Genomic DNA, 1,153,433 nt, shown 5'->3' on the forward strand with positions numbered 1-1,153,433 from the left:
AATCAAAGTTATGTGCGTGAGCTACAGGAGTTGAACTTCTCTTCATGTCTGTAAAGTGAGCAACAGCTACAAGTTATTCACCTCCTTAAGGATAAAGATCAGATGAGCATCCCCCTCAGCTGTTTCTCTTTAAGGCTGAAACCTTAATCCTAACATGAGGCAACAGAGCAGATAGACAAGAAAACCAGGGATCAACTTGTGTGACAGCAAGCATCTATCTACCCGACTGAGGTGCCATTAAGTGCAGGCATTATTCTGTTCTTAATTAGGCACAGCGAGAAAGTCAAAATCACACTGTGACGCCATGGTGGTTTTATTCCAGAAACACAGTTTTTGCTGTACTTGTGGGTAGATCCTGAGTAGGCATGGGACGATTTTTAATGAAAATGTATTGGCCACGATTGGATACACAATATTATCACGATAATCATGAGAACATACTTTTAAAATGCTACCAAAACATACTGGCAAATGCAGTCTCCCCCTTGTCTCCCTGTTCAAAATAAATCAGGAAATCAGTATAGGACTGTATGCTGGCAAGCTAGACAGCTTTTTCAAGTCAAGCTTTGTGAAGATATTCACAGTTATTCTGTTTCACTATTATCACAAAATTGGAAATTCACCATGATAAATATATCTGTTTTTGAATCGTCCCATCCCCAATCCTGAGGGATTGATGCTCACAGGCTACTCATTTGGTATCAATTCCTTTAAAAGACATCAATAATAAAATTATATGAATAAAAAATGTGGGTGGCTACGTTTTCAGTATTTGACATGTCTGTGCCAATAAACAGCCATAATTATTATATTTAGCTGGGCCCTATTATATGACTGGAAACCTACGCTGCAAAAAAGGAATCTCAAGAAAGTAAAAAAGCATTGTTTCTGGTTATCTTTTGTCTGAAAATAAAAATAAACTTGTCAAGCATGTTCTGCATTAAAAAAGTAATCTCATTTTATGAAAATATATCTATCTTATCTCTTAATAAGATATTCCAGCTCATATTGAGCTCAATTTAACCAGTTATAACAATGGTTTGCATAATATCCCAGCAGAGGAACAAGATTTCTTTCCCTATTCTAAGAGTAAAACCACTCGCACAACTTTTCAGTTTAAGAGAAAGTAGTCTTGTCCCAGTGTTGGAAATGAAGCAGCTGTTTAGTTTTTCATTGTTTTAATAAAAAAAATGCTAAAAATAAAAATGCTTCTTGTGTCTTCATTTAAGAAAAAGTATGCTGTTTTGCTGATTATTAATCTTAGCTTAAGGTGCAAATTCTTCAATTCAGCTAAAAAAAAAAGAAACTAACATCATTTATTTAAGTCTATCTTAAATTACCTAGTTTTCAATGCTTTTAATAAGAACAGACTTTGGCCTTTGTTTTCTAGTTTTAAGGCTCATTACAGTCTTTCAGTGGTTAGATTTTATGATACTTTTAAGAATTCTAGCCAAGCGAAACTGGTGTACCCCATTGGCAGGTTTGTGTTGCTCAATACAAGAAAATGTTATTATATTTAAGAATATTTGGCTTATCTCTAGAAGGGCTGTTTTTGCAGTGTATGTGACATGAGAACCAAGCACGCAGCCATGTACAGCCACACACTAAAGCTCAAACTCAGCAGGAAGGAAAGGTAGTAAAAATAAAAATACAGCAAGATTTTGGAACACTCTTTTTTTACACTTACTGGCACAAACATTTTCATTTAATCTAAGGCTGTCACAGGGATGCCCCGTAATCTATGTTGTGCATTGGTGCCACAGTCACAAAATCTTTTTATTAACCTTTTTTCTTGATTATTTTTTGTGTTTCTTTGTGCTTCTCTTCCAGGCTGCACTTGGCCATCCTCTGGTTTGGATCGGCCCATTTGGACTCCTTTTATGGTCTAGTTCCTGGGGGAATGTGCCAAGTGTGGTAGGATGAGGAGGAGGTTTGGGAGATGTTTGCAAGATATGCTGATTTAGAGCAGTTTGAGATTAAGTTTACTCTGCACATGTTTAGTAATGTTTTTCTAATGTTAACTTATACAGGTTATCTGTTGGGTAACTGGTACATTTCTGCTATAAGTTAATTCATTTACCTATTGTCACCTCCTGGGGTAGGAGGAGCTGGGAGTTGGGGCTTATCCCAGGTTTCAGATGATGTTGGCGAGCAGGCCACAGTGACTGGATACTGCCAGGGGCTCTTTATTTCTCATTTTTATTTAGTTTTGTTGTTCTTTTGGGCCAAGCTGATCTGCACTGTAAACAACAAATCCACTGCTGTAAAGAAAAAGGAAAATAAAGAACTTGAACCGTTGAAAAGGTCCCTTCCTTTCTGCCGTCAACCATTTTTACATAGGCCTATTTGCATTTGTAATATATCTCTTGTTCACAAATCACATATCTATTTCAGATGTGGTCAATTTTCTTATCTCCCATCCCTAGTATAGCTACAGTGCTTTATTAATGTTGGCGTGAAACTGTGGTGTTACAGCAGCCAAGTCACATAAATCACAAAAAAGAGAAGGTAGGTATGAAACAGAATACAATAAAAACATACATACAAAACAAATCATAAAATAAACTATCTACAACTCTACAACTAGAATAAAGCCTGAAACAGAAACCTAACTAAAGACTAGGACTAACTTTAAGTAGGCTATGTGTGGAATGTAATTCTGATTTGTCTAATTCTAACCCGAGCTGCACTGACTTTGGCTGATAAGAACAACTTGTGCTGCGACTGATGATGAAGGATACATTAATAGGGAGTGTTTCTGTATTTACACAATAACAAATCTTCATCATGTTCAGACCAAATAAAAATAAAACCAAATTCAGCTACCTGTGTTTGAATAACATTCCCACTGAAGCCTGGAGGTCTCCACACAATCACTTTGCCTAGTAAACACAACCGATCACAATAGGTCATAAAACTCAAGTAGTCCTGGGAGGAGCTTTTATAACAACATTTAAAGATTGGTATAAATACATTTTTCCATTTACAAAAAATAACAATACTGTCACTTTTCCAGTGTGAACTCTCTACGTACCTGCTTAGCATTAGTATGCAGTATGGAATTGGGATACAGATACAATCTTGGAATATAACTTCCTGTATATGGGTGTGGGATTAGATTTAAGACCTTCAGCTGTAACACCAGCTTCAATGTGCAGAGTCTGGAGGAATCTATCTCACCAACCGCATGTTATTTTAGACCACTTCCTAAACTCTGATAGTGGTTTTATCCTCGCTCACACAGAAACGTTGTCAGAAAGACACAAGCTTCTCTGCTTTCAGCCCGGTAATCCCTGGGATCTACACTCACAATGAACACACATCAGAGCCGGCCATAGCATCAAGTCCCAAGGCTATGCTGCCAGCTCAAGGCGCACATCTCTGTTAGGTAGAGAGGGCTGGCCCGCTGCCAAGCCAAATGGCTTTGTGGGAGCCATTATCAGCAGTCCTTAGCACGCACGCAAGCTTCAGGAGGTCACCACACCTCTGGGTGCCCTTCTTCCTGCCACAGATTCAGGTTTATGAGGTGTTTATTCATGTTACCATGGTGGCTTTCAAACCTGAAATTGTCCAAAAAAAAAAATTAAAATGTAGTTTACCATTAGCTAAACTAGCATATAGTATGTCCTAGCCACTGTAACCGGGCACAGCAGGCCTGTTCAAGCTTCGGACCTCCACATGTTGAACAGCGTTACTCTGTGTACATATTTTCAGTTACGGCTATATTTCTTACCCAATCCAAAACCAAAAACACAAAAGCTAAACTGTAAGGAATGGATTCAACTGTGTTTGTCTGCTCCAATGTGGAGTCCAATCGCTAGCATGTCTGGCTAACTAGCTTATTATGTACAGTAGTAACCCAGTCCAAGGCCCTACATTATTTTGTGGGGTTTAGAGATTATGCTCAAAAAGCCCTGTTCAAGATACCTATGCACTGTGTAGTATTTCCCAACTCTAGGCTATATCGGGGTGTGCTAATGTTAGCAGCTCTGTCCTGCTTTTTATAGGATTTGGATAAGTTTACACTTCACCGCTCCACAAACTGTATCCAAGATAGCATTGGTCAGTCTTCATGCTATCATTAAAACAGAAACATACTGTATTCAGTACAGTTGTGACACTGCAGACTTTCAGTACGACTCCAGGTCAAGTCACACATACGTTTTCTGACGGCTCTGCAGTGGTAGGGGGTATAAGTGAAGGGCCGGGCAGGGGTACTGAGGAGGACGTGACCAAGACCAACTTCAGATGGAAGAAAAAGGAAGTTCCTGGGCGACCGACAATGAGGCTGTATCTAAGAACAGGGTGAGCAGACTCTATTGCCTGAGGAAGGTGAGAGGAATATGTTATGGCCAGTGCCCTGTATGTCACTGCAGTCTGCTGGGGGAGCAGCATTGGAGCCAGTGATTTAATGAAGGCTGGCTCCATAATTAGCCTGTTGTGGTGGAGGACACTGAACAATCCATTACGGATAATTCTGAGTGTGTTGTTGCACTTTCAGACTGGATCGGCTATATCGGGTTACCTTACATTGAACTGTAAGTCTTACATTTATTCCCCAAGACTCGTAACGAGCTCTACACTGGAACACAACAACAATGCATTCATATTTTTATGTGTTCCAGTCATGGTAAAGAGTTTAGCTTCAGTGTTTTAGCATGATATCATGTATGTGGCTATCAAGTGCTTATTGACAGAAATATTTTCATTAGTGTATAATCACCTGAATATAGGAATAGTTTATTTGTTACCTTAGAATGAGCCATGGACTCTGCCATGTTGAGCCGCCATATTTCTACAGTAGCCCAGAACGGACGAACCAAAAACTTTGGTGTTCAGTTAGTTGCAACTTCACCGCTAAATGGCCACACTGGTCCTTTAAGGCAATAGTATTTCTGGGGCAGTCAGTGGAGTGGGGGGATTCCACGTTAAGTCAAAGTACACACCAATACAAGAAATTCTACCACTCATGTACAGTACATGAGCCTATTCATGTCATCTGTGAAAGGATGAGTGGTTGGAGGGACTGTCTGCCTCTTAGGGCAGTGAAGGGGGGGCGACATTGTTCTGCCATCTGTCTTCAGGGGCCCCTCGTCCCTCAGCTGACAGATAGGGGGCCAGTGAGTGCCCTTGGCTGCACAAGGAGGACAACATGCAACACCGCGTCATCGTGGAGCTCCTTAGAAAGTGGACCTGCACCTGACAGTTCTGACAGTGATGCCTACAGGCTGTAGACCTGCACGAGTGTGTGCATGAGAGCCATTTTGTTTGCACTTTCAGGCTGGGCCTTGCTGGAAAGCCCTCTTTTAGGAACATAACAAAACCTTTTTGCTATTTACAGACGGTGACATTTAGCTTCAAGAAGCCTGGTCCGTCCTGTAAACATTCCCAACATTATTATTTTTCTTTTGGGGCAGATTTATATCTAAATGTTAACAACACACTGGGGTAAATGTTTAGATGGGGGGGGGGAGGTATATGAGGACATGCACTGAAGCTGTAGTTTTATCCAGTGGAAGGAAATGAATTGGCTAAATATTTAGATCACGTCTTATTCCAGCGGATGTCTGTCACCACAGAGGATGATTTGTCTCTGCAGTCATGCAGATTTGTAAATTAAAAATCCTCAAATTTCTGTCTTCTGGAATGACAAGTTGTGTTTATTTTCTGGAATGTCTCTATTTGTTTGTGGTTGGGAACTGGTAAACAGCCTTCAAGTATCAGTGATATGATTTAGACCATGACTGCTTCACACTGGGGCCGCTATAACAGCTTCTGTCAAGGCCCCAGCTTTACTGTAGGATGCTACCAATGTAACACACTAGGGCTGCAGCGATTCATTATGTTCCTTATCAATTCATCTGCCAGCTCTTAGAACTGGCGGCCCGTGTGCTGAGGCTGAGTTCGAGTCCAACCTGTGGTGTTTTTTAGTAGTCCAGTTGAGTGTGTTGTCTTCCTACTTTCCTACTTCCTGTCCTTTTCCTTTAGACTTCCATACTACAAGGAGTTTTTAACAGGTAATGAGACAGTCTCAATTTAATTCTGATGAATCTATATGACCTACATTAACAAATGAGACTGTCAGCGAGAAGGCTATTTCTATATAGTGATTCTTAATGCCTGCCACCAGGTTGGATTCCCATGAATCAGATGGAACGAGGCGGTTGAAACACTAGTGCTTTTGTCCACAGGGGCCACCATAATCAACACAAAAAAGTGAAAGTTCCTTGTAGGTGCTTTAAATTACTTTGAAGCATACTGAGGCCTTTACAATCGCATAAGACAGAGAAAATTGGCCAACGCTCACATGTGTGAAGCTACTGTTTGGCGTTTTTGGCTTGAAAAAAGACTAGTAAAGATTAATCGCTAATCAAAATGATTAATTAATTATTAATTTTCAGTTGTTCGACCAATCCATTAGTCAACCGATCGTTTCCGCACTGTATCAAATTAAAAGCAACGCACGCTGTGTGTAAGGGGGAACAGGAGAGCTGCTGGAGCATGGTGAATGTGAGGACATGGAGGGAAGAGAACCAAGAAAAACACACGGATTTAGAAAGGCCTGTTACTACCCTGGGAGGTGTGCATCCATTACTGTGCTCAGGTGTTAACAGGTTCCATGTGTGTTTACACTTCATATATTGTTCCACATGCTGCTGCCGCCACAGTGGGCGCAGGGCCTTTCTGGACTATTACTGCATTATTGTGAGGGTAGCAGGGGAGAAACAAAGAGGCAGCTCCTCACAGATTTCAATCACTGTGTGTTGTTAACCCTGCTCCAGGAATGTCACCCACCTGAGGAAGGAGAACTTGCAGGTCCTGCAGCCTGGAGGTGGTGGTGAAGTTGTAAAAGCGGATTTAAAAAAAAGAAGAGATTTCTGCTTGAAATCAGCATCAATAAAAGTCCACTGGCAAACTGTGGTGGGGGTCAGCTTCAAAACAAATTGGGGCTCTTTTGATGAAGGCCGGTCAGCCACCTCATTAAATTTGCATGTGAATACAAACAGCTTGACCGCCTAGTGCTGCACAAAATGGCCGATGATAATGACCGTGCCGCCGCCACTGGCTCCGGCTTTTGTCGAGGCCGAGCTGTGACTGCTGGATGTCGGTGTGACGGGAGGAGGCCTGGCAAACTCTGATGTGGTGTGTGTGTGTGCGGTGGTCTAGGTGGTGCGTACGTGCAATTAATGCACAAAGTAGCCAGACAAAGACAAAGTGTGTCCCAGTGGCTCCTTATCACTCCTCATATAAAGGTTAAAACAAACATGGAGTCTCTTTTTTGGCCTATGTGCGGCGATTTCCTCACCTTCCCGTGGCCACCTGACACCCATGGGTGAGCCAGCAAAGTGGGATCAGGCTAAAGAAAACAGCAGTCACATTAGGCAGGCCAGGCAGAGGACATTGTTATTATTACAAGGGTAATAGTCCTGGGGGAGGCCCTGAGCGTGGGCTGAGCCTTGCTAATGCAAGCTGCCGCTAAGTGGTTAGCTGCTAATAGTGTTTTCCTGTCCTCCTAATGGAAAGAAACAAGGGTCACCGCTCAGCACAGAGACACACACACTCTTCAGTGAAGCGGACCTCAACTTTAACTTACAGGATGTCTTACTTGCGGTTACCATGGTGACCAGAGAGACTGTAGGGTGTGAACTTTTCAACCCAAGCGTCCCCGTCTTGCTTTGTGTGACGCACACGGTGTATAATACATGATTACTGTGACATTTGGACTTGTGGAAATGTAAATATTCAGCCGGAGTTTAGAAACTCTTGACGAATGAGCGCGACAGAAACCTAACCCCCGGTCTCCAAACAAACTGTCAAAATCAAGCTTTTACCGTTCTACTTGTTGCTGTTTGCATACACATTTTTGCAAGAATTCAGCCAGAAAGTAACTGTCTGCCATAATGGTTGAAATATTTTGTTCCAGTAGTTGGTGGTGCTGTGGTAATATAGCATAAAACACAGTGTTATTCTACAAAACAAAGTGTCCCTGGAAGTTCTTCAATACCTTTTATCCTTAAAGGGTCAGTTCACTCAAATGACAAAAAAAATAATGTTTTCTTAATTACGTACCTCCACAGAACACACTGCCAACAGGTTTAACTGGAACTACTTTCTGCTTAGAAATAGCCCGTTGGAAAACAGTGTGTTCTGTGGCTTATCCAGAGTAAAACAGAAGTACCTGCATGTCTAGACACCACTTCGTAATTTGGGTAAACCAGCCATTTAGCAACAAAGAATGAACTGTAAAGGAGACGGCTGGTGTTATTTTATTTTTCTGATTGCCACCCATAACAAGGCCAAAACTCAACGCGTGTCCATCCGTCTAACTTCTCTTTTTCACTCAGCCCCGAGCCCATTGGCCAGCAGTTAAAGCTGCGGCAGGTAATTTTTATAAAAATATCTTGTTACTGTGGTCTGAAACTAGTACACAAAGAGATAATCTGTGAAAAAATCAGGCTCCTCTAGCTTGTTCTCACGCTCCTAATGGCATTTGCTAGAATCCAGCAGGCCTGAACAAAAACAACCAATCAGAGCTAAGAAAGATATAAAGACACTTTGGTTTGGAGGCTTGAAGATGGTCGATTGTTGAGTCTCATTCCTAAAGCATCTGTATTTTCAGGCTCGGGAATGAGACTCAACAATCTTTCTTGGCTCTGATTGGTTGTTTTGGTTCAGGCCCGGTGGATTCTTGCAAATGCCAGAGGATCCTGATAAATTCATAAATTATCTGCCTCATGAACTTCTGTCAGGATATAGTGAAAGCTTCAGCAAATAGAACAAAAAAAATATTTTTTATAAAAATCACCTACTGCAGCTTTAAGATGAACATCTTTAACCACAGCTCACAAATACAGTTTCATTCTTAAACACTCTCAAAATTGCCAGGCACTCAAATAAATGGTGTATTTCTCAGGGACTATTTTCAACTGTGGATTAATCCAAATTTAGTGCTCTAGTATGTGAATGTATGTGGGATTGAGTCAAAATAAACCAGTGTGTGTGTGTGTGTGTGTGTGTGTGTGTGTGTGTGTATAATATGTCAGCCAGTGCAACAGTGTGGCTAATTGGTGTGTTTTTAATAGTTTTTGGACGACAGTGGAGCTCTATGGCACAGAGGACAGTATTTATCAGACTTTGATACACACAATACTTTCAGAATACATTCATTGTTGGTTTTGGCCTTTTCATGGGATTCATTGACAGAAAAAAAAATAATTAGAACCACCAGACATATCTTTTAATATGTCAAATAAGAGAAGTGTGGCTACTCAAAACTAGTGCAGACCCCGGGGAAATGACTCCTAAAAGCAAAATAAGATTGAAATCCCTCCTCTATGACAGCCTGCTGAACACAGGAGGCACACTGTATTTACTGACATCCAGAAAGGCAGAATAAAGGAGTGCTTACTGGCATTAGAGTGAGCACAAAATAAATAGCACTGCTACTTCCAGGATAAATCCAGCCAATAAGGAGGGAAAGAGAAAAAAGAAGTTATTTGAAGCTGAAAACCTGACCTCTGGAGAGGGTTCAAGAACGACTGACAGATGTAGCAGCTCTACTGTAAAACAAGGCCTCACTGTACCGAGCACGCCACGGCCACACTGAGACCTAGCTTTGAAACGCCACGCTGCCAAAGCAGGATGCTCCTGTCACACACACCTCCGTACCCCCGATTTTAACTAGATCTAACACTGCGTGCCAAACAGCTACAGCCACAGTAGCAGAGTGCATGGATCCTACTGGAAGCTCAGGTAAAAACACAAGAATGAATCATCAAAATAAATAAAAAGTCATTTTAATGGAAGTTTTTCTCTCACACTCACAATCAAGCTTATAGTCTGATCACAGAGAGAGATGTTGGACATTCACCCAGAACAAGACACACACCAGTCAGTTTTATCAGACAAAAATATATATATATTTTAAATCTTTACAATAAGCTTGAATCATGAACCGTACACAGAGGAGTGTGCACACCTACAGTCAAACACTGAATTTTTTTTACTCCTCAAACCAGTCCTTTTTTGTACCCTGGTGTCAGTGTAAAATTCTTGTTTTAAGCAACGACAACTTTTTTTTGTTTGTTTTTGTTTTTTACAAATGTGCAAATAAGACTGATTTGGAATCCTTCAGCGCTCAGTGTTAAAGTCCAGGATCCTCAGGAGCAGTGACAGAGCTCTGACTCCACCTCAGTCCTGCCCTCTCAAGTTTAAATACAGCTCCTCGTTGCTTTGCCTTTCATTTTCAAGTAAAGTGCTCCTCTAGCAAAAACCACACGGCATGAGATCAGTCTCGTATTTTTTCGCCACTGGTTAAAAAAAAAATATGAAAAAACACAAACCCAAAAGTCCAATGGACGAAAAAAACATGGGAATGTCTTTTAAAGTAAAAAAAAAAAAAAAAAGCAAAAGCGAACGATTGAGAGGCAGTCCTGGCTGTTTGCGGGGAGGTGACGGTCACATTGTTCCCAGCAGGAATCATACAAACTCCAGCTTGCCGTGGCCGCTGTACATCCCCCAGTGCACCAGAGACAGGATCTTGTCGTTGCCCAGGTCGGCCTGCCTCATCTTGTCGCAGGTCAGGCAGCAGTTCTCGTGGCCCGTGACCGGCACCATGCACTCCAGGTCCAGCTTGGCCACGTGGCCCTTCTTGGTGTGGTGGCCGTGGAAGCTGTAGTGGAGCCGCGACAGCATCTGCTGCCTCTGGTCCTGCAGCCGCTTGTTCTCGCTGCGCAGCATTCGCAACGCCAGCATGATGAGCAGCACCAGGATGAGGCCGCCGGCGATGGGGACGGCGATCACAGCCGCCCGGAACCACACCTCCTTCGCCGATGCCAGCTCCTGGACCCGGGTCACCAGGTTCCTGTTGTTGCTGTCCGGCTGGTACCGGCTATGATCTGCACACACAGAGAGAGTCGTCTGTTTAACTACATGCTCACACGCTTCCACTGCTCCATGCTATTACATACAGATTTATGTACCACGGTGCCTTATTTTAAAGCAAATGATTATCCTTGAATGCATGTACGGCTGTTTGTAGCTTAATGAGAAGCTTTCACAGAGCTGCCTCTGCTCCACAGCCGTGCCAGTGACCACAGAGAGAGAAAATAAGACAGACAGACGAGTGCGAGGAAGTGAGAGATGGCAGCAGGGGCAAAAACAAATGAGTCACCTTGTCCCGACTGAGAGCCAGAAATTAATTTGAGCTAATAAACTATAGTCTGCTCTGGTCAGGGTCACAACAGAAAATCCCCTCAGGACAGCTCCCCTTCCTCTGTCTCTCTGTGCACCTTTTCATAAGTGTACGAGCTAGCCAACATGCACACTTGTCAGGGAATATTCATTCTACAAGGCACATTCCTTCTCAGTGGGAAAATTACATGGTGCACACATAATAAAAAAAAATAATATATCTGATCTCTTTCCAAGTGCTTAAGGTAAACTGGCTGCTCCCAGCCTTCCCAGGCGCAGAGCTGGAGCCCATTAAAAGTCAAATTTAAGTTGTGTAAAGCTGGGAAGTAGAAAAACGAGTGTGGGGGGGCAAGGGTGGCCTGCATGTCCATAAACAGCAAAGTGTTTGAAGAACCCTACAGCTCAACGTATTGCTTCTGGAACAGGAAAGAGGAAAATATTGAATATTTGCTGAGGAGGAATCGTAAATTCCCCCCAGAGAGTCCAATCATTTTAAAACCAGGTAAAGAGAATTTCCTATTTCAGTCTCAGTGAAAAGCAAACATCCTGACAGCCAGCCATTCAGCCCTGCGGGGGTTCCTTCTTTACCTGTCGATTCCCTGGTGTGAGCCAGGTCGTGCAGGCCTCTGTAGTTGCACATGTCGTCGTGGCAGCACTCCAGCGTGGTGGCCGGGGCCCCGCTGAGGGTGTCCGCGCTCCTCGAGCTGCTGCTGCAGATGTCTGCCGCATTGGCGATGGGGTCTAGACACCCGTGGGTGAGGGGGGAGTTTGCGTTGAGTGGGTCCAGGACCTTGGTGAAGCAGGCGTTCAGTTCTGATTTGCACATGTATCCGGTGGCTACGCAGTGCGGCGCGTCACAGTAACACCTTATTTCTCCTGAGAATGCAGGCAAAAAGAAGACAGGGTTAGGGAAACGTTCGCCAAGAGCGGATGTTTTATAACTTTTCTGGAAGGGTTCAATCAGTCACCAATATCAAGATGGTTCATTTTAGCTCCTTCATAATACTAGTTTTTATTCAGGGTTGGTTTCTCTACTTTGAACACAGTTATATCAGCTTGTATGAAAGCATACCCAACCACAAAACGCTGTTTTTGGGACTGTGAAACACAGTCGGTGGTCTACTATACTTTTATTTTCAAAGTTTGCTCACAACGTCCTCTATGCCCTGCAACAACCAGCCAGGTAAGTGTAAAGAGCTCACGGGAATATTCCCCCTCTGCACCAACTCAATAACTACATTGAGCTCATTTAAGAGCTTCATGCAAAATGGCCCTTTTTGTCTGTATTATAAAACAGGAACCGTGCAGCTTATAATTAGTGGTTTGTTTGCCAAAGTCAATTTCTTTCAACCCAATAGGAAACTCGTAAAGAGGGGGGGCCGGAGCGCGGTGCAGGCATCTCCCCCCCCGTTTGCACGCAAAGCTTCACTTGCTTGTGGTCAGGAGTGCCTGGGGGGTCAGGGTGCACTGAGGTCCCATCTAAAGAGCTTCCAGCCACCTTATCATTACGGCTGCCTGCTTGTACACGGGCCCACTCATTACCTCATCCCTGGCTTCTCCTTAAAAACACTTTTCCAAACAAAAATATGGGCCACGGATCTGCCCTAAAAACAAAAACATTTTAATTTGACAACTTCTATTTCAGAGTCCTCTGTTGCCATTATAATACTGTAATAAGACAATCTGAATTTTTGTTATCTTTATGTTGTCTTTATATAATGTAGGACTTATATACTCTTTATTGGGCTGGCGGCTGTTTTGCATGAATACAGGCAAATCAAAAAGCAGCAAATGAGTAGAAATAGCTCCATGAACAGGGCAATAACACTGAACACTGCAGAAACACACGGTGTGGCGGTGCCTCTGTGAATGCACCAACTAGCAGTGCAGGAGCACATTCATCAGATCAGTGTTTTCCCTGTGAATGATTGGAGCAGCAGGGCCCAGGCAGGTCATTTGGAGAATATTTCATTAGAAAGGAGAGGCCCCTTTGTGGGCTGAAGGGAGGGAGGGGGGAGAGAAACAGGCCGGCACTGGGGCTTTTTAGTCCTGCTCAGTCCTCTATGAATGGCAGCTTCAAACCCAAGTTGAACATGAGTTATCTGTGTGAAACGTACCAGCAAAATGAGACAGGATTTGTGTATTATTCTTATTGGGTTATTATTAATTATGCTTCAAATAGTTTGAATATTAAGAGTTTCATCTGGAAAAAGTACAGAATTATTATAAAAAGGAAAGACTTTCCTCCAAAAGAAGTCAATAATTGTGGTTGGGTTGCTTCCACTGCAGCTCTTTAAGGGTTTGATCTAAGAATAAATAGATGTTAAAAAGTAAATCACTAAAATGGTTAAAACAGGTAAGTTTCAATGGAAACAAGTAGAGTTGTCTCAACCCTGCTCAGTAGTTAATTCCCTTGTTAGCTGGAATAACTTTAAGGGTTAAATGCTACATTAGTGTCTGGTTAAAAGTGAGTTTTAGTCAAACACTGGCTGGCTTTAAAACTCAGGGCCGCTGAGTGAGGTTTAAGCTCAGTCAGTTTTATCATTGACAAATAGTGTTTAACCTGATTTGAAGAAGTTAACAAACATGCCCTGCCCGCAGACCAAAGTCTATACCTTTAGTAAGAAGAACAGCCATGGCACAGAGCTCCAGTTGTAGCCAAATGGAAATGAAACTGGACTGGCGATCCATTTACACCAAATTACTGCGCAAAGTAAGTCCTCGTATATCCAGTAGCAGCAGAGTCCGCTGGGCGAAGAGCTGGACGACAATAAGATTTACATGGAGCTACGGCGAAAAGTGAGGCATTCCTGTACTGAAACACGACAGCTCACAATCCTCACTGGAACAAAAGTGGCAAAGAATCACTCCGAAATGTTTCCTCTCCCGCATGGAGACAGAAAAGTTTGTTTTTAAAAGCGGTCCGACATTACTGGAGGACGCGAAACACAGCGTCTTCTTCAAGCCGAAAGAGAGAAAAAAGAGCAATATACTCCTTGGAAGTCTGTGAAAACGGGGTGTCAAGTTGTCACCGCCGGTCCTTCTCTGCCTCTGTGTGCGGCCGGTTACGGTGAAGCATCACTTTTGTATTCCTGGACGGAGAAATGTTGAGAAAAAGACGGACAACCCCGCTGGACGAAAGACTGCACGCAGACTCCGGACGGACAAGATTTAACAGAAGAAATAGCTGTGGTCTGACGGGGCCCCGCCCCCTCCGATCTGATTGGTCCGACCGCCTTGAGACAAGTTGGTCAGAATACGTAGCGGCGTCGTATCCGGTACTACCTTTCAAAATAAATCAAGGTAAGTTTATTTGCACAGCGAGGCACCATTCAAACGCAGAGGCAATTCAAATGAATACTATAAAACTCAACAACAACAATTAAAGTACAATAAATGAGACAAATAAAGTCAAATATATAATTATGATAAGTAAACAATTATAAGTAACAAGTGAGTATTTCCAAATTAAAAGGGATTTTTGTTGGAGGGGGGCTATTTATTTGGGAAAAACGTTTCTTTTTACTTTCATCCAGTGTAATCTTTTTGGTTGATGGCAGCATATTTTACACCTACTTGACTTCCATCACCACACACAGTGTTGATTTATACCCACGCTCAAGCTACTCTTTCATCAAACAAACACAAATAACCCCTGCTGTTTGTACTCGGTATTTCCTCTGTTTCAACATGATTTCGTCGTTCTGCACCTTTCAGTCACTGACTGCGGATTTACCAGCATGGCGCTTTTATTTTGTAGGCCAAGTCCTCCATGTTCCGGTTGTGTTCTGTCTGTCAATCTGTGGCTTTATGGCTCAGTTCAGGCCGATCTCTTCATTCATCGTCCCTCATTTCCATTATACCATATTCCATATGTCATTGCTGGATACCATTGGTCCGGGCAGCAGTCACTCCACTGGTTAACTAACTGTCCCACACACAGACAGTGGACAGCCCCACTCTGTCCCACTGTGGGCAGAGTGGACACTGAGATTACTTCACTGTTTAATATTGAAATATTTCATAACGTGTGCACTGACATATGTGTAACTTACATGTTTTAAATGATCCTGTTTATGTACTGAATATGAAAGAAGCTCGTCCTTAACACTTGCAATCTATTTCCTTTATGCTGAATGTGCAAGAAGAAATCCACAGCTTTATGAAATACAGGTTAGACCAGCAGCCCAGAGAGGATGAAGATAATGCATGTGACTGGCACTGTAACATACAGCAGTGTGTGTGCAGTCCGCTCGTTGCCTTTCCTATTAGCAGTGAGTGTGTGAGTGTGTGAGCGGAGGCGGGCCGTCGGTAGCAGCTACCTGCAGCGTCATCCCGCTGGCAGCCAGGTTGACGCCGCGCTGAGCCGCTTCCCTCCGGGCTACAGACTGCTGCTGCCGCCGGGAGGAGGAGCGGACAGCCCTTTACAGAAATTAGCAATCCAAAAAGGCACATGGCGCCACCGAGACGACACACCACACACACACACACACACACGCACACGCACAGAGCGCGCGCGCCGACACAATAGCCTGTTAAACGGCAATGCAAAACACACGTGCGCGCGCGCGATCTGTATCAGCGACAGTTGTTTTCACTGGTAAAAAAACAAATCAATATTTAAAGTTAATGACCCTACATTTATATTTGACATGCTTTAATTATATATATTTTTTTTTTTTTTTTTTTTTTTTTTTTTTTTAATATATATATATATATAAATTAGTTTATTTTTTTAATTTTAAAATTAATTTGTTTAATATGTTTTTGGTTTTTTTTTACAGGTGTGTTGTCTAGGCCAGGTCTCCCTCGGAAAAGAGACTTCCTGTTTAAATACAGAAAAAGAAAGTAAACGAGAGTACAAATATGAGTTGCAGTCTGGTGGTCCTGTCCTACCCTGCGCCATTAGGACCCGGTCTGTGTGCGTTCAGGGGCCCCGCCTGCAGACACAGAGCATCCTCAGGGCCTCAGTGCGGCCAGCAGACAACAGGATGAGGATGCTGCTGTGGGGAACAGAGAAACTGCTCGCTGCAATTACCATAATTATCTGCAATTTCACACAGGCGCCAGTCCACGACCAGCGTTTCATCAATTATCTGTACTGAGAACTGCAGGAGAGAGGGGAAGTTTTATGCTGCATCGTGGCCTTCTTTGGTCTTCATCGGTTTCTGTGATACTGTCTGTCTCTCCCTACACGGTGTCTATGACTCCTCTTATCAGTGCTTTAATATATATAAGACATATGACACAAGCTGGATTTTGTTCCATTAAATAGGACCAGAAATGCCCCTTTACTGGTCTGTGATCAGCTCCTCAGTCTCTTTAAACCTGCCTGTACTTGTGATGGATAGTGGAACATCACCATCTGGTGGTCAAAATTGGTAAAAACTTTTTATTTTACAAACTAGTTTCATCTCAGACTGTCCTCTTGGGCTCCAGATATCAACCAATACAGGTGAGTTATGGACATTAAAGGGACACTCCGGCCTTTATAGTACTGCAACTCTGACAAGTTCAGCAACTTGCGAGAGGCAGATTAAAAAAGCCTGGTCAAACTCAGATAATCAAACTCAAAGATATCCTGATTTTTAGTCCCTAGTATGGGTCATACTCAAAAAACACTGGGTCCTCCATTTCCCATAATGCAACACAATAGCATGTTTTAGTGAAACCTTCCCTGCCTGGCACTCCTTACAGACCTTCAGCTGTGTAACCAAAGCAGGCTTTCCGTTAAAAAGTCTCCAAGCCGGAATAACCCGCATGACATCACTATGACATCATCAGGGTTGTTTTTGTCAGAAAGCTCAAGAGCCACGGGATTATACAACTGCTTTCACAAGCTGAGTACAACTTCTCGTCATAATTAAACTCAAGCTGTCGTGTAAAATGAAGCCCGTCTCTCAGACTGCAGAAGGACTACGGCTCCTCCCTGAAACCGGGTTGGTGAGGCGAACCTGCTCCCGGCTGGTAGACGGGAAAGCCCACGAGTAAGAAAACAAAACTGTGTGTCTTTTCATGCTGAGAGGATGAGCGTCAACAAGCTTTCAGTGCAGGGGGTTGGTGGGGGGGGGGTTAATGTAAGTGGCCTTTAAGGGACAGATTACACCCCACAGGTTGTGTCTGCTTTCACACATTAGGAGACACTTGTAGGTGTGACCTAGAACAGGCTTAACAAAAGCCCCCCTGCTGCTGCTGGGGATGGGGGGCAACGATGGCTAGGTAGCTGCTGAGATGGTTGGGGTTGGGGGGGGGGGGAGGAGTGGAGGTCAAGTCTACCTGGATTTTAAATTAAACTTTAAACACAACCTCCAAACCGAGCCTTCAAACGGAGTCCTGACTGCCCAAACTGAGAGAAATACTCCTGAGGGTCTACTCAACCTGCCCCCCACCCCCCTCCATGGTACACCAGGACACACACCAGGACAGACAGACTTCCTCCAACACCTCCCGGCTTCCTCTCCTCTCTTTGATGTGAGCCATATCAAGGTCTCAGAAGAATCAGAGACAGGCAGACTGTCTCCGTCCTCCGTGATCTATTTTATTCTCCTCAGGATAATGGAGCGAGCAGTGTGTGAGCGGGACGTGGATACACGCTGGAGATGTGCAGGGAAACTGTTTGCAGTGGCTTTGATGTTGCAGATTGGGTTACCGGGCTCTGCATTCAGAGGCATTCACGCAGACTTTATCTGGAGTGCTCGGAGATAGGAAACTGACGCCATCCACCTTTGTTTTTGCTGGTTTTATGTGGAGAATTAATCCAGTGGCGCTCTGTTCTCTCATCCACACACTCAGATGACTTTGGAGATAACCTGCGTTTGATCATCAGGAGTGGGGCAGCTTTCTACCATATATCATCAGTCTCTGACAGTGTATGGGCAGAAAATAGGGCTTCCTTATTCCGACTGTGTCCATGTTGAGATATTTATGCAGTGTCTAAGGAAGTTTCTTCTCAATCTAAATGACATAGGTCTGGAGGAATTCATAAAAATGGTCAAATGCATGTTCTTCATCGTTCATATGTAAATAAATAAACTTTGTCTTGAGGGTGAGAGTTCATTCTTGACCTCAGAAAGAGCAGTTTGACACAGTGTCAGAGTAAAAATTGGTATGCAAAATTAAGACAGAAAAAATGAATTATAAAAGTTTCTTCTATATGTGTAAAGTGCAAAATACAATGAAAACAACACAAACACAAAAACCTATTTCAACAATTGTAATTAATACAGTAAACATTGTCATGTACCATAGATCTATTTAGATCAGTTCAATGTGAATATTAACCTGCTGGAGGTTCATTTTGGGTCATTTTACAGACTTTCTATGCATTTATTTTGTATTTGTTTAGCATCTTTTAAACAATAAATCCATATGGTATCCTTTTCTTCAGCACAAACTCAGTTATAAGTCAAAAATATTATAGAACAGTTCAAGGTTGAAAAAAATGTTTTTTGCAAACAAACAGAAATGTAAGACATACAACTAGAATACATTCTATTTACAGATCATTTCATCCAAACTAGTTTTGTGTCTTCATTTAAACTTTATGTATGCCACTGAAATATGAATAATTTACATTTTTCAAAATATTCTTGTTTTATGGTCTACCATAAAAGGCCCATCTGCACTTTCAACTGGTTTTCTTCCTGTCTCTAGCTGATATATAGTCATCTTACTGCCCTCTGTAGGTAGAAGGTGGTACAACCAGGGACCTGTACAGAGAGAACAAAGCTTAAGACTTCTTTATTTAAAGTCTCATCTCATGTATTGCCTTTGTTTTTAAGTCTATCTTGGTTTTCTGTACTTTATCCTTTATTTGACGTACTTCTTAACGTTTTTTTGTTATTGTTGTAATTTCTTAGGTCTTCTATTCATATTGAGCAATCATACTCTGGTTTTCATACTTTAATCCCGTTTATTTTATTGGCTTTTATTTGAATATTTTATTGTTGGAATGTTTTAAGTCTCACAAAATTCTATTCATTTCATTTTAGTCTATTTTTGTTTTTACTGTGTCTGTTTTACGCCTACTTCATACACGGAGGATGGACTTTACAGTGAAGCAGGAAACATCTTAAGAAATGGACACAGTTTGCATAATCATAGACTCTGGATTTTTTTAATAAAATAGGAGTAGATGCCTGAGTACATGTGGAAAAAAATGTTTGGGAATAAACTTTAGACACACATTGTCCCCATACATGTCTGGAGGAGGATCTTTAAATAGGCCACCTTAAGACATGAGCAGAATGCTACTCACACACTAACCGACCATGTAATCACTGAATAAGGCTAGAGGAGAGACCGTGTGTGTGTCGGGTTCAAAAATGTCTTGCAAGTTGAGACTGGAGCAGGACATACCAGGAAGATGAACCACACTAGGCTTTGATCTGATAACACTAATCTTCTAAACAGAGGTCAGACCCCCCTCTGCGTGCAGTGCAAAACATGAGCACCAGCAGGGGGCAGCAGAGTGCACAGGTTACACTGTGGATGGATGTGAAAGATTGACTCCTTTAGGAATAGTGGGGCTCTTCCTCTCAAAAAAAGTGATAAATAACATGCAGCCACTCCTGATTTAAACTATCCAAAACATGTTTTTTTGAAGTCCAACAATATAAGAACTGGAAGCTAAAGGGACCATCAAAAACCCAAGAACAACATGGCCCTGGAGAGGCATATTTTATTTCATTTGTCAATATACTTCAGGAAACAATATACAAAGCAATGATGTGGTCACCTTTACTGAACGTGTGGTGCGGTTCAGCTATAGACTCAATAGATAGTATGGTGGGGGGGAAAATAAACAGGCCTTTGCAGCTTAGGACCCTGCTCTTCAACAAACATAAGAGAGGGATGGGACGTGCCAAACAAAAACAACACTGCGTGTGAGACGCTTGTTGAAGATCTTTCCGTCGTTGGTCAGTGGGGAGCAAAGAAAACGTGGGGGCTGCAGGTAAACGAGGCTGTGACACTTAAGACTTTCCACAAGGCACTAGCGTATGAACCAAACCTAACACTCCAATAAAATAACCAGTGCTCGCTTTAGTTGAACATGTTTATTACAATACATAATTTCACATTTGACCTTGTGACCTCTTGGCGCCCTGCTCTGACACAAGAGGAGATCCACATACATCCGCCTCTGACCTGCTGTAGCTGGATTCTACCACTCCTAAACTGGGTGCAAATGAAAATGTATGGATATCATTGTGATTTACTGCTCGTCACTACAACTCTTATAAATAAAACCTTTTTTTTTTTTAATTCTGCGTCCTCTTCTTAAAACTCCACTGTATGTTAGCGACTGTACAAAGGAATGAACCAGGAGGGAAAAAAAGAGGAACAAAACCTGCTGGAACACAAAGAAAAAACTACAAGGAGGGTGTGAAGTGTAGTCTCAGGAGAGGGGGTGTGGCAGGGCAGGGCTGAGGCCAAGGGGAGAGGAAAGGGGGAGTGGGAATGGTCCAAAGCAGCACGCCATCACATCTCTTAAATTGTTTCTAAATCACTCACTCCACCACACCACCAGGCACTGTTTTTTTCAGACTGGAACATGCAGGGCCACCAGAAGCTGCAAATAGATCACTGAACCGTTTGTGAGCGGTCGTGACGGACCTGCGGGGAGGGGGCGTTTACCACGTTGAGTAAGAGGTTACAGTTCGCCCGGAGAGGGCACAGGAAGAGAATCTAGACAGAGTACTCAGTTTACCAATATTTGAGGGAAAAACTACTTTGACACCAGTGTGTTATGCTTTATGCTAAGCTTCTGTGTAAATAAATGGCTTACAAACATCCTCCTCCGTTTACATGCAGGTCGCACGCACTCAGCGGTTCAATGATCTATGAACGGACAAAATGAAGCTTTAAGTCTGCAGACGAGTTAACATGAAGGAAAGGCTAGCTAATGAATGTAGCCGCCTAGGCGTTGATTAGTTTGGATGTCAAAAGCTTTGATAGGCATGGCTTTCCATGGCTTCAATCTACAAAACATATTTACAACATAGATAATAACATCTACAAGAAATCTACATTTTTTCCCACCGAGGGTTTCTTACAAAACAGAGTCTTGTAAACCACCCCACCCTCCTCCTCCTCCTCCTCCTCCTCCTCCTCCCAACAGCTCTTCATGTTCTCTCTGCCCTCTTGGTTCTCCCAGCCCAACGGTCCAAAGCCAACCCGACTGCAGCTCCTGTGTGTGTGTGTGTGTGTTGAGACCGGGCTCAAGAGGAACTGAACAACTGCTCTCCCTCCAGCTTCCAACTATGTGCAATGGGTCTTCTCCCCCCTTCCCTTCCCAAACGCCCGCTTCCAATCGCAACCAGAAGTTCTCAGACCATGAAAGAATTCTGATTCTTCAACTTTTCAAGTTCTTTGATTTGCTGTCTCAGAAACAGTATCCTGTGGAAGAGACAGAGAGAACAATCATCGTCAGTGTTTGTGCTTGGATTAAAGTTTACTTTACACAGCAACAGGTGGATGCTTCTAGACTGTATTCTCACCTCTGCTCACGCAATGTTGCTTGTATTTCACAGACTCTGACCAAGGACCGGAGGTTTTTGAGCTCGGTACAGTTCTCAGACATACAGATGCTCCCCATGGTGTGAGCCTCTTCACGTAGTCTTGATGCCTTGATAGTTTGTCAGATAGAAAACTTGTTTTAAAAAGGCGGTGCCGTGAATAACCACAATCAGCAAAAATGCCATTCCAGTCAGTAGGGTGCTTGGTGAAGTGTTGCTGGGACCAACCTGTTTCTCTGCGTGTTCAGCAGACCAACCCTGTACATGTTTGATAAGATTCTCATTGAAGTGGGCAGCGAGGGTGGGAGTGAAGGAGCAGGAGGGCCGCGATGCTGAGGCAGTGGGGGGAGCAGAGGCAGAGTTGGGGGCGTTGCTGCTGCTGGAGGCGACGTGGTTGGGACCCGGGGAGGGACTCCTCTGACTGCTGCGATCAACATAGGGTGAAGAAGCATGTTAGCATTGAGACATGCTGTGTATGAACAAACTGGTGACTTCATTCTTCCAAGCTCTCTGTCAATAAGCAGCAGCAGTTCTGTCAGTGTCGACTGGATCTGCTCATTCATGGTACTACTGGGCTGGAAGGGCTGTTGAATTGTGTCTTAGTGCCCAGCACACAACCATATACATATTGTTAAACCATTATTTATTCAGTGAAGATTCACTGAGAGGAAACCTCTTTCATAGGAATGCCCTGATCACATTCCCATCACAACCATAAACATAGGGCCCAAGTAGAGAAAAACAAACACAGCAGTGCACACAGTACACACTGTTACACAGCCAGTGAAAGTTGTAGAAATGGCATTAAGCTTCATCCACATACTGTAGGCCGAACGCTTGTAGCTGCAAACCCTGCAAGTCTGAGTAAGGCCAAGTCTGGGATCAGGTAGAGGGAAACAACAAAATTGTACAACCTCCCTATTCAAGTGTGCCTGAGAGACTGACTGGAGTCCATTTTGCCTCTTGTGAGCTAAGAACTGGAGCTCCTCTTCAGTTCCCTCTTCTTCACTGACTTCTGAGCAAAATGACTGACCTTGAAACTAAAGCAGCAACTCATGGACTCTTGTGATTAAATATTTATATGAACGACTACGTTGTCTGCAGCTACCAAATCTATCCACAGACTGTTAATAGAAATATATTCCACTGCACAAATGAACATCACTGAAGTCATTCTTTTATTTTGTGTAACCAAGAGACAACTGAACGAAGCAGCCACTCATGGTTCCATCAATGACCAGCAGATGGTGCCACAACACTACACTATGATGACTATCTAAGGTTGTATGTTGGTAAAAACTCCACTTATAAATTGATGTGAATGGGCTGTCAATCATCATGGCAGTATTTCCACTGTATTTGGCTACATGTGTAGATGATTTGACAATAAAGCACATCAATACACACAGATGATTTCTAAAACAACAATGACAAAGAGGTTGCATCTTTTTTTTTTGGCCTTTTGTTGGCTTTATAGATAGACAGCTGTACAGTCCTTCCAGAAAAAAGTTTTTTGGTCATTGTTGCGGGCAAAAATCCTTGATTATGCGGCACGTTTTCTTAAAATGATATGCATATTTATGCAATTTTATGCGATGAAATTGCGGGAACTTGCAAAAACTGCAGTTTGATAAAAAGAGGGAAAAAAAGTGATTCCCCAACACCCTGTTCTCACTAGGCTACTACCTTTTATCTCTTATTACTTCCTATGATAAGCAAGCATACTACATCACAGAAAGTGCTGGGAATATTTAAGTTCTGTAGCTTTACAAAAGGAATATGCTACAACTTCTGTAAAAATGAATAACTAAAATATAAAAAAATAAAATGTGTGCTTCCTGTTTTACAGAGGTAGCTATACAAAACAGACATCTTCTGTTAAAATAAGTGCTTTCAATGCACAAAGTGCAATCTCTTTTTTACATACTACTAATATACTTACAACTAAGGTTTTTGAAACTAGTATGATCCAACCCACTGGTAACAAAAAAGTGCAATCTTACAACTGTAAAGTTGCATCAACTCCTGAATGAAACTACAACAGTCCACTGTGAAAATGACAACTACAACTGCGTAGCCTCTAACACTGGCCAATCATTCGCCATCTCATCTCCTCCCCCTTCATCATGGCTTCATCGCAGGGTTTGCAGCTTTTCAATGATGTTCACGTCGCGTAATTACATCACTTCATAACGTTCCCATGGCAACAGGGGAAAATGGCTGCTCTTGTGTGAAGTAAACGCAACATTTTTCAACTTTGTTATATGTGACCTTTTTGCAACGAAAATGCGGGGATTATGAAACGATGCAAGCCCCGCATATTTTGTGCGGAAATCGGCAATTTATGCAGCGTATTTAAAAAATGCGGCCCCCACATTAATATGCAGACTTTGGCTGATTATGCATTGAATAATGCGATCGACAAATCGCATGTTTCTGGAGGGACTGGCTGTAGAGAGACAGGAAAGGTGGGTGGAGAGAGGGGATGACACGCAGCAAAGGGCTGCAGGTCGGATTCGAACCCGGGCCGCTGCATTAACTCCATATATGGGTCGCCAGCTCTACCGACGGAGCTAACTGGGCGTCCAGATGTTGCATCTTTAAGAATAATTCAGCATTCAGAGGCCAACAGACTAAACTTAACTGTATACAGTCAACAATAACATCCCACCGTATCAGAGTCAATTAGAGTTCAATTCTCCAGCTACTTATTCTTTTCAATCTTGGGGGAGTTGTGTGCTTGTACGTACCCTTGGCGGTGGAGGGTGCGCGGGGAGGCCGTGTGGGCATCGTGACTGTGCTGCTTGTCGCTGGAGAGGGGCTGCTGGGATGTGGGCTGGGGATGAGATGCCTGCTTCACTGATGACGTGCTCACCTGAACGCAGAAAGTTAGAAACACCTGGTCAAAACAAGCCCTCTCCATGAGATTGAAGCGAACAAATAATAAAAGTATATTTTGTGCAGCCATTTGTCAACACCATGCATCACTAACCCTGTTAGTATGAATCTCTCTTATTTTAAGTGTCTGGTTGAGATGCCACGTGACTCAGTGTATTGTGTGTTTTTAATATGGGATCCATTTGACTCCTTTTGCATGATTCTCCTGCACTTGCTACATTTAAGCCAAGTGGACAGAGACCATAAATGAATGCCATAGAACAAGGCTTCAGTGCCAATCTAAATTCAATCCAAGTCACCTTTTCATATGACTGCAGGTTTGATTATCTGCCACTTGTTGAACTTCTTTTATCATGAACAACTGAATGTTGTCCATTTTATTTATAAAACTCAACTGCGCCTGAACAAAGAAGCAAGGCTCAAGTCCTCACTGCAAGTATTTCAAGTTCATACACGCCAACTGTTGTTTTATTTTCCATTGCAGAGTGTTAGTCTCCCAGGGAAAGTGTACCAAAACTCATGCAGCCGGCTACTTCCTCCACCCAACTGGATACTGTATAAGCTTGTTGAATGTTTTTGTGTCTTACTTTTGTCTGTGAGATGACAGGCTGTGTGCTGAGGAGGGGTTTGAGAGGACCAGCGTTGGTCTGTGGTGTGCTGATCCTTGGAGAAACATAAGACCTGGGCGATGAGGCGTCCGACGTTAATGACATAGGTGACTGGTTCGATTGCTGAGCTGCTCGAGGTACACAACAAGAAAGACAATCTAAGTAATCAATACAATCTACAACATTTAATACCCAGCATGGAAACCACTACATGAGTAAATAGATGATCGCTGTCATAAATACAAGTGAGGAAATGGATTTTCTGTTAGCTGATGCTATAACCTTAATCAGAGCTATTTAACAAATAGGAAACATACAGAGAACACGCAAGGTCCGCTCTGACAAAGTAGTCATTATACAACACACATAACTGACAATGCACACACAATGGTTGACTAGACCTGTGTTTACCTTGGTTGGAGAGTTGAGCAGCTTGAGAGAGGATAGTAGTGATATTGAAAGCCGAGGGTCCAGCAGTGAGGATCTTATGGAGCATCGACTGTAATGAAGCTTGTGTGACAGCAGCTGTGAGAACTAGAGAGAGGAAAACACACACAGTTAGCCTGTGCACTGACATTTTAAGACCTGCTTCTAGAATGGTTTCTGCACTGCGTCAGTGAATTTGACTGTTAAATTCAATAATGTGTTCCATATAAATATGTTCAGTAAGAATGGCATTAGCTTCAACAGGCTACACTGAAAACCAACTGAACATGTTTTCACTAAGGACAATATCTTCAGATTTGGATAGTATGGGCTGAGGGAAGGGTCACAAACATTTTCCTCTTTAGGACACACACGGACACACACGGACACACACACACACACACACACACACACACACACACACACACACACACACACACACACACACACACACACACACACACACCCACACACACACACACACACACACACACACACACACACACACACACACACACACACACACACACACACACACACACACACACACACACACACACACACACAAATTGCTAAATGCTAAAACTGACAACTCATCAACACTACCTGACAATACAGTGGCTAATAAGCCACAGAGCCTTTTCACAGTTGACACAGATTCTCTAGCTTCCCTCTCAACCATACAGACTGCAGAGGTGTATGTACTGCTGCTCCTTGGGTTATATCATATAACTAAGACTCAGACAGTCAGGATGCATGAGGTGCCTGCTACAATGTCAGCCAAGTTTTCCACTCAGTGTTGGCACAACACCGACTGTTAGGCTAGTCATTCATATGCTAGAGAGTTTAAGGGGCTCACAGCAAACAGCATGGGCTGGAGATGCTGCTACACTCCAACAGAAGTGCTTGTCAAATGGTAAAACAGCATCTGAAACAGCAACCCTCCCCACACCTTTCATGTCTGACAATCTTCTCACGGCTGCAAACTCAAGTACAGGCCCCCTAGCAGCTGCCTTCTAGGAGACATCTGAAAGTGTGTGTTGTTGTCCCCATATTGGGGCTGGGTATTGTTAAGAACCTCACGATTCGATTTCGATTCTTTAGGTCACAACTCGATTCGTAATCGATTCGATATTGATTTAAATGCTTCGATATCGATTCAGTAATAAGTAGAATTACAGCTTCGGGAAAGCGACTTCCGTCATGTGTTTGCGTGTTGGTATGGCGTATCGTGGTCGCAGTGTGTATACCATCTTCTTAAAACCCCCGTTTTCCACGACACTGTACGGTAGTAGGTCCTTACATATATCTTTTGTCTTTTGTTTTGGTGGCAGTTTGCAAAGGAAGGATCTGTCGAGTTGTGTCTGTTTTGAATCTGCGGGTTGCTACAGAGCATCTGTATGGTGTCGGCTTAAGTGGTTGCGCAAATTTGTTGTGTTATTGCAGTATTTGAGTACTGCCTGGCACAGCTTACACACTACCTTACTTTTGTCTATTTCCTGTGTTCCGGGTTTACACTGACTCCAAACATCTGCTTTTAAAGTTGAAGGCGCTGGTTTAACACTGCTGCTACCTACTTCGTTTGCCATGTTGTTGTTGTGTGGTTGAGTGCGGCCTCCGTGTTGCTCACCACCCCCCCACTGGCCAGGAGCTTGAATCAATTCAGAGGATTTAATGAATCGATACTGAATTGGGGAAAAAATATATTGCAATGCACTGATGAATCGATATTTTTACCCACCCCTACCCCATATTTACAATTATTGGATCTCTGACAACCGGATGTTCCGACTTCCCTTCAGGTGTGACTGTTGGAACCTCTATGAACACTTTTGCTTTCTGACGTAAGTTCTTGCCAAGCATACCTTGGCCTGGAGGTATTCTTCATCCAGACAGCAATACAAACACCATAGTACTATGGGGATGTCAAGTTAGATAAGATTCAATACTGTGCTCAGACCAACAGCAAGCATTATCATGTCATGGCAAAGCCTCTGGCACTGAGCAGTCAGGACAGAAGCTGATAGAAGTACAGCATATAATTTCAAAGCATCGCCCTGTAACTAGTGCTCAAACACAGTGCAGCTAGCTGAATCTAGACACCAGTTGAAGGTACATGTTTCATCTGCATTTATCTTACCTTCGTTTATTTTCGCCATGTCCACACTGGCATTGTTTAGCTGCAGGGCGGTCTGAAGCGCTGGGAGAAGCTGGCGAAGCAAGGTGGGGTCCTGAAGTAGTGGAGGGGCGGGAGACTGCAGGACTGGGGACACGGGCACTGTGGAGGCAGATGATCCGGGGGGCCCTGATGAGGGGTTCAAGCTCCCTGAGCCTGAGGATGATGACTGGGAGGCAGGGGTCGCTGATGGCTTCTCTACCTGGGCAGACTCTGTGAGGGCAGCAGCAAGGAGGATGTTATCAACAGAGGCAGTCTCGCAAATCAAAATGATAGCTAAATGATTATGCAGTCACTTTCAGACATATTCATTTATACTTGCCTAGGAAGGTGGCTAACAGTGTCAAGCAATGTCAGCTCCATTAAGGGTTCTAAGTAATGGTATACAATCCCACATGAAATTCTGACTGAAACCACGATCATTCTCCAGAGCGGACACAGACTGCTGCAGACTTGCAATACTACACACAGTACAAATTTGCAGTATACTTAGTTCCACATGTGCACTAGCAAACATGATGGCAACCTTCTGACAGCAAGAAGAAAATATCCTTTGTTGTATCTGCCCCCCCAAAAAAAAAAAACCCAAAACAAGAGTAGGACCAAGGATGGGGAATACACTACATACAGTACAGAAAACAAGCATCCAGCAAAACACTGCGGTAATCAATCATACATGAAAGAGCACATTCCTGGTGCTTTGTAACATGAACGGAGTATTACAACTGTTTACTTCCAATCATCCATCAAAAGATAAAACAGTTGCCAATGTAACAGCTATAAAATCCTGTCTGTGAGCATTATGAACAGTGTCTGTATATGAAACCTTAAAGGGATTAATATTTTACTCTAGCTGGACTTCTTGGGTTGTATTTCTTTGTCTCATTGGTACCTTAATCAACACATTTTGTGTAGTGCTTTCTGTACCTCTGCTGCCTTATTTCTGTGGCTTCACCGAGGAGCTACTAGTAATCACAGTACAGACACTATTTTCTACAGCGTGACTGTGACTCAGACGGACTTGGCTGCAGCCTGGCAGACATCCGCAAGAGCATGCGCATGAGGCATCTCTGTTATCTCAGTTAGCCATGCAGCTAACGGTCTTATTAGCTGACTCTGCCTGGACTGGGAGCTCTCGGAGCACTGAGTGAGTGTTGGTGGTACTAGCACAGGAGCTTTGGACCTCTTGCAAACTCAATACACACCATAAAATCTCATCACAGCTAGGGGTGGAGAGAAAATTCTGTTCATAGATGAATCGCTAGTTTCCCTGCAGAAAAGTCAATAACTGGAAATTTAAAACTGAATTCTTGACATTATGATCGCCTGTAACAAAACAGTACCTGGCTGCAGACATAATGGCAGAACTCCACACCAGCATGCGCAAGGGACATGTTCCTCACAGCTGAACCAACTGGATGGTGAAATGCAACGGCAAGATCATGTACATCATGTTTATGTTCTAAGCTAGGCTAACAGCTAGCTACTGAGTTATGGTGAAGATGGCTGACTATAAGCAACAGAGTGCGGCTGCTAGGTACATGTGCATCATGTGTTGGGCGTAGGGCACCACCAAAACAGCCTGATGATCATCAATCACAATGGTATATACAGGCCGCAGCCCCCCTAGTGCTACCACGTTTTTCTGTCATTTATAGTCGTGCTTCTCTGTCCTCTCCTCCGCATAATAGAGGGCAGGGCTCAGCTTCACTCACACACAAACACAGAGCAGACAGAGAGAAGAGAGAGAGCAGAAAGGCCGTGGTTCAGTTTGCTCGGGTTGATGACAACTCAAGTACAAAGTAGAAAAAATAGTAGTGATATTTCCACCTTCTTTGTCCGCAGTTTTTGTTCTTACAACCAAATCATGCGTGTTAATCTAATAATGATCTGTATGTAGTCTAAATGCTTATTTTAGTTTGGGTTAGGCCACAAATCTGAGAGGACAGGAGGATGGACTGATACTGACTGATGTCTGTGTGTTTGATATCAGGACATTTTAGATTTGTTTCCAGTGAGAGTGTATATAGTGACTTTGCTGTGTGGGGTCTTTAAATAAATATTCCAAGGATTATAATTTAAACATAATCTGAAAATACATATTTTTTAGTTGAATAACATCAAACTTCCTTAAGGGAATTTTTTGCATTTGTTTGTCAGGTAGTCATCCAAACATTAGTGGGTCTGTTAGAGGAAGTGTTTTGGGGAGAGGTGAATAGGTATTAAGAAACAGGTTATACATGATAAATGCCATCTATTCATTAATAGCTTGGCTAGTTTAATAGAGGAGTGCCATTATGTAGAAAATATTCTGCAATATTTTGCCTGGAATTCTAGCAGTCTTGGGGGATTTTCTTATGCCAACAACAGACAATTGCACCTGAGGGAATCTTTAACTTTAGGTGACGACTGTGACGCAATGCTGCGTACTTCCTGTGCGGCACAGACCTTGTTGAAACAAAGACCAGACCCCTCACACATAACAGTTAGTCCCACAACGATTTTTTTTGTGTGTTGGCAGCTAGAAAGAAGCACATACAGAACGAGTAAATCCCAGTACGTCAACATGCAGACTACAATCAGAATTGCGTCGCTAGACATCCCCTGCAATCCTATGTAAAAAGTGAATTCCCAGTATGGCTGTACCAAAACAGAAACAGACAACTGTCAGACACAGTTGCTCATTTATGAAGCTGTTTGCATGGAAAAGGCAAAGAAAGTAGGGAATCATGCGAAATATGGATGAAAAGGTGGATGACAAGTCATGGGGCTCAAGAACTCTGCAGAGAAAACTGAAGAGTGAACATAATAGTGAGGTGAAGTTCAGGTGAGCTGTGGCTTGGCACTGAAACCTCAACAACGGTATTATAATCCAACTGTCATACAACTGTAACTCACTGACTCCCTTTACAGCTCTGTTTTGGGTGATCAGATTGCAATCAGATAGTGCTTGACAACATGAAAGTACAGGTGTAAATGCACCAAAGGCGACTGAGGAGAGACTGTGATCTGATCAGCCAAACAAGCATGCACAGCATTTGCGTTGATCAATACAGATATTTGGTTTTACCTAACAAAATATAGGTTGTTGTTTTTTAATTTAGAGAACGAGTAAATGAGAAGACAGAAAGAGACATGACTAATTACCGACTCTGTATATGTTGTGGCATGAAAGCACCAAAAGGTGCGCTTTTCAACTTAACTGCATGAAATACAGCGGGTAAAATAAATATTGAAAACGTCACCATTATTCTCATTAAATATATTTCTAAAGGTGCTATTGACATGAAATTTTCACCAGATGTCGGTAACAACCCATGCAATCCACACTAACAGAAGAAATCAAAGCACAGATGTCCATATATTAAGTTATGTGTAATAATGTGAAATGACACAGGGAAAAAGTATTGAACACATGATGAAAGGGAGGTGCAAAAAGGCATGGAAAGCCAAAACACCAGCTGAAATCTATCAGTAATTAGAAAGCAATCCTGCTACTTCTCAGTGCAAATTAATATCAGCTGGTTCAGTCCCAACTGATGGCCTATAAAAAGGTGTCTCATCACCAAGGTGTCACACAAGAAACATCTCATGATGGATAAACTAAAGAGCTCTCTCAAGACCTTCGCAACTTTATTATTTCAAAACATACTGATGGCATTGGTTACAGAAGGATTTCTAAACTTCTGTATGTTCCAGTGAGCACTGTTGGGGCCATAATCTGGAAGTGGAAAGAACATCATTTAACCATAAACCGGCCACAACTAGGTGCTCCTTGCAAGATTTCTGACAGAGGAGTGAAAATAATTATCAGAAGAGTTGTCCAAGAGCCAAGGAGCACTTGTGGAGAGCAGAGCATGTGAGCAGAGCGGACTGGGTGAACATTTCCACTCCTTGCTCACAGACCTGTCAATTTGCGCCGCTCGTCAGCTCCACCTGTTTCTGCGCATTCTCCGCTCCATCATAAATTTTATCCCGCTCCACTCGCTCACCACTCCGCTCAAAAAAAACCCCCCCTGCATCGTACAACCCTCACCTGCAATCTTCTATTCACAAATAAAACATGAGCTTGGCCGTTTTTCCCCAGGCTACGTATTTTCATTTCATTTAAAAAATACTTACCACAACTCAACTAAGACATAAGGATAATGTTCCGTTTTTAAGCCGACAAAAACAGTGAGACCACAAGTTATTAATTTAAATAGATTCCAAAACGACTCTTTACCGACTGCAACAATGTCGCCGCATTCTTTTTCTTGTTCCACATCATCCCCATCTGTTACTTTTACAGGAATAGTACACTTGTACGACTTCTCTCTTTTCTGAAGTACACATTAAACTCCACAGTTTTGAAAGAAAATAGTGTGGGTGGGCGTGCAGGTGCAAAGATGAATTCTGGGTGGGGCATGAGCGACCGGAGCGAAATTGGAGTGAGAGATAAGGCTCCGCTCCACCTTTTAAAAAAATGACCGCTCCTCGCTCAACACAAAATCCTTCCGCTCCCCACTCCCGCTCATATGCTCTGGTGGAGAGCTTCAGAAAGACCTGGAATCAGCAGGTGCAATTGTTTCAAAGAAAACAATATGTAATGCACTCAACCGCCATGGCCTCTATGCACGCTCACCGCGCAAGACTCCATTGCAGAAGAAAAAGCATGTTGAAGCACGTTTAAATTTTACTACACAACATTTAGACAAGCCTGTGAAATACTGAGAGAATATAGTCTGGTCAGATGAGACCAAAATTCAACTCTTTGGATGCCATAAAAAACAACATGTTTGGAGGTCAAATGGCACTGCACATCACCCCAAAAACACCATACCCACTGTGAAGTTTGGAGGTGGGAACATCATGGTGTGGGGCTGTTTATCAGCATACAGCACTGGCAAACGTCATATGAATGAAGGAAGGATGAATGGAAAAATGTACCAAGAGATTCTTGATAAAAATCTGCTGCCATCTACCAGGATGATGAAGCGAGGGTGGACATTTCAGCAAGACAATAATCCCAAACACACAGCCAAGGAAACTCAATTGGTTTCAGAGACAGAAAATAAAGCTGCTAGAATGGCCCAGCCAGTCACCCTACTTGAATCCACTAGAAAATCTATGGAAAGAACTAAAGATCAGAGTTTATAGAAGAGGTCCACAGAAACCTGAAGATTTGAAGACTGTTTGTGCGGAAGAGTGGGCCAAAATAACACCTGAGCAATGCATGCGACTAGTTTCTCCATACAGGATGCGTCTTGAAGCTGTCATTACCAACAAAGGCTTTTGTAGGAAGTATTAAATAAATTTCAGTAAGCGTGTTCAATACTTTTTCCCTGTCTCATTCCATTTCATTACACATAACTTTATAACATAAATTATTTATTTTGGTTTCTTTGTACGTGTGGATTGCATGGGTTGTTACCGACATCTGGTGAAAATTTCATGTCAATACCACCTTGAGAAATATATTTATTGAGAAAAATGGTGACGTGTTCAATACTTATTTTACCCGCTGTATCATTTATCTAGTCACAGAGCAGCCTACACACTGGTGCTGCAACACACCTGTACAATATTTTTTACACAAAGGAAGGAATAACTTCATTTATTACATTTGCCTCATTGACAAGAATTTCTCAAAGACAGTCTTCCGCAAAGTTTATAATGTCCACCCTAACTCAACAACTCCAACAACCTTGCCTTAAAATGTTTTAAGGCAGAGACGATTTGCTGCCACCTCAAATTACAAGCACACGTTTTGCTTTGGACGACAGAGATTTGATTTCAATGAGGATAACGAGAATGCATTAAAAATACCGGGTGCAAATGCAAAGGTAAGATCGTATTGTTTATTATCTGGATAAGGTGTCCGTATAGAGATCACATTTTAATACCATGTATAAATGTGGCGATTGTTTCTCCTGCTCACACATGATCTATGTTCCTCTGTCTAGCAACAGAACTTCTGCATACATTTATCTTAATGAGAACAGGAAGCAATTTGATCAGCGGAAAACTGATTTAAATAATTTACCATCTCGCAGACGATTATTTTATCTCTAGACTGTCAACACGGGCCAAGACTGTAATGGATTTGGACCAACGTGGTTCGATCAGTTACCAGATTACTTTGAGTGCACAGCCACTGTACGCTGCTTAAAACCACTTCAGCATGCAAGGTTCCGCCATTTATAGTCTCAGTCTTTTGGTCATCAGCCAAAAGGTCAGCTCAACAATAGTCATCATTGACTAACCAATAAAAACCACACTTAAGCTAAAGGGTTTCAGGTAGATTTGTAGAAAGATGGTGACAGAGAAAGAAAACACCCATCCTTGATATTTTGGGCCAAGCAACAAAATATATAGACATGCGATTCATTAATATCACTTGCAGCTAGGGCTGCGAAGGGGCGTACATTTTCCGGTAAATTTCCGGAAACTTTCCAGAAACTTCCCATGGAAAGATAAGCTGGGGAATTTGGGAAACATTCCAATTTGGAAAGTTTCATGGGAATTAATGGGAAATTATGGGAATTAACTGGAAAAGTTGGGTAATTCATACAATATTGAAATGTATTTCTTTGTATTTGTACTACGTTGGTCGTTTTAATGTCGATTTTAAATGCTCTTACACACTTGTTTACATTGCTGCTTTAGTCCGGTCATCAATTTATGCATTGCACGGTGTTGCTGTGCATGCAGTACAATGTAAAGTTTTGTTTTCGAGCTGGTTTGCTAAATAGGCTAACGTAGCTAACAATAACACTAGCCTGCCACTGCCCCTGGTGGCTCGAGAAAAACGCCAAAGCACTTGTTGAAATTGAAATCGAAAATGGCAAAATATTATTGAAATGTAAGACTTATAACGGAATTACTTGAAATGTTAGTGTTTCTGTAGAAAAACATTATTATTTCACATTGAGCTTGTTTAGATGAGCCACAAACAATAACAAGACAGCTGCTGCACTGGTGACGTCCATGTTCTTTCCGACTGGTAATGCCCAAAGACAAATGGAACGCTACAAGTGGTACAAGCCAGGCAATTAAGTCACATTCTCCCGTCAGAGCAACTCGGGCGGGGGATTTACGAGACAAATGGATAGCACCACAAGTAGTAGCCCAAACCATTGACCTTTAGCTTTGCCTTTGCTATGGTTATATGCGGACAATACAATCACCAAATAGGTTAATAGCAATGGGTTATGTATTAACCCCCCCCAAAAAAGAAAAAAACATTTAAAAAAATAAATGTTGGCAAGTATGTAGTAGCCTATGCTGATTACTGCGTGTGTGCATGTCATTGACGAATATAGGGAGGACATTCAACTGAAGTTGCATTAAATCAGGTTGTTTTAAGCAAGATTATCCTGCAATATGTTTCTTTTCAACTACATGTAAGTTCCCTGTTATAGACTAACAGTATTATAACAAGCAATATTAAAAATATCAATTTTATTCCCATTTATTTCTGTTCATTCCCTTTAATTCCCATATATTCCCGTTAATTCCGATGGAAAGTTCCCAACTTTGAAATTTTGCAACCCTACTTGCAGCAGACAGGTGAGGATGTGTGCTGTAACACTTACTAGCACCAGTAAAGCCAGGGGCTGCCGATGCTTGCATTGCCTCCCTTCTATAGTCCCTGTCTTTGGGGAAACTGTTGACAACCGCAGTCTTTGTTGCCTCTTTTTGCCTCTGTTCTCTGTGAAATAGATACAAGCATGCATGCAAACAGATGTTAACCACATATACAACCTTTATTTGACACTGCTTACAATAATGTGTGTTTTATCAAATGGTTTGGGTAAATGGATTATAGTCACCTCTCCAGCCATTCTTTGGGCTTTTCCCACTGGGACACCTCTGTCCTGCAGTTGTAATAGTATTTCTTTCCAGATGAGCTGATGTGCTCTGACCAATCGTCACCAGGTTCATAAGGCTGAGATAAAGAGAAAATATTTAGGAACATGAGGCCAGCCAGACAGAAGCCAGTTGTGTGCGTGTGTCTCTGTTGAGGAGATCTGATGCAAGAGCTTGTAATGTGATCTGAAATGTACGAGAGATACTGGGGATGGCAGATAGCTATAGCTGAGCTGTTTTAACAGAGGCTTTTTAAATGGGAGGGATGGCTTAATTCAGAGACAAGATTGTTAAGGTAACCAAAGTGAAACAGTTTGCTATTAAGAAAGGTCCACTGTATTGTGACTGATGATTTCTGCTCGTTTCCTGCATCCTGTTACCATTTAACACTGTAATCCTGTGCCCCCATCGCCTTATAATGTCCCAATTTAATTTTGTTATTTAGGTCAATATTGTAAAGCAAATGCAAAAAATAAAAACTGTTAATTATTGTTTATACATTACTGAAACTGTAAATAACTTTACATAAACACAGTGTAACTGAATCTTCTTGATATTCAACACTGTTCAAGAGCACATTTGATCACAGCATCAGATCTTTCTTCTTGGTGGTGCAGTTAACATGTTTCACATTAGCACTGTAATGTAACTTTGCCTTCTTTATCACATATGCTGACTAAACAGCATTACTTGGGAATTACTTTCTTCCCCAATTAACATTAAGCATGTGGGTAAGGGGAGAACAAAAAACATGAGTTATGAATTTTGGCTTAAGAACGTAAAAACAGAACATTAAAGGATGGGAAACAAAATGAGCAGAGAACTTAAATCATTCCCGAAAAGTTATTTAATCTACATTAATAACCAAAAAGTTAACTTTTAATTAGAGAGGAAATGAAAAGAAAATAATGTAAGCCAAATGATTGTCTGCCACTGAATGATGTTTGCACTAATCCCTGTGCTGGGTTTTCATTTGACAATATGAAGTAGTAAAATTTTCCTAGATTTTATCTTTGCTATCAAAGCAGTGGTGTGTTACATTTTATTGAATGTTTTTCATATTTACATAAAAAGTACAACAAAACCAAAAACATCAAAGCTGTGAAACTACAGAACAGAAGCTAGCACCAGGAAACGGTCCTGGAAAAAAATATGCTTCGTCCATCTTTAAGGCAGCGGTAACACTTACTGTGTCTGAGGTCTTGCTGGGGTTAGAATGTGAGTTGGAGCTATGAAGGGAACTGTGGTTGTGAGAATTTTCTTGTGGAGAATAACTGGTCCCTGCAACAAAACACAAGGAGTGGGAAAGACACCATCAGTAACAGACATTAACAATATTGTGCCAAATTCATAGACATAGCTGAAAAGCCTGGCTGAGAACTACAACAAAATGCACACACCAACCCGAGGACATGAATGCTCACAGTTGCCTCAGAAAACGGAAAGACAATAGGTGGTCAAATATTACATGGCTTTAACTTTTAGACACATGCACAAGCAATAATAAATACCTTTTACGGGTGTATACAGACTGTGCGATAACCATCTTGCAAGGGCTATTAAAGTCTTGGTTTCAAACTATGTCCACTGCCCCGGTCTCGTGTTTTGTTAATGCAGCAAAACAATAAACACCGACTATAGCACTGGCACTTTTCTGCTTTAAAAACCTGAAACGCATTTCGCTAGCTTACCAGTGTATTCAAGTTTATCTTATGTCATATTCCAATTTGTTGCTATGTAGCAGCACTCACAGTGAGGGATTTTGGTCCTAAACTTGTGACACAGGTGCGACAACCTGTTTTAGTTCTCCAAAGCTCTAAATAAGCTGTTTGTGGAGTCTTACCATGAGATTAAGGCCCTCTATTATGGACTGACAAACATTTCACTATGCTCTTACAAGAGTCTCTCCGAAATTCTTAGCACAGTCGATTTCAAAAAAAGTGTACTGCAAACAGATTTTCTACTGGCCACTGCCAGTCCAACAATCAGCGATTGCCAATATATTCGCCCTTGCGTCTGTGTTCTACGGCTACACTGAAAACCGCAGTATACTGTGTCTGACTGTAGCTAAACCATCAAGCTATATGGCAACTCCATTAATGTAACACCGTTACTTAAACTTGTTGCTACACCTGTTTGTCTAACAAAGCATCCCAAGTTTAAGATTCTCTGTCCACTAAGTACTAAGCTGCTTCCTGATAATTCTGATATGAAAACACAGCCAACACTACTACAAGTGTAGCAATCAGATGGCAAGACTGAACTTGCTTTTGCTCATCCCATCTTCTCACCTCTACTATTATTAGATGCCACAAGTGTTAGCACTTCAGGATATTTTGACATTTGTAACATTTTTTAGATTTCTTTGGGGGTTTAATTATATGTCAGTGAGGCAAACCACAACAAGGAAGGCAAGCTTGAAATAAAAGCCTCTGGTGACAAGGTTTTCTTACGTACAACAGAAGGTGAGGAGAGATTCACTGAGCACCATACGCAGCCATCTATGGCAGTCTGTACATACAGAACCACCGGCAACAATCTGTGGCATGTCCAACAGTGTTAAATAAATGCTTTAGCTTGTAAACTGTGGCTTGGTATTATAACTTCATATAACTGCAGCTAGACAATGAGAAACAACATACAGACGATAAAAGCTGACTGGTAACAGAGTTAGAGAAACTGTTTTGCAATTTTGTTGAAATAAAAATACTAGATAACAAAACTGAAGCTGATGGAAAAACTGAATTTTGATTGTAACTATTTTTTAAGCTTGGAGAGTCTTGACCCACACTACCCAAAATCAGATCAACATCACATTAACAACAAAACCTTTTCCCCAGGTACATAATCATTCCCACTACTGTGCATTGATGGAAGGCACTGATAACTTTGATTACTTGTTCCCATCATCCAAAACCCTGTTCAGAACAGCACAATCTAACATCTGGGAATTCAGTAGCTGTTGCAGCTCCAAACAGTGTTTCTTTAAGGCATGTTTCCAAACTGTGAGAGTCACTGCTCAGATAGTATTGTGTGCATTGGATTAATTGTGATTCATCCAGTTACTTCTCTGTAACATTTATTTCTAACGACCTTTGTTATTTTCATCTGCTGCTTTGGATATCACATTAGATACACGGTGCTCTATGTAACACTTTTAATACCAAGGACGTGCACTTTACTCATGTTGTCAATACACTGTGGCACATAAATGGGTGTTGAAATATTGATACCTACAAGCTCTCACACCTGCTTTATTAATCCTTTGTTTTAAAGTAATATTCAGGACATTTTGAACTTCAGTTTCCTTATGTAGTGGTGTTTAGGGCTACCCAAACAGAAAGATGATGATTCGAGTCATCAGTCGAGAAGATCATGAGTCGACTCGCATTTTGTCAGTCAAATCAATGCACTTTTGTTTTTTAATCTGCGTCACTGTTCACAAAGCAATGCAAGAGCAACAGCAGGGCAAGCTGGAAACTTTACTGAGAGTCACAATGACCACAAACCACAAAACTAACTGTGATAAAAGCAGAAAAGGGCGATAGAAACAGAGGGCAGTGCAACTCCAGTCTGTTCGCTGCTCTGGGGCACTCTGCTTCAGTGATGACTGTCAGTGAAGTCGGCTAAAGCACTTTTGAACCAGACGATGGTAAATCCTCCTCCAGTGCCATCCACTGTGACTGACTCTTTGGCTGACAGCACTGTCAGCAGCCCAGCAGAACAGATAGTTTATAACTGAACTATGAGGAGGACGGACACTTTTACTTTCTCTATCTATCTCTACATCGGATACATCGCAAGAAGCAAACCACAGACAATCCACAATGGAGAGGTACTTAACAACAATACCGTATGATAAAACATTCAAATTAAAATATTACCTACGTGTCTTGATAAGTTAAGTGGGTAAATTCAACCTTTTTTCACCTGTTTTTCAAAAAACTAAAATAGGCCATTAAAATGAACCCGTTATTATCTATATTGACTGAAATTGAACATTTTATAGTGACAGTTTTTTCAACTACATCACCCAGCACTAATGACAGAAGAAAAACAATGGCAATAAAATGTGAGTCTTACAGGTAAAACATTACTCTTTAGAAGACTTGTGTAAGCTGATATCAGTTCAGTGTGGCACTGAACTCAAACAAAAAGGATAGATAGGTGGAAGAAAAAAATAGTAGAATCTTCATATTGAACAGCCAAATCTGATTTTACTGACAATCGAATACAACCCAAGTAGTGTTTGAGTTTCAATGACAGGAGTTAATTAGCAAGGGTAGCATTTTGCAGGTGTGTTCAAAGTAAGGTTGTTCAAATCACGTTCACAACTGATTCAAAATGACATTCCTCCTTCCATAGACTCGGCGCTATCCAACATAGGCGTCCCCACAAGGAAACTGGTTTGAGGAGGTGGTAAGCATGCCTCAAAATACTTGAGATCCAGTTATGAAACTACTACATTGATTAAGTACCAATATGATATGCATAAAAGGTTTAAGTAGAAAAATCTTTTGAAATTGATGTGATAGGACTTGCTAGATTATTTCTTGAGAAAGAGTCACCACTTTATTGGTATTGCTTAACTACAAAAAACACAGTTCACTTGAAACTGCACAGTGGTGTTGAAGAGTGATGAGTCTTATCACTCAGGTCAACCGGCTGAGTACAGAGTACTGAGTACACAGTGAACACATCAAACTGACAGCAGCCAAAAGACTCATATTAACCATTATAGAATGAACTTTAATTAGCAACAGATGATATTTGACTACTGCCTGTGAAGTCTGTCATTTTAACTGCAGAAAGTGACAGACAGAGTCACCTGAATGTTTTCTGCATTGTTCTTAGCTAAAAATCAATCATAAGAGAATCATTATCCTGTGAGCTTGAAGAGTTCAGGTATTTTACCAGGCAGTGAAATTAAAATGGAACCAGCTATTGTAACTCACCACCAATGGGGTGACTGGATGACAGTTTAAACACTTCAATCAAAAAATGTATTCATTCTTTCTGAGGTGCTCTACATTTCGGCGAGGTAGGACGCCTCTACAATAAAAGCTATGGAAAACACCGCAACATATAACAAAATATTTGAATCTAACAAAAGGTTTAGCATAACACTGGACATCAAGGAAAATGGGGACATCCTTACTTACTAATTAGTTACAACAGTAATGAGAGTACCGAGACTATTAGACATACATGTATGAAAACATTTTGGAAATCAAGTCTACAGTTACTAAAAGTTTTCCTCACGCTGTCAACCAGATACCAGGCCACCAAATAATGACAAAGTCACTACAGGAATGTAATATATTTGAAGTATATAAAAAAGTGAAAAATAATTTACAAGCTACAGGAACACCCTAATGCAGAGATCCAGAGAGAAAGAGTGAAACAGAACATCAAACGTGCGCCACATGCCACGTACTACTGTCTGCTTGCACAAGAGGAGAGGTAGAGACCCCGATGAAGTGGATTGGGATTACTCTGAGCACCATGCATGGGGATGAATTACAATACATCTTAATATATTTCTCACCTTTTACAGGATGGTCTGAATAAGCTGCGAATAATAATTTCATTTGTAATAATACATTTCTCTACTGTCCCCCAGAATTTTCCCGGACACTGTGACTTAAGAGTCCCAGGTGCCTTTTTTTTATTTTGAGAGCTGACATCTGCTGCAGAATCATGAGTAATATATGATTACATTCGCAATCAGCTCATTAGCCACAAAACAGATGTTTTTTTCCCCAGGTGCAAAATTACAAGAGATAGTTTATACTAAACTATACATTTCCCCAGTGCAGGGCTCCAGGGTACAACAAAGGACGTAACGCAATGCACTGCGTGTACTGTCAGGAGTGCGGTCAGAATATGGCCGGAAATAGTGCATTCGTGAGTGGGTCAACAACGTTTCGTATCGAAACTTTAAAAAACATAACATGTCTAAAAAACACACGATATGCCGTGACAAGTGTGTAGAGAAAGTGGCCCCTCTCCCAGCTGCATTTCAGCGGCAGGTAGTAGTAATCAGGTCCTCTTTTAATTGGAAATGTTTTATTTTGCATAGTGTTTTAATTTGAAATGTTCAATTTCAGCTCAGTGAAGCACTTTAAACACTTTACTTTTCTTTTTATATATAATTGTGCTTCAAATAAAGACAAGCATTTCTCTACACCTTATTCTTGTTTAAAAATCATTCACATTATATGAAAGTTATGGAGAGCGATAAAAAGGTGACCATATGGCGTTAAAGGCAACGCAATGAAATATTTGGGTGCACCTACATTTTGTGCTGGCGCACCTAAAAAAAAAAGTTAGGTGCACCAGTGCAACTGATGCAACAAGTTAGTCTGGAGCCCTGCAGTGGCATTAAATATCAGTTATATGAACAAAACCAATAAAGACCTCTTTCCTGTAGCTGAAATCAAAACAGACTTGCTTGATTTAACCTTTTTACACCATGCAGAACTCACTTAATAACAGGAAACAGCACTCTAAAGGGCAACACACACATTGGCAGTGTATAATGTGCATCAAAAAGGTCCACATTCATTGTTTTTTATGTAAGCCCGCAGACTGGTGGCATTTTTACAAGCGTGAACATTTCACTGTCCTATTTGTCAGCGTCCATACATGTCAACAAAAGCAGCCATTTTTTCATGTTTGTTTTCTAAATTTGGCACATTAGGGCTACAGTACTCAGTGATTACTGTCGTCTCTATAGTGTGTCTAGTCTGTGCTGTGTGATGCTGCTGATGTGTGTTATTGCATTCTGCTTTAGAATATATTTTTTTGTAATTTAAAATTTACATGTAGAACTTATTTGCTTAAAGTGTTTTAAAGATAACAAACAGTACTTAGAACAGTCCAATAAGCCTTCTCAAAAAAGTCTAGAATTTGAGACTAATTAATAATACCAGTGCAGGGTCAGAAAAATCAATCTTCTAAACAGCACCCAACATCGTTTTCCCTCACTGATCATCGTACCAACTTGTGCATCTCCCCTGTTGAGCTTGCTAGTTTGCTCCCAGCTTATGCTGTGCTTGTGAGCCGATAGCATTTAATAAACACTTTCAATTCCCACATCAAACATAATTTGGTTTAGCTGTCAACATTTGCAAGTAAGTTATAAATAACTAAAATTACACAGACTCGGTTAAGATCTGAAACCTCCTTTCATCTGAGAAACCATACATTTTCTTTTTGGGCGTTAGCCTATAATGTTTACAACTTGTAGCTACAACTATGAGGTGAGCACCATCGGTTGACATGAAATGATCAGCTAAATCATTTCAAGCTGCAATATGACTAAACTCCTCAATAAGCTCAATATTCCACACACTGACACATGATTTTGAGATTTTTATGATGAACCTGCTATGCTTGTTTACACGTCTAGCAGACACAGAACAATGTTAACATTCATTTGGAATCGAGCTTCTGGCCGCTGGATAAATGTAAATTGATTATTTACTCTCCTTTCAGCTCTGTTTTGGTTTTCACTAGGGATGGGTATGAGTACTCCTCTGGACATTGGTATTTGTTCAGCGTTTTAAGTACTAACATTGGGTCTACGCATGCACAGCTGCAGGCAGAAGGATGACCAGTAGACTAAACGAACGTGCAGTGGAAGCTATGCAATAGCAAACTTGTGTATCATAGAACAACCAATTCTATGATAAACCATCTGTAGATTGAGTAAAAGGCAAAAACAGCAGAGACGGTTAACAGGAAATCTTCAATCGCTTCATTTGTTAACGTTAGCGGTGTTTCCAAACATCATTGTGATGCTGCCAAGGCAGAGATTAGCTGGCCCGTGACACAACGGGTAACTGGAGATATGTGCCTAAACTTTGTGGAAGGAGGAGGATTTTGTCAGCTGATGGCGTTTGTTGAGCTGGAGTACAAGCTATCATCGCGGGAAACAACAACTGATGTAGCGAAGAAGATGTAAGAGGATAAGTGCAATGAACTTAAGGGTTGATCTGCAAAGATTGAATGAACTGTTTAGCTATAGCCTAGGGGCCAAGACGGCTGCAGATGGAAAAGGTAAACCAGCCACTGCTTTTTTTTAAACCAGACAAATAACGATCGGCTAATCCCTACAGTCTCTGTGCAGTGCAGAAACACCAACATTTTCACTTGGGTGTTCATTTCATGTAAGACCCTAGTTTTACATGCCTAGTTTTTTTTTTTTTAAATCAACTCTTGAAAAATATTAGCTGGGTCTACAGGTGCTAAATTCTCCACTATGTTCACCAGCTAGTCGCAGCTGTCTGCTGTTTGGTGCTAAGCAGGTAGTACACAGTGGGTTCATCAGAGCGTGGTTGGTGAGAACAGCTGCTTGCTGTGTCTGGAAACAAGGCGGATGACAGAGGTGAGACTGAATCCAAATGGTAAAGTTTGGCCAGAAAACCAAAACAATGAGCTGGAAGATGCAAAAACACTCTGCAGAGCTAAGCAGGACGGCAAGAGTTGGGCAATTATTCTCAGTAGGTTTGTCACTACAAGCACCACCTTTCACATTACAGATAGTCATTTGACCTATTGTACATAGAAAAGTGTTGATTAGGGCAGCTTTAAGTTAGCATCCCATTATTTCAAATCTAATATCTACTTCCTTTTATTTTACAAGTTGCAAATAAAAATGTTGATACTGATCTGAATCAGTGAGTCATCTGTTCACAGTTTTGACTCAGCACAGCTTTGTAACCAGCTGGTTAATCTTGGGAGATGACGGTACATCTTTCTGTAGTTTAACTTTGACAGTCATCCCATGTGTTCTGTGTTTTGCTACATACATTTATCATCGTATCAGCACTGTTTCCACCTATATTCTTCTTTTCATCAGCATCCGTCCATTATTTATATTAATCATGTGTTAAAATTCTGTGAAAGACCACTTTGCTATCTAAATCGAAATTACATGCAAGGTTATTACACATCAAGCAGACATAAAAAACTCTTGTTTGATGCCATTTACAACAAAAAGCAATAAGTTCAAGGGTAAATGGCTACTATCTATGATAGCAGAAGACAGCTGAAATAAATAAAGCTCTTACTTTGGAAGTGTATTTCAACTGTCCGTGTCTAAAGCCTTCGATACCAGTTCAATCTCAAATATCTCGAAATAAAATGCAACACTGTCTCTCAGAATCTGTACACAAATTCCAGTGAATATTTGTGGTCATCAGGGTCATAGTTTCAACACACAATCTACAAATTAACCCACCCCACTGGCAACATCTCTACCAGGCCTCTCTGTCAGTGAGGGAAACCTTGTAAAACTGTATGTGCTGTTGGTTTGTAGTACAGAAATATTGCACACAGAGCAGTGACTGCTGCAGATCAACTTCAGTCTTCCAAATGTTTCACTAAGCAAATGTATCACTTTGAAAAACCGGCTACACAAAACATTATGTTTGCAAACTCAACTCTGGCAGCTCAACACAATACTCTTCTGAAATGCCCCATGTTGCAATAATGCGTTTTCATACACCAAAATTATACCACAAACATGGATCAAAATGCTTTTTAATACATTTTTGAGAAATGGAGGAATGTTTGTTTCCTTTCATTTCTCTTGAAATAAGAAAATACTGCAAGACTTAAATCAACATTTAAATCTACCCCTATATACGAATTTCCACTTTCCATCCCTAAAGATTCCCTTTTCAAACCTTAGGAAAATGTACTTCTGATATAATGTTAGTGACACCCTAAACAAGGCAAAAAGACACTTATTCCACCGACAACATATTCCGTTCAACACACGAATGCCTGGTCAGTGCGTGTGGTGTCTATTAGAATTCAAATATATTTGCAAAACATCTAGATTTGTAGTTACTGTTATAGAAACAGCTGAGGTTTACCCGACTGGTAAAAATAATATGCTTCTTGATTAAATACAGTGTTTCCTCTAGGATTTTATTTTAGCAGTGGGGGCAGGCCTGTCCGAACACCCACACCCCCCCGTCAGCAAACGTTTTACGTATGAAACAGAACTGACACTTCGCTGCAACACAAACAAATATATTTACCGTTTTAATGTTTCCAGATGTTTGATATCAGGACGTTGAGCTGAGAACTGACAAGTTGAACGTTGGAGTTACAATGTGGAGTTGAACTGGACAGCCCCAATAACCTCTGAATAGTTCTACTTGTTGTTAAATTGCAATGTGAGCGGCAGCCAACGGGGGTGCATTATGTCGGCAGGACCATTTAAAAGGCAACCGTGACTACATTGTGCATCTGCCCCATTTCTGATACCGTGGTGGCAGAAATTTAACAGCGGCTCCAAAATCAACATAGAGGAAACACTGAAATAGAAAATTGGTCGGTTGTTACTTACTTTTGTAAGTTCATATATTTTAGGCATGTCTGGTTGAAAACAGCAACTATACTTTCTACTTCCTGACATAAATAAGCCTAAAGCAAGCTGTACTGCCTGCAGAGTACCAGGCTGCTGAATTTTAGTGTTGAATATTACTGGATTGAGTGACATTAGCCATAAAAGTTAAATATCTGTTCTCTAAACCCATTTTATTCTCATTAACCACGGTCTCTCACCTCCATCCCTGTCTCTGGCCCGGTGTGTGTGGACAGCCTTTGCTCTGCTGTGCCCTGTGCTGTCGATGTGTTTGTTTTCAGGGCTGTCAGACCTCCTGAGCATTTTACAAGGAGGGGTGACATCTGAGGAGTCTCGCATCTTTTCATGTCGGTGGTCACCTCCTGGATGGCTCTTAGATGAGTATTTGAGAGTCTGTGGACACAAATCAAAAACCTCACTACAACCCATTATCTTGTGCGTGCAGTCATCAGTAGGTCTCTCAAACACTATGTTCGGCTGCTCCAAGCACTGCAGTGTCAGCACACTTGAGCATCAAAGTTTGAATATCTCAGGAATTAATTTGCAGAGCTTATCTCCATTCATGCAGCTAATTATTTATTATTTGAAAGCAGCTTTATCTCTGTCAATTCCTTCCAGTGCTACATTACTAAGCAGCCACATTCGCTGTGCTAGTATGGCTGTTGACTAGTTTCTCACTTGGTAACGATGTGTTTATGTATAATGACAAATGTATCATTTCTGATAATGACGAAGTAAACAACATTTTATGAGACCAACTATTACCAGCCATCGGTTTGGCTTATTAACTATATTTAGAATTTAATTGTTAATACATTGCTTGGCAGTATATATATAGAACACTTTGATGTTTCGAGAGCTCAGCTAGCTGTACCCTTAAAATGACAGATTGCGGTCAGGCCCTAATCGGACTGGCTAGCAAGGTAGCTAACAGTACCAGGCTATCATTAGCTCTGAGCTGTAATAAAACTCGCCTGTACCTTTTCCAGAACAGCTGAACTCGACGAATACACTCCGTCTGTTTTTTCTTTACCTGACTATATATACGTTAGGAAATATTTGCAGCGCTCAAGCTGCAATTTCAAACAAAATCATTTACTTTTCACTTTATTTTCCGCACTGACTGGGGCCTGTTGTGCTCAGCAGAAGCCTGAACTAGAGTGTCCATTTTAATCTTATTTGCTGCTAGCAAGCTAGCAGGCTACGGTTAGCTAACAAGTACCTGATAGGGCTGAGAATCTCTTCGGTCGCACCTGTAAATATAAAGAAAACTCTTGTTAATATCAAGCTTCAAATGTCAACCTCGAGAGATAGTTGAAAGTGTTGCAACAGCTGAACCTGCAAGTTTCCAGACACTTATTTTGGTTTCAATAAAAATGGCGGATTGTCAAAGCGTAGCTAACGTTACGAGGAAAAGGAAAAATCTGAATAAGTAACGTTAAAGAGATGTTTACCCATCGCCGAGTCTCGGTTGTTTCCTTGCATACATTACCATCAATGCCGTGTTAGTGTGTTTGGAGTGGGATGTGAAAGACTGATAACGGTACTATGTTTTTCTTGTTGATTCAGCGACCTGAAATCGTCAATTATTTCAACCTAGCTTGTGGGTATTTCAATGCTATCGGCAGCACTGGTCGAAAGAGCGCCCTCACTCAGTCCATCTCCCACTCACACACACACAGCCGGGACTCTGTCTGCCGAGAGAAGACGGAGCGCTGGAGCTGCGCGCAGGGTTGCCAGATATTCACCAGTGTGGGGAAAAGCCTTCATATACATGGTACCTGTGGAAAGTGCCATGCAATCATATTATGTCGTGTTACCAACGTGATGTGCTGTTGTTTGCTGGTTTAACTTCATAAATATATGTGTTTTTTATTTCAGTTAACTACTACTTAGATTAATATGTATATAAATCACATTTGCTAAAGACGCAGTGCTTTTGGAACATACACATTTAGGAGGAATTAAATATAAAAATCTACGCTCAGGTGTCATGAGTTTAATTTTGCCAATCTTCTGCGAGATTGAGTATTTGGGAAATACCAATCAAACACGTTTGACTAATGGGGTTATTCTACAGATCTGGCAACCTTGACTGCAACCCCCCCATTCTCCACCTCCTCCTTCCGATGGCAACATCCGGGACACACACTGGCTGGAGTCGAACAGTCTTTAAAAACTTTAAAACTTTTTTTCGTGCTGTTGTTGTAATTTTCTAACCTTTCTCAACCATTCGCATATTATATACAGGTAGACCATTTGCATTGAAGATATGTTCATATATTGTAGATATCATGTTTTATAAAACATTACAGGCTTATAGTGAGCAGTGACTTGTTTTCTCCTGACATCTAGTGGTTATTCTCTGACATCGCAGGCAGGGTTTATCAAGATATCACAATAACAATAAATCCCTATACACCCATGTGGGATTTTAATCTAAGCTGTAATAACTTTTGAACAAGATAGGATCAACCCAAACGATAACATGATTACTGCAGCTACATTCATTAGGGCACAATTGCACGTTTCACATTATAAATAACTGTTGTATTTAGACATTTGTATTTTAATATTCACTTTTTGACAGAAAAAAAGTTGTGCACACTGCATTGTGGTTAAAGACAACAGTTATATTATAATACACCAATATAATATAAAGTATATCTGAGAATAAGCAGTAGAAATACACATGCTAGTAGTATACTGATCATTTGCAAGTCCACACTTAGGCCTGTGTATGCATGCAGAGCACTCTCTTCACATTTTGTGGCTTTGACCAGGTTGTATTAATGCTTCAGAGGGAGTAGCTGTCAGAGGAGGGCTGCTAGGCTCCATTGTTCCAGGACAATATATCGCACATCATACCCCAGGCTTAGGACAAAAGAAGCTGCGCTTCAGCGTTTTGGCACACAGCACACTTTAATGTGGGGACAAGGGGGCACAAAAGGGGGTGCTTCTATTGTTGCACATTTCTGGAACTTGTTCACACACAGACAGGCACACACACCTACACATACTCACGCACACACACACACACACTCACATATACTCACATACTCACACATACTCACACACACACACACACACACACACACACACACACACACACACACACATACTCACACATACTCACACACACACACACACACACACACACACACTGTTTTGTGAATTTGTATGTAAAAAGAGTCCATGCATGTGGGATTTCCCAGGATCAGTGGTCAGTAGGAGTACACAGAGTTGATTGTGATTTTAGAGAACACTGGTCTAACTACTAATCTATTTTCTATTGATTTTATGACACCTTTTATTTCTTTTTTAGAAGAATCTTTCACCAAGTGCCTTTTCTGGTCTTTGACTACTTGTTGCTGTAGTTCTGTCTTAACGTGACCTGTAGGGGGAGGTATCAAACCACTTTTATATCTCTGGCATTAAAGCCACACAACTCTCCCAAGTGATACCCACTTACATGAATTGCCCACTCCTAAATAAAATAAATAAAATAAAATAAAAATATAGTCATGTTAACAATAACCTTATTACAACCATTTACAAAAATACAGCTGTACAAAATATTGTTTATCTCTTTACCAGGGTATAAAAACTAACACATCTTAATAAGGGTGCATTGAAAAAAATGCAAAGCAAAACATTTTTTAATTAATAAATAAATAAAATAAAAAAACAAGACAACATATTTGGCATAAATGATTTGCAGATGTACATTATTTTACAATTGGGGAACAGATTTATAGACAGCCAAAGCTTAATATAAGCCAACATAAGTGCAAGTGCAACGGTGAGTTGAGTCTGATATTGGGCTGTCTGGCCCAACAGGTATACAGTTAATAGAATATTAACTTGACACAGATCTAATTTATGTGAGAATTCACTGGCTAATGATTTAACCGAAATAACCTTCCCTTTGCAATAAAACGGCGATTCACAATGGTCTCCCGTTTTGTTTTGTTTCTTCTACATGTTTATTTATGTCTGTCACTATTTCTCATGCTGTCTAAGTGCGGTTGTTTTGTTTTCTTCTGTCGACGGAGGAGTTGGCTGATTATTGACAATACCACAAGCCAATCAAAACGCAGAACTGAACCCCTGACCGCGCCTTAATGGTAACACTGACCAATGAACGAACAGACTGGGCGGACTCTGTGCGAAAGCCCTGCACGGCGCAGATCTCAGAACAGCTTGGTGCCGTCACACATCCACCCGCTAACGCAGAGTCTAAACAAACAAAACCGTTTCCAAGTCAGCGCCTTGACACACCGCTCTGTCTGTCTTGGAGAGTGGCACAGCCGAGGCGTAACATTTTGAAAGGTTGTGTTCAGTGGACAGCCACTGAGAGCGGGGATGAGTTCAGGAGATTTGGAGGAGCAAATCACGGTTTCTAAAGTGGAAAATATTAAAAACAAGTGAGAAGTTTTGTTTTCGAAGGAACCATTGGAGTACACTGTGACCAGCAAGACACCATTCAACTCCGACCCCCGACGCTAAGTGAGTACCAACATATTGTATCTCGCTAAAAACCTATCTTCACAAGTCAAGCCGATGACAACAAAAAGTCAGTTCCAGTGGGAATTATCGAAATGAAAGTACTCTAAAATATGGTTTTGGCTTTCTGGGGGAATACAGAAGCTACAGCTGTACCGCAACTACTCCCCTAATGACAGAGCACTATTACCGGACTCGGTTTGTGTGGTCCTCCTAACCTAACAACGAACTTCTGCTGTTGCTAACCTTTAGCTAGGTGCATGATATAAAAGTAACCTTTAGCCATCACTAAAACAGTTTTTACTCAACAGAACAACCAACCCCACGCTCCCTCTAAGAATTCCTTCCCAAACGTGTAATTCCCCACTCCTATGACTTTTTTTTGGTGCAGTTGGTTTCAGTGCTCTTTCACCTGACATCCTCTCTTGTGGAACGTTTCGGTGGGAAAGTGACTGCAGCTCCAGTGCAGGGCTAACAGAGTCTCTCTGAGATACGCTGCGGTAGTAATGGCATCAGCACGAAAGCTAGAGCAGAAGTAAATAACAGTGTATACTGACATATTCCCAAAACATAACGACAACATTTCCTCGTGACACAACCCTCAACTTCCACATAACACACACACACACACACACACCCTAAACGCATGGAGTTCCTACTCTCCAGGAAGTACAGTGAGCCATGTAGCATGGCCGGAGGGAATACAGAGCCCTTGTGCCCCGGCGAACTCAAGTGTGGTGACACGGAGCTTGTCACTGGCTGATAGCGCCAAGCCTCTGAGCTGGCAGCCCACTGGGAGACTCAGCACTTGGCCAGCTTCCATTACATCCCAGTTCAGCCATTTGTTCTGCATACTCTAAATGTGTATGTTATAATGACACGGGACACCATGTGTTTTTGTCTTGCACCATTCTTTCTTAACCATTATTGCTTGAGGGTCTGCCATGTTATGAATGAGCTCTTGTCACAAGATACAGTGGGTTACTTTAACATAAAAATGCCTAATAGCCCCCCCTCAAAAGCCATAATATCATATGTTTCTTGATGTGGTAAAAAAATCAGTGAGATCCAAGATGTCAGTAGTAATTTCTTGAAAATGGAAATGCCATCATTTTGCATTCCAGTGAGTCATTTGTTCCCCTTAACAGAGTCTGCATACTTCTTGAATGCACACATGTCGGTCATTCAGCAGTAGCGCAGTAGTTGTTTAGGCGCTGGAAAAAACCCTTCATTCAGATGTAAAATTGCTTGTGTAAATAGGTTAGAGGAACATCTTTACAGGTAAAATGAATCACCCAAGAAGCAGCAGAGCTGCATTTATTGTACAGCATATTGCTTTCAACGTTTGTGTCTACTAATGTAGATATCTTCATTCATTTGAAACCTCACTGCTTGCTTGCCAGGTACAATATCAGTTAATGTTGTTTCTCGTTGGTCTCCTCATCACTCTATGGTGGGCTGGCTGTGAGAAAAAGAGAGACGGTAAGAGGGTGACCTTCTTCCCATTGTATTTGAATGCCACGGAGTGGGATCTCTAGAGAGCCGACATTTCTTCGTGTAAACTCGGAAACCTCAATGGTTAGTCGGCAGTTTTGGCCAGCCCCCCAGTGCTCTCACTGGGAATAGCCTAGTTCCTCTTTTAAATCTTGCCTAGAAAAAGGTGGGAGTCCTTTAGTCTGTATACCAGCTGGGCAGGGGGAGTCTCACAGGAGACTTTGATGATAAGCATTTTAGTTGCTCTGGCTTGTACTGTTTATGAGGTCAGCAGCTTAACATCATGAGAAGTGTGTGATGGCCTCATTATGCTGTGGTAAACGGGCTCACAGACTCTTTAATGAAGGGATCGATGGCATCCTTCGAGGGAAGAGCAGCAAAGGTTTGCCACCTGGCCTTGGTTGTGAGAGTGCCTGTGACATGAAAACAGATACTTGTTTCTAGATTTTTGCGCCCACAGTGTGTATGGAGGTCAGGGTGGGGTCGGATGCAGCGGCTCAGACGAGACCCAGCGTAGGAGCCTTTGCCCTCTGTTGGTTGTCTGAACAGGTGTCTCTGAGCTTCAGCTCCGCATAGCTCACATTCCCAGGGTTTTGTTCCTGGCGTGGAGGGTCACCGAGTAGGGGGAGGGAGGTGTGGGAACTAAGAATGCTATGCGTGCAAGGCTCAACTCCCAGAATTCATCCGAGCAACCTGCTGATTGAGACAAATGCTTCCTGTCATTGCAACCAGCCTGGCTTGGGTTGATGAGAAACCTGTCAGCAGCCCATTGCGCTGTTCATGGCCAGGGACAAAGCCGAGAGTTGGCTTCCACAACTGCTTGTCAGCAGCAAGGCTATTTTCTTGGGGCTTAAGGGTGGGTAGGATACAGTGGTTTAAGACTCTTAATCCAAGCATTAGTTTGGATCGCTATCAGCTCACTCAGTATCAACGGTGGCGGACGCGTTCGACCGTGCAAACACAGCCTGCCTCTTTTATTCGTTCAACCTTCTTGAAAAGATTGGTGTTGCGATATTTGCGCATAACCAAAAGTCTTTCATAATGTTTAAAAGTAGCTGTGTTTCTCCTTCTGAGCACAAATGTTGGCTTTTCTTCAGTGCATGCATCTCTATCTTAGCCTTGCAAACTGTTGGATTGTCTGTTTGTTCACATGCACAGAGCTGACCGTAAACAGGCGAGTGTGTGTGTGTGATGCAAAATGTGTTTAAACCCCCAAATGAGACGCATATTCCGATTATATTCCGTGCTTTATACATATCCAAAGAACGCTCCTACAACCTGAATAATCTCGGCATCACCCCACATGTCTGAATCGGAAAATGCTCCATTCGGAATAAGGTCTAACTTGGAAAATACAAAAGGAATATGCTGTTTGCATGATACGTCATATTTGGAATAAGAGAGGGAAAGTAGTGTGCATGTAAACCAATGTGACTTCCTTGAATACAGAATTACATTTTTGATCTAGCAAGAATGCTGTCATTCTGGTACTGAGGTGAAGCAAATGACAGACGTGGCCAAAGAATGTAAAGAGAGCTTGTCAGATAGTTTTGGCTTCCCTTAATGGTGACTGTGTTTCAGCAGCGTTAGCTTGTAGTTCACTGCCTCTTCATCAGGCGTTGAGTGGTTTCTCAGCTCAGGTCTCTGAGCGCTGCCTCCTGACATTTTGAGGTGAACCTACTTTATTACCAGCCATTGCTAAACTTGGCATCAAATGAAATATGAATACAAGCATGTTGCTGCAGTAGATTAATCCAGTCTGTAACCGGACTGATCAAAACCTTTTAATACTCTGCATATGTATATTTGTCTGAGGTCTTAAATGTCATGTCTTTCCATGATTACACTTGTGCAGGGTGTTGCGGGCCATGTTGTGCAATTGACAACTAAAAAGTGATAAGATTATGAAAGCAATCTTCCAGGAACGAGAAGAACAAATCTGCTGTCAGTGGAAGAGTTAAAGCTTTGATTCAATGTCCCTTGGTCTATAACTAACTGAATTATGGTTCTGTGATATTGAGCAGCATATATACAGAGGGCAGGACGTCAGTCTAACCATCACTACATCCACGGACATAGCTTCCATTCATCTCTGTTCTTTCATTCCTTCTTTTACTCATCCAACCACCTATTTTTCCCTCATTCCATTCATCCATCTATTTATCCACCCATCATGTTGTCCATGCATAATCACCATCTTACTCCATGGTATCACTAATCTCTGTTGCGAGTCCGCAATGGAGTTTTGAGCCTCCTGCCGCTCTGCTGATCCCAGACGGAGAGATTAAAGTGATGTACTTGGCAGGGGTCTGGCAGGGTCGCAGTTGATGACCATCACCAGTAGTGATGCTGTGTTGTTTTGCCCCTGCCTGCCTTACAGAGGTGTAGGGTGTCTCTCAGCACCCCCAAAGCCTCTGCGGTGCTGTGCAGGAATGAGCCCACCCAGCAGATGCCAGCCATCAGACACCTGCGTTGGCTTCAGTATATTCCAGCTCCAGTGCTGTGCTCACTGCGCAGGCATGCTGCCCTCCTGACTCACTGCAAACTGTCTTTTGATGGAGAAAGCGGAGAGGCTGAGTGAATGGCGGTAGCATTAATAAATGTACTGGGTGTGGGAAAACAAGTGAGACCCCAGACCCTCAGGGAGAAGGTTAAGTTATAATATGTTACTGTATATAGGTCTAGACATAAGGGGTTGGAAAGTGCAGGGTTTTGTTTTGGGATGCTATTTCATTCCTGTTTGAGGACTTGCACTATTAAGAGGTGCAAAGCTCCAGTTGCAAAGTACAGTGGTCTTCTTATTCAGCTACATCTGTAGCCTGACTCCGTGGTCAGCATAAAGCCTTGGGCTAACAGGAACTTGTAGCACAAGCTATAGCTGTGGGAATACTGTATACACTGTATGCCTTGATCGTAATCTTGCAAATTTGATGTTTGTGGGGTTTTGTAAGTCCCTTATTTAAAGCTAAAACATTGTTCAAAAAGGAACTGCTGCACCATCAAGTGGAAGCATGTAGTCTGTAACAACTTGTAACCAATTTGTCAGTCGTCAGTGAAGGATATAGCCTTACATAGCGAGGCAGTGGGCTCACTTGACTGACGTCAAGCTTATTTGTCAAATGTTGTTTTATTTATGAGGCTTTTCCATGCGTGGCCCCTGCCTAGCATTACTATGCCTATTCCCCTTATGGCAGCCCTGTGAATAATTCAACGTAGTTGGAGTGAACAGAACCAAAATAGGCCAAAGTTTGTACTGTGGCTCCGTCCAGTAAATCACAGCAACCGCAAAGGATTTGTGTAGTTGTAGTTTATGTTAGTATTGCATGCTCATGCTGATGGAAAATAGACGTAAGGACTGAATCAATGTCAAGTATGTAAACAAGTGCAGTAGATTTGAAGAGAGGGCACCGGACAAGGTATTACTTGCCATATTTGCCACTTGACCTCACAGCTCCAAGTTAGCACCATCAGCATTAGAGGATCTATGTCACGATGCTATATTAATGGACCATGAGGTTGCAATATTCATGTAGCTTGTGTTGATATTTGGAGTGCCTGGGGAGCTTGGTTACCATACACCGGTCCTGTGACATGTTTTCTTCGTTACCTTGATCTCTAAAGATGACAGTGACAGTAACTTGACCACGCGACACAAGATACTGTAATTCATCTAAGCGTAATGAGAACGCACACGGTACATGTCAATATCACCACCATCTGCTTCTTGCTTGTTGCTGAGAGCGACTTAGCTTATAGATGAACGCAACTTTTTCTGTCACAAACTTAGGGTTGTGTGATGTGTTAATATTTACCAACCAGCCACGGCCAGACCAAGAACCAGCGATTGCTGATATATTTGCACATATGTGTGGTGTGTTTGCTGTGCCACACAATAAACTCAAATAATATCAAGCAAATATTGTAACACCTATTTCCCCATTAAACAGCAAAATAAAACTGCACACCTTCTGAAATCAAGTTTCTCTGTTTGACCGAACAAAGACCTTGCTATGTCATCGGAAAACACACTCCATGGTTCCAACCATTCGCAACCGTCTAACGGAGTTATATGCTGGCTCTACGCGCCGTCGCTGCCTCTCTAATGCCCTACCTCCCTCTTGCTCCTCTCCCACTTGACGGTTCTCCTGTCCCTACTGCGTCTTTGTTGTCCCCGGAGTCAGAGTCCTGGTTGGAGCCCCTGTACATCACCTTGTTTCTGTATTCCCTGTTGTCAAACTGGTCAAAATAAACTCTTAATTCACAGAGTTAGATGTGACACTGTTCTGGTTCTACAGCTGTTTTTCCTCAGTGCTCAGTGTGTTGACAGTGCCACTGAACCAGAGTCAGTGGCTCCTGTTCTTCGGAGGCAGACCAGGAAATTAGCAAAATCAAATGACAGAAATCATCCAACACAATCACCTGAACAAACAAAAAACATCGGTGATGTACAGTTGCCTTTTGTCCAAGCACCCTACCACAAACATTGCAATTCTTTAGAAGAGCAGTCACATGTTCTAGAGGATAAGGTCGTATTAAAAGTAAGTTTGAACCATATATAAGCTGTCTGCTCCTTTCCTCTACTGATTTGCGCTCAGGGATTGCCTCCTGGTAGGGGATCCTACTTGCAGTACATGACTCCTCTTGGCTTCCTAGCTGCAGTCACGTAATGATTGATATCAAACGCAATAAAGAGAGAGAGCACAGATGGTCCAGTGTTGCTTGCCTCTCTGATCATGTTCTTCTTGTAAACGTAATGTCATTTACCCACATTTACTCAGTGGATGGTTGCACAATTAAACCATGTTTCATTTCCTGGTGCCACTCAAGATATCTATTCCACCATTGACCTTGTTGCAGAACAAGCATTGATTTGATGACTGGCAGGAGACAGGGGGAAGAAATAGGGGAGTGGTATGCTGGGTTCTTTGTGACGGTGGGTGGGGTCATGCAGAGGCCCAGAGTCCTTCAGAATAATGCCCAAGAGGGTTTTCTTTAGGTGCCTGTTTTCTCTTAGTTGGCAGGGACTCTTTCCAGACAGCAACACTGGTTTTCACGGCCTAAATTCTCCCTTTGTGTGTGGGGGCGTCTCAAGTAGTGTCAGCTGTAGCTCTGTACACTTGTTGCTGTGTCTCCTGCCAACTCCCTCTTGCGACAGGCCCCACGAGGCTGAATTTTCATTCGCCCGTTAACGTCCCTGCAGGCCCCCTTGTTTGCCTCTCGACTACACTCCACAACACATAAATGTTTGATCAGCAAAAAGAGGTCCGTGTGTGCATGTGTGTGTGAATGCACGCTTTTGTCTCTCAACCTGAAAGCATGTCCTCAAGCTTCTGCGGGTATGTTTGTGTGCGCATGCATCGGACAGGCATTCATTCTCCTTTAGTCCACTTGGCCCAGTCTCCATCTATTCCCACGTCGCTCATTGAGTGCAATTACATCAATTTAACTGTGAATACCCCTTCACAACAGCCTATTAGGACCATTAACTATGCAATCTTCGCTCTTTGATGGCTTAGCCCACGTGATATAAACTATTCAATCTGGATGATGGCAGACAAGGGGATAGCATTGTGAGCTATCTAAACCAATGGGACTCTGTGCCCTGTACACCATATTCTGTTTAAAAGTCATCTTCCCCCGTTGGCCATTACTTACATATAACAGGCGGGTCCAGTATCTAAGTGATTCAGTTCTTACTGAAGTGAGTAATAAGTATTAATAATAATTTTCTCAGATCAGGTGAAAAGAATAAGATAAAAAATGTGGTGGCATACAAAGTTTAATAGACTGCGGCTTAAGAAAACCTATTCACTAATTTAATTTTTATTCTAAACATATATGCCATATAATCAACAGTGAACAGTAAATACAAGAACTTAGAACACAACAGACATTTCTAGCTGAAATGAGACCATTGACTTTGACTTTTGAAAGGAGAAATAACATGTTCCTCTTCTTAAAAACGAGAAGTTAAATTTATTGAGTCGTCTCATCACCTTTTGGATAAGCTAGCGAAACCTTAAACTAAAAAGGTGTTTATTAAGCCAATCTTCGCCTTAACCACTAGATTAAACCCACAGGAGACCTCACAACTTCAAACTTTACTTCTTTTTTTTTTAAGACTTCCCTGCAGATTTTCAATTAACCTTAACTGACTATTGATAAATTATTTAATTCACTTTCATAACATATGATGGAAAATATGTCAGACTAAATAATGCTAAAATATGTTGACATTTAGATGCACCAACAACAAAAATCTACTCAGATAAGGGGGTCTATATTCTGTTATTAATGTAGTATCTTGTATAGGAAAACATTAATAGTATACTCTGTATGCCTTTATACTTGACATGCATCAAATAAACTGATCTCATATGCATGTATTAGTATTATTCAGTCTAGTTTGCCTAATTTTCCAAGCTTTAGAAATAAAACTAGCGCTCATTACCATTTCTTGTTTTTATCAAACTAAAATAATTCCATACATGCAGGTTGTCATATAAAGTAGTCAGTAGTGTGTGTGAGTGTCAGGAGAGGGGATGGCACACAGCAAAGCGCCAAAGGTCAGAGTTGAACCCAATGGCCGCTGCAGTAAGGACTCAGCTCTCTTCAAAATATGGAATTTTTGTGAAATATTATAATAGGTGTAATAAGTGTCAGGGAAAACAAGCAGTGTGCCAGTGACAGTGAACCACCATGAACAATAGAATACCAGGACCCTGAAACTGAAGTAGCTAATTGCATTTTATCCACCATTAACTGTATTACCTACACCTGTGATTTTTCTACTGTGACATGTCAACATGTTCCACCTCTGCTAACTAGAGTTGCAACAGTATGAGACTTTGTTATGACAAGCATCTCAGATAATATTGCAGTTTGGCCATATAAAGGTATATGGTATAACACTATTCTTCTTATTAGCATCATCAGTTGCAATGACTCTCATTTTGTAGGCCAGTGCATCTCCACAGCACTACAGTACTTCAATAAACTGCGGTTTGTGGAACATTTCAGCTTTGTCAAATACTCACAGCTTTTTGCGATACATACATGTGTCTTGTGTTATATTTATTGGCAGTGTTTCTTTTAAATTTGACTGTTGTTGTCAATTTGGTCAGCAGATTTTCCTCATTTGCTTGATTTGTATCTATTTGCCTGCCTCAGTCACCATACCTGAACTGCTGGCTAATTTTGATTTAGTCTTATTTTAGGTCAACACACATTTTATCCAGTACATGCCACCATTTAGTTTAGTAGTAGTAGTTTTGCAGGTTTATGGTAATCAGCTTTGCTCCATTGAAAGTAAAATGTCCAAAACAAAAACCAACATGTGTGCCTGCCATAATTTGAGCCTGACGTTGCCACAGATGTTATTTGCTATTTGCCCTTTATTTAAAAAGCATCCTAAGATTTAAACAACTGTAATCATTCTCTGCTGCCTATCATATGGGGCCCTCATATCAAAGGACGGGCTTCTCTGCTAACTTATTCCTTAGCTCACCACTAATTGCTGAGTAACCTTATGGAAATGCCTCGGAGTGGAGGTTTTTGGCTCTGGTGAAATTAAAGTGTGATATTTATAGTTTGCTTTGGATTGTCGAGCCTTGATAACCAAGGCCATATGGTGTTCATGCAGCAGCGTGTGTAGGTTTTTCTATAATCATGGTGACTGCATCACCGTGCTGTTTGTAGAGTCTGTTTAGATTTGAATAGAGTTTGAATAGATGGACTCCGCAGGGTGGAGCTGGGGTTTGGTTTGTAGGTTCACTGGGTCATAGGGTTTTTTTATGGTGCATAGTACAATAAAGGCACGTAGCTTGTATGGATTGACATGTTACTGGGTAACTCAAAATCTACAGCAGATGTGATGCAATGGTTTGTCTTGATTTCAAGAAATGTTAGTTGAGTAGTGGACAGTAAAAAGAGGTACAGGGCCATGGATTAATTGAATAAAATTAACCATTTGTTTAATGAAGGGGATTATGAAGATGTGTGACATAATAACTACCAATATGCTGCCAGTTTCTTAATTCTCCTCCAACCGGGCTCTCACAGTTGGTCGCTATATAATGGCTCTTGCAATGCTTTTTCTGTCCACCCAGTTTCCTCTCTTACTTCCGGGGTCATCGGCACCAGATAGAGACAAAGCAGCTCTTTCTTTGTCCGTTTTGAAGTCGTCCCTTCAGCGGCTAGATGCTAATCTGACTGACCATCAGCAGCTTCTGTCACGGTCAGGGAAAGACAGATACAGAGAGAAAAGACTGAGCTAGATAGCAATGGAGGGGTGGGGAGGGGTGGCATGGAGGGTGATGACTGGAGCATTTGGCATCCGGTGAACAGAGGAGTATTGTGTGCCAGTGGGCCACTGTGGAACAGACTGCTTCTTTACAGGATGGAACTGGTGTTAAAGCTTCAAAATCTTGCAGAGGATATCCGCCAGGAATACGTTCACCAACCATCCACCTGAGAATGACACGGCCAGTACCAATGGACTGCAAACAGATATACAATATTTAAAGGTTTCTGGTCTATGGAGCATTTTCTTCTTATTCTTCTTGGTCTTCAGTCAGTTTGAGCTATTGTAACAGCCATTAATTGGATATTGGGCTCCATGTAAACAAACCATTACCTATTGGTCCAACAGGACCGAACATAAGAAAACATTCTTCCTTAAAGGTACGACAAGGACATTTGAACTGTTCATGTAACAGTCTCATTTTAACACTGATGCCTTTTATATGACCTACATAAACAAACAAGACATCAGCGAGAAGAGTTATTCTTAATGCCTGCCACGGGTTGGATGCTGTGGAATTCCCTTGAAATCAGAAAGCGGAAGAGAGAGTGGAAACACTACCGCTTTTGTCCACAGGGGCAGCCAGAATCAAAAGTTCCTTGTAGCTGCTTTAAAGATAATAACATTTAGCCAACACACTGTATTTCAATAAAGTATTTTTAAGGCCTTGACTAGCAAATGTCAAATGTTATAATTGAATCTCAAAGTGAGTAGATTGCATTTTGGAAGCTTTTTTTTACTCTAAATATCTGTTTGTCTTTAACCTAGAAATGCTTAGGCTGCTATTCTCCACAAGCATGTTAAGCTTTCAAGAAAGGAAACACATCAAAGTTTCTTTATTAATCAACCTGGGTTTCAAATTACCTGGGTTTTACCAGGACAGTCTTTGGAAATTCAAAAGGAATTTGAAAGAAATGCCTCTCTTAATCTGATAAGTTATTCTTGGCTGGAAATGTTATATTACTGGAAAAGAGTGTATATATTACAGCCGGGGTTAAAGTTACCTCTGCCAGAGCGAAGGAGTACCACAGCACTATAAATCTCACACATGTCAAATCCAACCTGGAGGTGAAACACTGTGCGAAAGCATAAACATTAGATCTCTTGCACCGGATTGAAATACGAGTGTTTCCCGACAGGAACATGACTACTAGGGTTGGGTGATCTTAAAATCTTCCAACTGGCCGCCACTCTTCGGCTCAGTGGGTGTGTACTGTGCCGCTGAATTGAGCTGTGACTGTCACTTGTTCTTTGGAGGAAGACCATTAAATTAGTTGAATACAATGACAGAAATTGGGCAAAAATAAATAAATAAGTCAATTGCTGATATATTTGTCCAATTGCCTAGCCCTACTATATACTACTACTCTTCTACCACATGCTTGAAAGCTCCTACACAGGATGCCTCATTTTGCCCAATCAGCTGACCGAGGAGAGGGTTAGGCAGGGGTCGAAGGTTAAGAGGACAACTAGCTATCTTAGGCTTGGGTTTCAAACCGTTTCATTGTGTTAGCCTGCTTAGTGATGGCTCTCCCCACCCAACACAGCGCACACTTTATTCCAAACAAACACTGCAGCAGCTGAATTTGCTGAGCAGCACAACTTTAGCCAGAGGGAGGAACTAATGAACGCAGAGATCAGCTTCCCTGGTGTTTAGAATAAAAATATACAGAGTGTTGGGCCACAGTGGCTGATGGTTGAATACCACTGCTGCAGGATTTAACATCACAGCCTGCTAAGCCTCATCGTCCGTGTGTTATACATCATAGTTTTTTTTTTTTTTTTTGAAACGCTCAGTGAGACAGTCTTCCTGTAGGACAATGAGGTGGCCTCCCTGGTATGTTGGAGCATGGATTCTCTCATCACAGCAGCATTTTCCACTTGTATCTGCCTGGATTAATCCATACAGTATAATCTAATTGACACAACCTGTCAGCCAGCAGACATGTAAGACTGATATTGATTTTGCTTCGAACCGTGTTTGTGAGGTGTTCCGAAAGGAAACACATTAATTTCACGTGATAAAACTTGATTCACTCGTGTTTGCTTTGGGTGTGTTCAGTTTCCCCAACGGGGGGGGGGGGTTTAAGCTCCTGGCATTTCTGGATTGAAAAGATAACAGCAGAGAGTGAAAGAGAAAACAACGTTTGTTGGCAGAAGAGAGATGTATAGTTATTGTACACATATCTGTGGTATAAAAACTCACAAAATGACACCCAGCTCAGTCATGAAGTTACCTTAAATAAGTACACTGATACATAGAGGCACACAGGAGCCTACAGCTGCATTTGGACCACCTACTTGTGTCACAGAAGTGAGATGGTCAGGGAAGGTGGTCCTCTTATCACATCATTCATTCACATGCGTTTTTGATGATACTTGATACTACTGAATTCGTTGCTTTGTTATTTCATGTGGTACGTTCATCCTTTCCAAGGCAGTTTCACACAGTCCGGTGTCGGTTTATGGATGACAGATTAGAGCTGGGGAGACATTCATAGCTTTAATGTAATTTGCCTTCTCCAGCCATAACATTTGCATTCCTGTAAAGGCACATGAATGTTAAGAACCTTCATCTTACAGGGCGGTTTTATGTGATACCAAGTGATCCCTCATGCAAGAAGCTCCAGTTCATAGCTCCAGTAATCCTTGGCAGGGATATACAAACAGTTTATTTTTCATGCAGGATATAACTGAGAAAAGTCTATACTGGATATATTTAAGTGGTTTAAGTGTTTGAAAGCATATTTGAAAGAAAAAACAGAAAACTCAATACCACCTCTGATTCACTATTGATACCACAACACTGAGTATTTATCATCTCAAGGCTTCAGTGGGGTTGAAGGGGAAAACTGGCAAACACAAAAGTTCTCAATAAATGGATGTGTCTAAGCAACTGTGACAGAAATGCTTGCTCCTTAATGTGTGTATATTGGGTATATTTGCACAGAGTTGGTGGTAAGGGTCAGTTTGCCATGTCCTGTCAGGGGTATCCTTATGTAACCGTGTGTTTATTGTAAGGCCTTGTTCTGAAGGATCAATAAAACACATTAACTTCATGTTGGAAGCATTGTTTTCCACTCTGAAGCGTCTGACATTCCACACATTAATATACACAGATTCATCCCTGACATTTGTTGTAAGGCCAGTGAAGCCTAATAAGGGCTGGAAAATGCTTTAGTATATCTGTGTAATTCAGACAGCTGCAAGTGTGAAGAGCAGAAGTGAATGAGTTGTTGCGTAATGAGACATTACAGTGGTTGTGTGGACACCATTCACAGAAATAAGGATTATCACTGGTAGTGCTAGCCATCCCAGTCACACCGTGTGTGTGTGTGTGTGTGTGTGTGTGTGTGTGTGTGTGTGTGTGTGTGTGTGTGTGTGTGTGTGTGTGTGTGTGTGTGTGTGTGTGTGTGTGTGTGTGTGTGTGTGTGTGTGTGTGTGTGTGTGTGTGTGTGTGTAACTGTTTGTGTATATTGGTATCCACTTAAATCTCAAAGAATGTTTTAGCCAAATGTGTGTGTGTGTGTGTGTGTGTGTGTGTGTGTGTGTGTGTGTGTGTGTGTGTTTAACTGTTTGTGTATATTGGTATCGCACTTAAATCTCAAAAGAATAGTTTTAGCCAAATGTGTGTGAGAGTGTGTCTAACTGTTTGTATATATTGGTATGACACTTTTAATTCTCAAAAGAATAGTTTTAGCCAGATGTATGTGCGTGTGTGTGATCATTAGTCACAGTGAGGTTTTGCAGATTGCTTCATTTCTCAGCACTGGCATTATCTCATTCTCACTGAAGATAGCAGCCAAGTACTCCTCCACTGACTCACAAAGAGTTATCTGGGCTTTCTCAAAAATGAAGATGAAGCGTTATTTCCAAGAATATGTTATCAGAAAGTAAAAAGAAGAAGTATTGGTGTGTTACAGTGATGGTGACTCCCTGTTTGCACTTGGAGGTCTGAGAAATGTGGATTGGAGATATGTTTGTAGAGTAGCTTGCATTCATATTCTTAAGGTAGCAGTGTTTAGTCCTGATCAGCAGCCTGGTTAGCGAGCTGATGATTTCCAGTCTGACAGAGTTGTTTATTTAGCATCTGCAGAGTTCATGAACCTAGGCGGTTCCCTCCTGATTTGTGCAGAATCACTAGTTTCCCAATCAGGCCCAAAAGGTTTCAGTAATAGAAGGCCTCTGCCGGATAAGGTCAAGAAAAACAGTGACACAGCAGCAAAGTGCAAACAAGTTTTGGTTGCATTTGTGACCAAAATAATGGTGTTTTTACTGGAAATCAACCAAGTCAGAAGCAGGTTTCTTCAATATCTGATTTTAATGCCTTTCTTTATCATCTGTGATGTGAAAGTTAAAAAAATAATCTTATTTTAATAAAACTGTGAAGAAACACACCACCATGTGCATAGAATCTGACCCTTGCAATCTGCATTTGTATTTATCCCAGTCAGTTAACATCCACCATCAGAGCCCTCAGTTTACGTTTACAACACTGCTGTCTAGGGGCTGTAAACACAAAAACCAATACAGCATCACAAATCAGAATATCGCGATATGACATTTTTCAATACTTTCTTACACCGCTACCGCATATGCTGCCCCTGTCAGGTCCGTTGGTACCAAAGTATCGGTTCTCGTGACATCCCTTCAGTATAGTTCCTCCTAATTCTGTTGTGTTGTTCACTTCCACAGAACTTAACCCCCTAACCTTGTAACTTAACCTGATTAAGCATTTAAAGGGTGGAAATTACCCACACGTAATCACCCAGTTCTCTCCTTGCCTCACTGTGCGTTTACATTAAACCTTAGTCATACTTTGCAGTAACCTTTGAATCCCTCTCCTCGTATTGTTTTTATCTTTTTAGGGAGTTTTATGTTTTATTCCAGGGATAACAAACTGCCTCCCCATGTCTCCGATTTCACTGACAATGCAGCAGCGAGATGAGAGGCAGGCTGTGGTAGAAAGTGATACCTCTCCGCTCGAGTGGAGGAGGAAGTGCTGGCTGTATGTCATTGTGTGTGTGTGTGGAATGTGGAGTGGAGTGGAGATGAGAGCGCTTCAGAGTGAGTGATGATGAAGGTGGGGAAGCTGGGAATTAATGGAGAGGTGTGTGTTGTATTCTCTTCCTCTGTGTGTGTGTGTGTGTGTGTGTGTGTGTGTGTGTGTGTGTGTGTGTGTGTGTGTGTGTTTGTTATCAGGCTGCTGACAGGTGCTGCTTAGCCTCTCAGAAAGGCTGTTGTAGACAATAGAGATCATTATTGCCCGTACAAAATGTCTGTCAGCTCAGGCAACACACCGACATCTGATGGCGCACGAAGCTGAAAGGAGCTGTGGGCGACTTACCTCAATTACAGGAACGGTTGAATAAGAAGGTCTGAAAGTTTAATTCAAGCAGAATCACACACATTAGCGACACATTCATCCACTGTGGTGTGAAGTCCCTTGATGACCCTTTTCAGTGCATTGTTAGGCCGTCACTTTAAAGACTTATGATATTTAAATGAGGTGAGTCACATTTAGAGTTTGGGGCGCCCTCTGTGATACTCAATCGAGGCATTGTTCTTCATGCCTCCCCCCTACTTCATGCCTGCTCTCTTCTTCCTAGCAACCAAAGCCTGCGTAAATGATTAGTGGTACCGGGAAATGGGGTTACACACACCCTCGTTTTCAGTTATCAGTCTAATACGTCGGGGTACTGTATAGGGGGGTGAAGGAATGCGTTAATTGGTGGAGCTAGCAGAGAGATAAAGGAGGAGGCCCTCAGCAGACAGAGAGTTCATTTCCTGCCATTTTTATCCTCCATCATCCCGATCTCAGGTGAATTCACACAGAATTTCCCAGCAGCATGAAGCAGTTGAGCTTACTTACTGTACATTAACCGCGGCTGATCTCTCTGTAAATACCGCTGTTTGTGTTTCGCCGCTCAGTGTCTCAGAGTCTAACTGCTAATTGCATGTGAGAACTCGCCCGTTGTTGGTTTTGGTCTCATTCTCAGGAGTGCAGAATTACCAGCAGCGAGTGATTCAGTGCAAACACAGGAAAGGAGGGCTTATGATGAAACAGGCGGCTGTGTTTTCTTTTACTCTGTGAGATTAAGAAAAGCTTTTGGTGGTCCTCTTGTGGGTTAACAAACTCGCTCCTTCAGGTGTAACAACTGAAATACAGCTAACCTATCGGGCACTAACTAAATAGGAATTCAAAGATGAAATGGCCCCTGTGTCATCTGTCTGAAGACAAAAGCTGTTCTGGATGGCCATCATCATTTGAATACTTTCGTACAGCATCTCTTCAAAAGAATTCAGTGTTCTCCCTGTTTAAACACACAAAGAAGAAAAGAATAGAGAGCTTGAGATGGAAGCTCACACCCTGCGTACTTTCTGTTCACCTGGCCAGTTGCTGCTAAACCACACAAGCTCGTTGGATAGTCCATTTCGGAAAGTTAGAGAAACTGTCCAATGTGGGAAAGGTGTGGGTGGAGGAAAGTTTCAGGCACTGTTCAATGATCCAGCAAGCCCTTGGACCCCTTTTGGTTTTCTTTTTACTATGTTTTTGCTGTTCCATGCAAACGTTTCTGTCAGTGGACAGTTTGTTGGAGTAGTTTGAAAGACTGATGAAGACTTTATCTTCTGCTGCTTCTTCTTTTGTGCTTCTCTTTGTATTTGTTATCTTGGGTCAGTATTTCAGATTTTCAAGCATCCTGCAGAGAAAGAGCTGTATGATATAGAGCTGCAATGATAGGTGAATCTAATCATATTAGAAAAAAATCCTTCTCCAACTCCAATGTAAGGATTTGCGGCTTTTCTTTGATTTATATAAATGTAAACTAAATATCTTCGGGTTTTGGACTGTTCCCTGTGGACTCCAGGCACTTGCAGTATGTTTGAGTTGCTATAGACCCGACTGTTGATCAAGAAAGTAATGGACTGATAAATCAATAATGAAAACAATCATTAGTTGCAGCCTCAAAATAAAAACATCTGCTGAAGAAACTCTTTTTATCCCACAGCAGGCACCTCAAATTAGAGCCAACACCTTTTTGTGGCCATTATAACCTGCTGCACAGAGGCCTGTTTTTACAAGCCTTTACCTGAACTATGTTACTCTGCTTCCAAAAGAAGAATATGAATTGATTTTCATCAAGCACACAAAACCTGCAGAAACAGATGCACATTGATGTGACGCAACATCAACCCATGCCTCTTGTCTGATCTTGAGTCCAAGTATAAAATCAAATGCATCAAATGCGCTGCGGAGCCAAATAGATGTTTGGATCACATTGTAATCCCTGTTCCGACAGGCTCTGGCGAGGCCCCCCGAGCATCTAGAGTTCCTGCTTAACACTTATCTAATTGAGAACCAGGAGGGCAGGAACATATGCACACAGAGTTACAGCACCACTATCAACCCCATCATCATTTTAGGTTACCCTCTTTACCCTGCAACCCGACTCTAAAGCTCCTCTGACTCTAAAAACAGACCCAAGTCTTACCACGGAGCCCCTCTCGACGCCTCCTCAATCCTTTTAATTGGAGGGAGATCACCTGGGAATCATTATGCTTTACTGCGAGACACGTTTGAGATCTGCCTCTCCCTTTCATTTCCAAACTAAAAAAAAAATCAACCTGAACTGGAGGCAGCAGAATAGAAGATGAGCAACACACGGGTCACACAGGATTAGCCTGAGCTCTTGTTGCAGTTGGCATCGCTTCATACAGTACTTGTGTACGGGTTTGTGAGTACAATGCGTGTCTAATCACAGGGAAAATCACAGAGTATAATGACGTTGTACTGGCCGATGTGAAGGTCTCTATCAGGGCGAGAGATCAGGGTGAAGGAGCTTTGGTAAGACGGAAGGCTTGGCACCCCGCACGCACACACACACAGTATTAGGCTGCAGGCTGACCTGTGTGAGTTGGTAATTTGGGAGGTGCTGATTGCTGACTCTCCATTATGGCTGCTGTCACTGTGCCAAGGATCGGCTACGATGATACTTCCACTCTGACAGCCTGTTTATGTGTGGCACTGCTCTGTGGTGGAAAATGCTGTCTTGCAGTCTTGCATTTTGCAGTCTTCAAGGTCAGTCTGTCCGTCTGTAGACATTATGATGGTCAGGGTTGATTCTGTTGATCCATCCCATCTGCTCACAGGCGCGTTTGTGACCATGTCCAACCCCTCGGGGATAATAAAATCTCGACAATGTGATTTGCTGAAAGGATTATCAGAAGTCCTCACACACTGTCTTGCACACACTTAGCATTTTTGGGACGGTCTCATCCACTGTGTGGGAGACAGTCCTGGAAGGTCCCATAGAAAAGGTCAAGGAACCCAGCTGTGCATGTGCTGCTCTTTCAGAGGTCTTTACAAACTGTAATTTTTGGTTTTACAAGAGAAAAGACTGTAAGGATGAAGACAGACTGGTTGTTTTGGCAAATGTACTTCTGGTTAACCACTCCACCTCTGTTAAAGAGCAGCACACAGCTGCTTCCTGAGCTTCTTTATGGCAGTGGATTCCCAATGTTTTTCCTTAAGGGACCTTTTGTACCAGCGGATAAACAGACGACTCCTGACTAGGTAACGTATTTTTGGATATTAACAGAACAACTGATAATAGAATGAACCCAAATAGTGAACACATTAACTGTAGGAAGTTTGGATGAATTTTGAGTAGATAATTTCCTGTAAGTATTACATGAGGTGGTTTTCTGGCTGAATGGTTTTCTGAGCTTTTTGTGTTTTTTTTTTTTGAATCATAAATTCTATCTAAGACACAATTTCATTTAGTTTTCTTCACATAATTAGATGAAATGCTGAGATGTTGCCTACTGTTATATTTTTTAAAGTTTTCTTACACCTCTTAAAATCAAGGCCTGTAACGTCTTCAACATGCCTCATAGCATCGCGCCGGAAAGGTGAATATTATAATATTGTCCACCTGGGTGTCTGTTTCTATCACTGCCAATTGAAGCTGGAGCTGATAAATACCTTTTTTTGTCTTTTTGCCTGTGAATTAATACTGAATGTACCCTTTGAAGAAGAAGATGTTTTTTTTTGTCCAATGTGAAAGTAGCTCAAGACTTTATTGCTCTATCCCTTACAGTCTGATGTTGGATAAATATATCAGAATGTTGTCAACAAAACAAACCCAAGCCACGTATGTCACAAGCATCTTGAGCTTTACACAACATCTGCCCAAAGGATGGATGGAGAGTTTACCATCAGTTGCAGGGCGTATGCCAGTTTTTTAAGTGAGTGCATTTGCATTGGCAATCTACATTTTGGTAGTCCATCTTCCTGATTCCGCTCTTTCTAAGCCTGTGGTTGCTGACCGCTCTGGTGCCAGCCTGGGTGACAGTTGTCGTGTTGTACCCAGAGAAGCAGCCTTAGTGCAGCATCTGCTACCAGCAAAGCTGCCCGCACTCTGTCTCACCACCTTCTCCGTCTGCCCCATTAGACTTTCTCCATCTGGTGGGAAATACGGCAGAGTCGACATCAACAGAGTTACTGCCGCCTCATTACAGACATGTTGGTTTTGTGCTGTTCCTGTTAACCCTTTGTATATTGATGATGAGCAAGCTTCACGTTAAACAAGGTAAACAAAGACTTACAAGGCAACTGCGCCTGAGGATGCAGGATAAATAGGGATGCAGGATGAAATGCTGTCTTGGTATAGGTATTTATAAAACCCTATTTTTTTTTTTATTTTTTTTTTTTTTTTTTTCCCCCCCCCCCCTTTTTTTTTTTTTTTTTCCCCCCCCAAATTTTTTTTTTTTTTTTTTTTTTTTTTTTTTTAAAATTTAATCTATATATTGTAATAACATTTAACACTAGAGGCCATACTCTATCAAGTGCTAATGTCTCACTTTAGGAGAAATAGTTTGAAAGGCACCAGTACGTGCAGTAGCTTCATGTTGAGTGATGGACTGTGAGGGGGAGAGTGATCTGAGGTCACACAGTTCTGTATGCATCCTGCGCACAGAGCATGTTCACACAAGTACAGCATGGAGCACTGTGATGGTATTAACAGATACATTCACTGTTGTTGCCTGTCAGTGATGCTCTCAATCTATTAGTAGAAATATGTTCACAGGCTATCTCTCTTCATACGCTGCCACTATAAATTGATAATGAAGTTGTTTGACACACATGCACAAATACTCTGCAGACACTCTGGTGTGTCACTGTAGACTGTCAGACCAGTATAGAGTTTCACCTGATGATGTAATGCTCAGAGAACAATAATACACACAGCGGAGCTTAGCCTGCAAAGCTTGAATGGTTATCGTTGCATGCTAACACGATAGTTTCCATGCCAACAGTCACCATGTAAATGTCTAAAAGAATTTGCATGGTTGTCTTCACTGCGCCAACCACGAGCTTCCTTCTCCGTGTTTTACTGAACTCCTTCTGTGCAAGGTGTTACATAATTGTGTGTATCCCAGGACTTTAAATGGGTATGCGTGCTTGATGCTATTGTGGTGTGCTAACATGTCTGATGTACTTTCTGGTTCACACAGTTGCTCTACATAACAGCTTATTAAAATGTTTTGCCACCTTACTATAAGAAACAGTGACTAACATGGTACAAAAGCACAAATTACTTCACTGATATTGAACATGTGCATTCCTGCCAGCAGTTATCTTGTAAGAAGCAACTTCAGGTTCCATGTGATTTTGCTTACTATGCACGGTTGCATGTGCATACACTTGAGCTTCCTGTGTGTCATTAGGCTCGACGTGGGGCTCAGCTGTTGGTTGCTGCAGCCCATCTGTCTTTCTGCCTTGTGTGTCCTTCTCAGGGTCACGTCTGGGTCACCTCGAGGACTTGCTTCATTACTCTCTAGGGGATAATATGTCCACACGGAGTGGGTAATGGACACGTGAAGAATAGGGGGCAGAGTGGTAGAGGCTTCATCTGCTGAGGTTGAAGGAGAAAGGAATGGTGTGTTTGTTGACTGGAGATGCTACACAAAACCCTGGGCTGTGTGTACAGACAGTGGGTTAACTAAGGCCATTACAGATGGTTGGACCACCAATCCCACTGGTCTACTTGCATAAACAATTGTTGTTGTTTTTGTTTTGTTTTTTTAAAGTTATTTTTTTGGCCTTTTGTTGGCTTTATTGATAGACAGCTGTAGAGAGACAGGAAAGGTGGGTGGATAGAGAGGGGATGACACGCAGCAAAGGGCCGCAGGTCGGATTCGAACCTGGGCCGCTGCAGCAACTCCGTATATGGGTCGCCAGCTCTACCAAGCTAACTGGGCACCCAACAATTGTTGTTTTTTAACTGTAGCCAGGAAACCAAGGTCTTGACTTTTTTGACGTGCGTCAGTTCGTGAGAAGAATGGAGAACGAGGAGAACAATGTAGGGACAGATGGAGGTCTGAAGGGAGCGTGACCACCTTTTAAGGCTGCTGCGTCCATTCCCAAATTTTCTTTGGAGAAAAGAATGTATTTTATTCTCCTCACAGTGATGTACACTGTGGCATTTAATCACTCAGGTTTTCTCATCAACAGTGTTAGAATGCCACAAATACTGTGGTACTGACAGACCGACGTCGTTGAGATATGATAACTTCCTTTTGATGTATAAATTGTTCTCTGAATGCATACAACTGTCTGACTGGAATTGGACTGGAGTGGTGGTTTAGATTCACTGGATTCAGCTGAAATTGATCTGTGTCGTCTTGTTAAATCTGGTTCTAGAAGGTTGCCATTAAGTCAGTCACATTGGCTCCCTGTTGTCTCTGTACTGGTGTGTGCCGTTTTCATGTCATATTGGAGTTACTGTAATAACCAGTGTCTGACATTCAAGTTGTAATTCTGAATGGGAAACGTCACTGTGAATTTCATCCCAAATTTTTCAAGTGTATTAATCCCAAATGTAATGGATATAGTGGTATATTGTTAATGTACAGTATTTTTAATGCTTAGACAATCAACACTAAATATACAACAGCTTTTGGATGTCCGTTGGCAGGAATGCAGCATGAGCTACTATAGCTTCTTCCATTTTGGACTCCCTTGCTCTCTATTCCCCCAAAGTTCAGCACTGTAAAGATGGTTTGATATATTTCAGTGGCGCAAATGTGTGCGTCAAGGTTGAATTGAATGTAAAATAGTACATGGATACTTAATGCAGAGACTCCATTGAGGTATGGTTTTACAGTTTGAAATGCGGGCATTACCTGGCTTCAGTCATCAGATCTGTTGCTGTCAGCCACAGCACTGAATCATACAAGATAAACATGCTGACTTCAGTCTGACTGACATTCCCACCTCCACTTAGATTAAGATGCCTAGCCGGTTTCTTCTTCTTTTGAAGAAGTTTTGTGAAGAAGCAGACTGCTTGAATGTTAAAATGCAACACAATGCACCGTCATTTCTCTATTTGTATTGAACATTTATACTTGATACCCTTAGGAAATAATGATAATGATCCTAGCCAGCAACTGGGTTTATTTTTACCTTCTATCTCCTGCAAAGTCAGCTGTTTTCATTCTCAGACACTGCATGCCATATAGGGATGAAACAATATAGGGATGAAACTCACAATTTGATCAAATTCACAATACTGGGTTCATGATATGATTTTATCACAATTTCTTTAAAAAATGAGACTGAAGACAAATTAGGGCTGACAAAGATTGGTAACCTTGACTTTCAGAAGCCATTCTACAACTGATTAAAATGGCTACAGTAACCAAACAGTGCATCTTTGTCCACCCTGGGAAATGTTTCTCACCAAATGGTAGGAGTGCTTCAGAGCACAGGCATCACTGGGCCTGTTTGGCACTTTGTGGAATCTCCCTGGGCCTACACTGGTATTCAACAAAACTCTCTCACTGTTTTTTTTTTTTTTTTTAAACTACTCCCTTATTCACAAGCACAGACATAATTTAAACCTGCCCCTTTCATAACTGCTTCTTAAGAGGCCTTGACTGTCTTTGGGCCCTGTGTGGGAGGGTGAAGGAGTGTGATTGAGGACGAGGCAGCATTGAGGATGCTCGGTGGTTTGGAATTCTCCTGCCAGAGTGAGTGAGGGCGAGGATGGGAGGGCCGTCACCCCGGCTGATTTACACAGTGTTTGTGTCCTGGCCAGGAGGAAGGAGACAGAGGGCAGGACGGTGCCCTGTGTGTGGCGGCTCATAGGAAGAATTGGCTCCAGTGGGTGGCATGGTGGCCCCCTAGAGAGACAAAAGTCTGAAATAATGGCAGGATTGGATTACTGGATGATAAATGTGGTATAAAAATGGCTGCTATTGTGTGGCTAAAACGCATTTCATCCTGTTTTTGAGGGGGTTGTTTCTTTGTTTGTTTGTGAGGAAAGCCACTTTCCACTGGAACAAATGTGGCTACATGATTACATCCTTTCCTCCTCTCGCTGATGAATTTGACTTATTTTTCATAAATGGCTTTTCTTACATGCACACCAAACATTTTGAGAGTGGAGCAAAGCGATGCTCTTACTAAGCTGATTCCAAAACTTCCTTTTCGTAATCTAGTATCTAGAATCCAGTATCCGTCCTGTTCTGAATGGACATAATCTCACTGCAGCGAGTCTATTTATCGTCCATTCTCTAGCACAAATGATGCCACACCAGCAGCTGGGTGGCATCTAGTAATTGTTTGTTTTCTATCATAAGCAGCTTAGTGCCGGGATTATCAGTCGCTACAAGTGATGTTTTTGTGTCACAGCAGGAGGGATGGCTGGTGTCTCATTTTCTAAGCCACAACATGAAGGTTAGGTCAGTCTTCCCTCTCAGTCTTCCTCTTCCCTCTGAGCTGGCAGGAGTACCTGTGCTGCTGTGGGAGCTGGGGTGTGGCCCCTTGGATTTGTTGTGAAGGTCAAAATAGTAAAAAACACAAAAGGGCCATAGAAAGCTTCAGTGCTGTTCAAACACCTGTGTGGATCACCATCAGGGTTGTGAATCACAATCATTGTGGAAGAGCAGATTTCTGAGTTTAGAATCTGGTCTATTTGGTCAAGGTATCTTTTCTTTTTTTAAAGTATATGTTTTTACACTTTTCAAGGGATTTTCTTCAGAGAGAAGGCTTTTTGCAACAAGATGGCAGATCACTGTAGCAATCAGAAAATGACACGCGATTCAATTTACTGCAGTTACTGAAACAGCCCAAAATGGAAAGTGATCCCATTAGCCTTGTATCAGAGCCTTAATAGTTTGTGATATCTTTTGCGTCATAGGACTGTCAAAAAGTCAGCATTTCCAAAAAGCCACCTCTCTGGGGATTAACTACATAAAAGCCCTGTTTTTAGTTTGCTCTTTCACAGTTAGATGGTAGTTTTATAATCTAGCAACCGATGCAGATGAAGGTCTACCTGCTCGTAGGGCTGATGATTAACACACTTTGGCTTTTGCTCTGTTCCTGAATTCATTTAAACCTCAGAATGACTGACTGAGTAGCTGACGGGCCGTGTTAGTAACTTGTGTCTCAAAGTATCATTTTAATGTTTATCTTTCCATCTCCTGACCGTGATAGCATGTATATTTGGGTGTTCATTAGTGTAACCTAACCGGGTGTCTGACTTTGACCCTTTCCATCTACTCTCTGGCTGTCCTGAGGTGCTAGCTCTGCCATCTGAGCTCCTGTCGACTCCCCTATCCCTGTTAATCCCAGACCACAGCCCTGCTAGTGACCCAGAGAGCTCAGGACTAGGGCTGCATATCAAACTTGCTACAATATGCCTGTAAGCAACATGTAGAGATGTTCTGATACAATTTTTCACTTCCTGACACCTGAACTTTTCATATCAGTGTGCCAGTCCAATTTAACAGCTGTTTACTGTATACCCTGTATCATTGTTGTATGCCCTGGCTCAGGTTGAACTGTTTGTAAATCATAAACACATACAGATTATGAATGCCATAGAACTTTCTGTTGTTGCTGTTATTCTTAGGGGGAAAATATCACGGTAGACATGCCTCGCCAATACCTGTTCTCATTTAAGCCAGTTTTTTTTTTTTTTTTTTTTAAGTGGTATACATATCGGAACAACTCTAACACTAAGTATCAAAAACTATATAGGGATAGTTTAGATTTTTTAACAGGTACATTGCAGTAGATGGCAGTCAGTAAACGCCCCCCAGTATGGAGAAGCAGACAGGAGTACCAGCATGGAAGCAGAGAAATTCACTGCTTTAGAAAAAAAACAACTTATTTTAGGCACCTAAAAAAGGTCCTCTTAAAAAAAAAATCTGTTTAAGTGTATGCAATATTGAGAATATCTTCACAGCTTTACCTTGCTGTTAGACGACCATTTTTTTTGGCACTAGCCGTAAAACTTTGGTTAAGTTTAACTACGCATAAGCCCAAACTGAACCACATGCTGTATAACGCTGCAGATCAGCTGTTTCTCAGTATGGCTTCAGTTCTACTCAGGACTGCTGCTTTGGCTCAGATGTTGGCCTGACGTGACCAGTTTCGTGCCTGAAGTCTACAATTTTAACACAAATGCTTGCTGATAGTATGAGGGATTATTTTTAGTGGGAATGATGAGTGAATGCTAAAATTATGCCCAAAGTGGGCCAAACAGCATTAGTGAGGTTAGATTCGCAGCTTACAGATGGGACTGACCGGAGTTAGTGATTTCTACACTTCTTTTTTTCCCACACTCTTTTTATCTGTATTTCTCTACTTTTGTTTCTCTCCATCCCATGTTATCCCCCCCTCACTCTCTATCCATCGACCGGCTCTATTAATTATGCATCTGTTATTGGGCTTGCTTCCACTTCTCGCTGCAGCTCCGTTAACTCCTCCAGTAAACACACACAGCAGGTGTGTGTGTGTAAATGTGCAGGAGGAGCTCGTAGACCCCGACTTCAGCCCGTTAGACTCTGTTGCATCACTGCCTTCTTATCTGTTTTATCCCATCTGTCCGTCTGTCAAACCAGCTGTCTCTTTCTGTTTCTGCCCCACCCCGCCCGAGCGCTCCAGGTAGAGTAAATCACTCCAGTAATATCGGGTGAGGATGTAGGTTACGCAGCAACACTAGCGTTTAGAAGGACTTGCAGATTAGTGAGGCTTATGGCTACCTGCTGTTCTCTCTCTGTCTGTGCCTCTCATTGCAGGTGCACTGCTATTTGCAGCTCAAATCACTCATCTGAAAATCTGTCATCATCTAATTAATATCAGCAGAAAGTTGAGTTACAGAGTACATACAATGTTTGCATAGAGGATTAATGCAGTGGCCTCTTCCTCCCTATAAATAAATACAATTTCATTCAGGCGCGTTTGCTCCTGCAAGGCTTAAGTAAAGCAATAGAGCACTCACATCAATGATATTTTTCGATTAAGCAAAGTGTGTTTTGCTCCTCTGTTCCCTGCACCAACAACCATCCACCCTCTGTCTCTCAATCCTTCTGTTGCGTTTATAAGATAATTAATTCCGACATTTCATGTCTAGGATTAATTGAATTGGTCATTAACAGGTCCACGACGAACCTGCACACTGTGAGTGTATTTATGTGTGTGAGTGAGAGAGACAGTGGAATGCGTGAGTGGCGACTGATAGTGACTATGGTCTCCTCTCCCTGTTAATGGGTCAGAAAGAGACAAAGAGCTGTTGTGTCTGCATGGGAACCAGAGAGCAGAGATGGGAGGAGGACAAAGAGGTGGCAGAGGTGTTAAGACAAGGAAGTAGTTGAGAGTACAGTGTGGGTCTGCGACTAATGATTATTTATTTTCATTATGCAATCATTCTTTTTATGAGTAAGCCCAAGGTGACCCCTTCAAATGATGTGTTTTGTCTTTATTGGGTGTGTCTGGTCTGGGATGTGGACTTATAATTTGTTTGGGAGTTAACCGTTTTAAAATGTATTAGTATCACTGTTATGGCAGTTTCCATAGCTGTTTTTCACAGCAGACATTATGGCCACAGTAAGTCATAACAGTGGGACAGAGAGCCAGCATGAACAATACCAGCTAAATGGAGTTCATTTTATTATTTACACCTGTGCTCTTCCTGCTGTCACATGTACACATATCTTCTGTGAAAACAGCCTGTTTAATATTTTGGTCTGCCCTTGTCAAATGTTATTCTACAAATTATACTTTTTTTAACCATGAAGTCATTATGGCATTATAAAGGACACAACACAATGAAAACACACACACACACACACACACACACACACACACACACAGTGAGTTTATAACATTCACATGTAGCACAATAAGATGGGACCTGAGAGGAAGAAGCCTGACTATTTACTGCCATATACTGTATGTCACATGTACCAGTAGAACATGATATATTTCAGTTGGCCTAAACCTTTTTTTAATTTCTCACTGCACGCAGCAATTAGCTGAACAACAGGAAGTGTTGTTAAGTCATCTCTTAAACTGTTTTTTCACATCAGTGAGAAAGGCAGCTGCAGTTGAGAACGGACTGTGTTGAAATGATAGAAATGTGCCGTAACAATAGTTTCATTTCTCAAACTGCATTGCAATATGATTATATAATAATCGTAATTTTCTGTGTCTGTGTGCGGCCTGAATTACCAAACCACCAAAAACAAAAGCAGCCTCTGTGGCCCCTTCTTGGGTTTAGTAATAATGGGCCCCTGGCAGGCAGTGGATGAGGTTACTGGTGCCCTTCTTTACAGGCACCCTGAGGCACATCTGAGGTCGCGATGAGGACAGAGACAAACACACACACACACACACACACACACACACACACACACACACACACACACACACACACACACACACACACACACACAGTTGCACACACAAATGCACACAAACAAAAGCGACTGTGCAGACTTGCACTGTCACTGCTTTTCATAAAAAAATCTTTTCTACACTGTGAGGAGGCGGGAGATATTTAGTGAGCTGATTGCGCGATCTAGTGGTCATTTGTTGTCACTACATTTTGAAGGGATACTCTACAGTGAGCAATTGGATATCTGATTTAAGTGATATTCCATAAAAACAAATACAATAAGTAATAAATTATAAATTACATTAATGTTGCCCGGTATACATTTTGTTCACCAGAGCTTTCACCATGTATGGACATTTCTGGAATGACATTGTCAAAGGTTTAAGACCAGAGGGAAAGTCAGTGAAGTTCCCTGGCACAGTTGTGTAATATTGAAGGATTTTGGAATAAATAATTGCAAAATATATTTTGTGCAACATGTTTGATCAGTTTATTGTAGTAGGTTAATCAGAAATGTTTCAAGACCCAATGTAGTATAAACCACATCTAGTCAGATAAAAGCAACAGTTCTGGAGCCCTTAACAGTTTTTATTTAACGTTAAAAACAACAGAAACAACCGGGAATTAAAAAATACTTTTAGAATCTGTAAGTTCCCTGGAAACTCATGGTAGTTACTTTTTGTTTACTATTGAGTTGTAGTGTGAGGTTAAAAGGGTGGAGCATTGTGAGCCTTTAGGCAGGAAAAGAAACTAGAGTTTCAGGTCTGTTCAGGTGAGCTGATACACCTGGTGGGCGGGTATCTTCCTGTATGGGAGGATTTTGTTTGCATGCACAGTAATAGTGTAGTGGGAGTGCCCACTGCTACGTGAAAAGCTGTGTGTCTGTTGCAGGAAGAAAGTGTCCTGGTAAGTCCCTGCTTTTGTGCCCATTTTGCCTTGTTGTTTTAATGAGCTACTGTAGTATATATTCTTCATTTGTTAGATCAGATCTTCTGTGCTCTACTTATTTAATTGTGCTTTAACAGATTAATTTCTTTATAAGCGGCAAATAGATATTTCTGTGGAATATTGTAAGGACAAAGTTACTTTGCCCCTCGATTTCTTGTTGTTGTTTTGTTTGCTTTTCTACACGTCATATATTGATCCAGTTAGTATTGATTATTTAAGTTAAAATATCACACATACAAAGTAAACAATGCCAGACCAACCTTGCTATTATGGGCTTATCTCAGTGAAAACCACACAGATAACCTGGAGGTGTGAGGATCGGAAGGTAGTGCGGTCGTAAAGCCTTAAAGGTCGTTTGACACATCCACCAGACATTCAATGTACTATTCTGCAATACATATCTGCTACACTAGAGGCTCATAGAATGTCACCTTTGATTTTCTTTGAGTTCCCTGACTCATATTCTTCCATATCAGTGAGCGCGAGTTCCTAAAACATCTTTCCATTTCTCTTGTAAATTAGACGGAACTCTCTTAAATACATTTTTTTTTTTAAAGTTCAATGAAAAGCTCCAGTCAGTCGTGTGTTGATCCGGCTGAAAGGGGAGAATGACTTCATGCCTCTGGAAAGACAGGTTGACCTAAACACAGATTTATATCAGAGTGTGTGTGTATGTGCTAACAACACACATGTACATACACATGAGCAGATGTATTTTATGTGGAAAGACTGGACGCTTATGAGTAACACGTGGCAGAGTGCTGATTCTGAGCTGTCAGAAAGTCCCACCTGAGACCAAGAGAAGAGAGCTCACTTTTCCCATTTCTCTGTTAACCTCTCACATTGGATGAAGCCATTCTTGTTGATGTGTGCTTTTCTTCGTCATGGGTTAATAGTGTTCATTGATATTCCACATTTGCTGCCCTAATCTATTTCCATATGCTTTTTTTTGTTGCCTGCATGTGCTCCGTCCTGTTGCTCATCGTTCTTGCTGCTCCTCCACAGCACTCAGTCATTCCAGGAACATCAGCCGTGCCAGGTACCGCTGAGCCTTAATTTAAGCAGTCCCAATCCCTCGTAAAGCTAACGGCTATTAACGAGAAGTCGTATGGCACACGCCTGAAAACACAGCCCTGTCCCGCCAGCGTCACGCGCCTCATGCTTAATAGGAATTGACGCGGTGACATTTTGGCAGCGTTGCGCCGAGGCAGGAGAAAGACATTATTCAACAATGTGTTTTTCCACAGAAGAAACAGAAAAGGCAAAGGACTGCCTATGCGGCGCTGGCATCACGAGGATTTTCTTTGCTTTTTTCTGGCAACGGTATTATAATTTCAAAATGTCATGTGGATGAACATTCCCCTCGACCACGGTTTAATACACTGCAATTATGCACAGCCCATTGAAATGGAGTTCCACTGTGTGCTTGTGTGTAAATGAATGTTCGCCTTTACCACATTTGGATACACTGCAATTATACTCTTATGATTGTGTCATGTATGGTTGTGTGCATGTGGCTGTAACTCTATCTACTTCTGTCTGTCTGACTTTGCACTTTGTGGTTCCTACAAGCCAATATGATGTAGAGTAGCTGAAATACAAATTGATTTTACATTCAATCTGTCTTCACAGCTACCCCATACCAATACCCCAAAGCTCACCAATGGGGCTTGAAGTAAAGAACATAGTTTTCCATAAAAGGAACAACTTTATTATTTCTCTTAAATCCACATGGTAGTGCATCTTTCTTCTACCATCTCTACAGCCATGTTGAACTCTTCCTCTCTCTTTCTAAACAGCATCACAGCACAAATATTTGGAAGCCTCTTTCTTGAACTGGAAGGTTGTGTGCTTTCTGCAACTGCCGTTGACCTTTATGTGAGCACACAAGAACATGCAAAAACAAGATAATGTATCCTTCAGCATGCAGCTGTTTTTTGCACACAGTGTATTTAATAACTTAAGTCTGTAACCTTGGATGCTGCTGTGGTCCAGGATTATGGAGTAGTAGGCAGTCGGCTCAGATAAAAGGACAGGCCTTCAAGGCTCTTTTTGCAATTTTTTGCTTTCTTCTGTGAACTTGTTTTTGGTCATCTATTTTCAAAGGTGCAGTTGGTAAGGTTTTACATAGGTCATACATAGAAAATTTTGGCACCAACCGAACTGTGTCCCATCATATTGGATTCTATTACAAAAGCTGGAATTGAATGTCTTGTCAGATTCGTAATCTTTGCTTAATCTTTGATAAGATGCTTAGGTAAACGGTACGTTTTTGGTATCACTACTGAAACTCAGCTCTAGTTTTTGCATCAGCTCTAGTTCTTAAACTTTAAAATGATACTCAGGCCTCACAATGTGACTTCTGACAGATCGCATCAGGTCCAGATTAGAGGGATTCATGAAGACAAAAGCAGCAACACATTGGACAATAAAACCTGATCTCCTTCATTTTACAAAAGACAAAGATAAGTGCAGAACCACAGTCTCACAATGTTGCAACAGACAGTACAGAATTGGTAACCTGAGCAGGTGTCATAAAGGCTGCCAAATAGATCTTCTATCATCTCACCAAGGACCAGTGTAGATAAACTCATCAGACTGGAGCGGATCAGCAGACGTTTAAGCTGGCGTATAGCTTTGGAGCAAACTGGTCCTTTGAGCTGTAACCAGAGCAGGTGTGACAGGGGTGGCTTTGGATGGGCGTCTGTCATGCAATGGAGAGGATCAGTGTCATTCATGGTGGCCCAGTAAAAACTCCGGCCAGTAGCTGGCCTTCCTGTTACTTGATGTGGGAGAATCCAAGACAGAAAAACCCAACACCCCAATAGCACCCTGGAGAGGTTTCAGTGGTGCTGAATGGCAGAGTTGACCTCTGCGGTGTCCTGTTGTAGTACTCCCTGTCCAGGTCCAGATGGAGGCAGCATGAACGCAGAACCATTCCACCCAGTGAACCCTGTGAACGTTTCGGAGAATGACATGTTTTTCTCCTCGTTTCTTTTCCCGATGAGGACCTTGTTGTCTTTTGGCCATTTGCTTCCTCAGGAAGAGGCGAAGAAGCAAAATATTAATTAGTAAAGCTGATATAAAGTACAAAACTCAAAGCATACGTTCCAGTTGCTTATAAGTTCTTAGAAATGACAGGTCTTGCGGTGTTTTTCAGTGTCAGTCTTTCACCTCCCGACCGTTATTTCTCTCACTAACTTCATCAACATCCAGCTGAGAGTCAGACTGCTCCACCCGTGCTCCCCCCGGCTGGACAGACAGGCTTGTTTTTGAAAAGAGAAGAAGAATAACAGTCTTCTACACCTCCCCGTTTCCATCTTTCCACCTATCCATCCATCACCCCGAGCTATTTTCTCTTTAAATACTGATTTGACCTCAGGTTTCACACTCAGAACAAGACTAAGCGGACACAGACAGCGTCTCCTGACATCCATACATACAGGTCTTTGTTAGGGAGAGGGGCTTCAGGTTGTGTCTGAGCTGGGTTTTCAGAGTCAATACTTCCTGCAATAGTGAGAGTTCCCACTAGATGGCGGCAGAACCATTTGAAGATGTCAGACTGCACAGGGGCACAGGGACAAATGTCTCATTGCAATTAAGCGTATCCCATCTCTTGACCACATGACAAAGTGTCTCTTTACTCCACCCATGACCATCTGATATTGTGTGATCTGAACAGACACGGTTAGAGCATTCTGACAGTGGGGAATGTTTCTTTAAGTCTGTCTGTTATGGTCCTTTTGGGCCTTTTAAAAAGTCCCAGGTGTTCCCGGCTCTGCGACATGCTTCCTGGCCCTCAGAAAGCTCCTCAAATGGAAAGATGGATCCTTCCTCAGATTGGGGAATATGTGGTCATTCCCCTTTGGATGCAACAAACGGCGAACGACTGATATTGCAGCGCGGCATACCTTTAGAGTATTCATGTCCCTTGTCTTTCCTTAAGTCTGTCATTTCAATCACAAAGTCTTATGACAAAACCGTGCACCACAGCCCTCTCTGTGAAACACTGAACTGATTTAGCATGGGTCAGTTCTCTTGGCATGAGCTCAGTGGCTGTTAGGTTCAGTCCCCTGTTCAAACTGGCCTGCTGGAGAGATTTTGTGGTCACTGCTTGAGGCGCCGCTGCCCTTCTCTGCTGGTCCTCTTAACCTATTTTATGCAAGTATGCAAAGGATTGAACAGCACTGAACTCCGATTTCACCAGGTTTTTCGTTTGTATTTTATGCTCATACAAAGCTCATGCAAACAGCCGACAAATCTGGCCTACAAATTGGTGCTGGCGTGACATAGTAGCAGGGTTTTGAATTCGTCTCCCAGATCTCCTCTCGTTGGAAAATCGATCCTTTCTTAAGTGCTGTTTGATGAATGCACCATATTTTGTACATCTCAATCCAGAAGAAAATATTCCTTCTCTGATACGCTCTCTATGGCTTGCTTACCTGCTCACTCAGGCATCCTCTGGACTGTATTGTCTAGATGCTTTTTCCACAAGGCTCCACCTGGGGTCTGCTGGGCCCTGAGGTGAGTTCACATCACAGTATGTCAGACAGGCGTGGTAGCATTTTTCTACGTGGGCTGACGTCTTGGCAGGTTTGAGCCTCGACCTCTGCGTGTGTTTGTACACACATGTGGGGCAAGATGCCAGGAAATAGTCACTCCCGTGCAGCTGTCACTGCGGGGGCTGAGTGAGAAATTCTTTACAGAAAACACATTTGTAATGAATTTCCGGCTCACTTTTTGGCCCGCTGAGATGGATGTGAAGTCACACAATTTCAAACTACAAGTGCGTGTGGCCAACACCACCTAACCACTGAAGGGGGTCCCAATGAGCTGGAAGGGCGCAGGTGTCTTTGCTGTCCCTGTCTCCGGCCAAGTCGTTCTGAGTCAGCTATAGTACACCATGATTCAGTGTCCACCCAGAGGCGTTTTTTACAACCCTTATCAACATGGGAGACACACAACATAGCTTATCTCACCACTGGTGTTTATTCTGAGCATTTTCTTCCAGTGAAGTGAACTACTAACCGGGCCCCAAGGCTCTACAGTTTAGGAAACTCAGTTTGACTGGGTCATAGCACATGGGAGCTGACATATAATGGATCATTAAGCTGCATGCTGTAAAGAACCAAAAGCTCAGCCCTAATTGTTTTCCATTCTCCTTTTGCAGATAAAACGTACATGCTGGTGGCAAGAGTCAGGACTTAGCTGGACTCAGGGACCTGTTGAGGTTTCTAGTGGCCTTTTGAAAGAGGCCGTGATAAATGTAGTATGTTGCAGAGTCGGGGCCCTCTTATAGGTTCAGAAAGATGGATGTGACTGAGTCAAGGCCCAGTTAGTGTGGATGGCCTTGGACCGAGGGGACCCACTGAGACCCCTCAGTACTACTCATGCACAGACTCAGCTTACTGTCCACCTTGCAGTGATAGCACATACTAGCACTGTAAGCAAGACCAGTACACAGCCTCTTTGGAGGATCAAACAAACCCTAAGACACATTCATGGCTGAACCTGTGACAAGTTCCAGTTTACTTTGCAAGCCACATTACAGCCGACATGATCCAGCTTTTGCAAACTGCAAGTCGAGATCCAACTCTTTCAGGTTTCTACGCGGATTTACCAAACTAAAGACCTGAATAAAAGTTTAAAGTAAAGCCACGTCTTTAGGGAGTCAAGTCTACAGCAAGTAATGTCTCATGCCAAGTTTAAATTTAGTCTCCGGTCCTAATTCTTCTGACTTTAGTCTGACATTAAATCTTAACTCAAATCTTCTGCTCTATACTTACATCTATCATCTTCTTGTCCAAATTAATTAGCTTTTTCCTCTGGTTGTGTTTATTGCACACTAGTGTGTGTGTGTGTGTGTGTGTGTGTGTGTGTGTGTGTGTGTGCGTGCAGATGTTCATCCACTACACGGGGGAGATTTCAATGAGCCGCAGACTTTTTATTAGTGGTCTACAACCCCTGTCTTCCTGTTCCTGCTCTATCTGGCTTTCCAGTTGAGCGCCATTATTTACGCAGCAATGCCTTTCCACGCCTGTTTGATTTTTCACAGGTCTGTTGCATTTGCTTGCTTACTTGCCCTCAGCGGATGAAGTTTCCCCTTTTTCCGCTGGACGCTGAATAAAGTGTGGGATAGCTGTGTGTGTTGCATGTGTGTCTCTGAGTGAATGTGGGCGCCGGGTGAGGTGATGTTGGCTCATGTACAAAGCAGGATGTTCAGCAGCTTAGGAAAAAAGTGTTGGGTTGTAAACACCCAGAGTCAACTGTGAACGTACTGTCAACACACACACACTCAGTGAGCCATTCACCTTCAATTGTTGGCTCACCTACACTCAAATACATATATTTGCTAGTACGTAAGATATTCATATCCATGGCTACGGGTGGCTACAAGATCCCATAACACACACTCAAACATACAGTATCTGACTGACACACGCGTGCATGCGGCCATTCTGCCATTTGACATGTAGGTTCTAAAATCCTGTTCTCTTGCAGGGCTCCATGGCATAAAGCCTGTCCTCAGATTCAGCTGGTCCCTGGGGAGAGCTGCCGAGGAACTCACTACTCTGACGCCCCTCTGCCATTTTCCACAGCCTGAGGGGAACCAGGAAGCAGCCGGCAGGAGCCATGCCTGCCCTGGCCACTGGAGCCGGCCACGAGCCAGGTACAGACCCTTCGGCCAGGAACACAATCTGAAACACAAAACCAGTAAAAATGCGCTTATAAAATGTGGGTCCTCTAGCAAAAATACTTTGATTCACATCTTTATGTGCAGCATCAGTGCACAAACAGAAGGAAACTAATGTGCAAGCACCAAGTGTGATCCCAGCCTTAAAACTAAGAGAGTCTCTTTATTTAAATGTCAGTACAGCTTGGTGGTGTGCCTGCCACTTAAAGTGGTACCAAAATGTAATTTCAGATAAAAAATGAATGAGTCTTAACTTGTCTAAGGCTGATTTTTCTCCACTGAAGTGCACCCTCTAAAACTGTGGTTGGAAAATAAACCAAAGTCTATTTTCACTTCATTTTGCGCCATGCCAAATGAGAAACACACCATTCCAAGTATGCATACCATGCAAATTTACAGTTTAACAACAGAGAGCAAGATAATTTCAAAATATGTGTACCGAACTGCATCCTACTCATTTTCCCTGCTCTGTTCTGAGGAGTGTGTGTGTGGATGACTGTGTGATGTCAGAGCGTGGAACGCGTCAAGCTTGTCAACGCAGAAACAGCTGCCAGAAATCACCACCTCTCCCCTCAGGAACACTATCCTCCTCCCAGTCTGGCTTAATGGCCAGCTACATCATCACACACATGCACACACACGCAGAGGACTCGGCCCAACAAGAGCAGGATAGCTAAAGGACAAAAGGGAGGACAGACATTAAGTCCCGCTCTGATGGATAAAGAGTGTGTGCCTTTCTACGTCCAGACTTTTAACAGAGTTACCGTAGCCCCCGTCGTCCTGGAAATATGTGCAGACAAAGTAGAAAGCCAGACCGTCAATTACGATTAGAGTCATTTTGGGCAATTACCGGCAAGGGCTCAGGTTTCCAAATAAAACACGTAAAGACTCCTCCGGCCCATCTCCTCTGCTTCCCCCTTGATGGTCCTGTGAAGCTGTGTGTGCAGGTGAAACATGATGAACATTATGGATGAACGTTAGGTCACCGATCTCCAGGCCATGTGAAGTCACAAATACTTGTGGCTGGCCTGGCTTTGGGACTACCCGGCATTGCACCAAAGTTTACACAGAATAGTGGTAGTGTTACTCTGGGTATCATGGTAATGATGTAGATTTAAGAGATAAAGCTCTGTGAGGATGATGGAAAATCTGTTGTATTTATGGTGTGCCACAAGAGACAAACCTTTCAGCTACATCTGTTCTTAGTCAGATCAGTTAGTGCTTGAGACTACAGCTTTAAACGGTGTGATAAGAATATATAAAGGAATGATTGCTGAATTAAAAGTTAAATTTATTATATTCATTTACTAATATTCACTTCGTAGACATCTCTAATTATACTTATAATTACTATGTAATGCTGCTATTTAATACTATTTTGATACCAGTTACTGCTGGATGAGGACTTCTTTGAGTGTACTACCTGAGTGAAATGAACATTAAAGAACTCAGTTCATGTATATTTGAAACCAATGTACATAATGCAGTCATCTCAGAATGTTCTAGTGTTCTCTTATGTAAGCACCGATATTCAGTAATATGTTATTCAAAATCAAAAACATATTTGACCATGAATAATGTGATAATGATTATTTTCTTATCTTTCTTTTCAATATGTCCCTGTTCTATTCCTTGTAATAGCCTACTCGAACAATGGAATGTATGCTAAAGCAGTAAATGAAAACAAATCAACATATAGAGTAATGTCAGCTAAACAGGGTTTCTGACATAAAACAAAGGGTGGGCTGCAGTTATTAAGAGAACACTACGTAAATGTCAATTAAACTGACTTTTAAGAAGTGATGGAGAAATGTTTTGCATTTGGAATTATCCATAAAGGAAAGAAAAACACTATTCAACACAAACAATACATAAATAAAGAACAACTCATCATTAAGGAGAGGGGTAAAGCATCTGTATAGGGGATAAGGGGTAAGAGGGGAACCAGGATCTAAAATCAGCTCAGGATTTCAGACTTAAATTGAGACTAAAAAACAAGACAAAATAAAACAAAAGACTAGAAACTTTGGCTGGGGTGTGGGTGTCAAAATGTTGGGTGTGATTTAAATGCAAATTTGTCTAAATGGAGTTCCTCACTTGATCCCAAATCCCTCTGGGACCATACTTATTAACACTTATCTATTCTCCCCGCTATTCTTCACATACCAAAAGGGTTTGTTTGAAAGTTTAAGTAATCAGTTATCATTGAAAAAACCCAGGCCTATGAATCTTCAACTTAAATCAGTCTATTGGCAGCCAAAACTGCTTTTTTAGGGGGACAATTGTGGTGAAGCTCTATACACCAGCTAGCAAATAACAACACAGAGTCAGAAATGTATATTCTATTACTGATATTGATTTAATGGCTTTAGTTCAGAAGGATTTGACTGCTGGACAATGCCACATCATTAAAATTACAGCACTCTTGCCCACAAAAAATAGTAACCTCTTATAAGATTAAATCATCTTTGTAAACTAGAAACTCAGACATATTACATAAGAAATGTTTGACCCTTCCTGTCACTCAGCCAGATGCCAATTTGTTCCCCATGTATAGTATAGGCACTGTCTAGAAAACCTAAATATCTGTAAAAAGTATTTTTATTTACTGCAGAGGATTTAAGCTTGAAGTGGCTGACGTGTAGATTCAGGAGGACGTCCACATCAGCTACAGCAGGACCCTTTGGAGATTTGGCATGTAGGTAGCAACACCTCGGCAGACGAGCATAAATCCACAGAGACAAACAATAAACTCCTCCATGTGTGCTGGCTGCCAATAATTACAAAGACATTACATGATCTTGCCAGGACCTTAGCTTCTTTTCTTCAGCAGCCCTGCCATCTGCAGACCCCTCAACACCAGCCACAGTGCGCACACACACAGAAGATGAAGTACTGTGCTCGGGCTTTTAACATAATGGGAAAAATATTATCATTAATATAACTATTCTTTAGTAGCAGCTCTCCTATTTCATCACCAGATTTGGCCAAGAGACTGTGCGAGTCTGTATGTGTAGATCTTATTAAAATGCTCATTATTGGAGTGTTTGGAGAGCAAACACGTGGGCAGACAAATGGAGGGCACATGTAAGATCATACCTTCTCCCTCTCTGTCTCAGCCCAAATAAACAACAGGCCTCTGTGTGAATTAGACTCTTAATAAATGAAACCAAAAAGTGAGAAAATAAACTTGAAAAACAATAAAAGGTTGGAAAACTGGCCTTAAAATATGACCGTGGGGAGTGCTGGAGAGGCTGTCCTGGTGATTGGGTTACTGCGGACTCACTCCACTGTGTGACTTTCAGGTTTTTCATAAATACTTTGGAAGCAGATTAATGACCGGGCTTTAGCTGATGATGCTGGCCCTGCTCTTGGTGTTTGAAACATTTTGTCCGATTGTATCCAATCCCTCCATCCTTCAACATCCAGAAAACCCTACCCCGCGCTCTAGGACACTGTTTAGTGATGTTTTGTTGGCCGCTGTTCTTGGGATCTAATACACAAACACACATTCATTCACATTTTAACAAGGCGGCCAGGAAGAGACAGAAAATTAGCTTTTAATTGTGCAAACACTTCACTGGGCAGATAATGGGGAGCCTGCTCCACAGAGACGTTCGGCCGATAAGTCAAACTCTGTTCAGATTAACCCGAACGCTCTGTAACCCCCCCCAACAGAGCTATGCAGCTGCTCTCCAGGTTTTTTTTTCTTCTCCAGATAGCTGCTGTTTAGTCATTTCACCTCCTGTTCAGCTGTGATGGAGTTTTGTTGTGGGCTGAGTCGGGGACAGATAACTGTTACGCCTCCGCTCAGTTTGGCTCGGCTCGTCTCAGTTTATGTCAGCTCCCACTCAGACATCTTCAGACAGACAAACCCAGCCCACTCCTCTGTCTGCTACACACCATTTATCTCCCTGCTGAGCTCCTTTAGCTGCAAGGTTAAGTTTCGAGAAATATAGTAATTTTTTTTTTTTTTACGCAGCGTGGGTGTTTGTGTTTTGCTGCATTTATATTGTGGCCTACCAGAACTCTACCTACCTCTACGGCATCACAGGAAGTCCAATCAACCTCAATGACAAACTACCGCCTCCATGCTGAAGACACTCATAAACACGTAGACACAATTACACTGATCTAGAAAATAGGAATGAATGTTCAATTTCAATGTCGTTTCATTTCAAAATGATATAGAATATAGCAATGTAACAATATATCCCGACACATTTTGATCGTGATACAAATATGAGAAGATTGAGAAGTCATTAAATGAAAACCATAAGACAATAACAGACAAGACATGGCAAGACATAAACAGAGTTTCTGTGATTGACAGGGTTATATTTTCAGTTTCACTTTGACAAAGAAAAGGGAATATGCATTGTTTTGCACAGTCTATGCCCCACATCAGAAATAAAAAAGTATTCTTTAATTTTGATAGACAAAATATCTTTTGTAGATTTTGTATTAATTCTCATTTTGTACAAAGAAATCATGAGAAAAACGTATCGTGAACCCAGTATCGTTACATTCCTACAATTATTTAACAACATTGGTACAGTTTATTGTTGTTTTCCTATTGAAATCAAATTTACCATCCAATGCATAAAGTGTTATATAGTTCCCTATAACATTTCCCTTTATGCAGTGGGATGTGTGATGTGATATGTGGGACTACAACAACAACTTTCCCCATCACTTGATGAGGGTTGTACGGTAATGGAAGCTTGCTGTCTGCAGATGAGGAGCTTTCTCAATTGCTCCTAACGTCTCCGCTCTCCCATCAGAGACCCTCAGACTTACAACATCTGGTTTATGCCATTCAGAGGTCAGTGAGCCTCCTGGAGTGAGAGTGGGTGTTTGCTCCTTGTAGCCCCATTTCCTCCCGGCTTCTGCAGTTATGTGATTGCAGTTTTGTGGTTCATTTGTGGGGGAGAGGTAGAATGGGGTGATATTTGTGATTTAGAGCTGGAGACATCAGAACGAATAGCTAGACTTAAATCTCTCTAGGGTAGATACCTTGCTATCTCTAGTCATATTTAAGATTAGTCTGGAACACACAATTCATTTGAAGTGAAGTTATAATTTCTAGTTAGGATTTGAAGAAAACCAGCATTCATTTTTATGAAATTACCTCTTAAGAACACATTATTTTTAGGTTATTAATTGAATTGCATATATAAATCTGTGGCCATTTCTTAATAATGTTTGCTTTAACAGAATTCTGACTAATGATATAAGGAGCACAAATACACATTAAAACAGTAGGTTTTCCAGTGCAAACAAAAAACGCTGCTTTTACATTACTAATTATATGCTGATATCCCGCACCCTCCATGGCATAAGGCTGCATGCCCCTTCGACCTTATAGGTTATTGCAGATAAATAGAACAATACACACATTTCCCGACCCATGATAAGCGAACTGAAAGGGTTGGACTTCTTACTTGAACCATTCCATGCTTATTCCTTCTACTTGATTCAGTGAGACACTCACTGGTGTGATTATTTATCTGGTCGTGGTTTGAAATCAGTTGATCAATCAACTGACTGCCCTGCCCAATACTGCTGCTGAGTCATGGGCTTGCTAACAAGCCCCCCATGTGCCATTACAGTCACTGCATGGTGCCCCTTACCCCACCCGAGACCAGTCCAAATCCCAGCACACACACTCTGGAACAGGAACTTCTAAAGACCCCAATGCCCTTTTATTAACCTTATTAAAGTTAACTGTGTTATTCCAAGCTGTACCTGCGTGTTCTATCAAGGTTTACAGCCCCCGCACAGCATTTAAAGATAAGGGTGGTTAAGACGTGCACAGCTGTGGAGGAGGTGGGCGACACTCGCATGAAAGACTACACATGGAAATCTTTCGATGGGACAACGCTTTTACCAGATACACTAATAACTTGCTGGCTGCATGTGTGCATGTTTGTGCGGGAGCGATAAATGAGCGATTCCAGCCATCCCATTCTCTCCAGTCTTGAACACCCCCTGTTGGAGAAGGTGATGGCTCTATAATGATACAGAGTAATGAGATGCAGATATTCCATCGGTGAAGCCCTTTGTGACTTCACTGCATTATTGCTTCCACATACACATACTGTTAGACAGATGCATACATAGAAACACAAATCTCTGAATAGTATGAATGATATGATAAGAATATGGCCATATTGTTTTTTTCTCTGTCAAGGTTAACAGTAAATTTTTCCATCCTGATGTCAAGAATCCAGAGCATCTGGCCTTGGCCGGTTTAAACTCGTGGGAGACATTGGCGAGGGTTGGGGGAGGACTTTGCCTATGTCGGGGGGGTTGGCGTTCCTCTGGGAGCTCTCAGCCATTTGTCGTGGTCCCTGGCCAGTAGCCAGCTCTGTGCCGCAGTGATACAGTACCGAAACACAAGGATTTGTTGCCACTGGAAGAGCTCCCTGTTTCCAGTTACATCAGAACTAAAATTTCCACATCATTTTAGCAAAAAAATAAAAACACAGTCAAAGGAAGCAGATGTAAAAGAAAGAAATCAAGTGTGTGCGACTGAGAGTGAGGAATGATGACTTTTATTTGTTTGAATACGAAGAATTCTTTCACTTTTTGTTGAGGTAGGATGACATCCTCCACTGTTTCCTTCCAAAGCACACAGGGTACTAAATCGGTCGTTGGCGGGCAGGACATGCTCACTTGCATTAGAAAGAAGCTGAAAACAGCTTTACAGACCATGTGCTCTGTTTGACAACCAGGCAATGGGATGTTGAGTAATAGCCTGCAACTTTGAGACTGAGACAGCAAAAGATTTAGAGTGTAAATTTAAAGCACAAATTTTTCTAAGTGCTGTTATTAATGTATGATCAAAATGAAGCCTTTCAGGTGGTATTGGCAAGTGCCTCTGATATCCCTGGAAGACTTGCTAGAAATAAGTAGCTGGCCACGGCTTTGGACAGAACATGCAGGCCTTTGCCAGAAAGTCTGCTGCTGTTCCATTGCCACAATAAGCAGAGGTGGCAGGTCATTTGGATCTGGACGGGTTGTTGTGGCTTCTGTGTTTTGTCTACCATGTTAGAGCGTATCTAAGCTTAGCCGGCTCGGACTGGGCCAAACAACGGCCTTTCATCTCCTTCTGGGGAAAGAGAAGTCCTGGATGGCCACTGCCAAACTCAGCCTTCCCACAGACTTCAGGATCTTCACGACTGGCACTCTGCTATTTTCTCCATCCTCCACATCTCATATATCTGTCTTTATCCATGATATTGTCTCTGTCATCATATTTCTGTCTGCCCAGGTTTTATTTATCTCCCTCTATCTTTCCTTACATTATATATCAGTTGCATTTTTGGGAGGTGGGGCTGGAAGTTTAACGACTCAGGCCTGGACATGATACCAAGTTCCCTACAAGTTACTTCACTTTAGCCCTGGTGCAGGTGCTTCCACTCAAGCATCACTTGTCTGCTGTGTGATTGTTAGAGCTGTTGTAGCTGAAAACACAACTGCCTCTTCAGGTTGCTGACAGATCCGGCAGACTATATGCATTCAATTATGTTGATTAGACTTGTACTTTTGTCCTGAGCTCTGTTTCAATGTGCTGACAGCCCTTTGAAGTGTAAAGGTGTGACGAAGCATGGAGCAGAGGAAGGGTGAGGCTTACTATGTGATATTCAATGGCATGTTGAAAATAAGATGAAATAAAGTAAATCCTTTTTGAAAAGCTTGGCCTGCCCTGGCTCTGAAATGCAACTTTGATAAGGTCCTGCAACCTGGATTCTTTTTGCTCCCCCGGAATGAGGCATGATCTCAGCAAGGGCCACAGATTCTTTGTAGGCCCTGAAATGACATACATCCAGAGTTCAGCCTGCGGTAGTGAAACAGTCGATATATGATCGGAGTGACGGTTGATTGCACCTGGATCGGCCCACTGTACTTGCTGAAGTCATTTTTCCATGCCGTGGAGCCCTAACTAACATCTTGCAAAAGCCACTCTCTTTTCTTTTTTTCTCCCAAACGATGGAGTTATACAGAGGCCGTGACACTGAAATATCATTGAAGATGATATTGGAGGGCTCAGTCCCATGACCCTTTTTAATGTGGAGAAGTGGTTTGGTCTTTGAAACTAGTAATGGGAGGATTGTGGGCTTGAATGGAGCGCAGACTCCTGCTGTTACGTTCACTGACGAGCCTTATATATTACCTCTCTCCACGCTCTTCCACGGTCTACCACTGTTAAATCCCAAGAAGAACGCTGTTGCACTCATTGTAGTACAAGTTATGTTTAAAGATTGCAGTGTCTGCTCAGCTAATACATCTTGTAATACTATATAATTTTATGTGTGGTAGGTGATGCCACACCAGTCAAATGGTCACTTAATCCAGATGACCAATGCCCTCCCTGCTCCTGTGTGCTACTTGAATAGAAAGAAAGTTTTAAAAGCGGTCAGGCACTGGTAGTCTTCAGAACGGGAAGGGTCCAGCTGCGGCATGGGCGTTCCCGTCATGACACAAGAACGCCTATTGGGCGTTCCTGGTAGCGTTTCATCGACCAACCACTTTGCAGTCACGTGGTTACCATGGATACCTGGTGGGCAAGAAACGCCGACTTCATCTGTCTATTATAGTACATTTTGAGTGAAGTAGATTTAATAGACGTTATTGAAGTCAACAATCACAGTGCAATCACAGTGCAATCACGTACAAAAGAATAAAAGCATTTATTTTGATGGGTGGGCCGTGTTGCAAAACCTCGTAGATAATTACAACACCAGAACATTGAATTAAACAATGCAATTGTTGTTAGTTTTAATTTACTTGGTGAAAGCAAGCGCAGTGCTGTTTCTCCACCTTCGCTGAATGAATGCCAGGGGAAACACCGACATCCTGGCAAGATCCTTGATTAGTTTACTGGGTTTCATTGCTGGAGAACGATGTTCTTGCCCGCCAGCCAGTAGTTGTGACGTCACGTGCAAAGTATGAATTGTCCTCAACAACTCGTAGAAATATAGACTAGTCCTACACGTAAATGTAAGCATATTAAGATGTAATTGGACTAACGTTCTGTAGATGGCTTAGCTTGCTAACGTTAGTTCTATAATACATTTACAGACTATTAGATCTTATTTTGAAACTTCTGTTGAGAAACAGAACAGCAAGAAAGGCGAAGAAGAAGGGGGCGTTCCAGTCAGCAAAAACGGGAACCCCCACCAGCACGAGAACGCCCATTTGAGGCTGCAGTTGGATGATATTGGACAGAACAGAAGCTGCCTGGGGCAGTGGACTGATGACATATTCTGTCCCGTCCTGTGTTGGCTGTGAAGAAGGAGCCCTAAACTCTTCTCCTTTTGTCTGGCACTTGACTCAGGTTAAATCTGTCTTCCCACCCACTGTCTGTCTAGAGTTTCTCCCTTCGGACAGAAACCTGTTTACATTAGTGCAGGAATCATCATCATCAATTGTTAGTTCTTGCTGTTGCAGAAAGCCATCACCCCCTATTCACAGTCTCATCTTTGTCTTTAGTGTCATCATTCTTCTTCTCTCTGCACACATGCTTTAATCAGATGTTATTTATGTCAGTGTGTATTTCAGATGTTGTATTCCTTCACTGATTCTTGCTTCAATTCATTTTCCTCTTTGCTCTCCGTCTTCCTTTGCTACACTTGAGGCAGCCTTTCCCTTCTCTCTCGGAAGAGGAATAAGGAGGTAAATCAAGCCTTGAGTGGATTAAGCTACACAGTACACAGCTGCTTCTGTTGCTGCCACCCCTGTCTGCCACCATTTGTCTGTACAGATGGACCTCTAGCATGTTCACAAGGCAGTGTTTGAAATACTGACCTGCTGAGAATGCTCCCACATGTTGTCACAGTCCTCTTCCCCCAGCAGTCTGGTGAGCCTCATGAACATTGTGCTCTCTATATGTCCCTGGAAGATATATGAGGGAGGTCAATAACTCATTCAGCACCTGGGAGAAAATGCAGGGGGGAGGAAATTGAGTCGAAACCCAACATTCATTTCCTGTATTCGAACAAGTTCATTTTCACCGGACAGACAGTTTGTCTTTCTGTATGTAGTTCAGTTACAAGATTGAAGGGGGGTCCCTTAGCATCCGGGCTGTACAGTTCAACCCATATAATTTTGGACAAATGTGTCTCACAGCAGCCCATGTGGCGTAGTGTGGCGTGTAAGTAAACACTGCCAGAGTTACAATGTCGTAGCGAGGGTCATTTTTTACAACCATGCAAACTCTGTGTTGTCAGATTAGTCCCTGTAATTTCCTCGTCTTGCTCCGCTCTAGAAAAACCCCCTGAGGCCGTTGACCTATGTGACTAGCAATTTGATGCGTATCATGTTTAATGCATTTCATTGTCTGGGATTTTTTTTGTGTGTTTTACATAAAGGGGATCTGTGAAAAACACTGTTATTTTCTTTAACCACTGTGGAGGTGTGGGCGTGAGAGGGGAAGTGCTGTTTGGCAGTTAAAGTGGTCACTTCCTCCATACGGGAAGCTTCGCAGGCCCTGGCCTTTCTGCTTTCTCTGAAGACTGTTTGGGCCATCCTGCGCATCATTATGCTGGTCTTCTGGACCTCTGGTCTGGGCTGGTCCAGCGCTAGCCACAACAGAACCTAGTGGTCTACTACAAGACGCTGCCAGGTCCGCCGCCGCACGAGAGGGTCCAGAATAGTCTGTCCAAAACAAATCAAATGAAGCCAGACCAGCCCTGCAAGAAACAAATCAGTCCACCCTTTAGTGGTGAAGGTTTGGCCCAATATTGTTTCCTTTCTTCTTCCCCCCTCTCTCATTTTGTCTCTCACTGTGTGTGCTGGACACGGTTTCTGATGTTACAGATCTATGTGTCTATACATCTGGCCCTGGATTTATTTCTCTCTCCACTTTTTATAGTGTCCACACACAGTGATTTTACCACCACTGTGGTTGTTTTTTGGCTCACTTCCTCTCTCTCTCTTTCTACCTCCATTTCTCCTCTGCGCTTGTCCACCCATACATTCTTATATTTAATTTCAGCTTTGCAGAGTCCTTGTTTAGCTCTTGGCTCCTCTACATCTCTGTCTGTTGTTGTTTGAAACTGGGTTTTCTCTGGTTCACAGGGTTCAGCCTGACATAGTGACCCCAGAAGCAAAGCACAGTGGCAGCTTGTCGTTTTATCTTCTTCCCCCATTATGTTTTTATTTCTGATCAGCTAATGGAGTTGATGTGTTTCCCATAATGTGCCATTGGCAAACATCACACAGCCTGGATAGGGAGGAATTGTTGTCAGAAGGAATAAAGAATTGAATCACTGAGAGTGTAGACAGGAGCAGAGACTTCGCACCTGGGGAGAATAATGCTTCGGGACTTCTCACTCTCTTCTTCCCTCCCTCGTTCCCTCATCTCCTCCTACCAGTATCTCAGCGCTGCCAATAGTAATGACATTACCATATCTCTCCCCCCCCACTCTCAAACGCCCTTCCTACACCCCTCACCTCATCCCATGTCTCTTTAAATCTTTTTTTTATATATATATATATTATGCGAGATGTTCTGTTGGGAGTTCCAAGTTGTAAAAGATTGAGCGGGCCAGCTGCCCTCAGGCAGGATTGTGTTAGCTTAAAAAAGCTAGAAAGTTTCTGGTGATGAGGACCACAGAACCAGGCATCGGATGATCACATACCAGGGACAATATCACACACCAAGCTAGAGTAAAACCACGGGGGCCGCTGTAATGACTGGTGCACATGTGTTGTGTGTAAAACCTCTCTTGTTCAGTGGCTTTTTCCTCTCCTTTGTTATACTTCTTTCTTCACCACAGAACTTTTGGATAAGTGAGGTATGAGGCGCTAACACTAAACAGAGTCCATGTTGTGAGCTGAAGAATGGGGCAGAATATCATCTTGATGTATCCTGTGCGTCGGCACAGAGATCTCTGAGACTCGAACCCCCACATCAGCTCCAAATGGAAAGCAGAGGGTTGAGAGTGGCAGATGACACTCCATCTATCTGACTGCCTAGCAGCAGCAGCAGCAGCAGCAGCACTTGACATGAGCTCGGTTCATCAGCCATGGCTCTCCCGCCAAGTGGCCTGAGCTGCCAGCACACACTTGCTCTAACCCAGTCAGAGAGCCCGCCAGTTCAGTCAGTCAGTCATTCATCCAGCCAACGACGTCAACCATTGTTTTCAATCAATCATTTTCAGCTAGGAATTACTCCACTTGCGTCTGTGGTGCCTCTTTTCTTCCTCCTTCCCCTCTTTCGCCCTGTCCTCTGATGAAAGACGCTCTCAGAGAGGTAGCCAAGCCGCTCAAGTTTGTTTTGACGTCTCGATGGCTCCGCTGTGAATGTGTTTAGATTTTCTTCACATGATCGCATGTTACTTCAAAGGCTTTCAGGCACCGTGCGGTTGTGTTTGAGCAGTTTGAATCTGGGGGGCCTTCTCTGGTGCATTTGTAAAGGGGTCTTTGATGCATATAACCCGGCCTGACTGCGCTGACCTTTAATGTATCCCGTAGTTTAGTGGATCAGAGCCACGCTGAAGACCAGAGCAGAGCAACAAACAAGTATCTGCTACTACTCTCCATCAGTTGTGCTCCAGGACTCTGTTGTGTTTGGAAGGAACCCCGCTCACTCGCTGGTTTTGTGCTCTCTCCCTCTTGAATGCCTCGCCTCCCCTCTGCTTAATCTTGAAACCATCAGCTCCCCAGTCTGGTTCTCTGTAAATTGAATTTGAAATATTCATTCCTTTTATAAGCCCGGTTAGTAAACCCCAAAAGGCCTTACAGAATTCAGCATGTGTCGTTTTGAAGGGAATCAGATTCGGCTATGGGACTGCTGATCCTTTCACCCCGTTTCTCTCACTGTCGCCAACAAACTTTGCTAATGCTGTGGCGGTGACCTGTATATGGGCCACATAGGCCTGGATAAATGCAAAAGTCCACTGTCCTTATGAGCTCATGACATCAGTTGGTGTGCCGCCAAGCCTGTTCACTTCACTTACCTCAAATCAAGTTCTTTCAAGTGCCAAAGGTTTTTTCAGTTCAGTTCAATTCCATTTTAGGCTTTCAGTATTAAGAATATTGACACAACCTGTGCAACAGCCACATAGAATCTATCTCGAGTACTTCATCCAAAACTTCTGTTTAGCAAACACATGCACTTTACTCCAGAAACTGATTGTTTGCAATCAAGAAAGATGTGTGGATGGAAATCCTCCCGAGGCATGTGTGCCATCTGTTTGGCTGAAAAGGAGGTTAATATTGAACTTTTCAACTGATCAAAAAGTGGAATTTCTAGCTACCTGGCATGAAGTTTTTGGAATTGTTTTCTGACTGAGGACAGCGGCGTTCCTCAAACAACAGGAAAGGCTGGGACAATAGCAGGAAGTAGAGGCTGGGGGGAAATGCTTTATTGCCCCTATGTTTCCTTTTCCTTCTAGTTGCGTTAGTGTTTTTTTCTGTAGCTTGTAGTACTTTTTGTGTTTGTTTATTTTATGTGTATTCATATGAGTGCATCTAAAGAGAGAAAGAAACAGAGCGTGCATCCATAGATAGTGTGTGTGTGTGAGGTTATAAAAGCTCTACTACAAGCATTTATGTGTATGCTTACAAATGCATGTGTTGTCTTGTCTGTCTCTTGAATGTGTGTGGGTGTATATGTATTCATGCACACGTCCTGCACTTCTGTTCTTTTATGTATTATTAAACTACAGATGTATGCACATCTGTCTCCATGCGTGTGTTTTTCGTGTGTGACTGTGCATGCATGTGCTCATACCTCCCACTGCCATACCGACCCTCTGTTTCCTCTCTGCTGTGTGCAGGTCTGTATGAGCTGCTGGCCGCTCTGCCCTCCCAGCTGCAGCCCCATGTCAGCCGCCCCGAGGACAACACCTTCCTCCAAGACATGTTTGGAGAGAGAAGCCTCCACTCGCTGGTCAAGGTAAAACAAAAAAAAAGCACCTCTTTTTTGTAGTTATGTGTTAAAACTTTGGTTAATGGTTCAGTATTTTTTATTTTAATTTAATACCCATGTTGCTATTGCCAGGGAACTGCATTGTCGAAGAGCCAATTCATATCCACCACGGTTGATGCACTAAAGTTCTTTAAGTGCATACTATCCAACTAGCAAAAAATCATCATTCAAATCCTGTGTTCTTTAACCTGCATGTACATTATGTCTTTTAAGGAGTGACAGTTTTATAATCATGAATAATTCAATTTAACTACCAACCTCCCCACAATGGCAAATATGAAAAATGAAAGCAGGAGTAAGTTATCACAGCCTCAGGCCAGACAGACAATATCTATTTTAACATGGGATCTGGAATCTTCCTAAAATCTACGTCTAAATCTACTCTGCCCACCTTTACAGTCACATCCTTCCTCTCATGGGAAAAACCAGAATCTGAACCCTCTCTCCCGCTGCTCCCGCCGCTTCAGCGACCTCTCCAATTCACATAAAAACACACACTTGCACCTTTGCTTAACACTGCTTTATTCAGCCTCCTTCCTTGCAGTCTCATTCAGTACAGTACTAAGTTTATTGTCATTCCAACAGTCTACCCACCCAGATCTTCTAACTCCCCCTCTGCCAGCGTGAATGGACCTGTGGTCCGGTTACTGCCTATTAAACTAGATAGCTGCAGAATTTGTGGGGAAGATGAGCGTACTTGATATCTTTGTACGCTAGCAGGCAGACAGAGGTAATGAATGTAACACATTCTGTCTGTCTTGCCTAACCTCGTTTTCACATGGGATCCTCTGAAATCCTCAGCCAATCTCCGTCTTTATCTCCTGCTATTGTAAATGGAACTGGAGGGTTTTGTCATCTGGGGTTTTTGTGCTGGAAATCAGCTTGTTTGTCAGTCACTGAACCAGTAATGTAACAACTGCTTCAGCTCTTTCTCTCGTTCACTGAGGAGAATTCTTTAGTCAGTTTACTAAGCAAACTTCTTGTAATTGTTAGAGCTACATTGGACTGCATCCTTTGTATATAGTCTCCATTTGAAAGAATGACCAACACTGTTTTCATCTGCTGGCATGATATATTTCCGCCTTTGGTGGTCTCTCTTTCTCTCCAGCCAGAATCATTATGTCACAGAGACGATTGAGAGAGAAAAATCGACATAATTTTCATCCCCTCCCTTTAAAGAAATCTTTTTTGTGTAAGCATGTTTGTTCAGGATCCAGGGCTGTAACGCGCCAATGTGAGCGTGTAAAAGTGCCTGAATTATGGCATACCTCAGACGCTGAAGTTAAAACCCTGATGTCGGGACTTGAGGAAACCAGAAGGGTTTCATTTGATGCCTGGATTGTTATGAATGGCCAAAGAATAAGGCATCTTTAACATGGATAATGATGGGCAGGTTGAGGCTCTTATTCTCGCCGGCCCCAAAGAAAACACTGCATGGTGTGGGGCAGAGAGAATGATGCTAATGAAGGTGGCATTATGTTTCTGTGATATTTAGCCAGGCATAAGGGTGGAGCTCCAAGAATTTACCTAGCCCTCTAACCACCCCTGATTATACCTAGCTAAACTTTCAAGAGGAACTCGAAGGGGAGAAAGTGTCAGTGCTATGTCCTCACAGACTCTTGACCTGGACCTCTGAAAGCTTTGCACCAATTGCTAGAAGAATTTGTCTTTAAATTGTCAACAAAGTAGATAATTGTCCTCTGCAATGTTCTCCATCACTGCTGTCCAATACTCCAGAGAATCTGAGTGGATAAAGTTACAAAAAATGTTTTTTGAGCATCTCTGCAAGAGACAAGCAAGGGTAAGATGGAGCATAACATGGGCCTCAAGATCAACAGGGGGATTAGTGCAGCATCGGCAGAAATCAGGCATTTTACTGGACTGTTGTTGAGAAGAGGAACCATGAAAGGGTTCTTGTTTTACCATAAATCTTTTTTTGCTTAGTGAAGAATTAGATATGGATTAAAAGCAATCAGTGATGAGCTGGATCAGTTTCTCTTCCATTGAAAAGAGCCAGTTCAGGTTGTTCAGGTACCCTAATCAGATGGTCTCTGTGTGCCAGGAGGGTCTGAGTTAACATGCATAGCCTACTTACCAAATAAGTGTTGATGGATGGATTGATATATAATAAGATGTCCGTGCAATGCTAATCATATCATTGGCAAAATAGCAAAGAAAACTCCTGGCTTCTCCATCCTGTTTTTTTTTTTTTGGTCGAAACTGCTTACAAAGGGAAGCCCATCAAATTGGGCTTAGTGACTGTCAAGAACAGATTTTTCAGATGTGTGTGTGTATGCATGAAAGAAGGGTTGAATGGTAAAATCAACTTACCACTTTGTTCATGTGCCAGCAAGATAGTGATTGGTTCTAACTTTAGGTCCCACGTCAGTACTGTTCATTAGTTAAGATCTAACCTACTGGGACCCAAATCACTATTGCTACTGCAGCAGAATAAATACCCACAATACAGCCATGAAATTGATGATTTGGGTTTAACATCAAAGAACCTCATTATTTCTTCACCAAAACAAGCCTGTTCTACCTATTATCTTATTCTTCCTTTTCATTCAAAGGAGAGAAACTGAGCTGCTTTTAGCGTCTCTTATTGTTAAGGTGGCGGCATAAGTGGAAACTGCCCCACTCCAGACAAGCAGAACTATGTGTTTCCTCTGCTTTCTACTTGGTACTGAGACGTGAGCCAGCCTGTCAGCTAGTGAGCTAAATGGACAGACAGGCAGACTTTGAAACACACAGAAGTACAGAACAAGCATCTCGCCTTACAGCAGAGGCCTTCACTGAGACGCAACATTCAGGTGAACATGGCTAACGTCAGTGGCACACCATTAATAAAACCTTAATTGTCCCCTTCCTCTAAAGCCCCACCACCAAATCTCCACAGATTCCACCTTTTATTCCACAAGGCTGTGAAGGGGATACTTTGGGAATGGCTAAACAGTGGAGAGAAAACACACACATCATGTTAATCCGACAGGCTCGGCAACCCAGGTCACTCATATGGAAACGCTCAAGCCTCACCTGGGTAATTATGGCGCATCAGTTACTGGTCAGTCTGTCTGGAGGGAGAGAGAAGGACCAGAGGAAGACTTGTCAGAGATGGAAAGAGAGACAAGAAAGAAGAAGAGAGAATTCTGACCTACACGAAGACTAAAACCAGACTCAGGTTCTTTCTGTCTCTCCTCACCTGCCCTCATCAGATGGGACAGCCTCTCACGTCCCTCCTAATCCTATTATGTCACAGAGATGAAACAAATATTTTCTAATATCATCTTTCAGCATGGACTGGGGCTCTCAAGTTCACCTAATTTTGAAGACTTTTCAGCGGGGCAGCATCAGAGCTGACATGAAATGTGAGTACTGGCGTGTATACCTAGCATAGCTAAAACGACACAGAGAGTTCTCCTCTTTTCAATTAAAGGGAGTTACTCAAGTGTGCTTTCTATAAATTCCACCACACTCACTGTTCCACTGCCAAGTTCCAGCTCCACAAAAAGCCACAGGAAATATAATACAATATTCAATTTCCACCTGCCTCAGGTGGGGCTCTCCTTTACGACCAAGTTTCTGTCAGCAGGCCTTTAGCCAGGCCCAGAGATCCCTCATTTTGTGGTCAGTCAGTTTTCCCTTAAATTCTGCTCCTGTTAGTTGCTAATAGGCTTGGCGCTTGTGTCGTTGTTACACAGCAATATTGATGTGGGCTTGCCAGTTTGTTCTTCAGCACTACAGGCCTTTAATGACATGTAAAGGTGCTGCAGCTGACGCTTGTACCCAAGTGGAAAGTTTCGGCTATTTTTGATGAATGAGCTCATTTTCAGACAAACTGGACTGTATTCCTCAAGTACCAGACTTGGTATCCCATGAATAACTGGATGGAGCTCTAGGTAGCCCTCCAAGTTTTATGACTCACCCTGTAATGTCCATCAACCCTACTCCTTGAGTGCAACTAGATTCTTGCCCTCAGGGCACTCATCTTATCCTTTACACACCTCAAAACATACCTTGCTGTCGGTCCCCATTACTCAGGAAGATCACAAAAAGGAAATTGTTCTAAACCTCTCACCCTGCTACTATCTGTGAGTCATTTAAGCCTCATACCCTGTATGCAGTAAAACCTAGCTAATCGTCTCTGGTTCAGGACTCAGCCTGTAAACCTATACTACCTTAGAGATCCATTCGTACTGTCTGTGGTCAGCACGTCCTGTGCACTGGTCGCCTCTGAGGTCTGTATTTATTATTTTGGGGGAACGGGAACCCTTGTGGGGAGTTAAGCAAAACCTGCAGGCTGCTTTGGAGAAGGGAGCTTCCATCCTTAAAACGAGACAACCTTCATATTTCTCTAGCCTCCTGAGCAACTGAGTTTGTCAACTCAGTGTAATTTCTTGTGTTCTTATTAAAAAAGCGTGGGGCTTTGGTATGGTAGTGATTGTAAATTAAGAAACTTTGCGCAGGCTTCGGTTACAGTCATTCAACTTGCCATTAGTTGCTAGAAAATATTCTTTCTGACACATGCCGGGTAGTTATTTATGGTTTAAAAACCTCACTTGAATCCAAAATAAATCCCCTTCCTTGCAATGTTATACTCTGCGCTTAGGCTACCTTCCAAATATTTTCATAGGAGTTTAATGGTCGACTACAGCATGAAGTCGAAAGATCATGCTCAATGTCCACAAACAAGCGCCTCTGAATTAAGCCAGAGAGCTAGATGAATAGACGATGGATGAAGCCAAAGGCAAGGTTGTGATAGGGACAGGGGAAAGGAGGAGGGAAACTCCTTAGTACAGCAGTCAGGCTGCAGTATGGCCTGTTACTGAATAACCTTAAAACTCATTGACTTGAACCATGTCTCGATCACTGGGGGGACAGTGAAAATGGGGAGAGGCCTACAGATCCACCAGTCCCCATTCTATCAGTCAAATGTCTGTATTGGTAATCAAGGAAAATCTCTGGAGTGATCCCACAACCATTATTCCAGGTCACTTTGGTTGACCCCGATTTTGTATTGCTTTGGAAAAAAGGGACTCAAAGTGAAACCAGAAGGTCTACACAATACTAAGCCAATCTTAATAGGACATGGAGCATAGGAGCAATACACAAAATATGGAAAATGAGGTTCATGGTGCCATATAGTGTATTTATGGCTCCCTCAAGGCTTGAGAACTGCTTGAAGACATCATGGGCTCACCTGGAGCTTTTAAAGGTAGTCTTAACAAATTTATATGTTGAATTGACTCCCTCAAAAGTACTCAAATCAATCTGATTCAGTAAGTCAGTGCATTTGTCCTGGCTTTATGCCCTCAGTCATTCATAATACTGCTTCCTAACACAATAGCAGCTATACATCATATTGAATAAGTTGCATGAGTATTGTATGCCACTTCCCTTTGGTTTTTTCTGGTGATGTTTTTGTACTCTGCAAAGTTAGAGGCTGAAACACAAACAGAACACTTGCAGTGGGGATTTTAGCTGTGTCTCCAGACGGTCGTCGTATGTATATGAGTTTGACTGTGTTCCGCACTGTCCTGGCTTCACAGAGCACATGGCCTCTATGGAGGTGTGTCAGGGGCCTCTCTGCTCCTTTTTCCAGGAGCTCCAGGAGGAAATGTATCCCCTATCTAAATGATGTGGCTGTCATGATTGTTGGCCAGCTGCCCTGGTCTCTTTCTCTCCCTCTCTCGTCCATTGGATCTACTGCTAGTTTTTAATTAGCTGTCACATTCTCCAGACCTTTTCCACAACAAATAAGAGTCGAGCTCAGGCACCAGACCACTCCGTATGAGGTCTTGGTCAAGGAAAGGTGCTGGGTTGGTGTGTGTTTGCGTGAATTCTTTGCTCAACAACAATGTGAGAATATACAAAACCAATCATTGCCATATTTTCACATTAATTAGTTGATGAGCCATTGTCATCAAGAACCTCAATGCACTCTTGTTTGGTCTAAGACAAGAAGAATTCTAATTGGCGTAGACAATTAAAGATTACAGAAAAGTTGAACCAGTTTTTGTCAAACATTATCATAAAGTCTTGCCCTGGAGATATAGGTATTGATAGACAGATTGGCTGAAAGCCTTGGCAGACCTTTCATATTGTATTGCCAATTTGTTCTTCATATTTCTGAATAAAATTATGTATTTTAGTAGTTCAACCACCACAGAAGATTGTCTGAGAGAAGTTCTTAAGGATGTTAGATCTATGATGAAAGACTTTTCTGCTCTTTGTGTAAACTTAGTAACCACTAATAGCAATGTTGACTGGATGCTGTCACTTTCAATATCTGCTCCTCGATGACACTCGGTTGAATCTAGTTTTGCTTGGCGTAAACTTGAGTTAGCAGGATCCAGAGTTGCACCCTCAACAGACTGATGGATAATGGTACTGTCATCTGCAGGGTTGTTCATAAACCACAGCACAATGTCCAGGACCTGATGCCATCATGCCAGGGCTAAAGCCAACACTTTGTTAAGTGACCTGCTGTAACAGAAGAAAAAGCAAATCTCAACTTTTCTCCTTCTGGTTCTTGAGTAAACATATCATTTCACAGCTATTCCAGTTGCAACCCTGTACGACTGCCTGTAATCCCCCCCTTCTCGTTTCCCTAACTTGGTCTAATCTACCAGGCCATGAAGCCTTGACAAGGTGTTCTGGATCAGACCAAGAGATCGGACTCCGGTGGATTAACGTAGGCCTGATACCGGATCCGCTCTGGTGGGTAGATATAGAAACAGCAGTGGGAGAAAGATCGTCGACCCAAACCAGTCCGACCTGAAGTTTTCTGGGGAAGTGGACATTTACCAGAGGCCTTGAGCCTCCTTGCAGGACTCAGAAACAGAAACATTATCCAGCCCTGTGATCTCCAGACCTCTCTTTCTCCTTCCATCAGCACACTTCTCCATCTATCAAGCTTTCACTCTCCTGCACGCTCACTCCCTCTTTCTGTGCCAGACTTTGCTTGCTCTAGTGTGTCTGGATTAGTGTTTGTAAGGCATGCGTTCTTCCTCGGCTATACCTTTACGTTGACAATAAAGCTTCAGAACATCATTGTTCTAACTTTTGCATGCGCTTTGATCTTGAAGAGAACATAAATACTGTTTGAATTGCTGAATTTTATTGCTAAAGGTTTCTTGAAAGGTCTCCAAGGGGTCTGACCCTTAACCTTAACAGTGATCCCTTAGCAGTGGTAGGAGCTCTTGTCTGAAATAGATGGATGTTATGTTTTTGTTTCCGTTCATCATTGTTGGATTTTTTTCATTTCAATTCTTCCCAGTGTTAGTGTTTTTCTTCATATATTTTTCCTGTGTGTTGCAGTGTATATTCTAAGCCCGCAGGGTATTTCTGGAAGCAAACAGAACTTAGTCTGAGGCCTCTGTGGAGACGGTACATACACTGCTCCTTTTGTAGCATTTTTTTAAGCTTTCAGTGAAGGTGCACATTCATTCATCTTTTCTCAGCCTCTACTTCAGGGAGCTTTCCTCCCTAAGTTTTAAGCATTTTGATCTCGACTTCTGTGCCTTATTTTACATAGAAGTACCACTATATTTCTCATCGGAGAAGTTTCAGAATCCCACTCTTTGATTCAGTTGTGTGTCCAGCAGTAGCACTCTGGTTTGAGCTAAGCCCTCCCTGGCTGCAGCACACTGTCTCTTACTGTTTTGTTTTTTATTCCACCAGGCCACTTCTCCTGTTTGCCAGGAGCACTGCTGCCTCACCAATGGGACAGAGACTGCGCTATGCAAAAAGCGGGGTAATGACTTTAAAATACATTACTGCGTCATGGACAGGCACTTGGAAAGTGTCCTGAACTGTAAATAAAAGCATTTCAATCTCGCATTTGCTCACAGAGCAGAGGAGAAATTCCACAGTAACTAAGTAAGCCGAGGTGGTGGAGCAACAACTACCTAAGCAGATGTCACTAGGACTGTGGTATGTTGGAGCGCTGAAGACACTGGCAACCTCTCTCATTTATTTCATCTGTTTTCTTACAAAGATGATCAGGACAGAAGAAGTAACCGGAGCTGCCTGCCTGTCCTTTTACGGCCCTCTACTGTAGAAGAACAGACAGAGTCAAAGCACAGGGTGGAGTTGTTGGGACTCCATGAACAGTAGAGAGTAGCTGTTCAAATATGACGTGGCTATGTGAAATTAAACAGATGAGGATGAAAATTTCCAGGAATTGCCCTAGAGTGGCAGTCTTGTATTTGATGCCATAAAACATGGAACACACTGACAGCAGTTCAACTCAGTACCATTTAAACAGTGGAGTCAGACTTGTGTTAGTACCACTCCCTAATAGCACGCTAATTTTTACCTCCGCCCCTGGCCTTATCACTATTTGTGCAAGTTCTTGCATCTCTCCAGTAAACAGCAGAGGCCTTCATAATACGTACTGTATCACTTGTTCTTTCCAGCACAATTTGTCGGTCTTGTTCTGGGGTCTTGAAGTCTCAGCTTTTTGCGCTCTACAGCTGAGCTGAGCAACCATCTGCCTCCCTCAGGCCTTCAACAGATTACCTCCACGACACGCCTAATGCACCATGTTTTATAGCCGAGTAATGTCGGCTTTACACAGGGATTTGAACCTCTAAGCTGACCTTGAAACATGGCTGCTCTGTTGGCTAAGACACAGTCCTAACAGGTCATGATTTATCACTGGGGAAGCTGTGTGGATAAGTCAAGCCGAAATGGCTGTACCTGTTTAAGGCCAACAGTTTAGCTGGAGTTTTGATGGGTAGAGAGGGGCATACATATGCAAAGATTTTTAACACATAGTTCTGTTGCATTTTTCTGAGCAAAAAGTCATAAAAGTGCCATTGGAATGCTGACTTTAGTGTCTTTGTATTGTGGGCTTCTTTCTTTTTTTTTCTCTCTCTGCTGGTTATCAAAGACAGATGACAACTTGAAAAGATTCAAATGAACTCATCTACACATGTTGCATGTTTTTTTGCTTATCAGAAATTTTCAAATTTCCAACCTAGGGCCAAATAACTGAAAAACATTTCCGAAGGGAATGTCATTAGCAGGGACAGATCTCATCCTGTGATTGTGTCATCTCACAACATTCACCTCTCTCCGACAGCCATTCTCAGTATCTGCGGCGGTGCAACTGATGTCTAGTTAAAAAACATGGTTTGTGTAGGAGGAAGAAATATTATGTCTAACAATTCTAAAACAGATGTTTTAATTGCACACAGCATCTGTAGCTGCTCACAATGTGACAGCAAACAAACTGCTTTTCTTGTCGCAAATTGACACTTCTCCATCTGTGTGTGGGTGTGCACCCACGTGTGGATTTGGCCGTACAGACACCAAGTTGGCCAAGAGACTCCTCTGTCTCTCTCTCCCCAGCCAGAGGCCCCTCTGTTCCACCATTGTGCTAGAATGCTTTCTGAGACATCCAGCTGGAGGCTTCAGTAACGGGGCCCAGCTATCAGTCAGACCCATGGCCTAGCTTCCCCTCACCATGCTGGGCTGAGGAGAGACTCAAGAGTGGCTGTTGGGAGGATCGTCGTCACTGTCTGTTCTCTGATGGGACCTGACAGCAGCCTGTAGCCTGTCAACACATTCCTGCACAGCTGCTCTTAAATCACAAATGGGATGGCTGTAGTGATTTTTGCGTGTGTGCCTGTGTGTGTGTGTGTAGGCTGGAGCACAAGTGCGGAACTGTGTGTTTAACTGCATGAGCGTGGGTGCGAGCGTGTGGCCGTGTGTACACGTATCAGTTTTTGAGTGATGAAGTGTTTTTGTGTGTGCAAATGAGTAAATGTTAACACACGAGTCAGGCCTACTTTCCATTTTAGTAATTCTCCAGAGATACAGCTCTGTCTCTCAACATTGTGCAGTTGCAGCATTGGGGCTGATAAGGAAATGTTTAGCCAATTTAACCAGACTGTTGAAATGATTTGGAATCCTCACCAGGCCGCTAGGGCATATCAAATGCATGGTGGAAAACTGGATTGTTTGTACAGTGGATAAGCGAGCTGAAATACTTAGAAGCAGTCTGTTGTGCTCAGTCAAGGGGAGTCTTGTGTGAAAGAGCTGTGTGTGTGCTCCTGGTGTTTAAAAGTGTGATTGCTTGTCGTTTTGATCTACTGTGAGTGTGTGCAAGTACATGATGGTGTGAATGGAAGCTGTACATGTTTTCATACATGTGTGCTTGTAGCGGTGCACATGGGTTGTTGTGTGTACACTTTGCTCACACGTGTGTGTATTTGCTCAGGGAGGCCTAGCCGTGGCCTCTGCAGCCCAACATTGACCTCCTTCCTCTCTCTCGCTTACTAATGAACACAATCTGTCCTTTCAGATCCATGAACGGCTGCAGCACTACGAAGAGAGCAAACCCGTCCCTGTCCTGGACAGCGCTGCAGCTCTGGCCAATGAAGTAAGTTATTTTTTTGAGGAAGGCTTCCATTTATGTGGTCGTAAATACAGATGGGTGACAAATGAAAGGAAAAAGCAACATAACATGTCTTAATATGTAATGTATACTAATATATGGTGTTCCCTCATTTGGTGTTTTGATGGTGATGCTAGAGAGCACTCTCCAACATGATGGTTAAAAACCTCCTCTAGCGGTTGATTTATGTGTTGTGCTGCTATTACTGCGGTGGCAAAGTGAACACATTTACACTGACAGTGGAAGCAGAGTGGTTTGGGTTACCGATCACAGTAAGCAGTCGCACCCTCCGACAGATGAAGGTAGTGGAAGTTATTCAGTACTCAGCAGTATTCAGCACTATTCTGAAACTGGTTATGACACAGGCTTTGGGGAAAAATATAACACTAAAGAACTGCTTCTGTCTGACTTCCACAGTCTGGATGTGACATTGCTGTGTCGAGCAGCTAATTAAACCCAGCAGGAATCAGTTATGATTTAGACTCAAATTCCAGGATTCCTTGCTTCACAGTATTATCCTAATTATCCCTAAAATATGCTGAATACCCTTAAAATGGCACTAAAACATCCTGGAATCACTTTACATAACACTTTGTTAGGAAACAAGCATTTTTATTGCATTACGACACATCATCTCCCTGTTGTTCTTTAGTTTGGAATCCATGGTATTTCCACACATCCGGCACAAGCCATGGTGACAGGCTTAGAATTTTGGAATGACGGAGGAAAGATGCAGCCCTTCCCCGGTACACTAGCAAGCCAGCAAGCTTTTTTTTAAGTCAAAACATTGACGCATGATATTTATGGTTATCCCAACTATGAATGTTCACGATAAATTGAATTTTAAATGTATCACAATGCGCAATGATATCATATATCGTCCTATCCCTACTAGCAAGACATATGCAGGGAGGGGACTCACTATCAGACCTGTGTAACGAGATCTTCTTTAGAGATCCGTTCTTTGGCGACAAGCTCGTAAAGCCAGTGAGACACAAGTCATCTGGTCTTGTGTAAAACTGGACAAAATTTTGTTGAAAGGTTTTTTGTAGATGTTATGGCATTTGATGATGGACAAATGTTTTGGTGAAAGTACTAAAATAGTTAAATTTGCTTAGTGTTAAACACAGGTTTACAAGATCAGTGCCACTGCACTAATAGCGGCTTGTGTACTTCCACCTATAACCCTGGTTTGTCTGTAGGCTTTCAGTTGGGTTGAGTTCCAGTAACTGTGAAAGCCGCAGTGTGTGATTAACATAGTGTTCAAACTCATCAAAACCATTCCGTGAGTGCTCGTGTCCTGTATGGAGGACTCTGCATTTGTTATGTTTCCCTGCTCATTTATCTGGGGTTTTCCTTCAATTTGTCACCTGCCTACACACACATTATGTCTTGCATGCGCTGTCTTTCTGTTTGACTTTGAAAACCAAACAAACATGATTTGCTTATACTCAAATCCAGAGAGACTTAGTGTAAGCAGGTAGGTAGTTTGTCTCGATCATCAGCATTACAGCCTTACGATATTATGCAGATCAAACTGTAAAACTTCAGACCACAAGTGCCAAGTCCCTGTAGCGCACACACACCCTCAGTCACACATACTTACACTTAGCACCCTTCCCATGAGCGTGCAGAAGCCGTGGCAATGTTTGTCCTCTTTCACCTCCTACTCTGAACTCTGAACTGTCCCCTTCTCGGTTTTGGTTTTCTACACTCCCTCTCTGTTACAATAACACTACACTGTCCCTACTCTACACCCACCGCCTACCCTCCTCCCGCCCACTCTCTGCCCAAACGTCTAGCCATGCACCACGAAATCGAAAATCCAGTTCTGCAAAAACACACCGATCATTTTCCTAGGGCAGAAACCGGATAGAAAGGCCACTCATTCTGAGGAAAGCTTAAGATGGATGGGCACGTTATGACAAATGATGGCAACTACAGATGATTGTGGATAGAATGAGTTGCGTCATATAAACAGAAGTCAGTGGAAGAGAGAACACATTCAATATTCAGATTGAGAGAGAGGAAGCATTGATCACCTATGGCGTGCATTCCCTCCTCATTAGTTAACCTGTTAATGAGAAGTCATCACACACAATAATAGTACCAACAGGACCGCTGGTGATGATTTTCTTCCATTGGCTCTGCTGCTCTCGTCAAGCTGCGAAAGATATTTAGTCTGATTTATTGAGTAAATGTCCAGTGTCCTGACATTTGTTACTGCATTGTTCATCTGCAATATTTATTGAAAGCCACGTGTGCACATAAGCCTGCAAGAATCCCGCTCATATCCACATGTGTGCATACACCCACACACCTGTGTAAACCCAAGGACCAGCCTGGCATGGTGAACGGAGAGGAGGAAAAGCCCTTTTACTGGTGTGTGGTTTTGTTTGAAATCCCTAGCTCTGTTTATTGTAATCAAAGTGCCTCCGACTATTCCTCCCCTTCTAGAGAGCCCACAGCCATACATCATCCTAATTAGTACTGAGTCAAGGGAAAGACGAGAGAAAGAGGGGCTGAAATTTTTACAGTCGGTTGGGGTAAAGACCGAAAGAGGAGAGAGTCCACAGTGTCCTGAGACTGTCACGAAATAGAGGCCGTCTTGTGGTCTAGAGTGGTTTTCCTGACCTTACAGGCCACAAGTGTCGGTAAAGGAGCCAAAACGTTCCATCCTGGAAGCTTCACATTTACCAGTACAGATGACCGGAGTCCCCAAACCATACAGGACCCTTAACCAAACCAGGATGGCTGAGCCTGAATCTGGAGGGACAGTATTCTCAAATAGAAATTTTATTGCTCCTTTTCTGTCTGTGTGTTTGTCCTACCCTGCTGTTAGCCCTGGCAGAGGACACCACGAACCAGATAACACCAAAACAAGAATTCCACCAGATTCAAGCAGCCAACGGAGCGGGAAGGATTGCTTCTGTTTCTCTTTCCTAAGTCTTTGCTCTGCCTCCCCCAGATGTGGAAAGAGGCCATAGAACCCCAACTATCAGCCTCCATCTTCCCTCCCCCTTACAGATTTTTTTTCTCATTCTTTTTGTCAAATTACAGACTTTCAAATTTATGCTTCCTGGTAAATGCCCCACAAAGTGTCTCCCCGGGATTATCAGGTATCGGAATAAAGCCCAGAGATGGTGTATCAAAGCGTCTCTCAGCACACCGCAATCCTGAGTCCCCCTTCCTTGGCCAGTCAAAAAAAAAAAAAAGAAAAACTCCTAACCCGGAGCGTTGCACTGTATTTTTAAAGCGGATTGTTTTTCACCCGTGTCACCGCTCCAAATGGATGCTATTGAAGTGGTGGCTGAGGACCGAAGTGCAACAGGAGAGATCTAAAGTTAGATGAAATTCATTTCGGGCTTGGGTTTCTGGTAATGGAGGCTTAATTTATTGCCTAACATAAAATGACACTTCAACCCCCGTCTGCCCCCGGCTGCACTGTCTAGCACACACAGCAGGTGACTGCCACTGCTCAAACAAACTAGCATGGCCAACGCCGCCTGAAACACGATCGATACTGGGCCCAGGGAGTAGGTACTGTATTACATACGTATAAAGACATGCCGGTGGGTGACTGCACACACACTTTTATGGATGTACATACACGTTTATTACTGCACACACGGTCTCTCTCCAGCCCTCATTAAGACTGAAATAGAAGCACTCTTGCCTCATTGTGGAATGTGAAATACCACATTACATTAATCAAAAGGGGCAAATCAGCCTCACACGTGAACCCGCTCGATGTAAGTTCCAGTCCGTTGATCCAATCAGTCTCTATCAGTGCCTTCAAAAGCTAAACACGCCACTTCAACAGTGAGCTGAGCGCCAGCCCCTTGTTCCAGAGCAGTGTCCATCGTATGAACTGAGACTGTATGTCCTGGTGGCTGACTTGTATCCTTCTCCTCTCCAAAGGCACCTTTTCCTTCTCTGGCCAACTTCCCAACATCTTTATAAGCACCCAAAAACCTGCTGTTACTTGGAAAGCCCACTGGGTGCCATCAGAGAGCACTGGTCTGCAATCCATAATCGGAAAGAGCCAGACAAACAGAGGGGGGGGGGGTGTCATCAGTGTCAGGTGGCTCTTCAGTGTCTACAAACATTTGGTAAAGATAGAAATGTCAATTCAGACCAAGGACCATCAGAATATAACACAGTGACTGTAAGATAGATATTTAACCAAAGTGTAAATGAGTATAAAATGATGAATTTCAGGGCTGATAATGAAACCAATAATTGCCTTTTGTTGTGGCTGACACTGATTTAACTGATAATATTACTCTTGTAGTTATGAATAGGACAGTGAAGGCTTGCCTTGTTAGATTTTACATAACATTTACTATCTTCTTCTCAAAGTGCTAACAGACAGCAATGCTGTTCATATAAATTCATCTATACCTGCCTGTGACTATTATACTTGCAGTGAACTCCACAGCCAATATCAGATAAGGCTCCACATTATTGGATGTAATTATCAGCTGACACTCCTTTATTGGAACAATAATAATAATTTAACTTTCTCATATTTTGGAGGACAGTTCAGCCACTGATTTATGATGATTAGCATGCAAGCATTTTACCTTGTTGATCAAATCTAGACTCTGTTTGCACCTTTTGTTTCTAATTGTTTAACTTCATTTTATATGTTTCCATCATATACTTTAATACATATACCCTTTGACTTTATGTTTGAGAAAGCTCGAGCTGTAAATAAGTATGCCTGCAAGTTATTATTGCTGGTTAAAATAGTTGCGCAATTGTATCTTAAACAGCTCCACTGATACGCTGTATGTATTTCAAGAATGACCCCAGTAAAAATACATTTGGATCGAAGTCACTTTTAGAATCTATTTTTTCTTCTCTTTAAATTTGATTATTTGCATGAGAAAAATTCATGTATTCATTATTTCCTTTTTAATTTCATTTTTCTAAGAGTGTGAAAGCCAGTTTTTAGACCGTGAGACTTTAAAACTTTTATTAAGGACTATAAAATATAATAATAGGAAAACATCTTTGTGCATGACTGTGTAAAATCGAATCAAAATGCTGTATGAGCATGAATTCAGATTAATTTCTCACTGCTGTCAGCCGCTGTGTTATTGATCAGTTACACACTAAATCAAGCCAAATGCATTTTATTCATCATATGAAATGGATGACGCTGACTGGTTGACATCAGATTTTTTTTAATAAAAAGTTTTAATATGTTTTAATAAAAGCACTTTGAAAGAAGGTCAGCTTGATATATTGGCAGCTATATATCAAAGCAGCGAGCCCGTAGCCGTTCAGGGTCAATGGAGAGCTATAAACTGACATGCTGGGATCAAACTTATCTAAACACTGCACTGCCTGCCGTGACATTTAACAAATGAAATAAACACAGTCTCAAAGGAGACCCGTATCATTTTTTTGCCCCCTCCCTCACTCTCTGTGAAGGTCTACGGATGGAAAATGTGACTCCAACATTGAAGCATGAAGGTAGAGAGCAGAGTCAAACATGTCCCATCTGTCCTCCATACTGAGTTATGGGACAAGGTGCTTTAATAGGACAATATGAGGGACTGGAAATTTACAGTTCTCTGTCTGTCTTTGCTTCCCTCCCTCACTACAGACAGCTTGGCGATGACATGATAGATGTCTGCGTATCAGAGCAAGAGATTTTCCCTCACTAAAGACCCTGACCCCGACTCCTCCTGTATCTCTGCCTTTCTTTCTTCCTCCATTCTTCTCTCAGTTCCTCCGTTTTTCTTCTCTTGTCTGCTCTCCTCTGATTGTGTGTGCTATCTCTTGTTTGCCTCTTCCTTTTCACATTTCTCACACTTCCCCTGCCTCCCTCGAACCTCGCTCTTTCAGGTTGTTTTTTTTTCTGTGTATTTGATAAAGTGAAGTAATGCCAGGTTGACTGAGGTTCAACTAGAAGAACCTTGACCACTGTGACTATTCATTAGCGTGGGCTCTCTCCCTTGGGGTGTCAAAGCTAATGGAAATAATGAAAAGGACCCTCCCCAAGCCAAAAGCACATCTTCCTGTCTTTCGGGTAAAGTGACATAGTGCCCTTCTTAACCCCAGTCTAACCCCCCCGTCTTTACCTCTGCCTCACCTCTGTTGCCTTATTCCCGCACCACAGGGGTCGTTAGTCAAACAAACTGTAGGTTTTCCCAACCTGTGTCACCATCTGCCTTAAAGGAGCATGCTGCATTCTGGAGAGATTTCTCTGTTCAGCTTATCTGTGACGTGATGACAACAGAGGCACCAAAATGACCCATGTCTCTCTTCACACTTCTTTGCTACACAGCTACGTGTTAAGACTGTTAATATACAGTATAAATTGTCAATCAGCACATAGCATTTTCCTGTGAGAAGAACTGGCCTGTTTGCTTGTAATGTTTTTTTATTATTTGGCTTGTGAATTTATTGGTAGTTTTACACTTATCGCGCAACTCTTTTATGGTTTGTTTATATTAAAAACAAAAATAAAAGATATTTTGTGATTGCGTCAAGTACATTTTATTTGTATCACTCAAAATCATTAATATTGTCTGAGAAGGTTTTACAATCTGCACAAAATATGACATCCGACATCCACTGACCCCCAATCTGGATAAGGAAAACTTCTGTAAGGGAAACCTCGAAAAGTGACAGATGATGAATCCCTTTTTCATGATGGACAGACATGCGTGTTATGCATTAGACAGAAGTAGCAGGACTGGAATTGCAATATGGAGAAACAGAATGACAATTTGATGAAGTACGTAACTTTGAATATGAAGTAGAGCTGGACAGATAAATGACCTTGGTCAATTTATCACCGATATTAGCACATTGCATATATAGTATATGCTGTACATTTAGCAATGTCAGTACAGAAATTCTAGATATACAAAAATTGTATCTACCTTACGTAATTAGTTCACCAGAGAGCAATGACAAGTTTCATTTTCAAGGGAGCCCTCAGAACAAACCTGGGTCACAATCCTTAAAAAAACATTTTAGGGATTCATCAGAAATGTAGGTTTATGTTAGAAAAATAAAAGAAAATAGGCTACCAGCTGATATATCATTATGATAGTATCAGTATTAGTCAGTCTATAATGGCAAATAAATGTGAAGTGCACCAAGATGAAGGTCTGAGGGAAAAGTTTAAAAGCGAAGGCATCATCAACTTCTGCCTGAGTGAAAATGTGTAATATTCTTTTACACCAGCTTGTTTCTCCAGTGTGCTCTCTTCAGGGTTTCAGCCGTCAATCATCCGTCTGTTCTGATTTTGGAGGTATAAACGGTCTCCCAGAGGCAGCGGTGGTCCAAAACAATAAATTATTTTTGCATAATGTTATTTCAGTTTGTATTTCACTAAAAGACACAGACTTTATTTTACATTATTTATTGAAACTAGAGCTTATTTTCATTATTGATTAATATAACAATTATTCCCTTGATTAATCGTTTATACTATAAGATGTAATATAGGGAAAAATGAGTTTCCTAGAGCCTAAAGTTACTGACGTCTTTAGATCTTGTTTTGTCCGAGCAACACAATCTTTATTTTCAACGCTGAACGTGTTGCTTTAATAGATTTTCTGACTAATCATTTCAACTCTACATTTCATTATGCTTAAAAATAATGCTGTTTGTATAGTATATGCTGAAGTGAAGGTGTGCAGTAAAGTGCACCAAACAGAACAGGACACGTGGACTGCTACGGTGTCTATATTCTTAACACGTAACAGATCCGGTGATCTGAGAGTTCCTTTCCTGTGTACTTTGAGGTATCCTCAAAGGCCGAACTGATCCACCTTTACTACAATTCACATACATGTGGTACAAAATACACGTAGCATCATGTACAGTATGAAAAAACATGACCGTGCGTGCACGTGTGTTTGATTTTCTCCATCGCTGTTAGCTCCCCCTTCACACCGCAGTCTGTGATCTCCACCGGCTCTCATTGTGTAGTCGACATTTGCTCCTGATCCCAGTTCAGTACAAGCAGGTCTTTGTGTGCGATGGCTCGCCTCTTCTCTCCGCACTCACACCACGTCCAGGAGGATCGTCCATAAATCAGAGCGCAGATGGAGGAGCGTGGCCCTGGGCTTTAGAAGCAGAGTCACTCGTCTCAGAGCTACCAGACATTCATCATGAGCATAGTCCAGCTCAGTCCCACCGCTCTGAGATGCTCTCACAGCTCCCATTGTTTCCAAGAGGAACGGACTGTTTTCTTTTGTTCTTCAGATTTTTATTGAAAAATTATCCTACTGAATAGTACATTTCAATTCAAGACGAAGGTGGCAACAAGTGCGGATTGTAGGCCCCATGGAGATGTATGACCTCGCCTCCCATTAATATGCACCTAATTTAGAACAATATCACCTTTCCTGTCCGATGGCCTCCTGTTGCTTAGGGACCGCGTCAAAGTACAAACACAGCCAGTTCCCTCGAGGGTATAACTTCTTACACATGCTTTTGAGGGGTAATTAGCATTTATTCATTTTCTTAACACAAGTAAGTGAGAGTGCTAATAGTCTCCTATGATCATAAGTAGGGATTCACGATAAAGATTTTTTTTTTCACCAATAATTAAATGGTCGATGCCGATAATACCACTGATAATTTCACATCTTGTATTTTGAAAACGAGTAAATAACTAAGGGTAAGAAAGGCAAAGGTGGATGATTTAATATTCCATAGCTCTGTTCTAACCAAATCTAACATCCAACATCTCTATTCTAACAAAGAGCAGTTCTGACTCATCAAATGTTCGTTTATTTTTTGTAGTTCATCAGAAAACCTCACAGACATACTTTGGCTTTCATAGAACATAAAGCTTATCAAATGTTTTGCTTTAGAAATCAGTAATTATCGTGCATCCCTAGTAATAGGACAAGGCAAATCTTCCTGCCATTGCTCGTATAATATAATCAAAATAGAATTAAACCACAATATTGCCTGATCATGTGTGATACATCTGTGTAGTGTTGTGGAGGTGCCATCGACGGCTGAACTATAAATCAAAACCTACTCTGTTGGTATTTACAGAAGAACTGCTGTTGAACCCTAGCTACATGTATAAATCCAGCGTAACTGAGTGAATGTTATCAGAGCATTCTTTGGGGGAAAAAGGAAAAACATAATCTTCAAAAATGATAATCTCTGTGAGAACCTCTACAGAAGACATTGGTATTTTTAATATCCTCCCCTGATATATCATATTGTAAATGCATATGTGTTAACAATATGTGTCTTCTCTTCTTTAGTTGTCCGAGGAGCTGAAAGGGAAATCAGCCAATGGAGAAATCAAAGAGCTTCTCCAAATACTGGTCAAACCCCACGTGAAGGTGAGTTTGGCTCCTGTTCTTCATTACAGTCTTAATTCATCTTATATTCAGCAAATGCTAAGGAGCTCCAATCAATACCCACAGGTTCTGGTTATCACAAAGAATCAAACACAAACTTTGAACTGTATTCTGACTGATGTCGCTGGCATTTAAGTCATGTGATGACCGTGGTGTACACAAAATAATCTGGCGGTTAGATCCAGGCTGCACTCTTCCTGCAGTTGCTGGCCTCGTTATCCAGACGCAGACAGCTACAAAGTGAATTTACACGTTTTTATTTTCAAATGCATAACTCTGGCCATCCATCAGGCCCTCCAGGTGTCTCAGCCAGACAGAGCTGCCTTCGCGATGGTGGGATAGAAGGAGAGCTTGACGGGCTCCTTTTTTATGCACTGTCGTCATGCTTATTTGGGCTCTGCCAGAAACAACAGCTCAGTATGACGCCCTCCCCCACCACAATACACACACACACACACACACACACACACACACACACACACACACACACACACACACACACACACACACACACACACGGGGCATACAAATATTATATACTCTTAGTGTCAAGGGTTGTGAAAAGACAGCGGTGCTCCCAAAAGGAGCAGGCATTAAGTCATATCAACATGTGGATTTTTGAATGTCTGTGCTAGTGATGTACTAATTAATTTCTTAAATTAAAACAATACAGTTATATACATATAGAAACTGTTACAGTAGATTGTAGATTGAAAATTGGGTCACATCCAATTCAGCTCATCACACTTAACCAGCAATCCCCACATAGACATCTGATGTTGGATACACACTCAAACACACACTCGCACAGCCACTATCCTGAAGACAAACGGTGGAAATCTATCACAGCCTCGCTCTCCTACTTTGCTACGTGGGGACGCTGTGATCTCCTTTGTCTCTGTCAACCCCAAAGTGAAATGCGCCGGCAAACGATCACTGCGCTCGCCATGAAGCATGCCTGTGTCAGAAATCCAGCGTTTATTATTTTAATTACGCTTACAGCGGAGGTATTTGGCGTGGCAAAGGTCAATCCATCAAAACACAGAGTGCGTGAAGGTCATCGATCAGGAGGCTCGGCAACTTCAGCTGATGAGGTGAGGAGAGGTGAAGGTAGGAGACGGGACTGTGGGCCAGGTGTACACACACGCAGTCCAATCTCATATCCTGCCTGTGTAGGTATGCAGTTATAGTCCTAGGTAAAACCACCTATATATCTTTTTAAATGTTTAGGTCTTTAAGGCTTGAGTTAATATTATACATCTTTAGTATTATCAGTCTAAATCATTAAATACAGCTCCACTATAGGCGTGTCCCTTCCCCTCTAAATTTATGTGATTCATGGACTGTGATATTTTTTAATCACATTCATCTGTGGAAATAAATCTAATAAGAATTAATTATTGCCAGTTGGACTTTGGTCTAAACAAACAGAATTTCATTACAATTTCTTGGAGTACTTTATCCTCTGACTTCGCAGAAGCTACGGCTGCCTCTTCAGTCCCAGACTTGACCTCAAAGCCCTTAACCCAATGCCAGCGGACCTTCCAGCTTGAATTTGTGTTCTTGTTTGTGTTCATTGCAGCTTTAAGTACAGCAGTGGCTTTGGACGTAGCCTTGTTGAGATTAAAGAGCAACCGCCTGAAAAAGTGTGCTCTAGGGTGTGTCAAGATACTTTAAATTTCCAACTGCAGAGGGCAGTGAAAATCTCGAATCAATTGTAGATTTATCTTACTTCCCAAATAAAATGATTGGGTCACTGGTGGGAAATTAACAAGAACTGAATTTAAACCTGTAAGAATACATAAAAAAGCTAATAGGAAGATTTCTGGTATAGTTTGCAGGGGAAAAATCTTCTCTGTAACTTCAGCTTTGTCCTCTCAGGAAGACCCTCACCAGTATTTACTCGTTGTCACTCTTTGCTTTCTCTGTTCACTAGTCGCTCTGTTCTCCCAACACCTCCACATGCTGCTCAGCCGACCTCCACTCCAGTGTGGAACGAGATCAGCCAAACAATTCCACACCAAACAATGGAAAATATTCGGCTACTGCTTCCTCCGTTGCTGGCTGACAGCGCTGTCAGAAGCACAGAAGCAGCTGAGCCCGAGGAAGGCGACCTACAGTGCATTGGCATTTTATCAGTGGACTGGGGTTGTGGCTTTGAGATGCCACAAAATGAATGCAACCAAACAGACTGAGAAACTGTTAACGTAAAAGAAAGCTGGACTCGAATGTTTGTCCTTTTGATATCAAAAGGCATCTTATGTGCAGTGTTTTGTCTAAGATTATTTTTTGGCCTTTACTGGATAGGAACAATTGAAGAATGACAGATATTGGGGGAGAGAGAGGGATGACATGCAGCAAATGGCCCTGGGCTGGAATCGAACCAAGGCCGCTGCAGAAGGACTCTGTAATGAGGTCCTTTTAAAATAAATAATTATAATAATTACTTAACAACTTTTTCCAACTTCTGTAAGTTGCCATAAGCTGCAGTATGTCCTTTTTTGAAGTGTCATACTTTGTGTTGTCAAGTTGAGTGAATCATACTTGCACACAGTTTCTCTACCCACTTCATGACCTCTAGTCTTGTGTGCTGCTTCAAGTCCATCACCAGGCTTTGAGCGCCTTGGTTTTAAACCACCGGGCTAAACGCTTCCTGCTTCAGTGCAAACGCTTGGTTAACAATAGATTAGTTGCAACATCTTGGTGTGGAGGGAGGGCTTACTGATGTATGGAAACTCTTGGCGTTTTCCTGTCATTGTGTCTCATACCGTAGGCAGCATGTGGGCTTCAAGAATAAAGTATTAAAACTTTGCTCTCTTTCTGTCTCCATCTGTCCTCCAGGGCACTTGATACCGTACCAGCTAGCCCCAGTGTAAATCACAGGGCCGGGGGTGTAAAACACAAGCAGATGGTTGCTGCCTTTGAATGGCGTCTCTGTGCGATAGTAACTGTATCACTCTTAATTATGGCTGAAATGATCCATTCCTAGGGTGGGGATATAAATCAGGCTCTTTAAAACTCCTTCTCTTCCTTTCTCTTTCTTGCCTTGACTCAAACTTTCTCTTTTACAATTTGCACATGAAAAAACAACTTTCACCCATATTAGCCCCCCTCAGCAAGACTAATATTGACAGTGATGAAAGTGCCAATTATGATGGCCGGCTGTTTCCGCCGGCGTGTATGGAGGTAGAGGTGTGTGTGTGTATACACGCTTGCAGAATTTGTTTGACTCGGGGCGGTGCGCGTTGAGGTTCAAGGCTTAAAGAGGGGTGGGCACGAGTGTCAAATCCCAGCTGGCCTACAGCAGCGTCTCCAAGGCAGAACGCTTGCAGCAGGGTCCTTCCCGCCTGGGGAGAGCTGTTACCCTGCACCGATCCAGCACCGCCAGCTGAAAAACGAGTGGGCCAGTGACAGGACCGGGGGGCTTTAATGAGAGGCCAGTGCCAGGAATGTACGAGCAGGTTTATTTAGTCAAGCTCAGTGATCTGTTTTTCTAGGATCCCTATTATGCCTAATGAACACAAACACACGGACCGAGAAAGGACGGGATGCCTGGAAAACAAGGGTGGTTTCGCTTCCCTTCTTAGTTCTTTCCGTCTCTCACTCTCCTTTCTCCTCTCCTCCTCAGGCCTCAGCCGCAGGGCCTGTACAAGGGTATAACTCTAGATTTGATTAGCCTGCTAATCCACCAACACTGAGGCATAATAAGACCCACTGACTCATATCAACCCAGGAGGAAAGCTTCCATACAGAAACCTGTGTGTGTGTGTGTGTGTGTGTGTGTGTGTGTGTGTGTGTGTGTGTGTGTGTGTGTGTGTGTGTGTGTGTGTGTGTGTGTGTGTGTGTGTGTGTGTGTGTGTGTGTGTGTGTGTGTGTGTGTAAAACATTTGTACCTGTGTAGTTGTACTCACATGTCAATGGTCACCAGCCAGGGCATGTACCATGTGCTATCTATTAACATACAGCTGTTATTGCTACTTCCTAGAAAGTTTTTACAAGGAATTAGCTGTGGCTCTGTTACGGGTTGTTAGGCACAGCCATTGGGAGAATGTGGCGGCGGGGAGCAATGCCAGATTTAAGGAAGTGCCATCGATGAGAGGACACTCACAGGTCAGGATATTAGGCCTGATGGATAGCAGTCAGAGGAAACCGCAACTGGCAGGTTAGTGGAGGAAAGGTTGAGGTGAGCATGAGAAGGAAATGTGCAGGGAGAGACAGAGCACAATAAAGTTGTTCTATGGAAGTTCTGTTAACTTCTTATTTATTTACTTATTATGAACTATTTATTTACTACTACAACAAAGTCTCCCTTTTAATGTGGAGAAAGATGCACATTTCACTTTTCCTGAAGACCAAGTTGACATTTGTTTTTCATTTCTCATTTGTTCAACCAACACTGTTTCACCACTGTTTGTTGAAACTGATTACATATCAATATTTTAAGTAAAACTAACATTACTAATTAACAACATTCTGGATCAAGTAGCTTGAGTCATTTTAAGTGATGCTGACTTAATTTTGTAATTTTTATTTGTACTGTGAAAGCAAAATGCTGAGTAAAACGTTCTTAATCAGGAATCTTAGTGTAAATTAGTTTTGTAAATTACCAGTAAATGCTGCTTAATCAAGAATTTTTTTAACCTTAAAAATGTAGCTTGTGTTACAAATTTTTTTTAGAGTTAAAATAACTTATTGCATTACAATGAACAGTCCATAATCCAACTTTTCTTCAGTTTACTGTGATATAAAACAGAGAAAAGCAGCAAATCCTTTGACAAGCTGGATCCAGCAAATGTAAATGTCATTATCATGTGAATGACAGTTTTGCTTGATTTATGGCACATTTGAACGGTGGAGTTCAAGTTGAGTTGAAGTTTAATTCATTTTTACAGGTTAGAACCAGAAAATGACAAATTGGAAGGAAAAAAAAAATCTGATCCAATCAATTACCAAAATTGTTTTTGTCAATCGACTAATGGACTGATTGACAGGTTGTCTCAGCACTACTCCATTCTTATTCAAGGGACTAATGCAGCACAGCTTCAGCAAAACACTGTAGTCCTGCTTTCTGCGGCAGTGTCCCACCCTGCTGAGAGGCTGATGGACGCCTGGCTGACCCACATGTTGTCGCGACCCAGATCAGGTGCTGTGACTGACAGTCAAATGCTATAAAGAGAGCCACAGCACCACATGTATCCAACCTCAAGCTTAAAAATACTCCTATTTCTCTGGGTTCACTATCACGGCACAGACCGGCTGTTTTTGGAAAGCTCTTGGAATTTGATGCCAAATTAAAAATTGGTTTTCTCACACCCCCTGTGGGAGGAAACTGTGAGAAAGAAGGTAAAAAAAACTGAAAAAGAGATGGTGGCCACAAAGTCAGAAGCATTCTTCTGAAAATGCTCTGTGATATTTTAATCACCTCTGATTGTAGTGTTAGTTCCATTCACTGGCTATAGTTGTTATTAAGTCATGTATGTTCACATGCTACATGCAACATTACTGATCTCATCACAACATTGTCGAAACTGCAACTACGAACTCTCCATCCATGTCTTGACACAGGTCTGGGTTCTCATTCCCATTCAGTTTTCTTTTATTATCCTCATCTGCAAACAGTTTTCGTTTCCAACGTTCCAAGAGAATATTTCAATACCATAATGACAGCATCTCCAGACATACAATACAACAAAAAGTCTGTGTTTATGTACGGTGCAGATGAAAGCCAGGAACACATTGTTAGGCCCGTTCTGAGAAATGAACAAACTGATGCTGGGAACATTTTTCGAAAAATACATGAAAGATAAAACTGAAGAAGAGAGAGAATTAATGGCATTTGAGAGAAGTTTGGAAAACGAGAGAAATTTGGGGAGGAAAGATGCGAACGAGACAAATATGGAATGAAAAGTGTGTTCTTCTGGGAATTTGAGTCAATGTTTTTAATCATTTTATTTGCTCTGCACAGCTCTTGGGCTAGTTTTCAGTTAGAACCCTATATAGGGTTGGTATGAAGATTGGGTATTATCAAAGTCCAGTGGGAGACAAGACATAGGAGCGGTCAGATAATCAGACAGATTGTTACAGCCCATCGTCACCAGAAAAACAGCCATAATGTTAATCTGTGCAGGCAGCCTATTACAACCCATATTTATGTTTATTGTTAGGCGGGGTGAGGATACCAGGGTTTGTATCCCATGTGAAGCCAAAAGTCAGTGTTTACTTAAGTCTTAAGTTGCGTAATGTTACGGCTGTTAGTTATGTCACGTAACTTACGTAACATACTTGTTTTAACCCAAACCATGATACTTTCATTACCTAACCAAACTGCGACCATTTCACAACATTAACCACTTGCGACTTAGTGTCACATGACTTGTGTAACATACTTAAGGTCCAGTACACCTGTCGCTGTACGCTGTAATTTTTATATATGTCATTTTGGGAGTCATTGGCAATCAACCTATTCTGTTGTTTAGTTAGGAAGATGTGTTGGTTCGTTAACAACCCAGCAGTTTAGCCAGATTATCAAAACCACTTTATTTAGAGGTGAAACTGAAAGTGAGCACACCTCTTTGCTCAGGAAAACTGCGTGCACAACTACTGTATGTCTGTCATATTGAACCACAGTGTTCCTTGATGTTTACAATGGACAGTTTTGACTAACCTGTGGCTTTGTTTAAAACCTGTATGATAGTCTGACCACTCACGATTCTTGCCCCAATGGACTTAACTGTGTAGAATGTGATTGTGGGGCAATTTAGGCCTTTATTACAGATTGCGCTCTCAGACAGAGATGGGGAACAACGTGAAACAAAGCACCATGGCCAGACTCAAACCTAGCACGTTGCAATTCATGGTCAGCACCTTTAACCCCTGGCCACTGGGGTGCCCTGTGCCTACCATGTTAATAATGCAGATAGGAGTGATGACTAAAACTACAACAGTAAGACTCAAGTGTAATAAACCAGAATCATCTTTTAAAGGTCCAGTATGCAACATTTAGTAAGACGGAGCAGGTCCTCGGCTACGGAAGCTGCCATGTTGAACCGCCATGTTTTTACAGTAGCCCAGAAGGACAAACCAAACACTGGCTCTGGACAAGCCCTGTTGCGACCACCATAGTTTCTCCTACACAGTTAGAAGAGGGTGACAGGTTTTCAGTTGGTGGTAATCTGCAATCTCACCACTAGATGCCGCTACATGCTACACACTGGACCTTTAAGGTTAGGACTTGGGTAATAAATAGAACCAAGTCCTCACAAGTACACAAGATGTGTGCGCATCTGTGTGTGCATTTGCATGTGTGTTGGTCAGCTTGTCTTTCAGTGGATCCTGGCCACAGAGCTCCAGTTGTGTCTCCTCCTCTCATCTGCTCCCAGTTAGCAACATCTTGAACGCTGTACTGCAGCATGCTCCCATGTCATAAAACACACTGCTGCTCTTCTCACCATATCCCTCTCTCTCTCTCTCTCTCTCTCTCTCTCTCTCTCTCTCTCTCTCTCTCTCTCTCTCTCTACCTTTGTCTGGCACATGGGGTGGAAGATGTTTTTCTCACTTTTCTCTCCCCTCCTCAACCACGGAAAAAGCAGCACGCGTCCAGCTGCATCTTGGTCCGGACATGGAGTCGTTAAATAGTTTGAAAAATGAATGTCTCAATGGCATCATTCTTGTCTGCGTCCCGTCTCTTTTTTATGTCTGCTCGTGAATGTGTGAAATATCTGAGGCGACTGAGAACTTCATTACTTTGAGCCTGCCGCCGAACAGTGCAGAACATCGCTTCTCCAAGTGTTCACCACCTTGCCTTGGAAAGCATTGGTACTGAGGCCAAGGTTGCCCCCCCACCCCCTCCTCTCCACACTCTTTTACTCACAGTCCATGTTGAGCAGTGGTCCAGAGCGGGTGCTGGTTGCCTTTAATCAGAGAGATGTATGGAGGGAGAGCATGGGCCTAATGACAATTAACGCATGTAGCTACAAGTTTTGGCTCTGAATGCTTTTAAATCCATCACCCAGCACTTGAGGTAGACACCCCAATTCATAACCATCCTCCCTGCTGTCTCTGCATTTTCTCTGCCCTGCTCAAAGAAAGAAATGATAGATTGAACTCTTAATAGAATGTATTGCTACACTTTATTTGGCTAATTAGACCGAGGTAAAACTAAGGCCTTTATGGCTTGACTGATAACCCTTGCCTCTTGTTTCTTTCCTCCCATCCATCCCTCTATCCCTCTCCTTCCTCTAGAGCGTTTTGTCGGTCCACGACACTGTTGCCCAGAAGAGTTACGACCCTGAACTACCTCCGCTGCCAGAAGACCTTGACGACGATGAGGATTCAGTGAAAATCATAAGACTGGTCAAGAACAAGGAACCTCTCGTAAGTAAAAGTCAGTCATCTTGGCACATGATTTATTTGATTTGTACAAAGTGGTTTTCAGCAGCTCCCAGACGTTTGAAAGATGGTTATGGGAAGTTAACAGATTGTAAAAAAGGATGTAGGTGTGAAGGCACCAACCATGGGCCACAACATCCCTAAATCAAGTTCCATGTTGTTCCCCATCTCTGTTAGCTTTCAGTGAAGGTATAAAAATACTTAACTTACTCCAACATAAATGTATCATCAAAATCCTGCTATCTAGGGTTTGTTCACTAATCCCTAAATTTCTGAATACCTCTTGTATCAAAGCAGTATCCACACCACGAGTCAAGCCAATACCATACATGCTTTTGAGGTACTTGCCTGTGGGAATCCAACCCACAACCTTGAAGTTGTAAGTACACCAAAACCGACCACAATTACCCTGCTCTTGGCCATGAGTATTTTCAGCCAGTCTAGGCTCGGTGTCTGCGAACGGCTTCCTTTTCTATCCTGGTCAGTGTTGTTCTCTCATTGCAACATGCTTCTCACGTCCGAGCTCTTCAGACATCGTCCCAGACGTCAGAAACCACCCGTCTGTCTCGGCCTTGGGCCCCAACTGTACGGCAGCGACAACTTGGCTGGAATTCTCATTCTCCCTCCACCCCTCGGCACCCTGGGTGCCTGTATGCGTCATCTGATGGCTGCCGTTCTATGCATTCTCCCGGTCAGCTAGTGAGGGAAATTTGAGAATAAGCTTCTGTAACCCCACCAAACCTAATTGGCACTGGCTTTGGTTGCACCACATACCTTTCTTTTTTTTGGTTTGCTGCATAATTATCTTTGTTTTCCATTGAAGTGATTGCTCTCTTTACTGACCTCAGTGTCCTGCAACACATAAACACTCCACTACTCAAGTCCTTGATGGCCCTGTCATCACTTTGTTGTGTGCTGAGGCCCCGCCCATCTTTGATCTGTGCTGGACATGTCCTGGCCACGGCCTGCCTCTATTTTCATTTTGTGGTTTTCGCCCTGACCACCATCTTGGCTCCAGGCCGGCGCACTCCTCTCACCACACCCCGGGGGAAGGAGAACACACCTAAGCCATTTTTGGGATCCTGCCTGTTGCATGTTCTGCGGAGCTGCTGAACGTAATAATGTGGCCTGTAGGAATTCTCGCTCTCTCTCTCTCAACACACATTGTCGCGGGTGCTTCCTGCTCTGGCCTCTCCCGAGTCTGATGTTGGATCACATTCCCTGAAACCATAATGTGATTTACACCCGCCCCGGTCAACTTAATCATCTGGCTGGTGTTATTCCATTACAAGACTCGATTCTTTTTTGTCTCAGTAATTTGGCTCCTGAGAACATCAGAAACACACATTTATGATGTGTGATATTCTGTATTATTGTACAGTATTCAAGGTGTTAATTATGTAGAATATATTTTTGTTGTAATATAGTGGCTCAGTTTTAGTTTATAGGTTGAGGGTGCACACTGGTTATTGTGTGTTTCAAAGTGACTGGATCTAAATAGAGAAGGTGCCGTGCCTCCAGTGTTCTTTAAGGGGTCAATGCTAGGTCAGTTTTATAAATACTCCTCCAATTTAAAAGAGGTTTCATTTAATGTGGCTGTCTGAATACAATATATCATCACTATCACCGCAATATAATTGCAACAGCAGCTTGGTTTTCTACCAGTATATTTAATTATGTTCACTCCCTTCAGACTTTGATCATAACATGCTACAGAATTTGATTTATAGCAGGAACTCAAGTCATGATAACTTCCAATGTGCATTAGACAACACACTTTGTTCATAAATGTAATAGCAACAGCCACTAAATGTGCTAGCAGTGAGAAAACCAAATCAAACAATGTACAATGATACTTACACATAATGGAAATATACATACAACCCACAGCTGTGGAGGAGTTTCTTCCATGTAAGCTGCCCTCTCAGCGCCCATAGGACCCACAGGGCACAACTGCTGCCCATAATCTGCTGTGGCTATAATTTAGGCCTGACCGTGGTATGGACAACAGTAGGATTTTACAGCATGGCATTGTTTTTTCTGTGTATGCATGAAAGAAAACAATGAGTGCTAAAGGGCTGCTATTGTGGCAGCTGGCAGTCTCAGAAATGTAGTGTGTGTTGGTTTATATTTGTTCTGGGGGGCACATAGAGAAGGGCAAGTTGAATCAATTTAGAAAATTAGAACAAGATACTCTACTCTGTCCTCTTTTCGGGCAAGTGCTTGGAATCTCACAGAAAGACTCCCTATGTGGATCCTATTTGCATCCATACAACGTTGGTCAGAACCTATGGCTCGTTTGTCTTGTGTCCACTGAAGAATTAATTATTATATACCGAAAGAGTAAGAGTAAGAGTAAGGCATTCATGTAGTTCCTGTGGAAATGGAAGAAGAGCTGTAGTTATATACACTTATAGGATCTACTACATTCTACTGTGTAGCTAAAGGCCTTTTCACACCAAACGTATGCTCTGCAGTTTGTCATTTTTATGCACATTAACCTTTCACACTTAGTCAGCTGCAAAATCTTTTCAAGTAAGATTGGTAGTAAAACCTGTGAACATACTTTACTTTTTGGACTTTACAGACTTCATGTATCTGTTCTTCTTTTTGCTGCTGCCATTTAGCATCATGTAACTCTCTTTTTCTCCTAATGTACACACCTCTTTTTATAACTCAAGAAAGAAGCATGTGTACCAGCACCACCATCCTCCCCCTTATGCCATATTTTAACTTCTGAACCTGCTCGTCATACAATTCTTAGACAATAAAACTATTATTTGTTTTGGATACTTCACACAATTGGCTGATTTGTAAATGAATACAATTTTTTATTGATCGTTAAAGTTTTTAACACAAGAACAACATAAAAACTGGCTCTGAATAAAAATATAATTCAGTGTTTCAGCACATCAGCTCCTTCCTCTGTAACACAGCATGCACACATAAATGTGCTGACATGGCATTGACATACGTCAGAATTTTGCACTTAGTGTCAAATGGCCCTAATAGCCCTAAAGCACTCATGTTACTTTGTCATATGTAGAGGTGAAGTTTCTCTGATTTTGTGACCCTCTAATTTGACAGTAAATTTTACGGCTCTGCATCTGCCTCTGGCCCCTTGACAACTGCCATCCTGTACATCTTTAAAGGGAAACTGACCCTAATGAACAGTTAGATCGTACATTAAGGAAACAGCCAGCGGGTCAGATGCTCACGGTGAAGTCACAGCCATTCCACTAACCAATAAAAAACCCTCTAATTGTGCAGGCTCCTCATTCACTGCCGCACCGAATTGATTTGGATGTGCCCTTTAACTCGCAATTTCATATAATCAGCCTGATATTCTCAAACTTGACATCATAACAGCGTGGCTGTACAATATCTAATTTCCTTTCCGTCTCCTCTTACTTTACTCTCTTTTATTTTCTCGTTCACTTTTTCTCTGTGTGCCTTTGTCTCATTCTATAGTGCTGGACGTTGTAGGGACTGGGCTGTAGTTAACACACATTCCCCTTTCCTTGTGACTCATCCATTAAGTTAATTGTGATTAGTTGAGTGGATTGTATTCAGTAGCTGTGATTAATTGCTATCATTTCTCAGAGCGTGACTTCATGCCACATTTCAGTGAAACTGTAAAAACTCTATCTTCCAGGACAACCTCTCTCTTCTTCTTCCCCCTTTTTCTGTTGTACTCCCTGCTCTCCCGCTGCTTTCCCAATCCAGCTGATTTATTAGCTCAAGGGTCGGACAATGAAATAATTGGGTTCGGAGATCGGCATAAACATGTGTGCGCATACAGAAACATCACCTCAGCCGTGTCTTTTTTTATTGAAAGAATGTGTTATTTTGGATAGGGTTTCAGAACAGTTTTGGTGGGGGTCTAAATTTGAGCGTTAAGGGGGTCACGTCAGGGCTGAGTATGTGGCGGTGTAGCTGATATACGGGTGAAGTTTGCCTCCGGTGATAAAGGGCTTGAGTGCAGACTGACTAATAGGAGAACTGTAGACAAAAAGTTGGAGGAAACCTGAATGCACTGGTGTTACACAACTCACAATCCCCTGCCAAAAAAAAAGGCTTGGAGAAGCGAAAGAGGCCTAAAACATGGGCTGCAAAAAAGTTATATAGTGTTACAGCTTTCATTTTTGTTAATGAAACATTTAATCACCAAATTCTCTAAACTTAAGTGTCATTTTCCTGGTACTAGTGTAGAAATATGGCATATTTTGACCATTTGTAATAATCATTGTATGAATTACTGGTTTCAAGGAAATTGACATTTCCTTGCTGTGGCTCCTCAAAGCAACGAAATCCCAAAGCATTCTGGAAAATCCAAATCCCAACACACACAAAACGCGTTAAGTAGCAAAAGACGACTTTGAAACGCCCACAGAAGGGTACACCACAGCTGCTCGGGGTGACCATCGCTATGATGTGAGAACATTAGAGGCTGACAAGCCTGCTGCGGCCGGCTCTGTTCCTCTCATTTGGATGTTCTCGAAGCCCAGCAACGCAGATGTAAATAGCAGACCTGGAGATGCTCGCCGCGTATGCCCCGCTGTTTTCGCATTCGTTTTATACATCACTTGTCGGCTCGCTCAGTGCCACTCAGTCTGTGCCGGCTCTCGACGCTGTCAGAGTGCCGTACATTCACTTCTCCCCACTCAGTTCATCTTCAGTCGTAGTCCAGCTAGCACGCCATCTTTCTCTTTCTCATAGTCTCTCTTGCTTCCACTCTCTAATTCATTTCTTTCTTCTGCTTTTGCAATCAGGCCCATTGATCTGGTCATTCATGTGTATTTACATTTTTGGTAACACATTTTTAAGGCATGTAAAGGCATTAAAGGCTTTTAAGAGGTTACGACATAATTATACAGCATTTCACTGTCCTTCAGGTAAAGAGCTATACCTTCTCTGGTTCACACTGTTGTTCAGGACTGTAGATTTTTTGCACCTTTCTACATTCCTGTTGTACACATCTGCAAATTTGTCATTACCGGTGCAAAATTACTCTATCCATCCCTCTCTCCCCAGTTCTTCCATCCCAGGTTGTTAGGCTTCATTAGCAGCCATAAAACCCCTGCTGCCAGGAATGTGACAGGATCAATGTCAGGCTCTATCGCTCTCCTTCCTCTTCTTTTACCTTTTTTCTCTCTGCTCTGTGTTGTTGCACACACGGGATTGGTTTTCCCATTATGACTGGGTGTCACTGGGTACAACTAAATGGAAACTGTAGACTGCAGGGTCTGTGCCATCCAGTTGGCAATGCCAACCTACATAGCGTCCTGCCTGGCACCAGCTAGCACCTATCAATACAGCTATAACACTACTGGGCCCAGCCACCCAGTCGGCCCCAGTCACTGGATACCAGTGGATCTGCTGGACTTCTCATTATAGACCCACAAACTCAGAGCTATAGTAGCTACCGCAGATACAAATGTAGATGACATGACCAACATTATTATTGTAAAGGCTCCAACTGCATGATTGATGTCAGTGGATTTTCTTAACTTAATAAGTGAGTTGATAATTGCGACGAGACAGGAAAGTCTTGTGATCGATTCGGTTTGTGACGACGTTAGTTTTCCATGAATGGCAGTCGCTGGTATGAGCTATTGGCAATTTGACATGCCATGCTTTTCTCATCTGCAGCACACAGGCCTCCTCTCCTCTCTGACACAAGTAGGACGGTCAGATCCGTGCCTGCTCTGATTCCATTTGTCTGGAAGCCTTCACAAACACATTCATTCAGATTGTTCCAGTCAGTGTCCTTCTCCATCCACATTATTACGTATTTAAACTGTGCTAGTGTGAATGTATACAAACGCAGGTTTACATGATGAGTAAAGTTTGAGAATTGCTGCAAACCTTGAGAGAGAAGTTTTTGATTTAGACAGTTATCAAAGGACGAGACTAAATAAAATGTGTGCGTTTCTTAAAAAAAGTGACTTCTCTATTGTCTGTTTACATCAGAATGTGGAGAGCGAGGGGAAAATAATGACACTGGCTGGGAATTAATGGAGCAGCTAATGAGATTAGAGCAGACAGCACACATGTTAGTGTTTTACAGATAGACAGATGTGCTTTAAAAGCAATACATCTTTCACTTGATGGATTAGGCCGCAGTGTCTTGGGAGTGCTGGAGAAGAAGATGGAGCGCCATGCTCTAAAACATGAGGACAAGTGGAGAGCACTGCTGGGGTTGACTGGTTCACTGTGTCATGCTGTGTTTATAAAGCACTAGGTTCAACTGCAAACTATTTTTCCTGCTGTAGTGTTTGTGTAATTGTACGGGTTACTGAGTGTTTACAGTATGTGTGCACATGCATGTGTTTGTGTTTTTTCCCTTTTGCATAGCTTGTGTTTTATGTGTATGTACGTATATGTGCACATATAAGTAATACAGTAATACAGATTGCATTGCATTATAGTGCATTGTAGTGTATTAAAATAGGGTCCCAGCTCCTCTAAGGAATTTTATATGATATAACTAAAAATGACTTTACACTGTATATCCTACAATGACTGGATGTCATATTGTAAAGTAGCTTACACAGATAAATAGTATGTCCTATAAATGAAGGTGAATAATGGTTGCATCTGATGGGATCAATCCAGAATTTGGATGTGATGTTGACTTTTCTCAAATCAACTCTATGAATATTCTATTATGAACATTTAGGTCTAGTTAACTTTTTCACCATGAATTGTTTCTCATGCAAGACCCTAAGAGTTATATAATGCCTAGCCTGTGTGCATGATCACTATACAGTCATTTGTAGAAATCAGTTACATATACACATTCCTACTCTATATGTCACCCTTGTGAATATCAGAGTGACAGATATTTTATTATTTTCTGACCTTTTTATTTATTCAGGTGAGTTCCGCTGAGAGCAATGCTCTCTTTTCACACAGTTACACTTTCAGTCCCAAGCCCGCCTCTCTAACCTTTAGGCTGCTGGCCAACTGGCTAGATGTGTCAAAACCTCAAGCAGGGAGTAGAAAGAAGATTTGGACTGAGCTTCATACTTGCTGAAAGGATGTTGTAATTTACATGTTATTTTATTGAGTCTAAGTTGCCAGAGTCACTGGACAGTGAGGCCCCCCCCCCCCCAAAAAAAAAAAGAGAGATAAAAAGTAACAGCGTGCCTGTTGGACTAGTCACCTAGACATGCACCATATACCTGCAAATAACCGCTCTGATTCCGACTGGGGACCCCTGTTGCTCCTTCTCGACCTAATAAAGTGCAAACTTCCAAAGAGTATTCTCTTGAAAGCATACTGTAACAGGTAGCTTTAAATTTTATTACCGTCATTATCAGTTCTATCACAGATTACCATGGGGCACCTTTGGGTGGTCATGCTTCTGCTCAATGTGACTGAGCAGCTTAATGCATTTGAGTATATATGTGTCTGAGTATAAGATATGTTATCTATAAAGTAAGTTTATATAAATGTAATGTTAAATATATATAACAAATGTGACAAACTAACTGTTTATGGATAAAATAACAATAGGAATGTGGGTTTTTGGCTAATCCAGCAAATTAAATACCCTATAAAAAAGTACCAAAGTACTTCATCATATTGATGCAAAATCAGTGCAAACTGCAGACATGGAAAAGCCTCTGTGCTTGTTCGTATGTGTGTGCTTGTACAGCTCTCAGTCCAGCGGCTGTTACACCACCCTTGCAGCCTGTTGAGTTGTGAATGTGAAAACATGCACGGCTTCCAAAGCCACATCTGAGGCATTCCCAGATCCTAATCTCATGGCCCTCTTAAATAAAACGTCTTCCTCCCATCATGTGTAATCATAAACGTGGACACACATCCCGGCACTCCTGCTCTTTTCCGCTCTGCGTTCCTAGACCCAGAGAGCCTCGGAGGCTGAATGTAGGCATTGTTGCCCATCGAGGCCGGGTGCTCCTCGGCGGCCCTGCTTCCCAGCCCACTTTGGAAATGAGAAGTGACATGTGAAAGTGCTGTTTTCTTTACCCAGGATAACGACAGGGAAAACACTAAACAATCCCAGGGCAGTGATAGACCTCTCTCTGTGACACAACTGTCTCTTTGTGTGCGCTCATACAGCTAATACAGGGCTCTCAGACAAGACACACACAGTACAGTACATTATGACTAAATATCTGGCACTGTCCAGCTTATAGCAAAGAGACGGCGATTCCACTCAGTCTACATGGTGATTCATGCAGGCAGTATGGAAACAAATACACATTTGGTGAGATGGCACATATACACACAGATTCGCACACCCAAATTCACCAGCACCTGTCTGAAGTACTGAGGTGGGCTGTTAAGTGTGTTTTCATAGCAACCGGGTAATGACTTGTGCTAACATTAAGGTTTAAAGAGGCAGAGGAGGAAAAGGAAAGAGGGGGTGTAGGAAGACAAATGAAGGTAAGCCGCTCCGTCACAAGGCCCTCTGCATTACATTACCTGGCAGCTTCTCCTGGAATCTCTCCTGCTCGCCATAATTATCAGAATAATGACCTGCAATTTTCCTTTTTCTCAGTATACTTGTTAATTACGACTGGTAGGTCAAGACCGGGGTTAAGGAAATAAAAAGGGAAACCAGAGCTTGGCTTAGTGCGAGAGGGAGACTAGGAATGAGGGAGGAAGGGTATAGGGTGGGAGGGAGTAGCTTTTATTAGTTGCAATCACAAGTCATTTAATAAAACAGGTGGAAAGGCATGCAGCGGGTCACCCAGAGGGGACTGGCCGGCAGCAGCAGCTCTGTTGCATCAGCTAGAAAAATCATTTGAAATAAAACCTGGGGTACCTTTCACTACTCTCCGGCTGCCCTCTCTGCAACAATAATGTGGATTGTCATCTGGGCTCCTGCTAATTCTTTACAGCGCTGTATTAATCTTTATAGGTGACCATAACAGTAAATGGACTTTCTGATCATGACTGAATACACTAATGTTATATGATTTTACTCTTTCTGAGCAGCACCGTAGTCTGTGGCGTTTGAGGAAATATGCAAGAACTCATAAATATGCTGGACCCAGTGTGTGGAACGGTCATGTGTGTTATGTGTGGGGGGCTCTATGCCATCTCAGTGAGGTAAGATGAAATGACACACTCCAACACCAGATATGATTGGTGGTAATTGTATTTTAATGTCCAGGAGGCCCATTCCCACTTTGTATTTGGTTTTTCCATGGTCAACATCTGGTGTGAAGAACGCCGGCATGTGTTTCCACTACACTTGTATTTATACCTCTAAACATAGCAGTCAACACAGCAGTCGGCAGGAGTTTATTGTCGTTGTTACACTTTTGCTGTTAAGTGACATCATGTCAAAACACGTCGGCCTCTCTGCCCGGGCCACTCGCGTTTGTTTTCCCCTGTCGCTCTCAATTTGGAGGGAGAAATAATGTTTGTCAAATGCTACAGTGTTCGGTTCGGTTCACGGGGCGATGTTTTGAGTGGTCGTTACGGGCCGAGGGCCGTGTGTTTGAAATGGAGCACTGTGCTTGTTTTCCCTGGCGGGTTAGGAATTGTGGAGTGGCTTAAGTTGTGGCCACAGCTAAGGTAAAGACATCTAAGGATCCTTCTTTTCCACTGTGGCACTTACCAGACAGGCCACACATAGCTTGCCCTAGACACCGAGATGTGCGACGAGCCAGGCCAAGACAACTAGCCAGCCTTCTCGTCATCCATACAACCAGAGTACAAGCCAGCCAGCTTCCATCATGTCATCCAGCCATCCATCCAGTCCATCAGCCAGAGGGCAACTGTAATTGCCCCATAAAGAATTAGCTTGCCAGAAATTCATTTTGGTCAATCCCAGCCAAGCTAATGTGATGAAACATCCAGAACTCAGCTTGTCTTACTCCTCTTATCTGCTGAAGTTTCATGGCACTACTGTGCGCTGACAGTTCTCTGGACAATCTTGCCTCCATTCCATTCCCTCTAATAAACACACACTCTCATACATGAGGGGATCCAAATTTCAGTCCCTATTCTCTCTTTTTTTTCCCGCACTGTATGAGGTGTGAGCCATTTGTCATCACATACTTAATGTGGCTGCCATGTCAGCATGTGTGCTCCAGTGCATTCGCTGGGAGGGGTGATGGCTTGATACGGACAAGCGTCGCTCCAGTTCTCCTCATCACACAGCAGAGACTAAGCCGTTGCGTTTTGGCCAGCCCAACAATAACAATCAGAGGCATTTATGTGTTAGAAACTGAGGAATAGAGCTGGGAGCAGCGGCTGCATATGGAGCTGATCACGTTAGGAGTGGAGGCTTCGGATCGCCTTACTGATGACTAATTGACCACAGCTAGAAGGCCCTCTTCAGTCCAAGATGACCCCCCTCTTGTCTCTATTTCTGACTGTGTATTTCGGTGCATTCTGCCCTCCAACGTTAGATTTCTGGAGAGGCTTAATCTTTTGGGTCTATTTTTATACTCATCTAAAGGGTAAATTGTAGCAATGGTTGACAGCAGGAAGAGAGAATCAGACTGTAACAACATAGAAAAAAATGTTTTCACCATCTTGTGTGCACACCATGCTATCTCTTTCCTTACAAATAGCGCAGTTGAGCCACTTGATGGTTAAGTGGCGCCTTGTCTCTAATTGCTAACATAGCGTAGCCCATTCATCAGGCTTAGTGACTGTCCAGCATCAATCATCCAGTCTTTTGAGGTTTCTCTCCGGCCTGTTTGGCCTGACTTCAGGTAAGCCCACGGCTACACTCTCATTGAAACACACACGCAGACACGCTTCCATGCACGCGAAAACACACCTACACATGCCGTCACTCATGCGTGCATGTGCTTTGACAGACGTAGACATTCCCCTTTTGACTTCCTGCACTGTTTCCATGTGCAAGGAAAAGTCTGAAATGGCTTCCATGTGCCAGTAGGCGTTGAAGGCTCAGTATAAACCTAGCCATCAGTTTGTGCTAATGCTTAGCTGTTACACCAGGAAGCCCATCTTGGTGCTTGAGGGTCTTTACCTACTGTGTTTCTTCCTTACGTGCAGCTTATTTAGGTTCTAGCCTGACTGTTTATGTATTTGTTTAACAGAGCAGGGACTCCTCATTAGTGGCCATGCATGGCTGGATGCTGATGATAGCACCCATAGGGTATCAAGACACAAGGGGAGGTGATGCTAAGTTCAGGAGGTTGGTTTTGCCCCCCTCGGTCCAGCTGCCTCATAGTGCTTCCAAGGTATTCGTCAGGCCTCCAGGCGAGGCTGATGTACCCCTGGAGGATTGACAGAATGAAGGCTGACTCTAGATTGTAATGAGGTGGAGGGGGTAGTGTGGTGCACTTGAAATAATCACAGATTGGGATAAATGGGGTCTTATAAACCTTAGGAATGGCGAAAGAAGCCCATGAATATGAAAAGCGTCCTTTCCTTGTCTGCTCCTTTTTGCCGTAACGGCCAACAGAGCACCTTCACTGAGGTAAACTGACCTATGCTTTATGTGACACCTGATTGCTTTTACACTGAGCAAGGACTTTTCTTTCAACTTGTTGTAATGGATATTAGTTTTGGTCAAAATCTTTGTCCAAACAATGCCAGTATTTTTATGTTTTCTATTTAAATCCTTTTCTCTTTCTTTGATGCTCTCATTCCCTCTCCCATTCCTTATGCCTTACTTTTTTATCATCTCTTATATCTCTTTTAATCTGTATTTTCCTCCTATTTATTCACTACTAAGTCACTCATCACACTCACTCTTACTTTCAACCCCAACCCCAACTCATTTACCCACTATCTTCACTTCACTCCCAGTCAACTTGTCAGTCCTCCTCTGGTCTTCCACTTACCCTCCAGTTTGGCTCGCTCGCATTGCCACTGGAGCGTTTTGGCCTCTCTCAGCTTTCCTTATCAGACAGAGCTCATTTGGCTACTGTACCAGGGCTGAGTTCAGACAGGGGTTGGCCAGATTATGAAGGGAGGCTCCCCCTCCCTCATAAATCCCCAACTCCCTTGCTGCTGGCTTGGCTGGCCTATGTAAGCCCATCACGTTGAAGGGCAGTGGGTCAGATGAGAATCGCAAAGAATAAAGGCTTAAAAATGACTACAGCTTTAAATAACTTAGAGAGTTATAGAGTCAGTTTGGTGTAAAAGGAAAATGAGCACAGGCAAATTTGCCCACCGATACCAGAGTTTGTTTCTCTACTGGTGTAAAAACACATAAAGCATGGTGGTTTGAATGGGGATAAAATGGTCTCCTTGCTTACCAGTGACCTGGGTTCACTACACCATCCATTTGTGTTTGCATGCTAAATGTGCTGCTCTATAATCACCATTGCCACTTGCAATAAAAGTCGTAAAAGTGGTGTTTCTAAACGGCATCATGGTTTCAACATGTGATTTAAGCCATATGTGTCAAAACACAATTTATATCTACACACCATATGTGAGCAGATTCCATAGATAGCCATAGACATGTGGTGTAGAGCACGTCTTTGGAGTTTGTGCAGACAGCCTATTGTCGTTACAGACCAAGGCTGCCTCTCGGCTGTTTAGTTAGCCTTTAGACTGCCACCAGCCACCAGGTACCCCTAGGGACACAATAAAAACATCCATCATACCACTGGCTATCAGCCAGCTTGAAAAACGAGTCTGAAAGAAAAAGTAGAGAGAGAAAGTTAATGACCACATGTCTGAATACTCCTGTGAGAATTCCTGCAGACTCCCCATCTCACCCTGTTGTCTGTCACAGTCTCTTTCCTTGCAGCTCTCTATTCTTTCAGACACACACACACAAAAGGCCTCTCTGTCCGTCTGGGGGCCATTGCATCACAGACAGCTGCTTTAAGTCACACTGAGGAGTTATATGTGACCCTGACACTGGGGTCCGACAGTGCCTTCCCCTCTTGCTGACCCGCTCCACTGGGCTCTCTCCTACTGCAACCTCTCGGGTTTCTTTAATTAGCCCAATTATTCTATTAGGGCCGCAACTCTCTGTAGACCCCACCATTGTCTTATCCTGATGTCCTTCCTTGTTTCCATCTCCACACCCCAAAGGCCTTGAGGAAACCATTATCTAGGAGGAAAACCATTAGGTGTGAATAGGTCGTAAAAACAACCAAGATGACATGCTAATGGGATAGGCGAAGTGGCACAAAGCAGAGGCTCCTTTGGTCTTTGAAGGGCTCTTTTTTTAATATCTCCTCCTGTGCTTCCCATTGATGGTAGTACCTACAACTACTTTGGGCCTGTCGGAGGAAGGCAAACAGGAAAATGACACAAACCGGAGCAGCGTGACACATGGCGAGCTTTTGATACACTCCAGCTCTCAACCCGGGCGGCAATGGATTAGGACAGCTGAAATAAAGCACGTCTGAGCGGGATGAAGAAGGCTCCGAGCCTGTTCTTTTTTTTTTTTTTTTTTTTTTTTTTGTTGCAACAGAAATAAAAACAATCTTCAGGGATGATGGGAATAGCAGCTAGGAGAGGGTGGAAGGATGAGTTGCAGCCCCGACAAACTATGTGTCGACTAGACGACGCATCTGTCTGGTTTGGGTCGTCAGGCCCAAACGAGGATGACGCCACACTTTGGGTTGCAGTTTGCTATCCTATTCCATCCTAAATCCCAGCCAGGCTGGTGCCGAAACAGTGTTTGTGGGAGGGCTGTGACAGGTTGGCACCCATTAAGCCTATTGTTTTATTGTAAAGGGAAAAGGCTATTTGGGTTTACTGGTAAATGCATCACCGCTGCAACGCTGTCATTTTAAATACGGAAGTTGAAACGCTATCCTCTCCTCCGTGTGTCTTTTCTGGCTGAGCACCAAGCTCATAAAGGAGGACAAGGAAGGCATGAGCAACTGCGTGTGTGTGTGTGTTCTTAGTCTACTACCTCGTACCTGCTTGGGCCTCACCCCTCTCTGTCTAGGCCAGCTCTTTTTGTAAAGATATCGATGCCTCCTGCCACTACTACTGTACTGACAGAGGGATTCAGACTATCCGTAACAAACAGTCTACCTTTTACATCATTCTATGTGCAATTGTTGGATAATTTTAATTGGTATGCTCATATGCTGTTGTTTCTTTGAATATATGTATGAAATTTAGCACTATTAGTATGAACCCACCTTTCAGCTGCTCTTCCCTTTACTGAGCCATTGGTTTACATGTTAAAATGATCCCTTACTGTCTTAAATACTAGCCCACCATACTTAAGCAAGTATTGAATCTTAGTTTTCCCTATCAAGTAAGTTCAGACATATGTGAGATGGAAAGTACAAAGATTTCAGAAGATCCGCGTTATCTTTAATGAAATGTGTTGTGTAAACTGAATCAAATGCTTTTACCTACCACCATCTTTTATATAAAAGTACATAAAATGCACCTGAAAATCATCCATCCCTATAAACAAGACATCTGTTTTATTTGATTTGTTTTATTTGTACTTTAAACTGTGGTTTTCAAACTGGGATCCAGGGGTGGTTATAGGGGGTCCCCAGCAAAAGGAGTAATAGAATATTCTTCACATTTTTTGGTAGTTGGAGCAACGACGGAAGAAATAGGGTTTGCTGTGTTTATTGATTGTAATTTATAGTGATCGTAGTTTGATCACTGATTAGCTTTGAAGACTTTAATTTTCTTCTAACATAACAGAATGCATCTATTGTGAGGGACATTGACATGAAGTTTTGGAACCATTATGATAACGATAAGCATCCTGTATGCAGAATTCTGACCAGATACCTCTTACTGTCATTTTGTGTTATTATCATTTGACATTTGAGCAATACGACTTTAAGCGGTGAGGAAATACAGTTCATCCAGTTTTTAATCATTCTTTCTGATTGCTTTGTAGGGAGCAACGATAAGGCGTGACGATCGCACAGGAGCCATCCTCGTGGCCCGGATCATGAGAGGTGGAGCTGCCGACAGGAGTGGTCAGTTCCACCTTTTATTTTTTTTTACCCCCTTTCTTACTTGGGTTTGACCGTGTGTGTATGCATTTTTCACTACTGAAACATGTGCATGTGAGTCTGCAGTGTGGAGTCAAGTATGAAAGAGATTTTTATTCCAGCAGGATTACATTCAGTGTGCAACAAAGAAGGGATGTATTTAGGAATTATCCTTGCACCTGAAACCACCAGTTCTGTACCATAAATTGTTTTTTCCACTTTGTAAATATGAACATGAGTGAGAAGCAGAGGCTCTGCTTGTTGCCCACATGTTTTCGGTTTGATTTTGTATTCATCATTGTGTCCAGTCTGTTTTTCAGCCCTGCCACGTTGGAGCCAAAGGCAAATTTCCACATGTGTCGACAATAATGTTTTGATTCTTTTCCAATCTCAAATGCCACCATGACGATAAACATTAATCTGGTGTACTGTACACATCCCCAGGCTTTGCGAGCACCGGCCTTTTACACAGTAGCACACTTATAGTTAGGACATTAGAATAATGGAGTATAAGAGAGATTGGAGATATGCAAACTTTGTGTTTGTGTGCGGTAGGACTGATACATGTAGGAGATGAACTGAAGGAGGTCAATGGAATCCCTGTGGATGACAAGAAACCAGAGGAAATCATTCGTATTCTGGTAAGCCTCATCTGTTTGTGTGTGTGTGACTGCATTCTGCCCTGTGCGTGTGTGTGTGTGTGTGTGTGTGTGTGCTATCCAAGGGTTTCTCCCGTGTTTCAGCTCCACTCCCTTGGCGAAAATAACATTCCTTGTTTGTGATGGCTAAAAAACTCCCCTAACTCATCCAGGACCCCATGCCTCACATCGCTGTGCTGAAAACCAAACACTGGCCTTTCTCTACAAGTCTTTCCTGGCCTTTAGACCATATGCACTGAGCCACACGGTCCCCCCGGATGAGATCGATGCTTAATAGTTCCTCCAAGCAGGCTCCGCCGCAGGCCTCAAATGAGCTCCGTTATGGGCCTGAACTCTGCCAGGGGGGGACAACTGGAGAGGAAAGAGAGTCTCTTAAACTCTGGAGGCCTTCTCAGACACAAAGGCCTCCGCAGCAGATGATAGCTCTCAACACTCCCCCTTTACCCCCACACACACTCATACTCTCTCTCCCTGCCAAGCGGAGTCATCCAATCCTAATAACCCTTCCATTGTTGAAAAATCAAACAGTGCTTTGCATTATGTGACTTTCATTGGATTAGGTGCTTTGTGAAATATTTGCAGGACAGATGACTGCTGTTTCCAACCCTACATTTGTACCTAAACTACTCTATCAATCTTCAGGCCCAGTCGCAAGGAGCCATTACCTTTAAAGTTGTCCCCGGCGTCAAGGAAGAGGCGCCATCCAAGGAGCCAAAGGTAGGTCTTGTACTGGCTTAATCGTTATGTCGATTGGGTTACACTCATCGATTAAAAAAACAGAAAGCGCCTCTCTGATACCTTTTTGTTGGATGTGAAACATTGTTTTTGAGCCACAGTGAGGATATGATGTATGTACAAGGAAAGTCGAGAGCTGTAAAATGGTATTGAGAAGAGGGAATACAGTAACCAGGCTGTTTTATAAGAGGAAGGGAAGGTATTTGAAATGTTGATAATAATGCAGAAACACCTGGGTTTTGGTTCCAATAACAAACCTTACTTTGAGGAATATACGTTTTTTCTACAAAACCCTTTTTTTCAAATGTTAAAGGAACCTGTTTTAGCTTGTACTGCTCCTCATATTCTAAATACATCTGTCAGTCATGAAAAATTTACAGAACCATAGTTGCTGGCTCTCGTTTTAATGTCTACACTGGCCAAGTAACGTCTTCCACTGTGCAACCCAAAGTGGGATGACATGGAAAATTAGAGACAGTGACTTCAAAGGATTCTCCCACCTTCCCTGACAGCCCTAAACAGTTGTTCAGGGCCAGACTTGTTTGAACCATTAGCTTAGCTTAGCGAGGCTTTAGAAGATGTAGTAGAGGCAATAAAGGGACAAAATAGGGGCTGTGAATGAGTGGAACAAAGTGTGTAAATTTGCCTCAAACACTGTAACATTGATCAACACAGTTAAGTGTAGTGTAGTAGAAGACAGAAATTGATGTTGCTTCGGGGGCATGGACATTTACAGGCAGCATACTATTAACACTATAGACTGGGACCAGAATCAGTATGATACTTACTCACAGAAGTAGATTAAAGGTGCTTTCAGACAACAAGCTAATTGCCACCTGGCAATTACAATGTTTTTTTTATAATAAATCGGTGGAAACAGGGCACAAATCCACCGTGGCGGTTCCTGGCTACTTCCAATCATACCAGTCTGTATACCACAGGCTGATGCCATCCACCTTCTTATGAAGCTACATAGAGCAGGTTGTAGCTTAAAAAAATGGAAATGGTCAGTACTATGATATACAGTATATAATATGGCAGGTTTTGTCCGCTGGTGTGATAAAAGCTGTTTATTTTCTCTGACCGGATAACCAGCCTTCAAACTGAAATCGAACATCTAAAGCTGATGTTGCTCCAGTACAGTTTTTCTTCATTGTTCTGCAGATGAAGAGGTGTGAAATTAAGCTCCTGTATTGTTTCCCTCGCTGTAGTTTCTGTGGCTGCCGTGGTCACAGAGCGAGCACGGACAAGTTGAACCATCATAAACTCCAAATGCAAAGAGCTGTGCGGCCTCCCCCTCCTCGCAACTGTTTACAGTAAAAACGGAGGCAGCCGCAAACACTGTCTGGAAGTGGTGTTAAGTTACGTTTTTATATTTTCTTTCTGTTTCAGTTTCTTGTGTAGTTGTACAAGAACTTTAAGACTTATCAAAGAGTAGGTACAGAAGATGAATCCATCCAGACATTCCCCGCCAGCTTTTAGTACTTAAAGTTTCCAAGACTCAGTGCTAAAGACACATTTCTGTTAGTACCAAAAAAGTATTAATGGTTTGGTGCCTAGCCATATGTAGGACAACATTATCTTCATTCATGTGGACTGTACCAGTAGACAGTAGCTTGTAGCCATTCATTTTGAGGGTGGTTTAACTGTCACTCCAACCAGCATACCATCATTCTCACCCACTGGGGTGTTGATGCACCATTTCTCACACGCTCATCTATCAGTAGCAGACAAAAGCTGGATTCGCTCATCGGTTTTAAGCTCCAGGGTCGAAGGCGGTTTATCATTATTCACAGCGCAGCCCACACTGCATGTGTAACAAGAGGTGTACAGGACAGGGTGGGCCACTTCCATCCCTTCTCATCGTTTAATGGTTGAAACTGTCTGGCTGTTTAAGGGAATCCATCTGAAAAATAGTCCGCCAGTGCCAAACACTCAGCCACTCCTTCATGAAAATAGCCTGCGCGCTTACATCAGGTAGTGTAGATGCATCAAAGGGCAGCTAAGTGGCTGAACATGTACGGGCCAAAAAAACTGAGCCAAGGGAAGAAAAGCAGGAGATCTTAGCGTGTAGATGTATGAGTGTATTCTGCCGGAGGGTTTAGCAGCCAAAGCGACTTTTATGACCCAAACAAAACATCTCTGTCTGAAACATAATTTTACAACATGGCACAAACCACTCTTTAAATCAATAGGACATTGAAAAATGTAATCTCTCCCTCCCTCCCTTGTTTTCTCTCTCTCTTTCACACATGCACACTTTCCTTCCCTCTCTTCCTTCTCTTTCCACATGTACTGAGGTGTCTTAGGAGTGTTAACTCATCATGACAGAACTCAATTCGGACAGAAGACTCAGCAAGGTGCTTTAGCTTGCAGCTCGTCGCCCACATCGGGAAAAGATGTCGGAGATTTTTCCACTATAAGGTCCAACCTCCTTTGTGTTGATGAGGTGTGTCCCACCCCCTCCGCCAAAGCAAATCAGACCTTAAAGAAAGAAAACAACTTTTTTTCCCATATCGGTTTGTTCCTTAATGTGGAAAGATCCCTGATATTAGTTTGTGTTTAGAATTCGTCAGTGGGTGGAACACAGCGCTTCCAAGTGGAGCCTCTGACTCAGGAGATGTTAAGTCTCACCACACTTGGAAGATGGTGACAGGGCTTAGTCCGTCCTAAGTGTTGATGGAACGACGCGGAGAGAGTAACTTGGCCAGCAGTTGCAGGTTTCAACTTCTGATTGCAATGACCTTTCTAGAATAATCACCCTGAGCATTGGTGAAGCACCTTCTGTGTTTGCCGTGATGGCTTGCCCGCAGAGTTCACACTCTACGCAATGGAGGGATTTACAGTGAACCGTTGCTTTTTCCTGTTGTGCCCTCAATCCAGCTCTTTGTTTTCTTCCCTCCCCCTCCCCTGCTGCACGTCCAGGTGTTCCTGAAGGCACTCTTCGACTACGACCCTAAGGAGGACAAAGCCATCCCATGTAAGGAGGCTGGACTGGCCTTCAAGAAGGGCTCCATCCTTCAGATCATGAGCCAAGATGACGCAACCTGGTGGCAGGCCAAACACGAGGGGGGCGCCAATCCCCGTGCCGGCCTAATCCCGTCCAAACAGTTCCAGGAGAGGTAAGAAACAACCCCTGCTAGATCAGCCTGTCCTGTCTACTGTCTACCGTTGCCTCTTAACAAGGCTGGCCCAACTGTCTTTACTGCTGTCACAGTCACACAAGTTTCACTCTCTTTCTCTTTCTCTCCCCCCTTTTTCTCTTTTTTTTTCTTGCCTCACACTGCCAAAATAGTCTGGATTTCCGCACAATGTCTGGCCCGAAATGAGTAATGACAGAAAATGATAGCGCTGGTACCGATCCACTTTGGACGGCAAGTGGATGGAAAATCGCACATCAGTGTGCGCTCGGACGGCCGCACTTGATGTGCAACACAGAGCTCAGGAGGCCGGGGCAGTTTCTTGGCACCGCCCAAGAGCACCCGAGGAGAAAAAAAACACACACACACACACACACACACACACACATAAAAAGAGGGAGGGAGGAGAGCAAAAGAAGAGAGAGAACATTTCACAAACATTCAGATTTAACTCTGCAGTTTTGTCAACAGCAAGTGCCTTTTTCCTTCACCTCCCTTCTTTTCTTTCACCAGTCTTAGCTGACAGAATGAAAGTGGTGGATATTGAAGAGTGGGTTCTCTGTAGCATAGCAGGGAGTGTTTATTATTCCCTATGCGCTCATAAAAACTGATGGTTTTATTGTGCCTTTTCTTTCTCTTTTCCTCTCTTTCTTTCTCCTCCTCTCTCTTACTCCAGGAGACTTGCACTGCCGCGACCTGTTGCGACTCTCCAGTTCCAGAAGACCTCTAGCCGACGATCATGTAAGCATCTTTCATCCTCTGTGATTGGCCCTAACAAACTAGAACATGATTACACTCTGCAACAGGTGGGTGGCCGGAGGAGAGGTAATGGAGAGAAAGGGATTGTAATGGTGAAGGGAAGGGAAGGGAAGTTGCTCAGGACCCGTCTCTGCACTCTGAGGCCACTGCTGAAGCCTGCTGTACAGTTGCGCTGCTTCCCGCCTGTCATCGGAGGAAGTGCTGTGTCTGGATTTACCTTCCTTCTTATATTCCTGTCTGCTCCATGTTTCACTCTCTCAGTCTCTCTTTCAGTCTGTTGCCTCTGTCCCCCCTCTGCCTTTCCATGTGTTGATGTGGTCTAAGTCATGCAGGAGCTTTAATGCGAAAGAGGAGGGGGTTTTGCCCTTTGGAAAACCTCTCTGAGCTTTTACACCTTCCAAAACACCAGCCAGCCCTACCCATCCAGCTCACCTCTCCACATCTCAGAGAACCTAATGATGGATTAATGATCTGATACTAGACCTACAGATGTGACGGAGGCTCAACACTGCTCTCTGGAGTGCATTAACGTACCCTAACCCTGGCCAGTCAGTGCAGCAAAGTTAGGGAGAACGCATCAGCAAGAGTACTTAGCAGAAATGTGCTATAACAAGCCTGGATCAGGAAATAGAGGGATTATAGCTTAATCACCCTTATAAATCAAAGATTGTTGATTGCTTCATAATGAAGACAGAAGACATAAACTATGTTACACAAGAAAATGACAGCAGCAGAAATAATTAGGTATAGCCTAGAGACCCTGGTTCATACTCATACCGATAATACAGTGGAAAAGAGAATCATCACCACAGTAAAATAAGAGTAGAAATACTGTAGTCTTCAAGTGTTTCACAGTATATCTTTGAATCAGCTAACCTGATCTCTGAATAGAGGGCTTTGATAGTAAAGCTGTGAGTGAACTTTGACAGGTTTAGAATCACAGAGGCAACGGCCAAGAATTATGGTGCCACTGGTAACAGATTGAATTAAAATGAAGATGAGAATGTTATAAAATGTTCTGGCGCAGACCATGGATTTCCTTGTGGCTTTTCTGATCATGAAAACTAAAATTTTGCAAACATTTTGGAAGCAACAAATCAATCAACTCTAAAGTACATACATAACTGTCCCCAAAAGGAACCTTGAAACCGCTCCATCAACAACGATTTTGACTTAACAGCGGTTGAAGATCTTTGCCATCTCCACTCCCAGCAGCCACCAGAAACAATGCAGCCTTGAGAGTAGGTAGTAGAGGTCTGAACAGCCCTAGTTTTTTAAGACCCGTCCCCACCTGCTCTGGCAGCTGTTTATGCCGCAACCGCTTTGCGCCCACAGCAGGATTTTTCTCCCTCACCTGACTGAATAGCTCTACAAGAGATTCCCTGTCATGCAGTCTCAAAATGACAAAGACATCAGCTATGATTTACAAACAGCTGCCAAATAACAATTTGGTTTGTATATGGTGAGCTACAGTGCGTGAACAGAAGGCTCTCCAGCTGGCATCATGACTGTGCATTACCATATGACTGCATGTGCCTGCCTGTAGCCATGAGGGAGGAAAACATTCTGCCAATATCTGCTGTGGGTCTTACAGAACTTGTGGGCCAGCCCACCCCACACAGACTTGCATCAATATTGTGCCCAACATCGTGCACTGCTTTTTGTGATCTTCAAACCTGAAAAAAATTAATTCAAAAATTCAAAAAAATCATGCGACGTTGGTGTTGCCATTGTGAAATATTTTTGAGTGAAACTTCAATACTAAAGTAATAACAAAGACATCCATATTATAGTGTTTATTACAAGTTATCCCACATATATACCCCTTTCCATCAGTGAAAGCATTCCCTATATATTTTCCCCCTCCGTGCTTTACATCCGCTACCCAAGCTTACTTTAAAAACTCTACATAACTTCTCCTCCTATGCACCTTTCCTGTACTGCCTCCAGGATCCAAAATTAACTTTTTGGTATCTGCCAACAGCTTGTAAACTGTACCAGACAAAATATTTTTCAACTGGCCATAAAACTGCAGCTTCACAAAAGTGAGGATTTTCTGGTTTTCCTTTAACTTACTTTATTTTTTTACTCATATTTGACAAGTGGCGGGTGCTCATTTTGGACTCCCTCCTTGCATCCCTGCTTTGTCTTCACATCTTTGCCTATATATAAGTTTTCATAACCACATATTTAGGCCCAATGAAAACAGGTTGTGCTCGACAATGTACAACTTGCCTCCCTCCTTTCATTCTTTCATTCCAAAACATATGAACCCTCAGAAAAATACACTACACTTGTACTTGGTTTTATAGGCCTGCTTTGGTCTCACAATGACCCCACTGAACCAAAAGCTAGCTCTTATTGGCCATATTTTTCACTGTAGATTACCACTTTGAGACGGACATGTCCATTTGACTACTTGTTTCCCTCAACATGGCGGTGAGCCCTTAATGTAACGTGACTCTTTCAATATGTAGCTCTGAAATAACCAAGAAAGCTACGCTGACCACCGCTAAACTTAGCATTAGGCTCTTTTTACCTCAGATTCAATCCCTCGGGTGAATTATGGATGTTGTCATTTCCTGGTTATGTTCAACCGCATACTGGCATACATGGTGCTGGATGGCCAAAAATAGCTCGCTAAAAAGTTAAAGACAGACAGTGCTGTACTGTTCCCTTACTATTTCATTTTAATGGCCCAGTTCCTCTTATGAGTTATGGGATTTGTATCCCCCCTCCCTCCCCACTCTATGCACAGAGGGCAGGTGTAAAATGTTGTAGAGTCCGCTGTGGCCCCTACCAAAGGAACATATGTCTCCTTTTGACTGTAGCAATACTTTCTTCCTAATGTCATACATACTGTAAGGATTAGTTGTGTGTGCAGCAGCAGTAGTAGGAAGTCCCTTGACATGGCCCCCGTTAGGACTAGATGAATAACTGGGGAATGATAACAGTTCACTCTCTGTTCTTGCAGAGACGCAAACACACGCTCATTTCCTGGTGTTCAAAATAAAAAAAACTCAATTAGAGGAAAAATGTTGGATTCAGTTGGAGTGTAAACAACGAGCTCAGTGAACAAAAGTGAAGGGTGTAAAAGAAAGTCCAAGCTGAGAAGAGGAGATGCAGGAAAGATGGAGAGAGAAACAGTTGAGGGGTCACATTCGGTAGCAGATGTGGCCCTGTGGAGTGGTGGTGGCTGGGTCAAGAGAGATGGATGGAGACGAATCTTGGATCCTGGCCCTGAACACGAAGGACCGGCCTTGGCCCCCGGGCCATAAACTACAACCTAATTGAAGGATACTGTGGAGACCACGCTGTTACCGAGTGGAGGACGGAGGTGGTGATTGAGGAGGGGGTCCCTCTCTCTCTCTCTCTCTCTCTCTCTCTCTCTCTTTCCAGCCCGGGAGCTCCGTCGGCTGGAACAATATTGGTCTTGGCGAGGGGCTGCGGCGAGCATTGCTAAACCGTGTCCATTTACGCCTAACATTTGCAAGATATAAATAATCTCTTTCCTCACTGTTGCTCTCGGCGCTTTTGTGGATGCATTCCTCGGTTATGAAACTGATGTTTAAAATGCCATCAGTTGCCCCGTTTAAGCCAATTATTTATCGGGTACAGAGGTTAGATCAACCGTTTTACATGTATAGTTGTCAACCTGTCCTACCTGCCTCCTCCCTTTTTACCCCCCAGCTCCCTTCCATTGATCCCTGGCTCTCCTCCAGCTTCCCCATCTGTTCTCTCTGAACATACTAACGTCTCCCTGGGCTTTCTTACAGCGTGTCTGTTCCTCTGTCTGACATGCAAACCTCTCCACTGTCTGATTGTTTGGTTTGGTTTGCAGTCTGCCAAACACGTGGACACACTTATCGCTCACCTTGGGGTCTCTCTACATCTCTCTCTTCATACATTACAGTGCTATCCCTCATACTCTTGCTCCCTCTCTCTCCAGCGAGTGACTGAACCATTTGGAAATGGCGCCCGAGATTGGTCTTAAGTGGCCCTGAACCTGGCCCTGTGTTCAATTTATCCGTCCATTTCATTTTTCAACTTAAACGCTTACAGACACAGGAGTAGATTTAGAAGCGCAATGGGTGCAGGAGGACAGTTCCATTTTATTCTTAAAGGTTAGGGCCAGATAACCCCATGGAAACCACCCTTGAAGTTTTATAGATCAAGTTGTTATTTTTTCCCGTCACAGTAAAACTCCCTGCATATTGGTTCTTTGTCAGTATCCCAATTCTGACTTACCTGTAACATTTTGTTATATATAGTAGTATAGTATAGTCAGCTATTTAATGCAGACCAGCCCTACTCTGTTTTTCATTCACTTCCTTATCCTGACTTTGAATAATCAGCTCTACATTTGAAGGCCAAAAGATGCATGACAAAGATCTCATTCTTTCTCATCTGGAAAATTCCACCGGTCTCCTGTTGGTTGTTTAAAAAAGAGAGAGATATAGCAAGCAAGAGAGAAAGTGACAGCGTCCAGTTTGTTCAAGGAGAAGGCCATCTGTATGCTGGCTCGCTGCAAGGGTGACATCAGCTCATAACTCAGGGCCATTTACAGGTTGCTGACTAGGGGTCAGTCCTTTGTCTCTTCCTCCCTCGTAAGGAGATAGCTGAAAGATTTCCTAGCAGCCGTGCAGATTAACTGTTCCAGATATAATCCATACAGTTCCAAAGCCAAGTACAATGCAAAGATACTTACTATGTTATGGGATTGTAATAGGCAGTATGACTTAGGCTGATCTGTTGTTTACGATACATCTGATTGTCTGACCGTTCAAGCTTCTTTCCACATTGGACCTAGTTGAGATATCATCATGATTCTGGATCTTAGACATTACTATGACAAGTATAATGTCATCATAACCAATAAAAACAGAAGCCGAAACTACAAATATATGACCCAAGGTCTAATAAACTGATATTATCCTTCAACAAACATCTACTCGTGTCTCTTTTTGATATCCATCCCTTCTCTTCATTCCAACACTACCCTCATCTCACCCCTTCTGTCATCCTCTGTGGTGGATCTTTGGCATGTGGGCGACATGTGATACACCCCTAAGCGTGCATCCCTTTCCAGGGGGTGAGTTTGACATGAAACATCCAGTGAGGCTGGTTAGCTGACTGGTGGTAGACTCACTGACTGCACAGTGAGAATGTCTGCGAAAGTCGGCGGCCGCAATCTGGGCGGCCATGGCTCCCTGTGCTCACTAAATGATAGGCTTGGCTGCCACCATCACTGCAGGCCTGGCCGTCCACATATGCTCACATCAGATCATGACTTCAGCTCATTCTCAGTGCTCTCAAAATGTTTCTATGGGCAGGCGGGTAAAATGCACTCTCAGAAAAAGGCAAAAGACAAGGTTTTGTTTCCACCATTTAAGCATTTGCAGATAGGCCATGCCCTGTCGATTTACATTCTGCAGTGTTATCGCATGGTGTTTCATTAGACTAGGAACGTTGCTGTTCAAGGCTACAAGGCCATTAGGCAATGCAAACCATTCCTGTGGCAGATAGGCACCAGATGAAAGCCTTCCAGAGTGTAATAAGGGCAGCACTTGGAAGGATTTTAGATATCTTTATCATTCTCATATTGTCCTTGTTTCCTCTTTCAAGTTTCCCTCTGTCTTCCCCTCTACAATTACCTCTCATCCTACTCAAACTGTGGGTTAGGTGCTGGTTCAACTTAAAACGTCCCATTACAACGAGAGGAGGGCAACATCAGTAGGAGCATTGCCGTGAACACTAACATGTGAAACAAGATGTCAGATAAAGACACATTTGGCTCCACACTTCAAAACAGTCACCGCTCTCAGGCCTGATGTTTCTAGCACGAAACCACCTTTGCAGTGATCGGTCCTGACTGCTGTTTTGGCTAGTCATTAACTCCGGCTGTGACGTAACATCTCCCTGAGCTGCGGTGCGCTCTGGGAAATGAACATGGTGCTGTAAGGCGAGCCCCATGCTGTGGGAGATGGTGTTATGTATGTTTTGATTTAACCTTGTTTGGCCAAAATGGGAACACGTGAAGGGGAGGAAACATTTATAAGTGCCTCCAAATGTTCACGGCATCTCAAACCAAATACAGCCAGATCATGCATCGGCTACCATTTTGAAACCATCATCTTATAGCTGTTTGGATGGCGCTCTTAAACATCTGGAGTCATTTCAAAAGCTACCTTAAATTAAAATGAACTGCTTTACTGTATAACTCACTCCGGTTTATGGTCCTCTTATTATTTTGGTCTAAACTCCAGAGCAATGTATCAATATTAGGTAGCCCTTTGGAGGCTCTTAATCTAAATGTGTTTCTTTCTGTGAAGTCTCAGTGGATGCACCACAGACATGTACCCCAGACTGTGTCTCACTAGGTAACAATGGATATGTCTTCTATCAGAATAGAAACAGTAGAAACGTTGTTTAGCAGAGTGTGAAAGTTCATTCTTATAGTTTGTTAGAATAGTTTGCTAAGAAGTCTTTTTGGAGCTTTCAACTGCATGTTGTTGTCTTCATCAGTGGATGTTGTTAACGTGGATTTTCATCACGTAACCTGGTAGAATTTTGGTTTGGGGTTACAAACTACCTCCGAAGTTCAATATTCATGTGATACTTCACCCACTGATGATCTTGAGTTGAAGTTGAAAGCTTCAGAAAAAGCTAGTGAGTGGACCTTGAGTCAGGAATTATTTTTTTAATATATGAAATTAATGTAGTAATTTAACTTATAGAAACAATAGCGCAGAGTAATTGATGTTACTGTATGATAGTGGAGCTGAGCATTTTTCACAAATATAACAAAATGAAATAGAATTATGAGCTATTTCAATTTTGTATGAGAAATGACTGCTCAAAATGATACTTTATTATGGAGAGTATTGTATACTAGTGTACTTTAAACACAAACTTAACTGTATATAGCTCAAATTAGAGTGTTTCACATATGAAATTAGGATGTTAACTCTTCTTTTTGTCATTTGTTTGTCTTTTGTTTGCTTTTCTAAGATGATGTGGCTGTTGAGTTTGGTAGGTTTTCTCTTCTTATTCTCTCCTCTCCTCCCTTAGCTTACTTCTTGTAATCTAAAATTTCCCCTAACTGTGAGTCATTTTTATTCCATGCTTCTATTGCACTCACAGCTGAGGAGATTGAAGGTACTTCTTGTCTGACATCTCCCATTGAATCTAACTTGATAGGTCACTGGCTGATAGTGTTGCAATACACAAACAGTGAAACCATTTGTGATTGGTTGCCCCTTATGATTTTTGTGTGTAATGAAAGGTCTACCTCTCACCTCTGCTCTCCATCCTTCTTGTTTTCATTTGGCCTCTCTTCTCATGTCAAAGCTAATAGCTCTTAAAGGGGAACATCAGACGTCACTGTCAATTTCTCCTCTAAAACCTGTGGAGATTTTGCAGGTTATTGGCGCTTGCTTTGTACAAAGTCTCATATTTCACCAGCTAACTTGTCATTTTCATTGGAGTGGACATCATTTGGAGAATCATTCCTTCACATCTCCAGTAATCTTCCGCCCGCCGAACTCACTCATAATACTAAATTATTCATAGATTTCCTAAAAACATCCAAAGCAATGGCCAGGGGTGTCGTGGATTGTATAACTGAATTCAGTTTAATGTTAATGTTTTTTGGTATCCTATGTTTTGTTTAAGTAAATTCATTGTATTATTTTTATAGGTAAGAATAGAGAAGAGCTGGAGGTCATAGTTAACCTCTCTTATTTACCGCTACATCTATGGCTATCACTCTGGACAAGTAGACTTCATTAACATAAACTCTACCAACATGAATAATACAAAAAACAAATCTGATTTCTGTCTTGTTAACTGTACCTGTGTGTTATTTCTCATGTATTTCTGTGGATTTGTTCTTTTACTTTCCCAGTATGTAGTAAGAGGGGTAGGTGTCTCATAATTTTTGACTTTTCTCTTTAACATGATGTTGTGCCTCTCTTCTGGCTTCTCCTTTCTTTCTCTTCTCATCACCAGAGGACGCTGACTATAGTAGCGGATTCCACCTAGGTGAGAGATGTTGTCTTCTTCTCTTCCCTTTGTCCTCTGCCCTCTTGATGTGGCTGTTCCATTGATGCAGTGAAGGCCTTTAGAGTTCCTCTCCATGCTTCCCTGATCCTTTAGCCCTCCCTTCATAGATCACGCTTTGTAGTCCATGCCATGTTACACTGAGAAATAGTTACCGGTTTTTCATAATGTGCTTGACATATTCTTTTAAAGCTCACTGTGTTCTTGGTACAACTGATTCAACTTGTACTCCCATGTAAAAACACAAAGAGTAGCTCTGTAGTGGTACACTAGCCTATGGGGTGCTATTTCTGCTCCTTTGCTGACAGCATGAGTGCACTGGCAGATCATGTCATGGATTTGCAGAATGTAGTAGTTATCCTGTTCTGCCTCTGCTGTGGGTCTGAGGACATCTTTGAGAACGGTTCTGGATGGATTTGGGTTAAAAGGACGGCTTGTTTTCCACGCTTTGTTCTGGAGGTCCGGCAGAGGGCCGGTCTCGTTGATGTGGTCCCGGTCAGACTTAATGACAATTACCGTGGCCCGCTTTGGTTCTGCAGCCCTTTCCAGAGAGCTGCTTCCAATTCTCTGTCTTGTACAGAAAATGTTCCCCATCATGTTTTTATTACCACTGTCATTTTCCCGACAAATCATAAGGTATCGTCCCTCTGGAGGACCACAGGCCGTACTTGCTGGCTCATGCACGAATCCTCTGTCTGTCCATTTCCCTTTTTTTTCTCATTTCTGTCTCTTTATTTCTTTTTCTGTCGCTCTCTTGCTCTCTGTATCCCATTCTGTCTATATTCAGATGTTAAGGTCAAGAGGTGAACTGGCCTCAGAGCTCTCTCTGCACACTACAGCGTTTAGACTCCAGATTTCACAGGATATCCAGTCCACATGTGAGTTTATAAATACTGATTTTGAGCCATGTCTGCCAAGCTCAATCAGGGTCACTTCCCTAGGCCGAACTATGCCAAACACCAGTCCATTTTTTCCACTCCTTTCTGTCCCCTTCAGGCTTGCCCTTACTGTCACCCTGCCTCCTCCATGAGGTCAATGACCTCAGCCTCTCCTCTTCCTCCTTGGTACCCAAACAACATCCAGCACTCTAGCGGGTTAGCAGCATTTCTCGACTCCAGCAGCCCAGAACGAGGTTTAACTGAAATGAGAGAACCTCGGGAGGAGGAGAAGAAAAAAAATTCTGAGTTATAATAACATCTTCTCTATGAGAGTACTTGCTGCATGGCTTTTCAGCCTGTTGGATGTGGTTGTATGATTTAGAGTTGGCCCGTCCCTAAAAGTTTGAAATCCTAGAACTTACAGATGCTTTTGCAATGCTACTGAGGTTGCATGGGGAAATAAAGGAGGAGGTGGGAGGGGGTAGGCAGTTGTTGTCCTTAGTTTTTGGTTTGTTTTCCCTTCATGCCTCTCTCAGTGATGCAACGTCTGTAAAGTACTTTGCCAAAAGTGATCCTCGAGCATGAGGAGGAAAACTGCCTCCAGTGACGCCTACTTATCAGGTCTTTCTAGACAGCAGTGCTTGGAGACTTTCATTTCCGCACAGAGAATTGAGAGTAGTCTGGACACCCAGGTCGCATCCAGGTGCACCAAGAGATTTGTTTTTGAGGTGATCCATCAGTGCGCTCGCCTTGAGTCACAAGCAGAAAATCCACTGCGCTGTGATAAGGCTGCGTAGGCACGGTGACACCTCACACTCTCACTAACATAATCCCAAAATTCCCAAAAGTCACACACTGAACATTCAGGGAAAGACGGGTGGATGGAGGGCATGCAAGAAGCTCCAAATCAGTTAAAGCTTGAACGGAGGGGGGCTGGGATATCCATCAGCCCCTCACGATCCAATTATGTCCAAGTTATGGAAAAAATGGAAAAGTGTTATAAACTGAAATAAAAACGCTCCATTTCCAAAATGAGATGAGTTCATCAGGCTGCAGGTTCAATAGTTGTGGACGTGTAGGAGCCAATACATTGGGATTAGTGAGTTTTTCCCCCAATCTGGGTCCAAACAGGAGGGAAATTTACTTTATAAGATTGAAATGATACGCATTTTCATAAATATCCAACATTTGGATACTATCGGAGCAGGTATATGCACTGGCTTAACAGGTGTGCTTTTATCAGCATTAGCAACAAACTATTCCAGCTGTTTAAAGACTCGGAAAAGAGACGTGGAATTTCCTTGATTGTGGTTTTGTTTTAGAGCGTCTTCTCTGTCTGAACATCAGACTGTTGAGACAAACAGGAAAGCAGGCATTTAGCCTTAGTACTTTTGGCACTCAGAGACCTCTTTTGGCATGTTGATAGTGGCTTTTTTTTTTTTTTTTTTTTTTTGCCAACACACAAGACATCAGGCATCGTTTTGAGACGAGGCATTCCTGAGCCCAAAGAGCAGTGGGATAAGACGGAGGGGAAAAACAAATAGCTCTCGACACAAATGGACCTCTTGCAGCCAAAGGTCTAGAGCCCTATTCCACCGTATAAGCCTGTAACACTTGGGTTGGGTACCACTTTCCAAATGCTTAGTGCGGGGGCTGTGGAAACTACTCCCAGAATGTGTTCTCCCCAGATAACACTCTAATGAGTTCACCACGGTGGACTGCTACACGTACATATTTCAAACGTCACACCAACGAACTTTACCTCTTGCTTTCATTGCGTTTATTAGTAAAGGAGTGAAGTGCACCGGCTAGGCTGAAATTTCACTGAAACTTGCTTTGTTAACGTCCCTAAAGTCCAGAGGTTGAGGCGGATACTGTATACACATACTGTTGTCCAGAAATACTTAAACGTTTGATACAATCAGATACATTAAAAACTTTACTACTACCATAATCCTTTTCACAGATGCCTGTTAGCAGTTGTGTGGAGGGAGCATTTGAAGGACACACGCCTGTCTATCTGGATGTGTCCACTTTCTTCTCTTTACTTGCTGCCCTTTTAGCATTCTTCTCTCTCTTCCTGAATCCTCTCCCAATTCCTTTCCTCTTCTCTCCTGATTCCTCTCCCAATTCCTCTCTTCTCATCTCCTCGAGACCTTCTTGAATCCTCTGGAGGCATTTTACAGTACATTATGTTGGCCCACAGTGACATGGCTCTACTTCTTGTCTTTACAGTAATGTCAGATCTCCAGAGATCTGGGCATGTTCATGTTTCCTTGTGTTATGCAGGCAAAGCAAATTGGTGATATATCAAGCAGAGCAGTCCTTCTGTCTGCCCCAGGCTTTTGTATTTTTGTCATTATGAGTGGCAACGCTCCTCTTCCTTTTCTTCACTCTTGGGGTAATAATGGCTGACAGTGTGGAAAGCGTCCTCCACCTCCCTCGCTGCCTACCATGAGCCTTCCTCATCCCTTCCAACCAAGCCAGTAATGGGCACGCATAATGAGTTCGAGAGAGCCGGTAATGCTTCCCACATTTGGTGCCCACGAACAGGACTAAGTGTTACTGCGTTAAACCGCAGCGTGCGGCATAGAGCCGAGAGTGTAATACTCACTTAATCCCCAGCTGCCATGCCTGGTTAATTCCATAGATGTCGTCTCCATTAGTCCAGATGAGAGAGGGCCCCCACCGGGAGAGCCCGGATGGCACTGGAGCTGTCAGCACAGTCTCCTATAGTTAGGCCACAGGCCCTAGATGGCGGCCCTCACTACACTGGGGCCTCGCAACAGGTGGTTTCACTATGAGCCTCCCTTTCAGCTTCACCGCACTTTTTCTCTCTCCCTCTCTGCAGAAAATGAAGTTTGATTGGAGGGAAAATGGCAGTCATTTTTTATTCTTCTCTGTGTTGTCATCTCACTGATCGCCTACGCGTGATGTCTGGAAGACCTGATGCTTGCATTGTTCTCAGGCTTCTCTTCTTTCAGACACCCATTGGCAAATGCATGACTTGAGTCTTTTTGAGTCATCTGTTTTTTTTTATGGACACTTGTCTTAATGCACTGTACTTTTTTTCTTTTACAGTTGCAGCCATGTCTTTTACAGGTGCGGGTTTGTAGCAATTGCAGCACAGGATGTTAGTGTCCGAGTGGGCAGTTTGTATTCACAGTTTGCAGAGGCCTCCGGGCGCTTTCTTTACGCACATGCTGAATTTCCTACGTGGCTGTTAGATATTATCATACTGGAAAATGGGCTTGCAGGACTGCTGGCGACGTCCAAGCAATTGTGTGTGTATGGCTGTGCGTAGTCTCAGCTTGTGTTTACACTGCGTTAAATGTGCTCATCTTATTTTCCTCCACTTTTTTCATGTTTCTGTTTTACTGAAAGGATTTGAATCAAAGTGTCTGTGTGTGAGAAAAAGAGAGAGTAGAGATGGTGTGTGTGTGCACACACGTAAGTGTTCAGTTGCAGTTTTGGCAATTACCCAGTCACAGCCTGGTGCACACCATTAGGAGGTGCGTGTGTGTGTGGGACTTAAGCAAGGAAACTTTAACTCCATACCCCAAGACACAGAACACTCTTTTGCAGAAAAATACACCAGGACACCGCCACTCTCATTCCAGCGAAATTCAAAACAGAACTATTGTCAACAAATTTGATTTGACCTGTCAAACCATTGAAAGAGGTATTGGATCTCGGTGCCACACATATCATACATTCCTTCTCTGCTAGTAAGCCTTATGCTTGAATCATGCTGTGACAAACATGTTGTTGTTCCAACATACCAGAGGCTTTTCATGACAAACAGGCAGACTTTCTCCATTTGAACTGGACTTGAATCAGTCCTTAATTCTGGATCACATTAATTTCCATCCCCTCTGTCTAATTCAGTCTCCATCAGTACTGAAAATGAGATGGTTGTTGGGGGGGGGGGTTGGGGAGGTATGGGGTGGTGCTCACTGCTGCACAAGGCTTTAATTTGTTTACCCTAGGCAGCTCTAGAGAGGGCAGGAGCATTCTCCCCATTGTTTGGATGGAGCTGTCTAGAAGGGTTTAAGTGATCTAGAGCGGCACTAGAGGGCCCCCCTCAGCTGAGGGATGGCAATTTATATTAACTGTAGAGCCTCGTAATGAATCCCTGTGCACCTGCCTACTCTGTGGAAATAAGCGGCGATTGCCCTTGGCCTGAGCCAATGAGATGGCAGCTTGTCAAACTCTTAATACAGATAGAATTAATGACTTTCATAGTATTACTTAAAGCCTAATTAGCCAGTAGTGTGTTTACGTTGTGATAAATGACTGACCAGAGTGGGGTTTTGGGTTTGAACTTTCAGAAAATTGACTGCTTGCTTTCAATAGGATATCATTAACATTATACTTTTAATGTTTATTGTAATGATGTCAACCCTTGTGGATATTGGTTACAGTTTGATGTCTTTACAGAAGAAATGCAGATGAGCGGTGTGTGTTTTCCACTGTGTGGCAGAGGCTAATACTCCCTGCGTTGGGGTAGGGGGGGTTGAGGGTGCTGAATGAGTAGATTAACCACAGGAGAAATGGCACAGACAACGTAAGCCACAACTTGCCCACAGTGGAACAAAGTCTGCCCTAAATGTTCAGTGTAACACTATATTCAGTACTCGGGCGCGTGTGTACGCTCATACGTATACACAAGCTCATGCAAAAACATTATTATTCTGCTCCAATGACTTACAGTGTGTTTCATTTGTAACTAAGCATAGGTCCGCAGCTCCATCCCTTATTAAAGGACTGTTTGGAAAAGAACAAGCTGAGAAGAATGCAGACTCTTTTTCTTTGCTGCAAGTCTGCACAGCGCCACAGTGGTTTGAAAATGTTGTGGAAAGTATTAAGGGGGCGGCTATCAGGAGCTGTTTCAACTCCTGATTCTTCTCTCAGTCCATAATTTTCATGCTGTCTTAAATCTTACCCTAGCATCTTGCGTCATATCTTTGAGTTCATTAATTACTGATTAAAAACTGCAATAATGAAAGAGAAGGCAGAAAACAACCCATGACCGTAAGCCGAAATAGGATATTAGACATCCTGGGTTCTGGAGATTTACTTCTTTTTAGGTTCAATCAACATCTGTCATAAATATGAAACCGTAGTCCTCAAATTAGGGCTAAATGTCTCCTTTTGATATTGTCATAGATTATCAGACCGAGGCGTGCACACTCTTGGATCAGTATGTCAAGACGCCTTTGCGCCAGCAGTCACGGAGGACACCATAAACCAATCAGAGATGACAGAAGTTGTAAAGTGACCCGAACACACAGGGCAACCTTTCCTTTGCGGCCAGCCAAAGAACACTAAATGACACACACATACCTCACAGCTATCTAAAATTGCAATGTGAACGAATTGCAAATCATAGCCTGACAGTTATGTGAACAACCGTTGACCAACCAGCAGTAAATTCACATACTGTAGCAGTCAATTACACGAAAAAAACATCCAGTTTCTTCCATTTCACACAATGATCCCTTAGCAGAAATCTGGCTTTAGAGACCACAAGACAAATATAAAAGAAACACAAGCATGAGTCACTCCTACTTTGATTAAAGCGGAAAAATTGTTAATGAGAAAACAGCCAGTAATGTTGTGTATAGCTTTTCACAAACTCAAAAGCCTTAAAACCTCACCACAGTCTCCAAGAGATATGTGCATGCACGGAAGAAGTGAAAGAAAGTCAACTACATGTCACCAGGGGAAAATGTGAGTAAAGTGTTTGAGGGTGATATCCAGGGAAACTGTTTGGCCGAGTGTTACTCTGTTCTTCTTTCACCTACAGCAAAGATAGCTGTCATAAAACTGAGCTGCACAATACAATATGAGGTATTGGACATCGAGCCGTGGAGGTGTTTGCCAAGACACTGAAACGACCATAAATCGAATTGCACAGCTGCGGGCTCATGTGTGCATACAGTGGTGTCGGAATTCAGACACCGTCATAGACATGCATACTGACACAAACATTTTTGTGATTTTTTTTTTGGTACCTTACAGATTAATGTGTTTTGTTTCTGTCTCCTTTCCCTTCCACTGTCATTTCATCCCGGTCTTCCAGCTGGGTTCAGGAGAAGCTTCCGTCTGAGCAGGCGGGACAAGAAGACCAACAAGTCCATGTACGAGTGTAAGAAGAGCGAAATGTACGACATGGCGGACGTGCCCACGTACGAGGAGGTCACCCCGTACCGCAGGCAGAGTGGAGCTAAACACAGGCTGGTGGTCCTAGTGGGTGAGTAGAGATCTGGACTCAAAAAACTTTATTAAAAAAAAGCATGTCACGGCTTACCTCACACTTTGTTTTTGAGATTAGGGGGTGGGTTCTACTGCTGTTAAACTTGGCACCATAGATTTTAATAAAATCCATCACCTCCCTGCGTAGTGACACTTGCAGACGACTGTGTGACTCAGAGTTCTGCAGCTCCAGAAGCCCCAGGTGGCCTGGCCTTGCCCTCCCACGACCCGCAACCCAGAAATGAGCTTCCCAATGCAGGGACTCACTCGCATTCATCCTGGGCCTCCTTAATTTAGACTTTTAGCACCCAGTGGAATCGACGGAGCAGACCTCATATTAATCAGTCACATTCACTGCTTTCATTTACGGCACCTCGCTCTCGATGTCCTTTCACTTTTTCGAGCCGACGGAATTGTTAACACTTGCTTGGAGGAGCGGGTGTTACAAAGCCCTCCAAAGAGCTTCATAACGTGCCAAGGTCTTGAAATGAATTTAGCGGTTTCTCATTCTGTGTTTGTGGTTGGAAGACGAGCGTTGCCAGTGAATGCTGGAACAATATGCTAAGCCAGGTGCAACAGTAAAGACTTAAATCTTTCTCAGGACCAACTGTACCATCAGTGAGTTCTAGGCTTTTCCACATTTTCCTTTTTAGGTTTGTTACTTGTAACAAAGAATGACAAGAATGTCCCAGACACAGATGGAACAAAAAATTCCCCAAATTTTGAGTGCAATTCCTTCCAATCAATTCATCGAGGGACGAGATACACTCAAGGAATGAGGACTCAAAAGTCTGTTCCACTCTTCATCTTTTCATTTCAGACATTCCAAAAGGAGTTTTTAAACATTCGTGAGGTTAATCTAGAAATGAACACCACTGGCAACAAGGTTTCAAGGTTGTTGTTTTTTTTCCTCACGCATGCTCTCTGCAGAGGTGTGCTCCTGAGCCTGATTGACCAGGCCTTGGTTCACTTAACTGTTCCACGCAGAGCATGGACTTCATCAGACGTGTTGCTAATTAGCGAGCCCATTTTCCTGCCAGCATGTCACAGCCTTACACAGAGGATGCTGAACCTCTCCCACCTGTCATGCTAATGTAAATATTTTCAATTAACTTCCATAATTTGGAGGACAACCTATGGACAATTTCACACGTAACGAAGCGGAGGGCCAAGGAAAGATCTGCTTTATGTTTCTCTGCCCTCCCTCTCTCCTTCCTCCTCCCACCGGACTCTCTTGATTTCTCTTATTAGAGATCTTTTCTCTGTAACTGCTCTTGTCTTTTTCTGTTCAGGGGTGCGACACTTTATTCCTCAATGTAAGGGCAATGTTTTTAACGCTTGAGAAAATCACTCTCCACTAATAGTATCTGCTCTTCTTCTTTTCTGTTAAGCAAGTTGTTTGGTTTGAAAACTTCAGCCCCTGTTGTGAGTCCTAGCTGCATATTTTCAGCTTCAGACCTGTTCTCTGCCCTTTTTCAATCCCAGCCATTGACCTTTCACAGCACATATACAGTGTACAATAATGATGGCAGAAATACCACTCAAAATCTTTTGTACTTTTAGTCTGTGATTACAGAGGTAGACAAAAGCCACCAATTTTAAATGTTGTGTTCTGAAACTACAACAGCCAGCAGACTTTATCAGCTATAGCTAGCTGCATAATGAAGCTAGCATTAGTGAGTTGGACTCTGTGATGTACATGATATTATGCTTCCACACAGTTGGACACAGTGGATGTGCTACTACATTTTTTCGAACATAATCTGTAACCCCACATAATAACATAGTTGGCTAATGATATGCCGCTCTTCACTTCACTGGAAGTAGCTTGTATACTCCTATAAGTAGAAAGCTAGTTAGCTGGACATGCTAACAACTGCAGCTTATGTTAGAGCAGATAAACACTCTGTTTAATCCGTTCCACTTCTGCTCTTGTGTTTTTGGTTTTAAAAAGTAAAAAAAGACGACTTATTATTGCTCTTACTGCGGCCCATTGACCGCCTTTAACATGTGGAGAAATCTTTTCAGGAATGCCTAAAGGCGTTTCTTTATTAATATGGACGCACAGGTCCACAGTACCCACTAATGAATGACCTGCTGCCCACCTCTTGCACTTAAATGGAGCACACAGTCTGAGATCTGTTTCAAAGACAAATCAAGATGCTTATCTGTGTTTTTATACATTTTAAATCAGACAGCCAATAAAAATATATATTTTACATAGTGCATGCATAGTTTGACTGAACCACTGATGGTTTTGAAAGAAATCTGATTATTTAACCTGACAAAATGGTGTGCTGATTTCCACATTTCCTTGTAACTTGACACACTGAACTTAGAGTAATATTTTGATGAATTGAAGGTTTGTAGTTTGGGGTTTAGCCCTAACATATTTCAAATATACTGATGCCTAAGTGAATGCTTATGTGGTATCCAAATATATAACATTGGAGCTCTATTTGAAGACTTCCCTCCTGTTGAAAATGTAGTAGCAGTGTATTGTTAATGATCTGTGGTTACCACACTGCACCACTGTCATCCTTTAAATGTGGTAGCAGCAACGCCAGCACTGTGTGTAATGCTGTAATATACCCTGCCCTGGATGTGAGGCAGGCTGGGAGGTTTGAGGTCGGGTCGTGGCTCTGGGGCCCGTAGCTGGGCCTCGTTGGGCCCGGCCTCGGCCTCTCGGCGCAAACTGCATGCGATGTGCTCCGCGCTTGGCCTGGAAGTTATTAAGCTTGCGATATTAAAGGCAACTTCTCTAATGAGTGCGGTAATGAAGTCTGACACTTTTACTGGCACGGCAATCTGCAAGGCCAGAAGTACTGCAAGAGGGCCAGCGAGAGAGACAAATGGGGGAGGAGAAAACACATAAACACAATGTAAATACTGCAGCTTAGTTCAGAAAATTTGTAAGAGTTATGACTTTTTTTATTGTGGCGTTCAGATTTATAATGTTGCTGTTGTATTGGAGCATTGTTTGAAACAAACAATGCACAAAGAGGTGGCGTGTTTAAGGTCAGACGATGGAACAGGACCACAGGGCACTGCTTCTGCTTGTAAAAGACCTGGTGGTGGGCCTGTTGGGCCCCCTTGGCAGGCGGTGGTACAGCTGGAATAAGCTTTAATCGCCATCTGAGGTATTCTGATGAAGGCCTGCTGCCATGCATCATTGATATCACAAGTGGCAAGCAAGGGAGCGATGTACAAGGTGAAAATGGTTTTACAAGCATGTAGAAGTGGGGCCGTTAGTCATACCAAGGGTAGCACAAACGGCTGTGTCGGTCCCCTGTGCCCGGGCCCTGATATCCACGCTCAGATTCAAGCAAACAAGCTTGTGTGGAGGTTTGTGGCCTGCCGGGAGGACTGTCTGCACCAGTGTGATAGGGCTCATAAAAGAGCCTCTATTACCACGCTCTGCCACCTTCAGCACCTACAACAACATTGGTCCACAGCCTTGTTCAAACAGCGGCGCTGCATTCCTCCCGCGCTCCCGAAACAAATTCAAAATGAACTCCATTTCCTCATCTTAATAAATCACCCAGGCTCTCAACCCCGAGGTTCTGTGACTTTTTTTTCCTCGCTGAAAAACTCCCTCTCCCCAGCTAAGATTGATTGCTGTCTTAGCTTGGCCATGTGCTTGTTTATGTGAGACAGTAACCACAGAATGCCTCGCGCCGTCGGTCCAAAGAGGGTCGGGGTATTTTTCTCTATTTTTTTTTTCTCTCTCTCCCTCTTTTTGAATTCACATTGGAGTGTGTGAGTGCGCTGAGGAAACAGCTTTTATCACTTACAGCAGTCGCACAATAGGACCCAAACCATGTGTTGCTGGGTGCAGAAGTAAAGGGAAAGCATAGGGTGTGAATTTGTCTGTGTGTGAAGGCTGCCAGTGTTCAGAGATTATACTTAAAAGAGCCTTGTTGTCCACACCTATTTATCAGCTTGTGGATCACTCCAAAACCTTCCTGCTTCACACCAGATGAAATGTAGAGGAACGGCGCAGATAGCACGAGAGGAAACAGGAGCACTCTTTCTCTTAGAAATACAGAGCATTTTTTTTCTCCCTCTCCCTCTTTCCACCTTATCCGCATCGCTGAGTGAACTCATTGTCCGTTTGTTTTAGAGGAGCGGCCTGCTAAACACATTTGCCTGGAGAAACGAATTTCCAATAGGGTTTGATGCGATTGTAGTGCCTGCCCAGAACGTCAGGCATGCGAGGAATCTCGAGCCCAGATCAAGCGCTGTCTCTAACTGTCCACACACGGCAGAGCTGTGGTAAAACACTGAAACGCAGAGCCATTGCACTTGTAACTCCAAAACTGATTTCTTGTCCAGTTCGTCAGAGACACTGATGCCAGTCGGTTCAAATTAGGATGATGTTGCTCCCTGGTAACGAGCACCAAAATACTGGAGAATGGCTTTTGGCGACAGAGTAGAAAAAGAGACTGAGGGAAAACTGTAAAAGAAAAGAGAACATTTGGATATTGATTCAGTGACTTCCATCAAACCAAAACCAGTATAAACAAGGTTCTTAGATTGAAAAAACATCTATATCCCTGCATTTACAGGTACTAACTCCATTTGTGCTTGAAATAAGGACCTAAATACTGTATGTTTAATTTATTCATTAATTTATTTGTACAAACCAAAGCTTAATATCCAAATTAAAGGTGCAGTAGGTATTTCTTTAGAAAAATAACTTTTTGTCATATTTTCTGAAACTTCTTCTGGCTCGTTCTAGTGCTCCTAATGGCATTTGCAAGAATCCACTGGGCCTGAACCAAAACAACCAGATTAGACCACAATCAGAGCCGAGAGAGCTATAAAGACACATTGTGTTGGAGGCTTGAAGATCAGTTAAGTTGATTGTGGAGTCTCATTCCCAGGTCCCAAAGTGTCTGTATTTGACGCCCTGGGAATGAGACTCAACAATCAATTATATTTCTTGGCTCTGATTGGTTGTTTTCGTTCAGGTCCGATGGATTCTTGCAAATGCAATTAGGAGCACTAGAACGAGCCAGAGGAACCTGATTTTTTCACAGATTATCTGTCTCATATGCTACTGTCAGGATATAGGGAAAGTTTCAGCAAATATGACACAAAAAAGATATTTTTTAAAATTACCTACTGCAGATTTAATTTCATTTGTTGGTGAGTTGGCTATTAAATGCTAGACAGCCACTCAGCTTGTGGAGCCAGAGATGGATCAATAGTCAATACTCCAATAGTCTCTCCTGTCTTCCCCTCTCCAACTCATTGCCTCAGTTTCCCCACTCAGGATGTGATGGAAAATCCAGCTGACTTGCAACAATATGGGAAAAGGCTTCCTTACCTCGTCTGTGTACCTTTATTAGAGGTTCTGCCAAACTACAATGAGACAGGAACTGGTTCAAAACTAACTGTAACTGTAGGATTCCTGGAGCTTCATCATATTAAATCAATTATCTTTGCTCCAACAGGCTTTTACTGGGTTGATTGTGTTTTAATAGAATATTAAATTAAATTCACACTGTGGTAAATTGATTTAATATTGCATAACAGAAATACAGAAAGATTTTCCCTTCCTTGGGAAAAAAAAACAGTGACTATAAATACAGTAAGCACAGTCACTGCCACAGAAAGGTAGAGAACAGTTTAAGATTAGACAAGGTAAAACTGTATTGATACCAGAAGGAAAATTCACATGACAGCAGCACAGAGACAAAAGGTAAAAAAAAAACAAGACTTATTTGTATGAAATGAATAAAGAAGAAAGTAAAATATTAGGGAGATAACATTTAAGAAAATACTATCTCACTGAAAAGTAAAATATAATATATTACAGTATATAGTGATCTATAGCTCATACAGGCATGTAAAATAAAATAGTGTTAGATATGTAACTACTAGACAATAGCTCCTATAGTGATAATATATATAAGGTACAGTTGTATTGTTATAATGCACTGTAGTGTATTGTTTACTTTTGTTTAGAGGGACAATTCACCAATTTTACACATCAAGTTAAGTTAACTCATCATGAGCGCTATACAACCAGTGAGATTGTGGAATTGTTTCTGTGTGTGTCCTGTGGCTCTGAAGAGAAAAACAACCCTGTTGGTGATGAGGGTTACTGTATATTGACTTGGGCTTGAGACTACATATTTATAACAGGACGTCTGTGTTACAGGCTGGGGTCTTGGACTTTGACGGGTGTGGGGGTTTGCCGGAAGGGTTTAATGAAAGAAGCTATCAAGTTGCATTATGGGAGGAGTAGCATCCAGTGTTTTTGGAGTTGATACATACCAAGAACTAAAAGTTAGTATATGTCAGCCTCTGCAGTGCACTTTTCCACATTAAGTGGAGAGGGGAAAACATTCTGATGGCAGTATCTGTCTTAGTCTTGATATATTCTGTGACTTCTGTCATTTTCATGCTGTGTTTACTTGTTTGTGTTTGTGCAGGGCCCACAGGCATCGGTTTGAATGAGCTTAAGAGGAAACTGTTGATCTCAGACCCCCAGCACTTCAGTGTGACCATCCCACGTAAGTTCACTCATTCCACTGAGGTTAAGTTGCATTCGTCTTCCAATCCCTCCTCTCTGCATGTTTCTCCTTTCTTATCTGTGTGCAGCTGTCACATTGTGTCCACCATAAGCCTTTTACCAGACCACAGTTTTAGATCAGCTTATAAGAAAGCCCAGTGGACTGTGGGACATTAGAAAACTACAACAGCAAATACAGTAATTCTATTCAACCTACAATAAGAAGACTTTGACGGACCTTGTATGTTAGGCTTACAAAACAAGGAACATTTTGCTTCAAAATAATACAGTGTCAGTTGCCTTTATTCTCTTATTCTGTCTTATCTTAATCTTAATTAGAACAGAAAAATGAAGAGCAAGTTGACAAAATAAAATTCATTATCTTTTTATTTGATTACCTTTAAAAAATGCATATTTTAAGATCTTATTTTGGGGCATTTTTTTGCTTTTATTTTGATAGTGAGTAGAGATAAAGACAGGAAATGGGGGAGAGAGAGAGGTGTATCACATAAGAATCACCCCTAGCCACTGTATTCTGTAAATGGAGTCTGGCTTGTTCTCTAATTGAAAACAAACACATCTTGCTGTAAGTGAGCACTCGGTGTACGTGTGGACAGCTTACTGTAAACAGCAAGATGCTCAGAGAGATAAAATAAGCAAACAAGAAGAAGACACTGATCATTTATCGGTGTTACCTGTCTCCAGAGGAAGGGCCCTCCTCAGACATTAAATAACTGACACTACAGCTGTGTTGTCATGGGGACAGGTTGCCTCCCTCTCTACTCTTTTGAATTAATTTGTGCCCAAGAAGCCTCTTGTACATCTGTCCGCCGAGACAAACACATTGAAAACACATTCTCGGAGAAATGTAAGCATTCGAGATGCCAGATCAAATTCCGACAGCACAGCGCCCCGGTGCACCCTGTGAGTTTTTAGCAACAAATCAAAATAATCACTTTAGGTGAAGGATGTTTAGCTTTCTTGCTCCAGTTAAGTTTTTGCAATGTGTGAGAGTGCTTGTACTGTTTGAGCGATGAAGGTCCAGTCTGAGACACACACACACACACACACACACACAGAGGGAGCTGTCTGGCAGTGAGTAACACCCAGGGCAGCTCTCAGGCAGCACGGCTGCTCCTCTCAAGGCCCAGGCGGTTGTTTCTCCTCCTGTGTAATTGTCAGCTTTTCACAGTCTGCCTGACAAGCTCCCAATGATGGAGGAGCGTGCGTTTTTCTACCTCCTGAAGACATGCCATTCCACTGCTTCACCAATTGGCACTGAGCTACCCACTCTCCTTTCTTTCTCAGTTTATTTCTCACTTTCTTTCCGTCTTTTTCTGTCTCTTTCCCCCGCTGCCTCCTCCCTTTTTTTCTCCTTTTAAGGACCCAACGACAGCTTGCCATAATTCTGAACACCATCCAGCCCTGCTGCTCTCAGAGCCTTGCAAACTTTTTACTTTTTTGCAGTTCTGATGTCCCAAAGCCAGCATGTTGGGACAAATAAATCTTTCTGATTTATACATTTAAGCAGGGCAGTGGCATTAGTAATTGCGTAGTTACCATCTGGGGCTTGGAGGGAAACTGCGACATGAGTTTAAGGAAATATGAGGACCACTGATATTAATTACTGTGTTTGTTACATGCCGTGTGGCATAATGGATGTGTCCCAGTCAAAGTCTGACACTTGAAATGTCCCTGGTATTAAAATCCCATCGGTGGGGCCGTTTTTTCCACAAGGCATGTTAATTGTTCTCAAATGTGACCTGTGATTCTAAGTTTAATAGAGCCCAGACAGCCTGATTCTGACCCATATAGAGGACGTATGGCACAAGTCCTGGCTCTCATTGAGAGGAAAGAGACTCGGAAAGTATCTCGTCTCCCTCTTTTTTAATGTTTGATCGCTGCCAATGGACACATGGATGTGTTTAACACTTGCTGTTGTTTCGGATTAAGCCCGAAAGCGTTACCCCTTTTTTGTTAATTTGAAAACCGGAGCTTTGGAGACCACCGGCTTGTGGCCCCGGTTAAGATTTGGGTAATTTTTTCTCCCTTTCTCTTTGCTTGTCGCTGTAAAATGTAAACCAGCCGTCTAAGAAACACAAGGAGCACTGCAATAAGCCATTAGAGTAGGGGGTTAAACATTTTGATTCCAGTCCAAGTTTACTGATATTTTCCATGATTTGGGATTGAACGGATGCACATTCTTTTGTTGCACTGTAATTATTTTCTGTGCCACAAAACAGATGCCAAAATAACGCATGGTGGATGGTGTTGGTCTAACTACCAAGGGGCTGTCTGGCACTGTGTCTTACACGTTTCTGAATGGGAGGTATAAGTATATGTTATCTTATGACAAGGCTGTTTTGGCCTTCTCCTCGTGTTTTTCCTACTGTTGTCTGGGGCTGATGACAGAAAGTCATTGATCTTCCTCAGTGTCTTCTCCACCACAGTTGGATTTATGGCTGTCTTTCCCTCTCAAGCGAGTGACACATTGTATAAATCACACCATTGGTTTTCCATGAACCCTGTAGATCAGTCTGGACCATACAAAGGAAAGGCACTGGTCCACTACCAGGGCACAGCCTCAACACATGCTGACGAAAAGAACAACTCAGAGGAGAGTAAAGCAGAACTTGGCAGTTTTGGTTGCAGGTGATAAAAGTTTAATAGTTTGTTTTGGAGCTGGTCAGAGTGTCTGACGGGTGCGTAACTCTCCCCTCTGACCTTTGAAGCGCTCCTGAAATGAGCCGGAGTGTGAGTCGACCCCTTGACCCTTGCAAATCCACCAGCCCTGTCTGCTCGCGTTCCATCCACGTGCTGCCCCCACCACCCATTTTACAGCAAAGCTCTATGGTTTACTGCCAAGTAAATGTAGAGACTTGATGTTAATGAGAGCTCCCAAACTCAATTACCTTACAGCGGCTAACACTGGAGGCTAACGCTACTGCTTCTGTTTCTACAGGCACTGCAGCCACATTACAAGAGACAAATTTAATAAGAGCCAGTAAACCACTGCTGAATGTCAGTTAAGTGTCTGAGTTTAGTGCTGCAGCACTACAGGTTGTGTATTTTATAGTGCTATTACACAATAATATATACAAGGGTTGGCATGGCCCAGCGTGCTGTGTTTCAGACTTCCAGCGATGTTAATAAGGGGCTCAGTTCAGATGCTTTCAGCCCCAACAGTGAGTCAGACAGTCTGGGTTTGAGGTAATCACTGCTTCTCCTCTGCTCTCTCTCTCTCAGACACCAGTCGGGCCAAGAGGAACCAGGAGGCCGACGGCGTGGAGTACCACTTCATCTCCAAACACCTCTTTGAGACGGATATCCACAACAACAAGTAGGTTTGTGAAAGTGAAGAAATAAACTAATGACAGACCCAACACACTGTTCAACTTTCACATTTTAACTTTATACAGTGAGCATGGGCTGCAGATATTCATGATGTCAATTTTTTCAACTTAAAACAACGTAAAACCTGCCTCTGCTGCACAGGGTGCACACAGCAAAGTTTAAAGCTTCCATATTTTATACTTTTCTGGTGTTTTATTTGAAGTTTTAGATAAATTTGTTGTTTTAAGTACCAAAAACCATCTCAATCTCCTTTCTCACGCAAGAACAGGACATTCTGTGTTGTGTTTTGTCTCTTTGTCTGACACAGTTTCTGAATACTAGCTGTTTTTATGTCCGTGGATTGAACATTTTGATACTTTCACAGTATTTATTAGCATCTAGACCTGCTTTATAATCAAAATATTCATGGAAATCTCAGCATTGAACCATTAAACAGGTTCTACCATATGCTGTGGTTTTTCAGCCACACTGTAAATATATCCAAGTTGTTAAATATTTTTTGCTTCAATACACTCTCTGATATACAACTCATACATCACACACTTAGTTTCATTTCATTTAAGTATCCCCAGCTCTATGATAATGTGGTGCTTATTTTTGAAATGTATAACCCACACCCACATTCCATCAACCCCCATTTAACACATAAACTGTTTAATATGTTACCACTTTATTCTAAAACTATTAGGACTTTTTTTTCTATTATTATTATAACTTTAGTCTCAAACATTATATAATCATCTAAATAATCATTTAAAAAAGTATTGGGTTTTTTTATTTGTCAATTAATTAGTTCCATTACAATGACATATAAAATGGAAAACCAGCAAATCATCACATCTGAGAAGCTGGAACTAGCAAATATTTGACATTTTTGCTTTATAAATTACTTAAACCAATAATTTATTATCAAAATTGCTACTTCTTACCCCAACTATTGGATTAATAAACTGATCTTTCAGCCCTGATTACATAGTTATATTCCAATCACATGTATACAGTGTTTAATGTCATTTTAACTATTTCAAAGGTTAACAGACACTGTGTTCATAATGTGTGAGATTTGAGGAGCCCATCTATCTATCTGTGCTCTGGACCACTAAGAGGCAGTGCAGCGGTGAGAGCAGCAGTCTTTCTGGTCCGGCACTTGCTGCCACTGTTCAAACACAGCCTCCCTGCTGTCGTCTGTGTGTCTCTGTAACTGAGTGTGAGCTGGTGTTGACAGGGCCGGGCCCTGTGTTGGTAACGGATCTCCAGACAGTGGCCCCAAGGTCTCCTGTCTCTGCTTCCTCCTTTCCTTAGGCGCTCTCTCTGAATCCAGCCACACCACGGCCCGCCTTGACATTTGCGGCCAACAAATTGAAATGCAAGTTGTAATAGTCATAAGAATGATTGATGCCTTTCTGCCGGTCTCACACGAGCTGGAAAGGGGGAAAAAAGATATACTGTAGGGTGCACAAAACATTTATGCACGCAAACACACACACATGCACCACTTATGACATAGAGGGAAGCCTGTGGTGGTGAGTGCATATGGAGTGTCAGAGCATGCAGAGAGAAGAAGGGAAAAGGGGGGCTGTATATTTAGGCCATGTTGCGGTGTAGGTCGAGGCATGCAATGTTTTTCAGGGAGTCGGAGGGGTGAGTGACAGAGCTGTGATGTGGGGTGGATGCGTGGGACACTCCACGCTGAAATTACAAGGCAGCAAAGTAGACGAGGAGTGAGATGAACTTGTTTGCGTTATGCCTCATTGCATGCAGCAGAAACAATGCGCTCTGTGCAGAAATAAAAGGTCTCTGAATTGGGGCCACAACAACGTGTGTTTAGCTTGAACAACTTTCCCAAGGGAAGCCCTGTTCTGTGTCAAAATGGCAACAATCCATACTCTCAATATAGCCGAACCTCCACTGGCATGCCTTCCTGTAATCTATATACCTTCTCCTGACGACTGCAACGCTGCAAGGTGTGAGTTTCTGACACAGGCTACTGTAAGCTCTTAAATGAATTTCCCATAACCTAATATGAGGTTTGTTAGACGCTTAAGTCTCCCTTCTTTTAAAAAAAATGCTGAGTAAAACTTTCTTACATGGGCAATTACCATAAAACTCTCTTTTTACATGGCATCAGTCACACTGAGGCAGTCATTCTGTCCGACACTCGTCATGAGCAGACTGCAAGCATACCACGCAGTCCTATTAGCTCCAAATTCTTTCCACGTCGTTACTCTCCTCGCTGCCTTTTTTCCTTCTTGTTTGCAGCTAAAAATACACTGGCTGGTGGCTTTTTTTTCTCATGACAGTTGATTGGTGTGAAAGGGGGAAGATTATCTGGTGGAAAAGTGTTTGTTTGCTTGCGCCTATGCGGTTGCTCTCTGGGCTAAAACCCTGGTGGATTAAAGGAGGGGAGGTTTTGGCATTCGGGGGCTTTGTGGTTCTTCTGGAACAAACAGGTGTTACTGATTGAAAGAGTAGCGTCGGAGATTATATAAAAACATGCGCGGCCAAAATGTCTGTTTTTTAAGTTCTGCTGGAGAATGCTATCTTCAGATCTGTCAGCGGTTGGAAGAGTAATCCTCCTGTCTCTGTGGATTTGTAGGGTTTTATATATCATTATTTCGAAGATGAATCTCAGGAGTGTGCTGACACAGTCGACCAGATTAGGCTGAGATTCTAATGTTACTCCCGAGGGACATTAGTGTTGTATTAGATGCTAATCCCCACTCAAAGATGTTTGGAAAAGGTGTTTTCTTGCTCAACAATCTTCTCTTTTTTTTTCCATCTCAGGTTCATCGAGTATGGCGAGTACAAAGGGAACTACTACGGGACAAGTCTAGACTCCATACGATCTGTCCTCTCCAAGAACAAAGTGTGCCTATTGGATGTCCAGCCTCACGTGAGTGACACAAACCCTTTCTCTCCATCCCATTCTAATCTCACCATCCCACCATCCCTCTCTTCCCTCTTCTCTGTATTTTTAGCCCTTTGGCACCTCTGCCCCTACCTATCTCGGAAGCAGATCTCTCTCTCTCTTCCCTGGGCCTTGGCTGCTTACTGGGTTACCAAAGCGGGTTTTAAAGGGGGCATTTTGAGGGAGCAATTACCACTAATTTCCTCCATTTGAAGATTTCCTCTTTGGCTTATGTGTCTTGGGTGGTGGTGATCAGACCCTACACAAATGGCCGGCTTGTCACTGAGCCCCGACAAACCCCCTGAGCACAATTTCCATGAATCCAGGGCCGGGCCCGTATCGTCCAGCCTCTGCCCCAGCAGCTCCTCTCTGTTTGTTTTTACTCAGTGGATAATGACACACAGGCACAAATACACCATTATATAGATTAGGCTGGCATTTTCTCAAACCACCCCGGCTTGAGCGGCAATGCGACTCAGCCCGAGAGCCCTCGGCCGAAGTGTGTGAGAAAGAGTCTGTGGAAGCTCATGTGGGTGTATGTGCAGTTAGTTATGTGCTTTTTTGTTTTTGGCATACATTTGTGGTTTTGTGTAAGCCAATATTCATCCCCCCCTACCTTTACTTTGAGCCCCTTCTCTAACATGACTCATGGATCAGAATAGTGGCAGTGTCAAAGCATGTTATTGCTCCCATGCTGACTCGGCTGCGATGAATGCTTCCCAGTGGTTCTTCTCAGGCCCTTCCTTTGGGTTTTTATCCATCTTCCTATCAGTTGTGGTTTTGGACCCACTGCCTATTAACACAGTGAGAAGCCCTGATCGCGGTGCCAGAACCAGGGGAGAGCCTGAAGCCTGACGCCACCACTAACCAACTCTGACCTCTCTTCTACCTCTTGAGAACCAGATTGGTGGCGTTGTTTCATGCAGTTGCCACCAGAAAGAAGAGACAAGAAGGCCAGGCAGATGTAGACAGGAATGTATCCTCCGCTGTCTTCTAAAAGAACCACATGCACTAGATAACCAGAGGCCTGTTTTTTGTTTCACCCACCCATACATTAAACCAGTGGTTCCCAACCTTTTTGGTTTATGACCCTTTAAAATGCGGTAACCCATTGTAAGGTTGTCACGATACCAGAATCTTAACCTTTGATACAATGCTGGATTTCCAATAGTTCAGTCATGGATGGCATAGTTCTGATTGAAGATCTGTTTTATTTTTAATATAACTTTGGTACTTTCGATACTGTCAAATATATTATTAACAGATATCGTATTGTTTTAAAGACAAAAGTATCTTAATATTGAGACTATTGACAACCTTGACCCACTGTCATGAGATGTGACAGCTTACCCAAATACTATTTTCTCGATCTCAGATTGATTTGAGTTAGAGGCCTAAAGATTATTTCAGTAATTTTATAATTAATAATAAAGTAAAAGTTAGAGCAAAGTGTAATATATGAAAAAAAAGTGAACGGGGACAAGAAGTGCTCAGAATCAGGGAAAGTTGGAACATCTACGTTTTCATGCAAACTGAGCAAACTAAGGACTCCATGATACAGTTGAAAGCTCCAGAACCAAAGTCTAAGTGGACTTTGAACTAAGATTTGAGCCACATTAGCAGCATGGTTTTAGAGGTGGCAATGCCGGTTGGTCGTTCCACACATCACTTTGGTTCAGACTGAAATATCTCAACAACTATTGAATGAATTGTCAACACGATGACGAGGACCTTTCTTGTTCTGATGCCATTAGGTTAATGGCCTTCTTGTTTGCTTGATGGCATCGTTTCACACCCTTCCTTTGCTTTTACATTCATATTTGTTTTCCTTTTCCTCTGTCCAGACAATAAAGCACCTGCGGACGGCAGAGTTTAAACCCTTTGTGGTGTTTGTGAAGCCTCCTGCGATCGAGAGATTGAGGGAGACCAGACAGAATGCCAAAATCATATCAGGCAAGGACGACAAGGGATCCGCCAAGCCATTCACGGTAAGAGAACGTGACAAGAAAGTTTATCTCTCACGCTGAATCAGACATTGATCACCATATGTTGTTTACAGTTATTCAAACAGCTTGAAGTACCAGATGGGTCAGGTTGGCCTTAATTTAGACAATCACAGGAAGTCAATTTAATATACTTTTCATTGAGTTGCTAACACCCCAGCTGGTACCCCCAAACTGGATGATATTTGTAAATGCTATTCAGATTAGATTAAGTGAAATGAAAGTTTAATGACCCCTGTGAGGAAATTGGATCACTATAGCAGAAAATAACAGGATACAGCTAATAGGATATACATTAAGTAAGGATAAAGGGGGGATACTAAACATACAGCCAGAGAGCAAATTGGCATCCAAACACAGTCAAACACTATATGACTGTTTAAGATGTTGACATTTATACGTTGAAGGATGATCAGTCACATGAAGGATGTAGCTACGCACCAATGATGCGATGGTGTTATTACTGTCGAAACACATGGCTTTACACCCGACAGATTAGCAGCAAAAGAAATAACAGAAACACTATCTGGACCCTGTTCGTGTACAGTGTGTGAGTGATGAGGTCATCCCTCAAGCACCTATATTCCACCCCAACCGGGACGCAGATGAAAACAATTAGGTGTTCGGTGCTGCTGTGAAGTTGCCAGGTGTGGGAGCTGGGGGTGGGGGTTCGGGGCGGGGGTGTGGGTGGATGATGGTTTTCCCAGCCCCGTCAGGGATCGGCGCTCGCTCACTCGCTCGCGTGTCTCGCTCGCCACAGGCAGCACTAAGGCCAAGATCCCAGTCAGCAACGCACCGGACATGGCCTGATGGGACACCAGGAGGTAAGAAACACGAAGAGAGAGGGAGGCCGAGAGAGAGCTGGAGACTGACTGACCGCAGAGTCACACCGTGAAGGATGAGTGAAAGAAAGGACAAGTGGAGGAGGTGATAGGGTGTGAACTGGCAGAAGGTGTAAATCCATCGTGGTGAGGTTTCATTTACGGTTTTTATTAAAAACATATGCAAATAACAGAAAGACGACTGAAATAGTTTTTAGTGCTTTTAATATTCCCCACCTTCGCTGTCCTTCAACCCCACTCTTATGCCACTTACAGCTTACAAAGTTAGTTGACATAAATGGCAAAAAACCTCCAGGTGTCTAGTTTCCATGACCAAATTCCATAATCATTTAACATTTAAAAATGGTACTTTTCATTGCTGTTAGAATTGTAAGTATCTTAAAGAAGAGCATACATTTCCTCATGAAAAAGATCATGAAAAGAGATTCTCTCATTCTATTAATTAATGCTGCATAACTAAACTTGGGATGGGGCTGTCAGCTCCCATTCATTTTCTGTGAGAATCAGCAAATCCCTTAAAAGGAGCCTGATGGGATAGCTTGCAGCGAGGGACAGACAGGTAGTGGGTAAGATAAAGCTCAAATACATGCAGAGTGTATGTAGAAGGTGGCACCAATCACCAATAACCAATCACAGCTGAGATTGACCCGCTCATATATTTATTGCTGCTTGTTTTCTCTGAAAATAACACTGGAAACACTAGAGATGCACCGATCTGTATTATTGTGACAGCAAACTGTATTTTGGCTGAATAAAATAAGTCCTTAATGCAGCAGCCCGGGTTTGATTCGACCCCACAGCCCTTTGCAGCACGTCATCCCCCTTGCTCCCCACTCCTGTCTCTCTTCAGCTGCTCCTATCATATAAAAGCAATAAATAGCCCCAAAAAAGAGCCATTTTACACCTGAAAAAATGTCTGGAGCCACAAAACATATTTGACCCTTATAATACTAAGATCAAGCATATGGGTAAGCCAGCAGCGTTGGTGATGAAAGCAAAGAAATCAGTCCATGCACCAATAAATTCTCTCCTCCAAGACTTTTGGAGCTAGCTATGGAGGCTCAAGACTAGTAGCCACCACTATTGTGGTTTGGCAAACTATAAAGAAAAGGGTACCAGGTCAGGATATAAAGATATTTTAGCTGACACACTTCTTTTTGTTTATTTTTTATACACATTTTTACCGTTGGAGAACAATAGGAGCCACTGGAAAGGGGCTGAAGAGCCGTATGTGGCTCTGGAGATACAGGTTGCCTACCAATGCTTTATACAACCCATGGCAACCCTAACACGATGGGTAATCTCCAACTTATCACCGTCCAATGATTATTATATCGAAGAGCTGATATCCTATCTTTATCTAAAGGCATATTATCGTGCCAGTATGATCGGGGGCAGTTCTTTGGCCCGGAGTCATCCTCCCCCTGAGTGTGTCGGTTCAGTCAGCGTGAAGCGAGGTCACAGTCGAAGGTCGGCTCAGACTCCGAACATCTCTTAGATATTTTACTTCCCTGTCAAACCTTTAACACTCCCCTACAGGCACAAAGTCAGCTCGCATTAGTCACACAGTGAAATATCATTTTGCCCCTGTCTGCTCCTCATTTCCCAGCAGGGGTCCTGAGAACAATGAGCTTTAGTTGTCAGAAACAGGACGATTGCTAACTATCCATGCTGTTGCTGTTATTACTCACTGTCCCTTTATTAGCTCCTGCTATTCTCTCAAGCAATACAAATACACCTCTATAAAACTGCGTGACAGGGAGGCATATTTCAGCCAGGTAACAAACCAGGTTCTGTGTAAATGTTCATGTGCACTGACAGGACGTAAGCCACCTCAGATTTGCTATTAAAGGCTCTGAAAGAGAAGCTGTTGTTGGGTGAGTCGTCTCAGACATATTCTATCCACCGCCAGCTGTATTTCTCCCTCAGAGAGAGACAGGTCTGCTTTAATGATAAAGGCTGAGGAACAGTCGTCTCATTGTTTCAGCAGAGCAGTCTGACTTTAGCCCCATTGTTTGAGCTGGAGACGGTTCAGAGTAGATTTTTCAGGAAAAAAAGGAGCCGAAGCGTGCTGCAGAAACAAGCAAAAACAGGCTGATGTCATGCACAATTCAGGCTGTAATGCGGTTAGTGTCGAAATGGCACATTATCTCAAATGACCGCAATCATTCAGAGCTGGTTTGTGTAGCTCGGTTTGGTTTTTGCCGCGTATTTAAATGGAGAGGACAGGTGTGTTTTACTGGGATCAATAAAGCAGGTTCCCCGCTGACGACCTGGAGTGTGTGTGTGTGTGTGGTTTTAAAAGATGACACCTGAGGCCGACACATGCTGTTTCGTGCCACTGAAGCGTTGAAAAGGTTTATAGTCTCGTAAGGGGGGATTTTCCTTTTTAGCCGTAATTTACAGTAAAATGAAACAAATATCATAAAGAAAATTAAGAAAATAATAAAAATAAGCCATAAAAACATCACATTGGTTAAAATCTGCAACATGCAGAACCATCAGTGGTGAAAACCAAACTGAGAGTCAATAGCCTCATATTGTGCAATGAAAACTGCCATTTATCTGTGCTAGAACAAAGTACTTAAACAGGCGCAAGACGCTACATCATTTCATGTGGAAATTAAGCAATCTAATGGCAGCGAGGATAAATGAGTCCCCGGTGCGTTTCTTCTCGAGTTTGGCCCTCCAGAAAGTGGCATCAGCTCAAACTGCCCTCTGAGGAGAGCGATCCAGCGCCGATCAGTGGATGCCAGAGAATATCCACTCACTCCTGCTTGCCCAGCTTTCCATTTGCCTTTTTTTTTTTTTACCTTCATTATAATCATCTCCCTGCCCCTTTTACTCAATCCTACATCTATCTTATTATTTTCTTCCTCTGTTTTTTGATTCTCTTTCCATCTCTTCACGCAGCTCGCCGTCCCTTAAGCGGCTTCCTGCTGTGATTAATGTTCTTTTACCTGGAATGGGCTAACTAGAGACAGACGCACAGACTCGCTGGTGGACATGGAAACATCACACACACAAAAAAAACCCAGCACACAGTCTCATTTAGTTGCCAGGACAGGTCCGCGGGGTTGTCTTCCTGGCGTTGGACACAGTGGTCATCTGTAAGAGTCCAACAGTGGAAGTCCTGCGGAGGCTTCGGTCCAGATGACAGAATATAGTCCCGCTGCTGAACACTTCCCTCCACAGGCCAACAAACCTCCTGCCCTGCCTGAGCCGTCTCCTCGTCTCAGCCCATCCTCTTCCTGTCTTCTCCGAGACACGGGCTGATAAAACCATCACACCCTCCTCACGAAAGACAATAGAGCGTGAGATGGCGTGGGTCGGTTTTTTGTAAGGTGGATACATGCGAGACAGCCGGGGGAAGAAAAAAAAAAAGCAGACAGGGCTTTTGCTGAGTGTCACAGCGAGTGAGTGTTTATATTTAGCTGCGCAGCTAATCCATTATGAAGCGGAAAACCACCAGAAACATTCTGAAGTAACTGCTGGCTGGAAGGAGCGTCTCTAAAAATTGAGCCGTTTAGGAGTATTGAACTTTAACGAGGCCGTGTTTATGTGCGTACACATTGCATGCACACACTCAGCTTGATGCTGCCTGTTTGTGGGCGTGGGAGCGTGTGTGTGTGTGTGTGTGTGTGTGTGTGTGTGTTTGAGTTTCTGTGCATGAATGTGCATCTGTGTGTATTTATAATTGTGTGTTTGGCAAAGGGGTTCACTATAAAACCATATCTGTCCAGAAATCTAAAGTTGAGTGTTTCCAGTAAAAACATAAGGCTAAATCAGTGCAGCCACTTTAGCCCTGCTGGTGCACTGAGGCCAGGATCAGCCCGGGCCCACACAGCTGAAACCAGAAAGCCTCAGAGGGACCACCGCGGAGAGATACCTGGGTTCTCAGAATACTCTATCTATGAATACAGGAGCCCCAGATAGGCAATGTTTACCCCCAACCTGATAGAAAATATGTTATTTGGCTCTTCCTCACAGTTAGCAAGTGGTTTTAATCTTTACACTGGACAGCTGATTTGCATATTGTGTTTGTCTATTTATAGTTTGTCTGGAGAACTCTTCGTCCCCCTGGAGGACCCCTGTCAAAGCCTCCATGTCAGCGTGCAACAATTTTATTCAGCTCCCTCGTCTTGTGCCAATAGGGCATGCATTCTCTTTTAATGTTTGTATCATTACTTACAGTGCAAAACAAACAGATTTAGGCATCACAGCTAACCCTAGCCCGTAAAACATTGTTTAGTAGCTCATTAATTCCCCCATCATTTAACAGCCATTGTCTCTAAGCCTCCTTAAGCGTGGGATTCTGTCAGTAACCACAAAATCCACACATTAGAGGTGTATCAATAGTGAGCAGGACAGACTGCCAAATCATCATGTCTGTATTACCACACCCTGCCTGAATAATGATAGCATGTTTATGACAAATGAGCAAGAAGCAAGACTAGAAGAAAAGTAAAGAGTTGACTGGCTGCACCGTAACCTTCAACTTTGTTATAAAAGGAGGATAGAAAATCATTCCAAATCAACATGCTGAAGTTGGAGCCATTGGTATGAAAGTCGAGTTCCTTTCAGATTTTATGAAGTAAAGTCTAAAGTCATCAGAATCATTGTTTGAGTTTGAATCACACCATTGACTCCGCCACTTCAGGTACACTTGACACTGTAAGGTTATTGCCTCCAGAGCACCACTCCGCGCCATGTCCATTACAGCCGCCTCAGCAGATTGTGCAGCAGGTTCACACAGTCGGAGCTCGCAGCTCTGAAAGCGAAACAGCGTTACCGCAAGCTGCATTTCCCCAATGCACATATAAAATCCAGACTGGTTCTAATGTATGTTTTACACGTCTGTCTTTTGGAAATGATGGTTATGTTTTGTCCCCTGCTTATTTTGAGGATCTTTTATTTTCTTTGTGAATTGGATAACCGTGTGTATTCGGTGGAGGAAATGATGAAAATTCCTTGAGGTCAGGTTGTTGTACGGAGAGGTTTTAGTGCGTGGTCTGTGCCCGGGTTCATGTGTGTGCACCATGTCTCTGTGAGGTTAGAACGGGCTCCGTACAGGCCACTTTATGTTTATTTGCGTGTTCAAGGCTGTGTAATTTGTGTTTATCTCCCCTTTTGTTTACTGTGGCCAGTGTTTTCTCTGTGCAGCAGATAGTTTGGCCTTTGCTTTGCACATATATCTCTGCTTCTTGTCTTTTTCACCTCCGTCTTCTTCTCTCTGCTCTCACGTACACTGCAGGAGGAGGACTTTCAGGAGATGGTGACAGCGGCCCAGACGATGGAGACTCAATACGGCCATCTGTTTGAGAAGGTCATAGTCAACGATGACCTCTCGGCCGCCTTCAGCGAGCTGCGGTTGGCGCTAAAGAAAGTGGAGATGGAGACTCACTGGGTTCCAGTCAGCTGGACTCACTCCTGAGATCCAGACAGACTGTAAAAGAGGAAAAGGGAAGGGCTTTGACAAAAATATGCAGGTTTTTATCTTTCTATGTCTGCTGTGGCTGGTGTTGGGGGGGGGGTGTAACGGGAATAAAACAAGACAGCGCCAGACGGCTGTGTCGCCATACCTGAGCTGCAAGGATCTAAAAATAAGCTTTTTGCTCGGGATCAGGTTGGATTTAGACCTCAGCTGTGGTCTGGATGTGGATCGCCAGGTCTGACCAGATCTGACAGGGTTGAGGCTAAGGGAGCCCGTCCAGAATATGAGCCTTGGACATTGATCTGGGTCTCAGTCTGGGTCACACAACCATAGCTTGAGCTCTTTGGTCCAAACCAGAATGTGGAACGAGCCTGGACCATCACAGCACCAGCAGTCCTGCCAGCACATCAGCAACCGCGCCAACCAGGACTCCGTCTTTAGTGTGTTTATAACATTAGACCATTAGAAACCAAAGGGGATTGATAAATTTCTTCTTGGTGGACAACTTACATGCGTATGTCTGTAAAAGAACACAACCTCTGAGGGGAAAAGGGGGAGAAAAGCAAACATATTTGCCTTCTGTCTTACTATAAATCTGTGCTTCTATAATGCTTCCATGACTGTTACTCCAAACAAAAACACTGTCAGGTACACTCTCAAGAAAGGGCAGTAATTGTAATTTTATTTAAGAGAAATTAATATATTTTCTAATGTCCTCCAGTTGTTTTCTTGCATACCTTCTATAAACATATCTCCACTTTTAAAGCAACCTGATCTCAACTGTAGCCCCCTCTCTGACAGCCCTTTTACACAGGAGGCGTCTCTTCTTTCAGTCAACTGTTTTGATTTCATCACCCTAGTCCAGTTTTCCCCATGCAAAGCATAGAGAGCCATTTTATTTAGGTGTTATATATTCCATTTAGGAGCGTTCTGAAAAGCCACCCTTCATGTGAAGGTGCCCAGCATAACAGCTTTGCCATTTAAAGTCCCAGAACTGGACACTTTTGGCTGTCTGCTAGAAGAAAATGTTCACAATTGTGTTTTATTAGGGTGGAGTCTTTATTTTTATTCACATAAAAATGGCTTCAGCGAGGCTGCTAATAGAGGGTCCACAGCACACTTCCAGGAGTTTAACTCAGTGAAATGCTAAGTAGCCGCTCCTGACTTTATGAGCATTAGAAGTTTATTGCTAATTTGAGTCTCCCATTCCCAGTCTCACTTACTCATTTTTTACTCAGTGCTTTTCTTTTTTAAGCTTCTATCATAGAGATACTTAACCTTCAATTCTGGTACATTGATTCTCAAAGCAACTACTCATTAATCCTGGCTGTATAATTATCATTAACGATGTTACAGCCCCGGTAGATCTGCTAATGTAGTGAAAGCCTGATGAAGAGCCATAATTTACACTTTAAAGGAATAGGTTGCCCTCTCATTTGCTTGCTTTCTTTCATCAACACCACTTTCATGTCTGTGTATTGTGTATGGAACTACAGCCAAGAGGTGATTAGCTTAGCCTAGCATAAAGACTGGAAACGAGGAGCTGTTAGCAGCTAGGCTGGCTCTGTCCAAAGTTTAGAAATATGCTTACTAGCACCACTGAAGTCGTGGTTTTTATTCATTTGCCAGAGCCAGAGTAGTCATTCTCTCCCCCCCCGGAATGCTAAGCTACGCTAAATACCTTCTGGCTCCAGCTTCATAATTAACGTACAGACCTGAGACTGGTATCAGCCTTCTCGTTTTACGCTTGGCAAGAAAGCCAATAATATTTCCCACAATTTTAAACTATTCCTGTAACTATGTTTTCTTACCTTTGAACAATTGGCCACCATACTGTACAAATCCTGTTTGAATTTTTCTCATACACTAGTTGTATGTCCAACTCAGGTTGCATTGCCCAAATGTTTTCAAGTTCATTTCTCTTACCATTTCCACCTACTATGATATTTATGTATTGGATTTCTGTCCATTTTTAAAAAGGGTAATATGAGTGTTTATGCTCTTCAGTAATGGTAACAAACATAAAGGGACTTTAACACCCCTCACCCCTTTACATTGTCTCTGGTTTTTTATTCATTTTAGTATCACATTAAGTTCCCTTTTTAAATATTATTTTACTTGTTCACCTCTCCATATTTTACCCCTCTGCCATCTGTTTTATTGATCAGAATCAGATTTGTACAGTCTCCAGAAAATATTTTTAATTTCTTGCTGTAAATGAAATGCTGTTTATGAGGCAAGTTGTATGAATTCACATTATTCTTGATAACTGCTACATTTTATATTAAAGAAAACCCAACTAAACTTGTATTTCCAAGGTATTAAATTAATTCATGTCTTCAACCCGGCAAAGACCGAGAGCAGTGATGTGTGAGGTGGAACGGTATGAGAAAAATATTCCAGTGTTTCTGGGATTTGTGCCCTTGAGTGCCATTCACATCTATCTTTGTTCGGTTTTGAGAAAAATATTCCAGCAACATCTTTCAGCTGCCCCATAGGAGTTCGTTCCAGAGTGCACAGTTGTGTAAACAGACCTTTCATCTTGTAAATGACAGCGCAAGAGAGCAGTAAATGTCAATCACTGGCTGTTTTTCTCACCTATGGACCATTACAGCTGAATTTGATTTTGACAGTATCAGAGTACTTTTCCTCACTCTGCAATCACCTTTAATTTAAATTGTTATTTGGCTTCCTAGTGGCTCAGTCGGCATGCGTCTGACAATCTGACTTGTCAAATGAAGATGAAAAGTCAGAAAAATAAACTTAAAAAACTATATTCTTAAAAAAATAACAATCTGTCACTGCAGATTTTCACACAACTTGTGTATTCTTGTAACTTTATTCAGAAACTATTTGTCATCAACTCAAGTGCACTTGTCTTTAGCCAAGTTTCCAAGATTTGGAAGAAGAAGAAGAATTTCCAGAAAATCTGAAAAAGAAAATGCAAATGAATGTGTTTCCGACCACTGCTGTTATACAAAGAGCTGGGCTCATTGAGATAAACAGTCGGTGGCGCTAATTCTCCAGTCTTGCATTTACAGTTTCAGAGGAAGAGGCGGCAATGAGATGATGTAATTAAAAGAACGCTAGTCAAACCTCAAATGAACCAAAACACTGTGGTATACATGTTTTTTGGGGGGTTTCATGATTTATATTGCGGTTTCAGTCTCATCCGTCCACACAGATCTGATGTTTTTATCTGCTGCTCACTCAGTGGAACCAAAGTCACACTTCATATACATTATAATTAATTCTCTGAGTCTGTTTCCATTTTTGCACTTTGTTGCATTTTTCTTTGCACATAAACATAGGTGAACAATTACAAGCTCCTAAAAGACACGATTGGTTGGATCAAGGTTGAAGGATGGGGCCGGAATCCAGTGACTGCTGAAACCACCAGAGCAGTGCAGCCCAATTAAACCTCAGTGTCCTGCTCCAGCTGTGTGCCAAATTACTAACTCAGATGTCACCGGACCTTTGAAAACAGGGGGAGTAAGTGGGGGTGGTAAAAGGGGGCTCTTGAGAAGTCCAGCCTCCAACAAGCAACCCACTGGAGGATTCCACAGGCCTCTGCTTGATGAAGTTACAGAAAATTCCCCCACCGGTCAAAATCAGGTCACCTAACCTTCGTATGCTCTTTTCCACAAGGCTCACTTTGATGGCTGTGTGGAGCAGGCGAGTGGCATGGGGGGGGGTTACAGTCGAGGTGAATAAGGACGCAGTGAGGTTGAGGAGGAGGTGGCAGGGAAGGTCAGGAGTAGGTAATGGCACTCACTCAGGCCAAAGGGCGGAACCTGTTACCCCACGTCGTCCTCGCTCTTCAAGTCTTTCTCTCACTCTGTTTGTCTTCTTAATTAGGATAACAGTGACAGGGGGAGGCTCAAAGGCAGTCTGCTTTATGTACAGGAACAGGGCTTTCGGCCCATCATGCTCTCTGAGCTAAGGCTGAGTGAGTGAGTGAGTAAGTAGGTGTGAGAGCGAGGTTTTCCCCTCCCAAAAGCCATCAAGCTCAATGACCCATGTTAAACACAAGACAAATGCCACCCTGCGTTGCCCTGGGTAGTCCGGCAACTGAGGGAGTGCTTGGACAGGGACATTCTGGCATAGACATTCTGAAGGCTCTAAGTGAGTGTAAATTGACCCCATTTCCTCTCACGTCTTAATGCCAAAGGCGGACCAAAGATCTCATGAACAAAGGGGTCTCCGTCTCAGACTAGACTAGTTTTGAGTCTTTCCTCTTAAGTTCTACCCACTATTCTCAAGTTCATGTCTTCATTCACCTACTATCTCATCCTCTGTTTTCCATGTGTTTATTTGGCTCGGCCTGAATAGAGGTGTCGAGCATGTCGAGCTATGTTTTGATAGCGCTCCAATTGCCCTAGAGGGGAGTGACGCTCCCCGCACTCCCAAGACCTTTCTCTGTAACAAACGATGAGCGCCTGATTTAGTGTCATCAAAGCAGTGACGGACATGCTGTTTTGCTTCTCAGTTCCTTGACGTGTCATCAGCCTGCGCCTTAAGGAGCCCACGCCATTGTCGGAGTGATGGGAGTGTTGCATCAGCCCGGATGCTGCGCTTTATTCGCTTTCAAATGAGGACGACAGAAACACATGTTCGCAGATTAGGTTTCCCCTGACATGGATAACGAAGGGCCAGGAATCGGCCACATATGCCAAGGTACTTTAGATGAGTGATGATGTAATACTGAAAAATAGTACGTGTGTACATTTGGGTCTGTGTATATGATCAAGAAACGGAACAGTTAAATGGCATTGCCCTGTAAGTAGTAGCAAAGAAATGGACGGTTCCATAAATCTTCATGTAGTTGTATAAAAGTCTGCCTGCAGCCCCTAACTGATTTAAGATAACAAATCCCTCTCCCTCTTTATTCATCTTTCTCCGCCATCCCTTGAAAAGTGAGCTGCCGTGTGAGTAAAGGCCAAGCGATGGCTTCCCCAGCTCAGACATGAAAACTGGCGCTTACCAAATCAAAGACCTGCTCTCCGTCTATTCCCCTCTGTCTCCGACGACTGTAATAGTTTAAAAGAACACGTTAGGGATCTGAGAATTTATAGCACGTTAAGTCCAGCTTTTATCTCAGATCCCAGAGATTAATGTTGCACTGCAGTAAGGTCCCATTAATCGCTCGCTTTCTTGCCCTTTTGATGTATTTATTTTCACGTCCATAAATCCATGCATTAACTGAACCCATTGTTTAGCAGATGAGGGCCAGTGCCAGACGAGCAGGGCAGAGGCAGGAGGAGTAGTGGGCCGAGCAAAGAGGGATTAAGTTGTGGAAAAGTCAGAAAGCCCGTCCTGTCCTGGACCCACTGACATGTCATATGGGTTCCTACAATGTCCCCCTGACGCATTTCGGAAACCATTAAAGCGAAATGTCTGTGCCTCGTGTTACGATATACGCTGCAATCATTTTGATTTACTGCGTTAAAATTACAGCGTCAGGGCCAATATCCTGAACGGGGCTCAATGTGATAAGTCCTGCCTTTGTAACAAGACAAATTGTTCATCATGAGCATCAGAGTAGGGTAAGAGGGAGGGGGACTCGGGCTCCTGCTGAGACTTCTCATCTTTTTCATAAGTGCTTGAATGAGCCTTTTCTTTCACAGTCTCCCGCTTCTCGTTCTCCGGCGTTCCGCTATCCTGCCTTTGCCCAGCCTTTCATGTGGTGACTCAGTCCATCACCATGGCTTTACCGTAGGAGCCAGCCAGAGATGCCGCTCTGTTTTCCTCATCCACGGGTAAATGCCCTCAACCATAGGGAGACTGCTGTGTAGACTAATGGGGCTTCAGGCCAGGAGCTTCTGCCCACCCTGTCTCCTCGGCCTAATTAGCCTTACCATTACCTCATGTCTGTAGACAAAGGTCTACGGGGCATGTTACCTTGAGCTGTATTTCTCAATTACAGGGCTTTAGGAACCGGAGGGTGGGGAGCATGGAGTGAACAGGGGATGCCCTTCATTCCTCCCTGGCCTGAGAACGCCTTCTCACCCTGATGAGAATGTGTGGAAATCATAACAACACGTTCGGTCTAATAGCCGTAGCGCAGTTGGTCATTAGGCAGGGTGGCGTATGTATACACTGCCTGCTGGGGCTGCGCAGGTTAACTCCACTCTGTGTGTGTGTGTGTGTGTGTGTGTTTGAAAATGAGACCAAGGGGTAAAAGTTCATCTGGAGGGTCCTCTACGCTGAAAACTCCTCTGACACATGTGGAGCTAAAGCAGGGTACAGGGGCCGAGGTTGCACAAAGGCAGTGACTATGTTAGAGGAGTTTGGAGCTGTCCACCTGTATTTTCTTAAACTTTCTCCGCAGCCTTCCCCTGAGTCTTGTTGGCCTCTATCGAAGAAGTTTTAATTACACGGACTCTGAACTGTCATCTTTTAAGTTAGCACTGTGGAGGTAAGGCCCTTCCTTGTGTGTGCTACAAATTAGCCTTAACACTGCCATGATTTCCCCTAGTTAGTGAGAGAGGCAAAAAATGTCCCTCGCCTTCCAAATGTGTCTGCTTTCATTGCAATGAAGCATTCTTTTAATAGTCTGTATTATCCTGATAGGTTTCCAGCGGCGCTGTCATTTCAACAACTTCGTGCAACTTTGCAAAACCCAATACATGCAAATGTAAGTAGCAAAACAGTGTTTCTCCATCTTCCAAACCATACAGCACTCGAATGGAATGCAGCAGTGCGTCCAGCTGGGGTATGAGAGCCCAGCAGCAGTAGCCACGCTGACCCTGTGTAATGACGGTAAGTGGATTACAAGGAGGCCCTGGTCACTGGTCATTAATATTGAGTCCGCTAGAGTTACCTCCATGTGGCAGCAGCTACACCACAGGGACTGAGCCCAGGACCTCCAAGATACCTGAGAAGCCCGTTGCTGTGTGCAGGGCCTCGTGAAGATCAAGAGAGATCGGAGAGGATCAGTTTTGGTTTTGGATGAACGGTTGATTATTGAGTAGTGTAGCGCTGCGTGTGATGGCCTCACCACTGTCAGCTTTATGTTTCATTCGATTTTTGGCATTTCCAAATAGCTTAAGCTTTCCTTAAACAACGGTCCACTGAGGCACAGTCACACCGACTTAGAGCAGTTAGATTATCTGGCACAATCAATTCATTTCAACTGAAGTCTTGCAATCATTGGATTTGCTCACACGCTCTAATTACATTTTTAACTGGCTAGCACTAGCATGTTCCCGGGTGACTATTGTGTTAGCCGTTAGCTCACGAGCTACAGAACCCTGGGGGGGGGGACATGTTAGGAAGATAACATTGAGCTAGCTGGCTAGCTCACTAGCTATTGGTCAGCAAAGATTACCGAAGCAACCATGTTACTAATTTCTCAAATTCACTGTTTTGTTCGTAACATCGTTTGTAACTTTAAAGTTACAGTCCAGGTTAGTGTGTGACAAATTAGTAATATGCTTGCTTGGTTAGCCACCTAGCAAGCTAGTGTAACCTTGGTAACAATAGATAACGTTGGAGACGTGTACAGTAACAAGTTATTATTATTATTATTATTATTATTATTATTATTACCAGTTACAATTACTCTTAAAGGAATGAAAACTGAAGGGTTTTTGTTGTTTGCTTGCTATTTCACAAAATCTTATATCATGACAGACAGTAACACTAATACACAGGTTGGTTTTATAACAATCAATATTCTTACCATGGTATCAGTATACTACTGCAACATAGCACCTATACATTATGCTATGCTAATGGCTGGCCATCAGTGTTATAAATGAAATATTTTTGGTGATTTACTCTATATTTAATATCTGCAGGTGTGCAGCCTTCATGGCTTTTGCACTTTATTGGCAAATATATCATGGAGTACATGTATGATCCTGAGGATTTGGAGGACATATGTGCGCTAATAGGAGGAAAATGTTGGATTCCTCAGAGAAACGTGAAGACATACGTTTGATTTCCCAGTGTAAGTGTAATTTCACAAGGCTGCACATTGGGAATCTCTGCATTTAAGAAAACAGAGCTGGGAGCACGTTTAACGAGCCGTGTTCATGAATGTAACAAGCAATCCCATGAAACCCCAGAGGTTGATGGAATGTATATCTTTTCGTTGATGTGAGTTCCCGCCGCACGCCAAGTCCTTGTAACAGACATGTAGACGTCACGTTGTTATGGCCATGTTCTGAGAAACATGGTGACATGTTAGGAGCTCTTGGCATCCCTGTATCAACACCGTGCGGGGCTGACAGGGGCTCAACCTTGATCTTGACATTCACAGATGTACGTATCTCTCGGCTTATTCCCACCGCCTAAAAGCCAAGACCTGGCCCCTGAACCTTCTCACTCCACATAGCATGTTTTGACACATTGTCATCTTTTTTTTTTTTTTTGGATGGCTAGGTAAAGGAAGAGCCCACACACTTACTGTGCGCTGTTTGTGTTCCTAATCAAGCACTCCCCCAGCCTTGATGGCCCGCCCGCCCACCTGGGAGGTATGATGGGAACCCACGTGATCCAAGGCAAGGACGAAAAACAAACAAAATCAAGGCGGAAATCATTAAAAGGAGACCAAATGAGTGAGCGGAGACACTCTCTTCTTAGCAAAGGAAGAATAACAAGAAGCAGCGTGATTTTGTAATGGGTCATGTCCCTTTATGAGGTGACGTAATTTCCAATAAAGAGCCATAGGTCCACTGAGGAAGCCAGTATATTATGTGTTGAGCAGACAGGAGTCTGGGCTACCAGGCCCTGTCCCGGCCAGACCTGGTGGACGGAGGACAGGTCTGTGAAAAGGTCTGTTCCACACAACACGTTAAACTGTCAAAGCAGTCGTGACTCACATGAAAGAAACCATGTGACAGGGCCTTAAAACAAACAAACCATAAAGCGGTTCACCTCTGCCAGCTAATAACAGTTAGTTTTACACTCAAGAGTGATGACTTTCGGAACTCTGAGGTGTTTTTCAGGAAATGCAGCATGAGGTCAAAAAAGAAAGTGGTACCTGACAAGCGAGGCGTCAAAAAAAGAAAGAGATGCTTAGGCCCTTGTTAGTCAAAATCCAGAGGCGGGAGAGCAGAAGGGAGTTCTTCCCAGCAGTCCACTGGAGCCTGTGTGTCATGTGTTAGCAGGTGTTGATGGCGGGGAGTGGTGCTGCAGCGGCCTGGGGAGCAGTTGAGTTTTTGGCTGCAGACAACGAGGCCCTAATGAGTGATGCTCCACAGGGGCTGGTGCACAGCTACAGCCAGAGGTTGAGAGAATGGTAGCGCCCCTTTAACTGAAGCCATCTGAAAGGAGGAAATGCCCACAGTCTAAAGTCTGGCTGCCTGGCACTCTGACCGCTCTGCAGCCCTCCAGAGAGGCTCCAGCCGCGAGGGCCAACCCAACCCCCCCTCCAGTCTGTGCAGCAGAGCGGCAGCGGAGCTCACACGCAGGCCACAGACAGACTGATTAGTCCTCGGAGCTTTGTGATTAGACTGCACTGTTAACATTGGAACAGCTCTCACTTCGACTGCCTTTCCTTTTGCTCGATGAAAACTTAGAAACATATTGAGTTTCCAAAATTCTTAAGCTTCAAAGTGGTTAGTGGGGACCCCCCCCAGTGCAGCTGTCCTTTCCTTGGAATGCTGGAAAGGCTACTGTTTGGGAACAATAGGCAATGATAGCGATTACCTGATTCTCAAGCCATGCCTGTTGCATTAAATACCTTCCTGCCTCTGCAATGACTCCCCCAGACTGTTGCTGATGGCCTGAAAGAGGATGTGTCTGCCAAAATGTCGAGTTATACAAGGCTTTTAATGGTCCTGAAAATATGGTGTCATGTATAAATAGAACTCAAATAGCTTGTAGACTATGTGACTTTTAGTGTACATTTTTATTACTATTACCTAGACTTTATCAGCTAATGCTGCCGGCAAAAACGGGAGTAAAAAATATAAACGAGTGAATGAACTAAATATTGTTATCTTGAAATCTGCAGCTGGCACAGGCTCAAACGAAACAAACGTCTCACGCAGCCATCGGTCTATATTTGACTCTGATTAATTACACTAGAGCACACCTTGGCTGTTTTACTGTTGGCCAGTAAATTTTTCTTGTTTCCGTGTAAAACACACTTCCTGCGCAGTAACACGTTCAGCTCCGTTCAGAAATAAAACAAACAGGATATTTTATATATATGGCCAGCGTCTATGTTATCTCCCCATAAATGACTCATGGGTCAACCAGTGACTACTGATAGCCATCAGTCACGTACAGTGACACTGTCTGCGGGCCACCCTGGCAGCCAGCTGATGCTGAACTCACTGCATCCTCCCGCTGTGGCTGCCTGTTAATCACAGTACGGGGTTTGCTGAGGCTCATAAGGGAAAGGCCAAGTGACGGTCAGGCATGTTATGGAATCCAGCGTGGTGCAGCTCAACTCAGCTTCCGACAGGTTTCATAGTCGCTCCCAAACCTAAACATTCACACTTGACAGAAATTTTCCCCCGCCTTGTAAAACCGATACACTGCATACACACGTCAGCTCTGTGCTGACTGGTAAGTGCTATAGGATGGAAGAAGTTCCTTTCACTCTCTGCTCCCTTTATTATTTTCTCGCTACCTAAAATTAAACAAATAGGTCAACCTTTTGGTTTTTGGTTTTTGGTCTCATGGTTGTGCATTAAGTACGTAGTAAGGGCTGGGAAGCAGTTAGCTTAGCTTAGCATGAAGACAGGAAGCAGAGTGAAAAAACAAACCCGTCCAAATGTCCCAAAATCTGCCTACCGGTAGCTGGTTTCTAGTTTGTTTAATCTGTACAGGGCGCCCGGTTGGCTCAGTCAGTAGAGCTGGTGACCCATATACGCAGCGGCCCGGGTTTGAATCCGACCTGCGGCCCTTTGCTGCATGTCATCCCCTCTCTCTCTGACCCCCTTTCCTGTCTATCTCTAGCTGTCTCTCTATCAAATAAAGGCACAAAGGCCAAAAAAATAATACTTTAAAAGTAGTAGAAATGTACTGACACGGTTATCATAACGCAGGCTTACCGTTTCCCTTTAGCTGCATCCAGTTTTTATGCTAAGCTAAGCTAATCACCCCCTGGCTTGTGCTCCACATTTAATGTATACATACATTCATGTTGTATTGGTCTTTTAATCCAACCCTCAACAAGAATAAACACAATCCCCAAAATGTTATATTAAAGGTCCAGTGTGTAACATTTCAGAGGATCTATTGGCAGGAATTGAACATAATGTTCACAGGTATGTTTTCATGAGTGTATAATCACTTGAATATAAGAATCGTTGTGATTCTGTTACCTTAGAATGAGCCCTTTTTATCTACAGTAGCCCAGAATGGACAAACCAAACACTGGCTACAGATAGGGCCTCCTGCTCTGAAGGCTGTTGATACCACTACATCCTAGACACTGGACCTTTAAGTAAATTTCAAATCTTTTTCCTTTTCCCGGATCATTTTATATTTTCATCCCTCCAAAAATGAATGCATCGAAGCGTGACTCTTTGATTGAACTGAATTGAATTTGGGAACCACTGTTTCACATTACTGCAGAACAAAAAATGATGCAATTGTGTAAATACCACTAACACTACTATTGTATCACTACATTTGCTAATACAATTACTAATACAAAAAAATGGGAAGACATGGCAGTTAAAGTTTAAACTTACTTCAATTGGATTTCTTAAGAATAACAAACTATGACCACGACTACAGAGCAAAGACAGAGGTGTACTATAAATGATGTGATGAACAACAGAGTTGTCTCCAGGCAAAGTCCTTTCTAAATTATATTTGTCTGTTCACAGGGAAGTCTCGTTTTCTTTTCATGCCTTTCACGAGGACGTCTCATTATTTCCAAGCAGCTATGTTCCTCCCTCTTTCTTTTTCTGATTGGCCTGGCGGCGCCAACGCTGGAGTTGCTCCAACATAAAGGTCTCAGGCAGCACCTCCTCTTTAATGATGGGAGGACAGGGGACCAGCCTCCTCTCTCATTCACCTCTCAAACAAGTCGCCCTCTTCGTCTGTTCTCACTCGCTCTTGCCTTCCCCACCTTTTTCCATTTCCATCTTCCCCTCAACATCTATCTTCTTCTTTTCATCCATGTGTTCTTCTTCACTCCCTTTCCAAAAACAGACCAATACCACTCACTCCTCTCCCCTTCCTCCTTGCTTTTTATTACCTCTCGCCTTGCCTTGCCCGTGCTGTCCTCTCCTGTTCTCAGCTGCCACCTCGGCTCTCCCTTCATCCCAAGACAGGAGAGGGAAGGAACAAAGGGCCCCTGATGTCTTCCTGGAGAGGTTATAAAGCAAAAGTCAAATTGTATTAGAACACTCCGAGCATTAGCGAGTGAGGCAGTGCCAAACGTGGACTGCCTCTCAGACCGCACTTTCAAAATAATAATTACACTGTAAGAGATGAAGCGAGGGAGACAGAGGAGCGAGGAGGTGAAGGGAGGAGGCGAAAAAGAGAGGGAAGATCTGTGTTTTTATTTAAGCGTGCTGAATGTCTTGAAAGAGTAGAACCAGCTGCTATCTCCGGGCAGGGAGAAGGGGGAGCGGAGGCAACGCGATCAGTCTAGCAGAACAGATTTTGCCAGCTCAAGGATATTTAGAGGCCTTTATCTGGTAAACAGGTCAAGGTGGGGCCAACATATCCTCACATGAACCAGACAAAAGACAGCTTTTAGCGATTGCTTTTTCAAAGTAATTGTTTGGGCATTATTGCCTTTATTTTGATAGTGGACAGTTAAGGTGGCAAGAAATGAGGGAAGAAAGAGGCGACTGAGATCCCTGACCGAACTTGAACCGCAAACGTTGCTATTATTGTACATGGTCAGTGTCTGACACCCCAAGGCCAGCGGCACCAATGCCGGATTACTCACCAGCCGAAGTGGGCTCCTGCCTTAGGGCCCCTAATCTGACCTCAAAAAGCCCCAAAAGCCCAGTTTCCCTGTGTGTCAACTGATTTTTTTACTTTTAATGCTCAAAAGGTTTTTAAAAAGTTTTAAATAATTTGATGAATTACTTTATGTTAGGCTGCTGTGAACCACCTGTGGTGGTGAGTATCTGGCGACACCGCTGGATACTACTTAGCGTCATGTGTCTCTCCAGTCATCTGCCCACTGGTATGTGGCAATTACATGGTTTTGTTATCAAACACTGAAATTCTTCTGCATTGAGAGGAAAACCAGAGAAACACAAGAAACACAAGAGGGATGACATGCAGCAAATGGTAAGGTATGGTAAGTGGTTAGGGTTAGAAATCCAAGATATAAAGATGGTTTGTGTTGGAGGCTTGAAGATAGTTGATTGTTGAGTTTCATTTCCAAAGTATTTGACGCCTGGGGAATGAGTCTCAACAATCAACTCTTTCTTAGCTCTGATTGGTTGTTTTCATTCAGGCCTGGTGGATTCTTGCATGTGCCATTAGGAGAACTAGAACAAGCCAGAGGAACCTGATTTGTTCACAGATTATCTGTCAGGATATAGAGAACGCTTCAGCAAATATGACAAAAATACTCACTGCAGCTTTAATAATGTTAAAGCAAATCTTCTCTTGACATCCATATCGTTAACATTGCTTCATATTTGTTTTTCTATTTTTACATTAAATGACAACCTGCAGGTTTAAAGAAAACACTGTATCAGGCAGACAGAGGGGCTGGAAATATTCAAGTTTATGGTGATATGATTTTCTCTAAGATGTGTTTTGTGGTTACATGTGCTCATTCAGCTTTTCTGGAAATACATTAAAGCTCTTGTAAAGTGCCTCGATGATTCTGCAAGAGGAGCCAAGTGTCGCCTTGCAGAATTGCAACCAAAATAAACAAAATGTGCTCTAAGTCATATAGATGTAGACTTTGTCATTGGTTTTCCCCAGAATCCCTACGGCCATAAATCTTGTGTTACTTCTATATTTGACAAGCGTCCATCCACTCCAAAGAAAGCACTGGCACTAAGCGATCGCCACTTGAAATACATACTGTACACAGTATTTGAAAACCACAATTGCAGGTTTATGTCCATGAGAAGCTCAAGCGATGATATTGCTGCAAAAAAATATTCCCAACAGTATCAGGTTTTGTTTGCTGAGACTCATTTAGAGCAGATTCTGATTAATTTTCATGTAGTTAACATCATGCATCCCACTTGTAGGAAAATGGAACAAATTTTGTTAGCAAGTAATTTCCTTTTTTTTTTTGATTATACCAAATGTGAGATTACCATTATTTTGTTGGGTAACATAACACATTGATCTGTTAATGTGGAGATATTCTTCAGGCTGTGTGTATTAGGAACAATTATGTTCAGTTTTCTTTGGCACTGCTGCCTCTGCTTCCGTTATCGCTCTTCACAGTTTGAGCAGGACCTAATGCGTTTTTCCAACAGCCTGTTGTACAAGTGCCTATTTAAACAGGCTTATTACGACCGAATGATCTCATCGTTGTCTGTCTGATTAAAAAGAAAAACAAAGATAACCTTGTGACCTTCAGTACACTACAGAGTACCAAATGTGTGCCATAAACCAGGGGTTCCCAAATATTTTCCTGTCAAGGACCCTCACAATAAATTTCTAGACCTCTTTAGACCATTTCTTTCCTTGTTGTTCCAACTTCCAAAAAATTTCATAAAAGTTAAACTGTTCTATTCCTCCCTTTGTTGGGGCCTCTAACAATGCACTCAAGGACCCCTGTTGGTCCCTGGACCCCAGTTTGAAAACCCCTGCCATAAACTGCTACTTGGAAGAACATTATACGACAGGTCTTCAGACTTCTTGTCCATCACAAGTCACCCATACTAAATCCCACTTAAAGACACTTGCCCCTTATTCTCTGTGCCTAAAAACACAGGGGATTATGGGAAATGACAGGCAGGATTCTGGAGCTTTTTACAACCAGGGGATGTGGTCACAGCATCTTGTTAGAGTCCCTTTTACTGTTTTTCTATTTTCAGAGCCTCACATGGATTAGTGCGACACATCTCACAGGTGCTCATTACAATGACCAGTGTCACCCATTTCCTGCTTCGACCACATGGCCGTGAGCCGCGCTGGGCTGGATTTGACACGGAGCCTGTAAAAACATCTGAGCTTCTTCTGGAGGATGTGAATCCAGGCCTGAAAGTACAGGAGATCCGCTCTCCAGCTCCCTTCAAACCAGGAACAGCAACAGTAGTCAGTGCACCTCCTCATCATCACTCTTGTTACTCACGCACACTGTGCCTGTGTATGTTTAATCTGAGTGTTAATGGACTGTTGTGGAGGCTGGACACTCTGTGAACGGATGCAATCATGATGTCCATGTGTAAAGAGGCCGGGGCCGCAGTACCTCTCTGTGTGTGTCATCAGCCTGTTTCCATGCAGCTCAATCAGTGGCTGAACTCAAGCATTGGAGGAATAGCATGGAGAGCAGTTGTGTTTATTATGCTGTATTAAGTTTTAGTCAAAGAACATCTAAGAGCGAGCAGGTGCTTCTGAGTTCCGAGAGTGTTTGTTTTACTTTGTAAAAGAGCCTGGTTTGGGAGAGCGTTTCATTTAATCCCTTTTAACGAACAGCAATTAGGCTCACTAATGAGACCCTGGGTTAGATGTATTAAGACCTCTCGTTTATCCTGCTTTTTTCTTCCCCTTTTTGCTTCTTTTAATCTTCCATTCTTCTCTGTTTTTTTTCTCCTTGCTGCTTCAAACTCACACAGATGCACACACACATACGTCAGCCCTGTCTGAGTTCACTCACCAGTGTGTCTGAGCTCCACTGCCTTCAGTCCCTCAGCCCCAGCACCCCGTTACAGGTTCTCAATGCTTCTTAATTTAGACAGCCTTCCCCTTGTTCCAAATAAAATACCTGGAGGGGGAAGGCAAACTCATAAATCCACTCCTCTAACAACAACAACATCCAGAATGATCTCTCTTGATACTAGAGATGAGCTACTACTTCTCCTCCCCGCTGGGGATCCAAGGTGATTGATTTACATGCAGGCTCAGTCCAACTCACCCGAACGGTTTAGGAGACAAAGTAGTTCCACCTGCTGTGCCGCCATGCACGCCAGGCTGAAAGGGATAGGTCTCTGCGCCTCCTGGCTGTCAGTGCGCCAAACAAGGCAAGCACCAGAGGAAATCAGTGGTTTCATTGGCCATGAGATACCCCTTTTTTCAGTGAGCCTCCGGACATCATGGGTGGGCAGCCGCCAAACAATAAGGACAGAAATTTGTTCTTTAAGAGGGAAGGAGTTTAATCACATTGAATGAAAACATGTCTGCACCACGTTTATGAATCATGTCTGGGAGCATGAACTCATACAAGTTGCCTACCATACTGTGAAGATATCTTTCTGTTTCTGTCTCATATGACTTTTGAGTGTGGTTTCTGTGTGTACAATGTAGTCCAAAGTAGGATTTTCCTGCCTTTGACATACTTACACATTATTCTCATTATATGCCACAGTGTAAAGTTGTTGTAGTCAACCACTTTAAACTGAGACCAGAGAAAATAATGTGCCTATATACATATTCAGATGTAGTATATTGATATCATTGGCTTTTCCACGTAAAGAAAAGTGTATTTACCTTTGCACCTCCATGTCATGAATATGGCTTAACATGTTGATTGACTTATTAACTTTGAACTGAGTGAACTTGCTGTGTCTAAACAGAGAGTATCCACCCAAATAGACCATTTTCACGAGCCAATGTTTGTCTGCAGGACAGCGCCAAACCAGTAGTGAGAGAGGAAATAGGCTCTCAAATATGCGGTCATGTGGACACTCTAAAAGGAAAGCATACAGGCATTTTATTATTATGACAACATTTGACTTGACATTTTAGAGTCTCTGACCATGCAAGTCACAGCACTTGCATACCCAGAGTTTGACCCACACAAGTAGATTGCAGTTAGATGCTGTTAGTGCACATATATTTAGCATTTTTTTTTATCTTTGCGTTTTCATCCTTTATATATTTTTCTAATCTAATTATGATCCTTTATTGCCCACAGGAAGGCTTTTTTAAATTGTAAATCGGTTTGTCAAGTTTCCATTCCTATTTTATACTTTTATTTTATCTCTTTGTATAACCCACTGTTTTTATTCAGGTCGTATGTCCTATATTGTTATTTATTTTGCTATTTTTATCTTGACTGTGTGTACTATTTTATTTTGTTCTATAAAGCACTTTCTGTGTTTTGAAAAGGACAAATACACTTTAGTATTGCCTTTTTAGCCTTAAAAGTATGCTACTCTGCATTTGACTGCACATATTGTATGAGAATGTGACAAACACAATAAATACAATATTAATTTCCAAATAAAGAAACACCATTAACAAGTCTATTAATGACAGAGCTTTGCGTTGTAATACATTGCACTGTAGTCATGTCAGGCTGTCTCCCACGGGTTGTTTCCCCCTGTGGCTCACTCATCCTTCCTCTTTGCTACTCTTTGTTACTTATTACGGGTTTCATTTGGTCTTTTCCAGCGTTTGGTGATTTTTGACCCGAGTCGAGTTCCGTTGTGTTTGGCTGTATCATAGCAACCAAAGGGGGCGGATACGTCTAGTAGAAGTAGCGTGTGGTTTCCATGGACACCGTTGATAGCAAACTGTCGGTGAAAGTTTTGAAATAGAAGAGAAACTGCAATACACGGTGAGTTTGCTCTTAATACGTGTTTATACCAAACAAATGATGGCAGGAACATGTAACGAGTGTTTTATTGATGAGGAACAGCTGGGAATGGTTGTAGTTCGGCTAACGTTACCTAAAAACTGTCAGTTTATTCAGCTCTGCTAACGGGCTAAAGCGTAACCTGTAACGTTAGCGTTAACTTAGCTAGCTTGTTAACGCTCGTCTGTTCTGTCTAAACGTCGAAATTGCAAATATTCAAACTATATATATATTATGTAATAAGTAATTTCAATAAAGTTACAGAAAATACTGTAAACCCCGAGACATTATTGAGTCCTTGTAGGTTTTTTATTTCATCTTCACGCTGTGAATGCAAGGTGAAATACATATTATATAATACATATAACGTTAGCTCTTCTCAGAGTTGCTTGAGAAAATGAGGTCTCCAGTACTGTGGATACAGTGCCTGTTGCCTGACAACTCAAAGCTTTAAAAGAAGGTGAGCTTATTATAGCAAGATTTCAGGGCAAAGGAGGATTTTTATTAATATATTTTTAATGGCATTACTTTTGTATTATATTTGTAATGGCTTGGAGTACGCTCTTTATGGATTAAGTGTAAATTCCTCACATTAAACATATCTGGTTTCATTTTGAGAGAAAATATATTAGGGTTGCAACTAGCAGTTATTTCCATTATCAATTCATCTGACGTTTATTTTCTCAATTAATCATTATAGCTATGAGATATTAGAAAATAGAGAAAATATGACATGCTGTGAGTGCTTGTGTTGTCTGACCAAAAGTCCAAAACCCAAAGATATTCAGTTTACTATCACATAAAACCAATTCAAATAGCATATCCTCACAGTTGAGAACCTGCAGCTAGGTAATGTTTGGCATTAAATATATCAAACAAAATCTCACATGGCCTCTTATTTATTTTTTCACATGGGGCCCCAAGCAAAAAGTTGATAAAATGTGATTTAGAGTAAAGCGAAGCATCATGCTGAGCTCTTAACAAGCCACACACTGTTTAAAATTGTGTTGTTTTTAACTTTTAGTTTCAGAATATCCCAGCCGGTGCAATGGGGGTATCGCTGACCAGGGCAGCCCAGTGGACCCCGGCCAGCTCTGGTACTGGCAAACTGGAGTCCACGCCAATGAATGAGTCCTTGTTGAAAGAAATCCTGCGCTTTGTGGAGCAGTTCGGCTCCCAACACCCACAGGAGGCAGAGCATGTGTTCGAGGAGCCGCTCCGGTGGAGTACCACTTTAGAGGCATCTGATTTCAAAACAGACTATGACATCAGGTTGGCCTAATCACGAGGCAGGCAGCTGGCTGGCTAGTCCTTTCAGTATTACGTGTCTGTGCAGGATATGCTGTCACCATGGTGTCCAAATGTATTTTACCTTGGCTATACTCAAAGCAGTAGGCTATAATTAATTTGTTTTTCAGCTTCACTTAGACTGAGTACATTCCATTTTATTTCATCAGAAGTTCTGCTCTACTTTCAGTGTGTGGTTAGCTTTCTATCTTATAGCTGGGAAGCGGAGAAGTACAAAAACAAAAATACAGATTCTGATCTTCTTCAGTGTATTGGCATTTATAATCTCCCAAAAAACAAGTCCTTATAGGGATAAAACTGAATTATTTCAGTTTTTTTGTTTTCTTTTTTCCTTAGTGACGCAGACGTACAGTCCCATGAGAAAGACAGTGAAGGGCGTCCATTGTTGCAGCTCTCCCCTCCTACTGTTTATGTACGCAGCTTCAGCCAGCTCTCTAAACTAGTTCATCTGGCAGATGATAAGAACCTGGAGGAGGTTCGAGCATGTCTAGAAGGTAAGCATGATGACCACAGGATGAGATTGAATCTAATTTGCATCCTAAGTAGTCCAGCCACCAGCATACCTCCATAAACCACAGACTTAATTTGTTTGTCCTCCTAGTTACTCTCTACAACCATCCAATTACGCTGCCATTGGTAATTCTTTACAGATATGTATTTACTTAAGAGCCACTGCCAAAAAGAGATAAGGTAGTTTGCATTTGTCTGACAGAAGAATACATAATGGAGTTTTTATACAGAGGGAATGTTGGTTTTGTGAGAAGAAAAAATGTAGTTCATATGAGGCCTGCTGTGTTGTTAGTTCATCGTTTATGGAAACACTGTGATCGGCCTCTCAATCTGAAGATAACTATCTTTTGCTGTTCAGAGAATAGAGACCCCGTGGTTAAGATTCTCGGTCCCAGCTTTGCCGTCATCCTGGAGAACGAAGGCGCCAATACTGATGTGCTAAGTCTGGTAGGCAAAGTGAAAGAGCAAGGCGAGGACATGGAGGTCAAGGTCAAGCTGTTCCTGTTGCTCCAAAATATGGATAACCAGCTCCTCAGCAAGTGCCTCAAAGAGATATCTGAGTAGGTGTTTCTTCTGTCTCCTGCTCCCTCAGCATTCAATCTGATTATCTATGCATCCTCCACGGCTATCCTCTTTCACTCAGGCCCAACCGATTTCACTGCGACATGTGGTTGTTTTTGATTGGAATAGGCAGTGGGTTTAGAAAAGGAACCATGAATGAATGAGATGAACTGGGATGTTTGTTTTGTTTTGTTTTTCTACATTTTCATCACAGACGAGTCAGGCTCGACCCCACCGCAGTGAAGACTGAAGTGGAGCTATTGAAGCGGTTCTGCAGTGAAGGGGAGAAGAGGCTGTTGAAGTTGGTTCGATACACATCAGGTTTGAATTATCTCCACATTTCACTGGGTTTGTGATGAAAACCAATTGCTATTAACACCAATGCTGGATATTCTAAAGTATAAAAAGTCTGTGTTCTGCCGCCACAAAGACATGGAAGTCATTATATCTGTCAGATTTTAGTTTATCAAGTCGTTAGTCAGTGCATGTTTTTTGCTTCATTGCAGTGTATATATCGTGTCCTAACAAAGCATATGCCCACCAAGTGGTATAAGCAGTCTATGGCTCCTTTTTTCAGGTTGAACTGACACCTTCTATGAAAATACTCTCCCAAACAGCCTTAAATTATGACAGTGTCACCATGTGGCTCAGTTTCTTAGTGGATGATTTATATTGCAAGTGAAACTATGGCTCTACCCCGGGCTCATGTCTTTAGCAGGCCAGGAATATTTGATGATTTCTCTTTTTTGCTCCCCTGTTTCTTCCTTTAGAGACAAAATTGTTGTGACTTGATATCAGGCTGCACTACATAGTATAAAGTTTGCTGAAGGGTATTTTGCAACTGCCAACTTTTTCTCTCTCTCTCTTCTTTTTAGATTACGAATTTTCAAATGGCTGTCACGCCCCTCCATGGAGACAGGCGCGTGGCGAGATTTGTTACCTTGTGATTGAGCCTTGTGACACTGAGACCCTCTACATCACCTGCAGCACTGCTGGAGTTTTCCTCAATGGGGTAAGACTAGGAAGATAAAGCACTGTGGACTACATCAGCTGCAACATTTAACGTATGTTTTCTTTTTCTGTGTGAGAAAATTCACGGAGGTTGCTTTCTGGCATGTCATTTCTGTTAGGCCAATCTGTAATTTCACAGTCAGTTAAGTGGCAGCAAATTCACCTCTGTATGTTTGGTATGTGGTGCTCCAGTGATTTTGAAAAGATTTATTCAGTGTCTTCAGTGCTTCTCTTCAATCATAAATCTTGAGTGTAAGAGGTAGACCTAACAAAAGGTAGTTACTGAGTGTATCCTCTTCCCCAACGACTGTCACAATACCAATCTTACACCAACATCACAGCACACAGTTCATTTAGATTATCTTATTGAGCCATCAACACTTTCCATCGTCTGTTCATCTGCCTGTAGTTTCCATTTTCTATACCTCATAAACGTATGACTTGTAAAAGCTGGGAAAGATTGGGGATGTGTCACCACTATAGCTGCCCCTCATTGATTCATATAGATATATTACTGAAGGAGCCACACAACTTCAAATATAGACAACCAGCATAATATTCCTCACCTATCAAACAGCACAACGCTCTCACAGTATATTAATCTCATGTTAATCTCTCTAATGAAGGGAAGTATCAAAATGCAAATTAAAGGTACAAACTGTGATCCAAATGTATCCAAAATCCAGACCACTAAAATCCAAAACACTGGATCTGAAGCAGCAGTCCTTCTCAATTTACTTTTTTTCCTTTGTTTGACCATGTAAACTTTTGTTGAGAATTAAATCTCTTTTTGGAGAGAGACCTGGCATGATTACAGCAATAAATCAAACAAAGAAATGAGACTATAAGAAACTATCACATGCTACAAAAAAATATAGACAATATGCAGTTAAGATGCATACACTAGCAACAGTTATGAGTTTCCCTAACTATCTATAAATAAAGTTGATTCATTTAGTAGGCATTGACCAAGAGTGTTATTTTACAGATCATTTAAAACTGACTTGAGTTGACCAAGAGTAATCACTTCTGACATTTTGAAATCCTGCTGTACAGTGTTCCAGCTGTACAGAAGTACAGTGGTCTACAAGAAAACCACACCCAGTAATACAGCGTAGAGCACAGTGGTATCCTGCATATATACATCTTCAGACACTGGCCATGTGCAGTCATTAAAATCAGATTATAATCTAACAAAGTTCAAAAAGTTGTAGATACCAGTTTACAATACAATTCAGACAACAGCTCATGTTTTCTGTTGCTGTTAAAAGTCTCTTAATGATAATGAATGTTTAGAGCATGAGTAAAACAGGCCTGTGGTTTAATTATGATCAGATGACAAACTGAAAGTCACGGTATGTTCATAAATATACCTAAAATCTGTGTGCTGGAAAACACCCACAAATCTGGCTTTTAAGTGTATCCCAAAGATGAAATGTACTATTGTATAGAGAGCTTCCAAATGCCAGGAATCTCTGTGAATGTGTTTGCAATCAATTGTAAGACAGGATTCTGCATGCTGCAGCACCTTTCACTCGTTCACTGACTTTGCTGACAAGCCATAGGTTTCCTGCTTCTGTTTCTTCACCTGGAAATGCTTCGACCAAGGTGAAACAACTACAACCTTAAACCGAACGGGTGACATTGATGCAAATGAAACCTCAAAGAGCAGCAGTGTCTTAAACATAATTTAGCGGTTAACATGGTTTTACACTTCCTCTTTGAGGCTGCCTGGAGATACTTTGAGCTCTCTAACCTCAGCTATTCCAGCTGACATGTGGGTCACATTATAATTGTGGTTTTTCGAATTAATGAAGCTGTTTTTCACTTTACTTTCACAGTGCATAAAACAGGAGGGGGAGGAGGAGGAGAGTGGCTATGAGCGAACAAGTGATACATACAAAGACCTGGTAACACTTCTGAAGAGCAGATCTCCACATTTTGCTGAGAACGCAAACAAGCAGGTACAGTGGAATACAGGCAGATGCAATCATCGTCAACACATTAAGACCTCCCTTTTTGTAGCCTTGAATTTTTGCTCTCCAAGCAAAGATGTGTGGGTGTTGAAATGCCTCTTTGTCCCATGAACAAGGTCCTTCTCTCTAAACCTCTGATTTGATCCCTGATGCTGTGTGACTCATATTCGTAAACAGAGTTAGGATTGTGTAATCAGTGTCTGTGCTGTTCCATGCTAGTGAGCTAGTGTCTGGTTGTCACTGTGTTGAAAAATTTCTGAAGCGACCTCCTCCGTGTTCCAACATCAAAACAGCAAAGCCCCATCCCACCCACCATCCACATCCTCAACACACACACACACACACACACACACACACACACACACTCATTTCCAGACACTGAAATATGCGTGATTTATTCAGTAGTGCTATTTCCTGCTTTAGTAATTTGACGACATAACAAATCGCCTCAATAATAGATTCCAGCTGCACCCAGAAAATCTGTTAATCATTTAAAAATATGATCTGTTTTTTTTTCTCACTCACACTGATGTTTGTTGGAAAATGTGGCATCATCACAGGCTCATCAAAGCCTTAAAAGACCACTCACTACTCACTGCCTGTTTTGTCTTTTCTTTGTTCTTAAAAGAGGGAAAGGCAATAAGTATATTGTTTTTAAAATAATGTTATTCTCAGCAAAATACAGTGTAAATATGATTCAGAAGAGATATTGTTTACCCACAGTGCAAATCTTGCTGTCAAAGAAGGAATCAAAAGTAAATTTTTCTTAGTAATGTCAACAAGGATTGACATGGAGAATAATTTTTCCCGATGATTTCACATAACTACAAAAGACAACAGACATATTTTTACAGAAAAATGTTTATTGAATTGTCCCAAGGGATTTCCATGCTAGGATTTATTTGTACATTGCTGTAAGTTGTCAACAATATCCATTAATGCTCAACCTTTGTTATTATCCATGCTGGATGGCAGTGTGGGTCGGCTGGTCCGCTACTTTGGTCCAGACCGAAATACCTCAAACATGGTAAACATTGTATCTACTGAACACCAGCATGTTAGCATGCTGAGATTAGCATTTAACTTAAAGCACTGCTCGCATGACGGTAGACTCTCCCTGTTTATATAGTGCACTATATTTACTCCATTTTTTGATGTCCAAATAGAGCAAAAACTCCCACAATGGAAAGAAAAAAGTAGTGTCCATGGCATGTACAACTAAGTAACATTTTGCTAACAATCCCACATTGCAATGTTCCTCATTTTATAGATGTGAAAATACACCTGACAGTAAAGACACAAAATGGTGATAATAAGTGTCCAAAATCTAACTTTAGGGCTCACAATAGAGTAAATGATTGTGTGTCTAGTACTGTATATTAGAGTAATGAATGAGTGGAGGAGGGAGTGATTGTGGACACAGCTGTGGTCTTGCTAAAATGAAATTATTAGAAGATTTTACTGCGTAGCGTACACAGTAGAATATCCCTTCCATTATATTTGTGAAGTTGGTCCATGTGACTTTTTTACAGTAGAAGATAGATCTGAAGGTGCTGTAGTAAGCAGGAATGGGGTTAGTGAAGACTTTAATAAACCAATGAGCAGTGCCAGGCTGAACCGTGTAAAAAAAAAAGACATTCAGGCTTTTATGTTTTATGACTCCTGTGTGAAGAGTGATGCCTTGAGTCTGAACCATCTAAAAATGATGGACAGCAGCAGTAAAAATTGCTGTGAACGAGTTAGTGGAGGCACAAATCATTGTCAAGGTCTTTTTCTTCTGGATTCTTTAACTCCTTTGATATGTGCCTCTCAGTGTCCTGTAACTTTAGTTTCACTCTCACTGCTGAATATTTTCTGTCTGCCTCTACGTGAGCTAATCACCTTCATATGATGGGGTCAATTTAAAAAACGCATTGCTTTGAAATTAATTTGATTGATTGCTGACGACAGCAATCAAATGCTTCAATGTGCATCCTATGTCTGAGATATTAAGTAATTGCAGTCATTCTTATGGACATGGTCCATTCCGGTTTTAATTTAACAAAGCAATAGCAGCGGTGTCTGTTAGAAACACAATCTCAAATAGCTTCGGCTCAGTTCCCTGATTGCAACGCAGAGAGCCTGAACTTGCAAGGCGATAGCCAAAGATAACAACGTCTAATCTCCAAACATATCTGCTCTTTTCCAATGTGAGGAAGCAGGTCTTTTTTAACAGTTCTATTAGATCAGACAGCCTCAATCAATTGAGCAGAGGCAGCCAAAGGAGACGACGAGGGCTGTAACACAGGGAGGAAGCAGGCTCGCCTTCTCCGTTCAGTGTTGTGGATTCGTTTTGACATCACAGCATGATTGGAAATTGGACATGCTGTGTATTTGCATGCACAAGACGCTCACTGAAAAGCAAAAAAACACCCCGATTGTAGATTTGTTTTCGTTATTCACATCCTGAAATTAATATAGACTGCCTCACTGTCATAATGAGTCAGTGGCGGCTGCGTGAATCTTGCCACTGACAGATGTTTTATGGCCACTGGCTTCGGATTTGCTGCCCTGCTGATTTTCCATCAGTATGGATCAAGTAATTAAATACAAGTCTACCCCAAACACATGTAAATAGTTGGGGTTTAGATTTTAGTAGTCAAATGCGTGGAAAAAAAGGACAAATGAAGAAATAAGAAAAGTGCTAATGATTAAATGTCACCTGCTATTAAAAGAACTGCAGGCGTCAGTCCTGCTCAACGCAGCATTTGTCTCCAGGCCTGCAGTGTTTTCTGATGCAGAAAGGCACCTGTAATAGGACTTTTTACTGTGGCATGTCAAGGAATTTGGAGTGTTCCCTTCTGTGTAAGCACATGGACTTTGTCCATTTCACATATAATAGAATTAAAGAAGGGTTGGTTAGCCTAATAAAGTCAGACTGTGGGTCTGTGGTTGGGTGAATTGACTTGTATGTTTCCAATAGCAGGTCACTTTGTGTTTTATGAAAAACAAGTCTTTGGAAAAGCGATTGGGCATGCTTGGCTCCAGCTTGTGCGTGAACACAAGCCATAGAAATACATCTTAATTCTTTTTCCCTGCCCTTAAAAATGTTGAGCCCCTAACAAACAATGACAGTCTGAGCTATTTCTGCAGAGCAGGTGTCTGTGATTAAAAACTCTCCTGCCTGCAAACCATTCATATGTGTCTTATTGGCATTCGTATATAGGTTGTAAAGTTTGGTATAAAGACCTTCAAAACTTCAACAAAAAAAAAAATATCATAACTGAATAACAGTGACACAAAGGCGTTACTTTGTCTCTGCCAAACTGCAAGGTTTTAGGTGGAGGAATGTACAGAAACAATAAACTTTTTGATATTGTTCAGCCAATTAACAGAGGGGGACCTCTTCTGTGTAAAGCTTTGGGAAAGTGTTATTTTATTCCAATGCCTCAATAATGACTGAATTGTTATGCAGGTCTGCATATTGTTGAGAAAGGGCTTTTATGTGAGTTTTATGTTTTTCATGTGTCACTGATACAGCTCTGTAGTTTTTATATGCCTCTTCTCAGAGTGAAATGGCGAACACTTTGTCAGACATTAAAACATAATGTGTCTCAAATAATGACGAGAGAGGCATCATGTCAGATGACTGGTGGAAAATGTGGCGCTCAGCTCCACAAGAAGCACAAGTGGACATCAGAATGACTATTTTGTTTTAATAAGCATCATTGAGAGAAATTTACAGCCCGAATACGTACGGTTTTACAAACGAAATTTATTGTGTATCTCACCACTAGAATTTTGGTGCGAATTGAAAGAGATCTTTTTCCTCGCTCCCCAGCCTTTGCCTTTTTCCACTTACCGACAGGATTTTGCAGCTCAAGAACTTCCATCAACACAAAAGATCCAGCATGTGGAATCGGTTGATGCGGAGGAACAAGGCCAACCCCAGAGGTCTTACGAGCAACAGGAAAAGAATGTGCATGAGAAGGCGAGACAACAGCATACGCCGAACAAGGCAGGCGGCGAGAAGAAATATGAACCATGTCCGAGATGGAAGAATCTCGGTCTCATGTCTCCAAGTGGGTATGTGATAATTCCTCTCGTAAGATGTGTCCTGAAATATCTTCAGGCTACCACGTAATGTGCATGGCGGGGATCCCTCTCGTTGAGATGAGCTTTAGATGACAGCGATGCCAAGCCCTTCGTCACACATGCTCAGTGTGTCTGCCAGCAGTCACACATTATAAAGAGATGGTTATATGGTTTATAAATTTTAGGGCAAGTTCAAATATCCCTGATTACACAATGATCTGAGTTAATAAATACGTTCACAGTGTGGAAACCCTTTCTGCCCAATTACAGACAGAAATGTTGGGAAAAAGTCTTTAAAAAAATCCCAAAAAGATCTATCACATATGGTCTTTGATTGATAAATAGATCTAGCAAGGGCTGAGCTGTTGCAGCTGTACCTTGTGATAACTATACCCATTTGAGGAGAATCTGGCTCATGATAAAAGTATCTGAATTGCTAAAAAAAAAAAATGCCTGCTGAACCCTTGTCTAGAATTGTTAAATAATGATTATGTTAGAAAAATAACCATTTTCAAAATAGAAGCAGGCATAATGACTCTTATTTCACATCATTATAGTAAAGCAGAGGAAAAGAAACCCGCTAAGAGCTCTGGAGAGGAGAAGTCTGGTGAAATACAGAAGAAAAAACTGGGACCAGGAGCCAAAAGCAAGATGAAAGCGGAATTCTCTGTGTCCTCTTTACCAGGACGTCCGTCCTCACAGAAAGTGTAAGTGTCCCGAATTAGTTCGCCTTTGTGTATGTATAATCTCTGCAGATGGAGTTACCAACTGTACACAAGATTTAGGGACTGATAAGAAGACCTAAAGGCCGTTTTACCAAACCACTGGTGACATTTGTAGTGGAAACCTGTGAATATATAATCCATAGTGCTGAACAAGAACCTATGTAAAAACCTTTTCTTCCTCCAGCTCTTGGCAGCTATAGCTCCTCAGCTGTCTCCTTAGTTGCATCTGCCAATGTACACAGACTGCTAGCGTCATAAATAATGCTAGCCACTGTTTACTGATAGCATTCTTCACTGCTCATCAGTTAGTGTAAAGGCAATAAAGACACCAGGGTGCTTTCACTCAATCACTCAGTCATGGCTGCACACCACCCAGGACAGCGTGTAGGCCTGGCAGCTTTGTGAAGGTCTTGTTCTGTGTCCATCATGTTGCTTCCTGGAAAACACTCCCTCATATCGGCTGTCTCCTTCTGATAATATGCTCCCCTGGCAATGCTATCTGTATGTACATGGGAACTGTCTCTCATCAGCCCCATTTGAATGCGTACCAAATTTCATTGCTCCACAGTGCCCAATTTTCATCGTACAGTTATCCAAGTGGCCTGAGCAACTTTAAAAAGCCATCTGCGTTTCTGTTTGCATCAATAGGCTAGCAAGGGTCTTTGCTCTGTATATGATGAAGACTCCAGTCCTCCCATGACATTATTCCAATCTTTATTTCCCTGCTGCTCGGATTCTGAGGAAGTTCAAACTTGACACTTGAATCTCAAAATCCTTAATGGGTCTCCTTGTGTGGGATGACCGGACTGTTTTTCCGTTTAATATGCAGGAAAAGAGATTTCATGATATTATATTCCATTCGTTTTGTCTGGCTGTGTATTGTGTATTTGTTACACTATCCCACACCTTTGTAGATTGTTATCTGAGGTCTAAATGCACTGTTATCTGCTTTTTGTCTGTGTAGTAAGACCCCGGCGGGAGCCGCGCCAGTGGACGCTTTCAGCGAGAGTTCATCTGAGAGTGAGGAGGAGGAAGAGCAGCCAGAGCGCCGTCCAGAGAGTAACACAGACCTGCCTTCTGAATATTGGCAGATCCAGAAACTGGTCAAGTACCTCAAGGTATGAGAATATTACCCTGCACACTGCTGTTTCCTTCCTCTGATGGATTTCAACCCAAAATAGTGATTTGTACAGAGAGCTATACTACTGCAGGCAAAGGCAGGCCACAACTGACAGGAAACAATAAAGCCCATGCTCTTTTCCATTTGTCATCTGTACAAGAATTTTGATGCCTCGTCAGAAAAACCTCTTCAGAATTGCAGTGCACGGAAAATAATATTTAGACATGGAGGTGTAGGAGAACTTGCTGCTTGGTATCACGAAAAGCTAATTTTCCAATCACATAATCCCACCTGTCTGTTTTGCCTCTATCATTATCAAGGTGCCACTCAGCAAAAAAGATGAAGTCAGATGAAATAAAGTGTAGGTTGCTGCCATTTCAAGTGGCGCTTTGTAGGAAGACACTTATTGAAGTGGTTGGCTCGGCTCGTGGATTCCTGGTTTCTGACACAGGCCTGTTTGGTTGCACATGTGAGCCAAGGCACAGGGGGAAAGAGCTGTCTGACGGCAGCAGCTGTACGCACTGTTTGCCCACACCGCAGAAGCATAAAAATGAAGCGCGCCCGTGATAGGTCTGACAGGGCATATGGTGAATATTAATGTGTCAAAACATGGAAGGAAAAGAAGAGAGGATAGAAATGCCAATGACCCAGACTGGCTGGGAATACCTCCGACCACTTGACTTCAGAGATTACCCTACCTCACTGAGTGGTCTCTATTATCTATTTATCTGGACAGTGTCATTCAGGTTATATTAAAACAGACTACGTTTACTTTATTGTGACAAGAATCTGTTTTGTTGCACGTTGCAAACCTGTCCTCTTCTATTTAACAGTAGAAACACCTTAAATGCTGCTTCAACTTAAAGAAATTGAAATGGGTTAATGTTATTTCAGTGTGTAATAATAGTCTACATTACATAGTTTGGGATTTCTTGATATTACCAACAGATTTGTGTTCTGTGGCTTGGGTACTAATCGTTCAGTAGCTCTTTTATAGAAAACACTGCTGTAAAGTTCGAATCTAGGTAGATATTTTTAGCTTAGCAAAATAGAATATAATAGAAGGAAATTCCCACTCTAAAAGTAGGCTGCTATTCATTCCCAGAAAGGAAAAAATAAGCTGTAAATGATATGAAAGAGGCAAATTCAGATAAAAAAAAAACCTCACTGGTTTGTATATTGTATACGTTTCAGCGGGACTGTGGCGTGAGCTCTTGGGTTGTGTGTGTTCCTGCTTCAACAAGATGCAGCACTGCAGTAACCAACATGTCCCAGCCTTCTATCTGTCTGGAAACCACACAGCACAGTTATTTATGGGGTTTGTCCAGTAGTCATTTTATAATATCATTACCATCAGACGCTGAAACCTACCACGAGCCAAGTTAAATATCTGTTTTATTTTAGGAGGAGATCTTTTTTTCCCCCCTTTCCCTTGCACTATAGACAGCCGTTTGTACTCTAGGAAGTTTAACACTTTCATAAAGCGACACATGGATGTTCTGTTTTGTGTTTTAATGATATTTATGTAGGAGTATTTACCTAAGGTTCCGATGTGTTTGTTTTTATACTTGTATGACTGGAGATCTGTGTCTGTAAAATGGTTACATGGTCTCTCACAAAATCCAGCATGGGGAGAAATCTGTGTCTAGCAAGCACAGATTTATACAGTATGTGTGTGTTTGTCCGGGTGTATGTATGTACAGTAACACACTGACATGGAAAACGAGTTTTAACATAGTTCTCCTTCCTTATTCCAGTCTGCAATACATCAGTGCCACAGTATAAGCAAACATTTTACCATACTTTATATTTAAGTATATATACTTACAGGCTGTATTTAGGCCATATATGGTTATATGTACAGCATATAGGCCCTCAGTGAATTATGGAAAACAGGAAACAAGACGAGGTAAGTAACAACTTTGCTTAAAAGAGCTGTTTTACTAGTCAGGACTGGATAACTTAACATACAGAGTTTAGCAACTAAGCCATAACATGTCATTTGAGTATTTTGTCTCTATTTGAATAAATACAAAATTCACCAGCTGCTATCAGTTAAGTTGGCCTGTGGCTTTCTAAACATAAACTAATTTTCATATTCTCACAGATATAAATATTGTGTCTGATATACAAGATGTTACTAGTTAACATATAAACATTCCAATATTGTGGGTTGTAAACCTTTTTATAATTAAATTTTTATAATATGTATAATATATTTTTTGCTGGGCAGATGGCCCTTTCTCATCTTTTCTGAGGAGTCACAATGAAAGGATAATTCACGAGACAGCTATTTAAAAACCGTCAGTGCAACCTTTCTTCATAGCTTTAAAATTGTGTTTATATTACTGAGTACAGGTTCTGTAGATTAACAAGCTGAGCTGGGTCCCTGACACACATGGTATTGTGTTCAGTCCTCATTAAGATTGCTCCCCCTCTGCTGGGCAGTCACAGTACTACTGCCCTGCTCCTCTCTCATGAGAACCACTCTACTAATTGCTACGCTAAAACTAACCCTGTCTCCAGCGTACGAGAGCCAGTATCAGCTCATTTTCTCAGCACAAGTGAATTTGTAGCCAATTATGTTCTAAGTAGTTAAGCATTTCTGATGCTTTTTTTAACTCAAGCGCTCAATTAAAAACAGTTAATTTTAGTGCCTGTAATAAATTTACAACATGTCTAATCCGGAAAATTTACTTACAAGAATAATTGCATCATTTCATTCTCATGAGTTAAGCAACTTCTCAATTCAAAGACCTGACTAGACGTTTGCTCAATGTGCACTGCACTCATTTTATGACAGCAAGGCCTATTAAGTGATCAAGTTTTATGTTATGGGAGATCCTATGTCAAATATGAAGCAAGGAACAACCAGTGATCATTCATTCTGTCCCTGCAGTACCTTTCCAATAATAGAGCAGGAGATTGGGTTTGTTCTTGTCATTAGTAGCCTTCCGTCTAAGTCTGCTGTAGACTGCAGAGAAGTATGAAACCTCATGCATCCTCTATAGCTCGACCTCTGCCAACTCTGCTTCTTCTCTCTTACACTGCGCTCTATGAAGCGCCGGCGGTGGCCCGAGTCCACCTGTCACCAGTCCAGCATTGCAGACATACACCCTTATGTATCTCAGCACTTATACTCAATATGCACATTTACCCCGGCTGGCATCCAAGCCAAACACAATGCTACAAAATAGTAATAAGAAAAGGACCTGAGGTCAACAGGGTATCATTGACAGCGCTGTTAACCCCGTCCCTGCTCCCACATGCTGAGTGCTGTGATTTATAGGCCTGGAGTGGCTCAGCTCAGGCAGGGCAGTCTGTGTCTGTAGGACCCAGTCTGCTGCTCCAGAGGAACCAGACTAGAATAAGACCTCCATTCAGTAGTACGAAGGCATCAGCTATTTAGTAGCTCAGGCTGAGACACCTGCAGTAAAGGAAGAGACAAAATGCGTAAAGCATCTTTAAGTGTCTGATATCGAGTTTACCTCATGAATGGAATTTGATCCCTCACACTGCTTAATCTCTCTAAAATCCATTTTTGATTATGTCATTTCATCAGACAAGGGGATAAAGTATTTATACAACTGCCTTTAATCATTATTAGATGAGCTGCCATACAAACTGCTGATTACCGAGTATTATCTATCTAAATAGCATGTTGCAAATTCCAGTGTGATCCTTCTATAAATTCTCTTAATGGGATGTGTTATTGTAGAGGTGACTGCAGTTGCATAGGTTTTGCAATTTAGAGATATGTTTGCCATATACCCTGTCATTAGATATTCACTAAGCCTTAAAAGGTTTATTTCTTTTCACCTTTTTTGCATTATGATTTATATGTATTTTCTATCCACGCTAGCTTTGTGGCTGTATGGATGTCAGTTTGTTGGTGTATCTGACTTTGGTCCAGACTTACACACAGTATCTCAATAACTGTTGGATGGATGAAATTTTGCACAGACGTTCATAGTCCCAAGAGCAGGAATCTGGCTGACTTTGGTGATCCTTTGACTTTTCCTCTAGCGCCACTATTAGGTTGGCATGTTTGGTTCAGAGTTATTAGCTATTAGATGGATTGCTGCAAAAGTTGCTACAGATATTCAAGACTGACTCTGGATTACTGACCATTCCTCTACCACCATTAACAGTTCAATGTTTTGATCCACCAGATGGACTAACTGGCACAAAACTTTGTTCAGTCATTCATGGTTTCCAGACGATAAATCCTAATCACTTTGATGATGCCCTGACTGCTAAACCAGTATGGTGAACCTAGTAAATATTACCAGCCTGTTAGCATGCTGGTGACAACATTTATCTCAAGTACAGCCTTACAGAGCGGCTAGCATGGCTGTAGACTTCTAAGGCCTTTAACGTGCAGCAGTTGTCCTGAAACCGCCTACTTGTAGGAGCATTCTCCTAAAAAAGCAAAGCAATTTTAAAAGCAGCTGCTGCCGCTATGGTCCAAAGCTGTGGTGATAGGCAGGTGCACGTACAAAAAGATTTTTACATATCTGGATAATTTACCTGTTATCTGAAGTCTGGTAGAAATGTTTTCCCAGGCCCAGTTTTTCTTTTGGTTGTCCTTATAGGTAGCTAGTGCCATTTTATACAACTTTGGGTATTCAGATACCAGCTTTATCAGCTCCTCCATCGCTCTTTTTTCTGACCCATGATGCCCATCCGCTTCTGGTGGATTGGTTGCGCCAGGCGGTTACCACCAGAAGTTCAGCACTGTGAACTTTGGCCAGCAAAACTAACTCACTTCATACCCCCACCACCGTGATTGAAACTGCTTGTTTCTGCTTGTGAAATTTACCAAGAGAGTCATCACTGCTGTTAGCAGTAGCAAATATCTTGACTGATAAACTTGGGTTTATGAAACAGACCATAAAGATTTAGAATATTCCCCATATTTAAAAGGAAAATTAAAAGAAAAATGTTGTATTGGTATTACATACTGACTATTGAAATGCCAAGCCAGTAGGTCATAGCACACAGTTAATATTTCCCCACCAAGATAGCGCACAGATATTAAACTACTTTTTGAATTTCTTGTTCCAAGGTCGAATAGTGGTTGAATTGGTTCCACTTTGAGCATCTGCCCCTATCATGCTCAGAGAGTCAAAGATCTTTCACCATAAAAGATTGTCAGATGTTGTCAATGTTTTAAAGAATGTCGACAATACTTCAAGACCAAAGCTAACAAAAATGAAAGCACATGATCTGTTTTCTGTTCTCCCAGCTATCACTCCTAAACATAGCTTTTTTCGTTGTTTTTACAAGGTATGAACCTCGCCTGCTGAATCCTTTGAAGAGTGAGAATGGAGGAGACAAAGGAAGCAGTAGATCCACTGCTGTTAATGGGCAAATGGTTCACATTTAGGCTAGCATCATGATATGGAGAACACATGTGGCAGTTATCCTGCTGTGTCAGAGCACTGCTTTGTGAGGGAGATATGATCAAACACCACTTGAGACTGTGGTATAGGCCTACACTGATGAGCCGGCCCCTCCAACAGCTGCATGAAACAGATTACTGCCCCAGCCTTCTATATAGTGATTTTATACTTATATGGGTAGCTGATAGCAGGACATGCTATATTCTTATGTTTAGTTGAAGTAATGTATTTAGGATGGGCCTGAAGTCTCAAATTGTTTGCGAAGTGTGCAACTAATAAAAGCTTATGAAGCTTGGAACGGCCTTGAATCCACTAGATGAGAAATCTATCTGTAGCACATTTAAACCACTGCAAAAAAAGGAATAATATTTGATTGTTCACTTGCCAGGAGATTTTGGACTGTGGACGCTTCAGTGTCACATATCAAAGCCATGTAGCAGGTCTAGTATTACAGCAGCTAACTGTTGCATTTTCGTGCCATGAGCTTCTGTTTTATCTGACTACTGATTTTTTTTTCTCTTTCTCGTGATCAAAACCATTGCATGTCAACAAAGTTTGTTATGCAATTGCATACGATACAGACTAAATATGGTAATATGAAAAAAAAACACCATTGTTGCCTGCCTGGATGGTATCTCAAAGCATCAACCCTAAGACTGGTATTTTAAGTGCCATAATGCTGTCAGCATCCATCCACAGCTAGGACATTATGTGGATTTATGCATGAGAACAATTGGAAAAATAGACAAGTCACATATGTCAGCATCTGACCACACACGCCCAATTTTAAATCTCTGTATTGTTTTTTTGTCAACACATTGTAGTTAAGTGGCTATAAAACCTAATCAGTTTTCTGCCCTGTGTGTGTAGAGGGGCTTGTATTTAAATCAAAGTACAGATTTTCTCCCCTCCAAGCACTTGTTGACTTAGTAGTGTTGTAGTTACTGCTAATCGCTGTGGGTGTAGGTCTAAAATAATATGTGTATATAGCAACTGTCAAAACATATTCTGCTTTTGAAACGCTAACTCATCATTAGCTTCAGGGTTACAGTGCTAATAGTCTTCTTTTTCATTTTAGGGGCAGTATCTAATGGTTCCTGGGCTTGGCACTGTTGTCAGAGCTCAGTGCTCTGTGAGCAAATAATTTCTTCCCATCAGTGTTTACCACCACAAAGCTAAACACTTAGCAGGCTGTGGTATAAACAAAACAACCCCAGCAGGAGTGATATTTAGGGGGGGAAACAACAGAGGGAGAGGGAGGTTTGTGTCTTCCCTTTTCCAAATGTCTGCGTAATGTTTCATTTTCTCCCCCTCTCTTTCCTTTTTGTCTCTCTTTTTCATTCATTCATGTTTGGCATTATTATTACAGGGAGGGGACCAGACGGCCACTGTGCTCACTCTGTGCGCCATGATGGACTTTAATTTGATGCAGGAGACGTGCCAACTGGCCATCCGGGATGTAGGTGGCCTTGAAGTCCTCATTAACTTGCTGGATACAGATGAAGTCAAATGCAAAGTGAGTAGCTGTGCCAAAGCTGGACCTGGATGGCCTGCAGGCATAAACAGAGCCGGCCGTGTGTGCCAGCCTGTGTTTTAGTTACAGAAACACTAGTGCTGAATAGAAAGCGTGCCTTTAAAGACACAGGGTAGCAATTATTCTCCAGTGGGCCTAATGACGTGTGGGTGCTTTCTAACCCGATTTTATTACGGCTTTTTGTCTTCTCTATTTTTAGTAGAAATGCGGGTGAATGTTTGGCTACTAGATATCGCTGTATGTACTCTTACTACAGATGGAGGCCTCATGTTGGCATACACACGACAGTTTCTTTTCCATAAAACAAATCTATCATTTTTAGAATATTTTACTGTGTGTGTGGTTTTAGATTGGATCTCTGAAAATCCTGCGAAAGATCAGTCACAATGTGCAAATCCGTCGAGCCATTGTCGACATGGGAGGCCTGCAGAGTATCGTGAAGATTCTGGACTCGCCAGTCAAGGACCTCAAGGCCTTAGCTGCTGAGACCGTTGCTAATGTGGCCAGGTTCCGCAGAGCAAGGAGAACCGTCAGGCAATATGGCGGTATCAAAAAACTGGTGAGTATGAAAAATGGATTTAAAAAGTCTCCTTAAAGTGCAGTAGAAGAGAAAACTGCAGACCAGAACCTGATCTTTCTGTATTTGTGTTAATGGTGGCAGATTTTCCATTAAAACACTTGACTCCGTCAGCTAGTTTGTGATTTAGTACAAACTTTTTGTACTAAACTACAGCCACGTTGGAACCCTTGGAAAAACAGGATGCTGTCTTCTTCCAATGTGATCCACATATTACCATTACTATTTAGTTTCAAGTGTAAAACACATATCCAGACTTTCCTGAACTACGTTTTGATGCACAGCAAATAAATCACCCATTCATGTCCTTTTCACACTGTATGCAATTGCCAGATCAAGGAATCAAGGGATAGAGGACATTTATTTATCATTTTACATACATGAAGGTTTGCAGTTTCTTCATTGTACACATATAGAAATGCTAATTAAATTCATAGAATAACACAGAAAATAAAACCAATATGATACAACCAATATATAATTATAATTAACCAATAGATACAGTTACTTATATACATACATGTATACACACAGGAATAAAAAAAGGATAGTGGCCCATCCATCCTTTTTCACCAAGTTTTTGAAAACAGCAGTGGGTGCTGGGGTAAAAACAGATAGAATGTCCCCGACATCCTCTGACCTGTATTCATGTTTGTTGACAGAGGGACCTGTGATTAAAGCCTCCGTGCCTTGTATATTTTCCTCAGCCCCAAATCGGATGTTCTCATGTGCAAGTCACTCACGGAGGCAGATTAATTTCACGCTATGCTATAAGACCACCTTTGAACTGTGCTGTGTGTAATAGCTTTGCCTGCTCTGTCTCACTGGCCAGGAACTATGGATTATAACACTGAATGATGGCCATAAACCGTCACACTGGGCTTTTCAGACCTAACATCAACATCTATTCTGACAGTTTTCCACTCCTAGCATCTCTGGCTTTTTCATCCTTGCAGACCCAGTGGTAATAGAATTTTAATTACACCCTTAATCACAGCCAGCAACTTGCTATTCCCATCTGGAACCGTCCATTATCACTCCAATCCTGCAAGCAAACTTTTCAGAGTCCTTGAATTTATGCGTGTGTGGAAGTTTCCTGCTTAGACACGTGTGGCCTTGTCTGCTTGTTTGCATACATTTTCATGTTCTGTTTATCCACACTTAAGTCTGGGTCCCTTGTCTCTCCTCTCAGGTGAAGCTGCTGCACTGTGTCCCTAATTTAGCCAGCCTGACTGCTAACCAGGCGAAGGATGTAGAGGTGGCTCGCTGTGGCGCTCTGGCACTGTGGAGCTGCAGCAAGAGTACCAAGAACAAGGGGGCCATCCGTAAGGCCGGGGGTGTCCCTTTGCTGGGACGCCTGCTCAAGTCTCCACATGAGAACATGCTTATTCCAGTGGTGGGCACCCTGCAGGAGTGTGCCTCAGAGGTGAATGGGGAACCACATACTGGATATTGTACTTAATGTGGCCGCACACACAAGCTATCTGTTTGATAAAACCTTCAAGTCTGATTCTATAAGACATGAAAATGACAAAACAAATATATCCTGTAAATAATGTTGATGATGATTTTATCTTTATAGGATGAGGCTGGTGATATTCCAATTTTTGAAAGTCCAAAACCAACAATGAATTAGTCTTATTTACAAGTAATGTTTATATCCAATGGTATATCTATGTCTTTATCATAAAAATTTACAAAAATGTAAAACATTTAAGGGTGGAAAATAAATAGAAAAGTATGAAACCATATGAAACTGATGAGAAATATAGTACCCAAACATTTGTGACATAACTTTAGATCAATTCATGTTGTTCATGTGGTCTGTTAAATTACTGCAGGAGAGCTACAGGATTGCCATTCAGAATGAGGGCATGATCAAGGATTTGGTCAAAAACCTAAGCAGCGACAACGATGAGCTACAAATGCATTGTGCCAGTGCAATCTTCAAGGTACCTGTTCTCCACACATCTGCCCCTTTCTTACGCATAATCTATAGAAAAAATGAGTGAAATAGTTTTTTTGAAGACTTCTTTGTCTCCTAATTCGACCCAGCCTGTAGAGGAATTAATGTAGATCACGACCCTCTCTTTTTTCCTTCCAGTGTGCGCAAGACAAACAAACTCGCGACCTGGTGCGTGAGTACAAAGGTCTGCAGCCCCTGGTTTCACTGCTGAGCAAGGCGAACAACAAGCAGCTCCTGGCCGCTGCCACCGGGGCCATCTGGAAGTGTTCCATCAGTATGGAGAATGTGGCTAAGTATGCCGGGACTCACCTTATTACCTCTCATCAGCACACATGACCTCACACACACATTTACAGGCACACAAACTTAACATAGCTGAAATACAGAAACGCATTGTAGCCATATTTTGGGGTGTGTGACTATGTGTGGGTAATGAGTGGTAACAGATTAATATGACTTTGACGAATCACTCAGTATGCAAAAGGGCTGCAATCTAATGAGCCTCATTGTAAAAGGGGCCAACTAGCAATTGGGAATTTCACCCACATGTGCCCATAACTTGGAAAATATGTTTGCTAAGATGACGTGGTTAACAGCAGTCTTACAGTATGTGAATGCAGAACACCAGTGAGGGGTTCAACTGACTTGCGTGCATTATGGTCGTCATGCCATCATCACATATGTTACTTTTATGGGTGGGGGGGCTCTTATTCATTCATTACCAGCTGTGTCACTTTTTCCACTCACATGCTGTTGTCATATCTCCCTTTCCTTTACCATTGTTTCTAGGTTGAAGTGATTATTTTGCGTAAAATGTAAAGTTTTTGCACGGATTCTATTAGCTCTGATCTTTTATGTGAGTGTTTGCCGCTAGATTTCAGCCTTTTCCACCGTTAACAAAGGCTGAAGTCAGCGTGCTGATTTTATAGACTCCAGTGATGTGTTAGTCAAAGCCTTTTCGTATTGAACCAAATGTAGGCATACTGAAAGAATCAGCCTTCAGACGGTGATTTTCTAATGTCAGAAGACGCAGGCTGACAGAGCCTTTAATCATTTGTCATGTAAGGCAGGAGGTTTATTTAAGTGTCATTTAGCCTGGTTCCTACAGCAGTGACATTTCTGGATTGGTTTTTGACTTGTACTTCAGTGTCAAATGATTTTTAAGTCAGTAATTTTCCCTCTAAAATAAATAATGCCCAGAGACCGTGCCCTGGCAGCCCCATACATTTCCACTAGTGCGCCCTTGAAAGAATGATTTAGCTGTATTTATTTTCTTATTCAGTGCAAGGCTGGGGACATAATATGTAACCCACATGCAGTAATTTAATACCTTGGTAACATATTAATCAATTCAAAGCCTATTCTCTCAAGTGTAGCCACGGAAACCGATAAGACATTGTCTTTTAATCATTTTCATGATAAAGAGTATTTTTGAAGTTTTTAGCTTTTTGCTGAGGTGAGATGACGTGAAAATGCCTTTCTTCTGACTCAGAAATCCCATATAGTTCAAATTGCAGTGGGGATTCTAAAAATAACATGAAAAAGGAGCAGTAGCACTCAGAAGGATCTTTCTTCACTTCATATATCATAACTGACAGAATGATATCCTGCATTTAAAGTCTAAGTTAAGTCCTCCCAACTGGAACTGAGTGTCTGCTGCCACATCGAGTTAAGTGAGGATTCCTTTACAGGAGCCGAGGAATGACAATAACATTCTTTTCAGGCAAGATGGACAGATCAATGTCTATTATACCCAAGTCATGAAAGAAAATTAAATTGATTTAAATCGATTTAAATGATATCATTTAATGATTAAAGATACTGGTATGGTTATTACTCTATAGACAGACAGTTCTGTTTTCATAGTAGAAAATCAAGCTGGCTTCTTGATAATTTTCTATCAAAAAAGTCTTGAAAAAACAACAAAATTGGCGCTGATTGAGAACCCTTTTGACTGCAGCTTGGCGCAATGATAAAACAAGTTAACTGCACTGGCCGTGAGTAATGTGGCAGCTTAATACACTTGCTGCCAGTACAGGCGCTCTGCCATATGTAATGACTTGTCACACACAATGTAAAACACTTATATTACTACTGATAATAACAATAATAGAAATAATTATAATGATGCCATTAATCACATGTAAACCACATTTAGTGACACTTCATTTACAAACACTAAATTTAACATGTCACAAAGGTATCTTTGATTACTAAAGGGCCATAATATGAATAGTGCTAGAGCTCTCATTTCATGGTTTCTTTCCTGTGTGTGTTATGTTTTATTTTGTTTTTTGGACGATGTGGGCAGCTGGGTGTGAACGAAGGTGAAAATTGGCCACCTCTTCAGGAGGAAACCAGCATGATGCACAGCAAATGTTTTTAATGCACACTTGAATGTGTAAGTGGATCTGTTTTTTCATACTCTCTCCGGCTTATTTGAATCACTTAAAATGTCTAGGTCAGGCAAAAGCTTGGAGTGAAGTGACCGAGCCATTACTGTCAAAAAGGAAAGGCTGCTAATGGTAACAGGGTTTTAGGGGCATGCGCTCATTTCAGAATCAATCACAGGCTGAGTGCTGTACCGAAATGAAAATCATTTTGGAATATGTTTTGCTACAGCAATAATGAGAGGCAGAGTGTGGACTTTTTTCACTTTTCTTTCATTAAGTACATGGTCAAATGAAACAGACCTTGTTGCCCATTGCAAACAACATGATTTTTTTCTTTTATGTGACTGATGGTTTGCATGGTCTGGACAGTATAGAGGTCGGGGGACCTCCACTCAAGACAAGTAGCCGCATATGTTAGCCATTTTCCTGATTAATGATGCATCAAAATGAGACATGATTGATGACGTGAAATATAATTACCTTCATAACTTAAGTGTGTTTGTTTAAAGACCACATAAGCTTATGTTTTTCGTAGGACTTCCAATATTACAGAGAGGGCTATACTTAGGTTAAGCGAATGTGTGCTAGAAAAATGCCTTTGTAAATGTCCTGCTTGGAAACATAATTTTTTTTCAGATTTATGGATGCATTGATATGTGGCCCCTTGAGCCTGTATGCTGAGGTGTTATGGACACACAAAAATGCTGTAAAAAAGCCTTAACAAAAGAGTGAGGGAATAACTTTGCAATGGAAAGTCATGACTGCCAAGTCTCGGACTGTATTTGCCAGCGCAGTAATGTTTGGGGTCAAGATTGTGGGGTTCGCTTCCAATTACTGACTACCCCTCCATCTTACCTCTGTTCCAGCCCTATGATGAGCACACCATAATTGCTCCTCCAAATGATACTTCTCCTTGCCTCACAAAAGTGCTGTGCTCACCCAAGTTATTCACTGCTCTGCTGCTTCCTTTCAAATGAAACAGATCAGTGTGTCTGTTAAATTTCAGGTTGAACAAGCAACTTTCTCTCTCTCTTCATGGTCATTGCTAAGCATCTCTGGGTCCCTGAAATGTCTTACTTTTATTCTAGCCTTCCTATAAACCCTATTTAGTGTAAAAGGCAGCATTTAGGCTTTCTGCACTTAGTTGAATGTGTGACTAGTGTAGAAGGATGAGAAAAGGGAAAAGGCAGGCAATCAATCATAAGAATCTACTGCACAGAAGCCCCACTGTGGTTCCTGTGTCTTCTGACAGGCTTTAATAAGCTTCCCATTGTGCGGAGCCTTGTGTTTGCAGTAGAAGCTGCTTCAGGCAGTAGCAGTGTAATGCTACTCTTGCCATCATGTAATTACTTCAGCTGGGATTGGCTTAACAAAAATAGGCACGACTTACCGTTCATTTATCAAAAGTTATGTCTGTGATTACAAGATAATTCTACTGTAGTCGACTGCAGATGACACTTCAGCGATGGGTATTGGAAAACCATTGCTTTTCTTTATGGTGAATTTCACTGAAGTTAACTTTGGCAGCTACTCTGTTCATTAGCAGTGTTTTCACTTGCAAGAATAGGCTGTGTGTCAGTGGACCCTGACCAAAACCAAATGACCTTGGCCATCTACAATAGCTTACGGACCATGATGCCAGCAACCGTAACTGTGAATAAAAACAGTCGTAGAACTTAACTGTACATCAGAGGTTTGTTGAGGTTTTTTGAAACCGCATTATATCCCTTTTAAATGTTTACTATAGTTTACCACTCTATAGCATTGGCAAACAAGGCAAAATCACAGCAAAAGAGGGAGGGAGAGATTCCAAGCCACAGCAAAGCTTTGGTTATGCAAAGTACGTACAAGGGACAACTGTGAGCAGCCGTGGGAAAACTGCCTGCTGGGTTACAGTAAGAGATCTATGCCCATGTGGCTGCGTGCACTGTAGCTGCTACCTGTCACTTAGACAACTAGTCACGCTAGTGGTGTGGCTCTAGGGATGGCAATGTTGTCGGCCTGTCGGGCTGACTGAAATATCTCAACAGCTATTGGATGGATTGCCATAAAGGGTTTTAGAGACATTTAGGCCTGGGACGATATGAAAATTTCATGTCACGGTAATTCTGGCCAAAATAATTGCAGTTCACAATATTATTGAGATAATCATCAACATTAAATGTGCTAATCCTCTGACTTTTCATCTATCACCACGGTCAAAGTTTACACTAAATTTGGTACGGACATTCATGGTTCTCAGGGGATGTATCCTAAAAATATTTGTGATTCCCCCAACTCTTCATATAGCGCCACAATGAGGTTGACATTTTGTAGATTTGAATGAAATGTCTCCACAACTATTGGTTGGATTGCCATGAAATTTTAATTAAATAATAAATAAATAAATCTTAACTTTTTCTCTTGCACCATCATCAGGTCAAGTTTATGACCAAACACCCGCCAAACTAATGACATTCTTAGTGCTATTTAGCAAATGTTAGCATGCTAACACGTTAAACTAAGATGCGTTTAGCACAAAGCACTACTATGTACTATGAACGTATCGTGACGTCACGATTGGTTTGTGGAGTACCGTTTTGAAGCCTTTGAGTTCGCCATTTTGGCCGTCAGCAGTTAAACAGCCAGCAGAGGTGCTGCTCAATTTTGACTCGTCCGTAGTGGCAAACAATTGTGGCTCACCTGGTAACATCTCGTATTATAGCTAAAGAGTACACAGTGTTTGTGAAACGTTGTTAAATGAGAAATAGGCAACGCAGTAACAGAATCTTGCTTCGTTTTTGATCAGCCCTGCCTAGTTTGACAGTTTGAGCTGTCAGCGACATAAGAAGCAGCCTGAATGGAAGACACTAGCAGGCATTCGCTCAGACGTTACCTGGTCAGGAGACATCTTCGGAGTCTATCTTTGCCTGTTCGATGTCCGACGCTTCCATCCTACTGAACATGTACCGGTATACAGGGGGGAGGGGATCAGGCTGTGAGTGCAGAGACGCAGAGCTGTATATAGAGACGGCTCTGGTGAGTGGTATTTACGACAGTTAACGTTAAATACAAGTTCTCTGCAGCGACTCTAGGGGTAGCTGTTTGACAAAACTGGAAAACTGCATAGTATGCTTTTAAGACACGTCCGCATTGGCTTCAAGCTCTGTCCATTATATATACTGTTAATGGTACAGCCTCTCTAACCCGCTAAACTAAGTGAATAAGTGAACTGTGTGAACATGGTAACCATTACACCTGCTTGCTGCATTTTAGCAGTGTCATTGTGAGCATGTTAGCATTTAGCTCAATGTAAAGCCAGTCATTAATATGATGCCGGTCCTCTTCCTCTTCTCCTCCCTTGAAAGGTTTCAGGAGTACAAAGCCCTGGAGACCCTGGTTCGCCTGCTGACAAATCAGCCTGAAGAAGTTCTGGTAAATGTAGTGGGAGCCCTTGGAGAATTTGCCCAGATACCTGCGAACAAGGCCACCATCCGCAAGTGTGGAGGCATCAAGTCACTAGTTGACCTGCTCACGGGAACAAATCAGGCATGTTGAATTTTATTCTGCTGCATAAAGGGGTCATCTCATCTTTAAAACATGCTCCTGTATTGATTCGTGTACTTTTTATTTATGTCATTTAACCAGGCGCTGCTTGTGAATGTGACCAAGGCAGTGGGCGCCTGTGCCACCGATAAGGATAACATGGCGTAAGTCTCCCTCTCTTCCAGGGCATCCAACCAGCTAACCTGGTCTTTGACATTTAGAGTACAGTTTACACAGGGCAAACAGCCCCATGTGAGGTGTCTTTTAAAATGTGATTTGTGGCTTACTCACTGTCATTACTGAATTAGCTCCAAACACATATTCTTGGCCGTGTACTGATGTCATATGTTATGAGAAGGGAATGACACCAGTCCCAGGATCCAAACACAGTATCATTAAACTGTCATGGGCTGATGCTTAAAGAAATCTATGTTCTTTTAATTTGTAATTATGCAGGTGCTTTTCCCTTTCATCCCCAGCTTAATGACAGATTTTAAAAGCTTTGTTTATTGTACCTGCTGTGATAAATATGGTTGTGGTTTAATTCCCAGTGCTTTACTCTAACTTTGTGGTCACTGTCAGGACTTGAGCCGGTCAGACGAACATACCTAAAGCCTTACCCTGTCCAAGACTACATGGCTGGGAAAACACAGTGAACCACAGTCCAGAGCAGACTTTTGTTCTGCGTTCATTTAACCTCACCCTCAATACTGCAGAATATTGTGGAGCTTCCATCTGTGCCTCGTTGCTTTTACAAGGCTGTTATAGACTACAAGACCATTCTTAATTAGCACTGGACACAAATACAACTTAATGACCGACTTTACATTGTTATTTAGCTGTTAATGCTATCATATGAGCCTATTACATTTGTTTGGAGGAAAAAAACCAAAGGGTTCAATAAAAAGTGAAGCATGTCTGTCTAACTGTGGTAAACTTCACACAAGCGGAGAAGTGTTTTGCATTGGTTCATCGTGTTCTCCATGTTTTCTCACGGTGTGTATATTTAGGCCAGACTTTGTAATTTTTCAGCCTTCACACATAGCTGTAAACAGAAAGTTCTTATTTCAGCAGCCGCTTTTTGTATGTTTTGTGGCGGTGGCTTATTTTGAGACATGTATGTGTACAGTAGTTTGCTGAGCAATTAACATAACTCACATTTGATTGTTTCCTGCTCCAAACCAACACTGCTGGAGCTGTTTTTCAGCTTCCCCATGATTAGATGGTGTTTGGCCAGCTAACAAATATGATGATGATGTATGCATGATACCACACAGTTAGCTACAACATTCTTGTCAGTTAACATGACTTAATTTAACCAACAGAATTTTTTTTTTTTCTCAAAAAAACCCCCAAACAACTTCTGTTGATCAGCGCAATCATTCTCTCATCATTCTGATCCAGGTCATCCATAACTACTGAAAGCCCAAAACAAACACTGATCACTTTCAAGTTTTCCATGAAATACTCATATGTTTGTTTTCATTCTCAACCAGTAGGCAGTGTGTGGTTAATGACATAGCACTTCCTCCAATGAATCCTGTGTAGCTACAAGAGTGAACACACGTTGTTTAATGCCTCCAGGGTTTGTGGTCTCCTCCTCTAATCCATCACTGTCAGCTGCAACTTCATTGCTAATCTGTTTCATACCTGCTTCATAGGAAGACGGAGCTGTTTTGGCGGATGATATGACGCTTCACTTTTGTTTTTGGTCCGGATTTAAGAGGCCCCGCAGACTGCGATCTGATGTTATGATCCCTCTAGACTGATTTATGTGCAAACGGAAGACAGATGGCGCAGGGGACGTCCCTGATGAGTGTTCGCTCGTTGCCAGTCACGGAGATACTGTGATTAGGGAGTGTTTAAGTAATTATGACAGCATTCAATGTCGGCCTTGTTGGTGGAAGCACACATGGGGAACACGTTACATGTTATTTATACCAGACAACGGGTGCACTGTGGCGTAATTCTTCGGGTTCCCAGACCCTGACTGCAGTTTTGACTACAGTCATGTATACGACATGAAATACAGCTCATGCCTAAGTAAACTTCACTCAGACTCTATGAAATATAGAGCGACCTGTCTCTGGCTCTGTTTGATTTGGAAAGAGGTCCTCCTTTTGGCTCTGCTTGAAAAACAAGCCACCAACATAAAGTGTAAGTTTGTCTCAGTTTCTATTTATAAATCCATGTATGAAGCACCATACACAGATGTATGCGAGTTAACCTCTGGCCCTAGCATCGCAGAGCTTTTCCGTTGAGAGCGATTTGAGTGAGCAGACAGTGGGTGGGTTTCAGGCTTGGAGAGGAACTGAGCAGGACTGAAGGCGAGTTGTGATGAAAAGCCAATGTTGAAATCGATAGATGCTTTGATCCTACTTGGCTATAGTTGTGTTTAGCCTGCGGCTGGCCAGGACACCACAGCCAGAGAAACAAACATGATCAGTTGCACTCTTAAATCTTTCAAGCAGAAAATTATGCTTAATGAAAGATCTGATTGAAATCACAACACTTTTTTCAGTCTAGCTTATTATTTCCTTGTTCATTCCTTTTTTTTTTTTTTCCTTACGCTACTTTTCTGTCTCTCTCTCCCAACAGAATCATTGACCAGCTTGATGGAGTCCGCCTGGTGTGGTCCTTACTGAAAAACCCCAGTGCAGATGTTCAGTCTAGTGCTGCATGGGCCCTTTGTCCATGCATTCAGAATGCAAAGGTAGAGTACAGTGAAGTACATTTGTCTTCTGCCTCAGCTCTCAAACTGTGCGAGTGAAGCACACCAAAGGCACATAGATAGCCTCTAAATCAAAGAGGTCTGCAGAGTTTTCAGAAAACTGTTCACTGTTCACAAAACAGAGGCCTGCTTATATCACCATGCTCGTCTCCTAACCTCTCCCACCAACCTACTGCTGGGAGGTTAGCAGGGGCAGAGTTGTGTCAGAGGAGGCTTACATGAACCTCAGGCTAATATGAAGCAGAGAAGCTTCCTTGGCACACTGGGATTTGTGAATTGGGACGCAGGCAGGGAGAAAGACTGAGTAATATCCTGTGGCATGGCCTCTGATTTCTCAGCTGAAAATCTTCCCTCAGCATGCTGCTAGTTACAGAAGCACACCATCCATGCATAGGGTACCAAAGATTTTCTGTGAACGCACTTCTCCAAGTAAAATGCTGCACAAATGCCTTGCAAAAGAACCCACAACATGGCCATGAATATTACTAATATAATTTTAGATATAAATATGCATAAAATTAAATTAAAAGTTTGGAGATAGATCTTCTTTAATGAACCAATTTTACACATCAAAGTCAGTTTAAAGGTATTGGGGAGTACTCCTGCATGTGAAAAATAATATATATGTATGTCTTTAGTGTCTGCATGGAGCTGTGTAAAGTCTGATGAAATAGCCTTGAGTCAGCATTAGCTTACCAGACATCTGTAGCACACTCTTCATCTCTGCTCGAGGTTAGCAGCTCAGGCAACATATGCCACTACTAGCATAATACACTTGAATCTCTGACCGAACGGTTGGTGGTTGAGTTGCATTGTGGGTAATGTAGGTGGCAGGTTTTGGCAAGGAAGGAGAAACTGGAATGGAATAAAATCTATTTTGATACAGTTTGAAGTATGAGTCAGACAATTTCATAGGAGTGCAATGCTAATGCTACTACTCTTATGAGCTCCTTGAGGCCATCGTCACAGGCCTTTAGCATACATGTTTCACAGCAGTGTTGTCAGTCAACTCTAATTTCAGTTACACATCAGCAGGGCTTTGATCCCAGAACTTGTATCATTTCTAGCTACAAACGTAATGTTGCTCTATTAGATTATCGCTGTGATTAAGGTTAACAGCTTGTCAGTGGGAGAATCTGGTTAAGCTTAAACAGATATATTGGGCCCAGGCAGGTGTCTTGGGGGGTGAGGCCCTTTTTTTTTTTTTGCTGGCTGGAATTTCTCCGGCCCACGAGTGTAGCGAAAATGATGCATGGCAACCATATGGAGGGAGAAAGGGGACTGCGGACCCACTATTGAGCGCTAACAAAGTTTGACAATGTTTGTCTGGACGTCAGCTTGCCAATTTTGAGGGAAATTCATGAACATGCTTTTTGGGTGATTTTTCTGGGACAGGGGCAATGACGAGAGCTAAATAGTGCTCTTTGCCCATTGAGTTGAGGAACCTGATACAGCTGCTTCGGTGCAGTCGTTATTTAGATAAAAACCCCATGTGGTTTGAGTTAGCAGTTCCATAGCGGATTTATGAGAGAGCTGTGGTATAAATGCATCTGCTGGATGCTCCATACAGTATTTCTGCCCCTCACAGACAGACACTGTGCTCTATGCCCACAGGTCCACAACTTAAACTCACTTAGTACCATACCAGTACTGTAAAGACTTAAGTAGTGAATCATTCAATTATTTCTGTTCTCCAATCAAGGAAGTAGAACCCTCCCAGTCACATGTAATGGGGTGTATCATTAATTTGCCTGGATGCAGAGGCACATTTAAATGCTTGATTTATTTTTCCTTTACATAGTAGCCATGTATGGTATAGAGGCCTGATTACTCCAGAGAAGGGGTCAGGGCACGCTTCTGCCATTCTGAGCTTGGCTTGCTCCCCTCAGCTTGAGATCACGCACAGCAGATAATGTGTTTTCTATTTCATTTCATCCTGGGTAAGAGGAGGGGAGAGAGTGAGAGAGAGGATAGCGAGAAAGGCCTTTCCGTGTGCAGCCTCATAATGTTGCGGTTTTCAGATCTGGGGGCCCGTCCAGGCCATGAAAGAGATTCTGGCTAGTCTACCGCAGCTGGTGGCTTGAGAGAGCTTCCTCTGTCGCAGGGACTCCCGGCCAGCCGTCATCAGTATTCCTGAGGAAGGGCTTCCTGTGTGTCGGGGGGTCAGCTCCTGGCCCCGGCAAACCCCCTCCCTACCCTGCACTGCACACATGGCTCATCCTCTGGCACGGCATCACAGGGTCCATACACAGCACCCTGGTCTGATCTCAGCTGTGAGCTCTCTGTTAGAGAGGGAAACACAACAGTACACCCAGCTCTCCCAGCTGTACACTAAAACTGCAAATCAGCTACTGCTGAATTTGATGAAATACCTTAATTTATTGAACTATACAGTTCACGTAATACATTCTGTGATTACAGAACCATGCCATACATCAGCTCTGGACATGTAGATTGATGTTGAAATGGACTCAAATTAAGCGTGCTTTGTGATTTGCAGTCATCCATAATTGTATGCTTTTGGGGGAATTTCTGTTCTATTTTCAAAGCACTGAACATTACAGACTCGGCCACCTTGATGTGTCCCTCCGTGGCTGGCGATACGGTGAGTTGTGATTTTAAACAGCGGCCTGAAGTGCCAAGCCATACTGAAGCCAGCGTCTCTGCCAGCTCTTCCGCTGTGGTTCTCGCAGTGCTCCCTACCAGCCTGTTGGTTTGGTAGGCATTGCCCCATAAGTGGCTGAGAGTCCTGTGGTACCAGCTGGTGCCATGAACTCAAACCATGAAGCCTTGAGTCTACACTGTGTGTTAGTCTGGGGCTAAAGTTTTGAATGCCACTTCTAAGCTCTAAATTCTATGTGTCATCTTCATTATGACAAGTTAGAGTGAGAGCACGAGAGGTTGACAAAGATGTCAAACTTATTGGTTGTTCCACAACACAGCTTGACTGTAGGGTGTTGTTATTTTTAATAGCATCCGTTATACACAGACAAAGATAGTTCTACTGGTTGCTTTGCACTGATGGGACTTTGATTGTTGCCTGGGTTGATGAAAATACTTTGTATGTACTTATTTAGTGTCCTTTGTTTTGTTTTTCTTGCTTAAAGGCCCCTGGCCCCCTCTTCTCTTTCCTCAGTCATTACACTACCTCCCTCTCCATCATCCCCCTTGTTCCTTTTGACAGAGCACCAGCTAATAACAGATTCTTTGACTATAGGATGCAGGGGAAATGGTGCGCTCCCTTGTCGGTGGATTGGAACTGATTGTTAATTTGCTGAAGTCAACAAACAACGAGGTGCTGGCAAGCATTTGCGCCGCCATCGCCAAAATAGCCAAAGACAAGGAGAATCTGGCGGTCCTTACTGATCACGGGGTTGTCCCATTGCTGGCCAAGTTGACTAACACAGTAAGTACACCTCACTGCTGGAGACAAACAACAAGGTTTTACTATTCAACAACACTGCCCTTACTGTCAACATACAACAAACTTGTCTTTACAACGTTTTTTAGTTGGCGTTTCCTACTCAATGCGGCATAAATCCAGCTAATGAGCAGAACTTTGTTAGATTTTGCCAAGAGTCTTTTGCAGAGCCTTTACATTGTAAGGACTTGTCTCTGGGGACTAATAGCATCCTGTTCTCCTCTCCACAGACTGATGACAGGCTCCGTCGCCACCTGGCTGAGGCCATCGGCCACTGCTGCATCTGGGGCAGCAACAGGGCATCCTTTGGTGATGCTGGGGCCGTGGCCCCCCTGGTGCGCTACCTCAAGTCAAAAGACAAGGCAGTCCACCAGAGCACAGCTATGGCCCTGTACCAGCTGTCCAAGGACCCCAACAATTGCATCACCATGCACGGGAAAGGAGTGGTCAAGGTCAGTTTTAGTGCTGCTGAAGCTGGATTTCTGACTCCTAACTTCTGCATTTTGTAGATAATTCACCAAGTAGTTATTTCTCTACTTTATTTGGTGCTTTTGAGACTAAATCCGGCATAATTACATTGAGGAAAATGTGCTTTGGCCTCCCACCACCCTTGTTTTAGCGATGTGTGAAAAACACTGAGTAATAAACTTTGAAAAGCTGCGACTATTTTCAGACCCTTTGACCGATGGAGCAGAAACAAAGTGGGTTTTATTCGGCGGCGGAAACATGACTCCACTTTCTAGCCGTCATGGGAATTCAGAAAAGCAAACAGCTCAGTGTGTGCGCAGTGCCATTTCTCCGGTAGACCCTAGATGCCATTACAGCACAAGTCAAAGGGCTGTAGCTGGGGGTAACTGTTGCTAAGGGCTGTTCCTGGACATCAGGGTAGAATGCAGCAGCGATATGGTTCAGGCCAAAGAGTGGGGTCAGAGCTGTTCAAGGCGAAAAGAGAACAATGTTTTTTTATGGTCCAGTTTTTGTTTTCTTGACTCTGTAAAGCTACATCCGCCAGCCTTCTTCATCATTGCAGTTGTGTAGCACTCTTCCAAAAAGAAACAAGCATTGTTTTGTCTAACATTTGAGCCTGTTGGGCTGTTTCCATGCTCAGCTCTCAGAGTCTGTTTATGTTTGTCCCTGACAGTGATGTAGAGATTTTATGTTGAGATTACGCTGTAATTGATGTCTTGTCAGAGATGATCATGTACCCATATTTCAGCATTTTGGGAAAACATTGCTATCTCATTCTCTAATTTAATCATGTTTCACATAGAGAGACTTTCACATGAGAAATCTTTTTGTGGCCGCAGTGAGTTTAAATCCCTTTTTCCCCCTAAATAACAACTGCGATATAAATTATGAAGTGGTTATGCCATTGCAGCCAGATATTTTTTTCCCATGTTCATTAAATGGTGTACTTTAGCTTGATCTGCTGCTACAGTGTATGTGGTTCAACACTAGCCATAATTGGTAGCTGGACAGAACATTGGGTGTTCCGAAAGAGTTATGTCCAATTTGCAAAAGTCGTTAAGCTGAATGCTTTTTGTAGTTTGAGCCACGACAAAAACTGGACAAGCCCTCTTTGGTCTCAGTGTGTGTGTGTCTATATTTGAAATTCTGCTGTGTGTGTATGGGTGTGAGTGTGTGTGCAAATACAAGACATACCACCCTTTTTAATCTGTCTCTGTGTTTGCCCTTATTAATGTACCAGTTAAGGGTTGCAACACTACTCCATAATGTATTTTTGGACTTTAAAGAGCTTAATTACCAAAGGCCACGGAACTGCACCAGCGTTGCGTTTGTTCTTAATCTCAGACATGGAAACGCAACACAGTCAGCCTCATTGTTCGGTCTGGCCTCAGTTCTCAGCCAGTCTGGGAGGGAGGCTGATACTTACCTGCCTGACCCCGAAGGAAACATTACAGCGTTGTCAATCTCCTGCATTCACTGTGCATTGTAACGCTCTGCTTTATGATATATAGGCAGCTGGTAGAGAGAACATGTTAAAACAATATCTCCAATACTCCTGAATGGATCAGACATGGTGTATCGAGGATTGATACGAGGCCCTGCGTCTAATTTACGGTGCGGTGTAAAATTCTGGACGGCAAGACGTATTATTGCAACCGTATTTCAAAAAGCTTTTCTGTGCCACTGAGAAGCTCTCAAAACACGCTAACCCACGTGTAGTATACGATTTCGAATGAGTTGAGGTCTCTCTCGCTCTAAAGTTGGTTTAGAAAGTAACTTTCCTCTCTTGCGCACTTAATGGTGTATGGCCTAGTCCCTTAAGATTCACAGGGGAAATTAAGTATTGAAAAGAAGTATTTCACACTGGAAAACACATTAGTGACCTGTCTTAGTGACCCTTCCATTGCTTTCAGATTTGGTCCAGAGTCAATTAAATTATTTAGTATAAATACTATGAGTATTAAACATATTTAAATAAAATACAAGTAATTTTGTTGCATACATTCTCTGTCAACATATTTTCCCTGGAATCTGCCAGCCTCTCAGATATTACCTTGTTCAGGAAAAAAAGGATTCAGGTGCTCACTCTCACAGGAAATACATACCAGGGAAAAGAGAATTTTAGCCTGAGAGATGAATCGTTCTCCCCGTTTGATTTAACACCCACTCTTAGTATCTCACAGTTTTATACGGATGTGCTTCGTTTTGTGTCATGTACAAAATCAACATACCTTCCCTCCTGCACTTTACATTGCTTCCAAAAGCACTGGGGATTGTTTGCTGAAACCGTAAATCCTTGTAGACAGCTTCAGCCAGCTATTTGTATTAAAGAGCCTCTTTCATAAGAAAAGCTTTGTGAAGTAAATTGATGAAAATTACAAAATGCGGATGGTAATTATTGGTAATTTTCAGCTGAAGGTATTCCAGAGCGGTGCTTTTGCCAAGTCCTGGTATGTATTTTAGGCTTTTACTAATCTAAATGAGAAAAACGTTTGCACTTTTGTTGCCATGAGCACACTTCTGCCCCGCCACGGTTTGTTTGTTTTCTTTTTTTTCCTCTCTCTCTTACATGGCTTCAGGAGTGAAAGTGAGGGCTGTAGGGGGCAAAAATTACACCAAATGTGAGGGAAGGAATAAAAAGGAAGCAGACCATGCACAGGTTTACTTCTACAGTTTCCTGTTGGTTTGTGGGTAACATGACTTCAGGTTGTGGGTGTGGTGAGCAGATGATACAGGCGCCGTGTGCTGCCTGCTCTGTTATGACTACCATGTTTTTGACCATGGAGTGTCATGTTTTAGAGCCTCTCTCCCTCACGCCTGGACCAGAAATGCCGAGCAGTGTTCTTCAGGTTGAACGGGCCCAGGGTTCAGACTGAAACTTTCCCCTTCAAGTCATTGATTTGAAAGCTGCCCTCCCTCCTTTTTCCTCTTCCTCTTCAGAGACACAGAAAAAGCAGCTTAACAGTCTCTGGCTCACTGGAAGCAGCAGGGAATGTTGTTTACCTTGACTTCCCTCACCAACTTCCCCTCAACCCCAGCTAAACACTGCTGTCTGTTTGTGCTGTTTGCCTCCACAGTGGAGTCTAAAACAGGCGAATGCAGGGATAGATGGGAGTGGGGGGGGTTTGATGGAGCCATAATGGCTGTCAGAGTTGGCACAGGGGAATTTAAACCTGAACTCCTTCGGGCAGACGCGGTCCAACCGAGCGCACTTAACACCATGACACCTCCATGTGCGATAGGATGTGTGTGTGCACATGCAACAATATGTGCAGCCCTCCCAGACTGCACACCCGCTCCTCCCCCCTCAGCTGGGGGGAGGTGGGGTGTTCCCCAGCTCCCTTCTTGGAGGTCAGGACTCGCTGGAGCTCTCTGAAGTGCAAAATGACCTCAAAAACTCATGATTTCAGGTTTCAAACGTGGTGCAAGTGTTCATGTTACCACAGTCAGGGAATATCTAACAAGTGGCGTATTATATTCCTCGAGATCCCAGCTGGGAGGGAAAGAGCAGGCTAGGAAAAAAGGCAGCAAAGAGAGACACGCTTATCTTAGCCTAGCTGTGCGCTTCGGGAGACCTTATTTGGCGACGTCTGAATAACATGCTATGAGGTTGGCAAAAACGCTGCCTCTGGCACTTCTCAGGCATCCTCTCTTTTCACAAAAGAGACTTGTTTAGTGAGCTGCATGTTTTCTGGAGGCTGTGGATGTAAGTTTGCTCTTGGAGGTGTTTTGGATGCTATTTAAAAATCATATAAAACCCGAGTGCAAATGTTTCACATATACTCCTCGACACTGGTGCATTTAGAGGAGCTGACATGTTGGACTGCTCTCTTTCCACAAAATGATGTGATTGTAATCAGGAGGAAGGATATTATTTTCTCAGTTTTGAACAGGACTTGCTTACACTGTAGGTTCACAGCCCTTTTCGTGCGCACACACACAAGCTGGCTCACCTCATCTTTCATCTGTTTCCCTTTCACTGTTTATCTTTGCGCTGAAAATCTCGGGAATGTCTTCTCTCTGCTGCTTTGGCTGTTTGCTAACCACACAAATGTGCAGAGTGGCGTTTTAAGTTTGCATGTAACACGGAGAGGGGTCCGGGGTCGACCTCAGCTCCGCTCTCACATGCATTATGAACACAATGATAACCTGAGGGGAAAACACTCTCCAATCCAAGCACTGATCAGCTGGAAAGAGATTAGGCAACGTCTACACACAAAACATAGCTGAAAATGATTATTCAATTTGAGAGTTTCATTTGTGTGAAACCGACAAAGGAATCCCATCACTTCCAGCCAGTGCTAAACAGGATGGGAGAGTTTTGAATAAGAGGGAGACAAGGGGAGAGAAACTGAGAGTTAGTCAGAAGCTTTTAGAATCCCCCCACTGCCGTAAACTGAATCTTGCTGGATGTAAGTTTTAAAGAGGCTTAGTTCTTGGATCATTTCCGTTGACAGTGACTGTCTTGATATTGTCTTCTGTGGCGCTCAGGATGAACGGGGATGTGACATTGCTGCGCTGAAACCAGGGAAACAATCCCGCATGGTGTTCAAACACCACTTGTAAGCCTGCTGCAGCATTATCTTTGTTAAAGAAATCTTTCTCTAAATCCCCTTTCATTCAGTGGAGAACAAGGTCTTGATATATGGGGCTTAAAAGTGCCTCAGACATCTCAGCAGTTACTGTATTTATCAAAGCGTCATTATGTTTAGGAGCAGGGAGTCCTTAAGTGCTTAGTTGAGGGATGTAATGTTGCCGTTGGTTCATTATGGATGTAAACAAGACGATCTGAAATAATTGCAAGTGTGGCTTAGGAAACCTCAGTGGCACACCATTGTGATTTTACCAAGGAGCACACATTGAACAAATTTAAATTTAAAATCCATTGCACCAGAGTATTTATGCTTACATTTACTTGTACTTTGATTCAGCCTCACAGCTGCCCACAAACATAATGTGGTGATTTTGCTGCAGATAAAACAGGAAAAATAGCTCCCCCTCCAACACACATGCCACTCAGTGGTATTCTTTCCTTTTTTTTGCTCATATCTGCATAATACGCAACTCTTTGAACGTACGAAAATCTTTTGAATGTTCAGTTTTATGTAACCAAAAAATAAACTTCCAAAGCTAGAGATTTCTGGAGAGCGCAAAACCTTGTTCTGCAATAAGATCTAACGAGATCCATTACACAAGCCACTAATAGTCGGATATAATCTGACCTTTGGAGCAGCGGAAAGGCTGTCAAGTGGTGTGGTTCATGCTCAGGTTTTTAATGTCGAGCCTGCCCTGCATGACTTTCATCCGAACAAACTTACAGAAGCATGTGTGCTCGCAGCTGTAACCCGTTTGCTGAGCCATGGTTTGGAAGGGTAAAGTGGGACACACACACACACACACACACACACACACACACAGGGACATGTGCCAGTTCAGCCTGAGAATGTCGCCGCACAGCCACCATATATCTTTGCAGTCGGCCATAGTGTGCAGTGATTGTTGCTCAACAGTGATTCTTCAGGGGTGTGTTCCTGCTGCCGGCTTTAACCTCTGTCCTTTGTGCTCCTGCAGCCCCTCATCCACATCATGGGCTCTGATGATGAGACGCTCCAGGAAGCTGCTGCTGGCTGTGTGCGCAACATCCGACTACTGGCTCTGGCTAATAGGAAGGCCCAGTTATTCTACTGACAGTCAATGATCGCAGCGCACCTGGAAATCCAATAGGGACTGTACAACAATTATTGGGCAAGGGAGGGGGGCTTTGGACCCTCCACTTGCAACACCTTTCCCTCTAACAGCTGACTCAACTCCAAACTCCAGTTTTAAGGTTAATATGTGAATGGAACAATAATTTTTACATAGCCCAAATCACACTTTAGGAGAGGAATTAGCATTTGCCAAAATAATGGTAACCACAACAATGGTGCTATTGATTGAACAGTTATTAATGGGGCACAGGCAGCAGCTCTTTGGCTGCTTACGGGGTTCAGCAACATAGTATTTTTACTTCATTATTAAAACAGGTTGTGCTAAAATATTATTATTGGTTCACTTTGCTTGAAAAGTAAATGTGTCAGTGCTAAAGTGAAGGCCGCTCTAGGCTAGTGAAAAAATGGTGTGCTGTTTAAAAAGAGAATGTGCACATAAAAGACTTGTTTTTTACTGTTTTGAAACTATTTTACAGTCAATTTAACCAGAAAATGGTAAAATAATATATGTATAGCAAGAAAAAAGATAAAAATAAATAGTAACTCCCTTCTCCCCGAAACCCACCCGACTACCCTCTATTCAACAAAAAGAAAACATGTTACTTTCAGATCCCACCCCTAATAATTGTTATACAGTCCCTTACCAGTGCGAATGGGCTGGTTGGTAAAAATGTACCTTTGCATCTGTCCTGTTTTACGCTAACCTCAGAGTTTATTTCAAATGTGTTTAAGAATTGTTTCAAATAAAATGAAAAAGTGTTACAAATATTAGTACCACAAGTGTTTCCAATATGTTCCAACTTCCTAAGATGGGTTTCAAATAAAAAATGTTATTTTGATTGATGAGCGTGTATTTATTTGTGCTCCTGCTTCCGCACTAGTGGCAAACATCTATCCCGAGCTCCGTGTTTACGTCATTTACCTCATCAGGAGATCATACAAACATTTTAGGAAGCCCTCTTCTCGCTCTCTGACTGCGATGATAAAAATAAATGCTTCTTTCTCGTGTTTGATCTCGCGCCAAATACCCTGTACGTTGTTCAGCGTGAAACACTTCGAAGCTGTGTTCTCTGCAGTAACATTCCTCAAGTAATCCACACGAGACCACAATATCTAAACAAGAGCCACATCTGCTTGGGTTGCTCAACCTCCTCTTATACAGTCTGTGTACTTCTGAACTTATATGAATATTTGCAACACATCCAAACTCACAGCCTGCAACGAGACATTTACACAAACAGAGTAACTTGCTGTTGGTTAAGTAGCACCAGTGTGGAATACAGGGAGTCTGCACAAATGTTCTGTATAAATACCACACAATAATATGAACACATAAATCCAGCACTGTTATCATAAGTGGATAAGAAATAACAATTAGGAATACAATAGTGTGTCCTGTCTGCACCGCAGATATTATGTACAAGAGTGGATTTAAATTAGGATTTTCCACATTACTCACAATTTATTTACAGTAATTTTAGATTTTGTAGGGGCATTTATTGTAAATAATAAAATACATTTTGCAAACAAGCTCATTATTTTTCTCAGTAAAAACAAAAATGTTGTAGATATTTTGCCAGTCGGGGTCATCTCTGTACCAAAGCACTTGCATGGCATTTAGTCAGCACCAACTATAAAACAATCTAATGAAGGATTTTTGGGAAAATGCAGCAAATTGCTCTGCTTTTTCCCAAAAGCGGTTATTATTTTTTGTTGTTTTTGTTATTGAATATGTTTTTTAAAGGCTATTTCCCTAATCATAACCCTGTATTTTTCTGTACTGTACATATTTAAACACTGCAACAGTAATGGTGTGCGAGTGCAGCTCGTTGCAGTTGATCTGGGCTCATCTGATCCTTTTGTCTTCTGTTCCTGTTTATTATAAACAGGCCATGTCAGGCTTGACAGCCTTTTGCACAGCAGATTTCAGTAAAAGATTGTTGGCCTCCACCACTGCTGCCCTTCTCACATGTCTGTCAGCCTCTCTGATCCCACTGTCCTGGTCCCAGTTAGCGCAGATGCTCAGCGCTCAACCGCAGAGGCTGCCACAAGATCTCATGGGACTTTCATCATTAATATCAGCCACGTGCTAAAATAGAAAATTAGCAAAAACATTGAAAATATGTGGTTGAAAATCTTCATCATGCTTTGATGTTTAAATGCTGCCAGCTGTTAGCAGGGGTCACTGGGAGAGCACGTAGATGAGTGAACTTATTGCTACTTCCTCCAAAAACACAACTTGAAGCTAAGAGAAGCCACTGACTCCAAAACAGCAAATAGATTCCCAATGATTAATGGCTCTTTAATTCCACGCAGCAAGCTCTGCAACATGCCCAGTGTCAAAACTGATTCTGAAGAAATGCTTACAGGAACAGCATTTAGTCACTTAAAGAAACAAAGGGGGAAACATATTGTTTGCTCTTTGTGCGGCTGCGAAGGCTGTCCTTTCTTTGTGCTGATTTCCTTCATGCTTTTATATTTAGCTCTGGGTAATAGCTTTTTTGCTTTATTTCCAAAAGTGAGATGAGAAGGTTGATATGAATCTCACTAGTGTGAGTCATGTACCAAAAGCGGGGGGGGGCAATGAACAACACCTCTAAAGCTAACAAATTAGCGCACTGTATCTCGTTTGTTTATCTGCGCACAAACAGAAATCTAAAAAAGTACAGTTTGTGCTTTCGGGGGAGTAACGTGTTGGAACTATTTCTTGACAAAAAGCAGTTTCTCCATCCACAGTCCCTCTGTGCACTGGGGTGTTTGGCAACAATTCAGTCAGAATGTAACTCACCCCAAAACTACTAAAACTGCTAATCAAACAGCTTCAGAGGCTGGTAGGCATATTTTATACACAGCTACGCTAGCTGTTTTCCCCTGCTTCTAGTCTTTATGCTAAGCTAGGCTAACCGCACCCTAGCTTTAGCTACATATTTAAAGTCCAGGTGAAATTAAGACTGCATCCTCAGTGATATTGTACCCATATTTAACAACGTATGCAAAGCAAATTTACAAAAAACAATTTCAACCAATAAAATCATGACATTCAACATCAGTCAATCTTCAGCTTTTAACAGAGGGTGTTCACTTGTCTTTGCGTTGGTGGCATAAACAATAATAGCAGTTGAAAGGTTGACTGTTTCCGCTTTAACCAACTATGTATGTTGAAAAATCTATGAGATTTACAATTCCACCACTGTTTCAGTCTTTAGATTTTCCAAATGTAATGGAAACAAGAAACCCTGTTTCTGTGCTCAGGGTAAGGGTTTAGAGAAAATGTAGTTAACACGATGAGCTCATTTCTTTGCCATGATGCTCTTTGTATACATGGAATTGGCTTTCTAATGGGGTTCACAGGACAGCTCAAGATAATAGGAGAACAATGGATTCTTTCCATGCACATTGGCTTCTTATCTTCAGAACTTGATGTGCATTGATTTGCAGTATTGTAAAGACACAGTGCTTTACTCTCCATTCTGAACCTGATGTTGAACCTTGCAGAGCACAAGGGAGAGGCTCAGAGGAAGTAGTAAGTTGGTTTCAGGAGCCTGGCCCTCTGGCCCATTGGTCATAAAGCCACAGTTGAGTGTATTAGTCGAGCCACAAACCCTCTGAGAAAAGAAACTGCCACTTTCTTTGGCTCGCCGTCCGGCACAGGGACATTATTCACGGGAAATTAGAGGTTATGCCTCCACGCCTCGGCAGAGGCAGCAATTACGTCCGGCCCTGGCTGTTTTGGTCACCATTCAAGATCTGATGCTTTTCATCGCTCCATGGAAGGGGATGGAAATAGTGGAGGGATATCCCTGATTTGTTGCTCCTGTTTTGAGGGAAGATGTGGGCTTCGGCATCTGACACACCCCTGTATCTCAACTGTCTCACCAGTGGCCCGACCTTCACCCCGTCCAGACTCCAGCAGGGGTTTCCCATAGGTCAGCGTGATGGATGCAACCACACTCGAGGACTTTATTACATATTACACAGGGCTTGTGTGTGGAAATATCCTTTCTACAGTCGTGAAATGTCTGTCCGCATTTTGGGTGGACGGAGTAATAAATATATATCACATAATTTTATAGCCAGGCAGTGGTTCAGAGAGCGCGCTCTGTGTTGTGATACTAGCTCAATTGTTTTAAAATGGAACCACTCTTTTGAAGTTTTTTAAAGATCCCACATCTCCCCAGGCGTTCTGCAGAAATATTTCATAAAAGAAACTAGTGAACAGTAAAAGTTCTTTCCAAATATTAGAAGTGGCTTTCCGTTCCCTTCAGTGTCTGAGGACTATTTTTTAATATAAAATCACAAACTGTTGCACAGCAGCAGCAGCAGCAGCAGCAGCAGCAGCGTGGTTTGCTTGAGATGCTGCCATTAAAAACACGCACGTACACAACGATCCTCTCAGAGCTCCAAACAGAGAGCAGCACTCTGTGGAACCCGAGGACCGGGGGGTGAACACGGCCTCTCTTCTCAATCTGTAAATTAGCTTTTAAATCATTACAGCATCTCACACCACCAGGTCTGTTGGAGCGAGCCTCGCGTGTCATGCTCACCCGCTGTTTGCTCAGCGGCCTACCTCTCTGCATCCGTTTCCTCCCTCCAGTCGCTCACAAGATCTCCCAATTCCGTGCTCCTCTCAAGGTGCTGTCGTCAGATCCCGTTGCATTTCTCAGCGGATTTTTAGGACTTTTTTAAAGAGGTTCTCACAGCACTAATTAATCCTGACATTCCCTTCCCTAAAGTGTAAATAACAAGCTGGTATGACAATAAATAAACAGAGAAATGAGTGGGCAAATACCACAGCAACTGGGTCCCATTTCAAGGCTGCAAGAGTAATGTCGCCATAAAGGTCTCAGAAATATTAGTAACACCGACATTGGTCATGACAGCTGTGGCTTTTGGTCATGTACGTTAATTACAAGTGAACACTTCTAACTCCGAGCATTACACACTGCGTGCACAAAAAAATTATTTTCTACACAAACTACTAAGAATAATTTGATTTGAGCAAACAAAAGTCCCTTCTGTGCTCAATACATGTATTTGCCTGTTTGCTGTTATCCACATAAGCATATAATAACCTCTCTCAGTCAGTGTTGGGAGAGCATGAGAGACGCCGAGTGAGTGTCCAAGGATCTGAGAGTGCTCAGTGTAGGGAATTAGAGAGCAATTGAGAGTGAGAGTTTATTATTGAGTGCTTATATGAGCAACAGCAAACACGCAAAGGCATTTATTGAGCACAGAATAGATTTCAGCCAGCTTAAATCAAATTATTCTTTGCATAATTAAATCATTTCTCCACTGAATATAAAGTATGTGCTGGCAAACGTTTTCTTTTCTTTTTTTTGTGCTTAAAATGTGCCTCGCAATGGAGACGAAAATATAATTCCATACTGTAGGTAAAGTCTGCCATTAGTGGCATAATGAAGTGAATTGTACAAATGGGGACTCCATTGTCCACACATGAAATGATGGACATAGTAATGTGAAGAATGTAAAAAGACAGCTTGTTCAAACCCTGACTACTTTCACACCTCAGCACTCCTGGCCAATTGCTGCAATTTCTGGATTGTCTCTTCTGGAAAGTTATGAAAACTGTTGGACTGAAAACTCAACTGGGGCTTTCAGACACGTTTCTGAAGCTCTCCGGAGCCACAACTTGTGACACTGACTGGACTGTGGCTTTAGGTAATAGACTAAAGGAAACACCAGCATTTAAAATGGTGAAATTTGGAAGTGAAATCTTCCTTCCAGTGGAAATGATCAGTTCATTTGCTCACAGGGATACAGTAAAACCACATGAAATTTCCCCGTTAAGTTAAACTTTAGTTAACTTTGACACATAAATCTGTGCCGTTTACCAATATAGCAAACCACTGTCTTAGTGTCCCTGCTGGACAGATTTTCATTTTGAGAAAAAATGACAAAACCAAAATCAATTATTTTGAAAATAAAAAACAGCCTGTTTTCCATTTTTTGTTTTGAAAATAACATCAACCAAATGTTTTGATAATAGAAACGACTGGATTCGGTTTTGCTATTTATAAATGGTAGTTTGGGAAACAGCTTGTTTCTTGATTTTGGTTTTCTCTTTTTAAAAACAAATATATATATATATATATATATATATATATTATAATATGATAAATAATATACAACAAGAAAAGTTTATTGTTATAACATGGGAAGTTTGTATTTTGTAATAATATGAAAATATCTTGTTAAACGTGAAAAACATTAAGTACAACAATAACAATAATCTTTAAACGTTTTAACGCAATATTGATCCGTTCTTTCTCTGGCGTGCAGCAATACACTTCCATATGGTTCCTCTCTTCACTAACTCTTTGTTGTTGAAAGAAACGGTGCACAATCCTACAGCTATTGTGATTGGCTAGCACTAGCCAGGTTGGCTAGCGTGTTAGCGGTTAGCTCACAAGCTACATTTTTTTTACCAACTAGTCCTAGGAGTTGTCACTCTGTCACCAAGTTTCTAGAACCACATATTTTGCAGAGACATGCACAGATTTCTTTTTCTGTGCCACCTTCTGTTTTGACAAGGCTTCAAGGACTGTGAGCCTTGAATTGCTGTTTATTTAAGAGTGCTTTTTTTCTTATCAAACTCTGGCATTTTTCTTCCATGAATACGAGAGGTGGGGCAGATTGGACGAGGCTCCATGCAGGACTTCTGTTAGATTAGTCATCCTGACTCTCCCTGAACTGTTACAACACTCAGCATCTAAGCATTTCTAATGAACCTCACCAGATCTGATGTCTGTCTGTTGTATTCCGTGTAAGGTGGAGGGATTGGGGGGGGGTTAGGATATGCCTGTCAACCACATTAACAGATCATAGCATTTTTTTCCCTACCTGACCTTGAAATTGAGGAAATTGTGAAATCTTAGACACCATCGCTCTGATTTGATGAAACTTGGAAGGTATGACTCCAGCTTTGTTAAAATCACACTGATTGGCCTCTTCTGTAAGAGACAACATGTTTGTGGTTATTTTTTTCTGCGCTGATTTACTGTCTTTCTCACTCTGCAACTTTCTTTGTAATGTGACGTGATGATGTTCAGCGTGCCTTCCAGCTTTGTGTTCACAGAAGTTTTTGCGTGCCCTTTAGCGGACCTTTCCTTCTTGCCGTTACATCAAACTGGAAAGGAGGGGATAGTGATAGCCAACAGGCAGTTATTCATTTGCAGACAAAGGATAATGTCAAGTAAAGATGCTAAAAAAATGCCAAGTTCCCCACACAGCAGACAGTGATGAGTTGGCACACGCTCCCAGCTGCACAGCTGTGAGTCATAAGCCCGGCCAGGTTTCCCTTGCTGGATCGTGAACCAACCTGAGAGCTCTGTATGGCACCCCACCAAAAATTATATTATCCCAGAGTTTTCATCACAATCTTTTCATCAAGCTATCACAACTCTGGACCTGAGGGGAAGACATGCAACTGAGGGGAATAGCACCAAATCAACAAATCATCAGCAAGGCATTATAGAACATCCTATTTAAAGCTGTAACTGATTGCACGCTTTGAGACATGAGCACAAAGTACAGAACTGTAGTACACGCCGCCGGTTTGAGTTTCTCCACAGAATTAATAGTAATATTTGTAAAAGTGGTCAATTAGGCAAATGGTCAAAATAAATTTTTCTCCTTTGGTGTGGTGTATCCTTTTTATGTGACTATTATTCTCATTCTATTTGACCCCTCAACTCCAAAGTTTTCTTTTTTTTGGTCCTGCTTTTAATTCTGACATTAATAAATGTCCTTTCCCTCCGCGCGACACATAAATAACCCCCTGTTCCAGTCTAGCTAACTGCTGTCAGTTTGCCCAAGCACTCCCAAATACTTCAGAGCTTTGCAACTGTCTGCTCAGAAAGAAAAATACCTGGAGTCTCAACAACCAAAGATAGTCCGACCAGAATTATAGAGGCGATGACACTCCAGTAACTGAAACATTTCACTGAAGTTTTCACACTGGCATTATAAATGACCCAGTCAAATATGCCTCTTTGTTATTCTAACATGAGTGAGTACTTCTGGCAAGGCTCAGTTGCACAAAAAGCACACTTTGTCTGACTTAATTCAACTTGGATCGACAATGCACGAAAATCCAAGGGTCCGGTTCACAATGAAAGCATGTTCTCTGACAGATGTATCCATCACCTCCGTGTACACTGGATACTGAACTGGCATCTCCTCCCTGTGAAGTGGTGTGTGCCTATTTAGTAGCCATTTGTGTATTCTTGGAAAGCCATATTTAGAGAGACAACAGAGGATGGGAGGGTTTGAAGAGCACTGGGTGTTCCAAGTTGCAATTATTCCCCACTGTAATTTCAAGGAGCAATCCCAGTGACTTCCAATGGCACTTGGTTTTGACTCTTGATTACTTTCAGTAGACATGGACAGACAGCACACGTCTCAACTTGCTGATTAGTGTCCCAAATGTTTAAAACCCTTCTGAAAACAGTAATTGGGTCATTTTAAACAACCTGCAAATTTTCTCCTCAGTCACATTTTCCACCAAAGCTGGCAAACTATTGAACAAATATGTCTGTGGCTTTACAAGTAGTCCGTGTGCTACAGTATGTAATTCCAACTTGGTTTACATGGTCGAAATTAAGTCCAAGTCTGGAGTGAAAACATCATCCTAAATGAGGGGCAGATTAAGGGGTGCCGAGACAGGGGTTTTAAAAAATAATTTGGATTGTAATGGCGTAAGGTGTTGACATTGAGCTAACACTGATTTCAAGTAATGGCCACCTTTCATAGCCAGATCCTTTAATACACATTGAATGATGAAGTACCCCAAGGCAAAAAAACAGGGTGTTCCCTGCTGGATCCATGATGTGTAATGAATGTCTGCTTTTCGATTTTACACTCAAAGCCTCAAAACAGACACAAGTCTTCCATTTGAGGCCGTGCAATGCTGATCTTCATCTTGGGCCTCCTGCTGCCTCTTGACTGCAATATTTTATTTATTAAAAAACAGAAAGATTTTATTGCCTCCGTAAGTGCTGTGTTTTGTTTTTGGTAAAGAGCTCAGAGTTAAATTGGAAGTTTAAGAAGAAAACAAATGTTATGAGTGCAGAGAAATAAAACATTTACTACAACCGCCCCTTTGGCAGGCCAGGCCAAACCCACATACAAATGAACTCCAGTAGATGTGATATAAAACAATGCAAGAGTGAGTAACATATGTATATAAAACATGTACAGAGGTTAGATGCAAGAGCAGAGCTACATGTTCCCAAAATTACACTGACGTATAACAAATTAAATTGTCTTGGATGGGAGAGGTAGGGTGGCTCTAAACTGAGGTTTCCTTCCCGGCATTGTATGAAAACGAAGCTCCAGATGTTGGGATGCAGAGTGCAAGATATCTGATATACTGATGTAAATCAGTATGTGGCTATATTGGAAATTGGGCCTTTATTAAAGGGGTACTCCTCAGTTTTATTATTACACTAACACAACGAATTGTAAATGGCAAATGACAGAATATAAAAAAAAGAAAGTGGAGCAACAGAGGCCAAGGCTCAGTCACAACAGTATTTAAAAGGTTGGAAGTTCACAGCAAAATCACTTCATTTTAACTGAATCACAGCAATCTGTGAATTCATTCACAAAGACTACGCACAAATCTCTTGTGTCCTGTTCAACTTGGATGTGAAAGTTTGCACCATTGACCAAAAGCAACCCATCTTGTCAGTGCTGACCTTTGAGGGGAGCGGGAAGCCAGAGAGTCCAAGCTATCATCGCTTATTAGCCGTGTTTCTCCATCCAATTTTATGTAACTGTCTTCTGCCAGAGTATATAAACTGCTCCACAGAAGAGGAATGTTTTTCTAGGCAATAAGACCGCAGTCTCAGGTACAAATACATCTCTTGAATAACTGTGTTAACTCATTGTCTAACTAAAAACCTTGCTGACTGACTAGCTAGCTGAGTGAGCTATAAATTAGTTAAAGATCCCCTCCAGACAAGTATTAAGATATTATTATTAGAATTTAGACAAATAAGCTGCTTGGAACAATGATGTGTGTCTGATATGTTTTTCTACAGAATAGTATAATTTCTACATTAAAATCCTTCTACCTCATTAAAACCTCCAGAATGTCTGAATATGCTAAAGTTTTTCATTTCTAAAGTTTCTCCTGCTGGACACTAGATGTCTCCTACTTCACTGTAAAGTCCATTCTCAGTGTTTGTGCACTGGTGGATTCAAGTTTCTACATCACACTGTACAAGTTGCATACTGGACCGGGACTGACTTCCTAACTATTTGTGATGTCACAAATCCCCGCCCCTTAAAATCAGATTTTCAGTGAGCACAGAGAAACTTTCAGCAGATGAATGTGAAAACATCCTTCTAGTGTCAAACTGAAGATCAAACATCACACTGTAGGAACAAGAAGAAAAACATATTTTTGAGTGGAGCTGACTTCAGTATGACATCATAAGGGTTACATTCTTCTTCTCTTCTTCTTTCTTCTTCTTCTCCCTAGCCATTGTTTTATTTGACTTTACTTTTAAGAGTGAAAAAAACGCTGAGATATAGACCTGTGTATATTTTTTAACTTTTCTAGCACCCCTTTAAATCAAGAAAGCCTTGCAACCCGTCATGAAGCTTTGGCGACCCCTAGTGGGGGTCCCAACCTCCAGGTTGGGAACCACTGCCCTAGAGGACATTACACAACTGTTTTCATGGGTTGAATTGATATAATGGAGTCTTCACCACTCATTAATTTCCATATTTATGGCTTCAACTTTTCATTTAAAGGGGTAACATATCCCAGAGCTCCCTTCACTCATGTAACAGGTATAAGAGAGTCAGGTGTCACACAGAAGTCTATTTTCTAACCATGGCAAGAGTGACTGTGTCATTTGAGCACAAAATGGTCAAACTCTGCACAATGTCTCAGCTGTCTGCAACTTCAGACTAAAAATATTGGTATATTGCTATTGGTGCCAGGCTTCAAAAACCATTATTGGTCAAACCCAAGTGACCAGTAGAGCTAGGGCAAAGAAAGCAGATGCCAGGGTAGTTCATGAACTGCAGCCTGAGATGAAACAGAGCTGTGTACAGGGATCGCCTGCAGAGTCCCTGCCACCAACCCCTATGAAGCAGGACATCATGATTTATGTTGTGCTCCTACCTGTTGAATCGTTTTGTACGCCCACACTGGACTACAGGCAGGAGTCTGAAACAGAGACACAGTGAGCCAAAGCAGAGGCTTTGGAGAAGGTGGATTAAGATTAAAGAGATGCTATACTGTAGTGACAAGCCTCCATATTTTCCCATAGAACTTCTGACCCACAGCTTTAGATAACGGTGACAAGGTCATGGGAGGTAACACAAGTTCACTTCAGGCGAGAAAGAAAACGTACATATTGTGTATAACCTGAGCAAATAAACTCTCACCAGCCTTAATTAAAGTGATTACATGACTGGGCCATTCATAGCATGTTTGCACAAGCTGTTAGTAAAAGCTAACTTCCCCCGTTAAATGAAAATAAGCACAAATAAACAATAATTACACGGATCCCTAACCCTTCATATGGCTCTTACTGCTTAGTCATGTCCTTCGAATCACTACCTTGGATAAACCCCAAAGGAACACACAGCTGAGGACCTCAGAACCTATGACTCATGGGCCCATAATGTGACAGGTTTTATAATGGAAGTCAATGAGAGGGTGCATCAGGAGTAATCAGCAGTGGCATGGCTATATACAGTAGGAATCTCTCTCTCTTTGTTAATTTTACCAAAACCAACTCAGATTGTGTTTGATTTAAATCTGATGGAATAATTATTGTTGCACCAAAACTGTTGATCTGTTTTTGATACAGACTTCAGCTACAGACAGTTTGAAGATGTTCAAAGAAAAGAAGGTGGGCAGCTTTATTCAGGTCAAAGTTACTGCTTGTGTTTTCTAAGTATAATGTGATAAGAAAAAGACCAAAAAAATGAAACAGGACATTAAAACCAAGGTGTGATCTTGCAGTGAAGGAACCTGATACATTCTTTACAGGCATCCAAAACAGGTTTACTACACTGTAAAGTATGTCTGGAGCAGACAGTTGGTGATAGGTTTAACTCAGTCTCCATGCACAGTGCGGGGGCTGTAAGAAAAATGACTTCCACCAAGCTTTATTTCAGTATTGACAGATTTTCTGTATGCACACATGTGGTGAGAAGATTCTACTTAGTTCCAATGTTGTTTCATTTTGTTTTGTAATTTGATTACCTGCAACAGGTAACCTATAAAATCAACTATGGCATTATTATATTTTATAAACTTATAAATGTTTTTATTTTATTTCCAGAGACCATTCCCATCGATCAACATCACCTTGAATTAATGTTTAAAAATGATTATCCCACCATAGGAGTGCAACATGCACTGGACTTAATTGAAACTTTGGGTGACAGACGATATACGCGGCTTAGCTTAGCATTAATACCTGGAAGCAGGGAGAAACAGCTAGCCTGCCTCTGACCTGTAAGACTAATTAACAGTATCTCGTTTGTTAAATCTGTGTGTAACAACAGTTTGCCATGTTATGGGGGTTGTGTGTCAGACTGTTTTTTTTTTTTACAAATACCTAGCTGCAGACCCGGCACCCCCGTTATCTCAGTTAGACGTGCAGCCAGTTCACTTGTGGCACAAAAGACGAGGAGGTGGTCCTTACTGTACAAAAACACAATTTTCTAACTTAGCTCACTGATTTTGGTGAAAATAGCCATATAAGGTACTGTATTTTATGAATTTACTGTTAATCAGATACAAACGAGACAAGAATTAGGTTGGAAAAACTGTAGGGTTACAATACAAAAACACTTTATTCACAGATTTTGGGTCATATTTTATGGCAATTTTATTTTTTTAAAGTGTCTTTATATTATTCTCAGCTCTGATTGGTTGTTTTTGTTCAGGCCTGCTGGATTCTTGCAAATGCCATTAGGAGCACTAGAACGAGCCAGAAGAACCAGATTTTTTTCACAGATTATTTGTCTCATACTACTGTGAGAACACTGTGGAAATTTCAGCAAATATGACAAAAAGTAATTTTTTATAAAAGTTGCCTACTGCAGCTTTAATAAAGCCATTAATGTCTAACTATAATACTTATGAAACCTTTATAAATGGTCCCTTATTGAAAAGCGGTACCAGACTTAAAACAAGAAAAAACATGACAATATTAAACGAAAATGTAAAGTTTCAGGAGAATCTCAGTGATTCAGACAGCCCACTTTTTGCAGTGTGATGCCTCCCTCCCTCTCTTTCCCTCTGCTGGCCTCGGCCCCAGAACAGGCGTAAACCATCAACAGTATGTTCGCAGGCTCGGGCCGTGTGCTAGGAAACATGAGCAGGGTGAGATATTCAGAGTCCCGGGCGGCTGTGCGCAGGCCGCTGGATAAAGCCGAGCAGCAGACGGCGGTCCGTGTGGTTTGAGCTCAGGATCTCAGGACGGGAACATGTGAGCAGGGCATGGGCGACTGGAAACAGGATTATTGTTCTAAACAGCAGAGAGACGCAGGAGGGGCCGGGGACAGGTAACTGACCGAGATACACCGACACACTGATGGTTAATGTTGGAACTGGGATGTAGGGAAGGATAAACACACCTAAAGTCAGTTTACACAACTTTGAATGAGCAGGTCTGAGTTCCCGCTGCTCTTTACTCTGACATCAGACTTTAATCATTATAAAATGTAATAATTAATATAAATATGAATTAAAAATCCACTGCCAGTATGATGTTTGTTTATTCCAGTGGACAACCCTACCCGGTACTGCACTTATCTGGCAGCAGGCTGCCGGTGCTGCCGGTGGCACCACATCACGGTGCGTCTTTTCCCCCGTGGCAGATTCAATATTCAACCTGTGCAGGGAAATTCTAAATTGAAGCTGAAGAGAAAAACAAAAATGTCACATTTCTGGAGCCTGCAGGGTTGTTTGTTTTGCATAAAAAAGTGGGGGTGAGCGCGAACCAAAATAAACCATTCGGGCTTTATAGACGCGACCGCAGTGCAGAGGAGGCTGGGTAGAAATATTAAAGATGCTTGTACTGGAATTCTAAAACGCATTTTATAAAACTCAAATCAGGTTTTTACAATCCAAAACACCCAGTCTGCAGACTGCACTGCAGGAGCTCTCTGTGCTCCATAGCTGTTTATAGAAAATACAGTGAAAGTGCATTTAATAGAGTTTTCTATGAAGACTGAATAAACAGTCCAACTTGTGGATAGGGTTTACTGAACACGAATAAAATTAAATGTATTTGTCCATATTGCTCATAATGAGGCTGTCTGCGTTACTTTTTGTTGCTTATTTCCAAACACATCTGTACAATGCAATGCGCACCAAACTAACAGCAACTATTTGGGTTTTTATGCTTAACCAGTTCACACAAATCCTTTGTTATGAATTGGAATTGCATATGCAAATGTTTACAAAGAACGACCTTATAATGACGCAGCACAACAGCGCAGTTACGCATGGTCCGCTTCAGCTCAAGATAGTCTACATGCTGTTTAATTCGGTGTATTTGTGTGAGCAGGCGTACAGTGCAGGGAAGGTGTCAAATTATAACTTATCCGAGAAGTGCGTGCTTTCTAGGACTGATATTAAATGTTAAAGAGATATTAAAGCTTTTTTTCTCCTGATATATTTTTAGTTCAAGAGCGCATTAGTGTCTATACAGTATATATATATATATATATATTCTCCTTTTGTAAAATATCCACACTTGTTCCACAGGAGAGACACGGGGACACTGTGACACATCCGAGGAGATTTTTCTTTTTCTTTTTTTCTTTTTTGTTATTTTTGCGCATCAGCGAAATCCGGGAGGAATATTCTAGCCAAAGATGAACACCATTGTGTTTAACAAGCTGAGCAGCCAGGTCCTGTTCGAGGAGAAGGCGAAAGAGGTGGAAATGAGCAGCAGAAATTATCTAGAAGTCATCGACGGGCAGCATCCAGACCTCCTCTCCAGCAACCAGACCATCAGAGACAACCAGGCCATCAGACACAGGCGGAGCGGGTATGTGGAGCACTCTGCTGTCTTTTTAACGCCGCCGGTCGGCATGTGTGGCTTGTATTAACATGTGGATTAACTGATGAGGAATACCTATATTTCGCGGTCGTTTCACTCCGCACAAGTTGACCCACGGAGAGTGGACAACAGCGATGGCTTTGTTGTCAGGGATCTGCGGTTATCTCTCCAGCTTGTGCGCAAAATTAAGAAATATCAAGCTCAGATTGGGCTTCTTGGGCCACATTCCTTTAAAATTACATTGGCGATGAATTAATATAATGATAAAATGGTTTGTGCAGCTGTGCGTAATTTACGCATTTACGCACAAAAAGTCGAAATTTACGCGCAGATAAAACACACATGGAAGGTATTTTATGAGTCTAAAAGTATAACTACTGATGTTTTACATCTCCAGACTGAAACACCAAGTTGATTATGCAGTCTGACTTTTTTCATGTGGCTTTAATGCAACAGGATGTGATGGATGAAGGAATTCATATTTACCGTTCCCCAATCTGGTCTCCATTTAGGTGTTGATGTTCACAGCTAATCTTAAAATTAATAAGTAGGTCAGCCTGTTCGGTAGCCTGTCTTATAGAGGTCTCCATCTGTTCCCAATAAATAAATGTGCCCTTCAACTCTCTGTGTGGTCTACTCAGTCACACAAGGACCAAGTGTATTTTTAAAAATATATTTTTTGTTTTCCTTTAATGTGACAGGGGGCAGAAAAGATCAGGTGAAGTTATTTGTTCTGTGTTATTTTCATGTTTGTGGTGCGAGAGAGAACAGAGGGAGAGCAGTGACCTTAAGCAGCCTCCTCCAGGAGTAACCTTCAATAATAAGGAAGATTATTATGAGTTATTGAACTTGTGTGACTGTGTCACCTCAAGGGAAGCATCAGTAATAATGAAGAACATTTAATTATTAAACAGAGGTGTGTGTGTGTGTGTGTGTTTGTGCGGTTGAGTGTTTAAACCTAAGTTGAGAACACGGAGCAAAACGTCCTCTCGGATGTTCATACTGATCGAGATTACAAGGAAAATATTTGTAGAACATGAACCTCAGGCAGACTTGAGGTTAGACTAAAATATGTTACATCTGCACACAGTGGAGCTTTTTGGTGAGATAAAGGGAGACGCAGAGCGCAGCACCATACTGACATCTACAGGTTCATAAAACCTGGAGCTAAGGTGTGACCGAGTGCTTCACAGAGCTGGAGTCCCAACAGGCTGCTTCAGACGGAGCTGAATGAAAAAGGTTTTGATGTTCTTTTACGCACTCACAGGGCCTGTGTTTGTAATAGTGAGTCTGCAGTGATTTCACAATATTTTGTGGTGTTCTATAACATCATTACTGGATTTTTAGAATAGCTGTTAGTAGCTGTGTTCACCACAGAGTTGCTGATTTGGGATTTCACAATATATATTTTTGATCTCCACCCCTGCTGTGATGTTTTTATAGCATCCTCTGGACATGTGTCATGCTCCTTTTCTGTAAAGGAAAACCAGAAGTATAATTTCAGTTTTTTGTCAGTCCCTTGTGTGATGGCTTGGCTGTGACTGCGACCCAGCTACATTGTTCTTCATCCACTTCTCCTGGGTGTGAAATGTTAATCTGGCAAAAAAAATAAAAAATAGTACGCCTGAGCAAGATGTTTTTGTTTGTTTCATTGCAACGTGTTGGCGGTTTGTGGGACACGCAATGAAAAATAAACTGCGAGCGGCCGCATCTCTCTCTCTCCCTGCCTCTGTCTGCCTCTCTCGCTGTGTCTCTCTCTCGTTTAATCCAACAGTCTCTTAAGCTTAATTGCAGTGCTCTGGGTGAGAAAATTGCACACTGTATAGAGTGTTCACTTTATGTGTCATGACTAACGAATTCAGACAACATGCCGGCCCGCTCAGGACTCCGCTTTGCAGCTGCACAACATTGTTTGGTTGACTTCAATAAACAACATAATCCTGGTTCTCTTTTATAGCCTTCCCAGATTTCATTTGAAAAAAGGGACATTTTACTATTCACCAACATGTTATCCTGATATAATGAGCATGATGTTACTGACAAATGCAGAATGGGTACGTGTCAAATCACCTTTCTTGCACCTATAAAGAAAGGCTAAATCCTGCATGTTTCATGGCACATTATAAGTAAAAAAAAACATAATTTAAAAAAAAGGATACATGTGCTAGATAAAAGAACAAACAATCAAGATTTAGATGTGGAAAAAAAGCTAAAACCCACCAAAATGTGCCCCATAATTCACTGACACATGAACTATCTGCATGTGCATTTCTATACTATCTTGTACAGTCAGTTCTCCCTACAGTCGGCTGACATTTAGTCTTCCTGCTCCTCCACAGGGGTCGTCCCAGCGGCGGTAAAGTGCGACACAAGCGCCAGGCCCTGCAGGACATGGCGCGGCCGCTCAAGCAGTGGCTCTACAAGCACCGAGACAATCCCTACCCCACCAAGACCGAGAAAATCCTGCTGGCCCTCGGCTCGCAAATGACCCTGGTCCAGGTGAGTCTAAACCTCCTGCTGATAGAGACAAGATGAGGCTAACAAAAGTGAGAAAAGTGAGGGGGTTCTTAGTGTTCGTGCAGGCATGAGTGCGTTGGGTGAGGGGTGGAAAAGTGAAATTTGATTTCTATGGTTGAGTTTCTGTCTAATCAGGTCTGAAAAGCTGGATTTTGAGGTGTATTTGCAATTAAGAGGCTGCGAGAAGAAAGTGGTTTTACATCTTGAGCTGTTTATTTTACAGCTCTGGTGCAGAGGTGGTTAATGTTATTCCTACCGTCTTACAAATGCTGCAGTTTGTTATTCTGTTCTTGACCTGTGACCTCTTAAAAAAGTGATTTTATGTCTTCAATTTTTGTATATTGTAAATTATAGTTGCGTGAACAGGTAAAATTATTCAGAAAATCGAGAAAAATCAACCCATTTATGAGTAGCAGAAATGTATTTTATTCTCATTTATCTTCAGGCCCCTGGATGGTCCTGAGCCACAGGTTGGGAACCACTAATCTAGGTGTAGTTAAATATATAAGATCTCTTGCACCCTCTACTGATAATACATGAGTACAGTGGACAACCTGACTGTAGCGCCTGACAAACTGACCACTGAGAGGGAAACCCAGCGGTGAATATGAGTGTGTTTTGTGTCTGGCACTTGCAGCTGTGTGTGTACAGTATCATCTGGCTGACAAGGTCACTGATACGGCCTCACAGAGTCTGCGGCGGCTTTCTTGGGCCGCCGGCCACGACGCTTAATCTGGTTCTCATTTTGGGAGCCTGATGGAGCTGTTTGTTTTGGTGAGGGCGAGCAGAGTGCAGAGGAATGCTTTGTGTTGGACACCGGCGAACACACACACACACACACACACACAACCTCACACACGCATACATTTAAGCTGACACCCAAATACCTGAAGCGGTGTCAAAGGTCGGCGGATGATTCCTTGAAATTAAACAAGGGAGATGACAGGCAGGTGAAATGTTTTCATCGCCTTTTTTTATGTTATGATATTTTTATTGTCACATAATCGAAACAAAAGTGTTCTAATTGATCGAGGTCAATTATCATTTAAGAAAAAAATGCTTAAAAAAATTTGCTGTGAGTTCCTCAAATATGAGAATGTGCAGCTTGTCTCTATTTTTAATCTCTGTAAATTACATAAAATGGATTTTGGTTTTGGACATACAGTTAAAAGAAAATATTTAAAGACATCATCTTGTGTTCTGGGAACATGTGATGGGTGTTTTTCACTATTTTCTGACATTTTATAGACTAAATAATTATAATAACCAACTGATTCAATATGAAAATCATTGTTAGTTGCGGCTCTAGGTGGCATTCTTTTGCTTATCCATTCACGGAGACTCAGAGCTACCCAGTTCTTCCACTGTTTGGTCCAAACGAACCACTGCTGCCACTGCCAGTAATGTACAACGCATCACTTCCTGTCCATTTTCCCCTGAAGACACCCACCTGGCACCAGGTGTTTAAAGCAACTAAATCTGTCATGTTTTAGCAAAAACAGCCCCCTTTTTTCCATGTAAATGTTGTAAATTATTTCTTTTAAGTTTGTTGCTAATACGCCACTGCCATCTCTCCATCACCGCCGAAATCCCTCGCCGTGCCTGCATGCCGTCTCCTCTACGGCACATACAGCGCAGACAGGCCATGGGTGAGAGAGCTGGTTTGGCTCCCCCCTTTTTCAAAAAAATCTCTCTGGGTGTCATCTGAGCAGGCGTGCCATCCTCTTTTTTCTCTTTTCTCTCTTTTCTCTCTTCTCTCACCCCATTGACAGCCATCTTTCCTCCAGTCCTCATTAGCCGAGCCGTCCCACGCCTCGCCTCGTCTCACCTCACCTCGCCTCCCCTCTGGGCCAAGCCACATGTACTAGATGCCGCCTTTCCCCCCGGTGTGCCACAGTGCTGGGCTGGAGACAAAGGGATGTGGGATGGTCTTAGTTAACGAGAAACGCGATACTGAAAGAGGGGATCAGAAAAATAAGTACTCTAGCATAAGGCCCCTGTCCTAGCCCCCTTCATAAGCCGCTGGAAGTCTATTGAGCATGAAAAGTTATTCTAGTATAACATCTAATGGTCTCCCTTCCCAGTGAAAGGAAGAGCGCCGGCTCAAGTGTCTTTTTTATTGCGTCTTGAAGACAGTGTTGGAAAAAATGTATTATTGGAGGGAGGCGTGCGGGTCCAGAATAAGCACGGGGGACGTACATCTCGTTCGGAACATTAGTTAATGAAACGTTGCGTTTGCTGGCCGTTGGCCGTTTGGAGGGCGTTAAACGCTTCTTCATGGCGTTGATACAGAAAAGATGCATGCTGGGGTGTCTCTCTGGAGCGTCTGGGATGTTTCTTAAAGCTCAGTGCTTTAAGAAACCTGACTCTGTTTCTGTCTTTTGCCTGGAGTCTCTCTTGGTTTTTCTGAATGAGACTGATTGCAGGCAGGGAGCAGACGTTTTCTTAAAGGATAGTCTTTGTTTTGCTATGGATGTGGAAGTGTTTGGAGTCCAAACAATAACATGTGTTTCTATTTGCTGTGTTCTTTCTATTCCTCCCTTTCTCTCAGGTCTCCAACTGGTTTGCCAATGCCAGGAGGCGACTGAAGAACACGGTGAGGCAGCCAGACCTGAGCTGGGCGCTCAGGATCAAGCTCTACAACAAATACGTGCAGGGCAACGCCGAGAGGCTGAGCGTCAGCAGCGAGGACAGCTGCTCAGAAGGTACGGCGCGAGCAGCGGCTCCTTCTCTCTTCCAAGTTGCATTCCAAGATAAAAGAGGTTTGTGTTGTAAAAAGGACGGTAGAGAATTCACAAACGGCCTGTATCACAGCTCCACTACTGAAATGGGCAACTGCTCTGTGGCCCCAGACCTTCTTCACAGGCTGTTTAGTCCAAACCTATAACAGAAAGTCTGCATTACACCCTGGAAATATGGGGTTTGAAAGAAGTGGGCATGTAGGAGCCAAGAAGAGTTTAATGAAAGACTCTCTTGTGTTGCATTATGGGAATTTTAGGATCCAGCGTTTTTAAAGCCACACCAGAGACCCTCCTGCACAGATAAATCTGTCTCCTGTCTATTTTGAGCCCCCCCAAATGTATCAAACTATAACACTGAATTTCTGCAGTGCCCCTTTAAAACAGCAGAGAGAAGTTTACTCAGCGCTCCCTGCCTCCCTGAAAGTAGTGTCCTTCTCACTGAGAAGCTTTTTATATTTCTTTTATTGGTTTCACAAATAACACTAGCTCTGTGTCAGACTATAGTTCTTCTTCATGGATCTTCATTATTTCAGTTGATTACTGCCATTACACGATACCTATTCCTACACACATTTGTCTTTAATCCATTTACTACCATATCATTTGATAAACCTGTGTCAAATTAAAAATATAATGAAGCTTCCATTTTATTATTATAAATAGTGCAGAGATCAGTAAGAACAGGCAGTTAGGAGTCAATATTGTTATTTATTTAGCACAACAGTAGTGCTAGTTGTCTGACCTTTGGCTGTGACCCTTGACCTCTGTAGTTCTGGTTGCTTGTAATGGGGATGTAGGTGGTTTGGAGTTATTCTACAGTTCTCTTCTATTGAAACTGACTCTAGATGAAAACAAAAGCTGCATTATAGTCTTGAATCTACTTCTGACTCTGAATCATTTGGTTTTGTTGATTGGCAGGATTTAACATGTATGTTTTGTAAGCATGGTGGAAAACTTTTCCATTTGCGTAACTGCTCTATCCATCAGTCTGATGGATGATCACTTCAAAGATATCGCAGCAAAATGGCTCAGCCCTCAGTTAGAAATTGGTCACACACTCTGGTGTGAACCTGTTGCTCTTTGTACAGAGTGACCAGGAAATCTCCTTACATCATGCTTCTTTCAAAATTCAAATCTAGCATAATAACATGAAATGAGGCCAAAGGCCTCTCCCTCTGTGCCCGTCCTAAAGCAGGCTTATACTATGCAGAGCCATGTTCTGGATGTATATAAATGGTGTGTGTGAGCCCAGCCGAGAGACACCGACGCCGGCGGCCTGCGACACGCTGTCATTAAGACACCCCGCTGAGCCAACCTCTGTCTCTCAGCCTGCAATTGAAAATGAGTAGCTCTCTGTCAGCCTGGTATTTACAGCAACTGCTTTTTTCTACTCACTGACAGCACTGAAAACATGGTCAGGAAACAAAAAAAATATAAAACATACATACTCATGCAGTGAGAGAATGAACAGAGAGGAAGAGCGCTGTGGTGTCAGTGATCTCTAATTAAATTTTTGAGGAGGAGAGGCTGAGCGTGTGGCTGGAAGAGGAATGTGCGCATGGTGTTTGCATTGTGTCCGCCACAGGCCACTGTACCACCGGAGGCTCTGTATATCTCCCTGACTCTTCTCCCTGTCACATTATGGTTATGAAGCTATCCGCAGCCTGCTCACACTTCTGACCCATGCGTTAAAAGGCCCTCCATTATGTTTTTAAGCCTATGCTTTTGTTCCAGAGGCTATTTATGGGGCCAGACCTGACCCCTCTAACTCGGCGTACATTCCTCTTACTGTCCTGAAATGGTCCAGCTTGTTTTGTAGCTACAGTAGCAAGTCCGACAGAGAAAATGCTGTTCTCTGCATGTGATCTGGAGAGGCCACGCTGTCATGTACTGTAGGTGTGAAAAAGGAAGTAGTATTTACAAAGGTGGCAGACCTAGATATTAAAGGGCACTGTCTTGGGATTATAATGACGGGTCAGATTTATTATCGCTTGTGTGGTTTCACAGGAGAGGCTGAAGCGCTCGCTGGAATCCAGCTCAGACGGCACAGTGGGAAGGAGAGCAAGTACGCTACCTCCATGTGTTTCTGATATGTGGGAGCTATAATTTTAATTTGGCCCAGACTGAATCAAATGTCCAACCTCCCAAATTACAAAATTACAGTCTTGGCAGGGACAGTAACTAGAGTGAACTTCTCCCTGATTTCCCTGCTGCCAGAGGATATCTGGTTTTTCAGTGTTTTATCTTTCCTCCCTGTTCCTTTCATCAGGTAGGGACCTGTGCTTTAATTCAATCTTTGGGCTGCAGAGCACCCTGGAAATTATTTATTTCTGTAGGGGAATAGCGGGGCAATGTGCTCTTGATGGAGAGGAAATAGACTACCATCCGTTATGGTTTGGTAATGCGTCTTAAGTCTCGGCTGGGCTTTCTGCTCTTGAGGCGATGCCAACAGGAGGGCAGGAGCGCCAGGTTGAAATCTCCCTGCCCTGGTATTTAGATTCAAGATTAGCTCAAAATAACCAGACTGTGAGTCAGTGGGGATGAACGTGCAATGCTGGAGAAGCATTTGCTGAAGAAAATGCATTTGATTGCTACCTCGTCTCAATGAACGTATTCACGGTTGATCAGTGTGCAATAATAAACTTTTTAAAATTCTAATGGAGTTTATACGGTATACAGGTGCTGAGATATAAATGGATGTCTGTAGTTATACAGTTATTAAAAAGCATTCGTCGTCTACAAATAATTACACATGGTTTGACATATAGATGCAAATCAAATGTGTATTAAAAAAAATTGCATTTCAAGAATAACTCATTATATCTGCAAATATATGCAAACTTTCTGAAAACACAACACATACACTTACACACATATCAACAAACAGTTTTAAGTTAGAGGTGAGAAAAAAGGCACAGAAGAAGTAGGAAGACTCTAAAAACAAATGTTTTGGCTAAAGAAAAAAAAAATTTGTTTGCATCAATCCTTTTGAGTTATGGCAACTTCTAATTAAATTATATTTAACAAATGTACTACATTGGGATAGGGGAATTAACGTTTCCTCTTCAATCAAAGGTGTTTTTAATGATCATTTACTTAATATCTGATAACACGTTACACGTTTTTAAGTTGATTAGGCTGCTCATAAAAATTGTTGTGGTTGTTGTTGTAGTTTCCCCACATTATTTATGTCATAAACTCATCAACTCATCAAAATAATGTTTGCAACTTAAAAGTTTTATCTGAATCAATAAATTAAAAGTTTTATCTTGCAACCATGCATTTATTTAAGTTGTGACAATAGGTTCACTTGAATTATGTTTATGCAAGTGTGAGTGTGAACAAACAGAAACACTATGAAAGATAGATAGCCCTTTATTTCTGCATTGCAACTAAATGATTTTTTTTTATCATTTTGCCCCTTGATGGTGTAGATGGGGACAACCCTCAGAGGACACAGAGCGGCCCAGAGGAGCTCAACAAGCCCATGTACCAGAGCGTGATCAAGAAGGAGGGCTCCTCCATGGTGGGCATGGCCATGGGTATGGGTATGGGTATGGGCATGGGCATGGGCATGGGCATGGGCGCGGGGCTGCGCTCGGCCGCCGAGGCCGCCTCACTGGCCGAGGACTACGTGTCTCCGCCCAAGTACAAGAGCAGCCTGTTGCATCGCTACCTGAACGACTCGCTGCGTCACGTCATGGTGGCCAACGCCGTAATGGACGCTCGCAAGAGGAACCACTCCGGCTCCTTCAGCTCCAACGAGTACGACGACGAGCTGCTCTCGCCGTCCTCCTCTGAGGCTGAGGCAAACTTTGTTTATCGGGCTGGTAAGGAGCCACATTTCTTGCATTCTTTCCCTTCAAGAGTCTCCCTCACACACACGACATCCTTCACTTTTGTTCTTTTTTTGTCCCCTCCATCTGCACATTTTGTTTTAATTCCTGCAGCTGGTCCATTATTTCCAACTGTCTGCCTCTCTGCCTCTCTCTATATTACACAGCTGCTGCCTTCTCACACTGTGTTCCTCCACATCCACACTTTCATTTAATATGGCGTTGCCGAATGTGATTCTTGCACTACTGAAGTGGAGATGCAGTAAAGGGATACAGTGAGCCTTTTAAATATATTTATAATATATCCACAACGGAGGAGCTCATGTACTGTCACACACTCACACTGGCTGTCTCTCACTCACTGCAGCCGAGCAGAGAAGGAATTCCCCCCAGCCAGTTCCTCTGACCAGGTTTTAGCGGGCCAGACACAACAAGGCCATGTGGAACATGCTCACTTTCAGACTACTGTTTGGCATGCCTTTGATCCTGCCATGAGGTCCTGCTGAGAGAGCAGGGGCAAGGCAAACGGGCAGTGTGTTTGTGCGTCGGCAGACCGTGTGTTACAGGGGCATGTGTTTCTTTTTTTAGACGATGTGGATATAACCTTTAAAGAAAAGTAACAATGAAAAACAAAGTTGAACATCTTGATATAGGTCACATTTTTGCTGCTGATGTTCTTGTGGCCAGTGGAATTATTCATATTGCTCTCTTCAGAGAAAGTCGTTTTCTATCATTAGTTTTTCTACAGAATGAAAAACACATTCCGGTGTCAGTGAGATGAAGTCAGATGAAGCTACTGTTTTACTGTCTCTTTTTACCCAGATGTGTGTTTTTGCACAATATGTTCTGTTTCTGGGTTTTGACACTTACTGGAAGGAAATAATCCTTTAAAAAATGTCGCCTCACGGACTTAATTACTAGCACATGTTTTTATTTAGGGCATCTTTGTTGTACAGCAGTTGATTTTAAGCTAGATTCAGCAGTGTAAACTTTTCAAAATAGACATCCAAATAAAGTTAAAAAACCCCAGCAAAATTGCAAAATTGTAGGAAATCTAGAGCAGATGTAGACAGAAATAAATGGGATGTAATGACTGCAAAAGATACAAGAATTTAGTGCAACCAACTAATTGTTCATTGGTTCAATGGAAATATGTTAATTTCACATTAATTCAACTTAAACATTTTATTTTCAGACAATTTCAAAACTTAGAATTATGAGTTGAAGTCCTGTGATTTAAAATTTGAGTGGAGTCAAAGTACTGCAGAGTGTTCACATAACTCATTAAAGAGAAATTCAAGAGAAGCATTAGTATATTAGTAGACTTCCCAGCATGCATTGTTTGAGGGTCAAAACTCTCTAGAGACACTTGTCATTTGAAGAATAGAATATATAATGGAAACTTGATGTGTGTCCTGCTTGTTAACAGGTTTCCTGGGAGTAGATTCATATGTTGTCTTTGTGTTACATTTAAATAATGTTTTGACTTTGAGCCAATTACTCCAGTTGATTCACATTCTCAAGGCAGCAGGGGAAAGTTTTAAGTTGAACCAGCTTCAAATGTCTCACAGTGATGTAATTGACACTGGTGTTCTCTTAACTGTGAATTTAGTGTCAGGCCCTCGCAAATCACAAAACTCTGCAAAGACTTTCACAACCCGTCGGAGCTGTGAACAATCAAGGTCAGATCTGTCCAAGCTCCTCTTCAGCTGAGAACACTGGGCCTTTGTTCAGGCTCACTTCATAACCAATAGTAATGTTTTCACTTTCTGCTGAGCACGGACAGGACCTGGAGGGGGCGGATTTGAAGGTGTAGGTGATGGAGTGACGGAGGACGAGGGCTTTGCTCAGGGAAGAGCAGGTTTTATTGTGTTTCATTCAAAGCTCCCATATGGGCAAATGTGTTTCATATTATGTGAGCGTGAAGGAGGGTGGGGGCGTGTGTGTGGGGACTGCATGAAATGCATCAACGGATCGAAAAACTTGAAACCCTGTGACCCGGGCGAACATCGGGCTTTTTCACATTGAAGCACCTGCTGGGACTCGCAGATGGAGAACGAAAGAAAGAGAAGGATAGACCAAGTGAGACTTATAACTCCCTCTCTAGCAGACTTTAATAAGAGAAACCCCCAAAAAAGGATTAATTCACCTGGCTGGCCTGCTGTTTTTAATAGAGAGTAACTATTTTATCTCTATGGTTAATATAATTTCTTGGCGCTGACCTCTCCCTCTTGGATTTCTCGGGCTCTGGCACCTTTACAGGAGTGTTACTCTGTTACATGCAAGAGAAGCTTTTGAATCCACACATGGAAAGTTCTCCGAGGCGGTGTTGACTCATGGGATCGAACACCTGCTGGGGCCCTCCGATGCGATCGCCCAGTTGAACAAACGAAACAAAGAAAAGTCGGGAAAATGAAATTTTAATTCCACATCTGATCTCGCCGACGCAGACAGCAAATGAAAGAGGGAGGCAGAGAGAAATAATTTTAAGCTCGGGTTTGCATCATTTCCTCTGCAAGTTTTTTCTCCTGTGGCTGCGCATTCCAGATATTTTTGTAGTGAACACATTCCTCTTTTACAAATAGTTTTATTGTGTTTTTATAAGAGAAAACTGTTTCCCTGAGTAGCATAAATCTGTACTGTATCTGAGAAAAAAGACAGAATAAATCAGGTTTAAGCTCTGTGGATGGCTCCCCCTACATTTGGTGAAAATGTCTGACATTTCCAGTAGGGAGGAAAAGAATGTGAACTTGAAAGAAAGAGGTGTCTTTTGGCACATTCTTTTGCCGAATTCCTGCCCTGTAAAACAATTTTGATTGGTCAAAGCAAAAGTGGCGTGCCTGGCAACCACTATCCCATTGGCTAAAAGTCCATTAATGGGCCATTTGGCTGTTGTTGAGCCCACAGTGTTATCTGTGACTACAGAGGGCAGTCAGACGTGGCAGGAGATGGAGAGTGTAGATTTACCCCAGTGGAAAACTACACTTCTGCTGGCTTGAAAGGACTCACTCACTTGCACACACACACACACACACACACACACACACAAACACTCATGTACCGTTCACAGGCCTCATACAAGCACATGCACACACACATCCAGTACAAACATCCACACGCACACACACCTACAGTCCAAAGCCCGTGGGGAATTTCATTGAACACAAGGAGCAGTAGAATTCCATCACACATGCCAGGGGTTTCATGCCAAATTACCCTTTAATGGGATATTAAATGGCAGGAATCTGGCCCAGTGTTTTTCTTCTTGCTCCGTACCAGATTTCGCCCCGTCCGATATCATATAGATCATTATACGCCAAATGACTCCCAACGTTTCTGCGGACGGAGACTGAGAGATCTCGGTCAGACATTTTACACGAGGCTGACAGTGGTACATTTTCTCAGGTTCTCTCCTTTATGGACTCTGGTTACAGCTGAGTGCAGTAGCCTGATGGGTAATGTAGAACGCTTGCCAATGCTTCTATTGATGTGGAAAAGTACCGATAGCTGAAAGCAAGTCATTGGCCACCAGCAAGTTTCCAATAATTAGATTTTCATGTGCCTTTTTTCGAAAGGGCATCTGTTAAATTAAGATAATGAAAATGAATTAAAGTCTACAGTCTGTGTGAGCTAAATGCTATCGTCCACATTCTTAATTGCTCAAAATGAAAATGCTAACATGTTGATGTTTACAAGGATACAGGGTATTTTAATTGTCATTTTAAAGCGCAGGGCTGTATAATGAAATTCAGGTTGTAGTTTCCTTCCCATGAAAACAAACAATTATATACAGTAAATGTGGTTAACAACTTATTTAAATAAAGCAGATAGTGTTTTTACGTCGGGGTGTTAGCATGCTAACGTTAGATACTTTGCACTTAGGAGGACACATTTTTCCACAAATGGCGGCGCGAGATGAAAAGTGGATCGCCAAAGTCTTTACGATTTATCCTCTGGGCACCGTGAATGTCCACACAAAATTTCATGGGAAGTCATCCAACAGTTGATATTTCAATCTGGACCACAGCGGTGGACCCGACCCTAGGACCAATGCCGCTAGTGGGGTGAGAAAAGGAGTTTGGAACGCATATTTATTTGATTTGCTTATACGTTTTCCTGTTTACTCTCCATTGTTTGCTAGCTACATGTCGTTCCCTCAATCATTTCACAAGACGAGAGAGTTAGCGGCTCTGTGAGGCTACGGCAGTGCTAGCTAAGCACTGATGCATGCTAATGTTAATGCCAAAATGCTGAGCATGTTTAGCACGTATTCTTTTCACTATGTTCATCTTAATTTAGCATGCTAGCATTTTGTTTTTGCTAATTAGCACGAAACACAAAGTACAGCTGAGGCTTATGGGAATGACATTATTTTTGCAGGTATTTGGTTATGAAGGAAATTATTGTATTGGACAAATTAAACTTAAACTTAACATGGCTAAAAATACTGCTTTCATATTTATTTTTGCCTGTTGCTACGATTCATTGCATTCTGCATCAACAAATATAAATATAAAGTGACTTATTTCTATGTCAGGTGGTGTTCGGCGACACATAGTTTTCTTAGAAATGCGTTCAGTGAAAACAGCGGCGTTTGACAGCAGCCGCTGAGGTCCTGAGGGCCTTTCAAATGAGGTCACAGCGAGTGCCAGACAGTTATTGAATCCTGGAGAGTTTAGTGGCACTTAAGGAGCTCTGGAGCCGTCCAGGTGAATGGAAGAAAAGTCATCTTAATGTGGAAAAAAAAGAATGTTTGGATTTCTTGTCTTGAGGTAGAATGGTAGAAAGATCCGATGGTTGTTTGTGATAAAAAAAAGATTTCTATCATGACTGCTTTTGTATGTTTTACTAACAAGATATACTTAACTGGATTTCCTTTACCATTAATGTCTCTCTGGTTTCCTCTCCAAAGAGAAACCCTGCTGTGATGATTTATGCAGCAGCGTTGTTGAGGGATGGTGGCTGTTGTCTCTGATTTAAGACGCCGATGTCACATTTGCTGACTGATGAGCGGCGGTGTAATTTACTGTTGGCCACAGAGCAACAGGAAAGACAATGCTCGACGCGGGGCCCGCTCGGTGACAATGAGCCACTCCCCGACAGTGATGGATGAGGACTCCTCATCTTAGGAATCCAGAGATGTGGATAGACTGGCTACGATCTTCTCTTTCCACAGTTTCATAGGAAAGGATAGAGGGAATACAGAGAGAGGAGGAGGGGTTAGGGATGTTGTTCCAAGGCAGCGGCTTTCGCCAAGACTCGCTGGGTTCAGGTTGGGCTTTGGGAATCAGTGTGGAAGGGATGAGAAGAGGAGCGGGAGGCACTTGTTCCATCCAGATCTAGAGTTTGAGTTTCTCCAGCAATGGCCTGTTGGGAGAAGAAAGACAGCACGGTGGCTGTGACTAAGAGACACAGAGACTGTGGACGGAAGAAATGAGATGTGTGTGTTCTTGTATTTCTTCTCACAAAGATAGGGAGAAGAGGGACATTCAACAGAGTGAGGACAGTTGACTGGGCCTCATTTTGTTAAGGTGCTGTTTTAGGAATACAACTTGGATTTAGGGCTTGGGTCCAAATAACAATTGAAGTGAAAGTTAATATTCTCCTTTTCCCCCCATATTTTTGCACTTACTCTCAGTGGTATCTGGCCATGTGGAGAGTTTTCCTCCTCTGAAACTTCTGATCAGAATTATATTTGTTCTCCTCAGAGGGGTTTAACATTTTCATTAGAAACTTTCCAAAAACTCCCTGCTATGCTGGATTATTCAGAGAGCTCACTACCAACTGTTTCCTCTGGTAGATGACTGCAGCTGAACCAGAGAACCAGTGGTTCAACAGACTTTTACAAGAATTTATTTGAATGAACTGACAAAACAAAGATTTATTTGAACATCATCATTAAGTTTTATGCTATGTTGCTTTGCCAATTTGCAGATAAATATTAAACTTTAAGGTCTAGTGTGTACCATTCAGGAGGATCTATTAGCAGAAATAGAATATAATATTCAAAGGTTACGTTTTCATAAGTGTATAATCACCTGAAAAATCTTTATGTTTTTGTGACTTTAGAAAGAGACCCAGAACCAATAATGCACACACATCATGTTGTGTATTATTTAGCAATTTCATTTTCCGAAAATGTCATATAAAAATGTAGTTACTGTTAATGTTGCCTCATTTTTAATGCAGAAAAATGCTCTTCAAAATGTGCTATAAAAATGGAAATGAAAGAAACTCTTGTGGCATCCTTGGTCTGTCCTTAAGGTACCCCAGGGTGCTGTTGCACCCACTTTAGGAACCACTACTAGAGGCAGTGTGGTTTGTGGATTATCCAGAGTAACAGGGACTTTGTTTCTAAAGACAGCTAGCTGTTACAAACATGACTTCCACATATAACTTTAGCTTAAAATAGGATTTTTTTATGTACATATGTGTACAGATGCTACCACCACCATGGTTAGCGTGCTTGTGTTTCAAAATAAGAGCCTCCGTTTTGCACTTGCAGTGTGGAGTCTCCTGTGATGTAGGCTGTGAAGTGTCCTTCAGGGTGTGGCTGGTCCAACGGTGGGAACGACTGGGAGTTGGCAGAGGGGGAGGTATAATCCTGGCAGTAAGCTGTGGTGCAGCTTCATGCGAATGGAAAGGTGGATAAAAAGAAGAGCGAGAGAGAGGAAGAAAAAAAACCCTGATGGTGAACCTCTGTCACTGGGAAGCTGGGATATTGGCTTCCGGCCACTAAACAGAGGCTCGGTGCGAGGCAAACAGAGAAGACAGCAGCAGACTGAGACAGTGTTCATCCAAGCCGTCAGCCTGCGGGGAAGTGTTAACAGACAAACATCAGCGCAGACACTGTTTATACGCGACTCCCTAACATAGAACGGGAAGAGTGCGGAATAATGAGCCCTCTCAACCTGGTCGTTTTTAAATCATCAGCACGCCAAGGCTTCTCGGGAACACACACACACACACACACACACACACACACACACACACACACACACACACACACACACACACACACAATCGGGTCATCAGATTCAGAAAACACAGCTGCCTGCCTAGTCAGGGAAACCGAGCCGCACTGCCCTGGTCTGCATAAAACACAAATTGTTTCCATTTTAAAAGCCGAGCTGTGTCTAGAACAATAGACTACCACTGCGTGTTCCCACGGGATGGAGGAGAGCAGAGAGAGGTTTAATGAGAGAGCAGAGGTGTGACCTAGCGAGGACACACACGCACACACACACACAGAAATCCCCCATGAGTGTGAGAGGGCAGTTGAACCTACCACTGTGAAGAATTGCAACATAATGACACACAGTGAGTGCAGCACAAACATATCATTTGGCGTCCAGCTCCCGAAAAAAAGGATATTTTTGGGGCACATGAAAACACTTTGAATAATGTTTACTCGTGGTTTTTGCCCCCCCCCTAATGTGCGTGTCTCCGCACCGCAAACAACCCTGAGGATGTTACTGAGGAACCTGTGATGGATGGCCCGACGGGGAGAGAGTCAGCCCTGTTTTGTCTCTTTTGTACCTGTTGTGTCAAAGCGCTGATAAGAGGCTCATCTGTTCGCCATCAGGCACGTCCCCACTCCAGCGTCCAGCGTCCCCGCTGTCATGAAGTCGGTATTTGAAGTGTCTGATCCTCTGATGCTATCACTGTCTCCTCTTCAATCCTTTGTGATGATCACTTTCATGCAATCATCTGTTGTCCCAATCCCCAATTCCTGTGCTCGTGACGGGCCCTTTTTTTTTGTTTGTCCATGACACCCAGTCACACCCCCCCACACACACACACACACACACACACACACACACACACACACACACACGGAGAAGACACTCACACGCTCGCCATGGCAGTGTATTTACTTCTTCGTCGAGACGCTCTTCCCATTTTGGCTGATTTACGGGGGCCCTGATTACACTCTGTTTACTGGCACTCGTAAACACAATGACAACCTGGCAGCGCTTAAACATCTGAAACACTGTTATTATTTCTCCATCTAGCAAGGACACAAAGCGTAATCCTCATTGCAGGATCTTGGTTATCTGCCCCGACCACAGCCACACCAGTGTGTCATCTCCCGGGCAGACATGGAAAAAAGGCAACACAGAAAAAGAAATGCAGCCGATGGGAGAGTGGTTTTTGGGCAGTGGCTCAGTATCTGTCGGGCTGTGTCAGTGTGTGTATGCTCTATTTAATAGCGAAAGAGCTAATTATTCAATATTTTTTTAAGTGATGAAAGTGTTGTCAGGGCAAACGGAGAAGGCATTTAATTCACGCCGTGTATGATGTCTTTGGCTAACTGAGTGGAATTGACAGTTTGGTTCTTTGGAGCCTCAGACTCAGACTTATTCACCACCCGTAGAGACAGAAAGAGAGAGACGGGGAGAGGAATGGCTGGGAGAGGTAATATAAAAGTAGTGTTGGCAGAGTGCAAGGCGGTGGAATGCCAAGGCATCTCTAACTTCATTTACAGACTCTTCTCAACATTATGAGAAGCACAGATCATTAAAGAAATATATAAATGATAGACCTGGAAGGCCAATAGCATGAGTGATCGCTGTGTGTCGCAGCTCGTGCTCAAGACTGAGGCCTGGGTTGGTGTCAGATCAAAGATAGCATCAGTAGACGTAAGCAGAAGTCGCCTGAAGCGTTGGTCATCTCCTCTTTGGTTGGAACCAAAGAGAGTAAAAGTAACCGGCCCACGCACTGCCACATCTGCTGTAATTTGACTTTACATGCGGTAAGCTTCATGACACAGGCTTTGCTGGAGGTACAGTGTGGCTGCAGGATGATCCACTTTCTGTCCAGCACAGAGCTGTGACTCACCTGTGGTGACAGTAAGTCCTGACTCATCCTCAGACCTCGACCGACTGCCTGAGGATTCAAAGGAGCTGCCTGATGACAGGATGATCTGTTCTCATCCTGATCCGCACTGCGGTTGCACAGGTCAGCGGCGAGCAGATTGTCGAGTCTGCTGCGCCACTCTGGTTCTCATCAGGTGCTTCAGAGGAAATCAGCTGAGCTCATTTCCTTTCTTCAACAAATGAGTTTGGATTTGTGTGTGTGTGTGTGTGTGTGTGTGTGTGTGTGTGTTTCCAACTGTTTCTCCTGTAGTGGAATAATCTGCTCATTCTGGTCGATTTAAACACATTTCAGCGTCTGCCCAGTGACGTACAACGTTTTGATACCACTTTCTAATAGGTCTTCCTTTATAAATGATTTATTCGTCAAACCTAAAAGAAAGAACTTTGCAGTTGGCAGGTGGTTAAAAAAGACCTTCTGACCGGTGTTTACAACATTTGCTTGATCTTTTCTGATTACTTGAATGACTTGATGAAATTGAGAAACTCTTTCTTAATGACTTTATTAACATGAGTAACCGCAGACTTGATGGTTTATTACCCTTTATAAATGACCTACTAACATTTATAGCTGTACACTTAATAGTTTATCATCAGCAGATGCAGTCAGCTCATGGTCTAAGTATGGAACTTAGTAACTCGCAGAGTCCCTGAGGAACTTGAGTTAAGATAATCTTGTCTTGGGAACTACTACACCCGGGATCAAGAACAAACTTTTACATTCACTATATGCTGGAACTGTTTCTTGGCGACTAGCAACCAGGGGCACTGACTTCCATGGAGATACAATGTGTAGGCAGATTTTTTAACTTTGGTGAGAGTGAGGCTAGCTATTTCCACCTGCTTCCAGTCTCTATGCTAAGCTAAGCTAATCGCCACCCGGCTCTTACTACATAGTTGATGCACAGACATGAGAGTGGTATCAACCTTTAACCCTCATAAAGAAAGAAAATATGCAAATTAAAAAAATAAATAAATAAATACCGTCCTTTCTCTCATCTGTAATGTTGTTTTAAACATAATTCTGTTGTTTTCTATTTGTTGTTTACGGGAACACTGTAAAGCCACTGAACACTTATTTTTGGCAACATGTGATTTTTGGTGACATGAGAATTGACGCTTACTCTAAGGCACTGTGGATGAGACCACCAACTAAAAGCCTGAAACGTAAATGTCATATAAAATGTGTGTATGTGTGTGTGTGTGTGTGTGTGTGTTTGTGTTTATTTGTCTGCCTAATTCAGCCCAGCCCTTGGTTTGTCTTGCCTTGTTTATTGTTGTATGTTGCTAACAACAGCAGCAGATGGTAATGATGATAGTCAACCACTCTCCTCCGCAGTCGTCTTAACAGGTGTAACCTCATTCCCTCTCTAATTTGTCAGCCCACGCTTGTTTTCCCTCATTTTCACCAAGTTTTGTTAAAGCTACTCATAGTTGTTGTTTTTTTTTTCTGCCCTCTTTTTGCTCTGCCTCCATTACCCCGCGGTGATGTTAAGTGAGTTAGTATTTTTGGACTTCCAGCATGCCGCCAGAAACCATCAGACATCTTAGCTTTCCCCTCTGGCGGTCCGTGAAACCCCACTGTCAGTGAAGCCCAAAGGCAACAACAAAGTGGACTGAGTGTTCAGTAGCAAAGTAGTAAAGCAAAAAAAATCTAAATAGAAAAAACACGGAAAAAAGAATAAGAAAATAATAAAAGGTCCTCTGTGATTTATTGGCGATTTATTGAGTCTTTGGCAATGCTCTTGTTTTAAAAAATCTTAGTTTTAGATGTTTTAGGCACAGAGCTTTGGAAATAGAGTTTTTGTACTGTGGTGCATTTCCAGATCCTGGGGTCCAGGGTTCCTAAGGGAAAGGACTGGTGCCTAGTCCAAGGGGAGGGTCCTGGGGGTCATAGTGGCCCGCTTAAGCTTAATATACACACCTTCTCCACCTGCCAGAGAACACTGTTTTGTATGTTCTGAATGGAGCATCTGGACAGTGGCTGCCACACACACACTGGAAACACTTAAAGCTGTGGATGGAAAGACTCACACACTGCGCTCCACAGCCCACAGTGACTTCACACACACACACACACACACACACACACACACACACACACACACACACACACACACACACACACACACACTTTCTTCTGCATGTTGTTTGTCTTTGATGTTGCAGCTATTGACCTCCTTGCTGCTGTCACCAACCAATCTTCACACCGGGCACCGCAGCAGTAAACACTGAGCTAATATATTTGGGGGGAACATAAACAACACATGAAAACAGTGTAATTGGCCTGTAATTACAGAGCTGTGATTATGGAGAATGGTGCATATTTTTTAATCAGGGCCAATCTGCTTTCGAGCACTGGCAACAATCAGGAGAGTGGATTGAGATAGAGTTCAGAGGATTCCTTCACACATTTGAAAAATGGCAAAAACAATATAGAATAAGAAAAATATGGGATGAAGAAGAGATGGATAATATCAAGGGCTTTCAAAAACAGCTTTTGAAAATGTGGAAGAAGACATAGCACAGAGTCACCCGTTGTTAAAACATAGACGGGAAACATTGCATTTGTTTTGGCTGCGCTGTATGAGAATGGTCAGTCTCGAGTACCTGGATCAGGGGGTATAACAGCAGATCCCTGCAACATGGGGGGGCAAGTGGAGGACAGAGGATGGGGGACCCGAGGAATATAACTAAAGCAAAAGGGACTCACTGATGAAGCAAGATAAAGACCAAGGGAAAGACAGGACAGCAGGGAGCTTGTGGCCAGACGAGAATGTGAGGATTTTGTTGGAACGCTTTGACACACTAAAACCTAAAATCTCATTCTGTGGTTTGTACTTCTGGGTTATCATGTCCTCATCTCCCTCTCCCACGTGCGCACACATTCCTCTGTTCTGTCTAAGAACCATCAACAGAGAAAAATTGTGGAGAGTGAAGTCTATCTCTCTCTGTGGAATACACCTATTACAGAGCGAATGGGAAAATGAAAGGAAATTTCATAATCAGGTCCACATTAGCCCGGGGCCCGTGAACCCGAGACTGTCAGCATGGGTCACGCTACATGGGAACATTTTTGGAAAACAAGGGAGGAACAGAGCGAGGCGTTGGGAATAATTAGGCACTTATGGCAGCTTGCTAAAGCCTGAACACTGGATCCAGATCTTTGGAAAGTCTATGGAGGGCTTTGGCGAGGTTAGAGGTGACAAAGCAGAACGGTAAAATCTCCTGTGTGCTTTCTCCGACGCCGGAGGAGTTTGGCTCTCCGTCTCTGCGGCTGTCTGCGACGATGCTAAACCCCAAACACAGTGTCCTCGCACAACCTTTTCCAGTCCCTTCTAACAATCATGGGAATGAAATTCCAGCGAAAATGAAGGGTGCAGATTTTCATTAGCAGGAGGGAGCGCTCAGGAACGCCCGTCGACTGCTATGTTGCGGTGACGGTGGCGCAAGGAAGGGCTCGTTAAAACGGCAGCTCAGGTTTAGACATTTGCTTTACTGGGAAATGTGGCATGGGGGGGGTTCCAGGAGACTGGTTGTCCCTGGGTGATGTGTTTGTGGTGGGACATCTGCGAGTTGAAGAAAAAAGCAGGAAGAGAGCAGGAACTCACTGTTGAGCAATGAGCCTAGGTAAGATAAAGTCTTTGGTACCTTTGGACTAACTGGGTCTTTCAAGAGACTTTGCCCTCTTTTGAAGGTTCTCAAGTGGGCCGGTCATCTATACCTGGTCAAGATTGCACTTCTTAAAAGCTCACAGGGCCTTAGCTGTTTGTTTGGTTAACTTAAAGAAAGTGCCTGGAGGCTGCACAGCTAGGAAATCCAGATGCTCTGCTCTCTTTTAATGCCCCATGAAACGCCAAGCCTGTGTCATCATATTCACTGCTGGGCAATACTCACCTAAAGCTGGACCCGAGACAGAAGACAGGTTCAGCGCAAACACACACACACGCAAATTAACCCACACACACACGACACATGGTCTTTCTCCCCGAGTGAACAGCACGCTGAAGTAAACACACTGGTTGCCCTGAAGAGAAGTTTGGTTTCATTGTTTAATGACTTTGCTATTCCCCACTAATGTTTTACATATGAGACAGAGATTGCTCCCATTTGAAGAGGGAAAAAAAGAGAGCAGACATCCATCTTTCTCTCACTGACTCACTTGCTGCCTTTTCATTCCCACTCAAATCTTTTACGCTCAGTCATTTTCAATCTGATTTCCTCAGACAACTCAATTACGTTGGCCGGGGCCCATTTGTTTTCGAACAAAATATTAGAGAATGGAGTTTATGAGTCATAACAAACATCTTTCAACTCGATCCTATTAGTCACCTTGTTGCTTGACGGCTTCTTGCAAAACGTCCTTTTTGTCCAGCATCTGAGCAAAGAGAGAAAACAGAGCAACACATGTTTGCACTGGACAGGGTGTACACATAGAGACCTCACACAAAACCATGCACACACACACACACACACACACACAAACACACACACACACACACACACACACACACACACACCTCCTGAGCCTGTACGTTGAGCTAGATTTCAATAAATCCTCATTGACCCCAGAGAAGTCTGCAAAATTAACCTTTTTTTTTCCTCTTGTACTTTCAGAAACCACAGACCATGGATCAAGTAAATGTGACAAGTGAGTGGACTTTCTTTTACCTTGCAGCCCATATCAGACCCTCTGTTTTCATTCATTACAAGCCGAGCCTGACCTCTAACTCTCCGCTCTCTGTTTTGTTCTTTCGTGCGCATGTTTTGCGATGATCAGTGGCAGCGGTGGCGTCGGAGCTGTGCAGAAGGAGAAGGTGAAGGGCAAAGACGAGACGTACTGGAGGGAGATCAACGCTGCCATGGCCTTGACCAACTTGGCGCAGGGGAAGGACAGCGCCTCCGGGACCACCAGCTGCATCATCCAGAAGTCCTCCCATATAGCAGAGATCAAGACTGTTAAAGTGCCGCTGATGCAGAAATATTAGCGCTGACGTCATCCTCCCATCTCTCTATGCAAACCAGCAAACATTCCTGTTTCAGCAAACTCGCCGGAGTCCACATAAACTCCCCCTGGAGAGAATGAAAAGAGAACTGTTGTTAAAGGAGGGGGGGGGATGTTTGAGGCGAGGAAGCGTGGAACAAAAAGAGAACTCTCATTCTTTTTGGTTGTTATTGGTGTCTAAAAAAGTGCAAAAGAGGCCTTGACCATCATTTTCTTTGCTGGGTTGACGTGCGGCAGACAAGTGTTGATAATAGTTTCACTGCAGTATTTCCTAAAACAAGACACTTTTGTAATGTTAACTTATTTTTGATGAGTCTGATTTTTTTTTTAATTTCTTCTTTTTTTACGCTACGAAAATTTGTATTTTGCCAAAGTGCCTTTGTTATTTAGACGAGTAACTCACCGACTGTCGTCAATGCAAAGTACACATACTGAGGTGCCTGTTGGGAATTTGTGGAGGAATATTTGACAAAGTTTCGAGTCACAGTCACAATTCAGGATTTGTTTTTTTCTGAATGAAAACTCCCCAGCCTGTGCCTTAAGGACTGAATGAGCTCACCATCTGAGGCATTGATGAACTCAAATAGCACACACACACACACACACACACACACACACACACACACACACACACACACACACACAAACACACACAGATACACACTTTATTAGAACATACCCAGCAGCGTGACATTGTTCTTGTTTTGACTGGAGTCTTCATTTTGACTGTAAACTGACGCTGTTTTGTCTCAGCTTCTCCTTGCTGGCGGGCCAACAATAACTGTCGCGTACGTAGATAAGATGCCCGAACGTGAGCAGCAGATCGTTAAGCGGCCTTGGATTTCATTAACCAGCGAAGGATTCCTGTCTTATCTGGGCTTTTAGTTGCTGAAATGTGCTCAGCTGGACCCAGATGAAGTCACATTCCCCCACGCAGAGACACAGATAGATCATATAGACCTTCAGGCGTGCGTTAAGGTTCAGTACAGTGTCTGTTCTGACAGAAGAATGCCATGACCTAAAAGGGATGTTTTCACTTTGCATTATCAGTGTTTTCTGTGGACAGTGTTGCCTTTTCACGTGTTTGTGCTCAGAACAAGAACAAGATAGTCCGGAGTGAACGAAAAAGAAAAGCCACCACCAGCTGCCCCCCACCCAGCCGTTTGATCCTCAGCCCTCTCAGCTGTTTAGCATTACATTCAAATTGCTGTTTACAAGAAGCCAGAGGATAGACTTAAAAGTTTGACTCTCTACCCCTAGCTTTTTTTTTTTGTTTGTCTTCAAAAATACATTCCAGTATTATCTATTTGTCGGCCAAGGAAGTGTTCAAAGTATCTGTTATTGTCAGTCTGTATATGTGGTTGTTTTGTTTTTGATCAAAACTTTGTACTTGGTTTCACTTAACCGTACCGCATTAAGAGCTTCTTTTGTCATCCAATGGAAAGAATCTCCTTTATAGAAAGTACTTATGTACGGTGCATATGTTATAAACGTTTGCGGTGAACGATGCCAAGTTCACAAAGTGGGGGAAATCAAGTTGGGCTTATGGGAGAAACTGAAGTTGGCTCTCTATGCTGACTTTTTAATTTTATGTATATCTTCAAGGTACTGTTTATGTGTGTCAAAATGTACACTCCTTCATAATTTGTGCAGTTTTAATTTTTTGGACAACCCAGACTGTGTTAAAGTCAAGGACCTTGAGAGGGAGTGAAGCTGCACAAAGTGACTTTTTGACCTTTTTTATGTCTTGAATGTGCAAACTGTAAGCTGCAGTACTTTGTTTCAATCAGAAAACACACAGCCTCCATTGAGAACTTATGGATGAATGTGTTTTTACATAAAGGTGAGGAGAAGGAAAAGAAATGAAGGACAACCCTATATTATTCCTTTTAGCGTGCCGATGGAAGTATAATGAAATCAATCGCACTAGCCAATCCCCAGGCAGTATTTGCTTTTCAGTGGGGGTTGTGGGCTCCCACATGTGTTTTTTATACACCTGATCCAGGCAGGGTAGCTGCGGGGTAGTGCCGGGCCGGCTCCTTGTGTTTCTAATCGCACCTCTGAACCTCTGGACCACTCGCGACCCTCACACCTCACACGATACCCGCTCTCTGGGAAGAGACAGAGCGAGGGAAGGAGGCTTCAGAGACAACAGAGCAGCCTTTGTTGGTCCTACCTACAGTCCCTCCCCAACAACGACACTACGAGTAAAACAAAGGGGTTTCTACGGCCAAGACTTTGGTACTGTACATGCCTTTCTCCAGCACAAGCCCTGCTATCACAACCATGCTGACTAATGGAAAGCAACGGTATGTATTAAAGCCTATAAATTATTATTACAGACTTTGTAAAAACAAAGAAAGTGGTGACCATAGTTTGTTTTTTTATTGTTAAGTTATATAAATTGAGATTTCTTTTTGTTTGTTTTGAAAGAGACTGGATTTTCAATCCAATGACCAAATGCATATCTCCTCCTTGTTGCTCTCATGTAAAATTTCTTTTATAAAAACAGTTGTTTCTTGGTCAAAGCAATGAATAAACCTCTGAAGGAAATGAAAAGCAGTGTGTGTTTTATTCATCTGTTAATGTTTGTTTTCATAAACAGTTTATGTTGGCCACATGGAGGCGCTGAAAGAAACGGTAAACACAGCAGTGACTTTATTAAGGCTCACGTGATACAGAGCAACATTAGCACGTATTTGTGTTAACCTGACGATTGTAACTGCAACATTCACTCCTAACTTTAGCTTTGTTTTTGTCTCCACCAGCTCCTCAGAAAAATATCTAATGCTCTTTAGCAGATGCTTTATGTTCATTGGCTGGTTACTAACTTTGTCTGCATTTGGGTGCTGAGCAGGTAGATTAGGCTAGGTACAGTTCACAGTTTTTTAGGTACATATTTATCAGAGCTTTTTCACTGAAAACAGCTGTTTATTGCAGCTGGAAAGAAGGTTGATCAAAATGTTTAGAAACAAACAGAAAAACAGTAAATATGTCTATTATACATCAAAACAATTAGCTTAAAGACGCTAAAAACATTTTAGCAGAGAGAATTCTTTGAGTGTCGCTATCTGCAACTCCTTAAACATTATATTTATGGCTGCTCGGTTAGCTCAGTCGGTAGAGCTGGCAGCCCGGGTTTGAATCCGACCTGCAGCCCTCTGCTGCGTGTCATCCCCTCTCTCTCCACCCACCTTTCCTGTCTCTATAAAAATAAAGCCAACAAAATAAAAAACACTATATTTACTTTTTTTTTGTTAATATACAAAATATTAATTAGTGCAGCTCTAAAGAAGATTAGACATTTTAGCCCAGAACAGACAAACCAAACTCTGAAAGTGGTAATGTAGGATTGCAACCATAGTTTCCCCCTAATGCATGGAAGGGCAGAGTGAAGCAAGGGAGCTGCGATCTGCACCTTCATCGTTAGATGCCACTAAATCCTACACACTGGTCCTTTAGTGTGTAGCAGTAACCATTTGATACAATATACTCAGCCTTCCAAGTGTGTAGGAGAACTACAGGGGCTACGAGACTCACAAAAAACACAAAAGACACAGCCATACCTATGAATATTATATTCCATTTCTGTCAATAGATCCTTCTAAATGTTACACAATGGAAAGAATATTAGACATTACCCTCAATCGTTTCTCTTTCTGAACAGCCTCAGATTATATGCAGTGTGTTTATCATTTGAAAGGAGAGGGAAAGAACTAAACAAAAATACAAATTCTGTTATTTTTAGGCTATTTTAGTTTCCTTTGTTGGTGTCACTGGGCTAAAGTCTTAATTCTAACCACAGGCCAACGCTTGACACTGATCACAATATAGGAGATGTTTGTTTATGACACACAGGGCGGGGTGGGTTTTAAGAGCTAAACAAACTAATTATGACAAACCATTGGAAGAGCTGAATGTATACAGCAGTGATCTGCGTCAACCACACACCGCACATTAGTGGTTTGGGCCCCAGTGTTTGCTATCTCCTGTGTATTTTTGATACCTTTAGAAGGATGTCGAGCGTTTCACTGTATTTGTCTGACCCGGGATCAGATCGAAATCTCTCTCTCAGGAGTTCAAGAGGGCAGCAGCAGCGAGAGATAAATGGCTTTAAATAAAGATTTCATAAAGTTTGGGTTTTCTATATCCGCTATCATGATGTGGATACCTAGGGAAGTCTGTACATATAATTTGAGCACTTGTGGTATTGTGGATCCTGTACGATAGCGTCAATAGACAACCGAGCCTTTGTGCAGTGTGAAAGCATCTCAGGGAGGCCGGGGGGGAAAGCTGAATTTATGTCTCATGCCTCCTAGGTGTGTCCTTTTCCTCAGGGCTCAGTCTCCCTTCTCTTTCCTGTATATTAATGGCTCTACCATGCCACCACTCATCCTGAACCTGAGCTCTGCCACAGACCTGAGGCCAAGACCCCTCTTTCATCAGGGAAGACAGAATGAGGAAGATACTGAAGGAGAAAACAGGACTGCATGAAGTGATTTGAGAGACAGGAATAAGATGTTGACAGCAGCTGTCCCCACGCTGGTGGCAGCAAACGCCACAAGTTGTAAATGCTGCCCAGTGTTGGAAGGTCCTGCGTCCTGCGGTTCCAATGTCAGTCAGAACCAATCGGGACACGGCCTGTGGAGTGGCCAAACAAGATTCCCTGCTGGTTTTCGTGGATCTGTTGCCTCGGGACCTCAGTGTCACCCTGACACTTCCTGAAATAATCCTATCAGGTTAGTTGACCTCTCATCCCTCACTGCACTCAGCCAGCCAAACCCCGCCTTCGCTGAGCAACATTTTCCATTGAAAAACTAAGTGATATTCCAGGCTGCATGCTATAGCTTCTCCCTTCATTTTTTTCATCCATGCCTCCTCTCTTGTGTTGCTGACAGATCTGAAAGGAGTCGTGGAACTGCACGGTTATCTCGGCGCAGGAGACGGACAAGTGGAGATTCTCGCTTGGCGCGACTCGCAACTTGACAGACTCCAGACTTCACCTTGGCCATTTAGTCCGCCAGAAACTCAACTTCACCGACAGCGGGCAAAACCGCACGGAATGAAATCCAAGAACGCAGACGTTCTGAAAATCATTTCCCATTTGATGAGGAAATATGACTCCCATGGCATGCTGAAGTAATTAGTTACCTTGCTGTGAAGGATGCTCCTTGGAGCCCCCCGTTCATTAGAGCCAGGACTTTGTCTTTTGCTTACTCCTGCCCTTGGACACAAATATGAGAAAAATCGCTGGGCCTAATTGTTAGATTCCTGAAAGAATTGACTGATTAAAAACTTGGTCCGGCCTTGCAATCATTTTGGGGCCGGGGCTGTTTTGGATCAGCAGTAACTTCATGGATGTTGGAGGAGGCGATGCATGCGGGCCACTGCTCAGATCACGGACACTGTGTGAACCAGAGCTAATCACACGGGAGACAAAGGGTCAGAGAAGCGTTATTACTTTGCAGACAAATTACAGCCCTCTAATTAGCATATTTTCCCGGAGGGCACGTCTGTAGATGAGTGCAGTTTGAGTTTGCATGATACTGGGAACTTCCACTGGATGATACTAGGAAACATTAGCTAACGCTGAAGAGGAATTAGTGCTTACACAGATTACTGACTAAACGAATTACTTTAATGAAGGAGGAACAATGTGTTATTTCAGTATTAGCTCTGGTTTCTGGATTTCCTGCAAACATTTAATATGCGTAGAAATACTTGCTCATACATATGTTCAGAATAAAGAAAACTTTTTGATCCATGCTGTTCTCGCCCAAGTAAGAATTAGATCCCAACTCCTCTCGTCTAGATTACAATTTCTGTGTCAGGCAAGACGTTTTTTGTCATCTTATATTCTCTTCCTTGATGCATAATTTCCTGAAATCAGTCATTTTAAAGTGAGCAATACAATCTGTGTTTTCTTCTTGATTCCATCATTGTATTAAAGCCACATTTTCCAGCTATTCTTCTGCATGCAGCTCTGTTGCGAGGCGGTTTCTGGGTCTCCTCCGTGTTGGGCTAACCTAAGGCAGTTGAAAAATATTTCCTGTCCTCATTTCTCATAATAAACTTCTTCAGAAACCACCAGAAACAAGAGGGAGAGAGCTATGCTTACACGGAACCGCAAGTAAACGCTGTGTTTGGCCAAATGAGGACGTGCCGGGTGTTATTCCAGGTGGACATCATCTCTATTTTGTTTTGCGAGAGGGTCTGAAACAGGGGGAAAAATGTGACACATGCCAGTTTTAAACAAAAAGGGTCAATTGCGCTTGTAAGAACAGACTGTGAAGGCATGCACATTGTTCTGACCTGAGAGCATTGGGAAATGGATAAACGTAGATGGTTTAGAAACACTCTGCTCAGTTGCCAGAGTAAACTGCTCTCACAAAAAGGGAGACACACTTTTCATGACATGGAACAGGAATGGGTGTTTTGGGGGCGAGGGAATGCAGGAAATCTCTGCTTTGATACCTGGTGTCAAGTTTTCATTCACATGATTTCATCGACCGCGGTTTCTTGCACATGTGCCATGCCGTGTTGTCGGCGAGACAGCGCTTACACAAACTCCAGCCACGCAAAACATGTCTTCCTCTTTGCTGTAAACTGACATAATCCCAGTCACAGTCTCGCCACAAAGCCCTGCAACACAACAGGTCTCATGTTCACTGCTGTTGTTCAGAGGTTAGACTGATCCTTTCCCATTTGCCTCCAACATCCAAACAGGCCCACCATGCACAGCCACATGCAGTGGATCTCCCTGCTTGTTTATTGGAGGATAATGCCTGTTAATTTCCTCCCTGGATCCCATGTCTCAGTCCATCCAAGAGTCACTTGCACACATGGTAACAGCAACGCAGGCCATTTAGCTGCCTGCACCTCAGCTGTTTCCTAAAAGCCTAAATCCTGATAATTGGCCATTCTCTGAGCTCCTGAGACGGGCCGACTAAACAGCTGCTACAAACAATGAGACCCCTTCCAGAGGTGCTGCGGGTCCAAGCCGGTGCACGGCTGCCAACATGGGATCAAGATGAAGCAGAAGAACCTGCGGAGAGCAGAATCATATGCAAGATGAGGGGTGAGAACTGGTACTTCCACTTCTGTTGGTGCAAACAAAAGCTAAGATGACATATCTATTTTCATATACACACGAAATCCCCGCTGATAGCTTGCAGCTCGGTATTTCAGTGCTCGAAATTACCCTGAGAGAGTTTTGAACTGCTTTTATTTCAGTCAGACATAATCTCATTCACAGTCATTGTTTGGAACTCGCAAAACACATTTCTGGCTTCAAGGGATGCAACCCCACCAAAGAGAAAGGCGGGCCAAGGAAAGTCAGTGCCTCAGATTTGAAATGCTACCTCATATCTGGGCGTACGTGGCTCCATTTCAACCCAATTTTTTTTTATTCACATTCGCCAATTACTAGCAAACAATGTTTTTTTGACTCTATCCCGCCATGGTTCTAAAGTAACCCTACCCTGACATATTGCCATCGTTTAAGCCAGGTGTAAGGTCTAGGGCAGTGGAAGTGAAAGCACATTCTTGACTGGAATGAAGAATTACAACTGAAGACAAACTTTCTTTGAGGGTTTTGACCACATTTCATGGTCTTCATCAGTTTGCTCAGTTGTCATTGTTTTTCTTAACTACAGAACTTCGGTTAAGTGGCAACAGGTGAGATGGTTAAAAGACAAAACAAAATAAAAACAGGTTGAATGCTTTGGAAAATGAAAAATAAGTGAACCTTGATTTAAGAAAATCCTTGTCAAAATGATGTTGATTTGTCCTGGTGGCCATGTGGTTTTAAGACACATACTTAACTTTTGTTGCATGTTATCCTGCCCTTTCTCTCCCTCCCTATATTTCCTGGCCACATCTACTGTCACCATCAATAAAGGCTAAAAATACCGGGAAAAAAAATCTTTGTAAAAAAGCAACAAACAGCTTGGGAGCCACTGGTCAAAGCCTAGCAGAAGTCATATTGGGATACTGAGCATCTACTGTTCTAGAGGACTTGGTGTGCAGACAAAGGTCGTGATGTTTCAAATATTTCCGCACAGAAAGGTATTATTTTTGCATTGGATGAAACCTCTCATTGCAGTCTTATTTCAGCTCCTGTGAATGAACTTTGGGTGTTGCCAGTCGCTGAGGCAGCACAATTCAAAAATAACACTCATGGCAGCACCATATGCCATGATTGCTGTTTTCGCATTCTGTGGTGTCACCAGCAGAGCCACTTTGCCCTCCAAAGTTCATCCTCCAAAAGCTGATAGGACTACCCGTTCCGTCTGAGTTTTGCCTCAACCAGCCACTCAAATGTTGGTTTTAGTCTGATGGATTAGGCTGTTAAGGAAAGTGGAATCTTGCTGGGTTTGCAATTTGCCTCCAAAGAGAGACAGTTTCTCGTTGAGGTGGCTGTATCATCATCATTCACAGGCCGGTTATAAAGAAACGCTTGGATTTTTTCCACAGTAAAGAATAGCACCTCAATGGCCCTATGAGGCTTTTATAAGTGTTGTATACTAACAGCTTTAAAACATTTATTTAAACACATGAGCATGGACATTAACACACTGCATCTCATGTATTATGATTACATACAGACAGGCATTGGGAGTAATGAATGACATGTAACTGAATTATGTAATCAGGATACAAAAAGGTAACTATAATCCATCACAGCGTTGTATATGTAAAATGAAGGCTTTTTTAACTCCTGATTTTATGCATATAGATTTTAACGAAATGAGATAGAAGACAATTTATGAGTGAAAACCTTTCCCTTATTAGACAAAAATCTAAATATATTTTCTTTATAAAATTAGAAAATCCTTTTTTATTTCTGAGGTACGGTATAAACTATGCAAAACAATGCATATTTCCTTTTATTTAGGAAGTCTTTGATACTACAGTTAATATCATGATTCATTTTTCATCTCACCACTTTAGATATTTGTCTTGCAATATAACTGAACCAAATCTAGGCTCTGGTTAGAGACCCAGCCTTCTCCCTCTTCTTTAAAATTAGACTGAAAAAAACCCAGCAATATAAAGCAATATATTGAATTGTAAGCTCTGTATTGGGATATGTATCGTATCGTCAGATTCTTGCCAGTACACAGCTCTAATGGTGTGAACTAGGTATACATGCTTCATAACACACTATTAAATGGTAATAATAATAATTATTATGATCTAATTAAATCTTGCTTTTTTCTTCATTTTTATGTTGTTGTTTTTGGGGACAATGCAGCAAACTGAACACACAACAGTGACAATTTATTATCATCATATCAGTTGATAATGTGCTGATGTGTTAGCAAATGGCTGACTAATCACCTAGCAGACACAGAGCAACATTAGAATTCATTTGGAGTCACCTGAAGAATGTAAGTCTAATATTCACTCAACTTTTAGCTCCGATTTGTTCTCCAAAAACTCCCTCACAAAATAATGTTGCTCTTTATCTTCTAAAAGCTCTGTATTGTTTTGCTCCTTTTGCCCCGTTTTTCACTGAAAACAGCTGAAAACAGCTGAAAACAGCAGAAAACAGCTGAAACAGCGCTGACGAGAGCAGTGAGACTGAACAAAAAAAAAGCTGTGGGCTGGAAAACTAAAACAATGAGCTGGAAGAAGCTAAACCGCTCTGCAGACCTGAGGGGATCTGCAGAGTTGAGCAATAAATCTCCTTTCACATGAATAATTTTTAAGTGCAGCTTTAACTTATGTTTTTAATCTTTTTGGTGTATGTTCTTTCGATTTTGTTACTATTCCTGTTACTATCCTGCCTGTTTGATATTATTTTGTGCTTAATTATCTTAATTTTGAAGCAATATGTAATTTTTGTTTAAAACTTCCGTTCAAATAAACCTTACTTATTGACTGGCAAACTTAACCACCTACAAATATTTATGTTGGTGGTTAAAGTAGGCAGTATTACTGATCAATCTGCTTTTGCACAGTGTTTTGGAGCCAGTGTCCACATCAGGATGCTGTTGGAAGTCTCACGAGGGCAGAGAGTGTTTCCACCAGCCGACAGCCGGCGCGAGCTGTATCAGCAGCAGCAGCAGCAGCAGCAGCAGCAGCACCGGGCAGGCTGCAGAGTAAAACAGAAGCCACAACCACTCATAACATAATGACAGCCGGGGGATCACAAATAAGACATAGAGGAGAGCAGAGCCTGGTGTCTCTGTGTAATATTTCATCACAGAAAAGCTAAATAAATTCCTTACTACAGTCAAGCGAAACCACGTCAATGCAGCAGATGTAAGAAATGGCAGCTGCCGGAGGAATGTGGTTTGGCAGCGAGCAAGGCCTGGAGAGAGACTGGAAGGTCCTCTCACGTTAACACTTTGTGTTTGGGAACACAAAGATACATTGTTGACGGGATTCAATCGCATGTCTGCCTGTGCTCTGTGTGTGTCTATGTGTGTGTACACATTTATGTGTGTGTGAAAGGCACAGGATGGTGGGTCCGATCCCCTTCATCGTCATATGGAAAAATCCCACACAAAGCGGGCCTCCGTGCGTCCAGACCTAGTGAAACTCCCAAGACATATTTTAAAAGGATGGCATTACAGAGCAGAGTGGTATTAAACAACACACACGTTTTACTATTTTATAAGAGCATATTGTGATATTTAAACATACAGGGAGGTGGAGGGAGAGAGACATAGAGAGCGGAATGAGAGGCTGCAGACCTGGCAGGCAGCATGGCATCAGTGTGGCCGCCAGTTTTGAAGGCCAGCAAATAAATAGGCCTCACATTGCCGGAGCCAAAGCTGTAATGTTACCATAAATCTGGAATCGAATGGGCACACTCGGCCAACGCAGGAGCCCATTCTTCCAGATGTTAGTTATGGAACTCTTATTTTTATTTTTTTACCCTCCCTCCCCCTTCAGTCAGAAAAATATATACACATGTTAGGCGTAAAATTGTGGAGTGGAGCTGTCTGGATTCACGATCTCGTCATGGGTGATTCGCAGTTTGATGAAGTCGGGTTACGACTTTACTCACTGCAACCATTCTGCTTTAGTGGCCTGACATTTATCAGACATATAATCCTGTCCAGAAAGAGTGGGTATAGGGGCTGCTGGGTAAAGATAAGTCAGGAGGGTTGGGTTGACTACCTGCTGCATCAGACACTGTCTTCACATTAACACTGGGAGGAATGATTAACTGTCTCAAATTATGCCTCTACTGGAATACCACACTTTAGAAATATTATCTGACCGTCTCATCTCTTTATGCTGCCTCCATAGAACCAATTTATCTTCATTCACTGGCTGTAATTTAAAAAATTACCAAACTTCATGCACTTTACGAGTGAACTATTATTCACATTTTTAAGCCACCTGCAATCAGAATAGTGTTGTGTTTTCACGCTGTGTAAACCATAATGAAAAGCAACTTTTACTGATCATCAACTGAGTCTGATGTTAGAGCTTAATAATGGTGGTTTACTGTCAAACCCGTTTTAGGGACATTTATGATTTGGTGATAAATGTACAAGGTTATAGAAAGTAAACTTTTTTTTTAGATGCGTGTTTGCATATGTATATAACAAACCCCCTTCACTCTCTCGGACTTAAAAGCTGCAGCAAGTAACTTATAAAAAAAACTTTTTGTCATATTTTCTGAAACTTTCACTATATTCTGACAGTAGTACATGAGACAGATAATTTGTGAAAAACTCAGGTTCCTCTGGCTCCTCCTAGAGCTCTTAATGGTATTTGCAAGAATCCATCGGACCTGAGAGAAAACAACCAATCAGAGCCGAGCAAGTTAAAAAGACGATTTCAGTTGGTTGCTTGAAGATAGCTGATTGTTGAATCTTATTCCCAAAGCACCTGTATTTGACAGTTGAAACAGTTCACAGTTCAAATTGCTTCTCGCAAAGCAAATAACTGCATTAAATCAATATTCAAAAACACAAGATCAATGAGATAAAATGAAAAACAATAGACAAATAGACAACATAATAATAGACCAGAAATACACTTGCAACTAATTTGCCCCACAAGTTGCCCCAAATTCAGTATATAAAAAAGTTTGTAACTATTTACAGCAATTCAATGTATAACACACAAACAATAACAGGCGTCCTATCAACATTACAGTAACCTGTCACCAGGAAAAGTACTCTGAGGTTTGTATTTCCATGTTATGTTATGATAGTTTATACTTCTACTCGACTACATTTGAGACGGAACATTTCCCACTTTTTAAACATCTCCAGTACAACTAGTTACTGCACTACAACTATTCATCTTTTTTTAAATCAGATTTCTTTGTGTGGGTGCTTTATATTGTTTATTTTGGCCGTTTTTACTCTGTGCTGTTTTGTTTTTTGTTGCCTGTCTAATTTGATTGTTTTTATCATTTGTTTCTTGTTTGGTTTGTGCTTTTGCTCGTGAACTCTGTAAAGCACTTTGCCTTGGGTATGAAATGTACTATATAAATAAATTTCAGTCAGGACCACTTTTGTCAGAAGAAAACTTTATTCCTAAATGCAGTATGTTATATTTGGCTTTATGGCTCTGTTCTGAGACCTCCCTGCCCTTCCACGTGCATTCATTAAAAGCTTAAGGCAAGGAGAGCACCAGCAAAGCCCCCCCTAGGGTACAAAACAGAGCAAGTATCAGTGGCTACAGAAATGACATTGATTAATCAGATACAGCATATTAAACCAGCTGCAGCTCATACTGTATGTTAATGTATAAGTAACAGTAATACTAATATAATATAACACAAAATTCTGAAAGTGGCCAATTTCCATATGGATCACTTTTACTTTTGATACTTTTTGGCACATTTTGCTGATAACACTAATAAATAAAAATGTACTTTTACTTGTATTTTTACTTTTACTGACATAAATAGAGGAGTTTTAATGGAGTTTTCATTTACACTGTTATTGTATTGTTACTTGAGCAGGTAGTCCATATATTCTGTATTAGTATTAGACTCTGCAGGTTTCAAAAAGACTGTTTAAAATATTGTCCTACCTTTTAATGACAAATTGGTAGGACTTCTACTGTATGTCTGTGAGGCACAGTGGTAACATTTTTTCACAAAAAGTTGTTTGGTGTCACCAACACTTTGTGTTTTTAAAGCAGTACCACAATCATTCAACAGCACTGACATCTCTAACTGCAAGATCCACCCCAAGTCCAGACAGTTCTTGGTCTCCATAATGCCCCCCTTTAATGCTACCTGGAACTAAATGTAAGACCAATATAAACTCCAAAATAATGTTAAGGTACATTATTGTATTGTGAAAAAATAAGACGTGAGGGCCTGATTTTGAATAATTTTATGTTTTCCTATTAATCAGAAGGAGAGGCTGACAGGAGGAACTAGTGACACTCTCATTACACAGACTTCAGCCTGTGGAGATTTCTGGAGTTGCTTCTTCAGTGGATATTTGGAAGGAAATTTCCATCAAAAATATTATCAGTTCCTCCCAAATCCTGGCCGTATTTGATACTAATAGACAAATGCGAGCACTGGCCAAACCAGACACTTCAATTCCAAAACCAAGTCCAGTTCCTAGAGTGGACCTCTGCACGGTCTCCTCCTCTCGGAGACACAGAAGCCTCATCTTCAGCCGTGCTTCATCTGCCTCGGAGGAGACCTCAACGATGTGTACAGTAGCGCTTTATAGCCCACTGCGTGACTTTAGCACCATTTGGCAAGGACCGCACAAGACCTCCTGAGGCCTTTGGAAAATATGGCCCTTTCACTGCCTACAGAGCACACACTGTGCAACACTCTGAATTCTTCCTCTAAGTTTAATCATCACACTTTATACCCATTTTTGGGTGCAAATGGCTGTGGGACCACCTCATGAGGACATATATGGTCACATACAGTATCCTTTTCATTCAGAGTCGCCTGGCTGTGACCATTGTGGGCTTCATTTCAGGGCTGTTGGAAGGACGGAGAGGAGGCCATTCTGTGAATCAGCACTACTGACAAGGGGGCATGCAGAGATGGCAAGTTGTATTCACACCACAGCAGAAAGTGTCCAAAGTCTGATTTCTGTCTCACATGTGTCACAGACAAAAAACTGCATGGAGCTGCATTTTGTTCCAGTGGCAGCAGATCATATCTTGAAGCATCCAACCAACACCACTGTATATGCAACTTAGAACCTGTCAGTGTTGCCATGACAGAAAGTAAATATTACACCATTCACCTGAGACAAGTGTCATAATTTTTGCACTCACGGCAGCTTGGCTGAGCCAGAGTTAGTATGGAGACCAGTGAGATACAGCAACTGAAAGAAAGCCTAATGGACCATTTGGTTTGTATTTAGTGAGACAAATCAGTTCAGTCAGAATTTATGTACTGAAACATTGAGCACAGGAACAATAATACATGTGTTGTCTTCTTTTATTACCACTCTGTAAGTAACTCAGTATCAGATACTGCATACTCTGATAGAAACAGCTTATTTAAAGGAGAACCGACATTTTGCGAAATAAACGTATTTTGCTTTCTCAAGACTCTCAAACTTGGCATAAAGATTGAAACTATAACCGCCTGTTAAACCACATGTTAATTAGTGCGGTTTAGAGGTGCAGGTAGACAAATTTTGTTACCTTTAGATCAGGGGTCAGCAACCTTTACTATCAACAGAGGCAAATTTTGGCCAAAAAAAAGAAAAACCTGCCTGGAGCTGCAAAATATTGGTCAATATAATTGATCTTGATATAATTGATATAATATTTGAAGAAGAAGTAAACGAAGATTTAGAATCCATAGTTAGACTAGCTAGGGAGACTCAAGACTAGTAGTCCCCGCTATTGAGATTTGTCAACCTACAGAGGAAAAGTTCCCAGTTCAGGACGTAAAATATGACGCACATTTTAGTTGATGATATGTTTTGTTTTTATGTATTCGGTGTGTAATAGCTACAGATTTTGGAGAATGTAAGAATAACTTTAGGCCTACAATAATGACAAATTAATTTCTTTTAACCCTTACTTATTTCCATATCATTTTTTGTCAATGCCACAGGGAGCCACTGGAGAGGGGCTGAAGAGCTGCAGGTTGCCTTCCCTTCTTCCCTTTCTTTTCCCCTTTTTCCATTCTTTATGCTAAGCTCAGATAACTGGCTGCTGGTTGTAGCTTCACAAGTATTCTACAAACATTATCTAACTCTTGACAAGAATGTGAGCGCATTATCATAAGATAAGATTTGCCTTTATTGATCCACAGAGGGGAGGGACTCCAGCTCTGTTTATTTGAAACCAGAGAGGGAAAGAAACAGAAACAGAAAGATGAAGCAGAAGAATATCTGCAACAGTTATAACTTTTAAATCTGGCCCATTCTGGAGACAGGAGCTAGTCCTTGATCTCCACACTGTGGAGGTGGTAATGGATGGCAGCTCATGACCTCACTGAAATATATATGTGCTACTGTCTGCTGCTTGATTGGATGAATGTAAATATTTGAGAGCAGCACCGCTGCCTGCTGGGAAGCTGGGCCCAGGCATCCAGCACCATAAGTGAATTTGGGAGCTGCTCCGGGCCCTGCGAGTGAGCCAAGGTTAGAACTGTGGGGAAGCCGAGTCATGCTACACCCACACACCACTGTTACACTATCTGTCCACACCCCCAGGAGGGCACAAAGCAGCGGTGGGAGGGTTGGTCTTTTATTACAAGCCCACTCTGGGCACGATGTTTGAAAAAGTTGATGTAAAGCAAGACAGGGGAGAAGAGAGCTCTGCAGTCGGCGTTAAGACAAGCTTGAGCTCAGCAGGGTAATAACATGAGCCATATTGCAACTGGAGGTGGTGAGGTGTAGACAAAATAGCCGCCCCAGTGCTGTAGCTACCAGTTTACTCCACTACTTTCACACACAGACAGTCACAAAGACATTGCATGCAGGCAGGCATAAAGGAATGCCCACATGCATGCACATCTGGCTAGCAAGTGTGAGACATCTGAAGGTGTCAGTGTCCTCTCACATCTGAAACAAACAATCAGAAACAGTTCTCCCTAAATTCCAACAGCAGCATCGCAGTCTGACTTTATGGCATTTCTTTTGTCACATAAAAATAATTATGCCAAAAAAAAAAAAAAGCTAAAATAAATAAATCACTTTCTAAAATGTGCAAATCCACAGTTACTACACTACAAGGTTCAGCCCCAAGACCTGAGGGACCTGAACCCATGTCAAAGAACTGTACCTTAGCTAGCCTAAAAGCTACATGTACTTACTTTTTTCCACCTGTTTCCTCTAATTACATTTTTTTTAATGAACTTATTTATTTGCCATTATTTAATAACTTTTGAATTCATATTATTAGATTATAAGCCATTAGGCAAAACTTCCTACAGCAGATGTCTATCTGACAGTGCTGTAGCTAAATTTAAGGAGGAGATTCCATCAGTGTTTAATTCAATGCCATGTCTGAATATAACCTTGATATTAATAATAACGTTAGTCCCTCCCAAATTGATAATCTTGTTAATAATGCTGCAGGCTCACTACAATCAACATTAAATTCTATCGCTCCTTTAAAAAGGAAAATATTAAAACATAGAAGACTAGCACCATGGTACAACCACCAAACCTGCCAATTGAAGCAAAAAGCGCGGAAATCTGAAAGGAAATGGTGCTCTTCCAAATGATCAGAATATCGCTCAATTTGGCATGATAATCTTAAAACTTATAGAAAGGCCCTCCGTAATGCCAGAGGAGCCTATTATTCAGCACTAATAGAAGAAAATAAGAACAACCCTAGGTTCCTCTTCAGCACTGTAGCCAGGCTGACAGAGAGTCACAGCTCTATTGAGCCACATATCCCCATAAACTTAAGTAGCAATGACTTCATGAGCTTCTTTTATAATAAAATTATTACTATTAGAGAGAAAATTAATCACCAACTGCCCTCAACAGGTATCACTGGCTCTCCAAGTTCAGGAACTTTAACTAATGTAAACTTAGATATATATTTAGAATGTTTTTTTCTTGACCCAGGGGTTTTAGGCAACTATAGACCGATTTCTAACCTCCCCTTCCTCTCTAAGATTCTGGAGAAAGTAGTCGCCAAAGAGTTGTGTGACTTTCTACATAACAATAGTTTATTTGAGGATTTTCAGTTAGGATTTAGAGTTCATCACAGCACAGAGACAGCTCTGGTTAAAGTTAATAATGACCTTCTGATTGCTTCTGACAATGGACTTGTCTCTGTACTTGTATTATTAGATCTTAGTGCTGCATTTGACACCATTGACCATAATATTCTTTTACAGAGACTTGAGCATCAAATTGGCATTAAAGGAACCGCACTAAGCTGGTTTAAGTCATATTTATCAGATCGTTCTCAGTTTGTACATGTTAAAGATGAATCTTCCATAAATACCACATTTAGTCATGGAGTTCCACAAGGTTCTGTACTTGGACCAATACTATTCACTTTATATATGCTCCTTTTAGGCAACATTATTAGGAATCACTCCATTAACTTTCATTGCTATGCAGATAATACACAGTTATATCTATTGATCAAGCCCGATGAAATTAATCAATTATCTAAATTAAAAACATAAAAATCCTGAATGAGCAGCAATTTTCTGATGTTAAACTTGGCCCCAAAAACCTTAGACACTCACTGTTTAAAGATATAGTTACTAGATGACATTACCTTGGCCTCTAGCACCACTGTCAGGAATCTTGGAGTTATCTTTGATCAGGATTTGTCATTTAATTCCCATATAAAGCAAACCTCTAGGACTGCCTTTTTTCATTTAAGTAATATTACAAAAATTAGACACATCCTGTCACAGACGGATGCAGAAAAACTAATCATGCATTTGTTACTTCTAGGCTTACTTCTAGGCATAGTAGCCTCTAGAACACTACGTTCTCTGAATGCAGGGCTACTTGTGATTCCTATAGTCTCTAAAAGTAGAACAGGAGCCAGAGCCTTCAGTTACCAAGCTCCTCTCCTGTGGAACCAGCTTCCAGTTGTGGTTCGGGAGGCAGACACCCTCTCCCCATTTAAGAGTAGGCTTAAGACATTCCTCTTTGATAAAGCTTATAGTTAGGGCTGGCTCAGGTAAGTCCTGATTTATGCTGCTATAGGCCTAGACTATCGGGGGATTTCCCATGGTGCACTGAGCTCCTCTCTCTCTCTTAACTTCACTTCTTCCCCGGAGTTCTCATGGATCCTGGTGGAGCCTCCTGCCATGGTCCTGCTTGACTGCCATTGCTAATATTACTGATATTATTGTTATTATTGTTATTATTATTATTATTACTATTATTATTACTGCTGTTGGGTCTTTGTCAATAATGTTATAAGGAGTTTGGTCTAGACCTGCTGTATTTGAAAAGTGTCCTGAGATAACTTCTGTTATGAATTGGCGCTATACAAATAAAACTGAATTGAATTGAATGTCAGTAAATCCGTTTAAATCAGTTGATATAAATGAGGCAGTAGCAATGTAGTAAAATAATGGATTCTTGGGAATAAGTAAAATGTGATGGAGCAATAGCAGTGTCAGGAATACTGACTTGGCTTCTGGCTGATGGAATTCATGTAATTAAGTGCAGTTATATCTTAAATGGATTAATTCATTAAACTTGTTAATTGGTTCAAATGGACAAGAGACATGCAAATAAATACATATAAATGAGGCTAACCGCATTGTGATAGAGACAACCGCTAAACTAGTTCTGCTATAAGGTTAACTAGATTAGCTTAGTTAGCAGCGTTGCAGGAACTATCAACATAGGTTCTGGTGGGTTTAATGTGGTTAAGTGCAGTTAAAGCTGCAGTAACTTTTATAAAAATAATTTATTATTTATTCTGACAGTAGTACATGAGACAGATAATCTGTGAAAAAATCAGGTTCCTCTGCCTTGTTGTAGTGCTCCTAATGGTATTTTCAAGAATCTGCCAGGCCTGAAGGAAAGCAACCAATCAGAGCCAAGAAAGATAGTTGACTTGACATTCCCAGGGGCGTCCACTACAGATTCTTTGGGACCCTCGAAACTCGCAATGAACTATTTTCAGGCCTGCAAAATCAAAAGCGTCTTCATAGCTGCCTTGGCTCTGATTGGTTGTTTTTGTCCAGGTAAGGTGGATTCTTGCAAAAAAAAGGAGCACTAGGAGGAGCCAGAAGAACCTGATTTTTTTCACAGATAATCTGTCTCATGTACTACTGTCAGGATATAGTGAAAGTTTCAGCAAATTTGACAAAAGTTTGTTTTACCTACTGCAGCTTTAAGCTGTGTTTAAATTACACAGTTAAATATATTAAATTGTTGATTCATTTAATAAACTCATTGATTTGTTCATATGGATAAGATAACTAAAAGAATAATTCTGTTTGTAGCTAGTTGACTGCTTAGAATTATATAAAGCAGACAAAACATCAACAATCTCTTTGTTTCTACTCAATAATTCCACTTTCATCTGAACAATCTGTTAATCTCTTAGGCCAGATTTGCAGTTCCTTTGTAATATGGCCATTTTTCACCTATTCAGCACATGACAACAAAGATTAAACTGCTGTGTACTTCTGGCCATGCTGACTAGGACAATCCTGAGAAAAAGATCTGCTTCCTCATTTCCTGATCTCTACATAGCTTTCAGTAACCAGAGATCAAACAATGTCATCTTTCAGGATACTAGACAGACAGAAGTACCTGTGCTTGAACCCCACAAAATGTCTCTTGCAAGCTATGTGATTACAAAACACTTGTCACGCCTTTGTTATTCTACATTATCTGATTGAAAGGAAATCCTGCGACAAAGTGGATAGTGGATACACACAGTCTGAATTAAATGAAACCTGCGTACATGTGAAGTATCTTGTGTTTGTGTGACCTGGGTATGATTTCCTCGGAGAGAGCTTTATTTGACTTTAGCTTGCTGGTAGGAGGGTGGGAGAGGTAGAGGTTGGCTTTGTGTTTTCAAATTCAATTGTCCACTACGCAGTGAAAGAGCCTGAGCTTCCTGTGGTTTGCAGTAATAAACCTAAACTCGGGTTTCATCCAAGGCACAAACGACTGCAAATGGTCAGGAAAAAAAACACGGTGACGTGGACCTGTAATAAGGTTAAGGCCTTGAGCTACAAGACCCTGCAAGACCTGAAGAAAGTGTCAAAAAGTTCAGCCTCTGAACTCTGTCCCTGAACTCTGCCTGGCTGTGGTCTGGACCGGTGGAATAAAAACAGCTCTGATGAAGAAACAGCGGATCTTCCAGGGCCTTCCAGACCTCCTTGTCTCTTCAAAGTGAGTGAAATTGGGGTCTTTAGTCTTGGTGGTTTACAACAAATTCTCTGGTCCAACCCCAAAATCGAGATCAGCTTGGCAAAGAATAATAAGCAGTACAATTACAACACAGGGGCCAGATTATTTATACAAAATAATGAATTTGTTTCTATACATGCCAATCATCTCACCCAAAAGGGGAGTTTATTAATGTAGATTTTTTTTTCGCTGGGAGCCAAGCACTGCAGTGGAAGCATGCATCCAGTCCATGAAAATGTTTGAGGCATGTGGAAAGCTTACACCCAGCCCGTGTTGATACAAAGTGATTAGTTTATTATAGAAGCCTGAGTACATGGTTATTTGCTTCCATGTTGTAGCGGTAGCGCGAGTGAGATCCGGCCAGGCGTCCTGACACTTAATGACGACACGACCACAGAATCTGAGAAGGGGAGGCGGTGTATGGCCACAGATATGCCACACGGGACAGGAGCACCGTGAACAAGGGGAATTATGGGTCGTAGGATGATGAATGATGTTACTCATCCTTCCATTTTTTGTTTTGTTTCTACAGTTTGCAGTCCCCCCCCCGCTGCCGGTCTGTCTTTGGCCCTCGTGCTTATTGCCACAGTAACCCGAGGCCGGGATGAAAGCAACCCCCGCGGCGCGAGGAGTTTTCTTTCTGAGGGTGAGTCTTTCTCTCCTGCTTTCTTTAGGGCATGTACACAGGGCGCCATGTTTTTGAAAATAACAAGAACAGGTTACAATACTATCATTTAGGTTTAAATTAGATTGACAGAGTATCAAATATGAGGAAACTCAATTACAGCTCTATTACTAGCTGAATTGACTTACATGGATCCGAGGCCAGAGGTTCACACCAAACAAGGATAGAGGTTTCCTGCTTACCCGAGGCCTGTTCTTATTAAGTTAAAGGGGCCTGGTGTGATTGATGGGTACACATACAGGCCTGCTGCTTCTGAGGATGTAGGTGAGCCTCCGTGTTGACAGAATCCATAGTATTTCCTGATAGGACTCCCGAAGATGTTTTTACTCTGCACATTTAACACTACGACCATTCAGGTAGCCTCCTCAGCTTCAATATTATTTAATATAAAAATACTCTGCCAGGCCCACACAAGAAGGTTCAAGGACTGTCAAAGTGAGTCAAGAGAAGGAGGGGTGGGCTGACTCCTCTGTAACCCAGTGGACGCTGAGGCCTGCAGCAGGTCACACAGCTCAAAACAGATCAGGGTCCTGAAACAGGACGCTCCAGTTGCCTGATGAAATGTCAAAAGGGTCTAAATGCAAACGGGTGCAACAGTGTAAACACAAGGCTCCACATAATCAAAGTGTTTCCACCTGCAGTGACACAGCCATCAGTTCTGGGCACGCCGGTCATTACCTCACAGTCTCCTTGTGGTAACCCAAGAGAGGCCAGAGCTCGGCTTCGGCTGACTTTAGAGGAGGGAGAGCGGGAGCAAAGGGACATTTTCCGCTACCTCACCTCAGAACGTAAACAGTGAAACAGTCCGCAGACCTACAGGTGCCTCCGAGTCTTTTTGTCCAGAACAAGGAAGGTTGTCTGGAGTAAAAAGAAAGATACGTTTGATTGTGTTTGTTCACCCCAAGACCTGAGGGCCCTGTCCAAGAACTCTGTTAAAGTGAACTCCGAGAGAGCCTGCTGCATCTCTCAGCATCACCCAGCCCTATCACTTTCTCATTATCACAGGGCTGACAGAGGCTTATGGCGAACATATTAGTTCCTCACTACAATATACAAGTCAGGTGCTTGTGGCGGAGGATGATCTTTCCAATCATCCTCTCACTCTCTTCTTCGCTCTCATAAGTCAGCATGGCAAAACAATTACCTGATAGTGAACCAGCAATGAGCATGACAAAGTGAGTGACGTCTGGGAACCCAACACCTTATGAAACGATGCCCGACGTCTCGTAACATTTTTACACATGACAGCATGACTGCTCTCCTGAGGGGCTCGTCTGAGCGCTAATCCATACGGCCCGCCGCTGCGGCAGGCGGAGGAGGAGCAGGGAGACAAGACTAGCGTTAATGAGAGCCAGATCTGCTCTGTTAGCTTAGCGCCTGGCTGAACGCTCAGACACAGACAGCAAGACAGAAAGCAGCCCATCGAGCTGCCCCTGCAGAGCTGCTCACAGGCTTCGGAGGCAACAAGGTGGGGCGGGACACCAGAGTTGGGGAGTTTGGCATGTTACTACGTCTGGATGTGCCAAAGGGTGTTTAGTCCTCCCTTCCGTCTCCACAACAGTCTAACTCCATTGCAGTTTGTTGTTCTGGCTGTGCAGCAAGGGGTACTAGGAACCAGAATACTCTCAGTATTTCACTATCAGTGAAACATTCCGTCCTAAAATGAAGCAATATCTACTGCCACTAGTTGCATATATTTGTGGGCAGGGATGAGTGAGTAAAACATTATCTGTACAATGAACGTAATTACCTATATATTACCAATTTGTTGAGTGTGTGGTTTAAATGTGTTGGGGGTGTGGCTTAAACCAAAAGTGGGTAGGGCTAACCTGAATTTGATGCAGCTTGATCAGAAGTTGCTATACTATACAGAGCAGCTTCAGAGTGAGAGAACTATTTACAGCAAGGATTCTGAACATTTGTTATTCCCAGAGAACGAAGCCCCCTGACTGTTGTCTACCTAGTGAGATGTCTTGACAACTACTGGATGGACTGCTGTTGAGTTTGGTGTAGACATTAATGTCCCCCACGGGATGAACTGTAATAACTTTATTTTCATGTAGCGCCATCATCAGGTCAGATTTTTTATTTGTCCAATACTTTACCCATCAGCCTCATCTGTACTTTGTGTTTAGTGCTACTTAGCAAATGCTAGCATCCTAATATGCTAAACTTAGATGGTGAACACAGTAAACATACCTACTCAACATCACATTGTCATTGTGAACACGTTTGTATGCTGATGTTAAGAAAAATGAATAGTAAATTACAGGGATTTAAAAAATCTAACATTAGAGGAACATCTGAAGAAATAAATACACTTCTTTTGTGGAACATATAGTTTTTGAATGCTCCCCCACAGGATGAATTTTTATAACTTAGTTGGGTTAACTTCTTGCAACTGCCCACAGGAATGGGACCCCAAGGTTGGGAACCATTCTTCTGTTATTCTTCTGAAACCATGTCTAATTCAACTTTGCTGATGAGACGAGTGCAATATTTTGAAGGGAGGCACACCATTAATGTCAAGAACTTTTTTTGTCATAAAGTGAACTAAAATAACTAAACTAACAATGCATTGCAACAATGTTGTAAACTGATCTGAAACGGAAACATTTAAATCATTAACAAGCAAAAATGCCAACCATTTGCAGGTGCCATATTCTCAAATTTGATTATTTCCTTCTATTGTAGGGTGTTGGTGGACAAATCAAGCTATTTGAAGACGTCATCTTGGGTGGAGGGAACTTTTTCCCCTTTTTTGGATGCAATTCTGCATGAAATGACATTTCCAGTGTACCAAATAAGAATCATTGTTCAGTTTTATAAAGGTCAGTGAAGGGGGGATTTATGAATGCTACCACACAATATCCAAATTCTCATGATGTGGCAGTAAGAGGAATGTGAATCGACCAGCTTTGTAAATTATTCTCAGAAAATATAGGATCAGTCAGCTCAACCCTCTGAGTAGCTGATGTTTTTCCAGTGTAGGCACGAGGAAACAGCAGCGCGGCAGCTCAGCACAGGGTTGGACCACATGAAGGCATTATTACACTGTATGCCTCCGTTGTTGTTTGACTGAGACATATTTCCAGACGGCTGCCTGGACCGCGGCAGGAGATGAGGGATATGCTACAAGGGAAGAGTCCTCGCTCTCGCTGCCAGCCCCGACCCCTTTCATAATCGCCCAGGAATTATGCACATCCCAGTTAAAGCACTGGTAGAGTGAGTTATGGCCGCGGTGGCGTTTCCTGAGAAGTCTGCCAAAATAGATGATTTAGATAGATCACACGTCTGGGGTCTGAGGGTTCCTCGGACACTGTTTAAACACAAGTCGTATTCTGAGGACAGAGGAATGTGCAGGGTGCTGAGTGAAAGACCCATCACCTAACAGTGACATTTCCAACATGGCAACAACGACAGCTGAAGAGCGATGACTAAGAAAGACTTATTCTTCGTTTGGCTCTTTAAGTTACAGATGTCAACAACTCAGACACAAAGCTCGGGGCCAAAATATTCATTTAAAAAAGAATTTTATTTAGTTTATTACATAGGGCAGCTTGTAGTGAAATATGTATACATTCAGCTTTACAATTCATACAGGAATTATCCCACCAAATTCCTAAAATGCACACAATTTACAAAGGTATACATGTTCCAACATATTTCTGAACACAAAAAGACAGCTATACCAGTTTAATAAGTAAAAGCCTACTTCCTTTTTGTTTAAGTATACCATTAAATTCCAATGGTAAACCTGTATGCAATGCTTTATTTTCAGCTAAATATAAGTTAAAGTGTTTATAGTAAAAGAGCCTTCGAAGGCCGTTCACTGGACAAACAAACATAAAAGAATGGCACGCAGAGTTTCCCATGCAATTAAAAAGAGATAAAAAAAATTCAATTCGTGATAAGACATGCTTGAATCCATGTCCTTTTCACCATTCCTGTTTCAAGATCTCAGAACTACATTTCCCAGAACACACATCAGCACTCGAATACTACAAACATGGTCAGAGGTCAGGGGTACAGTACATTTATAACTGCTTCTGGGATACAAACACAGAGATAGGAGTACTGCGAAATCCATTAGCAATGTGGAGCACACAGCTTTTTCTTTTGATTTTCCAAATTCAGTGGAAACACCCTTATGACTCACTGCCCCGTCTAATATTGAACACTTTTCCTTTGTCTCTGTCCAGTCAGAGGGATGTATATGAAAGACCGTAGCAGAGCTAGTGATATTACTGATATTATCTGTCTGAGCGAGGGAGTGCCAGTAAGTCGCACTCCATTAAAGCAACTCGTTACAACAAAGGCGTGCAATTTTAAGAGGTTCCCTCTTCTTCGGGCACCCAGTGGAAAGCTTGCTGGTGCCAATCTCTTTGATTTATGCACTCTTCAAAAACACACCAAAGGTTTGAAGTCCAAGTCAATAAAAGTAGTAAACGTCATTCCAGACGCTTGGTAACTCTATTATATTCTGGAGAAAAAATGAGGCAGTTGTGTGGACAACAGAGACACATGATCCAAACCTTCGACCGAGAGTGCTGTGATGGAATACAAGATGGCTTGACTTGATAAGCTTCTCCATAAGCAGCATAATGTTCATAGAGTCTGAGGGGCAAGATCGGGATCAAGCGCGGGACGGAGCGGAGGAAAAACAAACACTGGAGGAAAGTCGGCCCTGCATTGATACACATGTGCTCGCTAAGGCAAGGTGCTCCGAGGGCAATAAGCATGCTGGAGACGAGAGAGAGACCCTTGGTCAAACTGCTTTCTTCCATTCTCATTATCATACTTCAGAGCTTTAGCCATATGCCTGACTAACTTTGGTTTATACTTCTGGACTCATTTCCCCGCACCGCTAAAATCCCACGTATGAACTGAGAATGGTTAATATTTTGACCAAGGGCCCAAAATAAAACAGAGGAGAGAAAAAAAAACTCACTCAAATTCCATTAAGAGGAAGGCTGAACTGCATTTTGCATTTTAGCGCAGCGTTATTACTAGAAAGTGTGCAAAAAGTAGTGTGTGTGAACACAGGTAGAGCGCGTGGACGGTCAACCCTTACAGCTGAGCGGAGAGGAGGCAGTCAGACCTCCACTGCCTTCATGTCTGAGGAGGGAGCTCAGCTCAGGACAGCACACAGTGGGAGGGTGGAGGGGGGGTTGTTTGTGTCTATGCTTGTCTTTGAGTGTGTGATACTGTGTGGTATTAATGGTTGCACCTGTGTGTGTGTGTGTGTGTGTGTGTGTGTGTGTGTGTGTGTGTGTGAGAGAGAATGTGTTTGCGTATGTGTGCGTTGTCTAGACCAGGGAGCAGTAGCCGCTGCAGGATCCGCCTCCCGCGTCTTCGTCGGTGAGCTGGACCCCTCGGCCGTGGCTCTCACTCTGCCATAAACCGGGAGTCTGGATGATCTTCTCCACCAGCTCCTCAAATGCACACTGGACGCCGTCCCTGGTCTTAGCACTCGCCTCTGGGAGAAACGAGCGTGGAGGGAAAAATAAAAAGAAGAAGAAGAAAAAAAAAAGAGAAGGGAAGGGGCAGATACAGAAAGAAAAAGGAAGATGGGAGGTGGATTAAAAGGGAAAGAGGGTGGAAATAAAAGAAGATGAGATACAGATACGACTGTTAAAGTCTGCATCTTGATGTCATCTGCTGTGCTCCTAGACTGGACTGGCGAGTGGTGGAAAATGTCTCCACAATAACTGTCAGCCCAGGACACTAATAGTCAACTTTAGGAGGTTATTAAGGGATATAGTCAACACCCGCTCCACAACATGATGATATCCAGAAACATTAGAATAGTAATATCCATAGGATAAAGAGATTAATCTTATTTAGAAAAAACTAATCTGAATTAATATGTTATGAATGATTACGCCTTGAAAAGATCAGAAAGATATCTTTCCGTTTCAACAAACATTTTTAAAATTTCAGTACTTGATGAAGATAAAGCCTAGGTGTTTAACTTGAAGTGCAAGTCAGTTTTAAGCAGTCCTTTGATGACAAATCTGAAAAATAGGCGCAGGGAAAAAACGAGAACGCTTGGAATATGATATATGAAGCCAGTTTTATATATAGAACTATGCAAGCATTCCTCAGCAAGTATGATAGTTATTTCAAAAGCCGTTTCCTCCTGTGTAATAGTCTGCCCAGCGGGTCTTTGTAGAGTAGGGAATCCTCCTGACTTACCTATAAAAAGCATGGAATGTTTTCTTGCAAACTTCAGCCCTTCTGCCCTGTCTAGCTCGTGGTTTTCCTAAAACAAAAGAGAGGTAATGGCTTATTTGAGGTCTGCCGGGCGGAGCTGTCAGCTACTGTGGTCGTCACGGGGCAGAGAGGAAAAGTGATTTTCACAGACAAAGAACAGGACACAATAAATTCATAATGCTCTACTTAGTGGGCATTTTTATCCCCACTGACTGACTCTGGTATCCTGGTAAATGATCAGCTGCCAAAAATATGAAAGTGGGTCTGTCACCGTCATTTAGTTCAGTAATTTGTCAGCTGGCTGAAAGCTGACTTTTTTTTTAGATATTTATTTTTGGTAAATTATTTTCCTGTTCTGTGGAATACATTTTTATACAAAGCAACGGTTTGTTTTCCATCTCTTCAAACAGAAAAACAATTTCAAAATTTGTCAGAAAAAAGGCAAATATTAAGTCCCTTCAAAATCAGGAATTTCTCCGGTCATAACAACTCAGACCAAGACAAAAAGTACTGCGTGTGGCGAGCTGGACTGCAAACTCATAATGTGCCTGCTCCTCTCTTATCAGACAACCTTGTTAACCTGAGTAGGAACACAAACATCTTATACATGACCGCAGAGCACACTCACCCTATCGATTTTATTTCCCACGAGCATTTTCACGAGGTCGTTCCTTGTACAGTACGTCTCCAGCTCGTTGAGCCAGTTGTCGAGCTTGGCGAAGGTTTCCCTCCGTGTGACATCATACACTGTGCCGAACCAAATGAACAAGAGACCCTCAGATTAAAGGCAAATACAGACACACAAGCTGACCATACTTTGGGTCTGAAGTAAGACTGGGGAACTGGTGTTTTTCCACCAGGACAATTTTGTAATTTATTTAATTATAATACTTATATCAGGGTTATATCATGGTACCACACAGGACCTAATAGAAAGACTATGCCATTCACTTAAAAGCAGCGTTTTCAAGACTTTTTCATGAAAAGCACAGGCCTCATAAACATTTACTCCCAATAATCCTGAGTTTTGAAAAAAAAGGGAAAATAATACAACAAACTGAGATAAAATAAGTAAATAAAGTACTATGCTATTAACTAAAAACACATGGTTGATAAGGCCAAAGGGATTCTGATCTGTATCAAATGGGGAGCTCCAATAATCCCAGTGCTATAGCAAGGCGCCGTGTGTTTCTATTCATCATTAGAGTGGTCAAAAACCATAAGCTGCAGAGGAAGTCTGTTTAAGAGGTTTAACTTAGTTCCTGTGTGTGTGTGTGTGTGTGTGTGTGTGTTCATATACATACTGTACATGCATGTCCATATGAGGAGTCTGATTTAAGAGTATAAACTAACTTCCAGAGAGAGAGCAAAGAGTGTGTGCGTGTGTGTGGGTCACAGGATGAAAAGCCATCACTTTCTTTACAACCAGGGGCCTGACTCTGAAGTGAAGAGGGCACACACACACACACACAGACACACACACACACACACACACACACACACACACACACACACACACGAGCAATGATTGCGTCAACAGCTTGGCTTACCCAGGATGACTCCCTGGGCACCGCGGTAGTAACTGGGCGTCAGGGTTCGGAAGCGCTCCTGTCCTGCAGTGTCCTGCAAAACACGACCAGCTCAGCACTGCTGAATACACTCGCAGGGAAAAACTGGTGGCTCAAACAGAAGGAAAACCAGGGCAGATGGACGTAAACAACAAGACTGACTCCTCTGTGTCCCATATGGGACATTAGGCAGAAATGGTGTGGCAAAAGCGCCATCTTCTGGCCACTTGAGAGAACTGACAGATTGGAGTCGTGGAGGAGTTTGATCCCTCTGCTCTGACTGACGGAGCCACCTTTAATGAGTTTTACTGAATACAGTGCACAGTCACTTACCCATATTGCCAGCTTTGCCTTGTTACCGTCCACAGTAATGGTCTTCACCTTGAAGTCAACACCTAGACAATGAAAAGCCAGTCCATCATGATTACCTCATAATGTTTCAGTCTCAATATGGCGACTCTTACAGGTTTGACCAATTACTGCCAAGAATATCATATCATGGTGACAGACTATAATTATCAATGATGAATTGTAAAAACACACACACTACACAATGTCTCTGAACTTCTGCTAACCCCAGTGTTTCAGACTGGCACTTGGCCCATCCCATGTCCTGTATTTAAATTATGGTGTGACAGTGCACTCTTATCCACCACAAAGGGACGGTGTGGTTTAATGTCCTGAACTGAAACCAATACAAGTCTGTGTTAAAAAAATGAATAATAAAAATCCACCACCTGCAAAATGGCTCAGAGAGCCATGATTCACCCCTAAAAGCCCTGCCAGGTCCCAAAGGAACAGACATTTACATGAAAATAACAATGTTGTCCCCCTTCCCCTCAACAAGTAAATCTCCTCTATTGCCTTTGTGCAGTGTCTCGGTGTGCAAGGCGTGCAGGGTCTGGATGACATATCTGCCTCAGTTTTAGCATCCACTGACAGATTTACCAGGGAAATGTACACTTGCGATGGGGCTTGTTTTTACATCTGGGACTGAGGGAGGTTTCAGAGCCAAAACAGAGGAGGAGAAAAGGGACATGAAGACAGGCTGAGGATATATGACATATAGTATGTGTACCACACACACTTACACACAAATATACTGTCTGTTCACACAGTCAATCACAACAACTAGCCTTTCCTCTAGTCCAGCAGGGTTGCTCAGATACTGCTGCCAGAGGCATGTGGAGAGGAGTTTACACTTAACATTTCCCTGAACCTGGACCAGTCTCTCCTGCTTCTATTCAGTACAAAATCAGACAGGCCTTTTCCCAGAGAACAGAAAGCATCTGTTTGTTATATCACAACACCACAAGATGCCACTACTGCTAGAAGTCAAGGTTGGGTTGATCTCTGCAAGCCAGCCCGTTCATGGTGGACCCTTCGTCCTATAATGTAAATACACAAAGAGCATCACAATGCACCTTACATTTACTCAGCTAGAGTGGCTTTCAGGAGGAGACACGGTGAATCGCTACTCTGTTTTGTCTCTTTTTCACCCTTTTGTAATAACTGTACCCAGAAGTCACTAGGTGATATGTTTATCAATGACAGCAGGCCTGCTCACCTGTTGATCATCTGTAACATCATTAAGACCAAAAGATGACTGTAATGGGCCGTCCACACCAGGAATGATAACTGTAACCATCACTATAAATGTATAGTTTGAAGCTGAGTGGATGGCCACACCACAGCTATAATGAGAACAACAGTTGGGATCACTTTCAGAGCAATTTGAAGGATGATATTGTGGTATACAACTTATTAAACACTTAAACAATATAATATTTGGCTTTTTGTTTCACTGCGCGAGGTACAGCATTAACAGGTCACAATATACAGTTGAAACCAGAAGTTTACATACACTGTATAAAAAGACACAATGTCTTTTCTCTCTGTCTGACATTAAATCAGATTAAACTTTTCCTGTTTTAGGTCAATTAGGATTACCAAAATTATTTCTATTTGCTAAATGCCAGAATAATGAGAGAGAGAATTTTTTAGACAATGTTTTTATTACTTTCTTGAAAGTCAGAAGTTTACATACATTTCATTAGTATTTGGTACCATTGCCTTTAAACTGTATGACTTGGGTCAAACGTTTTGGATATCCTTCCACAAGCTTCTCACAATAGTTGGCAGGAATTTTGGCCCATTCCTCCTGACAGAACTGGTGTAACTGAGCCAAGTTTGTAGGCCGCCTTGCTTGCACATGCCATTTCAGCTCTGCCCATAAATGTTCAATAGGATTGAGATCAGGGCTTTGTGATGGCCACTCCAAAACATTGACTTTGTTGTCCTTAATCCACTTTGTAACCAGTTTGGCAGTATGCTTCGGGTCATTGTCCATTGGAAGACCCATCTGCGCCCAAGCTTTAACTTCCTGGCTGATGTCTTGAGATGTTGCTTCAGTATTTCCACATAATGTTCTTTCCTCATGATGCCATCTATTTTGTGAAGTGCACCAGTCCATCCTGCAGCAAAACAACCCCACAACATGATGCTGCCACTCCTGTATTTCACAGTGGGGATGGTGTTCTCAGGCTTGCAAGCTTCCCCCTTTTTCCTCCAAACGTAACCATGGTCATTATGGCCAAACAGTTCGATTTTAGTTTCGTCAGACCACAGGACATGTCTCCAAAAATTAAGGTCTTTGTCCCTGTGTGCATTTGCAAACTGTAATCTGGCTTTTTTATGTTTCTTTTGGAGTAATGGCTTCTTCCTGGCAGAGTGGCCTTTCAGCCCATGTCGGCACAGTACTCGTTTCACTGTGGATAATGACACACTCTTACCAGCTTCAGCCAGCATCTTCACAAGGTCTTTTGCTTTTGTTCTTTGGTTGATATGCACATTTCGGACCAAAGCACATTCAACTCTGGGACACAGAACCCGTGGTTGTGAGTGGTATGATGGCTGGACATTCCCAAGGTGTTTATACTTGCGTATAATTGTTTGAACAGATGAACGTGGCACCTTCAGGCATCTGGAAATTGCACCCAAGGATGAACCAGACTTGTGCAAGTCCACAATTCTCTTCCTGATATCTTGGCTGATTTCTTTTGACTTTCCCATGATGTTACACAAAGAAGCAGTGTGTTTCAGGTGTGCCTTAAAATACATCCACAGGTGTGTCTCTAATTAACTCAAATGTTGTCAATAACCCTATCAGAAGCTTCCAAAGACATGACATCATCATCTGAGCTCTCCCAAATTGTTTAAAGGCATAGTAATCTTAGTGTATGTAAACTTCTGACGTTGAAGAAAGTAATAATTTTTCTGGCATTTAGCAAATAGAAATAATTTTGGTAATCCTAACGGACCTAAAACAGGAAAAGTGATTGTCTGATTTCATGTCAGACAGTGAGAAAAAAAAGCGTATGTGTCTTTTTATACAGTGTATGTAAACTTCTGGTTTCAACTGTACATTTTCCAACGAAGCTGATGGAGAACGCAGCACGTGCTTGGGCCCACATCGTTATTGTTACAGCTATTGTTCTTGGTGTGGAGAGCCCTGTACAAAGATTAATTATTACCTATGTAACACTGTTGGGCCAATACACTGGGTACTAATGTGACAACGTACTGAGAAAGCTAGTGTCACAGGCGGAACTGCTTTAGGTGGTAAGGATGAACATAAATTCATATCAAGTGATACCGATTAAAAAGTCTGTCTGAATGTGAGGGAACTAGAGTCAATGAGGGAGCTTAACTCCAATAAAGACATCTGTTTGGCAAAGTTTCCCAGCTGGCCAAGTAAAGCAGCAGTGATCCAAGCCTTGACCTTGAAAAACACTCCTGGAATCTGGGCTCCGGGTTGTTTTAACAAAGACAGCATTGTGAGCTACAAGCGCTTCACAAATTAACATTAGTTAGAATAATAACTAAAATAAAATAACCTACATTCAAACTCATCAATAAAGTTACAAATCTTGAGTTGTTGAAAGTTTTAATGAACATAAACCCTATAAGGTGGGTACAGCCTCAAGCTCACCTGAATATATAGCAGGTGTGTCCCTGGTGCATCAAATGATTTATACTGTACAAGGTTGATATCATTTGCAGATCCACCAGAATTTGGAAAAACCAGCTTGTACAAATAATGTACCACTAAGTTCACCATCTCACCAGATAAGATGGATAGTCTGGTCTGCTGCAGGATTTTCTTTCAAATTCCTCATTAAGTTTGAAATAAATCAAATAGCTTTGTGGTTGTGAGGGTGTGGGTACCGTGGTGACTTTTACTTCCAGCTCGCCAAGTGCTCATACCTTCTTTGTATAGCAGAGCTCCTTACAGGCCAAACGTTTGTATGGCGACCTCAGCTTGACTCTGATTGTAGTATAGAAACATCTTTGACTTTTAATTTCTGTTCTAAATTATTTGCAATAAACACTGGGTGTGCAATTGATACAGGATGCGAGTGTGGTGATGGAGCCAGATCTGGCAGATAGCAAGGGTTCTGTGGTTTTGAGGATTATTGCTCAGTACAATGTATCTGCCAGCGGCCTCAGCAGGGTCTACAGACTAGGAAGCAGAATGAAGAACAGTTTATGTCAACTTTACTGAATGTGGTAGCCATTGTTGTTTACAGTTCTTAAAGACTCAAACTCCAGACAATGTACTGGACAGCACAAATATTCTGACAGTCTTGATGAGCTTTCTCTGCCAATTAATGGCACAAAATGAATCATTTTCACTCCACTGATGATCCTGAAGTTGATGCACAGAACCTTTATTTTATTCGACTCGTTCATTAACTGAACTCAGATGTGTTGCTCACCTATTGTCGCTGCTTGTTCTGGGTCAAATGTGTCATCTGTGAATCTCAAGAGGAGGCTGTTGACAGGAAGAAGGAAATAATTAGATTAAGACTCATTATGAATCACTAACAAATACAGCAGAATGGCTTTTTTTAATCAGTAATTCTATTACACACAGGTTGAGTAGGCTTTTGGTCTGGGATCAGGTTTCCATTTGCTCTGTTCACAAAACTTGTCCTGCGGCCCCAGACTTATCGAGTTCTGTATCTCTGTCTCTTTCTATTGATCACTTTGTCCTTCACTTGCATTACACGTAGAAGCTCCAGATGATATCACCACTAGATTGCAGTCAGGAGGACAGGGTTCATTTCTTAACTATGACTAATCAAGTGCATAGGCTTTAATCACAGCGATGATGATGGGGAATAAGCTCACTCCTTTCCCTTGACCCATGTATAATTCTCTTATTTTTCCTCATGGGCCATCAGGAGGGATGCTGGAGCAGTGAGTGTTTATTGTTTGAGGTCCATACAGCTGATGAGCTATGCTTGGAGACCGCCAAGTTAGAAATGTGTTGTGCGTAGGTCATTTGTTCAGGTAAAATGAAACGTGTGTATTCCTAGCCAAGCAGACATCTCCCTGATGATTTAAGGGCTTCTACAGATTGCAGGGAAACAAATTATATATCTGTACACTACTCAAAAATGAGTCCAGTCAGTGTAACTACTTGACAATAGCACAACTAATTTAAATTATGACATTTGAAACTAATCATAGTCTGACTTTGTTTATAGTATTAAGCAAAAGACTATTTAATAACAATACAAAATTGCTTTCTGGAAACAACGCAGTGATGCACTAGCAGGCAGCGTGCAGCTGGCCACAAAACTCTGCTGTTTTCTGGAAATATGAGCAAACCTAGGTCTATATTATGCTGGCATTAACCCCCTCCACTGTGATGAGTCAATACAGAGCTGCCATCACAGCAAGCAAACTATGCACTATGGGTGAAAGGTGAAAAAGAAAATTTCGAAACATTTCTACCGTAAAACTAAAATGGGCAGGGACCCAAGATTAAAATTACAGTTGTGTGTTATAAATAAACTTAATGCCAAAAAAGTGAATATAGGAAGAAAGAACTGACAATAGAGTCACAATTTCTTGTGGAAATGATGTAAAGAGCATGAATTAATACAAACACTTCAGATTATTTACAACCTTCTGGGGTAACACTTAGCTGATCCAAAATTAAGGCTGTTCCCAAATCCCTTTTACATTGGATCCCTTGTTGATCATGCTAAAGATCTTGAGATTACTACACACAAAGCCCTATACCCTTCGGTGGTTCACCTTACACTGAGATCTTTTGAGAACCCGGGGCTTCAGTCTACGCTGAAAGATGATTTTCTTTTTGGCCAGACACTTCACTTGTCAGAGGGCTTACAACAAAGCTTTGAGCAGCTCATTATATTGTGCTATGACTATGGAAGCTGCGCTATACACGATACCATAGTTTGCAATGTGATGGTTGATGGCTCAGGCTGGCTATCAGGATTCTTCCATGCAGTCTGGACCTCAGATCAAGCTCTCTGTTGGCATACTACATAATAAAAACTGCCAGACTAATGTTGGTAAAAACATTATACTCTGTTTGAATATTAGGCTGATTTGTGGATTGCTAACAAGGACCTCTGATTACCACATAATGGATAAATCAACTGTGTGGTTAAAAGCTGTAACAGCCCTTCAAGAGAGGCCGAGCTTACTCAAGCATGACATGTTCACTTCAGATACCCCATATAGATATTTCCTGTTGTGTTCATAATGATGTGTGATGTTGGAGAAGCTAGCGCTACAAACACAGTAAACACACCGATAAACAGGGACTACTTCTTGCACAGCCATCCCAGTGATGTACGACGAACAGAGGGAAAGTTACTACTCATCTTCTCTAAAAGTCTGCTGCCATCCAGTTACAGCTCAGATATCTGTCCCAGCAGTAAAGCCTCGCAGTCAGCGCAGAAAAGTGCTCCCGACTGCAACATCTCCAAACAGCTAACTAACGTGAACATCAGCTAATGTTAGCTGACAGCTAGCACAGCACACAGCTTATATGTGCCTATAATAGCCTCACGTTGTAAGCTGTTTTATGAAGAGGAATGACGGCCACAGCTCAGCAGTCTGTCATGTTAAAACGCTGCATCATCTTTGAACCTCACATTATTGGGCTGGCTGCTAAGCTAACGCCAGCTAGCTAACGTTAGCAGGGAGCCACGACATCAATTTCTTAGGAGATAATTTCATCTTACCTGGACTTCCCAACGCCACTTTCTCCTATTATCAATATTTTCAGCGTCGTTAGTATGTCTTCTTCCATTTTCCCTTCACAGTGAGGCGTGTTACTGTCGACTAATAGCTACAGGCTGTGTACAAACGACGTTCCTGAGTAACTTACGGTCCTGTGTACAGCGACAGAGATAGTTTGACAGCAAGAAGCCTCACTCCAACCATATCCGGTGTGACTTTGTGGCACTTCCGCCTGATCACACAGCTGATACAGTGCTACATAACATCAGTACATAATATATGTGTATTGATTCTAATTGGTTCTTTTAAAACGCATTATATTATTGTTTTCACACATTCCAATATTTGTTTTGCTGTTTCTGTTACATTATTACTCGGCATAAAATGAATGTATTTAAATGATTGCTACAACAGACATATGACAACTATGTAATCAGTATTATCTTGATTATGATATCAGAAACATAATACATGTCATACTTTGAAGAAGACCAGTGCTTGACAAGCAGGTAAGACATTTTATCTTTTTTTCTTTCTTTATAAAGACAACTTTAATATAATGGCTTGTACTGTGTTCAAATTGTCTCCACATCTGGCACTGGGCTGACTAAACATTTATTTGAACAGGATTTGTCTTCGATTCAATACAACTCAATATCCTGTCTTCATCTGAATGAGCCCTACAGGATCAATTAACTTTGTAGCAGAGACACTTGTGACCACTCAAAAGCTAAAACCATGGCAGGATATCTAATGGATGTTATGCTCTATATGTCTAAGTACAACTAAGCAGTGTACTGAGAACAGCTTTATACTGTACCTAACTTGAATTATGTTTGTACTCACTGTTAGTTTGATCTAACTGCTCCTCAGTTTCAGCAGACATGACCCACTATTTAAAACAATGGAGACAATCATTTTTAAAAATGCTCAAAGTGATTTTCAGAAGACGAGGAATTATCTTATAGTCATAATTCTCCACACAGAAAGACACAGGCAGTTTTTGTACTTTATTTAATAAATAACTCATAAACAGCATTGGGAGAGAACATGGTGTTGAAATAAAAGGCACTTTGAAATCAATACTGTAAAGGCTTGTGTGTGGTGCTTCAGAGGCATTTGGGTGTGAAAGCATTTCAGAGTCGTCGGAACAAACGCTCTTGTTTCAGTCTTCCAATCTAAAAAAAAATCCTACTAACAAAACTGACTTGCACAAATGTGTTCACTGAACAACCGAAAACATATTTTTTGGCGTACTTGACAAACACAGGAAAGGACCTGAGAACGAGAAATAAAGTTACTGCAGTTAGCAAATACAACAATATAATATTAGTTAATTGCAACTTGTATCATAACTATACAAATCCTTTGATTGTTCAACACTGCCACAACTTCATCATTTTAACAAGTGGTATACAGTCCCTTTGTGATAGTACATCAACAATTCAAATAATGATAGTTGATATTAATCTTCATCTTGTGTATTTGCTCCTTTAGTACTCAATAAGAGTGCAATAAAATCTCAAACACTGGATGTTTTTTAAACTGCAGTTCAAAACTACATTTACAACCACTGCATTCACTACTGTCATTCAACATATCTGTCCAATCCAAGTTGAATGCTAAATTTTCTTCAATACGGCCAATTGCAGTTGTTTTCTATATATATATATATATACACACACACACACATTGACATAATGTGCTGCTATGGCTGACAATTTACATATTAAACTCAGGTCCTGTCTGGAACACACAGAGACACACAGGAAGTCAGTGCACAGAGAGACGAGAAGAGGGCGTGAAAGACAGAGAAGTGTCTGAGAAAGACACAGAAGCTGAGGAACTCTTGTACATATATTGTGTATCCATAGTGTCCATATTGTGTTGTTTAAAAAAAGATAGATCCTCCTCCCATACCAGTCCTGTGGCAGGAAAAAAAAGCACCTTCATGTCATAATTTCTGCAAATATGCAACTTAAAAGTATATACACACACTGTATACTGTACATCTAAAATACAACAAATGCATATAAATCGTAAGTGTTAGTAAAAATACAGATGCAGTGGCCGTACGGTACATTATAATGGTAAAGCGACGAGAAGAAATGATAAATTCCACCACAAGTTCCCCTCAGACCCCAAAACCTCACGGCAAATACTGCAGTTGTCAGATACTTGATAGCAGAGTTCACTAAAAACTACAACGCCATCATTTTCCTTCATATTTGGGGTTGACCACTGTCGTGACAGCACTTTTGTAGATGGGATTTTCACCCTGGAAAGCAATAAAAAAATAAAGTCACAATCATGTTATTATTATTCAGTCAAGCAAGGTGCTAAGTGTTTGTTAGCTTTTCTGACACATTCATCAAATCACACAGACAAAAACTGGGTTACCGTCATCATTTACTGTCATTTATTTAGATCACACTTACACAGGCATGCTTTTGTAAAAACATACCAAATATCAGGAGGTACAAATTAGGCATCATATTTAATGGGACAGTTCACCCCAAACTCAAAAATCCATATTTTACATAGACTACAGATAAAAGGGAAAATATGTAGTTTTGCGGGTGAACTGTCCCTAACACGTAACATACTTACCAAGGTTTTGGTATTTGTTCCCTTAAGACACTTTATATCTTCAAACACTGAACAGGTTTTGTGGTTTTTCAGCTGTATTGATCGTCACAGCACACTCATGCACTCTGAAGGCAATATTACTCTTCCTAATGATCCACCTGTCTCGAAGTCTACTTGATAGTTTTAAAGGAAAGGTGAAATAAAGAAAAAGTAGCAGCTGAGTGAACTCAAGACACACATGAACAGCCCATGCAGGGAAATGAAGTGGAAAGGAAAAGAAATACAAACTTAAAGGACAGCAGCTTTACGTCCATAGTTTGGGTTCTGGAACTGATTGATAGGACTCTTGTATATGGGGTTCTCTTGCTACAGGTAGAGAATGAGGACAGAGTAGAGTTCAGCAGGAAAAAACAGAACAATAAAGAAAAAAGCTGTATAAAAGGGAGAAAAGTATGAATAAAGTGATTACAGGAAGACAATGTGAGAAATAGAAGGTAAGAAATAATGCAGATCTTCTGCGCTTTAGACATTTACTGATTGGAAACCGTCATTAAGACAGTGGGCTGGATAAGGTAAAGGGCCCAACAAGAGGCTACCTACTAGAGCACCAACTCTCTGCGTAACTTTGGGTCATTTTGTGTCTTTTTCTGGGGTATTTTACTGATAAACCTGGGACATTAGTTGCATGTTATTCCCCACATTCCCCACATATAAAAATAATAATAATAATGATGATGCCCTGACAATACCAAAAATGTTCAGATCTTGAACACAGGCTGTATGAATCTTTCCTAAGCTTCCTGCTGCAACTGAGCCACACTGACCCCCCTCTCAGATACAAACATATAATAAAGCATAAAAAAAATAGAAAACCATGTGTGGGGTTGTATTAACATTTATAAGTAACTATATTTAATTTAATGCAGCTTTACTATTGCCTAGGCACTCTACAGCTGTATTATGCAGGAAATCAGGATCAGGAGCAAAAAACAGTGATCTGGATATCTCTACATTTGACTGAGCCTGTGAGAATGTTAGAACAAGAAATGCTAAACAGTCACTTCAAAACGAGGCTCTGGCTTTGGGGTCCAATGAGCCCTCCCTTGGGACCTTGGTCCCACTTAGTATTCCATTCACGGATCTACTACGGTGTTGCAGACATTTTAAACTATTTATTATTCATTCCCTGTCCTGCATTTGTGAAGAACTGTGGATATGCAGATAAGAAAACATTGAGTGTAAATTAAACAAGGACCAACTGTCCCGTATTGATTAAACTGACTAAAGGATGGTGTGGTTGCAGCCATAAGAGAGCACAAGAAATTCCTCATGGTTGCTTTGCCTTGTTATCTTGTCATGAAACCCAGGTTAGTTACTGTTTTACTAACTTTAACCTCTAATTTCTCAAAATTACAGGGATCTGGAGCCATAGGTTGCCCTGCCCATGGTAGTAAGAAAGACCCTAAGAAAGAACACACAGTATGGGTGCAGCACTCATCAGGAACATCTGCAGCATCGAGCCCACAGGCGAACACTGTGGGAAGGACACAGTTCCACCACTAGGTGGAGGCATATCACTGCACATGAAGTTGTGCTTAAATCCAGTCTCCTGTCACATTGATGTTGGCTGATGAGACTACAGAGGGGAGGAAGCAGGGAGGGGAGGAGCTGTGGCCACTCCCCAGAAAAAGTCCAGCTATGCTCAGAGTGCATAACATTCCCAAAAAAGTCCACACAGTCGCTGACATTTTTCCTCTTTATTTTGAGCGCCACTCAAAAGCAACACATTGAATCTATTTCTGCAGCTGTGAGACTGAAGAGGCTGTGAGAGAGACCTATTAATGATATCATATCAAGTCTGCAAATCTCATCTGCTGCTAAGAACAACAAACGATCTTCACAAGTTAATTCCCTGACAGCGACTGGCTTTGAGTGGCCAAACAACACCTGCTTTCCACATTTGAATTACTCAACCCACCTTCTGCCAAAAATGTGAAAATATTTATCCTGCTCATCTTTCAGAGAGCTGGTCAAAGTGCCAAACACTCACCGTATCCCATTTGGCGTTCATCTTCTCTTTCTCAAACTTGGCGAACTCTCTTCTGTCGTGGATGATCATCAGGAGCTTCCAGATGAGCAGAAGGGCTAAACCAATCAGGACGATGCCTGCGACCACGCCTGCCACGATGGGGATGATGTCAGGACCGGAGGGGCAGTCTGAAACGAAGCAGGGTGCAGCGTGTGTTTAGGCAGCTTGAAATAACAGCGCAAAAATAACAAGACCATGGGAAAAACATACCATCACACGGCTGTGTGTGAATAAACAAAAGTCCTATTTTTGCTGCTCAACCGCCACAGCCCCTGTAATTAGCTTTCAGTGTAACAGAAACCTTCCACACCCTGGCTCATGGTAGCCCAGCTTTCTGCTCACCCAGCGTGTCCACCACATGGACCTCCTTCTCCGTGTTGTTGTTGACGGCATAGGTGTAGTAGAACCAGCAGTCGTTGGCGTCCCTCTCCTTGCAGTGCATCACAGGGTAGGATGCGTCGTTGGGCTGGGGCAGCTTTTCCCTGTCCTTCACTTTAATCAGGTTGAAGTAGCTGCAATCTCTCTCACATGTGTCCTTCTTCTCGCCGGTGCCAAACGCCCGGCACTGGACGCACTCCCTGGAAGCAACAGGGTGTTGTTGTTAGTAATGAGCAGTGAGATTTGTTCTGTGTCCCACATTTTCACTGGATGTTTTTGGGGTGCTATAATGCAGCAAGTTTTAGCTTCATTTAAACAGGTTCTGAGGTATCTTGAGTCAAAAATGTTTCTCTCCACTCCATGATAACAGAGGATTTACGTGGGCCTCCCTTCAAATAAATTCGAGACTACTGCAGTTAGAGTTTAAAAACCTCTGCTCTAGACAATCCACAGAACACGCTGAGAGTATTCTGTTTCTGAGGTAGTTTCACAGGGAGGCTTATAGCTGTAGATTATCCAGAGTTACTGTTAGAGTTAAAGAAATACTGTAGCGCCATAGACAACCCTTGTATTGGGGTGAAGGCAGAAATCTCAAGACCGATATAACTAAACATGGATTAAAACTATCAATTTGGCTACGTACTGGTATCATTAGAGTCAAGAGAGAGAAAAAAGCATTGTTTTTTAATTATTTGGTGTGAACTGACCCTTTAAAATACATTTGTGAAATACTGGTTTTGTCTATTTGCCTTTTTGAATTGGACTTACTGTTCTTTACCAGTATTGAACATTTTGACTTTTCCTACTGTCTAAAACGGTCTCTCCTATTAGCCTTCCCCCAGCCATACTACATCGAATCATGCATAGCATCCTAAAATTGCATAATGTTCCTTAAGGTGTAAAAGGATTGTTGGGGATTTATCTCAATGCAACACAAAAATGCCACATGCATTTAAAGAGTTGTGGCTTGCTGTAATGATTCCTCCTCTACACAATGACTGTAAAGCTATACCTGCAGAATGACAACGCTGTACTATAAGAGATGAGAGATATAATCCACAACCAAAGCTAATATGAGGCAACACCGTCCAGGGAAACAAAAAGAGGGAATTTTGTGCTTAAAAGGCAATAACTACTGAAGATACCCACTTTATTGGGCTAATTCAGACTGTTAAAGCCTCATTTTAGTTAGAGTTTTAGTTTAGTTAGACCTTTGGATTTCCACCAGCATTTCTTATAGTGTAGCTGCTCAACAAAGGTATCACTCCATGGTATGAGGATGAGAAATTATTACAGCAACTCATAACTTGCTCTAATGTACATATAGCATATTTATTACAATATACTTACTAAAATCCTCTTTTAAATGAGAAAATAAACCATTCATTAAAATATGTAATATATGACAAATTACAAACATTTGTACATTGTTCATTTTAGACTTACTTGTGTTCTGTACAGACTCCTGGACAGGTTGGGCAAGTCTCACAGGTGGGACCCTGGAATTTGGGGTCAGTGCACTTGCAGGTGCCACATTCACACGTTCCTCTGCCGTTACAGATCTGCTTGTTGCTGGCCATACACGTGCTGTTGTCCAGAGAACAATCACAGGCGCTTCCGGTCCACATGGGGTCACAGATACACACTCTGCACTCACACCGTCCATGCCCTAAGCAAAAAAAGTAGGGAAGCTTTAATGAGACATTTTCTCTTTTGAAACATCATCCAAGGTTCATTAAACAGTTTCTGCGGCACTGAGTAAAGTCTAAGTGCTGAGATCTGGAATGCACTTTCACTCTCACCTCCACACAGTTTGTTTCCAGAGCGGTCACAGTTGAAGTTGTCACACTCGCAGTACTGGCCGCTGTACCTCTCCTCAGGGTTATCTCTCTTCTTGCACTCACATGTGCCGCACACACAGTCCCCGTTGTTGCTGCAGATGTCTGTGCCGTTGTCTTTACGGCAGGTCCTGTCCATGTCCTCCGTGGCCACATCATTGCTACTGCATTCACACTGTCTGCCCACACGTCCTTCATTACACCTGGAACAGAGGAGAAGTTGTGATTCTGAAGCTTTTATTAATACAATAACAGAAATCTAAGTAAGACTGAATATGAGCCTTGAAGGTATTGGTATTTGCGGTCTAAGATGTGTGGTGTAATACAGATTGTGGAAACGTTGACAAACTTACTTGCAGGCTCCACACTCGTAGGTCCCGTTGTGGCAGAGTGGACTATTCTTGATACCGTCCTTGTGGCATTCACACTCACAGATGAAGTTGAGGGTAATCTCCACCTCCTCTGTAAAGCCCAGGGGCTTTATCTTAATGGTGTCAGTCTTACCCTGTTTCGGACAACCCTTCGATGTCACACTGATGCTAAACGTGACCTAGAAGTGAAGGAATAGAGGAGATGGAGATCAACTGAGACCTTAAAGGTAGAGCATCACAAGCAGTAGTTTTTGTGCAATACAGTGTGCCAAATTTAAAAGTGCTTGGTGGAAAATATTGAATATCCCAAACAGGAAACCTTTCTTTCACCTCAGAGTGTACATTAGCTATTAGGTTGTAGTTTTGCCCAGAGAGAACAAGCAATAAAGAAACATCTGGTTTAAGGTGCTGGTTTAATTAGTAATGCAATATTTTGTCAGGGTCTACGATCAACCATTTGCTGATCAGTTTGATGGTCCGTGGATAGATTTTCAGTATCTGCTAATGTAGGCCTGATAGTGGTGGGAGACTGCGGAGGCTTTGGGTGGACTTTTTAAAACTTGTAATGTTACATAGAATTGAGTTTAAGTAAAACTAACAAAAAAAGAAATAACACAGGGAAAACAGGCTACCTGCGGTATAACTTAAAGTTCAGATACTTTATACAGCCAGTACAAGGTTTATCTGTATTGATTTATACATTTTAAATGACAAGATACGATGATCTATGGCTGCAACTGATGATTATATTCATTATAGAATAATCTGTTGATCATTTTCTGGATTAACAGATTAGTTGTTTGGTTCATAAAATGTCAGCAAAAGCAAGCCCAAGGTGACGTCCTCAAATGTGTTTTGTCCACAACCCAAAGATATTTTGTTTACTGTCATGAAGAAACCAGAAAATGACTCAAAACAATTAATCAATTATCAAAATAGTTGTTGATTATGGAGCTGATTAATTGATTAACTGACTAATTGTTGCAGCTCTGCTATGATCTCTGTTGAGTATTAGTATGCCATTCACATACAGTAAATACATGTAATCCTTTTTAATCACATCAATTCAATTTGACATTTTTTAGTCTTTTAATGACCTGAATGGTGGTGTGTGTTGACAGGCTTAATCATCTACTGGTGGAATAGAACAAAGAGAAAGCAATTTCCATCCTCACCTCATCCCCGATGGATATGTTGGAGCACTTGCGTCCATTTTCGCCCTCGCTAACAACTCCATTCTTACAGTGGGAGGTGTAGGCTATGGTCACCCCTTCTGGAAGCTTGCTGTTCTCCAGAATAACCTCAGACGAGAGAGACTGCCAAAAACCAAGAGATAACAACATGACTGTTTCCATTTTCTGCACTGGAATGTTGTCTGGTAGCTTTGTTTGGACAGTGAACCATACACAAAGGCTTAGCTGAGTATTAAATGAGAATATGTGTTTGGAAAAAGCTTTGACTGTCCTAACTCAGTCAGAATGGTGAAGGCTTTAATGTGGTGTATGTGAGTAAATGATTGACGGTGTACTTACATTGTAAGCGTCTATAATAAGGTTGATTACGTTGCTGGAGTTGGCTGACAGAGTGCCCACTGCAGACTTCGGTATCAGATTTTTCAGCTCCTGAGGAGAGAGATAAAAGTTTAGAATAAAGCTTTATCAAAGTTCTGTTAGTCTTGTGATCCCTGGAATCTCTGCTCTCAACAGACTCTCAAGAATACTTTTCTATGAGCTTTTATAGACTGTAACCATTTGCTTACAGATTAAGATAGATATGATATTGATTTTAACCTTGAAATTATGAAATCATCATTGCTTTGAAGCACTTAAGCTACTGTGAGGCTACGTAATGAGCTTTTATTAAACTCAGATGGGTTGAACTGGCCTGAAAAGCAACAGCAGGGCAGAAGGAAATAATCAGATGCTACCATAACTCGAAGCACATGTATGAACCGAGATGGATATTTTTTATACATCACATCATCTTCCAAACAAAAACATGCACAAAAAAGGAATGAGGAAGAGTACGCTCCAAAAGAAAGGGACAAAAGTGAAGTCGACACATGTCAGATAGAGAAAAGAAGGAGAACTCACTTGGTAAACAGGCTGGAACTCCTCTGTGACTGCAAAGATGGTCTGAATGTTGTTGTCGCTCAATTTCTGAACCAGGTGAGCAATGGAGGGATAGTCCTTTAAAACAGAAATGAGATTTACAATGACACAGTCCACACAAGTAGCACGCCCAAATGTCCGCTAAACATCGCAGGGTCTTTCCCCCGTGTAGAAAGCTTTCAAAACAGGCCAAACAACACCGCGCTACTTACATAGTAGTGGCTCATTGTATACATATTGTTCTCCAAGTGACATTTTCCATCATTGGGCAGAACGATGCCACCCAGTTTGCCATCACCAGCAAAGTGGAAGCCAGCGTCAGTGGAGAACACCAGCAGACGAGTCACATTCCTCCAGCCAATCTGATCCTGAGAAAAAGAAACACAAAAAGTCATAAAAATTGTCTGCTAACAGCGATTTATCTTCTCTATAAAAGTTAAGGGAGAATTTGAGCAGAATGAGACACAAAAAATACTCCTTGTAAACACCAAGGACTCATAAAATACCCTTTCACACATAAACACATTTATTGGCGCTGAATCCCTCTGAGCAGGTGCCGTAATTGTGGGAAAATTACCTCGAATTGAGAACCTGAGCATGATTATTTCCCACTGGATCACTGAAGGGGAACAGGAATTTTCCTTTTTTGCTTACCCCACACACAGCAACTTGCATAATGGCATCAAAGCCCCCCTCAGGAGAGTCCAGGTTTCCAGAGATGTGCTGCTGGCCCACCAGGGTGTTGAACTTCTTGCCATCGCTGGTCAGGTTCAGGACGTTCTTGTAGCTGAACGGGCTGGTGCAGTTCTGGTCGCCTGTGCATGGGTTCAGCAGCTTGGCCGGGGTGGTGCTGATGTATGGCATGACTGTCTTTTCCACGAAGGACCCAAAACCTTCGGATGACAGTTGGGATCAGAGTTATTTTTTACACAACTTAAGCAAAACATCAACAAGTGGGAAAAGCTTTAAAGACTTAAAATGTATTTAAAGTTTGAGACTGGGTGCTGTAGTCTAAGGGTAAGATGACACCAAATGAATTCAGAAGAGGTCAATGACCTCTCAACTGTGTCGATTTGTTTTTGCAGATCAGACAAAAGTCATTCAAACTTGGGTGGCATTTAATACCCTCAACAGGACACCTGAAAAAACAAGTTAGTCTAATACTGTGCCCCCCCACACAAAATTGTGCACACCCACACCGCCCCCATATTGGATGTTACATGTACATATATATATATATATATATATATATATATAAATATATATATAAAATATAATATCTTTATATAGATATTATTGTTATTCTTGTGGATTACTTCGGTACTGAAGAAAACGTGTGATCCTTCGCAAATTCTGGACTTCTGAGCTATTGTTTATGATTTCCAAACAGATTTATAGACAGAGATAATCTGTAAAGTGATATCCCCAGAAAGTGTACAGTGTACACTGATGTGTGTGTCATGTCTGTCCGAGAAGGAGTACACAGTACAAAGCAATGCTGCTGTTGCAACAACTATTGGCCGTGTTAGTGGGGGGCACAAACTACAACAGCTAACTTCCTGTTCTCTTTAGAACACTAGCAAGCACCTGTCCCTTTTAGCTCACACAGTATCTGTGTCTCTGATATACTTCAAAAACACCAGGTGAGTGGAAATGACCACAAAACGGTTTGTTGTTGTTGTTTTTATTTAGTTATATTAATTACCCCTCAGATTGGACATGTGTTTCAGATTCTAAGTGCAGCTGGCAGGAAAGCCATGAACCAATAACAAAAATGCAACATGGAAAAATCTTCAATTCTTTGCCCCGAAAAGAAACTTTGAACACACTCCATTATGAAAATCCTCACCTATCTTGAAGTCAGAGGTGATCTTCTCCATCTCCAGCATCAGACTGGTTCCCAGGTTCTTGACATTCTCCAGATCGTCCTTCATGGAGTAGGACAGGTCCATCAAGTAGTACAGGTCGATGGGATAATCCTCCGCTCGTTTGAACGTCAAGTCAAAGGACTGGGGCTCCCCTACATTAAGTTACCATAATTTAAAACTCTGTCATAGTGGTAATGTCAAATCCAATCCAAAAGAATGTAAGAACAGCTTCAGAAAAAGCTTCATTAAAATGTATTCTCACCAGATCGGAGGGTGAGGCTGAGTTTCTGGGGCTTGATCTGAGTGATGTCCTCTGGATCCAGCTTCTCTGCTCCCTTCTTGCGATGTGTCACCGGTTTGTTCTTGAGGGTCTTCTGTTCCCCGTGTGGGTTTTCAATCATCGCTTTATCACAGCCCCTTTTTATCAGAGAATCCAGCTCGTCACAACGGGTCGACACGGTCTCACCCTGTTTCAGAAAGTTCTAAGAGCAGCAGCACAGGAAGAATTAAAGGGACAATCAAATTTTAAAAGTGAAAATCAGTGTATTAGAGCTTTCATCTGGGGGACTTTCTCTTGGCTTCTCTTGGAGCCTAAAAATACATTACAAACCAGGGGCATTGTGGGCGAAACGTGGGCATTTAGCAGGCATAGAGGGTCTTACAAAAGACACTATTGAGTTGCATTATGGAAAATCAAGGATCCAGTGTTTGTGGAGTTTTTAACTATGTTAGGGACAAAAAGTCAAGAATTTCTATTTATTTTTTTTATTAATAATGTCTCTTGAAATCCTGCAACTTAATGAAAGTAAAATACAAAATTTCTGCAGTACCACTTTAAGTCCAGACAGGCCAGGCTGGACCTGAACTGGACAAACTCTGCCTGCAACATCAATGATATGATTATGTTTTCTGATATTTAATAGGTTAAACAATGAATCAATTACTTTCAAAAATTATCAGAAACAATCATTAGCTGCAGCCCTACATTTGGGAACAAACCCAAACTACGTGCTTACTTTTGATATATGACTAATGGCATCATAACGGCATCAAACTGCATTTCTCAGCAATGATTATAGCTGACAGCTTCGATTCACTTACTGGGTCTGTACACCAGCCACATTTGGCTCCAGCCTGGATGCACTCCCCGCAGTATTTGGCGTTGGCATTGATGCACTCGTTACCCTCTGGATGGAAAACAAAGAGAGAAGAGAGGAGGAGTGAGAGGGAGCAGGGGTGCAGCACAGTCCCTGCAAAGTAAGCAGCCTGTTAAGCCCCCCCGTGTTTACACATCAGTTCATCTGGAACGCTGCGTGGCTCTGTGGTAATTGGAGACAGAATATTCTGTCTTTTCCATTATCCTCTACGCCCCACGATGCTAAGGTGGATCTCTGGTCAGTGACATCATTAGGTTAAAGTAGCTGGCCTCTCTCTCTAGGAAGGTAGTCATCAATAGGAATTGTACGTTTGCTATGCAAGCTGACATCAACAAAGTGACATCATGGGACAGGATAATGATGCTACAGCAATTCAGTATGTAAGCCAATCTTGTTTAACAAAATGAGATGTGACAGAGAAATCTTACCTTTCTGAGCATTACTGCAACAAAAGAGTCCTAGCAATGTGGATATCAAGAGCAGCTTCAGGTCCATCTGGAAAAAAGAAAACATCTTTTCAATGTGTGGTCTCATCAAAGAGCTACTGCTGTTTTGAAAAGGAATATGCTTTGTGATCTCTTTGGTAACAATAATAGCTGGCAGCCTGAATGCTCAAATTCATAATTTCCTGGACTAAAGGGTTGAAAGAGCGAGAGTCTCAGAGAAATGACAGATTGAATCTGTAAATGGCTTGGTTATAATTGGAGATAATAAATTATCCCGTGGCAGGGGCTTGGCTATTCTCGGCCGGTCAAAGGGTAACAGGCAGCTAATTCAATTCAGACTGCTTTCACACACAAACATGAATACACAAATTCACATACAGACAGACACACACAACCACACTGATTTGCCCCTGGCTTGGATTGCAGCCTCCCTTTTCCCCACAATCCCTTTTACTGTAAATAGCATCAGTTCCCTGGAGTCAACCCCTCTCTTGTCGTATATATTGATCTCTTGTCTGCGTGCAGGCTCTTTGGCCATATTGATGCATCTTGTCCTAGTAATTGCAAAGCTCATGACTTACTAAGTATAAGGGAACTGAAGGACCTTTCTCTGCACATAACGGCTGATTTGTGAACAGTCTCCAGCCACGTTAGCCGCTGTGTGAAATTGTACTTAAGCCCAGCAGTGCTGTGAACAAAAGCTGGTCAACATGCTCACAATGATAATGCTAATGTTTACCATCTTAGAGTGTTAACATGCTAACATTTTCTAATTAGCAATAAAAATTACAGCTGAGCCTGACGGTATTGTCATAATTTAACCTTTAGACCTTTTAGCCTTTCATGTTGGGACGATGATTGTAACAAATGTCAAGGCAATCCATCCAATGGTTGCAAAGATATTTGAGTCTGGACCAAGGGGGGGGCAACCAACCAATCTAATTGGCTGAGCATTTCACTAAAACCTCAAATTCTAACTAGTAAAATTAGGAGATCACAAAAGTTATTAAGTTCCACCCTCTGGGTACCAAGAATGTCGGTACATCATTTCAGTGAAATCCATCCAATAGTTGCAGAGACCAACCAACAGACATCCCTAGATCAACACTGATAGGCTTGACTAAGAAATGCCAGAGAAGACTGACCTTGAGTCTGAGGTTATACCTTTATTGATTATAAATAATCATAAGAACAGAGTTAAAGACAAGGGATTTCCAGTGAGCCCTGACTATGATTATATATCCCACATCACTGCTGCTGCCTCAAAAGATCCAGTTAGTACCGACACTTTTGGGATTCTAATCACCACTTATTGCCAGTTCTAATAAGCAACAGTTGGGTAGACTCCTACAGAGAGACAATGAATCAATGGGCTGATGTTGTATTAAGGTGCAGTGGCCAGCGAGGGATCAGCATGTGCCGAATCTAATTAACATGTGGAATGTACTGCAAAACCGATATCTGGTTCGGCCATAAATCACAAACTCATGCGAGTCATTTCTATGGGAATCTCCACAGTAGCTAAAGCATGAGGTTCAAATTAGAGCCAGACAGACAGTGATAGAGTGACAAAACCCTTTTTTCTTTTTAGTTTTTTAAACCAGTGACTGTTGCTGGCTATTCATAGAGGGAACATTAAAAGACTGCATTCCCTTACACTGTGGTAAAGGAGGCTCTGACGTTCAGTGTGTGCGGTGTTGAATGATGCATTCCTGTGTGCCTCTGTGTGTGTGTGTGTGGGTCCGTTTATATAGACACAGAGGGGCAGACGGCCTGTCTACAGCCCCCCAGATTAGATCAGCTGGCTTGAATCTCCACTGCTGTACATAGGTGGTGTGTGTGGGTTTCCACGTGAGATAAATTCCACATTTAACCTGGTTCTGCCACTGTTACACTATCACCACCACACTGAAGCTAACAGACTCTGAAGAGAATAACTGCATCACAAAATGTTTGTGACAACCTAAAATAACAGAGCCATACAACTGATTTCAGTGAAGATCAGACTTAAAATGAAGGAATTTAGGTTCACATTCCTCTTATAACAAAACCACACAGAAAGATATTTTCTTTTCATTCTTGCTGCGGTCTCTACTTCAGCTCCAAGGAATCATTCAAATGCAAACTACGTCTATAAAACGCCAGCGAGGTGTCAAGTTAGAAAAATAACCGTGTTGTCTTCAATCCCATGAAGCTTAGCAGCTGCGCAGAGGAATGCTCAGTAAAAAACTACAGTAAAATATAGCAGAGAAGGGTCCAAGGAAAGGCTAGGAGCAGGATGTTGTGCTGCCTGTGTTTTAGATAGTGTTATCAGATATGGAATTACTGCGTGGTTCCTGTGTGATTAAAGTCAAAGTTAGCATATTTGGTTCAGACTGCAATGAAATTCATCAGTAAGAAAGATCATCGTAATACTGCAGCTTCAAAGCCACAGGGTTCAGAAGTCATAAATATAACCTGTCAACATCTCAAGGTGGTTTTGAGGCATTGAGCACTATAACAACAGTTTGGAAGTAAGAAGGCAGAATGCAGATGTAAAAACAAAAACCATTAGCCAAGAATCACATAGCTTCACAAAAAAGTATTTGGCCATTATATACCTTACACACATTATCTAAACCAGTGTTCGTCTGACCTGACTGATTCACATCAATGGTTAGGTTAACAACCAACACCTTATTACCTTATTATAGACAGCTGCATAAGCCTTTAAGTGGGAAGCTCACAGTAAAGCTAGATGTGTCTTGATATGCTGTAATGTGTCTATGCACTCATAAGTCTAAATGTGGCTCACAAACCATGCTTCCTATCACGTTCAATTGCCATGTTAGCATGCGGACATTAACATTTAGCTCAAAGCAATGGGCTGTGCCTTAAGTATAGCCTCACAAAGCTGCTACTGTGGCTATAGGTATATTAGTCTTGTTCGAAAATAAAGCTGGGACACTTATAGAATTTCTGACTTACAGTATGGTCATATTGATCATGTTCTGAGTTTTTCATACGTGCTTTGTATGAAAAAACAATATTTGCAGCACTCCCTAACAACACCATTTTGAATAGGCAAGATGATTTCAAAAAACATGATCTTGATTCACTGAGTAACATCACTATAAATAAGGTTTGAAAAGTACACTTTCATAAACAGCTTGACCACTTTGGTCATGACACAGATACGAATCAAAATTGTACTGAAGGGAAGGATGAGGACTATTAAGGGATGTCTGAAAAACAACCACAATGCTCAAGTGTGTATGTTCATGGGAAAGCCTAGAATAAAGATAAATTCCAGACAGTTTCCTGACAAGAGAGCTCAGCACTGGTTATTCTTATAGTAAAGTAGGTTATGTAGCTCCCACGCTCTTGCACCCTCGCTCAGTCAGAAACCAGCATGCATTTGTGCACATTTTCCCCTTCAACGCCTGTCCACTTGTCACACACACCTGAGCTGTGACTAATAGCATGGGCAGTGTTTTATGGGCTTTCCAAAGCTCTATCAGTTGGCAGGAGAAGGTGATGCATGGCAGACACTGTGGTGCGTGACTAAAACAGGCCGAGCTTCTCAGGCATTCCTGAGGGACTGACCAGGATAGTAACCTGCAGCACTGTTACTGCACTTTGGGGACATGTGAGCTATGAGACCCATGTTGAAGGGATGATGTAACACCCTGATTCCCACAACCCCCTTTCCCCAGTTTGTTGCTATTAATTCAGAATTTAACTAGTGCTAAAACAATTATTTGATTAAAAGATTGGTCACTTCAATCAAAAATGTGGATATTTCATTACTGTTTAAGTCACCTGGTTAAGCAAAAATACCAAACGTCACCTAGTTACAGATTAAAGCAGAAAACTGAATTAATTGCATTAATTGGATATATCAACCAGCCCTACATTGTAATACATTTGTATAACTGCTTATTGTGCTTGGGCTCCCTTGGTGTCCACTCAAGGAACCTCCTTGTGGTTCCTGAGCCACCATGTGAAAACCTCTGGAGTAGAAAACACAGCTAAATTGAGCCACACAAACATTAACCATGAATGAGTGGATTCACTTTCCTTTAAATTAAGCTGCATTTGCAAGTGCTTAGAAGTACTTACTTCAGCGAGCACTGCCATGAATAATGACCAGTAGGGTTGGAGAGGCGGCGACTACACTACACTGCGGCAGTAAGAACTGCTGGCGGCTCGGAGTCACAGAGCTCATTGTGGGAGAAAGCCTGGGCTTCCCTCACTTAGAATGGCTGTTCTTCTCCGGCCATGGAAAGAAGGAATGGAAAAGAAGGAAAAACAGGAAAGGGCGGTGCACAACTCAGAGGGGAAAGGAGTTGCCTCAAGTTCATAGTAAAGGAAGTTATAGTCTTTCCTCACCTCTGCTGAGTTCACTCTTTAGCCTCTTCTAATCTTCCCTCCCTCCATTTGTACAGTAATTATCTAGTTGTTCAGGGCTTTTTAAGGTCAACACAATATTTATGACTCAATTTGGTAAAGGCAACTAAGTGAAAATATACAGGACTGCATGGCTAAAGCATCATTATCTTGACTTTCCGGATATTGAGCTTAGTTAATACTTCATTAAAACATTCCAAGATGCATCCAGTTCCATGCAGTCAGTATCGTACCCTTGGCATCCAATACTCCCATCCTCCTCCTTTCTAACCCTTGTTTCCTTTCCTCTCTCCCTCTCTCTGTCTCGCTCCTCCATCATACCACCCACACAAATGCTTAGTTCACTCCCTCCACTGTGAGCCAAGCCAAACCAGTGGCCCACTGACTTTACATACCCTTCAAACAGCGCAGAGTGAGGGAACATATCTGAGCTGAGACGTACAAGCCGCCGGAGAGAACTGAAGGAGAATACCAAACAGTGTCCGTCTGTGTCTCTGTCCACCCCCACCGACAACTCCCACCACCATCCGGAGGACCCTCTCGTAGCAGACAAAAGCAATGAATCAGGCTGCCCTCTCAGACCATGACAGAAGGTCTGATCCTTAAAGTGTTCCCACTCACCGTCCCCTCTTTGCCAAGATAAATAATACTAATGAGGCAGGTGTTAATGTCTTTAATCTCTTTGTGCTTCTTTGCTTCTAGGACACTGATATAGGCAGACAATCCAATGGGATCTTTCCACGGGAAAAAAAGAGAAACATACCAAATGTAGGAATGAAGGCACAAAAAAACCTAAAAATGTCATCATAGTTTCCACATTACATGAGCATTCCGGCTTTCAAACTTTTCCTCAATAGAAGAAGTTTTGTCAAATAGAAAGAAAAGAGAAAATAACTGTATTGAACAGCTAGACCTGGAGTGGAACTTGTGATTCCATCACGTCTGATTCAGTCTGCCATCCTTTATTTTTAGCCTCAAAGAAGTATACACAGATACTGTATGTGTCAATGATATCAGCTTCCATTTCTGTTTTCACCTTCTGAGAAAGAAAACAGCTAGTAAGTGAATGTCAGGACGAATAGGACCGTAAGCATATTCTACAAAGTCTCTACCACAGGTAAGATGTGTAAATTAATAACATCAAGGCTTCAAAAGTCACATACTGAATGAGGCACTGCATTGAGTGACATACTGAACAGCAGCCTATAAGTCCAGAAGCGACACTTACAAGATAATAGCCAAGTGTCTTAAACCTGTATTCTTTCTAATGGCCATCAGGGGGCAGCTCCATTGGCTGTAAAAAGAAGTTTGATTGTTTTGAGTCTTATGGGGTAAATAACCCTTGATTTACTAGCTCAGTTAACAGTTTCCTGAGTTTATGGTCTCAGTCGCTATTTTCAAGTCTTTTTCCATACAGCATTATGTTGACTTTGTAAATTATGGTCCAATTTATAGTAAAACAGAGATAAATAATAGATAAACCAGGGTATGCTTTAGGGAATGGCTACTTTGACAAGTCATGCTCAACTGCACCCAGTAGATACAATTCATATAACACAAATGTTTCATAAACATATCTTAATGTACCGTTTATCTGTAATATGTGTATGCGTGTGACCAGGAATGTCGCCATTGTCTCCTGCAACAAACGAGTCAAACTAAGCGCAGCTAATGAGTGCAGCTCAACGCGCAGTGCTACGTCACCGCTGATGGCTGCAAAAAACAGCACGACAGCGGCCTAATGCTGACCCCGAGGCTTCAACACGGTACTCCGCAAACCAATGGGTCACGATAGGTTCAAACTTAATAATAGCACACTGAATCTTCATTCATTTATTCAGTTTGTCAGTGACATGACAAACATAACAGAAGCTCAAGCTGAGGATTCATAAAGGCAGCAAACTGATGTGAGGAGATTCCCATGATAATCGTGTGTTTATCCTATGTGTACGGTTTCACTCACATGATTTTGTTTTTTTGACTACATGAATAGATGTCTTGTCTTGTCTCTTATCTTATGTGTCCACATGATCGACATTGACAGTAATGTTCATGCAGGAATGTCCATTACCCAGCACTTTGCAAACATTAGTCAACATGAGACTTTTGTGTGTTTACTATGCCTTTCAACAGGCTTTCGCAGCTTTCCCCATATGTGTTGTTTTGCACGTCCTTGTTTTCCCTGAATCTGTTTCCCTGAGGTGGCAAGTCAGCACAAGCCATAGACTTAAAATAGTCACATTTATGGGAAACAGGTTAAAATGGCTGCATTTTCCTTTAAGGCTGCAGCAGCAGACCCCCTGAGTTTACTGAATTCAGCAGGATTGTGTTTTATCGCTTATGTGATCTCCTTTCAAAGGTTCCAGTCTCACTTTAATGCTTAAAATGGTGAAACATCATTGTGTGCAAAAGGTCACTGAAATTTTTATTGATTAAAGTGGTAGCTAAGTGAAATGGTAGTACAAGTTTTTTAGTCAGGGCATACAGTATGAAAAATGTGAATCAGTTATTTTAAAGCAGTTTCCTAAATAGTTCAGCTAGAGACCCGTAATTACCCACTCTGTAATAGTTAAACAGAATAATAGGGGTAGTCGCAACACCCTGAATGCTAGCTTTGTGTGTAGCTCAACAGAAGGTCTTGAAAATTCTGCTCTGCCTTTCACACAAAACACTTAGCCACATATGTTGGCTTGAAGCCTGCCAACATTCCCCGTGTGTATGAGGGAGGCTAAAGATACTCGTCTAGGGGGATACTGCCTTGGAAGGACTTTACAACTTTTCCAGTCAGAAAATCAATAACATTTAAGCAGTTCTGGTTTCTTTTCTGCAAATAAAACATTCATATTGAACAGGGTTCACATCTCATCACAACATGTCCTCCCACAGCAGTTCAGTGGAAACAATTGAGGCAAAACCACAACCTCTGGAGGAGTGCCAAGACCATATCACTATTCATGGCTCTATCTCTGTGTTGAAAATAGCTGTGCAGTGCTAACAAGTTATTTCTGACTTGTCCTCCCCACCTGGCCTCTGCAATCACTCCAAAAAGGTGGACTAAATTCCACGAGACACAAACAAATCTGCCTCAACCCCACAAAGATATGGAAAAACCTCCAGCTAACCTTGTATTGATATAAGTGCTGAAATGTCAGTGCAATGTGTCATTGTTGGACAGGAAAATGTGTTCCACATAATTAAATAGCTCCAATGCTGTTATACTGTTGCATATTTTAAATAACAGACAGAAACTTGACGGTAGACAAGCTTTGCTCAAGCATCTGTAAAATTTGACATTTTTAGGGAGCCATCTGTTTAACCGTTTGTGGTGATCCTCTGAAAGCAGATCTAGAGACGGGCAGCATCCAGTTCTCACCACCACCCGCGAGGCTACAATGTAGGTTAGTTTTACGGGATCTTGAGGGGTTGCCTGGCTGTGACAGTGTGAGCCCAGGGATCAGCCTATGGAGCTGGGATCTGCTGTACAGTAAGCCTCCCCAAACTCCCTGTCTTTGCTGAGTCAGCTATTCCTTTGCTGAAACACAGGAAGCTCAACTGGATCACACAGGAAGCCTGCATCGTGGGGCCTGGAGACCAGCCACAGCTCTCTCTTGAAGCCATGAAGATGACATATTTGGCATCCAGTTGAGAAGGGAAGAGAAAGGAAGACAAAGAGGAAAGAGAGAGAGAGAGAGAGAGACAGGGGACCAGACTGCAATGTTACAGAGAGTTGAAAATGCTGTGAGCTGCCAAAACGGCAGCATATTGTCTTTGTGAATCAAGCGTGTCTGATTCTTAAACCTAAACCAGGCCATCACTGCAATCTCTCTGGGAAAGGCTAAACAAGTCTGGAAAGGGCTTCAGACAATGTTAGCAGCACAGCCAAAGGACCTCACTGGACATTAAAATCCGGCTGTCATGGACATTAATTCTCCAGGACGATCTGCAAAAATCCACGCAGCACCTGCATTGCTGAGGAATAATTCAGATACATGACAGCAGTCTGCAGTCTCAGGCAAATATTTACAGCAGCGAGGTTATAACTCAACAGTGTGTGGGGATAAAGACAAGAATAAAGGCCCTCTTTCCAGAGCTAATGGTCCCAACAGTCTGCTAGAGAGGAACTACTGCTACTGGGAGACACACGGTGTTAACTGTATTACAAACTAAATTCAATTCCAAGTTGAATACAAAGAGTTTAGGTGAGGTTTGGAGGCAATTGCATACAAAGTCAAAGGAAAGACGTGATTAGACACAAATATACCCCCAAATTGATGCAAAGATGTGTCTGTGTGAGTTCAACAATGTGTTCGTTGCTAGCTATCTTACGTCATAACGTCTATAAACTTGGCCAAATGTCTTTTTTCCCAGGGTGGCAAAGTCATGACTCGCCCTATTCTGCCTCTGACTGGCCAGTAATCACTGCCTTTCTTGGGTTGGTTGGTTAGGTTTAGGCATAAGGACTGAGATTGGTTAGGGTTAGGGTAAGAATGTCAGGCTAATCCAAACAGAGGCAGAGTAGCACTTTGTTGGTACAGTACATTGGCTGCAGTCCAGCAAGGTGGAAATTTGCTTAGCAGCAAGCAGCTCGGTCTTGTTGTACTTGGTTGGTGATTTGAGCTGAATGTTGACGTCAGCACAATATCGTGCTCAAGAGGACATTGCTAACAGAGTGATGTTTAGCAGATAAATTATTTACGTTGTTTACAATTTTAATCCAGCACGTTAGCATGTTGATATTAACTAATACACAATACAAGTACAGCCAAGGGAATACTAGCTTTGCAGGTATTTGCAAAAGCCAAAGTATTTCACCTGATGATGGATGGTTAATGGATGGAAAGTTAAGGGATCACCAAGTGATTACAATTAATCCTGAGAGGGAAATAAATGTCTGTACCAAATTTAATGGCAATGCATCCTGCAGTTATCAAGACATTTCGCTTAAAGCATGATGGCACAGCTGAAGGAACAGTCTACAGCTACAGGATTTTGTGTGAGAACAGCAGCACAGAGAGCAAACTGCAGTATACAAGCTGTCCAACAGAAGCTAACAAGTCACAAAGACTATGAGGAAACTGCTGCATGCAAGTCCTAGGCTGGTCTGTTTTTTCTACACAGTCAAAGTTTGGTCTTAATACAATTTTAAGCCAGCAGTAGGCCAGCTATGGACACCTCCGCCGTCTTTCTGCTGAGGCCCTAATGCTCGAAAACTGGCACATTAATGACACTCAGATGTCTTTCATTAGGCCACAGACTTGACACTTAAACTAGAGGGCCTCCACTTCCTTTACCATGAGAGAGTGAAAACAGCAGTGCTAAAACAGTGAGCTCTGCACAGCTACGTGCCCTTCCTCTTGGGAACAGTAGAGGAATATCTGTCATGTTAAATTCTCAGGGCGTTCTTAGGGGCCACTGACTGAACATCATGTTCTGAAACAGTGCTCAAGCTCTGCTGTATCGCTCATTCAGAACAATAGACTGAGTAAAAGGCTTGTACTTTAGAGAACCTTACTGCTTTACAACTTTCAAGCTGAGCTACACAGCTGGTGTTGAATATAAATGAGTGAATTAGATATCTTGATCTTACATTTTGTCTGAGTGTGGTATCATTTTCCTGACATGCTGCTAGCGATCTGCCTCATTAGTCTGCCTCGAGGTAAGATACTTACACCTGCTTCTGCAGAGTTCCTCAATCACTGCTGTATACCACATTGTTTAGATTTTAAAGCAGAAGGTCATTAGGGGAAGGAAGTAACTTGAACTACTTCTCTTGTACAGCAATAAGCAGTGTTTTTTTTTTACTTTGAGGGGAAACAGTCCTTATAAGTGTTATGTCTATTATCCTAAAGATGTTTATATTGATGGTTGATCTATCTATAGGGTTAGGGTTACCTAACCATAACCCTAAATTGAGTGTCTATGCTTTTAGATTTACTTTATTATTATGATTATACTTTACTGTTTTGTGCTCAACAATTTGTGGTGGGCATTATGTCACCTACATTTAATTAAATATTGAGTTAGTGAGAACAATTGACTCCTATTATCAAGCTATATCAGATATGAACATCTGCAACTATACTGTAGGAATTTCCGTAGTCTAATGAGAGGCTTTAAAGAAGAGCCCATCTGTGAAGCCACAGTGCTATACTGTGTTCCTGTCTCTGAACTGGCAGACTGCTGGTGACTCACTTAACACCCCTGAGACGTCAGCATCTGACAGACCACATTCACAAAGACAGAGAACAGTGTTTGCATTGTACTGGTTGTATGTGCTCATGGATATAGGGCAATGAGGGGAGGCACATGGGAACTGATCAGTGCTCAGCAAAGGAACAAAGGTATGACGACGAGCTCTGATGTCAAAATATTGAACAAACCAATTTTATAAACTTTGTTATGAACTTTCATTGCTTACAAAGACTTCGAAAGAAAGATATGATTTAGTCCAATTAGATCAAATCAAGAACTTCAGTAAGTAAGTAAAATCAGTAAAATAAAAAAATGATGGCAATGGTTTCTATCATACTTCAGGGCATGGTTAGAGAAAACTGAGCTGAAGTTGAGTTTCAGTATCAATACCAAAATTATATTTCTTTCCACACCTTTTTTTGAGGATAGTAAACATTAGAATATAAACATATATATACACACATATTCCTTAGCTTCTCAGTTGTGGACATTTGCTGGTTTTCTTTGTCTTATGTGACAGTAAACCAAATATCTTTGTGTTTTGGACTGTTGGTCGGACAGACATTTGTCCTCAAGTCCTCACCTGTTTCTTTCCATTTAAGAAAGCCAATATTTGAGGCACTTCTCACATGTTTTAAACACAAGCAGTACAAGAACTTGGCCTAAATAACAAGTCTAAGAATGGCAAAATTCTGATTCATAACAGATACTGATTGAAGAAAATATAAACAACACTAAGAATCTCAGGGCATCCTTGTGGCCCAGGGGTTTAAGACAACGACAATGTAATTGCAACATCCCAAGTTGGAGTCCAGTTGCAGACCTTTGTTGCATGCTGTCCCCCATCCATCTCCACTCACTGTCACCTCTCTACTGTCGGCTATCTAATTAGGTTTTACTCCATTGATTTAGAAATTAGGTACAGAATGACAAGACATTTCTCGATACTCTGTAGTATCGATGCAATTTGTTCTGTGTTATAAACGTATCTCAGTTCGGTATATCTAATAAAGGCAAAAATGCTCCAAAATACATTAAAAAAGGTGTTCAATACTCAGTGTCTACCAACATAGTATTGAAGTTTGATACTTAGCCCGAACTTTCCATTCGAGTACAATGACCATTTCTGTGATTACAGGCAGCGATGTTATTGTACGTGTTGGTGTGTAAGGCAAGCCAGTGTCCATGTTAGTGAATAAAGCCACATTTCTAAACACAAACTAGAACTGGGCGATAAATCGATTTTATCGATTAATTTGAATTTGTAGTTAAACACGATTTATTTTTAGTTAAAATCGGTTTTCTCTTTAACTTCCACTACACCGGCGCTCCCTTTGGGCTCCCGTAGGTCAGAGTGCGCTGACCCCTCCCCCCGCCTCTCTACAGATACACACAACATGGCAGCAAGCCAGGATGAGCTCCTCCCCAAAAAAGGCACAGTGTCGTCAGTTGTTTGGTTTTGTGGCGTCCGACAGCGAACAAACCACGACCCACTGCAAAGTTTGTTTGAAAGCTGTTGCAACCAAAGGTAGCAGTACGACCAATTTATTCCTGCACCTCAAGCAGAGGCATGCAGCCGAGTGGGAGAAATGTTGCTCTCTGCATGATATACAGGACCGCAGCCCACAAACACCCGCTAAAAAAACAGTCTACATTAGTGGATTCATTTTCACATTGTGTCCCTTATGATAAGAAAGGGACCCGGTGGGACATTGTTTGAAGTAAGTAGAAAGCTTGCTGAAAAGTTACATTTTCACTGTTGTTTACAATGGCATGGCCTGCCATCTTGTTTACAAGCTTGTTTCAAGACTTGCGTTTTGTTGCACTTTAGCCCTAAAGGGAAATTTTATTCAAATCCCAGAAGGGAAAATCAAAACAAAATAAAAGCAAAACCTGTTTTGTAGTGCGTTTTTAAGAAGGAAAAAAAATCGATTAAAATCGTAAATCGGGTTTGGTGTGAAAAAATCTGAGATTTTATTTTTAAGCCATATCGCCCAGCCCTAACACAAACTCTTTCATATCCTTGAGCTGAGTCGTTCTGTGAATGAAAGGCACATAAACATTTCTTTTTCGACTGGCGGGCCCACGCAGTTAAACCTTCACAGTGTCACAATCATAAACACAGCATGACAGAACTCTCAGCCCGCAAAAAGTCTGCTACTATTTACTACCAACATAGCATGTTTAGCCTCATTTTCACAGGAGACCTTGGCAGGCAGAGGTCAGCTTTAACCACGCCATTCCTCACCGGTGTTTCGGAAGCTGTTTTTAGAAGCAAGCGCCCCCCCCAAAAAAGCCAAAGAAGTGTAGAGACGAGCAAAAAGCAGCTCTGGAGGTCACAACCCAAAACCAAAAGTAGAACCCACCCCGCAATCTAGCTGCAAAAATAACACAAATCTGTGCCAAAAATGATTCAGAAGAGGGGAACAGAACAAAAGCGGCAAGGGACACTATTGTGCTGCACAGAAAATAGTTCTTAAAATTGCTGTTTTAATCTAACTTGACTTAAAATTACCATATGGTTTGAGAAAACTTCAGAATGTAGGAAAGACTGCAGAGGTTAGTACTTGTTGGTCAGGCATGTGATTCACGGCCAAACAAATCACAGATAACTGCTCTTCTGGGATCATCTGTTGTAGACCCGCTTTCAAACTTGCAGGGTAAGCAGTGTGTGTGTGTGTGTGTGTGTGTGGTGGAGGTAAATGGCTGTAACAGGCGATTATTCGTACCACTTTACGCCTCTGAGCTTGAGATTCCCCCTCCGGCACAAAGCATGTGTCGTAGAGGGCAATCGCACACATTCATCACCTCTGTCCCATAGGAACACAGCAACACACACACACACACACACACACACACACACACAAAATCACAAAGTGCATATTCATCACTTCCGTCTCCAGGGGACAAGTAGGCACATAAGGTGTACATCACTCACCAACAAAGAAACAAACACACACACATGAGAAACGTCACAGGTCCAGAAGAAAGGCCTGGGTGTGGCAGTAAGTGGTCTCGTAAATCAGGTGGGAGCCTGGCCCCTGCTGCAACAGCTGTTCCCTGGGGGGGGGCCCTGAGGTCACATCCATTCAGCTGGTGGCTCCTGGCTCGGCTACCGTCTTTCAACTCCCCCCACTGTCCTACATTTACCCTCCTCCTCAATTAGCCTTCCTCCCCCTCCTTCCCTCCTACTGTCCTTTCTCCACCCCCTGTGCCTTCCATATCTCCTTCCGACGCCCCCTCTTTATCCTCCGTCCTTGCCTCCCTGTCTGCCTCCATTTCCCTGATTAAACTACACAGTGAAGTCAGCACAGTCAGCTGTATTTATAAGGCCTTCATCCTCCTGCTGCTCTCCTTCATATGAAATCGGGGGAACTCTGCTTAATACAATCAATGCATGCTCTGCAGCCTGTCAATCACACACTGCAACAAGCTGCACGGTCTGTCAGAAAGCTAATGTATGTATTCTGATTTCTTTGTTGTGCATCCAGCCCTCACCTTTAAGCTCTGTACTGTTTCCTGTTTGCTACAGAAGGCTTCTGGATTTAGGACCTCACTGACTCATGCTTTCAGCAGTTTAAACTCCTGCAGTCTCCCTCTCCCTCTGGGCTGTCAGCATCTCATGTGAAGTGATCCCTGAGTAATTTAAATAGATCATGTGAGATTACTTGTTGAAGCCCTTTCATATGACCATCCACATTAAATGAGGAGAGGTGTAACGACAGCCTGTTGCATGTGACCCAAAGAAAGATGGATGGATGAATAGCATATTGTATTATTAAGAGTAGTAGTAGTAGTAATAAGATATTGTAGCAGATGTAACATGTAAACCATTATCTCAAGTCATTCTTTAGTGCCACAGGTAAATATTAGTCCATACAGGAACATTCAAATGTCACTACAAGTGATAGAAAATGCCTTAAAGGACCATATCAACTCAGTATTGAGACTGCAAATGTAACACAAGACTGTACATAAAAAATCTTAACAATAATACAGAGAATATTTTTATGTAGGGATTAAACAATATAACATGAGTGTGAGCTCCCTTACCGTGGCGCTGTGGTGTTATATCGGGGCCAACATACAGAGGAAGTAAGCTAGCTTTTCTCTCCCAGCTCCCAGTGATGACCCGCTAGCAGCGGCAGCAACTATCTGCTCTGTTGGCACCGGGAGCCACTTTCTCCTCCGAAAAAGTCACGGTAGATTTCCCCCGCTACTCATTCCCCTCAACTTCCCTCCACTCAGAAAATGTACACAGTGTTTATTAAAAACCAAGAGCGGGAACGGGTCGAGAGCTGGAAAAGGAAACAAAATCCCAGCGGCGTCTGTGCGGACCTCTTCTCCTCGGTCTCAATCAGTGGAGAGCGGAGAGGCTGACCCGCGGAGCTCCAAGCACACTGTGGACAACCAGCGCGTGGCACGGAGCGTTTCCGGTTGTCACCTTCAAAATAAAACAGGGGCCGTACGTTACTTACAATTTGAAATTCGCTTTTGGATTGTTTTTTTTTTAAAATCTCGCTGGAATTAATATCTGTCCAAGCCTGTTCCCAGCGACGAACATTATGCTCATTTTCTAATATAAATATGTGAGGTTTACGTGCAGCACCATAGGTCACTGTCGATTTAAATAGAGTGGTGTTGCCACTGGACACTGATAGCAAATGTAGATATAGCAAACACGATGTTTGATGATACATGATCTACTGTAACACAAATGCACTTTTGCAAATATATATAATATATAGACTAATATAGCCGGCTTTGGTATACAATCACAGAAACGAGAATCACACAAACGCACACACACACAAACACAAACACACACACACACACACACACACACACACACACACACACACACACACACACACACACACACACACACACGAAAGGCTTAATCCTATAATATATATTAATAACAGAGGTGGTAAAATTATTTCCTCAGGCAGAAACACACGCTGTGTATTCAAGGTATAGCTACTGTGAAATATATCACGTTTCAATTACATTTATTTTGAAGGCAGCTACTTCTCTCTTCCCATTACATTTTTGCTCAATTTACCTCCTGCTTACACCCCCCCCCCCCCCCACTCACATAATTGACTATTTATACAGATGCTGCCAACATGTCTATTCAATGTTGCATCAATCTGTAACACCATTAAAATGGATATCCCTCACCATCATCATCATGATCATCATCACCACCGCCACCACCATCATCATCACCAACATCATCAACATCATCATCATCATCATCATCATCATCAGTGTACTGAACTTTTCTATAGACAGAAACAAGGTTAATGCAAGAACATGACTGTCCTGTTGTAATACAACATAATGTACACGTTTCTGTGCTGAAATCCAACTTAATGAATAAAACAAGTTAAAGTTCAATTATTTTAGCACCTCTGACTGTGTTTTCTTCTTCCCTTTTGATGGTTTGACGTGTTAATTAACATTAATTACCACAAAAAACATTAGCATAAATTCCAGTCCAACCCTCAGAATAGCAGTCTATGCAAAACATTTCAGAGCCAGCTTTATTCAGACACATGTTTAACTGCCCACTCAATGTTTAATTATAGAGGTAAAGTTGTTACTATTCCTGAAATGAATTTGATAATAGATTACGGCTGCCATTCAAGTGACATTTTCAGGTGATTTTAGGGTTAATAACTATAGTTTCTACTAAAGTCTTACAATCACTTGTTAATGTATGTGTCTCTTAAAAGTGATTTAATCTCCTCATCATTCACACATTTCCTCCTGATGTGTATTAAAAAAGTTTGGTTGTCTAATCAGGTAAAAGAAAGAAAGAAAGAAGGTACCTGATGAGTCTGTTTTGAATGAAGAAATTCAAGTATAACATTTAAAGCCACATGAATCTGTTTTTACAGGGGGGGTTAAACCCTAATTATCACAACACATAATAGAAAATGTATATAATAATATGAGAGTTATTCCTTTTTTCAATTTTCCACAGCATTAGATGCCACATAAAAGACATGGTGCTTACTGCACAGTTTTTGGATGAGATTCAGTGAAAATAATCAACTCAGCCAGTTATATATTTGCTTTAAACTTAGTGGAAAGTTATTCCTGCCTCAACACTGGGGACCTAGTGGAAAAATGTGAGAAAAAACAAACTATCACATCCGGAAGATCCTTGAATCCTGTTTAGTCTCCAGGGAGTGTGTTTACCAGGGAATGCAGCCCTTTATCTCCCTCCTTCCCCCACTCCCTGTCCCTCAAGATGGGTTGAAAGTTTAATGTGCTGTAACTGGAAGGAAACTCTACATTTATCTCCCTTATAGTTCATGTCTCTTGCACTAGTTGTATAACCTGAAATATATTGTTTTTTAATAAAAAGTACATGAGTTAGGGAGCAATTAAAATAAATGATGACTGATGATGATTAGTCTGAGTAGATCCGGATGAAGCAGCAATTACACTGATATGAATTATACTTAAGAATTAAGGCCAGAGACATTCTTCTAAATGCACGAATCACATCGCAGAGTAACTTCCTGTTACTTTCCGTTCCATCAGTAATAGGAAGTGGAGGTGATGGAGATAAAGGCTGTGTAGGAGCATGTCCAACCGGCAGCCATACAGTATGTTTGACACACTCAGATAAGGAGCATACCAGAGGCTCAGACAGATGGCATGTGATCCACTTCACAGAAATTAACTTCATCTAATTAACAGTTTCTCTTCTGGCTTCACCATCTGCACTCCTCTGACTGAAAATGCTCTGGGTGGTCAGATGTAAAAAGATGGAAACAGGTCACTTGCAAAAATCAAGAAAAAAGAAAGATAAAAACATGTGTATACATCACATAGTAACAAAAAGTAAATCCCGAGTTGAAGACCACCTTAAAATGTGACAGATGTAAGGCTGTTGAAGGTCAAAAGTTGTATGATCAAAAGTGTATTTGTGAGACGACAACAGTTATAATGTTTATTCTTTATTTGTGTAATGAGGATTTAGGTTTGTGTGTAATAGTTCATAAAAATGAGTGTGATCTGCAGTGCTGATGTACACAGAGTGTACTGTTACATGTTAGGACTTCCATGACGTCTGGAGCCCCCCTGTGGTCTGTTTTGATCACTGCACGGAAACAATGAAAAACACCTGAAAATGCAACAATATCTTGTTTAAATGTTCTTGTTTTTTCCTCTCTTAGCATCCACCATGACATTAAAAACATACAACTGTCCCTGTCATTACAAAGTAATTTTTTTCACAGCAGTCAATTTGACTTGATGGTAGGAAAAGTACACCTGTGTGACTAAGAATGTAACATTGGCTCTGTCCTATTGAAGTGTCCCAGTCAGTCATGATGTGAGCCAACCCGAAATGGAATTCAACCATTATTAACTTTATTATTTACACCTCTGCTTACCTACTACTTGTGTAAAAAATGCCTATGCAGCTGTTTACCATGTTGGTATGGGTAACACACTATGACTAACACTTCTACTTACTTATTGTTACTCCACTGAGCCATCCAGTGGTAAAATGGAAAACTGCAGATAGAGTTTATGCCTCTGTTGGGCTGTTACTGCTGTTTGATGATTGTGTTCAGTGGCTGAAGAACTGTCCACATCTTTTAAAAAAAGTAGCAAAACAATAATCTCATATATATATATGTTGTCATTGAGCATTTATAAATACTCAATGACAACCTGCATTTAAAAAGCATAAAAATGTACTTAAAATATCAAACGTAAAAGTATGTATTCTGCATTAAAATGTCCCCTGTGACCGATATATTACACATATATTATATATATAACATTATTGGATTGTTGACACTGATGCATCAATGTGTAATTAGCATTACTCTGTTGTAGCTGCTCGAGGAGCTGGTTTGAACTACTTTAATTACTTTAATTAGTTTCGTCCTGAGGTTCAATGATAAATCTGAAGGGTTGTGAGATGATTAATGGGAGAGAAACATAGTTCTGACACTCAAATTTGGGTAAAACTTTACTTTAAGTCTCCATATTTAGCATTTCAAAGCAGTATATGAGAGGACACTATAATGTAATTGTATGCAGCTGTAAATGTTGTAAGTATTCATTATTTAGTTTTCAGTAATTATAACTTCTCCAATGGAGGCATAATTTATGTTATTACAACTGTGTTTAACTACATTGTCATTCATTATCTGTTTATACAGCAGCATCCACTTATGGGTGTCCACAGGAAGAGTTACAGTTCCTGACGAATACATTAATAAAGTCCTACATCTACTTACAACTACAGTGCATTAGAGTGTGTTATAAACCATTTATTACATTTCCATACTGCTTATATAAACATGAAAATGATAAATAGGGGAGGTTAAAGTAAAGTGTTTAAGTTTAGAGGGGAAATGTATCTTTGGTTGAACCACTGACATATTATGGACTGAAACGTAACAAAGGTTAAAGATGTACCTTGTTTTTTTGTGAATCACAAGAGAAAAAGGTTTGAAACCACTGGTTTATTCTAAAACAATGTGTTGTATTTTATAACCTCATATGTTATCTATCTATACATGTTTTTATGTTTATGTAAATCTTAATATGAAGAGTAACTACAGAGCTTTCAGATTAATGTAATAGAGTAAGAGTATAAAGTTAGTAAGCTTAGTAGCGAGGTATGTGTACCTCAAAGTACTGTACTTAAGTACAGTACTTTTACAGTACAGCACTTTCTAATAAGCAACACTATAAATGGCTTATGATGGCTTTATCGATTGTTAATAACTTAGTTATTAAGTATATTAATGCCCTATTCACTCATAAGCCACTGATTTATTAATATCTTATTAGAGTAAAAGCTGTTTCATCAAGAGTATTTTTTAACTTCCCAAAGTGAGTTTGTGTTACTTATCACATTACTGCTAATTGAAGATACTTTATATGACTATAAACATACACCACTGACAATAACTGAGCAGTTGATTATTAAATTCTTTATGTAAATGCATCATTTTCTGTTTTTAAAGTCTTCATTGTTCTGTAGATCACTTTAAGCACCAATTCTCCATCAAGTGTGCAACACAAATAAATGATTGATGGAGCTTTGTCTCTTGCCGGCTCGACTGATTAATTAATTAATGCTAAGTATTGCTATGCAAAATGATTGGTTCAAGTAGTTTACGAAGAGATAAAAAGGATCTAGTGGGGTTGCCGGGTTACAAATCTCTTGCAGTTAATTGTGTGTGAAGGATATGCAGCCAAATGATGTTACGAGTCTAATTAGCTTGTTTATGATAATGGAGACTGAGCATTGCTGCTATTTATCTAAGATTTGCTAATGTTTAAAGACATTAATCATCAGAAATAATTGCTAATATTTTTACTTTTGACTCACAGTTTGAACTGGAATATAAATTAAACTATGAAACTAAAACCCATTCACATTTTCCTGTATTCAAACTCATTTCCTGTCAGTGTCCTGCCAAAATAACAACAGCAGTCCTTTAGGATGTGGCCTTCCCTCCTAAGATGAAAAACAAATCAGTGAAAATGAAGACTAAGCCTAATTTCAGCTAATGATAGACCAACAAGAAAACCAGCTGAGCGAATGTGTAGCTCACATCAGCTTCTCATTAGTGGTCAGTACCCGCCCTTCGCTCCATGCCATGATTTTCACCACTGCTCACTACTCCAGTACGAGGAATCCTCACATTAGAGACTTCACTGGAGTTGTTCCATCTGCTCTGAGGTCTGGCCATAAATATTCACCATTTATTACTTGGTGTCAGAGAAAATCGGTTTATCAGTTGCCTTTTCTCTGCTATTAACTCCACCAAAACAACTTAATTGCTCTGTAATTGATAAATAAACAAATAAATGATCAACATCCTTCACACGAAGATGCCTTTTATTTGTGTCATTGGAAAGCGATGGCCGTGAGGCAAAAACTAGACAAAATGTTCCTGTTTACATCACTGTCTTGCTGTAATAGTGCTTTCACATTACTTTGATGCAAAAAACAGATGTTGCTTCAAAGAGCTGCTTGTGAGGCTGCTGGTTTACCCTTTTAAAGCACGGCTGTGATGTAGATCTGACTGGAGCCGGGAAAAAAGAAAAAAAGTTGGGAGCCTCCGATTCTGGATCACAACACAAATATTCCCCTTTTCTTTTTAAGGCCTTGCTGTTTATTCATTTTTTTTCCTACAACAGCAAATTACAGAAGCAGTATTGAAAATAAAAGTCTTATTTTCTTGTTCTTGTAAAAAACAAAACAAAATCTGCACAAAATTTTAATGACAGTACAAAACGAAGCGTTAATATGCCATGTAAATGGTTGGGGAGGGACAGTACTGTTGGAAAATCTATTTTGCCTTTTTCAATAATGAAAACATCTCAATATTTTTACATTTCAGAATTATATCACATAATCTGAAACTATATATATATAAAAAAGATGAAAGAAATGAACACCTGTTTTTTGTGTTTTTGACTTTCTTCTGTTTTTTCTGCAAATGAACGCTATAAACACATAAACCTCTTAAATATATTTATCAGTGCAACATTGTTTCTTTTGAGTCCACGCTACAGTATCCTTTTTCTCTAGTTTAGCAGACGTCGCCGGAGCTACAGTCCTCTAGCTGAAAGCGCAGACGGTACGGCTTAGAGGTTGAGAGGAGCGGTGAGGTCGAAACTGAAATGAACAAGCTGTGTGTTCACCACGGCACGACATACAAAGCACACGGATGTAAGAGACGTCACCCTTCTCAGGATCAAGTTTTTGATTGTTTGATTGTGGTGCGGAAAAAACGCTGACTTCTTGCCCCTGTGGGCCCTTGCATCCTGATACTGTCAATATAACTTGGAGTTCATACAGAGTTCCCTTCCCCTCGTGGTGTCTAGCGGTGGGATTGTCCCATCCATCCATCCATCTGCAAACAAGAGTCTCAATAGAGATTTGAAGAGTTCACATTGAGGTGAGATTTGCACTTCTTTTAAGCTTAAAAAGAGATAGAAAAACAGGCTGTCACACATTGCTCTTCTCTACAAGTGTCCTATCATTCCCCCTCTTGATTTCCTCTCCGGGGGCTCTGACAGGGCGAAGCAAGTAGTCTTTTGTGAGTGATGACCGTTGGTGAACTGTGGTCTTATAGTATTTTGTGTTGGTGGGAACCCCCCCAGTGAACAGGAAGGGGGTAACCATCCTTTGGTAAAGCCACAGAGGGGAGGCCAGGTGACCTGATTCAGGTGACGCCACTCGATCCCCCCGCTGTACCAGTGTCCAGTCCTAATGACATCAGCTCTGACATCACAACGTTATGGCTGCTACACGTGAAACACGTAAAACTCTTTGCGGCCCGAGGAGGCCTTAAGCTACAATACAGCATGTGAACAATACAAACTGGGTTTATCAAGAGATAAATGTGTCTGGCTAAAGTAATGATAGCACCATTCTTCAGTTAGAGTGTTTACCCCTCGTTTAATAGGCTCCTATCATGAGGGAATCAGTCACAAAGTGCATTCAAGCTGCATTGTCCAGATAGCACTTCTTCAGTGAACAATCCACAGTGACGTTTGGAGGTGACAAGCTAGTCTAGGTCTTAGCTAAAGCAAAGCAATGATGATTACTGATTTTTTGGTATGCTGGCAGACATTTTGTATTTTTTACCACCTCCTCTGCCATCGATATGAGCGTGTTTGAAGCTACGTGAAAGTATTTTGGTGACCAGTCGAACTCACAGCGGAGCTACGATGGAGAAATGAGAGATTAATTGAGAATGAGTGCCAGGAGTTCATCATGTCAGCTGTTTTTTTGTTACCTTTTGACTCATTTCGTCCTTTCGGTGGTTTTCGTGAAGTGGGTGTTTCGATGACAGATGGCTTGAATGCACATTAAAAATCGCTGTAACATCAGCATCACACAAGTCTTACTCGTCTGAGCAAATAATCTAAAAATTAAAAACAATAACACTGCACCTTCCACAAAACAGTCAGAAGATTGTATTTACACACACACAAACCCATGAAAAAAGGGATACTGCAGCTTTTTTCCTTTTTACTTTCTTTAAAAAGGGCAATAAAATATATTAAAACTTATTTACAGTGTGTGGTTTTTGGACAGAAAACAACAAAAAACGAAACAAAGCGCTGTGATAGATTGTTTTCCTCTTTTGCAGGTATTTATAAGATAATGTGCCCCTGTTTCCTGTCATCATAACTTAAGCCATGTACAGTAAAAAACACCCAGGTCAATAGAGGAGGCCAACCAAAATGTACTAAAGGCACTGTCAGAACCATACATTGCCATGAATGGGACCCTCACTTTAGAGTGATACAGGTCAGAGGGGAAAGGGTACATGTTTCAGGGTCAAGGGTTATGGGCACACCCTGTATGCCACACCATAGGGCAAATCTACAGTTTTGCCGGATATGGTTCATTTACGATTTTTGATACGTCTCTTTCAAAACTTGAAAATAAACAACAGCCTTCATGAACTGATAATAAAAAAAACATTTCTTTCCCAGAAAACGATAAATACTTTAAACATTATTAATAAATTGGTCTCAACACCAGCATCCGATTGTAAAAATGAATGAAAATCAAAATAGAAAATTAAAATATCATTTAAATCATCTGTACATATTTTTTTCTGTATTTTATTTGTACACAGTGTCCCCTACTGGTAGGTTCTTTTTACTGCAGCTCCTGAGAAAAGCGTGGATCAGTCCAAACCTCCCATTGGTTCCTGAACCTGTCCCTCATCCAGCGAGTTGAGGGCGTCGGCAGTCCTTTGAGCCTGCCTACTCGCAGATATACGAGAGGATATGCCTACAGCCAGTCTTGTGCATGTTCTGCGAGCTCTGCACGCCATAAAGTCACACAAATGCACTCAGTCCCATCTCACGCCTCTGAGTATGAGCTCTGTACATTGAGTTTGTCCTTCTTTAGCTTGACCCCGTCCACTAGTTCAAAGTTATAGTTCTCCAGGGCTGATAAGTTCCTGTCCGACATGCCTCCGTGAGAGCAGGCGCAGTACAAGACCACACCGCAGATGGCACCCAGGAAGACCCCCAGGGCGGACATAGCGATGATGGTGATGAGGATGGGGTCGAGCGTCTTCAGCATGTTGCCTGCTCCGCTGATCTGGTTGGTCTCCACAAAGTCTGGGTATTCAGTGATCTCTTCAACTGGAGGGGAGAGAGAGAAGCAGAAGAGAAGATGTTAGGTATAACCATGAAGGGTCTGGAGGCAAAGAAATTTTTGCCAAAAAGGGATAAAGTTGAATAAACCCTCCATGTGAAATGACTTACGGATTTCATTAATGCGATCCTCAGGTAGCACTGGCTCAGTGGGTACATCGGGATCTGTTCAAACAGAAATTCTAATTATATTCAGTGCCAAAAGAAAACAAGCTACAGTCAAATCTGTGTAGTTTCAGATCAAGAACTAAATGCAGGCATTGAAACTGTGAACACCAAAAGCCTCACCTTTGCAATCGATCATGCTGAGTCCATTGAGAACCTTAATGTCATCCACAGCAATGTCTCCCCAGCTCTTTCCATCCACCAGACCTTCGATCACCACCTTGAAAAAAGCACAGAGGGGTTTAATGGCAACCTTTTCTTGAGGAAAGAGCACAGGTACAGTGGTATGCATGCCCAAACAAGTCAAAGACTGAAAGGTGGGTCAATTTTCATTTACCTGATAGGGTTTGTTGGTGCGCGGCACAGGGACACGACCTTCCCTCCAGCGGTTGCCTTGGTGACCGCTGACCGTCCACAGCAGGATGTCAGCTGGTCCGTCAACTGTCTGTTTGCGCTGTTTGATATGCAGTGTTCCAATATGTGACCCGAACATGTGGTACCAAAAGGACACACACAGGTCTGAGTCCGGGGAGCTGACCACGGGGCTGATGAGCCGAGCCACCTCGGTCTCTTGGGGACCTGTTGCTAAGGTGTAGATGAAATTCCCTGATCCACCTGTTGGACAAAATACTTGTATCACTGAGAGCTGAGGCTGAAATGTGACTTGTTTGTACTGCGTCAGGAGGGCGCAGATTTCTTGTATGGCCCAATTGAGCATAACCCTACAGGGTCCTCACCTGTGTGGTCCATGTTAGGTCCGGTGTTGAGGGTGGGAGTACCGCTGGACTGGATCTGCCACCTAGAGCCAGTGTCCTCTGATGTCCAGCTGCAGAAGGAGGGGTCATTGGCCCAGCCGAAGTCGCAGGCAAACCACAGAAAAGCTGCAAATGAGTTGTAGAAAGGTCAATATCATTATGTCAGAGGAGATTACATTTCATCATTCTCCTTATTACAAAAGGAGAAATTGCCAAGAGCTCTGGGCTTTACCCGAACAATGACCTGGGGGCCTGTCATGATATGACTGCAGGCTACATCCACTCATCCTGATCAGCTACAAGCACTAGAGGGCAGCAAAGAACTGTGGGACAGAAGCTTAGAGCCCCAAAGCTGGGGAAGATAAAAACAGCTAACTCAGGAGGGAGAAGCAGACTGGGATAGAAGGCGAGTTATGGCTCTGACAAGAGAAAAGGAGCAAACCGACAGCCTAGACCTCATGCAGGCCTTATTTCTTGGCTGCAGTTAATGATCTCTTTTAATGAATCTAACAGGGTATATGAAGAGAGGTAGAGAGGGACACTAAGAACAGGAACAGCACAAAGACGGGGACAGGGGAAATGGAAGATGGGGTCTGGACATGGTGTCCAGTTGAGAAAGCAACATTCATAGCAGCCCGCAGAGAGCTCAGGATTTTAATGAGAGCAGAGACTTGAGGTTTGAAGACAGCTATGGTAACAGTGCCGGGGCCCCATTCCAACAATGCATTCCCCCGTGGACACATGCCGCGCTGAAGAAGCCTCAGTGGAGGCAAGAAAATGTGTGGGAGCTCAGGCTTTAGTGTTTTTCAAATTGGATAAAGAAAGACTTCCAAGGAACACAAGGGAGCGAGATGTTTGGGACGTCAGCCATGGCCTTAAACTCCGGCATGAGATGCCTTTAGAGATACAATGAGGGAGCTCTCCAAATGACAGAATACATGAGCCAATATTTCCTTTAATAATGGGAAGATTTTAACTAGCTTCTACAGGCAACGACTCTATTTACCCATTAAACACAAAGGATGGAATTCCCATGTGGGACCGCATTTCAGACGCCAACCCACTTTTTTCGTCGAGACATCCCATTCCCAATTAAAAAAGCTTTGGCTTTTTTTCCCATTCTTGGGAGACATTGACTGAGGCTACCAACAAGCTCTGGATAAGATGAGCAGCCACATGACTCACTTGGCCATTTGATGAAAAGAAAACGAGACTTTTTCTTGCTGAATGCCAACGGAAACTACATCCTCTGAGATTAGAGTACACGGCACGCACGCAGACACCCAAACAGACACACACAAATACACAGAAGTGATTAGAATGCGTGGTGTGAGACTCTAGAAATGAAAAGTTAGACAGATATGTGTTTACCCACAGACATTTCCTTATGTTCATTCACACACAAATATGCATACACCTGCACCTCAGCTCTCATCTATTATCATGGCTGGTGCCCCAGCAGACTGCAGACAGACCACAGAGCCAGCTGACAGAGTGAAGGGGGCTGGGTGGAGCCTATGGCCCATTAGCCAAGGTCAGACTGGGGCACAGCCTCTCAGCTGGCTGCTGCCTCATCAACCTGCTATAGGAGACAGCACTATGTGTGTGTCTGCTCATGTGACCCCCAAAGCACACCTCATTTCCTGTGGTCATTTGCATTGTGCTTCCCTGTTTTTGTGTTGTGGTGTGTGTGTATGTGTGTGTGGTGTGTGTCAGTGTCGGCCCAGTGATTAGTGATTATGCTGAGAAGGCAGCAACAGAGCACCAGGGCTAATCATCAGCTAGCCCTGCATCACACAACCTCCCTCACCCTGTCAGCGGGTGCCTCTCAGGGCCATATCATCAGCTTTAATAACAGACACACATCAGAGGAGAGAGGCCGCCTTGAGCTGGCAATCATTAGCTAAGGTAGGCTTCTTGATAAATCTATGGTAATGAATTCCAAAAAAAAAAAAACCTTGAGCAATTAAATATTTACTCTATATTTCAAAATTCTGCATTGCGGTCAGACTTTAGTAAGATGTGGAATCGTTGATGGGAAAGAAACAGACTGATCTTCTGCTCACCTGGTATGGTATCCACTTCAGTAGTGGTAGTCTCTGGCATCATGGTACCACCTGCCAAACCACAACACAATAGCATGGTTAGCCTAGCCTGGCAAGAGTTAAGTTTCTTTCTAAATAACTGCACTCATGCACCAAATGTATTCATGATAGCTAAATTTAGCTAATCAACACATGCAACGTCTGTCTCTTCATTCCCCTAAGCTCCCTGTCTCGGATCATCTACCATGAAGCACTTGTGTAATACTTTAAAAACACGTGACTGAGGTGGTGCCATGCTCATCATTGGAGACTGCTGGTTAATGAGGAGTGCAGGCAGCAGTGCAGGCTCGGAGAGTTACTGGGTTAGTGGGAAATGAGGCCGAGAGGAGTGAGTGGAGAAAGAAGGTGCAGGAGGACAGGGCAGGTGAGAGATGAGAGGATAGAGCGAGGCAGAGCTGGCTGTTGGTAGGTTCAGAGGCAGGTGTGTGTGGATGTGCACACTTTTGGCGATATCTGGTGCAAGTGCGACAATCCTCTCCTTTGAGTGTGGGGGGGTGGTGAGTGCTACAGGTGCAGCTAATTAGAGCTGTGTACATGCCAGCGTGGCCGTGGGTGCATGCATGCGTGCAAGTGTCCGCAGTAGATGGCAGATTAGCCACGGTATCAAGTCTAACTGTGACAGTGAGCGGTGAAGCTGAGACAGTGGAGCGGATCGAGTGTGAGCCATAGCAGAAGGAAGGGCAAGGGGGGGGGGGTTTGCTTGCAGTCTCATGAGGGCGATGTTAGCACCTGTCACATCGTAGTCATCACCTGTGCCGCTGTGGCAGCTCGCCTGGTCGTCGTCACATTCGTCCGACGGAGTAGTGCTCGGGACTAGTGTAGTAGGCGGGAGTGTAGGAGCTGTAAAGGTTAACAAGAAGAGAGGCAGGGTTAGAGGGACAGTGCTGCAGGGTTTGAAATCATATTATATTCATTTGGACACCTTTAAACTACCCCATACTCCATTAAAACATGATGGGGACAAGAGCTAGATGTCATCAAAAACTGGCAGTGAATACTTCTCGAACAAACTGTGTTCAGAGTGCTAGCATGGGGTGTAGATGTAGTCTGAAAAAGATTTCAGCCTGCTTTATAGTTTAAATAGAAAATAGAAAAAAAATACTTAAATATGTATAAGTACGCTCAGCATGTTCTGCCCACAGTTACACACTTCAATCTAGGCCTGAGCTATTAGCATCCCTCCTTTTATCATGCTGTGGAGGTGTGGGTGTATAAATAGAGTTTATGCCAAAGAATGGTGCTTAGGGCTTGGGCTGCTGAAACTCAAAGATGCAGAAACAGGGCTTGGGATTGGCAATAGGCAGGGCCCCTGGCTGCCAGAGTGCCCTATCATTATGGCCCCGCTGCACTTGGATGTGGGCATGGCCCTAGATCCACTCCACGTTTCGCTGCCGCACAGCCGTCATGCGGTGTGCGCGCATTTGTGTGTGTTTACACTGACTGAGTAATGAACGGGCTTCCCCAGTGTAGAGGGAGGAGAAAGGAAAAGGAGAAAGGTGGAGAGGGAGACAGACAGAGACAGATAGGGGCACACTGCCTGAAAAATGTATGTGTACAGTATGTGTGCGCGAGATTGTGTGTGTGTGTGTGTGTGTGTGTGTGTGTGTGTGTGTGAGCCAATACTCTCGCTCTCTCCCTCTGCTAGATGAAATATGAGGCAGATCAGCCCCTGTCAGATTCAGGGTGGGGAAGGTCAGGGTTGGGGTCAGTGCAGCGTCAGGAGAGCCTCTCACAGAAATGAGGATTTAGCCCTCCTGCTATGGCTTGCCACACACACACACACATGCTTGTACACCCTAGTACAAGCACCTGTGTATGTGCGTGGTTGTGTATACATGGCTGTAACCACATGTTTGGCAGGGTGATTGTGGTTGCTCTGTGTGTGCACGTCTGTGTGTGTTTGGCATTAACACTGAAAACAAGCATTATCATCTGACTAAAGCTCCCGGTGGGAGTCCATGAGGCTTACAGCAGAATGGGCCTCCCTGAAATCCAATATGTAAATCCACTTAGGGCTAGTGCTACACACTCTTATACAGCTGAGCTGTTTCTGTGCTACATCAGCTTTGAGAGAGACAGATAAAGAGCTAGAAAAAAAATAGGGGTAATTTTAAAGATAGCAAAGTGTGTGCGGCCCTTTGAAAGACGAAAGAAATGCAAGGGTTGGAAAGAGTGAGATGGGGGCCAGGCTGCAATAATCCTACTGGGCCAGGTGGGCTTTCATTTGATCCCCTCTAGAAGTGGCTATCTATGGGGGCAGCTTTGATGTAACGGGGAGACAAGACAACTGTCCCTTGTAGGGATAAAGTGCAGGAGCTGGACAGCTGTGTGCTCAACACAGAGAACCTTCACACACATCTTAAAATAACCCTCGACTGTGGCAAAGACAGTTCAAGCAACTTGCAGCCGAGTCCTTAGCTGGGATGATAGATGGCTCACCTGTGTATGCGTTAAGAGACGTCAGATGTGAACACACTTAAATGCAGTCTGTGAATGACTGTACGGAGTCAAGGTGTGCCTAGTAAGGTTGTCATCGTGGGCAGAAAATTCATACTGCGACTAAAAATGTTAAGACATAATGGCCGGGAATAGTGATGTCAATGCCAGTTGAGTTTCATTACTGTGGTTTAAAGCATTACCACAGCTGGAAATGTCATCAACATTGGAAAAGAGATTTTACTTTTGGTAGTAACCTTGCCGCCCCTGGTATATACGCCATTACTGCTAATAGGGAACCACCAGGTAGAAATGCCTGTGCATATTTTGCACCAAAAAGTGATAATTTAGATGGAACACAGACATAGCAAGAGATTTTAATAGAAGTTCGAACTCAGGTTACCTTCAATCTCGCAGCCAAGGAGCTCAAGTCGAAGGCCCATGCCAGCGGGAGTGGCCCTGTCTGGATAAATTCTGATGAAACGGGTCAGCAGGGGCTCCACTGTCCTCAGCTCAGGAGTGTCGTAGTTGCTATTCCCTTCAAATATCTGGCAGGGAAAAGGAGAGAGGGTGGAAAGAAGGGGACAGAAACAGAGAGTGAGTCAAAAAGCTCAATATTGCTGATAATGTCACTGCTGGGCGTTTGACTGATGCAGCTCTCCAAGCGCAGATACCCTGAGGCAGACTTATTCCTGCCTTCTAAAAACCAGATGTGAGGTGGAGGGGTGGCATGTGCTGGGTAGAAGGAAAGATGATGGTAAAGAACAGAAGATGACCAGCTCCCTCTCATCTTGGTGACTTCTAAAGCACAGCTTAGGCAAGTGACGCAGGAGGCCAATGGCAAAGACAGCATGACGCACACCTCTGTCAAAGGCAGCGCTCGGCTCCTTCAACTTTGCCTCAGATCCTCCTCAAGCAAAAGAATAAATGAGGGAAAAGAGGAGAATGTGGGCGCAAGAGAAACAAGCAAAGGAGGAGATAGAGGATTGATGGAAGTGGATTAATAGGTGTGATCACGTGAAGGAGCCTGGTGCAACTTGGATGCTGGGAACCTCTCAGGCGAGGGGAGAGAGGCAGCTAACTAGGACAGGGGGGATATGGATCCTCCTTACTCCCTTCATAAATCAACCATCAGCCCATCTGGATCAGATTTATGCCCTGTCAGGGACGCTTGTAATTGGGGATGGGGCTGTTGCAGCTCTTCTTGGAGGTGTGTGTGGTTGTGTATGTGCTCGTATACATACATTCTTTGTGTGTAAGCGTGTGCATGCATTGAGCGAAGTGTCTTATGTGCGTGCGATGACACTGGCAGATAAATCTTGGGTCACTGCTCTATGTTGCGTGTTCTTTCCTCTCTCATCTTCGTCTTTCCCCTTCCCTGTTTTCCCCTGACTCCCTTCACCCCTCCTTCCTCTCTGGAGAGGTTTCACTATCCATTGAAAGGGTTGAACGGTGTGTCTTGTGCAGAATACAAAGCAGGAAGCGAGAACGGGGAAAGGACTCTGAGAGACTTGAGATGCTTATCCTAATGTGATTCAAAACACTACTGAAATTGACTCGCAACAAATGCTTAATGACTCACAACTGCAAGGCGCAACGCTCTGGTGAGAAGTGACTCAACACGTCATAATCGGAATCGATGTTTTAACGTATCTGAGTGACATTTTTAGAAGCATGTATTCAAATCCTTTTCCACATAGTGAAGGTCAAACCTTCCTTTTGATTTGTCAAAGTCATCTAACCAATTTCCTTGAAAGAACTTTAGCTAAAAATAAAGAAAGCATTAAGGGTTCTTTGGTTAGGGTTACTGAACCAATATCTTAGTGATTTTGGACATCCCAACGCATTGTTCAAGGGTACAGTTGCACATGATCAACATCTCACCTTTGGCTTGTTCCCATTGGTGTCCAACACCATCCTATAGTCGGAGCCATTGTTGCTGTAGCCGAGGCGGAACTTCTTCATAAAGACTTTGTTCTCACGGTGCTTCCCTCCCTGGATGATCAACCCCTTCACCAGCTTCTCCTCACCAAGATCCACCTGTAGCCATTCGCTGGTAAAGGGCTGGGGCTGGGGCAGCAGGGTCCACCCCGTCCTGCTGGTCAGCAGGCGGGCGTTCTCTGGTACCCAGCTCCGGTCCGTGTGGGAGGATGCAGTGATCTGGTTGTCAGTGATCAAACCTGATACCATGCCCAGCATGCCCGAGCATGGGTACTCTGAAAGACAAAAGGGAAACCGAAAAGTGCTTAGCTTTTTGATATGATGGAAACCTGCAAAGAAGACGGGTACATGGGTAACAAACGACTTAATCTATATCCAAAGGCTTGATGTTCAACATCATTTACCACGCCAAAGTCTAGTTTGGTGAGTTTCAGGTTCATACAGGGGCAACAGGGACAGTGAAAGTCAAAGAGAGAAGGACAATTCCCCAAACTCTTTGTGATGTTACTGTGATCTCTCTCTCTATTCTCTGTTCTCTTTCTCGTTCTCTCTCTGTCTGCAGATCTCATGCATACTAATTCCTCTGCCTGAAGCGGTTGTCTCCAGGCAGCCAATTAAAACCCTCCTCTCAGTTGGTGCTTCCACGTCCTGCATTCGAGGAGCGCCTTTTCTTTTCATCTCTGTTATCCACCCCCTCCTCGCTCTATAGACTCACATATACTCACACACACAAAAACACATTCTCTTTGAGTTTTATCTTCTGCTGCACTCATCTACCTTCTGCTCCACAGCTGTCAACATCTGTGGGACTGTGTCTTTTAATACCTCGTCGTTTCCTGTCCACATTTTCAAACTTTCTTCTCCTCCTTTTATTCCATGTCTCTGATCTGATTCTACCCCAATTCTCCGTAGGTTTTAGCATATTTGGATGCGTTTCCCATTCCTTTTCAAGAGCAGACAACCATTTTCTTACTTTTTCACATCCTTTTTTCTTGATGCCATCCCTCCATATCAAGAACTGAACAGGAAAACAACCTGTTGCTACAGCTCCGAAGCACTTGCATAAAAGATTTCTTTTTACTTTCCAGTTCCCCACAACCTGATTTCTACTTAGCAAAGTACCAATTTTTGAACACAAGTACCAGTTTTTGCACTTAACTAGTCCACCTGTGGTCCACATAAAAAAGAACCCGAATGGTCTATTTTTAATGTTCGACTCATACATTGAATTTGGACATCAGGTTTTCAAGGCTGCTTTGAGGAGACAGTAGTATACCCTGCTGTGAATTGTACCTGGATTATTTTTTGTTTTTTGAAAATGACCACAATGAACAAACAGATGAGTTTAGGTAGATGCAAATACATTATTTGCTCATATTCATGTTCAATTATATTCATGGTATTCAGGATTTAATGGTGCTAGCAGTCACAACTTTAGCTTTAGCTCAAAGAGCATATGTCAATAAATATTATACACTTCTGAAAAACATCAAGGAGTAAATGCTATATAATGATATATGCAGACACTGGTGCCTTATCATTCTGCCTAACTTCACACACATCTGCACTTAGAATACAGTATAAGTAGAACAGACTGGAGCTCATTACCCACTAGAAGTGTGATTAGTGATAAATCTTCTTGTCTGTCTATTCCTCGAACACTTAATCTCACGACACTGAGTCAGGGACCTGTGGTAAGCAATAACATATTTACTGTCTGGCTCCCGTAGAGGGTTACATCCGGGCATTATTACATCTTCTGAGTCTGTTTGAAACAAAGTGTGCACTGTGCATTGTACCGCTGCAGGACTCAATAGCGAAGCTGCATCTGGGAAAAGAGGGCGAAGACATGGAGAACAAGGCCTCATTCAGACTTTTCTTTCTCTGGTTATCTAAAGCAACTCTTATGCAGACCCGTGAGACACATCTCTGGTCCTACATTCTAGAAAACCGGAGCTCAAGGAACAAATGCTGGCGGTGCAGAAGACTTTCAACTGTTTTCAAAGTTTTTCTACCTTCTTCCTCTTTCGTCTTCGGCCAAGATCTGTTTGAGAGTGATCACAGGAGCTAGCCTTTGGTAGTGCAAAGCTAAGGCACTACACATTGGCCGCCTTTGAAGTGGGAGGATATGAGAAAAAGGTATATGTGTGTGATTGAAAGTGTATGTGTGTGTGTCTGATCTGAGTTGAGACACTTGGGTGAACTCCCTGTGTAATCTGGAGCTCTTAATCGACTTCAGCTGCGATCACAGAAGCTTCAGAGATGGCACGCACGCGATGACACACCCAGAGGAACAAACATGTGCGTGTGTTTGTGGACTGTAAGCCTGTAGATGGTGATACATGGCTATGCTGACCACATTATGGCTTTGGGTGGAGCATCAGTGGTTCATCACAGATATTTATATACGGTGGCATATTTACAAACAACTGGGCGGTGGATCTTGTTATTAATGAGTAGCTGTTTGTATCAGCAGGGGCACACGACCATGATGATTTAGTGAAAAAACATCTTGCAACATTCTGGGGTGCAACTCCTCCTCTAATCTGATGCCTTAGGCACTTAGAAAAAATGCACTTTAGAATAGTTTTAAATAGCTCCACACATTCTGGGGCCCTTTTTAGGATGCTACTATGGCAACACTTTTCAAGAAATGTGGAGCTGCACTAAAAAGCCCTCCATATTTCTTTCAGCAAAAGTTTTCCAGTAAAGTTTTGGTATCAGGGATTCATAACTCAAGGTAAAGCGGAGTGAGTCATTGAGTTTATGCAGCCCTCAAGAGCCTCACAAGTTCTCTCTCAGACTGTATTGCTAGCATGCAGTGGAGCTGGCAGTGTCTTCAGAGCACCCAGGGGTGCTGACGTCCTTACGGAGGCCCTGTGGTGACTTCGATCCTATGATGTGTTTACGCTCTGCGCAGCGGTCTGGTACTGCGCCTGAAACACACGCCCCAGCTGTAACCCTGCTGTACCCACAGTGCCTTGTCTCTGCCATTACATGAACGGCCACACATATTTACTCCAAACACACACATAACATTCAGACGCTTCGGATATGAGCGCATTTAGCTGACTACAACTAATCCTGACCCTAACTTTAATCCAAGGCTTAATCCTGCACTAGCATTAGTGACACAACATTGCTGTTTTTTTCCTGTCCTTTAAGATATATCCCTATCCAAGTACAGAAGAACAAAACACACATGCAAGCACTAATTAACATTCAATAAACATGCTCATAAACCCATAGAGAAGCAGACAGATGTGCTAAAACCATATGAAAGTGAGCCTCACACACACACACACACACACACACACACACACACACACACACACACACACACACACACACACACACACACCACTCATTAAAACAACATCGACGAAAAGGCGAAGATGAGAAGAGCTTTGCCAAAATCAAAGCTCTGTAAGCAAAAGACAGACTGTGGCTAAAGAGAAGGCTGAGACCGGATCAGCAGGAGGGATGGGACCATATAGATCCCACCCAGCTCCAGCTCTCTCTGCCTGCCAGCTGTTGGCTCCATTTATATTGAATGAGGTACATCTAAACGTGGGGTAACATAAATAGGTAATCCTCCTTCATGTGCCACTCCTCTATTATGCAGCAGCTTGCTTTAGCCTTAGAGCAGGACTCTCACAGAAATAGAGCATCATCTCACACCTGGCAGGAGTGTTTGTGCAACTGGGACCGGGATTGCAAATACCAAGTATGTTGTAACAAGAACAGAGCTAAACCAACACGAGGACATGTGCAGAAATCATGAACAGGGTCAGTGGCATCATTTGATTATTGCATTTAAAGCGGTTTAGCATTTTGCTAGAATATATCCAGTATAATGGAGAGCTGTGTGTGAGCAAAGATAGAGCTGAGATGTGTGTGTGTGTGTGTGTGTGTGTGTGTGTGTGTGTGTGTGTGTGTGTGTGTGTGTATATATATGTATGTGGATCAGCAGGGATCCCAGCAGTACCAACCTGATATCTTACATCCATACACCTCGAAGCGCAGTGCAATGCCTGTTTCCCAGGTAACGGGACGGATCCGGACGAAGCGCGTCAGCGTGGGTTTGGGCAGCATCGTCTTGGTAACGTCTGTTGGGTTGGTGTTGCCTTGGAAAACCTGTGATCAAGGCAGAGAAAAAGTAAATTATTGACAGAACACGTTGAATTGAGATGCAGGGTGGAAGTTTTTCTGTGAGACCATGGCCACATTGAATGCAGACACAGAGAGCCGAGGCAGGCGAAGACTCAATGGGGTTATGATGCTGTAAGTATTGTCAAATCTGAAAATCGTGATCGGCCTTGCTGACTTTGAGTCAAGGTACTCACACAGAGTTGGAAATATTAATACTTAACACTCTTTACACTATGCTGTGTAACTTTTATTCATGAGACAAATGTCACATTTAAGATTGATTAAACTGATTTCCCTGTCACCCCTGAAATTGCCCTAGCACTTCCTCCTGTGCCACATGTTGCAGCACTAACAGGCCACGGCCTGTGACTGTGAAACCTGAGGCAGTATGTATAACACTGACAAGACCAGACTGGCTCAAGATGCCCTTTTCCTGTCCTCTGGTTCCAGATTTGGTCGAGGTTTTACTGCAGTGTCTTGTTTAAAGGTCAGAGATGTCACTGTTCTCCCCTGGGGTGGGTTGACAGTTTACTAGCACCATACGACGAGGCTGGCCACCCAGCAAAACAACTCCTCACAGTCCATCGCAGTTCATTCTGTGTAATTGAATCACACCGATGACCATACGACCTCCTGACCTCCCTGACAGAGCTAGCTATGGGGCAGAGAGGAATCCAGCTGAGAGGAGCAGGATGGACAGACAGACAGATAGAAAGATAACAGTTGCCTATGCCTCTGGAATCCAGTCCCTGAGCAACACCTGTCAACCACGTCACTAAGGGACCCTGCAACAAAGTCATCCACTCTCTTAAATGTCACACAGAGGCTCCTCTCCACTTGCCAGTAGAGTGGCTTTTTCCAGAGCTGCGCTAAGACGCCAAACTGCAGGCTCAGCATGTAGCAAATGGTGCCCCTCCGCACAAAAGCACTTTAGCGTGCGGAAAAACAGAGTCCGGGCTTACCACGGCACCTTTAAGCCCCCACTTTACAGAAGGGACTGTGTACTTCAGAGAGACCATAAAAGAATCAGGCCCGGGGGCATGTGTACACTGCAGCACAAACATGCTCGTTTGGATGCTCTGTTGTTGTTGAGACATTTTTTTGTTCCACTTGCGGCTTCGTCTTGTGGTATTTGCATGTCACACACACAGAACTGTCAGGCGCACACATGCCTCTCTGAGCCTCCGGACACCCAAAGTGGGGGGTGTGTTTGCTTCCAGATGGACAAAACCTGGTCTATTTGACGGGCTGATCAGCAATCAATGGTTACAGCCTGTTGCGCTCCGGTCAAGCATGCCAACCCGCCCTTCCTTTCTCTTCTCCTGGACCCACCTCGACCAGCTGCTCAAACATGACAGCCTCTCTGGTTTCTTTCCATCCCTATCGCCTTTAACTCTTGTTTGTCAAGTCCTTTGTCATCCGTGTTTCTTTTACGACGCGTTGACGGGTGCCTGACATAAAACAGTGGCTACATTCCTTACATAATCCTCCCTATACTACTGCAGTGCTGTATTAGCACTGCAGTCTGTGCTCGAAGTACCATCCACTTACACAGACTGTGGGTATATTACCATACTGAGGAAAGTGTATAATTGCAACTTGAGAGACAGAGACTCAAGTACATATAGCTTGGTATTCCCCCTTTTGTTGAGCTCAAAGGCAACTTGGAGGAGACCACAATTCAAGTCAGCTGGCTGCTTTACCAACATGGGTTATTCCAAGTGCAGCACATGTGCAGGGTTGGCTTTAAGGCAAAATACATAAAAATAAAGTATTTTTATCATCTAGTCCGCTCTGTCGCAGAGCTAGGGGGTGCAAAACTACGCAAGAAAGTTAGCAGAGCTTCATGTTTCCAGATCATTTCTCTGTAAAGTAAGTCATAACTTCTAGCGAGATGATGTCACTGCTTAACTCACAAAAGTTGAGAATAGAGTCTCCTACCTTTTGTTTGGAGCCTTCCTTCAAAGTGATCCAGTCCTCTCCATTAGAGCTGACATCCACTTTGTAGGACTTGACAAAGTAAATCCTCCGGGTCTCCTGGGAAATGGCGCCCTGGGTGCCTATGGCTGAGACAAATCGCAAGAACCCGAGGTCCACCTGCGGAGGATAAACAAAGAGATGAGACAACTGAGACAAAAAGGGCTTAAAATGATTTATCATATGAAAATTCCACAGGAGCTGGAAGAATGACAACGTTTTCCCTTTCAGTGTTTAGGAGAATGCTGATTAACCAGAGCAGATACATGTGAAATACAGCGCTCTTTGCCTGTTCAAATGCATGAATAATTTTTGCAGAAAAGGCTTTCAATGTACGGCCTATATTAATAATGCACTGACAAGCTGGAGAGTTAAAAATATAACCCCACTATTAGAATCACCTCTGGCTATAGTCTCATCAGCTGCTACCTGGAATTTAATAAACAGCAATGAAATGATATTCACATTAATGAAAGAGACACAGCATGACAACTTAATTTCCTGAGATGGGAGACAAGAGCTTATTGGATAAAAGTGAATGTTGAATAAAGCGGGGTCTGCAATCACATTATCAGAACTGGCCAGGAGGAAAGAGAGATACAGATTGAATATCAAATATTGTGCCTTTAAAATATGCAGGGCTTTATAAAGTAATCATGAACTGCGGCACATCACTGGAGGGCTATTTTATTTTCACGAGGAGACAACCAGAGGCGGTGGGGTCAGAGAGGCACGTGAGTCTGTGTCTGTGTGTACTGTAGTCGCGTGAATGTATTTTTCATGTGTGTGTGCGCTGCATTTAGAGCTGATGCTGGGCAGAGAAAGTCACTGGTTTGCATCAGACCTGGTAAAGGAGCCCTGTCTCCGTCTGCCAACCATCATGCTCATTGACAACCATGACCATTACTGCCAGGAAAGGGAAAACACACACAGAGTCTCTCTATATGTCACCCTGCCTTCTGTGTCTGTGGTAAGAATAGCCTCCAAATTGGCTTTTGATTATGTTAATGCTGCTGTCTGTTGCTGTTGCCCAACTTTACTGGGACTATAGGGCCCTGACTAGGAGCCTGGATGTGAGATCAGCTATCGCTACCTTTGAGATACACACCAGTGATAACAAATTGCCTCCCTTCGACCTCTGTTGTTGCTACTTAACCCAACCGTACCATCCCTTCATCCATAACGGAGGAAAAGAGAGGGTGTAGTGTTAAACTGAAAGGCTTTAAAAAGGAATGCCAACTCCTCAGTGTATGAAGCAGCTTGCTTAATTTTAACAAGCGATAACACTGTCTCTGACAGGCTGAGTTGACGTTAATGAGGAGTAATGGTGTTGCGTGCAGACGGCACTAAAACGCGGGAGCGATGCAGGAAGCCGGGGCGTTGGCTGGAACAGGTTTCCAGATCACGATGTGAGATGAGGCCTTTGATGTTGACGTGCGACGGGTTCGGGCTCTGATGAATGGCGACCAGAGTCTTGAGTGGATTACTGAGATTGACACAGAGGAGATCATCGGTATGTGCATGTGCAAGGGTGTGCAAGAAAGAAGGACAAGTGAAATCTTTTATGTGAGAGTGAGCCGACAGACGCAGAAGCGTGCACATATTTTAGAAAATCAAAGCCAGGGTGATCTGCCTTCAAAAATCTCCCCAGAGCTCCAGCATGTTAAAACCATACAGTCAGAGCCAGCCAGCTTTGTCTGCCAACCTTATATCCAGTACTGTGCCACACTTAATGACTCAGAGCAAAAGAGCAGGAAAGGAACATCTGCATGCCACAGAATGCTGGTCATTCCCGCTCCTCAAATTCACTTCCAGAAGTAAAAAGACATAAACAGATGGGAGCAATAAATGAGGTTCCACCGTGCTATTCTCTCACTCTCTCTTGGCTACTCAAAGGATTTGGATGGATGGAGACTAACAAAAAAGACAGTCACGTATAGAGACAGAATACTTTTGTTCCTGTCTACAGGCTCAAGGGGCTTATACAGTAAGTCCCAGATTTCTTTTGGGTCCACAAATAGAGACAAAATCAAATCCCTTCAGCCTCAGATGGTACCCATTTAATAACGCGGGAGCTGAATTCCTCTCCTACCTCTCCTCTCTGCTGGGTAAACGGCCATATATGCCAGTGCTGGACGACGCAAGCACAGAGGATGGCAGCGAGGCCTGTGCCGGCGTATATTAGCCCAGGCAGGTCTTTAACGTCTGTGTTTAAATGGCCAGCCTGACTCATTTCCAACCTGGAACAATGGCGATGCGGCTTACTGAAAAAGCTCACATAAAAAAGGTCTATTAGGAATTCTTGGCCTTGGGATGTTTTCTCTGAACGGATCTCATTAGGTGTAATGGAGAAGAAGAGCCTCTGGGAATGAAATGAGTGGCGGGGCTAATTGGGAACACTCATGGGCGCTCAGACTCAAACAATCTCAGAACCTGAGCATGCTGAAATATGGGTGGTTTGAAGAGGGTTGGATTGATATGACTTTAATCAACGTTCTGGGCCAACTGGAAAGTTTTTTTTTGCAAATTAATGTTTTTATTGAAAGGGTTCTGTGCCTTTGGGTGTGGTGAACTGAAGAGCTGAAACTTTCATAACTTTGTTCAACAGTTTTAGGGTCACACAAACCACAGAGGTGCTGGGGCAAACAGAATTAATGTAATTTTTGAAAGTTTTTGGCACAAAAGCTCAAATTTAATGATAGAGAATATACGTGACTGCATCAGGGTAAGCTGTGACGGGATGTGACAAGGGGAAAAATGATGAAAGACCGCAGAAGGAATGGAAAGAGGAAAGACGTAGAGGAGAGCGGAGCGGAGAAGGTCGAGAGGGGAAACCAGCCGCTGACAGTGATGCCTCAGAAGATGTGAAGGACAGAAGCATGGGGTCTCTGGTGAAGAAGTGCACAAGCTAGATCAATTTCACAGACAAGGGCTGATAACAGAGCCTGGGTAATGAGCAGAGCATGATTTATTAATGGCTGCTTGTTGGAGGCAGAGGAACGAGGCAGAGGCTGTGCTAACAGGCCGGGGTTGCGTGGGTCAGGGAGAGAAGAAGGGCTGCCAGGACGCTTGGATGTAAAGCACAGTCCGTCCCACACCACAGAGACCACAGTGAAAACAAACAGGCTAAGATAATGATTACTAGTGGGACTCCTTTTAGCCCAGAGCCACAGACAGCACTAGCTGACCTATATACATAAACCAATAACCAACATCTAGAAATCGCAAGCAGTGCAGAGTGGATCTTGGGTAAATAAATCACTCTCAGATGATAAACCATTTGTCATTGAGCCCTGAAAGGCTGAATCATGCTTAATGGGTGATGTAATCACTGTGCAGAAAGGTGTGAATTATGACTCCTAATCTAACGTCTATAGGGATGTGCTGCATTTTGAGACTTTGCTGATCCAGCAGAATGAAGCTGGTGTCTGTTTCACATTCACCATATTGTTATTTCTACTATGAGAGTGCGTGTTTGGACTGAAGCCCACCTATAGACAAATGACACTATGCATTCTGGGCATGGTGGTACACAGTAACTCATATCTGGAGGGACACACATACTCTGAGCCGTAAACATGCCAGGCAGGGTAAGAAATCACCGCACTTCTCAGAATCTTTCCATAGAGCGACAGCAGGCTGATATGTGGGCAGGACTTCAATGTGTCCTTGTCTCCCAGGAGTTTTTCCTGCCGAAGCACAGTCCAAAAAATGTTTGACTCTGTACAGTATGTGTGTGTGTGTGTGTGTGTGTGTGTGTGTGTGTGTGTGTGTGTGTGTGTGTTTTCTGGGTGTGCTCTATCTTCCTGTTGTGAGGCAAACTGATGATTCAAAGCCCCTTGCCTCACAACAGCCAGTGTACATGGCTCCAGTCGTTTTACTGACTAATGAAACCAGAAAGGCAGAAAAAGAATTAGTCGTGCTCGGGCTTGTAACATCAGCCAGTTAAAGCCTGGTGTGCATGCAATTAGATCAACATCCTGAAATCCACATCAGGCATTCGGATGAGGCGTATATATGTGTGGGAATACATGATGGGGAATGACAGACCAACAGTGTATTTATGTATTTATGTGTGTTTGTACAAGTTTGAGGAGATAATTTTCCAATTATCCCTTAACAGCAGTGGCAGCTGTGGGCGTGATCATTAGGTCTATTCGATACTCAGTGTATTGTCTCTGGGCTGCATGACTCAGATGTGCAGCAAGGCCACATGATATGTATTTGAGGCTAAGTCCTAGTCATTGTTGTGTGGGTGCAGTCAGGAGACATGTGGTTTATAAGGCTGGGGAGGCGGAGCGGGCGGTTGGGGGGGCATCCAAGAAAACAGCAAAGGCTCGAAAGCTTTATCTCTCGCTGCTTGATTGGCTTATAATTGAGTTGCCAAGAAGTTGTATGCAGCAATCCGTACTCTGGGAGAACTTTACTGAATACTTTCTTTTAAATCCATTTCTCTGCTCCCCCAGCAGAGTGGGGAAAAATAGCTTCCCGTCTGTGTGTGTTGTGTGTGTGGGCTGCTGACTGAATAACCGAGGCCTCTGGGGAATGAGTTTATTCGTTTTCCCTCACCAAAAACAACAACAAGAGAAATGCCGAGGGTGAGAAAGGAGGGAGCGCTTCTTTGTGCTCCAAAGTCAAAGAGCAGCTGTTAGACATAGACAGAGACCCCCCCGTCATGGAAACAACCTCTGGAAATGCTTTATGGATCTCAAAGCATGGTATAGTCAGAAGAAAGATAGCCTAGAATCATTCTGGGGCCATCACATAGATGCAGGTCCCTTAGTCACCTGTTTTTTTGCACTCAAATTCTGATTATATGTCTTTTGTATGCTAATGAGAGAAAGTTGACATATTTGAGAACTGAGATGCACACAGCTACTTTGCTATGCAGATGTGTTTCTAGCCCCAAATGGAGTATTTCTAAACCAGCTTTCAGCTGTCTGTTCGCTAATTTCACCTACAGTACTTTGGTGGCGGAAGCTTTTTGGAATAGCTCCATTACCTGAAAGTGTAATTAATTCTCCTTTCATGAAAATTGTATTACTCAAATGCTGCAGGACCTATGAGCTCCTCTCACGACCTTCCATTTATCACAATATTCACCTGACGGAATTACAGTTTATTTTTAGCCCCCGACACCTCTTTGGTGGCATTAAATTATGCATGTCTTCCCATGCGCCGATCATCTGTTTTCCTGACAAAGGGGGATGTATAGGTCTAACGACAGCTGTAATAAAATAAAAGGTTGTCTGGGGTTGTTGTGTGTGAAGAGCACTCGGGCTCAGATATGTACTGTTGCATGATTAAAGGTTTCAGTCCCAGCTGTTAGAGGAAGCATTTTAACAGTCTTGTTTTTAAGGTTTCCTTCCCTCTGAATCATCTTTAGGACTCCAGGGTCATTCCCATCCTTGCAACACACACATGACTAACAGTCTGAGTAATGGTGAAACTAAGAAACCGTGATCAGGAAGGATAAGAGGGCGACCTGAAGGTGTGTCATGTCTGGAAGCTGCCTGATGATCCTATCCCCAGCATACACATCCGTACACGAACGTTTAGTGATGACGAACTGGCTGGAGGTATTTTCCATGTCTATAGCGCAGACAGTGAAAATGACACTGATTACGGCTGAGCTGAGTTTTTGTCTCTGGGTACTTATGCAGCACTGTTTCATTTCATTACATCATGCCATCCTTCATGTTTCGATTTCTAGTCCCACTTTTGGGCTACTCCACTCGAATATGGGTCTCTATCCTCCCATTGATTTTCCAATTGAGAGCGAGGCCTGGGAGCAGCGAGGCACAGACAGCATCCATTGTTTCCATTTGTACGACACGATGATGATCTCACCGGCAGCCACATTGCCAGCATCCGCTCCTGCGCTCTCACTAGACTTCATCAGCTCAGAAGCTGCTGTTAATTACCAGTCCATATTCTAATTACTCATCACTCGGCACGGCGGTAAGCCCTGGAACGGGGACAGAAGTGAGGAGAGAGAGACAATGGCAATGAAGGGGGCATTTCTGCAACTCATTGACCTGGGGTAATTGAAAGCACATTTGGATGAGAAGGAAAACAGGATATGGCAGAGTGAGCTGGTTCAGCGTCTGACGCTGGCCTCTGCACTCTGGGCTGCGGAAAAGATAAACGCTACGGTGTGCAATTAGTGGTTGTTTGGTTGGTCAGGCGGCGGGACTCAATCTGTTATCTTTGCTAAGTGCCCCGAGTTTCACAGTGCTGTTTGCTCTGCTGGATCGCATGAGGAAATACAAGGCTTTAAAGTCCCATGTAAACCCGTGACAAGTTTGCCTGTAAATGGTTGACTTTACCTTGAGATTAGTATGACATCCTGGAGATAAACGAGCATATTGTGTAAACAAACACTGATATGCCTCTCATGTTTAGTGCTTTCATCTATCAGACAAACAAGATTAAAGCATTTCTCATAAGACAAGAGTAAAAGGACTCGCTATCTCCTCTTATGATTAAACAATTTAGGCTATCAGAGACATATAGAGGCTGATAAATACATAAATACAGATGAAGTAATAGGGATAATGCATCCTGGCAAGAAGATTGAAGATAATGGCAGGAGCCATTGCAGCTAAATTATAGATATGGAGAGCAAATTCAACTTGTCATAAGGACAAAAAAAGCGAGTGGATGGGATAAGATGTACTGTACATTGCCATTATGAGATGCTCAATAAAGAGGCTTTCAGGTATTGACAGTTGGGTTCTCTCCAAGACGGTGTCAATTATTCATGTTGTATGTATGTGCGATCAATGGCAGCTGCCTGACAGAGATCCAGTCTTGCTTTTATTGCATCACTCAGATAACGTGGTGACTCTCGGTGGCCATCATATCCTTTCTCTGACATATTTTGACAAAGCCATTCCACGCTATGTCAGCTTCTTAGCAATTTCCCCTGACATGGTCCCAGAGGAAGCACTAGTTTTAAGACCATGATGCGCCAATCTGAAAAAACATATGCCACCCCCTCAAATGTGTTGTGCAGATGCAGGTTTTTTCTTCGCCAATGTTGTGTGCCATTCAGGTTTTCCTTGTGGAACCAGTTTGGATTGATAAAGCAAGGATCAGGCTATAAGCTGGGTAGTCTGCGGGTGTACCCTCATTTACAGGCCCCCACTGTTCATCCTCTTAAGCTTCAAAGAAAGCCATAGCTCACACGGGCAGATAATATGCAGACATCTCCCTTTACCTTGATGTAGACCTGAATTTTCAAGACGAATGAGGAAGAAGAAGGGAAAAAGAGAGAGGAGTGAAAAGGAACAGATTTGAAAGGAACAAGGGGAAAAAAAATGAAACGAAGGCCTGTTTAGAGGGATTATTACCTCTTTCTTTACTCCCTCCTCAAGCCACAAACCCCCTCAAAGGACATCTGTCCATCTCTGTGTACACCAAAGGGCTGATTAATGGCCTGGCTAACCCAGCACTCAATGCTGAACCACACCACACCAATCTAATTACCCAGAAAAGAGCACACAGACTCCAGCATCTCGCCCTTCTTCCCTCCATGCATCAGAATGAGGCAGCATTAAAATGGACGACAAATCTAGATTATGTTCAGCAAAAAAAAAAAAGGAAAGGAAAATGCCCAGGAATCAAATGGCCGCCTGACATGAATAATAAAACTGTCTGCATCAAACTGCAGTCATGGAATGATAATGAAATAAATAACGAATTGATTACTATGCATCTGATGGCGCACTGAGATGATCTGAACGTGCCGCGAGGGGGCCTGAGCTTGTTGCAGCACCACGGACAGGCTTAATGAAAGAGGAGTGAAGAATTCTACTCTTTTAATACCACTTGTGATAATTGGGCTTCTGCTCAGAGTGCTCAGCACAAGTGCATCGCACTTCTTAGAAAACATAAATTATATGGCAACCACAGACTTGGCCCTTTCGCTGCGTTTGAAATAAGAAATTAGAAGAGCCCTATTCAGTGTTTTGATCTGATTAGTATTGGGAAATCAGCATGCCCATTAGAGCACATTGCAAAATCAAATCCTCAATATGATCAATACTATAGCAGGGATAGTCTTGAGTGGCAACAAATCATTGTGATCACTTGTAATTTCCGCTGACAAAAAGGCTTACTGTGGTAGAGTAGCCTTCAATTCTAACACACACTTCTGACTATGAACTGTGAACAATGGACTTTCCTTTCAGAGAGACAAATGCTTTCATGCAACAGACTGTCCAACTGCTAGAGGAAGTGGTAAGGGAGGCCATGTTTCTTCCTGATCCACTCAGATGCATGCAGGGTTCCTCCGCAGGACAATATGGACCCTGCCAGACCCTCCTACTCACCCACAAAGCCAAGGACACACATATGCCTGGGAGAATGCACGCAAACCTGCACACACACATACTCAAACACTGATTAAATTAGTCTTAAGGAGCAACAGGGGCCCTCAGGACAATATTTTCATTGCAATAATAAAGGAAAAGCTTGCTTATTGGCCCTCCCCAAGAAAATATTTGGCTTTGGGTCAGCTCTATTATTCATCCCCTGAGGAATATGCAGGGGCCAAACGTTTCAGCAAAGAAGCAAAGACTGTAGAAAAACGGTAGAAAAAGAAAAACAGTCTGGACATTTACAAGGCCTGGAGGCTTTTGGTTAATAAATCAAACATGCTCCAAATGCATCTAGGTAGTGGCGCTGTAGTTGTGTCACTGGGGGGTTTGTGCTGTGAGTGGACTTGGGATATGTGACTTATCCCCATCTGGGGGTGGAAGAACTAAATCCTTAATCTTTTCTCATAAAGTTCCCCCGGTGGGTGATGATCGCTTTGTGCAGATAAGCCGTTAGACAGAAAAATATGACAGAGCCTGTTTGTGTGTTTGAGAGTGTGTGTATGTGTGAGGCTGGGCAGGATGCCTGGACTAAATCCCAGCATCCCCCGGAGGCAGCCACTGTTATCAAGGAAAGGGAAAGTTATCAGGTAGGACAGGAAAACAGAGGGGGAGAAAAGACACAGACAGATAGGTAGACAGTGACAGAGAGAGTGGACACAGGCAATTTTAGTGAGGTGTGGACTCAACCACCTGGAGGTCCATGAGGACGGCTGACATTCATCATCGAAATTGTTGGGTCTCATCAAAGTGTTATGGAGAGACTGCACCTCCAGAGACTGAAGGACAAACACAGAACACTCCCACTGTGTTCAAGCAGACAGTAGTCACTTTTAATACTGCATACAGCCTCAGACTGTGACTCACCTCCAAAAACATACTGCAGGCACTTGGCGAATTGTTCTGTACTGCCATGGTTTATTTTTCAGATATTCTCTACCTTTCCAACGTAACTGAAACAACCTTTAAAGCAATTATCTGTGATATTTGAATCTAATAACCCTCCAATCAATAATTTCCTCTCTATGACATTAGAATCAATGTGGTACCTGTATCCACTCCTTGTTGGAGTCCTCTGCAGGCGTCCATGCATTTTCATAGTAGTTGAGTCTGGAGCGCTCTTGGGACCAGCTGGGGTTGTACTGGGATGAGGCCATGATTTGGTCCGACGTTATCTCTCCCGATTCCATTCCCAGTGGGTCGCTGCAGTCAAAGTCTGAGCGCAGGAGGAGAAGAAAGGAATGAAAAGGGAGGGTAAAAGATGTTAAGTTGAAATTTTGAGCAGTGAAAGCACTAGAATGTACCCAACATGTGCTTTCAGTGTCCCCCACAATCAGAGCTCGTCTCTGGGGAGGAGGACAACACACGACAGGCACTCAGCGCTGCTGGCCGGAAAAGAACAGCACATCAGCGACGCCTCACTAAATCCTTTCTGTTTCTCTCTCTTTCGTTTTTAATGGAAGCAGGATGGAAGTGTTCCGCATTAAGACGTAAAAATGTCATCATAAAACATTCAGTGTGGGCTAAGTTTACGCCAGTATTAGGCATTAAAGTGACTTTCGCTCTAGTTATTTCTTCCACTGACTGAACCTGTCTCCCTCACCTCCCTGTGGGCAGTTTATCTTTTTTGCACATGCTGACTATTTTCCTTCCTTGGTCTCTTGGGGGAGTTTAGGTGTGTTTAGTATCTGTAGTTTGGGGCCATATATCACACTCAATGGTCCAGCCACCCATGGTAGGAGGTAACTTCCCTTGTTTGTGTTGACATGGGGCAGCCGTTTTGAGGCATCCCGGGCTCCGTGGTTAAAAGACTCAGCTGGGTGAGCTTGGGGTCAGCTTCTCTAACCCCCGGAGGTCAGACATGCCGACACCGCTGTGCACGGAGCAACGGTTGGAACGAATGATATGACCTTTTGATCTGGCCAGGACTCGTATAATGTCACCACAACAACACCGAGGTATGCAAGGGCACACTTTCACACATTCATGTGGACCATTATTCTTCTTCTTGTTTATTTACTTTTTTTTGTCCGATGGTTAAGTTGGATCATAAAGCCCTTTCTCTAAACACAAAGCTACTGCTGCCATAAACATATGGTCCTTTCCCCAAATATGCAGTCATGTGCTTGTGTGTACATGGACACACACACAGAGGGCACAGGATGAGGAGCAGTGTGGAACTGCTATATGGCTGCTGCCTATGAGCTAACACAGATGGTCTTCCCATCTGCCACTCTGCTAACACACCTCAGTCACTGGGTCAGCGTTGTGTGTTTGTGCATTACAGTGTCAATGCGTGGGTGCATATGTATGTGCTCACACGCCCGAGCGTGTCGGCGTCTCAGCGTGAGGCTGAGAAAACCGTCTCGCACCTCTCCGCTCTCATCGTCGGCTCTCTTTGAGAAGGCTGCCCGTTCTTGTCAAACGTTTGTCCTCCCCGACCCACATCACCTAGATTACTGGATCATGATCAACAAAAACATAAAGAGGCGTTTGTTTGCCGCTGTAAGTATGGTGGTAAGTATCACGTGGGTTACCGACCAAAGCGGGGCTGATAGCCGTGAAGATAGCAAGGGTGGAGAGTGATTGGAGAGAATGAGAGCAAGAGAAACGGGGTAAGAACAAAAGACAAGGCCTCCTTTCATCACCTTATCACCTCTCATCAGTAACTTTCAGCGAAGAGTGTACCCTTCCCTATGCAGAAGAAAGAAAATCCACCGTGTATTATACATAAGGGGATTATGAATGATTCAAGTGGTACGAGTTTAGAGGAGTGCAGAAAAAGTTTGGAGAGTCTTTTTCTGTCTTGGATACGTCTCGGTTGGTGATGTAAGACCAAGAAACTCATGTAAATTAAGGTATTTACTGATCACGGGTCAGATATTTCACCATGCCTCTTAATGGTGAATGTGAAAAGTTGATTTGTGCAATCTGATCTTAGATGTGTGATTAAAGTGACAAAAGTACCTCGGAGGAAACTACGGAGAAATTACATCACCAGTCATCGCTGTGCTCATTACTGTGAAGGAGGCGGGGGTTCTGTTGTGTGTGTGTGTGTACTCAGAGTTGGTCTCCCCTTTGGGCAAGACAAAATCCTTTTTGGAGATGATGAGTAGATTTGTTGAATGTCATCCATCTCTATTGCTGTTCAAAGACTGACTGTGTGTGTTTGGGGTGGTCTAGCCTCTGGACAGATTTATGACTCCTACCAGCGCTCGTCTTCCTTAATGAAATGTTTAGTCAGAGCGTTTTGCAAAATGGGGTGGGGGGGGGGGGGGTCAACCCCAGTGACGACGGTACTGCATGTAAAAGCCCCTAGATTTGTGTGTGAGTGTGTGTCCAGGGTGGTTACTGGTGGGGAAGCTGCCTTTTGGAGCCTGTCTGGGCCTGCAGTGTGTAAAAGTCTTGTAAACCACGGGAGGGAGGCTTGTACCCTGTAACGCATTCACCAAATGAAGAAGCAGGAGGTGTTTATTTAATAACTCTTAAGCTCTGTTAAACGTGTGGGAATTTGTCATAATAGGAGCATGTGTGACTTCAGTTGCAGACAACATCTGCTTCTTACTTTTACTAATACTCCTCTGGGGGTTACTTTATTGCCCTCTAATTCTTATGTGACTAAACGGTTTCAATTCAGGCTCATCCAATCCAAATGTTCTTCCACTGAATAAATCTGTTTCATTTTGATTTCTACCTCAATATGCAGATTGTTTATGCCTATGTTCTTTGGCTACCACTGCTCCTGCCTCCCGTACATCCCCGTCTGTCTGATTTTAAGTGTTTTTATGCTGGCTCACCCTCTGGAACGGTCCTTTCGATGACACTGAAGTTGGCAGAAAAGCCTTCCTTAGCGATGGCGCTGTCGGTGTTGATTGTCAGTGCCAGGATGCCCGTGTAGGAGATGATCCTGCCCGGGGTGTTCTGCCCACAGTACCTCCCGATGTATGGACCGACTGGATGGGGAAAGCAAAAGGAGAGAAAAGCACAAACATTGTTACTTGGGTTAGACTTGGGTTAACTCAATATTTGTTTGTTTGCCACAGCCATGTCACACATGGGTTTAACTACCAGCCCCCGCCCTCCCAGGAGGTGTGAAAGCTAGTATGTCAGTGAGGTATGGCACCGGCTGCTTTTTTTTTTAACCTGACCTCATAAAGACGCTTGAGAAAAAGACTCCCGACATTCCATGCCTGCTTGCCTGTCCGACACAAAAAGAGCAAAGTGGAAGAGGGAGCTGTGGTGTGGGCAGGTCACGGTCTCTGTCTATTTGCTGGCTGTAAATTCCCCAGACTTCCCTTTTTTTTTCTTTCTTCAGACTTGAGGCGGACACAGCCGTGGTCGAGTGAGTTTTGTGAAGGAGACCAAACAAGTAAAAACCGAGCAGAGACATTGGGGAGCATTAAAAGGTAGAAAGCAATAAAAGCACGAGAGGGACATGTTCCACGGAGCAGACTGGAATAGGGAAGCAGGAGAAAATGGGAGGTGGAGGGTGAAGGAACGTCAGGGGGAGACAGAGAATCATGGGAATAAGAGTGATGGGGTAACGAGGGAGCTGGAGAGTAAGAGAGCACAATGACCTTTCCCTGTGTCTCTGATGTGTTCTATGATCCATGCACATTTGTGCGTGTGTGTTCAAGTTGGTGTGTAGGGACCTGCAGCTTATCTGTGATTAGTAATGCTGTGATCAGTGGCGAGTGACAGTCCTGCCTCCCTGTGGCCTCCTGCTATCCAAAACATACCCCCTTCCAGTCCAGCTCCTACATGAAAGGCAAAGGCCAGACCACAGGGACTTACAGGGCCAGGGGTGTGATGGCTCAAATTAATCTTCATAACCCAGGTGCCTGGTGCATGTGCGTGAGTATCTATGTGTGCTTTTAAAACCCGCAAAGGCTTGGGCTGAACAAAAAAATGCCATCTCCCGGATTATCTGCATGACTCCCCAGCGCTATGAAATTTTAAAGAACCATGATGTAAAGTCTGCGGCCTGCCTGCCTCTGCATTCCTCAGGGAAGAGGGACGAGGGAGTGGAGGTTCTTCTTCCACATCGACTGTCCAGCGAGGTGTGCTTTGAGAGGTGGAAAGACGGGGAGGTGCGATTCCCCCGGTGCTTCATGGGGGCCTGCGTTTGCCTGGACATTGCCCACCTCTGCACACCCTCCGACGGAGAGCATGCCTCCAGCCTTCCGTGCTAATGCACTATCGATCCGGCAGGCACAATGGGAACCGCCTGGCAAGAGCCGACACACTATTTTCCCCCCATGGCTTATTTTTATACAAGTCTGTCTGTCACATACAACAACACTTGAAGGGTGTGATGTCAGTATGCAGCGGTAGTGTCCAGCGTCTGCCATGAATAGACTCACTGTTGGACAAAAGACATTCTAGTCTTTTGTGCCATACTTTCAGCTGTAAGAACTGAGAAATCTCTACATTTTAACAAGTCAGAAGTAGCACAGGAAATGTTTCTTTTCCAGACCCCTGAGGTACTTTGCAAAAATCTGTATTAAAAGGTGATAATAATGTGACATATTCTCAGCTCACCAAGCCTTTGCGGGTCTCCTTAATCAACACAAATCCTGAAAATTAAACATCTCCCACCTCTGGGGGAGAACATACAAATGAGATATGGAAATACTTTGTGGAATCAAAGGTCAACTCTGCACAATCTATCAGAGACATGAGCTCAGGGAATACTGAACTTTAAGTAAACTCACTTGAAAAGGCGCCTTGATTTACACTTCAACCTTATCATTCGGAACGCCAGCGCAGAGAATACTGATGTGCACCAGGTTGAATGCTACTAGATAAAATGATTTCAATTTTCAGCCACTGATGGCTGAGAAAAGCTTTCATCTATTCTGCACCCCGCGTTGGAATAGCCAGGAGAAAAACTGAAAACTTCAAGAGGTGATTTCCCTCGCTGAGTTCAAAGCCTCATGTCGGGCCATGGAAGCATTGCTTTGAACACTGCTCGCCCTCTCTTGCTCTGTCTCACACCTGCTGATTTTTCAGATGGATTTAAGAATGCCATTTTATGGCAATATTTTGTTGTGTGTCTGAATTGACGTGAGTGTTGCAGCCTTTGCTCAACCCTGCGACCAGGAGATGTTGGCTCTTATCACAACCAAGCCGGTTCAGTTTAAATACAATACGCCCTTTTTTTCCTCACCTCCAAAGGAAATTCCTTTTAGAGTAATTTCCTGCAAGTTCCAATTGTTTTTTATTATGCATCAGGACCGGGAAACAGCGACTTAAATATCCCAACCTAGATTAGACCTTGAATTCCCAAATGTACAGACACTAACAAATCCTCCGGAAACAATTCAGCCTGTGACAGAAACAGGAAGTGTGGGCAAGAGCCCCTGTAATCAGGAAGTGTTTGACACTAAGCGATGACAAAACATTACGCTCATGACGGCGCTTGGACCCCTGCCAAGTCTGGTTAAGGTAGTTAGCCCACTGGCCCGGATAATGCCATCATATTCATAAAAAGCAGACAGATCTACACTGATTTTCACGAACCTGACAGAGAGAGTGAAAAGAACAGCAGGTAACAACAATATGCCTCCGGCTGAGAGGAGGCGTGTAAAACCTCCTTTTATACTTCTACAATCAACGTTCTCTATTCTCTATGATTTGCTAAAATGTAGCGCAAGTAGAAAAAAAATCTACCAATAAACCCAGCACTGTCAGTTACACAGTATGCAAACCATGTAAAGTTTGCTAACATTTGCTAACATTAGCCACCATAATAAGGCTGTAAGAGCAAAACCCATTAGTGTATTGATTTATGAGAGGGTGCATTTTGTTGCACTTGCTCACCTCCGGGGAAGCCATCCCAGATCTCCAGCCTGTCATAGCGGCAGAAAACACCAGCAGGAGGCGTCGGGTCCGGCTCCAGCTCGAAGCTTTCAAACTCCAGGATGATTTCGGACATCTTGGGGGCGAAGATCATGAATGTGCAGTCCAGGTTGTTGGGGTATTTCTCTGGGAAACCCGGTGATTTTATGACACCGCTGTTGGAGGTGAAGTTCCTGGAGCATTCGGGACCTGCAGGAAGGAATGAAACGAGATGGGAGGTGAGAAGATGAAAGAAGGACTGGGGATGATTCTTTTGAGTGTGTTGGTTAAGTGATCTGTTGCGAGTGGCTTTGTGTGGTGGGTATTGAGAAGCTCTGCCTCCCATCTGGTCTTTTGAATGGAGGACAGTTTATGGCCCATTGACGGGAGACCACCTTGATAGTTCTTCTATTCACTAGAGGCTATATCTAGGTCTTTCGACTCTCCTCTATGTGGTTTTGTGCCTTTTTTCATTCCCTTCTGGTCACAATCATCACACTCCGTCATCACTGTACATCTGCAACTCTTGCAACATCTGGATTGTGAGTGTAAACATTAGTGAAAGGCCTCAATCACCAGAATCGCAGGGCGATGAATAAATATCTTGATTCACTCTGCAAGAACCTGTCTCTCTCGCTCTCTGTCACACACACACACACACACACCCTCTCATCAGGACACGTCTGTGAAACATATGAGAGGTGCTCAGGCAAAATTACAGCGTCGGTGATGGAAGGCGAGGGCAATGACTGCGCATACATCAACGCACACTCGCACACTTAAACACACAATTTTACAGAAGAGAGAGTCAAAATATTTATTCACAGCTCCCTGGAGAGCTGCCTTTCAGCTGATGAGGAGCATTAACACATTTCCCATGTTAGCCACTTCTCAGAGCATCATGAGCACAAGATTATGATTTAAGAATGAGTGACGTGGGATAAAAAACTGATGCGAACAGCTGCAGGAATATGTTTAAGAGAGCGACAGAAAGAGACATGTTCAGTATGCTTGCTCTAGTGCTGGGCCAGATTGTTACCAAGCCGGCTTCACACAAACACACACACATACAACATCAGGGAAAAAAAAGAGGACTACTGTCATTCAGGGCAATTATTTGGAGCCATTAGTGGCAGAAATGTGCCCAGGATAATGTCATTTTCATGCTAGTCTGACAGCCAGCATGATGGGCGCAGATGGGGCCAATCGAAACCAAAATTGCAGTGAGTTATCACTAGATAGAGCCTCCGTGCTGCAGTCATTGTCGCTTAAATGAATGTGGCAAACTGCTTTTTCCCACTGTTCATCTTGCTGGGCCCCTAATTCAAGACCATCAAGCCCACTTCAGCCTGTCCACCGCGCCGGCGGAGTGAGTGAAGGGAGGGCTAGCCATGTTGATTTTTAAAGTTGAAAGCCACGGCGAGCTGCGTTCTGACTCTAAAGAGAGCTGACATTTAGTGTAGCAGCTAAAGTGCGGCTTTGGAGAACAGTGGGCACCATTAATTTCACAGCTTCCCCTCGTATTTACCTCCAGAAAATTGAGAGATTTTGTCGAGAGAGGGAGCGTCGCCCGGGATGAGAGGGTTGTGGGATGCTGCAATTCTGCGCTTTACCTCGCCATATTTGGGAGAAATCTCAGACAGTTTTGAGGTAAAAAAGTAAAAATGCAAGCCACTTCTTTGAAAAAGGCGCAAGTGAGTCCCTGAGTGCTCTAGACAGCTGCAACACCCAAAGTGCAATTCAGGTCAGTGTGTGGAATTTCCTGTGGATATTGGCTCAGAACTCCACTCTCCATCCATTTCATCAGCCTCCACCACGACCCTTATCTCAGCTCAGCAGTTGACCAGAACAGATTTGGTCATTGGAAATGGTTCACTCTGAAAACCAGGCAAAATCCAGGCACAAGACTGGCACTGAAAAGAGTACAGTGCTTGGACTGATGCAAGTTTGCATAATATTTTATCAGAATTAAGTCCAGCGTTTCAACTTGATGATATTTATTTAATAATTGCATTTGTAAAATGTTGGGTGCTTAAAAATATATAATAGTACGTTTTCCCTGTCTACTTTTAATATCTCACCATCACCATTAGGTATTCCTGTTTCTGTGTTCTGTCTGAGTGATCATGACTGGGGCCGAGCCAAGGACAAAGTCCCCTATTGTCAGCTTTTGTGTGACTGGCTACGTTTATAGCCCCTCAAGAAAAGGACAGACTGAAGACATCACAACAAAATAGAGTGGCTGCAGAAGACAGAGTGCTCTGGTTGGTCCCACCGGCGAGATAATCATCCAACAGATCTCTTTTATCTAGTGCCTGCACATGGGAGGGCTTCTGTCCCCGGCTCCCCTCGCTACACCCAGGATGCTTTGTGCTGATGTCTGCATGAGAGCCATTCAGTGATAGCAGTCACACATTTCTTCAGCAGTGCTCGTATGTACAGCGTGCGTGAACGCATGTGTTGACAAGGAGCTTCAGGAGACAAATATATCCCGGCCAAACGCTAACTCCCTGCTTCTTACTCTCAGTCTCCCCCTTGTTGTGTTGCTGCAGTTGTTGCTGTCTTTCCTGGCGGCTTTATTGATGGGGAAGAGGTTAAAATATGAAACAGAAAGGGTTTTGTAAATCTGAAAGGCTTGACTTGAGGTACGGCTGACAAGAATTACTTAGACTGCTTGATTTAATCTGAGACAGAACAGGAAGCTGGACCACAGTGCACCCAGTAGTCCGACCTTTGTTTAAAGTCTCCTTTTAAACAAACAGCTGAATTTACAACAGGAAGTTAGAAGAGAGAAAAAGAGGTAACCTTGAACACGCAAAATTTACCGGCAACCTCCAACCAGGCGTGCAAACATTTACTGCCGGCAGTAATGGATTCCTTTAACTCTCGTTTATACTGAGCCCTTCTCCTCCGGACTGGGGAGTAAACAAATGTCACTCTGACTCGCTCACTGAGTGATTGGAGTTTGTTTAACAGGACCAGCAAAATGATATTTAATGGAGATCTGATTTCAACTTTGCAAGTGTTAGACATCTATAATAAATATTAAACAAATATGGTTTCAACATTAAGGGAGCAGGGCGCTTTTCAACTGTTAGTCTCCCTGATGACTTGTCCTCTATGTCACTATTAAGTTGCTGCTTAAAGTGCTGAGAGCAGACCAGAGACTGGGTGTTAATCAGTAGAACAACATTGTGCCAAGGAACAGGCGTTAAATGTGTCAGCCTCTTGCTATTTTCATTTTTCAATCTGTCTCTCTCTCCCTTTTCACATATTCATTCTCTCTTTTCTTTCCATCTCTAACTCTCTCTCCTCGCTAAGGGTTATTAGTGACCGGAGCCATAGGAGCTGAAGGTGTTGTTTTTGGACTGCGAGGTAAATCACCACTGTTTATGTTCCATGCTGCTCTCTGGCTAATCATTAGCCCAGTTCACAACCCTGCACCCCCGCCATACCTCCCATCCCCTACCCTCCCCTCCCCCCCAGTCTGTCGTTATGCCACACTAACAGAGGGGTTAATCGTCGGTGGAGAATCAACTCTTTCAACACTAAATCAAACATTAACCTGGAGCCTGTGGAGTGTCAGTCATCTAAACAGATGGAAAGGCAGGTTTACATTTAACCTTACACACACACACCCTGAGGCACACACATACACTGCACTACTGACATGGTATTTAGTGCATTGACTGCGCCTGTGACGTCACTTCTCCCCCCACCCAGCGAGGGATGACACAGTGCTGATTGGATGGGGGGGGCAGGAGGGGAGTCACAGTCTCCCTCTGGCTCCTCTTAAAGAGATTTGTTGTCTTAGGTTTCCATGAGGGCCGTGTGTGTGTGTCTGTGTGTGTGTGTGTGTCTGATGACAGTACGTCTCCATGCCAGATGTGACCTATGCCATCAGGGCGTGCCGTCCATGAAAGCGGAACGTGCCCCCTATTAGGCCCCACCCAACACACGCACACACACCTTGAAAGTGTTTTCACAGGTGTGTGCTCAGAGTACAAGGCACCCGCATCACATGACAAACAGGGCTTTTCAGTGAAAAGGTGGTGTTTCTTAGTGGAAAGACGACCATAAAAGGCCTCCATGCAATAGACTTAATCATTCTGCTGAGTAATTGTGAGGAGACGCAGATGAGCTTGTGTTGTGTGTGTGTGTGTGTGTGTGTGTGGGAGGGAGGGTTGCTGCCAGTGGCACTATCTCTGCCTCCTCACCCACATCAATGGGCCCTCGGCTAGCGTTGATGTGGCTCTAAGCAAGCTGCAGAGCTGTTAAAAGAAAACATATGTTGGGCATGTGCGCATGTACGTATACTTAAGAGGACAGATCTTCCCAGAAACACTTGAGGATTTTAAGTGAGATACTATCAGAAGACACCTCATCTAAGTTTGCTCAACTTTTTGAGGCTGACATGGCTGATTTCTGTTCATACTGGCCTCTGTGGAGACATACACAAACACAACCATCTTGCTAATCTGCCCCCTTTAGCTCAAATATTCCTCCCTCCCCGACTTATCCCTCTTCTCCATCTCCTTCTCCCCCACCATCTCGCTCATCCCGTCTCTTGCCAGACTTCAGCCAGTGGAGCGCGCCTGCCAATTTGCAGGCTATAAAATAAATAGCCCATGCTAATTAAGATGGTTGGATGGGATTGAGGAGTGGAGAGGGGTAGAGGCTGAGCCGCAAAACAACCTGTTCTCTTCCAATTAGACACTTCGCGGGCTAGCGTTGATGAAAGCCAGGTCTACAAATGCCAGCATGTTGATGTTTGTGTGTGTGTGTGTGTATGTGTGTGTGTGTGTGTGTGTGTGTGTGTGTGTGTATTTAGATAGTTTATAGCTTAAGTGGGAAAACCTGCACATGTAAACATACTTGTATAAGTTGGCGTATGATCCCTAAAGGGAGCATGTGTTTACATATGCTTGCTTTGTGGATATATTTATCTTCCATGTGACCTTTGCTTGTATTGAACCCCAGATGAAAGGCAGTACCAGTCCCTGAGGTTGACTTCTAGTGATCTCCAGGCCTATCATCACAGTGATAAACAGCCTGCATTCTTTGCATTTTCCTTCATTGGCATGCACAAGTGCGAGCCTCCCATTCCTCCATCCGTTATCAGAGCATCTGTGTATCATCATTAACGTTACATGTGTTAGCCAACACAATGTTTTCCCAGCTAATACCCTGCTTGTTGATAAGCTGTACTAATCAGCTAGCTTTGAATTTCTCTCTCTCTCTCTGCTTGGTTCTCTCTCTCGCTCCAGCAAACAGGGCTGTTAATTGATCTCAGAGCCCTGTTCTTGGCGGCAGCCAGCGGCGCAGTAGTCAAAACAGGCTGTAGATTCAAAGCATTAAGAGGGTCTGGATCCACTAAGGAAGCAACGGCACACCCATGGTGCTCTTGTCCGCAGGGGGATGGCGCTAGGTGCAAAAACACCCAGGCGAAAAAAGTTCTGTCCTGGGTTTAATCTACAGCAACATCCCTGCAGCGCCTTTCTTCCAGCCCTGATTCCCCTTTGGATTCCAACCCCCCCCCCACAGATTCTAATCAGAGATAGCTCCAACTCTCTAGTCCTGACTCTCTACCTTCTATCCACACTGTCATCTGCATTTCTGGCTAGATCCGTATTTCCTCACATCTCAGCGCCCCACGAGTTTTCCCGGCAGTTCCATTTCTTATCGCCACTGGGCCCCTAACACGCCTCATTTATAATCAGTCCAGGCTAATAGATGAGACTGGGAAATACCAAGCTAATCATGGGAAGAATGTAGTAGATTTAACTGGCCTATTGAGGGGAACGAGGCAGCGTGTGCGGATGAGCTTGCGTATGTCGGGGCGGAGTGTCGCTTTGATCTCGTAAATGGACCCACACTTCACCAGCTGCCCTGCCGTGATGGTGACACGCACAAGCCCGGACACACAACACAAGCACAAACACACACACACACACACACACACACACTAGCCCAGATTAAAAGGAAGGAGGGACCTTGCAGGGCCATTCATCATGTCTCAGAGGTCACGGGGGGGCGTCCTATAGGCTGCTGTTAAGGTTAATTAATGAAAGTGGAGTCTGTAGCACCTGTCTGCCTACTAGTCACTCTCCAGATATGTGCTGTCCTCCTCCTCCGCCTTCCAGTCCAAACAAAGGAAGGCAGCCAACCAACAGGAAATTCTCCCTCTTGTTATGCTGTGTTCTGATAAGATAGACATCCCCTGAGGATATTCGTGGTTTATCATACCTGATTCCTGACTAAAATTACCCAGAGGTCTTATTTTTAGGTTTAACATTAAGGAAGGAACCCCAGACTGATAGGAAACCACTGCAGCACTCAGAAACAATAGGCTTGAATTCACTTTCTCCACAACCAGCTAGTGAGTGGTTATAATGGCAGGTTCACACCCTTGCTGTGGATTGCCATCTGACAATAAACCCAACACTCGAAACAACATTTGGTGAATCAATGCTTAGCAAATTATGCCCTTGCTTATTGTACAATCATTCACACCAGATAAAAACTGCTACAATTACAGAACATATGGGACTATGATTCATTGGTTCTGAATGGAGCATATTGCTCGCCATATTGCGATTGCATAATTTGATGCTCTGGTGCCTTGACTAAATCACAAACAAACCATGAAATTAGACGGAGAAGCTCTTTTTCGCCCCATTATCTGAATTATTCCTCCAGCTTTCAAACTATTGTACGTATTGTACTGTGTATGTGTGATAGTTTTTATTTTCCTAACATTAAACCAACAGCTGCTTTAATAAGTCAGGTCAGCCATTTACATTATCTGGAATGGCGTATGGTAAGAGGAGTGAAAGATCTTAAAATTAAAACAGTGGTGGAATAGAAGCTCACCTCACTACAATTCCATGACAAACAAATGGAATACTCCATCTGCTGAGGGTGATCGTGTCATATGATAGAAAGCTCCAGAACGGCTACTAAATGGACCTTGTGGTGAGGTTTGTCAGCCATTTTTTATTTTCAATATCCTTAACCAATCAATTTGAAACTAGCAGCAAAAAGGTTAATATGAAATGTGGACCTAAACCTGAGAGAGTATTAACATGAGCAATAGCTTGAGACCACCAATTATGTCTCCAGCTGAAATACAGCTGTGGTTGTGCATTTATATTTTCAATATCATATGTGACTTGACAGGTAATATTTCAAATAATTGGGAGAAAGTGAAGCTACAGCTGTGTTATAGGCCACCCACCTGTCTTAAAGATCTCATATCGGATGGAGAAACCCGCTCCGTGGGTCTCGTAGTCAGACACGAACTTGATGAAAAGCTGGTTTCCGGACGAGACGACCGGAGAGGGAGCGATCTTCCCGCAGTACTTCCCCACAAGCTGACCGCTCTCGTCCACGCCATCTCGCACCTCCACGTAGTCATACCTGAACAAGACAGGTGAAAGAGACGCGGTGTCAGTCAAACTGTGCTTTAGGAAACTTTATTTTTTCCTGCAGGTTTGGTTTTCATGTAATTCTGTAGTTACTCTGTTCCTGTCGAAGTAAATTGGATTTGTTACTATTTCCGCTCATGTTGTGCATGTATGAACACACACACAGATAAACACACATACATTCATACTCACAGGACCACATAAACACAGAGCAACACGGCATATTGTGCAGGTAATGTAGTGGAAATGAAACACTGTGTACTAATGAGGTCTCAGGTTAAAACTCAGAGAACAGGTGGGAAGGCTATGCTTTCATTATATCGACCTGGCACACACACACACACACACACACACACACTCAGAGCACACTGCAGAGGTTTTGTGCTCCCAGCAGCACTGAGGTCAGGTTTACGTAACTGCTTTGACTACTTCATCTGAACAGTTGTTTATCTCCTGGTTAACCCCGGCACAACTGTGTGTGTGTGTGTGTGTGTGTGTGTGTGTGTGTGTGTGTGTGTGTGTGTGTGTGTGAGTGTGTGCCTGTTGGCAAAAAGAGAATGGGAATTGAAAGTGTTAATATCTTGGCCTTTGGCCTAATCTGGTATATAGAAGGAGCAGGTGTTAAAGCTGTTAAACACACACTCAAACATCACATTCAAATGGAATTTCAGACCCACGGCTATTGGAGGGAGCAGCCTCTTAATGGAGTCAGCGCAGAGTTTAGGGGCAGAAGAGGAAAACAACTTTGAAATAGGTCTGGGAACAGGAGCCATGATGCACACACACACACACATACACACACACACACGCACAGAATATGGCATGTGAAACTTAAGCTGGTAGAGGAGAAATTAGAGTGACTGCCCAATGTGGGTGGTCTAAACAGCCTCTGGTTATCTGTGTATGTGTGTGTGTGTGTGTGTGTGTGTGTGGCACTTGTTAAGGGTTTACATTAAATGAACTGGAGTGGTTTTTACTCCACTGCCTGTGTGCGTGTGTGTGTTTGTATGATGGTTCAGATGACTTTTCCGTGCTGTGTTTTGACTGTGAGTGACGAGACGAGCGTTGCTCCAACGGCAGATTTCGGTTCAGGTTTCCACAGTTCCTAATTGCCCATAACGCCCTGTTCCCGCCAAGTTTTCAGCTTTGCGGGCCACTTAGCGAACATATTCCTTCTCAAACCCAGATGACCCACTGCAAAGGTCCTCAGTCTTCATCAGAGACCAGATGAAAAAAACGCAATTCACACACACGGTAAATACAGAACTGAATTCTGATGTATGTTAGTATAATGTGCAGCAGGTGTGCAGGCACTTTCACACACACACACACACACACACACACACACACACACACACACACACACACACACACACGCTCTTTCTGCCTCCTCCTCCCTCCCCTCCCTCAGAAAATATGTGCCTTCTGGGCAAAGGGGCCTATTTTCATAGTTTTGCTTGATTCCCAAATTACTGTCAAAACATCACGTCTCCTTAGCGATTCTGAATTCACTTAATGTGCAGGATTTCACACAAAAAGGCGATTTACACTTTGAATGATGGCTCGGGGTGGGCTAAATCCCTCAGGTGGGGCCTGACTTGTATCCACACGCACCCTTTGCCACCTTTTTCTACAAAAATGGTGCCTCAAATTTAAAGGAACATATTTGTGGAGCAGAAATCGAGTTACCGGAGGTGAGTTGGGAGAGGCGGGGAGGGCTGTCTACTGGGTTTTCATAAGCAGAATATTACAGCATGTGGTGGGTGTCAGCTAGTGAGAGGGAAGGAGAGAGAGTAACTAAATGTAGAGCTGGGCAGAAGTGGCACTCCCTCGAAAATTGGGTCCCCTGAGGAGGTGCGGTGGATGGATGAATTCACTTGTCTTTCTGCTCGGATGGAGTGATCTGAGGTGATATGGAGCTGTCAACATGCATCAAGCATCTCCTCTTCTTCTCCTTCTCCTTGTCCTCTTCAATTTTTTGTGTCTCAGGTTAAAGGTTTGCTACTTGAACAGAAAGCAGTTTTCTGTCTATCGAAACAGTATAGTCCCTGATAGGCAGCCCTCTGCTCTTGGAACCTCTTTTCAGGATCCACCCCATACAGGCATTAGAGTCTCATCAGAAACTTACTGGAAAGATCTGGTTCCCTCAACTTGAGTTCTTCATATATTTTGATATCCTTTAGGGGCCCGGTCCTCTCCTGTCTGCTGCTGGGTTAAATCCTTATTTTCTCTGCGCTGTGATTTCAGACCAGGTCTTCTTATTCTTCTCTCCTCACCGGGCCACCAGCTGTGGCAACAGCCCGGCTCAGCTTACACAAGTACCACTTTGTTTCAGCTACTTTATCAGCTGCAGCCCAGTAAAAAATACTAGTTTCACATGGTGTTTACAATGTTCCCCCCACCCCGCACACACTCCTTGCGGCTAAATGGCACTCATTATTCAGTTTAAAGGGCTCCCCTGAAGCAGGCATCAGGGTTTTTCCCTGTTGTAATGATGTCATCGCCTAGTTTAGTCACCAGAGAAAATATTTATGATGAAAGCATGTAAAGTCTAACCAAAACCACACAACTCATATTTCTTTTGCACTAAATTAAGTTATTGTCTTCTCAATGTTGTTTTTACTGAAAGGTAGACATATACACTGATAAACGAATCTTCTTAATTTCAACAGATGTTAACATTTTGGTTTAAGTCATGTGTTTTGGCCCGTAGGGAAGTATTCATCAACCTAAATTGAAAGAATATTCCAAAAAAATTTCTCCCACAAATGTTTGTGCAATCAATATGTCTGCTTAGAGGCTCTGTCCTCTTCTGATTCCTCTCCTTTCCTCTCCTCTTCATCTTTTGGTTCCCAGCTCACAACAGAGAGCATCAATCTTTCTGTGTTCCTGCTCTGTTCTATCAGCAGACTTATAATTCACCTCAGAGCCTCTGTCTCTGCAGCTATCTAACTGCCAAAAGCTGAGCATTGCCAGACACCTAAAAAATTGATGCTGAGATGCATCACCGAGATGAAGAAGGAGAGAAGAGCATGCTGCAGTACAGCTGAAGGGGCTGAGCAAGTGTTTGTGTGTGTGTGGTTTTGTTGTTTGTGTGTACGATCTATGTGCAGAGCATTATACATATTGTGTGCAGTATAGAACGTTTTTATGCATGCACAACCAATGTTTTCATTTCACCTGTCCCCACAAACTCCTCATTCACCATCCAAACAAGAGGAGAGCTCTTATTTTCGCTCTTATTTTCATTTTCTATTTCGACTCCTCATACACCAGAAAAGCTGTTTATTGCATTTTTACCCCGGCGCACCATCAGCTTGGATGGCCCTCATAAAGTAAGCACAGCGGGAGAGAGGATGCAGATGGAAGAGAGAATACGCCCTGGGGGTCCTCGCTGTGCTCTATGCGCGAGGAAAGGAAGACCTCCTCCTTGAAAATGTCTCTATTTGTGCCTAAATGACTGGTGTGTCGGCCAGAACTCCAGCGGTTCTGCGCCAGTGGGTCCACACGCTCCGCTCTGCTAACACAGATCCATCCAGGCCCTTATCATCTGGAAGACATTATGGGAAAACGCTTGGTGGGCCAGTTTGACGCCTCCGAAAGGCTCTCCTGTCTCCTGCCGTTTTAAATGTAGCTCTTATCAATTGGTCTGAACACCTGTGGGGGCTTGCTTCGAGGGTCCTTAGGGAAGACAGGAGACAGTTAACAACCTCTATCTCGGATCATAAAAGAAGAACATGAACATGACCTAGTTTCATTCCCCGGATGGTCCCAAAGTTTTGGGGGTTTGCCTCTCATCTACGTCCTCCTGACCTGCCAAGTTAAACTTAGATTCCGCTCCTCAAGGGCCTGTGCTGTGATTCTTTATGTTGTATCACTGCTGCTGTTGTTCTTCTTATTCCTCATGACAATACAATCAAGTTGAGCCATGCACCTATTTATCTGTCTAGTCTGTTTTGGGTCTGGGTGGGCCTGCCAGCACACCACAACACACACACAGACGTTTACACACACACACACACACACACACACCACCCACACACACACACACACACACACACACACACACAGTGAGCTGCCTACCACAGTGCTAATAGTGAAAACGGTTTGCCAATCCAGTGGGGAAATTAAAGGGAAAAAAGAGAGGGGTAGGCAGGCGAGGGGGGGTGAATGTAATTCTCAACGACCTTCGCTTCACCGACTCAAATGTATTAGCCTGCCTTCTTTCTTCAGGCACAGAGAGAAAGCAATCCGCTAGTGTCAAACAAGAACATTAGCCCTCCTTGCAAAGCCAAAGAGAAGGCGACAAACCACCGGCCTAACAATATAACAGTTATATTGCCTGAAGCTTTCCCATGGAAATAATCTGTCCTCCCTCTATAAATGTCCGCTTGATATGGTTCTACAAAAGCAATACAATCTGAGGCAGTAGAATAACGCTATGACAGACTGTGTAAGCCTCATACAATTGGTTAGATTTCTTAATCAGACCATTTATAAGCTCAAGCATGTGGTGGAAACCCCCAGAACAAGAGCTCTTTCTTTGCTATTACTGCCTTTGCTTAAGCTGTGTATGGAACAAATGCCCGGTGCTTTTCTCCGGCATTTCTTTTTCTGCGGCTGTCACACAGTAACTTGCTATTGCATGAAAACATGTCACCTATAACATGTCAAAACATCTCTGGGTAACACAAGTGGAAAGGCCTAAACAACGGACTTGGGACAGCTCTGTGAGGCTCAGGGGACTTAGCAGGAAAAAGGACTTTGTTGTCAGCTGTCAGAAAATTCCGGCCCGCAGACTTCGCGTGTTAACAAGTCCCGGCTAACAAACTGTCACTTGGGGCTCCAGAAAAACATCATTAACGTTTGTACAAGGGGCCGCAAGACAGGCTGATCTCCGACTTACTTTTTCCGAACCTGGAGGGGACATACCTCGCTAAAATAAAATGGTCTCTCTTTCTCCACTTTCCCTCCCATACAGCCTCCCTCGTGCATGTGACATTCATTAACCCGCACTAGAATAACAGGTTCCCTCGTTCCTTTGGCCCAGTCCGGCTGTAATGACCCCCACATCAGTTTGCCTGGACAGACGAGGAAGTACAAAAAAAACGGGTCTACGTCTTAATGTTCTCAGCTGAAAACATTAACCATAATTGACTTTCTAACGTTACGATTTTCATTGAAGGTCAAGATCTCATTGTTAAAACTTGACCATGGAGCTTGTAAAAATCTGGGGATTTTTTTAAACTATCATCCTCCCCACTGATGTGTCTCCACTTCTGAATCTGCAGAAAATTATTGCAGGAGTTGAAGGCCTCAGAACACGGCAACCCACCCAGCGGGATAAACCACCAACCAATCAGAGCTGATGGGTTCAGAAGTGGTTCTTTGACGGCGAGGGGAGAAGGGCATGATTGCTTTGCTCACCACCATGCTGCCACATGGATGAATGGAAGATATAAAAAAGACGGATGAAAAGATGGATTTTCCCCGCCCAGACAGCTCAGCTGCACCCGTCCAAGAGGCCTCTTTGGGTGTTACCCGCACACGGTTAGACTCAGCTCTGTCATATTTTTAGGCAACCTGGCTGTTTCTGGTTTTGTGGCGGCCTTGGCCACACGTTTGTAAAGCATATTTGCTTTCCTGAACAGCAATTATCATTAGCATTGATGGATTTAGTGTGCCTCCATCCATTAGCTTTCCTAATTACACTGTCGAGAAATCTGCTGTCGCCAACAATCAAATTAATGAATTTGGCTATTTAGACTCAATTATTGCATCCCCCTCCCTTTGCAACATGCACAATAATCCTTTATTCAGAAATATGAGCACAGACTGACAGAGGGAGAGTTCTGCCCCAAGGGGGGGGGGGGTTCCTTTCTGCTCAGCACAGAGCAGGCTCACACTACAGTGACCTAGACGGGGAGGTGGAGGGGTGGGCCACAAACTAGGAGGGGAAAATAGAACTGACCACAAAAGCTCCCACTGTTGGCAGGCCGTCTAAATCCCCTATGCTCACCTCACATGCAAGGCCAAATGCACTTTGAACTCTGGTGATGCTGAAATATGTTCAGCTGACTTGCCTTATATTCCCATGGGTAATTGTGACATGCCTAAAGGGCTGAAGCAGGGCTGTGCATTATTTTCAGTCATCCTGTTATGCACACTTTGACCTTTTTTCCCTTATTAATGGAAATATGACAAATAGGTCAAAATAACGTGATTATAGAAATGTGAATATAGGTCAGTTTAAACAAAAGACTTGCAGCCTGTTACTGAGTCATAATCTTAAATGGCCACAGCTGATTTGAAGATAAAATAATCAAAGGTCGATCAAAATACAATATATTTCTTAAAGGGGCTGATTGGTTTAAAACTTAATATTTAATGCTAATGCATCCAAATTGTGATTCCTGCTCTAAGAGGATAATGTTTTACAGTAAAGGCAGCCTTCTTGCTGAGCTCAGAAATGCTTCTGCTAATAGAAAGCAAAATAAAAAATGAGATGCTGATTATACCTCACATTAACTAATAACAAAACAATAAAAGGTGGTTGCACTGAAAATCTGATTTTCTCCTACATTTATGCATTATTGAATATTCTTATCAAATCGTAAAGGCTTGTTTGTAAAAAGTTCCATTTCAAAATGTATTTTAAATAAAAATGGAAAATCATGAGTCCTCAGCATGTATTAACATGCGAAGTGTGTCAATGCAGCATCTATCAATGTAGTATGAAACAAGCTACCATTTTAATAATAATAATAATGACGTGAGGGCGCTTTCAGTCAGTGAAAATCCATCAATCTGCAGCGCATTACTTATGAAGTTCAATATTATATGAAAGCTGTACATAATAGCTGCAGTTGTGAGCTGAAAAAATCCATCTAGCCACATTTTTGTTTCTACTGCACATGCTGTCATCATGAACACAGTGATAATGAGTAAGTACAATTAATTAGAAAACTGCCCATGGCAGAATGGAAATACACATTTAGCACTTTTTCCCTCCTAAGTGAGCTTCGGAAATGAAATAGCTTAGAATACAGCAGCGCTCCATATGCGCCTTAGTGTGCAGATATGAATATTCACACAGGAATGTATGCTTTGCAAATGAAGCAACCAACCCTTTGGGTAATTTTCTAAGAAACACTTCAGAGAAAGTAAAGCCAGAGTGTAGTCATGGCCTTTTTATACAGTAATTTTGACTTGGCGCTATTGTGTAATATGTCACTTACACCTCCTATCATGAAAAGGTTTAGCATGTTAACACAGCAGAGCCAGAAACTCTGTGATACAAGTTACAAAGGGTCAAAAAAAGAAAAGCAGGAAATTGATAGAAAAGTCTGAAAAATACAGGGAAAGAAAGCAAGCCAATAAGATAGAAAGGATGAAAAGGCCTGTGTGTTTTCTCAAAGAGGGCAGAGAGAAAGAGAGGGAGGGAAAGAGAAGCACTCCAGCCCATTTCTGGGGCCATTACAGGAGGGAATGGCTCCCATTTGTCCCACCTTGACATTTGAGAGGATCTCTGATTACACAGAAGAGAGGGGCAGGCAGAGGTGAGCGAAGAGAGTGTCCTCCACAGGGGTCTGTGGCACGGCTCAGATGATACGCCGTCGTTACAACAATGAGAAGTCAAGGGTAAAAATAACAGGGCACTGGGAGAAAGGTGGCGATGTAGCACAGCAGGGCCTAACGCATATACTGTCTTTTTTAAACGCACTGTCCCTGCCATGCTCTTGTCGCCTACTCACCCCGCCTCTAGGGCACCTACAGTGTCAGGACTGCTTCATCTCAACTTACTATATAATGAAGACCCATAAGCCTCAGCTTAGGCCTATTGTGACTAATTGATTGTAAACTCCAGAGAGAGTTAACTTTCAGAAAAAAACAGTATTACGACACTGTCGAGGGTCCAAGAACAGTATCCCATTTATTTTGAGTATGTCACAAAAAGGGGGTGCTTGTTAGGAGACAAAGTATTACTGGATATCCTGTTCATGAGCACATATGTAGGATGTACGTACATGACTGGGATCTGGCATGCTGGAACCATGTGACAAGAAGAAACACGAGGAAACACAACAACCTTGAGTTAGTGACCTACTGAACTTTACATGGAACTAAAATTAGCCAAGTGAACGCTGCATGACTTCACATTTCATGGGCTGATGACAGAAAACAGGAACAATATGCACTCCCTGAAATCGAGCGACATATACAAAGGCAATCATCTATCTGTTTCTGATGCTGTGAGAAGCAAGCAGGGCTTCCCGCCGGGTAATGAGCTGAGTGCACGAAGAACATGCCGCATTCACAGAAGGCAAGAGGAGCGGAGGAGGAGAGCGGAGGAGGAAGGGAAGGGAGGAGGGGAGTTGAGGCTGAGGTCAACCAGAGGTAAAGCTTTTGGGTGCTATTCAAAACCTTAATATACACAACGGGCAGGAAGAGAGAAAGAGTGTGGTGCGGCGGAATGATGGTGTTGGTGGTTTAAAAGGAAACAGACTGGTGAGGTAGATAGAGAAGGGGTGTGGAGGTATGTAAGTGGAGTGGTTGATAGGGGGACTAGTGCAAATAGATGATAAAGGTAGTTGGCAAACAGGTGCCAACGAGAATCCAGCAAAAGGTTCAGTGCTGTGACGCATGCTCTGTAACTATAAGGTTCTTTTACATGCGTGGCTCCGCATTGGTTAGGAAGCTCGAGGGCAATGATGGTAATAACTGCACTGGGAATTATTCAATTAAATGCCCCATCCGTCCCCCCTAGCATTCTCCCTCCTCTTTCTTTCCTCTGTCCCTTCTGCAGTCTGTGGAGGCGGCTGGAGGGTTGGGGGGGTCAGAGAGCAGTCTGGGCTGGGTGCTCCATGACCCGGTCATCTGGCTGGACATGACGCCACTTGGCTGGGGGCAGGGAAGACGGAGAACAAGCCCTAAGAGAGCATTGTAGAGGACTGGGATTGTCCCCTTGAGTGCATACAATACACACAAACAGCCATCAGCAACCACACCTGACCTTAAACCACACAGTAACCTTGAGACAAGACAACCTATTTCTGGTTCTTAACAGGAAGAGGAAATTGGATGGTGATCAAAATAAATAAGGGCAAAGCTTTAACAATAGGCACATATTTGCAAGCATGGACAGTTGTTGCCAGATTTCCTTTGAACGTGGTTTAGCCCTTGGACGCAATATCTAACGTTTAAACCCACATCCTTCATTTCATTCCGATGGCTGCATTGTTCTCACTGTGTGCAAAGAACTCAGATTTTCCAATGATGCAGCACTCTGAAAGCCAAATAGGCCGTGCTGTGAGGGCCACATGCCAAGCGGTGCATCTCTTCCACGGTGCTGGGCAGAAAGGCTGAATGCTTGGCATTACAGGGCCGATCTAAGTGCTGATGGCCAGCCAGCCCTTGCCAGTATTCAGAGGGCAAGGTGACTCTTCCTTCTTTTTACTGGCCCTACAGTCAAACTTTCCTGCCAACTTGGAGGCTGTCTGTCCAGTTGTTTCATTTCCCTCTGTGAAATCCTCTGGGAGATTGTGTAAGTATGCATGGGAGAGAGGGGCCTTCTTGTCACTTATCCCTGTGTAAGTAGGGGTCATCCTGGAAAGCCTGGACAGGCGCCAAAGGTAAGGCTACTAATCACACTTTTAGCAGAACCCTACTGTGATAATGCCGCAAAAGGTTGCTGTGAGGCTGAATTTACAGTCCTTTTGTACAATTACTGCCATCGAACAAAAGAAATAAAGGCGTGAGAAAAAAATTGCAGTGGTGGCTGCAATGAAAAAGAAAGACCACAACTAATGTTGCCAATTTAGTGAGAAGAGATCAAGCAAAGAGCAAACAAAGCGAGGGATTGTGAGTGGCTCTAACTCAATCAGAGAGCAGTGGGGTACCGCCCCATCAATCACTGTCTGCTTGCTGCCCCGGCCGAATCACGCCGATTTGAGTGGTGGAGAAACACCAGTGAGCCGACAGCCTGCTGTGCGCGAACACAGTGACCGAAAATGACCCCGGGGATCTGGGACTCAGACAAGAGGGTCCTTGGTTTACTTCCTACCTACCTACCCTCTTACCCACTGCAAACAAACTTTGCTTCACCCACAGCCCCTCTGGGGACTTGTTTGATTGTTTGGATAAAGAACCCTGTGGTTGCTGAGCCCCCCTCCCACCTGCCACCCCTTGAGGATCTGTAAGCACCGGGGCGTTAGGGCAACAAACAGGCCGCACAGGACCACGGCCACATCAATCAAAATCATGAGCCCCATTCAAGGTTGGACCACTGAACGAAACATGTCTGACAAGCATGGACACGCTGTATTAAAGTGTCCAGAACTCCCTCATCAATTCAACTAAACGGCCTCTTCTCTTTCCTTTCTCCTCTGGGACGGGTGAATAAGGAAGACATTGGGAGGTAGTGTTTCCAGTAATCCACCCCTGACTACTGCTCTGCCACCCACGTATCATGAACTCAAATTATTCATTCATTCACCCTCCCTATCACTTCTTGTTGTTTTCCATACAGCCTCATAAACTGAGAAATCAGCATTTGATGGAAAGAAAAAAAGGCGAGAGACGGAAACCTGTTGCTAATTATATTATATGAGGCAGAGAGGGGGAGACGGTACTTATTGCCAACTGTCCTTTGGAAACAGAAACGCATAATTGAATCATAGCCTCAGTGTTTAATGCTTTTTCATCGGCGCTGGAAGGAAAATGAGTATGAATTTTCTTACAGTCAATAGATGTGTGTCCAGATAGAGAGCTGAGATTACCAAATGTTGTCCTCTAATCATGAGTCTCTCCATACGGCTCCTTTCCTAGCAATCTGCTTCGGATAAAAAGTAAAAGAGCACACGACTGACATCTCTAAGCTGTGTGGGCCGCGTCTCCATTCCACAAGAAACTTCCATATAGGGAAGCTTGTATTGGTTTGGGGCTGGAAAGAAAGGAAGAAGCAGGGGAAAAAAATGAATTCACCAGCCGTGTGCCAGAAACAGCTTAGTGACACTCAATCTCTGGCATACACGAGCCGCTAACTCCCACATCGAGATGAAAAACAAAACAGGCAGACACGTGAGACTGTGTGATGCTTTTGTGCTGCCACAGATATGTGACCGAGGCTTTAAAATCCAGCGGGTTATTTATGAGCACGGGCCTTGTCTCGTCTTTCTCTCTTCCTCTCCCTCCTTCGTTCCTCCTTTTCCTACTCCTCCGCTGTGAAGTGGACCTCCCTCCCACTGTGAGGTAGAGTGGCTCGCCTCCCGGTTGTGGTCAGGTTGTGCATGAATCAAAGTGGTGACAGAGCAGCGGGGAGGATGGCAGATGCCACGGCCAGAAAGCTTTTCAATCAGGCTGCCCTTCCAAGGCTCGGCCAAGGTGAAACACTTCACCGGCGGATGAAAAAAAAGACCCTCAACCCCATGGTCACTCACACACACACACACACACACACACACACACACACACACACACACGTATTGCTTGCATGCAAGCACCGACCTACTTTAATCCTGCTCATTAGCCAGGGAGTAACCCTTTATGCTTAAAAGAGATGAAGAAGAGGCTCGAGAGTAATGAGAATGAAGGTCAACGGCTTTGTGATGCAACATCTCTGTCTGCTCTGCTGTCTTTTCTGCCCTCTGGTTAATTAACAAGGTGAACACTAAAATTTATCAGCGCTGCAGCTTTCTTTTTGCTTTGAATGGCTCACCTGCCTCATTAACGGTTACGTTTTGCAGGTATCAAATAGGATGGTGTATTGTAAATAGAAATTTAAGATGCAGAGTGCTTGTCTCTGGAAGTTTTACCATGCTGACAAAATAAGGTTTGGTATAATTGCTGTGAAGAGCAAACAAGACATATTCAAAGTGGATTGCTCTTTGATATGCTGCTGACAAGCTAGTTTTTCAAGGTACACTGTTTCAATGTAATTTTAGGTGTAATTTGATTTCCATTGTTATGAACTGTGGGAGTCTATTGCTGTGGAAAATACCAGGTGCATAATTTTAGCTGCTTTTGTCAAACCTGGTAGTTAAAAGAAGCGGCGTCGCCCTACGCACTCTTTATTTTGCTGTGCCTATTTTGCGGCGCCGCTTTGAACTCCACTCGCGCAGATGCTTCTCTGACATGCACTTTGAAAAGAAGCCCACATAGACAGCAGAAATGAATGTCCACTAACAGGCCATAAGTATCTCCAACAATCCTTGTCACTCCAAAACCCCGTCTCCTCAGCCCCGGAGGTCACAGCACTTCCCTTCTTTAAAAGCCTCCACCGCCACAGGCCAGTTAAGAAAAGGTTCCTGTTGCGCTGCAGCCTTATTTATTTTCCTCCATGACAACGGCTGATAAACCGTCACACAGCCCACTTCTCCTTATTTGCCCAGAGTTGCCTTGCAGAGGAGCGTGAGAGGGGAGCGGTGGGGGGAGAACAAACTGTTTTCAGAGCAAGTAAAGAGTTACTGCTCCTCACTCCCCAGCTGTGAAGCTCCACTGCTCTTTATCGTGAAGCTGCTGCATGCTATTCAGGTGGAAGGGTAACAAGGGAATTAGGGAAAATGGCCAAGTATGGATCTTTTCCCTAAAGCCCCTTCTGTCCTCCACTTCCTCACTTCCTAGAAACAGGTGGCGCTCTTTGTTGGGCACTATGAGCATATGAGTGAAGTTAGTGGGATTCCACATGACAAAGAAGAAGCCAACTATAGATCCAGGGTAGGGTATAATACCCTGCTCCCCCTTCCCAAGCTCCTGTTAGTCATCTCTGGAGTCCAGGCCTGGCCAGGAATGCCAGGAGGGGCAGGATGTCTATTGTAGGGGGTACACAGCAGAGAATGTTTGCCTTCCCAGCAGGCCAAGCAGCTCCACAGGGGCAGCTCAGTGGGAGATCGGAGTGGAAGGGGCAGAGGGACAGAGAAAGTAGACAATATCTACACTACAATTAAAAAGAGGAAAAGAGTGCTTTTCCAAGCTATGAGTTACAGGCACCTGAAGGCAGGGGGGCTCTTGCAGACTTTTGAAGCGTGGCGAGGCGGGAGGCTTTTGCCGACTTTCCCCTCGATCTCCCCCACAAAGGGCTGCTTTAGAAGGCATTCCTCAAATATCTCCGCTGCCTAGTACCACACTGCCATACATCTAATCTGAACCCTCCCACCATACACTGGAATTTCTGTGGGGTCCAGAAAAATACTGTCCAGACAGAGAGAAAAGCAAAGAAATGAGGGAGGGTTGAGGAGACAGTCTATTTCTCCCTCTGTTTTTAACCCTTCTCTCCTGCTCCTCCAAAACAAACAGTGCAGCCTTGACTGACTGGCTGACTGACTGGCTGCAAGGGATTTCAGTGTGCTGAAGAACTAACAGTTTTTTGGTCTGGTCAGCAAATCCGATGCCATCAATGATTCATAATGTTGTCAGGAATACATCGTATCTATAGAAAGTTGGTTCTCCTCTTCTAGTCAGCAGGAGTGGAGGGGATGGAGAGAACAGCCTCCAGCTCAGGATGAAAGATTCTCTACATCTTGTTTTGTTCAGTTGAAATTTTATCAGATTTCTAAACAAAACATCAGAACTATCATCCGTCTTACAAATTAAAGAAATTGCCTTTCAATCTGCCTTTACGTGAAACCTGTCTGTCACTTGTTTAGATTCAAATCCGCTGAAACCTCCATTTTCCCTTCAGAAAGCAGAGCTGCCACAGTCAGACTAGCCTGACAGCCCTTATCAGATCGCAGAGAAACAGAGAATGCATAGACAGGGAGGGAGCGGTGCAGAAGCATATCTATTTACTTCAGTTTTTCACTTGAGCTTAGCTTGCTCATTCAACTGATTTTCAGAGCTGAATTGACTTCAAATATTTGCCTTGATGCAGGCTGTGCCTTCGCCTCAAACTTCATTAGCTGCAAGAGCGGTGAGGGCGGCCCCTGAAACTCCACTCTGTGAAAGTCTACAACGGTGCGTGAAAGGTAAACACGTTCTGCATTCACAATCGCAGGGCTCACTTAGTCTCCTTATCTCTGTGATGAAGTGTTTTCCTCCTCCAGCTCTCAGGATACAGGCCTCTGCACTTCCCCAAACAAACCTGTCAAGGGTAGCGCACACGTGCAACAACACCACCGCGGCCAGGCTCCAGCTCAGTAAGGGCTGTTTTTCTTTTTACGAGCGCCACTTTGAGTGCTTCTTGTTTGGTTTGCTGATAACAGCCATGTTGGCGAACATGTGGTGCATGTGTGTTCCATTTACCCACTAATTAGATTGCAAGGCAGTGCACTGAAGCATGCATTGTAGCCCCCCTCAACCCCCTCCTCCTCCACCCACTCTGCCAGTCCATCAGATAAGGAAGCCATTCTGGCTCTCATCAGTTTCCATTATGTAAGGACTGATTTGGTGAGTGGAGTTGCGACAGAGAGTCTGATTGGTCCAACACAAATCACACCCAACTACTGTCTACAGATACATAAGTAACTGTCCCCTCCCCTATAATCGAGTTACCTATGACATGCCTTGTCAGCGATTAGCACAATAACCCACCCTCATGTTACACACAGTGCCATAATTTGAAATTAAAAAGGAACAAGGAATCCACAGAAGGGGGAATAATAAATTGTGAAGTGGAACTAAAGTCCCATGACAACCACTCCATTAAAAACATTAAAAATGAAACAGTATACCAAGTTAAAAATAGGACAACGCTGTAGGTCAGGTTGACCCCTTTCCGGTTCAATCTCTGCCTGGCCCACATGAATCGGAGACTTACTTAAGTTTCACAGCCGTCTGCTGGTGTCATTTCTTAGCTTATCCTCTAGACACGCGGTTTACAACCTCCTGACCGTACTATTGGTATTACACAGGCTGTGTGCTCCAAGCGTAATGAAAAAGCAAATAGGGTAGAGGCTGAAAGGAGAAAAAAAAAAAAAAAACAGCGAGGAGGAGGAGAGAGGGAGAGACGCTCACAGATGCAAACACATCACTACACAAACTTCATCTGCTAACAAATTTATGAACAGCCAATTAACTGCCAATCCACAATCTGCTTATTCGGTGGCTGCTAAAATGAAAGAGCAGGGCTAATTTGCAAATGATACATTGATGGATCGCTAAACTCAAAGCCCGCCCTTTTTTCAAGCTGGAAAAAAACGCCTTCCTTCAGCCTGCAGGAAGTGAATTCTCTTTACTGCGTGTGTTTAGACACAGGAAATTCATTCCTGACTAATTTGATTAGCACAAGCATTGTTACTGCTAACCCCCCTCTTCCTGTCCCTTCCTCTCTCTCTCTCTCTCTCTCTCTCTTTCAAACTGAGACTCTTGGACAGTTTAATGGTCCCTCTGGTGCTGAAATCAGACCCAAAAGAAGTGTCAAGGAGCATCAAGCCTTTAAAAGACAGCAGCATTCAGCCTGCCATAAATCTCTGACAGCAGTAAAAAACAAAAAGAAGGTTAAAGTGGGATTGAAATCCAGGATTAAAAAACCAAACCCCTGTAAACATATACAGCGGGCTTTGAGGGAGCACAAAAGAAGCATAGGGTCCAGATTTCGGGTGGAGCGGGGATACAGTAACAGGATCCAGCAAAGCCCTGTTCTCTCCCGAGCCCTGCAGCGTAAACAAACAGCTGAGACAGAGCGGGGACACACGCACAAAAACCACACACAATCACACACACAGGCAGGCAATCATAGCGAGGCAGTCTGCCCAGGCAAGGCACACCTCAGGGCACCCACACTGACACGGGCTCATCACATTACTGTCTGTCTCCGGTTTCATCGGCTTAAACCATCTATCAGACAACAGGTTAGCCGCTTAGCCTTTTGTTGGATGCGACAGCTCGCGGCTTACAAGTCAAATAAGGATCAGTAACTAACTGTCACTGAGAGATTCGCCTTAAAAGGGTAATTTCACCTAGAGAAGCAATTGAAACAAAAACAGATGAGTCAGACAATTTCACTCTTTTCCAACTGCGACATCAACAGAGTGAATGCCTAATTAAAGTAAGCTGAGAACCGTTCTTGGAATTTCTCACTTGTTTGGAGAGTAATGGGATTTTGAGAGGAAATATGAAAGTAAATGGCTTATTAAGATGGACATTTTTCTCTTGCAGTGTATAAAGTAACCACAGTTAATGGCCTCTGGTGAGGTTTTGGACCCATCGCTCTCCCTCAATGCCCTCTGCAAAAGTGCAGCAACTCAAATCAATATTACACCCCGGTGACTTCACCCCTCAAGGACGAGAGGAGGACATTCCAAAACCAAATGGCAGGGGTTAGAAATTCCTGCCGCCCTATGTAGTGCCTGAGCTGGATTTGCATCGACACGGTCTCAGCGGGCCTGCGGACACTAGATGGCGCAGTTTCATGTGCAATATGCATGAGGGAAAAGGAGGGAATGAGTGTCACACATACACACACCAGCGCTATTACACTCACAGGAACACACACATATACATGCTATCAAATATGAATAAACATAAATCTATAGCTGTGTGTGTGTGTGTGTGTGCGTGTGTTTGTTTATGTGAATACGCAGCCTCTCATAGCAGAGCGGTAACCAAAGGGAGGTCTAGGGGGCCAATGTCTTTGCAGGCTTTACACACTGTTTAATTCCACTGTTCATTCACCCAGTCTTACAGAATAAAAGCATACAGATTATTTCCATAGTGTATTCCCTCTAACCCGACTAACTGCAGACCAGACTGGGGGCCCAGGGACAAACTCAGATTGATGAGATGAGTTTTTTGGGGACCAAAGGCCCATCTGTTTGTCATAGACAGGCTCGCTGACTCGCGGAACACTCACTTGCACTCCCGGTCTTCCAGATCGAAGTGCGGGTTGAAGTTGATGAGGATCCGCTGGTGAGGACCGGGCGCAGATATCACCCACACGCATCTCTGAGAAGGGGGGTAAGACATGGGGTATCCGGGCGAGGTGAGGTAGTTGGCGGTTGAGATTCTGATGTTGCCTCCACATTTATCTGCAGAGGGGAGCGAAAAGAGTTGTTTACGGCTCGAAACAAAAGAAACTCGTGTTTCACACTTCGGACATTTAGCTGGTGTTCCCATCCACAGCAGCTTCCAGAGACACAACAGCTGGACTACACCTTCCTTAAGACTGGCTTACAGGACAGTCTAACACCATTATAATACAAACTCATATTTTATTCAGCTCCTATGATGAGGTGGGATCTATCTATCATTGCAGAGTTTAATTGGATCTAAGTATCAGTATTACTGGCTCTACTTTAGTATCTACTGTTATTATTATTATTATTATTATTATTAATAATTAATATTCCATGAAAGAAGTTTATGTGGAGCTCTAATGATATTTGATTCGATGCTGTGGCACAATGGAGTGATCTTAAGTCACGCTGAGGTGACGGAATAGTTCCTTATTTAAAAAAAAAGAAGAGAAGCAGCAGATCTGAGGCCAGTTTGGGTATAAGTGATCCAGATCAAAAGTCCGAATTGAGAACTTTCCGAAGAAGTTTTGTTTCGCTGGAACCAAAATGCACAGGGATCTACAACCTGTTCATTTTACGCTGTGATTTTAATTATTAGAAGAAATAACCCTTTGTTTCTCAGAGGCCCGCCGCTGCGACTCACATTTATCTACATTTGCGCTTTTATTCTTCCTTTTTTACTACAAATGCTTCCACCGGCTGCTGCTCTATAACTTTACATAAACCTCGTGAAAAAAAAAAAAGATTAAAACAGTGAAGAAAGCGAGCGAGGAATAAAAGCGCAAAGTAGAAAGGAAACTGACGCTGGAAGAACATGGGGAAGTTTGGGCTGACTTTCTGAACTTTATCACAGCTCACGTTTTCTAAACTGATTAAAATCACTCGATAAAGTGTTCTAAAAAAAAGAGCTTATTATAAATAAATATTATATATAATACTGAAATCATATGATAAGGATAATAATAGAATTAAAATGCCTTAAGAAAAAGTAACAAAAAAACTGATTACTACTCATTATCATACATTCTAAACAAAGGAATAACAGGAATAAAATAAATAAATAAAGGAGGAAATAATTAAAGAGGGCTAGGATCATCTCTATAAAGTCACTATTGAGCAATAATATATGAGTCTCTAGAAATGTGAGGGATTTTCTGAGGTGTTGGCACAATGGGCAGGTGAGAGCCTTGCGAGTTTGCCAAAAGATCAGCGGAGATCAGAGCGGGCTAATCTTTAAAAAAAATATTGGGATTAGTAGCTCTGCAGAGTACATAAAAGCTTTATTTATATAGATATCAGATGTCACGCTTACCGTTTTTGAAAGCCTTGACCACCAAAAGGATTCCCATGAACAGGATAAAGACTAATCCACAATGCATCCTTGTTTTCTCTCCACAAAAATAAAATTACGCATACAAAAAAGAAAACTCCGAAATTAAACTCCTCCAGCAGATTTTTTTTTTTTTAGGCAGGTGTTCTTCTCTCCTCCTCTTAACTCGACAAATAAAACAAAAGTGTCTTTTTTAGCGCAGTTGGAACTGATCTGAGAGCGGGCTCAGGTCGCTGGCATCCTGTCATTCAGCTCCTGTTTCCTCTCGCCTGTGCCGGCTGCGCTCCTCTCTCCAGCGCCGACCGTGCCATATCCTCTCCAAAGAAGCCAAAGCGCAAGATGTACACGAAGAACTGACCCACTCCTTTCTGCGTTCTTACTCCGTCAAACGATAAGGCAGCGGGTAATCCTCGGCTGTGGGGTGAGAAGAGATACACGGAGATGTGGTGAGCAGGTTAGGAACGCGCGCTGCGGCCGTGCGCTTTAGACATTTCCCAATGTGTCTGAACGCTGCTGCTGCTACAAACAGGACTATAAAGGCACGGGTACACCCCTTCCCCAAATTGTAACCACTTTGCTTCTATAGGCTCCGAGTGGGGACTCGGAGAGGTTGATGATTGGCTTGATTACAAATAGCCAACCTATGTGTGGAAAAGCTCTGTGTCTTTATATGTAAGCGGAGCTGCACACTCAGTCACAGAGCACCAGCAGTCCGTTAAGTGACATGACTCTCTCTCTCTCTCTCTCTCACCCCCCCCTTGCTTTCTTCCCCTCTCTCTTTTACTGGCTCACTCTCCCTCCCTCACCCGCTCTCTCTTCTCTTACAAAAAGGAGCCAGACATTAATGGAAGATGTAGTAACACAACAGGACTCCCTCCAGGAACATTTAAAAACATTATATCACCGATTATGATTATTGGTAGAAACATGCTACCATGCAACATCATTTTAACACGTATAAGTCTGGATTGTAAGGAATACTGTAGGAGTATTTCCTCTGGATGTGTCCTATCTGGGATTGGTCATTTTATGTGACATAAATCCTCTTTTGTGTCTTCCAATCCATCTGTCCCACAAAACACTGATCCGCCAGCTCAAATGGAAGCATATCTGTGCTGCAGTGCTTATTATAGGCCCCGTTCTTGCGGGAGCTAAATAATAGAAAGTGAGTTTTTTCTCTCTCTCTCAGTCCTTGTGGATTTATTTTATGCACCAGTAGCTATCCAGATGCGCCGATTGTTCAAGCCTGCCCCACAACAGTGACACCATTAAAGCCGCTCTCTGAAATTTAGGGGAAATCAATTAAAGCGTAAATTATAGTAGCCTCGAGTCGTTTACTCAAAGCTGCCCTTACTGGGTCACACCGCACAAAAAGGAACGGAGCAGGCGTGTATTCACCGGCACATGCAGTCCTGTACATCAGAATCCTGCATAAACGCAACGCAAGGCAATATATGAGTATGAAAAAATAGTTTTATTATGCATGTTGTATTGTGTATACCTTAAAACCAAAGAAATAAGGGATTATAAAACAATAGGATCATGTCAGCCAAATGTGTAAAATGTAAAGGGAAACCGTGGGAAATGGTGAGAAAGGATCATTTCGGTGGACTTTAATGCAGCAATATTTCTTTTACCCTCTTTCTATACCATAATAAACAATAAAAGCAGCTGCATTCACCTGCGTCTTGAGGACTCGCAACCCCGCATGCATCCAGCCCTCCTCTCTCCACTTCCAACATGCGTGGAGCAGAGAGTACGATCCGACAGGCTTCCTCCGATTCTGTTCAAATGACACCTGATCTTCTCCACAGCCTCACAAAACCAAGTCAAGTTATTTCCCCCACCCAACCCCCGCCCCCCCCTTTTTTTTTTACGTCGGGGGAGTACCACAGCGCAGTCCAGTTCGCTCCCGGGTCCCAACAGCGCAAAGACGCACAGCCCGATGCCCGGTGACTCGCTCTCCTCTCCGCGTACAGACTAATCTCCTCCCCGCTGATCCGCCCGGGTCTCTCTCCTTATCGCGCTCCCTTTCATTCAGTCTGTCACAAGTGAAATCCGGTGAGTGTTAGGGGGGAAACAGACAGTCCCAAAAATGTGAAAGGGATGGACAGAATAATGTGCAGAAACAGGAAAGTCCTTGTTGATCTGATAGAAGTTTCCCTCCCGTCCGTCTCTCCGTGCGCCACCGCTCTCGCCTCCTTCACTGATGCGAATGCAGAGGGTTTGAGTCCCTGCCAGCCCCACACGCCCCTTTACGAGGGATGAGTACGCGGGCGCGCGATTGTCCGCGTGCGTGCGTGTATTTGTGTGTGCGGCGCGGGGGGGTGGGGGTGGTGGGTCTCTGCAATGGAGATGCAGATTTCACCCAGATGCCTCTCTTTGTACCAGCCTTCAGGGGACGCATGAGAAAGTCACATTAGACATAATATGCAGCAACCCAGTGGCGTCTCTGCGCTTGTAAGCCATCTTGAATGAGTTCAATTTTTTATTTTGGATCACTGGCAGAAAGTCTTCCATAGCTGTCTCTGCCCTTATGAGAAACTATAGCACTTCTGTTATAACTTATATAAGGGTGAAAACATCACAGTGAATCAGTACGTCCCTCAGAGTACTGTAGGATTATTGAAGTGATATCATAGGAGGTAAAAGAATACACTGACACTACTGAACACCATACACACTACAAATCTCTATAGAAATATCAGAAGAATATCATAGAGGTACTATATGGGCTGATACGCTGTTTTTTTGCAGCCTATAGGGGCCTGAGGGACTCACTGAGCGTGCAGTGTTTGAACAAAGAATGTGTTCATTGTTGGTGTGTGGACAATCTGTCTGCCTGTCTCTCACACACTTCAGCCTGTATCACAAATACACACACTCTTCAATGGCAGCATATGTCATACTGACCATAACCTCGTCATTAGGTGTGAGACATGAATTACCAATCGGGGGTGGAGGAGTCAATAAACCATGTAAAAATAGGCAGAAACAAATACATACAATAAATGCCCCGGTGTAATGTTATTAACAATTCAAACAGGACTGATAACAATAAATGAAAACATTTGTTGGTATGTATTAACTGTTGAATGAGCACCGGAGATGACAGGGAAGGACTCTGGAGCCAGATTTTGGAGCTGAGAAACAGACCCTATCTAGGAAACAATTCCCCTTTGGAGCAGGAGTTCTCAGAGTTGTGGGAAATGCCATGAGACATTTTTGCTGTTAGATACAGCTGATTATAAAACTGGACAGCCCCTTGGAACTAACAGTGGAGAGAGCAAAACATCCATTCATATTCTCCTACATTGTGCAACTCCTCACCACTACAGGGAACTGAAACTAAAACTCAGCCTACTTCTCAAAAAGCTGAAAGTTCCTGACCCATCCGCTGTCACTGGGCCTTAAGGGTTAAGCCTGGCACACACAGGATGCTGGAGTTCTCTGCTGTTTTAGTTCAATTGACTGCAATAACTGGAGGCTTCCAGCTGCAGGTCTCTGCAGTTAGGAGCCTTCTGCCCTGTAGGGGGCATCAGAGCTGGTGAGCAGCTCAGAGAGAACCACCCATTGCTCCCCAGCCTCACCTTACTGTAATGCCTTTGAGATTACACAGCTGGGTTTACAAACAAGTGTGCTGATTAAAAGTTTTTGCAGACTTAATCACTATATTCAGTATGCATCTTAGTCAGACTTCCCATGCGTAAGCATTAATGGCTTTCTCTTATTCTTTTTTTGGTAGATGTGAAATACTATTTTTCATGTACTGTGTATTATAATCTGCTTGTTCTGCGAAATAACTAGCAAAGGATTCTGTTGCTCTCCAAGGAACGCAAGCAGCACAGTGTCAATTCAGGAGGTTGCAATGCTTTATGCACATAGCGTATTGAGATGTAGCCTTTTTGAAAAGTTTTGTGACACAAAAGAGCAAGATAAGCCCACAATCCCTGTGCACATTATTATTATATTATTCCTAGAGAGAGAGGGAGACAGAGGATCGAGTGGCTTTATTCCCACCCCAGCCTTGGTAATTCTGTCTTACTGATAACACAAATGTTAAAATGGTGCGGGGCATCTCTATCAAAGGCGGCACTAACTAGCCTTTCGTGTCTTCTGGATAACACAGGAACAATGGCTTAGAGTCGTTTCACAACGGTCCCTGCCTGTGCCGTATCTAAAATGAGGGGGGGATTGTAGAGGAACAATAAAAGAGCCATTTAAAGGATTTGCCTCTTCATATATATCCACACTAATCTTTAGTTCAGCCCTGATGAATAATTAGCTCCGGTACAAAAGCAGACATTTTATGGCTCCTGTGAGCAGTGGACTTGATTTCATTAGCCCGGCCTTTATTCACCAAAGTGAGTGAGTCAGAGTGAAATGTACAGGTTCAAACCATTTGGCACAAAGTCAGTGTGAGCGTTCCACAGTAGTTTCTGATTGAAAAGTCTGTCTTTGGAGTCATCTGCATCCACTTTTTGTGCTATTTTGGGTTAGAGGTTACAGACAGATGACACATTGAAGGAAAAACCTGAATATATGATTCCATAAAGGCTCGCCGAATTGCTTGATGAGTGAATATGTTAAGATCTTCACAGTCAGAGCTCTGAACTGAACACCTTGTTAGACCATGTTATCTCTCAGAAGAATGGTGTCCTTCCCTCCACTACAGTTCGAGAGACTTGTAGAATCTGTGCTCTGGAGCACTGAAGCCGTTTTGGAGGCTTGTAGAGGCCCAGCACCTTTCGTTAGACAAGCCCTGAATTACTGCAACTTTCTTCTTTCATCCAATTGCCTAAATTGGAACTGAATGTTTCAAAAATCCTCACCTTCGACAATATTTGCATATGGCAGCTACAGTATGCTGAAAGTTGATGGACAGATCACGGTTATGGCAAATAAAATATGGGTGGGGTATGGCAACTAGAATGACTTACAGTTGATAAAAATGAAAATATTAATTATACGTCTGTGATGGGACACAATCTCTGGTCTCCTACATCAAAGTCAGAAAAGTAAGATAACACTACACGTCCATTCACCACCCAACCTCCCCACCCTTATTTTCATCTTGCTACATAAACGCCACATTCCTTCTTGTATTGGAGCTGAATATCGGCACCGATACGGGCGTAATTCTGAGGGATACTGGACTGTATTGATACACTTTATGTCGGTTTTGTCCCCCACCTGTATGTAGAAGCTACCATTAAAATCTTTGGGGAAACTCCAGTAAGGATATCAATTGTGAATATTAAGTTGTTCTGCATCACAAATCACTATCACTGTAATCTATTAAGTAAGTAAGATTTAACAAGAAATTTTGGCGTCCATGAAGAAACCTCTGTTGTTTAGTGCAGTTAAATCGGACAGTGGTTCCATTTCCCTTATGGTACCCTTCGCTTGGAATTACTTCTGGAGCAGTTTGTTTGTGGTAGGAACATAACCTGACCTCGATCAGACCCAGCTACAAAGCATACTGTGCAAGTCTGAGCTGAACATCTGGATAGACATGAGAGGAATCAACAGTTGCTAGCAGGTACCCGAATCAATCAAGGTATGACTTAGACTAGCAATGAAACACGTTGCCCTCTTGATATTTGGACTGATAGGACCCTCTACCTAACCTTCCTGTGTTTACTTTTTTGCTTCCACCCAAGACACATTTAATCAATATGAAGAGTGAATGTTCTCACAGGGCTTTTAGCGATGCATTTTGGTTCACTTGAAATTTTTTCTGTGTGAAATGTGAAATGTTTACCAACTCAACTACTGATTCAGACCAGAGCAAACAATCTATAGGTCTGAAAACGCCCTGAGGCTATACCGGACAACTGACCTGATATACTAGTTGCCCTTACAGACTTATAATGCACCCAAAACAGTACTCAAATCAAATCAGCTTGAAGTCTCTGGAGAATACCCTAGGCCACCCATTCAGAGATTTTTTTTTCCGATTGCAGCTGCACAGCAAGGCCTGATATTTTCGGCCCTGCTGCCCCAAATGATAGGGTGCAGGATGCCAGTCCTGATGTCATATCATCCAACGTTTGTTGCACTGATCTCAGTCAGACACTGAGGCTTGCTTGCTGCTGTCACATGGACCATTTAATCCCTTGGATTTATGCACTAAAAACCCCAACCTTTGATATGAGCTACACCATATCCATCTTGGCAGTATCCTCTGTAGAAACAAGTACTCTGACTGTCACAGAGTGCATCAGGGACCTCACTGCGGCACATACTCTGGACTTTTAAGTTAGGTATGAGATGACAGATATGGTATTTCCTCCACCAGCAGGAATATTTAAATGCATGTTCCTGTTCCACTGCATTACAAAGTGGATTAGAGGTGCAGATCATGAACTTTTTAAAAGACCTTGTTACCTACTAATCATACTGTGTTCCAGTTTCTCCTCCATGACAACCGCAGTAAAAGACAGCTACAAGCTGAAGGGTTATTGTGCACATGAATAGGGGGTTATATAGCTCTCACTGTATAGATGCTGCTGTAACTGTTTCACAATTTCTGCAGCTGTTGATTATTACCAGCCGAAGAATGTTTCACGCACTCTTGAACACACCTTCAAACTTCGCCAGTGTGTCGTAATCGAGGGTTTTTTGTCCACAGGAATGTGGAATGCACATGTGCGTGTTTGTGTGAAACAGGAGGTGGGGAAACAGGGAACGAGAGAGGTGAATGGATTCGAAAACAAAGAGGAGGGGAACAAACAGAAGACAAAGTAAGCTGGCTCTCTTACGTGCACTTTCTGGGGCTCTGGTTGCAGACATAGGAAACAGAGGAGACCCTGAAAAATTCCTGCACCGCTGACTCTTGAGCGGTGGGGAGGGCGGTGGTGGGAGCGGGGTTCAGTCAGATCAAGGTCTGGAGTAATTGCTACAAAGGCAGTGTTTCTCCTCCGAGGCGTTTGGAGCGAGGTGAAACTAAGTGTGAATGGAATTAGCAGAGGGCTGAATAAAGCGCTTCTGAAGTTTAGAGACATTATGGTAATAGAGAAAGTACAACGAACCTGAAACGTTTTCAGGGATATTCCTCATTCAAACAGGAAACACAGAGGGTGGGGTGGGGTAGAAGGAATAGAACAAAAACATAAAGAAATGGCTTCATTAGAAGTAGAAACATTTACAGTGACATTTAGTGAAGCACGGATGTATGAATAAATATGCATAATGTTGCCGGGAAGCATCGAGAGCTTCTCAGGGGCAGAAGGAGGGTGAGAGTGATGGCTCCTGAATTAATGATGAGGGAGCCTACTGTCTGTCTCTGGGCGTGCATGTGGGTCTGCATGAGTGTCTGCACATGTGACAGCATTCAACTGCAAATGGGTGTGGGTGTGTGTGTGTGTGTGAACTTGGGGCACACACGCACACATATCGAACTTGCAGCACCCCAATTTCACATCATCACTGATGGAAATTATCCTCGATACCTAATCAAGCGAACACTTTTTGGAGACACACAGATTCGCGATTGTGTCTGATGCTTAATTACATTTCTGGAAAGCCAGGGAGCAAACCGCCTGGCAAATTCCAATTTTTGGTGTAGATATGTTTTTTTTTTTTTTTCTTCGGATGGGTTAATTTTCTATTCTCCACTTGGTTTTTTTCCCCCAGTTCGGAGGCTGAGATGATGAATATTGTGCTGCTCATCATCAAACGCACAGGGAGAAGCCCCCGAGATCAGGGCAATGGAGGGGAGGGAGAGGGAACTGTCAGGGAGAAATGCTATGTAGGTCAATGAAGAATTGCACTGGGATATTGCCTCCTCAGCTCACAGTCTGGGAAGCTGATTTGATTTCCGGTGAATCCATCCGACTTGAATTATGAGAGATTACCCTCCCTAAAATCACCTTGGTGACTGCAGTAGAAACCCTCTGCTCTCAGGGGGATCTATACGTAGCAATCTATACAGTATATTGGCTAATATATACACTTAAAGTCCATCCAAGTTTTTCAAATAAACCTTAGTCATATAGTTTCTATATTAAGGTGTGCCCTTCAGATATAAACTGGCATGTAGTGGGGAGGGAACTATCCTTCACTTCCACACTTTTGGGGCTGACATCCTACTGTGTGCATAATAAATAGCAAATCAACAGAGCAACCTCATCACCAGACAGGAGCGTGATATTGGACGATTTTCCAAAACCCCAACATCTCATTCTAAGGGACGAAAAACACAGTTTCTATGTTTAGGTGATTATACACTAATGAAAATTATATTCCATTTCTGCAATTAGATCCTTTCTAAATGTTACACAATGGACCTTTAATGCCAACATTTAGTTTTTCTGCAATATCTAATATCTAATAACTAATTTATGGCCAAGGTTAGGGAAAGGTTGTAGTTATGTATTTAAAAAAAGTACATCTGTGAGGAAACACAAACTTTCAAATTATGCACTACAGGCCCAACAGCCAGCCCCACAGCCCTACATCATTTCTTGATGATTCTCTGTGTAAGGGAAACACTACTTCCTGTAAATCATGAGGTGTATATACTTTATGTATACAATATAAATGTAATTCCTTAAAGATACTGGGCTGGTAAGAGATAACCTTGTGCAGAAGAACAATGGTGAGTTCAAGGGGTAAGTCGACCTGGGTGTCCACATCAAAAGGGAGAACATGAACAGTCTGCATACAGTGAAACTAGAAAGCTCAGAGTTAAACCGGGGGCCTTGATCAGTCATTATACAGTATATACTGGTCTCAACATATAAACTGTGGAAGAGTTGTGTGATTTCAACAGCTGTCTGGGGAGATTACGCTACATTAAGCATGCCAGAAAAAAGCCTGAAAACATGACGCACACTGTTTGTGCAAGTCTCGCAGTCTGTGTGGATTCTTACATTGGATAAAACAGAAGTACATCTGTTTCTTTTCTGTACATTCATTCAAGGGAGACTGGAAAATTTAGACAATGAGAGGAAGAAAGAAAGAAAAAACAACAATATAAACAGTTATCAGCCTAAATGTCACCTTTATAATATTATGCATGAAAAAAGTACTCATGAATTATTCTCTTTGAATTGTTTTTAATCCTCTTCTGCTTTGAACCCAAATGAACACCTACCAAGGGTGAAACTTTTTTCAAAATTGTCTCATGAACATGCCATGTAGCTAATAAAGGCTTTTTATTATGACTTTCACCCTGCTCCTGTTAAGAAATCATATAACATGACACCGTTAAACTGCAAATTCTTAACCTCAGAGGTCTTGGGTGAGGGTGGAGGAGGTGGAATATAATGAGCCATTGTTCATCTTGTTAACCAACGCTCCATGCTGTTTATGTAGCTTGTATTTCTCTCGCTTTCTGTGGAGGGAGAAGTTTCCTTCTCAGTTAGTGTTGATGGGCAAATTTAGATGGATTTTCACATAAAAATCTAGAGCAGCTTTATTGGAACTGATAACAGTGTAATGACTGTTTCCTGGGTAAAATAAAAAACATTGATAGGTGAAACGAAGCCCCTCCCTTCCACATTCTTTGTTCAGTTAGTAATTGCCACAACAGGTGGTAAACCTAGCTGCCCCTCTGGCCCTCAAACCTCACAGGGGGATTAAAGACACAACAGGGTTCGAAATGGAGCCTGAAACAGCAGCACAGTAAGCACAAAGTGCAGTGTCCTAGTAATTAAGTAGAGGAAATCCCAACAATGGCGGCCCGGCCTGTGATGGTAAAGATTAGCTGAAACAGTGAGATGGGCTACTGAGGAACACGAGACGCTGGCCTTTGTACATGAGTGTGTGTTGCTGGAGGGGTGGGAGGTGGCTTATCAGTCTCACCGTGTGAGCTTGTGTGAGTGGACATGGAGCACTCATACAGTGTGTGTGCTGTCACGCTTTATTTTTCATGTGGCTATTTTAACATATTGGTGTGAGTCCTTTGTATTTCTGTCTTTGTCACAAGGTCTGGTGACACTGCGTCATGTGAGAGGACTGGTCATCTAGTCTTGGATCATTTAGACTGGCAGGAAGTGACAGAAGACAGGATGAGACATGAGAAAAAAAGCTGACATCTGATTCAGACCTAACATTGACAGGAAGTGGTAGTTTGCAGAACAGCTGAGGGGATTTTCACATAAAATGAAGGCTATTTGTGGTGCAGAGGACCATGTGACACAAACATATTGACACCCATGTTAAATGCACTAGTATTTTTAATGCAGCACAAAGGTAAGAAATTTAAATGCCACAAAAATGCAATCAGAGTAAGGGACTGACCCGTCAATAAGACCGAAATTCCCCCAGCAGCAAACCGATGCACGACATTTCACATCACATGCTGCTCAGGATATATCACCATCCTCCGGCTGTGCATGGGCAATACCTCTTGAAATTAATTTCTCTAAATGAATCTGGCTTTCACCCTAAAAAGCTAATAGGCTCTCCAGTCTCCTCAGCACAACTAAATGGGATTTTAAAAGGTGTAGCAACAGTGAGGAATATATATTCCACTCAGCAGACTGGTAATTACATTTAACAAAGAAACTCACCTGCTGGCTGGGACATATTTTTTTAAAAATGCCCATGATGTCCTTCTCTGGCTTCAGCAGGTCTTCTAAGTTCAGAGATGCAGTTTTTGTTTTCAGTGCCACCCGAGTAGTCAAAAGGTCTCAGCCCAATGACAGCCTAAATCCAACATGCCTTGTTGCCAGACTCGATGATGAATGATGCACCAGAATCGGTCCCAGTAGACTGGTCTGATTCCATGTGCCAGCGCTGGCCCAAAGCTGACTTCAGAGCAGCAACAATATTTGGAGGTGAAACTCAGCTGTCTTCACAGTGGCAGAGGACAATGGAGGAAGAAGTACTTTACTGAAGTAACATTATCAATACAACAATGTAAGAATACTCCATTACAAGTAGAAATGCATCTTAATTAACTAAAAGTTACAGTATCAAAGTAAAAGTACTAGTTTTGTGCCTGTGACTGATACATACTGATAAACTGATATTTGACATTGTAAGATTGTTTCAACTATTTTACATGCAGTTATCTAGTTTAGTCCAGTGGTTCCCAACCTAGGAGTTGGGCCCCTCCAAAGAGTCACAGTAAATCATGACATAAGAGGGAAGATGAAAAAACAAAGATGTGACACAAAAATCTGTTTTCTGTTGTCTGAAAATATTTTTTGCTTTTAATGTGAATTTTTGTTGTGGATCACATTATAGCTCTGTGGGCCTTGGGCAGTTATTCAAATAAAAACCATGTGAGAAGTTTAGAGTGGAAATCACTTTTTGGTAGAAGTGCTAACAACTCATAGACTTCTGAAATGTGACAAGGAGCCCACATTACAAACTGCAAAAAGGCTGGAAACCACTGGTTTAATCCAAAACAACGTGGTGTATTTTATAAGCGTATCATATTTTTCTTTCTGTAAAATCTTATTCTGAAGAGTAACTACAGCTGTCTGAAATATTGTACTTTTTACTACGCAACATTTATCTGTCTGAACTGTAGTGGGTCAATGTATTTAGTTACCTTCTGCTACTAGTGGAGGGAGAGTATTTCTTCATCATATTCCTACAAGCTTATTTCTGTCACATCCAAATTCTCAATTTTCTGACAGGGCAGTTATTGGAAGATGTTTCAAGTTACAACTTGACACAAATCCAAAAGTAAGCAGGGTAACTGGGTTAGCACCACGTTGGGCCATTTATCTATTTTGCTCTGCAGAGGAAATATTAGACCACAGCTTATAAATCTGGATTCATACTTGACACTAACTTTTAACAACAGTCCTGCCATAGCTGCCTATGGCATAGGCGTGATTTATAGTTCAGCGCTGGATTTTACATATTGATATCACCACTGCGTCACTAAATGGATATATCATACATCATCAGGCTGTATTGTTCTTAAATCATATTCCCAACAGTAACTGTTGATTGTGAGTGGGGGTTACGGTCAGTCGAAGGTTTGCAGTGGAGATGGCTTTGCTAGATGAGGAGATGATAACAGAGCTACTTTTCAAGTTGCTTCATGTTGTGTTCACTCTCAACAATCTCTACTGGCATCAGAATATATACCATAAAACTTCCCTTAAAAGCAGGGACCCAAATAAACACAGGTCCCCTTTACCAGCGTGGCTGCACGTTTTTACAAATAAAAGCAATTTTACAGAAACCATGAGCACCAAAGTATCAAATAATGTTATTCATTTCTATAAAAGTAATATTGATACTGGTTTAAATAAACAACCTGATTGCATTTCCCATTAATGCAAGAGTTTAGTGCAAAAGGAATGAAAGGCGTGTCCCATACAGATGCCTGTTCCAATTAAAAGCAGGTAGAGTTCGGGTTCAAACAAAAGCCTGGGCTGTTAATTGAAGTTTTACAACACACTAAATGTACAGTGTACAGGATAAAATTCTAGTTCAACTTTGGCCTACAGTACTTTCCGTAGACATTTAAAGTGTGTGTGATTTTGCTTTCCTTTGGTTTAGATAATCTGGCTAAACCGCTGGCTTGTTTACAACCTATTATGTTTCTAGCCCTTTCTGACTATTGCAGTAAATGTTGTTCCATACTCCAGCACTAGAGCGGATGAGTACCATGTCATCATAACTGATATAAACTATGAAAATAAGACTGCATTTGTAATAAACCATAATTATCCTTTAAGGAAAGAGCCTATCTGAACCACGGGCTCACATATATATCATTGTACCTACGGCTGATGTGTGCAGTACTTTAAGGCTTCACCTCTCATTCCTGCCAATTCACGGTGACCCCTGAAGTCCTTTCCCTCCTCTCTGTCAATATCTGGAGTTGTTATCCTGACTGCAAAGTGCCGCCATCACTGCAGGAACAAACTAACTCCATTTCACCATGTCAGAGTGCAGCCCTCAGAGAAACCAACCTGTCCACTGAGACAAATAGAGACAGACAGCAAGAGAAAGAGATGCAGCGGGAAGGAGACTCTGAGGAGGAGGAGGAGGAGGAGTAGGAGACAGGCATAGACAAATAGCGGCAGGGCGAGAAAGAGAAAGGGACAGAAATATTTGGAGTCAGATGCAGAGAAAGGGACTGTGAGTGAGAAATGTATATATATCAAGTAGAGAAATGAAATTGGATGTAGAGAGATAGATGGAGGGATAAATTGTGCTCAGCAAAGACAGAGAAATAGAAAGAGTGGGACAGAGAAACAGAGAGATTTGGAGTTGAATGCAGACAGAAAAGGGAGGGAGAGAGAAATGGAGGTTGACAGGGAGAGAGAAAAATGTAATTGGATGCAGACAGAGAAACAGAGCAGGGGACTCAAGTATCAGAGGAGTCGACTGTAATCACATCTTTGAATACTATCAAAGAAGGGCATTAAACAAAATGACGCTGCAGAATATTCAGTGCTGTATATCGTACCAGTAAAATATATGAAAGGATGGTAATATTCTATATTTTCCTTATTATCAACAATCCCATCACAAGAAAAGACAAAAAACAACAATGCATGTATCCTACTAACAAGTACTGTGTGCATATCCAAAGCCTTATATACCTCATACGTCTGTGCCATAGGGCTCCAATGTTTTAAAGACACATCAGTGAGCCACACTGTTCCTTCATTACTGTGAACACACACACTGTAGTTTATTTTGACTCAGTCCCACATACACCATCCTGCTGCTCCAAATACTCACTAGAGCACCAAATGTATGTTAATCCGCAGCTGAAAATAGTCCCAGACAATACTATGCACTATTTCCTCTTGTTTCAGTAACGTTTGCTAAAAGCTAAAGTCACCAGCTGCTGAAAATGGCCTTTTCTAAATAAAACTGTTTATATAGACAGGGTAGGGAAACTGGAAATTTATATAGTGCTAATCTGCAACAGCACATACATTGTGAAAGAAACGTTATGATGCCTGAATAATGGTTTATAATCAACATTATGAATATGAAGAAATGTTTTCTTATGAACGCAATGTCACAAAATGTTCATACTGACGATATGTGCAAAACTTGACAGACAACACTCAAGTATGATTTGTGTTTTTATAATTATATTAGGCACTCAAAGCACTTGGTTATGGTTAGAGAAAGAGTAAAAAAAAATTAAACACCAACTTGAAGCACGACACAAGACTTGTGTAAGCGATGTTTCCCTATGCTCTAACCAAAGTGCTTTCACTTCCTAAACCTAACTGCATGCAAGTGCTAGGATCCTTTGTTTTGTACGTCCACCATCCACCCTGACCATCTCCCTGTGCCTGTACTCTGGTACAACAATGTAACACCTTGACTGAAAAACTGTTGCCAGTGAATACTTTTACAGGAAGCATTTTTCAAAAAATAAATCGGGAAAACAAATTAGTAGTATATAAACTTCCTTTCAAGGAGACAGATTTGGGCAGGGAAGTGTAGCTGGTAATAATGATAATTATTGTAATAATTCTGATAATACAGAATAATGCCTTGATCTTTAACAATAAAAACTAAATAGGGGAGGAAATAATCCAAATTAAAAGCTGTCTTGTTGAAGTGGAGAGCAGAATATTAAATTATAGTAATAAAATATTTGCCTCAAATATGTAAAAAAAAAAAAAAAAAAAAAGTAACAAATAACTACACTGAACTTAAAGCATACTAATAATGGACAGCATGAGTAGTTTGTTTCAGCAGGAAGAAGTGGAGAATCAGAATCAGAAGTATTGGCCAGGTATGTGCTGGTTTTTACGTTGCTCTCAATTGCTCTCAACAAAATAGAAATAAACTACTATGTACAGTTACATACATTACATACATATATAAACAAACAAAAACAATAACATTTGTAGACAGTAAACAACAGTGCAATGGTGCAGAGTGCAGAGGATGCTGAAATAAATATTTATGTGCAGGTTTCTTCATGGTTTATTTATTATTTCAGTACGTTTCATTGTTACTGCCATGTTCATATAGTACGTATATATAGAGAGAAAGAGGGCGAGGGAGGCAGACAAACACAGAGAGAAGAAGACAGCCAGAAACTTCAGCTTCCACAGATTTAGCAGCTTTTTAAACAGAGGAGACTGTTATCAAAAAGAAAACCAACCTGGTCCCCGGTGAACACGAGCTCCCTGAGCACCGAGTCTGGAGAAGTACATGTTTATTGTTACAGGACTCTAACTCATGTCAGACGGGTTACTAAGTAGCTCCACTGTGGTCTTTTCACTTTTTCTGATATGATGTGTGGGTTAAAAACACAAATCAAATACCCGCCCACGTATACGGAGGTAGACTGTAGAGTTTCAGAGTACCAATTGTAATATTCTAGTTTAAATTATTATTTTTTTATCACAACATATATAGAGAAAATAAGCACACACACTCGGAGCTACACAAAGCCATGCTAGTCTGTTTTAATTAGCTATAAAGACTCATGAAATCATCCCATTAGAGGAAGCAAGGCCTGTTTTTTGGACAGCGGACAAAAGCGACAGCAAACCCCAGTTCCTCCAGTCATATTTTATGGTTAATTATAAAGCGTTTGATGAGAGTGGCTGTTTTTAAAAAAGGCCAAATGGATTGGATGACTGCGAAGCTACAGTGTTCACAGACTAGACATATGGCTGGGTGTAATCGCCACAAGGTTTCAGCAAACGCTTTAAAAACGGGAGCCTGGCACGAGAACACAGCAACACAAACAACACACTTGTTCCCAACACATTGCTTTCTTGTTAACCGTTACTTTAATTTGCAATCGGACACAATCATTTCAGGCTCTGTTGATTTTTCAAACGCGACGCCCCCCCACTTCAGCTTCACTGATATGAATCAAATGCCAGACTACGAGCTATTCTGTGTCTGTTTTGCAACAGTGTGTCAGCTCAGATGTTGGTCTATCAGTCCCCTGTTTCTGCAAGACTAACAGTCATACCAGCAGCAGACTGAGACTGACACTGTGATGTTGTTGACCTTCTCTGACCCCATTTGTTTTCACTGCCAACGTCTGATGTAGAGATACGCCTCTGTCTGCTTTATCAGCTCGTGCCTCTCCAACTCTGCCACCTTCACAGCCTCACAATGGGTCCTTGAGGCAAACCACACACAAACACACACACATATATATATATATGGCCAGCATGACATGTATGTACAGAGGTTATCTTGCCTTGACATGCTGGCGGTAATCAGTGTCACATCACATTGTGCGCAGCATATCCAACGGCTCTCAAAATGAGGCCCATAAAATAGAGTGTTCTTCTCGGCTATATGGTTTCTTGTCTGCTCTTCCACCTCTTTTCCCATTACGCCGCCCCCATCATCCTGTCAAGCCGAGGAAGTGTGCCTAAGCAGACACTTAATTTGTCTTGTTTTGTCATTAGCTCTGTGGCCACGGAGCGACCCACAAATACATGCCCCCCGTATTGATTTAATGTCGGCCGCTGCGTGGCAGTGATGCACGAATCGGCCGCCCTTGTCTCGGTTTAAAAAAAACTGACCGGACAATGCATTGAAATGTGTGTCGCACATAGACAAGACACAACGGGCAGCAGGGTGACAACTAGGACTGATGGCATTTGATATAGTGTTCCTTCACTGCTCTGAAAAGTCAACACATACGGCAGTCTGCGATGATAAACTGACTCTGTCCACTGCTCCGGCTTCTCACCCAAACCTTTATCTACTGAATATTTGACGGTGACTATTGTAAATACTCTGTCTGAAGCTAACAAAACAATCTCACCACAAGATTAATTGGTAAGTTGTGCTAGAGATTTCGATCCTGTACCATAGTCCTCCTCACCAGTTGCCATGGAATTGTAAATGTTCAAATTTACATATTTCTCTCACTTTATTGCCTTTTTATCTACATATGTAGGTGTAAAAGTTGAGACTGGTAATTCCATGGCAACTGAAAGCTGCACATTAAATACTAATGGACCTTGTGGTGTGATTGTCTTTTCAACTGCTATTTGCGAAGTTAAGAATACATTTTCTATATCTCAACAAAACCCTTGACAGTTTAGAGAGTGGACGAAAGTAGTAGACTATGGAATCCACAGATGATAAGCCACAATGCTAAACATGTAAACGATCCTTGAGAAGATTGCTTATGCTGTACGTCTTACCAAAATTATATTGACTTTATTTGAAAATAATTACTCCAGGATCACAAGAAAACAATTTTGGCATAGTTACTTAAGATAAGAACAAGAAAAAAAGTAGTTAAGATTAACGCTATTCATTCCCAGCAAGTCGACACTGAAGACTTCCCCAGATCCAGGGGAGAACCGAGAAGAACTGATGTTGCGTGATTGAGCGTCTGTTGAAAAGAATTCTACCTATGATAATTTAGTTTCATTCGTTCAGTTATTACAATGGCAATACTGTTAGTGAAGAGCACATTACATCTTGTTAAGGACTTAAAACTCAAAGTTTAGGATTTGGGACTTGAGTGTAAAGACTTGAGATTCGGGTTTTCACGATATTAGATTCTAATTACACAATAATCGTTGGCAAAAGAATTCCTAATAACGAAGTTATCGCAAAATCTAAACAAACAATATGAGTGTAGGGAGGTGGAGAAAGAGTGTGTAACCATAACTACAACGTGAGAACGGAGAAACAGAAATGATTTAGGAAGCGCTGGATTATTAATATAATTATATATGTTTTGTTAACATAATAGAAATATTTTACTTGTCAGTACCGGTATATCGCAGCACCCCTACTTAAGACTTGCTTGTGACTTACAAAATAATGACTTAGTCTTACCTCTGCCCCATAACCCTAACCTTAACAATGTCCTTATTGTAACCCAAACCAGGACCTCTGATAAATCTAACCCAATCTGCCTAAACCTAACCAAACCTCAACTATAGCACTGTCACAACATAAAGCAGATTTATTTTCATCAGTGATTTGTAACAGTCTGTGAAGGCACAGACAAAAACAGTCCTGCTAATCAGAAAACCCTTTATGTGTTGTTCTAGAGGGCTCAGACAAATTTTAATTTAAATTGGAGGACTTGCTGCTTTGGCCACGTACTGTAGATTGTTGTCTACAGCTCGGATTTGATGTGATTTTCTTTGGGTGTCCTCACTTTCATTGAAAATTCACAATCCCAGTGTCCTTGGTTGCCTCAGACATCAAGGATCTTACGTGTCCTCAGTTTTTTGTGCTCTGCAACCATATATCAGCTGGAGACCTAACTGCAGAGGACACAGACACACCAATACATAATGAGAAGGAAATTTACCCAACACTTCACTCTAATTGCTCCTCACTTTCATTCTAAAACTTTCCATATACTTTATATAACAAGGTTTGATGTTTACTTTGTGTCAGAAGGTGTTCTCTGCCTCTTCACATGTCTTCGTCATACTCAGTTTCCAGGCAACTGAAGGGCACGGTGATGAGAACAGCAGAGCATAATACAGGGCTGGCATAGCGGCAGCAGGAACTTGACAAGTTTAATGAAGACAGGCAGGGAAACAAAGAGGAGAGGAAAAAAAGGAAACAGAAGCCGTCAATGACTGTAGGTCAAACGAACGAGGAGAGAGCAGCACAGCGGCTCACGGATGCTTTCCAAGTCTCCCACAAATCCGAGCAAGACCAAAGCCTGGCCTTGATATATGTGGTAATAAAGTTATTAGGGGCCTCGTAGGCAATTTGCTTCGGGGGGTGATTCAACAAAATGACCTCACTTATGATGCTGCTTTGGAAATGGCTCTGACAGTCTGCAACGCTGAAGCCACAAGTCTCCCAAAGCTCCTCTGATAGCAATACATGTGGAATGTTTTACTTGGCTCGGTTACACGATGCAATGCCTGGAATTTATTTGGGTTTTCAATGTGGGTGAGGCTGTTTCTTTGGGGAGGTCAGTTTGAAGCTCAGCTGAGAGCGCCAGGTGGGATTTGAGGGTTTAGCTCGGAAATTGGATGATTCAATAAGACATTTGTGGAGACTCACGCTTTTATTGCTTGTTTAATCCAGGATTGAAAAGGGTTCATTCCTGCTACCCACATTCGGACCGGTTACACGATTTCATGGTTGACGTAGCCACAAAAGGTAATGTTTGTTGTGATGAAGACGAAATGGTTAATTTTTTCCAAAAAGCTTTGAACATAAACAGTCTCGTCCCTCCACAAATGTAGAGCGTAAGATGTCAAACCATAGGAGGACAATAAATGTTATAAAAACTAAACCACACAGCATGGATTAAGGTTCACCTTGTTAAAAGCAGTATCACCACATGAGAGGCGTATTTAGTTATTCGCCAAGGAAACCCTCTCTCCAAACATGAAAACACAGCTCTCCTATTTCAGCAAACACTCGAGACGAGAGGGGAGAAACAGACTTAAATAAATACTGTGCAGAGCTCCGGTTTGAAGTTTGAAAAGTACAAGTTTGCATGTCACTGCTGAACTCCCTGGTGGCAAATGTAAATACTGTTATGGTCCATTATAAGATCAACAAAGACTGTCATTGGTGCTCCTCGTTTGCAGAAAGCATAGACCAGTTAGCCTGTATTCTTCTCTTTAAATAAGCAGGGATGGCGGCAGCTCGCGACTTCAAAGAAGAACATCTAATTGACAAAACAACACCCCCTGAAATTCCGTTTTGTAGCTGTTGATCATGATCTTCATCAGCAGATAGAGAAAAGCAATGTTTGTCACTGAGATAGCGCTGGCTGCAATCATTTATCAAAAACTGCCTCTACAAAACTAGACAGCAGTCATTTTCTGCTTTTTCCATTTTTAATTTTTACAGAGATGAATGGAACAAGACGGAGTAGCCACAGTGAGCTGTTAGACGAAGAGCCACAGGCGACACACAGCACACACACCTCCAACTCATTTTACTGTGTTGTTGCATGGAAAACTACTACCATGTGCAGCATGACGGTCAATTATTGACCAAAATCTCTTATTAAAACAATATGAGTTTGTTTGGCTGCGATGTAAACAGATAAACCAGTTGCTTTCCTGTTGTTTTTCTTACAAATACCTGCTCCATGAGTGTTTGCTACCCTCAGAATTCTGGGACCTTTAGTAATAAACCGCTCTTGCCGATACCAGTAAGCATGGGTGTCAACTTTAAAAGCTGAGGTTCAAAGGTCAATGTTCTTAAAGTAATGAGAAAAAAATGGAAATTTGAAGATCTACAAATTGACAATGAAGCGAAGTACATCTGCTGATGTGGATCATGTGAAAAGCCTCAGAACAGTGACGAAATGGACCATGTGGTGAGACTGTTTTCACAACTGCTGTTTCCAAGGTCAGATGTGAACTTTGAACCCGAAGAACATCTCAATTTAAACACCACATGTCCACATATGTAGCTGACATTTAGTTTTCTTTGAATGCTTTTTTTCCACTCAGCCAGTGAAAACACCTGTATATCTGTGGCTCTGCAAGGAGCCCTCCTAAAGGTCCAGTGTGTAACATTGAGGAGGCTCTATTGGCAGAAATGGAATATAATATTTATAGGTATCCCTCATTAGTGTATAATCACCTGAAAACAGGAATTGTTGTGTTTTTGTTACCTTAGAATGAGAAGTCTGCTGTGTTGAACCACCATGTTTCTACAGTAGCCCAGAAGGGACAAACTAAACTCGTCAGGTCACCAGATACAGACATGAACGATGTTCAGTTAATTGCAATTTGCAACTTTGCGGCTAGATGCCACTAAATCCTACACACTGCTCCTTTAACTCCCAAAGTAACCCTAATGATGTCATCAGGGGAATCTCAGTGATTACAATGTTGAACAGAAAGCCTTTATTACAAAGTGGAGGTGTGAGGTTTAAAAGAAGTGGGCATTTAATGAAATCCATTAGCCAGTTGCATTGTGGGAAAATGTCAGATCCAGCATTTCTGGAACCTGGCCTATACTGGAGACTGAAAGTAAAGATATCTCAGCCTATGCTGCTTTGATTTTGACAATTCTTTTTTAATCTGTCTCTTGAGAGTCCCCCAGCTGTAAGGGAGTTCAAAACTAAACTGGAATACCACTTTAAAATCAGCTTTGGCCAGTGAAACCATTTTGGGAAGTGTGAATGAATTATTCTTAAAGCAGTAAGAATGCAAATATACCAGATAATACCAGTCTGAAGGGAAAAAGCTCAGAGCCCAGACATTTTCTTTCTTACAGCATCTACATTTTTGCAGTTTCTCACCTTACCAGTGCTGCTTTTAACAGTTTACAATGAATTATCATGTGCTGACATATTTACATTGCATGGAACTCCACTTGTTGCTGTGTGAGTCTCATGTTGCAGGATCTGTAGCGGGTTATGAGGCAAATGTTTAGTATTTGATACCATAAGTATGGTTAAAACCTCACATGCTCTTCAACACATCCACAAACAGAGATTTCCCACCGATTCCCACATGCTCATTTTGAAACTATTTCCGAATGAAGCTGTTCATGCTGTCGACACATTCTGCACGTCCCCAGACTCGCTGTTTATCAGGGAGGATAGATGTGGAATGTGTGTTTATGAGTGTGTGTGTGTTGAGTGCACATCAGAAGGGAGCTGCTGGAGCTTTTGTCTGAGTTAATTACTAAAACAGCATCAAACAACGGAACAGAAAAGCTCTCCATGGATAGCCTCAGCTGGCTGGACAGTTTGTCACAGCTTCAAAACCACCTCCCACTGCTGTGATAAGGTGTGTGTGTGCTTGTGTGTGCAGGTGTGTGAATGTTTGTCAGTTGGATGGCAAAAGAGTCTCTCGGTTTGTCTGTGTTTGCCTGATGTGAGCTTGTGAGTGTTGTCGTGCTGGGTGTCCCACAACAATTTTGACAGCAAGCAGATAAAGAAAAGTGTCTGTGTGTGTCCAAACACTTTAGCGGCCCAGTGTGGACACATTTGGGTCTGGTTTGGTGAAATATTTCCACGGCAGCAGTGGAAGCAGGCTTGCAAAGATAAGCCCTGGAGCCTTCAGGCTTTCTACAGTGTGACTTTACTTTGCTGCGGTTCACTGGCAACTTCCAAATCATGTCAGCCAGGTCACTTTAAAGGGTCACTTCAACCAAATCACAAATAACATATTTCAACACTAGTTTCTGCTTTATCCCATACTCCTCCAATACAATGGGGGTGAATATTTCAATGGAACAGCTTTCTACTGACAAAATCCCCATGAAAACTGTTTACAGATCTGTGGACAACCCAGAATAAATGGGACACTGGGGTTTATGCAAGAACACTTTCATCTTCTGTTCTGTGAGGCCCGTTTGTAGTGTTGGAAGTTGGATTCACTGACTGCTCTTAACTGCACAAGCAAAACAGGTGTAAAAGGTTCTAATTTGCTCATTTAAACTTGATGATTCCACATCAGTAGGTACATACTCCTGAGATATGATAATTAGCATAACTAACGCCCTCAAATGGCTACCTGTTCTGCTCAATATGTGGGCAAGTTGAATTCACAAAATGTGACACCCAAGAGCAAAAGGAAGAGCTACAACCCGCAGAGATTTAAGTCCTGCTGTCGGGAAATTGGCAGACTTAAACATAACATATTTAGCCATGTAAATATTGGTTAGCATTAGCATTGCACTGCTTTAACATTGTAAGACTCACAATGGACTGATCCTAGTCGATCTCACATAACCAGAGATATCATCTTTTTTCATTCTACACATTCTTCTTCTTTTCTCAAACCTGACATCTACATTACACATAATTCAACGTGAACATGACAGTTTGGTTGAAGATTGGAGTGTGTTATGCTAGTAGTGGCTAATGTAGCCTCAGGTCATTAACCTCCAGCAGAGATGAGGAGAGGGCTTCAGCCCCAACTGACGCTGACTCAAGTGACATCACTTGAGGACATATATCAGATTTCCTACCTCTGGAGACAAAAAAGTTTCTATACAACCCATATAATAGAATAATATTAATAACAATAATAATAATATGATAGTAATAATATTATAATTTCTATCTGCAGTAGTACTCCCCAACAAAATGGACCACTAAATACAAGAAAACTGGTCAATTCGAAAGGTTCTCTTAAATTACTGTGCCACAAATAAATCTGTTTGTATGTTTGATACATGAGCTGCATGAGGCCCGATGTCTCTGAAAAGACCTGCTGCTGGTTAATTTTTAATTAATTCATTTTTTAATGCTTAGTGCAGCACAAATGGTATTCACCTCTATTGTGTCATAACTGCAAAGCTAAATACTGCAAGGTGTATGAGATAAAATCATTTTGTGTGTGTGAATTGGGTGAGCTGAAAGTTAGAATAATGCAAAAAACACCTTGACGTTGCACTGCAGTATGTGGTAATACAGACAAATAATCACAAATCCCAGCATGAGAGAAAGATCTCACAGTACTGTGCTGTGTGACGTTTTGAAAGTGCTTGTGTGTGTGAGCTTTCAGCAGAATCTCTATCTCAGCATGTGGATGCTATGAGTGCTTAAGATTAACAGCTATCAGTTTGGGAATACTATTCTTCTCACACTATTGTTGATATTTCCTACCCTCTTCAGGTAGAATCATATCTTCAGCTCCCTTTATTAAAATCCCTATTTCAATATCTTATTTTCCTATTGGAGTCACGTCTGGGGCCCAGTGAATGACACAATAACTTGATATCTTATTCAATTGAAATGCCATGGAGCAATAACGATTTGCTACAGCAAACAGCTCGCAAATAAAGCTTGTCTCCCTGAGCGGTAATAAAAAGCCTCATGTGGAAGAGGTTATATTAGGACTGTGAGAAATCAAATAGATAGGATCTGGAGTGCTCGATTTCACTCAGAGAAGAGCTCTGAAAAGAGAGTTAGGCTGCCTTGTGGGGCAGGGCAAATATTGAAACATTGCACTCAAACTATAAGTCAGGGGAGTTGAGCAACATGCTGAAATGTCAGCAGGTCACAGACACACAAGCAAAAGCTGCTTACTACGTGTGTGAGGTCACATATTTGGACTCATTGACTGAGTTTGGTCAATCTTGAGTCAGTTTACATGCACTTAAGGAACCAGGGTTACTGGGGGGTTACACATCACACCACTGTCACTTTTGCCTTGTAATTTTGTCTTTAATTGCTCTTGTATAGTTTATATTTTTACTTTCATTCTTGTTTTAGTTCTATACACCTCTTATTATTTATCTTTTACTTCCTCTATTTATCTGTACTTATTTATGTCCTTGTGCTGCTGCAACAACAACCGAATTTCCCCTCTGGGAATCAATATCTTATCTTGTTTTGTCTTATCTTACTAACAGGATATGCAATATGTGCAACACTGGATGTCACTTAGGCTGTGTTTGGAATGTCGCTGCCAATTACATTTTCAAAAAGAATGTCATTAAATACTCATATTTGGAGCTGTCTTACCACCATCCACAGTTTATTTCTAGAATTATTTTCTTTCTTTTGTGCAATGCATTGTAGTGTCCACAGAACACTCAAAAATCAACCAAATTTTCTGTGCATGCTGTCTGGTTTTCATTTAGTCAGTTTTCTAAAACCTGCTTACAATTTGTATGTTGTATGTTTTTGGGACAAAGAGGCAATTTAGTACTAAAAAGATTAAATTTGATACCCACTTCATTCAGCTAACTCAGTCTGCTCAAGCCTATTATTTAGCTGAACTTCAAATAGAGTTTGGCATTTGGTTTTCCATCTTGTGTACTGGATTTCCACTAGGACGGGTTCCTTTCACCTGTCAGTATGGACAGGAGGAATGATTACAGTGACCCATAACTGTTTCAATGCATAACATGTGAGTATTGTGTACTTATATATAAATAAATTGTGGTTCCAAAATTAGGTCAGAGGTAGTGCAGATGACTTTCTGAGTACTTGGCTGTACTTTTTACAAGTATCCTCTGGGTAAAATGTGTAAATATCTATACTAGTAAGTAAATATAGCAAGTAGCCTATTATAAAAACTGTAACTCTAACTCTCGTGATAAAAAACATGGCCCTGAAACTCAATCCTGAGGCTGTTCTGTAAATAGTTTTCCAATAAATAAAGGCCACTTCCTACCAGCCTATACCCATTTTAGGCTTAAATTTGCAACTTCTGGCTAGTCACATCCACTTCACTTTAAGCACCACTCATGCCTGGTTTAAGCCCCGCCCATTCCAAGTATAGCTACAGATACAGATCATTTAGTTGGTTGAACAGACACAGATAATGGTGTACTCACTCATTCCTAGTAAATACACTCCGCTATTTCCTCAAATAACCTGGTTTCTTGTTTGTGTGACTGCATCTTAGATACATTTTCACCTGATTACAATCTGGGCAGCTGTGACGTTGTACATGGGTCAAATACAAACTTCCTAGCCTCTAGTAAAAAAAAAAAAAAAACAGAGCAAGCATTTTGTCTCCCCCGTTTACTTGGGAGAAGTGTGTATGGCTTTACATACTTGTACACTTACAAGGGTGATGAGATCCATGCTCGCAGAGGTCAACAACTACAAAAGCCGTTTTTATTATGGGGAGTGTTAACCTTTACTCAGGGGCAGCTTTGAGGTTTCTGCATACACAGAGGCTAACAAGGTCGCACAAGCTTGCCATGCTGTCCACATGCCTGCAGGGTCCAGACTCCATTCTAAAATGGAGATAACCTTCCTAAACAACAGAGGTCCTGGGATTCAGGGCCAAATGAGTCACCGATTATCTGTGTTTACAAAGGTCAGCGTCGTTATAGCCCTGGATGTAGAGTGTCCACCGGCTTATTTGTCACCTGGCCTCGATGGCCAAACGGCTCCTGCATGAAGAGGTAAGAGTGGAGCTGTCAGAGGATCTGTGGACGGTAAACAAGCCGCGGCCGGAGCTCCTCTAACCCCCTGGGTGTGTGATAGTTAGCAGGCATGTGTGTTTGTGAGAGAAGAAGAGAAAAAGTGTGTGAGAGAGGTAAAGAGAGAGGGAAGCCCCTCTCAGCCCTCAGGACATAATTAGACTTCCCCATTCCAACTAGTGTAACATGGTGGTGAGGCTCCAACTCCAGGGCTCTGCTAAATCTTTTGATTAGCCAGCCAGAGTTTGCGCTGGAGCACTCCCTTCATCTTTCCCAACCATGTGCCTTGTAGCAGAACATGTACGTGAAATGTTATTAGGGAAAAGGACACAGACAGTGCATAGAATTCTAATAACGTAAGTGAATAAAGGCCGATTTCTAAAACCTCCTGTGAAACATTTTCTTGTCAACACTGGAGCTTTCAACCGGGCCTGCTAACAAATGTTATTATCATGATTGGTGTGTGTGTGTGTGTGTGTGTGTGTGTGTGTGTGTGTGTCTTATCCTGTGTGTTCAATAGAAGGGTAAGTGATTGTCTATGAAGCCGAATCTTAAGTGCGCAAAACACATTTGCAGCATAATTATGCACAACTAGCTGCTAAATAGCCATGTCATTTTTGCCCCAGAATTTCTCTCTCTCTCTCTGGTTCTCTCTCTCTCTCTCTCACACACACACAGGTGACATCCCTTATCAATCAAGCGGGGGGGAATGAAGAGGCATCCACAGGGCGATTGTAATCTTTGCTGTGTATCATCATCCTGTACGCCTCTTCTATCTTGTGGAGAAGGAAGACAAAATGATCACCTACATCTATTAGAAAGACAGGCAGTAACCCTGTTTGTCACGTCAGACGTCCTATCACATATACACATGAACGGAACAGGCATGTGCGCAGGCAAACACATAGTCACACACAACCCGAGGGCTGCTGCGGGGTGAAATAAAGAAAGTGCACAAATGAGTAAGAGTGCAAACAGGCTGTAAATAAAGGGAAATGGCAAAAATTAAAGGGTGAGATCATGTAAGCACCAATGTCCGTTTGTTCTTTTTACTTTGTGTGGCAGTTGGTGAGTTTTAAAGAGATCTTTTTTTATGTTTTACCCTTATTTCAGCCTGAAAAACTGAGCAAATGTGCTCTTTTAACAAAACAAGTCTTCAACTTCTGGGGAAATCAGTGCAGAACATTGGGGATTGCCTGCCTTAAAGGATAACGCTGGTGTTACTTTGCATTTTTCTTATTGGTAACAAATCCTTTAAAAAGACCAAAAACAACAATGCTTTTTGCCAGGATCAGACTACACAATATTTTTCTCCTTCAGGACAGTCACAGTGTCAAATTTTATGTGGTCATGGAGTCATAAATTCTTGTCCGGACTTGGCAAAGGGACATGGCCTGTTGGATCCTGACCAATCACAGGTCTTTGTCTTATGCCTTGCGTGATGTAGGTGATCTGAGGAGGTTCCAGGGATGGATTTCTGCATGTTTCCAGTTGTGCACAAAAGAGCGCTCTGTGATCCTGTGGACAAACATGATAGAACTGCATTGGTTGTCTTCCATTATCACACACTGCACCGGATAAAACCAGAAATGATTGCACCTGGCACTGTGTTTTAAAGACGCTATCTCTGGTTCTGCTGCTGCTTTTGTATTAAACTGTCTATTGTGAGTCAGAGAGTGTTCTAGGGGTGCGGTACCCCTTTAGAAAAAGGCTCAGTAATTTCTTAAAATGGCTGAGCATGACAAAGTTACTCAAGCAGGAGGAAATAGTGCATTTGTTGGGGACTATTTTCAGCGGCAAATTAATTCACATTTGGTGCAGTAGTAGGTGTTTCCGTCAGCAGGAAGGTGTATGTAGGACTGATTTAAAATAAACTACAATGTGTGTGTTCAACATGTCATCCAGTGCAACAGCATGGCTCATTGATGCTTTTGGACAACAACAATGGAGCTCTATGGCACAGAGGAATAAGATATACCAGGCTTTGATATACATACACAATACTTGGAACAATTCATTGTTGGTTTTGGTCTTTTCATTGGATGTGTTGACAATAAACAAAATATATAATAAAAACTGTATATTTGAAGAGAAATTGCTCATTCATTCTCCCCACTGAATTGAATATTTGAACTGACAAACAGCCTGCCACTCGTTGTTGTGAGAAATGTTTCATTAAAGAACACGGAAGTCAAATTGTCTCCCTCTCTCTCTATTTTCCCTATCACTCCCCTGATAGCTCCACACAGACCACAGTTTAATGAGGCCATTTCATTTGCTGGAACCCCTATGCAAAACAAATGTGTCATTTTAATCAACACTGGCTGCTTGATTGCAATTCCGCCATGAAACTTCGCATCCTCTATTTGCATCATGCTTGGAGCTGTCATCGTGACCTTGCCGTGGCCTGTCTCCAGGATTCGCCCTTCAGTGGCCCAATCAGCCCACCCACTTGTGTGATATCATTCCAGGACAGTGTTGGGATGTTGATGTGAGACGCCTGTCACGCTCACTCACATAGCTCTAGTATCAGCAATGCCTTTGATGGGAAGAAGAGAAAATGCAAAAATGTCTCCTCGGTTTGGACCCTGGCAGAGGACGAGGGGAAGAGAGACAGACATGAATCTTTGAGGTGCTAGCTGATGTGTTTCAAACAGCATAACATTTGTGCGTGTAATGCAACACGCAGTGCTGAGAGGGATGGGATCTGTCGGCCGGGTTCCCCGAGATGTGTTGATGCGCCACTTTCACACCGACCCCCTGCTGCTCTCCCCAACATCCTCCATCCTTCGTTCCCTTCACTGCTTCATGCCTCAAATCCTTACTCTCCTGTATTTCTTATTCACTTTTGTGTAATTAATTTCCTTTTTTAAAATCCCTTTTCTTCCTTTCATGTGCTCTTTATTCTGATATTTCAAGGAAATTGTCTTGTCTTTAGTGATTCCCTCTCCTCTGGTTGAAGGGATAATGTGCATGGGAGGCAGGGACACGCAGCCTCCCTCTGTCTTTCTCGTTGGCTTTTTAATGCTGTCTGTCTGCTTGACTCTTTCCTCTCTCTCTCTCAGACGGGGGACTTGTGGTGATGAAGATGCTCATTTCTCTCTCCCCTGGAGGGCCAGATTGCAGTGTTGTGCCATTAACCAGAAGTTGCGCTCATGCCATGGCAGCTTATTAACATATTTCATCTGCATGCGCTACTCTCCCTTCACAATTCAATTGCGCTTCTTATTTTTCTTGCGGTAATGTGCAAGCTGTAAGTTACAATAACTTATTTTGGTAATTCGAGTGAAATAATCACCGTTTCCCCATTAGGAACAGAGGCAAGCGTTTTAGAATATAATTACACTGTGGAGAAAAAATAAAAAAGAGAAGCTAAAGCCCCTGCTGAATTATGGAGCTATCTATAATGTTCTGGGTAACAAAGAAGAGACAGAGGCGGCCACACACATACACAGAGGGAAAACAAATAGTTGGCCACACACTGACATATAACCACATAAAATCTGTCAAGCCCGCCTGTGAAAGTATGACAGAATATGGGAAGAGAAACTGAGGAGGGAGAGAGGGAAGAGGGTTTTCCTAAGTGGCGGCACATCTACGCCAGTGTCTCAGAGTCGTTAACAGTGTATTTCAGGGACTGTACATGCATGGGTACACAAAAACATGCACACACACATTCATTAAAATGCACCTGCCTCCGCGCTGCCCCCTCTCCCTGTTGCCCTCTTTTGTCTGCTTCCTTTGTTCGATGCTAATGGTCCGCAGCAATCTTCGGTCATCCTGAGAAGCAGGAATGTTGCACGGACCAACAGGGAGGGGAGTTAACCCCAGCAGTGGGAAAGGCCTGGAAGGGCCAAAGGGGCAGAGGAACCAGAGCTTTTTTTTTTTTTTTTACACAGCACCGCACTGGATTAAACTTTGACCCAGAGGGTGAAGCTCTAAAACCTTTAAACTCTCAGTTGCAGATTGGGGAGGCGTGTAGTTGTTTAATGCCTCAGTGTGAAGGCTGTGGGGGGGCAAGTGTCAACTCTCAGCTGGACTCAGTAGTTTATCATGAGCCAGTGAGGACAGCACCTTGTTAAACATGACTCTTAGCAGGGAGCTCTGGCAATTATCTGAGGTGTTTACTTAGCTCTTGCATCATTACTTTTTTTCTGTTTTGGCTTGCTTTATAATACAATTACTTTTAGTAACAATTTAGGAAGGAATCAAACTGTTTTCCAAGTGCAACACCTAAGAAATAAACAAACTATACAGGTAACATTTGCTTTTATTACATCCAACTGACTACTCATGTGAAAACCTCAGAGATAATAAATTTATTTCACTCCATTAATGGGCACCAGTGAGCTCCTTGCAAGCTTGTCGTCAGTGGCTCTCCACGATCGAGCTAATTATTCCTCATCATATCCAGCAGGTAGTAATTAGGCCTTTGTTACTCGCTATCATACTGTTGATACAATAGACGGCTCTCAGGCTGCAATTGTTCTCTGCAATTGTGAAGAGGTAAAGGAGATTATGCATTTTAATAGGTGAGAATTAAAACCCAGCGAGAGAGAGAGACCACCCTCTTTGTGTTTACTACTGATGTTTATTCATGGAATATAATTTAAAGTATAATATCATGATTCAAAGTGACTCATTCATCGTGCTCAATCAAGTGTTCTTGACTGATGCTGATGATCAAAATGGAAAACCAAATTGACTCCTGTCTCGCTTGATATACAGCAGAGGCAAAACAAAGAGCAAATTGGCTATTTAAGAGATCACGCTATAAAAAGCTGATTGCCGAGTGTGTTTTCTGCAGATGTTGTTTGTCATACAAAGGGATGAAAGGGATTCTAAGTGATAGGCTAGCTGATTTTGAAGAACACAACACTCAGAGGACTCTTGGCTGATTGCTGTTACACCCACAATCACCCATTGGCAGGGACCTGCGCACAAACATCATTTTATTTATGATAACTTTTTTTTTTTAACTGAATCTCATCCAAATATGATTGTGACAGGGTAAGAGTCCCCACCAAAACAACAAACACTGTCAAAATGCATAACACAAGTCACATTTAAGATTTCTTCCCTCATGGTTTGGAGACTGAGACCTCAGAAAAAGGACAGTCCGATCCACTATTTGTCCTTTGAATGCTGCTTTATTCCTGCACCTGTTCCTCGATTTAATGTGGCGTGTGATTAGCCCACTACCGCAGCAACAGTTAACAGCTAGCAGCTAGATACAGTCTGTGTCAAGCACATTGTTTTTGATAGAACTGGCATTCGAAATGATGGCTATACTACATCCTACGGCAGCTGATAAAAATAAATGCAGAAGGATTATTTCAGGAAAAACTTGGAATACAAGTAACATAATGAAGCTTAGGTCAATGGCTGCTTCGACACCAGGTAAGTACTCTTGGTATCATTACTTTTAGTCCTGATATAATTTTTGAAACAATACCCAGCCCTAATGTGTACCTCCTGCTCTTGGAGTCCTGTCACAGAAGGACAGTCAGTCAACAGTGGGTTCTTTTAAACATGACTTCTATTGTTCCTTAACATTAACCAAGTAATTTAAGTTACTTAAACCTGAACTGCAGAGGTGGCTGAACTGAAAATACTGTCATGAATCACTGTTGTGTGGTCACATGGGTAATTCTGGAGGGCAATGGCAAACAACCTTTAATGTCCTTGTCATTATAGTTTTGGGAAATAAACTTGATAGATCAGAATATTGATACCACTCTTATATCTGTCCTGTAAGTAGGCCTACAGTTAGGGGTTATTAAAGCTGTATGCAGTAATACTGGTACATCTTGTTTTGTCTAATCTGTGAAAACTGTACATTTTCTTTAATTACTTTGTATGGGGGTTATGTGTCTGACTATTTCTTGGCCAGGAACAATGACTTCCTGGAGTCTTGTCATTATGGTGAGGTTGCCAACCAGTGAAAACTAGAGTTCGGATATGAGAGTTGCATCAATCTTTTTTATCTAAATCTTGTCAAGAAAGCATATTTCATAAAATGCCAAACTATGAGGGGACCCTGTGTCACTCTGTGCATCTGCAGCCTGTGTCAGGATTCTGGCAGAGCCGTGATGTTTGGCCAGCCATCACCACTCAGCAGCCTGCAGTCATGAGGATGAAAATTCAAATCGGGCAAGGGATGAGTCGAAATACAGCCACGCACCTGATGCTGTGTTGATGTGCAGGGAATCAGTGGCAGTCATCCAAGGTCCACTTATTAACTTTTTCTGAAACTTCCACCCACATCTCACGATCTTGTAGTTTACTTAGTTGTCATGGAGATATCTCTTCTTCATGGACCTCTGGCCATACGCTGACAGGTGATCATATTCAGGGACAGACTGGAACCCCTGTCTCTAGTCAAAGATGGTCTCTTGGCATTGGATGTAAACAGCCTCTTTGATCCTTCATTCATTCAATGTTCCTGGTTGATCATTGACAACTTCCTGGTCAATTCAGTTGTTTGGTCTGGTGTTCAGAGATAGCTGATGTTGTTTGTTTCTGGTGTTTCTGAAAGCTCCAGAAAAAGCATTTAAATGTAACTTGATTTAAGAATATTTTGTCAAAAGACCTCTTTTGATGTTCACATACTCTATTAAGACTTGTTGAACTGCATGTGTTAATAATGATTTGCATCAACAATGGGTTTAAATCTGTATAATCCATCATTCTACTCATTCACACTGTTTTGTTTCTTATTGATGAACTATCCAAAAGTTAGTTTTCTTTGGAATTTCCAGCTGTACACATGACCTCCTAAAAAATGTAAGAAATGTGGTTGTACGGGGGAGTACACAGGAAGAATATGAATGAGTGTATGGATGTGGTTGTCTGGTCAGTGGTCAGAGTCTCACATTATTTCACGCATCTGTGGAGACAGAGTAGAGCAAAACAAAAAGCAGGCAGAGGACGTACATCATGCAGGAGGTAAAGGTAGAGGGAAAGAATGTATCGCTCACTGTGTCTGTTATAGGTCATAGCAATGATAACAAGCACCACATTTTACATTTACACAGCTTCTAAACTCCAGAACAATAACTTGCTGTAAATGATTTGAAATCCAGTCAACAATTGTTTTTGCGAATAACATAGAAAATGTTATGTACCTATTTTCATCCTGTCATGCAAGCCAGAAATCTTAGTACTATTTTTCTATATCAAACCCACTCTATGAATCACTAAAAGTGTGAAGGATACAAGCCAAGAGACCTGCTTTTGAAATAAATATACTGAGAACATATAATCCTCTCCATCAATTATAGTCAGGGATTAAGGTGAGGGAGCGAAGAGAGACAACATAATAAACTATGTTTTTTATTCATACACAGTCAGGAGAGCTTGTGGGAATAAGGGCTGTAAGAATAATCTGTAAAAACACAAACATAAGTCTCTCTTCACGTAACAGAACAAATTTGGGGGATTAGAAAATAGTGAGAAATGTCAAGGGGCCACCTTTAAATTAAAAGTCAAAAGATATTTAAACTACAATGAACAAAGACAATCAAATCCTCACATTGACAGGCTGGACCCATCTGAGATTTGGGTAAAGCACCTATTCACTTGTTTGTTGAGATATATGAAACATAAAACATTTCACTAGTTTATTGAGCAAACCGACCAACTAAGCTGAGCTAAGTAACTTCTTAGAATCTTATCATTCAGTCTTGCTGGCTTGTCGTGGAGTCTTGTCGCCATAGTGAGGTTTCCAGGAAACCAGCAGAGACTCCAGGAAGTTACTGCACATAACCCCCAATAAACAACCTGTCATTTTTACTCATTCATGTGTTCCCAGCAGCACGTACCCATCTACTACATCAGCATACAGAATGATCCATAAATCAATAAGCCTCATAATGAAACCCATTAAAAGTATTACTTACTAACAGGTAAGTTGTCTTTCTTTGAATAACGGTACTGTGTGTGTGAGTGCTGGTGTCTATATTGTATCAAGTAACTGGTAGTGTGACAAAATCAGTGTAGAAAAACAACACATTTTCAGTCCTCATGCTGTAAGCACCTGAAATTTGTATTCAGTTTTTGCCCCTCACTTTTCATTAAGACTTCAGTGTTTAATAAGTTCTCCCAGACACAAACACACAAATCACATCTGATAAGATAACAACTTGGCCAACGTGCAAAAATGTTGCCCTTCACCGTGTCCAGAATGTAATACTCTAACACTCAATGAAGTATCCGTGGGGGTGGGAGGGGTTAGTGGCGGGGCTCTGCGTCAGTGTGATGCATACACAAACACCTGCTATTTGTTTGTTTCCTTCAGATTTTTTGTTAAGAGCCTTTATTAGAGTAATAAATAACCTCAAGAGTACTGAAAAACTCCTGCCACCTGCATCACAGTGCATGATTGCTGAAGTTTCTAGAGTAGCTCATCATTTCTTTTCTTTGTCAGACGGTTCCAGAAACTGGGAAAAAATAGTTTTAACCTTGTTGGTTTTGAACTGAAACAGTGAATCAGTCATTTTATCACAATCACACGCAGATGAATATTCTCTGCAAGTAATGCCAAACCGATATCAACTTCTCAAACACCTCCCACTCAGGCGGCTCAACCTGATCTGACTTTGAGAGACTCCTTGATCTGCGAAATCTGTAAATCGCCCAGACTGTTCCACATTACCCAGTTGGTTGAGTGTTTTCTCAATGATGCAAACACCCTCCAAACTGTACCAAGATTAAATCTTTCCTCAGCCTCAAGAGCTCGGAGGCACAGACGCCGCTGACGTGATGAATCAAGTGGTGTGTTTGTGCTCCTCCTGAAGTAACGCATTTGCTGTGAATGCTCCTCTCGAGTGCTCCTCGTGCATCTCTATTGTCCTCTCCATGCCGATGCTATCAAACATAATGAATTCCTCCCCGTTATATTTTCTTTGGGGCTTTCATCTGTGCTTGCCTTTATCTAAGAGGGGGGAGAGTGCTATGACATTCATCGCCTTGTTGGTATGTGAGCGACTGTGTGCGTGCATACGCTCCCTTTCTCTTTATCTCTGAAGAGCAGGTTAGATACACAGGGTGTTAGAGCAGCAGAAAGATGAAGATAGTAATATGGCTGGAATGCTGGTATCTCACTGGGTTTCCTGCTGAGCACAGAGGGAGAGGCTTCTGCATCTGCGTGTGTGTGTACGCTGAAGCTATTCAAATGCTTTATGGTGCTCATCTGGAAAGTCCAGTTTGAGACTGAAACACAAGAGTAAAAGTTCCTGAGCTGAAAGAATTAGAACAGTGACTCATCTCAAGCTTAGATCACCATCGACCACAGGACTCTCACCAGTTTATGATTAAACCACTGACAGCAAAACAGACAAGACCTCTGGTAGTGCTTAGGACGTCCCAGATAAGAGCTGCTGTGGTTTGCAAAACGTGCCGTCTGGCACGGTTTGGCCCTTTGAAGACAACACAAGGCAGCAAGCCTCCCACTTGCGAGGAAAACTTCTGTGTGAGGGATTCTGTGCCTCACTGACACACATTTATCATTTTGTCTTCCTGCTCACCCCTTAAACAACTCCAGCATTTACATAGCCCAAACAGCATCTGTCTTCATGTCAACCTCTTCTCCGCAACCCCAGAACACACCGCTGAGTGTAACAGACAGACCGGGTTTACAATCTGGCCTCAAATTAGTTTGTTTAGAAGTTTTGATGTGGCTGGGAGACTTCTAAGCAAGCGTCTTTTACTAAAGCACGGCAATGAATAACAGAAGCAGTACAGCATGCGATCAGCTTTCTAAAGAACCTTCAGAAATTGAAATACAAGTATCTTGTTTAAAACCCAAACAACCACAAACTGAGTTATTTTAGACTTTCTACACACGTCATCCATCCTTATATAAAGGAGTTTCATTCAGTTTTGATGTTTAGTGACAAGCTGCTGGGGTAATGGATTTGGTAGCAACTTGTGTCAAATCTTGAGCAGTGTCTCCTTTCAAAAAGAAGCGATTTAGATGGGCAGAGATTATGGCCACTCTGATGCATTGTCCATGTCAAAGGAAATGTCAGCAAGCAAGCAAGCAAACAACAGCTGCTCATTTCAGCCGACATCTGAGTTAATGAAATGAAAGACAGAAAAAATTAGGACTAGAGCAAAGTGCTGCCTGTCTATAAGGAGGAGGCGGCCATATTGATGGGCTTCACTGAAAGGCGGCTAAAGTGCTAATGTCCACTGAAATGTCATCAGTCAAATCAGCGCCTTCATCTTCTGCTCCCTGCTGCTTCGACCGGGAGATTTCTTTCAGCCCAACATTGATTGACAGAGGAAGGATTGATGAGGGTTTCTACATGAGCTTGCCTGCCCTGGCGACACATCTATTCCTCTTCAACAGTTTGCTCCGAACAGACAAGACAAAGTGACTGGTTGCCTGGTTGCGTGTTCCCCCGACATTCCTCTTTGTCTTGAACAAACAAAGTGACAATCTGTCTAAGCGCACATCACTTATTCTGAACATCCCTGTTTGTTCTGCACAAGCCAAGTGACTAGCTCCTCATCATGTATGTGAACTGATTCTGAACAACTACAGCATGTTGGCACTTTGATATCCCATGGGCTCGGTCCTGGGCAGCAGATAACTCACTGCTGTTCGAAAGCCGAGGTGAGGAGGTGGGAGCGGGAGCTGTGGAGCAGGTCTGAAGGCCTCAGCGGAGGCCTGTGTCTTGCAGGCGGGCGGGCGGGCGGGCGGGTGTGATGAGTGACTGGCACCTGCTTTAGAAGCACCAGATGGCCAGGCGGGGGCCCGTGCCAGCGGGGTGAGGGGACCCTGTGTCACTCTGTGCATCTGCAGCCTGTGTCAGGATTCTGGCAGAGCCATGATGTTCGGCCAGCCGTCGCCACTCAGCAGCCTGCAGTCATGAGGATGAAAATTCAAGTTGGGCAAGGGATGAGTCGAAATACAGCCACGCACCTGATGCTGTGTTGACGTGCAGGGAATCAGTGGCAGTCATCCAAATAGGATCTGAGAGTATGGATAGGAGTCCGAGTGAGATAGGCTTTGGCATGTGGACAGCTTACCTAGGTGAAGTAAAAGTTAGAGCTCATCAAAAAGTTCTGTTTAATTATAGACTCAGCCAGGTGAGTTGCAGTGCCAAAGAAGTTATATTTTGAAAAAGCAACAGGGAACATGGCTCAACTTTAATGTCTGAGTACCCCATAATCCCCAAAACACTCGTAACAATGGTTTGATCTGGTCCATATATATCTCCCATATCACATGCCAGAATTTCAATTGTTTGAATTTGGGGAAATTGTGCAATTTGGTACATAGATAATCATTTGTATACTGCTTTATTTGAAATGCCATACATGTTACACTACGAGTTGGACATTGAATTGGAAGAAATTGTGACTCTTGATAGAGTTTTCATTAAAAGTGGCAAAATCTTGTAGAATATATCCGCTAAATTAAATGTGAATTAGTGCAGACAGCTAGCTTTATGCCATAATATTCAAAAGGACGTTACAAGAATAACTCCATAGATCCTCATTGCTATTTCAGACTCAGCTTTTGTTTATTTGTTTTATAAATTAATTTTGTCTCTCCTGATCTCTTCAACCATGTGCAACAAGGGCACCCACCTAGACTCAAAGAAAAATAACTAAATGTAATTTCCAATGCATTTTCAATGTTGTCGTCCAAACTAGCTCTTTATTACAGTTAAGTTTCTTGGTTCTGTGACATTGCAGCAACGAGCTGTGCTATCTGTAGAGAAAAGCCCCCCAACCAGGGACACTGTGGCTCCATCCACCCTGCTGCTCTTTTTATTCTATTTTTTGGGCTGCCTGGGTGAAAGGAGGCATGTAATGATGGTGTGAAGGATGACATGAACGCTTTGTCTCCAGTAGAAGGAGAAGCAGGTAGTGAAGCTGAACTATTTGTTTCCTTTTTTTTCAATATGCCAACTTTTCCATCTCAGCAAAGGTGGAGACATTTTTGCAATATTTCAGCATTTGTCTGATATTTCCATACAGGTTTCTGTGTGCACATAAGAACAGGTGCATAGATACATAAAGACAACCTTGAGGACTGCCCACATCTTGCATGTAGGACAACTTATTTCAGTTTTATAATGTCTTTTGCATTCTTTCTTGTTTGATTACCATGGCAACTTCAGTATATCAGTGGATGTGTGGCATTCTGTATGATGACAATGAAATCAGACACAATGTTCTTGTATGGCTTTTTGACCCCTACTGATCAACCATCCACCCTGGGTCCATCCTCGGGGACGTGTCACCTAGCAGAGTTGAGCAGGAGGTCAATACAAAAGGTTATGCTCTCCTTTCTCTCTCTCTCTCTCTCTCCAAGGACATGCTGCTGTGATAGAAGCAGTGGCATCTTCCAGTGGAATGTGACTGGAGTCAGACAAGCCTGCGAGTTCTTTCTCTCTTTGTTGTGTGGCCTTTTCAACCCACCACCGAGTCCCGCGGGCGAATGGCTGGCTTAGACTAACCAGCTCAAAGATAGCTCCACTGATCAATATTTGAGCAGCTTGGCGCTGCCTCAGCTCCCCATCCATGTCATTGGGGTCCCCATTCCTCTCGCTGGGACAAGTGCCAGGACATGCAGGGCTGTTTGAGGCCCGCTTACTGAGGTGATCCAGTACTAGCAGCTAGAACATCCCTTGATCCATTATGGATGAACTTGGGAATTTACTGGCAAGCTGTACTTGTGTAATTGAAAGAAGCAAGGTGGCAACATTGGTGCATAAGGAACAAACAAGTGTACATGCTGACCATATGCCAAACACACAAACACGTGCATTCACACCCCAAAACACACGCTCACACACAATCATTCTTATCTTAGTACATCATTACAGTGGTCTGAACAAGAAAACAGGTTGCCCACTCAGGACCCACCACATGAAGAGGTAGGTGGATGACAGAAAGTGACACTTCTTTCATCATGCGCTGTTTAGGGCGAAAAATCTACAGCTGTTAAAGCACAATCGTGGGCTTTGAAAAAGAATTGTGTGTGTCTGCATGCTTTGAGAGCTCCCCACCTACGCAAACGCTCAAATTACAAATGTGATCCGGCAGAACTATCATTGCAGTGAAGGATGGAAGGAGCTTCTGCCTTTGATCACTACGGCGCTGGTTGCCACAAATAAGCCGTTCGTCAAAACCAGAAGGCCACCAGTAGAAAAAAAAACTGTTTGTGACAGTTTCCAAATACTTTGACGCAATACCAGAGGCCACAAAAACACATGAAAAGGGAGTCCTGAATGGTTCATCCTTCTTTCAAAGTGTTTTACAACCTATATTTAGACTTTGGAATTCTTTTACATTCTTCTAATTGACGAACTATAGCTCAGACTTGCATTTATTTTGCAGATAATTTATACAGTAAATCTGTTTTTCGCATCCTATCAAATCAAGCAATACTTTGATCAGTGTCTAATTACATGAGAGAGAGAGGAGAATTGTGTTGCCTGATAAGTACTTTGGAATACATTATCAGTTGGATGTATGCAGAGCGCTGATTTATTTTGTTGCTCTCGTAATGCTCTGTTAATTAGAAGAAGGGAGGGATGTTTAATTAATGCTGGTGGGGAGGATTAAGGACAGGGGGGCAACAGCTTTCAACTTGTCAATTAGAAACACGGACGTAAAACAACACCAGCCAGATAACTGACAGATACACCGACTGAACACAAACAAGATGCTAACAAGGCTCTGCCAACCAGTTGCTTACTGCTGCTGGTTTCTGGTCAGATGGAAAATGGGCTTATTTTTCAGGTTTTGCTGTCAAGATTCGCAGAAACTTTCTCAAACTTCTGCCGTGTTAGTTTGTGTTTTCAGGGAAGAAGAAGTAGACTTCAAGGAAAAATAGCAACATCTCCAATGTATTTCGAAATGTGCCCCAAAATTGCTTTTCATCACAGTTTTGTATTCTGTTCCTCGATGCCATGACACGGCAGAAACAGGCTGTACTACCCATACAGAAAAGGCTTTTCATCTCTTTTGCTTGAAGGCAGCCTCACAGCTCCTTTTCCACCTATCACTATTCTGTATGTGTACATGTATGCAGGACACAAATGATTACAGATTTGAATATTTGCTCTGTAAACTCCTGGTCTCCTGTCTTGCTTCTTCAAGTCTCCCTCAACCTTCTGACATGAAACTGTAGATTTATTTCATTCACTGTTTCCTTGGCAACTCTCTCTGAGCGACCAGCAAGGTTTCAGCAGGAGACAGAGTGCAGCAGTGGAGTCATTATTTACTGCAGGGCTCAAGCTCTGATATTCACTGACATGCTTTACAGCGTGCACCCCCTTTCTCCCATGTCTATTTCCACCCCTCACATCAGGACGTACATAATTACAGTCTCCATGGCGATGCTGTTGGTCGGGTTACCGACTGGACATTTTGAAATACAGCAATTATCTATTATGAAAAAATAGATAAAATTCCCTTATTGTTTGTTGTTTGTGGCAGGTAGAAAAACGCATATTAACAACTAAAAGTTACTTGTTTAGGGCTCATTGAGGTTCATCAGCAAATATGTGCTTCAAGGCTAATTAGAAGAGTTATTCTGCGTGCTAATCACTGTTTGTTGGTTCAACGTCCTCACAATGAGGCAAAGCAGGCAGCAAGTCCACCTTCTACTGGGTGATAAATCTAAATTTGAAAAGTGTGAAATTCAATAAGCCTGGGTCTTAATTACCGCCCATGTTCACTTTCTCCATTCATCCATGACCACAAGACTGCTCTGAGTGGCTGTAGCATGCATGGGGAAACAAATGGGGTTCACCTTGTCCCAAACCCATACATCATCAGCTGTCGAGAACAGGGCAGTGTTAGTTCACTTTCATTAGTAAACATTTGATGAACTTTGGTTAACAATCACGAGACAAGACAATTGTAAACAAAGTAGATTGTAGGTAAATGCTTGAAATACACCAACTGTGTATCTAAGGCTCATTGACAAATATGTGTATATTCTTTCACTGGCAGTTTATAGTAACAGAAATGCAAAAGAAAACTCAAAATGCAAAATTTACAAACTTATATATAGCTTAACAATTCAGATTTTATATTTTCGCTTCTCAACAACCATTGAATGGATTGCAATGGAAGGATGTACAGAAATGTATGCACCAACTCGGATTTTTCTCTGGCACCACAATGATTTGTGCTTTTGAGTGAAATGTTTCTACAACTAAATGTAATGTAATAAATATGGTGATCCCCTGACATGCCATCTATTGCCATCATTGGGTCACCATTTAAATTTGTTTAATGCTTTGGTTCATGACTGAATACTTGCAACATGACAGTCCTGGTCTAAGAAGGTGAACATGGTAAATATTGTGCCAGGTAAACATCAGGGACTGAGCACATGGTGGCATGCTGACATCAGCATTTAGCTCAAAACAAAGCTGTGCCTAAGTATGAAGAATGTAGACTCTTAGTCTTGCTTTCTTAAGTTTCACATGCTGTTGTTAACGCCTGAATTTACCCACTTTTTAATAAAGCATCATCCTGTCTTGTGTTATCTTATCTTACACTGGTTGGACAAAAATATGTGAATACACATTAAAAGGAACTATGGTTTAGGCCCCACAGTTCCATTTAAGGGAATTCTTAACGCTACAACATACAATGATATTTTATACAGCAGTTATGGCAGCTATTTGGGGGAGCCCCTTTCCTGCCCTTGTGCACAAAGCTAGCGCAAAAAAAATGACTTTTCCAGTCTGCTGTGGAAGAACTTGACTGACCTGCACAGAGGCCTGACCTCAAGCCCATCCAATACCTTTGGTATGAACTGGAACGCCGGCTGCAAGCCAGGTGGCCGACCTCACTAAGGCTCTTGTGGCTGACTCGAAGCAAATCCCCACAGTCAGGTTTCAACATCTTGTGAAAACCTTCCCAGAAGAGTGAAAGCTGTTATTACAGCAAATTAGAACAAATGGTAATGGATCTTTTCTTATCTTATCCCAGAATGCTAAATCTGCCAGGATGACGTCTTTAAAATGAATAAATGACTATGTATTTTACTACAGGGAATGTGGCACACAGTTATGGTGCAGTATGAAGTATGCACTTTTCTAATGTCATTTCTAATTTCATTTCATTAGGGGTTATGTTCATACAATAAATATGAAGTAAACACATGCCCAATTGAACTTGAAAAAGATAATTTTTCCGCAATAAAAGCAACCCTGTCGGGCCCCACATCATCCCTGACTGTTCTCTGTCTAGCTGTTAATGACCCGTTTTGAAGCATCACTTTTCTCCACAAATGGAACACCTTGAAACAAAGAGTTGTGCCTGTCAAAGCAATGTGATTCCAAACACCCACTAAGCCTCGACAGACACGCAGGTGTTATTGGAGCCCTTCTCCTTGACTGACCTTCGGGATTGCCTTGCACCAAACACCGTCTTTGTCTCTGAAATGGCAGCAATTAGCGGCTGGAGCCAAGCGGAGGGGTTATTTTGAACGTGCGAGAGGGCAAACAGAACGAGGAAGGAGCGCATGGGGAGAGAGGAGACCTGAGCGAGCCACAGGGGCCCGGAGTGGGAGGCAGAGAGAGGGAGAGCCAGAAGGTCAGGGATAATTAGAAGCCTTTGTGGCCCTCTCAAGAGGCTCAGGAGGAAACCCACAGATGGGCCCACAGCTCCTACATACCTTTGAAAGGGTGACACACACACAGATACACACACACACACACACTCACATACACCTGAGGGATGCCGAGTGAAAGCAGACAAACAAGTGACAGTAGACACAGGTGTATTTGGAAGAAAGAGAGATGGACTGACAGGAAAAATGAAAGGCTGGGGGCTCTTTTTTTGCACAACTGTTACCAAGTCTGTTTTCTCTAATTGATAAATGGATAGCCTTTCTGCATATTGCCAACAGGATGCTGTTTATGGAACTGCTATCACATTCTGGCAGCCAGTTTTCCTTTTCACAACACATGATCCTTATAATGTCATGCAGTTGTGCTGGCTGAATTAACTTTTCCGCTGTGGAATGTGCTGCCACCAGTGCTTGACTTTTAACTTCAAATGTCAATTATGTCACCCTGGTCCACATCCGGCCTTAAGCTTTCCTTCCTCGGTGACCCGGTGAAAAATCAATTAAAGTAACCGTGACTTGCTGGGCCTCAGGTGTAGAAAATGCGAGATGGCCGTGATACCGGCAATTAATGGCCTGACATTTCTATCCAGGCTCCATGCAAATCCACTGCAGGAGTGTTTGACAATGGGGTGAGGGAGACCATTTCAGACTAGAGCTGCAATGTTGTTGTCTTCAGGCGGATCAAGAGTTAGTAGCATGACACATATACATTGGCACATCCACATAGACAGTGTTGACTGGAATGACATTCATTCTCCTGAAGCCAGTAATACCCATCAGTTAAGGCTGACAAGGACTCCAGCAGGCCTCACAGGGCTGTCTGGGAGCTAACCTGCTGATATAAGCGCTTCTGTCGCCGCTAGTTGTCTGTCAGTCAGGTAACATCTCCATTAGGGGTGTTGATGGCAGACCTTACCGTCACTGTCATCTGATTAATGTAAAAAGCACTCACTATCGCCTCACATGTCTGTCTGACTTTGAGCTGGCATTTATAATTTACCTTTTCAGTATGCAGCCTTGTTTACTCGGGACGAGGTGAAATCGTTTCTGAAGGAGTGCGACACGGAGAGGGATCCGCCATACAAATGCCCCTACTGCTTTATATTCTCTTGCTGCTGGTGCCATAACATCTTTCAGTGTTTTGGATTCGGTGTAGTGAGTGATGTAAATTGTAAACAAATGTTTTATGACAGAGGGTCAACATTCGACTGCAGCGCTGACAGCCGAGGCAGCAGGAAGAAATTACTTCTGATTGATATTTTGCCTCTTGTCAGCAGAGCAATTTCAACCTGAGCAGACGGACAGGATTGAAAGTTCCCCCTGCAGAGATACTGTGTTTTGCTTCACTGCCATGTAAATAACTTGTGTGTGTAACATTTTAATGAAGGTTGGGGAGGAGGGGAGGGGGACCAGGACTAAGTGGATGTCTTGGCTAAGCTGCATGGGTCACCTGTAGTAAATCTTTGCATGATAGATTGTGTGTAATTGCTAAGCTTTGTTTAATCTGAAGCTTAGTATTTGGCATGCTAAATCAGCATCATGCATGGCATGTAAATATCAGCTAAATGTCACATTCATTAAGGGAGGTAGAGCCGTCTGGATGTGGGACAGCCCTTCTTTCTGTACTGGATGTAGATGAGTGAACATGCTATTGCCTGGAGCCTTGGGGTGGAGGGGGGAGAGGGGAGACGGGGGATCCCCAATCTGGGGTCGTCCTCAGAGACTCTAGCCTTCTGTATGTGTGTATGCGTCTGTGTGTGTATGTGTGTCCATGCAGGGATGTGCAAATGTGTGTGTGCATGCATCAAACCCATTATGCAGGCAGTTTTTTTCATTTCCTCAGCCTTGCGCCGCTAATGAACAATGACTTGATTGTTGACTGCGGTGTGAAATGTCAGCTGTCTGTTTGTCTGTGTGGGACATGTCATTTTGACAGGAGCGGTCTTCCTCCATCATTTCACAGCCTCTCCATTTGTTTGGGTGAAGGTGTTTATATGCTCTCAATGCAGCAGCTCTCCTCAGCAGGAACCATTAAGAAAACTCATAGATCATTCCCATTTCTCATGCTGTGCTGCTGACATGCGCAGCATTTGGCCCAATTATTCCTGTTTCCATTGTAATGACGGACTGCATATGTGCATATTTATATTTTTCAAATTGCCTTTGCACAGTGGAGGGAATAGTTTTCCTTGTCCATCACTAAATGTCCACTGTATGTTAGCTAAACAATCAACATAGGCTATCACCACACTAACCTCACTGAGTTCTAGTGAACAGCTAAACCCAGGTTTGGCTTGGTTCAATACTGTGAACTTTTTGAGTATTGATAGCAGTACATAGAAGGTCAACCAGATGGCCAATAACTTCCTACTTCCTCTTCCCCAACATCATCCATCCCAGGGTCCTCTAAGCTCTCTCCAGTGAGGAAGAAGCTCCCTGTGGTGTCGTGTTGATTCTAACTGGCAAAGCCGCAGCCTTTTCCCCTCCAGGCACGCCATGGAGTAAAGTAGGGAGTGTGTGTGGGTTTGGCAATAATCTGGAGGTGGCTGTGTAGATGTGGGTGCTGCCCTGATAATTAGCTAAATAGCATTCTAATGGTGGACCAGACCATCTGTCCAAAGGGGCGGGGCGCCGGATAGGTCTCACACATTTTTAATCAGGCTTAATATTCACGCAGAGTCATAATAGGACTGCACAGCGTGACTCAAACACTTACATCGTGGCAAAAATTTATTGGGATTGCGCTGCAATCATTGACTGTATATAAAGATGAATGAAATAACAGCTCCCCAAAAGTGGAGCCAAAACATCTTGATGAGTCCCTAGTGGCTGGCTGAAGTACAGGCCTTTTACAGCCCACTCCCTTTGTGTTAGAGGAGATGAAAGATGGTTTGTGTCAGTATTCTTTAGATGCTGATGTATGTTCAAGTGTTAACTTTTGTTTGGTTCTACAACTTGAGGCTATAAAAAGGAGGTTTGATTGACAGTTGAGCCTTCCTCATGATTGAGTTGGCCAGGCCTATGGGCGGGACCTCAATACGGCAGCTGAAACAAAAATCCTGCTTCAATTTGTTTCGTTTTTTTTAATGTGGCTATTGTGATAATAACAACAGCATGAGGAACACAGGACAGCAAGACTGAGGATACTTTCACTCTGATATGTGGTCTTATGTGGCATTCCATGTAATTGTCATTAAACAAACGGATCTGAATTGCATATCAGCAAACAAATCTGATTTGGTCCCCCTGTGCCTGCACTCTGAATGCAGCCTAAGAGTCTACACCCATGCATGTGGCTCTGTGTGGTTGGATCAGAGTATTTAATTATAAATCAAAGTATTGGACAATTTGAAATATTGATGGGATGATAGCACTAGATGAAATGTCAGGGGATCATCAAAGTTATTATAAATCTTTTTGAGGGAGACATACTTGTCTAGACCAAATTTCATGGCAATCCATTGGACAATTGTAAAAACATTTCACACAACCTCATGGTGGCCACTAGAGGAAAAGTCAGGGGATTTACTAAAGTCATCAGAATTAACTGCAGGGGGACCATGAATGTCAATGTCAGTAGTTGTCAAGACATGTAAAAAACAAAAATATCCGGTGTTGCCAAAGTTATCTGGAGATCAGGAATGTTTGAACAGAATTTTAAGGCAATCCATCCAATAGTGGTTGAGATATTTCAGTCTAGACAAAGGGGTGTACCAACCGACAGAAACACAGATTAACACTGCCATTCGTATAGCGGAGCCCCTAACGTGGCTAAATATCCAACCAATAAAATAATCACAAACAATCCCACCTTTCTGCCTCACTCCAAACCTCACTGCACTCTTTCCATGCCTAACACTCCAGTAGTTTATATTCTGCAATGGCCTGTCCCCAACACCCAAAACAAAAATTTCAAAAGACTAATGGTACCATTTCAGGGAGCTTTGAGACTTCTTTTTCCTTACACATTACCCTAAAAATGACACCCTCCTGATATTATTACCTGAGATGTATACAACAGGTATCCGTAGTTCAGCCATTTCCACTCTTCTTTATCAGAACATGCATGCACATGAAATTCTGGGTGTGGGTGCTGTAAAAACTTTGACACATCAAACATTTTCCAGGCATATGCTGTCCAGGCTGAGCTGTATACCTCTGGCTGTGCATGTCAGATATCCCACCATAAACAACAATTACAGCTGCCAGTTGGGCTCGGACTGGGTGTTCATCACTATTAGATCCACATATGAAGCCATTACCAGATAGAAAATACAAAATGGAACCTGTATGAAACCACTCCATAACTATACTGAGTGACACTAATGGAACCGATGTATGCAGGTACAAGGAGTGATGTTTGATTATTACAAACACTTGAGAGGCAACATCAGTGTTAGCACTGTAGCCAGAGGATGAACAGCAAAAGTACCCTTAATGGTTCACAATATGCCTGCAGAATGAGGTCACCTTTTCTCTCCTCGCTACCTTGATCACATTTTTAGTTGATTTATTCTATTTAATTGTCACAATAGTGCAACTTTTGCCCTCTGTGAGCCTCCATGCTGTGACTGGTGACTGTGATTGGTGGGATCAAGGTGAAGGTGTTTTCAAGGTGAAAGCAATTGAGCAGACAGCCTGAAGCAGAAGAAAGGGCTGGCAACATGCAGCCAGAAGTAGAAGAAAACGCCAACTTTGCATTCACCACTGTGTCAACAAAAACTTAAACCAATTTTGCAAATAACTGGAGGTGTGGAGGATGGACTGGATGGAGACGGAGAGGGCAAAGTAGCGCATTTGTTCACTGTAAGACAAGCAAACAGTTTCTAGAAGTATTTTTAAAAAATTAAGACAGAATCTTTAGATTTGTTTCCAATATGCAACATAAATGTAGTATTTCAGTGAGTGGCTCTACTTTCTGGAACAAATGCCATGGTCGTCACCCAGACATTTCATATTCAGCCTAATCTACAGAGAACAACGTGTCTGCAATTACACCTCATGCTAAACACATTCTGTTTGGATTTCAGGTCGATGGCTGCAGCAATTTCTCTACTTGTAGATTGTCTCTTTAAGCACATAAGGCAGCGTATCGATCTAGTACATTGAGGAGGGTCACCGGCCAGCCATTAGTGAACACGGGCTCAACCAGAACATGAGGAGATGGTTGGGTGAACGCTCGCGACTGGCTTTTTAATAATAAACCAGTGTGCTCTCATTTTTAACCACTCGTGGAAGGGCGTTGTCGATTGATTTCATTCTTCAGCTAGAAATATTGATAGGCTTCATGCTCCTTGTTGTGGAAAATCAATGACAGGAGTCACGAAAAGGAGAGATGGAAAAAGAACAAGATGGAGAGAAGATTAGGAAAAGAGGGTTTGTTAAATATAGCAACCAGGGGTGTTACACTCGACAATAATACAATTCAAGGTAAGAAAGCTAGAGCAGGAGAAATTCCTGACAGCTAAAATAAATTAAAAGCAAAGGACAGGAAGATGAAAAGAAAAGGAATAGTAAAGGAATGGACAGTGTGGAGAAGGAAAGGGCAGGGGAAGGAAATGAATGGAAGAAAACAAAAGGGGAATGACAGACGAGAAAACTGAAGGAAACAAATGAAGAGAGGGGAAAATAGAAAGGGGGAATGGGGGAGAAACAGGAAAGGAAAGGAAGTTAAAGGTTAGAGAGAGAAAGACATGATGAGAAAAAAGAGAAAGGAAAAAGGAAAAAAGAAAGAAAAGGATAGAGAGGAAACAAAAGGAAGAAAGAAGGATGAGAGAAAGAGGAAAGTAAAGGGAGGGAATTGGGACATATATTATGGACACTTGAAAACATCAGTTGGGAGTATGAAACACAAAGAGCGTGGTCTGACAGACTGATTATTTGAGAGTGACCCCTCAGGCTCCAAAGAAAGAGGTCCACTGCATGTTGTTCTCCCCACAGACGGAGCTCTACGGCTCTGATGACACAGCCAGCCGAGTCCCGGGACTGAGGAGGCCTGTAGAGCAACGACAGGCCACGCCAGAGCTAATTACCCCTCAGAGACATGAAGTGAATCACTCAGCTGTGTCTCTTTCTCTCTCTCTCTCTCTCTCCACACACACACACACACACACACACACACACACACACACAGCGAGAGCAGAGATTAATCTTATTCCCCCTCGTCTCTGGTGACAGAGACTTTCTAATGAATCAAGAGAGGTTTTTAAAGCATCTTGTGTCTTTCACTCTCCCTCCTCAATTTCATTTGAGAGTAGAATCTCCATTTTTCCCTGGCTCAATCAATGACAAAAGCTTATTTGGATTGACCTGAGTGATTTTTGTGCAGTTTGAGCAGTTGTTCAGATTCGAACATTGCGATGCGCCGACACATTTCATCATCTCATTTGTATGCCTGCTATGCCGATGTTTGTCTGATTTGATATCTGCAAGAGAACCGAAGCGATCAATGCAGTCGCTGGCAATGGCACCTGCTCAGACTGCGCTGAATAATTGGGCCGACACTTTTCCACTCCAATTTGTCGAACACTCCTTCAGACTGAGAGATGACAGACGTTAGCCTTGATAAGTGTTGGATTGTCAGACGCAACTTGCATAAGAACATAGCCACATGAGTGATGCAGACTACTGCAGCTACTGGCACTCGTAATGTTTCGGTGCAACAGTTTGGGGTTCCTGCTCCTCTAAAGACAGCGGCAAAGTCAGCGGAACCGTTTGGGTGTACCCGGGGTTCTGGAAAAGTCTTGTTACATTTCTGCATAGACAATGGTAATTGAATAGCGGAAAAGAAACTCTCCAGGTGAACCATCAATGCGAAAATGAGCAACTGCGTTACAGAATGTCTACTTTCTTGACGAACTGTCGAAGGTACAAAAAGTCCACTCCCAAGCACTACCCAAGCCAAAGATTATGCTTTGTAGAATTCTGATGAAAGATTCAGCAGTTAAAATAAGTTCACTTTTGAGTGTCTGGGTCAATCTGTGGTGTAGTATTTTCTTCCCAGTTCTGAATTTGCTATTTATGATTTGCAGGCTGGCTTCTTTCGGCATTTCAATGGTGAATAAACCATCTGCCACACCAAACTGATGGAAAAAGGTGAATTCTCAGAAAACGCACGTACTAATAATGAAATTCCTCCCTATTTACTTTATAGCTCACTATATTAACTGTTTTCAAAAAAAAGTTTGAAATGTATGCACTGTTTAAAGTAGTTTATCTAGCAATGGATTAAATGCAGTGTTACTGGAATTACATCTTTTTGCCAATAATAAATTATGGGGTGCTCGATAGCTCACCTGGTAGAGCTGGTGTCCCATGTGCCCAGGCTGGGTCCTTGCTGCAGCGGCCATGGGTTTGAATCCAATATGTGGCCCTTTGCTGCATTAGACAGTCATTTCCTGTCACTCTTCAGTCACTATTAATTTTGGCTAGAACCAGGATTAAAAACATTCCAGGAGGCAATAAGGCCAAATAAAATCAGAGAAATAAAATCACACAGAAGTGAGGCAGAATTAAAAGAATAAAAGACCCCTATTAGTAAAAACAAGTAAAAACATTAAAGCAACTAAAACAAATTGCAGAACTAACCACACTGGGTCAAATAGTTTTAAACAATTAAAAGACACAAAATGAAAGGCACAAAATATCTATTGCTAATATATGGTAAAATACCAATATAATAGATAAAACATAATGGAAAATTAAACATAGAGCTCGAGTAAATACAAGGCTTTTTAAAATGTCAAGAATAATAAATAAATTAATATAATGAAAAACTACAGTTTGTGAATCCATTTGTTTCTTTAAAATTGGTTTGAGGTATATCACAGTTGAGTACTATACAGTAACTCTCACAAGATGGCTTGTCAGTGGCAAAATTGTTGGTGTGACATCAGGAAGTTAAGGGCCCCAGGGGGGTGTGCCTGAATGATGAGCACTGTGTGTGTCATCATCATGCTTTTTACTGAAGCTCCCATGGGTGTCCTTCCCCAAAGGCAACACTCTCCCTGATGAGCCAGCACCATAACAATAACTAGTTGCCAGCCGGTTGTGACAGTAGAGCTTTTATGTGCCAATGTGTTAATTGTGTGAACCTGCCTTTCAATCAGTGTTGACTTTCCACTGTCTACTTCTCTGTTTTTTTTCTTTTTTACATATTCCCTGTTGCGAAGGCCATCACTATTCATCTGCCGTTTCAGAATTCTGGAAATGTCAATGACATGCAGCAGCTGGAGTGAAGACTTCACAAACTGGAGCATTATACCGCTCAAAACTGCCACAATATGGGACATATTACGAATTTAACCTCACATCTGATCTGGGAATACATGCTGTGTATATTGGGTGGTGTATGTGGAGGGGGGTGGGGCTCTAGTGATTCCTCCATGATTTATAGCCCTGCAGAAAGTAAAAGTATGGGGGGGATTTGCTGGACCCCTTTGATCTCTCCTTCCTGCAACCCCCACAACCCTTCCTCTCAGCTCTATTTTCTCCAAATGTCTCTTTTAAACAGTGTCATTTCAGTGGCAAACAACACCTGAGTGTTCAATCCTCCCATGCCCGGGCCAAGTGTGTGTGTGTGTGTCAGTGTGTGTGTGTTGATTTGTCTGTGTATCAGCTACTATCCCGAGCCCCAGTGGGCCATCTATCTAAGGCGGCCACACCACAGGAGATAATGGGCTTCCCTTTCCTGCCCAGTTGCCCCGCCAGGACCACAGAGGTGTGAATGAATTCCTGTCTTTATTTCATTTAACACTCGGGCCTCTGCGAAGGTGCAATTATGAAAAGAGGCGTCGTGTAAAAATAAAGAAGGTGACAGAAGGTGGGAACGATACTTGCTTTCCTTGTCCGCTGCCAAAAAGGGGAGCGAGCGGGTAATGGCTGAAGACACCTGACAACATGAGCCCTTTCCAACGCACCTACAAATGATTTGCAGACAGGAGTTTTGCATCTCAACACTCATATTTCCCTTTTCCCCTCCTCCTCTACGCACGCATGATTTAGCACCTCCATATTTCATTATTCCTTGAATGAGGCCAAGCCTGATCCAGCCTGCTGCGAGAGACACTTAATTTTACATTTGGCCTTTTTTTAATAGCATACCTGAGAGTCCTGAAGCTCGGAATCTTAATTGGAAAACGAAAATATGATGTACATGCACATTCAGGGGCCGTCCAATCACGGCTAATGAGCCCCTTGTAAACCAGATAGCTTTGAAAGGGTTTGGGAGCAGAAAAGGTTTCGGGTCAATTCCAGCCTCCTGTTACCCTCCCAGAACCTGTGTGTGGTTCCTTCTTCTGCAATTACACCCCTTGCCCAGTCATTTCTCTCCCAGCACTTTTATTGCATCTGCTGCCCAAGACAAACAGCAATAAAGCCAAGGTAACCATGGATACACGAGGGCCACATCTCTTTTTTTTCTTCCCTGCCGATGCTATTGAAACATCCCTCTTTTGAATTTAAGTGGTGGGAGTCTCTTATTTCTCCCTGGCTCCTCAAGGTTATGAATGATGTGTGGGAAGGAAACAATGCTGTGTGGGCTTTCATGGGCCAAAAAAAAAATTAAATAATAAAAGCCACCAAGGTGATGTTAGAGAAGTTAAGAAGGAAAACAGTTATTTCTTTTAACAGAACGACAAGCAGTGGGAACAGTGATGATCAGAGGAGCGTCTAGGGCTAAACATCGGCGTAATCACATGAGAAAAGAACGTTAACAGCCGCGTTTCAGTCTGCCGCATTGATTGACTGAACGTCTACTCTCTTGACGGAGCTAATGAACACATCAGCTAATTAGAAGCACAGGGAGTGTGCTTTTACATGCGCACACACACAACTAAAAGGCACGCACACACACACATATATACACGCCATCCCCCCCCACAATTCTCCCAAACACAAGCAACTATCTGTCTTTGTTGCCACCCCATATCTCTGGTCCCTTCCGATGTAGAGCCTGCAGACCAAGGTATAGAGGTAATCATGAATTGTCCCTTGTTGCTGTTGTCCTCCTCGCTCACAGTAATTGTCAAGGTGGCAGGTCGGTGCAGTGAATCGGGCTTCCCGTTGAGGGATTGAATCCCATGTCTAAAAAGGTGATTTGATACTTTGGATTCCATATTTGGCCAGACACCTCACGCAAGCAGAGAAAGGTGAGAGAAAAGTAAGAGAAGAGCCGAGAGAAGAGTAGGAGCCGAGGGAACAAAAGTGTAGGCAAGGAGGGGGAAAAAAAGGCAAAAAAATATAAGGTGAGCGGAGGCGAGGGGAGGTAAGAGCGGAAAGGTGATGAGGAAAAAAAAGATGGTTTATTGCCGGCCAGCCTGAGAGGAGGATGGAGGGGGTGGTGGGAGTTAGGGTCGCAGTCTATGATTGTCCCCGAGAAGGAACATGACAGTGGCTGTAATAGATTCTCCTCACACCTTCCTTGAGGTGACCTGCCTGTGGGAGAAGGCCTCCTCACTAATGACAGGCGAGAACGCAGAGGAGGAGGCCTTCAGAGGCTTATCATATGCTGCGAACCATCTCCACCGTGGCCTCTGGCACTGCGGAGCTATGACGACAGTAAATCTTTTTTTAACGCAACCGCTCGTCTTTGTCTGTGTTTGGGTTTTGGAGCGATCAATCAAAATTGACGACATGCTAAAGCAGTGACAGCTTTTATGGTAATGGCAGAGGTGCCAGTGGGAACAATTCCTTCTTTCTTCACGTGTAATGTCCCGAGCTATTATTCCCCTCGCAAAGAAAAGGCGTTATTAAGTGAGCCGTAATCCGACAAGCTACAATGAACTGAAGTGTATTTTTTCCCCTCCTCTGTTTGTGCTGTAGCCTGGAGAGTTGGAACAGCAAGAGATTTCATTATCCTATTGTATCGCCAATGCAGCTAGCAACGGAGTCACCAGGCAACGAGGCACCACGCTCCCTGTTCTGGGTCTTGTTCTGACGAGTCAAAGTGTTTGCTTCACACTTTGACAGCAACAGTTTCTGTACACATGCACACACACACACACACACACACACACACACACACACACACACACACACACACACACACACACACACACACACACGCACACTCCTCCAAATCCCCCTTTTCAGTCTTTAAATCAGCCTTAATCCTTTTGGGTCTGACCAAGTCCTCCAAACAAACATTATGGACAATAATCAGCTCTGCAGCAGTCAGTGTATTGGCTTGTTTTGTCATGCTCAGATGACCAAACACAATAATACTGTTTTCTTAATAAAAGAGGAGGTTATTAATCTGATGATCTCCAGTCCCTGTGTGCCATATAAACCCCCCACCCCTCTCACAGCTCTTTATTTGTCTCACTCTCTTTTTGTTTCTGCGTGGATGTGTATGTGTGTGCCATGGGTCGGTTGAGACGTGCCTGCAATCAGGCTGAGTGATGAGGAGTGCGTAATCACTGCGTTATTAACAGCGCATCACCAAATTAAGAGCCATCTACATGTTTGATTGAGATATTTAAGTTACTGAGGACAAAATATTTTATTTAAAGGACAATTCTGGGTTATTACAACTTTTTAGTTTCAACAGCTGTCATTTCTAACATTCTCGAAAATGATTAATAAGTCAGTAATTTCTGTGTACACTAATGAAAACATTCCTATGAATATTATATTTAATTTCTGCCAATTACCTGAAAATAAGAATTGTTGTCGAAGTCTGACTCCAGATAGGGCCTCTCGCAGGCCACAGCCACTGTATTTCCTTCTGCACGACTGGAAGTGGAAGGCGAGATGAGGGGGTTGCAATCATTGACTAATCCTTTAATTAGAAGTAAAGTCTAAAGTGAGTCAACTTGTGTGAGCATGACTACGCTATACGGTTTGGTCAAAGTCAAAATTCTACACAGGAAGTTGTTCAAAATTGTGTTGGATGTTTAAAAGTATGGGCAATAAATGTACTGTTCATCTTTGATTTCTCTTGAGCTTTGTTTAAAACATGTCTGATCATGCTTCTTTCACCGTCGGACTTCTTCTTAGTATTATTTCCCATACACATGATGGTCTTCATGTCTTTCCTGTTATTCATGTGCTATACCCAGACTCTTTTTTTCTCTCCTTTTTTGTCCTTGGGGTTTTTTTTGGCAAAACAGTGGGGCCCTACAGCGGTAACACAGCCGAGTGCAGGCGAAACAATAAAAGGTTCATCCAATTCAGTCTGGCATGTGGCCCTGCCTTGCCGAATGGAGAAGGTAACAGCACCTGGTATCTCTCGTGCCTCCATTACGCACTGCCAAGATTGGAGAAGATTGCTCTGCCAGAACAATAATGTGGACATCCACCATAAGCGTCCATCACCCCACACCCCATCCTCTCCCCCAAATCAATGGGTGTGTGTGTGTGTGTGTGTGTGTGTGTGTGTGTGTGTGTTCATGGTGTCCTTTATGGAATAAGTCATCACAGGTCTTTATCTCTCTTGTACTCTCTGTCACTCTCTTACAGTATTGGCTTTCCTTATCATGGCTGAACCAACTGCTTGCCCCCACATGCCCCACCCTTTCCCACCGTGACTGCCTCCCCATCCCTTACCCCCCCAGCTTCCATTGTCTGAAAATATTACCTATATCCAATGGTCCTGCAGAAGATGGGATTCACTTATAATCCACTGTAGCATCACCGTAGCACTAGATGCATGCTGTGCCTTATGTCACATCAGCATTTCTAACAGTAAAATTCTGAGCCAAGTTAGATAAAAGTTAATGGAATCTCAAAGATAAGTGGATTCAGTTATGGAGGTGAGGTCATTTAAATGGTGCTTGTCCGTAGAGCTCAAATTGGGTGAAGCAAATTCACACCATTGACCAACTGCATTCTGCTCCGACAGTGCTGACCTTTGACACAACGGAGGAAACTGGGGGATGTTATTTAATTTGCTGTGTCTCATGACATGCAAGTAGTCACTATGTCCCCAAGCTACCAGCACCAGCATTTCAGGACACTTTGCAAATTCATTTCACAGTTCAAACTCCTGACTTTCTTCAACCAGCTATATGTTGTCTTAACCAATCACTGTTTGTACAGTCTCCAAATTGCATCTCTTAACCAATGTAGCCCTGCCGTGGTTTTTTACATTTTTGAGGAGGTGCACATTAGCTCTGTTGGAGCCACCACAGCACCCTGACACAGAAGCATCATCTATTTTAAACTCCAAAGCCACTTCCCAAAGGCTCCAGCATGTACTAGATTAGGTCAGCGGCTTCACTGCTATCAGTCCTATGTCCAGGCTACATTTTAACTATGTGTTCTGCAGATAGTGCCACGTCCATGAAGACCGCCCACACGCCCACCCACTCATTTACCAGCCCCCCCCCCATTGTTTATGTCATGCCTGGGATAAGATGTTGCTGGGCAGATTGGTCGGCGGGCTGCAAGGCATGTCTTGAGCCTGTTTGGTTTGCTGTGCAGCCACCGAGGTGTAATGCAGGGTGACACTTACGCATGGGGAGAGGATGTGATGTTTTATCACTGGGCTCTGTGCAGGAATCAACAGAGGGATTTCATTAAGCCCTGCTCTTCGGAGTGGATCTTTCTTTGAGTATGTTGTGGCGGGACACATATTTCATGGCAAAAAAGGTGGTAAAAACCTCACTCATTCACAGAGAAAAATAATATGCACCATGTATATAGATACCTACGTGACAGCTGCACAGACAGTACATATAAATCCTCTTTCAGACCTTTATTGTGGAATAATACCTAATGTATCTATGCTTAAAGTATAAAGCTGTCCACCACATTGGGTCATTATATTAACAGTAAAATGCAGTGGAGGCGATAATGTGGTGCAAATTACAGCACACTTGGTTTCCTGCACTGCCACTAATGGCTGTGAGTACAGTCTTTTCATTGCACAGTAAAGTTTAATAGCATTATTAAATGGGGCGAAATATATCACTGCACGCATATGATGTAAGAGTGGATCTATTTGCATGGGCAAAGTAAACAATGTGTTTAATGGATTACTGGCATGCCAAGGGGACAATCAACGGGTCTGTCAATGAAACAAGAGGTCCTGCATTGTATCACTAATAGGTTCAATGCTAGCAATCACTAATTAAAACACACAGATGCCAGATATTGTCAGGGGAACAGACACCGTTTGTGTAATGGGAAATCTAGACAGGCAATTCTTATCAGGAATAATCAATGGTAAAGTAACTCAGTGTTATTCCAATAAATAATTAAATCGTCTATATAAAAAATACTGGTAATGTGGATAGGTATTAGTGTTACTGGATCTATGGTGCTGCAAGGCATATAACTGCACCCAGCTTTAATCCCAGGATCAGAAAGTTCTGCGGTCTGGAAAAGATATTGAACTGAATCCTTTAAAGGCCAGAGATGGAGAGATTTCATCAACTAAAAGGACAGTGTGAGTTCCTGTAGAAAATAGAAACAGCATGATGACTCAAAGGACGACTCAACGCCTCAGATGAGACACAAAGGTTCAGAGACAGTTCACTCACTGACACCCAATAATCAATGTGCTTTAGCTTGACAGCATCAGATGAGTTTCTGGGGCACTGCACATAAGACCCACGCCGTCAATAAAAACAACTTTACTTCGTCCACACAAGTTCTGTCATAGGTCAATAAAGAACAGTGCGTCAAAGGTTTCATTTTGATTGACTCTTTCAGATAATCCTGTGAGAGTACATCCTGTGTTAGCAATCATTTACAGAAATGTTATGTCTCATGAGTGCAGGAGTGCTGCTTTATTGCAAGATTTGACTCCAGTACAAAACAAATAGGCTGCTCTTCTTTTAAAAAAAAACAACCCTTGTAATCAAGTTGTCAAGACAATATTTTAGCTTTTTATTGGTTCCATCTTTGCACAAAATGGATATTTGTGTGCAATTTGCCTGTCCTCATATATTTTGGACATTTTCTTATCTTGTTCTAGAAGGAGTTAGTAAGCAGAGCGCAGATAGCCAATGAAGCATTAACACTACTTGTCAGTATAAATGTGGTTCAGTATCAATGGATAAAGCCTCTTTGGAAATTAAGCTGAATTCTTTCTGTTTTTCAAATGACGAATATAAAAGCGGGAGAGAAAAAAAAAAAGTAGTCCGTCTTTTGCATTTTATTGCCAGTGCCACACACTGAAAAGCAGTGCAGGGCGTCATAACCAAACACTCAGCTGACTTCATCCCAGCTTTTATACACAGAAACCTCAGCGCACAATAGCTCCAATGTAGCTGCTTTACAGTACGACTGACAATTGTATCCTGAAGGCTCTTCTGCGGCTTAGAAACATTCCATTATGCATCGGCTCACCCACGTACAATATTTCACACACACACACACACACACACACACACACACACACACACACACACACACACACACACACACTTTGTAGGGACTACTGTATGTTTTCATACATTTGACCTTGACTTCCAAAACCATCGTGTGTGTGTGTGTGTGTGTGTGTGTGTGTGTGTGTGTGTGTGTGTGTGTGCTGACAGTGCTGCCTGTCAGTGAGTGACTTGACTGTTGAGTTGTGTTTTTACAGGCTTCACAGATTTACATGCTCAGCAGCCGGGAGACTTAAAGACAAGAGAGAGGGGGTGGTATTGAGGGGAGGGGTGGGTGAGTTACCTATCATTTGATGCTGCCTCTCTTGCATAATCCCACGCTTTCAAATGGAAGGAAAATGCTGATGAGGCCACGGAGCAGAACAATTGAAGACAGAAAGAGAAAGGGAGAGAGGGAGAAAGAGAAAGAGGAGACTGCCCTCTTCTTTGGTCTATCAATGTAAACTCCTGACAAGGCAAGCCTTCCCTTCTTCACCAAGTTTGTGTTTTCCAGGCTTGCATTTTGACTGGATCAGCATTCTAATGAAAGACTGCGATGCCCCAAAGCTCTGTTTGAATCCTTCAAGAAACAGTCAGCAATTGTCTCTTTTGTTAATATACAACTTCTGCTGTGCACCTGTAGATAAACTCATGGGATAAAAACTACGTTCTCATCCTTACAGCGCAGGAAAAGTTAGTTCTCCTCCGTAAAATAGGTTTAAAGCAAGGAAGAGAAAAGATATGAGAAAACTTAAAAATTCAAAAACATTTTGGCCAAAGATTAGAAAACTAGGATGTCTGAAACTCCCACTGAACTCATTCATCTTCAGCTTTACTCCCTTCATACCTTTTTTTACTTCCCTTCATCCTCTGGGCCCCGTTTGAGCACGAGAATCCATTGGATCAGGTACAGAATCATCCAGAGCATGCAATTTACTTCGGGCTAGCCCTGTTACACCCAGACTCAACCTGGAAAACATTAACATTTCAAACCTGCACAACTTCAAAACTGTTCTCCCTGGTCTGGATGTATCGAAACAGCCTCAGGCTCTTTCATACTTCTGTTACGTGTGTGTATGTGTGTGTGTGTGTGTGTGTGTGTGTGTGTGTGTGTGTGTGTGTGTGTGTGTGCACGCATATCAGTGCATAGCATGAAAGCGTTTTCCATTTGCAAATTACTTCTGTGGAAATGGGTGCTGACCAGCTGGTACCTTATGTTTGTCAGGGCCTTGGCTCGTTACACGATGAACAGCAGGAAACCCTGGCAAGTGTTTGCTGTTTTACATTACCAAACAACAATAGGGAGCCAAAATTCTTGTCGATATTTCATACCAGTTATTTACACGCTGCAAAAAAGCGCAAACACAAGGGTACGATTCAAAAGGAGGTGTGATAGTGCATATTTTTAATTCTGCTCCATTCACTGTGGAGTTGCTGTTGAGACTGGAAGGACAACTAAAGCAGGCAGATTTGTTTATGGAGATCCTCAATCAACTTAACAGTTCAGCTTGACTATATAGGTCTCATCATAACGGGTTCAACTGGCTATGCTTTTGTCATGTACAGAAAAAACAAAGCCATCCAATCACTTATTTCTGCTTTGTCTAATAAAAAAAAAAAACCTCACACCACTTCTAGTTTTTGATATGGGTGGGAATGGCCATGACCTTCCAAGCCATGCTGGCAAGGTGAAAATGGTTGTCCACGGGAAAGCACCGGAGCAAGGCATTGTTTACTGTGATGACGTGTTCAGGGGTGAACTATTTCTCACAAACTGCTGTAGAGCCTGCTGCTTTTCATCTTCAGCTGTTTCTGCTTCTACTAATTCTTCCTGCAATACTTATCCGCTATCCAAATACGTCCGTATCTTTTGTATGAACCATTTTTTATGGAAGAAAAGCATAGATAACAGAGTTCTGCTAACTCACTGCATTTTCTACAGGTGTTTCGCCTCCTGCCAGTTCACTGGTGGACAACCTCTAATATGCAGCATCAGCAGTAATAATTGTTAAACACTAGCAAAAACTTGACACAGCTCCAATACAGCTCTGATATAGCTGTGAAAGAAATTAGTGAACAGTAACGGGGCTGATAGCCGAAAGTGTCATCATGGACATAGGTGTGAAACTAAACTCCAGACCACACAGATTCAGTTACAAGCTACAGTAATAAGAGCTGAACATAGTGACACCAGCACAGCCACATATGTGATCCGTTTAGATAGGGACATGGCTTTGGTTTGAGCAAGCAGACCATCTTGAGCTAATCGAATAGCTTCAGAAACCCAGAGGCTATGCCGCACCGATCCTGTAACTTTCCGAAATGGTTGAGCCGACACTGACACCCACTTCACGCTGTGATGGGCCAGCTGTGGAAAGGAAAGGAGTCAGGGTTTGAACTTCTCTTTCTAGCTCTCTTTTTCATTCTTTATACAACTGTCACTTTCATGAGAACAACCAAGTGCAACACCATGAAGTCCTTCCAGGAGAGACTGACTAGAAACATGTGCAGCTATCTGCAGATTTAAACAATAGCATGTACCCCCTCACTATGACCGCAAGGTTTTCACTCCACATTCCACACACAAAAGCAACACGTTTTTTCTAGTATTTTTCGAGTATCCTGACTGTAATCAGCCTAGTTATTTTTACAGTGGGCTATGCCGTCCCCATGACAAAAGGCTACTGGTAAGTGTGTGTTTTGGTCACTGTCCTGGTGCCTTGATTATCTGTAATTTACATAGTTTCTTGATGGAAAGAAAGATATATTTGTTGCTAAAGTAAGGTAAGCTAAGCAAGTTAACTCAGTCAGTGCTGCCTGGACTGGGAGCTCAAAGCACTGGGGAAGTGTTGATATTTACACCGCTAGCAAAGGAGCTCTGAAATGACTGTAGAAACCCCAATGAAGCGATACTGGGAACCTTTGAGCACTCCTAAGAAACCTTGATTAAGAGATATCACAGCAACACAGACAATTTCTAATGGCTGTATTTCAGTAAAGATCAATACAGTGAATCTACACCCTCAAGAACTTGTGTTCTCCCTTTACAAAGCACTGTCTAAGTGGTAGCCACCAGCACTTAAAGCTGAATCTGCAACTCTGACTGTTCTCATCACTGCATTAAATATGCAATGAGAAACATCCACTGGGACTTATACTGTCTACCTAATGATATGATTGAACAAACTAGGGCAGAGAACGCTGCCTGTCTATTTAGAAGTTCGGCTAGCAGCCCATGAAATCAAACTTCTGTGCACTCACCAGTCTGGGAACTACTTGGCAAGAGATTGACATATTGAAGGATGAGGCAATGCCCTGATAAGTGAAGCTGGCATTTGTTTGAACATTCGCCCATTGCCTCCCAATGGCTGTATTAAACACTGGCTGGGAATCGAATCAAGGCAATCCACAGACGACCACTTCCCCACCTGTTCTCTCAATGAATTCATGCCTTTTTTCAAAAGAACACTAATCAAAGTGACTGTCTCCCAACAAAATGATGTTATCAAAGGATGAGGACAATGTGGTAGCTGAAGGGAACAGGAAGAATTTGTTGTTTGTAGTTCTTTAGCATGAAAAACATAGAGTGAACCAGACTGATTGCAGTGGAAGATCAGCCCTTTCTCCTGTATTTTCCTTCAGATGAAAGACTCATACCTGTTTTATCACAAACACACACACATTTGGCTTTGCACTCTACCTTCACAGTCCGAGTGTATATCAAACATTCCTCCGCTTTGCTGTAATTTCTTTCACATGATTTTCTTCTCTCTCTCTTTCATTTTCTTTCTCCTTTCCTTTCATTCCATCTTTCTGCGTGCCGGGGAAATGAAAACAGAGGTGGAAGCCAGTGATTGAATTGTTCTTTATTCATGCCGTCTTCCCGTGTAAATATGGAGCCGTCAAGTGTAAACTGAATTCTGCAGCTGGTCGTCACAGAGGGCTCGCATGGAGATGTGGGATACCGTTGGGATACCACACAATCCCACACTTGTTCCTGTCACATTTTCCTGCCATTCAAACCCAAACACACCTCTTCTAAACAGTCCTAAACAGGAACAGGATCTCATGGAAAAAAGAATGGCAAAATCCATTTGGTATTGTGATGTTTTTTTTACAGCGTCCAACCTGTTGAGTGAAACCGGCGTCTATGGAATGTGGGTGATGTTTTAACACCATTGTGAATTCTTTTGTTTGTTTCTGGGGTTTTTTTTTTTCATGTTATTGACTGGTTCAAATATAGATCTAGGTTAAATGCTGAAAGAAGTAATCAGCATTGCATATGTTAATTACAGATATGAAGATAGCAAACAGCTCCTTCATAATGACCTCCCCTGGGCCTCTGCATGGTTATCCAGCAGTGTGCTAATGGGGTTACTCCCAGTCCTCTGTGGATTTCCTACCACCATCTATGAAACCGCATAAGCATTATCAGAGTAAACACTGAACATTTACATATTCATCATTACAAACATGACCTAAAATAGTACTATTAAAACACTGAGTCGAAAGTTTTAAGATCCTTGAACATCAGAGAGTTCTAGAAGACAATGTTGCACATGTAATGGTATTATTCCATGCAGGTAGTAGATTTGCAGTTAAAGAGAAAGTCTGGTTTTATACAGTTAGTTTTGTAGTTTTGCCAATCATTCTTATTGATAATAATGACTCACCAGCTTAATTGCTGAGATCTGGGAATGTGGAAACATGGCTAAAAAAAGTACTTAAAGCAACATTGGCACACATTTGGAGTCGTGCTTGTGTCCAACAGATATAAGTCCAATATTTACTGACACTTTGGCCTGTAAAACCCAAAACAATAAGCTGAAAGTTGTTAGAAGGATGTGAAGGAAACTGAACAGTTGGGTGAGAAATCTCTTGAACATACAGTTGTTAGTCGATAAATTTGTAATATAAAAATTTTAATTAGAGCAGCTTTTACATCCCTGTGCATCCCTATGAGCCACAGCCACCTCGTTAGGACATTCAGAGGCCTACACATTTGCCTTTCAGCTCCTCCTGTATTCCTGCCGACCTCTGTGCTTCTGCCTTTGTCCTCTCTACATGGGGAATGCTATCTTGACAGTAGGAGATAAGCATCGACCAAACGCTCCGAAACACAAGAAAGCGGTATAAGAGAGAGGAAGTTTTTGCAGAGAACACAGTCTTCCCTTGCAGCCATGTCTTGTTTGTACACTGGGGAGGTGGCAGGATCTCATGTTTCACCAGCTCTTGTCGCGTAGCCTCACCGCTACACCGTCTGCTGCTGTCATCCCTGAATACCCAGTTGTTAAGAACAGCATGCAATGTGCAGTTGGACTGCTTTGCATCTTTCTGGTGAAGGCTTGTGCTGCTATAAACAAGAGAAAGCAGGGAATGAATCAGACTAGCACAGTCAGGTGTAGGATCTATTTTTCCCTGGTTATTTCATGCCCCATTCTTTGTCTCAGGCCCTCTCCTCTCTCTCAGCCTCTCAACTGATGTAACATGACTCCCGGCTGATGTCTATCACGATCCTCATTACACCTCTGTTGTCCTTTCCCAGACCCACATAAGAGATTCTCTGTCTCAGGTGGTCCTTGTCTCCCTCTCTCACCCCCTCCAGTCTTTTGTACCATCTCCATTTTTCACAGAAAGCCTCTCCTATAAAGAGATGAGGCAGCTCATATGAATTTAAAAAGGTCAACCTTCTAGTATTGTCACGGTACCAGAATTTTGACTTGTTACATATAGCATTGTAGCAAATTTAGCACAGCTGGGTTGAAATGACATTTGAGTGTCTGTGGAAGTAGCTGCAGTGGCAAGAGCGATTTGTATGGAAGGAATAAAAGAAATGGAAGAAACCTTGAGTAGAAGCCAAAATGGCTGAAGATAAAAAGAAAGGGATGGCTCCTAAAGACACTCTAAGTAAAAAGTGTTGCCATACTGTTGAATTTATAAGGGATGTCTATGACGTATGGTGCCAAAACTCCACAGCAGCAAGTGCTTAAGATGCTAACCAACATAAGAGTAGCACTTCAATTCAATGACTTCAAAGGCTTCTAAATCAAAAATGAAAGCTACAGTCTAACAGCTACAGCTTAAGTCCAACAGAAAAACAAACACAAATGGCACATCTCAGACAACTTAATCCTCAAAGACGTTCTTCAAATTCTGCGAACGGAATCGCTGCAATCGAAGACGCACTCTCCGCTGCAATCAAAGTCCTCTCCCAGAAGTTTGAATGGTCTGTGATGATGATTAGTTGACCATGTTGCAGAGGCGAGGAGTGGATGCAGATGTGGCTAATTCCAATGGTACATGGAATGCTGATTGTGTGGCACCAAGTGCTAGCAGCCAATCAATAGAGTTAGCATTGCTAGCCCTTGTTTCTGCATTTGAGAGCTCAGCACCTGTGACTGCAGCCCTGTGCTAATTTCAGCTTGATTATCATCAGAGCTCATCTGTTTGCCTGCATTCCAAAAACTCTCCAATTAAAAGACTTGGATGCTGTTAAATCAAAGTATACAGGCATGTACTGTATACAATTATTCAAGTGTGGGATTTTATATAGAAACGTTTTACAACTCTGAAGTCTTTTGAACTAATGTATGCAACCTTCTTTCAACCAAGAGTTTTGTAAAGAGAAACACTTGCTGAACGTAGGGCAGTAAAAACTATCATTTCGCCATCCTTTAAAGCAGTTATAGGCTATGTGATAATTCAAGGTGGTACCTAGAAACCCGAGGCAGCAACATTTTAAATATATTTAATTGCTAAATGTTTCTACTCATATTCAAGGAAAGGTTATGTTTACCATTGATGGCATTGTGATCAAATGACTCGTCTTTTGAATTTTGAAAAGGTGCCAGAATATAATTTAAAAAGCAAAATAAGTACCTCTATATCACAGGTCTGTACAATAATGTATAGCCATCACACGTTTTCCATGTGAAGACAGTGCCCACGGCTATCATTTCCCAGCCTTTGTTTTTCCCTCCTTTTGAAGCAGGAGACGAGCCAGAGAATGACTCCATTAATGCAGAACCTATTTCTTCCAAATCAAAAGAAACACCCTACCCAATGTAATGACAACCTTCTTCCTTGCCTCTGGTGCTTTTCTTTTACTCATCATTGGAAAGGAGGTCATGAATGTTAGGGTGTACAGTAGGGTTTTGTGTAGAGTCAGTGTACACGTGTGTGATGACTGACGGTGCCGAAGTACTTGTGTGTATTATTCAAATTGGTCAAACGGCCACCACAGATTACAGGACCATTAGGGGTGTGCATCTCTCCCTTCTAAGACAATCCGATATGTATCTAGATACATGGGCTGCAATACAATTCATGGACAGTGCATTTTAATATGGAAAAATTCAGTGCGTCCATTCTAAATTAAAATATGCCAATTCTATTAAACTGACAGTGCCTTATCCCTAATGCCAGTGCTTAAACAGTGCAGAATCCAGAGTATATTTTTATCAAAGGCATGGTAAAAAAAGGAAGACAATTGTATCATTTCAGAATTACATGTCATTGTGTTGATTGGTTTTCCAGTAGACACAGACAAACATACTTTCTGATGTGTCTGGAAATGGTTTCATATCCATGTCTTGCATGTTCTTACTTGTTCTAGCTCTATTAGCATCCACAGACTCCTTGTCGCCATGCAAAGGCGTTTAGATTTGATGGTACACTATAAATCGTGTCGGTATTGTCGGACATGATTTTTTATGTACCAACAGGCCACACTGTGCTAACGTTACTCTTGTCTTGTTTTATCCACACAGATTTATCCACAGTATATGAAAAACTGATGACTATATTTTACCTAAATTATTATCTTAAGTCAAGGCTACCTGACATGAACTTAACCCCTGTGATATTTAATCATACTCTGTATTTAGTCCCTCTTTGCAGATGGTCACCTGTTGTGGGAGTCTGCGCTCAAATCACTGATGGTTAGCCACTGTGGCTGGAGTCCTAATTAAGCCAGAGTGGAAATATCATGAGCCAGCATCATAATGATGCTAATTGTTTGCTTCGACCCAGGAAAAGTGCATCATGGGCATAATGGGATAATAAGAAGCTCTAATGTCACCCCCAATGGGATAGAACCTGCTTATTACACACTGAAAGCTATATTTAGTCACTGTAGGTACTAATATAAATGAACCATATATACGCATGTGTTTTGGATGGTTATGCTCCAGTGAATACCTGTACAGTGTTCAGGCTATTTGTTTTTGTGCATTGCAGTTTGTAGGCTTTGTCTAGAGAGAAGGGGAGAAGACAGAAGAGGAGAGAGAAGAAGAGAGGTAGAAGGAGGGTAGGGCGGGGTTGCCTTTCATATTCTCAGCATGAATCCTGCAGAAAGTCATTAGCTACAACAATAGAATTTCTGCTCTATTTGCCTGGCGTATTTTTCCATCTGGTCTCTGAAGTGTGCCACCCTCAGTCCAGAATCTAAAGATGTGCCCCACACAAAAAAACTCTCCACCACTATTACAAACATGCAATGCCCTCTGTCTATTCCATGTGTTGGGAATACATAACTGCTATGTTTTCTCTTGTATACCATTCTTATGCAACAATACCATTGGGCCACCATAGGTGAGAACCCCCTCTGTTGTGATTGCCACGAATGTCTACTGGGCAAGTGACATTTTATCCAGTGCATTTCAAAATGTGGAAACATCAGTATTCAGTCTTGCATGGTTGAAAACCATTGGAGGCATGGGGTCCATGCTGCAGTGCGGAGCTGAGCATTATAAAATAAACAATGCAGTGTATCATTTACGTGGAACAGAATGAAGCTTTTTTTTTATCGTACTTGGTGAAAAATAAAAATGAAAATAATTTTCCAATTGTGTCTGCATTGAATTCAATACAATCACGTCTCATTGCTCTCCAGCAATTAAACAGCGTTGGGAAAACTGAGATGCAATAATGGATCCAAACAAAACACTTGGCAAACTAGTGTAATAGCCCAGTCCTCCCACTGAAAGCCCAGTATATGGGAACTGTTCTGAAAAGGGTGGGAGAGCTCTCATCTTTCCTCTCATCTTTCCTTCCATTGGTTGCTTTGCTTTTCCACTCTGTCTCCTATTAGCAGTTCCATGAGAGTGGGAGGAAGAAGGAATGTTTTCTGGCACGGGGGTCCTTTTGTTGTCTTGGTGACTGCTGCTCAGCCATCTCAGAAAACTCAGGACCCTAATACATCATCACCCTGACTCCCCAGGCAGTCACCGCAAGGCTCTGATCTGATTTTCTAGAGAGCATCATCCTGTTCTACAAACACAACGCAGAACAAGTTAGCTCAGTCGCCATTCACTACAGAAAATCTGCTTCCTGGCAATCCTCCAGCACCTTAACATTCACCAGAAATGTTCCTGTGCTGCCGTGCACACTTCCCCGTTCATCTGCAGTTATTTAAGTGAAGATTGTTTTTCTATGTGTGCCCATTAGCTTTGAAGAGCCTGTTCTGTATGCTTTAAATATGTTCATGTTTTCCTCCAAGACAAAGCCTCCTTCTAATTTCTGCGTCTGTGTGCAATTTTGGCGGACAGCCTTCAGATTTACATAGTGAAGTGGCCCACCTGCTCTGTGTTTGTCAAGCGGAGAGAGATGGATACAGTGTCTTTGTTTAAGATTGTAGACTTGATTAGAAGATTACTAATTCGTCCTTACAAATCTTGGGTTACTCGAGTGCTTCATGTTTTGGATTTATAAAGGATCCTGAGTTTCTATTCCTGTGCTGGTGTAAGCAGATAGCCTTATGTAAATACAGCTATCTGTAAAAGCTACAGTAGACTTCTTTGGATAATGATTCAAGGAAGCACAAGACAAACATTGTAATAACTTTCCAATAAACATGCTTTAAGTTATGGAACGGTTTCCATTAACTCTGGAATGCACAATTTGCTTCACCGGTGTCTGGCTCCCCAGTTCTGAATGTACAAAGAGCTGTTATTACTCCAAATGTGAGATCTTTATTCAATGTTTTTCATCTTAATTTCTCTTAGAATTTCCTTCTGAGAATACACAGCAACAAATGCTCACATGCATGTATGTGAAAAGCACACACTTGAACACACACACACACACACACACACACACACACACACACACACACACACACACACACACACACACAGAGTTCCTCTAGTGTTATGAAACATTTCCCGGGAGGCTTAGTGACTGAGGAAGTGTCATGTAGATCATTTTCTCATTTCTCCTTTTGATGAAAGCTTGTTTTGAGAACCCTCTCTGAAAGCAGAAACTAGAGTGACTAGAGTGAATGAAGACGCTCAACGGGATATCATAGCTGTCAAGGCAATATTACATTCCCTGAATTGTTTCTTGGACCATTGTTAAATTGAATTACACTGCAACTGAATGATCAACATCATCTGCATACAAATACGTATTTAGATTATGCAGGGATTTAATAACCAAATATGAACTATTTCTCGCTGTTGCAGTCTGAGCATAAATTGCTACAGTTATCATTACTGATGCAGTCTGTTGTCCCCAAACCTGGTTTGAACTATATTCAAAGTCAAAGTATCGAAATAATCTCCTCCACTGTGAGCTGACCTATTCTCAATAGCGTGTGGAAACCAATTCATTCCTGCTCTCCAGATATGTGATGTGACTCCAGTCTGGCAGGGGTGGACAGGAATGAACGGAGCGATAAGGAAGTCCAGACCCACTCGCCCACTGCCCGTCGCAGAAAGGCAGACGTGTGACAGATCATAAAATTAACAGGCTGCTTTTTTTTTGACATACAGAGCCACTGCACAAACAGAACTGCTGCCCAGAGATAGCAGGCAAGGCAATCACCACAAGAGATGAGGGGGAGACAGGGGGGGAAAAGGGGGTAGAAGATATGAGGGAAGTGCAGGGTGGAAAGATGAGCTACATATCCTGCTTAAGAAGAAGTACTGTTTCTTGAAATATTACTTAAGTGGAAGCAAAATGGATGCTGGTTTGTGCTATTTGACAACAAAAAGTCCAATATATTTTTCAGTTCAAACATGCATGCATTAGGCCTGCAGCAAGGAGCCTTTGTACACTCCCAAATGGGAACATGGATTGCAGTGGACAGCAGACACTCAAATGTGGATGTGCAGATGCCCATAACTTGGTCATGAAGCTATACAGAAGTGAAAATGCCTTAGCAATCATTTTTATAATGTATATGTTGCTTTCATCAAAGACTTAGACGATTCACATTGCCGCATTGTTTTGTAGGAACAACAGTACAGACACCTTATAAATGTGAAACACAAACATAGGTGCTGCCTCTGAGATATAATTTAAAGATACCCACCAGTCACAACTTCTCTCCCAAGGCCTCTGAGCTGCTCTCCAGGATGACCAACAGGCCTCAACCATGGCCATCTTTGCTCTGGCTGATAACCTCTCACAAAGCAGTGCGCCGGTGTCACGGCTGGCCAAAGCAGGGCAGTGTTTGGAGCACATTTTCTGCTTGGATGGACCCAATGTTTTTGGAATTCTATTGACTCTGCCGCTGCCGATCTGAGTAAGGAGAAAAAATGAAATAAGTTGACAGTGGGGAGATGTATAAACCTGCTTTCAGTGATGGAAGGTGAGATTGCGAGGGCTGGTGAAGCGGGTGGGTTTGGGCTCCAGGGTGTACAACCTGTGCTTGTGCCTTTGCCCCTTACACCGCTGAAATGTCAAATCTGCCCTTTTTGCTCAGTTCAAATGTTATTATTTTCATCACATACAGTACGGTACAAGTCCCACTTGGTTATCTGTCACTCACCTCCCTCAATCTTATTCAATCATCCTTTTGCTTATCTAGCTCCTGGCTTCAAGAACATCCAATTTTTATATCTCTGTGTCTGTCTATGCACTGCATTTCTTTTTCTCTTTCTCTCTCCATGGTGATGGATAATTCAGTTCCAGTGTAATGTGTTTACTCTGATAACGATCATTTTATCATTGCGTTCACATTGTTTAGGTGCTAAATGCTACATCCTTAAGGTCTGGTCATACAGTTTTGTTCATCGCACGACAGCAACAATAACAGTTAGTGCTAGAAGCTTGATGATGTAGTGAGTCAGTGTGCTAGTGCTACTTGGTGAAGCTTTGTGTACTAATTAGTTCAATGTATGTTTTGTTTGGACATGTGTTGTATGTAATGTACATATTCTGTTAATAAAGTCAAACCTACTGTAGCTGGTGGGTTAACTGACAAAATGATAGCTATTAGAGCTGCACAATATGACAAAACAATCATATTGTCATTCTTTTGACAGAAATTATGATATGATTCAAGATTAGTGGGAATGGTTTCTGCATCACAATTTTCATTTTCACTGAAAAAAACTTTTTCTGTGACATTTGTTTGGGTCTGTACAAACCAAACATGTTTTATTACATCTGCACAACAAGATTTGTAGGCAAGGATCTCCTCAGAACTACAGCACTTTATTAATGCAGTTCTGTCACATATTTTACCTTTATCAAACAATTGCAACTTGCACACTTAGATTAGATTAGATTAAATCTTATTGTCATTGCACAAAGAACAAGTACTAAGACAACGAAATGCATCTAACCAGAAGTGCAAAAAGCAGTAAAGTGCAGAGTAATGTGCATATGTACAGGGATATATAAAAAAAACAACTTTATAGTATATATATGAGTATACTAACAGGATATATACAGTATGAACAGCATTAACAGAATGGATGGAGTGAAGAGAATACACTAAGATATATAAAGCTATTAAGTTAAGATATTTGCAGTATGAACAGATATATTTATACTATATTTGGTCATATTGTGATTTCAAAAATATTTAAATGTATTGTGCAACCCTAATAGCTAGCCAGGAATATGCTACAAGTAGTCAGTTGCAATCATGGATGTATTAAGGAGAACTGTACACCATGTTCCAAGACGGGACCAATTCACTCTTATGAAAGTTGCTCCTTGGGCACATATGCCAAAACATCTCAAGGAGCACTCACTCTAAAATTCTTCTCCAGTTGAACCGGTTGAGAGCATGTGGGTTCGAGACTACCACCAAAGCTACCTGACTGCCTGTTGGCTCCCCGCAGACATGAATGGGATAAAATAATGTAATTATGTGTTCCAAATGATACTGGATTGAATGGATCAAATTCTGATAAACACCTTTTGTAATGATTGTGTATAGGTTATAATGCTTTTTGGGCCAGTGTACGTCATGTGATGCTGCTTGAAGCTGCAATACTGTGTGTGGCCACTGCACCTAAATTGCCTCACAGGCCAGCATTGTTCCTGGCTGGGTGCTTGAACACAATAGCAGACAATGAGCTAAGTATCTTCCTACATGCAAGCTCAGTTGCTAACAGGCAACAATTGTATTTAGGAGGCGTATCTGTACCATCTCATAATAGTCTACAAACCATGTTTCTTTTGTGGAGCACTTTATACTTCCCCGAGCACAAATGAAAGTGAACTGTACAACAGAATTAGCTCATTCTATGTTGGACTCTCCAGCTTTCCATTACCTCAAAGCTCAGCAATGTCATGGCGGTTTGTTATTGGTCAACAGTGTCAAGTTCTCGTGTCAAAGTTAATCAAAGTTGAACACAATGCAAAAGATTTGCATGGATTTACTTCACCCCACAAGCTTATTGACTGATCCATTGAAAAAAAGTGATTTTGCTGCAAAAGTGTGGCCATTTTAAATGCTGGTGTTACTGAGCCTTTACATCTTCCAGCTGAAGATTTTGACAGTAAATTGGTTTTAATATGACAACATTAACACTGACATTCCCACAAATTGTTGCTCACAATGTCACTGGTGCATTGCCTGCATATTATCCAGAAAACATCATCTTTAAAGCACTGATTAATATGTATAACTCCCCCAACCTCTCAGAAAAAGAGAGCCGCTCTCTCCACCAGAACCAGCACAGTTACAGAACCGTGAAGAGAGCACAGTTATGAAATGCCACATTGAATTTGAGTATTATGTTGAGACACTGGAGTTGCCAGGCTCTGTGGGATTTATAACGTAATGAAAAAAACTTCTCCTCGTCATGGCCTGTCTCATTTGGCCCCCACGTCCGTTTCCCATAATGCTGGGCCACAGGGAGTCAAGTGCTCTGAATGGTCCTCTCCCTTGGATCTAATGTGGGCCCCACGTGGTTGTCAGAATGACTTAGCTGTTACCTGGTGAGAGGTGCTGAACGTCATCTAGGCTCTTTCACAACAGAAGGTGAGTGGGGTGGCTCGGTGAAGCAGCTCCCCAGGGACACACCATGTTGCTGAAAGACAAGACTTTCAGAAACGGATGCTTACTATTTTTGGAAGCGAAGCAACACGGACACACAAACCCACTTCATACGCGCACCCATGCATCTGTTTTTCTGTCCTCATCCTTCTTCCTTTTCTTGCCAGACGTGCTCTCATGCGCACACGCTTCGCTCGGAAAAGCTCCTTGCCTGGGCCCACTTCAGCCATGCAACATCCTGACTGATGGCTCCCTCAGCAGCACTCTAAATGACTGTGCCCATAACCATTAGAAAATATGGAACATGAGCACTAAGCTAGCGTTGAGAAACATACACTGCCGATTAATCAGGGAGGGGGCCTCTCCCCTCACTGATGTTAGATGCTGTATTACATGGGCACAGGGGACAACTCAGCGCTGAGGAGGCCAATAAAACAGCACATTCTCTTGGGGAACCGAATGCTGCCAGGCCATCCGCCGTCACCGGAGTCTGGTGATGTACTGGGCCATTAAAATGCAGCGATACCCGATACTGGATGCCTGCAGGGGGCCGTGGGTCTGTTCTCATCTTGGCTTTTACAATCTGGCTAATTTGTAGGGAGGAAATCTATGTGCAGAGTTCAATTCTAATGAAGTCAGGAACATTTGTGTGAATAAGCTGGAGAAATGTAACTCTATATCCATGTGGATATTGCGGGATTGCCGGTGCGAGCTAATTGCTGAAGGTAAAAATGACATCAATTCAAATTACTTTAGAGAACTCTCTGCAGCTTTCAGCGCGACTCATCGTACATTGTGATTGCCTGTTTGAGGAAAACAGAAGCTCAATTCAAGGATGCTATTTTCATTTTTTCCCTCTCGGTTTTACTACAAAAAGAACAAAGCAAAGGAAACTGCAGGGATTGTTTTTAAGTTAACAACATGGCCCACTGCCTAACAAGGAGCTTGGGGGAATAACATGTTAAGTGGAGTTGTGAGCTGGAGTCCTGCACTGTTGTGTTGATGTTTATTGCCCACAAACAGCCAGGCACATACTCTCCACCTTATCCTGCACATGAAAGCCTGGCCCGATTTCAAAGTTTCCAAAGAGAGCACAGTCTGCAAAACACCTGCGAGATAACACTCAGGCAGGATTAAACTGCCATTTGACTCTCTCTCTCCCTCTACCTCTCTCTACCTCTCTCTGTCTCTCTCCCTCTTTTCATGTGTTGAGTCTCAAGTAAAGACTGCGACCGTGGCATTCCTGCCGGCTCCAAAGGCAGACTCGCCGATATCATTCAGAAGTGAGCCCCTCGGATTTGTTTACTTAATCCAATATTTATGCTCTGTGTATGTAAGCGAATGCAAAACAGTTTGTGCCTCCAACAAAAAACACACACGGTCCCCAGATAAATGCAAAAACATACAGCAATGGTTGGGGGAAAAAAACTGAAATGGGAAAATAAGAGTATTAAGGGAAAGTCTGTGAGGAATGTTTGTGGCTCACAGAGGAGCAGATAGCCAGGGTCGAACCTGGGGGGAATTATCACGGCAGGCAAATTAAATGTGTTCAACATCTCCACTGTTCATTTTCACCACTGCTTGTTGACAAAGTAATGCACGAGTCTGGCCAGAGCTTAGTCAAATTGCAGTCGGAGTGTGCAAAATCACATTAAGCAGGCGCAAAATTATGCGCCGGTGAACATCACATGACCAGATTTGTTTGTCTGCACGTAAAAACAAGTGGAAAAGCAACTTCAGATTCAACAAAGACTGATTATTCTTTACAGCTCAGGATCGAGAGCATAAAAGAATCTAGCAGTCAACGGGGTGATGCTGCAGCCCCGCGAGGTAGCACGGCCCCCTCTGAAATATTCTCCATCCCTTTGATCTCATCTGATTTACTCAGAGGGAGCTGTGTGCCTGATAGCACCGGCTCTTGCCACGTCCACGCCTTGCAAGGATGTTCTCCCGGAGGGGAATATTGGGATGTCTCCTCTCTGTAACCTCCATGTCCAGATGAATTGGTCAAAGGCCTCATCTGCCGCTGATCTCCCCCAGCACACGCCTAGTAGACATTTATGGTCACGCTGCCTGGTAGGAAGGCAGGACCCCTGCTATGGCTGTCAGTGATTCACCCACAGCCTGGCTTGCAATTGAACATTACAATTTGTTCCAAGCAAGAAAGCTTTCACTGGACTATTCCAGACTGTTGAGAACATATTGCTGTATATGTGGATATTATAGTCATGAGGCGTTTCTCAAAATGACATCACATTTAGTCGAGTCTGGTTTTAAGATCTCTTGACAGTTTCTACAAAGTCCCCCAAGGCTCCATACTGTAAGTGTGGGTATTATCAGCAGTCACCCGCATGGCAATAACAGATACAGTATCTTCTGCATAGATAAACGCATGCACATACACAGATAAACAGAAACACAAATCTGCAGTGTAACATGCAACATTGGCACAAATCATTTATTTATTTTTAAGCCCTGCACCCACTCCTTCTCCTAAGAGTGAGAGCAATGTGCTGATACTTTACATATGGAGTGATGTGCAATGTGCTTTAAAGGCCCCTCCACTCAAATATAGGTCTTTCTTCTTGTCCCTACAGTAGGATGTTTGATCTGCACTATGCATTAAGATGTATGTGCAGAGTTTGAGTCCTGGTCCAGTATGCAACTTGTACAGTGTGATGTAGAAACCTGAAACCACCAGTGCACATCCACTGAGAATGGACAATATAGTGAAGTAGGAGACATCTTGTGTACAGCAGTACAACTTTAGAAATGAACAACATTTGCATATTCAGAGATTCTGGAGGTTTTAATGAGATAGAACGAGTAAATGAGTTTTTAAGGATTTTAACGTGGAAATTATACTATTTTGCAAAAAAACCCACATCAGACCACATTATTGTTCCAAGCAGACTATTTGTATATGTTGTAGTACATGTCTAGAGGATCTTAAGGATGCTGTTTTAATTCAATAATGTATTCATAATATTTTATTACAGCTAATACAACAGTGCTGGGCCCTGATGCAAGCCTGCTGAGTTAGGCTGAAATAAAGCTTCTTTGAAGATACATGTTAATGTTCTGCGGCTCTAAGCTGATGCATAAATGCAAAACAATGTGTTATGCAGACTTAGGCGAGCTCATTGTTTGATCCAACTCCTGTCAAAAGGGCAGGCTTCAAAATGAAAACAACATTTGATATTAAAGGACGTAGAAGAACAGCCACGCAAACATCTTTTAATGCACATGCACAACATGCACATTTGCCTAAGAAGAAGGTGTGTGTGTTTAGGTTATATGCCTTGGATGTGATTAGAACTAATCTTAAAAAGGTACAATGGGGAGTTTTTGACCACTTGTAGGGCTATATAGCAATGCTTTTAGAGGTGGTTCCCCATTCTGTTTGTATTGTGCACAAGAACACACATGCACGCACATGAACATGTCGAGATGTGATACACATTCCTGCATCTGAGCCACAGTTGGTGGCAGTAACATAGTGGTAGCTAGCAAACATGGATGTAAACAATGCGCAATTCAAAATATTCTTTTATGAGAATGGATGTTGTCTCAAAGTTTGCATAGTGCCTTTCCAGAAACAATGTCCAAGTTTCTTTGGATAATCCATAGACCCCTCTATAAACTATTCTATTTGTGACTTAACATTGAATAGCCCCTATACAAACTGCTGAAAGTGTGTTCTGTTGATTAACTGCGGCTGTTGTTTGTTCTCGAAATGTCATTTTATGTGCTGTGAGCACCACGAATGAAGTTCTATTCACCTTAAGTAAGCGAAAAATGGTTTTCTTTCAATTTGGGTGAACCAACCCTTTACACATCCCTGATCATTACCTTATATAAATAAAAAAAAACAACTCAATCCCTTTAACAGCTCCCCCATTTACTTTCCCATGACCTCAGGCATGATGAAGTGCACAATGAGGTAGAACGTCATGTAGACTTAAGCTAAGTGAGTTGTGAGGGCATTATTTATCATCAAAGGACTTTCTAATTACTCTTGATAGTTTAACATGTTGAAGAGAACACCAAGAATATGAACTTTAGCTCTTATCGCCAATCTGTAGCTGAGGCAGAATTAAGGATTGGCCCTGCACATAATCACTTGGCAGAGGCAATTATAAAAATAATTAGAATATTAATTAGAATTTCTCATTAGTGCGCCCTGTTGTTTTAGGAAATGAGTTTAATGATAGGAAGGCCTCTGGTCTTTATCCTTCCCAGCGGGGGCACAGTTTACCCTGAGAGCAGGAGTCACAGCCCAGGGACAGTGATGGGGCATACTGGGAATATTGTCAAAGGAGAGAAGATAGAGAAAATCAAACAGAGATTAGGTGGAGTCAACGTAGGATCGGGAAAAAAGGACAGACTACGACTGGGGAGTGGGATGTTTAATTGTGAGCTAGGGGGGGTATTTACATAGTTAATGTCTAACCCACATTTGTAAGCACGGCATTATGCCTCCAGGAGCCTATGACGAGTCATCATATCATCTGGGGTCCCTCTGAATCAGGGCCAGAACAATGTGGCTCAATGCTTTTGTTAACTTCCTGCCACTAAAACATGCTTTCAGTCCAGCTCTGAAGCAAATCTCATTTTGTTTCTGCGTACTTTCTTTCATTTAGCTTTGTACTCTTGTTATCTACCATATTTCCTTTTAGTCTGAGACCATTCTGTATCCCTCAAGACATGGCGCTGTGAATTCAGTTAGAATGGGATCTTTCAATTAGCCCTGGCCTCTGTTTGTCCATAGAATATTAATGCTTCCATCTCTTCCCACCACCAGTGGCAGCGTGTTGCGTTTCACCCACAGCAGACGAGCAGAAGAGGCAAAGTGTAGAAGCGGGAGACCTATTCATTTGACGGGAAGGTTAGTGAATAATCAGCAAAGGCCCGCCATGACACTGGATTGCGCTGGAGACTGGGCCAGGTGCTCTGGTTCACAAAGTTATTTATTAACCAAGATCAGCATTCAAATTTATTCTGCTGCCACAGCTGCCATTCCCACGGTCATCTCACAGTCGCCGCATACACACTCCGCGTGTTTATCATCTCTCTGTCCCTCAGTCTTTATCTCTCGCCGTCTCGCTTGTTCTCATTTGTTATTTTTTCCTCCCCAACCCTCCCCTTGCTCCCCCCAGTCTTCATTTGTGCAGATTGAAAGTCCCAAATAAACAAAAGTAGAGAAGTCTTGAATTCAAACAACAGTTCTGACACCGGATGAGTTCATGAGATGCCATGCATATTAAAATGCTGTGTTGACAGCCATAGTCATGGGATGCAAAGTCCTAGTTTTGCAGCGTGTCTTCATACTGATAAATAATTTGTCTCTGAACTTCTACTGTTAATTTATGAACAAAAATCACTGTCACACGTCTCATGATGTGCATGTAAGCTGTAAGGCCGCCTCCATACCCGACACCCCGGAATCCATATGGGTGATATATTCACTTGTCGGATTGAGCCTCTGGAACAGCTTTTTGTAACCTACATACAATAACGTGCAGCACAATAACATGTCAGGCATCAAAGCAATCCCACTGACTATCCAAGGAAACCCATTTCACTTCAAATCAGCCTGCACACAAACATTTTACAAACCCTTCCATTTGACTCCCTTTGAAAAATAGATCATCATGTTTGACAAATAAACCTGCATGGGTAAACAGATGCACCCTTCCCCTGTGTGAAAGCATTGACTGTGGCGATTGCCAATTTGCATGAGTGACTTGAGGTGTCTAAACAGTGCGGAAATAGAGCGCTGCCTATTATAGCGTGCTATTGATACCACTGCCTTGTGTGCCTCCTCAGAGCGCAAAGAAACGCCTTTCATCTTTTGTCAGGGCGCACAATGCTGCTTGTATTGTGGTGGGGTTTTTTTTGCAGCGGGAAAGCTGAAATGATGAGATGTTCCAGTGTGCCATTGTATGTTTTTCCATCAAGTTTCCATATGTAGCTGACAAATGACTACACAGACTTCCATTGCTACAGAGACCGTTCTCTTTTTGCATATTCAGGACGCATGCCGGTGCAAGAAAGAATGATAATGCTGTTGCCTCGGGGCAGTGTGCTCTGCAGTATCACAGTGCATATCCCAGAATATTCAGGGGAGAGACAAAGAGACTGCAGCCAAAGAAGAGAGTGTCCAACTGCCTTTCACCACCTCTGACAGTAAATGACAGTTGAGACCTTGCCCATGAAAAATGCCTCCGCAGACAGAGACAGAGATGGAGTGGTAGTGCATTCCCTGTTCCTACATCTGCATACATGCAAACTATACAAGTTGCACATAGCTTGACACATTGTGGAACATGTCCCAAATTTAGCATTGCATGTATTAGTTGCAAATTAGTTGTATATTTGTTTTAAATTTACATATTTAAAGTAAATTACTGTTTTATTTATTATCAAGTCAAATGTTTTGTAATCTTATAATCTCTAACCTTTATGATGACACTGTACTGACTGAAGTAACTGCTGAGTTTGGGGAACACTTTAGTTGGAGATAAAACTGAAAGTGAGTGCACAAAAAAGTTTGAAAATGAATATGAAAACTGTGCACTACAACAAAGGTTCAGTCTGCCAACTCATGTTTGATCTGTTTACTACAGCCCCGCAGATATGTTTACATAGAGATATTGGGGAGTGATGCGCAAATACCTTAACCCCCAGTCGGAGCCTACAGGTGGATGCCGGGGTGGTGGTGGGGCTTACAGAGCAGCAGCAGCAATACGGATGCAACAGGGGCATTGACAGAGCAGAGGGAGAGCTGGGAAATTGTGCAGTTTAAATAGACCGCCAGATTGGAAGCTTGCTTTGTTAGTGATTATGGAGTGAGACATGTGAGTATATCAGCGCAGCTCGAGTTGACTGCCTGAACTAGCACACAGGCTTCGCTCCATTATTTAAGTTTTCGACTGTTGATTGTACAAAACAAGAAATATGATGACATTAACATGGGCTTTGGGAAATTGTGACGGGCATTTTCTCCTCTATTTACATTTCGGGTAATACATTTACTGTTTGCCTTTGTATTCTCTTCCTCAAACATTTGGCAACCTGGAGAATAGTTAAACCCTATATGATGTGTCTTACCCTTTCAAAATTAGCACCCTTTTTAAAGAATATTGTTGGAAAAATCAATATCAAAGCCTGCCATATAGACAGGAATTGGCCAACTTGAAAGCAACCTTGGAACTCTATTGTTTGAATAACGCACTACTTGACCGACCTCATCATATTACTGCACTACGACCCTGTACATCAAGGTGGTAATACGTGAAAGTGGAGTCTGTTAGCACCCTCTCCTCCTCCACCCCTCACCCAGTCTCTCATAAACCACTTCCTCCAGTTTGTAACTGGAAGTAGCTGTCTTCATGTTGACCTTGCCATGCTCCATTGATCTGGGCACTCGAAGCTCAGGTTGTCTGCATTTATTAAGATCGGAAGCGGATTGGGGGGTTGGTTTGAGTTGACAGGTTTGACACCAGACACCAGGTACCTTCCCCCGATGCTCTCAGGTCTTCTGACACAAGTCTAATAGGCTCTGACAGGCACTCTGAATGGAAAATGTTAATGACCGAGTATGTTACGAGATGTTACTAGTGCTAGCTGGTATTATCAAAGGGTTTGGGGGGATGGGCGGGAGTCTAAATGGTGACTGGATATCCAAGGTCCATGATCGCGCAGGATGTGAGAGATGGAGCTGAACAAAGGGAAAAGGCAGTACTATATGGTAGAAGAAAAGAGAAAGATGGAATTGTGTGTACTGATTATTTGCAGCAGGTGTAACAATATGCAATTACGGGCCTTCAATCGATGCATTTAGTCCATTTTAGATGGATTTTAATGCATGGCAGTAATCAGTACATTTTCATTCAGGAAAAATAGAACAGCTTTGAAAGCAAAACATTGCAATAGTTACACAGCCATCTAAGTTCTTTTTAGAGGTAGAGAAATATGCTTCAGTTGCATATTTGAATAGTATTAAGGCAGTATTGGTGAAGTAACTGTTTTTTTTAGTTTTGACTTCCCGAAGAGACATCGCTTGCTAAAGCATTCAAACCTTGACATCAGAATGTTAAAAACTCTAACTTGATAAAACCCCCCAAAAAATTAATCACCAAATGTGTTTGCGAAATTTAAAAAAACAAAATGACTCTTTGAAAGAAGAGAACTAGGAGTGGCAATGAGACCAAGGGCCAACTAGCATTGTCCCTGACTTTATGAAAAGATGACAGAATAAGCTGATGTACTTTTTGATATATCCTTGCTCACCACCTCACACTTCATTTAGTCCTGAGCATAATTTTAAGAATTTCCAACTGACAAAATTACCTCCATACAAGAAGAAAGAGAGGACATGACTTGAGTGTCTTATTCATTTTTAGCATAATTTCAGTAAATTAATTTTGTTCAAATTTGCAGAGAGGACTTTGAATTGCGCTTGCTCTTGGGCTTCTAATCAAAAGGTACACTTCAACAAAACCATAGAAACTGCTTGTCCAGCCCACAAGTGACTTTAAATGAGCTAACTCCAATCACTGCGACAAAATTCATAGAATTAGACGTCACATTCGGTACACTGAGGTTAAAAAAGGAAGCTTCCCACCGAGTAAGTGAGGAGTAAGAGTTATTCTTTTGTTCTGATGTGGACGCAGTAACTAATCCACTCTGTTGCAGAAGAAAATAATGTATGAATCAAGTAGCAGTTGGTGAGGTTATAAAAGGTGAAATGAGAGAAGCTTGTGGCAGATTTGTGCTGGTGGTTTTTGTGAGATGACAGGTTTGGTCAGGGCTGGTAATGTTGTAGTGAGCTGGACGGTTTATGGTCAGCCAGTCAGATATGGGTTTAAGTCCTGGTTTCCGCAAGGATGTGTCAGGTAGTGGTCATTGCTGTTACTGTTTCAGTCACATTTTCTGGACAACAAATTGAATCCTGTATCAGTTGAACTGTCCTCATAAGAAAACAATAGTATTAGTTGTTCACTGAAATTATATTTACACAAGGTTTAGCTGCAAATGTATACATTAATGTTGCTACACTGCTCCAAAAAGTCTTATGTAGATGGTTGGGGCAGATGATTTGGTGTAAAGTGCCTTTGCCAGAGACTGCAGTTTATGTTTCCTCCCAATTGTCCATCGTTCTTTAAACTTTCAGCAAGTAGTTTCAGTTGCCCAAATCACACCTTAAGCATAGGAGAGGCAGAACAGAAAATGTTCAAGTAACAAGGACAGTCATGGGGGATCAAGCCTGCTGTTACTGTCTTGTGCCTTACTAAAAAGTTTTTTTTTTTTCAAAACCTTGACCATGATAGTTCCCTAACTCTAAATAACCACAATCTTTTCCTGACCTTAACCAAGCAGTTTTTGTAATTAAATCTTACAAAAACTGTACAGTATACAGTCTTAAACAGTTTTGGAAGCACTGAAAAAATTGTATTGTCAGATCATAAACCACATTTTGGGGCCATTTGCAATGCAATCACAAACAACATATTTGGTTGTTTTTTTGGTCAAATAAGTAATTCTGGAAGGCACTGACATTCTGCCCCATTTATTTTTGAGACTTTTTGCCATTCATGCTTACTGTTGATGCTCAGCCTTTAAACTGCAACCATACCATGCGTTGCTTCATGTAGACTCCTTTTCATTTGCAGAATCAGAAGTATGATGACACATACAAGTTCTTTGACTGTAGTTCCCAGGAGCTCTCAATACATAGTGAAGACAGACAGGAGAGAGTTACATACAGCTAAACAAATATGAGCAACCTTGAACATATAGCTGTTATATACAAGCAAGAACTGGACAACAAACTGTACAGATCAGAATGCAGGAATAAATCCTGCATTTTATTGCACTTACTGTATATTACACTGTAATATAAATGATGAGGTTGCATTGCAGATATTTCTCAGAAATTTTATTGATGGCAATTTTAACTGTTCATGGGTGAGATGGCATATGGAAAGAAACCTGTTAAACAAGTTTTGTGCTGTAAAGGAATCCATATGTTCTACCGAAACTAAAAGCTTAAAATCAAAATCCACTGCAGTACTAACACCATCCAATGCAACAACAAACATTAAAGTTCAAATTAGGACAATTATTTTACATCCCAGTTCACTCAGTCAGTCCATTTGAGCTCCCCAGGCACAGCGTAATTATGGATGGCGAGGGATGTTTTTTACTCAACGTGGCCTTAAAAGGGTTCCCAAAACTCTCTTCCTCGATGGCACCCTGGGATAATTCAATTTGTCCCTAATTCCAAGGGTTGTAATTGAGCACATGAGCTTTTCTTAAAAGGCCAGCTGAGTACTTTCAGAAAGGTTAGAGTAGCATGTCTACATTGGGCATATTTGTGTGACTGTTAAGTTTGGAATGCGTTGCTAGAGAAAGGTAAATGCTGTGATTATAACATGCAGTAATGTTATAATCTCTCTTTCTCTCTTGGTTCTTTTACTTTCCTGGCTTTTCTTTTCGTGTCTGAATCTGGTTCCAAAAGATTACCGCTTGCTAAGCCCAAACAGGAAATCTTAAGCAGTATCCTTTCACATTTTCTATGCTGTTGTCTGGTTATGAATCAGGCAAAGGCACCTGTTGATTCACGCTGTCTGATTTGGCCTTCACTGCACACTCTGTTACAGAGAGCCTGTGCACACACGCTGATGCAAAATCTGAAAATTTTATTTGACTGAAATGTTTTTTTTCACAGAAACCCAACTTGACATCAGATTAATTTATATATATATTTTGAAACCAAACTCTGTAAACTTCTGTAAAGAATGAAGGCAGACATTCTTGGTGTCTGAAACAGTTTTTGGGATAAAAGTTGAACAAGTACAGCACTGATGTTACCGCTGCATTAGATTAGCTGCTGGAGTGAAAAATTTAAAAATTATTTTTTGGAGAAAAAATGTTTTTCAGAACAGTGTGCAGCTAATCATACACAAGAGTTGCCTGTTTCCACGCACTCATGCTATTTCAGGCATTGAGTGTCCTTTTATCCCTCTACTCCCTAATAGCTAAGCTCTATTGATTTTCCCTCCAAACATCTGTCCTATTAGTATGTTCTCATCAAATCTCTGATGAGGCCTATTCCCAAGATGAGACGGCGCAAACCATGCAGCCATAACAACAGAACCCCATTAATATAACCCTGAAAAGGTACCTACAAGTAGATGGAAAAGGATGGAGGAAGTAAACAGGGACCACTGGGTAAAATGGAAATAACCATGAAATAAAGGAGTTCAAATCATAACCAATGTTACTTCTGGGTTAAGAGCGGTCTCTCCATAAATGCAATCTGTCTAAATTTGGCTACGGCCTGTACCGAAGCAGGATGGGCCCCATATTACCAAGGTAACTAATTTCTATTAGCTTCAAACAACTGAGAGAGAAGAGCTAGGGGTTGAGATGGAGGGGGTGGAGATTAGCCCGAGCTTGGACAGCCTCTATAATTGGGCCAGGCATACATTTCTCAAAGGTAAAGCCAAAGTGCATGTTGTTCTTTTAGTTACATCCTTTGTTTTCATTATTAACAATCCAGTCTAACCCAATAAGAACAGTAAGACACTGAAAATGGTTCTTTTTTAACAACTATATTAATCTTTTCTAAGGTTTGATAGCAGACATTACCATGACCAATTCCATGTAGGCCTTTAACATTCAGAAGCTGAAATGTGGAATTTATAGAATAATAACTACGAATATGCACCAGCCTGAATGCTTGAGAGCTTTGAGCAATTTTGCTTTAATGACTATTTTTCTAAAAAGGCCTATGCTGACTGCACAATAGGCTGGATAACAGAGTCAGGAAGAAATTACAAAGCTCCCGTACTTCTAACAATCACTCTCTTCAACCTTTGTAAGCACTTTTATCATGCCCTTTATGTTCTTTCTTGCCACCGTTCTCCTCTTAGCAGTCAAAATGTGCAATTTTGTGGTGTCACGACTCTAGCATGTGCTTTACCTTAATAGTTTTAATATTCAATATCCCCCCTCTCCTCCCCTGGATGAGAGTATGAAAGTATCCATGTTGAAAAGATCATAATGTCACCAACCTGAGGAGAAAATTATCCTTGTCCTCCCCAGTTTCTGGGTGTCGTAGACTATGTCAAGACCATACACGAACCAAAGTTCCACCTCTCGCCTCTGTCATGTCCTACATGTGAACGTGACTCCGCTCACTCAGTTACAGCAGGTTGAGAATGTCCCGTCTGGCAGAACGGGGAGAAAGACAGAGAGCACAGAGAGTGAGATCTATATCATGGTTTATTGGTGAAAGAGGTTAGTAAGTGTTTGATTCCATTTAAAAGGTTAAGGTAGCAATGCTGGTAATGGAAAGAAGACTGAAGGGGGTGAGAGGATGTGAGGGGAGAAGCATGAATCATATAGAAAACGTGTGTGTGTTGGAACCTCGGAAACAGCTGTGCAGCGCCTCATAAATGCACCACGGAGACAGGTGCTCCCTAACATGGAAATATAGCCGCCATGCCAAAAGGAGAGGCCCTATTTCATGCGGCACTGTGGGACGGGGCGGAGGCGATTCACGGTTCATCTCCACTGACCCTTCTGTCCTTCAAGAAGATTAGCCCTAGCACATCAACTCAGAGCCAAAATGGAGGACGGCCCGGCCGCGGGTGTCTGGGTTCATCCTTTTTCTGACATTTGGGGGGGAACATGTAATCAGTGCTAAAACACGGTGGGGGGAAGCAATACAAGGAGTACTGATGCGTAAAACCGGCCTGCACACTGAATGCTGAAGCCTTCAGCATTCTCAACAGCTCTTCAATCAAACTGATGCAATTGCCCTTTCCACAAACACACTGAGTTGGTGACAGGGCCCCTGCACCCTGCCCCCCGCCTAAAATGAAGTCTGATTTCAATATGAAAGTGAGCTTTGCACATAATCAAGCTGAGAGGGGACCCAGAATTGGACACACACGAATGGTTGCGATCCAGCGCTTTTTTCATGCTGATGTCCCAGCTCTGCACTTTTTTTTTTTTTTGCCTTGGCTGCATGTTTTCCATATATTACACATGACCAGAGGTTGAGATAATAAGGTTTCAACCCAGTGTCAGGGGGACATATACATGCTCCTGTGCTGCTGTGACTAATGTGAATCCAGCACCCTACAAAGGACAACTGGTTTCAAAAATTCAAAGATTTACACAATTTTAGATGAAATTTAATACTGAGACCGTGTCTGCACCAACTGTGCTATCTGAAGCTTACTGGGGTTTCCAAACACAGCATAATGGTGTTTGAGTTTTGACTCCAGCCGCTATCCAAAGACAAGCTCAGGCCCTGGAATTTGGGATTTAGACACTGCAGCAGTTCCAATGTGCAACAAGGAAAAGGGAGAAAGTAAAACCTGCAAAAATCAAAGACTTCTACGTGAACCTTCCTTCTATGTGAATAGACTCGAGCCTCTCAGATTTTTTTGGACGAATGACAGAAGACGGAGGTCACACAGAGGTGGAGTCTGGGAAGGCTTTGGAACTCCCCTGGCATCAACCTGCTGGGTTAGGAGGTTAGCAGGTTGGTACATGACATACATATCCTGCCAACTGATGCTATTTCTGTCTGGGCACCTGCTTGGAAGCTAGTTGGAGTGGCAAACAAGTGCAGATTCTGTCCTCCAACACTTCAGAGCACCCGCACTCTTCATAGGTGACAGTCGCTGGCACGCTACAGTGATTTTTAAATACAGTGTGTTGACACACCCTCTGCTTGTCATGCTATATTCAGTTGACTTGGAATCCTGGCTGGAGTGTATCACCAAACGCTTCAGTAGTAACTATAGCCTTACCATGGAGACATCTAGGTCAAAACTTTTTGGAGTACAACTACGTTTAACAGTGTGCAAATATTTAAGCATCAATAATAACATTTTTACTGGCAGGGTCTGATTGTTGATCAGTACCAATGACTTAATAAATACTTTTCCAGCTGTAGATATTTCTGGCCCTACGGTTTGGCCACATTGCTGTGTTTGGAGCAACAATGTAATTCTGAGGCCAAAAAACAAATTACAAAACAATGTTCTTATTCTAGTGTTTAGCAGCATTTGGGTTGCATCCTGCACCAATCAGCTAGTGGATTCAGTCACTTTAGTTTCATGCTAATTGTTGTCCTATTAGACAAAGATAAAAATGATCAAAGTTTATTTGTCAAACAGGACAAAACTAAAGAAAAGTTTCAAATGAAATGTGATTCCTCTCGAGACCATTGTTACACTTTGTTGTGACAAATAGAGTGCAGGATGAAATATTGGCCATCTAATTTTATGGCTTTTGAACTAATGGTTACTTTTTAAATTGGAACTGATTTAGCTGCAAATTGGCTGAGAATCTCTTTTTTTAAATGAAGCAGTGAGAAAAATGGGAACTAATTTGGTATTAGAGGGTTCTGTGGCTTGAAAGTCACAAAAATATTCACCTGAAAGACACAGTGTAAAGACATGATTAACCAATATTCCACTAGAGCACTGTGAAATGTTCATATGATGCCTGCTCAAATATACTTACAGTAAGTCTTAACTGCACAGGAAGCTCTCCCCCACTAAGCTATATCAATGGTGCCATAAGGATGTCCTAATGGCGTCTGACTGACGTCTTCACCATGTCACATAAACCTTCATTAGTAGTCCCTCAGTCGACATCCTGACGGCTGCGGATGGCAGGTCAAAGCCATTACTAAACAGCATTGCCAAAGACAATAGCATGTATAGAGGTAGGTTTGGCTAAAACCACCCTTCTATTGGATTAAGAGGCCAATGAGAGGGAAAGGCGATATCCCATAATGATGTGTCGTGGCTGCCTCAAAAGGCACGCTCTGTGATGAATCGGAAGGTTTGGCCTCATAAATTATAATTATTTTGTGCCAGCACGGTTTGAGCAAGCCACTTAGCATCGCAGCATCTATCAGTCCACCCATATGGCACAGAGATTAACGCTGGACATTTTTTTTTCTCCTCAGAAAAATGTCATTAGGGAGTGGGAGGAAAACAGAGTGATGTGGTTAAGGGAGCAAGGAGGCTGCAGTGCTTGTATAAATCATACAGACTTTAAAATTGTCTTTGAAATGCAAGCACTTCCTTCATAACTACCGCACAAAAGGTGGTGTTTTTACACAATAGTTGTGCCTCTCTGAAGCTTATTCACACTCTAACCTGAGACATCCCAGTCCATGATTGGAAATTCACTTAAAACATACTCTTCAACTTAGCTAATGCTGGAAGTCCCAAAGAGAACTGATATTCACTAAGACAAGTGGGACCTGAATGTGAAGCGTATTGTCGTGAGGCCAGCCAAGATTTCTGAAACCATACCTGCTGCTGTTCGGTGAATACAACACTGGTTTTGATTAGTCATGCTGGCATTATACGGTATGTTTTCTTATAATTGCTCTACTACCAACTGTTTCTAGTTTGTCCTCATTTTTGCAGCTGCTCTGGTTAAATTAAAATGTTACTTTTGTCAAGGTGCATTCAGATTGCTTTAGTGTAACTAAAGTAGACTAAAGACAGGAAACAGTTTGACTCTGGAAATATTCTGGAAATATCATTAGACTACAATTCCATGTCATTTTCATAACTTTCTGTATGTGTGGCACACTGAATTGTTTTCATATGTGGTTCAGTTTAAATTCCATTCCATTATGAAAATGCCCGGCTGCTCCGCTCATATAGAATCAAAAATGAAAAACCCAGATACAATGCTTATGAAATCCCACTTGAGCAGAGTGACACATGCTCAGACAGGCTTCTGGAGCCAACACTTGTACTGGGTTTCGTAATTTCCAATTAGCGAGCAATTCCAAGTCCTAATTCAATCCCGGCGAAACTCGTTTGCCAAGTCATGTGGCAAATCGTGTCTTATCTAAAAATAACCATTCTAGACATCTATGAAAAGAGCAAGTGAACATGTTATTGCCAGCCTTGGTTGCATTAGTTGATATGAAAACCCTAATGTCTACAGTAGAAAGACTAACCAGGTAACATATATTGGGAGAAAAAAAAAAAAGGTGAGAGAAGCAAATAGAGAATGAGAGAAAATGACAGGGACATAGACCAAGAGACTAACAAATAAAAGGAAGGAAACCTCAGAGGTCAATGGGTTATGAGCTAAACCAAGGAAAATACTGCTTTCTGCCTCAGTCTGGCAAGTGTCCAAAGGCTCATCTACGGCTTCCCTGACGTTTTTATGTGATCAGACAGCAGACCACAGGGCACACGTTGCTCTGATAGCAGGTCCTAACATCTCCTCTGTGGTTTTTCTGGCCCACCAGGCAAGCAGTGCTGAGAGAGGACCTGTTGTTTGACGCACTGAAGGAGCTTTGGCCTTGGGACAATGTGGCTGTAAAGTGTTCTTTCCAGTCAGAGTGATTTGAAACCTTGTAATTTCAGGATCAGTTTTTATGGTCTGCAGAAGGTTTACAGTTTCAAAAAAAAAAAAAAAAAAAAAGAAGATATAAAACTCCAAACAAGTGCTGGCAATTGCTCATGGCTGGCTGTGCGAATAAGAGGGTTGTTTCTATATTTTGTTTAAAACCACACAACAGTCATTTACCCTGGTAGCTTCATTGCTGCACAGTGCAGATGTCTACCTGCAGTGAAAAGGGTGGCTTATGAAATATTAATGCCAGTTCTCAGTGGCACTTTGCATATAGAAACCAGCACAGGCTAAATAATGACAATACAAGGAAGATATTTTGGTCTACAAAAGGCAGGGAAGAGTTCTAGCAGGAGTGGTGAAAATCTGAAAAATTGCCTCCAATTTCTTATTTGACAATTCATCATTCAATAGCATAGATAAAACACACGGTCAACATCACATCTTTCAAGAAATAGGTCTTGCTAACCAGCAAGCTTCTGTCCGTCCTGTCTAAAAATGCCACTTTGTACCTCAAGAGGCGATAGTCGGATGGTATATAGCCTAGACTAGCTTAACTGGTTTCTCCTGAAAAACCCAAATCTTTAAAAACTGCCAACAACTAGGGGCATCCTGGGACTCATCTGGTGGAGCAGCTGGCGCCCCACTTGCCTAGGGCTGAGTCCTTGCTGCCGTGGCCATGGGTTAGTACCCGACCTGCGGCCCTTTGCTGCGTGTCATCCCAATCTTCAGCCATCACTATCAATTTAAGGCAATAAAAGCTCAGAAACTATACATAAATAAAAAAACAAAATAAAAACCCTGGATAGGCTGGGCACTGCCGTTTTTAGCAAACATTGCTGGGGACTCTTTTCAAAAGTGCATGTGGTGCTCTGGTGAGCAGCAGGAAAATGTATGTGGAATTGGCTTAAAATAAACTACAGTGCCAATGTTCATGGTAAAGGAAAAACTTGGTAAGAAAGTGTGGATTAGCCATAATAGCCTTCAAACCACACACTAGTTGTGACCTTTGACCCTAAAACAGAAAAAGGAGTTACAAATGCTTTGCAGTTCTAATGAGGGGTGCCCAAAAACTAAACTATTCTGCAGCCCCACTGCTACCCTGTTCTTTGCTGTTCATAGTGTGGGAATTCCATTAACCAACCTGGCATTTGTTTGGTTCCTCTCAGAGACCTTGGACCACACAGGGCTTTATGAGATGGAGGTGCCTCTCCCCAAAAAGCAGGGTTCTTTTTACCAGCAGCCCACTGAAAGGAGAGATTTTTAGTCGGCAGAAATGTGCTTGAATTGTAGCCACTGATTAGAGATGCCTTGTTAATGGAATCCCAGTTAAAGACGCCTGCTGAGGTTTTTCCCTTGTGTGAGAATGAATGGGCTACTGTAAACAACTAGACCCCCCATGTATAATTCTGTCATGTGAGTGCATGTTGAAGGTAAACATGTTTTACCCAGAAAACCATGCAACATATAGTGAGTTTTCTCTGTACATCAGTGCACTTGCTGTGAGTCCTTGATGTAGAGAGGAATAACAATCAAACTGCTGTATCAGATTCCACTGGGATATAAAATTAACATTACAAACAGTACATCCACAACACTTCCTCCCTGTGCATCCTCTCTGTGGAGTTGGAAGAAAAATAAGAACAGGCAAAGAAAAGAAACAAATTTTTCACCTTTGGGCTATATGCTAATTTGAATGATCTAACTAGTATCTGATTTGGAAGTGCACACTGAAAGTGAAGTGAATAAAGGGGAGCGCTGGATCACAGACAATGTGGGAATGACTCAGGGTGAGAGAGAGACCTGATACGGACTCTAATTATCATAAGCCATATGCCTGCAGCCTGTGGAGTGGCTGCGAGGTAAATAAAGATGATGACAAACAACACTGCATATACTACCAATACCGCCCCCTCACTCCTCTCCTTTCTCATCAGAACAACACAGGCTGCCAACTGAATTAGCATCAGCTGGCTGATACATTTGTAATCTATTCTGAGCATGGCAAACAATACAAATTGGATTTCTAATTTATCCTGATTCATTTATGCAAAGCAAGAGTAATGGAGTGTCGCCATAGTAACGGCTTTGATACATAAAAAGTTTTATCACAGAGCTCAGAAATACCTTCATCGTCAGGCCTCGACAGGAATTGGTATCAAAGTGTGTGATTTTTGGAAAATGAGTTTCACATATTTGAATTTCAACAAACTCTCTGCTCCTCTTATCTCAATATGCCTGAACACACACACACACACACACACACACACACACACACACACACACACACACACACACACACACACACACACATCTTGTATCAGGCCCACAAAATTACACACACTCAGGTTTTTGTCGTGGCTAGAAATGCTCACACACTCGAAAAACACAAAGAAAATGAGCAAAGACAACAGGTGATTCTGAAAGAGCTGACTCTTTGCACGCGCCCAAGGCATCAGCCATTGATTAGCCAGATTAATTACAGGTTTGTCAGTAGACACCACCTTTCTGCAGCCAGGAAATGAAAACAAAAATCTGCTCCTGAAGCAAATTCACAACAAAAGCAAAAAAAAACCCACCAACAACAAGAGGAAAATCGATGGCGAGGGTCTCACAATGCAAGCAGAACCTGGGTCCTCCTCACTCTTTTGATTATCTAACTCCCAAGAACAGCAAACCCAATTAATGATATCGTTTTCTGGCTCCATTGAGCCATTTTCTCCGTCCGAGATAACCTAGAGACACCAAACATGCTGATAAATGGGCCGTAAACTCCTATCCGCTAAAATAACAACACTGCCTAATGTGTCCACTAGGATGCTTATCACAATGTAATCATTATTGTGTTTGCACTGAGATTACCATGTAGGTCAGTGCAGCTGTGTATAGAGTATTATGTTCATTGTTTAGCTTTGACTTGACATTGAAAGTATTTTATGTGTTTTCCCTATAGCATTGCTGTGGCAGAATGAGTTCGCCAATGTGTGCCGTGCAGATTCAAACTAAATTGGACTAAATCAACCCTAACAGCTCAAGTGTCACTCGAGTACAGCGTGAGCCAAATATCCTAAGATATGGTATGTATATTCTGAAATCAGTATTGATAACGTGGCTACAGAGGCAATCTAATTTCACTTTCTAATTCTCATTATGTATTCCTTATGATAAGACCAGGCTGTCCATTGTTCTATGCATTAACAGGAATGTGTTATCTCAGATTGGTTATGACTTCAGTTTGACTAAGGCAGGCGTGGAATGTGTACTTTTCAAGGTATCAAATTGGCTGTGATTATACGTTCTTTCATCACATCAGAAGACTACGTCGTAAAATAAATTATTTTACGATTAACATAAACACACAGTAATAATTGCAGGAGGAAAAGTAAGCAAACAATAAAAGTGTGACTTTTATTTTTGCTGAAAACTTGTAGCTGAGGCAGGAGAGAGGCATGATGGGTGTGGAGACCATTACTGAATACAACTACCTGGTTTAAACTCTCCCAAGTGCCCTTGAGCAAGAAACTGAATCACTTCCAGCCAGCAGGTCACAATTTACCACTGGCTCAGCCCTGCCCCCTCATTAGTTACTGTTGCTCTGCCTGTCAAGCTTTCCATTCTGAAGCACTATGCTGTTCACAGTGATAATGGTAGCTGATTTACTGCTCAGAATTTGCAGTAATTTTGGGTCCTCGAATTTACAGAGAAGTAAACAAAAGCAGGGCCGAGCCAACAGCTGTGGATTTTGTCAGATGAAAATACAGCTAACACCAGCTGATTTTAAGCTACTGCTGAGGTTGGTTTGGAACTCTGTATTTACCTGACTCCTGATGTTTTCAGCTGATTCATTTTAAAACAAAGGCCTGTATTGGGGTCTTTAATACGCACATGGTGGTTACATACATGATCTGAGGCCGAAGCAAAAAGTCAGCATCCCCACCAGCTGATCATCCGTAGAAGATGGAAAGAAAGGAGGATGGTTCCTGTATTGCAGGGTACAGGTCGTTATAGTTCGCTGTTTCAGTCCTGAAAAGGTATTATTTTAAAAAGTAACTTTTAACACCACATGATATTATAATTAGCTAATGACATGGCCCCTACCTTTGGAAATAATGCCACTGTAATAAACTCTAGATATTAAGCTAGTTAGCCTGGCATGCTAACAGATAAACAGTTTAAACCCTTACACTTTTACTCTTTTGGTTTTGAAAAAGTGATTAACAAAGACAGCACCCACCAAACTATTCAGATACAGTATTACTATTAGAGCCCCATGCACCATGTTGCAGCATGTTGAGAAACCACAGCTCGACAGGCCTGCCATGCATAGTTATTGTTGCTAAGCTATGATTTTCTATTCGGGCTGGGTTTTAGTGAACTGTCAGTTCTGTGGAAACCTGCTACCATTCAGTGAACAGGGAGAATATTCCCACAGTGATTAGTAAACAAGCATATTATCAACTACAAATATTTTGAAAGCCTGCATGTGTTTGGCAGTGTGAGTCAGGTTAGGAACCTTAGACACTGACAATGCTTACATGGAGTAAACACAATAGTGATCGCCAGGATATCACTGCCAAAGGTTTGTGTTACCTTAAATTTTCCACTTGGCCACACATTTGAAATTGTCCAAGCCTTCAGACCTGATTCAGACAAGCCAGACAATTTACTCTGAGTAGACCTATAACACCAAAAAAGAAAACTATTCTTTTTGTTTGTTTTTGAACAAGGACATCCCATTATCAGGGATATTTCTGTTACTGTCACAAACGCTTGTTGACATGTGCCTGTGGGACATACTGACATTGTGGCTCATGGTTCAGTGGCTTTATTTTTCACCAGGCAGCGGTAAGACTACTGCTGCCATTCAGGCTTAGCTCACCACGGATTCTGTCTTTTTACTCATTCCTCGACAATGACCCCTGAAGCCAGTGGCGAGTCATAACTCACCACAACATGACTACCCTGCGGCCAAATCCCCTGGCAGGGGTTCTTTCTTATTCCCTCTCTAACCTGATCTCACCCAAACATCACACACACACACACACACACACACACACACACACACACACACACACACACACACTCAAAATTACATGCAGACTAAAATGCCACATGTGAAACTTCCACAACAAGCTTTTGTTCTGGTAAAACTTAACTGGCAAAACAAAAGAACAGTTTTTAAAACTTGTTAATGTTAAGTAACAATAAAATCAATGTGTACAATGAAGCCAATGTATGACCTAATGTACTTTTAGAAACCACTGGAAGCTGGCTCCCACAACAAATTTTAAAAAAAAGTTAAACCGCAGAATTGAAACCATTAACCGCTGAGAAATTAGTCCGACAAGTTCCTTTCTCCTTTTGTGTGTGTTTCTGGAAATTAATTTGAAAACTACAAATGTATCCTGCTCCAAGTCATTAAAGACACAAACACACAGTTAAAACCCTGTATTCCTATGTCTCTCTTAGTAAATGTAAAGAAATTCCTTCCTGTAAAACATTTAAATATTTCTGATGAACCAGGGGCTTATGCATTAATGTATTGCACTTGACTGTTAGCTCGTGGGTTGGCAGCATGGTAGGAGGGTGTGTGTTTGGGTGTCCGTTAGGAAAAACTTTGTTGAGGTCGATTAACTTTTCCCTCATCCTCCTGTTCATCAGCAGACGTGAAATGGACGACTGAAAAACACATCCAGCACACTTGTGAAGCCTTGTATCTAGACTGCTATGAGTCTTGCCATACAATTATCTGTATTAGGAAGCAGACCTTCCAAATCCACATGTAGCACAAAAAAATCTCATTAAAATTGAATACAATGTTTTAATCAGATTGTTTACTTTCTATGTTAAGCCTATTTGTGTAGCTAAAATTGCAATCTGCCTCTCAATGTCATATACTGCCAACAACGAGAGACTGACTGTTAAGATTTCTTCCCTCTGTGAGAATGACATCACCAGACTATTGGCTCATTTTCATCGCTTTCATCCGTGAAACAAGTTTGCGTGTGTTTGATGATGGTTGCACTTAGTGGTGTGTATCAAGCACCTACTGCTGCGAGCTTCCTGTGGCAAAGGTCATGGCTGACGCTCAGCGGAGTGCTCATTCATGGCATTTATCCTTTTTACTGTCAGTTAGGATCACAGGCGCACAATGCCACGATAGGTTATCCATACCATTAACGGAAGACACAGAGACGACAGGCAACAAAGATGAGGCTGTCGGAATGGTGAGACGGTGATGTGTTTATGGGGGGAAAAGAAGAAGAAAGGGAGGGATGGGGATCAGGAAATGACAGCAAGAGAATTGAAGCTCAGCCCTGGGATTTGTCTTACATTTCCCTGATCTTGTCCTAGAGCACTCCCTGTTACCATCCTCGGAGGGAAGAATTTATTTTCTATTTATTTCATTTTTATTTGGGTCTCTAGCTGGATATTTATATATTCATTTGTGCTGCCATTGGTGTCTGAGAGTGGAGCCGTGAAGTGCATCACATTAACTGTATTGACATAAACAGCTCGCCGGGCGCATTGCCTCAGCCTTTGATGAGGGTTTAAGTAGGAAGCCATTGAGAGACTTATGGAGAAACGTTCCCACGGGATCAATAGATTATAGACCTAACTAATCTTAGTGAGCTAAATAGCAGAGCTCGTAAGGCAAAACGACAGTCATATCACTAACACATGGTGCGCCATTACTCCTCTCTGCCCTCAAACTGTAATTATTCTTTACTCTAATGTGGGTCATGAACGAGTAAGAACAAGTAATAGTGTCTGTTGTTTTCCGTGTGTGTGTTGGTTAGTACATTGCTCTGAAGACCTCATGGAATAAAAAATCTGCGTCATCATTCTGACATCTTATTGGATCTCCAATCAATTACCTTTTAAACGTTGCTATCCTGTAAATGACTGTAGATCAACGTTGCTATCCTGGTACCGCTATAAATGTCAGTCCTGCATCATATCTGATTGTTTCTTGGCATTTGGCTATTTTTAGCCAAACAACTTCTGCATCTGATATCTTGCATGAGGTGGATATTCATTTTTTCAAAAACTGTAGCATAGAAAAAGAAAAGTAGACGGAATGGGTAGAAACAACTCTTTCTCCCAGAAATGATTATTGATATGCTGCTAATTCAAGACAGCAAGTATGTTTTTAAAGGAAAACATTGCAGCCAGAGTATGTTTTCTTGTCATTATAATGAGGCAAATGTTGATTTGATGGCATGTGTTATGGGCAGAATATTCATTTGTGAATGTATCGTCAAAGTGTTTACTGACAACGCATTATATTTGTTTTCTTACAGTATTCGCTCTGGGAATACAACATCCAAAACTAAAGCACTTCAACGTAAAACCAGATAAGTTAATTGAACACAAAATAAATTTGAAACTGATAACTTCAATAATTGTAACTCAATTTTGTAAGTTCTTGATCAAGTAACTTTAGCAAACGCTGAATTAATTTTGTAATTGTTATTTATACTGTGAAAATAATTTACAAAATTGAGTTTGTGTTACTTAATTATTATTATTATTTTTTTAGTTAATAATAACTTATTGCATTACAGTATTGTTTATGGTTCTGTTTCAGCACTTAGAGTACTTGGTTAAGGTTAGAAAAAGGTTGTGGTCTTGATTTAATATTGAAAACAGCAGCACTAAACACAACATGTTGACATAATCAACTATCAACCGAAACAACAATCTTTTGCTGAGTTTAACGGTGAAACAGTCTCAAATGAATGCTAATGCCTCTATATGACCTACAAAAAAAATAAAAGGCTGCCACTTGGTCGAATTTGGTCGGATTTCCCACAAAATCAAACAAAACAAGGCGGTAGAAACACCAGAGGGGCCGCCAGAATCAACACAAAATTAAAGTTCCTTGTATAGCTGCTTCGACCAAAGTGCTTTTGTTGCCTAAACCTGACCAACACTGGTACTCAGCATGCAAACTCTGGCATCAAAGTCCTACGTTTAATGCGCCCATCCATCCCGACCACCGCAGACTCTGTCCTACCTGTTCCCTCACTGAAGTGGCCAGAGGTTGACAGATACAAGGTGAAGCACCCAGGACAGAGGCCCAATTAGACCTCTCCATGGGGAGTGAACCTCTGCACCATTCATCATACCATTTCAATTAAAGCCATCTAAGAAATGATTAAATAATCAGCTGCAGGCTAATGGAGCCATATATCCTTGTTACGGGCGGACATTGGTCATCGGCTTGGGAATGTCTGGCCAGTGCCAGATGTCACACAGCAATGCCAAACGATTCAGACAGATGATAGAAAGCGGGAGGAGGGTGGAGAGTAATGAGAAACAAAGAAAAAGGAATGCTCATTAGGCCGAGATGGAATGTAAATGTGAATTCATCACAGGGAAAATTTCTCCATTTATGATTGCGGTCACATTGTGGAAGCCTCCATGCCCGTTTTAATGTCACTCACATGTGCAGTGGCGGCTGACGCTGCAGACCGAGGCAAAACGATGGGGTCAACAGTCCCCCACATGCATCAGCAGGCTGCAAGGCGGGGAAACACAGAAAATGCCACGATTGTTTGTTTGTCTGCGGTAATGCACAGTCCTGTCCCTGTCAGCCTGCTAGCTACTGTACACAACTTCAGTATACAGCCATTTAGCTGGACAGCGGGGAGTTGCTGGGAGAAAGAGTCTGGCCTGTTGGCGAATGTTGGCAGACAGATAAACTTACTTTATTTTTTCCTTTCTGCACACACGGGCTTGTAAAATATCCATTTCAGTATGTTTCACATTTTCTATCACCCAGGCTTAACGCAAAACTTAATTTTGGAAATAATTATAACAATTTCTCTTTGAAAGTATAGCACATGGTGCTCACAAGAGCCCAATATTCCAGGGTTAATCTTCTCATGCAGACGTTTTATTGCAAAAACATCACATACACACACACACACACACACACACACACACAGAACCCTGTACAGTTAGACCGGTTGGGTTAAATAGCCGTCATTATCAGGCTCGGTGGCTGTAGAATGGGGGTGACCCTGGACAGCTCTCCATCTTCCCGCTCTACGGCTGCACATTAATGGTTAATTGATGTCATGGGGGACTGCTGATCAAAGGCTTTCTAACCAGCCCCCTTTTCAAGCATGCTCCACTGCTATTCTATTAGCAAGGCAGGCGTGTCAGATGGAGGTGGGGTGTGTGTGTGTGTGTGGGTGTGTGTGTGCGCGTGGGGGGGCTTGGAGCGTTAGGGGCGGGGTGGGTTGTTGTTCCAGTCCCTCTCTTCTCTTCTCACTCATCTCCGTACAAAACAGATACCCCACCACCACATACACACCCCACCCTGCCCTCCCTCCTCCATGATAATTAGCCCCTGCCATACACAGACCCAGAACACACAAGTAAGCGCCACACACACACACACACACACACACACACACACACACACACACACACACACACACACACACACTGAGCTGCCACCGTATCTGCAGCTTAAAGTGCTGGTGTTCTGACAGCCATCAGCAGAAATAGAGGCAAATCTTATTTACCTCGCTGGGTTTTCAATTTTTATCCCTCCCCCTTACCACCTCCTCCCCCCCTTCCATATTTATGCCACTTTTATGATTTCTCTCCTCACTATTGTCTGTTCACCCAGATTTCCGCTCAGCAATCATGCTAATGTAGTAACCAAGGGCCTTTTAGGTGCTTGGCTACAATGATTGTTGTAGTTGAAGATCACTGACATTTTCAGAATTGGAAGGATGAAGGAGATTTGTCACCAGTTCTCTGTCAATCAAATGGGAATGACGACAAAACTCATACTTCGGTCTAAATCATACAATTGTAACGTCTGTAAATATCACTATGTAATGCTGAGTTTATTTGTTTTTTCCCCCGGTTATTAACTCATAAAACACAAACTGAAAGACAATCATACACAAATCAATCAAAAAAATAAATGAAGTGAGTGAAGTTGACCTTTAGTGTTGTGCAACTGGGGTTTTACAATACAATAAATACTAAAGATCAAGTTATTCACAAAACCTTCGCTCCAGGGCTCAATATGTATCTGTGACAATTTTGATTAAATCCATTTGCAGCTGAATCTCTAGCTCATTTAGCTATTGCAACACAAACAGACTGAGATAGGACATTAGGTCACAGTGAATAGTAGTGAAGATACTGTATGTCAAAAATGCCAAAAAAACCCCACTTCATCTACAAGAGGAATATGTGTACATTTGTGCACCTGGTACCCTTGCTGGACTGACAATTCATCCTCAAAGCTGAGTCCCTGCCACGCCATAGACTGTATAATTCAAAATGGACGGTCTCCATCACGTAACCCATAGGTTTCTGAGGAGGCAGTCTTGACTTTGTCGGCTCCCGGCTAATCCAAAAATGGGCAAAGGCACGGAGCATGGGTGGTGCTGAGGCTGGCTGAATGAAGCCTGGATAGTGAAAACAGCCACCTGTGACGGCACACACCTCGAGGAAGTGCAGTTTTTGTTACTTCCGTGTGGGCTTCATTTGCCATCCACGGGGGTTGCTGCTTGTGCCAAACTGTGTTACACACTGCAAGAACTAAGATGGCTTTGCGAAGCTGCAATATTGTGAATTTGGAGGGCAGTCTGGAATAATTAGTGTTGCCCTGGGTCTGAGTTACTGTTTGCTGGGCTCGCAGAACATTCCCTCTCAGGCTCTTTGGCTGCCAATTAACTCACACACGCACAAATGATCTGGGATGTGCCCTGAGCTGTAATCTCATTACAGATTGGAGTGTACAACCCTCATTTCAGTGCATCTTCTAATGGTTTGCCTTCTGATTTCCACAATATTTCACAAACATAGATTTGCCTCTGATTGCAGTGGTTGTAGGGGAAAGTATCATGTCCCACCTAAGGCGGATTATGCTGACACTATTCAGTGAGGAGGGACCTTATTGCACCCCTGCAAAAACATGCTCAGCCTGCTGAAGAAGAAAGAGAGGGGTCACGGTGGATACAATCTCCTAGCACACTTTTGTTTGCTTTAACCAAACACAAAACTCCTGCAATATGTCAAGTGAATAAAAAGCATCTAATGTTTGATGCATCCGAGCTGCTGGTTTGAAGGCATACTGCGCGCTGTGAGAGCGGGGCCAGCAGAGCCAGTTATGCATCACAGAGGAAGCTAGATAAACGCATCATCCTCATCGCTCTCGCACAGCGATTTCCCAGTAGTAGGTCTACTTGATGAAGTGCCAGATCCCCTCCCTGTTATTCTCCGTGCGCCAGCCAAGTGTCCACATGCATGAGTGTATTCATCAGTCAGGTGGCACTCGCCTAGTTTTTTTTTCTCTCTTCTATTCTTCCTCCTGGCTGTGCCCAGGTGTGAATAGGATTGGGCTGATTTATCTCCTTTGTGCTGCTTATCAGTGAATTGTAGCGATAACCAAATGAACTCAGGTAATGCAAAAACGCACGCACTCAGTGATTAAATATGTTGTTAGCATGCAATTATGCTCTGTATCACATTTGCGGAGCATAGAGTATGGAATATAATACTGAGTCCGCATGATCAATGGGTCACCCAGGAAATCCTGGCCTATAATTGACTTATGTGAAAGCCAAGGAAAAAAACCTAAAGGAAAACATACATGGGGTAAACTACAAGAGAATGAAAATAATTGCGGTAATCAAAACAAAGCCTGGAGCCGTTGGCACGTTAGTCTGACATTTCTCTCTCTCTGGCACCTGCATAAACCTTGTTGTTGCTCTGTTTCATTTGTTTTGGGGCCAAAGTGATTAATGGCAGGTCTTCACATGCAGCCTGCCACGGTGATATTTGTGTTCACTCCCTGTTTTTATCTGTCAAATCCAAATCTATGCAACATACCTGTAATTACACTAAATCCCCAAAACTGCAGACTCAAACGCAGAGCAGAGGTTAGGAAACATCTGATCTGGCCTCCACCCTGCCATTACAGCCCTCAATACCTCACATCACCTTGCAACAACACCCGCCACAGTCATCCCCCCACGCCGTGTAAACTGTGGACTCGGAGTTCTCACAAATATTTCTCAGGTCATACACCCACACCCCCCCTCTCTCTTTTCGTTCAGGGGTTACTCACTAAGCCATCAAGGCTTGAACTAATGAAAGTGCCTGGATGAAGGGGCCCTCTGATGAGCAACCTTGGAGTTCCTCTCACCACACTTCAAAGAAGGAATTAATAGAATTAGCTGGTCAATAGAGGGGGACTGACTGCAAATGTCAGATGGAGCTAATCAGCGGCTAGAATAACATTCGCTGAGACAATGAGTCATTGCATAAGCTTTGGGCTCAGTTTGAGTTTTTGCCCGTCAGGGTACAGTCACAGCCAGACACAGCCTGACATCATGACTGGATGTTTTTTGGAGCACATCACAAATGCATTCAGCAAAACATCTTCAAACAGTAGACACTTTGGCAATTAACTTCAGTCTAATTACAACTGTATATGATATGTTGTGTTATGTTTTGTTGTGTTATCTGATTTGCAGTGAACAGAAAACACTTTTCAGATACAATGGGTACCAAAATACAAAATTACAGGCACAACAAAAACTGTCATGTCCTCCCAAAATACAGGGTGGTTGAAGGTTGGTCGAACAAAACCTTGGCACAGTTTTAACGGACCCAATTGGTTTGTTTGTGGCAAAATGAATACAAAGACGAAGGCTCTAATGACATCGTTTCTCATTCAGAGGAGAAAGGCCATGGAGAAAAGGTTGTAGGTGCCTCTTATTCTGTGCAAGAAAAGAGCGTGGACAGTTCCACCTTTCCATCTTTGAGCTTCCTCTATTTTGGACTATTTGCTTCTATCGGTGCATTTGGGTATCAAAATTCAGCAAAGGTGAACTGCAAATGCACAGGACAGATTTATTTCACCTGAGCAAGTAAATCCACTGATTTGAGTCTAAAATGTTGCTGTCAAAATTTGCTGGTGCAATTTTACAGTATGCTGACCTTACTTTAGTGACTATAATGTGAATAGCCACAGCTCATGGAGTTAGAGTTAGGGCAAGGTTTAAAGTTAATTTTGCCCTCGGGGTGGGAATCTTTGGGAGTGTCAGAATTGGATTCTGACACTCCCAAAGGCTCCCAATTGCTGGCTTATTATTATAGATGTCGATAACCTGCGTGCTGTACACCGTGGAGGTGTTGAACAGTGGAGTCCCATCTTTTTTGCTCCATGAAATAGGGTCGCAACTAGTGCTTATTCTTATTGATTAATTTGTCCATCATTTTCTTGATTAATCGATTTGTTGTTTGGTCTAGAAAAAGTCAGAAAACTAGGGCTGTGCTGTCAAGAATCTGGCAATACAATATGTATCACCACAAAGACTGTCATTGTATAAAGAACATACTACTTTTTTCATGCAACCAGAACAGTGAGATTATCACAGTCCCTGTAACATGAAAATGTTGATTCCAAGGTGACGTCTTCGAATGTCATGTTTTGTCCAAAACCCAGAGATATTCAGTTTACAGAGGACTAAATAAACCAGAAAATAATCACATTTGAGAAGCTGAAGCTAGTAAATTCGGAATTTCATCTTTAAAAATTATTAAAAATTATCGATTATCAGAATAGCTGACATCTAATCGATTAAACGTTGCAGCTCTACCGTCAACATAACTCTTTTAACAACATACAAAAATGTATTTTGAGCATTTGTGAATCAATTCAGAATTATAGAGGACATACAAATTCTTACATAAATCAATGTTTTTATTCCCCACGCCTAAAAAGGTCACAACAGAGTGGCACCCGAACTACTTTGAAGGCCACTTACATAGGCTGAACAGAGCAGCATTTGGGCCCTATAATTATTTGTTCACATTTCCAAACCCCACATCTCATCTGTACCCTTGCAGTCCTCATTAGTGTCCGATGTCGGTTGATCTGTTGCATCACTTTTGTGCATTAAGTCAAGGGCAGCTCATTTAGAGTCTGAATAAATCATTGAGCGTACAGTAGGAATAAAGAGACAAAGCAGCAGCTGAAATATTAGAGCGGGGAACGTACACTTCTGCAGTTAGGAGGCCATACTACAACTGTAATGTCTGTCTTTTGCGAGGTTTAATTAGACATGATATCTTAATTTGCACACAGATGTACCACAAAGTAATTATAGAGTATTTTCCAAAGACTAAGCAGAACATAGTGAAATCCCCCAACTGCCTGTTGACTGGTAGAGTAAAAATAGCTCATTTAAAGACAGTGGAAGGCTGTCTTCTTTGAGTAAGACTTCTAGTCTGGCCTCTTGGGATGAGGCTCACTGCAATTTATCACAGTCACTAATTATTCATGTTATAAGCCACTCTCTCTTGCAGGAAGAAAAAAAAACAGGAAAAAAAAACAGGCAAACATAACAATGAAATCACCACTTGCATGAGCGCTGACACAAGAGCAGAGCAATGAAAGCGCCATATGTCTGGATTGTGTGCTGCTGGCTGATTATAAGACATGCGTCTCCTCCAGAGGGAAATGAAGACTTGTGCTATTTAAGTGGAGTGTCTGCTTCCAAGTCTTGTTTATTCAGAGAAGGAAAAATATGTCGCCGTGTGATCACTGATCTGTTTTTTCCCCCATCATGTCATTCCTATCTTTAAAAACATGAGCAAATACTGTTTGATTAACAAATGTGTTGAATCATTTCTTCAGATGACCTCTGCTTTCTGATTAACAAACACTTCATCTAATTTAGCTCAAGAGTAAAATGATAAATACATACAAAACATGATGCCATGCACTTTGGTAGCTGAACCGAGAGGAGAAAGAAGCAAAATCTCTAAGATCCTTCTTCAAATTCAATGTCTCGGCAGTCTTTGAATGTGTTTTCGCCTTCATTATGTTGCAGCACATTCAGATTATTCTAGGTCAATGGCTCCATTGAAGACTTATCTTACAGAGGGATCAGTGCAGGAGCTAATTACACTAATAGGCTCCGGCAAAATGTTGGATACCAAACTACCAGCTATAATCTAAGAGCTGATAGGAGACCACAAGCATTCATGTGTTTCCTTTTACTTTCATCTTTAACAATGTTTTCTTCAACTCAACACACACTGTCACACAGTTTAGGAGACTCAACTGTAATGTTATGCAGCTGCTGCGTCTGGGAGGCACCGTTCTAGTTTTGAACAAAATCTGTCTCTGTTTGGGTCTCGGCTAATCAGTAAACAACAAAAGTGTGATATCTATGAGCTTGCAGGCATGTGGCAAATACTTCTAAACCTTTCTGAGATCATATATCAGTGTTAATTTTGTCAACAGAAACTACGACGAAAAATATGTGTTGACAACCTATTTTTCTTGACCAAAACAAGACTAAAACTAAATAAAATGTAACCTGTGAAAACGAGAACTATACCGAAATGTACATGAAAAATGACATTAAATAATAACATCACATGAATGGACAAATAATAAATAAATAAATAAGAGTGTTTTAATTAAACATTGATTTTGCTGAGCTGTTGCACTAATAAGCAGCATCTTGCATTTCAGGAATGTTGCGTCTTTGCCGATAATGTAAGCACTTTTAGCATGAGGGGATCCTGAAAGGACAAAAGTAACCAAACTCATCTACCATCCCAGTGAAATTTAGAAGAGGTGTGGCAGCAAAACAGCTGGCACAAAGTACGAAAACGTGCAGCTTACACCTCGACACCTCTAAACAGATAAGCTAAAAGTTCATGTAACATTATGGATGCTATGGATGTATCACTGAGCGAATATTGTCCAACGTTTCAGCTGCTTGTCTCCACCTAAATCCATGCAGTAAATAACTTAGAGACAGTCTGAGGTATTACTGCAGAGCAGAGTGAAATTAACACTGTCACATATGCAGTAAACTGGAAACATTATTACTTTGGGTTTCTGCACTGAGGTGCATGCAGTATGGTGTACGGTGTTAATGACCAAAGAACAATAACCTCAGCTTTTGTTTCTGCAAAACAATATGCAAAGTAGCTGTTTCTTTGAGGTCATCTCAAATGTTACAAACGCTGGAAAATGCATTATAAATGTTCATCTAATGCTTCAAGCCTCAAGGTAGTAATTTTATATGCATTACCATTTTTCATATATACGTCCCTTTAACTTTTTATATTTTTTTCATATTTAAGATTAGAGTAGAACAAGGAAGGTAATTTCCCTCACCCGCCTCCTGTTTAAACATTAATCTGTTTCTTTGTAATTCAAACATCTTTTAAATAGATCCAGTCTACAAATTCAGCATTATAAGAAACATTGCCTCTCACACAGCATACTGCGTCCCTTTCTTTCACAAGCACAGATGAAAGAACATACAATCCCAAGATTAGATGAGCAGTATTCCAATCATAGAGGATGGTGCATGTGATGGGGTGAATGTTGTCAGGAGATCTATACAGAGAGGCATGTGGACGGCAGAATGACACTGGTTAAAGGTTGCACATTGAGAATCTATCCATTGAAATGCCTTTGTGGAGGGAGAGCACATTCAGCGAGATCTCTTTCATCAAAGCAATATACACTATAGCGTCCCCTCTAAAAAGGTAGATGTGCCACAGAAAAAGCGCAGCAGTGAGGGAAACTCTAACTCATTGAAGCTGGTACTGAAGTGGCAACTAGAGGATGTCATCCATTATGTTTCTAATTTAAAATCTGGTGGAAGCCAAAAACATGCTGTTCCTTGACTTTCAGGTTTCTAAAAAGGTGTAATCCAACAATCTATATTGATCACAAAATATGAAGGAAGGCCAAACATTGAGTGGCTGTTGGCCTTCCTTTAATGCTACTACTTACAATCTATATAGAAAGAGATACATTTATCTGGCAAATAGATCCAGTCTAAGCACACCAAGCACAGCAAGTTCCCAATTATACAGCAAAAATAGCTACACTTTTCTATTTTGTAAGATGGGCAGTTTGTTGTGCATGTAGCAACAAAACCTATGCACACAGCTACCATAAGTACGCTATTGGCTACACTGTAGCTGCACTACATCCAAAAATATAACTATATCTGATCTACAGCAGCAACAGTATGAGAGATACCACAGAGACACTGCAAGAACTGTGATTGGTCTGCGATTCTCCAACAGGTTTATGGCATGGACATTAAAGAATAAGTCGTCCTTTTCTTTTCAGTAACACACATCAAACTAGTCCATCTCTACTGCAAACTTTCTACTCACAGCTATCTGCACTCTCTATCAGTGGGATAAATATGGCATTTTCACCGCAGTAGTCTCCTACTGAGTAATGAAACAAGATGAAACTTCCCATCATCGCTATATATGGCTAAGTGAATGACAGAATGTATACACATGAACAATAGCACATATAATTAAAGTGATATACAGCCTGATCACGTACATCGGTTTAGTGTTGCAGTGGCGGCTCAATGGGGGGAAACTCCAACTCTGAATAATAAATCTACATTATTGGTATCTATGGCAGGGCTGTGGCAAGTTAAACCCTTGCATCAAGTACCCTGCTTTATTTGCAGTAGCCAGTCATTTTAATTAATTTAATTTTGCCTAATTATTTTACTTCATTCATTTCCCATACAATATAGTAGTATATAATAGTTACATGTTTTAAAATGCGTTTTTAAATGTTGCTTTGTGCACCAAACCTTCCAATCCAACCTCAGATGAGTGAATGTGAAAATAATAGGAGCCTTCATTTTCAGGCCATAACGCCCAGCTCTAGGTCCTTCTTTAAAAGCACATCTTCCCAAAGAAATGTCAAGGCTGATGTCATGGCATCCAAATTCATAATCAAACAACCGGCACAAAATGTAATTATGATGTTGCATTATATGCAAAATGTTACATGTTTCCATGACACATTCTTTCAATATAGAAAAAGCACGTAGAAAAATGCTTTATCTAGCCCCTCTGAGCTGCATGTGTGGGAGTCCATCTGTTCATTTCAATAGCAGGCGTGATAGATGCAGTGCTGGGATTATTGTACACAGTGACAGAGGAACTGCATTTCCAGCTTATCTTCCCAGTAGCCATTCATATTGGCTACTTGGCCAAGTATCCTGCTTCACACCCAAAGAAATGATTAACCAAGAGAGGCCCAATGATTACCACTGAGCTTCAAGCCAAATCTCACAACTTGCAAACCCACATCCATTTTAATTTTGCCCGTGAGCTATACGTGAGCGTGGCTCCGAATTAAAATTCAGCAGTATCAACAACATTCATTCACTGAGTTTAACAATAAGTCAACAATGGGAATGTGGGATGAATGTGCTTGATAGTGCAGATATTCAATTATGATGGATTGAATGACGGCTTAGTGTGAATAATGCTGTCGCTCTTCCCTATTGGGTTGTTTATTTTTGGCTTATTGTTTGCTGCCTGCGAGTAAATTGTTAAAGTGGTCTAATAAGCGAGATGCCATTCTTCCCTGAGCTTCAAAAACAGTCCCACAGTATGTCTTCGTACAGTTGAAGTAATTCCAAGTGGGCGGATTATGGATAAAACCCCTTTCCAAAGCCAGTATGTTTAATCACCTTCTATTTTTCTTTCTACCGGCCCATGTGACCTGAAAAACAAACAGCTCAAAGCTCTCCATACCTGGGATGCACATGCCTTAAGTCTCTGTGTGCTTGTATGCAAAAACGCGGATTTAGAAGTTAAAAAACAGTCCATCAGGAAAGCATGAAGGAAGTTGTCTAATGGAGGAAAGACATGAGGGAGTGGAGGGGTGAAATTGCCTGCTAATGGCCTCTCTCTCCCAGCTGTGAGAGCTGCAGCTGTCTGGGGGTGCTGAGACAAATAGAGGTGGCTCATGTGGGGACCGCAGCATCCAGACAACAGCTCACATTTTTCCCTTTGCACACTATTTGGCCACAACAAATTCATTTTGGACCGCTTGGGAAGGAACGGGATCCAGCTGGGTGTTGGCTAACAAACATGTAATGTATTTTCAGTGTGCCGAGCCTCTATCAAGGAGATGCATGATTGAAAAGTTGGGGCGAGTTGAAAATATATTTGCTCCAGTTACAAGTGATTCACAGTGATGTGACCTAGAATCTGTGGCTGTAAAAAACTTGGAGGGAGAGAGAAGAAAGTGTGAGGATGATGGGAATGAGAATGATAACTGCTACATCCATGCTTGTTGAAAAAAAAAAAATCACTCCTAGATCATCAAAAGAAAAAAAATAATCTGCGGCCATCGCTATCAGGACTGTGGCCAGCTCATTCTTAGAACCAGAGTGCCTGGACTGAATATAGAAAGACACTAGCAAGGGGCTCACTGGCACACAGTAAAATAATAGATAATAAGACTGAATCCCACCAGGCAGAGACTTGGCAGAGAGTTATTTCCAATACCAAAAATTTATATTCATATTTGAAGAGTCCATATCTGAAGATTTACATTTAACGCCTATGTTTAGTGTCAATTCAGTAAGCACTAAATGAGGTTGATAGGTGCACCAAAAGAGTGAAGGTGGGGACTGTAAAACCAAAACACTCAAACAAAAGAGCTTAAAATGCTCCATAGAGCTGTGGGGAACCGACAGAGTTGGGAGATTATTCTCAGTACATTCATCAGTGCGAGGGTTCTTACAACATTACATGTAGCCATTTGATCCATCTTTAACCATATTTATTTTGCCAAAACCACAATCTTTCCCAAACCATAACCAATATAACCAGCTATTGTTGGAAACATATGTGGAGACAGAAGTTCGTGAACAGCCTTTGTGGGATTTATTCAGATTGATACAATAAAGTACAATCACAGAACAACCGCAGAATCCTTAAACCTCTATCAAGGTGTTTAGTCTTATACCTCTCATTGACGTCATTTCTCATCAGCAGTTGGTCATTTCTCATTAGCGGTTGGCTAGTTATCAATTTTACTAATTCAACATGTTATCGAATTTCAACAGAAGCGGATGGGAGCTCTGGGAGTTTCCAGGTGTGTGTCAAGGTGTTCCTCGATGTTCTTTTGGGTTTGTCCTTAGAGGACGCACTCAGTGTTGCACTGTTTGCAAAACAGGAAACTGTTCTTATTGTTCCAAATATACTCTATTACTAATGTACTAATATTTTCCACCACACTATAAACTAAATCATAGGACTGTACTGTGATGAAATACATTAGTGCTGGTGTTAATATTGACATTAGTAGACACAAAAATTCATAGAGGTGTCACTCACTGTGGTGGGTGTCTAGGCCACGCCCCCTACACTGGCTGTCCTTTGCACGTCTCTGATGCCTTTTTTAAATTTGCTGAGAGGGATTGAGCTAGCAGAATTGAGGGTTGTAGTTGCACTTTAAACATATTGCAGGTTTTTGAAATATTGATAGAAGAACACTTCCAAGTAATCCCTGAAATTATATGAAAAATAAATAATGAAATACGCTCAAACTGATTCTGTTCAGAAGTCCCACAAGAGTTGATCAGTTCAAGGGAAAAGAAAACTGAACTTTGTAGTACAGGATATAAACATAGCTATGTACTCTACATTCATTCTTCAAATGCCTTGTGAATTTCCACAGATACTGTCTGACCTTTGTTTGTGTCATTACTCTCTGATACGTTGACATTCCAAACAAGGAATGACAAAAACACATACACTACATATACTCTCGAAAGGAGCTGCTGTTTCTGTCTTGTTGACTACCTGCTGGTTACCGTAAAACTTCCAATAAAAGCAGGGTCCCTAATAGACGCAGGTCTCTTTTAAAAGCCTGGTGTGGCTACACGTTTTGACAAATAAAAGCAGGTCTCCAATAGAGGCCTGGTCTGGATTTTATAGAAATTATCTCGATGTATAAAACCTCTTTAAACCCACCGGGTCGCACGCTTGAGCGAGTTTTAAGTCGTTTTGATCTCCTACACAAATAAAAATGTTTAAACTTTTGTCAATATGTACCTAATGAACATCATTAGATCAGTTATATATTCTCCACAATTCATTCTTTCACTATATTTTATGAAAACAAACAACAACAAAGTTAATTTGATTCTGACTTACCGGTAACACGGTAAACAAGGGATAAGGAAAAAAACCTCTGAAGCGTCATAATAATCATGTTAGTTGTCAAATTTGCTGAACAAAACTCAAGAGAAGCAGCAGTTAGAGTTTAGTTTAGTTTTGTGCTAAAGGAATTAAAGGCCTGTCCCAAACAGAGGCCTGTCCCCAATAAAGGCAGGGGGAGTTCAGTGATTTAAGCAAACAAACCCCCGGGCTATTATTAGAAGTTTTACGTTAATTTACTGCACAAAAACTGCACGCTTGCAAAACAATGCCACATGAGCTCACGAGAACATTCAACATGTGCAGATTCCTCCTGGAGGTCATAAATGTATTGTCACTTAATTGTAGTGAATCACAGATGCTGAATATTGACTCTCATTTGAACTTCTTCTCAGTTATGTTGTTTTCAGTTTGTTTCCAAACTACAAAAATATCAGTATTTATTCACCAACAGTCTGTCCATGACCTAAATAAATCATGGTTCCTCTCATTTGGAAGCGGAGCTGTATGAGCCACTGGATTATGACGGCCTTTGAACTATTCCTCCCAGACTGATGACTGGTTATTAATTCATCCATTCTTTTGAAAAGAGTGCCTCATTATCATCCCAATATCAACCCGTCCCGCGAGAAGTTGCGAAGCCAAGCCGTCAAGATTTTGCACTCCAGCTTCACAGGCTTGTCAAATTAAAAGGGTCTGCCAGTGACACTTTGAGGATGGCTCTCCAAAAAACGGAGAAAAAAAAGATGAATTATGTAAGATCTCTTTGAATATTGCATTGCAGAGGAGGGTGTCCCATATGCCCACCGTTTCCAGTGTCAGACAAGACATCAATTGGCATGCGCTCACACTGGCACAATACAGCGGAGGTAAACTCTTCCCCCCTCTTTTTCTATTCCCCGTTATCACCGTCGGCTCCTGTGGGTTTTCTAAGAGAAAAGCTTCGGGAGATAAGGGGAGAGGAGACGATCACAAGGTGATTGAATGAGATCTGCATTTGGAGAGTGGCCTCGGATAACATCAGAGGTTCTTGGAAGATGACCTGGGTTCTGGGAAGTGCAAAGAAAAATAAGATGGAGCGCCTGACTGTTTTCTAACAACTTCTACCCCTCATCTTGCTTCATATAATGTGAGAAGATTTGATATTTGTGCCTGTTATTGAACACAGATATGATAAATAAGTCAGATTCAGCATCAGTGTTTCATGGACAAAATTATGGGGGGGACAATTTTTAAAGGAGCGCTCACAAAAGGAATGGGAAAAGTACAGTGCAGCCATGTAATCTGGAACATCAAAATGAAGGAAACACAGCAGGGAACCTGCAGTTTCCCATTAGAAATGAACAGAAGTTGTTTCAAAAAGACACTAGAAGAGAAATATCCTAAAAAGTCAATTTCCCACTGAAACAAAACAACTCAAATAGCTCCCTCAGTACAATATTCCACAATCTATTAGTTTTACTGCTAATCACTTTTCTCTTTCACGCTGTTGCTTTTATTGACCTTTTATCGGTACCAGCAGCCTCCTGCTATTTCACTGTGTGTTGCACTTCCATCTACTCCCTTCATTCCCTGCAGCAAAACAAAGACTTAATTGAATTGCACCCAACAGGCCACCTGATAAGTCAATCTCATATTCAGAATTTTTGATGAAATTTCACCGTATGGCCTGCATCCTTATTTTCTGCCCAGTAAGCCCATGCCTAATTGTTATTATTATAATTACTGGAATGGTAACAATTGTTTTGCAGGGGACCATGAGGAATGTGGTGCAGCTGTTTTTACACCATTGAACTAAACAGTGAGATACCTCGGTGGTAAATGGTGTCAGTAATAGAGACGGTACCCCCAGAATGGAGACTGTGGGGTTTATGATTTGAATTCTGATTGCCTAATTATAGTAATCAAAAATTTAAATTATAATAATTTGGTATTGTGTGAATCTGGAAAGGTGTCCAAAAGTAATGAACAACCCTACTAGCAAATAAGAGCTACTCATACAAAAGGTAGGCTATAGACAGAAAGGGAGATTAAACACATCTTTCTGACTTTTTACTGTAATGTATTCAAATATATGATGCCATAATCCTATAAGGGGTGAATGGTGGCATAGAAGATAAGGGAAAATTGATTGCAGATCTGGGAATGTGGTGATGACAACCACCAGCTATTTCAAATCAGGCCTCTTCTTGAGTAAAGAGCTTAACTTGAGCCTTTGTTGTGATGAAAAAAAAAATGCTAAGTTAAATCTGAAAATAAGCCTTCTGGACGAAGAGTCACCAAGAAGCCTGTCAGCCTGATTGCCTCAGAGAAGAGGATGGTCCCTCATCCTTCTCCTGGAAACCACAAGATGGGCGTTCCAGATCTTTTCTTAATTAGCTGAGCCTCTCTAATCATCGAACAACTCACTGCAGGATGTACAGTAATGGTAACTTGAGGTGAAGGGCATGCTGGGTCGCCAGGGGCAGCGACATGTTTGCCATAAGTTGGAGCAAGGGAAGGAAAATAGTGAATATCAAAAGCCTGGAGAAGCACTAAATCTCAGTGAGAGTTATAACCCTATTTCATTTAATGAACACTGAACTCATGACGAGGTAGTCTTGAGTCATTACTCATAAAAAGCATTTGCATGTACTGCAAACCAGGGAAGATTCTGGGGCAGAGTTGTCCCACATGTCCACCATCTGTTGAGGATCCCTACAAGGCGCATTTAGACAGCGCCTGGCAGTTCCAGAGACACGCATGGCAGTGGGCCTCTGCTGAGTGGTCATCAGCTCCCATCGAGCCCCTCTGAAAGTGCTCACGCTCTGTCGCTTGTTTAATTTCTCATTTGTTGTAAATCCATCATCGGTTCTCCATGTAGTGGCCCGCTGGCTGGTCTTAAACACGGGCCGGCGGTGCCAAGAGGAGGATAGAAACTCTGAATGAGGCAGACTGTGTGAGGCACTATGAACGTATGGATGCACTCCACGCCAATGACAACAAATTAGACTCAGCACAAACACGATGAAGCCAATGCCAAAGCTGAGTCACTCTTTCGAAACTGATATAATACGATAGATGATGGACCTACTGGAAATTAATGTGACTGTCGCTTGCCTATCAATGCCACTGTAGTTAAAGAATCACTTCAGTTTATCATAACTTTTATCTTACTAAAGACCTGTATTTGTGGCAACGTCACTAAAATTAAGTCACAGTCAAAACACCAAACGCCCAGGCTAGCTAGCCTAATCTCTATGAACAGATATCTGAATCTGTAGGCAAGGGAGCAATATTTTGGCATTGGAATCGTTCTTGTTTCCACTTGTAATCGGAGTAGTATTGACCAATCCTGTTTGAGCTTGCAGGTAAACACTCCCTGTGGAGAGTAAGAGGAACAACACACTGACTGAAATGCAATCTTGGAATCATTTGATGACAATTTAGCTTTTTTTTTAAGAATTGAACAGGAAGCCCTGAAACACTCGCCATTGCCTCTAGAGGCAAAATCGTTGTCAGGCAATAGCCAGTAGATTCCAAGATAGAGGTTAGCCAAACTATGAAGAGAAAATAAGGCAAACTATGAAATTATGACTGTCCATTGAAAACATCAACGTACTTACAGTAGTCCTGCATGCACACAGTTTTTCTGTAATATTCTGTGCTCTCACTTTGGGTTTTCCCTCCAAATAAAGTGTTAACTGATTTCTTGTCCCACTGGACGTCTCTAAATCTCAGTTATTCCTTTTGTGGGTACAATCTACAACAAGAAACTATGAAAATAAGACCAAAGTTGTAACAAACCAGAACTATGCTTTAACCACAATGTAGATTAAAATACTGCAGTCAATTAAAAAAAACTATTATCTTGACTTGCATGTCATTTTCTCTGAGCCAATATTGACTTACGTAATTTGCATATAAGTAATCAGGTCACTGTCTTATTAGGATTATGTGCCAAACTGTCATGCTGTTGCAAACTGAGCTGTGGCTTTGGCTGTGTTGTATTTAATAGGGATCTAGACCCCTTTCATTTTTTTCTTCAGTAGCCTTGCCCACAAGGAAATGAGTGGCATAACAAATCAGAGCTCACAGCATTAACACATTAAAGTCACAGTCAAAAAATTAAAGGTTTCAAAACAGATGGTCTAATTTTATGCAAATGTTATTATGCACAACTAAGCCTGGAGGCTTGGCTATTTTTTCAGCCTTTTAATTGGCAGAGAAGAGAGAGAGGTGCCAGACGTTGCAGGTGGCAAGGTAGCCCCACTTTCTTTTGTCACATCCTGAGAGAGAATTTTCTGAGAATTTTATTTAGTGTTATTTCCACCAGGGCCTTGCCACAGCCATCTGTACGCCAAGAGGGGAGCCCATTGAGCTCTGTGTGATGCTGCAGCTTCTCAAAGCCTGGTGAACTGATAATGTAGCACGCTTTTGCTCGCAGCAGGGTCTGGCTCACCAAGGCAACAGCGGCTGAAAATAAAACCTTTGGTTAAGAAGGTGAGCATTATCCACCATGCTCTTTTCCTTCCCCTTTCATGCCCCGAACACTCTCGACTGATGATTAGCACCGTGTAGTCTGGAGTATGTCAGGATAATTAGGAAATATGATCTGAATAGACCTTCGCCTGGAAAAGTCTGTTCAAGTATGCCTCCTTACGAATTGAGTAATAAACATTTAGCTTGTGACAGTGACTGCCCTCTGAAACAAAACATTTCAATTCAGTTTAACACAAATTTTATATTCCTGTAAAGAAAATGTGCCTCACAGACATGGTTTGTGATAAACGCGCTATAAAAACACAACATAAAATAACTTTTAAACACGTCATAAATTACCACAACACATACCAGTGTACACTGACATCAGCTGATAAAACCAAAGTTGCTTACTGGTACAGAATACAGAGTTACAGGCAAAAGAACACTATATCATGTCATGTGCAAATTAAGTAATCTAATTGAAGCGAGACTTGAGTTGTGGGTTCTCTCCTTTTTTGTTTTGAAGCCTGCAGCACACAGAGGGCATCAGCTCAGACTTCCCTCCGAAGAGAAGCTATTGAACCCCACAGAAGAGACAGGCAAAACCAAGCAAGCAGCTCACGCTAAATTACCTCAATCACTCCTGATGAAAGCCAGTTTTTTGGACGCTGATCAGATAAACATATTCAGAGGACATATAGGACTTTGAAATCCTTAAATATAGAACTCCTCCTTCCTAAAATATTAAGAAAAGCTTTTGATGTCGGCTTCTCTTCCTGAGATCAATCTTTCTGAAAATGTGCTCTTCATCAGTGGAGTCTAGGATATTGTGCATAGCTATTCTTTTTTCCGCCCATTCTCTAGAAAGTCTGCTGTTTGGGCATCAGTCATCTGCTCACCAGGGGACTGGAATTACAGGAAATAGTGCGATTAACTGTTGGCACGCACTATACACATAAAGAACATATGTGAAACTGCTGTATCTGTGGTGGTAACCTCTTAAATGTGATAGCACAACATTCAGATTTTGGCAGCATAAATACGCTTTTGGCTCATGCGGATACAGTTTTATTAGGTTTGGTTTTTCCAACAATCGAATTCGACTCAACAAATGATTATGAATGTGCGCTTTAAAAAAAAAGCTTTCCACTGTCCAAAATATACTTCCTAGAATTAACATGCTATCCATATGCATTCATATGCATTCAATATGGGTGGTGATGTAACAAAGACATGAGCTGTTCAAATGTTTCTGCTTCTCAGTGCTTGTAAAGGGTAACAAAGCATACATGAGGTAACACTAGATGCCATGATCTTGCTGTAGCTTGACCTCTGGGGCACCACAAACAGCTCAGCAACACCTCTGACTCTATAAATATTTAAAATCCCTGGCATGTTCCAGGGCCCCCTGTTGAGCTCTGGGCCTCTGAATGATTTAGCCACCCCCGCCCTCCTCCAGTGGTGCCCCTGCTTGGCCTCACTGGTGAATAGTCAGAGTAAACAATGTAAATAAGTCATGATGACCAGGACTTGTTGGCACATGCTCATACAACCTGCAACACGGTTACATGCAGTGCAACCCTCAGTCCTCTGTGGTAATCAGGTGACAGTTGCTGAGTGGTAATGCACAGATTCAATTAAATAGATTTCTGAGCACTTTGCAGATTCTGGCATTTCTTGTCAACATTATGGCCAATTTGATGACACTGCATGAGAAGAGAAAGAAACTAGACTGCGAGTTCTCAATCACAAAATTCTGCCTTTTATGCAAGCTTGAAATCCTCTTATTATATTATATTTGTCTCTGCAAGCTTCAAGGTTGGATTCAGTCTCTTAGCAAGAGCAGCAGCTAGTTAAGGACAATCTGAAGCAAGCAAGCAAGCTAAAAACCATTTCTAAACACACTGGAGATGTGCAAATATCAACTAGAGTCCATGTCAAACATGGCTGTAAATGATCATGATCATGTTTTCTTCTGGTGGATGTGTGTATCCACTATGTTTCATTTCACAGGCACATTCAGGCAAATAAGTTGATATATTTCCTCTGGGTTTATTTAGATAGTAAGGTTGGGTGCTTGCCAATTATAAAGCTGCCACTCATGTGCTGCCAGATTGAGATTTTATAAATAACTTAATTAGCTTAATAAAAGGTATCTGATTGAGTATCCCTTTCATGATGGCTTAAACGTATCAGTGAAAACTGGAAATAATTGCAAAAATGTTGTTTTAGTCAGTAACACATGTATTTGTTTTGTGTGTGGGAGCTAGTCCTAGAACGTTGGAAGTTTCTGTAAAACTACAGACTACATTTTATAATCATTTTATTTACCTTCAATGCCAATATTTAAAAAACCTCACTTTCTACTATATCTGCTTATGGCAACTATGGTAGCTTAAGGTTAGGGAAATATTGCAGTACTGAACATTGACAATGGACATACATCATGAAGCATGGCATCATTCTATAAGGACATCATTCTCAGGGACACTGGGCTGGGAGCTTGTGTCTTGAAAATCCAAAGAAAGACCTACCTGGAGATATTATTCACATGTACAATGTGAGTTTAAATTTGTTTAGTGCAGTACAATGCATCAGTACATTTCTGAATTTTCTTTATGATTGTAAAAACATGTTTATACCAATTGAGGTCAAGAGTGTAATTACTGTTGTGTTTCAGCCTTGTGCTCACCTTTTAAATGTCTGTGATTTTTTTGTAAAGCCTCATTTAACATTTACCACTACTTATCTTGGTTTGCTTGTAAGGTTTAATGTCATGTAGGTGTATGTAATTGGACTCTGTAAAATACGATGATTCAGAGCCAATGTTTGGACGGACCATTGATTTCTCCTATTTTCATGAAAACCATCTTCCAAATCTAATTGCTACTGTTCTTCAAAATTAAATACATTTTCACAAGGCGAGCATCAGCGCTGGGCAACAGAGCCATTCTGTGCCATGCTAGCGTTTGATTGTTGATGGACTCTGTGTATTGAAGGCATTCACACAGTCAGGGCAGAGATACATTTGCCAATAATCCCCTATTATGAAGCAGGAAGGAAGAGAATTACTTGAACGGTAGTGGCAGAGGGTTTTTTTTCTGGTTGAGAAGAATGGTTACTCAATGAAATAGAAAGGAAACACAAAGCGGACATGTGAGGGAGATGATTAATAGTGAACTCCATTATTGAAGGGCCTCACTCATAAGATGTTCTCATCTCCCTGGGGAGTCAGCACAGGACTGCAGGCTAGGTTCGCACTGTTGTTTTTTTCATTACCAGAAATTTCCTCATAACACCATGGCAGAGAAACAACACCCCTGAGGGCTCCGATGCAGGAGAACGGATGCTTTAAAACACCTATGAGGCCTCCAATTAATCCTGAGAGCATGTGACTGATTCGTTTTTTGTTCTCTCAATAAAAACGTCTTCAGCCTAAAAGTGGGGTGCTGAGAATGAATTTACGGCCACATTATTAACATGGTCATTTTGGTTTACAAAGCAGGTCAGGCATTGTGTATTTTCACTTGTGATGAGAACATTGATTCTTTTAGCGATCGGTCAAGCCCTTGTACCAAGTTAACTGGCCAAGATAGGTTTTCATCAGTTGTTTTATTTGAATTCACAATTCAAATGGCCCTTTTTTGAGAAGGACCGTTGGCACTCTTATGAATAGGTTATTGGTTTAGTAGACTGAGTGCTCAAACGAGATTTCGAAAGCTTTTTGGAGCCAATAATGGACTGGGATGGATGTGTTGTGGACCTGAACATCGCTCATTAAACGCTGGGGTGAAAAGCTCTCGGCAGGCTCTCGACTGCATGGCTGAGCAGTTCCAATCACCTCTGGTGAACCACTGGCTAGAAGCTCTGGTTAAAGGAGCTACTCCAGTCAAAGGTGCTTTGTTAAGTTATTGTATAAAATAACAAGTTAGTGCCTGCTGCGAGGTCAGGAGAAACAGCAGTGGACATCTCTAGTGACAATCATTCTCCGGACAAAGCTCAGTAAGGACGCTCTGTCTATTCTTAGCTCAGTGACAGTAGGCTGATTTTCACAATTATACATTTTACAGCTGGTGTCTTGATCATAAACTAAGACTATATTTAAATGTCTTAAAAGCCTCCGTAAGGGCAAACTAGCTGCCCCCACAGGGGTGATCATTCTTGTCTTAAATGCCAAAGTAACAAGTGATTTTGGCATTTAGCATTGACCATAAAAACATTTATCCATAACTCATGTCTGCTTCAGCTCTCGGTAGTTTCTACTGGGCATAATGTGTGTGCGCAAATGCACCAAGACGAAAGACAGCTGGTTTTTATTTCTGTAACCTTTATGCCTCCCAGTTGGTCTTATTAACCACATACTTACTGGTTCCCACATGACTTGTTATCAGGGTTTACATTAAAAATGAATTTGCAGGTTCTACCGGTTGATAATTCGTCATTAGGCTGTTGTAAGCCTTGCTTTATCACCTGTTTAATTCTTTATGCAGATTGCAGGGTCAGTGACCTTACAGGATGTGTCTGGCTGTGGTGAGCAAAAGTGACGGTCTTAGTAATTATGCTGTAAAGGGGGCCAAGGTCAATTAGAGAGGAAATTCTCTGAGTGCAATTAAATTAATGTTAATATACATCCATTGCTACCTCAATTAAGTGACTCAGCTGTCAGATTATTCTGTTAGGAAGGTTTCAGAATGGCTAAAGGAGGGCTGTTCCCACCTTTACAGAGTTAATGAACACTTCAGCTCAGCATCAGTCACTTAGCATTTCCTCTTGATTGCTCAAAAGAAAAGCGTTTCCATTTACATCTAAACCGGCATTGGCTTTTTGTGCTGTGTCTCCATTTTTAAAAATATGTGGATAGAAAAGAAGATCAAATTTGACCCAGATCGACTGCCAATAAGTGACACATTCTAATGGGCAGCAGGGAATGGGCAGAAATAAAGAAGACCATCAGTCAGCCAAAGACAGATAAGTAAGGAGCAGGTAATGGGAGGAAGCCAGCGGCGGCTGGCGTTGGCGGTGATATCTCTATGGAGCAGACGTGATGCTTGAGAGGATTTGGGAGACAGTGCTGGCTGGCAGGAAGCATCCACACTGGAGGATAGATACTGTAGCTGTCTCAGCGGCTAACAAATGTCTACTGTAAGCAGTTTTTAAGTGTTTGTAAATGAGAAGGCTTCAGTCTTTTGAGGATTTTCATTCTATTTTGTATGAAAAAACTGTTCACCCACCTAACAGTCGCTGTCTAAGGTGTTTCAAATCAAGACTGATATCTCACCTTAATCCAATTTATAACAAATTTAAGGTATATCCGTGAACAATGCAGAAGATTCTTGAAAGCCAAAAAAGATCACCTGCCTTCTTTCAACACTGACTGCAACTGCCCTTTACCTGACAATGTGTCCCACATAAAGTCAGTCCAAGACCCAGACAGAGGGAGGAAGAGCTGTCACTGTATCCCTTATCATCCGCCACAGCATTGTGGATGTCAGGACTCCTGCTCTTTTCATTTCTTCCACCCCTTTTTTCTTCTCCTCCCTCCCACCTTTGCCGTTTTCCCCTGGTATTCAAGCGGTTTAAGCAACGCATATAATCTTCAACCACCCAGCCAGCCCTAAGCCTCAAAGAGTCACCCAGATATGGGCAGATGGAGGTGAGCTATCAGCTAACCTGTAACCATGGGCCTAAGGCGATAATCATTTCAAAACTGCAGGGGGAAATAGTTTTAATAGCCCTGTAAAGGTAGCGTTTGTCTGCCTTATCACACCTGGCAGATGCATCGCAGAAAGGGAAGGGGAAAAGGAAAACAGGGGAGGGGGAGGAAGAAAGAATCAGCTGATAACAGTCCCTCCCCAGGGAAGGATGAGTCTGGAATTAAAAAAGTGCTTCCTTCAGGAGAAAGTTTAGGGGATTAAGGGTAGTCGCATTTCCCTGCTGTTCCACCTGAACCTCATCCTCATCTTACCTCATCCTGTCTCCTGCACCAGCCAGCTGTTAACCCCTGGAATGAGCTTTTATGAGCCTTGCAATGTATTTGACAGACAATCTGTATTTTTACCCTTAGGGTTCAACTCTCTCTTTTTCCCCCCATCATGACTGGACAGCGTTTTGTTTTCCTCATCACTTCTTGTCCTCTGCGTTTTACTGACCGGTGGCATGGCAACAGTACATGACACTCCACCTGCCTCCATCTAAAGTTCCTTTCATGTTGGAAAAGTTTCCGTGATGGCTGGCCTAAATTGAAACACCAAACCTGCAGTTTCCAAGGCCCCTCTCTGCTGGTTTGTGCTTGACCTGTCGGGTAAGTCATGGGTGATTCCGAAGGTTTCAATTGATGTTTTATGGGGAGCATGGCCCTCTGCACAGAGTCACAGCATAACTATAATATTCCACCATGGACGGACCTGGACTCAATCTCTGACTACAGCTCTTGGCATTTGAAGGTATTTCTCTTGGGGCTGTTTCAGTCTCTTACATCAGTCTTGTTTGCAGTTGGTTTGGATTTATGTGTGACCCCAAATTGTTCACTTCTGCTTCAATGTAAAACTTTTATGGAGTGGTTATGGAAAAGTTTATTGTTTTGTTTATTGTTCCCAAACCAAAAGTGGAATAGCTTTGGAAAGGAAAACATTAAGACACAGTTTTGAAAGTTGATGACTGAAGGCTTTTTGTATGCTACTTCAGTAAAGGCTGCAATTTTATCTCTTGATTCAATATCTTTAATGAAATACACTGTTATTTGTCATTTAGTGCTGCTCATTACAGTTCACTGTCACAAGGCCCTGCACAGGACACGCACAATGACCTCGCAACAGTGAGGGCTGCCACAAGCCAGACAGGAATCTCATCATGTTGTGAGAGGACAACATGATTGGCTGATATCCAATATTTAATATAAGACCAATACTCTCATTGCACATGTGAAAACTCATATGTTGGTCTAACCTTAAACCACAAACTTTCCTTACTATCACCTTGAGTCCAATTGGGCGTATGAGCCTCCTCCCTGTGATGACTGATTGTCAGCAGCCATGTACCGCTGACAGTGATTTCTCTTTAATGGCTGATTGAGCATGTCACCAGTCACACTATAACCTGCAGTTTGATATGCTGCAGGCCGAGCAGTTTGACAGCCGTGACAGCTACTGTCACCCTCAGTCAAAGCAATAACGTCCCAGCAATCAGCTGGAGATGAAAGAGCGTTGGCTTCCTGTGCACCTTCACATGTAGGGAAGAGAAAAAAAAGCATTCAAACTCTGCAACATCTGCTGAAGTTGGAACTAAAAGAAAGAGGGGGGGGGGGAGAGTGGAGGTGATCTATAACCGTACTCACATCCAGACGTAAAGTAGAGGTCGTTCCGCTCAGCGCCTCTCCCTGTACCGAACCGCGTTTTGAAGTGTTTAGCTGTGTTTAACACTCCCATAATGCTGCAGGGTAGAGATAACTTTCGACACACGATCTCTCTTTTTCCTCTTTCTTCTTCTATGACTGTTTTTTTTTCTCTCAGAGGCATTGAGACTGTTGCTATCTGCACCTTTAATACAGTAATTAATTCCCTGACACCCTTTTCATCTTGCTAGTGTAAATTATTCTGCTGCATGCCTCTAGGTATTAGCTAACACTCTTTATTTAGCATAGAAGCTAGGTGAAAATTGAAGCTCTTTTAGGAAGACATGCTAGTTTGCATAAGAAGAGTGATGTGTCTGACGGCTTCAGTTCGTTACTAACCTTTGGTATTTAAATGTTCTCTAATTTACTGAACTTTTTGATTAATGTTTTAGCCACAGTACATGTACGGCATCTAAAACTTGTTGCATGAGCAGTCTCAGAAATGTAAAAGCGATGGGATGAAACATTTAGTAATTCATTAAAGTGGGCTGATCTCAGACTGCAGATGAAAAAGCAGAGGTAATTGTATCTTGACCTAAAAAACATTGATTCACAAATAAGAAACATGGTCATGGATCATTTCTCGGCTACACTTGGTTGAATTATGGAAAAGGTTTGTGTTTGGCGTCCACATTTGAGGAAGCAGGGCTTGTGCTAAATATTAAAATGAGACTAATCCTGCATGTTTGAGATGCCCTCTTTGCTGTTTTGTTATGCCAAAGGAAAGAATGGGTCAGTGTTCCGCATCGTGCTGCCCTGACGCTAATACCCAGAGGCTGACAGCAATGTCGGGAAATCCAGCAAGTCCAAGGGGGCTGTCAGTTTGAAACTACATTTTTAAAACCTGTTCCACTGGGTGTTTTTGCTTCTTGAGCCATCCTTGTGCACGCCAGTGCAGATTCATTTTTTCAATGCTAGTTTGTTTATATGAACAAAGTGAAATTTAAACAGACTTTCAAATGTACCTCAGCGGCATACCCCAGAATGAACCCTGCGTGAGCTTGGTAGGCATGATTATTTAATCATAGGTTAAATTATGTTCCCTTTGCTGTAACCATGGACACTCAGAGATGGAACCAAACTGAATGAGAAGTGTATGCACTCGAAGCAGATTTGAACAGAGATACAAACAAACCTAGAAGGCTGTACATGCATGAATGTACCTATGCAACACATCACTGTAGAGATAGCAGTTCTTTATAAGGAAGTAAACATTGCTCCTCATCCAATTTTTCATTTGACATACAAAAGCTTTAAACTGAGCAAATCTAAAAAAAATATTGAGGCATATTGTGTTTGGTGCAAGGTTGGGGGGGGGGGCTTCCTCCCACTCAGGCACACTGGGCCTCAGCTGGAGCAGCAACCAGGTTTCAGTGCCCAGCTTCGAGCAGAAGACTGCTTTCAGGCCTTGCTAAATCTCACTTGCCTTGATAAGCCTTACTGCTCACTGTTTTTCCTTAATTCTCACCGTTCGGCTACCCTTCACCAGCATCCGAATCCATCTTCCTAATCCTGCCTCACTCCCCCTCACCGCCAGCCCCCCTCCGTCTCTCTCTCTCTCTCCCTCCCTCTCTCTCTCTCTCCGCTCGGCTGTCTTGTTGCTCTTAGACAGATCGACAGTGGTGGAAGCTTAGCTGCAGCAGCTAGCCTTAAGCCCTCCACACGACTCCAAGTCTGGACGAAGTGGGGCTCAGCTTCACTGGTGGAGGAGTTTCATCGGCTCTGGTGTCTCCAACTTTCAGCTTCAACCCCTGTCTGTCTCACATGATTATAAGCATGATGGACTTAGCGGCAGTCTTTGCAGTAATTTGAATTTTTCCGAAGAAATAGCTGAAACTGAGCATCAGTCCAGATTTTCCCTCATTTTGTTATGCTAGACTATCCAAACATCAGTAACTGCAGACTATCAAATGTCAACATCTGTCTCTTTGCACCCGTAAAAACTTACTGTTTTGGGTTGTTTCCTGTAGCTGGCTTGGATTACCTTCTCACTCCCTCCTAACTACACCTCAGTTCTCTTGGGCAAAGGCCAGTGTGCAGTCCACGCACCTTGATGCACTTATTGAATGCCAACTGAGTGTTGTTACCTGCGCAATCAAACTGAAGTGGAGGAGGAAATGCTTCAAAGTTTGCATAGACTGCCCCCAATATGTCAGGTGTTAACTCAAAAATTCTCCTTTTGCCTATCTGTCCCACCAGCTGGGTTTCCATCACTGACCTGTAATAAAGAAGATACAGTCAACCGCACTGTGCCAAAAGGCGAGAGTGAAACCAATTACCCTGGCTACTTCCTGCTGTCTCCCATAATTTCCAGAATGTGATGTCACTGCATAGTTGATGGGTTTTTGGGTAGAGGTACTCCCTGTTCAGACACTGTCCTTATAAACCAATCAAGATGTGGTTTCCGTGATTACGCAGATGCAAATAAATCCAGTAGGCAAAGCCAATGCTGCCTTTTAACAAATATTGATATACAATCAGTGTGTTTGTATTAGCCATGTTAGCACCACCATGAGGTTGACATTTGTGGTTTTGGTATTGGGTGGATTCCCATGAAACTTGGTAAAGACAGTCATGTCTCATCAGGATGAATTGTAGACACTTTGGTGATCCTCTGACTTTTCATCTAGCCATCTATCAAAATGTTTTATTTGCCCAATGGTTTAGGGCTGCACAATTAAACTGAATATTATCGAAATCACAATTTGGCTAAGTGTTGCAATTGTTTGGTAAAATGTGTGACAAAACACTATAATATATAATGAAGAACTGCAGTTCTGAAGAGATGCCCTGGCCTAGAAAACCTTTTAGATTTAAGATTTAAGAAAACATGGTTTGGTACTGACCTAAAAATTATTTAAATCATCATGATTTTAATTTGTGATGCAAAAATAATCATTCCCACACTAATCAGAAATCCTATCACAATCGCAGTATTTGTCAAACTAATGGCATATGATATTTTTACCATATCGTGCAGCCCTACTTTGGTTTGTGATCAAACACCTGCAAACATAAAAAAAGTACAAAAGTAATGTGCTTTGTGTTTAGTGATGGAGCATAGCATGCTAAAATGCTAAACTAAGATGTGAACATGATAAAGGATTTTCTAAAGATCAACATGTATGGAATTACCATTGTGAGCATATTAGCATGCTGACATTAGTTCAAAGCGTCACTGTGCCGAAGTACAGCCTCACAGACCTGAATCTCCAGTCAGGTGCAGTTGTTTTGATGGAAGCAGAGGCAAACACACCGATTGTCTGACTGATAAATAGTGATAGCAATGCCACAGCCCTACAGAGTTCTGGAGGGACAAGCATTTATGCGTGGATATGTTTTTCTAACATACACTACCTAGCATCTGCTTGACAGTGGATGGAAAACATGGCTGTGTTCTGTCACCGCCTCTGTCACATTGTCTTTCTCTTCCCCCTCCATTCCCTCTGCTCTTATGCTTGATGTTGTGGTCATGACAGTCGTCAGGGGTCTGAAAGGAAGAGAATTGCCTCCCATCCATTCCATCGCTGAATGCTAAAGCACTGACAGTCTTGGAGTGAAATGAAAGCACTGAGCTGCAGCCTCCCACCAGTTTCCAGACAAATCCTTTTCTTCCTATGCCTATGTAAATGTTTGTGTATACAGTACGTACACTTGCTTGTCTGTGTCTGTTTAGAGTCTGTCCATCGCTTGTTCTCTGATACATGAGTGTAATGGAGAATAGCAGGTGGAGTGGCGGCCCACGCTTCTCGCTCTATGTTTAACCTGTGAGATTCAACACCCCCTGAGGTGGTGTGACACGTCTCTCCCAATGGGTGCCTGCTTGAGTATAATTAAACTTTGGTAGAAACTAAACTTGTGTCGGTAACTGCTGCCATCAGCGATATGACTGAAGTCAGCTTCCTTGTTCTCTTGCTTTTCTCTTGATAGCGTGGTGTGCCATTTTCTCAGATTTATGTTCCTTTTTTAATTACTTATTTGGTTAGTAGTTTTATCTTTGCTACAGGACTACTGTGTTCAGTAAGACAATTCACTTCTAACTCAGGCTCAGGAATAGAGGTGGGCGATATATATATCGTTTGCGATAATATCGTCGTTGATGTTTTGACGATGTGCAAATTTCCATTATCGAGTATTTAAATGACTTCGCCAAAAACATTTAAATGCACGCGGAAACTCCTCACATCCACTTAATACACGGTGCAGTAACGCTCTCTACAGCATGGCAGGATTCAGTCACACGACTAGTGGGCTTACGTGATCACATGACGTGATCACATGACCTCTCGCCTGCATCCTCCTTGCAACAGTTTAGCAGCGCGTTGTGATGGTAGAGAGAAAATGCAAACACCTCCAGTCCCTGAAGCTACCGGTACTTCAGATGATTTAGTGCCGAGACGTGGGTCTACCTCTCTGGCATGGAAATGGTTTGGTTTCGAAAAGACTTTTTTAGTGCAGCACTCAGAGCGCTTCAAGTTGAAATCTGTTCAACTTTTAACACCGCTGGGCGCTCGGAAAATGAGTTTTTGAGCGCTCTCAGCGCTAAAAACGCGTATGGTGGACACAAGCCCTAACTCAGACAATTCCAATCACATTTTAAAGGATATTGACTGATTATCGTTATCACCAAAATCCCAAAAAATAACGAGATATTATTTTTTGCCCACTCATCTTGCAGAGCCACTTTAAGCACATTTCACACAAAAAGGCACAAAAAGGCTTTCTGTAATGCATAAAAGACAGCAAATGAGAAATACAGTATTTATATACACCATTATTATAACTGTCAATAAATTATCTATTATTTCCTGAAGAAGTGCACTGACATTGCAAAAATCTACTTTATATCAAGTCAAATCATGGTTTGTGATTGAGTTAAAATTTTATTTTCTTGAAACATTTAGAGAAGGTGTGCGCTCTGTGTTTAAGACCCTGACCAGTTGTAATTAAAGCCTGATCGATATGGGTTTTTTCCCTAACAGATACTGATTTATGAGGGTAAAAATTCACAGATTACCGATATGGCAGCTGATCTAGTGAATTTTTGAATAAAAGGATTTTGCACTGATATGACTATCCAAAGGTACTCAGAAGGCTGCTTTCTTAAACAAATAACTTTATAAAGGAATATTTAAGTTAAAGATTTATATTCTAAATATCTATATTTATATATAAAAACAATTTTCAAGTTTAACAATATCTAGCCAAACAGCAGTACTGCAATAGGCCATTATTGGCTGACCGATATAACTGTCGCGCACTAATTGTAATGTCACCAGGTCGAGGTCCAGATGGAGTTTTTGTAGCATGTTATCCCCTCAGATGTATAGACCTTTTTCAATAAATACATTATGGCTTGTCATGGCAGGAAAAGTACAGGCGTAATTGATTACATTAAAAATAACTGCATTCCATTTAGGTGATCTAGTTCTGTGGTCCTGGTATTGTGCGTGCTGGCTCACTGTCATGGCTCACTAGGACACTTAATGGAACTGAGCCATCATTTACAGAAATTGGTTCATCTGTGTTTTTCCTGCTTTGATAAGACATAATTTATTCAGTGAAAAAGGTCTATCAAGAGAGCTGGATATATCGCAGCCACTCAGCCTTGCTGCCAATTTGTCCCAGTGGCCACCTGCAGTCAGTGGGTACATTTACTCAAGAAACTTCTCAGAGGATTTTATTTCAATATGTGTTTGAGACCCAGAAAAGAAAAGATTGAAGGAAAGTCCAAAATAAATATAGTAATTTGTGAAACTACATTTTTTTTTCTTCTTCCTTTTTCATGCAGGACTTTTACACATAATACAGTATTTCTACATTGTTATATCGGTACTTTTACTTAAGCTAAAGCATTTGACTCCCCATTCTTAACACGACTGCAAACAAGGTCAGTTATTATGATTTTTTAAAGCTGTATAGTTTATATTTTCAAAATGTATTAAGAGCCAAAAAAAGCTACTTTTATGTTTGTGACATCCTCCCGATATAAAGGCTGTGGGTGGAGGCGGGGCTTGGTTCCAAGTATTTTCTTGTATTTTTTGTTATGGTAGTGCAGGGACCTGCCTCATTCTCTCTTTTAAGATACATATCTCCTGGAATCTTTTTTGAAACAAGCTGTTGAAGAATAATTTAAATATTCACAATGTATTGGCAGATTTTGTTTCACTTGCTTTCTAAGGTTTCAGGACTCGGTTATAGATGTGGTTTAATAAGATAACTGTATCTTTGTGCCTGTTAATATCTTCTGACCAAATAGAGAGAGCCCATTGTTGTTGTAACTGATTTCTGTGTGCTGATGGTACAGTTGCTTATGTTGGCTAAAAGGCCAATTAACTGTTAGCATACTATCCACAGAAAAAACATTAAGCTTGTTGATCAACTGAGAAACCAGAGAGAGAGAGAGAGAGAGAGAGAGAGAGAGAGAGAGAGAGAAGAGAAACACAGATCACATTCAGATTAGAGAGGCATGCTATACACAATGGCCTGGAAGGCCTGCGTGGAGCCATTTCCTTCCCATTTCCTTCCACCTCAATGGGGTTCCTTATGTCTGACTCAGTTATCTCTTTGGAATAAAGCCAAGGATGTCATCTATATTCCACTCATGAGAGACTATCCAAAACAGACTGCAGCTTCTACTGTGGCTGCTATGCTATGCAGCATCACATTCCCTCAATACTTGGACAGACAGAACAGAAGGCTTGATCCTGCAAGAAAATGCCTGTGCATCTGTGTCCCTGCCTATGGATGCATGGACGTTCTATCTTTGGGAATTTCAAACGCTAGCAACAAATCACAAATCACACACAGTGATAAAAACACACCAGACAGATCTGACTTTAATGTTATGAAAACTCTAATCTTCTGAATCAGCATTCCTATGTTTATTACTTTCAATAAGTTTCCTGCTTAACATTGAGTGGTGCAATTTATCACTGAAGAATTGGATTCTGTACTCCAAACACTGATCTCACTTAATTTTTCTAAAGTGAAACACTGTGTGGCCATGCAGCTGAGAAAACAGAGGGAAAAAAACGACAAGAACATTTTCAGCTGTTGATATTAAAGGCTGCAATCCACATAAAAAGCCCATGACATACTGGCTTCATGGAATATTGCCATACTTAAAAGTAAATTATCACACGTAAGGTGGTGTAATGTCTTAATCTCACTGGCTATAAAACTTGTACTGGCTGCATTTATCTTGGCTTTCAAGGCATTTGGCTGTTATGTTGAAAGTCATTTTAAATATTACTCTGCTTTAACATACGGTACCCCCAGGCTAAAGGAAAAGTCTGGCCATTAAAACAGCCCACTTGTACAAGATGTACCATCTGAGCCACATTCCACAACAAGCACTCAACCTCAGGGCTTCTGTGCCCATTTCACTTTCCATCTGATCTCCATTTCCTCTGGTCGCTCCTAATGTTCCAGTCCGTGTCCTCGCTAAATAATTACAAGAGGCCCTTCCTCACCTGTCAGGGCGGTCAGGCCCTTTGCAGAGAGTATGACAGCCATCTTGTCGCCTCACTTCTCTACTTCCATTAGCGTTACTGGGCGTCGTGACTGCAGGCCCATTCCAGGGTCAGGGCCCTCCACTATGGGCTGTAATTGCAGCGCATGGAGCACTCGGGAGCCACTGCACCCACCTAATGAATTGTCACCCAGTTTAATATGAAATTACACCAGGGTGAATCGTAATAGATTAACAGGGTTGGCAAGGTTACTATCAAAAGATAACCCATTGCAAATTGCTGATTACCTGCCTAAAATTATTATAAGGAACATGTGAAGTGGATTACTTAGCCCAAGTGATACAATCTGATCACCTTCACCTATCACTGGATTACTCTGTGCAGAGCAGGAGACAGATGCTAATCCTCATCCTGCTTTGAAAGGTATTGGCCATTAGCTTGTTCTTAAAGTGGCTACAGAGGACACGGGAACTTTTAATCATGGTGATGTTAGTTTGATAATTATTGTAATAATCCTAGCCTTAAAAGGTAACTCATATATTTAATTTATGTAAGTATCTCATCAGGACTGACTCACTAATGTGTCAGCCCACAGCCATGATCAGGATCCGCCTTAATTTAACTTAGTTCAGTAATACAGCCGTCCTACTTTCAATTAAAGGATCTGGTTTATTTCTTATTTCTTTCTATTACTTTTTTTTTTTACAGCTTTGGTCCAACTGGTTATGATAACACTGCTTTGTGCAAAGGAGAAAAATATTAATCCTCCTCCTCCTTTAAAAGCTATTGGTAATAATGGGTTAGCTTGTTCTTGAAGTGGCTACAGAGGACAGTGGAACTTTAATCATGTTGATATAATTTTAATAATTACTCTTAAAGATCCCCGTTTAATATCTTATCAAAAGTGATTTGATGATGTGCCTTTATCTTAAGCTCTTAGTTCAATAGCAAGGCCTTCCTTGCTTCAATTACAGGATTAACACTGGAGCCAACAGTTTACGCAGCTTATCTAAACCACTTTATGTGGAGGTAAAACTGAAAGTAACCACATCTGAAATGCCAGTAATATCCAAATATGCAATAGATTACATGTGTCACAACATACCATGCCATATGAAGCACTGTGGGGATACAGAGAGGCCCCAGTATCTTCGTATCGGCCATCATACTCTCAACACATAAGGAAACATGCTTGTTTGGTACAAGAGACGAGTCAAAATCACATCATTTTAATATATTTGTTTCAGTAAAAATTGCAAAAATTACCATATCCACTAAAATCATGACCCATAACGCAATATCTGTCAGAAAAATCTCAATATGATTATTTGAGCCCTAAATGTGATATAAAATAAAAAAGAAACAATGCATATATCATACACACATGACAGCGCCTGTCTTTTCTGCGTTTTTCCCAGAGCATTCAAAGATATACTGTATACTCTGACACAGGCACAGATCAGCCCTGAATATTGGAATAACATTCACACATCTAAACGTTCATGTTCACATCAAAAAGTGGATTAAATAAACTAGCAATCACACTATTATCTATATGGTTGGAATACAATAATAACACAAGCAAATAGCAGACATTTGGGTCATTCATACAGCACACACAGTGGACAGGTGACTGCACAACCAAGAAATGCAAAGATTGGAGAAATTCCTCATTATTCCAAACCCTGCAGGCTCTGAACTTCCTGACTGTGTCCATGTGGACATCAGCTTCAGTGTCCAGGGTAAACAACACACAGCAGGCTGCATAACACCAGCAACTACACAGCTACACACACACACTGCCACAACGGGACATTTAACCAATAACTGCACAGACAGACAGACAGACAGACAGTGAAACAATGTCTGACTCATGTTTTTCTGTTGTTGTATGTTGGCTCATATCACCCCGTCAGTCTGTCAGTGCTCGCTTACAGTAACATGTAGCTAGCTGATATCATTAGCGACGTTGTTTCCTCTTCTAACTTACACTTCTCACTATTCACTGTCTGTCCAGCGTCCTGTCCATTCACAGTGTCGCTGTGTCTTCGCTGTAAACGTTTCATGGCTTTAGTTACTATGTTTTTAATCAAAGGGGGCCAGCGTCACCTGTTCCGCTCATTGCAGGCAACTCAATGAAAACTAGGGAAAACATGGCCACAGCAATGATAAAAAGTGTTACTAATTACAAAATTATTAGAAGATACCAGTAATTCGTTTTATTAAAATGACAGTGAGAGAGGCTTGTCATGGTTGCAGAGAGAGGACGTGACCGCATTAATGAGGGCAGCAGAGGCGGACCTAGATGCATGGCATGGGGTGGCAGCTGCCCCACCCTGAAAAAAAAAAGCCAATGGTCAGATGCTGTCAAATTTAACATACTGATTTAGATTAATTTTAAAAACATGTTTAAAAAACAAAAATTGACACTTTAATGTATAACTTAAACGATTATTGTTTTCAGGTACTAATGAAAACATACCAATAAATATTATATTCATTTCTGCCAATAGATCATCCTAAATGTTACACACTGGACCTTAAAGTTAAATGAAAAAAGACATTCATATGGAAAAATGTCTGAAGATTTGGAAATAACACACTTGATTGATTTCTAATGCCACCTTTAGATATTTCTGCTCAGTGATTTTCTAACAAGCCAAAATAATATTATTAAATACATTTTTGCATTCCAATATTTTTATTTGGGGGATTTTCTAAGCAAATATTGATATAAGTGATAGTTTGTGATTAAATTAGCATATAGTTCTGCCACCCCTTCAAGTCTCCATACCAGCTTCTAGCCACCCCATGAATACAGCTCTAGAATCTGCCCCTGCACAGGGGGGTACATGGGTATAAACAACAGCCGTTGCCTTTTTTTTTGTTCTATAAATAAGTTTAACTAACCTGCGTTTTAAAAACAACTCCTCTGTAATTGTCTTTTTCACAATTTGGTGGGTACAATGCCAGCAGAACCAGTGGAATTGATGGCAAAACCAAATGTGATCCAAGTTTTCTTATAAAGAATTACGCTTTAAAGTTTCTCTGTCACACAGCAGAGATGGGTCATTCAAAATGTGAAAAATGAATCACAATGACCGCCTTGCTTCACAGAGACACCACCATAAATAATTCTAAGTACGGAGGCTTATGTTTCACCCCCTCACTACTGAATCAGCTGATGCATTTTTCATTGACCAGGAGCTCCATTAGACATGCTGATAGATGTTTCTGACACTTGAGGAGCACATTTCCATACATCCACACAGGGACGATTATTAACAGAGATAAGCAGAGTGAAATGACACACAATTACGTTCTCGTTTCTCCCCCTTCTTCGTCTCCTCTCACATCCCAGTTTTTGACGGCAATCATCTAGCATTTCACACCTCGAAAGCCAAGCAGACAAGCCAGTGCTGTCAGGAGCACTGACCTAAAATCAGAGATACATTTCCGATATGAATAATAGCAGGCTTAGTCATATTTCTGGCAGTGTAACCCATCATTATTTGTCCCCTCGGCCGGTAAATATAGGAAGGGAGCAGCAGTTATAATAGTGACAGCACCTCAGCTTGTTTACTGCTAATTTATCAAACAGCAGAATCTAAAAGGCAGTTATCCATTGACTGCCTTAGAACAAAAAAAAACCTCTTTTGTAAGGACAAAGCAGAAAAAACAAGTAGTTGAAGGAAAATTACAGACGTTATTGAGTTTTCAGTTATCTCTATCATTCTCTGTGATTTCCCACCATTCAGCAAACACAAAATGTGTAAGCTCAGAGTTGCTGCGCTTTGTTGTTCTCAGTGGAACCCATTCAGGTTTCAGTCCAATCAATCAGTCAGCCCAAAGCTTTATAGTGCATTGCTGTAAAACTGCATGGTGCCAATATTTTTTCTTTTATTTGTTTCTCCAAAGATCCTTGTGCTTTTCAGATATAACTCAAATAATTCAAAGCAAGAATTAATAATTTAATCTGCATAAACAGCAGGAAGAATAGCTGCATGTCTTTGCAGATAAATTCCTTAAATAACTGTGCTGTGACTGCATCTGTATCGTCCTCTGAGTACATGAATAATGTTCAGTAAGTGCATGAGGAATGGACTGAGAGTTCATCATCATTACTGTCCGCATACAGCAACAATCATCACATCCTACACCTTGCTCTCTGTCCCGTGATGTTTACAAAAATGCATGAATGAACTCCACTTTAAAAGCCATTCCAAATAAATGGTTTTATTGATCTGTTGTTTTGCCACATAATTATCTAAGAGGGGTAGCTCTTTGAATAGTTTTAATGGACCATGGCCAAGCGTGTGGGCTTGTACTTACAGATGACAACATGATTGTGTAATTATTCCAGCACAATAAGTTGGAGACAAAGCACAGCACTCCCTGTTGCCAAGTGCAACGATCTCCACTGCAATCACTAAGTTCACTTGTAAATTTTCAGCTGATACATTTCCAATCGATTATCTTTTACACCTACAGCCTAATTTCTGTTATCTGCAATGTAACAAATTTCCATTTACAACCATGTTCAGCTTTATCTCAGCTCGCACTCAACCGGTTATATTCCACATCAGTTTTCCCGTATATGCTGAGATCGACACGGTGCAGACGCCAATCAAACGGTCCCTACTGGCTCTCAATCTCCCAGCCTTCCTGCCCCGGGCTCTGGAGATGGAGAAAGGCCGTTCCGGGGTCACAGTGCTCCATGTTCTCATTCAGAGAAACCCCACTGCTGTTCTTTTCTCATTACCCACAAGCCCCGTGTCTGTGCAAACCCCCTTCATAACAGCACGCCTCAGCCTCAGGTCAGAGGTCAGGTATTATTGAAGTTGTTTTTATTTATATATTTCTCCTCCACACTCTTGTATCACCGTCACCGTAACTGAGGACAATGTTGTTTAGATGTGTTAAGGTAAATCCTTCAGTGTCCGTGGGACTTCATACATTTCTGATTTGTTTGCCCATCTTTTAAGAAACATGGGTACGTTCAGATGTCCCATGACTGCCTGCTGAAAAGACAGTATTATTTATTCAGAAAGCAAAAACTTGTGCAGGAGGAGGGATTAATACCAACAACCACAGAGACGGAATGAATAGCCTTTTGTCAGCCCCCCCTCAGTCCACCCAAACATCTGCAGGAAGGAAGAAAAAACTGCTGCCATATTCCTAATTAATAACACAGAGTGCGTTCCAAACTTGGAAACACATACATTTTGAATGTGAAATATGAGATTGTCCCATTCAAGATTCCACGTGTTTTTTTTCCCACCTCAATCAAAATGAATTTCAATGTATAGAAGATCCAAGGCGAAACTGCTCTGGTGAAATATTTCAAGCAAACAGAATAAAAGACTTTAAGAGTTTAATCTTCACGACACCCAGACAAACACAGAGCATCGCTTAAACATTGTCATTGTCAGTCCTCAGCATACTGGGATCACCATCCGGGAATGCAGGACACTTCCTTTGAGGCTACCAACAACTGAAGGCTGCTATCATAAATAGATTAATTTGAGTGACTGGATCTCATTAATATCAAGCAGTACAGTAGGTGCCTATAAAGGCAGGAACAGTTCACTATTTTTGTGAATCAGTAGAAAATGGTTCCAAGCTCAGTAAGTGTTACATAGTATGCAATGGGCATGACAGTTAGTTTTTCTAGTTCCTCTGATTCAAACATGATCAGTGATATATCACCTGTCAACTACTGCTTTACAGTCCTCAGTTACAGCATTGTGACAACATGCTGAGGATGAAAACACAAAAACTAATGCAGATTAAATTTGACAGGTTACTTTAGGGGAAGCATTACCAGCACAGCAACTGGTTCATAACTAAACTATGGCTGACTTATACATGTACATTGGCTCTACGTTGAATCTATGCAAGTTACCTACACTGTTATGAGTATTTATACCTCCTGTGCGCTGGTGTGTCTGCATTGCTCTGCTTAAAACACTGCCAAAATGCTAGTTTGTTGTGAGGTTGCCACCATGTTGAGTTGAAACTGAAACTCTCCCTCGTCTCTCTCCTCAGTCTCTCTTGTGTTTACCTTGTTTCGTTTTCATCCCGCCACCACACTTAAAGCGAAAGGACAAGGGAATGCGAAAAGACAGATAAGAGCATGTCATGCAGCGAGGCGTGTCCCATGTGTGCCTGTTTGTCTGTGTGTGTGTGAGGACACACTGAAAATGTGTGTGTCTGTGTTTGAAGAGGGATTCTCAAACAGCATTATTAACTCATCTGGGTTTTGCATGAGTCAGTTCCTATTCTCAGGCAATGCACACACACATACACACACACACACCAAGCAGCCCATCATAGTTGTTGAGGCCTGTGTCACCACGATGTGTAATTATATTTCTGGGGAGGTGCACGTCAGGCTACGGTGTAAGCTACTGTCTCTGAAAATAAAGAGGAAGACAATTGCACCGTGCAACACAAAGTCTTGACCTGGAGTTCACCAGAACAATGGCCACGAGAAGAAAACCCATGAGCCATCACCGAGCCCAACACAGGGGAACTGTGGCAACTTGCAAAATCATCACACACACACACACACACACAAAAACCTTAAGAAGCTATTTTCTGTTGTTGTCTCAGCCACAAAAACCTTGAACAGAGTGGTTGAAATTCATTTTAAATGTGTTGCTGTCAAGAGATATCAGTTTCTGCGCCTGTGCTTTCTTTTGTGTGTTTAATTAACTAATGTGACAAAGCTATGACAAGCTTGAATCCAATGTTTTCAAGTTTACAGGGAGCCTTAATTACTTTAAGTTAAGTTAGCAATTCTAAATAAATCTGCCTGGATACCAAAAATTGCTGATATTTTGTAGTAAACTAGTTTGTCCTGAACAGTTTACAAAAATAAAAGCAAATTTTACAAAAATATCCACACATTTTGTTACGCTGATGATAGTGATGCACTCACTTTTCTTATATTACTTTGCATACTCTCATTGGTCAGAGTATTAAGTTTCATACTTTGGGAACAAAATGCTTAATTCAGTAAGGGCAAGAGAGAGCAGTGGGATTTAACCTCAACCTTTAAAATGAACATTTATGTTCATGAGGTGAAGGTCAGTCTGCACTGGGTGGTGGAAAAGCTAATGTAAGCTTGTATGGTTTCATTGTTTGATAGACAATAAAGAATATTTATTGGTGAGTATTTCACACTAACTCCACTATTCTCCACTGAATACACAATGATTTAACAGTGGAAGTGTGAGGTGGACCAGCCCTGGGCGTCGGGCCCCCCTCGCAGCAGCTGTTGGTGCAGATGTAAGGTGACAGTAATCAATACTGATTATTAAAGTGGGAACACCATCTCTAGTGTGTGATTAATCTTCATTCCCCCATGTTTACAGAGCCTCTTCTGGCCCGTTCGCCTCAGAGGGGCAGCGCTCCCCATTATCTATCCCCAGAGACAGGAAAAACAAAACACCGTCACCATTAAAGATACTCACTGTCACTGAGGAAGAAGGCAGGCACAGGTCGACAGCGGGATGGGAACCACATGTGCTGCAGTATCAAAGCGCCATGTCTGTAACATATTGGGAAGGTAGATAGAAAAAATGTGTTTGAAATCCAAAACCTAGTTAAAGGAACAATCCACCCTGTATACACTTACACTGTAAAGGTGTGTTCAAAGCAAATTGTTGGAGGAAAAGAGATTACATACAAAGGGAATGGAAAGACGTGATGTGAGCAGATGCAATACTGAATATAGTGAAGAAACATCTGCATCGATCAACATCTAAAATATTGAAACTTGAGTGATAATTTGTGGTTATCCAAAAGATTTTACGACTTCACTTCATGAGCATAGAAAAACAAAAGACATGTTGACACATGTTTTTGTGTAAAGTTTTAAGATCATCAGAGTCAAAGCTACCACACAAACACAAGGACACATACACATACACATGCCAGTGTGTACATTGCTAGCTGTCAAATTGGCGCTCATACAAATCAAGGTCAAGAAAGGTCATTTCTGGTGGAAAACCAACGTTGCCATTAAACATAATCCAGGCAGCAAATATGTTTTTATCAATTCTTATTTGGCAAAACAGTAGTAGTAGTATTTAAATGTATTTTCTAGGGTTATAGAATAGACCTTTGAACAATCACCTGCAGGTATACAGATATTTCTGTAAATGGAAAAGGTACTGGTCATTTTCTGCCAGTACTTTATCAGTTTATACTGGTATTTTTCTTTCAGTGTGAGAATAGGCCTGAACTGAGCAATTCTGCATTGTAGCTGAAAAACATAGCTATTGCAGCCTTATTTCCCCTCATCCAAAGAACAGTAATACACTGTTGGTGGAGACACTCATGTACAGACAAGAAAAACATTCTTATTGTCAGAGTTTTCCAGTTATCTGAAAGAGACTAAACTCAAGAAGAAATAGACCCAGAAAAGATAGTAAAATAGTTGTGTTTGGGTGTATTTTTGCCTTCTTTTCAACTTAATCAGTTCATAATGTTTGCTGTTTTTTCAGCCAACTTAACTCCCTTCACTAACAATGTGTTCTCTGTACAGTATGTTGGACTCACTTGTTCTTTCAAAAGTCCTGTAACCTTGGCGCGTGGCAGCTATTGTGAAACAAACCATTCATCATCCTTGCTCCATTGCATCCACAATCAAATTCAGATTAATGTTTAAAACAAAAACAAAACAAAAATCAAATTAGAGTCACTTAGAGTATGGATTGTTTGGTTTGGGGGCATTTATGCTACCAGGTCAATTAAAGCAAGAATCAATAATACAATAATGAAACAATAATGAAACTTTGGCATCACGTGGAGGAGAGAATAAAACAACCAGAGGTGATAATGCTAATCAACAAACATCCAGTGCATGGGAGCAGGTATGAATCATTTACAGTAAGAAGGAGAGTGCTGCTCTGTGCGCAGATGTGCGTTTGATATGCATCATCGGTACACCATTAACATTTTTGGACGGGGTTGAAGGCTCCCGGTGCCTCTCGTCTCCATCGCCTGTGACTGCAACAGATGGTCACCCCCTCTCTCACAGGCTCCACCCCCTCCCTGTGCACTCCCCCACAGGTGTCAGGCTCCCACTCCCCCCTTTCCTCCTCCATCGTTAAATAATCACCAGCAGCACCCCCCCCCCCCCCTTCCCCTGGTTGTCAAAAGCAACGCCATCCTTCCTCTGTTTAATCCGGTCTTACTCCTCCTTTCCTTGCCCTCCCTCTCCCTCTTGAGGACCCCCATCCCCACCCTCCCAATGCTCCCATCGCTCAGCACCTGTGAGGATCCCACCGAGCGAGGATAAGGCCTTTCTGTAGCTCCCTTGCTCTCCGTGAGCAGGGTTGGGAGATGGGGGGGAGGGGGTCAGGTAGAACAAAGAAGGAGAAAGCACGTAGAGACATTGGGAATTCTTGACAGCTGTTTCATTCGGGAGGCAATCTCCCCTCCCGGGTGCCATATCGGAAAAGGACATGGGGGAAAAAGACAGAGTGGCTGCACTCTGAGGCAGAAAAAAGGGACTAGACAAAGATCTTTAGGAAAGTTCAGAGGATTAATTTGACACAAGGAAGAGAGGATGGTAGAAGGCAAGGAGGAGGAGGAAGCGGAAGAAGGGGAAAAAATGCTTTCTTTGTCAAAGTAATTGCTCTCAGCCAGTCTAGTGTGCAAACTGGGGAGAGATTATAGGATTTATTCCCATGTAGATTTTCAACGGAGACGCTTTGCTGGAGCCATTCTGTTCCCTTCAGCAGAATGTGTGGCCTGGGATGTTCTGTATAAATCCATAAATCCATAAATACTGAGCAATGCTGGAGCACCGTGCCTTTTATTCCCCGGGACAGTGAGACAGAGCAGGTACACACGGATCAAATGTGTGTGTGTGTGTCAAGGAAAACAAATGAAATATCAAAAAAATGACACAACAGTATATATTTAGCGTATGGGAGCAGAATGGCAGCTGCCGACTTCATGGCCATTGTTCTGCAGCAAGAAAACAAGGCTTTGTTCAGTGTCAGAAGGCAGAAACCCTTTCACAGAATCACAATCATCTCCACAGTTAAAGGTAGATAAAACAGAAGCCAGCAAGAGGGATGGAAATACTAATTATAGATGCTATCGCACGAGTAGATATTCAATAGAATAATTCATTTATTTGATGTCGAAAACACAGAAACAACCTGAATTTGGGGGAAGAGATTATTACAAGATCAAAACGGCAGCACATATTTGCATTTGTTGTGCTACTTTGTTTACCAGAATACTTCAAACAATGCATTACCATTTCAAAGCTGGTCAAGTATGTGTAATTCCTTGTCCACACATGAAAACAAGATGAAATTGCGTTTGTCGGTTTTATTTCATTATATATTTATTTGCTCGCCCGCGGGCTGAGAGTAAGAGTGCAGCTGTAAATCAGTTTATCTTTGCAGTGAACTTGTGCTGACTCTCTCATGACTTGCACAAAGCAATGGGGGTAAATAGCATTGTGCGCACGGGAAGACGCCTCACGCAGGACAGCTGCCTCAAAGACACTTTTTGAAGAAATCAAAGGCTCCCTCTGTTAGAAAAGAAACTTCTGTCATTCCTAACGCTTTCTTTCAACATGTGTCACCAATCAAACAGCCCTCAGAACACCTTCTGTTTTCAATCCGGCTCTTTGACAGGCTACTTGAAAAGTAAAGGGTCCCAAATGTTCCCCGTTGTGTATGTGTGTGTGTCGTGTGTGTGTGTGAGTGTGTGTGAGTGTGTAGTATGACAGGTCCTTTTACTTTCAATGCAGCCCACCAGGGAATGCCCCATAGTTGCCCACAAGCTTCTGTTTCCACAATAGTACCTCCAATAGTAGACCCTGCCTGTATGTCCTGTCACTGCACAGCGACAGTACGTCACACAAGAACAAACACCACCACCACTTTTTACAGGCCTGAATTACTCCAGAGTGAAATAGCTGTCCTACAAACAGTTCTGAGGCTTCAGAGGAGACAGAGTATAATGAAACCAATTTTTCTGTGTAATGAAGTTGCATCATAACCCAAGTAAAACCCAAAGACTGTTTCATGTACTTTGTTGCAGGTTTCATGGCAACCTCAAATCCCACTGGAGTGTAAATAAAATGTTCAAGTAAAAAGATCAAGCCCGAGCTTTCACAAGCGGGATGACTCATAGCACATGTGTAGGCTTGTTATCTCCATCGTTTCTCCTCATTTGTGGTTAAGTCCTCTCCTCCTGTCGCCTTCGGGGCTGTGACTGGTTCCAGGCAGCGTTGCAGTGACGCTCTATGGGTGGCGGGATGGGAAAGGGCCTCAGGTTCAATTGGCACAGGAAGAGGTGGCCTGTCGGAGGGAGTGCTGTAGCCTGGGTGTGACCTATTTTGGCCCAAGGAGACGTAATTTCATGGTGTCCACTGGGAGCAGTGATGGTGGTGGATGTGGGCTACTGTGACCTTCTAGTTGATGATTAACATGTGCCAAATAACCAGATAAACCAGTCATTTTCTTAGTTGGTTGACCTGGTGGCTTAGGAAATCAGACCAGTGCACAGCAAAGTTCCTTTCAAAACAGCTAAATAATCTGTAATCTGCAGAATGCTGATGGTATTAAAAGGAAATCTACAAGTGGGGTATTAGCAAAAATGTTTTAAAATTCTTGGACCCAGGAAATGAAGCCACTACATAACACAACCTGACCTTAAAACTAAAATCTTGATTTCAGAAATTCAACACAAACTTTCTTAAAAATACAATAACCATTGTTTAATTCAGCTCAATTCAGTGTCTAATAAGACATGAATTCCTCCACTCAACAAAACTAGAAAGGAAATATCAGGGGTTGTAAGCATAAACTGCTGGAGATTGCATAGCTAACAGGCTAACAACAGCTGTCCACAAGTTGTAAATCACACAGCTTCTTATCAAACACTTCACTGTTCGGATTGTGAGAAATAATACAAAAAAACAATATTTCCTGAATGGTTCCGCGGTCACCAGTGCAGGAAGTGCCAGTGCTCATGCCCTATAAAACCTAGAAATGTTGAATTACATACAAGTTCTGAACCTAAAACTCTCGCAACGCCTTTCAAGAATTTTGTAGATGCCAGAGTTATTTGTAGTGATCTGCTTGAAGTCAAACTAGATTTTAATCCTAAATATGCTGTCATTTCCAGAATCTACTTCTTTGCATTGGAGACTGTACCTTCTTTAACCAGTTCTACAACCGTACAATCAGATTTTCAGGCCTTGTCAGCTGCATTAGAAAAGCAGATTGAATATCTTACTAAAGAAATAATCTAATACAAATGGTGCTTGACAATGTTATTCAAAAGATATTATGACTTTTTGAACGACTCATTTTACAGCGTACATTCTATTTTCTAAAGACACTATGATCAGACATCTTGAATTAATTTTATATTACTCATTTCTTCCATATTGTCAAGTATGTGAGCTACAGGGAAATGACAAGTAGTCATCCATATGCTATGAATTCAAGTCCTTCAGATTTCTGTCAGTCTTTAAAGTTCAGTAAGCTCAGTTCTGGATGCTTTATCCCCGACTGCTATTAAAGGTCAACCAGTGGGCCTATTGCTTTAAACATTTTCCTCCAATTTCACACAATATCTGGCTGCACAAGGTGCAAGGATTCCTGTTGAGATTATAATTTCTCACACTAAGAGGGAGACGAGGCTGTTCTGGTGAACACAGTCAGCTCTCTCGTTCTTCATCTGGTCATCCTTGCAGTAAGTCAGTTCATCTGTGAATCTTTCTGTCTCCCAGCATACACACCACTCCATGGTCCAGAGAGTGAAAGACATTAGCCCTCCTCTACCCTCACATTACAGAGACCAGCCTCTCCTCTCATACACGCACTCACCAGATGTTGCCCAAAGCTTTAGGGAAGAACCCCCAGGTATGTGTGTGTGTGTCTGTGTGAGTGTTCATGTCAGCCTCCCCATAATTGGCTTTTCTTGTGCATCTGCCGAGATTTATGACCACAGTTTTTCCTACAACAGAGTCTGCTTCCTCTTTTGAAATCCCAGTGGGGCAGCAGATCAGGGATCAGAGGGAGAAGCAGGTTCTTCAACCCAAAACAGGTGACTTCGACTTAGGCCTAACCAGGCTGAAAAGAGGGTAAAAAAACGATTTCCCAAATCCCTTGACACCAGCATTTTTATCTACTGGCAGTTCACACGAACCCCATCTGCTTCTCATATCAACATGCTTGCACTTGCCAGCACAGGGGTCTACTGGTCTGGCCTGCAGGGGTCAGGAGGACAAAGCCGAGTAATGAAATCAAACTGGCCAAATGACAGAGTCTGCTGCTGATCACTGGAAATCGCTGAAGGTTTTCATTATGGAGTATTATGATGGCGGGAATGCAAAAGGGGGATATTAAAGACTCGGTATAGCTCTTACAGTGTGAGTAATGATCGGACAGAGAGCAGCCAAAGACAGCTTTACTGTTCCCTCGGGCCTCAAAGTGTTAAGGGCACAAGCTGATACAGCAGAGGACCCACTAGGTTACATGCTGCGTTGTGTATCATGCAAGGATGAAACCTATTGTGTTTTGATGGCTTTACATTACCTCTGTGGGTACATCCACTGGATTTATGTCTGTGATGTCGGTTTTGTAGAGATGACGTTACTGTACACGAGAATATTCGGTCCATACTTTTACACCAATCACATTAAATATAGCTACAGAATGAACATTTACAGTCTATAAAAGCTAACGTTTCTCCACAGTATATAGTATCAAAGTATATAGTCCTGAACGGTATTTCTAAACCTGGAGAGGACCATATTCTTCCTGCACTATGTAACCCTGTTAGTCCCAGTGAAAGGCCAGTGTCCCATCCACGGTTTAAGTGAGGCTTGCACACAAACGGATTGGTCTATCTCACTGTCAATCAACATGTCGATGAAGCAAGTAAAATGATCTCTCATGTTTGCATTTAACTCCCCCTTGTGTATTATTATTATAACAGACATGTGAGCATCAAAGTTTGGTTGTTGTCAATAGTTGCCTCTGTTATTTATTGGTTATTCACATGCTAGGAGACCCCTATAAAGTCAGGAAGATCAGTGACATGGTTCGATTTGAGTAAAAACCTGAAAAGTTATTTTGTTAGTTTGTCTTTATGAGGCTGCTGTAAGGTAATGCCATTATGATAGTCTTTGATAAGTTAACTTTATAGCTTGAAACACTCATATTCTTCAAGTGTACAATGCAAACCTGGAACTGATGAGCTTTGCAAAGAAAGAAGTATCACCCACATACGGTGAAATAATGTTATCTATTGCATACACTGTGATCCTATAAATATATCGATCTGTACAAATCAAGACAGCATGGGGCTCAGAAGCCTTGTCATATGACACATGATAAAAGCTCTTTGTGTGTGACCAAGGCGAAAGCTCAGACGCTTCTCAAAATCCTCTGACTGTAAAGGCAGACTGGACCAAACAGAGGATCATTTTTCTACATTTGCTCAATTGACACTCAATCAAAGGTAATATTGGAGGGACTGGACTGTGGCCCAGCAGGGATGTTCAGATGGAGTTACTTCAGAGACGGTACTTTTCTAAACTCCCCCTCCAGGTATTATTGAGGGTTGAAGCTTCTCTCTGTCCTCTCACAGTCTGGGCAAAGTTCCACTGTTTGGTCTTCTCTCCCTCCTCACCTTATTTTTACCCTTATCCCCAAAGGTGATATATAGACGAGTGGATGTCTTTATCCCTGATGCATGTGCTTTTTAGTATATTTCCACTCTGACCAGACGGATTCTTTCAAAGGCCTCTCCCTTCCTCAGGATGAAGACAGATTTGGCAGGAGCTCTGTGATGCAATGCCAGCGCCGGCAAATTCTAAAACACTCTTCCCCCCCCCCAGAAGTGAACATCATAAATTTGACTATTGTCTTTATTAACATCCAAGTCATCACAGAATGTTATTAGAAGTTAAGCCAACTCAAGGCAAAAACCTCCCGAGCCAGCTGTTACGGTGACCCGTCATGATTGGAGATTAAAGAATAGAGAGACAAGGAGGATGTGTTTGTCGTACTTTTACACTGCCACTTCAGCAAATGTGGCAGCCACATTTTCCCTCACGTTATGAGAGGTATGTTCAGAAAGTCATTTTTTTTTTTTAAACTTTATTTTATTTTTAGCTGTTAAATGCATGAAGGATCTGGCAACCAGATGACTGAAAGTTTTGTTTAATGTCTTCTTGGTTCAACTAAATACATGTATATATGAAAGACACTAGTCACATTTATAATTATGATGGAAAAAGAAAAGTTCAAATATGTTTCATTTTGAATTCTTAAACCAGTAATGTCATATCTTAACAACTGCAGTATGGTAGGCAGAAATAAGATGTTCATTACTTGACAGCATCTAATTTCGCTGCGGTGTTATCAAGTACAGAAACCATTTGTGAATGTTAAAGCAGCACAATCAAGGGGAATTATTGTTACAAGAATTTGAAACTACCCTCAATTTATTCACTGAAAAAAAGTTTATATTGTATGTACAGAGAACAGCAGAAACAGTTCTTAATGATACACGGTTGTAAAAAGGAAAATTGCACTGTGCTTACATATTAGTCATTTTTTACCACCATAGTACCATATTGTGGATAATAAAACACAATGAGGGATGGTCATAAAAACACAATGAAACAATAACAATATATTTCTCATTTCTCCCAGGATAAAAAAAAAATCCCCCGAAACAATAGCTTTATGGGAAGAATCCGTGTGTCACAGGGGTGGCGCACAAACATTAATTACACAACACAAATAATAAACGTGCATTATGGGATATTATCAAATTTGCATATGAAAAAAATAACTTGTTAGATATTGCAGGCACTTGAACCCCTCCCCAGTTCATGGAAGCATCAGTTAAAACAGCTGCTGTGTCAGAGCTTAACCCCCCTCACCCTCACTCACACACACACACACACACCACACACACACACACACACACACACACACACACACACACACACACAGTCACTTTCCCCCATACAAATCAGACCCAGTTTAATTCTGCTCCAGAGTAAAACAAACAGCCGTGTGAAACTGACTGACAGATGAAGGAGATAAATGAAGAGGAAAAAGAGACAGCAAAAGTGAGCGCAGCCTTGTTGGTAACCTCCTGTTTGTACTGCCGACTCAGAGGAATAGTTGTGATTACTCCATTGACTGAATCATCTGCAAGGTCAGGCCTCCCATCTTCTCTCCCTCCTACTCCTTTGCTCTTCTCCCTCTCAGCAGCCAAATGGTTCATATGGCTGCCAAGACATATTCATAGACATATTGGAGCATCCAGTTACTGGCAGCCTTCACAGACACTTAAACACATGTCCACCTACTCACACACACACACACACACACACACACACACACACACACACACACACACACACACACACACACACACACTGAAACATTGGCAGATGAACAAACATACTAGTGCTGTATTTTACATACCCTTGTATGTGTGAGAACACAAATTCTTTCATGAATTTGTGAGGGCCACAGAACCTGAGCCCCAATAAACCTATAGATCCTACTCTGACCACTGCATGCATAATGGAAACCTTAATCCTCTTTCTAGTCTCAATCATAAAGGTTTATGATTGTGTTTAGTGTCACAAATGAATTCAAATGTTTAATAATAGGACATAGACAACCATTCTTTCTGTATGAACAACAGCTTGTTCATGACAATGGATAATATGTGTTTGCACATGAAGGTTTCATTTAAACAACTACTAAAAACTGTGTCTTGCAAATATGGCAGTGCATAGTTCCTGCACCATTTCTAAAAAGCATAGCATTTACATGCACTTACAGTAAGTAATCAGGAAACAGTTGGTGGTGATTTCATAAACATCATGCAAACCCGAAACCTGGTTTCCATAATCCATAATTCCATAATTACAAAAACCAAACAGATTGCTCCTGGTGAATGCAGATTTTATGGCCATGTATATGTGTAACCAGGCTTCTATTCAGCATTTTACATTTGCATGGCAAAGACTTCAGACAGGGAAAGTATTGCTGCTCCTTTACAGCAGGAAAGATCATTACATAAAACAATGCAAGTCCGACTAAAACTGAAACTGACACAAAGTAGCTTTTAGAAGTCTAAATGAGACAGTTTGTCTTGCTAAACATTTGAAAAGTAGTAATATTCAATCATATGAATCACAAAGCACATATTGTATTACTACAACAGTTCAAATAGTAGTTAATGCTAATGGGCTGGGACAGAAATCTGATTACCGACATGCTGCACGAATACACAGATTTACTGTAACCAGGTTACTACAGTAACTGTGTTATCTCTAACCTGGTTTCTTGAGTGCATGTAAATGTACCAAAGGGCAAAATGGCCCCCAAATCTGGTCCAATAAACAGTAGGTCAGAGTAATTTCTTAACTACTTCATATCAATTAAGTAATTTGGACCTCATTATAACTGCCTCGCATTGCAAAAAATGTCCTCAATCTGACAACTAAAAATTCTGGCTCTTGTTCTTACAAGGATGGAAATACAGGAACACAGAAATACACACACACACACACACACACACACACACACACACACACACACACACAAACACAAACACAGAGAGGGCCATACATATAGACTCTGACACACACTTTGAAAAATGCACCACTAATTATCGATTGAACAACGGAAAAGCTCCCAACTGGTTTTCTAGCAATGGACATAATCATGAAAGGAAAACAAAATCAGCTCTATTGTATCGGGCTGATGGATACGCAGTCCCACACTGAGGCCACCCACTGCAGAGTCGATGTGGTTTCCAATGTAACCACCCTGATGAAATATTCAGCGAGGAACAACTCAGACACCTGGGGGCCAACAGGCTTCGGTTACAGCCAAATCATTCTAGGCGAGGCCGGGGCCAGAGCCACGCCGACAAGGTCGCTGTTTCTTCCTTCTCGTCATACACGACAACATACACACACACACACAAAGGGGCCCCATTCATTTTTAATGAGGTACATTAATTAATAACCCAGACCTGACCCCATTTATACAGCTGGATTTCCCGGGTGGGTGGGACAGGGTAGGAATAAAGGAGACCTAAAGCTGTTTTCCTCCAGTGAGAGTGCCGTATGGTGAGGGTGACAATGTGAAGGGAAAAAAAGGGAGATAAAGCGGCCACCAGAGGAAGAGAGAATTCAGGATTATCATACTGAATACAACAGGGACTTGGAAGGAGGATACACACTCAGTGTTGTATCTGAAACCAAAAGGGACATTTGTCTGAGTTGAGGAGGGGGTGAGCGGTCAAGCTCTGACTGCACAGTTCACACAAACTGCTTAACCTCCACACTCTGTCACCACTCGCCCACTCCTGCCAGCATTCACACACACATAAACGCGGGAGTGCTCAACAAAGTCCGCATGAACAGCAGAAATAAGCCTCATTCACACAAGCGTGGTATCGACTGAGATCCCCGCCAGTGCCGAGTGGTACAAAAAAACCTGCCTGGGCCGTGTCTTGTGCTTGCTGTTATGATGTTTAGGTCAGACTGCTGTCAGATGTGGCCATGCAGTGATGGCTCAAACCTTGCTTTCTGCTGTGATGTCTGCCTCTACTGAATGTGTCAGATGGATGGGTCAAAGCTCCACATCATGAGCCAAAAGTGATGGGGCTGTTCCTACAAAAGGTGAAGGACAAGAAGGCACTTATACACATAGTTAGATGATCTTGATGCTGGATAGAAAAAGATCTGGAATCATTTCTTTTTGTGACAACTTAAACAGATAATGGTTCATATCATTAAAAAATCTTTTTTTAAATATTAACATTTTCTTTCAGCAGTCCCATAAAAATCTTTGTATCTCAGCTTTTTATAAAAACAGTCTCATTGCCCTCTTTGTGTTTTTCCCAGTTGATGCATCTTAATCAGTCCTACTCTCTCAAACATTTACAGTTCCTTAGCTACAGTCTCAGGAGTAAAACAGCCTCCCTTTCTCTGAACCCTGAAGTCTGCTGAGCTTGGCGAGCTGAGAAGGCGACGGGGGTACGTCTTGTCTGTAGGGGCCCTTGGACTGAGGCGGGGCCTGCACCGGGGCAGAGACTGGGGCTTGAATGTGGTCTCTGTTGTGGTCGTAGGTGCTGCCGCTGGGGGTTTCCTGTGCAGGAGGTGGCCTGGCTTTGCTGGCCTCCTGCTCTCTGCGTCTCTGCTCCTGCCTCAGCAACTCCTGAGTCTCTAGGAGGACACGGGCATTGAAGCTGGACGTTCCCAGGTAGCCGTTTCGTGATCCCTGGCCACCAGAGTAGCGGGGGTTCTCCTTGGATGTCTGGAATCCCTCTGCGGGCATGTACGCCTTGTCCCATGAGTCCTGGGACACCGTGCTGGGGTTCTTACGAGGTTGCCTAAACAGACAAAGACAGGTAAAGAGGTCAATCGAGCTGTTGAGTGAGTCACCTTAAACAGCAGCTGAATCTAAAGGGAACAGAGGATGATAGCGGGTAACTGCTCAGAAAAGGTAGCTTTTTCTTGCAGTGGCCCCTGGGTCAGCACTATTGAAGGGGAATTCAAAAGGAACTGCACTTCAGCAGAGACTGTGGCCATTTTCACATTTTGTGAGATTAAAATGGGAATGTGCTAGTGGAGTTGATTTAAAATACTGAAACATGAGAGGAGCAAAGAGGGATCTGTTATAGCCTGCTGATTACACTGAATCCTGTGACATAAAGACTGAGACAGGAAACAAACGGGGGAAGCCTGAAACGCCCACGGGATTATTAGTTCCACATTGTAAACAAACACAAATGTTAAAACCTCCCCAAGAAAAATGGCTGCGTTCATCCATTTAACTCCTTTTTGGAGATGCAGACGGGTGCACTTACAGCACAGACAGAGTAATGGCGGGCCTCACGGCGCAATCCGCCTTCTACTCATCTTCAGCCTGCCTGCCAGCCCCCTGACAGGACGGCCCGAGATGCACACACATATTATCTCTCATACAGGAAAACTAACACACATGCTACCCTTTCCAGAAATTGGTCCTGGAAAGCCGTCATTGGGAACTGCCAGGTTTTTGGCTAAAGTGTTGAGTCTTCTCCTCCATTATTAGGATCCATTAAGGCTGGTGTGTGATGGAAGACCTGTGACAGTGTCTTTAGCGTTAGGGGTGCTAAGAGAAATCCCATTCACACCTCACTGACCCACTGTGCGCTTAAAAGCCTGCAAGGGAGACAGGGGCCCAGCATGCTTTTAAGCCAAAACGACTGCATTTCTTATCTGGCCGAGTCTCATTCCAGAGAGGCTGAGAGGAACAAAAGACAGAATATGCTATTTATTGTTCAAACACTTTCTGACAAAATATTTAGCTTTTATTTTTTAACTGAAACCTTACAGCAAGTTAAATGGGTATTGTACATGGAGGGAATGACAATAAATTCTACCCTGAACCTTGATATCTTATTTTATATGTACTGCATGTTGCTTGAGAGGGAAAAATGACTTAGGGGGGTCAGCAACCTCAGGCACACAGTAGATTAACCACTTGCATGCTAACAATAAGTGTGCATTTTTTGCAAATGTTAAAGTGCCCTCTTATCCTCATGCAAAATGAACTCTTTCTTATCCACTGGCAGCGTCCTGTCTTATTAAAGCACATCATAGGAATTCTCGTACATGATTTAAACTCAGATGTGGATATTTCCGCACGTATGGCAGCCTGCTCTCATACAGTATATCACAGCAATTATCTTCATTATGGGAGAAAATGCTTTAAAAAAACATTACTATGCAATATCCATTACTATGGAATGGATACAATTACAGACTTGCACGAGATTAAAATTTTTATGTGGTGTCATAATTAAACGTAATAATCTTAATGTTGATATGGCACACTGATTTAATATAACATTTTAATATACCAATTATTTTCAAAAAGGTTGTCGGCCCTTGACTTAGATGATAAATTTGAGCCAAAAGTAAGGGGCTACTGAAGCTATAGTGATAGCACTTGGTGGATGCAAAACTGTGATTGGCTGCTTGTGCTTCCAACGACATCTTCCTGATGGTGGTCGAGACTGTTGTTCGCACCGACATTGTTAAGGAGGCTGAAGAATTCTGCTGCTTTTCAGTAACACCTTGTTCACACAGGCCGACTGAGCAGGCTTGGTGCCTATGGCGCTGTCAGCTGCATGTATGTATGTTTCCTTATACACTTTTCTTTATATTTTGTCCATGAAAAAGCAAAAATTTCATTTGATTTAATATAAAATCCCATATATGTAGTTTAGAGAGAGACCCTTCAACAAATTAAGTTGTGTTAAATAAAATATTACTACGGTGCTTTTACTTTGAAAAGGAAGTTTAAACTGTAGTGAAATATGTGGATATGACTATGCACACGGCTCACGGTAAACCTAGCAAAATCATCTCCACTGCAAACCTTCTGCTATACTACATGTGAATGTAAACACTCTGACTGTACCACAGTGGTCTCTTATTCAGTTATGAGTCAAACCTAAATATTGTTATAATGTTGTAATTGTAACTGGCCTGTAAGACAGGACTCCCATTTACTCCTTGAATCAGGCATTCATTTCCAGCAATGCAATTTTCAAGAAAATAGCAAAACATTTAAATGACAATCATCTTTCTTCCAACCATTTAATTGAACTCTTTCTTGTAAAACAAAATTTTCCTATCACCATTTCTATGTAATTCTAATGAGAATCCCACAATTCCAGCAATGGATGCATTCATGGTCCACAATTTCTAAGGGAAGGGGAAGAGCTGCCATTGTGATGTGAGGATCTGTGCCTTTGTGAGCTTAGGTCTACATTTATACATATGTGTGAAATTGTGCATGCAATTATGTACTATGCATGTGCAACACAAACACATGATCTTGTTCCACTCTGTGTATGCATGTGTGTACATGCATGTAGAGCATGTGTAAGTATGAGGGTAATTGGTGGAGGGGCAGATGTAGGGACAGACTGTAGAGAGAGCCCCACCACATGCTCCATATCTGGGTTTCACTGTCTGGGCGAGCCGCCATGCATTTACACCCTTTCAGAGCAGCCAGCACTGCTCATGAGGGAGCCGCCTATTTAGAAACCCAGGACGCCTGTTGCACGAGGCAGCGATCTGCGTTTCCAGAACAACCTTTTAGTTTTTAAAGTAGATAAGACAAGAAGGGAGATTTAGGGGGAAAGTCTTTGGTGGCGATGAGAAGAGAGCAGAAATGGCATTGTTCCACAGGAATGCAATCGTGATTGATGCGTCAGGGGAGCTAGTTCTCTTATCACCTCTACTCCTGCGCCAGAATATGTCACAAAGTAGATTAGTTACATTTACAAAGGGAGGGGATGGGAAAATACATCATGCCAAAGAGTGGGGTAAATTTAGAATGACAGAACATAACAAACAAAGCCAGGAAGTTGGCTCGCAGAGACATTTGTGGCCGCTGTGTGTTTCTTTAAAACAGCTGGGAAGAATCAGAGTTTATGAGAAGGAGGAGAAAGCACACATACACATGCACAGACACAAAATAATTAGGGAAAAAAAACAAATGCATTCAATGGGCAGTGGAACAATCTTTGCTATATTGTAGAAATAAATTGTCTACAAACCTGGAATAATGTTTTCTTTATAGCAGGGAACAATGTTTTTTTGGCTGAGGAATGCAAGAGCTGCATGGGTGGATGGTAGAGCTACTGGCTGCTCACTTAGACCTCCGTTAAGAACCTTATCTTGACCGCGCTTGTGTGTGTTTGTGTGCCTTTTTGTGTGTGACTGCGTCTCTTTCAGGCTAATCAGTGGTCTCTCTTACTCCTACTAACACACTGGTTCCTCTCCCGGCCCCTCTCGCCCTCCACTGCCTGTCACCGCTAATCCTGCTCCGACAACAAGCCTTCATTAGTGCTCTTCCAATCCTTACATCCCAGACAGCGAGCTAAGCCTGGCCGTCATCAGATAACCAGCTACCATGGCTTCTTCTGGAAGCTCTTTGGGAAGGAGGGGTTTTGTTTTTGTGAGGGAATGTCCCCTTTTGGCTGTACGGCTGACTGCTCAGGCTTCCTGTTTTGGAAGAGAAGGACAGGATGAAGGGGTTCCAGAAGAGAGGTGGTTGGAGTTACAGGGAATTGTGGTTATTAATCTGAGGATGTAGGACTTTAGCTCTTTAATGAGGAGCCGTGCCGAGACACGAGCTCTGGAAAGCCTTAGCTGGGGTCAAACGTCAAGCCTGAGCTCATGCGACTCTTTGCTAAAAGACGCTATGAGATTATGAGAGGAATGCATATCAAAGGCCATCCTCGCCTGGCTTTTTGGCCGGCCAGACAAACTTTCCCAAGAGAAGTAGCTCACTGAGAGGGGAGGGCTGGAGGCAACTGTCACATCACATGAGATGCCAGCAGATAACACCTATGAAGGGAATGCACAGATTGGTCTGGCTTATACAGGCCACATTGATTATGCGTCCATGTGGACCGCAAATCCATGGCCATAGACAGAAACATGTTTTAATCGACCTGACTGTGACTGTTCAGAGACAGCAGAGCAAAAGAGAATGCTATGAAGAAATGATTGCTGTTTGTGTAGGGAGAGATTGAAATCACAGGAGAGCAGAGTTATTCTGTCCAAGAAAATTAAAAGACCACACACACACACACACACACACACACACACACACACACACACACACACACACACACATATATATATATACACACACACTTTAAGTGTTCTGTCTTTGTTTAAACTGCAACAAACTTAAATAAAACAGACTTCACTTGCAACACTTTAGAACATAATATGTGTCATAATGAGTGCTGTCAAACGATTAAAATATTTAATCGCGATTAATCGCATTAATGTCATAGTTAACTCGCAATTAATCGCACATTTTTTTCTATTCTAAATGTCCCTTGATTTCTCTTACTCATTTTAATGCTCTTATCAACATGGAAAAGTGGATCGGCTTGCTTTGTGCAAATGTTGTTTTTATTGAGAATTCCCATCAGCTGTGTGCTTGGCCATCAAGTGGTATTTCAGACTGGACGTGCTGCGATGATAGCTCAGTTCACAACGACAAAACACACAGATCACTTTGGTTTTGTCAATGGAACCATTTGGCAACTTTTTATAAAGTAAACATTAAGAATATTATTGGCATCCATTTCGGTGTCTCGCACTCGCCATCCACTCAAAACGTAACGTCTACTACTCTTAAACAAGTGTGTGCGCCGTGCCTGTTGTTTTGTTTCCGGTCTAGCTAGAGCCGGTGTGGTGTTGTAGTTTTTCTAACGTTACTAGTTGTTGCAACAGCATGTGAAAAAAAACTACAAAGTATGCTAGGCCAAAAAGAACGTTAATCTCGCGATAAAAAAAAAATTGACGCCGTTAAAATGGGTTTGCGTTAACGCCGATAATAACGCGTTTAACTGACAGCACTAGTCATAACACAAAAAAGTCACCTTGGATTGTTTTTAATGAGGAAATAATGTTTATTTTATTACCATCTGTAAATCTGTGCGTCAGTCAGTCAAGTATAGAATTTGTATCTTTGGTGACTTTCTCTTTAAGGATGTTTAAGGATGTAAGGCTTAAAATGTGGAGATTTTCCACCAGCAGAGCTTCAGAGGCTTGGTAGAGACACAGATACACACACCGCCATCCAACGGCTCAAGATGTAAGATACGGTAAGCTTTATTGGCATCTCTTTGACAAATATGCAAAGGAATCGAAACAGGAAGATGGAGAAGATGAAGAGCAGCGGTTGTAGCTCTGAACCCAAGATGTGTAAGGCGAGAGATTGCCAATAGAAAATTCCTTTTAAATACGATATTGGAGCTGTTATTCATTATGAGGGAAGTGTTGGGGGTGGGGGGCTGTGACAAAGTCACCACTTCCTCAGGGTCAGCATTGACTTAATGAAGTTGAATATCAGTCAAATAATTCCAAGTGATCACATTAAATGATTTCATTCAAAGAGTTCTGCTAAGAATCATTTAAAGTGGCTTTGTGGTGATTGACTTCATAGCCAAAGTGACACGCTATAAAAAGTGTAGAGAAGAAAGGGTGAAGGCACAAATACGAGGAAAAGAAATGGATGGAAATCAAAAAAGTCAAATGAAGAGGTTGAGAAAAGGGCAGGAAGAACGTGATAAGTCACAGAGAGGGGAGGGAGAGAGGGACACAGAGACAGACAGACGGACGGACAGACAGACAGACAGACAGACAGAATTGATTAGATTGAATAAAGGGAGAGGATGTCTCACCGTGGCAGGGAGCTGTACTGTCTTTGTGCTTGCTGGAAATCATCTCTGTCCTCTTGCTGCTGTTTCTGGACCTGAGACTCGACTGTTACTGAATGGCGTCCGCTCGGTGTCTCCGTCCCATTGCTCACCTGTAACTTCCACAGGTACACAAGTCAAGATACACACAGTTCAGGCACAGCAACATAGAAACGAAACATTTTTGTCTTTGGGTTACAAAACACACTCACACACACACCTACACACACCTACACACACACACACACACACACACACACACACACACCTACACACATACACACACACACACACACACACACACACACACGCCTACACACACAGACACAGATGATGGAATATTTTTCCCTCAGCACAGCAGGTGGTTTGACAGTGGGTGTCAGGCTACCTTCAGGGAACAGGTAGTTAGTAGGTGTGATTCTATGATGACAGTTCATTGAAAAACGCACCTGTGCCAGTAGATGTAAAGTCCCCTGATAATATTGTTAAAGGAATAATTCAGCAAGATACGATCTTTCTATCAATTACGTATTCCTTGGTTTACCACACTGCTAGACAGCACAGATTGCAAGATTCTTAATGGAAAATGAGGCCTCAAAGTGGTCAGATCAAAGATCCATTTTAACAACAGCAAAGTCAACTAACTAAACTTAACATTAGCTGTACTTATTATATCATAAATACTTCATAATAATTCAAAATGGCTGAAAGCACCTTTCCAATGCACTTTAGTTGATGTGCTTAGATGTCTTCAATGTAATTTTCTCTGATCTCCGATTTAATTTCTACATCAGTGACTTTGTTAGTGACTTTGTATTTGTTCCTTTGTAGGATTTAGAATGCATTTCTCATTAAAGGACGTCACAATCAAACTACAGACTGGCCACGTTATTGTTGGGCCTTTAGTCTTGGATTTTCTGTCAGCTGTTGATGGAGCTCTTTTTTGTCTGCTCGGCCATAGTGGCTATCAGTGCTTATGCTAACTAATCTCTTTTGGTTTACTTTTACTAAACAGTGCTTTTTATATGATATACCCTTATACATAATATGATAATCTTTTGCTAAACTGCTGTGTACGCTGTGTGTTTCTGAACAAAGTAAGCACCACTATGCTTCATTTCACAGTTTTGCGTGTGACTTGACTACACACCACTAACCTGTACCAGTGTGTATGTGTGTTTGTTGTCTGATCATCGGAGGGGTTGACATGGAGATATCATCTCCCTCAACGCTAGTGCGCTGCTAACGAGCTGGCTGATGAAAGAACATGACAAGCCAATTAAACAGAGGCGAGCTGAGGAGGTGTAGCGAGTGTGGCTTGACCAAGTGTCAGTTTTCATGAGGCTTGGACGCTAATGTGGTAGGCAGGTGGGAGTGTGGACGTGTTGTGTGCATAGATAAATATTAAGCAACACTTTTCACTATTTTACCAGCAGCTGAGTTTTGAAACTGAACAGAACCGCCAAAGAATCTGCGTTTAATAGCTTGGAAAGAGATTTTCTTAAATTTGGTGGTATGGGTAGGGGGTAATAATACATGATGGAATGGATTGATGGGGTAAAGGTGTGATGGCAGATGGAAAGGCTGTCAGCAAAAATGTCTTCTTGGAAACATCTTGTGGTCTTGAAATGGCTGCTTTCCTCCTCACTTGGACAGCTGCAATAACAGCGCAATTACATTTCACTCAGCGTCAATAACAAGTCCTTTCTCAAGCCCTCCAAGTCCTGAAAACATAATAGTATTTCACGTGGGTGAAGTGAATTTGACTCATATGTTTCAGATTTTGCTGTAACAACACGTTTTCCCCTTTCAGAAAGTGTAGAGCACATAAACGAATATCAGATGAACAGTAAGAGAAAAGGAGAAATTATTTTACTGGGGCCAAATGCGGTTGTGAGAAAATAATTAGTCACGCACACTGAGGGTTTTTAATGTGATTTGAAAGGAAGTGGTGAGGAATCCGGAGGTGTTTGACGCTTCGGTTTCAAACTGAAGGGTTGAGGTGGATGACGCCATGCCAAGAGAAATGCATGAGAAATAGCCAGGAGAGAAAATCAGTCAGTGTAATGGCATTATCCAGGGAAGGAGAATCAGATTATTCCATGTTAGGCCTGGAATACAATGCCATATAAAACATGACATTTGTTGAAATCGAATCAAAGAGACGTCCCTGTTCGTTTTTATCCAATAATGTGAAAAATGATGTCAATACGGCACGCTTTTATCTCTCCCTTGTTTCCTTGGTGGTGTCACAGAGAACGGAGAAGAAAATAATTCTCCACCTGTTTAAACACAAGAGCGTTCACAGACGGTGAGCTGAGGGGGGAAATAATTATGAAAATTATTTGCAGCTATCAAAAATCCGGGACCAGGAAAGCAGCTGGGAAGTTGAGATTTAAAAGTTCAAAACAAGACAGCCAAGGTGTAATATTTCTTGGTTCAGAGCTGGTCACAGACCTTTCAGATATCAAAGCAGGTTGCTGTGATGGGTCAGCCCTAACATATGGCTTTACCGCCCACGCTCCTCATGATGTTTGTAGCCCGACACATAGGGAACAGTTTTAAGAGAGCAGCCGTGCTTGTACACAAACACACATATGGAAGGCATTTAAGTTGCTAATGGGCAGACAGACCTGACAAAAGCCCAGTTGGATAATGATTCTCTCTTAAAGCCCTCGCACGATCCAATTCCGCCAATTTATTATAAGCTAGCCCAGTCCATTTGCGGTCGCCGGAGTGTGTAGCTCCGGGGGCGGAGTATCCATCTGAGAGCAAGCAGTGTGGTCTGCCATTTCCTGGTCCCTGCACCAGGAAACCATGGTGAATGGGAGGTTGGTTTGGTTATCTCCACATCACTTAAGGACTCCACAGCACGCACAAATGGAAGAACAAAATGTTTCATGTTTATTGTGAAGATATCTGTGGATGAATGTGTGGGCAATAGTGCTTAGATATGTAATAATGTCTACATAAGAGAAGTGTAATTGCTTTGTTCTCCTCTCCTCCTGTTCTCCATCTTATCTGTGAACACACACAGTTTGGTAAGTAAATTGAGCTCAATAAAAAAGCTGGGTGTGAAGGCATGTTGCATACATCTGTGCACATGCAGATGTGTCTGGAACAGCACAACAATATTGTATTTGCTAAAAAAAATACATTTCACACTCCCAACAAGCTAAATAACTTGATTGTGAGGTGCAGCTCAAATATGTTGGCAAGTCCTATTACTTACAGCGACTGTAATCATGAGATCAGTCCATGCTTGCTACTTGCACATCACTGCACAGCACTATCCATAAATCACCCATGCAGCCTTGACAGTTAGCATTAGCATAGTTGTGCAAACTGAGAAGAAGCTTGACAAAAGATCGATTTAAATCGTCATAATTGACGTGACCAGATCTGGCTGAAAAATACAGAAATGTTGAGTTATTTTTAGTGATAGCAGCAAGAGGACCATAAGTCCAAGTCACATCTTGAAGAAAGAGAATCCTCTCAGCATGGAAAAAGCTTCACAAATATAATCAAGAGTGGCTAAAGGATTTGGCTGTTGCTTTCTAAAGTATGTTCTGCTCCTCTTCTACGGGGTCTTTGAGTTCAAACTGTGAAAAACACCTAGGAGTCAGCTGGCTTACCTATAATCAGTTGTATTATTCCAAGACATTTACTACGCAACAATGTGTGATGTTGTGATGATTGATGATGATGATTCTTGTTCCAAATACATGCAATTATGGACTAAAACTTTTTTTTTAATGAGCAGCATACCGCATTCCATGTATTGTGTGAATGGTTATAGTCAGGGGCTCACACACTGTCATGAGCTATGCTGTCTTAACTCTAACCCTTAGCCTCTGGGAAGTCAAGTGACTGCAGCTAAAAGTGGCTTATGAGTTATTATCCCCACATGATCACCTAGGAAAGAGTTAGCTGTACACAAACACCCAACGATATGTAAGCACCATACTTAGAGTAACCCAAGTTTGCATAAATACAACAAATGCTTGTAGACACATGTATCCTGGTAGCAGGAGATAGAGTGATAATAAAATCAAAAGAATTCACATAAATATGGGCTTTACAAGCTGCTGTTGTGTGTTTGATCCAAGGTACCAGCATGGCGCTCACACTCCTCTGTGTGGTCATGCTCACTGAGGCTCCAACCCAACAGCACAAATTGATTTTATTGCCGTAGACAGAGAGAAAGAGAGAAAGAGTAAAAAAGGCAACGCTTTGGAAAATACATAGCTCTTTATGATGAACATCTGGAAATCCCCTCTCACAGAGCAGCGAGGAGGGGAGGGAGAGAAAGCATCCCAGCTCTAATTGTGTGTGTTGGCTAGGGGGCTACATGATAGACAGGGCTTCTCGTGTCCCGGTCATTATTCCATTAAGAAGGAGCTGGGCTTCGAGGACTGGCCTCGGCGTTGTCGTTACAGGCGTTCACAGGAGACATACCTGAGCTCAGTCTCCAACACCCCAGAGACAAGCCGGGGGTCACAGAGAGGGAGCCTCAGACTTCACGCGGCTCAATGTGTTCCCTCTGTAGCTGTTCCTCATTATCATTATCATTCCCCAGGTCATATGTGACAGCAGTTTATTTGGGATCTGCAGCAGACACTATTGTGTACTGCAGTACTAGGCATACTGTTGGACTGATCTGTAATCTTAAGAATGTGACCACAGGCAAAAAAAGATTTAATTAAAAGATTTATTTCATTTCTTAAATAAAAATATGGGCAGACCCCGTGCATTTTTATTAATCTTGCACATTGCGTTACCACTACGAATTCTAACAGGCCTTTCTGCACAGACTGAACCTGCGACTTCTGTGCTCAGTACGGACCAACGGACCAGCCATGACGTGGAGCTGACACTGCTTACACTGCTTATGTTAAGCTTGGTCGCTTTTGTCCAGTGACAATAAACTTCATTCAAACAAGATGACTGATTCCTAAAAAATTTTGACAAAAAAAGGAAAAGAGGCATTCCTTTATGCAATTCTATTATGAACGGAAAGTAAGAAGAAAACAAGACAGATACCCAGCCACAGTGGGTTGAAGATGCAGACAATCTGGTCTGTCTGCAGCAAAGCTTAGTTTTATATAACAGTCGTCTACAGACTTAGCCACAAAATGTAATATACTACTCCAGTAATATTAAAACAAACTCAGTAAAGTTTATGATGGATCTTTTGACAGCCGCCACGAAGGAATTAGGATCATGGAACTGCTCAAACAAGATTTTCAGACCTGCCAGAAATCCAACAGATTGACTGAGAGATTGTTTATCATTCAGACAATTAATTGTTGCTGTGCCCCCCCTCAAACTGCATCTGGCAGATATTGTTCATTATTTTTTTTAGTCAGGGGTGAACAATTTAGGGCTAAAATTGGGCTTAATTTGTACAGTTTTTGGCTTTAGTTGAGTTTCAGACTTCATTTTTGAAACCTAGAAACAGATCTTGACAAAGCAGTCTTACCTCTAGGGCCTAACAGCTACATAGCAGTGTTGTAAACATTGGATGTTACGGGGATTGTGATAAATTCAAATGCATGTTCAGGTTGCATAAAAATATTTATTTTGCCCAGATTTTATGTTCTTTATAATACAAACGTTTTCCTAAAATTAGATATTTTCTTTTTTGAATGTTTACAATATAGTGAATGGTGACCCTTATTTTGTGATATATATCGCCAGATCTTTGCAAAGACACAACCTTAATGAGAACGTTTTCATGACATCTGGGAAAACTCCATCTTCTGATGCAGATTATGGTATATGATCCACAACAGCTACTAAATGAACCTTGAGGTGAGATTGCTTTGTCAATAGTACTTTAATTGCAATATCTGGATAAGTGATTGAGCAAATCTGAGCTGCTGCTGTTTGTTTTTCCAACAAATATACAATAGAAATATTACAACCGAGCCATGTGTTGAGATGCCAGCAGCTGCTCCTGTTCTGGCTTGTAGATCTGCGTGGGAGCCATTACGATGCAACCTTGAGCACTCAGGGACAGCGTGCATCAAAGTGCAGTTTTGCAGACTTTGATGTGGTAGGCATTTAACTACCTTCTCGAGCATCTTGCCTTTTCCTGGTTACATTCACTGAATGTTTTGATTTACAAAAAGTGGAGGTCACGGAGGTTTCACTTTCATCACTGCAGACGACATTCAGCAATGACACAGAGTGAAATCCACTGTTGAAAAGAAAGATGTCAATTTCTGTACAAAAAGTACCCATAATAGGTTAGAATGGATCACAGACACAAGGTTGTGTTTTTGTGTGGGTCAAAATGTTTTCTAAAAATCCTATTGTCGTCACTAATGCCTCCACCTACGCTTATGAAAACCCAGAGCTGAATGCAACAAGTTCATTCTCTGAAATATACCCAGAGTTTTTAGTTTCACAATCAGTCTAAAAATATAAAGTGTAAATGGAAAGTACAAATGAAGAATAAAAGTTTATTTCTCTGTGCTTTTACCTTTCTTTCTCCCTCCCTCTGCAAGCACATCTCTGAAGGATGTTTCTGCCTTTATTCTTCTATTTACCAACACATCTACGGTCATATGTGTGAATTTTTGCCTCCTCCTTTTTATCCTCTGGTTTTCATATCAAAATGCTTGCCCCGTCCGCCTCAAAGAATAGAGCCATATCCATTCTGCTTTGCATGACACTAAGACATGATTTCCCTTGAGTTCCTTTAATCAGTGTCGAAACATAACATGGGTACGCCTGTGTCTTTCCTAACAAGCTCTGCCATTGTGAATCCTTTTTCACAGGACTAAAATAACATGAAAGAGGACTAATAAAATAGACTTCAATACTCCAGGGCCGGGCCTATATCTTATTACTAGTGGAATGGAGGGGGTATGCTCAACACTGTCAACAATCACAAGCAATTAGGAGCTCAGAGGCTCAGAGAGAAGGACTGAGACTGCTGAGTACTAAACAAACAGTTAACGTCTCATTTTGACAGCGAGAACGGGAAGAGAGAGGGAGATTAAGAAAACAGTGGAGAGAGTTGTCCGCTTTCAGTGATCTTCAACCATCAGTAGGACTAACACTGGAGGAAATCCTGAGCAAATAAAGTCTGCGTTCCTCTGTACAAAAACATGGTGGGAAGTATGCTGTTACGGCTGTTACAAACTTGGATAGGAAAAACAGCGGATGAGGTTCCTGCCATATCAAACCTCCACTCCAGGCCAATTTAATTGACAAACTGACACTGATAATTCTCCAGAAAATTGGATGCCAAATATTTTAACTTTCAAGGTCTGACATTCTGACCCGTAATTTAGAAAACAGCTCTGCTTTGTGTAACAATTAGCCGTCTTTCCTCCACAACCAGGTCAGGAAAGTCACGGGACAAAAAAAAGCTATGTCTGTCTCAAGCCATTACACTGCGAAAATATACAAATATTTGACCTCTAACTTGTTCCTGCTCGGTTATATGAGTTTGGCTCGATTATTGTTTGGTCATTTTTTTTCAAAAAAGCGGATGTATGAACTTAAATAAAGTGTTAAACAATAAGTTATATCACTCGAACAGAAGTTAGAGTAAAGTAAATAGTGGAACTGCATGTTAAAATCATTAGTGATTTAATATGTATGTGGAAAGATTAAATGAAGTCTTTCTTTACTTAAACTCCAGACGCAGCTGAACTTTTTGAACACAGCAGGAAGGAATATGAGCTCAAGTCTGAATGAATTAACAAAGGAATTAACTTGATTGCATTTTTCCAATTATGACGAGTAAATCCCATTGTTGGTACAGATCAATCATGGGAGAGGAGAACGGCTTAAAAAAACAGTTTAATTTAAAAAATTTTAATTTAAAAATCCCTTTAATCAAGTCTAATGAAAATTAAAATGAACAGTGTGCCTCACTGTCTTCAGCTTCTCTCCCCTCACTTTGCCTCAAAGTCCTTAACAGTCACTTTTCATCAAATGTTTCCACCGTTCAGTTCCTCTCCTCTCTCCTGCCATAAGTGTGTCATATGTCCAAGACGGAAAAGGCAGAGACAGAGATGAGTAATTAGGAATTAGTTCCGGGTCAAAGGTTGAATTCAAAATTAGTCAAATATATTTGGCAGGAGTTGGGACAGCAACCTGAAGTTTTATCAACACGAGTCAGATAGTTTGGCAGTCGTACAACGCATACGAATGAGGCACTTCATGGATCCACTGAAAGTTGATATTGTGCCGGGCTTCGCACTGTGTTATATCAATTATTATCCATTTTACAAGTAAGATTGTTATTGTTGTTAATCCCAGGATGCATGAGTTTATGACTCTACTTAATTGCAGTCTGCAGATATATCTTCTCCTGGGAATGATCGCAGGAAACACATCACATTTATGCTCAGTGTTTCTTTTTCCCACTTTGTATCACTAACATCAGCTGGAAAGAATACAGTTTACAATTATGTGTTTATCTGCTGTATATTTGATCAAATGAAATGGGTGACAGCTATAAACATCAAGAGAATACCAATAATAAAATGTATTTAGTTTTGAAATTTTGATGATTGTACAATGATATTATTATGCTGTGTTATATTGCCCAAACTCTGATTCAAGTAAGGTCATGTCACTAGCAGTCAAAGAAATACATTTCAGATCAGGTTCTACAGGAATAAAATTATTTGAGTGTGAGAAATCAATTAATCAGTGTGTCCAGTGGTGCATCAGGGCAAATCACTCTAAGAGCTCTGAGTATAGGGTATTTGTGTTTCTGGGTCTGTGCAGCTCAGCGCCACTCTGATGGAGCGCAGCTCCTATCGAACACTCACCCAGGACTGGTTAAAGCTGTAGGTGTGCCGAAGGTCCTCTGGGTCCTCTTCCTGCTTGGCCTGCTGGAACTCATGCCTCAGCCTTTGTATCCGGTCGTGGTTACTGGGAGCCATCTCACTGCTGGGAGAGAGAGGAAGAGGAGGTGAGATAGTGGAACTAGAAACCAGATAGCAGTATTAGTGGTTATTTGGTGTTCATTTTTCAACAAGCACATAGCTATGTTGTTACTGATGCCTTTTCATATCTGATAATTCACCCCTCTAGACTGTGTTGAGCATCCCTTAATCTGACAGTCTTGATTCCCTTTTGCATACCTGACTGACATCTCTATGTGCTTTTTCTTTCCACCCTCCCTTCTTCCAGCCTCCAATCTCCTGAGCACCCCTATAACTGAAAGTGTCCCCTGTGCACCATTGTGAGTGATGCATGTCCCTTTTAGACTGCAGGAGAATGTTGGCCTTTTATGGTACGCAGTCATTAAACACTGTGGAAAACCCTCATTTACATCCCCTTCATTAAGAGGCTTTGAGGGGCCTGTCAATAGGAATCAATAGCCTTGCCTCAGCTTAATCAGGCTCTCCTTTTATCACCAGCTACAGAGGCAGCACATGACAAAACGCATAATTATGATGAGACAACTGGCTTGATAATAAGCCTCCATTTATGCATACCACAGGGATGAAAGTGACCAAAGGTTAGGAATTTGTGCTGGGAGGGGATAGGAGCTTGGGGACGTAGGGAGTGGGATTGATAGGGTGAGGGAAGGAAAGGGAGATAAAGGTAGGAGGGGTGTTCTCTGGGGTGGTGCTGAGAGAAAAAGGGAAAGGTTAATCAAAAGCATGTGAGAGAAGGAAGAGAAACTAAGTCAGCTAGGGCCTGACACCCTGTCATTGTGTGTGTCCTCCTGAGTAGCACTTACAGGTGGCACACCAGCGGTGGAAGTGATTGCTTATTTGGGCCCAGAGGATTCTGGGCGCAATTATGGCGATAATTGCAGATTAGAATGAGCACATCCTTCTGATGATAATGGGCACTAGGACATGCTGCCAATCAAGCTTCATTAAAAGCACAATAAATAGCAGCTCATAAAGGATGAACGGGTCTCGGTGCATGCCCCTGAGTAGCACTTGGCGAGACACGGTTATCGTGTTATTCGTACTGCCTGATCAAAATCAATTGTATTAGTTATACTCCATTTGATTCCTATAGCCTTATGTGTGTGGGAGCGCGGGAGCGTACATTAGGTCTTTTATGTGGATGTGGGCAATTAAGTGGCTCACTAGGGTGTGAGCTGGCTTATGCTTTTAGGGAGTGGGGTGATGGCGAAGTCCTTCTATTACTGTTCATTACTAAATCAATGTTCCTTTTATATTTGCATGAGGTTAAACAGCATATGCAATGTTAATGAAATTTTATTTAATTTAAACCTAATTGTAGTCTATAAATAACAGAGCTACATAGACTATATGTGAAAATCTATGGCAACACTTAAAGGCTCATAAGAGATGGGATTCCCCCAAATTTTCTCTCTTTTATTGTACAAGTTTCTATTACTTTTAACTACAAAAGTAGCGCACAAGAGTTATTAAACCATTATCAAACCATTATCAGCTTCAGAATGTACCAATGTACATCTTTTTGTTAATGCAAAAAAACACCGATATAGCAAAAGGATTTTAGATTAACCTAAAGATATATTCGAAGAAAATGTGTGTGCCTGAGCTAAATCGTACATAGCATGCAATTGAGAGGAAAAAATAAACACATATGCAATTCTGAATTAATTTTCCTCACATTTCCAAACATGTTGAAATACAGTATATGTCATCATCCCTGCTCGAGAAAGATGTTTGACAAGAATGTAATGGGTGGGAAAAGACCAAACATAGATCTGGGAAGTCCAATGCATGCAATTAGTTTAATCCCTGAGGCTGGTCAAAGAGAAGACCAGGCTGTCTCCAAACAAACAGCCTCATAAATTTTTCTCCTTGACCCTACAGGGAGGGCCAGTGCTAGCATCAGCATCTCAAAACGTGCACCACTAAGCTAGAGGAACCAGAGGGGGCAGTGGGGACCAGCTGGGGATCCAGAAAAAGGGCCACAAGCTAGGATATAAACTGGCTGCTTGAGTCCAATACACTTCCTACACAAAAAGACCTATTGCCCTTCTCTCGCCCACTGAGGTGTCAGTAGAAAGAAGAGTATACTGTATATGACCAAATGTATGCTCTAGTGTGTGGTGGATGAAGTAGTGGGGTGTGGAATGGGGGAAGATCAGCGAAGACAAGATCTCCAGCAAATTAAAGAACTAGCAGCGAGGAACTTCAATATATTTTTCAAAGTGCTACAAATGGAAATTGTATCGCATAGGGGCTGGGAGTGGGGGTGGGATTTTACGAGGGGTGAATTTGTCATGGCAGTTCAAAGGAGGCCTGTGCAATATCTAGATTATCTGCAGGGGCTTCTCCTCTTGGTCCTTCACCCACCATGGGGGTACCCAGTTGATGGGATTCTTGAAAAGCAATCCATGGATTATTCCAATGTAAATATATCCATATGGTAGGAAAAAAGAGCCGGGAAGCTCAGCACCGAGGAAGAGCGGGAATCAAAGAGGCACCAGAAGCTGCCCACTATCACTGTAGCAGCCGGTAGCAGGCCTGTCTCCATACATAAAGAAGATGGATTCAGCCGCCTTCTCTGAGAGCTCCCCAATGCTTGGGCACCTCATTGTTTAATTAGTCAGCATGATCGTTGCTGATGCATCAGGTGTCACTGCTTATAAATTCCCCTGTGAATACATCAACGTCTGTAATGGGCCTGAAGAACAAGTGCTGAAAGAAAAGATTGGGGAAAAACTGGTGGCAATTTATCTCAGCCGACCATCTCAGCAATTAGGATAAATGTGTCACCCCAGCCAGCAATAGACGTGTATGAGGGAATATGAATGAGCGCGGCTCATCAGTTTGCTGTAAGCCATGTGTTTGTGCATAAGGGAAAAAGGTCACAGGTTGTGTAAGTGTACTCAGTGGTACAGGCAGGCTGTCTGCATCATGATCGTACGAGCTTGCAGTGCTTAGTCCCAGTGCTGTTTTTTTTCCCAAAGCCCTCTTTTCAAACATGAGTCAATGGAAAATGGGATGCCGCCCGTAAAGTAATTAAAAAACATGGGAGAGATAAAGTATCCATATGCCATAGCATTTCCTCAGCCAGCATCTTCATTCTGTCCTGTATAATGAGATTTGCTCAAAATTCATCCGTGTGTTCGCAGACTGAAATGTCAGCACTTGGCCTCTCAGGTTGGCCATGTCGCTCCCAAACGCACGCAAACATACCCACGGAACACAGACGGCAACACGTAGATGTACAAAGAAGCCGACACACACTCTATCTCCCTTTAGCTGTCTCTCTTCTCCTCACTTTATAGACACTTGTATTCAGTAAAGTCACACCGCTGCTGTATTTATAGCTTGGCTGAAAGCTTATTCTCAAGGCTTATTGGGAGAGGTGAACCTGTGAATTCACAGGCACGCTGAGTCAGGTCGAAAAACAAGGATTCAGCTGCATCTGAACAACAACAGACCATCTACTCATCTCATTCTCCTCCTGCTGCTCCTACTCATTCTCTCATTATTAAGACAGGATTATAAAAGCAGTTAAGTAAAAAAATGTCAAGAAACAACAAAAAATGAGCCAAAAGCTTTTTGAACTTTTGATGAATATAGCTTTGTGAGTAAATCCCATTTTCAGGTTTTTATTCATGACAAACCGTGAGGAACCAGTGGTGTGCATGTGTCTCTTTCTGACCCCCATTCCCACCTGTGTTTTTCAACCTGACCCGTTGACAGGGGTCATGGGCCCTCTAAAGCTGCAGTTGGGGGTATGTGGACGCCTGTCTGTGTAATAGTCATCCTTTGATCCAGGAGGATTTGGCAGATGTCTCACACACCACAAGGCTTAGGCCGAGGATGCAAACTATGGCACACTATCGCTTCTGTTGGTGGATCAAAGCCGCGCTGAGTCTCGGCATGCCTTATAAACACTGCCACTGGCCAATAAAGGAGTAATCCAATCACTGAGAGTGTAACATGGGTCATATGAGCATACCTAAGGTCAGGGGGCAGTCCCAGCCAATCAGAATGAGAGCTACGGAGTGTTATAATCCTGGGGATAAAATTTCAAGGGAAGTTTGACAGGAGTTCTGAGAGTTGTCACAGACTTGTTCATTTCCAAGTAAAGTGGAAAAGGCTGAACTGTTGGGGCTTCGGTGTGACTTCAAAATCAGACGGTCTGTTATTTCTTATCTGATCACTACTGATTGAAATTCTATCAGATTATCTGGTTTCTTGTTCTGGCCCCAGTATCTCCATGCAGCAGATGAGGGGGCAGGCTTCTTAAGTTTGGGCCCTTTGGCAATCTTGCATCAAGTCAAAGGCTTAGCTCATCTTTATTCCATCGCCCTGTGGACTTTCATTTATTTCAAAGACAGAAAGATGAGGCATTTTTGGGGAGATGGACAGCCTTTGGGACCTACCGCAATGATAGAAAAAGATAAGATCTGCATTACCGCTGGTCATTTTTGAAGGGGAGTGGGACAAAGATAAAACATTTTTTTAGAGTCTTCAGAGGAAATCAGCATATATCGGCCAATCTGCCATGATTCTTGCAATCAAACCAAAGCATATGAAGCATATAGTGCTCTCCCAGCATTTCTTCCCCACTCCACTTTACTCTCTTTTCCGTCTTCATAAAAATATCTTCCATTTTTTTCTCTTGCCTCATCTCTCTCCTTTATTTCTTTCTTCTTCTTCCCACATGTTTTATCTCTGAATGCCTCAATCCTCCTCTGTGGTTACAGGGATAGGTCATGAATTCCCTTCTGTCCCCCTCATCCTCTCCCACTAGCCTGGTAAGTGACAGCTGCAAGCTGGACAAAGGCCTGATAATACCCTGGATTTGTCAGGCTCTGACTTCACCCATGTCCCCCTGTGACTGATGCACTGACAGTGGCGCCGTGCCAGCTGAAAAGCCCACTTTGTGATGGGGGCTGTTGCTGTTGTTGTGCTGGGTGTGAATGTGTGTGTATGTGTATCCATGGTTCCTTTCTGACTCCAAAACAGCCCATATGGGGTCCTTGGGGGTCTTAAGAGGCCATCATCTGGGATATCTGCCTAGGCCATGATGGTGGCGTGACTGGGGAGTGTGGAGCTCTGATTAGCAAGGGAAAGGAGTAGCGTCTGTAGAGCTGCTTCCTCCAACAGGCTGTCCAGCATTTTGCAGGCCCCTGGTGTACCGTTCATCTCTTGCTTCCCTAGTGTGAGAAACGAAGAAACAGCTCTGCCCTGAGGGGAACCACAGAAGGCCCCTCAAACTAAGAAAACATTGTTAACAGAAAATGAAGAAAAGCAGCAGTTCTTCAGCTTTCTCTTTGTCCCTTTATACCCCTCAGTATTTCAAAACCCCCATTTGCTTCAGCACATACTGTATAAAGCCTGGCACCCCTCTTTTACCCCAGTTTGCTTTATTACCCCAAGGACACGTGCTACAACAACTCGTCACTACAAGTAATTTAATTACAAACATTTCTTTCTTTCTCTCTATTTCATCCTCCTGTTTGAGGGATTGCTAAAATACAGGTGCAAGAGAGGAATCGACCTTGCAGCTGTCTACATTTGAGAGAGACACCGTTGATGCCTTCTGCCCTGCCTTTTCACCATCAAGTTTTACAGCTTTAGTTCCAAAGAGAATGCACTGGAACTGATCAAAGGCGCTTTTGTTTCTGCATGTTGTGCCGTATGGATGTCTTACTTGTGGTTAGAAGGAAACAGGTGTGACCTTTTCTACAAAAGTGGAACTAAAAGTGCTTTTGGTTGTTTTAAAACTTCCAATACATGGTCTCTGGCTTTAATGCTAAAAGAGAAAGAGGCTGAGAATCGACTCTACAGGCCAGCGAAATGGCTGGAGGCAATGTTGTGGCAGAGCCAGCTGGGTAGCCAGAACATTCTAGTAAATAAAGTAAAAAAAAAGAAAAAAGATGGATGCTCAGGTGCAGTCCGGAAATGTATCAATTATTCAACTGATCCTGTGAGGCAACGGCAGCTGCTCTAACTCAGAGCGAAGGACAGACAGGGGGCCAGACAGTAGGTCGTAGTGCCTGTCCATTTGAACAAATACATCTTACAGAGGCCAAGTTCAAAAAGCTGGCACTGCTTCCATGTTTGTTCCTCTTGATTTTAGTGTAAAATTAAGTATGTGAAAGTTTACTGTACAGTACATTCAACGTTTCATGGAAAGGCACAAACACTACTAAGACTGAACTTTTAGATACATTCTGAGAAAACACAAATTTATTTAGTTAACTCTAATGAGTTGCATCAAATCTAATCCAATGTAACTCAATTTATATCTACCAACAGCAACCTTTTTCTGACTCACTTTTCTGTCCTTCTCATACATTGAATTAAAAAAATACAAAGTTTCTTTGAGAGATGTTGAGGTGCTTTCATACAATGCACACCATCATGTGGAGCGGAAAGCATGTTGGGCACGCAGGGCTAAAGATTTATAGGATTTATAGACTCTCCGAGAACTTTCTTCACCTAAACTGCTGGCAACTTTTCTATAAGTTATTTTCTGTGAAGAAAGGAGCCAAGCTGATTCTCACTGACAGCTGCGTCCTCCATGAAGAAAGAGATGAACTTTGAAGTTAAAGCCTGTAATCTCAATCCATTGATTCAGAGGCACTTGCACACTCAGAGAGAGAGAGAGAGAGAGAGAGAGACTTGGAGCATGGTTGGGACTTCATAATGTATTCACACAGGCACAAACACACACACACATGCATACACATCGTAGTAAGTTCAGAGCAGTGCCACTTCGTAATGAGACAAAGCTGTACTGCATGCTAATGATTAAAGTTAATCACGTGCCCAAAACTTGCAAGCACATACAAAATTCATTTGCTGGATCTTGCCGCAGAACTCTAATACAGTAAATCATCTATATTCAAAGAAGCATATCAACAGTATGAAAACACATGACAGCCCGAGTCTTATAACAGGGTGAAAAATTCCCTTCAAATCCAAATTTTTCATGTCTACCTCTGTACTGTGCAGTGTTACGGCTGTTTATATAGCACAGAGGCAATCTGATGAGGCATTCCTCTTCTGGGTAGGAAGAGTGAAGAGTAAGTCTTAAATAAGGTGTGAAGGCCATAGGCTAAAGTATCCATCTAAACAGGTTAGCTCAGCTTTTATGAGCCCATCAGGCTTTAAAGACAGCTTTTATGAGATATCAGCTAGCTTGACACCAGAAGAAGTGAGCTGGGGGTATATGACTTTGGCTTCCAGTATACTCTTTTACGGACCCTGACACCAAAATATTTGGTCTAAGTATAGGTTGGCGCCATGAAATATGAAATTGGTTGCTGTTTTTTGCATTAGGTGACCTCAAATAAATGCCCAGTAAGGCTGGTGTGCTGCAGGGACAAGTCACCTTTGCAGGTTTCTCTTTCGAGTAGCTCTTCAAAACCCAAAGAGGGCTGGAGAATTTGGTGGAAGTGCGGGCTAGACGGCCGTCAGCACTTAGACAAGAAGGAGCCGAGTGGATCTTGAGACGTGTTTGTCCAGCCAAGTGTGGATGCCACAAGTGCTTTGCGTAAAACAGATGCCAAGGCTGAAGTTTGACAACCTGCTAAATGAAAGTGAATAAATTGTTGTGAGAATGAGATATTCGAGGGGGGAAACTAGAAAACAAAGTAATTTAAAAAGTTTTGAAACTTTGGAGTATAAAAAGAAAAAAGGAGAAGCTGCTTGTTCCCTGTTTCTCAATCTTGGTGTACTGCCACAGTCACAGTCCCACAGAAACAGTCCTGCAAACATCTCCAACCTGCCCGGCCAGGTCCAACTGAGCTCATCACACAGCTGTGTGACCCTGCAACCCCCTGACTAACCCCTCCTTCCCTCTTGACTTACTGTTAACTTTGCATTCTAAAACTGCTTCATCCTTCAGCTGCTCGTATGTGCTGGAATGCCTGCAGGCTTATAGAGAGGCACAGGCTTTTCAAGCACAGTGTACCACAACCCTCAGCACAGTAGCAGGAAAACAGACAGACTGGAGGTCTTGGGGTGAGCCCCTGCTAAAAGCCAGAGCATGGGATGGAATACTACTCCCATGAAAAAGTTAGTGATGTCAGCTACCTTCCAACTTCATCCAGTGTGCCATCCAAAACATCTCAGATTTCAAGTGGTGGTAAATTAACCTTCACTGACTTGGTCATGTCTGGGACAGTGACTGCATGTACTTTATATATCCAGTGTTTACCAAATACTGTAATCACACAGGAGTCTGTTTTTCTTTTTCAAGTTGAAGATAATTACAAATTATAAATGATTTACTGACTATTTTCCAAAGGATAAAATTGTGTTTTGCATTTTACTACCTGAAGGCAAATATTGCTCTATTCTGATTTTAAAACTTGAAGAGACTTTAAACTGAAGAGAGATCATTATTAGGAAATAATTAAAGGGCAGCACTTGACCTCTGCGGATGTCTGAACTTCTCACCACCACTTGAACATTTGACCCAAAACCTTTAAAAACAATTCCCATTTGCAACGGAATTATCATGCAACAATAGTGCACTGTAAAAATAAAAAGTATTTTTTTATTTACTATGCGTTGGCAGCCTACTGAGAGTGCATCAAGTTGATGTTCATAGCATTCTGTGATGAATGAAAACCAATGGTTTCCTGTGTGTAAAAATGTACTAAATGGATTAAAACACTGTTATGGTCCTTTAATGCAAATCTATGCAAAGCTATCAGCATGTGAATGAGCAGATGAATCCACTCCAGATGCAAATATTCACATGCAGCTGACCCTCTCTCACTCGTTTGCTATTCTAGCACGTTGCCAGAGTGACACACACTCACTGGCTACCTATAATGAAAGGCTAATATTAGATTTCAAATGGGTCTAAGCGGCACTGGTGAATTGGCCATATATTACGTATGCATTCAGAAATGTATCATTTGACATCTGGTGCATCATTTTCAGTTGGGCTGGCTGTCTTGGAAGGTTTACTTTTCCACTGCGGCATATCTGGTCACGTGTATAACCATTTTTAAAAAAATTGACTAACAAGCCAAGCAGATATCCATTCTTTTATTAGGGCACAGAGGTCTCTCAGGTTCCTTCTGGAAGGCCTGCACCTGTAAAGTGTCTCATTTACTCCAGCACGACATCACACTGTGCTGAATGCAGACAATCGCTCTCTTTCCAAATGTCAGTGCCTGGTGCTCAGCGGGCGAGCCACGAGCCAGCGGTAAATAATTCACGCCAGCCCTCCGTAGCTCTCCTCGCTGTCCTCTACACAAGCAGCCCCCAAGTCTTCTCTTCCACGACCCCCTGTGCCGCTGCTACTTCCTCTATACATAATTAACAAGAAATGCACGGTGGGACTCCTGTCAGTCAGAGCTCGGCTAGAGCCAGGACCACTTTAAACAATAACAATATTGATAGTGGGTGTAATAAAGCAGAATTAAAAAGATGGATTCCAATGATTTTTTTTTTGCTCCTGGCTCAGCTGGTCCCAGCTTTAAGTGGTGAGAAGAGGGAACGGGGTGGGGGAAGGGGGACTACTGGTTGGTGGTATTAGAGGTACAGAAAAAAATGACAGGGAAGGGAATAGAAGGAGAAGAGTGGAGCTGTTGCCCCTTTCCCCTCCCTGCATCCCCTGGCATCCTGTGCTGGCTGCTCTCCTGTCTCCTCCATTACTGGATTAAGTCTTGGAGCCCTCTTCTGAGAGCCAGAAAGACAGAAGAGGGAGGGGGTCAGGGGTCATGACCTTTAGTAATGGCCAACGCAGACAGACGAACAAACGAAAAAAAAAGATGAGGCTGGCAGCATCATTTCAATTTAGGCTATCAATGTTGTGTAATAATCAATGAGAGGGTCAAGAGGTTGGCAGATACTGACAGATGGGGAGACAAAAAGAGGAAGAATAAAAGGATGAAAATGAGGGAATCAGAACTAAAAAAGACTAATCAATGTTCACATAACAACGCTTAGAATGATTTGTCTCCTACCCCTAAACAAAATGGACCATAAGCACCAACAAGAGATTTTTATGACAGACTCATAAAATAAACTTTATCAACTTTACACAAAACAAAATGTGCTCAAAAAATACATTTTACTTTTCTAGTGAACAATAATTTTGGGATTGTTACTTACTTACTTAACGTAATTGTTTTTTTCAACCTTTATGCATGTAAAACATATTCACATCTCAAATCCACCTATCCTGTGTGTGTTTTACAATGCTGTAGTGCATCTGTACCAGTACATAAAGTCACACACTCAAATCAGTGAAGAAGAAACCCTGCCGTTACTGCTATCTCCCATCAACCTCCAGGAGCCTTACATATGTTAATGCCCCTTCAACCTGTGACCCTCACATTCATGATATCATTATCAACCTAGCCAGACATAATGTTGGCCTGTCACCGCCATGATCTATGGCTGCGATGGCTCTCTGCCTTAATGAAGCCGTAACGCCGCCTTAAACTGCTAAAGCCATGGCGAGACCTCAGCGCGGCCGTCACTCGGCTTAATGTGAGTACGCATCAATCATCTCGCATCAGGCATCAATCAATCAAAAACCCTTGTGACGGCTGGGAGCCCCCCAATCCGCCACTACGACCACCATACACACACACAAACTCATTGGCTGTGATTATGATCTCAATTATCATCATGACCGCGGGCCACAGCTTCCCCTGTGACCGACATGCTAATCAGGAGCAATGGCAGTCAATAATCAAGGCATGGAAAAGGCCATCAGGTGCAGAGTTAGTCAAGTATAATTATATATTTTAAAGTCAATTGGTTTAAATAAATAAGGTGTCACCCTTGCGGGAAGATCACATGGTTTGGAGAGGAGCAAAGTCAACATACAACTCTAAACAAGAGCTGGCTTGAATTCTTTCTTACTGACAAATATGTAGATATTTTCCAAAACCTGATCTTGTGACATTGCAGCGAGGCCAAAGATGATCTTAGAGCGTCTTTGTCTTCCCTGGAGATTTAGAGGGCCATAACTGTCCATGTTCAGCGCAACAGAAAGCTATGAGGTCAGCTGTGACAAGCTTTTAGTCTACAAGATAGCAGCAGTGGCAGCGTTCCCAGTGCACACACATGCTTATTCAAAAACACCCCCACTCCACCAACCCCCCGAATGGGAGAGATAAAGCACGTCTCAGTGGTCATTTCTTTAAACTAACATCAGGCCTGTCCTGTTGTTTCTTCTCAGCCACAGGGATTTGAACCAGTGTAACTTAAGATGGGCTTTGGGCTTCAGCTCGCTCACAGAGATCTGATAATGTTTCTCCATCCCTTTCAGCAGACAGGCTAATAAGGATGACTCTGTCATGGGGCCAAATTGTAAGCATTTCACACAAAGAAGCTTGATGTTTTGTCTCTTTCTTCCTTTCTCTGCAGGTGACTATAGGAGGCCTTCCCCAAATATGAGTTGTTATCACAAACCAGATCACAGTGTAATCTCTTCTAATCCTCTAACTAAACTGCTTCTGAGTCGGGAAAAACAGAAATGTGAGAGAGATACGATGAAAGAGGGCGGCAGCAAAAAGACAGTAAATTACAGAAAAGTACAGAAGCAGCGTCTGTGTCCTCAGTAACAGAAATCTATCTAATTAACTCCCCCCACTGAGAGGAACTCCTGCCATTTCAGCAGACACTAAATGAAACTACAGCTTCATGAGAGGAACGTGAGGGACGATATCACAGGGATGAGAAAAGAGAAAGTAGTTCTCATAGAACTCCTCTCTCTGTGTGTCTTTTATTTTATCTCATAACACAGTCACTCCTTTTGGCAAGGCTACATGTTCATAGGCGAAAAACCCTATAAGGAGCCGCATTTTAAATGTGACACAGCAAAGCACTCAGCCAAGCTCCTAATGACAGAATTATTCAGGCCTGGTTAGGTGGCTCACTTTGGTGCCGGGGGTTTAGAGTGCACTTTAAGTGAAGGGAGCTGAGAGGCACTGATGACAAAACACTGTCACCTTCAGGTGGTTTAAGGAATGGGTGACAGGGAAGACACTTGTGATGGTATCCCCACAGTCCCAGACAAGCCACAGAGGATTAGCCCCTAGTGCTAATAAAAATAAAACAGGCCAAGCGGTCATGGGTTTGCCCACAGATGGTGACTGTGGTGGCTGATGTGTGAATGAACGCACCACTGAGTCGAAACTAAATTAAGATACTGTCGCTACGTCTGTCTGGATACACACACAAGCATATGCACACATGTGCACCCACATACACAAAATGCTCATTATCCTTAACCCCTAGCTTGGAGGGGGGAGGGCAGGGGGCATGGGAACAAAAGCATTAAGTAGGAGTGAGCCCTTTAATTATAGGCCAGTGTTTGGAGAACTCTCTGTAGAGCTCAGAACAATAGAGGTCTTTGGTAATGCTCAACCTGCTGAGTTAACACATATCCTCCAGGTATGACAAAACACACACACACACACACACACACACACACACACACACACACACACACACACACACACACACACACACACACACACACACACACACACACACACAAAGCCAGTGACCATGCCATGGAAATGAAGCAATAATTGCACTGTTGGTAACTGAGGCCTGAGTGGCTAGTCCAAGTGGAGGCAGGAATATCTGAAGCAATTTAATTAGCTTTGCCTCCACATTAAGTGCAAGCTAATATCCCATTATTTACCATAATCTTTAATATTTAATTTAAAGCTACTATGTTTAGAATACTTACCTGAATATAGAATTACCAAATTAATTTTGATACTATAGTATAATAGCTGCAGAAAATGAGACTATCAAGAGAAAATTCCTTTATTTTGCGTCTTTGGTCCTTTTTACGTGCCCCTTGGTGAGTTCTTGTGAACTGCTAAAGACCAAAAGCACCTCACAGAAGGTAGATCCATTAAACATTCCCAACAGCTGTATAGTGTATAATAAAATGTAGTTAGTAGTTTTAAGGACAGTAAAGAGGTGATACTAAATTAATAAACTCTAATGGTTTTGCAGTGTGCTGAGGGGTCCTTGTAGTAGCGAATGTGTGAAGGATGAGACCTATAAATAACTTGAGTGCTGATTGTGACCATATGACCATATGAGAAGTGACAGCTTTCCCTGTCAGTGCATTTGACAGGCTTAAGGATAACTCCACATGCCTGGCAAATTGGATTGGAGCTCTGGTGGCTTTGCAAAGAAAAAAAAAGGGAGCGAGATGAATCCTCCCCCCACCTCCTCACTCTCCCCCTCTATCTTTTTCTCCCTCCTTCTTTTTCCCCCACCTTCAGAAATTCTAAGAAGTGAGTGATGAGCCGGTAATAGGTAATAGTTTCTATTTCATGTTTTAAAGTCAGTGCGGGAGGCTGGCCAGGAGCTGATAAATCATCATTGGTGCAGATTAAAGACCATTATCACCTTTAAACAGTCATACCCCTCCCCCTTTTCCCACCAAAGCATTGGCAAGGTGATCTTCTGAAGAAGACGGGGAGAAGGACAAGAGAGGAGGCTTTTGAAACTTCTGACAGCACAAAAAGTGTCTGAAGGACACATTGGGTCACCTGAGAAAGACAACATGAAAGAGACTTAAAACGAACATCTTCAGCATGACTGGAGATGGAGTCCAACCCTGGCTGTCTTACACCAACAACACCTAACATCCCAAGAGACTGTCTGCCGTCTGCACACCTCCGACCAGTCCATCAGTATACAGACTTAATGAGAAAAAGAAATTAGCTTGACAAGTGATATCTACGCTTTTGTCATAGTCTAATCAAAACCAAGGCATTATCAAAAATAGCTTTAACAGGCCTCAAAGGGCAGTTAATATGGCAAAGCTTAACTTACGCCATACTATGGGATCTTGTAAAGATTAATGAGAGGGGAGAAAAAGGAGAGAAAGTAGATTGATGTGTAAAAGAGAGGCAACAACTTCAATGAGCAAAAGCAGCTGGTGGCAGTAAACAGCAGTTGCCAATTGGCCTGCGTTCACAGAATACCAATCTCAAATGCAGGGTGTGGCGGCCATGCCAGAAATGGAACCAAAAGAAAATCAATTTAGCTTCCAAAATTTGACTTAACTTGAGTAACAGGAAGGTTTGGGGCACTTTTAAAGTTTTTTACTTTTAGATCCCAGAGTAGAGCATTTTATAGCAACCGAAAGACCATGCTATCTGCATGCAACCGGTCCCGCAATCACCAAGTCTAGAAAAATCCCTCCATTCAAATAAAACAGCTGACTGACACTGGTCGTTGGCAGATTTGTGTTGATGAATGGCCAAATGTCAACGTTTACTCAGGAATCAATTGGAAAATCATTAAAATTCAATCACATCCTATAAAGATAAGCCATAAAGTGGTTGTATGGATTTATTTCATTCCTCCTCTGCAGTTTTAATACGTGCATGTTTATGTGCCCACCCTGAATTCATCTTAGGAGAGACAGATGAAGTGAAGTTTTTCTCCTCTTATATGGTTGCAATGCTTATTGTAATATTTCCTCAGGCTGTTTAAGAAGTGAAACCCAGTCATTTCATTTCTTCTGGCAGGTTTTGATACGTTTTCCTTAGCATACGTCCATATTTTCACAAGGCCATTACAATATTCCCCAAGTGGGTGATTTCCAAACTTATGTAGCATGAATTGACTATTGCTCCAGTAAGTCCAATATTCTCCACTGCCCAGGTTATTTCAGTGATGCCGGCTTTGCACGGCAAGTGCTAATGGCTTGAAATGACGATTTCTCTATAGGCGCTTTCAGATTAATTTCCCTGGGTTGAATGGGAATAGATTCGTGAGACAGGCCCACTCCAGACAAGTCAGGTCCCTGTGTCTTGGATGTAAGTGGACAAAGATTATGTGACATCGTTGGGAGTTATGAGAGCTTGCCACATGCTCTGGTCGCTGTACCCCTTCAAGAGGAAAATCTCTGATAATGAACTCTAGACCTTTACTCTGCTCCTCAGCAGCCCAGACAGACAGAAAGCGAGAACTGGAAGAGCGTGTCACTATCATTGTCATGATCACCATATAGACAGGCTGCCTCTCATTTCTCCTGTCTGTCCTAGAACACAGTACCACACTCACTCCCATGCACAGATATATAGTATGCGGATAGAAATCTACTCTTAGTGACAGGTATTCACAAACACACACATAAAACTTTCAACATTTACAGGTTCATGCACACAATTCCATGGAGTGAAACTCACTCACACAGATTTTGTGGTAAAATAAAAAGTACATACGATACAATATACTTTATTGCCCCAGTTGGGAAATATGTATCCTAGGACCCATATACTGCACATGTACACCACCCACCATAACATTATGAGCACTGACAGATGAAGTGAATAACACTGATTATCTGCTTATCATGGTACCTGTCAGTTTGTGGGATATATAAGGCAGCAAGTGAACATTTTGTCTCAAAGCTGATGTGTTAGAAGCAGGAAAAATGGGCAGCGTGAGGATTTAGGCGACTTTGACAAGGGCCACATTGTGATGGCTAGACGACTGGGTCAGAGCATCTCCAAACCTGCAGCTCTTGTGGGGTGTTCCTGGTCTGCAGTGGTCAGTACCCATTTATAGTGAACCTATGTGTAAAATGCTCACTGTCAGCATTTTTCATTGGTTTTACCTTCCACATTGCTCCTGGTGACTGAACCATGAGTTATATTTTTAATGTTCACGTTTAAGCAACTCCAAGCACTCGGTTAAGGTTAGGGGAATTATCAGCACCTGTTTTTACACTTTGTTTTTTGCACAGATTGAACAAATAAGATGTAATGTCTTTATTTCAGTCAGGACCACTTTGTCAAAATATATATTTTTTATTCCAAAGCAGAATATTACATTTGGCGGTATGGCTCTGTTCTGGGACCTCCCTGTCCTTCCACGTGCCTACGTGGAAAACCTTAAGGCAGGGAGGCACACCTCCCTGCCCTTCCATGTGCATACATGGAAGGTTTAAGACAAGGAGAGCGGGCAGAGACCCCGGGTACAGAACAGAGCAAGCATCAATGGCAATCAGAAAATGACATTGATTAATTAGATACAACATAAAGGAGGAGCTGGGGTGGAGGTGGGTTGCAAAAAAGGCTTGTAGAGGAAGCAGCAAAGATAGGCAGGCTGAGCTTAAATAAGGCGCCATGAATGATATTTGCCAATTGGATGCTTGAGGGAATCGCTGAGCTGTCAGCTGACTGTGTATGGTTTCCAATAGGAAGCTTAGGAGGAATCAGCTGATGTATGTTTATAAATAATACATTTAATTTGAAGCGCTTCCTGAATACTCAGACACTTTATATAAATCATAAAAGCAGCAAAACACTATGACTATGATTATGACTAGTTGTGATCATATGATATATCTGTAACTGAGAGCTGAGCCTGACTTCTGGCCTGCCTGAACTAACGCTATGCTCAATTTGTGAACTTTAGATGTGCTGGTAGGCAGATTTATTTTACTTTTGGACATAGCCAGGCTAGCTCATTCCCCCTGCTTTCAGTCTTTATGCTAACCTAAGCTAATCTGCTGCTGGCTGTAGCTTTGTATTTAATGGACAGATATGAGAGTGCTATTGATCTTCTCACCAAACCCTCGGCACAAAAGTGAATCATGTATTTCCTAAAATATCCAACTTATCTTTTAAGGTTAGATAGTTGCTGCGTGAAACACATTACATTATAATTATTTGGCACTTCTGTCCAAGGCAACTTCCACCACTCCTCTCCCCACACATTGGCAGCTATCTGGGACACTATGGGCAGCGAAAGAGGGGGATCAAACCTCTCACAATCCTTCAAAATGAGTGGATTTATTTATGTACCAGAAACCCTTTCACACTTACATACACACACAAACATAATACTTATACTCTAACTTATTCAGTCTACTCAAGACCGTATTAGTCTGTACAAATTTGAAAGCTTAAACCTTACCTTAAACACCAAGACAAACACACACACACACACACACACACACACATTTGCTCTCTTGGCCAGACTACCTGAGCGCAGCATCTGATTTCGCATGGCCGTCTCATCGATCACAGCTTACAAAGTCTAAGATGGACAGCTGCTGTTGAGAGCCAGAGGTCCCTGCTATTACAGAGCCATCTCATCCATTTACTTGCAGATCAATGGGACAGTTACTGAAATGGCCCTTGGAGCAGTGTGTCATCCAGCCCAGACGCTTTAACCGCTTTGGTCGTGCACCAGCTCCTCTCTCGCTCACCTGAGCCCGTCTATGTCTTATCTGGGCTGCCCTCTCACCTCGGCTGTTTGTTTGGGAGATGGACTCTGAGACAAGACCGCGACCTGGACCAGTGAGTCATATTAAAGTTTGATGGTGGCGCCGTGAGGGGGTTTTGTTGGCCCGTGTTCTTTACAGCGTCGCTCTGATTAACAGGTTGCACGGAAACAAAAGTCACTTTATGAATAAGTAATGGATCTGCCTGGACGCTGCCAAGTTCCCTTTTAATTAAATTAAGTCACTTTCTTTTTATTTTTTTTTACAAAAGCATGAGAAGAGGGGAGAAAAAATTGACTCCCCTCCTCATTTGGACATGAAAGTGAGGTATGATTGCAGCTCGGTGGGGGATTAACGACTCGTCATTAAAAGTGATGATGATTCTCACTGAGGCTCCATCTCAAAGTCACCACACAGGGAAGGGGACACTTGGGAACTCAAACTGAAAGAAATGCATGCAGGGGGTTCAAAGGAGCCTTGGACAACATTGGTTTTCTATAGACCTTTTCTCACGCCTGTGCACATGCATACAAACACACACATACACATGCATACACACACTCCGGAATTCTTTTCACGATGGACTGACCACTGAAAGCCCTCCAAAGAGAAGGAATCAAATAAAGCCGTCAGTGGATGGAGATTAAAAGGAGTGCTACACAGTAAAAATCTGATTTATGAAGCTCAGGCCGGGTTGCTACGGGGGTTTTGGTGCCATGGTAACCCAGTGAACGGTAAGGTCGAAGGGGCGGTTGAATAAGGAGCCGTAGAATAGGGAGAAAAGAAAGGAGACTTTTAACCTCTCACTGTTCACATCTTTTCATCAAGCCTCAAGCCTTTACCAGGCTAACACATAAAGGTAGAGTTTCAATAGAGAGGTTAAAGTCCTCTTCATAAATTACGAAAGCCTTTCTCATTGTTTCCATTCAGGCCAGAAAAGACCTATTTGTGTCCTGAATGAGACAAGGATTTAAAGGCAACAAGTTCATGATTTTGACTTAACAGAAATGGCTCTTTTTATACTCCTGTGTTGTATTTCTGTCTGTTGCTCTCTTTTCATTCCCCCAACCTCTCTCTGCTTCTTTCCCTCTCCAATCTCTCCACTGTCCTTTATTGTCAGTCCACCGCTGTGCAGCCAGTCATTCAGCCAGCCAGCCTGTGTGGCAGTTCTGAGACCCACCGTGGTTACTGCTGCCTCAGTGTGTTGTTGTGTTTTGTCTGTGGGAGCTGTCCTGTGCCATGCTGCTGTGTCCGGGGCCAAGGCCCTTTCCTATTGTCTGCTGCCATATGGAAGCCAGCACCAACATGGAGATAAGCCTGTCCTCATGCTGTTCCCTGACCTTCTCAGGCACCCAGCTGGCACTAAATGCAGAAATAATTATTATCCCAATTACCCAGGCCAACTCTGTCTCGTCTTTGTGTGCTGAGGGTAAAGGGATGGGGTGGGTCCTCTGAAGTGCTGGGGGATATGCTGTGGAGGGAGGTCCCACACAAAAGGAGACCACTAAGAGGTTGCTCTCATGCTGCCTCATACACTGTATATTAGCTTGTTTATTTCTGTAGAGAGCAGATAAAGGGTCTACAAATCTTGCAGATGATTCAATAATGTCTGTGTGACAAGTATGGGTCGTGACCCATGTCTGAACCCAATTGTTAAGCAAATTTTATTGAAACATTCATCTTGTTGCACAAAATGGGCTAAAGCACATAAAATATGCAATGCAAACTATAGTTGCATCAGGTTGGGGTAATACATGGTGGATGCTGACAAAATAATTCTAGACTTTAGACAGAAGTTAATCATGACACATTTAAAGTGGATACATTTAAAAACAATTCATATAGTGATTAAGTACATTTGCATTTAAATGATGCCATTAAAATATAGTAAAAAGTATTAAATGTTCCATTTAATCACTCTATTTCATTATTCAGTCTTAAACGACTCTCAAAACGATTATCAAACTGATTTTTAAACAAAGTGCTCAAATAGTTTTTAAAGGTCTTTTACATTTTACTTTGCTATTCCATTATGTAGCAGAATATCGAGCCCTCAAACACGGTAAAAGGCCTGTTTTTGGCAGTCATAGAAAAGAAGTGGATAATGCTTCAAGAGTACCTAGTTGAAGACGTTTCTTTGGACATTTTGAACTGCCAACTTCTAAAGGACAGCTGGCAAATAATTGAAGATTTTAGATGGAATAACATTTAAATTATTTTCTATTGCTTAATTAGCAACACCAAAACCACCTCCACTCAACACATACACATTTTTTGTGATATTGAGACCTGTCAAACTTTACCATCTCCCTGTATTACTTCATTATCCACATAGAAATATGACCATAGTCAGTACAGTTTGAACATATTGATTTTGTACATCAAGTTAAGGGAGATGGAGAATACACTCTTTGAACACACATAAACACACACTTACTGAACCTTCTGACATGTGCTATTTCTTCAGTGCATAAGACAAAGTGGGCGTTCAGACTAAAAACAGGCACTACAAAGTCAGAATGTGCATTTGCCTATATTTGATTGGTCAGCACAGTGCTTTGTCAGATAATGTTGGATTGTGTCACAACAAAGGTTGAGCCAGGTTAAACTTTCCTACTAGAGCCCTCTGCGGTGGCACACCCAATTAAAATAAATAAGGAGGCTGCACATGGCTAATGTCAGTCTGAGGGCGGATATTTAAGTTCAGCTTACTCTTGAGTTCAACATGTTTTCCTTTATTTTCACCTTCTCTACATGTTTGTCTTTGTTGCACACCATCTGGCTGGAACAGCTGTAATGTTCGCTGAGGGAAGAAGGGCAAGATATTCTTTGAATGTGATATGCTGACTGAACATTCAGTTCCATAAATAAACATTGTTCAAAGGGAAGTCTTTAATAGCCAACTGCAACAGAGACACAGATTTAATAAAGTTGGCACCAGCCTTTTAAAACCTGCTACCTTCACCTTCTTGCCTTCCTCTAATCAGTTTCTGGTGCACACTGGAGCTGAGGACACCAGGGTCTGAACAGGAATGCTCCACAGATGTTCCAGCCTTCCAACTGCTGGAGCATCTGTGTCATAAACCCTCTCGGATACACTGAAAGATTGATGGATAGACAAGACAAGTGAAGAGCTTCAAAGCCCGGCAGGAAGAGGCGAAACGTTGGTGGATTTAGCCCTCTAACAATGGATGTGTTCACTGGATGTGGAAAAAGCCCTGTGAGAAAGATGTCTTTGCTCTGAAGTCCCCCCTCCAACCCCAGTGGAATCTGCTCCAAGAGTCCAAAGCGGAGGTGGGAGGGCTCGAGAAAGTGGGAAAGATGAGGATCCCTCAGTGGCAAAGCAATGTATAGCATGCAGTGTGTGAAGAGACCGAAGGGTTGCTGCATCATTTGTGCTCAATACTACGACACCAAAATGGAAACACATGTACGTGAACTACTCCTCAAGATGACAATAGACTGTAATAAGATAAGATTCTGTAATATTTGCCCACAATAACACAGTAAAAATGGTTGCAAATGTGCAACCATAAACACATGAAGCAGCCACATTAACTCCCAGCTCTGTAACAAAAGCCAGTATACAATAAAAGCTGTAGAAGATGGTAGGCAAAACATGCAACAAAAACACTGAAGGCATCATTAGTGCCAGAACTGTCTGCACCATCAGCTCATCTTATCTCTGCACTTTTATTGCTTTCTCTCCCTGTGGTAAAACGCTAATGCTGCTGGGGATGCTGCTGATTCCTCCCCGAAGATTTTTATCCTTACTGAATGTCACTGGAGCTCTGGGCGCTCAAATCACTTTAGAAAGCTGTATTTTCTTGTGTCGTTTCGCTTCAGGGCTCAAGCTCCAAAGAATGAAGGGGAGGGGTGGGGGGTAGAAAATATCATATCCATGCCAGGAGAAATGATCTCACTTATCTTCTCGAGATCTCTGTAACGTTTCCAGTAGATAGATAAATAATGAGGTAAATGCCACGATTGGAGAAAACGTGAGGGAGGGTTATTACATAGCTCTGTAGACCAATGAACATATCATGTCTTTATCGACTTTGGCCTGTCAAAGCTTGTCCTCTATTTGATACATAACAAAGTAGATCCACATCCTATACTTTACAGCCTGAGGTGTTTCATAGAAGGTTAAGCAATTTCGGTGCTGAAACTGGGGCAAATTGTAGTCTTTCACATTCCAAGAAATCCCTTTCTGACTTGTAGTATCAAAAGGGAATGACCTGAAAGAAAAGAAAACAACGCACACCTCAGCGGAGTAATGAAAGCAACAGAGGGTGGATTTGAAGAGATTAGCCTGCCAGCACTTACATTTAAATGCCTCTCTCTGGCCTTGCTTCACTCCATCACATAGAAAATGTTAAGAAGTGAAGAAGGGAACAACAGGGTTGATTAGAGTGGGGTTAGGGATTAGGTCTGAGCGAAGGCGCTTTGAGTTATTTAAATCTGCCCCCTCCGTCAAGGTACAAAGCCACCGCCGGGAAGGTGCATCATGACTTATTCGAATGAAGTGAATAAAAAGGCAGAAATAAAAAGAAACAGATAAGTGAACTGGCCCCCTGCTACTCTGCAGCGTTCATTAGCTCAGCGCGGTTCAGGTAATGGCTTCAGAACAAGAAGTGCTGGATTGGATTGTCCTGTGTTTGGCAGCTGTGGAGCTAAAGCGGAGGCTCCATCCAACTGGGAAAGCTGACAGAGTCCACTTTTAATTAGGGGCATCTCTGCGAGAGGTCACTCAGTAATGAAGAGGTGGCAAGGTGGAGAGGATTTGTGATAAATGTGGTTTAATGTCACCTTGAAAGAGAAAAACTGAGCTGCATACCATAAACACAAAAAAAAAAACCCTACAATGCTAGCCTCTTGTTGGCCAATCACTTTTCACATGAAACATTAAAGAGTCTTAAGAGTCTCGGCCTGTAGCTTTTCATGTACTCCCACCCTTTGAGACTGTACACTGGGGCTTTCTTTTGTCTCTCTTGCCTTGCCAAGACTGCAATCTTTTGCCTGTGTGTGTGTGTGTGTGTGTGTGTGTGTGTGTGTGTGTGTGTGTGTGTGTGTGTATCTGTGTGTGCGTTGGTGCCAATGAAAGACAGAGTAGCATTGCCGCAGGAGACGATGGGAACACTGACCTTCTCTTTGCCATTACATCGCCCACTAAAGATGAAAATGGCTCCTGTGTTTCTGATAGCCACACTGTCTCATCAGTATATCCAGGATGGATGGAGAGATTGTGTAAGTGTGTGAAGGGAGAAATGTGAGACAGAGTAAGGAGGTGACTTGGTGTCTCAGCAGGGGGACAGAGCCATCAAAGTGAATCCCAAAACTACTCATCTCCCCTCCGCTGACGAGACACCGCACTCACACTCGCTAAAGCTCAGTGATGTGTGTGTGTGGATCTGTGTGTCTGTGCATAGGCAGGTTCATTCTAAAATCCATTGCACAAAATTACTTCTCAGAGCGTGTGACCTCCATCTGTCGGGTGCTGCTGGTGCCATATTTGTTTTTGTTACATCTGCTAAGAATAAAAGAGTTTTAATCCTGTTGAAATGGGCAGCATCGAAGACCATCTTACAAGAGGAAATGTGTAAGTAGGATTTTTTTGTCTGTATGTAAGAGGGTTTGTGGGTGTGTGTTTGACACAGGAAGAACATCCAGGACCTGACTTGACCCCCACCAGCTGGCTGCCCCACTTTCTGTCTGCTAACACACACACACACACACACACACACACACACACACACACACAGTCACACTTTCTTTGTATCTTTGACAACAGAGGCCCCAGCAGACAGTGCCCTAGTCTGTCTACAGTACATAAAGACTCTCTGCTCTGAGTGTATGTCCAGTGTGTGTATGTGATTGTGTGGCTCTGCCCTCAGGGGATGTGCGTAGTTGAGATGGAGTTCATATAGCAGTTTTGTTGTCATCACCTCTTCCTGATTGTGTCTGTTGGATTGTACCCCGGAGAGACTCAAGTCAGTCAATGTTCAAAGCATCAACACTTGCCAACGGCACTTCTTGGTCTTACCATAAAAGCCTTCAATGTCAACTGCTCTACAGTTAAGAAGTTGAGACTGTTGTGTTTGTAACAAAGTCATACCAGAAAGAGACTTCACAATATCAACCCAATAAGGACCCAAGCCAAGAGATGTAGGGCATCGGGAAGGGAAATTCATTTTCCTTCCTTCCTAAGACTAACTTTGTCATTTTATTCTGTTTTAGTCTTTCATAGTCAGTGTTTTCACATTACATTTGTCTGTAATGCAGTAATGTAACGTATTACTGCTCCTAAATTCAGTGTAACAAATTATTTTCTACATGGAGTAAAGTAATGCAATCCTTTTTTTTAAGTAACAAGTAATGGGTAATAGATTTTTCTTCTTTTGTGTAGAACCCGAACACTGGTCATAACACTCCGGCAGACATCTGATTCCACGCTTCGCAAGATAGACCCAACGTGTCTAAATTTTTCATACTTTCTGCATTTTCTTGCCTAGTTTGACTACATCTACAACATGTTCCAGACATGACCAAACGCCACAGTTATTGACATTTATCCAGGTCTGTCTCTAGCCCCTCCAGCAAGTCACGCAAATAATGAAATAAGCTATGTTGAGCTACAGTAAAACATTTGTAAAATACAAAATCATGTTATTTTCCATCAGACAGTTTACATAGTTTATAAATCAAATTCTTGATTTAAGTTAGTTTATTTAATTAAGTTTGCAAAGGAATTTATCGTTCAGACATATCCAACTGTTTTTATTTTATCTTAACAATGGCCATCCTTCATTAAGAGAGCAGCTGACCCTTAAAGACTTTCTGGAATTAATCGAAAAGTTAAAGTGTCCAGAGTTGCAATTCTGTTAACGAGGTATTTCTACCTAGATAATATTTAACTGTTTAAAGAAACACTCAATAGTTTTATCTTTTTCCATTAAAATAAGGTAATTAGCTTTCAAGAAACTTTGTTCTGTGTACACAAAAAAGCAATCATTTCAGCTGGGGGTCAGAGGGGCGTGGTCAAATCTAAATTTGGTATGTCCTCATGCCCAAAATGTTTGACTTCTGTATTGGCTGTCGTGGGTAGAGGGATGGTTTGAGTGACCTTTCGCACTTTTGTGTGACAGCAATGGGAGCAGCGCAGTACGGATGGGCTGACACAGGGCAGGTGGAATTCTCCGATTCTGATTCAAAGTGATCCAGCTTTTCTGTCTGCCAAAATGTCAAACGACAAGCCCCAGCACACACACCTCACACACATCGTCTGAGTGCAGAAAACATCATGACATTTCACTGGTCCTGACAGGGCCAGAGAGCAAAGAGATTAGCATGCTAGCCTGTGAGCGCAAAGCTTCCGCAAACAGGCAATTCTGATATAAACTCCTTGCCAAGTCATATTTAGAATCTCAGTTCGACGGCTTGAGAGAGCAATTTTAGGCCTTATTGCAGCTGTTCAAAGGTTTAGGTGGCCAATATTAAAGTGTACAAAATTTTCAAGGCAGAGTATGGATGAAGATTGAGTTCAGCTGCAATGGGCTGCGATGATTGCGATGAATGATGGGTATATTTTTGATCTCCTTGCCAATAATGGAAAACACCCTCACAAATTTGTGTATTCACCATGGCAAAACACAATAAGAAAGACCTGCCATTCCTTACTGGTGAACAAACATGGGTCCATTGTTGTGAGTATTTACTCTCAGGGATGTCACCCTTAGTGAAGAGAAACCTATATAGGTGGCATTGGAGCTACACAAAGAGTGCAGTTTCTTTCATTCAGCAGCTACAATTTAGAGTCTTTAGCTGATTGCTTCAATTGATCGCACAGGGCGGTAAGGGAGTCGGTCAAAGAACAGCCCACCATTGACTCCTGCACATGGGAGGGACTGCGGAGCACTGGTGGAAATAAATCATGTGTTAAAATTATATTCTGATGTGGGGCCTTGAGTACATATTGATTCGTAATTATTTGTACTAACAGTGGTGAGGGAGGGACAATGCCATCCATTACTGTGTGAAAATAGACAGAAGGATCAATGTGAGTGGAATAAGGATTGTGGTGAAAAGCACGGCGGCCATTCCTCTGTCAAAGGCGATCATTAGCCCGAGCAGAAGAGAGAGCGCTCTCCGCCATGACCATGGCTTGCCTTTACAAAGCTGACGGTAAATTGCATTCCATTCACAGAGGAAAAATTGACCTCACGGCTCTTGTGGTGGCACAGGCAGCTATGTAATAACAGTGTCTGTGGGCTGAGGGCAATCATCCACTGCTTTCTGCCCTCTTCTCTTTTGTCTGTCTTTTTCTGTGCCACTGATATCTTGTCACTTGTTGTGTGATTTTGAATCATCTGAGAAAAATGACGTAACAAACTTTGACCACAATAACAGCAGGGGCTGAATGGGATGACGTCCAGCTGGCCTGGCATTAGGGTTGCAATGTCAAGGTAGAAATCAACAGAACATACACCCACACAGGCCCATGGCAGCCAGATACAAATTTTCATGGTGGTCTGCAATATGTGATGTCATAAGAAATGTATTTGGTGTTTTGAATACGGAGTATTAGATGACTCCATGTGTCATGCTTGATAATTGTCTTTTCTGAAAACAATACATTTCCCATCATGCCGACCAAACAAAGACAATGTGTTTCACAATGACCTACACTGACAAAAGACGGCAACAGAGCATCAAGGCAACAGAGAAGTAAACAGAACACATACTGTACAATAATGCACTGTAGTGTAATGCATTAGGTACAAGACAATTTTATTCCAGGAAAAAACTGAGTGAGAAGCAGATCCAAAGACAAACAGTTCCCAGTTTCTCCCAGTTAATTAAGACAGGGAGCTCTGAAGTTAAAAACCAGCAAAACAACAAAGAAAAACTACGTTCTCCTCAGTTAGAAAATAGGAGAACAAATGTGAGCTATCTAAACACATTAACCCAAGCCTACGGGCCCTGAGAATATAAACCTGCTTAGCTCCCCGCCATGTACACATTCACCCACACATACACAAGCACCAAGGAAAGAAAGGCAATCTCATCCTCCCATTATGATTTGATAGCTCAAATTGTAGCAATGATTCAAGTGTGGTCCTTTGGGTTTTGTGGATGAGCCCAGAGCCTGTTATTTCACCACTGGGCACCAGGGGATGGGAAAGGATGCTATTGCAGAAAACAAAATGACCATTAAATCACAGGCTATGAAGCCACTCTGGACTGTGAAAGAGCGTGCACCTATTGCTTGATGTGTCAGGTGAGTGTATGTGCATGGATGTAGTGCTTTGCTACCAGTGTACATTGTAATCTGCGTGTCTGTGTGGACAATTGGAAATTGTTTGGATAAAAATTGTATGGATACACGGCTGCGTTGCTGAAGTGCACAGTGTGTCAGTGAAAATTGTATGGCAGTGTATGACCACTGAAGTGCAAATTGTGTGTCTACAAATTCCGTGGATGTGAATGAAGCGTAGCCAGTATTGTTTGTTCATCTTTTTTAAATGGTAGAGGTCATGACAGTAAGCATGGTGTACCTACCTTACATTATGAAATCAAATCTAGCATGTATACACGCTGTATAATATGGTTTCAGATAGGTCAGTGGATATGTGATGAAATGCATATGTTTTTATGTAAATGTGGCAAACTAATACATAATGTATGTATCTATTGGGCATTGAAATGTGGTGGTGTTTGCTAATTTAACAGTTTGTGTGTGCTTGTGCATTCGTAAGTGTGTAAGACAACATGAGTTTTGTTTTTGTGTCACGCCCTATCACAGCCAACTAAAGCCACCAAGGTTTTGTGAGATTGAGCTGCTGGCTATGCAATGGGAACAGAGATACAAGTTATTATGTGTCCCTGTTTGGTAAATGATTAGGTCTTTTAACTTGCTCACACTAAAGTACTCTCTTTTTTTTTTTGACTGTCTTCAAAAAACCTTTGGATGGCACACACTACAGGGTACTATGCCCAGTGAACAACACATGCTGCAAGCAAGCCTAAATGATTCAGGGACCCAGAGCTGGACATAGGACCAAGAACATAACATATATTAAAGATATTTGCTCAAACAAAGCTGTTGTCAAGCAGCCTCACAGCTAGTGAGAGCTAGTCCCACAAACAAACTGCCAATCATTACCCATGTTTACAAGAATTACTTGGACATACTGTATCGAAGAGATGCCCTGGAGATGAGTGATGCAGATTTCATGTTTTGCCTTACTTTTGTTTTGGTAAACAGGCTGACTCAGTATTGAAGAGCATGCTAATAGCAATGTTGCATAGCAAAGTGTTTTTGCTGAAAGGTGAAAGATGATGGACTGATTTCTACTGCCTGCGTAATCCAAGGTAGGAAGAAACTGTGCAAAGGCCATCCCTCCCTCTGCTTTACTCCTAGCCAGGAGTTGTGAGAAGGGGGTTGGGGGGCTCTTTGGGGGACTGCAGTGTGCTGGGTTGCTACCTTCCTACTACTGTGCTTAGCACCCTGCTAGGGGCTGACATACTGGGGATGCAACCCCCCCCCACTGTGTTCAGCTGAACACAGAAAACACAGCACTTTCCCAATGTACCATATCACACTGGCACATTCTATAAAAACAGGATAGGGTATTAAATGTATTGTCACTTTCTGCACTTGTGGACAAAGCCGCAATGCAGTAAAAGTTAAAGAGACAGGTAAAGGCATATATAATGCGTAAAAAAAGACACTTATGAACATTGCTCAGTGACTTACTTCTGTCCTACCAAGGAAACAAACAGTTGTAAAGAGCCAACTCAACAAGCAACAACAAATCTACTGAGAGCAGGAGTAGCTGATGGCTACAATCTACCACCTGTGCCACTGATGATAGCTACCAGAGACCAAGTACTTCACTGAGCAGACAAAAATACCTTGATCCATCAACAAGCTATTGGTTCCCATAGAAACAACATGGAGGAGGAGAACGCAACAGCTTGTACTAAAGAACAGCGTCTGAAACAAACATGTTGTGATCTCAAATCCAAGATATTAGTTTCTATCAACATCTACTGAATCTTTATTATTTGTTGTACATTTATTTCAGATGACTGAACCATCCACTACAGTTCTATTGAACATGTGATGGCTGCTTCAAGGTTGTTAGAGTCATACCACACAGCACAATGACTGATAGATCTCCCTAATGCAACTTTATGAAGAGGTACATCAAAGGCTCACAATAGGACATCTGAACTGTGGAGATCTGAACGCTGTGTATCCTGCCTTGGCAAGTTGCAAAGGAAAGGGTAAGGGAGCACAGGAGAGAAAGAGAGGAAAGGAAAAAAGAGAGGTAAAGGCTTAGCCTTATCTCGTCCATGCCTGCCTACCTCCAGAGGTATGAGCTTGGAAGGTTTCAAAGTGGCATGGTTTGGCCCTTTTTGCTGAACTACTGTGCTTCCAATAGACCTGTATGTATATTAAAGGGGAGGGTGCGTCTGAACCTAGATGTGTCAACAGTTAAAGGGCTTCCTGAAAGTCAGGCGATTGAAAGATGTCATCTGAATTATGGATATGAATACATGCATGTAGTGCCAAGTAACAGTAAAGGTCCACAAGGCCAAAGCAATCCCAAAAGAAAAAGTAATGCTTAAAGCGACCGTTGATCTATGTACTGCTGAATGCAGGGTAAGCAGAATAATTTATTTTAGCCACATAAAAAACTCTTAAAAAATCAATAATGTGTATGTTATATTAAGAACAGTTTCACTGTTTTAACTTGCTGTCAGACCGTGTACCTCTGGTACTACATTTTCTTAGCATGTTTGTTATCCATCTGCAAAGGTTTTCTGTATATATGACTTTTTAAGGTGGGAGTTTTTTATATATGGCTAAAATATGTTATTTTGTTGACCCTGTATTTAGCAGTGCATTGCCCAGCTTCCATGCCGTTGACTGTGGAAAGTACCTCAAACAACCCCACTTAAAAACCCGAACTATGCCTTTAAGGGGGTTTAAGAATGGTCAGAGATGTGATTCTGTCTTCAGGAGTTGTACCATTTCAGTAATAACTGTTTTTCACTATAGGATCTTGATGCATGCGCAGAAACATTGAGGCCCTGCTCTCCATTTCCCATATGCAGTGACTTTTAGATATACTGTAACACTATTTGCAAAGGGCAGACACAGTCACTTGGATTCAAACCAGAACTGTGCGCAAGTCTGTTTAGCCTTTCCTTCTCTCCACCAGTTTTGACAAGGCTGCCATAACCTTTTCCTACACTCTTAACTCTCTTTCACCTGAGTCACAACAAGAGTTTCAGTTCACCTCAATCTCTTAAATCCCTGAGTGTTTGCTCAGGAGAAAGAGGGGCTGTCTTTTAAAGTCCAGCTTTAAATGACATGTGCGTAAACAAGAAGACTTCTGGTTTTTCTCCAACATGACATGTGATGCCATAATTTCTCCTGACAAGCAGGGCTTCAAATTGGCATTTATCTAAACAGGCCGGGGAAACAGCGCAGCAGTGAAAGTGACACATGTTAAGACTCAGCATAACAAAGGCAGCAGGGCTTTAGGGGGGTGTAGGGGTTGACAAGTCAAAGGTCTCCCTCTGTGTGAGCTGACATGGTAAGGATTAAAAAAGAAAATTGCATTGATTAAGTCATTATGGGGGGGTTTGGTGTGTGACTTTTGGCCTGAAAAGGTGGAGAGTGAATCAGCAGGCCATATTTGGGAATGTCCATGTGTTAGCTTGTCAGGAAAGATGTATGCTACAGGTGGGAGCCGTTCTGCTGGTTGAACTGGTTTTGTCATTTTCTAGGATCAAAAGTGGAATGAAAGGGAGTCATTTTACAGACATAATTTAGTCCAAGTATACAATTCAGTCTAGCTGTGGTCTGGTTTATGATGCAAAGAAAATAAACATTACATCCGCACAAATAATTCAAGTCAATTCCAAAAAAAAAGACAAAAGCAAACAAATACACTTCATAGCCTCGTGTGAAAAGTTAGACATTTGATTCCCTATTACTCCTCGTCCAACTATGCAGGAGACGTAATTCAAATGTCGGCTTGTGTTTCTATCAACGCCGCCCATTCACATGTGAATTAATTCCTATAAAAACAAGCCCCTCCAGTTGGAATACATTTTCATTACAGAGATGAGAGGGAAAATAATAATCTTTGACTCACAGTTATAGCAAATGAAAGATGGTATCTCCTGGTGCCAATATTTTTCCTCACAGTTATTAAAATGAAAATGAATGCCTGAATATTGGGGAATACAAAACAACTGCATTTGCTGCTAAGCGTGTGTGTTCTAGGGGTGATTGTCTTCAAAGAGGCCCAGACAAAAACAACAACACCAAAAACAAATAGAAACTCTATTATTCATAATTGGCAAAATCTCTTTTCTGATATCAACCTATATGAGATGGCATACTTGATACATGAGAATATGCACTGATGTATTAGATCTACTTAAATCGACACAATGAGATTATTTGATCTCTTTGGAAACTACTACCAAGCCTTCTGGCGGCTCTGTACCTCGAAAGCATGTTGCTTTGCTTGCTAAGCAGTGATGAAGGGGCGTGATTAATGCTTCCTTGACCAGAACTTTGCGTGCATGGGCATCAGTCTGACTGTGCAAAAGGAAAAAGTGTGTGTGTGTGTGTGTGTGTGTGTGTGTGCCCCTGGGTGCCTGCTCCTGCTGCATCCCTGTTCCCCAGGGAGTCGCCACAGCTGCATAAACCTGTCGGCTCTCATGATCGGAAGGGCGATGCGTGGAGACGCACAGTGACAAGGCCCACCTAGATTCATTAGACCTCCTGAGGACCAGATCCATACAGCCTAGCAGGCTGGTGTCACTGCTGGTTACCCTGACACACACAGGCACACAAACGCACACACATAACCAGAGCAAAAAAAATGCTCCAGAATGGAAGAAGACCTAAATCGATCTTGATACACAGTGAGACCACCTAGCAGTCAATATCAGACAATTCATGTCAAGGAGCACGACAGGTGTGTTTGACTTCTTAAAATGGCTACACTTGACATTGCCAGGACTGCCAAAAGTTAATGGGAAAACACTGAAGCAAAGGGGCATAATGGCAGCAGTGGTGAAATACTTGCAAGAACTCTATGTTTTGTTGTCTGCAGCATGTTTAGCCTAGAGGGTAGAGGAGCAGGCTGGTTAGAGACTAGCTGTAAAAATGTGGGTGACAAAATGAAAAAAATAACACCAAGCCCTTCCTCAACAACTACCTTCAAGATACCCTTAAGCAAAACACTTAAACTGTGCCATTAGTATTTTGAGTATACAGTGTTGGGCAGCTCCAGGTGTGAATATAAAACTGTATCAGTGTGAGGCAGGGTGTTGATGGAAAAGAACGTGCATGCTCAGTACAGTTTCCTTGAGCGAGAGCAAGAAACGAACCAAACACAAGCTACGTGCAACAACAGAATGCTGCCAAAATGGGACAAAGTGCAAAGATGGCAACCATGAAAAAATCTGTCTCTTTGTGCGTGAGTCTGTGTCAGTGCTTTTGTGTGTGTGCCCGTGTGTGTGTATCCCGGTCCAGGGCTGAGATAGGACGGGCCACAGTGCTGGCAGCTATGCTAACCCCCCCCCCACTCTGTGTCTGCTCTGATTAGATGAGGCTTCTTACTACGGTGTGCCAGGAGCCCTGCCAGAGATAAAGACAGACTAACAGATGTTCCTCTTATCTCAGGACCAACCTCAAGCCCATCAACCCCTTAACACACACAATCACAGAGACATACACATACAATGGGTAAGAGACTGGGTGCCTTTGTTAAGTCTCATTCTGGAAGCAATTGAGTCTAAATTACTTTTAATTATGAGCAAACATTTATGAACACTAATTCATGCATTGGAAAATATAGAGGCACGCAGGTTCAGACACCCAGAACTGCAGAGCTGTACTAAATGCACATTTCCAGGCCCTGGTAGCATCCTTTGACAGAGAGAGGAAACATTTTTCAGCTGCTCCACCCCTCTGCCTTCCTCCATCCTGCATGCAGTTAGGGCTGAAGTGGAATGTTAAGGTGGCTTTGAAGAGGTATCTGCTTCGTGTCAACCCCCCCGACACAACACGCTTATTGTTCTCACCACGCACAGCTGATTATATTATCTCTCCTCCACACGCCACAGAAAGAGAGAGTTTGAGAGATGGGGGTGAGGTGTGGGTGGAGAGAGAGAGGGAGAGAGAGAGAGAGAGAGAGAGAGAGAGAGAGAGAGAGAGAGAGAGAGAGAGAAATGTAGACAGAAAAAGTAGCAAAGGGAGAGAGGAGAAAAGAGTGGAGGAGGCTCTAAATCAGGAGACAGAGAGATCACGGCACAAAGACGAGAAGCAGAGCTCCGGGGCCCCCAGGGTTTGGGGTCTATGTGTAGGCATAATGAGTGGAGCCAAACATATCCAGCCTCATTAATTTCAACTATCAAAGCCACCTTCTCTGCGCACCACGCTGCCTGTTTCTTCTCCCGTCTGCAGAAGCCCTCACTTGTCACCTAAGATCAAAACGAGCGGGAAGGAGCTAGACTAGTGGAACTGTGTGCTGGAAAAGGCACTTTTTATACGAGCATTTGGAGAAGAAAAAAAAAAAACATGCTATCTGCAGCCTAACCAGCCAGAGTATGGATTTATATGCCTAAGAATATTACCAAACACCTGGCGTGGAACGGAGACTGTGCGTTGTAATGCGAGTGGTTAAACATCAATATTTATGAAGGGCATCTCCTTGGCATGGTAACAAGCAGACCCAGTTAAAAGAAAACACCAAGGGTTTCAAATGGAAAAGTGCAATCAGACTGGAAGAAATACCACCATCCTCCATGAAGTGAAAAGTCAATATGCCAATTACTCTTTGTAATGAAAGCAAAAACATTCAAACTGTCAGCGCAGCAACATACAGCGGGGAAGTAATAATCACTGAATGAATGAATGAGGATCCCGTGCATTGGAAAATTAAACTGGATTCATTTGAGATAATACGAATAAAAGACTGTGTTCCTTTAAAATAAACACACAAGCTACAGCAGAAGAAGACAGTTACTAAGGGTTTTGTAGCTCCTTTCACCAGTTTGCGTCAGTGTTTTTCTACAAGTAAACACATTCCTCATTATGAGATATTTCTCAGCTTAACATCAACAAGATACAGCTAGTTCTCCAAAGCAGTAACATTTCATAAACTACTCTGCTCTGCCTTGCTTTTTGATTCTTATTTGTGGTGAAAACAGACTAGTACACACTTCAGGGCATCTGGAGCACACTTCTTTGGCTACATGCTTTTTCCCGCTCTTCCCACAGTGGACAGACAAGGTGGTCATTGTAACGTTATCTCCATCCTGTGCTGAGGACAGGCCCGGGGACATCCATAACCACCAAAACCTCCAGACCTTGGCATTTGATGGTCTCCCCTCAGGTCTCCCCCCGTATGTGCTGGCCAAACAAAGCCAGCCTTGATTAAAAAAAGATGCCATCCAGTGCTCGGATAATGTCGGATGTTTCACATGTCGAGCGCGGTCAGATGTTTCATAATGTCAAGCACAGAGGCAGCTTTTGTGGTTCAGAGTTAAACAAATAAACAGATTTTTTTTTTTCAAAAGCAGAGGAAAGAAAGGTAGCTTTTGTGTAGCAATCTTACACAACAATGGACACGCTGTTCATCTGACACACAACGTCTACTAGTAGATAACCTATCCCATTAGCAGACAATGCCAGACCATCATTTGTAAACATATGGAAAAGAGGGGGGTTGTATGTCATCCAAAGACACTATCGGGGAGCCTTACATTCCTGATCTTATCGCTGGGACCCGATTCAAGTTCTGCTGTTGCAAAATGTCTCAGTGGAGAATGTAGCATATCTTTACTTGCTCATGCTACAAAAGAAAAAGAAAGAAAACGTTCAGCCAGTGTGAGGGTGAAAAGTGAAAAGGCTGTCAAGTGGCAGCCAAGTTTGTGTCATGTCCTATCTCGCAAGGACATGGCATTTTGTCACCATATCGCCTCCCTCCCTCCCTCTTGAGAAAAGTGTATGATAAACAACACTCTTTTTGGAGTATAAAAAACTGTCTGTGATCTTGCCATCTCAGTTGACTGTGCCTTTCCTTTCCCCCCACTTTATCTTTCCCTTCGTCTGGACCCTCATCTGCATTTCCCCTCTCAAATGCTTTTCAAACACATCCAAATACACACAAAGTTGGGTAAACAAATAAGTGGATCTACAGTGAAAACTTTTTCAGTGCAAAAGTTAAAGGCAGCTAACTGGATGTATTTGCAGGTAAGGCAATGATAGAGAGTGGGGAAAAAAGAGAAAACATTACATAAAAATCTAGGTTAAAGCAAAAAGTGATTTGCCTGTAATCTGACACTGCTTATGGCAAATCAGGCATGCATATAAAAAGCAAAAAAGAAACAAAGAGGCCTCATTCTCTTTGGTCTCTGCCTGGTAGACTTTCACTTTTATAAAGGTAGAGTGCTGAGTTCTGCAGACAGACGTAAAGTTTTTCACACAGTGGAGGCATGAAACAGAGAATTCACAATGGGAGCTGCCAGATATGAGAATGCATGTGTGTGGGCGGTGAGGTAACTGGGGAAACTTGCCTTACTGCACTTTTATCACGGTTTTATAATGAATCAAATGTGACAGGCCCATACAAAGTCACAATCACACCAGTCTGTTTTCTTGCTGGCTATTTACAAAGGGATCTGGGGTGACCTACCAGGTCATTTCTTCACTTTTGTGGTGCTGTCATTTTCAGTCAAAAAGCAAGCTGTGATAATTCATATTTAGTATTATTTTATTAATTAACCACAAGGTAGGTCTTGCTTTTATTCCTCTGAAACTCTCATATGATGGAGGTTAGTACCGAACAAGAACTACATCGTTACATCAGCAATCAACAATGAAGAGAAGCAGAGCTTTTTAGTCTGCGTCATAAAAATTTAAATCTAAATCCACGAGTTGTTAAAGAGACTGCTTTAGGGGTCATTCCAGTAGCTCTCAGACACAGATCCGTCAGCGAGGCTTTAAGCCGGGGCGGTTCACTCTCACTGCGGTCACTTTCATTGAGCCGCAGCCTCTGTAGCCAGCCATCACAGTGTGGCTAGTGACAGAAAACGTCAGCGAGCCACTAATCCCTGTTTAGGCCGGCAAAACAAAGACAAAGGCCTCTCCCTCCCTCTCACTCACTCTTGTTATCCCTCTTACTGCCAGTCCCGCTCCCCTCTCCACCCACCCAGCCAGTCACTCAGCCTGCCACCTCCTCACTGCTTAGCAACCTTCACACACACACATACACACACACACACACACACACACACACACACACACACACACAGGTCCATATGGAGAGGCCATTGTCTCCCAGGTTATCTCCTCTCTCAGCACCTGGTAGGGGAGGGAGGATTAGTGTGCCTCCTAACCGCTTTAAGAATGCTCTCTACTCTTTGACTCTCTCCCGCCACACTTCCTGTTTTGTTCTCCCCCCGTTGTGGTCAAGCACCATATGTCTGACTGAATGAGGCTTATCCGTGAGGGGCAAGGCTTTACATGCAGCGCTGTTTAGCTTGAATCGAGATGAACGGAGGACGAGCCAAAGATGAACGGGCCTTGGGTTAAGCTACTTGACATTCTCACACATGGGGCCAAATGATGCAAATGCACACTCACCCTTTGCTTGCGATTGTGCCAACAGTGGCACATGTACCCATGATAAGATTACACTGTTACAGTGGGCTTATGGGTGTAGTAGCCAAATTAAGTGGACTTTCATCATGGAAAGACAAACATCAGCAACCTGTGACCTTAGAATTATAAGGTGCGATCAGACATTTTGTGAAAAACAAGTTATGCATGAGAAAGTTTTAAAATTTTAAGTAGTTTTATTTTTTTTTAGGTTTTATTTATTATTGGCCCTATAATTTGAGAAAAGGAAAGGTCCCACTTTGTTTTATAAGGTTTCAAATGCAAATTGAATCTGGTGCTCTCTCTACCATGTTGCCTCAGTGCTCAGAGAGTAAAGATCATGAAATTGAGCGTAAGTGAGGTTTTTAAACCTCATAATTGATAATTATATCAACAACACTGTAAATGCCACTGATTAAAATGCCAACTAAATTTAACACATTTTTAAATTTAGTTTGAACTCAATGAAAATCAAATTTCTACCATTTTACCATGTAAACTAGCTACCTTGCTATTGCCAACTTTACAGATCATGCTAATGTTTGTTAACAATAATTAATGGTATTATTAGTAACTTACTAACTTACTGTTACTTTTAGTAACTATGGCTGCTTTAGGGAAGTCTCCAATTATGGACAGAATTTTAATATGTAGGATAAATTCAAGTTTCTAGCTACCTAGTTGCTGAACATTTTAGTATTCGAGTCTATTGGGCTGTATACTGGCAATATGCTGAAAGAACATCAGACAGTGGGACTGTGGTGAATGAAAAAAATGTAGAACAAAGTAAAAGAAAGCATCAGCAGACACTGATAAACATCTATTAAATGTATTGCATTGTTTTAAATTGTTAGCAAAACTTTGATTTGACCGAGTATTTTACCATTTACATTAAAAAAATGTTTTGAGTTACTGTAAATGCCCAAAAATTCTATATAATAATTCCCTTCAGTAATTATCACACTGATTTTGAGTATTAAACAAACATCTCTGCTTTTTGACATGGTTCTGCAGGTAGATTTCTACAGCAATACCAAAGGAAAAACTAGTTTTTAATATTAAAATGTTCAATCTACAATTAACCTTATCTAGAATAAAGAGAATGTGATGGAAAACTCATATTGTATAGTTAAATACGTTCTACAGTATGATACAGAAAAGCATTGATCTGTATCATAGCTTTTTATCATAATTAGGTATAGTGACCTAATGATACGATTATAGCTGCTCAACACTACACCACCTTTCCACCATTATTTGTATTAGGAAAGTTGCTTTACAGGAGCTTTGACACTGTGTAAGTGATTCTGTTCAATTTTACTGTATTCAAGGTAAAATGAAATGTATGATGTGTTCTGTTGATCACAGGTTGTGTAACCTAAGGCCACACCAAGGATGATATTTCATACCCACACAGATGCTGTTTGGGATTCATTTGTTTTCTGATAAGATGGACTGGTAAACAAACATTGGGGCCTCTGTGTTGGTGAGGTGAAGCCATCAAGGTCTCCAGATAACCTTGTTTACTCCTCTGTATGTATGTCCTATATAATATGAAACTCTGCTGCCTTAACAGCCTTGTGGGGTTCAAAACTGAAAACAAACAGCGTTCTAAAGTTACCGCCATCCTCCACCTAGCGCTTCTAGTCGCTCCCTTTAATCTACCCAGAAATCAGAGCTCTATTATACAGAGTGCTATCTGGTCCGTGAATTGCACGGAGGCGAAACAAAAATCAATAATTAGTTTAATTGTGTTAGGCTAATGTGCAGAAAAGCCATCTAAGCTCACATCAGCCAGCCTGGCCAGAACACAGGCGGGCAGGGAGGCAGATAACGGAGGACGGCTCTGTTACACCTACGGGCTAATTACAAGCAATTCATCAGACAGATGCTGCGATGACAGTTAATTGATTTGTGAATTAATAATCAGGGGTAAAATAATTCTGCTGCCAATATGATTCTGGCATCACGGTACCTGGCCAAAGATGAGACATTCCACATGCTGCGGGGGTGTTTCTACTGATCAGGTTAATACGGTATCAAATAAATCCAGGTACAAGATGAACACTTGTAGAGACTTTGTCTTACAACTTTTTATGTGAGTACATTGCCATATAAATATACTTTTTGTTAAGCATTTACCATGGCAACAGGTGCAAGCATGAACTTCCCAACTGGCATCATTTGAGCAAAAATAACACCCTGTTGCTAGCTGATTCGAGCTTTCAGCATCTAACAAAGCACCAAGTTAGTTCCCTGTCTCGCTGATACTTAAAGACAGGAAGCAGTGGGCACCGTGCAGAGTGCATTGTGGGAAAACAGTACTCTAAGGCCCCTCGTCAAGCACTTTTCTTTTCACCATCTCCTCAGGGCGCTTGGAAGGGAAAGAGAAAGAGGGAAGAAAATAACAAAGAACGCAAGGGAAGGAGTTAGAAGCATGAGTGGATTTACAGACAGCAGTAGGGCCATGGCCTGCAGGGAAACATGGTTTTGCCAGTATGGTTGGTTAAAGGTTTTACTGTTGTTACAGCCAGGTATGGGGGATGGCGGCATTGAGGTGCAGAGAGAGCACAAGGAGGTTAGGGGGTCACGGGGGACTGGAAATAATGAAGAGGAAAGCCTTATTCACTTCCTTGGTTTAGCCTTTGGCCCATAATGAGGGCTCCTGACACCGGGGAGCACACTGATACGACATATCTGGCAACCTGGCAAATTGACCTGAGAGCCTGATGGGTGATTGACAGCGACTCCTCAGGGCGCCTAAGCTGCCCTGCATGTGTGCGTGTGTGTGTATGTGTGTGTGAGTGAGAGCATGTGAAGGAGGGAGTGAGACTGACAGAAAAGGAAAGAGAGAGTGAGATGGAGTGAGAGAGAAGGAGGATGAGGTGACAAGGGGCTGCTAAAGATGAAGAGGAAAAAAGTACTAAACCAGCCCTGGAAAGGTAATTGTGGGTAATTTAGTGCAGGACCAAATTAGAATTGAGGTTCAAACATCAAAATGGTCTGGACTGAGAGTGTTTACCAGACATATTGGTGTGGGCACTGATGCATGGGTGCAGGCTTGTGTGTTGCAGTGTCTCAATACATAATGTATCTCTGCTGAGACTCTGCCTCTATTGCTTGATAGCGGTCTTCAGATGCAAATGCTGAAATATTTTGGTGCCAAAATGCCACAGAGCTTGGCCACAAACTGAAAAGGTTTATTTCTGTCAAATATAGAGATGCAGGTGACATAAAAGAGACATTGATTTCACTGTCAACAAAGATGCTTACTTGACTTGGTTCAAACTCACATTTTCAGGGCAAAATATATAGCAAAAGGTTGTCATTACAATCGTATTTAGAGTACAGTGTTATTTATTTAAATGAATTATAATAGCCATGGCAGTTTATCACTGCTAACTGTTTATCATAATTACTGGAATCAAACTTCATTAAATGGCACCTTGTAAAATAAACCACTCAAGTTGAGAGCAGTAGCAAGAGAAGCAATCAAATTATGATGGATTCATATTGCATTCAATGTCATTGTTAGATGAGATTCATTTTTGTGGAGATGTATTTTGTAGATTACCTTATTTCACTGATGTTTATTGGGATGATTGACATAATAAAATGTTGTTTTATTATTTATTTTGTTTTATACTTACCACATTGATCAGTTAACAGGTTTGATGTAGTAGTTATGTGTTACACACGATTTAAGTGTCTCTTTATGTTATATGTTACCTTCTTCATGCAGTCAAGGCAGAATAGGCCCATTGTTTTTTCTCCCTGTGCAGTCATGGAGAACTGATTTTCTCTTTTGTATTTCAGTTCTGAGGAGAGAAATGTAGCATATGTATGTGTGTATACCTTATTAACTGATATGTATTGGAATGATATATATTTTTCACAGTATAAAATGTCCCTTTTTTGTGGAGATTATTGTACATAACCCTGCTGCGCTCAGTGCCTGCGATGTTCATAATTGTTTAGGTTGATGTATTACATTAGTTGTCATTAATGGACCATGTTACATTAAAGCCCCCATGCGTTTGCATTTTCCCATGACCTGAAAGTAGTTATTTAGCTAATCTAACAACATAAATGCTTAGAGTAACCAGGGTTACATTATCATGAAAAATCTGTGATCTCTTTCTGTTTTATGTAATGAAAGCTTAGACAATGATGATAAAGCATTAAAGAAATGTAGTGTGTATTATGCAAAATGTGTAGTTTTAATTCTCTGGTCGTTATAATTCAATGTGAACTTAAGCTACAATAAGGCATTACATTAAATGGGTGGCATGAGAGGGTGCATGGCATATTATCAAGATATTGGGGGTCCAGTATGAGATATAAATTAGCTATAATGTATATAATAAACATGTTGTTTGGTTACATTTTCCAAATATTCTGCAAGTAGGGAGTAGGAATATTTAAATAGGTCAAAATTGAATATGACAACAAGCAACACCTAAACACAAGCCAGAGATTTGAACCTCACATGTGCCTGTTTATAAATCTTCTCTAGTCCTCCATCCTCTTTCTGCTCAGCATACATCAAAGATGCATCCCATAACTCCTGCTCATCTGGCTGTGATGTTAGACTGGTGGACAAAGATGAGAGAGAATAAGATCTTTATGTCTTGCTTAACCGGGGGGACATATATCAGTCTGACCCAGGTGTAAACACTGACTAACAGTCTATTTATCTTGCAAGCTGGAGAGACCCTGACCTTGCTGCTACTCAGCTCATAAAATGGACTCCCAAACCTGGAGGGGAGACTTGTACCTGATGTAGCGTATTTAGATACTGTCACGGCACAGTACCCTGAAAGGAAAAACGATATTTTAGAGTAAAACATGGCTGAGTTCTTTGAAGCTAGCAGCTAAAGGCAAGATTGTGTGTTTAAAACAAGTATTTAAAGCCTAAATCACACACTGTCACTAAAGCAAAGAGAAGCACTCCACTCCTGATCACTGAGACAGTGTAAATGAGGCACTGGGATTTACCTCCCATTTCTAATTCTATTGGGAGGTAATTTGGGGATTTATGGTTGCTATAGGTGGAAATTACTGTCTCTGCTGTTGGCTTTCAAGTAAAGGCATAGAAGTTATGGAAGAACATATTATCAAGCCTAATATGGGTCAATCCCCGAAAAAACTTGATCCTGCATTTCCCATAATGCATCTCAATAGTGTCTTTCATAACAGTTACTGTTTTTTACGTACATTTCTTTCTTGTTGTTTCAAGCTTGTTGTTCATGTTAGAAATTTGATGTCTTAAGCCATGATCTGGCATTTTATCAGACTTCAAACACTGTGGCTCTGAAGGGAGCATTATATAACATTACACAGCAATTTTCATGTCATCATGACAAGTAAATTGATCTTCAAGTGTAAAATCGGTGCCCATTTAAAAATGTGTGTCTTAACATTACATCATTTCTTCTGTTTGTTTTTTTTATGTTGTTTGATATCACAGGCAGTATTTTAGTTGGTTAGCGTTAGTTATCGGCTGAAAGTTAATGAGATAAAAAAGAAGGAAACCATGAAAACAAAAGCAGTAGTAAATTCATCAACCTCCGTTCCTTAATCAAGCAGGCATTTTAAACTTATAAACCCAGATGTATAAGACTGTTAAAACAGCTGCTAATTGATATTTAACTATGTCTTTATCATTAATGCTATAAGCAGTTGTGCAGAGGACTCAGAGAACCTGTAGGAAACGTGAAGGCTCCACTGCTGTGTTTACTTGCTGTCAACACACTGCAGGCACAAAGCCACCTAATTAACATCTATGTCCTGTAAATGTGCCAATGTGTGTGTTTTTATTCTCAGTCAGATAGTGGCGAAACAAAGCAAAATCACAACAAAAGGAAAGCAGAAGTATTTTGGCCAGAGGCATCAATCGCACTGCCATGATACAAAAAAAGAGAATTATCAGCAGTGTAGCCCAAAGCCGGTTAAAAAGAAATAAGTAAATAAAAAGAAAAGGATGGTCTCACATGAATGTGGGCAATAATGACACAGTGACAGCTCTAGTTTATATGGCTAATAACCGTGTCACAGCATCATGGAGCCAGCCTGGTGAATTACAGCCCCTGTAGACTCTATTGCTGCCATTTTTCCTAAAGTCTCCCTGAGGAGCAACACCGTCCACATGTCTGCCACATTCTTCTCCCCCAGGCCTGCAGGGATGAGGCTGGTAGATGTGTGGAGGGATGCACTGACGGTCGCTGGCTGTTGCTTCTCATATCTCCAGTGGTTGTTTTAAAGACAGACTGATGGGAGTGATGAGAGCGAAGAGAGGGAGAGGTGGAGGGAGGTGGTGTTTAAGGAGTGTCTCTCTGGAGAAGAGGGGCTGAGTTATGGAGTGTGGTGGAGACTGGAAACATCTCGCACCGCTCTGCTATGTCTGGATGAATGATGGGATGGGGGTCTACAGCTGTGGCCTCGCCAGGGAGGTGTGGGAGGGTGAAACGCTCTTTGCTGCAATCACTCTGGCTCTCTGGGAGGTGGAGGCCTGCTCGCCTCCCTGTATTCTCTTCCTCTGGGTTAATCTTTGTCTTTTTGTCTACCTCTGTTTGGTTCACTACCTCTCTCTTCTTTTGCTGTTTGTTGTTTTTCACCTTCTGGTTGTTGTTTTCCTAACATTTTTCGCTCATTCATCAACTCTCTTTGTGTTTATATCTCTCCAGCTGTGTCTCCCTGCTGGTGTCTGCTCATCATTCTCCCTGGCTCCTGCTTCTGTAGGTGTGATGGTGAATAAAAAAGTAAAAATCCAATATCATCTAGTTAGCTGTAGCTTTCCACAACCTTTAATCTTTTGAACCCAATTTACATGATTTGCATCAGAATTTGTACCCCTTATTTTCAGTCATAGCTCAAATTGCAAAACACATACTGATGGAATTATATACTCTCTTTAGTGATAGCAGTATCTCTGATGTCCAACAAAGACAAATGTCCATAAATGCACTTCGAAAACATAGAAAAGACTCTCCTTATAAACTTTAGGTCTTGCCTCATAATCATTCAAACCTAAAGGAATATCGAGCAGTGTGTTAGTTCAGGCAGCACACTGAAATCACACTTGCATTAGCTATTTGACATCAGATGCTTCATTCATGTTTCTGTGGCTCATTCCTCAGCTGTTTGGCTACCAGCTGACTAGTAACTCCTCATACCTAAAGCACCGAATAGGTCTTAATACAACATATGACTGCTGGAGTTCCAGCAACAGGTGTATCGGACCTTCGTCGTCACAACGTTGTGAAGCAGCCACAGTTTGGTTAGGTTTAGGAAAAGACCATTGTTAGTTCATAATAGGAGGGACACAAGATATGATATTTTTTAACAGTACTAAGGCTCATATCCCTGGAACACTTACACTCTAGTCTATCTGTGTATATACTTGTCATGGCTCCGCTCCCCTCCTGCTCCCTTTGCTCCTCCCCCTTCCCTGTGTGTGTCTGAGGGTGCGGCCTCCATTCTCCTCACCTGCTGCCTGCTGTCTCACCTGCTCTCAATCATTCATCATGCTCCAGTCTTCAAGAACCCCGGTCTTCCTCCCATTCTTCGCCAGATTGTTTCAGCCAACTTAGTGGTAACTTTCGTGGCTTCTTTCAGTGTCCAGCTTTCCACTACATGTCCACCCGTGATTCTCCTGCTCCAGCTCCCTTGTCTGACCGTTTCTCTCCTGTGCTCCAGGAACCCTCGTGTGCAGTTCAGTTCCCAGAGTCAGTCTCCTGTGCCTCCGTGTCTCCGGTCTCCCTTGTCATCTCACCTGCCTGTTCCTGCCGCGGCCGCCCCTCTTCCCCCCCCAGTGTGTGTGAGCGGAATAAAGACCCTTAAACCGTCCATCTTGTCTGTGTGTCTGCTCCTGGGTCCAGTAACTACCCCTGTCAGAACAATCTGGCCAGCATGGACCCAGCGGACCCGGACTCTGTCCGAAGCGCACTGGCCTACCAGGGACAACGAGTGGGCCAACACGAGAAGGTCCTCGACGAGATCGTGGCAGCCATCCAAGACCTTCGCGGTAGTGTGGCCGCCCTTGGATCCAAGCTCGATCAGGTCTCCACTCCTCCCACAGCTCCTACCACCGCCACTGAAGCAGCTACTCCCTCTGCCTCCCCAGCCATGCCGCATGCAGCCTCTCCTCCCCCCCCGCCCCGGGAACCACACGTTCCTACACCTGAACGGTATGCTGGGGATTTGGGGGCTTGTGGGCGGTTTCTGCTTCAGTGCTCGCTAGTTTTCCAACAACAGCCGCTTACCTACAGCTCTGATAGCGCCCAAGTGGCTTTTGTGATTAGCCTATTGTCAGGGAAAGCAGCTCAGTGGGCAACCGCCCTGTGGGAGAAGCACTCCCCTATTTGTGATTCCTTCCAGCGATTTTCTGAGGAACTAAGAAAAGTTTTTGATCATCCTGTGCAAGGCAAGGAGGCAGCCAAGCGTTTACTGAATCTTCGTCAGGGATCAGGTTCAGTTGCTGAGTTCTCCGTCGAGTTTAGGATTTTAGCGGCCGAGAGTGGTTGGGATGAGGAGGCGTTACAGACTGTTTTCGTGCATGGGCTGTCTGAGGTTATGAAAGACGAGTTAGCGGCTAGGGATAGCGCTGCTAGCCTCGATGAGCTAATCTCGCTAGCGATTAGGCTTGACAACCGTCTTCGTGAGAGACAGCGTGAGAGGAGGGGGCGCCCACAAGCCTCTCCTTTCCCTGCTCTACCCAGAGCCACCATCTCGGTAGGTCCCCAGTTAGCAGCCCCATCCAAACACCCCTCGAGCCAGAAACCCCCCGAGCTCGTAGAAGAGCCGATGCAATTGGGCCGCACCCGCCTCACCCAGGCGGAACGCCAACGCCGGATTAGGTCCGGTTTATGCATTTATTGTGGCCAGTACGGTCACTTCTTGGCTGCCTGCCCCCAGCTGCCAAAAGATTAGGCTCACCAGAGAATGGTGGTACTCTTGTGAGCCAAGTCGCCACTTCCACCTCAGCCCCTCTTACTCGCATGCAATTAAATGCGTCCCTTCGCTGGCAGTTAAACTCCATTCCCCTCACAGCTCTGGTCGACTCGGGTGCCGAGGAGAGTTTCATTGACTCAGCATTCGTGCTTCAGGCAAGAATCCCCACTGTCAAACTCCCAGACAACCAACCCGTTAATGCCCTAGACGGAAAACATCTAGCCAACATTACCCGACAAACCGTTCCTCTCACTCTTATCCTTTCTGGTAATCACCGTGAGGAGATCAGTTTGCTGGTCATTTCTTCACCCAACGCTCCCGTAGTATTAGGTTTTCCCTGGCTTAAACTCCACAACCCCCAATTTGACTGGTCTACAGGTTCACTCTCTAGTTGGAGCGCCCACTGTCATTCACATTGTCTCCAGTCTGCCAGTGTTTTGTCATCTCCCACTGTTTCCAAACCCCCTGAGCCCCCCGATCTATCCGCTGTCCCTGTAGAATACCACGACCTAGGGGAGGTTTTCAGCAAACATCGAGCCGTCACATTACCTCCGCATAGGCCATATGATTGCGCTATTGAGCTGCTTCCTGGTTCCACTCTGCCAACTAGTCGCCTGTATAACCTCTCCAGACCAGAACGCGAGGCCATGGAAAAATATATAGGTGACTCGCTAGCGGCAGGGCTAATTCGACCCTCTTCGTCTCCGGTAGGGGCTGGTTTCTTCTTTGTGACCAAGAAAGACCAGACCCTCCGCCCTTGCATCGACTATCGAGGGCTTAACGACATCACCATAAAGAATAAGTACCCTCTCCCTCTCTTTGATCCGGCATTTGAACCCCTTCATAAGGCCCAAGTGTTCACGAAATTAGACCTCCGAAACGCATACCATCTTGTCAGGATCAGAGAGGGAGACGAGTGGAAAACTGCCTTTAACACCCCCTTAGGCCACTTTGAATATCTGGTGATGCCGTTTGGCCTGACCAACGCGCCAGCTGTGTTCCAGGCTTTAGTCAATGACGTGCTGAGGGACATGCTGAACAGGTTCCTATTCGTCTATTTAGATGACATACTCATCTTTTCCCAGTCTCAGGAGGAACACGTTCAGCATGTTCGGCAGGTCCTTCAAAGACTCCTTGAGAACAAGCTCTTTGTGAAAGCCGAGAAATGTGAGTTTCACGTGACATCCGTGTCTTTCCTGGGGTTTATTATTGAGCGGGGGCAGGTTAAAGCAGACCCAGCCAAGATTCAGGCCGTGGCTGATTGGCCTAGTCCAACCACTCGCAAGCAGCTGCAGCGCTTCCTGGGGTTCGCTAACTTTTACCGTCGCTTTATTAGAAATTATAGCAAGGTAGCTGCCCCCCTGACTAAACTCACCTCAGTGAAAGTACCGTTTGCCTGGTCCCCTGAAGCAGAAAACGCTTTTCTAGCCCTGAAAGAACTGTTTACTTCTGCCCCGGTGCTGCATCACCCAGACCCCTCTCTCCAGTTCGTGGTGGAGGTGGATGCCTCGGACACTGGCGTTGGAGCTGTACTCTCCCAGCGATCCCCCAAAGACCAGAAACTGCACCCCTGTGCCTTCCTCTCCAGACGCCTGTCCCCTGCAGAGAGGAACTATGATGTTGGGAATCGAGAGCTGTTGGCGGTGGTGGTAGCCCTTCAGGAGTGGAGGCATTGGTTGGAGGGCGCTGCTCTCCCGTTCATTGTGTGGACGGATCACAAGAACCTGGCGTACCTTCGCTCGGCTAAGAGGCTCAACTCCCGTCAGGCCCGGTGGGCCTTGTTCCTGGATCGTTTTGTTTTCACCCTCACCTACCGACCTGGGTCCCGCAATGCCAAGCCCGATGCCCTATCACGCCAAGCTGACCCCGAAACGCAGGAGACTGAACCAGAGACCATCCTCCCGGCTTCTTGTGTGGTGGCAGCAGTAAACTGGCGGATAGAGGCTCTGGTGAAGCAGGCACAACGCTCACAACCCGACCCAGGTAACGGCCCCCCTAACCGGCTTTTTGTTCCAGACTCTGCCAGGTCCCAGGTCCTCCAGTGGGCTCATGCCTCAAAGATCTCTTGCCATCCTGGTTACCAGCGGACACTGGACTTCCTTCGGCGGAAGTTTTGGTGGCCTTCGATGGCGAGAGACACAAGAGCTTTTGTGGCCGCCTGTTCTGTCTGTGCCCGCGGAAAGTCCTCCCACCAGCCTCCAGCTGGACTATTACACCCCTTGCCCGTTCCACGTCGCCCTTGGTCCCACATCGCTGTGGACTTTGTTACCGGACTGCCTACCTCTGAAGGTAATGACACTATTCTCACCATTGTTGATCGTTTTTCTAAGTCTGTCCATTTCGTGCCTCTGCCCAAGCTCCCCTCGTCTCTGGAAACTGCCAAACTCCTGGTCACCCACGTGTTCCGCCTACATGGAATCCCTCAGGACATTGTTTCAGACCGTGGTCCACAATTCGCCTCCCAGGTTTGGCGAGCCTTCTGCCAGGCCTTGGGCGCCTCAGTCAGTCTCTCCTCAGGTTACCACCCACAGTCCAACGGCCAGACAGAACGGGCTAACCAGCAATTGGAGGCTGCCTTGCGCTGCGTCGCCGCCCGACATCCGGTCTCCTGGTGCTCATTTCTTCCGTGGATTGAATATGCTCACAACTCCCTCACCTGCGCTGCCACAGGTATGTCCCCGTTCATGGCAGCTTATGGTTTTCAACCTCCATTGTTCCCATCTCAGGAAGGGGAGGTGGCGGTCCCGTCAGTTCAGGACCACCTGCGCCGCTGTCGCCGGATTTGGACTGAGGCTCGTGCAGCCCTGCTACGGACAGCGGCTAGAAACCAACGCCTGGCGGACCGCCACCGACTCCCTGCCCCCGATTACGCTCCTGGTCAGAAGGTATGGCTGTCTTCTCGAGACCTGCCATTGCAGGTAGAGTCTCGAAAGCTAGCTCCACGATTTATTGGACCTTTTGAAGTGGACAGAATCATCAATCCTGTGGCGGTGAGGTTAAAACTCCCCCCGTCATTACATGTGCATCCTGTGTTTCACGTATCTCTCCTGAAGCCTGTCTCCTCCAGCCCTCTGTGCCCTCCGGCCGACCCCCCTCCGCCCCCCCGGCTCATTGACGACCACCCAGCCTACACAGTTCGCCAGATCCTGGACGTCCGACGGCGGGGCCGGGGTTTCCAGTACCTGGTGGACTGGGAAGGGTACGGGCCGGAGGAGCGTTCTTGGGTTCCCCGGCACTTCATCCTGGATTCCTCCCTTCTTTCGGACTTCTACCGATCCCATCCTGACAAGCCCGGTAGGCCGCCAGGAGGCGTCCTTTGAGGGGGGGTACTGTCATGGCTCTGCTCCCCTCCGGCTCCCTTTGCTCCTCCCCCTTCCCTGTGTGTGTCTGAGGGTGCGGCCTCCATTCTCCTCACCTGCTGCCTGCTGTCTCACCTGCTCTCAATCATTCATCATGCTCCAGTCTTCAAGAACCCCGGTCTTCCTCCCATTCTTCGCCAGATTGTTTCAGCCAACTTAGTGGTAACTTTCGTGGCTTCTTTCAGTGTCCAGCTTTCCACTACATGTCCACCCGTGATTCTCCTGCTCCAGCTCCCTTGTCTGACCGTTTCTCTCCTGTGCTCCAGGAACCCTCGTGTGCAGTTCAGTTCCCAGAGTCAGTCTCCTGTGCCTCCGTGTCTCCGGTCTCCCTTGTCATCTCACCTGCCTGTTCCTGCCGCGGCCGCCCCTCTTCCCCCCCCCCAGTGTGTGTGTGCGGAATAAAGACCCTTAAACCGTCCATCTTGTCTGTGTGTCTGCTCCTGGGTCCAGATGTGTGCATTCAAGCAAAAACCCCAAACTATTTAAAATCACACAAAACTTTTTCATGCAATCTTTCCTAGAACATGTACAGTACCAGTGGCTAGGAAGTAGTGCCACAAGCCTGTAAATAAAGGGAAAGACAACAGAGCATAAACAGTCTGGGATGCAAAGGGTGTTAAAACTCTATTCCACAAATATTTTTGCTTCCACTATCAGATCCCTGTGTGTTTTTATTGTCCATCACCCTCCTTATTGCTCCCTTTCTTTCATCTCCCTCACTCTCTTTTTCACTCATCCCTCCTTTATTGCCAGCACTGCCTGTCTGTGCGGGGAAGTGACGATGACACAGCACGCCACCCTGATTACAAGGTTAAAAGACACAGACGGAGGAGTCACACTAACAGTGGCAACACTAGAGTCACCCTCACTAAAATAGAAACGACGTCTGTCAGATGTGGCTGTAATCCTGTTTACGATATGTGTGCTCTCTGACAAAAGCATGAGCTGGCTCAAAATCATGCACAAACAGGCGCACACAACAAACCATTTCATTAAAAACAACGTTTCACTGTCTGTTTGTATTGGCCACCTCCGGGCCAGCAGATTGAATGAGACATGGGTGGGTGTGTGATTCAGGGGGGAGCTCATCTTGTCACTGCACCCCCAGATAAGATGTTCACCCTGAGTGTGTGTGTGTGCATATGTGTGTGGGCTGCTGTCACCGATGGGCCACCTACCCAATCAAGTAGCAAAAAACACTACTTTCTCTTTTCTCTTTCCCTGTCATCCGCCTCTTTTTCCTCATCTCCATCCTTTTAACTAAGCTGATTAAAAGGCACCCCTCCACCATTCACCCACCACCCAACCCACAGCCCTAGGGCAGCACGGGACAGCGAGGGGCCCTAACCGCTTTCTGCATGAATATTAAGTGCGGGATTTGTGTCGCGAGTTTGAAATTGGAAATCACAAGTTTGACTAATCAGCTTTGGAGGTTCCACAGTTTGTGTGTGTGTGTGTGTGTGTGTGTGTGTGTGTGTGTGTGTGTTTGTAGGGGCTCTCTGTTGCCACTGGAGACGAGAGAAGAGATGCATACGCATGCACACACACACACACGCACACAACCACCGCTGATCCTGCTGCGAGTCAGAGTGCTTATTCACTGCCTCGACAGGGCCAAACACAACCCTCCCCCCAACCCGCACCTCACACACACTACCCTCAAACCCCTCCACCCCTTCACTGCATTCACTCCCACCCACCTCCCATTTAAAAAGGGACCCAGAAATAGCCCAAGAGGCTATTAGGAAAAATACAGGCAGAGGAGGAGGAAGCTGTAGGGGTTTACAGTCCAAAGCCATTCAAGGGTACACTCCAGCGTCTCCCTCGCTCTCTCTTATTCTCTCTCTTCCCCTTGTCATCCATCCTTCTCTGCCTCTCTTTGTCCTGATGAATCAGTGCTTTAGTGAACATGCTCATTATGGCTTGATAGCTGGAGCTCGTTCAGTATCCCTGGCATTGGTGGAAAAAGGGGAAGAAAGACGGAGATAAAGAAAGAGAGATGGGAAATGAGGGTGGGGAGTGAAAGAACACAACGGGAAAAAGGGAGAGAAAGAATGAATGTAGACTGAGAGAAAGAAGCATTAATGAATAGAAGAAGAGAACAACTATAGATTCTTCATAGCCCTCGCGATGGAGGACAGATGAAATGAGGGGGAAGGACACAACCTCAAAGAACATTTCAGGTCTCCACATTACAACTAATGTTAAAATTCACATTTTCTCTTTTTCGTTACCGAAGCTGTCATAACCTCCTCTGTGTAATATGCAGTAAGACATTGGACTTAAATCACTTTTATAAATCACTTTTGCTTCAGGGTTGGAGCTGTTGAATTTATGGTGTTCTAGTTCTAAAGAGCTTTCTAAAGAAAATTATAGAGAGCATTCAGAAGTATTATTAATGAAAGCAATAATATCAGTTTTAGTTCATTCTGCAAATGTCCTGCTGCTTAGTAAAGAACAGACATGAATTTGGTTGCACACATAATACAGAAGTTGACAAACATAAATGGGCCTCCTAACAGCAACCCGCCACGATAAAAAGGCACACAAAGAGTAACTTTAAGAAATGCTTAGGTACCGCGGCCCATGACGAAATCTCTAACCTCTTCATCTCACAGTTTATGATCTCACAGGATTGGAAGAATCGTTCCACAGCCCTGGTGATATATGCTTTGACATTGTAGCACCTCACTATATCCATGACTCAGGCTCTGCTGTGAAACAGATGTCTGGTGAGATTTACTGTGATTATCTAGACACAAAGTGAGACAACAGCCATAACGATAGTTTATACATGGATCATACAACAGAGAGATTTTCTTGCCGTGGATGCCCTTATGGGAAGATCTAAAATTGTGTGACTGCTTTCACAGCACGTTGAAAGAAAACAGTGGTAACAGTGAAGTTTGTGATTGGAGTAGCCATTATTATATATTCTGTCATTGTTTCTAGTCAGATAAAGTGTTCTAGTGTGATAAATTAAGGTTAATGCTACTACAAATAAGTAAATAATTGAGAGATATTGATTTTAAACCATTTTAACCATGGAATAGATGAGCTATGCTGTCAGAAATTGAGACAGATTAGAAAAATAATGGTCAAAATTGAAGAAGCAGAGGCAGAGATATGGGTCCAGCTTCAAAAACAGTGGATCCTATGATTCCCATAATGCAACAAAATAGCATATTTCATTTTAACTTCCTTGCAAATGCTTACATCCTTCAAACTCCATAATTCAGACTGGACTTTCAGATCCAGAGGAGTGGCATACAAATCTGTGGAGTGCCCCTTTAAAAAGGATGCAGCTGATTCTTACGGTAGGTACTATTCATTTTACATTAGCTACTATTCATTTAAATCAGTAGTTGTGCTGCTGACTGTCACTGCGTCACCCTCAACCTCCCCAGCAACAGGTGTGCCACCACAAGATTTTCAGTGGCCCCATCTGGTAACACTGGGTACAGTTTTGGAAAATTGCTCAGACTTCAGGAATGTAAAGACTAAGCAATTTTTATGGAAGAAAAACTTACAAACACACTGCTTTTATCCTTTAAATCATTGTGTTCTTACTACAATAAACACAAATGTACCATGTTCAAACCCCACTGAGCTGTTAATCACACAGCTAAAGTCAGTCTTTACTCTCACTTTCACTGCAGAAGTGCTGTTTTATAGCTGACCATGACCTCTGCCCTCCCTGTGGAGGGCTGAAACCTAAATACCATAATTCCACATGAAGCACGTATTTCAAAAGACATTACCTCAAATCATTAGGAAGTAATTGTATGGATGTAACCATACTCACTCCAGTAGTTTTAATTTCTGCCAGTCAGCTTCATCATCTGAGAACCACTCACTGTTTCCAGTCAGAACTCTGAGCCCCACTATCAACCACTCTATTAAAGTCATCCTGCACAATCATCTCCCAGTCTGTTGCGATACATTAATAAATGACTTACACTGACATGTGCCAGAGAAAGAATGGTAACACACACGTCTGCTCTCAGACATGGGTGTGATCTCACATGCATACAAACCAAAACACAAATACAATACTCCAGACATAAACACAAAACCATAATCTGCTTTGAAATCACAGCCTTTATCACCTAGCCAGCCCTCACTGCCATGCAATGGATAAACCACCACTTCCTACAAAAGGTCATAAAACCCATGTGGACTTTAATTGACGTCCCTGACTACCACTAAAACATGGCCATTATCCAGGGTGAAACCGACTGCAGGTCGGCCTGGCGGTGAGCCTTTAATGATGGTCATATAACTGCAGGATGGGGCTTATTCCTTATGTTTAATCACAGCAGAGAAGATGAGTGTTTCTGGGATGACATCTCTCACTGGGACACTTACAGACCATCAGCCATAGAGGCTGTGAAGCTAAAGGATGGAGGAGCAAAGAGACGGCACGGTCACATGGGTGTTTTTAGGTGGTAATAGCCAACAATAACACAGATATGTTACAATCTCACACACAGATTTGATAAATGCCAGAGTTAGTTTCTTCTTAAATTGCTAGAAAATACTGGCATCTAATGAGTAATTATTTTCAACTGGTGAAATCATAATACCTTACTGGGAGTTATTTGAAACTCTACTCAGCACAAGATGAAATTAATGTAAAGCTGGATATTTACTGTCCAATTCTAGGCTGGAGAAAAAAAAGGAGAGGGCATGGGAGAGGAAAAGCAGAGCTTATTACTAGTGACCTACACAGCGTTTGGTCCAATCAGTGAGCCAATTCAATAAGGCTGACTAGGTTAAAATGCCTTTGGTTATTCACTTCCCCAGTAATTTCTCCTGGCACAAACAAACCCCACCACTCACAGTCGATACAGAGTACACTGAAACATACTTATGTGATTCCCTTGAATATTTCCTTGAATGTTTTCTTTTAAAACAGGACCGGCTCTAAGACCTTTGGCTCCATGATGATCTGTGATGACATCATAGGCCTATTACAGCAGACCAACAAGGCCATGTACTGCCATCACTCAGTTGCAAAGGCTAATAGCATTTTTACGGGCATGCTGATGGCATTAGAAATGTCTGGTGGCCCCCACAGGATTTTATTGGGTCCCACAGTGAGCTCAAACAGGTCGGGCTCAGGTGACCTAATGAAGCACTTGTCCCATTTTGCTAGAGGGGCCCTACAGCCCATTCTGGGCCCCAGCACAGCCCGTACTGGATAGAAACACATACAGAAAAGCCCCTAGGCTTCCCTTGGTATATTCTGGTTTAATTCTATCCAACCTATGTAGGATGATGGAGTAATAGAGGGGAAATTCACCCCGTGTTCTTTGCATGACCACAGGTTATACACCCCGCTAACATGCACGGATATCTAAAACTTGAGTCAGAAAAGGTTCTAGCTGTCCAACAGTATGAAGCCAGAGGTATAACATGGACATGAAAACACAAACATTCATTTTATTTTACATCACACCTTTCTCTGCTTTAGCATTTTATTTTTCAATTCCACTAATTTTAAACTTTCACTTCATGTGATACTTCTTTGTGCTGTCACTGTAGCTGTCAAATACAACACTACAATAGCCGAGCATTACTCATCCACACAGCAGTGTTATCAAAAATGTTAAATTAGAGTGGAACCCCATTATACCAGACACAATTACTTTTCCAGAATGTATGTGAAAGGCCTACATTTTTCAACACGTAGTAATGAAAAATTTTGTCCAAAACTTTTAAAAGACTTTACAGATTTGTCACACAAACAGCAGAAAAAGGGGGGTGGTGTGCACTATTTCAATACCACCTCATGAGTCGATCTCAAATATTGGAAGGAGGCTTAAGACAGATGGAATGTGTCGCTGGATGGTCTTGCGGATTTGGGACGTATTCACCCATTCAGCTCCCTGTAATTACAAAGGCTCTTGCCGAGATCCGATTTGCCGCTGGGAGCTTGTTCAAGGCACGGGGATTGGAACGACAATGGCGTAGTCTGACAAAGGAATATGGATACTGCTCTTAAAATAGAGAGAACTAATGCTGTTCTGTGTTGAGTGCACAGGCTTGCTGGCTCAGATATGGGCAAGGTAAATTTAATTATGTGCCTTGTACACACTGGCTGGCTTTCGATTAGAATGGACTAACTTCTTGATACAGTTGTACCCCAGTGACCACTTAGAAAATAGCGTTAAGGACACAGTCTGGTAATTGATGCAGGGGCCACCGGTCAGTACTAAATATTTGGGCCTAAATCTCTCCAGTTTAGTGGCTTCGTTCGTGTATAATGTTATGGATTTTAACCCTTTCTAACAGCAATTTGAGTGTGGTTCTGTCGTAACTGCAATAAGGTAATGGTTGAACTTTTAAGGTTTTAAGAATATACTTTACTGGTGGTTGAATATTATAGCTGCCAATAGCTGATTTGTGCTAATATTGAAAATTGTTGTTTTTAAAGGATAGTTAACTGTGTGGGCATTTTATGTCAACCCTGCAAATGTGAAGCTATTAAGTTACAGTACAGTACTGAATTGCTTCTGACCGAGGTCTTGGAGAAAATAGCATTAATGTACCACTTTGTCCAATTTCTAATGTATGTGAAAGTGCCGTGAAGTAGGTTATAGTAAGTTAAACCAACACCAGCATTGATACATCTAACAAAAAAATGAACCACATGAAATTGTAAAACTGGACATTTGCCCAGGAAACAGGCAGAGAGTACTAACTAGCCGGAGATCTGAGGGCAGGCAGGCTGTTTGGTGTTGGGCACTACCTAGTTGGTCCTTTGTTGGCATGCCTCTGAGGATGCAGGCGTGAAGATGAAACATGAGCATGAAAAAGACTTATAAGTAGAAGTTTATTGCCATATATAGTAGTAATATGGTGTGGATTAGTCTAGTCATCACTGTTAAGAAGTTACTGTGTTATTGCCAAGGTTTTCAACAGCCCTCCATGAGGGCTTGTTTTCTTCCACCTATAAGCTGAATATTCTATTGAAAGAAAGATTTGAGAAGTTTACATCATCTCCTTAACACTTATTAGTTAATTTTAAATGAAAAAAAAGCTCTAATCCTCTAGCTTCCTCCTGTAGTCACTGTTATTCCTACATTGTTATTTTTTGATCAACCAGCACTACTGGTTGATGGTTAGGGTTATTCTAAAATCGTTTCTAAAAATTATATTTTAGTTGAGCTCAAGTCATATTTAGGGTGAGAGGGGAAGTCCTAAACACTCCCTGATGCCGCTGCCAGCTTTCACTGTAAAGTAAACAATGATCTCCATGGCCTCACTTCACTGGCTGGAAAATGAAAAATGCAGCAGTTAGCATCCTTGCCTGACACTCTTGACATCAAATTTTGTGTGTATGTGTGTGTTTACATTCAGCATAACTGAAAAGACAGATGAAAACAAGGTGAGGAGGCGTGAGAGTCATCTGCTTGCTGACACGGTTCATAGTTGAAACCCATGCGTCGCAGTCACCTGCCTCTCGATCGCATTCCTCACCTGATCTATTTCTGGAACTGCTGTGTGAGAGTGTGTGATGGTGTAGCAGGGATGAATGCAGTAATGCTATGTTTGCGGAGAGGACCCGTGATTAGTTTATGATATTAGGTTATCTATCATGTGAAAAAAAGGAGTTTCTCACAGTGGAACCTCATGTTCACATAACAGGCGCACCACAGTGTGTGTTATTCAATCAAAATAGATTTCAAATTGACTGAATTTGGAGAAAAGTACATCTCAAATTTGCTATCATCATGTTCTCTGTGTGCTTTCTCCAAATTAGTTGCTGTGACATTTTCAAAACAAATAATCACATTCACTCTAAAATGTAGAGAAAAAATGTGCCAGGCCCGGCGAAAGCTTGTCTATTTTGTTAATCTCTCCTCCTTGTGGCACAGTCAAGTTACGGTGTCAGGAATCGCAGCCTTCAGGGGAGTTGAGGGGGATTAACTGTCTATTTGCAGCTGCTGATTGCCGGGAATGAGATGCCCTCCGGTGCCGATCAACAAACGAGTCTTTAGCAGCCCTTAGCCATATTCAAACCTCCCTCCATCTCCGCTTCCCATTTTGTCTGCTGGGGCACGCCTGCCCTAAATGGCAAGCTCCCCTTTCCTTTCATCTTCTTGTGAAAATTCATTAGGTACTGTATGTGTGTCTTCCAGGCATCCCATTTGAGGGACGTTGATAAAATACATACTGTACGCGCAACCTTAATCAGCTTGATCCACTTGATGTACAGTTGAAGGCAAGGTGGGTCTGTATCTCTCTCACCCTCCCTCCTTTTCGCTCTCTCTCTCTCTCTCTCTCTCTTTCTCAATCTGCTTTCAGGCTGTTTGCTTTCTTAAATGAACGTAATGGTACAAACGGAGGATAAATTGCCTTCTATGTGCTCCATCTCATCACATCCATCCCACAGGGCTCTCTCCGAAGAGTGAGGGTAAAAAAAATTGAAAACAGACCAGAAAAATAATTCACTTGCTTTGCCTGGGAGATACACATTGCTATCTGTGTAGAACCCCTGCGATAAGGCTGATGCGCATTTGGTGCATTAGGCCTCTTGCACTATCGCCATAGCACAGAGCAGGCTGGGAGGAAAGGGCAAAAGTCAGTGGGTCTGTGTCTGTGTACTGGACTTGCACCCTCATTTTGTAACTTATCTACAGGGTTTACATGGGGCTTTTCCAGAGCTGTATGAGGACTGAAACATCATCTACACAGGTTTAGCAGGTGCCAAGGATGTCCTGCAGACTCTGGTAACCACAGCTGACCTGAGGATTCAGCCAGGCTCATTTATTATACCGGCAGGTCTCTCACCAGGAGCTAACATTCCAGATGAACTCTTTCCATCACCTCAGTGTCCCTTTTTTTATTCTCAATTAGAGCAGGAAAAGGCACTACTCCATACATTCACTGTGACACTAATTTCACACCCACACAAGGACACTCAGAGGGAGTAATGGAAAACACTGGCGGATGTCAGAGACAAACAAAAGGCAGCGCCAAAACATGCTGCCATGGCCCAGGGAATAAAATGTGATACAGGCAGCGTCGACTCTAAGTCTTGTTTAGCTTGGCAGCCTACAGGAGGTGAAGGAACTGGATACACCAGACAAAACACACTGGAATAACAGAGAAACCAATGAGTAAGTAAAATGTAATTAGTTACCACTAATGTATGCGTCACATTAAAGCAAACTGTTCCTCGATGCTAGACATATCAATTTTACTCCCTTGAGAATTACATGAAAACGTTATTAGAGAATTATGAGCTGTTATTAAAGTCTTAACACAGATGCAGGGGTTCGTAAAAGATTCATTTGTTTACCAATGAATTATTGAGAGGTAGGATTTAATCAAAGCTACAGATGTTGCAGTCAGAAAGTGTTGTTAATTTTACTTTGATTGCATCTAAATGAAAATATAGACTATAAAAATCGCAGAGACTGATTGTTGATTGCAGAGTTAATTACAGACGCCAAATAAGAGACAGCAAACAATAAAAAAAGGGATTACTTCAGATTGGCTCAGTGATCATCTGATTGAGGTGGAACATTGTTGTTTGTAAGAACTTACTCTCCATCTGCATTACTTTAATCGAGTCATCCAATGGTCTATTCAAACAATACAGCACAGAATAAAACCGAATGATTATGGTCCCTGTTGGAATAGTACTGTAATGTTTTCTCATTCAAAAACCTTGATGGGGTCGATAAGAAACAAGACAAAATGAATTGCTGAATGATGATCCAAACAATCAGCCTGAGGCTGTGAACAGCAGGAGGGTGGGCTTTTGACAGCAGTGGACAGCTGTAAAAGACCCTCCATCTGAGGTGTGAAAGTATGTGTCTCTCCGCAAATTAACGTTTCCCACCTCGTTGAGGTCTTCAAGCCTCAGAGTGGCGAGGTGGTGAGAGCGAGGGGAGAAATCTTCACATATTTTCTCCCAAGATGAAAAGCCTGACCTTTTATCAGCTGCGGAAAATGCATTAGCTACCTCATAATCCAATTTCAAGACCATGCAAAGTGGAGGTTCTGACTGAATTTTAGTGTGGAGAGAGCAAGGGGGAAAACACCACAGTGAGTGGTTCTTTAGGTGAGGATCTTTGGGTTCCTTTTCTCTCTCTGCTGCCTGCCTGCCAGCCTCTCTGGAGCTGCTGAGTTGCAGAGGACTTCAAGGGCTTTGCACTGCTGAGCTCCATGAGCTCCATATCTTTTTCTCCCTGCTTCCCCCCACCTCTTCCTCTCTGTGTCTCTCTGACTCTTCCTCGCCCATGCTCTAAGGAGCTTTAGAAACCCGACTGGGTAATGGGAGCAGCAGTCAATCAAATTGCAGTTTCAAAGGTGATGCTTTGTTTCACGCTCGCTTCCCACAAATCCCATCGAGCCTGGCACCTGTCAGGTTGTCGTTCTGAAACGCGGCATCCAACGCCAGTCACCCAAACCCCATGGTCCCTCAGCAGATGGAGGGGTTGACTTGTCAGCTGCCTGTCGAGAAATGAGGTCATTCTATTTTGCTAGGTCTACTTTTTTATAAGGTGAATAAGAAAACACTTTGTTCAGGGGTTTGCATTTGGCTCACTTTCACGTAAACTCACTAATAGAGCAGAATTCAAGCTACAGGTTTTAGGGTGAAAAGGATATTTACGTTTTCTTTATATGAGATTTGAACAAAATTGACCGTGAAAAAATCCTGTATTTCTATTGGTGCCCTTCAGTTTTACAGAGTCTGACAGCATTGTCAAAACACCACTGGTGCTGCCAGCTCTAATAACGTGGAGGCTGGTAATAAATTGTCAAATGAGCTCTTGTTGTACCGTGATCCCGTAGAGGAACAGTAAAACCCGATACGGCAGAATGGGCAGGATCTCTGGACGCCCACAGCAACCAGGGGTCCTTGTATCTCCATGGGTTTATAGGCTCAGGTCTGACTCATTCCAGCTTTACAGTCACAGTGACCTTCCCATTAGGGCTCCATTACCAAAGGTCTATCAGAGAGAGAGGCGTATACCCAGGCTATTTATCCAGCTGCAGCCTCTTCTTATTAACTGTAGTGGATAAACAAGAGTGCAGCTTTGAAAGCCTTGGCGAGTCATGGGTGAATGCCTTTATTATGGCATAAAATGAATACACATGTGTATAAACACATGAAGCATAAAAAGAGTCCAAGATGCAAAACTATAATGTAGAGTATCCGGCAATTGCAGGCATGTGGACCCCACCTCCTTGAAAAAAGGAGCACCCCCTCCAAATCAACCAAAGGGCCCCTAAGTGTCTCTAATTAGTTGACTGGATCTAAAGAACCTTCTTCCATTTGACTAAAATGCTGTGTTGTAATGACAGCACCGAGGGGTGTAGAGTAAACAAACTGATGGGAACTTAGAGTCCTGGGTACACCAGCATTGTTTGATGTCTTTCCAGCTATGTGAATGTTTGACAAGGTGGCTTTTAGATACTGATTAGTTTGAGTGTAGTCATCCTCCAACACACACTGCCCCTGTTCAGCATTTGGCATGTTTTTTCCAGGCAATGACCAAAAAATAAAGGAAGGCTGTGAGCTAATTCCAATTCAATTTACTTCCATTTACTTCCATCTACTACCCTGGAACCAATTTTACAAGGTAAGATTTGTGCAGTTGGGCCATGTTTCTAGGGGTCATATGATAATCAGGATATGGCTTGCACCATGGTAATATCACCATACAATATTTTCTGATGTAGGAGATATTGGCAGCTAGCAAACAAGAGTGCTGGGTTTGCTTTGTTTTTGTGTATATATGTATATTCTATACATGGCCTTTTTTAAAACATACAACAAAAACAAACAAATCTTTCTTCTCTGTACCACTTGAACGACTTGAATCTCAAACTTCTTTTGGAATTATTTTATTTGTTGAACTGATGCACTGATACAGACTTTCCATTACAGTCAGCCAGCACTGGCAATCAAAATAAATCAGGTTATAGGCAGTGTGAGTTTTTTTAAATAAATGTATTAGATTTTGCTTGTGGTGTTAAAGTTCTTTCAGGTGTATTACAAGCTGCTTGCTCACTGTCAGATGTCTGACCATGGGACTCAACTCTGCTAGAAAATAACTCAAATATCCATGTAAAATAGGATCTTTAATCTGCCCCTTTGATCAGAGTGTGTTTCCCCAGGGCCCACCTCAGAAGGTAGTAACAGTATCCACATCAGGGTTAAATGCTACTCAGGCTTCTCTTTCATACTGAAGACTGACTGACAGCCAGGAATGAGCAGGCTGCCCTGAACAATCCTCATCTACTTCCTTTTTCCTGACCTTCAAACAGGAAATTTGTGTTATCTCTACAGCTACAAGTAGCAGTGGCAGGATTAGAAAGTGAAGAAATAGTAAGTCAAACTGGATCTAAATGGCGAAAGAAAAGTTCAGAATCCAATTTTTCTGTCTTGATACATGAAACAGTCAGAAGTGATTGCAAATTCTGTTGTGTTGGCGGTTTTTATTTGACAATGAAAGTTCCATTAAGTTTAATTTAGAAATGCAAATTACTGTTTACGTTTGTTATGATAGGCAAGTGACGGGAGTCTTGAATCTGAATGTGTTTCAAGCTCCTTTTTTGCAAATTGTAAATAGAAAGCCTCTGAGCTAAATAAGAACCAGTGCATATTATATCTCAAAGACAGCAAGACAAATATTACAGGCATACAGCCGGGCTGGCATACACAAGATATGCAAAGCAGCTGGAGGTGCAAAACAAAAATGCAGTGTTGAACATGCAGCACATATTTCAAATCAAATCACAACACTCACGACAGCTAATCCCGTGCCTGCAAATAAAACTCCATACTGCACTATCAATACCTAAGGCTCAGACCCCAAACTAAATATAAGCTTGTATTTATAATTAACATGCAACACTAAGCTTTTTATGCTGAAATAATAAACCTGTGAAGGTGAGAATTCACTATTTCCAAGAAACTGCTAAAACAAGAGAGCAGGAAGGAGAAGATAATCCAGGTTCTTTTCATGTTGTTTGTTTTGAAACCGATACATTTCAGAGACAACCTAATAAATAGTCAAATGTGTTCTTTTTCCAGTATAAAACGATATTATTCCAATTTGTAAGACAAAAAACAGAAATATGGAACAGCTTTCTGATGGAAATTTGGCTAAATGTGAATAAACCTAAGTGACCAAAACAATTAGAATTTTTTTTTTAAAGTCCTATCTTAGTAACAATGCATGTTTACAGTCAGACCCCTAATGCAGGAGGTACTTTGCATAACTCTTTTTTTCTCTTTATTTTTCTGTGAGAGCTACTAAGCAGATTGCTATTAATATTTCCTCTGGCAATGAAGGAGACTAAAAAGAGACTAACCACTCACAGGGTTGTCTTATGTTAAGGCTTTTATACTATATCCCTGCACACAGCATATTGATATTCCTACTGAGAATCAATAGCATCATGTCTATCACTCACCAACATCTTGGAGTCTTGTGATCTGAATACACAGGCTCATTGAACACCATTCAAGCATTGTCTTCTTTCTTTCAACTAGCTTCCAGGCTTATCATCAACTTCTGCTTCGGAAGTGGGACAGTTTACAGTAGATAGCTGCTATGACACAGCAAGGCTATCCTGAGGAAACATGCGGAGGTAACCTTCACTCTAGACATATGGATCGGTGGCCTTCACTAAGCCCCCGGATGTATTGGCACATGGATTTAGCCAGCTATCATAGGGGCCAGATAACCTTGTCATATCTACTCTGACTGTCATGGGGTGGTGTTACAGGATGGAGATTCTACCCCCGTAAATCCTCTTAAAAAACTTACACATACTCACACAGAGGCGCTCTGTATTGGTCACACACAGTAACACGTGCACCCCACCCCACCTGAACCTAGCAGTGAAAGGTCACAAGCCCCCAAGTGACAGCTGTCAATCACAGGAGGTGGGTATTATCCGATCCATTAATAACACCCTGAAAGGTTCTGGGAGACCGTGGGGACAAAAAATCTCCAGACTTGTCACCACTGGATATGACCTGCAGGAAATCTGTAGCCCTCATAACACCTCCGATTCGGCATAGGCATTAAAGCAAAAATAAATACAAGTATTGGCTGTAAAAGCTTGGATTTTTTAAAAACAAGATGTACAGCTTACTATAGATAAATAAAAATATAAGAAAGATAAAATCACACTGTTGATGTGGCTAAGAGATTGTAGGCATCTTAATATTGCTTTATCCATTTTAAAATCAAAATTTCTTGTTGACGATTTTCAATGGCAGACACTGGTTCGCTGCATTTGCTAACCTTGAATTGATTCAGGTTTTGTGGATTTTTAGTTGGACTTTGTTGAGGATGCAACATTGTATGAAAGGCTCTGTTAAGTGGAAAGAAAGCTCTTTTGGGCCTTTGGGGAATAATGTAACTAGCTAAGTCACTTTCACTCACAACATAAGAAACTATGGATACTTTCCCATTGGAGCTAAAAAAAGTGAATAACTAGATAAATAAAAACAGGTGGTAACTCTACATGGGCCTTTTGGCAATAGGCTATCAACACAGTAATATGAAACCAAAACGCTGCATGGTATTGTAGTCACATCAAATATTCGTGTTGACATGGAGGTTATGAGCGATACAGCCCCCCAGCGACAACAAGGTGAACTCACATGCAGTGTGACTCTTTGAAAAAGGTGTGTGACAGGCCAGGGAGGATTACCTGTGATCCAAGGATAATGAAAAAAAAGGCTGCCTCATATTAAATTCTAACACATGAACAATTACTGATATGCTCTTGTTGTTTTACCTTGCCTGGTGATTCTGCCTGCTTGCACGGGGCAATGCCTTGAGGGACGAGTCAGTGATAAAATACTGTGTGAAATTCATTGTTTTTCTGTGGATGTGTCACCCATGACAACTAAAAGTTAACAAATACAATCACAGCACTGCTTATACATTATAGATGAGGTGTAGATGAATGAAATTGTTGCACAGCATAAGCACAAGGCACAAAGTTAGTTAGTGTCGTTTGAATGAATGAGAGAGGTAGAAGCACACTGTTGAGCCTTGAGTATTGTGGATGTGTGTGTTGACTCAACAGCCTTGCAACGACTGCATATGGATTATTTTTTGGGCGCCCCCTACCTGTCTGGAGCTGCAGGGCGTCCATTGCGCGGCTTGTTGACCTGAGCATACAGAGCTTCCAGGGGTGGACCATTGTCTGGAAGGCTCATGGGAAGGTGAGGACTCTGGGGACTCTGAGGAAGATGGTAGTGGTGATTGTAAGGGTCCATGCTGCTACTATCCACCGACGAGTCCAATGATTCGATGCCAGCGTAGGTGTGTTCCTCATCTGAGCTGAACGTGCGGCTGACAACGTCTTGGATCTCAGCATATTCCCTCTCCTTTGCCTGCCTCTCCCGAAGCTCCCGCGTCTTGGCCTGTATCCTGCGCACACATTGAAGAGAAAAAGTGTGATATGTCTATTTAGTTTATAAATCATCTAGCAAAATTGGGACAAAATATTTTTAAACCCTTTAAATTTCTAAGAGCCTACATGACCCTTTGACCTGGTCATTGTAAACCATACACAACCTGTTAAAATGGCTATTATATGCATGCATTACATGTGTTTGTTTGTGAATACTAAAGATACCTAGAAAGAGAAACTAGGATATACTTTATGGTATGAGGTAATGAGTGGCAAGTGCATAAGAAATGGGCCGTAAGGAGGCAGCACAGGATAAAGAGAGAAAAAACACTATAATATCCTGTCAAGGATTCAGAGAGGCTTAGAGATGCATTATAACGTTTAAGTTTCATCTCAGATATTGATCAGTCCAGACCTGAGGAAGACCTCCTCAAACTTTGAAAGTGGCTTTCTTTTCCTAAGTAACATGGAAGGAGGATAAAGAAAAATGCTTTCTGCTTCATTGAAAGAAGCCAAGCTGTATTGAAAAATATGGCTTTTCTTGAGCCATTACAGGACCAATACGAGTGTACTGATCTTATGCCTCAGGTCCTCTAACAAGACAAGGTGAGAAGAAAACAGTCAGACCTCGTCTTCCTCCTTACCGCCCCTTCCTCTCCCTCCATGCTGTTCCACTCCGCAGGACCACTTCCACAACAGAGTCTTTCACAGGGCCTTTCCTGACTCAGAGAATGGTTCCATGTGAATGCCCATCTGTCCACAGCTAACAAGACTCAGTCATGGTGCTGCATAGGACCAGGGAGAGCTGGCATTTTAGAAGCGGGGAAGTGGACAGTGGGGAGTAGAGAGGAGAAGGGCTGAGGAAAGGAGGATGGGAGGAGTTGACCTCCCAGTGCGGTGACCCTGGCAGCAGTCACCAGACTGCTCACTGGTTCCAGATGTTGTATCCCTGCTGTAGGGTAACACACGCATACAAGCACGCTACCTCCCACTGCTGCTAGACTTCCCTATTACCTCAGGTCATAACTGACCTCTGACCCCCCACCGCTGCTCCTCACAGATGATTGACAGGTTTGGAACAGAGCTAGAATCCCCCCTAGCCTAACTCTCTCTTCCATGTCTGTGTATTTTAATAACAGTAATCACATTTCAAACAATCACCATTTTTCAGTGCCGGATTAACCCAATTCCCACATCCTACTCATAGACTGCCTTGTTTATTTTTAGCCGTCCAAAATCCCATTTTCTCAGCATTATCTGCTGAATGAGATTTTGATGGAGGCCTGATGCAATGTTGCATGATATGCAGTCATTTATAAAGCCTCTAAGCTGGTTTGGTGTATTTTTGCATTGTCGCGGACCAGGTACAATATGACAATTATCACCTCACAGCACAGTGGCGTGCACACAGTGTGGTCTCACTTAAGCTTGCTCTGTCAGGAAATAGAAAACAAGCGTCACATTGAGAAAGACACTAATTCCCAGAAGCCCTTTCACCTGCCATCTGGCTAAAGTGATGTCAGATCTCTGCCAGGAAGGACCAGACAATGATGTTACCACAGGTTCACGGAAGTCCGCTGGGATCTCAAGACCCTCTGGCGTTTTATGGACTAATCAGATTCATAAAAACGGCAATATTGACATTTAGGACGAGATAATGGCCTTGGCTAGACTGGCGACATGAGGCTAAAAGATAGAGACTTCTCTTCCAGGCCTCGGGAGTCTGACATGGATAAAGCTAATAGGTGCACTTCAATAAAAGGATATTAACAAGCAAAAATACCAAAGATGTGAGTCATAAATGCTGTCATTAGCGTCATTACCATCTGGTCCATCTTGTGCTGTAACTTTGTTGCTTTTATAGACTCATCAACTTTCATAATAAGCTTTTGTTTCAATTCTTCACAACACTTGACATTTTTCAGAAGAGAAGTCAAGGCTCTTTTTCTTGGACAAAGATGTATTGGTCCGTGTGTTTGTGGAGAAAACATGTCTACAATCCAAACCTGTCAGTCTACAGTGAGAGGCCTATTCCAACTTGTTCTGACTGTCAGACAGAAAAGCTGGACCTTCATACGGTGTTAAGTTTCCATTCTTGGCCAGTTGGCAGTGTGTCTCTCTGTGGCAAGCTGAGATTTGATTGCTACATTCCTAAGTGCATATTTTTGCTCTATGTCCTATTGATGTGTCAAGAATGAAACTACAAGTAATTTAGCAACCCTGGCACCTAAAAATTACATTCCAATGCATCTGATTTGCATCAGAAAATGTGTTTTGTAGAAAATGCCACCCAAATTACATTTTAGGCATGCTAGTGGCAAGGCTCTGAGGATGGCAATGCTGGTCTGTTTATCAGTCTTTTGGTCCAACACCTCGGTCCAGACGGAAATATCTCAAAATCTATTGGATGGATTGCCATGAAATTTGGTACCCACATTCGTGATCCCCCAGACAATGAATCTTACTGATTGGTGAGTAAGATTTGGTGATCCTATGACCTTTATAAACATCAAACACCACGAGCAGGTGTGTGTTGGAATTTTCAAATGATTCACTTATGAATCCTAAAAATGTCATCTAGTGCCACCGGTCTTGGCAACTTTTGGGTGGATACAGATATTCATGTTCCCCTTAGGATGGACTGTAATAACCTTTTTCATCCTTTTCATTGAGTGATTTTTACTTGTTCAATACTTTGGTTTGTGACCAAACCTGCAGAACTAATGACATTGCTATTACCCTCAGCTATACTTTGACTCTCTCAAACTCTGACTTAAGGTACAAGGTGCAATGGATGTTTTTCCTAATTATTAAAAATCATGAACGGTAACCGACTTTTAGTAGCCTAAATTTAACACTGAGGTTCAGAAAAACAACAAGAAAATGAGTGGTGTATAAATGCATTTTGTAGGAAACAGAGTGCCAATTTGGAAGCCATTTTTCTGCTCAGTAATATGCTCATTAGCTCCAAACCTTACTCTACATCCACACCTGCAAACTGCGTTCTTCTTGGACAACCTGCAACTGCTCCACTTCCAACTCCTCTCCTTCCCCCCACTTTCTCCTGAGAGACCACCCCCGCGCTGTACCATATATACTCCATTAGCCAATTAATGGCCCAGCATGTTAACACTGAGGAAAGTGCTGCCCACACTAAACACATTATTACTGTACAGCCCCAATTACCAAGCCTTCTCCGCTCTTCTCCTCTAACCAGATAGTATGTTTGAGAGGAGAGGACACTGTAGCTTTTAACGCAACAAGCCCGGGGAGATTTTATTTCAAAAAGGGGACAATTGAGCTGTAAGGCTTCATCGCAGCCCCACTGTGGATTTTAATTTTAATTACACTGATGACAGAAAAAAAAATAATTCCAGTATTACCTCAGTAATTGCTTGGTTTCTTTTGTGTCTCCATATGTTGTCTGTGTTTTACTCTATATTCTTATAAGTACTGACCCCACATGTACTTCTAAATCAAATGCAACGTTTACTTACTTGTTCTTCATAACAGTGCAGTGGAAAGGCATTTCCTCCTGGCTAACAGACAGTCTAGACAGCCTAATGCTGAGGCTTTCAGGGCAGTTGAAGTTCAACCCCTAATCTACTCACTGACCATGTCATCAACAAAATTATGTGTCAGCCAGATGACATTATTCCTCCTTTAACATCCCCTCCTTTCAACTTTTTTTGTTCTCCCTGTTTTTTTCTTGCCATTCATTGTCACTAAATTGGGTCTGAATACCACACCTTCACTTCATCTAAAACTGAGTTTGTAATGATACTGTTGCTTAAGCTTCATTTCAGCGAATAAATGTGAAAGCGGAGAACTCTCAAGTCAAGTAATTACTTTAACACATTATTATTGGTAGATTGAGAGGCCTGGTGTGAACTGGTGGCAACATGTCAGCTCACCTTAAGTCCTTCCTCTCCACACTGAATAAATCTCACTGTTTATCCAACAGGGCTATTTTTTTGGACCAACAAAGCCAGCAGACTCTTTCTCCATATGTTTGTCAATGTGTAATCTACCCAAGGGAGGAGGGGGGGAGAGATGAAGGGGAAGGGGGGGGGGTTCTGTCTGTACTCTCAGACACTCATTTTGAAGTCAACACACTTAGAAGCTTGAAAGCTTGCCTCTTCAATATGCATTGTTACCATGGTGGATGAAACAGAATGTATTTGCTCTCTTACTTTTTCATCCAGCTGCCTTGAATAGATTTTTCTTTTCAATAAACCCCTCACCAAAACATGTTCTATTGTTCTGAAGTGCAGATGGAGGGCAGAATGTATCTGAATCTAATCAAAGTGCAGTAAATGAGTCTGTGTGCAGCTGTCTGTGCAGAATCGCAAACCTCCGATAGCCCGTCTTTTGTGTTGACACTTGGCCCATAACAGCATAATGCAATCACAGAGATAATTGTCCAAGTTTTCTTAGTGTTAATTCACAGTGTAACAATCGCATTAACTTGCTGTAGGTATCAATATAATTACAAATGTAATCACTTTTCCCAATCAGCCAGTTGGAGCTTCCTTTGAACTCACTATGCAAATGAGACTCGAATAGGATACTAAAATAATGAGATGGTTTGACAAAGTGTAATGATAACGTAGTGTCCACAATCACTGTGACGAAAAAACAGAAAAGCATCTGCCTTAGAGCAAATCACGTCTGTTTTTTTTACAGTGGCACTGTACCCTGAACATGGTAAATGGACGTGGAACTTCTCTTTTGTTAAATGAAAGACACCTAATCCATGCAGGTTTGTCAAAAGGGAATTGTGCTGACTGACCCACTCCAGAAACACTGGCCAGGTTTTGTTTGTCTGGAGTCAGCAGGAAGTCAAACAACAAACAAGGGGAAGCAGGCCACTGTTGAGGGAAAAAAAAACAGTGATGTGCTCTGCTGTGGTCTGGGGAGCGGGAACAAGGAGAGTGGCAGTGGAGTGCTGGCCGCTGATTAGAAGCCATCCAGAGCCAAGCAGATAAGAGAGAATGGACATCATAATCAGTTGCCACAGAGAAAGACAGAGAGAATGGAGTTCAGTTCAGGCGGAAAATGAAGAAGGAACATTGTCAGGTTGTCTTTGTGTGCTTCCCACTTTGGCCGAGAAAATATAGTTTCAGGGCTAGCATGTGCAGAGATAAGTCAGAGACTGATAGAAGCTCCAACAACACCACACGCCCCGCATGTGTTCCTCTCTCTCTCCACCTCTCTTCTCCCCCATGGCCTTGCATGAATGAGGGCCACAGAAACGGCTGCTCTCCAACCCACCCAAGGTCCAATCAGAGGGCTTGTTGTATCCACAGTCCTCTCAACATGAGCCAATCAGATAGGGGTGGCCTGGGTGCTGTCCACAGGCATAAAGAAACCAGAGTAATGGCTGCCGCTGCCACTGCTGGGCTGAACAAAGATCTACATCAGCCTAACCGCAGGTTCTAATGCCGCCTTGATGAGACATGAAACAGTCAATCACAGGAGCTGTATGAATCTGCCAGATTTTAGCAAAACAAATGCTGCTGATAACCACTCTTCATCAAGTGGATGTACTGCACTGTGCTCTGGCAATGAAGTTAAAGTTTTATGTACTCTCTTCTCCATCACCTTCAGTCCATAAGAGGCTGACAAGATATCAATGGAGGGGAACATTTTTACTCAAAATAAACGAGTTGTGTCTGCAAGGACTGCAGGCCAAACCATAAATTGTGTGAATCATATCAAGGTCAGAGTTTTAAATATATAACTGTAGCTGCCTTATTGCAGAGTAAAAAGGGCAGGTTTTATGAATTAATCTGTCTCACCTCTTCGCTGAATCCTATTTTGAATCACTAAAAGCCCCTGTCAAAACCGTCTGCTTGAATTAATGATCGCTAATGTCAACCGAGCCAGGAGTTTGGCTGCGGCCCATCCCTGGGTCGTGCTGACACACAGTGCAGGCTGACAATTGCCAGCTTCGGAAACCTGTTACGATCCAATCCATAATTTTATAAACACACTCTTAAATGGTCCTGACGCAATGGCAAAGATGTAATCAATCAGAGCATGTGCCTTAAGCAGAGACCTATGACAATCAAAAGTAGCACCATGAGGTGTAATACAGTAGAGCTACCAAAAAATACAAGAAGTAATGGATTTCTGAGCTGTCGTCCTGCTGAACCCTAATGCTTTGAATATCGACTTGTCTTCATGGCAGGTTGGTTTATTATTACCCACCACGATTTCCCTCAGGATTCCCTTTCCATTAACCAAGGGACAATCCTAGCCTGGCTGAGTGATGAGATTTGGGAACAGGTACAAAAGGAAAGAATTAGGTTGCCCTCCTGCACAGGGAGCCGAGACCGGAGCTCACACATGCAGAACGGACACAAACAAGACAGGGAATGAGAATGTGCTGCAAGACAAAGTAGCAGACAAAGAAATTGGGTGACAGCGGTAAAAGAAAAGGGGATTTAAATCTGTGTATGTGTTTGTTGGGAGGGGAGGGTTGTGCACGAGGGCATGTACTCTACATATCTCATGCCCACTGTGTGTCTCTGTTGATTCTGCTGCTTAGCATGAAAGTCGTTTGGGAGCTTCTCAAAGGGGAAATAACTGCATGGACAGCCAGGCCCGCCGGTCTCCAGGGTGCGCTGAGGGAAATGTGTTGGGCCCTCAGCCATAGGGCTCACACCCTCAGGGGAGAGGACCTTCACTACAAGTCATAGTTGAATACCAAAAAGAAATGTGCTACAGCTTTTTGAGCAAGGCCTCCAGATGTTCCATTCAGCAAGGAAGAGGGCCTTTGTGAGTTTTTTTTTTTTATGGGCACACTTGTTTGTGTTTGTGGTACCATGCATTTTCGACAGCCATCCATCCTTCTCTCCCTTCGCCGTAAGAGGGAGCGGTATCAAGCCCTATTGTTTCTATTCAATTAGCTGTCATTACGAACGGCAGTTTGATTACTGAGTTCATTTGGCTGCTGGAGAACAATGCAGGCAGCAAGCTGTCTTTTCATTCACCCTGCCACCAATATTGTCTCTCCTGCTGGAAGGAATTAAATGGGGCTTGTCTGTGAGGGATGAGGCGTACGCTGCAAAACCAATGCCTCGCCTTATTCTTCTGGACGACCTGATGTCCACAAACACCAGAGGACATAGAGCCAGGAGGGGCGGATAAAAAGGGAACAGCGTATTCTTGAGCGATTAACAACCTGGGCGAGCAGCAGGAGAAGACAAATGCAGAGTTACATCGATTTCACTATTATAATGAGCACCATTCAATCATGCCAAATCCACAGGGGCCCTACGAGCACCATTAGGAGGTCAGCGCCTCTGAATGGCACTGGCAACAACAATCCATAAATGATCTATTTAATGTACTGATATAAAAGAAAGGGACATTTCACAAATTGACATCTGAGTGCTTTCCCAGAATTTCCCAACCTTGCTCCACCATTTTGCTAATTAGGTTGTTTGCTAATTTTCCGGTCAGCAGTGGGGTTTTTTTCTTTCTTCAGCTGGGACTTAATTGTTTAGGCTTTTAGCAAGCCAGGGCTCTGTCTGAGCACTCACCTCTCTTGTTCCAGCCTCATCCGCAGGGTCTCCTCTTCTGACGCCTGCATGTCCTCAGCTTTAGATTTACTGGAGCCTTTCCTCTCCATCCTGTCTCCTGGCCGCTCATCCCTCCGGTGTTTTCCAAACCTAAGTAAAAGAGAAGGGCAGAGAGGATTTAATTGAGGCCCAGGCTTTAATAATTTCCAACCCAATATGGACTTTATTTTTTTACAACAGCATGTCTCTTTCTTTGTCCGGGAAATTCAGGTGAAATACTCAGTAGGAAATTAAAGTGTCAAACTGTCAAAATCTTCAGGTCGGGTTTGTACTGGGGAGACAGCTCAGGAGGAGTCTCCCCGGGTACCCATTCGTTATTGAAAGAATAACTTGGCCATTTTCATATAAATGTTATTAAAATGCATCAAGCCATATCAAAAGATAACTCAACATAGTGAATTCCCTCCTGCCACAAGTCTCCATCCAGGACAGCAGAAAAGATTCAGTGTGCAATGCTAAGAGTAAGTCTGAAAGGTAGAAAATGGCTACACTCCCCCTTTTTCAAAAGAGAGGATGAGCTCCCTGTTTCCTTCCTGAGCTGTAGAGTTTACTTAGAGTGATGGGAGCATTGACAGCTCATGATTTAGTTTTGAGTGAGGAGGGAACAAACTACCTGCAACCAGGAGAAATGTAAGTGCAGGAAACGGCCGAGCTCACTGGCATCATTTGTAACTTTTCAGGCAGCGTCGCAAACTTTTACATTTTAATGACGGGAGTGACACACCGGTGGCGGTAAATCCGTTACAGCTTTACAGCGAGGTGAGAATAAGCCAAGCCGATGATCGTAAATTCCCCTGGTCGGCTGAGCTTGGTGCCGGGCGAATAAATGACTGGAGACTGGAGGCTGACTGAGGGGTGTGAGAAAATGATGAGGGATGGAAAATAGCAAGGAGGCATGCATTTGACAGGGAGTACAGTAAACTCACAAACACACACACAATATATGGACAACTCTATTATGTGACTCCACTGGCTGAGACTTTATTACTCACAACAATGTGCTTGTGGATAACACTAAGATCAAACGCCAACTTTATTCATGAGCACAGAATTTGGAGAGAAAGGACAGAACAGGAAAGGCAATATCATGAAAATATGATGTCATTTCCTGCTGCTCCACAAGGGTGCCAGCTGTGGAGGAAATGCAAAACAGCAGGATACAGAGAGAGGAAGTATTACAGACAGATATCCAGGAAGTGCACCGGATGGTCATTTTGCACATGGAGATAGAGGCACATCTGTACACCATATACAACAGATACAATGTTATTCTATTTACTCTGACCCATGGTGTGTGGTTTTTGATACTGGCATGCAAAGCCGAATTATATGCAACCATTTGAACACCATGTTTCTTCACACTGATAACCTATGAAAACTAAGATTTCTTTAGGTAATTACAGTTTAGGGATTATTTTATGAATGAGGTGAGGATCTGCATAGAGATGAATGCTATAATTAAGGTTATTGTGGATTAAAAACCAGGGGAGGCGCTGGGGTCATCTCAGCCTTCAATCATTCGTTGCAGGGGGAATTGGGAGAGGCTCAATAAATACTATATGTGAAAACCAAATGGAGAGTCAAAATGTACTGTCTGATGGGTAAAGAGTTGTGATTGCTGAACACATCATAACATCATACATACTAGCCCCTCAACAACTGTTGGAAGACAAGTTGTGTGATGAATCTTGGTAAAGTTGAAGAGATTACATAAGGAAGGGAGTAGGGCTGTAACGGTTTGTGTATTCGTGCCAAACCATCACGGTATAGTGGTCATGGTCCGGTGCACGCAGCCGCATGCAGGTTAGCATAATGAGCGGTTTGGCGTGCGAGTCAGTCACTCTACAGCGAGATGAAATGTCGGACCGTTGTTCCCAGTCAGCTACAACAGCAAAGGACAGAGAGAGTTGTGGAAAAGACAAGGATGGCGTGTCAGCATTGCACCACCGTTGTGTAATGCATAAATGTTTGGGTACCTTTAATGTTTAAATGTAGCCAAAGTGGAACTAATTGAAAAACTCCTAGTTATGAATAAGTTTTATTTTTCAATATATATATATATTTATTTCATTATTATTATTATATAAGAGATACTGGGAAATAAGGAACATTTCAAAATTTCTGTACTACACTGTACAATACTGAACATTTTCCCAGAATGCAATAAGTCACAAAAAGCTATAAAACTGAAAAGTGTACCAAAGGTGCCAGTGGAAAAATGCTTCCTCAGTTCTCAGCAAGAGGATTTGTCTGTCTGACACTTTACACTGTCTGTTCAAAATAAATGAAAAGAAACACCCTTACGCAGTTGGTTTTCTTCCCTGCTGTACCGAACTTGTACTGAAACATGCCTCCTAAACTGGGGTATAAGCCGAACCGTGACTTCTGTATAACATTACAACCTTGGAAGGGATATCTGGGTAAAATATTCCTTGCAATAAAGCTGAACGTGTGTTCAGAAAAAAGTTTGGGCTCCCTGGTAGCTCACCTGGTAGAGCTGGTGCCCATGGGTTCAACTCTGACCTGTGGCACTTTCCTGCGTGTCATCCTCTCTCTCTCTCTCTCTCTCTCTCTCTCTCTCTCTCTCTCTACCTTTCCAGTCAATCCCCCCCGAAAAAAAGAAATTGCTGAAAGTGAACCACTTACATTAATTAAATTAATAGAAATGAGTGTGCATATATTTCGGGCAACCCATGTTGTTTGTACTACTGTCATATGTTACTAGTTTTAAATGTGATAACTGCAAACCTTTAACTTTTTATGAGCGTCAGATTGGTGAAAAGCAGGCCACTTTTATGAACAAATTTGATGATTGTAAAGACAAGGCAGTAACTAAAAGTGTATGGCCATGAGGGCATGTGGCCACAAGTGAGAAGAAATTCAATAAATATAATCACAGAAAATGACTATATTTTTATTGACTGTTTATATTACATTACGTGTATGTTCTTGCATTGTACACACAGACATTGATTATGATGTTTCTCATGGGCTTTTTTGAGCGGCCCCGTTCAATTTCAGACTGAGGAACAGGAGAAAGCATTAAGCTCTGCAGTCTCTCAGAGCCGCTGTGCTTCACTCCGAGTTTATTTTTACCTTCCTCATAGCTGAGCTTTATTTGACAGTTTGAAAACTTTCTCCAAAAGCTGAAAAAATTACATCAGACAAGGTTGACTTTGGGCCGGTAGAAGTGAATATATTCATGAAATGGGGAGACTGTTTCTCTCACGGATGTTTATTATTCTACTTTACATTAAAAGCAGCCAAGACCTTTGTTGAAATGGCTTCTCTTTGGTAGTGGCTGCATTGGAATTGTAATCTTTCGAATGCACTGTGGACTGGTAGGAGATCCTGGTTTGTGGTTGCAGAGAGCCCAGGCGAAGCCAAGGGAGCAATATCTGGGCTCTTTTGTAGCACAGATAGCATACATTACCTGATTAATTAATCAACAAATGGCTCTAGTAAGGCATAAAACTCTAGGCTGGGGCTGGGAATGCTAATAATAGTGAGCCTGCTATCTATCACCAGGGCAGGTGACAGCTTCCCTTGCCTCACTTCAAGGACTTTCATTAACTTCCTGAGGAAAATTCACCTTCCTCTTTTCCTCTTCCAATTTTTTCTCAGTCTCTTCTTACCCCGAGCCCCCCTAAAAAAAACATAAAATAACCTAAGGAGAGACAAACTTCTGCCCTCAACTTTTTTTTCTTCTTCTGGATCAACATCAATACAGTGAGGGATTTGTCATAGGGAAACATATTGGTGGATTAGACTGAGCAGGACCCTGGGCATGCAGCAGCTCCCATATGAAAGGCTATTCCCCCATCGCCGGTGGCCTAAGAAGGAGGGCCCACATCAAAGCGGAGGCGGAGGAAAGAAATGATACTACCAGAGCTATTAGAAGGCTATCGGGACACTTGCTGGTTCACTGACAACATGGCTCTGTCCTTCACTTGAACAGCCTCAGTCCTGCCAGTGGGGACCGTTGGTGGAACACAGGATTAGCCACCAGACCTCCACTGACGCACAAACCCCAATGTAATATTTCTACACTCAACATTTTCTCAGCAGGAAAAATACAAAACTCTGTGGTACCAGCGTGTGTACAAAAACTGCAAACTGTATTGACTTTCATACCTGTCTCTGGAAGATAAGTGTCTCATTTGTGAAACGAAGTGAATCCAATAAAAACTGTAATGATTTGGAGTTAATCAGTGTCAGGAGGGAAGAAGAAACTCAGCCGTTTCTGTAAAACTCTTGAGCCAGTATTGGCACCTTGGCATTAATCGGGGCTGGCATCAGGACAGTTGTATTGAGACTGAGGCTGATGAGCCTTGATAATAAGATATTGATTGGCAGCTGCAACTCTGGTAGAATGACAATGAATTGTGTACCTTGCAGTTTGGGAAAGAAAACTTATTTGGGCCCAAACTGATTAATCTTAACTCAAATCTTGCACTGACTTGTTTTTCCCCACTAAAACCATTAAATTTAAGTTCTGTAAAACATCTATTTGAAATGACTTGCGATGGTCGAGCAACAGCTGGACATCAAATCTTCATTAAACAATGATATGCCATTTACTTCTTCATAAAGCTTTGATATTATTTTTCTGCTTCAGTCCACTAGACCGAAGCTCTGTTTAATGGTCCGTTCATAAGCATCTATCTCACTGTGGCAAACAGTACGTAAGAGTGATGAATATACAAATGTAGAGGTGCCCTCAAAAGATGAAGAACGGAACGATGGCAAGGAGAGATGTAGATCGAAAAAACACCTGGGTAGAAAGACATTCAGTTCAGATTACATGAGCAACAACAACAGCTGAGTAAGTTGCAGATTTGATTTGTAGGATAGTGATATGCCTGCAGAATCCAGATAGACACAGGGAATATTTATGAGCGTTAGGCTGCGTTCAAAGCTTGAGCTGCCCTGCCCTATTCATCACCGCTTGGTCCCGATAATGTCTGATTGGCCATCAAACTGCATTTGGGTGGTATGTAATCTAACATGTGTCAGTCATATATAATATATGCTTTATTTATGTTACACTATGTCCACTGATGCAATGAAACATTAAGAGTATAATCTAGTGTGTTCAATCATAGTTTGTGACATCTGCCGACAGCATCACATAAAATAAAATGTTTTCAAATACTGTTGCACATTAGGAATATTACTGAGTAGCTGGATGTGCTGTATGCTGTTTCCTAGAAAAGAAGTCAGTAAATAGGTACTACATTCAATATGATACATCCTCATATATCACAGAAAACAGAAGGGTTTATACCACTAGCAGTGGATGCCTCATACATCATCTTCATCGATTTACAGGGTAATAATACTTCAAGGCTGCAGCACAACAGAGGAGGAAAAAGTCAAAGAGAATTTCCAAAGAGGAAAAAAAGTAAATTATGCAAAGCCTCAAAGCCAGTTTGATTGTTACAATCATTTAATCTGGGGAGTAGATTTGACAGAAGCTAATCTGTTTTGACATCTTCTGTGGGGGATTTGTGGTTTGCTCACAGGAAGTTGCTGACTTAGGGGGAGAGGACAGCAGAAAAAGCTGTCTATTTCTTCTCCTGAAAATGTGTGTTTTTTTGAAAGTGAATGTGATGGACTACCTGGTTTAACCTCACATGATGCACTCATCATGTGAGGTGTTAAATCATTATTCAAACCTGCAAATGGAACAGGTGAGCCAGAAAGAAAAAGTGACTGCATCTATCAATTTGAGTAAGTGATGAGAAGATAATTTCAAGGGCAGACAGAGAGAATCATTATGGTTTCTGCTCGGCCAACCTGAAAGTTAATCCAGATCTCCCAGGGCGAAGTCCCCCATAGACGTCTGGTGTGGTGTCTGAGCCCCCCCATCCCCCGAAACTGTATTCGTCGCAGTCAGGAAGAAAATAAATAACTAGGCCTCCGCCCACTGCATTTCATGGTGATAATCTATAAAGCACCATAAAATTTTTATTTTTTTTCTCAGAGAAAAATCAAGAGACATTATTATCATCTTATTAAAGGCAAAAGGTACACAGCAGAAAGTTAAGACTGGCGCACATACACATAAACAAACACACACATTACTCTTTTTCTATCTTCTCCTATCACTGTCCACTGCAAGGGCATGTCAATATGAAGCAGTTCATGTTTTCTACATAGTGTTGCACCTAGGGCAACATCCTGTCCTCCATCCATGTAATTTTAATAGTGCCTTGTTAGGAAGGCGAGGCTGTCTGATTTGTCTGTCCTCCTCGCTAGCTAAGTGTTGTTGCAGCTGTGGTGAGTAAACATCTCTACCTGGGGTGAGACACACACATACCTTGTAAAAAAAATCCAATAAGACAGTCAGAGAAAGAAAAAGGGAGTTTTTTTTTTCTTCCCTGGGAATCACAATGTGACCCAGCGATCGTTAACAGGCATTAAAGGGGCATCCGCTATCACCAAGTGGCCTCAGCGTAATGTCGCCGCCACTGGTTTCCAGGGACACCAACCCCAAAGAGGTATGGGAGGATGTTCACCCATCGTTCCTTCAGCCACTGCCAGCAGATTATCTCCCTCCCCGTGGAACTCATTATCCGCAACCTGTAATGTCAGTCAGCGCTTTCCCTGCTCAGCCAGAGCCCTTTTAAACTAGAATCTACAATTTGAGGCATCCTCAGAAAAGCTTTTCTTTTTAAGGAGAAGGACTGCAACCTGAGATTCATCAGTGACTGTGTAAGATAAAGGTGACACCTCTGTGAGTTCGCACTATCTTGGGGTTCATGATATGGAATGTGCATTTAAAATAACACCAGACTTAATGCAGCTGCACATTCCCCTGCCTTTTTCAGAGACTCTGCCTCTTACAGGTCACAGCGAGATATGACATGTCTGTGCTTTCACCTCATTGGACAAAGGCTTCCGCACACAGAGCCAATCGATTTCCTCCTGAGGAAAGAAGGGGGGGGGGCTGCTGTTGATTGGCTGTAGCTCTGGAGGAAAGCCAGGCCTAATTCTTATAGCGAGAGTGTGAAAACAGTGGGGAGAGGTACAGGAGGGAGGGAGGGAGGATGGGAGTCGAAATGGTTCATGCCGGGTGAGGAAATCGGCGTGTCCCGCACCGTGGAGGCATGACATGCATTTATTCATGACATCAGGCTGAGCCCCAGTAGGGGGACAGTACCACGGGGAACATGGAGAAAAAATTATCCTCACTAGAAACTTCTACGTCTCTTAGGTCAGCCAAAGAAGACTGTCACGTTGAAGGATGTTCAGTTTCCCTGACGCTCTACGTTATCTTTCACCACACCAAAATAATGAAAAAGAAAAACAATTTGCAGGTATATGAATTGTGTGCCATCTCACATCATTGTATTTAAATGACAGTCTTTTTCTCAACCAATATCACTGTTGCCACCTGTTTACCATAAAGAGGTTATTGTATGGAAATGAAGATTTTCTGGCTGAAATACAGATGCATGGAAATGGATGCTATACCGCCCTTTCAGAAAATTGTTTTCAGCCTTAAAATGTATCTATTTTCCTGCCGTGTCAGTCACTATTTCCTGTTGTTTCTACAACTATCTCTCTCTCTCAGTCAGGTCTTCTTCCATCGGTTTTTCCTCTCTTCACACTTCTGTTTCAGGATTTATCTTCCTGGCTGGCTCTGATAAGGGAAAATAAAAGGCTTGAAAGGAAAACAAAGTCTGTATGTGTGTCCAATGGCCTGATCAACAACTACATTCCACCGCTGGTCCAGTTGTTAGGAGATAAAGAGAGCAAAAGACAAACAGGGCCTCATAAGAGCTCCTCAGCACCACCTCAGTGCACCCCTAAGGGGACGAAAGAGGAGTAAAGCAAGAAAAAGGGTTTAGACTAAAATAAATACATGTGTGCGAATAATGGTCAGTCAGAGAGCTGCAGGGCTATTTCTGGGTGGTATCCCATCCTACAGATATTGTATTGTACTTCCACTATGTTTGTTTCTGCCATTATATTTGAATGTGTGTGTGTGGAGGAGGGTATGGTAGATTTAGTTAATCCGCTCTTGTTGAGAAATGTTCTTTTTAGCCACAGAGACCAGACAGAATATAGACACACAGAGCTGCATCAGAGAGAATGGCTGAGGATGTTCTCTGCTTTTAAACTCACAACTGCTCAACTGAATAAGTGTGTATGTGTGTGTGGGGGAGAGTCTGAATGTCTATCTACAACAAAAAGTTTTTGCATGTGTGTGAGTTTGTGTGTTTGTGAGATAAAACCCCCAAAAAACAGAATTCATCTGTTTGCTCTGTTTGGCAATTATTCATATTTAAGCAATGGCAGGTACACACAAGCATCTGTGTGTGTGTGTGTGTGTGTGTGTGTGTGTGTGTGTGTGTGTGTGTGTGTGTGTGTGTGTGTTTTATCTATATGTGTGTGCCTGTATATCAAGGGACAGCTTGGCTTTTCCATATTTCAAACAGCCTGTGCAATACAAAGGACGAGGCCTAGCCCAACATGATTGCCTTTAATGTTTCACATAAATCACTGAGTTGTGTGTGTATTTGTGTGTGTGTGTGTGTGTGTGTGTGTGTGTGTGTGTGTGTGTGTGTGTGTGTTGTATGTGTGTGTGTGAGTGCGTAAGTAGGGGAGGGGTGTTTTTGCTCACGCTCAGAGGAACGTTTCAAATCCCTGACACCCCTGATTAAAGCCTCTCATTACAACACAAATAAACAGTCCAAACGCATTCATACATCCATTTGTTAAAGTGTATGAGCGCAGTGAGGAGGGAGTTTCTGAAGGACAATTTACATAGAAACACTTGAGCCGCTCGGAGGGAAGTTCAGGTGTTGGGGTAAGCTTTGTGTGTGTGTGTGCATTCTGATCAGGCAAAGTCATATTGTGTTAATTGACCTGCTGACATTTTTACCACTCATAATCATCCTGCACATTTTCTTTCTCTCACCTTACGCACAAACAGACAAACACACAGCGTCTGCCAGCCACAACCCATGCGTAAGCAGACAAATACACACAATCTCACATGCTCATATACATACACACGCTCACATTTGGCTAATGCTTAATCATCCTAGCCCACACGCTCACACACAGCAATGCAGGGGTGGGGACGAGGGGGAGCGGGGTGGGGGGTGCAACGCTGTGGTTTTTCAGTAGAAGAGCTACAGTGGGTGGCTCAGGCTGTGACCTAGATACAGTATGGCACACTGCATTCCTAATGGGCCATTTTGATCACTGCCACTCTCTGTATCCTCAGCTAGGCTGCCGCCTCAAATACAAAAAGTCAGCATTCAGCAAACACAGCATCCAAAGTCTGCTCAGCTCTTTTAATGATGCCAACTGCAATTGTGAATGTGGAAGTGCAGGAAATAAAAAGGCAACCTGAGTTTTAGAATAGCTGTACAAAATACCACTGATGTACAAAATTCATCAGAGGGTTTTAGTGATAATAGGTTTGGTGATGTATTAACAGTTGCTTTCACGTCGTACAACCTAAGCCCATTAGGAGGTGTACTGTAGGTGAGAGGAAATAGTTTAAGATTATTGTCACGATACAAGATTACCTCATAAATTCATTTTGTTTGTCAGGCCTCTTTTCTTGTCTTTTCTGTTTTGATTATCTTGCCTTCACGCAATTATTTCCCAACTAATTTACATGCTGATGAGTCTGGAGACAGATGTGTTTTGCGACACCCAAATGCTGATGATTTCCGAGATGCTCATCCAAAGGACAGGCGAGGGGAGAAGTGAGGCAGGTTTTCTGTCTCGTAAACGTCAGACTTTGAAATACAGGCATGGACACACACCGGCCCAAGCGTTGTATTTGAGTCCATCGGAGAGGGGAGACAGCGGAATCGCTGATCCGTGATATACATCCCTCCCAGCATTCAGAGGGAGACGGGAGAGGTCTTTCTGTCAATGCCACGATGAATCTCCAGGGCAGCTGGGAAGGAGGAGGGAAGAGGGATACGGGTGGATATATGGAAAGAAAGGGGGAGGGAGTGACAGTAATTGTGAGTAAAGTGAGGATGAGCGAGAGTAGGAACCCCATGGAATCTCAGGGATAGTGACTGTACATCACAAGCAGGGTTAAATAAATAACCCTGAACACTCCTCTTCTGTCTACTGGCCTTCTACAGGCCTTCTACAGTTGGATCAAAGCAAAATACATTAGAATACTACAAGAATAGAAAGTATGTTAAATTAAATATGCTGCATGTAGCATGTTTCAAGTCAAGAAATAATTCATAACAAAGATAAAACTTTATGGCACAGGAAGAAGGTGGGTTTTTGAAAAAGATCAATAACTGTGTGTGCTATGGTAAAGCAAAACAGAAAACAAATATCCTCCTTGTGTCAGGCAGCAGTGGGTTTTATGGCTGGTATTGGTTCCACTTGTACCACTGATTAGATTGAGATTCAGGAAATCTTCAGATTATAGTCAACGACAACGTCTTTAATGTCCATTCACAAGATTTTGAAAATCCTCGTATGACAACTGCGTTATGGTCGAGGTTTGGGGGTAGTCATGGTTATGGCAAATATGGTTAAAGTAGGGCAACTCAAACACTTGGTTATGGTTAACAAAGGATTGTGGTTATGGTTAATAAAAAGGCAAACACTAATTTCAGGTCTGTGTTGGGACACCTGTATGAAAGTCTATTGTATAACACATGTCAGTAACTCTCTCTGTCCTGCCCTGTGTTCTTGTTGCTTTTTTGTAACTTAGGAAGCTTTTTTAACACCTTCTGATGAAAAATAGCCTTTTGCACTGCCCCTTCTCAACCACCCTGACCTCCACACCCGAACGTTGGCATTGGACATAAATCAGAAGGTGCAGAAATGGCTATGTATACTGGGCTGGATATACAGTTGTTGATACACAGCCGGACTTAATATGGATCTGCAGCTGCAAATATCAACTAGTCTTTATCTGCTGTTGTGGACAGTTCAGTCCATCATCACACACTCCTCCTCTCTCCCTCAGCCTTGCATTCACTCACACATCTTGGTATGGCAGTGAGAGCCCAATTAAGATTCCTTCACGACAAACATAGGGAGCAGTGAAATCCCGATCTGGCCATGAAAAGAATCTCCATTTCTCCGGCATCCTCACCAAAGACAGAAAAAAAAGATCAGAGTAGGAGAGAGAGAGTGGGAGGTGGGGGGTGGAAAAGCAGGAGTAAGAAAATAGACAATTTCACTTTACATGCCGAACACATGTCGAGACGCCGGCAGAACAAGAGGAATACGGTTCCTAGCTTTAATTGGTTGCCTTTGATGGAAATCAGAAGTGTAATTCAACATCGATTGATATTACCTTTGTAATTCAAAAGCAATTTTCCCAGCCTTTTTGTCTTCCTTGCCTTTGTGATTGTTTCTCTCCCACTACCTATCCTCTCATTCACATGTTAAGGTGTGCGCACACATCAGCAGGTGGGAAAGGATGGGAAAGGTCATTTCAGCCAAAGGCCTCTATTTCATTACATGCTAAGCCTGGTGGATGGGTGAGCAGACTAGCAATGAGTCCTACTGTAGCAGGCAGCCCACTTCATTTGCATAGCACATAGGAGGAAATAAATAGGTTCTCCCATGTGCATTTCTCACCTCTGTCTCTGTAATATCGAGCATGCTTTGCATTTCTAATTCAACTTAAACTTTTTTCCCTTCCAAAACATACATTTAATATGGTTTATTATGGGGGGCATTAGTGATTCATTTGCACTATTTAGAAAAACAAAATGGGATTGTGCTGTTCTCAGATCCAGTACGTGTTCTTAATGTTTTCTCATTATTTTCAAATCCGCCAGTCCTCTGAGAGTCGACTCGCATCGGAACAGCCTTTCTCTGATTGATCAAAGCGATCCGGGCCAAAGCAAAAAAATAACATCAAAGTGGAATCAAAGTGTCTCAAAGTGTGAAAAACAAATATCAAACAGAGAGGGAGGAAGTTGAGAAACGTCAGGCAGTTTCTGTTTGGAACATCAAGGTTGATGAGAGGAGAGATGCAGGGAGGGAAAGAGGGAGAGTGAAGTAAGGAGGACAGCTGAAGTGTAAAGTGTAAAAGGGAGAACATGAGAAGAGAAGAGAAGAGAAGAGAAGAGAAGAGAAGAGAAGAGAAGAAGGGAGTCTTGGGTTTCCATTGGAGGGTCTGGGTGTGATTCCACTGGGGTTGGATCATTAGTAGTCACAGGCCTGGTAGAGTATGGAGGGGTGCACTGCTACACTTAATTTGAGCTCTTTAATAACACACTTTATGAATTCAGTCATGTTTGCAGCCCTCTGCCTGAGACGCAGCGTGAGAGACATCGGTGGATCTCATTTCAGGCCGACAAGATTTCAGATTCAATTAACTCCATCGTGCAACACCACCTCTCCTCACACACACACACACATCAGCCTCCCCACCTCTCCGCATGCTTCAAGGTCCATCTCCGAGCACTGCATGATCATTCTAAACCTAATTACTTCAGGGCTGTCTGATGGAGGCCCAGTGCTGCCCAATCACATTTGCATCGAGTGGCCAAAAGCAGAGGAAGTGCGGCTGGACAGCTACACCCCCCGCCCCTTCCCCCGCTGCCCCCTATGTCTGAAACGGCCATCTCTCATTCTTGCATAGTTGCTAAAGACGCAGAGCATCCTCTCCTCCCCCTCCCATCACTCAGTCTCTCCCTACGTCGAAATGCTTCACCCCGCCAGAAATTTACAGTGACATCCAATTTTTTGACACCAGACATAAAGCTGCGCTTGCCTTAACCTGGCGTACAGAAGAGTTTTGTTGTTTTACCGTTTTCATCTCCCATCACTGCACTCTGTGACAGTGGCGCTAATCTTCTCAGTGGGGGACTTTGTTGTTTGTTGTTTGGCCCCCGCTGGGCATCTTTGGTACATGATTGGCAAGGGAGTAATGGGATGTCACACTCAGAGGACATTTTTGTGAGGGAGTGTGGAGTGCACCCTGCAAAAATGACCCCTTTAAAGTCCTGGGATCTTTGAAGACGCAGTAGGAGGGGGGTTCTGCTAGAAAGATGTTTTTCCCAAAAAGTTGAAAAAGCTGACCCCCTCTCTGTGTAGCGCCCCCGGTGACATGATATTTCTTTTAGCTATGCAGGCATTTGAAGGTGATATTGAGGTATGACTTTGCACTTGGCAAAGCTGCCAAAAGCTGCCAAAGTCCACTATTGAGTTCCCTCTGAAATATTCATTGATGACTGGGGAAATCTGTGGCTCACCCTGCTTTAGTCTCCTCCACAGGGAGGTCAAAGGTCAGGGTCAGCTGACAGGAAGTCACTTCGTTGCTCGTGGGCACTTCAAGGGAGTGAATTCTTGCCCACTTGACGACTAAAAAAGCAACAATCCCTAATCACTGACCACCCTGCTGAGCTGATGTTTATTCACCATCCACAGTCCCTGATGTGTTACATTATTTTTTCCATGTAATTATCTTTTGCTGCATTACTCATATTCATCATTTCACTCCAGCTGCCAGTTATTCTCACATACAAGCTCCAGCTTGATGCTGTGCCCTGTGCTTGCCTTTACTACCTCAGAACAGACATTATGATGAGTGAGGCAGAGCAAAAGAAGAACAATTATCATTTTCTCTCAGATTACATTCAGCAGATGTCAGGGCCCACATGTGGAGGCGGCTAATTGCTGTCTCCAAATCAACTGTGGCATAATACTACAAGCATCTGTGAGAGTGAGTGTGTGTGTATGTGTGTGTGTGTGTGTGTGTGTGTGTGTGTGTTGTGCTGGGGAAGGTGTAGGGGACAAGGGGTGTGTTATAAGTTGTTGTGTTGATCCATCAGGCACGCTCTCAGCCCTGTGTGTGTGTATAAAAATCCAGGCTAATGCATGTACCATGTTGGCGTACTAATGATCAAACTGGCTTACCCGCCATCAGCTGTTCACACCCACACAAGCAGAAAGAATCCTTTAGTATGAAGACACGGAGCAGCGCTGGTACACGCTAACTACCTACTCCCATGCAGCACATAAGGCAATCATGCTTTCGTGGCATGGTATCCATATTCTAGGCATAGTCACGCATGCATGCAAACGCACACGCTCGTGCTAACCCCCCACACACCGGTGCTTCCAGCGAGCTTCCAGCGTGCTTCCACACTGCCTAAGAATAATAAAGATTGAAGGATAGAAAGCATCCCTCCACTCCAGCTTTCACTGGTTCCCTTTCCACTCCACACCCCCTTCTCCTGCATCTCTCCATGTAGCCTTGAGTGGGGCTGCATCTGAAGGGAGAAGGCAGACAAGGTCCCTGGGGTGATGGAGGGTGGGAGGGGGAGAGGGGAGAAGGGGGAGATGCACGGCTGTCACACTGAGCTCCAGTGTCGGCTGATGGCTCGGCGTGAGGCATGCCACTTATCAGATTGGTGGGGAGGGTGGGAGTAGGGGGGTAGGGGTAAGTGTGTGTGTGGGTGGGTGAGGAAGCACCAGGGAGAAAGGGTGAGGGTGATGCCAGAGGCCATTAACACAGTCTTTTCATCTACACATATACATGCAAACAGTCATTACACATGCACGTCCATGCAAATTCACATGCACCTTGAAACCACACACACACACACACACACACACACACACACACACACACACACACACACACACACACACACACACACACACAAAATGTACAAAATCGCCAGAGATCCTCAACCCTCCCTCCAGGCAGACAGTAGCACGATGCCGTGACTGCCGCTGTGAAAAGCTCCCTTCTTTTCTCATTCCCCCCTCTCCCTTTCCTTTTCATCCTCCTTTCCCACTCTCCCATGGTGCCCCAGTTCACTCCAGTGCACACGCTCCCTCTCTCCTTCCACCCCCCCCGCACCTCTGAAGCCCCCATTCCCTGTCCCAACCCAGTCTTCCATTTTTGCAGCCTTCACTTGCTCGTCTCTTTCATGCTACTGTACTTTTCCTACAGTGTGATGCATTTTTCCTCGCTCTTGTTAAAAACACATTTATACACACACACACACACACACAAAATTGTTTAGAAATATGAATGCACACATGCACCTAACAACAATATACAGATGGATGTGCATATATATGTCTTAACAAATGCATATGCTGACACACTGCAAAAATCTGAGTCTTATTAACCCATTAAAATATGAATTTTTACTTTGTTACAACAATTGAACACTCTCTCCTATAATAAATGACTCAGGATGGGTATTTTCTTGCGTGCGCATACATAAAATACGGTCAACACATCAAGAGATGGAGATGGGGATAGAGGTCAGTCAGTTACAGAGCAGATAAACAACACCTCATTAGGCATGTTGAACTGCGTCTTGCAGGCCAGGGCCCAGACATCATTGTCTGCAAGCATGCTAACAGAGCCCTGGGCAAAGCTTCCAACATCTAAACAAACCTGATAGGATCAGAAAGTAATGATCACATGTTATCCACTAGAAATGACATGAATAATCACATACAATGGTTTGGGGGATAATGCGCCGACCTGCACTCCCATATATCCCACTGGATGCAGACATGGACACAGTGATACATGCATGCAACAGACATCCTTGAAATAACAATGATGTGAAGATGCCTAGGGCTGGTTTTTCATCCTATGCATGCATGCACATTGCTATTCATTCTTTAGATTATAAGCTATTCATTACTGGATGGTACAGGACTCTATACCAGGCAGTCTGCCATCCTATAGGCAGTACAGTAAGACGCCAGAGAGGCAGGGGAGCCGCGGCCCTGCACTGCAGTTTCTTTGCTTTGGGCTTTAGGCAGTCAATTTTCTTTCCATCACACGCTCACACACTTTCAGTCATTCTTGCACTCACAGTATTTATCTCACAGTCTCTCTCACTATCCTCCCTCTCTCTCCCTGTATTAGGCCATCCTCCTTTCCCCTGGCTCTGATGTTAATGCACTCCCAATCAGGCTGTCCATTAAGCAGACGTGCACTACACGTTCATCAGGCCGTCCAAAGGCCTGCATGCAAATGAGCTCAAATTGCAGTGCGCTGCAAACTCCTTGAAATCTCCTTAGAGGGAGAACGTGAGTGTAAGACATGCATGTGTGAGAAATGCAGGAAAAAGTGAGTGCCTGCACGTCCGTTTTATGCTAATGTGAATAACAGAGGCAAACATTACAAAGGATTAACCCGATCAGGATGGCTTTTTGATGTTTTGATGCAATGGTGAGACACACATGAAACTTGCTCAAGTAAATTCTATCTGTGATTTGTAAGCCTGAGAGTGCTGAGTTACTGTCAGCCAAACCCTTTGTCATGCACAGGAAAACTTTTATATTCTGAAATCGCTGTCAAAACTTTGCTAGAATCGCTAAAAGTGAGACACACAACAGATCTTTTGCTTTGTTTCCCTCTCCTCCCTTTTGACTGCTAGGCATTTCACATCACTCCATTTTGTTCTTTCCAAAAAAAGTTTGTTATTGTATCCAGTGGGACGCATTCATTCTCACCTCAGTTCCTTGCCATCTCTAACTTTATAAACCTGTTAGGTGGATTGTGAGAGAACAGGGAGAGGATAGAAAGGGACAGTGTTGACTTGTGGGTGTGAGACCTGTCACAGTTTTAAGTAGACAATTGTTTGAGGTGTCAGGGAGTAGGGAGTAGCAAAAAAAAGAAAGACACAGCTTGAGAGTCAGAGAGAGGTCCAGGAGGCTGCCTCTTTGCATTCAGGAGGCACAGGGCCTGGTGTTAAATGCGTGGTGGAGGGGGGGAGTGTCAGTGAGGCCCACCGCGTGCCAACTCTTAAGTGGCAGTGGCACTCAAAGATAATGAAGAACGATGATGAGGCCGAGGAGGGCATGCCGAGGGCCCACGTGCACAGCTAAAAATCACCCAGCAGTCACCTATTGGGCTGAGCACACAGCCACTCAAAAAAGGTTTGCCAATGGCGCTGATTGCATGTCATAGGGTGTCAAACCTGTGGCTCAAATTTCCACTTTCATTTACTAATCCAGCACACTTCTCTGTGTGTACTCCCGTGAACATGTGTGTGTACTCCACATATGTGCTCATGCCTGTTGTGTGACAGAATGTGAGCCAGTGCGAGTCATTATGCATTTACACCACAGGATGCAAAGACAGTTGAGAAAAAAAGAAAAAATCACACAAGAGTGAAAATAATGGGAGATAAGCGAGCTCCCTGCATTCCTCAATTGTGACCTCGAAACACACTTGTCGTCTTTATTGTTCATTACCGAGCCGTGTGCCGCGATACGCTAACTAATCCCATTAAACTAATCCACATGAAAACAACTTACGGCACGATAACGGCCTGCACCGCCTCCACCGTTAATTTATGCCATATTCAAATGTGCATGGAATTGAAATAATTAATGTGACTCCCCCACTAATTTTCCTTGTGGCAGAGATACTGAATGGATACCCGCAGGATGTTTATTTTCATCCACAGTTTCTTTGCACATTTCTCCTCCTATTGTCTCCTATGTACACTGTTTGTGGTCCATAGTCACCATACTCAGGCTAAAATACTTCTGTTTTTGCCCAATAGTCCTCAGAGGCAGTGGGATTATTTTCCAGGCTGTAAGACAAATCTAACAACTATAAAATGTGCTAGCAGAGGTGTCTGGTTTCGAATTTGCCTCCAACTTCCTGGGGTATATGAGGTGATAACACAACCTTGAAGACCTACAGCAGGAGAGAGTATTGCTAAATTAAATCACTGACACACCTTTTGCTTGTGAACATTTTTAAAATGAATGAATATCTAAAGGATGTTGATAGCAGAATCATGCCACCTTTTATGGTCTCCCAAGGTAGTCTGCCTCTAAACTCTGAAACAACCACTGAGAATTCCAGCCACGGGCAGCAATTCCAACCTGCAGTCGATTTTATCATCTCCAAAGGTCTTTCATCCCCAGAACAAAATCACGGCTCCCACATTAGCACCCGTATGGGCCCCGAACATTGTCTGCTGGTTAACAAATGCGGAGCTTGTTTGGATAGGGGGAGCGTGCACATGAGATTATGAATAAAACATGTTGCCCTTATTAAAAATAATCTGGCTCAAAAGTGCCAGAGGCCCTTGAGGTCGATAAACCCCCCCTCCATCCACTCCCTCCACCTCATAGGGTTCAAGGAGAGGGGTCCCTGATTAGCACTGGCAACATCCAGAGAATGCATTTGAATTCTGTATGATTCAGTGGTGAGTGTGTTGAGTGGAATTAAATAAAGCAGATAGTGATTGGTGCTTGGGGCAACACAGGGTTGTTTAGGATTTGGAGCTGAGCTCTGTCTCATTCCTACCTGAACATATCGCCCAGGCCCTTCAGCACGCCTTTCTTGGCTTTGTTCTTGTCCTTGTCTTTCTCCCTCTCTTTATCCCTGTCAGGTTTCTTCTTTTCCTTTCCCCCAACCTTGTCCCGATCTTTCTGTCTGTCATCTTTGGAGATGGAGCCGTTCAGCCCAGGGCCCACAATGAGGTCGCCACTGGTGGACATTGACTCCCGACCAGATCTGGAACTTCCCTCTGTGTCCTCGTCCACTGGTGTGAAGAGATAAAGGGGAAAGAGAGGGTGTTAAATAGAGATATTGAGAAGGAAAAAGAAGAGCACACTTGCGCAAACACAGGGAAAGAAGGAAAAATAAAATGTAAGCCAATAAAAGGCAGACTAAAACTTTAACTTCCACTTGACTCCCTGCAGATCAAGGAAGCCGCAATTGAAATCAGCACATGACAACAACACTTTTTTTTATCAGTTACAAAGCCTCACTTCTTTCTTTTAGTAACATCAGCTGAACCATTAAAAGAAAGGCTGTGTCCCACAAGGTATGGCAACTTTGAACAAAACACACTGAATTCATCTGCCTCATTAGAGCAGAATATATTTACATTGTACACCCTTTGAGAATAGTATTCTGTTGAACACATTTTCACTTAGCTGAAAGCCTGAAGTTATTTCAAATGTGTACATTTCACACAGCTCAAGAGAACCGTCTTTTTTTTTCTTGTTCTTTTCTACTTCTTTTCATGTAAAAACGATGTGACCAAAGGTGGAAGCTGTAATGATAGTCATATGAATCTGGTTCTTAATTTATGTCTGAACTCATTTCAACTCAGACATCAAATTGAAACCAAACTCCTTAGGTGATGTAGGGTTGATTAAACTCAAAGTTTCCATCACATCTAATCAGAACTGATGTGCAAAATGTAATTAATCTGTCAGTAATTATACATTTAAATAATCTTGAAAAAGGCTCCCAGGGATCTTAATTGCAAATGTGCTACTCTTCGCAATCGGCATCGCTCCTGTCTATGCTGTATCTCTGGCTCTGAGGCGTGAGGTAGATGTCCTTCAGATTACAACTTATTACAGTCTTGCGTGTTGTCGTCTAAGTTCTGCCTTTGATGGAGGAGAGAAAAGCGCTTATCGTGAGGAGAGAAGAGGGAGGGGAGACCATGATGGATTCATGGCATAAGGGATGAGACAGACAACGCAAGGGTGGGGCGGCTGGATTCACATTTCAAGGAACAGTGGGGTTTGTTTTCTCTTGTGATCTGTGGAGCTATCAGCTATTTCTTTCAGCTGCCATCTCAGAGGAAATTACTGAAATGGAATCTCTACATGAGGCACTGTATGGCAGGAATAGAGAGCGAACCGGCAGCTTAAACCTGCTCAATTACGCAATTCATTGCTGCACGCAGCCCCCTCCCTTCCTTTTCTCCACCTCTACAAATTTGGGAGCAGGTTCTGGATGGGTATCAGTTTTATCACTCAATCTGCTACCTGCTTATCATCCACTTAAGAGCAACCGCAGCAAATAGCAGCTGTGAGCTGTATCTGGCTATTCAAATGACTGAGATTAGCAAGAGTGCTAATGTCGCTACTGCTTAATGATGCCAAGCTGCAGATAACATAGTAAACATTGTAATCCAGAGCCTCCCAGAGGGCAGCGGCCATGTGTGCTTGTATGTGTGCTCGCATGGAAGCATGTACATGTGTAGGCCTTCGTCCGAGGCCAGGTTCTTGCATATTTTCCTTGAGTAAAAAGGAAGGCCGAACACAAGGAGTCATTTTTTGTAATTCAATGCCATTTTTGTCATCCACTTAATTTGAGTCTTTTAAATAAAGCGAAACAGAAAAACAAGCTATCTCCTATCAGAAAAAACAGACAAAAGCCTATAACACCAGACATCAAAAGGTGAGGCCATCCATGGCAATTTAATGGAACCGAAAAGAAAAAGACTTGACTGACAATCTCCAATGACAGCAGAAGCATTGACGAAAGTGTCAGGAGACTCAAAGATAATTTGCAGAGACAACCACAGGAAACATTTTGTCACTTTAGTGAAACTCTAACATTAAACTTTCCTGCTTTAATAATCAAGGACATTTAAACTGGCCTGTCAGTGAAGGTTATGACAGACAAGTAAAATTGCCAGTCTTACTCCAACACATAAAAGAAGGGGTTTTTGCACAGCAGAGCATATTTTTCTTTTTCTCTTTTATTTCCTCAAACGATTTAACACAAAGTAGCACAAGGGGAAGTGCATTTTGCCCAGCAGGATATCTTGTGGGGACACATTTTCTTTGGGTGATGCCACATTCTTATTTTATGTAAATAAAAGTCTGGGAGCAGAGGAAGGCAGCGGCTTATCTGTCAACTTTGACTATTAACCTCAGTGACGAGCACAGACTGGCTGCTTTTATCTAAATTGAAAAACAGAGTTATTTGAATATCATGGGGGAGAATGCAATATACCGCGGCAGGGGAAATCGCTTGCTTTCCCCATTTTTCTTTGCCGAGATAAGACTGTATTTAGTGGCTTGCCGACAGAGCTTATGAGAACAAAGCGTTTCAGGCAAATAATTCCCTCTTTTTCAAATGTCTCCCAGGTCTTTAATGGTGAATGGAAATTTATATCTGGTGATTACTCTTGTGGTGTTGCAGGGTTATTACCTGTCGAAAAACGTAAGACGGTTGTCTCTCTATATCCAATGCATGTCTCTTTGTCATCAAACTCCAAGCATGGATGGATATATTCACTCAAAGGGAAGGTGGTATGTCTTTCCTTTCTATGGTTGTCTTCATAGTTTTTGAAGAATAAAAGTCAAGTAATTGTGGTTTCACTGCCAGTCAGGTACGCAGTAAGACAAATGTGCGGAAAACTGGCAAAGTTATATGTTGTTATGTGCCAAAGCTGGCACAGAGTAGTATTTCATTCATAATCATAGTAAATGCATTACAAATACATATGACGAGTAAAATGTAATACAATAGGACCCTGACGTATGTGGGTAAACAGTAGAAATCTTCCTCGCATGCACTCTGTTGAAAAACATGGTAATGCACTTTAAGAGTTTGTAAGCTCCTGGGAAACATGTTGCCACAGTCTCTAACAATTCCACTCAACATGAACTGTGTGAATATTAATGAATGTGTAACCTAGACGCTTATTGCAGATGTGCTTTGTATCAAGTGGGGGATCCCTAACCTAGTTTACTTGGGGGTGAATCCTGCCATTCTGAAAATGCTCTGGGGTACTGAGTTGGCCTATATTACACTGACTGGATTCTCTGTAATAAACTTCTAATGTCTTCTATGGTACCTTATATAATGGCATACTTTTGGGCACATGATTCTGTATTAATACTCTGAATAAACAGTCTTGAAAAACAAAAACTCAGTATCTGAACACTTACAAGTCTCCATGCTGTTCTCTTCTTCTGCCGCTGTGACACCAGGTTTCTCGTACGATTTGTCAATTGCAGCTCGGAAGCTCTCATTGCAGCCGCGGCCCCTGACGATCCGTGAGCGTGGCCTGTTAACGTTGATCTCACCATTTATTGTTGCCTCGGCAACAGCCGTCTGGAGGCTTTCAAGGGAGCTGGACTTTTTCAGGCCCAGGGAGGGTCCGACCTCTTGTTCTGCAGAACCTATGGAAAGAGGAAATAGTGTCACTGAGGCCAACGGACTAATGGCGTGTGACTCTAACTCCCCCACAAAGGCCAACCCAAACTTATCATCACAGAGCTCATTGCGTGTGAATGAATCATTCACGTTTTGCTAGTTTCATATGGGATGATGTTATGCGCCGTGCTTGGCAGGCAAAGAGAAGGTGTGAGTCTGGCAATTAACGTGAAAAACAAATGATGCCATTGCCTGGCCAATGAAGTGTGTGAAATGAGAACAGAGTATTATATCTTCACTGAGACATTTTCCTTTTGGGAATTATAATTCAACCTTTGTCCTTGTGTCTGCAGAGTTAAATTATGTGGCTGAAACATAATGCATATAAATGGGTCACTATCAAATACAACAGTGTACCACAGTACCAGCATGATTATGGTGTTATACTCAAATATAATACATTTCCCAAATGTTTAGATTAGACTGCAAACGTAAAACTATTTCCATAGGTGGTCCTCGCTCCGCTTTCTCTTTTACCCGGCTCCTCTTAAACAGGCTGGTTAAAACAGAGAGGAGGGAGAAAAATGGAAGGCATATAGACATAACAAATTCCATTGATTTCCAACACCATTCTCTTGTATCCACAAGCCCATCTTCCACAAACAACACCTCACAGCTGTAATCTTTTGCTGTATTTCTAAGGCCTTCACATGTTAGATAGCAAGTAATAGCGCATCATCAAGGCAGAACCATTGAAAAACAAACTTACTCTGTTATCAGTGTTATGTTAATTAGCCCAGTGGGCAAAAAAACACAAAAACATTTGTCGACAGGCCACTTGCAGAACAGAAGTAGTACATGGAACCTTTCCAAAGCACATTGCAGTATGAACATGGCAATATGGTTTATAGACATAAATGCCTCTATGACACAATACTAGTGCCACCCACATTATTTACTTCACTGATAAATGCTGCACAAAGCAACCATTATGCAAAGTAAATGTAATTAACATGTAAATTGTCGCCATGATACAAATGAAGGGCTGTTATGACTTGAAACCTTTTTGCCAAGTAGCTTATTAGAGTATCATATATATCATACTTGTTAGACAAAGTATCTCCTTAAAAGGATATACATAGCACTGCTAGAGAGTCTAGTTGACTAGCTGTGTTGAAGTGAATTTTGAACAGTCAACCTCTTCAACACTGGAACCAGGGCCCGGACAGCTGTAATTCTTTTTTCAATGCTTGCCAGGGGTTTGTTTAGGGTATGTAAGTGGAGCGTGACTCAGGTATTGGTATTTCATTTTGTCAGGGAGCGTCCGTCTGTTCCCCGGAGCTCTTACCTTACCAGCCAGTTGGTAAACAAGCAGCCTGGTTGATTTTCTGTCCCCTTTATTCTGCCTCGATTCAGCGTGCAGCAAGCCGCTGTCAAACGTAACAAGATGGATTTCTGAATATGTGCAAGCGAAGCCTTGTTAGATGTAAACTTCTGCAGAGGAAACTATCAGTAATAATGAATAAACTGTTGATTCAATTACTTTAGTGGCTTCACTGACTCTCTGAGGGTAACGTGCATGTCGATGGAGCCTGGACAGAGCAGCATTGTGTCTTAACGACTCCCTGTAGACCATATAGACCCTCCACATGTAGTGAGTGTGTGCTGCAGTTTCCTCTGTGGCTTCATGTGGTGTTTATAAATGTCTCCTGCGGCTCTTCCTGTTGGTTTTCAATCGCAAATGTTGCTGTAAGGTCTAGCCTCTCCCACCACTGAAAAGAACACACACATGCAAACACTGGATGTATAGGTTTGCATATGTGTGCCCCATGCAGAGACTCCCCAAAAGGCACAATAATGGAAACCCATGACATTTACACGCACACTTCTATGCCAGCTACCATCAACAAGATCCTCGACATGTTTAAAGTGGCCTAAATGAGGCGTGAGCCACTGCTGCTGGGTGATCACAGTGGATCCTTAGATGGAAGGTTGCACAGCCAAACACAGATCGGGCAAAGAAAATAAACCCCCATTACTGAGAGAAAACAATTTGTGACCGCTGTATGGAGTACTCTTTCTGAAATACATTTGTTTCAGTGTACAAAAGATGGAGGCAGGAGGACAAGAAACACAGAGCAGTGTGAATACACAAAGGTTTCATAAGCAGGGTATGAGTGAGTTAAGAGCTTAAGAAAAAAGAGGGGTAACTGGCAGCACTGTGCAGAAATGCACATATGTTGCTACTGTTATCATAATTTCACCAGCGGCAGCTTGTCTCTTTTGTTGGCTGAACCCCTTTGCTCTTCTCTTCTTGATCCCTTAACCAAGCAAACCTGCAGCAGCTCACTAGTGATTAGCCAGCTATCTGAGTTCCACAGTTCAAACACACATCATCTAGACAGCTACTTGCAGAGGACAAAGGCAGGAAAGAGCTGATTGATTTCATTTTAAAGAAACTAAAAGTTTTCATGCTACTTTTAGGATCTTTAGGGTCACAAGGGCATCCCTCTTTCCGCTGCGTTTGCTACCAGTGCACCCTTGCTGAGAGTGTGAGTGCTTCTCCATCATCCATGGCTGCTATAGATCTGGTGTCAAAGAAGTCAGATAGGCTAAAAGGTCAGCTGTTAGCCACTGGTGTTGGATTTCCAGAGTGGTAAACGTACTGTTATGTCTTCAACAGACCATTTCCCTTCCTTTTCGTCAATGTTAATAAAAATGCCCAATCCCAAGAGAACCTGGACTCAATCCTGAAAGTGCTATTCAAAATAAATGAACACCAATCCTATAATGCTGCATCCCATTTAGTGGGAAGAGTTCATATGTGTACCTTCAGGCTACAGTGGACAGTAAAAGGAAACTTTACTGCGAGCTACAAATGTCTAAGGGGTCAAAAGCTCTATGGTTGCTGCAACGGAAGATTCATTTTACTGCTGAGAGGAGAGGTGGGCCATTTCTGATTACTGTGACAAATTTTGACGCCAGGAAAATGTGAACCACCTTCCAAGACCAAGAAAATGCAAGTAAAAATCATGTAATTAATTTGTTTAGAAGGAGTAATCTCATCATGTGAAGGACAGAAGAGGACAGTCTAAAAAGGAGGCGCAGATAAAGCGTAGCAGGAAAATGCAGTAATTTTTCATACTTTGTGGATAAAACTCAACCCAGAACAAATGCCATGTAAATTTGTTTTTTTTTAAGCTTGTGCCTAAAGCCTGCCAGCAGCAGACACGCAGATTCCAGGGTGCATGTTCGACACAATGGGATTGCAAGTTAGAGCCGCACAGGATGCAACAGTTCAAGGGAACACAAATGACATCTGCTGTACTCGGAAACAGGGAATAATCCTCCCGCTCGGTATTCCGCACCACAATCCCCTTCGCCATTGTTTCTAGTCAGCGTGGTGAATGACTGAGAGAAGCAGAGAGACAAAGAGAACGGGAGAGCGAGGCAAAGAGAGAGAGTGTTTGCCCGTAGACCCCGGCTGCCTAGAACCTGCCTTTGTTTTCTTCAGAAGCAGCCCCGGCTCTCCTGGGAGAGTTTGACGGACAGCTCTCTGTATGCCAGTCTATTATGTGATTCCTATCACACAACAGAAGCCTCAGTGCTTTGCTCCTCATCTCTCTCTTATTCAGAGGGATGAAAATACATATTCCCCCATTGCATACAGACATGAGTTTGTCACTCCCCACACGTCTGGAGGAGAAATGAAAATCATCAAAATGAAATATACAAAAAGACGGACAATCAAACCAAATAGGGGGAAAGGGCACCAGGAATTTTATCATGGCCATAGACAAAAATGGCCGACGTGCTGTGTTCCTTAGCCAGATTAAGGGCAAGGACAGTTAATTGGAGAAGATCCATTGCCATTAAACGTTAAAGGGGAGGTATGGCAAACTCCATGAATAAATCAGCAGTGGTTATTACAGGGACAGGAGCCAATAGTATAATTAGAGCAGCTAAAACTATGCTCCCCAGCCATTATTCACCACGGGCCCTTGCATGTAAAGATCTGTGTACAGACAGGGGCTCCATTACACATAATTTATTCAGAGAGCCAGGGCTTTAAGCAGGGCGGTAAAAGGGTAATTATGTTAAAAATAGCCTCCAAGGTGGTCGGGGGAAGGCCACATCCAGGTATCCCAGTGGAAGTGAGGTGTTCCCGGGTCGGCCAGGCTCCTATGTCTCTGCCAGTTGTGGACCATTAGCTCGACAGAGGACGTCCTCCGTATAGTGAACATGTGTCACAAAGGAATTATCATTACCCGGACAGGTTAATATCTCAATCAAGCATGCTGGATTAATATCCTGTGATTGTGTGGTTTTATCAACCCACTAAAATTATATTTTTATACCTGTTTGTCTCTCTCCAAGTCAGCCTACTCACTCAACTGGCAAAGCTATTAATATGCAGAGGCCTGCAACTCAAATGCCAAGCCTGGCAACCCACTGGATCAGTAACTGACTTGGCTAGAATAGAAACTCACAATTATAGTGAGCATGAAGTGCAGATCTCTCATTTACTACAGATGGCCAATCAGGCTCCACTAGTCTCTTAATGTTTGTTTTTAACGCTTTTCCTGCCTCTTGTTTGAGACATACAAAAGTTGTTATATTTTTGTATTTATGCAATGTCACATACCGGATGGTATGATAAACTACTTTTTTGTTTTTCAAATATCCCTTAACACACAACAGGCAAGAGGCATGTTAGTTTCAAATTAGCACTCTCAGAAATCACTCAAAAACATCCCCTTGTGACCCAGTCATCAGCTCATTCTGTGTTAATTTAATGGAGTGAATCCACTCTAACATGCTCGAACCAGAGCTCAAAACAGCCTGACTATGATGGATCAATTGCAGCGAGCTGAAGAGGCCAACTGGCAATGAATGTCTCTCTATTGCAAATGCCACTCCATTGCCTCGTTCTCTCCAGCCCTCCACAACTCCTGGAGTAATGAGTGTTTTCTTCAATCATTTGCACTGCAGAACGAGCACAATGGCACAGGTTCCCACATTAGTTGCCAAGTTTCCATTCAACACCATGCAACTCCCTCTCAGCAATATGAAAACCCTCTTTTGATCATGCTGCAATTACCTCAAACAACTCTCTCCTCCATATGCATCCAAAGGTGCCAAGATCACACAGCCAATAATGGTTGGTTATGAGCTGGTTGTTGAGAAAGTGTGGGACTGATTTTCCAATCTCTATTATTGACCCATGGACCCAGCTGAACAATCATAATGCTCTATTGTAATAATGGTGACAGTGTATTGAGCTGGCCCAGCCATGGCTGCTTACCTCCATTGGTTCTTGTGCTGCAGTTAATCTCATCTGCTACTGTTAAAGAGCATAAACAAGCATGAGTGGTTAGTGCCTTCTGTACCATGCTTTTGAGCGCATGCAAAGCAGAAAGAGACAGAATCAGACTGTGCAGGGCAGATACTGAGCAGTTTTAGAATAGTAATGTAAGTAGAACAGATATTACACTCCATGCAAGGACCTGTCAATCATGAGGCTTACAAGGCAAAGTGGCTGGAATGTGCTAATGTATTACTACTAGCCGTGGCACCTCACTTCTCTTTCTTCCCTTTGCTTCTGTCACTCAATCTCGTTCCCCATCTAAATGGGACTGAACCGTGGGGTGTCTGACCAGTTTAGCATATTTCAACAATGATGGGCTTCAAAGTCATGAAATCCATCTTCTGATGTGATTCAGGAGCACCTGGAACACGATTAAAAGGAGGGACAAAAATACCTAGTGACAGAATAAAATGGGAGTCTGTAGGGGATAGCATTGTCAAGCATGTTAACCGTTTAGTCAGGGTGGCTTTGAAAGCACAGAGCAGCTTTATTAATGTGTTAATGGAAAGGAGAGAGGTATGCGTACAACTAACTTCTGAAGACAAACTTCAGTGTCCAACAGTGTGCCAATGACAAGGCTTAAGGATAAATGCTGGCACAATGTTCTTTGGCTCATTTAATTTCCAACTCTATTATACATTACCCATAGGCAATTTTTCATTGTGCGGCTTTGATGTAATAATTTCATTAAAATAATCAACATATTGTACTGCAGTGTGCGCCTTTGAGATAAATGGAACTTTCGTGACATTAGATACGTACCAAATCACACAATATGTAGCTTTCATTTTTAACAGGGACTCTAGAGCTTGCGTTCCATGTATTGACTGAAACATTTCTCCTCTGGGAACTCATGTCAGTTACTAGAGTTATTACATGAGAGGAACAAGTTAGTTATTTCCCTGCACCATCTGAACACTGTGATAGTCTCACTGATGGATTATGATTTTGTATTGGTGATTTCTGTCAGCAGGATCTTTCACAAACTCAATTGGGCCCTGCAAGTAGTGGGAGGGAATGTGATTTTGAATTACGTCTAATAACACGCACACTGATCTTGAGAACTAAGAAATAATAGAGCAATAATAGAAATTTGTAAAACATCCATTACACTGGTTAAACCAAGAATGAGGCATCGTCTTATGAGTAGAAGGACTAGTCTCTTTTCTAGAACCAAATGAACTAATCAAATTTACAAATAAATGCTGATGCCACTGTGGAACAATTAAGAAGCTTTTGTGATTAAATTGATTGATAAAATGTGCATTTGCAATGATGAGAACACCATCAAGGAGCTATCTCAGCATCCTGTCCATTCTATTCACTTCCTGTCCTCAGTTATATCCAATTATATTTTTATTCGACACCAAGAACATAATGGAAAAGGTTTTTATGCTCGACTAATTGCTCAGTGGAACCTATCCAATGGCTAACTATTATATTTCTCCTAAGCAGCGCTCTTTGCTGAAAGTTTGTGTCGTCCGGGTTCACTTTGTACAAAAGTTTTGAAGGTAGGGCTACTATAGGGAAGGTGGACCTCACAGAGCTGAGTGCACTGGCCCGGACCTACACTAGTCTGTGGGAGAGTCAAAGATTTCTACAGGTCTGTGGGCTCCATGCGGAATAGAGTTGGCTGTTATCTGTTATGATTAGCCAGTGATCCGAGAGAAGGCAGCGTCTGCTTCAGCCTCAGTGGGAGAGGCTCTGAACTCACACCATCTTCTTCCTGAGATACAGTGTGTGTGTTTGAGCGTCTGCTTGCACATGAGTGTGTATACGCATGCATGCCTCTCACCAGCCTTCCCATCACTAGACAGTCACTAAAGAGGCCATTGTGCTCTTGTTTCCTTCTTGTGTTTTACCCATGCTCCACTGGACACAGGGCCATGGGAGATGGAGGCCAAAAGAGCTGGTGGTGGCTGGACAGGACTGAAAAGACGACTTGTGTGTGTGTGTGAGTGTGTGTCAGAGGGGTATTTCTGTTTTGTCAAAGTGTCTCCATTTCCACAGTATTATGCCTTTACTGAGGCAGCCAGAAAAGGTGAGAGACATTAAGTGCTTGAGGAGTCACAGGTTACAGTGAGCTCTCATCCATCACCACTTTGGGGTGTCCAACAGGGAAAAGAACACAGATGGTCAGACAATCATACAAGTTTTACTGTAAACAAAACCCACAGGCTAGCCAGACATACTTCAATGCCAAAACTGTGATTCAAGGCAGCTGACCTATGCGCATGCACAGTTTTCCTGTGCAATGAAAGATTACTACAGACATTCCAGGTGCATTTAAGTTTGGTTTTCCCTCCAAATAAAGCGGTTTTATCAGGCTAAACTGTTTTCTCGTTTAACACCTGCAGGCTCATCAGACTGCTTGTGTTTTTTGCCCAGCTGGACTTTGTTCTAGTGATGTTGCCGTGTTCCCAGATTTGAGCAAATACTTGTACAAAGCTTACATAACCAATCAAAATGATAGCCAAAACTATGAAAATATTAAACTGTAGTAGAGTGGAAAGGAAAAGGTCGACATTTGGGGAAACAGGTGTATTTGCTTTCTTGAAGAGAGTTAGATGAGAAGATTGATATTCTGTACACTAAATATACCTCAGTAAAACAGCATTTGTGTTGTAAGTAAGGAAATAAAAAATATTTGCCAAAAATGTCGAACTTTTCCTTTAGTCACACGCTCCTGGCTCCGTGCTTGTGTAATGTGTGTTAAGCATAGCACAGCATTTACCTAGATCCATGCTCTTGGACTTGCGTGTCTTGACGATCTCCAGGTGAGCAGCGTTTTCATACTGTTTGGTGCGTTTCTCTGACATACTCTGGCGACCAAAGCCCTCCCTCTGGAACGAACCGTCAGCGTCTGCGTCTGGACTGAGTGAGCTACAGTTCATGAGGAAGCAGAGGAGGGAGAAACAGACACAGAAGTATTATAGTGTTGCCGCTAGACAGGGCAAATGTAGGGCCATTAGAAAAGCATACCCTTTAATCTAAAGATTATCCAATTAAAGATATGTTTTGTAATCATCTATATCATGTTGCGGTTATATTGCTAAGGGATGTCCTTATAACAAGACTGGGAGATAAAATCTACCTATTAATATTCATACAACCCCAAACCTCAGCCCAAAACACTCCTTTACTATCAGATAATGACCATCGGCATTCAATACACACACACACACACACACACACACACACACACACACACACACACACACACACACACACACACACAGTCAGTTTAAATCCTTCATTTCAATGACTATTCTAATCAAGGACACCTCCACCTCTGTTGGGTGGGATCAGGACAGGCTACAATTGGGAAATGAGGCCCAGCTAAGATGTGTGATACCCCAGTGAGGTGAGGGTGCTATGGGTCATGGCCACTCAATAACCACCCCCCCTCCTCCCATATGTCTGGAGCTGTGGCAGAGCACGGCCCACTATAGTGTGCTCCCTTTGAGATCCTCTATCTCTGTCTGGATCTTAATTGAAAATCGGAGGGGAGTGGGGAAAGGAGGTTGGGAGGGGGGTTTGGTATTTGCATGCAGAAGAGTGCATTTACAATTAAGGTGAGAACACCTTGCTATTTGAGGGGAGACAGGAGGGAGGAGATGCAGGGCTGATGGAGTCTAATAAATGTTACATGCATGAAAGGACACTGTCACCGTCTCTTTTGTTCTGTTGATGGTCACACATTATGACCACTAAAGAGTGTTTGTATTTTTACCACTAGGGGTCCATTAGGAGACTGAAATTTTACATTTTACGTCAGAAATTTCATGAAATGATCTGATCTCTCCTTTGGTTACAAAAAGAAAGCTTTTGTCCTGAACTGGACATCATGATTATATGTTTGAAAGTGGAGTAGTAGAGAGGAAACATGTTTTTCGTCAATGTATCCTCATGTAGCAGATGCTCCTTCAAGCAGCCTTCAATATTTGTAATATCACTTAACATCAACTGCAGACCTGCTGGCACTTGTTTGCACGTAAACAATTCTTATTTGGGTTGTCAACCCCATTCAACAAAAGAGCTGCTTCATGTGTCACTGAGGGGCTGGCGTCAACATGTCACTTTGCTGTCGACCACACCTGACAGTCCCAACTAAGATCAGACCGCCTCACGGGACTGACTCTAGCCGACACAGGAAGAGAGGGAGGTGGAGCAGGAAGAGAGGAATGACAGCACAGATGTATAATTCATTTATTCATCACCCCTCGCTATTCTCCTCTCATCATTCCAAGCCCACAAAAACCAGCCTGCCCTCTCTTTTTCTGTCTCCGCAAATGTCATCTGTCGGAGCGTGACTGAGACGGTGCCGGGGAGAAAGGATGTATTTTCAGCCTGAATTTAGATTTCCTTCACTCTTGCCAGTATTGTGTTTTTTTGGGGGAGGCAAATGAACAGACACAGAACATAGAAAAAGTGAGAGGCCAGCAGGTGGGTTCATGCACAGCCTTGTCACACAGGTTCAGAGAGCTGGTGAGCGTGTGGCCGTTATGTGTGATATCTGTGGGCAGTAAGAGTGAAGTTCAGGAGGACAGCCCAGCGGTGGTGCAAATTCACTCAGTAGGACATCAGATCTGTTGGTTTAAGCTGCTGCCCACTTTAACACTGCTTCTGCCTTCCTTTGGTTCATACAGAGCAATGACTAAATGCCCAGGTTGGGGATCCAGGTTAACCTGAAGAGAAATAGCCAATTGTGTTGTGTCTTTGAGCACCCCTCCAAGCCGGAGGTACCTGCTGTCAGGACTTGCACCTGAGCCTCTGCAGCAGTAACCATAACTATTTAAAGGGGTGGCAGTGACACTGTATACTACTGGTTCCCACCTTTTTTAACTTGTGTCCCATTATAGCCAAGCAATGCATACCTGTGCACCTTTGTCACTGGTTGCATATTATGTGTTGAATTTAATTAAATATTAAACTATTCAGATCTGTTAAATTCAGAAACAAATTTAAAAGCCTTGTGTTCCAATTTTGGCAGGAAATAAATGTGCTACTTATTGTGCCAAAGGCATGGAGAGGCTAGTATTAATCTTCTAGTCTACTTAAAGCTGGCACATAAAGATTCACAGCTACTACAGTCCATTACAGCACTCAATTACAGATCTCGTATTCACTTTCTACTGGCTATTAATTTTCCCATAGGGACGCTCGTTGTAATGAGATACTGCTTTGGAAGTCTCTTTTTTCTGATCCAGATACTTCTTAAGCTCAAACATAGTCTTATGGTGGAAAGAAAAGCCAATTGAAAAGACCTGAATGTTGAGTCTATGAAGGTGAGACCCATACTTGGACTTTGATGAAGACTGAATTGTTCACTTTACTCAATGAAAAACATATTGATAGATGGAAATAAGAAATAGCTTGACCATGTAACCACCTTAGATAATCTGCAGAATGACACAATTTCTTCCTTAGATCATCCATCCCGTCCATGCCTCTGGCGTCCATCAATAATACTGGGTCCAATCCATTTGGATAATATCTTCCCTCATCTCTCGTTCTTTATGCAGTGTTTAAAAGTAATTTCCACCAGTCCAAGCAGATGCTTTCCTCCCGTTCAAAGTCCTCCTGTCATCTAAAATTAACTAGCACTGAGGATTGCTCACAGGCAAATCCACAGCTTTAACTTGCATTTTACATCAACTTGTTCCTGTCTCCGTCTCGCTCACAGGAAGCTAAATGTGTCAAACTGCACATCAGCTTTGTTGCTAAGTGGTGTGTGCTAAAAGCCCTCTGTGCTCACAATTGGTGACTTGTGTAATTTTAAACTTCTTTTTCTCCTTTTCCCCCAACTCCCAAACCCTCTTACCCTCATTTAAAAAACGACCCCAAAGAGGTAAGTCTCAAAGTCTTCTTGGAAAAGTGCAGCATGGTTTGATCGATTAGCGGGGGGTTCCGTGCATTAGTTTCAACGCCTCAGAGAGGGGGCAAGAGGCGGAGAGAAATGCCCAGTAAGGTGCTTCAGAAATGGCCCTTCTGAGGTTTGAAGGAGGCAGATTCAGCTGACCGCATGGGCGCATAGCTGGGCCAAGGAACTTGGAGCTGTCTTCAATCAAACAAAAAACTCTGCATGGTCTGTGCTGCAGGCATGTGCACCAGCGGACACTAGATAGTTGGATACGTTTCTACATTTCAGAGTAAAAAAGGTGTACAAGGAGGTCTTCTCTTCCATCATTGTAACAATTTTCTTAAACATGAATTTGCTGTAAAAATATGTCTCAGATCACCACTTTTATTTCACTCGTTTAATTGCACCTATAAAACATTTGACTTAAACCTGAGTATAAAGACTAAAATGAAACGGTTCATTGAGTGCCACACAGAGGAGCAGCTGCACCTGTGATTTGCTGTAATCTCCTTTTAATTGTGATGAAGTTGCAGAGAGAGACAGAGAGGGAGAGAACAAGATCAATTAAGACCTCTTTGTCCGTCGGCTGACTCCTGCGTAGACCTCCTCATTCATTCCCTGCCTGCTGTATGGATGCTTTAATTGAGTTCTGTTGCACCGACTTCTCCAACCTGCTGAATAGGAGAGCGACTGACAAGAACCAGGCAGAGATGATATTTTGGTTTGTGTGGCAACAGTGTGTGTGCAGGTTACTTTGGCATCAGTCATGCTGAGATTCACCTGCACCCCTGTCACAATGAGGCAGTGTAGGGCACACAGTCTCACACATAGTGCACAACACAGGAAGCCATAGATAAACAGACTCAAGGTGAGCACAGAAATGAAAGCATGTATGACATGCTTGTAGCAATGGCGCGCCACTGAGACATGGTAAATATTCATAAAGCCAGGGGAGGCTATTAGCATTTAAGGAAAAAATGCCTGCAATTAATGTGTGTGTATGTGTGTGTGTACTACCTGGTGTTAAAGTCACAGCCAACCTGAATGGACATTTGAGATGAGTCAAACAGTGTATATGCACACGTACTACAGGGCTGTTTGCATTTATATGTAGTTATGCTGATAGCCTGATGGGAAAAACACATGTGCTTAATAGAGCACTTGTGATTCTTAGTTACATTACTGATGATAGAGACTATTAGGGAGTCAACGGAAGTAGGCAGTCTGCCTGCAATGTTAGCTTGGAAGTTTGTTTGTTCGTGTCTGTGCGGACCTTTTCCACTTTATATGTTAATTTGTGAAATTGTTTACCAGCCAATGTGTATCTAAACACTCGTGAGACTGAGCGCGTCAGTGCAGCAGTGTGTGTGTGTATTTGTCTGGACTCCTTTTCCATCTCTGCTGGTTGACAGACTGTGTCAGAGCTGCCTGGGAAATGATGTTTCCACCTGTGACATCTCACAAAGACAGAGAAGGACACAGTCTAGTTCTCTCTCTCTTTCCTTCTCTGTCTCTCTCGCTGTCCATTTCTCTTCCCTCTCACCTTAATGAGAATTGACACCTATCCTCCACTCTGTCAGCTGTACCTGGATTGAGGTCCAAGCCATAGGGAGAGTAGTAACTAGTTATATCAGGGCTGTGACAGTGCCCCTAGTGGTACTAGTGTGGGGGGATTCATCACACTTCCTGTAGCCAGAGAGAGCCAGAGCCAGAGATTAGATATAAATTCTGAATAGGTTTTACTGTTTAGGGACTATGAAAACATTTATATTAACCTAACATGCAATGTTTCTTTGATCCATTAGGGTTAAAGGTTCTGACAATTTCTTAAAAAAACAGATTTTTAAACATTTGTGGTCGAAGGGTCTTTGATATTGAGAAAAGAGTGTGATAGGTTTGGAAAAGCAGGCATGCACGGTTATTTTTAACTACTTAGTCTAACTACTACATTTTCAATGCCAAAAAAACAAAGAAAAGAAAAGATTAGTATTCACTGTTAACCCTATAATTCAATCACTGGTAGATTTAAAAACCCACAGGCTTTCAACAATACAATCATAAAAACAATATATAATTTAACTAATTGAGCCATATTAATCATATCACAAGTGGTCATTATCTGAGTTTAACTGCTCAGGCCTCCTTTCCTTCTACGAGTAATAAAACTTAATTCAGGTGGTATGCAGGGCAGCTATGATAACAGTGGTTGGTATGGTAATAGCAGCCTGTGCGCCACAGGCTAGCTGCTAGTGGTTAGTTCCTGGCTCTCAGTGATGTTGCATAGTGCTTCCTTAACTTCAGATTGATGAGCATGCTGCGGACCCCCTCCCCCCCTCTGCTTTTTTTCGCACTTCAGTGCCAACTCAGAATACACTGTACTCTCACCTCCTGTCCTTGCACAAGTTAGAAGACTGTGTGTTCACGACTTAGGAAGATACAGTGCTGCTGCAGCTCAAAGACAAGGTGTGCTTACGGCAGAAACAGACCCCACTGAATTAGCGTGGGAAGGGGTTGCTGTGGGGGCTGCAGCCTCCACTGCTGGCCAGAGTAAAACACAGTGGAAATATAATTTTACCTTTTAAAATAATAATAATAAAAAAAAAACATTGAACAGTTTCCTTTCAAGTGCTTGTGAATGCATTGCAGGCTGTTGTTGTTCAAGTGTGAAAATGATTCGCACGTATCCAAAGCAAACTTTAAGTAGCTAAATGAGCAGAAAAACACATTGGATTCACAGAATAACACAGCACAAATAAGCACAGAGGTTCTCTTGTTGGAAGGAGACACATTTCAGTCTCTCAAAGAGCCTTATCTTCAAAGTCAAGTTGCTTTGCTTCGGCACTTTGAAGGTAAGAGTTTTACACTCCTCGTGGTGAGCAAAGGGACTTGTGTTTTGTCTTGTTTATATGTTACACCATGAGGAAAACTCGCAAATACTTTTAAAATCTGTTATTTTTGCTTCTGGAAGATAAAGTTGGTGGCATCTCTGTGAAAACATTTTCATGAAAGGGAAATATTCATACAGGCGTGGGTGCTGGTGCAGTGAAATGTTATTCTCTCTAGGTGCTTGAGAACGTAGGATTAAAGCAGCAAGTCGTCTGATCACTGAACATCTTTAATTAATATGATCTCTATTTCCTAAAATATCTGTTATGTTATTTTTCAGCTGATTGTAAAAGACAACAAGTTGGTGCACACTAACCATCGACTGGGACCCCAGTTAGAGAGAACCGCCTGCAAATGTACTTTATCAACTTCTGAAATGAAAACCAGGTGGAAACTAGAAACATTCGTTCTGCATCCCAGACGAACCTGCTTGTATTAGGAACTGCCATAATTGTACACTAAATTGTGTCTCTGACACTGTTCCACATTCCATTCCTGAGAGAAAAACCTTTCATCGTCTTCCTTATCCAGATTATTCTGCAAAGCCATTATATCAACCAGTGCGTGTTATCTGTTTTACTGTAAATCATTTAGACGTGGTCCTTCCTGTTTGGCTTTGGATTTAAACTAATGAAGGAGGAGGCAGATACCGCAAAGGGAATTAATGTGGCGGGTCAGGACCCAATGCTCGAATGAACTTAGTGCAGATATGCAAAGTAATAATTTACAACCTTTATTTATCCAATGAAACCTGACAGAAGACACATGCTGGTTTCCATCACCTCCCTGAAACATATTCACACACCCTTTAACCCTAACTCCTGAACCAATGCAACAACTACCTCTACATCTGGCGGGATTTAAATGCATCTAAAAAGTATCTCCACTGCCCTTGGTCTCAAAATTTGAACCAGTTATATTCACAAGCCATTTTCATTGAAGCCCAACACAGCCACCACCTAGCTGATGAAAAGGAGTTAATAATAATACCAATAAAATGCTCTGTAATACAGCAGAATCAAATAAAAGCTCAGATATATGCACATTACTATTTTAACAGAGATCTAAAAGCATGGGGTTGTAATATTTATAGCCTGTTTTATGTTCATTTCAGGCCCGTAAAGCTGATGTGGTACAACAACGGTTCATAACAACAGGACAGCTCCAAGTATCTGCGAGAGAAAGCATAACAGGCGTATGTCTTCACTCAGTGAAAGGTGAAAAAACAAGAACCAAGTATGCACACATTGACAGAGCACACACCCATCAGATATTGGCTAGGGATGTCAAGAAAAAAATAAAGTAGGTCAGTTTATATGTCTCGAGTGAGATGGGATTTCTGCCTCAAAACAACCATTTATCTTGGGGGCCTCCATGTTAACACACTAACAAGACGGCTACCATTCACTAGAAACCTGCTGAGGAGAAGACTGAAACAGAGAGGAGATATTATAAATGGAGAGATGAGAATGTAAAATTTATAAATTCTATAAAAGGGAAAAGAGAGGTTAGCAGATTATACAATAAGGGAGGGTATTTTTATTTGATTTATGTTTATATTAGTTGGTGGTAAAGCTATACACATTCTTAAGTAAAAGTACTGATTAAACTTCTTTACTCAAGTTAAAATGAAAAAGTACATGTTTACCAACAGTTTGTCTGTGCAAAGCTAACTGAAACTTCAAATAGGGATGAGTCTCCCTCTCTCTCCCACCCTCTTGCCTTTTTTTGTCACGTTATCGTCATTGGGAAGGTGTGCAATCATGCAAAACATAATAATATTCCATAAATCCCTAAATTGCATCAAAACTAAAGTAATGAGCCTGTTTTGAAAATGTAAGGAGTAGAAAATATAGATATTTGTGTAAAAATGTTAAAAGGTTCTGTAGAAAGTTGTCAGAAATATAAAGTAAAAGTGCATACGGATACATGAAAAACTAATTAACTACAGTAACTAAGTATTTGTAGTTTGTTACTTTCCTCCTCTGGTCACTGTTAACTTTATAACCACCACCAGATGCTTAAATGACCCTTTGAGTACCCCGACATTAACAGAGTGAAGTTAACCCAGATTAAATTAATTTTACAAGCCAACTGACTCGCTATTTCATGTGTGAACAAAGTTCGCTGGTGCTGGAGAAAAAAAATAAATTGAATTAAATTAATAGAAGGAAATAAAAGAGTAGAGAGAGAGGAAATCTCAGTTTGTTAAATTCCACAGGGTGAAAAGAGGACAAGAAGAGAAAAGAGCCTGAATTACAATGATTTTACAAGCCAACCAGCCACTTTTGTGCTTTGTGTATGCACTGTAGGTGTATAGCTGTGGCCTTGGCAAGGCGCCCCCCATGAGGAAGGAAGGCTGCATAATACTGGAGGCCAGAGGTGAGACTTTCACAGCTCTGCACAATACATATTCAATACGTACAGGGCCCTGGCTGCACTACTGCAAGAGCTTAATTAAAAAGTAACAGTTCCAATACATCGGAGTCTGGCTGACCCGCATCCCCTGCTGGCTCAGTATGCCTGTTAACGTTGTGGGTGTGTGTGTGTGTGTGTGTGTGTGTGTGTGTGTGTGTGTGTGTGTGTGTGTGTGTGTGTGTGTGTAGTGGGATTTTGGGGGCAATTGAAAAGAAAAATGAAAAACAGTTAAAGTCAGACATAGGATACACACTTGGTGCATTTAAGCAGCTGTTAGCATTTGAGTAAAAGAGAATGTATGTGCACATGTGTGTGACTTTGAAGACATGAATTATTCACAATAACCCTAGGCAGTGGTATATAGCACGCTTCTGCCTTGTGTGCACACGTCATGCACGTGTATAGGTGTGTGTGTGTGTAAATGGAGAGTGTGTGAGAGAGTGCGGTTCAGCCTTATGCTGTGGATCTAATCCACTATGACAAACCTCTGACATCACATGAACAACAGGCATGCTGAGCAAATCTACTCATTCATAATAAATGAGAGAGTGAGAGAGAGAGAGAGAGAGAGAGAGAGAGAGAGAGAGAGAGAGAGAGACAGAGAGAGACAGAGAGTAGAGAGTAGAGAGTCTCCGGGGAAAAAGAAATAAAAACACTAAAAAAAGGAATAAATAAGCCAAGTATCTCTATTCTTGGCAGCCAGCTTTTCACCTTGAAAAAAAGTCTGGGGTTCTTTTACTGCACGCCATAATACATGTGACCTCAACCAGCTAATCATAAGAAAGAATAACAATCTTTATAAAATAAGAAAATTACAAAAAAAAAACATTATGTAAGAGTTAGAAACAATCTAGGTTTAGTGAAAAAGCAGTCCCTGACTTTGCCATTCAGACGAGAAAGAGGACATGATTGGATGTCATGTCTTTACATTTCCTGTACCCGAACACTGCAATCATACAGGAAATGCCATGAGTAATTTCAGAGTGAGTGATTATACCTTTAAGCATGAATAGCTATAACTTCCTGTGCTAAAAGGCAGCCGGTGACAACAATAAAAAAGGAAGACTAGAACATTTTAGAAAATCAACACAGAGCCGTGCTGCAGTGCTAAAATCTCCTTCTTTTTTCCCTGATGGTGTTGGTCAAGCCCCTATAGAAACTTAGTTATTTAACAAGGTTGATGAGTCCTGGCTTCATATTTTATTGCTGGGGTGCTTCAGTTGGGCTGCAGTCCGTAGGCGGAGTGGGGCACTGAAATCCCACGGGTGGTTGGGGTTGGTGAGGTGGAGGTACTGTGTGAGTCCCTGGGAGTTTTTTTACTCACAGTCTGACTGCTGCTGGGTCATCCATTATTTAACACACACACACACACACACACACACACACACACACACACACACACACACACACACACACACACACACACACACACACAAACACACCCACATGGCCTTACACAACTGTATATTTAAGTTCCCACATTTTGGGATTCTAAAGTAGCCCTGATGCAAAACTCCATTACTTTTCCATAACAAACTTGGAATATGATATGAAAATGTTATTTCCTGGTTTGTTAAGGCGGATAATGTGGTTTACTCTGCTAAGGAAATCCATCAGACTGTAATAAATGTGGGCAATAACTTGCAATAACTGAAAATGCATTCATATATATTCCTGTAAAATTGTGTATTTGTATTATTTTCCACCAATTTCTGCAGAATTTCAAAACAAGAGACATCTGATTCTGGATCACGGCGAGAATGACAACAACCTAGAAATTCAATGACCAGCAGGAACCCTTGTATACAAACACACACATAGTTTTTTTTTTCATTGCAACTGAAAACACCCCAAAAAACATCCTGCTCTCTTCCCCACAAGCCTTTGCTCAAGTCCATCAAGTTATAAATAATTCAGCCGACCGCTACAAAGTAAGAACAACCCACTGCTCACCATTCATTCTGATCAGGCAGCTCGTGGATCCAGGGCACCGGGTTCTCTCCCACAAAGCCCATGTCATCGTGGGAACTGGAGGATGATTGGTCGGAAAGGTGGGCAGGAAGCAGGGGCGGCCTATCGTCTTCGATCATCACCGTGTCGTCCTGCGGCATGTTCACAGTCGGAGAGAGCTGGTAGTTACCTGACAGAAGGGGGAGCGGGGGGGATTAGACAACATATAGGACTATTTGTAAGAATTTTTTCACGTTTATATAACACAATGTGGCATTCGTACAGAAGGTTTTTTTAAACATCCAATTAGTGGTGTCTGATAAAAAGTGTGAAGGAATCAGATTAAGAAAATATGTGCACAAACATACCTCCACAGACATGTTTGTGTAAACACAATAATTTTATCTTACTTCAGTAATTACCAAGATAAAACTGTATACAGAGATAACTTTGGCCGAGATAATTGTACTATTAAATTTTCACATCAGGACATGCCTGAAGGACACCAACATTTCTCAAAAAGGGTAAATAACAGTGCTTATCAGGTACAATTTTGCAGAGCTGCATGCATACAAAGATGTTGCATGACAGGACGATATCCACTGAATGGTAGCAGGCTCAGAACACTCATGAAAATACACAAAAATGCACAGCACGGACACAAATGACAGGGCAAAGTAAGCATTGAGACTCACAGGAGAAGAAATAATCTACTCTCTTTATGGCACAGTCAAAAAGTTGTGGACCCGAGTAGTTTTATCCATTCTCCTTCACTCTTCTCCAAGGACAAATATGAGCAGAAGAAGAGCTCCCCTGATCTGTATTCTGTCCTGCCTGACCCTCCCTGCTGAGGACTTCTTTGAATCGCTCCTTTGCTGCTCCTCAGGAGTCAAAGTCAATGGGGAATGTGCTGCCGTGGCTGGCACTCAGCACCAAGGGCAGGAGACGGGTTGTTCAACGGCATGAGAAGTGGCATTACAATACTGATTCACTCTGCAAATTGATCACTGCATGACTTAAGTGTGGACGCATAAAAAAGGGGGGAATCAAAGTCAAGACGAGTCACAAGGTCAGACGTCAACCACACACCTGCTTACTATTAGACAAAGGTTTACAGAAATGCTGAACTTCCTGGTCTTTGCTTTTGTTTCCATTATCGGAGAGCCGTTTTGCAAATTTAATAGCTAAGAAACAATTGGGTGTAATCACTAACAGCAGACAACAATATTTACCCTGGCAGGATCCCAACGTGAATCTGAGAGGCATTTAATTTCACTGGGGCCCGACGAATGATAAATGCATATTGTGGAAGTAAATCTGAGCACCAATCAACGCGGCAATGAGGTGTACAGTTTAGTTTAGGTATTTGTGCAGAAAAAGAAAAACAAAGACACAAAACAGCTGTGCAGGGGAGGACAGAACCAAGGCTTAGAAAGGTCCTCCCCAAAAAAGTCAAACAACAAACAGAAAATCAAGCAGATTTTAAGGTCACATGACTGGTGTTTATTATTTTATTCCCATCAGGACAAGTGGCTTCCGCATCTGTTAATTGATTCTTTAGGAAGCCTCCTCTCTTTGTCTATGGACTGCTCATCTAAACCAGTTAAGATGGCTGCCAACACTGTACAGGTGAAATGAAGGCCATTTCTCACTTGGGCAGCTTGACAGAGAACCATGGGTAATTGAATTCACTCTGTACTGTAAATCTGCAGGACTGGAGTAATGACAGTGAGAAACTCCAGGAAGTCGGTGAGACTAAGCTAGACCTATCACTTTTATAGCAGGCAGACCATGTGGTTCAGACATTCATTACAGCAGTGTTCTTTAAATCATAACTAGTGATATCTGCTTTTGTTGTATGAAATAATTAAAAAAAAAGGTTCTGGTTTGACCTCCAATTTATCCAATGCAATGAAAATAATTTTCCATGCCCAAACAGGGATTATGATGTAGTGTATAGCAACACCTGTGGAAGTTTGTCTAGTTATTGTGACAATGTCTTTAAAATGTTCCCAGCTTTAAGGAAAAGATTGGGAAATCTGCATATGGGGAAAAAAGACATTTACTATTTGGTATGTTTGTTTCAATACTGTGTACATTTACAGAATCTTTCTATATATTTTGTGTGCTATATTGTTATGTGTGCCTTGCCCTCTATACAATAGTTTAGCTTTGTCCTCAGAGTCCTTGCACAACTCTTGCAAGTCATCTCTCAAACACTCTTCCTTCCAAAATCCAATACTTCCCTCCTCTGTTGTCAGTGTCTCTGTTTTACAGCCAGTTTAGCAAAAGTGTGGCAGTGTCAGTAAGAGATGCCCTGCGGTTGTTCGTCCACAGGGGCCATCCTTATACCAGCCTTTACCTTCCGTTAGCTGTTAGGTAGAGTTACCTCTTGGTTGCATCAGCAGCACTGAGAATTTCACTAGAGTAGTCACTTGGAAAAGATTTGGGAAATTTTGTCAGTTTACAGTAGTGGTAATATAACAGGAAATACTGTTCCCCCCCCAAAAAAAAGCTCTGTAAAAGGTTAACACATGGACATGACATTTTTTAGGCATTCACAATATGCACTCTTCAAGACAATACATAACTTACAATCACCTTACATTCACTCATGCCAGCAGACCACTAGGACAGTTTTTAATTAGAAACTCGGCAAGCTTCCCTCTCCCAGCATTATGAAATATTTCAAGACAGGACCTCTTGACACAAGTGGCCAGCTCTGCAGATGAAGAGTTGTTAAAGTCATTTCACTTCCCTCTTTGCTAAGTAGCTAAAGGACACACATACAATAAATGGCTAGTGGACAGGTACAGTTGGGGCCATGGTTTGAAAGGTGAAAATAATTAGAGAAACTGCAGCACTTGCTTTTCTGCAGCTGTCAGCACAATTAAGCATAAAGGGAAATCACCCACACACCACTAATACTTGTTGTAGCATTAGACAAGTTAGCTGTGAAAATGACTGTACAGTACAGCTAAACTGGAACAATGTAGCAGACAAACTAAAGCAGACTAAAAGAAGATGCCTTAAGAACACTATGTTTATGTGTTTAATGCATGTTTTAAAAAAAAAAACTGGACGGAGACTGATTAAAAGCAAAAGGCCGAGTGGGAAACAGGCAAAATCTGGAGAGGAGGAAGAATTTTCAGCACCTTCAGTGGTGTTTTGGCACAGTGAGGTGCAGATGGCTCTGCTCACTCTCACACTCACTTTGTCTTTTACCAGCGCCTCACAGTTGGTGACGAGGGGGAAAACGGGGCAGGTGACAATACCAGCAGAGACACTTCACTTCAGGAAGATGGACAGACAGTGTATACAGTATGTGTGTGTTCAAGCTAGAAGTAGCTGGTGCACTGAGGCAATTGAAAGTCAAGGCTGTTCATAATGGAGAGGCGATTCTGAAGGCAATCTGAATGTATTCTCAGCGCTATGTTTGAAGTCTTCTTTTATGTGCCGTCTCCGTAGTTTACATCATCTCGCTTAGGGAAGGTCATCTGAGCTTACTGTTGTATTTAGGTTTTGCCTAATGCCACCATAGCAAAAATAACCACAATTATCTAAACCTGAGCACTGTGAATGCAATTACTGTTTTCACCAAACCCCAGAACCGCTATCTTGGCCAGAATCAAAACGCTGTTATTGAGCTTGTGATGACCTCGGCGATCCTGAAAACACTGGAGCCTTTCATGCACTCAGTTTGTGGAATGAAAGCTAAAGAAAAGAAAAAAAACCCATTAATATTATGATGGCGTCACAAATGAGTCAGCAGTCACACTTATATCTTAGGGAAAAGTACATGAGGTCACATGGAGATAAATATCACTCAAATTATGATTAATGGTTAACAGAAGCTTGCTCTTTCACAAAGGGGCTGTGTGGTATTTGTTAAAAAGCTTCTGATTTAAGCTACCATCCATGTAGTAAAGGAAAGAGTTTTCTGGCGACATGATTGTGCCACTGTGGCCTTTGTCACGCTGTAATTAAAGATAGCTTCTCATGAGTCATGCTGACAGAAACAGACACACACCACCCACCACCTCAGCACCCACCACTGCAGTCAACATCCTGCTAAAAACAAACACAAGTTGTTGGGTGGGGTTTATCATGTAGTAGTAATATTGTAATATAGAGGCTAACAGGCTCACAGTTAACAGCTGAAACATATTAAAGCCAATGTCATTACAGCAGTTGTTCATTTTAATGTTAGAACATAAAATGTTACTGTAACTGTGGTTTATGGACAAAATATTTGCAACACTGAAACAGAAAAATGGGGGGAAAATAATATATTTTTTCAGTTTCTGCTTGAATGAACAGAGCTGTACACACGTTACAGTCACATTATAGTCATGCCATCCTATCAAATAATTTAATCAGTAAAGTGAAAGTCACGTGTTTGCATGACTGTACTGAAGCACACGCAGCCCTCTGGCTAGCCATGCTCAGCGTGTGGAAGCTTTTCCATGATATCGAAGCAGAGATGTTCTTCCTCCCTCTGGCAGAGAGTGAAGACAGAGACAGATGAGCTCTCTGGCTCGAGAGGCCACCTGGCTGCATCCATCCAAACGGATCAGAGCTCTACTCTCCTCTTTCTCTGCCCTCTGACCAAGCGTTGCCCGTTGAAACATTGAGCTGTAAGGTGAGAGGTCACACTAATAGCCCCACTCGATCTTCTTTCTCCTACACCATTTCTTCCATCTATGTCCATCACACACTCGTACACTTTATTCTCCTCTCTCTCTTTCTCTCTTCCTCTCTCCTTCAGTGACATTTTGGCCTATTGATCTGACTGAAGGAGAGATCATTAGTTGATCCGCTGCGCTGCCGCAGCTATCAGGTGGTGGATTGCAGCCGGTAATCATCCTAAGTACACACTGGTAAAAACCAAAGACTTATGCTCACCAGGGGACACTGGTGCCATTTTCTAAGGGTGCTTTCACACCTGTAGTTAGATTCATTTGGTCAGAGCACAGGTTTGGACCAAGAAAAAAAAAGATATCTGCATTTAATGCTTCTTATGTGTATATTTATGTTCTCTAACTCAAAAGAAACAACTGATTATGAGCATTATTTTTATTTTTAGACTGCAAATCGACCGTGTGTTATGAATAATGACGAAGAGGGAGAAACAATGCAGAAAAGAGGTTCAGCATGTGCGATCACTATGTCACACAACCTTTTCACATAGGATCCAAGCACGACAGGACACTAATGATTTGAAAATCATGCTAAAATCACATATCTACTATTACAACATACGGTCATTGGTCTGTTTTCTTTCACACCACAAATTAATTGCACCATGTTTTTGGTCCACAATAGGGCTCAATTGACAGCTTTCACACCAGCCCAGATGAACCCAACTAAATAGAAAAAAGCACCAGGAACATTTCAATAGAACCAGACAGCTTAGGTATGAAAGCATCCTGATAGCGTTACACCCTGTTACATGAGGGGTTCTTTCACCAGTGCAATCAATCAGAACATTTAGTTGACTGGCTTGATGACAGGGTCTTATTTCCTTGTAGAGACATGCAATGTCGGGATTCAGATATGAATGGGGACACCAAACACAGAGACTCAGAGAGACATGTGGAGTTAATCAAGGATTCTCATAGAAACGAGAAGAGAGCGCTCAGCGCCCAGTCATCATCAGTCCAGGGCTGGGAGGTGTTGTCATGAAGGTCCCTATGAAAAAATACCGACAAAATGTGACTATTGTTACTGTATGTCTGGAAAACTGATTTGGTGAAGGATTAATGCAAACATATTTCCAAATAATGTATGGAAGTCGATAGATGATGTCGCTACTGGCAAAGATGATCTTCCGTACAGCGTCAAACTAAACTAACCGCTACTCTGGCATGTATTACCATGACGAGGTTAAAGGGTTTTGCTATTCCAGAGGTCAACACATGAACAGTGTTGAAAGAAGAGCTGCCCTCCCATCCAAGCCTGTTATTTAGCTTTTAAATGCCATTTCAGGGAATATCATTAGAGACCACCTCAACCTTTTCACAAAATCACCAGCTACGATAGCTGTAAGCCCAAGAGGAGTACAGTATGCATCCACAGACAAAGATATACTGTGCATTTGATACATTTGATTCCAGTGTAACTTGAGGCTAGACGCAAATATAAATCAAGCCATTCACTAATGCACTTGAGCAGGCAATCAACAGTATCTTCCAAATTGCTGTATTATACAGGACTTTACATTAACGGAATATGTTAAAAATGTGTGTGGTAAATGCACCTCTTTGAGTGAATAAGTACAGTAAAGCACAGGAAAAGGGAAGGTTCCAGTGTAACACCACTTATGTCTCTGTCATTTTCTCACTGAGGCATGCTAATAGCGCTCTCAAGCAGTCTGAACACCAAATTAAGGGAGGTCACTCTGCCTCATCTCCTGCGCTGATGGCTGAGCATACAGAAAGGATGAGTCTGCGGACTGTGAAATACTGGAAGTGAGGGGACAGCAGGGTCAGGTCCTGTGAAGACAGTCCCACTTAAACACCATTAGGGAAGACTAAAGTATCTAGAGACACCCAGAGATTGGTCTCGTTATGTTAGTCTGTGTGCTCTTGTACTTTTATCCTTTTAATTTATAAATGTCTTCATTATGATGGATCGTCCAAAGTGACAGAACTTTACTGTTCCGCACTTCTTTCATTGACTAATTTCGGATTTGGCTCAATGTGTGTCTACAGTATTTTGCACTGTCACCTGCACTGCACACATTATGTCCTGTGAACACCTACTTTCCTGTGTGACAGCAGCACGAGTCTGCTTGCCTGGTTCCCACCTCCGGCCTCCTCCCCACCTTCCCCAGCCCTTCCTCACTCCTGTGCCAGTCCTAGGTGTTCATTCTGACTCAGGCACTCTGCCAAACAGCCACATCCACAGAAAGCGTTGGTCCGCGGGCCTCAATTTTCACCCCAGCGTGTGGACCCCGCACCCAGCAGCACTTTTCAATTAAACAGACCGGAAGGTGAGGCCGGGTGTGATCCTAACGACCTTTGCGTCAAACCCCGGCTGTTGCTGTCACACTGTGCACACACAGGAGATTTCACTCAGTACCACATTTCCTCCTCTTTAATTCACCTCTTCTGCTTTTGTTCCTTTCTCTTTCTCCTTTTTTAAGGGAGAAATCATCTCCGCCAGTACTCGACCCTTTCACCCCCAAAGGCAAAAGGAGGGTGGGGATGGGAGGAAAGCAGGAAAAGAAAACAAAAGTGTCAAGAACTAATTTTATTTGAGCAGGGAGTCAAGCAGAACATACTGTATGTTCACCACCTGCTAGCTGTGGATTCAGCCTCTTGACAAGCTGCTCGATAGATGGTGTGTGTATGTGTGAAGCTAAAGCTGACAATATCACAGCATTGCATGGCAAACAGTGAAAGGAATTACCTCTGAATATTGATTAGCTGAAGGGGTGCACCTAAATACTTTACACACACACACACACACACACACACACACACACACACACACACACACACACACACACACACACACACACACACACACACACACACACACACACACACACACAGCGGATAGTTCTGAATGACAGCCCAACACTACCGGGAAGATAAAGGCAAAGTGCCCTTACAATCAATATGATGGCACTATACTGGCTTAATAGCACCTTTCTCCTGTGTCATTTTGTGCTTTTCTTTGCTGTTGCCATGGTTATTATAATTCCTATAATTCATTCAATTGTACCTATCCCCCCAGAGAACCAAGACCTATTACTACTGTTTCAGAAGAAAGGCAGCAAACTAGCTGTGACTGCTGGGAATAGACGAGACAGTCCAGTTTATGATCAATACCTGGGTTTGGTGAGATAAGGCATCCATAGGACATCTACAGCTATTTGAAGTTTTTAACAGAAAATAGGAAGCCTAGAAATAAAAATCATAGGTTGGCAGAAATATGGAGTTTACAATTTCACTGTATTGACTTGCTGCCATCTGAAATAACTCACAATCAAAGTCCGATCTTAATTCTTGAACAACAAAACCATCCAATCCCATTTACCTCAGTGGTCCACTTGTAGTAGCACACAGGCAGTATAATGGAGCAGAGGAGCAGAGGGGAGGAACTGATTTGGTTAGTTCCTCCGCTTAAGATGTAAAATGCTTCAGAGTTTTGCTTGTAATCACTATATGCTCTTAGGAAAAATGTACGCCTCACATCAGTGGAAACTGAGCATAACCTGATGGAGTGGTTGAGTGAGTGTGCCAATGTACGCATGTGCATGCAGGTACAGTGTGAGCATGTCGCACTGTATGTGCGCCCTACCATATCCCAAACTCCACATGTCTGGCCTTCATGATTCAGTAATTTAGCAGGTCTAGATACACTCCACATCGAGCTGTCAGTCAAGCCCTGCCGGCTGTGTGCTTCCTGACCTTGCCGAGCCGATCTCAGCATCTGTCCTCTAACCACAACTGTCACATTTCACACACCAGGCAATATGTCTGAGCCCTTCTGAAATAACATATAGAAGAAGATAAAGAGTGGAAACAGCTATTGTCTGTCAAGCCTGCAGAAATTTACCATCCACAAAGAAAAATACATTTTATAGTGTCGTACTAAGTGATGAGACGGTAATAGGCAATTTTGTAAGATTATAGTTTCAAAATGTGTCCATGTCTGCTTATTTATTGCCTTAACTCAAGCTAGAGTGGGTAAATGTAGCAGACAGATTTTTTAGTTAAATTTAGAAATGGAAAGAAAAAACAATCCACATGTTGGATGAGCATGAATGAGTAAGATGTGTCAGGAATATTGATGCTGTTTGCTTTCAAAGTCAATTTTGTGACATCTGATCAAGGTTAAATAGATCTTAGCTCTGTGTTGTCAGTGAGAAGCAAGGTCACTGCCACTTGCTTGTGGGCAGAACACAGAGGACAGAGAGACAGCACTTTCTTCTTCAAAATTTTCTTAAAATATACCTACTGTGGTGCCTGCTTTGATTCATTCTAGGGACAAAACAAAATACCTTTTTTGCATTTTCGGTAAATTGAAAATTTAAAAGGAGAAAAGGAGGATCAGATATTCAGTAATTGCAAAAACATTTGACCAACGCTTGGAAGCAGACAAATTCCTGCTTCTATCAGGTGCTGCATTTTACCTCATGAATAAACTCAACTTTGACTGCATCAGAAATCCAAATAACAGAATTGTGTCAGTTTAAAAAGATGAAAACCTGTCACAGAATGTAGGCACAGGTTAATGAGGGAACCACTCAGAGACAGCCTCGAGACAGAGGAAAAAAAGGAACTGACATTTTCTTGCTGCAAGACAAGCTGAGTCAAAGATCTGAGACACCGCCGAGCTTCAGCTGTGATAACTTACTGCTTTAGCACCCACTCCACCCCCACCCGTAAAACTTTTCCACTTGGCTCATTTGACTCCCACTCCGCAGGATGAGATGAGTGCTGGGCGCCCTTGAAGTTTCAGTGGCAAGAAACTTTTCCATCAGTGCGCCCACAGTTGCCGCTTATGATCACAGTGGCATTCTGAAAAGCCTGCGTCGGAAAAGCCAGTGGAATAAATAAGCCAAACTGAGAGGAAAACCCAGCCAATTTGAGAACATTTGATTCAGGATGGAGGAGAAAGATGCGACGTAAGAATGAAAATGAAAAAACAGGGGAGAGGGAGACAGAGGGAAAGAGAGTGTCAGGGGCAAGCCCTATTGATCTGGAGGCTTAATTAACCATCAGAAGTCTCTGACACAGCCTCTGATCTTCTGTGATCAGTGGCAGAGTGGCACCACTCTGGGGGAGATGGTGGGGAGGGGATAGGAGAGAAACAGGAGTCGGAGAAGGGGGGAGAGGAAGAAAGTGTAGATCATTGACAGATTACAAATTCACTTCCTCCAAACAAAGGAGGTTCGGAAAGGGTTACGGAGTTAGAGCTGAAAGAGGAGAAAGAATGAGTGATGAGAAAATCATGAGAAGAAGGTTCATCAGAGGGGAGAAAAAATGGTTTAAGGAAGATTTGGGGAAAGAAGAATGGGGGAAATCTGTGTGTGTGTGTGGGGGGGGGGAGAGACGAAATAATGGGAAGGGGATGGGAAGGTCAGACCCTGCATGTGTTGAGAAAATGGGTGTGGATTCATGCAACTACACTGCATCATCCCCCACAAACGGGCCCTCCCTACACTGATGCAATCCGCTTCGGCGTCTGTGTGTATGCACGTGTGAAAGGTCCGTCGAAGTTGAGATGACAGCAGCGGCTGGTCGAGGATTGAATTGCCAATTCTAATACACCTGAAGAGACGAGATCTTAGCTCGCTGATGTCAGCTGGGTACAATGGGAATTGACCCGAGTGAAGCTAGTCGGGAGTGGAGTGAAGGCAGTGAGGATTGGGGATGACGTTAATTCCAGAGAGGTTTTGAATAGTGAATTTGCGTACCTTGGGATGCAGGACAACGAAGGGGGGGATGAGGCTCTGAAAGTAATGCAGGTTGGGGGAGCTATCAGAGACACTTCAGAAGTGGGCTGGATGTTAAAATTGATCAGGGAATGTCAGTTAATAGACAGGATCAATTCAAGGGAAAAATACATGCAATGAGCATGAGGTTAGCAGATCAACCACACTTCCCATCAATGTGAATGGGGTTGTGACCAGCCCAAAAAAATCTGATTTGTTGAGTCCTTTTTTTCTAAAAGAGGTTAAAAGAGCCACAAATGTGCTGAGAGGGGGGGTGAAAGAACATTGCTGATACATGACTCACCAATGCGTCCCATCATATTAGTCAGCGGCGTGGAGATGTTGTCCAAGCCTTCGATGGTTTCATACAAGTGGGAAATCCGGCGCTCATGGTTGTCCAGTAGAGAATTCACAGGATGCTCTAAAACTGGTGGGCTGCCAGGGGCTTCCTACAGAGACCGGGAAAGAGATGAAGAGTGGGCATGGGGTTTACACATTTAATCTGATAAAATGTTATTTCCCTTAAAGGGCCAATATATAAAAGTATCACCATAAACATTTGAAGTATAGTCACATTTGCAACAGAAAAGTTTGAGTCATTTATGAATAATCTACAATTTCTTTGCTTCTCAACTGACATTAACTACGATACGACTCCATGAAAGCTAATGCTTCACTACACAATTTTACAGCATTAAAGTACATTATTACCTTATATCAAGCTATTATCTTGCTTACTGTATTCTGTATATCAAAAGAACAGTAAACTGTTTGTTTACATTTGGATTGTGTATTGTGCCATTGAAATAATCAATAATGTCATGTTCAGAAATGTTTCTGCATTGATAATAAATAGTTATCTTGGCTCACTGGAAGAATTCATTTATTGATTATTTGTATAGTATATATGTATCGTATAAACTATGCAGACACAATCAGATTCACCCAGAAGAAGAAATGGGTCTGCATAATATGGCTCCTAATGTGACGCCATCAATACTCCAGTAACATGGAACCGGGGCTTCAGCGTCCATCTAGGCTTACGTCGGTATTTTCTGGCTCAGCAGTGTGAAACGGCTCCTGTAGTAGTTGGAGCTAGATAAAGCTCCATGGATTTCCCATAGGCCAATAGACAGCTGTCTCTAACAATGAGCACCAGTAAATGGACCAGTGACATTTGCCATGTGGTCGATATGCCGCACTGCTGGTTATTGAGCCCACTGTACACTCAGTGCATGTGTCAATCTTGACAGGGGGACACGGTTAGTGGTTAGTCTTTGGGTGTGGGACCACTGGGCCCAGATACTGTGTCCAGTCTTCCAATAGTCTGTCAAATGTGGTATTCTTAGGATAAAGAGAATGGAGCTACCACAGCAAGAGTCAGGAAGTAGAGAGGAGAAAAATCTCACATCCACGTGCAGAGAGTTAGAAAATAAAGCTCGGTCCTTGGCCTTATTTCCCACAATGCTCCATAGGAGCCTGTGGGCAGCCGCGGGAATGCACTGAACTCCCTGTACAGGACCTATTACAGATAGCTCCCTCACAGCTAGATAGTCTTGCACAGTTCAACTCTGTACCTCAAGCATGCTTTAAACCAGGAGGCCCTGGCTAATATTGATGTCTCACAACACTCTGGCTGGCTTCCGGCCAAGAGAAAGGGGAGTAAAATATCAGACAACAACTGCAGCAGGAAGACAGGACAGCAGGAGGAAGAGGAGGAGAGGACAAGAAGAGGAGGTGGTGGGGAGCTTTTTGTAAACAAATGGAAGGAATACCAAGAAAAAGGAGGATTGTGGGGATGCGTGCGGGTGCTGCCAAGTCGCCTTCTCGTGGGAGTAGAGTGCCCTGGGAGACACATACCAGGGTAGAGGGACTTATCGGCTGTTTAATATAAATGAGAGGTTTAATGAGGTTGAGAGCGCAGGACTTTATCGGAACAGCGTGTTGATAAGAGCGAGTTGCGAGGAGGGAAAGAGGCTGTGTGTGTGTGTGTGTGTCTGTGTGTGTGTGTGTGAGTGAAATGGGGGGCTGGGTCAACACAATTACAATCGGAGCCACGGCCACTGCCAGCCTTATAATAAAAAGCATGTCCCTGGATGATTCAGACTCAATAAGGTTCAAATTGTCGAAATGAAGATTTATTTTACTCACTTCTCTCTCTTTTACTCAACCCCTCTCTGCACTTTTTAATCTGTTTCAGATCTGGAGACTTGTCATTTGTCATGAGCTAAAAAGAAGTAAGATGGAGGGTTTTAGTTAAGAGGTAGGAAAATGTGTGGACAGAGTGGAACAGAGAGCGAGCAGCTGAGAATCAAATGATATGAAAGCTATGTATAGTATGTGTCAAGAGGAATAGATCTCGGAAAGACAACAATATTTCTGTCTTGCTATCTCTGAGAGTTGAACAGGCTTATTTTAAAAGTATTCATTGGCTTTTATGGCAAATAGACTTTGGAATCAACTTAACACAGAGGCAAAATGGCAGCAATTTAATCTTTGTGTATCCAATATTAATTAAGTCCGCTTCTGTGCATGCTAATGCTCTAGCACACCGTGCATGTTTACTGACTTGTGAAGGTTTACTGATTAGTGCATGACAAGCTGTGACATTTTCATGCAAAATCTGCACTCTTTGTTGTCACCTGATATTTAGTATGAAAGTAGTGATTCAACATTTAGGTCCATTCTGAGGAAATATGTTCTGATGCCTGGGAACAGATGCACTTTGCCATTCCTGTAGCACAGGCAGCAGGTTAATAAAGTAGTGCAATGAGCAGAAGATTTGGATTAGTCAACATGAGCATTATTCATCACAGTTGCCTCAAAACAAGTGTTAACCAGAGAAAAATAAACATCAACAAAAACATCCAAGGAAAAAGAAAAAGCTTTGTGGTATCACACTGCTGAAACCCAACAAGAGCAGCAGCAAGTTGATCAAGGGGCTTATTTGTCCAAAAGTGGATGTGTTCGTTTAAGTTTTTCAGTGTGTTTGTTGAGATTTTAGAGCTTTCTTAACACTGGTTCTCATCACCTCATCATGTGTTTAATCTGTCTTAATCTAGTCATTTTCAGAGTGGATTATTCTGTTGACAGAGGGAGAGGGCAGAGCGCTGTGACTTACACTGAGCCCAGTCAAGATCATCTGCTGCTCAGCTCCCACTGGACTCACTAGACATGCCTGTGTGCTTTTGTGTTCCAGGTAATGCTGTTGTTTGTCTTTGCGAGACACGAAGTGTGTGTGTGTGTGTGTGTGTGTGTGTGTGTATACCTGTATTCATGTGCATGTGTTTAAATGCATTTGTGGTAAATGCAGACTCATGCACAAATGTGTTTTTGCCTGGGCATCAGCATCTGCCTGACCTTGACTACTAAGTGTAGAGAGGGAGAAGGAGCCGTGTGTTGACAGGGCTGGTCTTAAACTGTCAACTAAGGCTAATAATGTCTAGTCCATGGCCATTTCCTGGTCTTCAATCCTGGTCTCAGCCTGTTCCCGTGGCCCTAATCCAGTCAACCTCCACCATAATGCTGTAATTACAATCCTTAAGCTGCTGCATCCTGCCTTGGGCACAACTCACCTCTCTGCTGGCTAGATACCCCACTTTCATTAGCTTCTCACATCAAACTAGAGCCTCATCTAATGCTAGTGCTTCCCAAAGTGGTTGCCCAGGTCTTTTAGGAGTTCTTAGCAAAACTTCAATTTCACAAAAACATCACACAGATGGGAAATCAGCACAACAGCAAGGTATGTGAGAGTAACTCCTGATCAGGTTGAACTGTTCCACCACTGTTGATTCTCCAACCAAAAACACAATAAGTATATTCTCTTGGTAAAATGAAATATAAAATCTTGCGGATGTCGGGGCACATTTCTGGCTGATAATTAAGGAAATGTATGATTACATTTGTACTGGCACCTGGAATGATGAAATGGACTGTAACTATGCTCAAGGCACTTTCTATTTTTTATCAATTATCTATTTGATATTTTAGTACCACTATCATTATAATAATAATAATGATAGTGATTATTAATATTATTAACATATTTATTATTATTATTATTATTATTATTACACTATTTTTCTTTTATTACTATTGTTTTATTATTGTTTTGTTTTTTTCTTTAGTAGTAGAAGAAGGTAGTATTGTCTGCAGTCTGGGGAGAATTGTCTCTGTTTGTGGAGGTCTGTTTGTTTTGTTTGTTAGGTTGTTGTCTGTTTTCAGTTTAAAAATAGAGGGGACAGTGAATGTTACGAATATGAGGTATTGTAATCTGTGATGATCTGTCAAAATTCCAGGAAAATTGATTCCTATCAAAATAAAATCCTCATCCTCCGGGGAAGTTTTCAACACATTAGGGATGCTCTTTGGTACTTTCTACAACCATACCATTCTCTCACAGTCACTTATATCAACCAAATACTCCTCTCTTCAGGGTCGGGATCTGTATGTCTGGTTGCAATCTGTCTAGAGTTAACAGTCAGTCCTGTGTCCATATTACTAAGCTCAAGCACGATGCAATAGTATCATATAGTATAGCTAAAAAGTGAAAACCACACGTACTATGTGCTAAGTGAAAGGAATGTGTGTGTGTGTATGTATTCACATACGTGTGTATGTTGCTTAACAACACTTGGGTTTTCAGACACTAAAGCACACACTTCACCTCCGCAGTCCTCCACCGTGCCCAAGCAGCCCACTCAACCACCAGATTCAATATATTATTTTCTCAATTGGTCCTATTGAGTTTCCCCTGCCGCTCCTAAATGAGTTAGTCCTCAGAGAGCCGGCTGGGAATGAGGGCCCAGCAGCGCTGGAATTGCATTTCTGCTGCTCTGCGATCTACTTTCCTCAATTTAGTCACTGCTTCGTTTCAAACTGCATTTCCCAGAGTGCACCGCTCTTTGCCCTCGCTCTATCCTCATTCCATGAATCACCGCAATTTGCTATGACAACAGGGGAGCTATAGTCCCTACATGTCATGATCTAACAAGACTTCAATCACTCCATATTATGTTGGGGGGGAGTGGGGTCGACACAGATTTGCCTCCCTTTCTCTAGCCTCTGATGTGGGCCAGCTTCTCAATGTTTTAAGGTCTCTCCCAGCAGTGGTCAGCTCAATACTAATAAAACCATAATTTACTAGGCCGGGGTTCTGATTGATAGCTCTCTCAAGGCTCTATCGATCAGCCCTCTCTCATTCGAGTGAGCATCTTTTGTTAGGGCCAGCCACTTCCTTCCCCCTTGTCTCTTTGCATAAACGTTCTCTTAGTGACTAACAGCAATGCTTTTGGAATGGATAACAAACAGAGCCATTGGCATGCTGAGGCTGTGCTCTTTTATATACAGACTAAGCTGTTACATCTACTTTTTTCACAGAGTTAACTAAGCTACTATGTCTGCAAGCTCCTATGATGCAACAATGCTAACGCAGGGAATGAAGTTTCTGACGCTTTGATCTTTCTCCTGTACCCCCTGCTGCTTCACATAAATAATAAAACAGTATTTCAGATTCCCCATTACCTGACCATGTTCCCTAATGGTTAGTTGCACAACAGAGGAGTAAGCTATGATCTCTAGTTGGTCATCATTCCGTAGCAAATGACCATAGAACTGTTATTTGTGAATTTGTATAATATGTAAATTGTATCATTTTGATTCCACCCACTGTTGTAATATTGACTCATGTCATTATGTCAGCCTAACCTCACGCTTCACGCTGGCCTGTCATCCTTATGCATCACGCCGTTATGAGCCTGTCACATTTCTTCAATTTAAAGCATTGATGTTAATAAGCTGTCATGTATATCAAAAACCTCAGCAGTGTAGTAAATGTCGGCATTGCTAGTGGTTAATTTCTTGACGAACAGCAGACACCACTGGACATTTCTGTAAAAGTAGTACTATGTCAGCGGCTTAAGGAAATGAGAAAACAGGAAACCAGAAACAGGTTTCTCAGGTGACTAAATGCACTGGGCCACTTTGCGGTGGTTTTTTCTACCACATGGTATTTACATAATTGGGGTTGCTGGACTGGAAAGTCTTTCAAGTGGTCAAAAGAGAGGGAATGCTTTACATTTATGTCTTGAGGCGTTCTTGACGGAAAGCTCTGCTGAGACAAGCACAAAAAGAAAGTGAAAGTTATCTGCAGCAAAGGACTGAAGTGATAGCACTGCCGTCCTTGGGCAGAAGCTCCGTCTCATGAGTTATCATGAGAACTCTATGTCGGAGCACCACAATATAAAAATAGTACACTGTGAAATTTAACTCAATCTGTAGATGTGTAGAATGAGTGAAGTGTCTCCGTGGCAAACCCCGACAGGGAAGATGAGAAAGGTTTTGCAGTACGTTTTTGTTGCTCTGATTAATGCAGTGCTTCATTGGCAAGTTGTGGTAGCACTGTCAAGAAGGACATCAACAACAACAGAACCAAACCAAAAAAACCCGAGACAGCCAGTCTGTCAAAAATAGTCGATGTCTGCAGGAGATCTCCGTCATAAATAACATCACAAATGCACAGAGAGGCGTATGCGAACGTCGTATGATGAATTTCAAATCAGAGAAATGAAACCCAGCCACAAGCATGCTTATCATCGGTCTGTCTGCTTTTAGATGCAGGTGTAATGAATATCTTAGTGGTGTCATGAACTGCCATGGCTATTGCAACAGACAGAAACAAACATCCACCACTGAGTAAAAGTTCATAAACAGACAGGAGGGGGGTTTAGCTCCATAAAATCCTCCTTTTTTTCTTGGTATAATATAACTGTAAATCTCCACACATTTGCTGCTATCTCAGTTTTCTAATAATCCTGAAATAAGCCCTGATGATGTCTCGTGATAAGCAGACTTCTTTGTTCTGCCCGTATAATGGTCAATTTGTCAGTTTTAGCCACAGCAGAGATGAGGGCAACTGATCACCTATTCACATCGAAATAAACTGCAAATTAATTGGGTCTATATATCACTGCGAGAAAAAGTCGAGGGATCATCCTTTAGCTCTGCAGTCTATCCGGCACACCTCTCTCAGCACATTCAAATTTTTTACTTTTTACGCTACACATTGCTCAGCATTGCCATTTTCAGGTAAATTACTAATTACTAAGTTCTTCCATCTATTGTAACGTTACTGTATCATGAAGATTTCTATGGTGGACAATAACAGCCATACTTCCGAAATACATACACAGGATTTTATCTTCAAATTGTCACAAAGAAATGGTGGGGCAGAAGTTATTTAATGTTGAAAGTTAATGTTGAAATTATTGAAGGAACTAATAATAATGGAGGGCATAAAGTTTAAAACAAATTTGACTTTCAATAATAAAACTTCTCTAACAGATCCCCATTTCATTTAGTCACAGGACTTTGTGACTCGAGGATCAGTCTCTAACTAAAAGAGGAAGATGGAGAACAGTCAGGAAGTGTGGCCAAAAAAAAAGGAATTGAAATGACTTTTCATAAATTTAATTGCTTGAACACATGTGCCAATATATTAATAGAACTCAGATATAGAAGGGGAAATTATACACTGAAGCATAGATGCAATTACAATGCTTCAAACAAATTGGCAGTGACCAATCAAATCGCTTGACTATCTGGGGCAGAATGGCAGTTTTTCAAACAAGGGCTATCTGTGGAACCAGAATAGAGGGAAAAAAATTATTCTGGTACAGAGAGTGTGGATATAGGGTGTGTGTACATGGGTATCTGTGTTTGTGTGTGTGCTAAGCATATTCAAAATGATTAATTACACATTTTCTGCCTACCTTTGTCTTCTGTTTGATTACAAGTCCATTATAAAGAATTGGTATTAGGACTAGTCTCCAAAATAGGGATAGGGTTAAAGACAGAACAAGACATTTTGCTAATAATTTAAGCTTTAACAGTTCTTCTGAATTAGATCTTGTTGCTTTTGTCTTACTGCTGCCATTACTTATTAGGTTGGTTTACATTCACCTGTTATTTAGGACCATTTTCAGCTGTTTTCACAGTCTTATGTACAGAAATGCAGAAAATTAAAAAAGATCTAGTGCACTTAGCTGAGGTGGAAAAGCTAGTGCAACAGAAAACGACTCAAAATACGAATAAATCATAATGTAAATGAAGCATATGACCCCCCCCCCGCCACAACATTTATTGAGGTGACAAAAATAGCGGTTGTAGATCAGGTTTGATGACAACAAATCATCAGATCTGTGTGGAGCAATGAGGAGACTGTAGCATTCCTCAAATGAATACATGACATAAACATAAATGAAACCTAAGTCTTCCTCAACAAATTGTGATTTGTATTTTAAAGCTTCGATGGAAGCAATAAGGATCCACACTCGTCACATTTTGAATCAGGTTCACAGAGACCTTCTAGGCTTATTCCACATTAAAATAGACCCATTCTGTGCAGCATACTGCTTTGTTAGACTTGAATACATCCTTAATCATGCTGAAGTGTTCCTTTATTCCAAGGTCGGCAAAATTTCTTATTTTAACCCAAGGCAAAGGCCACTCATTGCCACTGCTTTAATGGCAGTATAAATAGACCAGGTACTCCACTTCAGACATGGGCTTAATCATAGGCCATCAGCAGCATGAACCAGCCTATTGAAACGTGTTTCTTCGCCACTGAGAGGATCTGTCTAGATGAATCTAGCCCCAAGTCCTGCTGAAAGAAGATGGGTTTCTGGGGGACATTGGGCGATGTGTGGAAGTGTGCGTGTATGTGTGTTTGTAGGGATTATATATTTGTATGTGCATGCCTGTGAAGAGGCTACTCTGAGTGGTAACACAATGAGGTTACATGGTGCATTTCACATTTCCATTAACATGCTTCCTCCATGTGTAACAGGGTCCTTTCTGAACATTTTCAGTTACATAGAGGAAAATGGAAGCCAGTTCAGGGACTGGTGTGTGGTTTTGGTTTTGCAAACACCAAACCAACCCTGCTTAAACTACTAAGAAACATTACACTGCTCTCTTCTAACAAAGTTGATAGTACTTTAGCCCACAGCACCAAGCAATGATGAAATCAATGCAATTTTCATGGAGTGGGGTGGCCTGAATACGCTGCACCCATCGAAGTCCCCCCACTGATGCATTAGGCTGTGCTGCTCGGCTCCTCTCCCCTGCAGACAGTGATGGATCTGATTCATTTCAATGGTGGCCTCCAGTGCTCACTCCCATTCGGCTGGGTGACAGTGGCAAACTGGCGCAGGCTCCCCACATATCTGCCTGGCCAACACGGCAGAGCAGGGGAGAAGGGGGAGGTGGTTGTAGCTGCCGGGGGCCTGTGTCGACATTTAACTTCTGCTTTTCTTATTTGAGGTTTGCAACTGACCTTAAATTCTTCATTTACAATCTTATCTTTTCTCTACTCTGAGTATATTAAAATTCCCTCTAGTGACTTTATGGCACCCTTTCAAACCACTAAGCCTCCTGAAAACACTGCATCTTCAGCAGTGCATGATTGCCTGTAATGGGAGTTTAATGGATAGAATCTAAAATGCACCGTTACATCTTCTTTTCCTTTTGTATCACACATGCTTTACATCTTTCTCTGCAACATCATCAATATCCTGTCTCATAGCAACTGATGTTGAAATAAATGTCAAACTATATACAAACCTGTCAAAATTTCTCACTAAATTGTGATCTAAATGGATCAAAGATGTAATAAACATTCATGTAAAAACATCATCCTTCATCCTTACCTACAGAGTTATGTAGAGTGCAATAATAAAAAATATATAGTTTTGCTGTTTCTGACTGTGGTTGTGTGACCTTAACTGTCTGCTCAGTGTCAGTCTGTCTACCTGTTTGCCTGCTGGTGAGGGATTAAAGAGGACAGGAGAGTGACTGGACCGAAGTGATAGAACGCACTGAACCTTGGGGCTGGGCTTTCCCCAGAGGGACATATGTCCTCTCCCCTAGTTTGGAGGCGGGTGGGGATGAAGGCAGAATGAAAAGAGAAAGGGGTGTAGACCAAAAGCAGCCCTGTGTTTAAAAAATGCATAGGGCTGCGTCAGTGGGGGCGTGGTGCTTCACGTGCCGGTGAGACGAAGAAATACAATCCAGGATTCCATTTGGAGTAATAGATCCATCCAAATCAAGGTTATATGATGCAAAAAGGCTGCACACTGGTTTAGTATATTATAAGGGAAGGAAAAGTTACCTTGGCTGCAATAATTTGAATCTATCATCACAATGATTGTGAATTAAACAGCAGAAATATGATAGCACACTGTAATCAAACCCTGAGCTAATATAGAAATGAGACTTGTTGGGTTTTATCTATTTACCATTTTGTATTATTTTCAAAATAAAAAGCATCCCAGCAGATGTATACTGGGATCTCAATGCAGAATTGAGAAAAACGTTGCAAGAAGCTATGGTGAACAGTAATGTACAGCAAATATGAGTATTCAACTTCAGTCCCTGGCTGTATTTATTCCATGTTGTCCCAACTATGGAGTATCACAAGTTAGGAAAGGAGGTGAAAAAATGTACATTAAAACAAGAAGAAAAACAAGCGCACAGGGCGTCATGGTGAAGATGTGTGGTGAGAAGAGCGAGCGAGACAGAGCGCTCGGAGGATGACGGCTAGCAGGGAGGGTGAAGGGCAGAGAGGGAGACTGGGCTCAGCATGGTACTCCAAACTGACACACAGCCACGGGACACAGGCTCCAATTAGAGTCAGAGCAACGCTAATCAAACCTGATCTACAACCTCTGGCTGCAGGGTGAGTGAACGTGTGTGAGTGTGTTGAAGTGTTCACACATAAATCCACAATGCTGAAATACAGTCACACTGTGCTTAGCATTTCACATTCTGCTAAATCATGTTTGCATTCATCTTGGCTTTTACTCCAGTATGTGAAAGGACAGAGTTTCTCTTAAAGAAAGGTAGGCTGGGATCAGTTCAGTATCACAATGGGCATTTTTATAAAGTTTAAATCCCCTCATTTTCAATATCCTTGACAATTGCCTAATGACAAATATCCACCTAGCCGCAATACATATCATTTTATCTGCCTATCCTACTGCGTTATTCCAAAGGCTTGTCAATCATAAGTCAGTGAAGTGCTTCTTAGATATCATATCAAGGCCCACCATGGGCAAAGCAAATCACACAGAGAAATGGGGGAAATGTGAGACGATATCGCCTATCTGGCACAGGAAATGGGACTGTTTGAAGATTTGCATGGTAGTGTGGTTGCTTCATAAATGTTCTCCTTTAGCTATCTCAAAGCAACAAAAACCAATGGGGCTGGGATTACGGCCAGTGGCAAGGTAGAGGAAAGCCACTCTCATTTATCATCAAGTGCAGTTGAAATGTACCTATCCCTCATCTTCATTCAATATGTCTTCCACTTGTCTACAGACAGTGCCTTATACTGTATGTATGTACACAAGGGGGAAGTGAAATGCACATTCCATCTTGGAGTTATGATAGCTCATGATTAGAATACTAATAACAATATCTGATTAAAGAAGTAAACAAAGGCAGACCAATTAAATCAGATCCTTGTGATGCCAATTAGCCCCAGCACATTAGTGTGACTCTTCCCTGACAGTGAGGCTACCTCATTGTTTTTGGACACCAGCCGCGCCACAATGAGCTGAATCATCCCTCGCTTGTTGCCCTCTACAGACATGGATTTGCGAAGTGTTTCCATGGCGTCCTGGTTGGTCATCCCATGCAATGACTCCCCGTTGACTGCAATGAGTTGATCGTTAACACGTAGACGCCCATCCTGCAGACAAACACCATTAAGGGAAAGTTAGACTTATAAAATACTTCTGAGTACAGTAGTTTTCAACCCTAACAAATACTGGGGTAAGATCATAATATTATTTCCCTATTCACTTTCTCTGGAACACATTTAAATGTGTTGTAACTCTCTGGTTTCAGACAAACTGTCCCACACAACTGGTATTTATGAACACTTAAAGTGCAAGGAAACATTGTTGCCCCAAGGAAAAAAGTCACCATGACAAGGACTTTGAACCCACGCAGCATGATGGTCCATCTCATCATGTGCTTGCATGTAGCTCCTGAGTTAAGGTAATGACCAGAGTGTGGGTGGGTGGGTGGGTGCGAGTAGTTACTTGCCTTGCTAGCAGCACCTCCATTGATAATGGATTTCACAAAGATGCCCAAATCGGTGTGGTTCTCCTTGGACCGGTTACCCTTGACGCTGACCCCCAGGCCTGCTGAGCCCGAGTCATTCAGAGGGATCTCAAAGGTCATGAACTCTTTTGTACCATCAGGGGTTAACACCATGTCATCTTCCTCTGGCTGCTGTAAGGAAAGAGAGAGTGTCTTTTTATTACATGAGTTGGCTTTCCAAAAGAAGAAAAGAAAAGTGAATATTTTTCCTCGCTCTAGAACTGCTGATGTGCTAATAACTTTTTAAAAAAAGCAAAAAAGAGACACAAAAATCTACATGACTCAACTTACAAACCAAAGTTGGCAAACTGTTGTTGAGCCCAACTACGACATCATTTTGCATTCAAATGGCTGTGTGAAGTATCTAACTTTAACTTTGGTGAAAAGACAGAAAAACAAAGAGAACAAAAAAAGATAACAGAGACTAGTGGAACAAAAATTGAAAGAACAGGGATGGTGAATGACAAGAAAATGGAAAGCAGGCGGGAGACAAGATAAAGAGGAGAAAGATGAGGGGAGCAGGAGAAGAAAGCGAATGGATGGCAAGCATGTCACACATCTCAGGGCTGTCATCGTCAATTGGCCATACTGTCTAGCCGAGCGCTGCTAATTCCGTTCCACCGTCATGAGCTTGGTGTAGGAACAGTGGGGACAGCGGAGAACTTTGAAAACGCCAGGTAGCAATTTGGCGCTCAAACAACAGTGGCTTCCTTTGAACAACACCCCTTTGAAGGATAATTGTGACACGTTAAGAACCCGACCCTCCTTCCCTGTGCGATCCATGGGCCTTTTGTTGAAAATTACCATAGTAGCGTTTTGTTGCTGGGCCGGTTCTGCAGATCCTCATGCATGGTACACAAAAAATGGTTCATTTCAGCTGCCAGAGAGGTGTGAGAGAGTTACTGCTGAGTGTTTAACAGCCAGCGCGACCAATTCAGCTGGAAAATAGTCCATCAAACTATCACTCCAGTCTCTTTTCTGACAATTTCCACTGGTGTCTATCAAAGAGCATCTGTAAAAAATAACCAAAGGAATAGTATTTGTGTATTTTACTTCTCGCTTGCAGCTAAACAGAAGGGGAAAAGAGGTGTGAAGGAAAGCTAATGGTGTAGAGAAAACACCAGAGGCATCAAAAAGCTGGCAGTTTCTTCAGCCAAAACCTGGAAAAGGTATAAGAATAAATAATAATTACCATTCAGTGGTACAGTGCCTACCAGAGATTTCTGAGCTATAGCCAAGATAAAGTAAGTGAGGAAATGTGCTGAAACCAAAAGCACTGATCTCAGTCTAGTTGTTCTTCCCTAACAGTTTGAAAATTAGACACTGCTTCGTTCTCTGTATATTTCCAAGAGGAAGTAACACACCTCTGCCATTGGCCATTGAGCTGCTCCACTTGGGTTCTTGGGGGTTAGGTTCTTTGCGCAAGGGCACCTTGGAAGCAGTTGTTTAGGAAATTAGTGTGTTTCCCATTCACTTTACCCGCAGACGTTTATATTCAGCAGATAAAAGCTGACAACTGTCCGATCAGAAGCCCGCTCCATAGGAAGCGTGAGAGCAGTGCTGTAAAACTGTGATTAGTCAGATTTGTACTGTACGTGCGTAGTTATTGCCATGGCAGCCAAATCCACATGAACAATACTGGCAGTGAGAGCAATCAACCCCAGAAACCCACCCCAAAACCTCTTTAAATAGACTCACATCAATACATACGCGTGCACACACACAGCCAGATGGATGGCAGCCAGGTGTGTGCCCTTCACAGCTGCTCGGATAAAGAGTGAAGCAGAGGAAAGAAGGGAAAGACAGAGCATAAGGTGGGTTTTTTTTCCTTTTCTGAGGCTGAGGAGTTATTAGGATGCAGCGGTGCGTTCAGGTGGAGGCTCTTTTCAACACCCTCTGACTGAGCCCCTATTCTCCAGACGGCCGTCCTATCTGCCCCCCTTTCTTTCTTTTTGCTTTTCTTCTTCTGCTTTCAAAATGGCAGTACACCTGTCTGTACAACTTGCCAACTGGGCTTTGTCCGTGACTGGACCCCTAGTAAATGCAGACCGCTGGAATCCATTTAAGCGCGCTGCATTTCAGCACCTCCGGTTCTATTACAGAAATCACCGGCACTTGTCAGGAAATTGCCCCCTGCTTTTCCTCGGACAACTGAGCGAAGCGGATAGGGGACAGAAAACAAAACAAGTGAAAAACAATTTGTTATCCAATGCAAGGGTAGATATAATGCATCAACAATGTCTGACATCCCATTATTGAGCTTGTAAAGACATAATGTCAGAATTTATATAAGCTTTGACGGCTGTTATATTGCACCTTAATGCAACTTGCGGGTTTTGATCAGTTGGTTTCCAATGCAGGCCCATAGCAACGCAGCACAAACATACAATTTCCACTCTGAAAAGAACACTCATGGATGAATGGCCTTGTGCGTCATTGGCAGGGTCAGTCTTTATCTTTAATGAAGATGTTTTATCAAAATAAAATAAATAAATAGTGGCTGTGAGTTATGTCCCTGGAGAGGCTTTTAGCCCAGGAGTTGAAGATAGTAATACACTGGATTAAAAAAAATACTTTGGATGGACCCTGTCTGAGCCCGTGTGCGTGCATGAGTGTGTGTAAGTGTGTGTGCGTACACTCTCTTCCAAAATGATGACAGAATAACCACCCACTCAGAGCTGTGTTCCGGGAATAGCGGGCCGAGGCAGAGAATGAGAGAGCAGTGTAACATTTTCATCAGACAGGAACAAGCGCCGCTAGCCAAGAATGAGTTTGTCAGGCTGCTTGACAGACCTCGTTGCACCGATTTAGCTCAGGCAGAGCTGGTTTCAACTACCTCTGAACAGGAGAAAAAAGTAAGTCAGCTCATTGTTCCAAGCCCTATGTATGCACCTGGGACAGACAGCACAAAGGTACTGACAATAGATGAACTGATGTAAAAACACTGAAAAGGCTGCATGCTTAAATCAACTTCAAAAAGCACCAGGAAAAGGTTTGATGCAAAATATGTCTGTGTTATCAGCCAAAATCCCAAATTGTTCACTGCGACATCTTGGCTTCAAACAATTTTTTTTCTCAGGTACGGTCAAAAAACCTTCTGCACTAATGATGGCTGAATGTCTCCAACACCTGCATCCCTACAAACTGCTAAAGCCAGGAACAAAGTCTACCTGACTGTGAAGACACTTGGCCTCACACATTTAACAAGAAACATTATTTGTAGATTGCATTAGGGAAGTTGACTTCTTCAGAGTGCTGGATACACCGCATGTCCTACATTCCTGGGTTGTGTGAGGGAATGTGAAGCGAGTTCAGTAGCAGACTCCATTGGGAATGACGACCATGGGAATGAATAGAACTTTTTTACCTGCATTTCTATAATGTTTTTATGCTGCTCCATATAGCAACTTCCTCGAATGTTATGACATGTTTCCATTCTGTTTGTTTTCAAGAAGATATTTTGTGGCACCTCTGAACTGATTTTATTTGGCACTAAAGATTTAAATCTCCAGGTATTGTGTTATTACTGCTTGTGTAGATAAGTATTTAAAATGCTTGTCTACATTGTGTGTACAGATAAAAATGTGTTTATAAGTGCTCTTACACTGCAATAAAGCTGCCACTTGTCCATGTGAGTCATCCTGTTTTTCAGAGTACTCTCTACAGTCAAACTTGTTGTCATAGCCAAACCACATGACATTACTGTATGCCATTTCTTGTTTGAAAAGAAGAGGTCCAGATAGTGTGTAATGTTGCATCACATGTTTTAAAGTGAATAAAAAATCCAAAAGATGCCACGACTGGCTGCAAATATTCAATGTTGTTCAGGTACCAATCATTGAGGTCAAACTTCATACTTAACCAATTTTCCGTGGAGTGGCTGTAATATCATTATTATCATCATCCCAATAGCTCAAGTGACTAGCCACTTGGCCAGCTCATCACAAAGGCCCATGTCGTTTTCTTTTTGCTCTCTGACACAGCCATGCAGTCTATTATACGATTAAGCCCTTTATTAATTAACACTGTGATGGGGTAGCAGCCATTCATTACAGTCCATTGTCCTGGCAGGGGAGGGCGACAGAGGCAGCATTTGAGCAGAGACACAAGCAGGTGAGTAGAGGAGGGCAGAGAGAGGAAAGAGTTGTTCATCAGTCTAGCAACAGAACCCTGCCTGCTTAATAGGCCTTTTTGTTTTGTTTCTACCTCGCTTAACTCGTCACGTGCTAATAAGAAAGGTGTGCTGGATGTGTGTAGGTGTGTGTCAGAGAAACAGAGCAATAGAAAAAAAAACAGCGAGATGCAAGAAAGAAGAGAGAGAGAAATAGAGAGTGCAAATGAATCACAATTACTTCTATTCACACATAACTCTGAGTTCTCCGCACATCACTGCCTAAAACAATTAACACTGCTGGAAACTTCTTTCCACACTTGGCCCAATTTGGCGACATAAAGGTCATTGGAAATGAATTTAAAAGGGCTAAAAGAAATCAGCCATGGGTGTAATTGCAAAAGTGGTGCACGCGTGATAAGTATTGTAACACAAATTTCCTTTGGCGGTGTTTCTACTCGCAACATTTTCTGACAAAAGGGGCCGAATATTAAATACCTCTAAGCCTAAAAACAAATCCAGCCTTTTCCAGGCACAATGAGGGGTTGAGAGCTGTTACACAACACTAAAGGGCATGAAGCGCACAGCTGGCAGTGGCAGGTTTTAAGTGTTTGTGAACTAACATTACATAGTCTTCACTGGGCAATCCAGCAGTTTTTGACTCAGCGCTGACAAACTGGGACTGCTACCCTTTGGGGATTTTCTAATGAGAAAGCTCATTTGGCTCATTAGCAGAATAAAGTCTGTTTCTATGAGGGCATCTGAGGCCAGATCTATCTACATCACTGCAAATGCATTATGGCTACTGGCTATCAATGAAGACACTGAGTGGATCTCACAGTGAGCAACTGAAAGCAGAGACATATGCAGGGTAGGCTTGACACTAGATGTTTCTGTGGGCGATTTAGGAAGCGATTACATCTAATCAAAGAGAACATGAAAAAATAAAAGGTGACTTTCTAAGTGTACTTGGCAACTGGGAATGTTTATAAAGGTGTTACAGCGGAACCAAAGTATAGACGCACATCATGAAGCAGATGCCTCTCATTTGAAGCTTTGCTATGTCCAACTGCACATACACACTTCAACCCTTTATGTGTTCTGGAAACAGACGCTGAATCCCCTTTGGGAGAGTGACTGTGTCGCCATAAGTGGCCTTTAACTACCTTGTTTATCGGCATAGCACAATGCTGCGCTGCACCCTCCCGTTCTCTGCACTGACAGCAAGCATAATTATGGGAACAGCTGCTGAAAAGTGCTAAACGAAAACAGGTGGCGTCGACGAGACACGCTCGGAAATCGTTAACCAGGCTGGCATTGTCTTCAACCACGCTTGGCAGCATTAGCTTTAATTACGACAGAGCATGTTTCTGAACTCTGCACTTTTATCAGGAAACCTTTCTATAGGAGCCAAATTAATAATGTAGGAAGGACTCATCAGCATTTTTGAAATAGAAGGTGTCAGTATTAAACAAAAGAAAAGCAAAGACAGAAAATGAGACGAATAAAGGAGGAGGTGCAATATGAGTGTTTTTCTGCTAAACTTTAGGGGTAAGAGCAAAGTATGAATTTTATTAAGCTTTCAGCAGACAATTTGAATAAAGTGTCTCCAGAAAAGGATGCTTTTTGGAGAAGGGGAAGAGATTTTTGGTGCCATGGTTACATATTGGGGCCCTTACCTACCAGATCACTGTGCCCTGTCATTTCAGAGACATTTTTAGTCATAAAGTGGAAGAGAAAGTGACCTCTAAGATGCATCCGCTGCTGCCAAACTGTTCTGAAGAGCTCTGTAAAGTCATAGATGCTCCCACTGATTGCAGGTTGCCAAACCACAGCTCTACACGACTCCTTCCAAAGGCCTTTAGAGCAATTCCTGTAATTTGACTTCACCTGAGTTCCAACTGTATTTTCAGAACAAATTTACAGAGTAGGGGTCAGCTATTTCTAGACATTTGTAATAGTAGAGCAATTTGCTGATTACACTCACTTATATTTTAGCAGCTGGTCTGTTTTTAAGTTATCAGAGTAGGAATGGGAATTCATCATCAAAGAAGTGTGAATACCGGCAAAAAGGGTACAGGACCCTAAATTATCAGCTCTACCAGTAAGAAATGACTCATCTCCTTGAGTTGTTTGCCAAATTTTACTAAGGTAAAATATCTGGCTCAGTAACCTGCTGTTATATAAATAAACTCCTAAAAGACAGACCAGAAAGATTCTGTCTTTACTACTTTATTAGCAAAAGTTGCAATACATTACATCATCCGTACAGTGAAGCGAAAAAGCATTACTCTGACAGACATCTAATTATATTAACACCAAAGATGTCATTTTTTGGCCTGGCTAGATACCGCATAGCTTAAGAAAGCACAGTTTATCACCACTTCAGTGGAATAACCCAAAAGGTTTATCATCATCTAAATGCTGCACTGTTAAAGCATTCAAAGGTTAATGATCCTGCTTTGTGTTATCAAGTGGAAGGAGTGGAAGGAGATGAGATGTATGTACATTGGCTGATATTCTCGGCTTATATGGTGTTTTTCTAGGTTCAGCTTTTTCAAGTTTGAACTGAATTGTCCTTAACTGTAGGAATCGCAAAGTTAAATTCCATTTTGACTGATTAATGAAAGAATGAGGAGGACTGGCTCTAACTCAACAGATCTGTGTATCATTTAGTTGCCACCGAAGACAGGGGATCGTGTTTTTTACGCCTTGTATCAATTCATTTCTCCCTCTACCGACTCGGTAAATGGATCTCGGCAGCACAGAAATCAATACAGCTTCATAAGTCTGTTCTTGTCCAACTTTAACCTCACTGTACTGCGGGCAACAAAAACCAGCTGTGTTAAGGAAAAGTAACAGAGATATCATCTGCTGTGAATAATTGTGCAAAGCAATGCAACACTGACTATGACTGCCTTGACTTGAAAACAAAAAACAATGGTGAGCTTGTTTGGATACCTTATCCTTTTCAAGAAATCTGTGCTTTTACTTTTACTGTATATAATGATTTCAGAAACTTAAATGAATAGGATTATTTCAGCTAAAACTATCTTCAGAAGGAGTAGCCCTGAATGCCTCAATTACAGTCCAGTGGTAAAAGCATGGCAGGGAGGATTTTAAACCAGGCCACCGGGGTTGGCACTTATGAAACAGGCCATTAGTCTGCTATAATTGTCAGCAATACTGTCATGCATTTGTCTACTGCGTCCCCAGCATTTGCACGAGCCATAAATTCGGTGGTCACATCAATCAGAGGGCGTAATTAATTGCGCAATTAAGATTCTCATTGCTTGGCAGATATAGCTACTAATGGATCAGTGACAAGTGTGATATGATCATAAAGAGGGGATTTTAATGTACTGTTTAATTGCTCTTATGTGGTCCACAGTGTTACAACAGAGGCTTCACAAGCCCATTTGTTCTCCACAGTCCATAGTCCTACTGGAAGTAAAAAAAATACTGTTCATCTAGGGTCATGGAATGATGTAAGGGCAAGAATGGACAATGTTATTATGGCACTTGAGCATATGCGACAAATCAAGCCCATATTGCATGTCAGGTTTTACATGGAGTGGCTTAGTATTTGTGGTGTTGTTAAAAAATGTTGAGGGCACGACTGAGTGTATGCATATGTGTAAGACAAGGAGTTGAGATCACAGCAGTCGTGCTGACACAGCAGCAAGACCAGCAGGCTAATTTACTTACACTGTAGCAAGGGCTTTAGAATGAATTAAAATGATTTGTCATCGGCAGGCCTGCACTACATTTCCTAAGTCATTCTTCATGTAATAAACTGGTAGCCACAGGTTATATTTATCTGCCTTAGGTTTGTCGTATCTGCCCTAAACTAAATAGCACCACAACAGGGTAATTCCATCATTCAAGTTCCAGTTGCATCATTGGCAGGAGAGTGTGGATGGACATCTGTAAGAGGAGGCAGAAATAGTTCCTTGACTGTTGCCATTGCTTATTGCACAGTGAAGCATGACATTTGACTTGGTTATTACAGGAGAAAAGGGAGCTGGAAACACAATCTCCACTCCACAAAGCTGGGCGATGTGGACTGAAGGCTCAGTGTCGCTCGCAGCTGTAAACACAAACAGTGCTGCACGCTGGGAGATAAATGCCAACAATAAATAACATCCACTGGCTATGCGTGGGAAGTGTGTAGTGTATATGTGTGTGTTTAAATGCGCTTAAGTGTGCCATTCTGGCTTGTGTGTGGGAATTTCAGTGGTGTGTACGTGTGTCTGGGGTTGTTTTGTAATACAACTTTACTGTCAAGTCTCGCTGTGGTCAGTGTTACCAGGCAGGTAATTGCATTGGAGGCCATGAATAATGTGAAGGGAGAGGGGAAAGGATGGTGGATGGTGGTTGCTGTCAGACTAAGGGGGCACCATTTGCTTTGAATTAACCTGCTGGAGCTGTGATATCACGTGAGAATCCATGTTGCACGGCTTCAAGCTATGCACTTGTGCTTGAACCAAAGTGATTTAGACCAATCAGCATCCTTTGAGGAACTTCTGGCACCTCTGGCATGAGTTTAACACTAGGTGTGTGAGAAGATGACAATGGTGGCAGCTAAAGATATTAGCATGGATGCTGCTAGCATTAGTTACATCAGAACTGGAGAGTATTTCTTCATTGAAAGAACCTTGAACTTTCCTTGATGGAAAAGATGTTTTTGCTCTTCTCCCAACTGGCCTCAACTGAAAGTACCTAACCCAAACCCTCCATTCGGGTTACGGCATTCCTTCTTCTGTCTTTATGTCAGATGAACTCATTTTCCATTTACTTTCAGAAGACACAAGCTCTCAGAAATCATCCATCAAGTTATATAAAGACCACAGAGCACTGAGTCACTATTCATATGCATGCATATTCTGGGATTCCAACAATGTCTCACACAAGTCTTTGTACCTCCTCATAACAGCCCCCTCTGATGATAAAAGTCATGCAATAACCTCCGAACCCGTAGGGGGCAGAAATATTTCTGATTTCCTCCCTTTAGTTTGTTTAATTCCCTGATTCAAACTCCCAGAGCTGTCAAGTGAAAGAACAGCACAGCATACAGTGACTTTGTTCACAGAGCCATTGATCTGTGCATCCTACTGTGGGTCTTAAGGGTTCAAGTTGAGCTTTTAGAGACTCTCTCTGTATGTCTCTGCTCATCTCTCCCCTCACATTTTAATGAACATGTCTTATAACCTGAAGGTCAAAGGGTTAATCCCATACAACCAAACATGTACAACACAACAGAGAACCAGAGAGGCAAAATATAACCTATAATTCTAAAATACTGTATTATTATGGATGGTGAAGGTTTAAGAGAGGAAAAATGAAAGGGCAGGCTTATTAGTGATGAGTTCAATGTTTGGTAAAGGTTAAAGCTGCTCTACTTCTCTGATACAACATAATGTATCTGTCTGAAAATGTCTATTGATACCCTTGAAATAAAAAGGGAGAGGTAACCAGACAGACAAAGACACGGGGAAATCACAGAGGCAACGCCCCACTCTACTCTATTGCCAGTTAACCTTTTCGCTTCCCAGCGAGTACATATTTATTGAAAGTTATCGAGAGCGAGTGCTATTGCTACTGAAAGCATGTCAAAATACCCCCTGACCGTGGTAATTAAAGACGCAACACAAACACGCTGGGAGGGTAAATGAATCCCTCCGGGGGCCGCGTGCAGTACGCCTGGCATACAATAAGACATCGAAACAAAAGGAGACGTGGAGGGGTTTTCGCCGCTGACATTAAACATCAGCAGGCAAATGTCAACTAGACAAAAAAAACGTCTCTTTTTCTATTTTCATCTGTGTCCCGCCGCTGTGTGTGTGTGTGTGTGTGTGTGTTTAAGACTATACTTCTTTGACAGATGCCTGTGGTTTTCTGGCATGTCACTCACGCTACAATTTAAAACATCATTGCGTTGTCATTGAGGGAATTATGTGAATGACAGCACGTAAACGCTTGTCCATACTGTATGTGTTTATGTGTGTCCTGGCAACGTGTGTAGTTAGTATATATGCATGCACACACGCTCACTCACCCATCCAGAGCGTGTGACAGTAGAGGCAATTACCAACCGTGCTTTGCCTCCGTGCTTTATTTGCAATAACTGTCATCGGCAGAGCCTTGGCCTCTTTATCTGATTTTTATGAACATACTTGTAAGGATTATTGAGATTTGTGAAAGCACTGCTGGGAAATGTGAAAGTGTGTGAGGGAACGAGGAAAAGAGAACAGTGAGGGAGAGAGTAGCAAATTGCTAATCTGACGTGTAAAGCGATGAAATATTAACTAGTAGTCTCTCACAGCATGTAGAAGTTGGTCCAAAGACAGAGAAAAAAAACAAAAACAAGGAGAGATTATAAGACAGTGTTTCCATGATGGGCTTTTTCTCATCGCGTCATGCTTGAGGAGCTAAGAAAGCGTAGCCATCAAACTCTCATGCCACACCGCTCATGAGTTGACAGCCCAGGGGCAGCCGTGCATTTTTTAACACTCCTCGCAGCATCATTCAGCTGCTGTCATGGCTGCTGAGAACAGGTATGAATCAGTTTACTACATGCCTCCAGTTAGAGTCTAAGTGTTGGCTGTAGTGGTTGAACAGCCTTCGAGTTTGACGCCGCAGCTGCCAATAGACCTTTTTCCAAACAGCAATTTTGACATGAAATAGTAGGGTAAAAACAGGTGTTACCAATGATACTAATTAAGGTTCTGTTCCATTTAGTGTAGCAGAGCCTTTCCAGATGCACAATAGAGTCACTCTGACTCTGTTTGACCTGAATGGATCAGAACCTTAATTAATATAATTGGTAACACCTGTGTTTACCCTACTATTTCATGTCAAAAGGGCTGCTGGGAAAAAGGTCTATAAGATCATGTGCAATCACATTATGTTGTCTTTATCCTTTTAACACCAATGGCATGTTTTAAGATTGTATAATTTAAATCTTAAAAAGTCCTTTAATACAAGCAGGAATAAAATACGAGCCCACGTGCCACTATGTGAATGTTAAAATGAAAGTAAAGCTGTAGACCGATTAAAGTGGAGCTAAGTCTGGGGGTGGTGCGTTTCTAACAGGAGAAACAGCACATTAGCAGAGTAAAATGTGTCTCAGAGGGGCCATTACTCTACAGGTTGAACAGCTCCTATGGCGGGGTTAACAGCCCGGGTGCCAGGCTGTGTATTAAGGGTAGGAGTGTGGTTGGCACCAGGGGCCCCTGGACTGCCAGGGTGCTGTGACACCCGAGCCTGCTGTCAGAGCGACTGAGCGCAGGCTGGACGAGGGCAGTAGCCTCACCATCTGTTGCACGACAGCCAAAGTCACCCTGCATGTAGGCTGTGTGACTGAATGTTCATGTGTGCGAGTGTGTGTGGGAATATGTCCAAAGTTCTATTTGTGCTTGCTCGCACATATCACTTGAGGGTGTCTGTGTATGCGTGTACGGGTGTGTCTGTGTGTCTCTTAAAAGCTGTGATTGTGCATCCTTGTGTGTGTGTGTGTGTGTGTGCTTATGCCCATAGCTGTATCTGTGTCTCTTTGTACCCATTCCATGTAGTTAACTGTGTGTTTATTCATCAGTGTGTATTTGTGTGTCCGGGGTTAGCTGTGTACCTAAACCTGTCTACCCTAACACTTTGGGAACTGTATGTTAATGTGCTTCCCGACTCTCATTCTGTTGGGGTTACTGGGGGTGGCTGGTGAAAATTTAGGTGCATATGGACACCACTGCAGCTTTCAGGCAGATCTAAATTTGCTTCTGTAATGTATCAAATTCAGTATCCCCTTAAAATTTAGATTGTTGACTTGTATGACATGTATTTCACAGACATTTTAGCCATAAATCCATCTACTTTTTTATTATAAGCTAGGTCTAGGTGCTATATAACCAGCCAGGTAGGATACGAAAAATGAAAATACGAAAACAATGGTCATTCGGAAAACACTGTCAACAAATCAGATGAGAGGCTCATTAATATTAATGAAACACAACACCAGACTCCTTGTTCTTGCTAGCGCTCAGAGAGAAGCGTGAATGAGGAGATGGTTTTTGATCCTTAAAACCACAAATATTCTGGATATTAAAACTTCAAATTAAACACCAGAACAGTGTCAAATATGGGACCCTTAATGAATAATATTGACTTAACACAACAATGTAAATATTGCAGTGCAGAGAGCATGGTTGCACATTTAGTGACCTTTTCCCATGTTCCTATCATATGACTTTGGTTGATTCCCAGTAAACTATAATATTAATAATAATATTATAACTACCAGAGTTCTGAGAAAATCCCAGTTTTCCTCAATATAATTTTATTTAAGGGGTCCAGAAGTGAGAATAGGATAATAGGGTACAATTATCCTCTAGTATTAAATATACAACTTGTTAAGAAATGGAAGTATTCATAGGTGTTGCAATCAACTATTATAAGTGAAGTCTTATTTTCTAAGTGGGAAAGCAGGAGGTTATACAGTGAGGAGCTGGCGGGGCACTGACCACTTCTCGGGGCAGCAGGGAGTCCTCTTGGCGAATCACCAACAGGTTCACAGTCCCACCCATGGGCGTGGCTCGGAGCAGGGCCACCACCTCTTCCTGGCTCTTTCCATTCAGGTCCACTCCACTAACCTGCACACACAATCATAAATACTCAGACAAGCACATACATAACAGGCAAAAAGAAATGTACACACAGATACACACGCAGTAAAACTAGAATCAAAGAGCTCTCTGACTTCAATGAGGGGGAATCTATGGCCTCTGCATAACCTTTATGCAGATTACCCTGTGAGCCAGTTGGAGCTGGAATTAAATATGGGTTATTTCCCCCTAAAGTGAGCACTAGCTGATTTTCATGTCAGTCTGATTGAAGTATAATCAAAATATTGTTACATCTAATCACTTTTCCTCAGCAATTCAAGGCTGTAGCTGAATTGTTATAGCCATAGGGAACACAGTATGTTTGACTCATTCCGACAAAAGCTCTGCAAGATTGAATTTTGGAACAAAACCATATCTGCAAAAGAGTAATTAGTCTGTGAAATAACATACAATCTCACAGAACACATTCTCTAACCAATATAATGGTGAGAGAGTTAGAAAGTGCTGCCCCACCTCCAGCAACCGGTCTCCAGCCTTTAATCTGCCATCTTGGATTGCGGCCCCTCGAGGAAGGATGTTTTTAACATAAATGGGAGCGCTGCCACCAATGGGGACGTCTCTGGAAGTGATGCTGAACCCAAGACCCTCTGGACCTAGGAAAAGGTAAATACAATTCGGAGGTCAACGGTTTCGTACATAACATCCATCCTTGACACTTCAGTGTCTTGCTCAAGGACACTTCATTAGGCAAGTTTTGCTAGCAAGGGTGCATGAACCTGGCAGTAAAACTGAAAGACTGTCAGCCTACATGCTCATGCTTTTGTGCTATGCTACCACAGAAATATCACTGGTTTACAGCCTTGTGGAACGTTTATCGCTCTGAATGGGGAGAAGTAAATAATGTGCATGTGTTTATGTTTTGTAAAGTGTTCCAGCACCTCCATATGAGTGTCAACACATAAGGTTTGTTTCTCCAGGTAAGCATTTAATTTTCTTGCTTTCATTTAAAAAAGTCACATCACTAATAGCCAACCAATCAATACTATACAATACTGTGGTTATAAAAATGGTGAAATATAACTAAACTTTTTTTTCCTTATATGTATATTTTGAATCCCATTATAGTAACTTCTAATGAAAGCCAGAAAATAACCTAAATATGTTGAGCCACACTATCGAAGTGCCTTGACATAGACTCTTAGCAACAGGCCAGACTCTTATAAACCATTTCTGAAAGATCCTTTTCATTACATGCTGCTGTAACATGAGTAACCACTACGCAGGGATCAAATTATGGTTTTCCATCATGTTCTGAACCTCCTATAGTTAATACAAACATACTTACTTCCTTTCTGACATTTTTCATTGGTTTGCCATCAGGGTGTGTCTCACTCAGGTTTTTTAGGAAATATAAATGAAAAAATGTCCCTAACTAAATATAGCGTCAATGCTATGAACCAAAATTGAGTGTTTATGATGAGTGCGTGTGGACTGTAAAGCCACTCTTGCAAGTTATGGTCGGATTAAAGACCGGTTATGGACCAGAATAAGCAGAGAGAAGTGAATGATTATGGATTGCAGAATGCATCAAAATGTTGTTCAATAGCCTTAAAATGTAGTGCACTACACCTAAATAGCATAATGCTGTTTTCTAAATCATCCTGGTACTATTTGCCAGATGTTTAAACCAAAAAACCCTTCAGACTTCTGGGTACAACGGCCAGGAGGCTGTGTTCAAATCATGTCTGGGTCAAGTCAGCCTTCTACTATATATAGATGGTTTAAAGTTTGCATAATGTAGAAAACAGTGCTCATTATGTGTTCAATAAAAGTAGTTTCTTACTGATGTATCATTGAGCAAGAGCTACATGCCTTTTTGAAGCACATTGAGAGGTAAGGTTAAATTCAACAGCTGAATCTGAGAAAACACAGATATCAGCTGTGTAAAGCCATTTGGTGTAGGTTTTAAGTCTGACCTTTAAGGTTCCTCAAATGAATATGAATTGCTGGTGTGGAGGAAGTAGGCAAATACAATAACGGATAAATAAGAGGATCTCAGGCCTGACCTTTTCTGCTGACCAGACCTGAATTTGTCAAATAAAAGCAAGAAATGGTTTCAAATGTCAGCTAGGGAATGAGGTCAACCAAATAAATTGTGTTTGTCGGCTTATTCTTGACAGAATATTTAAAAATTACAATATAAAAAACAATAGCCCAGCTACATAATGATATTAGATGAGTCATAAGAACAGTGTTCAGAGAGACAGATTCCACCGTGGATGACCTAGCCGTTGGCGTTTCAAGCAGTCAAGTAGGAAAGTCGAGTTATGGTTTCAGTGGAGGCTTTTCAGATGGTAACAACAGTGATTAGTATTCATGTCAAAGTAGCTGCTCATTTCACAGAGCTGTCAGCACCTCTGATGGTTCATCATGACCTACTTTTCCCCAGTATGTCTCCCTAGCAGTCTGTCGAACTGTCTGTCGTCTCGCTGACAGTGATGATGTTGATGAACAAGAAACACAAAGAGAAAGACGAGCGGATCGGAACTTTCCCGTGGCTTCTGCACACAAACAAACTTTTGGGAAAAGGTGATGAAGAGGTTGCTTATGAAGTCAAAAAGTTGAGCTGTTGAGGATAATGACGTGTTATGATCTCTCAGATTCAGCACGATAACCAAGCAGACAGAAATAGCTGCGATCGTTTACGCTGAATGTCTCTTCATTAATGGCAAACTTTTAACACAAGGTTGCATTGCTGCCAAAGTAATCAGTTACCTACTCAGTGCAGTCTCTGTACTCAAAATGAAACTATAGATAGAATAATTAAATAAGGAAGACTTTATTTTTAGCCAAAAGGTTGATGATGGTGAGTTCACAGATTTCTCAATAAAGTTTCCTCTACCAGTGTTATCCTAATGTAGTTTCCAATCCAGATAAGCTGCACATTATGGTTCCTCTTTCAAATCCTCAACATCCCTGTCTTTGTTCCCCTTTCCGCTGTGACCCCCCTCCAATGCCAGTCCCTCCCCTCTCTAGTGGCCTGCACACAGCCTAATGAGCAGAATCAAACTCCTGCCCATTGTAAGATCCCGTCGTTAACGGTCTCCAATCAGGCAATTAGGAGAATGCATCTCTAATAGGCCTGCAGTAATTAACCACTGACGTCTTTATTTTGGGTAATAGAAGACCAGGATAAAAGTAATTGTATCCCTTTCTGGATTAGTTGGAATCCTGGCTCCAATAAGCCAATTAAATAGCAAACATGAGGAGAGGCTGAGGCATATTAGAATGACTTAATGGGGTGCGTATGTGCTTTTCGACTGCAGTATTTGATTAAGGCACTCTTGTTAATTTGCCATGCAAGATCTGCTCCCGCCACTCGGAACTCAGAGCCACTTAGGCCGAATCACAACAATTACAACAAGTCAACAACAAAACTGCTGAAGCCTTTCTAAAAGTACATTAGTAGTGATAAAATCTGACGGTAATCAAACGGAACTGTCAAAATGGATTTCAGAGGCACATTTCCCTCGACTCTGTCGGATTTTAGTGCTCAGTTAAATTTCCAATTCAACAACATTTGGACAATAATTCATCTCCATTTAGAGTTCACGAATGGCTTGAAGTTTACAAGCAAGGCACATCCAATCCTGTAAGCCCCATTTAAATCATGAGCAATAATCTGAGAAACCATTTCTGTCACTTGGGGCGAGAGCATACTTTTGAGAGTTATGACTGGTGCCGAATTAGACCATGAAGCACTGTGGCTAGTGAAAATAAACTAAACTACTGGCATCAGTGTCTTGCTGGAGCTGCACCAACATCTCCCCAGCTTGGTTTCACTAAAATGAGAGGCTTGAATGCAGAAAAAAGAGGGGGAACTTTATCATATTATAAACAAAAATATATAACTTGCACTGCAGCCGCACATTGTATGAAAACTCTGAAACTCTGCTGGCAGTGCTCGGGGACCTCTGCCAAACATATTAGAGCAGCTTGCGACTGCATTTCCCCAGAGCGCGTTGCATTTAGCCTGCGCTGCTGCCCTCACTTGCCACACTATTCCCTGAAGCTCGCTGCTACGGCCTCGCTGCCAGCTTTCAACCAAACATCTGCTCCCTTCGACATAAAAAAAGGAGCAAAAAGAGAGAGAGGGGAGGCAAGTCACCTCAGCACTGGTTCATTTCACAAGCAACTTCTCGTCAATTCATATAAAGATAGTGAAGTGATGAAAATGACATGGAGTCTGGCAGCAAAGCCACCACAATGGTTGACTAAGATATACAACTGCTTCAGTATCAAAGGCCTGTCTGAGTCTGCAAACAAACCAACCTCAGCTGGAAGCAGACTGATTGCTGAATCTTAATATTTTAACCACAAGACAGAGATGATGTAACCTGAGAACATCCAACCACATACTTTGTTTTCAAGACACAGTTGATCTGTGTTTGCTTTTGGCCTGCTCAGTTGAACAAAGCCCAAAGGCAAATAGAGATTTTCTAATATATTTTGTTTAATATTTAAGGTTGTTTCCCTTAACCTATTGTTTACTCTGGAGAAAATAAACACATACAGATGATGATATGACCCTTTGTCTCAATGAGGAGCAAAGGGGGTGACAGAGTGGAAAATGGGTAATAGATGCAGGAATAGAAAGAGAGACAGGTGTGATTTGCATCTGCTCTCTGCCTTAAAGCACAAACTATTTTATGGTTGTCTCATCAGCTGCTTGATGAGCAAAATAGTAAAACTGTAAGTTTGTGTCTATTGAACGGTAAGTGCAGTTAAATGCAAAATACTGCTGGATCTGGTTTGTGGAGAATCTGCCAGCCTGTTCTTGCTTTAACCACATCAGACTTTCTTTCTGAGGGCAATTTAAATGTATGTACTCACTTTGTGCTGCCTCACTTAAATTAACCAATGAAGAAATGTGCCTCTCCTCATCTGTGCATTGTGACCTCTGCACTAGGCACCAAAATACCAGGAAAAGCAGTTTTTAAGATCAGGAAAACTCTGATGAAAATTCTGAAAAATGTCCACTTTAACAACCATGCAGTTGTGTGTGCTGTTTCTTACCTTTCTTCAGCTGGATATTGAACCTGCGGCCTTTGTTCTTCAGGTAGGAGCTGGTGGACGGGTTTGTGCTTACCCTGCGCTGCAGGGAGGGGGAGGGGGCTGACGAGGTCCTGGAGACCAAGTTGTGGGGTAATGTGGCGTACCGTCGACTTGGCTCTGGAGTGCTTCCTGACAGGGGTCCCTGGTGGCTACAGAGCAAGACAACGATCAAGCTTTGATTAGATTTTTTACCTACACAAAGAGACCATTTGTAACATTTCCAGCATGCTGATTTGGTATTTTTGGCATTTTCTGTATTTTTTCAATTACGCAGTAACTAATCAACAAGAAACAGAACAAGAAAACATTTTTTCATCATCATATTATGGCAAAACATCATATTTAGAACAACTTTTGGGCCACTATTGGAAATAATGATGGTAGCAGCTTAGGACAACAGACATGTAGGCCTGACCCTGCCTGCTCCATGGATCGATTGGTTGATAAAAATGCACTTGTCCAGTCAATAAATTATTGGTTGACAAATTGCTTGTGGGGTAAAGGCTGTTTTTTTGTGAAAGTTCTGATATTGTGCTCTGATAACTGGATTCATTCATTCTGTCTGTCTCTTGTCAATGTAATCTCTTTTTTCCTCTTTACTTTGATCTACTAATAAGTGCTGTTGAGCATATACTTATGTAGCATCATCTGTCAGGCTGCTCTGTAATTACAATGTAGAGTAAGATGCACAGTAATGTTCCAACGTTATCTCTATGCAGTAGGCAATATTGACAAATTGACTAAATGTAACAGACAGAGAATGAATAGAGGATTTATGAATATATATCATTGAAATTACTATAAACCTGTGGACAAGGGCCTATTTGATAACACCCACATGTTTAGCTTTTTTGAATTAGGCCAAAGACATTACATAAATGAATAGTAACCCCAGGCAGATAAAATGGGCTTTTAACAAGATGATCAGCGATTGAGACTTGGAGATCTCAGGTAGAAATTAGTATTAAACTGCGCTCTCGCCTTTTATTGTGCAGCTTTTAAACTTTGATGGATTCACAGTGAACATTTTAAGGAAAAGTCATTGACTGGTGTAATTAAAACAGACTTGCATTCATTGGAAACTGTGCAGCCTGAGACTGCATAGCTTAATTATGTGCACAAACATGAACTTTTGTTATTTTTCCAATCAACTGATTGGACAGAAATGCAACTTTTATTTAATGCTACTGTATGTCTCACTTTCATCTGTGCAGGTTGTTTTAGCAACATGTTTGCTGCATACGGATAGGCAGGCTGACTCTTCTACAGAAACACAATTGAGGTCAAACCTACTTGTGGTTGAGGCCTGGTTCTGGTCCAGACCTGGACATCAGCCCCCCCACCAGGCTGGACCTGTCCCCTGGCAGCTGAGAGTCTTGGCTAAAGCGGACTCTGTTGGACTGTGGAGGGCTGAGCTCACTCTGGGCCGCAAGCAGCTCGTACTGCCTCTTCATAGCTGCGGGGACTACATGGAAGAGGATGACCGGGCAACGCATTGCCTGTTTGAAAATGTTCTGGGCTCTGGAGGTGATACGGAGAGAGTGCGAGAGAGAGTGGGGAGGTCATGCAGACAGAAATGAATTAGCTTTAACATGATAAGCGATACAATACTGCACTATCATAGCTTGACAGATATAGAAAGATAACGTAGGTTATGTATATGTTGAGAGGTAATAGAGAGAGTTGAGGCTAGCATTGCTAATCGGGCAGCTCACCACATAGCAGCAGTGGACAGAAATTACATTATCTATAATTACCAGCATCAAGACAGGAAAGAGATAAGCATGGTGAGTCAGTGATGGAACGTTATATATTGTGTATATAATGCCAGTGAACCATATAGTATGGTGAGTATCTAAGTCTCACTACAGGATAGTAGTAGTCTGTGTGTTTGTGTATGACTGTGTGTGGTTAGAAATGAATGGACATGAGTTGACTCCACAATCAGAACAGAGATGATGAATCATGCATCAAGGAAGCTTTCCAGACAATGAGGTTCCAAAGTAAGCAGACACACACTTCATTCCTTACACACAAAATAAGAATAAAAAAGCCAAAACACACACTGAGTCTCATGCGAGTTTTGGGGCCAAATAAGCCAAGACAAGAGCTCAACATCATTCCCAGACGCAAGAATTGTTTAGTCTGGTTTTTGCCAGTGGCACTTAGCATATAGATAGACTGGCCAGGAGCAAGCCACACTGCAGCATAAGGGGCCAGAGGCACGGTGGATGTCTGGATTCCAACAATCCCACCTCCTGTTTCCAGACCCCCATTATCACGCCAGTAATACCGTGCTGATTCTATCCAAATGACAGCCGCTGCCCTGCTTCCACCACAACAGACAGCACTTCATTCAAGCTGTGTCACAGAGGCGAGGCACGCGTGCCGTACCAAGCCACTTCTGCAGGATTTGTTGTCTCCCATCTTTATTTCTATGGTAATTTACAAAAATCACTCACATGTGCACACTGGGGGGGACTGAGTGAGCAAGTGTGTGCGTGTACACTCCACCTGCACATATACAGTGCCATCACTCCAGTAATCAGCCTCCACGCGGGCCTGATTGAATAATAAATCACCCCATCAATGCATCATTACATTCAGTTAGATTAAGCGCCTCAAAATATTTACCCATGCAAAACAATCCAAGGAGATTAGACTATCACTTTAAATTGTCGCTCTGTGCGGCGCACAATCAAGGGTGGGGGAGGTAGTCATGAGAGAGCAAGGGGGGTAGATGGGGAAGAAAGTTTAGCTCCTTCACCTAATTTTCATGCAGAATCACAAACATCATATGCATTTGGATGCCGGTGGAGGAGTGTCTGTTTGGCAGGGGAGGGTAAGTGCGGAACGCTACAAAACATCACTCCCTTGTGGATTTGGTTTGTAAGCCTCTTTCACACTAGAAAAGGCTTGGAAGGAAACTGGGATGTTTACTAATGACAACAGCATCATTTTGAAAGGGAAAAAAAAGGAATCCTAAAACCTTAGTGGCTTTGTACACAGTCTGGTGAACACATTAACATAATGTGGTAAGGTAACCGTGATATTCTAGAGTTTTACATGCTGATGGAGAGCTTATCTTTGCCAAAGTTGGTTATAAAATTTGTGGCATGTCTTGATAAAAAAAAAAAAATACAATTTGACAGTGATAGAGTTGTTCAACAAATAATGGGTAGTCTCTGACACTACTTCTGAATGCACAGGGGTTCCAAAATGAAATGGTTTCTGCCATTCAGTAGGGTGGCTCTGAGCCCAGTGGTTTTAGAAGTCTATGTCCAGCCCGGCCTGACTGTAGGCTGGGCCTTTGTTGGCAGGAATCTGGGCTATTTCTTCCTGTAGAGGAGTGGATGATAAGGGGAGAGAGCCAAGCAGACCTCTGTACACTGCCTCCAGAATCCAGCCTGGAGGAGAAGCAATCTATTTCTCAGCCACACACACACAGAAGTGTAGATAATACTTTATAGCTCAGTGTAACTGTGTGTGTTTGAAGCAAATGGGTGGCTTTGGGTAAATAGGGGGTAAAAGTCCCAGGTTTATATCTTCATTCCACTTTAGGAAATGAAGGCGAGCGATGAATCGATATAAATGAATCGAGAGTGTAGGCGGTTTTGGATCAGAGGGCGAAGCGGTGGTGAAGGACTGCAGGTCACTGAGACCTATTACAGGAAGGCCAACAAAGACTAATACTTCTGTTTTATTGTGCAGCTGTGTGGGTGTCATGTCTCCCTGAAGTTTAGGCTCCACTTATCAACAACAACACTATTTACTGTCACTGCACTTAATGTCCAACACGGTGCTCTCAGTATGAACTGTATCAGTGGATTGTGCTTCAGGATAACACAGTATAGGTCCTCGCTTTGGACGTAGGGAAAGAAATTAAAATCAGCATGGCATTCAGAGGACATACTGAAATGATCAGAAAAGTTACTGAGAGTACAGTAGGAACTTTAGAGTTTATATTGTCATATGGAAAAGAGGATGTTTTTTTTATACATATAACCATCAATAGGGGGCCAACTTTAGAGCTTACTGTTCGAAGCGCAGGTGGCGAATGTCTCCCTGATTAATTTTGACGATACAATCGTTCTCCTTGAAGAGACGCTCCTGCTCCGCTTTGCCCCCACGCTCCAGACGCTTCACTAGCAGGCCCTGAGTCCTGGAAATGATCACACAGCAGCTTAGAAATAAAACATAATTTAGACACATCCTGCAGCAATTACACAACACACAGTCACATATCATACATGAACATGAAAAACAGGCAACAAATTGCAAGTCTAGAAAAGAAGGCATGGAGGAGGAAAAAGATGTGAATATTAAAGATAAGTTAGGTGGTTAGCATTATCCAAAGAATGAAGTAAATGAGAAAGAGAGTATGAGAAAGTAAATATCCAGAGTTGAAATCAGTTGTTCTATGGCCTAGTGATTTATAACTCATCAGCCAACAAAGTGCTGCAAGCTTTTGACCATTTATATGTATTTTTTATCAGTGAGCAAGTGTAAAAGATCATGAAGCTTAACCATTCAGATTGTATTACTTTCAAAGTTGGGGAAAGTAATTGAGTTTACAAAATCACTTTAGCCCTATAGTAATGTACTGTATTTTTGTACTGTCACCAAAAGTTAACTTTCCAAACTTTAAGCTTGGATAAAGACCTGCGGCCTGGAGAAGCACCGCATTACTAACTAGATTTTAAGCCTCTGTCCATGTCTCTGTCCTCCACTCTGTCTGCCTTTCTTGGGCAGGTTTGAGAGAATGACAGGGCGGGTTGTTTGAGGTAATCCAGACCAACAGCTAAGAGATCATCTTATGGCTTCAGAGGAAACGCTGCAGTTGCCTTCACTGAAGCTTAAGACGAGAGCTGGCAGTGCTGTAATAAATACCCAGGCAGTTCCACGGCAGTGCCATCTCAGCACTTCTCAAAAAAGGCAACCTTTACCTTCAAATACCCCCCTAAATAAATACATCAGTGAGCTCCTTTGGGGCTTTAGTTAGGCCCTGAGGATAACGACATGCAAAGAGATTTGATGTGCGCTAGCACAGCAGAGCTACAAACTCCATCCGTCTCTAAGGCGCCAGATGCCTGAGGTAGCAGGTAGAATGACTGAGTGCAAACGTTTGGTGTCCTTGCATAAACTGACAAAAAGTTTGGAGGCTTACTTTTGGGAAATTAAAAATAATGATGAAATATATCAGAGCCAAAACTATTCAGAAGCCAAACTTAGATTTACAAGATACAGTAAATTATACTGCGATCAAGATCAACAGCTTATCAGTGGCAAGGACATAAGCTGCGTGCTTCTCATAATTTTCAGTTACTTCCTATCATTTCACTGGACACATAAACAACAGCACATTTAAATTGTGACCCTGTTTACCTCAGACGTCCAGGGCAGATTTGCACAGCTCTTTAGCATTTCAACCAAACAGGGCCACTTTCAGGACATTGCCCTAATTGGCTGCATAATGTGGACATCCACGCTCACACCGCAGACTCATTTCAGCTTCTCAATGGGGGTAAATGGTTCGGCATTAAGTTGAAATTAAAGATCACAAAAGGCCCGTCCCTCTTTCTCTGTGTCTGAGCCGGCGCTGCCAGGTCAGCTTAAGTGTGTTGAACATAGAGTAATTGCGGGCAGTGTGGAAGTGGACATGATTGTGCTTTATCTCCATAAGTGTTGGCAGCTTGAAAACAAAGTATTGTGCATGGAGATTACAGCATGGACACACTCTAATGACTTCGGATCTGGTAGCAGACAAGAGACAGTAGATAAAGGAGTTTTGGTTGATCCCTGATCAGTATTCAGAGGAGCAGCAGGAAGGATAGGGGATAAAGCGGCATCTTTTAGAGATTTGAAGAAGATGATGATTTCATAAAAGCTCTATTATTGTGATGACTGTAATGCACCGCCACCCTCTCAGTTCCTCCCTGTGTCGCTGATAGGGTTTTCTTTAGATACTAATCAGTTACTTGGGGAAAGCAGGAGAGCTAAAGCAACATTTAAATGGCATTCTCACAAGCTGTAAGTCAGTGAATTCATTAGCTGCCAAATATAAGCACAAGGAATTTGTAGTTTGAAGATTCTCTGCAGACTGGAGAAAAAATATCAGGCTTGCTAAGTCCCACACAAGACTCAGCATCATACTATGGCTTTACTCCATCTTGTGGCTGGGCAGCAGTGCTGAGAAATGATTTGAACGAGGCCACCTGCTCTCATCTACTGCCTTTAATCAAATAATAATCCAATCAGGATCCGTTTATGCACGGCAATTATGTCCGCAGTTTGTTTACAATTGAAACTGGTCATGGAATGAGAAGTTCATTAAACAAAGAATGCATCTGCGAGGGGCGTGTTTGTGTGTGTGTGTCTCTGTGTGCAAATGTTAAGTATATTTATGTGTGGTAGATCAGCAGCCCTCACAAACTGTTTGCATTTGTGTAAGAGAAAGAAAGAGACAGCAAGAGTCACTCAAGGTGAGTCCTTACTGTTCATTTTCAGGTAACTATCTGTGTGTGTGTGTGTGTGTGTGTGTGTGTGTGTTTGTGTGTGAGAGAGAGAGAGAGAGAGAGAGAGAGAGAGAGAGAGAGAGAGAGAGAGAGAATGTCTACTGAAACTCTGAGTCTCCAGTCTTTCAGAGTCTCTAAGCTCTCTCCTGCAGCTGTCTTCCCCTCCTGCTTGGATCTAACTTGATGTCAGTACAGAGAAGCAGAATGCGGGCAGCCGACGCTGGAGTGCCTGCAGTTCCTTGTTTGCTGTCTGGTTTTGCTGCCTGCCTGACCCCTGTGGCCCTGGTCTAGACTCTAATGACAGCCCACTGAGCCTAATGCCTCCTGTCCTAGCACACAGGAAAGAGCTGGGCCGGGCCATTAGCATCATCCCACTGACCAGACGCTAAGTCTTATCATGTCTGAAGTTAATTGAAGGCTCTGATAGCTATTAGTGCCGACCTTAGCTGATGGAGAAGAAATTTACTGGCCATGCAGCATTACTGCTATATCTTGCAAGATGCAGTCTGATTTAGTAGGAATACAGAGGAACTGAAGGATAAAAGCATGTCTAATGAACTGTTGGATTTAAACTTTATTTGAGCAATATTGCCTGGTGCGACTCATCGTGAATCATTATATTCCTTCTCTGACTCAGGATAACTCACAGCTTCTGAGGGAGTCAATCACACGAGGTCAAAGCTAAATATAGTTTCCTGACACTTGCTTATAAACAGCAATGGGATTAGTGTCCCAAAGAAATGACACACAGCAATCTTCAATGACACCCATCCTCTCTCCCTCAAATGTCATCCCGTTTCATCTCCTCACTCTGTCTTTTCACCTCACTCCACTGCCTCCCTCTCCCAACGCTGAGTAGTCACATTCACCTTGGTGGTGTGCCAGTCCCTTGGCGTGCAGCAGGGATCTCTGTTATACACAAGCTTTTAGTTTGATTACATCTGGCCACTTCCTCTGTCCTTTATTTTTTCTGGAATAACTATAAACTGGGATACATTCCTCCTCTTGTCCTCTGTCATCGACACTCTTCATCGATTACAAAAAAAAGGCAAAAAGAAGCAGTCTGAATCACCTTCAAGGAGGGGGGACGCCATTGCGACTGAGGACATAGGTTAGAATAAAAGAAAAGGATAACACGACTTGGACAAAGCTGTGCAGTCAAGAGCAAAACTACTTTCATCTGCTCTCCTTCCCACTGGGGGCTTTTGAGCAGTGGGATAGGAGCAGTGCTTGGTATGGGTGTGGTGTTTCAGCAGTGAGACTCACAAAAATAAAAAAAATAAAAGATGGTCAGGAGAATCCGAGTCAGAGAAAAAGACAGCCTAGAGGAACATGTAAAAAGAGATGAATAAGAGAGAACAGAGAGAGTTGAGAAAAAAATATGAGTGAAATGATGAGTAAAAGTAAAAAGAAAGCAACATCCACAGGGCTTCAAACCAAAGGATGCAGGAGACATATTGAATGGTGAAACTAACTAGCTATTGTTGTATTGTTGTAGCTATGTTTTTTTTTTTTACCTGATGTCCTGCGCACTGAAAGGCACTACATGGATACCCAGGGGCCCTCCTTCATTGGACACCTCCACCGGCTTGAGCATGCCTCTGCGGGACGATGATGGATGAGGCAGAGAGGACGGGGAGAAGGAGGAGGCAGGGGGGGAGACATGCATGAATAACAAATAATAGGAATGACAAAAAAATGTAGAAAAGCAGGATATAAAAGACAACATAGTCAAACATGACAAGATGTTGATGGGGTGTATGGAATGGGGGTTGGTGCGGCCTTGTTGGTGGAGGCTGCATTGTGTTGTCTATACAAAGTCATCCATTACAAAGTCAGGCTGGAGGACCTCGAGGTCGATTCGGGACCCAAATGGAGACTCCAATTAAGTGATTAAGATCAGATTGTTGTGCTAAAAGAGAACAGATTAATTGAAAAACGTGCGCAGACAGGAGGAGGAGGAGGAGGAGAAGGTTAATTTGTGTGGATAAAGACGTGAAGACAAATGAACACACGCAGTCGCTAACGCAGATGTGTGTGATGATGTTGATGGAAGAAGGCGTGGTCTTGATGTACACTTTGTGTTGTCATTGTCATGTGGTAATAAGGTTGCGTTTAGTGATGATGTTCTGGCAATTATTAACCTTTCTGGTATCACTGTGATAAATTAAAAGGTCAGTTCACCCAAATTATAACAAAATACAGAAAATAAAAGTATTTTTTTGGTATTTGGGTGAACCAACCTTTTAAGACACACTGTATGGTGTATAAATAGGTGGTTGGGGGGGCTGCAGGGGTTCACTCACTCTAGGTTTAACACGGGTGAATGTTCCAATGAGGAATCAGCTCTCCCTACTGGCTCTATCCGTTCAATCCTCCTTTCTTGTCTCCTTTGCTCTTCTTCCTCCTTCTCCTCCTAAAAAGAAAGAAAGAAAAAGAAAAAAAGACAGAATAAATCATTAAAAGACTGTTCCGGCAAAGTAAAAAACTCACCCTCTCTCTGTCATTATTTCTATTTGGCTGTGCTTGCATCTGCTCCTCTCCTGCCTATATCTCTCCTCTGGCTTTTAATCCAATTACCTGCAGGAACAAGTAACGGCCTCTATTCTAAATCAAAAGAGACTTTCAGTGGAGTACAGACTGGGGCACTGATGCTGCTGCAGAAACATCCAAAGCCAAAGTCTTCAGCGACTCTAGTGACAAAGTGGCCCTGATCGATTGCTCCTTCTCAATCAATCGGGTCCGGCCTAGGGCGTGGCACCGCTGCCGGATTTTTGCGGTGATCCGATCAGGTCTGGAGTGAAGGAAAGTGGTTGCGCCCGCTGTCATTTGTTTCTCTCACTCTCTTCATTTCATTTACTCATCTTCCTTCAGGGCCATTAGGCAGCAGGGCTGGGAGGCGGTGGCTTTTACAGGCAAGCCAGACGTCTGAGGGCTTAACCAGGCTCTGGGATGAGACAGAGCAGCTTCATGCTCTCCTTAATGGGGAATAAAATCTTTATCTGAGCTCTCTTTATGGAGATGGTACAGATTGAGCAGGGCACTTACATGCAGTGATGACATGCTGCATGTAGAATAGGAGGGAGACATATTTAATAACGCCGGGTTCAAGTTCAACTAATCATCATCTGTTGAAGGTTAGTTACAGGAGGAGCTGGGGAGGTTCATCAACAAGTGACAAGCACACTGAACGTTAACATTTGATCAATTTAAAGGGAGACCGTAATTTCAGTTTTTGCTCCCAGTCCTGATGGCAACTGCGGATCCTCATGAATGTGTTTTTCTGTGTGTATGTGTGAGCTTGTCAGCACCCAGACAGCGCATCGTCTCCTTGGGAGGGTCTGCTGAAATGCTTTGTTAGCCGCTGCTATTTCCCCGCCCTCACCCCTCACCTTGCTCTTTCTCTCTCTTTCACTAAAATGTCAAGCACATCCAAATAGGTTTCGTGCCTTGCTGGTTTCTTTATGGTAATGGATTCAACCCCTTTCAGAGGCCAGGATATCTTTGGTGACACACAGGCGTGGCGCAGAGAGACTCTGTCCCCTATTTATTTTCTTTAGAGTCGGGGGAGGGGGTGGGGGGTAAGGTGGGATAGGGGCATGAAAATTTCATCAGGAGTCTACCTTAAGAGACCTCGACTCACCCTACCTGTCTGTTTCCCCTTTCAAACCGTCCAATATGAAAATGAGTCAGTCAACCAGTCACCTCCACCTGTAATTATGTATCAGCTGAGGTCTGAGGTGCCTCACGGGGCCCGTTATTCACAAAGCTTTTCATGGAAACCTCCCAGTTGGGTTGGCTGTATTTTTTTTAATACATATATATATATATATATATATATATATACTGTGCACAATGTATCTGGCCACCTGTGGGAATCTATAAATAAAGACAGAGTGGAGAGTGCTGGTGAAGTTGGACAAGAAGACTAGATATAAGACCATATAAGTATAAGATATAAAATGAGATTGGCAGAAAAGGAGGTATGAAAGCCATAGGAACATGTTGACTTTAAAAAGGCCATTTTCATTCTCAGCGATGCTGCTCAGTGCCTTTGTCTCATTAGACACCAGAGTGATCTGAGAGGCGAGCTGATTCACAGTGTATCATCACAGAAAGTGACATGTAATTAACTTCAGTAACAGTAGCTCTCAGCAACAATCTCCTGTCTGTTAGTTTGCTCCTGTAGGTGGCAAGTGATTGTGGCATGACTGCAGCTCTATTTCCCTCTTATCATCTTCCTGCTTAAATGTAAAAAATACTAGAGAGAAATGATATGATGGAATAAAAGAACAAGTAAAGGGTAAGGAAAGACACGTTAACTGTGAGTTTTGCCGTCAGAGCACCAACGGGAAGGGATCCTTCACTTGTACCAGGCCAAAAGCACAGTGTAAGCAGGTTGAGTGTGTGAATGTGACAGGTAAAATTACCATAAGATGGCACAAGTAGATATCAAAGCAGCACCAGAGGAAGGTGATACTTCTATTCAGGTGTGCTGCAGACAAATGGTGTGAAAAACTGAGAGGAACTGTGAAAATGACACTAAAGAAAAGAAAAACCTGGTGGGTTCATGAAAGTGAGCAAACCAGAGTCGGTAGGCAATGGAGAAGAGAAGAGAGAAAAGGAGTTGTGAATGAGAGTAACAGAAGAATAATGTCCTAAAATCAGCCTCATTAAATTGTTGTTGTAAAATGTTAAAGGCGGACAAATTTGCAAAGAAGGCAAGATTTTCACTTGTTTTAAGAACTTTTTAAATGTTTTCTTAAGTGCAGTGATCTGCCTTACACCCTCCGGCTTGAGATATTGACCTTCCTTCCAAGGACATCTGTGGAACAGTTGAATACTTCAGATGATAAAGTGGAATCATTTCACTGTTTTGGCAGGATTTCTAATGTTTTTTTCTGAAAACTGTGCTAATGTTTAGTACATTTAAAATGCACTGTCGCTGAAAGAAATAACAGACCTGTCTTACACTACTGGTCTTGTTAGTGCTAGTGTTTTGATATAAGAGCCTTTCTCGCAGCCATGTTTTCATTCTCATATTTGAATGCACAACACGCTTCAACTACCAGTCAATTTCCACCGTAAACAGAAATACATGATTGACGCTTGACACAGGATTCATGAGGCAGTGCTTAAGTGGCCACTGTGGTTCATTAGAGTCAAACTCTGTGATATCCCACCAGCAAAGCCACCGCCTCTTCATTATCTGAGACTCTGTGCTTTAACGAGACAAACACACTTCTAAGACTGAACATGATAAATAAGATTGACATTTCATGCAGTGAAGTCCTTAAGGATGGCTGCAGACCTCTCCCAGTGTTGAGTCAGTATTGCAAGGGTCAGTGTCTCCTTGTGACCAGGGGCAGAAGAGGAACCCTTCTCCCTTTATATTCACTGCCAGCCCACTTACTGTCTGTCCTTGTGTCAGTAGCAAAGCCGAACACTGAGTGACAGCAGAGGAGAGACACAGGCTAAATATACATCCATTTTCCCAGCCCCTCCACTCTCCCTCTCTTCTTTTTTTCTTTGTCTCTCCATCATTCTGAATCTCTCCTTTCTCCCTCACTAAAAACCCTCCATTTCTTCCTCCCCTGAGTGCTTTTAGCACCCCGTTGATCCCTTGGTAACCAGTGGAGTGGGGAAGCAACAAGGCTTTTCAACTCTCCATGGCACTCATTCCGAGCTCTCTCTCTTTTTCTCTCTGCGCTTCCCTCCATCCTCCCGTCTCTCTCCCTTCCACCCATGCAGCAAGAAGGGCTCGGAGCCCTGATCTGTGGCCAAAAATCCACCAGCCTCTTTAACAATGAAGGGAAGCAAAAGCGGGGGTTAGAGGCTTGGCCATCGGACAGCTGCAGCATTACATTATTGAGACTCATATAAGAAAAACAGGGTGAGAGACAGAGAGAAAGACAGGGAGAGTGAGAGCTGCAAAGTGCAGAGTCTTGTTACCTTCAAATGGACAGACAGGTTAGAACGGTAAGAGGACCAAGGAGAGAGAAGAAAGTAGGAGGATGGGAGGGAGGTAGCAGCTGTCTGCTCAGGAGGGGAAAACGCTGAACACTCACTCACATGCACACACACACACACACACACACACACACACACACACACACACACACACACATAAAGTGAAGCACACCACTGGAGGGTTGGGGCAAAGGGTGTGTGTTGAGGAGCTGTCATCCTCCAACAACCACTGTCCTAAAAGACGCCTACTGTAAGTGTGTGTGTGTGTGTGTGTGTGTGTGTGTGTGTGTGTGTGTGTGTGTGTGTGTGTGTGTGTGTGTGTCATGCCATTAGCTATGGGCAAGTACAACATGTAACATGGTGAAAGGGGGGGAAGGGGTGGGGACTACCTCCTGAGCCCATCTTTGGCATCAAGGGCTTAACAAGGACAGGTTCAAAGGTCGCAGCGAGTGGTGTGTTTCTGGCCACCGCCCCTCCTTTAAGGCTGAGGTCCACATCTGTGTGACAGCTTCATGTGTGGAACAGGCCTCGCTGTCAGACGATGTCACCCGTTCCCTTACAATGGGCCGTCTGTGCCCAGCAGAACAATGGAGGCCAACAGGATATAGAAATGTCTCAGAATGAACAATGTGGTGTGTTCTCTGTATGAAAAATAAAGGAAACAAGCAATTTGACTAGAGCATTTAGCAAAATGGCTGTTGAAATATTTACAAAGACTGCCCTCCCTCCTGATTTGGCCAGCTAAAAATATGAAACATTAATTGTGCAAGGTGACATACGCCCCTTATGGAAACATTAAACCAGCCAAAGGTAACAAACGATAGCAACATGTGAAAAGAATCTGTTTTCAGTGAGCAGAGAAAAAAAGCAGCAGAGGCTTTTCCTCTCCTTCACAAAAGGTTAAGGAGCCATAATTGTACCCTCATTACCTCCAGTTAATGCAGTTCGACTAAACACTGTAACAGGCAGGACCAAACAGGACTTCACAGTACCGCTGCATTGCACAATGGCATTGACATACAAAGACAAGCTGTCGGTAATAACTCCTAATAGTCCTATTAAAGTTCCTTTGACCTCACAAAGCAATTACCAATATTTTTCCATCTTAACCGGGGCCAGAATCTCGCTGTTTTTAATCAGCAGTTAGAAGAGGCTTTATGGCTTTGGACACAAAGATTTTTCACCTAAATCTGAACAACAGATGACCCCCAACTTACTTCAAAATAGAGCAGCTGCCTTCACCAGCTGCTGATGGATGGCGTATGCAGTGTTTAGGATGACCTGGTCATAGCTGTGACAGAATTCACCACACATGGATTATTCTTCGTGTTACAGAAGGTCTTTTATCCCTCATATCCATCCCCTCAGAGGAAACTGCCATTAGGGCCAAATTACGCACCAAAAAGGCCCCTGTGAATAGATTGGACTCGACTGTTGCACCCAAGGACCCTGCCCCACCTTCCCCACCATCCTTAACCCTTTATCCCCCACCCGCCCATCGGACTCAAACACCATTAAAACAACCAATACGTCACAATGACTGAGACTATGAGACAGTTATTTACATTTATGTTGGGATAAGGGGACATTATAAAAGGCTGGGTGAAGAGTTAAACTGGTTAGTGGAGGATGAAAGGGTTCTAATGACCTCCTTCATCCTACCCACAAGTTCCCTAAATGGCACTTAATGGGTGTCAGCGGAGAGGCCAAAACCAGTTTCAGCATACTTTCTTTATATTGTTATGATCTTAAGGATCATGATGATGTAAGCTAATGGTGATTTCAATATGCAGCAATGGGGATTTATTGTGTTGACTTGAAGGAAATAAACAGGATAGTACCTACTGAATCGGGCTCTCTTTCAGTCAATGTTTCATTTGTTTGGCAAAACTATTAGCTCCCTGTTGGACTGGAAACTTCAAATCTGGAGGAATATCAAAGCAGTGTGACCCTGGTGTCTGATATCTCCTGCTCTGTATGTGTGTGAGGGAGAGAGAAAGAGAGAGGGAGGTGACGATACTACACTCACTATGTTTGTGTGCCAAGGGGAGAAGCCAAGGCAGTGCCCGTCCTCTGATGAGGACATGTGTTGTCTTTCATATTTCACACCCCGCGCCCATGGGCTCCAGCCTTGTTCAAAGGAGAGCATTTGCATTCCAGATTAGATGTACCATTCCTTTTGATAATGAGGAGAGGGAGTCCAATATGTGTTGTTGTGCTAAGTTAGGACAGTGGGGAGTGGGGTTGGGTATCAAGAACCTGTTCTGAATTGGAAGCATTGCCAATTTAAAAAAAACCAAGCATATGTGTTGAGAACCAAGCTTTTTGATTCCACTCATCTATTCCTGACCGCAAAGTTTGGACTTACTCTGCAGTCCTGTGTTTCTATGCCAATGCATGTGTATACTGCTTAAAAGACAGCAGTGATAAACATTTAATCACAGTGATAAATGATTTCATGTAACTGAATAAGTCTGTTTGAAAGGGCAAAGAATTCCCTGCAGCGTTTTCCTCTTCATTAATGCAGAATTTCTGATAGCATTTTCATAGCCATAAGACCTCATCAGCTTCAGCTAATGTTAGCACATTATTGTGTAAAACAGGAAACATTCGACAGGTGGATGGCAACATATAAAACATTTAGATTTTTAGTTTTTGCCTTACCTAATTCAGAAAAAATACTACGTCTTCTATAGATGGCCTTTGCTTTTAAAATTGTTTTTCTCATTTAAATGATATGACAACAGCTAGAATTTGATGAAGAACTCAAATCAATATGAATGACAATATCGACAACACAAAGTGATAACCAACCCCAGTGGGCTTTATGTTTCTGTTTATTAATATATCTCCATTCACAATTACATATTTTCCTGCCAGTATGCATGGTATATTGCATTTGCAATATGGCCAAGTTTAATATAACTCCCCCATCCTAACACATCTTTTTAATCAACAAAGATCTCCAGCCTTTAAATCTGTCTCCCTTTGTTTTGTTTCAGAAAGACATGGCTTCTGGCTCATAAAAGTTCAGGCTCTGACGTGGACTTACTTGAAGCAAATTGCAGGGACAGACAGGTTCCTAATGCTGTTAAGCAAATTAGATCAGAGATGTGAGGCAGCATTTGTCCACATCAGGACGGGGAGCGGCGAGATGTTGGGGGGTGGGGGGTGAGAGACGGACGGTGCTGTTTGTGAGTTGATATTTGGAAAAACAAAGGCCTGCCTCTCTTTTTACTCCCTCTTTGTCTCTCCACGACAATCTTTGTCTCTTCTTTTGTCTCTGCCTCCGTCACTGATAGACCTGTGGTGTGTGGAATACATCATTTGCCAGCGCCTGTTTCATATCAGGCCTGGACTGATCTATCAATGACACAGCTGCCTTTGCCTTTGCCCACTGTATCGTTAAATTGCACTTTAATTAAATTAGGCCTGCTAATTATGAGGGCTTAAATCAATCACCAGGTCAATAACAAAGGCCCAAAGCGGACGGAGAAGACCGAGACTTTTTCCAAACCTCATCAATAACAGCCGCAACCGGAGCAGACCACTCCTGTACCAGAGAGCCGGAGGTTCAAACGGGTAGGAATTACTGCGAATTGAGTTATCGTCACCAGCTTTTGTCCAGAGCACTTCTAACTCTGACAAGCTCTGTGAATAATGTTATTTGAATACAGTAGAAGTGTTTCAAAGAGTTTGAATGTGCATAGCATTTTGCATTAGAATGGCACTTCAAAGGGGTGTTTAAAGCAGATTTAGAGTTTCTGGTGCATACAAAAATTGTTCAAAAGGGATATTATGACTTTCCAGACACCTGGCTTAGGTGAAGGGAGGTGATTCTGAACAGATAATCCCGGGGGTTGAGTGGGCAGCCCCACTGAGCGGACGGTCCCAGCTGAATCCTGGGTCTTTACCCATGCATTACAAAGAGATCTGTGGTGCTTTTCACAGATTAATCATAATTTTGAGCTTATTGAGTGGGAGGACAGTCTGCTTTCCACTGCTCAGAACGTTTAATCCATCTTTCAAACTGTGAAGGTCAGTGAGCGAATGTTACCCCCGTTGAAATAATTGAGGGTGGTTGAATTTCAATGAGAGCACCCGTGGTTCAGATCTGGATTGTAATTAAATACATTTTCTTTTTGTTTTTAGGAGCCGCTCCTGCAATTATGTGAGTCACACTGACTTATTGAGTAGCATGGTGGCTGCCAATAAAGTGCACTCCCTGTACGGCCAAATTGCCATCCAAACTATTAGATACAACCGTTACTGTGATGCAAATGTTGTATCAGCAAGTAATAACGGCAGCACCTGGAAAGAAAATGTGGAGGGCAGCTCTTCTTCTCATCACCTTCTATAGGATGTTTTAACACGCTGTGACCTCATACCCTAAATGCACTGAACATGAAGAAGAAAGAAATGAAAAAGAGGGAATGACGGTGAATGATATTGAACTATGAATAATTAAGTGGAAAGTAAAGCCTTGGTACACATTGCTGTGAGTTATTACAGGGGGTGAACGCTCTATTCCACAGATCAGCCGTGGTTTGCTGCCTTGTTTGAGCAGGTGGGGTGGGTGGTGAGTGGGGGCTCATCTGTAGCGCCATGGGAGCAGTGTGGGGTGAGGTGGGGGGGCGCTTTCCATTTCGTTTTAATTGGAAGCTGAAATTCTTGGATAAGGCGCAGACAGAAAGCCATTTAGCCGAGTCCTTGCTCTCAGCCAGGGCTAAATGAAGAGGGCCGTGTGGAGATGAGGGGCCTGTGGAGGGCCAGTAATGAAGAGAGGTCCCAAAAGACTCCATACAGCCACGGCAATCTAGTGGACCCAAGATGGCGGGGCGGGGTGTAGGTGGGTGGCAGGTGTGCACGCTTTAGTGGAGAAGAAAGGAGAAAAGAGGATGGAAAGAACTCCATGTAATTATTTTAATATAAAAAGTATTTTTTTGTTTGTATATGCTGTGGCTCTGAGTGTAATGAATGCAAGATTAGACAAAATATCGATTGATCAAAGGAGGGTGCTACTTAGTGGATAGTTGAAGATAATCTACTTGCTAAGTACAACAAGTGATTGCAATCACTGATGAGATAAGAGCACAGGGAAATTACTGTCAACGTCACAACAAACAAGACAGATCGGAGCATGGATAGTCTATTTGCAGCATGTAAACATTGTACATGTGTAGATGCACATATGAACCCTGCACAAACAGGATACCATTAGGCATACTTGCATATTAAGGTATTGATATTTCAATCATATAACACCATCAGCAAGAGTCTTTTCCTTCCTTCCACACATAAACCCCAACAAGCAAACCAACGGATGTTTCTCCGCTCTTTTTTAAATGGAAAAGGCTCTCAGCATGGTTTAGCTTGAAATCATGAATGCATGTGGAAATATCAGAGAATGTAGTGGTGGAGCTCAGCTGGGGTGCTATTCTACACAACAGCTCCCATAGCCTGTACACCTCAGCCATAAAGAGGAACAAATTCCAATGGAAACCTGCTCTGCAGGGAGAGGAGCGGCCCATTACAGTGGTGCTCCTTGCGTTAATGATACCATTATCTCTATCTGGGCTATTCCAAAGTCAGTGTGGGCATCTAGCCTTGGGACACTCAAAGGATTATACCAGTGATGTTGCATGTTTTACTGGGGGAAGAATCTGCCACAGACATTTGAGACAGCCACTAGTGTTAATTAATTTCACCTTTATGAAAAAAGGGTAAGCTAATGCAGTCAAGCGTGAATTGTGTGTTGTGTGGTGCGTGACCCAATATTCAAGATTGTAGATTAAGCTGATAAATATCAGCGTCCTTCATAAAAGAAGATACACATTTACTTTACCCTTATCCTTGTATTCAGGTTTGAGTTTCTGACCAAATAGTATATAATAAGTGGGTGCGATACAAAATCTGGGATGTCAGTGCTTCTTCTCAGAAAACATTTTAAACTATTCTTTTGTACTTTCACCTGCCTTGCAAGATAATAACAGCATAACCTTTAAAAAATATAGAAATATAAATGTGACTCTATGTTACCTGTGACTGATTATCTACTGCATCTAAAGCAAAAGTCTTAAGTCTGAATTATACTTTCCATGTGCTCGAGCACAATAGTGTCTGCTAAGGTCCATGTAATGTAAATTTTGTCATCAGAGGGTGTTCGCATACTCCTTGCAGACATCTGCATACTGGCATTTTTTTATGACTCATGAACCTGTCCTCGAAGCGGACTCCAGAAAGTTGTATAAACAGAAGTGCCAAGCAGAGGTGACATCCGCAGCAGTCCGTGCACCCTTTAGTAGATTCATATTCATAATGTACTGAAGTTAATTAGAACCAATGGCTGCTTGAACCCCCCCAATCATACATATTCTTTATCTTATCTATTTATTATATTATTCACTTTACTTACTGGAATCGCTTTTCCAAAGTGACATGTAATCAATGACAAGGTAGATAATGTTCGAAGACAATTTGACAGAACATTTGATTGTTGATTGACACATACAGGTATTGCGGGGATTGTTAGAGAAAGTTTTACTGGGTAACATCTTTATCATGATGTGGCAGCACAACCTTTGCAATTACATTCTGCTGCCACATATGTCTCTCTATATATCCTTTATAAGTTGCTGTAAGCTTTTCTCTGTCAAATTTTGATATAAACCTGGATTGAAACCAACACAAGTGTCCAAATGCCTCTTAGTGGTGCAGTACAAAGTGGCTGGCTACCATGGCTACATCTGTATGGGAGGAACAGAAGTGGACAGATTCCACTGATACCTCTCTCCTCTTCAACACTCTCTCTTTAGATGCTTTTTTATTTCTCCATCTCCTTGGCTCTGAAATGACACTGCCTCATTCCTCGCCATTTGCATCCAACTGTGACCGCTTTTGTTCTCCGCACCGATGCAAATGAAACCGGTCTCTTCGGCCGAGATGGCGAGGTGGTCCCGTCTCACATTTGTCTGTGGCCCTGAGATGTGGATGTTTAATGTCGGCCGGGGCCTTATTACATTCCTTCAGCAACTTAAAAGCATTGGCCCCCTAATGGGACCTATAAAACTGTGAGGAAAGCCTATTGTGACAATGGGCCTCATTGTGTCAGAGTAGACTCATTTGGCACTCTGTGGAGAGTGGAAATGTGTGGCATATTAAAAAAAATAGCAGCCAAGGAAAGAGAGGGTGAGAAAGTAGAAAGAAATCAAATAAATAGGAGTGAATGACTTCGCACTGTGGGAAATACGGCACTGTCAATCACCAAAGTCAATCTAGTGCCTCAGTGTCGGGCAGAAAAAGAGCTTAGGCGTAGCTGTTGCAGACTATACTTTCATTAGCCTCTATATGTTTGTTTCGTCTCTTGTCCTTTGAGTTGGAGTCAGGTTTTGGCACTGATGGTTTTTGAATGGTCATTAAAGGAAAACTTCTTTTTGTCCTGGCTGCCAACCAGAGGGGGCTTGGATGTAATTAACTTCACAACAGCGACACCTTGCCTGAATATTGGCCTTGCTCCTCCTACAAAAGACACAGCACAAAATAATTTCATCTGAAGAAATAGTGTTTAGAGTGTGCATCCTCTTCTCCTCATCCTCTTTGCTTTGTTCTCTGCTGCCCACGCTGGTTTGCTTGCATGCTGGCGGCCCTGTTTTATTCCCTGAAGTCATTATTGTCTTCGGCTAAGGTGCCCCTGCTCCCTGTGATTTGTGGGTAATGAGCTGGCACCCCCCTGCCCGTGTTCAATTATTCTCATTGAGAAAGTGATTTCTCACTCCACGGAGCAAATCGGAGAAGGCGAAAGCGTGAACTCTAATCAAGAATTAACATGTTCACAACCAGCAGTGCGGCGAGGGATAGCCACCCTGATACTGTAGAGGTGGTGTAGGTGTGGACAGAAATAAGGGGTAGAAGGACAGAAGAGTGACAGCCACTGGGGTAAACAGATTTATAATCTGTTCCCTTGAAAAACTTGTTTTTGTACATCCACCCGTGTTTGGTGTTTGAAGTAAGGAAAAAAAAAAAGGAACTGAACAAAACTAGTCAAAAAAAGGTGATGTGTTTACAACTGAAGCACAGACAGCCTTGCTGAAGGGCTGTTCACAGTGATGGGGTGAATGTGCAAGAGGAACGACATCCGAGCAGTAATTAACCACGGAGAGAGGGAGCAGAAAGAGGGGGAAGCGAGAAGACGAGTGCAAACTTTGGAGAGAAAAACAGAGATGAGGAGAACACATGTAGTTCAGTGACTACTAATGACCCGACAGGAGGAACAGAGGGGGAGAGAGAAAGACAGCTTCAGCACGACGAGAAAGGACACTGACATGAACCTTTATGTTTGAAACTACATGTCACTTTATGCAAATAAATCAAGATGAAAGTTTATTAACTACAAAATTTAATGACAGAGGGTTAACTGTTGACTTGAATCGTAGCTATACTGCATTAATCACTTCTCTCACTTTTATTGTTCTTTACCCGCATTTCCCAGATGCTTTTCCACTCTGATAATAATAATAACAATAACATTCTGAAGCAAAAAGTAACATTTTTTAATTCTCAGGGGGATGTTTTTGCATATAAGTAGTCAAAATTGAAAGATGGCACAAAAAGCTCTGGGGAGCTTAAAAAAAAAACATTGCATCAGCCTTCTGAAGCCCGAATCAGTCAAACTCTAATCTGAACTGTCTCGTCACACGCACATCCTCACACAGCCTGCAGAGCGAGACAGGTTAAACATTTTCAGGCTACAGCACCGCAGATAGAGAAGGTGTTGGCAACTTCCAAAAAATGTCTGCCGCCTCCTCTCCTGTTCAGACGAGATAACAGGAGAGACATGATTTGCACAATTCTCAATAAAGTAAGAAAAGGCAAGAAATTGAAGAAGAGCACGAATAAACAAGAGATATCTTGTCTAGAGGGGAAAGAAAAGGCCAACGTGGCATGGAACTTTGTCATGGAACAACGGTGAATGACAGATTTTTTGTTATTCCTGAATTGATTATCAATTTTGAGTAGAGCGACATTTTCTGCTTTGTCTCTCTCCCAGTCCCCCGCTGACGGCCTTTTCACACACTGTCCTTGGGAACTACATTTGTCTGCTGTGTTATGTGCTTGGGATTAAGTTGTGAAAGTTGTTCTGAATTGTTAAGCACTTATTTCTATCATTCTCATTCTCTGTCTGTCCCTGTGTGTGTGTGTGTGTGTGTGTGTGTGTGTGTGTGTGTGTGTGTGTGTGTGTGTGTGTGTGTGAAGGTGAGAGGGGAGCCATCCTGAATGCTAATAGAAAGCAGAGTGAGAAGAGCTTATGGGCAGAAAAGCTGGCGGACGATTAACTCTCCTGGTCTCAATAGAAATCACACACACACACACACAGAGCCACACCCACGCACACACACACACACACACTCACACTCACACACACATTAAGGCTCATGGTGATTATCACTGCAGTTTATTTCTAACAAAGATGTTAAGTTAATAATGAGATGTTAAATAGCATTATTTTTATAATTGCTAATTTTTCCCTGCTGTGGAATGAATCAACGAAATGACACTACCAACTGTGTGTGTGTGTGTGTGTGTGTGTGTGTTACCTGCTCATCCTCTTAACATAAACACTTATTTAATGACAGAATTACACCAAATCTGTAATGCATTATGTTGTTGCTGGCTGTCTGCAGGATTCTATACAGAGCTGGTGGCAAAAACAAGTGAAAATTAATAAGCAAAGTTATCGAACTTAAACTTTGCTATAAATCTGATTTTGCTCTAAAAATGTACTTTGGGCATGTTTTTGGATCCCCAAAACAATGGCAAGAGTTATAATATTGATACTTTGATGCATCATTGTGGGCGAGTTGCCTTGTAGAGGCCTTTAAAAGTGTTGCACCACAATGAATAAAACATGAAAAAAAGACAAACACAGTGGAGGATAAAGTATTCTAATAAGTTCTTACCACTTTTTAACTGGTTATGAAACAGTCTCAATGCCTTTATATGACCTCCATAAACAAACAAGCACATCAGGGTCGAATCAACCAAAAATGATGCTTTAAGTATAAGTAGCAATATCACACTGCAGAAAATGCTTCATTACAAATAAAGTCCTGCATTTGAAATAAGAAAAAGTAAAAAGAAAAGAAGACTTAGAATTAGAAGTAGCATTTACAAATGTGCTGAAGTTAAAGTACTTAATAATAAAATGGTCCTTCTGAGTGATTTACTATATCATTGGATTATTATTACTGATACATCAGTGTGTAAGAAGCATTTGTTGTAGCTGGCTGAGGTAGAGCTTTTCAGCTACTTTATATTGTTGGGTGGTTTAATCTTCAAAAGGTCCAATGCGTAACAAGGGTAATAGAAGTGCAAAGTAGCATTAATGGAAAATACTGTACAAACACCTCAACCTTGTACAGTAAAGTAATTAACATCCCACCAATCAGAGCAGCTTAAAAAATAGTACTAAGGGAGGGACAGGTAAGACTAACTCGATCAAGGTTGAATACAAAATTGTAGTGTAGTGGGCAAAGTGACATTCTCACATTGAGTTCACTCACCAACTATAGGTTGGCTCAATCAACAAGCACAAGTCAGTACAATGCTAAAGCTAGCCAAGCCCACTTAAAGGTGAAAAGAGGAGGTGACCAGCGCTAAATGAGCCTTAAAAAGCAGTGCAGGCCTTGAGAGAAATGGCAGAAAATAAACCTGCTCTGGTCTGTCAGGGGTCATGGCGTTCCGGCAGGGGTTCAGCGGCGATGGCTAATTAAGAGAGGAGAGGCCATTGTGGGTCTCGGGGATCCATTGTTCTCACTCAGGTCCTAGGCTGGACTGGAGCGTCTCTGGTGAGCTGCCATTTACACAGCACTCACAGAGGAAGAAAAAATGGGTCCATTACAGCTTGTGTAATTTATTATCAGATTCAGTCTTAAATTCAGTCTTTTCTAAAGGTAATCAGAAGTGAGATCATTCAACTGACTGGACAATGAACTGTCAAAACTCACAATAGGTCAGGTTAATGGTATTAGCTAATCACAAAAAGGACGCTTGACTTTCTGATTGATTTTAGAAATTTAGAAATTAATCCAATCCCATGACAGATTTCCTGCTCATTTTTGAGAAAAATAAACACACTAGGTAGTATATGATATGAATTGTTTAAGTCAACATTTTTTGCACCAGTGTAGAGAGAGCAGAAAAGAGAAAAGGCATCTGCAAGGAGCCTACATCAGCACCCTTTGATGACAAAATTTACATCACATGGACCTTAGCAGACACTATTGTGCTCGAGCACATGGAAAGTATAATTCAGACTTAAGACTTTTGCTTTAGATGCAGTAGATAATCAGTCACAGGTAACATAGAGTCACATTTATATTTCTTAAAGGTTATGCTGTTATTATCTTGCAAGGCAGGTGAAAGTACAAAAAAATAGTTGGAAATGTTTTCTGAGAAGAAGCACTGACATCCCAGATTTTGCATCAGAAACTCAAACCTGAATACATGGATGAGGATAAAGTAAGAGAAAGAGAAACATGGAAATGGTAAGGAGGATACAAACAGAGATAATAATTAATAGGGAATAAAGAAATAACAGAAAGAAAGTGTTTTTTTAGGGCACTGCTGTGTGCCTAGAGTCAATGTTGAATACACAGCAGCACCTACTGGCCAGGCCCACTGGACAGCAATTAGAAAAGACATGGTGAGTAGATCTTGTATGTGTGCATACACTGAATTGTTTTTCAACGAACAAAACATGCACAGGGTCTCTCATCTACTCTGCAACTTCTTTGGAGCTGGCTGACCTTCCTGTGTGTGTTTCAGGGAGAATTAAGAGGCAAGTCCTGGATAAGTGCAAGGTCCTCTCCGCAGACACAGGACACCACAGTGGGACTGACTGCACTGCTCTGGAATGCGGGTTGCTGTTTTTCTGCACACTCTCCTGCACACAACAAAACCCCTTGACCTGCTCTTCATCAAACATCGGCCCAGATTTATTTGAACCCGATGCACACACATATACACATACGAACACTGTATCCACCAGATAGTACTGGAGAGGAGGGAGACGGAGACAGGGGATAGGTGAGGTTGGAGAGAAGAGCTCACCTGTTCAGAGAGACAGGTAAAGAGCCTGTGTCAGTCAGGCAGGGTTTGGAGGTTATTGCTGTGTTTTCTCTCCATGCTCAACTGCTCTAACATTGCCCGCAGCTCGCCTCGGGGTCTGCAGACTGTGTGGTCTCTACCAACATGCTAGTCAGGAGAGTAGGCTAAGTTCACGCACCAGCAACAGCACAGAGAATGAAATGCTAACTTCCGTGTAGAATTGACTCGCCCAAGGGTTTTATTGTCATATTTTATTTCGTTTATTTTATTGTTTTTCCACTTCAAAACATATTCTGATTCTGTTTGCCACTGCATCCATTATGGTTTTAATGAAAGAAGTGAACATGAAGCTATAATTGGGAAGTTTATCAACATAAAACAAAAGCTGACTTGCATTTACAGGGTAACTCTGGCAATAATAATGTTGATTTGGGATTGAAAGGTGACAGCTTTCCAATTTTGAGTTAAACTGAAACTCTACCCATAAAGTAGATCCCTTGAAACCCCTATAACCAACATACTGGAATTACTCTTTAAAGCCAGTCAGCATTCTGCAAAAGATTAGCAAAAAATTCATTCGTATTTATATATTCATTCACTGGGCTTCATTTTCTATCGTCATTAATTGTGTAAAAGTGATGCTGCACTGTGCGAAGAACAGTAAAACAACAAACAAACTGTTGGCTTCTAACTGAAGTGAGAGGCAGAAAAAAAGGGAGAAAAAAAACCATTTTGTTGACAAATCAGTTCACAAATACCAATCTGTGTTTGTTTGGCGAGAAATCTTTGATGTGAGAATAGAAAAGGAAAGGAGGGAGTTCACACCGCTCCTTGCTCTCTTCTTCCGGCTTGAAGTTTGAACGGACTCATCTCCTTTCAATGTGTTGGCTCGATGATTTCGCTGGGCACCTCGCCGCTTTGGTTTCCTTTAAAACTCGCCAGACAAGGTGTCTCATTTAGACAACAAAGAGAGAGAGGCACTCCGACAGTTGGAGGCTTGATCAAAGATGTCTGATCAGAGCTGTTTCCACTCAGACATGTTTTTGACTCGGTTATGTAACGCTTTAGTTTTCTTTCTGTCTCTGTAAATCTCTCTCTCTTTCAATTTGTTATGGGCACAACTGTTTGAAACAGCATTTTGAACAAACAGCCGTATACTGAAAGCCAACAAGTACCAAATCAATGAATTCATTCAGACAAGTTTAAGATAGCGCTTTGTCTGGCTTGTTCCGTTCTAAAAATAACACATGATAATCAGAAATTATAATAAAATATCTCTCTGTCTATCACTGTCGCTGAAACCCTTTTGGGTACACTTCAAACATCTCTGTCTCCCTCCAAGTGAGCCATTTTGATTGGGTTAAATCCCTCTATGATTGACAGCTGCTGTCAGTTCTGCCTCTGGTACAGCTCATGATAATGGCCTCCGGTCCCTCATCAAGGCCACAAAATAATACAGTGGAGAGGCACTCAGCCAGATCCAAATGTGTGTGCGTGTCTATGTCTATGTGTGTGTGTGTGTGTGTGTGTGTGTGTGTGTGTGTGTGTGTGTGTGTGTGTGTGTGTGTGTGTGTGATGCTGGGCGGGAAGGCCCATTAGCATTCATCAGTAGGATAATAGGCCAGCGTTAATGTCAGCTGTTTATATAAAGAATAACTCATAAAGCCCTGGCGTATATGGGCTGATAGAGCATGCTTCTCTCCACGCCACATTTGTTAGGGTGTGTGTGCAAGGGTGGAAGGGTGGTAAGGGATTGTAGCTTCCAAAATCTCAGAAGGAACTGTTTGACACTAAAGTGAATTTATTGACTGTTAGATAAACATAAGACAAGGAGGGAAGACTTAACTAGAGGGGCGAGACAGCCTTGTGATCAGTGCTGAAAATTTGCACAAAAGCAGTGAAAAGCAGAAAAACAGAATTCACTGCATTTTAAAAAGACACCAAACTCATCATTAAATTCATGAAATTCACTTGATTTATTATAGATTCCAGGTTTCAGGGGGAATTAACTTAATCGCGTACAACACTGCCCTGTTTTGGAGGAGAATTCTGTATGCAAATATATTCTCGTTATACGATCTAAAATAAAATTCTGACAGAACCACTCTTGCATCTACATTTCCTCCTCTGTAGCCCAGCTTCAAGTCCCTCTCTGCGACTATCACATCTGGGTTCTGGCGGTGACGACAGAATCGCAGATTGTACAGTTAATGGTGTCGTCGTCCAACTTCCCCGGAACCTCTTTGGTATTTTAAGCGTAGAAGTCAATGTGTCGTTTTAGTCGACCTGACTTCACATACCTAATTTATAGCAGGGGCTGGGAGGCCTGCTTAAATATAAATGGTGAAGTGAAGCACTTTAAGAGTGTACCAAATAGTGCCGAGCACAACGGAGCTGCTTCACATACATCAGCCATCAAAGAAAAAGATTTGATGTTAGAAGACGATGAAAGGTGCAGTGTGATTCAGGGAGGAGTGTGCATAAAGTTAAGAAAGGATGACGCAAACACCCACACACATATACGTACACAAAGTAAAGAGTTGTTTCAGTGAACAGACAGAAATGAGTGTGATGGCCTTTCTTAGTTTTCTTTGTTTTCTCTTTTATCTTTACTCATAAAGCAGAACAATAAAGTACAGGAGATAAATAATCCATGATAAACAAACAACTGCTAATTAGTGTGATTTTCCTAAAACCTTGGCGTGGGTGTGTGTGTGTACACTCATTATCTCCACCAGCGTTTTAGCACTGATCACAATTCTTTTTAATTAACCCACGCTGTGTATTTTTATCTTGCAATTCAGTGCTGCTGTGCTGCACGCCCATCAAACAGACAAAGAAGACAAAATATCAAACAGTCATGTGTGGGAGGGAAAGGCGCCGATCAAGACTGAGATACAGTGAGTCAAGGAAAGAAACAACTGGGCGACAAGGTGCCTCTTTGAAACCTACACTGTGTCACCTCTAATGAGTGGATTTGTGTTTTGTGAATCATCTTAGTCATACAGCTGTCAGATTACAGGTAGCAGGTAGCACCATGAATTAACCACTGCATGTTTAAACTCGCGCTGTGGCACTCTGCTGTTATTCATTAAATGTTTACATACTGATGTTGGTACGACTCCCGCTCTGAAATAATAATCTCATATTTTATGAGATATTTATTTATGAGTATCAACCTGGACAGTAATCTTGGATTTGGGATTTCTGGGGTTTTTAATTTTTGAACAAATTCATGTCAATGTTTGTGTCTTCTTTAAGCTACTTAAATCTTTCCCGCTGCAGCTAGTTCAACTAATTATGAATATTAAAATTACAGTTTTAATAAAACTGATAGTTACAATCAAATAAAATGAGCAAAATGTTGAGGCAGACAGGGCCTCATCAAGCAGCATGAAGCTACAGGTATGTTTACAAAGCTACATTTTTAAATTATTTTAAACTTCAACTGAACAATTACAGATTTATCATTTTCTTTATTATTACATAATAACTATACTTATAAACACATCAGCTTTTAGGCTCATTACCGCCACCTGGATTAAAGAGAGGACTCAACTTTTTTTTTTAACTCACTCAGACGTATTCGTCATATGACTGCATGCACCGAACCGTGACGCCTGTACCGTGACGGTTTGTGACGAATACAAATACCATTACACCCCTACTGGGTTATGAACATCACAGTGGATTGTGAAATTGTGATATACATTTTTTTGTGTTTCTTAGACAAATCAATGGATTAAAAAAAAATACTCAACTAGAAAGACATTGAGAGTGCCCACCTCTGCCAAGACCAACCGTCCAGTCTTCTAGAACATGCAAATCTGAATACCCTTCACCTTAATCTTGACAGGTTAGCACATGCTTGACAAAATTTGCCAATTTTGCCATAGGAAAGGGAAAAATAATTTCTGTATACGCCCGATGATTCTGTTCCAAATTTTAATGGGTCCTTCCTTGGTCCATGCTACACCCACCCCATCGAGTGTCATGGAAATTGGGCCAGTAATTCCTTTAAAATCCTTAACGATAATGGAAATATGTATAAGTGAGTTTTGTTTTTATTTCTTTAATTTAAAATCTAAATCTGGAAAGGAGCTGTCAAACAAATGTAGTGGAATAAAAAATACAATATCTCCCACTGAATTGTAGTGGAGCAGAAGTATAAAGTAGCATGAAATGAAACTACTCAAGTAAAGTAGTATCTCAAAATTGTACTTGTACAGTACAGAGTAAATGTGCAGTTAATTTGCATATTAAGATTATTATTGTTATTATAAATGTATTTGTGTCAGATGTGGATCAGATGTCATTATCCGGATATAGCTGATGTGTGAACAGTGTATATGGGACCCAGATGAAAGGTAGGACAAGGTTAGTGTCAGACAGCCCTAAAAAAGTTTGGAGATATCCTATTAGAGCAATACTGCAATAGCTTCACATGCAAAAACACACACTGCACTAAAATAGCTCCTTTTTCATTGGATGGCTTTCTCTTGACAGACTGTCTGGACAGAAACAAATACTGTAAGAAAACACCTAAGAATTAAAGTACTTCCTCAAAGAACGATAGCCTCTATAACAATAATACACAACCCTGGCCAGGTTGATTTTCAATGAGACAGAAAGATGAAGGCAGGCGGAGCACCGAGAAACCCACATAACAACAGTCAAGACATTCAGGTGAGGCTCCTGGCAAGCTGAATGGAATACAACACAAAGATGTTTGTGAAATAAGCTAAAAGCAACGTGTTTGGCAAGATGTCAATCAAATGTTTTTTATTCTGACTCTTACCCTCAATTACTTGTGTATCCACTTTACTCTATTCTTTTTTCCATATCTCAGTGTTTCACACCCTTTCTTTGCTATTTCTCATTCTTTAACATGAAGGAGGGATCGATTAAACACATCCTTCATAGGTCAAAGCAGGTAGCTGAAGTAGTGACGGGCAGAGACTGGCAGACAAACAGGGAGAAGTCCTCTTCACAAGGAGCTCAGTGCGTCCGACACCTCCCAAGGTCATGTCTGCTCTTCCCGCAGAGAGCTTCTGTCACTCTTAATAACTTTTAAAGGGAACATTTTTTCTCTCCTCTGACAGGCTGAGGAGTAGAGGGACCAGTTGCAGAGTGAGACAATCACAAAGTGCAGACAGAGCGAGGAGGTGTGAAGTGAGGAGACGAGCCTGCAATGACTAACAGTGTACGCTGTTACTTTATGAAAAGTATTGCTACATAGAATTATGAAGTCTGATGTCAGTCAGTGTTTCTGTTTCAAGTTAGTTTGAGCAGTGAGCACAAACTGTGGCTGTAATCACTACTCTGTTATCTGTCACTGCTGTGCTTACCATTGCTGTAACACTATGGCAGGATATGATGGATTAGGACACGGTGCAGCATAGTGTGAAACACATAGACATGGATCAGGCACAAACTCTACTCACTACTCATGCTACTTTAAGGTGCTCTGGATTAATGTCTCAACCAAATGGCATATGTTACATGTTACTGTCACTCAGATGGATGTATTATTAGGGCAACGGGGCTGCCAAGTGGGTATGTAAACTATTCTTGTACGCAGATAATAATACTTGCCAGAAATAGTGTGGCATTATCAATAGGGATGCATCGATCAATTTTTTCCAAGACCCCAACTCTCCATTACAGAGTAGCAAACTAATCTCAGTGTTCTTTTTCTCTTTTCTTTGTCTCTTTTTTCTCTGATTTTTTTATATCAAATCCAACTCCATACCTGTTCTTGCCGGTCAAGCCATCGGTCCACCATTGGATGGTTGGCGCTGAGGGAAGATCGAGTCATCTCTCTCTGGAACTGAGTGGTCCAGCCACTCGCATCACGAGGAAGACTCCGATAGGCATGCCCTCCTCTACCCTGCAAAGGAACAGAAGTGGTGTAGAGATTAACAGCACTGCATGACACAGAAGCTACTATCAGAAGAAGAGGTTTACTTGCACTGATCATACCACTGCTGCCGCAAAGAAATGAGTAGGAGCAAAATCAGCTATCTAAAATCCTTCATCAACAAACAATTTCAAAGACTGATCCATCCTTCATATTTTTGGCTTTTAAATGGGCAGTTTTGTGGGTTGGTGTTATCTATAGCAGCTAGATGACAGACATTTTGTGATGGAAGTTGGTTAGTTTATCTTGGATTTGTCCCACACACCAATACTGAGTTCTTCATTCAAGTCTCACTCCATTCCACCCTCACCCCTAACCCTTCCCCACAGCTAAACCTGAGCTGCTAATAAGAGGCCTCTTATAATAAGACAGCCACAGCTGAGCTTTTCCATTCCACAAAAAGCACCCTCTGAAATGCTCCTGCCAAGGTAATGTCAAACACCAGCAGACTTATTATAATAGCCAGGAGCACAAAAATGCACACAAGCACACTAGATTACATTCCAGACATGGTAGCCTTGGCACTGTAATCCTGGCGATTGAAGGTCATGGTGGCTGAAGCTATTTGAATGAAAATGAAAGCAAATGTATATTACTAATCACAGAGGAGACAATGATTCACAAAGACAGACAAACCAAATGAGAATGATTAAAGGTCTGATGAGTTACCAACTTACAGCTAAAGAGCAAGACAGACAGAAACAAAAGTTTGGATTTCTTTAATGAGACATCACACAACAAAAGAACACAGACAAAAGTTAAAAAAGAAAAAAATCCCAAGAGGCTTGTTGCAGACTGAGGGGCAGAATGACAGGCAGCCGAAAAGGTGAAAAAAGGCAAAAGAAAACATGTTATGTTCTGTGAGTAAAAGAATAGCAGCAAACAATGCAAAAAAACAGAGCAGAGCAGGAGAGAGAGTCCTATCCCCTGCCAGCTATAATAAGCCATATGTGCATTTGAATGTGGCGTGACGGGGCCTAAGGAAGCCCTGCAGACAGGACTGTAAAACTCAGCTGGACACGTGGGCTCTACTGAGACGGCCACTGATAGCCATCATGGCCTCTGTCCCAGCCATGGAACACGGCACGACAATGGACCTCTCTCCACAAACTTTTACGACACATCAGGTCGTAAAAGGCAGAGTAACCCAGATATCAGAGAGGTAGCAGTAAATCAGCGGGACCATATCCACGGCCTGATTCCTTTAGTTGACTGTGCTAAGCGTGGAGAACCCAGAGTATGAGGTATTGTAAAGTCATTGGGAAACGTGATGAGTTTACAGTGCTAGCTGATGACTGAGGACTCCCGTTGCCTTATATTGTGGAGACTTAGCAGAACTGAGCCTTAGTCAGCCATAACTGGACTCACAGGGAATTGAACAGAACATGGCTGACTGCAGTATATAAAGGAAATTATCCCAGACAATGGGGAGACACTATAGTGTATGGCTTGCATCCATATGCTCTTTTGGCAATGCTAATCACTGATGTATGGCTCCCTCTGAGAACAATGTTTGCTCCAAGACATAAATATATCAAAGTCAATGCTGACTAATACATTCAACATCTGTTGTTGACTGCATAAAAATAGACTTTATCTTGGACTGACAGGGAATATATGACAGATGGATGTATGAAAAAGAGAGATTGAGGATTATGAAGACTAAAACTCCATTTTTATTGAAAAATCTAATGGCCCTGTCAAAAACTGGACGAGCTGGAAAAAAAACATGACAGCCTCCCAATGTTAGCTCATTACTTTTCAAACCAGTCGCCAGTGACAGGAAGATGACTTAAATGGATCTAATTCACGTAACTGATCACCTGCCACAGATGGGAGTCAAGAACTAAATGGGACACTTGAACACTGCATTCAGTCAGGCTTTATTTGCAAAATCTGTACAATGTGCTAAATTTATTTTAGCCATAATGTGAATACCATTTCTGTTGTCGCATTCACTCTGATATCAACCAAACATTATTAAGGATGTTTAAATTTATGCAACTCTGTTAAAGCTGTTGTAATCCATTCAAAGAGGGAATCAGTGTTTTTGTTGTTTATGCTATACTATAGTGCAATCATTGTTAATGATTTAAAGTTAAATGTTTTATGTTAATTCTGAAACCCAAACCCTACTTAACCCACAGAGCAAAGCAGCATTAATAACCTGTAGAGCGGACACACAAGTGGATGCCACAGGGCAGAGCAAAAGGACCAAATTGCAGAATTTGACCTACTGAAACTCCTGTTCTGTTGCTTTTATATTTTTCACACTTTAACAAACATTTTAACATATTCATATAACATGGGCCAGAAAAGAAGTCATCCTGCCATCACCTCAAACTTTTTTCCTCCGCCCCCTGGGCTTGGGGGTGTGCTGTTACATTGTTGAGGCTCTGACAACTAAAGTGTCTTTAAATAGGATTATCAGACACAGCTTCCAGACACACTAATCACATGGGGGTTTGCCGTGTCACGTTCCAACCACTCAATCATCTCCCTTTTTTTAACCTCCCTGTTTCATTGGAAACATATCTCTTTCTCAGCAAGAAGTAAAGGTCTGTCAGCACCACGTGGGGGCAGCCATTTTGAGAAGTTAATTGGCTTCCCTTCTCATTTGAAAGCCACAGGGAGGATGTACCTGAGCTACGTTTTTTTTAAGATTTATAATCAGTGGCTTAAAAAGCCCCAGAAAAGGTGAATTTGAACAAAGGGAAAGTGTTTAAGAATCTCTGCTCGTCTTTTTGGAAGACAAGAAGGGGTGTTATCAGAGGGAACTAGTTTCAGATAAAGACTATCTATGCCACTGCTGGATATCTGCAAGCAGGGCAGCACAGGTTTCATATCTCACGGTTATTTCTTTGATTTGGGGTGCAGAGGAGAGAAGGAATGAAAATGAGGGAAGAAAGAAGTAAGGAAGTTAAACAGAGAGACTGCTGGAGGTTGAAAGATTTCATAGCACATATCTGACATTATAATTGATGCAGCTCCAGTACATCTGCAGCACTGCAGAAAATAACTTCTGGGCAAGATGCTTTTTGAGTCAGTACTTGACAGTGGTGTAACAGAACTAATGCAATGCCGACCTTTTTTTAAGTTCTGTTTTTTTAGTCTCTTCAGATGCACATCAACCTTTATGAGAGAAATGGTTTATCATAGTATTTGTGAGGTATTCCTCTTGATAGCAGTAAAAAGTCAGAGTTAACACAGAAGTTACCAAAGTATCTCTGTTACCTTTCGTTCCAGGCTGCCGGTGCCTGCGCTTGTATTTGGTTTATGGCTGTGCTTCTGAAAGCCAGCAGTTGTGGACCAGCGAGTTGGATTCTTTCTGGACGGTTCCTCTGGACCCACCGGGACTTCGCCCGGAGGAAGGTCAGCCAGGGAGGGATCACTGCTGCGACGGACATGGAGAGGCATATCTGTGGAGGGGAAAGTGGAGTGAACAGAGGGTGGAAAGAAAAGAATAAGAAGGGAAAAGGGTGAAAAACAGGGGACACAGCAGGTTACAGCAACATCAAACTTGCTGTTTTATCCACATATTGAGATGATCACTTTCTCCCTCAGTGTTCCAACAGTGGCACGTTTCTGGGGCCACTGTGCTGACTGCACTGCACATGAGCTGAATCATGGGAAGTGGTGATTATAGTGTTGTTTCCATAAAGTCTATTGAGCCCAAAAGGAAACATTGTACAACTCAACTGTGAGAGGTTTGGCTTGGCTTGAGCTCTGCTATAGTGAAAGAAATATACTGTAAGTGTAATTTTAGCTGGAAAATTACCCAGGCAGCTATAAAAAACTTGTATGTATGTAAAAAATGATCCAACCCCTTGGTCAGACTAGCCACCCTAAAAATAACAATTACTATCATAATTGCGGCAAAACTGCTCATATATCATCATCTGACTCGCAAGATAAAGGTCATTCTTACACACTGCAAGCTGATACTGGAAAGTTTCCCGGGATTGAAACCAAAATTACCCCAGCCATCAAACACATACAAGAAACTGCACAGGAAACACTGGCCCATGTTACAGCTGCCACATTGACCAATCTACAGCTAAAACTTTGTATAAAGTTCTCATATTTGATCAGAGGTGCCAGAACAACTAGAGGGAATGAAGCTGCTCCACATTTCACACTCCAGTTAAAACCTTCAGTGAGAAATCCTACTCATGTCTGTTACACAGGGAAGGCGGTAAGTATATCCGTGAGCTGTGGTGTGAATCATCTGGATATTCCCAAAAGGCCATATGGATTTGTTTACGACGTTCTAGCAGCCTGCATGTTACACCCATAATTATGCAAATAGTTGGGTAACCACCTGTCATCCATTGGCGGATCATTTCAGCGAGCATATGCCGGTGCTAAGCTTCCATCTGATACACCAGAGACATGTCTTAGTGGTGAAAGCGACGCATTTTAATCACGGCTTACGCTGTGCCGCAACTCGTGCGTATTTAATACTGTGACAAGACTGGAGAGTTTTGAATGCTACTGTAAGTGTTTCTTGTGACCGCCTGCAGGGAAGAAGGCTCGGAGACAGCAATAATTATTTGACTGAATCCCAAAAATAAAGGGGAGGTAAACATGTGTTTGCCGGTGCCTTTATCCTCCAGACAGAGAAACCACACTCTTGCTTTCCATATTCTGTCAAACATTAATCTTTTCAAGAAGCATCTCTCTTGACCTCAGTGGCTCATATCCCTTCTCCCATGTCCTTCACCTGTTCTTGCCTCTAATATGCTCACATAATAAAACATCCCATCTACCTCTCTGCTTCCTTACAATTTATTTCAATCCTACTCTCACTATTTAATCCTCCCCTACCTGATTCTGTGGTCTCCCGATTATGGTCAGGGCTCTATGGCACTGAACTATCGTTTTCTTCACTAACCCTTTGCTTGCAAGGTTGGTTTATGTAGGAATTGAGGTTTATTCTCACTCACCCACTGAAAATCCCCAACCTGTAGTATGTGATTGCTGGAATTTTCAACGTTTATTTTTCCTTAGTTTGAACTATGATGTCATTAAGGGCTATACACATAAACCTGACTTGTAGCAGGACAGTGCTTCCAATTAAAATGAAGGTTGCTGTATATGTTTTCAATCATTTTTTAAAAAATCGACTAATATCGAAATTCCTGTCTGGTGATAACAACTATCTTCAGTTATTGCTCTCTATTGTCTATTTTGTTGTTTTTATAGGAATGCCTCCTCTTTTACTACAAACCAAATCTACCCTTGGGTATAAATAAGTAACCTCGACCTTGAGTCCTTCAAATTACATTGTTCAATACATTGTTAGTCCATGGCCTCTGGAGCAACACATGGAAGCATTTTCTGATCTGAAGCCCACATCAGCAGGACATCACTTATTTGTATCTGTGCCTTCCAAAACTGGCAGTTTCAGGGATAGGGTTGGGCCCAGGACAGCACTCAGCAATCCAGTCAGGACATTACAGCAGGCCAGCTTTCTGCATGATAGAACCTTACACTGATGTCCTCTGGTCAGTGATGCTGACTTACTTATTACTTTCAACATATTTGGACATACTTTTTTCAACTGCTGGACATACATTTACATTTACTAGACTTTCCTTCTGGGTTTGACAATGTTGCAGTCTTACTTCCAAAGCTCCCAGTATGGTTGATGTCAATGAAACATTTGCACCATTATCCTTTTTTAGTCAAAAAGATCTGTTGTCACAGTATGTCCCAAAGCACAGCCCCTTTCTTTCCACTATGAACAGGGGACTTCATATGCAAATTACTATATGATGACATCTGGAAACTTCAGGGAACTTTCTCAGCAAGTAACCTGAGTTAATAAAACTCTATTTCTCATGAGGGGAATCCTTAATGCGAGTCAGGTTCTCAAGCAGTAGCAAGTAGCTTGTAAAACCACACTATCAAAGTAGCTTTCCTAACACTCTGTTAAAAGTTTGATCTTCACCCTTACCCAACCACTCTGCGGACATAGACATGTCAACAAAACTTACCAGCAGCTTTTAATATATTCTGTCCTCTGTTACAAATGTGTTTCAGTTATTTAGACCGTTGTCTGTAGGCTTCCTCAGAGGAGGTTGGGAATTGAGTAAAGAACCACAGCTAGCAGCCACATGGCCAGTCATTGTGCATTTACTCTTAAATCAGGTTGAAGATTCAATAATGGCATTTAATAGACTTTGCCCCCTCTTGGTAACGGCTGGTTCATGTCCAGTTCAGGGCTCTAATGGCATTCACCTCAGACGGCGGGGGTAATTAATGTCTAGTATTATGCTACATGACAAAAATACAGAAAGACAGGGAGTGAGAGTGAGAGCTACAGAGATGGGGGGGGGGATTTAGAGGGAAAACAGGGATTAAAGTAAGGGATTAAAAAATACAGATGCTTGGAAAAAAATCTGAAACTTCACATTACATCTCCATATTTTTTTCCTCAGAATGAGGCTTTTTTATTTAAGACTTTTAAATAAGTATTTGCTTTTTATGTATCTGTGTGTGTGGACATGGAATTACAAGACACTTGATGTTGATTAAAAGCCTTGGTGTATTTCCCAGAATACCTCAAGGCTCAGCTCTTACTAGACATTTATCAGGGTCTTTTGAAACCATGACAACATTGATCATGCTTTATGCGACATGACTCTTTCCAGATGCTAACAAACTAAAATGTCCATTATTAATCATTTATTTGTATCATTTGGAAACCATGCATACTCAACATTCACACCAAATAACTGAATTTAATTAAATGCTGTAGATAAAGACAGTTAGGAGAGCCTGCAGCTGAATTTGAGAATTTCATTAAGATATGTGATATGACATCACGTGTTGATACATGATATGATCTAGAACATGTGATTTAATATTACATTTATAATACACTAGATTAGGTCATTCTGTGTGCCAATGAGTGTTGCTGATCATGCTTTCTCTTCCAGTTTACACAGCCTCCCAGTTTTAGATATGCATGAGTGAAATATATAAAGGACTGACTTTGTGTCAGCAAGTCTTTCGACTCTCTTTGTACTGTGAATTTATGCTTACGCATCAGCTAATGATGTCTGGCTGTTTTACGATGCTACTGGCATCTAAACACAGACAGGTATGGCATATTCCCATTTAGTGAGGCTTCTCTTTTAAAATGCTGATTCATCATGTTTACAAATCCTTACAGATTAACATATGATAAATAAGAGAGCTGGTCGGTGTGTGCTTGTTTATTTGTACTCTGTTTGGAAGGTCACAATATGAAAATTCTCTCCCCTCCCCGTTCTCCCTGACCAATTTTCCTCTACTTAATTTGTGATGGGATTATCCCGGCAGTCCGAAGGGTTTGGTTGGTCCCACGTTTAATAACCAGCGCCGCCACTTCAGACCAAGCCAGCCATCGATCCAGGCTGAAGAAGGAGCGAGACCACTGGGGGGAGGGTGGCTAATAAAACGAGACCCTAATCCAGCCCCTGTAGTGAGGGATTATGGCCAGGGCACAGGGTCATAGAGATGCACACACCACAATTCACCACAGGGAGAGGTCAGACTCTCCAGGGGCTATTACCTCGTATTGCTTTGTCCTTTATTTATCTTTCACACTCACCTTGTTTGGAGGAGAAATATATTAGTTTGTATGAATCACCATGGATAAAAGTTTATACACGGCACAAAAGTCAATATTAAAGTAATTTAGTGTTAGATTGAAGAATCTTGTATGTGCACATGCTGATTTTTACTATTTAGAGGAAACTGCAGCACAGTTTGAAATGGGAGGTAATACATTTTTAGTAGGGGTGGCGGGACTTCAGTTACAACCAACAGTGTGTGTGTAACACTGGCAAAAAGCACTGATATGAGCCATCATGAAAATAAAGCCATAAATGACAACTATGTGGGACTCACTATTGAATATGAAGTATTGTGAAGGACGTTTCACTGTTTATAATTAGTCATGCTTGCTTCAGTTATAACCGTCAGCATGAGCCCTCTTCACTGTCACAAAGAACAAATCCATATATGACTTGGGTTGCAAGAATATCAACTAGCTATAGAGAGGTTTAGTGAGCTCACTGTTGTGAGTATACTTCAGTTTTCATTGATATGTTTTCTTAAGTTCTGACATTCCGCAAGGGAATCGCCTTCCAAAGCCAGACCACATCAGGTTTTACAACTAGTATTAGAAAAACATCCAAAAATAATCAATTAGCCCTGAACAGATATGACCAATCAGAACAGGTTTAAAGAGTGCAAGTCCCTGTTAGATTGAACACCCTCCATGTGTTGGTCAACCAGGAGTAGAGAGGATTCATGTTGTGTTTACTGGAGATAACATCAGTCTTCTATTGTCAAGTACACTTTAAATAATGTCTGTCTCAAGTGCCTTGTCAGACAAAATATTAGGAAACACCATCATTTTACTCAGACAAGATGACAAGATGTTATTTATCTTTATGAATGAGGACGTGTTTGAGGACACCCACTCAGACAGCCTTTAGAGGCTTTTGAGGTCTTCTTTATGTTTTTGTGTTCTAGTGTATTTGTGGCTATAGACACTGTTATAATGAAAAGTGACATTTCCCTACTGAGCTAAGTCAAGTGACATGCTTAACATGTTAACACTGACCACCTTATGTTAAAAGTGAGGAAGCCACAGGGATGAACAGGATGCCAGTGAGTGTTGTATACCATTTTAAGCTGGCTGTTTGAGATGAATCTACACAGCCAACCTACTGTCAGCCTTTTCTACAGTTCAAAAGAAGTTGCAAGGTATACAAATGTCAAAAACATTTTCAGTGATAAACTCACATCACATAAAGACACCCTTAAAAAATGACACACCTTTTACATAGCCATCTCTCTAGTTGGTCATAAACAACCCCAACCTGCAGTACAAGTGGCTCTCATAACACAGCAAAATCAACTTCCAACTTAGTGGTGAAAGAGACGGGGGTCAACTCTAATGTATTGGCCGTGGAAGTTTCCAATCACTGAAATGGCATGAAGTAAAGAGGAAGGGTCCTTACTATACCTGGAGAGGAGGGAGTAGCCCTTCCTCCCGACTGGCTGCCAACTCAAGGTAATGGAGAGAATGCCTCAGCATACTGATAAGGTTACAGAGAGGACACACTATAGATTGACTGTGTATCGTTTGTCCGTATTTCTGTCCTTACAGTGACCAAATTACCTCACTCATTCTGCCACTCCTCACTTCTTCAAGGGATTGTTTTAGAGCATTCACATTGTTACAGTACAGTAACTGGCATTTTCAGAGAAACTGAAGTTTTGTTTTCCACTTAAAGGACCATTGTGTAAGATGTAATAGCATCTAGCAGTGTAGTTGCTGATTGCAACACCCTCAGCTCACCTTCCTATTCCTTCCTACCTCCCTATCTACAGCCAGTGTTGGGCTTGTCTGTCCTGGGCTACAGTAGAAACATGGGGTTCAACATGGCGGACGCTCCTTCTGTAGATAAATAAGGCTTATTCTAAGGTAACGGAAACACATTCTAATTTCCAGTTGATTATACACTAATGAAAACATACCAATGAATAATATATTCCATTTCTGTCAATGATTGGTGACATCACTAATTGGGGACCGTATAGGACACAAAGAGCAGTGCAACAGCAATTTGTTTTCCTACATGCCTCGGGATGGATTTGCTCTTTAATCAAAATATGAGAGGTGGGTTTAGAAAAAGTAGGTACACTAATACATTACAACATAACTCCTGCAGTGTAATGAATGTCATAATAACATGCTATAATGTATCCAAGGTGGGATCTTGTACAGTAAGATTTGGGTTAGAGGTTATAGAATAAATAAAGTTAGGTCTTTACTTGTATTCAAATAAAAATGTGTGCAGTACAGTTAGAATATAGGCACTGTCAGCCGGCCAGGGATGAAGGCTGTCTGCTCTGTGAACTTGGTATTTTCCCTTGTGGCCCTCTGGCCCTGGCGTACTCCGAGTCCATGCTTTCACATCGAACTGATTTAAATATAAATGCCAAGCGACCATGGCTTCATGAAATGTCTAAAAGCTATTTTTTTCCTGGGCTACTTTGAATACTTCAAGCCTGGGCCAGTTCAATGTCTGAATAAATTATGGCACTGAGCCATTTTACTCTCTTCTCCAACCACTGACTACATATTGATGTCCCTTGTGTGCAGCGAGGGGGATTTCCACTGAATACACCCTGACCTGAATCCTCCACAGGGGGACAAAAAGTTCCACTTTTGGGGGAAGGAATACAGTTCTGGGGTGGTGGGAATGAGGACTGTGGAGGAAGAGATGAAATATGTAGAAGACTTAAATAGGACGTTGGTCAACCGAAGGCCAAACGGAGTCGAGAACACCACTGCTTCTGTGAAGTGTTTAGCAAACTCTAATCTGATGTAATGTCAGAGAGAGAGACGAGACAAACTTTGAATAAACATCAACGGTTGACCTTTACCAAGACCGGAAGATAAAATCCAATAGATGAATGAATGGAAAAGCACTTTAAAGCAAACGGGCAGTTATGAAAACAAAAAGCCTACTTGGCTTTACAGCTAAGTGCCCAACTGCCTATACATTGTTTGTGTGTGTGTGTGTGTGTGTGTGTGTGTCTGCCTCCGTGCACATGTACATACAAATTGATTTTAACATTTTTATGTCCTCATTTTGAGTAAATCCTCAGTAGGAAATGTAAGCATACTGTATTTTTATGACTGGCAGCCGCCCTCTTTCATTTTCATTCTACACCCAAACCTAAAAGACCAAATCAGTCAATAGGCAAGCATTAGCAAACCATATTAAAATGCTACAAATCTGTCTTGGCAAACAAAATAAAAAAGTTCATGAATCATTGTGTTTAGGTTATAAAAAATTCAATCATGTTGCTAGTTTGTCAGCTTTCTGTTTATCAGTGCATCACTCAGCTGGTTTGGAGAGAAATCAAATCTGTTTACAGGTTCTACGGTGAAGTTCTTCACACAGCAGCTTCCTCTCACAAACTGACCTAAAATACCTCTTGACTGATTCTCCACCTCTTTTGGTTGATACAACTGATACATCTCTGTGCCACAACTATATATCAGGGTCATCTTTTCTAAATCAACTGTAGAAGACTAAGCCATTGAAGACGAGTAAGAAGAGTTTCTGCAGTTATAGTCATCTCTTCCATCCTCTTCAGCCTTATTTGAGATGGAGTGTTAAGCTAAAGGGTTGTACAATGGAATAGATGTTGCGTTTCAATCTATAACATTCTTTTTGAAAATCCCTAATCCTAAAATCCTTAATATTTATGTTTTATAATACTATGCTATATGTAATGTTATAATGGATTATTTTACCATTAAATAAGAATGTAAACATGTACCCAGGAAGTTCTACTCGTTCAGGATCTGTCTCCTCCTCAATGACAAACTTTATATGTCAGTCATATTCGTTGGTGTTGGATATAATGTCCCATTACAGTCTGTGAGTCAAACACAGGAGAGCTGTATTCCCACGGGGTTCCTGAGTCAACCATCCTGTTTTTATTTTGAACAAGAAATAGAGTGAGACAGAGACTGATTCTTTTCTCCTGACAGAAAGACAATACAGACTATTTACTTGAGAGAAAGAGGAGAGGATGTCAGCCTTCCTCAAGTCCTCAGAGATGAGGCCTCCAGCAGCAGACACCTAGACACTTCAACAACAATAACACAAATGTGTGTATGTGTGTGTGTGCCCGCACACTGCTCCTAGACTGTTTCCCCAGACAATGAAGATCTCAGAGAGGACGGGAGGAGTGGAGTTCACTCCCCAAATCAAACCTGACTCATCTAGGTCGAGGCTCTACTCACACTGAGAACCCAGAGAGCAATACAACTAGTGTGTATGCATGCATATGTGTTTGCGTTTGCACACATGTGAATTTGAGCAAACATTTAAATGAGCATGTTCATGCTTTCATGTGTGCATGATTCTAAAGTATCTCATTTATCCTGGCTGTTGAACAATTCATGAATATTTGGGGTCAGCTGATCATGCTTGATCTGAGGGCCAGGGGTGTTTATCCTGTCCAAAAAGATTTGGAAATGTTCAGCTTCACTCCTGGTTTAAATTCAGAATAAATTCCTTGCGGTGTATACATATTGACAGTTCCTAATTTTTTCCCATTTCTGTCTTTTGCAATTGTCTTTTTTCAATTTTTCTCAGTTTGTTACTTTCTTATGCCTTAAATTCCCCCAAATAAAACAATCTAGTACAAATCGTATTACAAAATTGGATCAGCAGCTCCATTACAACACCCCAACTCTATCTCGACTTAACCCAGACTCATGGAGACTCCCCTTCACACCGAGGCCTCCGGGGAGTTGTTAATCAGCAAACGAAACAACCCTCAGTGGGCCCAGAAACAGGTCCGCAGCAGCACCTTCCATGTAAACACCATTTTGTGTGTTTCTCCATTAGGGCCGGTCCGGAGGTACAGGCTCTCAGAGAAAAGGGGCCATAAATCTCACTCAGCCTGATATGTGGCCAAGTCGCTCATGATTAAAAACACCGCTCTGAAAATGTCATGAGCCAGCCAGGAGTGGTAGAAGCTAGAGGCACAGCCAGAGCTACCAGATACATTTTAGGATTCAGTTTGGTTGGCCAAACAAATTTTGACTTCTACAGTAAATATCAAAAACCTGACACTGCTGAGATGGATAAAGACTTCTCCTAACCCAAACCGCTTCTCACCCCTGAAATGTGAGTTCAGTGTGGGAGATTACTTTAGTCAGCTTCAGGGGTGTCAGCCTGTAAAAGCTGCAATAAAACCTACCTCACTCTGCTCTAAAAAGCTACTCAGACACCCTAAAACAATTATTAATATGGCTCCCACTGGTGCTCCTGAGTGTCACTTTGTATTTTTAAGAGGTTTTTGTACCAAGATAAAATAAAAAGTTTTGAGGGTAAACACAGAACACTACGGAAGCCCTAAAGGGCCATGCATTCATACATTTTATTTCCTCCATTTTCCCATGATAATGAGTTAATTAATTTGAGATCTCGAGATAATGACTGTGATATGATAACTGCGGTCAAGCCAGCCGTTACTCTGATCTCTGTGGTCAAATCAGCCGCACTTAAATTTACAGCGTATTCACTTCCAGTTTTCAAAATAAAGGTATTAAGAACAGTAAGCTATAACTCGAACCTACATTTAAAATAAAATATGTTACATTAAAGTGTTTCATGCGCCCATGATGAATAAAAAACATACTTAATATCAAACATTTCTACTGCACCAATGTGAAGAAATGCCAAAACAAAAGTTCCATATTTGTACCTCCAAGTAGCATCTTTTCGCATATTTGAGGTACAGTAAAAGCAGGTACAAGTATGGAATTTTAATGTTGAATTTCTCCAAATTGGTGCAGTTAAAATGCTTGATATTAAGTATACTTGTATTCTTATATGTGTAGAAGTCAGATATACCATCCATAGCCAGGAATTGTTGAGCAATATGTTTTTAATGTACCTCAAATATGCGAAAAGATGCCACTTGGAGGTACAAATATGGTATTGTTGTGTTTTGGCATTTCTTCACATTGGTGCAGTAGAAATGCTTGATATTAAGTATGTTTTTTATTCATCATGGGCGCATGAAACACTTTAATGTAACATATTTTATTTTAAATGTAGGTTCGATGTGAATTATTAATCATAGCTTACTGTTCTTAATACCTTTATTTTGAAAACCGGAAGTGAATATGCTGTAAATTTAAGTGCGGCTGATTTGACCATGGAGATCGGAGTAACGGCTGGCTTGACCACAGTTATCATATCACAGTCGTTACCTTGAGATCTCGAATTAATTATATCATTATCTTGGGAAAACAAAGTTTCATTATCTCGAGATCTCGAGAAAATTAACTCGTTATCACGGGAAAACGGAGGAAATAAAATGTATGAATGCATGGCCCTTTAGGGCTTCCGTAGAACACTGACCACAACAGACACGTTACAACATGTTGTTCATCATTAGCTGCATTACAAAACTGTGTATTGGCCTTGAGCTGTAGTATTCTTGCACTTATTTTATACACTTATTAAGTATTAAGAACATTTCTGATCTGTGTGTGTATAGAATGCATTAAAAGAGGTTCAAAGAAAGAAGATCAAGGATTCAGCTGAAGAGATATCGTATTTATTGCTCCACACATTCTTCTACCATGTCAAAACCTGGCGCCAACATTACCCACAATGCAACTTGACACCAACAGTTCATCTGTATTTTTAGATTTCATGCAGCTCTCTGTGGAGCCAAAAAAGCTTTATACAAGTTTTTATCATCTGCAGTAGTACTATCCAACACCTTTAAACAGGGTTTGATGTATTAAATCAGTTGAGGCTTCCTTAACATATAAATGTGAGAACTTGTGCTCATACAGCAAGTTGATATAATCCCATACATTACAGGTGGAACATGTCACATGTAAACATCAGTTTCTAAAAATTATAGTAATTATGAGATATTACTACACAAGTGATATGGAGACAAGATCATTATTGAGAACAGCTTATATCAGCTACTATACTAGATTTTTTACAATCAGCAACCGTGTCTTTGCAGAAAAGCTGCTGGATCCCTTTATGGCACACTGAGTTTGCTTCTTCTATCTCTAAATGAGCCTAAACTGTCACAGATTTAATTGTCACAGCCAATGTGTGAGCGGAAACTGGAGGCTGATGAGTGAGTGAATGAATTTCAGTGCCTGGCAGGTCCGACAGCATCTGAGGCATGGAGCTCATTCCACTGCAGTTTCCAGACAGCACGTACACAAAATCCATATCGCAAACATTTCAGCCACGAGTACAACGTCTTCCTCTGCTCTGAACAAAAACATTCTCACTCGCTCTTTTCAGCGAAGATGACAAATGCAAACTTCCACCAGACTCCAACTTTTTCTGGGCCCTTGATGATTTATTGGGAAAAACAGAAAGTTATTTGGTGTGTGAGATGAGAGGAGTGCTGCAAGAGGAGTGATATGGGCACCGGTGTGGGAGGCCTGTGTTGTTCAATGGACGGAGACATTTCTGGTTAAAAGCTGCCTGCTGGGAGCCACCACTGAGTACATATGCTAATCTCAAAACAGCTCACACACACATAAATCCATTTCTGATCAGAACAGCACGTATGAGGTCAGAGTAGTTTACATGCAACAAGTCAAAGCTTATCAGAGGGGCGTTCTTTCCATAATGCAGAGCAGAGCGACAAAGGCAAAAACAGAGGAAAAGAACTCAGCACTGCTCTGCACTATGGGATTCATTTTTATTAATAGGATTGTTTTAGAAAAAGTGAATACAAGATTCTAAGAAACAGATGGTATTGTGATGTGCAGCCTCCATGTTTTGGATATGCATCACTCTGATCTGTCACGCAGTATTATAAAAGCACATGAGGTTTTCATTGAGATTCAAGGCAGGGGATGATGAGAGAGAAGCATGGGTGTAGAAAATCTAACTTTTTTCTGAGTAGGTATGTAAAGCGCCCTTGGTAGGAATAACTCATGTAATTGGGCAACAAGGTAGCATAGTGTGTATGGAGACAATGACAGTATCCCCCAAAATAATGCTGAGACAAGTGGTTGTTTTGGGGAACTATATGAGATTCATAGGGTGTCTGAGAATAGTGCTACGTGTGGCACTTAAACATCAGTAAATCCTCACTACAGTCACTCTACACTGCATTTTACATCATAAACCACTAGGCTGGATTTCAGAGAGAATTAGCTGGATTGTGTCATGGCACCAAAAAGAGATTACTTCATATTTCAAAACAGGAAGGGTGATGGTCTTTCAGTGCAAGTATGGCTTAAGTTTCCAGAGTTTCTTGCTGTTGTGGATGGAAGCAGTGAGAGGTTTCAACTGAAGTCCAAAGTTTCAATTGCTCACGGCAATGGCACAACTTGACCCTACACTAAAGGTATATAGAATGATGAAATATGAAAGTAACTTTTCAGAAATTGCACAGCACTGGAAGTAATAAAGCCCCGATCATGTGCTGAAAAGCATAAACTTTTTTGGTCAGAGATTCTTCCTCTGCAGTTAAAAGTTGAAAGTTTGCTAACTATTATTTCAGGTTCGGTTCTGGTCCTTTGGGCTTTTTATTAATCTTGAAACACCACCTTGACCTGGGTTTGTTGAGTGTAACACTGAAAGTTTAGGGATATCTGATGCAAGCAGTCATTCCTTTACATGTAAACTAATAGTGGGCTTAGTACTTGTTTTATTGGTCAGATACTGTGGCCACAGGGAGGGGGATCAATCATGTTTTTTCTCATGGCCTCTCAGGAGTTGCTGAAAGAAAGTGAGTAAAGTAAAACAAAATGAATGAAGAGAGGTATAAGAGGCGACCTAGAACCGAGAATTTCTGTAGAATTTGTACATGTATATGTTTTTTGAATTAAGTTATAGGGAGGTGGTCGCTATGGATGAGGGTACAAAGTGCAGAATCTTGAAATGGAACTCTTGAATGAATACCTTGAGTAGTTTGGTTTAGGCAATACAAACAATTAGTTAAGGTAAGTGAAAGACTGTGAATTTGATTAAATTTTAATTAATTGTCGTGTCTTGTGCACTTTGGACTTATTTCTGTATACCAAGACCATGATCTTTCCCTTACCTTAACCAAGTTCTGCAAGAGCCTAAACAGAACTGCAATTAAGGTAAATGCTGTAGTGGCGATGGATACTGTACTGCAAGATCCAATATTTTGGAGGAAACAAAATAAACATGTTGTCAGTGAATAATTTACTGATATATTCAGTATCAGTATGGGTTTTTGGCAACTTGCCAGATATGTTAATTAAGAACATTTCTTCGTTGTGTTAATAAAAAACTTAATCCATACAGCACTGAGTTTTCTACTAAAAGTATTACGTGTTTCAAATTAGTCGTGAATAAATTGGGAGAAGTGGAAATAAGAACAGAACTGAAAGAGTTGTTTGCTTGTGGTATACTTTGAAAATCCATTGGAGATTAAGGACCTTTCTTCACACAAATCTTTCTAAACGAAGACCACAAATCCACTTTATCACATCCCTTACAGTATTGGAGCTGTTGGCAACATGGCAGTACTGATGTCAGCTTCAAGGTACAAAGAAGAAGGTAGGCTTAAGATAAAACAATGCAACTGGTGTTTGTATCAAGGACCTTTCTGCGTGCCAACACCTCAATCAAGTTGCTCAGTTGCTTGTCAGCTTGAACCCAGTCTCCATTTGAAGTGGATCACATCATCACCCTGCCCTAAAATGAGAGAGCACAATTGGGGACCTCCTGATCTGCAGTCAAATGCTCTACCCCCTGACATTGTTCCCAGGCCTCACCAGGGAGATACAATGAGTAAGCTAGTTAGAGTTTGATCTCTGCTACTTGACTAAATTCCACATGACAAACACAATTAGAGCCAGCAGGCTTTTGGGAAGTGGGTATGAAATTCAACCCCTCTTGTAAACCTGCATCTGATCTGCTAGAATAAGTCAGTAAATACCAAACCAGATCCAGTGCATTTCCCTGTTGCTGACCAAATGCTGACAAGTCTGTGTACAGGGTGGAAATTAAAAGAAGACTTTCCTTATTGAGATCAATAAAGTATTATTACTGGTAATACAATTGTGATGCCATGACAAAAACAAAAATCTGCATCATTCATGTGTTTCTGCTGCTTCCTTCGGGCAAATGAAAGCATCTCAACACATATTAATAATTTATAGTGCAAATCTATGCCAAAAGACAGGGAGCAGCTTTTTCCTCATATCCAAACATTCCAGACCCAGAACTTCAGTCCAATATACAAACATGTGGTTTCTAAACATTTGCATGGGTAGCATAAAGGAAGTCTGCCGGGTAGTCACTGCAGATTGTCAAATTAATTTGCCCTTAATGTGCAAATGGCTGGCAGAAACCATTCCATGAGAAAAAACAATAAATCAGGCAGAGTATGCGAAAATGTTTTGCTTTGATCAAAGCTGTGATTGTGAGCCAAAGTAAGTACTCTGAAAGTGATCGTGTATGTGGGAAGATGGGAATGTGGTATGGGAGTGTTCTGGGATTTCCACAGCACTTTGGGATGGATAGTATCTTTGTGGATCTGATGAAAAACAGGAGCAGGGGGAGGAGGGGAGTGAAAGACTTTCTGTAGCAGCGGCCAAGAGGAAGCATCTCTCTCTCTCTCTCTCTCTCTCTCTCTCTCTCTCTCTCTCTCTCTCTCTCTCTCATAAGCATGCTAGGACCAGTTTAGTCTTTATTAATGAACACTGCCTTACTAACTCTATGGGTTTTAGTGCATTGTGTGTGTCTTTGTGAGTAATTCTGTGTTGGAGTGTGCAGCAAAAATCTTCCTCTTTAGTTTCCACTAATACCAGTGTAAATCAGCTTATTTCAATAATTTTCTTGAAGCAAGTCCCTGATTCTTGATATTTGGGAAATGATTTGTTGCTACAAACTGACAAAGGGAGTTATCCTTTAAAAAAGTTAGTAAAAGAGTCACATTTCATGTCTGGATAGGAGTCTGTATTACTTGTTAGGACAGACCATTTCCATTTGGGTATTTGTGGGCGTTACTTGCGAACACATGAACCAATAATAACAATGAAAACAACCTGTACTTTCTGCATGCATTCACAATGCCCTCATGTTGTATGCAGGTATGCATTAGCATGTGCGAATAAACACCTGTCTGTGCCTGCACATGCCCCTGAGTGCTTCCCTCACATGTGCTTTGAGGCAGACAAACTTCACAGGTGACCTCCCTCTGGAAGACAATGAAACAGACCGGTGTAGGGGCAAGAGAGGGTGGGGGCCTCTTACAAAGGGACTAATGAAGTGGGTGGAGGAGTTGAGGCGTTATTTGCAGGTCCACTGGGATGAAGAGCCTGGAGACAAAGAGATGCTAAACACCCCAGCCCTTTGTGGACTTATCGTGGAGAGACCAGGAGGCATTGCCCTTGGCCAGTTTGACCCTCTTTTGACATGTCTTACAAAGTGTAAATGAACCACAGAGGCTCTCACTGACTAATGAGAGAGACAGAGAGGAAGAGAGACATAAAGATGATTTTTGAGTTGGAAACCCTTTTTGCTTTAGCATCACTGTATATTTATAGTTAAATCAATCCACTGAAACATTTCTAATTTGAATAGACAGGAAATCATGAGTAATTATGATAATTATAATGAAGTATAATCATTGTAAGTGTTCAGTGATGTGTTCTTAGATAAACAATTTTTCCCTTTGTCCTAATTACGCTCTTTGTTTGAATGTTCCACATTTTTGTTTTAGTAAAGAAATACTTTACAAGTTCACCACACATATTAGTGGAAGTACTGATTTGCACTCTGGGTTTTTTGGTGTGTGTGTGTGTGTGGGGGGGGTGATAAATAAGGTGAAATTAAGCCAATAAGGTGAAATTGAAACTAAATGTAAGTTTCTCTTGGTTGTTGTCCTTCTTCAGATTGAGGGATACTAAAAAAAGCATGCATACGAATTTGGTGAAGTGAAAAGGGAGAGAAATATAAGTGTAATTAGTTTAATGATTCTTTGTAAGGCTGCAGTGAATTAGCAACTCTTCAAACTCAGCCTTTGAGACAGAGAAACAGACAGAGAGTAAATCAATTTGTTCATTAATGACACATGGGACAACTACTGAAGACCTCAAGCTCTGATGTGGTTTATTCAATTATTTTTCAAATTTGAAGGTTCTGTTTGTAACTTGGCAACAGACGTGCTTTGTGATATTTTTAGTGGTCACTAAGTAAGGAAAAAATACTATGAGCATGTACTCTTTCTTCATCTCTGACTAAAAAAACAAGACAAGGAAAGGTCAGATGACTATGTCTGTCTCTTTCTGCTAACACTTCCTGTCTCTGCAAAGTCTCATCCCCATGACTATCACTCAGTGCCATTGTGAAAATGATTTATCTTAACACTACACAAATAGGTAATCATTTACATAATGAATAAACAAACTGCACATTAAGAGCTCTCTGAGAAATCAGAAGTGGACAGGATGCCATATGTCAGATAGTGACAGGCAGACACATAAGTTTGTTAAATGTCTTTCTGCTGAGTGTCTTTGGTAGTGAGATGACACCAGAGTCAGTGCAAACAAACTCTGGCTCCCTTCCCATGCTCCCTGTCTCGGGGGTTATGGCCAGCCACCATTTGAGTCTATTTCTGCATGTCAGAAAGCGTTAATGACTTTGTTTCCCAATCAAGACCTCACTGCTCCTGTGTTGCTTTAAGTGTGACACAAGTGACCTGCAGGCCTGATCTCAGCCCAGCACAGGAAGTAATAAAGCAGTCAACAAACTAACAAACACACACTCTCTCACACACACACACAAGCACACACAACTCCACATGATTCAGCTGTCTAGCTATGGCTTTATTGGAATCCTGGCAGAAGTAATAATAGGAACAGTACTGGTAGTACATTCCCAGCAGTGCTGAGTGGAGACTTTTACCACTCCAAGCACTTCACACTTCATTACCAAAACACTGTCTCCACCATTAGACAGTGCCGGCCGCTGCAATAATTAGCTATAAGAAGCCCTGGATGATATTATGACAGTATGAGTGTTTTTATGACTAATATTCCTAGTGACTGTGAACCGAACACCCACTCCTCAGCAGTTCAAATACCCACCCTGGGCACTCCCTCTCTCCCTCTCTCCCCCTCTACAAGCGTGAGTATGATTAAGAGTTGACATAACTAATAGCCTCTCCACTAACTTAGGTAGAGGCAGGCAGTTCATAGTCTCACGAGGACCGCTGGGTTTAAAAGTGCTTTCAGTGTGCTAATGATGAGCTTGCTATCCCAACATCCTCACTGCTGAGTGTCTACTCAACTTTGAAGCTACTTTGAGAGGTGTGATGCACAGCTGGAGTGGTTGTGGATCGTTGTTGAAGAAGGGCTGAGTAGATCTGTGAAGGGCCACCATGACATAAACACATCCATCCTCTCTTCTATATCCTTACACTGGCAAAATATTGTGATTACTTACCAAGAATATTGTAAATTCATACTGATACGTCCATTTGAACAGTACTTTGCTTACATAGCATATGGACATACATAACATAACACATGGAGGTACATCAGTGAAACTAAAACATGTAACTCATGTGGACCTGAGCTAAATAAATCTTAAGATCTTGTTTGCTGAGAGGTGAGAAGTGTATCATGACAATGGATAGTGTCATGGCACTGCAGAGAAGAAAGTAGAAACAGAGAGCCCTAAAAAGTCTGTGTCATCACACTCTTTCTCAAGTCAGATATAAAGAGAGAAAAAATAAGAAGCAAAGAGAAAATTTGAGCTCACCAGTTGAGAAATTGTGGCCTCTTCTTTGGCAATTCCATTGCTTGGATTTGATAAAACTCAGGGAGGAAAGGATGGTGTTTCTTATAATCATTATGCTCTGCCATTTTGTTTTTGTAGTCCAACAGCCATGGACCCAAAGTTGCCCAAAAAGGTTCACTCATTATTTAATTTTGTGAACCTGTCTTGTACAGGTTACCTCTCAAGAAAGACTAGCAGCACAGAGCTTCAAGCACCACCTTTGTCACAATCCAGTTTGAGATCTGTATTATTTTAGTTTATATCCTGCCTAAAGTTGTGTTTAACCAAATTACAACAACGTGATTAATGCACAAAAAAACGTCAAGCATCAGGGTACATACACAATACCCAGACAATGACAGGTGGGAGGTCAATGGGCAATGCAAATGTTTGCCTTGGGGCCCCCCACAGGAGGTAAATGTGCAGAGACCAGCACAGGGTCAAGGCCCTGTTACTTAAAACAGAGTAACTCTTCAAGGCTACCAACAAATCTAGCAGGGATTCTACTATGGCATTGTGACAATTAAACTGCACAAAGATAAAAAACAAATAAAGTCAGATTTTTTGAAAAACAGCTATATATTTCAATCAATACCTATACAACAATATAGTCCTGGGCCTTGTACCACTTATGATAAGTTAAGGCTACAATTGTGATAACAAAGTTATGACAAGATTCTAAGAACATACTGAAAGGTAAAGGGAGAAGAAGGCAGACAGAGCCGACGTGAGATGGGTTAACCATCAGACAAGACAAATCAGCAGATGCACACTGCCACCGTTATCAACTCTGTGATTCTTCCGATAGCTAAGCCCAAAGATCACACTGCATCACCTGCTTACCGCTGAAGTGAGAGATTGAAGAGGTAGTTCTGGACCAGAGAGAGTTAGAGACGGCAGATGAAAATGATAAGTATCAGGGCTTGCTATCAGACGTAGCTGCATGTGGTTCCAAACCTAAACCTAGTAGTTTATCTATAATTGGCAATCACTGCCTTTGGAAGTCACCCAAACCCACTGGGAGAGCCCACGATGGGGTGGCAGTTGTCTTCCTAAACCTTAAATCTGAGATGGAGATCTTAAAAAGGGAAAAAAAATGCTGAACAAATACATCATACACTATCTCAGAACAAGGGCCTATGGGAACTAATGTCTTAATTGAGCAGCTCTGTGTTTTTAAAGAATGTGGTGATCATGCTAACTTACAAGTTAGGGACTATGTACACTTATGTTGTGTGTTGTCAGTGTGTCGCTGTGCATCTCCTCTTCTGTAGTGACTTTTATATGGCCTTGGCTGGCGGCAGGGAGCCTCCTCAGTGGCAGACCACTAAGCCAAATTGATTAAATGAAGGCCCTCCTCTTCGAAGGTGTCCGCACTCCACCCCCCCGCACAGGCAATCTCTCTAATGGCCTCCCAGCAACCCTGTCACTGCAGAGCTTCAAGGACCAAGGGAGCAGAGATTCAAGGACCACAAGACCAGGTCAGTGAAGGAATGGACAATTTGCCACTACATTGTTGTTTTTTTAATCGATAGAAGCACCAGAAAGCAGGTTTGTATTGGCTGGAGCTAAAATGGTGAAAAGTGGTCACAGGGTAAAAGGCAAAATGACAGGTTGTCTGTATATATTTTAGTTTGATCTGTAAATTGGCAGGGGGTCAATCATGGAAGTATTATTGCAATCACTGTGATCTTTTGTTTTAAAGCCACTCCACATCAATGTCAGGGTAGTTTTAACCTCTGTCAATAGCACTTAGCTTCTCCCATTTCTGGATTCTATATCCTGAGCAATTGCCATTGAGCCGATAAATACCTAAGAATAAAAAACCCTCACAGTGAAGGAACAATCACATAAAAGTAATTTATGAAAGTAAAGTTCAAGGAACACACCATTGCTAAAGTTGATGTCCAAAACCGGTAATCTGTTGAATACCTCTTTCACACATAGGGATGTAATTCACACTAATCCTTCGGAATGTCCTTCAGGCCATGAAGACATGTGATATCAGCAAAATCCAACATATTTACAGCCTAGGTTCAATGTTGTAGATACAATGATGCTTTAGACAGGGGGAACTGGAAAAACTTTTAAATTTCCGACGTGATCGTATGACACGTTGTATGAACTTATCCTGTTCAAGCATAACTTGATCCGTAACCACTGTAACAGCACTGTGTACTCCATGATTTGGACAATCATAATTGAGTGTTAATTATCAAATAAATCACCACAGTTAAATAACCACATAATCAACACAGAGTCTTCTCCATTTGCTCCTCTGTTTGACCACAGGTGGAAGAAACAGAGAGTACTACTAGTGGTCACTTGGCACAGCGGCCTTCAAATATTTTACTTCAATTAGTTTCAGCCTTACAACTTGTAACTTGCAACTTTTTGCACCATTTCTGTCACCCAGGAGCCTATGTCTATACTCGTGAAGAAACTGTTTAAACATAGAAAAACTTTGACAAATGGCAACCTGCCAGTTATATTAACTCAACTCTGGGTCAAATAAAAGGACCCCTGTGAAACTCCTTGAGCAACAAAGAACAGAACTTTCAATTTCGAAGCTACAAGCACCATTAAGATCCAGTGTTAATTTAAAGTTTCAGACATTTTCTCTTACTTCTGAAAGATTAGAATTTAGTGGTGAGTAGAGTCAGAGGCAGCTCCGGCGTCCGTATAATTACGGGAAAATTACATTCATTATTGTAATTTACATCTCATCTCCAACCCAATTATTAGCAGTTTGACCTGCACGGCACATGTTAGCATAGAAATCTAAAATTTGCTCCCAAGACGGAGGAAAGGGAGGGGTTGAGGACAGAAAGACAGCGAGACAGAGAGTTTGGGACTTTGGGAGTTGTAGGAGGGGAAAAAACAATCAATATGGCTCTAAAAGATGATGATTTTAAATAGCCATAATTCTCTGCCTCAGAGCACAGCTGCCAAGGGCGCCGCTGCAACACTTTGATGTCTGATATGCAATATTGCTGCCAGTAATTTGCTCATCTGCATCTCTGGAGGGACCATCGCCTGTCTGTCTTATTCATCTGCCTGACCATGTGTACGTTACCAGTCAGTCTGGTATAAATTTGTATTCACTACATACATATACACCTTTTGAGGTACTATTGGAGTGGAAAATGTTAGTATGAATTAAACATAGTCTCTGAGGAACAATCGTATCCTGTAAACAATGCAATCTCACTTGCATCTTGTTTGTAATACAGCACTTATGTAAAACTCGCACAAAACAAAAAATATTACTGGCCTTACCTGCCAGACTGCCTAATCAGTCAAAGGTACAGCCTCCTGTCTCTCTTTCCTATCTATCTTCTTCACTGTCATTATCTCTGAAAAACTGTCATAGATATACCCAATCACTATGAAAGACGCAGTGTGTAGAAATTAATCAGTTCTTCTTTTTTGCTGCAATCTTGTCATTACATTCCTTTAATGTAAAATGTACAATTTACTGTGAAGGGTAGGCTTAGAAATGTATGTTTGTGTGGGTGGGTAGGCTTACATAAGCATGACATGCTTGCCACTAGAAAACAATTCAAGTTCCAATGTGAGTAAAAGTCACTTGTCATTCATCTATTAAATAATTACTTTTTATTTGCTTGAATCCCAGGAGATCATAGGTCAGGATCAGCTATACAACAGCAGACTGGAACAATTCATCATTAACTAGCTCAGACTGAAGTCATATTCAAAGATGTGGAGGGCAGCAGGAGGGTGTCAATAAGTGTACTCACTCACATGAACACTGATAGATGCTTTGCTTGTTCAGCTGTTAAGTTACCCTATATTCTGTATAGCTACTGTAAATGTACAACAACCTACCACCATATTCTGCAATTTCAACCATGAAAAGGCAGTGTTAGGGTGTAGCTATAGGTTCATGTTCATGCCCAAAATTATATTTACTAAAAAGCAAGACCAAACTGGTTTTGGACAACCCCTTAATAAGGTGAACTTTCCATGCAAACACGCACCAAGAGGCAGAGAGGACAGTGTGCGAGAGTAGGGGCCAAACTTGGATTCATTGTCTTGTTCAAGGACACTTTAACAGGGCAGAGGCTTCCAACACAGCCTTGAATCGATCTTGTCCAATGGAAGGACATGTTTAAGTCATCCTTCCATCATATATGAACAGTTTTAGAAGCTACTCAGTTCTGCAGCATCTTTGTCTGTGTGAGCGATGAAAAACACGACATATCTCTCAGACACCTAGTCAATATTTGAAGCAAGTTGACAGCAGGTCATATAGCTTCCAACAAACCTGCCTCTCACTCTGAGCTACTGGTTTTACTTTCAGATTGCCTTTGCTCTGGAACAATTTCAATACATCTAACAGACAGGTTGAACCGGGATGCTCTTTTATGTTAGGGTAGGGAGTGAAGTCTACTGTGTATTCAAGTGCATGTGTGAGTCCATGCCCCTATGTGAGTTCGGGTTTGAATGTCTTGGATGTTCTTTGAAGTTTAAGACAGCTCTGCATCAGCTCACTGGTTCCACTTCATGGGATGTGAATATGTGGACATGAGCAACATCTGAGTCACTGACTTGTGTGCGCCAGTTTCTGGTTGTGTGTGCCGTCTGTGAGTGTGTGCATGTCCACCTTGCTCTGGCATGTGTGCTCCAGCTCATGCATGACTGAAAATCCAACCGTGTCTCAATTTCTTCCGTCGTCTCTGTTTCTACCTGTCTGTCTGAGTCAGTACACCACCATTCCCTGGGCACAATGCACAGTCTTGACAGAGACTCGACTCACACACAACACACCTGAAGCATGTCAAGTTAAACAGACGCTGGCCAGAGTAAAAAAAGTTTACTTTGTTGCATTTTGGTATTGTTTCAGTCAGGTTCTCAATGTCCACTTACAAGTTAGTCTTTATGCTATTAACACGTAAAAACAGTTGTGCATGTGTGTCCAGAATGTGGTTTGCATTCAGTTCCTTTTGTTATGCTCAGCTTCCCATAGTAACTTTTAGCTTAAAGATGACAGCTTGATGTAAAACCTTGCATTTTGAATTCCTGCAGGTGGCATAGACTACCTGCTCATTCTTAAAAACACACATTACAGTACTTAAGGTGCTAGTCATGCTGATGCTGATTTTTAACTTTTTTGCATGTTATAATATGCCTTTCAACAATGTCAGTTGCTTTTTGCTAGGTGGTAGGAAATCCACTTCAAGCTCTTTTTTTGTGTGTTTTTCATTGTTAGATTATTAGCAGTTATAGCAGTATATAATAAGCTAAATACATGAGTATTTAATGGATGTGTTTGTTCTGTGTACCATTAACATTTATTGGTACCACAATGATGATAGCTAGTTTTAAAGTCACAGAAGTGACTTATTAGTGGTGATGTAATGATACTTTTATTAGACTCACTTGACCGTAGAGCGGTTGGGGTGACCTCGATCTCACTGTTGGCCTGGTAGGGCTGGAAGGCTGATGCCGAACTCATGTCACTGGCAAAGGGTTCTGGACTCTGTGTACCTGTGGAGCTGGCACTGGTACCATCACCTCCATTGTGAGGATCCTGCTCTTCATATACTGCCACCAGCTGGAGAGAGAAGGAAAACATTTATTTGTGTATTAGAGCAGGTTGTGGGGGATAAATGTAGGCATGTGTTATGTGTCCATATATGCACATACATGAATTGGTGCACATGGACTGCATATAAGTGTGGGTATATTAGTTTCACATTCAGGTAATCTTCCTCAGCTCAAATCAGTCAATCGTGTTGTAAGTCTGGTAGTCTGGTAGCATCTCTCTCTCTCTCTCTCTCTCTCTCTCTCTCTCTCTCTCTACAGTCTAATCTTGCAACATCTGCAGTCATGTAGCACAGGGTGTTCTGGGTTGCCAGGTTTGGCTCCCACGGCGAGCAGCTGCTCCATTCCCACAAAGGTGATACGTTGCCACATTTCCCAGGCCAGATAGGGAGAACTCCCCCCTAGCATCCCGTAATTATCAGAGTCTAACACACACTGCTCATCACTATAGCCAACTTGCCCACTTAACAAGAGAGAGACAGCCGCCTGGATTATCCTGTGCGAGAAACACTAGACCCTGTTTCCTCTTTCACCGGTATATAGAAAATTAGATCAGCCAATGCTGATTGACTACATATGAGTCAAAGCTTACTCTTAGGCTCCTGGACTGAGGGACAGAGAGATAGAGATAGAAAGAGAGAAAGAGAGAGAGAGAGAGGGAGAGAGCAATGAAAGCATAAAGCCTGTAGTGGTGGAGTGGAGGAAGCAGTGCCAAGTGGTTTTCATTGCCAGCACAACCTGTTACTAAACCTCTCACAAGAAGATTAACCTCTTATTCCATCCATACAGAGCAATCATACAGCTGCAGCCTGATACGAACCATGCTATACAGAACAATAGTATGTATATTACAGACTGGAGATGAGTTCCTTTTCATGTCTTTGTGCTACCTGCAAATCTATGTAATGGAAGGCCATGGATGTGGGGAGAGCAACCAACAAAGAAAGCATTAGTCGCCGTTGGGAGCAAACAGCTTTCCTGTATCCCGCATCGTATTTATCTGAAGGTAAAAATAACACAAGTGTTTTTCCATGTATTTGCTGTTTTTCATCACCCCAACGCAGGGAAATCTGCATATAAACAAGTTTAGAAGCCCCTTCTCTTCTTTTTTATTTAATTCATATGCAGAGGATGATGCTTAAGTGTGTATGTGTTTGTGCTCTGTGTTTGAATTTATGCCTTTCTGTGAGTATGCCCATGTGGTTTACTGTTGCTGTAATTCACAGCGACATCTCTCATGCTGGCTTTGCAAAATTAAAGCAGACTGCATTTTTTTCCCTAAGATGTTTCCTTGCATCTCGATGCCGTCTCTGAGACGTACTCTATCACCGAAGGCTTCACCCATTTCACTCTAATCACGTTCCATTCCGATCTTGAAATTACATTCCTCAGGTTGTAAGGGTTTACCACAAATTTGCTCAGTGCGCCAGAGAGGCAATCACAGAGGAGAGAGATCCGGTGCTACAAAATAAGAAGGCCTTAATATTAGAAATCAGGCAGTTTGAGGAGGTAATTTGCTGAAGGTTTGCTCATTGGTAAATGTGTAAATTCACATGTCTTAGGGCATAAAAAGATACTTTGCTTTGTGTTTAAGAGCAAATACAGTTAATAGGCTATAAATATTGATACATTTGGCAAGTGGTGTTTCCTTGTTGCAAGTTGGGTAGTTTTCCTTATTTTTACATCTTATACTTTGATATCTGGTTTCTTTACAAGATGTTAAAACTTTCAGGAGAATTTTTTGAAGGATGAAGTTATGTTCTGACAAAAAAAGTTTGCATTAATGATGAAAGGAGCAGCTATGTGAAGATGCCAAGGCGGCTGTGAACACAGACTAGAGTGAAGGGTTGTCCCCAGAGGTATTTACACTGCCTGAGTGCATGTGCTAGCCAATGAATCATTAGTGACAAAGTAATCAGGCCTCCCATTCATATGTTGCTGGGAGTATTTAGCAACCCGACAAGCCCTCTGCCTGCCAGCTGCCCATTTAGAGAAGTGGTGAATACCGTTGTTGGTGTCGCGGCGAGGCGTGATTCATTTTTAAATACATTCCAAATCCCTCTAATTAGGTCCACTTTGCTATGCCTTGCATCCTTTCACAAGACACTCCAGAGTACTCTGTGGGTATCTGACATATACAGCAAAACTCATCCACACACCCTCCATTTCATAATCAAATAGGCCTGCATTTATATTGCATTCAATATTTATGGGCTCTTGGAAGTGCTTGTCCGTCCCCTAAACCCAAAGAGACAAGAAAAGGTTCCCACTCTTTGGAAAGAAGATTTCTCATTTCCAGGCTGTAGATGCCTTTTTTGCTTCTTGATTGGTTCACCGAAGGTTTACGTGACATTTAGGTTTAATTAATCTCCAATAAAAGGTTTTCAGTATTGCATAGTTTAAGTTATCAGAAAGATATGGGCAGCAGACACGCCTATAGGTGTTACCATAACTTCATCATTTTATCAAGTCTTTAGCACTGATGTATATCATATTAGTATAGTCAACCATGAGTATAATCAAACAAAATGATGTGACCAAACTAAAAAAGTTTCTGGATTCCAAAGTGTGCTTATCTACCAGGTCCAGTTATGCCAGCATTGCCTATAGTCCGTTATTTGGGCTGTGACCAAAACACCACAAACAAGGATGGAAGAAAGAGCTGGAATGGACATAAACCTCCCTGTTTGACTCACACACTTATCATCAACACACATCTGCAGAGCATCTTTGGAGGAGGTATAGGCTGCCAGAAGGGCCCCTTGAAGCCTCCTCCTCTCCTCGCCTCTCTCCGAGCTCTCTCCATCGTCACACACTCTATCTGTGCTGTGGAGAAGGGGGCACTCTTGGCCAGAGGGAAAACTGACGCAATTCTTACTGTTGACGGGACCGAGCTAAGCCATCACACAAGCGCCTTCCCTCCGTCTGGGAATTGGTCACAGCCACTTTAGAACTGAGGCGATTTCACGTTTCAATTTCTTTATTCTCACACTTTCCCCCGTGGCTGCTGTGCGACGAGTTATATTCAGAAGTTTTTCAAAAAGAGGAAAAAGTTTTTTTAGCGATGCACAAACGGGAACAGCATGGCTAATTGTCAAGTGGCGTAACAGCTGAGGCTGAGGACTCAGAGTGGAGGGACAGTGGGAGGGAGGCAGTGAAAGAGTATTTTTAAGAGCCCCTGAATAACAAGAGGCTACCTCCTACAATAAAATACACAGTTATATCAAAACCAAAGGTAGGAGAAGAGGAGAGAGCAAAGGAAAGCACATGACAGGATGTGAGTTGAAGAAATGTTCCAGTTTCCAGTCTCAGGATAAACTCTGGAGCGATTTGAAAAACCTATTTAGCTCCTACCTGCTTCAGTTGAGAGAAGCGAGGAAAAGAGAAGACCTGACTGAGTCTTATTTCATGGGCCTCTCTCTCTCCAGCAGGGAGCTACAACATTGCTGCTGCCTTAAGCCCCTGGAGCAAGGCTGACACTCATCCACTCTCAGCCAGTTCCACTGACTGTCACAGCAGCTGCCAATCAACTGCTATCTACCTGCAAGCCTGAGGGCTGCTGGAGAGAAGCAAGAGCAGAGGATGGAGAGAGATGATGATGAAGGGGTGAGACGAGGCGGAGGAGAGGAGAGAAAGGAGAGGGAAAAGAGAGAGAAAGTGAGGCCGGGCATTCTCTGCAGCCTAGGTACAGGCTGTATTTGGGATTCAGCATTTCCATATCTGTAACGGAGAGAGCAGGGAGACAGGGCACCGAAAAACAGAATCTCAGGGATGCCTTTCATGTTGGCCCCCTTTGATCTCTTTCCGGCTTTTGGCAGCAAGGGTGGAGTAGAAGAAGAGACGGAGAGGAAGCAGCTGAGGAGGGGAGAAAGGAGTTGTTTTGACAACCTCTCTCCATCTCTTTTTTCTCTCTTCAACGAGCCCCGCACCCCTTACCCCCCTTCACCAAACACACCCCTCCACCTCTGATCTGCCAGGAAGCCTGGGCATTAGGACTGGCACCGGTACAAAACAGCCGTCGCAAAGCATTCGCCAAGCGACGCTACGAAGACACAAGACAACAGAGGTTATTAGTAGTCAGGGAGCAGCGTTGGCAGTGCCACCAGAGACATGTAAAACTTGCCCTGCAATGCTCTGACGCTAATCCATATCTGCCATTACAGCTTTTTCACAGCCGAGTGGAAGGGACGGCTGACATGAGTCAACCCGCGGGAAACCTGTCCGCTCAATCCACACCTTCAATTAAAGAGAACATCCAAAGTCGTGCCACGCTACGTCCTGCTGTGAATATTTATTGCTGCACAAAAAGTCACCCCTAGAGGCTAGATTAATATTTATTCATTTGTCTGTCGTGCTTTTTCTTTTCCCCTCCAATCCAAAATGCTGTATGTTACTAATAAGCAGTGACTATAACCTAAATAATAGGCAGATAAGCTGCATGTATTGAGATGAGTTTACCCTCCCTGATTCCTCCACTTCTATTTGTGCTTTGAAGGTGCAACACTTTGGTCAATGAATTAATTGTTATGATGAATAAGTTAAGTTATGCAATGCATCATTGCTGAGGTAACTTACATATACTGTCTCTGCCAGAAAACACAAACTCACACAAACCCTCACACACACACACACAGTCCAGGTTTCATCCTCCCTCCCTATCATTTATCATCATTTTATTGCAAGGGCACCAGGGGCGCAAAGTTATTACAGGTACAGTAGCAGTGGAAACTGTGAAAGCCACTTACTCCACCAGAAACTGCAACTCTAAACTTGTTGAGTAATAACCATGAGCCACTATCCTTCATCCACACACCACTCATCTATCCATCCATCTGTCCATCCATCCATTTGCCCCCTTCGACACTCGCCATTTATCAGTCATGGACCCTTTAAGCATACATCAAAGACTTTTGATCATCTATCGGTATGCACAGATCAACTCAATGCAGCCCTGATATGATTTACACTTCACTGCAGTGACTGTACGTGGTCTTTTCATTTCCCTCTAAGAGGATGTGACCTTTACTTGTAACTTTTTCATGACCTTAGGCATCATCACAATGGAGAAACCTTCCTCCTGTTACTGTAGAGTTATTACAGAGTTTTCAATATTTCATTCTTTCCTCCCGTCCATTATTTCTCACACGCCGAGAGTCGAGCAAACCAACAAAGTGCTTAGTCCTGTATTTTTCCTGCTCATTAAGACCATCAAATATTCAGAGAATAGGTCTTGAGCACTCTGGCCTGCCATCGCTAGCATTCCAAATGGCACCCTGCAGAGCCTCAGAAACATATGCATATTTCAGGTGCTGTCACATGGGGTTGATGCAAGGGAAGAGCGCCCTGAAGGCTTGCTAAGGCAAGACCTGAAATGATGACACACACAGCAAAGCAAATGTAATGCGTAAAGATGCTGCGACACATGGAATACATCCTCCCATTTATAACAGCGATGGTGTGCGAGGGCAGTGAAAGAGGGCGGTGTGAAGGAGAGGGGAGGAGGCAGGAAGATGACAGGCTTAAAGAAATATAATCCCTAAACAAGCAAACGCAAGTCCTGAGATTGGTTTATGCTGCTGTTCTAGCTGAAACATTAAGTCATCATTTCTTTCACTTTTTGAAGCAAAGCAGCTCACAAGGTAGATTCATTGCTGAAAGAAAATAAACAAGGTGGGAGGGGTGTTAGAGAGAGAATGGGTGAAGAGTCAGTGAGAAAATATACAGAGCAAGCAAAGTTTAACCAGATTAGAGACTCATCCCTTTCAAATCCAGTCGGCCAAGTTCTCGTGCCTGCCTTTGAAGTTTTCCTCCTGTGTTGGGGGAAATGAATTCACACATATTAGGGAGCCCTGTGTGAACACTACCTACGCAGTGCTGACCGAAGGAAAAATTCCTACTACGCCCCCTTCGCTTTCTGCCGTGTATATTAATACCTTATAACCCTGTGGTCACATGCACAATTCAAGCCTATTCAGCCCTGGGAAATAAATAACACTTTCTTGAAGGCACATAGACATTTGCTTTCTGCAACTTAAGAGTGAAAGGGGGAGCGGAAGAGGAGGGAGCAAGGGAGGGAAAAATGATGATATATTCATGAAAGCAATTAGGGTGGGTGTCCATAAGAAAGCAGAAACATGATGAGCATCTTATGACCTCAATGGGCTAAATTACCATCAATCACCTGACACTAATTAACACTGCACAGACACATGGAATAATGCTGAACTAATCTTGTTCCATCAACACGTCTATATTTTAAAATGTAATCATATTAATTATCCTATTCCATTCTAGATGTACAGAGATGTATTCATTTTTAGAGTTTGCCTATTTCAATTCACTTTGTGCCACAGCTTTCACAAATGTAGTCTAAAATATTCTTCAGCTACATGCGTTGTTGCTTTGAAGGACATTGTACTTTTAGGTTGAATGTACAGAAAATCACAGACTGTACCCAAAACAGTTTGTGTAGTCTAATCATTTGTTTATGATATCTTATATTGATTTGACCTTGAGGTGTTGCACCCTCAAACAGGACTTAAAGGAATCTAATCAATTCAGCGGACCTACCTGCTCCTCCAGTCTTCATACAGCTCAGCCCCACCATGTTGCATACCCAATCTAATAATGCCATTCCTCCCCTGCCCTGATTCACATGCAAAACAACGACCAGACAGTCTGTCTAGGGGCCGCACTCGCAAATATACACACACACAGATATGAGTACATGAGCACACCAATACACACTTAAACTGCAGATGCACACAAAAGCACAAAAAGTCACAGTTTGTGTATTAGTATTCCTCTCCCAAAGCGATGGCATTAGAAAAACCCATATTCTAACAGTGCCTTTCAGAGGGAAGTGCCCTTCAATCTTTCATTGGTTATGCACAAAGCCAGGAGAGAGTAATTAAAAACTCCACATCCAGGGACCTCGGCACAGAAAGAGAGAGAGGGCCAAAAGAAAAAAGGGAAAGCTTCAAACATTTCAGGCCTCCCTGGTGGAAAGAGACGGAGGGAATGAGAAGCAGAAAGTGGAGTGGAGCAGACAGAGAGGGAGGGCCGTATCCTTGACAAGGCCATACATCCTCTGTAGTCAAGAAAGATGGAAATCAGGTATTTCATACCTTTAACAAGGCCAGACCCGATCGTTAAGAATGTCGTGTCATACACACTGGCCCTAATTATTTAGGCATTATCTGTCTCTGGGTGTTAGGGAAAAGATCTAGAGAAAAGCCCTTTCTGTTTGATCCTCAGAGGATGACACCAAGAGCTCACATCTAACACTGATAGAGAGCTGCAAATAGTGGACTGGAGATATCTGAACAGACACCGTTGCTGACAACAATAAGAGAGACACATAGAAAGCCAGTGTAGATTTTTACTTTTGTTTCATTTTGTGGGTTATGTCAGCCTGTAGACACCCCTCTAACATCATTTCGGGATGTGGCCACGGTCGGAGTCAGGTAACGAGCGTGTAAGTCCACACTTTGAGGTGGTGAAGTGGATAGATGGCTCAAACAAACAGGAGAGTGCTGTCCCACATGAAACCAAAAGTAAACAACTTCTTTGAAGTTAAGTATGTAAGTTATGTCACATATGTAACATTTACAAACTTTTCCTCATCCTAACTAAGTAGTTTTTGTGGCTGATCCTAGCTAGCTTTTGTAGCTAAAGCTAATGAAAGAATTTTTCTAAACCTAACCAAACTGTGACTGTTTCACAACGTCCACTACACAAGCTTTATTTTGAAAGTTTAAGTGGACATTGCATATTTATTGTTGCTAACTTACCCACAGAGCCCTGTGCGTCCAGAAATGACGAGAGGGAACCTACAGTATCAGATTTGAAGCAGAGAACCACTGACCACGCTGCAGTATTTGATGACTTGGTAGTGAAAACTTGTTGGTTATGTTTGTTTTGGGTTATGAAGGCTTTCTAGTGTGTGCTGAGAGTGATCTATTTTTAAAAAATATGTATCAATTGCACAAACAACAACGAAGAAGTGAGCTGTGTCTACCAAAAAACACTCACATGTCATATTCATTCAGAAATCTCAACCCGTAGGCACAGTATAGATCTAAACAAAATTCCAATATGAAACAAGGGATTAAGATTGACTTTCATGGCTTTGAGGTGCATATATTGTTGCCAAATTAGGGAGCTGGTCTCCCTCTTGGGTGGCCTTTGCCCCGTCACCTGTGATGGCCCCGTGTGCTTGATAGCCCGGGGCCATGGACCAGCAACAGAGGCTGTATGTGTGCACAGACTACTTTACATGCAAAGAGAAGAGCTTTGAACTTGTAAAATAGACTTCAAAACAAATACCTCAATGTGCTTGACGAATGCGCTTGGAATACATAAATAATTTCAAGTAATATGTTGCTGCGTTCTGCATTCAACTTGAATTCAATGATGAAATTTAAAGGTCCAGTGTGTAACGTTTAGGAGGATCTGTTGGCAGAAATTGAATATAATATTCATAGGTATGTTTTTATTAGTGTATAATCTCCTGAAAAAGAATTACTGTATTTCTGTTACCTTAAAATGAGCCGTTTTTTATCTGCAGAGAGAGAGGGTTCTCTTCTGCAGAGTCCGCCATGTTGAACCACCATGTTTCTACAGTAGCCCAGAACAGACAAACCAAACACTGGCTCTAGATAGGGTGTTTCACACACACCAATATTTCTTTTACATGCCAATGGTTTCTCTTCTCTTCACTGATTCCCCTAAGTTTTAGTTTACATTCCTTCAGTAGGGCAGATCTAATGTATGAAACACACACTTACAGAAGTAGCAATGAATTCTCTCAGTTTATATTAATTATCTCCAATCAGGAAAACTGGAGACAATAAAACTTATTGTTTAAAACAGATAATACGCGGGGCTAGATTAGCTCCTGGTAAAGGAGCACATGACCAATTCCCTCTCTCTCATAAGTCCCTAAACTTTATGGAAGTGCAACTCTAAATTGCTATTAAGCTAGTGGAGCTTAATACCTTTTTCTCTTTCAGGCATTAAAATACACGCAGCCACGGACTGAGGTAAAAGAAAAAGGCTACTTACGGTCCTTAAAACCCACATACACAATCACACACGCCTATCTTTTAGCTGAGCGACTGCCAGTGTTGGGTCACTAAACCAATGAGCTTGTCAATCAGCCTGTCAGGTGCTCAGCGAGACAGCTAATCATCCAGTACATATGCCAACCAGACATTCAGCAAATGCGTAAGTCAACAAATTCAAAGCTCCTGAGCCATTCCGCTAGTCAGTCACCCAGCCAGGCAACCAGTTAGTCAGCCGATCAGTCGATGTATTAGCTAGTATGTCAGCCACTGGTTTAACAGTGTTCAGCTAGCCAGTCACCCAGCCATCTAGTTAGCTAGCAAAGAGATGGCCAAGTGGAGCTAAACACCCCACTGTTGGCACTGAACTGAGCTGAGGCAGAGCCAACACCCACAACACACACGTGCACATAAACACACACACACAACTAGCCGGTGGGGACAGCATTGTCATTATCTGCCATCTGCAGGCCTGAGTGGCCTTAGCCTGGAGGGAAAGGAAACGAAGACGGAGGAAGAGAAGCAGGGAGAGAGGATGCTTGTCCTTATTTGTGTTTGTGTAGGGAGGTAAACACACAATGTGATATGTCACATACTCTTGCTAACACACCGAAACACACAAGAAGACAACAAAGAAATGACTTTGTGCCCATGAGGGAACACACAGGCTTTGCTTTGTGAGAGAGAAGTGTACACCCAGTATGTTAGAGTAGAAGAGAGCAATTACAGCAGTGTGCTCAAAGAGAACAACCTGACAGACTAAACACCATCACAAGTGTGTGTCTGTGTGAGAAGTGTGTGTGGATGCTTCTCACATAGTGCATAACTCTTTAGACAGATGTAGGTGTTAATGACAACGCTAAACACCCTCCTTTTAACTGTTGCTATGTGTTATGTATTTAGTAGAGGCCTAATTTAATACATTTCTGAACCAGCCAGCTGTACATGGTGGACTGAGGTGTGAGAGGTTCTGGTACGTGCAAAAATGTGTAGCATCAAGGCATGCACAAGGCAGGATGATGCTGTGTGAAGAGTGTAACACCAGCAAGAGACTCAGCAATGAGGCTTCAGACTGAATAACAAGGACACAGGTTACTGAGATATCAAGTGTGTTTTTCTGCTGCTTCCTCTTCTCGGTGCTGTTTCTGTGGCTGCCATGGGCTGAAGCCAAGCACACCAACACTTCACAGAGCTCAGCACCTCTATGGCACTAAGGTTCTGGCTGTGAAGAAGTCTGCGTGATATGGCGTGTTGCATTCTTGCTTCCTGGAGTCTAAAAGAAGCTGCTTGGAGACGTGCATGTAGTTTCCAGAAGTGAGAAGAGGAATAGAAGCGACTATAAGCCTTTACTGTAATGTTTGAAGAGAAAGCAAAGGCATCTAGAAACACACCAAATGTGCAGGATATCGGTTATAGCTGCAGTGAGTGCAGGCTTTTGAGAGTTGGGCTCATGCCGTTGGTCTTTTTTGTCTATTTCTGTGTCAGAGGTGACTACTTCAACTTCTCGGTCTAGCTCTTTTCAAAGACTGAGACGAACAGGTCGGCTCTCTATTTGTCATAAATAAACTAATACTGACAGCTTACATAAACACTGTCAGAGAAAACACTGACAGCTAAGAATAACTCAAACCTCAGTGTTTGCTAGAAAAGACCTGTGCTCTGTGCACAGCCATCACAAAGGACAAAACGACTCACTCATGCTTCAGACGTACACTTGAATAAAACATGCCAAAGATTAAATGGGTTTCATTTTGTTAGCGCTTCATCACAAAGGTTAAACATTTCATCAAGTCCCTCATTCTATGTTCTCTCTCCTAACACCCTTTTGAATAGAGGTCCACCTCTCAGCTCAGCCACTCTGTTCTTTCCAACTGGAGGTTGGTGTCTTAGCAAGGCAACTTGTGCCCTCTAGTGCACGTCACACTCCAAGTACCATGCAAGTAACTGTACTCTCTCCTGCTTCTACATGCTCTGGCAAAAGAACACAGAGAAATAGGGTTAGGGTTAGGGTTAGGGTGTGCTATGAGATGTGGTACCACAAGATGTGAAGGTAGATTAAATGGATGTCAGGTTTTACACAAAGGGCCATTTAGATTTCTCTCAAAAGTGCAGTTTTTTCTACATCGGCAGTATGTATCTCAAGAGAGACATTTTTTGCTTCACAGGATAAGCCCTCTTGCTAAAGAACAATAATTCCATGACTGGATAGGTACTAGAGCAACAGAATGAAGTAGCGCCCTAGTGTTCAACTGGTCAATAACTCAAACAAATGTATCTGTACTCTTGGTGCGAGAGAAGGGACATGAGGACACAGTGCGCCCCACCCTGTGCATAATGGGAGGTTACAAGACAGGGTGGGGGTGTATGTCTGGGGAGTGCTGCTGAACTCCAGTAACCTCAATTATTCAGCATTAGGCCCTGCTATTGATTTCCTGTTGGATCGACTTACTGAGTCCCGAGCATTGGGACAGTGACATGCTATAGCCTTCCCTGGGAGGGATCTTTAAGAATGGATGGATGGATGGGAGTCTGTTAGAGGCAGAGAAGAAAAGAGATACAGATCCACGGGAGAGGAGGGTGTAATTAAAGATACCCCTTATCAAGGCTGTGATAGATGAAGATGTCACAGCCTAGTAGGCTAGTTAGTTAGCGAGAGGCCAGGGGACTGGTTGGTTAGTTTTTGACGACCTTGAGAAGGGAGGGTGACGTTGCTTGGAGGGCAAAGGGTTCCCATGACTGGGGCTTCTACTGAGGGAGGAACAATATTTGTGTTTGAAAGGAAAACTCTGTAGCTGTCAGATATGCGGGGGAAGACTAATTGGTTGAGGATATGGGGTATTATTGCTGGTGTTGAGGTTTTGGGGGGGTTTCAAGCGTCCATCAGTGCCCAAGCCGACCTCAGTGAAAACAAACAACATAGCTATGCCAGGCAAAGTCAGCCTTAATATTTCTCGCACTTACCAAGACCATCATCTGTGAAAACAAGTCACATACTGATAACACAAGAAAACAACACAGCTTTTATGTTGATAAAAGAGAAATAACTCACTATCTCTTTTACCATCCAAATCTAAATCTGGTCATATGTAGGTCTGTCTTCTTATGTACCTGGCTACATGGTCAGACATGGGTCAGGTTCCAAATTACACAGATGGCAAGAGCTGCCATTCTGCAGTTTCTCCTTGGCCCAACCTTGAGAAGCTGTGCTGGGCTGAGCAGAGCACTGATCTGGGCTGAGCTGGTTTGTAGGTTGAAGACTGGAGGGGGCCAATCTGAGACCCGTAGCCTGACAGAGTGTACGTTAATTTGAGGAAGCTGAGGTAGATTGAGGTGTTGGGAGAGTTGAGAAAATGGTGGAGTGAGAACAATATCTTCAGACTGAATCTAATGTTGAATTTCCAAATCTCTCTACTCCTTACTGTTTCAAGAAACTGTAAAAAAAATTAAATAAAAGCGCATTTTTTTTTCTGATGAAAAAACTAATGTTAGAATGTAAATGAATCAGAAAAAGAAAAAACTAGATGTTATAATAAAACAAGTGGAGTGACTTCCCTTATTTGAATACGTTTACCTTTCAAGTCATTATAAAACCCCAATCTATGTACAAAAGTGGAATATGATTATTTTAGGAAGCTTAAATGGCTTACTCTAGCCCCAACAGTTTTTCAGATGGTCAATTTAAGGCTTATGTATGGAATAGTTTAAAAACCTGTGCCTTTGTATATGAAAATCTACTTTTCACAGATTAAAAACACTCGCTTTTTCACACGAATACACGTCTCTATTCTACAATAACATTAATAATAATAATAATAATAATAATTTTTGTATTGTGTATTGCATGTTGGAAGAATTGAACTTGAAATACAATTGTTCTCAGTGAGGTTTTCAGGGAGGTTGGTGGAGGTGTGTTTTCTGTGGTGTGTAAGGTGAAGGTGAATAGGTGAACAGGGTGAGGTTGGAGTCTTGGCAATGAGTAGTTAGGCGTCAGTGATTCGGCTCCACCTCCTAATCAGCGCTTAATTGGCAGGGCTGACGACAAGTACGGGCCGTAGGGCAGACCACAGCGACCGTTTACTGCTGTCTCCTCTTTTCTCTGCAAATCAAAGCAATGCACTAACCGTCTCCAGACGCACAGATGTCTATGTATCTATACTATGTGACTATGAACGGTATTGATGTTACTGTACTTGTATGTGTCAGTGCTTGGAGGCCTGTTTAGACCTGGGTTCATACCTGTCAACATCCGCTTTGCAGTTACTGTCTTCTAACATTTTGGCAACACAGATCTGTCATAATTTATAGGTGGTGTTTAACGGTATTTGTCAGTCAATAGCACACATCAAACGGCACCATAATTACAAGAAGTTACCCAACGCATCCAAATAGTCAGTAAGGTCATTGCGGATACTACCTGTCAAGACTTGGCGCTGAGTCTGAGACTTATCAAATAGTTGTGAGAGTAGCAGCCTGGAGGCAAAATTCATTCTAATACACAACACATAACTTTGGTAAAACCCACTGCATACAGAAAAAAACATCCAACTGTTCATGCTCGCCCAGAACGGAGAGGGTTATACAAAACACCAAAGAGATTTTCAGCCATGGGATGAAGAGGGAGATAAAGAGAGATAGATGGAGAGGTAAAATAAAGACCTGCACTTCACAAGATGGCAGAGAACTCAGTGCCGGCTCGCACATGGTGGCATGAATATAAATCAGCAGGTGGATCATGCTGTCAGCCACTGTCAGGGATGGAGAGGAGAAGCTCTGCACCTCTCTTGAGTCCACAACCTGAGAATCAACACTCATATTCTCTACTCTTGTCTGTCCAAACTTCCTCTCTATTTCTTCATGCCGTTTTCTTTTTAAATGTTTGCTCTTGCTTTCTTTTACTGACAGTTTTGTAGTCTCTGCTTAACACAACATTTATCTCTCTGTCTCTCTGTTTCATCACTCTTTCTTTTTCTTATTCAAAACTCAACCTTCACCACAGTCTTCCTTCACATTACCGTTCACTTATCATCTCAATATCTCTTTGCACAAATCGTGTATCTCAATTGGCCAATCTTAAGAGGGTTGGCTTTTATTTTAGCTATCGGTTCTAGCAAAGTTCATCATCTGAATATGGAGCGATAAATGAGCTTCTCCACTGAAGCCTTACAGTTAATTTACAAAGCTATTAGACAGACATGGCCAAGCTATTAGACAGACATGGCCAAGGCAGGCAGTGGCTGTGAATAAAGGACCGGAGCTAAGGGTGTGAGGAAGTGATTATAGGTGTGTGTGACTTTGTTTTTGTGTGTGATTGTGTTCTTTAGTTCAAAACAATTTTACTTCTAGACATTTTAAGTGAGGGCATTCTGTTGTAGGTTTTTGAGATTCTTAAATTAAATGTAAAGAAGTGGGTTTGGGATTTATTAAGAAGCCCTAATTAAGAAGAGGTTTGGAAAAGGGTCATGGTCAAGGACTGTTTAATGTTATCTGGATGTTTAGGATTAAGGTCAGCATTATATATTGGGCAAAACTGTAGGTGTAATCACTGAAAAGTCTAGTCTGACATAGTATCTTTCCATTGTAATTGCTGGTTAACATTGCATACATAGTGCTAATCATGAACCTTAGCATCCTTGGTTCATGTCTTGTCAGGGACCTTTTCCTGTGTCATTCCTGTCATCTGTATAATGTCGATGATTGAATAAAGCATTAATAAGTTAAAAAAATTGTTGTCAATACAGTAGCTGACACCAATCAGGATTCAGATCTTACTTTTGGACATCACTTGTGGGAACTGAGCATTCCGGGAAGGTGTGGAAGTAACTCAAGGAAAAGAATAAAACAAAGACTCATAGGAAAAGCTTGACGCAGAAAGAGAGATGTTCACTGACACTCGATCCCTCCACAACACAGAGGCAAGTGTTTTTGGCCAGAGGAACACTAGCCTGCTCTGTCCCACCACCATGCCAACACCAGCTGGAGATCCAGCTTCCCCTTTGCTGTACACAGCTGCAAATCCCCTCAGCCGTTCTCAAAGACTCCTTTGGAAAGTGGAGCATGCAGCAAGAGCCAAAATGTCAGCTCTTCTAGCAGGTGGACAGCTGATCTGCGTAGAAAATAGGCCTTGGCAGGAGGGTAAGGCAGCAGTGTCTTGAGGTGCAACAGCAAGCCTCTCAAGAGCATAATCTCATCCCTCAGAAGATGTGTAAGCTGCAGCTTTTAAGGAACAGAATCAGCAGATTTCTCAGCAGGAAAACAGCAGCTTTGACACCCAGTGACACTTGTTAAGAAAGAGATTCCTGACAAATTCTAAGTAGATGTAAAACCTGTCCATAATTTCGGAAGCTACAGAGAACATACCTTCTGGGAGAGAAATATTTTTGACGACATTAAAGGAAAGCTGTTAACCAGACACTGGAAAGTCCAAAGTTTACTTCAAACACTGAGCTCATTGACAAGAGCACTCCAAATAAAACTTCTTTAGACTGAAGTTTGTTTGAGGAGTCGAGGCACTGAACTTGGTTGATCCTTAAGTCATGTTTTGACACGGAGGTCTTTGTCAGAGAATGTTTTATTTAAGCTCCAGATATGCACAGGTCTAAGACTTAGAGTATAGCATAATCTGCTATTTGGAAGCTCTAACAGCAATCACTGCTCAGACGTTTTCCATACTGTCTTCTCATAGACATCTAACAATGTCTCTGTAAGGTCACAGTCATCTCACAGTCATCTAAAGCAGGATGTTTGAACTGCATTATTTCCTTGGCCCAGTATCTAAAGTGGTCACGGTGGGATGCAAGAGAAGCACTTGAGAGCTTTCTTTTACAGTAAGAGAGGGGCGATACAAGCAGAGGTGGCCAAATGTGAGCTTTCCATGAGCTGTGTGACCATGTTTCCACCCCTAAGTCATGTTTTATAGAAGACTTTATGAATTAATTGTGTGCCTAAGGAAGACGGTGACTATGACGACTATGGATGAGTGAAGAGCCAATGGCACAAGCAAGAGGTTACTTTGAGTGTGCTGTGTGTGGGTGAAATTTTTACCATTTTGAGGAGTACAGACATCCAACTGTCCTTGGAAAATCTGATAAGCAGCTGTAAATCTGCACTTTCTTTCAATGTAAAAGGCTATTGTTAAATTTCATGTTTGATGTAAAGAATGAATGATTTAGAGCAAAGACCAAGGTCATTAACTTACATATGGAAATTCAGATCATTGCATCAGACAAAACACAAGAACATGTGTTGGTAAGATACACCATAAGTGTGTATGCATGTGTGTGTCTTTTCTCCAGGGCCACCTTATGGACAACATAAGCCAGAACACCCCAAAACAGGGCATGACAGCGCCCAGGCCACACCGTGCTATTTATGGGCCACATGCACCGTCCTAATTCACCTTTCTCCCGTTTGTCTCCTGTTAGCAGTCCTTCAAACCAATTAACACCTAAACAACCATTCAGGTCTGATTCCAAACGGCTGGATGCAATTAGAAGTAGGAAATATGGCCACTTATGGCAGGAAGGGGATTTAAGACACTGGGCTGGGAATTGAGACTACTGTTGGTTAGCCTAATGATTGGGAGGTAGACAGTGGTTGCAGATAATTGTGAGTAAAAATTGAGGGAAGGGCAAATATAGAATAATTCCTACCCCAGATTCAAACCTGGAAAAATATTTGGCTGAAACTTTGGAATTAGGTGGATAAAGTTGCATTGAAATAGTTTTTAATGAATAAACGCTGAAACTGCATGCTGTTTCGTGATATTTTTTTTCCTTTACTTTAAGGGTCCCATGGGAAAGAAACAGCTAAGCAGCACTGCGCTCTGATCTCCAAAGGCTCCACCCCATCCAGATTATCGCTATGTGGGACTGGCGCCAGCGGTTTTGTCTTGGCTCGGGTTCCCACCATTGCCCCCTTCAGCGAGGTTGTATTAGGCACTTGCCGCGGCACTCATTACCACCAAAACAAAGACAAACCGCTGCTGTATGAATCACGACCGCCGACCAAGATCTGAAAATGTGTCCTGGATATATTATAGGAGGCCACGCCGCATGACTCTTTGTGGAGGGCTTTGAAGACAAGTTGCATTTTCACATGTGCGGCAAAGGTTTTTACCTCAAAAGCATTCCGTTCTGTAAGGTGATGCAGCTTTTTTGATGCTATTTTCCACACATAAACAGAATTGGGTCAGAGTGATCACACTAGAGGCGTGTGCAGTAATGGCATCCAGTGGTTAGAAAGCACACTACAGCAATGGGCCCTCGCTACAAATCATGTTTCATGTCAAGCAAATTGTAATTAAGGGCTTTACAATCAGTACAGTATACAATACCATCTATCTATGTTATAAGGAATAACCCACAAAAAACAACCCTTTGATAAGGAAAAAGGAAGAAACCTCAGGAAGTGCAGCAGAGGAGAGATCCCTCTATCAGCCGTGTATGTATGAAGGAGAACTGGATACTGTGTTCAAAGATGCTCCCCCATTCATTTATATGAAAATTGCTCACTGGGCACCTACACCAAAAAGCCTCCATGGGCTTCCTTGTGCATTTTTGAGCCCATAGAGCATGCGCACATCCTTCTCCAGCAGAGCCGGTTGCTGCGAGTCTGAGTCTTCCACTGGGCAAGCTCGCTGGCTTCCTGTTGGCTCCCAGCACACATGAAAAAATAAAAGTCATTATATGGCTCTTCTAGACTTTCCAAATATTACTTTGGGCCAGTGTGGCTCACTTGATGAATGCAGAAGTTGCAATACCCTGTGCAGCCTCTACACCAGCCCAGCTCCATTCCTGGGGGCTTGCTTCCACGAGCAGGCATATAGTAGATGTCTTAACAGTGATAACATTCGTAACATTACAATACTGGGAAACAGAATGACACAATGGTCAGATAGTAAGTAATATTTATGAACAGTGCATAAACCTTGATCCCACATACATGTCTGTATTCTCATTACTTCCAACAAAAAAAGGCGGCATGAGCCACTGAACTGGGCCAGCCTTCCCATTTCACTCTGTGGGTTATAAATTATTTATTCCAACCAGAGGCTCATACATACAGTTTAACTATATGATGGACTAATGAGGGCTATTGATCGAATAATTGATTGCTTTATGCATGGCATAAATGACTACCCACTGATCCATTTTGGCAGATCATTACTTAATATGCATTATTCAGAGCTAACCACTAACCAGTGGAGACTGCAGTATCATCTGAGGAATGAATGTCAACAAGAATATAATAGCAGAGTCAAGGCCACATCAATGCCTCAATGACTCTTTTAGTGCAGTGAATAAACCCACCACTGCTGAGTGGTTAGAGCAAAACGACTACCAAGTTTGATGTGTCAGTCAATGACACAAGGCCAGTAAAGTGTTATATTTATCTGCCCTGCTCTTACCCTGTTTTCAAACTATAACCTTTACTGCAACTTCTCATATTCACGACACCACTTTTATTTCAAAGTTGTTTAACCCATTTGCTGTATCCATCCTTGACTATTCTGGCCTTTTAATCCCATAAAGATTGACAGATCCAGCAATGTTGCCTTTCAAATAAGAGACTACAGTATGTTTGGCTTGCATCCTAGAGAGGCATCAAATAATGTGCTCTTTGAGTTTTTCCCACAGATTTAGAGGTGAACCACAACACAACCGTCTCCTCTTCTCCTTGTCTGGTAACAAAACCCAAGAAAAACCCCTCTAGAGAGTGCTTTACAAGAAGTAAATTACTGAACGCCCACACACTGACTCTGACCTGTACTGGCTTTCTGGCTTGACTACGAGGGCTTGGGTTGCAAGCACAGCTGGCTGGCCCACAACTAGAACTTGGACTGTATCATTGGGCTCACTTAGCATCCCTCCTGCGAGTGATGGTTTACGAAACACTGGCAATGTATGAAAATATTGCTCTTTTACTGTATATCTCTGATTACAGCACACTGCATTGCAGTCTGCTGTATAACTAAATAACAAGCTTGGGGTTATGAACTGGTTGCTTGGCCTACTTTTCCAATTCTCTTTCTATTTTCTGTAGTGCTATTAGACATGCTTCCATTCCAAAGTAAACCATGTTCACTGACCATTTGACAGAGATGACAGGAGTGGGATGCCCTCCTTGCCTTCCTTTTCAATAAAACAGCACTTTGAGGTCTCTCTGAGATATAATTTAAGATAAGATTTCTAACCAAAGAAAGAGAGGATGGAGAGGGAGGAAGAGTAGGAAGGAGAAAAAGAGTAAGAGAAAGACAAAATGTGACTGTGATGACACACCAAGGAGAATAGAGGGGTCTCCTGAGGAAGCTGAAGCTGAAAGCGTCCAAATCGACTTCCTGGAAAAGCAACAGCAGTGGTGTGTACTGTATGTGCTTTGGGTCAACAGGGGCTAACCAGCCAGGGTCGTCCTGGGGTCATCACAGTGTGGGCAACTTTCACTTCTTAGCTTGGCCTTTTTTTCCATTAAAGCTAACTTGACTTTAGCTGTGTCTGACACCGTGACTCACTGTAGATGCTGGTTCTTTTTTACTATTATTTCTTTACAGCCATTGCCAGTGTAGGGAAATAGCATGAGAGTGTTGCTACAAGAGCTAATCTACTGAAATGACTCCTAAGTATGGCATATTTCAACCAAATTCTCGATGTAACTTAAGCAAGAGCATGGTGCTTCTATACCTGCAATCCAGCCTAGGAAGATTCCAAAGTAGGGTGCAAGCAAGAGAAGACATTTCTAAAGATAAAACGTACCCCCTGCAGCGGCTATAATGCAGTAATGTTTCATGCATTACAGCCAGACTAGGACAAATGCAGCCACACAAAAATGCATGTAAAGAAATGAAATAAATTGCAGTGATCCAGACTCTCAGGAACTACAAAAGAACTGCATATGGTCTGTCCGCAACAGCTGGATACTGCGCATTGGTACAAACTCACAACATTGCTGGGGTCATGGGAATGTGTTTGCTTGGCCTTTAGGTGATTCCACTGGGACAGAGTTAAATGCCCACATTCATTGGCAATTCACATTCTTTCTTCTGATTAAAGAGAAACAGAATGCGGTCCAGGTTTATGATCTATTTACAGTTCTAATGTGGCTCAAGTGACCCATATTAACATTTCGCTATTGATAATAGAACAGCAATTGTCCAGCAAAATGGCAGCAGTGGAATGGTAAATGGCAGCACAAGAAACAAGACCGAGCTCCTTCAACTCATGTCCCTTCCCTGTTGTCCCAGGTTCAGTGCTGGTTTCCTGCCAGTCCCCACCATTTCAGCAGACAACAGAAACAGACACACAGGACACTCACAACAAGCACCTGGAACCATTCCCCAGTACCAGCGTCATTAATGAGCCAGGTTATCCACAGTCCTCCAGGGTCGGCTTGGACGCCAGGTCAGGATTTGTCACTAATGGGGCTCTGTGAGTGCCAGGGTACCAGAGCTGTGAATCCCCCAGAGAGGCATCAGTCTGAAGGGCCCCGGACTCTAATTGGGGGAGCCCATGTACATAAATGACAGATTATGACCTATAAATGAGAATTTATGTGACCATTAGACGTGCCGGGTGATCCCGGCAGAGATTGAGAAGGTGCTCATTAGCTATGCATTCAGAATGCCTGGCTCTGCCTAATTAGCCTGATGATATGCAGGCTACAGACATTTCCTTGTTTTCCACTCTCAAACATTTCATGCTTGTTATTTTGGTGCACTTTGCGGCGCCATTAGAAGGTGATGTGAATTCTTTGCATTTTAAATGCATTTATATGTGAAAGACCAAAAACGGGGCATCAATAGCAGCTAGGAATCCATGCAAGGTGAGAAAAACGTTGCCGGTTATTGTTGTGTGATAGCAATCCAACTTCAACAGCTTTATGAGACAAGCCTCCCTTGTCACCCTGAGAGTGGATGAAGGGAATATTTACCCAATATTAAAAAAGCTTTGATTTGATATATCCGCAGGGATGGGATATGACTAGAAAAATGTCAAAATCAATGCGCTTGTCCGAAGGTCTTCAGTTGAACGGTAATATCTGGGAGATTGATCGGTGTGATTAGGGATTCGACGGCAGACTCAAATATTTGCACATGGAGTGGCAGTATTAGTGCTGTAATATTGAGTGGTGGTGGTGGGAAGGGGGTGTCATCGGAGGTGAGGAAGTCAGCCTGGAGAGAGATGGAGATGAGGGAGACTGTGTAATTTGCTTAGTGCCAGTTTTTCAAACCATATAATTAATGGTTATTAGTATACTGGGAGTTACATTATATATATATATATATATATATATATATATATATATATTGTGCTTACAAGCCAAAGAACTTGTATCATTTCATCGTAAAAAATACCAGTATGATGTGTAAATACATATACATTGTTTTTAATGAATTGCATTCTGCTTTAGCAAAAATATTGTTTCTGATCACCAGTCATGCCAATATTAAGTAAATGAATTAAGCACAGTTGCATTGAGAGATGTAGCCTGTGTTCACTGAGCTGTGCTAAGAAAGACTTACACGAGAGATTCAGAAGAAGAAGTGTGTTTGATAAACCCCTTCATTTCTATTGGTTGTACCTGTTTTGATCAGCTCACTTTAGGGTTATGGGCTCTCCGAACAAAGCATCACACACTTTATACGATTAACTGGTGGTGACAGGTTTTGTTTTAGGGCAAAAGCCTTCCAGCCCTACTTTGACCTTTCCTTTGTGGCATGCTACATAAGTGATCGAAAGCATAAAAATGTGCTTTTTTCCATGACTACTCCAGATAAAAAAAATAACCCAAAGTAGCACTGAAGAGCAGACCATAAATCATATTTAACAACTACAGACATGAAACTTAACTTTTATATGTGGACATAAAAAGGAAATGTATCCAAATATAGGGAGTAAGCAAGCAGCTTAGATACTAACATACTAGTTAATAACCAGTGTGTGGGCAACAAGAGAGAGACAATGCTACAGGATGGACACATTTAGAGGAAGTTATGTGTAGGACAGGAGGAATCTAATTTCAATGCACACCAAAGGAGTGTTTTAATGCCAGGTGTAAATGTAATCCTGCAAACTCAGATCTAGACAATGTAACAGTTATAATACCAGGTGTACAGGGAGTCTTTCTTCATCTCCACTGCTCTCTCTTTCTCTCTGCCGCCTCATGTTTCTCTTTTTGTTCAGCTAACAATGCCAGAGTGTTATTTCTCTTTGAGGAGGCTGCTTGAGTTCCCATCGGGCATGAGAGCGGCGGGGTGGAGATAGAAGCGGTGACCGTGCAAGACGGCGACATCGGGCTGGGCGAGCCTATTAGCACACTTCACAGCTGGTCCTCTCTCCCTCTCTCTCTCTCTCTCTCTCTCTCTCTCTCTCTCTCTCTCTCTCTCTCTCTCTCTCTCTCTCTCTCTCACACACACAAACACGCACACACACACATACACAATGGTCTTCAAGAGACCCATTGAAGGCTGCTAGTTTGAAGGAGAAGAAGGAAAGAACGATGGCGCTGGTCGTCCTCTGAGCTCCCATTAAAAGCATCTTAAAAGCTGCCAGAGAGGCTGAATGAGGGGTGGGAGACGGCATCCATCAATTAGAGGAAAATGAGATGGAGGGAGAAGGGTGGAGAAAGACACAGTGTGTATGTGTGTGTATTTGAAAAAAACAGCTAAGTTAACCCTAGCAGTGTAACACCAAACTGGTCAATCCAATCCTGAGAAAAGGTCTCATTTCCAACAAAGGCTTTACAGAAAGTTATAATACTTTGCAAGACTTTTACAGTCACTCTGAGTTTGTTTCATTACACCAGACCAACATGGAACTCTTATTAACAAGAAATGGCAAAGAGTAAGAGAAAAGAGAAAAACAGATATTGTGACATGACAGACCAAAGTGAAACAAAGACAAAGATACTTTTATAGGGTTGCGTTTACTTTTTGGTTTATTATAGTCTCCTAGGTGCTGTTCTCATTTAGACTGAGAAGTGATACGGCTTTCACCCTGTTGGCAGGTATGTGAGGTGCCAAAGACACTGAAATACTTTGAATACATTATGCTAGTCTTTTCTTCATTCTTTTCACTGGTATTATCATACCTTTCACTCTTTCCTGCATATCATTACGGCACAGAAATGACACCGGAGAGACTGTCATATTATTTTATAAGAAGCTTGAGGTTGAGGTTATAAAACAAGATGTTTAACTAACTAATTTAGTCTAATAAAAATCTTTAAAATCCACTTTTTTGCTTTTAATCTACCAGAGAATGGATCCCAACTGGTTTAGATGTTTGTTTTGAAACACGGAACATTTAATTTAGTGACTTTACCTGTGTCCATAAAGTTTACTTGAAACTATACAAATGAAATGTTGTCATTTTTTAGAAGTTGCGTTTTAAGGGTCCTTTAAACCAGCAGCCTCTATTGAGGAATTGTACTGTTTCAGAAAGTAAACAGTGATACATGTTTCCTTTTTTCCTATTTATTTATTTTATTTTTTATTTAGACTTTTTGACTCGTGACCTGAACCTAATTTTCTCTAATGTTGTGTGCATTGTTTTTAAAGGGGTTGCACATAATGACATTCACTGATGGCACATTTGATTGACTGGATATGGATATATTTACCAATGAGTCCAATGATAAGCCTGCATTCTTGTTTGCCAAGTATGCATGTCAGTTGTTATAAACTCTTGTTGTCAGTGCATGGGGAGTTTTGTTTATAATGTTTGTTTTGTTTTTTTTTTTCAAAACTGCCTTTCCTCTAAAAGAAAGTGTTTTTATTTGTTTTGTCATATCACAGCAAATAACATATAGAAATAGTGTTTGCAGTGTGTTCATGAAAAGGCTTTGTAGTGACTGATGCAATTTAGTTGATACATACATATGACCGACCAGACTTGAAATGTGTTCATCAATCACCCTTACTGACACAAGTTTCTTATTTAAAGAGAGATTTATTTGGATCATGTTGTGTAGAAGTGGGCAGTGGTGGTGATGACACTTGTCTGATATTACTGGATTTTGATGCCTCTAAGCTCCTCAAGCTGCGTCAAAGTGCTATACAGCTGCTAATGTGGCCATTGACTGCTGGCCAACAGCAGAATCTCCAGCAGCTTGTGTGAGGTCCACTTAGCATACAAACTGATGTTGGAAAACAGCCTGTTATGCTAAATAGATAGTAGATGAGAAATTCCCAGTGAATGTGTCCTCTAGCAAATAACTAGAAATGTTCAAACCTGGAGCATGTCTGGCTTATTTCCTCAGACATTTAACTTAAATGTCTTATTATTTGAATACTAAGGTATTAGAGTGATTACTATCTACAAATGAGACTATTACTGAGAAGATTGGCTTCTAAACTATGTTGTTAACCAACGTGTCAGACTGGAAATCTGCATGGAAATCCACAGGAAGAAGACACAGCTCTCCTAAGTAAAGGAAGGAAACATCAGACGATAGAAGGAGTAGAGAGCATGCAGAAGAATCAATTCTAACGGGTTTTATATTCTTTAGTAAAGAGGTAAAGGAAGAACTTTACCCCCCCCCCCACCCACAGGGGTACCTACAGTGTCATAGTTTGAAGAGTAGGGCCACTGACCAAGCAGCCGTATTTGACGAGGTAGCTTAGAAAATCACATCTAATTTACTTCAATCAATTAATAAATAAAATCAATTCAAAATGGGATCTAAAGATTTAATGGCATTTAATGTGTGTGTGTGTGTGTGTGTGTGTGTGTGTGTGTGTGTGTGTGTGTGTGTGTGTGTGTGTGTGTGTATGTGTGTGTGTGTGAATGCCCACATGCTGGGTGGGTTGCACTATGAATCTTCTTACAGTATTTCTACTTGAGTGTTGACTTAAGTGTTGATTTGTTTCAGCAAGCTGAGATGAAGCTTTCATCAAACAAACTATTACTTGATCAAGACACTAAAACCAAGATTACACAGCTGACTAAACCATGCAGTGAATACAGAAACATTAAAATGTGGTCTGAACACAATGCTCTTTAAAACACCGGTAGTGCCTTTTCCTGCAGCATGCTATGTAGGATCATCACAATATCATGTGCACATACAGTATGAATAGTGCACATCCATATGCATATACATGCCTGTGTATTTGCTCAACACACATGATGTATGCATGAATGCAATTATGCATAGCCTATATGTGTATATCATACATGTATGTATGAATATGCACGTATGTGTGTGCACCTGTGTGAGATTTAAGTCCCCTTCCTCTCATCTGAGCCTTTTTAACACACTCCTGTCCCCCAGTGTGGCCACTCCTCTCGGCACCCTACTGGGATCTCTGTCTTCATGGAATCCTATTAGACAAGGCCTGCTTCCATCTGGATCCAGCACTGACAGCCCATTCATCAACACTGCTGTCCCACACCAAACACACACAAGCACAAGCAGGGCCCTTCATTGTGGAGCAGGACAAGGAAACATCCCATAATAATAAAACAGACACCCACCAGAAGGAAGGGATGAAATAGAATCTCCACGGCGAGAGCCAGAGAGAAGGGAAGGAGAGGATGGAGAAGGCAGGAGGAAGAGTTAGATCAAGGTATGTGTGTGTGTGTGTGTGTGTGTGTGTGTGTGTGTGTGTGTGTGTGTGTGTGTGTGTGTGTGTGTGGTCTGTGTTGCCTGCCCTCTCTATGTTCATACCCGGGTGGCTCTTGGTTTGAACATACTGATGAAAGAGGCTTCTGAGAGTAAGGAGCATGAAATAACTTACCTGGTGTATCAGAGACACATACACACATGGCAGGCAGTAGCAGCAAGGCACCGGGAAGAAAGACAAAGACAGAGAGGCGGGTTAATATCAACACACAATCCATGTGAGGTTTGAGTGTGTCAGGCAAACACTATACAGCAGAATCAAAATCAAGGTCATGGCCACCCAGTGAGGAAGTGGTAAATAAAAAGGTGGATAAACTCAACAAATCAAACAAATCCAGTCATATTATCAGGGAAAAACTAAATGTCCTCTTTATTCACTCTGTTCAGATAAAAGTTAAGTCACTGGTGTTACTAAGTTGTTTACTTTATTGTTATTTCAGTTTGTGTCAACCTAGAAAGTTTTAATGAGTTTATCCCCTAATATATCCCAGGGTGCACCTATGTATGGACCAAGCCGAGACATAGTACATCAGAAATCAATTTTCAATCTTGACCGACTCTTGATCTTCAATATCTCATACAAGAGGAGAGCAGAAAGAGCACTTTCAGTAGTATTTATCACACACACACACACACACACACACACACACACACACACACGCACACACACACACAAACAGAAATCATCAGCTATACTATTGGCAGCAAAGCCATGAGAGTCTGATGGAGTGGTTGTCTTGGAAACAGAGACTGGCATGGGTTATTATGAAGGAAGAAATGAAGGGTGAGGGGGGGTCACAATGCAAAGATCTGCAGCGAGACAGAGTTGTGTGCGGTGTGTGTGTGTGTGTGTGTGTGTGTGTGTGTGTGTGTGTTGTGATAGGGGCTGATTATAGAGGTTCACCTCTAAATAAAGTTCCATTCTCTCACTACTATCCACTGCACTATCAATAATTCACATAAGACAAATGAATCAATAATTCCAACAAATATACAGACTTACAGCTGAGGCTGTGTTATTTTCTAAAGACATGGATCGGTATTCCTTACTGTAATATGCAACTGGTAGAAACAGAAAGAGAGGCAATGGATAAATAGGGAGGGTTGTAACAAGCACAGACAGTGACAGACTGACAGCCTCCTCCACTGTTTCCCCTTTCTCACCATTTTTCTTTCAGCCGTCTGCCTACACTGGGTTCATAGTCCTGTGGTGATTGTTGTTGACCTCCTTCACTCCCTCTCTCCATCCTGCCTCCTTTCATCCCCTCTTTCCTCCAGTCCAGCCCCCCCCCCCCATTTACAGAGGGAAGAAAACAAGTATCTAGGCAACACAGCATCGCTTATGGGGAGAGGAGAGGGGAGAGGAAAGGAGAGAGAAGAAGAGAGAGGAGGAGAGAGAGGAGGAGAGGAGGGGAGAGGAGTAAAAAACCGCATTGTGATGGAATAGAGAATACAGATGAGAACCAGAGTAGTTGAATGAGAGAAAAAGCAAGAGAGGAAGATAGAAAGTGAGATATCCTGTACAGTAGTGAGAACAAAAGAGGAAAAAGAGAGAGATAAGCATCAAATGAATCCCTCAAGAAACAAAATGCATGTCTGGTGAACAAGGGGAAGTAAAATGGGCCTAGCAATGGCATCTACAGTATTCAAAAATAAAATTGGGACAGATAGAAAAAGCCTGATGGGTAAGGAGAGAATAGCAGAAGAAGGAAATGAAAAAGGGACAAGATAATGGAGAAAAAACCTAATTATTGCCAAACCAGCCTTTTTCATGCCTGATTCCAGATGTTCTATTACATTCATTTATGTTAGTGTAATATTTCATACCTTAACACAAACACACTGCATGAGCCTTCTACACTTTGAATTGTTTGACTGCAGATTGCTTTTCAATTAATAACCCCAAAAAGTCTTGCAACCCAACAACACTGAAGAAAAAGTACATTTAATGTCTCTCTACAATAAACAATTTTATGACAGTTCATTGGGTTGTATGGATGGGTATTGCTGTCTCCTGAGTTTATTCCCTGATCTGTACCCATAAAACCCTGAATTTGAACTCTGTTTTTGAGAGAAATGGTAGTAAACATAAAAAAACGATAAAAAAAAATAAAATAGCAAATTGGAAATTATGTTAATGTCAGTGTGTCTTGAGGCATTTGCGGGGTGTTTGCATGAGGGCAAGCTGTGCGATAGATAAGGTTCCAGAAAAGAGGGTTTTCCTCGGCTCTCTTCAAACCCCTCAAGACACACAGAGAGATGGCAGAGGAGGAGAAGGAGGGAGGGAGCAGACTTAAAAACATTGTTGTTGTTGTGTGTGTGTTTACTTTCATCTGCCTCTTCTTCTTCTATTCAGCCAAGAAATAAAGTTTCATTTATTCTTTCAGTCACAATGGTGAAAGTGAGGATCCCAGCATGCCAAATAAAGTTTGCTGATTATGTGTAGCCCTTTCTGGGATATAAACATAATAGTTCAACAGACAGACAGACAGACCATAAGAAAGTGAGCTAATAAAAAACATATTCAGTCTGCTGACAATTTTTTTCACTTTTGACCCTTGCAAATCCTTTTTGCAGTGCTCCACATGGGATCATTATCCCAGGCTTCATGCAAGCCAACACACAGACATACACAACATGGCCCCTATGACGGCTGGATAATGACATTTGACAAGGCTATAGTTGCTCATCTGCAAACCCACCGTAATCCATGACATGTACAACCACTGTGAAATGGGATGAATGGGAAATTGTGGCATACTGTGTCATTCAGGGTAACTGGGTTTGGTATTTATGATGGAAGAAAAACTGGGGGAGACAGCTGACGTGCTCCACACCTGGATCTTTGGGGATGACAGCTCTCTCCAAACAAAGGCAGTTTGAGTTTGCCAGACCATTGTTTTTAGCACTGTTTGACAAAATGACACAAAATCACGTGCATGTCCGGATTCAATCTGCAATCACACTGAGCAATCAGTAGAGAGTGGCGTTAAAGCCCTGTGGGGAGCAATCTGGGCCATTTCCAAGCAGCATCTCCCACAGCCACGTACAGGAAAAAAATAAAAAAAGCTTTCCGCAGAGGAGCTGAGCTCATTTTGAACACATAATTGTCCTCCTCTTCCCCTACAGCCTCATTACAGTACAATCTGATTACAGGGTGGAAAACAAAGGAAGAGGATGAAAAATAGCATCCACCATCGATGAGGTGGATGCAGGTCTGTTTATGTCTCTGTCAACTTTAGCCCCGACCCTCCCTTCCCTACTTAACTTGGTTTTGACTTCAAGCAAGCCGGAAAAAGTACAACTCTATAAACACAGTTTGTGTTCATTCTAGGTGAAATTGCATGTCACATCCGTTTGGGTTTCACAACATAAAAGCATAAATTCTCATCCATGGTGTCAAAGCCACCGTAGCTGGAGCAGAGAAGTGGTAGGAACCTCACAGGGCCTAACGTGGCTGTGACTGAAGTCAGCCCATTTTCTGTGTATGACAGCAGCAGAATGAGACTGTTTCGGCTCAGTTAACGCGCCAACGATCAGGTCCCCTGCTCCCAATGAGCAGATTTCATTGGCCTCTATTACTGGGTCAGGCTGCATGTGGCGGTGGCTGTGTGTGTTTGACTAAGCAATAAGCCCAGTGTCACTGTCACTTTCATCAGCAGAAACTCTCACTCACTATGTCTCATCTTTTTCTTTGTCTCTCTTTCTTCTCAAGGGCAGCTTTGGAAAAACCATCCAACCCTCCAGGAGAGATGAGGATAGGGAAGAACCAGACTATACCAATATGCCAATAAGGGGAATAGCACAGAGGCTAAACAAGCTTACAATGAAATGTGTAGTGAGTTCTCCTCAGGTTAAACTTTTAACATGAAAACTGCAAATTTGTGTATTGCTTGATTAAAAAATGGACTAATATAACATACTGAGTGCTTTAACTGCTTTTTATGAAGCTACACCTTCTTATGACAGCAGCATGCCAGAGGTATGTTCACAAATTATACAATTTTAGTGCAAAGATTATGATAACTATGAAAGAAATAAGGCATTTTAGAGTCAATATTTCTGTTGGCATTGCTGTGATAAAGGTTAGCTCATGTGGAACACAAGGTTCTATCTATACATCTTAAGTTCTTCTTGGCTGCATTCCTGTGTGGACACACATCAGTCCAAAACCAACACTGCGATACAACAAAGCCAATGCAGTCCACATCACACAGCTAAATAATATTGTGACACCAGGGCAATTTAGTTATTACAAGATACATGTAGTGTGTGGAGAATAATTAACACAATCAGCTTAAAAACTACAAATAATGAATGACCTGATTTTCAATCTTATGAAAGGAAAAATGGGCAGATTCCAAATCTTTATCTTAAAACATTCTTCCTCAGCCAATTGTGAGCCTTGAATCCTAAAAAACTTCAAATTCAGAAGCTTAATAACTTTAAATCAGAGAGTCAGGTATGTTACCAGCAACCCAAACTGGCATATTAATGAACTAAAAAACTTTCCCCAGTTAGACCTCAGTGGTTTAGCACCTTTAGGTATGTGTGCATCAGCCCAAGTTGCTTGTATTCCATTGACCCTATCTGACTCATAAATAACAGAAACTCTGGTCCAGCCAGTCCACCTGTGCTGTGAGGTATGCAACTGAAACATCTGTGCTGCTGTTAAAACAAACTCTACTTATCTCTCCCCTTAAAGACACATTCTATAAGTCTCTTCTTGGCAACAGCTTGGAGTCTAGCTTTGAATTCATTTCTTAAGATGTCTATCTCTAGCTCTATCTGAGCTGTGTGAGAGGGAAGTAAGGTGGACTCCAGAAGACAGAGCAGGGTTGGGCTAATGAGTGACGTTTGATAGGTTCCAAGTTAAAACTCATACTGCAGCATGTCCACACATTTCTGTGATTTTCAGAGAGATAAAAAAAAAAAGTATTTTGTTGCAAGTGCATGCACATGCACCCATATGGCTATGTGTGTTTAAACATATAAATGCATGTTCATGAGCAGACAAGTGCAGTGCTGATGTGGAGACTGTGCACATCAGAGCATCCAGGAGGGATTTCATTTAAATGAGTGGAGCAGGGCTGAAGTGCTATGCACTCTCTAGGGACAAACACAGCCCTCAGTCCCTGGAGTAGATCCATTTACACAGACAGACACAACATAGATTCATACACACACAATCAGTGTAAACACTACAAACAAAGTTTATCCAGCCAGTTAAGTCAGACGTCTGTGGATCTCCAGATTTTTATATAATAAACCCATCTCACCAGCCTAAAGAGTTATAACTTACTTTATAACTTACACTTACTGATGAACTGGCAAAACTTGAATGCAATGTACATTATAAGCCGTAGAGTCCAAAGAAGGCTAAACCATTGGTCTTATTCTCACCTTAACAGGGAACTTGAGTTATAAAGTTTTCAAACAATTTGGAGCTCTCAATGTATAAAACTGTCTCTGGCAGCTTTAACATTTGGTTTAGGGTGTCACCAAAGTGCCATCAGCAATAAGAATGCATCCAGGCAGACTGTCAGTCTAATAAACCCGGTTATTGCTTTCCTGCTCTCTAAATATGACAAGCGATGCTGAGAAGCTCAACCTTTTCATTGTGCAAAATGTGCCACTTAAATAAACGAGCTGCAGTAATATTTCAAGTGCTTTTCTTATTCCATTCCATCCCCTCTGATCATCAGTCCTTGTCCGGCTCCATTAGAGCTGTTTCATATCTGAGAATAACAATATCTCAGTCACTGTGTGGCTCACCGCGCTGCCGTAGAGCTAATCAATCTACGACTCGTCTCTCCATAGGTGGACTGATCGGCTGGTATTATTCTCCAGTCAATTACCTCCACTGAGAGAGGCAGAAGGAAGAATGACAATGGACGCTGATGAATGCCAGTCAGGGCTCAATTTAGCCAGCCGGGGCGCCCTCCCTAAGCTGGCAGTAAGACAATTGGGTCGTCTAATAGGTATTTATATGAGCTCCCCTCCAGCGACCAGCCATTTGTTATGAAGAGAGGTTACTGCTAGAATGGACTGTTTACCTATAATGTGCAAGTCTGCATAAGGACGTAGTGGAAGACCACAGTGTGTATGATGGATGCTTGTGCATGCATGTGTGTTTATGCACATGTGAATGCATCTGTATTCCCAATCATCTTAAAATGATGTACTCATCTGCTGTCTTTAGGCAATATCAAGAGTCTATAGTAGTTATCAAATGACTATCAATGGCTATGCCTTGAATCTGAACTGCCTCATTTAAACTCTCAGTACACACAAGAAGGTAGTAACAGTTAAACAGCTGGTGAAGGTATTTAACACATTATTATGCTCTGTGCGCGTGTTCGACAGTGAAGAAGTAGCCAAAAATGGAAGTTGGCACGACAAATGTAAGGGTTCAGGGGAATGGCAATCCACAGACGTGCCCTACTGTCCTACAGGATGATGAGAAAAACACTGCAGCACATATTCGAGATGAAAATGGAGAGAGAGTGAAAGAAAATACAAGAGTAAGTCTGGGAGACACTGAGAGAGATTTCATTCATAGTTACAGACCCAAAACAACGGATTTCAATGGATTCTTTGTTTCATTTGGTTAGGCTTGGTAAACTGAGGGCTGAACTGGGATGTAGTTGGGTTAGTTAATAAACTGAACCTCAGTACTCTCAACAGTGAAATGGCTTTCTCTCTAACATGGTTATAATATTTGATGGCTCTTTTCCTAATGTATTGGGGGAATAGCAAGTTCTCATACATAAGCTAGCATTCTTCCACGACTGATTTGAGTTATTTCAGAGCCCATTATGGTAGTTTTTGCTGCCTTGTTTTTGCTTTCATTCACAACTGTTGCTATTTCCATGGGAACAAGATTAGGCAGTAAATCATGGGTTGAGATACATAACAAGAAGACCTTGTGGCGCAATGGTAGCGCGTCTGACTCCAGATCAGAAGGTTGCGTGTTCAAATCACGTCAGGGTCATAGCTTTTCACAGTCAGACTCAACCTGTGTTGAAAAAGCTCTGCAATAAGCAGCAGAGCAGCTTCACGGTGGCTGCATTTGGCCTAAAGGCCCGGACACACTAACCCGATTATAGGCCATCGGACAGTCGGGCGAGGTCGGTGACTCGAGTCAGTTCGGTGTGTCCCGTGCCGTCAGTCGGAGTCGACGTCGACGTTCATTTTGGCCGACTCTACATGTCAAATGGGCCAGTGGCCGTCGGCCTCAATGACCAATCTGATTGGTGGAGTGTTAGCCCTTGACTAGCGAATCAGTGAGTGCACGAGAAAACCGGAAGTGACGATGGTAAACATACTACGCCAGTATCTTGTTATTATTAGCCATCGTATTTTCAGTTCAGGGAGTAATGACAATAACGATCCTTCTTGACTACTATCAACACTCTCTGATGAAAACAATGACTGACGACAGCGTGCTCTGTGTTTACTAGGTCTAGAGTGATCCGTCATTTCCAGTTTTCATTTTTTTTGGGCGACAACACAGATTAGCGCCGCCTGCTGTTATGGGGACATAGTACCGACTCGGGGAGACGAGAGTCCTGGCCTTAAAACACAGCACAACAGCTGTCTCGTACTGAAATAGAGAAAATAAAGCAAACATTAAAACCCACTGAGTAAGAATTAAATATTTCACTTCAGAAATCTGAGCAGCTTCACCTTTCAGAGATTTCTATTTTGCGTCCATCACGCTTGTGTAAAATAATATAACACCATCAGGCCTCACTGAAATAATTTCCTATGAAAGAACAGATGTCTGCATTTTTCTCTGGCTCTCCTCTTGTTTTTGTCTGTGACACAAGGCTCTTTGTGTGTCTTAACACAGTAATCATTTTCACAGTCATACCTACCTGGCACTAAGGTGTCTACTGTCCTGTAATCCTAATAACAGATGCCCACAACTGTCCAGAGCAGCCCAATACCATCATACAAATGACTGCTTTAGCCAAATGTTCTACACATAGGCAGGTTATTCAGTTACAACAACTAACCTCTAAAATCCTTTTAGTATGCTCACGGCTTCCGCTCAACATTTCTAAGGAGGCTTTGAGAGGCAGGTTTTGTGGCCCTAAGCTGGGCTCATATTCCTGCAGTTAATTGGGCCTGACGAGATGTACGTGCCTTCGGACCAGACTTTTTTTTTCTCCACTCTAAGTGTGCAGCTACTTGTATTTTTCATCACTTTCTTTTCCCATGAAGCACATCTTTCAAGTGTAACAAATCTCTGGGTGCTAAATACACACAGAACCAGGATTCTTGGCAACTAAAGAGTTGTCCTCTTAGTATTTCCTCCTTTGTCCTCTGTTACTCCTACATGTCCTCTCCCCCACTCCAGCACCCACCTCTCAGAAAAGCCATTCCCCAGCCCAACCCTTGGGTGATCACATCCAGCATGTTAACCATTTGACCCCTTGACCCACTAAAGCGCTTGCTGTGGTCCACTACAAGGAAATTTGGTTAAAACATGTGTAAGAAAATACGAGGACATTAGCTGAAAAGTCTGTTTAGTCTTCTCATTGCTTGGCTATATACACAGGACTCTGGGTGTGTGTGTGTGTGTGTGTGTGTGTGTGTGTGTGTGTGTGTGTGTGTATCTGGCAGTAAAAAAACCATTACTGAGTGTGTATAGAGCTCATTCACACACCTGGGCCCCATTCAGCGTTGCCCTGCCAAACACCCGTGACGTGCCCTGAACAGAGCAGCATCATGGGAAGTCTAAATTAAGCATAGGGCTGTGACACGGTCAGGGCACACTGTCGAACACTTGATGGAGGAGTGAGAGACAGAGACAGAGAGAGCACACCGATGAGGAAAGTGTGCTCTGCAAACATAATACGACCAAATTAAAACAGGAGCTGGATGAAAAAAAAACACCAGAGCGCTGTAATTAAACTTACTTAAATAATTAAACTTCTGCAACACTGGCATTTGATTGACTTGATCATGAAACACCCACACTGTGTTCAGCTAAAAGAAGCACGGATGTTGGTCAGTATATAAAAGCCGAGTGAGAACATTATAAAACCATAATACAATGTAAGGCGACTGTGATACTGCAAAGCCATGCCCATAATGTGTTATTCCAACAGCTACACTCTTCAAATTAATTCAATAAATCACAGAAAACTAATGAGAGAGTAAGAAAGGCATATTTTATGACATGTCCAAATAGTTCTCAGTCTGTGGAATAACAGGAGAGAGGAGAGGAAAGCCGTTCCCAGAACTGAGAACTCCCTGGATCTGGAATATGGGGCGTTGATATTTTCTTAAGTGGGCCTCGGGGATGGCTTTTGAAACCATGCTTAATGTAGGATTTTATTTGGCTTGGAATAAAAGCCCTCCCTAGGGCGCACCTCTTCCTATAGGCTGGTTAACCCTGCCTGACACACACACACACACACACACACACTTAAGCATGCGCACACACAAAACATTAAGTAGGTTATGATTCATTTTCTTTGTCATCATCTGCCCATAAAACAAAGTCAATTGGAGCGAATGGGGGATTTCCTCCACTCCTTTTTAGGCTGCACATTAAATCATTCATGGCTATTAAACAGTACACGTGTGTATTAAAATGTGAACACACACACACACACACACACACACACAGATGTAGACACAACATGGTCTGTGCTTTCACATAATGTTATTCAAACTATAACCTGACATTTCCTCTGTATTGTAGCTTTTTAAATAGACCTGTAAATAACTGGGAGCACAATGAGCAGACGGTTAATGAATTCAATTAGTCAACGTCGGGCCGATTAAGAGGTCTGAAAAGAAGCATTGTCACATCGTAGATAGGAGAGGAGTGTGTGTGTACGCGTGTGTGTGAGAGAGACCCAGAATCAATGGCTCTATCAGTCAGCCAGGCCAGGCCTCGCACTCTGGGCCTCTCGCTCCATTCATCACCGAGGACCAACAGACGGCAATACATGGAATATATGTGTGAGTGTGTGTTTCATTTTGTGGGTGTGTATTTTACTTTGGTATTATGTTGTCTATGTGTGTGTGGGAGGCCGTGTGTGTTTGCATACCAGCAGCTCATTATAACTCTTTGTACCAACACGCTGCACATCTCAAAGCTGGTAACATTACCTCTTATCTCAACAGCAGGATGAATGCTTTGAAACTGTCAAAGGCCTCATAGATGTTTTCTCAATTAAGAGTAACCTTTATGCTGAAGGATTCACATCCCACAAAAGCTTCTTGTCTGCTTTTACACTATGTACGACAATGGAAATTGGAGGCGCCGTACTTGTAGCTGTCAGATGCCGAGTTCAAACAGTGCGGTTATTTTTTTACAGCGGGGCCCGATGGGGAATCGACCTTTTCACTGAGATGTCTGAGTAAACAGAAAAAAGGAAAGCAAACAAAATAAAATGCCAAGCAAAATTCACAGTATTCACACAGCGATCGCCTGGCGAGACGGTGCCAAAAGACCGCAAACAACAGAGCCCCTCAGCAGCCCACTAAAGCTGACGGAGCCTCTTCACGAGGGGACGCTAAAAACTAAATGTGTTTGGGGAAGTGGTGCTAAGCATGCAGGCTGAAATATTGTCTGTAAGGAATTTCCTTTGCTGAGGCAACTTCAAATAACTTTTACACACGTGTTGGGAAAGAGAGAGAGAAAGGGAGAGAGAGAGCATTACAAGCTGAGCTCAGATATTAATACCCAGGAAAGTTTGCATGAATACATCAGTGTGACTTGTAAGAATTAAAAAGAATCTTCTAACACTTGCTGGAGTGAGAGAAAAATCAGTCTTTGTTACAGATTCAGAGCTAACAAGGTTTTGGTTATAGGAAAGATTATTCATTTAGGGTGGGAAGTGAAGCTGTCATGAGTGTGTGTACCTGTTAACTGTGTTTATCACGTGTGGAAAATATATTAATCACATGACATTTGTCAATGTTTATTTCAATTTAGACAGCATGCTGTTATTTCATGTGCCAATGCAGAATAAGAAGAATGTGCAGAGTAACATGAATATGTATGGGGACTATAAGGATTTGTAATGTACTGGCCTAATTCCTCCCACATTTATTTTTTTTCACCTGTATGGTGTTACCCTGGTAGGCTTTCAATTTTTCAATGGCTGCAACTTAATGATTATTTCCATTATCAATGAATCTGACGATTATTAATTTTAATCAACTGATCAATCCTTTGATTTATAAAACGTAAGAAAATTGAGAAAAATTCACTACAATTTCCCAAAGCTAAATTAATAATAATAATTAATAATTAATTAAATTACTTGTTTTTTGTCTCAAACAAGTCAAAATCTGTGACTTGTTGGCAGTTAACAAAGATGACAATTTCGAATTAACCAATTATCTAAACAGCTGCAGATTAATTTTCAATTATTCAACTAATCATTTCAGCTCTAGGTTTTTTATCTGTCAGTTGAGGTAAAACATGAATCTTTCCTTGCAGTTTGAGTTTTATTTTGTAAAACACAGAGGCCTTAATAAAAGCAAACAAAGGAGAGAGATTTTACAATAGCAAACCCCTGGCTTCAAATTTAGAAAACATGTGTGGAAGATGTTTCACACCGGCATCTTGCTGTATTTTTGAGGCAGCCCATCAATTGTGACTTGAGAGCATTCATCCAAGGTTTTCCAGAGAGGATGTTTTCGCTTTCATCTGCTGTCCATCCGCTCCTTTGACAGACGCTTCAGTTTACGCTGAGCCAGGAGACTATAGTCAGAGATGCTTCTATTGATGGGTCAGCTTGCACAGGAGAGATGAATCAATTCTCTGTGAGTGGACACGTACGGCAGACAGGAAGTGAGCACTTGGTCCGGCCTGAGGGCCCCACTGATGCTACACTATGTTTATCTCAGGGATAGGCTTCTCCTTTCACCCCCACCTCACACACACACACACACACACACACACACACACACACACACACACACACACACACACACGCACACACACAGGCTCGCACCGGCCCTGGCCCAATCCGTGATTGCATCTGGCATGTCATCGTCTGTGGCCAGCTCGGCTCCTCAGGGGCCCCTGATGCTCTGATGGAGCAAAGCAGCACCGTCCCCCACACCCCACTGTTCACCCCTTCTCAGGACAAATTTAATTTGGAGGTGCAGAGGACTGATAAAACCAGGAGACAGCATAAGGGGCAGAGGGAGGAGGGAGGTAATTTGATACCTCCTCCTGCCCCATTTCACCTCCTGCACACACATACACACCTCCTCCTCTCGTTTTCCTCCACCCTGCACCCACGCCCCCTCTACTCTCTGCATCCCGAGACAAAGACATCCTTTTTTTCCTCTCTGCCATTTTTTTCTCTTATCAGATGGATGATAGAAGGAAAAGAGAGACGGATGAGCAACACCATGCTTCTGATCTCAGATACATTACCAGTGGAATTCTGTATCTGTGCTGAATGCAATATACACTGGTTGTATAATCACCTTGTATAAAATGTATCGTTTCTTCTCTAAACATGTATAGAAATGTACTATTCTCTATGTGAGTGAAATGTAAATTAAAGAAATATGTAAGAAAGCACATGTTATGACCATGACAAAAAATAATTTCATATTTCATCCATACAGTTTTACTTTCAGATAGTGAGTAGTGTTGAAACAATGAATCAATACATCCATTACACAACTCACATACAATTATATATGATCATTAATTATATTCTCAAACAAAATTACTACACATTTGCTTTGCTAAGCTTCTCAAAAATTATGATTTGCTGCTTTTCTCCGTTTTATGTCATTGTAAAGTGAATATTTGGGTTTTGGACTCTTGGAGATCTGCAAGTATCTGCAAGTACTTAAATGTAAGTACCTGTCCTTGTATCTGGTCTGAAAAAAAATGGTATCGCTGCATCCCTAAATAAAATCATTGTTACTGAGACCTTTTGATTGAACACAAGAAGGAGGGATACTGTAGCACCTGGCCACAGTTAACCCCTAAAAGCAGTTTCTCTTAGCAGCATTGTGGGCTACTAAATTGCTGCTTGTTCAAGCCTAAAACGTATGTGTAGCGGCAACTGAGCGTAAATAGTGGCCCCAGTGGCTCCAAGTGGGGCCACTATGATGCGTGAGTGCCCACAGATGTCGGCTACAGTCTATCTGAGCTGCCTTTATTGAATTAGCCAGAGACTAGAGCAAGCAGTCTGGAGCTGGAGGTTTTCACAGGTCAGTGCTTCCCCTCCAGCCCTGCAGCCATAAGGCCTTTGAGCCACCTGCAGCTGGGAGACACGAGCTGAACCTCAACCTGAGACTGACTGTGTGTGTGTGTGTGTGTGTGTGTGTGTGTGTGAGAGAGAGAGAGAGAGAGAGAGAGAGAGAGAGAGAGAGAGAGAGAGAGAGAGAGAGAGAGAGAGAGAGAGATAAAGGGCTGACAAACTAGTCGACAGATGGATTTTCTTGAAAAAAAAGGGCATACTAACCAGACACACCAGGATCTACACACTGCACACGCATACAAAAAAACACATGCAAAGACAGAAGGTCAGGCAAGTGAGTGTGTCTGTGTGTCTGTGTGTGTGTGAGTGTGCAGGCTTGATGTCCCTGGGAGCCTGACCACACTGCCTTCTTCATATGGACAGGTGAGAGCTGCAATTATCACCGGGATCTCTTGCACACACAAAGCTCAAGGCTCTCAAGACACACTTCTACACACACACACACACACACACACACACACACACACTTCATCAAGTCTCCAGTCACTCTGTGAAACCATAGTGCCTTCTTTCCCCTAACACCATTCAGATCATGTTTCCATGCCAGCCCTGCTGGTGAACCAATCCAAGCTGGTGAACGGGCACCAGTCCCATACTCCCCACTGCCCAACTCATCTATTATTGAAGTTGACATAATTGCAGGGGGCATCATCCACCAATATCAAGACTCCCAATATAAAAGCCTTTAAATAATTCAGGAAAGAGGTGCCCACCCCACACTGGCAAGTGGGGGATTTCTCACATGATGAGATCATGGTCCCTCAGACACAGGAGGGCGTGGGGGCGCGACTGTGTGTTTTTATGTGTGTGTATGTATATAAATGTGTGTTCACAACCATGTGTCAAGTGTCAGCTGGAGTTCTGAAGTCAACCCAGTTCATTATGATATGTGTCGTCAGGGGAAGTGACAGAGCTGTGACCTCCCACACTCCTCACCCCCACCATCTAAAACCACCTTCCTTAATCAAGTGGGCGTGCATGTGTGTGTGTGCCTTTCTTTAAAAAAAAAAAAGGGGGGGGGACTCATTTGTATTCAAGTAAACTTCAGACATCAGCATATACTGTGATTACGGGTTCGGCAAATTGCTAAGCATGATTGATTGTGTCTCATTGTTGGAATAATGTGTGATCTGTGACCGATTGATTGTGTCTCGTTGCACTGAATGGCTCATTTGAATATTAACAACCTACTACTTGTGTTGCTATGAAATGTCACCAAATTGTTCCTAATTTTGAGACGCAAATGATACGCAAGAAGTAATTTGAGCCTCATCAGCACTGAATAATAACAGGACAGTCCCAAATGACAACCAAATTCATAAATCGTAGTTTTACCACCTCATTCACTGATCAAAACAGCCATTTTATATTTTGTTAAACATTTATTCTGTTGTCTCCCATTCTAATGGTGGATTCAAACGTTCTAATACATAAATCTATTTGTTCATGAATGCCCCCAACAAAATGCTAAATAGAGTGGGAAAGTGTGACATTTAAGAAACAAAGGTCATTAGCTTTTAGTTTTCCACATTATAGTCTGACATTTAATGTAACGATTTATATTGTTTCTTAATTCTCAATTATTTTCCATGTTTGTACAAACAACAGTTAAAGGGGCCAGTTTGTTATTATCTTCATACAGAAACAGTCTAATGCCATGACAAATGGCGTTTACAACTTCCTTGTTTAGTTTAAAAGACAGCATATTCTTTTCATACACAGAAAATTGGCCACAGATTTGCAGTTATCAATGATGTAAGCTTTCTGAGCGCAATATTTGTGAGAGCAGTGATAAACACAAACACAACAATCTATTTTTGTCCAGAGCAGTGTAAACACAAGAGTCAGACGTTGACTGCTGAGAATCTGCACAGTTTTAGCATTGACGGAGATATCAGGGCTACTTTTCCGCCCTTCAGAGGAAGCCGTTCGCTGCCACTCATTCCTGTAGTGTATGAAAAACAACTTCCACAGAGCAAGACAATCCATCACAACAACTATCAAGCCTGCATTTTGTGTGTTTTGTCGTTATCTCAGTGTGCTCAGTTGAGCATTTTCATATCATTGTGTCCATTACATTCTGAGTCTGCTTACTGTCGATCACTTGGCGCAGACAGGAAGAGACAAAGCGGCCTCTACTATTTTTATTCATTAATTCATTTCTTGGGTAAACTTTCTTCACCAAGCCACCAGTAATTTTATAAACATGCGACACTGCCCAAAACAGAAGCAGGCAGAAATTAATAGGATATTATTTTCATACCAAAACGACACAAAATCAGTAGGTTGATTGCCAGTGACTCTCAAAACAACAGTTAAAACGACAGTTTGGTTAGGTTTACGCTCCAAAACTACTTGTTTAGGTTTAGGAAAAGATCATGTTTTGGGTTTTAGTTACATTATGTCATTGACTTTTGGTTTCACACAGGACATGAACTGCAGTCTTCTGGGTAAAAGTCAAGAAGGGTTTGCCCCATCCACCCAGACCTCCCCCTATACGGACTTTGTTGCTTACTGCTCACTATAGGCCACAAAGTTACCCTCATTCCAAAATGCCCCTAAAAACCTGACAATATAACATCATTCCCTTTCTTACTTGTGCTTTAAGTGACAATAACACTCCAACAATATCACAAAAACTATCAAACACAGACTGATGTGTAAAGTCAGCTGCATGACCAAACAACCAAACTTTACCGGGCTCCTGCAGGGCCCATCAGGGGAAATCAGCCTCCCTTAGCTAATAAACAGTAATGACCTGCTTCCCGACACGTCTCGGAGCCTCCCTTCGTGTCGGCGTGGTGATGAGGACAAAACAGCGGAGCCAGCAGAAAGAAGCTGCGCCTGGGGTGGCCCGGTAATTACTGTTAATTGGTTTAACATGGGGATGGATGGAAAGAAGGATGAGAGAGAGCGAAAGGGGTGGAAAGAAGGATAGAGTTCTCCCTCCAAGCCCTCGTCTGTAGCTCGTTTGATGTGATGGGGTGTGTTATCGCAGCTCTCTATCAGTAGCATGAGCTAATGTAGAAGAGTGGGGAGGGGAGGTTAGATATGCAGGGAGGCAAGTACATAAGCAGTCTGGTAAACAAGCATCGGGTCGTATGTGCACAAACATACAAAAACATATGAATTATGCAAACAAACAATAAACATACACTGGCTTAGGAGCACAGGTACAATAGAGAGCATGGGGAACATGTAAAGAGCGAAACTCAAAGTACAAAAACTACAGACAAATGTGTATGCATTGATGAAATACAGACATTCACACACACTACTGTAAAACACACACACTCAGATTACACAGCCTGAGGGGAGCTGCTCACCCAGATAAGACAGGCAGTCTGAGGGCCATTTACAGCCATTTGATGCATAGTGAGCCTCCTATCTGTGGTTGTGTGAGCGCAGAGATGAGGCGTGGAGTATTCCCCATTCAGCTCCATGCTAATACCCTGACCATAACCTCATCAACAACCTCTGGACATCTACACAGTGCTGCACTGTAATCTGCCATGAGAGACGCAGAGAGAGACAAAGAACAACAGATTTTAGGGGAAGATGAAAGAGACACTTTATACCAAAGGCTCCAGTGTGGGTGTGCTGATAAAAACAAAAGAGTGGATGAATACATGAGGGAGGACTGTGACCCATAAGTAACCCACAGGACTCTCTGCTTACTTGTCTTGTGTGATTTACACAATTGATACTGAAACTGAGGTGAGCTGCATTGAAAAAAGATTTTGAACAATATGGTCAATTATAGGTTGTTTTTCCCTCTGAATTGCAGCTGTACAGCTGTGTGCCGCTATTCACAATGTGTCTATTTGCTTATATAAGAAATTATCTTATTTTTGTTCATATGTATGCAGTGAGAGCTTGTGTTTGCTGTGATAGAAAGTGAGGATTGTCAGACACGCATACTGTTGGGCCATGAGGTCCTTACAGATAAACAGCCTACCATAGCATGTGGGAACACCAACAGGTGTGATCTACTGTGGCTGAGCAACACCTTCCCACTTTGTGCTTTCCTTTCTCTCTTCCCCTCAGTCTACACATTTCAGTGTGAGGCCAGTGTGAGCGAGAAAACTTAAAGATACCCTGTAGAGTTTTGCTTGTAAACAAACACAGTTATGTTCGTGTTTCTCACCAAAAGAAATTGTGTACATGTATCTAACAAATGCCTTAACAAATGTATTGAATGATAGTCTCCTTCTTCTCCACCTTTGGTTGTGATTTGGTCAGTGTTTGTTAGTGAAATAGCATTGAAAACCCATATAGGCCCACTACAGACATGGCCAACCGTTGAATGGGTTTTTTTAAGCATAAAAAAATGGAAGCATCTTTCTCGTATTACAGTTAAACAGTAAATTAAAATACATAATGTAGTAACAGACTCGTATTTGATCCGCACTGCCGAGCACTGTTTTGTGAGCCCTGTGTGTTGCGCTGGATGGACTTACTGAAAATTACTTTACTAGCAAGCTATGCCCTAAAGCATACGTTGCTTTATTGTCTATTTTACTATAAACGGCACCATAATTTATCATGCTTTATCATCCATAATAATCATGCTGGAAACTAGTGATTGAGACCATACACTCATTAGGAAAGGTTTACTGAGGAAATAAGTCAAGTGAGAAGCAGGGTAATTTTTCCATTACAGTCAATACGAACCTCATACTAACGCAATCCAGCCCCCTGCTGGCCATTAGAAAGAATGCTGTTGCAGGTTTAAGTTACTTCTATGGTGGCTTCATGTTCCAGACCAGGAAACTCTATCCATTAATTATATACTGCCAATGTGTGCACCTGTTAGCTGAGATACAAACAAAACAGGGACTTGCTAATCAACACATTGCACCATAGTGTCACTAGTGATCAAAAACTCCACAGGGTACCTAAATGGTTACAATGTTTTTAATGACTCTCAACAAAACGTCAATTAGGTGTGATTCAGTCTCATAATCTAAAAGAAAAATAGAAATTAGAGCAGCACTTGATACATTTACCAGGGGATGGATATGCAATTGGTAATATTCTCATTCATAACCTAATGGCAGCAGTTATGGTATTTGTGGTTGTGGTGAGACAGTTCAGACAGCCCAAAGCTGCTGTGCAATGAGACTGAAACAAACCCACATCACTATGTATTTACTCAACAAGTGCTGTTATGATGCACGACAGAAGATGCTTTAGAGAATTGAAGGTCTTTTGCGAGTAATGTTGCATTGTTACTCTAAGAGAAAACAAATTGAGGGGGGACCTGTGTTACCATTTTACAGGTCAAAGAGACTTTTAACTGGAGTCCTATTTCTGAGTAACACAGGTTGTAAGCATGGCCACCACTGACACCACGAAGACAGGTCTCCTCTACTTAGTTTTATGACTACTCCAATACACGCAATCAGCCGTAAAATTCACCCTCGCACAAAAGAACCCTCCAGTAAGCTTCTTGTGGAGGGCAATAAAACCCAGCCGCCCCCGGGCAGAAAACAACTGCTTCTCCTCAAGTCGATTTATGTCCCAGCCTCTCTCGTTGGGTGACAAAAAAAAAAAAGCAGCAATGTTTCTTTTTGGGGACAACGGAGTAATCTAGAGAATTGAGGGCCATCAAAAAAATCAGCTGCTGTAAAACATGATGGCAGGCAGATCGGTAAATAGCCCCGCCTGTCAACTGGACTTTCAAGGGGCTAGCCATAAAACAGCATCGTGTGCCAAGACTGTGCTGGATGCCGTCACGAGGACAACAGCAGCAAAGTACATAAAAAAAATATTTTACATATGCAGTACATGGCAAGTATGCCAAGAGACACGATTGAGCATAATAGGTTTCCACTGACTTTTGTTTACATTGAAGAGAAAGCTGCATGTTTTACATCACCCGATTTGTTTATTGAACAGGTATCCAGGAAAAAGGCCATCAGTAACTGTAAGAGCCGCTATGCACTGAGGTATGGCGTCATATACAGCAGAGGCAAGAGGTTAACACATTGGGCCAAGGCCATTACATCACCAACATCATACCAAGCCCCATTGGGTTTAACAGTCCCAGGTAAGTCACGGAACATGTCCCCATCGCCAATATAGCTTAAGTGTAATGTCAACTTTATGGTTTAACAGCTTTCACGCTTGATCTGTATAGTATGAGTAGAGCATGGAGCTGCATTTTGTGTCAAGTTGGATTTGTACGACTGCCTTTAATCGGGATGGCTTTAGAAAGTACAAACACAGAGATGATCTTGAAATGTTCTACGTCTTAATGCCACACAGTCTCAGTCAGCGGTGTCTGACTGATGTTAAGGTACAGAATAACTTAGTGTCAGTCGGGGTTACATGACTGCACATAACCCTGACTGACACTGTGTAGGTGGTATACATGGTAAATCCTGCTCTGAAGAGAATAAATCTGCTTGACACTGTCTATGCACACGTGTCCCTCCTCAACAAAGTTCATTATTCCAGAGTTTTTAGCTTCAGCTTAGACACCTTTTAGCAAGTTTCTTCCAAGTCCTCCACCTAGCTTCCCTCTCTCTCCCTCCTACCTATTGACAATCCTCACTTTCCCCATCTCTAAACCTCGCCAGCACAATGCAGGTTTTAGCTGGGATGAGAGACAGTGGTGATGGCTGCTCGAGTTCATCAACAGAAGTGTAAGCCTGAAAGTTAACCAGCGCTGGGCCATTAGGCTTTCGATGCGTAAGCTCTCAGAGCTGTGTAGTATCGCCAATGAGCGATGCTTCAAAGATGTGCGGTGGGAGTGGAGAGGCAGAAGGCTTAGGGCTTTAAAGTACTGTAGTTGTGGGGAAGTTTTCTAAAGTACCCCGGGTGGAGATTTCCGCGCAGAGGGAGAGACAGTCTTACAGTAGATGGGATGAGTTGAAGGACTAATGTGTAAACCATCTGCGTGACTGATGAAAGTGATTGTGCTCCCATCCATGTCTTCTAAGAGGCTATGAACAGGATTCACTCGTAAAAGAAGAGCAGTCCGCTGAGACCTTTTTCATCAGTCACGGAGAAACTGAGTAAAACAGAGGGGATCCAAAAACTTTCTGAGTTTGAAAATATGACGGTGCAATTCATCCAATACAGTCACACACAAACACACATGCACTTGTTAGACCACAGAACAGATATATACACACAATTCCTGGCTGAGAAATCAGATTTATGTGCACACTCTCACAGACAGTTAAGGTGAGCTGCGGGTGTGTGTTATGTCCCCCTGCAGTTAGATATTTTACAATGTGCCTGGTGCTACAAAGCAGGGTGAATCACATACTGTACAGCCTGTATGTGCCCCTAGAGGCCAGGCTTAATGTAAAGCATACCAGCAGCAGTGCCAATAGACAAAGGGAATCCATTTGGAGCCATTTCACGCATGGTGTAATGCTGAGGAAAAGGAGGAGGAGGACAGTTGATAATAAATGGGACATTCTCCCTCCTTGACTACCTCTGGAGAAAGACAGTCTTCCCACTCTTTCCACATCAAGGTGACGACAGGAGAGAGGGAGCAAAGGCTGGTTTCTGCTTCATGCCTGTTATGCTATTTGTGATGAAAGCATGCCTAAGAACTCCAGCACTTTAGTATCTCTCTGAGAAAATTTAGTTTTCCACCTGGCCAGCAAGTTTGTTCAAGTTTGCAGCTTTACAGCTATGTCATTTCTACTTCTGCAAAATGCATGCATATCTGTGTGAAGCATGAGCCAGCCTGAAATAAGGGATCGAGCAGAAGAGTTTTGAGTTACTCATGCTGTGATGAGAAGTCCCTCAACTTGGCTTCTAAAGGAATCTGTGAACCTCTACAAAGCATGACATTCTCACGATATGGCCTGGTGCTGTTGAATGCACCATGTCTTCAATGTGCTTCTGAATACACAGGCATGCTTCAGCCCCAAGTAATGTGATATTCCTGATATGTGGAGAAGCACAGGACATGGTTTGGATCCCTGCAACCAAAGTGTCCTTAGGATAAAAACATACCTCACTTTATGACTGAATGCTTGAAATAGTGATTTAAAATAGTTATCTATGTATGATCTAGAGATGTGATCTTCCAAATGGATACAACCAATTACATAATCACAAGATTGTCTTTTAATGTGGAAGGATTTTTTAAAGTTAATTTCTGTAAGTGACTTGGCAAAGTGTAGTACAAGGTTTCCTGCTTACAGAAGAATTTGACCCTGTATGCTAGTCACACTACACAAGCTCCAATGGTGACACCACAGTGCCCCCTACTGCAGCTGGATAATAGTACAACCCATGAACAACCCAAGTGCCCATAAGTCATTGCTGTACCACAAGCTCCCATTTCAGCCAGTAGATCACTTTGACACCCTGCAGAGATGATTATACTTCTTCTGATGTATGCCATCAGTGACATGCTCCTGCCACAGTTGAGTGAGTCAGTGTGGAATGAGGAGATGTTTGGTATAGATCAAGAATCCCCTTGTGTCCCATCCGTGTAATGTGCTTTTGTAGAGCACACTCAATGGTAGACCATGGCATAAACAAGTTGTCATCTTTGACTCACATGTGCTTGGAAAGCTAAATTGTATATACTCATAGCTGGTTACTAAAAGCATTTGTAAAGCAAAGCTGGGGACATAATGGCCATATCATAATGTTTGACTCTCTACAGCCTAAACGTCTCATTCATTCATTGAAAAATCTATCCACACCCATGTGGAATGAGCGAAATCTTTAGTTTCAACCATACTTCATCTGTGTCTTATGTGTTTCTGTTTGCTTCCCTAATATCACAAACAGTAAAGTAGAATTTTAGCAGAAATCTGATGGATAGCATTATTTTTCTGTTCTGTGCTAGAAAGTGTTGGTTGTTGATAAACCACATGCCTTCCATGTTACTCCAGGTCATGTTATATGTGGTAACATTATGTTGCTATATATTGGATTGCAGTAAATCATATTATTCTATGTCTTCTTCAATGTTTCCAGGGACTTCTAGAGACTCTGTAGATCTCATTAAATCAGTCTGAAAGGTAGCCACAAAGATAATAATGAAGACAGTGAACCCCTGCTTATAAACTCCTCAACACAATGATTTAACATAGAAACACTATGGCTTGACAACACAACATTCATATAAAAACCTGTTGGGGAAAGCAAAGGTGGTGCATTTCAATATTTCATCTCGACTTTCTCCTCTAGCACGGCAGCCGTGAAATTCAGTCGGTGAGTGTGTTGTTCCACTCGGCATAAACACAACACCCCCCTACTGAGACCAGCCTCATTCAAATGGATGAGACGTCACACGTGTTAAATAACAGAGGCACACTGCCACGTTCTGATATGGTGAGGTTAATCTGCACGGTAGAGGCAAAGCAAAGCTCTGGAGAAGCACACACTGTGTGAGTGTGGTTCTAAAGTTTGAGAGAAAAATGCTAGGAGCTTCCACAAAGACTGTGTGACAGTTCATGTTGGTTAACGTTTTTCTTTAATTGTGATTTTTTTCTGTGAGTTTCCAGTGAGTTGGGTTACAGAAAGCTAGTGGTTACCCACATTGCATATATCAGTCTTGTGTAGCTCTATACACTACAGTAAACCAATTTGAGACGTATGGGAATGTAGTTATTGTTTGCTAAGTTTATCTTCTGTTTTCTCTGTAAATACAAATGTAAACATGAGTAGTTTTTGAGTAGTAACACCACAAAGTACATTTTGTTTTAGCGCTTGTGAAATAACAAAGCAGACATTTTGGTTGAGAAGTGTTTTTTCTGTACTGTGGCTAAAGGAGATCATAAAGCCTATGTCTGATTCACTTTGTTTGTTTCTCATATACAGAGCTTTTTCAGCACACAGACAGAGTGGAAAGCTAGCAGACCTGAGGAAATATTTGCTGATTTGAAAAAAACTGTGTTGGATTAGAATCACATTACCTAGAATAGCTTACCCTACCTTTAGCTATTTGAATTAAGTCACTAATAAAGATAAAAGAGTGAGAGAGATATGGTTACTAATGGATGACAAATATATATATGGGTATGGTTACTCACTATAACTCATTGTTATCATTTTATTTGGTTTAAATTGTTATGTTTTTTTTCTCCTAATAAATCCCTGTTCTTTTCTTAAAGCTTAATATACTGTATAGATGCATTCCATCATCCACAAATAAACAAAGCAAAACACAAAAAGAAACAAGCATGTGCTTAGACACGCCCAAACCTATAGCTACAGAGAGGCATGCACACTGACAAAAACACACTCACTCACACACACACACACACAAGACCACCTGTCAGTGTGTGTTGAGCGCCACAGGCAGCATCACCTGCTTGCTGTAAAAAACGTTTTGATATTCATATCAACCTTCAGCTCCATATACACTCCAATCAAATACCTCTCGCTTTCCTTTTTCTATCTCTCTCTATCTCTCTCTGCCCCAGACATAATAATGAAACCTCATAAAAGTGAGGGAGTGTAGAAATCTAGCAGTGCAGGTGAGGTGTTTGATCTAGAGAAAACATAGCAGCGTGTCTGGAGATTAGCAAACTGTGAACCATGGAGGAGGGTGGAGAAAAAAAAAACGTGAGTGGGACAAATAGACAAACTGCTGAGAAGTTGGACAAAGTTTGGAAGCAGAACACATGAAATGGAGACAGGCACAGATACAGTTGTATAGTATCACACACACACATGCAAACACACTTGTGAAGGGATGTGAGTGGCAACAGAGAGGGCACTCTGCCAAGTTATGGGAGGGCACTGGGCCAGGGTGACTGTCCTGCCAAAGTGCCCCCCAGGCAGCCGAGGACAATCCACCATCGTGACCGTCATCAACATCACAATTAGAAAGCCGGACTCAGCTGGTGGACTTGGATGGACTGATGGGGATGGAAGGGGTGAAGAAATGAAAAAAACAAAGTAATTTATTTTTACATGCTTAATTATAACTCCACATTTCTAGCATTAGATCAATAAAACTCCACCTGTTCCTCCTAAAAACCTCCTGTAAATGTGTCAAAAACATCCCTAGCAACAAGAAAAAAACGATGATTAAAAAAGCAACACTTCACACCTCAATACGCCGATTTGCATCAGAAACAAGTGAAATTATCTCAACCAGAGGGGAAGATTTTTCACAGTTTTTAAGAAAAAGAATGTGCTATTTTTACAAATAAGTGCAGGGGTTGTAAAGTCAGGAAGAGGGAGACCTAATGTAGATGTATGTCTTGGCCAGCCACTACGCTCCCTGCTTTGTCTCAGCCCTGTTTAACACAGATTTAGCTTTCAGAGTGCTAACTGATAACATTGCACATTATTGCTCTTTTGGAGTAAAAAGGTGTCTTTTTACAACCTTTGCTTTATATGAAACACTATTGCCAAGGCAAATGTTTTAGTATTCACATTGCAATTTATTCTGCCTACCGATTAATGTGTGGCTGGAATGTTGCTCTGTATTCCCTCCCTGCAGCAAAAACTCATTTTGACGAAATATGAATATAGGCTTCAGAATGAAATGTCACAGTGATTTCTTTGTCAAACTACAGCAGGGGCTGGTTCTGCTAATGCCGTGTCAGGAGGTGCTGCAGCGAGGGGAAATTCCCGGTGCGGCTACTCTGGTCTCAGGTGCCACACCTGTGCTAATAGCACTGCTAATTGGAACGTGGCGCTATGAGAGCACACACACGTACACACATGCAGACTAAGGCCAGACCCACCAAGAAGTCGTATGCTTCCCTCTGTGTGTGTGGAAAAAGTGTCTCGACATAAAAGATATTTTTAATATCTTGGTTTTTAAATATCAAACATGAACTTATTCATCATAAAATACACATTGAGACAGGTGGAGATAAAAGAGGTAGAAAGGAAAGAAAGAAATAGTGTATAGGTCTTTCGACTTGTGCAAAAAGCTTTTTTTCCCATTTTTTCTTTTCTCTCAGCCTCTCTCTGTCCTCTTTATTCAACCCTTCTCTTCCTCGTAATAAACATGGAGGCAACGTGTTGAATAAAATATTAGCATGTGTTGTTGATGGAGCAACCTGGTTTTGGGTACACAAACAGATGCACGTACAAATCTGTCGCCCTTACTGTATGTCACCATGTCATACACATTATCAGGATCAGAAACACACATGCAAAATGCTATGCTCTGAACATTCACACATCCTGCATATCTCATATATATGTCCTAAACCTCTGTCCTGCCAAACAACCTGATCACATACACACACAAATATACACACACATACACACTCACTTTCCAGTCGTTGTGTTGTTGTTGCTAAAAACATGCATCCCATCTGCACACTCCCACAGAGGAAGAAAGGAGCAAGGTGCACCGAAATACAACACAATAAAAAGGTTTCTTCTGGTTGCTGGTGATGGGGATGTGTTCCACAGTTGTTGTTCAAAGAACCATATTTGAATACAAGTAGGTGGCACATCTGTCGACTATTTTTTTTGTCTGTCATGAATTATTAACATCCTGTCATTGCTGGCAGCAACAGCCATCATTATTTCACTTATGAATAGAAATGATGCCAAAGTGTCTCATATCTATCAGTTGTGCCCACACAGTGTTTGTTGTGTTGAAACGTCTTTTTAACAAAGGAAAAAAAGGATGATCAGCAAAAGCTTTTTTTTTTTTTTAAGTGTGTTCATAGTTTTGTGGAATACTTACAAATAGCTACATACTAGGTGATACCATTATGCATGTGTTACTCCATTATGGATTCTTGGCAGCACTGATGCCTGAACCCAGTCTTTTGCTTAAATAATAGTCGGTCAAATAATTACACAAAATAACAAAAGGATGATTAAAAAATAGTAACTGCATTTAAGTTGAAATACCAGCAGTCAAAGTGTCTAATTTTCAGTTATATAACGAAAACAACTTTGATCACATCTACATGTGGATTCAGTTAAATGTTTAGTGGTGGTAAAGAAACCACATGCAATTTTCATCTGTTTGAGCTGCAGAAAATTAATTTCCCTAATGTGATGGTTGAACTCCCTCACTCTTTACTTTGGCAGCATTTCGTACCATCTCACCACTTTACACATAATATAACCGTCACTTTCCACAAAGTGGCAGGCTGTAGTTGGGAAGAAGAGTTTTCTTTAATATGACTTCTGGTAAATGAGGTAAGTGAGTGTGTGTGTGTGTGTGTGTGTGTGTGTGTGTGTGTGTGTGTGTGTGTGTGTGTGTGTGTGTGTGTGTGTGTGTGCGTGTTGCTGTGATCAATAGATGTGTGGGTGAGTCAACGTGCAGTTCATTCACTGCCTGATGATCAATATGGGATTAGGGAGGGAAGCAAGGTCTGTCTCTTGTCTTGACTGTTAAAGGGCTCTTGATGATGAGGTAGGAAGAAGAGAATCAACAGCAGAATGAAGAGGGGTGGATACATTATAGGACACTTTGATAACACATACACACATTCCTGTGCTCTCATATGGCCAGTATAGTCTGTACTGCATTCATTCCCTAAACACATAACCATATATACTTCGAGGCATTTGTGTCACCAGATAGAGGCGTCAAATAACTTCTGTTGAATTTAGTACCAAGATAAGTAACACCATGTCAGTAAACGGCACAGAGCCGGCCCAGTTTATGGCTGCTTTAAAGGCAACAGAACAAAAATAGGGATGGAAAAGCCTGTTCAAGATAACTTGTTATTAGATACATTTTTTATTTTCCTCCTGAAGAATATATTTTTCATGTCATGTCTTTCTATATTCAGGTCCACCCCGTTATTAAAGATTAAAGTTAGGCAGTTAAGCTGTAACATAAAAGATCTTTAACCTTTACATTGACACGCCTTGCCTTCAACCTTTACATCAATCTATCTTAATTCCAGTTGTCATCACAAAACATCCATGCAGAAACTGGCCATTTTAGACGTTTCTCTAATGGCTGTAGAGAGGGTTGTTTGTGTGTCCTTTGGGAGTGTCATCAGTAGGTGAGGCCACACACAGTGTCAGTGAGTGAATCAGGGCTTTTACAGTGTAATGGCCTTTAAACAAGAGAGCCAGAGAGAGTTACTGACAGGGGACAATACAGCATGTCACATGACTCTTCTTTCTTCAGTGGAAAGACAGACATTTACACTAATGCATGTATACAGGACAGTGCTTCTGGCACAACAGAGCAATAATATTGCAAACCATCAGATCTGTGTGTGTGTGTGTGTGTGTGTGTGTGTGTGTGTGTGTGTGTGTGTGTGTGTGTGTACGCTGATGGATGAGTGTCTTCAGAGATAAATGGGTGCCTATTATTTGTGCCTTTTATAGGCAAACTCCCTGCTGACATCCGAATGGGAATAGCATGCAGTCCTGCACACGCACGCCCACACGCACAAACACACACACACACACTCACACACACTCACACACACTCACACACACTCACATAACGAGCTACAACTGAGGGGCCCTAGGCTGTGGCACATCTGTTGTAGAGGAGACATAAGGCATTCATGCCGGGACTCTCAAGATTCTGCACGTAATACCACACAAAGGAAGAAGGAAGGAATAGTGGTGGAGGGGTCTAATGACATTTTTACCTAAAAACGGATAAATTCATAGTTGCACAAACAGACACACTGGGACATTTTCTCTCAAATTGGCCCACTGCCCTTCAGATACCCTTTACAATACATACAGCTTTTAGTATTCTTGACTTCTAGTGCAGTGAGACAGAGGGCAAAAAGATGAAGACAGATTCATTGTGAACACAGAAAACCCTTTACATACACACAACAGGGAGTCACTACAGTCCACTACAGTCCAATATGTTTTCATTATAGGTAAGCTAATTTTGTATAAATACTGTCCATGATCAACTTATAAAACAAAATAAATCTGTATTGATTAGATTCCACGCATCAACATTATGATTCATTAATTCATGAATCATTAGCACGGTTAATAGTAGGAGAGGTTGTATTCTAGGGCTGCAACTAACAAACTAGTTCTATTACCGATAAATCCGGACATTATTTTCTCAAAACATACTCCAAAATTGCCCATCATAATCTAAGGTGGCGTCTTCAGACCCACAGATTTTTTACTTTACTATTATATGACGAACAAAAGCAGCAAATCTTCATATTTGAGGAGCTGGAACCAAAGAATGTTTGTCAGTTTTGCTTTAAAAATGCATTCATTCTCTGTTGATCGCCTAATTGTTAGCTGTATTATATTTGCAGGAATTGTAGTAGGAACAAGCAATTATAAGAATAGTAAGAGCTGGGAAGTGTTAGGGTAGGGTTGAATGTGGAAATTATTTTCCACCAAGCAGAATTGAAAAATAATATTTTTTGTGTAAAGATTTGAATAACGCCACACATTTTAACAGATGCTTGAAATGACTATTATTTGCTATCGATATTAAAAACCACTCCAGGTCAAGTGACAAATCACACACCGACAGGCAAGAGGAAAGCATACAGCGCTTCAGCATGTCTGTAAGCCTCCAGTACTTTAGCAGAGCAGGACATAATCTGAAGAGGTCTTTAGCCTTTTCTCATGAGAAGAGAGGCAATGAGAGCACACAGCCGTGGTGTTAGAGGGGATTCAGCTCTCTGTCTGCTACAATATGCCTGTCTAAAGCTCTCCAAACCAGGCTTAGCTTCCTGGCCCTGGCACCGCCTCCCTGCATCTCTGTGCCAGTGTCAACTTCAGCTCGGTACGGCGCCAGCCGCCAACGCCAGACTCAGTTTAGCTCATGGCAATGCCTGCTCTCTACCCGAACTGGGCTTCTTCTCTCCTCCCTACATTGCTTCCTTCCTTTCTTTGCTTGGGTGTCTTTCATTATTTTCTCTTCCTTTCTTCACTCATCTCTTTATTCTTTTTTAATTTTTTTTCTTGCTTGATTCAAATCTATTGTCCTCTTTGCTTAGAATTTTTCATTTTGCTCTCCTTTATTTACTAAATGTATTCAAATACATTATGAATGTACATGTAAGTGTGTTTTTGTTGGTTCAGATTGTCTGTTGTGTATGCAGAGGTGCTTTACCAAATCCTTCAACTATTAGTCCCCGCTCCATACTCACAGCTATACTAACTACTATAATATTTAAACCCACACACAGCTCAAAATCCCAACTAGCCTGGTGTATATCATATCCCCTGTAATAAATGAACCCCATCTAAAACAGAGCTTTGCCTTCCAAAGTCAATTTGAGAGCCAATTTTCAGACACAACCTTGGAGTGACTTTGGATCTGTGAGGGTAATTATATATGGTTCTGAGAGAAGTAGTCAAGTGTTGAAAACAGCAGCTCATGGTCTGGAGACTCTTGAGACAAAAGCTACAGAGGGATACTTGTCATGCAGAAGAGACACTTGCTTGGTTTAACAGGGAGCGGAGAGGCAGCCGAGTGAGAGAGAAATAGGTCTATATTCAAAAGAATAAGCAATTTATGGTAGATTGAAGTTTTCTGTTTAAGATTGCAGTTTCTGTTGAACTGGCTGTGACTTTGTATAAGTAATTTTCTTGTGGGCAATTGTACTGTAGAATCACATGGAGAATGCACTGTTGCCCCCAAGAGGCGATGTGAAAGATTCAAATGTGGAGAAGATGACTTCCTCTGGCCAAACTCACTGCAGCCACATAATGAGACAATATGGATAAATAGCAAATATAACATCCAGTTCCAACGTGGAAACCAGGGCAATGTCTCTCCCCCTGTATCTCTGTCTGATGCCAGTGGGTCTTGTGGGTGCAGCACTATCCACATATGGATAATAGAGAAAAACAAGTCCTTTGTCATCTTAGTGCTCCTAGGTACACCGCTCCGGGGGTCTTTGGGTGGGCGGCAGGATCCCAGCAGGGGGGCTCTGTCTGTCACCTCAGTTTAGGGATAGTCTCATGGCGGCTGACCCAAATCGTGCCCCTGGGGCAATGCCGGGCCCTTCCACAGGACTCCACCGCTGCAGATAATAGGCTCGTTTGGCAAAGTATCCAGACACTGGAACCAAAGCATCCCTGACAGCTGTCAACCGGGACAAACATCCTCCTGCATGACACGCAGACGTGCACAATACCAGGATGGTAGTGTGTGTCGTTACCATAGTACGTCTGTGTGTGTGTGTGTGTGTGTGTGTGTAGGGGCGTGCGTGCATGACTGCTTTTGAACACAGGTGTGAGAAAATGAGTGCACGTTCTTGTCTGTGTGGGTCCCTCTATTTTTTTTCTTGTTTTGGTACTGCCTATCCACAGCTCTGGTTAAACACCCTGGCATTTCCAGACAGTATTCAGGCGAGCCGACGCCATGTCAGGAGCAATTTGGCACATCGGCAGAAATATCTTCCTGTAGGGGAGCTGTCATGGAGGAGAAATCAAAGACACCTACATGACTAGCTGGGTTGCCTCCGAGCTGAAAGAAAAGCTTGGTGACATGACCTGATTTCAACCATTTTAAAGAAAACCACAGCAGAAGATGCACTGTAGTAGCTGCCTGCTGCTTTCCAATATGGAGTAATATCATTCTTACCTCAGGCACAGGGGTTGTGTATGTCATACTGCATATGCTATGCAGCTGAAGCAGTAGTTTTGTCAACGAGGATGGACTGTTATCTAAACCGGTGGCTCGGCAGGTCTATACAAGCAAGTTCAGCAGGCTGTCATGCTCTAGTGATGCTCGAGGTTCACGACCGCCAGGTGACCTTTGTTCCACATCATCACCTCTCTGACTGTCTATACTACACACACAGCACTCTTAATCCAACACAGTGAGTTAGCTAGCCAGTTCAGGCCGTCAACTCAAGCTGCACTGCTATAAACACATGATATGCCTTTCTTTCCATAATCACAAACACACCCTTCCAATTTGGCGGTCTATTGAAGTTTAAGAAAAATTTCCCAGCTTTATTTCTGCTCCATCAATGCTGCTGCTGCCTGCATGGGTATTGCTGCCTGCCTGTTCTGTAAGCCCCACCACCACCTGAGCATCCACCTGTAGGCTCCAGCTAGGGGGTTTTAAGTATTTGCTCATCACTTCCCAATATCTCGATGTACACATATCTAAGGAGAGGGATGAGGTCGGAGCGTAAATGTCTAAATGTAACTATGTTGTACTGCTGCAATAAACATTGCAGACAATACAAACATGGGTTGTCTGACTGGATGGTATACAGAACCGTTTTGCCATTTTGGCCACAACAAGGGGATATCCTGATTTCAAGAGATAAATAAAGGTTAAATGAAAATAGAATCAAAAAACAACAAAACAAACATCTTTGGTTTGGTTTCTTCCGTTTGGCTAGTCTGCACTGTAAATATAATCCACTTCACTGCTTGACCTCATATGACAACCCATTCATTCCAGTGAATGCTGTTCACCAGCACACGCCGAGGATGGGATAAATAATCCATATCACTGTGTGTTGTAGGTCTCGTGCAATATCAGTACACTGCTGTCATAATTGCAATTCCCACTGTGGCAGTATTGGTATTTCCTTTCTTACCTGCAGACTTTCAATCTCTGAAATGTTCGCCATTTTATTGCTGTGTATCATTTAGCTATTGGCACTCGTGTTCATACTGTGGTGCGTGTTTTTACAAGGATCCGACTGTGGTACTTTATACAACATTGTTTATAAAACTCTCATCTGAAAGCACTCATTATGTGGGTTTGTTTCCTGCTTTTTGAAAAGAATTAGCCTGATGAGAAGTATTTCCTCTAAGACTTACACAGTATCATGAGATATTGTAGACCGTTTTCTGCAGTATATCACACTTCACAGAACAGCCTCAATTTTCCATAGCATTGCTTCACTGAAAGCCATTTGCACTTAATACAAAATAGCACAACACATTTATAAATAATACAATATTGACTTAATCCTCCTTATGCACTCAAAAAGACAACTGATTTGCTAACAGTAAAGGTCTGTTGTTCAGCTTCCAATTCAAAAGCTCAGAAAGGCATCTCCCCACTGCGAGGGATTATAACTGCATAAGTGGGAAAGAGGGAGCTGAAAAAGAACAACAGTGCTCAACAAACCTTCCCCGGGTAAGTGAAGTTCAAAAACTAGGAACCTAATAAACAAGTAACACCCGACAATAAATCCAAAGCCCCAGAGGAAAATGAAATGAAAAACTGCTTGCTGCCGCCCACGAGCCTCTGAGCAGAGCAGTGGAGGTGAGGATCAATTCCGCTACCACACCGAGTCTTTCAGGACACAGAGCTGACTCTGGTCCTTACAGGCTAATTACAGCTGACTACAGCTTGTGTCTGTCGAGATGCATGTGTGGGCATGTGTGACTTTATCAGAGTGTGTGACTATTTCTGTATGTGTGTGTTCTCAGGCTCATATATGTGTGATGTTCTTTGATTGTCTCCATGTTGGATGACGACATTTACACCTTTCGGCCAGAAGAAGTCTGAGTGTGTGTTGTGTGTATCTAATTTCCTCAGCAGTTACACCTTTCAAGGTTCAGGTATGTAAGCATGTTTTCTGAATCTGAGTATCAGTCTAAAGGTATTTTCTTCTGAGCAAGAACAAGTGCTGGTGGTTGACAGAGAACTTGAGAAACTGTCACACCTTCATACATTCCTGCATGTATTTCTCCTCCAGTTCCTGCATCTTTTCAACAAAGGGTTATCAAGTCCACTAGACCACATTTGGAACCATCCACGTCCTTGCACTAACTTGCAAAATGAAACATCAGTTTAGTTGAATGTGTTACAGAAATGGAAGCAGCTGTTCACAAACATTGTTGGCTAGAGATTCAAGCCCTCAAATGTCATAGGAGCAAGCATTAAATTACCTGGGAGCAATCACTTTCGTTTTAAAGATGGGGCTCAGGATTGGGTATTCAAACTCAGTCAGGGTCCATTTGATTAGATAACAAAACAGATCAAGATGATGCACAGTACTTTAACTGGGCTGTCTGTTTTGCCACCAGAGGGCAGTATCTGGGTTATAACACCTTTATGACACAATGAAGCCTTTAGAGAGGAGACTGGGTTTATTTTCATGATATGTCATAGTATTTCTGGTGTTGCTTCTACAGGTACATTCAGGTCTCAATACATTACATTGTTGAAATGAACAGGAAGGACCTTTTGTGACTCACACCTGGTTGAAATTAACCTAGAGTCTGTCTAATAAGGTACCCAAACTGTGCTACTTTACACATTAGCACAATCTGAAGAAGTATGAATGGTTTGATGGTTTTATTTTCTCTGGCTATTTTCTCCGCCTCCACCTACAGAAAATGAAACTTTATCATACTGTCCTGCACAAATCAAATGGGGGTCCAGACAGACAATGAATCATACTAAGTTGGAAAGATGCACAGCAAATATAGCATAAATGTCCACAATGCGTGAGGTGAATGCATTACACTGAAAGATGATGGCGAGAGACGGCCAACCAGACAAAACAGTCTTCAATCTATGCCAAAAGAGGCTACATTCACTCACAAACACATACAAACGCAGACACACACTTAGACACACACGCACACACACAGCACAGACAAACAGAGTAATTAGTCTTTGATTTCCCCCGGCAGTGTTCTGGTACCAGGGGGCAGCTGCTGGGACCCTGCTTTAGCCGTGGCTAATTTCACTCACGGCTTGATCTCGACCCAGCGCAGGTGCCCACTTGGCACCCGACTGCCGTTGCCATGGCAATGCCAACTTCAGGGGCCAAGAAAATGCCAATTGTCCAAGGAGCTCGACCACAGGAGCCATGGATGTGGTACTCATTATTAACGGGCAGATATGGACACTTCCATATCTCAATAAAGCTTTCCCTTTCTTTCTCCTTCCTATAGTGTATGTTTTTTGAGTTTTTCTTTCATGAAATGCTGTTTCTGTTTTTCTGAGGCAGCTATCCATTCCCAAAAACAAGCTATGTACTGTGAAGCAGATAGTATACAGACAATAGCGCAGACTGCTTTAACTTGGGCTTGAGTGCCCCTTTGTGGTTCACAAGTGCAACTGCAATGTGTGGCTGCAGGACCACACCTACATGCACCCCCTGTAAAACACACTACACTGAACTGCTGATTCATGTACTTCTGCTGTAACAAGCTTTTTCCCTTAATCACCCCAGAGGATTCACCTTTCAGCCCTGCGCTCATTAAGCCCATGGGACACGCTTGCTTATTTGTTATCAAGCTCCCTTTAGATGAAATATCTAGATGGCAACTTGCACAGTAAGTAAGCTAACAAGCTGGATGAGGCTCAATCAAGAGTTAAGAGTTAGTGATGTTTAAAGTGAGGGGGGGACAAACAGTGCAGAACAGGATTGGGTGGGCAGTCACAACCATAAACAATGTCCTCTTCTCCCGACTAGATACATGAACACTGTGAATAAATTCGACTTATGAGTCTGAAACTTCCAATTCTATACACATATTCAAAGAACTTAATTACAGGAATTAAGCTTGCTTCTACATCAGACAACGAGTTTGTCTTGCGCAACAACAACAGTTCTGAAGTTTTATATACCATTTGAATTGCTAATGAAATAGCCCAATTTCTCTATAATGACCATTAAAGTTTCATCTAATTGGCCATATCACACCCATTTCATTCCTTTATAAATTTCAACAGACCCATATTGTGAATTTCTTACCTAAGGCCATCTTCTAACCAGGAGTCATTTTAATTGCCACATTGCCATCTGGTGTATGGATGAAGTGTCTGTATCACAGCCATTTCAAAGCTATCAGTAGAATTTTTTTCACACAAAAGTCTAACATAAGGGCCCTGAGCTAGATGAAAGTTTACACCTCCTTCCTAAACACTCTGAGGTTGTGTTATTTGGCTAGGAGCTTCAGCCCAGTTAGTCTCATTCGACATTATGTATCATCAGTGTGTCTAAAGCTGGCCACATAAAAACAGACTGCATTATTTACTATCCTCTGTAAAAAATAAAATAAAAAGTTGTATGTTTCTTGGTGTTAGATTTATGTTGCTGTACTAAGAAATAAATATTGAGGGTTAAATAGTCAGTTAGGATCTGAGTGCACCATTAGTAGTAGTAGTAGTAGTATGAGTATAGTATTAGTCTATAGTATCCTCATTGTTATGATTATTGGTTTATTTTGTTTTTTAAATCCTTTACTCTAACACTTATTTGCTATTGAATTTCGGCAATATACACCATATATGAAATATTTTTTAAATCCACTGCTTCTTCTACACCTAAAAATGCTGACATAATTTGGAGTCAGACATTACCATTGCACAATGATGTTGTCAACAAAGCTTTTTGTTTGGTATTAGACATCCTGAGAAGAGGTCACAGACAGCCATTTGTATAAAAACATATTGGCAGTCATAATTGATTTAAGAATACACCCTATAGATCTAGATTAATATTGTCAAGCAACATCATTTTATTTAATCCTGACAGATTTTTTTTAAATAGCTATTCCTCTGCTAAACCACAACTTCACACTTCAGTCCAGTTGGTGGCAGTAGTGCACAAAAAGCTGGTATGACTACTGCCAATAAACATCAATGAAAATATATAGACTATAACACAAACATACCTTACACTTCACTTGTAACACATATAATACTCTAAGTAGTGTCAGGACATTGTGGACAGACAAGATGGAACTAAAGGGTCATGTGTTTCTGCTCTCCCTCTCTAAATTCAGATTTTTAGCCTACTCAGATAAACAGTTATCACCAACTTGTGTCACCTGAGTTGTATGTTTGTCCTAGTTGTCCTTACCCAAATCCTAATTTCATTACAATTTTCTTTATAAGGGAAAAAATGTAGCCATAGAGCTCAACTTCACACTCAAACCAAACTTGGAACAGCAAGAGGGACATTTGTGCAACACAAGACCAAAAGTAAAACTAACCAACTGTATAAATATACTCTCATATTTCACATGCATGTCAAATAGAAGTTAGATAGATAATCAATGTGAAGATCTGTGGAACAGGGACAGACAGGCTGCAGCATGCATCTCTATGACTGCATATGAATCACAGCGTGATAATCTGACTGCTGAACCTGAGCCAGACATCTCACATACCACACACACAAAACACACACACACACACACACACACACACACGGCTTGGGTGCTCCCAACGGTAGATGCACCGAAACTTGCAAAGTGACAACAGTAGTTTCTACATTAACTCCCCTCTGCTCTGTTTTCTCTCTATATCACTGCAGTGAAATCATTCATTTACACTTGAATGTGACAGAAATCGATACAGCAAAAACACCAACAGTGGATATCAGCCCACAGTAAATATAAAGTAAGGAGTATCAGTGTGGTGTGGTCTGAAATACAGAAAATGTACACAGAAATATTTCTCTTGAAAGAAAAGGAGCGAAACAGAGACAAAGTGATCTATAAGGAAGAAATTAGTTTAAAATTAAGATATGAAATCCTTATCGTAGGATGGAAACAAATTGTATTACACTTTGAATATACTGAATGGTCCAATACAGAAGTTCTTCAGCATTGATAACAACCTACAAACTCATTAATTAGCTGTTGGCTGTTTTGGATATTGTTACATTGAAACTAATAACCTATCAGGTACACAGGTAGGGTAATTGCAGAGGAAGAAAATATGAAAATGGCATGTTTTTTGTCTATGGGCTGCAAAACTTTGTATGCAGTTTATCTGCAGCTGCACATTGACACTACATAACAATGTTTATTGAGTGTGCAGATTTTGTGTTTGTAGAAATTTGGCACGCTGCTTTTTAAGAGAGCAGAAAAAAGGAAAGACAGGAAGCTGAAGAACACAGGTGCAGGACGTCGTGGCACAACAGTAGCGCATCTGACTTTAGATCAGAAGGTTGCATGTTTAAATCACATTGGGGTCATTGGTTTTCAAGATGAAACAGGACAGCACTCACTCCACTGATGTACCCTGTCAAACCTGTGTCTCCAGCTGAATCTACCCAGACTCTGTAGTTCACATGTGAGGAGATAAATCTGATTACATGTGGCTCATTGGCTTAAATGAGACAAATGTTGTTGTTCCACCTTATTAAAGCTAAAGGGATTCTTTGCTTTATGTTAAGTGATATATAAACTTTGTTTGAAAGTGTTACCATCTGGCATACAAAATGTACAACAACATAAAAGAGAAAACCTAATTAGGTTTTTATAATGTGATAGTATGAAGACAGCACATTTTATTTATGACATTTCCAAAGGCAGTATACAAACATCTGTCTAGGCCCAGCACAGCCCAGGATGCCTGTGGAACTACTATATCCATCAGAAGAAGAACAGCGTTGTCATTCATGGGTTAAAATGAACAGGTCTGGTTAACTGTGTTCCTTCCTGTTAGTAGAGTAAAACAGGGACGGAGGCAGTAGCTGATACAGAGAACTGGACAGACTGGATTTTCTACTAACAAATACACACACACACACACACACACACACACACACACACACACACACACACACACACACACACACACACACACACACACACAAAGAAGAAAGCACCCATGCACCCACTGACACAAAAAGAAGTGTGTACACACTATTCCACTGGTGTAAAGTTCATTGTCCTAGCCCAAATCCTGCTGATCTATGCACTCTGTGTCATTTACAACATCTACCAACAGAGATGTAATACAGTAGTCAGTCTTGTGACCGTACTATCAATGTTTATTTTTGGGGCTGTGAAGGGTTTGACAGTACACAGGTATAAAGTACAATGTAACCTGACCTGCAACCTGAGAATATTACTATAAAACTATACTGATGAGACTGATATAAAAAGAATCAAACATGAAATAAATCATCCAAAATGTTGGACTGTCGCAGTAATTGTGTTTGTTAATTGTTAATAAAAATATTGTCATGTTAATGAAATGTCATCAGTGAGATGTAAAGAGCCCACACAAACACCAGGGGGAGCATATATTCACAGAACCAGAACAAATTAAAGATAATGAAAAGGAGAAAATATATATGTGCCAAGAAATCAATTAGTTTGCAGCTGTCAAAAACACAGGCTCTTTTAACTTTCTTTCTTTCTTTTTCTTTCTTTCTTTCTTTCTTTCCTTCAGGAGATAGAAGAGGAGAGGAAAGGAGAGCAGAGGGAGAAAGGAGTGTTGCAGACAGCAGGTGCAAAACAGCTGCTCTCACCCCTGATCCCACCTGATGCGTTACCATGGCACCTACCACACAATCATTATGGTGTGTAGCCACACATGCACACATATTTTTCTTCTCTCTCAAAGTTTCTCATTCATGCTCAAATGCACACACAAAACCAAAAAGGCATATGCACATCAAACAGACTATACAGAGCCACTCGCTGAACTTCTTCAAACCTTAGATGTCAAATGTGGGAAATGCACTTCTTAATATGAAACGGCTATACAAGAAACACAGTGTTCTTGAGAAGGACAGACACGTTTCACAAGATAGCAGTGGCTCCAAGACATCAGATATCCTGAGAAAATCTGCTAACAGATAGAAATCAAAGATAACACTTTCAACTGAAATTCACGTTTCATCAGGATTAAGAGGAAAATTTTACGATGGGCCTGCTGGCTTTAAGCTTAGATATCTCTGAAGTGATTACAACACCAGATAAATCAATCATGTCATCACTACACCAGGATACACTACAGTCAGTAATAGTGGATGACTATGATTGTTGTATTACAAAAGTTCTGTCTGTTGATACTTTAAATTCAATGTGTTTATTCATTTTAAGAATTTCACTGCTGAGTAACTTCTAGCAAACAGTTATTTCATTCAACAATTTAAATGAACTAAAAGCTAGTTGAAAAATCATTTAAACCACTCACAAAGACACAAAGAGGCGGTTATGGCTCACTAACTGGCCCCACATTAAAGCCAAACAGCTAGTGACTCAGGTGTAGTCAGCACTCTTCCCATGGGAAGGAAGAGGTGGGATTGTGGGTAATTATTTACAGTTGGTCTGGTGGGTGGGGTGGGTAGTATGATATCATCCTGCTTCTGACATAGATTCGACCTTACACTCATATGAAAGAAATGGAGTACTGCCAGTAGGTTGAAATTATTCAGCAGAAAACATGGTGCTGTGCAGTAGTCTACTGTTTTGTAATGTTTTAGTAATGAGACAGTAAAAGCAGACAGGTGTAATCATAAGCACATGTTAGTGAAACTCTTTGTAGTACTGCCAAAGCTTTACGCACAAAGTTTCAGAGTACAGACACAACCAAAGCTATTTTTGCACAAGTAAAGGCTGAATGGAAATGAGAAGAGGTGGTAAAACAGGAAATGGCAGTTTGTGAACATAAACAAATAAATAAAATACCAAATTACATCTTTCAGTTTGCTCTCAGTTTCACTCACACTTTTACTCACCCTATCTTTGTCATCCACCACATCACACAGCATGTCATCCTGGTCCAAAATGCCTCCATCTCCATGTTCCAATCTGTGGACCTGGACCCAGTAGCTGGGGTCCTGGAAGAAAAAGAAAAAAGAGAGGGAGTATTAGCTCTGTAAAGAGATCAGCTTTATTTGCACCATATAGACTTGGGATTTGACGCCTTATGTAAGAAAAGCCATGCAACATATTCCTGTGGAACTGCCAGGGCAAAGGAATTAGCAGCTTGTGTCTCCTTAGGAATCAGCTGATCTAATCACCATGTGGTTCATATAATGATCCAGTCAGCAGGCACACAGGGGCTCTGACATGGTTATGGATTGACATCATGGTAGCAGTTATGAAATATTTTAATCCGCTGCTGGATGGCCTGCAAAATAAGCATATGGCTCAAACCTTTCTCCGAGTGGAAGTAGAAAAGAGAGTAAGTGTGACACAGGCACAACAGGATGTGTCATATTCATCAGTTCTTATTGTTACATTCAGTGCATAAAAGGTGACAACACTCCTGTTCAGTTCCAAAATGGCCAGTGACTTTTTTGCATCAGCATCTGAATATCATCCATGCATACATTATACATTCAGGTACTACTGCAAGTAGTCTAGATAAAGTCAGCATCAGCTCTGAACATCATTTAAAGTGCAATCAATCCAATATGGCCCTTTAGAAGGGAAACAAATAACTTTTCTCAAACTATGATGAAATGCTGTATGTTTATAAGAGTTGGTGCTTTGTAATGATCACAGCTAGTGTACAGTATGTAATGTGACACATGGACTAAAGTACAGTTCATCAATAGTTTCAGAAGTGTAAGTACGAAATGTCCATATGCCCTATAAAGAGATAAATACATATGCAGTACAGAATACTGCTTTCCATAGCACTGCACCAGTTTATTTATAGGACACACACGTAAATGTCTCATTTATATATTATACACGCCTTCAAATGCAGGTATTAATAGCCACAGTACAGAAGCAGGGAAGTTGGGAAAAAGTGGTTTAAAGTTTTCAGGTTGGCTGGAAAGGTGTTAGACAGAAACGTAATACATACTTTTTGGGTTTTTAAAAAAAAAAAAGATTCCCAACATACTGTAATGCTTTTGTGAATTTCAGCTTGTAATTTAAAAAAAATTACTTTCTATAATCCTAGTGTCTGTTGACTATTAGCATTCATACTGAAATCAGCACAATAAATGCACTTCGATACATGATTTAAAGGTCACCTGACCACACAAAATCACATAAATTACACTAGTCAAAAGCTTAGAATGGCAGTCACTGATACTCTGCTCAGCTAGTTAGGTTTTGAAAGAGTTTAGCTGGGTTTCTTCCCTCATGATTGGACTAATGCCTCATTTGGATATGTGTAATAACTAACTTAATTACACAGATGTGGGTTCATCAAAATGGACATTTGTCATTCACAGATAATTGCTAGAGAGAGTAAATGTAGTTTTAGCTGTAGCTCAGGCCAGCTGTAGCCGTCTTATGTCTGTCTATTTGGTTTCTTTGTGGTACAGTTAGACAGAGGGTCTTCTGGTCCAGAGTACCAAACCAGTAGTTACTGCACATCTGGCCTTGTTTTCAGCTCCGTTTTGTAGTTACTGCAAATTTAAGTGGTTTTCACAAAAATTCTACATGTCTATGGCATATTATTTTTCAAGTCATTATTATTAAAATAATTCAAGTTACCAAATATGTAGTTTACTGCATTTTGTAAAGGAAACTAGTCAAGCAGCTTCATATATAGTATCAACGTTGGGCATTCTGTAAATATTGTATATACTGTAAACAGAACATTTTTGAAGATTCCATGTGTGGTTTGGATGTTTGGTATTCAATAATAAAAACATTAAAATGAATAATGGCTTCTCTCCATTTGTCCTCTTCCTCCCTGCTCTCCCTCACTTTGGCTTTGCCCAGCTCAGCCTACAAGCACTGAGGCATGATGGACCAGTCAGAGAGGAGGCTAAATAGAAAGCAGTCAGCTCAGTGACTGTCCCTCCTTCACCATGTTAGGAAAGAATCTCCTTACTCCTTTGTCTGTATTTTGTTCTCACTCTATTTCCCTCCCTCTGTCTCTTTTCCTCCAAAACTGAGCTGTCTTTTTTCGGGTCTGTGGTTAAATGCCTTCATGCATGGCTCTGTTGTACTGAACTCCAGTGCGGTTCACCAGGAAAACTGGTCCAAATCATGAGGGGAATAACTGTGTGGTATTTTCCTTCCTTCTGAGGTTATTAGGAGGGAAAAGATGGCAAGTTTATCAGGGACGTTCCCAAAAGGCAATACAAGAAATCGGAAGCATGAAGAAAGATACAGAGTTAATGCGTGTATAGTAAAAATCTATACAGGGTTGTTTTGATTTGAAAGCCTAGCTTGAAACCAGTCCAATCTGGGAGAAAAGAAAAACAGTTCAAACTACACTACAATACCACTACAAAACACACTGAAAACCCAAAAGAAGAAAGACACTGTAAAAATTAACCATCTCATTAACCATCTCTGGAAGTCATTACAAAACACACACTGACCCTCAGCTTTAAACAAGGAAAAAAATATTTAAATGTTCAAATTTTGACACAGTCCATGTCTGTCGGCATGATCCTCATCCAGACTTGTTCATCGGATGGATTATAGGGAACAAATATGATTCTGAGAAAAGCTTAGCCACATAACTTAATCCCAGAAATGCACTTGGGATGGAAGAAAAGCATTCGAGGCTTGACAAACGGTGTTTTGATGTGACTTGGTTCAAATGATGTAGGAGCCTTACATCAGTGGTGCTTTGCCTCAGCAAGCCAAAAATCATGCTTAAGATTTCTCAGTTTAAGAACTCAAGAGTATTAGCACAGAATTTATCACTAACAGGGATTAGGTTGGAATTTGTGTTTTGGGGGTCATTTCTGAATGCTTTGGTAACAATACCGAAGTCTAGGGGTGCCTGGATAGCGCACCTGGTAGAGCCAGAAAACAAGAGCTGTTCATTGCCTCAGAATGAACCATTTTTATCTACAGTGGGATTACACTGTAGAAGCGTGGCAGTTCACCATGGCGGCCTCAAAGGATAAACGCTTCCTTGCCCATTGATGCCGCCATGTTGAACTGCCATGCTTCTACAGTAGCCCACAACAGACAAAGAAACAGATTTTTGGGAGTTTTCTCTTCTATCCTAAAGACCTGTGCTAGGACATGTCTTTTAATGTTGTATTCATCCTTAAAATATGGTTTTCCTTCCCAGTAATGGGTGATAATCTCATTGGTTCCATATCATATTGTCACATAGCATGATCTTGATTAAATTATAGCAGAGAACGGGCGCCCGGTTAGTTCAGTTGGTAGAGCTGGTGACCCATGTACCAAGGCTGACTCCTTGCTGCAGGGGCCCAGGGTTCAAATCCAACCTATGGCTCTTTGATGTGTGTCATCCCCCCCTCTCTCTGCCCCCTTTCCTGTCTACCTTCAGCTGTCTCTATCAATTAAAAAGGCAATAAGTAAAAAAGCCCCAAAAACTGTATTTAAAAAAACATTATAGTGGAGAACAAATAATAATATTTAGTACATGCTTGCCAACAAATTCTATGAGTTTGGCAGCAGTTTAGGTGCCACCTGAAGTGTGCATAAGCAAATGAACTTTCATCACATGTACCACATTTGAACACATATGTGCTTAATCAAATGTTCAACTGATGTATGGAAACCAGTACAAATGGATTGAAGAGAAACAGAGAATGAGCAGATCCTCAAAGACAAAGAGTGCATTGTGACAAAGTCATTTGTATTACTGTAGTGCATAGTAACAGAGGGTAGGGAGGACTGCTTGGAACAGCTGATAAGGTGTTAGCACACTCAGCAGTCAACCTCACATGGTTTCATGCACTGACAAAACCAAGAGGACCCAATTCATCTGCCCTGCTGCTGATAGGTGATACTTCTCTGGGCTGCTGTCAGTGGAAAAGACAATTTCCCAAATGGAATCAGTGTCATATTATCTTCAAGCATCCGAAAAGATATTGCTATACTCTCATCTTGTTAAGCCCTTCCAGAAACAGACTGAGATCGACACTGTTTCAGTCTTGGGGTCATTTTTACCATGGAAACGTCATGTGCGTCAGAGGAACAAAGCCCACATCAGATCTACACACCATGTCAATGTTGTTCTCAAGTGCAACCGAGTGTCTGTGTCTGAAAAGAAAGGGCTTTCCATTCCCAGACCACACAAACACCCCATCACTATTTAAGTCCTAAGAGTAACTCTGTACTTAACTATTTTTAGAACAGAGACAATGGGCCAGCACTGCATTATTTCATTAACAAAGGGACAAAAACCACAGAAACAAAACACATCTGACGAGTACAGCTTTGATGGACAATCTGACATGTATGTGAGGGGCTGGACGAAACGCTGAGTGAGATGTGTGAGAAATGTGAGAACAGCACATATCTGTCCACCTTACTGCAAACAGGAAGAAGGATTAGTGATGTGTAGAAACCAGTGCAACCTGTCTTACATCAATGTCGTGAAGTGTAACATTTAATTCCACTTGAAGCAACATTCTCTGGTCAGGTAGTGTTTGAAAGGTCAACCACACAGCTCCTGAACAACAGCAACTGAAGCACTCCACAGTCCTCACTATCGAACTAGATTTTCAATGCACACTTTCTTTATTTTCTTTCATTTCTTTCTTTTCACTGATGTGTTATATGGCATAACAACATACTGCAAGTACTTGTGAACTTTATAAGCAAGTGTGATTATAATTAAAGGGTTACCTATCTAAAACAAATCATTCAGTTTAGTGGATTCATTCAGTTCAATCATCAGTTTAGGTGTATGTTATATTGAGAATTCACCACTTTACCTTGCCGTAGGACAGACCTTTCCTATTGGAAACTGACACCTTATATCCTTTTCTCCAAAGCCACCAGACTTATTTGACAAAACAGTAATCTTACATTGCAGAACACGTGATTATTTATTTATTTTGAAACTAACTAACCGATCAAGGCAGGGGTGGCCCCGAAACTCTTGTTTTCTATCAGATAAAATGGCTGGAGTCTAGTGGATTTGAAGAGAGTATAGATCAATATAAATGCTTTAGTTTTCAATCGAAAAGGGCTGTCTGATGGCAAGATAAAGCGGTGAAAACATAAATATATCATACACTCAAACTGATATTGATTTTTTTTTTTTTTTTTGTCTAAAATACAGTTTGTTGCTCCGTCCACAGCAGTGCATGGCTTCCATGGTGTCCATGCTGGAGCTCCTGTCTGCCATCTACTGTAGGTAATACACTGACTATGACTAAGTACCTCATACAAACGCACTTCAATGAATCCAAACCATCCCTTCGTGATCCCTGTCATGTTATAGTAACTAACAGTCACTAGAGACAAAAACCCATAAAAGGTGAGTTACATTTCACTGCAAAGCACAAATGTAAGGGGAGTAGCTTGAATTGTCTTCAGGTAGTGTTGCCAAGTGCAACAGCACAAGAATGTACAGCATACTTGGTTCACTTTAATGAGATGAGAGTGTAGCAACTGGAGCAGCAGTAATGCAAAAGTAGTCGATAAAGTATCATGGGGAGTATGTAAATGGAAGAACTATTTACATGTGTAGCAAAACATGCAATAGAAGAACATGTAATATACTGAAAAAGGACATGAAATAAAACAGATTTCAAAATAAAAAACAGAAACAGAAATCAGAAAACATTATCCCTGCTATGGTGACACTGAACAGATCTGCAGATTGAAAGAATTGTATTCGGCAGAGCAGATAGGAGCAGATATGCAGGGTGTGCCCATGAGTATTGTCTGCCGGTCATTTAGCTCCAGTGACCTGTTGAGTCACTAGTGAGCTTTATTCATTCATTCATACACTGAGTGAGTGACACATCACCACCCTAGTCTGGTCAGGTATCCGCTTATCTGATCCACTATAGAAGGTGAAGGGAGACAGAGAGGTAGTTGTTCTCTGTGTCACACACACAGACACACACACTTGTGCCATAAGCTCAGACAATAGCTCTCTTCACCCCATTATCTCTGTCTTTGTACCAGAGAGGGTTGCCTGTTCCTGTCAAAGACCACACAAAGACTGGTGCCCTAGAGGAAACTGGGGGAGGGAGGAGGGGGTGAGAAAGTGTGTGTGAGAAACAGAGAACATGTGCCTGTGTGTGTTTTATGATTGTTGCATTAGCTCTTGCAAGTGTTACTACTCCCACAGGGGAATCTATCAGCACCTAGGTATACTTCTCATATGTCCATACATGAAACAGGACCTTGTGGCGCAACGGTAGCGCGTCTGACTCCAGATCAGAAGGTTGCGTGTTCAAATCACGTCAGGGTCAGAGCTTTTAAAAAGACTGAAAAAAAACCTCACAGCAGCAATCACCATTACTTCAGTGAAATAAGTTTGGAAAGTGAAATACTTCTGCACATATTCACAAAGGCAAAACAGAGATGCCAGTCACGCCTCAGGGTTTTAGCCAAGATAACACACATTTCAGATGTTGCTCACTAGTTATCATTAGGGAATGTCAAGCATTTGGAGATAATCCCATAAAGACAGAAAACAAGTTTCACAAACCACACGCAGCAGTAAATGGGACAGATGAAATGTGACCCTGTGTGTTATCTTCTAAAGATGGCATCAGCAGGCCCTGCAATGTAAACTGAGAAAGTGGGAGCGATGTGATAAATATGCAAGCTGCTGACAAAAGAAGAGTCACACAGAGGAACAATACTGTGTTCATGATTATCTTATCACTGTTTTAAAGGCGTTGTTGAAGTACAATTTAGTAGTGGGTTATACAGCTAGAAAAGGAAAAGATTTTCTACATATTAAAATACCTTCCCACCTACATGTTTCAATTAATTCTCCTCAACCCAATGTATGCAACATTTCACAAAAGAAAACAAGTTATGATTAGAATAACTTGTTTCATGTGATTTTCACCAAGTGAAACACTTTCTGTCCTTAATCCCAAGGTTTTAAAATTTAAAGGCCCACAGGCAACAACTTAATAGTGGAAGATCTAAAACAGATTAACAAAACTTAAACTTTTTTGAAGAAAACTTGAGTGTGCTTGCTTCAGCAGAAAGATAATGCTTCAGTGCAAATCAGTGAGTCCTAAAACTGCTGGGCCAAGTTTTCACAGTTCTGGCCATGGATATCCAGCATCAGGCCATGCCCAAGGTTTGGCTCTTCTTTACTTTCCCCTGTTTTAAACCTGCAGACTAAACACTGTGTACAAATATTACATATTATTATGTGTATACTACCACTCCTGCTCCTGTTGCCTCGCGTAGTGTAAAAACCTGCTACAAGTTATGCCACAAGACTATCCAGTTGACACAGGTATAAGGTGTTTGGCTAATTAGATTTGTCCTCAGGAAAGTGCTTTCCTGGTGAGTGATTTGTGTGGTTGCCTTACAGTGAGAAGGTACCTGTTTCTTACTATGGCCAGCTTTTATGGTGGTTAATAGAGATGACAACACACAACTTTCTGCTTTCACAAGACTTTTCAGCTGACATGGATGTTTGGAGATAAACTTCAGGAAACTGGAGGCTGGTGCAAAGCAGGTTTCCTGGCAGGTGCCGTGGCTCAGCTGTTAGAACAGCTGCCTCCCAACTGAAAAGGTCTTGGGTTCAAACTCTGCTCCAGCCAACATGCCTGTGGGTTGATGGACAAACTACTGGTCTTATACATGGACCCTCTGTGAGTTGCTTTCAAATGAAGCAAGGATGAGAACATGTTATAGCACACACAGGTAAAAAGGTAATTATTGTTATTATTGTCATAAATATGCAGACAAACTAAAATAAAGACTTCACAGATGATCAATTCAGAACATATTGCATTGTTTTTGGACTGTGACTGATTAATTGTTAGTTTGCAGCAAACCCACAGTCAAACAGAAGTTATATTTTTTATGAAGGCTACTAATACACTTCAATGGAATCGCAATACATGAAGGTCAGTGATTCGCTCAGTTTTATACTTTGTAGAATATGTTATTGTTAACTATATTTATGAAGTTGTTCACACATTAAGTTTTATTGGGTTGACTGGATGAGAAAGGACTGGGTCTATCCTTCAAGTGATGAAATGATCCAGAGTCAACATTGTGAAATTGAACAGATAACTATAACAAAATCTCACTAAAGTCTCAACAGGTCATTTAGAGACTGCACAATCTCCAGACTTTCACTGCCTGAGCAAAGAGCACAAAAACCACCATTAGGCTGTGACCTCTGACCTCTGAGAGTACAGAGATCCCTGTGAAACACTAGTTCAACCCAGTAGTTCAACCTCACAACCTCCCACTAAAGTTTGCGCTCTGCAGCACAATAACTGCTGTGATTTATGGAGTTTATGTTCTCCCCTGTGAGTCATAAACATTATTGTCACAAACACTTTCTGCCTCCCTTGCTCGCACACACACACACACAGACACACACACACACAAACACACACACACACACACACACACGGATAGACAAGCACCTCCCTAGCTCTTTATCTTTGCCAAAATGTTCACTGTTGCTATCACAAGAAAATAAACAAATGCAAAACCGAAGAAGATATAGGACAGTAGCAGGTTTCTGCTACAACTACTGTACGGTCATATGAGCAGCTTACATCTTTTGTGCATGTGTGTGAAACACAAAAAAGTTTAAGCGGGTAAATCCTTAAATCAAGAGTGCCAGTGTACTATAAAATTTTCCACATACAAATAAAACAATTAATACCAATGACATATTGTATGTAATTGGGGCAGAGAAGTGTATCCCACACACACACATGCTCATACAGACCTCCAAAACATGTGGAATGTGCTGTCGATAAAAACAGTAACAGTTTAATTTACTGATAGATTTACCAAATTCCTGAGGGAATGACTACACTTTTATGTCATTCTTGATAGGCTGTAGAAATGTCCTCTTATGCAAACAAATACTGAATTTGGTGTTTAGGCAGCTCTGCTTCCCCTGTGGAGCTGTCACTGCTAATTCATAAAGAGCTAATTAGTGGTTGTTTATAAAAGGCTTCGCTCGTCCTAAACAACCCAACAGACGACATACTCCTGTCTGTTGATTTTCCAGTTTAGTTTTGTTCACCAGGTTTGTTTTAGCTCACTAAGATAGAATGAACAGCTCTTTGGGGCATAACAATGGCTTCCTAGTGGATAACTGCAGTCCCTAACTGTGTACAGTGTGTGCAGGCAGATAGTAATGGACTTAAGAACTGGGGGAAGCTTTATACTGGTATTCCTCTGAGATAAAGTCACCTCCAGGGTCTCTGCATTATTGATGCCCTGCCTGTCCAAAGTGACCACAGCCTGCAGAGTACAACACTGAGAGAAATATGACACCTCGCTACATACATACACTGGAGGCCTACTGCAGGTTATCATCCATAGGAGCACATCCACAGTTTACAACATGACACAAAGAAACAGTACTGGAGACTCAAAAGCTACTAATGCCCATGCAGAACTTTCATTGTCTTGCTGGTAATCAAGTTTAAAAGATTTTCACACATTGTACCTTGTGAGGAGCTACAGACGCTGTAATTGGGCTGCATAAAACTTTATGACTTTGTTTCTGAGAGAAAAATGCTCCACTCCACCCTGACAGAGAGAGAAAAACGGGGCGCTTACCCACAAACATGGAGCTACATTAACCCAAATCTACATGTTTAATATCAACACACTACTTTTCACTACAGTTCAATACATATTTTGGTCTGCAGAGTACATGATCCAGCCCCCAGATTTTGGTCATGACTTATTTGCATACAATAGTTCATGGAGAATAATTTGTGTTTCCACAATTACTCCATTAAATGATGACTCATGCAATGTATGACTTGAACACAGTGATACTTTTATCAGAACTAAGGCAGATTATTACACTAAGCATTACATATTATATAGCCAACTATCTAATTTTCCCTTCGGACTAATCAGCTAAACTGAAACTTCATATCAGTTGGACTGCAGTCATCACAGTTTTAGACACGTAAATACAAAGGGGGCATTTCAGTCAGGTTGTTATTAGCCTACCTTGCCAACATTGGCTGGCTGCTTTCAAAAATGGGCCAACTACAAATTCTCAGTCTCAAACTTCCCTGCGTGTTCACTACTTGTCATTGTTCCAATACACAACAATATTTGTGCTCATTCAACAGCTCAGTTGCCTGTAGACTATGTGGGTTAGTGGCTCAATTTCTCTAAACAACATCATGCATTTAGACTGAACAAAGCGCTCAGAAAGCCCAAAAGAACAAAGTTGATTAATGAATAACTACTTTTTACCACACAACTTGCACAAATTTTCCGTTGTACTGAGAAACATCATTTTATAAGAGTCAACTACAATGAATGGATTTGTAAGTCTGTAGTGCAGGCACATATGAAAGGTTAAAAGAGATATATGTATATTTCTTTTGGCCAACAGTTAACATTTCCCCACACTGTGCACTGAACGAGTGGCAATATTAGTGCCAGAGGGGTTAGCAAGGGATCAAGCTGGTAATACAGGCCAGCCTGTCAAGCACTGAGCCAAATCCTGCAGCCTCTTAACATGGAGACCCTGCAAATATCTGCCACACCTACACACACTGAGCCAGAGCAGATAGTACTGTCAGTTCTCTGGAGTCTTGTTCTGTAGCTTTGGAGGGGAGAGCAGCAGAGAGCCAGAGAAAATATCCTACTGTCACTACAAGTCAAAGGCACAGCTATTCTTCAGACAAATGACACTTGATTTTCTGAGCTCTTTGATTTGGGATGAGTTGTATGCTTGGATAAACCTCTGAAGTGATCCACTGCTGTGTGATCTGCTTGCGTAGGGGATTTGTAGTCTCTAAACCTTGTTTCTCCAAGACTACAACTGCAAATATCACCACTCGTGTAGTGGAAAGCTGAGCATCTGGTCTGTGTAAAAAAAGCAGGTCGGACAGCCTGCGTGTGTGTGTGTGTGTGTGTGTGTGTGTGTGTGTGTGTGTGTGTGTGTGTGTGTGTGTGTGTCTGTGTCTGTGTGTGTGTGTCTGTGTGTGTGTCTGCATAGGCCAGACATGCTGCCTCATGGCTCAGCATGAGCTGGAACTGCTGCTGCGATGAAGGTTTCACTAACAAATTAAAGCAGACATCACATGAGGATCTCATTGAGTAGTTTCATAATGACACATCATTAGGCCAATCAAAGAGTAAACCTTCAGACAGGATGTGCCAGTAATTTAGAGGCATGACAGCCTTAAAAAATACTTGTAATTTTTACAAATTGTTGTATGATGGAAAATCTGAATATCAACATCAATTAGCAGTTTTAAAGCAAATTATTTAAACATTTGGTCCTAAAATATGGTTACCGTATGTATAATCGACATAAGAATTAACCTTTAATTCAGTCAGTGAAAAATAAATAAATGAGGACTGGACTATGAGCTCACAGTCTGTTCTTAAGCTTAGCTAGCAGCTAGCGTGTTGGCTTCCATCCCAAAGTCACGTTTTTTATTAGCATGTTTATTAGCAATCTGTCTGGAGTGCCAGGATAGGTAGCTTGTTTGGGCAGCTAGCCAGTTTCATCCCATCTGAGACAAGTGGTCATTAGCAACAGCGGGAGGGCTTTACACACACATGCACACAGACCTTACACACTGTACTGTCTTGGACATCAAAAACTTCTGGGAATATGGGACATGCAAAGTAACATGCATGATTTGGCAACTGTGGTGTACTAAAGAGAAAATAATGTGTAATTGCATATACAATTATAAGCATGAATGGATTTGCTACCATAAAACAACAATAGGAATAGAAATAAAGATACAAATATAATATATCCTTGGCTTGAAGAACATGGTAAAAGTATGAATTACTTTGTAATATGTATTATTAACGCCTAGATGAGCAGGTAAGCTCTACATATTGAAGTGTCTTTAGCAGAATAGAGAATTCTTATGCTAACAAGCCTCTGTTCTCTACCTGACCCCGACCTCTGACCTCCCAGTGGATGGGAGAAAGCAAAAGGACAATTTCCTTAAGGGGGTTGATAAAGAAGTGTCTATCTGTCAGTTTCAAATGCATATCAGAAATCCACCAGGGTTGGTGTGTCGTGTTACTGAAAGGACATTTTAGTCTAACCCTGAGGGAGAAATCCCACCCAGGCCATCTGCCAGGAAGAAGAACAGTCAGATTTGGTGCAGATTGCAGATGTTGTGATTCTCAACATTTTTGGTGTCAAGGACCCCAAATTGATAAACATCAGGCCGTGGACCCATATTTGATAAGATTGAGTTATTTCATAGCTGTCTTTGCATTTTAACAGTGAAGAGTGTGTCATAGAATAGTCATTCTTATACATTCTCTCATTGGGCTAAATTCTAGTCAATGAAATAATAGTCAAATTAAAATCTTCCCCTTTTTTCTGGGGACCCCCTGAATCCTCCTCAACAACCCCTGGGGGTCCTCGGACCTCAGGTTCAGAGTCACTAATGTAAAGTATATGTGACCTGTTTAATTGCCGGTGTGTTATTTTCTTAACACAAAGTAGTACTAAGGAAATCAATGGAAACTGAAAACATGTCAGTGCCAATATGCAACAGTATGGGTGTATTCAGTCAACTAAATCAAGGCAGAAGGAAGATAACAATGAATTAATGTTCTCATTTGGATGTGTCACTTTGAAGTTATTATTAGTCAAAGTATTCTATATGCAAAAGAGCTACACCAACCTTCACAACAATTACTGAGCAACAGAATAAATCCCTGTAATTTTAAACTAGCAAAGCAAAGACAATTTAGCTTGCCAGTTTCTAATTCAACAATGTCTAACACACCACAGAATGCTGCAAACAGTACTGAAAGTCAGTACCTGCAAGTGAAGGCCTGTTGGTTCAGTAAAACTGGTTGAGCACTGCAAGACTCTTTGTCTACTTATAGAGTCAGCACAATTTCAGCACACTTTTGTTTATTATTTCATAAGCATAGAGGTTATGCTTGCCAGATGGGACCTCTAAATGAGCCAAGAGAAACACAGAGCACAGGGTGAATCACCAAGAACAGACAACCCGCAGTGGAGATGTCACGACACACACAGTTCTTTCACAGACTGCAGATGTGGAACACAGAGAGGTCAAAGAGTCTTCTCTAGGATTTGTGTTTGTGTGTGGAGAAGAAGGATGAGGAGGAAGAGGAGGAGGAGGTGCCTGGGATCAAAATGTGGAACAAACATCATTATGTAGGGTACTACTTATTGTTACTGTTTAAATAGAAACATAAAATCAAGTCATGTTGACAAACTGCAACTCCAATCCACATACAGCAGCTATGGAAACAAAAGTAAACTTCAGTCAGTCAGGAAGTGATGCAACTCACTCTGTCTTTGTATCTGTGGATGGTGAGCATGCAGGATGGGGTTGTCCAGTGTCAAGTGTTAGAATGTAAAATATGAGGAAGGGCATTCATCTGACGGATGTAATCTGCATTTTGTCAGGGAAAAGTGAAAAGTGATTTCATTGTGTAGCCACACAGCTTAATGTCAAAAGGATCTATACCATGGGTACTCAGTGTACTCAGGTATTCACCCAAAAGTGTACATTGTCAGTTTCAATATCTAAATGTTACCGAAAATCTACAAAGTGGCTATTTACGATTCAGGTTGCTGACTGTGTAATGTGACCAGTCCAGAAACCGTGAAATTCATAACCCATTTGCACTGAGGAGTGTGCTGGTCATGGTTTGTGAAGAAGCAACAGACCGTGACCATGAAACCCTCTTACACACTTTGCACAAGAGCACACACCTCACACAGTGAAGAAAGGAGGGAGGATCCGTCCATTGAGAGAGAACTCTTTGTATGTGCGTGTGCAAATCCCAGTAGGTTCAAAAACAACATATGTAGAGCAGACAGTGAAATCCCAGGAGTGTAAAGGCCTGCAAGAGGGAGTGGCAACTCTTTGGTCTCAAATGTTGAGACAGGGCACCATACTCGCCACATCTGTACTGCAACTGCTGTGCACAAAATGAGTTCATGTACCCCATGAAGAGCTCTCTAATACCATATTTATACTCTAATAGCACTACCACACAGCTGGTAAAGCCTACATTGGAGGCTAAATAAACCTTCTAACAACCAAAGAGGCTCATGTGTCCACTTCCAGTGTCCAACATGGCATGATACCAGACATGATGCAACACAGGCTAAGAAATGTATTTCCAGACCAAAGTCAGGGTCTGAACCCTGATTTCTACCAGCAGTAGCAAACTTAGTTCCTGTAAAAAGTCACTGGATATTTCATCCAGAGTGGCCCATCACGAGCAACTCGCAGTCCACCCACTGTCCCACTGCTCACAATATAAATATAGAAATGAGATATGCACAGCACATACTGCAGACATGCAGCTTGGCAATCTGGAGATTACATAAAATCTACACACAGCCTAATGCATATTTACCACCCTATCCAATCTCACCTTATATTTCTGGTTATTCCGGCCGTTTCAACATGCACCTGAAAGCAGTAAACATTAGTCTGCAGCTGTGTCACACACTCTAGGAAAGATAGTTTGCAGTTCAACCATGGAAACAGACACACACAGATATACAGCAGAGCAATCGGTCTAAAACATGAATGACATTAATCCAACCACTCACAACAATGCAGCCGGACTTATCCCAGCCACTGGTGTAACACCTGTATTTACTTTTTTTTTAAATCCTAGTCTTTTGTAAATGCATTCCCTAACTGTGAACACTTGAGGCCTTCAAAACCAATGACCCTGACGTGATTTGAACACGCAACCTTCTGATCTGGAGTCAGACGCGCTACCGTTGCGCCACAAGGTCTGTTTCCCCCGAAGAACTGGCACACCTATCTAGAAAACTGACAGCTATTTATATTAGCATTTTGTTTGTGACAGACATTAAGTACTTAATGATGGCCTGGCAACAGGCAGTGCTATAAAAATATGTTGTGGATGTCACAGCTGGAAGCCTTTCCTTTCTCCATAGGTTACCCTAGGTCACTGAAGGCAAACTGCAAATCTCCTGTCTCTTGGCCGTATAGATACACAAAGTAAGAAAATATTATTTAATATATAATATATTAGAAAATGTTTTTAGAGAAACTGTTTATCAGATACCTATCATGAGTAGCACATTCAGAAGGGCAAACAGGATACTATTTTAAAAAATGAAAGATTGAAACGATCATCTAAGTCGCATCAACTGAGATTGTGTTGCACTGGTCATATGAACATCATATTGAAGGCTCTAAATTACATGGATTATATGATATATAATCTTTTGAGTCATGAATTGGAAACACAGTCCAGCTTGAGTTTCCAATGTGACAAGAACTCTTGAACTTCTGAATCTTTGTCAGGAAAAAAGGCACGCAGACACAGAGACAAAGGAAAGAGGCAGGCAGAGAGAGAGCTGATGAAAGTCACTTTCCAAAGGATCACTGGGTTGAACATCCAAAATCCACAAACACTGATGTCTGAATCCCTGAGCCACAGAGAGCAACAGTAAAGTGATGGACTCAAAAATACATGAGACGTAAACAATGGGAAAGAAAGCGAAAAGACAGTCCAGATGTGTCTCAGTGTTTGGAAGGAGTTGGGTTCTGTGTTTCCTTGTACACTGTATTTATGTCTTGCCAATTGTCAAACTGAGCCCTGCTCTCTAACAACATCCATTAAGTGGTGATAATAAGTAATTGCTTGGACAAGAATTGACAATGCAAAGTGGAAGTAGAAGCGAGTGTGTGTGTGTGTGTGTGTGTGTGTGTGTGTGTGTGTGTGTGTGTGTGTGTGTGTGTGTGTGTGTGTGTGTGTGTGTGTGTGTGTGTGTGAGTGTGAGTGTGTGTGTGTGTGTGTGTGTGTGTGTGTGTGAGAATATCATATTTCAATATAAGCCGGGAAGCAACCGCTCTATTTACAGTAATATGTCCCTGGAGGATCTGGATCTTGTGTGTGTGTGTTTTACATTTGCTGGAAGAAGAAACATGTAGGGCACTGAAAGGGTGTCTTTTTTGCAAAGGACAATATAGCAAGGGAGAAACGGCAAAATAAGGAGCAGCAACAGTGAACTAGGTAAAGAGCTGCATTTAACAACTGAGAGGAGATTGAAGCATATGTAAAAATCTATATTTTTGATGATTGATTGACCAGAACACTGTAACACACAGACATTGCATACATTATATATACAGTACTGTAGTGTCCCACTTCAGTTCCGCTTTCTACATCAGCTAAGTCTGGGGCTCCACACAACGAGGATTGTAATTACCATGACAATAATGACCTCTTACTCAGACATTTCCATCAGACAACCTGTCTAGTCTGAAGGAAAGCAAGCACATGCATCAGAGTCACATACACTTGCCAATGCTAATAGTAAACAAGTACTATGTTTTAGTTTCATATCAACTCTCCACCTCCCCACTGAGTGATGGAGATTTGGTTCATATCTGGGGAAATGCTCATTGACCCTGCACAGGAAACAGGCGACACATAGGAAAAGAACTTGAGCTAGGATTAAAATTGAGGTGACGAAATGTGGAAGACACTGAAGAGTGAAAGTGAGACAGAGAGAAAGGAAAGAGATTAAGGACAATGGGTGTGTTTGATAGTTTAGATGAATAAAAGAAACAGCATGAGAGGAAAACAGTAAGTGCAGTACAACACTATGGGGTCACATCTTATTTTACATCTGCAGGTAGCTTTATGTTTAAAAGACAGGGGGAAAACCTCATGCCTCTCTGACAGATACAGGGGAAGAGTTTAACAATACACTGTCTCACTATCCTGTGCATTATCTTTGGTGCACTAAACCCAAGATGCACTGAAGGTAATGCGGTGAAATTGCCTAAACTTTGCAGAGCACAAACTTCTACCAATGCTTAAACTCCCTATAAACACGTTATATTTGTTTATTGCTTGACTTCTGGGTTTAATTTTCAAACAAACATTGTGTAAAAGTAAGGGATTTCAGAGCTGGCCTCCAGCACATGAACACATCTAGCTAAAACATCTAGGAAGGTGGAAATCCCAGATCAGGAGGAGCATTAAAATGCAATCAAGGTTTAGCCAGGAGCAATCTGTCTACTAGATTTCAGCCAAATTCCTGTCTCACTGTCAAACAAACACATATGAATATAGATGATGACCTGAAACTTCACTGGAAGAGATAATTACATAAACTACCTGCCGTTATGTACAATCTTAGGTAAAAGCGACAGAGGTAACAATTTCAGAAAAAAGAGTGCTATAATGCATCAAAAAGATTTTGCGATGCCACAGTAGCATATCGGACTCCAGATCAAAAGGCTGTGTGTTCAAATCATGTCCAGGTCAGTGCAATGGAGCGAGGCCTTCAAAGATCAAAGCTCCCCGCCAGGTTTTTAACATGACTAAGCTCCTTTCTTCTACCTGGAAAGCCTCACCAGAGCAAAAAGGAACAACCTGCTCATTTCCCCTCTTCTCTGATGTCTCTACCATTTTGTAATTTGCTTATATAATGGCTGTGCTCGTGGAATACTAATCTATCAGCACCTCCATTAGGGATGCACCGATCCACATTTTTTCACTTCCGATCCGATCCCGGTACCTGAATTTGGATATCTGCCGATACTATACTATTCCGATACCAGAGCTCTGTTTGCTTTAATATTATTATTATCATTATTGTTGATTTTATATGAGGCTGAAATAAACTCCTCTCAACAGGCAAGTATGATATGTACGTATGTATGCATGTATGTCCCAAAATGCAACTTGAGGTAAGTATAAGGTCAGAAAAGGAAGTCAGAAAAACAGGAAATCCTGTTAACAGGAAAAATCCCATCCTGAAAAAAAATATGCAACTGTAAGGGTTTCAAATTGATGTCATGTCAATATTTGTTAAATTCCCAAAATGTCAAATAATTGAAATATAAGAAAAGTGCAATAAGTGTAAACATCTTACACACACACACACACACACACACAAACACTATCAATAAAACAGTGTGCATCTGAACTTTAGCTTTCACGTTGTCTGCCTGGAGTTTACCTTGTTTTTGGAATGACTCCAGAGTGATTCCTGACAGCTCATTTTGTCTTTCTGCCTCCTGGCTAAAAAATCCTTGTGCTCTTTCGTGTGGTGCTTTTTTAAATGTTTGATTGCGTTCATAGTGTTGTACGACGCGAGGGAGCTTCTGCCTCTCTGAATCACGGCTTTGCAAACATTGCATTTTGCTGTCTTGCTCTGCGGTGTTTCCAGTGTAAAGTATTTCCACACAGCAGACATGTTGGCTAGCCACAATGCTGTTCAATGCTATCCTGCTAGCTGGCTGCAAACTGGGGAATGGATTTCCTGAGCGGGGGCGTGTCTCATAACTCTGTGTCTCATTGAGTCGTGCCTCCGTTCAGGAAATCCATTCCACAGTTTGCAGCCAGCTAGCAGACTGGCCAGCAGGAATCACCTGTGGAGTCATTTCAGCAGACAACATTAAAGCGCAGACATGGCTCATGGATATCGGAAATCTGTGCAGGTTGGATCAGGAAATTCCGATACGTGAATTACGCTGGTATCGGTCCCGATACCAATACTGGATCGGATGGGCCTCATCCCTAGCCTCCATTAACAAGCTGCCAAGTGCCAATGGAATTTGTTCTTGTTTGTTCTACAATGTAAAAGACAGCCAAATGATGTGTCATGCAAACACAGATAAAAGCATGACATTATCTAGATGAATTAGTTTAAGATCCAGGCCGGGGATTTCACCAGGAATTTTCACCACTTACTGGCATGGTTCTAATCGGGTCTCCCTGGGTTTTTGTCCATGGTTAAAGTGCTGCCTAATGCTCTGTTTTTATTTTGAAACTACACATAATTGTTTCATTGGAGCTGCAATTTGCCACTTTTTCCATCTTTAAAAGTGCAGGATTGTGTGTTTATTTTTGCTTGAGCATTTAATATGCAAAGAGCACCGCACAGCCATGGTTAAACAATTCACTGTTGTCCTATACTGCTGACGACTGTTGTATGATAATGAATAGGCTTCCATTTACTTTGCAAACATTAAGCTGTGCATTTTAATCTTTCATTAATCCAGGCAAAGGTTTGCTGAGCACATGTACTCCTTTTAAGCACTTCTCCGCATAACCTACATGTTTGCACCTTGATAATGGCCAGCATACAGTCTTCCACTGTTAAATAGAAATGTGGATGGAGTGATTGGATCCGTGCTATCGAAGCAAATATCTCATAATTCTAGGTTAACTGTGTGATAATTTTGACATAATGAGCTCAATAAATCAATAAAGCTACTGAATTAAATCCAGTTGTGCTTCAGCCTTGGTTTGAGATGTGAGGAAGTGCAACTTGACAAGCACACATCATCAAGTCTGCTCAGATTTATTGAAATCATTAAGAATTATGGAATAATTATCTCAGTTGTGACATCTTCTTTTTCACGATCATGAGAAACTATGTCATTAATGTAAAAAAAAAAAGGAGCTGATCTTTTTTTCCAGCTTCTGTTTCTTGGTGTGTCCTCTGTGTCAACTGGAAGAGCATAGTTAGGAAGAAACACACATGGCCACTTAGCCACTCGACTGCTTTTCTGTTGACTGTCTTGAAGCTTGGCAGCGTAAGCAGCATGCAAAGCCAAAAGCTGATGGAGACGCCTGGTTCAAACATACAGTCAGCAGCCTGCTGGTGCAAGTGTGCAGACGTGTGTTTGGTTGCATAATGTCACTGAAAAGGACGTACTGCATTAATGTTACAATTCTGGACTAATCAGTGTAATTGTGACTGAGATTGTGGGACACTGATGCCCCATTCCCCCATTCCCCCTGTACAGACAAAAAACTGAAAGGTATCACTCTGCTCCAGTATGCAAGAACAGCATCACATTTCTGTTGTCAACACCAAGACACAAGTCTCTTCTTTAGACCTGCCTAATATAAACCCATAAATCACTGTCTCTGAGTCTGTTTATCATCCAGGAAACTACTTGGTTTTGGAAAACCTTAAAATAATTCCAGTTACTTTCCCTGCAAAACTGTGTAAAGTGTCAAAAAGTGGGAAAGTCCTAACCTCAAAAACAGAATGTGTCTTTCTTGTGTTTCTACCTTGTAATTTTCTGGATTTCCCATGTTACCCTTCTAATGGAAACAGAATCTTCTAAACATAATAACATTATATTTAACTTTCAGGGTATCCACCCACAGCTAATTAAGTGCCTGTGAAGAGAGAAGGAGTGCCATTCAAGATGTGCACTAAAAAAGTTTTTGCATGTGAAATATTCAGTATGGGTAAGCACAGAAATAGTGTGCTGACATGGGTTTAATCGTCTCTCCATAGGCACCAGCTGGAAAGTATAAAGTTTAAGAAGTGAAACAGTGGACAACATTGCGACTGCACCTCCCACTCTTACTACTACTACTACAACTACTTTCTCCTGCCTGCTACCAGACTAACCACACAACCTGTAAAACCTCGGAATGTATTGCACCACTTTACTCTCACATCCCAACATGATTCACCATCACGCTATTTGCTTTGATCTCCAAATATCTTTCAAAATGTCTCTGATGTCTCCAAAACATTAAATCTGAAATGTATAATCACATAATGAGTGTGAATTGGTGGGTGTGAGTATAATATAGGAATAATAGCATCATGCATGATTGTGTGCACAATCACCTCTCAATAGATGGACTTCTCAACTGTGAGCCGCAAGAAAAAGAGACTTCAAAGCATATGCCAAAGAAAGGATGGTGGCTAGAGATATAGAGAAGAAGAGTAAAACAATAGAAGCAGGAAAAAGAGAAGAAAACTAAATACAGGAGACAGGAGGGGAGGGTGCAAAATGAGGATGGTAGAATCAAAGGGTGGGGATAAAAGGGGAAGACAACAAGGGGGGGTGAAGAGAGAGGAAGGAGGTTGAGAGAGAATAAAAAAGATGTTGAGAGAAAGCACCGTAGGCTGTGCTGCAAGGTTAAATCTAATGAGCTCAGTGTTTATCGATGAGTGAATTAGGGACACAATTACGCCAAGGAGAGTAGAAATTTTCACACACAAGTACACACACACACACACACACACACACACACATCCGTTCTAGGTAATTTCAGGACCTGATGATGCTTGAAACAAGACTGTAACGTAAAGCAACCTCAATACATCTCATTCCCTTTGGCTGTGCATGAAGACAGGGTGCCGCTCAGCTGAAAATAACCTGCAGGCTCGATTCACACCAGCTCAGAGCTACAAGTGTGAAGAACATGGGCACTTCCATAAGAACCATGTATTTTACTTTTAAAGCACCACTCTCCATGGTGACAGCAGTGTTGTTACTGCACCGTATTTTACTATTATTATTCTATATTCAGCTTCCTTTGCTCATGTCTCTTCTTTCTATGATGTGCCATGACCACACAAACACGTTACAGTCCAATGCACAACAATCTCCAGCAATGAACAGTTGCAACAGGAGCAGCAGTGAGGCTGCCAGCCAGCCGCCAGTCTGCCAACTTTGCAAGGTGATGTAAGTGGCATTCTGTTTGACTGCCTACAACCCCCTTGCTGCTCCGTCCCCCCGTCTCCCCCTCCGCCCAGTGCTTTCACAGAGGCTGTTCTCATTATAGTCAGAGAGCGATGGAGGAGAGCCCCATCAATCTCTCTTTAGGACCACCAGAGTTGAAGGCTTGGTGCAAGTGGAGAGCCACGGGAGAGGGAAAACAGTTTCACCCTGACCAGGGTCCATGTGCATCTCCGATTGGTAAGAAAGCAAGGGGTAGAGAGAGCAGGGTTGAAACTGTTTGTGAAAACGCAGAGGTTCAGACCCACTGTAAACAGTACTGGGTTCATTCAGATACTTTAAAGCAGAGGGAGTGGGCTGGTGTGTGTTTACTTCTGAGCTACAATGTACCAGACACAAAACAAAGCAGTGAACTTTCAATCGAAGTCCTGGCCAATGCAGAAACCAAACACCTCCCATCTAAAGAAGCTGTTTTGTTTCCACAGGACAAAACAATATTCTTTTTGTGCTATTTTAATCCACAGCTTTGTACTGACAGACATGGACCTTGGTACAGCATCTGACTTCAGATCAGAAGGTGAGTCTTCAAATTACATCAAGGTCAAGAGATTTCAACCAAGACAGTTCATTACTTTAAACTCTGGTTTCTGCAACTTTGCTGGTGATTGCACAGGACTGATGTTGCTAAAGCCTCCTCCAAAGGGGATTGTTAACCAATATGACTGCCATAAAGATCAATATGTGGTGAAAGCGTATGTGCTCCTTGACTACAAAGTTGAGCAGATTTTGCTTGGTTTTTGCAAATAATGAAAGTCTAAAGAGGGCCTCAAATTTGGCCCTGGATCAAGTGCGCCGGGAGCAGTAGGAGTTTTTCTTGGGAATACTGCGGGCAACAGGCTGAAAAGAGGTGATGAAAGTTGAATTGCCTTGGGGCACTCAGTCATTTGTACAGACAAGGGTTGCTGGGAAATCTATTTGGTTGATAGACATAAGGCTGAAGCTGACAGTAACAAACTGGCTCAACCAGATCATTCACCTTTAGAAACCTGACAGCATGTACACAGAAACACACATACACACACTCTCTCTAGGACGCCATTAACACATGCCAAAGAAAAAAGCAAACAGTAATCTGAAAGGAAGTGGCAGATGTACTGTACAGATGGATGGTGTTAACATTGCCTTGCTTTGTGGAAGTATTCAAATTCATTAAGTAGATGCACACACACCTCAGAGGTCCTGTTCTGTCAGAGGTACACCAGTCAGCAGACTCTGTGGTGTAATGTGATCTAAGATACCTAACACGCACTGCCAGTCAGCCTTCTGCAAAGAAAGTCCACTGGGTTCTAACAGCCCCAGTCACTTTCTTCAATAGCAGGAATGTAAAAACAAAAGAGCGAAACCTTCCGTAAAGTCTCTGTACAGAAATGAACACTACTGCTTTCATTGCTTAGGCCAATCTTAAATATATATATTTAGACATACTACAAACCCATATGGCCTCATATGGCTAAACAGATGCAAATGCACAGAACACAAGAATTCACAAAAAACTAAGATATGCCATCTTAACACCTGCTTAGAGGCAAATCAGAATATTTGATATACCCTGCCTGTTAATAGGCCACCAATTAACATGGCTACATGGCTGTGTAATTTCATGGAACTAGATATTGGTGAGACTAGCCCATCATTATAGGCCCAGTCTATAAAAAGAGTGAAAAACAAAACTGTTACATTTCAATGTGGACGGTCTCATACTCCATTGTAAGGTAGGACAAGGACACTCAAGTTTTTATAGTATTGCATATTTAATGCATTTGGCCATTGCATCAGTAAATTCATAGTTTTAAATATAGTTTATCATCTTTTTAAGTGAATGTGGTTTTAATATGCTTTGCATTTAGTTAATCTAAGACAGCCAGGCCTACATAATTTTTGCATACACACGCTCTGAGGCAGTGCTAAATTTGTTACAAACTAATTCAGGTAGGAAAATATTGACTAATTCTGGATTTGTGATTATGTTTGTGAATGAAGAACAATGTCTTGATAGACATTCTTAGCATTGATAAACAGCACTCTACTATCCTGCCAGATCTTAATCTAGTGCAGTAGGTGCATTTCCATTCCTTCACCCAAGGCTGCAAAATCAGCAGCTATCATTTCTGGCCACCATCTTTAAGGCACATGTTTTGGAGATGTTTTTGAGGATCTGCAGGAAGCAGATGCTATTTGCAGGCTGTCTCCTACCCTCAGGCATTACTGATCCCTAATCATAGGGTGTGAGATGGTTGGCCTGTCAGTGGCAACTCAGCATCCTCGCAGCCTCAGAAAACAGACGAGCAAAAACCCATCTGTTATCAATGTACTGTAACTCTTATTACCCTAGCAGCAACAGGGTTTTCAACCATGACACCTCATGACATCTTCAAGTCAGCCTAAAGTGTCTCTCAATTGGTTTTGAGGAGGGGAAATGATAGTACATATTGAACAGGCTATACTCGTTGTTATAAGACATAGAAGTCGAGGACTATGAGTCAGTTTCCTGCAGGGAAATCAATACAGGTTCCAAGTTAAATTTAAAATGCCAATATTGGAGATAAATGTTTTAATGATTCCTGACCACACAAAAAGGCCATGACAAACACATAAAAGCACTGTAACCAACCCTGATTTCATGTTTAAATAGTTCCCATGTCTTCTAGCCACACTTTCTTAGTCTGTACTGAATGACCCCATTTCATGGTCCAAGCAACAACTAATCATACCACTACATGTTCTGTGACCAGAAAAAATGTCTGGGTAGGAAATTACTCTGCACAGATAAATCAGGTACTTTACATATTCATCAGTGAAATTCTCACAGCAAAATCTCTATGTTGGCCAGCTGAATGTACTACTCATTTCTTTTGCAGAAACATAGAGTCAATTTGAAAAGACAAGCTCACAGCTTAGTGCTTTGGGATAATCACATAGTTGGTGCAACTTCTTAAACACCAACTTGCTATCTTTTGCGCTACGACTGAACACCAGAGTAGTTGTTTGTATCTTTAAACGCTAAACGCACAAAGGCAGGGGAATGCCAGCAATAATATATGTTTTATGACAGAAACACGTCAAGATAATTGGATTCTTGGAATGAATTTGCCTATGGGGAAAAGAGGCAGATGTACCTGATGTCTTGAGATGTTTGTACAATTGCTGGCTTTCTTCTTGCAAACATAGAAGAGTATAAAACCAACAGGCCACAGCATCATCAATCAAACAACATGAACAAACCTTTCATCATGCTATTGCTCCCCTGGGCGCATGTCAATTCAAATCAAAGGCATCTCAGTCAACATAACAAAAACACTGAGTCATCTTTGAATAATTTTTCTCATAAAGAACTTGGTAGCCTTGGGCTGCATATCAGCAATTGTCCTTGTTGAAGAGCAATGAAGAACTGGCTTACTAACTCAAAAGGCCACGCACAATGAAGCTACAGCCGAGGTCAAACAGCAATGTTGTCAATTTCCCCAGTGTGGGATCAATAAAGTCTATCTTATATTGTCTTATCTTAATGTGCTGTGTTAGAGTAATAACAAAAAGAATTTGAAGAAGTCTGCTACAAATCTTTATCTTTATCAGGATTTTTTAGCAGAAAAAGCAACATTTAACATCAGCCTTATTTATACGTGATAGGACTGCTGAAACGGGATCAGAAACAGCTCCTTTTAGGCCTCAACTCAGTGATAATATCAATCTATATCATTCATCAGAGTTAAGCTACACTGAACTCCTGACTACTTCAGTATATTTCCACAAAAGAAACTCTCAAGTCAGTGCCCTGAGAACTTGAAGAGACTGAATTCCTAGCAAAGGGAGTCCTAACTTTGATTTTAAATACTTTAAGCTCCAGAGCACAAAACCTGCCAAAACCTTTTCCCTTGCGTTCATTAACTTCACAAAGAAAAGGAATCCATTTTAGAATAGGAGCAAACTTTTCCTATCACTCTGCTCATACAGCTCTCCTTGATTCAAAATAAGTCTGTCCAAATGACTGCAATGTCCCACAGTCCTGCCAACGTCTAAGCCCTTCTAACATCAAGGATTTATTTTTCTCCTCTAGCCCTGAGCATGCCATTTCCATTTCACAGCTCCGTCTGGATGTCTGAGAGCATATCTGGGTGGGAAGATACAGATGAATCAGATAAATAACTGTGTCAATCCTATTTCTGACTGGACTGGACAGGTGTTTTTAAGAAAAAAATGTTTTTTATTTTGCAGATGGAACAACGGAAAGTAAATGAAGATCATATATCACAGGGAGGAGAGATTACTCAGTTATTTGGCAAAGGAAATGAAGAAATGCCCTCAGCTCCACAGAAAAACAGCGATTTAATTTGACAACATAATAGATTCCAGACCAATGGGGAACAATTCGTGAGAACAATTAAGGCTGATCAATAGATGCGCGGTTCAAAATACACAAGTCACCTCTTTTTGGTATCTGTAAGTTAATCAGGCTAAACTGCATCCAGGGAACTGCTGTATCAACAGCATGAAAAATGAATACTGAATACAGAGTGAATAATGAATGCTGAAAAGTCCTAAAGCCAAACCCACTTTAAAGTAAAAATTGGAATGAGATTCTTTACTTCCTTTACTGAAGTCTCAACACATTGATGGCTTTATAAAAAAAGGGCATCAGGTCATAATGCAGTCATTGATACAGTTAAATATTATAGGATAATATTAGTATACTAGTAGTGGTGGATATTAGGGTTGCACAGTTAATATTAAGTAATATAGCCAAGCACAATATGCTAATTGTAGAAGCTGCAGTTTGATAAAGGTAAAATATGTGACAAAACAGCATTATATTAAAGTACTGTTGTGCTGCAGAGATGCCTTGCCCACCAAATCTTGTTCTCCAGATATAAGAAAACATATAGACCCCAAAAATGTCACATCATCATGATTTGAATTTGAATTTTCACGGAAATTTTAAAATTGCGATGCAAAAATGATCATTCTGAATAATCGTGAATCGTATCGCAATCGCAATCTCTCAAAATAATCAAAATGGGTTTCTGTTTACCATTATATGTATGCAGCCCTAGTGTATACTTATAGTATTAGTATACTATTATAGTCTTATAGTATTGATACCAAATTATGACGATACCACACAGATGCTGAATTACCAATTAATTCAAGCTTATCCAACAATACAAGATCAAAATGTAGGTTGAATGGTGTTTGATAAAAGCTCAGTGCAGCTACAGACAATACACAGCCATGTTTATTTACTTTATCTACTGAAAGGAAGACTTTGTGTGTGCGTCGTGCTCGAGGGTTGAAAGACCCAGAGTGCATTAGTGGGATCAAAAGCCAATGACAGACAAAGCCACAGGCCCACTTTGATGTTGTATATGAATCTTTTTCTAAATCTTACATGGCTTGATCAAGTCAGTCTAATCCTTCCAAACTAATAATAAAACTCCATATAAATCAATAAGCAATTAATTATTCAGTCAAATTACATTGTCCCGCCCAGTCATATTTTTTTATTTATTTATTTATTTCTATTGTTGTATTTTATTCTATTTCATTGTATTTAAATTTACCTGGCTGCTATAACGACCCAATTTCCCTTCGGGCATTAATAAAGTCTATCTATCTATCTATCTATCTTTCTATCTATCTATCGCCAGAGGGTAACTGCTCAAGCTCTGTTGTTTCAAACATCTGCCCTGCTTAAGGGTTCTTGAGCAAGGCACTGAGTACATAAAAAGGTAGTCGTATAACATCACATCTATGTTCACTGAGGCTACACAAACCTACCAATACTCCTTTTACTGCTGTGCACCACTTCTAACATGTTTACACATTTTTCAGGCTTTATTTCAAAGTTAAAACACTAGCACCATGCAAATGTGACAGACAGATGATTAGGAACCTGTGCAGAAACAGTGTTAGTATGCGTTGTTGTGAGTTTCTCACAGTCTATGAAAGTGTACCTTGCTTCACAGACGCATGCCAGGTTAGACACCACAATAGGAAGAAGAGAATTGAGGAAGACAAATTACATGGACGGAGACCCTCTTTGACCTTTTCTCCTGAGGAGGAGATGGAGTCATGCAGGAAGAGATAACCTTTAAAGTAAAAGGAAAGCAGGTTGAGAAGAGAGGACTACTCGTCCAAGTAACAAATTGAAGCCTGAGTGAAACAGTCTCAAGTTAGCTAGCTAAAGCTTGGCTAATATGTATTTGTGTTGACAAGTGAACATTTGTAGTGTGGCAGAGGTCGCTCACAGTAACAAACACAAAGAATTATCACCCATAACTAAGCTAAAGCACTATTTTAGCATCTTTAGCCCATTAACAGCAGCAGGCAGCTAAGTTAACAGCAAAAAAGAAAGCCGTAAGCTAGCTAACCAGCTAGCTGGTAAAGAAAGTCGACGTATAACAAGCTAAGAGGCAGATATTTTCAGCAATAGTTGGGGAGAGTGAGAGAGCTGAAAGATGAGCGAATGATGGACTTACATTTGTCCTGTGGTCGGAAACACAGCTCCAAATGAATGCTAATGACTGATGATGTGAAATAGACACCTGTTTGCTAACAAGCTAGCCACAGCAACTTAAAAGAGCAATGTCCTTTTTTTCTCTGTCAGCTCATTTTGTTGTTCAGGGCCGTCGTGCCCAAAAAGAAAATGAATTACATACTATTATTATTCACTCTGAACATGACTCGTCATAGCAGCAGAGGCACAGGTGTAGTTAACGGTTTTAAGGGCTACATTCCATTTAGGTGTGTTGGTTGAATGGGACGGGTATTGTGAATGCTGGCTCATCGTCATGGCTAACTGACAAACTAATTGTAACGGTCCCATCGTTAAAGTTATTAGTTCCACCTGTGATGTCCCAGCTATGAAAAGTCATCATTTCTGCCATTAAAATTTCTACTGCCAAAGCTTTTGGGACTTTTATAACTTTTTATCAGTCATCTTTAATTTAGGGTAATTTTTATACATTATACATTTTATACTTACTTTTTGTTCAAGGTGTCACAGTTATATGGACACAGAGAGCTACAGTATTATAAAGTAAGGTTTTAAGGTTTAATAGTAGCCTATATAGTATACAGAGGCAACAAAGATGGATGAGTGCTACAAGCCAAACATATTTGCACTGTAACATGAAAGGGTCTTACTCCTCAGCCATACATGATGTGAAAATGACCTTACATAAGAAATGTATCAGGTGTTCTCTCTGAAACACAATCATTCAGAGGTCTTGTTCTTAACTCTTTGACAAACACCCCGTGCCCGTGCTTCAATAACTGAGTGCTGTGTAACTGCAATCATAGCCACAGAAATAAGCTGTTGACAAAACAAGCAGATCACACCCAAGAGGCCCTGGCGTGGCCGGCATGTCGAAACACCGCAAACCACATAGTTGGCCTTTGCTACAACTTGCTCACAGTTGGATCCAGCTGGAGGCAGGAATCGTCATCTCACGGAGACGTGGGATAAGAAAAACAAGGGAAACAACTTGAAGCACTTGAGAAGGCTCAAAACAAAACTCAACATAAAAGGATGTGCTTTATCAATTTATCATTGCATTGACCAAATAATAATGCAATACAATACACTCTAGTGATGTGGCTCTCCACACATAGCTGTTAGGATTGTTAATGGAGACCACTCAGCTTCCTTGACTCTGTGGTTGGCTATAACTTCAGTCCATTCCATCAGGCTGAGAAACAGCCAGCCAGCCGAGCATATTATATGAACCACCAACCATTGTCCTACAACTCTGAAACAAGAGTGGATTGGAGTTTGCAAACAAGTTGCTCCAAGGACAGCTCAGTGGTTGAGTTAGACGTTGATATGCAAAGTCAAAAAGCCAATATTTTTTTCCAGCTTAAAAAGATTAAAGACCAGATTATCAAGTGTATCTCTCTTTTTTTTCTGCTAACTGAAATACTGCTGTTGATCAAAAGATATCTATTACCCTAACTGACCACATTCATTATAGGTTCATACTTTTCAAACCATTCAAGTTTGCCAGTCTACAATGCTTCCTTGGTTGCACCCATGCAAGTTTATGTGAACCAATTTGATTATTTCTGCCTCCAGAGCAGCTCTGCCTCTGAGAAATGACTGTATAACTATAACTGGAATCTATAAAAGCTGGGGAAAAGCTTCTCCTCTTCACAGAGCCAGATTTGGGAGCTTCTCCTGAATAAAAAGGGGAGCTACAGCAGCCTATACCATTACTGAATGGAAAAGTAATGCCTGTGTGTATTTTAAGAGCAGAAAATGGGGGGCCTCTATGTTAAGACGTGCAAAGTGTAGACAGCGGAAGCTGTCAAAACCGCCTTTGAGACTGTGTTGGGGAGGTTGAAAGTGCTTTTCCATCTTAGCAGCATTTGCAAACATAATCTTGGCCCTTTGTGTCTGGAATACATTTAATTCAACAGCCTTGTCACCTTGCTCAAATTTTAGATTTTGAAACATTCAAATATGGGTTATGTCAGCCACCAACCTGTCCAAGGGCAACAGCAGCTGAACAATGTGTTAATCACGTCTTTTATGAAGGCATATTGACACTGCACACACATCAGAATACGGACAGGGTGGTTTGACAGGGAGAAGTATCTCAACTCTCCACCAACAGGCCTGCAGCAACTTGAAGGGCAATAGATGGAAAAGATAAAATCATCCTCTAGAATGTAGCAGAAAAGAAGACAGAGCAGAATAATATAAATCAGTCTAATAAGCAGCTTCTCTAAAACCATAAACTGCAGGAGGGTTTTGTATAACAAAAGATTACAACTTATTCTGCCATGTTCTACTGTGATTCAGTTGGCTTTGGTGAAACTAATTTCCCCTCAAACTACCAAACGTGGCCTATCGGCTGTCAGTCAGGCCAACAGAATTACATGAAAGGAGCTTAATGCTAACCTTTCCCAAAGCAAACCCATTATCTTCTGGTGACTAATCTGTGATAACAAAGGGGAGCGTTAGAGGTGAACAGGAATGGAGTGAGAGGGGTATACAAGAGTGATAAAATAGAGAGATGAGGAACACAAAATGAGAGCTGTGACTGAGAGCTTGTGGCGCAATAGTTGTGTGCCTGACTCCAGATCAGACGGTTGGGTGTTCAAATCACATTGGTATCAATCCTAACGGTGTTATGGGAACCATTGTGCAGTGCTGTTACTGTTCAATAACTACCCTTGTTTTTTTACAAACACATACAAAAATTGATATCACAGTTTCCAGATAAGGACAAGATTCACATGAACTCCATACAAAAATTTTATTTAAATTATTATTTTTTAAAGTTATTTTTGGGGGGTTACATGCCTTTATTAGATAGGGACAGTCAAACCTGGGCCGCTGCAGCAACTCCATATATGGGTCGCCAGCTCTACCAACTGAGCTAACCGGGCGCCCTAATTTAAATTATTTAATAAAATAACTAACTAACTCATCCTAGGCTTCCTCAATTCATCATAAACAATTACAACAGGTGTGAAAGGACTGGTTCAGGCTGTTGTAGATGTGGAATGGTAACAGTCAAATATGTCAGTATTATATTATGAGTCACACCAGTGTGTCTGGTAATCAGATAATTAAAATCTGTAAAATCTTATCACACTATCACACTCACACTACCAGATAATCTGAGCAAACCGTCAGTGTCAACCAAATGTAAATCTTCCTTCAGATAGACTAATACTAATAGTTCTTGGTGACATCTGCTGCCACATTTTACTGGCACAACAGATTTTCACCGTCTTGAATAAACAGGAACATCATCATTTCTGAGACTCCCAGTGCTATCGCTGAGGTCTAACATTCCTCAAGCAAGAAGCCTTACTACACAAACTTACATCTAAGTTATGCAAGATCAAGTGCGGTGCATTGCTTCCATTGTCTTGCTTCTAACAGTTCAGGCTAATGATTAGCCGGATTATCTGAACCAGTGGGTTAAGATAACAGAGCGGTGTCCCCGCCATCACAACGCTTTGAGAAGGATTGGAAAACATAAGCTTAGCAGCTATCAAGAGGTCATGTTTGATACGTCAATCTACGCCATCTCTGAGAGAATATATCATTGAAGAACACACACATATGTGTACATAGAGAATACATCCAAGCATGCACACACTAATTCTGCATGTGCTTCTTGCCACACTATATCAAGTCCTGCAAAATCTGTAAATGATTTGACAACAAGAGGAATTTCTGTTATTTAGCTTCAAGGCCAGTGGATAAACACAGCAAACCAGAAAAGAAAAACCAGTATCAGCTACAAAACTCACAGCAGCAGTGACAACAGAAACTGACCATGACCCTGGATGGCCCAACACAGAATATATGTAGCTGGAAAACCGGTCACGCAACGGCTTGGCACACTTTGGCAGTTTATGGCACGTGGCCTGCTAGCATTGCTGCATTTAGCAGCTACAGCCAGAAATCCTCCCAGCCTTGCCTGTCACACTCAAGCTCAGTACTTTCAATTCTGCATCCAGAGTATAGTTGCTCTCAGCTACCACAAGTCTTTGCATGCATGCTTTCCCGTACCATATGTCAGCACCTGTGTGTACACCTGAGATGCGTGCTAGCCAGTAAGGAAGCCCTAAAGTCATCTTAGCTCGACCCTGAAGAGAGACGGTGTTTGGGAAAGATAAGGGACTCATTGTGGTGTCATTGCCCTTGGTGCCGTCCATGTGAGCCAGACAGTTGCTCAGTCAGTCAGCCAGGCAGGTTGTTAAGGAAATACTCTCAAATTCTCCTCGACCTTGAGCCACATGCAAGGCCGCATTTGGACATTTTTCAGGCTGATTTTATTATTTTGGCTCTGTGCTCCGGTACACTGGATTTCAATTAAAGCATGACTATTTACTTACTTTCAGATTTAATTTGAGGGCATAAGTATCTATAACAGTGTAGGAGATGTAGACCTTTTTGTATATAGTCCCCCAAAATGGATTGGACACATTATGTAACCAAAACTTTAATACAATCATCATATTTAATATTTGTATATAAAATCCTTTGCAGTCTGAGACAGAAGTCTCCAACCCACAGATATCAGACGCTTTATATCTTCCCGGTTGATGCTCTGTCAGGCCTGTTTTTCACTTGTTGACCAAGTTGTGCACCAAAATAAGTAAGTTGTGCACCAAAATAACAAAAAACACGTCACTGTCCAGCTGCTTATAGACTCCACTGTATACGTTTCTACACAGACCGAACATTGAAGTAGTTCTTTTTAACTACTAGCCTGCTTCTCTTTTTACTGCTGTGACTATATACCACTATAAACATGCTGTTAACAGCCTCCATGTGAAATTACAGGCTGTTTGCAATATGCAATCTTTTTTTTTGCAATCACTACTGTATGCTCTATTATTGCTGCAGAGTTTTGACATTGCATATATCACCTGAAGTGCTTTCCAAATTGAACACAACTCTTTTAAAAACAAGAAATTCAAAAGATAAATCACTGTCTGAGATCTCGGTAGACATGCAGTGAAGGAGTGCAGTGCAGGCCAGGGGTACTGAACATCTCTTCTGGATGTTTGGGCAAACTTAAACTCGTGACTTTTGGAGCAGCGGGTGTGCAATGTTTTACTCAAAGACTTGCAGGCAACGATTCCGCTGGAAGGGGTTAGCACGAAAGCAAGGACACTGCTCAGTCTGCTGGAAGACAACACTGTGTCTACCAGCTGGAAAGAGAAGGAAGAAAGAAAAGAGAGAGATCAAAATACAAGAAGGGAGGGGAAAAAAGGACAGGAAACTGAAGGAAAGCAGGAGGAGAATGCAACAAGAGGAAGAGAGGTTATTGAGTCCACATTTCTCCTCTACTTTCCCTGCTTTGTTCCCTGCTGTGGTAGAAATGAACTAAATCACTGCTGCTTGACCACAGTTGAACCATAGACCTACTCTTACTCAGTTACCATCACATTGGGTCCCATCATCCTACAGGTCCTGCACAGCTCAGCCTAGTACAATCCACTCACATGATAATCCCCCAATTATCTTCCACCACTGTAATATTCCTACTCACATACAGCAGCTCCTCTCCATTACATAAACAGTGAGCCGCTGAGTGTAGTGAGCTAATGAGCACTGACAACCCTTCCCGCGCCACTTCCCACTTTCTCTTTGCGGTGTGTGTCTGTACCGCTGCACTGGTTGTTAGTTCCTTACCTGAGAATAGATGAGGATTAAAAACTCTAGTTGCACTTTTAGTTGAGGCTGATGATTCCTCAGAACAGACAAATTGTGTTTGAAGCAGTGTATTTGAAAGCAAATTAAACGCTTCATTGCATTTTAGAGGCAAAATAAGCAATTCAAACTTTCTGCATAACAGCATTGGAGAACATATGCCCTTCCTTAAAAATACCTAAACAGAAACAAATCCTTCTGGCATATGTTTTAGAGGGTGTCTTGCCTTTCATTTTCCCCACAAATCAACATGATTTTGGTGCTTCATTTGTCACAAACAGATGCTAGCTTTGCCCTGTGGCAGAAATGTGTCTAACCCGAGCTCTCAAACATTGCTAAAGGGAGCGGCTTCCATCCAATGTATTTGTTTCTCATCAGGTAGAACAAAAAGTTGCAACAATTTGCTTTAAGCTGACAAGAAACCAGACAGACAGGAAGCATTAGGACAGGGGTCACCAAGAGGCAGCCTGCTAGGTGTGAAGTCAGTGTGTTCATGTTGTGGATCCAAGAAGCTGTACAGCAAATTTATTGCACTGGATGTCCACACCCCTCAGCCAATATATCGGTTCTGACCCTGCACATGATGCTGGTAGGGGTGGGCGATATGGGCAAAAAATAATATCTCAATATTTTTTGGGATTTTGGCGATAACGATAATCAGTCGATATCCTTTAAAATGTGATTAGAATTGTCTGAGCTGGACTTGTGTCCACCAAACGCATTTACAGCGCTGAGAGCGCTCAAAAACTCATTTTCCGAGTGCCCAGCGGTGTTAAAAGTTGAACAGATTTCAACTTGAAGCGCTCTGAGCGCTGCGCTAAAAAAAACCCATCTCCGCTGACATCTTAGCGCTCTGAACGCTGAAGCCCATAGGACCCACGTCTCGGCACTAAATCATCTGAAGTACCGGTAGCTTCAGGGACTGGAGTTGCTTGCATTTTCTCTCTACCATCGCAACGCGCTGCTAAACTGTTGCAAGGAGGATGCTAGCGAGAGGTCACGTGATCATGTCATGTGATCACGTAGGCCCACTAGTTGTGTGACTGAATCCTGCCATGCTGTAGAGAGCGCTGCTGCACCGTGTATTAATGGATGTGAGGAGTTTCCGCGGGCGTTTCATTGTTTTTGTCGAAGTAATTTAAATACTCGATAATGGAAATTTGCACATCGTCAAAACAACAATGACGATATTATCGCAAACGATATATATCGCCCACCTCTAGATGCTGGCTCTTCAAAGAAACTCAAAATGAAAAACTAATATATGATTGCCAGCTGCTTTGCAGTAATTGTAAGATGAATAAGGTCATGACTCAACTATAGTGGAAGTCAACCAGCAGAAAAAGACACACAGAGTGACTTAGTCGACCATAGAGGGACATTTATAACCTGCCACAAGAAGTCAAAGAAACACCTTGAAAGAAAAATGTCACACCAAAATTGAGATTGAACACTGGAAATGTGCATATTAAAGATGTAAAGTGACCTTTCATTTCTCAAGACTGTTGAAAACATTTCTTAGAGAAGTGGTCCCAATCAGGGCATGGTAGGGCTATTTAAGTGGTAATTAAGCCAGTCAATAGGGCCTAATAGTAATACCACTGATTTCACCAAATTGAAAGGATTCTGAGAGATACTTTATCTTAGTTCAACAGTTATTTTTATTATTTCCACAGTGGATACAGTCACATCCCAGAACCACAGTATGCTATTGAAATGCGGGACAGAGTTTTGTCCCCTAAGGATATTCTGCATCTGTGTAGCTCAACAACTTGACTTTGCTGTGACATGTCTGCAAGCCTGAATCTGTGGAATTTTGGGAGGAAAAAGGGCAATTATGTGCTTTTAGGCTTTAGTCTACATTTAGGTTGGGTAGCTGTGGGAAAGTATGAGACAAATAGGATCTAGAGATGCAGCTCTTCAAAGAGTTTGAGCCTCAAATTATGGATCCAGTGACTGAATGTTTGAGTATTGTTTTATGTCTCCAACGGTGTACCAGATGTGAGTGAAACCAGACAGTATGAGGATGAGTAAAGATCCAAACCTTCCAGTCACGTCTACGTGGTGTTTTGTATGCCAACAGGAAAGCCCACAAAATAACATCTTCGACTTCATATTGCTCTTTCTTACATGACTAAAAATGTGGTAAATGCTTGGTTATTACTTGACTGGCCAAATGCTAAAAACAACAGCATTGGGAACAGAAAGGCAGGATGAGAAGCTTAATCCTTTGTGGCTGTGCATACAATGGACCAGATTGGCTCTGAAGCTAATGGTGCTTGAATGGGTGATTGATGCGCACTTCCTGGTCCCATTGAGACTGTGACAAATGCCTCAAGAGTCCCCAGAGAAGATCAGCTACACCGGCACAGCTTGTGACACTGTCTGATGGGGCTCAGCTAATTCAACACGGCTAATTCAGAGAGGAGAATAGGTTTAATTTCACAGACCGCTGATATTACAGGCAACTAAGAGCAAAGGCTGCCAGAGTAAAAAGCATCTCCATAGCAATACATGCAATACATCTTTGCAACTCAAGATGGTTCATGTATAATAAAGAGGGAGATAAAGACATTCAAGCAGACTGTAGGCAGAGGCAAGATAAGCTCTAAGTATAGGGGAGGAAGGTGAAGAGGCGGATGTGAAGTAGATGCTAAAGAGATTAGCTTTTAGCAGGATGTGCAGGGAGTGCTTCTCATATCCTATTAGTTTGTCTCCACATGAATCAGATGTGATGTCATGGCAGCAACAAAAGTGATCAATCCTGATTTTAACTAAAAGATCTTTGACACCTACCCTCTGTGGATCTGGTTGAAATGAAATGCTGCGTTTGGTTGGGGTTGGTTGGGTTTGTTTGGACTGGCATGAAAGCTGTCAATCACACTAAAGTTAATGCTAGCTATGAAAAGCTAACAAAGAGCTAAACGGCTATTACAGCCATCTGTTGGCCATGTGTTATCAAGAAAGCTGCCTGGAATAAGCGATGTACATTTCTTGCAGCATTTGGTAACCATGGTAACACATAAGAAGAATGAGGGCGGGCATTTCCCTTGATCGATCAAAGTGAAAGTATTTAGAACAGACGTGTGTTGACCCTGTATCCGTCCCCCTTTGTTTCAGCTGTTTCTTATTAAAAAGTGAGTGTGTATAGAGGCTGCACAGTAACCTTCCTCTGACTGCATATTATGGTAAACGACTCTTTTTTGCACTATTTTACTTGTTCTTCATCATTCATGAAATAAGGCCGAGCTCTCTACTAATGAGACTCATAATCAGCTCATTGTGAAGATGAATAAAAAGCTGAAGTTTAGTTGAGTGCTGCATGACCTGCTATCAGTCATTAGAATTTGATTTACCCATGAGGCTCCATATGGCACTGATGATGCAGGATGACATCACCAAAACTGTCCAATTAATGAGCGAGCTGTCGGCCTGTATGACTTCATGTTTACAGCTCTTAGACCAGAACTAAAAGGCAGCAGGTCCTGACCAAATGAACCAAACTGCAGGGATAAAAGAGAGCACATTAGGATGCATGCAGCGATTGCATCAGATGTTTTTGACAATGCACCTATTCTAGCATGCCGCCCATATCCCACACAAATATGAACCGGCAGTGCCTACACTTCTGTCTACGGCTTTTTTGAAACAATCCTTGCAGAATTTGCCTTCTCAAACTGAGGCTTCTGAATTGTGGCAGATATTTGTTTCTCTGTTCTTCATACTAAAGCTGAATCCACAAGCTGCTGTCTCAGATGCATTATGTATGATTTATGTACTTTTTTTTAAGGGAAAAGTTATAAATTCTATTTTCAACATTCAAATAGATACTGTGTGATACATTATCTTCATACCATGGGATGTAATTGTGTACTACTTACATTCTTAAGGACTCCTAAAAAGCAACATTTTAAATTAAGGGTTAAAGCAATACTGTGTTGCTGTCAGCTGCAGGAATATCATAAAACTCAAGTGACCTATGTGTGATCACATCTTCCTGTAGTCTAAAAGTCTTGGCTGGCCTGTGATACAGTAGTTAGTGTTGACCCAGCGCCAAGTGTTCTCCAGAGGATAAGCCACACTTCTACATTTACAGTATCAAAGCATGGATCAATGGACCAGTCGCCTCCATTCTGCTGAAGCATGGAAAACCATCACTGGTAAACAGAGGCGTGTGTGAGATTGCTAGTGTGTATCTAAGGAGGAAGTGCTCTTGAAGAATGAGTGTTAATGTTGACCTAATTCATCACTGTTTGCCTACTACTGACAGTTAATATTCATCTTTTCCAGGAAGTTCATGTTATTTCATCTGTCACAATGGAGCTGAGCATGCAGGTGAGAAGTGAAGCACTGCATCTGTAAGAGTGAACTGAAGTTAAAAAAAATAATTTTGTTCGATTAAAGCTACACCTGCCGTCACTATACTCTCTCTCTCTGGGTCTTTCTGAAACCAGTCTGAGGGATAGTCTTTCTCTCTAAAACAGAGAAGAAGCTTGTAGGCTTTCCAAAGAGAAAACACAGAAAACAAATAACTTGGCAGAACCAGCGTGACTTTATTAAGGTATTCCAAGCCACTTGAAGAGAAGCTGCAGCATTAACGTGACATTAATGGTAATACCACCCACTGGCAAAGGAGAGAAAGTGCTGTCACTAACCATGGAAACAGTACCAAACTTCAATTCATTCATTAGTCATTTAATGGGCTTTAAAGCACAGCCACTAGAAACCCACAAAGGGAAAAGCAATCAGTGTCCTAGTCAGGCCTCATTCGAATTTGGCACAGGGGTTTCACACAGTCATGCGTTCCATCATTTAATAGATGAATTCTGGATGAACTTGTTTTTTTTTCATCTACATGTAACTGAAAAGGGCAATGAGTGCAAAGCTGTGTTCCTCCATCAATAGACAGGATAGTCACTCCTCTTACTTAGTTATACCACTATTTCTCTAAAACGGATGAACTGTGTTGTGATACAGAGAAATGAACAAACACACATAGAGATAATGTATCTCCAGTGTCTAAAAGTGAATGTACACTACCGTCAATGGCATTAGTAACTCAGGAATAACTAGTCCTACTGGGATGTATAATGTGTATGTAGTAGCCAGGTTACTATGTTTGAATAAAGATTTATTTTGTCTGTCTGTTTTGCGTGGGTTATTTTGTTCCCATTTCATCCTCATTCCTCCACACACTCACTGGATGAACTCCTCACTCACTCTTCCGACAGTACAACTAGTCCTGATTGGGAATAATTCCAATGCTTCCTGAACTTTGTAATGGACAACCTAACAGATACACAAGAAGGAAGAAAGCTGGCCTATTTGCCTAACACTTTTTTATATTACTGTAGAAAATTCTGATCTGCCATGATGAAAGTAGGATCTCCTTAGAAATAATAATGAAAAGTTTCCCCTTCCACTCTCCCCACAGGGGGGCCCATGGGGGTCCCCACTGGCTCTGGTTCTAGGGGCAGCCACTGGCTTTTCCTGCCCACTCTCCCTCTTTCTCTGAGCCCGTAAAAAGCGCCATGTTGAGGCGCCAGTGTGGATGCAGCGTGCAGCTCCGCGCACACACACACACACACACACACACAGCGAAACGTTTCAGAAAGCACACCGAGGCAGGGCTGTGCGAGTGGGTGGGGGGAGCTTACCTTTGCGATCGCCTTCTTATACCTCAGGGCCGCTTGTTCGATAAGGTAAAAGACTTTTACATTCCCATCTCCGCACGGAACGACCACCCGGGTCCTCCCGAAACACACCGTCACTTTCATTTCTCCTCCGCCGCGTTAATTCCAAAGAGGAAAGAGCCGCGTCAAAAAGACAAAAAACATCCCCGCTGCGCGAAGGCTAAACGATAAATCCCCGGTCTTTGAGAAGAGGTCGAAAGTGAAGTTGTCTCTTGTGTCCTGCGTCCTCGGGAGGGCAAGAAAGAAGCCCAGCATTTGGATCCAGCGGCGGGGCTGGGTGGCGTCCTCCCTGTGCCGTGTTGACTCACTCACAGAAAGTTCCCAACAGAAAGCCTCTCCAGCAGCGGGAGCGCACCACTGGACTGACACTGCGCCCACATGTCAGAGCAGGCACTAAGAATGTTTCCTCACGCCAACCAATACAATCGTGTGTGTCTCTGACGGCGAACCCGTCGAGATTCACTCACTTATCATCAGAAGTTGCGTAACACTAAGTAATGTGTTTTTCGGTGTAGAGTCGCGGTCTACACTGTGTGTGGTGTAATGGAAAACTTATCAAATACAGATTGTTGTTGGTTGTCTATTGACATGGTGTCTGAAAGACATTAGGACTGGAGCAATAAATCTTAAAGCACATTATTATTTTATAATCTAGATTCCAGAGACTGGGATTTCCAGGGATTGTGAATAGGGGGATAGGGCCAGATCAACCTGCAAGAGGGTCCCTGGGCTAAAGTGAGCCATGCGACCCATCGAGTCCCGCCCCACCACACAGGTTACCCCACCCCATTTTGCTTACACTAGAGGATTACTCTACTTGTATGACAGTTAGTGCTACTTTGTTTAATCACCCTGAGGGTCTGGGTCCTGAGGCAGTTGCCCACATTGTCCAGATGGTAATCCAGCCTAACCTGGGGCAGTTTCTGAAGAATACTGTAAATTCACACTTGTTTTACTCCCTAGTGGTACACACAGTAATAGCACATCCTGGTACAAAGCATGTCAAACACAGATCTCCATCTACCTTATATACAAACACTTTATGTGAAATTCCTCTGGAGACAACATCTTATCAGATGGAGATCTGTGAGCTTGGGAGTCATGGTTAGGTAAGTCTGGCAAACCCTGATCCAGGCTCAGGTTAAGTGCTGCAGGTCTATTGCAACAAGTGTTACGCATGTTAACACACTTGGATTTGATTTATGTGTGACTGCCTGGTGATTCAGAACATGGTACACATAAACAGACGTTCAATTTCAACCCGACTGCATGAGTCAGACTGAAGGAGATGAGGCAGGATGTTCTAGGATGGAGCTGCTGAGAACACACCAAAAGTCGGATCCGTGCTTGATTGAGCTGCGCTTACGTCACTGACAGCAAAGCATATATTAATGTTACATATGAGAATAAATTATTGAACTCCAGTGCAAAATGAGAAATCAGCCTGAGGATGAATCTACAGTATGACCCAATTTACTGATAAAAGCTGCAACCTTTCTGTGGAGCTCCACTCCCTGAAGCCCTTATTCTTTATCATCTAATGTCGTCCAAATGAGTGAACATGAACACGAGTGCAAGATGGACAACATCTTTTCCAAACTACTATGTCCCTGCATGATATAAGGTTAAAGCACTGCCCAAATATGTGTCTTACTATTCCTTCTCTTTAGACATCAGGGAAGTCTGCAGTCCCTCTGACGTGCAAGTTAATCAGCCAACAAGTGACCTTGTGGCGCAATGGTAGCGCGTCTGACTCCAGATCAGAAGGTTGCGTGTTCAAATCACGTCAGGGTCAGCTTACAGAAGTTCACTGATACATTACCTTATAGAGACCTTAGTGGAAAACTGGGTGTTTCTCATCATAGTTAATGTTGTCTTCATTCACAACATCTCTAACACAACTAATGCTCCCCCCAGAGGAAACTAAAGGTAAAACACTTCCCAAAAGATTGAACTAAGACTGTCAGATGAATTTACCTTGGCTTTGCAGACATAACCAAACTCAGCTCTACCTATAATTATGAGCTCTGTGTGTTTATTAACTGAGAACCAACCGAAACATGTTTACATACATCCTCACAGTGTTTTTATTTATTTGACATGCCTCTCAATTGTTCTGTTTTATTTCCTGCAATAAACCAGGTCACTTATTTACTTATATACCTGCCATGGTAGGATGAGTCCTGAGCCTGGACCGCAGTTTGTCCGCTGCACGCAAGGAATGCTGGGAGGAGGAGCGAGATAGTGGTGGAAATGTATGGTGCACTAAAGTAGGGGAGAACGAGATTACAGCTCAGGTTAAAAGTGTAGCCCAGGCCACTGTTCTGTTAAGGAAATTACAATTAGATTTTAAAAAATGCTTATCTAACAAATAACACAATGAGAAATATGACACAATGCTGCTGGGTGGAGGACATAAGATGAGTGTGGCTGTTTCTTCAGACCTGGAGAACATTGATGTTCGGCATGCTTTATCCAGCTAGACGTCTTCCACCCAAATATTTACACATAAAGAGGTCTAAACCTGAGAGAATGTTTACTCCTGTGTATACACAGCGCAACAAAATGTTCCTTTTTACTGAAGCTGGGAAAATTATTCATCCACACGTTTACAGGCTTGTCCTGTTTGGAGAGCAGTGTAGCGGTACAAAAGGGACATGGTAAACAAAGTGCGTATCTGCATCTCAGTGCGTGTGTGTGTGTGCGTGTGTTGTAGCTGACAGCGAGGTGTTACTTTCATGTCAGACGTGCTCCAACATGGTCCCAGGAGAGGAGGAGGTCATTCCTGACACTTCTCTCTGTCATCACAGACTTACCTCACTGCTGCAGAATTCAGCACTCACACACCAATGCCTTCCTATAGAATCATTCATACACGTGTCATTTACTACATCCTTCCTCTACCTCCACCACAAGCCTTCAAATACCACATTTCCTTATACCTCTTCAACCTTTTATTGGTAAAACGTATTATTTGTGACAGTGTGGACTTGGCTTACAGCTGAGGGGAAGATATCTTTTACAAGAAAAGATTCTCATTCAATTTGTATCATAGAGTCTAACATTGACAAAGTGAGGAATCATGATTTATTGTCACATGCCACCTTTGTTGTTTCCCCAATACATCTTGCATGTGATGCAAAAACTTGCATGTCAAAGGCACATTTTAGCTGGGGCTTCGAAGCCCTCTAATAATAGTCCTAATAATAGTATCAAGTCATCATTATAGCCTGAAAATCAGTCTTACACTTCACTCTAATCATCCTTTATTAAGGGCAGGTAGTTAGTCACATACATTAAAGGTGCAGTAGGTAACTTATAAAAAAGACAGTTTTATTAAATCAAAATTATGTTATATTTCATCCATACAACAGATGACAATGAGACAATTTGGTAAAAGAGTTAGAACAGATGCCTAAGCTACAAATTGTCCTTTACGAATTATGAATGAGAGAAAAACAGACTTTATCAAGTTCATCCCACTTTAATATAAGGATGACATTATCTAATGTTTGCTTTGACCCTGATGTGAATTTGAACACACAACCTTCTGATCTGGAGTCAGATGCGCTGACGTTTCACCACAAGGTCAATCTTCTTTAAAAAAAAAAAAAAGCTGCAGTAGGTAATTTTTATGAAAATTGTTGTATTACATTCACTATATCCTTACAGTACATGAGACAGATAATCTGTAAAAATCAGGTTCCTCTGGCTCGTTCTAGTGCTCCTAATGGCATTTGCTAGAATCCATGGGGCCTAAATTGAAACAGGGGTGTAAGAGTATGTCAAATGTGACCACACACATAGTATGTTTTATATTTTGTAAGTGTTTGACCCTGACGTGATTTGAACACGCAGCCTTCTGATCTGGAGTCAGACGCGCTACCGTTGCGCCACAAGGTCACTTTTTTCTCCACACAAAACAAATTTAAAGCTGCAGTAGGTCATTTTAACGAAAATTGTTGTATCATATTTGCTACAACTTTGAATATATTCTGACAGTACTACATGAGACAGATAGTCTGTGTAAAAATCTGGTTCCTCTGGCTCGTTCTAGTGCTCCTAATGGCATTTGCAAGAATCCACGGGGCCTGAACTGAAAAAGGGATGTAACAGCATGATAAATGTGACCACACATACGATATGTTTTATATTTTTATTTTATTTTTATTTAACCTTTATTTAACCAGGAAAAGTCCCATTGAGTTACAGTAACTCTTCTCCCAGGGAGTCCTGGCCAAGACTGGCGGCAAAAAGTTTAAAAAAAAAAAAAGACAGAAAAGACAAGACAAAGGTTACATACTACACCACAAATCTCTGTACATACACTATACATACAAGAACACAAACAAGAAATTACACTTAACGCAACCTAACACAGACATACAACTTAAAGGGCACCTAATTAAAAACAATTACACTATTCTTTCAAAGTTGACTTTAAAAGGTTTTTAAAAGTATAGAGAGGTGGAAGTGATTCTAGATTTAGGGTGTTTTGAAATTCATTCCAGACATTTGGTGCATATGATGAGAAAGCTGTTTTACCAAGTTCTGTTCTTGTTGATGGAATAACTAATAGTATTTTTTCTGACGACCTTGTCCTGTAAACACTATTATGGTAAGAAAGCAAATTTGAAATGTAGAGGGGTAATTTACCCATTAGAGCTTTAGCAATGAAAATCAATAAATAGAATTTCCTTCTGAGGGAGAGGGAGGACCATTGTACAGTTTCATACAGAATGCAGTGGTGAGTCCTGGCTGCTGCACCTGTAATGAAACGCAAGGCTGAGTGGTATAATACATCTAGTTTTTTTAATAAAGATGAAGAAGAGTGCATTTAAATTAGGTCACCATAATCCAACACTGATAAGAATGTGCTCTGCACCAACCTTTTCCTTGCTGTATACGGAAAGCACTTCTTTAATCTAAAGTAAAAACCTAACTTGGGTCTGAGTTTTTTTAAAAGGCTCTCAATATGGACCCCAAAAGACAATTTCTCATCCAACCAAATACCTAGGTATTTGTAAGAAGTTACTGTCTCTATTGGAGTACCAGTTTGTGTCGAAATAGTGAAATCTATAGGAGAACGTGAACGTGTAAAAACCATTGATTTTGTTTTTTTAGCATTTAATACCAATTTTAATCCTACCAGAGATTTTTGTATCTGACTAAAGGCAGACTGTAAATGATGAAATGCTTCTTTCAATGACTTAGCAGGGGTGTACAAAATAGTATCATCTGCATAAAAATGAGCCTTTGTTTGATTCAGATTCATACCTAAATTATTTATATAAATAGAAAATAAAATAGGACCCAAGACTGATCCTTGGGGGACACCCATTTTTACTTCTAGCAAGAATGAGGTACAGTTATCTAATGCCACACACTGAGTTCTATCACTCAGGTAATTAGAAAACCAATTTAGCACAGTGCTACTAAAACCTATGCTTTACAGTCTTTGCAGAAGAAGATGATGGTCAACGGTGTCAAATGCTTTAGATAAGTCAATGAATAGAGCAGCACAAGACTTTGTTATCTAAAGCATTAACAATATCATTGACAACAGAGGTTACAGCCGTAATAGTACTGTGTCCTTGTCGGAAACCAGACTGAGTAAAACTTAAAATACAGTTGTCAGCTAAAAAATGTTTTAGTTGCTCATTTGTAAGAGATTCAAACAGTTTAGCCAAGACAGATAGTCTGGAGATTGGCCGGTAATTGTCTAAGGCCAATGGGTCTCCACTTTTTAATAGTGGGAGAACAAATGCAGATTTCCATGACTTGGGGATAGTACCACTGTATAGACTAAGATTGAAAATGGAGCAGATAGGACCAGCAATCAAGTTTGCAGCAGTTTTAAAGAAATATGGCTGAATCTGGTCTGGGCCGGGAGACTTTTTACAGTCCAGGCCTAACAGTGCCTTATGACTTAAGTTTTTGACCATGATGTGATTTGAACACTTAGCCTTCCGACCTGGAGTCAGACTCTCCACCATTGCGCCACAAGGTCTCTCTTCCCTGGAAAAAAAGTATGTTTAAAGCTGCAGTAGATAATTTTTATGAAAACTGTTGTATCACGTTCACTATATCCTGACAGTAGTACATGAGACAGATAATCTGTGTAAAAATCTGGTTCCTCTGGCTCGTTCTAGTGCTCCTTCTAGTGCTCCTTCTAGTGCTCCTTCTAGTGCTCCTTCTAGTGCTCCTAATGGCATTTGCAAGAATTCACAGGACCTGAAATAAAACAGGGGTGTAACAGTATGTTAAATGTGAGCACACATAAGATATGTTTAGTATTATTTAATTTTTTGACCTTGATGTGATTTGAACACACAGCCATCTGATCTGGAGTCAGACATGCCACTGTTACGCCACAAGGTTGCTGTTTTCAAGAAACAAAACATATTTAAAGCTGCAGTAGGTCATTTTCATGAAAATTGTTGTATTAAGTTTGCTGAAAATTTCACTATAGCCTGACTGTATTACATAAGACAGTTAATCTGTGTAAAAATGAGGTTCCTCTGGCTCGTTCTAGTGCTCCCAATGGCATTTGCAAGAATCCACGGGGCCTGAACTGAAACAGGGGTGTAACAGTATGTTAAATGTGACCACACACAAAATATGCTTTATATTTCTGGAGTACTTGACCCTGTCGTGATTTGAACACACAGCCTTCTGATCTGGAGTCAGACGGGCTACCTTTGCACCACAAGAACACCTTATTCTCAAAACAAAACAAATTTAAAGCTGCAGTAGGTCATTTTGACGAAAATTGTTGTATCACGTTCACTGTATCCTTACAGTACATGAGACAGATAATCTGTGTAAAAATCAGGTTCCTCTGGCTTGTTCTAGTGCTCCTAATGGCATTTGCAAGAATCCACGGGGCCTGAAATAAAACAGGGGTGTAACAGTATGTTAAATGTGATAAGATAGATTTTGTATTATTTAATTTTTTGACCCTGACATGATTTGAACACACAGCCTTCTGACCTGGAGTCAGACGCGCTACCGTTGGACCACAAGGTCACCTTTTCGCAAAAAAACAAAACAAATTCAAAGCTGCAGGTCATTTTCATGAAAATTGTTGTATTACATTTGCTACAACTTTGAATATATTCCGATTGTGCTACATGAGACCGATAATATGTGATATATACATTTTACTTGATAGATTACAGATGTGGGTTGGCATTTCTGGTACAGCCTTAAACTGGTTTAATTCCTATTTGACTAATAGAGTCTTTAATGTCTGCATAAATAATCATGTTTCCTCCTCCGCTCCCCTGCTGTGTGGTGTCCCTCAGGTGTCGGTTCTTGGTTCAGTTTTGTTCTCCCTGTACATGCTTCCTCTGGGTCATTTGTTCAGCCGCTTCAATGACATGTCATACCACTGTTATGCCGATGATACACAGATCTACTTTTCTGGGAAACCCAATAACTTGAATCGACTGTCCTCTCTCCATGAGTGCTTAGCTGCTACCAAAGACTGGATGTCTCTTAATTTTCTCCACTTAAATCCTGACAAAACTGAAATAATTGTCTTTGGCCCTGAAAACGTTGTCACTGCAGTTGATCAGTTTATTGGACCATTATGCACAAATATCAAACCCACTGCTAAGAATCTGGGTATCATCTTCGACCAGCATATGACATTTGACCTTCGTGTTACAAAACTTGTCCAGTCCTGTTTCCTGCAGCTACAAAATATAGCAAAAATCTGAAGTTTCTTGTCCTCCAGTGATCTGGAACAATTCATTCACAGCTTAATTTTCTCCCTTCTACATTACTGTAACTCCCTCTACATGTGCTTCAGTCAAGCTTTGTTAAATCGTTTACAGTTAGTACAAAATGCAGCCGCCAGACTTTTAACCAGAACCAGCCGTCGGTCCCACTTTACTCCTGTTCTCACATCCCTTCATTGGCTTCCTGTAAAATTCAGAATCAACTATAAGATCTTACTGATTACATATAAGGCACTTCATGACCTTGCCCTGAGTTACATTTCAGATCTCCTTGTTCCTCATTCCACTCCTTGGCCACTTCGCTCCTCAAATCTAGGCCTTTTATCCATTCCATTGTTGAATAGTCTTCCCCAATCACTCAGATTCACTGAATCTGTGGACAGTTTTAAGTGGCTCCTCAAAACCCACATTTTTATACAGTAGATCTCCTTGCTTGTCGTCTCTCTTTTATCTTCCCTGTTGTTTTATCTTCCTTATGTTTGTTTTTACATGCTCCCTATGTTTGTTTGATTGGGTATGGTTATACCCATATGTATATTTGTAAAGCACTTTGGATATGTGTGAAAAAAAAACTATATAAATAAAGCTTTTCTTATGTAGTTTTTCTTAAACTGTGTCAGTAGCTAGCATGAGCTGACCTCACATTCACCAGAGATTACTTAAGCTTTGACCTTGACGTGATTTGAACACTCAATCTTCTGATCTGGCGTCAGACGTGCTACCATTGTGCCACAAGGTCACTCTTTTCAGAAAACAAAACATATTTAAAGCTGCAGTAGGTAATTTTCATGAAAATTGTTGTATTACGTTTGCTGAAAATTTCACTATAGCCTGACAGCAGTACATGAGACAGTTAATCTGTGTAAAAATCAGGTTCCTCTGGCTCGTTCTAGTGCTCCTAAGGGCATTTGCAAGAATCCATGGGGCCTAAATTGAAACAGGGGTGTAACAGTGTGTCAAATGTGACCACACACAATATATGCTTTATATTTTGTAAGTGTTTGACCCTGACGTGATTTGAACACGCAGCCTTCTGATCTGGAGTCAGACGCGCTACCATTGCGCCACAAGGTCACTTTTTTCCTCACACAAAACAAATTTAAACCTGCAGTAGGTCATTTTAACGAAAATTGTTGTATCATATTTGCTACAACTTTGAATATATTCTGACAGTACTACATGAGACAGATAGTCTGTGTAAAAATCTGGTTCCTCTGGCTCGTTCTAGTGCTCCTAATGGCATTTGCAAGAATCCACGGGGCCTGAACTGAAAAAGGGATGTAACAGCATGATAAATGTGACCACACATACGATATGTTTTATATTTTTATTTTATTTTTATTTAACCTTTATTTAACCAGGAAAAGTCCCATTGAGTTACAGTAACTCTTCTCCCAGGGAGTCCTGGCCAAGACTGGCAGCAAAAAGTTTAAAAAAAAAAAAAAATACAGAAAAGACAGGACAAAGGTTACATACTACACCACAAATCTCTGTACATACACTATACGTACTAGAACACAAACAAGACATTACACTTAACGCAACCTAACACAGACATACAACTTAAAGGGCACCTAATTAAAAACAATTACACTATTCTGTCAAAGTTGACTTTAAAAGGTTTTTAAAAGTATAGAGAGGTGGAAGTGATTCTAGATTTAGGGTGTTTTGAAATTCATTCCAGACATTTGGTGCATATGATGAGAAAGCTGTTTTACCAAGTTCTGTTCTTGTTGATGGAATAACTAATAGTAATTTTTTCTGACGACCTTGTCCTGTAAACACTATTATGGTAAGAAAGCAAAATTTGAAATGTAGAGGGGTAATTTACCCATTAGAGCTTTAGCAATGAAAATCAATAAATAGAATTTCCTTCTGAGGGAGAGGGAGGACCATTGTACAGTTTCATACAGAATGCAGTGGTGAGTCCTGGCTGCTGCACCTGTAATGAAACGCAAGGCTGAGTGGTATAATACATCTAGTTTTTTTAATAAAGATGAAGAAGAGTGCATATAAATTAGGTCACCATAATCCAACACTGATAAGAATGTGCTCTGCACCAACCTTTTCCTTGCTGTATACGGAAAGCACTTCTTTAATCTAAAGTAAAAACCTAACTTAGGTCTGAGTTTTTTTAAAAGGCTCTCAATATGGACCCCAAAAGACAATTTCTCATCCAACCAAATACCTAGGTATTTGTAAGAAGTTACTGTCTCTATTGGAGTACCAGTTTGTGTCGAAATAGTGAAATCTATAGGAGAACGTGAACGTGTAAAAACCATTGATTTTGTTTTTTTAGCATTTAATACCAATTTTAATCCTACCAGAGATTTTTGTATCTGACTAAAGGCAGACTGTAAATGATGAAATGCTTCTTTCAATGACTTAGCAGGGGTGTACAAAATAGTATCATCTGCATAAAAATGAGCCTTTGTTTGATTCAGATTCATACCTAAATTATTTATATAAATAGAAAATAAAATAGGACCCAAGACTGATCCTTGGGGGACACCCATTTTTACTTCTAGCAAGAATGAGGTACAGTTATCTAATGCCACACACTGAGTTCTATCACTCAGGTAATTAGAAAACCAATTTAGCACAGTGCTACTAAAACCTATGCTTTACAGTCTTTGCAGAAGAAGATGATGGTCAACGGTGTCAAATGCTTTAGATAAGTCAATGAATAGAGCAGCGCAAGACTTTGTTATCTAAAGCATTGACAACAGAGGTTACAGCCGTAATAGTACTGTGTCCTTGTCGGAAACCAGACTGAGTAAAACTTAAAATACAGTTGTCAGCTAAAAAATGTTTTAGTTGCTCATTTATAAGAGATTCAAACAGTTTAGCCAAGACAGATAGTCTGGAGATTGGCCGGTAATTGTCTAAGGCCAATGGGTCTCCACTTTTTAATAGTGGGAGAACAAATGCAGATTTCCATGACTTGGGGATAGTACCACTGTATAGACTAAGATTGAAAATGGAGCAGATAGGACCAGCAATCAAGTTTGCAGCAGTTTTAAAGAAATATGGCTGAATCTGGTCTGGGCCAGGAGATTTTTTACAGTCCAGGCCTAACAGTGCCTTATGACTTAAGTTTTTGACCATGATGTGATTTGAACACTTAGCCTTCTGACCTGGAGTCAGACTCTCCACCATTGCACCACAAGGTCACTCTTTTCAGAAAACAAAACATATTTAAAGCTGCATTAGGTAATTTTCATGAAAATTGTTGTATTACGTTTGCTGAAAATTTCACTATAGCCTGACAGCAGTACATGAGACAGTTAATCTGTGTAAAAGTCAGGTTCCTCTGGCTTGTTCTAGTGCTCCTAATGGCATTTGCAAGAATCCATGGGGCCTAAATTGAAACAGGGGTGTAACAGTGTGTCAAATGTGACCACACACAAAATATGCATTATACTTTGTAAGCGTTTGACCCTGACGTGATTTGAACACGCAGCCTTCTGATCTGGAGTCAGACGCGCTACCGTTGCGCCACAAGGTCAGCGTAGTTCAATACCTTTTTTTTAAAAAGTTGCTGTAGGTAATATTCATGAAAATTGTTGTATAACGTTCACTATATCTATATATCTATATATGACAGTAGTACATGAGACAGATAATCTGTGTAAAAATCTGGTTCCTCTGGCTCGTTCGAGTTGCGTGTTCAAAGCACGTTAGGGTCAAAGCAACATTAGATTATGTTATCATAATATTAAAGTAGGATGAACTTGATACAATCAGCTTTTTTCTCATTCATAATTCGTAAAGGACAATTTGTAGCTTAGGGGTCTGTTCCAAATGTTTTCTAGCTATTTTACCAAATTGTCTCATTGCCATCTGTTGTGTGGATGAAATGCCTGTATTACAGCAATTTAAAACAATGTGAACATAATTTGGATTTAATTGCGTGTTCAAATAATGTCAGGGTCATCGCATTAATTAAGCTAAGGTACATGTGAGGTCAGCTTTGATAATGTTTCCTCTGCTGCAAAATGTGAAGAGATGAAACCAAATAGTATAAAGATACAAAATTTTTTTAGAGTAATTGCTTCCTCTAAAATTCCCCCTGTTGCAGATACAGTTTAAAACATTGCAGACTCATGACAGAAATCACACTGAACTATGTTTAACATTACTTGAGTCAAATGTCTGCTGCAGGCTAAGGCACGTGCATTTCCCCAAATAGTGGAACAAATTAAGGCTTCCCTATAATGACACCCATTAATAGCTGTTACTACAGCACCATGACTTTATAATAAATCATTAATAGCTCAAGGCAATATAGGTTTACCATCTAACCCAAACTCTGACTAATGCACCAGAACATGAAAAAAGGAGTAAGACTTTAAGCTGCTAAGCCTCAAAACAAACATTGGGATCTGTTCATGGCTTTAATTGTGTCATGTTGTAACTGGTGGGACACCAATAACTATCTAGTTATTTTTTTGCATTATTATATGATTATGTGTAGTTATGATTCATATAATGTCTTCGTCATTGACAGTGTGACAGACAACCTGTAGAGTGAACTTCACTGCTGTACCATATTTCATTTCATTTAAGATAGCTGACAGGCCCCATCTGCAGGCCCTCAAAAGTATTACACCTTGTCTTCTCTCCAGGAATCTTCTTTGAGAGGATTAAACCTAGAGCCTTTAATTGGTGTGTTTGTGGGGATTGGGCCCACTGTATGCTGTGAACACTGAGAATGGTGTTAGCGCAGCCTTAGCACTCTGATTTCATGGATTTGCAAATGCTGCCAGTTGCTGTTTTACATACTCTTTGTATGTGCACAGCCCATTGATAAAATATTGGATATTTTGAGTGGGCGCTCACAATTACACTCAACTCTTTGGATAAATCAACATATTTTGAACATATTTCAAAGTAAAGTGAAGATGAACTTTTGCTTCCCAGAAACAATAACTTAAAAATGCCACAATTCAACAGCCAGTTTATTGGTTAATAGTAAAGATTGATTGTATGAAGCTGGAACCGTTGGCTGGTTCCCTCTCTGGCAATATTGGTTTTATTTGTACTACAGCTCATTTTATCTTTATCTGACAGGATATCAATTTCATACCTTGTCAGGTTTTAATACCCATAAGTCCCCAAACCTCTATCTGATGCCTGCCAAAGCTTGGCTGATGATCCTGTTAACAGATTTGGGGGATAAATCTTATCAGAATAATCTGATTATTTACAATTATGTACAGTGAGCCAGAAGGAATGAGGGGATGTTCACATAAACTCATTAGACAGACATCAGTGAACACACACATCTGATGCATGCTGATGTGAAATGACAACAAATGGAACAGTATGATTTTAGTCACATCCCAATAATGAGGTGGGTGAATCCAGCCCTGCCTGAGTTGTTATATTTGTGACCTCATCGTTGTTCATGTAAACACGGAGTACTGTGTGCTGTGCACTTCTCACACCTGTCAGTTTCCCAGGAAACCAACAGTGAAAAAGTGAAGGTATGACCTTGTGGTGCAACGGTGGCACGTCTGGTGGTCTTGGTTTTTGGGCTAATTACGCAAATCAGCCTACATTCATGTAGTCCGGCCTCTTCCATCCACCTTCAGGCAGTCTCAGTAAAACAATTATGTGACACTGGTTGAGCGTGGGTAGACATTCCTTTGTAAAGCAGAAAATGTATCCTATGGCTTTCTCCCAACTGTTTTCTATTTTACCAAATTGTCTCATTGCCATCTGTTGTGAGGATGAAATGCCTGTATACATTTAATTAAACTGTCTATTGCACTTGTATGGCGTTGTTTCAACCCTGTGGAGCTCCATTAGTCCATCAGATGGATTAATGTACTAAATGTGAAGAGCGTGTATCTTGGAGGAAATGTGTGGAGCGAACATTCATTACACTTTATGTTGGATGCATTAAAAAAACTAATGAAAAAACAGATTATCTGTCTGGATAAACTTTCAGCAAATACTTCAAAAACTATTTTATAAAACATTACCTACTGCAGCTTTAAACAGACTTTTTTTGATCACAAAAGTGGCCTTGTGGCGCAACGGCAGCGCGTCTGACTCCAGATCAGAAGGTTGCGTGTTCAAATCACGTCAAGGTCAATGCAAACATTTGATAATGTAATCCTAAAATAGAAGAAGGTTGTTATTGATACAGTCTGCACTTTGCTCATTCATAAAGGAGAATTTGTAGTTTAGGGGTCTGTTCAAAGACCATTACCAGATTGTCTCATTGTCATCTGTTGTATGGATGAAATGCCTCTATTACAGCAATTTAAAAAGTGGTCTTATATATATATGTTTTTTATAAAAGTTACCTACTGTAACTTAAATACATGTCATGTGAACAACAGTATACACCCCTGTTTTATTTCAGGCCCCGTGGATTCTTGCAAATCCTTTAGGAACACTAGAAGGGAGGATTTTTTACTTATTTGCAGGATAGTGAACGTCGAATGTGGAACAACGAAAATTACCACCTGTTTAAATTTGTTGTGTTTTAGAAAAAGTTACCTTGTGGCGCAATGGTAGTGCATCTGACTTTAGATCAGAAGGCTGCCTGTTCAAATCTTCTCAGAATCTAGGAAGGTGTGGACATAATAGGTCTACTTTATTTTTTGTTCAAATTTCAAGCCGTCAGGGTCAATAGTTAATTATCTGTCTCAAGACTACTCAGGATACAATTTTCGTAAAAATACCTACCCCACCTTTAAAAACCCTTTTTTTGGGGGGGGGGAAACCTTTTGGGAAGAAAACCCCCCCCCCCCCACAAAAAAAAAAATTGTTTTTTAAAAAAAAAAAGGAAAAAAAAAAAAAAAATACTGATATTGAATGAAAGTGATAAAGTGTAGTCATCTAACATATACACAGTATTTAGTTTATACTGTCAACTTCCTCCGCCTGCAGATACAGCACAACACGTTGCAGACTGATGTTAGACGTAACACTGAATATTTACCTTAATCAAATGTTGTGCGTTTTGACAAGACGTCCATTTATATTTTGTATGGATGAAGTAATCAAATGTTTCATGAGGTTTCAAGTGAAAAGGAATGACCCCGACGTGATTTGAACACGCAACCTTCTGATCTGGAGTCAGACGCGCTACCGTTGCGCCACGAGGTCCTGTACAACCTATAAATTGAACAGAGAACATTAGAGACTCCTAAAAGAGTATGATGCAGTGGGATGTAACGCTTTTTCTGCATGCCTGTATATCACCGTTTGCATCAATACATCAAAAAGACATAAACATAGTGAATACGTATGTAAAATATTATTAACACTTCTTCCCTCCCACAGGAGACTCGTGGATATCTTAACACAGAATGTTATGACCATCATGTTTCACCTTCCTTACAGATAAATGAGATTTCCTAAGCTCGCGTCAGCACCATGGACAGCTGTCAGCACAACAGCTGGCTCACGGGCTCACTTCGCGAGGCAGGTTGTAAACGCTGCGCTCTGAATGCGCATGTGCGCATGACATCTCGTCTCCATTCACACGATGCAACCTGAAATGTGTTCATACTCAGTTATCACTGTTATTTGAGTCATGTCCTTGGTGATAATATATAGGCTATGGCTCTATAGGCCTATGGTACAAAGAGAGATGCATGCTGGGAAACGTTTTTACACACTGTTTTTACAGCCAGATGTTTTTATCATCATGCTCATAAACTTTCAATTCTGGCTTATCCTTCATCCAGCTGTGTCTGCTAAAGACGGGCAGTTGTAATGAATACTGTCGATTTTAACATGTCACAGTGGAAAAATCACATTTGTAAATAATGTAATTAATGAAGGCTGAATTCCATTGATCTGCTTCATTTTCAGGGCTCTGATTAAAACATCTTACAGTCATATCTCACTCAGACATCTGAATAGAACGGCCATTGTTAATGCTACCACTAACACCTTTTCTTTTCTTACTGTAAGTCAAACTATCTGCAGTGAAAAAGGCTTCTTGTTTGGGGCCCAATCCATTTACAGTTGACCGATTGATCAGCTTGAGTACAACAGTGACACAGCACATGAGGGGAATTGGACTGGTAACTGTAACGTGGTGATAAAATGTCAGCATCAGAGCACACATTGATTGACAAGCACCCGAAATGACTGACATATGGATACGCATTGACAAATGTTTACATAAAACCTTTCAGTGTTTTTATTTATTTATTTGACAAGCAGCAGGGTCATGTTTGTCACCTCATTTTTTCTTTACATTTGAAAGTAGATACAATAGTCAGTATACCAGTTTTATTACAATATTTTTTCCTAACTTCAGTACATTTAACAAAGAAAGAAAAATAAACACACAACAACTGCAAACGTGAGAAAAGAAAGCATGTTTTTTAACGTGTAGCCACCAATGTGTCATTGATGTTACAACAACTACCTCTTTCCTCTTTCGGTTTTCTTTTTTTCCTTTATGTTTCGGTCGACTAATATGTTTGTCGGCTCTTTCCTCTCGAACAGCTATAGGCATTTTCTTTTTGTCGTTTGACGCACAGGTGCGTGGCACTGGTGATGTTGTAAACAGCTTAAAATCAGAAGGTGGGTGGGGGTTGGGTGGGAAGGTGGTGGTATTAGCTGGCTGTCTGACGTGACGCGATGACCTTTCTTGTTTTCAAAGATGGAGGCACCAGTCCTGCTTTTAGTCACCGCGTAGAATCACAGCGGACAGCGACAGTCCAAAACCTAAATGTATGAATGAGTCTGTTTTGTTATTTATTTCACGTTTTAAACCTGCCGGTCAGTCACACAGGCGAGAGTTTGTGTGCAAGCGCTCCCGGGCTCTGCCTATGCAACGTAGCTGTACTCGTCTGCCGAGGTCTGGCTTCGCTCGATGTACTGCTTGTCGATGAGCACCTCGATGCACTTCTTGATCATGCTGATACTTGGGTTGAACCTGGCTTTGGACTGATTGATGACCTGCACACAGAGACATTAGAAAAACAGTGATTAATCCAGTGTTACGAATAAGGATGCAAGAATGCTGCCACACAGCATATTTGGATCTAGAAGAACAACCTGTTTAGATAAATAAATGTAATGACAATAATATGATCACTAATGAGTGAAAAATACTGTTGGCTGACTGTGGCCACCCATAGAGCTGGGTTATGACCCTCAATACTTCTTGAGTCTTAACTGACACATCTGTATCTTCAAGTGCTAAAAGTTAGCACTGAATGCTTTGGCAGGGTGTGTTTACATATTCTTTAACCAGATATTTCCTAAATCAATTCATACTATTTCATTTTCACAAATGATGTTGTGCATGTGTACGTACTGTAAGTATATGTGATATGCAAGGATACATCTAGGGGCACAAATGTGTATATAAATGTATATGTCTATTTACAGAGTTTCAGATGTTTTCAACAGGTTGAATTTATGACTTTTTCAGACCTTTTTAAAGACCATTCATAATGCAATTTAAGGCCTATTTGAAGTCATTACTGGCAAGACACATTTAAAAGTGAGACTGATAACTGCAACTTTATACAAGTAATTGAGGTGTAACGATTCACCAAATCCACGGTTTGGTTCAGACCTCGATTTTTGAGCCACGGTTCGGTTCATACTGCGGTTTTCCCCGTTTTATTTGTTATCTGACATTACATTAAGCGGACACGGCAGAAATCTTACATTACGGAGCGTCAGTGAACGCACCACTGCAGATGTCACTCACTAACGTTAGTTTCGGTTTGGACCCACATGTGGCGCACTTGACGGGTGAGTTTATGAAACGTACTGCTGATGGAGAAAGTCATTAGAGACACACACAGGGAGAGAGACACAGAAAGAGGCGGAGCAAGCGGCCGTGTTTGCCTTGAGTGACCAGAGGTCCCGGCTAGGTGTGTGTGCTGAGTGTGAGTTTGGGGAGAAGAGAAAGGGAGCAGATTAAAGTAGTAAATAAACACTAAAATAAGGTGGAAGGTGACCTAGAATAACCTACTGTCAATACAAATACAATATAGGCGTACACCGCTACCACCCCACGGGCCGCCGCCACCGCCGCAGTTACACTGTCTTAACAAGAGCTCAACAGTCCAGGGAGCGAGTGTGTCGCAGTTCTGTCTCTCGGATCCGCGACACGAGACCGTGGACTTTTGTGTCGCGATTTCAGTCTCGGTTTCAGAACCGTTACAGCCCCACAAGTAATCACACACATTTCTTAGATCTGTGAAAATCATATTTAAGATATTTTAAAATTGACTTCCACCCACCTCCTGGATGAGGGCGTTGTGTCGGAGCACCTTGCGGGCCTTCATGATTCTCACTATAGCAGCTTGTAAATACATTTTGCGGTCCTCGTCTACGGCGCTCCTCGTCTGCTCCATCTCCTGATGATGAGACAGATGTGCAACAAGTGTTTAGACTTCAACAGAGCTGCCAAACAACAGGGTAACAGCGAGGCTTGAGAAGGATGGATAACCATTTGTCTGACCTGTGGTGTGTCTTTCTGCATTGACGTTGTGATCTTGAACTTTGTCCTTTTACTGGTGAAACTCATATTTAGTGAAAACGTGGACTCGGTTTCAATCTCCTCCTGTGAGCAGAGCGGAAGAAGAACGGCATATGTCACTTAGTTGTTTGGAACATAAACAGAAGTCGCTAAGGACTTGACAACATCTGATACAAAAAAACATAAACGTCCTGATCAACACACATTACAAAACCACATGCTGTCAGGCTCAGCTGTGGGATTTACTTCAAACTCCACTTGTTGCACATGAAAGCTCGGACCTTTTGCGAGTCGTGGTTGAGCATCTTGACGTCCAGCAGGGACTTGATGGTCTTCTGTAGCTCCTTCTCGTTCATCTGGGTGCCGTCCTGCAGCTCCTTGTAGGTCACCGTCTGGCTGTTGTTGAAGGCCAGGAGCACTGCCATCTGGTAGGTGGTCACCATGGCAACGTAGGGCTTGGACAGGTAGTTCATCTTCACCTCACCTGTTTGAGACGAGTAGACACAGATGAACGGCGGTACAAAACATTAAACCAACTAGCTTACCATTTACCCTGTCTTTTGAGGATACCCTTCATAACATTATAGTCATTTTACTCCATGAATAAACCTGGGTTTGATACTGTACAGTCAATGTTTCAAATATTGGCTAAAACCGATGCATTTATACATTCACATCTTACATAATGCAGCTTTAAATAGTGTACAAGTGTGTTTGCGCTACCTGTGCAGAGATAGTGCAGCCAGGTCAACTTCCGCCCACTGAAGTGCTGATTATAGAACAACTCAAACTGTAAAAGGAGGTGAAAACAGAGTTTATTTCGCAATGATCTCCTTTGATCTTGATCATGAACCTCAACAAGTAACAATTCAGCTTTGCCCCTCAAAAGTCAACTCACCATCTGCACGCTCTTCTCTAGTTCTTGAGGGATGGCGAATGTGGAGGAGGGGACGTGCGTGAGGGGCCAGGCTCCAGCCTGAAACCACATGGCACATACCACAACATTAGACATTCGTACTGACAACGTGGAAACAAAAACTGTGCTTGGTCAAGCTGACCACTGCTCGTAATATTCTTAGATTTTTAAATCCAGAGGTAGAGGGGCCGACAAGCAAGGCCCTGTCTTTAATCCTACGGTTGCTGGTGTGAGTGAGGGGTTTCAGCTGCATCGGAGTCCTCCTCACCTGTAATACGTAGATCTGGAAGCTGATGCCCAGGTCCACCACTGTCTCCTGCGTCTTGATGAAATTGTTGAACTTGTTGTTGAGGTCGGCACTCACGCTCATGTCTGTGTACATTCGGTGGAGTTTGCTCGTGAACTCGTAGCCACAAGCTTGCTGTAGAAGAAAGGGGGAGGACAGAGTGTGTTGGAACAGAGAGGTAATACAGAAGGAAAAAGTAAGCAAAAGAGAGAACTGTGGGAGACTTAATGAGTGTGTCCCACAGGACTTTCAAAAGAATCACATGCTCTGTGGGCTGGTTCCACGCCTAACTTAAACTCGGAGTGCTTTTTATTTGAGGCACATCCATAATGGAAACCTGAAAAAAGAGCTTGTTGATCCGTACCATAAAATGTGGTTTTAGTTAATGACGTTCAGAGTTTGATTTACCTTTAGTTTGTTGATCATGGCTTCTTCTGAGTCCATTGACAATGATAAACCATGTATTAACCGCTTTGCTAGCATTCTGGCATAAAACTGTGGAAGAAAACAAGACTTAAACAGAGATCCTGTTTAAACAGAAAACTATTTTAGGCTGAAAACTTCACTCCAAGACAAGGTTTGTACATTAGTATGTGACAAGATATTTGAGGAAAAGTTTTTGTTATATTCCAGCATAAGAAGAATTCTGGTCACCTTTTGAAAGATGTCCTTGTCGTCGATGTACTTGAACACTGTGATGAAGCTGGTCAGCTTGTCTTCCACCTCGTTCTCCGTCATTCCCTTTGCAGACTTTTTCAGCAGATTGTCACAGTATTTCGCCAGCTGGACAGACACACCAGGAGGGACATGACCCGGTCAAGACACTGTGTATGTACAATGATGTGTGTGTGTATGTGTGTTTGTGTGTGTGCACCCACCAGTTCAGGGGCTTTACAGATGGACTTGGGCTCCCTGAAGTTCACCACAGACGTCAAAGCCTGAGAAAGAGATATCAAATGAACACATGGTGAAAACACATTTGTAACTGTAGCTTTATAACAGGAAAAAGTGACGAGTTATGTGAATGTTCGTTTATCAGCTGCCCAGAGTCTGGGGTTTCATACCTTATCGAGTGCACTCATGAAGTGCTGATCTCCATTTAGAACTGTGTTTATGAGCTGAACAAATTTACTGTGAACCTCCAGCACTGACTCCACAAACAGGGTTGGCATCTAGAGAAGCCAGGAGAGACAAAGTTGGATCAAAAGACAATGGCATTTTTACAACAGTAGAAATAATCAGTCCCTGTCTATTTTAAAGCAATGGGGGCCATACAGTAAGGAGGCTACAACCTCTACGTAAAGAGACTGTAATTATCCATATATGCCAATAAAAACAATTAACAAATAAAAAATAAAGCCAGTTTAACTTAAAAACATCAAATAAAGCTGCCTTCAAGCTTCTGCAGTGCAACAAGCTGTGATGAAAGCAAAATAAATGGAGATGTAACCGTTATTATCTTTCCAGTCCTTACATGCTACCAAGGACAAACAAGATCGTGGAGATGCCTGTTCAAAGCCCTTCCAAAGCTATTTTCCAAAAAAGGAAAAGCAGCTTGAAAATCCACTGTACTGTAGGTACAAGCACAGGCATGTATGTGCACACACAGTGCTGCAGTACTAACGTTTTCCTGAGAGAGGTTACTGGTGCCTCGGATGCCCTCGTTGTGGATATGAACCTGCAGCTCCTGGATCATGTGGGGCAGCCCGTTGGCTACGGCCCGCAACAGGGTGTACATGTTGGCCATGTCTGGACAAAACAACATAACAGGAGACACGGTTTGAATCCAGGGCCACAACTCAGTGTGTACAATACTGTCTATAGTGCGTTAGGACAAAAAGGGCCGCAGCGGACTGACCGTCTCTCTTCTCCTGCCGAATAATGCTCTGGCACTCCCCGTGCAGGAACTGCAGGTGATCGGCTACCATTCTCTGCTGGCATTCATGGATAACTTTGGCATAGGAGCTGGGGTGCAGGTACTTCCGACATCTCATCTCTTCATCTTTCAACCGCCCCAAAACCTGGAGGAAAAGAAAGATGGAAAGAGAGGGGCAGATTGTTGGTTTGGTTTCATTCAGGATGTCGAATACAACAGAAAGCCAACAAATCTGTGTCTGCAGGATCCAAAAGCTAATTATTGTTAATAATGTTAATAATAAGGAATAAGGATAAGGAAGAAAGAGTAAAAAGCTGCCTCCCCAGCTATAAACTGGGTCAGATAAGTCACTGTGACTGTACTGTACTGTACTACAGTGTTTGTTGCTTCTCGTGTGCAAGTATATCACACTGCCCTGATGCCTTGTAAAGCTTTAATGATGATCCTGTTTACGGGCTGGAGGGATAAATCCATCACAGAAATCTGATTATTGCTGGAGTGAATGAACGAGAGAGAGAGAGAGAGAGAGAGAGAGAGGCAGCTGAAGTTGCCCCAGGGTCTATGATCCCAGCCTTGGTAGGTTAATGGTAGAGCTAATACTCAGATTAAAACTCTTATGTCACCGGACTGACATGACCTGACAGTGTTTTTTCTCACACACACACACACACACACACACACACACACACACACACACACACACACACACACACACACACACACACACACACACACACACACACAGGCCCTGCATGTACTCTGATCTGATGGATGCTGTGATGTGACACATACACACACACCGCAAGGAAGTTGTACAGTGTTAGTTATCACAAACTCAACTCCAACTCCAAGCAAAGCAGCTGAGCTACATTTTTGGGGTTTGTGGAACACAAACAACTAAAAAAACAAGCGTACAACAGAGTTATAGCTGCTGCTCACATGGCAGCTTGAACATACACACATACTTGGATTATCTATCTTACCTTCTCCATATACTGTGAGCAGTTGGATTCTTGCAGTAGATTGGAGGCTTCCTGTTTGTAATACTCTCCCGTTTTTGTCAGAAATGGCCCTTCGAAGATTTCCTGATAAAACTGCGACACATGAAGAGGATGTGGCCCAAATAGGATTTAGTATAAATGTACATATACAGAACTTTATGACTGTCTATTGTAAATTTTTTGGATAACGCAAAACAATGACAAAAACACTGCCTGTTATATTTTGACCTCTTGTTCACGTTACCAACAATAACTATGGCCTGAGAATTAAGATATAAAAACACAATACAAGTAACTTGTAATCCCCTGGGTTATTATTTGTGGTCTCACCTTTAGTGGAAACTTCTTCTTGTACTGTTCAACATGAACAAAGGAGTTGATGACCCCGTGGATAACCTTCTGGTTGGGGTTCTCGCCACAACGATCACTGTAAGACACAAGGAGGGTCGTGTTAGGTTGGATTTTTATTTTTGTACAGCTGAGCAAAAAGTGTACAATTAGAATACCAGGACTTAATGCACTCTTCCTCTCATCTCTACAACTGCAGAAAAGAAATGATGACAAAAGGTGGATTTCAGAAAAGGATCTGTTGAGGGTCAGCCTGTGTGAAAAACATACTTTTTGATTTCATTCAGCAACATCCGGATCAGGACAGCCTGGAGAGGCTCGATCATTAGCTTCCTCCACATATCTAGCGCCAACTGCAACAACAAATGAAGAAACAGTATATCACAACAGTGTAAACAGATCCTACAGGGAACAAAATTAGCTCCATTAACCAGCCAAATGTTGGAAAAATATGCAAGTGGAGTATGGTGAAATCTTGACCTGGGTACTGCATCCCAGATGTTGTATCCTACCGCTCTACTCACTTTTAGATAATAACAAGCGTGGAAGTGTCAATTTTGTGTCAATACCTCTCCAATCTCCATGAGCGGCTCATTCATGTCCACTCCCCCGTAGCCGTACTGTAGGTCTGCTTCCGTTAGTTTGTTCTTCTTGATGAACTGAGTGTTGAGATACCTGAAAGGTTGAGATGACAAACATTAACTGCATCAAGAGTTTGAGGAGATGTCATCTAATATCTAAAGAGTGTGCGTATCCAGAAACACTTATACCACGGTTCCCAGCCTCATGGAGACTATGTGAGACGGTCATTCTTTGGTTACCCTGAAGGTCACTCACTCACTCTGTGGCTATTGAGTGTCAGGTTAACCAATGAAAGCCAGGAATGTCCAGGATTTTTGGCATTTTTATGAATATCATAGTGAAAATTCAACATACAGTATGTTTACAAGATGCTAAGCATAGTATATTTAGATTTTTTTTTTTTTTTTAACAGTTGATAAATGGCTACTATTTTGAGGAGCTCTATTCTCAACTCCTCATCAGACATTGCAGCAATGGGATGAAATCAATATACCAACAAAACTTTATGGATGTAGTATTCCTTTCAGCCAACTTCATGGTTCTAGTGACACAGAGTGGTTACCCAATAGGTATGCACAAACTGTGGAACTGATACATTCATGTTCTTAGACCCAACATTACCACCATTAACTGGTCAAACACATGTGATTGATATCTTCCAACACAGATTACAAATTACTTAGTGTTATGTGAAAAGGTGTTGATCAAAGCAATAAAATCATTGAGAATTATGTCACCTAAGTCTATAGCTCTGCACACTGTTTTAGTTTTACAGCCCACACATTTACTGTATGGCTGTGCCTCACTGCTCTCATTAACCCTCTAAAGGTGGCACTTTCTGGCAAAAAGCTTTAACAATCCCACTGTACATTACCAGACCAGCACCACACAGCAGACAAAGTAATCTTGTTGGCTGGTAAACACTGTAAACAATCATGGCAGCTAATAGAACTTAGTTAATGCAGCTTTAATAGAAAGCAGAGTTTCCATCTCACTGCAAGTTTTATACTGCACCAAAATATACCAGTATTAACATGCAGAAGGTTATTTTTATATTGCTGTCACTAATTCAGATGACAGATACTCTTGATGTTGAAATGCGTACTCTGAAAGTGTGTTTCAACGCATCTCTGGTCCGTTTCAACATTTCTCAAAGGAAGCAAGGAGTAGATTATCAGCGGGACAGCGACCAGACAGACTGACACTCACAGTTTGATGGCTGCCATCAAGCGAATCTATGCTGGCTGATTCCCTTAAATGATGTGTAGTTTTCACAGCTGTGCCTTCTGCCTCTATCAGCAGTATAGCAATCACACTCAGCCCGATTTCTCTCATACAGTCGAGCTTTGACAAGCATAAAACATCATCAAGTGTTAAAAGGACTGCTAAAGTAACGGCTACTACTGCCACTGACCATGATGCTTTGATTCAGTTGGTTCTTCAGTCCAACCTCCACTATACGACGATTTATCTTTGACAGGTTGCAAACACACACACACACACACACACACACACACACACACACACACACACACACACACACACACACACACACACACACGTATACTCACACAGACATCAGTTGAGGATAACAAGAGACTCTCTTCTATATTAAGAACTGAACACTACTATGTCACCACTAAAGCCAAGAGCCTCCCTTTCTCTCCTGCTCACTCACGCTGACATAATAAATTACAAAGGCATATGTATGCACAGACAGTCTGGTGGGAAGTACACATAAAAATAGATCAGAAAGCTCTCCAAGGGAGTATTGATTTAGAATGAATCAGGACACACCAAATGCCCGCTGGCACTTCACACTATCCTTTTCAAGGTAATATTTTAAGTGTGCAAGAAAAAAAAATGGAGGTTGGAATATTGTTGTTGTGATAGAATTAGTACACTCTGCATCTAAGGACCCTGATGCACAAAGCCAACTTTAGAGAACAGGCGCTGATGAAGACAGACAACCAAAAAAAAGTACGAAAAAAAGTTTTGCTTTATTTTTCTAAATGTAGTCTTTTGTTTAGGAAAAAAATACAAGTGGAAGTGAACTAATACAGCACTAAATGGTGACTCAGCATAGCGACTCGCTGATATCATATACACTATATCAGTATATCAAGTGCATCAAGGACATAAAAGGCAGCAATGTTACCTGTACAAGCAGTCCATGTAGTCGGCTCCTTTGCTGTACTCATCCCAGTATCTGTGGTACATCACTAAAACCTTCTCCTCTGATTCCAGGACTTTCTAAAATACACACACAAGCATGACAGGGGTCAAGGAAAGAAGCATAATGCAGGAATAACATGCATAAAATGCACTCTATACATTTTTCTCTGCCAGCGGCTTTTGTGAGTGCTTACCTTGTACAACTGCCGGACATGATTCTCAAGGAACACCTTGGTCTCTGTGTATAATCTTTCACCCAAAGGCTCTGGGTATGCAACGCACAAGGCATAAATGTCACTGGTGTCAGAATTGAGGATAAATAATGAGGACAAACACAACTTCATGATGTACTGATGTAAGTATACAGTTAATGAAGATGTAATATGTATGTAATACTAGATACAGCATTTGCAATGTGAGTTAGTGAGTCCTTACAAAGATATTTATAGATTTATAAATGTATAAATGCTTTGCCTCTGTCTCAACAAGCAGTTCTTCATTTTACACTGACATTTAACATAATAAATATTACAACTATTTAAAAACTAATGGGTAAACGAACTATGAAAACTATCAGTGCCTATCTGAATTAGCCATATTTGGTGTTTAAAATACATAAAGTTCTATGCAAGCCGGCAACTGGTTGACTGTACTGAGCTGCTTGTGTGACTCCCTGTCCATACACTTTGCTATGAAACTTTGCAAAAACCTTGTGGTGTAATTAAAATGTCCATATGGAGCAAGTTGTAATAGGATACGAGAACCGATCATTCCACGTGGCTCTCTCCACATAGTCGAGCATCACAACAGCCTTGATTGTCGTCAGTAGTTTGTTCCATGTTTCGTCAAAATCCACCACCCGCGGCTTTAAGGACATTGTACAATTTCTCTTTCAGTCTGATAGAAAAAAGAAACACATGAACACAGAAGTGAGTTAATGAATCACATGAACAGAGACGTTGGTTGGCTCTCAGTTTTACTTTCATTATGTGTTATCAGTAGTTTTGGGATGTTACAACAATCATAGTATCCCCTAGGATAATGGATTACATTTTAGTAGTGAACAGGCCTAAGTGGCAATAGTAACACAAAGGAAAGACACAATTATCCTTTGGAAGGTGACACAGTAAACATAACGATGAAAATGTTTTTAAGAAGTGTGTGACACTGAATATATAGTAGTTACAAAATTATGCCAAACTTTGTTGTTTTTTTTTATAATTTTGAAAACAACATTAATCATTTAAAAAAAAATAGCATTAATGAAGAGTAACTACCTACACAGATGTCAAGATATAGGTCAGAGTCAACATGTGCATCAACAGAATGATAAATAGCCTGCTTCAAAACAGCTGCTCACATTATTATGGTAGCAACAGATGAGATAAACACTGTGCTCAAGTTCGTGGAGCTAACACTAACGTTGATCAACAGCGAACACATATCGGGTGTTATTACTGCTGTAGCTGTGCAATTCACCAGGTGAAACTCCTGCATATAATAATACATACATTTCTATATCTGTGCCAGAAGAAACACAGATTACCTGCAAGTAAGAGAAACTAGGCCCTGTGTTGTTTCTCGTCATTCATACCAGTTGATTTCACGTCAGAGAAAACATTGCAACATCATCATATACAGTTTTTCTCGCTAACAGATTCACACACGTCGATATTCGTCTTCCGAAGGGAAGTATTCACGTTACTAAACAAACAGCCTTCTCACAGTCATGATAAAAGCAGCTGAGTTAAGGTTACTAGCTAGCGGAATGCCAATCCCAAAATAGGATGGCTAGCTAAAAAACGCTAGCTAGCTTCTAGCTAGTATGCTACTTCTTCCTGCTCAAGTCCCAACAGTTCTGAGGCACCAGCTAGCAGCTAGCAGCTAGCAGCTAACGATAGCTCAGCTACCGCTAGCAAATGGTCATCTATGCAATTCCCCCACATTTGTACTGACAGCTCGGCAAAACATGTTGCTATTGTTGAACAGCAAAGGTTACTGAGGTTAGGCGTGGACTGTATGGTACGTACCTCTGTTCAGTATTTATTTGCTATAAAACTCAAGTTTCTCCGCTGTCACAGGCTTGATTTGTCTCACTTACAGGTCTTCCCTACCTCATGGATTATACCATTGTATTAGATGGGGGTGTGTTATGAACACACGTAAATTGGTTGTAAAGCTTTTTTGCTTGGTACCATGGTAAAATGACTTTAAAATGTTTTTGTGTTTTTAAAATAATGTGTTCTATGTCCATGCACACTGATGAGATTAAAATCAGACTCACACGGATCAAAGTCATGAGCTCACCCATATATCCATGGTATCGCCTAAAACTACGGAAACCTCTTAGGAATTGAGTATTAAAAATATAACCACAGACACTCTGTAGGTGTAAATGTAGTTCGTCTCTGTTCTTTTGTCTCACTGTCAGTTACACACTTCATTAAACAATCAGCTGTTTAAGTTTTCACTGTCCTATAATTTTGTTATTTACATACCTTCCTCACTATAAATCCACACTAACATGACAGACGTGGAAGAGAAATATCAACAAACAATTGAAAGTCGTTTACAAATAATTGTGTGCGTGTAATTACGTTTTTTAAACCCACGGAACCTTAAAAAGAATACGCGTGTTACGTTCGAATAGAAGAAGAATCAACCAATCAGAATCGTCTAAACAATTACTGCCTAACGTTCTCTGGAATTAGCTAATATTTTAAATAACGCCAAGTAAGTTACAAACACAACTAATAGAAATTTACTTGAAGCTTAATATTTTTTTGTATTGTTCAAGCTCATCAGACAAACAGCCACACACCAGGTACAGCATGATTCATTAATGAATGAATGAACTGACGGTAGGAATAAGTTAACTTCCAGCTAACGAGTTATTAAATGCTAATGCTAGGTAACGGTAGCTAACTTACTCGTTTTGAAGAACTTAAAGATGGACAGTGGGCTAAAATATCACTTTTAGATAGCTTGACTGAAATCACCCACTGGTATGATTTATTTATTACTATTATTATTATTATTATTATTATTTAACAGCTATATTTGGACAGGTTAGGGCATTAATGACATTTAATAGCTAACTAGTTTTGTGAAACTAACGTTACTTCTCAAACTTAACCTACAAAGAAACAAGAGAGAAATACCCTCATTAGCTAACTTAGTTACTTGACTGAACCAGCAGAGGGAGCCACTACCTCCCCACCCCTCCTTTACTCAGTAATGTGAAGCAGGAGTACGGTAACAGGAGGAGTTTGGTAACAGGGAAGTGCTTCACTGCCTCCGGGAACTGGTTGAGTCATCAAGTCTGAATGATTGGTTGAATTTTTAATTGAAATGGTTAAGCTATGATTTGACTAGTAAAATAATAAAAGGATAAACCTCTTTAAGATGCTGACAAGGGGAGGCTTAAGAGGTGGCAAAGCAGATAATGGCAGCTCAGGAGCAACTCTCACTTAACAGTTAATTATCTTTACTGTATCTAAGGCCATGTTTAGACTGCAGGCCAAAGTGATCCAGTCTGATTTTGTTTCCTCTAATGTGACACAGATCTGACTTTTCCAGGACAGTGTGAACAAAGTGCACGAAAGGCATGCAGTCTGAATGAAGCCTAACACTGCCTTTTTTGTCCACAGTTTAGGAACACATGAGAACCCTAACTCTAACCCTCCCTAATCCCTAAGGAGAAACCAGAGTGAACACCCTGATCAGCAGCCCCAATCAGTGCCTGTCAGAATGAACCAAGTGATGTCAGAAGGGAAATATCAGCCACGTGCACCTGCGCCCTACATTCATACACCTGTTTACCTGCAAACCAGCCACAACCAGCATGGTAAGCATGTCTGAACATTTACAAACAGTCTACTGCCTCTCCCACTACTAACAGTGTTGCCGTTACCACAGCTGCAACAATCTCTACTCTCAATACTACTACCACTACTAATGCTAACAATAATAATAATAAAACAGGTAGGTATTATAACAAGCTTGGAGATACACAGCACCATCACACTCCTGGCGTTATCTCTGTTCACATCCAGCAGACATGGAGCAACATTATCATCCAATTGGAGTTGTGTTTCTGTCCACCTGACAAGTGTCAGTCCAATATTTACCCTTATTTTTTCTGTTTTTAGATAACCTTTGAGGGAAATGTCTATGTTTTAAGTTTGCTAGGAGTTCAGATCTCTTACCAGCCAAAGGCCATTTGATACTGCTAGATTATTTGATGTAAATCAGTGGAACAGTCTCAAAATCATGACAACATATTCCAAAAACAGAGATAAATGACAAACACTGATAAAGTCTAAAAGACATAGCACTGTATATAATGGGTTGACAGACACTGCTCAATGTCTCGCAAGCACATTCAACCCATCTCTCACCTTTTTGCAGTGTTTGATGATGGTGACATTTTTTAAACTCCTTTTTATTTGTATTTCAGTAAGTTGTATCTTAACCATTAATAAAAGGTTACATCAATAATTTTACAGGATACTATATAAAAAGAGTAGAAACTTTATTGATGCCACATTCACAGATTGTGTAATGTAGACATAATCTATGATTATTTACTTTACTTTACTTACTTTTCACCTAACCCAGTTGGGTATTTTCAAGCAAGTCCTGTCAAGTTCCTGTCTGAAGGGACACAGAACCTGCCGTCTGTGGCCATGACCGGCACACAAACACCACAGCCTTTATCAAGCACCCTTCAGTACTACGGGGAGACGCTGAAACGCATGCAGCAATATTGTATGCCCCAAATGCCAGGTAACACTTGATAACCAGCCTTGTGTGTATTATAGAAGTGTCAGTTGCAGCATGGGGCTTCACAGCAATATGGCTTGAATATGCTTCTGAGTGCTCCAATAGGGTTTGAGTGCTCCAATGTCTTCCCAACCATAAGACAAGCTTTTTCAGTGCGTGGATTGCCCACAACCAAGACAATGCTCTCAGAACTGTATCTTACTTATTTATTTACTTGGTCCTTTTACCTTTTACCAACCTAGTCCGATTTTCTCAAGGAGGTCCCGTCAGGTTCCTGCAGGAGGGAATACAGAACCTGCCAGCTACGGCGACAAACAGCACACAGACACCACAGCCTGCACAGAGACCTCTTGAGTACAACAGGAAGACGTTGGATGGCCCACGGAACAATGGTAAGCCAATATTCCCAGATAACACAGGGTAGCAAACAACAGTAACAGTCACTCAGGATTTTCCACATCACTTCTGTAAATGTCAGAAGAAAATGATTATACAGTTATGAAACAAAATGATCATTCAGGGAAAACAAACAGGGACACTAAATCACACAGAAAGGGACACATATTTGATGAGCAAGGCCATTGTTCACTCTGCAGCCTTCTACCTCCTGTAACAAATTTCTACAGGAGTTGGTAATGTCTGATAGGGATGCTCCTAATATATTTCATAACAAAACCTATTACATCTATATGAAACATGAGGTAAATATGAACTAGTTCATCTGTTACAGATATCATTAATCAATTGCTTTTTGTTGCAGACTGAAACATACATGAGTCAGTATAAAACTATATGCTGACAAATTGCTCTTTATTCAGTATTGATTTTTTTTAAATTTCACTGCAGGTTTACTCAAGTAGTGCACTTAAGTAACAATTTGAGGTAACTGTACTTTACCTGAGCATTTCTCCTTAATTTACACTGCTACCCAACTATAGTTCAGGGGGAAATATTGTACTGTGTTCTCCACATATGACAGCTAGTAACTAATTCGATTGTACATATAAAACATATGATAAGTTAGTAAAATATGGTGCATTTTTATAGATAAAACTACCTTACAGTATATAAAGTAGTTAAAATGAGCTGCAGCACAACCAACTACAGTGGTAAAATGCAGTGCTTACTTATTGATACATCAGTAATAGTAATATAATATTATACAGTAGAATATGGCAGCCTAACACCCAATGGGGCTCTTGTAACAAGGCTATTTTACAGTGTGGCATTGCTGCTTTTAATTCTGGTAAAGGATTTGAGTACTTCCTACATCACTGTCTCACTGTGTCCTCAAAATGGTTGAGTAATTGTCTTGGGAATTTCCGAACAAAACATAGGACGTCAACACTTATTTCCTTAAGGCAACTTATCTCTTCTATTTACCTCAGTAATGCCTGCAGAGGGAGCCAGCTCCTTAAGATTTGCATATGAAGTGAGTCAGTTGAGGGATAATGTTTTGCCATGACAGTGGCTACACATACATGCACATAATAAAATGTCTGTATGAGTAACCTGGCTTTGTAGTGCAGGTGTATTGGGATTAAGGTATTATTCACATGAATGTTAGTCACTTAATGAGCCTTCCTTGGACATACAGTGAAAATGCAGTGGGGGGCGGGGGGCAATAATGGGCTTGATATGTCTTTCATACTGAGGTAATAAAACAGTTTTTGCAATTACTTTTATGAAGACATATCATTGTGATTATAGCAATGAGAATACACAAAATGTCATCAAATGTTATGGTTTACGAATGAAGTTTTAACTGTAAAAAAGGGTTTTAGTAAGTCCAAATCATCTATGCCTCTACTAACTGTCCATGTTCAACAAGCCATATTCTTCAGTGTTGTCTTCCTCTTCAGCTGGAGAAAATTCCTTCTCCAAAGACAAACAGCAGAGCCCCTGACTCATAGCGCTGTGTCGGGGAGAGAGCAAACCATACTGTTGACATCAGGAGGCCAGTGATGTCATGGTGATGTCAATGCCTCTAATTGTAAATTGCACACATAGCCTCGCTTTTGGCTGTGGTAACATTTCAGTCAGAGAGAAGACTCTGAAGGGGACAGTTTGTCTTGGAAAAGCTGGGAGTAGATACGGTATGGCTGTAACTGGGGATGAGACAGAAACAGGTATGTTTGCATTTTTCATCATTTCTTTTACTTCCAGATCTAAAAAAATAGGGCTTCTTTTACACTGCTGTTCAGTTGAGATGCTCTTTTAGGAATCTCTCAAAATACAGTTAGTGGATATTAATGTCAAGAATCTACATGGGAAAATTTGCAGTTGAAAAACTTGAAAAATCCTGACTATTGTGAGTGGCTTTTCAGATATTACATATTTTTATGTTTTTCAGTATTTTTTTAACAAACAACTATTAGAAAGCCTCTCAAATTCCCTCAAATAACATCACAGGCTCCTCTAAAAAGGTAGCAAATGATTCATTGAAAACTTCCATTTTCCACCATCAGCTGCAACAAGCTTACACCGATTAGAAAATGTTTTACAGTGTCTGCTTGAATCCTCAGTCACACTCTTCATCTCTGTTTCTCTCTCTCCTTCTCTCTCCCTGTCTCTCCCTGTCTCTCCCTCTCTCTCTCTCTCTGTGAAATGCTTCAATGCTCTGCCCACACAGAGCACATAGCAGCAGTAGCTGACGTTGCTGCTTTTCCTGGAACAGGCCCCCAGCAGCGACATGTAAATGCGAACCAGCGAATAAGACGTGCATTGACGTCAGTCACTGGCCACGCTGTGATTATATTCTGTTCCTTTTGCAATTCAAACATATCACAGAATTAATCATCGGCGTATTACATGACATGAGGGACAGTGAGTTCCACTGGCACTGAGCAAACAGTGAACAGAAGGGAAGAAGTGGATAAGAATAGCACAATCTCTCTTTTCCAGTGTCACACGCCTGTTTGATAATAGTCAAGATAATAATATAATAAATCTAATTATATCTGTTTATTATTATTTATTTACCACAGCTTCATATGCGGCGCTACATTTCACAGCACACGTTGAATGAGCATGTGATGAATAATATCTCTGAAATCATGAAAATCTGAAAATCATCATCAAACTACAGTGAATTTTTTCAATGTTTTTGGTTGTACTCTCACATTGTAATGGAATAAGCGTGTGGTGTATAAGAACAAAAGTTAAGGATTCTTTTGGCTATGTGTCATATTTGTATGAAAATAACAGCGGTTACACCAGATTCAAATTTAAACATAAACTACTTGTAACTGAAGTGTTTATTAAGTGAAGATAAGCCAATTATGAACTACTACTAGGTTAATTTAACAGGGTGCAACTAATACTATGAGGTGTAACTGTTATATGGCTAACTGACCAAATAACAATAACAATAAACAATAAAAATAACATCACAGTAGTTTGCTACAGGGTTATCAGCAAATAATAAGGTTAGCATCATCCCCACTCATCTGCCTGAACACATCTAACACATATTGATATAACTACATTTAAAAAGGCCAGTTATCTTTAATATAACATTTGGCCTCCTAAACTGTTATGTATTGCAGTTATGTTACAGCTTGGTTACACAGTGAATTGCTGGATTGGACTGCGGTACAGTTGTTTTTGTAGCAACTGAGTTACACATTACTTAAAGAGCCAGTAACATTTAGGAGGATCTACTTGCAGAAATGGAATAACTATGTCTTCATTAGTGTATAATCACCTGAAAATAAGAATTGCTGTGTTTACCTTATGAGCCATTTATATCTATAGCACCGTGGGTCACCTTCATACTTGAGGTCTTTTCAAGCTAAGACATTTCTTAAAGGACCAGTGTGTAGCATTTAGTGGCATCTAGCGTTATAGTTGCAGATCACAACTCTGCTGCATCAAACTACAGTGGCTGTAAAAGGGCGAAAAATGCCAACAGCCCTATCTGCAGCCAGTGTTTGGCGATTCAGTATGGTGAACTCCAAGTGACCTGTGGCATCTGTCGATATAAAGCCTCATTCTAAGGTAACAAAAAACAAGACTCCTATATTCAGGTGATTATACACTAATGGAAAACATAGTTATTCATATTATATTGAATTTCTGCCAGTAGATCCTCCTAAATGAACCTTTAAGCCATTGGCGCAACCCAGTTAAACTAGCTAGTCGCTACTTGGAACTTTTCACACAAGCTTTGTAATGGATTTACAAATAGCTGGTGCAACCCAATCCTGTTGACTGACGTATTATTTTGTGTTTCCCCAGGCACCGCTAGTGACCTGACTGCCTGCCAGCTGCGTAACCCCAGCTCCAGCCTCCCACAGGGGGTGGTGGGGGCCAGCACTCATAGCTCCCAGAAACCCTTAGAGGAAGCCTTACAAAAGAGGGAGCTCCGATTGATGAAGAACAGGTAGAGTGGACCATTAACACTCATCAGCTTGGACATTGGACCCGAACGATACATCAGCGATATTAGCTTTATTATACTGGTATCAGCACTTATATTGGCTCATAATTGACGTGAAATTGCACAGTAGAATGCCAAAGATAGTTTGAGGTATTTTAAATCAATGGTTCAACATTTAGGGAAAGGTTTCAGCTACAGCCGGCTGATTAGCTTAGGTTAGCATAACGATTGGAAACCTACTGTACCAGCACATTTAAAGCTCACTAAGTTATATGTTATATCTTGTTTGTGATAGAGCAACAAGAGTTTTTCTGACGCAAACTTTTTCAACTGTAAAATGTCCCACTGAGTACATTCTATGTTCTGTGTTGAAAAATAGAATATTGGCCTGTAAATTCAAGTTCTCAAACTCTCAAATATCGGTATTGGCCTTAAACACATTGGTCTGGCTCTATTGGACACATTCACTGTTGGAGGTTCACAAACACCTAGCAAATACCAAGTGACAATGGATGACAATAACTGCGTGTAATAATAAGATCCACAAGCCTATCATCATTCCACCGCATGATTCTCATCCATCCAGTGTGGTCAGCTGCTAATTCTTAGGTTGTGTGACTCTCCATTATCTGCTCTGCAATGTATGTGTGGAGTGAAGAGTGAGCTGACAACTGTGTGTTTGTAAGTCAGTTGTACGTGAATGAGTCCGGTTCGCTGGTGAGCAAGATTGATCACCCTCTGTTTTGAACGTCACTGTCGGTGTGTTTGCTGTAAACAACCTTGTGTCATTACTGGCACCGACACCCACTTTTCTTGTTTGCATGTCCCCTGTCCTCCCATGTGATCATTTTACTACGATCAGTAAATCTCTTTCTTTTTTTTTTTTTCCTTTTTGTTTATGACATCTTTTGCTTGACTCTATTATGTGAAGTCCTGTCCCGGAGGTATCTAATGTCACAAACATGTTTATAATCCTTGTCATCTAAACATTCTGGTGCCCTACATGAGAGGAGCTTTTGTCATTTTTGTAATGCGAGCCTTCATATTCCCCCTTGGTATAAACTGTTTTATGTCAAGAATGACTGCTGTGTTGTATGTGGGAGAAAAGCCAAGATGTTGAGGGTTCTTTTTCATGGTAATTCTTGTTTTTGCTTCCAGGGAAGCCGCCCGGGAGTGTCGACGAAAGAAGAAGGAATATGTCAAATGCCTCGAAAATCGCGTGGCCGTGCTCGAAAATCAAAACAAAACTCTGATTGAGGAGCTAAGAGCCTTAAAGGACATCTATCGACACAAAGTGGAGTGATCCCTCTGACTGGAAGAGGAGCCAGGGATTGTGTGCGGGGACTGTGTTTGTTAGTGGTGTACTTCTGTGACGGTGTCTCGAGGACTCTGGTTTTGCTTATACAGACCCACATGCACACAAACACACACAAATAAACACACACTCTCACAAAACACTCCTTGTCCTTGCTGTTAAATGTGTTTACACGATGATGTCAATGTTTCTGGCTCCGAATTATCGACGCGCCACCACCAGCAAAAAAACAAAACAAAACAAGTACTATGAGGAGTTTATGTCCCTTTGAACATGGAGGCTACCAGAAGTAGCCGGAAAAGAATGAGGGACTATATGGACCATCTGCAAACTCGCAACGCCTTACTGGAGATGGAGAATCGGATGCTGAAGGCCCAGCTGGAGCACCTTAACAACCCGAGCACCCAAAAACTAGATCCACTAACGCCTTTGCCGTTACCACCTTAACTGCACTGCATTTGACATTCCTTTATGCTCTGTTTTATAATTTGGCTCTATTAAAATGCCATATCAGTTGTCTTTGTGATGGTCTGTTTTGCTGTTTTGGTCAGGAAATGCTGCAAGAAGCCAAATAAAAGGAAACCGGGTCCTCAGGGCTTCACGTAGCAATGATTCATTTTATTACTCAGAAATCCTGATGCAAGCACACAACCAGGAATTAACACCTACCACTGCATTCATCACCCACATTACTTTGTATTTCATGCAGAGACCTACCAGGATCTGTCGTGCATCTGCTTCTAACCTGTGGCATGTATTATTTATTACCCTAGCTGCATTTTTTGTAGTTTTGAATACCAGTGCATGGTTTTTACAAACAAAAAGGGGAAAAAAATTGTTTATCTTAATATGAATGAGTGTATATTTAGTTAAAAAGTACAGGCATTTGTGGAAATTGTATTAACTCACTGTTTTTAACCTGACTGTTTTTTGCTTCGTCTCAGTATACATGGTTGAATTTAGAAGTTATTTATGTAACTATCATTTTGAATGCTGTTAATTAGTAATTTCTTTGTTGGTGCATAATTTCTCCTCTGTAATAGCTTAGCCATTGTCTTGTTCTGATCACACCTTATTCAAAAGGTCTTATAGACATATTTTTAAAAATGTATTCTCTTCAATAAAGTTCTTGCTCAGTCTCTCTGTGTTGTTGTCTGGGGCACATTCAGGGCTCTGTTAGCAAAAAAGCCCCTACATGACTAGCATTTGTAAAGCAAGTTGTAACCAGTGAGTCACTAAGGCTAAAAGTTCCATTACGAGTGTTTGATAAAGCTTTTATTGTCAGGCTGAGGCTCGACCTTGGGTTTCTGCTTGGAACGCCTTGTGCTGTCTCTTCAGTGATGACCCAACTTGATTGCCAGGGCTGTCAAGCAAAGCAAATAATGCTCCCTCACAGATTTTGTTGCCTTCTGTAGATGGACAGACACATTGCCAGCCACACTGTTATAATAGCACATTGCATGCTGGAAGAAGGGGAAGTATTTAAACACATTTTCCATAAATCACATCCAGAGGAATGTGGATGTGCAGAGGGGAAGGAAAGATTGGCCCGGTTTTCAGTGATGGCATTCTCTGACTTGGTGGATACAATTAAATTCTCCAATAGTCCTGAAAGTGTTGCAGTAAAAGGAAAAGTGTCAGATATTGACCAACTTACAGTAGGACCTAAAACAAATCCTGATATGACAGGAATGGATTGGATTAATTATAATACTTTGGAACACCTTCAAAATGTCTATTCTTTTTTGTGCTACATCTTCACTGATGTGTGTTTCCTGTGCTGTCACTCCACATGTGCAGTTTGTTAGGGACACATCATGTAAACAATACAACTGACAAAAAGAATCCAATACCACTGAGACTTACACTGCACCTGGGCCTATTGTGAAACCTTATTCCTGTCCAGTGTATAACAAGAAAACAACTCAACTTCCACCCTGACAGAGACAAAACTACAGTGTGGAATGCAGCCGTTAGGGAAAAGGAAACACTGTCCGAGTGTAGTCATAGACGACACACAGCCTTTAAATACTAATCATAGCAGATAGATATTATTTGTGCTTTTAGACAACTACAATTAAAACATGTCACAACTTCTACCAAATGATGGGCACTCTCACACAGCTACTCTGTGATTGGTTTGCAGAGCTGTAACAATTGTATGTGTATCTTCCTAAAGGTTTTAACATGTGACGTGTGGGTTAAAAGAGAGTCTCACCTTCACAGGATAAAGGTTGGTTTATAACAGGTGGTCTTTCAGATCACACAATACCTTTTCTAAAACCCACTTTAACAGGCTTTGATGTGGGTGTCTCCTTCTTCCATTAAATGCAATGCAGCTGCAGTACCAGCAGGTTGCACTACAGCACCATGCCTGATCATGTCAACCAACATAATCATGCAAAAAGCCTACCAATTCTCACACATTCTTCAGTGTCCAGCATCATCAGTGATAGTCTGAGGCATCAACATGTACATATTGTCTCGCACGTCAAGGAAACATCTCATAGGATTAGGCTTTTCCTCGGGACATGACTTTGTTTATGTTAAAGTTCTACTAATCCCTTTTAATCCTGCAGAGAGATTTAGTATGACCAGTCATTTCCCTGTGTCACAGGCAAATCAAAGCCCAATGCATTTGTCAGTCATCAGTCAAGATCAAATAATTTATTGGCACACACACAAATATAGGTAAGAAGGAAATGACAGATTGTCCAAGTTTGGCTGCATAGCATGTCATAACCCAGGGATATACAGTAGTAGTGTTACCCCACCTGTTAAAGCAAGAACAAACTGCTATATCTCCATAATGTATTGTTATTATACAGACTGTAAATACATATTGGTGAAATGGAACAAATCACTGAGACTTCAGAGATCCACCTGAAGCCTTAAAAGGGTATTTTTCTATTCGGTGACATTTTATATTGTTCTTATTTCATTGCACCCCCCTAGAGACTGTCATAATTGTCCATTTATTACACAGTTGTAACCACCCACTTGAACCGGAACCTTTTCCATAACAGCCACAGAGCTGTGGGGTTTTTAAGATATGTTTACGTGCTGCCCTAAAATTGTAATTTCTAAATAGCATTCATGTATTACCCTTCTCCCACAATGTTGTAAAGATATATATATATAATATATATATAAAATAACTAACACAAGTTAACTAACTGAGAGTAAAAAAAATAACACTGCTACTGTACGTTCTTCTTTGTATTAAAGTTAAACAACTTACAATGGACACACATTGCGACAAGGTCCAGACGTATTACCTCAAAAGTTGAGTTTAATACCCTTTTTTCCTCTTTTATTACATCATTATTTTCACCATTTTATTTCAGGCGTTGCGGGTGGGTGAAAACCCCTATACCGAATGCATTTTAAAGTGCGAAGCTATTTCCTAAATTTGTAGGCAAAAATCCGACATTACGAGGAGTACCTGAAAGCAACGCGGCAGCGGATGTAGCGGCAGCAGTCTACAGTACATCGGCAACCATGTAGCGCTGAGAGCAAAAATATCTTCCCCCGACTAGCTAAAGTATAACGACTTCACATTTATTCATGTTGCCATAAAGTAACCGTGCACCAGAATGTGTTTCTGAGGAGAACTGGACGTCCAGACGGAAATTACAAGGCGAGGGAGTCGAGTGTGAAACCGAAGCCTGTAACGTAGAGGCACTATCTGCCCTCGCCTGGACGTTTGGTAGGGGACGTTGGGGCTGCTCTTCTGATTTAATAGCCCGGCGTATTAGCAGCTGTTTAAATGACTGCACTTGTGCGGATACGCGTATTTTAGACTCGAGGGAAGGGCGTGTAACGCTAACGGATACCGGGCGTTTGTAGTTTGTTGGCACCAGGTCTGACTACCCGCGTTACCGCCCCGTTTTTTCTCTCTTGTAGTAACGCTAACAGCACGGCCGGGAGAAGGAGGCTGAAAGTACCGTGTTGGGTTTGGACTATAACCAAAGCCTGCGTTCACTATGGGGAATACAACCTCCTGCTGTGTGTCCTCGAGCCCCAAACACCGGAGGAACAACCACTCAAGGCTCGAGCCCTACCGGCCCGAGCCGGAGCTGAGCCGGGAGGACACGGGCTGCAACCTCCAGCACATCAGCGACAGAGAGAATTTAGACGGTAAGATGCAGTTACTGACGTTTCTGAGTAACATGTAAATAAAATAAGAGACAACACACAAATAGCCGGGGACAGTGGCTTATTGCTCGGAACATACCCACGCCTCTAAAGATAGTAGTATTAACAGATAATGAAAGCTTGGAACATCTGTGCAACGGACCCACCCACCCTTCCTTTTCATTGGACCTCCAGCATGTTGGAAATCAGCCTTATGCAGTGGTGGAGGCAAAAGTCCTGATGCGTCTATGTGTAAGCAGCATTTGACTGTTGTAGCTGGTCAAGTTTGGGCTTGTTTTAACCACTTTATCTACTGTTAAACTCTAATAGACTCAATTATAGACTGAAATCACCTGGTAAGAAGGATGGAAACATACATCATAATTTTAAAGGTGATCATATGTTTTGTATGTAAAATCGTAATCTGCAAAGTAACTCCAGCTGTCAGATTGTTTGCCTTGAAAATGGAGTAAAAGTTGTATACAACAGCAGAAAATGAAAATGCCTAAGTAAAGTACCTCAAAATATTGGCAGTGGTTTCCAAACTTGGATGCAAGATTACTATTATATTTTTGATGGGGAAATACCAGATTAATATCCCTGTTAGTTTCATTATTATCTTCCATCCTTCGCTGGGTGCTTCCAGGTTGGTGCTTCCTCAGACAAAACCTTATTCCTTGATGGTCTGCAACATCTCTTTGTTGGGTTCTTTTACACGAACAATGTGGGAATCGCTGACTGTTCAGCTTGGATGTCGTTGTTTTCCCACCAAGCCCTGAAGGCAGTTCGACTGAGTCTGCTGACCTGTTGTAGGACCCAGAGCTTGCGTCATTTTCACCATGTGTCTATGTGTGAAAGGGTGCGCAGGGTCCGGACAGTGCGTTAAAGGGCAAGTGTGAATTTGTGCTCCGGTGGGAGGTGATGTGATAATGATGGACAGTGTTTATAACAGGATGTCCATTCATTTCCTACAGGGAGCTGAAGAGTACATGACCAACATCACATTTTAGTGCTCATTAACACCAGCACAGACACACTCCACTGTACAGTTAGGATCTAAATGTCTCCAGGGACCATTGGGAGATTTTAGGGGGGTTGCCTCAGCAAAATGAGGAATAGTTTAGTGAAACTGCTTTTGGCTTATAGTTGTTGGAGAGAAATGATGCTTTGATTTGACATTTACCCAAACACATCTGTAAAGTTTTATTAGACAAACAGTATCAGGTCTAAAGTGTGTCTAATTGTGTATCAACGCAAAACATAGGCACCCCAGTGATTAGTAAGGAAATGGGAAGGAGAGGGGGGAAGGCATGGAAGGAAATTATCCCAGCATGCAACCACAGTAAGGAAATTGCCAGCAAAGCTTGAGGAAGGTTATTAGAAAATGTAAAACATTAATGGCAGCCAGTCCTAATGCTGGTTGTTGGAGCGAGCTCAATACAGGTCGTAGCTCAGCACCCTGCTTGGCATCACATTGTCTCAATCCTCAAAGTGAGTAACAACTATGGCTTTTGTAGCATAGTAGATACAGATAACACACGCTGCCCTTCACAGGGGGCTATGATGTCAGCCAAAAACAAGTCAATATGCTACTTGGAATTATGTGTGTTTCAGTTTTTCTGGCATGGCAGGTTTTTTCCCGAAGCTCATATTGCTCAGTCTAAACGATGTACAGTAGGAAAGGCCAGTCAACCTCACTGTACTCTTCGCTGTGAGGCTCCGTGTAGTGAGTAATCAGGGAAGCATCAGGCTCTGAACTGTGTCCTCCTCAACTTTGTAATCGATGGAGCAGGCACGGAATGGATCAAAAGTGGTTTTCAATGCCCAGTACAGCTATTTATATTTAGTATTTTTGGACTGTAGTTGCAGAGAGATATCCGTCCATCCATTCTCTGCTGCTTATCTGGGTTGAGGTTGTAGTAGTAGCGGGCTAAGAGAGGTAGCCCAGACATCCTCCCTTGACACTTCCTCCTGCTCCTCCTGGGGGATCCGAAGGCATTCCGAAGCCAGCTGGGATATGTAATCCCTCCCAGCATGTTCTGGGTCTACCAAGGGGTGTCTCTTTAGTTGGACGTGCCTGGAATACCTCCACAGTGAGGCGTCCAGAGGGCATCTGTCCATGTGAAGAAGCAGCAGCTCTGCTCCAAAGTTTATTCGGTTGAGCCCAGACACCTTACAAAGAAACTCAAGTTTGGTTACTTGGTTGCCACAATCTCCGTCTTTCAATCATTACCCAAACTTGGAACAGTGCCAGTAATATTTCTTTATCATTTGGACCACTTCAATGCCAGAAATCACAGGATTGGTATGGTATAGCCAACATTTAGACCACCAATAAGTCATCTTTACGTCCTGATAAAGGGAATTTTTAGAAAGGTTTAGAGCTGCACTAACTAGCTGATTAAAGGTCCAGTGTGTAACATTTAGGAGGATCTATTTGCAGAAATGGAATAAAATCTATAACTATGTTCTTTTTCATTAGTGCATGATCATCTGAAAATAAATAATCATTATGTTTTTGTTACCTTAGAATGAGCATTTTTCATGAGATTCCATGGGTAGCCTTCCATGGAGGCTGCCATATTGAACTGTCACGTTTCTACAGTAGCCCAGAACAGACAAATCAAACACTGGGTCTAGATGGGGTCTTTGGGGCTTTTTGCGTGTTTTGTGGCCACCATAGTTTCTCCATCGTGCCTGGAAGGGGAGGGTGCTAGATGCCACTAAATCCTATACACTGGTCCTGTAGTTGAGTTGCTCAGAAGAAAATGAAACAACAACTATTCTGACAATCAGTGACTCCTTTCAGGCCTTTTTCAAGCAATGCAACTAAAGATTATATTCATTATTGATTCATCTGCTGATTATTTTCTCGATTAGTCATTGGATTTTGAAAAAAGATATCTTTGCCTTAATCATATTGAGGATGAGCAATGCTCACTGGCTGATGTTGATGAAAATGTTGGCTAGCTGTGTAACTGTGTAGTCACTGCATGTAAACTTGTAAACAGCACAGGAGGTCAGTCTCAAAGATAATCCTTCTGTTGTTTTGTTATCAGTCTTTGGACAAGAGGTCAAAAGTTCCAACACAAAGCTTTGAATTGTGCCTCTTAGAATAAATGTAATTATGAAAGGAAGGGGGAGAGCAAGAACTGGTTTCAAGCTGGTTTGTCCTAAGCTGTTTACACAAGTCTGTAGGTAATGACCCTCTGGCCGTGTCACTGGACCTCTAATGGCATTCCACAGCCAGAAGCATCCCCCTTTACTATCCTATCCTGTCGGGGAACACTGCTTGATCCAAGCTAATGAACACATGGGAAAGTCACATACTGTTGGTCACCATGCCCAAGCCTGTCTATAGCAAAGAGCTGGTATACTCTTGAGAAAAGTAAATATGGAAATGTGCAAGCAGACCACGTGGTGGGGGGAGAAAAGGTTATGAAAGGGTTAGGAAATAGTTGGTTTTGTTTATCTTGCTCAATCATCTCTTATAAAGGAGAGCAGTGTAATGGTAATCAAGCTCTTGTGTTTTATCATGATTTGGTTTTGCAAATAGTATGATTTAGTTTGCGTACAGTGCATGCCTGCCCCTGCTTGTTTTGTGTGTTTATGTGTGTGTGTGTGTGTGACCCCGGCTTGGTTGAGCATGTGATAACAAGAAAATCAGCCATGAGAACTGCTGACACAGTGATGATGACACACACGCTCTTGCGTTTTGCACAAACAAAACACACACAGTGCTCACCGAACATCCTCCTCCCAAGTGTGAGAGGGTCTTTCATGTTAGTAGCCCCTTTCATAAATCAGCAGTGTAATCTGATTCGCCTGAGCGGTGACTCCCTCTCTATGGAAACCCTGCGTGTTCTCATCATAACTTATACACCAGTCAGAGAGAAAGATGCTGAAGATTCATGCCCCTCCTGACAACTTATTTATGTCTATTTGTGTTCACTCTGTCAAGCTATACAAGTTGCACATATATATCTCCTTGTTAGGACCTAAGAGTACCATGCCAACACTATAGCACAGGTCTCTCAGGGTCAAGCCTGTCACTTGCCTTTGACTTTGATAAAGACATGTCCACTACCACAGATTTACAGGTGTAAAGGATGGTTAAGTTTTATGGTTGCACAGGTTTAGTAATTGATTCCCAATGAGGGGAAATCACTCGTGGAATACTGCTGTTGTACACTGGTGGCTTCTGTGGTCACTGAGCAGATTCCACAGTCAAGATGCGTTGCAGTCTAAATGCATTTAATATGAAAAATGCATAGGCAGTTATATAAGGATGTGTTTCTAAAGTCTAGAAAAGGTAGCTTTTTGAAAATTGGATGTTGTTTGCTGGCTCCAGTGATCTGAGTATAAAACCTTTATAGGCATGGCTTCACACAGCATGAAATATCACTTTATACTTTTATCTAACCCCTTATTAAAACAATGAAATATACAGCAATAGGGAGTGGCACTGTACTTGAACTAATCTTGAATGTAATTAAAGAGAAAGAAATTGAAAAAAACTATTTCTCCATTTCTGATCATGAAGTGAGAAAAGCCTGAAAATCAACTGAATTCTGACATTGATATTTTTTGCTGTATGCAGAAGAAGAAGATTTAGTAGTAGTAGTAGTAGTAGTAGCAATAGACTAATATAGAAGACAAGATGATCAGAGACTAAGATTACAGATTGCCATCATCTTGTAGCTCATGTGGCTCAGTATAACTAGATTCACCATCACTGCAGTGCTCAAAAGAGAGAGGAGCATTCTTTGCAATTTTCAGACCCTCCAAACCAACAGCTGAGCTATTTTTAGCCTAATGTGATCAGAGAACATTGTAACATTGTATTGCTGCACCGCAGCTCTAAGTAAAGGTAAACCTAGAACACTTACGATGTCACAGAAATAGGAGAGAAAGGAAAGATGAAAGATGGAACAGATGGATCTCTCACCCTGTTTGGGTTTTACTTAACATAGACAACTGTAAATGAGCAATGGCTCCAGGCCCAGTATTTGTCTCTGTCTCGTCAGTGTTAAAGTTAGTTATTTCTGGAGCACACACACACACACATACAGTATATTGATGAGTCTTGCTGGCAGGCTAATTGAAATCTGGACATAGATTATTCATGCCTGGTTGATGAGCCTGGGGAGTCTCCTAACTATGAATTCCAGACGAGTTGACCTAGATGTGTGGTGTATGATACGAGAATGTTTTGATTGGTGCTGAGGTGAAAAATGTTCCTTATTGTGCTGGGATTTTCTATGTTCAATGTAAAGTTGCTCACATTTAGTTTAGTTAAATGAGAAACAAATATTTAAACCACTTATACAAATAAAAAATAGTTATAATAATAGTATACCAAAACACACAAATGTTTCTCCCTTTCTCAGAGGTTTTAATTTACATCTTTCTGTGATCTTTTACTTTAAATTCAGTTCTGAAATATGACCTTTTTCAAACTTACCAGTGTTTCCTCTAGGATTTTTTTTAGCAGTGGTGGCAGGCCCGTCCGAACCCCCCCCGTCAGTGTTGTGACCTAAAACAAATAGCTGGTTTTCTTACTTACTAACAGAGAAAATAGCACATGCATTGGTTAGTTATTACTCATAAATCATCATTGATTGGCTGAGCTCCATCCTGTGATCACTTAAAAAGCATGGTGTAGGCATGAATATTGTTTTAAAAAAGGCAATTTGGCTAAACAGTAGAACGGATGGTGGATGCTTCAGCAGCATGTTGGCATGTCCCCGTCTTTTCAGTGAACTCAGCCAAGAGAGCCAGCTCTTCAATAACGGTACAGAATGCCCCTGACTCACTTTTTGATGAGTTGTCCAAAACCCGAGCAGTAAATGTCACATTTTGGTGTCAGCCTCTCAGAGCTGAAATCTGACGGGTTCTTTGTATACCCACAGTTTTATACAGACATTCAAACGTCACTCAGAGACAAATCAGTCATAAAAGAGCGCATGATAAGGGTTTGGGTTTAGAGTGCACCATTTTATGGGGTGTGATTCTCACTTTGTCTTATTTTGTTTTCAATTCCGTGTCATCAGTGCTGTCGCTCTCACAGTCATACTATCACCCATACAGAAAACGGCAACTTCATGTGCACTCTCATTCGGTTGCCTGAAGGCATTTTGGGAAATGTAAGACATTATAAACTACAGTTTAAGTAGTAAGTACAGCAGACAGGTTCAGGGAAAGTTGACATACAAAAACATTAACTGCAGCATGTGAGGGTTATGTCATATATGGATTGTATAGAACAAGAGGTGAGACGATTAGTTGATGGACAGAAAATTAGTGCAACTGCAACCTAGATATCGATAGGAGGATTTTTTCTTAAAAAATGACTCAAAATAACCGATCAATTATCAAAATAGTTGGCAGCGAGTTTAGTAGTTGACAACTAATCCATTTATGGATTAATCGTTGCAGCTCTAGTCTGGTCTGTACTGCTGAGGGCACCGTCTATCGCCACCACAGACTTTCTGCTGGGATTACACCACATTCATTGCATTATCTTATCAACGCAGGTGTATGACACTGTGTTTATCCTGGGATAGCGGGCCAAACACAAATGACAAGCCTTGCTTCACAACCTGGCCTTCATATTCAGAAAGTTCACACACACATGTTGACATCTTGCAGCTGACCGTTGCAACCTCAGCCATGTATTGAGAAGTACTTCTAAGTGCCTTTGACAAATGCAGGTTTGAGTGTACATATATCATGCTGGAAAACAAACATGCAGTTTGAAAAAAAGTTTGTATTTGGTCCTGTCTCTTAACTGATAAGACAGCAAACTGGAAGCATGCTCTCTGCTGCCAACCTGTATATTTACTAAATGTACTAAGCACTGTAGCTGCATGTAATAGCAAGTAGCAGAAGTGGTTGTGATTGCAACTCACAATTATCAAAATCATTTGTGCTGACAAGAGCCGGCACTTTCCCACAAGGAATAACAAATCATTTCAGAAGGAATGGCTTCCATTTTAAAAACAAATTAACTGATTCACAGAGTGTTAATGAAAACGCAATTGCCTGTGACAATCTCATTCTGGCGTCTCGTTTGGCTCGACTCGGCCTACGCCCGGGAAGATGCATCTAGTGCCCACAAATTACCTGCTCGTGTGTTCACTCGTACCGCCGCTGTCTCTTGAGAAATTCACATTGTAATGGTCTTCTGCCAGTTCTGATAAAGAGAGGGGAGTGAGCCTCTGGGTCACTGATCAGGAACGCTCATTAAAATAAGAGGAAGTGTCTCTGCGTGACAGAAATCCATTCCTTTGCAATGCTATTGAGTTGCAACACAATCTGTAGAATGAAATCCGGTGAGATCATTAGAACACTTCAGATTGATTCTCCTAGTTGGGAGCAAAGAGGAGGTAAAGTGGGGTGTAGTTGTCACTGTGGGTGATCTCTTGAGTTCATTATTCACAGTTAAGTTTAAAAGTACTAAACAGCCTATATGTCCTGAAAAATGCTACCAGTGTGTGAAAGCCTTGATACTCCACTTTTTTTTTTTATCACTGGACTTTGCATTATGCTTGTACTAGACATGGGAAAAAAAATAATAAAAACCCATTGCAAAATTTCACAAATGCATTTTAATCAACATAAAAAGATAAATATAATTGATAAAATTTTGACAATCAGGACATTATATGTGGTTTATACATATACTAGTTGTAAAAGTGAATAAGAGAAACCTCAGGGAGATAAAAATGTCATCTTTAGTTTATGAAAATGCTGCTTACGGAAAGAAGATCTGTTTAAGTAGCTGAGGTCCACACAGAGCTATTAATAGGTGTGTCTGAAGTCAACCCCGATGATCCCCTGAGACTAAGGGAAGCTTGGGGGTTTCCCCTCATTGCCTGCTCTTTCTGGTCAGGCTCCCCCTCCGATGGTCAGAGCAGGTTCATACTGCTGGAGAGAGAGAGAGAGAGAGAGAGAGAGAGAGGATTTGTGAGATAAAATTGCTTCACCTGTTTGTTTTGGTGCTGTCAAAGTGTTAAGCTCAGGCTTTTGTAAGACAGCTTTGCAGTGAAGTGTGGGAATTCCAATATCCTTTTTGATCCAAGTCTTCACCTCATTGTTTGGAGCGTATTCCCCAAATCCAGCTTGTCAAGTGTGTGTAAGCAGGAAGAACTAAAATCAGTGAATGCCCATGTTTGAGTGTCGAAGTAGATTCCCATCAGTGCTCTTGAATGGCATAATCAGAAATCAGCTTACATAATGCAATCTGTCTGTTTGCTCGCTGAAGTGGTGCTTTCAACTACATGCACGCTTGGGAACGGGACTCAATGGCAATTAGATGTGGTGTTTGGGAGCTCAAGAGATCATTTGGGCACAGCTGTCAGCAGGCCACTTGCATTACTGGCAAATTTGTTCTGCAAAATGGGACGAGGGCGGCTGCTTGTCTTGCTTTGAGCAGGGAGAACAGAGACATCCATGTTGTCCACACGGATCAAGTTTACGGGGTTAGTCTTTGTGACAATGTTTGACCATACTGTGCTCTTCCCAAAAGGATTAAATTACATTTACTACCTCATTCACAACCTCTCTTTCACCGTATTCTGACCAAGTGAGCCCTAAGAGCCCTAAATCCAACTGACTCCATTATGCAATCCCCTATTCTTTCACACATTGCATAAATGTTGCATAAATGTGTTTCTGACCAAAAGCTGCCCGTCTGGCCCAGGCTCAATGTTGAAAATGTGGTAGAGTATGCTAAAATTCCATGCTAGTTGCTATATGTGACTAAAGAATCTCCATATGAAATGAATTAATTAAACTTAAACTTCCCTCAAGAATAAAGAAACTTCTTTGCTGCACTTATTTCAGATCTGTAGTGCTACGCAGATAAAATTGCATAGATTCACACATTCTCATGACATTACAGCCCCACAGCTGTGGCTGTTGGACTTCCTGCATGAACTGTAATGTGTGGATGAAATATTACCTCCTTGCTTAACCTTACCCTTAAATTGATTAACAGCAGAGCCTCTCTGCAGGGCTACACTGTACATCAAATTAAAATTTTATCTCACATACATTATCTTTAAACCAAGTAGGAACTGAAAGGAACTGTAGAAAATATATTAGAATATTATATCTCTGTTATTAATGTCTGTAATTCATATGTTAGTGTTTTACTAAGAATTGCACACATTTACGTATTAGTACCATCATGTGCTTTGAATGGGCTTTCATGTGACTTCTTTGTAAGGGTCACTGTAGTGTACAATCACATGATGCTCTCTCCTATAGAAAAGATATAGATCATTTCTAGTTGTGGTGAAAGTCGTGTGTGAAGCCATGTTGTTTGTGCTGATTCTAGTGGAGTCAGGAATCATTTAGCCAGTTAACTGAGCATGCAGCCATCAGACGGGACCTCTTGAGTTGCTGGTGGTAGTTTGGTGAGCAGGTGTGGAGGTAATTACATGCTGCTGGTGGACTGTTGAAAGTTGACCTGGTCTGCAGCAGCACCTGACAAGCTATTCAGTTGAATAGCCATGAAAGCTTGACTGGGCATAATGGTTTATTGTAGTGCTGTCAGTTAAACGCGTTATTAACGGCGTTAACGTCAATTTTTTTATCGCGAGATTAACATTCTTTTTGACCTAGCACACTTTGTAGTTTTTTTCACATGCTGTTGCAACAACTAGTAACGTTAGAAAAACTACAACACCACACCGGCTCTAGCTAGACCGGAAACAAAACAACAGGCACGCCGCACACACTTGTTTAAGAGTAGTAGACGTTACGTTTTGAGTGGATGGCGAGCGCGAGACGCCGAAATGGATGCCAATAATATTCTTAATGGAAAGTTTACTTTAAAAAGTTGCCAAATGGTTCCATTGACAAGACCAAAGTGATCTGTGTGTTTTGTCGTTGTGAACTGAGCTATCATCGCAGCACGTCCAGTCTGAAATACCACTTGATGGCCAAACACACAGCTGATGGGAATTCTCCGCCCCCTCGTCAAAGCCAGGCGACAATGGAGGATTTTTCAATAAAAACAACATTTGCACAAAGCAAGCCGATACACTTTTCCATGTTGATAAGAGCATTAAAATGAGTAAAAATAATGGGACAAAAATAAATTAAGGGACAATTAGAATAGATAAAAATGTGCGATAAATTGCGAGTTAACTATGACATTAATGCGATTAATCGCGATTAAATATTTTAATCGTTTGACAGCACTAGTTTATTGCAGGGTTTGCTTCAGCAGCAGATCTGTTCATTTCTATCTCAATGGATGGGTGAAAGTTTTCATTTCAGATTTAAAGTAGTACAATTATAATGCTACACTTTTAGGTTCCACATTTTTAGTGTTACACTGTTAAATTATTCTCCTATTTGCCTCCTTGGAGTTGGTAGTCCCTGAATTATAGTCTGATTTCAATTTTGCTAATAAATTGTTTTGATCATATTCTAGTTCGGATTCCTGGAATATCATTTGAGTAAGAATACATCCAGCCATTTTCTAAAATGCTTCTTCAGTTCAGAGCCCTGGGAACATATCCCAGCACACACATAATGCGAATGTTGCCAGTCTTTATCTATCAACGGTGCATGCGTGTGTGTGTGCGCCTCACTGATAAAATCCATTGTTATTCTGGTGTGTTTGCTTGTGTTTGTGTTGATCTATGCATGGGTGCTAATGCCTCTATGGAGGAATGTGCGTGTGCATGCCAACATTTGCGTGCGTGCGTGCATGTGCTGTTTGGAAATGTCAACACAGACAGAGTATGATGGAGCTTGGCACAGATGGCCTTCCTGTCATCCTCGGCTCCTTCCACAGCTTGACACCGGATGAGAGAGAGAGAGAAAGAGAGAGAGAGGGAGAGAGAGAGAGAAATAGGGAGAGAGAGGTTTGAATTACGCAAGAAGCAGGGAGAGGAGCATAGGGTGGTGGTAAGCTAATGCATCACAGCTGAACAGCTTCTGTTGGTCCAGCAAACATGTTTCAAATATTAGTGTACCTATCTTTAGGGCAAAAACCCACACTTTTTAGATCTCTACTTTTATGATGAGAGTGACAGCATACAGTAGTTAGCCTATATTAGTAGGTGTAGTGTGACTGGCTGTTATGTTCTAGCTGCTGGATTGTGGCAGTTCTTTCCTAGTTTAATTCCTTTGCACTGAAATACCTGCCAGCTAAGGATGCATAATGGGAATTACTTCACAGTATCATGGAAGACCTACAGCATGTGTCCAGTCTGCCGTCTGCAGAGATATTTTCAGACCTTTCTGCCAGACATGTAGGGATGGGGCCGATCCGATCCAGTATCGGTATCGGGACCGATACCAGCGTAATTCATGTATCGGAATTTCCCGATCCAACCTGCACAGATTTCCGATATCCATGAGCCATGTCTGCGCTTTAACGTTGTCTGCTGAAATGACTCCACAGGTGATTCCTGCTGGCCAGTCTGCTAGCTGGCTGCAAACTGTGGAATGGGTTTCCTGAATGGAGGCGCGGCTCAATGAGACACAGAGTTATGAGACACGCCCCCGCTCAGGAAATTCGTTCCGCAGTTTGCAGCCAGCTAGCAGGATAGCATTGAGCAGCATTGTGGCTAGCCAACATGTCCGCTGTGTGGAAATACTTTACACTGGAAACACCGCAGAGCAAGACAGCAAAATGCAATGTTTGCAAAGCCGTGATTCAGAGAGGCAGAAGCTCCCTCGCGTCGTACAACACTATGAACGCAATCAAACATTTAAAAAAGCACCACACGAAAGAGCACAAGGATTTTTTAGCCAGAAGGCAGAAAGACAAAAGGAGCTGTCAGGAATCACTCTGGAGTCATTCCAAAAACAAGGTAAACTCCAGGCAGACAACGTGAAAGCTAAAGGGATTACCGAGGTGTGTGTGTGTGTGTGTGTGTGTGTGTGTGTGTGTGTGTGTGTGTGTGTGTGTGTGTGTGTGCGCGAGCGAGCGAGCGAGCGTGTGTTAGATGTTTACAGTTATTGCACTTTTCTTATATTTCAGATAATTGACATTTTAAAACCTTGATTTATTGATACTACAAGAGCCAGTGTACTTGATTTGTGCTGTTCAGATGCACACTGTTTTATTGATAGTGTGTGTGTGTAAGATGTTTACACTTATTGCACTTTTCTTATATTTCAAGACTAGAGGTGGGCGATATATATCGTTTGCGATAATATCGTCATTGTTGTTTTGACGATGTGCAAATTTCCATTATCGAGTATTTAAATTACTTCGACAAAACAATGAAACGCCCGCGGAAACTCCTCACATCCATTAATACACGGTGCAGCAGCGCTCTCTACAGCATGGCAGGATTCAGTCACACAACTAGTGGGCCTACGTGATCACATGACGGGATCACGTGACCTCTCGCTAGCATCCTCCTTGCAACAGTTTAGCAGCGCGTTGCGATGGTAGAGAGAAAATGCAAACACCTCCAGTCCCTGAAGCTACCGGTACTTCAGATGATTTAGTGCCGAGACGTGGGTCCTATGGGCTTCAGCGTTCAGAGCGCTAGCGCCTTCAGCGGTAAAAGATGTCAGCGGAGACGGGTTTTTTAGCGCAGCGCTCAGAGCGCTTCAAGTTGAAATCTGTTCAACTTTTAACACCGCTGGGCGCCGGAAAATACGTTTTGAGCTCTCTCAGCGCTGTAAACGCGTTTGGTGGACACAAGTCCAGCTCAGACAATTCTAATCACATTTTAAAGGATATCGACTGATTATCGTTATCGCCAAAATCCCAAAAATATTGAGATATTATTTTTTGCCCATATCCCCCTATTCAAGACTCAAATATTTGACATTTTGGGAATTTAATACATATTGACATGACATCAATTTGAAACCCTTACAGTTGCATATTTGTTTTCAGGATGGGATTTTTCCTGTTAAAAGGATTTCCTGTTTTTCTGACTTCCTTTTCTGACCTTATGCTTACCTCAAGTTGTCTTCTGGGACATACATGCATACATACGTACATATCATACTTGCCTGTTGAGGAGTTTATTCATATTATCTCATATAAAATCAACAAAAATGATAACAATAATATTAAAGAAAACAGAGCTCTGGTATCGGAATAGTATCGGTATCGGCCGATATCCAAATTCAGGTATCGGGATCGGATCGGAAGTGAAAAAATGTGGATCGATGCATCCCTACAGACATGCGTAACTGATGTCGATCTCTCCTAGTGGTGCATGGATCAGGTTCTGCAGGTGCAGATGGTCGATGGCAGGAGAGGAACATGGCCGGGTTAGATTGACTTTTTAAACATTACGTTGCATTATTGAAACATTTCCTCTGAGCCCAGGAATGCAGCATGAATATATCTCTAGTAAAATTGGATTGTTTTACAGCAACCATGTAAAGACCTCCTCTAAAGTTTAAAAACACCAGTGTTCCTCCCGGCAAGTTATTATTCAAATGTTTGTTTTTATGACTCCTGGGTACCTACCTCCTTTCTTTACTTTTAAACCTCTCTAGTGCGGCTTCCCCTAATTAGCCACATATATGTTTATATACTAATGGATGCCATGGCAGTGCTTTACCACAGTCACACCTTTGCTTTGCATCTGTGTGTTTAAGTGAGATTGTGCATGTGTCTCTGGCTGCATGTGTCTGATCATAAATATACATTGATTGTTTTAATGCAACATTACTTAACATATTAGATGGCAAGGTTTGCTTGCTCTTCATCTCACCTCGGTGCCTTTTCTTTACTCTGTGTGCTACTTTTATGGTGCTATACTTTATTGTCTCTCCTAGTTGGCCAATGAAGGTGTGCATGTAGTGTAAGAAGGCAGTGCAGTGGATTCTGTACTAGTGCTCTGTGTCGTAAACTGCCCCTGCACAATAAGACGCAGAAGCAATTAGTACAGTGTAGTGTACAAGCAGGTGGGAGAGCGAGAGAGAGATAGAGCAATAGAGAGGAAGAAAAAGACATCGAGCCTGGCTGTCTGTCTTTGCCTTTGATGGGTCTGCCTTTCAAGCCAGCGTTGCCTAGTTACAGCGAGAAGAGGATGCAGGGATGGGAGGGGAGAGAAAGAGGGAGGGTGGGTTTATGGCTCTCAGCTGGGTGCAGACTAAATGAGTCCTCTCCCTGCCCATGGACTCTTCAACCCCTAACATCCCCTACTTGCTTCTATGTCTCTCTCTGGTTTTCATTCTGACTCTCTCTCTCTCTCTCTCTCTCACTCACTCACTCACTCACTCACTCACTCACTCACTCACTCACACACACACACACACACACACACACACACACACAGAAAGAGAGAGAACAGTCATCTAAACAAATATCAACCTGATGTTTTGATGTAGCTATGGTTGTAAAATCTAATATAAATATTTGATCAATTTTGAAATAATTACAGATACAGCTTTAACGATTAGTTAATTAATTGATTAGTTGGTTGACATTGACAATACATTGACATTGTATTTTTATATTTGAATAATCATTCTGTTTTCAGAGCAAAAATGCTTAAAAGATTTGATGCTTTTTTTGACGTACATAATAAATCAACTGACTATGTTTGGATTTTAGGCCTGTTGCTTGACAAAACAAGACATCTAAAGACATTTTTTTTACAGAGGTAATCTGCAGTGAATATTTCAGCAGCAAATAGTCAAATATTCGTGTCCATTACAGCTCTCATCAGCTGACACAACATTGTAAGAAAGTCTGCACATGATTTACGCCTTATGCGTCTTTGTGAAAGTGATGTAATGTTTTTGCTCTGCAATTCACAGACGTCACTTGTTAATCACTGTTTCCATCACTCTGCTGTCTTTTTCCTTTGCAGTTCTGATGATGAAGTTTCTGTCTGCGGCGCTGGTTTCATTTGACTTTGCTCGATCTAACTGACAATTTCTTTTTCTTTATTCCAAACAAACCAGACTCTGGATGTTCAGGACAGCATATGTAAAGATTGAAGTGTAGATTCACTATATATAATCACTAGAGATAGAGGAGAAAATAGCAGAATCCACATTTAAGAGGAGCAACTTTAAGGCTTAATGTCACTAGGGATTCTTCAGTGTTTATACCTAGCTCAGTAAACAGATGCAAGTATAATAGCTGATTTTGAAATGCCGTAACATTAAACTAGACCATTAGACTTAAGTGACTGGGGAAAAAAAGAGCTACTGGCCTCACTTTTTTGGCTTTGTTGTATGTGCTTTGTCTGCACAATTTATGGAGCTTTTTTCTTTCCTTGAGAAATGTTTTCCTTCTCTATACTCGTCCTCCCTGGGCTGTTCCATTTCAGCTTCACCTAATTACAGCCATCCGTCAAGTGTAACAGTAATCAACAGCAGTGCTCCACATCCGACACCTCAGTATACATGGCCAAGTACACACTGCCAGGGAATGTCACTGTAACAAATCAATGTGATGGATTGTTGGAATTTTGGGCTGGTTGGATGCTTTAATGTAGTCCTCCCACCACAGAGCTGTAAGGCCGTACTTCACCGTAGTTCCTCACAAGGGTTTTTCCTCATGTGAGCGCAGGATGTCTTTCCCTCTCAGAACAGGAGACAGGAGCCGTGGTGTGTGTTTGGTAATGTATGCATGAAACTTTGACTTGCCATTGCCGTATTTGTGTGCATGAATTTGAGAAGTTGAAGAGTGTATGGACGTTTCAAAACAGTTACTCTTATCTAATCTTTTTCATGAATTATAATATAATCTTTCACATGATATTATCCATTTTTAATTAAGTGTACTTTCCCAGGAGGGATTCACAGTAACATCATTTGGTTTAGTGTTTTCTAAGTTAGACTTGTTGATTATAGTTTCGAGGCATCCTTTAGTTCTTTTAGTCATGTTATGATTGCACTGAAATTTTAAAAATTTGAGGACATTCTTGCCTCCCTCTTGATGGATTGTAAAAACTTTGGTGATCCTTTTACTTTCCACATAGTGCCATCATCAGGTCAAAGTTTTAATTTCACCAATACTTTGCCCATCAGCCTCAGCTGTACTTTGTGTTTAGTGCTGATTAGCAAATGTTAGCATGCTTACAAACTCAACTAAGATGGCGAACATTAAAGCTGCTAAACACCAGCATGTTAGCGTTGTCACTGTGAACATGTTAGCATGCTGACATGAGCACTGATTTTGGCAACTCCCCCCCTCGGATTCATTATCCAATAGATTTGAAATCCTGTTCAACCAATTACCCAATGAATACTGTACACCTGCTCTAGGTTGACTATATATGTTGTACGCCTCATGTCTTTGTCCATTCAGACATTTAGTATTTGCATAATTAAAGACTGAATTAAGCAGTGTTCCAGTCCTTCTTTGTTCTCTGCAAGCTCAAAGCACCTTTGTACAGCTTCACAGAGCTGCTAGCAGGGCTGTAGGCTTTTGTCGTGATAGGACATACAGTACTGAAGGTAAAGAATAATGTTTGACAGTCATTTCATTAAATTGGGTTTTTTAAGCAAGACAAAAGGGATTTTCTAATGTAAAATGAAGAGATCAAGAAAGGCTGAATTTCACACTCCTGAACTGACCAAATCTGACCAAGTGGAAGGGCATTTAGCTTAGTCAAAACCTGATTGGCTCTTCGTCTCTGTTCTCCAGTCTGTGGTATTTCTGTTCTGCTTACCAGGGATTTTTACTGCCTTTTGACTGTGACTCAGTGTTCTTCACATTTTCACAGAAATGTGAAGTGAATAAAAAGGCTGTCTCTTCGTAGAATTAATTTTTCACCAAGCGTTCCACTCAAGTGGCACAGCAACACTTCCTACACTTGTTTTCAGGCCGCTGTGGCTTTGACTTACTATTGACTGCTTTCAATTATTGTAATCTTGCACACATATGCCTCAGTTTAAGACATATTGAAATGATGGGATAACAAAAATGTTATGACTTCTGTGTTTTTTGCTGTGATGCTTAAAATCAGAAGCTTGTGAACACACAGATACGAAGCACACTTGTGTGATTGAGTGCTGCTGAAGTCATCGGAATATGTTTTCCTGCAAGTTCAGGTGAAATTTCCCACTCATTCTCCTCCATCTTCTTGTCCCTGTTGGCTTTTCTTTGATAAAAGCTCAGCTCTTTCCCTCTGATGAGTCTGCATCACTGCGCTGAGTTTGGCAGATGCCAGCGATCAATGATACAAGCTTAGGGCTTGTTTAAGCTGTTAGGAAGAGCTGTGATGGTGCTGCTGGGAGTTTATTACGTCGTTGTGTTTCTGTGTGTTCATGTCTGTGTGGAGAAAGCTAAAAGGAATGTGAGTCATTAACCATTAGTCTTTCATTCACTTCCCATTCATGTAATCCCTCTAACAATCTTTAACCCTGCCTCTCTTTTGAGTTTTAGAAACTTGAATTTTGTAAGTGATGGCAATTTAAACTGCTAATTTTTAGCATGTTGTGAGGATAAAAGTGATAAAAAAGGTAGTTTGTTTGATTTATGGTTTCTTGCATACAGACTGCAGTGTGAGCAGACGGGATATTGCTATTAAGGTGTTTCTCTACACAAAAACCTTGTCAGGGCAGCTTTAACTCTGGCCCACTCCTTCTTATCACACACACTGTTCAAATGACACAGTGGCTGTATCATTAAGTGATACACCGGTAAATGCCATAACACAGATAACATACGTTCACAGAGGCACAGGGTTGATGCCGCAGCAGAGCTCATAATAACTCTGAGTCCATACCCCCTCTGTGCTCTGTAAAGTGTTAAGTTATCCAAGGTGAGAGCCACTTAACTATCAAGATCTGCCCTCTGTCGCACATTCACAGCCCCATACCTCATTCACTAACAATGCCTGCTGAACATGTTAACGGCCGTGTCTTCTCTTTATGATCTCTCACTTTCCTTCTTTCTCACATTGGAAAGCACACACACTTACTCACTAGTGTTATCAGGGCTGCAGCACTCTTAAAGTTTGCGCTCTGATAAGTGTCAAACTGAAAACTGCTTTGCTTTGCTGCTCCAAACAGCACTCAAGAGGCTGTTTTACAACAGTAAGCAGATGGCTGATGTTCAAGGTGAGCGGCTTGCTTTGCCCCATTTGCTCTACAAACCTTAGATTACACTAACACCTTTAGAAAAAGCATTCTGTAAAATACTGATCTCCAAGAAGGGTTTAGCCCTTAGACTGCTTAAGTTAAATGATTTCAAGATCCCACATCAGGATTCATCAGTGGTTGAACCAGACTGCATCATTTCAAACAGCAACAAAACAGTCTGAATTGAAGTTACAAAAATAGTATCCAGTGTCACATTAACTGCAACCATGCAAACACTGTGTTCCTTTTAACAAATCTATTTTCAAACAGCAGCTACATCGTGTGCTCTTTTCTCAAACACTCCATTACAAGATGTGCTGTGTGCTTCTTATCTCCACCATGTGGGCGTACTGTTTGATAGCGTGCTGTTGACAGCCGGGCAGTGCCGTGCTGCGCCATCTGGATCCCCTCAGGCTGGCACCTCAGCAGGGCAGCCAAAAACCGGCAAAGGGCTTCCTGTCTGGGCTGATGTTGCAACCCTATGCCACCCTCATGACAGGCTCAGAGGGCAGGCAGGCCCAGTGCCAGCTAACCGCTAACCACACTAATACAGATATTCCTGTTCACAGTGTATCAGCAGTATGAAAGGAATCAGTTTCCTCTTATGCTGCAGGTGGTTGCAGCTGGCTCAGGTGCATGTTTCAGGGTTTTTTATTTTTATTTCAACCAATTTCATCTTAAGTATTTGAATGAACTTTCAATATTTATAACCTCCTGGAGAAGACTGAGCAGGGATATACTGTTTTTATTTATATGCAGTATGAAATGTAATTCACAGATGAGCTGACAACTGGTTGTGACCAAAGCATAGAATTTACAAACAAATGTACAGTACAGGAGTTATTTAATACTGGCAGTCTTGTGCAATAATAAATTAATTCATAAATTCATAATAAAAATGGTAACTATTGGTAACACAAAAAATATTTTAAAAAACTTCGACTCCAATCCTCCCTTCCTTCATTCGAACCTGACAGAAACAAAATGAAACTGACCAAACCATCTTTATTAGTCTTTACACTGTTCCAACAATCACCAACTCTGGTGTCTAACCATCTAACAGAGTTCTGGCTATATGTGCTGTCGCTGCCTCTCTGATGCCCCACCTCCCTCACATCCGCTTCATGCCTCTCCTCTCCTGTCCCGGTCTGTCCCTGCTGTGTCCTCATCTTCCCCGGAGTTAGAGTATTGTTTGGAGCCTCTGCAAATCACCTTGTAACTGTATTCTGCAGTTAGATGTGCAAATACATTGACTCTACCGGTATTTTTCCTCTCACTCGTTCAACGGTGGCTGGCCAATACATTAGTACAATTGCCCAACCCTAGTATGTACCTTTTAATAAATATATGTTAATGAAGGCAACCCTTCCATGAGGAGTGGGCAATATGGATAAAATCCTTCAGCATGCTTGATGTAATTTTACATTGTGATGTAGTAAACGTTCTTGAAAATCAACTAATACTGTCTGTGGATAAAATGACCAGAGAGGAATTAATCCAGCAAATTACATACCTAACAAATCAAAGTATTTCATCACATTGAGGCATAAATCATAGAAATATATTTGCAGTCCTGCTCATTGATTCGCAACATTGCCCACAATAGCGTAATACAACTAAATATATTAAAAGTAAGCGACCTAAGTATGAATATCTGATGGCTGATAAATGTGTATCATCTCATGCTGTATTTCATCCCGACCCTCCATTTATTATTGTATGATTGTTACACGACTGTCGCTGACAAGACAATGCCCAGGTGATGGATCTCTTTTGCTATGAATGGCACTGTTCCAGGGGCCTCTATGTGCATGGTGGAAACATGCAGAAATCTTTTCATTTATCAGAGGAGAAGGGCAATGAGTTATGGCTGCTTTAGTGTCATCTTCATTTTGTCTGTGCATGTGAGTGTAAATGGTAGAACTTAAAACACGCCTGGCTTAAATCCACACGCTATTCCCTCCACTCTTTGTTCAGCTTACCTCCCTAACAATGTGTGACCGCCAACCCCCTACTTCATTTCCGCTCCGCTTCCTGAAACGCAGGAAGTTGGGTGCTTTCGTCTACCCCAGGTTGGAGAAAGGGAGAAAACTGGGGAGGGTGGAACTGCACCAAAGGTCAGTGACACCAGCCACCCAGAGGGACACTCCCTGGGTCTGTGGACAGTCAGCTTCCTGTGTTAAAAATGTGAAATCACCAGGAAAAACAACTTTCTAAATGATATCCGTGCAAATTTAAAGTAAAAATGTCTTACCGCACAAAACCCAGCTCTGAAGAGTTGTTTGTGACAGATGTGTTGCAGTTTGTATAAGTGAGTGCACCGTGTGTACTGTATACGTCACTAACAGTGTGTGCAGCATCATTAATCCACCTTCAGTTCTCCTTCACTGCTCTTTGCTACTTCCCACACACCCATCTTTTATTCAGCAGCGTGTGGCAGGTCCTCCTACATCATGTCTGTGTGTGTGTGTGTGTGTGTGTGTGTGTGTGTGTGTGTGTGTGTGTGTGTGTGTGTGTGTGTGTGTGTGTGTGTGTGTGTGTGTGTGTGTCCTTTTGAGGCTCTTCAAGTGGCTCTCAAACCCAAAAAGACAGTAGTTCAAAAGATTGTGGACACAATAGCAGTGGCTTGCATGTGTAACCTTCAGTGTAGTGAAAGAGGTTCTGTGATCTGAGGTATGCTCTCATTATACAGTGTGTTTTAATGGTAGATTTAAACTAAAGTTTTACTGCGACCATGTCCACAAGGTTTCATTCTGAATCTGTTGCAAACTGACCTTTTCTACTTCTCTGTCCCCCCAATTTCTCCTCACCTTAGCTCTCATCTCTTATTTTCTTTTCTCATATCCTCCCTGCTATCTCAATTTTCTTTTGTCATTTTCTCTCTGCCCCTGCTGTCCTCTCTCTCTCCCTGTCAATCATGTTCCAGATCTGTCACTCCCTTCGCTTCATTTTCTGCTCTGTTGTCCTCTTCGCCCTTTTCTCTCTCATTATCGGCCTGTCACACTTCTTCTGTCTCTCTGTCTCTTGGCATCTGTTTCTCTGTCGCTCTATTAGTCTGTCTGGGTGTTGGTCCCATCTGACCCTTCCTGTTTCACTGACCTCATCCAAGAAAAAAAGGAAGCTACTAATGGGGTCACCACCCCGCACTGTTTTGTGTGTGCGTTACGTTTTAGTTTAGTTTCCTTGCCTGTTTTGAGATTTTAGGCGTTAGTATTTTAGTTTTAGTTCATGATTAACCTAGACCGGAATATGATAATGATCAAAATGTATATCAACAAATGTTTCATCTGAGGTTGTTCAGGATATTAAATCAATTTACCAGGCTACCATAAAATCCAACGACCTTGGAGCTGTAATACTGATCCACTGTTCAAACAAAAGTGGTTGTCTGTTTCAACAGCCAAAAGCTCTGAACACATGGGCTGCAGGCTTAGAATAAATCTAGACTCCTCTTTGCAAATTTCTTGTTTACAATTTAAACAAAATTTTCTGCCTGTGGGATTTAATCAGGGCAAAGAACTAGGACACAAAATTGAAACTGATATATTCAGAGGTTTTACATAGCAGCCATCTGCCAGGCGACAGTGTCTGTAGCTGCTGCTGGTTTGACACATACACATCTAACAGGGGGAGATTGACTGACTGAATTAAAAAATTAAAAGCTGAAAGGTAATCTTTTAAATAAGTGTGTATTTTTGGCTCTGGGAACTTGGGAGGGACATTTCACATTCTTTTTTTTATAGATTTTATAGGCTGAACCATTCATCAATCAATAAAACAAATAGCCAATAGATTCATTAGTAATGAAGAAAAAATAAATTTTTGCATTACTAAAACACTCTTTCTAGGGCAGGATATTGGCAAGAATCCGGTGTTAATCAATATGGTGCATCACAATACAGGGGGTTTAATTATACTGAATTAAGCAATACTGTAAGGAGGGGATTATATACAAATACATATATATAATATTTTTTACATTTACAACACTGCTATCTAACAGTTGGACGTTTAAACACAAAAATCTGTACTGTGTTTTTGGGAATCAATACAATATGACAAAACAAAATATCGTGATACTAATGTAAAGATCACAAATGTCTTTTACAAGAATCGAGCATTGAATTTTAATCTGAAAATGCATTTGGTGTGTATTCAGCAATGTTGTCTTTAGAAAGTAGATGTTAATTTTAAAAAATCCTTAATTAGGATTAAATGCAGGCTAACACAGAATTTTAAATCCTATCTTCTTAAATTTGCTCGTAAAGGTCCTATGTTCACACGTGTTTTCATGTTCAATTCAGTTCTGAGGACATTAGTCTGAGCTTGCCACCTTGTGACAGAGAGCACCTGGTGGCAGAGAGCTGTACCAGCAGTCAGTGTCACACTCATAAGATAGATGTTGTACAACTCTGCTGTCAGAGATTATTAGCTCATTGGATGCTCAGATATCTCTTTGTTGTGATTTATTGCCGTTTCCATATTGCCAGCTACTGTCCTATGTGGTGGCTTATCCTAGGTGGTATGTGTGTACAGACAGTGATCTAAGACAAATCTATACCTTTCTGCTGTGTTTGCTTAGCACATCGATTTACAAACCACCGTTTACACAGTGCTGGTGCAGCAAACTGTCGTTTGACAGATTGTTTTTCCATTCGGTTCAGTCCATTACAAGAGAGGTGGTTAACCCCTAAAGCCTGTTCCACACATTTAACCTCAAAATTAAAGGTTTCAGTCCACAGTCTGTTGTAGTTATTCCGGTAAAACATCCCAGCCTTGTGTTCATTGCTTACTATTCCTAGACTGATGGTTGCTGTATATTGTGAATCTTAATTTGTCAAAAAGAGTCTAAGATCTTGTCCAGCTACTAAATTTAAAGTGAAAATGTTGTGTGCAGGTTTTTCAAATTGTATACAAATCAGTCAACAGATCTCTGATTTGAATGCTGCCTGTAAGACTAATGTTCTTTTCCTTCTTTTTTCAGATCTGCCCATGGAGTACAATCCCTCTGATCATCCCCGGGCCAGCACCATCTTCCTCAGCAAGTCACAGACTGACGGTGAGCATTACTCTATGCACGTTGCATTCCTCCTTGGCTTGCAAATGTATCACTACATTATAATCAGGTTTGTTTCAGGACAGTATCTAAGACAGTGGCAGGAGTGGCAACAGTCCACAGTAAAGTGGGGCCAAACAATTTATAGGGATTGTTGGTCAGTGCGTTGAAAACGTGCAAGGTGTCTGCAACAGCCATGTTAAATGCATCTGGGGCCATGATTGTATTAGGCTTACACAAGGCCTGCTTAGATGAGGTAGATGGAATGTGAGGCAAAGTGATGCTGTGTTGTGTTATTGTGAGGGCTTTTTAACCCTAGAAATTCACATAAACACAACACAAGAAGTGTGATCCACAGCAGAGTTTGTTTGCCCTGATGGCTGCAGGACCCGTACATGCATTCCGTATGATGACTACTCTGAAGAATGTGTTGTTCAGTTTTAAAGAATTGAAATAGCAAAATAAGTAAAGTCATGAATCCTTTAGTAATGTAGACCTCTCTAGAAGGCATAGACTATGTTCAGTTGGTTCCATCAAAGATCTTTATTGTATTTTTTATTACCTTTTCTCTTCACTTTACAACCCCCCAACTCCCCTGTTCCCAGCAATCCACACTTCCTTTTGTGGCCCTGAAATACTCATTGTGCCGTTGACCATTCACGTCGACTGTATTTTTTTATCGATTGCCATTAATCTTCAAAAACGTGGCGCCTGCTGAGAGAAGTCGTTCAAAGAGCAGCGTGACATGTGTGGCAGATTGCACATTAGGCCTGCAAAACTAACTTCAAAAGTATCTTTATGTTTCAGACTCATGCAAGTCAAATGGTGGCATATGCCACTTGCTTTGTGGGGAAGCAAGCTGTTTCATTGATGCAGGGATTTCAAATGTGGAGCTACACAAAAAATTGTTAGGTTGATCAACATCCTTTTATCCACCGTAAAGGCTCCAGGCAGGCTCTTGTAAAAAAATAAAAATAAAAAACAACTTTTATACCCGCTCCCTTTATGTCAGATTTTCTGAGACACAGTGGGGTGTTTTGATCATCTCCATCAGGCAGAGAGACTGATCCTGTAGCAGCCTGGACCCTTCAGAGTGACAGTAATGCATTTTAATCAACTGCAATGTGATGAAGTTGGTTTCTGCAATTACGTTTCAGTTTAGCCATAATCTCTTTACTTTGATGATAAGAGGCTTATTATTGTTTCATTTGCACACACTGCAGAAAAGCTGGTTCATCTGAAGAGCTTGCTGCCTGGAGGCTGATATATTGATCTGATATTAGGGGCTGATGCTTTATTAGCCATATCAAGCTCTTGTGTGAATCACTGCTGGCCTGTTTTCTCAACATATTGTACATAAATACCAATACAGGACGTCACACAATGGGCCATTTTTAACAATCCAATCGCTATGTAGCCCCCTTGTGTATCAGTGTCCTAAACATAGAGACAACTTGGACTTTGTGTTTTTTCAGTTGCTGTGCCCAACAAGAGAGGTAAGCATGTATGTGTGTGGTCTCAGTAGGCAGGTGGCATTATGCTTACCATGTGTTTGGGCTTGACCTTTTCGTTGTACTTGATCTGTATCGTCTTTTGTTAGCAGATGATGTGCCTTCACTGCTGAGCTGCTGATTTCATTATGTGTGTGTGCGTCTGTGCCCATGTGCATGTCGGTCTATAGGATGCATCAATATTAATATAGCTGAGTTTTGATGACTAAAATTTCACTATTAACACATTTCCCTCGTCAGGAACGCTTAAGTAATCTTTTCTACACGGGAGGTGTGAATGAAACAAAAGTTAGGATTCAACCAACATGTTGTTTAGAAGAATATTTAATGTGTCAGTGTTGATGTGTACAATTTTTTTTTCAGAAATCAATTCATATATCACTGTGGTCAGGATTGTGAACTAAAACATGCAGCCGTAATTAAGACCTGACAGCCGGCTGCTTTTTGCTAGAAAGCAGCGCACACAGTCACGACTGCCCAGAGAAACATGTGCATTACTGTGTGTGTGTGTGCGTGTGTGTGTCAGAGAGGTGAGAGACAGACAGTGCAGGGATGAGAGGCGCCAGACAGCTCACTACGTCACTGTGTGTGTGTGTGTGTGTGTGTGTGTGTGTGTGTGTGTGTGTGTGTGTGTGTGTGTGTGTGTGTGTGTGTGTGTGTGTGTGTGTGTGTGTGTGTGTGTGTGTGTGTGTGTGTATGTGTATGTGTGTGTATGTGTGTGTGTGATGCTGTGCTCTGCATCTGCTCCAGTTTGCTTTGCCAGCAATCTTTTTCCCCCTTGTGTGTTCTTCTGCATCAGAGTGAACACATGCACATATATAGACACAGCGCTGGCACACAGCTGTGTATTTAGTGTGTGTTTTATATCATGTGAAGTGAGCTCTATAAAACTAACAAATCATCACCTCCACTAAGCAGAATTAGCATTGCAAATGAGCAGTATTGTATGAAGATAATAAAAATGAGAATAGCTCGAATGACAATCTCTTCTTAAATAAAACAGTCACTGTGCTTGATTTAATTTGGACCAATGTAGGCCAAAATGAATGGATTGATGAATGGATTAAGTAATTTGATCACACTCATTCCCACACATTAGAACACAATTTCCAATGTATCAGGGGAAGAAAGCCGTTTACATGCTTTGTTTAATGTAGTGTGGAATAATTAGAGACAAAAAGCTGCTCATCCAATATTTTTCTCAAATTCTGTAATGATAGGGAACTTATAAACCCTGGATAAATGCTGCTCCCTGTCTGTGAGGGTTGTGTACTACACTGAGCTTAAAGCGCATGTTGCTGCCTTACAGCACTGACACCTGTTCTCTCATCTTCCCTTTCAGTTCGAGAAAAACGGAAGAGCCTTTACATCAACCATGTAAGTACGATAAAGGATGTTGTGTATGATACATTAAAAAGGCAGCAGTGGATCTTACCATTAAGTTGATTTTATCATTTAATTGTCAGTTATACATTATTATGAATATTATAATTATGCAAGTGGTGATTTTAATGTCTTGTATTTTTTGCAAGTTCACACACATTTCGGAGAACAAGGTAAAGTCCTCAAAATGACCCTTAAAATGATTCAAGCCTTTTATCATTGTCCCTCTCTCTTCAAACCCCACAGATTCCACTTATAGTCAAAGTCATGTGTGTGTGTAATTAGCTAAAAGATGGAGTTGAATGTCATTATTTAGATGTGCTAGTAGTCGTAGTAGTAGCAGCAATTTCATCACACTATGATGTAGTTCATCTTTGTCCTTCACTCATCTCTCAACCCCAAGTGCCAGAATTGGTCAAATCTGATTCAGTGTGTGCCAGGAGAAAATGACAAAAAATAAGTTTGTCACTAAGTGGAAGTTTGGGGCTTCTTTGAAGATGCACTCCACCATAAATGCCATTCCCCGCATGCGACCATGTCAGGCACTGACAGAGGACAGACAGAATTAGTTTGTGGGCTTACAGGTGCCCTACTTTCCATGGCTGTCAGCAGGCCTTTTGGCTGGTCTGAGTATGACAGAAATAGAGATTGACGTGTACGTGTGTGTCTGTCTGTTTGTATGTGTCTCTTTGTGTGTGTGAACCCCAGCATCATCCAGGCCCAGTGAGACGGAAGTACAGCTCATGTTCCACCATATTTCTTGATGACAGCACTGTCAGTCAGCCCAACCTCAAATACACCATCAAATGGTAACCACACTTTTAACCTCATTATCTGATATTTAATCTCACACTGAAATGTTTTGGCTCTTTGTCCTTTTAGTTTGAAATATTTTATGTACTTTTTTTTGTCTTTACAGCGTAGCCCTCGCAATATACTACCACATAAAGAACAGGTATGGTGAATATTTTCATTTTTTTCCCTTATCTACTCCTAAATTCCACAGTCCTACATCAAATATCAACTCCAGGGATTAGCAGACAAACTTAAATATTAGCAGGCAAAAAGTCATCACTTGGCCCCCAAGGCTTGTGTTGAAATGTCAAGCTCTGTAGTTCCTGTGACATTTTGTCTAATGGCTGACTCCACATGAAGCCTGAGTGCCCTGGGCATCATTCTGCAAAGAAATGTCTTGTTGAGGTGTGTAAAGACATCGGGTCTCATGTAAGAATCACTCGAATGATCAGATTCATTCTTAATTGGCTCATTCCAGGTATTTCAGAGATTTTCTTATATGTAAAATTCATGAAAGTGGTTCAGACCTGTTAAACAAGTTGTGTACATGGCCGTTTGACTTAATTCCTAATAAATATCTACTTCATTCTGAATCGATTTGGACATGTACATTTCAGTCAGACAACAACAGCAGTTTGGTGAGTCTGACTGAGTGTAGGGCAGCTGTTTGACATGCACATGAATGCCCATAAATGTATTATTGAACAGGCAATATCTTAGAGGATGAAGTCATGTTTGAAATGAAATGAGTCTCATGCCATCTGTTTTTTTTTTCTGTCATAATCTGATGTTCTTCCTATCTGTTTGTCATTCCAGAGACGTTGATGGAAGAATGTTGTTAGATATTTTTGATGAGAAGCTGCATCCGCTCTCGGTAAGGCCTTAACTGAAGATACATTTCCATTATGCGCGTGCTGTAGAGCTGTCAGGATTCATCAGCAAGACAAACCACACAAGCTGATGAACAGCAAATAAGCCCACATGGATCAAATATGGAAATCTGTCAAGTAATCTCAGGAGCCATCTGGATCATTCATATGTATTTTCATTAAAGTTTTTTTTGCCTGACAATTGCAGGGTTTTGATCCAAAAATTTACATAACCCCTTTGCTTGATGCTCCATATCCAAAACCTACAAACTCTATTCAAAATGAATGTTCATTTGTAAGCCAAAGCGTTTGTAAGCAGCTTGAGTTTCCATTTTGGTTAGCAATCAGATCAAATATTCATTTTCATTTTGTTTGTTATCTTCTGTTCTAGAAGTCGGAGATTCCTCCTGATTACGATAAACACGACCCAGAGCAGAAACAGATCTACCGCTTTGTCAGGACGCTGTTCAGTGCCGCGCAGCTCACCGCTGAGTGTGCCATAGTCACATTGGTAAGTGTGTGTCTGTGTGTGTGTGTGTGTGTGTGTGTGTGTGTGTGTGTGTGTGTGTGTGTGTGTGTGTGTTTCAGTGCAGACACCAGGAGGGAGTGTTGCTTCCTGGTTCTCTTTCTGCCCTCTCTCATGCCATGTGCTGTCTTCTTTCTGTTGCCTTCCTCATACTATTTTCCCCGTTTATTTTTGGACCTCATTTCTTCATCTTGAATCATATGAAACACTCAGTACATCCCTCTGGAGACTGTGTCACCAAAAGTTAACAAATTCTCACAGGAGAGACAAGAAAATTGGAACAAGATCAGTTTGATCTGTGCAATTTCCTTTCAGAATTACTTTGGTGTGAAGTACATCTGTTCCTGTAGCGAGGATATAATTGGTGCTTTACTGTACAGTAGGTTCTATCACCACAATTTATTACATCTGGAGCTGCTCATCTATATTAAAAATGTGAACTTCCCCTTCTCTATCTCATTTCTCTCTCTTTCTTTGCTCCACTGACTCTTTATTTCTTCAGCGTTTGTTTCTTTTTAGAAAACATGAATATCCTCACTTAAATTAAGACAGAATGAGGTTAATTTACACTACTGTACTTCTTATTTCAGTCCACATTCACTTGGGAATAAACTCTCCTTCCCTCCCCACTCATCTGCCCAGAAACAGAAACCACACTCTGTCGTTCTGACCGATACGTGTGTCCCCAGAGGCTGGGAAGTGCTGGGTTAATATGGCTGGCCTGGTGGCCTGGTATTGAGTTACTCTACTTCTTGACAGATGCACACATGTGTGAACTGTATGTATGGGTAAGCTGGTGAGCTCTTGTGGTCAGACAGTGATGGGAAAGCAAGCACACAGATGAACAGTATCAGTGAGTGTCTTTATACATGTAGAGGCATACTCTGACAAAAATGTGTCAAAATCACATGCTCACACACAGCATAGTCTGGCATATGGCCGGCCTCTTCCAGTACCCTGGAGTAAAGTCTGGCACGCCATCAGTAATTGAATAGGGCTGTTGGCTGGTGGTTATGGGGTGAGTTTAGCTGACATAGCTAACTTTAGACAGGGGGTTTGAGATGGAAGCTGCGCATCTTCCTTCACACTCATTACATCCTAGGATAGGAAAGGGAAGGCTTCTTGGGGGGGATGGAGAAGACAGAGACCTAAAAAGTCTGCATGTCTTCTTTTATGAAGATGAATCATTGCTCAAGATTTCCAGTTGAAAGTACAAGGAACATGACACAAAGCTCCACAGGTAAAACTCTACCAAAGCCATTTCCAGGGAGCAGAGATTATCCATTGGTGTGTTACACACAAACCTAATAGAGACTACTAGTTTATATTTACAAACATTAACTTCTTTCAGCATAATCGTAGATTTTCCATATTAGACTGATATGTTTAACTGCTGCTACATTTTAATCTCTACCTACACTAACTTGATATTCCTGCACTGGTAATTGTGCCTGGGAATAATTAATTACATGTAATTAAATTAGTAGTTTTACTACATTTTGCATAAGCTTGCTAGCTAATTGTACATTTACATAGTGATTAAAATAGTTGAATTACCTTTTTGCCATTTTTTGTGTAGTTAATGACTGAAATTAGCTTTTTTTTTTTTTTTTTAACTCCTGACCAGCCCGTACCCTTTTTTCTTTCATCCTGACCACTGTTAGCAAGCCCAGGCAATGCATTCATAAGCCAGCCACCACCACACACTTGACCTTTGTGTAGTGTATTTGCAAAAGGGCGGGTGTTGCTCAGTGCTCGCAAAGCGACAGCATCATCATGGATAAACCTCCCAAATGAGGAAGAATCACCATGGTCACACCTCAGCAAGTACATGACACTGATTAGCTCCATGTACATTGTTCATTTGATCATTTTTTTTCCAAAGTAGTTCAAACTATTTTTTCTGAGCAGCTTTAGTTAACCAAACCTCTCCCTAGGGTAGCTTTGCTGTAGTTCAACTTCCTCCAGTCTGTAGTAATTGGTAGCTTGCAAAGCTATGCTTTCAAAGTAGCTTCCCCAACACTGAATGGTTATAGATAATACATGAAGAGCAGGAAGACAGTAGCTATATATTATTAACACTGGCCCTGTTGAGTGGCCCTCAATTATCCCAGCAGATTGTGCTTTACTGGTTAGTTTAAATCACCACAGGTTTAAACTTGGGATGCTGACTAACTGTGTATAGTAGTTCAAACAACCACCAGTCAGTAATGTGGTCATTAAATGATTCCTCTATTTAACCGAGTGAACCACCAACTTTAAAACAAGTGCTTGATGTTTTGGCTTCCCATTGTTATGAATAATAGATGTGAAATGTGAAATAAAAACATGTTGTTTCAGAAATGAGTCTGAGTTTAGCTCAGCTGAGTTTAGAGACCAGTTTCTCTGTCTAGTACCGAAACTCATCTGTGACATCGCCCCAAGAATCACAAATGAAATCATTCAATCTGGTTGCACAGGGCTACTGTTTGCCAACTACACTGCCTCTGGATTCTATGTTGTGCTTGTTTGTATTGTTTTCTGTCAGTGCTGTTGCATTCATATTGCTCTGCATGTGGTCTGGCTCTCATTTCAGGCAGGCTTTCTTCTGTTCTGTTGCTGCTGCCTGCTTCCAGATGAGTATATATATTTGGTGTCTGTTGGCGAGCTCTGGGCCAGAACAGACATAGGCTAGCATTGCCTGTAGGCACAAAGCCCAACCCAACATGACTTGTCCAATTATCCACCTGAGCTGAGCTAGTGGTCAAGTCAAACACGGCAAAAATGCAACATCTCTCATCTCTCTGCCTCTTCATTTGTCTGAACCACAAAGTGTGATTATTTGTCTGGTAATTGATGGAAATAATCTCTACTTTTCCAGCAGTCCTCTATGATTCTGTTCAGGTTTTTAAGTCACATAATGCTGACAGTTCTGCCACTGTGCAGATTCAGACAGAATTATAATAACTTGAATTCACTGTATATTCCACTCTGCCAAAAAAAAACACAGCATCACTTCAAACCAGTTTTTTTTTCAGACTTGTCATCTGAAATGACAGTTTTCAAAGCTTAAAGCTTCTGTTACTGGTCTGAATTCAGTTGAGTCTGCAGTAAATGTTATTTATGGAAAATAGAAAATGTAGTCAGCCAGGGGGAAGTTGCTGTAAGAATAAATTAGATTTGTTGTTGTACTAGACAATATCTGGTACAAACTGAAGTATACTGAAGTTAAATATCTATTAAAATTACCAAATGCATACTGAACTCTAAAACTACATTTTAAAAAGGCTGAAAAAACAAGATATGTACAAAAAGGTGAAAACTAAGAAGATGACATGTGTATGTTTGCGTACTTATTACAGAGAGAGGCTGTTTAAAACTGCACATGTATTGTATTATTTGGGAGTGTGTAGTGGGAGATAAATGAGCTCTTATGAGAAAGCTATAAAGGTATATTGTAGCTTCCATTAGTAAGCTAGACATGTAGTTGTCTCTATGCAGCAGATCACTGCTGCTTTCATGCTGGACAGCGACTATAAAATCAAATAGAATGCATTCTCTTTTTCTAACAAAGTGATGATCAATGGATCAGAAGAATCCGCTTCTGTACAAGTATTCCAACTTGTAAGGAACAGGTGCCTGCAGGCTCAGTGTGCTTTGTGATCTGTAGACTGTGGGAATTCTGGCTTCTGAGAAAGATAGAAATTGGATTGGGGACTGAGGCAGAGCGATGGAGTGTTTCGATCCACATATATATTTTAATGAGCGAGCTCCAGGGAAGCTGGATTTCATCAGCTTCTGACATCTTGTTATTGTGGTTTTTACCTGGAGGAGGAGGAGAAGGCAGGAGGTTACAAAACAGGAAAGCAACAAACTAACTCTGCAAATGAATGCAGTCAGGGAGAGCAGAGGCTAATTAAACACTGAAACAAACGTGAGGACATGCTAATTACATAAGTAATGGATAAAACATTAATACAAGATTCTGTTGTGTTGTTGTTTTATTATTGTGTTCATTATATTGAGTCCACAGGGATCTTACATGCGACTCATGTCTTTGTCCAAGGTGTATTTGGAGAGACTCCTGACCTACGCTGAGATCGACATTTGCCCTGCCAACTGGAAGCGCATTGTGTTAGGAGCCATCCTCCTGGCATCCAAGGTCTGGGATGACCAGGCGGTCTGGAACGTCGACTACTGCCAAATCCTCAAGGATATCACTGTGGAGGACATGTGAGTTTGCTGGCGACACAGCCAATGTATTGCATTTTACTGATATGAAAGATAATACACATAACCAGTGACGGCTGGTGGTGATTTTGGGTGGGTGGGCTAACAAATGCATTACACTCATCAATACGTCACACAGCAGCAACAGCAGCATCACATCAAGTTACAGCAACAACATTGTATACTTTGTTATAGCAAGTGCTCTACGCCAACACTTGGGAGACATACCCAAAAGAATGACCTGATGCCAAAAAATCTCTCTCTCTCTCTCTCTCTCTCTCTCTCTCTCTCTCTCTCTCTCTCTCTCTCTCTCTCTCCTCTGTACACATCAGAACATGCCAATTGCGCTACAACTACATTATAGAAAAGTACCAGCAACAATTTGCAACACCATAAATCTACAAAACCAAAGCAAAAATAATTATTTGTAGAGGAGAGAGTTGTTTTAGAGCTTGGGCATACCTTATTTAAAATGCTGCTCACATCGACAGCCTTCATGTCAAAGTCCACCCTGCTGTACCTCACCATCAGCTCACCTTTCAGTTTCTCCCTGCAGATCAATGGCTAATGTACACATGCAAAGACAACAAGTGCCTGGCTTTCTCAAAGTGAGCCTTTGACTTCTAAGCCATGTCTCCTCCAAAAAGCAAACATGGGAAACAGAAAAGTGAATTCCTAGCCAGTCCTTTCGCTGAAACCACGTAACACAAAACTACGATTTTGTCCTCTTGTGTTATTTGTACATCGTTTGGATGATGCTTTCCCAATCGCTGTAATTCCATTTTTTCCTCCAAAGACTTTAAAGAAAATTGATTAGAAGGTAAATAATCCACCTTGTTCATGTTCATGCTAACGCCCGCCATACTACGAACTAGCCTCACTGTACTGTAGCTACTGCGCTGTGATTGGTTGAAGGTCACTGTACTGTAGCTACTGCGCTGTGATTGGTCAAAGGTGAGCCTTTGGGCTGAATGAAATTAGCCCAAATGGGCAGCATATGAAGGGGGCGTGTCAGGACACCTGTCAATCAAAAGTCAATGGAAGCTTACGCTACTGTGCTTGGGCTGAATACATTTAGTCCATTCACAGGAAAAAACCCAAGATATATCATATATCCTGGGTTTTTCTGTCACCTTTTGGTGCTGTTGTTGCTCTAGGTTCTACCAAAATTCAAAACAATATGTTCTAGGGTTTTTAATTATAGTTTTTCATCTTTGCTGTAAAAGATAGGGGGGGCTTAGCCCTGTTAGACTATATATACCAGCAGTCCCTGCACATAACAGAAAGGCCTATAGAGTGAGTTAAGCCATGCTAAATGTTAACAGCTGGAGCCAGTGGTTATTAACACACAGGTGGCTCATTTACACTATTTTGCTCCTGAAGTGTCTTATTTTTAACCAGTTCCATTTCCTCCTACATTACAACAATTATTGAGCATGCATTTGTCAAGATAATTATGTTTCTGTGTTATGAAGGGCAGGAGATGTGTTCTATTATTACTGCACTGAAAATAAAATTTTACTCACAGTTAATAACCAATAGCCTTCATATTAATTGCATAATCTACTGAGAACATAAAAACAGATAAATAAATTGTCAGTTACAGTTGATAACTTGAGTTCGAAGCTTGTGTGAATGCCAATAATTATAGTGTTACTCACCAAAACCTATTGTGTGAATCCTTGAGGTCTAACATATGTGTTGAATGCACTTCCTTCCTCATAAGACATTTGCAGAGATGATTTTTAAAATATTTTCAATACAAGCATTTTAAAAAACCACAGAGCACCTTACTCCAATAATAGTCCTATAAGTCCTGATAAAATATCTGATATATCTGAATATCTGTTTTTATGACTGACTTTGGGAATTTTCTGGCCAGAAATGTGCTGCACAACAGGTACATAGTTGGAAACTGTGACAATGCATTATTTCTCCTATTACCGCCCAAATTGGTAAATGGACCTGTACTTGTATAGCGCCTTTCTAGTCTTCCGACCACTCAAAGCGCTTTTACACTACGTGCCACATTCACCCTTTCACACACATTCAGTGATGGCAAAGTCCATCGAACAGAAACTAACATTCATACACATTCACACACACTGATGCACGGCATCGGGAGCAATTCGGGGTTCAGTATCTTGCTCAAGGATACTTCGACATGTGGCACCAGGAGCTGGGGATCGAACCCACAACCTTCCGATTAAGGAACGACCCGCTCTGCCTCTGAGCCACATCACCAATCACCTGACTTCTTTTCCTGTCCTTTGGAAACTTCAGCAGCTCTCTCAAAATGAAACCAGTGTCCTCCTGTGGGGGGGTGCAGAATCATCAGGAGCACATACTGTAGTATATTTTCTCAAATTTTTGCTCTGGTTGTTGCTAGATATAAAAAAAAATAAATTCAGTGAGGCAAAGAACCAAAGAGTGTTCGGTCTAAAGCATCTTCATAGTAGTTTGATGAACAGTCCCTCAAAAATATTTATTTCATTGTCATAGAAAACAAAACAACCCCCAGCAAATGTTCATATTTGTCTTTTTTTGTTGAAAATGTTGTAAAAATTAAATCCATTAATTCAGCTCTCCATAGAAATTAAAGCATGGCTGTCCTCTTACTACTACTACTACCGTACCCATCTTCACTCATTCAGGGTTGTTCCGTGCTGAGAATGGTCTGTGTTTGTTGGGAGTCACATGTATGGTGGTCTGTACATGCTTAGCACAGCCACCCAATTTGTCTGACACCTTTGACTGTCTTTTGTTGTGGCTCTTGGATTTGTCTACGGTACCATAGGTTGGCTCACTTAAATACATCAGCCTTATGATAAAGTATTTTCACTTAATTCGATGTTGTCTCCCTTAGAGCAAGATGTATGCATATAGGCCATAACAGGCTGGTTTATTAGTTCATAACAAGCTGACAGCAAGAGATACTTGGCTTTTACACAGGTTTGATTAAAAAGGTTCAGATGTATGAGGCAATAGATTGGATATTTTTCCCTCTTCTTTATTACCGTAAGACAACATCATCTTCAATTACAAATTAAACAAACAATGCCAAGTGTAAAGCAGGGAATCTTGAGCATGAGGACCCACCCCTCTGTCCTATATACCACATCCATCTTAAAGCCACAGGAATCTTGGCTGGCTTATTCTGAGGGGGAACATGATGCTGCAGACGTGTTGCCACTGCCGCGACCTCTGACCTCCGCTGCATTCACACTATTCTGCACCAGGGGCTTGTATATTCTTGTCCTTGGGCTCAGATTTTACAGAGCAGTGACTGTAATCCACCTGTTTGGGACTTGCTCCCGTGTGAGGAGCCCAGCATGTAGTTCTGCTGTGGTCCCGTATGGCAGTTTACCAGACACTGACTCAGTGCTTGACTGGAGATTTCCTCTGAAGATCAATTTTAGTCTTTTATAAATCCGTGCTCAGGAACCTAGCCTGCTAAATTCCACTTTCCACCCCCAAAAGACTCAAGTTTAACGATAAAATAACTGCAAGGGAGTCTGGGAAGAATTGTGAGGAGCGGAGAAACACAAAGAAATGGATGAGAATAACTGAATGAGTGCCACGGCGAGATAAAAAAGAAGCAGCATTATTAGGCAGAGTTTGGCTACAGCGGAGTCTAAATTTAGCTCGTCTGTTGCTGCATGCCTGTAAATGTGCGTGGGTGGGGAACAAAGGCTAGGGAGAAGAGATGGATAGTGCTTCTTATGCAGGTTACAATGCAGAATGAATCGGTCAAGACTGAAGACAAACAGATGAAAGCGTCTGTCAGCGCGTTGCAGAAGAGATCACAGAGCTGTGTGCAAGATGAATGGCATTTTCAGGATGTGGGATTAATATTCTTTTTTATACATAATGCTCAGAGCCATTTTTGCTAAGATATCACTCGCTTTCAGGATGAGGAAAGGCTTATGTTTTAGGTTTGGTGGTGGGTGTGCTGGGGATTTACTTGGTGTATGTGTTCTGGCGCTGTGCATGTGAAAATAACACCCACCGTCTGTGTGAGGTGATGGATTTGCCAGGATGGTCTCCTGAGGACTCACTCTCTAGTCTCTGTGTCTCCTCTTCAGTGTCTCTATACAGAATTTATTTGTAGAGAGAGAATTCAATTTCACCAATGTGTTTAACCTTATTTCAATCTCAAGCAAGTCTGGTTCCAAGCTAAATATCAGATTTGTTTAAAGCTTGTCAGAAAGGCTCACCTCTCAACTCACACATCCTCTCTCTCTCTCTCTCTCTGACAAAAGGAATGAGCTGGAGCGTCAGTTTCTGGAGCTGCTGCAGTTCAACATCAACGTGCCGTCCAGTGTCTACGCCAAGTATTACTTTGACCTGCGCTCAATGGCTGAGGCCAACAACCTCAGCTTTCCCCTGGAACCCCTCAGCAGGGACAAGGCCCAGAAACTAGAGGTGACTTGTACACATACAAAACAAAAATGGGAATGGATTTTGATTTTGAAGTTCAGGTCATACAAAAAGATTAGAAAAAAATCTGGAAATCTGAGCCCAATTTGCTGTGGCCTGAACATGTGGGATACAATGAACCGAGGCTAGCCCAGTAATTAGTATTTTGAAGTGCCTCGGCACATGCACTCCAAGCACTGACTGCAGATCATCTGCTGGGTGAAGGACAGGATGTAGGTGTTGCTGAGTAATTAACTCCACCGCCTCAACATCTGTCTCTCCCTCCCTATCTGCCTTACTGTGGTTAGTGTTTGAAACAAATCTTAGCAGCAGTAAGTGGGGCAACAAAACTAACGAGAGCGAGGCCAGTTTGTACTATTTTCTTTATTTCAGATTTATTTGGTGTGATCAGTTTGTTTATGTTCACACTGTAGTTGATCATGTTGAACAATTTTTGTGGGTTTAACATTTTGCTTTCCATTTTGACAGCAAAGTTATAATAGGGTAAACGTGAGATGAAAAGAACATATACACAAATACACACAAGACAAAACAGAGTGGACTCTGTCCATAAAAAATAGGCTCCCCAAATATCCAAAACACTTGTTTAACCATTTCTAAAAACATCTGATGATTTTCAATTTGAGAGTTGAAGTAAAAAAACGGCATATGTATAACTTGAAAGAAATAGATTGCCAAGAATGAATGTGGTTGGATCTCTCTTTGAAATACTCAAGAAAACCATCTGAATACTAAGCCAATAATCACATAAGACAGGACAAAATAATTGAGCGAGTGACCCTCCAGCCAAAACGCTGGGATTTTAAAGCCTAATTATCTCGCTTCCAGATGACAGCACTCTTGTCTCCTTGTGTTTTTTAAATATTTCCTGTGAGTTTCTGCCTCTCATATTGTACACACGCTGACAAAGATCTGTTCCAATTACTCTAAATAAAGCTGAAGAGGAGTCCTCGCCATCTCCATCTCATTTCTGCTGTGTTTTGACTTTCAGGCCATCTCGCGGTTGTGTGATGACAAATACAAGGACTTGAGGAAACAAGCCAAGAAGCGGTCGGTGAGCGCAGACAACCTGACGGTGGTGCGGTGGTGTCCGGCCATCATTTCCTAACACTGGCCGCCTGGAGCACGGGGATAGACCTGTCAGACATACTGTACTGTATTTCTGCCTGGTAAGCAGGCAGACCAGGTGGGCAGCAGTCCTGTGGATCAGTGGGTCTGTCTGGAATACACACACATAACACACACACACACACACACACACACACACACACACACACACACACACACACACACACACACACACACACACACACACACACACACAGCACAATCTGGCACTTGTACAAGTGATTGCAAACTCTCTGATCATTGTACATAAAAGAAGTCCCACTGGCTGCCTGAACTGAACCAAACAGAGCTGAGCTGAACCAAACGGAAGTGTGTGAGTGAAAGTTGTTGGAATGACGAGCTCGACTGCAGAAGAAAGAAGAGGCCGCACAGAATTACAGCCGGCAATATGAGAGACTGTGTGAAGTTGGAAAAAGAAGATATTAATGCGGAATATAACAGATTGGCAACAACGTTCCATAATTCCCTCTTAGGCTCGACTGGCTTGTACGGTTGATTGAGGGAGGCCGTGTACATTCCTTTAATTTGAATCTCCTGCTTTAGTTTCTGAGCTGAAGCATGAGATTTTTTTTGGACAGCTTACAGGCACATTTTAAAATGCTCAATTCCTCAATTTGTGTTAATGTTTTGTTGGTGTTTATCTGTTATGTTGCATTCCCATCCAGCAGAACCCTCTGCTAATGAATCCAAGCATACACAAAGGAAAGACATGTACATTCCACCGTTCACTTAAATGTACAGGTAATAGATTTGACTGGACTACATATCATACTCCTCTGCAAATTATTCCACAAGGTATTCATTTACATTGTAGCCATTTAACTCTCTCGTTCAAAGAGCTAACGCTGAAAAAGCAAGTCAGTGTTTAGCTCAAAGACGCTTCGACAGCACCTGGGAATTCAACGCGTACTGTTCCAGATACAGAACAGCTTCTCTCGCAGCAAGGCCATCCAGCCACCATTCAAATACAGCTATTCACTTAAAGCAATATTCATGCATTGCTTTGTTGTTGTGATCAAATACAATGAAGCGTGCATACTCGGGAGAAGACTGACTGGAAGACAGAGGTTCACTACTCTCAGTCACATTTGAGACATACTGTAGAGCTTATGTTGTACTTAACTCACTGCCATTGTCCTGACCTGTGGTGCCTGTAATAAGCTAGTTTAACACTTCTCCCCTCTCTACTGGAGGAACAGAACAAATAACTGAAGTATTTTTTTTTCCTTAACATTTTCTATGGTTCTTCCAGCTTATAAAGAAACAGCACAATGGAATATTTACATTTAGGGGCCACTAAAAGCATGATTCTTCAGGGTTGTTTTTTGTTCTGGAGAGGACCGAAATGAATGAAAAAGCATTAAGCGACAATTCAAACTCTGCTTACAAAAAGATAGATTGTATACATTTTGCTAAATTGTCTCTGTACAGTGTAAATACAGCGCCAGTGTGCAAAACCTGTAGACTAAGGTCGTACTGTAAAAAAACAGAATGATGTTAGAATATTTATATTGGATCAGTTTTTACTGGACAGGAGGGCGGCAGTAAATATGTTGGATTCCTTGTACCTATGACAAATCAAGTAAAGACAAAGGTGGAGTATTATGATATAAATGGGAGACACCACTTAAGATTTTTTGTCTGTTTTCTTGTTAGGATGTTTTCACTCTGCAGAAAATGCCAAGTTTTTATGTGTTACATACTGTATATGGTATATAGATAATACAAGACAATTCAGGCTTATTATATGATTTGTCATTTTTGAAGATTTTTTTAACCCCACTCTGTGGAAGCGTTGCCAGATTCTTATCAGATGATAAAGTAAAAACAACTTTATTTTGCTCCTATTTATCTTTCAGTTGCTCATTTTATTATGTTTGAGCTCATTCATTTCCCTACTGTTTTGGCCTTGGCACACAATAAATAATTTATCTGCCCGCTATTTTCCCCAAGCAACATTTCCTTTTACTCACTACAGTTTTTTTGCTTCCAAATAGCATTAGTAACCTAACTTTGTCAGCGTTTGGTTGATGGCTAAAATGCTGTTACAAGAGTTTATACAGGGATTCTACAGCAGTAATGTTTATGGATGATGAATATGTGCACTGGCTGGTCCTAGTTTGAGAAAGAGATTTAGCTTCATCTGTGTAGCTAGCTGAAAAGACTAGTGCTCACTGCATGGATGTATTGAAGGACCTAGATACTCAAAGATGCCACCCACTCAAAATTGCCCGCCTAGCACATGAGCCAAAATAGTTTTCCATCTTCAGGGTTTGCTTGCGTATGGTGCGACCCACTGCATGTGCACATCAGTGTGTCATTATCATTAGTGTTTCTGCCACTGGCCTCGTGTTTTTGCTCGGCCCATAGACTTCACCAATATGAAACATCCATAAATTAAACATTCATGATACAAAGAGTAATAACCAACCTCTTAATACAGCCGTGATTCTGGCACTAGTGTTTTCAGTTAAGAATAGTCGCCACACCATCATCTAAATAGCTCCACTGATGTTACACACATACATTCGTAGTGAACAAATAAATTATTAAATGTATGCGAAGGCCAAAAATACAGGAAAATTAAGGAGCTGAGATAAATAGACGGGTAAAATAAATTCAATTGATTTACTGTATGAACTGATTGGCGGTAAAGAATGATGTGTTCAGTACTATCTTTAAATTTTCTGAAACCTTTTATAACCTATTGGCAGTTTTGGTGCTCTGCAGTTTCTTGCATTTACTGGAAATAAATGAAACTGTCAGTTTTTTCATGAACAGATCACTTCCTGATTTGTTCTTTTCTTAAATCGGATATATACAGGGATGTAGTCGAGGGTAAGCCTATTAAATCACTGAGTTTCATTGGGTTACTTCATTCTAGTTTTCACACTTGAATGGGTTGATAGAAGTGTGAAGTAATGCTTCTAGTATAAAAAACGTAATAGTGGTTGTTTGCCTTATGATCAACTGGACTCACACTTTCCTCAATTACATGACTGAATAGGCAGTAAACAGTATGTATCAAAATATTGTGACATAACCTGGAGGTGTCTAAAAAAAGACATGAAAATAGTTTTTTTAGATGCATTTTTCTTCATTACAAATGTGACACCAGTGTACCCTCCTTTAATGCTATAGGTTATTTTGTACATTTCATTGGCAACGACCACGTCTGGAATTTAAGTTCTGTTGTTGGTCAAGCTACTAGAGAATCAGTCAGGTCGGTCAGGTCAGTGAGACCCTGAGCAGCAGGTGTGAGGAGGGACAGAACCGTACCAAAGGCGAAATGAAGGTCGATCCTGTTGCTCGTGCACATGAAGTATATGAAAAGGGTGTTGGGACTTGGGAAGAGAACAGTTGTTTTGCATGGTGCTTTGAATGAGTGAAAAATAAAGTGCAAAAATGTGTCCTTAGGAAAGTAACGTTACTGGAGTTGCTGTTGTGAGTTCAAACTGTTAGAGGTGTTCAAAGATTGTATATCCTATTTATTGTATGTGTGTGCATACAGCCCAGTCTGGTGTTTTCTTAGACCCAGAAGTAAGCGTTGATAGCGTTGATGCCGTGAGGTCAAACTATGGTGAGTCCTGAAGTGGGAAGTTGACTCCGACAGCGAAGACCTTGGGTCTGTGGTGTCCTGTCGGCTGGTTACTAGGTGTGTGTCATAGCCTTGTGCACTGAACTCTACCTCTGCATAGAGTTTTACTTTTCTCTTGATTTTTTTTTCCCTCTCTTTGACGACAATTTTTGAATTTCACAAATTCAGCTTTGATCATGACGATTTCCCGTGCTAACATCAGTCAACTGCTGTAGCTGTGACCTGTTTTTTTTTAAGTTGTACTGTATTCTGTTGTGTTGTTATTGTCAGTGTATTATTTTCCTTTCAGTGAGTCAGTCATTCTGTTCCTGTTCTCAGTTTGCCAAACTCATATCTCTCTATCTTGGTTCTCTTTTCCTCTGTATGTTTTCAGCTATGATTTATAGAACTTCTCCCAATTCTTCTCTCTGAAGCAATGTTTAGAAAACCCTGTGCAAGAATTAAACTTTAAAACCTTGCAATAAACCCAGTGCCTGTCTCTTGTTTAATCTAAAGGATCAGTTCACCCAAAGTGGAAGAGGTAATAGCAATACAAACACACTTCCTTAAACAATAATTCATGGTGTCCTCACGAGTGCTTTACACACTGCTATCACAATATTTCGATATGTTCTGTATTGTACAACCAATGTGACTCAGCAGGGTTTCTTCTCCCAGAAAGAACCATTTAAATGGCTTAGAGCAAGTGGTAATACAGAGATTACACTCAGCCATATTGTCACTGAGGGACACATTTAATCCTCCCGTATTAGCCTTGATTTGCATTTCAATCGCTGCTCTGGTAATTGCTATACAAGTCCATTGAATGCAGTGAAGAGGTGCTGTGAGCTTTAGAGAGGGCGATTGCCAAACGTCTCTTATGAAATACATCAAACATGTACATTAAAAATGTACACAGACTCACAAACTCACATTTCAGACAACATCTGTCGGCTTAATGAACAGTCCAGCTTCATACTCCATGCAATGTGGTCCAGATCCAGTCTGAGTGAGGACCCTCTCTTAAAAATGATGAAACCAAACACTAGGGAGTGCATGCAAACAATCCATTGGTTGCATGTGGTGGATGTACCCAACAGTTGGTTAGGCCTTACAGCATAGTAAAGCACAGATAAAGAGGCCTAATAGAAATGGGTAACTGCTATCAATGTACAAAATAAGTGTTTGTTGTTCAGCCAAATTTCTTTAGAGATGCTAAATATGCAGCATGCTGGTGTTATTGACAATATTTTGTAGCTCACCAAATAAATTCTAGCAGTAGCCAATTTACATCTCCCACAGACATGGTTCAGTCTCTCCAGGGAGTTGCGAGTTTGCGATCGCAACAATTAACACAAATTCAACCAATCCCTGTGAATTCTGCCTTGCAATTTTATCCAATCACTGTTCTGCTAATATGACCAATCATTGTAGTTTCCTGCTCAAAACTTTGAGCCATGTGTCACCAAACTTTCTTGTTTCTTGTTGTGAAGATGCAGACGTGTACGACGCAAAGAGTGATTTTATCCTCACTGGAACAAGTTGGCAAACATTTTAATGAATTATACATACATATTATACATTATGCCATTCTCACCTCTCCTGTAATTTCCTAGCACAAAAATACCTCAAAACATTGCCACCTGCATCGCAAAGTTTTAGAAACACTGCTGTCAAATCAGACATTTTAGGCCTCAAAAATCCCCAAAAAACCCACAAAATCCTAGAAGGGCTGAACATTAGCCTTTGGAATTGTGTTTTTGGCCACCTGGCAAATGTAAGTCCAATATTAATTCTCCCTTTAACTCTCCTCCAAAACATATTCCACTCTTTTGATAAACTATTTGCTAACTTTGGGTAGCGTACAGCAACAGTGTGTGACTCCTGTCATATTACACACTGTCATTGTTCATATAAAAATCTTGTTTAGTGCAGCTTTAAGATGATGAAACCATGTCTGATCCCTTAAGACTGCAGCATTACAGTGTTCCACTGTAGAAGAAAAAAAGAATCTGCCACCCACATCCTATAAATCTTGTGATTTGTGAAGTCTCAAAGGCTTTCCTGTGGTCCTTGGGTGATGAATTTGATCATGAAAAAAGAACGACCCCGATAGAGAGAAAATGCTGAAAAGGATCATTAGTTTCCTGTTTAATCACTGTCTTCCTGCCCCCTGGTGCAGTTTGTTCACTTATGAAAGCCTTCTTAAATTTTGTGGGGAGGCATTGATACAAGGGATAGGCTTTTTAAGCACAGAAACAGAAACTAATTTTATGATTATGCTAATCCCCCATTGCTTATAGAGAAACGGGAAACAGCTGCAGGATCAGGTGGATGCTCAGGCAATGACTTAGGCGAGAAATCTCCCCCAAGTAGAAGCTGATGGATGAGGGTCTGAAATCAAAGCATAGTTAGTATGTATGGAAATGGCATTGCTGAAGTTGGAGTCAAAAAGAAAGGGGAGGGGGGCTCAAACACAGCCATGAAGGGCATTCGGGCTCTATTACAGACATAGTAATCCGCGAGCTGAAAGGCAGATATTCCTCCCTGAAAATAAACGAAGGCTCAGATTCTTTACGGAAACTATGATTACATTTCCTCTGACTTTGAGGCAGCTTCCATCTGTGACAAAAATGAGTAGAAGCAAATGAGACGGAGGCAGAGCAAGGACAAAGACTTCTTGCGTCCTTGCTTTGTTTCACAATGAAGAGTGATTATTTATTATTAATAATAATAAAAATAATAATAATACATTTTATTTAAAGGTGCCTCTCTGGGCACTCGAGGACACTGTACAACACATAAAAAGTAAAAACAGTAAGAAATAAGAAACAGATAAAAAAGACAATGTAGAGAATTAAGTGGGGTATGCAGTTCTGAATAGGTGAGTTTTTAGTCCTGATTTGAAGAGTGTGAGAGAGTCCAGGTTCCTGAGGTCTGGTGGGAGTGAGTTTCAGAGTTGGGGGGCAGAGAGGCTGAAAGCCCTGCTGGAGGGACAGAGCGGTTGACAGAGGAGGCAGATCTGAGGGAACGTGAAGGGATGGCGATGTGGAGGAGTTCAGACAGATAAGGAGGGGAAAGGTTGTGGATGGCCTTGAATGTAAACAGGAGGATTTTGAAGTTACAAACTGAAGACAGCAGGTGATACGTTTCAAATAAAAACAGGGTTTATCTCATTACTTAACACTGAATTCAGTAACTGTAATCAATATGTAAAAGCTCTGCTGCAGGAGAGACAATAATATAAGCCAAAAAAGGTCATATTGAGGATCAAATCCATCGAAATGAAGATGTATTAAAGTTGTTTGTGCTAATAGCCAACTTCACATGTTGCTGTTATAAGGTATCTTAAATTAGTCATTTACTTTTATGGACTGTTCTTGGAACGGTTGCCCCTGTTTAGCTCACCCTGTGTTAACCTAAGCAGATGATACGTTCCAGTTTAAATGAAGCCGTGGCAGTCACTCTGTAGTGGGAGTGAGGGGAGCAGTTTGCTGTAAGGCTGTGGCTTTCATTTTGGGGTTTTAGTTCAGCTTCAATTTTGAGTTGTTTTGCTTAACTTTGTAGGCTTCTTTAAAACTGTGTGGTCTATCATCACATCTGTTAATAAAATTCTGCCCTCACTTGTTCCCCCGATCCAACTTTCCCCAATGCCAAACGACATACTGCCCTCCTATGGAATGTCAGCACTACACCGCCCATTTAAATGAATTGCAGGTGTAAGTCATTTTTTGTCCTGTGTTACCATGTCAAAATTTCACACACTATCTACTTTCAACAAGCCTTGCCATTGATTCAAAATGAGCCACGTGGGATTCTTACTGTGAGCCAGTATGGAAGTGCTAATGCCCATTGATCTGTAGTGATTAGGAGCCAAGCCGAGCTTTAGCTATGTGTCCCACCAGAGACCTTGTCCATGAGTGAGGATGGATGCAGTGTGTAAGAAGGAACTGATTTGTCCTCTGTAAAATCTTTTCATGAGGGACATCTGCACTATGATGTGCATTTGAAGTAGAGGAGGGAAGTCAATATAAAGTTTAGAATAAATCTCATTTTATTAAAAAAATGAACAGTGTAAGTCAGGTTCTTGGTCATAATATGAACTTCTGTTGTACCTTGGGTTAGTAATTAAACTGTTTTATTTCATATCCATATTAAATGACTATATAGTAGGTCCTTATCAGTCATAAACTTGCATGAGCTGTGGGAAACTACCATTTACAACCTACTTACATTTCATAGGAGCTAATCCACAGTCTGCATATCTACATGTTATCTTGATTCATTCATCTTCATCGCTGGAAGACACAGCAGTAAGTGCTTGTATTTTTATGGAGAAGCCAGTTTAAACATGCCTGCCATTGTGCTTGAGAACTTAATACAGCAATTTCGAATGAGTAAGCCAGAAGGCTTGTTACCCTCCTGTAAGGACGACCAGCAGCACCAAAATATCTCTGCAATGCCAGGATGGGGACGTGCCTTTGGAAGTGTGTTAAGAATAGACCCACAATGGGGCTCGCTCCTGTCTTCTGTTGTCTGAGAACAGACAGTTGTCTGCAGGGGACAGAGGTAGAGGTGATTTGCATGGTTTACTTCAGCCTTTCAGAGGCTTGGGTGACTCTAATGGATCTGATTGGATTTTACCTACCAGAACCTGGCACATAGTTGGAGAGAGAGGGTCTGACTGCTGACGGAGCTTAGTGTCGGTCAACCTGGAGGTTATTGTGCTACTGGAAACCACTGTGCCCCTTAATAGAAAGGGTGGAGGAGAAGGGGCTGAATAGGGAGAGTGGCACTGGCTTGAGGGTTTTCTTAGCCTGGAAGCTTAGAAGAGTTTGGAGGGCCTTGAGCACAGCAAGCATGGTGGGAGCAAGTGCCTCTGAGGTCATCTTTATCTCTGTCAGTCACAGCATCACTTTGATGGGTGAGTTGACTTCACTGACACATTGATTGGTGTCTGGCCAATGTAGATAGAGTTCTGTATTATGTTTGTGTGCAGTGAAATATTTGGGCTCTCAAACATGCACTGTTTGCTGATTTATGCAAAATTTGCTACACCACACAGCTTAATTCGTATTGTCAAATAAGCAAATTTTTTAATGCCAGTGTGCTTATTTTTCAGGGAAGGTGTGGCTCATTGTGATGATCTTCCTCCGTATCCTGATCCTCCTCTTTGCTGGTTATCCCCTCTACCAGGACGAGCAGGAGAGATTTGTGTGTAACACCATTCAGCCCGGCTGCGCCAATGTGTGCTATGATGTGTTTTCTCCCATCTCTCTTTTTCGGTTCTGGCTGGTGCAGTTGATCACCTCGTGTCTCCCCTACATCATCTTTATTATCTACGTGGTCCATAAGGTCTCAAATGGCCTCACTGTGGACCTGAACTCCTCGGGTCACGTCAAAGCATTGCCGCTTTTCAAGATCCACCAGGAGCCATTCAACAAGACATCTGTAAACAAGATGCCTCTGGTGGCTGAGCGAGGATTGGCCCGCTGCTTCACAGGAGCCTACATTCTCCATCTGATGTTCAGGACATTGCTGGAGGCAGGGTTTGGGGCAGCTCACTACTATCTTTTTGGTTTCTACATCCCCAGGAGGTTCCTGTGTCAGCATCCACCGTGCACTACCCAGGTGGACTGCTACATCTCCAGGCCCACTGAGAAGACCGTGATGCTCAACTTCATGCTTGCTGTGGCTGCTCTGTCCCTTTTCCTAAATGTGTTGGATTTCTTTTGCGCCATCAAGCGCTCTGTGATGCAGAAGAGCAAGAGGAAGATGATGGTGGAGAAGATTTACGAAGAAGAACAGTGTTTCCTTTCAGCTGGAGGAGCCTCCAGAGCAACAGACCCAATTGCTCAGCAGGATTTAGAGGTTGAGGCTGGTCAGACAGGGAGTTTTCGGAAGAGGCGAGGCAGCAAGGGCTCTTGTGGAGGGGGAGTTCTTGCTTTAGGTCAGGATCCTCCTCTTCCATGCTCTCCAGGACCTCCCGGGTGCAACACAAACGGGAACAACGGCTACTATGTTTCCCAAGAGGAGGCTCCAGAGAGGAATGGCAGTGATGTGGCTCTCTGCCCCCCTGAGCCGATAGGGACACCGAGATCCATTCGTGTTAGCAAACGCAGTCGACTAAAACCACCACCTCCGCCCAGACGGAACCTTGGGTCATCCCCCGGGGGGTCAGCTGGGCCCATTGGGGACGTTTCCACAGCAACAGCAATCTGTACCAGAAGGCTGGGTCAGTACACGCTGGTTGAGCTGGGTAGCAATGCAGAGCTACAGACCATTGATGATGGGCAAGAGAAAAGAGCAGAGTGGGTGTGACTTAGAGAGGATTGGATTGATTTATTTTCCAGGTTTTTTTGGAACACAAGAATGGGACAAATAGGTGTGGGAGCAATATGAGAAACAGACACAAAGATACCCCAAGGCTTACACAGTGTGAACAACTGTTGGAGCTGACATCCTGCCACGCTCTCTACCTCATTGTACAATGCAGACTGCACTCTCTCTTGAGGAGAATTCAAAACGGCAGTGCGTTCACATGAGACATAATTACATTTGCTGTGATTTTATCACGCCATCAGATCACATTACCTTTGAGGAGCGCCAGCAGAACAATGCAAAACAAGAAAAATTCAAGTCAAGAATGCCAGGACACTCTAGCCTTCAGCGTCCTTGAAGAACCACAACCTCGAGAAAATCTAAAAGAGTGCAGCCCACCTGTTTCTTTCCTTGTTGACTTTACCCCCACCTTCCCGGACACACTGTCCATAAACAAAGACAGGCCTTGACCTGTCCAACATATACATCCCCCCACCTTCCACCACAGTCACACTATAGGATACCAACACTGACCCCTTGTCTTTTGTGTTTGGGTCAATGGGGTCAAAGGACATGGGTAGCCTCTAGGCCCTGTGCTTGGGTGACCTTTTGGAATAAGAAGGTCAGGGCGAAAATGAAAGGCAATAACCTGGCTAAGGTGCTGTTATCAAGCTCATGGAATGGAATAGGATTTCTCCGTCAGAAGTGAAGGACACTATGAAGGCCCCTAAATCCGACATAGGCTCACAAAGCAATTATGTTTCCCCATAGGGGCTCTGTATTTATGGAGACGGCTTGTCACTCTATTTCAGGGCCTCACTGAGCTTAGGAGGAATACAAACCTTAACATACGCTGCCACCACAAATAGAGCACAGCGGAGCTCTGTAAAGGAGCAGTGTTGCCTGTTGCCCTTCAGGATATCTGCTCTCTACTTGCTGTGGCTTTGGTTTCACCTTGATCAAAGCTCAGATTAATGTGAATCAGACACCAACTACCACTGTGACACATGTCAATCATAGACAGTATCTTCAGTGGAGCTGCTGTAATGTTCAATTAACTTGTTCCTGAAATGTTTCCAGTTTATTTTCGTGAAATCTCTGGACTACTTGATACATATGATTGTGAGGAGACTCCCACAGTAAATCAGCAGCATCACCGTTGCATCTGCTGCTCTATAGCTGAGGGGCTGGTCTCTGTGCAAATGGATAGCTCTTGATCTTCCTCCTCTTGTGGTCTCTTTGAAGGTGACAACAAAAGCTCCTGGCTTCATATATCACCTATTTACTGAGTGCTGCACCCTGACTGTCATAAGGGTGACCACAGGGGGTTTTCATCAGATCACAGCAGGTCTAATGGTGTCTCACCTCCTTCATATAACCAGTGTTTAGTGTAAAAGCCAAAGCTGGACTGAGTTACACTCGCGGTCATTGAAACTCTGTACTGTATGGTTTGGATAGATTGTTAAACGTTCTGTTAATGTAAAGTGGAGCTATAAGGAAGTGGCTTCTTGAATTATATATTTTGTTCAGTGCTATTTTTTTGTAATAGATACAAATATTGAATAATCAGTGTTGTATTGGAATTCCTTTATATTTCCATTTATTTTTGTGATTAAAATCCATCAGTGCCTAATTCCTATTACAAGTCATATTATAATGTCATTTTCTTGTTATCCCCCAATGCAATATCAAATGAATTTATGTACATTTTCATACATAATTATATATAAAGTTAGTTTCTTTATAAAGAGGAAATTATTTGATAGTTTATTTGTTCTTATGTTTCCGTGTTTTACTCATTGACTCTCAAATGTGATTCTTTTATGCCTGACAGTTATGGCTGTTCAGATCAGTGTTATTGAAATTATAAATGACTGCAACATTGAAGATAATGTAACTTTTCAAAGCACTTTATTGTAACTATTGTTGTTTGATCCAGTCCATTGTGCTGCAGTCTCTTCACCAGCACTGTAGTTTGAATTCATGCTGCCCTCCAGTGACGCAAAATGTGAAATGCTGCCATATATTGAATCCAACACTTGAAAACAAATGCCCTCTGGCCTTGTGAGGACAGAATTTGATAAGTGAATAATTTTATTTTAATAAAACATTTTGGTTGTGATTCTTTCTTTCAATAAATCAGATAAGAAAAGCAAATCTGGTAACCTCCCTAAAACCATTCCTGTGCTGCAGATTGCTGTTATTGAAGTGGCCTCTACTGAATAACAAGAAGTACATTATCACTTAATTAGCTCCCTTAAGCAGCAGTTTTCTTTTTGCCCTTTTGTTCATTTCACGCCACCTAGCCACAACAGTAAATTTGGGACTTAGTGAGAGCCAAGGCACTCAGTGACAGATAATAAGCCACAGCTCGCGGGATATTATTGAGAGGTTTTGGGTTGCTCTTTTAAAATGCAGACATGTAAGTCAGACAGGCAGGGCCGGATTGACCTGTTATGGGGCCCCAGGGCAAAAATATACTGTGGTTACCAATCAAGCCCCCTGGTGTCCTGTTTAGAGTCACTGTCAGCCTTTTAAATATTAAACCCTGATTTTTGCCTAACCTGGAAAAACAAATGGCAGAAGTTTTATTTGAACTTTTGGCTCTTTTTTTGTGTAACTCTGGCAGCATTATATTTCTCTCAAAACATTAGTAGACGGGGTTGGATAATTCGATTAAAGTCAAATTTCTATAACAACATGCACCATTTTAAACTGGCTTGAGACCTTTTCTGGCAAGTCAGGCAAGAATGTGGATAACTTGTTTGTTCTCTTAATGTCCCATTTAGTGTTGGTATGCACATTTTGTGGCACTCTATGCAGTGGTCAAAGTCAGGCCTTAGAAATCCTAAGTTAAAATGCTTATGGTAAAGGTTTTCAGAGCCTGTGCAGTTTGCTGTTTGTAAAATGGAATGCAGAGAAATATAACATGCATGCTAGCACGGTTGTGTCCCATGCTGCTGATTAAGCTGCCGATTACGCTGCCTGACAGAAAACAGAGCAGCAGCAAATAGGGAAAGGGAAAACTGTCACAAACAATGCTCATACTTGCTCAGTTGTGTCTTTCCACTTGTCTTAACATGCTTCTGCTTTCTTCATTTACATTTAAACAGCCAGAAGAGGCAGGGCTGAAAGTTGAGCTACCCTTGTAAAAGCCAGCGATACAGGATTCCATTTTAAATCAGCTTAATCCATTGCACCATGTTTGTTTCCTTCATCCTGCTATGCACCTCTGTTTTCTTCTTCATTCTCTGTCTCAAATGAGACCAAAGAACTTTCCTCCAGGACCTCCTCCATAACCGATACTGGGGAACCTGTTGAACCTCAGCCTAGACAACCCAATGAGGGACTTTGAGAGGGTAAGAAGAACCCTGAAATATGACTCACACATTGGCTTTAATTGTTTTATCATGCTACTGATCATCAGCCACACACATTGATACCAGTAGGGTGGGCAGTACACACAGAGTATTAAGTGTGTGTAATCAGCTCCATGGCAAAGTGGCTATTAGTGTGTTGTGTTACCTAATTAAATAGTCCAGATTTGAAGTTGCTGAGGAAATCCGTTGCTCAAAGGCTACAAGTGAATGACTATAAATAATAGTTTAATAATTAATTTAACTAAACATGTTTGCAGGTTTTGTTCTATGAAATACATAGGAGGCTAAAACAAACACATATGTGAAGGCCACTGGTTAAAATATTTTCTTTCAAAGAGCAAAGTTTGCCAACAGTGTTAATATTTTCATGTGACATATTTACTGCTATTGGAACAGTTGTGTGGCTGTAAACTAAATTTGACAATACAGACCGTTCACTCTAGAATACTGAAATAAGTAACACGTCTTAGTAGCTGCTTTTTGAAAAGTAAATCCTCTTCTTGGGTGTGAATTAAAAGCAGATCAATTGCATGTTGCATTTAAAAATGATTCATGATCATTTAAAGAGCTTCTTACCGTGCTCTCCCCTAGCTGAGGAAGTGCTATGGAAACGTCTACAGTCTATTCATCGGACCCAGAGCGGCTGTAGTCATTAATGGGGCTCAGGCCATGAAGGAGGCCATGATAACCAAGGCTGCGGATTTTGCTGGACGACCCCAAGACATTTTTAACTTTAATTGCCATTTGTGGCTGCTGTTAAGCAAAAGTTACATAGTCTCACTTTAAGATACTGTGTCAAAGCATCATATGTCCATATCTACGCCTCTTATAGGAATGGTTCTGGCAGACTACGGCGCTAGTTGGAAGGAGCATCGTCGCTTTGCTCTGATGACCTTGAGGAATTTTGGTCTGGGGAAGCAGTCCATGGAGCAGAGGATTCTGGGAGAGATGCAGTACACAATGGAAACACTGAAAAGGAGCATTGGTAAGCATTCAGTGGGTGCTCTCACTGTGATCTCTTCTAACTGTGGCGAGTGATAGCACGTTGTTTATTATGTAAAGTCCTGACTATGCTGTTTTGTCATTGTTACATCTGTCACAGGTACAACCTTGAGTCTTTAAGTCATGTTCCATAATGCAGCCTCCAACATCATCTGCCAGGTTCTGTTTGGTACACGCTATGACTACGATGACAACTTCATCAAAGTGGTAGTTCAGTGCTTTAAAGAAAACTCCAAGATAGCTAATGGAGCATGGGCTATGGTGAGTCACAACATGTTTGTAAGGTAACAATTTTGGCTCAGAAACATCAGACAGTGTGTTACTGAGAGGAGTCGTGAGTATTTACACATTTATACAACAATAGAATAAAATACTTGGATAGAAAATATAAAAAAAGATAAAAGATAAAAAGGTGGGTATGTGGGTAGGTTTTTAGTTGCAAGATTTGATACAATAAAGTGCATAAATATCTGATACTCTGCTGTGTTGGTGATGAAAAGAAGCTAAAAAAACAAGTGACAGAACTATGCAAAAACCCTCTGTATAATGTACATAAAATTTTGTCTCCTTGGAATTATATGAACTAGCAAGTGACTTGGCATCAACAAGTGACTGACCATCCATTATTTCTCCTCATAATGATTTTAATAGTAAGTGTGCTAAATGTTGTTTCTAAAGCAAGAGCAATATTTAAACTAACATTAAAAGCTAAAACTGTTTTATTACAAAAGGAGATTTAGCTCTGAATATCACTTTTTTGTTGTACACATACAATATCTGCTTAACTGCAGCAAAAGTTTAAACATCTCACCTTTTTTCTTTCCACTTAAAACTGAAGGCAACTTTAAAAAACCTTTTTGTAATTCCTTCCAGCTCTATGACTCCATTCCAATGACTCAAACCTGCCGCTGCCCTTCATGAAGGCATTTAAGAACATTGAGGTGAGTGAATTCATAGTATTTCTTTTCATTTTTCCCTTATAGCATAAGGTGCTACGCTGTCTTTTTTATTGCACTTGAAGTCACCAAAGTCTGAAATGTGAATATTTGGCTTTAAGCAAGAACGTTGTCATTGTCTCCTCCTGGAACTTTTTCGGTCAGTAAAAAGATAAAACATTTACATTTCTCAGACTTGTAAGAAACTTGCAACTTGTCTGATCACTGAGCACAAAGAGACAAGAGTCCCAGGGCAACCACGGGACTTCCTTGATTGCTACCTGGATGAGCTGGATAAGGTGTGTGTCATGCAAATAAAGTTCATTTAAATGAGAGACAGAGAGAGAATCAAAAATCAAAGGGATGTGTCTCCTTCCAGAGAAGTGATGATTGCTCCTCTTTCTGTGAGGATCGACTCATCATGTTTGTTCTGGATCTTCACTTTCCTGGGACTGACACTACGTCCAACACCCTGCTCACTGGCTTCCTCTACCTCATGACCTACCCACATATACATGGTACAACTGTGCTTTCAATCTGGTATCTATTCTTTTATTTTATTCATGTTACTGATTGTTTGACAATGTGTCAGTATGGTGTTCAGGGGTTTTACCCTGTTATCGTCTCTCCCTCTGTGTCTTTAACCCTTCCTTTCAGGGCGATGTCAGCAGGAGATCAACCAGGTGTTGGAAAAGAAGGATCATGCCAGTTACGATGACAGACGCAACATGCCTTACACGCAGGTAGATTATCAGACCGATTTCTCCGGTTAGTTTTGATATTTCATGTGGGTCTGAGTATAACACAACACAACAATATGAACTGCCACAGATAGGGGTTCATTCACTGAGGAAGCTTCTCAACCGATTTTCTTTTTTACATGACTTTATGGTCCAGTTTCTTGCTATGTGGTTTTTAAAACATGGGGATAGTCAGCATCCTCATGGCAGGTTCTCCTGCTACAAGCTTAGTGAGGTGTTTATCGTGGCCATGCACAGCCTGAAACATGACCCTCTCAGTTTGATAAAGCATAAGAACATATTGTGTAATTTCTTTTATTCTAGGCGGTGATCCATGAAGTCCAGAGGATAGCCAACACTGTCCCCCTTAGTGTCTACCACTGCACAACAAAAGATACAAAGCTCATGGGATATTTCTTACCCAAGGTAAAACTAATGTTGGACAATTAATCAAGAAAATAAACATGCTTTTGCTGGAAAGAAAAGAACGTTTACCAGAGCGAGGAATATAAACAAAAGAGAGAACAGAACATTTAAAAAAGTAATAAATTAAATTAAAGAAGCCAGTTGGTTATTTAATAATAGATCACCTTCATGACCCAGAAAAACATATGACATAAATGCAATACTTTAGCTGTCTTTCTCCTCAGCGTACATTGATCATCCAAAACCTGAACTCGGTGCTGAATGAGGAGGCACAGTGGAAATTCCCAAATTAATTCAACCCGGAAAACTTCCTGAATGACCAGGGAGAGTTTGCAAAGCCAGATGCATTCATGCCTTTCTCTGCAGGTATGAGAGCCCCAAACTAGAGTGTTTATCTTCTATTCTAAGAACCGTACATGACTTACTGATTGAAATCGTCTCATGTCTCAGGTCCCCGTGTGGGCCTGGCTCCTATGGCGCTTTTCCTCATCATGGTGACTCTGTTGAGGAGGTTCAAGTTCATCTGGCCTGAAGATGCAGAACAACCGGACTAAACCCCCGTCTATGGAGTCACTCTGTCTCCTAAACCTTACCGCATGAAGGTCCAACTCAGGGCCACACAGGAGGAAAAGTAAAGATTGATCCAGACAAGTGGTCAATAACAAATACAGTGAAAAAAGAATTTACATTTTACACCTTAAGGAAAGGAAAGACAACATCTAGTTAATGGCTCCCCCAAGTGGCACAATTGGGTACTGCATTTAATATTATTTATGAACATGATAAATATGGCTCTGGATGCTTATGGGTCCTGTAGGTTAAAAAATATATGTCATGGTATTAGTTAGTAAGGGAAGTCAATGAGACTGGTGTAGTGGGCCACTTGTTTTATCAGACTGATTGGATGAACATATGTGATAGGGAGTATAGACTGTAGTTCAGTTCAAGGAGGTAACTGAACTGTGACATTTTACAACATAATAATAATAAAATAAAGTTAAAATGCAAAAGGTTTTGTTACATTTTGTGTGGGTTTGATTTCACTCACTAATATATTACTATATGGCCCACTGATTATAGTGTCCTGTAAGTAGTAATATTCATTTACTTATCAGAAGGGTGACATCATACCCATTCCCGCTGAGTTGGACATTTGTTGGACTGACGGCTCACCCAATGTAACCGTACTCACAGTGAATCTGGGAAAACACTGCGCTTCAGATGAAAGAAGTTTTCCTTTTGTGTACATGTCAGTCAGTCAGTGAAGGACTGAGGGAACACAGTGTTCTGCCGCTGTGTGTGTATGTGTGTGTGTTTGGAGGTGGGGGGTCCTTGGATTGGAAGAGGCAGCAGGGGTGCACTGTAAGGACTACTAAACCACAGAGGCATTGTTACTGTGCCAAAGGGGAGCCGGCCATTTGTGCTGATATCTTTGTTAGGCTTAGTCATAGTGCTATTGCATGACTGAAACAACATTAATTTTCCATTTTATTTATATTCAGCCTCAACCATCTTTCTAAACTCACCTTTTAAATGTTCAAACCAAACTGCTGCAGCTTTCGATGACGTCCAACTCCCTTAGAAACTATAAGCATGAAGCCTGAGCGCTGAACCTCTCTATTTTCCAACATCTGCTGTCTCAAATGGCCAGCTGGGAATAATGTGCCTGAGCTGGGGGTCAGGAGCTTCAACATTCATCTAAATAGGTCACAGAAACCCGAGGTCACTGTTATTCTTTATGTATGGAAGAAGAAATCCATGGAAACTTAAGGTTTTAGTGCTGTTGCTCATCTTCCACTGACAATGTAATCTGGAAAATAAAGAGAACTCAGTCTTTTTATTTACAAAAATGTGATCACACAATACATTTTGCTGTACGTCCACAGCTAGAAAAACCTGTAAACCCGAAATAAAAGTTTTTTGCACATTTTATTCATCATATAATATATTGTTAAGTTGTGTTTTTGGAACTTAAGTCAAGACAGTTTCTGTCCTGTGCTCTAAATTAAAACTAAATATCGTCTGATATAGTTGTCTGTCATAATCTCTTATATAAAAACAACTAATACAGATCACAAGATGCTGTCCACAGCTGCAACATCTCCTCTCATGCTTTCAGAGAGAAAAACAACCTTCTCCCAGGTGTATTATAAGGATCAATAGTATTAAAAAGCATGACCTACCCATCACCCCTCTATACTCTCTTCTGTGTCTGCCTCTCATCAAACGCTGCCATTAATATTTGATATCCAACCATGTCAGAATGTTCCTCCTGGCCGCACAAATGAGGCTTTAACACCTGTATACAGAGAGCGATCGAGAAAGAAGATGATTCAATCAGAGTAGCTGCACGGACGATCATCCCCTGGATTTATTTCTTCGTCTTCTATTTCTTATTTCTTCTTCTTCTTCTTCTTCTTCTTCTTCATCACCTTGGTTAAACCTCTGCACCAATGCAGCCCGGTGATACCACCTAAAACCGTTTGCATGTTTGTTATAGGCCACAAGTGGAAGTCGAGAACAAGCCCCGACAAAATCATATAAGTGGCATGTCCATAAAATACGTCCTAATAAAAATAAACCATAAACTGAGGCTATTAGCGGTTAATACCAGCCATTCTGAGAGCCCCACCCTGTCTGTGTGAAGCTTCTCTTAATGACACTCTCATACTTTCTCCTGCAAACTGCACTGAACTGCGTTGGTGAGCTCTGTGGAGGAAACAGGGTGTTTACCTGTTAATTACAATGTGTGCATAACGGCCAAGCCAGGACAGGCTTTAAGTGCCTGGACAGTTGGTTTGTGGAGCCAGGGTGCTGGGTGTAGGAGGGCAGACGGGTCAGGGTGGTGTCTTCATTGTGTGTGTGTGTTTAGCAGTGTCAATTTTAAGTAGGTCTTAGGAATGGTCCTAAACTTTGACTTGTATGTCATGAAATCCTCATTTAGGACTCAAGTAGGACTTTCAGTAAAGAAGTTAAAGCTACTTTTAGTGAAGTTTAGGTGTGATTGTTCAGTCCCAACTGCAGCGACAGGACTACAGTTATGTCTACCCAGAATCTCCTTCTTTAATCGGCCAGTATCTTAGATCCTATATTTCCCCTGCTGTTATGTTGACAATATAAGTGTATGTTTCTTCTTACTGGACAGATAGCTGAAACAGGTTATCAAAATAGCTGTTCATTATTTTTCTAACATTTGGCTAATCAATTAATCCACTGATTGGTTCCCAACCTTTTTCCTTAAGGGACTCCTGTCTATCATTGAGTAAACTGACAACCCTAGCCCAAGTGACATATTTTATGGATTTTAACAGTACAGAGCAACTGATAAACTGTACAATGAACCCAATAACTGCAGGAAGTTTGTGTAAAACCAGCAGTTTGCATGAATTTTGAGAAGATTCTGATCGTTTGGGGAACTTTTTTTTACTATCTAAACAATTTCATTTAGTTTTCTTCACAGAATTAGGCCTACACAGGTCTACATATTTTCATGTTGTCTTACACACCCCGTCAGCATCCTCATGGCAGCATCATAAATCTTTTCATGTTATATTTAAGTATGTAAGTACTTGGGAAAGACCATGTACATGTAAGACCATGGAAAGGTTTATGTTTGTCCTGTATAGTTGATTCTAAAATTTAAGAGCAGAATATCATCAGTCTAAAAATCTGGACACCCTGGTGCTCTGAACTCTAGTGTAACATGGAGGTGTGCAGTGCTGCTTCTACCACTAGGTGGGGCTGCACATTAACGTCCCTGCTCAGGGGCTGGCAGAGGGATCTGGAGCTGCAAACTGACTGAGGTTTTTGAGGTAAACACCAGAAAAACAAACTGCAAGAGTATAAGCAACTGCGACTATTTGATTGAAATAAAACAGCAAATGATGGAGGGCATGAAGATCTTGACCAGACAAAGAGCAGAGCAGTGTTTATAATGTTTATGAAGCAAACTTGCAACTTAGCAGTAACTTCATTAAAACCCACCAAACTTGATCTTTAGTAACTTTACACAAACACTAAAACTCCTAGGAGCTGTTTAGGAGCTAGGTGGAAGCAACATGCCTAAGAAGCCACTCTTTTGATCTGAAGAAAAGCACTTTTTTTGTTATGACTTCCATCTTCATTGCCTGGTGTCTTCGCTGACAGCACGGATGCAAGATTTATGTGGCTGATTTACACTCCCAACAGATGCATGGCTGCACTATACTGAAAAGAAGCTTTTTGGGGTTTACATCTACAGTGTGAGTGTAAAGGAGTAAAGCAGGAACAAAGCAGTCACTACAAAGCCCACTGTCACCATTGACTAGTAAATCAAAGGCATTTCTACGCTGGTGTTACAGTGTATCATCTTATGCCAGCGCATTGGGTTAATTGGGACCAAACCAGATACATTTGTAGCAAAAAATGCCTCGATTAGGGGGCCCTAAGATGTGAGATCATGTGAACAGACCACCTGTGGGGCTTTCATTGCTATTTCAATATCATTCATGTCAAGGCCCCTGCACTCGCTGACACAGCTTGAGCCGAGGGGAGAAGATGTTTCAATTCAGGCCCAGCGAAAAAAACCAAACACAAGACGCAGGGGCTCTGGCAGGTTTCAGCTCTGACAAACCCAGAAAAGCGAAGGGGTTTCCAAAACGCTCTTTCAATTGTGGGACGTCCATCAAAGCATCCAAATGGGGACGTTTAGGGGGAACCTTGGCACATCAGACAGACACTCCTAATACACACCACCTTTATTCTAGGCTGTTAAAAAAAGAAAGATCAAAGTTTCTGCAGATGAAAAGGGCCTGTTCCCTGCATTTATACCCCCCATTCACCCACTCCCTCTTTTACTAAATTAAGAAAGCGGGCTTCGGCAGGCATGTGAAGAGGACTTTTAACAATTATGGAGATGCTCCAACTCAACCCCTGCCTCTAATTACCGGTCTCTGATGGTTAAAAGGGCCTTCCTTTTTAGCCGGGGCTCTCATAAGCTGCTATTGCTGCTCCCATCCTCAACACGGTGACCACAAGGAGCCACAAAAATATGCCACAAAACAGCACGGCCTCCTTGTTGCGTGGGGGAAGCAAAGTTACATAGACGTTTGAGATTTATCAAATGTTTTATTGTCAAAATAAAGGTCATATTTAGCTTTCTCACAAAAAGAGACATCTACACTTTGTACAAATTTACAATAGCTTATAAAGTTTTCTTTTATACACAAATGTACACATTTTTACATAACTTTTATATAAATACATTTGAAATTACAAAATGAATGACCCGTAAAATACTTGGGCACTATTAAGGCTTAATTTAAACCATCTTTGATGTGATTGAATGATACAATGTTATCTGGCACTATGTAGATAAAATGGCAATAGAAAACCCCAAATGCTCTTTGTGTGAAGCTAGTTAGGAACAAAAGTGTCTCTCTGCCTACAACAAGTAATGCCCAGTTTGCGTTAACAGCCTCAGTCTGTACCTCTAATACATATAAACAGGGAGGAATTAAACCTGTGTGAATGCCAGGTACATTGTTTCAGCCAGCTCTCCCCACAGAGGTGTGTGTGGATGTTCATTACTATGCAAATTGCTTAAGACAGGGAGTGATGGGTTATCTCCCAAACAATTAGCAGTCCACATAAGCTGCTTTTTCTCCCCAACCCTCCCCACCCCCCCTCCCCTCCAAAACAAAATCAAACCTGGGACAATGGCATCTGCTTGGGGCAAGACACGGAGCTGGCTGTGCCCGACCTCCACGTCAGTCCGGTGCTCACGTCGCTGTACATGGAGCCGCTGGTGCCTTTACTGCCCCAGCAGCACCTAGTGCAGAAAGTCCTCCACGAGTCTAAAGTTTTACCAGACCAGATCCACACTCCGGACGTGATGCCCACCAGAAGGCACATAAAGTACTTTAACATAAAAACTGCATAGTCCGGACTCCTGCGGTCCCTCTCTAATAAACAGTTGGAGCAGTTGTGCGTGATCTCCCAGCTCTGCCTGTTGTGCTGCTCGTAAAAGTAACATGCGACTATGATGGTGGCTGGCACCGTGTAGAGCACCGTGAAGATGCCTATTCTAATCATCAGCTTCTCCAGCTTGTCCGTCTTAGTGCCCCCCTGTTTGATGACGCTGCGGATCCGGAACAGGGACACAAATCCGGCCAGGAGGAACATAGTGCCAATGAATAAATAAATCACCAAAGGGGCCAGAACGAAGCCCCGCAGGTTGTCCAGGTTCTGGTTCCCCACGTAGCAGATGCCCGCCACCGAGTCCCCGTCCACGGAGCTCAGCGCCAGCACCGTGATGGACTTCATGCTGGGGATGAGCCAGGCGGCCAGGTGGAAGTACTGGGAGTAACTGGCGATCGCCTCGTTGCCCCACTTCATGCCGGCTGCGAGGAACCAGGTCAGAGACAGGATGACCCACCAGATGGAGCTGGCCATGCCAAAAAAGTAAATAAGGAGGAAGACCACGGTGCAGAGCGCGGGGCCGGTGGTCTCGTAGTGGATGTGCTCCACATCGAACTCCCGGTTGCACGCCACTTTCTCGTGTCCGGCGATCAGTCTGACAATGTAACCGATGGACACGAACATGTAGCACGCTGAGAGGAAGATGATGGGTCTCTCCGGGTACTTGAACCGCTCCATGTCGATGAGGAAAGTGGCGACTGTGGCAAAAGTTGACACGAAGCACAGCACGGACCAAAGTCCTATCCAAAAGGCGGTGAATGCCCTCTCGTCGTGCGTAAAATAGGGGTTGTGGCACGGCATGGCGCAGTTGGTGATCTGTCCCGTTTTGACACGGTTGTAGAGCGGGTGGCGGTCCGTGTTCACCGGCACCATGGGCTCCAAACACTTGCACCCCGGCTCACACGGCGCTGCGGGCGGCTTGTACTTCCCAGGCGTCCCGGGCCGGTTCGGCTTATTCTTAGGTGGATTGTAACCCTTACCGGGGTGGTTGGTGGGTTTGGAGAGGACAGGGGACACTGTGGTGGAGTCGGTTCTGTTGTAGTCCATGCACAGAGTGTCCGGGTTGCCCTGCACCGGCAGCAGGTCGCACTTCATCCTGTCCGGCCAGGGGAAGCCGTACTGCCTCATGAGAGGCGCACAGCCGGCCCGGGCTCTCTCGCACACGCTCCGGCACGGCGGGAGAGGTTTCTTATAGTCCTCCAGGCAGATTGGGGTGTACATGCTGCACAAGAAGAACTTCAAGTCCGGCGAACACTGAATCTCAACCAGAGGCCAGAACTGGTGCACCTCCAGTCCTGCCTCGTCCTGCGTGTCGTGATTAAATTGGTTAGGCATGTAGGTGTAGTTGTAGCCGATCCCCTTGCACAGGGGCACGGCTATCTCCTGGCAGGTGATCTCCTTGGCCGTGGTGCAGCTGGATCGGGGCAGGAGAGCCAGTGAGAGGAGCAGGTAAATCCCAAACAGGTCCATCCCTCCGGCGCGTCGTGTCCCCCCTCTTCTGCTCTGGTACCAACAGCAGTAAATCCTCTCTGCTTTCGCCTCTGGTCCGGTTAGATGTTGCGCAGCGAGCCCATCTCGCTTCTCTCAGGATCTTGCACGGAGTTGCAAGCAATGTGCAAGCCGTGTTTACTTTCAGCTGAGGAGGAGGAGAAGGAGGAGGAGAGAAAACAGCCTTCAGGGCGGCGAGCAACAGTCAAGATGGCTGAGAGGAGAATCCACCTTGTTCTGGAGACTGCTGTCAGTATCCTTAGATAGTCTGTTGTTAGAAAACCCCCCAAGCGCTGCTGTCCGATCGCTACAGCGGGACCAATGTGGGCCTTCTTTCTTTCTTCAAAACACAGCGACTACATTCAGTCGGCTCGTCCCACCTTAGTCCCGGTTCCCATACAAATCAACGGCTTGGAGACGAAGCGGTGCCAATATATACCGAAGCCTGGCAGGCTACACCCCCGGAGCCGCTCCTCCAATCACAGAGTGGCAGGGGCGGTGCCTTCCAGCAATCAATCACGTTTTTTACCTAAAGATGTTTTGTTATATAGCTTGTGATCGCACTAGTTTTGCCAGTGTCTGTGGCACCGGGATACAGGATGGAGCATCACTGCAGCTCCAGCCCGTGAATCAAACAACCGCACATTACACATTACAAATAACTACTTCTCTCCATTTGTTTAAGCTCAGAGCCATGACTAGTCTGAAATAAACTATAATAACCCTGTAATGAATCCCCCCTCAAACCTATTTCACATAGCAAAACTATCATTTGAAACATTATATAATAATCATCATAATAACATAATTCTAAAGACGGTATGGAGTTCAGCAGGCGCTCTGGTAGCAGCAGAATAACAACCTGCTTTTTTCTCTCGCTCAGTGACTGAACTTTCTGTTCACAGTCTTGTAACTTCCTTTAACACACCATCTTTGATAGTGTCACAACAATGGTAACATGCACACCAGGCAGAGCGAGGATGCGTCTAGCTCCAGATGATTGTTTCTGTGTGTATGTGTGAGAGAGAGGCCAGTTTGGTAAATTGGCTAATTTGCGCATGATAAGACTACCCAGGGAGCTGTCTGTCCTTGTGAAAAGCTGTTTTATTTTTTAAATGAGGTGCTAATGTTTCGTTTAACGCTTGCATAGAGCTCCGCGGGAGGCGTAATTGCGCGAGGCAAAGACCAAGCAGCAGCTCATAGAGACAGAGCACTCATATCAGTGTTAACATGCCTACAGAGTGTCTGTGGATACAGTCACATTATTGTTATAAATGGTATTTTCTGTGCCTGATATTGTCCTGTAACGTCTGTATAGAGACTGGTTGTACTGTGTGCCTTTATGAACCTTATGGCATTCTTATCTCATGTGCTGTAGCTATAATACTGGTGACATTGTTAAAATGGCTGTGTGGTACTTGGCAGTAAGTTTATACACACATGATCATATTTTAGGGATCTATGTATACTTTTGCAGTGGTGGAAAGTAACTAAGTATATACTAAAGTACTGTACTGTAAGTGCAATTGTGAGGCATGTGTACTTGAATTTCTCCTTTCTGTGCTGTGTGTTTGTATTTATATAATAACTATTGTTACTTTATTGATTTTTCTACATACACTAAAATATGATGAGCTTATAAAATATGATACTTTCCCAAAAGTGTATAAGGTAGTTCAACTTAAATTCACCTCCACTCGCTACAAAATTAAAATACTTACATATTCATTCACCAGTAATGGAAATCTAATTATAAAATGTACATTAAAATATAACTCAGGGGCCATTCTGCTGCATAATGAGCACTTCTACTGTTAATACTTTAATGCCTCTGATACGTACTTCCTTTAAGTACAATTTTACACGCAAGAGTTCTCATTATAGGGTATTTTATACTACTTTTACTTAACCTGAATACTCAGATCTAGATATTTATCTAGTGTCCCAATACTAAAGTGCTTTTGTTCATGAGCAGAACCTATAACTGTTGAAGTTTGGCTAAAATCTCTAAATATTGTACATAAAATAATAATGAATTCTCATTATTTTACCTCAGAGGGTGAACTTAGTACTAACACTTCTCACTGATAAACTGCACATAATAATCTTTGTCTTTTTCTTTGTTTTTACAAACCTTAAAACACGCAATAAACGGTTATAAATGGTTCTGAGTATCATTATTATCATGCTCAATGATGCAAAATCACACAGCTTCTGGTAAATCAAGGCAAGAGAAGCCAACCATGTGATCAGCACATCTGTTCGAAACTCGATATTCATTTCAGCAACAAGAGCGGTGTGTTTTTTGAATAGACATTTTGTCCTCCAACTGTGCACAAGCTTGCACGTGCACTCCACACACACACACACACACACACACACACACACACACACACACACACACACACACACACACACACACAGTTCCTGCAGAGTTTGGGGCGTTACGATGCCAATGTGTGGTCTTACAGTGCAAGAAGTGTGTTAAAAAAAGCATCTTCCTCCCAGCTTCCCACCCATGCATAATGCAACATTGTGTGCAGGGGCCGGGGTGTGGTGGTGCTGGAGTTTAAGTTTAGTTGTATTATGTTTGGAGCGGAGCCAGGTCTTTATCATGTGAAGGAGCTTTTATATGGCCTCGACCCACTGAACGAATAAAATAACCCGGAGTGAGCAGAGCATTGGGAGAGCAGAGATTGATTAACTGACTCGCTGGTGTGAGATAACAAGGAAGGAGCTCTGTTAATGGCTGTTTGCTTTTGATTAGGAAACAAGAGTTCGGCTAGCCAGCGCCATGGAGTTATGTGAGTGTATTTGTGCCCACGGTGGAGGGTGTGATGTTTTCTCAATAATAAACCCCTGGTATTTGAGATGTGTTGAAAAGGACATGCAATAAAAAGGGAGTGAGGGTAAGGTGGTGGTCACAGTGTGGGAGAGTGATGGTGGGAGCAGAGGGAGGATAGACGAGGGCAAGAGAGGGCGTCGAGTCTGCTCTGTGCAGAGATAATGATTTACTCTGAGGAAATCTACTCATCTCCTGTTTGCGACGCAGGGCTGCACGCTGTGAGAAAATATCTCCCCACACTGAAGCCTTAAAGAAACACTCTGTGACCAATGAATAAAATCCAGAATCGTATCAAGATCCAAAGTTAATGTGTTCAATTTAAAGCCCCGTTCTTTCCGTCAGAATCAAGTGCTCCCCGCTGAAGAAAGGAAGCCCATCAAGTGTGACTGCCTGCCAGATCCTGGACTTACCTCTGAGATGGTGAGACGGAGATATGCTAATGCAACTTTATCTTGTAAAGGAAAGCTTCGAGGAGATTTAGCCAATCTGCTGGACACAATTCCAAGAGCCTCGGTGGCATTTAGCGGGCTCGCGCTAACCCGGGGCTGCTTGTTAAGACTTCATTAGCTGTGTTTGCTCAGGCCTCTTCTCTCCAAAGAGGTGGAGGAGGGCTCCCCAGGCTCCAGCCTTAGCCCCACTATAGACACTCCATATGGGGCTTGTTTGCTCACGGCTGGCCTGGTAATCACTTTCAGGTGGAGCTGGAGGAGACAGAGCAAGGCTGAGGGGATTTTGGGGAGAGCTTGAGAGTTGGAAACCTTCCTCCCAAAGCCCCGGCCCCAGCCCCCGTCGGCAACCTCCTCTTCCACTGGGGTACTCCTGAGGTGACAGAGCACGGAGCGTGTACCCTGTGAATTAGCTCACCTAGGGCCCATTACCTTAACAAACACAGCCAGCCCCTCCAATCAGCCTACTGCTGGGAGGACAGGCGGCCCCTGTAAATCCTTCCTTACAGCCACTGCCCCTCTCTGTGAGACCAGGAAAGACTTGTGTGTGTGTTTGCATGCAGAGTAAAATCTATGAACTGAGAGTCACTCTTGAAACAGCACAAGGTATCTTTTATGATAACAAGAGGTAGCTGCTCGAGAAAACTTAACTTGACTACCCAGAGTTCATAGGACTTGGGATCAGCAACCTGCACACATTGAACTCATGTTTACATACTTTACCAGTCTGTGATGCTTCGTACTAAAGGAGACATAAGAGATGCAAAAGTATCCAAGCCTGAAACTATCATTTATTTGTTTGGGCAAGTAGCAAAATAATCTTCCATATCTCATTTTAGTGGGACAGTTTTATATATTGCATCCCCTTGTTTTCAAAGGCTCAGTTCACCAAAATGACATAGTGAGGTACCGCTAGAGTTAATGAGAAAATGTCTTTTTTTGTGGATAGTTTTGGATTTATTTGCCCAGGATTTTAGATATCCATCTTTGAGATTTCTGCCTCCAAACCACAGACATTGAATCGAAACTACTTTCTACTGAAGATAGATAATAAACCATTGAAAAACCCGCCGGAATTTCAAACCCCAGCTGAAAAAGGCATTGTCACAAGGCAGAAAACGTGTTTTTCCTCAGCTCATGATAATGAGCTTTTTGGAGATGCCTAGGACAGTGACAGTACCACATAGAAAGATCATATATCCTTTATAGAGGGTCTAAGGGTTTCATTGAACTTTCTCCAATATGGATGAATGAACAAAGACGTTTTAAAACTATCTGCGAACCTAGACCCCACTAAATGTAAGTGAGGAAATATCATTTTTTTGTAATTTGAGTGAACCAACCCTTTAGTGCTGATAACACACAGCATTTTTCATGTTAATGCCAGGCTTAGTGCAACTTTAATCCTGTGAGAATATTTGGTTTATAACTGGACCCTATTTATTTCACATAAAGAGTGAAACAGAATATAAATTGCTAAACTGCAATGTAAATCTGTTACATAATGTCACAAACATCTGTTGCATGGTTCACACCTAAAGTCTTGAGAAAAGCAGATCCACTGTTCGCTTACACCACTAATTAAAAAACAACATTGCCTCCATGAGGAGAATCTGTACCATTCTCCTGCAGCCAAAGAACTGACTGTTGTTGGCTGCCATCCCTGAGCCAAGTGAGTGTGTGTGTGTGTGTGTGTGTGTAGGCATTATCGTGTGATTGTTTGGAGTTTTCAGCCATCCGATGCCACAAGAATCTGGCCAGCCAGCAGAGGTCTGCTTTTGGCTGCTATGACGCCTGCTACTTGACACTCTCGTCAGATTTATCTCCCCTCTTGTAAAACAGCATGCAACTTGTTCTCTCCGTCCAGAAAGGTAAGCGAGCCCAGGGAGATTTCTCCTACTCAGGAAACACACACACACTAGCCCATATAATAGCAGGAGCTGATTTTTTTAACCCCTGTGTGTAACCGGAGCCGAGGCCTGCGTGCCTGGAATGACACATGGACGGCACTTAAGCAGGTAGACTTGCCATCTGGTTCGAACACATGGGGTAAAACACTTTGTCTTTGGATCCTGACGGTGGTAAGTTCATTTTTGTGTTTTGCTGCCTGTCGTTGTTGTAGCACGCACCAGTGGGATACTGTGGAGGGGTCAGCCTGGTTGCCTCGGTGCTGATTCTGACCAGACTGCAGAGGGGTCACCGGTGTCACAAGGTGTCTGCGCTCATTTCCACAGGGAGGGAAGAGAAAGCAGAGTCCTACTAATTAACTCAGCTCATTACTATTCATGCAGTCTTTGAATACATCCTATTTCACCTCTACCTGTGCCCCTTTAACCTCATGTCTCTTCATGTCAACTGCTATGAGCTAAAAAACCCTTGTTTAGATCTTGCCTTGTCAGCTAGGACTCTTGAGATGTCTGGGATGTCAGTTCTATCATCTAGTAATACTGCCTCTTAAATACTGTGATGGAAGAATTGGTATGCAGCTTTCCTAGACTCATAATCTGCAGCTTTCACAGACATCTGACATTTTTTGTTGGGAGATTTTGTTCTAGTCTGGTGCGAGCTCTATTGTAATACTGAGTCGTGTTTCTATCTTTCATTCACATGGAGCTGGTGATGTATGAACAAAAACCACAACATACCAATAGTGTAGGTAATATACATGTGAAATGTCCCAAACCTTTGGTTGAAAGGGGAATTGAGGTACTTTTCATTGGGTTTGCTACTCATAACTATAGCCATTCTTTTTCTGCTACTAGTCCTGTTGTATGATCACACATACCAATCTGTTGTGTGCAGACGAACAGGAAGCCAGTGTGGTTACTCTGGAAGTAGATCCCTGTGTAATTAGCTACAATAGCTAATCTTGTGATGCAGACAACAGGTGCTGGTTACACAAGATTTATGTAAGACTAGTTTATAGACAGCCTTAGTTTTGGTCTTATATAAGTCTAATTTGAGTTAGACTGAGTGGTGTTTTCATTGGAACTGCTAACAATATTGTAGCGTTAACAATGAGGTGGTTGTTTTTTAAAGACAGTAGTAGAAATCACTCATAATGTTCCACATGGTACTAATTTTCATTGTCAAATAGTTTTGGAAAACAAGCTTATTTTGTGAGTCAGATGAGAAAATTGATACCACTTTAATGTCTGCCCATTAAATTTAGAGCAATAGCCAGCTGGCAGTTAGCTTAGCTTAGCATATGGTCTGGAAACAGGGGCAAACAGCTAGCCCGGCTCTGTTTTAGTTTTACAGGACACATAATGGATCTCTTAAATCATAAATTGTCTGTTTTACACTTTTTGTACGGATTAAACAACTGAAAAATAATGTGTGCCCGGGAAAACCTGCAGATTGTTTTACCTGACCAAAGCCAGGCTGTAGCTTCATATGTAACACAAAGATATGAGAGTAGTATTGATCATCTTGTCTAACATTTGCACACACAAAAGCAGAAAAGTGTGTTTCCTAAAATGTCAAACTATTCCTTTCAATTGTCCAGAATTAATGACAAATTAATCCTAAACGGTCTAAGATCCGCATTAATGAGACATCTTTGTGTAACAGATAAATGTAGAAGTCTATCTGTGATAGAGATCTCTGTAACAGCAGCCCTAGAACATGTCCCCAGAGAGTCTAGAAATGTCAATTGAAGCATGTACGGTATATCATTCCTATTCTACTTCCTCACTTATCCTCTCTTTAGCGCCATCTCCCTCTCTACCTCCCTCCCTCTCTGTGTGTGGCGTACCGTGAAACAGATGGCGAGGGCAAGGATGACCGCCAGACAGAAGGAGGGAGAGAGCGAGAGAGCGAGAGGCAGAAAAACGACAAGGTAGGGAAGTGGGAAACCATATCCAGAGGGTGAGAGACACAGAAGCAGAGAGGTAGCAGATGTGTAAAACACAAAACGACCTTGTGGAGTTCGCGTCTCGTTCTTGGCGGGCTCCGATCAAACCCCCGATCGCTCTCACTGTGCACATCAGAGGCTGAGCAACGTCCCTAGTGAGCTACCCTGGGCATCCTTTAATGCTCATTAGCAGTCCGATTAAGACATGTTTATTTATGTAAACACAGGCATTATTTACTGTATTAATCTAGCCTTCACACTGGGTTTACATAGAGAGCAGCTCTAGACATACAGAACGCTATTTGAAGCTCTTTGGCAAACAACTGTGACGAGCTAAGGAGACTCTTGGGTGGGTGGTGTTTGTGTAAATGTTTGTGTGTGAGGGAAAACTCAGGCACCCCAAGGCCAGATAGTGGGACACTGATGACATTATCTACCCCCCTTCCAGCTCCCCCTCCCCCTTGCCTGGGGTCAAACATTTCTTCTAGACTTTTACTTGTGTGTGCCCTGTGAAAAATGTAGCAAACATGTGAAGGGAAATATAATAAAGGTGGACTATAGGGCTTGGTGGGGAAATTAGATTTCTCTAAAGGGCTTTAACTGAATATAGATCCCCTCATCCTCAAACAAAATCTTAGTGAGTAGTTAACTTTTTTCTGTAGTTTTTGTTAGAATATTTAGTTTTGGCCAAACCAATGAGGACTGGGTCATTTTCAGTGGACATGGAAGCTGCAGAAGTTAAGAAGGAACGGTTTTTCAGAGTAATTTAACTGTGTCCATCTCATCCCCTGTTGTCACCACTTTTATGCTGCTATAATGTTATGAATGTAGTTAGACAGCTAGCTAGCTATATGGATGATGATGTCCCATTCTCACTTAGTGAGACCTCACTGTTCGATTGTTTCTCTGACAGCAGGGAACAGCTGTCAGTGGGTACAACATGAACAACACATGACCAAATCAGAGATGCGGACAGTGATTCCAGTGGTCTGGACACAGGCTAAAAGAAGACAGTTTTAACTAAAGAGTCAAATAAAATACAGCTCTTTTACCACCACAGATGGTTGTTGTGTAATATAGAGTCATTTGTGATTTAAACATATCTGTATGAATCCTATAGTATAACCTTCGTCCTCTATGCCCTTCTCCGTCTGTAACTCAGTGGCCTTTTGATTACCTCTGACCACCAGGAATGCATCCACACAATTAATGTTGTGTTGTTTCTATCTGATTTAACACTTGTACCTTCCCATCTACTCCTAATCTAACTGTGCAGTGTGCAACAACACTGAGAGATAAAAGCTTACTCCTGACACTTTCTTCCACCTCTAACATTAAGGGGCCTCCACTCCAGCAAAAAGGTAATTGGATCAATTGAAATAATCTTGTTGCTGAAATGAGGTTAGCAGGCCTGACTGAGCTCCTTTGAGGGCACTTTGTTTTATTTTCAGTGATTGCATCAGGCAGGTAAGGCACGGCGCAATAATGCTTCGACTCTCCAGCTGGTGATGTTATCTCCCCTCATATAGACTGAGGACGTCTTTATCAACCAATGACACCATTAAGATCTACATCTCCAGACAATGCAAATGTGCTTAGTTGGCTGCTAAGCTAATTGTGCAATCAGAGAGGATAAACACGAGGGCTGTTACTGCATTCTTATTAAGCTTTTACAAATATTATAGTAATGCCTCACAGCTTGGATTGTGTGGCCTGCTGGTTTAGAAATGACAGATTGACACAACTTGATCATTACCTGTCATTTATTGCAGAGCCTTATATTTGACATTCAACCACTGCCAAAGTCAACATCGCCTGCTCTGATATTGTCATAGGAATATATGGAAAACGTCTGGTAAAACACTTCAGAGTGTGTTAAGGGGTAGATTCAGGCCACGCAGTCAACCTAGATGCAAAATTACAGCTGCATGGAAACTACTAGATTGCTTCTGTCAAAATATCAACAAATTGAGAAAGGAAAATGTGAGAAAGTAGAACTCTAGAGTACTTTTTAATGTGCCGTGAAAGACATATAAAGGTGAATGGAGCACCAGAGGTTGAGGAGAGGGGGCATTGAAGTGGAAGAGAGAGCCTCCCCTGAGCTCTGCTGTATGATGTCTGATTGACAGGCTACACGCTAAGCTCACCTGAGCCCCTGACCTCTCTTTTTACATCTCCCTGACGCTCTTCTCCCTCCTCCTCTTTTTTTTTCTATTTCTCTGAGAGGGTGGAAACTTGAGGAGGCCCACGTCCGGGGTGAAATGGCTTCAGGCTGCGACCTGCTCTAAGGGGGGTCACCGGGAAACAAAGGCCATTCAGGTAAACCTCTCTGAGCCAGCCTGAGACAGACAGGCTCCCAGCACAGATAACACTGAGGCTAATGTACTGGCATTTGCACAGTCAACGCCACCAGACTCCGTCGAGAGTGAGTGCTCAGGGTGGGTGAGGTGTGCATTTGTGTGTGGGTTATTTCAATCAGTGAAAGAAAAGGGAAAACAGACCGACAGGTGAGTAAACAATGCTCTGAAAGCCCCACTGAACATTCCTGAAATGACTACGCCAGTGTTGAAAATATTCCATACAAAAGTAGTAATCCTCTTTATGGAGGCTAATCTTGTGCAAATTCAGAACTTACAAACTGCATAAGAGGACTTGAAAAGCTCTCGCCACACTTGCTCACTCTAAACGGCATTTGTGGACCACACGACTCTTTGCGAGGAATCAATATGCTTTGTGTTTGATTAGTACCTCTTCAACAAAGTGCTGCAGACGGAATGTTGATGAGTGACTTAGACCTCCATGTTAATTGCTGCAGGAAAAATGTCAACCTTTATCATCCACCTAACTGGTCTCTTATTCAAAGACTGAATAGCTGCGGTAGATAGAACAGATAGTCATATTTACAGATGGCAACAGAGGTTGGCACAGTTAGGCCTGGTGTTTGCTGTCGGGTCAGCATGTTCACCCTGTGTTTGTGTGCTTTTTACTGGATATTCAGGTTTCCTCCCACCCCACATGAATGTCAGGAATTGGGAATACTGCTCCCAGTGCTTGATTCAAGGAAACAGAACTGGAGTCTGTCCATTCTTCTTAAGATGGGTCAAATGTACTGTATAAATTTCCCCGTGGAGACGAAAACTAAGAGTGGATTTGTCCAAAAAGTGAGAGATAGATTTTTTTAAGCATTTGGCAAGACTTTACAATGCAGCAGAAGCTTCAGCATTATCTGACTGGAAATGGAGCATCATGAATTTCTAAGCACAGATTACTGTGTGTCAGATTAGCTCTAGACACATTAGGTTATATTTCGCTAACAATCAATTGGCTGTTATTATACAAAGGGGAATTTTTACCTGCCTGTCAACAGCTGGCTGGCAAGGCTAGATAAATCTTAGGTCACAAAAACACAACTTTGGGGAAGGTTAGGGTTTGTTAAGATCAAAGCAATAGTTTGACATGATGAAAAATACACTTTTTTGCAAATAATTAGTTAAGATGACAGATAACCCTCTCTGTTTGTATGGCTTAGCTTAGCTTAGCTTAAGACTGGAAACTGGGGAAATGGCTAGCCAGGCTCTGTCCAAAGGTAACAGCTTGTTCCGAGGTAACAAGATATCTCGTTTGTTTAATCCTTACAAAAACCAAAGTGTAAAAAACACAAGCAGTGGTTTTATGAGGGATTATGTACCATAGTACTTCTTGGCATAGCACAGGGACTTCATGTTTTGTCAACACTGTTTTTACACAATTTCCTCAACTAACCCTTCCAAAAATGTCCAACTATTCCTTTGCATAAGGGCTGGGTAAGGCTTTAGTTATGGTTAACTGAATGCAAATGTATCCACCCACCTACTTCAACTTCCACTCCTTCACTTTTGATGTCAAAGTTTCCAGTCACATCTCATCCATATTTTCTTTATGCTGGGCAAACCCATTTCTCCCATCTCCCACCACACTCAGGTAGAAATTCCCAGAAGTTTCCCAGAGGTATGAACAGGATTGTAAATGTGGGTAAGGGTTATCTGTCTGTTTGTGTTAGCCATGTGATGGACTGGCAGCATGTCCACGATGTTTGCCCAATGAACAGAAAACTAGGAATGAACTGAAAACTGTAACCCCTCATAATCAAATGGGCAGCCTCAGTCTATCTTCCAATTCTGTCAGTATTACTAATCAGTGCCAACGGAAAAAACTGTGGAAAACTGAATGGTGACACTGTGTGTGCGCGTCAGAAGTGTATAAAATGTAAGGGGGACTGTAGAAAGGTCTCTTCCTTGTCTGTTGGCTCAGAGCAATAACACTCGGCTCCCACGTGGACGGGGCTCCAGAGTCCACTGTCCCATCTCAAAGGTTTTTTAAAGTGTCACTGTGGACCATTAGCATAGACCAGGCTGCTCACCCCGGGCTGCTTCCATATTTTAGCCTTCCCACAAAGCCACAGTGATGAAATGTTATCTGTAGCTAAACTGCAGGTTTGAATCTGTGTCTCTCCCTCTCCCTCTTCTCCCTGCCCCCCCGATCCATCTCTTCCGTCTCCCTCCTCCTCATTTCTCCGAGCAGGTTTCACTCTTGTGCCTGTCATTCTTCTGCCTTTTGTATCTGTGGGCCTTTTTGCTATTGAATGCTGCTTTCTCTTCCACCCCCACCCCTCTCCTCTCTTTCTCCCATCTCCTCCCCTGCTCTCCCTCACTCACTCATTCACTCTAGGGCCTAATTATGAGATAGCTTCGAATAAATACATGTATTTTTTCTCCTGCGCGGGGGGAAAAAACCTTGTGCTCCACTTTTTTTTGACAGTAGGTTGAATTCTAGACTCAAGGAGGTTTTATTCAGCGAGGTCCCTCTGCAGATCGGAGTGGTCGCTGGGACGGGAGATTTCCTGGATGCAGTAATTGTGTCTCATTAATTCTTACTGTAATGCTGGGTAGCTAAACAGGCTACGCAATTAGGGGGCTGAGCCCTGAATAGGCTGGCTAATCAGGGGACAAAAGCTGCAGCTCAGAGGCCATTAGGCCTGGAGGAAGTGCTTCCATTGTAAGGAGTGGTCTGTGATGCCTTCATCTTCCTCCAATCCGGGTGGGGAAGAAACCTTGAAATGGGAGGGGGGGGTTCATCCACTTCTAAACCTTAACTGCTCAATTCATAATAAGGTGCCTGGAATACTTTTAGCACAAACAAAGGTTGTATCCTGCTTGGGATTATACAAGATCAACAGTGGATTTCCTGACTGTAACTAAACAAAAGTTTTAAAATAATAATAATAATTCCACACCTTGTTGGGCCTTTTGGGCTGTTTATGGGCGTGTAAAAACTCAAAATCACCAGTTAGGCTCCAGATAAAGTGCTAAAATGTCTTTTTTTATGAGAATATCCTGACTGGCTGCTCTCAGAGACGTCAAGTGCACCCAGAGACACTCTCTCCCCCGCCGTCCCTCCTCCACCTCCACTTCCTCCTGTTCGGTATGTGCCCCGGCAGCCCACACGCTCCTCCAAACTGTCGACTCAGGAGTCTGCGAGACCTTTCTGCCATCTGGGAAGGGTGGAGGAAGGAAGAGAATAGAAGATCCTAACATTATCTATCCCCTTGCCTCTTTCCTTCTCCTCTCTCCCTCTCTCCCTCTCTCCCCTCTGCAAGCTTTATCTTTCATCCCTATTAATCACATCGTCAGGCAGCCTAGACGGAGAATAAATGAACTCTCCTGGTCATTAAAATTAAGCATTGAATTATTGACATGCAATTAGCCTGCCTTTTTTTTGTGGGGAGACACTGAAAACTTTCTCCCTGCAGCGAGAGGGTTGAAATAATGTGACTGCTGTAGTCATCAGAACTAAAAAAAATAAAATAAAATGTGGAAAAGTGTGGAAAAAAAATATAACATGCCAGAAAATTCGAACTTGGAAAATCCTATTTATCACATAATAAGAGCATTAAGCCTGGTTCCATCTCATTTAGCCGAGTTTTATTCCCATAAAGAGTGGTGTCTTGCGCTCGTTATCTGCTTCGTTATGGAGAGGCCCGTGCTGCCGCCTCTGGATTATACTGTGGATTATGTTAATGTTGCAGAGGCATGTGGATACACTAAGTAACATTTAGGTGATCTCCCCCTGTTGTGCAATCAAATGTGCTAAACTTGTTTATCTGTTTTCATTTAGAATTATGCAGGTTAATATTCCATTATTATGATAACAGATTGATCCCTAACTCGTAATCCTCTATCACTCAGAATACAACGACGGCTTGAAAGACAGAGAGAAAAAAAGTAAACAATATTTTTGGGAGATGCGCCTACATATTCTCTTTTCACAGTCACTTCCAATTACAGTCACAATTGCCTCGGTAATTTTATGAATAGCAAGAAACACTTACTGTGCTCGTTAGTCAAATACACATTCTGCAGCCTTTTCATAGCAGCAGAGCAGGAGTTTGACAAGCTGTTTACGCTAAGCCTGAGTAAATCAAATTCAGAGTTTGCCTTCCCTCCCCAGTAATCTCATTTTGTTTACCGCTAACGCTAAGTACATTAGCATCTGCAAGGCCTGTCTGTATTTACTCTATTTACCCCTACTGTACTGGCTCTAAGCCAAACAGGGACTAATGTTACGAAATGAGGGTAACCAGCTGTATATTCATGAACAACTCTCTGTTAATCTGACACCGAGGCAGGGATCCAGAGCAGGCAAAGCTACAGTCGAGAGTATAAACTGACAGAAGATGTAGTTTTTGCTTAAGTGAATGGAGATATTAACTGCTTTTAAGCTGTAATATTTTCTTTCCCTCCTCTTGGGTGTTTATATGGGAAAGTGAGGCATGACAGGAAGGGAAATGGCAAGCCTCCCTCTCAGGAAACCAAAAGATACACAGTAGGAAGTAATGGTTTGGGTTAGATCATTCCAGAGCAGTTTAGGTACTCGTGGTTTACATAGGAAGTAAGGGTAATTTGAACTTTTAAGTAAGTAGGAAGTGACATCAGGGTCAAAGACTTGTCAGGTTTCAATGCCTCTGTAGTGCTCGTCTCCTGGCCTTTCAGAGTGAATGGGGCCAGTATCAGATCTCACCTGTTGTATACGTCCTCCTGTTTGTCCACAGTTCCAGGGTCTGACCACGTCCCTGGTTCCCATAACCTACAACCTGGCCTCCACACCTCATTAGGCACCTGCATCATGGGTGAACAATGGCCTAGGTGGCAAACAGATGCTGCGTTTACACTGTAGCCTAATGACTAGCCGAACGAGACATCACAAGATCTCCCTTTCAGTAGTGAATAATATTAACCCAGCAAAACCAAAAATGGTCACATAAAGGGTTTTGCAGACTCAAAAGTGGACAGTATGGGAAAAGGCGCTCCTGCTCATCCACTACTTTATTTTTTACTGAAAGACTTCACCAGACCAAAACATATTGACAAGCATGTTTAAAATAAATTTTGCCAGATTTTGACATCCAAGCTGTCTTAACCTCCACGGTAGCCTCTGGCTAAAATACATGTACGATCCTATGGGTCTAAATATGAAATCCATGTGTAGGTTTGTAAGCATGAGCACATTTTAATTTTATATAACCCACTCATTTGTGAAGGCAGCTTGCTGATAATCTTGTTAATATAACATGGTTCACATAACCTGCATGGTAGCATGCTGATGTTAGCATTTAGCTCTCACACTGCTGTGCCAGTCACACAGCTTGTTTTTTGAAAGCACTCCACTGATTTAGCACTGCACTCCTAGGTAATAACATTTAGACTCACGATGAACAGTTTAACGAAAAAAGGATCCAAACAGATGCAGCAGAACCAGATATACTGTATATTTTATTTCATGCATTCTTCCATTTCAAAACCTGGTGCCTACATTACCCACAATGCAACTCGACGGCCAACAGTTTGAGTTAGAAATTTGAATGTGTTGTGCTAGTAGCTGCTAAGATGAGGAACAGGCTACAGAGGTACAGCTCTTACTAACTCCACACCTCCAGATTTTGTTCATTTTCAAACATGTAGTCTTCAGTCCTAACCCATGGGGACTCAAGCGACATCACTTGAGGCAATTTAGACATCACACAGCTCCCTCTAAAGACAGAAAAGGCTTTGTACAGCTTTTTTCAACATACTACATCTCCCCAAAACCTGTCACAGACTGATGCGTCAAATGGGTGGTGTTCCCCCTTCCTTAAATAACAAGATCAGGATAAGTTGATTTCAGTAATTGTCTTAACACTGAGACACAGTGAGAGAAGCACCTTTACCTTATCACTCCTTGGTGATTGTTTCACTGCCAGTGTAAACAAATGATTAGCAGGAGTGTTAACGAAGTGCTTCCCTTGACACTGCAGACACAAACTATTGTCTTGCTAATGTTGCTGCCCAGTATGAACAGGTTAGACATTTCACATAGAGAACAGTCTAACACTCAATTAACACAGGGCACAGAGTATTACTGGTTGACTATGTAGAGTTGCAAAAATGTTCATTACATCTCTTGCACTTCTCTATTCAGCTTTTCTAGCCTCCCAATTAAAGGTGGAAAATACGTAAGAAAAAAAAAAAAGCTCATCAGCAATTTCTTCACATTTACAGAAGCCAAAAATCCCTTTCATTCTCAGCAGTTTCAAGTGGTTTTACACTGGCCTTCAGTGAAATTAAAGCAGTGTCTTCTTATGCATTGGTATGTACACATGTTGGTCCAGCTCACATGTTCTCGAGCGATGAAAGCTTGAATAAGATTTCAGCACTTCATGGCTGTGCTTGATTTTCTCCCATTTTACGAGGATCAAACACAGTCCAACTGTAGCTGCCTTGCCAGCCTCATTGAGCTGCAGCGCTGAGAAGTTTTAGTGATGGGAGTATTTTAGCCCTGTGGCAACGCAATATCTATATCCCAATGTAATTATCAGGATAAGACATTCTTCCTCCACGGTGAAGGCCAAAGTTTTCCTGCCATGGTGCGTGGAGATTTGATTTGATTGAAAAGGCTGTGCTGCATGGTACGCCCTGGCGGGCTCCGGGGCTTCTGCAGCTCATGCATTAAGCCTCCATGTCCATATACAATAGTTGTTAAATGCATGACTATTTTCCCTTTCTCTGAATTACCGCTGCACAGAATTTTTGAGTGGAAGTGAAGAGAAAGTTTCACTCAGTCGCAGCAGAAGTGTCCTGAAAAATGTCCAATAAAATTAGAAGTGTATTGAATTTTGAAAAGGAATAACTCTAACATTTATTGCAGAGCTTTCTATTTCGCTCCAGCTGGTTGAATCATCTCTGCCTGGGTTACCTGCTTGTCAGTTGCTGCCTTCAGTGACAGCATACTGAGGTATCTCATTGCTTGTGCTTGAGGCATTTTCCTTCACCATGTCAGAACACAAACGTGTGTAAAAACAATGCACCTAACCAGGGAGGGATGGTGTCACACTGGAGGTCACTGGGATATCTGGTTCACTGGTCACCGGGGTCACACACACACACACACACACACACACACACACACACACACACACACACACACACACACACACACACACACACCTACACACAGACATACACACACACACACACACACACACACACACCTACACACAGGAGTTGACATCCCACAAAACAACAACTGACTCTTATTGCTTATTGATAAATGCTGTAATGTAACTGCACACACATTAATTGTATCATGCAACATGTCCATTTGGACGTGTGATTAATTTTTAAATTCCCTGCTTTCATGCTGCATCCTAATTTCATATGCAAAACCAGTTCCAGGGTACACACCACTGAATACACTGCTCAGATGGTTAAAAATTAATAGGAATGTCAATGCCTGAGCATTGTGTTACTTTTTAACCAAGCGCTTCGTTAAATATTCAATCTCAGGCAGGCAAATATTACATTCCTTTACCTTTAGTTGTGTCTTTGCCTTGTTGTGTCTTGTTGCTTCCCGGCTTCCCTCTTTTCTTTCTCTCTTTCTCTTTCTCTCCCGTTGACTCTGATGCCCAGGCGTCCGCTTAATTGGTATTTCTGTTGAGCTTTTCCGAGTGTGAAACAACAGAGCCTCACACCTCAAATACAGTATTTATTCATTATTTTGCAAACAGTTGTCTGACAGCAGGAAACCTTGTTAGCCAAGCTAATTTAAGGGGTGACTAGCAATCCAATTAGGTCTAATTGGAGGCTGATAGAATAGCCTTCAGAGGTAACCTGCACTGACTCCGGCCACTGCTGCATCCTCACACCCCTGGACGCCTTCTTCCTCCCTGCATGAACATCGCCGCCGCCTTGCCGAGGTCTGGGTCGCACGTCAGACTTTTGCAATCATGTAATAATGAAATTGTTTCATTATGCGGTGCAACAATAGAGATCTATTCATGGTGGTGCGGCGGAGCAGAGGGGGCTGTGAGAGGTGGCAGCGGCTAATTCAGTGAGGCCTTATAACAAAGACTGGGACAATGTCTCGGGTATAGAGTTGTTGTCTCAGGGCCGAGACCACCCCAGCAAACCTTTCAGTCACTCACACACAATGGACACTGGTGGCCTCTTGGTCGACACTTTAGAAACCTATAGCCAAAATTTACATCGTAGAAAGTGCTAAACACGTAAAAATAACAAGTGACATTAAGAGCTACAGTGTTTGTGTTTCTTCAAGAGTTAAAGCTGCTACGTGAATCCATCACGATGTATGCTGATTACTTTGCACAAACTGTGCTACATTTAACATTTGTTTAATATATAACATAGAAAGTAAAAGTATTTTGGAATCTATTCCCATAATTATTTCTAACATCTCACTGAACAAACATTCCTCAAGTTTGCATCTCCTGCTGCAATATAATGATGTGTGCTCTCATCTGAGCGCTTTTTAGGTGCGCTGCATGCATCTTTGTGAGTGTGTGAACCACTTTGAACTTTTAAAACTCACTTGCTAACAGTTAAATGCTGCGGCAACACACTGTTGTTCTAAATGACTCGCCTGTTAACTTATACTAAAACATAAGCAAGGGAACAAGCTGCCACAGTTAAGAAAAAAAAAAAAAAAATTACCAAGAGTTCTATGGTTTTGACTGGTGAATGAGCACACATTGTATTTCTTTCATGCAGGGCTCTTGGAGCTCTGTGCTGCTTTAAAAACGGTAAAATTCTCAAACTTGAATGAACTCCTCACACAGTTTAAATAAACACCAAACAAATCACATATTACACAGTCTTCTTCAGAATTGATCAGCTTTGGTCTTTTTAATGAACAAAAATAACTCTAAATAGCTGAAATACAGTGTCAGTAACAGTAAAACACTGTTATATCTCATGGCAAACATTTTAAAGGATTTATATGGAATGACATAGTTTTTTATATTACAGACTGTAAATTGCACAGAAAACCACAACCGTATCTCATTGCAAAAACAGCATTCATATGGTATTTTCAAGTGGCAACATTTGTTTCTTTTGATGGTAAAAACTTGTATTTATGCGGTAAAATGTGGAATAAAACTCCAACTTTAACCGTAAAATCAACAGTACTAATATCCTTTTACCATAATAGTCATGGTAGTCTGTTCCTGGGTCGAGTCCATCCCTCATCCTTTCCCCTCATTTCCAATCATATAAATCACAAAATTTAAATATGTGTTCCTTGTCTCAAATGTCTTAATAAAGCTTTAGGTAATACTTTTACCCCAGCAGAGGTGACAGAGCGATGTCATTTGTTGACGTGTCCTCACTTTGATCCACTCTGAGAACAACTAAGATCATGAGGACATACTGGGCGGTTCCAGTTCAGGAACAAAAGCGGATGAAAGTGGCTTTCTGTGTGAGACCAGCGTCAGGTGCCCAGGGAAACACACTGGCAGCACATTTCAGCCCGCTAATGTTTCCTCTGTAGGGGAATCCGGTGTGTGTATGTGTGTGTGTGTGTGAGATCGAGAAACAAACGAGTGGGGGTATTCCCCTATCTGATTGGCCACTGGCTCGGGTTTGGAACGTGATGCAAGTAAACACAGGCTCCCTTTGAAATACCTAACGCACCATTTGCAATTCTAAACATCTCGGTTTACATTTACTCATTGCAACCTGGACGTGGTTGTGTGTGTGTGTGCATGGGTGTTGTCTGTGGAGAGAAATCAGTTAGACCAAAGCTTAAGGTTAAAAATCAGGAACATGTGGCCTTTGAACAGGAGACGGATGTGAGAGAGTAAAGAAAGACAGGATCTTTGCAGAAATGTGCTGTTTAAAGAACTGTCATCATAATTCACCGCAAAATTTGAATTGACAGGAAGCTGTAAAGTGTCAAGTACATTCTCAGAGCAGGACCATGAATCAAAAGAGCTGTTGTAGTGAGTTCTTGCAAAATTTTACAACACTGAGGGTGGACACCTGTCATTCTCTAAGTATAGCTCTAACACAGGAGTATTTCACCTGTGGCAAGCCCCCTACAGAATGATAAGGGAGGATAGGAATGTGAAAAGTTGGATTTTTTACTGCAATTATTATTTTTATTGCTTATCTCTCTGTTTTTGGGTGAACTTGTTATTTTTTGGGTTCTAACTCCCACTGATGTACGAGCATTATGAACCAGTGCCCAGCTAGTACATCAATTTATCATGATTAGTGGAACAGGAATAGAGGTTTTAGCAATTTAGATTCATTAAAATGGCTTCTGGGAATGCAATTACCAATGCAAACAGTCATCGGACCAGGCTCATTGGAATTCCTGCCGAATAGACACAAGCGGCTCCTTCTCACTTCTGCAAGGCAGATAGCAGACAGACAAGCTGTCAGAATCGTTATCGTCGGGACTTCATCTCGTTAATTTGGTAGATGGGAGCGCGGGTATTTGCCCTGTGGAAAACTAAACACACTCGCAGGGCTTCCCCCCCCCCCCCGCCCTTACCCTCACCCCCCTCTGTCCAAAGAGAGAAACCAGCCAAGCAGCCAGGCAGCCAGGCCCACACATAGCCTGCAGTCATATCAGACCCAACAGCCTGGCTGGAGTCAATATGACCGCGGGCGAAAAAATGGTGGTGGAGCTGGTCCCCCCAAATCTGAGACCTGGCTCGGGAAACAAACAGCGAGTGAGGCGCTCATTCAATATGAGTGAGCTTCTCCCCTCCACCTCACCCCCGTCCTTCCCCTCATACACACCAATGCACATTTCAAAACTTGCTCTCACTCAGCCTGTGTCACTCCCCCCACCACCAACTCTTTTCAGCTCCTCTCTCCCACTTCACCAACTCCAACTCTCTGGCTCTCACTCAACCTTTCCTTGTTTTTTGTTTTTTTTGTAAGCTGTACATGATTTTTTTCATTATTATGTGAAGGCTAGCGGTGATGGTGTGATGGTGTGTGTGTGTGTGTGTGTGTGTGTGTGTGTGTGTGTGTGTGTGTGTGTGTGTGTGTGTGTGGCACAACATTCTGACAACCAGATTTGATTTGACAGCAGATGCCTCTCTTTTTCCCCTCTCTGCTGACCCTGCAGACCAGCATGTGGAAAGGGTTGAAAAAGAGGGGGATTTGGGCTAAAAGTACCTTTTTATTTACTGGAGTTTGGTGGTTGTTATGTGCCTCGCTGCTCCTCGACTCGAAAGTTCACCCAGCATTCTCTCCCTCTCTTTTTCTTTCTTTGAGAGCTGATCAAAGTTCAATCGTGGCAATTTGGAGAGGAATAATAATGAATGAAGTAAACTGTGGAGTCAGAGAGGAAGCGCCTTGTGTCCCAGCAGCCACACATTATGCAGACACACACACCTTTTTCTTTGCTCGGTGAAGCAAGACAAAAACACAATCAGTGTCTAACGCTTGGAAATTCCATGGAGCAGGTGACTCATAGGTGACATAATGAAATGAAACCTGAATAAAAAAAAAAGAAAAAAAAAAACAATAGCAGTAACTGATATTCAATAATTAAATAGTATCAGTCATTATTTTGAAGAGGTCATCCACAGGGTCAGACAGAATCCCATCCTATTTTGTGTATCACCCTTATTATTATTCATTTTGTCAACTGAATATTTATGACTAAAACACACATTTCAGGGAAAACTGCGTGTATGCAAAAGCTCCCCACGTCGAGCCCTGCTTAGACATCTCAAAGAGAATATGCGAACACAAAGTGCTTTATTGCGGTGTGTGTGAGCAGCCCTGTCAAACGTCTGTTTACCATCTCACGTTCCCAGAGGCACAAACCTCTCGACAGAGGCTACATCTATTTTTCCTGCTGAAAGATGTCTTTAAAACAACAGCGTTTTGCAGTTTCTGCTTTAAAGGCAGGAACGATGTCAGTGTTACAACCTCAGAGGACAAATTAGAGTCAAAGTAATATTGCCTTGTAAGAGATTGTGCATGTGTTTTTCTGCTAAACAAAACTTTACAGCAGGCTGGCTAGGTTTAAAGGTCCAGTGTGTAACATTTAGGAGGATCTATTGTCAGAAATGGAATATAATATTCATAGGTATGTTGAAGATAAGAGTCGTTGCATTTTTGTGACCTTAGAATTAGCCGTTTTATCTACAGACACTGTGGGTCGCCTTCCGTTGAGGCCGCCATGTTGAACCGCCATGTTTCTACAGTAGCCCAGAATGGACAAACCAAAACCTGGCTCTAGATAGGGGCATTTTGCAGCTACCGTTGTTTCTCCCTTGTGCAGGTGAAGCAAATGAGTTGTGATCTGCAACTACACCGATGCCACTAAATCCTACACACTGGCCCTTTAAATGTTTCTACATTTCTTCAGCGTGGCCAGAGGTCATGTTAAAGGAATATTTTGACTTTTTGGGTATGGGTACCACATATTTGGTTTTGATCCGATCAAGTAATACCAGGGCCACCAATATTAGTTCTGTTATCAATAGTTTTTCATGTTAAAGCCAATATACGATCATGTAAAGGTGCAAAATATGTCATGATTCTACTTCTGAAAATATTAGCACCAAATCATTTTCCAAACATGACGCTTTTCTTTCTTTTTACTGTTCTCTGTAAATAGTTAATCAAGTCAATAAATAAATGGATTGGCAGTTTTTGATGGTAAATAATTTGAATATATATTAATATGGTTTTAGATGTTCCAGTAAGAAACCATGCTTAACCATGTGGTTTGGTGTAAAATGTCTTGACTACTGGATCAATTATCAAACATTCAACATGGTTATATGCCTGGCTCCAGCACCATATTGAATGGACAGGTATTGATCTTCTCATCTAACTTTCAGAAAAAGGCAAATAAGAGTATTTCCCTATTGCTTTAAGGTCAAATTAAACTGGAAATGAGGCGATTTCGGTTGCTCTGTGCATAATATATAGGCTACTACAAATAAACGGATGCAGTTATAAGTGATTTAAAAGTGACTGTATTCTTTGTTTAGATGCTCAGCTCATTTGTTGGTCTCACTCCTAGTGAGCCGAGTAAACACACACAGATCACTGCTTCATAGCATTCCAGCATCCTGAATATAGATTTCACTGTCATCTTTAAGTATGCAAACGATCTGTCAGTCTGTTGGTAGACAGACGGCTCCTGGCTGCAATCCAGGCTCACTCATTTTAATACCCAAATTGACGTTGTGCTCTGTCGTCCTTTTGTTACTGCGCTGCGCCGAGCCTCATGCCGGCCAAGAAAACAAAAAAGTCAGTTATACGGCTGCAATTGATGCGACAGGCATTTAGTAAGGCGATTTCTATGGTAACAATCCTCAGGAACATTTTCATTTTCAGCATCAAATGGGTAAAAACGCAGCCGTGATAATTAGTACTGTGTGTAGCTTAATATGTGTGTGTGCGCGTGGAACTTGCTTTAATGGACTTCAAAAAGCCTGGAGGAAAAACACAGTATGGCGTTTTTACGACATCTCACCACTCTCTCTGCTGTCAGTCAGCATTAGGGGCTGTTTTTGCCTGTTGTATTTTTCTTTTGTAATCTAAAGCACCGTCCTTTTAAAACGACTCTGCTAATTACTTTATTTAATCGTGTGCCGGCCGAGGAATTATTTTTGTAGCCCAGAGCTACTTTTGAACCTGTAACAATAGCTTTTGGAATATCAGTTTAAGATAAAAAGCTTTTATAGTTAATCCTGGAGGCTGTTATATCTACATATTTTGAGTCGCACTTTCATGTGGACCCTTCAAGATCATGAGGACTCTGATATAGTTGTATTGCACCTGAGGATAATCTGAAAAATTAGTGCAATTAGTTTGACCGTGCACAAAACAAGGAAGAGTAATATTTTAAAAAACAAGTCACAGTAGGCACAATGTTAGAATTTTTTTTTTCTTTTTGACAAAATATCCTTGAATCCACACTGTCCTCTCCTCTTTCTGACCCACACCTGTTCCATTCCTAGCAACCCCTACCCCTCTTCTTTTTCCGTTTTGAATTAGAGAAACCAAGCACAAGGCAGCAAATGGTGTTTGAAAGAGCAAAAAAAAAAAAAAAAAGGAAAAAAGGGAAAAAAAAGACAGGATTGGGGGGTTCGGTGGTGGTGGAGGGGGTAAAAAAAGAAAAAATCAAAGCGAAATCGGCAGAATGCGTACTTTCAGAGGCTGCGGCACAGTTGAACTGAGCAGGCCCAAGTCCTGTGAAAAGAAATGGAGACAGCCTGAATGCAAATTAAATCCCCCTCATTCCTGCAAATATTGTCTTAGCCATTAGTGCGGGCTTGACTAGAAAGGAGTGGTCCCACTCATTGTCGCTCGGCCAGGGAGAAGTCAGGGGAAGAATTCTATTCAGTGGCTGTCTTGGGGGCTCGGTGCACTTGGGCGCTTGTTTGGTACCATTCAAACGCCACAGACCGTGGCAACAAAGAGAGCTTTCAGCGTACCTCACTGTAAAAGCATGTGAAAAAGAAGAAAGGAGGTGGATAGGAGGGAGAAAGGGGTTGGTGGGGGTGATGAGGGGTGAGGCAGCACTGGAAAAGTTGAGGTGTAGGTCCTGAGTGGAACTGGGCCTGTATGTTGTTTTTTAATCGCCCAGTTTATTTTGCTAGGTGGGATATTGGAGCGCTTCATGCAGCTTGCGCAGTTGGCTCCACTGGGTGAGGAGCTGTGGATCTTGCACACAAACACCACACACACACACACACACACACACACACACACACACACACACACACACAGCCTTTGAGTGGCCCGCTTGGCCTGTCTTCAAGTAGCACCCATGAGAGACAAAAAGAGCCATTTCAGCATAAAACCATACCTGTCTTGTCTCCTCTAAAGCTGTTTGTGTTTATTTATGTATTTACAGACATTTTTAAAGCTGGGCTCTGCTTTGTGCATCATCTCTTGTTGCTGTTTTGCTCCCAAACTTGGTCATCAGGCAGGTCTGAAGTGGCTTTCATACACACAGAAGACAGGTAATTTTTTAAGGCACAGCACATATATCTGAGTGGTGGGCCCCCTTTCCGTTCAAATTCCAGAGCCTTCTGCTGTATCCATCGGCCCTTAAACCAAACATGACTGTTCATGAACGGATTATTTGTGTTTGAATCCACATGAGAAGGTTCAATCTGCAGTTTGCAAGTGGATGAACACTCACTGAGCCAGGAAGGTTATACTCTGCCACAGGCCTCACACGTTACCCAACACTGAGGATGGCTATTATGGAGAGATATCTCATGAAGCGCATACACAGGAGTGAAGAAGTCAGTAAAGAAATACTGCACAGATTTGTGTTTGTGTGTATAGGTGGAGCTGGGGTGTGTGCAGAAAGCAGAATAGCCCTTGGCATCCCAGATTTGTTTTGACTGGTGCATTTACAGCTGCTGCATAGCATGGGCGAGGAAGGGCCCGGCCGAAGTAAAACAACCAAATTCTTACTTTTCTTCTTCTTTTCTTTCACTCTTTCTCCTCTCCTGTCTTCGGAGAGATGGCTCCCAGCCAGCCAGCTGTATAATCAAGCCCTTCATTTATACTTTATTGACAGATGCTACTTCAAGCCTTGGTTGGGGGAATACGGTTTGTTTTTCAAACCTCTGGGTAAGATTGAATTCCATGGCAGGGTGATATATGCTTCGGAAGGCTTTGTTAATGTTGGACTACAGCTGCACGGTAGAAGCGCTGGAATGCTTTCCTCCATTTTGTCGAGAGGGAGAAACCTCAAAACTTGGACTAAGTGAGAGAAAAACAGTATAGAAACTAATGCAGGGTTGGCAGGAAAAAGATGGCTGCAGCTTCAAACTGTTGGAACGTACTGTCTCAATTCCAAAGACACTACAATCAATCATGTAGATTATAAATGCAGTTAGTTTATCCTTCTGTTTGTTTGCATTTATTTATTACAAAAAAAGTATTACACTGTGAATAATCTGAGTAAACTTTTGTTTGAGTTAGGACAGTAATTTTGTCACAGTAGGAACCCCCCAGAGAAAATTCAGACAACTATGTTAATTTACTAATGGATTTAGAGGACACTCCCATTGCTATTATTATTCTTTCGGGGGAATAATTGTGCTCTAATATTTGGAACTACAGTTCCCATAACTGGGAAGTACTGCCATGGATTCAGTGAGTTAGCACTATTAAAACAGTATACCGGATGAAGGAAAACATAGTGATTGTCAGCTGAGTACAGGAGTTATTAGGATCATCTTTTTTTCTATGATTTCCAAGCTGATTGTGGCAGTTTATTCACATGTACCAAGATAAAGATATCTATGGGAAGTGTAAGTCACACTGCCTTTAAAAACGTGTTCATTATGTCTGTGTGTTCAGCAGTGTTGGGCTCAATAAATTAATTTATCACTCATTACCCATTACTCTTTTCAAAAGTAATGTTATTACTTCACTTATTACTCCCTGCCAACACTAATTGGTTACACTACTAGTTATATTACTCTTCCGCTACTCCCTAAAAAATAGTTAATTCTCTCCAAAATTCTGACTTACTATGATTAGAGTCCTGTCTTGTTTGTTAAAATCAAAGTAATGAGAATATTTCCCGGTGCTGAACGTTTCCATCTTCCAAACTAGTTTCCTCCATGATGACAAAAATTATTGGATTGTTGGATTTCAGATCATTAGGACGTCCCAACAAAAATAATGTTGTAATTACTAGTAGTTACATTACTAGTTACTGGGGGAAAGTAATATTATTACTGTAATATTATTACTAGTAATGAGTTACTGTCCAACACCGGTGTTGAGTGTGCTAAATCTACAGGACAAACTAAAATAGCTAACTTTCTTTTTTTTAGAACCTTGCCATTCACTTGTCCCTTTCACCTCTAACAGTATCTTTACCTCACGTCTCTCCCTCCAGGACCTCTGATTTAGGTTATGAATGATGATCTTGACATGCAAGCACAAATCTCTTTGGAAAAATGAAAAATCTTGCATGTGCAAAACGTACAAGTGATGCCAAAAGCTCAACATCAACTAAATCACCTGTCACTTCTCATTTCGGTTTATTCTCTGCTCTGTAACGTCACCATCTTTGTAAAAACAGCAGCTCAAGACGTTTCAATGTGCTACAAAAACAACCAAGAAGACTGAATTACTGCAGTGTGCTCTTTAGTTTAGATTTGGCTAATGCTTGTCAGCTAAGAAATCCTCGCTCACACGAACAGAGGAAGGCAGGGGGTGCCAAGACAATGTGAGGCGGAGGAGACGGCAGGTTGGTGTCGGTGACAGATGGGATGGAGAGGCTGACTTCTTTATTTTAAGGACGGTATCTTCTATCTCTTCCTGCCAGTCTGTCGGCTCCCTTCTTCTATCAGTGCCTCCGTGTTGTTCGTGGAGGACAATCTTTCACTTCATGCAGTTGCTAGGAAGACGGATACATGTTTACCGCACACACACAGTGACAGGAGAAGGCACTCACAGACAAAGCAAATACATTCATGTTGCTTTTCCCATACGAACAAATACTATCACAGGCATGTGTTTGCAAGCTCGCACAGCAGCTCTGAATTTCCAGATCTGGGGGAGAATCTGGGTGGAAACATGAATGAGTAACATCCTCCACTTAAGTTTATTCCCCAGTTACTCAGTGACATAATGTATGCAGTGTTGACTTTCCTGGAAAATAATGACGATTAAAATATTATATCATCAAGACTCTAGCTATATAAAAGTTCTCTGAATCATTTGATGTAATATATATTTGTCTAGACATGCATTTATGTGGTTTCAGGTAAAAAGAGAGCCCCTTTTTTATACTGCATTTGAAGGTATTCATTAAACCAATGAATCACAGAATTTTATCCTTCTATAGAAATTAAAAAGTTTTTAGTTATCAGTGACAATTTGCATCACCAATTCCAGCACAAAGAGGCCATGTCTTAAGGGGTAATTCCAGTTAATTACAACTTGGGTCTTATTGTCATAGTTATGGCTATAATTCCTTTTGGTAATAGTACTATTTTACTCTCTCACAAGTTAATTAGACAAAAAATGTCCAGACTTATTGGAAGTCATTGCCCAACGTGTCTACGTAACCATTCATCCATTTACAGACAACTTTATTCTTCAACACTGACCTACTATACTTACAGTAATAGTTGCTAAGGAATTAGCCAGAGGCATATTCCTGGGCATAAACTGTCTGCAGTTACAGTGTATTAGACAGTCTAATGATCAGTGTGGTTTTGTTCAGTACATTATTAGCAAACGCTAGTTAGTTTATCATAATCAATCTTAATAAACTACAGTATATCCAGAACTCTGCTGCTTGCCTGCTCACTTATATCCGCTCCCGTGACCACATCACCCCTCTCTTCCAGAACCTCCACTGGCTCCCTGTCCCACAATCCAATTTAAAGTCCTTCTCTTCACTCACAAAGCCCTCCACAACCAGGACCCCTCCTACCTCACAGACCTGCTCCACTGCCACACCCCTTCCCGAAGCCTCTGCTCTTCTGATGCCAACCTCCTGTCTCCACCACTGAGGACCAGACATTGCTCCTGGGGCCACAGAGCCTTCTCCATAGCTGCCCCCTCCCTCTGGTACTCTCTCTTCAAACACATCTGAGACTGTACTGACCCATCCATGCACTCGAAGCACTAATCAAACCCACCTCTTCAGAACTGCTTTTAATGTTCGATTAATTGTTGTATGTATTTTTGTAACATGTTGTTTCTATTACCTATTGAACCTATGTATTTTAACTTATGTGAAGTGTGTTGAGTTGCTTGAAAAGCGCTCTATAAATAAAATGTATTACTATTATTGTTATTGACCATCCTCCATTTTGAGACCCATGTAGAAGCGAGCCAATACTACCTGTCAACTGATGCTGAAGGGTGGTATGTATGTTAAAGAGTTCGGTCTAGACCTGCTCTATTTGAAAAGTGTCCTGAGATAACTTCTGTTATGAATTGGCGCTATACAAATAAAATTGAATTGAATTGAATTGAATTAATAGCAGAAGCAGGTCCCAGGGCTAATATAAGGGACCGCTGTAATCATGCTTTAGAAGAATTTAGAGAAAAAATATATTTATGCTGGGGGAATGACTGATGGTTATAACTGAAAACCATATATTTAGGTGCTAAGCATGAGGAGGTATGAAAGCATATTGCAGCTCCAGAAAAAGAAAAATGGATCAGTATCACATTATAAACATGAAAATATCTTGTTATAACGATACAGTTTTCATGTATTACATATATGTTTGTATGCCGTAGTAACATGAAAATATCTTGTTATAACCTTTCTTGTTAAAACAATATACTTTTTTATCTTCTTTTGATATATTGTTATAACAACATTATAATAAATTATCACATTATAATGTGAAATGTAAAATGTTATAACAAAATAAATAGTATATTTATAATATAAGTTTTTCACATTATAACTTGATACTAAGCTGTTTTTTTCCTGCTGTGACAGTGATATGCTGCTGTAAGAAGGTCCTAGATATTTCTGTCATAAATATAGCTGGGGACCGGACCTAGTGTTATTAGGTATATAGGTTTGTTAGTTGTATGCACTCACACTTTCCTGTTCAATGAGGTTATTATTACCAACATTACAGGTGCGCTCACTTTCAGTTTGACATCCAAATAATGTGTTTTAGTAGTGCTCATGTTTCTTATCGTGCTGCAATGTCACTGTGTTACTAGATCTCAGTTTATATACCTGATAGAAATGTCCAAAACTACCAAAATAAGCTATGATACACCAGAATTAAACTTTAAGCCAGCACACTTGTGGTAACTGTGACTGAGTCTGGTTTTAAAATTGTTACCAACGTTAGTGAGAAAAATAAATGAGGTGCAAGAATCCAGAAAAAGGCTTGTTGACATCTGTGTTTTTCCACTTAGAGAGAAACTCTGCCAAAACACAGGAACACCTCAAACCCACATCCACTATCCACTGCTTCTGTGGCTGTGTTTGTAAAAATACAGCTATAATCACTCCATAAATGCAAACAGACGCCGGGTTTACAGAGGATAACTCTTATTTCTAAATATGTCTTACAGGTGTGTGGTGGAGACAGCCACACCTGGACATACAAGCTGGACTATTTATCATCTCTCTACTTCTCCCACTCTCTCTCAGACTTGCTTGCCTGCCGGCCTCGACTGTTTCCCCTCCAGCAATGACAGGATTATGTCTGACATGTTTAAGGAAGTGGCTTTGGCAGGCGGTGTAGAGGAGGCAGGCAGTGACACACACACACACACACACACACACACACACACACACACACACACACATATATGTGCATACACACACACACACACACGCAGGTGCACACACATTCCTGATGCCAGCCTTGACTCAGTAACCTTGTATAGCGGGGCAGGTTTCGACGATGTGTCTGTCTGTCAAGCCGGAGCTGAAATTAATCTGCGTGTAAAGAGAACGGGTAGATGAGGCAGGGAGGGTTTAGCATTAACTCTGTTATCATTACAGATGTCAGGCGGGATGACAGGGGAGGGCTGATGCTGTTGGTAAACCGATCGCCGGTGCTTGATTCGAGTGGGGAATTAGCCTCGCTTCGTTAAATGGAAGTGTTGGGACAGGTGAGCTATTTATTTACACTGCTGCTGCTGGTGATGATGGTGGTTTTGTATTGAGGGGGCCTTCACTTGTCTCCTCCGGTGCTGCATTTGTCTGCCAAGAACATGACAAATGACACTTTGGAGGAAGGGGAGAGTAAATACACTCCAGCTCTGGCTTTGCACGACCCAACCAGACGGGCTCCGTCTAGCGTTTCACGACCGCCGAGCCAAATTCCTGGAAAATGACTTAATTGTGGGGTAGATTTCCAAATGATGATTCGAGGCAAAATGACAGAAAGAAAAGAAAAAAGGAGAAGAAGCCGGGGCAGGGTGGGAGTCTCGTATGACTCTGCTAGATTTTCTCATCAGGTGAAACCACTGAGGATGCAGGCTGTGAGTGAGGCAAAACTGAAGAAACAGAGGGGATAGAGGAAATCGAGAGGAAGCAGGGATACCTTCACAGGTTCCTCCAGCTAGAACTCAGACGGTAATTGCAGGCAAACGTGTCCAAAACGAGGCGAGCTGTCTACATCCGACATCCTGTGCTTTCAGTCGGGTTTTTATCCCAGAGACGGAGAACAAATGGCAGGAACTGGAGTGCCGGGACGTGCTGAGGGGCTCCTTATACCTGCTTTTAAGTCAACATGCCTGAACATGTCGCCTCCTCCGTCACCCTGGAGGTTTGCTTTTTCCACTGTTGATGCAGACAGGACACGCTCTATCTGCCTGTACCCACAACCCCACTATTCATCAAGTTTTATATGAAGTCACGGGCAGTAAATCAATGTTCTGAAAGGAGGAGATGGAGAGAAGAGGGAGATGTTCAAAGAGGTTCAGAGCGTCTTTGAAAATCTTGCATCGTCACTAACAGGTGTTTTGATTTATGGTGTTTGTGTTTAATTGGGGCATTTCTCAGATTCACATGAAAGGGAAGGTGAATTGATATTTTTCAGGCAGAGAGTGGCTCAGTTTGGGCAATGAGAAGACATAGTCGATGTTTTCTTCAAGATTCCCCACTGTGCACCTGGGAGAAGATACTAAATACTAAATGTTCCCTAGTGGTATTTCAGGGGTATATGTGGCTTCATATATAATGTCTCAGGGAGGAATAAACAGGGAGCTAAAGTTACCCACAGGGGTTTATTGTCTTCATTCAGATATTCTTCAGGTTTTTTTTAGCCACGCTAGCACAGTGGCTGTGGGGATAGGGATAGTCTGTTGGTCCACCACTTTGGATCAGACTGAGGGTCTCAACAACTATTAGATAGATTGCTGTGAAAATGTGTACATACCTTCGTGGTACCCAGAGGATGAATCCTAATGCCTTTAGTGCTGACTTTTCCATTATAGTGCCACCATGAGGTTGATCTTGAACTATTAGATAAATTGCCATGAAATTCACAGATATTCAAATTCCCCAAAGGATACATTTGAATGACTTCTGACTTTTCATGTAACTTGTCTTGCTATAAAACATGCTCTGATAATGACATTCCCACCTGCCTCAGCTGTACTTTAGTTTATAATTACAAGCAACCCGGGTTGGAAAAACATCTATGCCATTAAACCGCTGAAAAATGGCTGCAAAGCCACTATTGCTGGCAGTGAAATCTAAATAAAATCTAGTATTAACACTAATAAAATCTATTCCCCTAATTATGCATGCTCCCAAGTTGAAATATAGAGAAGTCTTCCTGCTCTCCCAGTCGTGGTGACATTGCATAAATGCACGTCTGTAGACTCCAGAATGGATGGTGAACGGCAAACTCCCACATACTCCTCAAAGGGTTGACTAGTTACTGTATGACATGAGACAAGAAACCAAAATAAGACCATTCTAGTTTCTTCTGTTACACCACAGCAGTGCATATAACCTGTGGAGGGGATGTATTAAAGAAAACAGGACATGTCCAAAAATGTATAAATGTATGGCTCAAAGATCAAACAACTCTCTTATAGAAAAAGTTAAAGAAATAAGAACCAACCTCACCAGTCCTCTATGATCAGTCTTCCCTGATTGCCTATTTCTACTATTTTTCTTTTTTAAAATGTTCCTCTCTTTGGTTCTGGTATATGAACAGCACGCCATATAAAATAAAAACTAATTGCATACTCTCAGAGCAAGCTATGTTGTAATGGGGTGATCTTTTTCTATTTTATGGCTGTTATTCTTGGCATTGTCTTTTATTTTTGATTTATTATCTAATGGTAATGGATTGTGGTTCTGGTAAATACCGCAGCTGTCCGCTCAGAAGTGTGTGTCCTCTGGACTGCTCACCAGCGAGGCTAAAATAAGTCTCGGTTTGTTATGCTTGTTTGAACAGAAGCTGTGGCCTCTTCATTTTGTGGTTTCCAGCAGAGCTCCTGTTTTTTTTTTCTCTAAATATAATCCTGAACACCACTACCTCATCTCACTCTCCTTGTGCCATTGTAATAACTGACCAACCCAAACACATACATTTTTACATTTTAATTTACCAGGGGGAAAAGACCTTGGAAACTTCTACAAGACATTAGCAACTGGCTGATTTTATTTTCTTAAAGCCAGACGCCACTGAGCAAATGGTGCAATTCATCATAGAAATCCACCTCTGCCAGCTTTTCCTCAGTTTGCACACGTGAGAATTGTGTGTCAGCAATGTGTCACTAGCTCCATTGCTCAAGTCATTAACATGGAGACCTCTAGAAATGGCCAGAAACAACACATATTGTTTCATTCCAGTGAAGTGCAAGCACTACACATGGTGAGATGGAGCAAGAGAGCAAGGAAAAATCTCTGAACCTTCCGATGTTGAAATCAGCATGCAGCTTCACAAAACATGAAAACATGCTTCACTGGTGAAAAGCTGTGATAAAATGAAGTGAGGAGCAAACTAATACCTTCAGCTGTCAGCCTAATAATGTACCACTCCGAAGTCGGTGCTACTTTAATGACCTGAGGCGTGGACAGAAAAAAAAAGCTTGCTGTCAAAACTGTGGCCGAGCGAGCGTATCAGCAGCACCTCATCTGTTTTCCACTAACACGCTGAAAGAGAAATCACAAGTCCATGTGTCTGTTGGAGCAGATTGAACTTGGCGGATGTGTGTTAAACGGCCGGGCCCCTGGAGTACTGAATAATGATTCCCAGTCGCCCCTCGCTCGCTCGGTGTGGGAGTGCAGTGCAGGAGAAGTCTGAATGGAAAAATCTCCTGTCCAAACAACGGCCCGCTGCTGTCTCTGCCGTGCGCCCTGAGCGTCTGTCATCAGCCGTCCACATTGTTTTTGAACAATTGGCACTAATTTGCCATCTGGTTGAGGGAGCCTTTGTTGCGCGGGAAGGGAAGCATTGTGCAGTTATCAATGGCGAGTCCACTTAGGGAGCCACCGGTGGACAGGGACAAATGAGGAGACAATGCTCTTTATCTCGGCTCCGCTCTGATTCACTTTATTGGGAAGACTGTTTATCAGACAATCTGACAAAAAGTAGAGGATGTAAATTTTATGTTCAAACCAGGCTGACATGAAGAATGACAAAACCTGAAACATTACATTAGCTTCTACAGAAAGCACGTGCACAAAGATAAAACGCAATCAAATGAAAACATCTTTGCAATTTGCCGCTGAAAATATAGAAAACATAAACATAAACATGCTGCAGTTTCAGACACTAAAAGCAAATACAAGTTGCACGCAAAAAAAAGACACTGAAAACTGATACAGATGCCCAGGTACATGAGTTCTTGCAATGGTTTATGGCTGCAGTTACTCTATGACTTAGCATGATACTGGGTTTGTTATCCTGTACACTATATACTGTACTACATATATTTGTACATAAATACATATACAGCAGATATTTGCAATAATCTGAATCACACAATCAGAAGGTTGAAACTGGAATAAACCTTTCCAACATTGGTGATAAAGTACATTTCTATATGTAGTTGTATTGTCTACATTTGGTTGTGTGAAGCGCATTTCTGTATGTCTATTTACATGTTTTCTTAGGTTGCAGCGCACTGAGCTCTGCAGGCCACTGTAGGTTCTTGGCTGAGGACATCGAATAAGTAAAAACTGTTTCTCTTTATATCATGGGTTAAAACGCTCTCTGTCGCAGAATGCCCAAGAGGTTAAGAAGACCACAAAAGTTGCTTCTTCGAGCAACAGCCACTTCTCTCCTGGCCTCAACTTTTCTATTTTTCTTCCCTCCTCCTCTCCTTCCCCCTTGGCCCTCCTCTCTCTGCTCCGTCCTCGGGGGAAACCGCACAGTGATGTCACCGCAGCTGAAAGAGTAACAAAGCACCGGTGCCTCTCTTATTTTTCCAGTTTGTTTCTCTCTCTGTGTCTCCTTCTACCCCCTCTCTCTCCCTCCCTCTCCCAACACCCTTGCACCCCCTTCTCTGCCCTCTCCATCTCCCTCACGTTTTTGTTGTATACCCCACCACCACCACCACCATCCTTTCCACTCCCATCCATTTTGCAGACGGGCCAGGAGAAGATGAGAAGTGGTGCTTTCTGTCCACAAATCAATAGGCCTTACTCACCTTTGAGTCAGGCTGCAGAGGCAGCATCATCACTGTATTCGGTTGTACAGTATGTGCAGGGGGGAGAAAGGGGGGGGACCCAGGGGTGCTAGCCTGCCTGTCTAATGCATTATTGAGGAGTGCATCTCAGCCATCAGTTGCAGGTAGAAGGCTGAAATAGTCTTATTAGCTGCTGTAGACTGAAGTGTGGTGGAAAACACAGCTGACCGCAGCTGAAATTCAGCATCTGTGAGGTAGAAGCTGATGTTACTTTATGTAGGGATGCTCTGGGATTTGTCTGGTGGGACCCTGGAAAACTTGACTTGCATTGAAATATTCTTTGAGAGTTATTTTGATAAAGACAAATCATTGTATTATCTCATCAAGTGGTAAATATTATTAGAGGTCATAAGGCAATACACCTTTGTCTTTGTCTGATAAGATTTATGGAGGAGATCAGAACATTCTTTTGTCAAAATAATAACTTCATTGTCTTGCTGTATATGGATCCATGTTTCAAGAAACCCCTTCTGAGTGTAACAGTAGTAGTAGTAGTTTCATATCAGTATCATCTTAAATCGTAATGTGTTGGAGGCTGTTTTGACTCTATAAGCATGGGTCCTTTTCATTGAATTTTCAATAAACATCTCACCCTGAGGTTGTGCTCTTGGAAAAATAATCTCTTCAGGCCCCGTCAGCGTGGAGATCCAACAGCATATTTAAATATTCTCATCCAAAAACCCAGAAAGCTACTTTAATTTAAGTTAATTCACACCCCAGTGGGTCTGTAAATGGTATGATAAACCAATGAGCATTGACATCCTATTAAAAATACATGTCCCCAATAGGAGCATTTGATTCAGTCATCTATGAGCGAAATATGGGTGCTATGCTAAATGTCTGATATGTAACTTATTCATGTAATGTTTTTCAATTTATTTAAATTGCATCATACTAACTGATGCTAATGATTGAAAACATTGCTCTGCTGGTGTTAAAAAATAAATGACAGCTACATTCTGCATGCTGTAGGGCTTGAAAATTAAAAGTCAGAAATATTACTATGTTCTTCCTTCCCTCTTCTGTGTTTTAGTGATAGTGAACAAACCACAGCAAGGCTTTGACAAATACAGCCTTCTCCTGCCATGGTTAATATTAATGGCTTACACTCAAAAAGCAAACACACACTTTGTGAATAATCCAAACCGTGGTGGTGGTGGTGGTGGTGGTGTTGGGGGGGGTTTGGACTGACAAATCAGACCGGTTTGAACAATCCTGTCAATTTGGTTTAATTGGTTTGTGGAGTGTGCTGGAGCGTATGACAGCGTTCAGCAAATGGCATTTCACAGATCTGAATCCTGACATTCCTCCATAGATAATGAACAGAGCTGCATCTGTTGGTACGCAAAGGTCCCTTTCGTCAAAGTGGGATATGGTCCCTCCTTGTTAAAATATGATGTGCAACTTTGATCAGTAATAAAGGCGCAGGTGTTGCACTGTCTTCCTCATCTATGTCGAGTATACAGTACAGTGAAAGCTCCAAATGTACATGCTCTGTGTCTGTCTGATGTGAGCCTTGGTGAAACCTCAGTAATGTTAGACTGATAAGGCTTACAGTAGGGAGCTGTTTTTGTCTAATTAGGCAGAGCAGAAAGGGAACTTTAACTGGGGCAAAGAGAAACCAGGCCAAACCCTATTATATTTAAAATACCTGATGCTGTGAGACAGCACTGTGATTGCACCAGCTAACTAGCTAGCCTCAGGACGTGCTGGGCAGACCCACCTATCCTAATCGCCCAGCTGAGTTTTGAAACAGCAGCTACACAATGTTGCTTAATTACATCTCCGAAGACTAACTTAATTAAATCTCCTCCGCCTCTGATGCTTGATGGTAAGGCCTAAAAGCTGATGAACCAGTTCCATGACAGTAAAGCATTTTTGGAATACAAGCATCCATTCAACCATGAGTAAATGGTACAAGGATGATATTAATTTACTACAGGGCTATATGTAAATCAGTGTTTCCCAACCAGGGTACTTGTATCCCAGAGGATACTTTTACAGTTGCCAGGGGGTACGTGGAAAGGTAATGGAGAGGCTCAGCTATCTTGAAAAAATGATTTCAGTTTGATATATATCTTGACCTATTGAGTCAGCTGTACCTGAACACAAGGTTATGTGTTGAGAGTTGGCATGCAAGCAGAGAGGTCTAAACAGTTCAGTTCAGTTCCAACCTGTGACCCACTTGGTTGTCTCTTGAAATTGTTAACTAAAAGTAATAGCACAATGATTCAAATAGTAAGCTATAAGTAATGGAGAAAACTCATTGGAATGTACTAAAAATAATGGATAAATGATTGAGATAATTAGCTAAAAGTAATTCATAAGGTTGAGATTTTTAGCTACAAGTAATGGATAAATGTGATTGAAATATACTAAAAGTAATGGATAAATGATTGAAACATTCTGCCACAAGCGGTAGTGGTGTGAATCATAGTTGACCCAACCTACTCAAACATCATCAATAGTATGAAAACATGATTATACACTTTAATAGTGGGGGGGGGGGAGAGAGAATATGTACGGGCTGCAACTTGACTGAATGGCGTCAGCCCATGCTGACAAGTCAGACTGCATTGCTGCTCGCATTAGTTTGTTCATCATCAGCCTCACAGACATGTCACATCCAATTACCTTAAAAGTGAACTTAAGTGATATGCATCTGGAGCAACTGCCATCTTACAGCTACACTACATCATATCATATGAATTGATTCACTGGCCCGTAACACAATCTCTTATTCAAATGTTCAGACGCAGGCTGATGCATGTTATCTCTGTCTCTCTTTCTCTCTCTCTCTCTCATTCACACGCACACAAATAGACCTGCTGCTGCTCCAATGAACTGAGCATCCCCTAACAGGTCCTCATTGAAAGTGAGGACTCCTTTAAAACCCTCCTGTGTTTGGAACAGCAGCTCATAGTGACATAACTGGACACAAAGGAGCTATTGTTGGCATCCAGTGATACTGAAACTGCCTTTGTTATTCCTTCTATACATGCTAGACTCATGATACTGAGGCAGATTACTGTCAATAGCTTCAGTGTATTATACGTTCAGTCAGTGGCCTCACATGAAACGTTAGAGGCTGAGTAACCCGTTAAAGCCTGTGTCAGAGACGAGCAGATAACACCAGTAAGCTATATATCCTTGCTGTCCAGTTGAAGCCAGTGAGTAGAAGGTTTTTTCACAATACAGCACTGAAATCGTCTCACATTCCTTTACACTTCTCTAATACTATAGGTAACATGCAGACAGGCAGCGGGCCACGCCCCGAGGCTGAACCCGGAGTGACCTGATAACTGCCTGCCAGGTCAGGGGAGGGTGTTCTCCAGGAAATGGATAGTTGTCCTCTGCCCTGCTGACCCGCTGAACTGTTTGCACACTCCTATTTACACAAGTCTGTGTTCTATTGCACGTCCTTGAAAACTGGAGCAATGAATAAAAACTGGAGGAACAGGAAACTGGAGCAATTTGCCAAAATTACTTGTTAGGAATCCAATGCAGGTGGATCTATTCTCATGAAGTGCAGTACAATTAAATGATTTCTGATTCTCATCTGAACATTTGCAGGAAACAACAACTAGTTGGAGGTAAAATGGTGATTCAGTCCTTACCACTGTGTTTTTAGTCTGATTTTTCCAAAGGTAACTGTCAATACAATAATTTGTGTTGTGTTTTGTGGCTATCACTGCTCATGGTGCCTTCCAAGTTTGACTCTTTCAAATAAGCCATTCCTTCTGAAAAACATGAAAATAGACCCTTAAAAAGTTTTGCTCAATTGGTTACAGGTTGGAAAATGTATATTTACAGTATATTATATGAAAATCTCACATGTCAAATTTCAAACAAAAGACCCAAAAAGCAGGCATGCACATTGAAAAGACATGATCCTGTGCACAACCTCGGCGTCATAACTTCTTCCAGTGCTGATGATAACAGTGATATATTGCAAAGCTTAAGGGCCAACATCCTCACTCTGTGTAACAGCCAGAGTCAGATGGCATTGTGATTTAAGGAACAGAATGTGTGGATCTTTCACTCTCTGCACGGTGGTCTCCTGTTTGAACACTAAGCAGGCCTGTGGAGGTATACTATCCCCAAAAGGGGCCCATTCAATCAATCTAAGACATAAATGTAAATAAACCTATATGATGGCAGCGGTGGGTGGCTGGGTAGCGTGCTCGGCGTGGGGAACTGCGAGCCTCTGGGAAACAGAGCAAGAAAAAGCAAGCAAACCGTGACCCGAAGTGATTTGTACCTCTAGAGTAACTTCATTGGGACCCTTGGGGTGCCACACAATGCAGCGTATATTGGATTTGTTTACACCTCACTTGGCCTCAAAGGCCACCACAACGGGTGGTGGTAGAGGGAGGGTCAAAGACGGGGATCATGGCTCCATTTGCAGAGTGAAGGCACGGAGGGAGAGCTCTGCCTCTTTTTTGAACACAGACGCAAGGTCAGCGGACTTAGATCCCAATTCTATATGCTCCTGATGGGAGGACAGGCTAATAACTGTTTTGGGATCAGAGGGAGATGAACGCCCGTCTCAAGGCAGACAGGACACACACAGTGGGGCTGCAGACAGGACTTGACTTGTGGATCACATTAATCCCATTGGTGCAGCTTAACTCCTAAATTGATGTCAATCTATGTAAAAGGAGAAGACACAGATTGACAGGGAGGTTGTGGTCAGTAAAATGACAGAATGTGTGGTGATATACTCTAATGAGACAAAGGTTACACGTAGAGGCCTACCATGGACTTAAGGTACACTCGAGTGGCAACAAAACACTATCATTGGCTGTTCAGTTTTTATCCAAAGGAAAACTTTGGCTTAAACATTTTTGAGGATGTAAAAACTGGAAATCTTCCTGTAAATTTATTATTTTCAGGCCTTGTTAAGAGCTCACCAGATGACCAACAGTCTACAGAGTAATGACTGAACTGTCTGACAATTTAAGTGCTGTACAGCCGTGGACCGGAGGCCGATGCCGTGCAGTTAAGGGGATCTGTGTGTGAGCGCACAGAGCTAGGGAAGCTGCCTGCCAGCAGCAATGCAGCTGCAGGGCTTAAGGAGCAAAAGGCCCGGCTGTACGAATGCATCAAGTAGATGTTAATTGGTGGCCCCGCTTTCTGCCACTAGTTGAACTCCTCCCCCTTCCCTCCCTCCCTCCCTCCCTCTCTTCCTCCCGCTCTCCCTCTTTTTAAGAACAAATGCCACATTCCTGCCATCAGTTATCTGCTCTGCTGACAGCCCCAGTGGCCCGTGGAGGACTCCCCCCTGCAACCTGTCCACTCCGGGAGGAGGCCTGTTTACACAGCGCTGATTGGGAGCGCCCTGCACTGCCCTTGTGACCTCTCCCCCCTCTACCGCCTCAACTCTTTCTCTCCTCTCTCTCTTTCTATTCTACTCTCGTATTCTCTCTTGGCCTCTTTCTGCTCCCCCCACTGTGGTTCTTGCGCCCTCACAACCCACCCCTCCGTGGCTCTCTGAAGCACCCACAGTGGGACGGGGGGCGGCACTGCTCTGCGGAAGCCCAGGCAGCGGAGATGTAAATCAGTCATGGTTTTTACAGGCCTTCCTAAAGTGAGCCCAAGGGCCATGGTGGGTCTCAGTGGTGGCTGGCCCAGATTTGCAGCTTATTCACAGGGAAGAAGTGACTTTTGTTCTGCTTATAGACACTCCGTTTCAACACTCCAAGTTGCCCTGATTAAAAGGGATTCAGGACCTGACTAATGTTTCCATTTCATTGAAATGAAAAATAAGATGGCAGAAAAAACTACTACTATCTCTCAGGAGTGTGATGACAGTTATGGTGCATGTGAACATTGGACATTTGATAAATTAAGAATAATAGAGTTAATATCTGAAAACTTCAGAGTTTTGAATGTGGAAACATCATCACTAGGCTAGTGTTTTTATGTCACTGAGTGCCAATTAACAAAATGTTCACCAAATTAAAATGTCTACCTGATGGTGGAGTTAGATTGAAAGTTAGGGGTTACCAAAGTAAAAACCATTTATTCTACAGGGAACATAATACCCAATTTACTCTGGATCCATTTACTGGTATCAGATGCAATCGGATCATCCAGACCACATGTGATCAGGCTCGCATTGTGATCAGATCTCTGCCAGGTATAAATGGCAGCTTGACCACATTCTTGATAAAAAAAAACAAGATCAAAAGTCATCCAACTCCACCTCTTCCTGTTAGTTTAAGCAAGCCCTGCAAAAGTTAGACTGATATTGATAGATTGATATGGGCATCTCTGGATCCCAAAGAGCTATAGTATGGCTAAAAATTACTAATACACACAGTCAGCCAATCAGATAAACAATCAATCTACATATTATATAGTGTACATGTTCATCCATGTTTCAGATATTTTATAAGATACATGATTACATAAGATATCTTTGTCATCACACTCTACATGTCTTTGCTAAGGCCGAGTGCACTGCACAAACCAAATTTCTGCTCTATTTTCAATTCCATAAATTAACTGTGCCTTGCTGTGAAAACAGACTTCAAATGAACTGCTAAAGACTTTGAAAGAGAGGGTGTGTCAAAGTGAAGTAGGGATAAAAACAGAGGCAGAGCAAGAAGGGAGGGTAAAAAAAAAGGCAGATAAGGAGGGGAAGAGGGAGGGAACGGGAGGGAGAGGAGTAAAGAGACAAAACTGTACATCGGCGTGGTTTGTGTCGAGGGGCCAGGCGCACGCCTCTGAAGACTGGGGCCCCGAGCTTCCAGCTGTGTGAAGGGTTTCTCTGGAGCTTGTCATCACATTGGGAGGAGGCTGCACAGAGGCGGCTAATATCCTCCAACAGCAACCGCCCCAAAATCAGTAGACAACACTGCACTGAGGAGACTGTAGTCTGAGCTGCCTTCAGTTGGTTATGTGTAGTAGCTCTAACTCTAATTGTAACCCAACAAAGGAATAGAAGATTGAGATACTTGTTTTCATATCAAATAAACTTTTATCAAGAAAGAAAGTCCCACATTGCTGATATTATATTCTTTGAAGGAAAACACCAGACACCAAACTCTGCAGAAGACTTTTTGTCACAGTGCTCCACGCTACCAGCATACACTAAGTTGATTGCTATTAACATTATCTAAGTTTTCTTAGATAACATTAGATAATGATGAAATCTTCACAAGAATGTGAACTAAATAAAATAGATTTTTTGAAAGGCTTGGCATATGATGATAAGACTAATGAGTGAAGGTGGAGTACAATGAAAGACAAAGCAGTTCAAAATCTGTGTGGAGTTGGTATACATAAAATAAATGCAATGCAACAAATACTAAACTTATGTGTGAGAAATCTCCTTTCTAGTCTTTTTACTAGGCCCTGTTAACCAACAGTATCAAGTTTAATTTAGTGTTGGGTCATTAGTTTTAGTCCAGTTAGATTTAGCTATTTAATTGGTTAAGTTTGGGTTTATGTCATTGTTTGTATGTATCTCTGCTTGTGGTGGTGTTTCTGGTCATGTCCTCGGTTAGCGGTATTGAGCACAGGTGTGCCCTCTGCTTGTTTAAAGATACTGAGCACAGGTGTGCCTCAGTGCACCCTGTGGGCTCTGTCAAGTTTTTGAAGAGAGGGTAAAGCAGTTGTGCAGCAGATTACTTTTTATAAAGTTGGTGCACTTGTGTAAAAGTTTGTGTGCTCATACCTGATCCCTACCATGCCAATAGGCTTCTTCAGTACTGATGGTATTTATTACTGTGTTACTGTTTGAATGTTTGGCATTTGTCATATTAGTCACCCCGTCCTTACCTGAGAAGATGGTACATTCCGGTTTAAATGAGGTTGATCCAGCAACAGTGCCAGTCAGTGCTCTGTAGTGGGAGTGAGAGTGGCAGTGTACTTTGAGGATGTTGGTTTAGGGCTTGTTCTCACGAATACGCGAACACGGAGTCATTTCCAGAAATATCTGCGTCCACACGGATTCATTGAAACGATCCAAAACGCTGTAGTACATATGCCAGGCCTGTATGTGGTGCTGTGACGCCGTCCCCCGTTGTTGTTGTTGTTGTTGTTGTTATGACGCGTCTAGCGGTGGCGGCTGAGGTTAAAGGCTAGAGAGGCGGGGCTAATCCGTTTTCGCCGTCCAGATGACTCTGGGCAATCCGGCGTTTTCGGATTTTCCCACTCTGGGACCCGTTTCCAAAAAATACCATTTTCACACCCCGAAAATGCCGTATCCGTCTGGACGCGAGGCCGATACGATTATCATATTTATCCGGATTCGAGAAAAACGTATTTGTGAGGACAGGCCCTTAGTTTGTTGTTTTGCCTCTGTCCCATTACAATTTTGGAACAGACCCCTGTCTTTGTGTTCTATCTCATCTCTTTTTTTTTAATGTGATGTTGGCACTACATGATTCATTTTTTTTCTTTCTTACCTTTTTCAACCTAGTGAATCTACAGATTATATTATTTAAATATTTGTGGCTTATTATCAGCTCTTTGTGCAAAAGAGTTAACATTAAGCACTGGAGCCAAAGAACACCATGTTTAGTTGTTCATATAACCAACCCATGTTCTGGGTTATTGGCCTATCAGTTTGCATTACAGTTCATCTGGTCAGTAAAATATTAGATTGCATTTAATAAATGGACATAAATGTGTTTTCAGTTTGGGGATGCAAAGCAACAAACATAGGATCACAGCATGTGGAAGATGCTGTTGAGCAAGTTTTATTTAAAAATGTAGGACGTTTGAGACGAGGCAGACAGTGTTGATCACCTCATTAAGAATCATGGAAATGACAGTGAATGCCACTATAATTTTTAAACAACATGAAAACAAATGAAATTATCTCACACCCAGTTGTTATTTTAACATCTTTTCAGACAAAATAAGATTTTACTGCTCAGTACCAGATTAAATGACTTGTTAAGCGGGTGGATTAATTTGCAGTGTTGAGTAATATTTTTGCTCATGACATATTGTAGGTTGAATGGGGACACAAGGGGAGGGGGGTGGGTGACCTCAGAAGCAGTGACCCAGAGTGAGTCCCATGTCCCCCGGTGGCCCTACCCCGCTCAGCCCCAAATTCCTGAGCGTCTCTAACCTTCGGACAGCCTCCTCTACAGACAAACAGCAGGGTCCACGTTCCATTTAGTGCGCTTCTCGGAAAACTCTTTTATCTTGTTTAGCACACGCTGCCCCATGTTGGCACAGGACCAACACATTCATGCAATCACACACGCACACAGCGGAATATGTGCATGAATGCAAATGCACAGATTGAGGTTTAGGTTACTGATTCACAAAGTGTTTTCAAAAGCTGTCATTTACCCTATTGGTCTGTCATTAAATGCATGTGAATGAGATCAGAGCAATTATAATTTACAGTGCTTGATGGTAAAAGGGAAAAGACGAGAAAAGAAAATAGTCAGTGGAATAAAGCAGACATTGCCTTCATGTGGTTGTGCTTTTGAAAACCCCTGTTAACCAGAGTGGTGTGTGTGTCTTGTTCTCTGCTGAACTGAATAGACAATACCTCCAGGGCTTAAATATTTATCTTGAATGCTGTTTTCCCACTGGTCATGGAATTTCTGGAATATTATGGAATTTAGGGAGGTGTATGCCAGACAGGAGATGTCAGAGAGTTTGATAACATTTGACATATTGTCTGTGTGAGTCTGGGAATCTTACACATTCTTTACATTAGATGGTTTTCAGACCAGCTGAGGTAGAAGCCAGGCTGTTCTCACTTTTAGGAAAACGTGCAATGAGAAAAACCAAGAAGGAATACCACCTTAGTGTTGGAACTAAGGTGGGGAGAATCTGTGTAAGGATGTATATACAAGTGCTCACAGTGAAATCATGCAACAAATCAGTCAACCACTTGGAATTTGTATGGCTAGGCTTCGCTGCATGGATCCTGACTGGTAATAACTAAGATTTTATTATGAGTTCTAAATTACATTTATCCTAATTTCAATTGCAAAGGTTTTGGAACATTTAGCAGAGAGTCCAGGCAGCCCTTTAGGTCAGTTACTTCGCTGAGATTATCAGATTTAATTGACAAATACAGCCATGCATCATCTGCAGAGAAGTAAACAGATATATTAAACCAATGAAACAACTGGCCATATAATAGCATCTGAATAGAAAATAAAATGGGGCCAAGACCGGACCCATGAGGCACCCCATAGCTCAAAACGGCACCAGGCATGTCATAACACAGAAAATTGTCTATTTGATAAATACACAATAAACCAACTAAGAACAGAACAAGACAGACCTTGTTGTAGCCTGTCAGTGAGGATCATGTGAACCACTCTATTGAAAACTGATTTGAGCAAAACCAGAATTGAGTAATGGAATTTTATATCAGAACCACAGAGAAAATGAACAGAATGTATTTTTGTCTGAAACACTCAACAGAAACAAACAGACCCGTTTTACACGATAATACCATAACTGGTACCAAAGTTGAATGGAAGCAGACGTCTTGGAGCAGAGAGCACACACTGATGTCATGGTGTGAAATGCTGGAGAAAAAAGGCATGTGATTAGGGATGAGGGCTCTGACTTTGCCCTGTTGTTGTCTGGGTAATGTTTAGAGGTCAGAGGGAGATAAAGGCCTGACTGACAGTAAGGACAGGCCTGGTGTTGGAAGGGTCAAGGGTCAGGCCTTTGCTGAAACACCCCGATTTATGGCTCCCCGGACTGCTGGGTCAGGAACTCTGCATTGTTCGAGGATGTGATCATTTCCATAACACTGTGTGTGTGTGCTTCTGTGTCCATGTGAGGGAGAAAGAAGCTCTCTGAGCAGCTACAGAGTTTGTGTAATCCTTAGGAGATCTGGATGGCTGTCTGTGTTAGAGAGAAAGAGGCTGGTGTGTGTGTGTGCTTGAGACAGAGACGTGGTGTCTGGAAATAGCAGCGAGGAGGCTTGCTCTGCTGTTTGCCTTCCCAAGTTTGATTTGACATCCTAATTGCCACATGGAGGAACAAAATACTCTGAGGTTCCCCAAATTGAAGTCGATGTTGAACCAAGCAAGCTATGTTTAGCGGCCTGGGCTATCTGTGGAGGGCCTACATTTACTGTCGCTCACTCTTCCTCTCTCTGCCTCTGTTTCTGACTTTTTTTTTTTTTTCTTCCTCTGCGTCTCTTCCTGAAGGAGGAAATATGGAGACAGAAACGGAGAGAGAGAAGATTGACTGGAGGGTGCCGGCACAAGAGAAAAGTAGGTAGAAAGAGAGTTAAAGATAGAGGGAGAGAGAAAGGACGAGCAGCAGAGACAAATTGGAAGATCACTGCTTTTTATGCACCCCTCCAGTGAAACTCCCCAGCCAGGCCGAGCACGCACACACACAGACACACTTTTTTTCCCCCTTCCTCTCCTTCTCTATCCATCCCCTTATCTACCCCTCCCTTGCTTTCTGTCTCTATACACCCTCTAGCAGCAGCAGCAGCAGGCAGCCCAGGCAGGTAGCTGACAGGCAAACTGAAGCCTGGCAGACTGGAATAATTACATGTGGCTGTCTGCGTGGAACATGACAGCTCTACCTTCAATTAAGCCTTGAGAATGCATTTTCATCACCCGCCGAGAGCTCCCGGCCTCGCCCGCCAGCCAGTCAGCCAGCCGGCCGGCCTGCCCGCCTGCCCGTCGTCCACCACGGCGGGGCACAGAACAGCAGGATGGAGGGGAATGAAGAGTGAGGAGGAAGAGGAAGGGGGGCCTGAGCAACACACACCACTGTCGATACAGCATCACTGCTTAGATTATGACTATTAATGAGCGTCAAATACGATCAGCCTTTCCGCGCCAGTCAAAAGGTGAAGTGGGGGAATCAAAGTGGATGGAAGCTACACGTGGAGTAACAAACCAAAATACTGACAATTAACCTCTGAACCCAGCTTGACGCTGCCCGTTCCCCACTCCTGCAACCCCCGCCCCACCAAAACGGAGCCATCAAAGGGTGACATGGCTCTGATGCTGATGAGCGGTAACAACAGAAGCAAAACGTTGGGACAGGAGTCTGGGCTTGCTAATAGTGGGTGCACAACTTGTTTGCACACTTGAAATGCATCAAAGCTGTGGAGAGAATCATTTTTTTAAAGAGATTATGTTGAGAAAAGTAGTTGTGTGAGGATGTGCAATGTGGATGCAGTTTCAATCACAAGTAAGAAATAAAGTAATAAGAAAAATAGCCTGCCTGCAATAAAGTACATTAGTAGCTGACGTCCCCTCTCTACCCATCCCTTCCCTTAAAAAGTATAAGGGGTTAATTATGAATCTGACCTCCACATTCCAGCCATAGCTGCAGACAGACACACAGATCCTGGGGAGGTTTTACCTCACAAAGGACACAGAACGGAACATCACTTACATTTAGCAAATCTTAATTTACATTTAGAGTGATTACTTTCCCCCCTCAAAGGAGTTCGAAGAAGTGTCCTTCACTTGGCTCTGCAGGAAATGCTACTGCCAAATTAAACAGCGCAAAATAAAAATCACGGGAAAACCCTCACTTTTGGTACATTGTAGCCATCAGTGTCACTGGATAAAGTTGATAAGACTGGTGCGCAAGTCAACAAGGCCAGCAGCTTAAAACATGAAACAAGGACAGAAAACCAAAAACAAACTAACCCTGGAGCATCGGTTCTGTGGTCTGTGTCAGCCCTGGATTAGGATGTATGAGCCTGGCCTCCTCTACCATGCCATTTGAGACTAGCACTGGGGTATAGATTGAGCAGCAAGGTCAAGGAGGTGTGAATTAATGGTACAGATAATCAGTGGGTTTACCGAGGCAGCCCTTCACAGGTTTGCTCCCCTGCTGTGTAACCTCGGCAGCCCCTGGCGTACTCCAGGCTCCCATGGCAGCAAGGGTAAACATGTGTGTAAATACTGTTTTTTGCTTTTCGCTCACATGCATGAACGCACTCAGGACGGATAAAAACCTACAAACATACTGTAGGTATGTGCACGTAGCTCAGACATACACACACACACACACACACACACACACACACACACACACACACACACACACACACACACACACACACACACACACACACACACAATGAAACAATCTGAGAGGAGGACTGACAAAAATGCCTCGGGTAAAATGAATTGAATCCAATGAGATGTATTGGGAGGATAGATATGTAAAGGGCTGCTGCTGACAGCTGCTATTGCTCCCTCGGTGGCTGGTGCCAAATGACAGGCCTGCGGAGAAAGGTGCGTTTGATAATACAGCCACTACAATCCACCAGATCCTCGTTCCCTTCAGTCTATTTATATTCGTTTTTGCATTGTTGTCGGCACTGATCTCGAGTCAAAGCATCTTGGGCTGTTTTACAAGCTCGCATGTGAAATGCACTTTTGTTTCTTTTTGTGGGCTATGAGTTGTTGTCTTAAAAATAGCATATCATCAACTTTTGGCACATTCAAATAACACAGTCAGACATGCACAAATACACAAATCTCACTTCCTTTCTCCTCCCTCTACACCCCCTCCCGCATGCCTCGGATAAATATTCAGGCAGGAGTGGGTGTGAGGGGCTTTTGCAGCTCGGTGGGGCTAACATGTTGCATTGGGCTCCTTGAGTGGAGAGGACAATGACTAGGTCCACAGTGCCCCTATTAAAGCAGCAGCCTCCAGGCTAGCGGATTAGCCTGAATAGGCTCTGCTCCCCAGGTACAGGATTTGGTTTACATTAGCCAGCTTTGCCCTTGGCTGCCACTGCTAACTCCTGTTCAGGTCACTTAGCTCTGGCTCACCACGCAGGACACCATTTTTTTGCTAATGTAATTAGAAAGAAGAGCTTAATTGACTTTACTTTGTGCCACAAATATGTTTGCTGTTGTTTGAGGAAAGACTGGCTGTGCAATTGTTACCGCGGATACTTGGAGGGAGAGCCCTGTGAGAGGAAAATGTCTCACTTTCCAATAATCTCGTGTGCATGACAGTGAGAGGGCATGTTGCTTGGGGCAATGGGGCCACTTTAAATTTTAAACACAATTTCAGCTTTGCCTCATTTCAATGCAGTACGGCTGGAGGTGGAATCAGAATGCATAAAATTGACTGCATGAAAAGATAATGTATAATAAATGTATTCCGCGTTGGGCGCCAGTGGATCGAATCATTGATTAGCACTGGGCCCGCCGCTGCTAAACATCCTTGTTTCATACATATTTCATTACAGCTCTGACAGTGGCTGGGTATGCTGTCGTGGGACTGTGACAGATGTCCATTAGTTGGACCCCGGACCAGTGGAAGGGAGGTCCTGGTAACCTGTACCACCCCAGATCTTGTGTCCCCATCTGGCTGGCTGCATGGTGACCGGGTGGCCCTTCTTCCAGATTATGCTTCCTGTTCAGGATGTCAAGCCTGACTAATAAACACCAACTCGTGTTTGTAACAGCTGCCTGCATGGCGTCAATATGTCTCTACCTACTTTGTCTGTTTCACCCTTCCTTATTTTCTGGTACTTCCTGGACTGAAAGGCCAGAGGTCAGTGTCAGCTGCAGCACACAATGCCACAAGTTGACAAAACTCCAGACGTTTCAGAGTTCAAAATAAATTCTGCTGAAGTGACTTATTTCAAAGAATAGACTCTACAAGACTTAGATAAAATGAGCCGGAGAGAAAGGGAGAGAGAAAACAAAAAATGTTTAAGTTCACTTGGTCCTGTTTGACCTGAAGAAATTAAATAATGAAATGAGCTTGCAGAGTTGAGGCCCTTATCGGTAGTATTCCCCATGGGGAGGACTTCCCATGGTGGTCCTGACACTGAGGGCAACAGGCGGATAACAACATGGCCCAAAAACACAAATATTCTGAAATCATAGACCCCTGAGGGACTTCATATTGGCTGCTTGAGGACCCTACTACTACCCTACCACACCGTGTTTGCCATCTGCCAAACACAGGAACTGTCAAACATGCACATTTAAAATTGTCCTCCCATTTATTCCTCTGTTTCTCCTCCTCCTCCCATTCAAGACAGTCTGTGTGGATTTATGGATCCTTCGGAGACGTTCTCCTTGCTGCTTTTATACTTTTATATTTGTGCGGAACATGATCATAGTTTTAGTTTTCTGTTTCGAACCCACCTCCCAACAGAAAATTGGATCAACCAGTCAGCCTTTTTGACACACAGGGCTGCATGACGCATTGTTGAGATGTAGGAGCTGTGTGCATAGACTTCCCCATCAGCCTCCGCAACGTATGATTACCCATACCATCCTTCTCTGTGTGGATCCACAGAGACGTTAATGTGTACCTTTGCAGAACTATAATTTCAGCCTTAGTTGAAATGCTGTCATTCAAATGCAGGGATTGAAGGGTTCACCCACTTCCTTCAACACAACCTGCCAGTTTGGCTGTCTACTAATATGCATATGTCTATTTCAGAGGCCTATGCAAAGACAGTCATTCAGGAAATAATGTATGAGTAAGAAGAGTGGGAATAAAGGTCGGTGGATGCCAAAAACAACCAAAACAAAATACATTGCAATTCAACATGACTGACAACTTCTAAAACTTTGTAAACTTTACATCTGCTTGTTGTATCATCATCATATGAGGTAATTTGCCGCCTTTTCCTTGGCACATGTTTCATGTCAGAAAACAATGTTGTATGTCTAATGATCTTCTTAGCATTTCCAGTTCAAAGAGATGCTTTAGACACATGTATTCCCTCTTCAGTGTCTGCGCTTTTTACAGCGTGAATGCAATTTGTCAGGTGAAGACGAGGAAAAAATGAGGCCAGCATATGGGCCCCCTGAGTGTGTGTGTGTGTGTGTGTGTGTATGAGAGAGAATTTTTCCTCTTTATTTTGGGGAACTAGAGCGTCGTCTCAGCGCTTCGCTATTCCCTACTAATCAGGTGCTGCCAACCTGCCAACCAAGGCGGGACGCGAGGCCTTTCAAAACACTCTGCTAATTAACAAGCCCCCAATGCATCCCTTCCGCTTTTTCAGTGCTAGCACATCTGCCATAGAAACTCTGGAGAAGAAAAACTACATTATCGTCAGCCTGAGTGGATCCCTTCACTTTGCACACAGCCTGAATAGATGTGTGTGTTGTGTTGTGTTGTGTGTATGCGTGTCAATCGCAAAGGTGCGCACAAAGTTCTTCACACAAGCTCCCAATTCTTTTTTTTTTTCTTGAAAGTGTTGGCTTTGCATTGGTGCGCTTGCTTGTGTAGACATTGGCAAGGCGTCCCGCATCTATCAGGCAGCTGAAAAGCATGAATAGCGTTCCCACCATCTTAATGACTGTTTACATGTCCCCAGTGCAGATTAAAAGATGTTTCTGGTGTCGCCTGGGGTCTTGCTGCAACACATCTTTGACAACCCTCTTGCATGATTAACTTCAAAAGTGTTTTTATTTTCTTCACTTTCTCAGTTTCTGATTCCTTTATGTCTCACAGCACCTCAAATCAATGCTATAATGAAGTACTGATTTCATAGAAAAGTTAAATTAGCTGCAGCTATAATATAAAATGTGCTGATTTACTGGGGACCTGGTTTGGGGGGAGCTGGTGACAAAATGGTCAGCATGTAATCTCAAGCCCCTTTTTATAATCCAAATATTTACTTAGACCAACCTCACCAGGTTTTAATTTATCAGGCAAAGAGGACTTTCATGTAAAATCAACACTCCTCGTGTTAACTGCGGGTTGAAAAAAAGCTCTTTTAACATCGAGAATAATTTACACAGGACATAGGTCTTTGAAAACCTCCGGAAAATTGGACAAAGCAGCCACAGTGACCTTGTTTACTTTGGAAAGGTCTGCCAGGACTCTAAAGGATCCATACATTCAGTCGTTCTGGAGTTATGAGTTTTTCCAGGCCTGGAATTCCATCTCCTTTACGTTTGCCAACCAAAGGCCGGCTGCGGCCCAGGAGATTTTCTCAGCTCATTTCCTCTCTGTCAGGAAGCCATACCATGCTCTCTCTCTGCCTCTGATGGAGCCTCATGCTAATTTACTGCTGCCCCCCACCCCCACAACATTTCATGAAATTGTCAATGAGCTGCCTGAAAGTCCTGAAATGAGCAAAAAGTATACTTTCAGAGGTCAAATGTCTGATGTTCAGAGGAGGATCAGAAAGAAAAGTGGCTGAGGGCAAATTGCAACTTTATACATTGGACTTGACACTGAACAGACTGTTTTTGCATAATGTTAAACTTTTTTGATATTTTTTTAAAGCCAGTTCAGTCGTAATTTATTTAAATTGACCTTGGCCTTCAGAGTTAATTGAAGAATGAATGAATAAACAAATGAATAAATAAAGCAAGAGTGCTAAAATATTCACGTGTACTCATGTTTACCTGGCTCTTTCCTTGCAAAACATTGAAGTAAAGTTAATGCTTCTATGATTTCTTGATTTGAAGATTTTACACTTTACACTGTGATTGGTCAGCTGTGTGGAGGTGAGGAAGAATCCAGAGTGCTCTTTTTTCATTCCTGACATTTTCACAAGTGCAACACTATGAATGTCTTCCAGGAGAGACCCCCAAGTTTAAATGATTGTCACGTCTACCCGGCTTTCAGTGTCATCATGAACCGCTATTAACACTCGACTTCAGACGCTGACTGACAACGTGACACATGAGTTAGTTCTGTTTGAGTATAACCCAACCATCAGAGTCTACAGCCTGATTTGTAGCAGTGCTTTGAGATAAATCCTAACATCAGCATAGATACAGCTAACATGGTTACACTGATAATGCTGACCGTAATGCTGACGTTTAGCAGGTATTATGTTTAGCAGGTATTATGTTTACCATGTTTACCATCTTAGTTTAGCCTGTGTTTTGTGCTAATTAGCAAATGGTAGGGTACAAAGTACAGCTGATTAGTTCTGGACATATTAACAAATTCCATTTTGACCTGATGGTGCAGCAAGACCAAATGTAAAGGGACCAGCAAAGTTTTCATCCTCTCATTATCCTGACGGGAAATGAATGTCTGACATTTATAGATATCGGTTAAACCACTATTGTATGAATTGTTGAAACTTGGTTCAGTCTTATGGTGGTGCTAAAAAAAAAGTCATTAGGATTATCACTCTGGGGACCATGAAACATCTCTACTAAATTTAAAGGCTATCCAAACCATACAGTAGCTGCTAACATATTCGAGTCTGGACCAAAGTGGAGGGCTGACTGACAGACATACAGACCAGCATTGTCCTCCATGGAGCCATGCTAATGGCACAATTATCAGCCACCCACGCACCCATGATACCCGCTGTTTCTTTCAACAACCCCCTAAGAGCTTACATAACCCCATTTTTAACATCACGTACATCTTAATTCACACTATACCTTCTACCAAGAAGCTGCTCTGTTTGCTTTCAGAGCTTACCCACCTTTGTATTATCTTTAGGGTGGCCTCAAACATACATCATCTCATTAGGCTTGCGAGAGTTACATAACACTTTGCTAGCTACAGATATAAAACTATAATGTGTTGGTAAATGATGCTGAAAAACATTGCTTGTAGAAGGAAGTTGTGTAAATGCAGTTAAAAGATCCATACAGCAATTGCAACCACAGCAGGAACAGCAGTAGAGACTGTGGCAAGTGTGTTTTAGCTGAATCCTGGGCCTAAGCATTGTAGACAGAAATGTATTTTTGGGGGGAAGACTTGTTATTCTCCCAATCTACAACGAGGAGGCCCTGGCAGAAAAATGCCAATCAGGAGGTAAGTTGGAATCCCATCATCCCTTTCCTGCCTAGAACACCTTCACTTTCCATTTGCTTCAATATGCAAACCAAGCTGTTTAGGGATGAGGAGAGAGGCGGCTAATGAGCTGCCTGCATCAACCCTGCAGAAAAAGAAAGACCCCTCTTCGTAGCTGCTCAAGAGAACACCTCCTCTGGGCATGCTCAGAAACAGCAAAACAACAACAACAACAACTATACAGCCACGGCAACACAAATTGATGTGATTAACCAGTGGGAATGACAGTTATTGTGTGAAGGGCTGGATGCAGAGCAAGCAGATTTGGAGTGCTTGAGATTGCACGCAGGCGGAGAGTGTGCAGCTGCAGATGACTTGCAATGTGGAAAAGTTTACATGGTGAGACGTCAGCTGCTGTTGAGATGTGCTTGACCTCTGAACGACAAAGTTTTCTCCCTTTACTTGTTGGTTGGTGTCTCATTTTTCCAGTGCAGTGTGACACAGTCGGTGCTTCATAGAGCTGTAGAATAAATGACATTAGGGCTTGTTGGCTGTTGTACCCAGGAGATTGGCTGGCATCCTGTACTGTAAATCAATCTCTGTGAGAATAATGATCCATTACAGGGTCTAACAGTCTCTGTTGATTGTTCATCTGCCAGAAAATGCTATATAGATTATACTGTGTCCTAAAGACATTGTAAGATGGGAAATCCTCCTTCTTGGTCATGAAAAAAAAGCATATTCTCATTCCAGAGGTAAAAGTTGACAAAAACTCTATCTTAGTTAACCCAAGAGAGTATCTCTGAGCTAAAGTCATTACCCTGAATTCTTAAGTTAGTGACTAATGGAAGCAAGGTCACTGTATAAACAATTCAACCTTAAGATGGGTCCCAGTTGTGTAACACGAGCAATGTCATTGCCAAAACAGACATTCTCAAAATACTATATGTAAATATCAATGCACTAAGGTCCAGTTCAATCCCCTGTCCAATGCACTGAACTTTAGCTCTTTCCTGAGGCCGGCCAGCGTTTTGCTCCGCCACAAACCATCACAAACAAAACACGAGGGCAGTCTCGTTTCACATAATTGCTCAGCCAGAAAATGTCCATTACGCTCTTGTTTTCCTTGGCGCACGGAGTAGAACTTTAAACCATGAAAGAAAAGCAGTGTGGGAAGTTCAAATGGTATTGTCATTAACGCCTCAACACAGTGATCATTCACAAGGGGCTTGCACGTACAGACAATGCAGGCCTTTCTTGCTGTGGCGCAGATGGCATCGTAAAAAAAAGGAGGCCTTCTCTGCAAACACCAAAAGCAAACACACAAACAGTGGTGACCCTCCGAGTCCCCAATCCATCTTTTCTCCTGTTGGGCACTTGTTGTCCCAGTAAGATCAAGGCGTTTTCACTGAACTGATGTTTTCATGCTGTTATGCACGCTCATTTCGGGCAACTCTTGAAATGTAAATTGAAACTTTTCAAAATGTTATTTTTCATCCAGCTTTTGTTTTGGCTTCATACTTGTGTAGATTTTTTGGACTTTTACCATCAGGGTTTCCCAAAGCTTTAATGCACAGTAATTCATTGCCGCTCATCAATCTTCGTCAGTGCCATGCAAGCCTATTAGGTAACGTTTCAGGCTAATTTACATACATTTTCTGTCCTCCTTGTACCTATTATGCTCTATTCTATTTCAGTCAGTGGAATTTGTTTGCACAACCAATCACCATAGTGTTTGTTGAATACACAGTGCAGCATGAGACTGTCCGCTCCATTTGGTTTAAGGCAAATTGGCTAACCTTTTGAAATGGCTAGCGCTGGACCTCATCTCTCCTCCAAGACCAGTGGGTATCTCATGGATTGCCCTTCAGAAACACAGATGTTCCATCTCCCGAGTAATGCAGCCTCCTTAGGCCTAATCCCTGGATGCTGGCACTGCTGCAGCAGAAATATTTCCAAACAGAGCTGCAGCACTTCTGTGTGCAGCTGTGCCTCAACATTTGTCAAATCTTGTCATCAAGTGGCGGAAACGAGGCTGAAGAATTTGCTCATGATTACATCGACTCACATATACACATGCACACACACTTGTGCGCACACACACACACACACACACACACAAACACACCGTGATGTATTTGTAGAGAGCTGCAATATTCTAATGAGAACTCAAACTGCAATTGATGGTTCATCTCACATATTTTAGGACATGTTCACACGAAGCACATTTGGAGCAGAACTTTAATTTATTAATAGTTTTCTTTCAGCTTGCTTTGTTTGAGAAGGTGAGTACGATGCCATTTGAACTCCAATGCTGCCAAATAAAACAAGACAAAACTACTGACGTGGCTCACTCCAAATACCTGGCTGTGGTTTAGGTGGTTTTTAATGATTTTCACATTAATCTCAGAGCAAACGACAGCCAAGATTGTAAATGCAAGAACATAATCTTCCTTTAAGGGACCTAATGGGCATTTTGTTAATTTATAACCAACTACAGGAACACACAGGAGTGTGTGTTATGTATAGTATTGCTAGCAGGGTAATTCTCTGGACAGCAATGTCATCCATTACTCAGTCCAGCACTTTGGTCCATCTCAAAAACTATTAAGTGGATTGAAATTAAAAACAAAAAATAAATAAATAAATAAACTAATTTCTGGGTTTTAGGACTCATTCCAGCAGCACTCTGTAAAACAAAAAAAGTTATAAAGACTGGGATCAGTTTGGTTTATAATCTGCTAATTTCCATAATATGTAACCTGATGACATCTTAGCAAAATCTCGTCTCATAAACGAATTAATTGTGCAACATATCAGCTAATTGTTACATGTATTTAGGCATTAAATGAAAGCAACAAAATAAGTTTCTGCGACATAAATCAGACTATGGAAATATATAGGTACAATTCCACTCCAAACATTGACATGAGCTGTCAGTAAAGAAGCTGATTTATAAAGTGTTTGCTAGTGTCTTAATAGAGGCTAATTGTGCTGGTTTATGGGTTTATGATCTTCACACTGTTCAAACTGACCCAGGAGAGCTTAGCTGACCCCACGCCTCTTCTCTCTCTCTCTCTCTCTCTCTCTCTCTCTCTCTCTCTCTCTCTCTCTCTCTCTCTCTCTCTCTCTCTGGTTCTTTCTTTCCCTCTTTCGTAAGAAAATTTCCAAACATGCTTCCAGACGCTTGCACTGAGGTCAAGCACATTAGTTTTAAAATGAGCACATTATTTCCTGTTAATCAAGTTATTATTTTCTCCCTTCCACTTTTAATATCTGACTGCTTTGGGCCCAGTGGTAAATATGTCAACAATTTTAATTTGAACTTTTCAACTCCCTGATTTACAACAGCAATTTTTTTTCTTTTTTTTCACCAGTCTGAGTACTGCCGCTGACCTCTAAGGAACATTTCAATTTATTTGGCCTCCCCCCGTAATTTATTTTCACTTATTAATGAGAATGGAGTTTGGGAACTATATTGCTATTGGAGCAGGCGGCAGGAGATTGCAGAATCCGAGCTCTGGATGTAATGGGCTGTGTTATTTGATGGGTTATCTCGAACGGAAAACAACACCAGGTCAAGCTGAATAGATTAATACTAACTGGAGGTTGAATTATCAGACATAGGAGATTACACAGGCTCCCCAATCATTAGCAATCCTCATTTGTTTTTAAGAGCAAAGTAAATAAATCCAAACAAGACAATGACACAGTTTACTATAAATCCCTGCATGTTCGCTTATGGATTTTCCTCATATTCCACCCATCTATTTTCATTTTATTATCTCACGAAAAATTGGATTATTTTTACCATTGGTTGGGATAAGGATCCAGCATGGTGTTGACTTCTTTTGCGGCACGTCGAAGTTTCATGAATGATTAACAACGCTGGGCCTAGACCTGCTCATAAATAAACAGCAGGCAACAGGACTGAACAGGCTTCTCATGGACAGGGAGAACTGACAGATTGGCTTCCAAATCATACCATTCAGTGCTAGCTAATCCACTGTATACCATTTTTATGCAGGAGCAGCCTGGTCAGAAGTCATGCATATACGCTATGGGGTGGAGAGGATGAAAAAGCACTCATGATGATGTGGAGCATGCCCTTATAATACACAAAAGCAACTTCCTGCTCTTCTTGTTGTCCAAACTGTGAACTTGGGGGGAATACAAATGAGTCTATGCGCTTAAAACGATGCCATGCAACCTTTCCCAGTAAATAAAATGTCATCCACATGTGCAGTTGACCGAAAACCAGAACCTCAACAACAAAAAGCTCCTAGTTCTCTCATTACCTCAGGGTGTTTATATGATTTTAAGTCTCCAGTCAGTCCCTGAGTGGGTTGAGGGGTCAGTGCATCCATATGTGGTCCTTTTTCAGCGGTTGTCTTCTAAATGAGAGCCAAGGTGCCATAGGACGACCCTCCATTTCAATCTTGCAGCATAATGAATAGTCTGAGGCCAACCACCCTGCACATACTGAACTTTTGGCTTCAGAATCACATCACGGCCAATTTACTCCCCCGCTGGTATTCTGTCCCCCCCCTCCCCCCACGAGGTCAAGGGCTTGGAAGCAGTTTGCCACTTCAAACCAAATCACTAATGGCTAGAAATAGCTGGGATGCTTTCCATAAGAGTTGTAGGTTTGCTAATTGTATGCCTTTCCGTCTGTTAGGCCAGAACAGCTGAGAGCGACACAGTGCGCTGCATTTCATGTAGGCTTGTTAGCATCTGGATGCATTAGGGAATAAGCAAGGCTGATTATCTCTCAAAGTTTTTCTGGGGGAGTCAAAGCGATAATATATTACATCTAGCAAGATGAAATAAAATTTATCACGCTGTGAAGCAAATAAAAAAGAAATACTCTTACTATATTTGCTTATCGTGCTTGAATGATATGTAATCAACTCTGCAAATTGAAATATATCATGCTGAGGGTATAATGAGAGCAACACTCAAATGAATATTTCTGAGGTGTTCCATCAAAAGTAAAACATCTTTGTGATGTTTTTGCTAGTTGGGGATAAAAGACAGAGGGATGTTCTGAATTGCTAATTGCTGTGTTTATTTAACAGGTTGATGAAGCAGTTCATTACAAGCTTCATGTAAGAATATAATGAGGTGGTTTGTCCGTCCGGCATTGCTCAGGTATGATGAGTGTTGAGGCAATGATTTCATCGTCGTCCCTTTTGTCACTGATCGCTGTCACCTGACACTCTCCCTTTCTTTTACTGATTTACCGTATCACTCTAACCAGATTTGTGACACAAATTAGGATATTATGACAATGACCACAAGGGTTAAATGTTGTGTTCGCCAAACACTGACTGGTTCCCCCACTTTTCCACCCTCCCCCTTCTTACTCTTTTCTCTTTTCAGCCCATTATGTCGTGGCCCCAAACCTGCTAAACACATTTCTAAATGACAGTTACTGCGTCTCTCTTCAAAGAAACCTCGAGTTGTGGATTTTCCTCGCCTAATGTGGCATCTTTGGCTGCGCAATAGAGAGGAGAGAGAAAGGTGGGGCCCTAGGGCACAATGGTGGTTTGTCTGGGGGACGGCAGGGAAGGGGTCAAGAATCAGAATGTGGAGGACATTAGCAGTCAGCAGATTGATACAGGACCATTGATTCCCGGCTTCTTTTTTCCTTCCTCCTGGACATGATCTGCATTGCAAATGGCAGTTCTGTCGCATTGGCCTTTTCTGGAGTCAGAAAAGATTGGGGGGAGGTGGGGTTGAGCGGGGAAATCGGGGGTTCCCACAACACACAGGCCCTCTAGACTCCATAACCTCACACCCCTCCCCGAAATAAAACCCCTCCGCTGCACTCCTCCTTCCCGAGTCCTAGCCCTTGTCCCAGGATCCCACCACAGCTGCCTCTACAGTCTCCCAGGACTTCTCCTCACTACTGAGGAAAGCACAACAGGCTCATTGTTCTGCGGAGAGGAGGCTTGGACAACTCTGCTGGTCCTAGGTGTATTGTCTCCCCTAACAAGCCCCATAAGGTCTAAAAGGGGAGTGCTCAAACAGAGTGCAGAAAGTTAGCCCCCTGCTTTTTAAAAGCAAAGTAATGAGGCTGCTCCTTTTGGCCTTCGTAAAGCGACATGTTATCAGTGTTAAACAGGAACTCCCCATTAAATTGTTAATTATGCATAATCACATATTCTTGTTGACATGCTGTTAATACAGGTGATTTTCTTCCCCACAATATAAACACATTTTCTGCTAAAAATTAGCTTGCATGTATGTTTGGATTTGTCCCCCCCAACTGCAGCAAGTATAAAAGGTGGAACTTGGGGCTAACCATAGACCCATTTTGTGTCTCATACAAAGGTGTTGGTAATGTTTGCAAGACTGAAAAGCACAGGCAGAGGGACGACAACATACACGAACAAGATTTATTACTTCGCAGTAGCAGTAAACACAACACAGCCCATGGGCCATGGCAACATGGGGCTGTCGATAAATGCTATATTTAGAGCCTAAGAGATATTTAGGAATGACAACGGTAACGTTAACTGTTATAAACAGCATGGCTACAGCTACATACTGACACTCTCTAGTAGAGCTACAACACAGGTACCCACAAAGTGACTCTCTCAAAAGGGCCATGACTTTTGAAGCTTCACCAGACTCTGGATAAAAGCTATCAGCAGCTACTCTCTGTGTCTCCGCTGGAAAGCACAAAGTGCTTTACAAGGTTTCTGTGGGTCATTCAGCCATTGATGCACACACGGACACACTGATGGCAGGGTGCTGGTCTAAGCATTGGGAGCAATTTGGGGTTCATTGTCTTGCCCAAGAAAACTTTGACATGGAGGAGGTGGGGATTGAACTGCTATCTCTGACTACCTGCACTCCATTGATATCCATCATTCATAGGCCTTTTCCACTAACCGACTTTGTTCACACACCTAGTTTTAAACCGTTCAGACCAAAAATAAATCAGTTCAGAACCTGAGAAGTTTTCCTTGAGAACCAAAGTGGTAATGTCACATTCTACAGGTCGTTGTGGATAGGGCAATGCCCACTGTTGATGACGCATCCTTGATTACTGGTTACTGGTCAAGAACCAGAATTAATTTGGTGGACAAACAGTCATTGTCTCCTGTGTGCACAAACTCAAGTTGACTCACACTGTATCAAATAACTCCCCCCCCAAAAAAACACATATACTCCCTGTTATATTTTTAAATAGACCTATCCTGAGAAGGAAGGGTTCTTGCAGAATTTGTGGGTGTAGTTACTATTTACAGTGATAATCCACGGAATTCTTGTTTTTATCAGAAACTGCTGGGAGTTTGTGTCAACACGTTATGGCAAAAAGTTTCATGCAAACAGCCCTGCATCATTACAATAATCCTCCGGCTCTGTCTCTTCCTGCACTGCTTTTTGGAAGGACGGAACTAAGTTGCAGGTCAATCAATGCAAGTTTAGAGAGAAAACTGTACAAAGAAGAGTTTGACAGAGTGATCTGGACAGGCAGACAGACACAGAAAAAGGCAAAAATAAATAAATGCAGGAAAGTGCCGACCATGGACTCTGCGAGTGTTCCAGCTAATAATGTTCCATCACCTCACAGAGACAGTGGAAGTGATATGCAAATGGTTCTTCACACACACTGAGCGTGTCCTCCAATTATAGGCTCTCATGTTGCTACTGGCCACCTCTGCGCAATTAGCCCCCTCCGTATCCGACTGTTGAGCCATGTTAGCGTGGTCTGGAGGCAAGTTAGCATTGCAAATGAAACGAGAAGCAGCGTTTTCAGGGGTGTCATTATAAATTAGTGTTGCATGATGGGCACAAATTGCCATCCCTGCTCAAACTTGCATCTCCAATAAGAGCTGGCTTATTCCCCAGGAAATGCCATTTATCCCAGTATAAATGTGCAGTGAATCTGTTCTCAACAGGGAGACCTTTTGCATGACAAGTAAGTCTCTTAGAGTTACAGAGAGAAAGGAAATGTTGGGAGTTTTGGTTCCAAAACTGTCATTTATGCAGTTATGATTTATCACCTTTGGTTGTCTTCATAAACTGATACATTTTAAAATCCTCAGTCTTAGCCAGGACACTGTATAATATCTCCGTCTGGGCTCCCAGCTGTGAAATGCGAGCTGTCAGCGATGGGTTTTACCCTGCAGATGACTTGCACACTGCAATGTGTTTCAAATAAGTGGCTGAGTTCACAGTATCCAGACGTTAGTCACTATCTTGCTCATATCTTGCATCAATACCCCCGTATGTCTTAGTGTGTGAAAATGAACTCACATTTTAGTCCAAGCCAGCGCTATAGTCCTGAGAGAAACCATTTCTTTTAACTTTTCATGACATTTAGAAATTTACTAATTTAAGTAAACAGTGTGAATATGCCAAAGTAAATCCCCAAAAAATTACTGTAAATGGATCACGATTGTCTGCTTTTTGGCTAAGTTATTTATTAAACTTTCCTATAGCCACATGATAGATGTGCATGAATGTGAGTGAAAAAGTTTGTACCGAAGACAAATCCAGTTAAGATTGAAATATAATCAATCATGTAAGTTGATAAATGTATTCATCTTAACAGCTGCGTGTAGTGGAAGTGTTTAAGCATTTATAGACCAACTGTTCAGGATTGAGCACTCCTTTACTACTGTTAAGAGGAAGTTTTTAATTTTGAAAGCTTTGAAATGTCACCTGCTCTATATTAAATCTTTCCTAGCTCAGCACTAATGTTGAATCTATTCTAATTCCACTGTTAAGTAAATCATATGGGTTTCAATATGCCTCAAAGTCTTTATCTGCCTTCCTCTGTTGTACCAATGCCTCATGGCTTTGTTATTGTGGACCGTGGCTTAGCATTTAGCCAGTCTCTGGCTGCAAGACACTGTTCCACAGTCTCCGGTGTTTGCCATCCTAATCAGCTGCATTGTTTCAGAGACGACCCAACTCTAACCGCGGGCCCGCCGACTTCAAGGCCACTGCAATGGATAGCGAGGCTGTGTTTGCGTCAAACCCTGATCTAAATTAATTAACCCTCCAACAAACACTTTCCCAAGGTTTGTTTCCTGGGCCAGGCGCAGCATCTCAAGGAGCGCTAGAGAAGTCCTTGTGGTTATATGTAATTGGAGCAGTGCCGGAGAAGGAGAGCAAGAAAATCAATAGCTTTAAGAAGTACAGCTGAGAGGTGCTTGAAGGCTCACCTTGACTAAGTAAGAGCTTGAAAAACTGTCATGAACGCAAGGTGAGAATTTGACCTTTAATTTGTTGCTCTTACCGTTTCTGCTGTTCCAGCAGCTCTACGCTTGCTAGGTGTATATACAGCAAGAAAAGGGGTGAAATAGAACCTGGCATTCATTAAATTTAAACTGAAATGAAAATACATGTTGCCCTCCCTAAACAGTATACACCGATCAGCCATAACATTATGAGCACTGACAGGTTTCATGATAACTTTATAATCAGTGTTATTTATTTCACCTGTCAGTGGGTGGGATATATCAGGCAGCAAGTGAACATTTTGTCCCCAAAGTTGATGTGTTAGAAGCAGGAAAAATGGGCAGGAAAAGTGGTGAACCGGAGACAGGGTGATGGCAAAGGCTCACTGATGTACATGGGAAGTGAAGATTGGCCCATGTGGTCCAACAGACGAGCTTCTGTAGCTCAAACTGCTGAAACGGTCCGTGCTGGTTCTGATAGAAAGGTGTCAGAACACACAGTGCACCACTGTTTGTTGGTATGGGGCTTCGGAACATTATGACACCCGTATGGCTGATCGGTGTATATCCTTATGTGTACGATATAAAGGATCATCTAGTATTCTGCCTTCACAGGTGCAACATTTTGGTTCTGATGTACAATGTTGGTATTGGTCATGATATAATATCTGAGTAAACAGGCACTAAAAATGGTCTCTAATATGATTGGAGTTCCAACAACATACAGGCAGTTGTATAATGTGGGCAAAGTCAGCACTGAATGTGCAGGAGAGCTGGGAATCAGTGCTAACGTTAGCATGCTAGGCAAACTGGCTTCCACTTCCCAAGTGAAATACTAACTTTATTGTACAATAGGTCCTCCCAAATGTTGAATGTTGTACAAAGGACATACATCTTAAATGGTTAACAATCAACACTACACGGCTTGATAGAAGGTACAAAAAAAAGCTTATATTGTAGATGTTATATACATACATAAATTTGGATCCAAGGTACTTTGGCCCCAATCCCAGTCTTTAAATATCGGGTAATATACCCAGTTCAATCTTAAATGTTGATTAACCATTGCCTTCTGCTAAAAACAGGTATTATTCTAAAATGTTTAAGAACTTTAATTTTTAATCCTATCCATAACCTTTAAAAAGTCCACAGTAAAAAAACACCAAATTTTTATTCTAGTAATGTTATCCATTCCCAGGAAGACTTTATAGTAAACTTAAAGTTCTCCTGAATCAAATTATGTATGGCACTGATCAGATTTTCATTTCATTTTGTCCAAACAATGGTTTAGTTGATAGTACAAAAATGATTGATCTAAAATGCTTTGGGTGTAGGACACTTTAATTCTCCTGCATGTCCTTAAAGTTGACTCTGCAAATCACATGATTCGTACATTTTCTCCTTATGAAGCAGTTGTATAATCTGCTGAGTCAAAACCCTGTGCCATGCATAGGAAACCTGAGATTAAAACTGCATATCTGAGATGGATCCTGAATTTCTGAATACAAGTGAGGGGACTCCAGGTGACTGTTTTTAAATGACTTTTGAGACCGAATAAGTGTGAGCTAGAATGAAAATGCAGGAGGAGGAGAGGTGGAGTGAGATACAGATATATATATATATATATATATATATATATATATATATGTATGGAGACTGATGGGAGGAGACAAAACTAAGCAGAATGAGCACGAGGTTGGCGACATGCGTGGATGACACGGCTGGGGGAGAAAAAGAAAAGGCGAGATGGAGAGAGACATAGTGAGTAGTGGCATGCGTGGCGTCTAAGCCCAGAGTCACATTATGCCAGCTCACTGGGGCACCACTTGCTCCGCAGCTGCCAATAAAAAGGCCTCATCTCCCAGCCCTCTGGGAATGATATCTGGGGGAGCCGGAGAAGCGCTGCTCTCCCTTTAAGGCCTGTCAGAGGCTTTGACGGCAGCCGTAAATTTAATCCTTGGACCTGCTGGGATGCAGAGGAGCCGAGCAGCGGGAAAGCCTTTCCTACTTCAAGGACCTTGGCTGGCTCCAGGATAGCCTGCCAAAAAAGCTTTAAACCTGATGACAAATTCATTTTGCGCAGCTGCACCCCAAGTCCACCGCGGAAATGGGGGTAAATGATACCTCTGCAAACAAATTTTAGAAATAATTATGCAAACATTTCAGGAGGAGGAGGGGGAGCATCTGAGGTATATTTACTTTAACTGGAGACAGAACTGGAGAAAACATCTGTGTGTGCTTTGCCTTATTCTCCCTCATTAGATAAACAGTAAATATATTCTTCTATTTAGGACTTCCACTATTTTGCCAGTTTTTAAAAAAAAAAAGTTTTATCCGCCGTGTCACCAAGCCACCGCTTGAGTGTGTGGCCTGTGGCACTGTGGGAGTCCGTCTAGCTGGAGAGGCATTTTGATATGAGTTGATTATGTGGAGAGACAGTCGCTGAGATGGCACAGAGGCAGAGGAAACTGATTTTTACAGCCTTGCGAAGAGCGGATTGCACTAGCAGCAGCGGGGTGGCCGGAGGCCTGCAGGGAGAGAGGTTTATTAATATGTTTGTAGCTGAGTTTCCCCCTCCTCTTAATGTTGGGGCCATGCTAATCGCTTGGTGCTCTGACATCTGGAAGCCTCCCAGTGGAAGGCAAATCGCACAAGCTTTCTACGCCAAGATTTCCAGAATATTTGAAGTGGTCACACCTACTCTATAGAGATGAAAACCATTAAAACGGAGGAGGGCAGATTTTTCTCTCTTGCCATAACATGGTGAGCTTGTCAGAAGTATGTCATGCAATCTTTGGTCAAAGAGGAGACGCCAGGCCTTTGCCAGATCAGTCCCTCTGATTTTCATCTTCCCTGAAGTTAATGAATTTAACACATGATTTAATGCAGGACTCTTTCTTTTTTCTCCCCCTGACATGCTCAACATTAACTGTGAAATCCTTTAAGAACAACTTATTTCTGGATCATTTTTTTTGTTGACAGACCAGCGGCATTAGAATGTAATCTGAATAATATATGTATTCTCTGTTGCATTCTTTATAAGACTTCGGCACTCAGTCCTTCCTTCTGAGCTTTCAATCACTGGGCCCCAGGGGGTTGTGGATACCTGCTCTTTGAAGCACAGGGAGAGAGCAGAGGAGAGTCAGGATGTGGGAAAAATCTGACTCCAAATACACTGTATTTCCTCCACAGAGAACAGGAGACCATGATTTGAAGAAGGCATGTATTAAGGTGTATTATGTAAAATAATAAATATCCTACTTTTGACACAGAAAAGCAGCATATAACCAGTCTGGAATGGAATTAGTTACAGCACCTCTTATATTTTGCAGGTAATCCTACATTTGAACAAGATTTCTCCGATGGAAACAATGGAATGTCTTACATAAGGAGGAGGAATGTGCTCAGAGGTGATATTCCCGAGTACTGGAGCCTGCCTTCCTCTTGGTGGGATCAGGAAGCTTCAGGTCAGGAGATAAGCAGTCACCCTCCCTCCAGATCACGTTTCACTAGTGGGAAAATAACATTTCCCTACAGCAACTGATAATGCATCAGGAGGGCTTTAAAAATGTATTCCAGTAAATTTCTAATTACTTGTTAAAATAAAATTACCAACCCACGGTTGTGCCTCTTTCAACAGGTTGCATCCATGTCTGTCCAGACTAATACTGTGTGTAGAGAATACTTGCAAGGGTTGTAATAAACTGTAACTGTAAAAAAAGGAAATGTTTTTGGCTAAATGGAAGGTATTACTATATTGATGATACATAGTATGAATCCAGTTAATGTATATTACAAAGAGATGGAATCTTGTACAGTATATTTCTACTAAATGTGGTGCTTTTGGCGTTTTTAGATTTGTAGCCTCTCTATGAGCTGTCGGTGAAACTCACTCACAGGATCATTAGCTAAGCGCATATGTTGTTTTTAGTCAAGTGACGCTTGAAATTCGGAATGATTAGTTATATTAATTAGGTAGGTACAATTTGGTAAACAATGTGTGTGAAATCTGGAATCGGCCAATTCCTTCTTAAATTATACATTAAAAACCTATTTTGAGGTCACAATGACCTTTGACCTTTGAGTCAAAAGTGTCACCATTTCAGTGTCCAACCAATTGTGAAATATTGTCAATCTCCCCTTTTGTTCCTGACTTATAGTGTTGAATAACAGCACAGTGAAGTTGAGCTTGGTTTGGTAAAAATTACTAGTATTCATTACTTCATCATAATTACCTCATCTGTTCTGGAGTTATGACCAAAAACAAGATCATTTTGAGTATTGGTAAGTATACCAAATTAAGAGATGTCACAGGAATGGGACAGACAACTCAAAAACATGTGGCCACGGCTACTGTCGGTACGAAGGCATAAATATGTAGTCACCAAATACATTAGTATCACAAAATCAAAGTAACATGACAGGATTACTTTTGGATTATGTCAAATGTGCAAATAAAATAGCTTGTCAAATGGTTTTCTTGTAATTGGGTCAAAATGACTGAATGAATAAAATTTGATTTATAATAATTATACATCTTTTATATACTATTCTATTTTAAATCAAGGAGTACAACGTGCTTTTAATTGCCCAGAGAGCATATTCATTTAATATATAGCAAGTGCAAATAATCATTTCCACATTGTGAAGGAATATTTAATAATAAATGGGATATATGTGGGGCTTATTGACTTTCTTAATATATTATCGGCAGACTACTGCTCCAGTAAGTCACTGCTCTTGGCCATAAAGTAGTCTGTTACAAAAACACCCTTAAGACCCCAACTTGTCATTTTTACATTTAAGTTTTTGTAAGATTTGTACGGAAGCCGTGAATGGCCATGGATTTTTTTTTTATGCACTGTTATATCGTGATAACAACTTATTATTTCGTTATCTCGATATAACAAAGTTTGTTTTCTCGTGATAACAAATTAATTATTTTGTTATCTCACTAATTAATTGATTGATGATTGATTGATTTCAACCTACAAGAGCTGCCACGAACGGCTTCCAGTCAAGTAAACAAACGTAAAGTGTAACTTACCGTTAGGCTACAGCTACAGCCAGTGGAAGCCGTTTGTGGCAGCTCTTGTAGGTTGAAATCAAGACGAACACATGATTAATTAATTAGTTATCACAGAAACGATCTTTTTATAGATAACGAAATAAATGGTTTGTTATAACGAGAAAACGATCTTTGTTATATCGAGATAATGAGATAATAAGTCGTTATCACGAGATTGCAGTGCATAAAAAAAAGAAAAATCCATGGCCGTTCTCGGCTTCCGTAAATTTTAACCATGTTTGAAAAATATTTCATGTTTTGAGGTGCTGGTAGGTATATTTTCAAAAATCACTTAGGTGTAAAAATGAGTTTGCATACATGGCAGTGGATGCACCAGTGGTTGGTTACCGTGAGTACTGAGGAAAGTTTTCACTGTTCATTGATGCACCATGTGCATAAGACACAGCAGAGGAGATTCCACATGGACTCACTGCATAATCACTTTTATTATATCATTGATGAATTAATGTAAAATAAAAGACCTGTGTCAGATGCCTCTCCAAGATGTTTCCTCTGACTACAGGACTCTGTAAATGAGACAAGCAAGCTACCACATACATACACCTTCACTGACATATACAGCATGTTTGTGCATGCACTATGTGCACATATGCTCAGATGTTGCCCTCTGCATGCCCCTTCGCAAGAAGAACGTTGCCTCTGTACATTTGTAAGTAGTGCAACAGATAGTGTGGAAGCTCCTTTCTTCTTTTTTCTGGCTGCAGTTTACTTTGTAACATTCCTTCACTTGAAGTACTGATGATGGATGAAGCCGGCTAAATTCTTCTCATCGTGTCTCTTTTCATTAATAATGAGGAAGTTAAGTTAGTTACGTGTAAACTACTGTGACTACTCCTCAAAAACTGTATTTTTTGTATCTTTAAACTCACTAAACCTACTGTAGTTCTCACATTAGGCCATTTAGTAGGAGGGACTGGTTAGACTTCAAATAATGTATTCTGAAAGAGAGAGGTTTATATTGTCTATTCAAGCCAGACTTTGTATATTCCAGATGCACTAAACAGTAAGTAATTTACAAAAAGTCTATAGCATGTTGCAAATTAATATTTAGGTCAGAGAGTCACTTGTTTGAAATGGTCAGGTTCTTTTTCCTGTTCCCCGTCAGTAGACCGCAAAGTTAGCACATCCTGTGGGAAGTGGAGCAGAGTAATGTCAGAGTTAACATATCTAACAGTCTCTACATGCTGAGACAAAGCCTGTATGTAATCTCACAGGAACCTCAAGACATGACATCTGTTCATCTCACACGCTCGATGCAATGGATAGAGAGAGATGGTTAAATCCACTGAAGATTTTGCACTTTAGGTATGAACATATTGTTGATTTCATCTCCTTCCTCTGCTCTAGCGTGCCATTGCAAAAGAGAGCAAAAGGTTAGGTGACTGTGAGTTTCAGACACACAAGTGTCACTTACCAACATTTCCTCCATTTACTTTTAATTATAATAATAATGATGATGATAATAATTTCAGTTGAGGTTATGGGGTTTTGTTCATTGGGTGGTGTCATTTTAGACTTTGTAAAACCAAAAATACAACTGTATGGAATGGATTAAAGAGGTACAGTAGCCTAGTAACCACACATTACTTCTGTGTAGTATTTTCCTGATGTGTGGAAGCAGTCCTCTGCTATCAGAGTGGATATATATTTGTTTGGTGGATAGAGCTGGTGAGGATTGTACACCAAAAACATGAGCTGGAGACAGTGTTTTCTTGTCAACTCATGGAGCTAATGCTAGTCTACTGTCATTATCTAGCTAAAGCTGATCAAATATGCTAGCGACAACTGTCATTTCAGCCGGCAGAATCGATGGTTGCCAGTGGCAACCCTAAAATTTAAGCCTGCCTCAAGTCAAAACTCATACAAGAATTGAAAGTTACTGTTGCTTTGCTTGTCAAGCTATTACCGCATCAACAGGTTGGCTTCCATTTTTCCTAGTCAGTGGAATACTAAATTCAATCTAAACCCAAACTGGTGTGTAATCCGGGGGAGACTATTATATAACACATTAGAAATTCATATTCATACCTTGGAAAACTGTTATAATAATATACAGATGTCTCAGTTTCCCAAACAATGTAGGTACTGATGTCGATTAGAACAAATTTTTCAGTTTTAGCTTGATACTGTGTGTGTTATGTTATGTCTGAACATATTTTAATATTTATATTTCATATATATATATATCTTCATTTCCAGGTAAAATTTTAAATTCCATTTTGACATCACCATGCTTTTGAATCACCTCTTTTTTTTTGCCCTGAAAAGTCAATAGCAATTGATCAGAACATACCTGGGTATCCCTGTGCTGCCCTGATACTTCAAACAGCAGCACCCCCAGTTTGAAAAAGCTAAGGTGTTACTCTTTATTCCCTCTGCATCAAACACATCCTCGATCAAACGTCACACTCTTCAAACAAGGTGTCATCTGCAGCTGTCCAGTTGGGTTTGATGTGAGGAGGTGTAATGATACAAAGGATGTGCTGAAGCTATACAAGATTGAGCCCACTTGCCCGCCACCTTCTCTGATATCTCAGTACAATATCTAGTAGAAAACCAAATGAAAACTGACAGTGTACACCGCCCTGTTCTGTCTTTTCATTCATGACTAATTTCTGTGTCTATTCCAACCCAAAGCTATAATTCATTGCTTTCCAACGCTGTAGTTAGGAATCAATATACTTTAGATTGTTATTTTAGCATTCACAGATGTAGACAGTCTTGCTATTTGGCTGCCATACCTGTGGGCCAGAGTGAAGGAAACCACTAATACAGCTCTAGCATGGTCACAAATCAAAACCAACTCTCTAATGGCCTACCTGTTTACACAGGAAATCAATCCATTTGAACTATGTACAATTTGCCACACCACTTTACTTGTGGGTTGCTGTTATGTTTTTTTAAACAGAAATGGACACAAGCTTCTCTGGTTTCGCTGTGGGGCCCAGCAGTGGCAGTCGGCAGCCTCACGCAGGTCCGAGAGACAGAAACCCAGCTCGAGTCCAATTTGCTGCAGGTCTCCCCAAGGAGAGGAGCGGTGTTGATTTTGGCACTCGTTTCCAGTCCCTACCAACAAATCCTGCTTTTTTTCCAGACATGTTGGCTCAGGATCTTGCTGGAGAACTGAGGAAGAAGAAGAAGGGGAAAAAGAGAGAGGGGGAGAAACAGCCCCAGGGCTGGAGGAAGATATTGTATGCATGTGCACTCAAGCACAAGGTTTGTGGCCAGCTGCTTAAGGATTTTTCTGGGGAGTCAAGATTATCCACAGAGTCAATAGAGTAAGGGAGGGAGAGTCTTGTATGCTTATGCCAATGCAACTCAATTCTACTGGGGTAACAGAGAGACACTGTCAGCTCTGTCTTGTTTTTATTCCTCTTTTTTTCTCAGACTTAGTCGGTAAGAGAGCAGCTCTATGTTAGTCAACATGCACACAACCATTCATACCAAAGATCGGTGAGTACAGCGGTTCGCACAGGCTTCCGATGAGTTGTACGAGTGCATTTTAAATCCAACACACCATGATGAAACACTACAGGGGATTTGACAGTCCTGTGGTCTGCAGAAATGTAAGACAGACTTCACATTTTAGGTAAGAATCCTGTCAAAACACACTGCTCAGCTCATGATCATTCTCATCCCTCATTTTCTTTTCTTTCACTCAAAGAACAGTGATGTCTTAAGGGATGTTGTTATCTTTATACCTCTTAGAATTTTAAGCTTTCATTTGAGGCATTAGAGTGCGAGTGAGGCGCACACACAGTTAGTGAGAGCGTAGATCAGGAACAACATCCCCTCCTCCTGTGGTTTGAAATGGAGCGGGATAAGAGCTGTTGCCAAGGTCACAGCTCTGCATTTGCACAGCCATGGTTGTCAAAGGCTGAAAGGGCTCAAGCCCTTGAAACACCTTCTGGCTAGCTCCTCCATTCTGCATGTGGTGAAACTGCTGAAGGCAAAAGAGAGACAGAGAGGAAGAGAGAGAGCGGCTGGGGGGACAAGGGCAACGAGAAGGGAGTCTGCATTTCACTGATACCAAACCCTACCACACAGTCACACTTTGAATAATTGTGAGGGACAGGCAGTGGGCACCTCTGAGCCAGAATGCAGGCCAGAATAATACCCCTCCTCGGGGCTTTCTCTGGCAGCCCTGCGCCAAGGCCTTGACGGCAGCGCCATGCAAAGCCAGTTAGCAAAGCCAGTTAGCTACCTACACTGGTTGTAGGCCGCAGTTCATTTAGAAACTTTAACCCCAGAGCTCCACCTTTCCAAAGGAACGACACATTCCAAATGTCTCAATTGAAGCCTTGTTGGCTGAATAGTCTTTTCGGGGTGCTGCATTGTGGATGGACAGCCTTTTCAGGCAGCTTTTTAAGGGTTTTGTCAGGCAGGAATTTAGATTGGAGTCTTACATGACCTTTCCCAAGGGTCACTGGTTGGATCTGCTGGAGCTTTTGTTGGTACACCTGGGTGATGACGCCTTGACAGAGCTACAAGCTCTCGTTTCAGGTTTTGTCCCGGGCCTCCCCCTCAAGTACAGGGCAGAGAATGGGAGAAGAATAGCAAAGTCTCAGCTTCAGCAGGTGATTGTATCAGACTTCTCAAGAATAAAGACGTATTTTAAGCAAAAACTTCCAATTGATATAAACCAAAACCTGGTTTAATTTAACCATGATGAGAGATGTTTGATTATATTACAAGATGACATCTTGTGCTCATGTGATTTGTTTGTCTGTGAGTAAGTATTGCACTTTTATTTATAGCCATCAGTGATAAATGCATGGTTACAAATTTACAACTTAATTACCACTTTCTGAAAAAGTTAGATTTTGTCCTCTTCATTCTAGCATGGCAGCCCAATACGAGCACACAACACTGCAGTTTTAGTTTTGGCTGAAGTTGCTGCCGACAGCACAGAGAGACAGTGGAGTGACAACAAAACTTTCTCAGTACTTTAGTGGGGATTTCATCATGAGTGCAGGTACAGGTAATACTACATTTCAACTAATTTATTTTAGCTGGCTGAAGGGAAGTTAAAAAAGACTGGTGTGAAGTGTTTGATTTATTCATGACACCCTGACACACAAAGAGCACAAATTGTAACTGTTTTCGCATTAGTTGGATTAATGGACATCTGGACTACTCACGTTGGACTTTCATCAAGCTTTCACACTGAATAATGAAATTTGCTAAAAAATCACCATGTTCCCTGGATACAATAGTGCAAGGTCAACACTTTGCCACTTTCACTAAATTAATAAATAATTTATTTTAGTGTGGATACTGAATTCCACATTCCTCAAGTGAAGAAAACAAAAAGGAAGCGAAAAAATATATTGGTGCCAAGAATAAACTACGGCTGATATGAGTTTGAAATGACTGCAAGACAGAAAGTACACGTATTTAGCAAAATGTTCAACAATTTTAATAGAGAGTAAGAAGAGAAGATTGATACCACTTCATGTACACCAAAATATGATGCATTAGCCAGCAGGCAGTAAGGTTAGCTTAGCATAAACACTGAATGCATGGGGAAACAGCTAGCCTGGCTGTGTCTGAACATAACAAAATTCACTTACCAGTACCTTAAAGGGCTCAATAATTAATTAAAGCCATCTGCTTACTGTCCTCATGCTAAGCTAAGCTAATCATCTTCTGGTTCTAACTTTATCTAAATTTAGAGATCAGAGAGTCAATGTTCTTTAATTTAGGATGTCATTTTACTTGAGTTAGTTTCTCAGACTTGATGACAAAGCTCCTCCAGAGCCACAGAAGACATGTGAAAACATGTCTATGACTTTACCATGTAAAATCCTTGGGGAAAAAAGTGTAGGCTTATTGTAATTTACTGTCAAATTATGACATGGAATGGCTGTGATTCGTGTGGATTATATTTACTGTAAATGTAAAAATCACAGTAATTATTGCAAATCACTGGATGTCCAAGTAATACAGTCCTAGCTATTCTTAGCTAAGTCTTAAAAAAACACCAAAGGATCTATATTTGTGGAATTCTTTTTCTGTGCAAATGTAAATCTACAGCACTGGACATAAGTTAGGATAATAAAGAAAGACAAGAAAAGTATTTAAAGTCCCATTTCTCCTGCTGTACTGTCAGCTGTCTTACATCGACTGCTTCTTGCACAATATAGTATAGTTTGTTTCTTTTGCCCATAAACAGAAATCTGCAGTGGGTAAAAACTACAAATTTACTGTATGTTCCATATCTAATCTTAGCTATCAGACACCAAACTCAGAGCAGATGTTACCTGCACAAACAAACACAGCTGAGTGAGAAAGACTGTTCTCAACCACTAAGTGTTGTATCCCTGCAAGGAAATCTGGGAAATCTGAAAATAGCCCCGAGGCTCCCACTGTTATTGTAGGTCTCGAGGTGGATGATGCAGAAACCATTGGGAAGCCACAGTGGGATGGTATTGGACCAGGCTTTGTTTGGATAAATACGTTCCGAGATTACGTGGTTTGCCAAAGTACAGCCACTTGTTTTCGCTTGTTCAAACACTGGGGCTGTTTTTCTTTGAAACTGCACAGGAATGAAAAAAAAGGGAGAAAACCAAACTCGGCTTCCACATGTTGAAAACGTCCACCTTGAAGAGTGATATATTGCCTGGAGTCGTGGCATTTTGCATGTGTTAGAAAGGAGGGTATAAAAAAACAAAGGATCAACAGAGAAATACGATAATACAGTTGTCCAAATCTTGAAGCAACCAAACGCATGACACTTTCTGATCCTTTATGGCGTACCATGTGTGACAGCTTTATGGAGCATGTGCGAAAAGAGTTGACACAAGTTTAGTGCATACCTCAGCTAAACAATTTGTGGTGACAACCTCTCAATATGGTCTGCTTTTTGAATTAGGAAATTATTATGAAAACGTACCTGCAAGCTTCCGACAGCAGCAGACTGACAGGGCCTTCAAAGAACTCACCCCCATCGCCTCTCTCTAAGCGCCGTGATCATAAAGGAGACTTTCTGGGGCTTTTCATAAAGACAGAGTTCAGCAGGGTCAACTCCAGAGCGTCACGTCCATATCGCTCTGGCTTTTCTGAACACCTGGCACCTGCTTTTCTCTTCTCCAAGCGGAAGCAGGTCTGAAAGGGAGATAAAGTGCTGATTGTCCCTTTCCTGCCTTCTTTTTCGACGGAAGTCGGGGGTATTGAAGTGAAACCACTTGCCTTTGAAGATGCATCCCTGGTTACTCTTCACTCCCGGGGAGTCTCCCCACTAGTCTCCGCTGATTAATCAAAGTGCTCCATCATCAAACATTGATGCTTACACGATTCACCGGCGCCTCAGCGGAGCATATAATGTCTAGATATCATCGTGCCCTCACAATGGTAATTGAAGGGCAATTGCGCATGCCATGTAAAGATGGGGGATCTACCGCAACCAGTATGCAAGACGTAAAGCAACTTGCTGCCTATGTTCCAGATCTTCATGTAAGGCAGCCGGCCTCTTCCACAAAGAAGCCTCCAAGACCCACATCTGACAAAGCTGCTCTCAGATGTGATGAAATGCATAATGAATAAGCTTGTATGTACCTGCATGGGACCCTCCCGCTTGTTCAGTACAGGACTTGAACTACTTTGATTAGAGAGAATATTGGATAGTGCTGCAAAAGTGCCACAGTTCAGATTTTCACCTTCCTATATGTTCTATATTGTATATGGTGGTGCAGTGATTAACACTGCTGCCTCACTTTGAATTCTCACTGGGACTTCGCTTGGATTTTTTGGGGAACTTTCCTAAGACCCGTGTCACTTGGCTGTAATTGGCAGCTCTAAATTGCCCATATGACACAGCCTTATGCAGGTTGTACCTTGGCCAAGAAATCTGTTTTTTTTTCAAGTATGAGGAAAATAGTTTAATAATTAGTCAGCACAGATAGAGCAGAAAAGTCAGCACACTAATTAATCTCCTCCTGCTGTTTGTTTTTTGACATCAGCCTGGTATCTGCAGACAGCTGGCTAGCTAGCATTAGCTACCCAGCTACATGGCCACACACCAATTCAGTCCTCTCCCATGGCTTCACAGGTGAAAGCTTGTTGGTTATGACTCTTTTTCTTTCAGTCTATACCATGGATGTATTAAGAGAACTGGATTCAGCGTTGGAGGCAGCGCTCCATTCATTCCCATTCCACTGGCTGAGCCGGCTAACTTCCGGTTTAGCCCTCCTTTAACTTGAATGGGAATAAATAATTTGAATCTAAATGTTATCGGACTGAAAGGATCAAAGTCTGATTCTGACAAGCTCTAAAAAATGAATCCACCGTTTTACAGCAGCTTCTTTCAAAATGTAACCATATGGCTGTAATTACACGTATCGGCCACTGGGTCAAACAGGCTTCAAAGCCCAGCGCACTTCCTGGGGGCTTGATGTAATCCCTGTTGTAGATGTGACCTATGTCCTAGGAGCAAGCTAACCACCTGATTCGCAACAGTCCTGTGAATAGTTGTATTACACGCACACCTGCAAGTTCACTGAGCTGTTGTGTCTCAAGCAAGTGTAGCATCTATTGTCTACTTTTTCTTTTTTCCACTTATTGATGGTTCAAAGATTCATGTTTTTTTTTTTTTTTATTTCAATCACCTGAAAAAAAAATCCCATTGCCCAGCTCTAACTAGAGGTGATATTCTACCTGACTAGTGTCCATAATGAGTCAACAAAGCAGTCATATACAGCAACCATATCATAGGTTTGGGGGGTGAGTAGAGGTCCATTCAAACTGATGCTGTAATGTGAAAAGAGACAACACTGTAAGCAGGTCTGTTCAGTCCAAGTCATCTTCGTTTAACAGCTCCTTGAAGATGGAGAGTTCCAGCTTGTTCCAGTGTCCTCGCTGGTGGCTGTTTTGGTGTTATGCTTGAGTACAATGACATTAGAACATTGGTTTTGGGCCTTAAAAATAACTTGTCTGTGGTAGGTACTTGGAGACATGTTCCTGTAATTTAGCTGGGAGCTGTCCATGTTCTATGCTCTGCAGTGCAGGGAGAAAGGGAGAGAGATGCCTGCTGTTCAGAAAGCAAAGTGTGTGGTCGTGGTGTTGTGTCTCACCTAACCAGCACTACCCTGATGAAACCCAAGCAGCAAGACCAACACGGAGCAGGAAAAAACTCTTCATACCGTCTACTTGGAGAAAAAAAAAGAACAGGAAAAAGAAATGAGAGAAAAGTTGGCCTCCAGTTAATACTCCCCAATTTCAGTTGATCATTATCCAAATGCTGACACCTATAAACCGCTGACATAATGTTCTGCTTCATTTCCTGTTTTGCATTGCATTTTAAAAATGCTGACGCTCTACAGTATGAATCACCTGAGAAAACGTCTGCTTTTGCACTTGTGAAAATCGACACATTGTCTTGTGCTGATCCTCACAGCCTTTAGATTTGACTTTGCTTACACAGTGTGTATTGTTCTTTTAAGCTGAAATGTCTTTCAGCGTGTTCAACACCAGGGCACCATCAACACATGGTGATTTATCATGGGAGTGCACTGACAGGTTTAAATGGGCAAATCTATATCCGGAGGACATGATTGTTTTTGGAACGCCTTCTACTCCTTTTGAAATTAGTGGAAACAGGCTGGACAAATTAAAGGCAGCTGAAAGAACACTTTCCCTCTCATCAGTCCTTTGTTTTTCCCTGTAAGTCAGTGAGATAATTGAATTGTGGCATGCAGGTGCTGCAATCTCTGCTACTCTACTGTCTAAGAAAGTGTGGTCAAGATGTCAGGTACAAGCCTTGCCTGTGAAATTAAAGAGTAAATGCAACAAGGTTCAACACTGAGGAGGAAAGAAGCTTTAAAAAAAAGGGTGAAAAAAAAAATAAAACAGCTGCCCCTATGAATTGTATGAGCTTCCCTGTAGTTGAATTATAGATCTGCTTCGGTGTGTTTGCCTGGATGATTGACAGAAGGGGTATAGGCACATCTTCAGACCCCATGCCCCTGCCATGAAAGTGAAATGAAATCTCAAAATGTACCGCAAGAGCTCTGCAACTCTCAGCATCTCTGTTTCTGACTCAATGCCAGCGATAGGCAATGAAATCTCCTTATTTGACCATAGTGGCTTCATGAAGTAATAATCTGATTCCCTTATGAACCGTAGCACTCGTGGGAAAAGGTCCTGACTGTACTCCTTGCCTATGCATAACTGTCATTCACCGCATTTATGCATGTTTTCCTGTTTCGTACTTACAATATTTCATTATTTAAATCTTCCTGGGGCCAAGTAAATACATTCACAGACTTTTCACGATACATGTCATACTTGAGGTGTTTTTGACAGTGAAGCCAGTGAATTTTTGTTTTTGTTTTTTAAAACACTTTTTTGTAAAGATTTCTGAAATGGCACCATGACCTTGTTGGCACACAATGGGCCGGATGCAGAAACATTTTCTTAAATTTCTCTTAATTTTCTGTTAAGATAAAATATAAGAGAAGTCAACTCCAGCGGCACCAAACATTCTTACCGCTCAAATCTGCTCTTACCTAGGTGCTGAATGATGAATGCCACTTGATCTTAAATTGGAGGGGTGTGGCTGATAGTTGTCCCCTAAACACTATATAAGAGTGCTATAAGGTGGGCCGTGTGCAAATAGTCGTAATGGAGAGATGCCACCAAAAAAGGCAATAGATGGATGGATATAGTAAAATATGAAAAAGAAAATATGTATAAGATATTCATATATTGATGATACATATGATAAGCTGAACGTACGCAATATCATCAAGGGTTTTCATAGTTTTAATAGGAATCATTGGAGCAATAGTATGTCTTTAGCCTAAAAAATGTAATAATAAGTCACTATAATTACTATAAAACATAATAAACCAAATTTTATTATGTGATATTCATGCCTTTTTTTTTATGTTCCTTAAATTTAATATCTGTTTCCTTGTGTTGGACAATCGTTTTGTGGACTGTGAAAACTGGATGTTTTGTTCTTATCTTGGTAAGAGAGCTCTCAACCACTCAACAAAAGTATTTTGTTACCTAAGAGAAGAGCAAAAATAATAATCAGTACTAACAAAATAACAACAAATCAACCAAAAACACATTCTTTTTTTCAACCATATTGCCAGACAGATTGTTCATGTTGTATGATTTCTGTAAAACCTGGATTAGCTAGACATTGTCTTTTAATGTCCAACATTTTTAACTTTGCAGAAGTGAACAATTATTGCCTTCTACAATATCTGCATGGCAACTATAGTGCGATTAATGTTAGGAAAATAAATGACACTTAAGGTAAGGCAACTAAAAAAACAAGATCTCAGTCCTGGTTGATTTGGTGATACCCAGGTGGGAGCAGTAAGCACAGTTAAATGCCACATTAAACTTTCCTTGGCAACTACTTTGACAGAAATACAATAGAAATGCAATGTATCCATTCACAGTGCATCCAAACAAACTCAACATTAACCTTGCGACTAAGTAAACAGTGAGCAGTGAGGCTGATGAAATTAAAAACAGTGATTCTGAATTACACACTGCCTCGTTTCCTCTAAATCCCTCATGTTGAATCCAGCATGGGAATGGTGGACTCCAAAAAGAGGTTTGATTTCATGAAACTTTAAGGATTATAAAGGTTATGGAGAATTGTAGTCCTGGTTAAAAGAAACCAGCATGCGAACAGAAGCGTTGTCTGTCAAAGTTGTTGTACACTCAATCATCCCAAAATCACACTTTCTCTCTTTTGTAACTTGTGACTCTATAACAGCACACTACACCTCCTCCTTTGAATCTAAGGGTGACTGTTATCATTTGCAGTCAGAAGAGATCATTGTAAGAAAAACACAAACATTGGTTGGTTTTATGTGTTGATGACCAACTTTGTTGCTTTTCTGGAGACGGCACTCTGAACTGGACAGTTTTGGGCTAAAAAGTAAAACTATTTTTTGTGTCTGTAATTTCTACAATGTATTTCTAATATAATCAATAAGAAATGTCATGTTTTCAATTCATTTCTTAACATTTTTACCTCAGGAAAAGTGAGCATTCTTGTATGACTTTGAGTGGCAAATGTGAGTTTGTTGGTAACCTATGCTATCACCTAACATACATTGTATATGTAGTCTTACTCAACTATATACAAATTCTTGTTTGCAGGATTAATCTTGTGTTCTGGCTCCCATGCTTTAACTTTCTTATGCTTAGTATTCTGACTACAACAGCTGTGTGGAGCCTTGTAAAGAGTATTCATCATTAAAGTTCAGTCAATCCAAGTGCCTGACTTCCTCCCTCACTCAGCGCATCACACTTCCTTAGGGCGTACAGTATTTAATTTAGTCCAATCTTTATAAATCAGCAAAACCATTATTCTTCTTAATGGAGAGGAAATGTGCATGGCATGTCAACTAGTGGTTAACCTCGCAGAAGTTTCCCAGTGTTAATCTTGGAGGAGCATCTGAGCCTTTTAATAGGAAAAGCCAATTAAAAATCAGTTAACATCTCTGAATCCTGGCATATACTTTTTCCCTTTAAAAAAAAATACACCTGAATACCCACACTGTTCCCAGCAGTAACTAAGAGACCCATGACTGCACCTAATCCGCAAATTATATAACACACGGGCCATTTCCCTATGTAATTCCGCGGGAAACAAAAGGACAGTTATTTAAGGGGAGCAGTTATTCTGCACAGCGCTGGCAGGGGCACGGTGGCTGCCGAAGAACAGCCTCCCTCTCTCTCAGCACCATGAAATGAAAATTTACATTCACTTAGTGGTGCTGTGGTGCTCGGTGGTAGACAGCTGTATTTTTAATGAGAGCGGGGAGATTTAATTACCTCTGTTTTAGCGGGCAAGACTTCTGCGGTGCAATGACAAGGGATATACAGTGCAGGGAAGAGGTGGCAGATGATTTCTCTGCTCGCATCCCAGCAGTCGCCGAGCTGAGCGGAGCTAGCTGGCGCCGGGGCTGCAATTAATCCAAATTTATTCCACTACTGTACAAGGCTGATCTGAAGGAGACAGTGGAAATAGTCAAGGTGGTGAGTCTCCAAAAGAGAGAGGAAAAACAAATAAATACACCTTAAAAAAAACCCGCTGCAATCTCCAGATACTTTGCTGACATGTACCACTCATATTCTAATGTGATTATTAATGTCGCGAATTTCCCCCCAAGGCCTTGTTTTTATCACACCAGCAAACTTCTTCAAGGCTACATCTGACATCTTAATGCTTATTTTCCACTGCAGAGAATCCAAGTCCCCACATAGGTGGGATATGACAACAGAGTATCTGATGCAGTTATCAGCCTAACAACACTTCAACACAGGACAGATAAACCCCTTCTTCTGCACATTCATCACTCTTTGAACTCATATGTAGCGTCAGTACAGACTTAATGTGCACTCTGCATCCCAATCAATGAGCAACAGTCTCATATTCCAGCACTCAGTCACACGCCATCAAAAAAGCTCAGTTGGTGAGACAGAGATTATCACCGTCTTCATTTCAGCGAGATGAATCAAATGGCAGAAGAATCAATTTAAGCGGTATCTGGTATCTCCACCCACCCACACACACACTCACACACACACTGTGGCATGAAGTTTTATTTTATCATCATGGGGAATAATGAGAAACAGTGGAGTTTCTGAGAGATGGTTTGGAGACTTAATTCTATCTGAGGGGAGATAAAGTGGGTTGTTTTGACCATCATGCCAAATTGAATATTCACAAAGATATAATTGAAATGCTGATAGCCATCAGAGCTGTTGTATGAAGATGATAATGAGTCAAGGTCAAGGCAGACATATATTTGCTCTAGCTTAAAGCACCAATGGAAGGTCTCATTCAAAGTGCTAAACAATCTCACGGTAATTATGCGTATCCTGATTAGCTGTTGGAAATGTATAACCAAGTACATCTCAGTAGATAATGAGTGAGTGAATGTTCTATAGTTGTTGGTATTTCAATATTGAGGGTGTTTTCTACTGCTAATTTGAATTTTAAATATTTTACTCAAAGCAGCGATAATTATTATTGGTCCACTTGGGAGCAATGGAACAAGTTGTAAACACAACATGTACAGACCTTATGAAGTATAAAGCAAAAAGTTGTATATACATATATAGCATTATTTGTAGTCTCTTTCTTGCTCGTTTGGTCAACACCAAACCACCACCTAAGGGAGATATCTGTATCTTTAGCTGCTAAATGCTCTGATACATTCACTAACTAGTGGCTAACAAAGATAACTGACTGGTTAGCTGCTAAAAAAAGTTAGCAATTAGCAGCTCTTTGTTGCTTGTTTTTCGCTGCTGCTGCTGGAAACGAGGTTAATGGAAGTGGTGAGACTGAAATTATTGTTCTGGCTGTAAAACCAAAACAGTTAGCTGAAAAACGCTAAAGTGCTCTGTAGAGTTTAGGGAGACTACAGAGTGGTTCACATACTTGTGGATCCATTATTAAAATAAAATAAACTGTTAGATAGATAGATAGACTACAACATAATTTTTACATTATTCTGTCTATACATGTGCGAGTAGGGTAAGAACACTGCACATTGAAAATAGTTGGAAGAAGAATAATATTTTTTAAATAATAAATAAATGTATCAAGGTTACGGGTAATCGTTAAAATGTATCATATCTGACCTTTCCCTAATTTAGAGCTGAATTGTTGTTGTTGTTTTTGCCACTTGAGGGTATCCAAACAAGCAACACAAAATTGACACAATTCAATTCAATTTAATTCAATTACATTTTATTTGTATAGCGCCAATTCATAACAGAAGTTATCTCAGGACACTTTTCAAATAGAGAAGGTCTAGACCGAACTTCTTATAACATTATTTACCCAACAATTCCCACTATGAGCAAGCACTTGGCGACGGCTGTAAGGAAAAACTTCCTTTTATAATATATAAGATTACAAAGTTGCTAAGGCAAATGTGTTTGCAAATTTTTGCCTATTTACACCTCCAATAGACACAGAGCAAGATTAGCATTCATCAAATTTGTGTTTCTGTCCACCAAAGACATATAGGTCTAATACTCACTCTCCTTTGAACTGTTTTGGTCTCTACCAAGTCGTGAGAATATTTTTATTGTTTGCTGTGCAATGCTCCACCATGTTCAGCAGATCATTGTTAACCTACCATTGTAAGTTGAAGTGTACAATGGCCTCATAAGAGCTTTTATTTTTGTAATTATGCGTATCCATTATTCCATAATTTTTTTGGCCTTTTCATGCCTTTATTAGATACAACAGCCGAAGATAGACAGGAAAGGTGGGTAGAGAGAGAGAGAGGGGATGACACACAGCAAAGGGCCGCAGGTCAGATTCGAACCCGGGCCGCTAGCTCTACCAACTGAGCTAACTGGGCGCCCTATTATTCCATTTAGTAACCCTAAAGCTACAACACGTCAAGGAACGCACTCTCGACTCTTTTAAAGTCTTGTCTATGACTTCTGTGCAGTAAACGATGTAACACTTCCTGGATTGGTAAGAATGTGCCCATGAACATAATTTTGGCAGTAATTACATTTCCTCCCAAACCTATTTGGCAAAGCAAATTACTAATACATCAAGTATTTTGTAGGAGGCAAAATTAGTAGCACAATATGCAGCAGTGTCGATACCACCAGTTCTAGTGAAAATCATGTCTGGCCATACATAATAACACTCAGTGAGATCCATGATTTAATCAGCAAATTGATAGACAACAATATCATGGCTGCCCAGGGATACTGCCTGTATAGAATTCTTGATACTCAATTATTTTAATCCAGAAGTTCATTATTTATTCATTTGCTGGGTCTGGTGGTTCATAATTTAGGAGCCAGAAAGTAAAAATTCAGCTATGGAGCAATTAAGGGGATGTTCAGCAACAGCGCCCAAATTCACCTCCAGCTAATGTTTATAATATTCAAATACCACCATGGATCCCATTCCTTGTATCATTATGAGTCCTCACTGCACTACAACTTTGAGTCGAACATGAGAATAGTTGGAGGCAATGTGTTCCTTGGGGTTTAGTGGAAATTAAAGTTTTAGAAATTGGTTCATGCCAATCAATGTGGTGAGTTAGGGGGAGGGAGAGGCAACATAAGGGAGAGATGCAGGAAGAGAAAATAATGAGGCCAAGAGTGCAGGAAGGATAAACCGCCATGATGATTGGAGTGACAGTGACTGAGTGGAAGAGGAGGGAGACAGTCAGGGAAACCCAAACTCATTGAGTTCATTGTAAGCTCAACGTACGCAAACTCCTCTGCAGCACTTGTCTCCGTACAAACTGCCAATCCACCCGAAGTGTCTCCTTGCTCCATCATCCTTCACCACTCTATCCTTCCCTCCTTCACACTCTCACCGCCACCATATTTTCTTTTATTCCCGCCTTTCTCTGTTCCATTCCCTCCCTCTCCTGCACTGTTTGGATTTGGGCAGACTTGAACTTCCCCCCCTTCTGTCCCCCAGCCAGCTATGAATCACATGGAGGCCAGGGACCCAGAGGCTGCCAGGGCCTCCTGATGACTCCCAGCCCGGCCATAACAAGTGGCTGACAGCTCTATTTACATAAGACCAGCAGGCAGCACAGAGAACCAACCCCGTCTAAGTGACACACACACAAACACACACACACACACACACACACACACACACACACACACACACACACACACACACACACACACACTGTGCAAAAGGCAGATATGTCATAATAATGCTTGGTGGGGGTATGAATGAACGCCTCGCTCCGAATAAATGTAGGAGATGCACAGTCAATAGGTTTTATGGCCTCGGGGTGGAGATCCAAGCATTTGTTTTTTGGAGTTTTTTCCACATGAGTGCAGAGGGTGGTGGGACCCGGGGGACGGGGGGCCTTTAGACCTCTATATCCGCCCCAGTCATACATCTCTCATCACTAGATACCATGGAGAGCAGGGTGAAGTATAGCCCTGTTGATTGATGTTTAGCTGTTATATTAGGGCTAATGTGCCTCTTTGACCTTTCATCTGGACATGAGTACTAACCTCTCTGGCTGCATTTCAAATATGGAAAATTATTTAAATATTATAGGAAAATGGTACATTTACTAGCTACATGAATTCACTTTAAGTTAAGAGCACAAGAGAAATTTGATATCAAATTCTAACCCCAGCTTCACGTTGAAGTAGCTGTTTATTATTAGGCAGACTCCCATTTCATGTGAGGACACCAGTTTTGCAGGTGTGTTGCTGCTTATTTACCCCGGTGGGTAGCTGAGGGGGGAGATGGAGAGCGTATACTATCTCTCCCAGACTGACAGCTGGGGAGAATGTTTATGAAATAAACATGGGCCTGATGCAATGCTCAGAACCCTGCTCTGCAGTGGCCTTGGAAGCCTCCTGTATCATCCCCCCACCTACCCTTCCTCTCTTTCTTTCATTCTCTCTATCTGTCCACAATACATATACACACTGGCACACACACATTCCCCAGAGCTGCGGATACAAAGGTGCTCATGGGCCTAATGGGGTCAAACAGACTGTAAATCAATTGTAAACCCTTCTCCCCAGAGCTTACAGCATAGGACAGGCTCTGCCACTGAAGTCCTTCCCTCTGCTCCATGAGAGAAACTACAGTACACACATGTATCAAGTAACACAGTGACTGAAATTACTGGGGAAGAATTTTAAAGTACAAATGTTGCAAACAAAATGATGATATATTTTGCCGAGGGTGATCTACACTGCTTATCAGCTCTGAAGACAAGTGTGATGGATTGAGTTCATGGCTTGGAACTCTTTTTAAACTCACTGTACTTTCCTGAACTCTTTTGACACATACACATGCTCAACTCCTCCCTCGGTCCAAACAGTATCCTGCTCCTCACTCGAAACATTGTAGAATTATTTAAAGGGAACTTTATATCTGGCCAAAAATACAATCTTTTTCACAGTATGCTATACTGTATACATAATGTTTGGATGCACAATTATATGGTTAATAAATATGTTCTCCTTTGTATAGAAAATAGAAAAACTTGTATGCTAGCCTGAGATATCAGGAACTGACAGGTCTAACTTTGACTTACTTGGACGTAAATATCTCAGACATATGTCTCCTAAAATATTTTGTACAACCCTCCAAGGTCACACAAGAGACAGTCTTTGTTAAATTTTAAAAAGGCTGATTCTTATTGACAGTAGCACTTGCTCTGTGAGACAGCATGTGTTAATAAATTATAATGTTAGACGCTTGGCATTGTGTTTGTCAGCTGACTTGAAGGGCTGCTGAAAGGCTAATGGTGGTTCTGCATGTTTTATCAGCAGCCTGCCAAATTACTGTGTTTCTGGAAAGTCAATACTGAGCCAAAATAGAAGGTGTGCTGAAAGAAGTATGTGTTTTCAGGTGTAATGAAAATGGGTCTAACTCTGATAATGCTTGATTACATTATACATAAGAACGTATTGACAGCGATGAAAATGCAATCTTTCACAACAAGAGTCAAGAACAGACATTTCAAGAGCCAATCAATAGGACAAAGTTTGTTTTAATCATGGCCTTGAGACGTTGCTCATTACAAATCAAGTGGTATTGAGTGAATAAATCACTTTAATATGCATTTAATTCCTAAAAGCAAAGACTGAAAAATCCCCCCCAGATGAACTCAGGGCTCAACACTTCACAAGCATCCAAAACTCTGACTAATGTCCTGAGCGGATCAGGCGGTTGCTAGGAATAACAGGCTCTGGTCACTGTGGAGTATTGGCCTCTGTGTGCCATTATTCCCACAAACGACCGGAAAGAAAAGTCACTTGCTGGAGTAACAGCTCCCTGGATGGGAGGCTGTCGTGCAAGACTGTGAAAAAGACACAAGTCGGTTGTTTGCCCATGCTGCGAGGAAGAAAGAGCACCAACATCCTGCTTGAGTGCTCACTGTATGTGTGTACTTGTGAGTGATTGGTAGCGAGGGGTTTCTTTAACGATGGATCCGTGATGGAAGGTGGCCCTCGCTTGGCTCCAGTGTCCCGTTTCTCCACAAGCAAAAGTTCAGCTGGTTAAAAAAGAAGCTCTGAAATCTATTCACATCCATTCAGATTCAGTCCTGTGGTTTGAATGCTTTAGAGAGGCAGTTAACAAGACAAATGGTTCTTTTTGCTTTCAGTCCCCCTGGTAGAAATTCAACATGATTCCTGTTTTATTGTCATAGAGTGAGAATGATCTGGCGATCTGAAATGTGTGCACGGTTACAGATGTGAACTCGGTTTGTATATTAGTCACTTAAAATAGCAACAGACAGACTGTCAGAATATGTGATCTCACTACCTGACTCATCCTCAAAACTATCTAGAGGGGTGTGTACCCCAATTTGGTGTTAAATTATGTAAGATTGAACACATTAATTTAGATTAATTAAAAGAAATTAATTTAATGATATGTTATGGACACATTTAAAACATTTAAAAAAAGTGATTGACTTGGATTTGGAAATAAAACATTCTGGTACAAGCAGAGTCAACATATACTTTATCCACTGCCACGTATATATGTGCTGTTTATCCATGCAATATTTATTGCAGTATTTATTGGTGGGGGATGAATATTATTTCTCTTTGCACTGCACACTTTTCCACTACTTGTTCCCACAATAACAACCAGACCAGAACCGTGTACGTATGGTTTACATGGAAATGTGAGTTTGTGACATCACAAATGGTTTAGAAGTCAGTCCTGGTCCAGTGGCAACTTATACAAGTGTGATATAGAAAGCTGAAGCCACCAGTGCACATCCACTGAGAATGGACTTCACAGTGAAGTAGGAGGAGCAGCAAAACTTTATAAAATAAACTAAATTTGATTCCATTTAATCCTATTTTTTTCCAATCTATATATATATATATATATATATATATATGTCTTAATATATGAATGGAGGGGATGTTTAATACAGTGTACTCCTACCTTCTGGTGAACTTACCAAAGGTTATCAAATGTTTTCAACATTCTGTACTTCCATTCCTCCGTGCAGGTACTGCATGTGTCTCCTCCAGTCTGATGGGAAATTAATTATAGCTATGTCCTGTAAACACGACACTACCGGGAGATACTATCACAACTTGACTTCTGTTCCACCAGTCCCCTGGGAAATACTTCCCTTTTCACCCTGTTCACCTCTGCCTATAACTGATTGACATGCTGTGAGTGCACTTATCTAATGTTCCCATTGCCTTGGCCCAAATCTCTTCCAGCACCACTGTCAGTCAGCATACTGTAGAGCCATTCTTGATGTTATCTTAACATGCGTGACTCACCCCTGTGACAACCATCAACATTCATTTCCCCTTAACTGTGGCTAATTGGTTTGTCAGTCTCATTCTGCCATTTAGTTATCTCTCACTGAAAGCTGCAGAGTATACCTGAAGTGCTCAGTTTTCAATACCAAACTGGAACTCCAGTCAGTAGATGTCAGTGAAAAATGAAGCAACTATCATGTTCTGTAGATCTAAACTCACATGGACAGAATCCTGCAGGCCATGAGTTATGAGACTGCACTCTCTACTGTACTCTACCACTGTAATGATCTACAGCAGTAGTTCACTTTGCAGCGTATTGCATCATGATCAGTTATGGCATGAATCATGACAGACAGCCAGAGGGGCACTTAGCTCCTGCATTCTCAGCTTCATGTCATTTTTCTTTATCACGATAAGGCTCAAGTCTAGATGAATGCCCAAAGTTACGTTGGAGGTCAAAACTGATTTCATAAGGTATTTTTGTCATGTCTCCATCAATGAAACACCTTTCTCTTATTTCAGTATACCTTCTAAAAATAGTGTGCAGATTTGAACCTCCATGATGACGACTGTACTGTTTCAGTACTTGCTGCAAATATGAAGAACTCCATTGGTAGTAATATATATTAATATTCAAGCTTCTGTAAAACAACATCCTATTGCTATACCTCTACTGTTAAAGCTGCAAACAAACAAATATGACTCAGAAATTGTACTAAGCCAAGCTTCCAGATAGTTTTAACTGCAGCACAAGATACTCTTGACACTTCAAAAATGGATATAGGACTAGTTATAGTCCTAGTACAATACTAGCCTATATATACAGTTAGACTTACTCATGTTATATGATCGAAAGCTACAGAACAGCTACTAAATGGACCCTGAGCTGAGATTGTTTTATCAATCTACTGGTATCAACTACTGTGTTAAATAAGAAGTTAAAGCCAGGACACAGGTAGCTTGGCTCTGTCCGAAAGGTAACAAAACAGGGCTAACAGCACCTCCAGAGCTCAGTAATTAACGCCTTTGGTTTTTGAACAAAGAAGTGAAAAAACTACATTTTGTGGTTTTATGTTTGGACAGAGCCAGCTAACCAGCTCCTGGTTTTGGCTTCATTCTGAATGCACAGATATTAGAGTGGTATTGATCTTCTCATCGAACTCTCACCAAGAAAGAGAATAAGTGTATTTAAAACAATTTCTTTTAAGTTCTCAGAAAATAATAAAAATTCCATGACACCTGGGCAGACTCTATCCGCTGATAAAGATTACGTGATATGATTGAAAGCTGTTGGCCACTAAAAGTATAAACAAATACAGGAAAATAAAGGACATTGAGAACTGCATAAAAATGGACAATTTAGTAAAACACCTCCAGGACCTGCCTATACTGTACAATAGCACATGCATATTCATTCATATGTACAGCTTCAGTTTTTAAAGTTTTGACTAAAGCCTGGTGCAATTAAGAGAGCGTGTGTGTTTTAGCATGCAGATTCAAACGAGGCTTGGGGGCTTCTAATGCTGCAGGACGTGAGGGAGGTGGGGGCGTCTCACCCTGGCACAACTCCAATTACACGGCTTCTAAACTTCTTACTGTAAAATTTCCATATTTCTCCCACAGGCCCAATGAAGAGTGCAAAGCAATATTTCTGGCAGGAATAAAAGAACCAACACAAGGGAATCTCCCTTTAAGAAAACCTGAGGGGGCAAAGCAGTAAATTTCAGATACTTTTACAGCGGTGTTTTCAAGATCTGAGGAAATTGAATACAGCCCTGATATAGCCTGGACGCTTACTAAGCCCAGCCTTTTGTAATAGGAGAGAAGCTTGTTCTACAGCAGGTAGACTTGCCAAGAAAGGGTGATTTCACTGAAGCAGCAACACCAGACCGAGAAGTGGTGAGACAAGAGGATTACTCACTACCTGAAACATGATGTGGACAGGAGAATGGCCACGTTCCAAGCCTTGTCAACCATGCTTTTTGCCCTAGCTGTAAATGTTTATGAATCCTTTAATTTGACAATTCTTTGTGTAATATATGGTTGATTTCTGCTCAAAGCTAACAATGACGTTACTGCTGTCGTGAACTGGAAATGTTTTCGTTTGAAAATATTAACAGGGAACTCTAAAGTTAATCTAACAGAACTTTCTTGTCTTTTACAGCCATTAAAAGTTTAACAGCTCAATAAATAGTAATTGGGGTGACGCAAAGCTGGTGTTGCTTACCTGTCAAAGTGACATGATTATTATAAAAAACACCTCTCTGTGTATTTATCCAGCCTGCCAAAGTAAACAGTCCCACAGATTACTTCAATTTTTTACAGCCCTGGAAGAGATTTAGGTCTAACAGTGATGTAATTCCTGGACTTTGCTAATACTGATGTGAAAATATATTTGGTTACAGGTGGAAATGAATATGCTTGCTGGAACTGTTCAATGGTCAGTCAGCAGTAGCTGCAGTAACATTATAGTAACAACAATTTCCAAACAATATTTTTGTTGTTTAGTGAGTAATTTATTTTCAGTTATTATTGCATATTACAGGATAAGGTTGCACCAGTTATTCCTAAAATTATTATACATTTTTATAGGTTCTTTGTAACTGCTGCCTCCCTTTCAAACTACTGTTGGCTGCACCAGGAAAGGTAGGAAATAGCTTGTATAAAGATGGACGACATGACAGCACCTCAAAAGTGAAGCCAAAATATCCCGATCCCCCCCTGGTGGCTGGTTGCAGTGTATGTCATAAACCCTGCCCCTTCTGTAACAATTCCAATTATTTTTCCCCAAAGATGGTTTCTGTCATTTTATGATGTATGCTCAAGTTTGATTTTAATTAGTTATTTGATGCTTTACAAAGAGTGATAGACAGCTAAGTCCTGCTCGCAATTGAGTCGGTGGGGCATACCTCGATACTACGGCTCCAACCTCGATTACTACTGCGCAGACTTCAAATGACGTCCCGTGTACATATCTGGGATATTTTAGCTTCATTTTTATTGAGTGGGAGGAAGAGGAGACACATTGTCTTAGTTTAAGCTAGTGAAGAGTTGCTGAAATTGGTTATTAGGAAACATCTGTAGCGGTATTGAATTTAAAACAACCAAGTGCCAAAAATAACAGTTTTATCCTAAATAGAGGCATTACCGTTTTATTTATACATGAACAGATGGAGAAATACGTTTCTGTATAAGTTAGTATTATTTACGTAGTTTAGAGTCAGAGGGGAAAATCTGAATGCGCTAACTGACACTATTTAGACAAATTTAGAAACGTAACTTCAGACTAAATGAGTTGACCATTGTTCATAGTACCTCTTTTACTTCATTCTAAACGAGTCATTAGAAAGCTAATGTTAGTTTATCATATTGTCAGTTTGCCCTTTCAACTGATTTTAATTTAGTAATGCATAAACTTAGTAATGCATCCTTAGCCTTGATATAATTTAAGTGTTTAGTAAGTTTGAACTTATAAGTGGCTGGTTCAGTCGGCTCCTTTTTTTCTGATTTCATACAAACCTTTTTCGTTTTTTTATATTGGTAACAGTGGATTGGTGCTGTGGAATTCAACATAAGTAGCTCTTTCATGAAGGTTTTAGGTTTTTAATGTACCCTGTCTCAGCTTGGCGTGTTTGGTTGTGAAGTAGATGACGTGATGACAATGAGGTCAGACGTGGGGTTAAAGGCGTGGAAGATTATGGTTGGCACCACTCGTCTCTGGCCTGGGGGCCTTGTGAGGCAGCTGGGAGCTCGGCTCAGGTGGAATGAGGTCATACCAGTCATGTGAGACGGGGGTAGGTGGGGACGAAGACACAGAGCAGCTCCATAGGTTATTGTCCCATGGCTGCTTCTCTTTGTGTGTGTGTGTGTGTGTGTGTGTGTGTGTGTGTGTGTGCACATGCCAGCATGTCTGCTAATGACATTAAATATCTGGGCCCGTATTTATAAAACTGCTCAAAATGAAATTTTGAACTTCAGTGAAAAGATTTACTTCTGACGAATAGATAGATGACTGCAGCACAGAAAAAGAGGTGAGCACTCATCTTTTGAGAAATGTTCTGGAGTGACTGTTCAAGATATAATAAGTAAGGATGAATAATATATTAGCAGAAGCTAATGTTAAGTATGCATGGAGGAGTAGCACATAGACTATTTATTATATATGTATGTATATAATGTATTATATAAGTATTATGTCATTATGCATCCTTAATTTACATAAAACTGTTATGTTCTGCCATCAGGATGATTGGTCATATAGCTGCATGTTGGGCATTTTTAACAATGTTGAAAAAGGCACGACTTACTAAAAGCATTGATATAGGTAATTCCCATTGGAAATAAATCAGTTGAGTGGTCACGGTTTGATTAGTGATTAGACCCGATTAAATTACTTGTCAACATGAGCAATTCTTGCAATGAAGTGTTTCATACTACAAAGTTATTTTAAAAACTACATATTAGGTACATAACTCAGTTATGGACTTGGCTTGGCTTGGGAACTGGTGAGTGGCTGAGTCAAGTCCAGTATGGACCACAGAATGGAGTGTGGAGTGGTAGTTAGAGAGATGTCAGGTTCACCACTTGGGCACTGCAGAGGTACCCTTGAGCAAGGCACTGAGATGATGCTTCATGGCAGCCCACCATCACTCCACATTTGCACGTCTATTAGCCCTGTGCGTTTGTGTGTGTTGTGTGTGTGTGTGTGTGTGTGTGTGTGTGTGTGTGTGTGTGTGTGATTGCATTTCAGGCCTGTGTGTGTAAAAAATTGCGTCAAAAAAAGAATTTCCCCATTGGGGATTAATAAAGTTAATCTTCTTCTTCTACTCTTAAAGTAACAGTCTGGTGTACTCTATCGTTAGACCTGTCTTGGGAGTCAGCAGGGGGAAGTGAGCGGTGCACATCCTCCTGAAGGCTCCATAATGCATCCTACAGGCCCAAACATAAACCTTTCTAGCACACGTTGCACAACCCCAAACGGAAATGTACAGCTTGAGATAAGAGTCTGAACAAACATTTCAGTTTTTCTTTGCTCATGTGTAGGTTTATTTTGAGGACTTTGTATGTAGGGTCACCCCGTGGCAGAGGATGTTGTGTCTCTGGCTCCTTCCCAGGCTTGTTTCTGCTTATATAAAGTGTCACAACAGGCAGGATATGATGACAAAGTGATGCCTTTACAGCACAAGCACTCCTTCTCTACTGATTTGGTGTATAGCATTAAAGCTGGAATCAATCTTGGTAACACTGTAAATTTGTAGTTTACAAGTCAGCAAGATAGATAGAGACAAAATTCAGTTAAATGGCCTTAATTTTTCCATGTTTAGAGATCTTTTCTATACATACACTAATCCTTTAGGTCTGAAAACAGACCCTCATTTTGCTTTACAAAAGACTTGAAATGGTTATTTCCTCGCCTGATATCCCTTTACAAGAGATCAGGTATTTCCTTTCCAAAGCCCAAGGTGGAAACAGGAGAAAGCTTTTGCTTATCACTCTGTTCATATATTGTTACATACACAACGGAAGCAGTTAAGTGAGAGTGAAATAAGTAAAGCTGCTATGTTGAGTGATTGATGTTAGTTTCCAGGTGATGTTCTCGTAAGTGTTTCAGTCACAGTAGTCACACTTCCTTCAAAGACTTTGAGATTAATCAATAAGTAAATTCAGTCGAACTCCTGATTATCCTTTATTTGAATCCTGATAAGCACTTGGATCAGGCAGCAGTATCGTCAGCTGGTAAGTGTACTGAAAAGAGAGAAAAAAAAGTGCGTAACTGTATCTGAGACACACCTGCTCTTAGCAGGTCAGCTGGCCTGTGAAAATTCAGCCTCTTTTCATTGGCAGTGTTATGAAATCACACCGTGCCTTGCGCAAACCTCACAATAAAGGCAGCGAGAACAGAAGGCCGGATTTGCTCTTTTGACCCTGTTGTGTGTTCCCTCCTTTAAGTTTGCAACACTCCGAGCTCCGTGTATGTTTTCATCAAAGGAACACTGGCCTCTTTTGGAGACTCGCCCTTCTGTGGGAAGATTCACAACGAGACACAGCAGCAACATGATCCGCTGCGCGTCCATTGATTACAATGTGACCCACCATTTGTACACAAGGATCATGGAGTTTTTTGTCTTACTGGTGCAATAAACCTGATAAAGAAAATTAACCAAAAAATACAAAAATGAAGGAAGTTCTTAGAATTTTAGTGTTCGCACCTTTAGTATGTTCAGGTGAGGTATTTTTTATTAGCTACGCTAGCAGAGTGGCTTTGTCTGTCGGTCAACCAGTCTGGTTAAAGCTGAAATATCTCAACATCGACATCATGGATAGCTATGAAAGTCCTGTTTCCCACTGATTTCTCTCTAGCGCCACCACAAGGTTGACATTTGCGGTTTTGTCTGCGGATGGGTTGCCATGAAATTAGGTACAGGCATTTATGTTTTCAGCAGAATGGAGAATTGTAAAAACATTAATAATTACCTTTTCATTTAGTGCTATCAACAGGTCAAAATGTTTATTTCCCCAGTGCCTCGGTTTATGACTAAATACCTGCACAATTAATGACTTTGTATGAGCCCCGGCTGTACTTTGTGTTTAGCACTAATTAGCAAATAATAGCATGCTAACAATGTAAACTACAATGGTAAACATTGTAAACTGTGTACTTGCTGACTTTAGCATCTTAGCATTGTAATTGTGAGCATGTTGGCAGCCTCACAGAGCTGCTAGCATGGCTGTAGACTCTTGTCTTGTTTATGATTTGCTTGAGTTATTATGAATCAAGTACTTCATCATAATGTTATTATACATTTAAACTGTCACAAATGTTCTGAAAATAATCAAGCCTTTCCTTTTGTGATTGCTGCACACCCTAAAGAGAACAGCTCATGACTTGTCGAGATAGGTGTTTTGATCAAAAATCTATCCAAACCCAGTTGAGAAAACTGCTGTCAGGTTTTAAACAATTTTGCTCATGCGATAAAGTCACACTACAGTAACGCAATGCATCATTACAACCAGTGTAAAACCTGCAGAGGGTGATGAAGATTCTGATAAACCAATCAAGCCCAAATTGCAGTGTGGCTTGGGAACACACTGTCGAACAGGCCCAGACCAGTATTATGTCTCATCATCCAGCCCAGCCGCAAGCCCCACATAGATGATAATGAGTCTCTGTCAGTGGCATCCAGCAGTATTGAACCAGATCCTGTGTGTCGAGGGAACAGCCGAGGCAGAGGCACATCCCCTATACCTCTAAGCCCTGTCACCAGCTTGTATTCAGCTTTGGCTGATTAAAACTGATGGGGTGACATGATTGTGACCTGTATGGATTTCTGACGCTCCCAGGCACACTGCCCGACTACATGTGTCTTCTCCCTTTGACAAACCCACCTGGGAGCGCTCTGAACCGCGCTGCAGAATGCATAATTTAAGAGACGGCTGGCAATCAATACCAAAAACTGTAACGACATGGGAGGGAGAGAAAGAACAGGAGAGAGAGAAAGAGGAAGAGAAGGAAGAAGGCATCTAAACTTCCCAGCAATGTCCATCAGCAGCAGTCATAAGTATTAACTTCTAATCCTGGTGTGAATTTCACGTCTTGACATGAAACTTCAGCAAAGTGAAATAATCCCCTTCAGGAGTTAAATCCATGCAGAGCTGCATCGATCTTCAGGGGTTAACATGATATGTTATCATCCTGCCACTACTACGTTTGACACCTGATTCCTGGGCATTAATTATGTGGTAGTGCATAAATTGTTTTCAACTCAGCGCCTTGCGAACGGTAACGTTCAAGAGGCCTGTGTTGTACTTGCACTGAATTAAATAAAATGTTAAATTAGAACAGAGATTATGCAGCTTAATTACCATTTTAGTGATTACAATTATGTTTTAAACATGATGTTTTTTCCAAATTGGCCAGCAAATAGAGCGTATTACAGAATCCATTTGAAATGTTTTTTTCCATGCGGCATGAGATTGTTGTGTTTAACTTTTGTGATTGACGTCTCCTTCTCCCTAACAAATTCCTTTCCATTCTGGCACTTCCTCACTGTCACTCTCACTCGAGGCATACAGAGAAACTGTAGTTTGGTAAAGATTAAGGGACATTTCTCACATATTCCCCAAAAATAAACTTAGTAATTGGGAGCCAAACCACTCAAGGACAATGGGAAGAAAGTAGACAAGCGTCTACGGTTAGCGTAATGAGACATAATCACTTGTGTTATTACTTCTAGCAGACTGCAGTCCACACAGAGTATGAAACACTCTGTACGTACTCCTTAACCCCACATGGAGCAGCTCAAGTGCCTTGAAACAATGAAGGTTTTATGAGTCAGATTTGAACTCATTATTGCTCCTATGCAAAAGGCGAACTGTGCTGATTGTGTGATAGCTAGAACTGCAGTCTCAGGTGGATTTGAAATATTTTGTACTTTCAGGAATGGTCATTAAATGTTTCCAGTCTTTAAATTGTGCCATTAGTGAACTGCTGGCCCAACAAGTTCACTGAAGTCTTTGTATTGTACGTTTGAAAAATTATTGTTTTCCTGTCATTAAAACTGCACTATACAAAATAACCATGTCGAAATACAGCCATTGTTGAGAAAAATGTACTGAGCTGTACTGGAGTTCCTCTCTGCCAGTGCCCTGTTCAGTCTGAGGTCCACTGAACTACTTTACTGAGAGCCTCAAAGGCCAGGAGTGTCAGTGTGAGATGAGCCCTGACAGCTTGCAGCCAGTCCCTTTCACAACAAATGTAAGCTTAAAAGTGCAGTGCAGTAAAAGATTACTTAGTAACATATTACAGAAAGGTGATTATTTTTTTCTTCATTTCAATTACTGGTCCAAGAAAACACAACTCCAAATGAACAAGTTACTTAGTCATGCCATTCACTTTTCATTATGTAATATGTAATTAGTAACTGATTAAACTAATGTGCAACAATGGTGAGCAAACTAAAACAGCAAAAATTAAGTATTGTTGAGAGTATGTAGAGCTATGTGTATATTATGACTTTGCTGCAATTTTAGCAGCTGTTATGATAAATTATACTAATTTCAGTGCACAAAAATTTTTATTAATTTAAAGCTGCTAAAAACAGTCAAAAAGGACTGGATAATCCATCTCTGTTAATCTTTTCTTTATTGGGGTCCAATTAATTTCCCTTTCATTTCATGGCTTATTATTGTACTCTGTGTGTTCATCTGTTTGCATCTCACCTCTAATGACCTGAGCGGGAAGGCAGAAATGGCTTCAGCGCTGCTGGACTTTGGCCAAAACACACTAAATGAACCTTCATTAAGGAACAGTGTAACCACTGCTAGATTTTTGATGTACTTTTTGACCAGGGAAAATGAAGTATAAGCATGTGTATAAATATGTATGTAAACCGTGATGGTTTACATACATATTTATATCACTCCCACCCTGTAACTTGGGCACAGTATGGCTCAAGGGTATAGGGCAGGATATTGGGAAGACTGGCCTCTTCTTTTTCTGTTGAACGCAAATTCAGGATAATTGGAACTATACAGAGACAGTCTAGATAAAGGGCTTATGGGAGTGAATAGTTTGAATCAAAAAGGCTGCCTGAATGACTTGCCTCTGACTCTGCCTTGATTGACACTCTAAATACAGTCATGGCGGGGGAGCTGGAGCTCCAGCTTAGGGAAAGCTTCTGCCTGGGGTTTTCCTGCTCCCTTGTTTTTAATTAGTCACACTGAAAACTGTAACTGGAGCTCAGGCTTAAACAAATTTAATTGCTACATAATAGCTAGTTTAATACAATTGTGGAGCAATTAGGATGGATATTTGTTGCCGGCTGGCATAATAATGCTCGCAGTGTCTTACTTTCTCTCCCTTCCCTCCTTGCAGTATTGAAGTGTTTTCTGCCAGGGGATTTCTCCTTGGGCACTGGGCACAGATGTGCTCCTGAGTACAGCATATGGGACTCTGGCTCCATCAAAAACATTGCTCCAGAGTAGCATTTACTCAGTCATTCCCCGGTCCTGCAGATATATCCCAATTAGAATTAATTACTCTCTTTTTCTCCCCGGGCTGTGGTTTGATTTCCACCTATGCCCAAAATAAGATAAGCACGCCATATGGAATTTGTTATGGACAGTTGTGGCAAAAGTTCTTGCACTGATTTGAGGAACTCACTCCAGGCATGTCTTTTCAAGATTTTGATTGCATAGCATACTGTACCAAACTATAGGCAGACTGCAGCAACATCAGCTATATGACTGTCATAGCTGTCAAATGTCTCATTACTTCATGTCATGTCAAAGGTGTATTCATATTAATGTCATGAGGCTGCACTGTATGGGAAATGGTGGTACAACCCATTATTTATTGAAGGGACAGTGACAGACAATGTACCTCAGGAAGTCTGAAAAGTGAAAAATAACATTCCTCTCTCTTAATAAGGCTGTCTTGTCAAACATTTATGGGACAGACAGAAAACAAGGGCAGAGGCGAACGTTTACTGACATCATGATCGGGGGACGGCTGTCATAGGATACAGGTTGTAGAGTACCAAAGAAAAAGCAGGCATTGTGTTTGGAGGAAGTGCTTATCACTGAATTGCCCCGAGGTCTTTTCAAAAGAGCAACAGGCTATGTTTCACGGCATCTTGTGTGTGGATTTGTGAGTAAATGAAAGCTATAACCCATATCTATTACCAGAAAACTGCAATACAAGAGTTCCACTCCAATACCAGATTTCCATTATTTAAAAAAAGAAAAATAGACACCTTGTCATTCATTGGCTGCAGTCAAAGTTCAAATCTTGGAGTATTACTGATACAAAATGTAAGGTATTTGTCCAGTGCATTCAAGTGACTCATCTATAATTCTGAGAATATGATGTAATTATAACTTATGATTGTATGTTAATGTCAACAATTAACAATAAAACCTAGGTTTAAACAATTGTGCTCTCAAAACCCAAATGCTAATACACTGTACATATGTAAAAAGGAATTAATTAAAAGTGCAATAGAGTGGTGAAAGTAACTACCTTTTAGTGCTATACCTAATTACAATTTTAACTTTACTTTAGTGTTTCTCTGAAAGCTACATTATACTTGTACTCTCCTATATTTCAGAGGAAAATATTGTACTGTAAATATTTAATATATATATATATATATAGCTATATATATGTATGTATATACTTTTTACAGCTACTTTTCAGATAAGGATTGTACATGTGTAACATGATCAGTGTATAGAATATGATGAATTACAGATTAAAATACCCAACAGTATATGAAGCATTCATATTATTACTTTTACTTTTTACTCTTTTGATACTAAATGTTCATCTGTCAAGTTGTTATGGCAATCTTGTTAGCAAACAGTTCTAGCTTGTCCTCTGTTTGGTCCTGAGCTGCTAGCGTACAATGGGTTTTCAGAGCTTTGTCACTAAAACTGCTGCCTGCTGTGGCTGGAAGCAATACAATGAGACCGATGAGAATGAACCTAAGTTGTGGGCTCAAAAACCAAAACAATGAGCTGAAAGTTGCTTTAATATATATATATTTGAGATATATTTGAGATAAATATGTATATATACATTTTAAAGTTGTTTTAATTCCATTGAAAATTGAATTAAGAGGGCAACACAGTAAGTATTGAAAGCAGGTACTATTGTCAAATAAGATGTTTCCAGTGGGCACTAAGAAGCTTTGGTAATCTCTAATAAATAATGCAGATAGGTTCACGCCTCAGTCCATCATTAGCAAAAATGTTGCTGCAATTTAGCAAATGAGGCAAACAGGAGAATAATACATGTCCCTGTTGGTGCTTCAATTATTGATACAAACTCTAATTACACAATTATCAGGCAAATGGAGCTGGGTATTTGAGGGGCACACGGTGGAGTGCTCTGAAAGCCATAATTGGGATCTGATGGTCAGGGGCCGCTCATTAATTGACCCCTGCTGATCTGCGCTGAACAGAACCGTCAATAGAGGGCTGTTAACCATGCAACATTCGCATGTGTGAAAGCACTGTAAATGGAGATGGCAGCAGCCACTCTGCTGGAGCTGTTGTCAGCTGTAGCTGTGGAAGGATGATGGGGATAGGCTGGTAACACACTTTTGCGAACCCCCTACCCGGCCGCAACATCACCAAACAATGAGAGGAGACGGCTTACACCCAACAAGGCTCTTTGAAACTAAAGAACCAAACAGAGAATGGCGTGTCTGTGCCAGCAGTGAGACGCAGTACCCACTGAGCCCTCGGGGCTTTGGCCAGACAAACACAGTGACCAGAGGTGGCATCCATTTACTGGTGAGCAGACATTTGGGAAGCACAGCGGAGGCAGGCTAACCTCTTTTTTACCGAGGCAAAAAAGTTGTGACACCTACTAAGGCGGTGACAGACGATGGTGATGAATAGACTCAACTTACTGGACACTAAGTATTATGTAAGATTCATACAACATCTATCATCAAGCCCAGTTGGATTTGTCACACTACATGTGGGCACAGAGGGACAGAGAAAATTGATGTGGGGTGTAGTTCATCTGAGTTTGATGTTCCACTCAGGAACTGGCCCAGTGACCAGGCAGCCGTCCAGTTGGCTGTCCAGCCGCCCCATCAACCAGACAAATGAACAAAGTGTTTGTGAAAAGACATCAGCAGGGGACACCCTGCACCTGGGGCTGAGTAAACTTTTTTCATGCTTCTCAACAACTCGCCCTCTTTCTTTCTGGTCCCTTTTTTATCACCAGGGGGTACAACACACTTTGAAAAAGAAAACATTTCCTACCAGCTCGCCTTAAGACAAGCCTTTGTTTTTTTCTTGCCACCTCCTGTTGGCAGAACACTGTTTAATAGTCCACTGATAATGTTCCTTCTACCGTTGCTAAGTCCACAACAATTTCTGCAAGAGGCTTACAGCTGAAGACGGGAGAAGTTTGTTGATAGGGAAACATAAATCACAAATATGCTACTTGAGTTTCCAGATGGTAGCCATAATGGATACAGGCTCAAACATATATTTATACACACTGTGATTGAACAGCAGACATGAGAGAGCAGAGGTCAGAATTTTTATGTCCCTCGTGATTATAAGTCATCAATGTTCAAGACAATGGGGAACATTTAGATGATGCACAGGGGATCTGTGGATTAATGGTTTGACCCACTCAACCTCAGTGTCTGAACACACCAGTAACTTTCCTTATGTGTGAGCCTGTACTATTTTCTCTGTTGCATCATGCTTGCATCACTACTTAGCCAGCAACTGCACATCCGTACTCACCTTGAAGTGCCTAAAAAGTAACTTTAAATTGGAAGATATATTAAAATTTTTAGAAAATAACTGAATTTCTTTTTCTCTGAACATTCCTGCTCAAGGATGTCCTAAGAGTAATCATGCAAGCCCAGGCCTATATCCTCTACATTTCTATTGTAAGCAAACTGGATATTTGGGGAAATGTGTCTCTAAAGAGTGAAATGAGAAGATTGATACCACAAGGCTACATCCATGTTATTGCAAGTGGGATTTAATTCTATTAAATTAACATTCAACCTTTTCTTATGTTGTGTATGATCACATCCATGTGTCAGCGTGAGGAAAAGACATGGGAATGAAAATATGCTCTTCTTGATTAATTACATTTTAAAAATGGACTGGACAAATGCAGTAGTTAAGTTCAAGTTAAGTTAAGTTCAACTGTTTTATTAAGATTAATAATTATTCTAAAAATCTTACTTTAGCAGCTGCAAAAAGTAGCCCGCAGGCTTCGTAGATATATTAGCAATGCGTTCTGAGTTCATCAGAATCCGCATATACACATAAATCATCTACCCGCCACCCACCTAACAAATTATTTTCTCTGGTTTAGAGACACGCACCCACATGGACATTTCACTCCACCTCTAGCAGTCTCTGGCTATATTGCTTTTAAAATTATGTTGAGCAGCGCAACCTTTCCAGGTGATTTCTTGTGTTGTATTGATCTATGAGTGTTTTCTTAAAGAAGAGGCTGCTTTCGCTCTCAGTCATTTTAAACGTTTCCCTGCATGCAGTAAAATCACTGCAGCAAATATCACTAATATTTAATCAGCAAGGGTAAAAACTTTAGTTATAAACTGGACAGGACCGAGGAAACTCTGAAGTTCAGGATCAGGAGGTGGAAAACGCCTGTTTTACTCTAAACCATTTCACATTATGAACCTGGAGTGTGTAAGTGACCTTTTGGATGTGTAAAAAAACACAGAACAATAGACAAAAAAAACATTAGATCCTGACTGATCTTATCAGCATGTCAGGAGATTTAACTAATTCATTTAAAAAAACATTTTAGTGCTTTACAGATATTTGTCAGGAGATAGGACACCCAGATTTAAACCAGGACAGTACCGGACAAACCAAGACGTCACCATAGAGACAATCTCCGGGATAAATTGTGACAATTGTCTTTTGACAGTTCTGTTTACTTCCAGCTGGTTTTTTGTTTACAACTGTGCACCATTTCATTCAATAAAACGCTGGTTAGATTAGCTCAGTCGCTAATGGGAAAATAAGACATATTTTTACCGTTGATTCCTGTCTCATAACTCTCTTTTGTGGAACCGCTTTTACTCCGATAGAGGAGGTTAAAAAAATAGTTTTCTCTGTTTTGAATTTGGCTGAAGAGGTCAGCACTGTCAAGTCAGCTAGCCAAATATAAGAGTGATATAGCCTATTCTCATCTAACTCTCAGCACGAAAGCAAATAAGCATATTTACCAAACTATTTCTTTCATATTTTATTTAATAATTGTTGTTTATTTTATGTACATTGACTGAGTATCTTTTCTTGCTTCAGTCTGAATCTGACAGGTGAACGTGCACTGAGAGCTTGGGTGTGAATCTTGTGAAACACCTTCCTGCAACCAAAGACCAGGCTCTCTAAATATGTATGCTAATTCGGGGCTCTTTTCTGGGGTCAGCGTGTGGATCCTTTTCACGGTCGTTAATGGAGGTGTAATTGGATTCAAGTGTGTAACGATCTGGTTACCCTGACATTTCTAGAGAGCCCGGTGGAGCAGCCACGTGGAGAGTGGACACTGGAATGCTAGCCTAGAATTCAAATATAGACCTCAAGTAAGTCAACTCTCTTGTGGCAGCCAAGAAAAAGCCTTAGCTTGTCTTTCCTCTTAGAAAAAAATAGCAGTGAGCTACAGTAAAGCACATTGGAGTCAATGACTGAATTGAAAATTTGGTTTTTTGCATTTTTCTCCACGCGCCTGACCTCATTTCTGTCTTTCCATGAATGAGTTAATAAGCTGTGTAACCCTTCCTGGTCGGTATTCAGCCACTATCATCACAGTGGAAGTGTGAATAAGAGACTCATTCTTCATTGGCCAGACTAGTCTTAGTGGGAGTTCACACACTGTGTCTGGAGTCTGGAAAATTGCACTGTGATTCAGCTCTCCAGACAAGGGAATAGCTGTCAACTCCTGGAATGTTCCTGTGAAAATAAACAATGCTCGGGCTGCTCTCTGTGTCTCCCTGTGTTTCCCCTCCTAACTCTCCGTTTTAACCCTCTCTGCTGGAGCCTTTGGGCATATAACAGTTGTGGCAGAATCGAGAGTGGAAGTAAATCAGAGTAATGTCTCCTCAAGGTTGGAGGCAGTCAATTCTGGCCCCGAGAGTGCCATCTTTCAACTCCTCAGCAAAAACATGTGTTCAAGGTACAGTTACAGGAGCCCGTCCAAGTCAGCCGCAGATCGTATTAATCACATGTCTTTCATCATGGCACTAAAAAAATGTCTGTGTTCAGCACTTTGTGGTTTTAGCAGTGTACACAGCTTTGCAGCTTACAATTTGTTTGTCAACTCAGTTCTGCATGCACATTTAGAGCCTGGTTGCAGAAGTCAAGAATAGCATTTCATCAAGTCGTTTACAGTGACTAGGTTGCAGATAAGCGTGTGGTTCATCTGGTTGACCTGGTTTGTAAGGTCAATTTAGTCAAAATGCAGACACCTTGTATTCCTGATGAGATAAAATATGAGCGTTATCAAGAATATGTGTCACCTAAAGGATGCAATTAACCCATTAATGGTCACACCCAGGAAAAAAGGCAATGGAGAAAGGATTTCCGTGCAGTTTCTTTGATTAACTGGTTGGTCTGCAACCAATGTGTGCATTCTCACAGTAAGAAATGGGGGTATTCATTAACATCATTTAAAAAAAAGATTAGATTGAAAATTCCACCATAAACATGACACATGCCACCAGAGTTTCTGCTGCTAACCTCCTGGAGCGATGCAACCTGAAAAGGTTCTGCAAACCGGCATGCACCCTGGGAAATTTTTTGGGCATACTGATTGCTAGAGATGGCTGAATTATGTTGAGTCAAATACACTTTTCTAAACTGAAAACATGTTTTCCAAATGGCTGAAAGGACCATAAAAGGGCCAGTCAAATCAATCCGATCTAATCAGCCTGACTAGTTCAGAGTATTGCAAACTTGCAAAGCACTACAACTATATTTCAACTGATACTAGTGTCATGTGCTGTATATGAAACATGAGACACCAGCAGGAAAAAATGACACAATTTACCCTTTAAAAGGCAGAATGACTTCCAATAGTCTGTATTATGCTGCACAGCTGATACACAACGTTTCCTCTTGGCTTGAAAGGATTCTACTGCATGTTGCCAAATCCACCATTCTAGTACTGTGGCAGGGTTAAGTTGGATCCAGAGAGATGGTAAGAGGGCCATGGCCTGAGCTGGCACCGGTAGCACAGATTGAGCATTCTCTGGTTTCGTTGCCTTGGCCCACATACAGAGGCAGTGGGGCCATCAACTTATTAGGAGCCGGCTGTCATCAGGGGAATTTGCAGAGTGAGTTTGTTATTGGATCCTGGGTGTGGGTGGAAAAGTAGTCAGGTTGTCTGCGATTTTACTGGCTCTAATATGACCATGATTCAACTGCTTACCAACCACTAGGTATTACTATATCTTGGCTACTTGGCTTCTGTTGTCCTACTGCTAAGGACACATGGACTATCGGTCAGAGACCCCAGTGATTCTGTAGTAAGACACCCGGCAGTGAAGTCGATAATATATCATAGATCCTGATTTTACTTTCCCAAAAACCGTACTCTCTATGTGGATGCTGTCATTCAAATTATGAATTGTGGTTCAATAAAAATGCATTTCTGAAAGAAGATTAGGCTCCATACAGAAGGAAGACATAAGTTGTGAATCGGTATGGTCTAGTAACTTTAAATCTGCTGGTTGAGGAGGCCAGGGGGTAGATAGATCCCCCCCCCAACATCATGAGGGAGCGATGTTTGCATAAATTGCACCTAAGAATAAGACAGCTTCATATCCTTTTAGCCATTGTCATTCAGAGAAATATGGTGTGTGGCAATATCATTACAGATAGTAACAAACATTAGACAAATATCTGTGGCTGTCTCAATATATAAACCCCTTAAGACATATAAACATTGACTGAAACAATGTATCAGGTCTGGATGGTTAGTATTCCAGCTGCTCTATTCAGGCTATGCAACTTCAAGAATAGCCCCTTTAATGGAAGACATTTTGACATGTCACAGTAGGAAAATTGCAAGTGTAAATATTAAAATGAATGATGCCTGAATTCCATTTTACTGCTTCAGTTTCAGGGTCCCAGTATTGTGCATGCTGGCTCACCGGCTCACTGCCACCAGTGTTAATGTTATGAGTAACACCTGTGTTTTTATGACATGACAAGTCAAAATGTCTGCTGTGAAAAATTACTATTGCGCTTGGACACAAGCAGTTTCTAAATGACATATCTGCTACAGAGCATATGAGCGGAGCGGGGAGTGGAAGGATTTTGTGTTGAGTGAGGAGCGGCAATTTTTTTTAAAGGTGGAGTGGAGCCTTATCTCTCGCTCCGATTTCGCTCCGGTCACTCATGCCCCACCCAGAATGCATCTTTGCACCTGCTCACACACCCACACTTTTTTCTTTCAAAACGATGGAGTTTAATGTGTACTTCAGAAAAGAAACTGAGAAGTCGTACAAGTGTACTCTTCCTGTAAAAGTAACAGATGGGGATAATGTGGAACAAGAAAAAGAATGCGACGACATTGTTGCAGTCGGTAAAGAGTCGCTTTGGAATCTAAAAAGACACATTTCTCGGAAACGCTTAAAAACGAAACATTACCCTTATGTCTTAGTTGAGCTGGGTTGTGGTATTTTTTTTAATGAAATGAAAATACGTAGCCTGGGGAAAAACAGCCAAGCTCATGTTTTATTTGTGAATAGAAGATTGCAGGTGAGGGTTGTACGATGCAGATTTTTTTTTTTTTGAGCGGAGTGGTGAGCGAGTGGAGCGGGATAAAATTTATGATGGAGTGGAGCGGAACGGAGAATGCGCAGAACCAGGCGGAGCTGACGAGCGGCACAAATTGACAGGTCTGTGAGCGAGGAGTGGAAATTTTCACCCAGTCCGCTCCGCTCACTTGCTCTGATCTGCTATATACCAGCTTTTTGGAGACACATGCTAATATTTAGCAGGTATAATGTTTATTATGTTTGTCATCCTAGTTTAGGGTGTTAGCATGGTAATGCTTGTTAATTAGTGCTAAACACAAGGTACAACTGATGGGAATTTAAGTTTTGCAGGTTTTTTTGGTCATAAGTCTATTTAGTGTGCATGATTGTAAGAACAATAAAGAATACATACTGTGAAGTCTGATAAGTTGCCTGATAATTGTGTAACTGTCTCTGCAGTTATTCTGTTTACTGTTTGGTTTAATTGCACAGTTGAATATAATATGGAATATCCATAAAAGATGTTGGGGTCAGTCAGGGGCTGTCAGTCAATGATAGAAAAGGCAAAAGGTTGAGAACCACTGAACTTAAGTATGGGACAAAATCTAATTTTGCCCTGATGATGGCGCAAGAGTAAAAGTTAAGGGATCCTTAAAGGTACTAAAATTCATTCTGAGGGAAATCTTCTGGGGACCTTGAATGTTTCTACCAAATTTCATGTAAATCCACCCAATAGTTGCTAAGATAGTTAATTTAAAACCATAACAACCATTTAAACCTTGTGGAGGTGCTAGTGATAAAGTCAGGAGATAATCCATCAATAGGATTCATCCTCTGGGAACCATAAATGTCTGTGCCACCCGAAGTCATGAGGAATCATTCTCCTCTGAGCACTGTGGATTTGGCAATCCATATTGTTTTCAGATATTTAATAAAAGCCAAAAGTCCCAACCTCATGATGGCACTACAAGAAAGGTCACAGGATCACCAAAGTCAGATGGCTTCATCCTCTGCAGATCATGAATATCTGTATAGTTGTTGAGATATTTTAGTCTGGGCCAAAGTGGAAGAACAACCAACACTATAGAACCTATATGCCTCCAGCATAGCAAATAAAGATACCCATATTAAATATTCATATGTACTGTTAACTAAAGACTGTTGTCAGCAGTGTTTGCTGGGGTAGTGAAGGGGCAGTGAGAGCACTATCTGCGGCACGTACGCAGTTCTGCAGCTGATACTCAGTTTTGCAGTTCAAATACACATGGCCCAAACCAAATATTGCTCTTTGAGATCCACCAGCACTTGATTATTTTCCTTTCAAATGAAGTTTCATTATTTAGATGGCGTCCGTCCACTTGGTCCCACACTTTTGTTACTCCTTACAGTGTATGAAATGTCCCCAGACCTCACAAAGAGAGCATAACAGTGACGCCAGTAAGGGTCACTAAAGGCTTTTATGTTAAATTTTCTGATCAGGTTGACCCCTAACACCATTACAGTCATTTTAAAGTTTGACCACAACACATATTTCATGTTTTAACTTCTATTTTAAAAAGAGAAAATCTGTATTTTTCAAAAGACAACCTCTTTGTCAATTTGTCCAGTTATAAGACAGGGGGATGTGGCATTTGTCTCAGGTTTATTTTGGCCAAGATGCAGCTTAGTTTGGCTGATGAATATTTAGAAGACTTCATTCTCTTTTATTTGGCTACACAAACCAAAATACTGAGGGTGAAACATGTAAATGGAAAAGTTTTCACTGGCTACAGCAGCTAAAAGCAGGTCTTTTAAATGTGACCTTGGACATACTTGCATGCAATTAAGCCTCTCTGCATTTACTCTGACATAAGTTATATGTTTTGGGAAGATTTCAAACTAAAATTTAGATCAGTTAGTAGCATTCTCTGCAAATACTTTTTCACCATCATTAAAACTGACTCTTGACTTGTCGGCCTACAAACCCTCATTAACTTTGTGTCATTTTATTTCTGATATTTGATTAGTTTCTTGATTAACACATCTGAGAAGGAATTCAAGGTCAAGTTGACTTTCCCTGTCACCTCCTTAACGTGGCGTGAAACCAGTAATACATTCTGTTTAATGGAGTGACACAAGGCATCGCTGTGGGTTGGACCAGACGGGTTTGATCGTGACCATCGAGCCAGAAAGTTGGTGCTGAGCGGCAGAAGGCTCACCAGGAGCCCTCCTCTATTTCAATGCGTGGCCTGACAGCCAGCATTTTGCTGATGGGGACCTAATAAGGCCTGGCGTGGAGTGACCCCGGTCCATGCCTGCTGACAGCCTCCAACGCAACCTCCCCATTGACAACCCCCCCAGCTCCACCAAGCCTGCTTGAGCCATCAGGCGGCCCCCTTCATCAAGGAGGCCCATACGTCTCTCCACATCGAGCCAAACTTTGACTCTTATCATGGAAGGCCATTGCTCGTGTCAGATGGGCTTAATGACTCAATCTATCCGATCAAATACAGGGGATGGCAGAGGTATGCTAGGAATGGGATTCAGGCTTTGGCAGTAGGGAGCGGAGCGTGTGTCTGTGGGGGAGGGGGCAATACTCTGTTGTTTTTTTTTTTTTGTTTTTCTCCAAAGAAACAATTGAATTATTCCCTCCTAGGAAAACTATATTGTATGTGCCTTTGTGAAGTTTAAATCCAAACAGACACCCATCCCGACATCTGAGGCTATAAAAAAAATACTGTGAAGCAGCAGTTAGCAAGAAGTCAAGACATACACAACAAATCAGTTGTTGTGAAAAAGCCAACCCAATTACCTTGCAGACCAATTTGATACACAAATGTATTTTGGGAAATACTTATTCAATTTCTTGTTGAGACATTGATACCACTGTATTTATATGTTCAATATGAAGCTAGTACTGCTAGCAAGGCTTGCTTGGCTCTGTCAAAAGGCTGAAAAAAGACCTCTTAAGCTCACTTAACATGTCGTATCCTGTTTGTTGCAGTCGTACAAAAATTGTTCAGTGTACAAATTACAAGTTGACGTAGGAGGGAGTATGTGCTGGAATTTTTTGACCTAACTCTGTCCAGTGGCCAGTGTGGACAGACCTGACCAAGCTATTTCCTTCTGCTTCCAGTCTTTATGCTAAGCTAACCATCCCTGACATCTAGCTTAAAGGTGTTCTCTGGAGTTTTTGAGCAGTGTGGAATCAGTAAAGTCTATATTATCTTAGCAGTGCTATGGATCTCAATGTTTTACATGTGGGTCCCCGATTTGTTTTCTCTTATAGACTCGCAGATGCAGGGAAGAAGACTGTAAACACTGGTGTTAACAATGCAGGTTTCTAACTTTTAAAAAAAGTTTGCAAATGTTTAATGAGGAAGGAAATGGCCGATACACAGATTGCAATTTGGTGATTAATACTGAATGTAAACAGAAAATCGTGCACCTCTTAATATTTAGTGTACAGACATAAGAGTGGTGTCCATCTTGTATTACCATGTGTATTTTTGAAAATATCTTTAAACATGTTCAGCCACCAGTGGAGGTGAGTAGAATGTTGATTATGGTCTCTAAATATTACAGATATGTGTACAGCACAGTGATACATATACATTTTCATAGGGACTATATTTCTTGAGTAGAAAGGGGTTCCAGTGGAAATGGTTTAAAGCAAAATTGGGATTATCCAGAGAAAAAGGGAACAAGTTGCTGTTGAGCTATATAAATAGAATTTCCCAACCCATTAAGCACAACAAAAGTCCTATTCCTCTCCATTGGGGTACCCGGACAACTCCTAAGACACCCTCATAACAAATAAAATAAAAACTGTACGTGGCTAGTTAGAAAATAGGCATTATTGTATTTAATTTAGGGAAAATACAATTCCATTCCTCTCTGTTGTATTTGGATTCTGCATGAATAGATAAGTAGAGCAACATGTCACTTTGTAATTTGGGTGAAGAGAGACTAATGCACATGACAGAGCCTGGTCCTCTTGATGCTACAATACCTCCTGTGCACTCTGACAAGTAAAGTCTTGACCGAGCCCTGGGCTTTGCTAATGGAAGGCAGACAAAACATTTTCTTTGCTTGATAGCATCTGTTTGCAGTACAGAGTCAAACGGATATCAAGAGTGGTCTGCGCGTGAGAGCGAGGGGGAAAGAGATTGTGACACATTTCAGACAAGTGCTAATGAATGTAAACATTGCTGTGATAAAGACAACACAGCGTGAGGAGACATAGCCTCTGCGGAGAGGGTAATTTAATCCATTTTTCAAACGCCTCTCGCCTGCCACAATGCTCTTATCGTCCTCATCATGGGAGACGTGAAAACAAGCTCAGGATGAGTTGTGTCAAAGAGACGGCAACAGAGAGGGAGGGGCAGGGAGGGAAGACCTCCTGTTGGGAACATGAAGGAGGACATTTTCACTGCAAGGAAGGTGAAGGACACCTTGGGGTGCTATCCACTTAATGGAAAAAAGTGACGAAACTTTTGAGTTTTTTCTTTTCCTGATTAGAAAGGAGTGTTTTGGGCTGCGTGAGTCAGTGGGGAGCTAATTGAATTTGTCTTGGTTCAAAAACACAATTACTTGAGGGAGAAAGATAAAGATGCCTTCAATTAGCTCTCAGCTTCCACATATAAATATTACATGGTACATTTTGTTTCTCATTAATAAATTCATTTTCTGATTTATTTGTTTATTTCCCGTTGCTTTCCCCTCTCTTTGTAGCAAGTATCAGGAGGCTATAGCACCCTCTCTTTGTTGTGCTTATTTTCTGAATGCACCATGGTTACATATTTCCATAATCAGAGTGTGAGATTAGTCTGTATAACAGTTAGACAGACAAACCCCACCCACTGACCTGTGGCCTGTGCTGACCCTCATTAGTCAGGCCCACACGCTGCATCTGTGCACGAGGCAGTCGGTTAACCTCGGGCAAACCCCCATCCATCTCTGACAGCAGCCAGGCTCCAGCTGATGAACAACCAACACACCCAACACCAATCCTCCAAAAAACAAATATCTAATGAAAAAAAAGGTTACATTCCTGCACACTATGTTTATTAGAAACACAATGTTTCGGCCACAGCCTTCTGTTGAGCATCAAATTCACAATGTAAAATAATACATCTTTATGCTCAAGCCACACATTGTAACAACAATGGGAACCATATTTCAAACACAAGAGATAATTACCAGATCAATACGTCATAAAAAAAAAACCTGCTTAAAATTAAACAAACCATATATGTGAAAACCTATAGAATACAAATTAAATAATTTTTCTATTAAAGATTAAATGGGCAAAGAAAGTAAGCATTTTTATTTACCAACATAGGTTAAAAAAAAGAGTAGAGGCAGATCAGACAATAACCAGTCCAGGTTTTTACAACCAAACTGTGAATATCTTCATGACCTTCAAGAAAAAGAAGTGTATTCAATTAATGGTAATTTTGGCCAAGATGCAAAGTAATGTGTATCATGTTACACAACATTATAGCCATTCTTTAAACAATGAAGATGAATGTAAATCTAGCAGAAAGAATTCTTTCCGGAAAATCAAGTATATAGTACAACAACATAATGAGAACGTGTTATCAAAATATCAAAGAAGCAGAAATTCATAATATCAAAGAGTTTTGCAGTTGAAATTTTTGATATTATGACAATTTTTATAAAATAAATCAAAGTTTCAATTTAAAACTTGAAATATAAAAATGTTTAAACATTTACTGTCACAAAATTAAAGATACTGTACTTTGATATGTAAAGTCTATTTCCATTATCCATTAATACATCCACAAAAGTGTCTGTATTGAGATATCCCTAATCACTGACTATGTAATCCACTGCAGATTGTTGTAAGGTCAGTGGGTTTTATGTAATTGAAGTGAGCCATGGAAACAACCATAACTTGCATGTGAACGAATACTCACACCATACTGTTTAACATGAGCTGACATTTGTTCCTTCTAATTTGTCAGCCAGTCCAAACGAAAAAAAAAAATATTTTACTGTATAAACCCCTAAAGCAGCCTGTAGCAGATTGTTCATACAGAGGTTAAATGCACATATTGTAAGTCACTTTAGACAAAAGCAAATAAATGTGTAGACATTAAGTGTTTATTTTTCACTGCATTTCACAGCAACAAGCTGTAATAAAACAATGCGCAAGGCATCATCAAACTAGAAGAGAAAGAAAGAGTCAATGAGATGAGGACAACTGTAAAAGATGCAATGCAATCTTATTAACCTGGAAGACAATATTTTTTCTCGTTTTTCTTTTAGTTCTTCATCCAACACGTCACTCATCACAAGCCAGACGTGCACTCTCTCGGGGGCATCCACAGGGATGTCATTTCTCAGGGCCTTTTGGAAAGCACAATATACAAACTTTGTCATGAGGCGGGACCACCTAGTGAGAGAGAGAGAGAGAGAGAGAGAGAGAGAGAGAGAGAGAGAGAGAGAGAGAGAGAGAGAGAGAGAGAGAGACAGCAGTCCCTGTTCACAAAGTGCTCCATTCAGAGAAAAGGCTTATGCAAAATAAACACCTACAACATGAAAAGAATTTTCATATAGGCAGCAGACAACTGGACCAGTGTATACTTAGGACATGAAACGGGCATGCTTGCACATGAATGGTAGTTTTTGTCTTCACTGTGTGCCTTTTGTTTTGTCTCATGTCATAACAATGTAAAAGTCAACAACAAAAAGTACTTTTCATCCACTTCAATATTTTTCAGTACTACAGTACTACAGGTACCTTCAAGATTTTGCTGCCAAACTTCTTTTGTTTGCACTCAAGGTAAACAAACAATCAGAGCATTGGAAAAACACTGAATTATTTATGTTGAGCTTATGAGTTGTCAGTATGAGGCTGGCCATGGAATTCATCTGTTTACTAACAAACACGCTTTACACTGAGTTACCAATTAATTTGGTACACCTCTAAACCTGTACGATCTAATGCAGTTCTATATAACAGTCTTACAATAAATCCTAACCTCTGGGTTTTGTATTTGTCTGCATTATACTGAAAGGTATTTCTGTGATCATGGTGCTACATGAAACATTAAGATGATCTGAAGTTATTACAATTCATCCTGAAAGTCTGTACCAAATTCCATGGAAGTCCTTCCAATAGTTTCTAGGGCTGCCCCCGGCAAAAGATTTTATAGGTGACTAGTATGTTTATGATATTAATTGAATTACTTAAATATATATATATAATAATTATTTAAATATATATATATATATATATATATATATGCTCTGCATATTTTATCAGCCACCTGTTAAATGTTAACAGCAAAAGCAGTAATTATTCTGAATGTGTCAGAAGGACCAGCTAAGAGACTGAACATTTAGTTCATTTATTTCAACACAGTACAAGCTCACACAAGTCTTGTTGTTCAAAACACGGAAAAAATAATAAAATAATATCCAACTAAACAAAAACAAATACTTGCTGTCTTATCAACATGATGGATCTTCTGTCCTTGCCTAAACCTTCCAGAGGTCTTCATTGTCCCTGGAGTCAAAGTCCTGGTTGGAGCCATTGTAAAGCATCTAGTCTTGGAGGCTGTGAGGCTGGTTCTGGCCCTCCCTCCCTCAATGCTGTGTTACAAGAGAAAAGGTCTGTGTTGCAAAACCCCCCCGATACTTTAGTCCTGGTTTAGTCCCCAATGGAGTTTAACGTTATTTTTTTCCTGTGACAATCCAACTTACCAACTTTCCAACTTATGATATTTCAGTCGAGACCAAAGTGGTGGACCAACCAAATGACCAATATCTCCATCCACAGAGCCACGCTAGCAGCGTAAAAGACCAGAATAATTCAACCATAGACTGTAAAACAAATTTAGAGACCTTTCTCTAATTACACACTCATTTGATATACTATTGTTATAAACATATTGATTATAGCTGCTTTAACATTATTCATTTAGTGAATCCAAAAATGTAAAGGCTCCAAGTTTAATTTATAATAACACTATTTTCTGATAACACTCTCACTGTATTTTGTCTAACCTGCAAGCTGCAACAGGATAGTAGTAGTAGAAGTTTAGACTGCGGTGTTAAGATGCATAGCCATACCTCAGTCGGCTCAACTAGATCTGTGAGATTACTTAACCTGACAGAATGTAGAGATAGCAGTAGGTAGGAACGATAAAGGAAAGGGCCCTTAGAGTTGTTGTTTCAAGAAATCTTAGATGCTTATAGACTCACATGGCGTGCTCATGCAAACTCATTTTGACATTTGGCATCTCATTTTGGTTCATTCCTGCACAGATGCAGTACGAGTGGATGGAATTAGCATGGACTGATTTGGATGTGATTACAGAATAACACTGGCTGTCACCGTGATCCAGAAGAGGAATAAATGAAGATAATCTTTTCAAAAATAACATGCAAATCTTAATGGATTGCTTCTATCTTCTGCATTTAAGTCATGTGTCACAGCTTGTGTGTTTTCAACGTGACCAATTATAATCACAATCGCACAGCAACACCAAAAGTGCATGTTTGACATTGCCAAACATTAACAAGAAAATAATCATAACTGCAAGTGCTAATATTTGCTCACAGAGTCCATGTTTTATTCATGGGACATCTGTGCCACTTGGAATCAGCCTGAAGCTTCACAACCCAAATAGGAATTATTCAATTAAACTAAGCAAAACTGATGGACAAATGTTTGCTGCTTTTATTTCATTTTTCTACTTTGCAGCAGCCCAACACATAACCCCATAACAATGCATCAATAATCTCTCAATGCTGCATCACCTCAACTGCCAATCAAAGGATGGACTGGGGCCTGTTTGCTTCCCTGATTTGAAATATTAATACAGGTTAGCCTTGTGAGATGCAAAAATGTAGACTGGGGCACATGCTGGCACCAGAAGCAAGGCCGCAGCTTGACAAGGCAAACAAGAAGTCTTTAAATAAGTAATGGGTTTAAAGGTTTGGAGAGGCTCTCTGACATGAAATAACCAGTGTACAATGAGTGCAACCCTGACCCAAGGACTTCAACACAACCTCATCAGCAGCAGTGGAGAAAAAAATCATACATTCGCACACAGCTTGTGCCCTTTCACAGTAGAGAACACTGTGGGACATGCACATTATACTATACATAAACCTGGCACTGTCTGGGCCAGAGTCAGTCATACTGGCTTCAAGCAGGAGACAAAATGATAACGAGCCAGAATCCCTTCTTCACTCTCATTCTTTCTCTCTTCCCAGAGGAAAGGTTGCTGCCTGTAAAACCGAAAACCCGGTTACGCTGACAGGCTGGATGCTCGTTCCCTTAGTGCTCCAGCACGCAAGCATGAAGAGGGAGAGTTATTTTAGAGGACAAATAGTGTGTTTGGCATTGCACAGAGACAAATTCCATACTGTTGTATGAGTTTGGGGGAGGAAAAAGAAGCTTAAGCATGCAACAATTATTGGCATGCAGATACCGGATGTAAAGTGAAATACATATAATTTTACCGTACTTTGAGCCGATGGATTTCCCGGTCCCTTGAATATAGCGCTGATGGTGGAATGAGAGAATGCTGCATGAATGTAGGAGCTGGCACAGCGACTGCCTTCACTGTGCCCAGGCCTTGGCTTCCAGGGATTTGTCCAGATGAGAGCTAAAGGGCCTGAGGATCTGCTGGAGCCTTCCACATATCAGTTTCCCTGTGCTTGAGTGTGCAAGTGTGTGCATGCAGGCGGACATGCCTCAGAGGCACTGTAGGCTTAGTACTTTTTCCAGTTCTGAACAAAATGTTGAGGGCTGTACAGTCAGGGAAAAACTAAAGTGGAGTTCTGCTTCAGTTTGACAGACATGGGTGGGTGAAAGCTGATCCAGTATTAAATCCAAAAGGCCTCTGAAGATACTGGTGTACAGACCAAGACTCACTCAACCTATCATACAGAATTGTGGTACTTTTTCCCTTTTCCTCACAACATTGGACTCACCATGTAGTTACTGTTGTCAAGCTTCATAGTTCCATATATATATATATATATATATATATATATATATACGCTATGCAGTTTAAAATTGGTAGATGATAGGATTTTACCACTTTTTTTACACGTCACACTTTTTTTTGAAACAATGGCTCCCTGATTTCAGACAAAGGTAGACAAAAGCAGTCCAACTGAAAAAGCATTTTTGTCTAATACAGCATCTTATCTTTATGAAAAAAAAATCCTTAAGTGCACTGTTAACGTCTGTTTTGAGGCTTACTTCAGATAACTAATTAGCTCAGCTGCAGCACATTAAACAATAGGTACCTGCAAATGTCACAGTTTGTGTAGGCTACTTGCGTACTTAGAGAAGCTTTTTTCAAGCAGTATGTTGCACTTTTAACATTTCAAAAGAATAGCCTTTTAAGAAGAGGACTATGTGTTTGCAAAGGTAATGCTACAGTATTTCAGGTTGGCTGGGGTTGCTGGAGTGTATTCAATAGAGCAGAATAGAGCTACTAATATTTAGCCTGCACTATATGATATAGTAGCATCCAGGACCAGTTTTCACATTGCAGAAATACGACACAATGGATGGGCTAGTCATGAACAAGACGAGTTGCATTACTACTGTTAGCACTGGTAGTAAGCAAGTTATATCCTAATGTCTGCAGTATTTACATTTATATTTTTTGTTCTTTAGAGGTAAAAGAAACCACCATTCAAACTCATTCTATGGCTTGAGGCAACTGAGATTCTTCCTTATTTGTTTTTTTGACAATTGTTAAGTGTTACTCACCTGTATGTGATACTCAAAGCTCTCCCAGCCTGCTGCCAGACAGTAATGAACAGCAGCAACCATGGCTGAGCAAACAGAAATGTTTTAAAATGCCAAAAATATACCACAAGTTTCTATGGTGACTACTAATATATTGTTTTCCATTTATACAGCTGCACATGTTCAATTATCTTTCTGTTTGAGTTATTTTCCCACTATAAGGACAAAATGTCACAGCCCTCTGAATATGAAAATTAACCTTTTTTCCTTTTCCTTTTTTAACAATGCAGTGCCAAATTGGGAAAAACACAATAAAAATCTATACAAAAGGAGAGCCTTGTAAATATACTCAACCTATTTGTTAAGGCTTAATCTCCCTTCATTAGACCTCAGCTGTATCATAAGCTAAACTTCCCCTAAGCCACAGAAATGGGCTTTTTGTTGACTGTTTTTGTCATTAAATTCCCTTCACCCTGTACATCGTTTCCACCTAAAAGCAGAGAATATCAGGCAGAGAAAAAAAAATCAATTACACCTTGCACTTCTGTGTGCATGTCAGGGGCTTTTCAGCATTGGAACCTAATTAAATTAACCTCAAAGGGAGAGAGACTGGAAGCGCGGCCAGGGCACTCGGTGCACGTCCGATGATTAGCGCATCGATTTATTAAAATGGGCCAGCCAGCCAGCCAAGACAAGACCCTTTTCCCGCCGGGGTCTTGTTTACTCCAAACTGAGACAGCTAGAACCGTTCTGCTCGGCACTCCTCTGCACTGCATGGAGGAGTTAATTAGTGGTGAATGAGCAAGCGTTTCTGTCAGAGCTGGATATAACGGGCACTGCTTTGTCCACAGTGGTGTCGCAGTAATGAACATCAAACAATTTAGCTTCTGGGTGTGTTCTTGTAAGACTGCACTTACAATGACAAGAGAAGGAAACCTGAAATCTTTTTTCATTTAGTTTGTGTTAGATATGGAAGTGCAATGAAAAGAACAACAAAAATTAATGGATGGGATTCAAACCACGATTCCAACTTGTTTCACCTTGTTTTTGTTGCAGTTTTGTGTCTGCCACAATCCTTTATATACACACATTTCTAACACACTTAAATAAATGGATCCAAATAGAACATGGGACACTGACACAACAATACAGTAGTAAGTCACAGTGACCTTAACCAGGAAAAGGTAAACAATCAGCAGAGGTCATGGGTTCAGAGTCCAGTGCCTCCTAATCCTCAGAATGGGCCTCCCAAAGAATCTGCTGCCACAGTGGGTCATCTGGATATCCTGGCACTGACTCACTTTGTCAGCAAGCCTTGTTGCCGTCAGACAAAAATACGCTCATCACCACACAGACCTTCAGGATGAGCTGCGGAGCTCTTCACACGTACGCTTTCAGTCACAGTGAAAGTTCCACATTGACTACAAGCGAAAAAGCTTTACAGTACAATGCCATAGGGTAAAAACATAATATAAAAACTTTGAATGACTTCAAACATTGCTTTGGTGCACACCAGGATCCAGATATTTTTATCATTTGTGCAGTTGCACAAAAACCATACATACGCCACTCACCACATGAATTGGTATATATAAACACAGAATGTGCAGTGAGACTGTGCACATACTAAACCATGCGTAGATATGTTTTTCAAAAGTGATCCAAGGCTGACATGAAAACTTATTTACTTTTTCTGACCAATTTACATTTTACATAGATGGTTTCACATAAATGAGCAGTTTGTCTCTTTCACTGCATGTCATATAGAGCTTTCTGATCAATATGTAGCTGCCTATATACAGTACCATACGTTAAATAGCACTTTTATACTCACCATCATTTCTCCACTATTTTAGACCTTTTTCAGCTCTGCAATTCAAATTACATTATTTTATAGATGCTCAGAGCTTGTCATTCTACTTGTAACACAAATCTATGATGTAATCTATCATTTCACGCTCTACAATGTTTGTATTGTTCACTGAAATAGTTTGCTGTTCCCCTCAGACAATATTCTCAATAACTCAATTTTCAACTTTAAATAACCTTTGACTGAATGAACTGAATTTCATATACAGCAATGTTATTCATTGTAGAGTTGGTAGTGATAGCTGTGAACTTCTCTGTTACACATATTGCTGGGACTGCTGACGCTTGGTTTTTGTGTGACCGGCTGATGGAAGTGACTTATGACTTTTGGTTCCTGCCCTAAAACAATACAATGAATGAATCACCCAGAAAAGTATGATACAGGCAAAATGTCAGATAACAAAAAAAAGGGAAAGTCATCCTTATTTACAAGCTTTGCTAAGTTTGTTTAGCTTGTCTCACGTTAAGCTGCTTATCTGCAGTGTGAGGAATGTCGAGCCTATGGGTCATTCCATTTATGTTATTCCACGGGACAATCCAAACATTGTACAAGTGCAACCAAAGTGCCAGGAGAACGAGGAGATCCCAGGCATGAGTGTACATTTAATCTTAAAACAACATTACCATTGATAGTCGTGTTTAGATATATTCTTTAGCTCGCTGTTATCACTCACAATTATGATATTGTTTGGATTCCCACATTGCTGCTCATATTTCCAGTGGACTGGCAGCTCACTGATGGAGGGCCTTCCCTGGGGAGTCTAAAAACGCAGCCGTTTTCAATGTGTCTGATCCTGCCTCTCTATCCTGTGCTGACTGTAATTGGCAGCCTCTCCTTGTCATTGAGTTATTACATTTCCCCTCTCGGCTATCCCATGTACCCCTGGGAGCACTTCACACTGTGAGCGAGTCCCGTGAGTACCCCTTCTGTAGGACACAGAGGACCAGCAATATAGTCGTCCTCATGGTAACAGAGATCTTTCTCTGCCGAGCTCTCTCTCTCTCTTTCTGACTCTCCATAATAGGCCATCATACAGTCTTCCAGTGTATAATGAGGCACTAAGTGGAAAAAAGAATGGCGCCAAGCATTATCATTTTGAGATTCCTGGATGTCCACAATTAATGCACGAGGGTGGATATTTTACATTTTGAAAAGAGAAGAAAACAATTGTGTGCTAATGCATTAGCAATAGGGCCTAATGCCTTCGCTCTTCAAAGACGGCGCCGCAAAAGAAGGTGCAAAAAAGGTTTACTTTTCCACAGGATGCAGGTCCCTTTCAACTTGACATCTCTTTTGAGTGGTTTTTATGATGTGGCGGCACAAAGATGATTTATTCTCTTCTAAAGTCATCCAAAGTCGAAAATAAACACAAGTTCAGTGGCTGCCGGTGTCACTGCTAAGTAAACACAGACCTGCCTGCAATTAAAGTCCCGGTTTCCTCCAGCAGAGCTGACGTCTCAGTTGTGCGGGAGAGCAGGAGCAGCAGGAGGCCACAGTCCATTTTTTTGCATATTTTCATCTGGAATAATTGCCAACACTGTTTTGTATGATTAAGGGCTCCGTAATCGCACAATTTCCATATTGTTGACTCATACTTGGAGACGGTTTCGTCTGCTGTGGCACAAACTGGTAATTGAATGGGAAATGCAGATGCAATTATCTAGTGTGCAATAACTTGTGAGAAATTTGCCTGTGATCAGTATTTCCACTAGTTTTAGGCTCCAGACTGAGACCTGACACTCACCATACGTCCTCCTCACTGTGTGAATTTAAATCAGTGTTCCTGCTCCAACCATTGCAATCAATAAAGTAAACAAAACCTGGGGTTCCTCTTTATGCAGGCAATGTACAAGCCTGCACCGGTCTCAGCTGTGTGCTGAAAGAAATAGCACACATACAAGTAGAAATGTTGGCATTATTAGTGCGAACACATGGCTGTTGCTTCTACGTGGGAGACTTCCTTTCATTATGCATATAGGGAAGAATTCAATCTATTATTGCCTGCCTTAGTAAGAAAACACACGCAACAAATGTGTGTGTTACTCTAAGTAAAGGATATAGTATGATCCTGCATCAGCCTCTCCACCTCAAACAGAATCAGGTTGATTTAAAGCAACTCAAGAAAAGAACGTACTCTTAAGACTAATGAGGAGGTGCAATGAGGTCACAAGTTCTAGGTGAGACCCTGTCATTATCCATAACTAAACTGAAGTCTAGACGACATTGTATATGAGAGGGAAACGACAATTAAGGATGTTTGTCAGACAGACAGCTGAGGTATGGTTTGGGGAAAAGAGGATGCAACTTGATATCTTAAAGAAAAAAATCCACACTAAAGCCCTCGTGTGGATACTGTAGCAGGTCAAACAAAGAAACATGGAGAGGAGAAGCATTTTCAACCATAAAACACATTTACAGTAAAAGATTTCTGTACTGCAGTCGGAACACACCTTATCTTTTTATCATTTATATTCAATGCAACCGTTTAGCATTATCAAAATGTGCAATGCAAACATCCACAATTCATATTAAACGACAAGTGTGTAGGATTAAGTGGTGGTGTAATTGCACTAAATATACTACATAAAATAAATTCCCCAACATCTGTAACTCAAACTCAAAACCACAAATGCCAACTCATTGCTAAGCTAAAGGAAAAGTCAGGGGATTGCCAAAGTCATAAGGATTTACTGTTTATGAATATATGAATGAATATCTGAACTAAATTTTGTGCTATTCCATAATGAATATGAGATATATCCCTGGACAACTGAAAACTTTGACCTGTTCGTGGCTCTGGGGGAGAAGCATCACAATGGGTATTTTTACCAGATTTCAGTCCATTCAATAGTAGCTGAGATATTTATAGATATTTTATAGCAGACCGACAGGGGCAAGCCTGTCTTTCAGAGGGATGGCTGTTAAGCGTGTCTGGTATCATATGAGGCTGTATCAGGTTCTATCATTGGTACAACATTCATGTAGAAGTAGGAAGGAAAAAGCATAAATTGGAAGGGTTAGGCTAAATTTGGCGTGAAACTGGCTGGCATTTAAAAACCATGCCATTTTGTGTGGTTGGCCTGTTTTTTGATATTTCGACCTGGGGCCATAAACTGTAATTGCATAATGGCGAAGGGGGAGCCTCCCCTGCTAAATCAGTGCTTCAGTTGTGCCACCCCAGTCAAAAAAGTCTGGAAACACCGCTGCAACAGACTGACACTGGCCATCCCTAGAGCCTTTTTAGCCATTCTGCTAGTACTCAGTCATTGTAATAATATCTTCTTTAATATACTTAATGTCGTTAAATCACATCCACTTTAGAATCAGTTTAATTCAACACATTTTTGAACATGATGGTAAAGTGGTACTTGAGCTCATCTGAGGTTGGGAAGCATCACATTACTACCAAATGTTGCTATGCAAATGTAATCACTAATGCATATTATCATCATAATTCATACAGGATTGATTTAAAAGACCAGAATGCAACTCAGTCATGAGGATTGTTATGTCTTGTGAGCAAACCTGCCATTCTTCACACTTACACCTAGACTATCTGCCAGATGCCAGTCCAGCCAAATTTTCTCAGAATGTCAAACACCTTCGTAGTAATTTCAGGAATTAATAAACTTAGGCAGACAAAGTAGATTAAGTGATATAAACTTACTGTAATGTATTGAACATTAATTGATGTTATGGTTTCCACAAATTGGTTATTAGCTGCAGCTATTAGCAGCTTGTTTGGATGTTAAACTGTACTATTGGCCCTTTTTGAAAAAATCATCAACTTAAATCAATGTGCCATTATGAAACATACTGTAGGCACTGTGATCCTGACAAAACTGACTCAGCTTAATCCTTAAGTCAGTTTAGAGCAAATAGGGTCACAGTTTATAAGAAATTATGTTATTATTTCATGCCTTTAATTCCATAGTACCAAAAAGAGTGAAATCATGACATTTACCCTGAAAAGCATGGAGTCACCATCCTCTAATATCCAGCTGCATGCCCAGTTTTTGTCAACTGGGGCAAACATGCCAGTTTGCATCACCTGGAATGACGCAGAGTTAGAGAACAGAGCAAAATGGAGCAAATGGAGCGTAGCAGAGAAACTCATCTGCCAATTCCTTGCCATCTCGACTCAGGTCTTAAGTCTGGATTGAAACACCCACACAAGCCTATCCTTGTTTCATTCTCTCCACCTCACTGACTCCCATGTCAGCACTAAATGACTGAATAACAAATGACCAAATCCTACAAAGGCCTAGGTGGATAACAGACATTTTTTTCCATCTCCACACGAATTACAACACAACCTCAGAAGAGGTAATCAGTGAGGAATTCAGGCAGTTTGGCATCACTACTGGTCACTGTTGACTTTTCAAAAGAACGGACGGCCTGTAGTTGATGATTTTCCACAAATCTTCATCTCTTAATTACAGCAATAATAAATGTATGCAGGTTCTGGCAGCTGAGGGCAGCTGAAAGGTATAATTTGGTCACTACTCCTGACCTTCAAACACCTTTTGAAACTTTCATACCACTTTATCAAGAGCAATGCACTTTAATTACTGTTAAGTAAACACTGTTAAGATGTAAATGTGGGTATGTGTTGGGTACGGGGCTTTTCATTAAAGATTCAAACTGCATTTGTGCTAGTCTACAAACTGTAGAACTTATTATTCTTTTTGGTGATTTTCTGGTAATTGGTGATTTGGTGATTATCTGGCAATAAGCAGTTTTTATTCTGCACTTCTCAGAAGATGCTTGCAAGTCAAAGTGTGTACAATTACAACATCTTTGAACCTGCATTTATTGAATCCTTTGGCCAATTGGAGGCAGCGCAACAGGCTGTAAACACAACATAGGTATATATGGTATGGTGATAAAAATGTGTATTTGCAAATGGTTATTTACACATCAGCAAACATTATTTACTCTTAATTGTCAGAGTAAAAAAAACCCAGGTCTCTGAATGCTAAATGTGGCTTTCTTGATGGATTACCCTTTAGAATTTAAACTGTTTAAACTATGATGGAGGGCAGCATTATGCTTCCTAGTGCATTGCCTGCTGTAAACGTATAAAAAGAAGAACGCTAAATGCTCCAGTTTCTTCACCAGCTAGTTGAGTTTGTCTGCCGTTTGTTGCTGGGCAGGTAGTGTACTGTGCACTTTACTAAAAAACAGCTGCCTGCTGCCAAGAAATAATGCTGATGAGTCTGACCCAAAACAGTAAAATTACAGGCTGTAAACCAAAACAATGAGCTGGAAGACACTAAATAGCCCTGAAGAGATAAGGTGAACTCTAAAGTTTGACAGTACTGATTAGAGCAGCTTTAAATGAATAATGCTTTTGTATGTTCCTGTACAATCAAGGAGGCTATGCCAACTCCCGCTGGCTACCAGCTAATCTTTAGCTTTCTAGAATATGACTTATGTTAGAGAATGTTTGAAAAAGTAGACGTAAATCTGTAGTGTTACATATCAACAAATAATAGAGAAAGGCATTTATTTTCAGGAGCTGATGATGACCGTTTTGCTACTTCAAATATAAAAATATATCTTGATCCAATTCATGTAAATGAGCAGTGTGTCTTTGTATACTGTACATCAAATGCTCTTCAACATGTCTGCCTCCCCTCGCACAGAAACTAAAGCCTCTGTGTATCATACAAGTGGAAGTTATGCAATATGGAAAAAAAGAAAAGAAAAAAAAGGAATCCTCTCCCATCTGTTGCAACTTCCCACTACATGTCTGAGGACTCTCTTTCTCTAACATCTTCAACAGCAGACAATCCACAAATCACCGGGTCATATTTCATCATCAGCTGCCGGTCTGTTCCACGCCTGTCTTCTCCACTGTGGCTCAGTGACATGTGGAGAGAGAGCAAAGAGGAGAGTGAGAGATATTGGAGAAGCAGGAGGCATACTGTAGATGGGTGGAAAGACTGTGTGACAGAAGTGGTGTGAGCTTCTGCTGAGAAAAAAAACATTGCACTTATTTTACTGTCACGGAGTATGATTGCAGTCAGAAAATGTCAGGTCATGAACACCTGGGTCACCCTGAATGGGAGGAGGGGGAAGCATGTACAGCAGTATCAGGGGTGACCAGCAGTGTAAAAGCCCCCTTCTAACTTAGCTTGGGTGTCTTCTACATAGATTCAGTGATAGTAATCTGGTTTCACTTGTTAAAGCAGCTACAATTCATATTTGTGTAATAGCAACGTGACAGAAAATGTGACAATATGAAAGGGGTTACTGGTAGTGGTGGAGCTCTATAGTGAGTTTCAGCTCATTGTTAAGCTGTTGGTCCGCAACTTAACTGTACACAAACAGTGCCTGCTCAGCACCAAAGAACTGCCATCATGGGTTGGTAGAGACCAAAACCAGAAGTAGAAGACAGAGGCAGAGACATAAGCAACTGTTTAACAAGTTCACCATATCAACTTAGTTTGGCCAAAGGTTATTACAGGTGGCTGCAAAATCATAGCTAATTTAGGCTATTTCAGTTTTTTTACTATAACTGTCATGGATTGGACGTGCTCACGTGTTTGGTGAACACTGAACTGAATGTATCCGTTTGGAACTAATTACGAGCATGTGAGCGCCGCTAACTCCGGTGAGAGATAAGAATGCTCACACACGGTGGAGTTCAAACTCAAAACAGAAATCAGGAGAACACAAGGGAACGATGCCAAGAAAAAGTACGTTTCACTTTCGTTTTCCGGAGGAGCTACGGCGGCAAACCTCTGAAGCGAGGGAAACAAAAATTTCGGCTCAATAAGTGAATGATGATCATGAGAAAAAATTAACAAAGGAGGTTAAGACTATGAGCCACCCAAGTCAAGCTCAACTGTAGGTCAAAATTCTAAATTGTAAACTATGAATGTGAACTAATTCATTTTAATCTGTGTGAACTGAACTTTGAGGTAGACCTTGTTTAGTATCAACCTGGTAAGTGGAAGCTAGTTAGCCTAGCTTGCTAGTAATTCGTAGAGTTTGAGAAATCAGTTTGCCATTTTGTTAAACCAATGCAGAGTAAATTTCAGTATCACATTGACAGAAATTCTTTCTACCACTATAATACACCAACTGCTACATACAGTATCAAATTTCTGTATTGGCAGATGTTTCTTATATTGAGAGTCCGTGAGAGGTTTTGGTTGCAGTTGGCAGCTGTAATTCATGTCAAAACCTACATTTTAAAAATCGTGACAGTCGCACGTATAAAAACATGTAGTTTAGAGCAGAATGAGTTAAGATTGAGTCACAATGTGAAGTTGTGATTTCTTTCTTTTTTGCAGTTAGCCATTTGCGGCACATAACAATCATCCTCAGCAACAGCCGCAGCACCAGGTGCACCCTGTTTCTTAAATCTTTCACATGGTCTGGTGGAAAAATATGGATTTTAATAAGTCCCTTCAGGAGCAGTGGAGGGCGGGAGCCTGGGAAAGTGGACTGAGTGAGGTGTCCTGTGCATTACATTAGATTCCTTTTAAATGTTTTATAATGACAAACATGCAGGGTTTGAACTTAATGAGCTGAAAACTGCCAAACGTCCTTGCATTGTTAGTGTCAGATACAGTATGTAAGGTAACCCTCGTATTGTGTATCACAACATCTAACCTTAAAATCCACCAATTGTTGCCAAATGACTTTAGTGTACATAACAAGTACAAAACTTCCTAAAAACAAATTGTTTGTGCATTTACAAAACCAAAAGGCCCAATTTATTATTGACTTACACTGTAGTTCTTTGCACTTCAAATTTGATGCCCAATTTTGGGATGTACTATTCAGTACCATTTCCCTCACATGCTTGCTTAGCTTAAGCTTCTCAATTATTCAGGCTTGGATCAATACTCAACACACTCCTGTGAGGAAAAGCAGGAGGGAGAGACGAATTTAAGCCGGAATCTGGATTATGGATTTGTATCAATTTATGTGTGGCCACTCAACCAAAAAATCTGTGGAAAACAGCGAAATACGGCTAAGTGGGGGAAGCTGGAAGGCTCAGAGCTTCTGTCCATTTTAACTCCTTGTTCTTCTGTGACCCTTTTTAGCTTTGGCCAATTATTACACCACCAGCCTTGTTCTGTCAAAGGCGCCTTTCTCATTAGCCTGTTCCCAGTTCACTCCACAGGCTTAATGAACAGGGCCTCCATTACCCAAGTTTACCTCCAACTTTAACAACAAGGCTGTGTTAACAGCGCGTACTGATAGACAAGGACAAGTCACACATCAATGGCATCCTTAACAAGAGAGACAAAGATGAGAACTGTCCTTTTATGAGTATGTTAAGTTCACTTGGGAGTGAAACTTTCATTTAGGGATTTTAAAGGGGGATATGTTGGGATTTCCTGTTATGGCTTGGCTCCCCCTAGTGTTGTTTGTGGCACCGTCCATGTTCCAGCACATTCACACCTACAGGTGACACATTAGTTATTAACTGTCAGCTTACTTATCAAAAATGACACTTGTCACATCATCGACATACAGATAAGGTAGTGTTGACAGAGCGGAGCCTCTATTTTTAACTGACACAAACTACTGTGTAGACAATTACATCAGCAGTGGTCTGATGTCATGTGAAACTCATTTCCTTACTGGCATGCCAAGACTGTATACTGGAAACCCAAGACTACCACACACTTCCATCATTTAGGCTAACAGGGACAAACACGGACCTGATAAGCAAAGTCTCCAGACCACTTTTCTGTTGTCTTGGACCTAACTGTGTCAAGACTTGAGCCTATTTTGAACTTGTGTGGGTCTCTGTATACTGTCAGATGTTTTTTCTGCAACAACACTTGGAGGGATTACGGCTGTGTACCAAACTCATCCTCAAAATCTTCAGTAAACCAAACTTCTTACCGAGAAATGCATATTTTTCACTGCCTGTTTCTTATTATTTTGACATGACTTCTGGCTTCCTTTTGGACCTGGTCTGGACTTCATATTGCATTTAATCCATTATTGCATCATGGTATTGCATTATGCACTTCTAAGTGTGTTCATCTGTGTGTCAATGTGTGTGGTGCGAAGTGTGTATTCATAAGTGTGGTTCATATCTTTCACCGGTTACAGAAATGTTCCTCCCTCGCTGGCTGCATGCAGGCTGCATGTGGCCTCGAACCGTGGTCCCGTTCTGCACCAAAGCCAAAGCCAAAGCCAGAATTAGAGATGGCGGTGAAGCCTACCACGGGCCCTTGTTGTATTTAGATTGGCAGACGAACAGCAGCTTCACTCAAGCCCTGTTTACAAAGGGCTCCTATCCACATTTGTGGGAATCGTGCCTGTAACGCTCACGTAAACAAAGGCCCTGAAAGGCCTGTCGCTCTCTCTTTCTCTGCCTCTCTTTTAAACAGGCATCGGTCCAATAATGTGATGTTTTGGTTTAAAATTAGAGGAGGAACTCTCTTGGAAATGACTGCTGGTCCCACAATTTGATTGTTTGAAGTCACAACGCAGGGAGTCGGTTTTTCGTTTTTACTGGTTTGGTTTTAAAACCATTTCTATAATTGAGATGAATCACAGTGCAGTAATCGCTTCAGACTGCATAATATACACGGTATGGTATGAACATGTTAATCATGGTGTGTCTACTGACAGCTTTCTCAAAGGCATTATGTTGTACTTGATGACACGCAGTCTTTTTGATCCAAAGGCAGACACAAACAAACACAAATATGTTTCCCTACACATCCTGTCACTGTTTTGAGCAGGTTTGTGATGACCCAACGGCAGTTTTTGCACCAACTTTGCCTCATATTTTCAACATTTTAGCTCTCAGTTCCAGACAAAATACCAAAAGCAAGATCATAGCACAATGATTAAAGGAAAAACCCAAAATGAAAAATAATAACAGAGAGAGGGTTTAAAATAGAGTACGTTAAAATACATGGCAGGGAAATCCTATCCTCGAGAGAGGGTCAGACATGTAATTTGAAAAAAAGGCAGAGTTAAATGACATGTAGGGAGTAATTATAGAGTCCAAATAGACAGAATGAACTGAAATAATAAAATACCACCTAGGCCTGTCAAGAGTGTTCTGTGGACCGAGGGAAAGTAGCCTTGGGTTTAAAGAAGGGCAGGCCAGCAGGCCACCACCCATCCCTACTCTCTCTGGCCTTACGGGAAACTATAAAGAGCATTTAACTTTGTGTGCTTTGATCACATGGAACACACATTAAGCTATAGGGCTTTGCAAAGGGTTGAATTAAGGTTAATGTCCATAAAAGCATTTGAGTGTTTTCACCCAAAAAGGAAATCAAATAACTTACAGTACTCTAATACAATTATAGTTAGCAAGTTTTCCCCCAAAAAAGACCAAAAATGACTAAATATAAAAGAGATCAGCAGTATTAAAAATACAGCGATTCAAGAAAAGTAAAGGTGATGTCACATTCAAGGTAAATAACCTCATCTTCTGTACAAGCTAACGTATGGCTGAGACTAATCTCATTTTAAAGTGTAGGACACTGCGCAGGAAGATTTAATAACACGTCATCTTCATCATCATTAGCCTGTTGAAGGTGTTACTTCAAAAGACAGAGCACTTCATTTGACTCAATTCCCTCAGCCTGTCTGCAGATGTTATGGGTGTCACATTACCTTCAAGCTGATGGATAGCATCCTCCTCCATCCAGAGCTGCTGCTCCATTATGGTACTTGTGGCTGGGCTGTGATTGATTGCATGTGGGCTTTAAGTGGACATGATGGATGAGAGAGTGTGTAGTTTACCAATGGTGTAGTTGTTTATCTGATCATATTTCTAACCTTTTGCATTAACACTGCCATGTGTCTGTCACTGAGGAGATATAACACAATCTAAGTGACACTGTTGGGTTAAAGGAACATTTCACCAGTAATTTACGTGGACGTCCAGTCAGTGCTGGGGGTCTGCGCATCCTCTCCTCAGTGCTTACATTTAGTCACCACTATGCAATACAATATTGAACCAGGTGTGTTAGCCTGGCTGTATGCTTCTTATCACATCCGTCTACATTTCCGCCTGCCTTAAAAAATGTGCAAACACAGTTGCCTTTGTCAGCACTATAACAATACACAATAAACATAAGCACTTTTGTGACGTTAAGAAGGTGAAACTGTAAGCAAAGTCTCAAAGCTCCAGTTGTTATAAAGCTCACTACAACCAATGACGCTGCTTTGTTTGACATTGGGGATACAGTAAACAGACATGATTGGTATTTTTTAGGTGTGGTCAGATCCATTGCTTGTAGCTATCTAGAAATTGTGAACACATGGTTTGAACCATTAATTCCAATGAAGGAAAGTCTTATTGGTATGGTAGAACATATGATATTTCAGAAGTGTGCTTCAAACTTAATGGCACCAGGCTGGTTAAGACCCTTTCCTGTCTCAATGTGAGAAAGCCAGGTCTGTAAAGGAATGGTTCTCTCAGTTTGGTGCGGAAGAACCAAGGACTGTGAGCCAGACCTTATCACATCAGTGTTGGACCGCACTAATGCTCTTGAAGGGGAGAAAATCCCAGCAGTCTAGTTCCAAAATGGTTGGATACTGCTGTGGCAAAGTTCAGTGTAATAGCTCTTTCCTGATTTGGATTGGTTGACACTCCCCAGTGCCGCGGGAATGAGTGCTAAAGTCCGGAAATGAGTTAACATTTTTCCACCTCCGGTTCCCTCTAGGCTAAGTCAGTGGGTTTTCTGAATGGGTTCTTGGTTAGATGCCAGAAATGAGGTCTGTGGTTAACACAAGCTTAAGAGATTTTCATGTTTTATTCTACAATATAAAATACAACAGTAAATATCCATCCTCTGACTTTTGAAGCTCTTGTGTCTTAAGTGTCTCAAAAAAGGCCGTTGCTAACAAGTGGCTAAATGAGACTACAGAGGTTGTCGGTGACATTAGATGTCAGCACACCGAGCACAGAGACCTAGACTATTTGTGAAGACCATTTTGGTAAGTGTTAAGTATCATGAACCTTTGTTCGCCACAGAGCATATTTTGTGCAGTAATCTAAAACTCAATGGAAAACTCCCATTGGTTTGGCCTACAAAAATATGTTATCCCTGCAGAACATTGTTGCTCAAGATAGCGTTACATTTGATTAACACATTAGTCTTCATCCTCAAGGCCTTCTCTTTTGTAATGTCGAAAGTGAAATATGCAGTTAATTCAAACAATAAATCTCATAAATTGCTTGATTTTTTTGGAACAGGGTTATGTCAAACCAGTGAAATTAACGGTCTGAGCTTATATTTATTTTCCCTTTATTTTCCTTTATTAGCTTGCTAGCTCTGACGTCTGCTGCTCCTTTATGTTTTCTACATGGATCATCAACTGGCAGGGATGCTGACATCCCTATGTTCCCTGGGTCCTGTGTTCCCCGGGTCCTATATTCCCCGCTAAGGTTAGGGTTAGGGTACCCCGGTCCCATACAAAGCGGGGAACATAGGACCCGGGGAACATAGGTACGCTCCCCTTTCTGCCTGATACCTGCTTTAGCCTCAGTCTCATGTGTAACCAACCCCCTGAATTCTGCATATCCCTCCCTCCCAGCAAATTTGAAAAATGCAGCAGAGAGAAATCATATAGGGAGCATGCCTTGTGGCTAAGGAGTGTGTCTACACCAGTGACGTGCAGTCAGGAGAGGCAGGGGAGGCATTTCCCGATTCAGATACGGGGAAGAGACGCACGGTGAGGCAGCAGCAAGCTGTGCCTCACCTTGGATTGCGCAATCCCTCACAAACTGTGTTCTGCCATGCAATGAGACTGCCTTACTGTCTCTCTGTATGTTTCAAACACTTTTAATATATGCCCCCCTGACTTTCTATAGTTTAGCTGGTGTATATATGTGTGTGTAATCAGTTTCGTTTGCTCAGCGATCACTTCACTTGCCTCATGGTAGGGGGCGCTCGTGAGCCCAGAGATTCTTATGCTACTCCGCAGCTGCATAGTAAGTGACAGTGAGCTAGCGTCTTACAGTCCGTGGTTACAATTACTGAGTCAAGTGCAGCGATCATTTTTTTTCCCTCTCGCCCCGCCTGATTTCAGAATGGAGGATCATATATCCAAGCTCAAACAATTTTCTAAACTGGATTTTCAATTGAAGCAGGGGGTAATAAATAAAGGAAGACCAAGACCGGAGCTGAAAGGTTTGCTTCACACTACAGGACAGAAGATTCCCCGCTCTTTTCAAACGGAGTGGTACACACGAAAAGACTGGCTGTGTCGATGTTCAGCGAGGAACCGCCTTTTCTACCACTCACATTCAAAGCCAGATCGCGCTAAAAACTTTTGGGATCACCAGGATCGACTTGGCTTTGGATAAACAGCAGGAACTGAACATTAGCATCCACAATGCCAAGGTAAAGGAGATCCGAGAGATTTTGAAAGATCTCATCAATGCCACCTGCTTCCTTGCCAAACAGCAGCTGGCTGGCATTATGTGGAAATGATGAAAGCACAGGCTCTGCTAATCGTGGCAACTATGTTGAGCTCCTGCATGCTTTTGCTGAGAAAGATGACAGGCTAACTAGACATTTAGAGACATCAACTGTATTTGCTGGCGTGTCAAACAGAATACAGAATGATTAAATCGAAGCGGCCGGTGATGTCATTATAAGTGACATTAAAAAGTTCAGCCCCATTTGTTGCCGTAGAAGTAGACGAGACCATAGATGTCACAAACAAAGCTCAGATCTCGGTCATTTTGCGCTATGTGGCTAAAACTGAAGCAGACTGTGAGGTGAAGGAAGCGTTTTTAGGCTTCGATAACATGAGTGCTGACAGACGCGCACCTGGCATAGCTGAGTATGTCCTGGGAGTGTTGGAGAAATATCACTGTGTCAACAAGCTTGTAGCTCAGACTTATGATGGGGCGGCTGTAACGGCACCAGAGCTTAATGGGGTGCAGGCTAAAATTAAAGAGAAGGTACCCGAGGCCATGTTTACCCACTGTTACGCACACAAGCTGAACCTGGTGCTGTTGCATTCAGCAAAGTGCGTGCCCGAGTCTTGCATGTTTTTTAAAGCAGCGGAGGGACTAGGGACATTCCACAAAGCGCACCCACTTGCTGGATGATGTTGTCAAGCGCCGTTTACCCAGAGCAACGCCTACAAGATGGAGCTCAAACTCTAGGCTGCTGCAGACCATAAGCACGCACCAAAATGACCTGCGCGCATTATTCCACATCATTATGGAAAATCCTGACAGCTGGGATAATGACACGCTGATGATGGCAGCAGGATAAGATCAGTGGCAAAAGCATCGACATGGTTTCTCCTCACGGCATATGAGCGCATTTTCAGTGAAACTGATGCACTTTTCAGAGTGCTGCAAAACAAAGTGATGGACACCATTGCAGCTCTCGAGCGCATGAGACTGGAGTTTGACAGTTTCTCTGACCGATTTGAGAAGAAATGCGGCGCACTTGGCCTGACAGAAAGTGAAAACAGACAGTCGGTCAGAGTCAGACATGAACAGAGACAAGTGTTTTGTAACATTCTGGACAACATCAGGGATCAAATGAAGGCCAGGTTTGATCATTTCGGTGAGCTAGCTTTCCTTGGTTTGGTGGATTGCGCAAAATTCAGTAAAATGTCATAACATTTTGATGACACGAAACTGCAGAGCCTGTCAAAATACGCCAAGTTCTTTGACTTTGTGAGACTAAAGACGGATCACATCGGACTGTATGGCTCACCAACGGTGAGGAAAAATGTAAATCTCCTGGACAGCTTCTCAGCTTTTTGGCCCAGAAGGATCTCATTCAGACTGTTCCTGAGGCAACAAAGTTATTCCAGCTGGTGCTCACGGTACCTGCTACGACAGAGACAGAGAAACTAGTGGAAGGTGTAAAGTCCCTGATATGATCCCAATATGACTATGAAAAGATTATTTTCACTGTCTATGTTTGCTGAGAACCACACATGGAAAAAAGAGGCAAGACCTCTACTCTCTAGTGAAGCGTCACTGCAGCCGTGCATTAAATGCGCTGCTCTTACCTGTGAACATGGGCGGCAAGATAAAAAGCAAGAGGTTCCGCGATGTACGTGCACTGTACCATACTTTTGTAATAACAGTGTGGTAAACTAAGTGTGAGCTAATGCTTGGGTGAGATATTCTGAATAATGAGATATACATTGATGCTGTAACAAACGTAGCAAAAGGTGTATTGTTTATACATCTTTTAAAAAACCTCTTGCTTTTCTGTCACTTTTTCCATCTTATGGATATAGTCCTTCCAACTCCATATTTTTGCCCATAATGAACATTCAGTCTGGTATGTTCTCCCACAAGTAACAGCCATGTACAGCATTTGTGACTTTAAATGGTTGTAGAGAAAGGGTTGCAAAAAAAGGTTAGTCCCACAATAATAACAAGTAACAACATTTTCATCATGAACTTAAATAACATGCATAAATAATTTAAACAGCGGAGGAAAATATGCAACATCGTCCATAAATGGTCCAGGCCTGGTTTTGGCTTTGCAGTTAATACCAGAATAGCCTATTTCCCTGTGTAGAAACTGGAGGTTACATGAACAAGTGTGGCCCAGCCCTTAATGGTGCACACCCAGTGCTTATCTAGGATCAGCTCAGATTATGTACAGTCACAACACTGACAGCCGCCCTGGTGCCCACATCTCTCCTCTCATCTGTCAGTTAAAGGCCCTGTGCATACAACATGTGATACATTGGCCCAGCATGTCACTCCTCCAAATGGCAAGTAACTCAATTTTCCACAGATGGTTTGAGAGAAAGGGAGAGAGAAAACAGGCTGAGGAGATGTGTAGTTTTTGGCAAGAAAGGCAGTGATTCACATTTTGAGGAAATGATGAAGGGCAATTTCTCCCAATAGCTATGACCAACTGTATTTTTGTCCTCATTAGCTTCCCTTAGTCAGGGATGTAGTGCAGGGTAAACCTAGACTCAGTTTACCTACATTTGTTTGTGGTTTACCACAAGGAAAATGGTTTACTTTTTCCAGTTGTTAGAAATATATTTATAGTAAGTACTGTTATAACTGATGTTGTTGATAGAAGAGTATGGTATTTAAGGAGTACTTGTTTTCTGAATATATATTTGATTTTTGTTTACACTGCTGGGGCTGAACCTTAACGTTGGAAACTGTTGATAGTCACCCAGCTGTGAGACTTTGCTATCATCTAGTGGCCATATAGAGGCATAGTTATGAATAACCTTTTTTTTTTTAAAGAACAGGGTGATGATTGACTTGTTTCATTGTATTCTGAGCTGCAAGTATTTACTTGCTGTAGGCCTAAGTGTAATGTAATTAATATGCAAATAATAGAATAGATATATTACATTTTACATGTGCTATTTTAGTTGAAGTCTCTGAAATGCATCTTGCAAATAGCTGTCTAACTTGTGCATGTGTGAGATTGCTAATCATTAATAACCAAGCCAAGCCTTCATTGACATTGCCAGCTAACATTACAAAACATTTGACTGTTATGTGCTCACACCTGTTGTTTTGTTTTTTAACACATTTGTATCTGCACACGCACAGAAGGTGTGAAAATGTGTACAAAATATGCAGAAGTCCAGTCAGCATGTTCAGACTGTCTATTCGCCTACACATCTGCAGAAAAGGTGGGGGGAATATGAGAAGACTTGTTGCACTCCAGCCTAAGCTCCAGCAGCAGTTTTGCTCAGATTGATGGTCTTCGGGGATCGCCTGTGCTCCAGGTCTGGCAGCAGGAAAAGGCTCTTCAGGGATACAAGCTTAATAGAGATAGCAGACTGTCTGGCTCTGTCTGAATGCTCAGCAGCAATGGGCCGAGACGGAGTGTGTGCATGTGTGTGTATGTGTGAATGCGTAGACAGACGACTTGAACGACAAACACCTGATCCGAGAATCAGCTTTATTTATTTGTTTGGATTACTCTTCCTAGGAAAGAAACCAGGCTAGTCCAGTTGTAGAAATTAACTTAGTACATTTAGTACAATTTTGTGTTCACATTTATGCCACTTATCTCGCCACAGAACCAGCCATAATATGAACTCTGCTGACACTAGCCATGTTGCCATTAAAGTCACGTGTAGAGAGAAACAAATTAACTGCGGTATTAGATTTTTGTGTATGTTTTTATTATAATAGATATATATGAAAATATATGTATATACAGATTTAAATTTTTATGTCTATAATTCTAACAAATATATATGCAAATATAAATATGTACATAAATATATTTTAAATATAAATATATATTTACAGTATGTGTTGGATATTTTAAATGGGTTTTCTGTCTATTATAATAAATAAATATAAAACTATAAATGAAATATCTATGTATATACAGTATATGTGTAGGATTTCTATTTTTTTGTCTATAACAAATATATATTTATATAAATATATTAAATATATATATATTTACATTTTAATCTATTATCATAATAAATATAGGAGCCGGATACACAAAAACACTCCAGTGCTGATTTAACTACTATTTGCCACTGAATGTTAAAGCTGCAGTAGGTAACGTTTATTTTTATGTTGTTTAAAAACAACTTTTCGTCATATTTACTTAAACTTTCACTATATCCTGACAGTAGTACATGAGACAGATACTCTGTGAAAAAATCTGGTTCCTCTGCCTCGTCTAGATTATCTCTCTCATGTACTACTGTCAGGATATAGTGAAAGTTTAAGCAAACATGATGAAAAATTATGTAAAAGTTACCTACTGCAGCTTTAAGGCCCCTCTTTCTAACTAATTGTTTTGTTCAACTATTGTTTGTTTTTTACTGCAATGGGTTTATGTCTGTTTTGTGTGTTTAAGGACGCTTTTTTAAAAAAATAAATAATTCAACTTTTTCCACAGAGTGTATCTTACCTCACCTTACCTTCCTTGTAAAGTGTCATCTTCACTCTTCTTCACTCTTCAGTATACTGCCTTAGTTATTGAATTAATGAATCTTCTCCACCGTGAAGGCTTCCTCCTCCTCTTTATCGAGGTCAGCTCATCGGTACAATCACGGCTCACCTGTGGAGGCTCAGCTGGTGTTTCAACCCTCACTTCCTCCTGCAACTCCTCTCCCACCACCTCCTCCTCCACACAGGATTCGTTTTGTCGTCTGAGCTCCTGGTTCTCCTGTCGCAGGGCGGCTAACTCTGCATCGTTCTCGTTGAGCAACTTAAGAAACCTTGTGACAGTTAAATTCAGGTTCTCTGAGGTTTTGAGCAAGACATCCTTCTCGTATTCCCAGGCTTCTATTTTTGTCTCATGGTCCCAGCTGCAGGGACTACCAGTTGTCTGGCAGACCTTCTCTGCACTCTCTCTTTGGGGACGTTGTTTAAGGCATTGTATCTCCTCATGAAGGATGTCATTTGACTCACTCACAGATTTCAGAAGTCCTTTCACTTTCTCGTAGTCGTGGAGAAGTTCGTTAATCTCTTCCCGTGAATGCAGCAGCGTTTTCTCTGTCTCAGAGGCCTCGAGCTGAAGCTTAGAGCTGAAAGACTTCTGCTCTTCCAGCAACACAGTCAGCTCCAGTATTTCTTTTTTCAGAGCTTCCTGCTGCTTCCTCTCTTCCTCCAGCTGAGAAACCTGCACGCTGACATTGCGGGTCCTTGCTTTTTTTGGCAGATGCGTGGCGTTTCTCTCGAACATGGTACTGCTTAAGGCTTCATCGTACGTGATGAGCATTTTTTTCAGCTTGTCCCGTTCCTCACGAAGCTTCTCCTCCTGCTCACTCGCCCTTAGTTTCTCTTCAGCTCGTGAGGCTCGTTCGCTGTGCAGCTCATTTTTCAGGTGATTGATTTTGTTCAGTAGCATTTCTTCTTCTGCCACTTTGTCCTGAATGTGGCTCCTGCAACTAATATCCATCTGGCGTGCCATGTCAATGTGCTTTAATTGAGCAAACAGACTGATAGCACTTCCTAATGTTGTCTAATGTGTGTTAATGTTTACCTGCTCCTAAAAGAGTTAACAGTGAGTTTAAATTCTGCACCAACTCAAATATATAGAGAGGGAAGATATCAAAGCTGTCCATAGAACATCAAAGGAATTCCAATGATGTCATACTTTTAAGGGATTCTAATGATGATGTCATACACATTCCAATGATGATGTCAAATGGAACATGGGGATTCTGAGCATTCTTTTAGAGTTTTTTTTTTTTTTTAATGGTTTTACATAATCACCAATGACTTCTTTAATGTGTGATTTAATCAATTAATATTTGTGATCACCAATTCAGCACAGCTTAGCTAGCTAGTGTCCTTCTCAGATTTTATTGATTAGCTTAGTTTACTGATCACCAAGACATGAAAGAGGTCATTGGTGATAGAGAATTTGAAGACCGCCCCCTGCTGGACCACAAGGCAAAATACTACCAATGCTCCGTTGCACTGAAAGACTGTAAATATCGAAACAGATCAACTTTCAAACAGGTCATTACAGTTTGAATATTTGAATTTCATTTGACCGCTGAGCAGGTAGTGTTTTTTTTTTACAGCCTTTTCTCTGAAAACACTATGAAAGCAGTGAAAGTGAACCAAAACCGTAAAGTTGTGGCCAGACAGATGAACAATGACCTGAAATACATTGTTTCTTTTAAAGACTGTAAATAAAGCTTGTTTCGATCCACTCCTGTTGTGTGAATATGAGTTCATTGGTTGGTGGACATAAATAGTCAGTGGAACTAATTCTGCAGTCAGTGCCATTAAGCCAACCAGAGTAATGTGCAAATAAGGGTAATAGTATAAAGTGTATACAGTACAAACATGTGCAGCACTTACATTAGGAAAAATATATAGTATGCATATAAGGGCTGTATATTGTCTTTTTAATAATATAAAGTAGGTTAACAACCTATTTGACACAGCTGAAACTACATCATTACATTAAAATAACAGTTTTGTAGTAGTAGATGCAGGACTTTGATCTTCTTAATTCCTTTAATAAGTGCCAGCATGTGTTTCGGACAGTTGCCCATTGCAAAGTAATGTTGTCAGTGTCTTACGATTCCAATGGATTGGACAATTTGGAACAGATTCGGCTGTTAAATACGAAGATTCGACTATTTGTCATTCAGAGAAAATAAGTGTGTGCAACCTGTTCATTTTTCAGTTAGAAAATGCCTATCACAGAGCGTCTCTGCTGCTGGGCTGTTGCAGTGCTGTCAGCTGAAGAGTCATTCACAGTGGACTGCAGTAGAGGAGGTTGTACCACTCAAAAGTGGTTTTCACTGGTCATCATCGCTGCCCTCTGTTAAATATCACTCTTCTCCACTGCCATCACATTTAGGTTTGTGGTTTGAGGTCATTTTGAGAGTTGACAGCCGCCATGCTGTTGCTCCTGCATTGCTTTGCGTACAACAATGCAGCTAAAAAACAAAAGTGCAGAGATCTGACTGACAAAACACAATCGTACTTACGTCTTTGGGGTCAACCCCAACTTATGACATTCCCATCAGCCTCAGATGTAGCCTGCTTTGTGTTTTACACTATTTAGCTAATGATAGCATGTTAACTAAACTATGATAGTGAACATGGTAAATATTTTATCCACTAAACATCAGCATGGTAGCATTATCATTGTTGCAAATATACATTCCCACCTCTATGTACCTGTCTAATAAAATAGATGTGCAGGATTTTTTTCATCTGTTTGATTGTAATTGTCACATTATCATATATTTAGCTCAAAACACTGCTGCATGGCTGTAGACTCTTCTAGATCTAGATCTACCACTGGGGAGGCATCAGAGTCAAAAATGTTCAAATTCTACCTTTGGTGGCTTTAACAATTGTAAATCATTGCTATAAGAATTTAAGTTTAAACCAACTAGCACCAAGGACACGGGCAGCATGTAAAATCTATTCAAATCTTGCAGGGCACAAGGAGGAATTGCTTTAGGGCACAATTTAAGAGCCAGTGTCACTTCACTAGTAAAAAAATAACTTTATTCAACCAAATGCCAGAGCTCTGTGCAGATTGAGTTAACTATGACATCTCAGACAAAACTTCTCTATTACATTTATAAAAAAAATATATTGATACTACACAGAGCACCTTTAAAACTATGTTCCATATTGTCCTGTCTTCCTACTTGCTTCGATATATTCCGCCCTATGTCCATCTCTTTCCATCTCCCTCTCTCCCTCTCTCTCTCTCTCTGCCTCCATCCTCCTCCACATCCCACTAATTACCCCTCAGCAGTGAGACAGTGTTGTGTTTAGTGACATGCAGAGGCAGGCCTGACTGGTGGCTCTGACAGCCTGTCACACACATAATACACACATATGCACACTCACAGAGCTACTGTGATGGTAGATAGTGGCGGGAGTCCTGGCCTCCGACCTGCAACCTCTCAACCACCCCTCCACAACTACTAACCTATACCCCTTTACCCCCACCACCACACCACACATGCATTTAAATGAGCTCCCTGGCAATTTGCTGCTGTGCTTCTGTCTCCGTGTCTACCTCTGTTGGTCTCTGTCTCTCCCCGCTGCTCTCTCTCTCTCTCTCTCTCTCTCTCTCTCTCTCTCTCTCTCTCTCTCTCTCTCCTCTCTCTCTCTCTCTCCTTCTCTCTACTACTAATGAGGTTCTTAGTGGCTGTCAGTGCAGCCTGGAGATGCTGGAGGGTCTAATGGAAAGGCAAAAAGATACAACCTGAGGAACAGGGGATGCTCTCCAGGTCTAGGAGACAGCAGGGTTTAGGTTAATTGTACGAATAAATATAGCACACACAACAGAGGGAGATTTGTCATCATTTGATAAAGAAGAATCTTTTCTTGCGTTCATGTGGGCTTGTGTGTCTGTGTGAGATGTGGAATGGATGCCAGACAGCAGTGTGTGTAGCTGCTGGGTACTCCCTGATTGCTGCCTCACCAGCTGACATGTTTCCCTCTACCTGCTGAGACAGGCCCCGCTGACAGAGATACTGAGAGATCATTAGTGTTAGCCCCCCTGACATAGCCGTCTGAACAAGCCTCCCCCTCCCCCTCCCCCTCCACACCTCCTCACCTCTCCCGCTGCTCCCCTGCCTCCAGTTTTGTTCTATCAGTTTGTCCCCTTCCCCCCCATCTCATCGTGTTCTTCCTGCTACTGTTGTTGGCCCCTGACAACTGGTCATATCTTGCCTGTCCATCTAGCTACACGACTTACATGTTGCTGGATTCCACCTTTAATTGCGATAGTTGCTGAAATGAATGTCTGTACTCATTTACATTAAATCATTGGGGGCTGGTGTGAAACAATTGGGAAAGGGGAATTGAAAAAGGTTAAGCCTGGTATAAGAAAAACATCAATACTCATACAAAACTGGGCTAGGCTTATATGGTTGGATTTGTCTGAATCCACAGAATCCAAGGGGGAAAAAATTGTGTTTCCGAGACCTACGGTCCAAACATGATAGGCCAAAACAAATTTGTTGGTATAGTTCCACTACCTGGCCAATCGGTAAAGATTTTTGTCTGAGTCGTGAGATGAGATTTCCAACCTAGCTGCCAGGTTTGGGAACTGTAACTGTCAGGGTTTCAGATTTATTTATTTATTTATTTTAGTTTTATGGCAGAAGGAGAAAAAATACAGTTGCAATGATCAGGGTCGAGGCAGACTGTGAGCCTTTGGATGCTTGTTTCTTATTTAACTGACAAGTGGTATTTGGAAAGACACCATATGCAAGCAGAACTTGGTCACCTGGGGATTTGAACCCTGAACCGTTGCTTCCCACAGACCAGGGGATTTGCTGAATTTAGTTTACTATTTACTCAAAATCGAGTAAATTACCTACTCTTAGGATTGTGGGGAGTGTATGTTCTATAGTATGAATGTTGTGCGCCTGGTGTGTTTTGGTTTTTGGTTCTCTCTCTGTCTAGCTTTCTTTTCGAGGAGTAACACACCTGCGTGCAAAGTCATCATTGGACTCCTGCTGAGAGCACACCTGTGGAGGATCCTGATCAGGACTTTATATGCATTGAGTGCTGCCAGAACGTCGCAGCTCGGTGCTTAGTTAGATATATATGCTGTATTCCACGATGTAGACCTTCAGTTCTAAGTTTAGTTGTTTTTTTAGCCTCTCAGCAGTTTCTGTTTGTTGCAACTTCAGTTTAAATTGAGAGTGATGAGTTTCTTTTTAACTTTGTTGTGTATTCTTCAGTAAAAAAATTCCACAGTTCTTCCACCTGCCTTGTGTCACAGAGCCATGTTTGAAGCAAAGGTAACAAGATGCAGTTAGTGATGCAAGTGGTCTGTAATATGAAGTACCCAAAAGCAATGTAGTTTATTTTTATTTATAGATATATTCATATATTGTTTTTACACAAAAAAAAAAAAACAAATCATCCCAACTTTTCCTGCTTCCCCCTTTACTATTGTGGTCCCAATCCCTGTAACATGTCTATTTTATGAGTATTTGACAGTATTGTATCTCATTAAAGCAACATAAAAAGAGTTGTTGCAGCAGCATGTAATAAAGAGCTGTTTGATCAGTTAAATGCAGTGCACACTATGAAAGGAAATTCCTCATAATAACATTATACTACCACTGAAAGGCAATTTGTGATGGCTAATCCATATTCCAATAAATTAAGAAGGGCACCAAATGGTTGTGTTTTCACTGATATATAAAACAGTATCTGCATCCACCCACAAGCACACTGATGAGATTCCAGTCTATGTAAGATGAAAAACATGATACAATCCTACAACTAATCCCTCTCATGGTGGTTATAATGTTTATAATCTTTGCTAATTAAAGATAATGCTGTATCTGTCTGGCACCATAAATGTTGGGTTCATAAAAGCAAAAATAAAGTCATCTGAGGATGTGAATAAAAATTAATTAGTGAGAGAAAGATGAGTGGACTCACTACCAAGAGACAGATAAAGACTTTAAATGAGCATGCATGCTTGTGTTTGTATCGTTACTAAAGCGAGGTTTAAGCATGTGGATCAAGACACACTCTACGCCCCATGAAACCCAGACTGTTTTAAACAGCATGACCTCATAAACCACAAATACCAGTAAAACTGTCCAACAAAAGCAATGAAACTTCCATAAACATTATCAGTTCCTGTTACAGCAGGCTAATAAGAGGCTCTTGGAGGGAAAGAATCATGTAAATAGCTCTCATACAGCACGCCAGCACTACAATACAAGTTCGCAAACTCTCAGCTTGCCACATTGAATTATAAATCTTCATACAGTCCCGCAAGATCATGATTTGATGACTGACTGAGCCTAACAAATCATAGCATATGGGCTGGCGAAGGCTTTAAGGGTTTCTCAGATTTTATGAGGGTGAAATTGGATCATTCATCAGGCTCAGAAATGAGGAGGTTATGCCTGTTTGAACGCTGCCCAACATGAAACCTAAAATATTAGGCAACCGTCTCCTGAGCTTAGAAGAATATTAAAAAAAGCTTTGCTACCCTGATTACATTACACATCGATGGTTATGCAATTGCACATTTCACACATGACATGACTTTATCAATTCCTGCCTCCACATCAAGTTGAGCTTGGAGGATAGGTTTCCTGTAAACATGAACCAGGATTACGTTAAACAAAATTCTTATTTTGACATGAATATACTCTTTTCAACATAATGCACTTATATTGTTACAATAATGAACATAATGGGGATTTTCTGGTGACCTTATTGTTCTTAATGGTATGTTGTAAATAAGTATTCCATCAATATTGCACTTCGATAAAGATGGTGGACTGGGAGATTAAAATTAAGAGTTGAAGAGCTGAATTGACACAGCCAAGGCCAAGACATCCTGACTTTTAAGGATCCATACCAAATGTCATGGCATATGTTATTATTATTAGTTTAATACAGGTCATTTTGGACCTAGTGTGTAGGTTCCTATAACCTATGCTATATAGTCAGATGAATGAATACATAAAATGTGAAATTTGTGTGATTTTCTAAAAATACTAGGACACATGATTTTAGCTATGACTTGGCTATGTCCCTTGCGGTGATGTTCACTATCTTTCTAAAACATAATTCTACATTTATACTCATTATGACTATTTATATGATTGTGACACTCTTGATCTACCCCACCAGGTGGCACTGTCAGTCAAATAAAGCACAGAACTAGAGAAGCAGCAGCTGCACAGTGGAGTGAAGGGTCAGTGCACCAATGTCATATTTTTCCTCAGTATGTCTCTACACATGGCACTTCTTCCAGTAGAGTAACATGTCCATCGTTATGAGTCACATTTTGATACAGTAATATGTCTGTAATGGACAGTAATCAGGTCACACAGATGCTTTGTCAACACACACGTCAGTTTAGTTCTGGGACTGATCATCTCCCTGTTGATTTTTTGAAGAGCAAAGAATCTGGGCTCTCTTAGTCCCTGTACTCCATAATTTGGAAGGGTTAGTAGTGCACAGTGGCAGTTTGTCAGCTTGGAAAATTAATTAGCCCTCAAGGGCCATTTCGGTGCCAGTACAGTGCCATTCACAGTTTGCAGCAGAGCTCCAGAAGGTTCCATGTGGATTTGGCTATTTGACGTTCACTGAAGCTTAGAGGTCTGGCCACTGTTCAAGACAGAATACGTATCACCACCAGAACTTTGTGCATTGCTGGACAATGACTACACCATTCCTCTGCAGGAACGGAAGACCGGATCTTTTGTCTGTTCTCTCTCTTCCATTCTGCCCCTCCTGTGACAGCTTTTCCTGCTCTTCCTCAGATCTCAGCCGTGCCCCCGTAGCCATACAAGCAGACAGGTTGTATTGGAGTGGAGTATAGAACACATGCCTCGGCTTTGAACTTTTACAGTGGCTGCTCTGGAGAGGAAAGAGCTGTGTTACAAAAGTGAAGTACCATGCCGGATTTTTATTAAGAGTTAGGTGCAACAACACGCAGGGAGAATGTAATACTACGTGGACTGGGTGTAATATCTCACATGAGCACCATGGACATCCAGCTCGATCATAAGTGTGCATGCATTTCTTTGTAGGCACTGTAGCAGGCACTGACAAAAAGCTGCTTTTTCTCTAAAAATACTCCTCCAAGAGACCTGTCCCCAGGGCTCATTTAACCATTACAGATTACTTTCAGCGAGACAAGATAAAAAGTGGAAAACAAAAAAAAATGTCTGACCAGTTGTTGTTTAACTCATGAATGACATTTGTTTAAATCAGATTGCTGGAAGACATTTACATAGCGAAGGAAATTGCCGGGAAATGTCACAAAGAATTAACGGGTTTTGATAGGGCGCTGAGAAATGCTGCTTTTTTGTACTCGCTGGCATTTTGGCATTTTGAGGCTTAAAAGTCAAATGGATTTCATTGATTTGTCTTCATGCTGGATGTTCCCCCAGCCGCTCTGCTTGCAATAGTGACTCTTATTGTTGCTTCTGCCAAATGGGCTTTTTGCGACGGCAGGAAAGAGAGGAAGGCTGTCTGCTCCAGAAGGGCACAAATGGGGCTGCTTTCATATCGAGAGGAGCCCTGCTAGTCACCCATTAAAGTATCACTGAACATCTCCAAACAATTATGAGTTAATACCAATCTACTGACTATCTTCTTTCTAGTGATCAAATTCACAGCATCTCAGGAGCAGTCTCAGAGGCACCAAATCTTTAGATCCATTAGGGGGCACTAGATTATAATGAAACACTTTGGAGCCCAAGGCAGAAGCAGAAATAAACAAAAGATGCCAGTGGATATGGGCACCTTGTGGTTAAATGATAAAAAAAAATACTGTGGCAAAGGGGCAGAAACTAAACATCAAAGAAAATATTTCCAGTGTTTCAGTATTGACCTTCATTTGTTCCCCTTTTGAAGTCAATCAGCTGGAGTCTGTTGTTCAGAAACTTTTTATATTTGGCACCACTCTGAGTGAAAATGTATAGCTGAAATAAAAAAGACCCTTGCTGGTTAGGTGTAGAGATCTACTGAAAAGGCTATAAATTTTCCTGAACAACAGAGTCCATTCAGTCGCTTAACAAAACGATATTCACTGGGGATTCGTAAAACACCAGATTTTCTCCTTCACACTTCATTATGCCTCCTACTGAAAGCACAGTGTTGCTTGTAAAATATATATCTTGGCTAATGCATGCTATGTGCTAATTTGTCCAAATTGATACTTGGCAGATTTTAAGAAAAATTAGTTGAATTTTCTGAAAAAACACAACCCCATAGTTCTGACTGGATTTTATTCAGTGGCCTGGAAAAGCATGTCTGAATAATCAGGTTGTTCCAAAGAAAGAACAAGAAAAACAAATATCTCTAACAAGGGGAAGGAGGAAGGAGATGTGATCCGGACCACAATCCTCAGGTAGGATATGACCCAATTGTCTGTGATGCATCTCCATTTAAATGCTATCTGACGTCTTTCTGTTTTACACTGCGGCCATTAAAGTGGGATGAGGTCTGTGAGTAAATGTCTTCGCCGGACGTCTCATCATTATTCTTACATTTATTAAATTAGGATGATTTATGGCTGGTTTGTATGGAGCACAGTATATTACCTAAATGACTATTTAACTGAACACAGGAATTTCATTAACGTCTGACCTCCCAAGTACAGATTGTGTTGCATCAGTGCCGCCGGAGGAAGAACTTCAGTACAACTTTCTCTTATGAGGCTCTCTCTTTGGATGATGTGGTGAAATATTTTACACTTGCTGTTCATACTGAAGTGCTGTTATCAAGACCAACTTTGTCAAGTCCAAAACCAGGACTAGTCGAGACAGAGTGCAAATGAGGAAGACAGAGTCAAGAACGAGACAAATGAATGCTTTTGCCATTGCCAATGAGATGAGTTTTAGCAGCCAGACATACAATTCCAATGCCCATTCTAAATGGACTATGAATTAAACCAATACCCGTGTTCTGAACAACTGCAATTCATCAATGATTTTTTATTATTATTATTAGTTATTTCAGAAGCAAAATATGAAAAAACATATTGCTGGACCAGGTCAAGTTCAATAAAATATTTGCCAAGGCCGATGGCCAAATCTGAGACAGTGATAAAAAAGTACTAGCCCTATATTTATGTGTCATACTCTGTAGAGTACATTTCTTCTGTGAAAAGAGTTAGCATCATCATTTTAACACAAGAATCGCAAATCCATTGAACATCCTATTGCAAATTTAGATTTTTACATGCTGTGGAAAACATACCTGAACCTGATGTGCATGAGCTCATTTTCAAAAGAAAGAGAGAGAGAGAGAGACCCAGTCTGAGGGAGGTGGGAGATCTGAAGAGCTGCAAAGATAATTAGACCAGATCCAAAATGTGGTTGACCTGAACAGACCCTAGAAAGAGAACACCAGCCACAGCATGATGATCTGTCCATTAGCAAGCAGCTGCGGCCAAAAAGAGCTGCAAAATAATAATAATAACAATAACAATAATAATCTCAGAATGAATGTAAATTTGTAGAGACAACTTCCTAAACTGATTTGTTACTATGCTTCAAAGACTAATTAATAGAACTTTTTGTAGCCAACTGGGCAACAGATAAAATATATTTTATAACCAATTGAATCATGTTATCAAGTCATCTTACTGCCTAAATATTTTAAACAGGCTACTGATTTAAACTATTTTCTCTTTTATGGTGCACATGATCAGAATAGATATGCTCAGATACATTACGGTTCCATCGTGAGAACCATGGCAACCAACCAAGACCAAGTCAAGTCCCATGTTGGGTCTCTCTTCCTCAGGACTATGTAGGCCTGCAGAGAGCTGTAGTACCGACTCAAAATAAACCATAGAGGCATGTAACCCAGTGCAGTTTCATGGGACTTGTTGACAATAAGAAAAATGCAGAATATCACCAGACCTTTTCTTTAAAACAAATAGACTATTTTTGATCCTTACACCCTTGTAATCAATTTGAATTTTTTCGTCTTTCAACTGCTAGGCTGCTTTCAAGATGGTGAGACCACTTTTACTGCCTTGTTTTTGAAAATCACCACAGTGAGTTCATATGTAACTTTTGTAGTACAAGAAGTCTGAAACTTCCACATACATCCTAGGAGTAAAAGGTGAAAGGTGCAATCAGTACACTTTGTACAAATTTCCCAAGTAATATTAGGATGAAGTATAGTGAAAAAAAAAAAAATAAAATAAAATAAAATGCTGATGAGAATCTACAGTATCTGACTAACTCAGGCAGAAATTGGTCAAGGACAAAGTAAATGTTGCATTCACATTAGATTTAGTCACATTCCTTCCTTCCTCTGACGTATCCCATGTAAGTTATAGCAACTAGAGGCACAGCAAGAAATGCACTGCTACCTGAACAGAATTAGGGATTTCTCTAGGTTTGTAAACTGTTGGAAATATTGGGACAATGTAAGTACAACTAAACAAGATATATAACATAGGTAAAGCGTTTTTATACATTTTAATGCGTAAATTGATTTACTGATGTTTACAGCATCTGGACTCAGCAATTATGGACTTCCAATTATGCGCACATGGCTGCATACAGAACACATGAAAACAGAATTAAATAGCAGACAGTGCAGCTACATACATGAGGCAATGTGTTTTGGATATGTGTTGGTGTTCTGTACCTCTGTGACTTTCCTCAGAAGTCTGTCTTGAAGGGAGCTGCAGATTCATAAGATGAATATAAAGAACTTCACATGCTCAGATGCATACATGAATGAGAATGTCCCCCACACCGACCGTACATAATCAGCCAGCCATGTACCTTGATTGTTCTCAGCAGAGCCTCTGCTGAATTCAAAGCGTTCTTTTAAAATCCATGGAATTCACCTGGGACGGGAGTGGGGGAAAGAAAATATTTCCAGCCCACATTACCTGGAGAGTCATTTTTCCAGCCAGGCTGCGTGAGATTTAGTTAAGCCAGCCCGCGTCTCCCTATGTGCCCCAAGGTCATGTCAGATGGACAGGTCGGCTAGATATGTAAAACTATTCCGCAGATCCAGAGCCTGGGGTTAAAGGAGAGGGGTCAGGCATGAACTCGCCTCCTCTCTCAGGGTGACACAAGTCTGTAAATGGCATTAACCCGAAATATGTATCACGTCACTGTTCCTCTTTCTTTGCTCATGTGGAGGTTATGCTGCCGCTCACTTTAAGACCAATGTGAGGTGCATTAATGAAACCTGGCTCAATATGTATGTGAATTAAAAATGTATCTGTGTGCTGTATGTACACATGACTTTGCCTTCAGAGTTTTTTTATTCTTTCAGCCTTCAGCTCCCTCCACCCCACTGTGTGAGTTGACAGGGCTGTTCATTCCACTCGGGATGATGATGTGGATGTCATGAATTGTATTGGCAGCTGCCAATGTCGATACAGCATTATGGAATGAACCAGTGTTTCACACAGTATCTTAATCTAATTTACAAGACTCCCTGCTTCCTGGGTAGCCAGGATGCTGCAGGGTCGGCCAAAGTCGAGGAAACAAAGTAAATATAACGGACAGGATGCCCTTCTGCCTTTCATGGGGAAAGGTATCCAACATGGACAGGACAGGATACTGGTAGTGTGTTTAACATAAAAATACTGGTGAAATATAACACACAATTACTGGTTTTGTTTTGCTAAGAACGAAGCTTCTCTTGTGGATCCAATATTCAGCACTCACCTACGAAACTGAGTGATCTGCTGCGCATGCTTCAAAGTAGTAGTCTGCCATTGTACCACACAGGGCTGAGACATGGCTTTAACAATAGTATTATATTGCTCCTGCTGGCACCGCGGTGTGCTGTGCATCAATCCCATGCAAATTGCCCCCTTTTTCCCCCTTTCTTTTTTTAAGCGCACCCAAACACTCCCCACATACATATACACACACACATAAACACACATAGCAGCACTTCCCCCAGCATCCCTTTATGTGATATCATTAGCTATAAGCAATTGCCTGACAAGCAAAAGGCAGAGCGCCAGTTTTTCTTCTTTTCCTCAATTTTTTTTTTTTTTGCTGCACATAAATCTAAAGACCACATATGCTGCTGTCTTTTACGCAATTGTTCTCCCAAACATGTCTCTTTCTTTCTCTCACTGCATGGCTTGAATCAATTAGTACAGGAGCGTTTAAGCTGCGGTACGTCGCCCTCCCGTCTGTTTTAAGATAACTAGGGAGCTTTTAATTTTGGGCCACTGAAATGTAAAGGAGCTGACAGGCAGGGAACGGCTGTTATTTACAAGTATGGGATGGTGGTGGTAGTTTAGTATGCAGACCACCGCATCTGTAACAATACAATTTCCTTTCAACAACAGGGTGATTTCCTCTTTCGGGAGCCAGTATTGGCACGGCAGAAAAACCCACACTGAGCCTTAAGGTTAGCTCTTGGAGGCATTTGTATTGAGCACTGGGTCCAATGTAACGCCAGGCCTTGCACCAGATGAGACAATACAGCAGGGTAGTCGGTTTATTGGAAAGCTCACATGCAGCGACACACATATGGACACTCTTACAGAATAAAGTGTTGGATGTCTCATCACAACTTCTCTGTTTTATCTTTATTTAGCCAGTCAGTGTTTGAGAGCGATGGGGAGTCAGGGAGGCACCAGAGAGAGGATTGTGCAGGGATTTGATCCTCAGCCACCAGGGTTACATGTGATTACAGAAGCGAGGATCTTAATGAATACACGATCTTTGGGCCGTTCACAGCTTCTCTCTACGGTGCAGGGAATTCTCAGAGCGCAGTGTACCCAATTATTGCTCCATGCCTCTGCTTCTCTGAAGCAGCTCGGGGTTTGGTTGCTTTGCTGAGGGGCAATTTAAGAGGAATTATTGAGGGAGGTGAGTTATTAAGTCCCATTTCCATAAATGTACCAACTTGTCTTTGGACTTGAACCTTACAATAACATATTTGCATCTGTGCAACATTTCAGATTTGACGAGGAAGATAAAATTGATTGAAGCAGGCTCCTCATTTCTAACCGTTGATTCTGCCGACTGAAATTACAACTGTCACTAACATTAAGGGATGTCCAATAATATCGGCCCTCCGATATTATCGGCCTATATTCACAAAAAAATGTAATATCGGGAATTATCGGTATCGGGTTTTGATAACCGATGTTTGTTTTGTAGGCTTCAGCATTTCCGAGCCTGCATGAACACAGCATGGGACGTTTACCGGCGCGCGCTAGATGACGTATAACAACAACAACTACGCTAGACTGGTTGGTTGCTAACCGTGGCTAATAAGCAAACAATTTAAAGCTGAATGATTTTAATATTAACACAAAATAAGTGTAATGCACCTTAAATATTTGACCCTGCTATGAGCTGTTCCTTAACCAAACTAACAATTGGCTTAGACTTTACATTAGCACTCCTTCAGGTGCATAATACAATTAAACACATTAACCAAAGCTAGCGCTTAGCTAGCGATTAGCGTTAGCGCTCTTTTCAGTATTAATACAATGAAAGTTGAAGTTGTTCTCTTATTGTGCACAGACAGTGTTTACATTTGGGAAGCCATGTTGCATTTATGTACGCATCCAGTCGGGCAATTAGGCATAATGTGTTAATTCCACAATAGGAGATATGTTATGTTGTTACCTAACAGTTTTGGTGTAAAAAGCCTGCATATATCGGTATCGGGTGATATCGGTATCGGAAATTGAGAGTTGGACAATATCGGAATATCGGATATTGGCAGAAAAGCCAATATCGAGCATCCCTACTAACATTAGGTTGAAAATGTCGTCTCCAGCTGACTTTTTTGATGTTTTCAGCTGACTTATTAAACTGTACCTTCAATATACTCTTGATCATACATACAGTCCATGATATACTAAAAGACTGAAGCTAAAGCGACATGTCCCAGTCAAAGAGTCAACAGGTTAGATTTATGCTCATGGTTCATAGTTTCAAACAGTATGTTGGACCTTTATTACAGGAGGCTTTGAGGGTGGATGAGGATGTGTTTGGCGAAAATAACGCTATCTTGGATAAAGTGTTTGTCTGGGGCTGATCCGATAAATGCAGGGCAGAGCCGTGAACAGTCAATTGCTGGGTAATTGTAATTGCAAAAACATTATGTAATAGTAGCAGAAGTAGGGAAGAGTCAGAAAGTCAGAAAACAGACTCAGGAATATCAGTTGGATAGCTGTGACAAAGTTGGTGAGAACACATCATTTGTCCCCAGTTTTCTTCATTGCCATATTGCTTATTAATTTAACCATGCTCGCTTATTATATGTTGAGTCATAGTTCCATCTTTAATATGTAATTTTCATACACATACTATCAGGGGTTTGTTTGTGTTTTGCATTATGTTTAGTTGTAGTTAACATACCATCGATCAGTATTGTTAGGTTTAGCTATTCTTTCTTTCTTTCTACCTACCATGTGTTTCAGGGACAAAAGGAGGAAGCAATCAACCATTTCCTGTATTTATACTCTGGGTGACATCATTAGTGATGTCATTGGCCTAGACCAAGTACGGGGAGGCGGACAGTCTCTTTAAGTAAGTTATTTATGTTGATTGTGATCGGTTTATGTATAATTGGTCATGTGGTAAGCAATATTAAATGTTTCTACTTGGAGTTTTTTGAGAATGTGTGACTTTATCACTCACTGTTGTCAGGAGAGGTATTGTAGTTGCATAAATGGTACAGCCTGATTATGGAAGGGTCTATTTAAGCAGTTACTTTTGGCTGATAGCAATGGAGAGGATGTGTAGATGTGTGCACCTGAAGTTAGGTTAGGTTTAGCAGCAAAACCCGATTGTACTGATTAAACAATGTTTTGTTTTATTTGTCATGAATTTACCTTTTCATTTGTGAGGGAGAATGTTATTTCTTTTTTTTAAATTACTTAGTCTGTTTTTTTATTCATCGTTCTTGTTTATTAATCAGAACCTCATAATTCCCCTATGTAGGCACAGAAACAAAATAAGAATGCAATAAGATTTTATATTTAAAAATCAAAAGAAAACAACATCTGAAAATCAGAAATAGTAACACCACTGTCCTCGTCTTGATTTTCATTTCCCTAAACTGATTCCAGTCAAGCTATTTCCGTGTTGACACTCAGCCGAAATGGTTTTGACATGAGAAGTGGAGAACCCAGAAACGTCAGAGTGTCCAGGTTATATTTGGGTCAGTTCAGGGCTCTGGCACAGAGGTGTGACATACCCGTATTGTGCCAGAACTGGCACACTGCTGTGAGCCCCTCAGCTTGCTCTCTGCTACCGAGGTTTTCAGTCCAATTCTGAAGTGCGACTCACCCATATGGAAAATCACTTCCCCTATAACCCCCGCTGCCTCCCTCCCTCTCTGTCTTCTCCACAGTTAATGTGTTGACTTGGCCCACAGAGTCACCTGAGGGGGGAAAACAGAATCTCCTGAGTCATTGCTCCAGTTATTTTTCCAGAAGCATGACAACGGGCCAAGACGTCAGGGTTTGGCATTTTCCCTGTTCTTAGGTCTGCCTGTCCAACATGTTGGAAGCGAAATGCCATCAGAAGGGTATGATCATCAAAGTGGTCATTGCCGAAATGCTACTGTTTCCCTGATGTTGTGGGGGAGTTTTATTTATGAATGTGCTGAAATCTGCCTCTGGCGCAGCTCAGTCTGTATCGACAGTGACATAAATTTAAAGGCGCTGGCAGTCTGCGCTGTATTTCTCCTGGTTCTTGATACAGAGTATTATGCAGGAGCGTGATCGTATCTAATTGAAAATGGAAATGAATCGCATGGAAAAAGCAAAAATGAAATTAAAGTGAGGGAGGTAAGCGCTGACGCTTCCCTGAGGATGGAGAACCACAAGGCACCAGCCTTGGTTACATAACTGTTTTCCCTCTGCTCCCTTGGCAAAGTAATGAAAACACACATACACATTCGCACACACAAACCAACCAAAAGCAATTAGGACTGAGGAAATAACAGGGAGTAGGAGTTTGTGGACTAGCTTCTCTGCAACTGGAGCTAAGGCACCAGAATAACACTGAGTCAGTGGAGTGTCCCTCAGAGAGTGGTTAGCCTGCTACTAACCATTTATTTAAGCCATGATGGAGCCTAAAACCACACTGGAAAGTGTGTTGGTTTTCTTTACATGTTTTGTATTTCCATATAAGGAACTAATGTCCTCACAAGTAGAGAAATTAGGGAAATTGGGTTGAAACTGAGATGTTGCCATTCACTCACACTCAGTTTTGTTTTTTAGAGCAGGGACCTAGGGTTTTTATATTTGGACAAGGTTTAGGTTTAACCTCTTTAACCCTTTGGACAATTTTGAGATTTTTTCCTTCAAACACAATTGCGTGACACTGTTAAAGACACCAAACTTTATTTTGAAAGCTGCTATAATCAATATTTTTGTAATAAAAATGGATCAAATAACATGTAATGTGAAAGGTGTTGCTCATAATGAAAAAGACAAATATATTTATCACCTAGCTGTGCAGTCTCATTTAGCTCTATGGAGCTTTATTGGATTTCAGCTCATTGTTTTGATTTTCCAGCCTGCAACTGTACTGTATTTATTCATTCTCACTGCTCTCATTTTCTGCCTTGGCATGCAGCTGCTTTCAGCAGAAGACCTCTAAAAAACAACTGTACGCTACTTGCTCAGCACTAAACAGCAGACAATGTTAGCAACTGGCTAACTCAGGAATTGGTGAAAAACAAGTTAAAAGGAGAACGAATACTGGATTTATAGGCTATGCCATAACAGTTCTTTATATCAACTTTAATGCAACTTAATATACTGCAGCTTCTATGAAGCACTGGAAAAGTTCTCAAATAGAATGTATACAGTGTGAATGATGTTGTTGAACACATTGGAAATATTTTTGTTTTATGACAGAAAGCGAATATCTCACAATGGGGCAGCAACTTTTGTGGTTGGAGATCAAATACCACCTCACGTCCAAAAATCTGCACCTTCCTTTTCAGGTCAGGTCTGCAGTGGAAAGGAATAATGTTTGGTGTTGGATAAAATAATTAATGAAGGCAACAACTGAACAACTGTGTGTGTGTGTGTGTGTGTGTGTGTGTGTGTGTGTGTGTGCGCCCTTGGCCAATGAACACTCCCTCTGACTCACAGGTTCACTCACTCTTTAGCACGTCCTGTCCCTCCCACCCCCTGCCCCCAATGTCCAACCCCCACCAACTCACCCTCCAGCCCTTTTCTCCTCCTCCTCCTCCTCCTCCTCCTCCTCCTCTTCATCCTCAGCCTCTGACTCACAGTGCCAGTATCCTGTGACACTTTCAGGATGATCACACAACCATGCCCCCCCCCCCAATCTCTTTCTTTCTCACTCTCACACACATACACATATGCACACACAATCTCTGCTCACAGACTTGCCCAGTGTTAAGTCCCTGGCTTAGTCAGCCTCTGAGCAGAGCACAAGCCCTGCTGGGAAAGAGAGGCCAGGCAAGCCCCAACAGAATGCTAATGATGTCATTAACCTCTGGACTCCAGGGTCGGGGGGAAAAGTGGCTCTGAAAGGCAAAGATCACGTCACTCTTCCACTTACTTATTACATATTTAGTAATAGACATGCAGGCAGGTGCCCCACAAAAATAGGCCTGGAAACAATAAAGTAAGCCTTTTTATTACATTAAAACCTAATGAGTACACTGATAGCTGTACTTCTTTGGACACTAAATCTTTTGATTACAGTCTCAGTCAGGGTGCTCACTTGGTCAAATGGGCTCTGTACATACAATCATTTGGAAAATCCTCAAATGAAAATCAAAAAACAGATGAATACATGAAAAAGATGCATTCATAATAATAAGAAGAATACATTATTGGTGTGAAAAGCCTCAGGGTGATGCAGTAGGTAAACTCATACATAGAGGCAAGGGATCAACTAGTGTTTTCAGAGCTCATGCAATTACCAATATATTTGTACAGAAGGTGTTGATAGCCAAAATGCTGCCATTTCTCAGTGTAGGAAAAAATATATATATAAAAAAAAACATTACAAACTATTCCCCACAAAGGCGGTGGGGGATGGTGGGGGGGGGGACTACAGAAGCAGTCAAGTGAAGGCTGGCTGGTAAACACAGAGAGGCAGCAATGCTTTGTTTCAAATTGATTTTGTGCTTTTATTATCCAAACAAACAATGCCATAGAACATATATAATACCCACAAACTGTAGATACTGCAAGTCTACAGTACCAACAAAGTGTGTTTTGTGTGTTTAGCTAGTTTGATTAAAATAGCTATAATCAATACATTCAAAATAAAGTGGGTCAGCTCATTGTTTAGCTGTCCAGCCGGTAATTTTACTGTTTCGGTTCACTGTCACTGCGACTGTGTTCAGTGAAAAAGCTTTAAAAACCCACTGTAGACTACCAGCTCAGCACCAAACAGCAGACTGACACAGCAGAATAGCTGACATAGTAGAGCCTTTAGCAGCCAAAGAGCCAGATATTCCCCTCAGCAGCTGGCAGAGACCAAAAACTGAGCTTAAAGAGAATGAATATTAAATTTACAATTACAGGTGGCCGTGAAAATGACTCCAAATGAATGATATCGCTTTGTAACTGCTGGAAACAAGCAACTGTTTGCTAACATGCAGAATAACTTTTACCAAGATGTCAGTTCATCTAAATTTCATAGATAACCTGAAGTTAATGTTTTAGCTTTTAGCTAAGGCTAGCAGCTACTGCACCAGCGAGCAGTATTGTCCTTTCCGTAGCTGTCTAGTTGTCTCTCTCTGTGTGACAGCAAGTTACTGTAGTGTGGCTTGGTTTATATAGCTCATCATTGTACTGAACAGCGCCAAAAGCATTTTTCATTGAATTTAATGGAATAATATTTTTCAATATATTTAAGCATCTGTCAGTCAGATTCAGGTCTTAATTCATTAACATATATTGGATCAAGGTTGAACCTAATATCAGACACTGGTTTATATTATATTTATGAAAAAGCTACAAAGACCCACCTACACAAAGTATTTTCTTAGCTTTAACAGCCTGCCTCACAGCCATCAAGGACACATTTATTGTAAATATGTGAGATCATTTCTATAAGTTCTCTTGCCCTTCTCCCAGATGGCTTAAAAAAACTACCAGAGGGTCCTAGATGGAGCCGATGGCAAGGTGGTGTGTGTGTGTGTGTGTGTGTGTGTGTGTGTGACATGCAAGATAGCATGACAGAGCTCTGACATGCCAGACAGATAAAAACATCTCAGAGTTAAACTGCAAAATCTGTATGCATGGGTGTCATAGGGTATCATTTTCAATATTTTTGGAACTTTTTGGACTGTAACCCAAAAATAATGAGCTTTGCACAGTGTGTGTATGTATGAAACTCTGCGGATTTGCATTGTCAGATGAATATGACAGGTTTTGACATGCCAACTTGGATCTATATCAACACTGACAGCAGACAGTGTACCTACACATAAATTAACCTTCAGGACAGATCTGGGGGTTTTAGCATTCTGTAGAGAAATCTCAGCTGGTAGGTTTCCACCCCCACAGTCCCACTGAGTGTCCCACATCCACTCTCTCAGGACATTTCCCATGCAGAGATACAAGTATAGTGGTCAGAGGGGGTCGGGGGTGGGGTGGTCACCCGCTGGACATTAGGCTTCAGTTAATAAGGTCACTGATGTCAGCTGGCCGGATGAACATCTGTGCAGTGACACACACACACTGGGATACACACAGCTCACATGCACACAGATAAATACATGGAACACATGCACCTGTGAAGTTACACATAAACACGTAAAATTGGACATGTTATGCAACACACATACAAAGACATACAGTATGCAAACAGACATTTAAGACACACACAAACGCACACACACATACACAGGAACACAGCAGGAGGAAGAGGAAGTGGCTGCCAAGGAGATGGGAGATGAGTGGGCACTAAGCAAACAACACTTAGAGCAGGAAGTCCCTATAGGAAGGCTTGCTTGGAGGAAGGAAGTGTGTTTGGTGTGTGAGTGCATGAACATGTGCGGAGGAGGTGTAGATGTAACACCATGGGTCCAGCTGACTTTGAAACCACAACAGAGTGGTTGAGATTTTTCTTTTTTTTTGCGCAGTATCCATATCAGAAGCAGCACATGTCCTTTACAGGGCGAAAGCCGGTCAAGGGAAACATCTGGTTTTTTTCAGCTCCACTAAATTTGCCCAGGTTATAAAAAATTACAGCAAGCCACTTTGTTAATAAAAGCCTTAAATCGTAGTAATTTTCAAATGCAAATCCATACGTGGGGCTTTTAATGTGCCACCACTTTGAAAAGCTCAATTATATCATGGGCAAGGGCACAGATAAGCCAAGGTAAGACTGAATACAGCGAGGTGAAAAAGTCTATTATGGAACAGCCACCTCAATATAGTTTTTATTTCACCTTTCTCCCTTTCTGCCTCGGAGCATGTCGGGCAAGAGAGTTACATCATTTTTTCATTCGCTTTTTATTTAAGGCTCTTTAGAAATATATCAATAGACACCGTGACTTTACCTTGGCTCTAACCAAAAGAATCTAACATGTTTTCAAAGTAGAAATTGGCCAGTGATGACTCAGCTGCTCATTTTACTTTTCTGAAGCTAAAGATTGGAGTCTTTTGTAAGAATGTCTTTAAACTTTATATCTGACAAATGATCCAATTCGTATAATTTTTGGCACGTTTAAATATATGAATGCGGTCCTTCCTTTTTTCGGACGTACCCCTGCATCCTTGTCAGAAACCCCTTTACTGAGCCCACCTTTCATGTTCCAGGTGTGTTCATTTCAAATGATTTTAAAGTGGATGTTTTAAAAGTATCACTACATGAAAGTGGATATTGTAACAGTATTTTCATTCATTTGAATTGTCAGTAGCCGTTTTTCCATCAGTGTGTTTTTCAAGTATGGCATTAGAAAAGGTTGATGGACAGGGCAAAATTTGAGCAAACGTCAAGTTTTTATACTTGTTTGAGGTGTTTTTCCCCCAAAAGGAGTTAATGCACTTAATGGGAGATCGAAACACCATTTCCAAATAAGTTCTGACATTTAACATTTAACAGACATTATTGATCAGCTGTTTCTGCTCCGAGAGGAGAGGAAGCTGTCTCATCTGTGGATAGCATGAAACATGGCCAATACTAGCTGACATGAAAGAATGAGTAAAACTTGCCCAAATGAAGAAAGACAAATTCTCTCCATTTCACTCTTGTCGATGGCCAAGGCGACTGTTTTTCTTTGTGTTCTTCTTGAGGATTATTGGCAAGGAACTGGTTTTGTTTTCAGTTCGCGACCTCTACTACTTCTGCTGTTTATTACAGTCATGTGTAAAGGAGCTTATACCACCGCCAACTTCTGATGAAACTTTTTCTTTGTTTTCTCTTTTTTGTGACATTTCCATTGTTCGCTTCAAATTTGCTCAACAATGAGATGGAAACATGGCCTGTGTTTAGTTCAGTTTGGTTTGCATTTGTGCTAATATCTTTTGGAGTGACAGAAGGAGGCTTTCATGTAACCATTAGCAAACTATTTCAAACCATGTCTTTTAGGTCACTATTTCAACTCCTTACTTTAGCGTAGTTGTGGTGGTGTTGAGGTGTTACAACTGACTCATGTTTGTGGAAGGTGCATCCTATGTAAAAGATCAGCATCACACCAATATATACTTTGTATGTTTATTTTCCTCCTAAACACAAATATGTGGAGCTATATTTTAATAAAATCTTTTCTCTTTAAAATCTTTTTTCATTTGTGGAACTACTGTACAATACAGGCAACAATAAGGTTGGAACTCACTGATGATGTGTGTGTGTGTTGTGTGTGTGTGTGTGTGTGTGTGTGTGTGTGTTTTGTATTTCTTATTGTCAGCCAATATCCCTCTCCATGCATCCTCTCCACTCCCCCTCTCTCCTCTCCATCTTCCACTGAAGTGAGATATTGTATTTCAGGCAGGCCATTTCTCACTGTCAGTAATGCACATCAAATCCCACAAGTAGGAGGGCTAAGAGGTTTGATCGGCTTTAATGCCTTTACCTACACTAAAGGCTTAAGAGAGGAAATCACATTCAAAGTTGCCCCTGCACTGCACATCTGGGCCTCCACTGGCTTTCAGCAGCGGATGGAAATCTTGTGGTTCATAAGGCCTCAAATGGAATCCAGAGCTCCTAATCCATCTTGATCTCATTTACACACAAGTGGCAAGTTTTGACTAATATTTTCCTTGATATTTTGCCACGGCAGAGGAAGAAATAGCTCAAAGAGGTCCAGTCTGGGTCTGGTCAGGGTTATTTTGAGATTCTGACTGTGTGTATGTCCCCTGACCGATCTCAGTATGATTGGGTGGTAAATTTGGTATAATGCTTTCTTTTCCGTGGTGTAAAAGCTGAGGAATGCGCTGCGGTGACATGAGCGGTAGTTTCCAACTCTTCTACGTCTTGCTGCATGAGCGTATCCTCAGATGACCTTGTCTGCCTGTTGGATTCATTACACATGCAGTGAAATTGAAGACATATCTACATCCAGGGGCACTTTTTAATATTAATTCCAATTCTCCAATCTTTCTAATGAGTGTTCTCATTAGAAATTAAAAGATTAAATAAGCTGACAGTAGACATACTTTGAACACGTCGGAATCCCTTCAGAAGATTGATGACTTTCTTACATTAAACCGTTGCAAACAGCCCGTCTGACCTCCTGACTGCGTGCTGCTGTGGGAGAACACACAAGGTCTTCTTAGTTCATTTCAGGCAGCAGAAGCTCATGTCCTCCATGCAGATCTGCCAGCTGTACAGCTTCTCCTGCACCCCTCCCGAGCTCTTCTACCATCTTCAAAGCCCCAGCCTGACGTCCAACCCAGCTGGGGTGCACTAGATGGCACTGTTTACAACAGCACCGGATGAACTGAGCAGCAGAGCAAACACGCCATCTCACAATTACTGATTTACAATCCTTTCACTAATCTAATAAATTAGATTGCGCATTATACAGTTTGTAATTACACAACCACAATAAACACAGTTAACAATGCACATCAGCTCCGATTTCCACAGCTGTTACTGCATTAGATGGGGAAAGATATGAAACAAGATATCAGATATGGCGATCAATGTGAAACAAGGAGATGATAAGATCAGTCACTATTTTTTTTTTTTTTTTTTTTTAATGGCTCATAATGTCATTAAATCTGACTGCCATTATTTGCAAATACATTTAGTCAGTCCACAGGGGCTGTTTAATGAAAAGTGCAGTCTTATCACGCGCTGATAGCATTTGTATAAGCTGGATATTTTACAGCTTTGATGCATCCACCTGCTTTATCACAGCACTCTGCCTCCTGTCTGTTTATCGCATCCTCACTCTTTTAGCCCCTTTGTTGCTCTCTTGTTTGTCAGTGTGTCTGCAACTTTTTGTCTGTCTGTCTGTTTGTCTGCCTCCTCATATTCCTGGATCTCTTTGTGTCTAGGCCTGTGGGCAGGTTTACGACAGGGGTTGCTCTGGTTGAGCCTTCCTCAGGCATCAAAAGGCAAAGAGTGAGACAGGCTCTGTCACATTATGCGGGCCCTCCTCTCCTGGCTTTGATTGAGAGTAGTGATCCAAAACTGATGCGGAGAGGAGCCGGAGCTCACCTCTTGTCAACGGCGGATGTTCTCCACAGGCAGACAGGCGAGCGGCAATGACAATGTTGGATACGCTTCGTGGGCTCTGACAACCCCCTTCACACTTTGACACACTTGGTGATATCTCACTCAATGTTTGCCATTGTCTTAAAGAGATATCGATTGTGCAGCAGTTGCAGGTAGGATTCACATGTGTATTTAAATATTGGCTACATGCAGATTCTTTACATTTCTCCCCAGCGGGGTTGGCTGCTTTTTAAAGAATTTAAAAACTTCTTTTCTAGGTAGTGAAAACATGCAGTCTTACTTTTAGCTTTACAACCTTTTTTTTTATTCTATCCAATTAAAGCTCATTATGTTCTGTTTGAAGCACTGCAACTCATGTGTGCAGCAATTTCCTTGTGTGGGTTCAAAGCACTCAGAACTGCAATATCCCCTGTAGATCTGTATACTTTTTTTTTTTTACCACTGACATCTGTGGCATTTCATCAGTAAAATGACTCATTATCTAATTCAGACCAGCTGTATATTGCATATAAAGACAGCAGATTTTTCTTTTTCAGATTCTATTCTCTTGTAATTCCACTTTAACAGGGAGTTCGCCAAATGTCAAAGAAAAGTCCTTGCAGGTGTAACTTTGGCTTTCCAATTAACCAGATTCTGAAAGCAAAGAGTTGCTCAATTCTTCTAAAAGACTACGCAATCTTTCTGCTGAGGTTGAAACATGAAAGTCACCAGAATTGTAGTAACAAGCGTTTTATAACATCAAAAGGGCACACAATTAAATGACAGCAGAGATTTGTTAAACTTGCTGCGAATACTCACCAATGACTTCCCTATCCCTCATTTAAGATTCTCTTGCACTCTGAAACACACATTACACTACAGTCACATTTGTTGTGTTTTGGCATGTTACCCTGAGATGACCTTCATATTTTTTTTTTGCAGTCTGGTGGATATGTGATATCAGATTTGGCAGGACCTTCCAATGAGCCCCCACCGTCTCCACTTCCTCCCCGGGCCAATAAAAGTGTGTATTTATCCTGCAGAGACTCATTTATAGCTGCTCCACCACGCATCATGAACCCAGGGCCGCATATTCATAAACCGGCCATCTGCGTGAAATATGCATTACTTAAGAGATGTTGCGTCGGGCGATGCACAGCGGCTGGAAGGTGTCATTTCCATGTGTCAGATCCTCCCACTTAAACGCAACATGCTGCCATGGCGACGAGCTGATTGGCACGTCTCGCAGCTCTAAAGAGCCAGTAAAACGAATCGTTTCTTCTGTTAAATAAGTGGACTGTGTCGTAGGCTGAGAGTTGACATGTCGTTTCATGGCTGCTGGGTTCTTTTAGATCTCGAGCAGAAGCAGCGCTCAAGACTTTTCCAGCATTAAAGTTGACATTTTGTATTAAAAGAACATGTTTTTTTTCTCTTTTCAACAAAAGTTTTCTCCACAGCTTCTGTCTCGCAGTCCTTGTGGTTTCTCCATCTGTGGCCCCTGCATGGCTGTACTGCAAGTGCTTTTGTCTGCACTTTTCTTTCTGATGATTCTCAACTATAGCACATGTTGAGATCATTAATTTCAAACCCTGCCAAAACCACTTCCCACACATGCATGGCATTCATTCCACCCCTCTCCCCGGCTCACTCTTTCCTTCCTCACTCTGCTCTCTGCGTCGCTACGAAGCAAGAGTAATCCTCTTCTCTTTTTCAGTGAATCAAAATCACCATGTGGCTTTGTTACAGTAGGCACAAGCTGAAGCTGAGAGCCGGATTGCTATTGCCTTATGCCATACAAAATATGTGTAGCTCGTACAGGTTTGTGCATAAAAAAAGGAAGAAAGAAAGGGGGAAAAAATAAAGGGGTGAGGATTTATGCAGGCAGCATGGGCAGAATTCCCTCATACCTCCTCTCTTGTTACACCTCACATCTCAAACCTGCACCATTTCAAAGCAGCAGCAGATATGAAATATTCAACAGCACGTATTACTATTACAACACATAGTAAAAAAAAAAAAAAAAGAAAAAAGCCATGCATGCTTTCCCCGCACACTTTTAATTTTGAAAACTTGATGATTATTGGTTCAAATAGGACTCGCGCTCCACAGCAGGAGCGGCTGCCTCTGGAACCGAGGCTGCATCTTTAACAAGTATCTCAAAAAAAAAATCTCAAGGGTTGGGGGGGGCAGAATGAAAGCGAAAGAGAGAAAAATGAGGAAAGAGAAAGAGAGAGAGAGACACTGAAAGGGAAAGTGAGAGCAATCTGCTGGAGAATGTGTCAGAGTGTGTGTGTGTTTGACTGTGTGTGTGTGCTGCAGACAGCTCTCTGGCATGGCAAACGCCTGCTGGTCCTGAGCAGAGCTGAGCTGGAAGCCTGCTCAAAGCCCTTCACCTTCACAGCCGGGCTGGCACGATGCATTGAGCACGGCTGGCATAGCGCGATGTTTATCACACAAAGGCACGATCAAAGAGCGCTGGTATCTGGCTGCACCACTTTCATCTGGGTTCCCACAGCTGACAGTAGCATCCGTGGGGGGCTCTCCTCTCCTTTTTCTCCTCCTTTAATGGTCTCTCTCTCTCTCCCCCCTACCTCTCTATTCTCCCCCTCACACATTTATCACTGCAGATAAGGAGACTTTATTTGAGATTCCATAGCCAAAGAAATTTCTCTACCTAATCAATGATGGCTTTAGAGGCGGCCTGGGGATCAGGCGTTCCTTGGCTCTCTGCTCGTAAGGTGGGGAGGGGGGAGCTCACAAACCTTCCCTTCAATGTTTATGTTGCTGCTCCCCACAGGCCAATCAGCTTCCACCTCTTATCATTGTTTTCATCCAAACGATCAGCAAACCAAACTACATCTCCAAAGACGTTCCCACAACAGACACACGGTGCAACTTCACCTCCTGAAAACAGCAGCCCAAAATGAACGGAGGGGGGAGGGGGCTTTGCATGTGGGTCTTGACAGCTCCAGCATGAAGTTTGACAATTGGTATGCAGTCTCCATGTTGTTGAAACAGAATGAGGAGAGGAGCCAAGATTCAGGAGAGGCAGAGCTGGAGGGACGCTGTGGTCGAGGGCTTCAGATGAAATGGGGTATTTATCATTCCCTAACTGTAACACTTCAGTTTGTGATTTGGACATGCTCCAGGAAGAGCCACTCTTTCCAATAAGTCTTCCACTCAACTGATACGGGCATTAGGCATTCCCTGCATATCTCGCTACCTGCTTTGACATCCCACTATGCCACAGAAAGAAAAAAATGAAACTCCAAACAAATGGCTTTCGTGGTCGCATGAAACTGCCTCGTCCACCGTGAAAAACGGTTGCTCTTCAGCATACAGCAGCAACCCCTGTGCGACTGTCAGGAAACGCACCGTTTTTCCCCTTGAGTGTGTGTGGAATGTGTGGCTCCTGTTGTTGCGATCAATCCCAATTTAACAGACACCGACTCAAAGTCAACCTTCAGGGAGCCATGAAAGCTGACAGGTGAGGACTCACTGCCGTCTCCCCGACTCACATCAAAGACACAGCAACAGTGGCGGCTTCAGTGGAAGACAAGCACTTTTAGAAAGAACAAAGAGACTTGGAGAGAGGAGAGCAGGACTCGTCTTGAGACAAGGGATGGCCGAGAGGCTGAATACCAAAAGGGCATGAATACTAAAAAAGGTTCCATCTGCCCCATGCAGATTTTTTAGAATTCAGATTGAATGGAACACAAATTCAATATGATGTTGGCCATATGAGAAAATTGTCTGACAAAGACCTCGGGTTCAGGTGTAATTTTTTTCCCCTACCATTTTGGTAGTTAAACCTGCAATAAAGATTTTTTGATCTCTTGGGGGCAGCAGAAACAATTCAACTTGTGAACCTGGCAAACGTGTTGGCTGGCAGTTGCTTATTTACACATGCAGCAGTTACACAGCAACATTATCATTCATTTGGAGACATGTTTCTGGCCACCTAACAAATGTAAGTCCATGTCCTTTTAGCTCTGTTTTTGCTCTCTACCAACTCCTGAGGAAAATATCTGGCTCTTTTAGAGCTTTCTAAAACAGCTGCCAGCTGCTGTGGATGAAAACGACACAGAAGTTGTGGTCCAGACAGACAGGTCCTTGAATTCTGGAGGCAGTAACACTCCTAGAGAAGCTATTTTGCCAGAAATATGACAGAAAAGCAACTGGTGAATCTGTTTACAGCATTAGTGTTTTGGGGTTTTCTTAATAAAGACGTCAGTCAATAATTGTCTTTTTTCTAGATTTATAGACTCGATTTGATGCACAATTGTGGTCAGCTCTAACCTCCAAATACTTTGCATTTTGTGTAACTGCTTCACAATAAAAGCCACCATGTGTTTCCCCAGTTGAGTGTTTTCAATGTGAAGCATTGGTTTAGCATTAGCAGTAACTTAATACGGCTCTGACATGGTAAAGAGAGTTGATAGGCAACTGAACTCTGAATCCTGGGCTGGAATGGCAGACTCTGCCACTACCAACCAAAGCTACTATAGAGAAAGGTAATTACACAATGTAGAACCATTGAATGGATATTGCTGAAAATGCCGACCATAAATAATACCAAAGACTAGGTTTTATTTCATGAAAATAGAATTATAACTTTAATATTAACGTATGATACAGAGAAAGGCTAAAAATGAATTAGGTCACTTACTGTATAGCTCTCAGCTGCAGTCATAACTGAACAGATATTTTTCCACTTCCATAAAGCTTCTGGAAAGCTTTGCAATCACAGCCCCACTCAGTGCACTCACTTTTTTATTGTCTACCAGCTGCTGGAAAACTTTACACTCTGAAGGAGAAGATGGAGAAGTCCTCCGAGGACCCATTTGTACAGCTCCAGCAGTTTAAGACGCCATTTCTGGTGTTGCAGCAGGTGTGCATCCTTTGTGGGTTTCACCTTAATTCAACTTCCAGAATAACACCACAGGAAAGAATAATAATTATGAAAAAAGAAAGCACAGATGAGCTCTTCTTTCATGGCTTTGTGAAGATGATATTTCATTTTCCTGTTGAACAGTTCCCACCCACAGGTCTACACACTGTCTTAGTGAACAGCCTGTCAATACTGTACATGTACAGAGTAGATCAATACACTTTCAGGCACTGACAGAACCCTGAGTATGTTAGTGAGAACAGAGATGTGAAGTTATTCATTCCAACATGGGAATTGTCATGCCAGCTAAACCCTAGAGGAAAAAATAGAACCCAAACACTTCAATTACAAGGACTACCTTTGCACTAAAAGTCATTACACCAAAGCTAATTAGCAGTGCAATCAAACCTAGAACAAGCGGTAGTGTTTTTCAGTTACCTGTTTATTGTGATTTGTCTGTATGTGGCAGAGGCTGATGTGAGATCTTAACTCGTAGCACCTTGAAAGCAACTGGGGGTCAATAGGTAGGTGTCGCATGATACCGGTCCCATCTGATTGGCCGATTTTACAGCTTTGTTTCCATCTCTGGGTCTTGTCCAATCATTAAAGGCCAGTATCTTTGGAGCAGGAAGTAAAGATTGGAACCATTTAGATCTCTCACAGATCTGCTTAATGCTGCCCATCGATCGCTTTTCCCTTTTAAAAACAAATGGACAACTCTGATGGTCCAAATGGCCCTTTTCCCAATTACAGGCTTGGGTGGCTTTCAATCCTCCTGCAGAAACACTCTGGCCTTAACTTCAGATAACTACTTAGTGGCCTGTGTGTGATCCTTCCTTGTCTGGCATGTACCTAAACACACAGACACACACAAAAACACATTCACTTGTGCATCTGGTGAAATGAATCATACATTTTCCGTCTATTCCATTAAAAATCTTGGTTCGAGCCAATATGACTTTGTTGTTGTTATATCAGTAATCGGATCAAAATGAGAATTAATCTTCTGTGTGCATTCTCCTTTTAATAGGGAATAATTCATGCTGAGATTAAACATATTGAGTCAGAGAAAGCTGCACATTGTAAAGAAATAACCCACCATTTTCCCTTTTTTTCCCCACATGGTCCAGTACCTTATGGAGGGCCTTATCGAAGGCTACAAACCTGACCCTTCTTTCCAGATAGGCAGCCAAGCAGGTCCCTAAACACCAGGCCAACACTGTGTTCTACTTAATCTTGGATGAGGAGCAGCAGCAACAGAATCCAAAGAAGGGATGAACTGGGAGCTGGAAGAGAGAGAGAGGAGAGCTGCTGTCAACAAGCTCTTATGGTGAACAGATGTGGGGGAACTCCCTCACTACTCCTTAGCCTGAAGCCACACACACACGCATACACACACACACACACACACACACACACACACACACATATATATATACTGTAACACATACTCAAGAGGAGGAGAAGCAAAACAATCATTTGGAGTAAATTCCTGAGATGGCTGAGATGGTTGTGGTGGATTTTGCAGAAAGGCCAAAAAAAAGGAGAAAACCAAAAGAGATATTGAAGTGGAGGGCGGTAAACACCAGCTGTACGGAAGGTTTTTTTTTTTTTTTTTACCCTGTGGTTTAGCAGGAATGCCACTTTCAGTGAGGCCAGAATGAGTTAGAACAGTGGTGTACGGGGCTTGATTTATCCCTTTCCCCGTGCAGGACAGAGTGCCCTGTTTGACGGCGAAGCAGACATAAAGCAGCTGCCTCTTTGAGCAGCTCTTAGAAAGAGATGCTATCGGTCAATGGGCCATACTTTAGTCACGCTGCCAAACTCTTTCTCCACCCTGAGCAAGCAGCATTCATTGTGCATTTATCTTCACAGGGAGTTGGTCTTACATAACAGCATCGAACTGCTGAATTCTATCTGCGCTCTGAGTTACAGAATCCAAGTGAAAGGTACATTTTGATTACCCACTGTGTGGCCTTCAAGCATGTTTTTTCAAGCATTGACATTCTTTTGCTTGAGTGGACATATCATTTCATGTACTAATTTTGAAGTTTTAGAAATATTTCTCTTTTCCAAAACGAATTTTCTGACCAAACTGCTTTTATACTTTAAAAAAAGTTGTTATTAACAACAGTGGAGCTCAAGGACAAACACTCACCTTCTTAGAATCCATTTGTACTTCTGTGTTGGCAATCAGTCATATTTGTGTATGTCAGTATATTTGGAAAGATGCATTGCTGAGGTTTTCAAATGTAATTTAGGTATTTCTTTAACTATTTTATCATTAATGTATTATGAATTGGATCAATTCCGAAACCATCCATCCCATGAAAGATTCCCTTCTGGGCATATACAGTAAACACCAACACTTATTGGTTGTCTCATGTTTTAACATGCATATCTTAGAGCAATTAACACAGAATAGTAAAGAAAAGCTAATGTTTGGCAAATCATCTGATGACAATTAATATATATTCAGAAGTAGCCTATTAATGATGATTCACCTCATAAATCATGACAAATTTATCTCCTTTCCATGATATTACTTTTGCTGCTTTTAATAATAAAGTCTGTATCTATATCAATATATGTG

General features: G+C 41.9%; 14 protein-coding genes, 1 long non-coding RNA gene, 9 other non-coding genes and 1 pseudogene across 40 annotated transcripts; 12 read left to right on the forward strand and 13 right to left on the reverse strand.

The window, feature by feature from the left end:
- Window positions 1-9,781: 9,781 nt before the first annotated feature.
- On the reverse strand, window positions 9,782-14,347 carry bambia (BMP and activin membrane-bound inhibitor (Xenopus laevis) homolog a). Its single transcript, XM_051411109.1, has 3 exons — window positions 13,809-14,347; window positions 11,782-12,069; window positions 9,782-10,898 (listed from the first exon to the last, which is right to left on the reverse strand). The coding sequence occupies exons 1-3, from the start codon at window positions 13,882-13,884 to the stop codon at window positions 10,480-10,482; spliced, it is 783 nt and encodes a 260-aa protein (XP_051267069.1). The 5' UTR covers window positions 13,885-14,347; the 3' UTR covers window positions 9,782-10,479.
- A 5,506-nt stretch (window positions 14,348-19,853) lies between these two features.
- On the reverse strand, window positions 19,854-47,762 carry waca (WW domain containing adaptor with coiled-coil a). Its single transcript, XM_051411255.1, has 13 exons — window positions 47,508-47,762; window positions 47,276-47,306; window positions 46,254-46,446; window positions 36,859-36,950; window positions 35,633-35,748; window positions 35,396-35,511; window positions 27,783-28,031; window positions 25,628-25,750; window positions 25,196-25,344; window positions 24,461-24,585; window positions 21,939-22,134; window positions 21,693-21,820; window positions 19,854-21,591 (listed from the first exon to the last, which is right to left on the reverse strand). Exons 1-13 carry the CDS (start codon window positions 47,546-47,548, stop codon window positions 21,522-21,524), a joined length of 1,629 nt encoding a protein of 542 aa, XP_051267215.1. The 5' UTR covers window positions 47,549-47,762; the 3' UTR covers window positions 19,854-21,521.
- Window positions 47,763-50,291: 2,529 nt separating this feature from the next.
- Window positions 50,292-186,542, forward strand: mpp7a (MAGUK p55 scaffold protein 7a). Of its 4 annotated transcripts, none has more exons than XM_051411251.1 (20): window positions 50,292-50,562; window positions 85,495-85,663; window positions 99,478-99,596; window positions 109,942-110,019; window positions 119,292-119,372; window positions 127,632-127,763; window positions 142,588-142,669; window positions 143,240-143,325; window positions 143,986-144,060; window positions 147,004-147,200; window positions 147,895-147,959; window positions 154,310-154,357; window positions 154,989-155,009; window positions 155,988-156,020; window positions 163,002-163,172; window positions 169,618-169,698; window positions 172,944-173,037; window positions 175,836-175,944; window positions 177,804-177,947; window positions 184,059-186,542. In XM_051411251.1, exons 2-20 carry the CDS (start codon window positions 85,627-85,629, stop codon window positions 184,236-184,238), a joined length of 1,833 nt encoding a protein of 610 aa, XP_051267211.1. In that variant the 5' UTR covers window positions 50,292-50,562; window positions 85,495-85,626; the 3' UTR covers window positions 184,239-186,542. The 4 variants fall into 4 exon arrangements, with proteins under 4 accessions (XP_051267211.1, XP_051267213.1, XP_051267214.1 ...); XM_051411252.1 differs by lacking the exon at window positions 50,292-50,562 and adding an exon at window positions 78,893-78,951; XM_051411253.1 differs by lacking the exon at window positions 154,310-154,357 and having other exon boundaries at window positions 50,293-50,562.
- Window positions 186,543-201,763: 15,221 nt separating this feature from the next.
- Window positions 201,764-241,738, forward strand: odad2 (outer dynein arm docking complex subunit 2). The gene is made up of 21 exons (XM_051411246.1): window positions 201,764-201,864; window positions 202,907-203,154; window positions 203,527-203,684; window positions 204,059-204,260; window positions 204,476-204,582; window positions 205,137-205,273; window positions 207,114-207,236; window positions 211,096-211,313; window positions 211,880-212,029; window positions 213,012-213,165; window positions 219,942-220,088; window positions 220,456-220,665; window positions 221,876-222,109; window positions 222,525-222,635; window positions 222,788-222,942; window positions 228,390-228,570; window positions 228,670-228,731; window positions 231,166-231,280; window positions 234,516-234,704; window positions 234,950-235,171; window positions 240,759-241,738. Exons 2-21 carry the CDS (start codon window positions 202,931-202,933, stop codon window positions 240,873-240,875), a joined length of 3,216 nt encoding a protein of 1,071 aa, XP_051267206.1. The 5' UTR covers window positions 201,764-201,864; window positions 202,907-202,930; the 3' UTR covers window positions 240,876-241,738.
- Window positions 241,739-254,259: 12,521 nt separating this feature from the next.
- mkxa (mohawk homeobox a) lies at window positions 254,260-281,494 on the forward strand. Its single transcript, XM_051411256.1, has 7 exons — window positions 254,260-254,455; window positions 255,663-255,948; window positions 258,300-258,459; window positions 261,029-261,182; window positions 264,653-265,048; window positions 278,548-278,581; window positions 278,711-281,494. The coding sequence occupies exons 2-7, from the start codon at window positions 255,773-255,775 to the stop codon at window positions 278,916-278,918; spliced, it is 1,128 nt and encodes a 375-aa protein (XP_051267216.1). The 5' UTR covers window positions 254,260-254,455; window positions 255,663-255,772; the 3' UTR covers window positions 278,919-281,494.
- Window positions 281,495-303,415: 21,921 nt separating this feature from the next.
- On the reverse strand, window positions 303,416-314,942 carry rab18a (RAB18A, member RAS oncogene family). Its single transcript, XM_051411258.1, has 7 exons — window positions 314,751-314,942; window positions 312,462-312,517; window positions 308,017-308,078; window positions 307,666-307,738; window positions 306,744-306,862; window positions 306,098-306,164; window positions 303,416-305,378 (listed from the first exon to the last, which is right to left on the reverse strand). Exons 1-7 carry the CDS (start codon window positions 314,816-314,818, stop codon window positions 305,209-305,211), a joined length of 615 nt encoding a protein of 204 aa, XP_051267218.1. The 5' UTR covers window positions 314,819-314,942; the 3' UTR covers window positions 303,416-305,208.
- An 803-nt stretch (window positions 314,943-315,745) lies between these two features.
- Window positions 315,746-342,555, reverse strand: itgb1a (integrin, beta 1a). 3 transcript variants are annotated; one of them, XM_051411247.1, is made up of 17 exons: window positions 342,230-342,555; window positions 327,578-327,644; window positions 327,094-327,179; window positions 326,255-326,474; window positions 325,974-326,144; window positions 324,779-325,017; window positions 324,337-324,492; window positions 324,107-324,202; window positions 323,546-323,635; window positions 323,189-323,329; window positions 321,996-322,192; window positions 321,607-321,845; window positions 321,251-321,473; window positions 319,769-320,004; window positions 319,388-319,554; window positions 317,626-317,703; window positions 315,746-317,026 (listed from the first exon to the last, which is right to left on the reverse strand). In XM_051411247.1, the coding sequence occupies exons 2-16, from the start codon at window positions 327,642-327,644 to the stop codon at window positions 317,626-317,628; spliced, it is 2,406 nt and encodes an 801-aa protein (XP_051267207.1). In that variant the 5' UTR covers window positions 342,230-342,555; the 3' UTR covers window positions 315,746-317,026. The 3 variants fall into 3 exon arrangements, with proteins under 3 accessions (XP_051267207.1, XP_051267209.1, XP_051267210.1); XM_051411249.1 differs by lacking the exon at window positions 342,230-342,555 and adding an exon at window positions 341,675-341,792; XM_051411250.1 differs by lacking the exon at window positions 317,626-317,703.
- Window positions 342,556-348,047: 5,492 nt separating this feature from the next.
- Window positions 348,048-408,044, reverse strand: nrp1a (neuropilin 1a). Of its 3 annotated transcripts, none has more exons than XM_051410649.1 (18): window positions 407,495-408,044; window positions 405,796-406,227; window positions 404,321-404,495; window positions 387,345-387,526; window positions 380,090-380,317; window positions 377,065-377,220; window positions 374,317-374,483; window positions 364,851-365,006; window positions 362,750-362,894; window positions 358,701-359,032; window positions 357,220-357,364; window positions 355,110-355,220; window positions 354,342-354,392; window positions 352,258-352,401; window positions 351,858-352,135; window positions 351,644-351,740; window positions 351,467-351,520; window positions 348,048-351,343 (listed from the first exon to the last, which is right to left on the reverse strand). In XM_051410649.1, exons 2-18 carry the CDS (start codon window positions 405,860-405,862, stop codon window positions 351,057-351,059), a joined length of 2,775 nt encoding a protein of 924 aa, XP_051266609.1. In that variant the 5' UTR covers window positions 405,863-406,227; window positions 407,495-408,044; the 3' UTR covers window positions 348,048-351,056. The 3 variants fall into 3 exon arrangements, with proteins under 3 accessions (XP_051266609.1, XP_051266611.1, XP_051266610.1); XM_051410651.1 differs by having other exon boundaries at window positions 355,131-355,220; window positions 407,495-408,043; XM_051410650.1 differs by lacking the exon at window positions 407,495-408,044 and having other exon boundaries at window positions 405,796-406,529.
- Window positions 408,045-412,493: 4,449 nt separating this feature from the next.
- On the forward strand, window positions 412,494-548,630 carry LOC127369489 (uncharacterized). Its single transcript, XR_007886081.1, has 4 exons — window positions 412,494-412,559; window positions 497,082-497,205; window positions 547,251-547,383; window positions 547,487-548,630. It is a non-coding gene; the product is annotated as an uncharacterized LOC127369489 (long non-coding RNA).
- A 1,326-nt stretch (window positions 548,631-549,956) lies between these two features.
- Window positions 549,957-883,347, reverse strand: LOC127369479 (partitioning defective 3 homolog). 5 transcript variants are annotated; one of them, XM_051410908.1, is made up of 25 exons: window positions 882,892-883,347; window positions 843,427-843,528; window positions 778,024-778,198; window positions 754,502-754,686; window positions 751,100-751,237; window positions 729,579-729,688; window positions 728,790-728,873; window positions 724,794-724,919; window positions 722,051-722,278; window positions 720,719-720,906; window positions 716,156-716,295; window positions 715,541-715,669; window positions 702,857-703,045; window positions 702,327-702,497; window positions 691,053-691,197; window positions 680,302-680,488; window positions 669,916-670,064; window positions 667,119-667,157; window positions 661,606-661,839; window positions 658,208-658,445; window positions 639,901-640,029; window positions 632,065-632,367; window positions 568,591-568,708; window positions 559,778-559,905; window positions 549,957-553,903 (listed from the first exon to the last, which is right to left on the reverse strand). In XM_051410908.1, exons 1-25 carry the CDS (start codon window positions 883,009-883,011, stop codon window positions 553,474-553,476), a joined length of 4,185 nt encoding a protein of 1,394 aa, XP_051266868.1. In that variant the 5' UTR covers window positions 883,012-883,347; the 3' UTR covers window positions 549,957-553,473. The 5 variants fall into 5 exon arrangements, with proteins under 5 accessions (XP_051266868.1, XP_051266867.1, XP_051266866.1 ...); XM_051410907.1 differs by having other exon boundaries at window positions 568,591-568,711; window positions 702,857-703,042; window positions 882,892-883,346; XM_051410906.1 differs by having other exon boundaries at window positions 568,591-568,711; window positions 882,892-883,346.
- Window positions 810,793-810,864, forward strand: trnaw-cca (transfer RNA tryptophan (anticodon CCA)). Its single transcript has one exon. It is a non-coding gene; the product is annotated as a tRNA-Trp (tRNA).
- On the forward strand, window positions 849,736-849,807 carry trnaw-cca (transfer RNA tryptophan (anticodon CCA)). The gene has a single exon. It is a non-coding gene; the product is annotated as a tRNA-Trp (tRNA).
- Window positions 858,240-858,311, reverse strand: trnaw-cca (transfer RNA tryptophan (anticodon CCA)). The gene has a single exon. It is a non-coding gene; the product is annotated as a tRNA-Trp (tRNA).
- Window positions 883,348-884,650: 1,303 nt separating the features above from the next.
- On the forward strand, window positions 884,651-884,722 carry trnaw-cca (transfer RNA tryptophan (anticodon CCA)). Its single transcript has one exon. It is a non-coding gene; the product is annotated as a tRNA-Trp (tRNA).
- A 2,036-nt stretch (window positions 884,723-886,758) lies between these two features.
- On the reverse strand, window positions 886,759-886,830 carry trnaw-cca (transfer RNA tryptophan (anticodon CCA)). The gene has a single exon. It is a non-coding gene; the product is annotated as a tRNA-Trp (tRNA).
- Window positions 886,831-891,674: 4,844 nt separating this feature from the next.
- Window positions 891,675-891,746, reverse strand: trnaw-cca (transfer RNA tryptophan (anticodon CCA)). The gene has a single exon. It is a non-coding gene; the product is annotated as a tRNA-Trp (tRNA).
- Window positions 891,747-894,108: 2,362 nt separating this feature from the next.
- On the reverse strand, window positions 894,109-894,180 carry trnaw-cca (transfer RNA tryptophan (anticodon CCA)). Its single transcript has one exon. It is a non-coding gene; the product is annotated as a tRNA-Trp (tRNA).
- A 2,522-nt stretch (window positions 894,181-896,702) lies between these two features.
- On the forward strand, window positions 896,703-896,774 carry trnaw-cca (transfer RNA tryptophan (anticodon CCA)). The gene has a single exon. It is a non-coding gene; the product is annotated as a tRNA-Trp (tRNA).
- Window positions 896,775-897,725: 951 nt separating this feature from the next.
- Window positions 897,726-897,797, reverse strand: trnaw-cca (transfer RNA tryptophan (anticodon CCA)). Its single transcript has one exon. It is a non-coding gene; the product is annotated as a tRNA-Trp (tRNA).
- Window positions 897,798-898,818: 1,021 nt separating this feature from the next.
- Window positions 898,819-910,475, reverse strand: cul2 (cullin 2). The gene is made up of 21 exons (XM_051410918.1): window positions 910,364-910,475; window positions 909,092-909,230; window positions 908,528-908,630; window positions 908,317-908,411; window positions 906,146-906,251; window positions 905,847-905,929; window positions 905,559-905,655; window positions 905,211-905,321; window positions 904,210-904,372; window positions 903,976-904,100; window positions 903,416-903,523; window positions 903,230-903,289; window positions 903,006-903,134; window positions 902,760-902,846; window positions 902,334-902,486; window positions 902,048-902,125; window positions 901,873-901,939; window positions 901,431-901,633; window positions 901,132-901,233; window positions 900,911-901,027; window positions 898,819-899,609 (listed from the first exon to the last, which is right to left on the reverse strand). Exons 2-21 carry the CDS (start codon window positions 909,208-909,210, stop codon window positions 899,478-899,480), a joined length of 2,238 nt encoding a protein of 745 aa, XP_051266878.1. The 5' UTR covers window positions 909,211-909,230; window positions 910,364-910,475; the 3' UTR covers window positions 898,819-899,477.
- Window positions 910,476-914,801: 4,326 nt separating this feature from the next.
- LOC127369487 (cAMP-responsive element modulator-like) lies at window positions 914,802-919,953 on the forward strand. The gene is made up of 3 exons (XM_051410929.1): window positions 914,802-915,247; window positions 917,358-917,502; window positions 918,658-919,953. Exons 1-3 carry the CDS (start codon window positions 915,088-915,090, stop codon window positions 918,800-918,802), a joined length of 450 nt encoding a protein of 149 aa, XP_051266889.1. The 5' UTR covers window positions 914,802-915,087; the 3' UTR covers window positions 918,803-919,953.
- Window positions 919,954-922,265: 2,312 nt separating this feature from the next.
- Window positions 922,266-964,973, forward strand: ccny (cyclin Y). Of its 6 annotated transcripts, none has more exons than XM_051410921.1 (12): window positions 922,266-922,954; window positions 945,978-946,052; window positions 947,525-947,545; window positions 948,903-948,937; window positions 949,093-949,116; window positions 949,652-949,752; window positions 949,863-949,898; window positions 950,555-950,612; window positions 950,999-951,118; window positions 955,179-955,345; window positions 959,605-959,767; window positions 960,774-964,973. In XM_051410921.1, the coding sequence occupies exons 1-12, from the start codon at window positions 922,801-922,803 to the stop codon at window positions 960,888-960,890; spliced, it is 1,071 nt and encodes a 356-aa protein (XP_051266881.1). In that variant the 5' UTR covers window positions 922,266-922,800; the 3' UTR covers window positions 960,891-964,973. The 6 variants fall into 6 exon arrangements, with proteins under 6 accessions (XP_051266881.1, XP_051266883.1, XP_051266882.1 ...); XM_051410925.1 differs by lacking the exon at window positions 922,266-922,954 and adding an exon at window positions 938,507-938,523; XM_051410923.1 differs by lacking the exon at window positions 949,093-949,116.
- A 4,138-nt stretch (window positions 964,974-969,111) lies between these two features.
- LOC127369483 (gap junction delta-4 protein) lies at window positions 969,112-972,930 on the forward strand. The gene is made up of 2 exons (XM_051410920.1): window positions 969,112-969,411; window positions 969,610-972,930. Exons 1-2 carry the CDS (start codon window positions 969,348-969,350, stop codon window positions 970,806-970,808), a joined length of 1,263 nt encoding a protein of 420 aa, XP_051266880.1. The 5' UTR covers window positions 969,112-969,347; the 3' UTR covers window positions 970,809-972,930.
- Window positions 972,931-973,913: 983 nt separating this feature from the next.
- Window positions 973,914-978,303, forward strand: LOC127369485 (cytochrome P450 2J6-like; annotated as a pseudogene).
- A 4,074-nt stretch (window positions 978,304-982,377) lies between these two features.
- On the reverse strand, window positions 982,378-985,151 carry fzd8a (frizzled class receptor 8a). The gene has a single exon (XM_051410919.1). It carries the CDS (start codon window positions 984,717-984,719, stop codon window positions 982,974-982,976), a length of 1,746 nt encoding a protein of 581 aa, XP_051266879.1. The 5' UTR covers window positions 984,720-985,151; the 3' UTR covers window positions 982,378-982,973.
- Window positions 985,152-1,153,433: the final 168,282 nt, after the last annotated feature.

This window comes from Dicentrarchus labrax, unplaced genomic scaffold (assembly GCF_905237075.1).
Source record: "Dicentrarchus labrax unplaced genomic scaffold, dlabrax2021, whole genome shotgun sequence".
Lineage (NCBI taxonomy): Eukaryota > Metazoa > Chordata > Actinopteri > Moronidae > Dicentrarchus > Dicentrarchus labrax.

Coding starts and splice junctions, on each gene's coding strand:
- bambia (XM_051411109.1), bottom strand. CDS start 13,884: ATGGATCGCCAGTCCAGTTTCATTTCCATTTGGCTACAACTGGAGCTC. Junction 12,070..13,808: donor GGCTGTTCTTCTTACTAAAG/GTATAGACTTTG, acceptor CTGCATTCTCAG/GAGAAATAAGGTGTTACTGT. Junction 10,899..11,781: donor TCACACCAGGGAATCGACAG/GTAAAGAAGGAA, acceptor CTGTGTGTGCAG/ATCATAGCCGGTACCAGCCG.
- waca (XM_051411255.1), bottom strand. CDS start 47,548: ATGGTAATGTATGCAAGGAAACAACCGAGACTCGGCGATGG. Junction 46,447..47,275: donor GAGATTCTCAGCCCTATCAG/GTACTTGTTAGC, acceptor TTGTGTCCACAG/ACTCTCAAATACTCATCTAA. Junction 25,345..25,627: donor TGCTCAACTCTCCAACCAAG/GTAAACACAGGT, acceptor TACCTCGAGCAG/CTCAGCAATCGAACCAGTCA.
- mpp7a (XM_051411251.1), top strand. CDS start 85,627: ATGCCTGCCCTGGCCACTGGAGCCGGCCACGAGCCAG. Junction 156,021..163,001: donor TAGTAGCGGATTCCACCTAG/GTGAGAGATGTT, acceptor CCGGTCTTCCAG/CTGGGTTCAGGAGAAGCTTC. Junction 177,948..184,058: donor GATCCGCCAAGCCATTCACG/GTAAGAGAACGT, acceptor CGTACACTGCAG/GAGGAGGACTTTCAGGAGAT.
- odad2 (XM_051411246.1), top strand. CDS start 202,931: ATGGGGGTATCGCTGACCAGGGCAGCCCAGTGGACCCCGGCCAGCTCT. Junction 204,261..204,475: donor TGCCTCAAAGAGATATCTGA/GTAGGTGTTTCT, acceptor TTTTCATCACAG/ACGAGTCAGGCTCGACCCCA. Junction 220,666..221,875: donor ATGGCGGTATCAAAAAACTG/GTGAGTATGAAA, acceptor CTCTCCTCTCAG/GTGAAGCTGCTGCACTGTGT.
- mkxa (XM_051411256.1), top strand. CDS start 255,773: ATGAACACCATTGTGTTTAACAAGCTGAGCAGCCAGGTCCTGTTCGAG. Junction 261,183..264,652: donor CGAGGACAGCTGCTCAGAAG/GTACGGCGCGAG, acceptor TTGATGGTGTAG/ATGGGGACAACCCTCAGAGG. Junction 278,582..278,710: donor GGATCAAGTAAATGTGACAA/GTGAGTGGACTT, acceptor TGCGATGATCAG/TGGCAGCGGTGGCGTCGGAG.
- rab18a (XM_051411258.1), bottom strand. CDS start 314,818: ATGGAAGAAGACATACTAACGACGCTGAAAATATTGATAATAGGAGAA. Junction 307,739..308,016: donor AGGCAAAGCTGGCAATATGG/GTAAGTGACTGT, acceptor CGTGTTTTGCAG/GACACTGCAGGACAGGAGCG. Junction 306,165..306,743: donor TGGGAAATAAAATCGATAGG/GTGAGTGTGCTC, acceptor CTTTTGTTTTAG/GAAAACCACGAGCTAGACAG.
- itgb1a (XM_051411247.1), bottom strand. CDS start 327,644: ATGGACCTGAAGCTGCTCTTGATATCCACATTGCTAGGACTCTTTTGT. Junction 324,493..324,778: donor TGCAAGTTGCTGTGTGTGGG/GTAAGCAAAAAA, acceptor TCTTTTTCTCAG/GATCAGATTGGCTGGAGGAA. Junction 320,005..321,250: donor GGAGTCTGTACAGAACACAA/GTAAGTCTAAAA, acceptor TGTTGCTTCCAG/GGAGTGCGTCCAGTGCCGGG.
- nrp1a (XM_051410649.1), bottom strand. CDS start 405,862: ATGCATTGTGGATTAGTCTTTATCCTGTTCATGGGAATCCTTTTGGTG. Junction 352,402..354,341: donor TGAAGTGGATACCATACCAG/GTGAGCAGAAGA, acceptor ACTCATTTGCAG/CTTTTCTGTGGTTTGCCTGC. Junction 352,136..352,257: donor ACCTAACATGGACCACACAG/GTGAGGACCCTG, acceptor TTTGTCCAACAG/GTGGATCAGGGAATTTCATC.
- LOC127369479 (XM_051410906.1), bottom strand. CDS start 883,011: ATGAAAGTGACGGTGTGTTTCGGGAGGACCCGGGTGGTCGTTCCGTGC. Junction 703,046..715,540: donor CCCTGCTGCCCCGAGAAGTG/GTCAGTGCCCCG, acceptor CTTTCCTTACAG/CAGCCAGAGGAAGATGACAT. Junction 559,906..568,590: donor ACAGCTTTAACCAGTCCTGG/GTGAGTGTTCGA, acceptor TGGAAGTTACAG/GTGAGCAATGGGACGGAGAC.
- cul2 (XM_051410918.1), bottom strand. CDS start 909,210: ATGTCCTTAAAGCCGCGGGTGGTGGATTTTGACGAAACATGGAACAAA. Junction 905,656..905,846: donor TTGCTGAATGAAATCAAAAA/GTATGTTTTTCA, acceptor TGTGTCTTACAG/TGATCGTTGTGGCGAGAACC. Junction 901,028..901,131: donor TGCAGAAAGACACACCACAG/GTCAGACAAATG, acceptor TCTCATCATCAG/GAGATGGAGCAGACGAGGAG.
- LOC127369487 (XM_051410929.1), top strand. CDS start 915,088: ATGGTGATGTCAATGCCTCTAATTGTAAATTGCACACATAGCCTCGCT. Junction 915,248..917,357: donor TGGGGATGAGACAGAAACAG/GTATGTTTGCAT, acceptor GTGTTTCCCCAG/GCACCGCTAGTGACCTGACT. Junction 917,503..918,657: donor CTCCGATTGATGAAGAACAG/GTAGAGTGGACC, acceptor TTTTGCTTCCAG/GGAAGCCGCCCGGGAGTGTC.
- ccny (XM_051410921.1), top strand. CDS start 922,801: ATGGGGAATACAACCTCCTGCTGTGTGTCCTCGAGCCCCAAACACCGG. Junction 949,753..949,862: donor CTCAAATACACCATCAAATG/GTAACCACACTT, acceptor TTGTCTTTACAG/CGTAGCCCTCGCAATATACT. Junction 955,346..959,604: donor GATATCACTGTGGAGGACAT/GTGAGTTTGCTG, acceptor CTCTGACAAAAG/GAATGAGCTGGAGCGTCAGT.
- LOC127369483 (XM_051410920.1), top strand. CDS start 969,348: ATGGTGGGAGCAAGTGCCTCTGAGGTCATCTTTATCTCTGTCAGTCAC. Junction 969,412..969,609: donor TCACAGCATCACTTTGATGG/GTGAGTTGACTT, acceptor CTTATTTTTCAG/GGAAGGTGTGGCTCATTGTG.
- fzd8a (XM_051410919.1), bottom strand. CDS start 984,719: ATGGACCTGTTTGGGATTTACCTGCTCCTCTCACTGGCTCTCCTGCCC.